This window comes from Lissotriton helveticus, chromosome 10 (genome assembly GCF_964261635.1).
Source record: "Lissotriton helveticus chromosome 10, aLisHel1.1, whole genome shotgun sequence".
Classification (NCBI taxonomy): domain Eukaryota; kingdom Metazoa; phylum Chordata; class Amphibia; order Caudata; family Salamandridae; genus Lissotriton; species Lissotriton helveticus.
In genome coordinates, this window is record NC_136071.1 from 388,020,860 (window position 1) to 389,174,292 (window position 1,153,433).

General features: G+C 44.7%; 2 protein-coding genes across 5 annotated transcripts; both read left to right on the forward strand.

Annotated features, from left to right (window-relative positions):
• Nucleotides 1–10,094: 10,094 nt before the first annotated feature.
• Nucleotides 10,095–501,695, forward strand: ASB10 (ankyrin repeat and SOCS box containing 10). Of its 4 annotated transcripts, none has more exons than XM_078662808.1 (6): nucleotides 10,095–10,474; nucleotides 122,460–122,727; nucleotides 296,059–296,563; nucleotides 359,889–360,002; nucleotides 436,563–436,610; nucleotides 498,474–498,551. In XM_078662808.1, exons 1-5 carry the CDS (start codon nucleotides 10,156–10,158, stop codon nucleotides 436,590–436,592), a joined length of 1,236 nt encoding a protein of 411 aa, XP_078518934.1. In that variant the 5' UTR covers nucleotides 10,095–10,155; the 3' UTR covers nucleotides 436,593–436,610; nucleotides 498,474–498,551. The 4 variants fall into 4 exon arrangements, with proteins under 4 accessions (XP_078518934.1, XP_078518933.1, XP_078518932.1 ...); XM_078662807.1 differs by lacking the exon at nucleotides 436,563–436,610 and adding an exon at nucleotides 440,609–440,656 and having other exon boundaries at nucleotides 498,474–498,545; XM_078662806.1 differs by lacking the exon at nucleotides 436,563–436,610 and adding an exon at nucleotides 432,517–432,564 and having other exon boundaries at nucleotides 498,474–498,543.
• A 231,354-nt stretch (nucleotides 501,696–733,049) lies between these two features.
• GBX1 (gastrulation brain homeobox 1) lies at nucleotides 733,050–897,011 on the forward strand. Its single transcript, XM_078664262.1, has 2 exons — nucleotides 733,050–733,473; nucleotides 895,464–897,011. Exons 1-2 carry the CDS (start codon nucleotides 733,050–733,052, stop codon nucleotides 895,976–895,978), a joined length of 939 nt encoding a protein of 312 aa, XP_078520388.1. The 3' UTR covers nucleotides 895,979–897,011.
• Nucleotides 897,012–1,153,433: the final 256,422 nt, after the last annotated feature.

The window sequence follows — 1,153,433 nt, forward strand, 5'->3', positions numbered from 1 at the left end:
CCAAGTTTCAGTCAGCAGCAGGAGGCCAGACTTGTGTCAGGGCAGCAGCATCCATTTTGTGATGCTGAGGCTCTGGTTAGGATTAACCGCGTTTTAAGTAAAGTAACATGTCTTCTCCCTCTAGAAGGGTGGAATGCTACCCCCGTCGCCAGAACTGGCGAGGGGGTAGTATTCCAAAGTGTATGACACCTTACACGACATGTTTTGATAAAGCCAAACCAAAGTAAGCAATAACCGCAAGGATTATAATGCACTTAAGAGTATATGGTATGGCAATATCCTGGAACAGCTATAAGGATATGGTTCCGAAAGCTGCAGACAGGCTCAACTCATGCTAGAGCACCATCTCACATAAAACCAAGCACTCTGCCTCCAGGATTGTTAAGGCCTGCCATAGGAGTGACTTCTAGGTACATATGTGTCCAGATAGGTTTAGATATAGGTATACTATATCTAAGCAAGAGGTGATTACACCACCTTGCCCCAGCTGAGTGACCAGCCAGTTGTGTCTGTTTGGATGGCCATCCAGGGGTGGCAAAAGATATGCTGCAGCCCCTGGTAGGCTTTGGGTGCACCTATGCCCTGGGTACCTATAGTACACTGTACAGGGGCTGATAAGGTGATCTAATCCAATTTAGTTATGCACCTAGGGTACATGGAGTCCATTTTAGAGAGAGAGCAGATAGCCTGGGGCCCTGATTAGCAGGACCCCAGGTGAACTAAGTTGAAAACCAGCTAAACACTAGGCAAAACAATCTGGGGTAACCATAGTCAGGTATCCACCTTCCTTCATTGTGTCAGTCATGTCTGTGTGTGGCTGTTGTGCTTGTTGTGCATACAGTGCTGTGTGCATGTGGGCTTGGCATTGCCTGATGTGCATCCCCTGATGTCCTGTGGTGTTTGCTGATTTCAATTTCATGTGCTTCAGTTGTTTGTGTGATGTGGCAGAGTAGTTCTGTGCTGGTGCACTTCTTGTGTGATTTGTGTTACGTTGTGTATGTTTTGTTCCTGAGTGATGTGGTTGTGCACTCATGTTGTGTTTGTGCTCACATTGCCTTTCCACAGTTTGACTGACAGGGTATGTATGTTTCTGTTGGTGTTCTGTGTGTGTTCCTGCAGTGTCTGTGTGTTGTTTTGGGGGCAGGCATCTGTTCAGGCGTCCCTGTGTGTGTGTTATGGTTGTGGCTGCACCCAGGGTGTGTGTTTGTTTGTGTGTGTGTGTGTGTGTGTGTATGTGCTGGCAAGTATTGTCAGCCTTCAGAGTGTGTGGCAAGTGTGTGTGGCACTGGTGTTGTGTGTTCCTTGTCAGCCACTCCTGCAGTGGCTATCTCCCTGGTTGTGTGTTGTATGGTGCAGGGTGTGTATTGGGCTTGCTCGTTGCAAGTTGTTGTAATACTTTATTCGATAGACAATTATCATAAAAGTACAAACATACAAATATATAAAAAGAATCCATCCAAAGTACTACAATTACATCCAGGACATCAGTAAAAACAATCTAAAAACCGTTAAAAAGCGATTATACATGATCCAACAATCTAGAGCGTATTATCCAAGCACCCCCCAGATATTTTGCCACCCCACAGATGATATACATTGAAACCGTGTTAGTTGTAATAATACGGAGAGCTGACCTATGATATTTTACACCCAACTCTCTACATACAGGTTTCAACCATTTAGTCCTAGCAGATTTATAAGCTGAACAGGCAAACAAAAAATGGCCAAGGGTTTCTTCAGGGCATTGGCAACCAGGGCATTTTAATTCAAACGCCCCCTTAGACTTCCACTTCTTCAAAAAGTTTTTAAGGGGCAGTGTGCCATACCTTAATTTCAAGAACAAGGTTCTATCTCTTGCTACTTGTATGAAATCCATGAATGGTTCCAACTTCATAGAGGGTTTATGATTAAGAAAGTTTGTCGTTAAAGTCCCCAGATTTGAGTTGCAGTTGATCTTGGACTCAACCCAATCCCAATATAGTTTCTTTACAATTTGCTTTGCAGGGGGGGCTTGTGACGCCCAGGACTCTCCCAAACCTATTGATTTTACTAATTTCTTAAGGTTGTTAAGCCACTTTATTTGATGAGAAACATTTAGGTTTATTAGCTCGTCCAACACTCGGGCGTACCCAGCTAGTTCCTCAGTTCTTCTAAGACGTACCCAGAATAGCAGTGGCCTTAGTTGAACTTTGTCCGAAATCGATTTTTTACCCAAATCAAAAAATAAGGGTAACAAGGGGGTAGAGGCTGGAAGTGAAACTAAATCTCTAAGAAACTTATTTTCCGCAATTGCCAGCGCGTTAATGTTTTCAGCACCCCATAATTCGGAGCCATACACTGCCGAGGTCAAGGCCTTCCCTTCATAGACTACCAAGGCAGGGGCAACCGGTCTGCTAATCGAGAGGCGCTGGTTCTTCAATATTGCACCGGACACCCTTTTAAGATTTAGATCCATTTTTGAGATGTGCGAATCCCAACTCATATTATTGGATAGCCTCACCCCTAGATAATCAGATTCGTTAACAACCTCTAAAGGTGATCCACACAAAGTAAGACGAACATTCCTAACCTTTCTTTTTGGGGTTAAAACCATTAGCTTTGTCTTCAGAGTGTTAACTGTTAGCCCACGATCGTTACAAAAGAGAGTAAAGCGGTCAAGCAATTTTTGGAGACCCTTGGGGGTCTTGGACATCAAGAGGGTATCGTCAGCAAAAAGAAGTGTCTGGGTTTTCTCCCCTTTCCAAGATTCCGGGACGGGATGGCCTAACTGGACAAGAGTCATTAAGTTTGCTATATATTCTGCCCAAATTATGGGATCATGTAATAAAAGATCACCGGGCAGGCCATCTGGGCCGGCCGCTTTGCCTGGACATATATTTAAAATAGCGGCATTAACTTCTTGCTGAGAAAATATCATTTCATTGCCTGACATCTCCATTTCATTACCAGACAACTTCAAATCTGGATTGCTATTGCTACACTCTTTTGGGGGAAGCAGGTGAGTTTGGTTAGTAATATCGCTATACAATTTAAAAAAATGAGCATGCCATTGTTGTTCTGTAATATGGTTTAAAATAGGATCAGTACCCCTCCGATCTAACTTATTGATCAATTTCCAGAAAATAGTGGGATTCTTCCCGCTGGCAGCAATTTTCAGCTGCTGCCAATGCTCTTCCTACCAATTTTTCTTTGCTAAGGCAATAGAACCACAATACTCCCTTCTAGCTAACCTTACTGCCGTTAGATCCTTTAGTTTTATTGCTGCACCAATGGCCTGTCTTTTGGCTCTACAGTCAGCTGTATACCACAAGTTCGCCCTCGGCGGTCTATTTGCCACTGATGAGTTCCTTGGGGTGTTTTTAATGAAGTATTCTCCTATTTTTTCTGTGAGATTTTTATATTGGTTCAGTAATGTAATCCCCACAGAAGAAACCTCTCCCCTATCCACCGCTGCAAGACTTGAGATTTCTACTTTAACCAAATCACTAATATTATTCAGTTTCTCCTCCTCACATTTTACCACCTCCCACCTCAGTTTTCGATTACAATTGGAGGGGATAACTTCCTTCGTGACCATCTCTAAGCCCCCATTGATACTAAACCCTTGTGCCCAATTAATTTCCATGCATAATGGGTTATGATCGCTGTCTGAGGACTGCCTGACCTCCATATCTTTTAAAGTAGCCCAAGAATGGATATCTAAAAATAAATAACCAATTCGCGAGGGACAGCTTATTCTGTTGTAGGTCATTGCCCCTTCCCGGTCAGAGATAGTCCGCCCATTTAGTGCCCGTAGATTATGTTCCAAGGCTAATGCATTCAGATGTATTGCTCTCGCGGTCCACTTTTTAATAGGGGCCAGCGCTAATGGGGGGAAAGCCTGTCTCCAGTCTTCAGAATTCAAGCCTAAAACATCCTCATCATCTAGGGGCTCAAATGTACAATTAAAATCACCCCCAGCAGGATTTTAGACCTAGGTGGGAGCTCTGACAGTTTTGTATCTAACAGCTCAATAGTTTCCGATCTTAGACCACCCTGAACCCCTCTTGCATAAACACAGAACACATGAACAGTTTCCCCATTTCGGTTTTTCAAGGAAATATGCAGAATGTCATTAGACTGTGTATTATGTGTGATGACGATACAGTTCAGGTTCACCCTTACCCAAATGAGCAGGCCACCAGAGGGGCGGCCTTTTCCTATGGAAACTGCTGGGACAAAATATGTGGAATATCCATTTTTATATTGTGGGGACAAGCTCCAGGTTTCCTGGAACAAACATATATGGAAAGGATCAATAAAGTCGTGCCAGTCCGGATTATCAAGATTTTTCCTTATTCCTGCAATATTCCATGAGATGATCTTAATTGCAGAAGGAGCAACATTTGTTACAGCAATTATAGATGAAGGCGGACAGTCCGATTCAGACTTTCTAGTGATCACATTATCCTCGGGCACTTCAATATTTCCTCCTGATGTGGATATATCCTGTAAAGGCCTTATCTCCTCCATCAAACCCTTTTGACCGGAGGCATAGGTTAGATGTCAATCAGCTGCTTCCAGGGCACTAAAACGATTAAAACAGGGTAATGAAGGAGGGTTGTACTGGTGTCCGTGCCATTCCCTCTGGGACTGGTTAAACCCAAAGGGGGGCCTACCTACTCTTCTTTGTACTGTGCTCCATCCTCTCTCCTCATGCCCATCCCAACAGTTTGCAATGTAATCCAGGGAAGGCTCTTCTCTCAACCCCCTTCTTATATAATTAGAGGGCCCTAACCAACTCCACCTATTACTGCGGTGATCTGCAAGCATATAAAAATAGGAGAGGGGTTTGACTAGAATGGGTGAATTAATGCCACATGGAGGTCTAGCACAAATAAACTCCACCGTACGTGGGTCCTCAAATGTGACGACTATACAGTCCCCCTGGACATTTTTGGGATTCTCACCCACCCAAGGTGCTCTCTCCAACATAAGTAGATTACTACGAATGTTGGGCGGGAGTGGGTAATTTTTGTCTAACCAGTGGCAGACTTTGTTTTTAAGAGCCCAATACGATTCTGATGAAGAGGGGAGAAGCTCAGGGACTCCAATTAGGACAATTACATACGGATGGGCATCGGGGGGCAAATTAATATTCCGGCGTGGTTTGTTATTCGCTTTCATGAGGTGGGGGAAGTTTGGGCCCAGGAGTGGTGGGTGGTTTGGGGACAGCAGTAGTGGTGCTATTTACTTTATGTAGAACACTTGGCACAGTAGAGAGCGATTTATTACTATTATTTGTATTAACCTTGATTGGTAATTTTTGGGACGAGCACACTTTTGGGGTAGGATTTTTCCCTACTGCTTGTATGTTAGACAGTGTTGGTCTAACAACAACCGGTGGCAGTCCACCAGTTGTCTTTTCCCCAGGAACATTTGGTCTGGATTTTAGTTCCTGGTTTAAGGCCTGCAGTTGATCTTCAATACCTTGTAGTCTAGATTCCAAGGGGGATAGTAAGGATTTAAACAGCTCAGCTATAGAGCTCATAAAAATACCTTTACTATTTTCAGGCTCTTCAAAAGATTCATCCTGGCTACTCTCTTCAAGAAGGTCTGCCATGCTTGGGGTTGAAATTGTATCTTCAGGAATGCCCAATGGTAGGGGGTGTGAAATACGGCGACCATCTGCATTGCCCTCACTATTTTCCAAAATGACCACAATTTCCCTCTCCACCTCCACTCCACCCGGTGTACTAATTGGGTTATTAGAACTTCCAATCCCGTCAACTATAACTATGGGATCTACACTAACCTTGCTTGATGTTTGGGAACTTTTAGGGATAGCGCCCTCCCTCAAACCTTTTTGTGCAAGTGTTGTGACATGAACATTTGCAGCGGTCGAAATAACCATTAAGGGAGTTGGGGGTATTACTTGAGGGGGCATCAAGGAAGTAGACTCCCTGGATACAGGTTGAGTAGTAGTGATAGAATGCCTTATCGGTGAAGGCTGGATAGAATCCAGTGTAGAGATACATTGAACTCTGGTTGGTGTGTGGGCAGAGGCTATAAGGCCTAAGGATGATCTCCTCGCTGCAGCAAGATCCTGTGACCCTCTTCTTTCCATGAGGGCTATTCCTTCATCGATTAGTGTATTTGTGCGCACGATAAAGTTATCTAAGGTGCCCGTTAATTTAGAAGCACTAGCCGCAGCTTTACTACGGGTTTCCCGAGTGCACATTCCTAAATCAAGGGGTCAAAATCCAACTAGTACAAAATATACTATAGACAGTGATAATCAAAACCAACAGTCGATAATAATATATAGCAGTAAACAAAAATTACTCACTGATTTAAACCCAAATAACTAATAAGAGAGCAGGTTTCTAATCCGTACACAGAGCCAAGAGTTGTGGCCCAGACCAGACTCTACAGGCCTCGGAGGGCCACAGAGGGCCCGCCCTTGTCCCGGGCTTCTCCCAGGACGCTCCCGCGCCGTGGGAAGTAACGCTTGTAGATATAGGTGGGGAGTTAGGCTGTTGGTGGGGCGGGGCGAGCAGGGAGAGCAGCCAGGTCACAGGTGGCTCGGGTTACCGGGACTCCTGGGAGATGAAGTCCGGTCCCGACGCTCGCAGCCCTGCACTCGCACACACACCCACAGAAGCAGACCGAGGTCAGGGAAGGCTGTCACGGCGCTGCGGGACCCGCAGAGCGGGTTCCGCAAGTTGTAAAGGTGAAAGCTAGGTGAGCCAGCAGCAAGGTCCAAATGGTGTCCCAGAACAGTTCAGCAGGCAAGGGCTTTTCAGGCTGTTGGTGGGGCGGGGCGAGCAGGGAGAGCGGCCAGGTCACAGGTGGCTTGGGTTACCGGGACTCCTGGGAGATGAAGTCCGGTCCTGACGCTCGCAGCCCTGCACTCGCACACACACCCACAGAAGCAGACCCGAGGTCAGGGAAGGCTGTCACGGCGCTGCGGGACCCGCGGAGCGGGTTCCGCAAGTTGCAAAGGTGAAAGCTAGGTGAGCCAGCAGCAAGGTCCAAATGGTGTCCCAGAACAGTTCAGCAGGCAAGGGCTTTTCAGGCTGTTGGTGGGGCGGGGTGAGCAGGGAGAGCGGCCAGGTCACAGGTGGCTTGGGTTACCGGGACTCCTGGCAGATGAAGTCCGGTCCTGACGCTCGCAGCCCTGCACTCGCACACACACCCACAGAAGCAGACCCGAGGTCAGGGAAGGCTGTCACGGCGCTGCGGGACCCGCGGAGCGGGTTCCGCAAGTTGCAAAGGTGAAAGCTAGGTGAGCCAGCAGCAAGGTCCAAATGGTGTCCCAGAACAGTTCAGCAGGCAAGGGCTCTTCAGGCTGTTGGTGGGGCGGGGCGAGCAGGGAGAGCGGCCAGGTCACAGGTGGCTCGGGTTACCGGGACTCCTGGGAGATGAAGTCCGGTCCCGACGCTCGCAGCCCTGCACTCGCGCACACACCCACACACCCACAGAAGCAGACCCGAGGTCAGGGAAGGCTGTCACGGCGCTGCGGGACCCGCGGAGCGGGTTCCGCAAGTTGTAAAGGTGAAAGCTAGGTGAGCCAGCAGCAAGGTCCAAATGGTGCTTGTTGCAGTGCTTGTTGCTTGATGCTGTGCATGGGGGTGCACAGGATGGGCACCTGGCCTGTGACTTATTGGGATGTGCTGATGTGTGGTTGGGGGTGGTGTGTCCATGTGATCTTTGTGCCCTGCCCATGTCTTGGACAGGCCCAGCCTTCTGCATTGTGCGCATGTTTTGACCGCTGCGGTGACGTGACCGGGACACTGCTGCAAGTTAGCGGTCGATGTGTTTCCCGGCTGCAGTTGGGTGTCTTGTTGGCAGGTGGGTCATGTATGGGTGCCCTTGTGTGTGTGTTGTGATCCCCAGCAGGGTGTCTATGGTGGGATTGTGCCCTGTGTCAGCCTGTGTGTTGTATTTGTGTAGTTGCGTACCTGCGGCGTCGTCCGTGGCGGCCCATCTGATGATAGTGGTGTAGCAGGTACAGCACTGGAAACACATGTAGAGCTGGGTCCATGGCGTTCATGACCGGGTAGAGAGGACCATGAACGCTGGTATCGCGCTCCGCTGTTGAGATTCTGCCGTGTCAGGTTGGGCGGTGTCTCCGCTGCGGTGCGTCTGCTTGTTTGGGCCATCCTAATTTGTGGAGTGGGGCGAACGTCATTCCGCACGGAGGTGAGTCTCCATTGGCTCTCACCGCCGCAGTGGCAGGCGCACTTTGATGGCGGTGTGCGTCGCTCTGCGGCGGAAGGGAATTGACCTATGTTTTGCTATAATAATGTGGCGGACGTGATTTCCGCTGCTTGCGGGCCGAAAAAGGAATTTTTCCGCCCCGGAGCACCGCGGTGATACCACCACCCGACATCCTAATGGACCCTTAAGAGCACTGGAACATGGAACTAGGATTGTACATGCAGGTACATAGTTCCATATTCCAAAGAGGGAAGGCACGGGGGAAAGGAAGAGCATGAGAGAGATGCAACAATCACTTATCGCTGTTACCTGTCTAATTCTTTTTCACAAGTCTATATTTCACTTATACTGGTCGCCCGTCTCTTATGTACTTAATCCCTCTCTCTATCACACCCCAATCTTTCTGTCCCTCTTTAGTGTCCCCTTCATGCTCTTCTTTCCTTATTTACCCCTCATTCCCCCTCATAGTTTCTCTCTTCTACCCATTTCTCCCCCTCTGCTGTACTTCTTATTTCTTGCTCCCTTCAGGTGCTCAGGGGGTGGAAGAGTGACAGAGAGTACCTTTGACTAAGGTTGGTTCTACTTTTGGAAATAAATGTTTTGAAAGTGTGTAGCTTAGCTTACAACCGGCTACTGGTTAGAACTTTCATGACTTTACTTTCAAATGATGTAGCTCAGAGGTACAGAAAGTAAACAAGGCTCATTAGAGCTTTGTATCATTCCTGTTTCTGACACTGCCCTTACTCTGCTGAACCAAGGGGTCACTGTTGCACTCTTAAATGATGCCCATGACAAAATCTTGAAAGTTCAAGAACACTTCTGTGGGAGATTTTATGTCAAGGGATTTGAGCTCCTGGTTTCCAAGTACTGTGGGCGGGAGTGTTGATCTAATGGCTATTTTCCTCAACAACATCACAGTTTTATCATTTAGGCCGGGTGCAAGTAAAAATAAGGTTGTGTTTCTGGTTGAGAACTGTAGGCCAAGACAGTCAGAACTCTCTGGGGGGTGGCTACACACAGAAAAATGACAGTCCCACGGAACTTATGAAGAATACTTATTCTCCGTTCTCCACTATCTGATCTAATCATGTGCAGAGATAAGGAGACCAGAGTACAGTAGATCCAGACAACAGTTCTTAAGAATTGAGAGTCTTTTGAGCTTGCACAAATCAGACACTTCAGGGCTGAGTTGTCGAAATTCATGCCCTTTTGGTGCCTGCCTGTATTATACTATTGTGCAACCTCCTTCAGTGTCTGTAAAACATACCCTTTGTCCTGAATTTTTGTCCTGAATTTTGACCCTTGGTCCTGAATTTTTGCACTCCCCGTCCTGAATTTACAACCATGCCAGTTGGTCACCCTGCATTATACAATCTAGCTACTCTAACGGCTTAACATTGTAATTTACAATAAATGGCTTGACAGTTATATAAACAGATGATGTAACCCTACTATATAATTTGAACTATAAGTCATTGGGTAGGGCATGCATTTTGTAGGTGTATGAATACATGTAGAAGGGAGAAATGCAGGCACTCAAAGTGAAAGAATCCAGTGGCTGGAGTGGGCTGGTCTGTTGATCTATACCTTTGGCTGGTATGGGAGGAAGTATGATTTGATAGACATGTCAACTGTCCAATAATGAAAGAGTGTTGATTATGAGTCGCTATATAAAACATGAGGCTGGTAGTTTAAGAAAGACCTAAAAAGAGTAACGAGTTCCAGAACGGCAATTTTACAGTGTAGTGCGACAATGTTGGTTTGGTCTATAAATAACCCAATGACTTAATGACGCTCAAAGCGGGTAAACAAAATACCAGACACCAGAGGGAAAACAGAATGTCTTATTTTTAGCCCCGCAGAACGAATATCGCGCGTGGCTCTCCCAGGGCCAGCGTCGCCTGCGCACGCCTCAAGGCCAAGGCGGACAGACAACGGCAGCCAAACAGCGTCATGCCGGGCAGTACCTTCGCCTTCTCCTCTTCGGCTCTGCGTTCTCTGCGACGGGAGGAAGAGCTTCTGGAGCGCCACAAATACACTCAGAGGCGGAACCGGGCTCTACAGAAAACTAGTTCGGTACCGGGCCAAGGCGGGGGTCTGGGGCGCCGTACCCGCCGCATGGATCCCCAGGTGTGTTGCGACCCACTGGTGCAGAATGCGCTCTTCAGCGGCAACTTGGAAAAGGTGCAACACTTCTTCAGCGGGGACGCGCCCGTCGACCTCATCATCGAAGCGCGAGGGGACGAGCTCAGGTGGACCAGCGGCGAACTCGGTGAGAGGCTGGCGTGCGGCAGAGCTGTTTGCCTAGTTTTGTGTCTGAGTTTAAGTGCTGTCCAACCGAAGCTCTCGATCAGAAAGTAGCAAATTAGACAGCAGTATGTTCCATTACCCGCGGTGTCAGTGGTTAGAATTGAGGTGTGTTGGCGGGATTATACAGTGAGCCCAGCTTTGGTATGGACGGAATGCTGCGGGCTAGAATTGAGTTCTATTTGAGGAGCTATGTGTCGAACAGCAGGGTTCATATTCCTGTGTGTCCACGATAGAGTGCCCTGGCTGACAGCTCTGTGCCACATGATAACACTGGAGTAGCAAGGGTGCTTGCTGACCATTGCAGGTTAGGAAGGAGGTACTTTGTGTGGGACCCCAATACCAAATAATAATACCTGATCCATGGCCCGACATCCTTACATCAACCAGCACTTGGAAACATTTAACAAAGCACTGTGACATGACTCAGTTGATTGATGCATCGAGTCGTAACCGTATGTAAATGTAATTAGTTACTGGTTACAGGCAGGAAAAGTTGTCATTTTCTTTTTTTGGGAACGTTCGTATACTGCGACTCCACCTAGAGGTATTGGAGCGCTTTTACATGAGCACCATATGTTACACAAGGACGCATTCATTTGTTTTAGGCACGGGAAGATCAGGTGATTTGCCCAGAATCACAGGATGTTGAGCCCAAGCCGATCCTCAAACCTAGTTCCCCAGTACTATAGTCGGCAGGTCTGGCAGTATCACCACATCCTCTCCACATTCTTAGGTAAACCACACTCAGTGTCAAAACAAAGGATAATTTGTACAAAAAGGTGCAACATTTCGGATAAAAACAACCACCTGACTTACTACAAAGGTCTCCGTGCAGTCTGCAAGTGCGCGGTATATTTCCGTGCCACTGCAATAAACTCTTGGAAGTAAGAAAGTAAAACATCTCCAGAAATAGTATAATTTCCAAATTGTAGATCATATGTTATGAATTAATATTCGTTTTTAAATCTCAAATGATGACAAACAAACTACCCTTCATTTTTATTTTCATTTATTGCGGTTTTTAAATATCGCATGCTTGGTCAAAGTCGTTACAGCGCTTTACAAGAGAGCAGGAAGAACGTTTTGGTTAGCAGACATCATACAAACAACATATTAGCATCAGGGAAACAAGGAACGAACAGCACATACCATCCGGACATTCCAGGATCAGAAGTAGCTGGCGAACCACCATAGTAAGAAAAACCAAAGGTGGTGATGGACGGAGCGTTGACACTACAAACACTCACCCCCAGTCAACTGATCTGGGTTGAATCCATCACCGTTCTTTAGCTCACTCCGCCACCCCAGTTCAGACATGGCCATATGCAAATCAGTCTGACCCTGTGCCTCATAGGAACAGTCCAGCCCGAACTGCCAAGCCATGTCTTCCCTGGACCGGAATCAAGCTTCCCAGGACCGGTTTCTGGCATTACAGCCGCCTTCAGCCGGGCTTGCTTGACTCCAGTGGCAAAGTGAGCAAGGGACTCACGTCTGAGCATACCCTGCCAACTAAGGGCGAACAAAGAAAAACCAAAGGTGGTGATGGACGGAGCGTTGACACTACAAACACTCACCCCCAGTCAAGTGATCTGGGTTGAATCCATCACCGTTCTTTAGCTCACTCCGCCACCCCAGTTCAGACATGGCCATATGCAAATCAGTCTGACCCTGTGCCTCATGGGAACAGTCCAGCCCGAACTGCCAAGCCATGTCTTCCCAGGACCGGAATCAAGCTTCCCAGGACCGGTTTCTGGCATTACAGCCGTCTTCAGCCGGGCTTGCTTGACTCCAGTGGCAAAGTGAGCAAGGGACTCACGTCTGAGCATACCCTGCCAAATTAGGGCGAACAAAGAAAAACCAAAGGTGGTGATGGACGAAGCGTTGACACTACAAACACTCACCCCCAGTCAACTGATCTGGGTTGAATCCATCACCGTTCTTTAGCTCACTCCGCCACCCCAGTTCAGACATGGCCATATGCAAATCAGTCTGACCCTGTGCCTCATGGGAACAGTCCAGCCCGAACTGCCAAGCCATGTCTTCCCTGGACCGGAATCAAGCTTCCCAGGACCAGTTTCTGGCATTACAGCCGTCTTCAGCCGGGTTTGCTTGACTCCAGTGGCAAAGTGAGCAAGGGACTCACGTCTGAGCATACCCTGCCAACTTAGGGCGAACAAAGAAAAACCAAAGGTGGTGATGGACGGAGCGTTGACGCTACAAACACTCACCCCCAGTCAACTGATCTGGGTTGAATCCATCACCGTTCTTTAGCTCACTCCGCCACCCCAGTTCAGACATGGCCATATGCAAATCAGTCTGACCCTGTGCCTCATGGGAACAGTCCAGCCCGAACTGCCAAGCCATGTCTTCCCTGGACCGGAATCAAGCTTCCCAGGACCGGTTTCTGGCATTACGGTCGTCTTCAGCCGGGCTTGCTTGACTCCAGTGGCAAAGTGAGCAAAGGACTCACGTCTGAGCATACCCTGCCAACTTAGGGCGAACAAAGAAAAACCAAAGGTGGTGATGGACGGAGCGTTGACACTACAAACACTCACCCCCAGTCAACTGATCTGGGTTGAATCCATCACCGTTCTTTAGCTCACTCCGCCACCCCAGTTCAGACATGGTCATATGAAAATCAGTCAGACCCTGTGCCTCATGGGAACAGTCCAGCCCGAACTGCCAAACCATGTCTTCCCAGGACCGGAATCAAGCTTCCCAGGACTGGTTTCTGGCATTACAGCCGTCTTCAGCCGGGCTTGCTTGACTCCAGTGGCAAAGTGAGCAAGGGACTCACGTCTGAGCATACCCTGCCAACTTAGGGCGAACAAAGATAAACCAAAGGTGGTGATGGACGGAGCGTTGACACTACAAACACTCACCCCCAGTCAACTGATCTGGGTTGAATCCATCACCGTTCTTTAGCTCACTCCGCCACCCCAGTTCAGACATGGCCATATGCAAATCAGTCTGACCCTGTGCCTCATGGGAACAGTCCAGCCCGAACTGCCAAGCCATGTCTTCTCTGGACCGGAATCAAGCTTCCCAGGACCGGTTTCTGGCATTACAGCCGTCTTCAGCCGGGCTTGCTTGACTCCAGTGGCAAAGTGAGCAAGGGACTCCCGTCAGAGCATACCCTGCCAACTTAGGGCGAACAAAGAAAAACCAAAGGTGGTGATGGACGGAGCGTTGACAATACAAACACTCACCTCCAGTCAACTGATCTGGGTTTAATCCATCACCGTTCTTTAGCTCACTCCGCCACCCCAGTTCAGACATGGCCATATGCAAATCAGTCTGACCCTGTGCCTCATGGGAACAGTCCAGCCCGAACTGCCAAGCCATGTCTTCCCTGGACCGGAATCAAGCTTCCCAGGACCGGTTTCTGGCATTACAGCCGTCTTCAGCCGGGCTTGCTTGACTCCAGTGGCAAAGTGAGCAAGGGACTCACGTCTGAGCATACCCTGCCAACTTAGGGCGAACAAAGAAAAACCAAAGGTGGTGATGGACGGAGCGTTGACAATACAAACACTCACCCCCAGTCAACTGATCTGGGTTTAATCTATCACCGTTCTTTAGCTCACTCCGCCACCCCAGTTCAGACATTGCCATATGCAAATCAGTCTGACCCTGTGCCTCATGGGAACAGTCCAGCCCGAACTGCCAAGCCATGACTTCCCTGGACCGGAATCAAGCTTCCCAGGACCGGTTTCTGGCATTACAGCCGTCTTCAGCCGGGCTTGCTTGACTCCAGTGGCAAAGTGAGCAAGGGACTCACGTCTGACCATACCCTGCCAACTTAGGGCGAACAAAGAAAAACCAAAGGTGGTGATGGACGGAGCGTTGACACTACAAACACTCACCCCCAGTCAACTGATCTGGGTTGAATGCATCACCGTTCTTTAGCTCACTCCGCCACCCCAGTTCAGACATGGCCATATGCAAATCAGTCTGACCCTGTGCCTCATGGGAACAATCCAGCCCGAACTGCCAAGCCATGTCTTCCCTGGACCGGAATTTAGCTTCCCAGGACCGGTTTCTGGCATTACAGACGTCTTCAGCCGGGCTTGCTTGACTCCAGTGGCAAAGTGAGCAAGGGACTCACGTCTGAGCATACCTTGCCAACTTAGGGCGAACAAAGAAAAACCAAAGGTGGTGATGGACGGAGCGTTGACAATACAAACACTCACCCCCAGTCAACTGATCTGGGTTTAATCCAGCACCATTCTTTAGCTCACTCCGCCACCCCAGTTCAGACATGGCCATATGCAAATCAGTCTGACCCTGTGCCTCATGGGAACAGTCCAGCCCGAACTGCCAAGCCATGTCTTCCCTTGACCGGAATCAAGCTTCCCAGGACCGGTTTCTGGCATTACAGCCATCTTCAGCCGGGCTTGCTTGACTCCAGTGGCAAAGTGAGCAAGGGACTCACGTCTGAGCATACCCTGCCAACTTAGGGCGAACAAAGAAAAACCAAAGGTGGTTATGGACGGAGCGTTGACAATACAAACACTCACCCCCAGTCAACTGATCTGGGTTTAATCCATCACCGTTCTTTAGCTCACTCCGCCACCCCAGTTCAGACATGGCCATATGCAAATCAGTCTGACCCTGTGCCTCATGGGAACAGTCCAGCCCGAACTGCCAAGCCATGACTTCCCTGAACCGGAATCAAGCTTCCCAGGACCGGTTTCTGGCATTACAGCCGTCTTCAGCCGGGCTTGCTTGACTCCAGTGGCAAAGTGAGCAAGGGACTCACGTCTGAGCATACCCTGCCAACTTAGGGCGAACAAAGAAAAAACAAAGGTGGTGATGGACAGAGCGTTGACACTACAAACACTCACCCCCAGTCAACTGATCTGGGTTGAATCCATCACCGTTCTTTAGCTCACTCCGCCACCCTAGTTCAGACATGGCCATATGCAAATCAGTCTGACCCTGTGCCTCATGGGAACAGTCCAGCCCGAACTGCCAAGCCATGTCTTCCCTGGACCGGAATCAAGCTTCCCAGGACCGGTTTCTGGCATTACAGCCGTCTTCAGCCGGGCTTGCTTGACTCCAGTGGCAAAGTGAGCAAGGGACTCACGTCTGAGCATACCCTGCCAACTTAGGGCGAACAAAGAAAAACCAAAGGTGGTGATGGACGGAGCGTTGACACTACAAACACTCACCCCCAGTCAACTGATCTGGGTTGAATGCATCACCGTTCTTTAGCTCACTCTGCCACCCCAGTTCAGACATGGCCATATGCAAATCAGTCTGACCCTGTGCCTCATGGGAACAATCCAGCCCGAACTGCCAAGCCATGTCTTCCCTGGACCGGAATCAAGCTTCCCAGGACCGGTTTCTGGCATTACAGCCGTCTTCAGCCGGGCTTGCTTGACTCCAGTGGCAAAGTGAGCAAGGGACTCACGTCTGAGCATACCCTGCCAACTTAGGGCGAACAAAGAAAAACCAAAGGTGGTGATGGACGGAGCGTTGACAATACAAACACTCACCCCCAGTCAACTGGTCTGGGTTTAATCCATCACCGTTCTTTAGCTCACTCCACCACCCCAGTTCAGACATGGCCATATGCAAATCAGTCTGACCCTGTGCCTCATGGGAACAATCCAGCCCGAACTGCCAAGCCATGTCTTCCCTGGACCGGAATCAAGCTTCCCAGGACCGGTTTCTGGCATTACAGCCGTCTTCAGCCGGGCTTGCTTGACTCCAGTGGCAAAGTGAGCAAGGGACTCACGTCTGAGCATACCCTGCCAACTTAGGGCGAACAAAGAAAAACCAAAGGTGGTGATGGACGGAGCGTTGACAATACAAACACTCACCCCCAGTCAACTGGTCTGGGTTTAATCCATCACCGTTCTTTAGCTCACTCCGCCACCCCAGTTCAGACATGGCCATATGCAAATCAGTCTGACCCTGTGCCTCATGGGAACAGTCCAGCCCGAACTGCCAAGCCATGTCTTCCCTGGACCGGAATCAAGCTTCCCAGGACCGGTTTCTGGCATTACAGCCGTCTTCAGCCGGGCTTGCTTGACTCCAGTGGCAAAGTGAGCAAGGGACTCACGTCTGAGCATACCCTGCCAACTTAGGGCGAACAAAGAAAAACCAAAGGTGGTGATGGACGGAGCGTTGACAATACAAACACTCACCCCCAGTCAACTGATCTGGGTTTAATCCATCACCGTTCTTTAGCTCACTCCGCCACACCAGTTCAGACATGGCCATATGCAAATCACTCTGACCCTGTGCCTCATGGGAACAGTCCAGCCCATACTGCCAAGCCATGACTTCCCTGGACCGGAATCAAGCTTCCCAGGACCGGTTTCTGGCATTACAGCCGTCTTCAGCCGGGCTTGCTTGACTCCAGCGGCAAAGTGAGCAAGGGACTCACATCTGAGCATACCCTGCCAACTTAGGGCGAACAAAGAAAAACCAAAGGTGGTGATGGACGGAGCGTTGACGCTACAAACACTCACCCCCAGTCAACTGATCTGGGTTGAATCCATCACCGTTCTTTAGCTCACTCCGCCACCCCAGTTCAGACATGGCCATATGCAAATCAGTCTGACCCTGTGCCTCATGGGAACAATCCAGCCTGAACTGCCAAGCCATGTCTTCCCTGGACCGGAATCAAGCTTCCCAGGACCGGTTTCTGGCATTACGGTCGTCTTCAGCCGGGCTTGCTTGACTCCAGTGGCAAAGTGAGCAAGGGACTCACGTCTGAGCATACCCTGCCAACTTAGGGCGAACAAAGAAAAACCAAAGGTGGTGATGGACGGAGCGTTGACAATACAAACACTCACCCCCAGTCAACTGGTCTGGGTTTAATCCATCACCGTTCTTTAGCTCACTCCACCACCCCAGTTCAGACATGGCCATATGCAAATCAGTCTGACCCTGTGCCTCATGGGAACAATCCAGCCCGAACTGCCAAGCCATGTCTTCCCTGGACCGGAATCAAGCTTCCCAGGACCGGTTTCTGGCATTACAGCCGTCTTCAGCCGGGCTTGCTTGACTCCAGTGGCAAAGTGAGCAAGGGACTCACGTCTGAGCATACCCTGCCAACTTAGGGCGAACAAAGAAAAACCAAAGGTGGTGATGGACGGAGCGTTGACAATACAAACACTCACCCCCAGTCAACTGGTCTGGGTTTAATCCATCACCGTTCTTTAGCTCACTCCGCCACCCCAGTTCAGACATGGCCATATGCAAATCAGTCTGACCCTGTGCCTCATGGGAACAGTCCAGCCCGAACTGCCAAGCCATGTCTTCCCTGGACCGGAATCAAGCTTCCCAGGACCGGTTTCTGGCATTACAGCCGTCTTCAGCCGGGCTTGCTTGACTCCAGTGGCAAAGTGAGCAAGGGACTCACGTCTGAGCATACCCTGCCAACTTAGGGCGAACAAAGAAAAACCAAAGGTGGTGATGGACGGAGCGTTGACAATACAAACACTCACCCCCAGTCAACTGATCTGGGTTTAATCCATCACCGTTCTTTAGCTCACTCCGCCACACCAGTTCAGACATGGCCATATGCAAATCACTCTGACCCTGTGCCTCATGGGAACAGTCCAGCCCATACTGCCAAGCCATGACTTCCCTGGACCGGAATCAAGCTTCCCAGGACCGGTTTCTGGCATTACAGCCGTCTTCAGCCGGGCTTGCTTGACTCCAGCGGCAAAGTGAGCAAGGGACTCACATCTGAGCATACCCTGCCAACTTAGGGCGAACAAAGAAAAACCAAAGGTGGTGATGGACGGAGCGTTGACGCTACAAACACTCACCCCCAGTCAACTGATCTGGGTTGAATCCATCACCGTTCTTTAGCTCACTCCGCCACCCCAGTTCAGACATGGCCATATGCAAATCAGTCTGACCCTGTGCCTCATGGGAACAATCCAGCCCGAACTGCCAAGCCATGTCTTCCCTGGACCGGAATCAAGCTTCCCAGGACCGGTTTCTGGCATTACGGTCGTCTTCAGCCGGGCTTGCTTGACTCCAGTGGCAAAGTGAGCAAGGGACTCACGTCTGAGCATACCCTGCCAACTTAGGGCGAACAAAGAAAAACCAAAGGTGGTGATGGACGGAGCGTTGACACTACAAACACTCACCCCCAGTCAACTGATCTGGGTTGAATCCATCACCGTTCTTTAGCTCACTCCGCCACCCCAGTTCAGACATGGTCATATGAAAATCAGTCTGACCCTGTGCCTCATGGGAACAGTCCAGCCCGAACTGCCAAGCCATGTCTTCCCAGGACCGGAATCAAGCTTCCCAGGACTGGTTTCTGGCATTACAGCCGTCTTCAGCCGGGCTTGCTTGACTCCAGTGGCAAAGTGAGCAAGGGACTCACGTCTGAGCATACCCTGCCAACTTAGGGCGAACAAAGAAAAAACAAAGGTGGTGATGGACGGAGCGTTGACACTATAAACACTCACCCCCAGTCAACTGATCTGGGTTGAATCCATCACCGTTCTTTAGCTCACTCCGCCACCCCAGTTCAGACATGGCCATATGCAAATCAGTCTGACCCTGTGCCTCATGGGAACAGTCCAGCCCGAACTGCCAAGCCATGTCTTCCCTGGACCGGAATCAAGCTTCCCAGGACCGGTTTCTGGCATTACAGCCGTCTTCAGCCGGGCTTGCTTGACTCCAGTGGCAAAGTGAGCAAGGGACTCACGTCTGAGCATACCCTGCCAACTTAGGGCGAACAAAGATAAACCAAAGGTGGTGATGGACGGAGCGTTGACACTACAAACACTCACCCCCAGTCAACTGATCTGGGTTGAATCCATCACCGTTCTTTAGCTCACTCCGCCACCCCAGTTCAGACATGGTGTGAGAAGTTGGCCTGATAGGTGATGTTTCCAATTCTGGAACCACCTATTATCAGACCAAACAATCCCTTATGGTGTCAGGTTGTAAGTCAACCTTGTTAGACAAGCTATCCTAGGGGTAGCATGGACTAAGCAGCCTAAAGGCTTAACTTAAGAGGTCGTGTTAAGCGAGCTGTTTTACCACATACAATCCTGTAATATCAAATGAAAGGACACCACACAAGTATATATTATAAAAATATATGTATTTATTACTAAAAACAATCCCCAGTATTCTTTATGAATAAAGGGGCACAAGGGTTAAATCAAAAGCACAGTTTAAACATACAAAGTTGCACAATTATGGATGAGGGCGGGTGGCCACTCAAACCATATACTAAACAAGTGGTATAAGAGATACCAATCGAACAGTGGTTAGGCCTAGGGCCTAGGGAATCGCTGGGAGCAGTTGGGACAAGCAATGCTGAAGTCGGGAGAGGCCCACGGGATTCGGGAGCAGTGCGGAAAGCGCACGCATGCACCAATGTTAACCAAAGGTGCGTAAAAGTTGTAAAGTTAAAGTTTAAGGACACTTCCGCTGAACCTAGAGGAACAAAACTTAAGACACAGACCCTAGAGATGTGTACCAGTGTGGGAACACCGGCGGAGTAAAGTTACCTCACCCACAGGAAGCGGGTGCACAGGGTCGAAGTTGAGTCAGGTTTCGTCACGCAGGCTCTTGGTGCTTGAAGCTGAAAGGGCTGCAGGCGGGGTGAAAGAGAAGTGTCCGGTGGAGTCCAAGGGTGGACTCGAGTCGAAAAGTACCTGAAAGCAGAGGGGACAGAGTCTGGGTCACTCAGCAGTGACCAGGGTGGAACCAGGACGGAACCAGGCAATGTCGGGCGCAATCAGGTGATCGTCGAGGAGCTTCTCTCCGCTGTCACGTGGGCTCTGGGGCATCTGCGACGTCCAGGAGCGGGTCACGATCTGTCCCACGAGGGCTCTCACCGTCGGCGCAGTCGGCTTCAAGTTTGGAGCAAACAACACTTGGCAAGAGCAATCCACGCGGAACCGGGAGATTGCTTCTCACTCGAACCAGGAGGGTCAGAGTGGGGGCTCCTTTTCAGGGGAGCTGGTGCAGATCTGGAGCAACCAGATTTGCAGGTCGAATTTCAAAGTTCGTCGGTACAGGGGCCACTAGCTGGCTGGCAAGTGACCGGGCCAACGCGTTGAGCCAAATGGAGCAGAAGGGCCCCACGCAGCACTCGTCGAGTGTGGGGGGCTGAACTTCGGTGCAAGTGTGGCTCAGGGTTGGGGCTTCTCAAACCCCGGTGTACAGCTTCGAGGGTCACTCGTGGGCTGCACGGTCAGCGTCTCGTGGTCAATTCAAGATGGCGTGCCCCACGCTTCCGGTCGCCTCCACGGGTCTCAGCTCTGCAGGGACTGTGGATCGGGCTGTTGGAAGGCAGGCAAGCTTGATCTCGTCGATCTCTGTCGCTCGAGTTCCGGCGGGAACTGCGACAAAGCAGACGTCGATGGCTGGATGGTGCCTCTTTGCACAGGGTGGTCACTCCTTGACCACAAGGGAGATTCTTCGGGCTTCTACGTCGAGTAGGATGTCGAAGGGTCCAGAATTTCGTTTCTTATGTTTCTTCAGGATAATCTGAAGTGCATTGGCACTGCTCCCAGTCTTATACTAATTTTGGGGGCTGGATTACCTGCTAGGTCCCCTCCTATGGGTGGGACCCAGGAAGTGGGTGGATACACCCCCTTCCTTTGATCCAGGCCGCCCTGGCACGAGGGCTGGAGTGCCCCAGAACCGGTTTGGCCGGATTATGCAAGGGGCAGCCTTGTGCGCCCCAGGCAGTGTCTGGTTTCTTTCAAACCTCCCTGCTACAATCCACTATCTCCTGTCTGGAGGGTGGTAACACCCCCCTGCGACAGGAAACCCTTTGTCCAGGCCCCATTTGGCTGAGTTTCGGTCAGCTTCAGGGGGTCAGACTCTTGTCTGTGGCAGAGGCATCCATTTTGTGGATCTAAGGTCCTTTTAGAAATTAACCGCATTTAAGTAAAGTAACATGTCTTACCCCTCTAGAGGGGTGGAATGCTATCCCCGTCGCCAGAACTGGCGAGGGGATAGTATTCCAAATCGTATGACACCTTACACGACATGTTTTGATAAAGCCAAACCAAAGTTGCTATATAACCGCGAGGATTATAAGGCACTTAAGAGTATATGGTATGGCATTATCCTGAAACAGCTTAGGGAGTTGTTCCCGACAGCTGCAGACAGGCTCAGCTCATGCTAGAGCTCCATCTCACATGAAACCACGCACTCTGCCTCCAGGATTGATGAGGCCTTCCATAGGAATGGCTCACAGGTTTATATGTGTCCAGATATAGGTTTAGATATAGGTATACTATATCTAAGTAAGGGGTGATTACACCACCTTACCCCAGCTGAGTGATCAGCCAGTTGTGTCAATTTAAGAACCAGCCAGGGGTGGCAAAAGATATGCTGCAGCCCCTGGTAGGCCTTGGTGGCCCCTATGCCCTGGGCACCTATAGTGCATTATACAGGGGCTGACAAGGAGTCCATTTCCAATTGTGGTATGTACCTATAGCACATGTATCAGTAATTTAATGAGAGAACAGCAGGCTGGGGGTCTGATCAGCAGGCCCACAGCCTCAGTAGTCGAAAACCAGTGAAGCAAAAAGCAAAAATTTGGGGTGACCATAGGATAGCAGACCCTACTCTCCTACACAACCCCCCCAAACGCAGGGACATTAAACTAACCTTGACCAGATAAGTCTTCATGTTCTAAGTGGAAGTACCTGGAGAGACCATCTGCATTACCATGGTCAGTCCCTGGGCGGTGCTCCACTGTAAAGTCCATCCCCTGTAGGGAAATGGACCACCTGAGCAGTTTGGGGTTTTCACCCTTCATCTGATTGAGCCACAAGAGGGGCTTATGGTCTGTCTGAACTAGGAAGTGAGTTCCAAACAAGTAGGACCTCAACTTCTTCAGGGCCCAAACCACAGCAAAGGCCTCCCTCTCGATGGCTGACCAACGTTTCTCTCTGGGGGTCAGCCTTCTGCTAATAAAAGCAATGGGCTGGTCTTGACCATCTTGATTAAGGTGTGAGAGCACAGCTCCCACCCCCAACTCAGAAGCATCTGTCTGTACAATGAACTGTTTGGAGTAGTCAGGACTCTTCAGGATAGGTGCAGAGCACATGGCCTTCTTCAGGTCTTCAAATGCCTTTTGACAGCTAACTGTCCACTGAACCTTTTTTGGCATCTTCTTGGATGTCAAGTCATTTAATGGTGTCACTATAGACCCATAGTTTTTCACAAACTTTCTGTAATACCCAGTCAGGCCCAAGAAGGCTCTGACTTGTGTCTGGGTAACTGGAGGAGCCCAGTCCTGTATGGTCTGGATTTTGCTCTCCAGTGGCTGAACCTGACCTCCACCTACTAGGTGGCCCAGGTATACAACCTTACTCTGCCCTATCTGGCACTTGGTGGCCTTGATAGTCAGGCCTGCCTTTTGCAGGGCCTCCAAAACTTTCTTCAGGTGGATCAGGTGATCCTCCCAGGTGGAGCTAAAGACAGCAATATCATCTAGATATGCTGCACAAAAGTCATCCAACCCAGTAAGGACTTGGTTCACCAACCTTTGGAAAGTGGCAGGTGCATTCTTCAAACCAAAGGGCATTACCACAAACTGATAATGTCCACTAGGGGTAGAGAATGCTGTTTTGGCTTTTGACTCCTCAGCTAGTCTGATTTGCCAGTAGCCAGCTGTCAGATCAAATGTGCTCAGAAACTTGGCAGAAGCCAATCTGTCAATGAGCTCATCTGCTCTTGGAATGGGGTGAGCATCTGTCCTAGTGACAGCATTGAGACCCCTGTAGTCCACGCAAAATCTCATTTCTCTCTTTCCATCTTGGGTATGAGGTTTTGGCACAAGGACTACTGGGCTGGCCCATGGGCTCTCTGATGGCTCAATCACTCCAAGCTCTAACATCTTTTGCACCTCAGCCTTGATGCAATCCCTGACATGGTCAGGTTGCCTGTAGATCTTATTCTTCACAGGCAGACTGTCACCAGTGTCCACCACATGGGTGCACCAGTCAGTCTGGCTGGGTGTGAGTGAAAACAAATGCCTGTGGGCCTGCAAAACTTGTCTGCAGTCCATCTGTTGCTGGTCAGTGAGGCTGCCTGCCAAGGCTACTCCATCAACTGAACCATCATCAGGGTTCTGAGAAAGCAGGTCTGGGAGAGGGTCACTCTCTTCCTCCTGATCCCCATCTGTGGCCATGAGCAAGCTCATGTCCTCCCTGTCCACAAATGCTTTCAAACGATTCACATGGATTACCCTGTGAGGGCTCCTAGGGGTTCCAAAGTCAACCAAGTAGGTGACTTCTCCCTTTTTCTCAATGATAGGATAGGGTCCACTCCATTTGTCCTGGAGTGCTGCTGGGGCCACTGGCTCCAGTACCCACACCTTCTGTCCTGGTTGGAACTCGACCAGTACAGCCTTTTGGTCATGCCAAGCTTTTTGTAATTCTTGGCTGGCCTCCAGGTTTTTGGATGCTCTTTCCATGTATTCAGCCATCCTGGAGCGGAGACCAAGTACATAGTCCACTATGTCTAGTTTAGGCTTTTTGAGAGGTAACTCCCATCCTTCCTTCACCAAACACAATGGACCCCTTACAGGGTGGCCAAACAAAAGTTCAAAAGGGCTGTAGCCAACCCCCTTCTGTGGGACCTCTCTGTAAGCAAAGAGCAGGCAAGGTAAAAGAATGTCCCATTTCCGCCTGAGCTTCTCTGGTAATCCCTTTATCATGCCTTTTAGGGTCTTGTTAAATCTCTCCACAAGCCCATTGCACTGTGGATGATAGGGGGTGATAAACTTGTAGTTTACTCCACACTCCTTCCACATTGCTTTCAGATAGCTAGACATAAAATGTGTGCCCCTATCTGATAATACCTCCTTTGGAAAGCCCACTCTTGAGAAAACTGCAATGAGGGCTTTTGCCACCACAGGTGCTGTGGTGGTCCTCAGGGGAATAGCCTCTGGATACCTGGTGGCATGATCCACTACCACCAGTATAAATCTGTTCCCAGATGCTGTTTGGGGGTCCATGGGACCCACAATATCAATTCCAACTCTTTCAAAGGGAACCCCCACCACAGGTAGTGGTATTAGGGGGGCCTTTGTTGTGCCACCTGACTTACCACTGGCTTGGCAAGTGACACAGGAGCGACAAAACTCCTTGACATTTTCTGACATATGAGGCCAGTGAAAGTGTGAAACAAGCCTGTCCCACGTCTTGTTCTGGCCTAAGTGTCCTGCAAGGGGAATATCATGGGCCAAGGTAAGGAGGAAGCCCCTAAACTGCAGAGGTATAACCAACCTCCTGGTCATGCCAGGCTTGGGGTCTCTAGCCTCTGAGTAAAGGAGTCCATCTTCCCAATACACAGTATGGGTACCTTGGGCATCCCCAGCAGCCTCAGCAGCAGCCTGCTATCTGAGGGGTTCAAGGGAAGGGCAATCTAATTGAGCCTGCCTCAGGTCTGCCCTTGAGGGTCCCCCTGTCCCCAGAAACTCAACCTGGTCAGGTTCAAGTTCCTCAGAGACAGTCTCCTCTTGGACTGCAGAATCAGTTTCCTCTGAAACCTGATCCTCAACCTGGGGCAAGGTGGAAGGCTCAGCCTTTCCTCTCTTGCTCCTTCTCTTGGGTTGTGGTTGGTCTATTGTTCCAAGATCCACCACTGGTTCAGGAAGGCACTTCTTAGCCTGAGACCTTGTCACTGCAAGGACATGAGCTGAAATCCCTAGCATTTCTGCATGAGTCCTGTACTCCACTTCTGACCAAACTGAGCTTTCAAGATCATTGCCTAACAGACAGTCTACTGGGAGGTCTGCACTCACAACAACCTTCTTTAGGCCATCTACCCCTCCCCAGGAGAAGTTCACAACTGCCACACTATGGGAAGTAGTGGAGTTGCTTGCATTGGTCACTAGGTAACTCTCACCTAGTACAATCTGTCCAGGGTCCACAAAGTCAGGTGTCACCATTGTGACACTGGCACATGTGTCCCTGTAGGCCTGAGCCAGTTTCTCATTAATTAAAGGCGTCTGCCTATATTTGCCCAGGTTACTGGGACTCACTGTAGTGGACAAAGCTAGGTCCACATCATATAGGAGAACTGCCTGAGTAGGGATTCTGACTAGGCCAGATCCTACTTCAGTACCAAGGGTCAACCCTACTACACCCTTTGGCTGTGTTCCACCACTGCTGACTGTACTAGGGGGTGCAGTTGCTTTAGGAGCTGCAGTGGTGGGGACTGGATTTGTCTTGGTGCATTCACTGCCCCAGTGGGAAACTGATTTGCAGTTATTACACCAAGGTTTCTTTGGGCCATTATTCTTCTTCTTTTTGTTTCCATTTTGGGAACCACCCTCCTTACTATTAGTTTGGGGGCCTGAAGACTTCTGGTCTTTTTCTTTATCTTTCTGATTTCCACCCTTCTGGTCTGTTTTCTTCTGGTCACCACCTTGGTTCTGGGGTTTCTGCTTAATCCTTGTTCTGACCCATTTGTCTGCCTTCTTTCCCAATTCTTGGGGAGAGGTCAGATCAGAGTCAATAAGGTATTGATGCAACAGCTGGTTTGTACAGTTATTAAGGATCTGTTCTCTCATTATAAGATTGTACAATCCTGTATAGTCTGAAACTTTACTTCCCTGCAACCAACCCTCCAGAGCCTTAGTGGCACAATCTACGAAATCAGTCCAGTCTTGAGTCTGTGCTTTTTGGGTATCTCTGAACAACAACCTGTATTGCTCAGTGGTTAGGCCAAACCCTTCAATAAGAGCACTCTTCAAGACAGAGTAGTTTTTGGCCTCCTCAGGTCTAACTGTGAGGAGCCTGTCCCTCCCTTTCTCAGAAAAGGAGTACCATAAAATTGCAGCCCACTGATCCTGAGGAACCTGCTGTACCATGCAGGCTCTCTCAAGAGCAGTCATCCATTTGTGGATGTCATCCCCTTCCTTGTAGGGGGCCACAATTTTTGTCAGGTTTCTATTATCATAGCTCCTGTCTTTTTCTCTAGGAATATTGCTGCCACCAGTGGCATCTAAGCCACACAATTTCTGCTCTCTTGCCAAGGCAAGTCTAGCTTGAGCCAAGGCTACCTCCTCCCTCTCTATTTGGAGTTTGACAGCCCTCATTCTGGCCCTATGCTCTATCTTCTGAGAGGCAGTCATACCTCTCTGAGATTCTCTTGAGGCACTAGAAATATGAGAGTCCCCTGAGGGAGATCTCACTCTTCTGTTGCCTGGGAGAACGATATGGTTGGATCTGGGGAGGTGCTGGCCCTCTCCATTTCCCAGTAGGTCTAAGTTGGCCTGGTTAAGCCTGGCAACTTGGACCTGGCTACCCCTCTGATCCTGATCTTCTGGGTCCTCTACATCTGAGTCCTCCTCCTCCTCTTCTTCCTCCTCTTCTCCTTCCTCTTGAGGGGTATCAGTTACAGGGGGGTTCACTCCATCTCCTGATTCTAAGGGAGCTTCATTTCCCTTCTCTAAGTCATCCTGCTCAAGAATGGCTATCAGGATAGGACAGGTGGGACTTCTGCCCCTTTTTAACCCTCTTGATATGCACAAGGCAATCAAGTCCTTTCGGGTTAACTTGTCATAGCTGGAAGTTGCCTTGGTAAGGTCAACTGTCACAGGAGCAGACCCTGAGGCTTTTCCTGTGTCAGACATGACTGCTAGTGAGGTGTAAGTGGTGCACTTACCTACACTAAGTGTTTTCCTACTGTACCTTGCTAGTGAGTTGTAGTCAGGGTGTGCTAATCCCTTTAATCTACAACTACTAAGTTCAGTAGAACTTAATATGCTAAGCTTTTGATTTATATGTACCTAGAGGTACTTGATGTGATCTTTCAATTTGATAAAAAGATTGCAATGGTAAAACAACAGCAAGCTCAAATCCGCACCGCTGCTCACCAATGTGAGAAGTTGGCCTGATAGGTGATGTTTCCAATTCTGGAACCACCTATTATCAGACCAAACAATCCCTTATGGTGTCAGGTTGTAAGTCAACCTTGTTAGACAAGCTATCCTAGGGGTAGCATGGACTAAGCAGCCTAAAGGCTTAACTTAAGAGGTTGTGTTAAGCGAGCTGTTTTACCACATACAATCCTGTAATATCAAATGAAAGGACACCACACAAGTATATATTATAAAAATATATGTATTTATTACTAAAAACAATCCCCAGTATTCTTTATGAATAAAGGGGCACAAGCGTTAAATCAAAAGCACAGTTTAAACATACAAAGTTGCACAATTATGGATGAGGGCGGGTGGCCACTCAAACCATATACTAAACAAGTGGTATAAGAGATACCAATCGAACAGTGGTTAGGCCTAGGGCCTAGGGAATCGCTGGGAGTAGTCGGGACAAGCAATGCTGAAGTCGGGAGAGGCCCACGGGATTCGGGAGCAGTGCGGAAAGCGCACGCATGCACCAATGTTAACCAATGGTGCGTAAAAGTTGTAAAGTTAAAGTTTAAGGACACTTCCGCTGAACCTAGAGGAACAAAACTTAAGACACAGACCCTAGAGATGTGTACCAGTGTGGGAACACCGGCGGAGCAAAGTTACCTCACCCACAGGAAGCGGGTGCACAGGGTCGAAGTTGAGTCGGGTTTCGTCACGCAGGCTCTTGGTGCTTGAAGCTGAAAGGGCTGCAGGCGGGGTGAAAGAGAAGTGTCCGGTGGAGTCCAAGGGTGGACTCGAGTCGAAAAGTACCTGAAAGCAGAGGGGACAGAGTCTGGGTCACTCAGCAGTGACCAGGGTGGAACCAGGACGGAACCAGGCAATGTCGGGCGCAATCAGGTGGTCGTCGAGGAGCTTCTCTCCACTGTCACGTGGGCTCTGGGGCATCTGCGACGTCCAGGAGCGGGTCACGATCTGTCCCACGAGGGCTCTCACCGTCGGCGCAGTCGGCTTCAAGTTTGGAGCAAACAACACTTGGCAAGAGCAATCCACGCGGAACCGGGAGATTGCCTCTCACTCGAACCAGGAGGGTCAGAGTGGGGGCTCCTTTTCAGGGGAGCTGGTGCAGATCTGGAGCAACCAGATTTGCAGGTCGAATTTCAAAGTTCGTCGGTACAGGGGCCACTAGCCGGCTGGCAAGTGACCGGGCCAACGCGTTGAGCCAAATGGAGCAGAAGGACCCCACGCAGCACTCGTCGAGTGTGGGGGGCTGAACTTCGGTGCAAGAGTGGCTCAGGGTTGGGGCTTCTCAAACCCCGGTGTACAGCTTCGAGGGTCACTCGTGGGCTGCACGGTCAGCGTCTCGTGGTCAATTCAAGATGGCGTGCCCCACGCTTCCGGTCGCCTCCACGGGTCTCAGCTCTGCAGGGACTGTGGATCGGGCTGTTGGAAAGCAGGCAAGCTTGATCTCGTCAATCTCTGTCGCTCGAGTTCCGGCGGGAACTGCGACAAAGCAGACGTCGATGGCTGGATGGTGCCTGTTTGCACAGGGTGGTCACTCCTTGACCACAAGGGAGATACTTCGGGCTTCTACGTCGAGTAGGATGTCGAAGGGTCCAGAATTTCATTTCTTATGTTTCCTCAGGATAATCTGAAGTGCATTGGCACTGCTCCCAGTCTTATACTAATTTTGGGGGCTGGATTACCTGCTAGGTCCCCTCCTATGGGTGGGACCCAGGAAGTGGGTGGATACACCCCCTTCCTTTGATCCAGGCCGCCCTGGCACGAGGGCTGGAGTGCCCCAGAACCGGTTTGGCCGGATTATGCAAGGGGCAGCCTTGTGCGCCCCAGGCAGTGTCTGGTTTCTTTCAAACCTCCCTGCTACAATCCACTATCTCCTGTCTGGAGGGTGGTAACACCCCCCTGCGACAGGAAACCCTTTGTCCAGGCCCCATTTGGCTGAGTTTCGGTCAGCTTCAGGGGGTCAGACTCTTGTCTGTGGCAGAGGCATCCATTTTGTGGATCTAAGGTCCTTTTAGAAATTAACCGCATTTAAGTACAGTAACATGTCTTACCCCTCTAGAGGGGTGGAATGCTATCCCCGTCGCCAGAACTGGCAAGGGGATAGTTTTCCAAATCGTATGACACCTTACACGACATGTTTTGATAAAGCCAAACCAAAGTTGCTATATAACCGCGAGGATTATAAGGCACTTAAGAGTATATGGTATGGCATTATCCTGAAACAGCTTAGGGAGTTGTTCCCGACAGCTGCAGACAGGCTCAGCTCATGCTAGAGCTCCATCTCACATGAAACCACGCACTCTGCCTCCAGGATTGATGAGGCCTTCCATAGGAGTGGCTCACAGGTTTATATGTGTCCAGATATAGGTTTAGATATAGGTATACTATATCTAAGTAAGGGGTGATTACACCACCTTACCCCAGCTGAGTGATCAGCCAGTTGTGTCAATTTAAGAACCAGCCAGGGGTGGCAAAAGATATGCTGCAGCCCCTGGTAGGCCTTGGTGGCCTCTATGCCCTGGGCACCTATAGTGCATTATACAGGGGCTGACAAGGAGTCCATTTCCAATTGTGGTATGTACCTATAGCACATGTATCAGTAATTTAGTGAGAGAACAGCAGGCTGGGGGTCTGATCAGCAGGCCCACAGCCTCAGTAGTCGAAAACCAGTGAAGCAAAAAGCAAAAATTTGGGGTGACCATAGGATAGCAGACCCTACTCTCCTACACATTGCCATATGCAAATCAGTCTGACCCTGTGCCTCATGGGAACAGTCCAGCCCGAACTGCCAAGCCATGTCTTCCCTGGACCGGAATCAAGCTTCCCAGGACCGGTTTCTGGCATTACAGCCGTCTTCAGCCGGGCTTGCTTGACTCCAGTGGCAAAGTGAGCAAGGGACTCACGTCTGAGCATACCCTGCCAACTTAGGGCGAACAAAGAAAAACCAAAGGTGGTGATGGACGGAGCGTTGACAATACAAACACTCACCCCCAGTCAACTGATCTGGGTTTAATCCATCACCGTTCTTTAGCTCACTCCGCCACCCCAGTTCAGACATTTCCATATGCAAATCAGTCTGACCCTGTGCCTCATGGGAACAGTCCAGCCCGAACTGCCAAGCCATGACTTCCCTGGACCGGAATCAAGCTTCCCAGGACCGGTTTCTGGCATTACAGCCGTCTTCAGCCGGGCTTGCTTGACTCCAGTGGCAAAGTGAGCAAGGGACTCACATCTGAGCATACCCTGCCAACTTAGGGCGAACAAAGAAAAACCAAAGGTGGTGATGGACGGAGCGTTGACACTACAAAGACTCACCCCCAGTCAACTGATCTGGGTTGAATCCATCACCGTTCTTTAGCTCACTCCGCCACCCTAGTTCAGACATGGCCATATGCAAATCAGTCTGACCCTGTGCCTCATGGGAACATTCCAGCCCGAACTGCCAAGCCATGTCTTCCCTGGACCGGAATCAAGCTTCCCAGGACCGGTTTCTTGCATTACAGCCGTCTTCAGCCGGGCTTGCTTGACTCCAGTGGCAAAGTGAGCAAGGGACTCACGTCTGAGCATACCCTGCGAACTTAGGGCGAACAAAGAAAAACCAAAGGTGGTGATGGACGGAGCGTTGACACTACAAACACTCACCCCCAGTCAACTGATCTGGGTTGAATGCATCACCGTTCTTTAGCTCACTCCGCCACCCCAGTTCAGACATGGCCATATGCAAATCAGTCTGACCCTGTGCCTCATGGGAACAATCCAGCCCGAACTGCCAAGCCATGTCTTCCCTGGACCGGAATCAAGCTTCCCAGGACCGGTTTCTGGCATTACAGCCGTCTTCAGCCGGGCTTGCTTGACTCCAGTGGCAAAGTGAGCAAGGGACTCACGTCTGAGCATACCCTGCCAACTTAGGGCGAACAAAGAAAAACCAAAGGTGGTGATGGACGGAGCGTTGACAATACAAATACTCACCCCCAGTCAACTGGTCTGGGTTTAATCCATCACCGTTCTTTAGCTCACTCCGCCACCCCAGTTCAGACATGGCCATATGCAAATCAGTCTGACCCTGTGCCTCATGGGAACAGTCCAGCCCATACTGCCAAGCCATGACTTCCCTGGACCGGAATCAAGCTTCCCAGGACCGGTTTCTGGCATTACAGCCGTCTTCAGCCGGGCTTGCTTGACTCCAGTGGCAAAGTGAGCAAGGGACTCACGTCTGAGCATACCCTGCCAACTTAGGGCGAACAAAGATAAACCAAAGGTGTTGATGGACGGAGCGTTGACACTACAAACACTCACCCCCAGTCAACTGATCTGGGTTGAATCCATCACCGTTCTTTAGCTCACTCCGCCACCCCAGTTCAGACATGGCCATATGCAAATCAGTCTGACCCTGTGCCTCATGGGAACAGTCCAGCCCGAACTGCCAAGCCATGACTTCCCTGGACCGGAATCAAGCTTCCCAGGACCGGTTTCTGGCATTACAGCCGTCTTCAGCCGGGCTTGCTTGACTCCAGTGGCAAAGTGAGCAAGGGACTCACATCTGAGCATACCCTGCCAACTTAGGGCGAACAAAGAAAAACCAAAGGTGGTGATGGACGGAGCGTTGACACTACAAAGACTCACCCCCAGTCAACTGATCTGGGTTGAATCCATCACCGTTCTTTAGCTCACTCCGCCACCCTAGTTCAGACATGGCCATATGCAAATCAGTCTGACCCTGTGCCTCATGGGAACATTCCAGCCCGAACTGCCAAGCCATGTCTTCCCTGGACCGGAATCAAGCTTCCCAGGACCGGTTTCTTGCATTACAGCCGTCTTCAGCCGGGCTTGCTTGACTCCAGTGGCAAAGTGAGCAAGGGACTCACGTCTGAGCATACCCTGCGAACTTAGGGCGAACAAAGAAAAACCAAAGGTGGTGATGGACGGAGCGTTGACACTACAAACACTCACCCCCAGTCAACTGATCTGGGTTGAATGCATCACCGTTCTTTAGCTCACTCCGCCACCCCAGTTCAGACATGGCCATATGCAAATCAGTCTGACCCTGTGCCTCATGGGAACAATCCAGCCCGAACTGCCAAGCCATGTCTTCCCTGGACCGGAATCAAGCTTCCCAGGACCGGTTTCTGGCATTACAGCCGTCTTCAGCCGGGCTTGCTTGACTCCAGTGGCAAAGTGAGCAAGGGACTCACGTCTGAGCATACCCTGCCAACTTAGGGCGAACAAAGAAAAACCAAAGGTGGTGATGGACGGAGCGTTGACAATACAAATACTCACCCCCAGTCAACTGGTCTGGGTTTAATCCATCACCGTTCTTTAGCTCACTCCGCCACCCCAGTTCAGACATGGCCATATGCAAATCAGTCTGACCCTGTGCCTCATGGGAACAGTCCAGCCCATACTGCCAAGCCATGACTTCCCTGGACCGGAATCAAGCTTCCCAGGACCGGTTTCTGGCATTACAGCCGTCTTCAGCCGGGCTTGCTTGACTCCAGTGGCAAAGTGAGCAAGGGACTCACGTCTGAGCATACCCTGCCAACTTAGGGCGAACAAAGATAAACCAAAGGTGTTGATGGACGGAGCGTTGACACTACAAACACTCACCCCCAGTCAACTGATCTGGGTTGAATCCATCACCGTTCTTTAGCTCACTCCGCCACCCCAGTTCAGACATGGCCATATGCAAATCAGTCTGACCCTGTGCCTCATGGGAACAGTCCAGCCCGAACTGCCAAGCCATGTCTTCCCTGGACCGGAATCAAGCTTCCCAGGACCGGTTTCTGGCATTACAACCATCTTCAGCCGGGCTTGCTTGACTCCAGTGGCAAAGTGAGCAAGGGACTCACGTCTGAGCATACCCTGCCAACTTAGGGCGAACAAAGAAAAACCAAAGGTGGTGATGGACGGAGCGTTGACAATACAAACACTCACCTCCAGTCAACTGATCTGGGTTTAATCCATCACCGTTCTTTAGCTCACTCCGCCACCCCAGTTCAGACATGGCCATATGCAAATCAGTCTGACCCTGTGCCTCATGGGAACAGTCCAGCCCGAACTGCCAAGCCATGTCTTCCCTGGACCAGAATCAAGCTTCCCAGGACCGGTTTCTGGCATTACAGCCGTCTTCAGCCGGGCTTGCTTGACTCCAGTGGCAAAGTAAGCAAGGGACTCACGTCTGAGCATACCCTGTCAACTTAGGGCGAACAAAGAAAAACCAAAGGTGGTGATGGACGGAGCGTTGACAATACAAACACTCACCCCCAGTCAACTGATCTGGGTTTAATCCATCACCGTTCTTTAGCTCACTCCGCCACCCCAGTTCAGACATTGCCATATGCAAATCAGTCTGACCCTGTGCCTCATGGGAACAGTCGAGCCCGAACTGCCAAGCCATGACTTCCCTGGACCGGAATCAAGCTTCCCAGGACCGGTTTCTGGCATTACAGCCGTCTTCAGCCGGGCTTGCTTGACTCCAGTGGCAAAGTGAGCAAGGGACTCATGTCTGAGCATACCCTGCCAACTTAGGGCGAACAAAGAAAAACCAAAGGTGGTGATGGACGGAGCGTTGACACTACAAACACTCACCCCCAGTCAACTGATCTGGGTTGAATGCATCACCGTTCTTTAGCTCACTCCGCCACCCCAGTTCAGACATGGCCATATGCAAATCAGTCTGACCCTGTGCCTCATGGAAACAATCCAGCCCGAACTGCCAAGCCATGACTTCCCTGGACCGGAATCAAGCTTCCCAGGACCGGTTTCTGGCATTACAGCCGTCTTCAGCCGGGCTTGCTTGACTCCAGTGGCAAAGTGAGCAAGGGACTCACGTCTGAGCATACCCTGCCAACTTAGGGCGAACAAAGATAAACCAAAGGTGGTGATGGACGGAGCGTTGACACTACAAACACTCACCCCCAGTCAACTGATCTGGGTTGAATCCATCACCGTTCTTTAGCTCACTCCGCCACCCCAGTTCAGACATGGCCATATGCAAATCAGTCTGACTCTGTGCCTCATGGGAACAGTCCAGCCCGAACAGCCAAGCCATGTCTTCCCTGGACCGGAATCAAGCTTCCCAGGACCGGTTTCTGGCATTACAACCATCTTCAGCCGGGCTTGCTTGACTCCAGTGGCAAAGTGAGCAAGGGACTCACGTCTGAGCATACCCTGCCAACTTAGGGCGAACAAAGAAAAACCAAAGGTGGTGATGGACGGAGCGTTGACAATACAAACACTCACCTCCAGTCAACTGATCTGGGTTTAATCCATCACCGTTCTTTAGCTCACTCCGCCACCCCAGTTCAGACATGGCCATATGCAAATCAGTCTGACCCTGTGCCTCATGGGAACAGTCCAGCCCGAACTGCCAAGCCATGTCTTCCCTGGACCAGAATCAAGCTTCCCAGGACCGGTTTCTGGCATTACAGCCGTCTTCAGCCGGGCTTGCTTGACTCCAGTGGCAAAGTGAGCAAGGGACTCACGTCTGAGCATACCCTGCCAACTTAGGGCGAACAAAGAAAAACCAAAGGTGGTGATGGACGGAGCGTTGACAATACAAACACTCACCCCCAGTCAACTGATCTGGGTTTAATCCATCACCGTTCTTTAGCTCACTCCGCCACCCCAGTTCAGACATTGCCATATGCAAATCAGTCTGACCCTGTGCCTCATGGGAACAGTCCAGCCCGAACTGCCAAGCCATGACTTCCCTGGACCGGAATCAAGCTTCCCAGGACCGGTTTCTGGCATTACAGCCGTCTTCAGCCGGGCTTGCTTGACTCCAGTGGCAAAGTGAGCAAGGGACTCACGTCTGAGCATACCCTGCCAACTTAGGGCGAACAAAGAAAAACCAAAGGTGGTGATGGACGGAGCGTTGACACTACAAACACTCACCCCCAGTCAACTGATCTGGGTTGAATGCATCACCGTTCTTTAGCTCACTCCGCCACCCCAGTTCAGACATGGCCATATGCAAATCAGTCTGACCCTGTGCCTCATGGGAACAATCCAGCCCGAACTGCCAAGCCATGTCTTCCCTGGACCGGAATCAAGCTTCCCAGGACCGGTTTCTGGCATTACAGCCGTCTTCAGCCGGGCTTGCTTGACTCCAGTGGCAAAGTGAGCAAGGGACTCACGTCTGAGCATACCTTGCCAACTTAGGGCGAACAAAGAAAAACCAAAGGTGGTGATGGACGGAGCGTTGACAATACAAACACTCACCCCCAGTCAACTGATCTGGGTTTAATCCATCACCGTTCTTTAGCTCACTCTGCCACCCCAGTTCAGACATGGCCATATGCAAATCAGTCTGACCCTGTGCCTCATGGGAACAGTCCAGCCCGAACTGCCAAGCCATGTCTTCCCTTGACCGGAATCAAGCTTCCCAGGACCGGTTTCTGGCATTACAGCCGTCTTCAGCCGGGCTTGCTTGACTCCAGTGGCAAAGTGAGCAAGGGACTCACGTCTGAGCATACCCTGCCAACTTAGGGCGAACAAAGAAAAAACAAAGGTGGTGATGGACGGGGCGTTGACACTACAAACACTCACCCCCAGTCAACTGATCTGGGTTGAATCCATCACCGTTCTTTAGCTCACTCCGCCACCCTAGTTCAGACATGGCCATATGCAAATCAGTCTGACCCTGTGCCTCATGGGAACAGTCCAGCCCGAACTGCCAAGCCATGACTTCCCTGGACCGGAATCAAGCTTCCCAGGACCGGTTTCTGGCATTACAGCCGTCTTCAGCCGGGCTTGCTTGACTCCAGTGGCAAAGTGAGCAAGGGACTCACGTCTGAGCATACCCTGCCAAGTTAGGGTGAACAAAGAAAAACCAAAGGTGGTGATGGACGGAGCGTTGACAATACAAACACTCACCCCCAGTCAACTGATCTGGGTTTAATCCATCACCGTTCTTTAGCTCACTCCGCCACCCCAGTTCAGACATGGCCATATGCAAATCAGTCTGACCCTGTGCCTCATGGGAACAGTCCAGCCCGAACTGCCAAGCCATGTCTTCCCTTGACCGGAATCAAGCTTCCCAGGACCGGTTTCTGGCATTACAGCCGTCTTCAGCCGGGCTTGCTTGACTCCAGTGGCAAAGTGAGCAAGGGACTCACGTCTGAGCATACCCTGCCAACTTAGGGCGAACAAAGAAAAACCAAAGGTGGTGATGGACGGAGCGTTGACACTACAAACACTCACCCCCAGTCAACTGATCTGGGTTGAATGCATCACCGTTCTTTAGCTCACTCCGCCACCCCAGTTCAGACATGGCCATATGCAAATCAGTCTGACCCTGTGCCTCATGGGAACAATCCAGCCCGAACTGCCAAGCCATGTCTTCCCTAGACCGGAATCAAGCTTCCCAGGACCGGTTTCTGGCATTACAGCCGTCTTCAGCCGGGCTTGCTTGACTCCAGTGGCAAAGTGAGCAAGGGACTCACGTCTGAGCATACCCTGCCAACTTAGGGCGAACAAAGAAAAACCAAAGGTGGTGATGGACGGAGCGTTGACAATACAAACACTCACCCCCAGTCAACTGGTCTGGGTTTAATCCATCACCGTTCTTTAGCTCACTCCGCCACCCCAGTTCAGACATGGCCATATGCAAATCAGTCTGACCCTGTGCCTCATGGGAACAGTCCAGCCCATACTGCCAAGCCATGACTTCCCTGGACCGGAATCAAGCTTTCCAGGACCGGTTTCTGGCATTACAGCCGTCTTCAGCCGGGCTTGCTTGACTCCAGTGGCAAAGTGAGCAAGGGACTCACGTCTGTGCATACCCTGCCAACTTAGGGCGAACAAAGAAAAAACAAAGGTGGTGATGGACGGAGCGTTGACACTACAAACACTCACCCCCAGTCAACTGATCTGGGTTGAATCCATCACCGTTCTTTAGCTCACTCCGCCACCCTAGTTCAGACATGGCCACATGCAAATCAGTCTGACCCTGTGCCTCATGGGAACAGTCCAGCCCGAACTGCCAAGCCATGTCTTCCCTGGACCGGAATCAAGCTTCCCAGGACCGGTTTCTGGCATTACAGCCGTCTTCAGCCGGGCTTGCTTGACTCCAGTGGCAAAGTGAGCAAGGGACTCACGTCTGAGCATACCCTGCCAACTTAGGGAGAACAAAGAAAAACCAAAGGTGGTGATGGACGGAGCGTTGACACTACAAACACTCACCCCCAGTCAACTGATCTGGGTTGAATGCATCACCGTTCTTTAGCTCACTCCGCCACCCCAGTTCTGACATGGCCATATGCAAATCAGTCTGACCCTGTGCCTCATGGGAACAATCCAGCCCGAACTGCCAAGCCATGTCTTCCCTGGACCGGAATCAAGCTTCCCAGGACCGGTTTCTGGCATTACAGCCGTCTTCAGCCGGGCTTGCTTGACTCCAGTGGCAAAGTGAGCAAGGGACTCACGTCTGAGCATACCCTGCCAACTTAGGGCGAACAAAGAAAAACCAAAGGTGGTGATGGACGGAGCGTTGACAATACAAACACTCACCCCCAGTCAACTGATCTGGGTTTAATCCATCACCGTTCTTTAGCTCACTCGCCACCCCAGTTCAGACATGGCCATATGCAAATCAGTCTGACCCTGTGCCTCATGGGAACAGTCCAGCCCGAACTGCCAAGCTATGTCTTCCCTGGACCGGAATCAAGCTTCCCAGGACCGTTTTCTGGCATTACAGCCGTCTTCAGCCGGGCTTGCTTGACTCCAGTGGCAAAGTGAGCAAGGGACTCACGTCTGAGCATACCCTGCCAACTTGGGGCGAACAAAGAAAAACCAAAGGTGGTGATGGACGGAGCGTTGACAATACAAACACTCACCCCCAGTCAACTGATCTGGGTTTAATCCATCACCGTTCTTTAGCTCACTCCGCCACCCCAGTTCAGACATGGCCATATGCAAATCAGTCTGACCCTGTGCCTCATGGGAACAGTCCAGCCCGAACTGCCAAGCCACGACTTCCCTGGACCGGAATCAAGCTTCCCAGGACCGGTTTCTGGCATTACAGCCGTCTTCAGCCGGGCTTGCTTGACTCCAGTGGCAAAGTGAGCAAGGGACTCACGTCTGAGCAATCTTTTTCTTTTTTTCTTTCTTTTTTTTTCCTTTTTCTTTGTTCGCCCTAAGTTGGCATGGTATGCTCAGACGTGAGTCCCTTGCTCACTTTACCACTGGAGTCAAGCAAGCCCGGCTGAAGACGGCTGTAATGCCAGAAACCGGTCCTGGGAAGCTTGATTCCGGTCCAGGGAAGACATGGCTTGGCAGTTCGGGCTGGACTGTTCCCATGACCCACAGGGTCAGACTGATTTGCATATGGCCATGTCTGAACTGGGGTGGCGGAGTGAGCTAAAGAACGGTGATGGATTAAACCCAGCTCAGTTGACTGGGGGTGAGTGTTTGTATTGTCAACGCTCCGTCCATCACCACCTTTGGTTTTTCTTTGTTCGCCCTAAGTTGGCAGGGTATGCTCAGACGTGAGTCCTTTGCTCACTTTGCCACTGGAGTCAAGCAAGCCCGGCTGAAGACGGCTGTAATGCCAGAAACCGGTCCTGGGAAGCTTGATTCCGGTCCATGGAAGACATGGCTTGGCAGTTCGGGCTGGACTGTTCCCATGAGGCACAGGGTCGGACTGATTTGCATATGGCCATGTCTGAACTGGGGTTGCGGAGTGAGCTAAAGAACGGTGATGGATTCAACCCAGATCAGTTGACTGGGGGTGAGTGTTTGTATTGTCAACGCTCCGTCCATCACCACCTTTGTTTTTTCTTTGTTCGCCCTAAGTTGGCAGGGTATGCTCAGACGTGAGTCCCTTGCTCACTTTGCCACTGGAGTCAAGCAAGCCCGGCTGAAGACGGCTGTAATGCCAGAAACCGGTCCTGGGAAGCTTGATTCCGGTCCAGGGAAGACATGGCTTGGCAGTTCGGGCTGGACTGTTCCCATGAGGCACAGGGTCAGACTGATTTGCATATGGCCATGTCTGAACTGGGGTGGCGGAGTGAGCTAAAGAACGGTGATGGATTAAACCCAGATCAGTTGACTGGGCGTGAGTGTTTGTATTGTCAACGCTCCGTCCATCACCACCTTTGGTTTTTCTTTGAACCACCATAGTAAGTCAAGTTATCACGAGACCAGAGAGAACATTTATTTGTACAGAAAGGACAGGCCAAGCCAACACTGGAGATGCTAGGCGTTCTTCACTTTAGCCAAAGTTTCTTACAAATGGGAACATTTTGAGTTCCCTGGTGAATGTGAGTAGACAAGAGGTTGTGCAAAGGGCTGAGGAGGGAGTTTCAAAGCCTTGTTGTGTTCTTCCTTTAAAGTTGGGAACGAGTCAGTCCTTCTTGATCCTGGTTGAGCTCCGGAGACTTTTAATATTCCAGCCAGGAAGGAGAGAGTGGAGCTATGAAGGATTTAATGAGCAGCGCATGCAGTCCTCAGTTGGGCTCTTTTCTCAACGGGGGCCCAGTGCAGGGTGGGGGATAAGGGAGGAGTTGTGGTTGGATTTCCTGTGGCCTGTCACATGCAGCAGCTGCATGGAGCACTGTTATCCGAGGAGCTGGAGGAGCGTTAAGGAGACCAGAGAGGAGTGAGTTACCATATTCTAGTCTGGAAAGAACTACTTCCTGGACCACAGCTTTTACGTCCTACGCAGTAATGAACTGTCAGAGCCCCCAGACCAGTCTTAGAGGTATCATGTGCTTTTGGCCGTGCCTGAGATTTGCCTCTGAAGGTCTGGATGCAGTGCTTAATTTGTAAAATATTAAGTGCCAGGGCTCTGATCAGGAGGCCACTGCAGCTTGCACCACCCATCGCCCCTGTCATTGCTGCCAAATGATCTGCTAACCACCTCTCTCGCATGTAAATGCGACAGTTCAGATTATTCCAGGTTCCCACAGCTAAGGGAGTGGCTGGGGAGGCAAGTATTAGTTATTTTTTGACGTATATTGTTTTCCTAAACAACTGATAAGCTGCTCATCTCTAAATTACATGAGCAGCGCCAACGTGTGGCAGACTGCCCTAAGTGTGATGTTGATAATTAGGTGCCAGTGCTGAGCACCGGACACTAATTAAGTGCAGGTGCTCAGCACCTGAAAGCTCCGGCTCAAATTAAGCACTGTCAGGATGTTTTTCAAGGATAAAGCCCAACTATATGGTATCCTTCACAATGGCCAGAATGTGATTCAGGGAGAGAAACGCTGTGGTTAAGTATTGTATAAGAGTACTTTTACAAGCAATTAATTGACCTATTGTACCATAAGACATTATGAGAAATACATACATGTGATCAAATATAACTGCATCTTGGATTGATAATTTGGGTGCCTCTTACATTTAATTATTATTATCTACTAATTTTAGTATAGAGTTATGCTAATAAAGCTTCGTACTTGCACATGTCAGAAGAGTTGTTACAGTACTAATGAACAGTGCCAACTCTTCTCTGGCACATGCTGTTCTCCTATTGGAACATAACAAGCATCTTTTAGCAGGTCATGCTGTAACCTGGCACCCCAACCCAGCCCAAACACTTAAAAATAGTCCGGCTCGCGTGCAGTCCTATTCGAGTCATCACTGCTCTTAGGTAGCTGCAACAGCTCTGTGGGATGTGCAGGTAGTGGAAGATGGACACTATTGTAGTGTTAGTTGGCAGCATACTGTGGTATATAAATAAATAATACCGGATCTAGGTTTGACTGGATATAGTAATAACAGATAGCTCAATAAATAAGAGTCAAGATTCGAGGTAGTAGGAGTTTGCAGGTTTAATACAGCATAAAGGACAGGAACAGGACAACCTGCACAAGAATGGGATGGCAGCGCTGCCTGGGACAGGATTGGACTGGCGTAACATTTAATAACAGTGTACAAGCATATATACTAAAACAGTTGCATTGCAATACATACAATAGGCGGAGCAGTGGGTGTGGTCAATAGCAGTCGCGAAAGATAAGGGTGAAAGTAGGTGTAACAGGAGGCGTATACATAGACATGTGATGTAAACGTAACAGAATATGTCATAAATGGGGCGGAAACATGGAGGGGGCTACCTAAGGAGCCGGGACCTCTAACCTAATGGTGCGCGCAAACTGACAATGACGTGTTACTAGGAGAAGCTGGGGGCTATGAACTCTGTGCTAGGAGCAGAGACTGAAGTCTGGAGAGTCAGGGCGACATGGACCTAACACTATCTAGTATCTGATGTTTAGAGAACATGTTGATAGAATCCAAAAGCTATCGGGGTAAAGGCTAACAGACTCTAAGACTGGTGCATGCATTATTCTACATGTAGTGCGTGATGAAGAATATTAAATTACCATTAATACAGTATTTCTCTTATGTGGAGACGTAAAGGCTAGACGATGACGGAAACTATTGATGCGATTCAGTAGCTTAGGAATGCAGAGAAGGAGGGCTGGACTGATAACTAGAATCATAACATACTCTTGGCAGACTCGTAGGCAGAGCCAGGCCGAGCCGGGCACTGTGAGGCAGGAAGTAAGTGAAGAGTCAGGAACACAGGTGGGGGCTGTATCGCTCCTCAGCGAGGGCTCAGGAGACAGGAACTGAATCTGGTGTCCGGGCCCTTTTGAGGCCTAGAAACGGGGACTTTTCAATGAAATAACGTGCACACTGAGAAACGTGGCAACGTAACTTTACATAGGCCTGATACTCATAGTATTCACGAGAACTGGAAACTGGCATACTAGAGATGGACACAACTATAATTGCGTCTTTAATCAAACATGGGGAATACATATGCATATTAATCATGCACACATAACATAAGATGGGGGACACGTAGGGACACAGAACATGGCAAAATTTACTTTTCCACATTCCCTCCTTGTCACTACGTTTCCATCAGGAAACATCAATATTCATGATACCATCTATCATTTCATACAGTATCATTTGCTCGTCTCGAATTTGCTTGGAACTGGATTTAGAACGGGACTTGGGACTAGGAATACAAGAGGTAGCGCAAATGCCGCAAATCGCAGGGCCACATTGTATACAGAGGCAGCAACTGAATATGATCGCTACTGCAATACCTAGAAAGGACAACACTTTCCATCCCCAGGCGGAAATCATATTCCAGAACCAACCGGACCATGTCCAGGTGCCTGGATCTTGGTGTAACATATGGGCAATCTTATGGAGTCTGGTTATAGCTGAATAAACAGACGGCGCGTTATTAGGAATGAAAATGCAGCAACTGGATCCGATGACTCTACATGCCCCGCCCCTATCGGCCAGTATGACGTCAAGGACGAGACGATTCTGGAGCACGACAATTCTCATAAAGGATTGCTCTTCGGTCAAGTTACCTAGAGCAGAGGTAGTCTCAATCACTACTGCTTCGAGTGTTCTGGTTAATCTACGTATCAGTTTACTATTCACAACAGTACCTAAATAGGGAAATACACCTTTATTGATATCTATGTATTGTTCTAGAGCAGTTTCAGTATAATCGACAATCGGGAGGTCTCTCTTGTGTCTAGTATGTACTAGGTGGGAATTCCTATGATAGTCAGGTGGGGCTAGAAAAACTGGTGGCAGTAGGAAGGCAATGTAACAGGTTCCCTCCCAATCGAGGGGCAGACGAACATATGCGGTCTGACCACAAACAAAATAAGAATGACGTGAAGCTTTAAAAATAGATTTCCTACTGTCACTATACTTGACAATAGTAGTACAATCACTATGTCCTACATGTACGGAACCATTATTTCGGACACATAATTCACCTTTGACTGGTAATACTGACATAGAGGGTAAGTCTGAAGTAGTATCAGACTGAACATTCAGGACCATGAAATTCGAAGAATAATTACCTAGATTATAAACTTCATTTTCTAGATCTAACCCTGTTCTGTGGGGAAGACCTTGCTTGTCTGGAAAACATGTACTGTTAAGAAAAGACATATCTGTTGAGGATGACGTTAACGTGGACCATGCTCCACACGAACCATTATGTGAGAATGGATAAGGAAAGAGTGGCAGAACTCCCTTCGGTGTCTGGAAAGGGGGGAGTCGACCACACACCCAACAATTAGTGGCATTGCTGGTCTGGTGTGAATAATGTAACATGCGGATAAAGGAATTGTTACGCATAGCAAGACGATAAGATAGTTCATGAGAAGGCAGATCACTAAACGTGTGCTCTACTGTAGCAATAGAAGACTTATTTACATGAGAAACTGGAAAACACAAATAAAATGCATAACCTGTGCAGGTAGTCATAAGGCTGAAAAACAATATGAAACTTAGAAAAACGATACATCGGATTGAGTTTTGACTAACTCTCTCACTATGGGGGTCTATTTTATACATGTCAGAAACCGGTCTAACCGTTTCACCTAGGGGAGGACTTAGACAATCAAACTGGCTGACTTATTTTACTAGACCTTAATTTTAGCTTATACTCCTGTCGCGGAGTTTTCTCTAACAGGGAGGGATTTGTATCATTGTCTTTTGCGGGACAGTCCTTAAGAATAGTACTTTGGCAATCTTTATAATCCTCGGAAATGTTCTTGGAAACAGTCTTTAATCCATAAAACTTTTTCACGTGAGACAGGTGGACCCAGCCCTTCCTGCCTTCCAGCTTGACGGCAGTACGGGTGGCCAGGAGGACCTGTTTTGGCTCCTTCCAGCGAGGCTCCAGCGGACTTGAACGATCAAAGTTCCTTACAAGGACCAAACTTCCGGGAACGATGTCATGCGGTGCCACCTCGGTATTGTCTGGAAATGCGGCGGCAACCTGTGAACGACAAGAGTGTAGGGCAGACATCAAGGAAGCTAGGTAATCTGTCAGCATATTACTTGACAATGTTTATGGCCCAGTGCTGTAAATCACTGGGACTCTGGTACGCACTACATGAATTGAAATTATTCCTTTAAACCATTATGTGCATTTCATCTTTATGCAATTTATTATGCTTCACAACGAAATTCGTCAGTGTCATCAATTATACGAAACAAAATTTTTCACAATATCATGAAATTCATACATAAACGTAATTCAAGCACAGGTTAACAAGCAAAAAATAATAAAAAAACAACCCAATGCATTTCGGGGCTATGATGCCCCTTCGTCAGGGGTCTAAATCCTACGAGATAATATGTGCCCTGTGTATATTTAATGTGAACGTTTCATGCGAATCTCTGCGAAAAAAAGGAGTGTATATCCATGTCAAATTCTAACCATACTGATCGATTGCACTTTTTAAATTATCTGAACACCATCACGATCAAGGTATTTTTTACCTGCATAAGCGTTGTGGATACCAAGTCTGCGATATGAAAAGAATAAAGAAACCCGTATGACTACATTGTCAAAATGAATTGTAAATGCGTTGTTCTGAAAATATGTGTAAATGATGAGGCTCACCTGCGTGTAACGCCAAACTTGCTACCACGTGGAGAAAACCTGTATTAGACAAGCGACTAGCGTCAGTGCATGTGCACATAGTGAGGTTTACATTTATAACATAAATACCCAACGAAGAGTGTGTTTACCTGCGAGTCTAAACGTGCAGGTTTCGATCTCGCCGAGTTTTCCCGTGAATACTGTAATAAAATGATAATAATACTATCATCATACTGCTTAATAGACTAAACCGCACAAGGAAGAAAATATGCTTTGTCTCCAGTCGGGGCTTACCGTCCGCTAGAAGAAAAGGTTCTTTGAAAGACAGTCTTCCCGCCGTCTTGTTTGTCAAAAAGTAAACTCTGACTAACGCGGTGGTCCTACCTTTCTTTCCGACCTTCATACTGGTTGGAAAATAGATATAGCTAACAGACTATCAAGATTGCATTAATAGCTATTGTAAAAAACGCCTCTACAAGAAACTCGTATTTTTATAGCGAATACGAACAAACATCACGAAGTGACGACGGCGTTCAGTATCAACAGCGTGTGTTACAACCACGTGTTTGCAAAAATATGTAATGCGGTTTTGGGAGTATAGCGCAGGATGCTGTCTGCGCTCAAAATCAATAAAGCATTTACAAAGAAAAAACGGGTGTTGTTTGGAGTATAGCGCATGATGTTATCTGTGCTCAAAATCAATAAATATGTAATGCGGTTTTGGGAGTATAGCGCAGGATGTTGTCTGCGCTCAAAATCAATAAAGCATTTACAAAGAAAAAACGGGTGTTGTTTGGAGTATAGCGCATGATGTTATCTGTGCTCAAAATCAATAAAGCGTGTACGAAGAAGAAATCGAGTGGTGTTTAAAACTATAGTGCATCTGTGTTGCCAACTCTTTTTGGTTAATTCAACTATTGTCTACTATTATACCCAGATCTTTGAGCTTCACATAAAACAGTACATCAATTTAAACACATATGATGATCCATACGTAAATATAAGACATATGCATGCTACTATTGCATCATCCTGCGTTGCTAGCAATTTTTCTGCCTATTTACAATCTATGTGCACATTAAACCTCATCCTAATGCTATGAGCCTATTTGTAACCCAGTGCCTATCTGGACAAGCCCTAGATCATTTTTTGTGGCCATTATTGTGTTCAGTGTGATGAAAGGATGTTATCTTAGGACAATTTAAAGAAAACACGACATCTCCATTTTGTCGTTCAATCCTGACGGGGCCATCGTTTGCAATTTTCGAATCCAAAATGCTTCGCGTTGTAGAAGTATTTTAGCATTGTCCATGCCCAATCTCTGTGGAACTAGCTCAATAATCTGAAAACGCAACTGAGCAATGTTATGATTTTTTTCAATCCAATGCTGTGTCAAGGGCGATGTTAAACTTTTATTGCGTATTCGACTCTTGTGCTCGCTAAGTCTCAATTTTATCCTTCTGTCCGTTTTTCCGACATACAGTAGCCCGCATGGGCATTTTATCGAATAAACGACATGTTCCGAGTCGCAATTTGTAGAGTGCCTTAACAAGATCTTCTCTCCTGTTCGAGGGTGCAGTAAAGTATTGCCTGTAATCACATTATTGCAGTTCTTACAATTAAAGCACCTTGATGTTCCTTTGTATGTCAATTCTTGCTGCAATGTAGATGGTTTACTGAGCAGTTCCCTTAGATTTTGTGCTCTTCTGTATGCAGACAGTGGGCGTTTTTCAAATAATGTGCCAAAATCGTTTTCAGCTAGTAGAATCTCCCATCTTCTGACAATAGTCCTTTTTATATCCCTGGACGCAGTCGAATACTTTGAGACAAAAACCATTCTCGGGTTCGCTGTTTTAGTTTTCCTTTTCAATAGCTCTGTTCTTGGCGTTGTTTTGATTTTTTCCAAATGTGCCTCAAGCAATTTTTTGGGATACCCTCTATCGAGGTATTTATGTTTTTGTTCTTGTAGACTTTTGTCACATTGCTCTGAGTCAGATGAAATGCGTTTGATTCGCATGAATTGAGAAACTGGCAAATTATTTATCAAGCTAGCTGGATGAAAACTGGAGTACAATAAGGCTGTATTCTTGTCTGTTTCCTTTTTTATAAAGACTTGTCTGTATGGAATTGTCTTTAATCTCAACAAGGACATCTAGAAATGGTAATGCTGTGTGACTTACATTGTGAGTGAATTGGATTCTTGGGTCCACCAGATTCAGGCTGCTGATGTTATTGAGAAGTTCAGATACTGGACGTCTCCACACTAAAAAGATATCGTCTATATAACGTCGGAAATAGAGCAACCCTTGTTGCCATGTTGGATCCTCAAGAATATAGTCCAGTTCGAACTTTGCCATATATACATTCGCGTATATGCATGCTCCAGGAAAACCCATAGCTGTCCCTGTCAGTTGGTTATAGTACTTGTCTTGCCAGGAGAAATAACTGTTAAGGAGACAAAATTCCAACAATTGTAGAATCAGGATTTTCTGCTCATTTGGCTTGTCAGTTTTCAAAAGTGCCCATTCCATGGCCTCTATACCCTGTTTGTGCGGTATGGACGTGTATAACGCCGTTACATCTATGGTACAGAGAGTCCATTCCATACATCCTGTCGTATCCATATCTGCAAAACTTCTAAGGAAGTCTGACGTATCCTGTAAATATGTTGGCCAATTTTGGATGATATTGGATCAGGGTTGTCGCATGTAGGCGCTGGTTCAACTCGCGTCTGGTTAGGTATTCTAGTTGCTTTAATTTTTGTTCAATTGAACCTCCTTGTGTATCGAAAGTCTTTGATTCTTTGATTAATTTATAAATTTGACTTGCCTCATCAGCTGTGTAGGCCTTCGTATTAGCACGATTGTCAGTGATCGAAGCTATTGAGTCGAATGACATTTTTAGATATGGTGCTAGATCCCTTATGTGGCAGTAAAAGTAAAAATATGAATGGAGAAAGGGATACTGCACTCAAGTTTACATTTATTTTTAACCGTTTGCACGATAGGTGTGCTGTACCAGATTAGTGCCTGCCCACTGATACACAAACAATGTTTATGGCCCAGGCATCATAGCCCCGAAATGCATTGGGTTGTTTTTTTATTATTTTTTGCTTGTTAACCTGTGTTTGAATTACGTTTATGTATGAATTTCATGATATTGTGAAAAATTTTGTTTCGTATAATTGATGACACTGACGAATTTCGTTGTGAAGCATAATAAATTGCATAAAGATGAAATGCACATAATGGTTTAAAGGAATAATTTCAATTCATGTAGTGCGTACCAGAGTCCCAGTGATTTACAGCACTGGGCCATAAACATTGTTTGTGTATCAGTGGGCAGGCACTAATCTGGTACAGCACACCTATCGTGCAAACGGTTAAAAATAAATGTAAACTTGAGTGCAGTATCCCTTTCTCCATTCATATTTTTACTTTTACTGCCACATAAGGGATCTAGCACCATATCTAAAAATGTCATTCGACTCAATAGCTTCGATCACTGACAATCGTGCTAATACGAAGGCCTACACAGCTGATGAGGCAAGTCAAATTTATAAATTAATCAAAGAATCAAAGACTTTCGATACACAAGGAGGTTCAATTGAACAAAAATTAAAGCAACTAGAATACCTAACCAGACGCGAGTTGAACCAGCGCCTACATGCGACAACCCTGATCCAATATCATCCAAAATTGGCCAACATATTTACAGGATACGTCAGACTTCCTTAGAAGTTTTGCAGATATGGATACGACAGGATGTATGAATGGACTCTCTGTACCATAGATGTAACGGCGTTATACACGTCCATACCGCACAAACAGGGTATAGAGGCCATGGAATGGGCACTTTTGAAAACTGACAAGCCAAATGAGCAGAAAATCCTGATTCTACAATTGTTGGAATTTTGTCTCCTTAACAGTTATTTCTCCTGGCAAGACAAGTACTATAACCAACTGACAGGGACAGCTATGGGTTTTCCTGGAGCATGCATATACGCGAATGTATATATGGCAAAGTTCGAACTGGACTATATTCTTGAGGATCCAACATGGCAACAAGGGTTGCTCTATTTCCGACGTTATATAGACGATATCTTTTTAGTGTGGAGACGTCCAGTATCTGAACTTCTCAATAACATCAGCAGCCTGAATCTGGTGGACCCAAGAATCCAATTCACTCACAATGTAAGTCACACAGCATTACCATTTCTAGATGTCCTTGTTGAGATTAAAGACAATTCCATACAGACAAGTCTTTATAAAAAGGAAACAGACAAGAATACAGCCTTATTGTACTCCAGTTTTCATCCAGCTAGCTTGATAAATAATTTGCCAGTTTCTCAATTCATGCGAATCAAACGCATTTCATCTGACTCAGAGCAATGTGACAAAAGTCTACAAGAACAAAAACATAAATACCTCGATAGAGGGTATCCAAAAAAATTGCTTGAGGCACATTTGGAAAAAATCAAAACAACGCCAAGAACAGAGCTATTGAAAAGGAAAACTAAAACAGCGAACCCGAGAATGGTTTTTGTCTCAAAGTATTCAACTGCGTCCAGGGATATAAAAAGGACTATTGTCAGAAGATGGGAGATTCTACTAGCTGAAAACGATTTTGGCACATTATTTGAAAAACGCCCACTGTTTGCATACAGAAGAGCACAAAATCTAAGGGAACTGCTCAGTAAACCATCTACATTGCAGCAAGAATTGACATACAAAGGAACATCAAGGTGCTTTAATTGTAAGAACTGCAATAATGTGATTACAGGCAATACTTTACTGCACCCTCGAACAGGAGAGAAGATCTTGTTAAGGCACTCTACAAATTGCGACTCGGAACATGTCGTTTATTCGATAAAATGCCCATGCGGGCTACTGTATGTCGGAAAAACGGACAGAAGGATAAAATTGAGACTTAGCGAGCACAAGAGTCGAATACGCAATAAAAGTTTAACATCGCCCTTGACACAGCATTGGATTGAAAAAAATCATAACATTGCTCAGTTGCGTTTTCAGATTATTGAGCTAGTTCCACAGAGATTGGGCATGGACAATGCTAAAATACTTCTACAACGCGAAGCATTTTGGATTCGAAAATTGCAAACGATGGCCCCGTCAGGATTGAACGACAAAATGGAGATGTCGTGTTTTCTTTAAATTGTCCTAAGATAACATCCTTTCATCACACTGAACACAATAATGGCCACAAAAAATGATCTAGGGCTTGTCCAGATAGGCACTGGGTTACAAATAGGCTCATAGCATTAGGATGAGGTTTAATGTGCACATAGATTGTAAATAGGCAGAAAAATTGCTAGCAACGCAGGATGATGCAATAGTAGCATGCATATGTCTTATATTTACGTATGGATCATCATATGTGTTTAAATTGATGTACTGTTTTATGTGAAGCTCAAAGATCTGGGTATAATAGTAGACAATAGTTGAATTAACCAAAAAGAGTTGGCAACACAGATGCACTATAGTTTTAAACACCACTCGATTTCTTCTTCGTACACGCTTTATTGATTTTGAGCACAGATAACATCATGCGCTATACTCCAAACAACACCCGTTTTTTCTTTGTAAATGCTTTATTGATTTTGAGCGCAGACAACATCCTGCGCTATACTCCCAAAACCGCATTACATATTTATTGATTTTGAGCACAGATAACATCATGCGCTATACTCCAAACAACACCCGTTTTTTCTTTGTAAATGCTTTATTGATTTTGAGCGCAGACAGCATCCTGCGCTATACTCCCAAAACCGCATTACATATTTTTGCAAACACGTGGTTGTAACACACGCTGTTGATACTGAACGCCGTCGTCACTTCGTGATGTTTGTTCGTATTCGCTATAAAAATACGAGTTTCTTGTAGAGGCGTTTTTTACAATAGCTATTAATGCAATCTTGATAGTCTGTTAGCTATATCTATTTTCCAACCAGTATGAAGGTCGGAAAGAAAGGTAGGACCACCGCGTTAGTCAGAGTTTACTTTTTGACAAACAAGACGGCGGGAAGACTGTCTTTCAAAGAACCTTTTCTTCTAGCGGACGGTAAGCCCCGACTGGAGACAAAGCATATTTTCTTCCTTGTGCGGTTTAGTCTATTAAGCAGTATGATGATAGTATTATTATCATTTTATTACAGTATTCACGGGAAAACTCGGCGAGATCGAAACCTGCACGTTTAGACTCGCAGGTAAACACACTCTTCGTTGGGAATTTATGTTATAAATGTAAACCTCACTATGTGCACATGCACTGACGCTAGTCGCTTGTCTAATACAGGTTTTCTCCACGTGGTAGCAAGTTTGGCGTTACACGCAGGTGAGCCTCATCATTTACACATATTTTCAGAACAACGCATTTACAATTCATTTTGACAATGTAGTCATACGGGTTTCTTTATTCTTTTCATATCGCAGACTTGGTATCCACAACGCTTATGCAGGTAAAAAATACCTTGATCGTGATGGTGTTCAGATAATTTAAAAAGTGCAATCGATCAGTATGGTTAGAATTTGACATGGATATACACTCCTTTTTTTCGCAGAGATTTGCATGAAACGTTCACATTAAATATACACAGGGCACATATTATCTCGTAGGATTTATACCCCTGACGAAGGGGCATCATAGCCCCGAAATGCATTGGGTTGTTTTTTTATTATTTTTTGCTTGTTAACCTGTGTTTGAATTACGTTTATGTATGAATTTCATGATATTGTGAAAAATTTTGTTTCGTATAATTGATGACACTGACGAATTTCGTTGTGAAGCATAATAAATTGCATAAAGATGAAATGCACATAATGGTTTAAAGGAATAATTTCAATTCATGTAGTGCGTACCAGAGTCCCAGTGATTTACAGCACTGGGCCATAAACATTGTTTGTGTATCAGTGGGCAGGCACTAATCTGGTACAGCACACCTATCGTGCAAACGGTTAAAAATAAATGTAAACTTGAGTGCAGTATCCCTTTCTCCAAGCATATTACTTGAAACATCTGTAATACTTCGAGGTCTAGGTGTACCCCACATATTAGGGGGGCGGCCGAATACGACCTCGTACGGGGACAGACCTGATCTGGAATGTGCGACCATGCGCATATAAAACAGAGCGACTGGCAGAGCTACTAGCCAGTCTACACCTTTTTCTTGACATACTTTAGCAATGCGTATTTTCAGGGTCTGGTTATGTCTCTCTACTAGACCGGCTGCTTCAGGATGGCGTACACAATGGAACTTCCACTGGTACCCTAACAACAGGGAAACGTGTTTCATCAATTCAGATGAGAATGGCTGGCCGTTATCAGAATATACGACCCTAGGGAGTCCGTAGCGGGGGAAGAATTCACGAACCAACTGCTTGGCAGTGGTCGTGGCTGTGTAATCTGGAACTGGATATGCTTCTGTCCACCTGGACAAAGCGCATACAACTACAAGGACATACTTGAAACCTCGACATTGCTCCATCTGAATATAATCCATCTGGAGGACTTCAAAAGGGTGGTCAGGGGGCTGGAATCCACCTTGTTCCACCGGGACACTTTTACCTGGATTAAACTGACAACATATCATACAGGTGCGGACTTTTTGCTTGGCTGCAGCTCGTAAATGCTTGTTGAACCAAATGTTCTGGATACTATCTAACATAGCTTTTTCTCCTAAATGTGCTGGACTATGTGCGGTATTGATAATGACTTGAACCATGGAGTCGGGGAGAAACCATGTGGCTCTACCCTTCGTTACCCATCCCTGATCTGTCTGGACCCCTCCTTGTTCGGACCATTTCTTGATTTCATCAGGAGTAGCATGTAACTGGATATCTATGACATCTTGAGTAGGGTCCTTAACTGTCATACAGGTAGTCTGTTCTGGAGTAAGTGTCTGTGTCGGATTAACTGGAATGTCTGGAGTCTGTGCTGTAAGCTTGGCTGTGCGATCTGCTAGATCATTACCTTGGGAAATAGTGTCAGTAACTTTCGTATGTGCTTTGCATTTCATGATAGCAATAGATGTCGGTAAGTGTATGGCATCTAACAGAGCTTGAATAAGGAGACCATGCTGAATCTTGGTTCCATGAGAAGTCATGAAACCTCTCTCCTGCCAGAGCACTCCGAAGTCGTGTACAACTCCGAATGCGTAGCGTGAATCTGTATAAACATTAACTTTCAGGTTCTTAGCGTGTATGCAGGCTTGTGTCAGAGCAACTAGCTCTGCTGCTTGAGCAGACAGGGTGTCAATACGGTGTGTTTCTATAACTTCAGTGTCAGTAGTCACTGCATACGCGGCTACTATTTCTCCTGTACTTGTTCTCATACATGAACCATCCACATAAAGTGTCAGGTCGGGGTCTGGTAATGGAATATCTGTCAGATCTTGTCTTGGCTTTGTCATAATGTTAACTACTTCCACACAGTCGTGTGTGGCAGGATTCGAATTAACTGACGGTAACAGTGTAGCAGGATTTAGAACGTTGCAGCGTCTGATTTCTATGTGTGGCTGGAACAGTGTCAATTCATAACCTGTTAAACGTGCAATTGTCAAGTGCTGAGTCTGTGTTCGGTTTAAAAGAACTTCCACGGAGTGTGGAACTTGTACTGTCAGGGAGTGTCCTAATACTATGGAATCACTTTGTCTGATAGCTAGTGCTGTGGCTGCAACTGACTTGAGGCACGCAGGCAGAGCCTGGGCTACAGGATCTAATGTGCTCGAAAAATAAGCACAGGGCTTGTATTGTCCTGCTCGATCTTGTGTGAGAACAGATAATGCTGTACCTTCGCGTTCTGTGACGAAAAGTGTAAAAGGCTTACTGTAGTTCGGTGTAGCTAGAACTGGAGCTTGGCATAAAGCTTTCTTTAACTCATTGAAACTAAGTGTATGTTCAGATGTCCAAGGGAGGACAGTCGATACGGCTGCCTCCTGTGTCGTTAAATGTATCAGTGGTTTAGCTAGAAATGCATACTGAGGAATCCATTGTCTGCAATAAGAAGTAAGGCCGATAAAAGCACGTACCTCCTTCTGGGTCTTGGGCTGAGGAAGACTCGCTATTAACTGGATACGGTCTGGTGTCAACTGCCTACCCCACTTGGACAGTAAGTGGCCTAAGTAGATCACTTGCTGGACACAGAACTGAAGCTTAGAAGGGGACACCTTGTGCCCCATCTCGGCTAGGAAATACAAGACTGTAAGTGATGCTCGCTCGCAAGCACGTTCAGAACGGGCTGTGATCAGTAGATCATCGACATACTGGAGCAGAGCAGTGTCTGTTGGCATGTGAATGTTGTCTAGTTGCCTCTTAAGTGCTTGACTGTAAATGCTAGGACTTTCTGTGAAACCTTGAGGAGCTCGTGTGAACATATAGCTCCTTCCATTTAAACAAAATCCGAAAAGAAACTGGCTGTCTGGATGAATGGGGACACTGAAAAACGCATTTTTAAGGTCTATAACTGTAAAAAATGAAGCTTCGGAATCAATGGCTGTCAATAGGGAAGAGATATCTGGGACAACTGGGTACTGGGGAATAATACATTTATTGAGTTCTCGAAGGTCAATCACTAATCGATATACTGGGGGTGCATTTGGAACAGTACGTTTCATGACTGGAATGACAGGAGAATTACATACATTGGAGTCAGTTTCTACAACTACTCCTTGAGCCATGAGCTCGTCAATAATTTTGGATAAGGCTGCTACAGCCTCAGGTGGCAATCTGTACTGTCTGATTCGTGGCAGGACTATACCTGGCTTGAGAGTCACACGATGGGGTGTGATTTGCATATAACCTACATCAGTTGGACCTTGTGCCCATAGATGCTGCGGAACATTAGACAATCTTGGATCAAAATCTCGTAATACATAGTGACCCTTGAAGTCACGTAAAAACAAACGTATTCCCTCGGGGGAACAACATATGACTGCACCTAATTCTTTCAGTGTCTTAATGCCTAACAAATTTTCTGGACATGACTTCGTAAGTAATAGATCAGTAGTGCGGGACAATGGACCTACTTCTAAAGTAACTGGTTTAGAAATCTCGTTTACAATAGGCTTTCCTGAAAATCCAAGGGAAACATTTCTAGAGCCTGAGAGCGGAGCCCCTGGAACTTCGGCGTGACTGATGGTCGTCCTACTTGCCCCTGTATCAATCAGAAACTTTCTGTCTTTCCCTAGTACTTGACTATGAACATAGGGACCTTCTTGATCTACAGGAATCTCGATGAGAGGCAAGCCTACCTCCCTCTCTAGGCTGTTTCATGAGTACTGTTGATACTCTGGATACTCAGACTGTGCATACTGGTACATCTGCTGTGTAACATGCTGTGTTGCAGCAATAGGCTGCGGTGCTGGAACTGTCTGTTGTGCATTCTGTGGCTGAGAAGTCTGTGAAACTTGTTCTTGTCTAGGAGGACGTGGTCTTTCTTTAGTTTTACCAGTAGCTATATTATGTTTCAGAACTGCACACTCGTTTATGAAATGACCTGGCTGTTTACAATAATTGCATGTCCCTTTAACGGGAGCTGCAGGATGACTGGCTTGATTCGGACCCCTCTTCTGACTGTCTTGTGGAATAGATTGTGCAACTAGTACTTTCATTTTAGTGTCTTTCATACGTTTTCTCTCGTGTTCTTGCTCTTCTCTGATTCTATTCTGGTGGTACTGGAGCATCTGTAACATCTGGGACGGGGTACTAGCTTGCCATGTACTTTCGACTTTCAAAACTCGATTCTTAACTTGTGGACTTGAATTCTCGACTAATTTAGTAACAAAAAGATGAGGGTACGACTCGCTACTCGTCTTCAAGCCACTGTTTATAATAAAGCATTTCTCGAATCTAGAATAAAAATCACTAGTGTCTTCGTCTTGTTTCTGTTTACAGGCTGAGATTGCATCCCAGTCTTCCTTTTTAGTGGCTAATAACCTGGACAAAACTTGTATTAACAATTCAGGTAATTCTTTACATTTCTCTCCAAGACCGGTACCTGGTACTCGTATCTTATCTTCAGTTTCTAGAACTGCCCAATCGATCTTTTTCTCTCCCACCTCCCATTCTTTTTCCTTGAGTTTCTCGTATATGCCCGCGGGCAACAGGACCTTTAACATTTTAATAATATCTGGATACGTGTATTCTCCCATACGGAGCATGTCTTTTAATTCTCGGTGGAACCCTGCTGGATCTTTGTCGTGACAAGGAATTAATTTCTTCATTTCTAAGAGTTCCATCTTTGTAATCGGGGTGTAAACAAATACTCTTTGCATTTCACCATCTGCTGTCCTGACTGGGTGTACTTCTCGTAACGGATTCTGTCTATCTATGTAAAACGGTTTACTTTCTGGAGGTGAGACATGAACAAAATGCGGGTTCAAAAACATACTATATTTGTAGCGCTGTTCTAGAATGCTACTAATTAAATCGGTACCTAAACCTTTCCATCTATACTGGAGTAACTCGTTCAGGACATCATGTAACGGACCTGGATCAGAATGTTGACCCTCATACAGAGTGATGAGGTGCTGGATCATATACATACCCACCAGTCGTTGCTCGGCTGGGGGCAGTTTCAGAAACATTTGTGCCACTATTTCGTCTGGAAAAGTGGTAGAATCAGTAATCCATCGGACTGCTGATCGGGCTAGTTCTTGTTCATGCATAGTATTTAACTTACTATAACCGATTCGTGATTTCAGAATGTGATCGGTAGCTTGAAATACTTGTTCTAGAGAACCTTGTTCTGGTGCTGGATGATGGAAAACTGACTTGTGTTTTAGGCGTAAATGGCGGTCTGGAAATCTAGATTTTCCTACATACGCTATTCTGGCGGGATTCTCGTCCTCTACCTCTTCCGTAGAAGAGTCATTCTCTTTCTCGCTTACTTGTGCTGCTTTACGTTGTTCGTGTAACTTTATTATTTCCTTACGAATTCTCTTGTACATACTCTCTATACTACTGATAGTTCTGTGTTTACCCTCGGCTATATTATCACTCCACCTTGTCAGGATTCTCATTTCGGCCGGATCTTTGGACGGATAATCTTGTTCCCTTATTAAACAATTAATCAGAAACTTTAATATCATGAGCTGGATCTCAGCTTTCCTTTGAGACATGGCTTCGCCAATACTTTCTGGATCATTCCCTGTACGGATGAAACGATATATTCTGTCTAGATCTTCTTTCATATTCGGTAGGGTGTCCAAATACCCGGTCACCCGTCTTACACGGATGGAATATATAACCGTACTATCATCACCTGCAACTGGATCATAGCGGCATTCAGTAAGAGCTCGTCGGATATCTGCAACGGACTTATATTTGGGCGTACGCTGTAACGCACATTCATGTAACTCGACTAACGTTACTCGTTGGTGTGGTGGCGGGGTACCAGGAGGACCTCCTCCTGCGGCCCCTAAACTAGAATCGTCGACTGATACTCTTCGTACTGGCGCGGCGGGAAATTGCAATGTAGGCTGGACCGGGGGTACCGTAGCAGGTACTCCGGTGTCTGGAGGAGCAGGAATTGCATGATTTACAGGGACTGGCGGAGCAGGATTTGCATATTCTGGGACTGTATCGTCCAAATAGGACGAGATGAAAATATCAGCTGCGGTCGGTTTGTGACGTAGCTTGGTCGGAACTAATGGTGGCGGAAAATTACTGGATGCCTCCGGGGTTGCTTTTGGCAAGCCCTCGGCAAGAAGAGGATACATACCCTTAATGAGGGCATTCCTCTGTCTGTCGGACTGTTCGGTTTTGACTCGTTCACCTATCTCGATTAATTCCCTTTCTTGGGCTCGTTCTAGGGATTCTTTACTTAATTCGGACTTTCTGATTTCTTTTTCGGTTCTTTTATGAGATTCTTTGCGCCATAACTCGATGGCATCTTTCTGTGACTGTCTGGCTTTCCTTTTCCATAATGCTTCTTCTACTCGCATGATGCACTCGGCATCCCACGTACCTGATACGGGCCATCTATACTTTTCTTCTAACTGTTTGGTATACTCTACCCATAAATCTAGATATAATATGGCACTTATGCCATGCTTCTGATACATAAAATGACCTGGACTGTCCCTAGGCGGGACAGGAACTGCTGCTTCTAACAGACCTTTTCTGGTTTTTAACTGACGTAGTTTCGAGAACAACGGCATGACGGAACTGTAATCTAGACACAATATAATACACAATGAACACGATAATTACACCACTTTCATACCACGACATTAAAATACATGAAGACCATTTAAAATAACAGTTCGGACAGAATACTACCTGGAATACGGAAAACAGAATACATGAATTTTCTCGAGAACAGAACTGACTAGAACAGAAACTAGATGCACTGCTGAAACAGTACGAAACTTACCGGTCTCATAAAGAGACACGTCAGGACCCGCATCCACCAAAGTGGACACTTCGTTTTGGGATCTGTGTACCACCAAACCCCTCGGACCAGAGACAATTAGATTGACCCTGTCTAGATACTACCCCAGCAACGGTACTCACCGGGCAGCAAGAACGGAAGGCCTCGGACTGGACTGGACTGCTTTGACGCCGGACGGACGGACTTCGGACTTCTGTTACGGGTGGGCCTCCGGATACCTCGGACCTTGGACTCTCGGCTTGGGCTCTGGTCGGGACTCGCCGCGTTCCTCCACCGCCTCGTCTGGATGCTGGACCGCAACCTCCGTCTCCTCCGTGGGCCTGAGGGATACTTGAAGCAGAAATATCTGCACGTGCACGGTATGGTTCCGTCACGGCTGCAGAGGATCAGGGGGCATACGTGGCTTCACCGGCGCGTGGGGAAAGGGCAAGTCCCTATTCGGGCGCCATTATGTGGTATATAAATAAATAATACCGGATCTAGGTTTGACTGGACATAGTAATAACAGATAGCTCAATAAATAAGAGTCAAGATTCGAGGTAGTAGGAGTTTGCAGGTTTAATACAGCATAAAGGACAGGAACAGGACAACCTGCACAAGAATGGGATGGCAGCGCTGCCTGGGACAGGATTGGACTGGCGTAACATTTAATAACAGTGTACAAGCATATATACTAAAACAGTTGCATTGCAATACATACAATAGGCGGAGCAGTGGGTGTGGTCAATAGCAGTCGCGAAAGATAAGGGTGAAAGTAGGTGTAACAGGAGGCGTATACATAGACATGTGATGTAAACGTAACAGAATATGTCATAAATGGGGCGGAAACATGGAGGGGGCTACCTAAGGAGCCGGGACCTCTAACCTAATGGTGCGCGCAAACTGACAATGACGTGTTACTAGGAGAAGCTGGGGGCTATGAACTCTGTGCTAGGAGCAGAGACTGAAGTCTGGAGAGTCAGGGCGACATGGACCTAACACTATCTAGTATCTGATGTTTAGAGAACATGTTGATAGAATCCAAAAGCTATCGGGGTAAAGGCTAACAGACTCTAAGACTGGTGCATGCATTATTCTACATGTAGTGCGTGATGAAGAATATTAAATGACCATTAATACAGTATTTCTCTTATGTGGAGACGTAAAGGCTAGACGATGACGGAAACTATTGATGCGATTCAGTAGCTTAGGAATGCAGAGAAGGAGGGCTGGACTGATAACTAGAATCATAACATACTCTTGGCAGACTCGTAGGCAGAGCCAGGCCGAGCCGGGCACTGTGAGGCAGGAAGTAAGTGAAGGGTCAGGAACACAGGTGGGGGCTGTATCGCTCCTCAGCGAGGGCTCAGGAGACAGGAACTGAATCTGGTGTCCGGGCCCTTTTGAGGCCTAGAAACGGGGACTTTTCAATGAAATAACGTGCACACTGAGAAACGTGGCAACGTAACTTTACATAGGCCTGATACTCATAGTATTCACGAGAACTGGAAACTGGCATACTAGAGATGGACACAACTATAATTGCGTCTTTAATCAAACATGGGGAATACATATGCATATTAATCATGCACACATAACATAAGATGGGGGACACGTAGGGACACAGAACATGGCAAAATTTACTTTTCCACAATACTCCCAGGGGAAATGTTGGTCCCCAGCGCTTATGTTTTTTTTGCAAATTAAGCACTGCAGCACATATGGTGTGGTCCTTCTTCCTAAAAGAAGGGTTAAAGTGGTAGGGGGTAGAAGGGAACTACTGTTGTCTAAAGTATTCTCCTAGCATTAAAATATTTTGTTTACCTAATGGATGTCTACTTTACCTCAACAAAAGAACTGAAGCCCTGCATGCCAAGAAGCTGTATAGCAAACTTTTTATTTCTTGCATTATGTTGTATATTGAGTTTACACTTGGTTGCTGTGAGAAGTTGGCCTGATGTATGATGTCTCCAATTCTGGGGGCACCTTGTATCAGTCCAAACAATCCCTTATGGTGGTGGGTGTAAGTCAACCTTAAAAGACAAGCTATCCTAATGGTAGCATGGACTAAGCAGCCTTCAGGCTTAACTTAAGAGGGCATGTGAAGCCAGCTGTTTTACCATATGCAATCCTGTAATATCAAATGAAAGGACACCACACAAGTTAAATATTATAAAAATATATGTATTTATTACTAGAATAATCCCATGTACTCTGTATGAGTATAGAAGCACAAGCGTTTAAACAAAAGCACAGTATAACATATGAAAGTTGCACAATTATGGATGAGGCCGATGGCCACTCAAACCATATATCAAAAAAGTGGTATAAGTATCACCTTTCGAACTGTGGTGAGGCCTGGGGCCTTGGGAATCACTGGGACTACACTGGACTAACAGCAGTTAGGACGGGAGTAGCCCGCGGGAATCGGGTACAGCGCTAAAAGCACAAGCATGCACCAATGCAAAGTCAATGGTGCGTAAAAGTTATCGAGTTACAGTTTTAGGAGTCTTCCGACTGGAACAGAATTACCACACTTTAAACTTAGACACTAGAGGTGTAAACCACTACAGGAGCACCGGTGTTAGATCGTTACCTCACCCACAGGAAGCGGGTGCATAGGTGCCAAAGTGTGTCGGGTTTCGTCGTGTAGATCTATGGAGCCTGGAGATGAAGATGCTGCAGGCGGCCAGGAGAGAAGAGTCCGGTTGGATCCAAGGTTGGATCGAAGATGTAGAGTACCTGAAAGCAGAGGGGACAGAGTCTGTGTCACTAGCCAGTGACCAGGAAGGAACCAGAAAGGAACCAGGCAATGTCGGGCGCAATCAGGTGCTTGATGGGAAGCTTGTCTCCGCTGCCACGTGGACTCTGGGGCATCGAGGATGACCTGAAGCAAATCACGAGCTATCCCACAAAGGTTCTCGCTGTCGGCGGTGTCGGCTTTCCAATCAGAGTTAACAAGCCTTGGCAAGTGCAACCCACAAAGGATTGGAAGATCACTTCTTGTTCGGACAAGCAAGGTCAGGTAGATTGTTCCTTTTCAGGGAAGTGAGGGCCAGTCTGGAGCAACCAGACCAGCAGTGTAAATTCAAAGGATCATTGGTATTGGGGCCACTAGCCAATGGGCAAGTGACCGGACCAATGCGTCGAGCAGGAAAATGCAAAAGGGCCCCACGCAGCACTCGGTGAGTGTGGAGGAGAGATCTTTGGTGCAAAAGTTGCTCGGGGCTGGGGCTTCTTAAACCCCAATGCACAGCTTCGAGGAAGCCTCGGGAGCTGCACGGTCAGCACTTAGTAGTTTTTCCAAGATGGCCGGCTCCACACTTCACATCGCCTCCACGGGTCTCAGACTCGCTGGGACTGCGGATCGGGCTGTTAGAAATTGAGGAAAGCTGGTCTTGTTGATCTCTGTTGCTCAAGTTTTGGCAGGAACTGCAACAAAGCAAACCGTTGGGCGCTGGATGGTGCCTATTTGCACAGGGTGGTCACTCCTTGACCACAAGGGAGATTCTTCAGTCTTCTACGTCGAGTAGGATTTCGAAGGGTCCAGAGTTTCGTTTCATAAGTTTCAGTCAGGATAATCTGATGTGCATTGGCACAGCTCCTACCTTTATTCCAAATCAAGGGGCTGGATTACCTGCTAGGTCCCTCCTATGGGTGGGACCCAGGAAGGGGGTGGTTACACCCCTTTCCCTTTGTCCAGTTTCGCGCCAGAGCTGGGGCTGGAGTGCCCCAGAACCGGTTTGACTGGATTTTGCATGGGACACCTTGTGTGACCCAGGCAGTGTCCAGTTTCTTTCAACCCTCCCTGCTCCAATCCACTATCTCCTGTCTGGGGTGGTGTAGCACCTCCATGTGACAGGAAACTCTTTGTCCAAGCCTCCCGTGCTAGGTTTCGGTCAGCATCAGGAGGCCAGACTTGTGTCGGGGCAGCAGCATCCATTTTGTGATGCTGAGGCTCTGGTTAGGATTAACCGCGTTTAAAGTAAAGTAACATGTCTTCTCCCTCTAGAAGGGTGGAATGCTACCCCCGTCGCCAGGACTGGCAAGGGGGTAGTATTCCAAAGTGTATGACACCTTACACGACATGTTTTGATAAAGCCAAACCAAAGTTAGCAATAACCGCGAGGATTATAATGCACTTAAGAGTATATGGTATGGCAATACCCTGGAACAGCAGTAAGGAAATGGTTCCGAACTCTGCAGACAGGCTCAGCTCATGCTAGAGCACCATCTCACATAAAACCAAGCACTCTGCCTCCAGGATTGTTAAGGCCTGCCATAGGAGTGACTTATAGGTGCATATGTGTCCAGATATAGGTTTAGATATAGGTATACTATATCCAAGCAAGGGGTGATTACACGACCATGCCCCAGCTGAGTGATCAGCCAGTTGTGTCAGTTTGGATGGCCAGCCAGGGGTGGCAAAAGATATGCTGCAGCCCCTGGTAGGCCTTGGATGCACCTATGCCCTGGGTACCTATAGTACACTGTACAGGGGATGATAAGGTGACCCAATCCAATGTAGCTATGCACCTAGGGTACATGGAGTCCATTTTAAAGAGAGAGCAGATAGCCTGGGGCCCTGATTAGCAGGATCCCAGGCCAACTAAGTCGAAAACCAGATAAACACAAGGCAAAAAATCTGGGGTAACCATAGTCAGGTATCCACCTTCCTACAAGTGCCCGCCACCGATAATTTGGCCACGCTTTGTTCAGCAAGATCCAAGTACCACAAGCACATCTTCCTTGGGAAAGCATCACACTTCAGAACTCTCCTTGACTCAGCCAAAAATAGACCCAAAAACTATTTGATCTCATCAAGAATACTAACTGCTCTCCCCAACCTCCAAGTTGGAGGATTCTACAAAGAAAGCTGCGAATTTCTCTGGATTCTTTGACAAAAAAGTGAAATCACATTGTGAATCAGGTCGCCTTACCTACCCCTCCAGAGGAGCACAAATCACTAGCCATTTGGCAGAACTTCAACCCCATCTCTGAAGATGTCCTCCTTGAGTGAATCCTTGAAACAAAGCCCTCCAACCATTCTCTTGACCCCATCCCTAGTGCCATTTCCATTGACTTCTATACCCATTCTCTTCCCTATTGGACCACTCTGGTCAACCTCTCCCTCTGTCAAGGCTCCCTTCCTGTTCCCTTCAAAACTGGGCAGGTCGCCCCTCTGCTTAAAAAACCCACTGCTGATGCGAATGACCTCAACAACTTCCGCCCCATCACTAACCTACCCTTTCTTGCGAAGATCACAGAAAGATGTGTTTCGAAACAACTCTCGTCATATCAAGGACAATGATCTTCTTGACAATTTTTAGTCCGGCTTCATCCAAAACTACAGCACTGAAACAGCCCTGCTGCAAGTGATTGAATACGAGCTGCAGATACACGATTCGGGGGGGGGGTCTTGTCTTCTAATTCTTCTTGACCTTTCTGCAGCCTTTGACACTGTCAACCACAACACCCTCCTCAACACTCTTCAACAGAGAATGGGCATGGAGGGCACTGTGCTTAAATGGTTTGCTTCCTTCCTCTCTGATAGATCCCAAATGATAAAAATAGCGGACAGTCTTTCATCTCCTTTGGCGGTGGGTCAAGGTGTTCCTCAAGGCTCTATACTTGCACCCACATTGTTCAATCTCTATTTGTAACCACTGAGAAATTTCCTAAGTAAATCCGGGGTCCACTATCATCTCCACGCAGACGACACTCAAATCTACCTCAAGGTTGCCTCCACTCACGATCTCTCCGTCCTAAGCTCTACTCTGGACTCTATTCAAAACTGGATGTCAACACATCAACTGATTCTGAATCCCTCCAAAACTGAATTCCTCCTCCCCTCCTCCTCACTTTCTCCTCCCCCGGTTCAATCATGGATGGACCAGATGAATCTACTGAACAATAAACCCATCATTGTCGACAGTGCAAAATCCCTTGGTGTCATACTCGACACAAAACTCAATCTACTCTCCCACATTAATTCAATTGCAAAGTCTGCTCGATACCAACTGCGCCTTCTTTGGGGGATTTGTCGCTTCTTCTCGGAGCATGACCTTAAAACCCTGGTCCAATCGCTGGTCCTCTCCAGACTGGACTACTGCAATTCTCTTCTTACTGGCCTCACCAAATCCCACCTGTCCCCCCTTAAGTCTGTTCTCCATTCAGCAGCTCGTTTCATTTATGGGGCCAAAATAAGCGACCACATCACACCCATGTTATCCACCCTCCGCTTGCTTCCCATCTTGGCAAGATCTATCTACGAGACTGCCTGCATTACCCACAAAGCCTTGCACTCCTCCTCTCCTCGCTACCTGGCGAATAAACTGAAACTCTCTAAAGGCTCTAGACCATCACGAAATGCGGAAAATCTACTGCTTGAACCTCCCACTTTCAAGAAGGAAAGACCGATGGCCCAATCCTTTTCAGGCAACGCAGTGAGAATCTGGAACTCACTTCCGCCTCAGCTCCGGACCACCACCTCCTCCCAGGCCTTACAAACTGACCTCAAAGTTCTCCTCCTTCAAAGACACTTCCAAAGGTAATTCATGTCCTCTCTATTATCTGAAGGAAGACCTTTTAGTATAGAAAATGTCTATTCTCCATAACTATGGAAGTGCCTTCCCAGTGTGTTCTTGTGGTTTGAGAGTCTGCCATTTATTGCAGTATTACCCTTTTACCTGTGTTTGGTACTCTTTTGTAACATGCACACGTCACTTTTCTCTTGTAACACACTGTTTGCTACCTCTTACATTTTGTTTGCTTTCAATACTTGCACAAGTGCCTCCATTGCCTACGTAACGTTTGTTCTTGTGTTTGAGTGTCCTCCATTTATTGCAGTATTATACCTCTACTTGCACTTTGTACGCCTTTGTAACCTGCACACGTCACTTTTTCCTCCTATAATGCACCGTTTGCTACCTTTTGTATTTTGGTTGTTCACGATTGTCACTTTTGCCTCATGTAATGTAACGTTTGCTTTTGTAATTTGTTCACTTGTAATGTTCTCATGTATCAGTTCTGTTCTTATTGTGAAGCGCTCTGACACCTTCGTTTAAAGTCTGCGCTATATAAAAACGCATAAATAAATAAAAAACCTCAGGCAGCTTTACAAAATAACAGGCCACGGAGCACTCAGTGTGATGTGGTTGAAGATCTTTGCAGAAGAGGTTGCCAGGTGTTGGGGCTGCTTGGAAGCCAATGCACTTGCTGCAGAATTGCCAACAAGCATTTGCACTTGCAAAAGTATGTGGTGCACAGGGGTTCGGGTATTGCAGCCCCCTTGAGGGATTCTGGCCTAAAACTGATTGAGAGGGCATCTTGGGCCTCGAGGGAAATAGAAACCCACCTTCTGTGTTGTTGAACCCTTTCGAGTGCGAATGCAGGGGAGTGAGTCTTTCACTCCAACGGAGATTATCTTCAGGTGTCTTGGATATTCCACCTATCCTGCACAGATCCTGTATTGTGCCCAGGCACAGATGAGGCAGCAGACTGAGAGGGAGAAGAAGTCAGGCCCAAATGAGAACCAGCGAAGTCCAGAGTGCCCAGATGGTAGAAGTGCAGTGGTTTCAGTTCTGAGTCTTGTGCCCAATAAAGCTAGGGACCTACACCCAGGTAAGCCCTTAACTACCCTAAGGAAAGGGTCAGAAAGATTCAGGGGACCCTCCCAGGCGATGGACTGGACAGGGGGGAGGTTATTCCCATGTCCTTTGTCCAGTTGCGTGACAGAGCGGGAGCAATCGGCTCCCAGGACTGGTTTGAACTAGACTATCCACTGGGACACCAAATGTGCACCTCATGCAGACTTTCAGGCACTGGCAAGCGCACCTACCCAGCCCTAATACACTAAATCCTGGCTGGGAGGTGGTCACAGCTCTCTGTGACAAGATGCCTATTGCCCTGCCTTCCCCTTCTTGAGCTTGGCTCAGCAGCAGGAGGGCAGAAATGTGTCTCTGGTCAGCAGCAACTATTTTGTGCTGTCCGGGACTAGAAGGCTAGTACCGGGAACACTGAGTCTAATGGAGAGCTCTCCTGGTGGGTGGAATCATACCTTCCACACCGGTAATGATGTGGGGGTATGATTCCAACATGTTTGACACTAAATATCATAGGGTTAGTTGCAGCTGTTTTCAAGATGGTCATCGCGCAGTCACGTAATTCCCCTCTATATTAGTATATGGCTGCTTCACTGACAACCCGGGAGAGTGGACTCTGTAGGCTGCAGGGGTGCCCGCTAATGCAGGGGCACCCTCTTACTTATACCCAAGCACCATGCCTTCAGGGGTGACTTATAGGTTTTAAGTGCCGTGACCCTTAGATATAGTAAACCTATATCTTTCGTAAATGGTGCATGCACTACTTTACGCAGGCTGCAATGGCAGGCCTGTACTTCCATTTTTAATGGTCTCTCATGGGTGGCATAATACATGCTGCAGCCCATGGGAGACCTCTAGGATACCTATGCCCTGGGTGCATGGGTACTGTATACTAGTGACTGACAAGGGTACCCCAGTATCCAATCTGGGGTCTGCCTATGTACATACACAACTGTCTGAGGATAAAGCAGATAGACTGGGGTCCTGATTAGCAGGATCCCAGCCGGACTAGTCAAAAACAGCAACACACCAAGCAAAAAGTGGGGGTGACCATAAGACGCAGATCCTACTTTCCCACAGGGTACGTCCTCATTGGTACTGGTAGAGTGGTGGTCTTTTAAAATGTTCATAAGGGAAAGTCACATATCAACGATGGTGGAGGTATGGGATACTGGCCCATGACATAGCTAGACAAGATCAAGTTCCGAAAGACATGGAAACAAGTCGACCAGGTCACCCTAGAGTGTGAAGCTCACTGAATAAAAAGAGGGAGAATTTATTACTGTGAAAAGAGAAACTGAGGGCTATGATTGCAAGGAATAGTTGTTCAAGGCTAATGATAAGCAGGACAAATCAGGCATATTACTCACCTGACTGGCAAATCCAGAAACGGGAACATCCTGTACTTAGCAACTGCAAATCAAGGGGCATATTGGTCCACTGTCAAATCAAAATTGACAAAACATTTGCCAGCTTTCATGAGATCCTGTATGCTGTCGTAGCGGGGAGGTTATCACGCACAACACTAGAATATATTCAGGCAGCCGGGTTACCAGCACTATCATAACTAATATCAAAAAGGGGGAGGGAAGAGGTGGTGCTCAGCGGCACCAAGGTGGGCGCATCCTCATACTCATGACGGAGTACCTCAAGTTAAAACGGCCCCTCCGGGCCTGATAGTTAAGAATGAACCATTCATTTTTACTCATGATCTTGAATTCAAGAGAGACTGGTCCCTGATAAGTTGGAGATGCACTAGGGACTGGCTAGTCCTTATCATAAAAACTGCGACCAAACTTACTCAGGAACTCAAAATTGACATAACTAAGCTAGAGGTCAAAATCAAGAGTTATCTATCCCCTGCTGCCCTAAAAAAGAGACTAGAAGAACTGAACCAAGAGATGACGGAGTTTGAACTCACCCTGAAAAAAAGTAAATACAAGAAACATAAAAAAGATACAGAGGGGTTCACACATGAACGTATATATCCCTATATTAAAAAGGATTATGTGTCCAAGAGCCACAACAATGACCAGGACACTGACTTTTCAGACACAAGCTTCAACAGTTCAGGTTCAAGTAGGAATAGCAATCAGGGAGCAAGAGGAGGGGCACCATCCTTTAGAAGACCTTACCCGCAAGGCGGTAGGGGTTGGGCACCCTATCAGGGACCACCAGGCTATATGCAGTACCCACCAGCGCCACCCTACATAGGTAATCAATTCCAACCATGGGACCAACAGGTACCTCCATTCAACTACTATGGCCCACCGCCTTTTTTAGGCCAGCGCCAAGGCCCCCGAAAAGGCAGAAATCGAAAAGGCACACAGGTCCACTGGAATCAGCAACCAGGGGCGCCTCCGGGTGTGTCAACACGGAGCCAAACAGCATCAACCAGCCGGGGCACCTAGTGGTGAACCTATCTGATCACCAATTAACAGAGGCCCAGGAAAAAGTTCTAGGAAAGGGGCTTGGATTTGTCCCAACCAACAAGATGGACGAATTCAGATTGTGCCAAGAAATGAAAGAGTTTATGCGGAAGTTGAAGCTGAGGGCTTTTTTCCAGAACTCTGAAAATGAGACCATGGACCAATCAGACACGGGTCTAAAGAAAAAATCCACCTTTACCCCTGGACACTCCACAATACCAGTTGAACTTCTGGCGTTTGAGAAAGCTGTTATGGAGGATCTAGAAAGCTTGCCCACGAATGTAAGTAAAAACTTTCAAAACACTTAAAGATTGGAAAGAGACGCACTCCAAGAACTTGCCAACAACCAAGATATCATGATTAAGCCAGCTGATAAGGGCGGGGCGACAGTAATACAGACTTATGCTAATTACGATAGAGAATGTAGGAAACTGTTGGAAGACAGGCGTAACTAGGAGGTACTCAGAGATGACCCAACAGAAGAGGTCAGTATCTGCATTCTCATTATGATTGAAGAAGCCAGAGCACATGACTGGTTAACCAAAAAAGAGGGTGACTTCCTAATTCACGACAACCCTAAGACACCTTACTTCTACACAATACCGAAGATACATACGGATGCCCCTTATCCCCCAGGACGCCCTATATTATCAGGGATTGGTTCAATCCTCGAACCCTTGTCTAAGTTCGCCTATGCGTTCTTAAGACCTATAGTGCAAGCGACCAACACTTATCTAAGAGACACTAAGGCTGTCCTACAATTGGTGGAGGAGATAGTTTTTGATCCAGAACTGGACATCCTTCTAGGCTTGGATGTGGAGAGCCTGTACACAATCCTCCCCCACCAAGAAACATTGGAGATAATTGAGGAAGTTCTTTTCTCCTCACCTTGGCAATACCACACACCTAGACAGGTAGTACTAGAATGTATCTCCCTAGCCTTGAAGAAAAACTTTTTTCAATATGAGGATATGTACTATCTACAGAAACACGGCACGAGCATGGGGAGCACTTGTGCCCCCAGTCTGGCGGGCTTATACTTGCACCACCTAGAAACAACAAAAATCCTCAGTGATCAAAACTCCTACTGGAACCATGTTGTGATATGGAAAAGGTACATTGATGATCTGCTGGTCATCTGGAGGGGAGACCAAGACTCAGTCAACCATTTCATGGTCTGGCTGAACCAACAAGACCGGTTCCTAAAATTCACTCACACAGTTTCTAAGGAGAACCTTGTGTTCCTTGATCTGAACATCTATCCCATTGATGGAAAACTACAAACATGCACCCATTTCAAGCCCACTGCAAAGAACAGTCTGTTACTGTACAGCAGCTTTCACCCGCGACACCTTCGCGACAATCTACCCTATGGGCAATTCCTTCGTTTACGGTGGAATTGCAGTAACATCAAAGATTTCAAAACTCAAGCAGCTGATTTAGAGCGCAAACTATTGAACAGGAACTACCCGCAAACTGTTGTGAAGAAAGGCCTAAAAAGAGCCCGTAATAACAACAGAGAGGCCCTGTTAGAACCAACCATGGTAAAAGCACCTGATCCACACCCCATCTGCGTAACGACGTACAATACTAACTGATAAAATCACTAAGATTGTGAATAAACATTGGAAAGTGCTCAACTGTGGCAAACTTGACTTTCCGAAACCCATGTTTTCGCACAAAAGGGGTAAAAATCTGAAGGATCTGTTGGTCCACACCAGACCAAAGACATTAGTAACAATGACCTTCCACAACTAACAGAGGTTAATGGGCATCACCCATGTGGCTCATGTGTGTCCTGTCAGTACACGCAGAAAAGCCGCACCATCACCTTCTCTAACCAGACTACATGGGAACAGCGTTCCTACACTAACTGTAACAGCCGCAATGTAGTCTATCTTATCACCTGCCCATGCAAGAAAGAATACGTGGGCATGACCACCAGGCCAGTGAAAATACGCATGGGCGAACATCGCAGTAACGTGCGGTGCAAAAAGACTACCACCAGAATGGCGACACACTATTTGACAATGGGACACAGCATCCATGATTTGAAATGGACTGTTATTGAGGCATTTAAGAGCGACAAGGACCTTTTAGAAAAGGAGCAGCGTTGGGTGTACCGACTGTGCACTCAACAAACAGGCCTAAATGATGAAATACCTTGGTCCCAATTCAATATTTAAGAATATATATCTATAACAAGCCAGTTTTCCGAAAACCCCCTTGTCTTAGAAACATTGACAGCACAACTGCTTGAATGTATGACACGAGCTAACATCATAGGACAGTGTGTTCCATGACTTCTGTACCCCTGGATCGTGTTCATCGTGTATCACATGATTTATTTATAAAACTTTTGTAATAATCCTCTGCAGGCTCTCCAACCTGCACTGGTTCCCGATTTTGAACAGCCCTGTCCGCCCTGTCTTCATGTAATCGCTCTGCAACCGTAGAGCAGTGTTACAGTTTGTACTCCATTGCGCATGCGCGTAGATGCGACCCTTTCACATTATCACGCATGCGTCTCTACTTTATCTGCTGGATTGCTACTATTGGCGTAGGAGGGCATTTCAAAGTATTTTCTCTACGTAAACAATGCTTAAACTTACCGCTTTGTTTAGCGGTTTGGGCACGGCTGGAGTTTACGAAGGCAGAGTGACTCGACAACATGTGATAGCACCCATTCAGCAATGGCCGCCTCAGTACCTAGTAATTACAATCTTTCTTCATAGCACACCTGTCCAGAGTCTTAGCTCATTATTCAATTAATCAAACTATATAAGGCCCGCCCGATCGTGGCATTCCACAACACGGAAGCCACGGACGAAGGAGGAAGCAATGAGCTGCTAGGGTTGAGTAAGTACGGCATAGCCGACTGGGAGAAACTAATGTGCATTTACCATTTAACCTCCTAGAGCCTGGACACCAGAGCTACCATTACAAACCAGGGAACTAGAATATATTCCTTTTTTCCCTTTTTCCATCTGCAGTTGGACCCTAATATACCCTTTGTCCAGACTTGGCTCATGGGGCACTGACTCCATTCTCTCTCAGTATGTATTTTGACCATAGTACATGCATTTAAAGCTAACTTACTGTGTTTTAATGTTTTAATGTTTGCGTGTTTCACTGTACCTTGTCCAAGACCCAACTGTCCAACAAATGGGTATTTTCCATTTGACAGGGACCTACAGTACTACTGTCTCTATGTGTGTTTACCTTTTTTTCTTGCCTTTTTTCATCCCTTACAGGTGACATAAGTCAAGCGCAATGGGATTCGCGCATTAGTAATCACGTGCTCTTGTTTTTCAGGCTTATTACATCAGAATTTCTGACAGAGCTAGGGAAACTAATGATATAAACTATATATCATTACACATTGTTAATGACAATATTATCACACACCTTTGTACATACACTTTGAATTATTTTTCTGTGGTAAGACATTAGTGAGTGACAGGGGGATCTGACCCCGGTCCTGACGAAGGGGCACAGCGCCCCGAAACATGTTGACCCGCACAGGAGAGAAAGCCCATTAACTTGCTTTATCTCTCCGAATCACTTTTTTTTAACAATACCAGCCAGTGTCTATTAAAAAAAATTTTCTACCAGTAGGCCAGGTATTTTCTAACATCACCTTATATATTACCCCTGACCCTACTGACACTCACTCCAATACACTCACATAGCACCCACATAAGAAAGGTGTTCCAGCGTAGTCGCTTGTTGCAGCACTCCCCGTCCCGCAGCGGGAAGACCCCAATGATGAAGCATGACACCAAGGGCCCTTTTGGTGTGTGAGGGGTATTTTAACACACATTGTGCATTCCACGAACATCTGGACACACATTAACTCAGTTTGAGGTGGACCTTTTTGATAAACCGTACTTTCAGGAGAGGAAGATTCGCCCACCTTGGTGCCGCTGAGCACCACCTCTTCACTCCCCCTTTTTGATATTAGTTATTCTTCAGACAGCGCGCAGCTGTGGGAGTTCTTTTTCTCAATCTTACGACTGAGAGAACCAGTATTTCTGGACCGAAACAGAACAACCAAGTTGGTAGTTCTTTTTTCGCATCTAATAAGTAACTATTATATTTTCTTTTTCACCACTTACTTGTCACGGACATCACAGTTATTTTACACACATAGTTGCAACACACACAGTTTGTTAGCCATCTGCAATGGAAGAAGCAGGCGGCCTCAGTTTCGACGACGATGAAGTCGATAGGATCCTAGCAACCCTCCGCCCTTTCGAAGGGTTAAGCAATTCCGATCCTGGCACAAACGACGGTGACTGGGATGAATTAGCGGCGCTAAGGAGAACACAAATCAAGACAACCTTACATGGGTTACTCATGACGGAGTACCTCAAAGTTAAAACGGCCCCTCCAGGCCTGATAGTTAAGAATGAACCATTCATTTTTACTCATGATCTTGAATTCAAGAGAGACTGGTCCCAGATAAGTTGGAGATGCACTAGGGACTGGCTAGCCCTTATCATAAAAACTGCGACCAAACTTACTCAGGAACTCAAAATTGACATAACTAAGCTAGAGGTCAAAATCAAGAGTTATCTATCCCCTGCTGCCCTAAAAAAGAGACTAGAAGAACTGAACCAAGAGATGACGGAGTTTGAACTCACCCTGAAAAAAAGTAAATACAAGAAACATAAAAAAGATACAGAGGGGTTCACACATGAACGCATATATCCCTATATTAAAAAGGATTATGTGTAAAAGAGCCACAACAGCGACCAGGACACTGACTTTTCCGACACAAGCTCGAACAGTTCAGGTTCAAGTAGGAATAGCAATCAGGGAGCAAGAGGAGGGCACCATCCTTTAGAAGACCTTACCCGCAAGGCGGTAGGGGTTGGGCACCCTATCAGGGACCACCAGGCTATATGCAGTACCCACCAGCGCCACCCTATATGGGTAATCAATTCCAACCATGGGACCAACAGGTACCCCCATTCAACTACTATGGCCCACCGCCTTTTTTAGGCCAGCGCCAAGGCCACCGAAAAGGCAGAAATCGAAAAGGCACACAGGTCCACTGGAATCAGCAACCAGGGGCGCCTCCGGGTGTGTCAACACGGAGCAAAACAGCATCAACCAGCCTGGGCACCTAGTGGTGAACCTATCTGATCACCAATTAACAGAGGCCCAGGAAAAAGTTCTAGGAAAGGGGCTTGGATTTGTCCCAACCAACAAGATGGACAAATTCAGATTGTGCCAAGAAATGAAAGAGTTTATGCGTAAGTTGAAGCTGAGGGATTTTTTCCAGAACTCTGAAAATGAGACCATGGACCAATCAGACACAGGTCTAAAGAAAAAATCCACCTTTACCCCTGGAGACTCCACAATACCAGTTGAACTTCTGGTGTTTGAGAAAGCTGTTATGGAGGATCTAGAAAGCTTGCCCACGAATGCAAGTAAAACCTTCCAAAACACTTCAAGATTGGAAAGAGACGCACTCCAAAAACTTGCCAACAACCAAGATATCGTGATTAAGCCAGCCGATAAGGGCGGGGCGACGGTAATACAGACTTATGCTAATTACGATAGAGAATGTAGGAAACTGTTGGAAGACAGGCGTAACTACGAGGTACTCAGAGATGACCCAACAGAAGAGGTCAGGATCTACATTCTCATTATGATTGAAGAAGCCAGAGCACATGACTGGTTAACCAAAAAAGAGGGTGACTTCCTAATTCAGGACAACCCTAAGACACCTTACTTCTACACAATACCGAAGATACATAAGGATGCCCCTTATCCCCCAAGACGCCCTATAGTATCAGGGATTGGTTCAATCCTCGAACCCTTGTCTAAGTTCGCCGATGCGTTCTTAAGACCTATAGTGCAAGCGACCAACACTTATCTAAGAGACACTAAGGCTGTCCAACAATTGGTGGAGGAGATAGTCTTTGATCCAGAACTGGACCTCCTTCTAGGCTGGGATGTGGAGAGCCTGTACACAAGCCTCCCCCACCAAGAAACATTGGAGATAATTGAGGAAGTCCTTTTCTCCTCACCTTGGCAATACCACACACCTAGACAGGTAGTACTAGAATGTATCTCCCTAGCCTTGAAGAAAAACTTTTTTCAATACGAGGATCCGTACTATCTACAGAAACACGGCACGAGCATGGGGAGCACTTGTGCCCCCAGTCTGGCGGGCTTATACGTGCACCACCTAGAAACAACGAAAATCCTCAGTGATAAAAACCCCTACTGGAACCATGTTGTGACATGAAAAAGGTACATTGATGATGTGCTGGTCATCTGGAGGGGGGAACAAGACTCAGTCAACCATTTCATGGTCTGGCTTAACCAACAAGACCGGTTCCTAAAATTCACTCACACAGTTTCTAAGAAGAACATTGTGTTCCTTGATCTGAACATCTATCCCATTGATGGAAAACTACAAACATGCACCCATTTCAAGCCCACTGCAAAGAACAGTCTGTTACTGTACAGCAGCTTTCACCCGCGACACCTACGCGACAATCTACCCTATGGGCAATTCCTTTGTTTACGGCGGAATTGCAGTAACATCAAAGATTTCAAAACTCAAGCAGCTGATTTAGAGCGCAAACTATTGAACAGGAACTACCCACAAACTGTTGTGAAGAAAGGCCTAACAGGAGACTGTAATAACAACAGAGAGGCCCTGTTAGAACCAACCATGGTAAAAGCACCTGATCCGCGCCCCATCTGCGTAACGACGTACAATACTAACTCTGATAAAATCACTAAGATTGTGAATTAACATTGGAAAGTGCTCAACTGTGGCAAACTTGACTTTCCGAAACCCATGTTTTCGCACAAAAGGGGTATAAATCTGAAGGATCTGTTGGTCCACACCAGACCAAAGAACATTAGCAACAATGACCCTCCAAAACTAACAGAGGTTAATGGGCATCACCCATGTGGTTCATGTGCGTCCTGTCAGTACACACAGAAAAGCCGCACCATCACCTTCTCTAACCAGTCTACATGGGAACAGCGTTCCTTCACTAACTGTAACAGCCGCAATGTAGTCTATCTTATCACCTGCCCATGCAAGAAAGAATACGTGGGCATGACCACCAGGCCAGTGAAAATACGCATGGGCGAACATCGCAGTAACGTGCGGTGCAAAAAGACTACCACCAGAAAGGCGACACACTATTTGACAATGGGACACAGCATCCATGATTTGAAATGGACTGTTATTGAGGCATTTAGGAGCGACAAGGACCTTTTAGAAAAGGAGCAGCGTTGGGTGTACCGACTGTGCACTCACCAAACAGGCCTAAATGATGAAATACCTTGGTCCCAATTCAATATTTAAGAATATATATCTATAACAAGCCAGTTTTCCGAAAACCCCCTTGTCTTAAAAACATTGACAGCACAACTGCTTGAATGTATCACACAAGCTAACATCATAGGACAGTGTGTTCCATGACTACTGTACCCCTGGACTGTGTTCATCGTGTATCACACAATTTATTTATAAAACTTTTGTAATAATCCTCTGCAGGCTCTCCAACCTGCACGGGTTCCCAATTTTGAACAGCCCTGTCCGCCCTGTCTTCATGTAATCGCTCTGCAACCGTAGAGCAGTGTTACAGTTTGTACTCCATTGCGCATGCGCGTAGATGCGACCCTTTCACATTATCACGCATGCGCCTCTACTTTATCTGCCGGATTGCTACTATTGGCGTAGGAGGGCATTTCAAAGTATTTTCTCTACGTAAACAATGCTTAAACTTACCGCTTTGTTTAGCGGTTTGGGCACGGCTGGGGTTTACGAAGGCAGAGTGACTCGACAACATGTGATAGCACCCATTCAGCGATGGCCGCCTCAGTACCTAGTAATTACGATCTTTCTTCATAGCACACCTGTCCCGAGTCTTAGCTCATTATTCAAGGCCCGCCCGATTATGGCATTCCACAACACGGAAGCCACGGACGAAGGAGGAAGCAATGAGCTGCTGGGGTTGAGTAAGTACGGCATAGCCGACTGGGAGAAACTACTATGGATTTACCATTTAACCTCCTAGAGCCTGGACACCAGAGCTACCATTACAAACCAGGGAACTAGAATATATTCCTTTTTTCCCCTTGTTCCATCTGCAGTTGGACCCTAATATACCCTTTGTCCAGACTTGGCTCATGGGGCACTGACTCCATTCTCTCTCAGTATGTATTTTGACTATAGTACATGCATTTAAAGCTAACTAACTGTGTTTTAATGTTTTAATGTTTGTGTGTTCCACTGTACCTTGTCCAAGACCCAACTGTCCCACAAATGGGTATTTTCCATTTGACAGGGACCTACAGTACTACTGTCTCTATGTGTGTTTGCCTTTTTTTCTTGCCTTTTTTCATCCCTTACAGGTGACATAAGTCAAGCGCAATGGGATTCGCGCATTAGTAATCACGTGCTCTTGTTTTTCAGGCTTATTACATCAGGATTTCTGACAGAGCTAGTGAAACTAATGGTATAAACTATATATCAATACACATTGTTAATGACAATATTATCACACACCTTTGTACATACACTTTGAATTATTTTTCTGTGGTAAGACATTAGTGAGTGACAGGGGGATCTGACCCCGGTCCTGACGAAGGGGCACGGCGCCCCGAAACATGTTGACCCGCACAGGAGAGAAAGCCCATTAACTTGCTTTATCTCTCTGAATCACTTTTTTAACAATACCAGCCAGTGTCTATTAAAAAAAATGTTCTACCAGTAGGCCAGGTATTTTCTAACATCACCTTATATATTACCCCTGACCCTACTGACACTCACTCCAATACACTCACATAGCACCCACATAAGAAAGGTGTTCCAGCGTAGTCGCTTGTTGCAGCACTCCCCGTCCCGCAGCGGGGCGGGAAGACCCCAATGATGAAGCATGACACCAAGGGCCCTTTTGGTGTGTGAGGCGTATTTTAACACACATTGTGTATTCCACGAACATCTGGACACACATTAACTCAGTTTGAGGTAGACCTTTTTGATAAACCGTTACCAGCACTATCACCAGTAGAGAATGAATTACTGTGGATATAACAGTGCAGGAAGTGTGCATGGCAGTAAAGGACATGGCATGGAAAAAATTGGCGGACTCGGATGGCCTACCCATTGAGTTTTAAGTACTTGGACTTTTTAGCACCAAAGATGCTTGAAGTTTAAATTTGCATGAAAGTAGATTGGGAGATTTCCACCACAGTCCAATTTCCACAGCAAGGAAAAGATGAGATGGATCTGGCCTCTAATAGACCACTCTTTTTCTCTCTTTTTTTTAACTCTTTTTATTGATGACAGGGCATAAATTAAGTGCGGTTACAAGCTGAAGATTGAGAAACATCTCACGTCTCATTTATAGACCACTCTTAATGCTCAACACTGATCTCAAAGTGTTGAGCAAAATCTTGGCAACAAGGCTTCCCCACAAAACGCAAGGACTGATTCACCCTGACTAGAGTAGATCACTCCATGCAATTAACACAGCAGTCAACATTAGGCAGTTAATCCAGATAAAAAGTCACCCGTCAAAGACCACCCAGAGACATTGATAACAGCCATTAATATCAAAAAAAGGATTCAATGCAATCCACTGGCAATATCTTTGCTTAGTTATAGACAACATGAGCTTGGTGGTAGGGTTTAGCAAATGGACCGAGCTGCTGTACACAAACCCTACTGCACGCGTCACAATGTGGAAAATGACATATAGATCCTACCCTTTAGGGAGAGGCACATGTCAGTGGCGTCACATTGATGCAACTCTTAAAAAATCCAAGAGAGGGAGCTGAGGGTGATGATATCCTATGTGGGGCGCTAAGACACAGTTGGACAGATACATTATTAAGGTTGCATACCTATGTCCCTTAAGCCCCAGAACTCCTGTTGAGACACATATTAATATTACCTCTTCAGAATACTAGGAGGGGAAGTCATAAATGAATCCACCAAGGAATGGAGCAAGTACAGGCAAATTTGAAGGGGGAACAAACAAAGAATTGCTGGAATTACAGAGGGAGTATGATGTCCCCAAGGAGTATTTCCTCCTACATGGCTACTTACTGTGTTTCCTTTTCCATGGCTTCATTACTGTGGCACTGCAGAAACTATGGAAAATGAGTCACCCATACACAACGGTTTGTGAGTGATCTGCAATGTTAATTGCAGGCATTAAGCTATCCTATTAATGCATGGCGTCCTAAAAGAAAAAACAAAATGATATGAATATTGTGATACAAGAACTTTGTGAACAAAATATCGGAGAACAAACTATTGAAAGGTAAGTGCATATAGAGGGGAATTATAGATTTTTATTTGTAGTGCCACTTCTAGGATTCTTGAAAGTATATATATCGTCAACCTACATATTTATAGAGTTAGGTATAGAAAATCTATATTTACTTACCTTTCGACATTTTGGTTTCAATATTTTGCTCTCGGTTTTTCTATATCACGATATTCTATCTTCTATACTCAGGGGGTACATCTTTTCTTGACTCGCTGAAAGATAGGTGGAAGGAGGACACGTATAGGGTTATCAGCAAGATAAAGTGGGGCGAAATTAGTATTGCCAACTTCAAACTGATGAATTTCTACCACATCAACCCAATACTATTCAATAGAATGTGTCCTATTGTGTCCTAATGTGAAAGCAAAATGTCCTAAATAGGAGGAAGAGGATGCAGATGTCTATTCCATGGTTTGGACGGATTCAGCACTTTTAGGTTAATGCACGCCGGTGATTGACACGACCAATGGATCAACAGATAGGACATGTCACAATGCACCCGAGAGCTGTATATTGGGATCATAGCCAAAGACTGAAGCAAATAAAGACACAAGTAGATTTATAGATGTATTGCTGCTTTTAGCTAAGTGCCAATTAGCCAGGAGCTGGCAGGCAGTAAATGGCCTTAATATTTAGCAGTGACAGAAGGAATTGTCAAAGTGGGTGTAATGCAAGAGGGTTTCATTACATAAGGAGGCAAAGCAAGGAATTAGAAAGATGTACGTAGCAAGAGCATGGGACACCATAATAACATTGATCCAAGCCTTAGAAATGGACTAAGTTAGATCCCCCACATAAACGAGGGGAACTTGATCTTCTGCGGAGTTGGCTGGCCCTCTTCCCCTCCCTGTCCCCCCCCCCCCCCCCCCCCGCGGCCTTGAGATGCAGCAAACAATGCTTGAAATGTAAATCCCTTGTAAACTACTCTCAAATTAAGACATCCTACTTTAGATCACTAGTTAATAAATGGTTAGACTACCAGTTTGTTGAGGCAAATGTGAATAGTAACAGCCATTTAATTGATGTATGGCAATTAAGTGCAGCAGAAATGTGTGCATCGATGGACAGCCTGCTGATGTCATATATGATGTAAACAAATTGTAATGTGCTCCAGTTTTCCTGGTTATGTTAAAAGAATAAAACGTGTTTAAAATAACAGAAAGTGCGGAAAGGGTCCAGTTGGTCCAGTTTGCTGAGCCATAATAGGATGGACGCCAGGACACCAGTGTCAAACGACCTCAACTACCACACTAGTGGATCAGTAGCCCCAGTTTGCTCTTTGGCCCCCGAATGGGGTCTGACACAGTCTTGAAATTATAAAGTAACAGTCGTCATGGACTTCATTTAATGGTCACCAGGGGTCGCAGCTGAGACCCCTGGCTTGCTCATTGTGACCTCAGGCCTGAGAAGTGGCAAAGGCAATGCCAACAACAGAACAGAAGATAAACGGTGCAGTGATGTGCAGTGTTTACTTTCTGCAGTTCAGTTTTAAAAATAGCTTGGCAATACAAATAAGTATACAGCAGTGCAATGTATACTCTGCTGAATAAAGTTTAAAACAAGAAATACAAAATTCTAATTTTTATGCAAGATGTTGCACAGTTTCATTATTTTGAACACACAGAAAATTATGTGTTTGAATAAAAACCTCACCTATGTGCTGTAGTGAGTGATAATGCCTTACAAGTGATGCATTAACAATGTTAAGGAACATTTTTTGTCAATACTATTGTTCTCATTTGTCTACACAACGAAATAGAGGTGGACAAAACTAATATTGTTTTTTAAATCTTTTGTGAGTCTTTCTGTAATTTTCGAATGCATTTTAACTTAAGATCTATACTAAGGAAACTATTAAATTATGAGTATGAGTTATAAATATTTTGGCTTCCCAGTGTTATTTTGTGTTTTAGTGGCACTATACTTTCCTCTTCCAACAGATACATATTTTGTTTTTGCAATAATAATAGAAATGTGTAATGTTCCTATCATGCCATTACCCTATTTAACATATAGGTTGTAAATAAATTGGACATTTATTTTAGTAACTTGTGTTAGTATATAATTGTGCTCTTAAGAGTCTGTTAACTTCAGTGTTTTCAGTTATTTGGAAGTCATCGGTATAAAGGCCATCTGACACCACTTCCTGGTAGGTTTCAGCCTCAGCTCATTTGATTTCACTTCTTGTGATGTCATTGGGTAAACGTTATGTGATGTCACTTCTGCTACCCCGAGCAGCTTGGTGAATTGTCGGCCATGACAGTCGTAATTGAAAGTACTAGACTAGTAAGTAAAACATAGATTGAATGAGCTACTTGCATAGACTGTGTTGCCCGATGAAAGAAAAAGATGATGTAACACAACTTCTGTTGTCAATATAATATAGAGTTTATAAAAAGCACGCAGAAGCTCAGTCAGCTCCGTGGAACTGGAATCTGGAAACTTCAACTCACAATGTGGGGGACAATTTCTTTTATAGCTCAGTAACCACAAATACGTCATACATTTGCAAATTAAATCAATTGTTTGCTCAAGCACAGCAGTATCTTTTAATATTAAAATGTAATATCTGCAAAAACATCTAACCACAACACCACTGCTGCACTACTGTGTCCTTGTCTTGTCTCATGCTTTGAAGACTAGCAATGCTCTACTCGCTACATGTGTCTAGTGCTCTACAAAGCCTACCTTATCACTTATCCTGTGCTTCTTTATCTACATATTTTCTCAGAGAAATGTTCTTGCAATGCGGGTCTGTGACTTTCCATTTGTTCTGTTTCTAACTGTATTTCTCTATTATACTAAAGCTCGTGTCTACTTCTCCCCCAGGTCCTGAGTCAATGTGTAATTTTTATTCTTTTATAGCAGACAGCTTAGGCCTTTATTTTTCCTTTTTTTATTTGTTGAAATCAGTTTATTGGTTTTCAAACGCAAACAACAAGCCCAGTAGTTAATTACATTCAGACAGGCTCTTCAGTCTCACTGTGAGTAATGATAAAAGCATACGGCATGTAATACTACAGTCAATGTAAAGGCTAGGAAAATAATAAACAATCGTTAGTCAGCACCTACATAGCCTCGACATCTTCATAGTAATAGCAAGAAATCCAACTGCAACATACGTATACATGTGTTGTTGAGCGATATAGTGTTAAATCAACTATTCTACCCTCCTGTTACCTCCCTCAGCCCACCCTCCCCCACCGGCGTGTTGCTTACCACAGCGTAACTTATTCAGTAACCAGTTGGAGCAACATAACTGTACAGGGTACCATATATATAACAGTATAGAAGAGCATGACTATATTAGGAAAGGGGGCACATTCATTCATTCCATCTCTTATATTGGCGCAATCATCCGCTAAGTCCCACCCCGAGTGTTCGCTCAATTCTGATCCAGGGTCCACATCTACAGTCTTCAGTTCAGTAACTAGGGCTTTCCACGCCAGGGCTGCATCTAGTGCCTTCTCATTACGGGACCTCTGGGCCTGTTGCTGGCGAATTACACTCTCACTCCCTGCCCAAGTAAGCAGCTCAGCTTTCCATCTAGCGAAATTAGGCCCTCCCGCAGCTTTCGAGTGGATTGTGATGTCCCTTTTAGCCAACACCAGTCCCAAATTCAGGAATTTACTTGTTATTTTAGTCTTGCTAGTGTGGGGGAACCAATGTAATAGGCAGGTACCCATGTCCAGAGTAATCTGCCGTTCCATAATATTGCATAGTAACGCCATTACGTCATCCCAATATGTGCCCAATTGTGGACAGTCCCATAACATATGTAAACGGCCCGCGTCTACAAGCCTACAGCGGGGGCACTGCGCTGTGTCTACATGAAAATATTGTTTGATCTTCGCTGGGGTGAGGTAGGCCCAGTGCAGTATGAAGAACTGTATCAATTGAAGTCTGGCATTTCTAGTGCTCTTCCACACCCTCTTAACTATCTGCGACCAGGCCAGGTCTGGTATGTCTCTCTCAATGTCCGTCGCCCATTGGTCGTGTAATTTCTGCAACGGCAGCGAACCGTCCCCAAGCATACGTCTGTATAAGCAGGTGACAGCCTTATAGGTGCCTGCTGCCATTACTTCATATTGACACGCTGAGCTCACCGGCGGTTCCAATAGAACCCCGCCCCAGTACTTTTGTATGGCAGCTATCAAGGCAGTATGGATTAAGTAGTGTCCTCGCGGGAGCCCGAATCTCTCCTGCAACTCACCATAGGGTAACAAAGTACCATCATCGTACAGGTTGCCCACCACCTGTAATCCAAGAGACTCCCATTCCGCGAGGGCCAACCAGTCCCCGCCATGCGGAAGGGCGGTACACATACCCAAGGAAATCTCCGGGGCATAAGGGCGCTGCACCCTGACTCTGTTATGGTAACGTTTCCAGCAAAGCCTCAGAGTGCGTTCCTCAATGGATAGTGAGTTCATATGCAATTTCTGCTGGAGTATGATAAACGACAGCACATGCCTAGGTACATCCGCTTCATAGTCTCTTTCAGGGCCTCTGAATTCCAGCGCCACCGCCTGGGTATGCCCCTGAAACTGTGCGGCTAGATAATATAGTTCGAAGTCAGGGACTGCAAGACCCCCTTCCGCCCTTGGACGTATCAATGTATCAAGTGCCACTCTCCGTCTCCCGTTCCCCCAGATAAAACCACCTACCATAGACCGGAGCTGTCGGAATAAAGAAGCGGGTATCCACACCGGCAGCGTTCGGAAATAATAAAGTAACCGGGGAAGTGCTACTATCTTCAGTAGAGTCACAAGACCCGCCACTGATGAAGGCAAGGTTCCCCAGAACTGCATGCTAGTCTTGAGGTTGTGCATTGCCGGGCCAATGTTACCATCCAGTTGGTCTTCCTGAGTATGGTAAATATGCGTCCCTAAATAAGGAAGGCAGTGGGGTTCCCATGTGATGTCTTGCGTGGGCACAGGCGGAGTGCACGTCGGGTCGACCGGGAAAACACAAGTCTTCGCCCAATTGACTCTGAGTCTGGAGATTTCCCCGAATCTGGGGAGTAGTGCCCGGGCCCCCTCCAAACCGTCCCCCGCATCTTTTAAGAACAGCAAAAGATCATCCGCATATAGTGAGATTAAGTGCGTTTGACCTCGGAGGAGAGGAGAGGAGAGAAACCTTGGAAATCCCTCCCAAGTCTAGCTCTGATAGCCAATGGCTCTATGGCCAGAGCAAACAACAGCAGGGATAGTGGACACCCCTGTCGCATGCCACGTCCCACTGGGTAGGGGGAGGAGATGACCGATCCCACTTTCACTCTGGCGCACGCCGACGAATATAATATTTTGGTCCAGCGAACGTAGCCTTCCCCAAGCCCGAAGGCTTTCATAACAGAGAATAAGTAGGGCCATTCTAAACTATCGAACACTTTTGCAATATCCACAGAAAGGATTGCTGCGTGGTCCCCACCCAATATGCGTACCAATCGGCGCATGCTGCTTGCAGTATTGCGAGTAGGAATGAAGCCGGCCTGATCAGGATGAACCAAACGTACCATGAGCGGGAGGAGTCGAGTGGCCAAGACACGACTCAAAATCTTATAGTCAGTGGTGAGCATAGATAGGGGGCGATATGCAGAGGGGTCAGTAGGGTCCTTCCCTGGTTTAAGTAGAGGGATGATGATAGCTTCCCTAGCCGAGGTCGGTAGTATCCCTAGCTCTTTGGCCTCTTTAAAACACAGTAATAATCTAGGGGCAAGAACATCTACATAGGTTGCATAAAACTTCATGGGCAGGCCGTCTATTCCTGGAGTTTAGTTTCGCGCCATGTGCTTGATAGCGCTTCTAATTTCAGACAATCTAATGTCTTGGGCAAGGGGATCAGCCTGCTCTGAATCCAGGACAGGAAGCTCCAAGTCATCCAAAAAAGCTTGGATGTCAACTTCACCGGTCTGCAGTTGGCTATCATACAAGTCTGTATAATAGTTGCGAAAAAGGGCATTGATCTGATGCTGAGTGTATTCCGTCTGTCCCGCCGGGGAGGTCAGAGATAGAATAGGAACACTCCGAGGGAGGGGGTCGGCCAACCACGCCAGTAAACTACCCACCTTATCTCTCTCCCATGCACCCGAGCCAAGTGAGCCCTATGATCAAAGCACCTCAAGCGCTCCACGACCACCGCCACAGCCTCCTTTGATCTCAAAACCAGGTCCCGCGCATCTGGGTCAGTTGAGTGCGTTCATTCTGCTTCCCTAAGCGCCTTTCCAGCGGAATCAATTTCCTGCAATAGCATCTTCCGTACCCCCACACCATTTGGTAATACAGAATCCCCGGGTCACCACTTTAAAGGCATCCCATTCCAGGGCAGTTGTCGTAGCTGTACCCTCGTTATCAGTAAAGTAACGCTCTTTTCCCGTTTCGAGCTCAGCGCGGAAGACTGGGTCCTCTAACATCTCCAAGTGCAATCGCCAGGATGGTACGGCCGGGTGCTCCAGGACCCAGCAGAAACTCACCAGTAGAGGGTTGTGATCTGAGATGGTGCGCGACAGGTATTCACTACTAACCACCATAGCAGCCAGGCCAGTGCTACATAAAACTGTGTCAAGTCTCACATGCAACTCGTGCAAGGCTGAGAGGTAGGAGTAAGCGCGCTCACCAGGGTGCTGTGTCCGCCATACATCTATAAATCCCCAGCTATCCTGCCACTGTGATATGACCTTTGATAATTTATGAATTGGGGCATCAGGCAATGGGGGTGGGATCTATCTATGGTTACATCTGCTATGGAGTTAAAGTCTCCCCCCATCATTACTGGATTCGTGAAATAGACAGCCAGTATTTCAGACATGCGAGCAAAGAAAGTCGCCTGTTCCACGTTAGGGGCATAAATACTGCAGAGGGTCACATCTCTCCCATGAAGTCGTCCCATAATCACAACATACCGGCCCTCAGGATCTACCACCGGGTCAGCCATCTGGAAAGGAACGCCCGCCCTGATCCAAATCAGCGCCCCCTCGCAAAAGCCGAATAAGTAATATAATAAAGCTGCCCTCACCATCTACGTTGTAATGCTAACCCTTCGGTTTTAGTCAGGTGTGTCTCCTGCAGGAATACTATCTTCGCGCCCCTGCGTACTAAGTAGGAGTGGATCTTGTGTCGCCGTTGCATAGAGTGTAAACCCCGCACATTCCAAGTCATACATTTTACATCAGGTAACAGACCCATAATCAATATGAAAAAACACAATAAGTTGCATCTCCCTCCAAGAGATGCCGGTGAGTACTTTCCCCAAACTAATTCTCCCCATATCCCCGACAACCCCAAGCCTAACCCAAATCCTATACAAACTGACCCCAACAAACGCCCTCAAAAGATGTCAAGGCGTACTAACTGTGAACCATCTGGTGGGGGTGGGTTAGAGCCTAGCAAAACAACAACAGTCAGCCAATGTTTCCAGCACCAACCCCCTAGTAACATCCAAAACCCAGTAATGAAGGCGGCAGTGCCCCCCTACCTATAGGCTAAAGACTTTCTGGTGACCAGGCTTCCCCCCCCGGCTCCCCGGAGTCCAGGCACCCCGGACCCCAGCCGCCCGCCACCCAGAGTTTCAGGAAGTACAGACCGACAGCACCCATAGTAGAAGTCTCAGAGTCTTCCTCGTCATCATGGAGCATCCACTATGTTATCCGCCGTGCCCGGCGTCACCTTGGGAAAAATCTGGCTGCCTGACTCCGACAGCTCGGTCTCAGTCTCATCAGCCTCCTTTTCGGAGCCTGTGGATGGCACCGGAGAAGACGCCTCCGCCCCAGCAATGATCGCTAGCGCTTGCAGTGCCGCTAATCGCTCTGCTTGGGTCTGGGACAGTGAAGGGCCCCAGGCACCGAACGCCGTCTCCGGTTGTGGAGGGACCGGCGAAGTCGCTGCTCCAGTGCCGGTCGCCGCGATGGTAGTCCAGCTTCGCCCCTGTGAGCTCTATATTCCTCCAGCCATGTCCAGGCTTCCTCAGGGCTGTTGCAAAAGTGTGTTTTGCCATCCAGGACAATCCGCAACCGAGCAGAGAACATCAGAGAATATTGCAAGTCTTCTTCATGGAGCGCACGCTTTACCGCCAAAAAGGAGGCCCTGCTCGCTTTACCTCAAGCGTGTAATCCGGAAATAGCGTGACATTGCTATTGTCCACAGTGTAGGGGCCAGAGGTCCTGGCCTTGTGGAGGAGTAGATCTCTGTCTCTGTAATGAAGGAGACGTGCCACCACCGGCCGAGGCGGGTGTCCAGGATCCGGCGGGCATGCTGGCACCCTATGGGCCCTTTCCAATGTGTAGAACTGCGACAGCCCTTCTGGTGCAACCACCTCTCGGAACCAGCGCTCTATGTAGGTCACCATATCAGTCCCCTCAATCTGTTCCGGTAGGCCCACCACGTGGACGTTGTTCCTCCTATTGCGACATTCCGCATCGTCAGCTCTCTTCTCCAGGGTCTGCAGTCGGGCCATGACATCCACCATTTGAGCATCTAACTTATGTTGTGCAGGTCCCACGTCGTCCAACGTAAGTTCTGTCATGGTCAGCCTTCAAGAGCCCCAAGCCTGTCACCACCTGCGCAATATCTTGCTGAAGGGACGTTCTAGTGTCTGTTATGGCCCGCAGAATCTGATCCACTTGGTGCTGCGGGAGTAATCCAGGAGGGGTAGTTTTCGGGTCTCGTGGTCCCTGTTCCACATCCGGCTCTGTATTGTCCAAGGAGGTCCCCCCTTGTTTTCCCCGGGGTTTCCCCATAGTCAAAGTCCACAGGCTCAGCCCAATTCAGGAGGTGGGTTCCCTCTTCAGGTCCTGAATTAGCCGTCTATCGCGCTCACCACTATGGGGGACAAGGAGTAGATAGGCGCAGCAGTTATGCACCAGGTCCGAAAGTCAGCAATAGCTAAGATCAGGCAGGGCCAGGCCCAGTAATGCAACAATGACGCAGAGACTCCAACACTAGGAATTCCAGGAGCTGTAGGCCCAGTGAGTGGTCCTGTTAGGTGGGGTAGATCAGGCAGCAACGGTCTCCCGAGGCCCTCCTTCTCACTTGGTCCCTGCTACCAACAAGCCGCGTCGCCCCTGCTCGGCACCGACCAATCGTGCGCAGCGCGCCTACCTCCAAGTCCATGCGCTGTAGGGCAAGGGGCGTTCAACTGGTAAGGCAATGACCGCCGCAAGGTAGGAAAAGGGAATGCGCCTTCCAGCGCAGGCACCGCTTCAAGGATTCTGCCCCGTGTCGCCACAGGCTGGGTACCAGGCGCTCACATCAGCCGGGCCCCGCCAGCAACTCAAGTCCGGCAGCTCTGTAGCCGTCATCAGCGTGCCCCCACCGTTACTCTGGGAGTCAATTCAGGCCCTCAGCGAGAGCGCCACGCAGGGCAGGGACCAGTTCTGCGCCATCCTCCTCAGCAATGTTTCTCCAAAGGGGGCAGCAGGGCAGATCCTCCACCGTCCGCTCCCCAATTAGGCCCAGCGCCGATGTGCCTCCACGGCGTTTCCCTCGCAGCCCAGCAGGGGCAAGCCAGCGGTCCGCCAACCGGGCCGCACCACCTCCCGCAGCGTTTGGTGCACCGCCACAGGGGGGGAGAGAGGAAATAAAGGGAGGGGGGAGGGGGGAAAGGCGCACACAGTTCTCCGCGCCGCTCCTGCATGCCCCCCCCTCAGCCCAGTACTGGCAATCCGTCCGCTGTCCATTGTCCCTGCATCCAGTGGGAGTAAGTCATCAGGGGCGGCTCCAGGCTCCACTCTCTCTCCCGTCCAGAAATGCCAATGACGGGCCGCAGGCCGAGCCCGCCTCCAGGCGCCCTATGAACGGAGTCAGCCGCAGGCCGCCACCGCGCTCTATAAAAGGGGGTGGTGATGGACGGAGCATCTGAACCAATCAAACACTCACACCCAGTCGAAAGATCTGGGTTGGAACCATCACCGTTCTTTAGCCCACTCTGCCACCCCAGTTCAGACATGGCCATATGCAAATCAGTCTGACCCTGTGCCTAATGGGAACAGTCCAGCCCGAACTGCCAAGCTATGCCTTCCCTGGACCGGAAACAAGCTTCCGAGGACCGGTTTCTGGCATTACAGCCGTCTTCAGCCCGGCTTGCTTGAATCCAGTGACAAAGTGAGCAAGGGACTCACGTCTGAGCATACCCTGCCACACTTATGGCGGCCAAAGCGGTACAAAAGGGGGTGGTGATGGACGGAGCATCTGAACCAATCAAACACTCACACCCAGTCAAAAGATCTGGGTTGGAACCATCACCGTTCTTTAGCCCACTCTGCCACCCCAGTTCAGACATGGCCATATGCAAATCAGTCTGACCCTGTGCCTAATGGGAATAGTCCAGCCCGAACTGCCAAGCCATGCCTTCCCTGGACCGGAAACAAGCTTCCGAGGACCGGTTTCTGGCATTACAGCCGTCTTCAGCCCGGCTTGCTTGAATCCAGTGGCAAAGTGAGCGAGGGACTCACGTCTGAGCATACCCTGCCACACTTATGGTGGCCAAAGCGGTACAAAAGGGGATGGTGATGGACGGAGCATCTGAGCCAATCAAACACTCACACCCAGTCAAAAGATCTGGGTTGGAACCATCACCGTTCTTTAGCCCACTCTGCCACCCCAGTTCAGACATGGCCATATGCAAATCAGTCTGACCCTGTGCCTAATGGGAACAGTCCAGCCCGAACTGCCAAGCCATGCCTTCCCTGGGCCGGAAACAAGCTTCCGAGGACCGGTTTCTGGCATTACAGCCGTCTTCAGCCCGGCTTGCTAGAATCCAGTGGCAAAGTGAGCAAGGAACTCATGTCTGAGCATACCCTGCCACACTTATGGCGGCCAAAGCGGTACAAAAGGGGGTGGTGATGGACGGAGCATCTGAACCAATCAAACACTCACACCCAGTCAAAAGATCTGGGTTGGAACCATCACTGTTCTTTAGCCCACTCTGCCACCCCAGTTCAGACATGGCCATATGCAAATCAGTCTGATCAACTGTGTTTTTTGGAATTTTCACCCTGAGTGGGCTGGGTATGCTCAGACGTGAGTCCCAGGCTCTCCAGACCACTGGAGTCAAGCTATCCAGGCGGATGAAGACTGATAGCCAGAAACCGGTCCTTGGATGCTTGATTCCGGTCTGGGAAAGACATGGCTTGATAGTTCGGACTGGACTGTTCCCATGAGGCACTGGGTCAGAGCTGATTTGCATATAGCCAGTGTCTAACCCAGGGTGGTGTGGAGTGCAAAAAAACGATGGATTTAGGCCCAGATCCTTGTACTGGGGTGAATGTATGACATTGTTCTACATTCTGTCCATCAACTGTGTTTTTTGCAATTTTCACCCTGAGTGGGCTGGATATGCTCAGACGTGAGTCCCAGGCTCTCCACACCACTGGAGTCAAGCTATCCAGGCGGATGAAGGCTGATAGCCAGAAACCGGTCCTTGGATGCTTGATTCCGGTCTGGGAAAGACATGGCTTGGTAGTTCGGACTGGACTGTTCCCATGAGGCACAGGTTCAAAGCTGATTTGCATATAGCCAGTGTCTTACCCAGGGTGGTGTGGAGTGCAAAAAAATGATGGATTTAGGCCCAGATCCTTGTACTGGGGTGAATGTATGACATTGTTCTACATTCTGTCCATCAACTGTGTTTTTTGCAATTTTCACCCCGAGTGGGCTGGGTATGCTGAGACGTGAGTCCCAGGCTCTCCACACCACTGGAGTCAAGCTATCCAGGCTGATGAAGGCTGATAGCCAGAAACCGGTCCTTGGATGCTTGATTCCGGTCTGGGAAAGACATGGCTTGGTAGTTCGGACTGGACTGTTCCCATGAGGCACAGGGTCAGAGCTGATTTGCATATAGCCAGTGTCTAACCCAGGGTGGTGTGGAGTGCAAAAAAACGATGGATTTAGGCCCAGATCCTTGTACTGGGGTGAATGTATGACATTGTCCTACATTCTGTCCATCAACTGTGTTTTTTGCAATTTTCACCGCGCTCTACGTCGCGTAGTCCGGGCCACCGGGGGGCTCTCTCCACACTGCATCCCAGCAGTGTTTTGCTGTTCACCCTATGTGGGAAGGGTATGCCCAGACGTGAGTCCCGTGCTCTCCACGCCACTGGAGTCAAGCTATCCTGGCTGAAGACGGCTGATAGCCAGAAACAGGTCCTAGGTTGCTTGATTCCGGTCCAGGGAAGACATGGCTTGGCAGTTCGGGCTGGACTGTTCCCATGAGGCACAGGGTCAAGACTGATATTCATATGGCTATGTCTGAACTGGGGTGGTGTGGTGAGCAAAAAAACAATGGATTTAGGCCCAGATTTCTGTACTGGGGTGAATGTATGACATTGTTCTGCATTCTGTCCATCAACTGTTGTTTTTGCACTCATCCCGCCCTGCAGCTTTGGCGGCGCCATCAACTCCAGTTCGTCAGCCGACGACAGCGCTCCAGCAACGATGACGCCGCTGCTTGCACCATGACCTGCCAGCGCTGCGACGAGCACCGCATCACTTGCTTTCCTGGAGTTGAGAGAGTGCCTGTGTCACGCTCATGCTGCAGGAATTTCTGATCACTACAAAGCCTTCTCTTCATTCTGCCATGAATGAGAAGATTGTGCAATATCTATACTCACCCAGGCACATGGAGGTGCCTGTAGACCAGTGGCCTATTATTCAGTTACTTTAGACCCTGTAGCTTCATCATTGCCTGGATATCTGAAATCTGTTGCTGCAACAGGTGTCTGCATTGAATGATGTGAAAACATTGTGACGGGTCATCCTCTTCCTGTATATTTACCACATTCAGTTGAGCTCCTAAAGATGAGAGCCAAAACACAGTATCTGACAAATAGCAGGCTGACAAAGTATGATCAAGTGTTACTTGCTTTCAAGAATATCACTCTGAAGCATTGTTCTGTGATAAATCCTGCTCCCTTGTTGCCTGTTCCAAATGCTGATGTGGAAGAATGTGAAGACCATGACTGGATGTTACCGAGATTTGCACAAAACCGAGACCTGACATTGTCGATGAGACATTGCTTGATGCCGTTCAATTCCTCTTTGTTGATGGTTAATGTTTAAGAGACAATGAAAGAAAATTGAGTGCAGAGTTTTTTGACTGTACCATTTCTGGAGTGGTGGAAGCTTCTTTTTTAAAGGGAGTACACTCCACACAAGTGGGTGAAATCATTGCCTTGACCCGTGCATGTCTAGTTTCTGAACAGATCAGAGTCACCATCTATACCGATGGCCAGCACAGTTTTGGTGTGCTTTATGACTTTGAACAGACATGGTCACAGACAGGGTTCCTAATGTCATCAGGTTCTCAGATAAGAAATGGGGAGTGTGTGAGACAAATGTTGGAAACCTTGCAATTGCCAAGAGAAGAGGCTGTCGTTAAGTGTGCAGCCCATGGATGTGCAGCCCATGGAAGAGGAGATGATTGTGTTACCATTCTAAATAGGTATGTAGATGAAGTTGCCCGTTTCTGTGCTATTCATGCATGTGTTTTCACTGGGGACAATACTGGCAGGAGTACAAAGAAGACCGAACTCCGCATGATGCTGGCTGTTACTGACACGTGGGATGAAGTGAGATGTTTTCAAATGGAAGCCACAGACAAGGAACAAGTGGGTTGGATCAGAGCAGGTTTTGAGAAAGGTGAAAATTACATTTGGGCATCAGTTGATGGCAGGGCGGATATTACCAGATTATTTGAATCCAATGGCAAGGCAAATTCATGGAGCAGCTCATATAGGAGGGGATGCGATGGTGAGATTGTTCAGACAGATTTGGTTCAATCCGAGGTTTTGAAAGATTGCAGAAGCTGTGTGTCATCAGTGTGTCATGTGTCAACAAATGAATGCTGGAAGTAAGATGGTGGTTACTTTGAGTCACATTGACAGATCAGGGGTCCCTTTAATCGGATGCAGATGGATTTTGTTGAGATGCCTGTGTGTAAGGGGTTTAGATACATTCTGGTTGCTATGTGCATCTTTTCCTGATGGGCTGAAGTTTATCCAATCAGGTGTGATAGTCTCACAGTAGTGAAATTGTTGTTGTTTGAACCCATTCCTAGATCGAGATTTCCAACTACATTGGAATTGCATACAGTTACGCACTTCCACAATGAAGTCATGAAGTTGTTGTGCACCATGCTGAGTGTGGACCAAAGACTGCATTGCAGTTACAGGTCAGAGGCATCAGGAACGGTGGAACAGATCAACAGTACCTTGAAAGTGAGATTGGCTAAAGCATGTTACTTGACATCTCTGAAGTGGCCTGATTTTATTTCTTTTATTTTTATTTAAAGAGTTTTATATAGCGCTGGCTAGACCCGAAGGTATCAGAGCGCTTTACATGAAAATCAACAATGTAACAGAAAAAGATCAACAATTTCAAAATACATCGAAAAATAGGTAATACATTAGGAGAGGAGAGAAAGGAGAGAGAAAAGTAGTGGAGGAGGCAGGGGAGGTGAGAAAGGGAGGATAAGGAGAGAGACAAAAGGAAGTCTGTCTAAGGACCGACTGGGTAGGTGATGACCAAGGAGGGAATCCACTGCCCATCTCCCCTATAGCTAAACCATGTAGCTCCATCGGGCATCAGTCAAAATAGTTCAGTCTCAGTACATTGAGAGAGGAGGGAAGGAGAGACAAAGATAGAAGGAGGATGTGGGAAGAGACGACAGGAGAGACGGAAGGAAGTCTGTCTAAAGACCGATTGGGTAGGTGACGTCCAAAGAGGGAAATCCCCGACCTGTCTCCCCTATGGCTAAACCAGGTAGCTCCATCGGGCATCAGACAAAATGGCTAGGTCTCAAATTGACAAGGGAAAATTCACAGATAGACAGGGTGGGGGCTAAGGGCCAGGACAAGTGAGGGCAAGGGTCAGTAGCAGGAAAGTGGAGAAGAGTAGAGCGGGTAGGGGGAGGAGGGAGTATACATGACAGGTCAGGAGATAGCATTAATCCTAAAACCTGCAAGAGTATGCACTGACTATCTTGTTTACTATAACACCCTTTTTATATATATATATATATATATATATATATATATATATATATATATATATATATATATTCAAACAAGGTTCCTTCCACAGAAGGAGGTGACGGAGTCGCAGTCAAGCCACACAGTATAACAAGGAGGTTACTTCTTAAAGATTATTTATTTGTATCCATAGGGTGCCAAAACAAAACATAAACCAACGCGTTTCGACAGCCTCCGCTGTCTTGTTCACGGTCAGTTTGTCAAGTGCAAACACACAAGTTTAAGAAACAAACCGCGTTTCCTGAGACCCAATGTTACCTCCCCCTTGTGGGTGTAGTTCCAGTCACTGACCCAACCCTTGGGATTCTGGTCCATGTAGTCTATACATTGTTTTTGTTAACATTTGGTAATGAGTCGTTTTTTCAATTAACCCCTTCGTTTCACCATTTATTCTAGTTCTGTTTAGTGGCGGACAGCTTAATTTTATCCGTTCCATTGTGTAGGTGTGAGACCGGTGCAAAATTAAGCTGTCCGCCACTAAACAGAACTAGAATAAATGGTGAAACGAAGGGGTTAATTGAAAAAACGACTCATTACCAAATGTTAACAAAAACAATGTATAGACTACATGGACCAGAATCCCAAGGGTTGGGTCAGTGACTGGAACTACACCCACAAGGGGGAGGTAACATTGGGTCTCAGGAAACGCGGTTTGTTTCTTAAACTTGTGTGTTTGCACTTGACAAACTGACCGTGAACAAGACAGCGGAGGCTGTCGAAACGCGTTGGTTTATGTTTTGTTTTGGCACCCTATGGATACAAATAAATAATCTTTAAGAAGTAACCTCCTTGTTATACTGTGTGGCTTGACTGCGACTCCGTCACCTCCTTCTGTGGAAGGAACCTTGTTTGAATTTACAGCGGTTGGGCTCAACCGCAGGAGCAACGCGGCCACGCTTGGCAGCGCCATTTGAGAAAAAAGCGAGCCACACGGATTACATATATATATATATATATATATATATATATATATATATATATATATATATATATATATATATATATATGCAGCTGATGTGAGACAAACTACAGTTTAGATCAATTTCAAGAGCCCTGAATTACTGCAAAATAAAGTCAATGTACAACAGCAGATCTGCAGAAGGATGGGGGAACCAGATTAGCAGAAGGGCGCAGGTCCCCGATGGATATCCCTGAGTCTGTAGCCGTTACAAGATGGCTGCCAGTTGGAAGTGAAAACAACCTAGTTTCGAAACAGCATTCCTGACAGGAGAACTGAGTTGTTGCCTCATGAGATCCTTTTTTTTTTTTAACTTTATTAAGTCTTTAAAGCAGGAAATTATGGCAATACATAATCAAAAAAGAATTAAACATCTGATTGATGTAGAATAATACACAATGCAAAAAAAAATACAAAATCAAAAAGGCGAACAAGGAGCTATCAAAAAGAGAAGAGAAGAAGATAAAGAGGGACAGCGAGAGGCGGATGGAGAGCAAACACAAAGAAAAAGGGGCACGATATTCATCCTAACCAATCCAGGCCGAGATAGGAGCCCAAAATCTCTGACCAAGTTCCTGCCTTTAACGACCTTTGGCTCCCTATACAGCAGTCTCCATATTGTACGTTGCCAGCAAGCAAGCCCTTCAGTTACAAAAGGTAGCAGAATCCGGACTAATCCAGTTTAAAGTGATACATGCTCTAAAAATAGACATTGCAATGAAGAGGAAGCCTTGCTCATGTTTGCTACAAGAAGGGTCCTTTTTGTGATTGATCATAACCTAAGATCGCTAGAGCTGGTGTAAGAGTTAAGGCTTTACCGGTGAATTGAGCAAGAAATCGGCCAAGGTCTTCTATGTACTTAACTAGTTTATAGCAAGAAAAGAACAAATGTACTGTGTACGCAGCATGAACACCACACCTGCTGCATGAATTCCTTCGGTGATTAGACCATTTAGCAACTTTAGATGGCGTGTAAACAAATCAAAAGCGGACATAAAAAATTGGGACCGCAGACTACCAGTAATTAACATCTGATCAGCCAACTCCAAGGGAACACCCAAATCAGTCCCTGCATGGGCGAATTCCCTGTCCCATTTATCATTCTGATCCGTTAGATCATCGGGCAGCTCAGAAATAAGAGTTTGATGTAAAAACCCCAATCCTAGATCTCCTCTCTACGAGCCCCACTAATGGAATGCTTTTGAACATGTCTGCTCTGGTTGTCACGTGCTGTATCAGATAACTCCTGAGTTGTAAATATTTTTTAAAATGTCTTGCGGGAAGACCAAACTTAATTTGAAGGTCGGAAAATGAGACAAGTTGACCCCCCACAAAGAGGTCCCCCAAAACCTTAATCCCCGACGTGCCCCAAGCAAAAGTGATTGAGTCCTGAAAAATCATGAGCAAGAGGCCACTTGAAGTAAAAGGATTATATGCATTGACATGTGAAATTCCAAATCGTCTGCGGAGTTTTTTCCAGACCGAGATGGCCGAGTGTATAACCTTAAATTTAACTTTCTTGTAGTAGCTTGGTTCGATGTTGCTAACCAAGCGATTACAAGCGGTCTCTCCAAAAGTAACTCAAAGATTGAGGGTCTTGAGTGTTCTGGCACCAAAGTCTTCCCAGCAGATATTAATAGACTCATGTGCAGTAGGAGTGCAACCCAGTGATACAACAGCAGAGAGGGCATGCCCCAGCCACCCCCTTAGTCTAGGGAGTATCATCCACTTCATCGCCCTCCGTGCTTTGTGGTAGCCCCACAAAAACCTTGAACACGCCCTTTCGGCACTCAAAATGCAGTGTGTTGGGAATTCAATGGGAATAGAGCGGAATAAGTATAAAAATTTCGGGAATATAATAATTTTTATTACGTTGGAACACCCGTGGAGTGAGAGATGAAGGTGGTCCAATCCCTCCAGTGAGTGATTAACCTCTTTGACAATCGGTGACATATTGATTTTAGCTATCTCCTCCACCTTTGCCGCGATCTTCACTCCGAGATAGGTAGCAACCGAAGTTATTGGAACCCCCCACAGGTTTTGAAAAATCCGAATGAATTATTTGAGTTTTATCAGCATTAAGTCGATAACCAGAAACAGCCCCGAATCGTTTGGCTAGTTCGTAAACTGCCGAAAGAGCCGGGCATACTTTTGTCGTGAAAATGGCAACGTTGTCGGTGTATGCCAGTGTTTTATAGGCTACGCCATTGACCAATGCTGCCTTAATCCTTAAGCTATTGTCTAGTTTGCTCAGAAAGGGATCAATATAGATCGAGAATAAAAGCGGGGAGCAGGGGCAACCCTGGCGGGTGCCCCTGCTAATGGGTAGAAGACATGAATCTTGACCGGAGATACGGACTGAGGGTACTGGAAAAGCATATAAAGTTTGTATGGACCGGATGAAATCCTGTGGAAATCCCTTAGCTTTGAGTAGTTGCCATAAAAAAAACAGGAGACCCTGTCAAACGCCTTTTCGCCTCATGAGATCCTTATGGGAAGAGCAATGCGGTTGCCTGCTATGCCTGCTACTGCATTAGCAAACATCACAGATGATTTGGTCCTTGCCTAGTGTAAAGGATTGGCTGATGTGGTTCGTTCTGTGTCTCATCATGTTGATGCTGTGACTGCACACACTTCAAAAGACCTTTGCCACGACCTGAGCCTAGGTGATTGGGTTCTCTTTAGAACACATGTGAGTAAAAACTGTCTTGACTCTCAGTGGCATGGGCCATATCAAGTGATACTTCTGACTAACACTGCTGTGAAGTGTGATGGATCGCCGAATGGGATCCATGCTTCTCATATTCGACGAGTCACAGGTCCTTCGATGAAACAGCTCCTCTCCCAGGAATATTTCCAGCCGTGACCAAAGGGTCACTGGAGGGGACACACCAAGCTGTAGTGGTACCTAAAGTGGCTGGACACACACTAGATTGATCTGAGGGGGGTCAAGCTACACAAAACCCTGATGAGATCCTTATGAATAGCACAATGCATTGGCTTGCTGTGCCTGCTACTGCATTAGCAAACATCACAGATGATTTGGTCCTTGACTACTGTAAAGGCTATGGCTGATTTGGTTTGTTCTGTGTCTCATCAGGTTGAAGCAGCGACTACACAGACTTCAAAAGACCTTTGCCACTACCTGAGCCTTGGAGATTGGGCTCTCATTAGAAAACACATGAGCGAAAACTGTCTTGACTCTCGATGGCAAGGGCCATATCAGTGATACTTGTGACCAGCACTGCTGTAAAGTTTGGTGGATCGCCAAATTGGGTCCATGCTTCTCATATTCGACGAGTCACATGTCCTTCCGATAAAACAGCTCCTCTCCCAGAAATATTTCCAGCCATGCCCAAGGGGTCACTGGAGGGGACACACCAAGCTGTGGTGGTACCTGAAGTGGCTGGACACACACTAGATTGATCTGAGGGGGGTCAAGCTACACAAAACCCTGATATAGAGCCTGAGGGAGACAGTAATGTTGCAAGTGGTATAGAGTCTAACTCAGCTGAAGAGACTGGTGTGACACGTGGTCATATGCAATTAAGAAGAAAGATATTGCAGGCAAAACGTGGCCTGTGAGACAGAGAAGATGGAATCTGAGACTTGCACCAATAAATTAATCTGCGGAGTCTGATCTGAGTGAAAGTGAGAAAGTCACAGAAAGTGTTGGAAGGTCAAGGAGAACTTGAATGCAGTGTCGGAGATATTCCTCTCCAGAGTGGACCTATCTAATTGCAAATGCCAAAGAGAAGGAGGTACGAGATTTCAATACAGATTGTCGAGATTTTGCTGAGAGTTCCTGGAATTGAAGCTAATGCACTTCTGTCATTGACTCTACCTTTTCCACCAAGGTTGAGTGCCTCACGAGCTCTGATTTGTGAGATATGGAATCCCCAAGCTTTAGAGCACTGCAGTCTCCTCAAAAGATTGCAGCATTGAGAGCTGAACTGTTACAACAAGTCATGAGGAGGTTGGCTCTGATCTCATAAGGGATCTAAGTTGAACTGTGAACTGTTAATAAGTTCCTTGCAATAAGATAACCTAGGTCTGAGTGGGAGAAGAGTAGAATTAGGCATTTTCATCTAGTAGAAGAAAGAGGGTTAGCGAAGTCTTCCAAGCCGTGTAAATACTGTACAAGAGAATGTTGAAATTAACTTTCGAAGATTTCAAAGAGAAGGTTGCTCAAGAACTTTGTTATACATGAATAAGCAGTGGAGAAAAGTGGCTCTGTGTGTTGATCCTCTTGCAAGTTGTAATCTGAGCTACTTAAAAAATGGAGTCTGGAAATTCAAATCGTATACCAAATGTACACTCGTATGAGTAATCATAGTGATAGCTGTAGTCATTACTGAGTCCATTTAAGTGCACACAAAAGTGAAGAACCATGGAGTGGTGGTGCATGGGACATCCACCCCTACCACTGCTGCCTGAAAGGATGGTACATTAGGATCTGAAAGAGTCTTAATAGAGCAAACTAGTCCCTTTCTTCATGTATATTTATCCAAGGGTGATTATAAACTGAATGCTTATGCTAAGTTGTTGTATGAGTATGTTGACACTGTGGAAGTGAGAGACTGTTATGTGTGCATGCAATTAACTGCTATGGTTGAGGAGGGAATATGTTGCCACCACTTACACTTGACCTATGGTATTGGTTGTAGTTTACTCATTAGTGTGTTTTATGGAACAGGCTATTATGAGTACTACTTTTAAAATTATGATGTGGTACTCTCAGAAATACCTATCTATAAATACCTGAACAAATATGATTATTATAAGCAAATAGAGAGAATGGAGAATCACTTTGCACCAATGGTAACATCAGACACTGCTTACGCGCATAGACATAACTAAACTTGCATATTAACAGTCATAGAAAAGAAATTCATAGATGAAGTAGAGGATAGACTTAGGGGTTTTGTTGTTATTTTGACAACAAGGACAATAATTCTGACTGGAGCAAGGGGGAGTTCACTCACAATGCTAGGGAAGTTCTGGTCCTTTAGCTTTAGATTGGGAATGAGGCAAGCTTTGCGTGCGTCAAGTTGCGAGTTGGTATGATACGGTATTTGTGGAACAGAGTGTGTGCGATCATATCTTCGAAATAAATGGTCCTTGGAAAACGTTTCTGCAAGATTCAGTTCGAAAGGTGCCAGGAGTGTATTTTGTGTGTGGAAATAATGCATATGTTCGGCTTCTGAGCAAGTGGTATGGTACTTGTTTTTTGGTAGTTGTGTTTCGAAACACATATCATGTGGAGAATTTGGGGAGTTTGGAAGGAAAATCGAACAGTAGGGAAAAACATGGATTGAGTGCTTGTGGGAGATATATTTGGAGGGATGGTACCTTCTCTGGAAGTTGTATTGAATGACACCAAGATTAGAAGGCTGTGTACCATAGTGGATAAGTTATCAGTTAACACAGCTCAGCCTTTGCATCTCACAGATGGGGAAATGGTCTTGATAAGGGCATAACAGTCTTGCATTAGACTTAATACTGACAAAAGAAGGCAGAGTCTGTCGGATGCTGACGATTCAACCGTTTTGTTCTTATATCCCTGATACAAGTAAAGATCTGAGGAGATATATCAACAACATCGCTGATGCAAGATCTGGCAGCGAAAGGAGTTTGGGATAAGATTGGGAAAGGATTTGGTGCAGTTGGAAGTTGGTTTGCAAACCTAGGAAGTAGAATATTTGGATACATCTTGAAACCAATAATAATTGTTGTGATCTGTGCTATTATTATGGTAGGAATGATAAGGGCATATAAGCGGCACAAGAAGAGGCAAGTGGAGAACTCCTAGGGGAAAGAGAGAGAAGGATGGAAATACTACAGGACAGTCATTATTAGAATTTGAAGCAATCGGAGAAATTCAGACTGAGTAGATTAGCTACAACATCTGTTTAGATCAGTCTACTCTGCAGGATTATATTTTGGAGTGTTTCATGATGACTCAAGGTCATCAGAGTGGGGAACTGATAGAGTGGAAACTTCATTTCATTTATAGGGGTGCATCACAATCACATGTAGAGCTCACCCACATATAATCATCTACATTATTAACGTGAAGTGTTAGAATTGTGAAATGTATTAACATGAATGCATGCCATGTATAGGCTATTGATAAGTAGCATGGAAAATGAATGCAGGAAATTAATGTAACAAGCAGCGACGTTAACATGAAGAACTCGTGTTGTGAAGCTGATATTAATTTTGGTACTATATGTGCTTATTAATTATGTCATTTCATACGTAGGTGAATGCATTACTTGAAATCACGTTAATGTTATGTGAATTCATAAAGCTTATATGATGCTCCCTTATGTCAGCTGAAATTTGCAGGCCTAAAATGCAATTACCTGGAAAAAGTCTCGCTTTAGAATTAATACTCAAACTTCATGTGTGCTGTGGAATCTGTTCTTTCTCATGTTTTGTGTCACAGGTGAAGAAGGGCTCTTGTTAGATAGAATTATGTCTTTGTTTTACTAGTTAGGCAAGGAGAGAAGAAGTTACTATATTGCCACTTGAATTGATAGAGGAAGGTCTTTGTATTTCACACAGGAGAAGGCCTGAGGACCAAAGTTAAATTGTTGCGAGGAAGGCACACTGTCAACATAGTGGAAAAATACCTCTAGGACTGTACCCAGAGTGGATGGCTTAATTTGAAATACACCATGGGATTGGTACTTGTTGATAACTGGTTGTTGGAATTAGGGATAGCGCCTTACTTCTTTCTTGCCTCCAGATGGATGGCATTCTAGAATGAGTTCTGTCTCTGCAATTGTAGCTTTATGCTACTTGACCCATTGATCGTGGAAAGTCTTCTTAAGAAATTTCCACATCACAGACACATTTTATTCTTCTGAAATGCTAAATTAGGGATGTCATCTTAGTGTTAGGGTAGGGACAGATTTAATGCGTTGTACCCACCAACACTTGATGCACAAAAATTGGGACTCATGCATCCTGATTTTCTGTTTTTTATTAAGTTGTTTATGTTGTACCGTCTGAATTGGATGCTCAGATTTTCATTTTAATACCTTTGTAGTTTTATACCCTCACGTTGAGGTGTCTTTATGTCCAGTTATTTTTTGTTGTGTAATAAACTAATTAACTTGTAATAGTCATCTGTGGGTTATTATGTGTCCAAGAGAGTTATTGGCAAATTGATTGTTTCTGAACAACTTTTCTCCCCATTACATTTTCATGCTGCGAACAAGAACCATTGGAGTGTGACACTAGAACAGGTCTAGAAGATATGGTCCCGGCCCTTTGCAAATACGTTGGAAGCAGCTAGACTACCCTTTTTCAAACAACAAGAAGCACACTCATAGTAACAACAACACTCCTCGTCACAGGCCACGTATCATGTTCCTAGTGGATACACTACTCATTGTATGTGCTGAGGTGCAATTGCGTCCCGCCTGACCTCTATATGCTTCTCTCTGGTAGACAGTAGCACGGACCTGCTGTTTAGTTAATTGATCTCTATTATTCTGAAAGATGTTAAACAGAAGGGTAACCATTTATTTCAATCTTAACTGAAGTAAAGGAAAAGAAGAACAGAATGTGTCCTGCACCACTAACAATTTGGAACCCCGGCCCAGATTTACTAACATTTTGTGTTGTGGTTTTGCCACCATTCTGGCAAAGCCACTACACAAAATGCTAGTTGAACTTAACAAAACCAGGCAAGAGCCGATATACGTCGCCAGGCATGCATGTAACACACTACCTTGAGTTGCGCTACACTGCATCAGGTAGACATTTACGTGGGTGGAGCATGCGCCTTCCTATGCATCTACCCTATTATTTTGATGGAAATTCATGTTTACTAAACTCTGGACACTTGGGGACCTGCTCTCAACTGCTGGCTGCTGCTGCTTGCATTCCCGGACCGGGGGGGGCACCATTTCCAGCAGTCTCTGTTCCTTTGCAGCGCGTAGCCTCCATCTTCATCGGGTATCGCCATGAGGTGCTACAAAAGCAGCCAAGTGCTCCCGTAGTGCAGGACCTGATCTCAACTGCTGGCTGCTGCTGCTTTCATTCCCGGACCGGGGGGGCACTATTTCTGACACTCTCTGCTCCTTCGCGGCGCGTAGCCGCCATCGTTATCGGGTAGCGCCAGGAGGCCCTACAAAAGCAGCCACGGGCTTCCACAGCGCAGGTCGCTCGCAGGCATGCCCGGGCCAAAAGTGGGCCCGTCTGCACCCGTCCGCGTCAGGAGGAAGCTGGGCCGGGCCTGGTCCCTTGGATCCTGGTTTTGGAAATCTGCCGCTTGTACTACTGGTCGTCCAACACGGGGTGTCAAGAACAAACTTTTCCTGCTCCTCCTGCTCAAGTAAGCCGCTTTATTCATGTAAATTATTTACATTGAAATGGCGTAAAAATTGAAATCTATGGGGGGGGGGGGGGAAGGCGGTCACACCAAAAGCCCTGACAAACTCCACACTTGATTGTTTTCTCCTTCGGGCTGCAAAGGCCATTGATAAGGAGATCCAGGTTGCGGAACGTCGTCTGTCGGTAGGAGGGGGCCCGGTTGTACTATTACTGACCCAATTGTTGTGGCTGATGTACAAACTGCCCAAACAAGTGACACTGGTCAAACTTATCATGTACCTACCAGAAGTCCACCTGTTTCACCTCCTGCTCAGCATTATTGTTTATCACCCCTAGCATCACCAGTGCGCGAAACCGCAGCAAAAAGGAAAAAAATTGGTAAAACATCTGGAGACTCCACTGTGCACACAGACAAGATCCAGAAAAAAGATCCAGGACCTAACCCCAGAAGCCCCGCTGAAACACTACAATGATCACCCCCTATAAACGGCTCTGATACAATTTTGCCTCCCCAACCTGAGGAACTATCCCCGCAAATCATTGTAGCACTAACATCTTGTATAGAAGAAACCATTGCCAAAACCTTTTTACCTATCCTAGCTAGATTTGATCAACTATGGAATCAATTTATACTTTGGTTGCAGATATATCATCAGGAGCAGGGGCTAAAAGGAAAGTGATGGATGGGGAGCAGACCACCGGGTGGGCACAAACTCTGGTGAGGGGTCCTCAGCAATAGAGGTCGATCCATTAACTTGTACTGCGAACGATGGTCCCTCTAGAAGTGTCACCAGTGTAGTATCACATAGGCACCCAGGGCCCTCGTGTACTAGACACCTGGGGAATGTAAGCTTGCCCCCTATCATAACCAGGCCTAGTTCCTCATATGCAACTTCTACTGGGAACATGGCAGGCTGCAACCAACAAGCATCCCCTGAAACGCTCCACGAAAACGGACTGATTGATCGAGATGAGAAGGCGACTCTTCATCTTCCCCCCGAGTGTTGCCCTTATATGGCAATTCTTACTAATGTCCCCTCGCTGCAGGAAAATCAAAAAGAATCACAGAACCAGTTGAAGAATAAAGTCTGCCCCTGGTTATTACAGAACACAAATTCTCCAGTTTTGGGGTGTCTTTCATAGATTCACATGCCTGAATCATTCTCCGTCGTCGGAGTGGGAGTCCCGCGGTACATACAAAAAACAATAATATGCACATAATAACCAAAAAACCTTGGTAATAAACAACCAGGAAGTAAAGTAGCCCTAAGCTACAAGAGAAAAGACTTCCACACTCATGACTATCATAGTCATTTTGTATAGCCCAAACTGCAGCCAATCAGGTGACGGCACCCACCAGAATGTTCTCCCCAGAGGCTCAGGCTCTCAGATGAACCAAAACATTAAAGCCTAAACCAGCCTCTATTATCTTTCACACGCTCTAGTGAAGCTTTATGTTTTCGTAGGTCAGATGTCATAAGGTGGCTAGTATTTGCAATCTCGAGATTTCTGCTCTTTGCCTGGTGGAAGAGGTAAAAAATGATTAAACATGCTTCTGAGAATTTTATATGAAAATGTACACCAATTTGATCTCAAGGAATAGAACTATGAATTTTATTAACAAATTTACTCAGGGACATGGAAATAATTTCACTCCAACTTACCCTGCAAGAGCTGGACTCAATGCAAAATGTTAATACTGCTAGACGCTATGATAGCTTGTTTTTGACATATAATCTTTTATGATGTATCGCAATGTAAATTTTAACTGTCTTTTATGCTTATGAATTGGGTTTTTTTACGATGTAAATGATCATATTTTTGATCAAATAAAATAATCTAAACTTCGTTTTGTGTCAAATGGTGTGCCTCCATGAGTCTGCCCGAACAAGTAGAAATATCTTTCTTGTCATTACTTCCTCTTTCTATTTGTGCTGCATTCTGAAGGAAAAGGAAAACGCCTCTGAGGATTCTTTTGTGCAGGAAGGTAATCCATTCCTGTACAAAAACAATCCTGCCAGTAATGCAGGCACCCCTGTACCATGGTGAAAGAGTGCCTGCGTTGGCACTAGGCTACCTGAAGTGCGTCAGCACAATGAGAGAACATTTTGTCCCTCTCTCTTTCACACAAACCAGTGCAGCAGGTTACCTTGCTGCATTGTGTTGAGTGAAAGATTATTAAATTAAAACATAATGTTTAAAGACATCGTTCATGAAGCATGTAAAAATATGATACAGTCACAGACTTTAAAAACGGTACATTTTGTAACACGTGGTAGTGTTTCAGCTCTAATTATATCACTTCATCAAGTGGCATTTATTAGACCATTTTCAAACATGAAATCCGAAACATTCAAGCCCTCCACCTTCTCTGATGACAATGCCATTAGTAAATCAAGAGGCAGGTCAGCTGTCTGAAAAGAGACTAAAAGTATGAAGAGGTTGTGAGGGTTAAGATTCTATTTCATCCAATTCAAAATACTTCCTTGGTACACTTGACTTGCCAAAGATAGTGATAGCAAGCAGAGAAGACTTACTCCAGGATGCGCTTGAGAGATAGCTATTAACATATAGCATAACACAATATTGCCACATCTATTCCCCTTGTAATGTCTAGGGGCTAACTTTGGAGGGCATAACCTCTTAAAATAACACCACAGCTCACAGTCCACACCATTTGCATGCTTCATTCCCCCTATGCCCACCTTAGGCCCTGTTCTCCCCCACCCTACTGGCATTATTGCAGACCTTGGTCACACCTCAAACTTTATCTTTTGGCCACTGGTAAAATGGTTGCAACTAACCATACTCTATGCAATATATATCTACATCTATATATATCTATATCTATATCTATATCTATATATATATATATATATATATATATATATATATATTCACTGAAAAAACCATAGGTTATAGACCATATATAGTTAGGAATTAGCATTTAAAAAACCTTATTTTACTCACACAAAACCATTGAAATTACATATATAGTTAGTTGCACTAACTATATATCGCGCACCTGCAATCCACTGCTGATGATGTCACATATTACATCATTCATGACATGGTCAGTGACATCACTGATGACATCACTGATGACATCTCAAATGACATCACTGATGACATCACTGATGACATCTCATTTGACATCAATGACCACATCACTGATGATATCATTCATGTGACAATACAATGCATCTCCTCACATTTTAATATAACCTCTGTTTCACCCAGTGTTAAATACAGAATATAATTTTTGAAACCATTGACACACCAATACTAGTTACTACATACGCACTCACTGATTCCTACGTCTACACACACCTTCACTCATTCACCCATACTATCATTCATACATACAATCACTCATCTTTACAACACTATCATATGCACTCATACACCTATACAGACACTCACAGTCTGCCACTCATCCATGGAGTTACTCACACACCTAGTCAGTCCTGTAAAGAATCAATGACACTTCCATTTTCTTGTCTATACAGTTAAACATAGAGCACCTTACATTTTCAAACATATACTAACACATACTTACCTTGTTATACAATCATTGATACAAGTACACATTGATCTGCACAGAGTCACACACCTCCCAGCCAGCCACACACACACTCAGTCTCCCATACAAATACTTGGACAATCAATCAGTAACCCATATAGTTAATTATATAGCTACTGATCAAAACATGCAGCAGTTTACAGAACAACAGACATAATGATGCACAAATTAAGACACTTTAGTCACTAACCCATGCACTCAGTGAGACACATTTAATCACTCACTCATGCATTCAGTCATGCACCTACTAAATCCTTTGTCCAGACACTTATACTTCCACTCATTCTTCAATATGTAAGACACATTTTAACTTTACAGAAACATACAGTCACTGGATGTTGTCATCAGTGATGTCATCAGTGATGTCATTTGAGATGTCATCAGTGATGTCATCAGTGATGTCACTGACCATGTCATGAATGATGTAATATGTGACATCATCAGCAGTGGATTGCAGGTGCGCGATATATAGTTAGTGCAACTAACTATATATGTAATTTCAATGGTTTTGTGTGAGTAAAATAAGGTTTTTTAAATGCTAATTCCTAACTATATATGGTCTATAACCTATGGTTTTTTCAGTGAATTTTCAAGGTTTTGTAAATGCTAATTCCTAACTATATATGGTCTATAACCTATGGTTTTTTCAGTGAATTTCAATGGTTTTTTAATAGCAAATATCATAAGCTGTCGAATGTCAAGTACGTGGTAAGTGAAAACATTTTCGTGTTTATGCACACTGATCTGCTTTGAATGGTGCCCCCCCCCCCTCATTTCTATTAGGAGTACTCTCTCTTTGCAGATAGTGAAAGGTAGTTAACGCAGGCCTTTGCCCCCGTTGTAATCCGTCGTGCCTGCTTCTCTCTCCATTTGATTGATTGTTATCCAAGTATTTACTGTTTTAGAATTAGTTCTCTTTGGTTCATTCTCTATTTACAAACAAACACAGAGTCGCAATACTCTGTTTAGTCTTTGCAGATAACGAAAAATCGTGTAAAAAAAAAGAAAAGGAATCGAGCAAAATCAGTAGGCCACTAATGGGATCTCTTTTTGACCTCGCTAAAATAGAAACATTAGGAACAACCCCTCATGACAAATACAAAACTAGTGAGATGAACTGAACTCCACACAATGATGGCTGCAAAACAGCTCGGCTCCGCCACCCACCCCGCCCAAAATAACGATAAAGAGCGGCTGCCATGATTGGTTGCGGAATGGCCACGACGGAGCTACGAAATGATGCTGCTCTCATGCTAACCCCAGCTTCAGTCTGAAACATCCAGAAACACTGTAGACTACCAATTCGATCAGTTCCGGTAGCGCCCCAATGTAACCCGGTAGAGAAGAACTAGCCCTCCCCTCTTTCACTGATGGTTCTTGTTGCCTGTCCCTTCTGTTCTCATTTAACAGAACTATTTAGCCTGCTGAAAGGGGTTGTGTTCCGACCGCTGGTTGGTGGAGACATTTTGACTATATTCTGGACCTGCGTTGTCGCGTAATGCGTCATATGACGCGCCGCGTTAGCGCATCCGGAAGTCATCCGGGGCGCGCAGCGCGTAACGTAAGCATAACAAGTCATGTGACTTGTTAATAAAACTTTTCATTGGTTCATTTTACTTTTCTTATTGTAATGATGAAAGGCTTGCTCATATGACCTAAAAATTACGCTTTTCATTACTTCCGAACATTATTTTTTCTTAAATATATGTTATAATGTTCCAGGCTAATGTACTTTCCCGGAAATTTTACAACTGTCCTGCAAGTAAAATATATTCTTTTTTCGAGAAAAAGAGCGTTTCTTCGTCCCATGATGGAGCCGTTGAGCAAAAGAGGGTCGACCTGCTGTCTTAGTCGCCGATACGCCTGAATATGAGATTCTTATCGATCACTTTATGTTGCAGGAATAGAAAACACAACAGCCCTTGACCATTTATCTTTACTGCGTTCCTTCGTATTATACCTTTTACCCTTCATGTAATTGGTCTGCTTTATTTCACTTGCCTTTTAATGATTCTAAAACAGTGACTATTATTACAAACTTTACCAATGTATATACTACTACCATGTTTTCTTTTAAAAACCTTTATTGTGAAAATTTCATTATACAAATACGAGCCTATAACCACGTGGGCCGGCCACGGAGCAAACTGTAATCGTATGTGATGAGTAGACATTTACACTGTAGAGGAACGTAACGGGCGGGCCATTAGGTTGCAAGAACTAAGGTGTCTAACAGTTACGGAATCGGTGGACGTACATTTTATAATTAAAATACGACAGGGCCAGTTACAATAAAATTATCTAGATATACATTTGCGGGCAAGTACCATGGGTGACGTTAATTCGAACTTTCAACAGTACAGTAATCAATAACACATCAGAACTTAATATCAATAGGGATGTCGAAATATTCAATCAATTCTCGTCCCCGCCCGCCATGTGCTTCAAAACTGCATACGTATCTCGTGATTTCAAGGTTCTGCAACCAGTACACAACAAGGAGTTACGAGTCCCATTTATTCCGGCGCCATTTTGGGCGAGGACGGGCAGGTCCAGGATATAGTCAAAATGTCTCTACCAACCATCGACTATGATGATGTTCATATGCTGTATTTATTAGAGTAACACTCATCTGCCCACATGAAATTAATTTACCACAATCTAAACATGTCATTTTAATCTTTCCAAAGTTCTTCTAAATATTTGGGACCGTTTCCCTTGCCTCTGAAGCTCTCAGTGCCACTTCTTTGATGAATGTACTAGCAGGTCAGGGGTTCTCCTCCAAATCTCTCTTTTATGCAGCACTATAATTAATTGGTGCCACCTCTCCATATGACGATGCATGGTATAGTTACCACAACTATATATTTTTTCGTTTCCTCTGGAGAGTTCATCGTGGCAGATGAAGCGTGTAACATACCGGGCATTTACCTTTTTTTGCATGTACAGGAAAGGAAAAAAAAATCGAGCGTTCGAGTTCTTAGGTGTCCCAGGGCCATTTTAGTGGACCAGGCCCAAATCCAAAGAACAGCTATCTCACAGGCTAATGGGGCGACCCACGCCGAGTTTCAGCATTGTAGGATGACCACACAAGTACAGCAACTTGCTAGACATCACCTCGGTGCCATCCGGATCTCGGCGCCCCACTGCAGATGAAGTGCCTCTCAACTATGAAACCACCAGAAAACGCTTGAGTCAGCTTTGTGTGAAGCCGCCATTTTGATTCAATCAATAGCGTCCCCCTGCACACATTCAGGGACCTGGTCGTGTCTTCAGGTCAAACGAATTTGGGACAAGATGCAGAAAGGAAAAGGAAAAAAGTTCCGCCGGACCCCGGGAGGTGGCCGCCTATGTCATGGGCGATCTTAGGCCACACCAGGGCAATAGTGAAGCTGCAGCAGGTGCAAATAAGCTTCAGACAGTGTTACAAGCGCTGCTCAGAACTCTCAACTATGACACCACCTCGGTGCCATCCGGATCTTGGCGCCTTGTGCTGGTTCCGGCCTATTCACACATCGGTCCGCTACTGACGCCACCTCACAGGCCAACGGGGCACCCCACGCCGACTTTCGGCGCAGCATTGTAGGATGGCCACACCAGTGCGGCAAATTGCTGGACACCACCTCGGTGCCATCCAGATCTCGGCGCGTTGTGCTGCCTTCGGCCTATTCGCCACAAGTGCGCACGCAACTCAGCTGCATAGCGAGTGAAACACCAAGGGGCGCCCCACTGCAGCCGAGGAACCTCCATCTTGGGGGCGACGCACAGCATCACATTGCTTTCCAATGCAGTCAGATCCTCAAACAGCCCCCACTGACTGACGCGAACTCACAGGCCAACGGGGCGCCCCACGCCGACTTTCGGCGCAGCATTGTAGGATGGCCACACCAGTGCGGCAAGTTGCTGGACACCACCTCGGTGCCATCCGGATCTTGGCGCGTTGTGCTGCCTTTGGCCCCATTCGCACATCAGTCCGCTACTGACGCCATCTCACAGGCTAATGGGGCGCCCCACGCCGACTTTCAGCATTGTAGGATGACCACACCAGTACAGCAACTTGCTAGACATCACCTCGGTGCCATCCGGATCTCGGCGCCCCACTGCAGATGAAGTGCCTCTCAACTATGAAACCACCACTGTGACATCCGGATCTTGGCGCGTTGTGCTGCCTTCGGCCTATTCGCACATCGGTCCGCTACTGACGCCATCTCACAGGCTAATGGGGCGCCCCACGCCGAGTTTCAGCATTGTAGGATGACCACACCAACTTGCTAGACATCACCTCGGTGCCATCCGAATCTTGGCATCTCAACGCCTAGTGGTATCTTCCATACAGAAAATATTGTTACGCTACCTTTGGCCCCATTCGCACATCAGTCCGCAACTTAGACATCACCTCGGTGCCATCCGGATCTTGGCATCTCAGCGCCTTGTGGTGTCTTCTCGTCAGAAAATATTGTTGCGCTGCCTTTGGCCCCATTCGCAGATCAGTCCGCTACTGACACCATCTCACAGGCCAACAGGGCGCCCCACGCCGACTTTCAGCATTGTAGGATGGCCACACCAGTGCGGCAACTTACTAGACACCACCTCGGTGCCATCCGGATCTTGGCGCGTTGTGCTGCCTTCGGCCTATTCGCACATCGGTCCGCTACTGACGCAAACTCACAGGCCAACGGGGCGCCCCACGCCGACTTTCAACATTGTAGGATGGCCACACCAGTGCTGCAACTTGCTGGACACCACCTCGGTGCCATCCGGATCTTGGCGCGTTGTGCTGCCTTCGGCCTATTCGCACATCGGTCCGCTACTGACGCCGCCTCACGTGCCAACGTATTTTCTCCGCATTTTATACCCTATGCCGCATAACAGGTCATGTGACTTGTTTATAAAACTTTTCATTGGTTCATTTTACTTTTGGTTTCCTAATGATGGAAGGCTTGATCATATGACCTAAAAACAACACTTTTCATTGGATGAAAACTTTTTTTTTTTCCAAACGATGAAAGCCCCACCTTGTTTCTGGATGTTTCAGACTGAAGCTGGCGTCAGCATGAGAGCACCACCATCTCGTAGCTCCGTCGTAGTCATTCCGCGAGCAATCATGGCAGCCGCTCCCCACCAGAAGCCTGCAGGAGTCGGGGCCCCCAAAACTTTTGATGAATTCTCAAGGCGGAGGGGACGCTTTCGAGAATGGGGTCCAAGACCTAGCAGACAAGCGTCCGATTTCCAAGGTGTCCCAGGGCCATTTCAGTGGACCAGGCCCAAAAAGGAAAGAGCCTGCCGCCATTTTGAGAGTCCTGTGACAGCCGCCTATCGCTGCACCGCAAGAGTGGGCGCAACTCAGCTGAATTGCGGCTTTTGACACAGTGGACCAAAAACGGACGGAATGGCAACTGAAACGGTAAAGGGGCGCCCCACTACAACAGATGACACTCCACCTGGAGAGGCCCGTTCACGCCGCCTCCCCCGGGGCGCCCCACGCCGTTATTCGGAGCAGCATTGTAGGATACCAAAACCAGTGCGGCAACTTACTGGACATCACCTTGGTGCCATCGTTCTGCTGCCTTGGAACTATTCGCACAACAGTTTGCTACTGAAGACCCACCCCCCGCGACGCCCCACGCCGTTATTTGCTGGGTGGCAACTTACTAGACATCACTTTCGTGTCATCTAGATTTCAGCGCGTTCTGCTGCCTTGGAACTATTCGCACAACAGTTTGCTACTGATGACCCGCCCCACGCCGGAAATCTGGACGTTGTGCTGCGTTGGGACTATTCGCACAGCCGACCGCTACTTCGTTGTTTTTCCCTAAAAATGTTTATATGTTATTACTATTTTTGTTTTCTTGTATATATTTATAAATTATTAAAGTTTTATAATCTTACTACTTTGTCGGAGTGCTATATATTTTTAATGTGACACATAATTGTAAAAACTTTGATGTACAAAGAGTCATCCCTGGAATCTTCCGCTTCACGCTCGGTCCCCTCCCCAATCACAATACAGGATGGTTTTCAGATAATAGCAACGCTTCTGCTGTGACGGATCTCATCGAGTGTGGGCCTTGATCTACTATAACTCCTTTGAAGAGGGGTGAATCTTTACAGCTGTGGCCATAAACTACATCTGCAGGGCTAGCTGATACCCTAGGACCAGCCTGGACAATCGGACACAGAGGAAAAGGAGTGTCAGAGGGTGCAGTAGTGAATAGGGCGAAAGGGAGGTGTCGGGCGGGCACAGGGTGTGATTCTCAGGAAAGAGCAGCGCAGATGGGGGGAGGTTTATTACCCATGCATAAGACAGAGAGCGGGGGTGACCACTGCCTGGGGGAGATGCTTGCGAGGGTGGGGAGCCATGCTAAGGATCGACAGCGTGCACAGAGTGGGTCTGGTCAAGGCATCTAAAATGGCTGCCGTGCACGACAAAAGTGTGGCATTTGAAAAAAGACAAGATGGCGCAGACAATGTTTTTCAACACTTCCTGATTTCCTTCGAATCGAACGTTAACAGACGTTGGGGCATATTACCAAAGTTAAGCGATATTTATCCCTAACGATGCATTGCAAAGATTTTTTTACCGTCAGAAATTATCGCAGATAAACCTTGCTATTATCAAAGTTTATCGCAAATACGATAAAAACCGACCGCAATGCATTAATATCGCTGAAAACTCAGCGATATTCATGCATTACCGAGCTAATCCTCTTAGCCATGTTATCCACCTCCCATAGGATAACATGGCTAAGAACTGCTCAGGGCAGCTGTTACTTTTTGGAGATATTCGCGCTTATCTCGAATATTTCCAAAAGTTGATAATAGGAGATAGCGATGTTAGCGACTGTTTCCAGTCGCTAACATCTTGGCATGCCCACTTTGCATGTCATTAGTGATAAATATCACTCACATGCAAAGTGGGGCCCAAGATGGTCGCTATCTCCTACTAGCCGTCGCTAACTGGTGTTAGCAACAGCTAGGTAATACAGATATAATTTTATCTCCGCGAAGCGGAGCGCTGTTACAGATATATATCTTGTTTTTGAACGTTAATTTCTCAAAATGCACTGAAGCACATATATTGAGACCTAGCAAAGGCACATCGGGCTACCAGTCCCTAATATTTTACCAAGTTTCGTGCAAATCCATTCAGCCGTTCGATTATTATTATTATTTATTTTTTTTGCCCCGCGGGGCCCTTTTAAAACCTCCACATCAAACCTAGGGGATCAGCGAGGATCTACTATGCCCCCTTATGGTCATTTGCCCCTTCGCTTTGGCCTCCTCTTGTCTCTCGATCCTACCGAGAGACAAGATGGCGGCCGCTACGGACTGTTTGGAATGTTTACAGACACCGGAGAGCCAATCAGCTTCGCTTCGCAAAGCTCCGTAACGCGAAAAGTACGCGAAGCGGTGCGCTGTTACAGATATATATCTTTTTTTGAACGTTAATTTCTCAAAATCCACTGAAGCACATATATTGAGACCTAGCAAAGGCACATCGGGCTACCAGTCCCTACAATTTTGCCAAGTTTCGTGCAAATCCATTCAGCCGTAAGATTATTATTATAATTTTTTTTTTTTGCCCCGCGGGGCCCTTTTAAAACCTCCACATCAAACCTAGGGGGTCAGCGAGGATCTACTATTCCCCCTTATGGTCATTTACCCCTTCGCTTTGGCCTCCTCTTGTCTCTCGATCCTACCGAGAGACAAGATGGCGGCCACTACGGACTGTTTGCGGCCACTACGGACTGTTTGGAATGTTGACAGACGCCGGAGAACCAATCAGCTTCGCTTCACAAAGCTCCGTTGCGCGAAAAGTACGCGTCCTAGGCCGCTGCCCGGTCCGCGCTTACAGATATATATCTTTTTTTAAACGTTAATTTCTCAAAATCCACTGGAGCACATATATTGAGACCTACAAAAGGCACATCGGGCTACCAGTCCCTACAATTTTGCCAAGTTTCGTGCAAATCCATTCAGCCGTTCGGTCTAAAAGTGAGGCCAACCGCCCTATGGAAATTAACATGGGAAAAACGCGTTTTGGGACCCCCCTTTTTTCTCGGCCCCCCCTTGACGAACCCCCCCCAAATTTTCAAAGGCTGCTCAGAAACAAAATGTGCCATTTTCCTGAAAATTTCAGCCAATTCCGTCCACAAACGCCAAAGTTATTAGACATAGAATTTTCAAAAAACCCATAGAGAAAAAATCCTAACTATATATACCTACTGGCGACCGCCAGTAGGTAATATATATATATATATATATCCTTACACATATGGCTTCCTTGCAACACTGACCCACGATGATCAGATAGAAATCAAAATAGCGGACAAAGGTTTAAATATAATTATTTGGGACAAACAAGATTATATCAATATGGCATATGAACAACTTAATGATTCATCCTATTATGAAAGACTACAAACAAATCCTATTGCTCATATGAAGAACATAGTTGATGAGAAACTACAAAAATGGAATAAACTGGAGCGAATAGACCATGATGAATGGAAATATTTGACAGTAAAACATCCAACCATGTCAACAATGTATTTTTTGCCAAAAATCCACAAAAATCGCACAAGACCACCAGGGCGTCCGATAGTATCAGCAATTGGATCCCTACTAGAACCGATGGCAAATTATATTGATTTTTTTCTGTTACCTTTTGTCTCGAAATTATGTTCTTATATCAAGGACACAAGCGATATGTTGAGACAACTAAACGGTATCCCATGGAATACATCTTACACACTAATAACGATGGACGTGGTGTCCTTATACACCAATATAGATCATGAAATTGGGGTTGCAGCATGCAATTTTTTCCTTAAAGAACGCAACATTCACTTCACTCAACATAACAAAATGCTGGAAGAAATGATAGACCTTTGCCTGAAACAAAACGTGTTCATGTTTGGGGAGGATATTTTTCTCCAAAGAAAGGGAACCGCAATGGGCTTTTCTTTTAGTCCTAGTTTCGCCTGCCTCACCATGGGGTGGTGGGAACAAACTTGTGCATGGCAATCAGACAATGATAAATTCCTAAACAAAATAGTGCTATGGTTGCGCTTTATAGACGATTTGCTAATAATCTGGGATGGCTCTGAAAATGATTTTAAAGAGTATTTTAAAATTTTGAATGAAACACCAGCTAATTTCAAATTCACCTATGATCTAAGCAAAACACGAGTGACTTTCCTGGACACTGAAATCTATATTTCCGAAAATGAAATTCATACAACTCTCCATAGAAAGACAACGGTCACAAATGCCACTCTGCATGCGGAAAGTTTTCAACAACAAAGTTTGTTCCAAAATATCCCATATGGAGAATTTTTAAGGTTGAGACGCATATGCTCTGAACCTGTGGAATGGATGAAATCCAGTACGCATACAGCAAAAAGATTCGAAAAAAGAGGATACATTAAAAAAAACCAAATCGAATCAGGCTGGGAAAGAGCAAAATATTTGAAAAGATCAGATTTACTGAAACCTAAACAAGCAACAGATCAAAAAATATAAGACCCGGAGCCAATCAGGGATGCCGCAAGTCATCAGGGGGTTACTTCAGCCACAGGGGGAGCATACCGGCGGCTGGAGGTGGGTACTTCAGAAGGACAACCGCTCAGGGTAGGCTCAGGTAAGTCCAACCAGCAAAATACGAATGGCTGAGCCGGACCTCAGCCTCTGACACAGCGGGAAGTGGCCCGATGTGTGCGTGGCCATCTCCACCTTTTGCCACCGCAATCAGACCCCACAGTTGCCTCCAGCCATTCCAGGAGGTTGGTTCACACTGGGAGGGCAGCAATCGGAAGCTCTCTCCCTACAGCGTTATTGTCGGGCTAATTTGCAAAGCATAGATAGGTGATTGCCAGGATATTTGGAGCGTGGCGCTGAAGGCTCGCGGAGCTCTGACTCTACGTGGCCATCTTGTGCTGCAGCAAGCTCCGCCCCCAGACTGAATGCCTTTGTTACCTTTTTTGAGGAAAGAGGTTTAGAACTGAATCCAGCTAAATCCAAATGTATGACTTTAAAGTCCCACAGAACATATAGAGGGAATGTGGCAATAGAGAGGGTGCCCCTGAAAAAGTTTCACATTTGGATTATTTGGGTGCCAAGTTAAGTGATAACCAAACATGGGTCGCCCAGTTGGAAAAACGTAAAGCCACTCTGCATCAGAAAGCTTCTGCAATAGGGAGAAAATATAGGGCTGCCTCAGGAGGAGCAGTGTCTCCTGTTATTACTGTATACAGAGCCTCAGCTGTAACATCTGCCATATATGGAGCAGAGATATGGGGCTATACCAAAACAGAGACCTTGACCTATATTGAAAACAAGTTTATTAGGGCTCATTTTAAACTCCCCCCAAGTTCCCCTATTATACCATTGAGATTAGACCTAGTCTTAAACCCAATACACTTAACCACTCTAATCAAACCACTGCTATATTGGATCAGACTCTGGTCCACCCAAGAACTCTCAATATACAGAGATTGTGTGAAGGACCAGAATACTCCCTGGTTGAAGGTAATAAAAGAACCAGCTCAAAAAGTAGGTATGGGGGAACTATGGACATCTATTTATTGAAATATAGAGATGCACTCCCTTCTGATTTGCTTTACACTTTCAACTGTGTTTTTACTCTATTTAAACTTTTTATCTAGCGTGCTGCAGGGGTGACACGTTTGTCCTTTCCGTGTCAAAAAATGAACCTCCCTACCTCGAGACCTTGGGTCCCGACCCCTACGCACAATTGCAGCAAGGATTTACCTTTCCTTGCTGCAATTGTGCGTAGGGGTCGGGACCCAAGGTCTCGAGGTAGGGAGGAACTATGGACATCACCAGAGTTTATTACCAAAGGAGACGCACAAAAACCAAAACATCTCTATTTGGAGGATCCAGGCTTGGATCACACTGGCCACTTTCCTTCTTCACGGCAGCAGCACTTTGTAGCAGATCGCCATTGAAATCTAGAACGATTCCCAACACCATTTGACACCTATGCACCTGGCTTCACTGGGTGAGGTAAACCGAGTACTCCAGTGCTCCCGTGGGTGTTGGCCCTAGAACCCCTTAAGTCTAAAGGGGTTTGCTCAAAGTCCTTTCCTAAGTGTCCTTTAACTTTAAAATTACAACCGCGACTTTCCCCATTGAAGCTAACAGCGCTCGCGTCTGTGTTCCCACACTGCACGCGTCCCCCGTGGGTCCCCTGTGTCACTACCTTGGGTGGTTCCGTGGAGTTCCAGCGATTCTACGTGCTCTAGGCACTGTGTATAGTCAAGTTGTGGTTCTTATACCACTTTCTTAATATATGGTTTGGTCCCCCCCTGGGGCCCATTGTATATTGTGCTATTTACTGAAGTTCTATTGTGTTTAAATTGTGTACCTTGCAAAGAGATTACTAGAGAGTATTTAGTAATAAATACATATATTTTATATATACCTTGTGTGGTTCTCCTTTCATTTAGACATTCAAGATGTTATAATCTGGTAAACCAAGTTGCTTTACACTCCTCCAAGACTTAGCCTGAAGGCTGCTCTCCATAGCTACCACTAGGATAGCTTTCAATAAAGGTTGTCTTTAAACCTATCATCAATAAGGATTGTTTGGGCTGGTGCAAGGTGCCCACTATAACAAATGGCCAGGCCAACTTCTCACAATTATTATTATTATTATTATTAATAATGCATCAGAGTGGGATAATTTTATAGATGTGATGCAGAGTTTAAGTCATGGAGTGTACAAATGACCATGGAAAATGTGATATTTATGTTTCATGCTTTCAAATAAACTGCAGCCGTTATGCAGCAGCTAAAACTTGACTCTAATTAAGTTCAAGTTCAAGTTCAAGTTCAGGCATTTATAAAGCGCACTACTCACCCAGAGGGTCTCAAGGCGCTAGAGGGAGGGGTTCACTGTTTATCGAATAGCCAAGTTTTCAGTTCTTTTCTGAAGGAGATGTGATTCTGAGTAAGGCGGAGGTGGGTGGGGAGTGAGTTCCAGGTCTTGGCAGCCAGGAAGGAGAAGGATCTGCCACCCATGGTGGTTTTTCGGATGCGCGGGACTGCGGCGAGGGCTTGATTGGATGATCTTAGTTGGCGGGTGGGATAGTAGAAGGACAGTCGGGTGTTGAGGCATTCGGGTCCTACATTATAAAGGGCCTTGTGTGCGTGGGTAAGAAGGCGGAAAGTAATTCTTTTGTTGACGGGAAGCCAGTGGAGGTTTTTTAAGTGACCGGTGATGTGCTCTTGGCGCGGGATGTCTAATATGAGTCTCGCTGATGCGTTTTGGATGCGCTGGAGCTTTTTCTGCAATTTTGTTGTAATTCCGGCGTAGAGTGTGTTGCCATAGTCCAGTCGACTCGTGACCAGTGCATGGGTGACAGTCTTTCTTGTTTCGAGGGGGATCCAGCGGAAGATCTTTTTGAGAATGCGAAGGACGTTGAAGCAGGAGGACGATACGGCGTTGACTTGTCTGGACATTGAGAGAGAGGAGTCTAGAATGAAGCCAAGGTTACGTGCATGGTCTGTGGGTGTGGGCGCTGATCCCAAAGCGGAAGGCCACCAGGAGTCGTCCCAAGCTGAGGGGGAGGATCCAAGGATGAGCACCTCCGTTTTGTCTGAGTTGAGTTTTAAGCGGCTCTGTTTCATCCATTCGGCTACTTCTTTCATCCCTTCGTGAAGGTTGTTTTTGGCGGTGTTGGGGTCTTTGGTGAGGGAAAGGATTAGCTGGGTGTCGTCGGCGTAGGAGATGATGTTGAGGTTGTGTTGACGTGCGATGGAGGCGAGGGGACTCATGTAGACGTTGAAGAGGGTGGGACTGAGTGAGGAGCCTTGAGGTACGCCGCAGATGACTTCGGTGGGCTCTGAGTAGAAAGGGGGGAGTCGGACTCTCTGGGTTCTCCCGGCTAGGAACAAGATGATCCAGTCCAAGGCTTTTCCTTGTATGCCGATGTTGTTGAGGCGTTGTATGAGGGTGTTGTGACAGACAGTGTCGAAGGCGGCGGAGAGGTCCAGTAGAATGAGGGCCACTGTTTCACCGTTGTCCAGGAGTGCTCGGATGTCGTCGGTCGCCGCAATGAGGGCGGTTTCGGTGCTGTGTTTGGCTCGAAAGCCGTTCTGTGAGGGATCCAGGGAGTTGTTGGATTCAAGGAAGGCTGCGAGTTGGCTGTTGACGGCTTTCTCGATGACTTTGGCCGGGAAAGGGAGGAGGGAAATGGGTCGGTAGTTTTTCAGTTCTGATGGGTCTGCAGTTGGTTTTTTCAGAAGGGCGCTGAGTTCGGCGTGTTTCCATATTTCTGGAAAGGTGGCGGAGTTGAAGGAGCAGTTGATGACATCGCGGAGTTGGGGAGCGATGATGGAGTCAGCTTTGTTGAAGATGTAGTGGGGACAGGGGTCAGAAGGTGAGCCAGAGTGGATTGAGTTCATGAGGCGAATGGTATCTTCAATGGTGATTGGGTTCCAGGAGTTGAGGTAGTTAGTTGGAGGGGTGGGATCAGAAGGGGGTGGGGTGAGTTGGTCATTGGGAATATTCTTGAAGCTGTTGTGGATGTCGGCAATTTTGTTGTAGAAGGAGGAGGATAGCGCATCACAGAGGTCTTGGGAGTTAGTGATGTCGTTGGATGCTGCGGGAGGGTTGGTGAATTCTTTGACGATATTGAAGAGTTCCTTGCTGTTATGAGAATTGTTGTCGAGACGGTCCTTAAGTGCTGATTTCTTGGCGGATCGAATCAGTTGGTGGTGTTTGCGGGTGGCTGTCTTGAGGGAGGCCATGTTGTCTGAGGTTGGTTCTTTTCTCCAAATCTTCTCCAGGGTGCGGCATGTCTTCTTGGATTTTTTAAGGTCATCATTGAACCAGGGAGCCCTTTTGCTGAATGATTTCAACTGGTGTTTTTTCAGGGGTGCTAGTTCGTCCGCACTGTGGGTAATCCATTGCCTGAGGTTTGTGGCCGCTTGGTCTGGGTCCGTTGTTAGGGTGGGAGTGTTTTGGCTGAGTGATGCGAGGAGTTTGTCGGTGGTGATTTTGTTCCATTTTCTTCGGGGAATGGGTTGTGGACGGTTGTGGGTCAGGGTTGTTTTGTAGCTGAAGTGAACACAGCTGTGATCCGTCCAGTGGAGAGCTGTAGTGTGATCGAAGGAGATGTGCTTGCTGGAGGTGAAGATAGGGTCGAGCGTGTGTCCGGCTGTGTGAGTGGGGGTGTCAACAAGTTGTTTGAGTCCGAGATTGGACAGGTTGTCCAGGAGGGTGGTGGTGTTGTTGTCGAGAATGTTGTCAAGGTGGTAGTTGAGGTCTCCTAGAAGAATGTAGTTCTCGGAGGCGAGGGCGTGCGGGCTGACGAAGTCAGTGATGTCGTCGCTGAATTGAGATCGGGTGCCTGGGGGCCTGTAGATGAGGGTTCCTCTGAGGGTGGTCCTGGGGTCGGTGTGGATCTGAAAGTGGAGGTGTTCGGCGGTTGCAAGATTGTCGTCAGAGCTGGTTGTAATTTTGATGGTGTTTCTATGGACGATGGCGATGCCTCCTCCAGTTTGATCGGTGCGGTCTTTTCGAATGATCTTGTAAGTGTCCGGTATGGCTATGGCGATGTCGGGGGCAGAAGATGCATTCATCCATGTTTCAGTGAGGAAGGCGATGTCAGGTGACGCAGTGTCGATTAGGTCAGTAGGGGGTACTCAGTAGGGGGTAGATAAGGGTACCTGAAGAAGGCGCTAGCAGAGAGGGGTCACTCGCACATCTGGGAGGGGTTACGGCACGGGCCGGGAAGGCGAAACCTGATCCTTGGGATGCCCCTAAGAACATCTCCCGAGGGAGGGGCCTCACAGATCAACACAAAATACCCAGGAAAAGAGCCTGGCACCCTGGAAGAAGGGGGCATGCAATTGGTTGGTGGGGTTTGGACCCACTAGTCAAACTAAGCAGCTTGGTGCTGGCACAAGGGGATTAAGTAAGGTTCAAGGACAAGAAGGCCATATATTGACCACCAGATGTTGGCCCACCCACCCACACCAAAGAGCAGGTGTTGCAGCTTCAAGTTGGGGAAAGGACAAGTGGAACAGCACAAAATAGATCGACAAGAAAACACACTAACCTAGGTTCATGAGCCGCGAAAACTGTGTCCTTGGGATGCCTTTCGGCAGGGACACTGGGGGAGCAGGCGAATGGCCAGCTTGGGGTCAGCAACAGGCGGTCATGGCACTTGCATCCTGGATTGGGCCTGATGTCCACCCACTAAAATTACCAGTAATGAGGGTAGCCTGGATACTGCAAGAGCTAGACACCAAAGGAGAGGGTGCCGTCACACAGAGGGCTGTGCTGGAAGTGCTGGAAGGATTATAAAGAACAAGACATCAGAATTTGATCATTTTTTATGATGCAGTGTTGAAATCATAAAGTGCGCGGATGAACATAGAAAATGTGATGTTTATGTTTCATACTTTCAAATAAACTGCAGCCGTTCGTCATCAGCTAAGACGGGAAACATCCTTTACCACGCGGATTTTACTCCGCAAGGCTTTAACAACGTGTCCATTACAACGCAAGTCGTAACCACGACTTGCGCTGGAGGGCGCTAGAGGATTAAGAATAGTATAATTACTATTCCAACACCTTCCCTAGTGTCCACGGGGACTGGTGTTAGAATAGTAAATTATACTATTCTCAATCCACGCCCCCAACGCAAGTCGTGGAAACGACTAGCGTTGTAAGGGACGCATTGTTAAAGCACGCGTTGTGACGGTACGCGTCGTACCGTCATACATTCGCTAAGACGCCTACTCTGATTATCTGGTGGGGGGTGTAGTAGTTAAGGGTGCACGAAGAAGGCCGCGGTGGAGTGGCCTCACTTGCATGTCTGGGAGGGGTTTAGAGTTTCTTCTTGGTAGAAGCATATCTAGAATGAAACATGCTTGGATATACATGAGTGCAGCACTGGCCTGCCACCAGTGATTTTGGAGCCTTGGAATCCCCATTAATTCACCAGTGTCTGGATGTTTCTTCCTCCCACGGCAATGTCAACCTACAGGGTTTCCTCCACTCAATGATCCTTCCTCTCTTTCCAGGACTCTGGTCTCTCACATATGAGCAGGAACTGACGACCCCTCTACACATCACTGCCAGCCGTGGCTATACAGATTGTCTGAAACACCTCCTCATGCATGGTGCCAATGTGGAGTTTGCCCCTGGTGGACAGACACCCCTTCAAGAAGCCTGTGAAAATGGCTGCACTGAGAGTGTAAAACTTTTGCTCTCTTTCGGCGCTAACCCCAATGCAGTGTCTGACAGTGGCTTTACATCACTGCACTACTGTAAGATTCCTGATTCAATCAGGTGAGTGCCCATTACTGGATGGTTGTGGATGTGTTTGTGTGATCTTGATCTTTACTTTGAAAGAAAACTCCCAAAGAGGTGGTTTGCTTTTGTAAAGCGAAAAGAAAAAAATGACCCTGACACACTGGTAGATTTCTTCCAGGGTGTAGGAGCAGGCCGGGTTCCAGGAATTCTAATCTGGATGGGCCATGGGTACGTTCATGTGTGCCAATGTAGGCCCAGTTTTGCTAAATCTGGAAGTAGCCTACAAGCCCTAAATTTACATTATATCTTCCAACCAGGCATACAGTGCATATAGAGAGTTATTTGAGAGTAAGAGCCGATACCTATACTCAGCCGTCATCCTTATAATTTCCAGTAGGCCAGGCATCAACAAAAGCACCACGATTCCAAGCAGTTTGTAATATTAGTTCAAATTTAGGGAGGTATCTGTTATCATACCTAAGCCTTAACATTTCACACTAGGAAGACGGGCTTGCAATTTGGCCGACATCAATTTCTTTGCACACTGTGAAATTTGAAACTGTTTATTTTCATGTCATTTTTGCAATGTACTTTCATTGATTAAAATAATTAAAAAAACAGAAATATATTTGGAAAAAAGAAAGCAGTATTGTTGACAACTAGAAGCAGTCTTCATGCCTGAAAAGTGTTAAACCGGTAATTGCAGTCAACCAGGTAACCTTTTGCGACAAATTACACTAAGGGCCTGATTCTGATGCGGCTAGGAAAGCATTCCCACCTAGAGCCTGATTCCTTGTTCCTTCCAAATCGGATCGGGAACGTGTCTTCCCGACCCAGGGCCCAATTATGATGCGGTTAGGAACATATGCTCCCATTGAAGTCAATGGGAGTCCAACCAAATCGTTTCTGGAAGCATCCGGATGCATTGTACTCCGTAGGTCGGACTCTCCCGATCCGGGTGAGTCGGAAACCATTTCCAAACCGATTCCGTCGGGAAGCTTTCCAACCCACATCGGAATCAGGCCCAGAGTGGCTGGGTTACAGATATTTGTGCCATACCTTCATTAATACTGATAGTCCTGGCACACATGTATAGCCAGCGCTATATTCAGAGGGCAGTCCCACATTTGCATGGGGAGTGACCCCATGCAAAAAGGGAATCATTATGCCTCTGTGACCATCCTATCTAGGAATGCAGGCACAGAGGCAAACAGACACATAATAGGGGAAACAAAAGCAATCATCCAGATGGTTTTGTACTAGTATGAACTGAATGCTTCATAAAATACATTTGCTTCTCTTGGGTCATGTCATGCCTTGCTATTTTGATTTGTGTAAATTGCACTCTCGCCCAGGAGGGTATCCTGGTGCTGAGCTAGTGTGAGATTAGCCAAGCCTAGTTCCCAATATGCCTACTCAAAAAGGAAGGTTTCATCTTCTTGTGGAATTCAAAAAAGTGAGGAGGAGGCTTGAAGGTGTAATGGCACCTCATTTCACACTTTAGGAGCACTGTAGGAGAAGGGTCAACCACCGGATCTGGTTTTCCGTACGTGTGGGATGTGTATAAATAGGAGTCTTTTTGTGAGAGTAGGTGGTATTGTTGAGGTATGCTGGGCCAGTGTGCCTTGAAGGTTTGGGTGAGGAGTTTGAAATGTGCTCATTACTGTATTGGTAGCCAGTGTAGCTCCTTGAGCCAATGGGAGATGTATGAGCGTTGTGGGAGGTTTAGAGTGATTCTGGCTGCCAAGTTCTGGATGTTCTGCAGCCTCCTGATGAGATGTGTGTTGATACCAGCTTAAAGGGTATTCTTGTAGTCTAGTTTGCTGATGGCAAGAGTGTGGGTGATGATTTCGCGGGTGTTGACTAAGAGCCATTTAAACATCTTCCTCTGCATCTTCTGTATGTGGAAGAATAAGGCAATGATGGTGTTGACTTGGGCTGTGATGTTAAGTTTGCAGTCTATGATACTCTGAAGGTTTTTGGTGTGGAGTATTTGGTTCTGAGGTAAGTCTAAATAATTGTCATTAATGTCACGGTGTGCATATCATGCCACATTTCATAGCTTGTAGTAGCCCTTTTTTTGACCGAATTATGATCATTCCCATTGCAAGTAGATATGATTAGACAAAGAGTATGACTATAACCAGATATACTGAATTTGTGCAGGAAGAGGCAAGTTTTGCTGGGTAATGCGGCAACATTTTGTGATAGTATGACTTCATTATTTTGTCATTTTTTAAATATTTTTTATCGTTGTCTGGGCCTTGGTTGCACCTCATTCGTACAAGTTTAACACCCACATATTGCAATAAGCAACTGAAAGGTGACCCGTTAACCTTTACAAAGGGTCTTCAACTGCACAAAAAAATATGAGTTGCAGCATGCTCATGTAACTTTTGATACCTTTAAGCTAGAAACATGTTTTTAAATCTGCAGATTATGCAGCAAGCTGACAATAGATTACGTGGCAAATGGAACAAATCCATAACTTTGTGGAAAACACCAAAGCCATAAAATTGGATAATTACAGTGCGCTAAGTATAACCTGAGACTGTGCAGTGTACTGTAACAAGATATCAGAATATGAAATGCTCACATCTGTAACTCTGCCATGTTGCTGAGAATAAATTCAGCCCAACTCTATACCTTACTTGAGATCACACAGTTATTTACTTCACCACAGCATCTAGCAGAAAACATACAGACACGATGGTACCTGATTCATAAAGGTAGATGCTGCACATAAAAAGTTAGGCTTGTCCTATCTTTTATGTGCAGAGTTCTCCACCCTGACTGCAGCATCTCTGGAGTCATAAAATTACTGCTAGTAAATATAAAATCTGAGTTCATGAATACAAAAAAATAGTAAACTTACAAAAAAGTGTAAATTTGCCTCTATGAATCCGGCCCATACTCTATTAAGCATGGTAATTCCACATTTAGGGCCCCATTACAATGGCGGGCAGACAAAGTCCGCCCACCACCGTAGCGGTAAACAGGACCGACCGCCAGAGGTGCGGCGGTCCCACTATGCCCATTAGGATGCGACCGCCACCCTGGCGGTCGCATCCGGCATATATTACATTGCGGCGGGCGGTGCTGTAACTGCCACCTTGTATATGCCAATGTAGGGGGTATGCAACACACAATTTGCCTAAACCACACTTACTTTAAACCGAAAACATTTCTTTGGGTGTTAGAAAAATGTTTATTACATCTCGCCCCGGCAACCTTATTCAATGCCAATTATTTTATGATTTTTAAAATTTTCTTTCACATAAGGGGATCGCATTTGGCGAATGTCGGAGAAACACTGAATCTAAGAAATACGAAGTCACTGGCAAGGAACATCATTGATGGTTACACCTCACGATTAATCACGCCGGTATACGGCACACGAATGGCCAGCGAGACTTGATTGCCTGGCCATAACACCGAATGATCCCCTTGGTGCCCTGGATTTATACAACAAGATCCATATCCCTCCTCCTCCCTTCCAAAAGAGCCTGACACAAAGAATAAAAGCCCTGATGAGAGACCAGGCACACTAGTCTTGGCCTCGAAACGCGTCGGCAGTTTTTGGTGGAATAGAGTATTATGTATAAGAAACTAGGACTGGCTAGTCGAGACCTCATCATTCGTTGAGTCATCCATTTGACTATATTCCCATTGCTTCGATTCTTCTCATTTATTGATTCTTTATGTATGTGATATTGTTTCTCTGTAATGTATTGATTTCTTGTAGGATGTTTGATGTATCATTTGAACAATGTTTGTTTTCTTGTTTTCATGTGTGTTAGAACTATGTATAATAGTGTAAATATTTGAATGTACAGTTTGTCTCTTTTTTCTGCTAATTTATGTGAAAGAAAAATTTAAAAATCATAAAATAATTGGCATTGAATAAGGTTGCCGGGGCGAGATGTAATAAACATTTTTCTAACCCCCAAAGAAATGTTTTCTGTTTAAAGTAAGTGTGGTTTAGGCAAATTGTGTGTTGCATATTCAAAAAAGGTCTAGCCTTAACCACGTTCTTATGGACCGATCCCCTCAGGGTTTCAAATGTAGGGGGGTGCCATAGGTATCCCCCAAGTGCACCCCCCAACACCTCGCGGTCCCGCAACAGGCCCCCACAGCCAAAGACTGCATGCTTTTCCATGGCGGCATCGCCGCCATGGAAACGCCAAAATCCCCACATATCATAATATGTCAGGCAGTGCCTGCTGGGCACCGCCACCATATTATTGCCCAGGCCCGCATGACAGGCAATCGTAACGATTGCCGGCCTGTGGGAAAGTGGGGGAAGATCTTTCTGTTCGCCACTGTACCCCGCCATTGTAATATGGTGGAGGGTAAATGGAGTGTGGGCGGGGAAAGATGTCGGGCGGATCGCCACCGCCGGTCCGACATCATAATGGCCCCCTAATTCTTCGGTAATGGGGGACATTTATGATTCCCTCGCCCTTGTGGCTGCTCATACGATGAGGCATGCACTGTCACTATCTGAATAGTTGTACGCATGCATGCCCCATCCTCCAGTATGTTACTGTGCTCATCGTACACAAACTAAAGTACATAGACGCTCTCACTAACCCCACAGAGACCATCATTGAGGTGCGGAAGGCTGTTTACAGGCCTGGTCCCTGGTGTCACAGTACCTGCTTCATTATTGACAGGTAAACCTCTGTCCCCACTTTCCTAACTAGAGATGGGGGATCCACTGAAAACTCAAACAGGGTTTGAGCTTAAAGCCTGGCTCTGGCTTAGCACAAGGTCTTGTTGGAACATCGAGCCCACAACAATCCAGACTTTCATGTAACTTCTGCCTGCCACCTTTCAATCTACCTAGTATGTGGTGTTAATGCCGAAGCTTTCAACTTTGGAAGTGAACCAGTCTCTGCGTTGGCTCCTGTCCTGTGATTCTGGACAAATCTTTGGTGCCTAAAATAAATGAATATGACCTTGTTTAGTGTAACTGGTGTTCATGTAAAGGGCTTCAATACCTCCAGGTCAAAATTGCAGAAAACTGCACAAAGAGGTAGCATTAACATAAAAAGGAGTGACAAATAGATAGCTGTTTAGTGGCTGATTTGTACAAAGTGAAACCATAAAATCTGAATAAATTGCAGATTCTACACTCAAATTGTGTGACCTTCGGTGAATATTTTGTTTCTCCAAAACTCATTTTTCTTCATATTTGCACATGAAAGCACGTTCAAATATATGAATCAGAAAACCCACTATACAAAAAAACCTATTGTGTTTGATTTAATAGACTAATGTTGCTCTATAATCTGGGCCACACACAGGGTCCAAGTGACAACACTCTTGGCTCGGTTCACTTACAGAATATCGATGTAAAAAATATTGATGAAAAAATATATATTTTTATATTGTACCAGTAACATGAAATCAAATGAAAAAATACATTCTATTATAAATAAAAACATTAAACTAATAAAAAATCTTCAAACTTAAATTTCCCACTCCAGTCAGTGCAACAGTAGGGAAGGTGTTGGATAGTGGAGAGGTAAAAAATACTATTCCCACTCCAGTGAGTGCAACAGTAGGGAAAGTGTTGGGTAGTGGAGGGTTAACAATTACTATTTCCACACCAATAATTGTAACAGTAGGGAAAGTATTGGCTAGCAGAGAGGTAGCAATTACTCTTCTCACTTCAGTGAGTGTAACAGTAAGGAAAGTGTTGGATAGTGAAGGGATAACATTTACTATTTCCACTCCAGTCAGTGCAACAGTAGTGAAACTGTTGGTTTGTGGAGGGGTAAAAATTACTATTCCCACTACAATGAGTGCAACCGTAGGGAAATGGTTGGATTGCGGAGGGGTAAAAATTACTATTCCCACTCCAATAATTGTAACAGTAGGGAAAGCGTTGGATAGCTGAGGGGTAAAAATTACTATCCTACTCAATGAGTGCAACATTAGGGAAAGTGTTGGATAGCAGAGGGGTAAGAATTACTATTCCCACTCCAGTGAGTACAGCAGTAGGGAAACTGTTGGATTGTGGAGGGGTAACAATTAATATTCTCACTCCAGTCAGTTCAAAATTAAAAACAAACAAAATATTTAACAACACAAATATTTAAACAACAAAATTAATTAATAAATACATAAATATGTTAGAAATTAGCATACAAATATATTAATACTACAATTTGAAACAAAACATATTATATTGTTAAATACATGTGACAAATACCTACAAATATTATATTATATAAAATAAACATTTCAAACACCACACAATTCACAACATACATCTAATTCTTTGTTTAATGTACTTCCTTAATTAACATAATTGATTACCAATTAAAGAAATATTATTAGTTAAAAAAACAAATTAAAACTCATAAAAATTAATTAACTTCCCACACTTCACCCCTATAATCCTCACAACCCAAAGCTAAAATTACACTGTAAAAAAATTAATTACACAATTAAAACCTATTTTCCATTAGAAAACTAATAGTATTTAACAACTAATTATAAAGTAAGTAAAGTTGATTTACTCCCCACACTGCCCCCCTTTAAAAGTAAACACCCCACACAGAAAATATAAACAAATATCCTAATTAAATATCAATTAATTAAATAATAAAATGATCAACTAATTACTAATAAACATAAATTACTTCCCACTCTTTACCCCTATAAACCCTACAAAACACACTTAATTTATTACACAATTTCCACATTTAATTTTCGATTAATATTAATGATCAACTAGTTTTTAATTAATTAAACATACATTTCTTTCCACCCTTTACCCCTATAAACCCCACAACCCGCACTTAAAATTAGTTACACAATTTACATAATTCATTTTGAATCAATGAATTATTGTAAATTAGTTAATTATGAATGAGTCAAAAATTACTACCCACCTTTTAGCCCTATAAACCCCACAACCCACACCTACATTTTTTTACACAATTGCCATAAATAATTACCAATTAATGAATTAAAATTAAATAACAGCTAATGAATAATTAATTACAAATAAATTACTTCCACCCCTTTACCCCTATAAACCCCACAACCCGCACCAAACAAATACACAATTACCATAATTAATTTCCAAGTAATTAATTAATATTATTAACAACCAATTATTAATTATTTACAAATAAATTACTTCCCACTATTTACACTATAAAATCCCAATTAAATAAATATTAATAAATAGAAAATTATAATTAATTTATTATAATTAAATTACTTCCCACCCTATTCCCCTATAAACCACAACCCACTACAGAACTAAAAAACGCAGGATTGACTTAAAATAAAATTCATAACTATAACAAATTTAACACATGAATTAAAAAACATAAACAATACTTATACAAAAAACATACATCACATACATTTAAAATGTAAACTAAATTACATAACACTAAATAAAACATCTAGATTTTTGCAAACGATATTAATGACGATATTCTTGACCACGATATTCTTGCTGTCGATATTTCTGTGTCACTATATTTCTAAATTGATATTTGTTTAAGTCAAAATTTCCAAGTTGCTATTCTGTCTGAATACCCTTGGTTCACTAATGGTACTGTCACCAGTGTGAGGAGTGGAGCAGGAATGTCTGCATTTTTATATTTAAAAACATATCAATTCTAGTACTTCTCTGTGCAGCAATAGAATGTGACATATTAATGTCAAACCTTCCATGTGTTAAAGAAATACACTTTTTTGAGTTTTGAAGAGACTTTATCATATTTTCCGTGATATTTGTTGTATGATTTACATAGAAAACATTTTCAGGGCTCGGTTCGTACAATGGCTTTATGAGCCAAGCCAGATTGTTAGCTCGGCTCTCCCTGTTGATTTGTTGGCTCGCAAGGGGCGTAGCAAGAAGGGGGTGGCGGCATTCCCCTGCTCTTCCCTGCTATCGTGGGAAATCAGGAGCACCCCCTGCTCTCACATGCGGCGCTGGGCGGCAAACTCAGGAACCGCCATGGGCGGCAGAACAGCTAGCTATGCCACTGTGGCTTGCCCACCTCTACCCCAACACGCACTGCCCAAATACAGTTTGGCAAGAGAGACCAGCTAGGGTTCCCACATTATTTTACCTCAATTTTAAAGCCTCAGATAGTACAAAAATAGGGGCAATCATCAAAAGCCAGTATTTTCTCCCCTTATCAGTAAATACTTGAAATACTAATTATAAAAACAATGCGCTTTAAAATGTGTTCTAGGCATTTCTTAATGACGCCTGACTGATAAATAAAGTAAGACAGTGAAAAACATTTCAATGTTTGACATGGAAGAAGCACTTAATAGGTGCCTTCTCCATGGCCTCTTCGGCTGTGACAGAGTGGGCCTAAGGCCCTTTTTGTGTGGGCTTGGGCCACTTGGCCCCTCTGCTAGAGCCAGACTTGCATAGGGGTAATTTTAGTTTTTTTCTCCTGGGAAGAAAAACGTGCATTATACCCTCTTCTCCAAATTGTGTGGGTGTCCTCATGCCCTTACATCTATGACCCAAATCTGTTAAACTTTTGGAGTAAGGTTTCGGCCAGTGGGCGACAATATGGTCCACCCAACTTTAAATAGAGGGGGCGTCAGACAAACCATCAGTTTGGCAGACAGGGTTCTCTGCCATGTCTGTGGCAAAGTACATTGTTTGTAAAAACTCTAAATCAGGGTCCTAGTATACACTTTCACCAGTGACTCACCTAACAGCTGTCTTATAATTTTCCTTTAGCAAGGGTAATACTCATGCTCATGTTTAAAAAATAGTTAATGCAATTTCCATAAAGAGCACATAAGGATTTGTGATTGTTAATCATCTGATGTACCTTCAAAGTAGCAGTTTCACTTAGGGCCAAATGTACAACTATTTCCTTTTACAAGTCTCTAAATTGCAATTTTTTGCAACTCGCAATTATGGACTCGCAAAATGCGACATACTAATGTTTCTCGAACACATTTAGCGATTCCCAATGGGGTCACAAATGACCTACCTCATCAATATTCATGAGCTAGGTCACAATTTAAGATGCATTGAGAATGACCTTTAGTCACAGGGACCTCCACACTTTCTCAAACTTTACAGATCAAACCCTGACTTTTTACACCACCCCTCTCTCCTTACACGCAGTAGGTCATGCCCATTATCCACTTGGCTTTAGTTGGAACCGGTTGACTCCCCCATCGTTTCACTATGTCTCTCTGCACTAGGGTGAACCTCGGTGTCGGTGTGCAAAACAGTAATGTTTTTCCTGGGCAAATTCACATCCCCCCTTTGTATCCCCAAGATAACTAGGGGGGGTTTACGATGGCGGGTGGACTCGAGTCCGCCTGCCATTGTAGTGGTGCCTGGAACTGCCCGCCTGTACAACAGCAGTCCTGCACCCCACATTAGGATGCGACCGCCAGCATGGTGGTCCAATTCAGGCACTTTAACATTGCGGCGGGTGCTGCTCGCAGCAGCAACCGCCGCAATGTGAAATTGCCATGCCATGCATTTCCCTGCACTACGTGGCAGGCACCATGGGGTGCATGTCACTTAGTGCAGGGAAATGCAGGGGGCAGCCTCTCAGTCTATACCCTTCATTTAGTCTATTTTCAATTCCCAAAGAGCCCGGAGGTGCACTAGATTATCTGTCCAATAAGAGTACAATATGTGCATGAGGTCGCCATCCTAGTAATTTCTTTTGATAGTATTCTGTTCTTGAAAGGGTTACTATCTTCAAGGGCTACCCACTCTATCAATTATACCTTTAGGGAGTGTTTTACTTGGAGGTATTCAAACTCCTGGAAAGGATCTAAATCGAACTCTCCCTACAAATCTCAAAACAACATCACCTGGTTACCTCCAACCAGTTCACCCAATGAGGAAATGGCTATCAGGTCTCATGTTGTGTGTACCATCAGTTTCTCTGTTTCCTTCAGCCTGTTGCCTTCCCACAGGGGGGGTGGCTTGAAAGAGCCTGTTTGTCATCCTACATATTTTGTGACTTTGTATCAAGCCTCCAGAGAGGCCTTGGTTGATCCCGGAAGCGCGGACCCTTATGACCTGCCATATACATAGGGGCCGATTCCGATTCGGTAAAATCCCCTATTTCCCATACAAATCGTACACCTTCAACGTCCCCGTACGTACGATTAAGTACGATCCAAACTCAAAGCAGATCTCCATACGAATCGTACCAAACACAGTACGACAAAAAATTACATACGATTTGTATCCGTTCACGCAGTGCGCTATGTCCGTACGTAAACAAGCAGCAGTTTCCGGCCCAGCAAGTACGATTCATCTCTGCGACACTCCGTATGACCCTTTTTCTACGGGACCCGAAAACGTTAGTAAAAGCAGAGTCCAGCCCGAACTGCACCCCCGGTACGCGACATACAGGCCATGAACCCCATCGTCCGTGTCATCCCAGTCCTGTACGCCTACGACCTGGTGCACAGAAACCGACGACGGCACAGACGGTGAGAACAACGTACCGCAACAACGGAAGTGTACCTGTACGGTGCGTCTTACACGCTCTCGTATACCACCATTGCAATAGTGATACGAGCCACACACACGCCATGAATATTGGGGTACGGTGCGTTTCACACGCTCGCGTATGGCACCATTGCAATAGTGATACGAGCCGCACACATGCCATGAATGTTGGGGTTCCGTCCGTCACACGCGCTCGCGTGTGGCACCATTGCAATAGTGATATGATGCTCACACACGCCAGGAATGTTGGGGTACGGTGAGTGACATATGAGGAGTGGGTGGATATGACTCCCAGCAGTGCCCAGACATCTGAGGGGTGGGTGCAGAGGACTCCCAGCAGTGCCCAGACATATGAGGGGTGGGTGCACAGGACTCCCAGCAGTGCCCAGACATATGAGGGGTGGGTGCAGTGGACTCCCAGCAGTGCCCAACAGTATGGGGGTGGGTGGATATGACTCCCAGCAGTGCCCAGACATATGAGGGTGGGTGCACAGGACTCCCAGCAGTGCCCAGACATATGAGGGGTGGGTGCACAGGACTCTCAGCAGTGCCCAACAGTATGGGGGTGGGTGGATATGACTCCCAGCAGTGCCCAGATATATGAGGGGTGGGCGCAGTGGACTCCCATCAGTGCCCAACAGTATGGGGGTGGGTGTAGAGGACTCCCAGTAGTGCCCAACAGTATGGGGGTGGGTGGATATGACTCCCAACAGTGCCCAGACATATGAGGGGTGGGTGCAGTGGACTCCCAGCAGTGCCCAACAGTATGGGGGTGGGTGGATATGACTCTCAGCAGTGCCCAACAGTATGGGGGTGGGTGCACAGGACACCCAGCAGTGCCCAGACATATGAGGGGTGGGTGCACAGGACTCCCGGCAGTGCCCAGACATATGAGGGCTGGGTGCAGTGGACTCCCAGCAGTGCCCAACAGTATGGGGGTGGGTGGATATGACTCCCAGCAGTGCCCAGACATATGAGGGGTGGGTGCACAGGACTCCCAGCAGTGTTGTTCAACAGTATGGGGGTGGGTGCACAGGACCCCCAGCAGTGCCCAACAGTATGGGGGTGGGTGGGTATGACTCCCAGCAGTGCCCAACAGTATGGGGGTGGGTGGATATGACTCCCAGCAGTGCCCAGACATATGATGGGTGGGTGCAGTGGACTCCCAGCAGTGCCCAACAGTATGGGGGTGGGTGGATATGACTCCCAGCAGTGCCCAACAGTATGGGGTGGGTGGATATGACTACCAGCAGGGCCCAGCAGTATGGGGGTGGGTGGATAGGACTCCCAGCAGTGCCCAGACATATGAGGGGTGGGTGCACAGGACTCCCAGCAGTGCCCAACAGTATGGGGATGGGTGCACAGGACTCCCAGCAGTGCCCAGACATATGAGTGGTGGGTGCAGTGGACTCCCAGCAGTGCCCAACATTATGGGGGTGGGTGGATATGACTCCCAGCAGTGCCAAGACATATGAGGGGTGGCTGCAGTGGACTCCCAGCAGTGCCCAACAGTATGGGGTGGGTGGATATGACTCCCAGCAGTGCCCAACAGTATGTGGATGGGTGGATATGACAACCAGTAGTGCCCAGATATATGGGGGGTACATCATCATCAGCATACCAGAACTACATGAGGGTATGTGCACATCCCTAACTTGTGACTATAATGATAGTGCCAGAGCAACACATCACTTACACCAGTGTCCGACTCCCTGGAGGATGGATTACTGTCACACACTGTGTGACACACCACATGTGGGTGTGAAGTCAAATTCCATATGCATACCCACCCATGGAGGCTGCAGGCGAAATACACACCCTACCATCATGACACAATAGTGTGTAGTCATGTACCAGCCCACCAAACAAAGAGAGCAAAAGGGAACACACACTGTCACGTACATCCCAGGGCTGATATGAATGTCCAGGTGGTGGTCAGACCACCAAGATGTAGTCTCTCATGGAAGGAATGGGGTGGAAAAACCTTAAATACAATGCTTAAAATTGTGAGTCATGGCCCAAATACCCTGCAGAACAATTTCCAACATAAGGAAAGGCTGTGATAACACACATGCATAGTGGTAAAAAGTGTGAATATGTCCATGAAGGCATGTGTACATACTCAAAACACAAGTACAGTGAGTAGTATGGATGGCATAGACTAATGAGCAGTACACATCTGTGAGCAGGCATGGCCATTGCTGAAGGGAACCGTCACCAGAAAATGAAATGTGCACACATGTCAGCACAACAATTGTGCAACTGTCTGCAGTGAAGATCTCAGGTGTCACAGAGGAAGGAACACTCCTTGGGACAATGTCTGTAGCCAAACTGAACCCACACAACCAATGAATAATTTCAGAGACATTGTGATGGCACACAGATACCATGGTCCACCTCATGACCATCATCAAAAAACATCTTTCAGAACCCCAAAACATTACCATGACACCAACTCCAGGGCTCTCAGCACCAACAGCAAGTACTTGAAATGCAATAGTGTAGAATGCAAAATAAAAGGCTTTATTCAGCTTTAAATGAAAAGAAGTGCAAAAATGAGTCCCAGCTCAAATAAGGCCAATGGCAAGTCCACAACAATGTCTTGTAGGGAGACGTTGGGGAGGTCGTCTACCCCAAACTTGCCTGCACAGGAATGATCTAATGGGCTGTTGACCCTTGGGGGGCATCTTCCGGGTCAGGACCAGGCACCGCAGGGACAGTAGTGGGAAGGGTAGGTGTGGTGGGTGCCAGGGGGGATGTATCTTCCTCAGTGGCTTTTGCAGCACCAAAGGTGGAAAGATACTCAGCGCTGCACACTGCTGCCAGTTCCTCCAGACCAACCCCTGCACCCGAGGACACTATGGGAGTGGAGGTAGAGGGCTGTGAGGGTTGTGGACTTTGTCTCTGGCTGCGTGTCTGTGGTCTGACCCCAGTCCCTGTGGGTGTGCCTGCAGCCCTCTGAGTTTGCGTGCCAATAGGTGTGCGCTTACACTTTTGTGGTGGTGTGCTGCTTGTGTCCGTTGGTGTGCGTGATCGTGCCTTCCTGCGTGTGCTTTGGACAGGTATGGGAGAGGGGAGTGTGGATGGGTCCGAAGGAGGTGGGGGGACGGACCACTGCAGGAGGGCAACTGCTGTCATCAGTGAGGAGTCCATGGACGTGAGAATCCGACGTTGGTCAGACATCGTAGCTGACATGCCCTCCATGAACGACAACAACTGGGTCAGTATTTGAGTCTGGCCATGGAGGACATTCAGCATTGATGTCTGACCAACCTGAATCTGGCGGAGTAGGTTCACGGACTCCGCACTGAGGGCAGCAGGGGAGACAGGGGCTGCGATGCTGGGGCCGAAGGAGACATGGGGGGCAGCACGGACAGAAGGGACCGGAGCAACTGGGAGGGTGGAGATGGGTCTGGAGGAGACGGGGACAGACACAGTGATGCTGCCAACTGTTGTGGCGTATTCCCCCTCCTCCTGGGAGTCAGAAGCGGATCCATCTGTGTGGTAGGACGTGTTGCCTTCCAAGAGGTCTGCAAGCTGACTCCGCTCACCCTCCGTGCCACTGGCTCCCTCCGAATACTCAGTGATGGTGGCACTGTGGCTGGGTCCCTCCTCTTGGTCCGTGCTAATGTCTCCTCCTGTCTCTTTTGATGATGCTGTGGGCAAGGAGAAGAAACAGAAATGCATCAGTCACCTGTACACATCTGACACATGAGCACAAAATCAGTAGGTCACACTGCAAATCATGGCATGCATCATGAGTAACATCAGATAACTCTGCACATATTTGAGACTTGTACTGCCCAGTTGGTATAGACAAAATGCTACTTGGACACAAGGATCGAAAGAACACACCAGGCCACAACTTGAATGAGAATTACACTGAAAAGCTACTGTTTGTTTACAGAAGAGCAGATCAATACAATGAAGTGATACCACCTCAAGTTCACAAAGAAATAAACAGTAGTGGTGCCCCTCAGGGCAAACTAACCCACCTCACTCCCCAAGGTGACACCACACTCAGAGCCCTGTAAGTACATTGGGCAAAAAATAAATGTAAATAAATGTTGCCATCTTAGGACTCACCACACGTTACACAATCGACATGTATTGAATGTGCTAATTCGCCACCTTGTGAAGACAACATGTATGTGCCTGCATGACAGATGTCTCACAATGAAATGCACACAAAAAAGATTTACACATTATTTGAAACAGCTGGCACCCTTTAAGATAACGGTACAAAAGGGGGTGGTGATGGACGGAGCATCTGAATCAATCAAACACTCACACCCAGTCAAAAGATTTGGGTTTAATCCATCACCGTTCTTTAGCCCACTCTGCCACCCCAGTTCAGACATGGCTATATGCAAATCAGTCTGACCCTGTGCCTCATGGGAACAGTCCAGCCCGAACTGCCAAGCCATGTCTTCCCTGGACCGGAAACAAGCTTCCGAGGACCGGTTTCTGGCATTCGAGCCGTCTTCAGCCCGGCTTGCTTGAATCCAGTGGCAAAGTGAGCAAGGGACTCACGTCTGAGCATACCCTGCCACACTTATGGCGGCCAAAAGCGGTACAAAAGGGGGTGGTGATGGACGGAGCATCTGAATCAATCAAACACTCACACCCAGTCAAAAGATCTGGGTTTAATCCATCACCGTTCTTTAGCCCACTCTGCCACCCCAGTTCAGACATGGCTATATGCAAATCAGTCTGACCCTGTGCCTCATGGGAACAGTCCAGCCCCAACTGCCGAGCCATGTCTTCCCTGGACCGGAAACAAGCTTCCGAGGACCGGTTTCTGGCATTCCAGCCGTCTTCAGCCCGGCTTGCTTGAATCCAGTGGCAAAGTGAGCAAGGGACTCACGTCTGAGCATACCCTGCTACACTTATGGCAGCCAAAAGCGGTACAAAAGGGGGTGGTGATGGACGGAGCATCTGAATCAATCAAACACTCACACCCAGTCAAAAGATCTGGGTTTAATCCATCACTGTTCTTTAGCCCACTCTGCCACCCCAGTTCAGACATGGCTATATGCAAATCAGTCTGACCCTGTGCCTCATGGGAACAGTCCAGCCCGAACTGCCAAGCCATGTCTTCCCTGGACCGGAAACAAGCTTCCGAGGACCGGTTTCTGGCATTCCAGCCATCGTCAGCCCGGCTTGCTTGAATCCAGTGGCAAAGTGAGCAAGGGACTCACGTCTGAGCATACCCTGCCACACTTATGGCGGCCAAAAGCGGTACAAAAGGGGGTGGTGATGGACGGAGCATCTGAATCAATCAAACACTCACACCCAGTCAAAAGATCTGGGTTTAATCCATCACCGTTCTTTAGCCCACTCTGCCACCCCAGTTCAGACATGGCTATATGCAAATTAGTCTGACCCTGTGCCTCATGGGAACAGTCCAGCCCGAACTGCCAAGCCATGTCTTCCCTGGACCGGAAACAAGCTTCCGAGGACCGGTTTCTGGCATTCCAGCCGTCTTCAGCCCGGCTTGCTTGAATCCAGTGGCAAAGTGAGCAAGGGACTCACGTCTGAGCATACCCTGCCACACTTATGGCGGCCAAAAGCGGTACAAAAGGGGGTGGTGATGTACGGAGTATCTGAATCAATCAAACACTCACACCCAGTCAAAAGATCTGGGTTTAATCCATCACCGTTCTTTAGCCCACTCTGCCACCCCCGTTCAGACATGGCTATATGCAAATCAGTCTGACCCTGTGCCTCATGGGAACAGTCCAGCCCGAACTGCCAAGCCATGTCTTCCCTGGATCGGAAACAAGGTTCCGAGGACCGGTTTCTGGCATTCCAGCCGTCTTCAGCCCGGCTTGCTTGAATCCAGTGGCAAAGTGAGCAAGGGACTCACGTCTGAGCATACCCTGCCACACTTATGGCGGCCAAAAGCGGTACAAAAGGGGGTGGTGATGGACGGAGCATCTGAATCAATCAAACACTCACACCCAGTCAAAAGATCTGGGTTTAATCCATCACCGTTCTTTGGCCTACTCTGCCACCCCAGTTCAGACATGGCTATATGCAAATCAGTCTGACCCTGTGCCTCATGGGAACAGTCCAGCCCAAACTGCCAAGCCATGTCTTTCCTGGACCGGAAACAAGCTTCAGAGGACCGGTTTCTGGCATTCCAGCTGTCTTCAGCCCGGCTTGCTTGAATCCAGTGGCAAAGTGAGCAAGGGACTCACGTCTGAGCATACCCTGCCACACTTATGGCGGCCAAAAGCGGTACAAAAGGGGGTGGTGATGGACAGAGCATTTGAATAAATCAAACACTCACACCCAGTCAAAAGATCTGGGTTTAATCCATCACTGTTCTTTAGCCCACTCTGCCACCCCAGTTCAGACATGGCTACATGCAAATCAGTCTGACCCAGTGCCTCATGGGAACAGTCCAGCCCGAACTGCCAAGCCATGTCTTCCCTGGACCGGAAACAAGCTTCCGAGGACCGGTTTCTGGCACTCCAGCCGTCTTCAGCCCGGCTTGCTTGAATCCAGTGGCAAAGTGAGCAAGGGACTCACGTCTGAGCATACCCTGCCACACTTATGGCGGCCAAAAGCGGTACAAAAGGGGGTGGTGATGGACGGAGCATCTGAATCAATCAAACACTCACACCCAGTCAAAAGATCTGGGTTTAATCCGTCACCGTTCTTTAGCCCACTCTGCCACCCCAGTTCAGACATGGCTATATGCAAATCAGTCTGACCCTGTGCCTCATGGGAACAGTCCAGCCCCAACTGCCAAGCCATGTCTTCCCTGGACCGGAAACAAGCTTCCGAGGACCGGTTTCTGGCATTCCAGCCGTCTTCAGCCCGGCTTGCTTGAATCCAGTGGCAAAGTGAGCAAGGGACTCACGTCTGAGCATACCCTGCCACACTTATGGCGGCCAAAAGCGGTACAAAAGAGGGTGGTGATGTACGGAGTATCTGAATCAATCAAACACTCACACCCAGTCAAAAGATCTGGGTTTAATCCATCACCGTTCTTTAGCCCACTCTGCCACTCCAGTTCAGACATGGCTATATGCAAATCAGTCTGACCCTGTGCCTCATGGGAACAGTCCAGCCCGAACTGCCAAGCCATGTCTTCCCTGGACCGGAAACAAGCTTCCGAGGACCGTTTTCTGGCATTCCAGCCGTCTTCAGCCCGGCTTGCTTGAATCCAGTGGCAAAGTGAGCAAGGGACTCACGTCTGAGCATACCCTGCCACACTTATGGCGGTCAAAAGCGGTGAGCAAAATAACGATGGATTAAACCCAGATCTGTGACTGGGGGTAAATGTTTTGCCATTGTGCAACATTCCGTCCATCATCTTGTGTGTTTTGCTGTTCACCCTATGTGGGATGGGTATGCCCAGACGTGGGCCCCGTGCTCACTACGCCACTGGAGTCAAGCTATCCTAGCTGAAGACGGCTGATAGCCAGAAACCGATCCTAGGATGCCTGATTCCGGTCCGGGGAAGACATGGCTCGGCAGTTCGGTCTGGACTGTTCCCATGAGGCACAGTGTTAAGACTGATTTGCATATGGCCATGTCTGAACTGGGGTGGCTTGGTGAGCAAAATAATGATGGATTAAACCCAGATCTGTGACTGGGGGGGTGAATGTTTTGCCATTGTGCAACATTCCGTCCATCATCTTGTGTGTTTTACCCTTTAAGATAAAACACTGTTAGAAACAAATGGCGTTGCAGATTTGCCATATACATGGTCCAACGGAGGTCTTGATGGCTTGACATTCATTCGTTTGTACAATTGACAACAAAGGAGTTTCAAGACCTCAAGACCACTGTGGGGACATGTATATGGAGATCAAGGCACACCATTAATCACTAACACTGGCCTTTTTCAAAAGCTGCCTGCTTCTTTCAAAAAATTGGAAATGTCGTTTTGTGTGCACTACCTTGTGAGACAACTATCATGCAGACACATAAGTGTCCTTTACACAATTCATCATATTAACACATTCAAAACATGAACAACTTTTAGCAAGTGTTGTGAGTGCCAAGGTACAATCATTAATGTGAGACAACTTGAAATATGTCAGTCCTCACAGGGGCATCCATTCCCTGATTGCACAGTTGCTTGCACATAAGACCTACTGGTTGTCGTGTGAAGTGGCCCACATGTCCCAAATCAGGACAATGCTTAAGCTAATGGGCCTGCAATTGTGATGAACAAAATCATTGCTGCATTGTGGACACACCCTTATCCCCAGACAAAATGTCAACACAGAAGTGTGCACACTAAGACAAAACAGTGTTGCATCAGAACTACATACATGTGGCAAAAATGTATGAGGCACAATCATGTCTGGAACCAAATGACATAGGCTGTCAAGCCCCAACTGAAAGCACTGGCCACCATCACAGGGGCATTGCATGGTGAAACATTGATCAGCCAATTCTCACCCACAGGTCAGACCTGACAAGGCTAAATCAGGCAGGCCCATGTAGACCTCTCCTGCACAACATCCCCATCCCTCAGTCAATGTGATTGATACAGCTGAAGAAGTGAGAACTCAGAATCTGGGTAACAAAAACTGTGCAGCAACAATTCCAAGAGTAACCCAAGCTCACCTCGTGGGGCAGGCAATACATATTAGTCACAAACAACCAACAACAGATTGTTGTAAATAGGCTCACAGGCACTGCCCAGTGTGAGTATGCACAAGCCAAATCTTGTATCCATGTCCAGTGGACACATGTAACAGACACAGGAAAAATACAAACTATGCCAGGGACCAATGCCACAGAGGCAGAACCATGCTGAACCCATATAGAATGGGCACAGTGTTGGATGACACACATGATTAGGAGGCCAGGGTGTCTCAGGGGACTGTAGTGGGCACACTGATCCGTGTTCTGGAATGAGCTGACTGTACCATGAGTAACCGTCATGGCACTATGCATATCTCCCAACTGATGTACATCATGTCTGAGAACACACCATGGGTCATGCATGCTGCAAGGGTGTGCAGTTGAAACCTCACACTCCTATGTTGAGACTCATCATCAGTGCAAACAAATATGAAGCCCAAACACAGTGCACAGGTCATGGCACAGGCAAGGTCCCAACACATGTCACAGACCACCCTCCCCCATGATGCGCAAATCAATGTGCAGTCTAATTATCTTGCACCCTAGATGAACATGTGCAAATGTGATAATACACAGACCAGGGGACACATGTGAAGGAGGGGAAGGGATGAAAATGAGCACCAGGTGACTATGGAGAATCTAAAAGACACTGCACATATAACCTGTCTGACCAGACACCCCAACTGTGGGAGTGTAGCCAGGCTTCAGAGCACCTCAAGAAGCAGGTGACACACAACACAACAAACAGCCATGTACCTACCCCCTCCTTGCTGCTATCTCTCCTGCGACTGCCTATCGAGGTCTGGAAACATCACTGCCAGGACCCGGAGCATGTGGGGGGTGAGGTGACGGCTTCCGCCATGCCAGCATGGAGGCTCCATCTTTAGCTGGACCCGGGCGATACGCTGGGTCCAGCACCGGATGTCTTGCCACCTCTTCTGGACGTTGCACAAGTGCCGGGGATGGCCCCCCACAGACTTGACGGCCCTGACAATGTACATCCAGATTTCCCCCTTCTCGTAGGCAGTTACCTGTCAGGAAGACAAAAGGAAACAACATCACTACACCTGCTCCATGTCCCAGAGACACACACTTGCACACCATTGATAATGCGAACAGGGCATAATATGCTGACAGGACCTGCATCATTGTCAATGTGAATTAGGACTGTGGGCAAACCCCAATGCACTACATGGCATTGAAAGGCAACAGATGGCGTAACGGGTGCAACACACTCACTGATCATGGCATACACTGGCCAACACATGCAACTGCAGGGTTTGGGACAGCACGTGGCAAGCAGTCACATATCCCACTCCACTTAAGAACCCTCCGCAGACCAGACAGACACACCCTGGCACAGATCACTCGCCTGTCACTGACAACAGCGGATACAACCCTCACTTTGCACATGTGCCACTTGACAATAGGGTGTCACAGGTGTGGTGCTAACTTTGCAAGTCAGGCACACAGCACTGCTTACTTGTCACATCAGATGGCTAGAGTAAGCGTGGGCGTAAAATCCGTTTCGTTAGCGGAATTTGCGGATTTTTGGCAATTTTGCAGTCTGCGAATCCCGCAAAATCCGTAAATTCGCAAGCTGGCGGATTTTTTTGCTTGGTCGCGCTTGAAAAATACAATAGTGCACGTGCGGCGTTGACTTACCGTGATTCTGTGTTCGCCGAGTTGTTTTTCTCCCAGTTTGCGTGTGCTGCGCCATTTTGGATCTTGCTGTGTGATCGCGCGAGAGTTTTTCGACCACAATTACGTCATCACAGCCTGCCATCCTGCACAGCGAGAGTTTGACAATGCGAGTACGTCATAAGGGCCCGCGATTACGCATCGTGGGAGTAAACAATGCCAAACACGTATATGCGGCGCGCAGCTGACTTCCGGTGGGAGATTTGAACAGCTCGCTTTCCTGAAATTGCAAACATTGCAATTCTGCACAAGAAATCCACGGCAGGCAGCATAAACCTTCTGAAAATGATGATTTTGATCAGAATAACTCCTCAGATTGACATTTGGCTCCACTTTTTGGTGCAAGGAGTCCATTTTTGGGGGGGTGGGAGTAAGGAAGTGCCCCAGAGTCTCCAACTTCCTGTTTCTGTCCAGCAGGCTCCTCCCAGTGCTTTGTCCATGTCCTGGTCACTTTTCATTTGGATCTGGAGCTGGAAGGATTACTGTTTGTGCTGCTGCTGGATATTTGTATTTGAGGACTTTTTGGACTTTGGAGTTTGGATCACTTTTGGACTTGAGATTTTACAAGTAAGTTGGTGTTGTTTGTTTGGGGCATTGCAGTTGCTGCAACTACAGTTTTAAAACTTTTTTCACAACTTAAAAAAAATATATATTTTGGGTAGCCACAGTATCCAGTAGGCCCAGGGTTAGTCATGGGTGTATGATACAACTGTTTCTGTGATTTTTTTTTAAACTTAATTCTCATTTATGTCATGGAATTTTAGCTCATTGTTATATGTTGATTTTTTTTAATTTTGGGGTGCCTGTAAAGCCTCACTAGCCAGTAGGCCCAGGGGTAGTGAGTGGTGCATGGACCAAGTCTTTCTGTGGGATCTTTAGACATAATTGAGGGCATGGATGACATTGAATTGTGGTGATTTTTATGTGTTTTTTGACTTTTTGGGGTGTTGTTGGGGCCTGGCCATGTGGGTGGGGGGCCATTTTGAGGCCTGGTCCAGGCAGGGCCTGGCCATGTGGTGGGGGTTAAGGCTCAAGGGGCCATTTTGAAGCCAGGCAGTGTGCTCAGGCCTGCACCCAGTTTGCCTTGCTTTCATCCAATATGCCCAGGGGTACTCAGTGGTGCATGGACCAAGTCTTTCTGTGGGGTCTCTTGAATTTAAACATCACTGAGGGCATGGATGGCATTGGATTGTCGTGATTTTTATGTGTTTTTCGACTTTTTGGGGGTGTTGTTGGGGCCTGGCCATGTGGGTGGGGGCCATTTTGAGGCCTGGTCCAGGCTGGGCCTGACCATGTGGATGGGGGACAAGGGGCCATTTTGAAGCCAGGCAGTGTGCTTTGAGCCATAGGCCTGCACCCAGCCTGCCCTGCTTTTACCCATTATGCCCAGGGGTAGTGAGTGGTGCATGGACCAATGCTTTGCCTTGCTTTCATCCAGTATGCCCAGGGGTACTCAGTGGTGCTTGGACCAAGTCTTTCTGTGGGGTGTCTTGAATTTAAACATCATTGAGGGCATGGATGGCATTGGATTGTGGTGATTTATGTGTGTTTTTCGACTTTTTGGGGTGTTGTTGGGGCCTGGCCATGTGGGTGGCGGCCATTTTGTGGCCTGGTACGGGCAGGGCCTGGCCATGTGGTGGGGGTCAAGGGGCCATTTTGAAGCCAGGCAGTGTGCTCAGGCCTGCACCCAGTTTGCCTTGCTTTCATCCGTTATGCCCAGGGGTACTCAGTGGTGCATGGACCAAGTCTTTCTGTGGGGTGTCTTGAATTTAAACATCATTGAGGGCATGGATGGCATTGGATTGTGGTGATTATTGTGTATTTTTCGACTTTTTGGGGTGTTTTTGGGGCTTGGCCATGTGGGTGGGGGGCATTTTGAGGCCTGGTACAGGCAGGACCTGGCCATGTGGTGGGGTTCAAGGGGCCATTTTGAAGCCAGGCAGTGTGCTCAGGCCTGCACCCAGTCTGCCTTGCTTTCAACTATTATGCCCAGGGGTACTCAGTGGTGCATGGACCTAGTCTTTCTGTGGGGTGTCTTGAATTTAAACATCATTGAGGGCATGGATGGCATTGGATTGTGGTGATTTGTGTGTGTTTTTCGACTTTTTGGGTGCTGTTGGGGCCTGGCCATGTGGTTGGGGGCCATTTTGAGGCCTTGGCCAGGCAGTGCCTGGCCATGTGGTGTGGGTCAAGGGGCCATTTTGAAGCCAGGCAGTGTGCTCAGGCCTGCACCCAGTTTGCCTTGCTTTCAACCATTATGCCCAGGGGTACTCAATGGTGCATGGACCTAGTCTTTCTGTGGGGTGTCTTAAATTTAGACATCATTGAGGGCATGGATGGCATTGGATTGTGTTGATTTTTGTGTGTTTTTTTACTTTGCGGGGTGTTGTTGGGGCCTGACCATGTGGGTGGTTGCCATTTTGAGGCCTGGTCCAGGCTGGGCCTTGCCATGTGGCTGGGGGACAAGGGGCCATTTTGAAGCCAGGCCGTGTGCTTTGAGCCATAGGCCTGCACCCAGCCTGCCCTGCTTTCACCCATTATGCCCAGGGATAGTGAGTGGTGCATGGACCAATGCTTTGTGTGGGGCCTCTTGAATTTAAACATCATTGAGGGCATGGATGGCATTGGATTGTGTTGATTTTTGTGTGTTTTTTGACTTTTTGGGGTGTTGTTGGGGCCTGACCATATGGGTGGGGGCCATTTTGAGGCCTGGTCCAGGCAGGGCCTAGCCATGTGGCTGGGGGACAAGGGGCCATTTTGAAGCCCGGCAGTGTGCTTTGAGCCATAGGCCTGCACCCAGCCTACTCTGCTTTTACCCATTATGCCCAGGGGTGGTGAGTGGTGCATGGACCAATGCTTTGTGTGGGGGCTCTTGAATTTAAACATCATTGAGGGCATGGGTGGCATTGGATTGTATTGATTTTTGTGTGTTTTTGACTTTTTGGGGTGTTGTTGGGGCCTGGCCATGTGGGTGGGGGCTATTTTGAGGCCTGGTGCAGGCCATGTGGCTGGGGGACAAGGGGCCATTTTGAAGCCAGGTAGTGTGCTTTGAGCCATAGGCCTGCCCCCAGCCTGCCCTGCTTTCACCCATTATGCCCAGGGGTAGTGAATGGTGTATGGACCAATGCTTTGTGTGGGGCCTCTTGAATTTAAACATCATTGAGGGCATGGATGGCATTGGATTGTGTGGAGTTTTGTATGTTTTTCGACTTCTTGGGGTGTTGTTGTTGGGGCCTGGCCATGTGGGTAGGGGCCATTTTGAGGCCTGGTCCAGGCAGGGCCTGGCCATGTGTCTGGCGGACAAGGGGCCATTTTGAAGCCAGGCAGTGTGCTTTGAGCCAAAGACCTGCACCCAGCCTGTCCTGCTTTCACCCATTATGCCCAGGGGTAGTGAGTGGTGCATGGACCAATGCTTTGAGAGGGGCCTCTTGAATTTAAACATCATTGAGGGCATGGATGACATTGGATTGTGTGGATTTCTGTGTGCTTTTTGACTTCTTGGGGTGTTTTTGTTGGGGCCTGGCCATGTGGGTGGGGGCCATTTTGAGGCCTGGTCCAGGCAGGGCCTGGCCATGTGGCTTGGGGACAAGGGGCCATTTTGAAGCCAGGCAGTGTGCTTTGAGCCATAGGCTTGCACCCAGCCTGCCCTGCCTTTACCCATTATGCCCAGGGGTAGTGAGTGGTGCATGGACCAATGCTTTGTGTGGGACCTCTTGAATTTAAACATCATTGAGGGCATGGATGGCATTGGATTGTGTTGATTTTTGTGTGTTTTTCGACTTTTTGGGGTGTTGTTGGGGCCTGGACATGTGGGTGAGGGCCATTTTGAGGCCTGGTCCAGGCTGGGCCTGACCATGTGGCTGGGGGACAAGGGGCCATTTTGAAGCCAGGCAGTGTGCTTTGAGCCATAGGCCTGCACCCAGCCTGCCCTGCTTTCACCCATTATGCCCAGGGGTAGTGAGTGGTGCATGGACCAATGCTTTGTGTGGGGCCTCTTGAATTTAAACATCATTGAGGGCATGGATGGCATTGGATTGTGTATATTTCTGTGTGTTTTTTTTACTTCTTGGGGTGTTGTTTTTGGGGCCTGGCCATGTGGGTGGGGGCCATTTTGAGGCCTGGTCCAGGCAGGGCCTGGCAATATGGCTGGGGGACAAGGGGCCATTTTGAAGCCAGGCAGTGTGTTTTGAGCCATAGGCCTGCACCCAGCCTGCCCTGCCTTTACCCATTATGCCCAGGGGTAGTGAGTGGTGCATGGACCAATGCTTTGTGTGGGGCCTCTTGAATTTAAACATCATTGAGGGCATGGATGGCATTGGATTGTGTGGATTTCTGTGTGTTTTTTTACTTCTTGGGGTGTTGTTGTTGGGGCCTAGCCATGTGGGTGGGGGCCATTTTGAGGCCTGGTCCAGGCAGGGCCTGGCCATGTGGCTGGGGGACAAGGGGCCATTTTGAAGCCAGGCAGTGTGCTTTGAGCCATAGGCCTGCACCCAGCCTGCCCTGCTTTTACCCATTATGCCCAGGGGTAGTGAGTGGTGCATGGACCAATGCTTTGTGTGGGACCTCTTGAATTTAAACATCATTGAGGGCATGGATGGCATTGGATTGTGTTGATTTTTGTGTTTTTTGACTTTTTGGGGTGTTGTTGGGGCCTGGCCATGTGGGTGAGGGCCATTTTGAGGCCTGGTCCAGGCTGGGCCTGACCATGTGGATGGGGGACAAGGGGCCATTTTGAAGCCAGGCAGTGTGCTTTGAGCCATAGGCCTGCACCCAGCCTGCCCTGCTCTCACCCATTATGCCCAGGGGTAGTGAGTGGTGCATGGACCAAGGCTTTGTGTGGGGCCTCTTGAATTTAAACATCATTGAGGGCATGGATGGCATTGGATTGTGTGGATTTTTGTGTGTTTTTTGACTTTTTGGGGTTTTTAACTGATGTTCCTCTGGCTTCCTTTGCTTTTAGGTGCACAAGAGAACCACCAGTGCCAGGAAGAAGTCCTTCAGCGGTGTGTGCAGCACAACATCACGTGTGGCCATAGACAACTCTGCAACTCGTGCAACTGCGGCCTGCTGTTCTGACATCTGAAGAAGATGGGCCCAAAGAAAGGTGGCTGTAGCTCCTCTACAAAGAAAGTTGCCACTGCCAGTAAGAAGGAGCAGAAGAAGCAAGTGGTGCCACTTACCAAGGAGACTGGTGTGCCCACAGACACTTTTTTTTGGGGGAAAAAAACAACGCCTGCAGCAGCGAGGTCCGCCGGGGACCAAGTTGGGAGCAGCACCTCCGCTTCATTGGGCTCAGTGCCACCACACCAAGTTAGGTCCAAGTCCATGAGTGCTGCAAAGGCAGCCACTTTGGTTCTTCAATCACCATCGACCAGTGATGTTGGCTCATCGCAAGAAAGTAGCATACAATTAATGCAGGGTGTAACTCAGCTGACGTTCAACAGCCGAAGCCGCAACGACAACCACAGGTGCAACTAGTACAAGCGGAAGTACATGCGCAAGGAGAGGCGCATGGAGAGGCGCAAGGAGAGGCGCATGGAGAGGCGCAACTAGAGGCGCATGGAGTGGCACAACTGCCCACAATGCGTGTTCCTCCAGAAGTAGGGGCGCATCAGGAAATCGAGATTCAAGCGGAGGTATCATCCGAGGAAGCCACTCCTCCTGATGATGATCCATTGTCTTCCAGATCCCCAGCAAGAAAAAGGTTAAGGAGGTCTACTACAAGTTCTTCTTCAAGCACCCTTCCTTCTGATGATCTTGATCTTGATTGGAACCCACAAATGCAGTCTGAGGGGGAGGCACGCCATGAGCCAACAAAGGTAGCTAAGCCTAAAAGGAAGGTTCCCGCAAGGCTTCCACTTATGGGTGATGACGACGAACAAGAAGTGGTGTCTTCTGTTGCTGATGAACAGTCTGACGATGACCCAGTCATCACAGTCGTCACTCCAGCCCCAGCGGGCATGCAGCAGGCAGTCATTTTGACCCTATCCCGAATGGCTGCTGAGCGGGATGTGGGCGGCGTGGCACTGGTACCACCACCAACGCAGTTAACTACAACACCAACACGAACTACATCTTCCATATGTTTTAGTCAGAAGGGCCGGCAGGGACCTCCATCCAGCTCGACCTCCATTACCTCAAGTAGTGGTGCTGTAAGTGAACAACAGAGTCGAATTCAGCCACGCCCATCCTCCACTTCATCTGGCATTGAAACTGAAAGTAGCACCTCCACCACCAGCAGACATCTCCAGTCCCCAGTTTGGGACTTTTTTAGTGTTAGCCAAAAGGCGGAAAACATGGTAGTTTGTTCGATTTGTAAAATATCAGTTAGTCGGGGTAAGCTTGGTACCAACTATGGTACCGGAGGCCAGAGAGGTCATCTCAAAACACACCACACTATCGAGTGGGAGGCGCACCTAAGGAAGATCCAGGAAGCCAAAAGAAAAACAAATCCAAATGTATCAATTGATATTGCATCTGATGATGACGAGGGGCTGATCGTGCAGGGGGAAGTGAAGAAGCGACAGACATTTTTTCCGGTACACCCAGTACCACTGGCAGCAGCACGGCAGTGGTAGCGCCCACACCATCTACCCCTGCAACATGTATGAGGCACACTAAGAGTCTGGGAGAGACACCAATGCAAAAAGTACATCAATGAGCCTAACTGGTTTGAAGAAGTCTGCATCATAATCATCACGTAAAACGGTCCAGACCACCATTAGCAGAATGTTTTGGTCGGATGCGCCATTTGAACGCAAGCACCCAACGGCACATCTGTATAACGCGAAGCTGGCTAAAATGCTAGTGCTGGACCTTCTCCCTTTTTCTTTCGTGGAAGGGGTGGGTTTTCTAGAATTTGTGGCAACCGTCTGCCCTAAATGGAAGGTTCCTAGCCGGTCCTATTTTGCCAGAGTTGCGGTTCCTGCACTACATCAAGATGTGCTGGAGGTGATTGGGGCAGCTTTGCAGAAGAGTGCTGTTCACACTATCCACCTTACAACAGACATGTGGACCAGTTGCCAAGCCCTTTATTACATGTGCATCACTGCACACTGGGTCTCTTTTGCAGGGGTTAAAGAGAAGCTATCTGCAGGTGTTGACACAGACACAGTTTTTCAAGCTACTCGGAAACATGCCATGTTTGCCATGGAGAAAACTCATACTGCACCTAACCTTTTGGAAGAGTTTGATAGGAAGGTCTATGAATGGCTGCATCCAAGAAATCGCATAGTTGGTTATGTTTCCACGGATAATGGCAGTAATGTAGTTAAGGGCATGCAGGATGGTAACTACTTCAGAGTGCCGTGTTTGGCGCACAGTATTAACATCGTGGTGCAAGATTTCTTGAAAAAAGAAAACACAGTCAGCAAGTTACTGACCACCTGCCGAAGAATCTGCACACATTTCAGCCATTCTTTTAAGGCCCGGAAGCAGCTGAGGAGCATTCAACATGAACGTAGACTGCCAGTCAAAGGACTCATCCAGGAGGTGGCAACACGGTTGTATGACTAAACAACTACTTCCTGAACCACGACTTCCTAAACAACAAACGTTTAACAAATACCTATTCTTAACCACTACTTATTTTATAACGACTTCCTGTACAACAAAAATCCTTTAACTTGTCAATTACTAATTTCTGAGACAGTTTTCTATTAAATCATCAAGTTTATTCTGTGTCTTTCTTCGTGCTCAATACGATAATGTAAAAATGAAAGGCTGTGATTTTCTTTTTATTCTCATAAGTAACGAGCACAAGTACTTTAATCTGAGCACCTCTGCACATGCGCAAACAATGAAAGTAGACTTGCTAGGCTAAAATAAATTAAACATGCCTTTTTTTAAATATAATAATAGGTGAACATTGTTTAAATCATTTTACGTTTTGAAACTTTAGAAATACAATGAATTACTAGGTATCAAAATACTTCATAAACAATTATCTTTTAAATATGTACATCCTGTTGCAAGATGTAAAAGTGTTTAAACATAAAATAAAATACAAAAGTATAAACACCCTTTTTTAATAACAAAATGACCAAACCTTAGAATGTCAGAGAATTCCAGAAACGCTTATCCAAAGTCGTTCATCCGAGCAGATGAAAACCAGACTACATCCCAATACTGTTTTTTTTTAAAACGTCAGCCAGGGTGCAGACAAAACCTTAAGGCTGACATTAGCACGTTAATGCTGACATTATCATTACAAGATGCCAATGTCATCATTCTTTTCCTAAACTACCACGGGCAACAAAGGCTGATTTTTGATCGTGCGGAGATAAGTGATGAATCACTCGAACGGAGCCCAATTGCAGTGAGCATGTGGGGGAGTAAACAAGTTTTCTGCTGGCTCTGGCTGCGGGTCAACATAAGAGTTAGTGAGCTGGTTGCCGCAGTCCTACAGTGAGGAGACCGAGGGGCGAATTGTTGGCAGCCCAGCACGGAGGGCAAAGCAGCATTCTGTGTAAGTGGCCAATTCCAGCACTGGAACCCCGGACCAGAATGGAACCTCAGATGTAGATTGAGTGGAGCTGACGTACCTCGCCTGCCGTAACGTGCAACTCCGGTATTCTTTAAAAGTCGTGGTTCCGTCCTTCGTTGTTCAGCCCTCCGTGGTATGTGAATCTTCGTTGTTAACTCTTCGTTGTTCAGGTAAGTCGTTGTAAATACATCGTGGTTAAGGCTGTTTCCCGGCAACACGTTGGAACTCAACCTTTCACATGTTTGAGCGTATGTCTGAGCAGTGGGGGGTAATAAATGACTATGTCTATAAACTGGGTTCTACTATGAAAGGCATGAGGCTAGAGTTGGAGGAATGGAAGCTATTTGCAAGCCTGACAGACATGCTTCGTCCTTTTGAGGTATTCACGCGTGAAGTCAGCAGGGAGGACTGTTCTTTGTGCAAAGCTATCCCATTGTTGCGCATGCTAGAGCACCAACTGAAGCCAGTGTCTTCAACGTTCCGAGATGATGCTGAAAAGCAAGACGCATATAAGTTGGCAGAGAGGTTATTAAGCTGCCTAGTTGACAATGAAAGGCTTAAAAACATACATACAGAACAACATTACATTTGTGCCACTATTCTGGATCCACGGTACAAAAAGGCAGTGGCCAGCAAAGCATTCATTCCTTTTGATGAAGCAGATGTTTCAAAGTACAAACATTGGCTAGCTGTGTCAGCCACTCGGTTCGAAAAAGAGCGGCAGAAAATTGAAGGAGCCGGCAGAAGTACAACTGAATCAGCAGGCCATCCGGCATCAAGTTCCACTTCTGGATTGGCTAACTCATCAAGGGTTTGCTCGTTCCAGTGATGCAAAGGCCACAGATGGTACGCAAAGTGGAGCAACCCTAGAGAACCTTGAGTCGATGGTGCAGGCCTATCTGGATGACCTAACAGAGGTCTTTGTTAATAAGAACCCATTGCTGTATTGGTATAGGAAAAGGCCTCTATGGCGACTGATCACCAACCTGGCTCTAAATTATTTGTCTTGCCCACTCACAAGCGTGTCTTCTGAACGTGTTTTCAGTGCTGCTGGTGCCATTGTAACTTCAAAAAGGACCCGCCTCTCGCCCAAAAATGTGGACAGTTTAACACTGATCAAGATGAATCAGCACTTCATACCATCAGATTACAAAATACGTGAGTGCACGCAGGAAGAAGAGGACACCGACTTATGTGACGGAAGTTCTTCTCTGTTAGCTGACCTACTCCCATCTCAATTCATAGAGTTTGAGGACGAGCTCTACTTCCCTGACACCGAGGCCTGAAAATGACTTCCCTTTTTTTTCGTCCTTATTCACTTTTATTCCTGTGCGTCTTTCTTTGTTTTGCAACTTTTACCACAACAAAAAAACTCTAATCACCTAATCACAACAAGTCCATCAGCAGCACTGTCTTCATCTTATTTCCTTATTGATTTGAAGGTGCCGCAGTCTGCATTCCTGAGGTTCATACGTTCACAACTCAATCATGCTCCTCTATCCTCCTCCTCCAGACTCCCCCTATCCATTTCCCTCAAGGCAGATGGCTGGATTACGCAGAACAAAGAAACTTTGTCTTCGTACTCGTAGACAAGTCCCCTCAAGTGGGACTGGAATTACTGACTACATGCTTGCTGATTGCTGACAGTTACTTCTGAAATTGACAGGAGAGGCTGCCCTGTGGTCCCGCACTTTCAGAAGAAGATGCAGACAAAAAGTGGAACAGGTAATGAATAATGAGAGGTAATGAACAGGTAATGAATAATGAGAAGAGGATGACATCAATGGCTGTCTGGCTCTGATGAAAGCAATTGCTGTTTGTTTGTTGTGCATGAAATGAATCATATTTCTTCTGTTATTATTTAATCTTTTACACACTAAATGTAACTCAAGTCTACTCTGCTTTTTTCAAATTGTACTTCAACATCAGGGGCCACTACGTTGCATTTTCCAATATGCAAAATGTCCTTGGACTTACTGTTTGCCAATATACCATGATGATTGATTAAATATTATATCTTTTTTCTTTACAGTCACTCACTGGGATGGATGGATCGTCAGCTTAGGTTTAGGGAAGAACTATGGCCGATTCGTGAGTGTCAAACAGGTAAACCAGTCTACAACAACTACTACAGCAGAACTACATGTCTGTCTTGTCGTGGTATGGAGTGGTCGAGGCAGTGTAGTGTTGTTATGCCAGGCAGATTACAGAGTACAGCAGTTCATGTAAAATTGGGGCTATGTGGCTTGCTATATACAATTAGATATGCTTTGTCTGTTTCAACGAACCTAGGTATGCTACGTCAGGTTGCTTCACTCAGTGGTGCCTACCTTGACCGTCTGCATGGCCCAGCCGCAAGCATGGGCAAAAAATCTGTTACGCTCAGGAGTTTGCAAATGTTCGGCAATTTCGCGAGATTCTCGGATTGTGAATTTGCCGCCGAAAAACAGTAAATTTCGTGGGCGGAACTGATTTTTGGCCCATGCTTGCAGCAGGGCCATGCAGACGGTCAAGACAGGCACCACTGAGTGAAGCAACCTGGTGTAGCATACCTAGGCTCTTTGACCGAGACAGACAAAGCATATCTAGGGTTTAGGGTTCAGTGTGGTTTACTAGGGTTTTGGGTTTAATTAATAATTTGTTAGGGTTCCCGGAGTCTAGGGCTCAGGGCCTGATGCAGGCTTGTTCATAATGATGTTGGCAAGGTTTTAGGGGGGTTTGGCCTTTTTCAGAATTGGCCGAATTGTGGCCTTTTTTGGTGTTTTGCGGGCGCGTGTGTTTGGGTGAACTAGTCGTACATTTTACAGTGGATCAATTTTGTTCTGCCTTGCTGAGATTCTTTGGAATCACTGGAACAAGTGTCCTGGTAAGTTTCAAGAGGATCGAAGTAGTGGAAGTGCTGAAAACAGCACTTTTTTGTCAAGGCGCGATTTGAGATTTCCCATGTTTTGGGAACAGCAGTATTGCATGTTTTTGGGGGCTGCTTGGGGGGGTTCTAGATGTTTGGGGGTGGGTTAAGGGGTCTGGGAGCACTGCTGTGAAGGTCTAATTTTGATTGCAAGTGGTTTGAAGAAAATCCATGGTGGAAAAGGGGGGTTTGGCCTAGTTGCAGACAGCGTTTTGGCACAATTTAAACTAAGGCCTAGCAGTATTGCATGTTTTTGGGGGGCTGCTTGGGGGGATTCTTGATGTTTGGGGGTGGGTTAAGGGGTCTGGGAGCACTGCTGGGAAGGTCTAATTTTGATTGCAAGTGGTTTGAAGAAAATCCATGGTGGAAAAGGGGGGTTTGGGCCTAGTTGCAGACAGCGTTTTGGCACAATTTAAACTGAGGCCTAGCAGTATTGCATGTTTTTGGGGGGCTGCTTGGGGGGGGTTCTAGATGTTTGGGGGTGGGTTGAGGGGTCTGGGGTCAGTGCTGGGAAGGTCTAATTTTGATTGCAAGTGGTTTGAAGAAAATTCATGGTGGAAAACGGGGGGTTAGGGCCTAGCTGCAGAGCGCATTTGGAGCGATTTTCAGGTAGGCCTCTGTAGATTTTCTAAGTGTGACATTTTCCATTTTTGCTTTTGGTCTGTTTGGGGGTGTTCTACTTTTTTGGGGGTGGGTTGAGGGGTCTGGGGGCACTGCTGGGAATGTCTAATCTTGGATGCAAGTGGTTTGGAGAAAATCCATGGTGAAAAAGTTTTTCTTTTTTAGCTCACTTGCGTGTTTTTGGGGGGCTGTTTGGGGGTTCTAGGTTTTTTCGGGGTGGGTTGGGTGGTCTGGGAGCAGTGCTGGGAAGGTCTAATTTTGATTGCAAGTGGTTTGAAGAAAATGCATGGTGGAAAAGGGGGGTTAGGGCCTAGCTGCAGAGCGCGTTTGGAGCGATTTTCAGGTAGGCCTCTGTAGATTTTCTAAGTGTGGTATTTTCCATTTTTACTTTTGGCCTGTTTGGGGGTGTTCTACTTTTTTGGGGGGTGGTTGAGGGGTCTGGGGGCACTGCTGGGAAGGTCTAATATTGGATGCAAGTCGTTTGAAGAAAATCCATGGTGGAAAAGGGGGGTTAGGGCCTAGCTGCAGAGCGCGTTTGGCGCGATTTAAAGGTAGGCCTCGCTGAGGATAGCACTCCTGTGTGTTTTGGGGGGGCTGTTTGGGGGGTTCTAGGGTTCTGGGGGTGGGTTGAGGGATCTGGGAGCACTACTGGGAAGGTCTAATTTTGATTGCAAGTGGTTTAAAGAAAATCCATGGTGGAAAAGGGGGGTTTTGGGCCTACGTTCAGAGTGCGTTTTGGCACGATTTTAACCTAGGCCTCTTTGGGGATAGCAGTATTGCATGTTTTTGGGGGGCTGTTTGGGGGTGTTCTAGATTTGTGGGGGTGGGTTGAGGGGTGTGGGAGCACTGCTGGGAAGGTCTAATTTTGATTGCAAGTGGTTTGAAGAAAATCCATGGTGGAAAAGGGGGGTTAGGGCCTAGCTGCAGAGCGCGTTTAGCGCGATTTAAAGGTAGGCCTCACTGAGGATAGCACTCCTGCGTGTTCTTGGGGGGCTGTTTGGGGGGGTTCTAGGTTTCTGGGGGTGGGTTGAGGGGTCTGGGAGCACTGCTGGGAAGGTCTAATTTTGATTGCAAGTGGTTTGAAGAAAATCCATGGTGGAAAAGGGGGGTTAGGGCCTAGCTGCAGAGCGCGTTTAGCGCGATTTAAAGGTAGGCCTCACTGAGGATAGCACTCCTGCGTGTTCTTGGGGGGCTGTTTGGGGGTTCTTGGTTTCTGGGCGTGGGTTGAGGGGTCTGGGAGCACTGCTGGGAAGGTCTAATTTTGATTGCAAGTGGTTTGAAGAAAATCCATGGTGGAAAAGGGGGGTTTGGGCCTAGTTGCAGAGCGCGTTTGGCACGATTTAAAGGTAGGCCTCGCTGAGGATAGCACTCCTGCGTGTTTTTGGGGGGCTGTTTGGGGGGTTCTAGGTTTCTGGGGGTGAGTTGAGGGGTCTGGGATCACTGCTGGGAAGGTCTAATTTTGATTGCAAGTGGTTTGAAGAAACTCCATGGTGGAAAAGGGGGGTTTGGGCCTAGCTGCAGAGCGCATTTGGAGCGATTTTCAGGTAGGCCTCTGTAGATTTTCTAAGTGTGGAATTTTCCATTTTTGCTTTTGGCCTGTTTGGGGGTGTTCTACTTTTTTGGGGGAGGGTTGAGGGGTCTGGGGGCACTGCTTGGAAGGTCTAATTGTGTTCTAAAATCACAGTACACTTTAAACCTAGCTTGATGGGAAAGATACGCAAATTTAGCCCACACTTATTTATCCTTGTAAAGGAGACACAGAGTACGCACTTTCGAAATGATACTTGTATGTAATTTGTAATACTGTCGACTCTGAAACTGAAAGTGTTAATTTGCACTACACAGCGTACCTTATATTTTTTTCTCCGTGGTGTTTTAATATGACTTCCTGTTTTTCCATCAACAATTACAGGCCGGCTTTTACCCTGTGCAATGGGAAAAAGGATGAACTCAGGCTTACCATTAGCGAGCCGTATTTCAGCATCCGCCAGGCAGGCAGTCGACAAGGTGTCTTCGGTCCCCAACATTGATCGTCGGAGCGTTAGATGGAATGGAGGAGTACCGCGAAAAAGAGGAAAGGCTGGATGTATGCAACTTCCCAAATTCAACAGGACAACTACAACAACATACAGTTACAGTTTCCATCTTCATTTCAATTATCATTTAAGTAATGTTATTGCTGTGAACTTCTATGAGTGTGACTCTGTGCATTTGTTTGCTCTCTGCTTCGATTCATCCCTCCATTGTATACTTTTTTCTTTGCTATTTTTTAACCAAATTTAATGTACTAAGTGGTTCTTCTCTCTGAGGGCAGATAGGCAAGTGAAATTGCGTAATTACTGCAGCCCTGTACAGTCACATTGTTTCTTCATAGTTAGTACATTGTAGAAAGTACTACTTACTTTTCAGTAACCTATCCAGTTAGCAAACAACTTCATGCATACAGTAATGCATGCACTTCCTTTATGTCCCTTAAAAGATTTATGAATTGCTTCGTATCCAAAGATTTGTTTATCTTCATTTGTTGTTTGTCCATGCTGTGCTTTTTTTTCCTCTCTCCACAAAACTTTCCCCACAAACCCCATTCCCATCCAAGTTTCAAACCCTAACCCTCTTCCCCCGGGCTGTGTGGTTTTCATTGAGGTGTGAGTAAATTACAACAATAATTCCACACACTTGCTGGGGAGGATAAGCTGCAAGCAACCTCCTCAAATCAATTTTAAGGCAGCTAGATGAATCCTAGGATTTTGTAATTCTGGTAAAAAACACAACGAGTATTTTAAAATAAATTCTGAATTTCATGCCCACCATCGATTGGATCCATCGTCAACATCATCCTTCTACATGTCAAGAAGACTTGTTACGCTGCTGTGTCACTGTTCTTGTTGTAGCCATAATCATCCATGCAATTCTTTTTCCCCATACTTATCTTCAGCTTTGCTTAGGCTACTGTTCCTTCTAATACACCTCTCAGGCCACTCAATGTCTAATTTTTTTACTTTGTTTTTTCATATGCTGCTACTGCTATGGTGGTACCACTCCTACTAACACCACAACAGCGGAATTTCGGTCCGGGGTGGTGTAATCGCCATTTGCCATGCAGCCAGTGCTGTGCCTAGCTCTATTCTCAAACACGAATCACAGGTAAGATAAGCATTTTGTGGAGGTAGAATAATGGGCTAGGACTCGAAGGAGAGACTGACAGTAGTACTAGTAAAGTACTAGTAGGCCAATTGAATTTACTAACTCTGTTAGTGGCACTTTTGAACATTTTTGGACGTTTTAGATAATTCATGCTGGTAAGTTTGAGGAAACCAAACGTGCCGTAACCCCCGCCCACCACCCCACAAAATAACATCAACGCGTACACTATGTTGAAGTATGTAAAATAAATAATTGTATTTACCCTAACAAAAATAAACTAGTCCCACCCCTCCCTGACCCAAACAATTGTCCATTTCAAATAGTCCTCTGAAAAGTCCCAAATAATCCCCAACTCCCGATTCCCACCCCCCCAACAGTCTTCAATGGCGTGTTGGTGGATGTAGCGGGTGTGCAGTAGGAGGCACATGACCTGGATGTACAGACATGGTATGTTATGCGGGGCAGCGCGGTGTTGGCAGTAGGAGTTACACACACAGCCTGCAAAGCTGTAATAGGTGCGCTTAGGGGTTGCCTGATAGCAGGTGGATGATTGTCTGGTATTCACTATTTGGAGGGTGGCTGGAGAATAAGTCTGTTGTGTTTCCTGCGTCATGGAAGGACCAGAGGGTCTTGCACTGTGCACGTTACAGGCGCTGACGGTCCTGCCTTTGGCACGGAGGTGGCGCAACAGTGGCACTGACAAGATGTTGCCTGCATTAAGAATGGGTGGAGGGAGGGAGGGAGGAGCATCTGGGAGGCGTGTGTGTTGCAGAATCAGGGCACTCGGTGGTGCGGTGCCGCAGGGGAGGCAGCAGCAGGAATGAGTGAACACATGACGGCGGAAGGGGTGAGACACCATGCAAAAACTAGCACACAACGAAAAGGAGGTTTGAAAGGTACAATGTAACAGGTGTATGGCAAGGAAGGAGTGTCTGATTACTCATGGGTCACGGAACGAAAATGGATGAACAATCACCATAAATGACGGGCACAGGATCAGGCACCAAAAGGCCAAGCTGCGCACAGGACACACATCGTCAGTGGTATTGCCTGCCCGTTGTGGGTAGCAAGCTGCAACAATACATACACAACCATGTACTTCATGCACAATATGGATCATTAGCCATGATAAACTGCATGCATGTTGCCACAGTACACATACTCTCATATGCACAATCTTTGTCAATTATGCCATAGATAACGCATGCAAACTGGCAAGAGATCTGCGGTGACAGTAATGAGGCCCATTGTACTGTGGGGAACACATTGTCTACACAGTTTGTGTTGAGGCCATGCTGTTTAAGCCAATGTCCATGGCCAGTGCCACTGCTCAGAAGAAAATAACAGTCATGCAATGAGTTTACCTGTAATGCTGGTGAAACAATGTGCACACGACTGCCTGGGACTGTCGGTTCCTTGAATCCTCAGAAAGGTGCGAAGCTCAAAGTAGTCCATCTCCCGATAGCCCCTTGGTCTGAGTAGAAATGACTGACTCAAAAGGGTGATCAGGTGAGGGAAGGAAAGGAAGGGAACAGCAGGGATGGAGGTCTGAAACAAAGGTAAACAAGCATAAGGATTCACCACTTCTTGCCACTGAATCACAGAATACCTCAGGACCTAAACTGTAACAGTTATACCTGTAAAGGAAAACAATAGCCACTGTATCCTAGTTGGGATCACAGTAATGAAAATGATACTAGATCTGAGGACTGAACACGGACACATAAAAGGTAGCAGAGTTTTGCAGCTAAATGAAGGGGGTATAACGCTCTGCAGGCTGATTCAATGCAATTAAAGCCATGCGGTAATCAAGGAAATCACAGTGTATGAATAAGGCTCCAATGAACAGAAATTCTAATGTGCTGCAGTGCTACTCACACAAAGGCAACAATATGTAGTTACCCCTGGGAATCAGTGAGGGTCAAGAAGGGAAATTACACATCACCCGCAAGAGCCTTAAGAAGCTGATCCAACGAGGGAGGGAATTATGTAAACACAAGGAAGCCCCACAAGAGACAGTCATTGGCTCGTCCACCTGGGTTTTGAAATGCCTAACATAAAAAGCTGCTGTGCCATAACTCAACAGAGAGTAATGAGGAGCAATGCCACAAAACCACCCCTACCATGACCAGGATATGCAGCACGCCACAAGAGAATCCTGGGATTAACGTCACCAGACTGGTGCCACGGAAGCGTTTACATTTGCTACAGCACAACGTTGTGACGTCATCAGCGCAACATTCCTGGCATCATGGGAATGGAAAGTTAACATCAACTCACCGAGAAGGCTTGCAAAGCAGTGTTCTCCACCGGCCCTGAGGAAGCAACGTGACAGTGACATGACATACTGGCACAAGGGGCAATGCATCCATACAAACAGACTCACAGGACAGTTGACAGATCATGTGGGACATACGCTGGCCCACACCTTCACAACATGGTTGATTGGAAATCAAACTGTACTGGCACACAAGATTAAGTGGATGAGCCAAACACATCCTGCTGCACACAGTGAGGCTGAAATTCCCCATGGAGCCTGTGGTTGTGATGTCCCACACAATGCCAACCTGTGGTATCCGTAATGTGTCAGGGTCAAGGTTGACACACATTGACACACATTGATGCCTTCACTAGAGTCAAAACTCCACTACAGATGACTGTCAAGAAGAGTGACTGTCCTGTCATGGGAGTGGTGCAACATGTAATTTGATCCATGGTGATGAGACATGTATGGATAGTTCTACAACATGCACAGAAACAGTTCCCACACATTCCCAAACCATACCAACCCCAAACAGCCTGTTTGGATCTCTTACCCGAACTGACATTTACACATGTCAGTGCATGGAACGCTGATTCGGCCCACATTGCAATCATCATGAGGAATAGCAGGAGGACTAAGATGACACAAACAGACAACAGGCACATCAACCTGGGAATGACAGACACACAAGTGCTCACAGTAAAAATCTTTGCTAAAGACATGGGCATGTATAAAAACAATGTAGTACATATGTAAATTTAAAGCTAAGTCATTGCGCATTTCTATGTGGTATGACATCAGCACTTGTGTGACACTTCAGAACACACATCAAAGTGACTTTGCATACAGTCAGCTGGACACACACATTGCAACACATGCCACTTAATGCTACAAACTTGCACACTCATTCTCAGTGACTCACAATTATGAGAAGAAGTTGCATATGAGCTGACTCCGGATATCATCCTCCTCCTCCTCATCACTTGCATCGTGAGCAAGCCCTTCATCCTCAACGGGTGGATGTTCCTGCTCCTCAGGATCCAGGACGAGTGGCACTGCCTTGTCAACTGCCATGTTGTGCAGCATGCAGCACACGATGAAGATATTACAGACCTTGGCCGGAGCATATGTTGATATCATCAACACAACAGCCCCACACATCTTCATTACAGTAACCTGGTTGAACGCATCCTCAGAACACTACATCAACATTGCCATCACAGACGGATACGAGATCACCTGCAGGGACCACACCAACAATCCAGGACGATGAATTGCAATTCTTTCTGAAGTACCCCCTCAGAGTCACATACAACACCAAGGACACACTCAGAATTGTCGAAGATATGCACTTCAGGTTTCACACCAACCCCCTGACCCCCCACAGTCTAACTATCATCTACAGATCTCCAGGCCTACACCCACAATTCTGCTAAGCCATCTATAATTATAATAATAGTCATGTATTGATCGCACATCTAACCCAACGGGGTGTCCCAGCGCTGTAGTGTGCCGAAAATGAGGCAGCATACGGAGGAGCAACTAATCAAGTAGGCTAAATATCCAGGTCTTAAGGGGTTTGTGATACTCACATTCAGACAGAATCAGACGCAGCGGAAGAGGTAGCTTAGTCCAACATTGGGTGGTCCTACCTGAAAAGTTTCACCTCCTGATCTAGGTTTTGCAAACCAAGGACTAATGAGCAAGTGCTTGTCATTGGAATGTAGAGATCGTGATTGACAATAGGGACGGAGTCTCCTCCTAAGATAGACCGGACCACGGCCTTGTCCTGCCCTGAAGCCGTGTAAGCGCCTTGAATTCTATCTGTGTAGCCATGGGCAGCCAGTGGAGTAGTCTAAGATATGGGGAGATATGTTGTCAAAGTGAGCTTCCACACACCAGGCGGGCAGCAGCGTTTTGGCCCATCTGCAGTATACGGAGCAAGCCTAATGTGAGACTCTTGTATGAGCCTTTCGCGTAGTCTAACTGGGAGGTAATCAGTGCGTGAACCACCGTTTTCCGGGTTACATTGTGCAGATAGTGAATAAATCACTTGATGATTTTAATATTGCCAATTTTAAAACAAAAGTGTTCCCTTGGAATTATTCTGTAGTTTCTATTATCTCAGACTCATCTCCAATCTCAAACTAAACCCTTAACATCCATCAGCATTTACTCCATACACGGGTATAAGTAGAACCACAAAATTTAAAAGAGATGTTCAAGTGTACACCAACAAATGTCCGTTTATATTCAATTTATTAAAATTATTAGAAACTAATATATTTAGTCAGTATGAGCATCGTCTTTTTTCTTTTATATTATCAGGCAGGCTCATTCATTGACTATGACACATTTTATACATTTTACACATTCAACATTTATAAGTTCCATACAGTAAGGTACCAGTGTTCTCTGCACCAATTAAAAACAATTACATAAGCAATTCTTAAAAACCACAAAGGGTAGTTGTCGACACGTTTCGGTGGATTCTGCTGTGCGCACCACCTTCCTCAGGACAGTTAAAAAACCAACATATACATCTGTAAATATAAACAAGTTCTTTCAGAATCATTACGGTACATTTTAAACACCCTTTTTATACATATATTGTTGAGCTAAATCATCTCTTTTTGTATCTAAACTGTTTGCAGTCCCACTTATATCACTTCATACATTCAGCCTTCCGTGTTAACCTCATTGGTTTAGGCTCAGCCTCCTTCTTTTGTCCTCAAACCGTCTAATACAGTGCAGAATTTCATTAAGTTGCATGATGTTCTGCTGTCACTCACACATTATTATTTTATATTTTATAGTTGGTTTCTAGATGCTATTTTGACAGTATCTTCTCTTTTTATCTTAGCGTTTTTTTAATACATGCATTAGTCATAAGCTCTATATTGACATACACCCTGTTGTTCCTGTCAGTACTTATCTGTTATTATTATCTCGGTGATGCGTTTAGTATACATTTATCACAGTTACTCGTGATGATTGGGGTAATACATCATCCACATATCGTAAACTGTATATTAGCATACGTCTTGATATCCCTGTCAGAGCTCTTTACTCATTATCAAGGTTGCACATAAGATCATTGGGGTTATCTGTACCTTTCTTAATTTTAAGCAGAGTATTTCTTCACTTTTGCTCACTCTTCTTGTGGTGTATGTTACTGGGGACTCACTGTGTTTATTACCAGTTTCATCACTGTAGATATAAAAAACGTTCACCATTTACAGATCGATATATTTATTTCATCAATCTTATGGCGGTATAAACACTATTTGCCCTACTCACCCTTCTCAGATAATGAGTATTCTGCACTTTGCTCTTCTTTATATTTCTTCAATCTTTTTATGATGATAGCCTCGCGTCCATACCTTTTCTTAGGACGTCACCTATCTGGGAATAGTGTACTCTCGTCATTTATCATCTCCCATAGAGCCCAAAGTTCTTTTCTAATCGTTTTACATATTAGCTCACCTTTCTTCATGGTGTTGTTAGGGGATCTGTTACTTTAATCTCGCAGTCCTGTCTCGGCTTCTTATCTGGCGTGTCTTGGTTATGACGGGGATTTTTTAATTATCCCGTGTCATTACGCTGCAACGTAAGGGAACTATATCAAATTCCATGCTACTTTAATTAGTCACCCATTCCCTTTTACTCAAATTATTTAGTGACGAATTTTTATGCCCTTTAGTGACATCGAATGTCATCCGGACCTCCCCGCTATTCCAGTACTACAGACAGGGTTTAATGTGTCTAGATACCATTCGTTAATCTACCCTTTTTATTCAATTATTTTATTCTCGTCTGTACCTAAGCCTCGTTTGTTCTTCTTACGCTCACCTTTTAGTTTAGCGAAGTTCTGGCGTATTACCCATTGTTCTCGTGCGGCTTGCAAAGAGTGAACTCGTGAACTCGCTATCCTTCCGTCTTTTTCAATTGTTGTGCGTGATTCTGTCATCATCATGCGACCACTTCCTCTAAGTCAGAGCTTAGAGCGGTTCCCATTACGGCCGCCATCTTTTAATGGTCTATTCTATCATAGTTTGCCATTAACATCCATTTGTTATCAAAATGCCTCCTATCCATTAGGGTATTAAACACACTTGGTATTTCGACATGACCCTGTGATCCTCCTAGTTACATTTAACTGTTTACTTACAGTACCCTTTGGGTATTATGGAATTTTATACACTTACATCATCACTCTCCCTCTCTTGAGCCACGCTTTTGGGGTAGATCTCGGCTCTATTTTTAACGTAGATATGTGTTCATTCTATTAATTTTTAATTATTTGGATCGACCGCCACCTTTTGATGGTCCATTGTGACTGATCACTTTCCATAGTTTGATAAACTGTCTCCTCACAGTTAAGGGATGTTTTAATATGCCTTAATATACTCACACTGAGTATCTCGACATAGACATTAGATTCCTTCTAGTTACATTTGTTAATTTCTATCACACGCTTTCGGGTCATATGGGGTATTTTTACATATACATTATCACACTCCCTATCTCATCTCACGCATTTGGGGTAGATCTCAGCCTTCTATTTTGCATAGAGTCATGTTCGGTTTAGTAATTATAATTATCTAGATAGAAAGTTCAGTTCACATCAGGGGTCTTATCTCATGTATCTACCTATAGATTACGGTATATAGTTTCTCTTGGGCCTTACAGGTATATCTATTATCTATATAGCCGTTCCCATTCCTCTTGGCTGTTCAGTCCATGTGTATAAGTCTTTAGTTTACACATAAAGAACTATTCTTTCAATTTTCGTTTTTTATCAATGTCACCCCCTCTTTTGGACATTTCTATTTTTTCCAGCACACACCAGCGTATGTCATCCTCTTTGTGGTAGTGCAAGTTCCAATGTTCTGTTAGGGGTGCGTTGCACTTATTAGTGCGTATCGTGGATGTGTGTTCGTTAAGGCGTATCCTGATTTCTCTCATAGTTTCGCCTACATATCCAGAATCGCAAGGGCAGACTATTAGATAAATAACGTTTTTTGTTCTACAGTTGTACATATCTCTAAATGCGTGCATGGTGCCATTCATTTCAATGTCTGGCCTTTTATCACTGATTTACAATTTAAACATCCACTACAAGGATAAGTGCCTATGAGTTTGTTGTTAGAGTCAATCCTTCTCTGATGGACAATGCTTTTTTCTTCTTTATATGTTTTTACTAGATGGTTCCTGATGGTTTTGTTTCTTCTGTACGGGAACAAATGTTTCTCTATTTGTGCTGTGTTGTTTTCCTGCAGGAAACTCCAGTTCCTGTTTATAATGTTCTTAATCCTATTACTCAATATAGAGAAATTCGAGACAAACACCACTTTATCTACATCTGCATCTTGTTGGTTTTTTCTGTTCTCCTCAAACAAGAAGTCATGGTTGTAGTATTTGGCTCTCTTATAGGCTTGTTTTATGATCTTGTTTGGGTAGCCCCTACTCACTAGTTTCCCTTTTAGGTTGTCAGCGTGTTTTTCAAAGTCCCTTCTGTCTGAACAGTTCCTGCGGAGACGCAGGAACTGTCCAAAGGGAATGTTGTCTTTTTGGCTCTTGGGGTGATCACTGTTATAATGAAGCATAGTGTTCCTGTCAGTTGGTTTAACAAAGAGGTCCACAATTAACTTATCTTCTTTCTGCTGTATTGTAATGTCTAATAAATCACAATGCTTCTGGTTCATAGTTGAGGTGAACCTTAAGTTGGGGTCCCCACAATTCAGCCACTCTATAAATTGTGTCAATTTATCACTTTCCCCTGTCCACACGAAAAATATATCATCTATGAAACGTGACCAATGGGTCACGTTTTCATAGAATGGGACAGCCTCATTGTAAATATGTTTTTCTTCAAAGGTACCAACATAGAGGCATGCCAGGCTGGGAGCACAGGTAGCCCCCATGCTGGTACCCTTGATCTGACAGTATAAATCATCTTGAAAGATGAAGATGTTATTTGTTAAGATTAACTCAGTTAGTTCTACTATGAAATAGGCATGCTCCGCTAGATCACCATTTTCATCCTTCAGGAGTTCCCTGACTGTCTCTACTGTGGCTGTTTGGGGAATGTTTGTATAGAGTGCCTCAATGTCCAGGGATACTAGCCATTGATTGCACCCATTGAATTCTAGACCTTCCACTTTTTTAATCATGTCGGTTGTGTCTTTAATGTAAGATTTCTGTAGAGCTACCAGAGGTCTCAAGAATTTATCTATGTAGATGCTCAGAGGTTCTGTCAATGAATTCAGACTAGAGACAATGGGTCTCATCGGTGGATCCTTTAGGCTTTTATGGACTTTAGGTAGTCCATAAATCGCGGGTAGAACAGGATGAAGATTAAGTAAAAAGTCATATTCATCCTTGGAAATTATTTCATCTTTCCTTGCAAAATCTAAAACTCATTTGACATTACATTGGAGGTTCTTCCATTCCACCATGGAGGATTTTCTATAGTGTTCTTTTACTTGCAACAGGGCCAGCATTCTCCTGTTATAATCCTCTGTGTCTAGGACCACTATGCTCCCTCCTTTATCTCCTGGTGTTATAGTTAGATCATCACTCTTTTCTAGATTATTAAGAGCTTCTCTACATTCTTTAGACAGATTATTATTATATATTTTCATTTCTACTTTTAGGAGGTCCTCCAAATTCTTTTCTACCGCTTTCTCAAAAAGTTCTATATTTTTATTCAACATACTGCGGGAAGGAGTCCACACTGATGGGGGTTTTAGGCCGGAGTTATTCACTTTTTCTACTGGTTCTTTATTTGCAAAATACTGTTTGAGTCTAATTTTCCTAAATAGATTCTTAATGTCTTTCTTAATTTCATAAGGGTTAGGTTTGGAGATGGGGGCATATCCTAATCCTAAACTCAACACTTTCTCCTCATCTCTACTAAGTACTTTCTTGGAAAGATTGATAATGGGTACTTTATCTTGTACTTTTAATCCCATACCTTCTGGCTCCTTGTTTTCATGTATGGTGGCCTGAATTGCGGAACTGGTCGTTGGTGGTTCCCCCTGCCTCTCCCCCTCATTCCCTGATTTTGTCTTTGTTGTTGGCCTAAAAAAGGTCTTTGATCTCTTTGTTGGCCTAAAAAAGGTCTTTGATCTCTTTGTTGGCACCTGCCTCTTGTACCTGTGTGGCAAGGGATAGCTGATTGTCCCATCTAACTCCCAGATTCCTGACCAAGTCCTTGTGTGCCGGAGCAATGGCCAGTTCCTCTGGTCACCACAGATTGGAAGAGAGGGGAGAAGGTTGGTTAAAAAAATTGGAACTCGGTGTTATCTCGATTAAGTTTCAAGAAATTGTGGTACATCCAGGCCGCAATAATCTTGAGACTATTTTAGAGTGGATCAAAATTTGCGGCACACACAGCATTTAAGGTGAATAGAAGCTGAAGATCATCAGCATATGATATGATTTTGACTTCAGACATGGCAATCGATTCAGCCAGTGGGGTAAAGTAAATATTAAAAATGAGAGGGCTCAGAGCAGAGCCCTGCGGCACGCCCCACTTCAGTGGTTTGACTGTGGAGATGAATGGATAGGTCCAGACCTGCTGTGTGCGGTCAGATAGTAAGGATGATATCCAGTTCAGCACTGAGCCCCCACACGCCTATGGTCTTAAGGCGTTTCAGAAGAATGGGATGGGCGGCGGTGTCAAATGCTGTAGACAAGTCTAACAGCACAAACACCGCCTTGAAACCTCCGTCAACCGCACAGCGTATAGAGTCTGCCATTTCAATGAGGGCCGACTCCATACTATAGCCAGGATGGAAGCTGGATTGAGAGTCGTGAAGGAGGCTATTATCTTCAACAAAGGCCATCAGTTGCTGCCAGAATATTTTCACTTAAATCTTGGCCGGAGATGGTAAAAGAGAGTTAGGTCTATGATTGCAAGGAGATTCAGGACCTGCGTTGGCTTTCCTTAAGATGGGCAGGAGGAACACGTGTTTCCACACATCCGGATTAGAGCCCAATCTGAGGGAAAGGTTCCAGATGGCATTTAAATGGTGATTGGGAATCTTAGCAAGGATGTTGTATTGCTTGGCGGGAAAGGGGTCAGTAGGGGAACCGGATTTACACATCTGCAATTCGAGCAGAGAGGCTTCCTATGAAATTGTGTAATAATCTGAGACCGCAGCGCTGGGAAACGGCTTTACTGATTGGTCCTCAGACATTGGATGACTACATCAGCACGCAGACCCTCACCTACACAGACTACATGGGTAAGGGGGACAGCAACTACTGGCTGGGGGACAACCACAGCACCATCCTGCATTGGTACATCAACATTTGCATCCAGTTGTCCAAAAAACAACACACTGCACCACACTCCGCTACAAATCAACGACAAAAGCTTGACCTAAGTCAACACAAACGAGCTGTGTGGCACCCTCACACAGGACACTCCAACCAACGACAACGCCACACCCTGCAACCGCACACACTGGATCAGCGACTGATCCAACACTCTTGCCACATTGGCGGACTTTCCTGTGAAGCACAACAACAGTTAAGCCACCAGGGACAAGGCAGACCTACTGGACTCATACAGGTCTATCCGGACTCATGTGCAAACCTTGTAAAACAAACAACCATCAGTTACCTTTCAGCCCTGAAATCCACAACACACAGACATCACCATATCATCAGCACGGACAAGAGGACAACCTTCAGGTATGGCCTAAGCACCACCACACACAACATGAATGGCCTCATCGGCATTGTGAGTGAACTATCTAACCCCAGCTCTTCATCCAAAAGACATCCCACCCTTGCAAGGCCAAGGGGATCCCTTGCAACTTACTACCACTGCAAGCTCGTGGACGTACACAACAGCCTCACCACACAGAGGCAGACAGCGCTATTTTCCACAGGACATACCCCCTCAGCTCCTAGACTTCCCTCAGCAGCAGAGACACCACCTGGCTCATGTACACCATCTACTCCGACTCTCCATCAGTACCCTTCCCACACAACATCTCAATCACAGCATACACCATCCTTGAAGCCCACCTCCGGCACGTCATGAATGTCTCCTTTGAGTATGCCACTTTCCATGGGAGCTGGAGGCATGCAGGAACCCAGGCCCTTCTTTGAAGACGGACGGCAGTACCGCAGGATCTCCTGGAATATCACCCTGCTTCCCTACCCGCCAAATGTCATCAAGAAAACAGTCAACGAGCAACTGACCATCTCACTCCAAGCAAACATCTCCAGGAAACCCGCCCCAGACCATCTTCCACAGTAATCACCCCACTGCAACAGCCCTCATTGCCACCACCAATGACATCTTGGACCCTGCTCAACAATGGTGAGACCATCACCCTCACCCCATCGACCTCTCAATGGCATTCTACACCATGTGCTACCACACTGTCAGATCACACATCTCCAACACTGGGATTCAGAGGAAGGCCCAGGATGAAATCACCAAGTACCTCACCAGCAAGGTCCAGGGAGTCCGCCTCTCCCCTTTCGGCACGTAGTACACTGGGGTCATCGGGCCCATGCCCCAGGCCTCATCTCTCAGTGTGACAATCTACAATGTCTCCATGACCCCCCTCTCCAACATCACATGCGCACACGACCTCATCATCATGTCCTCTGCCATTGACACCCAGCTGCTCCTCACCCTCACCAAAGACCCAGCCACTCCCAGATCCAACCTTCAAGAAGGCATGCGGTGCGTTGACAAATGGATGAACATCAGCCACATGAGGCTGGACTTGGACAAGACTGAGCTCATCATCTGAGGAATGTCCCCTGCTGGGACAACTCCTTATGTCACAGCGGCCTGGGCAGCGCACAAGCACACATTGGCCACACACGCAAGCAGGTGCTCATCGTACACTCCTCGCTCACAATAACCATGCAACTCAACACCATCTCTACCTCATGCTGCAAGGTCCTCCGCATGCTGCAAATGTTCTTCAGATAGATCCACTCCTAGTCAAGACAGACAGTCACCCAGGTCCACAACATCAGCCGGCTCAACTACAGCAACGCCCTCTATGCAGGAACAACAGCCATACTCCATGAGGACTTGTGCACATCCAGGGTGCATCGGCACACCTCATCCTCAACATCCCCTGCCACAGCCACATGACCGTCCACCTGAGATACCTACAATAGGCTCACTCTCAACAGCAGGATCACCTTCATACTCCTCAGCCACACTCAGGAGGCACTCCACAACCCCAGCCCCGAAGACTAACATGGACGTCTCCCATCCAACACCCCATTGTCCCAACTCCATCCAGCCAATCTTGCCCTGGGCACCATTCATCACATCCACAATACAACTGCATGCGGGAGATAATTCTCCCACATCAACAAAGAGACCTGGTACTCCCTCCCTGGGAACCTCCACATGACCTCTACACCTTCATAAAACTCTTCCAAAACTGTCTGTTTGAGCAGTATGGGAAGCCCCCCCCCCCTCAGCATATTGAAACCATCACAGGTGAGTATTGCGCTCCATGTAGTATTTGATGATACATTGTGACCTATGTGTGTCCTCGACTGGACTCAGATCCCAGTGTATGGATGGCTTGAGTTTGTTCCACTCTCTGGCATACTTTGACATAGCCCCACACGTATGTTGTTGAATCATGGTAAATGACTGTAACATCAATTTCACTTGTGTTTGTTTTGTTTATTTATCGGTCTTGTGCGGGAAACATGAGTAAGTGATGGGTGCTGTACAAAAATGCAGGGAATCCAAAGTATACAGAGGAAGATGTGATGCCTTGCAGTTTGAGTCAACAGAGTCCAGACCACAGTGCTTGGCATCATTGGTCAGACTGCAACCAGCAAGTCCATGTGGGAGAGTAGAACAGTCAATGAGGTGATGCGGTTGCACACAAAGTCCGGGTGCCAGACCAGGTGACCTGGGAGATGCGCATGGCCCGCTGCCTCTCACTGTCTCTTCCGTGGACGACCCACCTTCCTTGGGGGACCCTCATATGCAGGCCTTGATGATGCATGGGACGCTCCGTCGGACGATTCCTCCTCCTCCTCCCTCCCTGTGCCTGGTGGCGGTCTTTGCCTTGAAGTGTCTTGCCTGGTGACACAGGGAGGGTGCTGCATGTTGTCAGCAATCCGACGGAGTGAATGGCTTATGTCCCTTTGCACTGCCAGGAGCTCAGCCAGTCTTGCCTCCATCCGTCCTTGGTGTTGTTGTTGACTGGCATGTTGCTCGGCCTGCAGGTGTTTGATCTCTGTGAGGGCTCCCACTACCTGTCTGAACTCCCTGGTGTCCCGCCGGTATGCCACCATGATGTTGCGGAGTTCAGACATACCGTGGCCTGCAGCTGGCTGGTCAGGTTCTCGCCTCCACCTGCTGCCACTCCCACCACCCCTGCCCACACGAGCCAGGCCTGCCATCGTGGGCACATCAGCTCGACGGGACCACTGAGTGATGGCAGTGGTGGTGTTGTCTGCCCCCTCATGGGTGCCCGCCCGACCTTGTCCGTCATTGTCAGACTGGCTCAGTTCTTGAGTGTGGGTAGGGCTCCGAGCTGTCTGCTGGGATGTGGCAGGAATGGTGGTGGTGGTTGGCGCAGGTGTCCCTGATCCAGGTGCTGCAGGGGTTGGGGCACCAGAGGTGCCAGGTCGGTCAGGGTCATCGGTGGAGTGGTGAGAGGCGTCGCTGTCGGTGGGACCAGAGCCTGGAACTGCGAATCATCTCCCCCATCGTTGGGGTTTGATTTGGCGCCTTGCCCTGTGGGTGTGAGAGACAGACAATGTTAATGCCATTTAATGCAACATCCATTTTTCATACACATTGTAGTTGGCACTGTTCCACCTGGTAGTTGTCCATGCTTCGGATTGTCCTCAATGTTCACTTGTGGATGGGTATGTTGTGGGGTCCGATTGATATGTGCTCCAGGGTCATTGACATTCCCAGCACCATGGCGCCACTTTTGTACCACCGCTGTGTCACAAAGGTGACGCAACGGCGGCATGAAAGAAGCGCAAGGGGCTTGTGAATGCGCACCGTGCATTTGTTGCTTGGATGCTTCATCAGAGCTGAATAGGTTTTGTTGTGGTACATGACCATTGTAACCGTGGGGCACGCCATTGCCTGTCCCAGGAGGGTATGTTTGTGTAAGGGGTGTGTGTGACAGGCCGTGCTGGTAGTTGGAGTCTGAGTTGGCACTGGGCCTCCCTCGTGGTGTGGCTGTCCCCCCATGGAGCATACTGCCATGACAGTGGTTGTGAGTTCCTGCCCAATATATCTGACCATGTTGTCCTGGTGTTTGTGTTTGCACTGGTCACAGGAGGGCCTTGTGCTGCCTACACCAGGGCCCAGTGTCAGCTATCTTGTCAGTACATTCCCACTCCATGTGCATTGAACATGGTGCATGGGTGTGTACCTGGGCCATATTGGATTAGTGCAATTGGGCATGGGCATCCACAGAGATGTTTATAGGGGTGGGCAAATATTTAGCTTCATCACCATCCCCCTTGCACCCTTCTCACCCTCCCCCTTGCATCCTTCTCACCCTCCCCCTTACATCCTTCTGGCCCTCCCCCTGGCACCCTTCTGGCCCTACCCCTTGCACCCTCCTCCGCTCTGCCTTGCACCCTTCTGGCCATCTGCCTTGTACCCTTCTCCCCACTGCCTTGCACCCTTCTGGCCCTCTGCCTTGCACCCTTCTCACCCTCCCCCTTGCACCCTCCCCCCCTCTGCCTTGCACCCTTCTGGCCCTCTGCCTTGCACCCTCATCCCCTCTGCCTGCACCCTTCTGGCCCTCTGCCTTTCACCCTCCTCCCCACTGCCTTGCATCCTTCTGGTCCTCTGCTTTGCACCCTTCTGGCCCTCTGCCTTGCCCCCTTCTCCCCACTGCCTTGCACCCTTCTTGCCCTCTGCCTTGTACCCTTCTCACCCTCCCCCTTGCACCCTCCTCCCCTCTGCCTTGCACCCTCCTCCCCTCTGCCTTGCACCCTCCTCCCCTCTGCCTTGCACCCTCCTCCCCTCTGCCTTGCACCCTTCTGACCCTCTGCCTTACACCCTCTTCCCCTCTGCCTTGCACCCTCCTCCCCTCTGCCTTGCACCCTTTGGCCCTCTGACTTGCATCCTCTTCCCCTCTGCCTTGCACCCTCCTCCCCTCTGCCTTGCACCCTCCTCCCCTCTGCCTTGCACCCTTCTGGCCCTTTGCCTTGCACCATTCTGGCCCTCTGCCTTCCACCCTTCTGGCCCTCCCCCTTCCACCCTCCTCCCCTCTGCCTTGCACAATTCTCTGCAACCCCCTTGCACCCTTCCCACCCAATGGAGGGTGCTGCCACTTGGGACAATTGCACCATTTCAAAAGCATGATGGACTAGGGCTGGCCCTGACTGGGCCCACACCAGAAACACTGGCAATCAAGAGTACCCCCCTGCAGACGCCCATGCAATAGGGTCTGATTTGGGGTCCCACAATCCATTTCGTGACACCTTAAATCGACACAACTGGCTGATCCCTCAGCTGGGGCAAGGTGGTGTAACCACCCCTTGCTTAGATATAGTATACCTATGTCTAAACCGTTATCTGGATACATATATACCTATAAGTCACTCCTATGGCAGGCCTTAACAATCCTGGAGGCAGAGTGCGTGGTTTTATGTGAGATGGTGATCTAGCATGTGCTGAGCCTGTCTGCAGCGTTCGGAGGCATTTCCTTACTGCTGTTCCAGTGATACTGCCATACCATATACTCTTAAGTGCATTATAATCCTTGCGGTTAATGTTAACTTTGGGTTGGCTTTATCAAAACATGTCGTGTTTGGTGTCATACAATTTGGAATACTACCCCCTCGCCAGTTCTGGCAACGGGGGTAGCATTCCACCCTTCTAGAGGGAGAAGACATGTTACTTTACTTAAAACGCGGTTAATCCTAACCAGAGCCTCAGCATCACAAAATGGATGCTGCTGCCCTGACACAAGTCTGACCTCCTGCTGCTGACCGAAACTTGGCAGGGGAGGCCTGGACAAAGGGTTTCCTGTCACAGGGAGGTGCTACGCCACCCCAGACAGGAGATAGTGGATTGGAGCAGGGAGGGTTGAAAGAAACTAGACACTGCCTGGGGCGCACAAGGTGTCCCAGGCAAAATCCAGTCAAACCGGTTCTGGGGCACTCCAGCCCCAGTCCTGGCGCGAAACTGGACAAAGGGAAAGGGGTGTAACCACCCCCTTCCTGGGTCCCACCCATAGGAGGGACCTAGCAGGTAATCCAGCCCCTTGATTTGGAATAAAGGTAGGAGCTGTGCCAATGCACATCAGATTATCCTGACTGAAACTTATGAAACGAAACTCTGGACCCTTCGACATCCCACTCGACGTGGAAGACTGAAGAATCTCCCTTGTGGTCAAGGAGTGACCACCCTGTGCAAACAGGCACCATCCAGCGTGACACCATTTGCTTTGTTGCAGTTCCCGCCGGAACTCGAGCGACAGAGATCAACAAGACCCAGCGTGCCTGCCTTCCAACAGCCCGATCCACAGTCCCTGCAAAGCTGAGACCCGTGGAGGCGACCTGAAGCATGGGGCCGGCCATCTTGGAAAAACAACGAAGTGCTGACCGTGCAGCATCCGAGGCTTCCTCGAAGCTGTACATTGGAGTTTGAGAAGCTCCAGCCCGATTAGGTTTTGCAGCGAAGCTCACCCCTCCACACTCATCGAGTGCTGCGTGGAGCCCTTTTGCATTTTTCTGCTTGACGCATTGGTCCGGTTGATTGCCCATTGGCTTGTGGCCCCAGTACCGACGAACCTTTAAATTTGCTATGCTAGTCTGGTTGCTCCAGACTGGCCCTCGCTCCCCTGAAAAGGAGCACCCGCTCAGACCTTGCTGGTTCGAGTAAGAAGCATTCTTTGAATCCTGCGTGGGTTGCATTTGCCAAGGCCTGTTGACTCCGATCCGGAAGCCCACACCGCCGACAGCGAGAGCCTTTGTATGACAGCTTGTGATCCACTCCTGGACATCCTCGTTGCCACAGAGTCCATGTGGCAGCAGAGACAAGCTTCACAACAACCACCTGATTGCGCCCAAAATTGCCTGGTTCCTGCCTGGTTCCTTACTGGTCACTGGCTAGTGACCCAGATTCTGTCCCCTCTGCTTTCAGGTACTCTACATCTTTGATCCACCCTTGGATCCAACCGGACTCTTCTCTACTGGCCGCCTGCAGCATCTTCATATCCAGGCACCCTAGATCTTCACGACGAGACCCGACACGCTTTTGCACCTGTGCACCCGCTTCCTGTGGGTGAGGTAACTCTTGAACGCCGGTGCTCCTGTAGTGGTTTACACCTCTAGTGTCTAAGTCTAAAGTTTTGTCCTTCTAGTCCAGTCGGAAGACTCTTAAAACTCAAACTCAATAACTTTTACGCACCATTGACTTTGCATTGGTGCATGCATGTGCTTTTAGCGCTGCACCCGATTCCCGCGGGCTACTCCCGTCCTAACTGCTGTTAGTCCAGTGTAGTCCCAGCGATTCCCAAGGCCCTAGGCCTTACCACTGATCTATTAGTGATACTTATACCACTTTTTTGATATATGGTTTGAGTGGCCACCGGCCTCATCCATAACTGTGCAACTTTCATATGTTATACTGTGCTTTTGTTTAAACGCTTGTGCTTCTATACTCATAAAGAGTACAGGGGATTATTCTGAGAATAAATACATATATTTTTATGATATATAACTTGTGTGGTGTCCTTTCATTTGATATTACAGGATTGCATATGGTAAAACAGCTGGCTTCACATGTCCTCTTGAGTTAAGCCTTTAGGCTGCTTAGTCCATGCTACCACTAGGATAGCTTGTCTTTAAGGTTGACTTACAACCACCACCATAAGGGATTGTTTGGACTGATACAAGGTGCCCCCAGAATTGGAGACATCATACATCAGGCCAACTTCTCACACTTGGGCACCTCCTGTGACCCTGTAAGTGCTTCCTGAGCGGCGCCTTGTTGCCTACTTGCAACTATTCTCTGACCCTGCTCTGACCCTCCAAGCAGGGTCAGAGAAGAGTTACAATTAGGCAACGAGGCTCCTGTCACTAAAATTAAAACTCAGCAGGAAGCACTTACAGATAAATAAAGCAGGTGCCCGAGTTGAAGCTCAAATTCAGTAACGCATTATAATCAGCCCAAGAATCTAGTGAGCACAGTCGATGCTAGGCAGGTGTGCTTTCTCCCCAGATCTACCGTCTACAATTAGCTGTAATCCGTGATGGAGGTCTAGGCATCCACGAGTTTCTCGAGCGCAATCCCCCTGTACTTCCAGTGACCAGCACTTACTGCTTTCTCCTCATTTGCTGCTCTGATCGGTCTCTGACCCTTTATAAACGAGAGGCATGTGAACTCGCACAGAAGCCCCGGCCGTTTGGCTCCTTCCCACACGCACTAGGCTATGCAACCTCTTCCCACCCTTTCCCCACTGTGATGGACAGCTCACTCGAGGGATATGATACTCCTTAGCACACGTTAGGTAGAATTTTGAAAGTTCACATGTGTTTCCACGTGTCGGCTGTGACGTCTCCAGAAATAAAACGACATCATCAACAAACCTGAATACAAGGAACTGGAATTATTGATGACTGTATGACTGATGTATGGTGGAAACACATGTGAACTTTCAAAATTCTACCTAACGTGTGCTAAGGAGTATCATATGTTTTGTGGCTTCGGCCAAACCAGAAGAGTAAAAGTGGTTCTCTTTTCCTTATTGCACCGTATCTTATACTAACAATCATACGAATAATAAATAAGGTGTACATTCCTTTGAGGCGCCATAACCTAGTCAAATACCACTAACCCAGTACAAACAGCTCACTCGAGGGACCTCGGCACCTATGGGCGCGGTGGCAAAGTCACAGACACACGTGGTGACTTGCCACTCTTCTGGGCCTTTAAGCAGCTGTAGTGTAGGAAAAGCACAATACATTTACCCAACGAGGTAGCACGTACTGCTTTCTCCTCATCTGCTGCTCTGATCGGTCTCTGACCCTTTATAAACAAGAGGCATGTGAACTCGCACAGAAGCCCGGCCCCACACACACTAGGCTGTGCAACCTCTTCCCGCCCTTTCCCCCACTGTGATGGACAGCTCACTCGAGGGACCTCTGCGCCTATGTGCACGGTGGCAAAGTCACAGACACACGTGGTGACTTGCCACTCTTCTGGGCCTTTAAGCAGCTGTAGTGTAGGAAAAGCACGATACATTTACCCAACGAGGTAGCACTTACTGCTTTCTCCTCATCTGCTGCTCTGATCGGTCTCTGACCCTTTATAAACAAGAGGCATGTGAACTCGTACAGAAGCCCGGCCCCACACACACTAGGCTATGCAACCTCTTCCCGCCCTTTCCCCCACTGTGATGGACAGCTCACTCGAGGGACCTCAGCACCTATGGGTGCGGTGGCAAAGTCACAGACACTCGTGGTGACTTGCCACTCTTCTGGGCCTTTAAGCAGCTGTAGTGTAGGAAAAGCACGATACATTTACCCAACGAGGTAGCACTTACTGCTTTCTCCTCATTTGCTGCTCTGATTGGTCTCTGACCCTTTATAAACAAGAGGCATGTGAACTCGCACAGAAGCCTGGCCCCACACACACTAGGCTATGCAACCTCTTCCCGCCCTTTCCCCCACTGTGATGGACAGCTCACTCGAGGGACCTCGGCGCCTAGGCAAAGTCATAGACACACGTGGTGACTTGCCACTCTTCTGGGCCTTTACGCAGCTGTAGTGTAGGAAAAGCACGATACATTTACCCAACGAGGTAGCACTTACTGCTTTCTCCTCATTTGCTGCTCTGATCGGTCTCTGACCCTTTATAAACAAGAGGCATGTGAACTCGCACAGAAGCCCGGCCCCACACACACTAGGCTATGCAACCTCTTCCCGCCCTTTCCCCCACTGTGATGGACAGCTCACTCGAGGGACCTCGGCACCTATGGGCGCTGTGGCAAAGTTACCCTTTACGCAGCTGTAGTGTAGGAAAAGCACAATACATTTACCCAACGAGGTAGCACTTACTGATTAGCCAGTAGAAAGTACTCCAGTTAAGTATGGTGCAAATCGCAAAAAGATCCACAATTTTGCGGGAAAATCTGCGAATTTGTGGATTTTTTTGCGATTTCGCATGAATTCGCAGACCGCTGATTCGCAAAATTCACCCATACTTAGGCTCGAATCTGATGACTTCATCTACAAGGATCTCCATCTCCTCCTTTGTGAACTTTGGATTCTTCTGTGCGGACATGGTGTGGGGTGAATGTGATTGGGGTGACGGTGTGTATGGATGTGGGTGTTTGGGTCTGAATGTCAATGGTGGGGGTGTGGGTCTGAATGTGATTGGGGGGTATGTGTGAAGGTGGATGTGTGCAGTTGTGGTGTGTTGTCAGTCTCTGTAGCTAAATGGGTATGTTGCAAAGGATCATGGTTTGTGTGTGTGTGCCCTTTTTATTGGTCCATTTGTGGGTGGGGCTTAGTTTGAATTTTTGGTGGGTGTGTTATAAGGGATGGGTCTGAGTTATGCCCTCTGTTTGCCTGTTTGGATCTGGCCAGGACATTCATTTCCAATGGTTTGCACACAGGAGACATGTTTTGTGATGTTGTGCGAGTCATTTGCACCCTCCTTGTGCTGTTTTTATGGGTTCGCGTGCGCGTAGTTCAGGGGGGGTTCGTTTCGTATTTGATTGTGTGGCTCGCTCATACGCAATGTTTTTACGAGGCTTGCGTGCGCTTCGTTCAGGGGGGGGGTTTGTGTCGTATTTGATTGTGTGGCTCGCTCATACGCGATGTTTTTACGGGGTTCGCGTTCGCTTCGTTCAGGGGGTTCGTTTCGTATTTGATTGTGGCTCGATCATACGCAACGCTTTTACGGGGTTCGCGTGCGCTTCATTCAGGGGGGTTCGTTTCGTATTTGATTGTGTGGCTCGCTCATACGCAATGTTTTCCGTACAAATCACAGTTCATATGCGACAATGTTTTCCCGTACGAATCGCGTTCTTGTTCCCCGGTCTGGATTGTAATTGTTGGGTCGTACAGCATGTTAACGAATTGTACGGTTCACTTTCCGAGTCCGTATCGTACGGATTTTCGCTTGATTTTCGTACGGTTCGCAAGTATTCGGACGTATTTTTTACAAACGGATCGTACTACGCGATTTGGACGGATTTGTACGATTCGTACGGAAACGGCTACGAATACGGATCTTCGTACGGATTCCTTTCCCGAATCGGAATAGACCCCATAGTGTGTGTGTATGTTCACCACCATCAGGAATCATTCTAATATTGTCGCTGGGTCTTCCCTGGGTGAATTTGTAATCATTTATTGTCTGTAGCTGGGAGACTCAATAATATTCAATAAGGTCTGGGAGCAATATTTCACCATTGTAAATGTTTTGTTGTAATATTTAAAGAGTACCCCCATCTTAGAGCAAAATTCACAGTGTGTGACACTCTGTCAAAAACAGTGTTCGGGACGGGCCAATGGGTGTTTTGAAGAATCCCTGCCCATGAGCAAAAGCAGCAAACATCTCCATCTTTCCTCATCAGCTTGAAACTCTTGGTGAGCCTCCTCTAAATTCTTCTCCAGAAGCTAGGCCTTACTAAGTGTGATATGATCCCTAGTAGTTAATTCCTTGGTCACCACCTTAATGTCAGCTAGGATTGGAAACATCACATTCTATTCCACTATTTTAAAGTGTTGATTTATTTCAGTTAATCTTGTATCCTGAGTATTTTTAAAAGTTTCAGAACACCGACAGGACCACAAGTATCGTTATCTCTGAATCGGTCAGGTATTCCATCAACGTGTAATTGCTACCTTTTCTGGTTTGACAACCACTTCTGGAAAGCATACTGTGTCATCACTGATTCACACTCAGGTCGTCAGCAGAATTGTCAACATTTTAGGCCTGATTTAGAGTTTGACACATGGGATACTCAATCACAAATGTTGTACATGTCCTGTCCTTCAAAGTCACGATTCCCCTTTTTGGAGATGGGAAAGGACCATGTTTTCAATGGTCGAGCTTAGGCTGTAGTGCACCGGTGGAAACCTTTAACCATCAGGGCCACATGGCTTAGGCTGCAGGACCATCGAGCTTATCAAGGCGAACCTTCTGACATGCTTTTTTCCTGTTCAAAACCACTAATCAGAACCTGGAGGTTCAGAAACAAAAACCAAAGAAACAACCTCTATGCACTGGAAGAAATCTCTTGGTGCATCAGGAACATTTCTTAATTACTTTTCAAAAATAAACTCCTGCTCTGGGAGTTTTTTTTTAGAAAAACATAAAACCTTGCTGGGTAGGTGCATTAAGCAAGGCACCCGCTCAGCAACATTTTAGTGCCTTGAGCAGAGCAGCCACTATGGAGGCTGTGCTGAAGGTAATACGAGCTCCACTTGTTTGTGAAGATCTCCAAGTATGGTGGACGATCTTTCACCAGGCTAGTGGAGTACATTTCTTTGCTGCCCTGGTGGACCAGTGGCCCGCCCAATATACTCTACTCTATATAATATAAGCTATCCTGTTTTAGGTTTAAACCTATAATAACTGATAAAACCCCACCAAGAGGGAAATAGCCTAACCAGTGTAAACATATAAACACTGAAAAAACAACTGCACAATCACAAACTAAATGCTATTCAAAGAAAGGAAAAAAAGAGTGAAAGAGTAATTTGTAATTCTTTCTGAAGGGGTCATTACAGCTTAACTTTGTTATACAAGGTAACAGCAAGAAAGGCTGGGCTAACATTATTCTGCTTGAGTTTTGATGTTTAGGGATGTCACTAAAATATTGTTTACCACTATAGAATTGCTCCCTCGTGACCTATATCTTCTTTCCTATGATTCGATTACGAATTCAAACATGGGCTCTGCAAAAAACAAAATTCAAAAACATATACACCTTACTTTTTAGTTTGACTTTTATGTTATTTTCCTATTTTTCATTAATGCTGTTATTTCATCATCTTTATTTTCAACATATATAGTCTTATCAAAATTGCATATTTACAATATCCTTAACAGTCTACAATGCAAAAATTGTTTTTCCACATTACAATATATTCAATCCCAGGTAGAGAACTAACACAATCATACCAATCACTCATACATCTCATACTACATACATATCCCATTCACAGCTATATATATCTGTACAAGTTGACAAGTTAAGTTGGTCTCAGTCTCTATGACCCTATTGAGGGTTACTTCTTCTCGCCGCCAACGCTTCAGACCCGTTAGCTGATGTGCGGACATAGGGAAATGACAATGCCTTGATTCGACTGTTTGTGCTGAAATGACGACGGCCGTTTAAACTTAAGAGGGGAACACAACACTTTGAGAAATAATAGAGAGTACACACGAAAGGTTAAATTGGATTGATAGCAGGCTGACAGCAGGCTGAGAGTGACTCTCTCTCATAAGAATCAGCTTTATACAAGACTGTGATCTTTGGAAATGGGCTCTTTCCAGCATGATGGCATTGTTTTGGGTATACCATATACCTCAATAGTGGACATTTCGGAGGGGTAAAAATTACTGTTACCACTCGAGTGAGTGCAACAGTAGATAAAATGTTGGATAGCAGAGGGTTAAAAATTCCTATTCCCACTCCAGTTAGTTCAGCAGTAGGGAAAGTGTTGGACAGCGGGGGGAGGGGTAAACAATATTATTCCTCCTCCAGTCAGTTGAAAATTAAAAACAAACAAAATATCACCAACACAATATATATAAAAAAATGAAATCAAAGAAATATATAAAAATATTACAAAAATCTAAAAAAATCAAAACATATTATGTTAAATATAAATCACAAATACCTAGAAATATTATATTAAATACATCTGAAAATAATTTACCAAAAAATTACTATTTTTATTAGAAATTATTTATAAACAAAAACAATAATTATTACATGAATGTTATCTTTTTTATTTCCTACCATATAACACTACACAATTCACAACGCACATCTACATTTTTTTAAATGTACCTCCATAATGAACATGATTAACTATCAATTAAATAAATATTAACTAAAAAACTAATTAACACAGATAAAAACGAATTTACTCCCCAAACATTATCCCTATAAACCAAATCTCACCCGCACAAAAATAAACATTTACCCTAATCAATTATCAACATTAATGATCAACTAATTAATAATTAAATAAACATAAATTACTTTGCACCCTCTACCCTTATAAACCCCATAACCCACACCTACAAATCATTACACAATTTCCATAATTTATTTAAAAATAATAAATTAATATCAATTAACAACTACTTAATAATTAATTAAAAATACATTACTTCCCACCCTTTACCACTATAAACCCCACAACTCACATCTAAAATTAATTACACAACTACCATATTACATTTTCAATAATTAATTAGCATTAACAAATAATTATTAGTAAATTACGAATAAATTACTTCCCACCCTTGACCCGTATAAACCCCACAACTTGCTGCTAAAACAATGACACGATTAACAAAATTAATTACCAATTAATTAATTAATAATAATTAACAACCAATAATAATTACTTAATAATACATTTCTTCCTACAATTAGAACTATATCATCTAAATTAAATAAATATTTAAAAAAATTTTAAAAATCATTAATTTATGACAATTAAATTACTTCCCACCCTTTGCTCCTATAAACCACACAACCCACTCCTAAAAAAATAACACAATTACCATAATTAATTATCAATTAATTAATTAATATTAATTAAGAACATCAGCAATTAATTAGTGGTAAATTACTTCCCATAATTAACACTATAAAGTCTAAATTAAATAAATATTACTACATAAAAAATAATCATTCATTTTTGATAATTGAATTACCCCCACCCTATTCCACTATAAACCCACAACCCGCTACGGAACTAAAAAACACTAAATTTAATTAAAATAAAATTGATAATTACTAAAAATGTAACACATTTATTAAAAACAATGTTCCAATTCTCAATGTAGTAGTCTCCCATTCTATATAGATCCAGATGCAGTTGCAAAGGAACCGGAGGCCCGCCAGCTGCATTACATTTGGGAAGAAGGACTTTGCCATGATGGTGCCACTTCAAAATACGGGAGGCTCTGCCACTGATTTTCTAGGAGGCCTGCATCAGTGATGTCATTTGAGATGTCATCAATGACGTCATCAGTGATGTCACTGACCATGTCATGAGTTTTGTAATAAGTGATGTCATCAGCAGTGCATTGCGGGGGCGCAAGTTATAGTTAGCTCTACTAACTACAACGGACACATTTCTCTTATTTTGTACGAGAGAAATGTAAAACTAAGTATAACATTGCTAAAACCTGTGGTTTTTTCAGTGAATTTCTAAGGTTTTTTAAATGCTTATTTCTAACTATAATGTCCCTGAAACCTATGGTTTTTCCAGTGAATTTCTAAGGTTTTTTAAATGCTAATTTCTAACTATAACATCCCTAAAACCTATGGTTTTTTCAGTGAAATCCTAAGGTTTTTTAAATGCTAATTTCTAACTATAACGCCCCTATTAGGTCCCCTTGAATCCTGAGGGTCCCTGGGGGCCAACTAGCCTACCAGGTACCTCTAGTAAGTGTCACAGAGCTGCATTGCAGAGAGGCGTTCCGAGGACATGCCCCTTTTTACACCACGCTCCAAACGCGGCTTCTGGTGCACTGCTGCTTGGAGGATGAAGTCCACTTGTGTCCTGAGGTCCACAGGACACAAGAGGACCTCATCACCCCACCTCTGCAACGAATCTCTGTGGCACTTACTGTGCCCTGTGTATATTTAAGGAAACTCCGAGGGGGTGGTCCCCGGGGCTAGGGGGGCCTGGCAGGTGGCAAACCCCGGGCCTGCGGGTGGGTCGCATGCCCTCCTGCATATAATTTGCATAGCCCCGGGGAGGGGGTGGTTCCCGGGGCTATGGGGGCCCCCGTGGCATTCCCCCAGGACCTGGCCCACCTGGGGGCTCATTTAAATGAAGCGCGGGCTCCATTTTTAAAAATTTTCTCAGCAGGAGTTGTGCACCCAGTGCACATTCTGCCGATTTAAAAACCAAAATGGAGAAGTGTGGCTCAATGGTTAGAGCGGCAGACCCTGATGCAGAAGTCTGGCCCAGGACCAGGGTTCAATTTCCGCCTCGGCAGGTCTTGGGCTCAATTTCCTCGGACCTGATAATTCTCGCCTCGTGCCCATTCTAATCATAAGTCCCACTCTGCAACTCTAGGCAATAGCTTGCTTAATCTCCACAATGGCCCCAACAACGCTAGGATGCCTGGCTTCACCTTGGGGGTGCCCAGGAGTGGGCACTTCACAGGGAAAGGCCAGGAAGGGTTCCTCAGCGGTATTCGTACAAGCGCCGAAAGGCCTCCGGGTAGTCGTGCGCTATACAAGTACCTCTACATTTACATTTACATTTACATTTTCTGGCTCTAGGGGTCACTGTGGAACCCCCTGAGCAGGCCTAGGGTCAGGGTGTTTCTACCCTACCCCCTTTTCATGTTTTTCTTGTGACTCGACCGAGTCACAAGATGGCTGCCAACACTTCCTGGTTTGGAGTGTTGGCAGCCAATCAGAATTGAGCTTGTGCTCGGGAGGGTTCGCAACTCATCCTCGGTGCTCAGATATCGATCTTTTTCTTTTTAAGAATTTTCAGAAACTACTGAATGGATGTACACCATTTAAAAATGTGGTGTTATTCCATTCAGCAGGTCGGGCTGTAGCCTGTAATAACGTTTCCTATGGAAAATAACATGGAGAAAACGACCTTTGGGACCCCCCTTTTTTCTCAGCCCCTGCTTGACAAATCACCCCGAAACTTACAACACACAAACTGAGCGGTCCGGCCCTATTTTTTTTTTTTATTTCATGAAGATTTGTCAAATGGCGCTAAAGATATTGGCAAATCAAAAAACACATTTCCTATAGAAACTAGGTTCTAACTGTAACCACCTACAGGTGACCGCCAGTAGGTAATATATATATATATATATATATATATATATATATATATATATATATATATACATATCAAAACAAAACCCTTTCAGGCATAGCGTGACGCATAAATTATGCAAAAAAGAAGGAGAGAACTCTGGGTAGGTCTCAGTTTAGGTGGAAAGCAGCTCATGTTAGAGCACTCTCAACACCAGTGACACTCTAGATCTGCTCACCTCAAATGTCTGTTTTTCTATCAAAGTTTTTAAGCATAGGATTAGCACAGTGCTATCCACGCCGAGATAGAAAATGACAAAGTCTTTTGCCATTTAAACAGCAAAGTCTTTAAGCATAGGACTAGTACAGTGCAGTCCTTGCCGAGCTGTAAAATAACAAAAGCCATTTATCACTCCAGGCACAATATTACAACTTTGAATTGGTAAAATACCAACTCAAGCCAACCTGAAATGAGTAAAAGCAACCCCTGAGACATTTGAGGTGAGCAGATCTAGAGTGTCGCTGGTGTTGAGAGTGCTCTAACAGGAGCTGCTTTCCACCTAAACTGAGACCTACCCAGAGTTCTCTCCTTCTTTTTTGCATATATATATATATATGTATATATATATATATATATATATATATATATATATATATATATGTATACACATATACATACATACATACATACATATACATATATATATATATATATATATATATATATATATATATATATATATATATATATATATATATATATATATATATTCACTGAGAAAACCATAGGTTTCCGGAGTTATATAGTTAGGAATTCGCTTTTAAAAAACCTTTGAAATTCACTCAAAAGACTATAAGTTTTAGTGGTGTTATAGTTAGCTGGACATTTTACTCATACAAAACCATTGAAATTGCTCCTATATAGTTAGTTGTACTAACTATATTTCGCGCACCCGCAATCCACTGCTGATGATGTCACATATTAGATCATTCATGACATGGTCAGTGACATCACTGATGACATCTCAAATGACATCACTGATGACATCATCCAGTGAATGTGGTTTGCTTCGTTATTTAAATATGTATTATATATATAGCAATTTGCATTGAAGAATAAGTGGATATATATAAATAAATATTTGGATGAAGGATTTAGTAGCAGTGTAATTGACTGTTTACTTGACCAATTTATAATGTCTCACTAAATATAGTGGATAGTGACTAAACTGTGTGAATATCTGTATCACTTTGTCAGTTGTTGTGTAAACTGATTCTACAGTTGGTTACTAGCTATGTGAAAGTCTATATTAGTTATTGATTAGTTAACTGAGTATTTGTATGGGAGTGTGAAAGTGTGTGTGGTTCGGTGGGGGGTGTGTGACTGTCCAAAGATGTGTGAATAGTTGATTCAGTAGATATATGAAGTTAAAACTACATGTTCTAACAGTTGTTTGGGTGAGTGAATATATTTATGGGTGTGGTGATGAGCAAATATATTTCTCAATGGTACAGGTCCAACAAACTAAAAAATAAAAGGCAGTGTATGTGTCAGTTGTATATAAATAAGTATACATAAGACACAATGATTGTGTGAGTGACTGTATGGATAACTGTATACTTGTAATAATGATTTTATAATTCACTAAGTATGACTTACTATCTAAATGAATAGAAGAAGTGGTGTTTGTATAAGTGTTTTGCTAAGTAAATATGTAAGTATGATCCATTGTTTGCATAAGTGAGTAGGATGACTTCATATGTGAATAGGATGCGTGCTGTTGTTTAATGTCGATATAGATGTATAAGTATTTTTGATAGTGTTCTATTGTTCATTGACAGCATGTATGAGTGAATCCATAGGTAAGTGATTAGATGTGTGTATACATCTATGAATCACTGAGTGGATTTTTAGATACTTGTATTGCTGTGACAATGGATTTAAATATGATACTCTGTATTTTACAAAGAGTGATGAAAAATTGTAATAGTGTATGAAAAGGTGTATGTGATTGTCACGTGGATGATGTCATCAGTGATGTCATCAGTGATGTCATTTGAGATGTCATCAGTGATGTCACTGACCATGTCATGAATGATCTAATATGTGACATCATCAGCAGTGGATTGCGGGTGCGCGAAATATAGTTAGTACAACTAACTATATAGGAGCAATTTCAATGGTTTTGTATGAGTAAAATGTCCAGCTAACTATAACACCACTAAAACTTATAGTTTTTTGAGTGAATTTCAAAGGTTTTTTAAAAGCTAATTCCTAACTATATAACTCCTGAAACCTATGGTTTTTTCAGTGAATTTCAAAGGTTTTTAAAATGCTAATACCTAACTATATAAGGCCTGAAACCTATGTTTTTTTCAGTGAATTTGCAAGGTTTTTTAAATGCTAATTCCTAACTATATAAGGCCTGAAACCTATGGTTTTTTCAGTGAATTTCAAAGGTTTTTTTAAATGCTCATTCCTAACTATATAAGGCCTGAAACCTATGGTTTTTTCAGTGAATTTGCAAGGTTTTTTTAAATGCTAATTCCTAACTATATAAGGCCTGAAACCTATGGTTTTTTCAGTGAATTTCAAAGGTTTTTTAAATGCTAATTCCTAACTATATAAGGCCTGAAACCTATGGTTTTTTTCAGTGAATTCGCAAGGTTTTTTAAATGCTAATTCTATTAGCGGATAACGTTTTTATATATTAAAACGTTTTTTAAATCTCAAATGCCTGCTTTGCTAACAGAGTTTTTAAGCACAGGCTCTTTTGTCTCTGGTGGCCATATTGGGAGACTGCATATCCGAATTTTTTTAATGAAATATAAGAGGATTTGAGAAGTCACTCAAAATGTGCCCTAATTTTTCTTTCTTCAGCACTAATCATAATTTCTATGGCAAAATGAACCCCCTCATTTTGTTCCTTTGCAAATTAAATGTTTTACGTGTTAACACTTTATTCCAATCAAGATGACTTCAGGTGTGCCATACTTTTGTCATAAGTAAGACTGTTAGCACTCTAGTTGTTCTTTAGAACACTCTGGGACATTCTGTCATTGGGCTATAGTTGGGCTACATCTGGCTGATATTTGGGCTACATTTGTTTTTTTTTGTCTCTGGTGGCCATCTTTGGGCTACATTGGGCTACATTGGGCTACATTTGGGCTCTAACATATATATAGCCCAATGTAGCCCAATATATATTTTTTCAAAGTTAATTTTCGTAAAAACCACTGGAGCACATATATTGAGACATAGCAAAGACACATCTTTAGAACACTCTGGGACATTCTGTCATTGGGCTATAGTTGGGCTACATCTGGCTGATATTTGGGCTACATTTGTTTTTTTTGTCTCTGGTGGCCATCTTTGGGCTACATTGGGCTACATTGGGCTACATTTGGGCTCTAACATATATAGCCCAATGTAGCCCAATATATATTTTTTCAAAGTTAATTTTCGTAAAAACCACTGGAGCACATATCTTGAGACATAGCAAAGGCACATCGAGCTACCAGTCCCTACAATTTTGCCAAGTTTGGTGGAAAACCATTCAGCCGTTCGGGCTAAAAAGGAGTCCAACCGCCCTATGGAAATTAACATGGGGAAAACACGTTTTGGGACCTCCCTTTTATCTCGGCCCCCGCTTGACGAATCCCCCCCAAACTTTCAGGGAAGGACCGGAGTGCCGCGAGGCAAAGTTAAGGAACATTTCAGAAAGATTCCTCAACCGGCGTCAAAGTTATTCCCAATAGAATGTTGCGATTTCCCTATGGAAAACAATCCTAACTATATATACCTACTGGCTATCGCCAGTAGGTAATATATACACACATAATTCACCGTATATCTCTTTGATTTTTTTCAAAACAACGGATCCAGACCACGGTATGGTGCGAAATCACCCAATTCCCTGAGTGCAAAATAGTATCTTTGTTGACACAGTTATTCTCCTTTTCTATGTCAATGCTGGAGCCCCAGTATTTGACATATCTTGTTGGTGGTTGAGGTGAAACTTAATTAAATTGTTGTCTTAAATGTCAATTCCTGACTCGACTTGAAGCATATTCGGTTTAATCCAATTCTATAAATCAGATTTTTTTGTATTGGTTTAAATACCAATAGATCCTCTCCTTTCTCTGATGTCTTCGGGTTATCTCACTGCTCTAGCGGATACTGTCATTTATTTCTTGTATTGATTAAGCAACAGATAAAGTGCAAATGCTGTTTATCTAGTTATGTTGCCTGACTAGCTTGTGCAAATTGGCATCGATACATTGTTCATAACATTTCCTGATAATAATCAAAGTATAAAGATAAAATCATAGGGGGGGCGTGGCCAGGCACCAGCGAAGATGGCCGCCTGAGACCCGAGCTCTGCCGGGACCGAGGCTGCCCCCTTTCAAATCCGCACAAAATCCTGGCCAGGGCGCCCCTACACTAGCGCCCCGACCCCCTGTTGGTTAGGGCCATCGAGCGGTGCTGAAACCAGAGCTCTGCGACCTGGCGCGGCCGAGTCGCGGCCGTTTTGCGGGCCGAGGCGGACCCGGGGCTATCGCCTGGAGCCCTCGGGCCGGGAGAGTCTGCACTTGAGGCCCCGGCTTGGGGCCTATCCAAACAGCGAAGGCCGGAGGAGGGCTGCCGGCCTGTGGAAAGGCCTGTTCGACACGGCGTGGTCTGTCAGCTGCTGAGCCTGGAGCAACAGTCGGGGCTTGGGGCCTACTCACGCCGCGAGGGCCGGAGAAGAGCCGCCTGCTTGTGGGGAAGGCCGGTGAGCGTGGTGCCCGGGCTGCGCCATTTTACCACTACCTGGTGAGGGCCGGGGACCTGCGGCGACAAAGGGGGGGCGCGGAGAGCCCCATACGGAATCGAGCCGCGCCCTGTTGACCCAGTGCGTGGCCACAGAGAGAGAAGAGCCCGGAGGCCCGGAGAGAGAGGAGTGCCTAGTGGGCTGCACGGGGCCCCTGTGGACCCCCCCCCTGGCGAGGTGAGGGCTCCGGACTCGGAGGAGGAGCGGCGGATACCCCGTGGCGGCAGAGGTGCCGGACCGGCATAGCTGGGTGCCATTGAACAGGCCTGACCGGGGGGCCAGAGGGGAAGTGCCCCCATGCAACGCTGGGCGAAGGGAAGATAAGCCCAGCAGGAGGTATCGGCACCAGAAGCAGTATTGAGGACTGGAGGCAGTGGGAAGGCCAGTGACAGAGTGGTTCGTGTGAGGTTGCAGTGGTGTGGTGCTGGCCCCCGGATGGTATGATCTCCACGGTGGTGACACATTGGACCCGTGGGCGGGTTGCTTGGACCGGTAGCGGCTGTGGGGGGACGCCCTTGGCCAGGGTCAGCGAGCTGGAGCCGGAGGTGGTGCACCTTCCATCGTCGTGTGCTCTGAGTAGCTGAGTTGGGCTTCCCCAACTACGGGACGACACCCACCGCTCGGAGGCGGGAACGTGGGGGCTCCCCGTGGCCGTCCATCGCCCATACCATCCAGGCGGCTGGACCGTTGGGACACTACCAGCTCGCCATGAGGCCAAAGGGAGGCACGTCCACACAGACTAATAAAATGGACAAATACGCGGTGCCACAGAGCCAGGGACCAACAGGGGCGGCTGAAGGGGACCAGACGGGCCAAGTGGAACCCTCCCTAATGTCAATATTGGCTGCGATCCAATCACTAGGCACCAACCTCGAAACAAAAATGGACAAAATCTCCATTGAGGTAAATCTCCTTCGTGCAGACCTAAGTAAGACCACGGACAGATCGAAAGCGAATGAGACGGATATCAAAGCGTTGCAAACCTCTGAAAAAAGACTTGAGAGCAGGATTAACGACTTAGTGCACCAACATCGCCAAATGGCCCTCCGCCTCGAGGACCAGGAAGGGCGGGCCCAAAGGAGCAACATTCGCGTGGTAGGTGTGCAGGAGGAAACGGAAGGGCCAAGTGTAGAACTGTTTCTTGAAGACCTGATCCTCCAACACCTGAAGCCCAAACGCATGTAAAAAATGTTCACAATTGAAAGGGCTCACCGCGCACCGGTCCCCATGGTCCCCGGCATGGTCCTACCTACACCAGTCAATCCCTAGTTGCCTTAAACAGGTATGCTGCCACTTTGTGCTCACATAAGGTATCAGGTACTTTGGAGGGACCGTTTTCTTGCATGATTTGTCATACTCAATTTACTAGCAATGCTGTAATTACACCTTACCAGCTACAATCTATTAACTGTCAGCAAATTTCGCTTGACAGCTCTAATGATTTAACTCTGTCTTGCAAGAACCTACTTTGCAATGTTCGCTCGTTAGCTGCCCACTCCACCCAGGTCTGGGATCTGATAACATCAGAAAAGCCTCATCTATGCTTTCTAACAGAGACTTGGCTGAAGCCCCACTCTGTTCCGGCTATTACTATGGGGGTACCACAAGGATACAAATTAGTACGGGTGGACAGGCCTATTAAAACTGGTGGGGGATTAGCTATTGTTTTTAAACAAGAAATTGAGGTCGTGGTCACTGAGACTGTATGTAATTCACAAATGGAGCTCCTCATCTTTACTGTAAACCCTAATTCTAAAAATATAAGGAAGGGAGCATTAGTCTATCGACCCCCAGGTCCGCTCGGGAATTTCTCTCTCCAACTTGTTGAATCACTGGCCCCACACATACAGATAGATTCTGATTTTATCCTGGTAGGGGACTTCAATGTCCACAGTGAACTTTCCTCTTGTGTGGAGGCACAGACACTCTTGGCAGATCTAACCACTTTAGGTCTGCACCAAGTTAATCAGGGACCCACGCACTTAGCTGGCCATACTTTGGACCTTGTGCTATATAATTCCTCCTCTATAAAGTGTCTACCTCCCTGTCAAGTGGATTGGACGGATCACTCTATTATTGAGTTCTATACTCGACTTACTCAGGTGCCTAAGGGAGCACAGAAAATATTGGCTGACGTTAGAAGACCCTGGAATAAACTAACGCCTGAGAGTTTCAGGGAGAACTTTATCGAACCTAATTGGGCTGAATATGGCGATAATGTTAATGCGGCACTAACTGCTCTCAATGAAGCAGTAGCTACCTCCATTAATCATGCTGTTCCTTTTAGAACATACAAGCCCCGTCCTGCCCCAAGACAAGAAATCTGGTACACAGATGATCTTAGGCGACTAAAAATTATGGCACGGAAATCAGAAAAATTATGGAGAGCCACTCATAAGGCTGAGGATAAAGTCATTTATAGGACTGCCCAGAAAAACTACCATAAAGCTATTCGATCTGCTCGCAAACATCATATAGCAGACCAAATAGCAGCTGCAGGTAAAAATGTGAAAGTCCTTTATCAGATCTTACAGACCTTTGTCAAGCCTGTAGCCTGTGAAACTGAGGGCACTGAGTCCCAAGTACTTTGCAACAACATCTCGCAGTTTTTTGTAAGGAAAAGAGAAGGCATTTATGCAAAGATCTTAGCCTCAAATTCCTCCTCCAACATCTTGAGTACTGTGGATAGTATGGCTCCATTTCACCCCTGCATAACAGAAGTCAATGCTTTTAAACTTGTTGAATTCCCCCCTATATCTATCGAGGAAATTGGCACTCTAATCAATCAAACTAAGAGTGGTTGCCCGTTAGATATTGTTCCAGCTCGGATCATGTCTCTTTTAAGGGATGATCTAGGAGTAGGGATTCAACAGGTGCTTAATCTATCCTTAGCATCAGGTGAAGTCCCTCTCAATTGGAAGCGTGCTTTGGTGAGGCCTCTACGCAAGAACAACTCCATTCCATGGACTGACCTCACGAACCTGAGACCCATCTCTCTTCTCCCTTTTCTAGGGAAGTTGGCCGAGAAGTTTGTTAACCGGCACTTATCCAACTACATTGATAGTGTGGGGGGACTAGATCCCTCTCAATCGGGTTTCAGGCCTAGGCACAGCACCGAGACCGCCTTGCTGTCCGTCACTGACAATCTTCGTATGCTTCAGGATAAGGGGTTCTCCGTTATCCTGGTGCTATTAGATTTGTCAGCGGCGTTTGACACGGTGTCACACGAGATCATGACCGCCAGACTAGTTAACATCGGTCTGGGTGGCAAGGCGCTGGCTTGGCTGAGGAGTTTTTTCAGCAAACGCACTCAGAGAGTAATACTGGGTTCTTACCAGTCAGAGGAGGTGGAGATCTCAAAGGGGGTGCCACAGGGCTCCTGCTTGAGCCCTACGTTATTTAATATCTACGTGGCACCCCTAGCTAACATCGTTAGATCCCACGGGTTTATCCCTGTATCGTATGCAGACGACACACAACTCCTCTTTCCCTTTAAAATCTTGACTCCTGAAGTGCGCCACTCCTTTGCTCAAGGGATGAAAGAAGTGGCACACTGGATGGCAGCAAATCTCCTTCAGTGCAATGTCTCCAAGACGGAGGTGATGCTCTTTGGGGAAGCAAAACGACTATGGACTCCGGACTGGTGGCCCTGTGATCTTGGCCCAGTCCCAGAGCCAAAAATGGTAGTGAAAGATCTGGGAGTCAAACTGGATCAGGAGCTTACTTTAAAACATCACTCTACTTATGTAGTAGGCTCCTGTTTTCATGTTATTGGTCTTCTCCGTAGGGTGTTCCCCATGCTACCTGACTCCACCAGAAAAACTTTAGTTCAGTCACTCGTGCTGAATAGACTGGACTACTGCAACGGTCTGCTGCTAGCCGCCAATGAAGGTGTCATCGCTAGACTTCAAGTTGTGCAGAACACGGCTGCCCGCCTTGTTCTTAATGCCCCGGCCAGGACCCCTTCAAAACCGCTTCTTAAAAAACTCCACTGGCTCACCATAAAACAGAGAGTGCTGTTTAAAATCTGTTGCACTATCCACAAGTGCCTGTCTGGTAGTGGCCCGGAGGTCCTAACAGAGAAATTCATCCCATATATTCCCGCAAGAACTCTGAGATCGGGAGACCATGAACTACTATGTGTCCCCAGATTCTGGAAAACACGCCAAGGTGGTAGAGCTCTGTCAGTGGCTGGCCCGAAACTTTGGAATGAACTTCCATTGGAAATCAGAGCTTGCAGGGAACATCTTCCTTTCAGGAAAAAATTAAAAACTTTTTTATTTAACTATTGATACTGTGGAACATTATTTACACATGACTGGGCTATTTGCTTTCTGATGTTGCCAAAGGCGCGGAGATACTCCCCTGGGAGTCGATTCCCAGCGCGGTATAAGCTTGCAAATAAATAAATAAATAAACAAACCCAAGCCGGGAGCACCGCCCAGAACGATCATTGCCAAAATATTGAACTATAGAGACCGTGACGCCATCCTTCAGGCGGCAAGGCAACAGGGCGACCTGCACTACGAGGGGGCCACCATCCGTTTTTTTCCTGACTTCACCCTGCAGGTCCAGCGGGAGCGGCGCTCATTTTTGGGGATAAAGGCGGCACTACGAGACCGGGGTATCAAATATATGATGTTCTTCCCAGCCAAGCTAAAGATCATCGTGGGAGGCAAATCACTCTTTTTCACCACCCCGGATGCGGTCCAAGAATGGCTTGACACGGCGGCACCGGCGGCCCGGGAGCGACAGGAGCGGGGCACATGGAGAGAGGCACGGGGCCCATCCCCCGGGTCGACTGCGGACAAATCGGAAGGGGACACACGAAGCCAGCACTCATGGCTCTCCAGATCAGCTAGTCGCCGGGGGGACCGGAGCCGGGATTCGGCTGCACGCGGAGGACCTTGATTGCAGACCCCACTCTGCTGAACAGTAACGTATACTGCAACTGTGAGGTTTATGACATTTAATTTAAGGCGGGGGGTCATTATCCTGCCAAGTGGCTCCAGGACTCTGCTAATGGTCGGTGGTGCTCCACTACTTCAGGGACTCTATAGTCTGGGGGCAGCGGAGGCACGGTGGCTGGAGTCGGGGCTGCCGCACGATCTCCCTAACAAAGTTTCCTCGGGTGGGGAGTTTCCTCGCTCCTGGGTTGGGTTGGGTGAAAGGCGCTCTGCTAATTGGGGTAGTGGGTAGTTTTGAACCTACAGAGCAGGGAGCAGGGGTGGGTTGTTTTGAAGGGGATCCATGAGTCCGGTTGGGCAAGGGAAGGACTGGGGTGGGAGGACGAGAAGGGGCGGGGGAGGGAGGGGGGTGATGCGGGGGGGGCAAGGGGGGGAGGGCGGGGAGAGTGGGAAGTTGAGGGGGGTCAGAGAAGGGGGGGAATGTTTGTTTGGTCACGAATGAGAGGTCCTCAGCAGATCTGGTGGGCAGAGGTTCAAAGATCCACGCCGGGTGTGAGCGATGGCTATGGCTAAGAAATGGGACAAAAGCCTCAAGATACTCAGCTGGAATGTGAATGGGCTTGGGGACAAGCTAAAGCGCACCATGGTACTCCAGTTCCTAAAGCGCAACCAACCTGACGTTGTACTGTTACAAGAGACTCATTTGCTGGGTAATACTTGTCACGCTCTAATTAGATATGGCTATTCTCTGGTAATCACTCCGGCTTCACCACGGGGTCCCGGGGAGTGGGCATCCTTCTTCGGTGCTCCTTTCCCTTCCTCCTAGACCACACCGAAACAGACTCACAGGACCGTTTTGCCACAATATCGGGTAGATGGGAGGGGCGCAGGATAACTTTGATATCCACATATGTCCCTCCGGGACTCCAGTCGCAAGCGTATACTGACCTTGGTAAACTCCTCTTATCCCTCCCAGACGGGCAGCTATTCATTGGTGGGGACTTAAACGCAGTGGTTTCCGGCACGATGGATAGACACCCACCCAGGGAACTACCCAGGGGACAGAGATGGTTAGGAGATTTCCTAGATACGTTTGGCATCACTGATATATGCCATCTAGCACACCCCGCTGACACTCAATACACTTACTTTTCGGGGCCGCACCACTCCTTCTCACGCCTCGACTACATCCTTACTCCTCTACACCAAGACACGACAGTGCGCACAGCCGCGCATCTAGTGAGAGGTATCTCTGACCATTCGCCGGTTATGGCCCGCTTGACAATAGGCACCAGACGAGAAGGGTGCGTGGCACCTATAAATGCCTGGTATCTCCGTAATGAAGACTTACGCAAGGCATTGACCCTGTCCATAGCGAACTACTTTGATAGTAACGACGGTTGAGTGGAGTCGACGGTTACACTGTTTGAGGCCTTTAAAACAGCTCTCAGACGGGATGTCTTTTCGGCCATAGCGGGCCGGCGGAAGGATCGGGAGGCACAACTAGTGGCAAGAAGAAGGTTATTTAGGACCCAGCGGCGCCAGGGGAAACGCCCTAGTCTCCGGGTCCACCTGTCTTAGAGTACAGAGACATGGGTGATTCTTGGTGACGTCAAAGATCAATTTTATTAGCTGCAGCTTGTAACAGAGATCCTAGAAGTACAACACGGTGTATGTTCTCAGGAGACTGCTCGCTCACAAAAACTAGTCATCCCTTTTTATACCAAATATTATGCTTCAGGCAAATATTCCTAATTTACAGTTGACCACTCACATGTTTTCACAAAAAGAAAAGGCAGGATCATGATGACAAGCCCATTTGTCAGTTTGTCCAGCCCATAATCAATTATTGGTCAAACCCAACATTCTTCATCAGACAGGTCGATCGAACCCACCATAAAAACGGGCACATCCCCATCGTAAACGGATCATAAAGAAAGGAGCAGAGACAGGTGTGAGCAAGATAAGACATAGTTATGCGCAATAAAAGGTTTGATGGTGTTTTGTGTCTCGATCCGTAATCTTGATCAGCTACCGGGAAAGGGACTGGTTTAACAAGTTTGGCTTCAGGCAAGAGGGTCGCTCGCTCAGGTCATTCAGAAGACAGCTAAAGTGTACGTGTGCTTGGAGACTCGTTCGGCCACTGTCACCGGCCTATGTGAGGGCAACCACAAAATGGCTGCCGTACGCAAGATGGAACCCGAGGGTCCAGAACGGACTCCCTGATTTCATGGTGATCTCGTCACTCAAATAGGACGAAAATACTCATACATCTTGCACTCGCCATATTCGGTCTGCTGATACCAAAATCGTCATGATAGGACGACTTTTATAACAAGGTTCAGAATTTCAGTACCTCAGACCCTCCTTTTGCCCTTACATAGGCAATAACCTAAACCCATGTCAGTCTGAGTCTAGGTCTATACTCATCAGATCATCAAGATGTTGCTGTAGCATCATCCTATTACTTAGCACATCTCTTGGTAGGGGATTCCTTACACACGATGTAGCACAGAGACCACATATAGCAGGAGTACACTGTACACAGAGACAGAGCAGGAAAAGGATGGCTAAGATCACCCCAATTACCATCAGAGTCTTCCATCCCCACGTGGATAACAGTTCCCAGAATCATCCCATCAACGACCAACCTCCTTTATCCACGTGTATAGATTCGGAGATTTTATGCAGTTTGGAAATGGCCTGGCACACTGTCGGAGCATTGTCTGGAATGAAAACACAGCAACTTGATTGGATCACTTTACAGACCCCACCTCGATCTGCAAGTATGACATCTAACGCAACTCTGTTCTGGAGAGTCATAAGACGATCTGACTGGAGCTCAGCAGTCAAGTTACTAAGGACACCGGCAGTTTCAACTACGGTGGACTCAACCACTCTCGTCAGTTGTCGTATGTTCCTGCTGTTCACCATAGGTCCCCTAAACGGCAGAAAACCCTTCAAGAAATCTCCCAATTCTTGTCCTGCAGTATCTTCCTCACTGAAGACTCCTCTGACTACTCTTGTCTTGTGGTAATCTGCCGTGGCCGTGTAGGTGGGAGGCAACAGGAACGAGACAAAACATGTGCCCGAGAAATCAGGGGGCAGCCATGTGTATGCTCTATCATAACAGATGAAATAGGTACCCTTAGCTGCTAGGAACGATGGGGAAGTCTGGGACGAAAAAACATACGTCTCATTGCAGATACTACTCCCTAACTGAGCTCTCGGATTCTTGCCATTCCCTTGCAGACAAAGATGACCCTGATGGGGTACAATCCAAATCGGAGAGGATCTTTTCGTTTGCTGGTTCTTACTCAGACTAGCTCCATATCCGGTCACATTCCATCCAATATACGCTAGTGTCTCATCTCTCGGGATAGTCTCATAGGAACTAGCTCCTTTATTCATATCGACGATTCCCTTAACTAGAGCACTATTCTTTGGATTATCCTTCACAGAACATAGGGGGTGGACTTCGCGAGCGTAGATGAACATCGTTCGGTACGCCCATACAGAACCATTGTAGCTAAATGGCAGGATTAGATAAGGAATACCTTTATCAGTAGTATAAGGCATAAGACCACACACCCAACAGTTAGTCGTGTTCACTACTAATTGGTGTTGGTGCAGAAGCTGAACGAAAGAGTTATTAACAAACTCCAATCTTCTAACGGTCTCATGTTCAGGCAGAGGATGAAAAGAATGCGAAGAAACAGTAGAAGAAGGTATGGGTTGTGTAGTGGATGCAAACGTCACTTGAAAAGAGAATATAACGTATCCCATTAAAAACATCATCAAGCTAAGCAACATGAAAACGCATAATATTAAAAAACATTTTCTACTCATTATTTCACATATTTTGGCTCTAAAGTTTGTTTCTTCAACAGGTCTCTCCATCTCGAAAAACTCCATCCTCTAACCTTGCTGCTCGCGGAGGTAGGGTGTTCCTTGCTAAGGAATGCGTCTGTCAGTCCAGGGAACGCCCTAGGACCAACCAGAACTGTCGACCTTGTGTCTTCGGCTTGCACTCCAAAGACTTGGCGCCGCGACCCTACAGCTGAACCCGGATGGCGGTTCGAAAAACAAAAATCGGTCAAAACTGTTTCTCAGATGGGAGAGCTGATCTTTCAAAAATAGTAAAGAAAAGGATTATTGTTTTATTAGTCCCATGACTCTTGGTCGCAAATTATAACGGTTTTTGCCGGGCGTTGTGTGGTCGCAGAATAAGAGTTCAGGCTCGGTGGTGTCCAGCCGCACTGGTGGTGGCACGGCTTCTTGCAAAAGATCGTCGCTTTCACGCTCAGAACTTGTCCCAATTAAACGTGCATCGCTAAAAGGCAGAAAACGAGGCACAGTTTTGGTCTCAGAATCAGGAATGCCCTCCTGGACCCACCGGTCGTACGGCAGAGGCAGAGGAACCCTCTTACAATGTACGCCGTGGATCCAGTTTTTCTTCCCTTGCACTCGTACTGCAGTTCTCGTAGATAAAAGCACCAAGTATGGACCGGTCCAGCGGGGCTGATCGTTCTTTGTCCGTTGAAAGTTCTTGATCAGCACCCACGATCCGGGATCGATTGCATGCCCTGGATCTTCAGAAGCCTGAGGCAGTGTTTCGTGAACCGTCTGCAATATGACGTAATACCCAAGAAAGCACGCACTTCTCTTTGTGTAGTAGGCACACTCATTTTCGCAATTGCTTGAATTCGTTCTGGAGTCAGTTTTCTTCCCTCCTTCGATAAGAGATGACCTAAGTAGGTGACTTCTTGTCGACAATACTGCAACTTTGAAAGAGACACTTTGTGATGGAAATCAGACAAATAACGCAACAACAGCAAGGTAGCTTCCTTACAAATCTCCTCAGTATCGGCAGCGACTAATAAATCCTCAACGTACTGGAGAAGAGCAGCACCATTAGGTAAAGCAATCGTATCAAGCTGTGTTTTTAAAGCCTGACTATAGATAGAAGGACTCTCGCACTAGCCTTGAGGAGCTCTCTTAAACCGGAAGCTTCGGCCTCCTAAAGGGAAGCCAAAGATATCCCCACTCTCCTCGGCAATCGGGATGCTGAAGAAAGCATTCTTCAAATCAATCACCGAAAACCAAGTGGCTGAAGCTGGAATCATGGTCAGTAAGGAAGTAATGTCTGGAACAACAGGAAATTGCGGAACTACAATCTTATTCACCTCGCGAAGATCGATCACGAACCTATATACAGGTGGTTGTGATGAATCAGTCCTTTTTAGAACAGGCAAAACTGGACTATTGCACACATTACCTCTTGTTTCTTCAATTACATCTTTCTCAATCAGGTCATGAATGATCGCTAGCAACGCTCTTTCACCTTCACTAGAGATCTTGTATTGGGGAATACGTGGCATTTTAACATTTGCTTTCAACGTCACAACATATGGCGGTATCTCCAACAGACCCACATCATTAGGACCAGTAGCCCAAAGAATATCAGGAAGAGAAGACAATTCTGTCGGAAGTTTATCCTTTGACAAATACATCGGGGAGACCACTTTCTTACCTAATGTAAGTTGTACTCCCGAAGGAGAGCAATACAATGTCACGTACAATCTTTTCAACAGATCCAGTCCCAACAAGTTCTCACCACAACCTGTCGTCAGAATAAGGGGTGCTTCGAATTCACAAGGTCCAACAGAAAGAGATATAGGACTAGAAATTGGGTTCCTAACCGGGGCGCCAGAAAAACCTACTGAAACATTCATCTCGCCAGACAAAGATGCGCCAGGGAGTTTAGGGTGCATAATAGAACTCTTTGTAGCACCAGTATCCAACAGAAAAGGCTCTGACACACCTGATGTAATCACCTCAACATAAGGTCCACTCTGATCTACTGGAACTGAAACGACTCCCTCTCTTTTTCTATGGCTGTCCTAGCAATCATTACCTTCCATATTCCCACCTTCGACATAGTAGTCGTCAGCATAGTACTGAGTCGTCCTACCAGATGTGTGATTCTGCTGATCAAAACTATTCCTTAAATTTTGTGGAGGAAAGGGACGTGCGTTCTGGGGGAACCTTCCACGTCCTCTACCTCTAGGAGCTTGTGGAACATTCCGACCTCTTACGCTAGTAACACCATTCATACGCTGCGACAAAACAGGGCAACTACTCTTAAAATGGCCCTCTTCTTTGCAATATGCACACTGATTAGGGCCTACAGGAAAACGTGGCTGAGAAGGCTCGAACCTTTGCGAGTTTCTCTGAAACTGCGGAGGCTGCTGATAGTCACGCTGGTTACTACGGGGCGGATACGCTTGCTGTAAAAGAACCTTCGTCTTTAGCTCTTTAGTCTTTTTGTCTGCCCTATCCTTCTCATCCTTATCCCTATTTTCATAGTATTGTGCAGTAGCCAATATCTGTGCTGATGTAAATGTAAATGTAAATGTAAATGTATTTCGATTTATATAGCGCACTAATCACCCAGGGGTCTCAAGGCGCTTGCTTAGGGAACCCGTCCTGGTATTCCCCTGTGAGATACCCCGGCAGGGTATTCACAAGGTGAAAGCCAGGCATCCCGCCGCGAGGGGCCGTAGTGGAGATTAAGCAAGCTATTGCCCAGAGTCGCAGAGTGTGACCCCGTGAGTCGAGTAGGCACCGAGCGAGAATTGTCGAGTCCGTGGAATTTTTTGAGCCCGAGACCCGCCGAGGCGGGGAATCGAACCCTGGTCCACGGCTGATCTCAGCTTCCGGGTCTGCCGCCTCTAACCACTGAGCCACGCTTCTCCAATGAGGATGAGGATGAGGAAACAGCCCACGAACTCTCGGAATCCTTCAACTTGGTACATAACTCGGGAAGCAAATTATGCACGAACTTATCAACAAACAACCGTTGACCACCTTCAGTACTCATGTCTTGACCACTGTGGTCAATAAATGTTTCTTCAAACCTAGTGAAGAAATCGGACACAGTTTCATCTTTCTTTTGCTTACATGCAGACAATTTGTCCCAGTTTACTCGCATAGCAGGCATTAAAGTCTTCATGTAAGTAATGATCCTGCCAGGAAGTTCTGCAACTACAGGCTCCGGTTTAGCACCACCAACTTGTCGCGCATCCGCAGCACTAATATTGACCCAGGTATCACCTAACTCCTGCGCATGGTCCGTGTGCCGAATCAAACCCCATAAAGGTTGTGGGACCACATTTCCAAACAACATGTCTATATCAGCTAGATTCATGACACATGAGTCTGCAGTCTGTGATAATTCTTTATAGTACCCTGCGGGATTTTTACGGGGGTCAGGCAAAGTCTGCTTAAGAGCCAAAACTTCAGCTCGCTTCCATGGAACATGGACCCAAACACATTGAAAATGTGCTGGCACAGCTGGGGGGTTATTATTTGCACCAGCAGGTACTTCTTCCTTCCATACCAGAGGAACCTCTCTCATTGGATATTGTTTCACTTTTCTCCTAACAGAAGGATCAGGCTCAAACAAGGACTGAGAAGGAAACTCGTTCCTAAACGAGAGTAGCGTTGCTACCGCTCTTTCAACGCCGGGACCCACAATCGTGCTTTTTGCAAACTCGAACCGTACACGGCACAACTCAGGCGGAGTTTGCCCCCGATCACCATCTTCCAATTCTTCATAAAGAAAATCACACATTCTGTCAAAAACGTACCTCTGCTTCGGTGCTTCCCATTGGCGGAAGACATCCATAACAGACTCTAACTCATATCTTGTAGGGTCAGTAACCCATTTATGCGCCAAATGATCCAATACTCCCTTCTCTCTATAATCAGGCAGTTGGCTACGCAACTGTTTACGCTCTGAATTGGGGGTCGTGCTTAATGACCCAAAGAAAGGAGAAAAGAGACTAGTAACAGTATCCGTCATTCTCTGTCGGACAGAAGGAGAAGTTGACAGAACAGGAGATAGAGCGGACTGAGTAAGAGCCAATGTAGGAGCAGTAGCAGAAGGGGCAGCGAGAACAGGCGAAAAAGTCGTAGGAATTAGAGACGGAGCAGGTAGCAAAGTCGGTGGCCCTTGACTAGGCTGCGCCAGAGGAGTAGGAGCCAACTGAAGAGAAGCTGGCGGCTGTGCAATAGCAAGAGGCAAAGCAGCCAGAGGTTGCTGCGCAACTAAAGGTTGCGGAGGTGCTGTAGCACTCTGCGCATAAGGGGGTGGCGAGCTCAACAAATGTGACATTAAAGGGTCTTTCTCAAGCTCCTTCGCTGCATCTTGCTGAAGAAGCGGCAAAACTGGATAGCATTTATCGATCTCCATTTTACGTTGCCTGTGCAACTGCTCACTCGCTTGTTCTTCTTCGTTATCTTTATACTGCATTGCAGCTTGCATTATCGAGATACCCCTTTCTCTTTTATTTTTCTTTGCTAATTTAATTTCTTTCTGTTTGGCTTCCTTTCGCCATGGGCGGAAAGAGTCAAACATCGCCGGCCGGGCTTTCTTCTTAAAAAGTCTAACCTCTAGATTGTTTAAAATTTCTGTGTCAAAACTACCATATTGGGGCCATTGTAGGACACCGTCCTTTTTCGTGTAACTAATCCATACTTCGTTATATGTGATGGGGCCCACGCCATGTTTCACATAGAGCTCATAGGTTGGGGTTCCAATCGGAGGAACCGGACATGAGTCCTCCAATCGGGAATCCCTATTTCGACCACAACAAAATATTCTTCCAAGTCTGCTAAGACCAGGCATCTTCGCTCACTAGTCTAGCTTCAAACTTCAAGGGAATATCCAATACGATAGTCTCGTGAATACACAAGTCCCTCGGCTTTGGTACTTGCAAGCCCCAAATCAAAGATCACGAGTTCCAAATCAAAGATCCCAAGGGATACCCAAAAACTAAACTAAGGACTGGGAGACGCTCTACTCATACTTAACTGAGGTATCGATGTCGGCACCAGGAGACCCGTCTATCGTCTCGCTTTACAAATCATCGAAGGCTCCAAGACAGGGCGACAGTCAGGGCAACAGTCCTTCGTAGCCGTCGGAAAGCGGGGAACCTCGCAGCAAAGACTTTCGGACCACGACGACATACAGGGGTCGATGAAGTGGGTGGCCTTCCTCCAGAATTTTCACACGAAGCTGCTCACGAACCTCAGGCTTGGACCGGTACCGCTGAAGTCGCCCCACGTTGGGTGCCAAATGAAGAACCGGGTTATTTAGGACCCAGCGGCGCCAGGGGAAATGCCCTAGTCTCCGGGTCCACCTGTCTTAGAGTACAGAGACATGGGTGATTCTTGGTGACGTCAAAGATCAATTTTATTAGCTGCAGCTTGTAACAGAGATCCTAGAAGTACAACACGGTGTATGTTCTCAGGAGACTGCTCGCTCACAAAAACTAGTCATCCCTTTTTATACCAAATATTATGCTTCAGGCAAATATTCCTAATTTACAGTTGACCACTCACATGTTTTCACAAAAAGAAAAGGCAGGATCATGATGACAAGCCCATTTTTCAGTTTGTCCAGCCCATAATCAATTATTGGTCAAACCCAACATTCTTCATCAGACAGGTCGATCGAACCCACCATAAAAACGGGCACATCCCCATCGTAAACAGATCATAAAGAAAGGAGCAGAGACAGGTGTGAGCAAGATAAGACATAGTTATGCGCAATAAAAGGTTTGATGGTGTTTTGTGTCTCGATCCGTAATCTTGATCAGCTACCGGGAAAGGGACTGGTTTAACAAGTTTGGCTTCAGGCAAGAGGGTCGCTCGCTCAGGTCATTCAGAAGACAGCTAAAGTGTACGTGTGCTTGGAGACTCGTTCGGCCACTGTCACCGGCCTATGTGAGGGCAACCACAAAATGTCTGCCGTACACAGGATGGAACCCGAGGGTTCAGAACGGACTTCCTGATTTCATGGTGATCTCGTCACTCGAATAGGACGAAAATACACTTACATCTTGCACTCGCCATATTCGGTCTGCTGATACCAAAATCGTCATGATACGACGACTTTTATACCAAGGTTCAGAATTTCAGTACCTCAGAAATTGAGACAGACCTAGAGGCGCTAGAGACGGCGACGCGAATGCACGACACACCCGAGACGCGGCATCAGCTATCCCTCAAAACAGCGGAATACCAGGTGATAGTGTTGGACTCGGCAGAGAAGATGGCTACCGCCAGGGAGGGAAGGATATACGACCAAGGGGACAATGCGGGCAAGCTTCTAGCATGGCTCGATAAAAAACAACGGGCAAGCAAGGTAGTGGCTGAAATCCGTACAATGGATGACGCTATGGTAACAGAACCGCATGACATAGTCACAGAATTTGCTCGTCACTTCCAGAGAGTCTACAGCAGAGGGTCTGATCGGCCAGAAGAAGACTCGTACGCACTGCTGGCAGATCTTAAGAAGCCTGCCCTCTCTGACGTAGAGCGCGATCTCTTAGAGGCGCCGCTCACTGTGGCAGAGGTGGAACGCGCCATCAGGGACCTCCGTCCTGGAAAGGCGCTGGGGCCTAACGGCCTCCCGATTGAGCTTTACAAGCTCAAGCCGGATGGCATTAGCTCCTATCTCAAGCGCATGTTTGATGAGAGCAAGTCCAAGGGGATACTGCCCCGCGACAAAGGCTAGCGACCATTGTGGTGATTCCTAAAGAAGGAAAGCCGAGGGAGCTGTGCTCATCGTACAGGCTCATCTCCCTGCTAAATGCAGAACCTAAAATACTAGCGAACGTTCTTGCTAAGAGGCTCCAGCCGGTTCTCAGTACCCTGGTACATCCGGACCAATCAGGATTCATGCCCCATCGTAACACGGCGCTTAATCTCTATCGGCTGAATGGGGTGCTGGGAAGAAGCCATACGATAGGGGAAGATGCAGTCGTGGTATCGCTTGATGCCACAATGGCCTTCGATACCCGCGAATGGCCCTATATGATGGCTGTCCTCCACTAGCTGGGTTTTGGTCCCGGTTTCATCTCTTGGGTGCGGCTCCTTTATTCTGAACTGCTTGCCCAGGTAGTTGTGAACAACAAGGTCTCGTAGGCCTTTGCCCTGGAGAGGGGGACCCGCCAGGGGTGCCCGCTCTCGCCCCTCTTGTTTGCCCTTTCCCTTGAGCCGCTGGCCACCTGGATCAGGCAGGATGTTTCCCTCAGAGGTCTGCGCTGGGCTGATGGCTGGGAGGACAGGATCTCCCTGTACGCAGACGACATACTCCTCTACCTCTCCAGGACCCGAAAATCTCTAATAGTGGCCCTCGACATTTTCACTACCTTTGGGAAAAACTCCGGTTACAGCATCAACTGGAGTAAATCGCTATTATATGTCCTTCGGGGAGCCACCCCTGTACTCCCTCGTGACTGTCCCATAAAGGTGGTAACAGACGGGTTCATGTATTTGGGCATTTTCGTGTCTATAGACAAGACTGCAATGTATGATAAAAACCTGCTCCCTCCCCTTATGAGGCTCAAGCGCGACTCTGCTGCCTGGCAGAAACTCCCGGTCTCCCTGTTGGGCCGGGCAGCACTTTTTAAAATGATGGTGCTACCGTGCTTTCTCTATGCCCTACAGAACTACCCAGACCTGATTCCCTCCTCCTATTTCGCAGCCGTTGAGGCAGCACAGAGACACCTCTTGTGGTTCGGCGCACCCAGAATAGCTCTGCAGAAGCTGACGCTGGGGTGGTACGATGGAGGGATTGCCCTGCCTGACATTCGTAGGTACTACTGGGCCGCACACTTATCGGCCATTAATCAGGGCACCTACTGTGACGGAAACAACCCCGGATACGGCATGGACAGGTGGCTTTTGCCGGGGGGGAACTATGAGGCAGTGCTGTACTCACGTCCAGGCAAACACGCGCTTACGGGGCCGACTCTCCATACAGTGCAATTGTGGCACATTGTCCAACGAACTATGGGCTGGCACAACAGGCTTACCCTGGCCACCCCCCTCTGGGTTTCGGAACGACTTGGCCTCTTGGGCCGTACGAAGGGGTTCCGGAACTGGGACCTCATCGGTATCTCCGGGATAGGGGACCTATGGGACTCTAATGGGGTCAAATCCTTTCCCTCCCTACAGACTACATATGAGCTAGCAGACACAGAGTACTTTCAATACCTCCAAGTCCGTCACTCACTGCAGAAAAACATTCCACAGGGCACGGTGCCCCCGCAGGCATCCCACCTCGAAGATAGGCTGTTAGATGGGCACATCCAGGAACACGCAATCTCACTCGTCTATAAAAAGTTGATAAATAATCTTCCTGATCTACTACATGACCTTAAGGGACGGTGGGAGGCTGATGGGCTGGAAATTGATGAGGAGGAGTGGAAATCGGCACTAGCCTCCCTGAAAGAGGTGGCCATCTCGTCTAGGCTGCGGCTCATCCAGCTTAAGATCCTCCACAGAGTGTACATATCGAACACACAACTTAAAAAGATGGGCAGATGTGAAGGGGATGAGTGCAGGAAAGGGTGCGGAATGACTGGCTCTTTCTTTCATATGCTGTGGGAGTGCCCGCTACTGCAGGCCTATTGGGTGAAAGTAGTGCGTTGTATGCAGCTCGTGTGGGGTAAGGAGTTGCGTCCTGAAGCGAAGCGATGCATTCTAAACATATGGGAGCCAACTGACTTACCAGCTAGAGGCAGACTCTGGGTAACACTCGGCCAAATGGTGGCTAAGCGTAACATTGCAAGACTTTGGGGGGCTGCTGCGTTTCCGCGTCTCTCTGACTGAAAACGGGACATGGACTGGTGCATGGTGCAAGAGAAGACGTTGTATGTAGCCCGAGGGTGCCCCCGTAAGTGGGAGGACATATGGAACAATTGGAACGAATACAGAGGGAATATCTGTGTACCCCCCTACCTACTAGACAGGTACTTGAGGCTGAGAACTAATGTAACAACCGTTTGTTGGCTCTTGCCATGACGAAGGTGGAACACTGGACCCTCTGTAAGATCTGCTGTATAAATGTAGAACCCGTAAATGTGACCTTGTTGGCTGTTGTTTGGTCGTAATGTCAATAAAAAGATTTAATAAAAAAATTTAAAAAAGATAAAATCATAAAAATCATGGTAAAATACCCTTTTAGATTGAAATATCATTATACATAGAAAAACATCTATAGAAACTATATAAAATACATATCAAAAACCACAAGCTAAAAACCCTCACACTTAAAATCATTTCTAAAAATGTCAATTTGTTAATTCGGATAAATAAGATAAAAAACCTCAATATAAAAACATAATTTATATTTTATAAGCAAGTATATAAATCGTCTGTGACATTCAGCCCTGTTGGGTGTTTAGAATTCAGTTCCAGAATATATCTGGTCTCCAATTGGCGCAGACGATGTTCCCTGTCCCCCCTCTTCTGCTCGGTGGGACTGAATCAACCACAAAGTATTTTGACTCCGTGACCCATAGACACTTTTAAAAATGGCTTGCCACCGGATAAGTTTTGTCATGATTGTTTATTGCCCGTAGGTGCTGCAAAATTGGTTTGTGCACCTGTAACTTGGTGCTGTCTACATATTGTAGGTTGCACTGGCAAATTAAAATGTGCACAGCATTTTTGTTTTTACATGTCAAAAGTTTGGTTATTTTGACATTTCTATCTCCGAACGGTGTTGTGTACGTTGTCCAGTTTTCCCCTTGTTGGCACTCCTTACAGGTTTTACATCTGTAAAAACCCTTACGTGTCTGTAGCCAATTGGTGTTGTCTATAACCTCCGGGCTGGTCTTTACCAGTTTAGCCACCATTGAGGGACCCCTATTGGATGTAATGGAGGGTCGAGTCGGCAACCTTTTGCCAATAACAGGGTCACTCAGTACTATAGGCCAATGTTTTGTGATAATTGATTCTAACTGTCTGTGTTGTTGGCTGTACTGTACAATAAATCTAAAAACATCCGATGTTTCTGTGTTTATCCATATATTTTCTTGTTGTAAGGCAGGGGTTCCTGAGACTTCATTTCTAGATGAAAGCAATTGGTATCTGTCATAGTGCATAGATTTTACAATAGCGCTATCAATCAGCTTTCTTGAGTAACCTCTTTCAAGGAACCTGACTCTACTGTTTGCCTGCGCTTCCCTCAGATCATTATCATTGCTATTTATCCGCCTTAGACGAAGCATCTCCCCATAGGGAAGGCTGTTTATCAAATGTCTAGCATGGGAACTGCTCACGTGTAACGTCGAGTTTCCCGCGGTTTCTTTGCGGAATAGCTTTGATTCAATCTTATTATCAACCACATAGATTAAAGTGTCTAAAAAGCTCACCTCTGTAGCACTTACGTTCGCTGTAAATTGAAAATTTTAATTATTGATGTTCAGAGCTGTAACAAAATCATTGGTGTCATTTGCCTCCCCGTCCCAGACCACAAACAAGTCGTCAATAATTTGCAATCACATTCTGATGTTTTTTGCCATCACCTGTCTGTGTTGCGTTTTGAGGACCAGCTCCTCCACCAGCCCGCATGCAAACATGTATAGCTAGGGGAGAAACTGGCCCCCATAGCTACACCTCTGGTTTGTTTATACAATAGGTTGTTGAAAATAAATATGTTGTTTGTCAAACAAAAATTAACCATGTCACTTATCATTTCTCTTTGTATGTTCGTTATTTTATCTCTTTTCCCCCAAGTAAAATCTCAATGCCCTCAAACCATCTGGATGTTGAATACTAGTGTATAATGAACACACATCTAGTGCTATAAACAGATATTCAGGTTTCCTTGGGAAGTCTTCAAGTTTCCTTATAAAATCCCATGTATCATGCACATATGAAGGCAAAGATTTTACAGCATCCTGGAGAAAAAAGTCAACATATTGAGATGTGTGCTCAAGTAGGCTATTTCTGGCTGATATTATTGGCCTGCCAGGTGGTTTCTCTTGATCTTTGTGGATCTTCATGATAAAATAAATTGTGGGTATCACCGCGTGATCATTTTATAAAAATATATATTCTTGCGAATTTATAGTTTCGTGGTTTTTCCATGTCAATAATTTCGACAGGTAAGTTGTGTACATTGCTTTCACTTCAGTGATATTGCTCTTAGAGTAACAGGAATTGTCCCTTAACTGTTTGTACGTCTCTTTTGTGTAGTCAACCTTAGACATCAGAACAATGTCCCACTGAAAAGATGTTGTCTGGACACAAGGAATATATTCTTTGAATGTAGTTTATTGCAGAAAGGGAGAGCCGTCCCAGCAGGCAGGTGGATGGCAGAGTAATAACTGCCCCAAAGAGAACACTGTACATGGAACATTCACTGTGACATAGAATGGTTCCAAGTTGCGCAATGCATATCACCACACCTCCCCTCTTTTAACAAGAGAAACACAAAAACAATAAGTACATTGAAAGAAAAACATGACTCATGGGAAGATACGTAAAAAGTACAACAGGGTTAAACATAATCTCACAGCTAGCTAGGTTTGAATGAAAAGTACAACAGGGTTAAACACAATCTCGCAGCTTGCTAGGTTTGACTGACACTCTGGTACTTTTCCTAACCTCATCCCCCTTTGGAACATTTTTTGAAATTGACATTACTTGAAGAACCAGGGGGATCTTTCGCAATCTAGGAAGTACACCACCAATTGCCATTGGTTAATCTGACCGCATTCTTGCGAGTATCTACTACTTGCTGAGAATCTAAAAACTTTGAAAGACCTTTCCTAACTGAAACAGGATTTTTAACTTTGACCCAATCTCCAATCTGAATGTTGTGAGAAATTTTCTTTCCAGGTTTAACCTGTTTAGAACACACATCCGAGGATTTTCTATGAGCAGCGTCCCACATATTGCTCATGTCGCTACCTTGACAAAAAATTCTTACCATCCAGAAAGGATATACTTGTGAACAAGCTTTTCTTCCTCTCATGAGTTCGAATGGAGTGTAGTTGGTAGCAGAATGAGGAGAAGTGCGGTAGCACCATACAAGATCTTTGACTGCTTTAAATACACAACTTCTAGACTTGAAAGCAGCTTGAACACACTCCAAAATAACTCTGTTAAATCTTTCTGTCTTGCCTTTGCTTTGCTGATGATAGAGAGGAGTTCTGGTGTGTTTGATACCACACGACCTCAAAAAGGAGTTCATTTCATGAGAGATGAATTGAACGCCGTTATCGGTTAATATCTCCTCTGGATAACCTTCTCTCAAAAATATACTATTCAAGCAATCAATGACGCTTTTAGAATTTGGTATACTAATTGGTTCAACTTCGACCCACCTTGACAAATGATCAATGAGGACCAAAAAGTATTTGGAGTTGTTGGGGAGAACATGGAACGGTCCCAGAAAGTCCATTCCTAACTTCTGCCAAGCACGACCAGGAACAGAAACCTTAGATTCTACAAGGCCTTCCAAAACTAATACCTTGTCACTGGCATTACAACGTGAACATAGTCTGACAAACCCATCTATCTGAGAGTCCATTTTTGGCCACCAGAAGTCAGATCTCACTTTTCTTTTAGTAATAGTGGCACCAAGATGGCCAGAATGTGCTGCCAAAATAATTTTTTCCCTAAAACATGATGGAGGAACCAATTTGTCACCACGGACAATTATACCATTTTCCATTGAAAGCTCAGTATTAATCTTCCAAAACATTTGGAGATCGGGAGAAAGACATTTCTCTTTCGGCCACCCCTTTTTAATAAGAGAAGAAACTTCTTTAAGAACCACATCATCACTTAGTGCTTCGATCCAATCATCCTCTAGAAAAGATATGGACTCTTGACAGACATTAGCAACAAAGCACTCCTCTACTTCAGTCTCCCAATCTTGTTCATCACTGTCGGTTATGGGAAGCCTAGAGAGGCAGTCAGCTCTGCTGTTTCTTCCCCCTGGTATGTATTCCACGCTAAAGGAGAATTCAAGTAATTTCGTGGACAACCTTGCTAAACGAGCTGTCGTGCGTTTGACATTTTTTCCATTTAAAATATCAACCAAAGGTCGATGATCTGTTCTGAGAACAAAAGACCTGCCCCACAAATATGATTTGAATTTCTCCACACTCCATGTGCAGGCTAAAAGTTCTTTTTCAATGACGGAATATTTCCGTTCAACGGGACGGAGAGTGCGAGAGGCAAAGCCAATAGTGTATTCCTTCCCGCCAGAACATTGAGAAAGAACTGCACCCAAACCGTACTCACATGCATCAACCGTGACAAAAGTTTGTCTTCCTTCAACAAATGCTTGTAGAGCTGGAGCTGAAAGTATATGATCTTTGATAATCTGAAAACCTTTTTTTTATTCTTCTGACCACTCAAAGGCAGCCCCTTTCTTTAATAAAGACCTGAAGCATTCAGTCATTTTTGCATAATCCTTCATGAACTTTGCATAAAACTCACACAAACCGAGGAAAGACAAGAGTTGTTCTCTGTTTTGAGGAGCTGGTGCCTCAATAATGCTCTTAACTAAACCAGGCCTAGGTTTAATACCTTTTTCCGAAATGATATGTCCTAAATACTCTATTTCTTTGGCCTTGAAAATACATTTACTTTTCTGCAGGGTTAAACCTCTATTCTCGAGAACTTCGAAAACTTCATTAATTGCTTGGTTGTGCTCACTCTCTGTTTTAGTAAAAATGAGAATGTCATCTTGAAAGACAACTACATTGGGATTATGGGCAAACATTTCCGACATGAGTCTTTGAAAGACTGCTGCGGCTGACGCTAGTCCAAAGGGAAGACGACAGAATTGAAACACACCATCAGGAGTGACGAAGGCAGTGAGGTGTTTGGATTGAGGGTGCAATTCTACCTGGTGATAGGCAGCTTTAAGATCAAGTTTCGTAAACCACGAAGATGACCCCACTTTGGCAATAAGGTCTTCAATACGTGGCAGAGGAAACCCATCAATCCAAATGGCTTCATTGAGAGTGCGTAAGTCAACACACATTCTCAAATCTCCTGATCTATTCTTGGCTAAGACAATGGGGGAAAGCCATAGAGTGGATTCAACTTTTTCAATGATCCCTTGTTCACACAGAGCCTTCAAATGTTTAGACAGATCACTTCTGATGCTCAAAGGAACATTGCGTAATTTGTGCTTGGTAGGAATTACATTGTCTTTTACTCTGATGGAATGCTGAAAGTTAGTAATTTTTCCAAGACGGTCCTCGAAGATTTTACTAAACTTTTGTTCCCAAGTATTATGAACATGAGAACAGAGTGTATTGCCAGTAACCATGGTAACAGAAGTGTCTCTTTTAACCTGTTTGTCAATGAAAACTGGATTAGCTAATCCTGGCTTAATAGTCAAACCTATTTCAGCTTGGTGGATAAGACCAAGAACATTAATTCCTTTCTTGGCCACATACCCCTTCCCCTTGATAGTTACACCTAATACATTAATGTCAGCCCAGAAAAATCCAAGTAAATGAATCCTACTGCCTTCAAAGGCTACAGTAAGAATATCTGGGGGCAATAAACTCTTATCATGCCAAAATTTGGTGTATTTATCTTGTGAAATAATGGTGATGCGTGCACCAGTGTCGACTAGCAACTGAACGTGATCTTTTCCAATGATAAAATCAACCTCGGGATCAGGAATATGTTGAGAAATGCTTTTTTCATGGGAATCCATGACTACCACTACGTATTCCTGATGCATGATGTTCTCATGAGAAAGATCACTCTCATTTGAAAAATTGTCGCTATTTTCGTTAATACTTTCATCATTGATGACACACCGAACATTTCCTCTTAAACTTCCTCTCCTGCCTCTCATGCATATTTTAGCAAAATGCCCCATTTTACCACACTGCCCGCATTGCTGATTGACAGCAGGACAGTTCTTAAAAGAAGAAACATGAGAAGAAGAACCACATCTATAGCAGAACATTCTAGAGTGAAATTGTCTGAATCTACCACCTCTAGATAAATTGGGCCTTCTGAAATTGCTACGTGGAACAAAAGGAATTCTGGTTGTAGGAGAACTAGAAACAGCACCAGAGATTGTGGTATTGGACATGGCTGTTTCCAGCTGTTTGACATCATCCATAGAGGTTTCTATACTTTTAGCTATATCGACCGCTTTATCTAATGTGGGGTCTTTGCACGTAAGTAACTTCTTTTGAATTTTCTTACAATAGCAACGTGCAACAAGTTGATCTCTAATGAGTTGTGATGTGAAATTGTCAAATTCACAATTTGCGGCTAACATTTTTAAAGCAGTTATAAAGCTATCAATGTTTTCATCACTCTTTTGTGTTCTTGTGAAAAACTTATACCTATGTACAACTACGTTTTTTGTTTTAGTAAAATATTTTTCTAATTTCGCTTTAGCTATTTCAAACTCATCAGGATCTTGACCTTCAGGTGGATCATATGGAGGTAAATGGTCAAAAACGTTTTGACCTTCGACCCCCAAATGGTAGTACATGAGGTTCTTTTTCCTCTCCGGTCTGTATCTTTGGCCATCAATAGCACCTAAGTAAGCCATAAACGATCTAACCCATAATTTCCATTCTAATGGGGGATCACCAGGTACTTGTAAGAACGGAGCAGGTGGAGTGACACTTTGCATAGTTAAATAGAAGAGATTTTAAGTATTGATGGAATGAAGATTAAGTTTGCTAGGTTGAATTTGCTTGAAGAAAAATATTTGAAAACTTACATTTGTTATAATCCTTCAATGAAGAAAAATATGCGCTGGTTGTGAAGAATGTGCGTTAAAACACCCAGAACTTATTTCCCCCCCCCAAAAAATTGTGAGCATATCACAGAAGTAATTTGCTGCAAAGATTGTGTGTGTAACACAGAGGTGACACACTGTAATAATTGTGTGTGTATCACAGAAGCTATGAATTGTGTTGGAAAAATGTTCAATGTTCAATTGCAGATTGAGTTCCAATTTCTGTTACTAGATGGCAGCGTGCAATAGTAAATCCTGTCTCTTCTCTGTCCCAGATAGTGCGTGAATTGCTTGAAGAAACGAACACAGTGTATTTAAATAGTAAAATTGGAAAAAAACAACGTTTGACAAACACGAGTAAAAGCTGTGTGTGTCAGCGTCATATTCCAGGCATTACTTGATGTTTAAGGTAATTTTATTGTATCCGACGAGTAGCCAGCAACCAGCACGATGAATGGTTTATATTTTTCTTTTTAAAAACGAGAAGATGGTAAAAGTGTCTGACGTGTGATAACACGAATCCCTTCTCGAGCCAGCAAATTTACGTAGTGAGGTGCGGGTGACAGCCCAGTGTTGGCTTCGGTTGGTAGGAGGTTTCATCGGAGTTAGTTACCATGGAGAGTAACATACGAACTGGCACAGAGCGTGAATGCGTGGAAACGTGCCTGTAATTGGTTAACCCCTTCCATGCTGGCCCGTTTCCGCCGCTGTGCGGTAAACAAACAAACAGGGCGGGGCCGTGACGAACCCCAGCCATCATCAGCACACGAGCACCGTGGAGCGTAACGGCTGGGGTTCGTCACCAGCATGGAAGGGGTTAAGTGTGAACGGCAGATGGTCACGTCATTCGCCCAAGATTCGACGACGTCATCATTTTTATGGACGCAGCGTTGGGTGAAGGTCCCGTTAACTTGATGAAACGTGGTGAGGATAATAGTGTATTTTAATAACAAAGTGTTTTTGCATTCAGCAGTCCCGTGTGTCTTCAGGATCTGGGAAAGTCTTTTAGGAATTATATATTTCAGAGAGATTTTTGAAAGGAGCAGTTGAGCTTCCTCGTGCTTTCCTTTCCGTACTTCTCTTAGGTAAACAGAGAGGTAAATTACTGTGTTAGGCAAAGTCTTTGAATGGGTACGGCTCTCCCGCGCTCTCTCGAGTAAGTACTTGTTAATTAGAGTTGAAAATGTACTTACGGTTTTGCGTGTAGAATGACTGTATAATTTGGAGAGAAAAAAAAAACGGCACAAGTTGAAATTTCTTCCTGGTAGGTCGGCAGGGTCGTTGAGTAGATCCCGTCCTCAGTCGCCAGTGAAAAGATGTTGTCTGGACACAAGGAATATATTCTTTGAATGTAGTTTATTGCAGAAAGGGAGAGCTGTCCCAGCAGGCAGGTGGATGGCAGAGTAATAACTGCCCCAAAGAGAACACTGTACATGGAACATTCACTGTGACATAGAATGGTTCCAAGTTGCCCAATGCATATCACCACACCCACTTTTGCCCGAGTTACGAATGACGATGCTGTTGTTTGCCTTCAATCGTTTCATAAGTGAGTCATAATCATGATTTTTTAAATTAAATTTCCATCTTTTATTTTTAGTTGTTAGGTTAAGTTGTTTCATTTGGTAAATCATACTCTCATGAAAGATATCTATGGAATCTCAAATCATAATGGTGTTGAAAGCAATTTCGCTTTAAATGGTGTCTTTATCCCCTCACTTTGTTTTGTTTGATGTTATGACAGATTCCAATATAGGGGGTTCTATGTTCGAATCCTCACTGGTGAGGTCATTATTTAGCTAAAGATCTTGCATCTCCTGACTGAACGATACTTCAGATTGTGTTGCCGAAATGTTGTTAATTATTTGGACTCTTTCAGTTTCCTCATTATTGTCAGAGCTGTCTGCTTTTTTGTTTAGTGTGTGGAGTTTCTTTATCTTCAGCTTTCTCACATCTTTGAAAATATCCAACCCGGTGTTTGAATAGTTAAAATCTCTTGCGGGGCAGTATGAGAGGCCCAGACTCAGTATTCTTTTATCGTTGTCATCTAATGTTATGTTGGTCAGGTTTATAACTGTTCTGTCTATGTCACTCACCTCGTTTATTTGCTCCTCCTCCACCCTCCTCGCTTTCTTTGATTTTGGCCTGTTTCTGTTGCCCTTCCTTCTTTGTCAGCGTTTGCAGGGTTTGTTTGTCCATAGTTGGTTTTCTGGGTTCTTGGGCTTAAGATTTGCCACCTGTAGTAGCATAAAACACCCAATTTTTCATCATATGTGTGTTGTTGTCCAGATTGATTCATTATCAAATCATGTTCCGGTTCACTATCTGGGGCTGAACTGAGACCAGATTGAGAGGTACTTGAGGTTGCTTCTCTTCCCCTGGGTGTTCCCACCCTTGGTCACGTGATTTTATTGTTCTTTGTAGTTCTCATTGCCTCATACTTCTTGGCGAAGGTGAAGATTTGTTCAAGGTCGTAATCGGTCTTATTACGATGAAATTTGTATGCCTTCCTTTCTTTAATTTGATCTTCCTCCTTCTTGTGTCAACTCATCATTTCTTTTCGTAGTTTGTTTTGGTCATCAGTTTGCCCCAGAGTTTCTAGCTTCTCATTGATTTTAGCAATTTCTTCAAGCAGAGTTGCCCTGTCGATATCATCATATTTCACTAATATGGTGACCAATTTCTTTGAGGATTCAAGGTTGCATTGAGCCCACTCCTGCATCATTGCTGGATTTGGAGATTCGTAACTTGGAGCTAAAAGTATCCGCAGACCGCGTGGTATGCAGTCAACATCTAAATGTCGTTGTAATGAGCGGGACTCTGGCCATTTACTTTGCTCTGCCTGCATTTTTTTTCAAGTTTTTTTTATTTTTCTTTCAATGGTTCCGTTTTGTTTTTGCCAACTGTGTCAACATTCCTAGTAATCTTAGTCACTTGCCTGCAGTCATCAAACATTTCTAATGCTACGGCTTCTCTTTTGCGAACTATGTCAGCAGACATTTTTGCACAATGTTATTATTTGTATCCTTCGGTTTTCAAAAAAGTCGTCTGTCTCTTTAATTTGGACGTTTGATTTTTAACCTGCACACCTTTCTCCCCCTCTACCGCTGGTATCACTTACCTCCGTACCTTCCTGGTTTGTTTAAATCCTCCGATTTAATCCGTCCCGCTGGACTATATATATATATATATATATATATATATATATATATATATATATATCTCAAAAACTATTGGGCCAGATGATAACTCGGTGCCATCCACTGCTCGCACTGGTTCAGGTTGTGATTTCTTTTCAAACTGGATTCCCACCAATTTTGCAAACCGTAAATCACAGAAGTTTCCTGTTGCTCCGGAATCCAACATCACAGACACCTTTTCCTCCCGAACTTTACCAAAACATATAGCACAGGACAACATCAAGTGTGGAGCCGCCGGCTGTAGTTCATTTGCCAATAGTTGAGGCTTGGGAGTTGTTTCCTGAGCTGCTCCCACCAGTGCAACTCCGTCTACTGGTGGAGCTTGTCTTTTACCCATGAATGGGTCTTAGATTTCTTTGGGCATTCTTTGACAAAATGGCCTGACTGACCACAATACATACATAATTTACCCAAACGTCGCTTTTCTCTCTCCTCCTGAGAGAGAGGGCCTCGAACGGCGCCAATCTGAATGGGTTCTTCTATTAGTATTTGCTTCGCTGTTCTTAAGTGGTTCGGAACGAACTTGATCAAATCGTGGCGGGAAGGGTTTAACGTCCTTTCTTTTCTCACTACGGCGTTCAGCTTGCCTTTGATCAATTTGAAGAACTAAATCTATGAGTTCAGAAACATCCGTTGGTCTCTTTAGAATTTGAGACAGACCATCCTTCAATTCATCCTTTAGACCTCTGTAAAAAATGGCCGCTCTCTTCGCTGCTGGCCAGTTAGTTTCAACTATTAACTTATTGTACTGCGCCAGATACGCCACGAGCTCTCTGTTACCTTGTTTTAGGTCCAATAACTCATTATCTGTAGTCTGGGAGATTGAGCGTCGGTCAAAGATTCGTAGAAATTCCGTTTTGAAATCTTCAAATTTATACAAAACCGGATCATTAGAGGAGACCAGAGGCATGGACCACGCAGCTGCGTCACCACTAAGATAGGACAGCACAAACGCCACCTTAGACTGATCCTCCTTAAACAAAATGGGTTTACAAAGAAAATGCAGTGAGCACTGTGTCAAAAAGATTTGAGCCTTGTGAGGATCTCCTTGGAATCTTTCGGGAGGGGCCAAAGGGATGGTTGGGGACATGGCATGGACTACTTGCGTAGTTAACGCAGATGATGACGAGGGAGAAGGAGTAAAGGTTGGGGACTTAAGCCCCCCAAAATTAGGACTGGGACTCACTGAAAGCTCTTCAACCCGCTGCCTCAAATAACTCGCCTCCTGATTTGACTTCCTGACCTCTTCCCTGGTTTCGCTAAGCTGTTTTTGCAAATCCTTCAAAATGGATGCCAGGGCCTTAACATCAAAACCTTCAGCCATCTTGCTCAGACGGAAAGAAATGTTTAGGCACTTCAATCTGTCAAGAAGCGTACCTGAATTCCTTGGAATCCGTGGTAGCAGATGGCTTGAAGGAACTTTCTTGAAGAGTATTTCCCAACTCCCCTACACCCCAGGACCCAGAGAGCTCTAAGCCCAGGAATGAGGGGGAAAGGGGAAGTGGATAAACAAAGAGAGACTGCCACACTGGTTTCTTCAACCGTTCTACTCACAGGAAGATCATTGCCTGCAACATTAAGCAAAACATTACTACAGTTCCAAACTTACTCTGGTTCTAACTCTATTCTACCCTTCTAATGTATGTACCTGTGAAGTGTGGACATGAGCCCCTCTCTGTAGATAATTAATCTTTCTCTCAAATGAAGATTCGAAGATGGCTAAAGTCTCTAGAAATGCTGCTAAGTCCAACACTGTAGATGATACTCCAACCAGCTGACGAAGATTAAAGGTGGTATAATGTAGTATCTTTAATGTGCATATCAAAATATACCCTACTATACTTGTAGTCTTCAACACTCTGGAAGGCTGTCGAAGTTCTGAATTGACTAACGCTGAGTGAGAGTCAGGTAGTGCTGGAAATACTATTTACAATTCGCAGTCTAAAACATATGCCCCAAATAACTTACTGGATTCAGAGGCAAAGTCCGTATAAACTGCAACCCATGGAAAACTCCAAAGTCTCTAGAATTCGATGCTGCAAGATGCTGACATTGGCGGTTAAACAATAATAGACTTCTTACCGCCTTCGTGAAGTGACAGCACCGCAAGAAATAAGAAGCTCTTCCTACCAGACTCTCGATAGGAGTAGGAGACTTCTGGCTGTTCAGGAACTTGGGAGATAGGTACGGAGCAGAAGATAAAAACACTCTCAGACGGGTCCAGAGGAAGCGTCAATAGTGCTTAGGGAGTAGGAAAATAAACATGAAGGATACTCCGAGGGAATACCAATTTTCAGATAAGGACAGAAGCGGTTTTTGAGACGCACACAGAGAAACGCGTCCAACCGCCGGGAAAATGACTGTTGAAGTGCGCCGCGCGAAAGGCGCGAGCGCACGAAATGGCCGACAGAACTCCAAAGGCTAGAACGCAAAAGTTCCAGCGCAGTGGAGCAATCAGGAAGTAGTACAGAGAACTCACTTGCATCTAAATCGCCCTACTCTCTGTCTCCAATTACAAGCAGAGAGCGAATGCGCGAAACCAGCACTGAACTTAAATATAGGTTTTGGGACAGAGCTAACTGCTACTGGCTGGGACCTGACAAAAGAGTCGTCAATCATTTTCGACAGTGGATGACTGCATCCACTAATTCCGGAAGATTCAGAGGTTGTGGAGTGGTCAATGCAACCCCTGCAGAAGTAGATGGTTGACTTCCATCATCACTGGCTGCTTGCTCTCTTTTTTGGTGCTCCGTCACCCCTCGTGCGTGACGAACAGGGTTGATCGTCTCAAGGTGCTTCTTCATTTAAAAAGTACCACATGAGGACTTCTTCTCTGAACCTCTGGAGAGGATTTTCTGGCAGATTGTGAAGGTAACCTTCCAAGCATCGACCTTCTCTCCCTCTGGGACAGTAAAAAAAGCCCACACTAATACTCTCCTTCTGCCTCTTTACTGACTCCTCAACCTCTTCCATCTCCTCCTGCTGCTCTTCAAGAAATGCTGATGCCATTTTTGATATTCAAAAATAAAGAGCACCAAAAAAATAAAGAATTAGGAGAGCCTACAAAACAGTTAGTCTTAAAGGCAGACACACCCAAAATGAAAGAACTGGAACAGGTGTTGGTTCCACCCACTAAGAGAATGAAAAGCTCTTCAACCAATGACAAGCTTTCTTGTGTAAGCTTTCTTTCTATGTCACATGGATTCTCCTAGGGGCCCAGCATCCTTCGCGTATGTGTCCCACACCCGTAAAATGGACTAAATGTAATATAAAACTGTAAATTACTATTAGGATATTGTGTTTCAAAGTATTTCAATGGAAAGTCTTTATACAAAACAGATATTTAAACTTGAAATATTCATATTCCATACTTTTAAAAATTAAGCCACAGTCGCGACCCCCATGCGATCCCGGAAATACGTGCCAGCAAGATTTGCAACTCCTACGCATCTGGGGCGCGATGGTGCCACATACGTAAAATGTGTTTTAAACATCTTAAAAATATTGCACAAGAACACTAATACAAATGTTTTGGATTGATTAATAAACCTATTTGTTTAATAAAAATATTTCAGTGTAAGTATGTGTTTTAGGTTCATACTCGTGTAACGGATTCACAAACCCAATGCTTAGATCCGTGACCGGTACGTGATTAACCCTGGGCATAGTTTGTGAGCTACGCGTAGCACTAAGCAAACTGTGTAGTGCAGTAGGGAAATGCTGTTCACAATGATTGCATAGTGCCGGATGCTTGTCCGCACTGTGCAGTCACTGCCAACGCCATCTTGCACAGTGCAAGCGGTCATTTTCTGCCGCTCGAGTAGATTTGTACTCGAGCAGCAGTTTTCTCAACGCAGACTGGTAGTTTTTCATCGCGAGCGGTCGCGAGCATACACGACCACTCGCAATGAGAAACCTGACCTCCCTGCATTGAGAATCTCACCAGGAGGTTTATTTTACACACTTGGGATCGGCAACTTGATGCTGCTGATCGCGAACTAGGAAAAAGTCTCAATGGGATGTCATTTTGCTAGCTCGCGGTCACCTACTTGACGTTGAGGACCGCAAGCAAGCAAAAAATGCCCGCTATGCGTTTTTGCAATTTGTGTAGGGCATAGTTGCGCAACCCGCGCAAACTACACGAGCGTAGCGTAGTTTTCCGCCCAGGCCTAAAGGCGATACCATGGCATCTAGAGAAATTAGGTAAAAACATTTTAGAACACATTTTTAACTTCTTTATTTCTATTTTTATGTATTTTAGAGTGCTATTCGTATAACGGATCCATGCACCCTCTGCGTAGGTTTACGTATGGTGCACGACCCTTTTATGTAAATTAAATAAATATATAAAGAAGATACTTAACATAATAAAAGAACAAAACAAATCTCAAACTGTTAAAACTACTCATAGAAAATTTAATTTAGCAAAAAATTGTTTAAGAAAATATGCCCAAAAATTATATATAATTTTCTTTTTGAATAAAAAATTATGTTATATAATATCACACTGTACAAAATTAGAAACAATAAAAAACATATTAATTCAAATAAATAACACTATAAATCTTTAATCAGGTTTGTTATATATATTGTTTATAATTTTCTTAAAAGTTTATATAAATACATAGAATATCATAGCAAAAAAAGAAAAATTAGTTAAAGCATCTTTTCACAAATAAAATGGTTTAAATACCTTAGAAAATTCACTGAAAAAAACACAGGTTTCACAGATATTAGAGTTAGGAATTAGCATTAAAAAAAATTCACTGGAAAAAACCAGATTTCAGGGACGTTATAGTTAGGAATTATCATTTAAAAAACCTTAGATATTCACAAAAAAAATACAGGTTTCAGGGACGTTATAGTTAGGCTGACATTTCACTCATACAAAACCAGAGAAATTCAGCTGTTATAGTTAGCTGAGCTAACTATAACTTGCACCCCTGCAATGCACTACTGATGACATCACATATTACATCACTGGTGTAATGGTCAGTGACATCTCTGATGACATCACTGATGACATCTCACATGACATCACTGATGACATCATCTACTTAATATCTGATGCACCTCCTCATACCCACTCACTGAATATTAGGTTTATTTACACATCCACTCACTCACTCATACAGTCACTCATACACGCAGTCACTCACTTACAGCTGCTGATATATCCACTCATACACCCATACAGACACTCACAAACCGCTAATCACCCATAAAGTTCAAATGATAATAACAAAAAAAAGACTCCATCACACTCCCATCTACTCACCTATACAGTTACACACACAACATCTCATGCATTCATACAGATACTAACACATACTTACTCTCTTCTAAAGTTACTGACACAAGCACACACTCATCCATACAGCCACTCTCACGATCACTCACTGTCACATATAGTCACTAATGTACTCCAACACTCACATATACTGCCTTTCACATATGTAGTTACTCCTACATATACCACTTAGACTTCCATTTACTCACCAACACACCCAAACGCACACTGACTCACCCGTACACCCCCTCTCAGATGCACTCATGAACCCATACACCCAGTAATCACCCACTCACACATCCATGCAAGGAGTCACACACACACACACCCCCACCCATACAGACACTCAGGTACCCATTCAGGTACTCAGACAACCAATCATTAACCCATATAGACACTTATACAGCTACTCACCAACCCATGCAGCCACGTACACACCAACTGGCAGACTGATTCAGACATTCACACAGATTAGTCATTCACCCATGCATTCCCTAAGACACATTTAATCACTCACTTATACAGTCAGTTACTCACCCACTAAATCATCCATTCAGACACTCATACACCCACTCATTCTTCAATACACCTTGGTGTGTATATACATATATATAGAACACTCTTAAACATTTTAGAAACACTCAGTCACTGGAAATCGTATTCAAACCTGGCTAGGACACGACAGCAATGGACACACACAAGAAGTCTGTGCAGCAAACTGAGATTTATTCTTCAATGGTCATACAGACAAGAAAAATACTCGACGCGTTTCAGTGCAGACGCACCTTAGTCATGAGTGTTTGATCTACCGGTGCATACGTTTTTAAATACCACGTGACACTCGTGCAAGTGAAAACAGACTCGGCAACTTAACAAATGTTGCTAAACACGTACTCAGCCGAATACATGCCTGATATTGTGTGCGCAAAAAATAAAGCAATAAAAAGATACAAAACCGCTTATCTTTAAATAAACAACTTGTGAAAATTCTTGCAGATGCTTGCTAAGAGTGGAACTGCTAATGATCTCTTCATGTGTCTCAATAAAGTTTTGTTTAGAGACTCAATATGAACAACTGCTCTCCCGTTGATCTTTCCCACCAGTCTAAGTTGGTGTATGTGAGAAGTTGGCCTGGTATATGATGCTCACTAGTTCTAGTGATCACCTTGTACCATGCCAAGCAACCCTTATGGTGCAGGTTGTAAAGTCAACCTTATAGACAAGCTATCCTAGGGGTAGCATGGACTAAGCAGTCTTAGGCTAAACTCTGTAAAGGCATGTGAAGCAAGCTGTTTTACCATACACAATCCCTTGAATACCAAATGAAAGGACACCACACAGATATATATTGAAAATATATATAGATTTATTACTACAAATATCCCTGATACTCTTTATGAGCACAGAAGCAAATGCGTTAAAACAAAACACAGTTTAAATACACAAAAGTTGCACGATTATGGATGAGCCCTAGGGGCCACCTAAACCATATACTAAAATAGTGGTATAAGAACCACTATGGGGAAAGTGAAGAGGCCTAGGGCCTGGGGAATCGCTGGAGCTGTTCGGGACTAGCAGTGAAGAAGTCGGGAAAGGCCCGCGGGACTCGGGTGCAGTGCGGAAAGTGCACGCTTTACCAATGCAATGTCAATGGTGCGTAAAAGTTACAAAGTTAGTTAAAAAGGAACCTTCTGAGTGACCTAGAAGGATGAAACTTTAGGCACAGACCCTAGAGGTGTGTACCAGTGTGGGAACACCGGCGGAGCTGAGTTACCTCACCCACAGGAAGCGGGTGCACAGGGTCGAAGTAGTGTCGGGTTTCGTCACGCAGGTCGATGGTGCTTGTAGCTGAAGATGCTGCAGGCGACTCGATGTGAAGAGTTCCGGTGGATCCAAGGGTGGATCTGGAGAGGTGAAGATCTGAAAGCAGAGGGGACAATGTTCAAAGTCACTAGCCAGTGACTACCGTGGAACCAGAGTGGAACCAGGCGATGTCGGGTGCAAACAGGCATTGAGGTGTAGCTTCTCTCTGCAGCCACGTGAACACGAGGGGTCGAAGACGTCCAGGAGTCGGTCACGAGCTGTCCCACGCAGGCTTCTCGCTGTTGGCGGTGTCGGCAACTTGATTGGAGCAAACAGGCCTTGGCTAATGCAAGCCACGCAGGAATCAAACAAGGCTTGTTACTCGGACCAGCAAGGTCAGAGCAGGGGCTCCTTTTTACAGGAGCGAGGGCAAGTCTGGAGCAACCAGACCTGCAGTGTAAATTGAAGGTTTCGTCGCCAAGATGGCCGCTAGCCACGTGGCAAATGGCCGGGATGGCGTGTCGAGTGGCACAGTGCAAACGGACCCCACGCAGATCGTGGAGATGCTGGGGGGCTGATCTTCGGTGCAAGGGCTGCTCGAGGTTGGGGCTTCTCAAACCCCAAAGCACAGTGTCGAGGGTGCCTCTGATGCTGCGCAGTCAGCTTATTGGGGGTCTTTCAAGAGGTCCGGTCCCACGTCTCTCGGTGCCTCCACGGGTCCCTTCTTTGCAGGGACTGTGGATCGGGCGGTGAGAAGTCTGGGTCTTGTCAGGCTCTGGGCTCGTGCTTCGGCGGGAGGCGGCGGCAAAGCAGACGTCGAGTTGCTGGTTGGTGCCTGTATTCACAGGGTGGTCACTCCTTGCCACAAGGCAGATTCTCTTCCATCTTCTGTGCAGCAGAATGTCGAAGTCCAATCTTCTTCTGTGTTTCAAGTTGATTCAGGATGATCTGCAGTCTCAGGACACAGCTCCCACTCTTATTCGAATCTGGGGGGCCGGATCACCTACTAGGTCCCTCCTCTGGGTGGAACCAGGAAGGGGGGTGGTTACACCCCCTTTCCTTTGTCCAGTTTCGCGCCAGGACTGGGGCTGGAAAGCCCCAGCACCGGTTTGAACTGGCCTATGCACAGGGACACCTTGTGTGCCCCAGGCATGTCTGATTCTATTCAGCCCTGTCCTACCCAATACACAAAATCCTGTCTGGAGTGGTGCTAGCACCTCCCCAGGCAGGAAACCCTTTGTCCAAGCTGCCCTCGCTGGAAGGACTCCCAGCAGCAGGAGGTCAGACTTGTGTCTGTGGTGGCAGCATCCATTTTGGGATGCTAAGGCTCTGTTTAACTTTAACCGGGGTTCAGGCTAGGTACATGTCGTGTCCCTCTAGAAGGGTGGAATGCTACCCCCGTCGCCAGAACTGGCGAGGGGGTAGTATTCCAATTCGTATGACACCTTACTCAACATGTTTTGATAAAGCCAAACCTAAGATAGCATTTAACCGCGAGGTTCATAATGCACTTAAGAGTATATGGTATGGCAATATCATGAAACAGCTAAAGGACATGGTTCCGAAAGCTGCAGACAGGCTCAGCTCATGCCAGAGCACCATCTCACATATTTCCAAGCACTCTGCCTCCAGGATTGATGAGGCTTTCCATAGGAGTGGCTGATAGGAACATATGTGTCCATTTTAGGTTAGGTATAGGCATACTACACCTAAGTAAGGGGCGGTTACACCGACTTACCCCAGCTGAGTGATCAGCCAGTTGTGTCAAATATTGAGGCCAGGCCAGGGGTGGCACAATACATGCTGCAGCCCCTAGTAGGCCTTGGAAGCACCTATGCCCTGGGTACCTGGGTACACTGTTACAGGGGCCAATAAGGTGAACCAGTTCCAATTTCGTTATGCACCTAAAGTACATGGGTTACAATTTAGAGAGAGAACAGCAGGCTGTGGGTCTGATTAGCAGGCCCACAGCCACATTAAGTCATAAACCAGTGAAGCAAAAAGCAAACATTTGGGGTGACCATAGGATAGCAGACCCTACTCTCCTACAGTGTATACCACAATCATGCTATTTACAATGTCACGCCCATGTGGGCAGAATCATACTTGTAGACTGTATACGGAGACATGTGTAAACATTAAATTCATGAGTCCTGCCCAAGTGGGCTTGTGTACTTGGTCTTCAAAAGTTCATCGCTCACAAGCAGCATCTATAACATAATAATTCAAGTTCATTTCTCCAATGCATTGCGGTTCTGATCTAAAATGAAATAAAATACATAGTGTCACTTCTGTCAAAAAAGGAAAATAAAAAACAAAACACAGTTAGATCAAAAGAACAACATCAACATACAGTATAAAATATAAAACTATCATTAGCTCTGCGGCATCATTGCGAATATGGACATCCTTATGGAATAACACAAACTGGCTAACCTAGATGGACGGCTAGCTCCTCATCAAAATTATGGCCTGAAGGGGTAAGGGTCCTGTATTGTATAATCGGTTTGGACTCTAATCTACGGAGTTCTTTCAGTCTATTACCCCCTCGTATGTCCGCCCTCACAAAGTCCAAAACAGCGAAACTGAGTAGATTCGTGTTCTGTTCATGGTGACTGCGGAAATGGCGGGCTACGGGGTATGCTTTATCAAAGTTTTTTATTGCACGAAGGTGCTCTAGAATCCGTATTTTGGCCTTGTGAATGGTGCTGCCAATATAGGCCAGACCGCAGGGACAGAATAACGCGTACACCGCATATTCCGTATTGCATGACGTATGCTTCTTAATCACATATGGGTGGCTGTCTGCTGAGAGGATGCACTCCTTTTTGTTCTTACTGTTCTTGCAGGCTTTGCAGCTTCTGCAAGTGTAAAATCCCTGAATGCCTGGGATCCCCTTCTTATCAGTCTCCACTGCTCTGCACAGCGTATTTCTCAGAGATCTAGCTCTCTTATATGTGATCTGTGGGTTCAGTCCTATGCAGTCAATCAGGTCTCTATCAGTTTGTAGAACCGGCCAGAATTTTTTCAGACATTTTCGCACTGCGTGTGTTTTTTTATTATACGTGGTTATAAACCTTAATGTTTGATCATTAGTTTCTTTACTCTCTTCCCCTGCCTCTTTTGATTTATCAATAAGCAGAGATTCTCTCGAATGGAGAGCTGCTCCTTTTAACGCCCTATTGACCGTCTTTCTAGTATAGCCACGTTGCAAAAAACGTTCTGCCATAATTTTGGATTCTGTTTCGAACTTCTCATTAGTGCTGCAGTTTCGTTTAGCTCTGAGGAGCTCACACAGAGGAATACTCTCGATGAGTGCCACAGAGTGACAGCTGTCAGCGTGTAACATACTGTTTCCTGCCGTGCTCTTCCTAAACAGGGAACTCTCAATTTTACCATTCTCAATAGATACATTAAGGTCTAGAAATTTTAGATCAGAACCGCAATGCATTGGAGAAATGAACTTGAATTATTATGTTATAGATGCTGCTTGTGAGCGATGAACTTTTGAAGACCGAGTACACAAGCCCACTTGGGCAGGACTCATGAATTTAATGTTTACACATGTCTCCGTATACAGTCTACAAGTATGATTCTGCCCACATGGGCGTGACATTGTAAATAGCATGATTGTGGTATACACCAACTTAGACTGGTGAGAAGGGTTTGTTTGTCCATAGTTGGTTTTCTGGGTTCTTGGGCATAAGATTTGCCACCTGTCGTAGCATAAAACTCCCAAATTTTCATCATATGTGTGTTGTTGTCCAGGTTGATTCATTATCAAATCATGTTCCGGTTCACTATCTGGGGCTGAACTGAGGCCAGATTGAGAGGTACTTGAGGTTGCTTCTCTTCCCCTGGGTGTTCCCACCCTTGGTCACGTGATTTTATTGTTCTTTGTAGTTCTCATTGCCTCATACTTCTTGGCGAAGGTGAAGATTTGTTCAAGGTCGTAATCGGTCTTATTACAATGAAATTTGTATGCCTTCCTTTCTTTAATTTGATCTTCCTCCTTCTTGTGTCAACTCATCATTTCTTTTCGTAGTTTGTTTTGGTCATCAGTTTGCCCCAGAGTTTCTAGCTCCTCATTGATTTTAGCAATTTCTTCAAGCAGAGTTGCCCTGTCGATATCATTATATTTCACTAATATGGTGACCAATTTCTTTGAGGATTCAAGGTTGCATTGAGCCCACTCCTGCATCATTGCTGGATTTGGAGATTCGTAACTTGGAGCTAAAAGTATCCGCAGACCGCGTGGTATGCAGTCAACATCTAAATGTCGTTGTAATGAGCGGGACTCTGGCCATTTACTTTGCTCTGCCTGCATTTTTTTTCAAGTTTTTTTTATTTTTCTTTCAATGGTTCCGTTTTGTTTTTGCCAACTGTGTCAACATTCCTAGTAATCTTAGTCACTTGCCTGCAGTCATCAAACATTTCTAATGCTACGGCTTCTCTTTCGCGAACTATGTCAGCAGACATTTTTGCACAATATTATTATTTGTATCCTTCGGTTTTCAAAAAAGTCGTCTGTCTCTTTAATTTGGACGTTTGACTTTTAACCTGCACACCTTTCTCCCCCTCTACCGCTGGCATCACTTACCTCCGTACCTTCCTGGTTCGTTTAGATCCTCCGATTTAATCCGTCCCGCTGGACTATATATATATATAAATATATATATGTATATATATATATATATATATATATATATATATATATATATATATATATATATATATATATATATATATATATATATATATATATATATATACTTATATACATATACATATATATTACCTACTGGCAGTCGCCAGTAGGTATATATAGTTAGGATTTTTTCTCTATGGGATTTTTGAAAATTCTATGTCCAATAACTTTGCCGTTTGAGGACGGAATTGGCTGAAATTTTCAGGAAAATGGCACATTTTGTTTCTGAGCAGCCCCTGAAAATTTGGGGGGGTATTAAGGGGGGGCCGAGAAAAAAGGGGGGTCCCAAAACGTGTTTTTCCCATGCAATTTTCCATAGGGCGGTTGGCCTCACTTTTAGCTCGAACGGCTGAATGGATTTTCACGAAACTTGGCAAAATTGTAGGGACTGGTAGCCCAATGTGCCTTTGCTAGGTCTCAATATATGTGCTCCAGTGGATTTTGAGAAATTAACGTTCAAAAAAATATATATATCTGTAAGCGCGCTCCGGGCAGCGCCCCGGTTCGCGTACCTGACGCGTAACGGAACTTCGCGAAGCGAAGCTGATTGGCTCTCCGGTGTCTGTCAACATTCTAAACAGTCCGGAGCGGCCGCCATCTTGTCTCTCGGTAGGATCGAGAGACAAGAGGAGGCCAAAACAAAGAGGGAAATGACCATAAGGGGGCATAGTAGATCCTCCCTGACCCCCTAGGTTTGGTGTGGAGGCTTTAAAAGGGCCCCGCGGGGCAAAAAAAAAAAAAAAAAATTTGTTTTTTTTGCGTGGGGAGCGCCCAGTACGCGCACCGGGAAGCGGTCTGGGGAGCGTACTATAAGGAAAAAAGAATGATAGACTATGATATTTTGAAATATTGTATGTTTATTGATTGTTCTTTTTGTTGTTTTTTTTTGTTTTTTTATTTAAGTAGCAGTATTTATGATTATTAAATATAAATTTATTTTTGTGATTGTGCACAGTATACTATAAGTCTGACTTTACATTATAATCAATTTGGTACTAGTTTATGAATTACATATAAAAATTATTAAAGACTCAAACAATTTTTGATTATTAAATATACATTTATTTTTCTGATTCTTTTTCAAAATGTAATAGAACGTCTAACATTTGACTGTCTGATATGTCTTGTTTTTGACTGAACATAACTTCCCACATTTGACCGTCCTGATAATGAAGTAAGAAATCCACAGATTCTACACATTGTAGAAGTTCATGGTCCCGTGATTCATCCATGAATTCCAAGTCAATGGGTTCAATGATTTCCTCATTGTTAATCTCTAGGACAATTTCAAAGGAAACGTTCTGTTCTCCTTCCATTTTTGTGCTGAAATTTGCATAAAAAATAAATATATCAGTAGAGATAGGGCACTGTTGGGTTTAAGTTCAGACAGGTACTTTTCAGGCGTGAAGTAGTACTATTAAAAAGTGCCTGTGAAAAAGCCTAAGTAAATTCATAATTATACCACAGAAACCTAAATCAATCCATAATTATAATAAACAAGCCTTTCTCAATGTCTAACTGTTACAGAGGGATAGTATATAACTATCTGAAAATGTTTTCAAATTTATAAAATAACATCTTACCTTTTAAAAACAAGTTTAAGTTGTCAGTGAAAATGATTTTGCAATGTGGTTCAGGAAGTAGTAGTCATAATGGCTGTGTTTCTCTCTCTTTCTTTATATATATATTCAGGTACATAACCAATCAAATGTCAGGTAAAACAAGTAGAAAATGAAAGTAACATTTTAATTGGTTGTCAATTCCAACACTTCAGATGTGTTTTGTGAAGTAATTTACCTCAGGGTATTTAGAGAGGTCTACAGGCTAAATGGCTAAATGGAATTCCAATCAAATTTGTGAAAATGGTAGGGATTGGTATGTAGTATGAGCTAATCTATATTTCGTGAAAGTGTCTCCAGTGGTTTTTCTGTGAATTACTTTCCCACCTTTTTTGAGCGAGCGCTTCCCGGTGCGCGCCCCGGTACGCGAACCGGCAGCGTTACGGGAGTCCTCCATTTTGTGTTTCGGTAGAATTGAGATACAAGATGGAGGGCAAATAATGTTCAGAATGGGTAGAAGGGGGCACGGTAGACGTATCCTGACCCCCTAGGTTTTCTGAGGGTAGCTGAGGAGGACCATATGTGCGAAAAAAAAACACATTTTTTTTCAAATTTTCGCGCGGTTAGCGTCCGGTGCGCGTACCGGGTAGCGCTCCGGGGAGCGTACTTTGGTGAAAATTAGTGAAAAAAGTTAGAGTAAAATAATAATTGTGAGTCATCAGATGTAGGGTAGCTCTGAAAAGAGCTTTTGGGTCCTGTGGCTGATGTAGGTACCTACAAGTAGGTACCAATGCACAGTCTTAAATTGAGGATGAAAATTCTGTTCCCCTCATCTGAGAAGTGAACTCCATCTGCTCTGTAGATATCTTGCATGTAGTAACGCAAGTTATTGTTGTAGATGGAGCCCATTCCATGGCCTCTCATGTAAGCTGAAACAGACTTATTTACATGCTTCCTCGATTTCTCAATTTGTGGACAAAATTGGTTGGACGACTTCCATTTCTGTCTTTGGCATATATTTGAATATACCAAGGCAGTTTGAGGTAATAGTGCCATCAATTGCTCAAAGGTGTCCTTTAAAAGCATTTCCAGACCTACCCCAGTCAAAGTGCCCAAGTCATTTCCTCCACAGTGCACAATTAACAGGTCAGGTTTTGGCAAATGCAAAAAGGTTTTCACCAATGGTATCAATTGGTGACATCTTAATCCTCTGTGACCAATCCAGTTGATTTCCACATTTTGTAAATTGAGATTGTGTAAATTTCTGTTATCAGCATACCTTTGAGCCCAGTGGATGTAACTATGTCCAACAATCCAGACAGAAAACATGGTGAGAGGAGGTTCTGCTGCAGTCAGATGAATTATGAGAATGAAATGGCAGTTGAAATAGTAGGAGTATGTAATGAAAAAAACTGTGGAGTTTCTGTGCTAATGATTCAGTAGCAGTGATTGGTGGATTTTGATTGCTGAAAACAGAAAGTTAGGGTGCAAGGATGAGTTCTTTGAAAGATGTAATTTGAATGGTCAAGAAAAAATCATTTTATGAAAGATTACACTGGATACGCAGGTGTACTGAGAGTTCAGAGTTCAATTGAAACATTGTTGTGTGAACTTGCAAACATGAGAGGTCTTTCAGGAGGTGGTTGCTATGGAAAAAAGGCAGAAAGGGCAGAGGGGGGAAGGGTGTTGATTTGAAAAAAGTGAGGGAAGAGTTTTGATTGGGTGACATGAGAGATATGTGTGATGAATTACAGCATTTCTGTGCCATTGATGGTTGCAGCCTCTGGAGTGCATACCTTTTGCTCTGCTGAAGACAAATTGGTGTGTGTCTGAGACTGTTTTGAAACTCAAAAAGTATTTGCTAAGGTGAGAAAAGATTCATTTAATTTAAATAGAGAATAGTATGCTTTAAGGAGAAAATTATGAAGAAAGTTGTGTATTTAAAATGTTGCTTTGTGTCAAGTGTTTTACAAATAGATTTTGTTTCTTTGAGTTACATAGCCATGTTACATAGGCATGTTAAAAGTGACGCAAAAATGGTGCAAGGGCCTTAAAAAAAAGCTTTCATGTGTCTTAGGGCATTTTAAGTCACTTCCCCTTGAATGTAGGTATATAATTGATTTACATGATGTGTTTAAAAACGTTTTTTGAAATCAATTAGGTTTCTTGATATGTACTGCTAGAGTTTCATAGGTTGCTTGGGGTATATTTAAAAGGCCTTTGAGTTCCTTTGATGTTATTTTTCCCATTTTAATTTAAGACATTTCCTTGTGGTGCAAGGTCCTTGTAAATACGCCCCCATGTGTGCTTGGCAAATTTAGATTTTGATTCTTTGAGTTACATAGCCATGTTAAAAGTGACGCAAAAATGGTGCAAGGGCCTTAAAAAAACGCTTTCATGTGTCTTAGGGCATTTTAAGTCACTTCCCCATGAATGTAGGTATATAATTGCTTTACATGATGTGTTTAAAAAGTTTTTTGAAATCAATTAGGTTTCTTGATATGTACTGCTAGAGTTTCATAGGTTGCTTGGGGCATATTTACAAGGCCTTTGAGTCTCTCTGATGTTATTTTTCCCATTTTAATTTAAGACATTTCCCCGTGGTGCAAGGTCCTTGTAAATACGCCCCCATCTGTGCTTGGCAAATTTAGATTTTGATTCTTTGAGTTACATAGCCATGTTAAAAGTGACGCAAAAATGGTGCAAGGGCCTTAAAAAACGCTTTCATGTGTCTTAGGGCATTTTAAGTCACTTCCCCATGAATGTAGGTATATAATTGCTTTACATGATTTGTTTAAAAACGTTTTTTGAAATCAATTAGGTTTCTTGATATGTACTGCTAGAGTTTCATAGGTTGCTTGGGGCATATTTACAAGGCCTTTGAGTCCCTTTGATATTATTTTTCCCATTTTAATTTAAGACATTTCCCCGTGGTGCAAGGTCCTTGTAAATACGCCCCCTTCTGTGCTTGGCAAATTTAGATTTTGATTCTTTGAGTTACATAGCCATGTTCCATACAGTGCTCACCTTCTGCGTAGTCTTTGATATGCTAGACTCCATCTGCACAATGAGATATCTAAGCAAAGGAAACACAGGTGATGTGATTGTGAAATGAGCAAAAGAAATTCCACATTTTTCAATTACATCACCTGTGTTTTCTAACATTACGAATCACATTGTGCAGATGGGGTTTAGGCCTGTCCAGGGACACAGAAGAGGTCTGGCCTTTGTTCAAGAGTGCAGTGGACATGACTCACTTCATTGGTAGGCCTGCACATGTATTATCTCCTCTGTACTCTTCAATAAGCCTAAATTTCATCTGCAACCCTGAGTAGGCCTCACCTCAAACAAATCTCTGGATAGGCCTCAGCTTATCGTCATCCTGAATCAATCATTTAAAATGTTAGGGGCAGATTTATGATGGCCGTGCGCCTCTTTTGCGCCGCTGTTGCGTCACTTTTGTGATGCAGCAGTGATGCAAAAGATGCACCATGTTGCAAGATAGGCCTCACTTCATCTCCAACAAGATACCGTCAGTTTAAACTGTAAACATTTAGGACTGTGTAGGGGGCATGGAGAAGCTGAATCTTCTGTAAATGTCAAAATTTTTGTATACAGTGCTCAGCTTCTGTGTACTCTTTGATATGCTAGACTCCATCTGCACTATGAGATACCTAAGCAAAGGAAACACAGGTGAAGTGATTGTGAAATGAGGAAAAAAAATTACACATTTTTCAATTACATCACCTGTGTTTCCTAACTTTACGAATTACATTGTGCAGATGAGGTTTAGGCCTGTCCACGGACACAGAAGAGGTCTGGCCTTTGTTCAAGAGTGAAGTGGACATGACTCACTTCATTGGTAGGCCTGCACATGTATTATCTCCTCTGTACTCTTCAACAAGCCTAAATTTCATCTGCAACCCTGAGTAGGCCTCACCTCAAACAAACCTCTGGATAGGCCACACCTTATCGTCATCCTGAATCAATCATTTAAAATGTTAGGGACAGATTTATGATAGCCGTGTGCCTCTTTTGCGCCGCTGTGCGTCACTTTTGTGACGCAGTGGTGGTGCAAAAGATTTGCTATGTTGCGACATATTTACAACTTGATGCATCTAGGCAGATGTGTCATGCTGTAAAGTCCTGTGCCACATGAAACCAATGCAGCAGTGATGCAAAAGATGCACCATGTTGCAAGACAGGCCTCACTTCATCTCCAACAAGATACCGTCAGTTTAAAATGTAAACATTTAGGACTGTGTAGGGGGCATGGAGAAGCTGAATCTTCTGTAAATGTCAAAATTGTTGTATACAGTGCTCAACTTCTGTGTACTCTTTGATATGCTAGACTCCATCTGCACTATGAGATACCTAAGCAAAGGAAACACAGGTGATGTGATTGTGAAATGAGGAAAAGAAATTCCACATTTTTCAATTACATCACCTGTGTTTCCTAACTTTACGAATGACATTGTGCAGATGAGGTTTAGGCCTGTCCACGGACACAGAAGAGGTCTGGCCTTTGTTCAAGAGTGAAGTGGACATGACTCACTTCATTGGTAGGCCTGCACATGTATTATCACCTCTGTACTCTTCAACAAGCCTAAATTTCATCTGCAACCCTGAGTAGGCCTCACCTCAAACAAACCTCTGGATAGGCCACACCTTATCGTCATCCTGAATCAATCATTTAAAATGTTAGGGACAGATTTATGATAGCTGTGTGCCTCTTTTGCGCCGCTGTGCGTCACTTTTGTGACGCAGCGGCGGTGCAAAAGATTTGCTATGTTGCGACATATTTACAACTTGATGCATCTAGGCAGATTTGTCATCCTGTAAAGTCCTGTGCCACATGAAACCTGCGTCAGATTTCATGTGAGCGTTTTGTTGTAGGGTGGCCAGTCATTTGCATAAAAGCCCTGTAAAACTAACACAGTAAAATTAAGAAGATTTCACTGAGTCACATTTATGGCATTGCTGAATCAAATCCTTACGCCTGTTTGAAACAGCATCGCTGGACATGGTTAAATAATATCTGCAAAATGTTACTCTTGTTAAACAATTTTACAATTATAGTCTCTGAGATTTGTCTCTTACTCTGCAACATCTCATTGTTGTTCTCTTTCTTTAAAGATAACGACAACATCAAGCATGAGTGATAATGAGCAATCTGTTGATCTCGATATTATCATTGAAATTGTGATTGAAACATCAGTGGAAGTAGATCCCTTGGATGATTTAAATCCTGAGGATGATGAAGAACATGATGAGGATGCCGATTTGTCAGAATTGTATGACATAGGGTGGGAAGCTGACCTGCTTGAGCCTATGGAACTATAAACATTTATTTTTAAAAGTTACTGGAAATGAAAAGTAAACATGTAAACCGTTTCATTTAAAATTAAACACAACTTCAAAAACAGCTTGTGTGTAGTGTCTTTAATAAAATAGTCAAATATGCTCATAAAATTAGTTCAGATTCACATATAAAACAGCACAGGTCAAATGTAGAAGCATTCCATTTCTTTGCTACTATTTGTGACTACTAAATTTGCCAATGCACTAAAAATTATTTTATGTAAAAATGACAAGTAGTGTGTTAAATTTGTGACGACTGTTATTGATTTACTGTTTGGTAACAGTGGTTAATAACATTTTCAATTATATTTTACCACAGATTCAACTGCAGATCATTTCAAAAGGACATAATGCCATCTAAACAACGAAACCGAAAGGCTACAAAACGTCAAAGACAGCAGCTTACTAAATGCTTGCAGCAGTCCTCTACAATAAAAACTCGTCAAGTCACCAAGAAAGCTCTGGGTAAGACAACAAAATCATTCCTAAGAAACATTTGTAGAAAAAAAAGTAGTACTACAGAAAATGTTTTAGTCCAGAAAAAGAGAACCAATTTAAACGGAAAGGAAAGGCCAATCAAAAATGTTACTGCTAGAGCAGGAGATAACTCTGTGCATGGTAGTAGAAGGAAAAATCAGTTTAGGGACATTCGTAGACGAATGTTCCGCAACAGGATAATTGGCAATTTGTTAAAAAATATTAAGAAAGGTCAACAGAAAGTGGTTTTTTATAAGAGAAAAAAAAAAGTTGAGAAAATTATTGATCAGGCATTTGAAATTAAGCGAAAGTTATTTATTTTGATAATCAATAGAATTAGGAAGCTAAACAAGGCAATTTATGATTTCAAAAGAAATAGTAGATGGAAGAGAACAGTTAATCGTAGTAATTTTTGTGAAGTTTTTTCAGGAGAATGGATGCATAGTTCAAGCTGTGAGGCATTTTTTAATGAGGAGAGTTATTTCCAGGATAATGATTTGGTGCATGCAGTTGACACCAGTGGTCGAGCTTATGAGGTGAAAGATGGTTGTCCAGTTGAAAAAGAAAAACTTGTGACAACAGAGGCAGAAGAGGTGTTAGGTAATGAGGTTTTAGGAAGACGTCCTAAGGGACCAGTGTATATCTGGAAGTGTAGTAGTATTTGCAGTGTGCGACAGGATTCCATCAATTTGCTTTGTGATTTTGTACGGACATTTAATAAGAAAACTTTAAAACAGAAAATGAAGTTGTTGCAAGAATTAGATCCTTGCAGAGTGAGAGAAGTGACAGGTTTGCATGGTCATTCACTGGCCTGTCTTTCCAGGAGAGTATGCCAGAGTGTTTTTCATCATTTCAGGATGCTAACAGTGCATCATAATAAAGTGAGGAAATTAGTTAGAATGTTGTATTATGCTAAGAGTCCAGCAATTATGCTTAAACAATTATGCACTGCTCTTTTGCATGGTTCTGAAGTAGATGTGAAGAATATTTGTGAAGAAATTGAGTTTTGTTACTTTGCAAGTAAAGAGGAGAATGTTGAAATTGACCCAGAAGAAGAAGGTAATGTGGAAGATAGTGTACAGGTTTCCAGTACAGATAATTTTCAGAAAGAAATTGCCACGTTTCAGGTGAAATCAAGTGAGAGGCCTAATTTTACTTGTGTGTGTTGTCGACGCACTTATTATAAGAATCAGACTAAGTTAGTGGATTTATATGCGAAAAGTGAAAGTGAAAATAATAGTGAATGGAAGGATTTTGCAACATACTTGATGGTAGAAAATTGTTTTGATTTGGGATTGGATCAACGTGTGTGTACTTATTGTTGTAACAAATTAAATCAAAACCGGATGCCTGCTAGAGCGGTTCATAATAATCTGGAATTGGTTGAGATTCCTTCTGAATTGAAGGATTTAAATACTTATGAATCTATTTTGATTCAAAGTATCCATCCCTTTCAGGCTATTGTACGAATGGAGCCAAAGACAGGGAAATTGCCTCCATCAGATTTACAGAGAGGATTAAAGGGAAGAGTTGTTTATTTGCCTCTAGATTTGAAGAAAAACATTAATACAATTGGAGTAGAGAAAGTGGAAGAGGAACCTCTGGTTATCTTAGTTAATGGGGTTCCGACAAAGAGTAAGAAAATCTGGCAAGATTTAGTGGATGTTAGGAAAGTCAAAAAGGCAACATTGTATTTGAAGAAAAACAATAAGTACTACAAGAATGTATATGTTACAGAAGAGGAAGTAAGTGAAGAAGAGGATAGCGATTTGTGTGCTGGTCAAATTGAGAAAGTAGAAGCCTCTAAAAATGAAGAAATATATGAACATTATAGTGTTCATCCTTTGCATTCCAAGGAAGTCATGGGGAATGCTATTGAGTTGTTTCAAATGAAACAAGCCAAAGGAAGTCCCATTAGTGTTTGGGAGGAAAGTTTGGAAGCTCGGTGTTTCCCACAGCTATTTCCAACAGGTCAAGGAGGAAGATATGATGAGCGACCTGATCAAATTCCTGCTTCTGAATACCGGACTTTCCGATTGTATGCAGAAGATCCTAGGCTTCGTCAATGCATTCCCTATTTGTTTCATCTACTGTTTGAAAGCGATCTGTCTGGACTGTCATATGCAGTGAACCACATCTTGAAAAGTGGTGTACACATGCAAAATATCTCGGCAAGTGACTTTATGGATAAAGTCAATGTGCAAGACAGAATTTTGGATTCTCACTTGATTAATCTCATGGCGTGTCAGCGTGGTACTAATGAGTACTGGTACCGTCGTCATGGTGATTTAAAATGTATGCTGAGGAACTTAGGAACTCCCACATGGTTCCTCACTCTCAGCTGTGCCGAGTATGGCTGGGAAGACTTACTTGAATTTCTACGAGAGGCAAATGGAAACATTGAAAATATCGAATTCAAGACACCCGGAGAACTGTGCTCCTTGGATCCATTGAATGTATGCAGGTACTTCAATCATAGATTTGAAGCTATGATGTCTTTCATCATGAACAAGAAAAATCCACCTCTTGGAGAGGTGTTGGATTTCTTCTGGAGAAAGGAGTACCAAGCAAGAGGTGCTCCTCATACATATGCTGCTGTGGATCAAAGATGCACCCAATTTTGGAACAGATCCGGATGACTTAGTGATGAGTTTCATAGAACAGTATTCTACATGTGCTGTTCCAAAGGCAAAGGAAGACAAAAGCCTAAGAGAACAAGTTTTACGCTTCCAAAGCCATCGTTGTGGAAAGTACTGTCGTCGTAAATTCAGAAACAAGGACAAGTTCTACACAAAATGTCGTTTCGCCTTTCCACGACCGGTGATTTCTAAAGGAAGAGTGAACAGTTTGATGTCTTCGCTGCGACATAATGTGATGAAGAAATCACCCAAAAATACGTACAATTTGAAAAGGAATAAAGAGTCCAAGTACATCAACGACTACAACCCAGTGATTTTGTCCATGTGGAATGCTAACATGGATATACAGTTTGTGGCTGATAACTGTATGGCTGTGGCTCGGTATGTGACATCTTACATCACCAAAAAAGAAAAGACAGAATTGAAGGATATGTGGGAGGACATTTCCCATGAAAAGAGCCTCAGTAAGAAGTTGTACAGTTTCAGTCTGAAGATGTTGTCGCATCGAGAAATCGGAGCTTACGAATGTTCTGACCGGTTGTCTTCAGCAAGTCTCTATGCCAAATCCAGGAGTGTCATTTGGGCGAGTCTTGGTCTTGCTGCAACGCGTAATCGAGTTCTGAAACCTGTACGAGAAATTGAGTATTTGGCGGAAGAGGAGCCAAACAGTACAGATATTTTGAAGACCAACATGTTGGATACATATTATCCAAATAGAAGCAGTCACCTTGAGAATGTTTGTCTGTATGAGGTTCTACAAAATTACATATTCAAGAGGAACATCAAAGAAGATATTGATAAAGGAGTGTATGCTGTAATTGGAAGTGAGGGATGTCTGGTCAAGCAAAGAAAATGCCACTTGGTAAACCATTGAAAATTGAGTGGCGAATCTCCTGAAAGAAAAGAGTTTTTCTATTTAGCACTTTTGCAACTTTTCAAGCCTTGGCGTGCAGAAGAGAAACTGCTTGGAGATTTCCTCTGTTACGAAGATTCTTTCAATGCCGCCAAGGAGACCATAGAATGTCCTGTTTTTCCCAAATATCTAGAAATGTTGAATGCGGAAATCGAGCAGGAAGCAACGATTGCAGCCGAGATTGCTAGAGACAGTTCTCAGGACAGTCAGAGTTCTGTTTCATTGAGTCAGGATCCACTAGGAGGACCAGTTATCGAAAATGAAGCTGCCACTGCCATGATTGAAGTGGAAAGAGCCATGGCACATGCTCAGGAGGATGCGGTTAACTTAGAAGACTTGGAAAGACAACTCAACGTTGAGCAGAGGAAAATATATGACGAAGTCACCAACCAAATAGATCATGGATTAAGTCATGAGAAGAAAGAGTGCTCATGTACGTCATTGAAGCCTGTCCGACTGTACGTGAGTGGAGAAGCGGGAACTGGAAAAAGTTTCCTCATTAAAGCAATTTCATGTTATTTGCAGAAAAGGACTGAGTCATCGCTGTCTTGTGTTGTCACCGCTCCAACTGGACTGGCAGCACATAACATTAAAGGTATTACTTTGCATCGTCTACTGATGCTGCCAGTGGAGCATGATAACAAATTACAATACCACAAGTTATCTGGAGATGCTTGTTGTGAAGTTTCAAGAGTCTTGAGGAAAATGAAACTTCTTATCATTGACGAAGTAAGCATGGTTTCCAATGTCATGCTTGCCTTTGTGCATTTGAGAATGCAAGAAGTTCTCAAAACAGAGTATGATGTGTTATTTGGTGGCAAACACATCATTTTTTTCGGTGATCTTCTGCAGCTGACACCAGTGAAAGGACAACCTGTGTTCAAAATGCTCACGCATGAAGATTCCAGGAAGTGCCTAGGGAGTATTGGCAACGTCAATATATGGTTAAACTTTTTCAATTATGCTGAACTGCGTGAAAATATGCGTCAAGCTAAGGATGAAGATTATAAGAATATTCTACAAGATGTTAGAATCGGAAAAGTGACCGAGCATGGGAAAGAAGCTTTACATGCACGATTACTGTCAAATTTGTATCCAGAAGAAGACGTTGTGCCTGAGAATATTTTTCAGAAAATTACTGAGAAGAAATCTGGAATATGTTTGATGCCAACTCTTGCAGAATGTGCCATCTTCAACAACAAAATGTTGCATTTAGAAAACCAAGAGATTGTGAAACTGGAAGCTATTGACAGAGTAGAGCATATGGGAGCAACAATTATTTTGTCTGAGAATTTGAAATCAAAATTGGATTCATTAGAGAAGACTATATCTAAAACTGCTGGTTTTGAAAAGACTCTGAATGTGTGCTTAAATTGCCGTATAATTTTAAGAAGGAATTTACATGTTGAAAGAGGTCTGGTAAATGGATCAATGGGTAATGTTGTTGATTTTGAGAAATACAGAAATAGAGATGGAATTGAATTTTTAAAAATTAAATTTGATGGCATTGAGGAAGTACAGCTAATTGGTCGTTGCTCTGCTAGGTTTTTGCTTGTAAAAGACTTATATGTTCGCCGTAAGCAGTTTCCTGTTTGCTTGGCATATGCGGTGACAATCCATAAATCGCAAGGTTTAAGTGTAGACAGTGCATTGGTGAATATTGGCAGTTCTGTGTTCAAGGAGGGTATGGCATATGTGGCATTGTCACGAGTCAGAACTTTATCAGGATTGTACTTGATTGAGTGTGATGTCACAAACATTTGTGCGGATTTAGATTGTGTTAAGGAATACAATAGGTTAAGAAGAGAGTATGCGCCACATTTGCCTCAATATCCTTTGTTTGAGAAACGTGTGGTAGGCCGGAAACGAAGAAATGTGACCAATAGTAGAGAGGTTGTAGCAAAAAGACGAAAAGTCGATGAACCAGAAATTATAAGCAGAAAGAAAAAGGATTTTGTTGAAGATGTTGTTGGTTTTCAATTTGAAAACAGTTCTGGTGTCAACTGCTATGCTAATGTAGTGGTTAATGTTTTGTTTTCTCTAGAAAATTTTAAAGAAGAGATTGTGGTCAATTCGGATCAAAGATTTTGCAGTTTGTTGAATTCTGTGTTAGAGAAATGTAGCACTGATAGAATAAAAATAGAAAGTGTGTCTGAAATTCGAAATCTGTTAGACAAATGTTCAGGTCAAACGCAATTCTCTCAAAATATTCAGCAAGATTGTCAGGAGTTTTTAATGTATATGCTTGATGTATTGCAAGATGAAGGTGTAGATGTAGATCACCTGTTTGGCCTTTCTTATCAATGGCAACATGACTGCGAGAACTGTAGGGTATCAAGTACTACTAGTGTAGACTCAGAAAAATTTATATATTTAACTTTGCCAGACAGTAAATCAGTGTCCTTTAATAAGCTAGTAAAAGCAGCTGATCACAACATGGAGTGTAGCCAATATAAGTCTGAAATGTTGTCCACATTATTTATACGAACATATGGCCAGTATGTCATTTTAATGTTCCAACGATGTAGGCCTGATGGAACAAAATTGACAACTTTAATTAAAAATTTTGTGGCTTCGCAGTTGTCAATATCAGGAAGGACTTTTGTAACTGCAGCAATTATATATCATGACGGTCCTTCAACAACATCAGGACATTACACAGCTTATTTGAAGTCTAGAAACGGCTGGTCATTCTGCAATGATTCTGTTTTAACTTTCAAAAAAAAATTGCCTTTTGACCTTAAAAATTCTTACCTGGTGTTTTTACAACCAAAATGTTAGGGAAAGAATCTCGGGATTTGCTCTGAGGAATTTCAAGAGGTTCTAATGGCTCCTACACTATTTGGCCTTGAGGATAAGTGTAGTACAGAGTCAAAAGTTATTTTTCAGTTTTAACTATTTCCTGAAAAAAAAGAGTGGTGGGCATGGATTAGTTAAAGGACAACAGAGTATTTCCCAAAGCAAACGGTGTTCTTACCATAACACTTGACGTCATGGAAAAATAACTGCACTTTGAATGAGTTAGGAAAAACTGTTTCTGTTAATAAGCTAATTCAAGCAGCCAATCAAAACATGGAGTAGAGGTAATGTAAGTCTGCAATGCTGTCGACATATTTTGAACAAACTTTTGGTTATAATGTCATTTAAAAATTCCAACTATATAAACCTGATGAAAATAAGTTTTCAACTTTAATTACAAATGTTATGGCTACACAGTCGTTGATTTTAGGAAGAACATTTCTAACTGCAGCTATTATATGACATGATGGTCCTTTGACAACATCCACTTATTACACATCTTATTAAAAATATTCTTACTTTCTGTTTTCAGAAGAAAGAATTTAGGGTAGGTAACTGGCCTATAATAATTCTAGAGGTTGATATAATTTTATGTACTGTTTTAAATTGCTTTGTGATTAAAAGTGATGTAGAGAATTAAATAATTGTAGTAGTCATAGAGGTAGTGTAAGTCTGCTTCATAGTAAGCAGTATCAGTGTCATAGGAAATGTGGAACATGAGTGAGCAAGAAGGGTAAGATATTACTAGTACAGGATTGTGAAAGTGATCTTGAACGTTTTCTTTCTGAAAGTTGCGGAAAAAGAAAATGACGGGATTTGCTTAGAAGAATTCCAAGAGTTATAAATGGCTCTTACACGATTTGGCCTTGTGGAAAAGTGTGGTAGAGAGCGAGAAGTCATTTATTGTATGTAACATATTTGTCAAAACGATGGAGCTTTTCTTTCAGAAAGTGGCGGGCTGAAAATAATAACAGCACAACAGAGTGTAAGCTGTTCATAGGATATCCTTCGACGTCATGGAAAGTAAGTTAATTTTAAGGAGTTCTGATTTTTGATTGGTTATGTTATATGGGTTTTTTAAACACAATCATTTTGATTGTGTTTTTTTTCCCCCGCTGTTGTATGATGAATACCTTCAAGTCACTGTTTTTAGTGAAATTTGATAAATTCTGAGAACAGCAAAAATAAACCATTTAACATGTATAATTAATTCTGTACTTTTTGTATTTATGATATACATTTAGAACTGTGTAGGAGGCATGGAGAAGCTGAGGCTTCTGTAAGTGTCAAAGTTGTTGCATACAGTGCTCACATTCTGCGTAGTCTTTCATATGATAGACTACATCTGCACAATGAGATACCTAAGCAAAGGAAACACAGGTGATGTGATTGTGGAATGAGCAAAAAAAATTGCACGTTTTTCAATTACATTACCTGTGTTTCCTAACATTACGCATCACATTGTGTAGATGAGGTTTAGGCCTGTTCCAGGAGACAGAGGAGGTCTGACATTTGTTCAAGAGTGCAGTGGACATGACTCACTTCGTTGATAGGCCTGCACATGTATTATCTCCTCTGTACTCTTCAACAAGCCTAAATTTCATCTGCAACCCTGAGTAGGCCTCACCTCAAACAAACCTCTGGATAGTCCACACCTTATCAGCATCTAGAAACAATCATTTAAAATGTTAAGGGCAGATTTATGATGGCCGTGCGCCTCTTTTGCGCCGCTGTTCCGTCACTTTTGTGACGCAGCAGCAGTGTAAAAGATGCACCATGTTGCAAGATAGGCCTCACTTCATCTCCAACAAGATACCGTCAGTTTAAAATGTATATAATTAGGACTGTGTAGGGGGCATGCAGAAGTTGAGGCTTCAGTAAGTGTCAAAGTTGTTGCATGCAGTGCTGCACTTCTGCGTACTCTTTCATATGCTGGACTACATCTGCACAATGAGATACCTAAGCAAAGGAAACACAAGTGATGTGATTGTGAAATGAGCAAAAGAAATTGCACTTTTTTCAATTACATCACCTGTGTTTCCTAACATTACGAATCACATTGTGCAGATCAGGTTTAGGCCTGTCCAGGGAGACAGAGGAGGTCTGGCCTTTGTTAAAGAGTGCAGTGGACATGACTCACTTCATTGGTAGGCATGGACATGTATTATCTCCTCTGTACTCTTCAACAAGTCTAAATTTCATCTGTAACCCTGAGTAGGCCTCACCTCAAACAAACCCCTGGATAGGCCACACCTTATCAGCATCCTGAATCAATCATTTAAAATGTTAGAGGCAGATTTATGATGGCCATGCGCCTCTTTTGTGCCGCTGTTGCATCACTTATGTGATGCAGCAGTGATGCAAAAGATGCACCATGTTACAAGATAGGCCTCACTTCATCTGCAACAAGATACTGTTAGTTTAAAATGTATATATTTAGGACTGTGTAGGGGGCATGGAGAAGCAGAGGCTTCTGTAAGTGTCAAAGTTGTTGAAAAACTGTTTGTCCTTCAATATTTTCCCTTGTCTTTTCTAATTTTTAAATACATGTTTTAATATTTTTCAAATTTTTGTTCTTTCCTTCACAGATTGAAAGTATAAAAATAACAAGTGACTAAGTTAACGACAATTATAAGGTAAATGTTTTGTACTCTTTTCATTACATTTCTATCACATTTAACTTCTATTAGTTCCACTGCTTCATTTCTTTAACCCTCAGTTTCCTGCCTTTGCTACTTCTCTCATTCCTTTCTCTATTACTTACTTACTCTACTCCTTCCACTCCTTTTCTCAGTCTCTCTGTTCTCATAGTTCCTCACTCCTGTTCACTCACTCCGTCTCTATTACTCTCACTGTCTCTGACTGATCACTCTTTCACTAATAGTTCATTATGCTTTCTCCCTGTAGTTCAAGCACACTAAGGGGCATATTATCAACACAGGCAATAAAATTATCGCTGCTTTTATTGGCAGAAAAGTGCCGCAAAAGCGGCTTTAGCGGCAGTTTTCTGCCGCAAAAGCGGCTTTAGCGGCAGATTTCTGCCGATAAAAGCAGTCATTATCGGCAGAAAACTGCCGCTAAAGCCGCTTTTGCGGCAGTTTTCTGCCGCAAAAGCGGCTTTAGCGGCAGATTTCTGCCGATAAAAGCAGCGATAATTTTATCACCTATGTTGATAATATGCCCCTATGTTATTTACATTTCTTTGCTGTTTCAATCATTCCTTTTCTGTTACTTCTTCTTTTCTGCTTTCTGTTTTTTCTCTCTGTTATTCCACATGTTTTAATCTTATTTTGAACATTCACTCACATTCTCTAAGAAACTCTTGTTTATTATTCTTCTACTCTCCTTTTTTTCTTTCACTTCCTTATCTATTTTGTTTTTCACTATTATACCCTCTTCCATCTTTTCTTCGGTAAATAGATCTATTAAACAGTATCTCTGTGTTACTCCCTATAGCTGTCTTTCTTTTAACATTACTCTCTGTTTCCTTCCCTTATACTTACTCTTCTTTTTAAAAAAAAAAAATTTTGGTTCGCTCCCGGTTTGCGTACCGGCGAGCGAAACGGGAAGCGAACCAAAAGAAATAGAGGTTGCCAGAGTGCTAAACATTCTAGCAATTTTTTTATAAAGGGGAGGTAGTTCTGAAAAGAACTTTTTTTTAATTATTTTTGTTGTTTTATATTTTTTTTATTATTTTTCTGAACAATTTTTTTACTTTTTTTGTATTTTTTTAACAGTTTTATATATTTTTTGTTTTTTTGAGGGGGAACAACGAAAAATAGGCATTAGAAAGGGCTCAACAGGAGCAAAAAATTTTTTTTATTTTTTGGGGCGTTTTGAGCACTTGTGGTTTTCAAATGCTCTGTTTATCAAATTGATACTCATATTTGCACATGAGAGTAGGTCACCACAATAAAGGCACACTATCTTCATGTGCACAAAATTCTGTTGGATGTTTGGGACCGTTTCCCTCGCCTCTGGTCCCGACAGAGTTACCTGTGCCGATGTACTGGCCACAGGAGTTGGTGGGTTGTCTTGGAGGTGACGCATCTCTGCAACGTTGTAATTCAGTGGATGCCACCTCTGCATATGACGGTGCATAGTATAGTTACCGTAACTATACTTTTTGTCTGTACCTCTAGATAAAACATCTTTACAAATGAGGCATGTCACATGTCGGGCATTCACTTTTTTTTGGCCTCGAGGAAAAGAATAAAACTGCCAAATAAAACTGTCTTTGTGGTGGGATTTCCGGGTCTCTTCACGTAAGAACTGCCTCCCCTCTACTTCCTCTTCCTCTTCTTCTTCCTCTTCCTCCTCTGGGTTGGGAAGGAACTGTGGAGGTGGTCCTTCCTTCCTAGGTGGTTGTGGTGGTGGTGGGGGTCCACCAGCTGCAGCTACTACAGATGCCATTATTTTAATAAGCAAAAACAGGTCTTCCTCTCACAAAGATGAAAGTAAGAGTGAGGAAAGAAGGTGGGGGCTTTCATCATTTGGGAAAAAAAAATGTTCTAAACCAATGAAAAGTGTTATTTTTAGGTCACATGACCTAGCCTTACATCATTAGGAAACCAAAAGTGAAATGAACCAATAGAAAGTTTTATTAACAAGTCACATGACCTGTTACGCTTACGTTACGCGCTCCGTGCCGCGCCCCGGATCGCTTCCGGGGAGCTGCGCTTCGCGCCTCGGTTCGCGCTCCGGAGCACTTCCGGGTGCGCTAACGCGGCGCGTCATAAGACGCATTACGCGGCAACGCGATACGTCACGCTTACGCGACGCGCCCCGGATCGCTTCCGGGGAGCTGCGCTTCGCGCCTCGGTTCGCGCTCCGGAGCACTTCCGGGTGCGCTAACGCGGCGCGTCATAAGACGCATTGCGCGGCAACGCGATACGTCGCGCTTACGCGACGCATCACGATATTGTTTTCTAACGCGGCAGTTGCGCTAACGGAACGTTTACCGGTTCGCGGACCGGGTCGCGGCACCAAATTGAGCTAACGGGAAGCTACCCAGTGCGCGGACCGGTAGCGAAACAAAAAATAAATAAAAAAAATGTATATATATACATAAAAAAATTATATTAAAAACATATAAAATATATTTTTCGATTTAAAGAAGAATACATTTTAAAGCTTTTGATATTTGCTATTAAAAAAACCATTGAAATTCACTGAAAAAACCATAGGTTATAGACCATATATAGTTAGGAATTAGCATTTACAAAACCTTGAAAATTCACTGAAAAAACCATAGGTTATAGACCATATATAGTTAGGAATTAGCATTTACAAAACCTTGAAAATTCACTGAAAAAACCATAGGTTATAGACCATATATAGTTAGGAATTAGCATTTAAAAAACCTTATTTCACTCACACAAAACCATTGAAATTCCATATATAGTTAGTTGCACTAACTATATATCGCGCACCCGCAATCCACTGCTGATGATGTCACATATTACATCATTCATGACATGGTCAGTGACATCACTGATGACATCACTTATGACATCTCAAATGACATCACTGATGACATCACTGATGACAACATCCAGTGAATGTATGTTTCTGTAAAGTTAAAATATGTCTTACATATTGAAGAATGAGTGGAAGTATAAGTGTCTGGATGAAGGATTTAGTAGGTGCATGACTGAATGTATGAGTGAGTGATTAAATGTGTCTCACTGAGTGCATGGGTTAGTGACTAAACTGTCTTAATTTGTGCATCATTATGTCTGTTGTTCTGTAAACTGCTGCATGTGTTGATCAGTAGCTATATGAGTAACTATATGGGTTATTGATTGATTGTCCAAGTATTTGTATGGGAGACTGAGTGTGTGTGTGGCTGGCTGGGAGGTGTGTGACTCTGTGCAGATCAATGTGTACTTGTATCAATGATTGTATAAGAGAGTAAGTAGGTGTTAGTATATGTTTGAAAATGTAAGGTGTTCTATGTTTAACTGTATAGATTAGAAAATGGAAGTGTGATTGATTCTTTACAGGACTGACTAGGTGTGTGAGTAACTCCATGGATGAGTGGCAGAGTGTGAGTGTCTGTATAGGTGTATGAGTGCATATGATAGTGTTGTAAAGATGAGTGATTGTATGTATGAATGATTGTATGGGTGAATGAGTGAATGTGTGTGTAGACGTAGGAATCAGTGAGTGCGTATGTAGTAACTAGTATTGGTGTGTCAATGGTTTCAGAAATTATACTCTGTATTTAACACTGGGTGTAACAGGTTATATTAAAATGTGAGGAGATGCATTGTATTGTCACATGAATGATATCATCAGTGATGTGGTCATTGATGTCAAATGAGATGTCATCAGTGATGTCATCAGTGATGTCATTTGAGATGTCATCAGTGATGTCATCAGTGATGTCACTGACCATGTCATGAATAATGTAATATGTGACATCATCAGCAGTGGATTGCGGGTGCGCGATATATAGTTAGTGCAACTAACTATATATGGAATTTCAATGGTTTTGTGTGAGTAAAATAAGGTTTTTTAAATGCTAATTCCTAACTATATATGGTCTATAACCTATGGTTTTTTCAGTGAATTTTCAAGGTTTTGTAAATGCTAATTCCTAACTATATATGGTCTATAACCTATGGTTTTTTCAGTGAATATATATATATATATATATATATATCTCAAAAACTATTGGGCCAGATGATAACTCAGTGCCATCCACTGCTCGCACTGGTTCAGGTTGTGATTTCTTTTCAAACTGGATTCCCACCAATTTTGCAAACCGTAAATCACAGAAGTTTCCTGTTGCTCCGGAATCCAACATCACGGACACCTTTTCCTCCCGAACTTTACCAAAACATATAGTACAGGACAACATCAAGTGTGGAGCCGCCGGCTGTAGTTCATTTGCCAATAGTTGAGGCTTGGGAGTTGTCTCCTGAGCTGCTCCCACCAGTGCAACTCCGTCTACTGGTGGAGCTTGTCTTTTACCCATGAATGGGTCTTAGATTTCTCTGGGCATTCTTTGACAAAAATGGCCCGACTGACCACAATACATACATAATTTACCCAAATGTCGCTTTTCTCTCTCCTCCTGAGAGAGAGGGCCTCGAACGGCGCCAATCTGCATGGGCTCTTCACTAGTATTTGCTTCGCTGTTCTTAAGTGGTTCGGAACGAACTCGATCAAATTGTGTCGGGAAGGGTTTAACATCCTTTCTTTTCTCACTACAGCGTTCAGCTTGCCTTTGATCAATTTGAAGAACTACATCTATGAGTTCAGAAACATCCGTTGGTCTCTTTGGAATTTGAGACAGACCATCCTTCAATTCATCCTTTAGACCTCTGTAAAAAATGGCCGCTCTCTTCGCTGCTGGCCAGTTAGTTTCAACTATTAACTTATTGTACTGCGCCAGATAGGCCACGAGCTCTCTGTTACCTTGTTTTAGGTCCAATAACTCATTATCTGTAGTCTGGGAGATTGAGAGTCGGTCAAAGATTCGTAGAAATTCCGTTTTGAAATCTTCAAATTTATACAAAACCGGATCATTAGAGGAGACCAGGGGCATGGACCACGCAGCTGCGTCACCACTAAGATAGGACAGCACAAACGCCACCTTAGACTGATCCTCCTTAAACAAAATGGGTTTACAAAGAAAATGCAGTGAGCACTGTGTCAAAAAGATTTGAGCCTTGTGAGGATCTCCTTGGAATCTTTCGGGAGGGGCCAAAGGGATGGTTGGGGACATGGCATGGACTACTTGCGTAGTTAACGCAGATGATGACGAGGGAGAAGGAGTAAAGGTTGGGGACTTAAGCCCCCCAAAATTAGGACTGGGACTCACTGAAAGCTCTTCAACCCGCTGCCTCAAATAACTCGCCTCTTGATTTGACTTCCTGACCTCTTCCCTGGTTTCGCTAAGCTGTTTTTGCAAATCCTCCAAAATGGATGCCAGGGCCTTAACATCAAAACCTTCAGCCATCTTGCTCAGACGGAAAGAAATGTTTAGGCACTTCAATCTGTCAAGAAGCGTACCTGAATTCCTTGGAATCCGTGGGAGCAGATGGCTTGAAGGAACTTTCTTGAAGAGTATTTCCCAACTCCCCTACACCCCAGGACCCAGAGAGCTCTAAGCCCAGGAATGAGGGGGAAAGGGGAAGTGGATAAACAAAGAGAGACTGCCACACTGGTTTCTTCAACCGTTCTACTCACAGGAAGATCATTGCCTGCAACATTAAGCAAAACATTACTACAGTTCCAAACTTACTCTGGTTCTAACTCTATTCTACCCTTCTAATGTATGTACCTGTGAAGTGTGGACATGAGCCCCTCTCTGTAGATAATTAATCTTTCTCTCAAATGAAGATTCGAAGATGGCTAAAGTCTCTAGAAATGCTGCTAAATCCAACACTGTAGATGATACTCCAACCAGCTGACGAAGATTAAAGGTGGTATAATGTAGTATCTTTAATATGCATATCAAAATATACCCTACTATACTTGTAGTCTTCAACACTCTGGAAGGCTGTCGAAGTTCTGAATTGACTAACGCTGAGTGAGAGTCAGGTAGTGCTGGAAATACTATTTACAATTCGCAGTCTAAAACATATGCCCCATATAACGTACTGGATTCAGAGGCAAAGTCCGTATAAACTGCAACCCATGGAAAACTCCAAAGTCTCTAGAATTCGATGCTGCAAGCTGCTGACATTGGCGGTTAAACAATAATAGACTTCTTACCGCCTTCGTGAAGTGACAGCACCGCAAGAAATAAGAAGCTCTTCCTACCAGACTCTCGATAGGAGTAGGAGACTTCTGGCTGCTCAGGAACTCGGGAGATATGTACGGAGCAGAAGATAAAAACACTCTCAGACGGGTCCAGAGGAAGCGTCAATAGTGCTTAGGGAGTAGGAAAATAAACATGAAGGATACTCCGAGGGAATACCAATTTTCAGATAAGGACAGAAGCGGTTCTTGAGACGCACACAGAGAAACGCGTCCAACCGCCGGGAAAATGACTGTTGAAGTGCGCCGCGCGAAAGGCGCGAGCGCACGAAATGGCCGACAGAACTCCAAAGGCTAGAACGCAAAAGTTCCAGCGCAGTGGAGCAATCAGGAAGTAGTACAGAGAACTCACTTGCATCTAAATCGCGCTACTCTCTGTCTCCAATTACAAGCAGAGAGCGAATGCGCGAAACCAGCACTGAACTTAAATATAGGTTTTGGGACAGAGCTAACTGCTGCTGGCTGGGACCTGACAAAAGAGTCGTCAATCATTTTCGACAGTGGATGACTGCATCCACTAATTCCGGAAGATTCAGAGGTTGTGGAGTGGTCAATGCAACCCCTGCAGAAGTAGATGGTTGACTTCCATCATCACTGGCTGCTTGCTCTCTTTTTTGGTGCTCCGTCACCCCTCGTGCGTGACAAACAGGGTTGATCGTCTCAAGGTGCTTCTTCATTTAAAAAGTACCACATGAATACTTCTTCTCTGAACCTCTGGAGAGGATTTTCTGGCAGATTGGGAAGGTAACCTTCCAAGCATCGACCTTCTCTCCCTCTGGGACAGTAAAAAAAGCCCACACTAATACTCTCCTTCTGCCTCTTTACTGACTCCTCAACCTCTTCCATCTCCTCCTGCTGCTCTTCAAGAAATGCTGATGCCATTTTTGATATTCAAAAATGAAGAGCACCAAAAAAATAAAGAATTAGGAGAGCCTACAAAACAGCTAGTCTTAAAGGCAGCCACACCCAAAATGAAAGAACTGGAACAGGTGTTGGTTCCACCCACTAAGAGAATGAAAAGCTCTTCAACCAATGACAAGCTTTCTTGTGTAAGCTTTCTTTCTATGTCACATGGATTCTCCTAGGGGCCCAGCATCCTTCGCGTATGTGTCCCACACCCGTAAAATGGACTAAATGTAATATAAAACTGTAAATTACTATTAGGATATTGTGTTTCAAAGTATTTCAATGGAAAGTCTTTATACAAAACAGATATTTAAACTTGAAGTATTCATATTCCATACTTTTAAAAATTAAGCCAGAGTCGCGACCCCCATGCGATCCCGGAAATACGTGCCAGCAAGATTTGCAACTCCTACGCATCTGGTGCGCGATGGTGCCACATACGTAAAATGTGTTTTAAACATCTTAAAAATATTGCACAAGAACACTAATACAAATGTTTTGGATTGATTAATAAACCTATTTGTTTAAAAGAAATATTTCAGTGTAAGTATGTGTTTTAGGTTCATACTCGTGTAATGGATTCACAAACCCAATGCTTAGATCCGTGACCGGTACGTGATTAACCCTGGGCATAGTTTGCGAGCTACGCGTAGCACTAAGCAACTGTGTAGTGCAGTAGGGAAATGCTGTTCACAATGATTGCATAGTGCCGGATGCTTGTCCGCACTGTGCAGTCACTGCAAACGCCATCTTGCACAGTGCAAGCGGTCATTTTCTGCCGCTCGAGTAGATTTGTACTCGAGCGGCAGTTTTCTCAACGCAGACTGGTAGTTTTTCATCGCGAGCGGTCGCGAGCATACACGACCACTCGCAATGAGAAACCTGACCTCTCTGCATTGAGAATCTCACCAGGAGGTTTATTTTACACACTTGGGATCGGCAACTTGATGCTGCTGATCGCGAACTAGGAAAAAGTCTCAATACGATGTCATTTTGCTCGCTCGCGGTCACCTACTTGACGTTGAGGACCGCAAGCAAGCAAAAAATGCCCGCTATGCGTTTTTGCAATTCGTGTAGGACATAGTTGCGCAACCCGTGCAAACTACACGAGCGTAGCGTAGTTTTCCGCCCAGGCCTATAGGCGATACCATGGCATCTAGAGAAATCTGGTAAAAACATTTTAGAACACATTTATAACTTCTTTATTTCTATTTTTATGTATTTTAGAGTGCTATTCGTATAACGGATCCATGCACCCACTGCGTAGGTTTACGTATGGTGCGCGACCCTTTTATGTAAATTAAATAAATATATAAAGAAGATACTTAACATAATAAAAGAACAAAACAAATCTCAAACTGTTAAAACTACTCATAGAAAATTTAATTTAGCAAAAAATTGTTTAAGAAAATATGCCCAAAAATTATATATAATTTTCTTTTTGAATAAAAAATTATGTTATATAATATCACACTGTACAAAATTAGAAACAATAAAAAAATATTAATTCAAATAAATAACACTATAAATCTTTAATCAGGTATGTTATATATATTTTTAAAAAGTGTTTATAATTTTCTTAAAAGTTTATATAAATACATAGAATATCATAGCAAAAAAAGAAAAATTAGTAAAAGCATCTTTTCATAAATAAAATGGTTTAAATACCTTAGAAAATTCACTGAAAAAACCCACCGGTTTCACAGACATTAGAGTTAGGAATTAGCATTAAAATAAAACCTCAGAAATTCACTGGACAAAAACAGATTTCAGGGACGTTATAGTTAGGAATTATCATTTTAAAAACCTTGGATATTCACAAAAAAAATACAGGTTTCAGGGACGTTATAGTTAGGCTGACATTTCACTCATACAAAACCAGAGAAATTCAGCTGTTATAGTTAGCTGAGCTATTACATCACTGATGAAATGGTCAGTGACATCTCAGATGACATCACTGATGACATCTCACATGACATCACTGATGACATCATCTACTTAATATCTGATGGACCTCCTCATACCCACTCACTGATTATTAGGTTTATTTACACATCCACTCACTCACTCATACAGTCACTCATACACGCAGTCACTCACTTACAGCTGCTGATATATCCACTCATACACCCATACAGACACTCACAAACCGCTAATCACCCATAAAGTTCAAATGATAATAACAAAAAAAGACTCCATCACACTCCCATCTACTCACCTATACAGTTACACACACATCTCATGCATTCATACAGATACTAACACATACTTACTCTCTTCTAAAGTTACTGACACAAGCACACACTCATCTATACAGCCACTCTCACGATCACTCACTGTCACATATAGTCACTAATGTACTCCAACACTCACATATACTGCCTTTCACATATGTAGTTACTCCTACATATACCACTAAGACTTCCATTTACTCACCAACACACCCAAACGCACACTGACTCACCCATACACCCCCTCTCAGGTGCACTCATGAACCCATACACCCAGTAATCACCCACTCACACATCCATGCAAGGAGTCACACACACACACACCCCCACCCATACAGACACTCAGGTACCCATTCAGGTACTCAGACAACCAATCATTAACCCATATAGACACTTATACAGCTACTCACCAACCCATGCAGCCACGTACACACCAACTGGCAGACTGATTCAGACATTCACACAGATTAGTCATTCACCCATGCATTCCCTAAGACACATTTAATCACTCACTTATACAGTCAGTTACTCACCCACTAAATCATCCATTCAGACACTCATACACCCACTCATTCTTGAATACACCTTGGTGTGTATATACATATATATAGAACACTCTTAAACATTTTAGAAACACTCAGTCACTGGATGATGTCATCAGTGATATCATTTGAGATGACATGAGTGATATCATGAGTGATGTCACTGACCATTTCATGAGGTGTGAAACCTAAGGGTTTTTCAGTGAATATATATATATATATTCCACAAAATCGTGTTCAAACCTGGCTAGGACACGACAGCAATGGACACACACAAGAAGTCTGTGCAGCAAACAGAGATTTATTCTTCAATGGTCATACAGACAAGAAAAATACTCGACGCGTTTCAGTGCAGACGCACCTTAGTCATGAGTGTTTGATCTACCGGTGCATACGTTTTTAAATACCACGTGACACTCGTGCAAGTGAAAACAGACTCGGCAACTTAACAAATGTTGCTAAACACGTACTCAGCCGAATACATGCCTGATATTGTGTGCGCAAAAAATAAAGCAATAAAAAGATACAAAACCGCTTATCTTTAAATAAACAACTTGTGAAAATTCTTGCAGATGCTTGCAAAGAGTGGAACTGCTAATGATCTCTTCATGTGTCTCAATAAAGTTTTGTTAAGAGACTCAATATGCACAACTGCGCTCCCATTGATCTTTCTCACCAGTCTAAGTTGGTGTATACCACAATCATGCTATTTACAATGTCACGCCCATGTGGGCAGAATCATACTTGTAGACTGTATACGGAGACATGTGTAAACATTAAATTCATGAGTCCTGCCCAAGTGTTCATCGCTCACAAGCAGCATCTATAACATAATAATTCAAGTTCATTTCTCCAATGCATTGCGGTACTGATCTAAAATGAAATAAAATACATAGTGTCACTTCTGTCAAAAAAGGAAAATAAAAAACAAAACACAGTTAGATCAAAAGAACAACAAAATCAACATACAGTATAAAATATAAAACTATCATTAGCTCTGCGGCATCATTGCGAATATGGACATCCTTATGGAATAACAGAAACTGGCTAACCTAGATGGACGGCTAGCTCCTCATCAAAATTATGGCCTGAAGGGGTAAGGGTCCTGTATTGTATAATCGGTTTGGACTCTAATCTACGGAGTTCTTTCAGTCTATTACCCCCTCGTCTGTCCGCCCTCACAAAGTCCAAAACAGCGAAACTGAGTAGATTCGTGTTCTGTTCATGGTGACTGCGGAAATGGCGGGCTACGGGGTATGCTTTATCAAAGTTTTTTATTGCACGAAGGTGTTCTAGAATCCGTATTTTGGCCTTGTGAATGGTGCTGCCAATATAGGCCAGACCGCAGGGACAGAATAACGCGTACACCGCATATTCCGTATTGCATGACGTATGCTTTGTGAGGGTGGACATACGAGGGGGTAATAGACTGAAAGAACTCCGTAGATTAGAGTCCAAACTGATTATACAATACAGGACCCTTACCCCTTCAGGCCATAATTTTTATGAGGAGCTAGCCGTCCATCTAGGTTAGCCAGTTTGTGTTAATCCATAAGGATGAAGACAAGCAGGGAAACCTGCTTGTTGAGTGCACTGTTCCTGCGGGGAAAATAAACCCTTTCCCAATGCTACAACAACATATTACTAGTAATCAGTACTGTACACAAATGTTCACATACACATTTAGTGTTTTATTCTAGCATATCTGTATGACATATCTTATAATCTTTCAAAATATCTTTTTGTACTAACAATAAATGAAAATTGGTCTTTTCACAGTTCATAAGTTGAAGACCATATGTTTTGCTGACTCGTCTCTTGGTCGGATGTGGAAACAGGATTATTAATCATTCATAAAACTGTTGATTCACTTTTCACACGACATGGTGCACAATGCATTTCGGGACCAGGAGGTACCCATCATCAGGGGTAAATCCTAAAACATATACAAAAAATCGATCAATGTAAGGTTAAGGTGCAAAATAATATAACAGAAGTTAACAATCTAATGGTAGTTCACAGACACTTCAGGGGGAACAGGGGGGTAACCCGGTATTCATAAATTCATGCAATTGTGCATCTATCTGTAGTAGTACATAGAATGGAACACGAGGTAAATGCGGAAAACATATCATTCATCAGTACATGTGATGGTACAATGTTATTTAAACATGCCAACAATGTGAATAGATGTGTCTACCAAGTTTTTATCAATGTGCGCCTACTTTTAATACATTGCTATAAAAACATAAACATCTGGAACATACGAAAAAGTACAATACAATCAGAGGTAACTTTGAAAAAAAATGAATAAATGACCCTGTACATAATGCACAACTGAGCACTATTAATCTACCTCTAATATCAACCCATTACGATCATCATGACGTCACATACCTATGTGGTGCTATGTCGCTGAGAGACGATGTCCTATACTCTCAAGTAAAACCCTAGGTTAATCTAGGAGCCTGTGGGCTGTAAATCTAGGGATTAAAATGGACATAAAAGGTGCTGTTGTCGTAGGAATGTTACTGAAAATTGTACACAATGACGTGTTAATAATATTTAAATCACCTGAATCGTTATGATCCTCCTAATACTGGTAAGTTACTTGAAGGTACCCACAATAATCCAATAAAAGAGGGGAGGAGAATCTTTCAGGAACCAACTACGTAAACAAAAACAGTAACGGGATTTAGATGAAAAATCACGATTATAAGGTGAACCCTGTTCCCTACCATGTACTTAGAGTTAACGAGAAATTGCATACCTTCGTCAGTTTCTAGGAGTCACCGATGACAATCTGAGGATACCATTTAACTTTAAGGAATAACTCGTCCAGACTACTAGTCTGTAAAAATAAATGCCAATGTGTCACTTAAGTCCTGAGCATGAACGCCCAAACAAGACTATTGTAAATAGTATATAAGAAAGGGAATGTACCTTAATAGTTGCTAGCTGGTAACTCACAACAGACATCTATTCTAAACCCAATGATAGGAACAACACTTTGATGTTTACAAGCTTTCATCCCAGAAGTCTAATCATGAACTTGCCATACTCTCATCTCCTTAGAATCAAAAGAATTTGTACTACACAGTTTTTATTTGAGAATCAGATCCATAAGCAATGTCAGAAATTTGAAGAACGAGGATATCCCAAAGATATCCTAAACCAAAGCCTAGACAGACTTGCAATAATTGACCGTCAAACATTGTTGAACCCCAAAACTAGATTTAGTAAAAATACTTTTACATTTGTGTCTAAATTCTCAACAGCTACTAGGCAAATCAAACAGAGTATTTTAAGGAGATTGGAACTTCTTCAAAATGAGAGTGAATTCAATGGTATATTTCAAGAGAAACCTATATTTGCCCACACTAGGGGTCGCAATTTGATGGATTTATTAAGCTCACCTCAAAGTTCGCAAATTTCTTCTGAATATAAAGGTACTATGAAATGCAAAAACTGTGTACATTGTAATAACATTATTGTTGGCAACTGTATTACCCACCCCATGACAGGTAAAAAGATTAGTCTTAAGCACATATCAGACTGCAATAGCACCAATCTAGTTTACTGTTTGAAATGCCCTTGCGGCAAACTTTACGTGGGAAAAACAGAACGTAAATTTAAAATCAGACTCACAGAACACAAGGGTAACATTAGGACTAAACAAAAGAGTTCCCCTTTAGCCACGCATTGGGACGAAAACCATCACAATATATCACAATTACGAGGACAGATTTTAGAATTAGTACCTAAGAAAGAAGGTCAAGACAACTCTGCCAAACTATTACAACGAGAAACATATTGGATAGACTTTTTATGTACAGGAACTCCTATTGGTCTCAATGATAGGCTAGATCTAGGGTGCTTTTTATGAATACGTAAGAATACTTTATTGTATTAATGTCCTATTGATGCACAGCTAGCCTTACCCTTTGTCATTTTGATGATACATTGCTATATATTGTGTATTTTTCTGTTTCTATTCTGTTTAAGGACGTTTTCACCACTGTACATTTTTTTCACAAAAGGTTTCCAGGCGAGTCACTTATCTATGGATTGCCCCGTCTAGTAAAAATGTTAGACTATTTAATGTTAGGAGTCTCCCTTCAGAAACGTTGTGGCAAACTTCTGAGAAATTAGGATGAATCCTAATAATATTATCATTTCTTAGTTCATCTCCCCGTGCACCAGTTTCGAAATTTGAATCGACATGTCCTGTTTTAGAGACAGCTTACAACTTTAAATGATACCCTTGCAGTCATATATTTGAGTTCAATGCCATATACTACATCTGGCGTAGTGACTACATTTCCCAGAGTTCACACCTCTAGGGTGGGTCCAAAGGAACTCTTTAAATTGTTGTATGGTATCCCTGCGCGGTAACACGGTTTCACCTGACGAGTAGATTTCCAGACAGGGCTACGCTCCAAGCATACAGGTACATCATTTTAAGAATAAACAGAAAGATTCTCTTGTTGACTTTATTTCAGTTATGGACTAGATTATTTTTTTCACGTTTTTCCCGTTAGTTTGGTAAACTCTAAGACAAGTTTACATTTATGTCCCCATTAGATTTGACAACTGCACGATTATATAACCGCATACTGCAATTGTCTATTAACGTGCAAACCCTCTGCACGCTACCAGCTAGCAACTATTAAGGTACATTCCCTTTCTTCTATACTATTTACAATAGTCTTGTTTGGGCGTTCATGCTCAGGACTTAAGTGACACATTGGCATTTATTTTTACAGACTAGTAGTCTGGACGAGTTATTCCTTAAAGTTAAATGGTATCCTCAGATTGTCATCGGTGACTCCTAGAAACTGACGAAGGTATGCAATTTCTCGTTAACTCTAAGTACATGGTAGGGAACAGGGTTCACCTTATAATCGTGATTTTTCATCTAAATCCCGTTACTGTTTTTGTTTACGTAGTTGGTTCCTGAAAGATTCTCCTCCCCTCTTTTATTGGATTATTGTGGGTACCTTCAAGTAACTTACCAGTATTAGGAGGATCATAACGATTCAGGTAATTTAAATATTATTAACACGTCATTGTGTACAATTTTCAGTAATATTCCTACGACAACAGCACCTTTTATGTCCATTTTAATCCCTAGATTAACAGCCCACAGGCCCCTAGATTAACCTAGGGTTTTACTTGAGAGTATAGGACATCGTCTCTCAGTGACATAGCACCACATAGGTATGTGACGTCATGATGATCGTAATGGGTTGATATTAGAGGTAGATTAATAGTGCTCAGTTGTGCATTATGTACAGGGTCATTTATTCATTTATTTTCAAAGTTACCTCTGATTGTATTGTACTTTTTCGTATGTTCCAGATGTTTATGTTTTTATAGCAATGTATTAAAAGTAGGCGCACATTGATAAAAACTTGGTAGACACATCTATTCACATTGTTGGTATGTTTAAATAACATTGTACCATCACATGTACTGATGAATGATATGTTTTCCACATTTACCTCGTGTTCCATTCTATGTACTACTACAGATAGATGCACAATTGCATGAATTTATGAATACCGGGTTACCCCCCTGTTCCCCCTGAAGTGTCTGTGAACTACCATTAGATTGTTAACTTCTGTTATATTATTTTGCACCTTAACCTTACATTGATCGATTGTTTGTATATATTTTAGGATTTACCCCTGATGAAGGGTACCTCCTGGTCCCGAAATGCATTGGGCACCATGTCGTGTGAAAAGTGAATCAACAGTTTTATGAGTGATTAATAATCCTGTTTCCACATCCGACCAAGAGACGAGTCAGCAAAACATATGGTCTTCAACTTATGAACTGTGAAAAGACCAATTTTCATTTATTGTTTGTACAAAAAGATATTTTGAAAGAATATAAGATATGTCATACAGATATGCTAGAATAAAACACTAAATGTGTATGTGAACATTTGTGTACAGTACTGATTACTAGTAATATGTTGTTGTAGCATTGGGAAAGGGTTTCTTTTCCCCACAGGAACAGTGCACTCTACAAGCAGGTTTCCCTGCTTGCCTTCATGAGTATAGCCCCAGTTTGTGTCAGCCAAACACAAATCTGTAGAGTAGCACCTTTGGATTAAATTCACATTACATTGTGGTTATATTTATGAGTGCTCCTCAATTCTCACTCTTTAGATTCCATAAGGATGTCCATATTCGCAATGATGCCGCAGAGCTAATGATAGTTTTATATTTTATACTGTATGTTGATTTTGTTGTTCTTTTGATCTAACTGTATTTTGTTTTTTATTTTCCTTTTTTGACAGAAGTGACACTGTATTTTATTTCATTTTAGATCAGAACCGCAATGCATTGGAGAAATGAACTTGAATTATTATGTTATAGATGCTGCTTGTGAGCGATGAACTTTTGAAGACCGAGTACACAAGCCCACTTGGGCAGGACTCATGAATTTAATGTTTACACATGTCTCCGTATACAGTGTACAAGTATGATTCTGCCCACATGGGCGTGACATTGTAAATAGCATGATTGTGGTATACACCAACTTAGACTGGTGAGAAAGATCAATGGGAGCGCAGTTGTGCATATTGAGTCTCTAAACAAAACTTTATTGAGACACATGAAGAGATCATTAGCAGTTCCACTCTTTGCAAGCATCTGCAAGAATTTTCACAAGTTGTTTATTTAAAGATAAGCGGTTTTGTATCTTTTTATTGCTTTATTTTTTGCGCACACAATATCAGGCATGTATTCGGCTGAGTAAGTGTTTAGCAACATTTGTTAAGTTGCCGAGTCTGTTTTCACTTGCACGAGTGTCACGTGGTATTTAAAAACGTATGCACCGGTAGATCAAACACTCATGACTAAGGTGCGTCTGCACTGAAAAGCGTCGAGTATTTTTCTTGTCTGTATGACCATTGAAGAATAAATCTCCGTTTGCTGCACAGACTTCTTGTGTGTGTCCATTGCTGTCGTGTCCTAGCCAGGTTTGAACACGATTTTGTGGAATATATATATTGAAATGTTGATTTCATACGGGCAAATAAAAATGTTTTTGGGAATTACGAAGGCAACAATATAACTGTTAGAAATGTACATGCAGTTGGGAACTATAATTCCTTTTAATTGTAAATATATGAATTGTTGTTTTTTCAATGACATTTTATTATATATTTTTTCACAATGAAAGTATCTAAATATTGAAGCAATATGAAATATTTATATTTCTCCTATGTTCCCCTGCATGTCAATATAATATATTGGTGAAATTAACATGCTGTATTCCCAGTACAAGAAGGACACTATGTCCTATATTACTAAAACAAATGTCCGTTTGAACTCTATAATTTGAAATGGTATCAGTCTGCCATTGGTCACTTGCACTTTAAAATGCCGTTTTCTATCTCCTTGACATGACATGTGATCAAGCCTCGGCTGAGGTGAAACGCGTCATGGCGACTTGTGGGCTTTTATTTATGCACAAATAAATGCACTGAAAAAGATCAGCACGGAGTTGGTGGTTCCATTCTAATTTTCGTCTATCCTTTGGCTTGCCGAGGCTTTTCGGAACTTTTTGAAATACAAATTGTACCTGGTAGCCTCCTGGGTGCGAGTGGAAACCCCTCCTCATCTGTGGCGAGAAACGGCAGGAAGCAAGTGGTTCCGTGACCCGGAGCCGGATATCGTACTCCGATAGGAGGAAGCCGTGAGAAGCCCCTGCGAGTAAGCACACGCCCGACCGGGACTGAAGGAGCCGAGTATCTGAACGAGATTGGGATACAGCGGCAACCGTGTCAAGGTAGGGTGGCGTACGCATAGCGCAGTGAGGAGTGTGCTTGGATTAGCGTCAGGATTGCCTATACACGCTAAGACCAGAATCGTTCAGTACAGCTTTAATCTAGCCATACACAGCAATGTCTGCCGCCGTGTTAAGGAGTAGAGCACAGGCTGCCCAATCTGTCTTTGTCACCCCGGCTGGGGGGGCCACGGCACCAACTCCACATGGGCAAGATGAGGGCAATACAAGTCCAACAGCCAGGGACCTGATTCGCAAACTGGAAAAATTGACTAAAAAAGAAACGGCGAAATGGTGGGAACATGAATCGTTAACACGTTATCTTGAAGTAGGGCGTGTCCCGAGAGGTCTTCGAAGTTCCCTTGCGCCTAGTTATGAGGACCCGGATCCCTGTATGCTTGAAGACTGGGCCACCGCAAACCTGGAATACTCTGCGAGATTGTTAACGATTTTGATTAAATATGCGGAGAAGGACAGGAATAAATTACAAGCTGAAATCGAGAAGGTGGAATCTGAGATACAAGATCTGGGGGCAGATGATAATGTGAAAAAGATGCGTGAAGAGATTGAAGCCCGCCTCAACAAAGAAGAGGAAATAATAAAAAAGCAGAAAGCTTTTAAATTCGAAAGGGACAGACTCGACTACTTAAATGGGCACATCTTCACCTTCGCCCGGAGATTTGACAATGTCAACACTCGGGTAAGGACTAGGAAACAGGGACAAGGTGTGCAGGGGGGCCAGAGTTCAGCATCTTCCGTAGAATTGAGTTCCACCGAGGGCAGTGACCTGGAAGGTGATTTGAGAAACACGCCGGCATTGGGGTTTACTGCACTTACCCCCGCACAAGAAGTGAGGCGCCTGTGCGAGGCGCGTCGAGATACCCTGAGGCCAAGAGCCAAGTCTACAGTGGCAAACAAAGGACCAACCGCAAACGGCTCGAGCGGAGGAAACGTCACAACGCAAAGTGGCGACAAAAAGAACAACCAGAGAAGATGGAACAGCAGGAAACGGGGACAACAACAGGGACCCCCTCAATAATTAATCTAACTAACACAGTGTTAACGACGAAGGAAATGAGCATTTTGGGCCTAGGACTATCCTTCTGCCCTCCTAGAAATTTTGACTATAGCAATACTAGGTTGGATGTCTATCGTTTTGTAAGAAAACTTAAATTAACGAAATTCCATCGACTCCAACCGCGTAGAAAGGAAACAACAACGGAGACACAAAGTCCTTCTCTTCTAAATGTGGGGGATGGCCCATCGTTTGAAGATATTTGGAACTTATGTGAGGAAGGGTCTGATATTACAACAAGGCCAATTCAAACTAACATTTTGGGTGCTGGGATCAGTACCACATGCTTCAAACCTAAATCTACGTTTAACCCCATTTCAACACATGATAATTTGGATATTTATCAGGATCTGATTGTGGAAGACCTAAAGAAACTCTATGTTGCAACCAATAAGAGCAGCCAAGCGATTGCAAGATAAAATCAAAATTACAACAACTTGATTAAGAAACTAAAATCAAATGAAAAGGTGGCAGTTAAACAGGCGGACAAGGGGGGGCAACATTGTCCTCTGGGAGCGGGATCTTTACATCAAAGAAGCAGAAAAACAGCTGGGTGATACCGCTTGTTACCGCAAAACTAACATCTCTATCATTAAAGAAGCTTGGAGAGAACAAAATTCCAAACTTATGGCTTGGCGCAGCAGTGGTCTGATTTCACATGATGAATTCAAGTTCCTGAAAAAGGATTTTCCAGTCATTCCTACATTTTACCTTCTTCCGAAGGTTCACAAGGATGCTACAGTTCCACCTGGCAGACCGATAATATCCGCTATTGACAGTTCTACTGAGAATGTCTCGAGATATATTGATTATTTTCTCCAGGAGTGGGTAAAAGAACTAAATTCGTATGTGAGGGACACTACGGATTTTCTATGCAAATTGTCTGAAATAACTTGGAGTGAAGAATATTTACTCATAACTCTAGACATTTGTTCCCTATACACATCCATTAAACATATTGACGGATTGAGAGCTGCAGAGTTCTATTTGAATAAACGCCCATTACACAATGTGTATCATAACAAAATGATCATGGGAATGTTACAAATGTGTTTAGAGCAAAATTTCTTTACATTCAATGGGCAGGCCTACCAACAGTTGAGAGGTGTTGCCATGGGGTCCTGCTTCTCCCCCAGCTTCGCGTGCTTGCACATGGGGCTGTGGGAGGAGCGGGTCCTCATGGGTCAACACAGGGAGATCATGGAACAGCATGCTATGATGTATTTAAGGTATATAGACGATCTCTTCTTTGTTTGGAAGGGCTCTGAGGAGAGTGCCAGAAATTTCATTGAACTATTGAATGTGAATGATATGAATCTACAGCTCACTTCCAACATCAATAAAAATACAGTTAATTTTCTGGATGTGGAAGTATATGTTAGTGGAAATTGTATAGAGACCAGACTGCACAGGAAAAGTACTGCAGGTAATACGCTATTACACGCATCCAGTCACCACCCTCGCCATCTCATCCGCAGCATCCCATATGGGGAGATGTTGCGGTTAAAACGCATTTGTAGCACCGCATCTGAATGTGCGCATGCTCAAGACCTATGCAAGAAGAGGTTTCTGGCGAGGGGTTATAGCAACAAATTGATTGATGATGCCATAACAAAAACTGCTAAATTAACGCGAAACCAAGCACTGAATTCTTCCCAAAAATCCATTAAGATTGGTAAGGAAGAGGAACAAGTGCAATGCAGGGCGATAGTAACCTACAGCCAACAGCATGCAGACATCCGTAAGATCTTCACCAGAAATTGGAACTTGGTGCAGGGGGATCCAGTCATCGGTAAATTGGTAAAGGGTAGACCTGATATAACCTTTCGTAAATCCCCATCCATGGCCAATGCATTGGTTAGTAACACCTTGGATACCCCCAAAAAATGGTGGGATCGCATCACTGGTTTCAAGAAATGCCAAACATGCAAAGCTTGCAAACATGGCATTAACAAAACCCATTACAACAGCCCATTCCAGGAAAAACCCATCATGATCACCAAACAATTGGGATGTAAAACTGAATTTGTGGTGTACGTACTGCAATGCCCTTGTGGTTTGCAGTACGTGGGAAGCACTCGACTTCCCGCCCATAGACGTATTTTACAGCACCTACGGGCAATAACTGGGAAGGATCAGTCATACCCTGTTGCGAGACATTTTGAAAGCTGCCATAAAAGCGACCCAAACTTGCTTCAATACTATTTGATAGATTCCATCCCACCACTAAAAAGAGGAGGAGACAGAGACGGTAAATTACGTCTTTTGGAAACGCGTTATATCATAGAACTTAATAGTAAGCAGCCTGGGGGACTCAACATTAGTGAGGACTTGTATACATGCCTTTAAAAGATCAGAGTTGTTCACAAAACATAAAAGAAAAGAATCGAATACATCTATATATAGAGCCAATAGGAAACAGCGACACTCTAGATCTGCTCACCTCAAATGTCTGTTTTTCTATCAAAGTTTTTAAGCATAGGATTAGACAGTGCTATCCATGCCGAGATAGAAAATGACAAAGTCTTTCGCCATTTAAACAGCAAAGTCTTTAAGCATAGGACTAGTACAGTGCAGTCCTTGCCGAGCTGTCAAATAACAAAAGCCATTTATCACTCCAGGCACACTATTACAGCTTTGAATTAGTAAAATACCAACTCAAGCCAAACTGAAATGATTAAAAGCAACCCCTGACACAGTGTTTCGCTCTAATTAGAGCTCTTCAGAGAGGTATAGCTTTGTCCAGACACAAGGGAGCACCCAGTATTAAGTCAAAACAAAACCCTTTCAGGCATAGAGTGACGCATAAATTATGCAAAAAAGAAGGAGAGAACTCTGGGTAGGTCTCAGTTTAGGTGGAAAGCAGCTCCTGTAAGAGCACTCTCAACACCAGCGACACTCTAGATCTGCTCACCTCAAATGTCTGTTTTTCTATCAAAGTTTTTAAGCATAGGATTAGACAGTGCTATCCATGCCGAGATAGAAAATGACAAAGTCTTTCGCCATTTAAACAGCAAAGTCTTTGAGCATAGGACTAGTACAGTGCAGTCCTTGCCGAGCTGTCAAATAACAAAAGCCATTTATCACTCCAGGCACAATATTACAGCTTTGAATTAGTAAAATACCAACTCAAGCCAACCTGAAATGATTAAAAGCAACCCCTGACACAGTGTTTCGCTCTAATTAGAGCTCTTCAGAGAGGTATAGCTTTGTCCAGACACAAGGGAGCACCCAGTATTAAGTCAAAACAAAACCCTTTCAGGCATAGAGTGACGCATAAATTATGCAAAAAAGAAGGAGAGAACTCTGGGTAGGTCTCAGTTTAGGTGGAAAGCAGCTCCTGTAAGAGCACTCTCAACACCAGCGACACTCTAGATCTGCTCACCTCAAATGTCTGTTTTTCTATCAAAGTTTTTAAGCATAGGATTAGACAGTGCTATCCATGCCGAGATAGAAAATGACAAAGTCTTTCGCCATTTAAACAGCAAAGTCTTTATTTGAGGTGAGCAGATCTAGAGTGTCGCTGGTGTTGAGAGTGCTCTTACAGGAGCTGCTTTCCACCTAAACTGAGACCTACCCAGAGTTCTCTCCTTCTTTTTTGCATAATTTATGCGCCACTCTATACCTGAAAGGGTTTTGTTTTGACTTAATACTGGGTGCTCCCTTGTGTCTGGACAAAGCTATACCTCTCTGAAGAGCTCTAATTAGAGCGAAACACTGTGTCAGGGGTTGCTTTTAATCATTTCAGGTTGGCTTGAGTTGGTATTTTACTAATTCAAAGCTGTAATATTGTGCCTGGAGTGATAAATGGCTTTTGTTATTTGACAGCTCGGCAAGGACTGCACTGTACTAGTCCTATGCTTAAAGACTTTGCTGTTTAAATGGCGAAAGACTTTGTCATTTCCTATCTCGGCATGGATAGCACTGTCTAATCCTATGCTTAAAAACTTTGATAGAAAAACAGACATTTGAGGTGAGCAGATCTAGAGTGTCGCTGGTGTTGAGAGTGCTCTTACAGGAGCTGCTTTCCACCTAAACTGAGACCTACCCAGAGTTCTCTCCTTCTTTTTTGCATAATTTATGCGTCACTCTATGCCTGAAAGGGTTTTGTTTTGACTTAATACTGGGTGCTCCCTTGTGTCTGGACAAAGCTATACCTCTCTGAAGAGCTCTAATTAGAGCGAAACACTGTGTCAGGGGTTGCTTTTAATCATTTCAGGTTGGCTTGAGTTGGTATTTTACTAATTCAAAGCTGTAATATTGTGCCTGGAGTGATAAATGGCTTTTGTTATTTGACAGCTCGGCAAGGACTGCACTGTACTAGTCCTATGCTTAAAGACTTTGCTGTTTAAATGGCGAAAGACTTTGTCATTTTCTATCTCGGCATGGATAGCACTGTCTAATCCTATGCTTAAAAACTTTGATAGAAAAACAGACATTTGAGGTGAGCAGATCTAGAGTGTCGCTGGTGTTGAGAGTGCTCTTACAGGAGCTGCTTTCCACCTAAACTGAGACCTACCCAGAGTTCTCTCCTTCTTTTTTGCATAATTTATGCGTCACTCTATGCCTGAAAGGGTTTTGTTTTGACTTAATACTGGGTGCTCCCTTGTGTCTGGACAAAGCTATACCTCTCTGAAGAGCTCTAATTAGAGCGAAACACTGTGTCAGGGGTTGCTTTTAATCATTTCAGGTTGGCTTGAGTTGGTATTTTACTAATTCAAAGCTGTAATATTGTGCCTGGAATGATAAATGGCTTTTGTTATTTGACAGCTCGGCAAGGACTGCACTGTACTAGTCCTATGCTTAAAGACTTTGCTGTTTAAATGGCGAAAGACTTTGTCATTTTCTATCTCGGCATGGATAGCACTGTCTAATCCTATGCTTAAAAACTTTGATAGAAAAACAGACATTTGAGGTGAGCAGATCTAGAGTGTCGCTGGTGTTGAGAGTGCTCTTACAGGAGCTGCTTTCCACCTAAACTGAGACCTACCCAGAGTTCTCTCCTTCTTTTTTGCATAATTTATGCGTCACTCTATGCCTGAAAGGGTTTTGTTTTGATATATATATATATATATATATATATATTCAACCATCAAAGTTGCCCTTAGTGAGAATGCCCTCACAACAACGTTCCCCATACAGCGAGGTCAGCAGTGGGCTCATGCTCCTAATGCACGCATTGTTAGCAGGCTGACGCTTTTCGGAGGTAAATCCTTCATCTTGAGCCCTTCACAAACTCCCAAACAACAGCGTAGTTCAGAGCACCTGTTTTTATTCAAAATTGAGTCCCGCCCCATTCAGCAGGATCTCTCGTCATCTTGGGCGTATACTGCAAGGCATTGTGGTATTAGCAGTCTGAACCAAAAATCAAACCCATGTGGGTGCTGTGGTTGGAAAGAAGTGAAAATTAAAATCCCATGTGGGTCAATGTCAATACAAGGTGCAGTTCCCGCTGCTATCAACACAACACCCGCTGTCGAGCGTTACTTGTTCTTTCTGCTTGTCGGGTCTTCCCAACAGCGTAGGTCCGCACACACGCGGCGGGGCATCCTCGCGACTTGGGCCAAGCCGCCAAAATTCAACCATCAAAGTTGCCCTTAGTGAGAATGCCCTCACAACAACGTTCCCCATACAGCGAGGTCAGCAGTGTGCTCATGCTCCTAATGCACGCATTGTTAGCAGGCTGTATATTCACTGAAAAACCCTTAGGTTTCACACCTCATGAAATGGTCAGTGACATCACTCATGATATCACTCATGTCATCTCAAATGATATCACTGATGACATCATCCAGTGACTGAGTGTTTCTAAAATGTTTAAGAGTGTTCTATATATATGTATATACACACCAAGGTGTATTGAAGAATGAGTGGGTGTATGAGTGTCTGAATGGATGATTTAATGGGTGAGTAACTGACTGTATAAGTGAGTGATTAAATGTGTCTTAGGGAATGCATGGGTGAATGACTAATCTGTGTGAATGTCTGAATCAGTCTGCCAGTTGGTGTGTACGTGGCTGCATGGGTTGGTGAGTAGCTGTATAAGTGTCTATATGGGTTAATGATTGGTTGTTTGAGTACCTGAATGGGTACCTGAGTGTCTGTATGGGTGGGTGTGTGTGTGTGTGTGACTCCTTGCATGGATGTGTGAGTGGGTGATTACTGGGTGTATGGGTTCATGAGTGCATCTGAGAGGGGGTGTATGGGTGAGTCAGTGTGCGTTTGGGTGTGTTGGTGAGTAAATGGAAGTCTAAGTGGTATATGTAGGAGTAACTACATATGTGAAAGGCAGTATATGTGAGTGTTGGAGTACATTAGTGACTATATGTGACAGTGAGTGATCGTGAAAGTGGCTGTATGGATGAGTGTGTGCTTGTGTCAGTAACTTTAGAAGAGAGTAAGTATGTGTTAGTATCTGTATGAATGCATGAGATGTTGTGTGTGTAACTGTATAGGTGAGTAGATGGGAGTGTGATGGAGTCTTTTTTTTGTTATTATCATTTGAACTTTATGGGTGATTAGCGGTTTGTGAGTGTCTGTATGGGTGTATGAGTGGATATATCAGCAGCTGTAAGTGAGTGACTGTGTGTATGAGTGACTGTATGAGTGAGTGAGTGGATGTGTAAATAAACCTAATAATCAGTGAGTGGGTATGAGGAGGTGCATCAGATATTAAGTAGATGATGTCATTAGTGATGTCATGTGAGATGTCATCAGTGATGTCATCAGAGATGTCACTGACCATTTCATCAGTGATGTAATATGTGACGTCATCAGTAGTGCATTGCAGGGGTGCAAGTTATAGTTAGCTCAGCTAACTATAACAGCTGAATTTCTCTGGTTTTGTATGAGTGAAATGTCAGCCTAACTATAACGTCCCTGAAACCTGTATTTTTTTTGTGAATATCTAAGGTTTTTTAAATGATAATTCCTAACTATAACGTCCCTGAAATCTGTTTTGTTCCAGTGAATTTCTGAGTTTTTTTTAATGCTAATTCCTAACTCTAATGTCTGTGAAACCTGTGGTTGTTTCAGTGAATTTTCTAAGGTATTTAAACCATTTTATTTATGAAAAGATGCTTTAACTAATTTTTCTTTTTTTGCTATGATATTCTATGTATTTATATAAACTTTTAAGAAAATTATAAACACTTAAAAAAAATATATATAACATAACTGATTAAAGATTTATAGTGTTATTCATTTGAATTAATATTTTTTTATTGTTTCTAATTTTGTACAGTGTGATATTATATAACATAATTTTTTATTCAAAAAGAAAATTATATGTAATTTTTGGGCATATTTTCTTAAACAATTTTTCGCTAAATTAAATTTTCTATGAGTAGTTTTAACAGTTTGAGATTTGTTTTGTCCTTTTATTATGTTAAGTATCTTCTTTATATATTTATTTATTTTACATAAAAGGGTCGCGCACCATACGTAAACCTACGCAGTGGGTGCATGGATCCGTTATACGAATAGCACTCTAAAATACATAAAAATAGAAATAAAGAAGTTATAAATGTGTTCTAAAATGTTTTTACCAGATTTCTCGAGATGCCATGGTATCCCCTATAGGCCTGGGCGGAAAACTACTCTACGCTCGTGTAGTTTGCGCGGGTTGCGCAACTATGCCCTACACGAATTGCAAAAACGCATAGCGGGCATTTTTTGCTTGCTTGCGGTCCTCAACGTCAAGTAGGTGACCGCGAGCGAGCAAAATGACATCCCATTGAGACTTTTTCCTAGTTCGCGATCAGCAGCATCAAGTTGCCGATCCCAAGTGTGCAAAATAAACCTCCTGGTGAGATTCTCAATGCAGGGAGGTCAGGTTTCTCATTGCGAGTGGTCGAGTATGCTCGCGACCGCTCGCGATGAAAAACTACCAGTCTGCGTTGAGAAAACTGCTGCTCGAGTACAAATCTACTCGAGCGGCAGAAAATGACCGCTTGCACTGTGCAAGATGCCGTTTGCAGTGACTGCACAGTGCGGACAAGCATCCGGCACTATGCTATCATTGTGAACAGCATTTCCCTACTGCACTACACAGTTTGCTTAGTGCTACGCATAGCTCGCAAACTATGCCCAGGGTTAATCACGTACCGGTCACGGATCAAAGCATTGGGTTTGTGAATCCGTTACACGAGTATGAACCTAAAACACATACTTACACTGAAATATTTTTTTTAAACAAATAGGTTTATTAATCAATCCAAAACATTTGTATTAGTGTTCTTGTGCAATATTTTTAAGATGTTTAAAACACATTTTACGTATGTGGCACCATCGCGCACCAGATGCGTAGGAGTTGCAAATCTTGCTGGCACGTATTTCCGGGATCGCATGGGGGTCGCGACTCTGGCTTAATTTTAAAAGTATGGAATATGAATATTTCAAGTTTAAATATCTGTTTTGTATAAAGACTTTCCATTGAAATACTTTGAAATACAATATTCTAATAGTAATTTACAGTTTATATTACATTTAGTCCATTTGACAGGTGTGGGACACATACGCGAAGGATGCTGGGCCCCTAGGCGAATCCATGTGACATAGAAAGAAAGCTTACACAAGAAAGCTTGCTTGTCATTGGTTGAAGAGCTTTTCATTCTCTTAGTGGGTGGAACCAACACCTGTTCCAGTTCTTTCATTTTGGGTGTAATTGAGACTAACTGTTTTGTAGGCTCTCCTAATTCTTTATTTTTTTGGGTGCTCTTCATTTTTGAATATCAAAAATGGCATCAGCATTTCTTGAAGAGCAGCAGGAGGAGATGGAAGAGGTTGAGGAGTCAGTAAAGAGGCAGAAGGAGAGTATTAGTGTGGGCTTTTTTTACTGTCCCAGAGGGAGAGAAGGTCGATGCTTGGAAGGTTACCTTCACAATCTGCCAGAAAATCCTCTCTAGAGGTTCAGAGAAGAAGTACTCATGTGGTACTTTTTAAATGAAGAAACACCTTGAGACGATCAACCCTGTTCGTCACGCACGAGGGGTGACGGAGCACCAAAAAAGAGAGCAAGCAGCCAGTGATGATGGAAGTCAACCATCTACTTCTGCAGGGGTTGCATTGACCACTCCACAACCTCTGAATCTTCCAGAATTAGTGGATGCAGTCATCCACTGTGGAAAATGATTGACGACTCTTTTGTCAGGTCCCAGCCAGTAGCAGTTAGCTCTGTCCCAAAACCTATATTTAAGTTCAGTGCTGGTTTTGCGCATTCGCTCTCTGCTTGTAATTGGAGACAGAGAGTAGCCGATTTAGATGCAAGTGAGTTCTCTGTACTACTTCCTGATTGCTCCACTGCGCTGGAACTTTTGCGTTCTAGCCTTTGGAGTTCTGTCGGCCATTTCGTGCGCTCGCGCCTTTCGCGCGGCGCACTTCAACAGTCATTTTCCCGGCGGTTGGACGCGTTTCTCTGTGTGCGTCTCAAGAACCGCTTCTGTCCTTATCTGAAAATTGGTATTCCCTCAGAGTATCCTTCATGTTTATTTTCCGGGAAGCACCCCTTACATCGGATACATCGCATCGCGCTGACTTTGCACCGCGGTCATTACATCGTGCCCGTCATCACATCGCATGTCATCAGGGCGGATGCAAGTACATCGCATTAGCTAATACATCGTTAACGATGACATCGATTTTGGCGAATTTGGCCTTCCCCCCCCCCCCCCCCCCCCCCCGACACGCATTACCTAAATGATTTAGTAATGTTTATTTATTTAAGTATTTCATTAATTTGGTTCACATGATTTAGTAATGTTTATTTAAGTATTTTCTTTTACTTATGACACTGCACATTAAAACGGGAAGCATATGAAGAATGTTTATTTAATGTTTATTTACGTAATATTTTACTAATGTTTATTTACTTATGACACTGCACATTAAAACGGGAAGCATATGAAGAATGTTTATTTAATGTTTATTTACGTAATATTTTACTAATGTTTATTTCACTATTTGCAATATGCGCACAATCACACTGCAGTTATGACACTGCACATTAAAACGGGAAGCAGCGCATATGAAGCGCATATGAAGAATGTTTATTTAATGTTTATTTACGTAATATTTTACTAATGTTTATTTCACTATTTGCAATATGCGCACAATCACACTGCAACAACAGGGGGACTAACGGAAACATACACAAACTTTGGTTCTGAGATACACGGTTCGCGCCGGCAATGATTTTACTAATCTTTATTTAAGTATTTTATTTTACTTATGGAAACATGAAGAATGTTTCTTTAACGATGACATCGAATTTGGTTCACATTAAAACGGGAAGCAGCGCATATGAAGAACATATAAAGAATGTTTATTTACGTAATATTTCACTAATGTTTATTTAAGTATTTGTAATATGCGCACAATCACACTGCAACAACAGGTGGACTAACGGAAACATAGACAGACTTTGGTGCTGACAGACACGGTTCGCGCCGGCACACGAAGATAATATACTTTTTTTTTTTTTAAACCTTTGATGGAAAGTGTATTTAGCACGCACATTTAAGGTCATTTTTTTGAGCGGCGGATTGGGACAATATACTTGTATTTAGCACGCACATTTAAGGTCATTTTTTGGAGCGGCGGATTGGAACAATATACTAACGTCAAATTAATACACCATATTTAATAAACATCTCATCAAGACTCGAACCGGTATCCTCAGCTCTTGATTCAGCCGCACTGGCCGCTGTGCCACATCCTTTCCACCCCTGTGACACTAGTTTTACTCCTGCTGTATGTGCTGGTCCAGATATATATACAGTGTTAATTCCCCAATTATCCTCACGCGGGTTGTGCATGTTAGTGAAGGTTATAAAACACATTCTGTAAAAAGGTTGATAACAGTTGACACTGCCAATGTTTGTCTGCCTTTCTGTGATTTGTTGCACACAGAGGTGGTCTCCCTGCTGTGCCAAAGCCATATTCCTGCCAAGTGCTTGAATAATCATTGCTCTCTGACCCTCTGCCAGGGCACAGTGCCCACAGTCTTCGTAAATCCCTGTAGAAATCCGGGCACCAGGTAGGCTGGTGCACCTAGCCGCAATTAGGGTCAGAGTTTTCTTCTTCAATCATATTGAGGCTGGAAACCTAACTGTGTGACACGGGTGGGCTGCATGATAGGAGCAGAGAGTTCAGTCCTGCCAGCCTGAAACCTGTGACTCGCACAGTTTACTCAGACGGACGGATGTGCTGTGAAATGTCAAACTATTTGATATCCTGAAAATGTTCTGTGGTCTTATAATTCACTTTAAATTCAGAGCTCACGCCAACATTCAGTCTTAATTTTGATTTTGCACACATGCTTTTATGTGACTTTTACAAGGGGGGCTTCTGAGAGGTCGTACTGTGTAGAAATGTAGAGTTTTGGGAAACTTTACGTCTGAAATATAGGCTCATGAAATGATGGGTTGAGTAGCATAGTTAGTGCGTATGGGCCCTATTTGTATCACAAATAATAATGCGTAGCATTTCATAGGGCACTCTTGTAATTTCAAAGCAGTAAATCAATTTGTGCTATATTTGCTCAATGTGATGGCACTCAAGCCTCGGAAGGATGAAAGGTTGAGTCGACCCGACCAGGGTTTCAATTCATGACCATAGGCATCACACCAGATGTCAGCAAGGAACCCTTGACTTCATTTTATGTTTTTAAACAGCTTCTATAATCATTTCCAAAGGAACACTTGACTTCATTTTATGTTTTTAAACAGCTGCTATAATAATTTCCAAAATCTTTGCCTGGAAAACCAAATGCAAAGTCGAGTATTTTTGTCACTGTACTCACATTTCGCCTATGAGAATTTTATTGAATGTCAATATATTATTTTACATATTGCAGAGCAATTAAGCTGCCGTGCAATATAATGTAAAGTACAATAAAAACGCCAGGACACAATATATACCCCCCACCCCCAACAAACCATTGGCTGACAAGATTTGTAAGTCTGTGAAACATCGCGTTGTGACGTCGCGCGATGTAATGTCGCCGATGTGATACGCGATCCTAGGCCACGGCCGCATTTGCGTTGCAACGACGTGCGATGACAAAATGGCCGATGTAAGTGTCATTGCGATGTATTGGCCGCGATGCGAACGGCCGCGAGGAGTTGGCTTACGATGGATAGTCATACAACCTTATTTTCCTACTCCCTAAGCACTATTGACGCTTCCTCTGGACCCGTCTGAGAGTGTTTTTATCTTCTGCTCCGTACCTATCCCCCGAATTCCTGAGCAGCCAGAAGTCTCCTACTCCTATCGAGAGTCTGGTAGGAAGAGCTTCTTATTTCTTGCGGTGCTGTCACTTCACGAAGGCAGTAAGAAGTCTATTATTGTTTAACCACCAATGTCAGCATCTTGCAGCATCGAATTCTAGAGACTTTGGAGTTTTCCATGGGTTGCAGTTTATACGAACTTTGCCTCTGAATCCAGTACGTTACATGGGGCATATGTTTTAGACTGCGAATTGTAAATAGTATTTCCAGCACTACCTGACTCTCACTCAGCGTTAGTCAATTCAGAACTTCGACAGCCTTCCAGAGTGTTGAAGACTACAAATATAGTAGGGTATATTTTGATATGCATATTAAAGATACTACATTATACCACCTTTAATCTTCGTCAGCTGGTTGGAGTATCATCTACAGTGTTGGACTTAGCAGCATTTCTAGAGACTTTAGCCATCTTCAAATCTTCATTTGAGAGAAAGATTAATTATCTACAGAGAGGGGCTCATGTCCACACTTCACAGGTACATACATTAGAAGGGTAGAATAGAGTTAGAACCAGAGTAAGTTTGGAACTGTAGTAATGTTTTGCATAATGTTGCAGGCAATGATCTTCCTGTGAGTAGAAAGGTTGAAGAAACCAGTGTGGCAGTCTCTCTTTGTTTATCCACTTCCCCATTCCCCCTCATTCCTGGGCTTAGAGCTCTCTGGGTCCTGGGGTGTAGGGGAGTTGGGAAATACTCTTCAAGAAAGTTCCTTCAAGCCATCTGCTCCCACGGATTCCAAGGAATTCAGGTACGCTTCTTGACAGATTGAAGTGCCTAAACATTTCTTTCCGTCTGAGCAAGATGGCTGAAGGTTTTGATGTTAAGGCCCTGGCATCCATTTTGGAGGATTTGCAAAAACAGCTTAGCGAAACCAGGGAAGAGGTCAGGAAGTCAAATCAGGAGGCGAGTTATTTGAGGCAGCTGGTTGAAGAGCTTTCAGTGAGTCCCAGTCCTAATTTTGGGGGGCTTAAGTCCCCAACCTTTACTCCTTCTCCCTCGTCATCATCTGCGTTAACTACGCAAGTAGTCCATGCCATGTCCCCAACCATCCCTTTGGCCCCTCCCGAAAGATTCCAAGGAGATCCTCACAAGGCTCAAATCTTTTTGACACAGTGCTCACTGCATTTTCTTTGTAAACCCATTTTGTTTAAGGAGGATCAGTTTAAGGTGGCGTTTGTGCTGTCCTATCTTAGTGGTGACGCAGCTGCGTGGTCCATGCCTCTGGTCTCCTCTAATGATCCGGTTTTGTATAAATTTGAAGATTTCAAAACGGAATTTCTACGAATCTTTGACCGACGCTCAATCTCCCAGACTACAGATAATGAGTTATTGGACCTAAAACAAGGTAACAGAGAGCTTGTGGCGTATCTGGCGCAGTACAATAAGTTAATAGTTGAAACTAACTGGCCAGCAGCGAAGAGAGCGGCCATTTTTTACAGAGGTCTAAAGGATGAATTGAAGGATGGTCTGTCTCAAATTCCAAAGAGACCAACGGATGTTTCTGAACTCATAGATTTAGTTCTTCAAATTGATCAAAGGCAAGCTGAACGCGGTAGTGAGAAAAGAAAGGACGTTAAACCCTTCCCGCCAAGATTTGATCGAGTTCGTTCCGTACCACTTAAGAACAGCGAAGCAAATACTAGTGAAGAACCCATGCAGATTGGCGCCTTTCGAGGCCCTCTCTCTCAGGAGGAGAGAGAAAAGCGACGTTTGGGTAAATTATGTATGTATTGTGGTCAGTCGGGCCATTTTGTCAAAGAATGCCCAAAGAAATCTAAGACCCATTCATGGGTAAAAGACAAGCTCCACCAGTAGACGGAGTTGCACTGGTGGGAGCAGCTCAGGAGACAACTCCCAAGCCTCAACTATTGACAAATGAACTACAGCCGGCGGCTCCACACTTGATGTTGTCCTGTACTATATGTTTTGGTAAAGTTCGGGAGGAAAAGGTGTCTGTGATGTTGGATTCCGGAGCAACAGGAAACTTCTGTGATTTACGGTTTGCAAAATTGGTGGGAATCCAGTTTGAAAAGAAATCACAACCTGAACCAGTGCGAGCAGTGGATGGCACCGAGTTATCATCTGGCCCAATAGTTTTTGATACTGAGGTAATTACCGTGGTGGGTCCTGGAGAACATCGGAGTCATGTCAGTTTTAACCTAATTGACGCACAGCAGTTCCAAATGATTTTGGGTCTGCCTTGGCTCACTGAGCATAACCCTAAGATTGATTGGGCCAAACGGACAGTGGAGATGACTTCAACATTTTGTACAGAGCACTGTTTTCATGTTCCATTGGATCTTCATCAGACAACCACGTCTTCGAATTTGGCAAATCAAAACCCCATGATCTGTACTGTGGAAGTCCCTGAAATTCCTGATGTCTACCTCGATTTAAAGGAAGTCTTTAATGAAAAAAAGGCGCGAAAATTACCTCCTCATAGGGAATATGATTGTCGCATTGAGCTGGAGCCAGGGGCTACCTTACCGTGTGGTCGCATTTATGCTCTATCCGAACCAGAGAATCAACACCTAAAGGAATATATTGAGCAAAATCTTGAGAGTGGTTTCATCCGACCCTCTCAGTCGCCAGTGTCTTCTCCCCTCTTCTTTATACCTAAGAAGGATGGGACCCTGAGAACTTGCATAGACTATCGTGCCTTAAACCTGGTCACCAAGAAGAACCGATACCCGTTACCTCTCATTTCCGAGCTCCTAGATCAAGTGAAGAGTGCGAGTATCTACACCAAATTGGATTTGAGGGGAGCTTATCATCTGGTACGATTGGCTGAGGGTGAGGAGTGGAAGACAGCATTTCGCACCCGGCTGGGTCTGTATGAATATCAAGTCATGCCCTTTGGCTTATGTAACGCCCCAGCCGCATTCCGGCATTTTGTCAATGACGTCTTACGGGAATTTTTGGATCGGTTTGCCGTCGTCTATATAGATGACATTCTCATTTTCTCAAACCATTTGGAAGAACATGTCCAACATGTTCGAGTCATTTTGGAACGTTTGCTGAAGCATCAATTGTATGTAAAATTGGAAAAATGTGTCTTTCATTCTGCCAAAGTGGAATTTTTAGGCTTTATTCTGTCCCCTGAAGGCGTCAACATGGATGATTCTAAGTTGGATGCAATAAGATCTTGGCCTGCCCCAAGATCCATCAAGGAGATACAGAGTTTTTTGGGATTCGCCAATTTTTATCGGCGGTTCATTCAAAATTTCTCCGAAAAGTTAGTCCAATTACTCGTCTTTTGAAGAAGAATGAGCGTTTTGTGTGGGGAAAAGAATCTGAAGAAGTCTTTCAACTGTTAAAAGAAGCTTTTGTCTCTGCTCCAGTTTTGCAACACCCAGATTTGAAGGAACCTTTTTTCGTGGAAGCAGATGCTTCTAATTTTGCTATTGGAGGCATTCTTTATCAGCGACAGAAACAAACTGGTCAATTACATCCAGTGGCCTATCATTCTCGAAAACTATCGACTGCTGAAATAAATTACTCAATTGCAGATAAAGAACTTTTGGCAGTAAAAGAGGCATTCAAGATTTGGAGGCATTATCTGCTGGGAGCTAAGCATGTGATTACTGTTTTCTCTGATCATTGCAATTTGCAATTCTTAAAATCTGCCAGAACTCTTTCACCTCGACAGTTGAGATGGTCCCTTTTCTTTGCGGACTACGATTTTGTCTTAACTTACAAACCTGGATCAGCAAATGGAAAGGCTGATGCCCTTTCTCGTTTAAGTCTTGGTGATGTAACGGACAAGATGGTTGAGGGCTATATCATTCCACAAGATAAGATTGTCGCTGCTGTTGTCGAGGATGAATTGGAAAAGCGTGTTAGAGAAGCCTTCCAAGGAAAGGAATTCGCAAATTGGATATCAGAAGGGCCAGAAAGAGAAATTAAGGATGGAAAACCTTATTTTCAAGGGAAGTTGTTTGTCCCAGAAGAAGAGTTACAGTCTGAAATCATTCAACAGTTTCATGATCATCCGTTGGCAGGTCATAAGGGTGCAGTCAAGACTCTTGAATTGGTGAAGAGGACTTATTTTTGGCCAGGCATGGACGCGCAGGTTAGGCAGCAGATCGCCACTTGTGAGCAGTGTGTAAAAGAGAAGAGTTCTAGACAGCCACCTCAAGGGTTACTTATGCCTTTGCCTGTAGCCCCTTCCCCGTGGCATACTATTTCAATGGATTTCATTGTAGATCTACCTTCTAGTCAGGGCTATTCGGTAATCTGGGTGGTGGTTGTCCAGTTCACCAAGATGAGTCACTTCATTCCCCTGAAAGGTCTACCTACAGCTCCCCAATTGGCAATCTTGTTTGTTCAGCATATAGTTCGATTGCATGGGATTCCAAAGATTGTTATCTCTGATCGAGGATCACAGTTTGTTTCTCGATTCTGGAGGTCTTTCTTGAAAGGATTAGGAGTCGATTCTCGTCTGTCCACCAGTTTCCATCCGGAGACGGATGGACAGACGGAGAGAGTGAATCAGGACTTGGAGCAGTACCTTCGCATGTATTTGATGGATCAAGAAGGAGAGTGGCCCTCTCTATTGAGTACTGCGGAGTTTGCTTACAACAATTCTGTCCATTCTCCTACAGGCTACTCCCCGTTCTTCCTCAATTCTGGTGGACATCCCAACATGTTAGTGGGTAGAGTGGAGGTTGAGGTCCCAGCGGCAGAAGAGGTAATTCAAAATTTCAATAAGACCTTTCAGTCGGCGTCAGTTAATCTCTCAAAGGCAAAACTTGACTATAAGATACAGACAGACAAGAAACGTAGAGAGAGTCCAAAATTTGAGGTTGGGGATCTGGTTTGGGTTTCCACCCGTCATATGCGGTTGGTTGGGAACAGGAAGTTTCAGCCTCAATTTGTGGGTCCTTATCCTGTAGTGAGCATGGTAAACCCAGTCAGTGTTAAGTTGGCTCTTCCAAAGTCCATGAAGATTCATCCCACCTTTCATGTTTCCTTAATAAAATGAAATCCATCCAATCTCCGACAATTACTTCCCCCAGCTCCAGTTCTAGTCCAGTCTGCGGAAGAGTTTGAGGTGAAGAGAATTTTGGACTCTAAGTTGAGAAAGAATAGTTTGTTCTACTTAGTAGACTGGAAAGGTTTCGGTCCTGAAGATCGATCATGGGAGCCTAGCAAGAATGTTCATGCCCCACGATTGGTAGCGGAATTTCACAAGACACATCCTCAGATGCCTAGAGAGGGGGATTTGGTGGGGGATACTGTCAGGTCCCAGCCAGTAGCAGTTAGCTCTGTCCCAAAACCTATATTTAAGTTCAGTGCTGGTTTCGCGCATTCGCTCTCTGCTTGTAATTGGAGACAGAGAGTAGCGTGATTTAGATGCAAGTGAGTTCTCTGTACTACTTCCTGATTGCTCCACTGCGCTGGAACTTTTGCGTTCTAGCCTTTGGAGTTCTGTCGGCCATTTCGTGCGCTCGCGCCTTTCGCACGGCGCACTTCAACAGTCATTTTCCCGGCGGTTGGACGCGTTTCTCTGTGTGCGTCTCAAGAACCGCTTCTGTCCTTATCTGAAAATTGGTATTCCCTCAGAGTATCCTTCATGTTTATTTTCCTACTCCCTAAGCACTATTGACGCTTCCTCTGGACCCGTCTGAGAGTGTTTTTATCTTCTGCTCCGTACCTATCTCCCGAGTTCCTGAGCAGCCAGAAGTCTCCTACTCCTATCGAGAGTCTGGTAGGAAGAACTTCTTATTTCTTGCGGTGCTGTCACTTCACGAAGGCGGTAAGAAGTCTATTATTGTTTAACCGCCAATGTCAGCATCTTGCAGCATCGAATTCTAGAGACTTTGGAGTTTTCCATGGGTTGCAGTTTATACGGACTTTGCCTCTGAATCCAGTACGTTATATGGGGCATATGTTTTAGACTGCGAATTGTACATAGTATTTCCAGCACTACCTGACTCTCACTCAGCGTTAGTCAATTCAGAACTTCGACAGCCTTCCAGAGTGTTGAAGACTACAAGTATAGTAGGGTATATTTTGATATGCATATTAAAGATACTACATTATACCACCTTTAATCTTCGTCTGCTGGTTGGAGTATCATCTACAGTGTTGGACTTAGCAGCATTTCTAGAGACTTTAGCCATCTTCGAATCTTCATTTGAGAGAAAGATTAATTATCTACAGAGAGGGGCTCATGTCCACACTTCACAGGTACATACATTAGAAGGGTAGAATAGAGTTAGAACCAGAGTAAGTTTGGAACTGTAGTAATGTTTTGCTTAATGTTGCAGGCAATGATCTTCCTGTGAGTAGAACGGTTGAAGAAACCAGTGTGGCAGTCTCTCTTTGTTTATCCACTTCCCCTTTCCCCCTCATTCCTGGGCTTAGAGCTCTCTGGGTCCTGGGGTGTAGGGGAGTTGGGAAATACTCTTCAAGAAAGTTCCTTCAAGCCGTCTGCTCCCACGGATTCCAAGGAATTCAGGTACGCTTCTTGACATCTTTGGGGTCGATTCCGATTCGGGAAAAAAACGTCCGTACGATTTGTATCTGGAGCCCTCTCCGTACGAATCGTACCTGTCCGTCCGAGTCGCAAAGTACGATCCGTATTCCGTGAATCCGTCCGAATCGTCGCGATCCGTACGCATTGCAAGGCTGAAACCGTGAACTGTACGACTCGTACACATACCGTACGACTCGTACACATGCCGTACGACCCGACGAGTATGATCCGGACCGGGGTATGAGGGCACGATTCGTACGGTCCACGTCAGGTAAGGGCGAGTCGTACAGAAAAGCACACAAACACATACACACCGTACGGTCCGTACCCCCCATAATTGCAGGGGTACGCACCGTACCCCTGCGATCATAGGGTGTACGAGCTGTACCCCCATTGTACGATCGATGTACGAGCCATACCCCCATTGTATGATCAGTGTACAAGCCGTACCCCATGTATGATCGGTGTACGAGCCGTACCCCATGTACGATCGGTGTACGAGCCGTACCCCATGTATGATCGGTGTACGAGCCATACCCCATGTACGATTGGTGTACGAGCCGTACACCATGTATGATCGGTGTACGAGCCGTACACCGATCGTACAATGGGGGTACGGCTCGTACACTGATCGTACAATGGGGGTACGGCTCGTACACCGATCGTACAATGGGGGTACGACTCGTACACCGATCGTACAATGGGGGTACGGCTCGTACACCGATCGTAAAATGGGGGTACGGCTCATACACCCCATGATCGCAGGGGTACGGTGCATACCCTGTGATCATGGGGGTACGCACCATACTGGGCGGTGTACGAGCCGTACCCCATGTATGATCGGTGTACGAGCCGTACCCCATGTACGATCGGTGTACGAGCCGTACCCCATGTATGATCGGTGTACGAGCCGTACCCCATGTACGATTGGTGTACGAGCCGTACCCCATGTGCGATCGGTGTACGAGCCGTACACCGATCGTACAATGGGGGTACGGCTCGTACACCGATCGTACAATGGGGGTACGGCTCGTACACCGATCGTACAATGGGGGTGCGACTCGTACACTGATCATACAATGGGGTACGGCTCGTACACCGATCGTACAATGGGGGTACGGCTCATACACCCCATGATCGCAGGGGTACGATGCATACCCCTGTGATCATGGGGGTACGCACCATACTGGGGGGCCGTTCCGTACCTGTTGCGGAGCGACCTCTGCTTTTATGGCTGTTTTCAGCTCCCGTAGAAAAAGGGTCGTACGGTGCGTACTCGACACGTATCGTACTTGCTGGGTCGTAAAAACCAGCTGCGAACTGTACAGATGTCACGTACAGCGGGTTCCGAGGGAGAATCGTACGGAGATTAGAGTCGTGCGGTGTCTTGTACGACTCATACGGAGTACGGCTCCTGGTACGAATCGTACTTCGTCGTACGTACGGGACGTTTACAGGTACGATTCGTACGGGGAAAAAACGCTCCGTACGACGATTCGGAGCACTTTTTACCGGATCGGAATCGACCCCATAGTGTTGGAGAGCTCTCCATTGATGCTAATTTTATTTTTAGGGGAGTTTTCTTGCTTGTGTTTCTTCATTTAAAAGAAACACCACAGTTGAACTCTTTAAATTTTATTTTTTGTTTAATTGTTTTTTAAAACAAACAAAAAAATAAACAAATTTTAGAATACAAAACATATACAAAATTGTTCAGTAAAAAAACGGTTCTCATGGAACCACCTATACTGGTTAAAAATAGAAAAATTGTATTTAGTGAAAGTGATTGCTGTATAAATGTGTGTGTGTTGAATGTTAGAGTTGTGCATAAGTAGTGACTAAGTGAATGGATGAGCGCATGCATACTAAGTAAGTGAATGAATGACTGAAAGAATAGTGCTTGGGTAATTTGATATGTGCATAATTAGTGGCAGAGTGAATGGATGACTGTATGCATAATACCTAGTGAATGGTTGAGTCTAAGCGAAGTGCTTGAGTGATTGCTTGAGTGCATTAATTCGATCTCTCAAATTCTGTAAAATCCTTACATTAAATGAACCATGCTGTGGGAAAGCTATAACACTATCATCCTTTGTGTATTCCACCCAGTTGTCTAACAAAGTACACGTATGGTATCCTCGCTCCAACATCATATAGAAAGCAGGCGTTCTTGGAGGTGGGATAGGAATTCCCTCTCTAGTCACTATTGGTTTGTCCTTTTTAAAGAAATTCTTTATTTTCTTAAGCAACTTTATTGTTCCTGAATTTTTACACTAATGTATCTCTGCAAAACAAAAAAGGAAACCTTTCCGTAATTCTACTTATTCTATTTGTCAGTTCTCGTCCTATACCAGCGCGGCTCACACCAACCGTCCAATCTGAGCTTACTTCATGCCCGCTGCCTGACCAATGCCAGCGCGACCTTTTGGTGACATCAGTATTACTCCTGCTACTGACCCTCCCTTTTAAAAAGAATACGGCAATGTATTTCCTAGTTCTCCTAATCAAATTTCTTGTTAGAAACAACATAAAACAATGCTACCTTGTCTGCTCCACTAAATAAAGAGATAGTCTTCATCTTTTCAAAAATAAATGTTTCACTTCAAGCAAGAATAATGACCAGCGTTATTTTACTTTTCAAACAAGCTCCAGGTGGACTTAGTAGTCCTCTAGGGGTAAGGTCAAAATTTCGCAAGAGGACTTTTTGGTGTAAAAAAAGGCCTTGGTACTCCTCTGGGGATAAGGCTAGAGATTCGGAAGTGGACCCTTTGCTATTTCAGATACTCTACTCACATACAAAATTGCCCCTAAATATAACACCTACAACTTTCCACCGTACAGTATTATAACAACAGACAAAGTACTTCTGCTGTGTGATTTTTTTTATCCACACTCTTCTTCTGCCTACTTCAGGCTATATTTCCATCCCGGAATTTCTCAGGTACCTCCATACCTGTACTTCTAGACAACATAGAACATATCACTACCTTTTCTTGTTTAGAACATACAATCACTAATTATTACCAAACTAAACAATAATGAAACCTTCCTCTGCTATCAGAAAACTGATATAGCGCTACACTTTATCAGGGATCGATACTCATTGATATTTTATACAAATGGCCCATACACATTCACCCAACTCATAAATCCCTGTTGTGCTGGGAGTCAAGTTTTAATGACATGAAAAATTGTTTCCTTCATGGATTCATGTCTAATATTTCTAAATAAAATAACTAGACCTATATAGCAACTCTCTTTCCTCTTGGTCGATGGACCAATTAGTTGAGTAGTTGATGGTAATAACAGTACTATCTAACTAGCTACATAAACACAGACTCTCAGTAAGAATAATAAAAGTTTATCTCAGAATAAAATGTGAAAAGTTAATGCTCATTGCATACAGGTTACAAATGCAAACAAAGAATCTCACAAGAGGGAGAGAAAACAATCAGCAAATGCAAACAGTGTCATACTCATCATCAAATTAACAATATGCATATGAAGGAGTGCATAGATGAAAAGACATAAGTTTCAGCAAAATAATGTGAAACAAAATATATATATGACGGAGTGGATAGATGAAGAGACTTAGGTTTCAGAGACAAAAATACATTTGCAAATGATTATGCAAAGTACGAGTCAGAAATGATAATACAAACCCAAAGGATCTGTAAAAACACCAACACCCTGGCCAAGGAGGTAGTGGGGGTCCCCTGAAATAGAGACAGGAAACAAGATTTCAGGAATCAGGACGGGACAGGAACAGCTAGGCCTCTCTGCAAACCGACAGACAGCGACAAAATCACCCCTCTCTCCTCTCCATCCGACTTAAGCAAAATAATAGCAGCAGCTTCACTAACCACACCCCCAAAGGCACCCCAGTTATACTCTAAAACCTACATGTCCAACCCACATTAGTTGAAACAATTCACAAAATGTGACTGCTTATTGTTTGGTTTGGGAGGTGGTGTATCACACCACCGTGTTCACATTCAAAATGCTGCATGCTCATTGTTCTATATCCTTTGACATGACATAATGTTTGACTCGTTCATTCATTTCAATACTTGAAACATTTCATTCTTTCCACATAAGTTTCTCAGCCACGTCCGCAGAAGAAGTCTTGAGTCCCACGGCCAGTCTCATCTTTTAGCAGGCGAACAATGTTCTCTGAGCTGAACAATCTTGGACTTTTACTCTTCTTCTGCAGTACTCAGCGCTTCTGTCTGTTTTATCAAGTCATTCTTGCTCACTCTCAGCCCCTCATCTATCAGGCCAATTTAGGAAAATGCAGGCCCATTCGGCTCACTATGACGAATAAACATAAGCATTTATTAATGACATGGTAATGCACTTTTCACTGTTAATCACCTACCTTTACACTATCCCCTGTTAATATTTACTTAGCAGAAGCTTAAAACAAAAGTGGCATTATTTATTATTTTTAATGCAAGATGCGAAATGCAGCCTAGACATGCATTCATTTAGTTTTTTTCGAAACGCAAGTAAAATACGGCCTAGTTCTTTCATGTATTAGTTCACATTAGTGCATCCATGCGTAGAAGCAGTTTACCGCGTGTTCATGTGATTTGTATGTTAATTTTCCTCTGTATACTGTTAGTGTGTATTACGGGGTGTTAATCTGAGCAGGTTTTTTTTTTTAAAAACCCTGCTCCATCAATTATATGAAAATAGATAAGGAAATGAGCATCACATGGCTAGCCTACATAAAAATCAACAGTTACTGTGTGGATATTCAAGAATTTGGCAGAAATATGGACACGTTCTTACCCTCTTGTAAACCAACATTTAAGATCCATTTTTTAGCTTGACGAGGTAATAACAGAGGCCACCTTGCCAGTGATTAATGCATAGTATCACATTATAGGTCCCTAAAATGTAGTCCGGGCATAGAGCTACATATATCTTTTGTAGGTCTCTAATACCAACATTGGTTTTTACTTTCCAGGATGAGATTTAACATACAGCATTTTATGGTGTCTTCTCTGAACCAGTTTCATATTCTAGTGGTTTGGGAGAGTGCCCGTGCAATACTATTCCCTCCCAGACTACATTACATTTTTATTTTATTTTTGTAACTCCTACATACACATAAGTAAACATTTGTTATTCCCATTTTTGACACAGCCAAGTTTTAGACAACATAGGGACGCCATGATTTTCTTTTTGTTGTAAATTCTACATACACGTAAGGAAACAATTTTTATCAACATTTTTGAAGGAAGCAAATCTTAGACAATGTCAGTAAGCCATACTTTATGTACAGTCATTACCCTCAATCCACATTTGTCTGGTGGTAGCCAATTATATTTGGTGTGCAATCAAATGGAGAAAGAATTTGGAATAACTTGCTGTTTGCCAGCCAGCTGTACTTAATGCATTTATGCCCTAATAATCAATAAGATATATGCTTTATTCGATCGCTAGTATCATAAAAGCAATGTGCAACAAACATACAGAAGCGATAAGATTATACAATGATTCACATCAAGTTAAAACATGAGTAAGCTAGATTTTTTAATTGCTAAATTTATAATAAAACTATATATATAAAACTAAGGATACTAGTAAAGGAAATAAGTCCTAAGTACATTTTAAGAATTATAAAAACAGGGATATATAAAACAATGGAGGGGAAAGCATTAAAACACCACCAAGCAGTATCATGTAGAATATGGGTTTATAAAGACTTTACAAAAAACACTCACATACAAAAAGAATGCATCTCAAAATAGAACACTCTGTTTTGAAAACACAGGCATTACTCTCAAAGGTTCAAAAGTGGTAATTCCTAGCAGTCTTCGTAATTGGGCCCTCCCCCCAAAAAAAGAAAACTATTCAACATATTGCAATAAATGTAAAATAGGAGAGGAACTGTCATAATTACTTGTCACTCGGCATAGGAGAGCCCTGCAAGCCTTTGTGTCTAACAATCCAGGTGTGACTCAAAAACGTAGCCACCCCACAAGTAAAAAGCATATTTGGATAATTTTGAGGATACGCAGGGCAACCTTATGGTCACGTGTGCCCATGGATTTGCAAATTGGTTTTATCCATTTGATCCTGGCGATAGAATAAGCTGGGCAGGCAAACATAACATGGGACACACTCTCCAGCGGAGCTCTGCAACATGGGCAGCCTTTATATTGATGTTTGTGCGGGTGCCATTTGAATGTTGTTGCATGAACTAGAAGTGTGACTAACCTGAATTGGGTAAGTAGCAGCCTATTGTGTGGGACCTGGATAATATCCAAGTAAGGCTCTAAGGCTCTGAACTGCTTGTGACTGAAATATTCATCTGGCAATCTCCCCAAATTTGGTTTGCTCAGCTCATTAGAGTCAACCCAGTTCTAATAAATATACTTGAGCTCTGACTTGCTGGTTGATACTTGGGTATCCCATGTTTCCAAAAGACCCAGCTGTGTCAGCGTCTTTCTAACATTAGATATCCACTTGACCCTGTGTGCCCCATCCAGATTAATCACCTCAGTCAGGGCAGCAGCATAGTTTGCAAGCTTAGGGGTGCCATTAAGCGTGCCCAAAAATGCAATGAGCGCAACTTAGCAATATCCCTGAGCGACCGTCTACCCATATCAAACAATAGGGGGGTTAGTGGGGTATTACGAGGGAGCATCACCAGATCCCTCAAGAACTTGTGCTCAGATCTGCAGATATCATCAATATTGTCAAAACTCCATAGCTCCGCCATGTATAGTGCGGAGCTAACTGCTTTGGCTTTGTAAATTGCGAGAGCTGGATCGACCGGCCTTCTGTACGAGGACCGGTGTTCTTTGCTTAATGCCCCAACTAAGCGCTTGTGGTTCATGAGCATCTTGGCTAAATGGGGCTTCCGATGCATTTTGTCAGACAGCCGGATGCCCAGATAGTCAAACATGCTTACTCTCTCCCAAAAAGTATAATTTAAAGTTAAATTATTTTTAAAAGACTTGTGAGAATTAAAAAACATGAGTTTTGTTTTAGTGGTATTTAAAACTAATCCCAGAGAGTCACAAAAAAGTTGGTATCTATTTAGCAGTTTTTGCAAACCAGATGGAGTTTTTGACACCAGCAGGGTGTAATCAGCAAACAAAAGGGTTGGGACTTTATCACCCGCCAGGATTGGCGCAACAGCCGAGTCTTCCTGAAGAAATCTCACCACCCCATTGACATGTAAGGAAAACATTGTGGGGGCAAAGACGAAGCCCTGGCGGACTCCTCTGCTAACCGGTATCTTCTCTGTAACCTCCCCTTGGGGCCCCCATTTCACATGGGCATAATTTCTTTCATGTAAATGAATAAAAAAATTAAGAACTAGGGGGGGGGGGGGATACCCAGGTCCGTCAACGTCTGCCACAGTCTCATCCTGGGTACGAGATCGAAAGCAGTTTTCAAATCAATGAATGCAAGGTAAAGGCTACCCTTGCCAATAACAATGACCTTCCAATATATAAGAAATAATCTAAAAACTTGGTTGATCGTTCCTGTGCTTGCCCTAAACCTGGCCTGGTATTGAGAAAGAACATTCTTCTCTTCAGCCCAGGTTTGTATTCTCTGGACCCTGCCTACCAGCTTTTGCATAGCATCGATTAAACGTATTGGCCTATAATTTGATGGGTCTTCCCTGTCTCCCTTTTTAAATATTGGGACCACCATCGCACCTTTTCATGATTCTGGAATAGGGCATCCGTTAGCTATGGCATTAATCAAGAGTTGGATGTAACGCGACCAGTTTTTAGGATCAGTCAGAAAAAGGTCACCAGGGAGACCATCAGGTCTGGGAGCTTTTTCTGGAACTATTTTTGTTATTGCCATTTCAGTATTCCCTTCCAGAAGGATGTCTGTGGAGTCGCTCAACTCCTCCAGACATTCGTCAAAAGGAGAGGAGTCCAGTTTCCTGAACTAGCCATGCCATTCTTGGCTTGTAATATGGTTAGAAGGAATGGAGGGATCTCTGCTATTGCCCGTACTTACTGGGGACCAAAACGGGTTCTTTTTTTTTCCAGACTAGCAGCTTTCAATCTCTGCCAATGCAATTCGTCTCACTCAATTTTTGCATGGTGAAGGACAACCTTGTACTCTTTTCTTGCTGTCCTGACCAGACTGGAATTCTTTGTCCTAATCGCTAAAGCTAGGGCTTGTCTCTTTAGCCTGCATTTCTTAGTAAACCACGAATGTTGTCTTTTTTGAGAAACCTTGGATTTATTGTGATTAAGAGTACCTAAGAAGAAAGTACTCAGCTGCTCTATCGTGTGAGAATGGACTAAAAAAGCTACTGAACAGACTTCAGTGCCCAGCAGGGTTGCCTGAAGCGCTAGTGTGCTAGTAGTAAAGACTTCCCTGTTGCCAGCAATTTTATTTCTCGGGAGGAAACCTTATTTCAGATATCTTTTGCAATTAGAAGGAACGATATCTATAATGGAACTTGGGACCCTAATAATCTGAGAAAGAATTGGTGGAGCCCATAGAGATTTTAATGTCATGCAAAGGATGCTATGATCACTATCAGTTGTGCCGCCCACATGCATGTCTACCATTTTATCCCATAATTTCACATCGACTAGAATATAGTTTATACGTGAAGGGCAACCTACCTTATTGAAAGTATTTTCCCCCTTGGTGTCCGAATGGGTTCTACCATTGGCTGCTCTAAGGTCATACTCAATAGTAAGCGCACTAAGCTGGATTGCGAGAGGGGTCCATTTACTAACTGGGGGGACATTTAAAGGGGAGACCGCCTATTTTAAATCCCCTTCCTCTAGCTCCAACATATCCTCTGAACTCGGAGGCTCGAAAGTGCAATTAAAGTCTCCTGCAACTATAATTCTGCCATAGGGCGAGCAACTAGATAGGGAATGTTCTAAAATTGTCACAATAGGTGATTGTTAGCCTCCCTTAGTGCCTCTAATATAAACATTGAACAGCTCTGATATACTCCCTCCCCTAGGTCCTTTGATAGTAAGTCTCAGGATGTCTGGGCTTAGAGTTGGCAGGACCATGATTAGGCAGCCAAGGGCAATGCTTACCCAAATATTCAGTCCACCTGACGGTCTCTCTCTCCCCTTTGTGTTTGCCGGAATACAGTAACAACCGTAGCCAGATTTATAAAGTGGAACCAGGCTCCAAGTCTCCTGAAATAAACATATGTTGAAATCCTCTATCAAGTTGTTCCATTGTGGGAGTAGTAACTTATTTGATAACCCTGCCACGTTCCATCATAACATTTTTACCTGCTGTGGACGTGAAACCAAAGGAACATCAAAGGTGCAATTTGAGGTTGGATTGCAAGATGGATCTAAGGAATAAGATATTATTGTTAAGTCAGGGGACACGCAAGGAACAATCTCATGTTAACCCTGGGAGGTATGCTTTGACGCATCCCGCATTTCAATCAATGAACCTGTATCAGTATGAAAAACAAAAGATTTGTGTGGGCCACAGTTATAGCTTGGAGTCAGGACACTTTGTTCTCTATGATAGTTAGGCTCAAGAAGCAGTCAATCGACTGCTACGAGCACTGAACCTCCCTTTAATTGGATTTGAGACCTAACCTCTAGGGGTGCTTGTGTTCGTCTAAACTGTATAGCTGAAGTGACAGGGGAGCAAGTTCGAAATTCTAAAGCTAGAAGGTTCTCTGCCAAGTCAACATTGGAAAAAGTGAGTTCAATACAGTCATAGGGATGGGCAGGGACGGAGCATCCACGTGCCCTAGTAATATCTTCGGGAATCACTGGGCGACAGCCCTTGGTATAGCGTATCCAATGTATGACTTTTGTTGGTCAAAGAATCTACACTTTCTATGTCATTATTTTGACCAAATTTGGGTACATTCACCATATAGTACAGTAGTGGCGGTAAAATATATGCATCTCTCCGTTGCAGAGATTTCAATGGAGCATACAAAGGCTGAGCAAAGTCCATGACTCGACGGCGGCCACCTGAAATGGCATGATCCTTGATTGGAGCAGCGAGTCCTGGGCTTGAAGTTACTGGAGTTTTCAAATTTAGAAACTTGCGAGATGTGGCTTATGGGTAGTTTTGAAAGTGAGGGAACATCTCAGCCCAAAACGACCCTTTCGGTGCAAGTTGGCCCAGCCAGAGAACAAGCGTGCTGGTCTTGAACAGGTACCTGTTTCTCGAGCTGGTGTCTAAGTCGAACCGGAGGACGTAATGATTTAACCAGGAGCGTAAGGTCTTCGATCATGCATTTCATAGATATGATCTCGGGCCTAAGGGAGTTAATGAGCCCAGATGAATCAGAAGATAGTTGCTCGCCATTACTATCACCTTGCAAAGTACTTGGTTGTGTCACTTTTCAGTAGTAAGATCAAAAGAAGTGGAGTGAATCTGTTAGAGCAAGGGATAGTGGGCTTCATTAAGTTAACTTCCTTGTAGAGTATTTGATCAGGATGAAGGACTTCCTTCCCTTGATTCTCGGCATGGTCGCTCTCTGTGTCTTTACTCAAATTGCCAGATCCTTTGCGAGCATGTTTATGAAACATGGGAGGGATGGTGGGTAAGTGGATGGGGCTTTTGGGATCAGAGGGGGTTTGGCAGATGTTACTATGTGGCCCCAGAGGATCTGCCACCAGTATGTTTTCACACTTGCTAATGAGCGTGTCTCTTCTATAAAGAACACAATTACTGGTGGTGTGTTTACGCAACTTCTTAGCCCTTTTCCCCTTGCCTACCCTGCTATTCACGGTGCCCCCCGCCCCTACACCCTCCATAGTTTTTCGTTTACCCATGCTTTGAGTGCAAGAATATTTAATTGCAACTATAGATATAGTACAGATTTCTTAGTTGCATTGCAGCTTAATTAGCCCTAACAGTAATTGTAAATGGCTTAAGAAGTCAGTTTATCTTACTAGAAGGTGGGGGTAGAGTAACAAAATCTACCAAGTCAAGAGGCAGTTAGTCCAAGGTCCGAATCAACCAACTTAAATATGGAATCCACAGGCGTGATGAAAGATAGGAACAGTACCTTTATCTTGATGCTTGGGGACTGTAGGGTGGAGGATGAAAGAGAGGTGGCCCACCCCTGCCTCTTCTTGGCAATGACGGGCAAGGACAGGCCCGCCCTTGGCCCAGGCTTTGCCGCTGTGGGAGAGGCAGCGATATAAGAGCGTTTGCCATGCCTCCCCCTCAATGGCGGCACCTGGTGTTAAGGCAAAGGGCGCTGGGACTTGTAGTCCGTCGTGCAGGGATGAAGCACTATAGATGCCAGGAAGCGCTAGTGGATGTAGCTGCTGGCATTTCATTCCCCTTTTAGTCCAGCACGATGTTAACGGTAGCCCCAAGAAACGGGGGCAGGAGCAACAAAACAGCAGCGGTGAGACCTGCCCTATTAGGATTAGCTATGATGGTTTTAATGAGCAAATTAACACTGAAATGGATTTATCGAGTTATGAGATCTTTTTCTCTTTTATTGTTACATTTATGCACATGATTACTATATCTCTTTTTTATCCTCTCTTTAATGCATGTGTCTGCTGGATGATAGTTACCAGAGAGAAGGGGGCTTAGACAGATGATTGATATGATGTAGAGTATAATAGACTGGTCATAATGAGGTGTCATATAAAGGATATTAATCATGGAGGAGATAGACCGAGGAGATTTTCTTAGAGGCGTGGGACTCAAACAGATTGTTAGAATTAGTGGTGAGGGTGAATGGGCCTAAAATGATAGAGGTCAGGGCGGTGACGAACAGGGAGATATGGCTGCCATTCAGATACTACAGTGGACACATTGATCTATTTCAGGCAGTCGAAGGGTGTGTGACATAAAGAGGGGGCTAAACAGAGCGGATTGTCACATATGAAGGGACTCGGAAGATGGTTGTCAGGAGGATGATGGGGATCGGACTGATGAGGTGGGCATAGAGTGAGGTGGATAATGAAAGGGTGGCTCAAATTATGTTTCTGACTCATACACACTAATTTTGATGCTCTTTTCCTGCAGGTGTGCCAAGCTTCTCCTACAATATGGGGCCTGTGTTAACTACCAGTCTGAGGAGGAGGCTGACACTCCGTTGCATATCGCAGCAAGGCACGGACTGGAGGAGCATGTCCATTTACTCCTTCGCTATGGGGCCTCTGTGGACAAAAAGAACAAGGAGGACCAGACACCTCTCAATGCTGCTTGTAGCCAGCCCCACGGACCCAATCAAATGGACCTCTACTACAGGGTCTGCAAGGTGTTGATTGAGAGTAAAGCAGACATTCACACTAAAGACAAGGATCAGCAGCACCCCCTCCACCTAGCCTGCAAGAATGCCAATTCAAAGGTAGTGGAGCTGCTGCTGGAACTGGGATCCAGTGTAAACATTATGAGTTACAGCGGGAGCACAGCCATGCAGTACATCCTGCAGAATGTGGCTTATAAATTGGAGCATCGGCCTGAGAACGTTGTACGGGCATTGCTCAACTATGGTGCCATCCGCATCTGGCCTGGAGCTTTAATCAAGGTACATCAATAGCCCCTGAAATGTGGATATGGGGAGAACATTTCTCTATGAAAGAACATTGTTGGCACTGCTAGGATTGGAGTGTCAGTCTGATTTTAGTTAGTGCTTTATACTAGGTTTGGATAACCCTGAAAAGGAAGGGAGGCATGAACCATGGTGATCTGCCGTGGGCACATCATTTGGTCAGAGGGAAAGTCAGGATTGAAAATTTGTTCTTCAAGTTCAACCATCAATACTTATTCCAAATATTCTCTCTCTTTTTTTTTTTTTAAACTTTATTCACAGCTGCAATATCGCGTATTTCCGCAAGTACATTACACAGTGTCAACATATCAGCTGGTGTTTCCTATTTTCTCCCCGTGCATGTCCCCAACTTATCGTTTCCCAACAGTGATACTAAACAGGAGACTTTCAACCTTAGTAATATACAATTCCGTTTCATTTCAGCATCATACTTCGATACAAAGGTAGTGTCTCAACATCCCTTCACCCTCCCACCTCCCCCATCCTTTTGTGTGCATGAACTTCCCATCTCCCGGCGGTAGATCAATTTTCCCATCAAAAGTGTGCTCGGGCGTATCTGGCTGTTGTAGTCAGTAATGTATGTTGCCTCATGGGGTATTACAGGTAATAATACTAAGCATAAGGTTGACTGGGGCACTCCCTCACTCAATATATTCCTCGTTCTCCAGTGTAATGAGCATAGCCTCCCATTCTTGGAAAATTGGGAATTTCCGGAGGCCTCGTCCTTCCTCCCTCCGAAGTGTTGTCCCCTCCGCCCTTCCCCATTTAAGTACTTCTGCCTGCCAAAGGAGTATCCCTGGGGGTCTAGGGGACTTCCATCTCAATGTGATCGTCCTGAGTGCTAACAGCAGTGCTAGGTCCAGTAGTTTCAATTGGGCCTTTAGCGCCTTAGGTCTTCTGCGCAAACCCAACAGACCGTACAGCGCCTCCTCCGGCACCGGCAGGTTTGTGACCATCCGCAGCGTCCGGCATACCCCCAACCAATACTCCCGGAGTCGTGGGCACAACCATAACATATGTAAGAACCCAGCCAGGTCCTCTCCACAGCATGGACAATTATGGGGAGAGCTCGGGAACATCTTATGGAGCCTCATAGGGGTCAGGTATGCCCTGTGTAAAATTATCGCTTGTATAAATCTGAACCAGACATTACGAGATACCCGCCTGGGATGTTCTAGTATCGTGGCCCAGTCTTTTTCCAACAGCTCCTGACCCGTGTCGCGCGCCTATGTTCGCATAAGCACGGTGAGTGAGACTGCTGCATGTGCCCTAACCCCCGTGTACAACCATCTCACTATGTGTCCTCCCGGTCCCAGATAGTATAGCAAATGTACTAGTTCGTGTTGTGTGGGTTGTAGGCGTTGTGGTGCCCACCTGTGTTGTATGTAGTACGTGACAGCGGCATGTAGTAGGTACAGTCTGGGGGGGCACCAGTGGCCTGTACAAAGGCCTCATGAGTAAGAATGTGATCTTCTCAAAAAAAGTCCCCAACTCTTTCCACGCCCGCCTCGTGCCATGACCAAAGCGCCCTGTCAGTAAGCCTGCCTTGTGGCGTCGGAACACCCAGCAGGGGAATGTTAGCCGCATACGCCTCAACCGAGGACGTATATGCTAGGGCTTTCCGCCAACATCTCAGAGCTGTGCGCAGGAGTGAGTGACACTCCGTAGGAATGCGGCTCTTCGGGAGTAGCAGGGCGTGCAACTCTCCCCGTCTCAATCTGTCAGTCGTATAGTCTATTTCGTGCAAGTTCCGTCCCGCCATCCAATAAGATAGCCATTGAAGTTGGCTAGCATAGTAGTAACCCCTAAAGTCAGGGGCCCCCAGCCCACCGGCTCTGGTGCCCAACTGTAGCTTACAAAGGCCAATCCGTCGTCTCCCCGCCCCCCAGATCAGGGTGGTCAGGAGCGAATTGAGGGTGTCAAAGATAGACTGTGGCAGAATTACCGGTAGATTAACAAAGAAGTAAAGCAGGCGGGGGAGCATGACCATTTTAGAGATCGCGATTCTTCCCATGATCGAAAGTGGCAGTGTCGTCCAAAACCCCACCGAGGCACGGAGACTTGAGATGGCTTTGTTAATATTTCCCGCTATCTGGTCCTCCTGTCGCCTATAGACCTGAATCCCCAGGTATTTAAATGTGGCAGGAGCCACCGGGATGAGGTGAGCCCCAAAAGGTATGGAGCCGGGATTCAGAGTATCCCAGAAGTAGAAGCCAATGGACTTCTCAGGGTTAATGGCCAGGCCCGAGATGGTGGAGAAGGATTCAAAGATCTCGTATATGTCCATGTGGTCAATCTCCAGGTCGCGGAGGAACAACACTATATCGTCCGCGTAAATCGATATCAAATGTTGGACTCCACTGCTGGGGATGCCCCTCCATTCCATCCTGGTCCACAGGGCCACGGCCAGGGGTTCCAGGGCCAGGACGAAAAGCAGTGGGGACAAGGGGCAGCCTTGTCTAGTGCCACGATGGATCGCGTATGCATCAGAGATATGCCTCCCCGTACGTGCCCTTGCTGACGGAGCAGTATAAAGCAATCTGATCCACGCCAAGAGGGGGCCAGGGATCCCAAATCTCTCCAAAGCCGGGAACATATACGACCAGGCCAGTGAGTCAAAAGCTTGTCGGAGGTCTAAGGCTATACAACCAGCCCTAGGGAGGGTCGGAGGAGTGAACGCCATGAGGGCGTGCAAACGTTGCATGTTCATGGAGGTGCTCCTACCCGTAAGAAACCCGCATTGATCTCTGTGGATCAGGGTCGGGAGGTGCGTCTGCAATCTCAGCGCTATAATTTTGCTGAGTATTTTGTATTCCGTGGAGAGCATCGATAGCGGCCTGTAGTTTGTCATCTCTAGGGCATCCCTCCCGGGTTTAGGTAGCAAGACAACTAGCGCCTGCATCGTGGATTCAGGCAATCGGCCTTCTACCAGTGCCGCTCGGTAGACTTTCTCCAGGACCGGCACCAAGATATCTGAGTAGGTCACACAAAACTCCACTGGGAGTCCATCCTCCACTGGGAGTCCATCCATGCCCGGCGTCTTCTTGTGGTTCAGGGATTTAATAGCCACCCGTATGTCGTGTTGGGTGATAGGGCCCTCAAGGTCCTTTTGGGCCTCGGCGGTCAGGACTGGGAATTGGAGTTCAGACAGAAAAGCAGATATTCGATCTGGGTCGGCGCGTGTAGGTTGCGCATATAATGCAGTCAGGTGATCATGGAACGCCCTGTTTATTTCAGTTTGCGTGTCCACTAGATGTCCGTCCCGCGTCCTAATCCTGGTTATCACCGGAATGTGTGGGTGCTCCCGAATCAAATGGGCTAGCAATGCACCCGATCTATCTGCCTTTGCATGTTGTCTACGGAGGTGTTCTTTGTGATCAATGACTCGTAATGTTTGAGAGTATCCGCGTGTTTTATGTTTTCCAATTGTAGTTCTCCCCGCCTGGTGTGATCGACCCCCACCTCCCGCTCCAACCGTTTAAGCCTGTCCTCTATGTCTTGTAGTTTCCGGTGTGTTCCCGTCTAGCACCCACTAATTGCCCAATCGCCGCTCCACATATCACCACCTTCATGGCATCCCAAACCACTAAGTTCGTAGAAGCTGTGTCCCAGTTTTCAACAAAGTATTTTCCCAGTGTCTCGGACAAGGACGCCCTGAAGGGGCCATCCTCAAGTAGGAGCGGGTCTAAGCGCCACGTGGGGACCGGGGTACGGACCTTCGCCCAGAGGAGGGTGCACGTCATGGGCCTATGATCCGAAAATGTTTTTGCCAAATATTCCGGATTTTCAATTCTGGACATCAGCTGTTCGGAGCAGAGGAATCGGTCTATCCTAGTGTGGAGCATGTGTATGTGGGAGTAATGTGAGTACTCCCTGTCCTCAGGGTGGAGGGAGCTCCAAACATCTCGCAAGCCCCATCCCGCTGCCCATGTATGGAAGAGCTCAGTCAATCTAGAGACTCCCGCCACCTGTAGAGGGGGATGTGATCTGTCACGATCCAGATCCATGATCATATTCCAATCTCCACCTAATATCCAGGGGGTAGTGGTCCAGTCTGCTAGCGCCAGTCCCACTCTCTGCAAAAATGTATCCTGATCAAAATTCGGGGTATAGATACATCCCAGCACCACTGGTGAGCCATCTAGCGTACCCCTCACTAATATGTACCGTCCCTGATCATCCACCCTCCTTTCTACTTCCAGGAACGGTGTGCCATGTCGAATCCAGATGGCTGCGCCTCTAGAGAAAGCAGAGTAGGTCTTAGACAAGATCGTGCCCCTCCATATTTTTCTCAGTTTAAGAGCCTCTGATGTAGTAAGATGGGATTCCTGGAGAAAAGCTATCTGAGTGTGGTGTCTCAACAGGAAGGCATGTATTCTGTGTCTCTTCTGAACCGCCCCCAGTCCTCTCACATTCCACGTCATGATCCCATACTTTCCCTTCGTATCAGCCATAGTCAAAAGTGTGCCTACTCTGCAACCTCCACCGCCCACCAGCCTGAGCCCTACTTAACAACCGCCAGGAGATCACCCACCCCCCACCCTTAACACAATAAAGAACCAAAACGGTGCAGCTATAGAACCAAGCTGGGCCCAACAATTGAACAAGTCTCGAAAGGACCAAAGAGTTAGTGCGTTCGCCATCGGGGGGTTGGCCGAGCACCATGTCAGTCTTCACTTGCAGCCCAGCGGGCTCCGCCAGCTCTACGGCATACTGTGCTTGGGGCAGTGTTACCAATGTGTAACGGGGGAAATAGTCCCTGATCACCCGTGCCTTACATTCTTAACGAATTACATCCGTTCTCGACAAAGCGTAGCAACAGGATACAGACGATGTCATCAATATCAGCCACCCCTGCCAGGTCTATCTCCCCCACAGACCCAACAGCAGTCACTGTACAGTACATAATCAAGTAATAGAAAAATACAATACAGTTTGCAGTCCGTTCAGCTACTTCCGGTCAAGGCTCCGTTCCCGCAGTTATCCATATTCCAAATATTCTCTACTGGCACATGGAAGGTGGAAGGAGGCTCTCAGAGAACACTGTCAATAGGATGACGAAAGGCAATGAACTAGACAGGTTTGTAAAATGTTGCTGATGGTTAGAGAAACTTTAGAGAATGGACACCCAATTTTTTGGGGTGATATGGGGTGTGAACTGAGAGGCGCTGCAAAATGGTTTCGAGAACAAAGAGAGAGAAAAACCTTGAACAATGTAGACTCAGTGGGGGAACCTGTGATAATGTGCGAAATATTGGTTAAAAGTATGTCTCTGGAATCTGGCGAGAAACATACATGGGTTATAGGAAGTGATGCAGAAGGCAAAAGATAACTCATTAAATCAGAGGGGGGAAATTAACATATAAAAAGCGCTGGAAATAAGAGGCGCTTGAATTGTGAGAGTTGCAATGGGTAATGTAGGATAAAAAGGAAACTTGATAGAATACCTTGGGAATGTATGATTCAAGTGCTATTCAACAGACACCCCATGAATGTGATGTGTGGTAGAAACTACAATAAGAATATTCTACCCTTAACCCCTCTGGCTTCATATGGCCTCTTCTTTTCCCTAGTCTCACTAGTTATTCTGCCAGTACTACTCTTCTTTATGTATGCTTACAACCACTCAACATGCATACACCACTCACAATCACCCCAGACAACAATATCCCCTACAAACTAGTCCCTATACACAATATCACAACTGAAGATAATCCACCGCACTCTGTTTATGCTCACCCACTTCATCTACAAACCCCAAGTCTACCACATCCGTCATCCATTCCCTCCTTACCATGTCATCCTATAGCCATACCTGCCACCCCTCTGCAGAGAACCATAGACTTTGTCAGAACATCCATTCAACACTGGCTTCTCTGAAATTATACTGTGGCCCGTTGAGGGGTCAAAACACCCTCTCCATCCTTTAGACAGAGACTGCAAACACACCTAAGTTCTCCATCTTTTTTTTACAGAATTGGAAGATGAGGATAGCTTCCATCTACAATATTAAAAACAAGGCACTAATCTCTGACTGATTCCTATCTCAGTCTTCAAAGCAAATACAGTGTGGTCAGAAAGGTGGGTGGTAGATGGGGCATTTTCCCCAGCCTCATGCTTTTGTAGGCTCTGTGCTTGTGCAGCAATATTTATTTATAGATTTTGAAGCACGTCTGTCCTTGTTTATTATTGGTAAGTCAACTAACGCTAATATACCACTAGATGACACCAAATGATGGAAAGACTGTATATTATTTTTAACTTAAAACTGGTGTTTGTGCTATGTGGGACCATCCAATACGTTTTTAACCCAGGCTCCAAAACAATTTATGAGAGGCATGGCCAGACTAGTAACACAAACCAGCCCTGGCAATTCAGTTGGACCAGCCTGGGGTGGGGGTGGTGGACTGGAAGGGAGGGATCCTACTGAGAATCACTGCTGCTGCTTTTGTTACTGGGGCCGATATTGCAGCACTGCAGCAAAACTAGACCCCAGTACCAAAAACGTCCCCCACCATTCAAAACCCGGCCCCCACCCTTCCGGGCCAGCAGGAAAACACTTGGTGCCTGCTTTGGCCAGTCTGGCCCTGATGACAGGCTTGAGAACCAATGGTCAGTGGCACAGTGAAACAAGCTTTGGCAAAGCATGTAGGTCTCACCTATGAAAGCCTGAGCGATTGTTTGCAATGCCATTAGCTAACGCCAAAATGGCCCCAGCACATCACAATGCATGCACATGTGCTACAATGCATATGGGCACATGGGACACCATTTTAATATGGGGTGTTGATTAAAGAACATCCATTCCAAGGTGGTGGTCGATGAGTATGCATGCATCCTAACACATGCATGAACATGCATTGTGATGCACCTGTAGCCAATTTGGCATGTTTATGTTGGAACAGAAAATTAACATTTAAATTAAAAAGTACACAGGAGCTCAAAAAGGCTATTGAGTGGCCTGGTAGCACTTTGCAGTTGTTGGAGTCTTGTACAAACAAAATGAAAAAGAAATATCAAAACAGGGAGCAACGGGGGAGTGGGAGAGGTGGAGGGTGCACATCAGAGAGTGCATAGAGTGGCAGATGAAAAAATGAATGGGGAGCAACAGAGGTTGGGACGAGAAAGCAGAAACAGAGTGCAGCAGCCCAGGGATGTTAGGCATGTCATAGAAACATATGGAGTGCCAAAAGGCAAATAAATAAAATAAATCTCCTACAGTCAGTAGTATAAGGATACAACTCACCTATTCAGAACGCTGAGAGGCCGAAATGCTCCTGGGCGGTATAAACACAAAAGAAGGAATGCCATTGAATCAAGAGAAGAGACTGGAGATAGACAACAAAGCCATTCTGTCATGAGCAAGTGGCTGACCCAAAGCCGACTCTAAATATATGGTATGTATTGGGAACCATAGGTCTGCAACACACATCTGAAACTGTCCATAGTGGCGACCTAACAGCCCAGGAACCTGATTTTGAGTTTGGAATATTGTCTGCCTTTTCCTCTGGCATGGAGTAATTAATCTGTTCACCAGGCTGATTGAATTCCATCCGCTGTATTTATAGTTAGTGCTTAAGGCCCACCAACCGTGGTGATGGAGTTGTCTCCATCAGGCAATCCATGGTACTTCATCATTGGTAACATCTCCATCAACATTGATATAACTGAAATCTGCCTGCTTTAATTAGAGCTGTACACTGTCAGAGCCAGATGGATAGATGAGAATAACAGAGTATATAAAGATCGAATGCGTCTTGTCTTCCCATTGCTGACATTTCAGTCAAATGGAGCCCTTAGATTTTCAGAAATTGAAGTAACAGTTATGGTGAATGTGATAGTTGAGCCACAATTGACCATACAACAACCATGAATAAGAGAAAAAAATAGTGGACAGAATTGAGGATAAGGTAAATGGTATATCCCACACCTGCTGCTCACAGGAGGATATTCTCAAGTGCTGGAAAGACCTGCGGGGGAGACTTGGGGCTAGATGTAGGTAAATGGCATTTACCGATTCGTAAATACCGAATTTTTACCATTTCGGTATTTACAAATCGGTAAATGCTATGTAGGTAAATATTCTTTAAAAATTACCGAATCGTTAAGATTCGGTAATTACCGAATCGGTATTTACCGATTCGGTAATTGCCATTGATTCCTATAGGCCTTGAGGCCCATAGGAATCAATGGCAATTACCGAATCGGTAAATACTGATTCGGTAAAAATACCGAATTGTCAAGGGGGACAGGGTGTCACTTTGACACTCTGTTGCACCCCTGATTCTGGCTTGTGTGCCATGTGACACACATACATGCCCTTAGGGCATGAGGTTGAGGAGCCTGGGGAACCACGTGTTGGCAGTGTACCTAGAAATGAGGGAACCTAGGGCCAGATGTAGGACACCAAATACCGGTCGGTAACGGGCGATTTCGGCCGTTACCGACCGGTATTTGGTTTTTGAGATGTAGGGGGCCCACATTTTAACGATTCTGTAAATTTACCGATTCGGTAAATCTAGATGTAGGGGGCACTTAAAATAGTGCCACAGGCCCTTTGGAATTCGGTATTTACCATGAAATACTATTTCATGGTAAATAACGAATTCCTGTGTACATGCACATCTGTGCATGTACACCTGTGCCATACATGCCTGTGGCACTATTTTAAGTGCCCCCTACATCTTGATTTACCGATTCGTTAAATTTACCTATTCAGTATTTTACCGAATCGTTAAATATTGGGCCCCCTACATCTCAAAAACCAAATACGGGTCGGTAACGGCCGAAATCAGCCGTTACCGACCGGTATTTGGTGTCCTACATCTGGCCATAGGTTCCCTCATTTCTAGGTACACTGCCAACCCGTGGTTCCCCAGGCTCCTCAACCTCATGCCATGGGAAGACAACATGTCTTCCATATTCCACACTGAAGGCATTACCGGAATTCTATGGGAAATGGAGACTGTGGAGCAATGTTACCTCTAATTATTTTTGTTTGCAGCAGCGCAGCATGTATGTGCAAACATTTCTGAGCTGTAAGCGCAAAGGAAACTCACCAGGAGTCACAATGCGACTACGTGTGTGCTACTTATTCTAAGAGTCTTCGGGATGCATTATTTTTCTTTCCCTTTTGAAGGAATGGGCTAAAAGGTCTATATTTCATTATAATTAGTCCAGTTAGGTTGGCTAAAAGCCTTAGGTTTTAGCTAAAGCTCTGGTTTGGCAGGTAGAGCATCTCTAAATAATACAATATTTTATTATTTGTCTCTACACCTAGAAGTATTATTGCTCTGAAATTAAAAAAAGCCTTTATGCACCTCTTTGTTATTATTTTAAAAGTGCCTGATGCAGTCATCTCCAATGTGCCGCTAACATGTGTATGTGGCATTATTACTCCAACTTTTCAAAACGTTTGATGCTACTCCTGAAAACAATTGTGCTCTTGCATCCTCTCAGATATGCTCTCACTTATTCCATCAAACTGACGATTTCACTGATTCTAATTCTTTTTTACACGTTCATAATTACTCTTGCTCTTTAACATTCTAGAAAATTCAGCCACTAAATACACTTGGGCTACTAATTGCGTTTCAAGTGCAGGGGCGGCTAGTGACAGTTGAAAGTGGTGGGGCGTAAACTAATTTGCATATTGCACCGCAGCGAGCGAGCCCGAACCACCTTGCATCCATCCATACATCATTCATGCATCCACCCATCCATCCATCCACCCACCCACCAATCCATCCACCAATTCTGCATCCATCCTGCATCCATCATTCATTCATGCATCCACCCATCCATCCAGCATCCATCATTCATTCATGCATCCACCCATCCATCCATCCACCCATCCAGCATCCATCATTCATTCATGCATCCACCCATCCATCCATCCACCCATCCATCCTGCATCCATCCATCATTCATTCATGCATCCATCCACCCATCCATCCACCCATCCATCCACCCATCCATCCACCCATCCACCCATCCATCCTGCATCCATTCCTGCATCCATTCATGTGCCACCCATCCATCCACCCATCCTGCATCCATCATTCATTCATGCACCCATCCATCCACCCATCCATCCTGCATCCATTCATCCACCCATCCATCCATCCACCCATCCAGCATCCATCCATCATTCATTCATGCACCCATCCATCCTGCATCCATCCATCATTCTTCCACCCATCCATCCACCCGTCCAGCATCCATCATTTATTCATTCATGCATCCATCCATCCACCCATCCATCCACCCATCCATCCACCCATCCATCATCCATCCTGCATCCATTCCTGCATCCACCCATCCATCCATCATTCATTCATGCACCCATCCATCCACCCTGCATCCATCCTGCATCCATCATTCATTCATCTACCCATCCTGCATCCATCCTGCATCCATCATTCATGCATCCACCCATCCATTCATCCACCCATCATTCATCCTGCATCCATTCATGCATCCACCCATCCTGCATCCATCATTCATGTATTTTTATGACCATATAACTTGCACACAGCTTGTCAGTGTTTAATACCAGTCTCGAACCTTGTACTCCAGCACCAATGATACATGATTAATATTAATTGTTTTTAAAAACATGTATTTATTCGACACCAATTTCACACCTTAGTCGGAACATCATTTTTATTTGTTTTTTAAAATATCTATTTATTTAACACCAAAGTAAGTCATGTATACATTTTTATGGTTCGATAAGAGGCTCGAACCTGGTTTCCCAGCACCAAAGTCGGCCGTGCTATCCGTCAGGGGTTATGTAACCGGGCTATGTAGTGACCAGCCAATCCTGCGCCAGGATTGGCTGGGGGGGCACCATGACTCCTCGCCCAGTCGCCCTGTGTAACCCCGGGGGCTGCGGCCCGCCCCCTGGTCCTCTCTCTAAGGGGGAATTCACAAGAAAACGATCTGCGCATGCGCGGGCATGTTTGTGCCCAAAAATACACTTGCGCAGCTGCAGCAGCCCGATCCTTCTCCCCCCCCCCTTGCGCACTCCGGGAAGGTCGGATGTCTCCCGGTTTCCCGGCCGGCAGACAGCGCGATTTTTAAAAATAATTGTGTTTGGCTTCTACTGACGACGTGGTGGGTCCATGGGGCTTAGTGGGGCTTCGCCCCTACGCCCCAATGGACGCACCGCGCCTGTTCAAGTGCAAACTTCCATTTGTGCTTGAATTTGGATTATCATTCCTATTGTTTTACTCTCTGGATTGTAGTTAAAAGCCTAACACAAATTAAAGAGGATAACAATAATGTAAACGCCTCTTTGTCCATCTTGGACTGTGTGAAAGCATGTGAAATGTTAATGGATTCTCCATTCCAAGGGCTGCAACTCAAGGTGGGTGCAAATTGTGCCCCTGCTACATATTAATGTAAACTGTAATTACCTCCCGTCCCTCCCTCGCCTTCCTTCTTCCTTCAATGAGACTCCCTTGCTCCAAGATACCACTCCCACTTCTTGATAAAAACACCCCTCACCCCTGCCTCATCCTATTCTTTTTTGTCTACATGTTAGATTCATCTTCCGGTGTTTTCGGCGGAGCCTGGGGGGCTTCAATGGATGGTTCACTGGCAGTTGCAGTGCTTCTGCCGGCATACTCCCTAAAGCGTGGCAGGAAAGGATCACTCTCCACAGTCGTCGGGTGGAGTCCGGTGTTGCCAGATTTTTTAAGCATTCTCTAGCCTAAAGCCAACCAAAAAGTAGCCCAATATTGCTACTTTAAGGAGAGGTGCAGGGGCAGCGTCAAGCAGGCGGTAAATGCATTGGAACGGATGTTGCAGCAGGCTGCCAAGTAAATATTTGTCTAATAAAGCTCTTTAACATACTACTTTCCTTGAGCGCTGTATATATATTTATAATCTGGCACGTAGCACAAACCAAAATTTTACTGGGAAAAATATGTTTTGTTATGTTATGTTATTTTATCTTTTGTATAGCGCAACGGCTACTCAAAAAGAGTGTCCCGGCGCTTTAGGTAAGGGAAGCTGCTTCACCATAACACAACACAATTAAAATGAGACAGCAAAACAAATACGGTAAGAAGGGCTACTGAGGGGCCTACTGGATAAACAGCCAGGTTTTAAGACCCCTCCTAAAAGCAAGAAGACTGGTGGCCCCCCGGAGCGAGAGCGGAAGCGAATTCCACATCTGTGGAGCCAGCAAACCGAAGGAGCGGCCACCCAGGCGCGCTCTCTTCACTCGCGGAACAGCCGCCAGGAATAAAGATTCTGACCTCAACGAGCGAGCCGGATGGTAAAAGGCCAGTCTCTTTTGGAGGTATTTTGCTCCCACCGCATGGAGAGCCTTGTAGGCCAGAGTCATTGCCTTAAAGGCGATCCGTTTGCGGATGGGTAGCCAGTGCAGCGTCAGCAATAGACCCGAGGCGCTGGCTCGTCTATTTAGACCGAAGATGGCCCGAGCCGCCGCGTTCTGCGCAACTTGGAGCCGCTGCAGCAAGTACTCTGGTAGGCCCAGGTAAAGAACGTTCGCGTAATCCAACCTGGACCCGACCAGAGCCTGCACGGTCAGCTTCCTGTGTTCCTCAGACAGCAGAGGTAAAAACCTCCGCAGCATCTTTAGCAGGCCGAAGCAGGTGCCAGTCACCCCAAGGATCTGGGCTTTCATCGTTAGCCCCTTGTCCATCTTGACCCCCAAGTTCTTAGCCATTAGGGAAGAACACGACGGGGGGAACATATCGATGGGCCACCAGGCCTGCCAGATTGGCTCCGTGTCGCACCCAAAGAAGAGTACCTCGGATTTATCGGAATTGCACTTGAGGCTGTTCAGTTGGAACCATTTAAAAACAGCCCCAAGGCAATTCCGGATACTCTCCCCATCAAAGTCTCCACCTCTCTCGCAGGAGAAGAGGAGCTGGGTGTCATCGGCATAGGATACGATCCGGGCACCGAACGACTCCGCCAACGCCGCCAGAGGGGTCATGAAGATGTTAAAGAGGGTCGGGCTCAATATAGAGCCCTGAGGGACCCCAACTCCCAGAGGCGGCATCACGGCGGTGTCTGGAGATGCCCAGACCGTTTGCCGACGGCCAGCTAGAAAGGAGGAAAACCAGCTGAGCACCGTCCCCCGAAGGCCAATCTCATAGAGTCTTGCGAGAAGGCCATCATGGGGGACGGTGTCAAAGGCCGCCGACAAGTCCAACAACACCAGCATGACTTTGCCCCCGGTATCCAACACCCCTTTGATGGTTTCCGAAACCTCGAGGAGCGCGGTCTCGGTGCTAAGGTTTGAGCGGAAGCCAGACTGGGTGGCATGCAGGATCTCGTGAGTCTCCAAGAAGTTGGAGAGCACCGTCTGAACGTGCTTCTCCAAAATTTTTGCGAGGGCCGGCAGCAAAGAAATAGGCCTGTAGTTGACTGGAGCCTTCGGATCGAGACCAGTCTTTTTAAGCAACGGAATCACCAAAGCCTGCTTCCAGGCCAACGGGACCACTCCCTGGCTCAATGAGCGATTCAGAAGAGGGTTCGCCAATGGATTGATCACTTCCGCAAACTTACCCAGAAATTTGGCTGGGCAAGGGTCCAATGGCGACCCCGATTTCAGATTGCCCATAAGCACTAAGGAGGCAGAGGCTGCCAAAGATGGGAACACAGCCAACGTAGCGCCTTGCGGGGCCGGAGGAAACATATCAGCCTCAGGTTTGAACGGCCCTGCAGGTGCTCCAGGTGGAAAAGAGTCCTGTATGAGTTTTATCTTGCTTGTAAAAAAACAAGCAAGATCCGCGGCCCAGGAATCTGAGGGCAACCCTTCAGATATGATGGACCGAGGGGAGGTGAATTCTCTCACTATAGTAAAAATCTCCCTACAGGAGTTGGAGGCCGCTTCTATCCTCCCTGCCAGGTAGGCTTTTTTTCCAAGGCGAATGTCCCGGTGGTAGGCCTTGACCGCCGCCTTGTAGGTCAGCCTGTCCACACTATCATAGTGTGCCCGCCAGGCCCTTTCGGCTACCTTGCACTGCTGCCGCATAGCCCACAGTGCAGTGGTAAACCAGGGGGCCGATACCCGTTTCGATGTCGAGCGGGGGGGGCAGCACCGGGGCTAGATCGTTAAGCCTATCGGAGAGCCATGCCTGCAAGGACTCCAGATCTTTCTCCAGATCGCCAGAGAGAGGACAGGGATAATCAAGAGCGGCCTGAGCCAACAACTCAGGAGTCACTCTATTAAATGCTCTAGACACCCGACCCCGCTGCTGTGGGACAGAGATGGACATCCCGGCCGTGCCTCTGATCGCAAATTTGGCAAGCCGATGGTCAGACCACAGCACCGGGAGAATCTCTTTCACCACAAGAGCGGATGTAGAAAAAACCTGGTCGAGAGTGTGCCCCTTAACATGCGTAGGCCCCTGCAGATAAGGGATAAGGCCCAGCGGGGTCATTGCCTCAGATAGCTTAATGGCAGCCGGGTCCGACGGATCATCCATCCGAAAGTTGAAATCCCCGGCTACTATGCAATGTTCTGCTTTCAGGGCCAATCCCAGCAAAACCGAATCGAGGTCTTCAAAAAACAAACCAGGCGGGCTGGGGGGACGATATACTAGTAATCCCTTTACTGATTGGTGCGGATCGAGAGTGATCGAAAAAGCGAGGGACTCGGAGCCGCGGATGTCCTCCGCAGGCAAGATGGTACACGCTGTGCCCTTCTTCACCATCAGTGCCACCCCTCTGCCCCTTCCCTTAGCTCTGTCCTTCCTGAAGATGTTATAATCCGGCGGAATTGCCATAGCAACGTCCGGATTAGAGGAATCTCCCCACCAAGTCTCAGTCAACATAAGACAAAGTGGCTTCTCTGTATCGAGAAGCTCAAAGATGTCTTGCGCATGCCTGCACGCCGATCTAGTGTTTAACAGCATGCAGGAATACTCAGCGCCAACGATGTTACTATTGGGGGATGATGAAAGAGCACGATTGGGGCGCCAGCCACAGCAGGGGCAGCGGGACTTACCTTTGTGGCGGCCAGGAAAGACAGGACAACAGTGGCTCTCGCAATGATTGAGAGAGCGCAGCTCCTCGGACGTGTAACGCAACATAGATGCACCAGATGTGCACATGCCGGATAACAGAGCCCCACCTGCCGACCCGACCGCCTCCGGGACGCAGACGGGCGCAGACGGGCGCAGACGGGCAGGACTCTGGCTTGACTCCGGCGCGAGTCCGGCGCTACCGCTGCGCGTCACCGCTGCGCGAGTGGAGCGAGCATTAAGTAGGGCTCACCTGTGGTCTTAATCAGCGCTAGAGCGCTCCAACAAGTGGCACACTCGCCAGTAGCCACCCCCAAGATGGCGACCAGGCGCCAAACACGAAGGCAAACACGAAGGTGGAAAGAATCCGCTCAAAACGCGGTGGGGGGCCCAATTTAAATGCAAGTGTGTGGGCACAGCAAGATGCAATTAAAAACAGGGGAAAATGCAATTTAGGAAAAAGAAAATACAAAAGCGGTATTTTTAAAACTAAGCAGCGCTGTAGATTACAATTCCAGCAGCATAGCGCGCGTGCGTGCTATTACCTTTACCAAGCCTTTACTTAGCCCAATTGTGCATGATCTAGCCCAATCTGGCAACACTTGTGGAGTCCGGCGGTCCTGCAGTGGCTGCGCTTCCTGGTCATCGTCTCTGGAAAGGCGGGGCACTTTTCAGGTGCCTCTTTTCTCCTGAAGATGGGAGGAGCGGGTTTTGTGCCCGTTTTTCTGTGTCCCTTTTTTGGTACGTAGGGGGTGTGTGCTGATCTCTGGTCCGTATCCTGCTGGTATCCCCACTTTTGTGGGTTTGTGAGCACCTGGAGCAGTGACTTGGCGGGTTCACCTTCCGCTGACTCACATCTGCGCTGGCCCTGTTGGCCATCTCGGGTGGGCTGCCTCAGCTGTTAGCCCTTTTTGAGGTCATCTCATTGTTAGGCCTGGTATTTACGGGTCTCTTTCACGGATCTTGGGTACATTCATTCTGGTGTTGCCACTCGAGCAGGCAGATGATCTTACAATATGTTTGTGTTTTTCCTGCACAGGGCTCCATTTGGCTTGTGTCGATGTGGCCTGGTTCATTTCTGGCGCATGCTCCTTGGCATGAAGGGGTGTTGGCATTCTGATGGTTACCTGTTGAGCCTCAGGCCTTTTCCACCCTCATTGCACCTAATCTCATCGGATCGCAGAAGTTGATTGGGGTCAGGCCTGGTTGGTTCTTGGATGGAGAACCGTTTGGGTTGTTTCCAGATGTTCCATACGTCTTGTGCAGTTCTGCATTGTAATTGGATGTCATGATACATGAATAAAAAAACAATATATACAGATCAAGACTATGTAACAGTTAATGGGCGTACATTTTTTTAAGGACTTTTTGTCATGCTTATGACAACAATGAACTATGTTCTCGGATCCCGTCAGCATTGTTATTCTGGGAGTCTTGGTGCGGGGTTGTTGCCCCTTTTGCCTGTGATGTGATGTTGGCCGTAGTTTGAGCTGCTGCTGCATGTGGCCTTCTGACTGCGTCTTGTTGGTCTGTTCTGGTGTCTGTGCCCTGAGTATTTTTGGGTCTGGGCTCCTTCAGCATTGGATCTGGTTGGCACCTTCACCTTTGGGGTGTGCAGATGTGATGTGGGTGTGCCATATACACGCGGTCCTTGTGTGAGCATCCTTGCTGGTGACTTTGGACGGAGTTGCCCTTTATTATTAGGATTTTACTCCTTCTCTGTGCTGTGTCCATTCTTTTGGTTCAGTTATGGTTTTGTCCTTGGGAGGATGGACAGTTGCTGATTTTGTTCGATTCCTTGGAGGCTGCTAAGATTGACACTGAAGGTGTTGTGGCCTTGTTTCCCTCTCTGAGTGCCAGGGCTCTGTCCTGGCTCCCCGCTTTGGTGTGCCGTCCTTTGATCTGGATGTTGGCATTGGTTCAGCTGGCTGGGTCTCTTGCAGCCTTTTCAGCACACTTTCCACGCTCTTTTGCCCTTGGCTCATGGGGCTTTGATTACGGCTGTGGGTTCTCTGTGGCTGGGGCTCTGTCCATGCTATGGTTTACCTTTCGGCCTCTTTTTCTCATTGGGGTGTGATTGCCTTGTCTTTTTGAGTGTTTTATGTATGGTTGCTTGCCTTGGCCAGTGGGGTGGTCTTTGGCTAGGTTGGGGATATGGTCAGCCCTCATGCCTTCTGCATCTCTCTTGGCCCTTCACTCTGCCTGTGGTGATCTTGCTTCGCCATTTCCTGGGCATGCTGTTCTGTTTCAGTTGGGGGCCTTGCTGGCGGCCTCCTGTTCCTGATTGTCATGGGAAGCACTGCCTCTGGATGTCTTCTTCTGTTTTTAATTTTCCCTGTGCAGATGGACCCTGTTTGTTCTGTGGGTCCTGGTTGTTGGGGCCACTGCCTGCGTGCTTTCATGCGTGCACATTCCCCCATCGACTGATGTTTTTCTGGTTTCTCTCATGGGTCCAGAGGGTTTTGTCCGTCTCTTGGTCTTGCATGGCCTGTCCACTTTGGGTCTCCTGGGCCTCGGATCATCGCCAGAGCATTTCTGTGGTTCTGGCCTTGTGGATGTTCATTTGTTGCAGTGAGGGTGTTTTTGTTTCACCCTCATTTGGTGGCCTGTTGGTGCAGCCCCCTGTAATCCTATTTGGTGGATCATAGGGCTGTGGGGTTGCAATTCCTGCTTGGGTGTGGAGTTTTGTTTGTTTGGGTGCTGTCATCCTTGATGCCTTGCCCAGACTTGTTGCTCCTCAGTTCGTGGTTTCCGGCTCGCTGGGGTCTGTTTCCTCCATCTCGGAGGTTGTTGGTCGACTTCCAGGTTCCTGTTCAATCCTTGATGCCTCAGCAAGCGCTGCTGCTGTAGTTTTGTTCTGGTTGCCAGGTGCACTGGCTTCAAGTAGGATTTCTGGTTTTTGTGCCGGTGGCTCCTGCTCCAGCTGGTCATCTGGTTTCTCTCTCTCTCTTTGGTCGATGGGAACCCTCGGTCTTCCAGTATGCCTATTGGGGGTCAGCTAAGGCCTCATGGATTATGTGGTACTGGCTGGTGCTGGATCTTCTCGTGTGGGTTTCCCGCAGTCTCCTCTGGCTCCGGTGGCGGTGGTTCTTGTCTCTCGATGGTCTTCCGACTGGTGGGCGTTGTAGTTGGTGGTGCTGGCACTAATGCTTTTCTATCTTCCTGCTGGGGTGATTGGTGCTGAGGCTGATGAATTTTCTTGTCGGTGAGTCCTTTGCCCTCTCACATGGGTGCCCGGTCCATAGCTCTGTACTTTTTTTCCACTGCACTTCTTTTTTGGGGCCGAGAATTGGGTTCTTTTCCTGTGTTTTTGTGATTTTACGGAGTGTCAACTGTACGGAGGTCTCATTTGAGCTGGGCGCTCCTGCCTTCCTTCGCTTTCTCCCTGGTCTGGTGCCTGTTTGTTGGGCTTGTCTGTGATGGGTTCTCAGGAATCTGCCTTGGTGCAGACGGTTTGATCTGCGGTACGGTGTCCTCTGGTGTGACCTGTAAATGTTTTTTTGGTTTATGAGCCTTTGATTCAGATGTTTGTTTTTTTCTCCCATTTCAGTTGCTTGCATTTCTGTGATGGTGCCTTCCCCTGGTCTGGCTGGGCTCGATCTGGGTTGGGATACACCTGAGGATCCGTCTCCGCTTTTCTTTGGACTCTTCCTTTCATCTACTTGGAGAAATTGCTTTGGCCAGCTTGGCGGTTGCTCAGTGTCCCTTGGCTGTTCTGGGTACTCCTGTGCTGTTGTCGGTGTTTTTTTTTTGTCCTCATACTTGCCACCAGAATGAATAAACTCTAGATGGGGTCTCTCTGCTTCTTCCACACAAACGTATTCGATAGCCGCCTTAGGTGTCTGTGCCGGGCATACAGAGTTCGCCCAGAGGTAAGGCTGTCTCCAGGTCCCACTCCCGTTCCCCTGACTGGATAAACCGCAGGTTACTAGGGAGGACCGGACAACAATCCTCTGGCATAATCATAGGACCGATGTTAGTTCTTCCTCCAGACCGTCACAGGCCATATCTGACTGGCTAGTCATAATGATGTTTTTAAGATAATCAGCGAATGTAGGTGGAGCCTCCGATTTCCATCCCCTGCAAATTTCCCTTCTAGCTATGACTATTACATAAAACGGAAATTTTGAGGCGGGGGTACTCATACAGTAGCCTGACGGTAAACCAAAGCAAACTAATCTAGTGCTGACTTCAATTGGCCTTAATAGTACCTCCTCCAAGAAACCACATACCACAGCCCAGTACAGAGCAATCTTTGGGCAGCCCATAAACATATGTTGATCATCTGAAGCCTGGTGCTTACATCTAGGGCAATAATATGTCCTTGTGAACACCTTGGATAGTTTAACCAGAGTCCAATACACTCTATAGGCTGTGTAAAGGTGATTCCTCCTAAGATTCGCTGGTTTAACCATTGTCTGGGACATAATGAAGGAGTCGCTCTGGATTTTCCGTATCTCCTCTCGGTTTTCTGTAAGGGCATTACCCCAAAGATTCTCCAGCTCGGAGTCCAAACAGTCCCTTACTTCAGTGAAAGCCCTATACCAGAAGGAGACCTCACGTTTCCAAGGGCCCGCTCTGGAAATGGAGTCAGGGGGCAAATTATCTTCTTCATTGCCCCAGGATTGTGTTGCCCACCAAGCAGAGAGCTGGTAAAACTTAAATCTTGTTAAAGTCCCATTTGTCAGGTTGGAGAGGGACTCCCAATTCATAACCTGTAAGTTTTTACAAAGGTCACCCCATATCCTAATACCAGATACTTTAAGCGGCTGACATAGTTGATCCAGGAAGCAATCGGGGGTGCCAGGGGAGTCCCAGATTGGAGCCTGTAAGGTGTAATATGGCATCTCCAGGACTCTCCTGATATATCCCCAATTCTTAAGAGTGGCCAGCAGGATCTTAAGGCGGACTTTTTTGTAGAATTTGGGGTCTCCGAACTTAAAAAGAAAAAATTCCTGTCCCTGCGGCACATCCTGTAGAATTGCCCAAAATAAAAGGCCCTGCGAAGAAGAATCTAATTTATTGGCTAATATTCTAAAATTCTTAAAATGGAAGGCGTGACAGTACGCAAGTAGAGCGGGTAAGGCCAAACCTCCAATCTTCAACCCTCTCCTTAGTTTCTTCCAGGCTGTTCTAGATGTTTTTGTTGCCCATATAAAGAAACCAATCTTCCCTTGAAGGCTGGCAATATCCTTAGAGTTAAAGGGTAGTGGAATTGTATTGAACAGGAAGGTTATTTTAGGCAGGATCGTCATTTTCACGAGATTAACTCTCCCATAGATATTCAATGGTAGACTTCCCCATCTTAACAATAACCTACACACCTCCTTGGATACCTTCTGCCAGCTAATCTTGGGTATACCCATCAATTTCTGGGTTAAATAGATCCCTAGGTATCTGATCTGTTCTCTGGCCCCCTGTATGGTGCCTAAACTATTCCACCCCATAATAACAGTTTTTTCTCTGTTAATTTTATAGCCGGAGATTCTACCGAATTCCTCAGCCAGTTGGAATAACCGTGGGATTGCATCAATATGATTCGAGGTGTACAAGAGAAGGTCATCTGTATATAGAGCGGTTTTAAGCTCTAAATCCGCAATTTTAAAAGGTGTTATGATACGATCCATTCTAAGTGCACAAACAAAAGGCTCAATATATACATTAAACAATAAGGGGGACAGGCAACACCCCTGCCTGGTACCTCTAAAAATACTAAACCACCCCGTTAGGGCACCATTAACTAGGACTCAAATAGAGAGATTTAACTGCTCCAATAAAATTTAATGGAAAACCAAACTTATTCAGGGTCTCCCAAAGATACTCCCAGTTAACCTGGTCAAATGCCTTAGCGGCGTTGATTGCAATGATGGTAAGTGGCAACTTTTTTTCCTCCGCGAAGTCAATTGCACCGATTACCTGGAAAGTAAGCTCATTAAGGTGCCTCCCTGGTATAAATCCTCTGTGATCTGGGTGTATGATTGTTTTGATGATTCTGGCCATCCTAGTTGCCAATATCCCAGAGAAAATCTTCAGGTCAGAGTTTAATAACGAGATCGATATGTACGACTCGATTTTTGGGGGATCTTTGTTTTGTTTAGGAATCAGTGATACAGTAGCTTCTGACCATGATAAGGGGATACATTCACCTTGTATGAGTATTTTATAATAAGTACCTTTAATACCGGCACAACCTTCTCTAGAAGGCCTAAATAGACTTCAATTGGTAGTCCGACGTGGCCGGCGGCTTTGCCCCGACTCATTTTCCTTAATTGCTCTCTAATTTCCCCCTCAGATGTCGGTAGCTAGATATTCCTTATCCGATTCAGACAGCTGCGGTAAATCCCTACGGTCTAACCATGTACTAACTTCATCTGGTCCATAAATAATATCCTCTTGATATAGACCCTGCATAAATGACCTGGCCTCCTCCCTAATTTTATCATCTTCTAATAGCAGCACCCCTGACCCCCTATGTATCAAACTCTTGATGTTATTTCTCACCCTTTCTATTCTTGTCTTCCACGCCAGGAGGGAGGCACATTTTTCGCCATAGGCGAAGTGCTGTAATTTACTGTCCTCCCACCTGTCCTTAATGATCTTTTCATTTCTAGCATTGAACTCCACTTGTAGACTGACCAGCTCCCTCTCCAATTGAGGAATACGCCCCCTGGCTGTCAGGGATGCCTGTTGTAACTCCAGCTCTTTCTCCTTAATAGCCTTAATGCCTTCTATTTCTCTTTTCTTGCTAGTATTCCTCTTATGGGTCATAAGGGAGCTCAGAAGCCCCCGTAGATATGCTTTAAAGGTCTCCCAGACCACCTGTTCCGTGCAAGATCCTATATTCAAGCTAAAAAAATCACCTATTCTTTCATTTAACTCCGCCTTCACTCTCTCATCCAATAACAAAGTCCTTTCTAGGGTCCACCTTCTCTCTGTCCCTTAAACCCAAGATTAAGGACTAACTCCACTGCAGAATGATCTGAAACAATCACTGGAATATAACTAATTGATCCTATGTCTGAAAGCAGCCCCATATCTACTAAAAAATAATCTATCCCTGAATATTGCTTGTACTTCTTACTATAGAACGAGAATTCTCTTACAGTATCATATTTTGCTCTCCAAATATCAAGCAAATTAAAATCCTTCATAACGTTCCTAAGTATGGAGAGTGTTCTAGCTGGAACACAGTATTTCGCTTTGGAAGTCTGGTCCAATTGTTTATCAAAGACTAGATTAAAACCCCCCTCAAGTATGACTATGGCAGACTTGTGTAGCAGGCTAGTTTCAAGTTTCAAAAGGGGACCAGAGTTGTCCTCGTTGGGCCCATAGTATACAGCGCAAACAATTATCGACCCGCATATAGACAAAGTTGCCACCAACCATCTCCCGGACTGGTCTGTTTCCCATTTCTCAACCTTAACCCCCTTGTTTGCTCTTACCACTATTGCTACGCCTCTCGTGCACCCTTTTTGTTTAGAATATACCACTTCCTGCACCCAACCTGATTTAAAGGTTTGTTTACAGGCCATGGCTTCCAAGTGAGTTTCCTGCAATACGTAAATATGTGCTTCACTATTTTTAGAAATTCACAAACCCCAGATAGCTTCCTACCCCCTCCTAGACCGTTCACGTTCCAAGAGAGGAGTTTTATTTTAGTTGACCTAATCATAGCCTACCCGTATGAGCCATACATCTAGAGTTAGATAAACAGCCTTCTTTTATTTTGTATGAGGACAATTTTCCAATTTCACCCCCCCTCCACCCTCCCTTGCACCCCCACCCCAACCCGCCCCTGAGGAACCCACACTTGATGCTTGGCGTTGGAACCGCCTTTTAGGAACCCTCCCTAAGGCAGCACAGCATCCTATTTATCAAAAATGAAGAAAACCATTCCACCGAATACCCAATATAACCTTACTTTATATATTTTAAATGTGTTTTTTTCTTCTCCTTCTCCTTCCCCTTCTCTTTTTTTTTCTTTACCCCCTTTCTATTTCCCTTTAATTTTTTTTTTCCTTTTTCCATATCTACTTTTTTTTCTCTTTCTTTCTTTTTTTATGTACTCCTTCCCTTTCCCTTGCCCTTTCTTTTCCCCTTTTCCCCCCCTTCTTCTCCCCCCAAAACCAGACCTTACCACATAACATTCACCTCACCCTCTCATCTGGGACAGAAGGTCGTCTACATCCTCGGGTTGACTACAATTATAAATTTTATTTATCCACATTATTTTTAATAATGCGGGGAACTTCATTTGAACTTGCGCCCCAAGTGACCTTATTTCGGGCATTCTGGAGCCTAGCTCCCACTGCCTTTGCGCTGTTCTCCCCCCAATATCTGAACGAATTTGGTATGGGTTGGCCCGATGATGAAGAGTAGACCGTGTTAAACACCTCACTAAAATTAGTTCCTTGATGCTGTAAGTCTGAAAATTGACTAACATTTTTCTGGGGGCTTTTCTATCTGGATGCAGCCTTAAGGGGTCCCTATGTACTCTTTGTATCTCGGCCTCTAGATCAATATCTAATCTATCTTTTAACACCCCTTCTCTCAACAACTTACATACAAACCCCTTTATGTCATCCATCTCCTCCCCTCCGGTATCTTCAAAATCCTAAGATTATTCCTACGGGCCTGCATCTCCAGCCTCTCCATATCCATCTGTAGGGATCGGTTTTGGGTCTTTAGAGCGTCTATATCTTTGGAGTTCCCTTGGACAGACTCTGACAATGATGATACTTTAAGCTCGAGTGACCCCGTATGTGTGCATATGTCATCCAGTTTTGACTCAAGGGCATCACACTTATCATGAATACCCTTGTAGTTTGCTTCGGATATTTCGAACTTAGTCAGAAGGCCCCCCCTTAATGCCTGTAGCAAGGAGCCTAGACTGTCCCTGTCATTATTACCACCTCCTGATGCCAGCATAGTACTATCTCTGTAAGGTTCCCCCCCTTGAGCTTGTACTTGAAATTGGTCTATCGCCGACACTGCAATACTTGAAGAGCTGTTCCCAATATCTCCAATACTTCCAACATTGCCCTCCACCTCTACCAACTCCTGTGGAGGCTGTAGAGCCGAAGGGGCCTGAAAAAGAGAAGGTGTAATTATAGTGTCGTCACTGGTTATAGCATTACTAGAGTAGCCGGAGAGATCCCCGCGGTTAGGCGCCGTTAAATTCAAAGTACTATCCTCAACTGCTCTGCCTGAACTCCTCTCCAAGTCCACTAAACATTCCAGGGGAGAGAAGCGATTTTCGAGCATAATGGGGGAGGGCACTGTCTTGTGTAGCCCGAGCTGCATCTATAGCCCAAGCTGAGCCCGCCACCTGCTCCATGATTTTAAAATAGGTTATAAGGGATGGGGTATTCTTCTGAGGGGGGCGAGTTGCCCCAAGTCCTTTTTATTTTTGGATCACCCCGACCTTTACTGCTTTCTTTTTGCGTGGGATTGATGAGATCACTCCAGTCCCCTCCGTGCAGTCCAGAATCCCCTTGGTCCTCAGCTCCTGTTGAGACCTTATCTGGTATCTGTTTCTTCCTGGGGGAAATAGCCCCTTCTGCTGACCTTGCTGACCCTGCACGAATACTCCAACACCACCCTTGCCACCACTCCCTTTAAACTTCGCCTGCTGGCTGGACCCCCCCTGCTTCTTCTAGGGGACTTTATGCTGTTGTCTCCTCCCCTATTGCTTCCCTACTCCTTGAGGGAATAACTGAGTATACATGGGCTGGATCCTGCTCCATGCAGTCCTGTTTCTGCTCCCCCTAACCTAAAATCGCCTTACCAGATCATAATGGACTAACGTGTGACGCTGTAAAACGGTGGCCTCCACTTGCTACGAATAATCCCTGCATTGTAGCCCCCAGAACCTGGCCTTTAATAAGGCAGCCTGGGCTCGAATCCAGAGCCTGGTCTGACGCTCGCCGAGTCTATCGAGCAGCGCGGACATGGCTTCCTGCTCCACGCGCTTCACCTCTCTGCCCATCCGCGTCCGCTCTCTCCCAGGTCTCTCCCAGGTCCTACAGCCTGCAGCGCCGACACCGACACCAACACCGGGAAGAAAGAAAAAGACAATTCAATCCACCACAATACGTCAGGGAAAGGAAAAGAACCCCCTTTCTCACCGGGTATGTTTTAGTAATGAAGCCTCATTAGTCGCTGTACTTTTCTGCCATTTCTGCCTCTTCTGTCATTTTCTGCGCTGTGCTGCCTCACCGAGCTCCTGCGGCGTCGGCCCGCCGTCATGTTCCTCCTCTCCTTCCTGCTGGCAGACCCTGTTGTAGGTGTCTTGGTGGACTGTGTGGCGCCCACAAGAGCACCCTCTGCCTCACCACCTCCAGCGAAACCGCACCCTCCCCCGAACACTTGCACTTCCAGATCCAGACCACCCCCAAAGCCACACTCCGAGGAACCCTCATCTACAGACCTCCCCGGCCCCGAACACCCTTCGCCACCACCATCATAGACTTCATCACAACCCATGCCATTGCATCAACAAACTACATACTCATTGGAGACCTGAACTTCCACCTAGACAACCCCAGCGACCCCAACACCATTATCCTTCTTGACAACTTCGCCAGCATCGGATTTAAACAACTTGTCAGCACCACAGAGCAGGACACACTCTCGACCCCATCTTCGCAGCCAGAAACAGCGTTCAATTCAGCCACACAACGCAGCTGCCGTGGACTGACCACCACTGCGTACACTTCACAATCAACAAACCCAAGGCACCCAAACCAGCCCCACGCCCACCAAGAAAGAACTGGAGCAAGGTTACCGATGAGCAACTTAACTCCACCCTCACCCAAGAAAACCACACCTGGGCACTCGACCCAAACGACGCAGCCAGAGAACTCCACACCTGGATCTCCGACTGCGCAGACGAGCTTGCCCCACTACGTAACCCTGATAGACAACATCCCAGGAAAGCCGCCTGGTTCACCACAGCTCTCCAAGAAGCCAGAAGCACCTGTAAACGCCTGGAGAAGTACTGGAGAAACACCAAGGCAACCGAAAACCACACCACTTACAAAGACGCCATGACGGACTACCACAACCAGATCAGAGCCACCAAGAGGAACTTCATCCACAACAAAATCCTGGCAAACTCGACCAACTCCAAGGGACTTTTCAGTGTCATTCAAGAATTCACCAACCCACGCAGCGAAGCCACAGACATCACCCCATCCCAAGACCTCTGCAACAAACTTGGAACCTGTTTCCACCTCAAGATCAAAAACCTGTACGACAAGTTCATAGACCATCCACCAGGCGCCACAGATGGCCCCCCGCCCCCAAGAAACACCAGCCAGCCCAACTGGACACCAATTATAGCTAAAGACACCGCCTCAACCATGAAAATCATCCACTCAGGGGCCCCCTCCGACCTCTGCCCCCCTCACATCTACTACCACAGAGCTGCGTCCGCCATCACACCCAAACTACAACGCACCCTCAACACCACCTTCAAAGCTGGCACCTTCCCAGACGACTGGAAGCGTGCAGAAGTCAGACCTCTGCTCAAGAAACCCACAGCTGACCCCACCGACCTCAAGAACTATCGGCCCACCTTGCTCCTCCAATTCGCAGCCAAAGTTACAGAGAAAACAGTCAACAGGAAACTGATACGATTCAATGAAGAGAACGCCGAACATAATAAAGTTCCCTCTTGGTCTAATAATTTTTCTCATATGGCGTAGCTCATATCATTAATCAAACAGCCTTCAGATTAACACAGGTACACAATTGTTCTCATTCTCAGTTTTTATTTATTGTTTCTTTTTATCAAAGTGAAAGACTTATTTTCTTTTTTATTCTTACTATTTTTCCATTTAAATTCATTAATTCATTGATTGTACATTTACTTTACACCATTAAAATGCAATAAACAGTTACATTGTTTCTTCAAATCAGTATATACATAGAAAAAAGACAAAAAGTTTTTTTCCCCTCAAAGAAAAACAAAGATCCTGTCCAACACACACTTATCAACATACAATCTTACTCATTCATACATATAATGTACACTCCTATTTGCAACCTAAAACAATTTCTAAGGTTGAGGTAACACAGATATTAATCGTGTATTTCCATGCCAGGTCTACACGTTTTGGTGGACTTAACCACCTTCCTCAGGACCAACACAGAAAAAGTTTTCTCCTCAACGTGTGTGTACAGGATATCTGAAATTATAAATATAACATAATGTACCTGTTTCAAATTTGTAATCAAAAGACAGTTTGAATTAATCTTACATGTTTCCTTAACCTTGTACTTAATGGCTGCTTTGAGGCATCAATTACACCAAAAAATTACCACACCACCTAGATGTGAGATAACTATATGAATACAAAAGTTTGGAATTTCTATTTTTGAGTCTTCTCTAACCCAACATCCTTGAAATCTGTGATTCAATGATTGTCACATTTTATCTTATCTACATATTACCCTCAAAAAGCATCAACCCAAATCTATTTAGATGATCTTAATCAAGGTATAAATATCTTCTCACCTTTGATCTCAATGTACTCGAGTATATGACGTGTGCTTCTATTCCATCCCTCCTACACTTGAGACAGGATTTTTCAGTTACTCAAAATATATGTGCCTATGGATAAAGTCATTGGATTTTTTAGAACGGATCACTGACATAATATAGAATGACAAAATATAGACTTACCAAAATATAGTCACCAAAATATAGAATGCCAAAATATCGAATTCCTATCTACAAACAGGTAAGTACAAAAATATCGTATCCAAAATATAGTCTGTAAAAAATATAGTCAGTCAAAATATCGATTTTTTTTAATGTCTTAAAAGTAATTTAAAACTAATGAAATAATAAATATAATTAACTAAAACATACTTAAAAATACTCAAATAACCTTAAAATTAAGATATAATTAATTTAGGTTATTAATAAAAAATGTACAATATTTTACCGTAGGATAGCAGGAGGGTAACATTTAATATTACCACTCCAGTGAGTGCAACAGTAGGGAAAGCGTTGGATAGCGTAGGGGTAAAAAATACTGGGGCATATTACCAACAACTAGCGATAATTTTTGTCTCTAACTTGTTTAGAGACAAAAATTATCGCCGCACATCGGCGATTTTTATCGCAGATAAACCTTGCTATTAGCAAGGTTTATCGCAAATGCGATAAAAAACGGCCGCAATGCATGAATATCGCTGAAAAGTCAGCGATATTCATGCATTATCGAGCAAATGCTCTTAGCCATGTTATCCACCTCCCATTGGATAACATGGTGAAGAACTGCTCAGGGCAGGTGTTAGCTTTTGGAGATATTCGCGCTTAGCGCGAATATCTCCAAAAGTTGGTAATAGGAGATAGCGATGTTAGCGACTGTTTCCAGTCGCTAACATCTTGGCACGCCCACTTTGCATGTCATTAGTGATAAATATCACTGACATGCAAAGCGGGGCCCAAGATGGTCGCTATCTCCTATTAGCTGTCACTAACTGGTGTTAGCGACAGCTTGGTAATAGGGAGATAATTTTATCTCCGCTTTCTTGGCTTTTAAAGCCAAAAAAGCGGAGATAAACCCCCTTGATAATATGCCCCACTATTCCCACTCCAGTGAGTGCAACAGTAGGGAAAGCGTTGGATAGCGTAGGGGTAAAAAATACTATTCCCACTCCAGAGAGTGCAACTGTAGGGAAAGCTTTGGATAGCGTAGGGGTAAAAATTACTATTCCCACTCCAGAGAGTGCAACAGTAGGGAAAGCGTTGGATAGTGTAGGGGTAAAAAATACTATTCCCACTCCAGTGAGTGCAACAGTAGGGAAAGCGTTGGATAGCGTAAGGGTAAAAATTACTATTCCCACTCCAGAGAGTGCAACCGTAGGGAAAGTGTTGGATAGCGGGAGGGTAAAAAATACTATTCCCACTCCAGTGAGTGCAACAGTAGGGAAAGCGTTGGATAGCGTAGGGGTAAAAAATACTATTCCCACTCCAGAGAGTGCAACAGTAGGGAAAGTGTTGGATAGCGTAGGGGTAAAAAATAATATTCCCACTCCAGTGAGTGCAACAGTAGGGAAAGCGTTGGATAGCGTAGGGGTAAAAAATACTATTCCCACTCCAGAGAGTGCAACAGTAGGGAAAGCGTTGGATAGCGTAGGGGTAAAAAGTACTATTCCCACTCCAGAGAGTGCAACAGTAGGGAAAGTGTTGGATAGCGTAGGGGTAAACAATACTATTCCCACTCCAGTGAGTGCAACAGTAGGGAAAGCGTTGGATAGCATAAGGGTAAAAATTACTATTCCCACTCCAGAGAGTGCAACAGTAGGGAAAGCGTTGGATAGCGGTAGGGTGAAAATTACTACTCCAACTCCAGAGCGTGCAACAGTAGGGAAAGCGTTGGATAGCGTAGGGGTAAAAATTACTATTCCCACTCCAGAGAGTGCAACAGTAGGGAAAGTGTTGGATAGCGGGAGGGTAAAAAATACTATTCCCACTCCAGTGAGTGCAACAGTAGGGAAAGCGTTGGATAGCGTAGGGGTAAAAAATACTATTCCCACTCCAGAGAGTGCAACAGTAGGGAAAGCGTTGGATAGCGTAGGGGTAAAAATTACTATTCCCACTCCAGAGAGTGCAACAGTAGGGAAAGTGTTGGATAGCGTAGGGGTAAAAAATACTATTCCCACTCCAGTGAGTGCAACAGTAGGGAAAGCGTTGGATAGCATAAGGGTAAAAATTACTATTCTCACTCCAGAGAGTGCAACAGTAGGGAAAGCGTAAGATACCGGTAGGGTGAAAATTACTACTCCAACTCCAGAGCGTGCAACAGTAGGGAAAGCGTTGGATAGCGTAGGGGTAAAAATTACTATTCCCACTCCAGAGAGTGCAACAGTAGGGAAAGCGTTGGATATTGGAAGGGTAAAAATTACTATTTCCACTCCAGAGAGTACAACAGTAGGGAAAGCATTGGATAGCGTAGGGGTAAAAATTACTACTCCCACTCCAGAGAGTGCAACAGTAGGGAAAGCGTAGGATAGCGTAGGGGTAAAAAATACTATTCCCACTCCAGAGAGTGCAACAGTAGGGAAAGCGTTGGATAGCGGGAGGGTGAAAATCACTATTCCCACTCCAGTGAGTTTAACAGTAAGGAAAGTAATGAATTAATATATTATTAAAAATTAATTAAATATCAATACCAATAAAACATTAATTGAAATTAATAACCAATTTAATATTATGTAATAATTAATTAGAAATACAACTACATATTAGTTATTAAAAATTATTAACCTATTCATAACTATTTAACAACTAATTAATTTTCAATAACAAAAACTAATTAATAATAAAAATTAAGGTTATTACCCTGCTCTCCGTATATGTACCGCCGGGTCTCCAGACTACTACTTATGCGGATCTGGGAAGAGTGATCTTGGGAGTCCCCGAGGGTCTGCTTGTAGTGGGCGGGGACTTCAACTCTGTAGTGTCGGGGATGTGTGATCGCTACCCTCCCCGGGAAATTGTGAAGTCACAATCCTGGTTGGGGGACTTCCTGGAGGCTCCAGGGCTCACCGACTGCTGGCGCCTGCTTCATCCTGGGCAATTGCAATATACCTTTCACTCTGGGGCCCACGGCAGTCTTTCGAGACTTGATTATGTGCTGATGCCCTCCTCCCAGGCCTCCTCCGTAAGGGAGGTGAAACATCTAGCTAGGGGCATCTCGGACCATTCCCCACTTTGGTTGGTAGTGGACGCTCACTTGGGGTCGGAGGGTAGAGTGGCCCCGATAAACCCCTGGTATCTCCACGATCCCAAGGTCAGGGCGGAACTACTTAAAACGATTGATCAATACTTTGCTGAAAATGTGGGTTCTGTGTCCTCCTCTGTCACGTTATGGGAAGCGTACAAGACTGTCATTCGGGGCCAGGCCCTCTCCTTGATTGGCAATGTTAAGAGACGTCGGCGGGAGGAGGTTGTCCGTCTTGAGAATGACATCACCGTTCTTGAAGGGGAATTGGAGTCAGAGGTCACCCCGGAGAGGCTGCACCTTTTGGGTCTAAAACAACTCGAGTATAGGGCGATGGTGACTGATGCGGCGCAGGAGATGAGCAGAGAACAGCAGGGACGTCTGTATGATGTGGGGGCTAAGGCGGGGAAATTGCTTGCTTGGCTGGATAAGAGGGAATGTGCGAGTCGAGCGGTCCCTGTGATTGTGGATGTGAATGACGTGAGTATCATGACCCTGCTGATATTGTTGAATGTTTCGCTGACTATTTCCGGGAAGTGTACTCCCCGGTATCTGATAGACCTGAGCAGGACTCCCACTTGCTCCTGCGCGATATCTCGCTGCCACGTTTGTCCGACCCTGAAAGGGATCTCTTAGAGGCTCCGCCTACAGTTGATGAGGTCGCGACTGCCATCCGCTCGGTTCGCTCGGGGAAGGCCTCGGGCCCTAATGGGCTCCCTATAGAGCTTTACAAGCTCCGTCCGGATGTGATAGCACCGTATCTATGGTTGATGTTTTTAGAATCGCTGGAGGCAGGCTCCCTCCCTCCTGATCAAAGATTGGCTTCCATAGTGGTGATTCACAAGGACGGCAAGCCACGTGACCACTGCGCCTCGTTTAGGCCCATATCATTGATTAACGCTGAACCGAAGATCCTGGCCAAAGTGCTTGCCAACCGCTTGGTCACTGTCATAGGCGATTTGGTTCATCGGACCAATCCGGATTCATACCCCATCGCAACACGGCACTGAATCTCCGGCGCTTGCATGGAGTCCATGCGCGGGCGGCAACTCTGCGTGAACCGGCCATCTTGGCGTCACTGGACGCCACCATGGCGTTTGATACGCTGGAGTGGCCATATCTTTGGGCGGTTCTCTCTAAATTCGGCTTTGGCCCTACCTTCATTGACTGGGTGAAACTGCTATACACCGACCCCTTAGCCCAAGTGGTGGTAAGCGGTCGTGTCTCAGCCTCCTTTGCTATCGGTAGGGGAACGCGCCAGGGCTGCCCTTTGTCTCCTCTCTTGTTTGCCCTTGCTTTGGAGCCATTGGCGGCGTGGCTGAGATGGGAACCGTCCTTGAGGGGCATCAGATGGACTCCGGAGTTTGAGGATCGGATATCCTTATACGCAGACGATATACTCCTGTATCTTACGTCGCCTCGGAGATCGTTGATTGTCCTTTTTGACATCTTGACTTCTTTCTGTAAAAATTCCGGTCTTGTCATCAACTGGTCGAAGTCTTGCGTCTATGTTCTCTACAGCAAGGCTCCTCTCCTGCCTCGTGGATGTCCTATCTCGGTGGTGCGGGAGGGATTCAAGTACTTGGGGATTTTTATCACCTTGGACCCTGTGCTTCGTTATGAACGCAATTTGTTGCCCCCTCTCCAGCGCCTCCGTGCTGATGTGACTGCGTGGGGTAGGCTCCCTCTCTCTCCTCTGGGACGGGCGGCGTTGTTTAAGATGATGTCGCTCCCCCGGTTCCTTTATGCGCTGCAAAATACACTTGATATTGTGCCTGCCCGCTACTTCCGTGAGATTGAAAGTCTACATAGACAATTGATATGGGGGGGCTGTTCTCGTATCGCTCTTGCGAAGCTGACGCTCCCGTGGTATGACGGGGTTATCGCGCTCCCGGACATCCGCCGCTACTATTGGGCCTCTCAATTGGGGGCCATCAACCACTGCACTTGCGGTCCTTTGCCGAGCCCGGCGTTTGAGATGGATAGATGGCTGCTGCCCGGTGGAGACTACAACAGGGCTCTGTACGCGAGATCTGCCGGTAAATCTCTCACGGGCCCCACTGGGACAGCAGTGCAGGTGTGGTATCGCGCAACAGCGGCCCTGGGCTGGGCTGATAAGCCGACTCGTGCTACCCCGCTTTATGCATCGGAAAAACTTGGATCCCTCTGGAAGTCGAAGGGTTTCGATAAGTGGGATGTGATCGGTATCAGCAGGGTGAATGATGTGTGGATCAAGGGTAGAATCAAGACGTTTGAGGAGCTGAAAGTTGAGTATGAATTGACTGATAGAGAATCCTTTCGATATGCGCAAATCCGACATGCGGTATTGTCTGTCTTTCCCCTGGGCTCAGATATTCCGGAGGCGTCCCCGCTTGAAGATCGGATACTAGATGGGCATGTCCCTGATAGCACGATCTCGCTCATTTACAAAAAGTTGATCAATGCCAGAACCGACCTACTGAGTAACCTTCGAGAGGTATGGACTAGTGATGGTCTGGAACTCGATGACAAGGATTGGCAGGCTGCGATCTCTTCCCCGAAGGAAGTGGCTATCCCGGCACGCCTCCGGTTTGTCCAGCTCAAAATTCTTCATAGGGTATACGTGACTGGTCCCCGTCTGGTGCGCATGGGATTCTCTGTGGATGGACTGTGCAGGCGTGGCTGTGGTTTGGTGGGCACGTTTCTCCATATCCTTTGGGAATGTCCTGCTGTGCTGCGCTATTGGACTCGTGTGCATGGAGTTATGAGTGAGGTCACGGGTGTGCAATCGATGCCTGAGGCGAGACGGTGTCTGTTGAATGTCTGGGAGCCGAATGATTATGACCTGGCGCAGCTTCGATGATTGACCTTGGGTAATATGATTGCCAAGAGAGACATTGCTCAGTTATGGGGTGCCCAGAGGCCTCCGACAGTTCTGGTGTGGCAACAAAACATGGACTGGTGCATGTTTAGGGAAAAGACAGTGTATGTTTCCCGTGGCACGCCCCGCAAATGGGGGAAAATCTGGACTCAATGGAACGCATACCGTGGTGATATATGTACCCCCCCCCATTCAGAATTGGACACTGACCCGTCATCCTCCCAGCCTGATGTTTCCTCCACGGGTATCTAGATATCTCACTTTTTCCTGGTCTCCTCCCCCCTCCCCAATCTCATCACATACTTCTGACATCTGATTTGAAAATGTACCCCCCCCAGCGCCGAAATGACACATTTGTAATGTATTGCCTTGTTTTCTGTTTTCTTTTCTATGTTTTCTGTTATTTGAATTCAATAAAAAGATGTAAAAAAAATTTCAATTTTTTTTTTAATACCAATTAAAAATGGACAGTAAATTAATTATCAATACACAAAAAGTATTTTTAATATGTAATTAATTACAATTACATTACTCCCCACCCTATTCCCCTTTAAACCCACATCCCACTACAGAAAATACATTAATACAATTATCATAATTATCAAATATTTAATTAATACAAAATAATTACCAATTAATAAAAATGAATTGCCAATTAATAGAAATTAATTACCAATTAAAAATTAATTAACAATAAATTTAAAATCAATACCAATAAATGAAAACAATTATTTACTTCATTGCAATTAAATTACTTCCCACCCTATTCCCCTATAAACCCACAACCCGCTACAGAAAATAAATTAAAGAAAATTAACATAATTAATAATTAATCAATTATTACAAATTAATTGGCCATTAATAAAAATTACTTACCAATTAAAAAATAACAATAAATTCAAAATGAATACCAATAAATAAATAAAAATATTTAATTAATTACAATTAAATTACTTCCCACCCTATTCCCCTATAAACCCACAACCCGCTACAGAACTAGAAAGCAAAATTTAATTAAAAATTAATAATAATTGCTAAAAATTAATTTTTAATTTAATATAATTAAATTACTTCCCACCCTATTCCCCTATAAACCCACAACCCGCTACAGAATTAAATTATGCAAAAATTAAATAACATAAAATTCATTACTTAAAATACATTACATTACAAAAATTAATATACACTTTTCACACATATACTAACATACAAAACACGTTAAAAAAATGTATATTATTAAAAAATCAATATATTTAATGCCTATATTGTATATTTCGATATTTTGACTTCTATATTTTGAAAATCGATATTACTTACCTTAAATTCGATATTTTTAACCACTATATTGTGTCCATTCGATATTTTGTCCATTCTATATTTTTACTTCGATATTATGTCCATTCTATATTTTGGAATCGATATTATGACTGTTTACCTTTAGAACACATGCTATATATCTTTATGCAGATAGTTAATTTAAATTTAATTTAATTGTGGGTTTATATAGCGCTAGAATCAACTCCCGGAGGAGTATCTCCACGCTTCGACCGCTGGGGAACCCGTCCTGGCTCACCCTGAGAGATGGTCCCTAATGGGTATCTCTAAGGTGCGACCAAGCATCCCCGGCGGTCTGGGGGGCCGTTGTGAAGATGAGGCAAGCTAATGCCCAGAGTTGCCGAGTGTGGTCCCTGACTGGAGTAGGCACCGAGGCGAGAATTATCGAGCCCGCTGACCCTGGTCCACGACCCTGCCGCGTCCGGAATCGAACCCTGGTCCCGGGCCGTCCTCTGCTCACGGGTCTGCCGCCTCTAACCAGTGAGCCACACCACTCCAGTTAGTTTTAATTTACCCAACTTTTTTCTTACCCCCGATTAAATCAGGTCCACAAGTTAGACGTGGCTATATTCGTCAGTATTTTTCTCGTAGGTCACAGTAAGAAGAAATTTTCTATAATAGGGAAGGCTCCGGTTTTATTCTGAAAGTCAAAATACGATATAGCGATGTAACTGCCTTTAAATGTCTCCTTACCATAGTGGTATCATGGGTGATGTCATTTTAACTAACCTTTTAAATCGCCGATGTTTTGCCCTCTATGGTTTACAGTCTCCAAGTCTTATCAGATGTCAAATTATTTTCATATATTTCCTTTTTATTTCCACAGACTCTCAGTCAATAAGCTGTAAATAAGGAATGAATGAATCAATGTTTAGATCTTAACGGTGCATGTAATATATATCGCCAAATGGGGATATTACACCCTATTTCTTTATACTGTGCTTCCATTTACTTGGAGGGTTTAGATATAAAATATTTGGTAATCGTAACTCAATGTATTATATATGGTGCGAATTTAAATTCTCCTTAGCTACATGGTCTATATCTAAAGGACATTGCTATGCCAAAATAGTTATATCATATGATTTATATATGGATGTATTCCCTTTTGCTCCGAATCTGAAGTAGGGTATCTTACTCATACTCCCTCTATTTACGAGGGGCCCAGGTGTATTTACATTGTTATTCTAATGCATGCATCAGGCGAAGGTATCGGTTATTTAAAACCAATTCCATATGGTATTGGAGAGGCATTCATAAAGGGAGTATACACATGTATATATCTCCGTATATGACGATATATTCCTTCTGCACATTTTAACAACTATTGCCCATTTTCAAACTAACCCATAATGGTATCTAGCACACCTATATATTTAGCTAAGATCTAAACGATATTTCTCTGCCCTTTCGATCTGTCTTATCGACAGCCGATCCATGAACTTATACCTGTATTATCAGGGATTCCTCGTAGAGCCTCCGTATCTCATCTCCTCCCACGAAGAAATGCCACGTTATTTCTGTTCCTCCGGGGGGATATTTTATGGGTTGCTGAGCGCGCGGAAACCTGCAACTCGTGGTACTTTGACCCGGAAGTAGTTTGGAAACATATCGTAGTCGGGTAATAGTATAGACTGAAAGCCTATCGTATTCAAACACGGGCGCGGGCGCCATATTTGAGTGGAGTTTTTACATTATCTGCTAAATTATATTCGGGGTTAGTAATTATTACTTAATACAATTATTTTTAAAAGACTTATTTTGAACGTGGTCGAAATACTTTCTTAGCATCAGCTGTGCCATAGAGGACCTGCAACTCATGATACTTCGACGCAGAAGTAGTTTGGAAACATGTCATAGTCGGGCAGTAGTTTCGACCGAAAGCCTATCTTATTCAAGCACGGGCGCGGGCGCCATATTAGAATGGAGTTTTCCCATTATCTGCTAAATTGTATCCGGGTTAGTAATTATTTCTTAATCCAATAATTTAGGAGAGACTTATTTTAAACGTGATCGAAATACTTTCTTAGCATCAGCTGTACCATAGAAGTCCGATCTTTCCGATTTATTACGGCACGTAATTATAAGTCCTCTCAGTTAGTAGATACAGTTCTTTATTCTAAAGGGAATACCGTGTTCAGGTGGTTAACGGGTAAAGCTCAACTTGGCTGCGTATTGATTGTTAAAAAGTCATTGCAGTCTTTTTGCATAAGGTATTGCTAAATTCTAATCGTCATAATTATAATGTGACAAAACTATTTTGTATTCGGGTGCCCGCTAATGTGCGGATAGTCTTAACTCAGAGTACAGTTATTTTGTCTGCGATTGTTAAGGAGTTTTTTTTTTTTAGATAATCATGTATTGCAGTAGATCTATCTTTATAATGCAAAGCATAATCAGACATAGTAATGTAGAAATGATATTGCAATTAATATGGTTTACTATTGATTATCTATAATCATCTATGCCTCCTATCATAGGTGAAATTCCTGAAATTTTCTGGGGACTGGTGCTAGGGGACTCACATTTCTCATATGTGACTCTCTCTTTGTGACATACCAAGCTATATTTTCATTGAGTCCTTTCCGAACACTATCTAGACTAAAAATCCAAAAACTCTCGCGTTTTCTACGGGTATATTCCATTGGTTGCCCTGATTTGTGTTGTACTTTCTCAAGTGTACACCAGCCTAATTCAGTTTCGTTATAATTAAAGTCTAAGCAGTGTTGCACAATGGGTGCTTAGATTTTTTTCATTCTTACTGCTGACTTGTGTTCGCTAAATCTGGTGCGAAATTCACGTCCAGTCTCCCCAATGTATGCGAGGCCACACGGACATATAATAATGTAAACCACATTACTACTCCTACAATTTGTTAAAGATCTTAAGTTTACCTGAAAATTGTTGTAATTCATAGAGTCAGTTGTTATGGCAGCCTCACATGCATGGCATGATCCACATCTATGATTGCCACAGATCGGGGTCAATCCTGTGATGGATGTCCGAAAGCTACCTCCCTTACATTTGCCCCTAGTATGGACTAAACGATCTCTCAAATTTTTATTTCTTCTGTAGGCTACTAGGGGTTTTGAGGGGTGAATTTCACTGTCAGATGTTTCCAAAATGTTCCAATTCCTATTTATAAGGTTTTTAATCTTATAGTTCAGTGACGAGTGATTGATGACACAGGTAATTCTCTCTGCGGGTTTGCGTTTGGTACCACTCAGTAGGGAGTCACGATCATAGTATTTGGCTCTATGCTGATGAAGAGAAAGCCGTCCTCAACCCGTCCCAATCCGGATTCCGAAGCAACAACAGCACAGATACCGCCCTACTCACCGCCACAGACTACATACGCACACTCCTGGACCAAGGCCACTCCGCAGCCCTCATCCTACTCGACCTATCAGCGGCCTTCAACACCGTCTCCCATCGCACACTAGTCGCCAGACTACACGACGCAGGCATACAAGGAACAGCCCTGGACTGGATCCATTCATTCCTCACAGGAAGAAGCCAAAGGATCAGACTCCCACCCTTCCTCTCTGACCCCACGAAAATCACCTCTGGAGTCCCACAAAGGTTCATCGCTAAACTCCACCCTGTTTAACATCTACATGGTCCCCCTCGCAGCCATTGTCCGACAACACGGCCTCAACATCGTATCCTACGCCGACGACACCCAGCTCATCCTCTCCCTCACCAAAGGCCCCACCACTGCCAAACTCAACTTCCAGAAAGGAGTGAAAGACGTCGCAGTCTGGATGACCAACAGCTGCCTGACACTCAACACCGAGAAGACAGAAGTCCTTGTCCTCGGTACCACCCCTTCTGCATGGGACAGCACCTGGTGGCCGACCAACCCCCGGAAGCCCACCTACCCCCTCAGACCACGCTAAGAACCTCAGCATCGTACTCGACTCATCCCTCACCATGAACCGACAGATCAATGCCGTCACCTCCAGCTGCTTCAACACCCTCTGCCTCATCGGCAAGACCTTCAAGTGGATCCCCCCTGAGTCAAGGAAGACAGTCACCTATGCACTCATCACCAGCAGACTGGACTATGGAAATACACTCTATGCCGGCATCAACAAGTCCCTACGCCACAAACTCCAGACAATACAGAACACCGCCGCCAGACTCGTCCTCGCCATCCCCCGACACGAACACATCAGTCAACACCTATGAAGTCTCCACTGACTCCCAGTGGAGAAAAGAGTCACTTTCAAAATCCTCACTCACGCCTACAAATGCCTACACAACAACAGACCCAAATACCTCAACAACAGAATCAACTTCGACGTACCCAAAATAAACCTCTAATCTTCCAAACTCGCACTGGCTGAAACCCCATGCATCCACAGAGCCAGAGCAGGTGGAAGATCCTTCTCTCACATTGCAGCCAAGACCTGGAACGAGCTACCGGTAGACATCAGACGCGCCCCTTCACTGAACACCTTCAGGAAGAACCTCAAGACCTGGCTCTTTGGCTGAACAGATCTGCAGACCCCCCTCCCTCAGCGCCTTGAGACCCTCACGGGTGAGTAGCACGCTTACAATTCCGATTGATTGATTGATTAATTCTGTACTTTTGGACCTACCTTTAGCCGGTCGTTTTCGTCTAGGTGTGTGGCACACCTGGTTGTTCCTTCTGTGGCCGGTCTGTTTCTGGTCATGCAGTGTTGGCGGACTGGTTCTTCCCTGGGTCTGTCTGTCACTACTTATGGGTTCCTTGGGTGGTGTTTCTGGCATCTCATGGTTCTTGGCATAATATCGGAGGTGGTGCGTTTGTTTTTTGGGGGCTTTTGTCCTGGTTTCCTGGGGCGATGCATACTTTCCCTGTGATTGGTCTTTGCTGTGGGGGTTGATGCTTTGCTTGGTCCTCCATTTGTGCCCCTTATGTTCACTTTGTGTGTTGCCTGGGGCCCGCTAGGTCAGGGTCTTCTTTCTTCTGCTCCCTTAGGTGGTTGGTTGCTTTCTTGGTCTTGTTGGCTGATGTGGGGATGGGTGTCGTTTTCTTCCCTTAGTGTTTGGTGCCTTTCTGTGCTCTGGTTGTGGACTGTGATGGCTGTCCTCCTGGGGCCCTTTGTGGTGGTGTTTGTGGGCCTGCAACAAGGGAACTCTCCTTACTCATTTGGGCTTCTCTATCAGGTTACTGGGTTGGTTCCTCTTATTTCTGTAACACCCAGTCTGTGGCCTGACCGCCTCATTAGGATGCGACCGAACACTGTTCGGTTGCATTCCTACATTTCACTATGGGAGCATGCATTCCAGCCATAATGCATGCTCCCATAGTGAAATGGGAGCTGTAGATCATCCCTGCGTTCCGTGGGAGGCACCTCAATGTGCCTGCCACAAGGTGCAGGGATCAACAGGGGGCATCATAGGTGCCCTTCGGAATCCACTGGAAAACTGTGCACCAAAGGAGGCCCTGCTGGGGGCCCCCAACATGATTTCCAACATGTTTCATGTCGGAAACCGTGCATTGCAATCTCAAGGGCAGAAACACCTGCCCTTGAGATTATTAACCGGCTTCCAACTGACAGATGGGCTCTCCGAGCCTGTCGGACAACAGCCGGAATGACTGGCCAGTTTCCTTTCCGACCACCTCCATCATAATGAGGCAGTTGGAAAGAAAACCAAGTGGCCCATTACGATGCAGCCCTGAAAGCTCTCACCACAGCTTGGAGCGTTTACGGGCCGCATCGTAATCAGCCTCCAAGTTGTAATCAAGCCTTCACTCTTTCACACCATGTTTAGTTTTAATAACCTCTCATACTTTCAACGAAAAGCACTTGTTGTCAACTATCAACAACACATATATATCTGCTGGTTAATTGGCATTTGTAACAACTCATGAAATATTTAAATAAATAATCTCACCTACACATCAAAACTCTGAACATATTGAAAGTGGCACAAGCACAATCGTGATTGGACAAACCCCCAAAACAAATTATATTGGTCTGCTATTGAAACACAAGGAAATTCATAAACTGGCCTAGCTGTAATCCCGTATTAGTGGCAGATTGTATGCTATACAACTGTTAGTTCACAATAACAGTTAACTTACAAACTCTTTCTCTTCCTGTCATATGATTACAAAATAAACATACAAATGTAGTGGGTGGGGGTCTGGTTTAAAACATGTATAAATGTGCTGTGACAGCACTGAAATATGTATTGGAACTTCGCCTAATCGATATAAATATATCTTTCAGATGAAGACATAATATAGCCTTACAGACCGCCGTAGCAGGCTATACTAGCTATTAAAGGCCTGAGCCGAAGGAGAGGGACTTTAACAAGGGAGCGGGACTTTAATAGCCTAAATAGCCCAGCTACGAAGTGCTTTAAGGCTATTAGAACATTCTGCCAATAGAGGGCAGAATGTTCTAACAAATTAAACAAAGGCCTCTCGGAGTTCGAGGGGTTTTAAATTCGCTCAAGCTCCGAGAGGCCTTTGTGTACAGCAATAGCTGTGAACAAAAGCAAAATTGGAATGTTGCTCTGCGGGCCTTTACTGGCCTGTATGAGCACGGAGCACTCCATTGTCTTCAATGGAGTGCTCCACATTGCAATGGTCTAATATAGGCTTGTCAATGTTTGGAAGCACATTTGGTCAAAACAAGTGAATAGTTTTGTTTAATTTCTTTATGTTGTTTTATATAGCATGAACAAGTCCTAAAGGGCATCGGAGTGCTTTACATAGAGGCAAGAAATCTGAGCATCTGAAAAATGTGAGCGCAGTATAAAATACAGACAAATATGAGATAATCTGCATATGAAAATCAACCATCAGGAGAAGAGACATGAAAACATATATATACTATTCAAAATGCAATCTGGGAGAATGGTAGCTTTGATTATAATGTAGAAAGAGAACATATTTACAAAACAGTGTATGCAATGTTACACAAAATTGTGTTAAAGAGAGAATATATTTGACGTTTTAGATACTATAGTCACAAGTCAAAAGGCATCAGCAAACTTCATAGGCATATAGTAGGAATACTGAAGATAGACATGCAGCTGCAATAATGTGGACATTCCTCACATTAACTTAAATTAGAAATACAAAGCCCAGCTGTGCCACTTGGGATACTGATCACCTCTCACCCGAGCAAGACCTTTCACTTTCAGAGCCTTGCCTTTTGTTGTACTTTGATCTCCTTTTCTTGCTGCTGCTCAGCCTGTATGAATGTGTACTGGAATGTTAGAATGTTGATGTGAGAGCAGAATGTTGGTGTGCCTGGTTGTGAAAGAAAAGACAGTTGGAGACTGAGGGCTGAGCAGCAAAGAACCTGCAACTGGTGTGCCTTGCTGTATCTTGAACGGTTTTCTATATGTGTTCTCACGTCCTTTTATGCAATTTTCATTGTGTCTTCCAGTGAGAAAAGGGGATGGTGTCCCTTTCTTGTGTCCATTCATATTTGTAGTAGTTCATTTTTCTGACTGCAGTAGTTCTTTCATGTTGTTTTCATGTGTTTCTTCTTACTCTGATATTCTGTTCTGTTGAATGTTTGTATGTTTGACTTGTCATGCTTTTATTTCATACATCTCCTTCATTGTTCTTTCTTCTGTTCTATGATACTTGATCAGTTCCATCTCGTTTCTATCACTCTATGCTGTGATTTTAAATAGGTGATCTTTATTTTCTTATCTCCATTCGTTTATTGCACATTTTCAATTGTATTGCACTTTTTTGTGCGAAGCTGTAATTATTAATGGTTTATTGTGTTCCCAAGGAAAGGGGCTATGTTGTACTTTGATCTCCTTTTCTTGCTGCTCAACCTGTATGAATGTGTACTGGAATGTTAGAATGTTAATGTGAGAGCAGAATGTTGGTGTGCCTGGTTGTGAGAGAAAAGACAGTTGGAGACTGAGGGCTGAGAAGCAAAGAGCCTGCTCCTGGTGGGGCCTTGAATTTGACTTAAATATACCATCTTCCATCTCAGCTTGAATAAACCTCTACATGAAACTTACCTCTTGACTACGTCTGGAGTTCCTACCATTCATCTTTATTACACCTTTTGTTTTCATTTTATGTATGCGTTTGCCATTTTCTGCTGTTTTTCTTCAGCAAAATGGGCCCTTGTTATGCGTCCTTGGGCAGGCCCACCTGTGTGGAGATTAATGAAAGAATGCACAGCCGCCCCAGTGCAAACCTTTGAGGGAACTGTGCTGGTGAGTCTTATTTTTTTGGGTGGATGGTATTCAATACAAGAAAAAGGTCACTTGTCCTCTTAGAACCGGTCACACATTTCTATAAACTAAATCTGTGCTTAACTCCTGGTAGCTATAGTTCACTTATGTTGGGTATTAGCTAGTGGATGGGGGTGTATCATGCCTCATCTTTAATCAATGGAGTAAAAATTACCAGAGGTCAGCTACGAACTTTGCTAGCACTTGCTTGTTGCTCTACTGTAAACTATCACAAGGGACACATCACTCAAGAAATTCAAGATGGCAAGACCCTTTCTTTCCTGCCCTGCCCACTGACTCCAAGGGTTCGATATAATGTGTTTTTAATAGGGTGATCACCTCTTCCACTGGGATTTGTTTTCTGTCTGACTGGTGGGACAAAACAGTTCCTTTCCCTCATCACACTTTATATTCATCTTTGAAGCTGTAGGCCTTTTTACACGACATTTTGTACTGTTTCGACCTAAACTGATTTTCCGTCAGAGCAAGAAAATTACATTCACACACACAGGTCATTGTTTTTGCCATGTGCGTAGTTTGGACACTTCATCATGGTCAATGGGTGGCATGGCAGGTGGTGGAGTGCTAAAGTAAACTTCAATATTATAGGCGATGTTACCATGGGAAATTAAAATGTTTATCTTTTTATTTTACTTCATATTGATTTTAAATAAAACTTCACTATAGAATCCTTTATTTAAAAATGTTGCAATTACTCTTACCTTCATGTTTCTAGCTTTACACCCAAACAAATATATTGTAATTAATAATTAAACATGCTTCCTAGTGTTTCTCTGTGGAGAACCAAGGCCCTTCCACAGTCAAACAGATTTAGGACACAGGTTACTATAAGGCCATGCAACTTCATAATTTGCCATGTAATCCTTTATAATGACATTAATTTTGCCTTGTGACCTACAAGGCCTGTTTAGTCAATACTTCTTTGTATTTTAAAATAGTGTATCCTCCTATAATAAAATGTTTATTAGACAGGTGATATTGCATGTTTTTACTGACGCATACAGGCTACACAATGTATATCTGGATTCATGTTTTGCTGATCAGACTACTGGACAGCATGGTAGTGCTGTAGACCATAGCTAAAATTTAAATTTTTATTGCATGTGTGTATTTTTAAAGCATGTACTAAGGCGTGATATAATTTAAAATAATAGAGTCAATATGGAATTACCCAATTTTTAATTTTTGTAGGTGTCAGAGCGCATCTATTGGGTTCTGAATGACAGCACCATAGTGATTTTTATTTTCGAATCAACCAATTAAAGGAAAATTAAGAATGGTTTTATTGTAGTTAAACATTGAAGAATGCCTGACGTCTTCCAATAACGGTATCACACTGTTTCCATCCCATTCTTTATTTCAAAATATACCAGTTGTGATAAAAAAATATTCAATTCACCCATTAATATTTTTCCAGTACTAACATTTTTACTTTTCCTATTTATGTAGTCAAAGTGCTTGCATTCCTGTATTTTTATTAATTTGCTTTCTCCCTGTGAAAGTCTATAAGCCTGATTACGAATGGGTCATTAATTTACGATCCCTGTGTTACTCCCCATTTTTTCTGGGATCAGAAATACAAGTTGAGTGTTGTTTAACACATCTGATAATTATCAGATGCGTTAAATACCTCAAGCTTTGCTAAACGTATCAATGTGTGTTCGTAATAGGTGCTATTTATCACACCTGATGAATAATGTACCCTGTGGTTTCATACTAATCAGGTGCGATAAATAGCACCTGTACTCGTAATGAGGGCCTAAATACTTAATATTTCCAAATAAGAGTATTACCCAATATAGCCCTATAGCCCGTAGTAGCGGGCTATTATGGCCATTAAAGGCCTGCTCCATTATTAAAGTCCTTTAACACGGTAGCTTGAATTTAATGCCGTATAGCCCAGTTAAGGAGGACTATATGCTGTTAGAGCATTCCGCCACTAGAGGGCAGAATTTTCTAAAAAATAAAACAAGGCCTCATGGAGCCCGAGGGAATTGAAATTGCATTGGAGCTGTTGGCTACCATACAGATGTGAGAAGCCAGGTGGGAGTAGTACTGCCCTCCTAAAATTTGCTTTTCTCACGGGCTCCATGAGGCCTTTGTTCAGAGCAACAGCTGTGAGCGACAACTTTGGAATGTTGGAGCTCCAGGCTTCTACCGGCCATTAGAAGCCCAGAGCACGCCATTGTTTTCAATGGAGTTCCCGACATTCTAATATTCTAATAATATTTATTATCTAGGTCAGCCTCTCAGAAGACAATCCGCTTCCAATCTGGTGATCACTCTGCCTGAACAACCAACATTAGATGCCTTCAGTGGGAGCAGCTGTCCTGCTCATGATGACCATCAAAAAGAGCAGACATGCCATTGGGTTTGTGTGCCCAGTGACATAGGTCTTCCCTCCCCAATCCTGATTCCTGTTCTGATACAGGAAAATAGAGTCCCATCCTATGGGACACTCCTTTGTCCCCACACCCACATCAAATTTAGCCACTCCTTTCCTGGCTCCAGTTACAATTAGTGCTTCAACAACTGGCCTTAACGGGCCTTATCCAGATCTGACTGCAAAATGTAACATATTGTAATACTTATTGCTATGCGATTTCTAGTAACACTCACAGGTCCATCTGAGCTCTGACCATGTTAGCACTACAGTCTCTTGTTGTGCAACTACTTTTTTGCTTGGTGAAGTCTGTAAAAGCCCCTTCCTTTCTCTCTTTGTCCCCTTGTTTTCCTTTCTTTACTCATCCGCTCAGCATCCCTTTTTCCTCTCCCTCTGCATGTTTCCCCATGGTGATTCTGCTTTGCTCCAATAACCCACTCCCACTGTTTAGTGGGTCTGCTCACCTTTCCTGGCTCTGCTTTCCTACCCTGTAGCCTCTGATATAATCTCTTTGTCCTCCACTCTTTTCCCCATTTTTATCCCACTCTGCAATCTTCCAGTGGGTAACACTACACTGCCCCCCTCAACCCTCACCATTTACTGACTCTGCTCTCCTTTCTTTGCTCTGCTTCCTTTCTTTGCAACCTCGGTTTTCTTATCTTTATCCCCTGCTCTGCACTTCCTTTGCACTCTTCTTTGGTGTGATCCCACACTGCTCTTATTAACCCCATCACCATTTACCAGCTCAGTCCTCCTTTTTGTGCTCTGCTTTCCTTCTTTGTGGCTTGTGTTTTCCCCTCCTGCTCTCGCTCCCCTGATGACTACCTGAGTCTGCTTATCAGCCCAAAAGCTGTTTACTACTTTGACTACAAAGTGCCTTTTTAGAGCTATATACCAGCATTAGTGGAGACAAACTGTGATTGTTTTAATGATCAAACTTTAGTGCAGCAGGACACTATTTTTTCTCTCCTCTTCTCCTTCATTTACCTCTTTTTACCTGCTCTCCCAGACAAAGTTGTGGATCAGACAACAGAACACACCTCTCCTCCAGGTGCACTCATTTAATGGTTGCTGGGCCGCCACTTCACTGGGTCTGCAGGTGACCCGGAGAGGCTGAGATAGGATCATATGACCTCATTTTATTTTGCCAAATATTTTTGATATAAAAGCACAATAAAAATCATTCTAGCAGGTGAATAGGTATCATATGCTGCGTCATTCCTCAAGACCAATATTGTGACAAATCTCACAGTCATAACCAGAACAGCCTCTTTTACAGTATCCAAACCCCCATTCATAGACCCCTCCACCCACCCCCAACTGCAACAGTCCCCAACTGTCTCTCCCTACCTCCTCCCCCCTACATCCCTCCTCCCCCCGTGTCGTAGAGTGTCTTCATCGATGTGTGAAGTAGCCTAAAGCTATGATCGTATGCAGCATCAGGGCCAATGCATACCAAGTGGTATAGACGTCTCACCGAACAGGAAGGGGTAGCGGCTTAAACATTTGAGTAAAATTCACGTGTCTGCGCCCATTATGACATAATATAGTAGGTATGCTTCAGATCAACCAGGCAGAACGCACCTCAAAGCAACTGGTTAAGACATGTCTTACTGGAAAACCACCTAAACTCCGCTCAATACAACCCTTCAGGAAGGCCTAATACTCCATCCACTAATAATAACTGAGTGTGGACCCCAGCTACATAGGTAATGTCAGTGTAATTGGGACGTGGATGTCTGGTCGGGCCCCAAGGCAAACGTCCTCCCCCCTCCCTGGTTAAAAAAAACAAAAAACGTCTCCAGCTACCTCTTCACTTTAAGTGTGAACTTCTCCCAGTACCTTCATCTAGTCCCATCTCCTCTTCATCCACCAGGAGTGTAAGTTCTGTGACCAGTCTTTCACAGGTCCTCTCCCTCTCTAACGCCTGTTCAGAACCCGTTCTGTGTGCAATTTGGAGCTGGATCGCCCCCTCACACCCAGCCCACTTATTAAATTCCGCTTTCCACTTATCTAGGCTAGGGCCTTTATTCGCCTTCCATTGGGATGTTATGGATCTTTTAGCCAGAAGGAAACCTAGGTCTATAAACTTACTCGTAATTTTATTCTTTGAGGTGTGAGGAAACCAATGGAGAATGCACTGTGCCATAGAGGGTTGTAGGTCTCTTTCTCATATGACCTCATCACTAGCCTTTACACGCCCTCCCCGTAGGGTGCCTCAGCCTGGGTGATAAAAATATTTGTTCAAAAATATTGTTGACCACAATTTGTGCTGCTATACTTATAATGGTGAGTCCAAAAATATAGGAATAAAAAATAATCATTGACACTAGTATTGTCTAAAAATAGACAAAAATATAAAAAAAATTATGATAGAGTTTAAACTAGTAAATGTTAAATATTTTAATATATAAATGGAATGTAAATTAAATATTTGCCACAAATACTTAATACTAAATATAAATATATACTTATATAAACACACAAACACATATATGTTTACATGTATATAAATAAATATATGCATAGTGTAACGTAAATAATAAAAATATGTATTTTACATTCTAATGATTTTTTACAGTTTAAATGTATTAACATTTATATGTTTGTAAATATATCAGTAATGATAAATGTAAAATATTTATATTTTAAATGTTTTTATTTATAATATTAAACACCGTTCCCTTCCGCAGCAAAATAGAGAGTAGCACACCAATTCAGTTCAATCAGTAAACTGAATTGGTGTGCCACTCTCTGTTTTGCCTCAGAATGAATGCAATAGATATAGGAGAAAGAAAGAATACATAAGATATTTCTAACTATAAACTATCCTTAAACTTTGTTTTTTGCATTGTATGTTAATGGTTTCTATTTTTCATTCAAAATGTGTTTCAAATCGCAGTGTGGAGTGTCATTGATTGGAGTGTTCTAAGGTGGTGTGTAGTACAGAACAGTGAATGAGAGTGTCATAGAGTGTTGTAGAGTGGAGTGTTGTAGAGTGGAATAGAGTTGAGTAAAGTGTTATACAGTGGAGTGGCCTGGTATTTCATATTGTGGAATGGAGTATCGTAGAGTGGAGCGCTGTGTTGTATAGTGTAGTGTTGTGTCGCACAGTAGAGCTAGTTGTTGTGTAGTTGAGTATCGTTGACTGGAGAGTCATGAAATGGAGTGTGGTGGAATGAAGTGTCCTTGTGTAGAGTGTTGTAGAGTAGCATAGAGAGTAGCAAGATTTGTGGAGTGTAGTCGCATAGAGTGAAGTTCAGCAGAGTAGAGTGGTGTTGTGTAGTTCAGTGTTATGTGTAGTGTCATGCAGTAGAGTGGCAGAGAGTCTTATACAGTGGAGTGTTGTACAGTGAAGTATCATTATTTGTGAGAACATAGTGCATGGTAGAGTAGCGAGTTATAGTTAGCATTGTCTGGTTAGCGAGCTGAAAAGAGAGTGTAACGAGGTACACTAATAATAATTTGAAGGTGGTGGATAAATTGTAAATGAAAGTTAACTATGACTTTAGAATTTTAACGTTTGTGTAGTTTAAACCTGGTGTGTATAGGTGAAATAAGTTTTCCTAAGTGTAACTGAGGCCCTGATTTAGATTTCGGCAGGCAGGTTAGTCCGTCACAACGTTGACTGATATCCAGTCAGCTGAAATATAGATTCCATGGATATTATGGGATTTATATTTCAGCAGATGTGATATCTATCACCGCTGTGACTGAGTAAACTGTCCGCTGAAATCTAAATCAGGTCTTAAGCTTCAACCTTAGAGTTTTTCATTGGATTTCAATATTTTTTAAAATTTTTATAAAAATGTGTTTCAAATCATAGAGTCCAGTGTTGCAAGAGAAGAGTTGTTAAGCGGAGTGTTGTACAGTACAGTGGAGGAGCGTGTTGTAAAGTATACTGTTATAGACTGCAGTATTGTAGATTTGAATAAAGTGGAGTATAGCAGAGTGTAGTAGTTTATCATACAGTCTATCAAAGTGTTATATAATGTAGTGGCATGGTGTCTCATGTAGTGTAATCAAATATCGTAGATTGGAACAGTGAGTTGTACAGTGAAGTGGTGTGTTGAACAGTGGAGGAGGGTGTCTTAGACTGTCATAGGGTGGAGTAGAGTATTTTAGGGTGGAGTAGGGTGAACTAGAGTGTCAGAGTGGAGTATCGTCAAGTGGAGTGTCATAGAGTACAGTGGATGAGAGTGCTGTAGAGTTGAGTGATGTGTCATAGAGAGACAAGTTGAGTGGCATGTCGTAGAGAGATAAGTTGAGTGGCGTGGATCGAGTATCATACATACGGTGAAGTACAGTGGTGTAGAGTGGATGGGCAAAGAGTGGAGCAGACTGACAGAGTGTAGTACAGTGTTGTAGAGTGGAGTTGCATATAGTGGAGTAGAGTGTCGAACAGTGGAGCTCGGTAGAGCACAGTATAGTTCAGTGGGATAAAGTGGAGTAAAGTGGAGTATAGTAGAGTGAAGTACACCGGTGTGAGGAAGGTACAGTGGAGTAAAGTGTCAGAGTGGAGTGACATGTCATAGACTATTGTGGCGAAGAGTGCAGTAGAGTGGAGTAGTGTAGCATACAGTCGAGTAGAGTGTCATACATTGGAGTAGTGTGTTGTACAGTAGAGTGTAGTGGGGTGTCGTACAGTATTGGAAAGTGATGTAGACTACAGTATAGTAGAGTTGCATACAGTCTAGTAGATTTTTGTAGAGTGGAGCGTACAATACTGTACTGTGTTGTACAGTAGAGTGAAAGGGTATAGACAGGAGTAAAGCATCAGAGAGTGGCATACAGTGTGATAGAGTGCTGTAGAGTGGAATTTCATATCGTATAGTAGTGTGTGAAACAGTGGAGCTGTGTAGAGTGGATTGTTGTATAGTAGCGTAGAGTGAGGTAATGTCTCGTACAGTGGAGTAGAGTTGAATGGCATGGTGCAACATAGTGTGGAATAAAGTACAATAGAGTGTATTGGTGTTTTATAGAGTAGAGTGGCATGGAGTGGAGTGTACTGACATAGCATAGGTAGTAAACTATTAGAAATTGGAGTGGGGTCTTGTACAGGAGTGTGCAGTGCTGTGTCATATAGAAAAATGGTGTATAGTGGTATAGAGTGTTGTACATTGGAGTGTAAAGACGTAGAGAGGAGTGTGAGTTGGACAGTGTAGTGTACGGGGATAGAGTGGAGTAGAATGCCATGAGGTGTGGTAGACTTCTCTTTTTTTTTTTTTTTTTATTGAGAGTTTTTCCCCCTATTTTGTTGTAACATGAGCAGGACACAATAAATGCAATACCTTAAAACATAGGCTTATTCATACATATATAAACCAACAAACAAAGTTTAAACAATTTCATATTCTTTTAAAGGTCTACTCCAAGCTTCCATCGTATGAAGGGTTCCCAGATTTGCATACCCAACTTCTTCCCCTTTTTTCCCTTCCTAGCATATATGGCTGTTTCCAATTTTTGTATTGACATTACTTTTCCTAACCATTGGTGGTATGATGGTGGATTAGGGTCTAACCAGATAGAAGCCACTAACAGTCTCAAAATCGCCATTGACACAAATATAAAGTTTTTACAACTCGTTTGTTCTGCTGTTATCCCCAATAACATAGTGGCTGGTGTTAACTCTATTGTTGTTGACATTGCCATTTGAAAGAATTTCACAATATCCCGTTTCAATTTATCTAGATGTGGACAGGTTGCGAAGATATGTATCAGGTCAGCATCTGTACTTCCGCATCTGAAACAAGTAGTACCTGATGTACCGCCCCACTGAGCAATCTTCGCAGGCCTATAATATAGATGATATAACATCTTATAATGCTGAGCCTGGAGGGATGATGAACATAACAATTTTTTCCCCATTTCCAATGACTCAGTAAAAATATCCCCACCCGTTTCCAGATCTAATGACCATCTATCTATCCATTTCTCTAGGTCGTCTTTCTTTAAGATTGTCATTTCTAGATAATGTCTTTTAATAGTGCAGTCAGAGCCACTCTCTATAAGATCCAACAGTATGCTTCTTCCAAAGCCCAATGTACCCCCTTGTTTTTTCAAAAGGCAACTTCTTATTTGGAGATATTTGAAAAAATGTTTTGTGTCTAACGAAAAACTATTTTGCAATTCCACAAATTGCAAAATACCTTGAGGACCCATCAAATCACCCACTTTTCTTATCCCCCGACTATTCCACTCTTTGAAGACTGCTCCCGAAAAAACCTCGCTAGGTAAGGAAGGGTTATCCTTTAATCTGGTGTAAAAATTAAACTTCCCAATTCCCACCTTCTTTGAGAACCCTTTCCAGATATTATGTGCAGCTATTACTGTCTTAAAACGTGTTCTTTTGAAATAGCTGCCCTCTGTAAATCTTAAAAAAACATTTTCAGCATTCATACCGAGAACCAAACCATATATTGCCAGTGACCCAAGCTTATCCCAACCCTCCATTTCAGCCCCTCCAATCAAACCTACCATATATTGCAGTGCTGCAGCCCAGTAATATAACTTTAAATCTGGTAATGACCAACCTCCTCTTTCCCGTGGGAGTGACATGAATCTCAACGCCCTCCGCGTCTTGCCTTTTGCCCAAATAAAGCGGTTGATCATTTGCTCACAAGTTTTAAACCACTTATTGTCTATTGCTAATGGAATTGCTCTAAATATATACAAAAATTTCGGCAAGACCAACATTTTAATAATATTGACATGTTCCACTAGTGATAAATGGAGGTTCTCATATCGGTCAAAGTCTTTTTTTGACCTTATCTATAATTGGAGCTATGTTTTTTTCCACGAGGTTATCGAGGTCGGCTGAAATATTGATACCTAAGTAAAGTCCTTCCTGGACCACTCGATTATCCCCGCAGATTGTCATGGAGTTTTTAATAATCTGTGTCTTTGTAGTATTCAGGGCATAGCCCGATATATGCCCAAATTTGCGGGCTTCCACCTCTAACACCTCTATCGCCTCCGTGGGGTTTGATGTTGTCACCGCCACATCGTCAGCGTAAGCTAGAATTTTACAAGGGCCCAGTAATGTGTTTAGTGGGGAAATATCTGGGCATAGCTCTATCCTACGGATTAGAGGATCCATATACATGGCAAATAAGAGGGGCGAGCAAGGGCACCCCTGTCGTGTACCTCTCTTAATATGAAATTGATCCGTAGTCCCCCCGTTAACTCTCAGAGCTGCAACCGGATCCTTGTACAGAGTCTGTAAGGCTTTCACAAAGCCTCCCTTTATACCCGCTCTTATTAAGATGTGCCATAGATAGTCCCAGGAGACCCGATCGAACGCTTTCTCTGCGTCTAGCAACATTACGGCCATCGGGTTCCCTGTGACCTCGGCAGCATCGAACAAGGTTATAACTTTCCTGATGTGATGTGTCGTCCCTCTACCGGGGATAAAGCCATGTTGGTTATTACTAACTAAGGGACCGATTACCCCTGCAAATCTTATTGCTAGCGTTTTCGAGTATATTTTCGTGTCATTGTTTATCAATGTAATAGGTCTGTAAGAACCTGGCTCAGTCGCCTTTTTTCCCTTTTTTAATATTAGAACAATATCTGCAGCACCCCAAGATTTGGGGATAGACTCCCCAGTTTGTGCAGTTTGAAACGTACTGGTTAGGTCCTGACCTAAGCTCCCCCAAAATGTTTTATAAAACTCCAGAGGGAGTTGATCCGGGCCAGCAGCCTTTCCAGAGGGGAGATTGGCCATAGCTTCTTGAATTTCGATTTTATTTAACTGTTTCTCCAGCCCTTCTGAGTCTTCGCTAGCAACCCCTTCAAACGGGATATTCTGAAGATAATCGCTTATCTCTTCCGGATTACAAAAATGTTGCTGGTCGTATAATTTCTGATAAAATTTCCTGAAGACTTCCCTTATTTCGTCCGAATCTGAGTGTATCCTACCATATTCATCCCTGATCTCCCTAACGGTGCCAGATGCTGCTATCTGTCTAGTCCGCATAGCTAAGACATGTCCTACTTTTTCGCTATACTCATAGCATCTTTCCCTTTTTATAATATAATACTGTGCTGCCCTATTCGCCAATTCCTCTTCAGCTTCACTTTTTACCTTCATCAGTTCTATACTTGATTGTTCAATCGATTCACCCCTTATTACACATTTATGGAACTTTTCCTCTGCCTCGAATACGGCCCTCTCCAAATTACTATCTCTAAGACGTGCTACTTTCCGTTTATATGCGCTAAAGCTGGATGTTTCTCCGCGGGCACCAGCCTTAAATGCGTCCCATACAATCCCTACAGGGGCGCTCCCTCTATTATTTTCGAAAAATTCGCTAATCCATTTAGACATATGTTGTATATAGTTATCATCTAAAAGAAGTGTTCTTTCAAAAGTCCAGGTCCTACTTAATCAGGTTCTCCCTCCTGCCTTGATCGTTAAAAGTAAAGGGTTGTGATCGCTGAAAATTCGTGGTAACCTTTCAATTTCTACTCTAGACAATAGATCATTAGATATTAAAAAATAATCTAATCGAACACAAATACAATGTGGTGCAGAATAATATGTGAATCCTGTTTGGTCCGATCTAATACTGCCCCAGACATCTTGCAGAGTATTATTCTCTAAAAGTTTAATCAATGCCTTGTGCACTTTTTTCTTTCTGCCTTTATAAGACCCTATCTCCAACCCATCTGCCCCATTAATGTTTAAGTCGCCTCCTATAACAACCTGGGGTGGCCATCCTGCTAATTCTGCATCTAAAAACGGCAAGATTTCTGGGTCGTCTTGGGTCGAACCATATATAGCCACCAAGGTTGTCCATACTCCATCTATTAATACCTCGGCTATTGCCCATCTGCCCCATTTATCCTCTAATTTTCTACCAGTTACCACGTTTTTGCTTCTTGAAAGAATAGCTACCCCTCTATTTTTCGCCCCAAGCCTAGATCTTGCTATTAAGTGAAACCCTAGCTGATTGAGGCAAAACTCCTGAGTGCTCATTACATGAGTTTCCTGTAAGAGTATATAGTCTACATTCATCTGACGGAGTCGAATAGCTATCTTTTGTCTTTTTTGAACATCGTTTAAGCCACACACATTCCATGTTACGAGTCTAAGTGTCATAGCTGAGTTTAAAAGTAACCGCTGAGTGCCATCCAATAATGAATAACTTAACAAATGTATTCTTCCTTGCTTTACTTTCCAATACTATCTTGACACTCTTATACCTTATACCTTTCAATTCAAAACGTAAAACGTAATACACCAGATTCAAGCCTATGTCGAATTTTTCTTTTTCTCCAAAGCTCATGTGCCCTGCCCCTTTTCCCCCCCTCCCCCACCCCTGACTACCCACCCACAGAAACCCACCCCCCCTACGGCAATTAGGTCGAAAGGACCTATGTCTGACCGACGATGCCAACAGGATGTCCCATCCTCCCTCCCCCTGATATTCACATACCAGAAATTTCTCGTTTGGTGCTCCCCCTGCATTACTAATAAACCTCAAAGCTTTCTCCCCCCAACCATTCACTCACTAACCCCTAATCTACACCCCTTGCCACCAATACTAAAACTGCGCGGTGTATTCCATTACACCAATTTATGTCCTTAATTCAACAATTTATAAGAGTGAGAGAGAAGACAAACATCAAATATTTTTGCTTACAAGGTGTAGAAACACCTGAAAAACTGAGTGACTCAAAAAGGCAAAGAAAAGGTGGGAAAACAGTAAACATTACTTTTGCCTAATATAATGTTATGTCTTTCCCTTTCTATTTCTTTCGAGAAATGTCTCGGGTAGCCACCACTTGCGAGTCATACTCTACCAATTCTTTATCTTGTGCCTTATGTTTACTCCTGGTCTCACGCAGGAAGCTTAGATACTCCTGAGCCATAATTTCAGAGTGGAAGACCCTGAAATTTCCGTTTAACCCAATCTTCAAACGTGCTGGAAATAAAAGATAGACCTCACACCCCATATTCTGGAAGGGAGTAATCATTTGCCTCATCCTCCACCGCCTTTCCACTGTGGTGTGGCAAAAGTCAGGACGAGCGAAGAAGACAATGTCCTTATAAGTGCGTCTAGCCTGTGGTTTTGCCTTGGCCATAATCTCTTCACGGAGTAAGAAATTTCCTACATAAATTAGTATTGCACGTGGCTTTGCCTGTGATTCTTTCCGTGTCATCGGGAACCGGTGTGCCCTCTGAATCTCATGCTCCCAATCCCATGTAGCCATCTCGGGGAGGGCTCCCTTCAGTAACTCAATCACGAATCCTCGTATATCCCCACCTTCCTTCCCTTCCTGTACGCCAAGTAGCCGGACATTATTGCGTCTCTGTCTGTTTTCGGATTCCTCCAATTTCCAAAGTATATCTGTTGTGGTCTTATCCTGATCTCTCTTGACGTCCTGTAATTTCACCACATCATCCTCCAATTTGCCCGTCCTAGCCTCCACCTCAGACACCCTTCCGACCACTTCCTCGTACATTTTGTTTATCTGGTGAAGTGAGGATTGTATTTTTTTATTGGCATGTCTAGCTCTTTTACTGGCCCTTTGACTCTCAAGACGTGCCTCATCCTGTATTTGTTTTAAGGTTGATAATAAAACTTCGAAATTAGAAGCATTTGTTTCAGGGCCCTGAGAGTTAGCTTCTGTCGTGCACGTGGCTATATTGGCTGCTCCCGTCATAGATGGTGTACAACTTTCTAGTGTGTTGTACTCGAGCTTTTTTGCAACTGATTTCTCCGGACCCCCATAAGTTGCCCTGGCTGAGTGTTTTTGTTTGGTCATATTTCTTTTAGTCTTACTCCTGGTCTTACTCCTGCACTTAGTTTTGGTCTTAAGTGCCAGTTTAATCGTCTCTCTGGAAGCAAAGTTTTGGGTCGCCTTGGAGCCTTTTTGTACTGTCTCACACTCCAAATCAATGGGTCCCAAATCCTTATCTGTAGTAGATGAGGCGCTATCGCCTTCTGGCTCTTTATCCGTATCTGAATCGTTACCAGATTCGGGATCCATAGATATTTCCAGGTCTGAATCTGAGGCTGACACAATATCAGAGTTAGTGGTTGCAGTCTCGTCCTCATCATCAGCCTCATCGTTGCCTGTATAAAAAACATCCTCACTTGGAGAAGCCAAGGTTGATCCCAATAAGGCTGGTATGTTTTTGCCAGGGTTGTGCGTTGTGCTCGAATTTAACAGATCAGAATTTATATCCTTCCCCCCACTCCGCTGAGACAGCTCTAGTATTTATTCTTGACTAGCGACTGTGTGCCCGGACTTATCAGGTCGTTGAAGGTCAGCGCGAGTGCCATTATTACCTTGTTCAATGAGAGATGGTATACCAGCCTCAGCCTCAGGCACTGTCCCTTTAAATAAACCTTCAGCTTCCATATCTCCTGCCTTTGAGCTCTCCGCCCTGCCCCCGGCGAGATCCGTAGAAGAGCCTGTCAATCTCGAGGTCTCTGTAACTTCCAGACCGCTCCCGGGCACAGTCGGTAGAGACGTCTCTCCGGGTGCGCTCACCATGCTCACCGTGCTCACCGCGCTCATCGCGCCATCCAGTCGCCTCCCCCCAGCCATACCACAGAGAGAAGCCAGAGATGGAACCTCGAATCCTCGAGGCGGGGCCGGCTTCGATACCTGCAGGGCACTCGGTAAGGGTAAAGGCGAAAGTTTTTCCACTATGGTAGTTTGTCGAAGTAGAGTCTCTCTCCCTACTGTCTCGCCAGCAAGAGACTGCGTCTCATTACATTTTTTGGAAATCATCATCATACTTTTTTTCTCCGCTTCTTTTTCGCGAAGCTTACGCATTTTATTTTCTTTAGCTGCCTCCCGCCTCTGCTGTGCCTTTGTTCGTGCTTTTCCTCTCAGATTAGAGGCAGGGACAGCGGAGCCATCTGTAAGCACTTCCTCATCTTCTTCGTTCCCGCATCTGTCTTGGGGGTCGCGAGCTTTCTTCTTAGGCGACCGCAAAAGTTTAGGCGCCATTGATCTTAACAGGATCTTCAAATCGAGCAGTCCCGCCTGGGCTGCTACAGCGAGCAGGGAGCTTACTTTAGAGAAAGTCTTTTCCTTGAGCTGGGAGACGATTTCTGATCGTAAAAGCCACAATAATAACGATCCGGTCATTGCCTCCTGCAGCTGCTGCTGCTCTCATATGCTCTCTTATAGTTCACTTGAGTGATCCTTAATTTCGCCTGTCTCTCTTTCATCGCATGTCCATCCGGAATCAAACTGTTGACGGTGGTTTACCCCCAAAAGGAGACAACCATTCTAAACAAATTAGGCTTCTAAAAGAGAGCACCAAATGCACTGCATACGATATCAACAGGAGGGAGGTCAGATGCGACTCTCCTCTACGGCGTCTCGGCGGCCATCTTGCGAGGTGTGGTAGACTTCTATGAAGTAGAGTTGTATAGAGTGGCGGTGAGTGCCATACAAAGGAGCAGCGTAGAGTGAGTGGCATAATGTGTAGTGGTGTAGAGTGGATAAACGTAAATTAGAGTAGCAGATAGTGGAACAGCATACAGTGGAATACTGTACAGTGTAGTGTGGAAGGGTGGAGTGGCATAGAGTGGAATAGCGTAGAGTGCTGTACAGTGGACTGGCATAGGGTAGAGCAAGGTACAGTGGGTTAGTGTAAAGTGGGGTGGCATACATTTAAGCAGTGCAGCACAGAGACAAGGAAACTGTTATAAATGAGTTTGGGGTCTCACAGTAGAGTGGAGTGCTGTGTCATACAGTGTTGGAAACTGTCAGAGTGGAGTAGAGTTTTTTTACAATAGAGTGTACAGGCATTGGGGTTGATTGCAACTTTAGTAAATGTTCGGGATGTATTGGAGATGAGTCTAGCAGAGAGGCATAGAGTGGAGTTATATAGAGTGGGGGAGAGTACACTAGAGTGGTGTAGAGTAAAATGGAATAAAGGGGAATAGTGTAGAGTGAAGTAGTGTAGCCTGGAGTGGCATGCAGTGAAGTGGCATAGATTGTAATACTGTATACTATAGTAGCATACAGTGGAGTGGCATAAAGTGTAATAGCGTATAGTGGAATAGCGTACAGTGAAGTAGTGTAGACTGAAGTAGATTACAATGGAGTAGTGGATAGTGGAGTGGCATAGAGTGTAATAGCGTAGAGTGGACTGGCACAGAGTTGAGTTGTGTACAGTGTAATAGCATTGAGTAGAGTGGTGTAAAGAAGAGTTTTGTACTGTGGAGTAGAGTAGAGTAGAGTGTTTAGTGGAGTATTGTACAGTGGAAGGGCGTGTGATGGAGTGATGTAGACTGGAGTGGCTTACAGTGGCGTGGGGTAGAAGGTGGAGTGGGGTACATTGGATTGGGATCCAATCGAATAGCTTAGAATGAAGTAAGGTAGGGTGGAGTGCCTTACACTAAAGTGGCATAGAGTGAAGTAGCGTACAATGGGGTAGCATACAGTGAAATAGCGTGGAGTGGCAAGGAGTAGAATGACAGAGTGGAATAGCATAAAACTGAATGGCAAACAACGGAGTGGCATATAATGAAGAGACGTAGAGTGGAGATGTTTACAGTGTCATAGCTTAGAGTGAAGTTACGTACACTGGAGTGGAGTAGCACACAGTGGAGTGGCATACAATGGAATAGCATACAGTGGAGTTTTGTAGAGTGGAGGGGCATATACTGGAATACAGTAGAGGGGAATGGCGTACAGTAGAATGATGTAGATTGGCATACAGTGGAGTGGCATATACTGGAGTGGCATACAATGGCAGCATTGCATACTGTGTAATAGCATAGAGTAGAGTGGAGTCTCGTATAGTGGAGTGGCGTAGAGTGGAACAGTGGAGCGAATAGTGGGAATAGAATAGAGCAGCAGAGTGGAATAGGGAAACAAATAATAGTGGAGTAGTTACAGTGACGTGGCCTATGGATGTATTTGAAATTTAGCCGCAATGTAGATCAGGGTGTGCAAAGTAAAGCTAAACAGCAATTTTCCAATCAATACAGGGCTGTGCATGGTGGCATTGCATTCCTTTGTCAGTCTGACTTAAGTATTGCATTGCCCATGCGACACAATGAGTGATGCAAGGGTACCATAATGTTATGTTATGTTATGTTATAAAAGCTCTTCTATAGCGCACGGCTACTCCAAAGAGTGTCCCGGCGCTTTGGCAAAGAGAAAAGTCAAAAGGGAAGTACATAACACAGTGCTCGCCACGGGCGGCAAAGAATTTACTGGGCGAAAAGCCACGTCTTCAGGTCCTTTCGAAAGGCAAGCAGGTTAGAGATAGTTCTCAAGGCAGACCATAATCCAGTAATACAGCTAGGCCTTAGTTATATTTTTGGCCATGGTATGCCGTGATAACTTTGCAGAATACCGTAGTACCTGGTGATGATATTCAACAGTATATAATTGGGTAATGGCTGTTTTTAGAGAATGAAAAGACAGCCATATGGTTTTTACTGTATGTTGGTTTTGTTCAGTGCTATGGCCTTAGATATAGATAAGCAGTGGGTCCCTATTGGAAAACGAGGCAGTATCTGAGAGGCCTGCACAAATAACATTTGTACTTCAATGGGAACCAAACACCCAATTGTAGCGCCTGACTCTCAGAGGGTAGCGTTGCAGAGCAGTCTGAGGCTTACTCAAGGGAGGTGGTGTGGGCTATTAACCGCCATTACAGGTGCGCAGCAATAACACTCAATTGATTGTCCAGTCTATACTTTGATTTATATAAGTAAGAGTATATTTATTAAACACATACACTAAATACTATGCACCAATTTACAAATATACATAAGCTGTTGGAATTACTTTGTGATATTGCATAACATCTCCACCCCTCCCGCAGGGGGGGTGGGGTCTAGTACCACCACTCCCATGTATGCACATCATCTTGCCCCCAAATGCAGTTAGTTGAAACTAACCTGGTACAAGGGCCCTGCGCACCTGCATCCCAGCAGCGACCTACCAGATACCTCAACAAACATTTAAAATAGGTACACCTGCCCTGGTGACACACAATCCTGACTGAGCATTGCCTACTGACCATGAAATATACACCCCTACATCTTAAGGCTAACAGTCTGGGTTCTTCAGCTAAGTGCAGCAGCAAGAATCCATGTTTAAGCATTACTTTAGAATGACCGTACTCATCACATTTGTTGGACATTAGAATGCGTTGCAATTACAGCCCCTAAAGGCATCACAGATGAAATCACAGGATTACGCATATACAGCCATACACCCTAGCAGGAATGTCTGGAAACATAACCCCACTTTGCTTAAGACATCACCTTACACAAGTACTTCACATTACACATGTGACCTTCAGTTCCTCTGAAAGAAATAACGTTAGTAGGTGCAATTACACCTCTTCACCTCCAGGGGACGCTGACAGGCAAAGACCAGGTGAAAACCAGGCTAGCAGACCACCTCCGGTCGCAGGCTCGTGGTGAGATTTCCACTGTGAGGATACCACTGATTCCCCTGGCCGGTTACAGTGCTTAACGGGGGCCACGGGGAGCAGGAAACAGTGCTTAGCTGGGGTTACAGGGTCAAAAAAGCAGAGACCTTGCAAAGACGTGGGTAGATCCATGGCGGCTCCAGTGGCTCCTCCAGCTCCTGCGGCCCCTCCTTCCTGCATGCGTGCTTCTGGCTTCTAACTTTCAGGGGCGTGACACCTTCTTTCATCAGAAGGATATTTTCCAGTGTAGTTTCAGACCTCAAACGCGCTATTTGAGACTATATTCGTCTGTCATAAAAGGAAGCAAAAAAACGGACAGCAACTTCATTAACATATCAGTATAGTAATATCTCTGTTAAAGTGAACCATCGGGGCACCCGTAGAGCATAGCAGCGCTGGCATGATGAGGAGCACCTGCCCGATGATGAAGCATGATATCCCAAGCATGTGTGAGGGCAACAAGAAATAATCTTGTTGACTGCCCCCAAATCCTGTTCAGAACCTAGAGTTTTTCTCTACATCTCTTTGGAACAGTGGCCATATTATTTGATTTGATTATAGACAAAGTGCAATGTCTGCACTTTGTCTATAATCAAATTACATAATAGGGTGCATAATCATTTCACTGTGCCGAACTTCGTTCCGATCTCAGATCTGTCCCACGGCCTGCCATTTTGAGAACGCAGGTATCGCAGCGGTGAGGAGAGTTTAATGAAAACCTCCTTGTGGGGAAGCCTGTCAGCCTTCCAACTTTGGAGACTATGTCAGCATCCCTTTCGACATAGGGATCCGTTGTATTCTCCGGTGCTGCTGTCTTGGAAAGCCTGGTTTCAGGGCATTCAACCATTATACTCAGTGCTGAGAGGAGAGACGAAGCAAGGGAGCCATGGGCTCCTCCGTCCATGCCACACCCTTTTGACTATGGATCTTATTGGAGAGATTGGAAGGATCTGAATATGGTGATAATTCTTCTCTTTCTGTAAGTTGGGATTTCAAAAATGCCACATTCTGTAAAGTGGATTCACTGGTGTCAATCTATATGGCAGAATTTCAAGGTTGGGTGGAAGATGCCAAACTAGTGGAGACAAGAGTGAGATGGGTAAAATCTGATCTTGGTAACAGAATGCAATTTGTACAACTTGCATGTTTTACAATTTAGCAAAAGTCGATGATTTGGGGAGTACGACAGGACTCCGCGAATTCACCTCTCTTTTTAATTTTTATTGTTATCCTTTGGCTCATTTCTTTCAGTACTACCTTCTTACTTTTTAAATGCATGTTTATAATAACCATAGTCTCGTAAGGATTCAAGGAAAGACTCTGCACATGATTCTCCCCGCTGTTGAGGCACCAAGCTTTCGTCATTTCTTTTGATACCTGTAATGCGTTTATTCAATTCAGTCTGGATTTTCGCAGTATTCTTAACCGGGCAGACAGAAAATCATATTGCAAGTTGCTTTATATTCTGAATACAACAACATGCACTCTGTATTGACCTAGGCTATTTGATCATGTTTTTATAGACAACAATATCTTTTTGAGGAGATTGTGCAAACATGTTTGTAGCAGAACATCGGAATAACCTGACCGATGAGATTTCTGGTTCCCAAATTTCGCTTGAACAAATGTGGTGGCAAATTATTTTAGATCCGTGGTACACATAATTAACATGACATTCATTTGCATAGCAACAATGATTCATCCCTCCTGAAAATTTGTAAACTGCTGAATCGTAAGCCTTTTCCATCACCTTTTGAGCAGCTGTACCTTTTTTTCCTTTGCAGCCTCAAGAAACCTTTTCAAGGGAGTAATTGTGCTTCATAAAAACCCCAAACAACAAAACAGGGAGTAGTCTAGCGCAGCTCTATCTATATTACCAATGTAATGCTACAACGTGGACTGTGTTGAGAGCCGTTTACATTAGGACAGGGTAATACGTACATTAGTTCTATTATTGATGATGCATAGCAGAAAATGGACCATTAAAACAGCTATGGTGCTATTCGACTAAGCAGTGCCACTCGAAAGAGAAACGAAGGAATGTCACGTGAGGTAGGGGCCCACTATTCCTTTCAGCTGGAATCCAATCTCTAGAATTCCGTTCTCGGTCTCCCACGTACACTCTGCTGCTCAACCCAGCTCTCCGACGCGGCGAGCAGCTGATGATGCTGTGTGCTGGCTGGTGTGGAAACCTCTTTCATCAACAAATATTGATTCACTGTAACTAACGTTTGTGAACCTGTGTCGTGTGCCGTTGCTCTCCCCGTACACCAGGTGTCAGCAGCGCATAACATTATCTCGTTTTTACCCCTTTTCCAGGTACTGACGTACTGCTGTTCATCACCGCGTACCATTGAAGCCTTGATGAACACTTACGACCGGGTGCGGGTGACAGAGGACTGGGTGGATGCCGTCCCGCTGGAGATTCAGCAGGTAAAGTTACATAGTTTCCTTGTCATCAAATCATTTGCCTTTCTATCCGGTTCTGCTGCTAATATAAAATGATGAGTGGAATCATTTGACATGTACTAGGATTCCTCTTGAGTTTAACAAGCACCTAAGCTCAAACACTTGGGACCATAAATAACCCTATGTATGTCAGTATCACCTTAGGAAGTTTGGGGGCACTTGTCGGGAACACATTTCAATGATATTATCCTTTACAAGCACACATTATGCCAAACAATAGTAAATTAAAAGGTACTATGTCTTGACTAGCACCCCAAAAATCCTTACGATGGCACTGGTTTGAGAGTCAGAATTAGAGGTAACTGTAGGGAAAGAGGATTAGATAGAGACATAGAATAGTCAGAGGTCAAAGAGAGAGAACGTTCACTTTCTCAAGGGGCCTTGGAATGGACGAATCCTAGGAAATTGCCCACTTCAAAATCTCTGTTGTATTTGATTCATCACCAAGAGAAAGAAGTAAGTGATGAAAGCCAAATATGCAACGAAATGGGTGAAAAAAAGGAAGGGGCGGAGACGGATGTGAGAGTTTTTTTGTTTAAAAAAAGGGATAAGGCAGACCAAGTTATTAGAGTAGGTGAATGTTGAGTAGGGTGGAGAAAAAGTACAAACGTGAAGGGTAACATAATGGTGATGAAAGGGAGCGAGGTTCAGGGGTTTCCCACCGAAAGTGTTTCAAAACAATAACTAACAAGCATTTGCAATGCAACAGGTCTCGCATTTACACGGGTTTAAGCTATTGGCATTGTAAATGACCATGGCTTTTATTTAAGTTTAAAAACGAAAACAAAAATAAAAGGCATTGTCATTTGTAATGTGAATAGCTCAAACTCGCGTAAATACGCAACCTATTGCATTGCAAATGGTTGTTCAGCTTGGTTCCAGAAAGGACCAGTATAAAAAATGAATGCAGATAGTTGTACTGGCGTGCACTAAGGCGTAACAGACAATGATTTACACAGAATTAAATGGTATTTGTAGCATTGCGCTACGGCATAAATGAGGCCAGACTGACCATTCAAACATTTAAAAACAGGCTGCAACGTATTAATTTGAGATTAACACAAGCAGGGCACATCAGTTAAGAAGTAACCAATATGAAGCATCACTAATCGATCTGTAGATATATATATGATTTCACCATGATGCTGCATATTTATCAGATATCTCCAAGTGGAAGACACAGTCATGCAGGTATTTAGACAACAGAATGTTGAATGTTCAATCACCTGATAAAACGGCTCCAAACCTGAAACGATCGATGGGGAGGTAAACCCCACCAAATCCCTTCCGCTGCTGCAGCTGATTTCGCTATGTAGCATCTCCTAAGTAGGTTTGGCTGCAGCAGGTGGATCAGGCTCCCTCATTAGAATCCAAACAGCAAAACTTCGTATGGGGAGCCCCAGACCCTTCAGGGCGGCCTCTTGAACGGGCACGGAGATTGCTGCTAAATTCGGTTAACGAAGGCAAAGAGAAGAGGCCCGCTTTCAAGTAGGCACACTTTTATTCATAGTGTTCTTATTCATACGAGAATTCAAATGATTTCACCATGATGCTGCATATTTATCATATATCTCCAAGTGGAAGACACAGTCACGCAGGTATTTAGACAACAGAATGTTGAATGTTCAATCACCTGATCAAAAGGCTCCAAACTTGAAACGATCGATGGGGAGGTAAACCCCACCAAATCCCTTCCGCTGCTGTAGCTGATTTCGCTATGTAGCATCTCCTAAGTAGGTTTGGCTGCAGCAGGTGGATCAGGCTCCCTCATTAGAATCCAAACAGCAAAACTCCATATGGGGAGCCCCAGACCCTTCAGGGCGGCCTCTTGGACAGGCACGGAGAAGCACGCTAAATTCGGTTCGCGAAGGCAAAGAGAAGAGGCCCGCTTTCAAGTAGAAACACTTTTATTCAAAGTGTTGCCGCACAGCAAGCTTCCCTTCTGTCCTGCCTGTTTCGGCGTCTCCAGCCTTGATCACGGACAGGAAGCATTCACACACGGCATCCGTGCAGGCATAATAAGTGTGTTCACGATCACGTGACTGTTGATGCCTCAATCTCCCATAATGCAGCAAAATTGTTGGTAAGTCAGTCTTTTGAAAAAACACAGTGTTCTTATTCATACGAGAATTCAAATGATTTCACCATGATGCTGCATATTTTTCAAATATCTCCAAGTGGAAGACACAGTCACACAGGTATTTAGACAACAGAATGTTTAATGTTCAATCACCTGATAAAGCGGCTCCAAACTTGAAACGATCGATGGGGAGGTAAACCCACCAAATCCCTTCCGCTGCTGCAGCTGATTTCGCTATGTAGCATCTCCTAAGTAGGTTTGGCTGCAGCAGGTGGATTGGGCTCCCTCATTGGAATCCAAACAGCAAAACTCCTTATGGGGAGTCCCAGACCCTTCAGGGCGGCCTCTTGAACGGGCACGGAGAAGCCCGCTAAATTTGGTTCACAAAGGCAAAGGGAAGAGGCCCGCTTTCAAGTAGAAACACTTTTATTGATAGTGTTGCCGCATAACAAGCTTCCCTTCTGTCCTACGTGTTTTGGCGTCTCCAGCCTTGATCACGGACAGGAAGCATTCACACAGTGCATCTGTGCAGGCATTATAAGTGTGTTCATGATCACGTGACTGTTGGTACCTCAATCTCCCATAATGCAGCAAAATTGTTGGTAAGTCAGTCTTTTGAAAAAACACAGTGTTCTTATTCATACGAGAATTCAAATGATTTCACCATGATGCTGCATATAAGAAGATGCTGCATATAAGAAGATGGCCCGTTACGCTCCGCTCCTTCCCTGAAAGTTTCGGGGGGATTCGTCAAGCGGGGGCCGAGAAAAAAGGGGGGTCCCAAAATGTGTTTTCCCATGTTAATTTCCATAGGACGATTAGACACTGCTACAGCCCGAACCGCTGAACGGAATTACACCAGACTTGGCAAAATGGTAGGGACTGGTACGTAGTAGTGCCTTTTCTATATTTTGTGAAAATCGCTCCAGTGGTTTTTATGAAAATTTACTTCAAAAACACATATATATCTATATGCGCGCTCCGAGCGCTTTGGGTACGCGTACCGGTAAGCGCACCCGGCGCGCCACGGAAGTGCGCGAGCGGAAAGCTGATTGGCTCTCGGGTGTCTGTCAACATTCGAAACAGTCCGGAGAGTCCGCCATTTTGTGTCTCGGTAGAACCGAGACACAAGAGGTGAAAAATAATTGGGGAAAACGTTGAAAGGGGGAAGGGTAGAGACCCCCTGACCCCCTAGGTTTTCTGAGGGGGGCCTAGAAGGACCACGAAGGGCAAAAAAAAAAGTATTTTTTGTTGTTGTAAATTTCACGGAGTAAGCTCAGGGTGCGCGTACATGGGCATTTACAGGTACGCGTACCCTCAACGCACCACGGCGAAAAACAGTGAAAAAAATTAGAGAAAAAAAAGAATTTAGAGTGCTTAGAGGTAGGGTAGCTCTGAAAAGAGCTGTTGTGTTATGTGGGTGTTTTTTGTAAGTACCGATGCAGAGTCTAAAATTCAAGAGGAAGACTCTATTCCCCTCATCTGTAAAATGAACACCATCTCTCCTATAGGTGCCTTGCATGTTGTAACGCAAGTTGTTGTGGTATATAGAACCCATACCATAGTCTCTGAGGAAAGCAGAAACAGATTTATTCACATGCTTCCTTGCTTTCTCAATCTGTGGACAAAATTGGTTGGACCAGTTCCATTTTTGCCTTTGGCATATATTAGAAAATACCAAGGCAGTTTGTGGAAAAAGTGACATCAATTGCCCAAAGGTGTCCTTTAAAAGCATTTCCAGACCTACCCCAGTCAAAGTGCCCAGGTCATTGCCACCACAGTGCACAATTATGAAGTCAGGGTGTGGTAGATGCATAAAGGATTCTACCAATGGTATCAATTGGTGACATCTCAATCCTCTCGGGCCAATCCACATAATATCCACATTTGGTAAATCAAGGTTGGGAATACCTCTGTTTACTGCATGCTTTTCACTCCAGTGAACAAAGCTATGACCCACAATCCAGACTTTAGACATCTTGAAGGTAGATGTGGTTGTATTCAGATGAGTTGTGGAAATGAAATGGCAGTTTGAAAGTAGGAGTTATGTAAAAAAAGTGATTGAGATTCAGTGCACTTGAAAAAGAAGAAATGATTGGTGATGTCTTACAATTCTCCACTGAAAATTAGGGTGCATGCTTCTGTTTTTTGTAAGAAGTAATTCTAATGGTTGAGAAAACGTCATTGGAAGAAACATTGCACAGGATAAGCTGCTATATTGAGAAGTCAAACAGCCTTGCTGGGTTCATTTGCAACATAGTATCATGAACTTTTGACATGTGTGCTCAGTTAGGTGATGTGTGGAGTGTTACCATGGTAACAGGCAGAAAGAGCAGTAGGGGGATGGGTGAATATTATGTGAGTTTCAAAGTGTTGAAATGTAGAACCAATTAAAGTGTTAGTTTGGTTTTGAATTTGTGTGGGAAGAAATTTCATTGGTTATGTACATGAAAATGGGTCTGAAATTAGAGAGAATCTGTGCCATTATTCTGAGGCTGCAGTGAAAGAAGCATTATTCAGAGATTCTGCATAAGAAAATCTGGTTTGTGACTGCCACTGTTCTAAATCTTCAAAAGCATTTTTAAAGGTGAGTAATGATTCATTTAATATAGATAGAGTGCTGTATGCACTATGGGGAAGATTAACAAGCATATTGGGCTTCTTTATTCTTGCATTGTGTCTCATGTTTTTTTGTAAGGCTAGGAAAAAAAATAATGGTGCATATTGGAAATGTATTTTGGAAATGAGTCAGGTTTCTGCACTGTAATGTAGTGCTTATTTATATGGGCTGTGCTCTATCTTTTAAATGATTTATTGTGGTACATGTTTTTAGGTAAAATGATTGTTTTTAACATGTTTAACTAGGATCACACTGAGTGTCTGTGTAAATTAAAGAATTATATTTGCACATTTTGTTATAATGTCTCCTCACAGTTTGCATCTGTTTGCTTATAGGGTACTGTTTCTTTATGCATTGTGTCTCATGTTTGTATGTAATGCTGGCAAAAAACGAATGGTGCATATTGGAAATGTATTTTGGAAATGAGTCAGGTTTCTGCATTGTAATGTAGTGGTCATTTATATGGGCTGTGCTCTGTATCTTAAACGATTTACTATGCTAAATGTTTTTTCGTAAAATGTATGGCTTGAGACAGTGAGATAGTATGAGCACAGACACACATAGTGGAGGCAGAGACAGACATGATAGATTACATGTAACATCCTGGTCATGTGTCTAAGATCATACTGTGAGTCAAGCTTGATTTTAAATGAATCTGGGTGAATAATTTGCTTAGTTGATGTGTTTAAAAATATGGGAATACATGTATTCTTGAAGTCAGTTAGGCTTTAGGATATGTACTAGTAGAGAATCTTAGGCAGCATGTCTGTCAGGCCTCTTAGTTTCCAAATAGGCTCTAATCTGTGCAATAAAGATCCAGGGTGTGCTGTTGAAATGAATAAGGAATGTTATGTCTTGCTTATATATATATATATATGGTCTATTTTTTGCCAGTAGAGACAGTGAGATAGTATGAGCACAGACGCACATAGTGCATACAGAGACAGACATGATAGATTACATGTAACATCCTGGTCATGTTTCTCAGATCACACAGTGAGTCAAGCTTGATTTTAAATGAATCTGGGTGAATAATTTGCTTAGTTGATGTGTTTAAAAATATGGGAATACATGTATTCTTGAAGTCAGTTAGGCTTTAGGATATGTACTAGTAGAGAATCTGAGGCAGCATGTCTGTCAGGCCTCTTAGTTCCCAAATAGGCTCTAAGTTGTGCAATAAAGATCCAGGGTGTGCTGTTGAAATGAATAAGGAATGTTATGTCTTGCTTGTATATATATATGGTCTGTTTTTTGCCAGTAGAGACAGTGAGATAGTATGAGCACAATTAGAGATAGTGGCCGTGCACTGCATGAAGTTCTTCTTAGTATTAAGGCGTAGTCGTGCTCCTATGGATACTCCCCGCTCGGGAGTATTAAAATATCACAGATTAGCGCTGGCACTGACTAGTGCAAGTGTCTCCTAGGGCACTGACTGCTGTGTGCTGAATTTGTCAGCAAGGATATGAGCAATAAAGTTTTCCACAAAATCTATTTTCTTTCTCAAGTCTCTTAAGTATTTTATTCATACTTGTAAAATTCTTCATTTGTAAATATAATTTTTTTCATCTGAAATTGCATATGTTCAGCATATGTATTTTACATCCAATTTGTTTTTCAAATGAGCAAAAAAAATACATTCCAATGCATTTCGGCCAGGGGCCTTCATCAGGGAAATCTGTGGGACAAAGATTGTATCCATCACGATATGTTTCAATACACAGCATGGTAATAACATAACAGTTAACTAACATAATGAATTACATACTTCTCAAGTTACAAAACGTCCGTAATCATGTAGTTAACCTCCAATATAGTTAATCATAACCTCAATGTTACCCTTCGTTTGCGCGTTTAGGGTGTTACTGTGTGTCTGATATGTGTCTGAGTGATAACGTAAACAACTTTTAAACTAAAACGCGTTAGCTGATAGTGTAACCTGGATGTATCGAAGGTTGCTTCTGTGTGTGGGCTATTCGCGTCAAAAATGAAATGCGGGTAAATGCACTTAAACGCTATAGCGTCTTACCCATGGTGATATGAGCGGCTTTAAACAAACATGACTGTTCGCGTTAACTGTTAAGCTCGCCTGGGGGTTCGGTATGCGGCACGCGCATAGCAGTAAAGCGCGTTTAGGAGTTAGTATTCGCTTAGGTACATTTAATACGGCTAAAGTTCTTACCGGAATGCGCTGTTACAAAGGTTCGAGCCTGCACTAGGAGCCGCCGCTCTCTCCGCTTCAAAGTCGGCGTGTGACGTGTGTGGGATGGGTTGTGCTTTAAAATTGCGCGCGCTGCCATTAAAGGGCCAAGGTTTAGAAAATGGTCACCACAATGAATTATGTGTATGCATGAATCTCAAGGAGCGGTCATCGAGTTAAACTGACAAATACATGCACAGCACTGTAATGATACACTTATTATATAAAAAAAAAACAAATTATAGATAACAGCTAAATTCTGTACGTTCATTAATTCCATGTGGGCGCAGAGTCTGTAAATGGTATATCCTGTGATTTTCACGTTTTAGCAAGGCTTTTCTGTAGTCCGTCTCCTCATTTTTTCCACTACTTCTAGTATGCAAGCCTTAATTTGGTTGATCTGATGGTTATGTTCAATGAAATGGGTGGCAAGCGCCGATTTTAGCACTTTGGTTCTTATGTTGCTTTTATGTTCGGTTAACCGGATTTTGAGTTTGCGTTCTGTCTGACCAACATAAGCATGGCCACATGGGCATTTTATCATATATATGATGTTTTTTGTGTCACATGTACCATTGACTTGTAACCTGATTTTATTGCCTCTCATTGGGTGGGTGATCGTGTTGCCTTCCATAATGTTATTGCAATTGCTGCAATTTCTACAAGGAGTTGTTCCTTTGTATATTGTATGGGGTTTTGCCGCTGATGGTTTCTTGATGATTTCTCCTATATTTTTTGCTCTGGTAAACGCAAATAGTGGTTCATCGGTGAATATATTGTTGAAATCAGGTTCAGTTTGTAAAATGCGCCAATGTCTTTTGATGATTTTCTTGAACTGTGGGCTAGCTGTGGAATATTTGCTGACGCATGTGGTTCTGTTAGCCTTTTTGCTTTTTTGTACTGACAGTAAGGTTTTTCTGTCTTTGGAACTAGTTCTTTCCAGCGCTCCCTGTAGTACTTCATCTGGATATCCTCTTTTTTTGAATTTGTTTAACATGATTTGTGTTTGCGTCTTCGATTCTTCCGGGTCTGAGACAATTCTTTTTACTCTGAGAAGTTGAGAGTACGGAAGGTGTTGTTTGAGGGGAGTAGGGTGGAAGCTCTGGTAAGCTAATAAATTGTTCCGATCAGTGATTTTGGTGTACAGGGTAGTCTCAAATTTGTCACCTGTTTTTTTGACGGTTACATCCAAATAGTTGATTTGACTGTCATGTATGGTGTAAGTAAATTGTATCCTTTGGTCAACGAGATTCAATTGTTGGATGTTGGAAATTAAACGTTCTTTGGTGTCATTCCACAAGATAAAAATATCGTCTATATATCGCAGATATAGACGTAGTCCTTGTTGCCATTGTTCTTTTTGTAAAATATGATTGTTTTCATATTGGTGCATGAAGATATTAGCGTACGAAGGAGCTGCCGGATTTCCCATGGCAGTTCCTGACTTTTGTAAGTACCATTTATCTTTCCACTTAAAAAAACTATGCATTAAGGTGAAATTAAGTAGTTCCAACAGAAATACTTTCATATTTTCTTCATATTCCATGTGAAGTAGTGCTTCTTCTACAGCTTCTAACCCCAACAGGTGAGGAATAGAGGTGTATAACGCCTGAACATCGATAGTGCACATAAGTATTACTTCATTGGGTGCAAGTTTTATGTTGTCAAGCTTAGTCAAGAATCAGTGGTGTCTTTGACATAAGAGCTCATGGTAGTGACGTATGGTTGAAGATATTTGTCAATCAGTTTACCCACTGGTTCTTGGATGCTTCCACAGGTGGATACTATGGGACGACAAGGAGGTTTAACGGGATCTTTGTGAATTTTGGGTGTCAAATAAAATGTAGGTGTTTTCGGGTAATCTGTGGTAAGATATTTTTTCATTTTGTCATCCACACATACTTTCGAGATGCCCTCTGAAATTATGGTTTGAAGTACCGCTTGTGTTTCCTTCGTGGGGTTAATGTTGAGTTCCATATATGTATTTTCATCCTGTAGGTGCTCTGAAGCTTGTAAATGGTAGTAATCCTTGTTCATTATGACTAGAGCGCCACCCTTGTCCGCTCTCTGACAAGTAATCTTGGGATTGTCCGCTATGTTTTTAAGAATGGCATATTCTTTTTGAGTGAGGTTTTTGGTTTTGCTTTTTCTTCGGTAATTGATTTTGTTTAAATCCTGTTTGACTAATTGCTCAAATAGATCCAAGGTCTTATGGCTTATGGGAGCCATATATGTGCTTGTGGTAGCAAGGCCTTTTAGCGAGTCTTCCTTGTTGTCCTGTTGTTCTCCTACGATGTTGGAGAAAAAGTGTCGAAGCCTAAGCTTTCTCATAAGTTTAAACAAACTAATATTGACTTCCAGATGGTTAGTGTGTGCCGTGGGTACGAATGATGTCCCCTTTTGAAGAATTTTCATTTGAAGTTTAGTGAGGTTGACGTCTGAGATGTTGATTACCAAGTTGTCTATCGATTCTTCTTTCTGTCTTTCCTGGTTGTTGCATTCCGGGTTTGCGGAGGGTCTTTCTCCTTCGCTTGTTCTAGGTTTTCTTCTTGACCTCCTGGGTCATCTCTTTCGTGGGGGCCTACTCCTAAAAAAGGCTGACCAGATGTGGAAGCACTCGCTGTGGGTGTTGGTACAGTGGATCTTTTTCTAGATGTGTCTGATGTGCCATCAGTATCTGAGGAGGAAGTATCCGTCTGTTGTGTATAAGGACGATTTTGTCTTCTTCTTGCGTATACCTCAGCCCAATTATACACTTCATCTAATTTATAATCGATGGTATCTCGTCGATATTTGCGTAATTTTCTTTCATTAACTTCTTCGGAATGTTTTGCCAATTGAGTCTTGATATCCTCTAGCGTTTTATTGAGTTCCTCAGATGTCATCATTTTGTTTAGGTCTTCTTTCGCTATGGTTATGTCTTTCTCCAGTTCTTCAAGTATTTGGGACAATTCTTCAATAATCAGCAGAATGAGGTCTAAAGAGCACTTATTAAGGATTGCGTACCATTTATCAGTGAATTTCTTAGAGTTTTTACACAAAGATGGTTTTAGTAATATTCTCAGTCCCCTTGGGATTCTAGACGCTTTGTGGTATCTAATCATTGTGCTGGCATGTAGACGCTGGTTGATGATTTTACGTGAATGGTACAAAAGTTTTTTCACTTGTTGATCTTTCGATTTCGTTGTGGTGTATTCAATATGTTCTTCTTGGATAAGTGAATATATTTTGGAAGATTCTTCATTGGTATATGCAAATGTGTCAGCTTTAGTTTCCGTGAGCTTGGTGATCTTGTCATACTGCATTTTTCTTTTTACTTGGATTGCGTGCTACAGTCAAGGAGCAGGATTATATCAAACAAATAGAGATAGTGGCCGTGCACTGCATGAAGTTCTTCTTAGTATTAAGGCGTAGTCGTGCTCCTATGGATACTCCCCGCTCGGGAGTATTAAAATATCACAGATTAGCGCTGGCACTGACTAGTGCAAGTGTCTCCTAGGGCACTGACTGCTGTGTGCTGAATTTGTCAGCAAGGATATGAGCAATAAAGTTTTCCACAAAATCTATTTTCTTTCTCAAGTCTCTTAAGTATTTTATTCATACTTGTAAAATTCTTCATTTGTAAATATAATTTTTTTCATCTGAAATTGCATATGTTCAGCATATGTATTTTACATCCAATTTGTTTTTCAAATGAGCAAAAAAAATACATTCCAATGCATTTCGGCCAGGGGCCTTCATCAGGGAAATCTGTGGGACAAAGATTGTATCCATCACGATATGTTTCAATACACAGCATGGTAATAACATAACAGTTAACTAACATAATGAATTACATACTTCTCAAGTTACAAAACGTCCGTAATCATGTAGTTAACCTCCAATATAGTTAATCATAACCTCAATGTTACCCTTCGTTTGCGCGTTTAGGGTGTTACTGTGTGTCTGATATGTGTCTGAGTGATAACGTAAACAACTTTTAAACTAAAACGCGTTAGCTGATAGTGTAACCTGGATGTATCGAAGGTTGCTTCTGTGTGTGGGCTATTCGCGTCAAAAATGAAATGCGGGTAAATGCACTTAAACGCTATAGCGTCTTACCCATGGTGATATGAGCGGCTTTAAACAAACATGACTGTTCGCGTTAACTGTTAAGCTCGCCTGGGGGTTCGGTATGCGGCACGCGCATAGCAGTAAAGCGCGTTTAGGAGTTAGTATTCGCTTAGGTACATTTAATACGGCTAAAGTTCTTACCGGAATGCGCTGTTACAAAGGTTCGAGCCTGCACTAGGAGCCGCCGCTCTCTCCGCTTCAAAGTCGGCGTGTGACGTGTGTGGGATGGGTTGTGCTTTAAAATTGCGCGCGCTGCCATTAAAGGGCCAAGGTTTAGAAAATGGTCACCACAATGAATTATGTGTATGCATGAATCTCAAGGAGCGGTCATCGAGTTAAACTGACAAATACATGCACAGCACTGTAATGATACACTTATTATATCAAAAAACCAACAAATTATAGATAACAGCTAAATTCTGTACGTTCATTAATTCCATGTGGGCGCAGAGTCTGTAAATGGTATATCCAGTGATTTTCACGTTTTAGCAAGGCTTTTCTGTTGTCCGTCTCCTCATTTTTTTCCACTACTTCTAGTATGCAAGCCTTAATTTGGTTGATCTGATGGTTATGTTCAATGAAATGGGTGGCAAGCGCCGATTTTAGCACTTTGGTTCTTATGTTGCTTTTATGTTCGGTTAACCGGATTTTGAGTTTGCGTTCTGTCTGACCAACATAAGCATGGCCACATGGGCATTTTATCATATATATGATGTTTTTTGTGTCACATGTACCATTGACTTGTAACCTGATTTTATTGCCTCTCATTGGGTGGGTGATCGTGTTGCCTTCCATAATGTTATTGCAATTGCTGCAATTTCTACAAGGAGTTGTTCCTTTGTATATTGTATGGGGTTTTGCCGCTGATGGTTTCTTGATGATTTCTCCTATATTTTTTGCTCTGGTAAACGCAAATAGTGGTTCATCGGTGAATATATTGTTGAAATCAGGTTCAGTTTGTAAACTGCGCCAATGTCTTTTGATGATTTTCTTGAACTGTGGGCTAGCTGTGGAATATTTGCTGACGCATGTGGTTCTGTTAGCCTTTTTGCTTTTTTGTACTGACATTAAGGTTTTTCTGTCTTTGGAACTAGTTCTTTCCAGCGCTCCCTGTAGTACTTCATCTGGATATCCTCTTTTTTTGAATTTGTTTAACATGATTTGTGTTTGCGTCTTCGATTCTTCCGGGTCTGAGACAATTCTTTTTACTCGGAGAAGTTGAGAGTACGGAAGGTGTTGTTTGAGGGGAGTAGGGTGGAAGCTCTGGTAAGCTAATAAATTGTTCCGATCAGTGATTTTGGTGTACAGGGTAGTCTCAAATTTGTCACCTGTTTTTTTGACGGTTACATCCAAATAGTTGATTTGACTGTCATGTATGGTGTAAGTAAATTGTATCCTTTGGTCAACGAGATTCAGTTGTTGGGTGTTGGAAATTAAACGTTCTTTGGTGTCATTCCACAAGATAAAAATATCGTCTATATATCGCAGATATAGACGTAGTCCTTGTTGCCATTGTTCTTTTTGTAAAATATGATTGTTTTCATATTGGTGCATGAAGATATTAGCGTACGAAGGAGCTGCCGGATTTCCCATGGCAGTTCCTGACTTTTGTAAGTACCATTTATCTTCCCACTTAAAAAAAACTATGCATTAAGGTGAAATTGAGTAGTTCCAACAGAAATACTTTCATATTTTCTTCATATTCCATGTGAAGTAGTGCGTCTTCTACAGCTTCTAACCCCAACAGGTGAGGAATAGAGGTGTATAACGCCTGAACATCGATAGTGCACATAAGTATTACTTCATTGGGTGCAAGTTTTATGTTGTCAAGCTTAGTCAAGAAGTCAGTGGTGTCTTTGACATAAGAGCTCATGGTAGTGACGTATGGTTGATATTTGTCAATCAGTTTACCCACTGGTTCTTGGATGCTTCCACAGGTGGATACTATGGGACGACAAGGAGGTTTAACGGGATCTTTGTGAATTTTGGGTGTCAAATAAAATTTAGGTGTTTTCGGGTAATCTGTGGTAAGATATTTTTTCATTTTGTCATCCACACATCCTTTCGAGATGCCCTCTGAAATTATGGTTTGAAGTACCGCTTGTGTTTCCTTCGTGGGGTTAATGTTGAGTTCCATATATGTATTTTCATCCTGTAGGTGCTCTGAAGCTTGTAAATGGTAGTAATCCTTGTTCATTATGACTAGAGCGCCACCCTTGTCCGCTCTCTGACAAGTAATCTTGGGATTGTCCGCTATGTTTTTAAGAATGGCATATTCTTTTTGAGTGAGGTTTTTGGTTTTGCTTTTTCTTCGGTAATTGATTTTGTTTAAATCCTGTTTGACTAATTGCTCAAATAGATCCAAGGTCTTATGGCTTATGGGAGCCATATATGTGCTTGTGGTAGCAAGGCCTTTTAGCGAGTCTTCCTTGTTGTCCTGTTGTTCTCCTACGATGTTGGAGAAAAAGTGTCGAAGTCTAAGCTTTCTCATAAGTTTAAACAAACTAATATTGACTTCCAGATGGTTAGTGTGTGCCGTGGGTACGAATGATGTCCCCTTTTGAAGAATTTTCATTTGAAGTTTAGTGAGGTTGACGTCTGAGATGTTGATTACCAAGTTGTCTATCGATTCTTCTTTCTGTCTTTCCTGGTTGTTGCATTCCGGGTTTGCGGAGGGTCTTTCTCCTTCGCTTGTTCTAGGTTTTCTTCTTGACCTCCTGGGTCGTCTCTTTCGTGGGGGCCTACTCCTAAAAAAGGCTGACCAGATGTGGAAGCACTTGCTGTGGGTGTTGGTACAGTGGATCTTTTTCTAGATGTGTCTTATGTGCCATCAGTATCTGAGGGGGAAGTATCCCTCTGTTGTGTATAAGGACGATTTTGTCTTCTTCTTGCGTATACCTCAGCCCAATTATACACTTCATCTAATTTATAATCGATGGTATCTCGTCGATATTTGCGTAATTTTCTTTCATTAACTTCTTCGGAATGTTTTGCCAATTGAGTCTTGATATCCTCTAGCGTTTTATTGAGTTCCTCAGATGTCATCATTTTGTTTAGGTCTTCTTTCACTATGGTTATGTCTTTCTCCAGTTCTTCAAGTATTTGGGACAATTCTTCAATAATCAGCAGAATGAGGTCTAAAGAGCACTTATTAAGGATTGCGTACCATTTATCAGTGAATTTTTTAGAGTTTTTACACAAAGATGGTTTTAGTAATATTCTCAGTCCCCTTGGGATTCTAGACGCTTTGTGGTATCTAATCATTGTGCTGGCATGTAGACGCTGGTTGATGATTTTACGTGATAGATACAAAAGTTGTTTCACTTGTTGATCTTTCGATTTCGTTGTGGTGTATTCAATATGTTCTTCTTGGATAAGTGAATATATTTTGGAAGATTCTTCATTGGTATATGCAAATGTGTCAGCTTTAGTTTCCGTGAGCTTGGTGATCTTGTCATACTGCATTTTTCTTTTTACTTGGATTGCGTGCTACAGTCAAGGAGCAGGATTATATCAAACAATTAGAGATAGTGGCCGTGCACTGCATGAAGTTCTTCTTAGTATTAAGGCGTAGTCGTGCTCCTATGGATACTCCCCGCTCGGGAGTATTAAAATATCACAGATTAGCGCTGGCACTGACTAGTGCAAGTGTCTCCTAGGGCACTGACTGCTGTGTGCTGAATTTGTCAGCAAGGATATGAGCAATAAAGTTTTCCACAAAATCTATTTTCTTTCTCAAGTCTCTTAAGTATTTTATTCATACTTGTAAAATTCTTCATTTGTAAATATAATTTTTTTCATCTGAAATTGCATATGTTCAGCATATGTATTTTACATCCAATTTGTTTTTCAAATGAGCAAAAAATACATTCCAATGCATTTCGGCCAGGGGCCTTCATCAGGGAAATCTGTGGGACAAAGATTGTATCCATCACGATATGTTTCAATACACAGCATGGTAATAACATAACAGTTAACTAACATAATGAATTACATACTTCTCAAGTTACAAAACGTCCGTAATCATGTAGTTAACCTCCAATATAGTTAATCATAACCTCAATGTTACCCTTCGTTTGCGCGTTTAGGGTGTTACTGTGTTGTCTGATATGTGTCTGAGTGATAACGTAAACAACTTTTAAACTAAAACGCGTTAGCTGATAGTGTAACCTGGATGTATCGAAGGTTGCTTCTGTGTGTGGGCTATTCGCGTCAAAAATGAAATGCGGGTAAATGCACTTAAACGCTATAGCGTCTTACCCATGGTGATATGAGCGGCTTTAAACAAACATGACTGTTCGCGTTAACTGTTAAGCTCGCCTGGGGGTTCGGTATGCGGCACGCGCATAGCAGTAAAGCGCGTTTAGGAGTTAGTATTCGCTTAGGTACATTTAATACGGCTAAAGTTCTTACCGGAATGCGCTGTTACAAAGGTTCGAGCCTGCACTAGGAGCCGCCGCTCTCTCCGCTTCAAAGTCGGCGTGTGACGTGTGTGGGATGGGTTGTGCTTTAAAATTGCGCGCGCTGCCATTAAAGGGCCAAGGTTTAGAAAATGGTCACCACAATGAATTATGTGTATGCATGAATCTCAAGGAGCGGTCATCGAGTTAAACTGACAAATACATGCACAGCACTGTAATGATACACTTATTATATCAAAAAACCAACAAATTATAGATAACAGCTAAATTCTGTACGTTCATTAATTCCATGTGGGCGCAGAGTCTGTAAATGGTATATCCAGTGATTTTCACGTTTTAGCAAGGCTTTTCTGTTGTCCGTCTCCTCATTTTTTTCCACTACTTCTAGTATGCAAGCCTTAATTTGGTTGATCTGATGGTTATGTTCAATGAAATGGGTGGCAAGCGCCGATTTTAGCACTTTGGTTCTTATGTTGCTTTTATGTTCGGTTAACCGGATTTTGAGTTTGCGTTCTGTCTGACCAACATAAGCATGGCCACATGGGCATTTTATCATATATATGATGTTTTTTGTGTCACATGTACCATTGACTTGTAACCTGATTTTATTGCCTCTCATTGGGTGGGTGATCGTGTTGCCTTCCATAATGTTATTGCAATTGCTGCAATTTCTACAAGGAGTTGTTCCTTTGTATATTGTATGGGGTTTTGCCGCTGATGGTTTCTTGATGATTTCTCCTATATTTTTTGCTCTGGTAAACGCAAATAGTGGTTCATCGGTGAATATATTGTTGAAATCAGGTTCAGTTTGTAAAATGCGCCAATGTCTTTTGATGATTTTCTTGAACTGTGGGGTAGCTTTGGAATATTTGCTGACGCATGTGGTTCTGTTAGCCTTTTTGCTTTTTTGTACTGACAGTAAGGTTTTTCTGTCTTTGGAACTAGTTCTTTCCAGCGCTCCCTGTAGTACTTCATCTGGATATCCTCTTTTTTTGAATTTGTTTAACATGATTTGTGTTTGCGTCTTCGATTCTTCCGGGTCTGAGACAATTCTTTTTACTCTGAGAAGTTGAGAGTACGGAAGGTGTTGTTTGAGGGGAGTAGGGTGGAACCTCTGGTAAGCTAATAAATTGTTCCGATCAGTGATTTTGGTGTACAGGGTAGTCTCAAATTTGTCACCTGTTTTTTTGACGGTTACATCCAAATAGTTGATTTGACTGTCATGTATGGTGTAAGTAAATTGTATCCTTTGGTCAACGAGATTCAATTGTTGGATGTTGGAAATTAAACGTTCTTTGGTGTCATTCCACAAGATAAAAATATCGTCTATATATCGCAGATATAGACGTAGTCCTTGTTGCCATTGTTCTTTTTGTAAAATATGATTGTTTTCATATTGGTGCATGAAGATATTAGCGTACGAAGGAGCTGCCGGATTTCCCATGGCAGTTCCTGACTTTTGTAAGTACCATTTATCTTCCCACTTAAAAAAACTATGCATTAAGGTGAAATTAAGTAGTTCCAACAGAAATACTTTCATATTTTCTTCATATTCCATGTGAAGTAGTGCTTCTTCTACAGCTTCTAACCCCAACAGGTGAGGAATAGAGGTGTATAACGCCTGAACATCGATAGTGCACATAAGTATTACTTCATTGGGTGCAAGTTTTATGTTGTCAAGCTTAGTCAAGAATCAGTGGTGTCTTTGACATAAGAGCTCATGGTAGTGACGTATGGTTGAAGATATTTGTCAATCAGTTTACCCACTGGTTCTTGGATGCTTCCACAGGTGGATACTATGGGACGACAAGGAGGTTTAACGGGATCTTTGTGAATTTTGGGTGTCAAATAAAATGTAGGTGTTTTCGGGTAATCTGTGGTAAGATATTTTTTCATTTTGTCATCCACACATCCTTTCGAGATGCCCTCTGAAATTATGGTTTGAAGTACCGCTTGTGTTTCCTTCGTGGGGTTAATGTTGAGTTCCATATATGTATTTTCATCCTGTAGGTGCTCTGAAGCTTGTAAATGGTAGTAATCCTTGTTCATTATGACTAGAGCGCCACCCTTGTCCGCTCTCTGACAAGTAATCTTGGGATTGTCCGCTATGTTTTTAAGAATGGCATATTCTTTTTGAGTGAGGTTTTTGGTTTTGCTTTTTCTTCGGTAATTGATTTTGTTTAAATCCTGTTTGACTAATTGCTCAAATAGATCCAAGGTCTTATGGCTTATGGGAGCCATATATGTGCTTGTGGTAGCAAGGCCTTTTAGCGAGTCTTCCTTGTTGTCCTGTTGTTCTCCTACGATGTTGGAGAAAAAGTGTCGAAGCCTAAGCTTTCTCATAAGTTTAAACAAACTAATATTGACTTCCAGATGGTTAGTGTGTGCCGTGGGTACGAATGATGTCCCCTTTTGAAGAATTTTCATTTGAAGTTTAGTGAGGTTGACGTCTGAGATGTTGATTACCAAGTTGTCTATCGATTCTTCTTTCTGTCTTTCCTGGTTGTTGCATTCCGGGTTTGCGGAGGGTCTTTCTCCTTCGCTTGTTCTAGGTTTTCTTCTTGACCTCCTGGGTCATCTCTTTCGTGGGGGCCTACTCCTAAAAAAGGCTGACCAGATGTGGAAGCACTCGCTGTGGGTGTTGGTACAGTGGATCTTTTTCTAGATGTGTCTGATGTGCCATCAGTATCTGAGGAGGAAGTATCCGTCTGTTGTGTATAAGGACGATTTTGTCTTCTTCTTGCGTATACCTCAGCCCAATTATACACTTCATCTAATTTATAATCGATGGTATCTCGTCGATATTTGCGTAATTTTCTTTCATTAACTTCTTCGGAATGTTTTGCCAATTGAGTCTTGATATCCTCTAGCGTTTTATTGAGTTCCTCAGATGTCATCATTTTGTTTAGGTCTTCTTTCACTATGGTTATGTCTTTCTCCAGTTCTTCAAGTATTTGGGACAATTCTTCAATAATCAGCAGAATGAGGTCTAAAGAGCACTTATTAAGGATTGCGTACCATTTATCAGTGAATTTTTTAGAGTTTTTACACAAAGATGGTTTTAGTAATATTCTCAGTCCCCTTGGGATTCTAGACGCTTTGTGGTATCTAATCATTGTGCTGGCATGTAGACGCTGGTTGATGATTTTACGTGAATGGTACAAAAGTTGTTTCACTTGTTGATCTTTCGATTTCGTTGTGGTGTATTCAATATGTTCTTCTTGGATAAGTGAATATATTTTGGAAGATTCTTCATTGGTATATGCAAATGTGTCAGCTTTAGTTTCCGTGAGCTTGGTGATCTTGTCATACTGCATTTTTCTTTTTACTTGGATTGCGTGCTACAGTCAAGGAGCAGGATTATATCAAACAATTAGAGATAGTGGCTGTGCACTGCATGAAGTTCTTCTTAGTATTAAGGCGTAGTCGTGCTCCTATGGATACTCCCCGCTCGGGAGTATTAAAATATCACAGATTAGCGCTGGCACTGACTAGTGCAAGTGTCTCCTAGGGCACTGACTGCTGTGTGCTGAATTTGTCAGCAAGGATATGAGCAATAAAGTTTTCCACAAAATCTATTTTCTTTCTCAAGTCTCTTAAGTATTTTATTCATACTTGTAAAATTCTTCATTTGTAAATATAATTTTTTTCATCTGAAATTGCATATGTTCAGCATATGTATTTTACATCCAATTTGTTTTTCAAATGAGCAAAAAAAATACATTCCAATGCATTTCGGCCAGGGGCCTTCATCAGGGAAATCTGTGGGACAAAGATTGTATCCATCACGATATGTTTCAATACACAGCATGGTAATAACATAACAGTTAACTAACATAATGAATTACATACTTCTCAAGTTACAAAACGTCCGTAATCATGTAGTTAACCTCCAATATAGTTAATCATAACCTCAATGTTACCCTTCGTTTGCGCGTTTAGGGTGTTACTGTGTGTCTGATATGTGTCTGAGTGATAACGTAAACAACTTTTAAACTAAAACGCGTTAGCTGATAGTGTAACCTGGATGTATCGAAGGTTGCTTCTGTGTGTGGGCTATTCGCGTCAAAAATGAAATGCGGGTAAATGCACTTAAACGCTATAGCGTCTTACCCATGGTGATATGAGCGGCTTTAAACAAACATGACTGTTCGCGTTAACTGTTAAGCTCGCCTGGGGGTTCGGTATGCGGCACGCGCATAGCAGTAAAGCGCGTTTAGGAGTTAGTATTCGCTTAGGTACATTTAATACGGCTAAAGTTCTTACCGGAATGCGCTGTTACAAAGGTTCGAGCCTGCACTAGGAGCCGCCGCTCTCTCCGCTTCAAAGTGGGCGTGTGACGTGTGTGGGATGGGTTGTGCTTTAAAATTGCGCGCGCTGCCATTAAAGGGCCAAGGTTTAGAAAATGGTCACCACAATGAATTATGTGTATGCATGAATCTCAAGGAGCGGTCATCGAGTTAAACTGACAAATACATGCACAGCACTGTAATGATACACTTATTATATCAAAAAACCAACAAATTATAGATAACAGCTAAATTCTGTACGTTCATTAATTCCATGTGGGCGCAGAGTCTGTAAATGGTATATCCAGTGATTTTCACGTTTTAGCAAGGCTTTTCTGTTGTCCGTCTCCTCATTTTTTTCCACTACTTCTAGTATGCAAGCCTTAATTTGGTTGATCTGATGGTTATGTTCAATGAAATGGGTGGCAAGCGCCGATTTTAGCACTTTGGTTCTTATGTTGCTTTTATGTTCGGTTAACCGGATTTTGAGTTTGCGTTCTGTCTGACCAACATAAGCATGGCCACATGGGCATTTTATCATATATATGATGCTTTTTGTGTCACATGTACCATTGACTTGTAACCTGATTTTATTGCCTCTCATTGGGTGGGTGATCGTGTTGCCTTCCATAATGTTATTGCAATTGCTGCAATTTCTACAAGGAGTTGTTCCTTTGTATATTGTATGGGGTTTTGCCGCTGATGGTTTCTTGATGATTTCTCCTATATTTTTTGCTCTGGTAAACGCAAATAGTGGTTCATCGGTGAATATATTGTTGAAATCAGGTTCAGTTTGTAAACTGCGCCAATGTCTTTTGATGATTTTCTTGAACTGTGGGCTAGCTGTGGAATATTTGCTGACGCATGTGGTTCTGTTAGCCTTTTTGCTTTTTTGTACTGACAGTAAGGTTTTTCTGTCTTTGGAACTAGTTCTTTCCAGCGCTCCCTGTAGTACTTCATCTGGATATCCTCTTTTTTTTAATTTGTTTAACATGATTTGTGTTTGCGTCTTCGATTCTTCCGGGTCTGAGACAATTCTTTTTACTCGGAGAAGTTGAGAGTACGGAAGGTGTTGTTTGAGGGGAGTAGGGTGGAAGCTCTGGTAAGCTAATAAATTGTTCCGATCAGTGATTTTGGTGTACAGGGTAGTCTCAAATTTGTCACCTGTTTTTTTGACGGTTACATCCAAATAGTTGATTTGACTGTCATGTATGGTGTAAGTAAATTGTATCCTTTGGTCAACGAGATTCAGTTGTTGGGTGTTGGAAATTAAACGTTCTTTGGTGTCATTCCACAAGATAAAAATATCGTCTATATATCGCAGATATAGACGTAGTCCTTGTTGCCATTGTTCTTTTTGTAAAATATGATTGTTTTCATATTGGTGCATGAAGATATTAGCGTACGAAGGAGCTGCCGGATTTCCCATGGCAGTTCCTGACTTTTGTAAGTACCATTTATCTTCCCACTTAAAAAAACTATGCATTAAGGTGAAATTGAGTAGTTCCAACAGAAATACTTTCATATTTTCTTCATATTCCATGTGAAGTAGTGCGTCTTCTACAGCTTCTAACCCCAACAGGTGAGGAATAGAGGTGTATAACGCCTGAACATCGATAGTGCACATAAGTATTACTTCATTGGGTGCAAGTTTTATGTTGTCAAGCTTAGTCAAGAAGTCAGTGGTGTCTTTGACATAAGAGCTCATGGTAGTGACGTATGGTTGATATTTGTCAATCAGTTTACCCACTGGTTCTTGGATGCTTCCACAGGTGGATACTATGGGACGACAAGGAGGTTTAACGGGATCTTTGTGAATTTTGGGTGTCAAATAAAATTTAGGTGTTTTCGGGTAATCTGTGGTAAGATATTTTTTTATTTTGTCATCCACACATCCTTTCGAGATGCCCTCTGAAATTATGGTTTGAAGTACCGCTTGTGTTTCCTTCGTGGGGTTAATGTTGAGTTCCATATATGTATTTTCATCCTGTAGGTGCTCTGAGGCTTGTAAATGGTAGTAATCCTTGTTCATTATGACTAGAGCGCCACCCTTGTCCGCTCTCTGACAAGTAATCTTGGGATTGTCCGCTATGTTTTTAAGAATGGCATATTCTTTTTGAGTGAGGTTTTTGGTTTTGCTTTTTCTTCGGTAATTGATTTTGTTTAAATCCTGTTTGACTAATTGCTCAAATAGATCCAAGGTCTTATGGCTTATGGGAGCCATATATGTGCTTGTGGTAGCAAGGCCTTTTAGCGAGTCTTCCTTGTTGTCCTGTTGTTCTCCTACGATGTTGGAGAAAAAGTGTCGAAGTCTAAGCTTTCTCATAAGTTTAAACAAACTAATATTGACTTCCAGATGGTTAGTGTGTGCCGTGGGTACGAATGATGTCCCCTTTTGAAGAATTTTCATTTGAAGTTTAGTGAGGTTGACGTCTGAGATGTTGATTACCAAGTTGTCTATCGATTCTTCTTTCTGTCTTTCCTGGTTGTTGCATTCCGGGTTTGCGGAGGGTCTTTCTCCTTCGCTTGTTCTAGGTTTTCTTCTTGACCTCCTGGGTCGTCTCTTTCGTGGGGGCCTACTCCTAAAAAAGGCTGACCAGATGTGGAAGCACTTGCTGTGGGTGTTGGTACAGTGGATCTTTTTCTAGATGTGTCTTATGTGCCATCAGTATCTGAGGGGGAAGTATCAGTCTGTTGTGTATAAGGACGATTTTGTCTTCTTCTTGCGTATACCTCAGCCCAATTATACACTTCATCTAATTTATAATCGATGGTATCTCGTCGATATTTGCGTAATTTTCTTTCATTAACTTCTTCGGAATGTTTTGCCAATTGAGTCTTGATATCCTCTAGCGTTTTATTGAGTTCCTCAGATGTCATCATTTTGTTTAGGTCTTCTTTCACTATGGTTATGTCTTTCTCCAGTTCTTCAAGTATTTGGGACAATTCTTCAATAATCAGCAGAATGAGGTCTAAAGAGCACTTATTAAGGATTGCGTACCATTTATCAGTGAATTTTTTAGAGTTTTTACACAAAGATGGTTTTAGTAATATTCTCAGTCCCCTTGGGATTCTAGACGCTTTGTGGTATCTAATCATTGTGCTGGCATGTAGACGCTGGTTGATGATTTTACGTGATAGATACAAAAGTTTTTTCACTTGTTGATCTTTCGATTTCGTTGTGGTGTATTCAATATGTTCTTCTTGGATAAGTGAATATATTTTGGAAGATTCTTCATTGGTATATGCAAATGTGTCAGCTTTAGTTTCCGTGAGCTTGGTGATCTTGTCATACTGCATTTTTCTTTTTACTTGGATTGCGTGCTACAGTCAAGGAGCAGGATTATATCAAACAATTAGAGATAGTGGCCGTGCACTGCATGAAGTTCTTCTTAGTATTAAGGCGTAGTCGTGCTCCTATGGATACTCCCCGCTCGGGAGTATTAAAATATCACAGATTAGCGCTGGCACTGACTAGTGCAAGTGTCTCCTAGGGCACTGACTGCTGTGTGCTGAATTTGTCAGCAAGGATATGAGCAATAAAGTTTTCCACAAAATCTATTTTCTTTCTCAAGTCTCTTAAGTATTTTATTCATACTTGTAAAATTCTTCATTTGTAAATATAATTTTTTTCATCTGAAATTGCATATGTTCAGCATATGTATTTTACATCCAATTTGTTTTTCAAATGAGCAAAAAATACATTCCAATGCATTTCGGCCAGGGGCCTTCATCAGGGAAATCTGTGGGACAAAGATTGTATCCATCACGATATGTTTCAATACACAGCATGGTAATAACATAACAGTTAACTAACATAATGAATTACATACTTCTCAAGTTACAAAACGTCCGTAATCATGTAGTTAACCTCCAATATAGTTAATCATAACCTCAATGTTACCCTTCGTTTGCGCGTTTAGGGTGTTACTGTGTGTCTGATATGTGTCTGAGTGATAACGTAAACAACTTTTAAACTAAAACGCGTTAGCTGATAGTGTAACCTGGATGTATCGAAGGTTGCTTCTGTGTGTGGGCTATTCGCGTCAAAAATGAAATGCGGGTAAATGCACTTAAACGCTATAGCGTCTTACCCATGGTGATATGAGCGGCTTTAAACAAACATGACTGTTCGCGTTAACTGTTAAGCTCGCCTGGGGGTTCGGTATGCGGCACGCGCATAGCAGTAAAGCGCGTTTAGGAGTTAGTATTCGCTTAGGTACATTTAATACGGCTAAAGTTCTTACCGGAATGCGCTGTTACAAAGGTTCGAGCCTGCACTAGGAGCCGCCGCTCTCTCCGCTTCAAAGTCGGCGTGTGACGTGTGTGGGATGGGTTGTGCTTTAAAATTGCGCGCGCTGCCATTAAAGGGCCAAGGTTTAGAAAATGGTCACCACAATGAATTATGTGTATGCATGAATCTCAAGGAGCGGTCATCGAGTTAAACTGACAAATACATGCACAGCACTGTAATGATACACTTATTATATCAAAAAACCAACAAATTATAGATAACAGCTAAATTCTGTACGTTCATTAATTCCATGTGGGCGCAGAGTCTGTAAATGGTATATCCAGTGATTTTCACGTTTTAGCAAGGCTTTTCTGTTGTCCGTCTCCTCATTTTTTTCCACTACTTCTAGTATGCAAGCCTTAATTTGGTTGATCTGATGGTTATGTTCAATGAAATGGGTGGCAAGCGCCGATTTTAGCACTTTGGTTCTTATGTTGCTTTTATGTTCGGTTAACCGGATTTTGAGTTTGCGTTCTGTCTGACCAACATAAGCATGGCCACATGGGCATTTTATCATATATATGATGTTTTTTGTGTCACATGTACCATTGACTTGTAACCTGATTTTATTGCCTCTCATTGGGTGGGTGATCGTGTTGCCTTCCATAATGTTATTGCAATTGCTGCAATTTCTACAAGGAGTTGTTCCTTTGTATATTGTATGGGGTTTTGCCGCTGATGGTTTCTTGATGATTTCTCCTATATTTTTTGCTCTGGTAAACGCAAATAGTGGTTCATCGGTGAATATATTGTTGAAATCAGGTTCAGTTTGTAAACTGCGCCAATGTCTTTTGATGATTTTCTTGAACTGTGGGCTAGCTGTGGAATATTTGCTGACGCATGTGGTTCTGTTAGCCTTTTTGCTTTTTTGTACTGACAGTAAGGTTTTTCTGTCTTTGGAACTAGTTCTTTCCAGCGCTCCCTGTAGTACTTCATCTGGATATCCTCTTTTTTTGAATTTGTTTAACATGATTTGTGTTTGCGTCTTCGATTCTTCCGGGTCTGAGACAATTCTTTTTACTCGGAGAAGTTGAGAGTACGGAAGGTGTTGTTTGAGGGGAGTAGGGTGGAAGCTCTGGTAAGCTAATAAATTGTTCTGATCAGTGATTTTGGTGTACAGGGTAGTCTCAAATTTGTCACCTGTTTTTTTGACGGTTACATCCAAATAGTTGATTTGACTGTCATGTATGGTGTAAGTAAATTGTATCCTTTGGTCAACGAGATTCAGTTGTTGGGTGTTGGAAATTAAACGTTCTTTGGTGTCATTCCACAAGATAAAAATATCGTCTATATATCGCAGATATAGACGTAGTCCTTGTTGCCATTGTTCTTTTTGTAAAATATGATTGTTTTCATATTGGTGCATGAAGATATTAGCGTACGAAGGAGCTGCCGGATTTCCCATGGCAGTTCCTGACTTTTGTAAGTACCATTTATCTTCCCACTTAAAAAAACTATGCATTAAGGTGAAATTGAGTAGTTCCAACAGAAATACTTTCATATTTTCTTCATATTCCATGTGAAGTAGTGCGTCTTCTACAGCTTCTAACCCCAACAGGTGAGGAATAGAGGTGTATAACGCCTGAACATCGATAGTGCACATAAGTATTACTTCATTGGGTGCAAGTTTTATGTTGTCAAGCTTAGTCAAGAAGTCAGTGGTGTCTTTGACATAAGAGCTCATGGTAGTGACGTATGGTTGATATTTGTCAATCAGTTTACCCACTGGTTCTTGGATGCTTCCACAGGTGGATACTATGGGACGACAAGGAGGTTTAACAGGATCTTTGTGAATTTTGGGTGTCAAATAAAATGTAGGTGTTTTCGGGTAATCTGTGGTAAGATATTTTTTCATTTTGTCATCCACACATCCTTTCGAGATGCCCTCTGAAATTATGGTTTGAAGTACCGCTTGTGTTTCCTTCGTGGGGTTAATGTTGAGTTCCATATATGTATTTTCATCCTGTAGGTGCTCTGAAGCTTGTAAATGGTAGTAATCCTTGTTCATTATGACTAGAGCGCCACCCTTGTCCGCTCTCTGACAAGTAATCTTGGGATTGTCCGCTATGTTTTTAAGAATGGCATATTCTTTTTGAGTGAGGTTTTTGGTTTTGCTTTTTCTTCGGTAATTGATTTTGTTTAAATCCTGTTTGACTAATTGCTCAAATAGATCCAAGGTCTTATGGCTTATGGGAGCCATATATGTGCTTGTGGTAGCAAGGCCTTTTAGCGAGTCTTCCTTGTTGTCCTGTTGTTCTCCTACGATGTTGGAGAAAAAGTGTCGAAGTCTAAGCTTTCTCATAAGTTTAAACAAACTAATATTGACTTCCAGATGGTTAGTGTGTGCCGTGGGTACGAATGATGTCCCCTTTTGAAGAATTTTCATTTGAAGTTTAGTGAGGTTGACGTCTGAGATGTTGATTACCAAGTTGTCTATCGATTCTTCTTTCTGTCTTTCCTGGTTGTTGCATTCCGGGTTTGCGGAGGGTCTTTCTCCTTCGCTTGTTCTAGGTTTTCTTCTTGACCTCCTGGGTCGTCTCTTTCGTGGGGGCCTACTCCTAAAAAAGGCTGACCAGATGTGGAAGCACTTGCTGTGGGTGTTGGTACAGTGGATCTTTTTCTAGATGTGTCTTATGTGCCATCAGTATCTGAGGGGGAAGTATCCGTCTGTTGTGTATAAGGACGATTTTGTCTTCTTCTTGCGTATACCTCAGCCCAATTATACACTTCATCTAATTTATAATCGATGGTATCTCGTCGATATTTGCGTAATTTTCTTTCATTAACTTCTTCGGAATGTTTTGCCAATTGAGTCTTGATATCCTCTAGCGTTTTATTGAGTTCCTCAGATGTCATCATTTTGTTTAGGTCTTCTTTCACTATGGTTATGTCTTTCTCCAGTTCTTCAAGTATTTGGGACAATTCTTCAATAATCAGCAGAATGAGGTCTAAAGAGCACTTATTAAGGATTGCGTACCATTTATCAGTGAATTTTTTAGAGTTTTTACACAAAGATGGTTTTAGTAATATTCTCAGTCCCCTTGGGATTCTAGACGCTTTGTGGTATCTAATCATTGTGCTGGCATGTAGACGCTGGTTGATGATTTTACGTGATAGATACAAAAGTTGTTTCACTTGTTGATCTTTCGATTTCGTTGTGGTGTATTCAATATGTTCTTCTTGGATAAGTGAATATATTTTGGAAGATTCTTCATTGGTATATGCAAATGTGTCAGCTTTAGTTTCCGTGAGCTTGGTGATCTTGTCATACTGCATTTTTCTTTTTACTTGGATTGCGTGCTACAGTCAAGGAGCAGGATTATATCAAACAATTAGAGATAGTGGCCGTGCACTGCATGAAGTTCTTCTTAGTATTAAGGCGTAGTCGTGCTCCTATGGATACTCCCCGCTCGGGAGTATTAAAATATCACAGATTAGCGCTGGCACTGACTAGTGCAAGTGTCTCCTAGGGCACTGACTGCTGTGTGCTGAATTTGTCAGCAAGGATATGAGCAATAAAGTTTTCCACAAAATCTATTTTCTTTCTCAAGTCTCTTAAGTATTTTATTCATACTTGTAAAATTCTTCATTTGTAAATATTATTTTTTTCATCTGAAATTGCATATGTTCAGCATATGTATTTTACATCCAATTTGTTTTTCAAATGAGCAAAAAATACATTCCAATGCATTTCGGCCAGGGGCCTTCATCAGGGAAATCTGTGGGACAAAGATTGTATCCATCACGATATGTTTCAATACACAGCATGGTAATAACATAACAGTTAACTAACATAATGAATTACATACTTCTCAAGTTACAAAACGTCCGTAATCATGTAGTTAACCTCCAATATAGTTAATCATAACCTCAATGTTACCCTTCGTTTGCGCGTTTAGGGTGTTACTGTGTGTCTGATATGTGTCTGAGTGATAACGTAAACAATTTTTAAACTAAAACGCGTTAGCTGATAGTGTAACCTGGATGTATCGAAGGTTGCTTCTGTGTGTGGGCTATTTGCGTCAAAAATGAAATGCGGGTAAATGCACTTAAACGCTATAGCGTCTTACCCATGGTGATATGAGCGGCTTTAAACAAACATGACTGTTCGCGTTAACTGTTAAGCTCGCCTGGGGGTTCGGTATGCGGCACGCGCATAGCAGTAAAGCGCGTTTAGGAGTTAGTATTCGCTTAGGTACATTTAATACGGCTAAAGTTCTTACCGGAATGCGCTGTTACAAAGGTCCGAGCCTGCACTAGGAGCCGCCGCTCTCTCCGCTTCAAAGTCGGCGTGTGACGTGTGTGGGATGGGTTGTGCTTTAAAATTGCGCGCGCTGCCATTAAAGGGCCAAGGTTTAGAAAATGGTCACCACAATGAATTATGTGTATGCATGAATCTCAAGGAGCGGTCATCGAGTTAAACTGACAAATACATGCACAGCACTGTAATGATACACTTATTATATCAAAAAACCAACAAATTATAGATAACAGCTAAATTCTGTACGTTCATTAATTCCATGTGGGCGCAGAGTCTGTAAATGGTATATCCAGTGATTTTCACGTTTTAGCAAGGCTTTTCTGTTGTCCGTCTCCTCATTTTTTTCCACTACTTCTAGTATGCAAGCCTTAATTTGGTTGATCTGATGGTTATGTTCAATGAAATGGGTGGCAAGCGCCGATTTTAGCACTTTGGTTCTTATGTTGCTTTTATGTTCGGTTAACCGGATTTTGAGTTTGCGTTCTGTCTGACCAACATAAGCATGGCCACATGGGCATTTTATCATATATATGATGTTTTTTGTGTCACATGTACCATTGACTTGTAACCTGATTTTATTGCCTCTCATTGGGTGGGTGATCGTGTTGCCTTCCATAATGTTATTGCAATTGCTGCAATTTCTACAAGGAGTTGTTCCTTTGTATATTGTATGGGGTTTTGCCGCTGATGGTTTCTTGATGATTTCTCCTATATTTTTTGCTCTGGTAAACGCAAATAGTGGTTCATCGGTGAATATATTGTTGAAATCAGGTTCAGTTTGTAAAATGCGCCAATGTCTTTTGATGATTTTCTTGAACTGTGGGCTAGCTGTGGAATATTTGCTGACGCATGTGGTTCTGTTAGCCTTTTTGCTTTTTTGTACTGACAGTAAGGTTTTTCTGTCTTTGGAACTAGTTCTTTCCAGCGCTCCCTGTAGTACTTCATCTGGATATCCTCTTTTTTTGAATTTGTTTAACATGATTTGTGTTCGCGTCTTCGATTCTTCCGGGTCTGAGACAATTCTTTTTACTCGGAGAAGTTGAGAGTACGGAAGGTGTTGTTTGAGGGGAGTAGGGTGGAAGCTCTGGTAAGCTAATAAATTGTTCCGATCAGTGATTTTGGTGTACAGGGTAGTCTCAAATTTGTCACCTGTTTTTTTGACGGTTACATCCAAATAGTTGATTTGACTGTCATGTATGGTGTAAGTAAATTGTATCCTTTGGTCAACGAGATTCAGTTGTTGGATGTTGGAAATTAAACGTTCTTTGGTGTCATTCCACAAGATAAAAATATCGCCTATATATCGCAGATATAGACGTAGTCCTTGTTGCCATTGTTCTTTTTGTAAAATATGATTGTTTTCATATTGGTGCATGAAGATATTAGCGTACGAAGGAGCTGCCGGATTTCCCATGGCAGTTCCTGACTTTTGTAAGTACCATTTATCTTCCCACTTAAAAAAACTATGCATTAAGGTGAAATTGAGTAGTTCCAACAGAAATACTTTCATATTTTCTTCATATTCCATGTGAAGTAGTGCTTCTTCTACAGCTTCTAACCCCAACAGGTGAGGAATAGAGGTGTATAACGCCTGAACATCGATAGTGCACATAAGTATTACTTCATTGGGTGCAAGTTTTATGTTGTCAAGCTTAGTCAAGAAGTCAGTGGTGTCTTTGACATAAGAGCTCATGGTAGTGACGTATGGTTGAAGATATTTGTCAATCAGTTTACCCACTGGTTCTTGGATGCTTCCACAGGTGGATACTATGGGACGACAAGGAGGTTTAACGGGATCTTTGTGAATTTTGGGTGTCAAATAAAATTTAGGTGTTTTCGGGTAATCTGTGGTAAGATATTTTTTCATTTTGACATCCACACATCCTTTCGAGATGCCCTCTGAAATTATGGTTTGAAGTACCGCTTGTGTTTCCTTCGTGGGGTTAATGTTGAGTTCCATATATGTATTTTCATCCTGTAGGTGCTCTGAAGCTTGTAAATGGTAGTAATCCTTGTTCATTATGACTAGAGCGCCACCCTTGTCCGCTCTCTGACAAGTAATCTTGGGATTGTCCGCTATGTTTTTAAGAATGGCATATTCTTTTTGAGTGAGGTTTTTGGTTTTGCTTTTTCTTCGGTAATTGATTTTGTTTAAATCCTGTTTGACTAATTGCTCAAATAGATCCAAGGTCTTATGGCTTATGGGAGCCATATATGTGCTTGTGGTAGCAAGGCCTTTTAGCGAGTCTTCCTTGTTGTCCTGTTGTTCTCCTACGATGTTGGAGAAAAAGTGTCGAAGCCTAAGCTTTCTCATAAGTTTAAACAAACTAATATTGACTTCCAGATGGTTAGTGTGTGCCGTGGGTACGAATGATGTCCCCTTTTGAAGAATTTTCATTTGAAGTTTAGTGAGGTTGACGTCTGAGATGTTGATTACCAAGTTGTCTATCGATTCTTCTTTCTGTCTTTCCTGGTTGTTGCATTCCGGGTTTGCGGAGGGTCTTTCTCCTTCGCTTGTTCTAGGTTTTCTTCTTGACCTCCTGGGTCATCTCTTTCGTGGGGGCCTACTCCTAAAAAAGGCTGACCAGATGTGGAAGCACTCGCTGTGGGTGTTGGTACAGTGGATCTTTTTCTAGATGTGTCTGATGTGCCATCAGTATCTGAGGAGGAAGTATCCGTCTGTTGTGTATAAGGACGATTTTGTCTTCTTCTTGCGTATACCTCAGCCCAATTATACACTTCATCTAATTTATAATCGATGGTATCTCGTCGATATTTGCGTAATTTTCTTTCATTAACTTCTTCGGAATGTTTTGCCAATTGAGTCTTGATATCCTCTAGCGTTTTATTGAGTTCCTCAGATGTCATCATTTTGTTTAGGTCTTCTTTCACTATGGTTATGTCTTTCTCCAGTTCTTCAAGTATTTGGGACAATTCTTCAATAATCAGCAGAATGAGGTCTAAAGAGCACTTATTAAGGATTGCGTACCATTTATCAGTGAATTTTTTAGAGTTTTTACACAAAGATGGTTTTAGTAATATTCTCAGTCCCCTTGGGATTCTAGACGCTTTGTGGTATCTAATCATTGTGCTGGCATGTAGACGCTGGTTGATGATTTTACGTGAATGGTACAAAAGTTGTTTCACTTGTTGATCTTTCGATTTCGTTGTGGTGTATTCAATATGTTCTTCTTGGATAAGTGAATATATTTTGGAAGATTCTTCATTGGTATATGCAAATGTGTCAGCTTTAGTTTCCGTGAGCTTGGTGATCTTGTCATACTGCATTTTTCTTTTTACTTGGATTGCGTGCTACAGTCAAGGAGCAGGATTATATCAAACAATTAGAGATAGTGGCCGTGCACTGCATGAAGTTCTTCTTAGTATTAAGGCGTAGTCGTGCTCCTATGGATACTCCCCGCTCGGGAGTATTAAAATATCACAGATTAGCGCTGGCACTGACTAGTGCAAGTGTCTCCTAGGGCACTGACTGCTGTGTGCTGAATTTGTCAGCAAGGATATGAGCAATAAAGTTTTCCACAAAATCTATTTTCTTTCTCAAGTCTCTTAAGTATTTTATTCATACTTGTAAAATTCTTCATTTGTAAATATAATTTTTTTCATCTGAAATTGCATATGTTCAGCATATGTATTTTACATCCAATTTGTTTTTCAAATGAGCAAAAAAAATACATTCCAATGCATTTCGGCCAGGGGCCTTCATCAGGGAAATCTGTGGGACAAAGATTGTATCCATCACGATATGTTTCAATACACAGCATGGTAATAACATAACAGTTAACTAACATAATGAATTACATACTTCTCAAGTTACAAAACGTCCGTAATCATGTAGTTAACCTCCAATATAGTTAATCATAACCTCAATGTTACCCTTCGTTTGCGCGTTTAGGATGTTACTGTGTGTCTGATATGTGTCTGAGTGATAACGTAAACAACTTTTAAACTAAAACGCGTTAGCTGATAGTGTAACCTGGATGTATCGAAGGTTGCTTCTGTGTGTGGGCTATTCGCGTCAAAAATGAAATGCGGGTAAATGCACTTAAACGCTATAGCGTCTTACCCATGGTGATATTGTGGAAAAGTAAATTTTGCCATGTTCTGTGTCCCTACGTGTCCTCCATCTTATGTTATGTGTGCATGATTAAATATGCATATGTATCCCCCATGTTTGATTAAAGACGCAATTAGAGTTGTGTCCATCACTAGTATGCCAGTTCCCAGTCCTCGTGAATACTACGAATATCAGGCCTATGTAAAGTTACGTTGCCACGTTTCTCAGTGTGCACGTTATTTTATTGTAAAGTCCCCGTTTCTAGGCCTCAAAAGGGCCCGGACACCAGATTCAGCTCCTGTCTTCTGAGTCCTCGCTGAGGAGCGATACAGCCCCCACCTGTATCCTCGACCCTTCACTTACTTCCTGCCTCACAGTGCCCGGCTCGGCCTGGCTCTGCTTCTGAGTCTGCCAAGAGTATGTTATGATTCTAGTTATCAGTCCAGCCCTCCTTCTCTGCATTCCTAAGCTACTGAATCGCATCAATAGTTTCCGTCATTGTCTAGCCTTTACGTCTCCATGTAAGAGAAATACTGTATTTAATGGTCATTTAATATTCTTCATCACGCACTACATGTAGAGTAATGCATGCACCATTCTTAGAGTCTGTTAGCCTTTACCCCGATAACTTTTGGATTCTATCAACATGTTCTCTAAACATCAGATACTAGATACTGTTTAGGTACATGTCGCCCTGACTCTCCAGACTTCAGTCTCTGCTCCTAGCACAGAGTTCATAGCCCCCAGCCTCTCCTAGTAACACGTCATTGTCAGTTTGCGCGCACCATTAGGTTAGAGGTCCCGGCTCCTTAGGTAGCCCCCTCCATGTTTCCGCCCCATTTATGACATATTCTGTTACGTTTGCATCACATGTCTATGTATACGCCCCTGTTGCACCCATTTTCACCCTTATCTTTCGCGACTGCTATTGACCACACCCACTGCTCCGCCTACTGTATTCATTGTAAATGCAACTGTTTTAGTATATATATTTGAGTACTGTTATTAAATGTTACGCCGATTCTGATCCTGCCCCCGGCAGCGCTGCCATCCTGTTCCCGTGCAGGTTGTCCTGTTCCTGTCCTTTATGCTGTATTAAACCTGCAAACTCCTACTACCTCGAATCTTGACTCTTATTTATTGAGCTATCTGTTGTTACTATGTCCAGACAAACCTAGATCCGGTATTATTTATTTATATACCACATAATGGCGCCCGAATAGGGACTTGCCCTTTCCCCACGCGCCGGTGAAGCCACGCCGGCCCCCTGACCCTCTGCAGCCGTGACGGAACCATACCGTGCACGTGCAGATATTTCTGCTTCAAGTATCCCTCAGGCCCACGGAGGAGACGGAGGTGGCGGTCCAGCATCCAGACGAGGCGGTGGAGGAACGCGGCGAGTCCCGACCAGAGCCCAAGCCGAGAGTCCAAGGTCCGAGGTATCCGGAGGCCCACCCGTAACCGAAGTCCGAAGTTCGTCCGTCCGGCGTCGAAACAGTCCAGTCCAGTCTGAGGCCTTCCGTTCTTGCTGCCCGGTGAGTACCATTGCTGGGGTAGTATCTAGACAGGGTCAATTTAATTGACTCTGGTCCGTGGGTTGGTGGTACACAGACCCAAAACGAAGTGTCCACTTCGGTGGATGCGGGTCCTGACGTGTCTCTTTATGAGACCGGTAAGTTTCGTACTGTTTCAGCAGTGCATCTAGTTTCTGTTCTAGTCAGTTCTGTTCTCGAGAAATTCATGTATTCTGTTTTCAGTATTCCAGGTAGTATTCTGTTCGAACTGTTATTCTAAATGTTCTTCATGTACTTTAATGTCGTGGTATGAATGTGGAGTAATTATCGTGTTCATTGTGTATTGTATTGTGTCTAGATTACAGTTCAGTTATGCCCTTATTCTCTAAATTACGTCAGCTAAAAACCAGAAAAGGTCTGCTAGAAGCAGCAGTTCCTGTCCCGCCTAGGGACAGTCCAGGTCATTTTATGTATCAAAAGCATGGCATAAGTGCCATATTATATCTAGATTTATGGGTAGAGTATACCAAACAGTTAGAAGAAAAGTATAGATGGCCTGTATCAGGCACATGGGATGCCGAGTGCATCATGAGAGTAGAAGAAGCATTATGGAAAAAGAAGGCCAGACAGTCACAGAAAGATGCCATCGAGTTATGGCGCAAAGAATCTCATAAAAGAACCGAAAAAGAAATCAGAAAGTCAGAATTAAGTAGAGAATCTTTAGAACGAGCCCAAGAAAGGGAATTAATCGAGATAGGTGAACGAGTCAAAACTGAACAGTCAGATAGACAGAGGCATGCCCTTATTAAGGGTATGTATCCTCTTCTTGCCGAGGGCTTGCCAAAAGCAGCCCCGGAGGCATCCAGTAATTTTCCGCCACCCTTAGTTCCGACTAAGCTACGTCACAAACCGACCGCAGCTGATATTTTCATCTCGTCCTATTTGGACGACACAGTCCCGGAATATGCAAATCCCGTTCCGCCAGTCCCTGTAAATCAGGCAATTCCTGCTCCCCCAGACACCGGGGCACCTTTTGCAGTACCTGCTACGGTACCCCCGGTCCAGCCTACATTACAATTTCCCGCCGCGCTAGTACGAAGAGTATCAGTCGACGATTCCAGTTTAGGGGCCGCAGGAGGAGGTCCTCCTGGTACCCCGCCACCGCACCAACGTAGAACGTTGGCCGAGTTACATGAATGTGCGTTACAGCGTACGCCCAAATTTAAGTCCGTTGCAGAAATCCGACGAGCTCTTACTGAATGCCGCTATGATCCAGTTGCAGGTGATGATAGTACAGTAATATATTCCATCCGTGTAAGACGGGTGACCGGGTATTTGGACACCCTACCAGATATGAAAGGAGATCTAGACCGAATATATCGTTTCATCCGTACAGGGGATGATCCAGAAAGTATTGGCGAAGCCATGTCCCAAAGGAAAGCTGAGATCCAGCTCATGATATTAAAGTTTCTGATTAATTGTCTAATAAGAGAACAAGATTACCCAACTAAAGATCCGGCCGAAATGAAAATCCTGACAAGGTGGAGTGATAATATAGCCGAGGGTAAACACAAGACTATCAGTAGTATAGAGAGTATGTACAAGAGAATCCGTAAAGAAATAATAAAGTTACATGAACAACGTAAAGCAGCACAAGTAAGCGAGAAAGAAAATGACTCTACCGAAGAGGTAGACGACGAGAATCCCACTAGAATAGCGTATGTAGGAAAATCTAGATTTCCAGATCGCCATTTGCGCCTAGAACACAAGTCAGTTTTACATCATCCAGCACCAGAACAAGGTTCTCTAGAACAAGTATTTCAAGCTACCGATCACATTCTGAAGTCACGAATCGGTTACAGTGAGTTAAGTACTATGCATGAACAAGAACTAGTCCGATCAGCGGTCCGATGGATTACTGATTCTACCACTTTTGCAGATGAAATAGTGGCACAAATGTTTCTGAAACTGCCTCCAGCCGAGCAACGACTGGTGGGTATGTATATGATCCAGCACCTCATTACTCTGTATGAGGGTCAACATTCTGATCCAGGTCCGTTACACGATGTCCTGAACGAGTTACTCCAGTATAGATGGAAAGGTTTAGGTACCGATTTAATTAGTGTCATCCTAGAACAGCGCCACAAATATAGAACGTTTTTGAACCCGCATTTTGTTCATGTCTCACCTCCAGAAAGTAAACCGTTTTACATAGACAGACAGAATCCGTTACGAGAAGTACACCCGGTCAGGACAACAGATGGTGAAATGCAACGAGTGTTTGTTTACACCCCGATTACAAAGATGGAACTCTTAGAGATGAAAAAGTTAATTCCCTGTCATGACAAAGATCCAGCAGGGTTCCACCGAGAATTAAAAGACATGCTCCGTATGGGAGAATACACGTATCCAGATATAATTAAAATGCTAAAAGTCCTGTTGCCCGCAGGGGTATATGAAAAACTCAAGGAAAAAGAATGGGAGGTGGGAGAGAAAAAGATCGATTGGGCAGTTCTAGAAGCTGAAGATAAGATACGAGTACCAGGTACCGGTCTAGGAGAAAAATGTAAAGAATTACCAGAGCTGTTAATACAAGTTTTGCCAAGATTATTAGCCACTAAAAAGGAAGACTGGGATGCAATCTCAGCCTGTAAACAGAAACCAGACGAAGATACTAGTGATTTTTATTCTAGATTTGAGAAATGTTTTATTATAAACAGTGGCCTCAAGACAAGTAGCGAGTCATACCCTCATCTTTTTGTTACTAAATTAGTCGAGAATTCGAGTCCACAAGTTAAGAATCGAGTTTTGAAAGTCGAAAGTACCTGGCTAACTAATACCCCGTCCCAGATGTTACAGATGCTTCAATATCACCAGAATAGAATCAGAGAAGAACAAGATCACGAAAGGAAACGTATGAAAGACACGAAAATGAAAGTACTGGTTGCACAATCTATTCCACAAGACAGTCAGAAGAGGGGTACGAATCAAGCCAGTCATCCTGCAGTTCCCGTTAAAGGGACCTGCAATTATTGTAAACAGCCAGGTCATTATATAAACGAGTGTGCAGTTCTGAAACACAATATAGCTACTGGTAAGACTAAAGAAAGACCACGTCCGCCTAGACAAGAACAAGTTTCACAGACTTCTCAGCCACAGAATGCACAACAGACAGTTCCAGCACCACAGCCTATTGCTGCAACACAGCATGTTACACAGCAGATGTACCAGTATGCACAGTCCGAGTATCCAGAGTATCAGCCGTACTCATGAAACAGCCTAGAGAGGGAGGTAGGCTTGCCTCTCATCGAGATTCCTGTAGATCAAGAGGGTCCCTATGTTCATAGTCAAGTACTAGGGAAAGACAGAAAGTTTCTGATTGATACAGGGGCAAGTAGGACGACCATTAGCCACGCCGAAGTTCCAGGGGCTCCGCTCTCAGGCTCTAGAAATGTTTCCCTTGGATTTTCAGGAAAGCCTATTGTAAACGAGATATCTAAGCCAGTTACTCTAGAAGTAGGTCCATTGTCCCGCACTACTGATCTGTTACTTACGAAGTCATGCCCAGAAAATTTATTAGGCATTAAAACACTGAAAGAATTAGGTGCAGTTATTTGCTGTTCCCCAGAGGGAATACGATTGTTCTTACGTGACTTCAAGGGTCACTATGTATTACGAGATTTTGATCCGAGATTGTCCAATGTTCCGCAGCATTTATGGGCGCAAGGTCCAACTGATGTAGGTTATATGCAAATCACACCCCATCGTGTGACTCTCAAGCCAGGTGTAGTGTTACCACGAATCAGACAGTACAGATTGCCACCTGAGGCTGTAGCAGCCTTATCCCAAATTATTGACGAGCTCATGGCTCAAGGAGTAGTTGTAGAAACTGACTCCAATGTATGTAATTCTCCGATCATTCCAGTCATGAAAAGTACTGATCCAAATGCACCCCCAGTATATCGATTAGTGATTGACCTCCGAGAGCTTAACAAATGTATTATTCCCCAGTACCCAGTTGTCCCAGATATCTCTTCCCTATTGACAGCCATTGATTCTGAAGCCTCATTTTTTTCAGTCATAGACCTCAAGAACGCATTTTTCAGTGTCCCCATTCATCCAGACAGCCAGTTTCTTTTCGGATTTTGTTTAAATGGAAGGAGCTATTATGTTCACACGAGCTCCTCAAGGTTTCACAGAAAGTCCTAGTATTTACAGTCAAGCACTTAAGAGACAACTAGACAACATTCACATGCCAACTGACACTGCCCTGCTCCAGTATGTCGATGATCTACTGATCACAGCCCGTTCTGAACGTGCTTGCGAGCGAGCATCACTTACAGTCTTGTATTTCCTTGCCGAGATGGGGCACAAGGTGTCCCCTTCGAAGCTTCAATTCTGTGTCCAGCAAGTGATCTATTTAGGCCACTTACTGTCCAAGAGGGGTAGGCAGTTGACACCCGACCGTATCCAGTTAATAGCGAGTCTTCCTCAGCCCAAGACCCAGAAGGAGGTACGTGCTTTTATCGGCCTTACTTCTTACTGCAGACAATGGATTCCTCAGTATGCATTTCTAGCTAAACCACTGATACAGTTAACGACACAGGAGGCAGCCGTATCGACTGTCCTCCCTTGGACATCTGAACATACACTTAGTTTTAATGAGTTAAAGAAAGCTCTATGCCAAGCTCCTGTTCTAGCTACACCGAACTACCGTAAGCCTTTTACACTTTTCGTCACAGAACGTGAAGGTACAGCATTATCTGTTCTCACACAAGATCAAGCAGGACAATAGAAGCCCTGTGCTTATTTTTCGAGCACACTAGATCCTGTAGCCCAGGCTCTGCCTGCGTGCCTCAAGTCAGTTGCAGCCACAGCACTAGCTATCAGACAAAGTGATTCCATAGTATTAGGACATTCCTTGACAGTACAAGTTCCACACTCCGTGGAAGTTCTTTTAAACCGAACACAGACTCAGCACTTGACAATTGCACGTTTAACAGGTTATGAATTGACACTGTTCCAGCCACACATAGAAATCAGACGCTGCAACGTTCTAAATCCTGCAACACTGTTACCGTCAGTTAATTCGAATCCTGCCACACACGACTGTGTGGAAGTAGTTAATATTATGACTAAGCCAAGACAAGATCTGACAGATATTCCATTACCAGATCCCGACCTGACACTTTATGTGGATGGTTCATGTATGAGAACAAGTACAGGAGAACTAGTAGCCGCATATGCAGTGACTACTGACACTGAAGTTATTGAAACACACCGTATTGACACCCTGTCTGCTCAAGCAGCAGAGCTAGTTGCTCTGACACAAGCCTGCATACACGCCAAGAACCTGAAAGTTAATGTTTACACAGATTCACGTTATGCATTTGGAGTCGTACACGACTTTGGAGTGCTCTGGAAGGAGAGAGGTTTCATGACTTCTCATGGACTCAAGATTCAGCATGGTCTCCTTATTCAAGCTCTGTTAGATGCCATACACCTACCGACATCTATTGCTATCATGAAATGCAAAGCACATACGAAAGTTACCGACACTATTTCTCAAGGTAATGATCTAGCAGATCGCACAGCCAAGCTTACAGCACAGACACCAGACATTTCAGTTAACAAGACACCGACATCCACTCTAGAACAGACTACATGTATGACAGTTAAGGACCCCACTCAAGATGTCATAGATATCCAGTTACATGCTACTCCCGAGGAAATCAAGAAATGGTCCGAACAAGGAGGGGTCCAGACAGATCAGGGATGGGTGACGAAGGGTAAAGCCACATGGTTTCTCCCCGACTCTATGGTTCAAGTCATTATCAATACCGCACATAGTCCAGCACATTTAGGGGAAAAAGCTATGTTAGATAGTATCCAGAACATTTGGTTCAACAGGCATTTACGAGCTGCAGCCAAGCAGAAAGTCCGTACCTGTATGATATGTTGCCAGTTTAATCCAGGTAAAAGTGTCCCGGTGGAACAAGGTGGATTCCAGCCCCCTGACCACCCTTTTGAAGTCCTCCAAATGGATTATATTCAGATGGAGCGATGTCGAGGTTTCAAGTATGTCCTTGTAGTTGTATGCGCTTTGTCCAGGTGGACAGAAGCATATCCAGTCCCAGATTACACAGCCGCGACCACTGCCAAGCAGTTGGTTCGTGAATTCTTCCCCCGTTATGGACTCCCTAGAGTCGTATATTCTGATAACGGCCAGCCATTCTCATCCGAGTTGATGAAACATGTTTCCCTTTTGTTAGGGTACCAGTGGAAGTTCCATTGTGTACGCCATCCTGAAGCAGCTGGTCTAGTAGAGAGAAATAATCAGACCCTGAAAATCCGTATTGCCAAGATTTGTAAAGAGAAAGGTGTAGACTGGCTAGTAGCTCTGCCAGTTGCCCTATTTTATATGCGCATGGTCGCACATTCCAGATCAGGTCTGTCCCCGTACGAGGTCGTATTCGGCCGCCCCCCTAACATGTGGGGTACACCTAGACCTCGAAGTATTACCGATGTTTCAAGTAATATGCTGACAGATTACCTAGCTTCCTTGATGTCTGCCCTCAACTCTTGTCGTTCACAGGTTGCTGCCGCATTTCCAGACAATACCGAGGTGGCACCGCATGAAATCGTTCCCGGATCCATGGTTCTTGTCCGGAATTTTGATCGTTCAAGTCCGCTGGAGCCTCGCTGGAAGGAACCCCGACAGGTCCTCCTGGCCACCCGTACTGCCGTCAAGTTGGAAGGCAGGAAGGGCTGGGTCCACCTGTCACATGTGAAAAGATTTTTTGGATTGAAACCTGTTTCAAAGAATATTTCCGAGGATTCTAAAGACTGCCAAAGTACTATTCTTAAGGACTGTCCCGCAAAAGACATTGCTACGAACCCTTCCCTGTTAGAGAAAACTCCGCAACAGGAGTATAAGCTTAAACTAAGGTCTAGTAAAATAAGTCAGCCAGTTTGATTGTCTAAGTCCTCCCCTAGGTGAAACGGTTAGACCGGTTTCTGACATGTATATAATAGACCCCCACAGAGAGAGAGTTAGTGAGAACTCTAGAAGTTGCACTATTATATTATGTTTTCTGCTATATTTTAGCATTATGATTTCCTGCACCAGTTATGCATTTTATTTGTATTTTCCAGTTTCTCATGTAAATAAGTCTGCTAATGTTACAGTAGAGCACACGTTTAGTGATCTGCCTCCTCATGAACTTTCTTATCGTCTTGCTATGCGTAATAACTCCTTTATCCGCATGTTACATTATTCACACCAGACCAGCAATGCCACTAATTGTTGGGTGTGTGGTCGACTCCCCCCTTTCCAGACACCGAAGGGAGTTCTGCCACTCTTTCCTTATCCATTTTCACATAATGGTTCGTGTGGAGCATGGTCCACGTTAACGTCATCCTCAACAGATATGTCTTTTCTGAACAGTACATGTTCCCCAGACAAGCAAGGTCTTCCCCACAGAACAGGGTTAGATCTAGAAAATGAAGTTTATAATTTAGGTAATTATTCTTCGAATTTCATGGTCCTGAATGTTCAGTCTGATACTACTCCAGACTTACCTGCTATGTCAGTACTACCAGTTAAAGGCGAATTATGTGTCCGAAAGAATGGTTCCGTACATGTAGGCCATAGTGATTGTACTACTATCGTCAAGTATAGTGACAGTGGGAAATCTATTTTCAAAGCTTCACGTCATTCTTATTTTGTTTGTGGTCAGACCGCATATGTTCGTCTGCCCCTCGATTGGGAGGGAACCTGTTACATTGCCTTCCTACTGCCACCAGTTTTCCTAGCCCCACCAGACTATCATAGGAATTCCCATCTAGTACATACTAGACACAAGAGAAATTTCCCGATTGTCGATTATACTGAAACTGCTCTAGAACAATACATAGATATCAATAAAGGTGTCTTCCCCTACTTAGGTACTGTCGTGAATAGTAAACTGATACGTAGATTAACCAGAACACTTGAAGCAGTAGTGATTGAGACTACTTCTGCTCTAGGTAACTTAACCGAAGAACAATCCTTTATGAGAATTGTCGTGCTCCAGAATCGTCTCGTCCTTGACGTCATACTGGCCGATAGGGGCGGGGCCTGTAGAGTCATCGGATCTAGTTGCTGCATTTTCATTCCTAATAACGCACCGTCTGTTTATTCAGCTATTACCAGACTCCATAAAATTGCCCATATGTTACACCAAGATCCAGGCACCTGGACATGGTCCGGTTGGTTCTGGAATATAATTTCCGCCTGGGGATGGAAAGTATTGTCATTTCTGGGTATTGCAGTAGCGATCATATTCAGTTGCTGCCTCTGTTTACAATGTGGCCCTGCGATTTGCGGCATTTGTGCTACCTCTTGTATTCCTAGTCCCAAGTCCCGTCCTAAATCCCGTTCCAAGAAAACTCGAGACGAGCAAATGATACTGTATGAAATGATAGATGGTATCATGAATATTGATGTTTCCTGATGGAAACGTAGTGACAAGGAGGGAATGTGGAAAAGTAAATTTTGCCATGTTCTGTGTCCCTACGTGTCCTCCATCTTATGTTATGTGTGCATGATTAAATATGCATATGTATCCCCCATGTTTGATTAAAGACGCAATTACAGTTGTGTCCATCACTAGTATGCCAGTTCCCAGTCCTCGTGAATACTACGAATATCAGGCCTATGTAAAGTTACGTTGCCACGTTTCTCAGTGTGTACGTTATTTTATTGTAAAGTCCCCGTTTCTAGGCCTCAAAAGGGCCCGGACACCAGATTCAGCTCCTGTCTTCTGAGTCCTCGCTGAGGAGTGATACAGCCCCCACCTGTATCCTCGACCCTTCACTTACTTCCTGCCTCACAGTGCCCGGCTCGGCCTGGCTCTGCTTCTGAGTCTGCCAAGAGTATGTTATGATTCTAGTTATCAGTCCAGCCCTCCTTCTCTGCATTCCTAAGCTACTGAATCGCATCAATAGTTTCCGTCATTGTCTAGCCTTTACGTCTCCATGTAAGAGAAATACTGTATTTAATGGTCATTTAATATTCTTCATCACGCACTACATGTAGAGTAATGCATGCACCATTCTTAGAGTCTGTTAGCCTTTACCCCGATAACTTTTGGATTCTATCAACATGTTCTCTAAACATCAGATACTAGATACTGTTTAGGTACATGTCGCCCTGACTCTCCAGACTTCAGTCTCTGCTCCTAGCACAGAGTTCATAGCCCCCAGCTTCTCCTAGTAACACGTCATTGTCAGTTTGCGCGCACCATTAGGTTAGAGGTCCCGGCTCCTTAGGTAGCCCCCTCCATGTTTCCGCCCCATTTATGACATATTCTGTTACGTTTGCATCACATGTCTATGTATACGCCCCTGTTGCACCCATTTTCACCCTTATCTTTCGCGACTGCTATTGACCACACCCACTGCTCCGCCTACTGTATTCATTGTAAATGCAACTGTTTTAGTATATATATTTGAGTACTGTTATTAAATGTTACGCCGATTCTGATCCTGCCCCCGGCAGCGCTGCCATCCTGTTCCCGTGCAGGTTGTCCTGTTCCTGTCCTTTATGCTGTATTAAACCTGCAAACTCCTACTACCTCGAATCTTGACTCTTATTTATTGAGCTATCTGTTGTTACTATGTCCAGACAAACCTAGATCCGGTATTATTTATTTATATACCACAATATGAGCGGCTTTAAACAAACATGACTGTTCGCGTTAACTGTTAAGCTCGCCTGGGGGTTCGGTATGCGGCACGCGCATAGCAGTAAAGCGCGTTTAGGAGTTAGTATTCGCTTTGGTACATTTAATACGGCTAAAGTTCTTACCGGAATGCGCTGTTACAAAGGTTCGAGCCTGCACTAGGAGCCGCCGCTCTCTCCGCTTCAAAGTCGGCGTGTGACGTGTGTGGGATGGGTTGTGCTTTAAAATTGCGCGCGCTGCCATTAAAGGGCCAAGGTTTAGAAAATGGTCACCACAATGAATTATGTGTATGCATGAATCTCAAGGAGCGGTCATCGAGTTAAACTGACAAATACATGCACAGCACTGTAATGATACACTTATTATATAAAAAAAAAACAAATTATAGATAACAGCTAAATTCTGTACGTTCATTAATTCCATGTGGGCGCAGAGTCTGTAAATGGTATATCCAGTGATTTTCATGTTTTAGCAAGGCTTTTCTGTTGTCCGTCTCCTCATTTTTTTCCACTACTTCTAGTATGCAAGCCTTAATTTGGTTGATCTGATGGTTATGTTCAATGAAATGGGTGGCAAGCGCCGATTTTAGCACTTTGGTTCTTATGTTGCTTTTATGTTCGGTTAACCGGATTTTGAGTTTGCGTTCTGTCTGACCAACATAAGCATGGCCACATGGGCATTTTATCATATATATGATGTTTTTTGTGTCACATGTACCATTGACTTGTAACCTGATTTTATTGCCTCTCATTGGGTGGGTGATCGTGTTGCCTTCCATAATGTTATTGCAATTGCTGCAATTTCTACAAGGAGTTGTTCCTTTGTATATTGTATGGGGTTTTGCCGCTGATGGTTTCTTGATGATTTCTCCTATATTTTTTGCTCTGGTAAACGCAAATAGTGGTTCATCGGTGAATATATTGTTGAAATCAGGTTCAGTTTGTAAAATGCGCCAATGTCTTTTGATGATTTTCTTGAACTGTGGGCTAGCTGTGGAATATTTGCTGACGCATGTGGTTCTGTTAGCCTTTTTGCTTTTTTGTACTGACAGTAAGGTTTTTCTGTCTTTGGAACTAGTTCTTTCCAGCGCTCCCTGTAGTACTTCATCTGGATATCCTCTTTTTTTGAATTTGTTTAACATGATTTGTGTTTGCGTCTTCGATTCTTCCGGGTCTGAGACAATTCTTTTTACTCTGAGAAGTTGAGAGTACGGAAGGTGTTGTTTGAGGGGAGTAGGGTGGAAGCTCTGGTAAGCTAATAAATTGTTCCGATCAGTGATTTTGGTGTACAGGGTAGTCTCAAATTTGTCACCTGTTTTTTTGACGGTTACATCCAAATAGTTGATTTGACTGTCATGTATGGTGTAAGTAAATTGTATCCTTTGGTCAACGAGATTCAATTGTTGGATGTTGGAAACTAAACGTTCTTTGGTGTCATTCCACAAGATAAAAATATCGTCTATATATCGCAGATATAGACGTAGTCCTTGTTGCCATTGTTCTTTTTGTAAAATATGATTGTTTTCATATTGGTGCATGAAGATATTAGCGTACGAAGGAGCTGCCGGATTTCCCATGGCAGTTCCTGACTTTTGTAAGTACCATTTATCTTCCCACTTAAAAAAACTATGCATTAAGGTGAAATTAAGTAGTTCCAACAGAAATACTTTCATATTTTCTTCATATTCCATGTGAAGTAGTGCTTCTTCTACAGCTTCTAACCCCAACAGGTGAGGAATAGAGGTGTATAACGCCTGAACATCGATAGTGCACATAAGTATTACTTCATTGGGTGCAAGTTTTATGTTGTCAAGCTTAGTCAAGAATCAGTGGTGTCTTTGACATAAGAGCTCATGGTAGTGACGTATGGTTGAAGATATTTGTCAATCAGTTTACCCACTGGTTCTTGGATGCTTCCACAGGTGGATACTATGGGACGACAAGGAGGTTTAACGGGATCTTTGTGAATTTTGGGTGTCAAATAAAATTTAGGTGTTTTCGGGTAATCTGTGGTAAGATATTTTTTCATTTTGTCATCCACACATCCTTTCGAGATGCCCTCTGAAATTATGGTTTGAAGTACCGCTTGTGTTTCCTTCGTGGGGTTAATGTTGAGTTCCATATATGTATTTTCATCCTGTAGGTGCTCTGAAGCTTGTAAATGGTAGTAATCCTTGTTCATTATGACTAGAGCGCCACCCTTGTCCGCTCTCTGACAAGTAATCTTGGGATTGTCCGCTATGTTTTTAAGAATGGCATATTCTTTTTGAGTGAGGTTTTTGGTTTTGCTTTTTCTTCGGTAATTGATTTTGTTTAAATCCTGTTTGACTAATTGCTCAAATAGATCCAAGGTCTTATGGCTTATGGGAGCCATATATGTGCTTGTGGTAGCAAGGCCTTTTAGCGAGTCTTCCTTGTTGTCCTGTTGTTCTCCTACGATGTTGGAGAAAAAGTGTCGAAGTCTAAGCTTTCTCATAAGTTTAAACAAACAAATATTGACTTCCAGATGGTTAGTGTGTGCCGTGGGTACGAATGATGTCCCCTTTTGAAGAATTTTCATTTGAAGTTTAGTGAGGTTGACGTCTGAGATGTTGATTACCAAGTTGTCTATCGATTCTTCTTTCTGTCTTTCCTGGTTGTTGCATTCCGGGTTTGCGGAGGGTCTTTCTCCTTCGCTTGTTCTAGGTTTTCTTCTTGACCTCCTGGGTCGTCTCTTTCGTGGGGGCCTACTCCTAAAAAAGGCTGACCAGATGTGGAAGCACTCGCTGTGGGTGTTGGTACAGTGGGTCTTTTTCTAGATGTGTCTGATGTGCCATCAGTATCTGAGGAGGAAGTATCCGTCTGTTGTGTATAAGGACGATTTTGTCTTCTTCTTGCGCATACCTCAGCCCAATTATATACTTCATCTAATTTATAATCGATGGTATCTCGTCGATATTTGCGTAATTTTCTTTCATTAACTTCTTCGGAATGTTTTGCCAATTGAGTCTTGATATCCTCTAGCGTTTTATTGAGTTCCTCAGATGTCATCATTTTGTTTAGGTCTTCTTTCACTATGGTTATGTCTTTCTCCAGTTCTTCAAGTATTTGGGACAATTCTTCAATAATCAGCAGAATGAGGTCTAAAGAGCACTTATTAAGGATTGCGTACCATTTATCAGTGAATTTTTTAGAGTTTTTACACAAAGATGGTTTTAGTAATATTCTCAGTCCCCTTGGGATTCTAGACGCTTTGTGGTATCTAATCATTGTGCAGGCATGTAGACGCTGGTTGATGATTTTACGTGATAGATACAAAAGTTGTTTCACTTGTTGATCTTTCGATTTCGTTGTGGTGTATTCAATATGTTCTTCTTGGATAAGTGAATATATTTTGGAAGATTCTTCATTGGTATATGCAAATGTGTCAGCTTTAGTTTCCGTGAGCTTGGTGATCTCGTCATACTGCATTTTTCTTTTTACTTGGATTGCGTGCTACAGTCAAGGAGCAGGATTATATCAAACAATTAGAGATAGTGGCCGTGCACTGCATGAAGTTCTTCTTAGTATTAAGGCGTAGTCGTGCTCCTATGGATTAGCTTACCAGAGCTTCCACCCTACTCCCCTCAAACAACACCTTCCGTACTCTCAACTTCTCCAAGTAAAAAGAATTGTCTCAGACCCGGAAGAATCGAAGACGCAAACACAAATCATGTTAAACAAATTCAAAAAAAGAGGATATCCAGATGAAGTACTACAGGGAGCGCTGGAAAGAACTAGTTCCAAAGACAGAAAAACCTTACTGTCAGTACAAAAAAGCAAAAAGGCTAACAGAACCACATGCGTCAGCAAATATTCCACAGCTAGCCCACAGTTCAAGAAAATCATCAAAAGACATTGGCGCATTTTACAAACTGAACCTGATTTCAACAATATATTCACCGATGAACCACTATTTGCGTTTACCAGAGCAAAAAATATAGGAGAAATCATCAAGAAACCATCAGCGGCAAAACCCCATACAATATACAAAGGAACAACTCCTTGTAGAAATTGCAGCAATTGCAATAACATTATGGAAGGCAACACGATCACCCACCCAATGAGAGGCAATAAAATCAGGTTACAAGTCAATGGTACATGTGACACAAAAAACATCATATATATGATAAAATGCCCATGTGGCCATGCTTATGTTGGTCAGACAGAACGCAAACTCAAAATCCGGTTAACCGAACATAAAAGCAACATAAGAACCAAAGTGCTAAAATCGGCGCTTGCCACCCATTTCATTGAACATAACCATCAGATCAACCAAATTAAGGCTTGCATACTAGAAGTAGTGGAAAAAAATGAGGAGACGGACAACAGAAAAGCCTTGCTAAAACGTGAAAATCACTGGATATACCATTTACAGACTCTGCGCCCACATGGAATTAATGAACGTACAGAATTTAGCTGTTATCTATAATTTGTTGTTTTTTTGATATAATAAGTGTATCATTACAGTGCTGTGCATGTATTTGTCAGTTTAACTCGATGACCGATCCTTGAGATTCATGCATACACATAATTCATTGTGGTGACCATTTTCTAAACCTTGGCCCTTTAATGGAAGCGCGCGCAATTTTAAAGCACAACCCATCCCACACACGTCACACGCCGACTTTGAAGCGGAGAGAGCGGCGGCTCCTAGTGCAGGCTCGAACCTTTGTAACAGCGCATTCCGGTAAGAACTTTAGCCGTATTAAATGTACCTAAGCGAATACTAACTCCTAAACGCGCTTTACTGCTATGCGAGTGCCGCATACAGAACCCCCAGGCGAGCTTAACAGTTAACGCGAACAGTCATGTTTGTTTAAAGCCGCTCATATCACCATGGGTAAGACGCTATAGCGTTTAAGTGCATTTACCCGCATTTCATTTTTGACGCGAATAGCCCACACACAGAAGCAACCTTCGATACATCCAGGTTACACTATCAGCTAACGCGTTTTAGTTTAAAAGTTGTTTACGTTATCACTCAGACACATATCAGACACACAGTAACACCCTAAACGCGCAAACGAAGGGTAACATTGAGGTTATGATTAACTATATTGGAGGTTAACTACATGATTACGGACGTTTTGTAACTTGAGAAGTATGTAATTCATTATGTTAGTTAACTGTTATGTTATTACCATGCTGTGTATTGAAACATATCGTGATGGATACAATCTTTGTCCCACAGATTTCCCTGATGAAGGCCCCTGGCCGAAATGCATTGGAATGTATTTTTTGCTCATTTGAAAAACAAATTGGATGTAAAATACATATGCTGAACATATGCAATTTCAGATGAAAAAAATTATATTTACAAATGAAGAATTTTACAAGTATGAATAAAATACTTAAGAGACTTGAGAAAGAAAATAGATTTTGTGGAAAACTTTATTGCTCATGTCCTTGCTGACAAATTCAGCACACAGCAGTCAGTGCCCTAGGAGACACTTGCACTAGTCAGTGCCAGCGCTAATCTGTGATAGTATGAGCACAGACACACATAGTGGAGGCAGAGACAGACATGGTAGATTACATGTAACATCCTGGTCATGTGTCTAAGATCACACTGTGAGTCAAGCTTGATTTTAAATGTATCTGGGTGAATAATTTGCTTAGTTGATGTGTTTAAAAATATGGGAATACATGTATTGTTGAAGTCAGTTAGGCTTTAGGATATGTACTAGTAGAGAATGTTAGGCAGCATGTCTGTCAGGCCTCTTAGTTCCCAAAAAGGCTCTAAGATGTGCAATAAAGATCCAGGGTGTGCTGTTGAAATGAAAAGGGAATGTTATGTCTTGCTTGTATATATATATATGGTCTCTTTTTTGCCAGTAGAGACAGTGAGATAGTATGAGCACAGGCACACGTAGTGCAAGCAGACACAGACATGGTAGATTACATGTAAAATCCTGGTGAAAAACTTTTAAAGTGCTCATTTTACTAAAACCATTTATCACAGTCATTTCTTTAAGACAGAGAACTCAGCCCATGTGTTGAATGTTAGACAGATTTGTTTGCATGAGCTGGAAGCCATTTTGTACTTCTGGCAGCCATTTTCTTTTCCATGTGCTCTCTCCTACCTTTCTGTTAACTGTCTTTGTAGCCTGTCTAGAGACAAACTATGTTTAACATACTCCACTTCTCACATGCCCAGAAGGGCCTAACTAACAGAATGTACTTAATTCTCTAGTATAAGTGTCAGACTATTTTGACCAGGATCACAGAGAGTGTCTGGGTGAAAGAAAGAATTATAATTGCACATTTTCTTTAATCTGTAAAGATTGTGCAGAGAGACGGTGAGATGGTATGAGCAGAGACACTCATAGTGCACGCAGAGACAGACATGGTAGATTACATGTAACATCCTGGTCATGTGTCTAAGATCACACTGTGAGTCAAGCTTGATTTTAAATGAATCTGGGTGAATAATTTGCTTAGTTGATGTGTTTAAAAATATGGGAATTCATGTATTCTTGAAGTCAGTTAGGCTTTAGGATATGTACTAGTAGAGAATCTTAGGCAGCATGTCTGTCAGGCCTCTTAGTTCACAAATAGACTCTAAGCTGTGTAATAAAGATCCAGGGTATGCTGTTGAAATGAATAAGGAATGTTATATCTTGCTTGTATATATATATATGGTCTGTTTTTTGCCAGTAGAGACAGTGAGATAGTATGAGCAGAGACACACATATTGCATGCAGAGACAGACATGGTAGATTACATGTAACATCCTGGTCATGTGTCTAAGATCACACTGCGAGTCAAGCTTGATTTTAAATGAATCTGAGTGAATAATTTGCTTAGTTGATGTGTTTTAAAATATGGGAATACATGTATTCTTGAAGTCAGTTAGGCTTTAGGATATGTACTAGTAGAGAATCTTAGGCAGCATGTCTGTCAGGCCTCTTAGTTCACAAATAGGCTCTAAGCTGTGTAATAAAGATCCAGGGTGTGCTGTTGAAATGAATAAGGAATGTTATGTCTTGCTTGTATATATATATATATGGTCTGTTCATTGCCAGTAGAGACAGTGAGATAGTATGAGTAGAGACACACATAGTGCATGCAGAGACAGACATGGTAGATTACATGTAACATCCTGGTCATGTGTCTATGATCACACTGTGAGTCAAGCTTGATTTTAAATGAATCTGGGTGAATGATTTGCTTAGTTGATGTGTTTAAAAATATGGGAATACATGTATTCTTGAAGTCAGTTAGGCTTTAGGATATGTACTAGTAGAGAATCTTAGGCAGTATGTCTGTCAGGCCTCTTAGTTCCCAAATAGGTTGTAAACTGTGCAATAAAGATCCAGGGTGTGCTGTTGAAATGAATAAGGAATGTTATGTCCTGCTTATATATATATGGTCTGTTTTTTGCCAGTAGAGACAGTGAGATAGTATGAGCACAGACAAACATAGTGCATGCAGAGACAGACATGGTAGATTACATGTAACATCCTGGTCATGTGTCTAAGATCACACTGTGAGTCAAGCTTGATTTTAAATGTATCTGGTAAAAATTTTGCTTAGTTGATGTGTTTAAAAATATGGGAATACATGTATTCTTGAAGTCAGTTAGGCTTTAGGATATGTACTAGTAGAGAATCTTAGGCAGCATGTCTGTCAAGCCTCTTAGTTCCCAAATAGGCTCTAATCTGTGCAATAAAGATCCAGGGTGTGCTGTTGAAATGAAAAGGGAATGTTATGTCTTGCTTGTATATATATATATGGTCTGTTTTTTGCCAGTAGAGACAGTGAGATAGTATGAGCACAGGCACACATAGTGCAAGCAGACACAGACATGGTAGATTACATGTAAATCTCTGCCTGCGCTATCTCACACGCAAAGAAAGAGATGACACATGCAAAGAGAGAGATGGCGCAGGCAGAGAGTTAGATGATACATGCAAAGAGAGAAAGGGCGCTGGCAGAGAGTGAGATAACACACACAAAGAGAGAGATGATGCAGGCGGTGAGAGACATGATGCAGGCAGAGGGTGAGATACCGCAGGCAGAGAGAGATGACACACGCAAAGAGAGAGATGATGCAGGCAGAGAGTGAGATAACACATGCAAAGAGAGAGATGTTCCCTGTGCCAGGGCATCTCTCTCGCTGTGAGATGACACACAGAAAGAGAGAGATGGCGCAGGCAGAGAGTAAGATGACACACGCAAAGAGAGAGATGATGCAGGCAGAGAGTGAGATGACATACAAAAAAAGAGAGAGATGATGCAGGCGGTGAGAGACATGATGCAGGCAGAGGCTGAGATAGCGCAGCAGAGAGAGATGAGACATACAAAGAGAGAGATGGTGCAGGCAGAGAGTAAGATGACACATGCAAAGAGAGAGATGACGCAGGTAGAGAGTGAGATGACACACTCAAAGGGAGAGATGGTGCAGGCAGAGAGTGAGATGACACACGTAAAGAGAGAGATGTTCCCTGTGCCTGTGGCATCTCTCTCTTTGTGAGATGACACACACAAAGAGAGAGAGGGTTCAGGCAAAGAGTGAGATGACACATGCAAAGAGAGAGATGGTGCAGGCAGAGAATGAGATGACACACACAAAGATAGACATGGTGCAGGCAGAGAGTGAGATGTCACACGCAAAGAGAGAGATGACATACGCAAAGAGAGAGATGGCGCAGGCAGAGAGTGAGATGACACACGCAAAGAGAGAGATGACACATGCAAAGAGAGAGATGGTGCAGGCAGAGAGTGAGACGACATAAGCAAAGAGAGAGATGACACACACAAAGAGAGCGATGGCGCAGGCAGAGAGTGAGATGACACACGCAAAGAGAGAGATGACACATGCAAAGAGAGAGATGGTGCAGGCAGAGAGTGAGACGACATAAGCAAAGAGAGAGATGACACACACAAAGATAGACATGGTGCAGGTAGAGAGTGAGATGACACACTCAAAGAGAGAGATGGTGCAGGCAGAGAGTGAGATGACACACGTAAAGAGAGAGCTGTTCCCTGTGCCTGTGGCATCTCTCTCTTTGTGAGATGACACACACAAAGAGAGAGAGGGTTCAGGCAAAGAGTGAGATGACACATGCAAAGAGAGAGATGGTGCAGGCAGAGAATGAGATGACACACACAAAGATAGACATGGTGCAGGCAGAGAGTGAGATGTCACACGCAAAGAGAGAGATGACATACGCAAAGAGAGAGATGGCGCAGGCAGAGAGTGAGATGACACACGCAAAGAGAGAGATGACACATGCAAAGAGAGAGATGGTGCAGGCAGAGAGTGAGACGACATAAGCAAAGAGAGAGATGACACACACAAAGAGAGAGATGACACACGCAAAGAGAGAGATGGCGCAGGCAGAGAGTGAGATGACACACGCAAAGAAAGAGATAGTGCAGTCAGAGAGTGACATTAATGTTGAACCTGGTCTGTACTGCCATAAAGTGAGAAACAGCACTCACTGCATGATTTCCTACTCTGGTGAGACACAGTTGCTGTGCTATAAAATTACTTATGTTGTAAACTAGTGTTTATATCGTTTAGTTATTGTAATTGCTGTAGGAGAGTAGGGTCTGCTATCCTATGGTCACCCCAAATTTTTGCTTTTTGCTTCACTGGTTTATGACTTAATGTGGCTGTGGGCCTGCTAATCAGACCCACAGCCTGCTGTTCTCTCTCTAAATTGTTACCCATGTACTTTAGGTGCATAACGACATTGGAACTGGTTCACCTTATTGGCCCCTGTAACAGTGTACCCAGGGCATAGGTGCTTCCAAGGCCTACCAGGGGCTGCAGCATGTATTGTGCCACCCCTGGCCTGGCCTCCATATTTGACACAACTGGCTGATCACTCAGCTGGTGTAAGTCGGTGTAATCACCCCTTACTTAGGTGTAGTGTGCCTATACCTAACCTAAAATTGACACATATGTTCCTATCAGTCACTCCTATGGAAGGCCTCATCAATCCTGGAGGCAGAGTGCTGGGAAATATGTGAGATAGTGCTCTGGCATGAGCTGAGCCTGTCTGCAGCTTTCGGAACCATGTCCTTTAGCTGTTTCATGATACTGCCATACCATATACTCTTAAGTGCATTATGAACCTCGCGGTTAAATGCTATCTTTGGTTTGGCTTTATCAAAACATGTCGAGTAAGGTGTCATACGAATTGGAATACTACCCCCTCGCCAGTTCTGGCGACGGGGGTAGCATTCCACCCTTCTAGAGGGACACAACATGTACCTAGCCTGAACCCCGGTTAAAGTTAAACAGAGCCTCAGCATCACAAAATGGATGCTGCCACCACAGACACAAGTCTGACTTCCTGCTGCTGGGAGTCCTTCCAGCGAGGGCAGCTTGGACAAAGGGTTTCCTGCCTGGGGAGGTGCTAGCACCACCCCAGACAGGATTTTGTGTATTGGGTAGGACAGGGCTGAATAGAATCAGACATGCCTGGGGCACACAAGGTGTCCCTGTGCATAGGCCAGTTCAAACCGGTGCTGGGGCTTTCCAGCCCCAGTCCTGGCGTGAAACTGGAAAAGGAAAGGGGGTGTAACCACCCCCCTTCCTGGTTCCACCCAGAGGAGGGACCTAGTAGGTGATCCGCCCCCAGATTCGAATAAGAGTGGGAGCTGTGTCCTGAGACTTCAGATCATCCTGAATCAACTTGAAACTAAGAAGACGACTGGACTTCGACATTCTGCTGCACAGACGACTGAAGAGCATCTCCCTTGTGGCCTAGGAGTGGCCACCCTGTGAACACAGGCACCATCCAGCAACTCGACGTCTGCTTTGCCGCCGCCTCCCGCCGGAGCCCGAGCCCAGAGCCTGACAAGACTCAGACTCCCAGACTTCTCACAGCCCGATCCACAGTCCCTGCAAAGAAGGGACCAGTGGAGGCACCGAGAGACGTGAGACCGGACCTCTTGAAAGACCCCCGAGAAGCTGACTGCGCAGCACCTGAGGCACCCTCGATGCTGTGCTTTGGGGTTTGAGAAGCCCCAACCTCGAGCAGCCCTTGCACCGAAGATCAGCCCCCCAGCATCTCCACGATCTGCGTGGGGCCCTTTTGCACCATGCCACTCGACGCGCCATCCCGGCCACTTGCCACGTGGCTAGCGGCCATCTTGGCGACAAAAACGACAAACTACACCACTGGTCTGGTTGCACCAGATTGGCCCTTGCTCCCCTGAAAAGGAGCACCCGCTCTGACCTTGCTGGTCCGAGTGAGAAGCTTGAATCACTTCCTGCGTGGCTTGCTTTAGCCAAGGCCTGTTTGCTCCAATCAAGTTGCCGACACCGCCATCAGCGAGAGCCTACGTGGGACAGCTCGTGACCGACTCCTGGACGTCCTTGACCTCTTCGTGTCCACGTGGCTGCAGAGACAATCTTCACGACATCACCTGTTTGCCCCCGACATCGCCTGGTTCCAATCTGGTTCCACGGTAGTCACTGGCTAGTGACTTTGAACATTGTCCCCTCTGCTTCCAGGTCTTCACCTCTTCAGATCCACCCTTGGATCCACCGGAACTCTTCACATCGAGCCGCCTGCAGCCTCTTCAGCTCCAAGCACCATCGACCTGCGTGACGAAACCCGACACTACTTCGACCCTGTGCACCCGCTTCCTGTGGGTGAGGTAACTCAGCAACGCCGGTGTTCCCACACTGGTATACACCTCTAGTGTCTGTGTCTAAAGTTTCATCCTTCTAGGTCACTCGGAAGGTTCCTTAATAACTAACTTTGTAACTTTTACGCACCATTGACATTGCATTGGTAAAGCGTGCACTTTCCGCACTGCACCCGAGTCCCGCGGGCCTTTCCCGACTTCTTTACTGCTAGTCCCGAACAGCTCCAGCGATTCTGCAGGCCCTAGGCCTCTTCACTTTCCCCATAGTGGTTCTTATACCACTATTTTAGTATATGGTTTAGGTGGCCCCTAGGGCTCATCCATAATTGTGCAACTTTTGTGTATTTAAACTGTGTTTTGTTTTAACGCATTTGCTTCTGTGCTCATAAAGAGTATCAGGGTTATTTGTAGAAATAAATCTATATATATTTTCAATATATATCTGTGTGGTGTCCTTTCATTTGGTATTCAAGGGATTGTGTATGGTAAAACAGCTTGCTTCACATCCCTTTCCAGAGTTTAGCCTAAGACTGCTTAGTCCATGCTACCCCTAGGATAGCTTGTCTATAAGGTTGACTTTACAACCTGCACCATAAGGGTTGCTTGGCATGGTACAAGGTGATCACTAGAACTAGTGAGCATCATATACCAGGCCAACTTCTCACATTGGTGAGCAGCGGATTGGGATTTGAGCTTGCTGTTGTTTTACCATTACAATCTTTGAAAGTATCATTTGAAAGATCATACAGGTACCTGATAGGTACACTAAAACAAGACTAGATATACTTAGGTTCTACTGAACTTAGTTGTTGTAGAGGATAGGGAGTAGCACACCCTGACTACAACTACTAGATAGGTTTTGTAGGAAAACATAAGTGTAGGTAGATTGCAACACATCTACCACACTAGAGCAATGTCAGGAGCAGAGGGATCCACTGGACCCATCTCTGTTGAGAGTGACCCTCCAAGGGCACCATCCAAATTTGCTATCTTTCCATTTAAGGAACTGAGGCAACTGTGTTCCATGAGAGGAATCAAAACAGGTCCTACTCCTACAGCAGGACACCTCAGAGAGCTGTTAGACCAGTCTGAAGCTCTAAAGAACTCCAAACCAGGCCCCTCAGGGACTGGTGGGGAAGGTTCTCCTTCTGAAGAAGAAAACACTGATGCCCCTGCCCCTGTTATCCACATAGATGAGGAAGACCAGGTCACTGGAGAGACTCAGCCAGAGGATGAGGAAGAAGAGGAGGAGGAGGAAGAAAGTGGGTCTGATGATGAGAGAAATAGCCAGGTGTTAGTCAGCAGGCTTAACCAGGCTAACCTAAGCCTATTTGGGACTGAAGGTGGGTCCAACCCATTGAGGCCCCCAAATGGACCTAACCAGGAGCATAGGAGGAGGAGGAATCACTCAGGTGAGTCCAATACTTCCCATGTTTCTAGAGGTTCTCATGGCAACTCCAGAAGGGAGTTGACTAGCCCTCAGAGAAGGGAACATGAGGCCAAAATGAGGGAGGCTGAGCTTAGGATCCAGAGGCAAGAGTTAGAGGTTGCCCTGGCCAAAGAGAAACTTGCTAGAGCAAGGCAGCCTAGAGAGAGTGGATTAGAATCCACTGGTGGCAGCACTATCCCTAAGGATAAAGACAGGTCCTATGACAATAGAAACCTGAGTAAGATTGTGCCCCCCTACAAAGTTGGGGATGATATCCACAAATGGCTGACTGCACTTGAGAGAGCTTGCAAAGTACAGCAGGTCCCTCAGGAGCAGTGGGCAGCAATCTTGTGTCTCTCCTTTGAAGGTAGAGGCCGAGACAGACTCCTCACAGTTAGTGATGGGGATTCTAGAAACTACCTGGTCCTGAAGAGTGCTCTGATTGATGGGTTAGGCTTAACCACTGAACAGTACAGGTTAATGTTCAGAGACACCCAGAAGACACAGACTCAGGACTGGTCTGAATTTGTTGAATGTGCCACTAAGGCTCTGGAGGGCTGGTTGCTGGGAAGTAAGGTTACAGACTATGAAGGATTGTACAATTTGCTTATGAGAGACCAGATTTTAAATAACTGTCAGAACCAGCAGTTGCATCAACATTTGGTTGACTCAGATCTAACCTCTCCCCAAGAATTGGGAAAGAGGGCAGACAAATGGGTTAGAACCAGAGTTAAGCAAAAGAACCAGAACCAGAACCAGGGTGGTGACCAAAAGAAAACAGACCAGAAGGGTGGGGAGCAGAAAGCTAAAGACCAGAAGTCTTCAACAGGGCCCCAAACTAATACTGAGGGTGGGTCCCAAACTTCCAAGAAGAAGAAGAAAGAAGGTCAAAGAAAACCCTGGTGTAGCTTTTGCAAAAACACCACTCACTGGACAAGTGATTGTAAAAAGGGTGGAGCCCCCAACACTGCAGCCCCTAAGGCACCTGCACCCACTAGTACAGTTGGCAGTGTTGGTCCACAGACTAAGGGGGTAGTGGGTATCACCTTGGGAACTGATGGAGATTCTGACCTAGTCAGAATCCCCACACAGGCTGTTCTGATTTGTGATGGGGAGATTGATTTTTCCCCTACTGTCAGTCCCAATAATTTGGGCAAGTACAGACAGACACCTTTAATTAATGAAAAAGTGGCTCAAGCATACAGGGACACATGTGCCAGTGTCACTATGGTGACGCCTAGCTTTGTGGACCCTGGACAATACATACCAGGTGATAATTACCTGGTGACCAATGCCAGCAATGTCACTACTACACATAGTGTGGCAATTGTTAACTTTTCCTGGGGAGGGGTAACTGGCCTAAAAAGAGTTGTGGTTAGTGCTGATCTCCCAGTAGAATGTTTGTTGGGCAATGACCTGGAGAGCTCTCTATGGTCAGAAGTTGAGTACAGGACTCATGCAGAGATGTTAGGGATATCATCACATGTCCTTGCTGTGACCAGGTCACAGGCCAAAAAGTGCCTCTCTGAACCTCAGGTCTTGGATCCTGGAACAATGGACCAAGTACCTTCCAAGACAAGGAACAGGAGGGTAAAGGCTGTGCCTTCCCAAATGCCTACAAGTGAGGATCAGCCTTCACAGGAAGATGATTCTGAGACCCCTGAAGGAACTGTCCCTATAGAGCTTGAACCTGATCAGGTTGAGTTTCTGGGGACAGAGGGACCTTCTAGGGCAGACTTGGGGCAGGCTCAGTTATCCTGTCCTTCTCTTGAACCCCTCAGACAACAGGCTGCTGCTGAGGCTGCTGGGAATGCTCAAGGTACCCATAAGGTTTATGGGGTGATGGGCTCCTTTATTCAGAGGGTAGAGACCCCAAGCCTGGTACAACCAGGAGGTTGGTCATACCTCTGCAATTTAGGGGCTTCCTTCTTACCTTGGCACATGATATTCCCTTAGCAGGACACCTAGGCCAGAACAAAACATGGGACAGACTTGTCTGTCACTTTCACTGGCCTCACATGTCAGAAGATACAAAGGAGTTTTGTCGCTCCTGTGTAACCTGCCAAGCAAGTGGCAAAGCAGGTGGTACCACAAAGGCCCCCCTAATACCATTACCTGTGGTGGGGGTGCCATTTGAAAGGGTAGGGATTGACATTGTTGGACCAATGGATCCCCCTACAGCATCTGGGCACAGATTCATACTGGTGGTGGTGGACCATGCCACCAGGTACCCAGAGGCAATTCCACTTAGGACCACAACAGCTCCTGTTGTGGCCAGGGCCTTACTTGGAGTTTTCTCCAGAGTGGGGTTTCCTAAGGAGGTAGTATCTGATAGAGGTGCAAACTTCATGTCAGGATACTTGACAGCTATGTGGAAGGAATGTGGTGTCAACTATACGTTCACCACTCCCTATCATCCACAATGCAATGGGCTTGTTGAGAGATTCAACAAGACCCTAAAGGGCATGATCAAAGGATTACCTGAGAAGCTCAGGCGAAGATGGGATATCCTTCTGCCCTGCCTTCTGTTTGCTTACAGAGAGGTCCCACTAAAAGGTGTTGGCTTCAGCCCCTTTGAATTGTTGTTTGGACACCCTGTAAGAGGACCCCTATGTCTGGTGAGGGAAGGATGGGAGTTACCTCTCAAAAAGCCCAAGCAAGACATAGTGGACTATGTACTTGGTCTCCGCTCCAGGATGGCTGAGTATATGGAGAAGGCATCCAAAAACCTTGAGGCTAGCCAGGAATTACAGAAAGCCTGGCATGACCAAAAGGCTGTCCTGACTGAGTACCAGCCTGGACAGAAGGTATGGGTGTTGGAGCCAGTGGCCCCAGCAGCACTCCAAGACAAATGGTCTGGACCCCATACAATCCTTGAGAAAAAGGGAGAGGTTACCTACTTGGTGGACCTTGGAACTCCCAGGAGCCCCCACAGGGTGCTCCATGTTAACAGGCTGAAAGCATATGTTGACAGGAGAGACATGGGCTTGCTCATGGCTACAGATGAGGGGCAGGAGGAAGAGAGTGACCCTCTCCCAGACCTGCTGACTCAGAATCCTGAGGATGGCTCAGTTGATGGTGTGGCCTTAGATGGCAGCCTCACTGAACATCAGCAACATGACTGTAGACAGGTTTTGCAGTCATATCAACATATGTTCTCCCTGACACCCAGTCAGACTAACTGGTGTACCCATGTGGTGGACACTGGTGATAGTCTTCCTGTAAAGAACAAAATTTACAGGCAGCCTGACCATGTCAGAGACTGTATCAAGGCTGAGGTGCAAACGATGCTGGAGTTAGGTGTCATTGAGCCTTCAGAGAGCCCCATGGCTAGCCCAGTGGTTCTGGTCCCCAAACCTCACACCAAAGATGGAAAGAGAGAGATGAGGTTCTGTGTGGATTACAGAGGACTCAATGCTGTCACCAGGACAGATGCACACCCAATTCCAAGGGCAGATGAGCTCATAGACAAATTGGCTTCTGCCAAGTATTTGAGCACATTTGACTTGACAGCTGGCTACTGGCAAATCAGGTTAGCTGAGGAGTCTAAGGCCAAGACAGCATTTTCTACCCCCAGTGGGCATTACCAGTTTGTGGTGATGCCCTTTGGTTTGAAAAATGCACCTGCCACCTTCCAAAGGTTGGTGAATCAAGTCCTTACTGGGTTGGATGACTTTTGTGCAGCATATCTGGACGATATTGCTGTCTTTAGCTCCACCTGGGAGGATCACCTGGTCCACCTGAAGGAAGTGCTAGAGGCTCTGCAAAAGGCAGGCCTCACTATCAAGGCAACCAAGTGCCAGATAGGGCAGAGTAAGGTTGTGTACTTGGGCCACCTTGTGGGTGGAGGCCAAGTTCAACCACTGGAGAGTAAGATTCAGACCATAAAGGACTGGACTCCTCCAACTACCCAGACTCAGGTCAGAGCTTTCTTGGGCCTGACTGGGTACTACAGGAAGTTTGTTAAGAACTATGGGTCCATTGTGACTCCTCTTAATGACCTGACATCCAAGAAGATGCCCAAAAAGGTTCAGTGGACAGAATACTGTCAAAAGGCATTTGATGACCTGAAGAAGGCCATGTGCTCTGCACCTATCCTGAAGAGTCCTGACTACTCAAGAGAGTTTATTGTCCAAACAGATGCTTCTGAGTTGGGAGTGGGAGCTGTGCTTTCACAACTTAATGTAGATGGCCAAGACCAGCCCATTGCTTTTATTAGCAGAAGGCTGACCCCCAGAGAGAAACGTTGGTCAGCCATTGAGAGGGAGGCCTTTGCTGTGGTGTGGGCCCTGAAGAAGTTGAGACCATACTTGTTTGGCACTCACTTCAAGATTCAGACCGACCATAAGCCCCTCTTATGGCTTAATCAGATGAAGGGTGAAAACCCCAAACTGCTCAGGTGGTCCATTTCCCTACAGGGGATGGACTTTACAGTGGAGCACCGCCCAGGGACTGACCATGGTAATGCAGATGGTCTCTCCAGGTACTTCCACTTAGAACATGAAGACACAACTGGTCAAGGTTAGTCTAATGTCCCTGCGTTTGGGGGGGTTGTGTAGGAGAGTAGGGTCTGCTATCCTATGGTCACCCCAAATTTTAGCTTTTTGCTTCACTGGTTTATGACTTAATGTGGCTGTGGGCCTGCTAATCAGACCCACAGCCTGCTGTTCTCTCTCTAAATTGTTACCCATGTACTTTAGGTGCATAACGACATTGGAACTGGTTCACCTTATTGGCCCCTGTAACAGTGTACCCAGGTACCCAGGGCATAGGTGCTTCCAAGGCCTACCAGGGGCTGCAGCATGTATTGTGCCACCCCTGGCCTGGCCTCCATATTTGACACAACTGGCTGATCACTCAGCTGGGGTAAGTCGGTGTAAACACCCCTTACTTAGGTGTAGTATGCCTATACCTAACCTAAAATGGACATATATGTTCCTATCAGTCACTCCTATTGAAGGCCTCATCAATCCTGGAGGCAGAGTGCTGGGAAATATGTGAGATAGTGCTCTGGCATGAGCTGAGCCTGTCTGCAGCTTTCGGAACCATGTCCTTTAGCTGTTTCATGATACTGCCATACCATATACTCTTAAGTGCATTATGAACCTCGCGGTTAAATGCTATCTTTGGTTTGGCTTTATCAAAACATGTCGAGTAAGGTGTCATACGAATTGGAATACTACCCCCTCGCCAGTTCTGGCGACGGGGGTAGCATTCCACCCTTCTAGAGGGACACGACATGTACCTAGCCTGAACCCCGGTTAAAGTTAAACAGAGCCTCAGCATCACAAAGTGGATGCTGCCACCACAGACACAAGTCTGACCTCCTGCTGCTGGGAGTCCTTCCAGCGAGGGCAGCTTGGACAAAGGGTTTCCTGCCTGGGGAGGTGCTAGCACCACCCCAGACAGGATTTTGTGTATTGGGTAGGACAGGGCTGAATAGAATCAGACATGCCTGGGGCACACAAGGTGTCCCTGTGCATAGGCCAGTTCAAACCGGTGCTGGGGCTTTCCAGCCCCAGTCCTGGCGTGAAACTGGACAAAGGAAAGGGGGTGTAACCACCCCCCTTCCTGGTTCCACCCAGAGGAGGGACCTAGTAGGTGATCCGGCCCCCCAGATTCGAATAAGAGTGGGAGCTGTGTCCTGAGACTTCAGATCATCCTGAATCAACTTGAAACTAAGAAGATGACTGGACTTCGACATTCTGCTGCACAGAAGACTGAAGAGCATCTCCCTTGTGGCCTAGGAGTGGCCACCCTGTGAACACAGGCACCATCCAGCAACTCGGCATCTGCTTTGCCGCCGCCTCCCGCTGGAGCCCGAGCCCAGAGCCTGACAAGACCCAGACTCCCAGACTTCTCACAGCCCGATCCACAGTCCCTGCAAAGAAGGGACCCGTGGAGGCACCGAGAGACGTGGGACCGGACCTCTTGAAAGACCCCCGAGAAGCTGACTGCGCAGCACCTGAGGCACCCTGGACGCTGTGCTTTGGGGTTTGAGAAGCCCCAACCTCGAGCAGCCCTTGCACCAAAGATCAGCCCCCCAGCATCTCCACAATTTGCGTGGGGCCCTTTTGCACCGTGCCACTTGACGCGCCATCCCGGCCACTTGCCACGTGGCTAGCGGCCATCTTGGTGATGAAAACGACGGACTACACTGCTGGTCTGGTTGCTCCAGATTGGCCCTTGCTCCCCTGAAAATGAGCACCCGCTCTGACCTTGCTGGTCCGAGTGAGAAGCTTGAATCACTTCCTGCGTGGCTTGCTTTAGCCAAGGCCTGTTTGCTCCAATCAAGTTGCCGACACCGCCATCAGCAAGAGCCTACGTGGGACAGCTCGTGACCGACTCCTGGACGTCCTTGACCTCTTTGTATCCACGTGGCTGCAGAGACAATCTTCACGACATCACCTGTTTGCACCCGACATCGCCTGGTTCCAATCTGGTTCCACGGTAGTCACTGGCTAGTGACTTTGAACATTGTCCCCTCTGCTTTCAGGTCTTCACCTCTTCAGATCCACCCTTGGATCCACCGGAACTCTTCACATCGAGCCGCCTGCAGCCTCTTCAGCTCCAAGCACCATCGACCTGCGTGACGAAACCCGACACTACTTCGACCCTGTGCACCCGCTTCCTGTGGGTGAGGTAACTCAGCAACGCCGGTGTTCCCACACTGGTATACACCTCTAGTGTCTGTGTCTAAAGTTTCATCCTTCTAGGTCACTCGGAAGGTTCCTTAATAACTAACTTTGTAACTTTTACGCACCATTGACATTGCATTGGTAAAGCGTGCACTTTCCGCACTGCACCCGAGTCCCGCGGGCCTTTCCCGACTTCTTCACTGCTAGTCCCGAACAGCTCCAGTGATTCCCCAGGCCCTAGGCCTCTTCACTTTCCCCATAGTGGTTCTTATACCACTATTTTAGTATATGGTTTAGGTGGCCCCTAGGGCTCATCCATAATTGTGCAACTTTTGTGTATTTAAACTGTGTTTTGTTTTAACGCATTTGCTTCTGTGCTCATAAAGAGTATCAGGGTTATTTGTAGAAATAAATCTATATATATTTTCAATATATATCTGTGTGGTGTCCTTTCATTTGGTATTCAAGGGATTGTGTATGGTAAAACAGCTTGCTTCACATGCCTTTACAGAGTTTAGCCTAAGACTGCTTAGTCCATGCTACCCCTAGGATAGCTTGTCTATAAGGTTGACTTTACAACCTGCACCATAAGGGTTGCTTGGCATGGTACAAGGTGATCACTAGAACTAGTGAGCATCATATACCAGGCCAACTTCTCACAATTGCCATGTAGTATGTTAGTAGTGGTCTATAATATGTTATTTTTTCTTTACAACAGATTGTAATTATCAAGAAAAAGAAGAAGTAAAATGCCTACAAAATCTCCTAAAAAAAAATATATATAAGAAAACTTACTTTTCCAAGAAAACGCAATTGCAAGATGTATGTAAAAAACAAAATACAGAGAAAAAGAAGAATGTTCCTGGTAAGGCAACTAAGCATTTCATACGGAAATTAACTCAATGTAAAAAAAGTCAAGATAATGTACAAAAGAAAAAACATGTTTCTGCAACTACAAAAAAAAGCAAAATCCAAGCAAAAATATAGAAAAAGTTTATGGAGATTATATTGTCTATATTAATAGACGTAAAAATCAGTTCATTGACATTCGTAGGCGAATGTTTTATAACAGAATTCTTTTAAATTTATTAAAAAATGTTAAAAATTGCAAAAGGAAAACTGATTCATATTAGAAACAAAAAGTATAGAGAGGATAGTTGATCAGGCTTTTGAAAAGAAAAAAAAAATATTTATTTTAGTTATCAATAGAATTCGTATACTAGACAAGGTAATCAATGTTTTGAAATCAAAAAGTAAGTGGAAAAGAGTAATTAATCGGACTAATTTTTGTGATGTTTTTTATGGAGAATGGAAGCATAGTTCAAGTTGTGAGCCATTTTTTAATGAAGAGAGTTATTTTCAGGATAATGATTTGGTGCATGCAGTTGACACCAGTGGTCGAGGATATGAGGTGACAGACAGTTGTCCGATTGAAAAAGAAAAAGTTGTGCCTAGAAATGCAGAAGAGGTGTTAGCTGATGAAGTTTTAGGTAGACATCCTAAGGCTCCAGTGTACACTTGGAATTGTAGTAGTATTTATAGTGTGCGACAGGATTCAATTGATTTGTTTCGCAATTTCTTACGTACATATACTAAGAAAAGTCTAAAACAAAAAATTAAAATGTTGTAAGAGTTAGATCCTTGCAGAGTAAGAGAAAAAACAGGTTTGCATGGTCATTTACTGGCTTGTCTTTCTAGAAAAGTATGTCAGAGTGTTTTCCATCATTTTAGGATGTTAGCAGTACATCATATTAAAGTGAGGAAATTAGTGAGAAGGTTGTATTATGCAAAAAGTCCAGCATTAATGTTAAAAAAGTTGAAGAGTGCTCTTTTGCATGGATCTGTATTAGATGTGAACAACATTTGTGAAGAAATTGAGTTAAGTTACTTTGGTGAAAAAGAGGGCAGTGCAGAGACTGATACAGTAATAGAAGGTAATGTGGAAGAGAATGTACAGAATTTAAGTACAGAACATTTTGACCATGAAATTACAAAGTTTAAGGTCATTTCAAGTGAAAGGCCACATTTTTCTTGTCTGTGTTGTCGACAAACTCATTATAAGAATTAGACTAGGTTAGTTGATTTATATGTAAAAAGTGAAAAGCAAAATAATAATGAGTGGAAGGCTTTTGCAACATATTTGTTGTTAGAGAATTGTTTTGATTTGGGTTCTGTTCTGCGTATTTGTAAATATTGTTATAATAAATTAAATGAAAACAAAATGCCTGCTAGAGCTGTACATAATAATCTTGAGTTGGTAAACATTCCTTCTGAATTGATGGATTTAAATACTTATGAGTCTATTCTGATTCAATGTGTGCATCCATTTCAGGCTATTGTTCGCATGGAGCCTAAGACAGGGAAATTGCCTCCTTCAGATTTACAGAGAGTATTAAAGGGAAGAGTTGTTTATTTGCCTCTAGATTTAAAGAAAAATATTGATACAATTGGTGTTGAAAAAGTGAAAGAGGAACCTCTGGTTATTCTAGTTAATGGCGTTCCTACAAAAGAGTAAGAAAATCTGGCAAGAATTAGTGGATGTTAGGAAAGTCAAAAAGGCAACGTTGTATTTGGTAAAAAAACAATCAGTACTACAAAAATGAATATGTAGGGGAAGAGGAAACAACTGTAGAAGAGGACAGTGATTTGCCAGCTGGGCAAATTGAAAAAGTGGATGTGTCCAGAAGTGAACAAATTTATGAACATTATAGTGTTCATCCTCTGCATTCCAAAGAAGTAATGGGGAATGCTATTGACTTGTTCCAAATGTAAGAAGCAAAAGGAAGTCCCATTAGTGTATGGGAAGAAAGCTTGGAAACTCGTTGTTTTCCTCAGTTATTTCCAACAGGTCAAGGTGGTCGATATGATGACCGATCTGTTCAAATTCCTGCATCTGAATACCGGACTTTAAGATTATATGCAGAAGATCCAAGGTTTCGCCAATGTATTCCATATTTGTTTCATCTTCTGTTTGAGAGTGACTTGTCTGGACTTTCTTATGCAGTGAACTATATACTGAAAAGTGGAGTACATCTGCAAAATGTTTCGGCAAGGGACTTTATGGATAAAGTCCAACAGCAAGACACTATTTTGGAGTCTCAGCTAATTAATCTCATGGCATGTCAGCATGGTACCAACGAGTATTGGTACCGTCGTCATGGGGAACTGAAATGTATGCTAAGAAACTTAGGAACAGCTACATGGTTCCTTACTCTTAGCTGTGCTGAGTATGCTTGGGAAGACTTACTTCAAGTTCTTCGAGAGGCAAATGCAAACACAGAAAATATAGAATACAAGACACCTGGAGAACTGTGCTCTTTGGATCCAGTTAATGTATGCAGGTATTTCAATCATAGATTTGAAGCTATGATGTCTTTTATCACAAACAAAAAAATCCTCCTCTTGGAGAGGTTCTGGATTTCTTTTGGAGAAAGGAGTATCAAGCAAGAGGTGCTCCTCACATACATATGCTGCTATGGATCAAAGATGCCCCCAAATTCGGAACAGATTCAGATGAGACAGTGATGAGTTTTATTGAACAATATGCTACATGTACTGTACCAAAAAGTACAGAAGAAAACAATTTAAGACAACAAGTGTTACGATTTCAAACCCATCGTTGTGGAAAATACTGTCATCGAAAATACAAATCTAAGGACAAGTTCTACACAAAATGTCGTTTTGCATTTCCACGTCCAGTAACATCGAAAGGAAGAGTGAACAATTTGATGTCATCTTTACGACATACTGTGACAAGAAAATCACCAAAAAATACATACAACTTAAAAAGAAATGAAGACTCCAAATACATAAATGACTATAACCCAGTCATTTTGTCCATGTGGAATGCTAACATGGATATTCAATATGTTGCTGACAACTCTATTGCTGTGGCTCGATATGTAACGTCTTACATAACAAAATTAGAAAAGACAGAACTAAAGGAAATGTGGGAAGAAATTTCTTATGAAAAGAGCCTAAGTAAGAAATTGTACATTTACAGTCTGAAGATGTTGTCACATCGAGAAATTGAAGCATACGAATGTTCAGATCGGTTATCATCAGCAAGTTTATATGCCAAATCTAGAACAATCATTTGGGTGAGTCTAGGTCTTGCTGCAACACGAAACCGAGTTTTGAAATCTGTACAAGAAATTGAGTATTTGGCAGAGAAAGAACCAAACAGTACATATATTTTGAAGACAAACATGTTGGATACATACTATCCAAATAGAAGTACTCATCTTGACAATGTTTGTCTCTATGAAGTACTGCAAAGCTATACTTTTAAAAGGAATATTACAGAAGATATCAATAAAGGAGTATATGCTGTAATTGGATGTGAATGATGTCTGGTGAAACAAAGAAAAGGACATTTGATTAATCATCGAAAATTGAGTTGCGAATCTCCTGACAAAAGGGAATTTTACTATTTAGCTCTTTTGCAACTCTTTAAGCCATGGCGTACAGAAGAGGAAATACTTGGAGATTTTCTCAGTTATGAAGATTCTTTCAATGCAAGCAAAAATACTATAGAATGTCCTGCTTTCACTAATTATCTGCAAATGTTGAACGATGAAATACAGCAAGAAGCTACAATTGCAGCAGAGATTGCTAGAGACAGTTCTCAAGACAGTCAGAGTTCTGCTTCGTTGAGTCAGGATCCACTCGGAGGACCAATTATCCAAAATGAAGCTGCCACTGCCATGGATGAGGTGGAAAGAGCAATGGAACAAGCTCAGGAGGATGTAGTAAACTTATAAGAATTGGAAAAACAACTAAACGTTGAGCAGAAACAAATATATGATGAAGTCATAGAACAGGTTGAGCATGGTTTATGTCATGAGAAAAAAGAGTGCTCATGTACGTCATTTAAACCTGTCCGACTGTACGTGAGTGGAGAAGCAGGAACTGGAAAAAGTTTTCTAATTAAAGGAATTGCAACTTATCTACAGAAAATAACTGAGTCATCGCTCTCTTGTGTTGTTACCGCTCCAACTGGGTTGGCAGCACATAACATTAAGGGGATTACTTTACATCGTTTATTGATGCTGCCAGTAGAGCATGATAATACATTACAATACCACAAGCTATCTGGAGAAGCTTGTTGTGAATTTTCCCGAGTCCTGAAGAAAATGAAACTTCTTATCATTGATGAGGTAAGCATGGTATCAAATGTAATGCTTGCTTTTGTGCATTTAAGAATGCAACAAATTCTTAAAACAGAGTATGATGTGTTATTTGGAGGCAAACACATCATTGTTTTTGGAGATCTACTGCAGCTAACTCCAGTGAAAGGACAACCAGTGTTTAAAATGCTTACGCATGAAGATACCAGAAAGTGCCTAGGGAGTATTGGAAATGTTAATATATGGTTATATTTTAAATATGCAGAACTGCTTCAAAATATGCGACAGGCAAAGGATGAAGATTATAAAAATATTCTTCAAGATATAAGAATTGGAAAAGTAAGTGAACATTGCAAAGAAGCTTTACAGGCACAATTACTTTCAAATATGTTTCCAAACGAAAATATTCCCCCAGAGAATATTTATAGGAAAATTGCTGAAAACAAATCTGTGATATGCTTGATGCCAACTCTGCAAGAATGTTCAATCTTCAACAACAAAATGTTAAAGTTAGAAAATCAAGAGATTGTAAAACTGGAAGCTAGTGATAAGATAGAGCATTAAGGAGCTACTATTATTTTGTCAGAAAAGTTGAAATCAAAATTGGATTCTTTAGAGAAGACAATATCTAAAACTGCTGGTTTGGAAAAGACTCTGTATGCATCTTTAAATTGTCGTATAATTTTATAACGGAATTTACATGTGGAAAGAGGTTTAGTAAATGGAGCAATGGGTCATGTTGTTGATTTTGTGAATTACCGAAATAGAGATGGAATTGAATTTATAAGAATTAAGTTTGATGGTATTGAAGAAGTACAACAATTGAGTCGTTGTTCTGCTCGTTTTTTGCTTGTAAAAGATTTGTATGTCCGCCGAAAACAGTTTCCTGTTTGTTTGGCATATGCGGTGACTATTCATAAATCTCAAGGTTTAAGTGTAGATAGTGCTTTGGTGAATATTGGAAGTTCTGTGTTCAAAGAGGGTATGGCATATGTTGCTTTATCTCGAGTCAGAACTTTATCTGGATTATACTTGATTGATTTTGATGAGACAAAGATTAGTGCAGATCTAAATTTTGTGAAAAAGTATAATAGGTTAAGAAGAGAATGTGCTCCAAATTTACCTCAATATTCTTTATTTCAAAAGCCTGTGGTAGGCCGAAAAAAAAGAAATGAGAAAAACTGTAGCGAGGTTGTAGCAAAAAGAAAAAAACTAGATGAACCAGTAATTGTAAGCAGAAAGGAAAAGGATTCTGTTGAAGATGTTGTTGGATTTCAGTTTGAAAACAGTTCTGGTGTCAACTGCTATGCTAATGTAGTGGTTAATGTTGTTTTTCTTCTCCAAACTTTACAAGAGCAGATTGTAGAAAATCGTGATCAAAGATGTTGTTGTTTGTTGAATACTGTGTTTGAGAGATGTAGCAGTGATAAAACAAAAATTGAAAGTGTTTCTGATATTCGAAAGGTTTTAGACATATGTTCTGGTCTAAATCAATTTTCACAGAATATTCAGCAAGATTGTCAGGAATTTCTAATGTATATGCTTGTTGTATTGCAAGATGAAGGTATAGATGTTGAAAATCTTTTTGGCCTTTCTTATAAATGGCAACATGACTGCGACAATTGTTCCTTTTCAAGTAGTACTACAATAGACACTGAAAGATTTATATATTTGACTTTACCAGACTCCAAATCAGTATCTTTCAATAATCTCGTTAGAGAAGCAAATCAAAACATGGTATGTACCCAATGTAACTCTGCAATGTTATCAACATTATTTATACAAAGATATGGACAGTATGTAATTTTAATGTTCCAACGATGTAGACCTGATGGAACTAAATTGACAACTTTAATTAAAAATGTTGTGGCTTCTCAATTATCAATTTCAGGAAGAACCTTTATAACTGCAGCAATTATTTTCCATGATGGTCCTTCTACAACATCAGGACATTACACAGCTTATTTAAAAGGTCAAAAAGGCTGGACTTATTGTAACGATACTCAATTGACTTTCAAACAATGTTTGCCTTCTGACTTACAAAATTCTTACCTAGTGTTCTTACAACCCAAATTTTAGAAAAAGTAATTGGCCTAGGAAGATTAGAGCAGTTAATAAAAGTTAGTCTGCTGTTCAAAATTAATTTGTGAGTGAGAGTGATCAAGATAATAAAAAACTTGTAGTTCTCATAGAGGTAGTGTAAGTGTATAACATAGTGAGTGATATCAGTATTATAGGAAATGTTGATCATGAGTGAGACAGAGGTGGAAATATAACTATTGTTAGATGATCGAATAGATGTTGGAGCTTTTCATTCAGAAAGTGGGGTAAATGGAAGTTTAAAAGTACTATTAAGTAATTTACAAAAAAAGGACTTTTCATATACTATTTGGCCTCGTGGAAAAGTTAATGAATCAAAAATGAGTATTTCGGGTAAATGTTGCTAATTTATGTTTCTATATTACTTTACTTTGAGAGTATAATAATGACATACTAATGTTTTATTAATTTGTGATTGTTGATATGTACGTAAGAAATTTTTATTTGGAAGAAAACATTTAAGATGTGTTTTTTTCTAAGTTTTACATTATTTATTGAAACGTTGTATGTTTTTTTTTAAACACAATCTTTTTGATTGTGGTTTTTTTTTGCCCCCGTCATATGATGAGTAGTATTGAACTCACTGTTTTTAGTGAAATTCAATATATTCTGAGAACAGTAAAAATAAATCATATAACATGTTGTACAAGTTATTTTGTATTTTGTTTTGTGTCAAATATATATTATACTCCCCTTGTCTCACGCTCACTCACCTTTATCCACCCTCTATCACCCCTCTTTACTCACTCTCACTGCCCTTCTCTCACCCTCCTTCACTCCTGTTCCCTTACTCCACTTCCCTCACTACCCCTCATTCCCCATTCCTTCACTCCCCTTCCCCTCTCTCCCGTCCTCCACTTTCCAGCTCTCAGTCCCTCTACTTCACTCCCCTTCCCCTTCTTTCCTTCCTTTGCTCCCTCAGTAATTCCCCTTCCCTCACTCACCTTACTCTACTTCACTCACTCCTTCTCTCACTCCCTCTGTCCTCTCACATCCTCACTCCCCTTCCCTCACTCCCTCTCTCTTACCCTCACTCCCTCCATCCCCTCACTTTGTCACTCCCCCTTCCCTCACACTCACTCCCTTTAACTCACCAACACTCCCTCACTTACCTTACTATACTCTCTCACTTAGTCCCCTTCTCTCACTCCTTCCTTCACTACCTCTGTCCTCACTCCCTCACTCCCCTTGTCTGACGCTCACTCGCCTTTATCCACCCTCTATCACCCCTCTTTCCTCAACCTCACTGCCCTTCTCTCACCCTCCCTCACCCCCGTTCCCTTACTCCACTTCTCTCACTTATCCTCATTCCCCATCCTTAACTCCCCTTCCCTTCACTCTCCTCCCGCACTCACCTTTTCCCAGTCCCTCTGCTTCACTCCCCTTCCCCTTCTTTCCTTCCTTTGCTCCCTCAGTAATTCCCCTTCCCTCACTCACCTTACTCTACTTTACTCACTCCTTCTCTCACTCCCTCTGTCCTCTCACTTCCTCACTCCTCTCCCCTCACTCTCTCTCTGTTACCCTCACTCCCTTTGTCCCCTCACTCTCTCACGCCCCTTCACTCACCCTCACTCACCTTCCATCCCTCATTGTCGTGAATGCACCCTCACTCACTCCCTCTTCCCTCTCACTCACTCCCTTTTCCTTACTCCCCTTTCCTCATTTAGTTTTGCTAACTCACATTCCTTTAGTATCTTACTCACCTTCAGTTCATTTCTCTCTCCCTCTCTTCCTCTGTGTCACTGAATCTATCCGTCTCATTATCCTCTTAGTATTTTGCTCTCGCTCTATTTCTTTTTCCCTCTCTCTGTCCTTCACTGTTCCTTTCTTTCTCTTTCTGTGTCCTTCACTCCTACTTTATCTCTTAGTACTCTTTTATGACTTTTAATCTCCTGCCTTGTCTCTTGTATTTTGAAATATATATTATATAAATTATAACTTATTTTTTGTCCCTCTTCCACAGATATTAAATTTAGTAAAAATATGTAATTAAGTTTACATTACTTATAAGGTAAGTTTGACAAACAACATTTAGTTTCTCATCACTCTTTTCCTTAAACTCACTGCTCTTCTCTCACCCTCCCTCACCCCTGTTCCCTTACTCCGCTTCCCTCACTTATTCTCATTCCCCATGTTTACTCCCCTTTCCCTCACTCCCCTCCCACACTCAACTTCTTTCAGTCCCCCTGCTTTACTTTCCTTCCCCTCTCTTCCCTTCCTTTGCTCCCTCACTCATTCTCCTTTCCTCTCTCACCGTACTCCACTTCACTCACTCCTACTCTCGCTCCCTCTGTCCTCTCACTTCCTTACTCCCCTTCCCTCACTCCCTCTCTCTTAGCCTCACTCTCTCCGTCCCCTCACTCTCTCACTCCTCTTCCGTCACGCTCACTCCCTATAACTCACCCACACTCCCTCACTTACCTTTCTTTGCTCCCTTACTCAGTCCCTTTCTGTCACTCCTTCCTTCACTCCCTCTGTCCCCTCACTCCCTCACTCCCCTTGTCTTACCCTCTCTCACTTTTATCCACCCTCTTTCACTTCTCTTTACTCATGTTCACTGCCCTTCTCTCACCCTCCCTCACCCCTGTTCCCTTACTCCGGTTCCCTCACTATCCCTCATTCCCCATCCTTCACTCCCCACTCTATACTTTTATCCCCCACTCACCTTCTCTCAGTACCTCTGCTTCAGTCCTCTTTCCCTCTATTCCCTTCCTTCGCTCCCTCACTCATTCCCCTTCCCTCACTCACCTTACTCTACTTCACTCACTCCTTCTCTCACTCCCTCTGTCCTCTCACATCCTCACTCTCCTTCCCTCACTCCCTCTCTCTTAGCCTCATTCCCTCTGTCCCCTCACTCTCTCAGTCCCCTTTACTCATGCTCACTCCCTTTAACTCTCCCACATTCCCTCACTTACCTTTCTTTGCTCCCTCACTCAGTCCCCTTCTCTCACTCTTTCCTTCACTCTCTCTGTCTCCTCACTCCCTCACTCCCCTTGTCTCACACTCACTTGCCTTTATCCACCCTCTATCACCACTCTTTCCTTAACCTCACTGCTCTTCCCTTACCTTCCCTCACCCCCGTTCCCTTATTCCGTTTCACTCACTTATCCTCATTCCCCATGTCCACTCCCCTTCCCCTCACTCCCCTCCCACACTCACCTTCTTTCAGTCCCCCTGCTTCACTTCCCTTCCCCTCTCTTCCCTTCCTTCGCTCCCTCACTCATTCTCCTTTCCTCTCTCACCGTACTCCACTTCACTGACTCCTTGAGAATATGTAAAGAATATAGCTCTTTTTGGAAAAGCAGATTGTAGAAAATTGTGATCAAAGATGTTGTTGTTTGTTGAATACTGTGTTTGAGAGATGTAGCAGTGATAAAACAAAAATTGAAAGTGTTTCTGATATTCGAAAGGTTTTAGACATATGTTCTGGTCTAAATCAATTTTCACAGAATATTCAGCAAGATTGTCAGGAATTTCTAATGTATATGCTTGTTGTATTGCAAGATGAAGGTATAGATGTTGAAAATCTTTTTGGCCTTTCTTATAAATGGCAACATGACTGCGACAATTGTTCCTTTTCAAGTAGTACTACAATAGACACTGAAAGATTTATATATTTGACTTTACCAGACTCCAAATCAGTATCTTTCAATAATCTCGTTAGAGAAGCAAATCAAAACATGGTCTGTACCCAATGTAACTCTGCAATGTTATCAACATTATTTATACAAAGATATGGACAGTATGTAATTTTAATGTTCCAACGATGTAGACCTGATGGAACTAAATTGACAACTTTAATTAAAAATGTTGTGGCTTCTCAATTATCAATTTCAGGAAGAACCTTTATAACTGCAGCAATTATTTTCCATGATGGTCCTTCTACAACATCAGGACATTACACAGCTTATTTAAAAGGTCAAAAAGGCTGGACTTATTGTAACGATACTCAATTGACTTTCAAACAATGTTTGCCTTCTGACTTACAAAATTCTTACCTAGTGTTCTTACAACCCAAATTTTAGAAAAAGTAATTGGCCTAGGAAGATTAGAGCAGTTAATAAAAGTTAGTCTGCTGTTCAAAATTAATTTGTGAGTGAGAGTGATCAAGATAATAAAAAACTTGTAGTTCTCATAGAGGTAGTGTAAGTGTATAACATAGTGAGTGATATCAGTATTATAGGAAATGTTGATCATGAGTGAGACAGAGGTGGAAATATAACTATTGTTAGATGATCGAATAGATGTTGGAGCTTTTCATTCAGAAAGTGGGGTAAATGGAAGTTTAAAAGTACTATTAAGTAATTTACAAAAAAAGGACTTTTCATATACTATTTGGCCTCGTGGAAAAGTTAATGAATCAAAAATGAGTATTTCGGGTAAATGTTGCTAATTTATGTTTCTATATTACTTTACTTTGAGAGTATAATAATGACATACTAATGTTTTATTAATTTGTGATTGTTGATATGTACGTAAGAAATTTTTATTTGGAAGAAAACATTTAAGATGTGTTTTTTTCTAAGTTTTACATTATTTATTGAAACGTTGTATGTTTTTTTTTAAACACAATCTTTTTGATTGTGGTTTTTTTTTGCCCCCGTCATATGATGAGTAGTATTGAACTCACTGTTTTTAGTGAAATTCAATATATTCTGAGAACAGTAAAAATAAATCATATAACATGTTGTACAAGTTATTTTGTATTTTGTTTTGTGTCAAATATATATTATACTCCCCTTGTCTCACGCTCACTCACCTTTATCCACCCTCTATCACCCCTCTTTACTCACTCTCACTGCCCTTCTCTCACCCTCCTTCACTCCTGTTCCCTTACTCCACTTCCCTCACTACCCCTCATTCCCCATTCCTTCACTCCCCTTCCCCTCGCTCCCGTCCTCCACTTTCCAGCTCTCAGTCCCTCTACTTCACTCCCCTTCCCCTTCTTTCCTTCCTTTGCTCCCTCAGTAATTCCCCTTCCCTCACTCACCTTACTCTACTTCACTCACTCCTTCTCTCACTCCCTCTGTCCTCTCACATCCTCACTCCCCTTCCCTCACTCCCTCTCTCTTACCCTCACTCCCTCCATCCCCTCACTTTGTCACTCCCCCTTCCCTCACACTCACTCCCTTTAACTCACCAACACTCCCTCACTTACCTTACTATACTCTCTCACTTAGTCCCCTTCTCTCACTCCTTCCTTCACTACCTCTGTCCTCACTCCCTCACTCCCCTTGTCTGACGCTCACTCGCCTTTATCCACCCTCTATCACCCCTCTTTCCTCAACCTCACTGCCCTTCTCTCACCCTCCCTCACCCCCGTTCCCTTACTCCACTTCTCTCACTTATCCTCATTCCCCATCCTTAACTCCCCTTCCCTTCACTCTCCTCCCGCACTCACCTTTTCCCAGTCCCTCTGCTTCACTCCCCTTCCCCTTCTTTCCTTCCTTTGCTCCCTCAGTAATTCCCCTTCCCTCACTCACCTTACTCTACTTTACTCACTCCTTCTCTCACTCCCTCTGTCCTCTCACTTCCTCACTCCTCTCCCCTCACTCTCTCTCTGTTACCCTCACTCCCTTTGTCCCCTCACTCTCTCACGCCCCTTCACTCACCCTCACTCACCTTCCATCCCTCATTGTCGTGAATGCACCCTCACTCACTCCCTCTTCCCTCTCACTCACTCCCTTTTCCTTACTCCCCTTTCCTCATTTAGTTTTGCTAACTCACATTCCTTTAGTATCTTACTCACCTTCAGTTCATTTCTCTCTCCCTCTCTTCCTCTGTGTCACTGAATCTATCCGTCTCATTATCCTCTTAGTATTTTGCTCTCGCTCTATTTCTTTTTCCCTCTCTCTGTCCTTCACTGTTCCTTTCTTTCTCTTTCTGTGTCCTTCACTCCTACTTTATCTCTTAGTACTCTTTTATGACTTTTAATCTCCTGCCTTGTCTCTTGTATTTTGAAATATATATTATATAAATTATAACTTATTTTTTGTCCCTCTTCCACAGATATTAAATTTAGTAAAAATATGTAATTAAGTTTACATTACTTATAAGGTAAGTTTGACAAACAACATTTAGTTTCTCATCACTCTTTTCCTTAAACTCACTGCTCTTCTCTCACCCTCCCTCACCCCTGTTCCCTTACTCCGCTTCCCTCACTTATTCTCATTCCCCATGTTTACTCCCCTTTCCCTCACTCCCCTCCCACACTCAACTTCTTTCAGTCCCCCTGCTTTACTTTCCTTCCCCTCTCTTCCCTTCCTTTGCTCCCTCACTCATTCTCCTTTCCTCTCTCACCGTACTCCACTTCACTCACTCCTACTCTCGCTCCCTCTGTCCTCTCACTTCCTTACTCCCCTTCCCTCACTCCCTCTCTCTTAGCCTCACTCTCTCCGTCCCCTCACTCTCTCACTCCTCTTCCGTCACGCTCACTCCCTATAACTCACCCACACTCCCTCACTTACCTTTCTTTGCTCCCTTACTCAGTCCCTTTCTGTCACTCCTTCCTTCACTCCCTCTGTCCCCTCACTCCCTCACTCCCCTTGTCTTACCCTCTCTCACTTTTATCCACCCTCTTTCACTTCTCTTTACTCATGTTCACTGCCCTTCTCTCACCCTCCCTCACCCCTGTTCCCTTACTCCGGTTCCCTCACTATCCCTCATTCCCCATCCTTCACTCCCCACTCTATACTTTTATCCCCCACTCACCTTCTCTCAGTACCTCTGCTTCAGTCCTCTTTCCCTCTATTCCCTTCCTTCGCTCCCTCACTCATTCCCCTTCCCTCACTCACCTTACTCTACTTCACTCACTCCTTCTCTCACTCCCTCTGTCCTCTCACATCCTCACTCTCCTTCCCTCACTCCCTCTCTCTTAGCCTCATTCCCTCTGTCCCCTCACTCTCTCAGTCCCCTTTACTCATGCTCACTCCCTTTAACTCTCCCACATTCCCTCACTTACCTTTCTTTGCTCCCTCACTCAGTCCCCTTCTCTCACTCTTTCCTTCACTCTCTCTGTCTCCTCACTCCCTCACTCCCCTTGTCTCACACTCACTTGCCTTTATCCACCCTCTATCACCACTCTTTCCTTAACCTCACTGCTCTTCCCTTACCTTCCCTCACCCCCGTTCCCTTATTCCGTTTCACTCACTTATCCTCATTCCCCATGTCCACTCCCCTTCCCCTCACTCCCCTCCCACACTCACCTTCTTTCAGTCCCCCTGCTTCACTTCCCTTCCCCTCTCTTCCCTTCCTTCGCTCCCTCACTCATTCTCCTTTCCTCTCTCACCGTACTCCACTTCACTGACTCCTTGAGAATATGTAAAGAATATAGCTCTTTTTGGAAAAGCAGATTGTAGAAAATCGTGATCAAAGATGTTGTTGTTTGTTGAATACTGTGTTTGAGAGATGTAGCAGTGATAAAACAAAAATTGAAAGTGTTTCTGATATTCGAAAGGTTTTAGACATATGTTCTGGTCTAAATCAATTTTCACAGAATATTCAGCAAGATTGTCAGGAATTTCTAATGTATATGCTTGTTGTATTGCAAGATGAAGGTATAGATGTTGAAAATCTTTTTGGCCTTTCTTATAAATGGCAACATGACTGCGACAATTGTTCCTTTTCAAGTAGTACTACAATAGACACTGAAAGATTTATATATTTGACTTTACCAGACTCCAAATCAGTATCTTTCAATAATCTCGTTAGAGAAGCAAATCAAAACATGGTCTGTACCCAATGTAACTCTGCAATGTTATCAACATTATTTATACAAAGATATGGACAGTATGTAATTTTAATGTTCCAACGATGTAGACCTGATGGAACTAAATTGACAACTTTAATTAAAAATGTTGTGGCTTCTCAATTATCAATTTCAGGAAGAACCTTTATAACTGCAGCAATTATTTTCCATGATGGTCCTTCTACAACATCAGGACATTACACAGCTTATTTAAAAGGTCAAAAAGGCTGGACTTATTGTAACGATACTCAATTGACTTTCAAACAATGTTTGCCTTCTGACTTACAAAATTCTTACCTAGTGTTCTTACAACCCAAATTTTAGAAAAAGTAATTGGCCTAGGAAGATTAGAGCAGTTAATAAAAGTTAGTCTGCTGTTCAAAATTAATTTGTGAGTGAGAGTGATCAAGATAATAAAAAACTTGTAGTTCTCATAGAGGTAGTGTAAGTGTATAACATAGTGAGTGATATCAGTATTATAGGAAATGTTGATCATGAGTGAGACAGAGGTGGAAATATAACTATTGTTAGATGATCGAATAGATGTTGGAGCTTTTCATTCAGAAAGTGGGGTAAATGGAAGTTTAAAAGTACTATTAAGTAATTTACAAAAAAAGGACTTTTCATATACTATTTGGCCTCGTGGAAAAGTTAATGAATCAAAAATGAGTATTTCGGGTAAATGTTGCTAATTTATGTTTCTATATTACTTTACTTTGAGAGTATAATATTGACATACTAATGTTTTATTAATTTGTGATTGTTGATATGTACGTAAGAAATTTTTATTTGGAAGAAAACATTTAAGATGTGTTTTTTTCTAAGTTTTACATTATTTATTGAAACGTTGTATGTTTTTTTTTAAACACAATCTTTTTGATTGTGGTTTTTTTTTGCCCCCGTCATATGATGAGTAGTATTGAACTCACTGTTTTTAGTGAAATTCAATATATTCTGAGAACAGTAAAAATAAATCATATAACATGTTGTACAAGTTATTTTGTATTTTGTTTTGTGTCAAATATATATTATACTCCCCTTGTCTCACGCTCACTCACCTTTATCCACCCTCTATCACCCCTCTTTACTCACTCTCACTGCCCTTCTCTCACCCTCCTTCACTCCTGTTCCCTTACTCCACTTCCCTCACTACCCCTCATTCCCCATTCCTTCACTCCCCTTCCCCTCTCTCCCGTCCTCCACTTTCCAGCTCTCAGTCCCTCTACTTCACTCCCCTTCCCCTTCTTTCCTTCCTTTGCTCCCTCAGTAATTCCCCTTCCCTCACTCACCTTACTCTACTTCACTCACTCCTTCTCTCACTCCCTCTGTCCTCTCACATCCTCACTCCCCTTCCCTCACTCCCTCTCTCTTACCCTCACTCCCTCCATCCCCTCACTTTGTCACTCCCCCTTCCCTCACACTCACTCCCTTTAACTCACCAACACTCCCTCACTTACCTTACTATACTCTCTCACTTAGTCCCCTTCTCTCACTCCTTCCTTCACTACCTCTGTCCTCACTCCCTCACTCCCCTTGTCTGACGCTCACTCGCCTTTATCCACCCTCTATCACCCCTCTTTCCTCAACCTCACTGCCCTTCTCTCACCCTCCCTCACCCCCGTTCCCTTACTCCACTTCTCTCACTTATCCTCATTCCCCATCCTTAACTCCCCTTCCCTTCACTCTCCTCCCGCACTCACCTTTTCCCAGTCCCTCTGCTTCACTCCCCTTCCCCTTCTTTCCTTCCTTTGCTCCCTCAGTAATTCCCCTTCCCTCACTCACCTTACTCTACTTTACTCACTCCTTCTCTCACTCCCTCTGTCCTCTCACTTCCTCACTCCTCTCCCCTCACTCTCTCTCTGTTACCCTCACTCCCTTTGTCCCCTCACTCTCTCACGCCCCTTCACTCACCCTCACTCACCTTCCATCCCTCATTGTCGTGAATGCACCCTCACTCACTCCCTCTTCCCTCTCACTCACTCCCTTTTCCTTACTCCCCTTTCCTCATTTAGTTTTGCTAACTCACATTCCTTTAGTATCTTACTCACCTTCAGTTCATTTCTCTCTCCCTCTCTTCCTCTGTGTCACTGAATCTATCCGTCTCATTATCCTCTTAGTATTTTGCTCTCGCTCTATTTCTTTTTCCCTCTCTCTGTCCTTCACTGTTCCTTTCTTTCTCTTTCTGTGTCCTTCACTCCTACTTTATCTCTTAGTACTCTTTTATGACTTTTAATCTCCTGCCTTGTCTCTTGTATTTTGAAATATATATTATATAAATTATAACTTATTTTTTGTCCCTCTTCCACAGATATTAAATTTAGTAAAAATATGTAATTAAGTTTACATTACTTATAAGGTAAGTTTGACAAACAACATTTAGTTTCTCATCACTCTTTTCCTTAAACTCACTGCTCTTCTCTCACCCTCCCTCACCCCTGTTCCCTTACTCCGCTTCCCTCACTTATTCTCATTCCCCATGTTTACTCCCCTTTCCCTCACTCCCCTCCCACACTCAACTTCTTTCAGTCCCCCTGCTTTACTTTCCTTCCCCTCTCTTCCCTTCCTTTGCTCCCTCACTCATTCTCCTTTCCTCTCTCACCGTACTCCACTTCACTCACTCCTTCTCTCGCTCCCTCTGTCCTCTCACTTCCTTACTCCCCTTCCCTCACTCCCTCTCTCTTAGCCTCACTCTCTCCGTCCCCTCACTCTCTCACTCCTCTTCCGTCACGCTCACTCCCTATAACTCACCCACACTCCCTCACTTACCTTTCTTTGCTCCCTTTCTCAGTCCCTTTCTGTCACTCCTTCCTTCACTCCCTCTGTCCCCTCACTCCCTCACTCCCCTTGTCTTACCCTCTCTCACTTTTATCCACCCTCTTTCACTTCTCTTTACTCATGTTCACTGCCCTTCTCTCACCCTCCCTCACCCCTGTTCCCTTACTCCGGTTCCCTCACTATCCCTCATTCCCCATCCTTCACTCCCCACTCTATACTTTTATCCCCCACTCACCTTCTCTCAGTACCTCTGCTTCAGTCCTCTTTCCCTCTATTCCCTTCCTTCGCTCCCTCACTCATTCCCCTTCCCTCACTCACCTTACTCTACTTCACTCACTCCTTCTCTCACTCCCTCTGTCCTCTCACATCCTCACTCTCCTTCCCTCACTCCCTCTCTCTTAGCCTCATTCCCTCTGTCCCCTCACTCTCTCAGTCCCCTTTACTCATGCTCACTCCCTTTAACTCTCCCACATTCCCTCACTTACCTTTCTTTGCTCCCTCACTCAGTCCCCTTCTCTCACTCTTTCCTTCACTCTCTCTGTCTCCTCACTCCCTCACTCCCCTTGTCTCACACTCACTTGCCTTTATCCACCCTCTATCACCACTCTTTCCTTAACCTCACTGCTCTTCCCTTACCTTCCCTCACCCCCGTTCCCTTATTCCGTTTCACTCACTTATCCTCATTCCCCATGTCCACTCCCCTTCCCCTCACTCCCCTCCCACACTCACCTTCTTTCAGTCCCCCTGCTTCACTTCCCTTCCCCTCTCTTCCCTTCCTTCGCTCCCTCACTCATTCTCCTTTCCTCTCTCACCGTACTCCACTTCACTGACTCCTTGAGAATATGTAAAGAATATAGCTCTTTTTGGAAAAGCAGATTGTAGAAAATCGTGATCAAAGATGTTGTTGTTTGTTGAATACTGTGTTTGAGAGATGTAGCAGTGATAAAACAAAAATTGAAAGTGTTTCTGATATTCGAAAGGTTTTAGACATATGTTCTGGTCTAAATCAATTTTCACAGAATATTCAGCAAGATTGTCAGGAATTTCTAATGTATATGCTTGTTGTATTGCAAGATGAAGGTATAGATGTTGAAAATCTTTTTGGCCTTTCTTATAAATGGCAACATGACTGCGACAATTGTTCCTTTTCAAGTAGTACTACAATAGACACTGAAAGATTTATATATTTGACTTTACCAGACTCCAAATCAGTATCTTTCAATAATCTCGTTAGAGAAGCAAATCAAAACATGGTCTGTACCCAATGTAACTCTGCAATGTTATCAACATTATTTATACAAAGATATGGACAGTATGTAATTTTAATGTTCCAACGATGTAGACCTGATGGAACTAAATTGACAACTTTAATTAAAAATGTTGTGGCTTCTCAATTATCAATTTCAGGAAGAACCTTTATAACTGCAGCAATTATTTTCCATGATGGTCCTTCTACAACATCAGGACATTACACAGCTTATTTAAAAGGTCAAAAAGGCTGGACTTATTGTAACGATACTCAATTGACTTTCAAACAATGTTTGCCTTCTGACTTACAAAATTCTTACCTAGTGTTCTTACAACCCAAATTTTAGAAAAAGTAATTGGCCTAGGAAGATTAGAGCAGTTAATAAAAGTTAGTCTGCTGTTCAAAATTAATTTGTGAGTGAGAGTGATCAAGATAATAAAAAACTTGTAGTTCTCATAGAGGTAGTGTAAGTGTATAACATAGTGAGTGATATCAGTATTATAGGAAATGTTGATCATGAGTGAGACAGAGGTGGAAATATAACTATTGTTAGATGATCGAATAGATGTTGGAGCTTTTCATTCAGAAAGTGGGGTAAATGGAAGTTTAAAAGTACTATTAAGTAATTTACAAAAAAAGGACTTTTCATATACTATTTGGCCTCGTGGAAAAGTTAATGAATCAAAAATGAGTATTTCGGGTAAATGTTGCTAATTTATGTTTCTATATTACTTTACTTTGAGAGTATAATAATGACATACTAATGTTTTATTAATTTGTGATTGTTGATATGTACGTAAGAAATTTTTATTTGGAAGAAAACATTTAAGATGTGTTTTTTTCTAAGTTTTACATTATTTATTGAAACGTTGTATGTTTTTTTTTAAACACAATCTTTTTGATTGTGGTTTTTTTTGCCCCCGTCATATGATGAGTAGTATTGAACTCACTGTTTTTAGTGAAATTCAATATATTCTGAGAACAGTAAAAATAAATCATATAACATGTTGTACAAGTTATTTTGTATTTTGTTTTGTGTCAAATATATATTATACTCCCCTTGTCTCACGCTCACTCACCTTTATCCACCCTCTATCACCCCTCTTTACTCACTCTCACTGCCCTTCTCTCACCCTCCTTCACTCCTGTTCCCTTACTCCACTTCCCTCACTACCCCTCATTCCCCATTCCTTCACTCCCCTTCCCCTCTCTCCCGTCCTCCACTTTCCAGCTCTCAGTCCCTCTACTTCACTCCCCTTCCCCTTCTTTCCTTCCTTTGCTCCCTCAGTAATTCCCCTTCCCTCACTCACCTTACTCTACTTCACTCACTCCTTCTCTCACTCCCTCTGTCCTCTCACATCCTCACTCCCCTTCCCTCACTCCCTCTCTCTTACCCTCACTCCCTCCATCCCCTCACTTTGTCACTCCCCCTTCCCTCACACTCACTCCCTTTAACTCACCAACACTCCCTCACTTACCTTACTATACTCTCTCACTTAGTCCCCTTCTCTCACTCCTTCCTTCACTACCTCTGTCCTCACTCCCTCACTCCCCTTGTCTGACGCTCACTCACCTTTATCCACCCTCTATCACCCCTCTTTCCTCAACCTCACTGCCCTTCTCTCACCCTCCCTCACCCCCGTTCCCTTACTCCACTTCTCTCACTTATCCTCATTCCCCATCCTTAACTCCCCTTCCCTTCACTCTCCTCCCGCACTCACCTTTTCCCAGTCCCTCTGCTTCACTCCCCTTCCCCTTCTTTCCTTCCTTTGCTCCCTCAGTAATTCCCCTTCCCTCACTCACCTTACTCTACTTTACTCACTCCTTCTCTCACTCCCTCTGTCCTCTCACTTCCTCACTCCTCTCCCCTCACTCTCTCTCTGTTACCCTCACTCCCTTTGTCCCCTCACTCTCTCACGCCCCTTCACTCACCCTCACTCACCTTCCATCCCTCATTGTCGTGAATGCACCCTCACTCACTCCCTCTTCCCTCTCACTCACTCCCTTTTCCTTACTCCCCTTTCCTCATTTAGTTTTGCTAACTCACATTCCTTTAGTATCTTACTCACCTTCAGTTCATTTCTCTCTCCCTCTCTTCCTCTGTGTCACTGAATCTATCCGTCTCATTATCCTCTTAGTATTTTGCTCTCGCTCTATTTCTTTTCCCCTCTCTCTGTCCTTCACTGTTCCTTTCTTTCTCTTTCTGTGTCCTTCACTCCTACTTTATCTCTTAGTACTCTTTTATGACTTTTAATCTCCTGCCTTGTCTCTTGTATTTTGAAATATATATTATATAAATTATAACTTATTTTTTGTCCCTCTTCCACAGATATTAAATTTAGTAAAAATATGTAATTAAGTTTACATTACTTATAAGGTAAGTTTGACAAACAACATTTAGTTTCTCATCACTCTTTTCCTTAAACTCACTGCTCTTCTCTCACCCTCCCTCACCCCTGTTCCCTTACTCCGCTTCCCTCACTTATTCTCATTCCCCATGTTTACTCCCCTTTCCCTCACTCCCCTCCCACACTCAACTTCTTTCAGTCCCCCTGCTTTACTTTCCTTCCCCTCTCTTCCCTTCCTTTGCTCCCTCACTCATTCTCCTATCCTCTCTCACCGTACTCCACTTCACTCACTCCTACTCTCGCTCCCTCTGTCCTCTTACTTCCTTACTCCCCTTCCCTCACTCCCTCTCTCTTAGCCTCACTCTCTCCGTCCCCTCACTCTCTCACTCCTCTTCCGTCACGCTCACTCCCTATAACTCACCCACACTCCCTCACTTACCTTTCTTTGCTCCCTTACTCAGTCCCTTTCTGTCACTCCTTCCTTCACTCCCTCTGTCCCCTCACTCCCTCACTCCCCTTGTCTTACCCTCTCTCACTTTTATCCACCCTCTTTCACTTCTCTTTACTCATGTTCACTGCCCTTCTCTCACCCTCCCTCACCCCTGTTCCCTTACTCCGGTTCCCTCACTATCCCTCATTCCCCATCCTTCACTCCCCACTCTATACTTTTATCCCCCACTCACCTTCTCTCAGTACCTCTGCTTCAGTCCTCTTTCCCTCTATTCCCTTCCTTCGCTCCCTCACTCATTCCCCTTCCCTCACTCACCTTACTCTACTTCACTCACTCCTTCTCTCACTCCCTCTGTCCTCTCACATCCTCACTCTCCTTCCCTCACTCCCTCTCTCTTAGCCTCATTCCCTCTGTCCCCTCACTCTCTCAGTCCCCTTTACTCATGCTCACTCCCTTTAACTCTCCCACATTCCCTCACTTACCTTTCTTTGCTCCCTCACTCAGTCCCCTTCTCTCACTCTTTCCTTCACTCTCTCTGTCTCCTCACTCCCTCACTCCCCTTGTCTCACACTCACTTGCCTTTATCCACCCTCTATCACCACTCTTTCCTTAACCTCACTGCTCTTCCCTTACCTTCCCTCACCCCCGTTCCCATATTCCGTTTCACTCACTTATCCTCATTCCCCATGTCTACTCCCCTTCCCCTCACTCCCCTCCCACACTCACCTTCTTTCAGTCCCCCTGCTTCACTTCCCTTCCCCTCTCTTCCCTTCCTTCGCTCCCTCACTCATTCTCCTTTCCTCTCTCACCGTACTCCACTTCACTGACTCCTTTTCTCACTCCCTCTGTCCTGTCACTTTCTCACTCCTGTTCCCTCACTCCCTCTGTCTTACCCTCACTCACTCCATCCCCTCACTCTGTCACTCCCTCTTCACTCACCCTCACTCACCTTCCATCCCTCACTGTCATAAACTCACCCACACTCACTCCCCTTCTGTCAATTGTTCCCTCAGTCACTTTCTCCCCTTCATTCAGTCATTTTATCCATTAATTTATGCAGTTCACATTCATTGCAAAAAAGAATGAGAGAATATATAAGGCATATAGCTCTTTTTGGAGAATTGGAGGTAGTTCTAAAAAGAACTTTTTTTCCTCCTTTTTTTGATTTTATATTTTTTTTATAGTTTTTCCGAACGATTTTAAACTTTTTTTGTTTTTTTGGGGGAGAAAAACAAAACCAGGGAATCCAAAACTGCTCAACAGGAGCAAAAAAAAGGGGAAAAATTAGTGCTGGGTGGAGCAGCGGTGTTCCTCCTTTCTGCGAGCAATAAGTTCAATGCTCTGCTCCCCGTAGCAGAGCAGTTCGTCACAATCTTTGCAGACGATTTTTAAACCTCCAAAGACCGGCTGTATGTTAGGGATCAAATGAGCTGCTGCTCTTCCGGAAGGTGTTGCTCCTCCGGTGGAGGTGCTGCCGCCATCTCTTCGGGGATTGCGTGCCAGGTCCCTGACACTCTCCCTCGCATAATTGTTGGTGTGCCTCCTCTTGACATGCCTAATTAAGGTGGCGTTGCCAAAGCTGTACTTTTTGGAGAGGTTTCCATGTTACGGTGTCACAGATTTTGCAGCACACCTTTGCAGCATTTACCTTTTTTTCACCTTCGGGGAAGGTAAAAAATTTCCATATAAAATGTTCTTTCACTTTGCGCCGAGGGGGGTCCTCTTCCAAAAACTCTTCATCAGAGTCACTGCTGGGTCTTACAGCCATTCTTCAGAAAAAGAGATGTTGGAGAAGAAGCAGGGAACAGCTCTTGCTCTCTCCAAGGTCAAAGAGGTAGTGAGGGAAATGGGTGGGGGTTTTCAATAGTTGGAAAAAAAACTGTTATGAACCAATGAAAAGTGTTGTTTTAAGGTCACATGGCTTGACGAGCTTACGCTATGCGCTACGGGGCGCTTACGCGGCACATACGTAGGCGCTTCCAGGAATGCTTTCTGGAGGCGCTTACGCGGCGCATTACAATGACGTTTTGCTCATTTTTCAGAAATGCTTTTAAAGTTAAAGTACGGTTATTAAAAAACAAAAATAGTACTTTTATGAGTATGCCACTGAATGTCTTGCATTATTATTTACTTTAAATACATATTTATATATTTTTTCGTTCGCGGGAATAGCACTCACGCTACGTGTACGAGTGCGTTTACAGGTGCGTTTACAGGTGCGTTTACGGGTGCGCGTACCCTGAGCGCACCTGGGGTTAAAAAATAAAAAATAAAAAAATATACAGAAAAAAACATTTAAAAATTAATATCACAAATATGTCCTGGGACCGGTTTCGGATCCCCCTTTTGTATCGCTTTGTTCGCCCTAAGTGTGGCAGGGTATGCTCAGACGTGAGTCCCTTGTTCACTTGGCCACTGGATTCAAGATAGCCTGGCTGATGAGGATTATGAATCCGAAACCTCTCCCAGGATGCTTGTTTCCGGTCCAGGGAAGACATGGCTTGGCAGTTCGGGCTGGACTGTTCCCATGAGGCACAGGGTCAGACTGATTTGCATATAGCCATGTCTGAACTGGGGTGGCTGAGTGAACTAAAGAATGGTGATGGATTAAACCCAGATCAGTTGACTGGGGGTGAGTGTTTGATTTGTTCAAGCGCTCCGTCCATCATCCCCTTTTGTATCGCTTTGTTCACCCTAAGTGTGGCAGGGTATGCTCAGACGTGAGTCCCTTGTTCACTTGGCCACTGGATTCAAGATAGCCTGGCTGATGAGGATTATGAATCCGAAACCGGTCCCAGGATGCTTGTTTCCGGTCCATGGAAGACATGGCTTGGCAGTTCAGGCTGGACTGTTCCCATGAGGCACAGGGTCAGACTGATTTGCATATGGCCATGTCTGAAATGGGGTGGCTAAGTGGGCTAAAGAATGGTGATGGATTAAACCCAGATCAGTTGACTGGGGGTGAGTGTGTGATTTGCTCAAACGCTCCGTCCATCATCCCCTTTTGTATCGCTTTGTTCGCCCTAAGTGTGGCAGGGTATGCTCAGACGATAGTCCCTTGCTCACTTGGCCACTGGATTCAAGATAGCCTGGCTGATGAGGATTATGAATCCAAAACCGGTCCCAGGATGCTTGTTTCCGGTCCATGGAAGACATGGCTTGGCAGTTCAGGCTGGACTGTTCCCATGAGGCACAGGGTCAGACTGATTTGCATATGGCCATGTCTGAAATGGGGTGGCTAAGTGGGCTAAAGAATGGTGATGGATTAAACCCAGATCAGTTGACTGGGGGTGAGTGTTTGATTTGCTCAAACGCTCCGTCCATCATCCCCTTTTGTATCGCTTTGTTCGCCCTAAGTGTGGCAGGGTATGCTCAGACGATAGTCCCTTGCTCACTTGGCCACTGAATTCAAGATAGCCTGGCTGATGAGGATTATGAATCTGAAACCGGTCCCAGGATGCTTGTTTCCGGTCCATGGAAGACATGGCTTGGCAGTTCAGCTGGACTGTTCCCATGAGGCACAGGGTCAGACTGATTTGCATATGGCCATGTCTGAAATGGGGTGGCTAAGTGGGCTAAAGAATGGTGATGGATTAAACCCAGATCAGTTGACTGGGGGTGAGTGTTTGATTTGCTCAAACGCTCCGTCTATCATCCCCTTTTGTATCGCTTTGTTCGCCCTAAGTGTGGCAGGGTATGCTCAGACGTGAGTCCCTTGCTCACTTGGCCACTGGATTCAAGATAGCCTGGCTGATGAGGATTATGAATCCGAAACCGGTCCCAGGATGCTTGTTTCCGGTCTATGGAAGACATGGCTTGGCAGTTCGGGCTGGACTGTTCCCATGAGGCACAGGGTCAGACTGATTTGCATATGGCCATGTCTGAAATGGGGTGGCTAAGTGGGCTAAAGAATGGTGATGGATTAAACCCAGATCAGTTGACTGGGGGTGAGTGTTTGATTTGCTCAAACGCTCCGTCCATCATCCCCTTTTGTATCGCTTTGTTCGCCCTAAGTGTGGCAGGGTATGCTCAGACGTGAGTCCCTTGCTCACTTGGCCACTGGATTCAAGATAGCCTGGCTGATGAGGATTATGAATCCGAAACCGGTCCCAGGATGCTTGTTTCCGGTCCATGGAAGACATGGCTTGGCAGTTCGGGCTGGACTGTTCCCATGAGGCACAGGGTCAGACTGATTTGCATATGGCCATGTCTGAAATGGGGTGGCTAAGTGGGCTAAAGAATGGTGATGGATTAAACCCAGATCAGTTGACTGGGGGTGAGTGTTTGATTTGCTCAAACGCTCCGTCCATCATCCCCTTTTGTATCGCTTTGTTCGCCCTAAGTGTGGCAGGGTATGCTCAGACGTGAGTCCCTTGCTCACTTGGCCACTGGATTCAAGATAGCCTGGCTGATGAGGATTATGAATCCGAAACCGGTCCCAGGATGCTTGTTTCCGGTCCATGGAAGACATGGCTTGGCAGTTCGGCTGGACTGTTCCCATGAGGCACAGGGTCAGACTGATTTGCATATGGCCATGTCTGAAATGGGGCGGCTAAGTGGGCTAAAGAATGGTGATGGATTAAACCCAGATCAGTTGACTGGGGGTGAGTGTTTGATTTGCTCAGACGCTCCGTCCATCATCCCCTTTTGTATCGCTTTGTTCGCCCTAAGTGTGGCAGGGTATGCTCAGACGTGAGTCCCTTGCTCACTTGGCCACTGGATTCAAGATAGCCTGGCTGATGAGGATTATGAATCCGAAACCGGTCCCAGGATGCTTGTTTCCGGTCCATGGAAGACATGGCTTGGCAGTTCGGGCTGGACTGTTCCCATGAGGCACAGGGTCAGACTGATTTGTATATGGCCATGTCTGAAATGGGGTGGCTAAGTGGGCTAAGGAATGGTGATGGATTAAACCCAGATCAGTTGACTGGGGGTGAGTGTTTGATTTGCTCCAAAGCTCCGTCCATCATCCCCTTTCGTATCGCTTTGTTCGCCCTAAGTGTGGCAGGGTATGCTCAGACGTGAGTCCCTTGCTCACTTGGCCACTGGATTTAAGATAGCCTGGCTGATGAGGATTATGAATCCGAAACCGGTCCCAGGATGCTTGTTTCCGGTCCATGGAAGACATGGCTTGGCAGTTCGGGCTGGACTGTTCCCATGAGGCACAGGGTCAGACTGATTTGCATATGGCCATGTCTGAAATGGGGTGGCTAAGTGGGCTAAAGAATGGTGATGGATTAAACCCAGATCAGTTGACTGGGGGTGAGTGTTTGATTTGCTCAAACGCTCCGTCCATCATCCCCTTTTGTATCGCTTTATAACGAGTTTGCAACCTATGGTTTTTAAAGTGAATTATTACGTTTTTTTAATAACTATTTTTTATTGCTATTAATTATTATAATTTTTATTAAATTATTTAAATAATGTATATTTTTCAAACATTAATTATTCAATGTATTTTTCCTGTTTTTTAAAATCTTTTTACCCTGGAGCGCTCAGGGTACGTGCACCCGTAAACACACTTGGAGCGCTCAGGGTACGCGCACCCGTAAACGCACCCGTAAACGTAGCGTTAGCGCTATTCCCGCGAGTGGAAAAAAATATAAGTATGTATTTAAAGTAAATAATAATGCAAGACATTCAGTGGCATACTCATAAAAGTACTAATTTTCATTTTTAATATCCGTATTTCACCTTTAAACGCATTTAATAAAATCTAGCAAAACGTCACTCTGACGCGCCGCGTAAGCGCCCCCGGAAGCGTTCCCAGAAGCGCCTACGTACTTGCCACGTAAGCGCCCATGTAAGCGCCCCGGTGCGCGTAGCGTAAGTGCGCGTGAAGCCATGTGACCTTAAAACAACACTTTTGGGGCCAGATGTAGGAGCCATTTACCGACCGGTAACGGCCGATTTCGGCCGTTACCGACCGGTAAATGGGTTTTTGGGATGTAGGGGCACATTTTTACAGAATCGGTAAATTTACCGATTCGGTAAATTTACCGATTCTGTAAAATACCGAATCAGTATTTTTACCGATTCGGTAAATCTCAGATGTAGGTGGGACTCTTCTGAGTCCCAAAGGCCCTACAAATTCGGTATTTTACCACCCAATCCAATTGGGTGTTAAAATACCGAATTCAGGTGTGCATGCACATGTGTGCATGCACACCTATGCCATGTGACAGACAGACATGCCCTTAGGGCATGTCTGTGTGCCACATGGCGCACATGTCAATTTTTGGGGTGCGAGAGGGTGTCAAAGTGACACCCCCTGCACTCTTGCAGAATTCGGTATTTACACCTCTTGTCTGTTCCTGGAAAAACAAAACTTCTACCATCATGTCTGGTTCCCAGGACCAGTCCTCAGACTCTTCCAATGGATTCCTGCCTGAGGTCCCCCCACAGAGAAAAGTGAAGGACCACTTCATTTAGAAATGTTTCTCTTTTCCAGAGGGGGAGAAGAAATGCAATGCAACAAAAGTCACATGTAAAATTTGTGACACTGTACTCTCTTGTGGAGATCCCACCCGGAAATATAGTTTTGGAAATGCAACATTAATAAGGCATGTGGAGAGGAGGCACCTGATTAATTTTGCACGGGAGAGCACCAGAGCCCTGGCTCGCAATCTACCACAAGAAGGCCCCTCCACTTCCACCGGAGCTTCCACATCATCAGTGAGAGGAAGACCAGAACTTATGATTCCAAATATTCAACCTGTTTTTGGTGACATTACAATTAGGTGTAAGCAGTGTGAACAACTGCTCTGTTATGGGGAGCAGAGCATTCAAATAATTGTGAGAACCAGGGAAGATCACAGCTGCGCCCCTCGGCCCTGATTTTTCCCCTTTTTTTTGCTCCTGTTGAGCAGTTTGGCATTCCCTAGTTTTGTTTTTGTTCTCAAAGAAAATACAAAGAATTTTTTTTAACGTTCGAAAAAACTAAAAAAAAATAAAACACTAAAAAAGAAGAAAAAAACTGTTATTTTGAGAACTACCTCCAATTTTCCAAAAAGAGCTATATTCTTTACATATTCTCAAGGAGTGAGTGAAGTGGAGTACGGTGAGAAAGGAAAGGATAATAAGTGAGGGAGTGAAGGAGGGGAAGAGAAGGGAAGGGAAGTGAAGCAGGGGGACTGAAAGAAGGTGAGTGTGGGAGGTGAGTGAGGGGAAGGGGAGTGGACATGGGGAATGAGGATAAGTGAGGAAAGCGGAGTAAGGGAACGGGGGTGAGGGAGGGTGAGAGAAGAGCAGTGAGGTTGAGGAAAGAGGGGTGACAGAGGGTGGATAAAGGCAAGTGAGCGTGAGACAAGGGGAGTGAGGGAGTGAGGAGACAGAGGGAGTGAAGTGCTCACGAATCTATAAACAAGTTAAAGTGCAACAAGGTTAGAGGGGACAATGCAAACAAACTCAGAAGAAAGTTGTCCGGCTAGCAGGGCCTCCTACAGAGCGGCTTCCACGTGGGGAAATAATCTAGCAAATACATAACCTGCAAGTATGTTTTGCTCGGTTGGGAGTGCAGCTGTAGTGCACACACGCTTCCTCACAGCTGCAGGCATAGAAAGAGAAAGCAGACTACCTAACACCTACTTTTCCCACTCTCTACTTCCACAACACAGTGGCAGTGAAGCAGCGCCTTCTCCTCATGCTTCTACCGAACAGTGACAGAAAAGGCACGCTTCTTGGACTCTCCCCACTTCTATCGTTCCATGGCACTGAAACACTTCCACCGCACAGTGAAAGTGGCCGTCTTTTTCGTCTCTCTAACCTGCTTCTACCGCACCATGGAAGAGAAGCTCCTACTTTCTCTTCTCCCTTCTAGTGACAGCACAGTGACTGAGGCATGGCAGACTACCGCAATAGGCACATATTAGAAGCCAGCTCGCCTGCAGGATACTGCCCCCATGTCACTAAAGGCGCACGCCCTGTGTTTTAAGACAAGGGTCACCCATGTCACCAATAAATCCATGTACACAGCACCTGAACCCAAAGATCCCAGGGTGCACCCCCAGCAGCCTGTGTACTCTACACTGCAAGAAATACAGAGGTTTTCACAGCCGCCTTCTGCCTTTATTTTCTTATCTGCAAATACTGGAGAATTTAGAAACTTGCTCAATTCAGAAAGCAGGGACTATATAACAAGCTCTCGCCATTGCTCAAATGCTTTAAGTGAAAGCGAGATGCAAAAATAAACACGCGCCCGCCCTTGCCCAAGGTGACTGAAACAAGATGTCGCCATTATGCGAATAATAAAAAAGTGCATACCCATTAAATTAAAGGAGACTGTATAATGCTGCAAGTAAAAGATCCAGTCCGGATGGCCGTCCCAAAAGGAGACAGGGCGGCAACAAAGAAACCTCATTTCAATTGGAAGCCAGTGTTTACCATAAACGATGACGCCAGCCAATGAAAAATAGGGGCGGGGCTTCAACCTCACTTCTAAAACATACCCAACTACAATATGCCTCGCAGAGCGGGCAGCGCATGCGTGCTGCAACGTTACCTAAAAAGGAAGTTTGGGGTACATCCTCCATTCCTCTATTAAGGCGTAAAGGTGAAGGAAGTCAGAAGGCAGTGAATGTTGGATTGGGACTTTCAAAACAGGGAGGGAAGTAATAAAGAGAATATGCATTCCACAGGGTGCATTTCAGGGATCCAACCTGAGAATGCAAAAGTACATTTCAAATGGGTTGCATTGTGTGGGTAAACTGGATATAAGAGGGATTTTTATGGTGAAAAATGTCATCAACTTAGAATCTGTTGAATGGGCACTCATTAAAAGATCTGCAGCTTCATGGCGCTCCAGTATTTCAGGGCCTGCAAAGCCAGCCCACCATTTCAAGGGGGTAGGGCTAAAAGCCATACGTCTCACACATGGTTCAAATAATCTAGGTAGTCAATTTTATATTGCCTCCAACTATTATGAAGCGAAATCACAGTTTTATATTCCCACTCCATCATTTCCAAAGAGCTTCTCAGCAGATATATTATGACCCAGAAACTACTTAAAATGACCAGCAAATTCCAATGATGCCATAATGTCAGCAAAAGCTTTCAGTTCAGAACCAAAGGCAAGCTGAGACTCAGAGGCAAATAGGCGCACTATAAAAACAACTCTACTTGCTATTTAAGTGATAATTCTTGCTAATTTGGTTTTCAAACTATACTATATGTAAAAGACTTATAGTTGTTATTTAAATGATGGTTTTTGATAATTTGTAGACACTGGCTTCGGGTGTTTTAATTGCATTCCCTTGGCCCTGAAGACTTTATTGGTTATTTAAAGGCACCCATGATCTGTATTAAACAATTTTCTCCCCAACCAAAGAAGCGTGTCTGCTCTAAAAAAGAAAAGGAAAGAAAAACTAAATTAGTTAGAAACACCTGTTTGAAAATGTTCGTATACAAACATGTTTTTCTGCATATATCAGCTAGGCATTTTCTGAAAGGACACTGCGTTTGTCCTTTAATACTAATATTTTATTGTTGTCAGATAGCCTAATTTGCCTGAAGTAAAACTATGTTTTTTATAAAAATGATGGTCTTTTTAACTCCAGTTACCACCTTTTAGTTTTTAGTAAATAAATTAATACCCGGTTATATTTTCGGTAAATAAAAATATTTTGTAACAATCATCAGTTTTCTATTCTGTAAATATATTAATTTTTCGCCCTCTTTCCTTCTGTTTAAGAAAAATTCTCTGAATCTACCATTTCCATTTTTTTTAAATACATGAAAATGTCTTTTATATGCCAACTTTAAACTTGTAGTAAGTACTAATTTGTTCCTCAAGCATCTTTTTCTTCACATTTGCTCTCATAAACTGCTCCAGATTGGGTACCATTATAAGTTGGGCGGAGTGGTGTTACCGGACCAGTGTTCCTGCAGCTGGATTTCGCGGGTGCCAGAACACAACTCGGCTTTTCCAGCTGGAAAATCTAGCCAGGGCAAACACAGCCCCTGGCCCCCTACCCCCCTCCAGTGGCACTGGGGGCAGACATTTTCCACCCTGCCAGCCTATAGTCACGGCTCTCCACTTTTGCCCTGCCCCTCAGCCCATGCCAACCTCCGCTTGCATTTACCATTTGCTCAGAACAGGTGCAAAATGGAAGTATATTTGCCCCCAGAATGGGGATTCTGTATGCAAATTGAGACCAGTTAATTCTGTGACGCTTGTGTTATTCTCCATTCTGGGGAATATACTTGTAATAACCAGATTTAATTGTGGAAATACCTGCTGTTGGCAGGCATTTCTGCACAAGGAGCCCCTGCACATAAATCTGGCCACCTTGTAATCAGGGTTGTAGAGGGCACTGACTCACAATCCCAGTACAACCTTGTGCACCCCTATACAGACTTCCTCTGCCATTTTTTGACAGGGATTAGCACCATATGCCAGGTTGATTCAGAAGAGCCATTAAATGGCCACAAGATGCAAGAAAGGACTAGCATTTGCTATGGATACCGATAGATGTGTCATTGTTGAGCTCACATGCTCAAGGATGCTCAAGGGTATAGACCATATTCCATGGATGTTCAGATATGCCAAGGATGGCTAGCATTTGCAAGAGGTGTCATTGTTTGCCCCATATGCTCAAGGATGCTTAAGGATAATCACCATATTCCATGAATGTTCGCATATGTCAAGTATGGCCAGCATATGCCAGGGATGCTCACTATCTTTCAGGGATACCCACCAATAGATGTTGATGGGAATGACGATTTATGATATGCTCTCCTTGACTACTACACACTAGAAAGGGTCAGAATACTCCAGTGGCAATGACCACATGCCAGGGATGGCCACCATATACCAGGATTTATAATCGGATGCCAGAAATGCTAACCAGATGTTTATGCCCACCAGATGCCATGGAATGTACTGAGGTGCCCTAAACTGCTAAGTGGATTGACAAAGGCCATAGGTTCTCACCATTTGTCATGGTTGTCCCTTGCAATGCCTGAGCTTCTCACTATAAAGGCCAAATGTGCCAATAATTTACTAGAGATGCGCATAATATGTTGTACACATTAATATATACAAGTACAAACACATGTACATGTATGCACACACACACACACACACCTCTCTCTATCTCTCTCTTTCTCTCTCTCTCTTCTCATCCCCACTCCCCCCACAGGATGTCTCCTAAATGTGTTACTTATTCCAGGCTCCACTATCTGTCCTGGGTGTTCAGTCGGCAGTGTCAGTACATCGGTCATATAGTAAGGCAAACTTTCATATAGCAATGAAATTGGTATTTGGCAACACGGACCTTGGCACTAACAAGGAGCAAGGCAGTGATGTTAGGTTATGAGTACAAAGACTAATTGCTACACACGAGAGGGCCACTTGCCTGTTTCTAACATACCACGTCCAAGTCTCCTCCTTGCCACAATCTAAACCTCGACTAGGATCAGCCTATAGGAGGAGGCAAATACCTTAGGGATCTATCAGATTTTACCGGTGCTATGCAAGGACATTTCTCACCTCAATTACTGGTAAATATGCCTCTTTTTTTTGCCCTTGCACTTTATCTCAAGCACACATACTGTGCGTGTGCCCTGCGGCAAAAGTGTAGGGTCTTAAATCCATCTTTTGTTTGTGTTTTGTGTTTGCTATGCACTTCATTTTAGTGGGTGAACTTTTTAGATGTCAGAGAGACCCTCCGTTTTAGGATGTTTTTTCAGATTTTCAGCCTTGGGCAGAAACTCACTAAGTTGCACCTCTATGCACCCAGAGGCCGAGAAACTAGGATAAAGGGTAGCACATAATAGTAGTCATGATAGACAGCAATATATAGTATGACACATTGTCCCACTGACAAATACTTCCCAAGTGGAAAATAGCTTGACCTTTTGTTGCTCACTTACATTGGTGAAGTTCCTATTGTCAGGATGATTCATTTACTGCATATTTAGTAAGACAACATCCTCTAGCATCCTTTGGGCTGAAAGATGTTGTAAAATATTCATATTCCTTCATGATGTCCCTTAGATGACTCTCAATCAATAAGGGGACGTGCTAAACTAAAATTAATTGTCTCTTATTCAAACTGGGGCTATAATATCGTCCATTTGCAAGTACATCTCAGTAAATGCCCATTGGCTCATCCAATATGGGCACAATAATTTGTTGGTAAAAATTAAGGCCCAGACTGAAAAGATATTCATTATTAATCATCAGCCACCATTATATCTTTTGATTCATAAGTCCTTCAACCCTTAATTTCTTTTTCTTATAACTATGGTTACCACTCACGAGCAGCCCTGACCATTGAATGCTGCACTTCCCGTATCCAATTATATTACTGGCCTTTTACCTTATCACTGTAGAAACTACGCACTATGTTATGTTATGTTTTCAATATACCAGTTGTTCATTCACATTAATGGACCCCTGGCCCTCATGGACTTTGTCTCCAGGCTTATGCAGGGCAAGGAAGGGAGTCGGTCGGCACCAAATGGTGAGTTTGTCTATCTCAAGGAGATGTTGATGGGGTGCTCAAATCCAGAACTGTTCATTGCTGTGTGATGTCTAGCACAACACACTGGTGAAGGGGAACTTATTTACAGCTCAGAAGCAGATGTTCTGTTTAAGTAGGAAAGGATGGTCATTCCCTTGTCCAACCAAACATCTGTGGGTTTCCTTGGGCCCAGTTCCAGTTAGAGCAACATCCTATCTGCACAAAGGACAAAGACAAACCTAAGGAGAACCATTATTTTGTGGAGACCTTTCTGGGTCCCTCGCAGCACACTAGTCACACCATACATGGGGTATCAACCACAGAGCACACTGCCACACACACCCAGAACATAGTACACACATGGGGAGTGAGTAATGATTCAGTTATGGGGGAAGGAGCGTGTTCTTTCAGAGAAGGCCAATAAACGTTTTCCCTACTGGATACAATGGAAAGAGTTGTTTGCAAAAACCTATTGATCAGGCTTGAATTTGAGTCAGATACCATCCTACCCATTCTGCATTAAAATGCTAAGAGGGACAGTGCCATAATTCATAGCTCTGGGCTAGCTAAATAGAAACAGCCATGAAAAAACCCAATCTTATTTCTCTGTTGCTGACTGGGGACTAAAACCCTTCTCAGTAGACGCGTGTGAACAGCCATTACCTTCTACATGGCACATCTCTTCCAAGACATGGCGGTTTGATGTATTGTGTTATATGAAGAAAAGCTATAAGATACTTCAAAATAAGGCACTTTAAGCGTTCTCAACACCGTAATTCCTGTCTCTGATCTAGTGGGAGTACACTTGACCTCTGGTGTCTTTTGTTACAAGTAGATAATATATTCTGAGGTCCGCAGTATTCAAAACCTTCTGTGTGGATGCTAATTCTCTAAGATATCATAAAACAATAAATGGTTTTATATAAGAACCACAAGTCCATTGGATATACTGTTAGGACATTGTATGTAGTCTATTTTTAAAGAAGAATTAAGTACACTACGCGTTTATTCAAATGCTCTACCGTTTGCAAGTGATTAAGGCCCTAGGGCATGACGCCATCTTTTAATGGTCCACCCTAAAGTGTTTCAAAATCGAGTAGTATACATGGTAAGTGTCAATGTTCATGTTTTCTTCTAGTATTAGCATGCACATTATGTTACTATGAGGACCCTAATTATCTAAAAGCGAAAAGTATACATAGAATATATCTATGGTCACCATTACTCCTAATATTGGTAAATACATTTTATGGTTATAAGATCCTCACCTACTAATGGTAGCGGGTAGCAAATCGTACTAAGACAGAAAAATGATAAGTCTTTAGCAAAGTGTCCCTTTAGGTCAAATAATGAGAGATATCGATATTTAACAGGACGCTCAGATTACAGCGTAGTATGTAACTTTAAGCATCTTAAAGATACCAAATTGTAATGGATATACGATGGAAAAAATGGGGACAGACCAACGTTTGACATATACATTAATTTCCTGAAACACTGCTCGTATGCTGGAGACTTATTAAATATAGTAATATACAAATTATATTTATCCCAGCTTAGGTGATTAGCGATAGTATTCAATACTCACTGAGTTTGTGTGCTCAAATCGTGAAAGACTTCTCTGGCGTGTTCAGAAGTCAAACACCCTGAGTGTTGTCTGGAGTGTTTTTAAATACACCCATCATTGAATCCAAAATTTCTTACACCTGTTATCGATTTTTTTAAATAACAGGCAGTGTGAAGTAATTCTATGGGCGCCATCTTGAACTGGACTAGTGTTGATGGTTATTCTATCAAACAAGTGTTGTGATTATAGACAACCATTTTCCAAAACCTTTTCACAATAAGTCACTTATATATGCCGTAAAGTATAATAATCTAGTCCGTTTCGAGCCATCTATCCCATGTTAACTCCATGTCTCACTACTAGTGATCTCCCTAGTTTTACAGACATAGTGAAGATGTTTTGGTGTGCCATCTTTGAGCATGCAAATATCTGTTCCTTAAGCAATGTTCAAACGGACATTCAGATTAACAATGCGCGCAGTCATGATAATTTCCAGTTTATTGAGGAACATGTTATAATCTGTACTAATTTATTGGCCACATACTATGAAAAAGTAGCAGCAAATACATATCTCTGACCCATAGCTATCCAATACAGTAGTATCAGGGTACTAAACACGGTCAGTCAGGCGCCATCTTTCAACATGTAAGTGTTTACTTGTTAGTAGTGTCTAGACAGTTGTTGTTTCTTACATTTACACGATTAGACTATTTCTTTAATAGGTATTTCTAAACAGAATATTCGTACCATTTGAGAATCACAGTTTAAAAATATACAATAACAATAGGCAAAGTAAATATATTGCCTTACATTATTAGGATCCATAATGTCGAGTGGCAGACTACTGTTGTGTGGGCGCCATCTTTAAACATGTTAATTTGTACATGTTGGTTAATCAAAGAGAACTAGCTATGTCTGTGTGCTATGTGTCTACATGGGAAACCATTTGGTTTAGTATGAAGGCCCTCACCCACCAACTTAGTTGGTGGCATTCTTCATCATCGGGCGCCACCCGAGATACCAAGTGCGCCTCAGGTGTGCTGCAATGCCAGATTACTGCGGAGTGGGTTTTTTGGAAGGTGAGTGTGCTGTGCAGGTGTGTTGCGTGAGATTTTAAAATTCTGTCTGTGGGGTCCCTATCGGTTACTTTATTGGTGGGCCCCAGGCAGAGGTTAAAAACAAAGGCTTGGGACGTGTAGGGGTTAACTTATGGTCTCCCACGCTCCTTCGGACCCTGCGACCGGTTCACAGGTGTTCCATTGGGCCTGGAGACACAGCCAAAGTGCTAATATGTCCCGACTCTCCGACGGAAGTCCAGGGAGCTATGTCCTCTGTAGACGGTTGTCTACAATCACAACACTTGTTTGATAGAATAACCATCAACACTAGTCCAGTTCAAGATGGCGGCCATAGAATTACTTCACACTGCCTGTTATTTAGATGGCTCGAAACGGTCTGTCATATAGTGACTGCTTATCTATATACCGTGTTAAGTTAGCATGAGCTTATTACATGTTTAAATGCCATTTTTCCTTTTTGCTGCTTCTGCACACGACACATAATTGTTGATTTAGCTTTCAGCCTAGAAAAGCGTTGTGATTTACATGAGAATAATATGTTATTGCTCTGATATCAGCTTTGCTTGGTAAATTATGTCTGTACAGTGAGTGCTGAAGCTTCAAGGATAACTCGACACAGAATTGTTGTGAGGTCTGATCTCCGCACCTTCATAGACATAACATAAGTGCAGCTTCTGCCAAATTCCGGCTTTAATGATTCAGAAAAGGGGGTGGTGATGAACAGAGTGCCTGAATTAAGCAGACCACTCTTACCCAGTCCAAAGATCAGGGCTTGATCCATCACCGTTTTTTAGCTCACTGCACCATCCCAGCTCAGAACTTGGCTATATGCAAATTAGTCTGTTCCTGTCTCAGTGCATGATGGGAACAGGGCAAACCAAACTACCAAGCCAATTCTTGTACTGGGAAGGAAACAAGCTTCCGGGGACCGGTTTCTGCCATTTCAGGCGTCGTCGGCCCGGCTTGCTTGAATCCTGATGGTGCAATGAGCAAGGGACTCACATCTGAGTATACCCTTCCACGCTTATGGTGGACAAAATGATTCAGAAAAGGGGGTGGTGATGAACAGAGTGCCTGAATTAAGCAGACCACTCTTACCCAGTCCAAAGATCAGGGCTTGATCCATCACCGTTTTTTAGCTCACTGCACCATCCCAGCTCAGAACTTGGCTATATGCAAATTAGTCTGTTCCTGTCCCAGTGCATGATGGGAACAGGGCAAACCAAACTACCAAGCCAATTCTTGTACTGGGAAGGAAACAAGCTTCCGGGGACTTATTGTGAAAAGGTTTTGGAAAATGGTTGTCTACAATCACAACACTTGTTTGATAGAATAACCATCAACACTAGTCCAGTTCAAGATGGCGCCCATAGAATTACTTCACACTGCCTGTTATTTAGATGGCTCGAAACGGTCTGTCATATAGTTACTGCTTATCTATATACCGTGTTAAGTTAGCATGAGCTTATTACATGTTTAAACGCCATTTTTCCTTTTTGCTGCTTCTGCACACGACACATAATTGTTGATTTAGCTTTCAGCCTAGAAAAGCGTTGTGATTTACATGAGAATAATATGTTATTGCTCTGATATCAGCTTTGCTTGGTAAATTATGTCTGTACAGTGAGTGCTGAAGCTTCAAGGATTACTCGACACAGAATTGTTGTGAGGTCTGATCTCCGCACCTTCATAGACATAACATAAGTGCAGCTTCTGCCAAATTCCGGCTTTAGGCGCGTTTTATATTGCTTTGCTTAGAGCACACATACACACTTGATGCTGTTCGCATGCAGAGAGCTGGTGGAAGCTGATGTGATCTCTTCACACTAGGATCTTGAGGTATGGGGCCGCCCTGCTAAAACCCAAAGAGACCTTCTTAGATATTAATATAATATGCTAGATAGGGAGGGTGAGATTTAGGTGTTGTTAACCCTTATTCATTACAGCATTTTAGCATGCTGTCACCTTTTGCTTTCTATGGACTAGTAACTATGCTGATAACTTTGCTTCTGATAATATGTTTCCTTGTATTATCTAAGATACCGCGTTTGAGAAAACGGCATTAGTAAATAAATATTTCAAATGTGCACGTGTCCTCATTTACTCCACGTTCTGGTTTGAAATGATTGTATAACGAAAGAGTGCTCATGTGTTCCACGTGACCTGAGGTATTGTAAGTTCATGATCTGGTTTGTCTAAACATTGGGAGTTTGTTAGGACCAATGAGACACTGTAGCTAGCTACATGGCGCCCAACCATTGGTGGTCTTATATCATGACACTCGAGTAGTATATCATTCAAACCATAACCCCTTCACTGTCGTTTCCGGAAAACGGTGGTGTCGGACAAAACCTACCTATTTTTGAAATAGGTCTTTTCAAGCTTGAATCTTTCTAAAACGGTTTCCTTGAATTACTACCCAGTTGTGCTACAAAGTTTACTTTGTTTTTGTACGTTCCTGTGCAGTCATGGCCCAGCCAGTGGACATTCCGCAGCATAATCGCATTGCGGTGCGCAATCATTTGCAGACTTTCAATGTTCCCGTTGATGGCTTGGCTGTAATTTTGGTGGTGAGTGCAGAAGCAGCTTACCCATACGAACTCTTTTATTCGTGGGTGACATTTCCGGCTGTGGACGCTAATTCTGGTGTGTTTCACACTTACACTCCCTCACCTGTGCCGAATGAATATAGTCCGTACAGGGCACTGGAGGTACCTATTGATCATTGGCAGCATCGCGTTTGGTTTGGTGGCGCCCTACCCCATTCTTTAACCGCTCCGAGGTTAGGTCCTTTGTCCATTCCAGGCGCAAATTGGCCTGTTCTGGCTGGATTTACTCCTCATCCTCAACACGGCAATTGTACCTTGGCGGAGGTTCGTAGACTACATGTAGTTTCTATTGCCGTGATTCGTGCATTAGTGCAATACATAGGTCGTCATCTCCCGGGTGGGCCCCCGGGGGGTCCGGCTCTTCTGGCGGGACAGGGCAGTTTGAAGCTCAGTCCTGTGATGGTCAATGCAGTGATGGGTAAGTGTCCCCTGAAAAAGGATGATTTTCCTTTCTGGCTTGCCGAGAAATTTGACCAGCTGGAAGCAGTATTTCCTAATACTACTCCTGGTGATAAACATAGGATCTTAACGATTAGTTTACCGAAGGATTTGGCCCCCGAACTCGTTGACTGTGAGACCTGGGGAAAAACATTTGCGGTGGTCTATGCTAGGTGTTATGGCACTCCGTCTATGGCTGTCCTGCCTATGATCATTAAACGTGTTCAGGATGATCACGGACCGGAGGCAGCGGTTGAATTGGGTATGCGCCTGTGTGGCTCCTTTGATATAGTTTGCGATCTCATTCTTGCTAATGTCAAAGGGGATGCAGTGAACTTTCAAGTGGCTAATGCTTTGGAGGCGATTCCCGATGCCGATAAACCCAGACAGTTAGCTAGGATTATTGTGGCTGCTTATAGAAAAGTGAGTCGCAATAGCAAGGGTCTAAAGACTTTTTCTGTCAAAGAGAAGAAGCAACCCCAAGGGCAGGCTTCAGAAACGTATGTTCAGCCCAAGTCCAAAAAACAAAATTGGCCTAAAAAACAGAAACAGGGTAAGCAACAGCAACAACAGCAGACACAAGAGTCTCGCCCTGCGTCTCCGAAGCCTGCGCAAACAGAACGTGTTTATGACTTGCGCGATCGCGCGACGATTAAATCACCTGATCGATTTCAGGTTTCTGATCAACGCTCTCCTCGTTCCTTTCAGGACTCATCGGCCCCGAAGACCGATAGTGGAGGAGGCGGAAGGGGTCGGGGTGGTCAGCAAGGACGTGACCAGCCCCGCCAGACAGACGGTACAGGAAAGCAGGACGGCTCAACGCCAAAGAGACCGCAGTTTGCCAAAAAGAAAGTCGCTGCTTTAACAGCGCATCGATATGCCACAGATAGTGAGAACGCGGCTTCGGAATCTGACATGGGCTCTGACTTTGCTGGACAGCGCGGCGGAGATTACCATTGTGAGAGAGGCCCTGCGTCCGCTACTGAAGGTGACAGCGACTGATATTTATGTTGTGATAGAAACAGCCGATACAAGAGTTGCTCCCACTCATAGACTTTATGAAATTGTCCTGTTAATAGAAGGTGACATACAACGTACTATAAAAGAGGTATTTTGGGAAAATCTTTTGTCTACCTATGACATTTTGCTTTCGGAGGCTGACTGGCCCTCACCTTTTGTGCTCGCAGCACCGCAAGGGGAGGAGGTGATCCTCCCGAATTTCGCGAACACTGTCTCGAAAGAGCATGCGCTGCATTTTGCAGAAGAGTGGGCTAAGGCTCTGGCACCGGCTCTGTACCGCAACCAATGTGGTTGGGATAAATTGTCCCCATGCCACGAAATTCCTTTACGGTCTCAGCCTCAGCCTCAACCTCAATATCCCATACGGCGTGAAGCCAAGGCTTCCGTCGCGGCAATCCTTGAACAATTGGAATATCAGGGAGTTATTGAAACATGTGTGTCACCGATGAATAACCCTCTTTTTACTGTGACCAAGCCAGACGGGTCATATCGTTTGGTATTGGATTACCGGCATTTAAACTCGCATTGCCGTAACTGTGCAGTACAGAATACTCATGGCTCTGCCTTAGTGGATATTATAGTGCGTAAGCGTTTTAAGACCACGCTTGACATTTCCAACGGGTTTTATGCCCATAGATTGGATAGTCTTAGCTCCCAATGGACCAGCTTTACTTGCGCCGGAGTCCAAAAACAATTTCGGCGTCTCCCAATGGGCTATAAGAATAGTCCTGGGATTTTTACCGCTCGCATTGTCTCTCTTTTAGAGAGAATCGATCCAGATGCATGCTCGTATGTGGATGACATATATCTCACAGACGACGAAATTTGGGAGCATCTATGTCGAGTGAACTCCATCATTTGTAACTTTGCAGACATGGGTTACAAATTTAACTTTGCAAACTCGCACATTGCAGAGTACACAGTGTTGTTCCTGGGCTATGAGCTCAACAATGAAGGTAGAGGTTTGGCTCCTCACTTCTTGGAGAAATGCGCAAAGTTGCGCGCTCCTACAACACTGAAAAAATTACAGTCTTTACTGGGTTTTTTAAAATTCGGGAGAACATACATTCCGGAATATGCCCAGCGTATCAAGCCTTTGTATGCTTTGATACAACCAACTTTTTCCAAATCATGCTGGCTGCCTGAGCACTCAGCCATCTTGCAATCCTTGCAGGCTGATCTGCTCGCTTCTAAATTCTTACTGACTCGTGATAACCACACTAACCTGGTGATAAGAATCATTCCTGGGACGGTGGGTTTCACGTACCTCACTTTTAATGAAGGAGACACAGTACCTATTGCTTACAAGTCACACTTGTACACTTCGGCTGAAATGCGGTTTTCCACTGTGGAGAAAGTTTTAACGGCTGTGCAGATGGCGATTCTTAAGGAACGTGCTCTGTCACAGGGGAAACGCATGTTGGTTGTTACACCCTGTCCTCATTTGGAGGCAGTTACGAAAGCCAGTGTACCGAATTCTAAAGCTTTGCACCCTCGGTGGATTCAATGGGCTGCTTCCTTGACGTCCACGGATGTCACGTTTATTTTTGACGCCTCATTACGGTCACAGGAGTACTTGCAGTATGAATTTGTTCATCCTGCTCCTCTAGCTATGCGGCCTTTGGAGGACTTCCATTGCATCATTTACACTGATGGTTCGGCGCAGGTTGCGCATGGCTCTAAACACGCCTACGTTTCCGCATGCGCCATTGTGGACGGTGCCATGGTGAACGATGAGTTCAAGTCCAGAGTAGTGCACACGCAGACTCTAGGGGACTGCACCGCACAATTGGCAGAGCTTTGTGCTCTCTTACTAGCGTTGGAGTTCGCTGATCCTAGTGTGACTACTCTTATTGTGAGTGATTCTTACTACTGTGTCCAGTCTTACAATGAAAACGTGTTCTTTTGGATTCAGAATGATTTTCGTGATTCCAAGGGTAGCACAATAAAACACAAGATGATCTGGGTTCGAGTGGCTGAGCTTAAGGCTACCTTGCCACTCGTTTTTGTAATTCATACTCTCGGCCATCCGCGTGTGGGAGTTCACACTGTCGGTAACTCGCTTGCTGAGGAAGGGGCGAAATCAGCGGTATCTACATATTTAGTTGCAGCAGTTACACGGTCCAAAATTAAGATTGATGATGACATCTTGGCGGCTGTTGCTGCCACTGAGAAGGGAGGTAAACATCCTACGGGGTTCCCTTCGAAGTACACATACCACTTAAGTCCCGAAAAGGTTCCTTTTGTGAAAATTCCTGAAGTTGGTGAACGTTTGATTCCCAACTCGGATCGCAGGGCTAGCTTGATTACAGCAGCGCATGAAGGTGTGGCGTCTGCGCATGCAGGCGTCTCGGCCACTGTAGCTCAATTACAACAACGTTTCTGGTGGCGGGGACTGTACAAACAGACGCGGGACCATGTCCTTCAGTGTGACATTTGCCAGCAGATTAAACCTTCCTTCTGCTGCTGCGTCCGCCACAGACACAGTTGTACATATCTAATAAACCGCTAGGTTGTGTTTATTTAGATTACTGCGGTCCTTTTTCCTCTGATACTGCGTATAAGTACATCTTAATAGCAGTTGATTCATGCACACGCTTTGTGTGGGTATGGCCCCATCGCAGCGCTGATTCACGGACTGTCATAAGAGATTTGCGTGTCTTTGTAGGGATATTTGCCTGTGGTACCTTCCATTCAGATCAGGGTCCGGCTTTCGCCTCTAAGGCGTATAAGGATGCCATGACTTCGATGGGGGTCCAAGTCAAGTTTTAGTCACCCTACAGACCTGAGGGTAATAGTGTAGTGGAGCGAATGAACCGTGACTGAAAGCAATCTTTGACAGCTCGAATTATAGGCACTGGCAGAAACTGGCTAGCCCACCTCAATGGCATGCAGCGTGCTCTTAATAATCTCCCTAGAAGGTCTCTGGGTGGGCGGACCCCATACGAAATGCTCTTTGGCATCAAGATGTACGTCCCTGACCTTGATGGTCTAGACTGCGTGGCTCGCGCCACAACCTTTGACGTAGATGAACATTGCAATGTTTTACAGGATCTACAAAAGACCAGAGACAGTCTTGCAAAGGAACATTTGCCCTCCACATCGGATGATGCTTTGCAGATCCCGGTAGTTGGCTGGCTACCCCAAGTTGGAGAACTGGTTCGAGAGAAGATCGATAACAAGAAAGAATTTGGACCTTCCTATCGAGCTCCGGTTCCAGTCCTTGGAGTGAAGGGCACAAGAACAGTCTTTTTACCTCCGCTTCCAGGTCGTAAGGAAAACAGGTTTATCTCAATTGACAATGTCAAGATACACAGAGTGGCCGATTCTTCTTAGTATGACACCGGCAGTCTCCTGTCCTTCCATTGTGAGAAATTCTGTTTTGGCCACTGCTTCTAATCCTGAACCAGAAGTGGCCATGGAGTTGCCTGCAATTTTCAGTCCTTTATTAAGTACTTTGCCTGGTACAGACCATGATGACATTGATTACACTTACCCCACTGACTTATCTATGCCTGATCTGCAAACACGTTTGGCCACAGAATCCAGATTTTCTTTTGACACTGTTTCCAATGCCTCAAAGAAGCCCTCACGGTTTGCAGTTTATGCCAGCTTATTTAAAAAACATTTTTTGATTCCCCCATGGACATACATCTGGCTAGTGCTTTTTTCAATTTACCTTTTTATGTCAATTGGGTTTGTGTTTTATTTTTTTCGAATCGTCAATGGAAATTATGTCGAGGAAAGAACATGCATTCGACATCTCAATGGAACTTTGGCCCCACTTTCCTCATCGCATTCTGCACACAGACTGAAAAGAGACTTGACATTTGTTAACATCACTGCTTGGCCTGTCCTTGATGGGATAGTGTGGGATGCCATTAGATTTCAAATTCATGGCCCTACAGAGGTTGTTAATGTCCCTAATGTGCTTAGAGTTAACATGGGGGATGTAGTGAAACAAAACATACGTTCTGATGATTGGGAAGTTCAGGCCGTAGAGACTTTGTTTTCTGATTTGAAATACTATGCTGCCTTTGATGCTGAAGATTTGTACTTAGAATCTGCTAATTATGGTGATTTGTTTTGCTTTCAACATTTTGGCAATCACTTCTTACATAAAACTACTTCCAGAAGGAATACTGTAAATTATACACAATGGGAGCATTGCCCAGCTCCTAAACAAGGCAGTTCAAGTACTTTTTTGAAAAAGTACACTTATTTTACCGACTTCAATCAGTCTAATCCCGAGTCCTTTTATTTTAAAATGACACAGAAGCCAATGTCCAAGGTTAGACTTACCGATACCAAATTATTGTACTCGAAGTCCTTTCTTGATCAACTGGCTGTTGGCGGCTACGAATTGTGGAAGGAAACTATTGACCTTAAATCTGTTTGGGGATCTAAATACTGGCAGGTACAAGGCACTGAGGCTTTGCACCGTACTTGTCTCATCCCGAATCATATGTTGTTTTTGAATTCCTCTATTTCACAGACAACATGCTTTGGATTGGCTACTTCTAAAAAATTAAATACACCTACCATCCCTGAGTTAGAAGAATATTCTGGCTGGAGTAATTTTACTCAGTTTTCCATTAGGGACCTGCAGACCCTATTGCTAAATTCATCTTTTAACATATCCAGTATGGATCCAAAAGGTTGGCTGATGTGGCACAGAAGTGCTGATTCATGCCAGCACCGTTTTCTGGGTTTATCTGATGGCTTTAAACAGGTCAGACCTGATCCACGTTTTGATACTGACCATTCTGTCACGACTTACTCAGTAGGCAAATTATGTCAAAATTGTCTGAAACATTCTACCTTGGCTGCGGTTAAACTGCATCTATCCAAGCTGAATGAAGATGTTGATTTAAATGATTTCATAAAAGGCCCGGCTAGTGGTAGATCAAAAAGATGGATATATGCTATTTACAATGAAATCTGGAAGACATCACAGATTGAGGCGGCAACTCGCCTTAGAGCTATTGATCAAGCTAATCTAGAAAAAGTGCTTGCAGTGGTAGATAATAGTATTAACATGCTTTCTTCCCGCATTTACACGTTAGATAATATTGTGTCCTCTGTAGTGGATATTGTGCAGGATGAAGTATCTGTATTGTACCATGGTCAAAATCAATTGCGTTCTATCATGCAATTTGCGTGGACCCTGCAGACGCTGAAGTCTGGCAAGGTGCCATGGACCTACATGAATGTGTCCTCTCTCTTTGCCCCTTTTAATTTAACTGACAAGCAGCTCTTGCTTTCCATGCGCGATGCGCCTTTTTCAATGTTACATATTGAAAGGTTGGAATCCCTGCCTTTCTCTGTGGCAGAGGCCACTGCTGCAACGTGGCTTATCCACGGTTTGATAACATTACCATTTGCTTTATATAAATTTACAAATTGTATGCGATATGTTGCTATAGGTCGATATGAACCATTAGGTAATGCATTTCTCCATGAAGTCTGGTCCCTTCCATTTACTTATAGATGTTTAAAAGACGGACAAGAAGTTTATCTGAATGGGGAGGAATGTACAGAGACACCGGATCATTCCTTAATGTGCAGACACATTCAGTTGCACGGTTCTTGTAACCAGGAACGGCCAAATTTAGCCTGTGTTTTGAAAGGAACACCAGTTCCCGCAATCATCCCCTCTTTTACTTTACTGGCAAACAGCAGTTATTTACATCTAAATAATGAAGATTGTTGTAGGTTAATTAAAGGTGTTGCTTATGTGGTGACCGTATCTGAATGTGTGGTTTGCTGCAAAAATGTACTTTACCCACCCCCGCATGGGAAAGGGGATGTTTCCATCTGGCCGCGCATCCCAACCTTGACGGCGGAGTTCAATGGCATGAGTAGAATAAGAGCTCTTTTGTCCCAAAAAGAAGTGGCCTTGAGTTCGGCTCGAGAAACATTTGTGCTTCACATAGCTAACACCCGCACAGAGGTTCAGGCCCTTTTAAATACTGATTTGCCGTTGCATTTCAGTGAACTGGTTCATTCAATCTTTAACGCGTCCTCCATGACTGGGCTCGCGCACTTTTTTAAGTTAGTTAGCAGCGGTCTTGTGACTTCATTTGAAAAAATATTTGGGGTCATTCCTGCTTTCTTCCATTCTATTTTTTCAAGTTTATTTGGTGGATTCCCGGTTTTGCTAGCACTTGGCGGCAGGCGTTCTGGTGATATTTTGCTTTATTAAAAATGGATGCCCTTCATGTGCAAGAAGCCGCGCAGCCCCTCCTGGCACTGTTTCGCAACAGGATGCTTGAATACTATGGCACTCTGCCGCTTGCGACTTTAAGCACGGCATATGGATTATCCTTTCGATTTTCCTATTTTACATGTGTCCTGCCTGTGTTTCATTGCCTCAGCTGCGATTTTGACTGGGCCCTTGATTTGTGTCTCTGCAAGACGGTTTCTCCTGACGTCGATTTTAATCAGCTGATGAGTCCCGTCGTTATTCACGAGTTGGTTTGTTCTGGCGAACGGATTATGGCCTTGGCAGCAATGCATGGACTAATGGGTCATTGGAACATACTCGCAGCAGCGCAAGATTTCTTGGCACAGAGCTTTCTTGAGAAGCCACCGAGTTGTCCTCTGATGGTAATAGAGGCTCCGGTACTGGAGGAGCATGTATGTTCTTTCCCACTATTAAATTGGATGGCTGAACTGTTTTCGGATGAAGACGGTGACTTCATGTTAGAGGCTGTTGCTGCATATTTTGCATATTTGGTCTTGCCCTAAAAACTTTCTAGGTTTCTGATCATGACACTTTTTTTCTTTGAATTTTTTAGCTCCCAGACCTATTGTCTTGAGTAAAAGTGAACACTGTATTGGCATTTTTGATTTTTTTTTAATTGCTTCATAAAAAAAATTTCCATCACATTTTAGAATTATGATATTGCTCATAGTTCTTGAACTCTGCTTTCATGAGGAGGTCCTTATCTTATCTTATCCGTGCGCGGATCATGGGGGGGTTTCATATAGTTACTGCTTATCTATATACCGTGTTAAGTTAGCATGAGCTTATTAAATGTTTAAACGCCATTTTTCCTTTTTGCTGCTTCTGCACACGACACATAATTGTTGATTTAGCTTTCAGCCTAGAAAAGCGTTGTGATTTACATGAGAATAATATGTTATTGCTCTGATATCAGCTTTGCTTGGTAAATTATGTCTGTACAGTGAGTGCTGAAGCTTCAAGGATAACTCGACACAGAATTGTTGTGAGGTCTGATCTCCGCACCTTCATAGACATAACATAAGTGCAGCTTCTGCCAAATTCTGGCTTTAGGCGCGTTTTATATTGCTTTGCTTAGAGCACACATACACACTTGATGCTGTTCGCATGCAGATAGCTGGTTGAAGCTGATGTGATCTCTTCACACTAGGATCTTGAGGTATGGGGCCGCCCTGCTAAAACCCAAAGAGACCTTCTTAGATATTAATATAATATGCTAGATAGGGAGGGTGAGAATTAGGTGTTGTTAACCCTTATTCATTACAGCATTTTAGCATGCTGTCACCTTTTGCTTTCTATGGACTAGTAACTATGCTGATAACTTTGCTTCTGATAATATGTTTCCTTGTATTATCTAAGATACTGCGTTTGAGAAAACGGCATTAGTAAATAAATATTTCAAATGTGCACGTTTCCTCATTTACTCCACGTTCTGGTTTGAAATGATTGTATAACGAAAGAGTGCTCATGTGTTCCACGTGACCTGAGGTATTGTAAGTTCATGTTCTGGTTTGTCTAAACATTGGGAGTTTGTTAGGACCAATGAGACACTGTAGCTAGCTTGGTAAGGGGATTTTGGGTACGGAGGTGAGTTTTGGGTCATCCTAATTCACTGAGGTTCCAAATCTCTATGCACAGTTCTGTAGGAGAACGGAATTCCCGCTACAGGTCTAGCAATACTAGAGTTACAGATTGCCCCCTGTCCACCCGCATTCTGAGATTGTCCAAGACGGTCACCAAGGCTGTCTCCGTTCCATGACCCGGCCTAAACCCAAATTGCTCCTCAGCCAGTTTATTATTTGTCTCCAAAAAATGAGACAATCCCCTACTGACCAGACACTCCACGATCTTAGTCAGATAAGGTAAGAGGGAGATGGGCCTGTAGTTCTTGTAACATCCCGGGTCTAGTGTGGATTTTTTCAGAAGTGGCGTGATGTGGCCTGCTTCCAGCTGGATTGTACCAATCCATTTATAAGCGATTGGCAGCACAGTTGATGCAGAGTGGGGAACAGCTCTCATCCAAGTTCTTTCATTATCTTATGAGGAATGGGGTCCAAGGGTGACCCTGATGACATTCCCAGGGCCGTATGGATGAATTCCTCTATCGAGGGTATCGGAAAGATATCCATGAAGGCCTTGGAAACTACCGGGCAGGTGTCCTTGTCCCAGTTATCACAAATGTCTCCATTTATCTGGTCTGGCTGCTTAGGTGGGTGTCAAATCTTTCAGACCTTCCATAATCGTGTTGATTTTTTCTTGGATGAATAGACTCAAACCATTGCACAGATCCTGTGTAGGTTTAATTTTACTGGTAATAGAGTCAGGGCGGGTCAGATCTCTCACAATCCTAATGATTTCACTGGATTTATTGGAACTTTTGCGGATAGTGGAGGCAAAATATTCTGCTTTTGCAGTAGCTATTTCACTTTTGTATTTTATTAGAGTGAGTCTCCAGCTGGCCTTATCTCTTTCTCCATAGTTCTTCCTCCACTGTCGTTCAGCCATTTTACAGGCCAGTTTCAGGTTCCTAAGGTTTTCTATATACCAGGGGGCTGAGGGATTCCATCTTTTTCTAATGTCTTTTAAAGGAGCAAGTTGGTCAATCTTCCTGGTGAGCTGCTCACAGAGAGCTGTGTAATTTGCTGTGACTTGTTTCTCAGTGTTAATCAGGTATCATAGATCGAACAGAGGGTTCGTTTTTGCCTTTCTCAGCAGTCCTTTACAGTCTCTGCCGCGGAAGGTCCTTTCATGCTCCTTAGCGGGCATCATCTGATTTAAGATTAGCAAACTGAAATTAACCAGATAGTGGGCCATCCAGCCCACTAACAGGGTTTTTCCCATGGTAATGAGGCCATCCTCAGCAAATATCATGTCTAAGATGTGCCCTTCCGTGTGCGTCTGTTCAGACACCCATTGTCTCAGGCTCAGGTTATCGCAAGACTGAGTAAGGTTGTTAAATGCTGTGTCCAGCCTACCATTGGCCCACAGATTGAAATCTCCCACGACCATCAGTCTGTGCAAATAAGATTTGGAAACTGTCAACGATAGTGAATCGTTTATCAACGAATACTGCAGGAGGGTTCTTAATGGTAAAAACCGAGATGGTTGCCATGAGAGCTTTGGTGATGCAAAATCGACTTGCTCTTGACATTCTTTTGGCAAAAGAAGGAGGAGTCTGTGGAGTGTTGAAAGTGCAACATTGTTGTACTTACATTCCTGACAAAAGTAAAAATATACAAAGATATATTAAGAATATTACTGAATTGCGTAAATAAATTGCTCCCCTGGAGGTTGATAGTGTTCTGGAGAAACTTGGTAAGAGTTTTTCAGCAATAAAGAAATGGTTTGCCGAAATAGGTAGTTCATTAGTGGGAAAGATACTAATACCAGTAACTATAGTAATATTAATGACATTGATGCTAAGATTAGCCTGTGTATGTATTAGAAAAAAAAGGCAGAAAAAAAAACAAAAATGCAAATTGAGAAAAGCCATCAAAGAGAACGAGAAATAGGAGAAATTGAACTAGAAGAGTTTATAAAGAAAAAATGTACAACAAATCTAAGAGACAGAATGTAAAAGATACTATTGTTTGAGCTAAACAAAATGAAAAAGGACAAGAAACATGTTTCTGATAAATTGGTAGAGATGGTTTTGTGGTGATGTTTAAAAAAAATCACTAAAGGGGGGAGTTGATGGAGCAGGTGAAATACAAACATTTTTATACCCCCTTTGAAGTTAATGACCTCATAACTTTAATAATATTAACTGTGTGTAGCACGTAAACTAATCAACAAATGCACCTTTTATTTAGACACCACACAAGGGAACCTAACTGCTATTTGCAAAATTCTAATTTATTAATAAAATGTGAATTAAATTAACATATGTTTGGGATTGCGTAGAAATGAAGAATAAATTGCATGTATTTTTGTCTGTAGTAGAGTTATATTGTGGCATAGAATGCAGATGGTAAGTAAAAATGGCTTTGAATTTCGCTTTTGCTAGGTAATACCTAACATGGATCATTAGAATGTTGGGCGGTAAACGGCAGGGCTTATTTTCTATATCTAATTTCCGTTATGTTTGCTTTCGTATTACTTCCAATTGGGGTCTGCTAGGCCTCACTTGAAAAATAGCTGCTGTGAAATTCGACGGCGCAAAAGAAAACTAAGATGGCCACGCGCATGTGCAGAATGGAAGTTTCAGTCACGAGTGTATGGCCTATGCCCGGAGTGAGAAATGTTAAGGTCAGCCTGGCCTGCAACAGGAGTGGTGCCAAGGAGACTATCCTAAAAGCATGGGAACGGATGAAAGAACTGAGTTCCAGAGGATGAGCAAATTCATGACTGTGGAAGAATGTTACAAATAGTTTAACAAAGTATGAATGTGAATATTTCATGAAGTCATTTGATCCCCGGAATGAGTCAGGACTTTCTGAGCTAGTTTGAGCTAGGAGGACAATGAGGTGATCATCACTACCGCTCCAATAGGCCAATCAGAAGTGGATGTAGCCCCTAAAAGTTTCAATTTTGGGTATAGAAAGTTAAAGAAAGGGTATAGAAAGAGCTTGTGTTTATGACGAGGTGTGACGTATTTTTGTACCTTTTTTCAGCACGACATGCTGTCAGTTGAGATGCTTTTCTTTTTATGGTGCAAGAGACTTTGAAAATTTGGGACTTTGAACTCTGATGGGGAAAAGGGACGAGACCGTCGCGGAAATTCTGTCTCGGGAGGGATTTGTCTGAGGAGGTTAGAGGGACAGACAGTCAGCTTGGGAACCTATCCTGTGATCTGAGGTTCATGTTCTGGTGAACCATTCTTATCGTCGCCCTATGGCCAAGGGGTAATGAGTATTTTCCATTTTCTAATTTTCCCTTTGCTTGAATGTATTGAGATAATGCTTAAATGTATTTGTCTAATAAAACATACGCAATTTTAATTTCTCGTTAAATGATTTTAGATAAAATCTTATGAAAATATAAATTCGAGTCTGTGGTTATTAGAATAAAAGTCATGATAAATAAATGTTGAAGGTTTTAAATTGTGATTGAGCTGGAATTAATCTCCATCAACTGATTCCTACTAGTTGGTCCAATCACCAAATAGCCGAGTACCTTGATGTTTTTGGAACTAACAGCTATCAAAAATTAAATGTATATATTGTATATGGTTAATGTATAGGTTAATAAGGTACCCCGCATGTCTTGCAGCTAGTCTACCTATCACCGATACGGAAACTGTGTGAATATGTCTGTTTGCGGTGTTATGGGCCCACCGACGAGTGAATAGTAAGAGTTTTCCTGGGTTAGTGATAAAAAGAAAGGGTTTTATGTTAGACCCGCTGCATCACTAGAACGAGTAATTGCAGCAACAGCAGCAGTTCGCCATGGTGGCTTCAGCAACCAGTGAATTGCCTTCAACGTATAAATAAATACACTGATGACTCAATGTGTGAATAACTTGAGGCCGTGGCAGGCATGCTTTCAGCTTTGCCACCTGTCCCCATAACATTTGTTTTGGTTTAAATTTATTTTTATTGTTTCTTGCTGCATTGTACACAAAACAATTCGGCAAATGCAAATTCGCAAATCATCCCCCTCTCCCGCACAGTCCACTCTCCCATCCCCGTCTCTGGGGTAGTATGATGTGTTCATGAGAGTGGGTAGGGGCATGGTGCCTTCTGATAAAGCATTCAACAACCCCAACCATCAACAATCCCTTCCCCCCTCTGACCCCAGACCCTCCCGAGACCCCCCTCCGGTGTGTCCAGTGTAACTTCTAGATGTTGTTGTGTAGACATTTTGTTGTGGGCTCTAATCTGGGGAGTCTGCTTTCCCGGTGAATTCGTCAGCTAGGCGCAATACCCTAAGGTATTTCAGGCATGTGAGCTCATTGAATTCCTCGGCTACGAGAGAGACTAAGGGCTGCCAGGTGTCGAGGAAAGAGTCCACTGTCTGAGTAAGGGAGGCCTGTATCCGTTCCATGTCCATTATATACCAAAGCCTATGGAGCCACTCTGTGTGTGTGGGTCTTCGTGGGGTGCCCCATAGTGATAGGATATGATGTGTCGCCGCCCCCATTGCTAGCCCCATCTGTCTCCCCCTGAGCGACTTGAGTGGGAACGTGAGTTTATTAGGGTGGCCCAGTATTGCGTAGGCAGGGAAGCGGGGAATCTCTGTTTCAAAGTGTTTGTCTATGTCCCGAAGCACTCCCTCCCAGTACTCTTGTACCTCAACACATTCCCACAACAGATGTGTCAGGGTTCCTGTCTGTCCGCAACCCCTCCAGCATGCGGGTCACGGTGCGGGTTGCTTTGGTGGAGCCTTGCTGGAGTTAGGTGCCAGTAGTATGCTATCTTAACGGCCGATTTCCTGCTTGCCACGTTTCTAGCAGTGTGGTGGGCTCTGTAGTAGATGTCCTGCCATTCCTTGTCCGTAAAGGATCGTCCTATTTCCCCCTCCCACCATTTCTGACCCGCAGAGCGCGAGGTAGGGGGGGGCTCGGCATTTTGTAGAGGTCCGTGATCACTTGTTTGTCTGTCTGTTTTGTATGGAGCCATTTCTCGTATGTCGTTAGGTGCCGGCTCGCCTGTGGCAGCATATCCCTACTTGTGAGCCAGTGCTGAATTTGGAAATATTGAAAACACTGTATCTGTGGTAGTGTGTAAGTCTCCTGCAGGGTGTTCAGTTGCAGAAAGCCCTCCAGGTAAAAGAGGTGGCCAGCCAACCTGCATTCTGACGGCCGCCACTGAGGGAACGACCCTGGAACCGTCCCCGGTGGGATGGCTGGATTATCAAACAGGGGTGTCAGCGGCGATGGGAAAGTAGTGAGGCCTCTGGAGACCGTTACCTTGTCCCACATCTGGAGCACCGTGCGGGTGATAGGCGATGTCTTGATGTAGGCAGGCCTATCAGGGCGCCTCAAGAAGGGGACCTTCCACAACGACATCTGGGCCATTGCGCGATCTTGAAATAACCAGCGTTTTTCTGATTCAGGGCGGTTCCATTCCATGAGATACCGGAGCTGTGACGCTTGGAAGTATCTAAGAAGGTTGGGAATACCCAAGCCGCCTTCCAAGGTGACCCGTCTGGCCAAGTCCCTGCGGAGTCGTGGGTGTTTACCTGCCCAGACAAATTGTCGTATTGCGTCCTGCAATTTCTTAAGCATCCCCATAGGTGGTGTTACAGGTATGGTCTGGAGTAAGTACAGGACTTTTGGTAACAGGGACATTTTTATCGCTGCCACACGCCCCAACCAGGAGAGTGGGTGCTGTCGCCACCTCGTCAGGTCCCCTTGGAGCTGAGTGAGTAACGCTGTGTAATTCTGCTCAACAGTTTGCGCAGTATTAGGTGTCAACGTGATGCCTAAGTAAGGCAGAGACATGCGAGAGGATAGTCCCCCAAATCATCGAGGGCTTCCATTGGTATTGCGAGCGTTGCGCCCCAGTGGCAAAATCAAGGATTTCTCAACATTCATCTTGAAACCCGACACATTCCCAAACGTCTCCATTTCCGCTAGGAACGCCGGTATCGACCTCTTGGGGTCGTCTACGGCCGCAAGAATGTCATCTGCGTATAGACTTATGGTCTGTGGTTCTCCTCCGAATCTGATTCCGGTAATTGCCGGGTTGTCCCTGATCCTTTGCGCAAAAGGCTTTATGTAAAGAGCAAACAACAGGGGCGAGAGTGGGCACGCCTGCCTAGTGCCCCGTTGGATGTCAAATGGCCATGAGCTCACCCCATTAACTCGGATTATCGCCTTGGGGGCAGCATAACAACTAGCGATCCATGTGCGGAATCGTTCCCCCACGCCGAACCGCACCAGAGTTTTATCTAAATACCTCCAGTCTACCCTGTCGAACTCTTTTTCGGCATCGACCGATAGGAGGGCCGCATCCGAGTCATTGAAATAGGCCTTGTCGATGACGTGGAGCAGGCGTTTGGAATTATTGGCACATTGCCTATTTGGAATAAAGCCTGCTTGGTCAGGCTCTATAGTGCCCGGTAGGCAGGGACCCAGTCTTGCCACCAAGATCCAAGTTGAGCAAAGAGATGGGGCGGTAGGCCGCACACTGAGACGCGTCTTTGCCTGGCTTTGGTAGGACAATGATGTCTGCCGCTAGCATGTCTTGGGGGATAGAGCCCGGTCCTTGGAAGGAATGCCTTATAAAAGCCCGCTGAGAAGTCGTCGGGCCCTGGTGCTTTAAGAGGCTTAAGGCGTGCTATCGCCGAGACCACCTCTTCTGTCCGTATCAGGGCATCTAGAGAGCGCGCGTTAGCCTCATTTAGGGCCGTGATCGCCGCCGTCTCGAGGTATGCTTCCCCGGCACCCGGGTCGGGGTCCGCTGCGTATAGTGAGGCGTAAAATGCCCGGAACGCCTCCACAATCTGTTCATCCCCCTGGAGCGTCTGCCCCCCTCGGCCTTGAATAGAAAAGATTTTGGAGCGAAGGACTTTGGACTTAAGCCTGCTCTGTCATAAACAAGGTTGGTGGAGGGTCTAAGGGGAAAATTATTTAAAGACCAAAGGACAGACAAACCCCTTATTCACAGTATAACAATACAAAAGGACTGTCACTGGTCTGTACAACTAATACGGGCAAAGAAAAATGTGACGGACTCTGTGTCTACCTGTAAAGTGTGTACAACAAAAAGGAAATGAATCCCATCATCCCATCCATATGGCAGAGCTTCATCATCTGGGATAGAACCAATGATGGTCCGGTTAGGGAGCCACACACCTGTTGGAATTATGTGCTTCTCCAAACCCAAGGCACCACCAGTGATGAATCATACCAAACGTCAAATCAGTTTGGAATGGTGTGGGATGTTAAATTGCAGTGAGAAAAAAATGTGTACAAAAAGAATCAAAAAGTGAGATGTAAAATTGGCTACCATGATTTAAGGAAAACTTTATTAGGGAAAATCATGGTGTCAAAATTAAAATGAGTGTGAGACAGTTTGACACAATAACTATCTATTATGGATGGTATTTGGTCAACATGTTTCAGCCATTGTAGGAAAGTTAAGCCTACCGGGCTTTCGTCAGGACCTCTTGAACACTACTGCAATTAAGCTTGACCTAAGCTTAGTGAAAAAGCAAAAATTAACACAAATTAATGATACAAAATATCCTACCGTACATTGGATTTTCCAGACGGGGGATGTCTGTTTCATAAAGTATTTAGGATTCTTTCCTAAAAAGGAAGATACACAACAAGGGACAACACATAGGTAGAACACAGACACACATTTCTATTATTTTTGCGCCATATGTTTCTTTATGCCAATAGGTCATTCTCCAAAACGATAGCGATATGTTTTTTTTATTTATTTTTACTCAACCAAAAATGCTTGGGAGAAAGCCAGAAAGCCTCACCTCATCCTGGCCACTGCTCAGGGTTGGAGGCCCGCTCTAATTCGTGAAATAAAATAGTGGGTGTCTGGTTAGATCACATCCATACTAATGATTCACTGGCACAAAGTGCTGAAAACGTAGGCATTGTTTCTGAGTACATGACAGACAGTAACTACAAGGGCTGCTGTGAGAGTGAGACACAGTTAGTAACAGATCTCTGATTCTAACACTATATCAATGTAAGAGCAGTGAAAAAGGCTCTTCAAGGCTGGCTGATAGCGAACCTAGTTCATTTAGTAACAATAATACATAAGGAGCCTGTATGCTGATATCCAGTGCGCTCTCCTAAGAATGAAAATAGAGAAACGCTTCGCTGTGTAAAGCTGGAAAATGAGCGCTCTCCTAAGCATGAAGTAGGAGACCGCTTCTCTTTAGAGTGCTGCATGAGCTTGGCTGGCGTCGCTTCCTCACCTGTCCGTCGGTACCCCTGGACTGATCCTGAGCCGAGGGGGAGGTACCGACTGGATCAGGGAGGAAGTTAATGTATGTTACATGGGCCAATGGGGATGCTCCATAACTGTAGGACCAGAGTGGAAACTGTATTATCAGCCAATGGAATCGTTTTTACTTGACTGGAACAGGAAGGAAGTTAATAAGTGTTACATGGGCCAATGAGGATGCTCCATAGCTGTAGGACCAGAGTGGAAACTGCAGTATCAGCCAATGGAATCGTTTTTACTTGCCTGGAACAGGGAGGAAGTTAATATGTGTTACATGGGCCAATGAGGATACTCCCTAGCTGTAGGACCAGAGTGGAAACTCCAGTATCAGCCAATGGAATCGTTTTTACTAGAACAGGAAGTGGCTGCTTCTCAAAGGAAGTGTGCCACAGTACTTGGACCAGCCCACACACAAGTTAATAAGTGTTACATGGGCCAATGAGGATGCTCCGTAGCTGTAGGACCAGAGTGGAAACTGCAGTATCAGCCAATGGAAACGTTTTTACTAAAACAGGAAATGGAAACTGCATTATCAGCCAATGGAATCGTTTTTACTTGCCTGGAACAGGGAGAAAATTAATATGTGTTACATGGGCCAATGAGGATGCTCCATAGCTGTAGGACCAGAGTGGAAAATGCAGTATCAGCCAATGGAATCGTTTTTACTAGTACAGGAAGTGGCTGCTTCTCAAAGGAAGCGTGCCACGGTACTTGGACCAGCCCACACACAGGGTAGCTGTAGGGCCGTAGTAGAAACTGCAGTATTAGCCAATTATAAAATATTTATGAGTAGTATGCCACGATACTTGGACCAGCCCACACACAGGGTAGCTGTAGGACCATAGTAGAAACTGCAGTATTAGCCAATTATAAAATATTAAAATATTTATGAGTAGTTTTGTAGGAAGACCTGCACAGACTGAAAGGAATCACCCATGTTGGTGGGTACAAATCCAAGTCCTCTATTAAGAACTTGTTCCTCAAGGTCACTGGGGGTCCAGGAGCCAATATTCACTATGAGACTCTCCCCTCTGTGCTGGGTCCTGCTTGTTGTTGTTGTTGCTGCAGATGGCCCTTCCTGCTTCGGGTGTAGGGAAAGGATGGTTCGTCTTCCCAATGATCCTGGGGCTGGCCTCTCCTTCTGCCTCTGCTCCGTCCACGGCCCTGTCCTGAAACAGCCTGGTCATTAAACCATTGTGGTGGAGGCTGAAAATTGGGCATTGGTTGCGGGAATTGTGGCTGATGATATTCCCAAGCAGCCGGAGGCCACCAGGGACCTTGTTGGTAAAAATTACCTCCTTGTCTGGCCCCCCTACGATTGGACCTATTGAAACGACCTCTTCCCTGCCCCGTTGATGTACTACTATGCGGTGAGTCTAAGTCACTGGAGTGTGGGTCTGAGGAAGATGTGGAATAGTTAGACCCATGCCTTTTACCCTTCTTGTTGTAATCTGGAGGGTTATAGGTGTCGCTTGTGTATGGGTAAATTTTCTCTAAAGAAATTTGGCCAGATCTTTATGAAATTTTTCAATTTTGGAAAAAAGTATAGACTCTTTGTACTCCTTATTCGCTTTGGTAGTTTCATCAGAATTTTTCTTAAAGACAGTATTGGTTAAAGTGGTCATGATCTTCCCCTCTAGGGTTTGCATTTCTATCAAAATGGCATCTGCCACTCTTTTGGCTGTGGTGATAATCAAAATCAACCAGTCGCGGGTACATCGCCATGCGATGAGCAACCAGTCTTTCAAAAACGTCTTATCTGTAAGAAAAAGCCGGGAAGCATTGGTGACTATGAGTCCTTTAGGAGCGCACTTTCCATGGAGATATTCAGCCATAATCTGCCCGTGGATGCATGTACGTGAATAAGTTTTCTTTAAAGTCAGAACGGTACCCCAATCGTCCTGCTGACTTGGTCCTCCCGTCGGTAGGGCATCCAGAATACTAGGATTCTCTGAAAGAATGGAATTGAGTGTCTCATCGTCAAACGACAAGCCGGTGAAGTCCGCCATCATACAACCTCAGAATAAATTGCCTAGCCGAGCAAATGCAACTCTAAAGTGAGAGCTGCTCAAAATATATATATTCAAGAAAGAAGACCCGCAGCCGTGACTGCTCTAGAACGTCAAAAACAAGGTTGGTGGAGGGTCTAAGGGGGAAATTATTTAAAGACCAAAGGACAGACAAACCCCTTATTCACAGTATAACAATACAAAAGGACTGTCACTGGTCTGTACAACTAATACGGGCAAAGAAAAATGTGACGGACTCTGTGTCTACCTGTAAAGTGTGTACAACAAAAAGGAAATGAATCCCATCATCCCACCCATATGGCAGAGCTTCATCATCTGGGATAGAACCAATGATGGTCCGGTTAGGGAGCCACACACCTGTTGGAATTATGTGCTTCTCCAAACCCAAGGCACCACCAGTGATGAATCATACCAAACGTCAAATCAGTTTGGAATGGTGTGGGATGTTAAATTGCAGTGAGAAAAAAATGTGTACAGAAAGAATCAAAAAGTGAGATGTAAAATTGGCTACCATGATTTAAGGAAAACTTTATTAGGGAAAATCATGGTGTCAAAATTAAAATGAGTGTGAGACAGTTTGACACAATAACTGTCTGATAAGGATGGTATTTGGTCAACATGTTTCAGCCATTGTAGGAAAGTTAAGCCTACCGGGCTTTCGTCAGGACCTCTTGAACACTACTGCAATTAAGCTTGACCTAAGCTTAGTGAAAAAGCAAAATTTAACACAAATTAATGATACAAAGCATCCTACCGTACATTGGATTTTCCAGACGGGGGATGTCTGTTTCATAAAGTATTTAGGATTCTTTCCTAAAAAGGAAGATACACAACAAGGGACAACACATAGGTAGAACACAGACACACATTTCTATTATTTTTGCGGGATACGTTTCTTCATGCCAATAGGTCATTCTCCAAAACGATAGAGATATGTTTTTTTAATTTATTTTTACTCACCCAAAAATGCTTGGGAGAAAGCCTCACTTCATCCTGGCCACTGCTCAGGGTTGGAGGCCCCGCTCTAATTCGTGAAATAAAATAGTGGGTGTCTGGTTAGATCACATCCATACTAATGAGTCACTGGCACAAAGTGCTAAAAACGTAGGCATTGTTTCTGAGTACATGACAGACAGCAACTACAAGGGCTGCCGTGAGAGTGAGACACAGTTAGTAACAGATCTCTGATTCTAACACTATATCAATGTAAGAGCAGTGAAAAAGGCTCTTCAAGGCTGGCTGATAGCGAACCTAGCCAGCAAGCGCCCCGTTCTGTCACCGCCCACGTAGTAAGTGTGTCGGAGGCGTAATGCCGCATATTCAGCGCGATCCAAGTCCAGGCTCGCCAGTTGGGCCCTAACCGCTTTGAGCTTGCGCCAAATTCTGGGGGCCCCTGTTCTGCTATGGACCCGTTCTAGTTCAAGCACCTGATCTGAAAGCGTCTGTCGCCTATCCCTCCGTTCTCGGGCTTCCGCGGCAGCCACGGCGATTAGTTCCCCACACACCACCGCTTTAAGTGCCCCCCCAGACCGCTGTCATTGGAACGCCTGTCGTGTCATTTCTGCTCAGGTATTCTGTGATGCGTATGGCGAGCTGTTGTGTGACCCCTTTGCGCTGTAAGATGGTTTCTCGTAGGCACCACTTGCCCTTTTGTGTTGTTGTGCATGGGACCTGTAGGTTAATCTTAATGGCATCGTGGTCTGAAAGTGCTGCGGTGATAACCTCAATATCTTTAACCATGGGGGCCAGCTCAGTAGACTTAAAAAAATTATCTATCCGAGCGAATGTGTGATGTACATGGGAGTAAAATTTATACCCCGGGGTGTTGGGATGTGCCCCCCTCCACAGATCTAGAAACCCTCTGCTGGCCAGCCACTGTCCCCCTTCCCTGGAAATCACCCCTGTAAAGCCAAACCGTTGGCCTGATCTGTCCCTATCGGGGTCCATCACCAAGTTAATGTCGCCTCCTACCAGTGTGTACTTTGTGCAGGATGCTAAGACCTCTGCCAGAGCTCCTGTGAGAAAGGGTTCCTGTTTAGAGTTGGGAGCGTAGATCGGCCCTAGAACCATCGATATCCCTCCTATCTGGTAATTGTACGCTAGAAGCATACCCCTGGTTTCTGCTACCTTATCCCCCACCTGGCCCCTGAAGTGCCTTGCAAAAAGAAGAGCGACCCCGGCCTTTTTCTCTATTGTGGAAGAGAAGTACTATAGCGGGAAAGCCTTGGAGCGCATGCGTGTCTATCTAATGCTCCTGGGCACAACTCCTACCTTGATTCCAAATCAAGGGGCTGGATTACCTGCTAGGTCCCTCCTATGGGTGGGACCCAGGAAGGGGGTGGTTACACCCCTTTCCCTTTGTCCAGTTTTGCACCAGAGCTGGGGTTGGAGTGCCCCAGCACCGGTTTGAACTGGGCTATGCATGAGGAGCCTTGTGCCCACGAGGCAGTGTCTAGTTTCATTCGCCCTGCCTGCCTCAATCCACTATCTCCTGTCTGGGGTGGTGTAACACCTCCCTGTGACAGGAAACCTTTTGTCCAAGCCTCTCCTGCCAAGTTTCGGTCAGCAGCAGGAGACCAGACTTGTGTCGGTGGCAGCAGCATCCATTTTGTGATGCTGAGCTTCTGGTTAGATTTAACCGCATTTAAGTAAAGTAACATGTCTTCTCCCTCTAGAAGGGTGGAATGCTACCCCCGTCGCCAGAACTGGCGAGGGGGTAGTATTACAAAGTGTATGACACCTTACACGACATGTTTTGATAAAGCCAAACCAAAGTTAGCAATAACCGTGAGGATTATAATGCACTTAAGAGTATATGGTATGGCAATACCCTGGAACAGCTATAAGGAAATGGTTCCGAAAGCTGCAGACAGGCTCAGTTCATGCTAGAGCACCATCTCACATAAAACCAAGCACTCTACCACCAGAATTGTTAAGGCCTGCCATAGGAGTGACTTATAGGTATATATGTGTCCAGATATAGGTTTAGATATAGGTATACTATATCTAAGCAAGGGGTGATTACACGACCTTGCCCCAGCTGAGTGATCAGCCAGTTGTGTCTGTTTGGATGGCCAGCCATGGGTTGCAAAAGATATGCTGCAGCCCCTGCTAGGCCTTGGATGCATCTATGCCCTGGGTACCTATAGTACACTGTACAGGGGCTGATAAGGTGTCCATAACCAAATTGGTGATGTACCTATAGTACATGTATGTGAATTTAGAGAGAGAACAGCAGGCTGTGGGTCTGATTATGCGCCCACAGCCACATTAAGTCGAAAACCAGTGAAGCAAAAAGCAAAAATTGGGGTGACCATAGGAAAGCAGACCCTACACTCCTACACCCACTCAAATCCAGAAGAGGTCGGATGATTGCGATTGCCCTAGGGGTGGCCATACATAACATCCTGGTCCATTGGCGGTCCACCCAGCTTCCCTCACACACGGGTTGGCTTCAGAGACTCTGGCTGGTGTTGGGCATGGAGAAACTCACACTTACGCTATCTGGCAGAGGGTTGGACTTCCCTAAGATATGGTGACCCTTCCTGACATTGCTGACACCGGAATTCAGGGAACTGACATGCCCCCGATACCTGCGATTGCTCTGCCTCCCTGATACAACAGTTCCCAGTGCCGCCCCTAGGAAGGCCCGCGGAGCTCCCCGTTAAACATTGCGCTATTTTCCCCCCATGTTCCCCTTTCCCTCTTAACTTCAGGTGGACGAGGGGTGGGTGGGCTGGGGAGGGAGTGGGTGGGAGCGGGTGAGGGAGGGGGGGTGAGGTTTGTTCTTTCTTAAAATTTTCTTTGTGTCTCACTGGCAGACCCGCTCCATGCTCATTGCCGATGGTAATACTGTGTTATGCACTTGCTGTTTTCTCTCGCCCTATTTTACAGGAGCTGAGGGTCTTGGATTTCTGTCTGTTTTATACTCAATAAAAAGATTTAAACCTAAAATCACACAAATTACTGCCAAGTAACCAGCCTTCCAGAACCTTAGTAGCACAATCTTCAAAGTCAATCGAGTCTTGAGTCTGTGCCTTTTGGGTGTCTCTAAACTTAATCCTGTATTATTCAGTGGTTAAGCCAAACCCATCAATCAGAGCACTCTTCAAGACTTTTTTAATTATCAGCATCCTCTTCCCTAACAGTGAGGAGCTTGTCTCTACCTTTGTCTGCAAAGGAGAGCCACAAGATTTCTACCCACTGCTCCTGACGGACCCTCTGTACTTTACAGGTCCTCTCAAGTGCAGTTATCCATTTGTGGATGTCATCCCCACTCTGTTAGGGAGGGGCACTCTTGTACAGGTTCCTATGGTCATGAGTATTTTCACTACCTCTAGGGACACTGTAGCTGCTACCATGGGGCTCTAGCCTCAACCTTTGTGAAGCTCTCTGGAGCTCCAGGGATTCCTTATCTAAGGCCAACTGCTCTCTCTTGATCCTAAGCTGAGCTTTCTCAAACTCAAGCAGTTTGCACTTTGTATCATAGGAAGTCTCTCTCCTGTGGAAAGTAGAATTCTTATGAGAAACAGAGGTCCCTACAGAAGCATCAGAATGATGAGACTCCTGAGAAGGAGATCTTGATCTTCTTGGTAAACTGTTAACCGTTCCAGGTGGAGTAAAGAGAGGGCCACTGAGGCCTTCTCGCCCCATCTATGGGAAGAATTGGATTGTCCAGGTTGGAATCATCATGATCCTCCTGGTCAGCTTCAGAGTTTAGGTCTTGGAGGTGTTCACCTCCTAGTCTTTCCTCTTCTGCTGCCCCACCCAACTTGCCTGCCTCATGAGATCCTGGGGTCTTTTTGAGGTCATCTAAAAGCTATACCTCTATGAGGCATTGAGCCCTAGGGTTTTTCCCTGTCTTCAGTTTTCTAGATGCACGCATGTTCCTCAGTTCTTGAAATGGGACAGTGTCATACTTAGTTAGCATGGAGCCAGTGGTTTCAGCTCTTGAAAACATACTAGTGTTATGTGGTGTAGGCACCTACCTAACCTAGTGGGACTACTAAACTCTCTCTTGAGTTGTAGAAAGGGTGTGCCAGACCCTTGACGTACCCAACTCTAAGTTCAGTAGAACTTACTTTATTCTAGACTTGTTTTATATGTACCTAAGTACATAAGTGGTTTTCAGTTAGTCAGTCAATGAGATTATCTGGTAAAGCAATAGCAAGCTTGAATCCAACCGCTGCACACCAATGTGAGTAGTTGGCCTGGTATATACTGTCCACTAGTTATAGTGGGCACCCTTCACTAGTCCAAACAACCCTTATTGATCTTAAGACAACCTTTATTGAAAGCTATCCTAGTGGTAGCTATGGAGAGCAGCCTTCAGGCTAAGTCTTGAAGGAGTGTAAAGCAGCTTGGTTTACCAGAATATGACCTCTTGAATGACCAAATGAAAGGAGAGTTGATTGTTTTGACTAAATAAATGGCTTGCACACAGCCAGGGTTATTGTGAGAATTCTTAAATTGTTTATTTAGTTTATAGGTTGCTCCCAGGGGTGACGTTTCCGTCCCAATGGTGTAAAGTCATGAATCAATATTGTTTTGTGCTTCCAACAGGTTTGGTTGCATCCCCCTTAGGGCACTCCTTTGTGTATCCAGCTGGATTTTAAATAATTGAGGTCCACTCTTTCTTCTTATTCATATGAATTGTATTAATTCAATGAAGTTTTCTTGCATTTTTATTTTATTTTCATTATTTTTTCATTATACCATATGTTGCAACCAAACCTGTTGGAAGCACAAAACAAATGAAAGGAGAACCACACAAGGTATATATAAAATATATGTATTTATTACTAAACACTCTCTACTCACCTCTTTATGAGATTATAGAGCAAGATACACAATATCAACACACTAAAACGTAAGTAAATAGCACAATATACAATGGGCCCCAGGGGGAGACTAAACCATATATTAAGAAAGTGGTATAAGAACCACGACGTGACTAGACACAGTGCCTAGAGCACGTTGAATCGCTGGGACCCCAAGGAACCACCCAAGGTAGTGAAACAGGGGACTCACGGGGGACGCGTGCAGTGTGAGAACGCAGCCGTGAGTTCTGTATTATTCTATGGGGAAAGTTGCGGTTAGAATTTTAGAGATTAGGAACACTTCGGAGAGGACTTGGAGCAAACCTTTTTAGACTTAGAAGGTTCTAAGGCCAGCACCCATGTGAGCACTGGAGTACTCGTGTTACCTCACCCACGGAAGCCGGGTGCATAGGTGTCATATGGTGTTGGGAATCGTAGCTGTTTTCAATGGCAAGTGGCCTGAACAGCTTCCCTTTTGAAAGTGGGGGCTCTAGGTAAGTGCCCAATTTTCCATGTCTTAAAACATCTGTGCTTCAGCCTAAGAAAAGAACATGAAGGAATTAGCTTTCCTCACCAGAATCTGAAGGGTTGTTTGTACATTGCTAAATATATCATGGATGGCCTGAAAGTCTCCTAAATTAAATCCCTCTAAAACAGAGATTTTGCTAACTGCTAAGGCCTACAGTATACCCACAGTCAATTTGACAGGCTCCCAGCAACGGGTCCTTGCCCAAGTTCCTACGAAAGCAAAGTGTAGTTTAGCATGGTCACTGATTCAGAGATCTCGCCTGAAGAGCAAGTAAATCGCATGACGGAACCAGGCTATTTATCCGTTAAAATGTTGCTACCCTTTCTTAGAGCTGTTCCACTGGTAATGCCCTCATTTATTCAAGATGAGACTGTGGTTTAACCTCGCCGGCATATTTAATTGAACAAGTGTACTTGATAAAGAAGGCTGCAGTCGCCAGGAACAGCACACACAACCCCGCTCATATGATCGTGAAACTGGTTAGCCCTGGTTTAAAAAAGTGACTGTGCCACCAAAGACAAATGGAAGTGGAATCACCACTGCAGTGCGATTAAGTTTTGAAAGTAGTGAGGGTATAGATTGGGAAGGGGTGGAAGGACTTGGATATGTTCAAGGGAAAAGAAAACAAGTTTCATAAATTCAGAAATGAAGGAGGGGTACAGTGTTGGGTAGGAATCAGCTAGTTAACCCCATTGTTCAAAGACACTTGTAATACTAATAGCCCATGAAGAATATCCAGGTAAGAGCATGACGAAATACAGGTCGAGACATTTTTGGTGGCATGAATGATGAGCTTAAGGAATAAAGAATTGTGCTGCAGATGCCAAGAGCAACAAAACAAGACATGTTAGGGAACTACCATCAGAGGCAGAACATTTTATGAAACATTTAAATGTCCAAGACATGGGATTCTTCAGACATTCACCTGACCTGTAAAACAAAATCTCCTCGTTCCCTCACATCAGGGCTCTGATAATTACCTCTCTGAGTATGTTACAGCTCATATTACAAAAGGGTTTGGATACTTGCAAAGCATTGACTTTGCCAATCCTGTTTTCAGATCTAGATGCAGGTGCTGGGAGTAGACTGTAAGCATTAGTTCCATGATTCTGTGCACACTGACAGACTAACATGTGTAAGATTATTCATTAACTCCTCTCAAATCACTCTCCACATTGGAAAAGGTTGGAAAGTTACCTTGGTAAGGTCAGGTGTACATTTTTTCCATGGTGAGGGAAAACAGGGGGTTATGGAAAGTGAATACGCCATTGCTAAGATTTGGCATGAGCAAATATGTTCACATATACTTGCCCATGCATAAAAGGAATGCACAGAACTGTGCCAGGAGTATATTTTCCAGACCTATGTCTATAAACTCTTGTGAATTTCTGAAAGCTGTATATATGCACCACTGCAAGGGTAGGTACCTGTAGGTGCACTTTGGTGACTTTCTTTAAGAATCAGTCTATAATTTATTTTTTACGTTGCCATCATGTGGCCCATTATGGTTTTAAACTGATTCTCCATTTTGAATCTATATTTTAAATAATGCTATGCTTCTCTTTTTTTCTTTTGTGTGCTTATACCACCATTGTTTGTAAAGTCAAGCCTGACAACCGACCTGTACCACCCGAAGCTATTTGCAATTAAACATATAGGGCCAGATGTAGGTCGGCAAATACCGGTCGGTAACGGCCAATTTCGGCTGTTACCGACCGGTATTTGCAAATGGAGATGTAGGGGGCATTTTATTCACAGAATCGGTATATTTACCGATTCGGTACATTTACAGAATCGGTAAAATACTGAATCGGTAAATATACCGATTCTGCAAATCAATATGTAGGTGGCACTTCAAAGAGTGCCACAGGCCCTTTAGGAGTCGGTATTTACCACCCAATCCTATTGGGTGGTAAAATATCGAATTCCAGTGTACATGCACATCTGTGCATGTACACCTATGCCATGTGACACACAGACATGCCCTTAGGGCATGTATGTGTGCCACATGGCACACAAGCCTGCAATTGGGATGCTACAGGGTGTCAAAGTGACACCCTGTTCCCCCTGCCAGGATTCGGTATTTACCGATTCGGTAAATACCGAATCGGTATTTCCCATTGATTCCTAAGGGCTTCAAGGCCCATAGGAATCAATGGGAAATACCGATTCGGTATTTACCGAATCGGTAAATACTGAATCTTACAGATTAGGTAATTGTAAAAGAAAAATTACCTACATCTGCCTACTTCCAATTTACCTACTCTTAAATACCGAATCGGTGTGATTCGGTATTTAAGTCTAGGTAAATCGGAATTACCTACATCTGGCCCATAGTCCTGCGATCCAGTCCATTCAGTTTCCTGGTTACTGGTTCTACGCAGGTGTAATCATAGGACGCAGGGGATTAAGTTCCTGTTGTTCCATTCCAATTCAAAAAATCATCCCAGATCTTTCTGCGTGGTCCACCCTCGATTCCTATATCCATTTTGCAAATAGTTTTAACCGCCTGAAGCCAATCAAAACCATGGGGTGGTGCAGAGTCGATTCATCTTTTGCAGATCTCTCTTCTAGCAAGGAGAACCAGATAAAAAAGTAAGTCCCGCCTATTTGATGATAAGGGCAAAGTTGGCTGATATTCCAGCACTATCAAAATCAGCACTAAGCTCATTTTTATATTGGTCTTCAGAATTTCATTGATTACTTTCTCGACCATAAGCCAATACTTCTGTAGCTGGGGGCATTTGAAAAACATTTGTCAATCATCCGCACTTAACATACCGCATCTATGGCATCTTGGGGCTGTGGCTGTTGCAAATTTTGCCAATTTCTGGGGGGGTCCAATAGAGTCTATTAACTATAAAACAAATTATTTCTCTTCAGATTTGCTGGTTTAACCACCATATATAGTAGTTTGAAAGAAAATTGCCAAATTCTCTACAGCTCCGTCATCTGAATTACACCATCCCAGATCTCATATGGTGCTTTTATCTTCTTATCTTCCGAGAGCACCAAAGTCCAATACCAGTCGGTGACTTCCTTACTTCTCAGGGCCTCATTCTTTAATTTCTTTTCGAAATCTCAGACTCAGCCGATCTCCCTTTTATTAGCCTTCACCCAAGATAGCAACTGCAGGTATTTGAATCTTGAGAGGGAAACGCCCGTCTTTGCCATCAAGATTTCCCATGGCACCACCTCCTTTATCACCAGGCGAGCCCCCACAGTTTAATTCCCGTCCTCCTTAATAGGATGCTTAACTGGTTTTGAAGGCACTCTGGCGTGCCTGGTGAGTCCCATATTGGTGCAACATCTGAAAAGTAACCCATTCCAAGTATATTTCTTATCCCTACCCATAAGGTAAGTGCTGCCTTAAGCGTCTTCAGTCTGACTTTTTAAAAACAATCCTTGCCCCAAACTGATAGAGAAACCCTTTTGAGCCCCACTCCTTAACCATTTCCTCCAATAGCCCACCCCATTCCAGGGGCCCCGGTTTGCCTAGGAGGATTTTACAGTCTTTGAACTGAAAGGCCATGCAGTATAGTCTTAAATCCGGAAGTGCCAGCCCGCCTTTTCCCAATTTATGCCTCAATCATGCCTTTGGGGAAAGTGAGAGGGATACAATTGAAGAGAAATGTCAGCTTGGATAGTAGCACCATTTTAATTAAATGTACTCTTCCATATAATGACAAGGGCAAATTCTTCCATCTGGCAATTATTTTCTGGATTTCTTTCACTACCCTCTCTAGATTGAGTTGAGGGATTCCCTCTAATGAATTAATAATACCTATTCCAAGGTACCTGATCTCTCTCTGAACACCCTCCTTCCAATCTGGGATATTCCAACACAATATCCTTTTTTTTCCCGTTATTTACCAAATAACCCAAAAACGCCTGGAACTCTTTAGCTAATAATTCCACCCTAGGGATCATTAAAACTGGATCTTCTGCGTGATTACAAGATCATCCGCATAGAGCACGCTCTCCTTTTTATACGCACCTGCAAAGAACGTGATAACCTGATCATCCTGGGGAAGCATCTTTGCAAATCAAATGGTTCGATATACATATCAAACAATAATGGTGAGATAAGGCACCCCTGTTGCGTCCCTCTAAAACTCGGGGAACTCCTAGTGAGGGAGCCATTGAGAAGGATCCTAGCTGTTGTACGATGATATAAGGCTTTTAGTGTTGTTACAAAACGGGGCAAAAACCCCATACCTCCAATACTGCCCATAGATATTCCCACGGTCAAAGGCCTTGGCGGCATCCAATGTAACTACCGCTAAGGGGAGCGATCTTCTTGTAGCTAGGTCAATACTACCAATTAGCTGCAGGGTCAATTCGTGGATAAATCCCTTCTGATCCTCATGGAGGAGCTAGTTTAGCAAGCCTGCCCACTAAAATGTTAACAAAGATTTTATAGTCTGCATTTAGCAGGGATATCGGTCGATACGACTCGGCTTTCCCTGGGTCCTTGCCTGGTTTTAAAAGATCAACACTATGGAGGCCTCTCTCCATGATTCTGGACCCTGTGTCTCCCCCATATATACCATATTAAACAAGTTTTCGCAAACAGGGAGAACTTCCGCTATTAGAATTTTATACATTTCTGAGGGGACAGTATCGAAGCCTGCAGCCTTCCCATTCTTAGCTCTTTTCATTGCACCCCTAATCTCCTCCTGAGTAATTGGAGCTTCCATCATCTTTTCCCCATCGCCATTCAATACAGGGAGGCCAAGTGTTCTAAGCCAACCTTTGAGCTTTTGGGGCTCTGGGGTAATGTCTTCCTTATAGAGCTGCAACTAAAGGGCCACTACATGGTTCTGCATATCTTTCCAGTTGTCAAGCACCTCCTCCAATGACCCCGTCAGATCCTTTATCTCATTTCTGGTTCTTTCAACCCTGGACTTCCAGGCCAGCAAAGCCCTTGCTTTCTCTCCATACTCAAATTCCCTTACATTTGCGGCCTGCCACCTTGCCTTACACGTCAACTCCAACCTAATGTTTTAGTTGGGCCTCTTCTAACCTTCTTACCACCCCCTCCCTTTCTTCTCCCGCACTTATAGAATGCAAGGCTTCCTCAAGATTACCCACTTCCCTTTCGATATTTACTAATTCAACCCTTTCTTCTCTGCTTTTGTCACAACAAAGACTTTTTAAGACCCCCGTATATATGCCTTAAAGGCTTCCCATGCTATTCTGGGGGAGGCAGTGTCTTTGTTATTAATGAAGTATTTTGATACAGCCTTTTTCAAGGCAATCACCACCCCCTCATCTAAAAGAAGGGCGCGCTTTATTGTCCATCTCTTGCATAGCTGCGGTCCTGGGGCCTGTAAAGTCATAATAACTGCTGTATGGTCCGAGATGTTGACTAGAAGATGCTCAATCTATTTAATATTGAACGCAAACCATCTATCAGCCAAAAAAGAATCTAATCTTCAAAAATTATGATATTTTTTACTGTGGCAGGTATACCCTCTCACCTTCCCTCTCAGATGCCTCCAAACATCTACTAAACCTAGATCCTGCATCCCACCTTTCAATGCATGCCTTATTATGGGTACTGGTGAGCTATTCCTTCGTGTAGAACGGTCCATTACAGGGTCCAACAATACATTAAAATCCCCACCCACAATCGCAGGAGCTAAAATGTCTACTAATCTTAGTTCCAATTCTATAATGTGCTGTGGATCATCCTCATTAGGTCCATAGAAACCGGTGCATATAAAATCGATATCGCCCATTTCATACGAGCTAGGACCCATCTACCGGAGCCGTCCGTACTTGATGACTTGAGCTCGATCCCAATGCCTCTTCTAATTAAAATTGCAACACCCTTGCAACATTGTGCTTGATCAGAGACTATGACATTCTGGACCCAACCACACCTGCCAAACAGATCCTTGCTTTTGAATGCTATCAAGTATATCTCCTGTAGAATCATGATTTGCGCATGACTATCTTCCAAGTACCTCAGCACGACTATCTTCCAAGTACCTCAGCACTACCCTCTGTCTGGGTTTGGACCTAAAACTATTCACATTCCATGTGAGTATATTGATACTAGGAATTCTAGCCATAGTACTTCCTCTCGAATTCCACCTCCTGCTTCATTGCTAACTTATAAAGACTCTCCCAAGTAGGAGGTTCAGAGAACTTTTTTGTTTTTTTAACCCACAGCTCCCCACCCATGCCCATACACCCACACCACCATCCCAACCCTCCCCCCTTGACCAACCCTGGGAACCCTCCCTATCTTTTTATACATACCAATGCCTGGTAGGCGCACCATTAAGCACATTTAAACTAATTCAAGATATAAAAGAGAGCAAACTGTCCCAATAATCCTATGTTGGTCACTTAGCGATATCTCTCCTCTTTTTAATCGTATCAATTAGTGACTCAACATCTTCTACTGAGCGGAAGTTGTACATTTGATTGTCCCACATAATACGCAGCAATGCAGTGAATTTTTAGTTGGACCTTAACTCCCCATTTCCGTAGCTCCTCCATCTTTTTTCTTAGCTCCCATTGCCTCTGTTCTGTGGATTTGCATAAGTCTGACCTGACCAGCAATGAGTGGCCATCTACTAAGTATGGACAGTTTTTTAGGGCCCTGCTGAGGATCTCCTCATTGACGGTATAGGAGAGGAAATTCACAAGGATCTTCCTGGGTTTAACCCTTTGGGGACTGCGACAGAAAGGCTCTCCATGAGCTCTTTGGATTTGTGCTCAAGGTTTACATCTCTCTTGTCCTTCAGGATTGTGTTCCGTAATAATTTGATGATGAAAGCCTTCATGTACGACCCCTCCTCGGTTTCCGGAATGTTCAGAAATCTCAAATTATTCCTTCGGAAATTATTTTTGAATCTCTAAAGATCTTCCCTTAAGGTTTGGTTTTGCCTGGCTAACTTAGAAACCTCAGATGCATTCTTTGCCACATCCTGCTTTACCATGACCACCTCTTCCTCTAACCTCTTAGTGCGGAGGGTAAATTCATCTAGCTTTTGGGTTAACACCTGGCAGGAGGCTTGTATGCCTACTTGATTGCTTCTGCGACTTCAAAGCGGTGCTCAATTTGGTTTTTCAGACCCAGTAAAATACCTGCCAAAGAGGCTTCTGAGTTTCCCTGGGTCGTTTCAGAATTTACCACATCCGCGGTGCTCTGACTATATCCATTCTCAACATGTACGGACACTCCTGGAACATCTGATAGTGCCAACACAGCAAACCTGTTACTACCGGGAATTGGAACAGCTTCTTCTTGGGATACCATTAAATTACACCTGGGCTTGTTCTGTTCTGGGATCCGTCGCAGCTATTTCTGCCCTTATTTATGCTTGTTGCAATTTCCTCACAATTACCTCGGGTGCTAAGAGTATCTGCACCCATATTTGGGACTGCACCGCCTAAGCCATATTTCTGCATACTAGGTAGCGTGCGAAAGAATGATTTAAATGAGGGAGTGATTTTAATTTTAGTGGGCGCGTTTGTAGATTTATTTTTATCCCCACTGTTTTTCCCTGGTGATTTTCCTGCTCCCCTGCTCTGGAGGCTCACTCCTGCTTGCCGACCTTGCCTCCCCTTGACAGTGACTTTAGCTCCTTGCGCTGGCCCTGGAAATGGGTCTGACGAAATAGGTAAAAATTCGCCTTACCTCCTCCAGTGTTCCTGGTCCTCAAAGTGTATCTGGAGGGTTTGTCTCCAGTCTCACCTTCCTTGGCAGTACCTGTCTCCATATGTGAGAGGTGCCCGCTCTCTCACCCACCTCTCCCCACTTCCGTACTCCAGATGTGATTATCCGGTCACCAGCCATCTCCTCAGCTTCCTCAGAGAACTGCTGGCAGATTCGATGTGTTCTGCCTCTGCCCCCAGTTCTGACGCTGGCATCCCTGGACCGTCGAAGCTCCGCCACCGCCTCCTTCCACTGCATCCCCGGGGAACCACGATCCACCACCTGGCTCCCAGGAAGCCCACCTGCCACCCCCGAAGGGGCCCGCGTCTCTGGCATCCCGTAATGCAGTACGTTCTATTACATACTTTACTGCACGGAGCGGGCTCTCTTCACATGGTGCTCATTGTTTTTCCCTAATGGCGCCGAGGCTGTGACCGTCTAGCTCACGGCCGCCATGTTCCCCCCTCCAAATAATGGTATGCTAATAATAATAATGGTATGCTTCTAGCACGTTTTACTAAACGATGCCTCAGAGAAAAGGGTATGTACATTTGCAAAATAGTTCAGAAGTTTTTTTTCACTCTGAAAGTTTGTTATGTACATTTTATCTTGAAAGCAAACAATCATCACGGTTGCTTTTGGGCTTATGCATGTATTTGCATATTAACAGGGACCATTGTAAATAGCCTCAAATATTAGCATGGGCCGAGTTAGTGGAGTTCCGCAGCGCGGAAATCCGCGAAGTGCAAACGAAACTCAGCTGTGCTAAACGGGGCTACGCGAGCAGCGGAGTGTGTTCGATAAATGTAGTTTGCAGTGATTTTCAGTGCCAGATGCTTGTCTGCACAGTGCAATCATCGCGAACAACACTATGCACAATGCAAGCGGGCGCTGCTTCCTTTCTGCCGCCGAGTAGATTTTTACTCTAGTGGCAGCATTCTCAACGCAAACAGACAGTTTCTCAACGCGGCGGTCACAAACATACGAGACCTCTCGCATTGAGAATTCTTACCACCCGCATTGAGAAATCTTGCCGGGAGGTTGATTTTCAAGACTCGCACTCGAACTCGGAGTTCACCACCCAGACTTACTCAAATTGCTATATTTGCAAACATGTATACAGGTGCTCACAGCATTTCCTTAGAATGCACACCCTGATAATAAAGGTTTTACATTAATAAATCATATTTGCAAGTTGAACAACATATATATATTGATACAAATCCTGCCTTGTTGGCAGACATTCCTCTTTTATAGATAAATACTGTGGTACTGCAAACTAGGAGCCGAAGAACTATGCTGCATGGGCTGGGGCCTACTGGTACAGTGGATGAAATAAATATGAACACAACGATCACACTCCAAAGCTGCCTATGTCATCTGGAAGGTTTAATGCTAGCCATTGATGATGAACCTCGACTTGTAGATGTGAATACACTTATGTTGTCAATAATATCAGTTCATAAATTAATCTCTTGTATATAGAGACATCATTACAACACTTTCCTGGCCTCTGACCACACGAGAGGCGTCCTGATCTCTTCTGCTTCTCTATTATGGCAGAGAAAGGTTGTGATGTTTGAGATCTGTGCTATACACTTGAACACGCCATCTTTTTCTATGTAGCAAAGCATATAATACAGGAAAGAGTCAAATGGGAATTGTGATGTTGCTTAAAATTAACAAGGAGAGTCTAATACTTTTTTCATAGAGAAAACAGGTTATTTACAAAAAAGAGTGAAGCATAATACATCATGAAATAGTCTACAAGAAAATAAATAACATGGTTATTTTAGGTTTCTCTGGGGAATGTGATCCTAGGTTCGAACTAAAGGCTTGGTATGGCCACCAAAGGTGAATGAACCATTATGGATAATTACAGCTTGCTGGCGACACTGAAATATGTGACTTATCAGTTTTTTCACCTTTTAACCTAAATGATCTCTCTCACATCTTGTAACCCTTCTCTGGAATACTTTGTTCATTTGCTCACTTTTTTTTCCTTTTTTCTTTCAGAGACACCCGCGATTCTTCGAATCTCTCTTTTGTTTGGGCCAAAAGCCCCGCTCTCTGCAGCACCTGGCCCGATTTTCTGTGCGTCTCCACCTGGATGGCAAACTGCCCCACGTCCTGCCCCAGCTACAACTGCCACCCACCCTCACTGACTTCCTGATGCTGAGATTTGAGGATGTTTTATTCTAGTTTTAAACGCATGTTTTATTGGTTTGATGGAACGTAGTAAAAAATTGGATTCAATTTACCACATTGTGGTCAGCACTTAGGCGACATGTACATGTTCAACAACGATTCAGCTTCAGAAGCATCTTTATTCGTGTAGTCAAATATCCACAAAAGTGAAACTCATTTAAAACATATAGACAAGTACAAAATTAAACCCCTACATCTGGTAACATGATAAAAGTAAAGGTGAAAACAGACTAAAATTGCCATAATATCAGCAGGGCCATTTTAAGTAGGGTTCAATGTGTGTTGTGCCTGAACAGCCGTTCTAAGGAATGAACCTACATGTACACATAATTCCAGATGCGGCACTTGCATTAAAAAACTAAATGCCACCCTACAATTCCTAATGTTGTGTTTTTGAAAAGTGGAAGTAGAAAATGCTTTGCATATTTTAAATAACACTTACAGAAAAATGTAAATTGCTGTATAGTTTGACCATGGCTCCCATCACAAGGGCAAGAGCAAACATCAAGATATGGTTGGTTACCCAATGGGTAATATATTAGATATTTTAACATGGCAGCCCTAAATCAAAACAGCAAACTATTTTCCCAACGCTCCCTATCTAAACAGAGATACTAAGTAGAAGGGTTAACTGCAACCATACTCAAATAAGCTGCCACAGTTGACTTTCCCCATTCTCGTTCAGTAACGTGGTACGTTCAGTCTCGTGGTATGCTCAAAATTGAGCAGGGATTGCTGCACAGATTTTTTTGTCTATGGCAGCAACACTTTCAGGATCTGTATAACTATGATGCAGAATAGTCTTGAATTATTATTGGATGTGGACTCACCTTGTAAACGTCTTCACTCCTGAGTTACCATAGCCTGTGCAGATAACAGTGGGTGTCCTTCTGGTAATTGACACGACCAATATTCATTGTGGGTATTCACCAAGGGGCATAATAATGCTTGCCCAAAGAAATTCCACTCTGTCAGATCCTCATCTAATCTGACATTTTCTAATTAGTTTAAGAAATATTTATTTTACTTTACCATTCATATAGGTCTCCCAGTAAATGTTCTACTTTAGTTGCTATAGGGTTCATCCATTTGATGGCAGCGCATCTCCTGGCTAATGTCACCACAAGTACTGTTGCATAACATCTCATTTTTTATTTTATGCAAGTACAATAAATACACTTTGGGCCAATTACGATGTTGGGCAGACTTGCGTCTGCCTGACATGTCTCGTAAACGGGACCGACTGACTTCCTGTCGGCAGTCCCAACTGCCTGATTAGGATGCGACCGAACACTGTCCGGTCGCATTTCCACATTTCCTTATGGGAGAATGTGTTATGGCTCTAAGCCAGCCGTAGTGCATGCTCCCATAGGGAAACGGGTGGTGGTGTTCAACCCTGCACCGCGTGGTAGGCACCTCAAAGTGCCTGCCAAGGAGCAAAGGGATTAACAGGGGCGCACCATAGGTGTCTCCTTGGTCCCTACCAGAGGCCGCGCACACAAGAGGCCCTGCAGGGGCCCCCAAAAACACTTTCTGTCAGGGTTTCCATGGCAAAAGGCCTAACAGGGTTTCCATGGCAAAAGGCCTGCATGGAAACCCTGCCGGAAACCATGCAGCATAATCCCAAGGGCAGAAAAACTGCCCATTGGGATTACGGGCCAGCCTCCGACTGGCTGACGGGCTCCTTGAGGATGTTGAAAGCCAGCAGAATGACCGTCCAGTTTCAATTCCACCCAGCTGATTCCTAATTAGACCGGTCGGAGGCTTTCCGACCGCCGTCATAATAAGCCCCATAGTCTGCAAGCCCTTGCTGTGTACTGGAATAGTTTCCTGTGAATAGACCATCCAAACCACTAGTTTACTGTGTAGTAAAAATTGCTTGGGTATCAAAATATTATGCACAGCGCTCACCTTGTACACCAGTCACCCTACTAATGCACTCTAAATTATTTTGCAGTATCACAGTGAGGTGGTAACACATTTATTAAAATAGGAGTCGAATCCAATGAGTCCCATTAGTTTTCATTCAATCCCTTTATTCTTCACTTGTTATGAAAACTTGTGATGATCTAACATCATATTCTTGGCCATTAGAATGAATTCAATTTATTATCCAAAATTACTGTTTGTATATCTTTAGTACATTGGCGACTTCCCTCCATTTTTCATTCCATTACTTCAGGTTTCAAATGATCATATTTTTCATTACAACTTTATCAAGGGTACCGATAATAACATAGGAACTAATTTATATACATCATAACATCTTTCATGAATTTCTCATAAGTTTATAAATCTACACAACTCATTGACGGTACATACAGTTATTAAGAGATCATTACAGTCTAAATCATACACTTCCTAGAAGCTCATTGTGATAAAATGCCTAACGCTGGACGGTAGTGACTTTCACAGAAGAATTATATCTATTATGCAAAATTATAAGGGACATATTCTGTCAACTGAGTAGTAATGAATATTCATATAAGCTCTCTATTAACAATGTAAATAAGTAATAAACCTATTTCATAATCTGTTGACAAATAGTCTTAATGTTCATATTTTTATTTGAGTCTTTCCCTACCTTAGAGATAATTGTACCTCTTTCACCAGCACTGATTTAGACATACATTTAGAAACCCAATATTAGACTGCACTCTTCTTCGCAAGTGTCAAAGAAACGTTCCATTTACTGTGTACAGCTATACACCATTTTTGCCAGTTCAATCCTAGTTAAATAAGTGAATTAATTAAATCTTATAAGGTCTGTGCACTCATACACTACCTGTAAGTACTAGTCCTAGAAATGCTTAACTACCTTCTAAATCATACCACCTTAATTCAAATACAACTTACTTCCTCTCAGCATTCAATAAAAATGTAGTACTCGCATGAAAACGTTTCTGTAGAGTCACTATTTCTACTAAGTAAGTTTCAATTGCAGTATTAAGTTTGATTTAGTTAGCTTCACTGTTATCCTTTTTGTCTTTTATGCTCCCTATAATAAGAATACAGGAGGTCATTTATTTGTGAAGTTCTTCTATCTGCTGTCTTAACTAGTAATCCTTAAGTACATATATCCAAACACCTATTTGAATTCTTCCGTGGCAGTGTGCCCACTTTACATATGTTCAGCAATGTTTGGCCGTCAATTTGGTTCAACCTTTTAGACTACTTCGAATTCCCACCAGTTAGGTAGCTTTGCAGTCTTACCCAGAAACTGAAGGTAAGAGCTACTCCCCTTGTCCACATATCAGTAAGTACTCATTCTCATGCCATATTCGATGTGGGTATTTTTTTCTTAGAATTAATATCGAAAAACTACTCACTTGATTCTCCAGTGCTCCTCCTGGTCTGCGCTACATTTTACAGGTCACCGACTTATGAGCTGGATTTGAATTCCAGATATTAATTATATGCATGTTCATAGACATCACCCATCAATGTGTTTATTTAATACATAAAAAATGATTTAATCCTGATATGATCTCTTAATGGAAAAGGAAGGATACAAACTCTTCTTTCACTGTTTGTAAACCCATATACTATCAGTAAATGCTAGCCCTAAGACCACCTAAATATTAGTTCAAGTGCACTGTTTTGATGTGTATCAATCAAAAATATGTAAATTGTTCTGAAAATAATACCTATAGGGACAGAATCTATTGATCATCACAATATTAAAGATAATCACTTGAGAGACTTATTAGTTAGAATTTGTGAGCTGATCGTTTCACGTTGCTTGCAGATTTAAATCATCTACTGTCAAATGTACTTGATGTAGCAGATTGGATAAGAACCACTGTATTCAATTTAAAGTGGCAGTACATAACCAGCTAGTGCCAATCATACAGTCTATTTGTCTCATAGTAATGAGATACTGTGGTTTGGACAGCATTACAATTAATTAGAGAGGCTGTACTAGCATAACAAAGAGAGAAGAATCTCACTTGCCCTAGCCTTCACTTATAAAATCCTGCCTGTATTCGATTGCATTTATTTCTACACAATATTTGGCGTATTTAAAAAAACAAAACTATACATCCCCTTAAGTCAAATTTATACACAAAAGTGCCATAAAAATATTATAACTTTATCTTATCAGACTTTACTCTTAAATTGTGTTTCTCGTACACAGAAGAGTAATACGGATTGAAGATCAAAGTCTCTTAAAACTCTTTGTAAAGTGAACGAAGTTAGCATAAAGGCCAATAATATTTCCTGAGAAGTATTTCCAAAATCATATTCCATAGATAGATATTTTTTTTAATCTTTTGTGTGAATTGTTCTCAAGATGTATAGAATATGTTGATATTATAAGATCCTTCTGTCTGTGGTTTTCCCATTATATCTGATCTTGAACAGTAATTGTAATTTCAGAAGAATGTATATAATTCCTTATCAGTGTTCAACCTACACCCAACAGTGTCCAATTTGTTAATTCAAAGAGTATCCGTGGACACTAATCTCTGATCTAAATTTCCCCCTCTTCTATTTTGCCTGGTTTATTTTATCTTCATGAAACTAATATTTGCAAGTCCTTTTCCATCATGTGAATTGACATCAGATATTTTGTATCCGTATTTCTGAGCACTATTTGTCCCTTCCATTTCTCTTTCCATGTTCTGTTTGTTCACCCTAAGTTACATAGATAATCAGATATATGCAGCATTTGGTTTTGCAATTAATTAATGATCTGGTTTGATAGGTCTTCGCCTTACTGTGAAATTCGTCTTCTTTCACATTGTCATGAAAATATTCACAACATATACATGTATTAAACTTATAGCTGCCTGTCAGGGAGGGAAGCCACATGAACTTTATTTTGGTATCTGCGTATTATGTTGAATCTCTTGGGTTCAACATTATTTTAAGTTCAGCCCTTTTCTTAAAAGAGTAATAAGTGGTTTCTCTGAATTGCAGCAATATAAATTTCAATCTAAACTCAATACTTCCCAATGATTTAATATATTCAAAAAGATATAGTCAATCAATCAATTAAAGTAATCTTTCTTCAGTTTTTGACAGAACAAAAACATAGAAGCAAAACACCATAAAATAAGACATCAGTTAAAACTCAATCATCGATAAATAGCGATACAAATATATGTACAATATAAAAAACACAAAAACAATTCAGAATAAGCGGACACAATCAGTATGGTACATCTTAAGAAGAGATTACCACCTCAGATCTCATAGGATGCCTAGTTACAACCATTGTTCAACCTTACAGCGGCTTTCAGAAAACAAAGTACATTAAAAATGAAATCTCTTAAGAGCAACTGCAGAGTGCAAATACATAAGAGCCAGTTGAACTTGAGAAAAATGTGCTCTGTTAAAAAGAGTAATAATGTATGCCTTCCGGGGCATCCCATAAAGGTTACAAAACATAGTAAAGTGCAGGGTATCCTGCGGAGACCTATTGTCGGAGGCACAGTATGTACGTTTTAATCTCCATTCCTACCATAGGGGTCAGCTAGCAGAAAGGGCAATATGTCCAACCAGAACCTAGTTAGAAAAAAATAATCGTACCTACTTTTAACAAAAAGAAGGTATGGCTCTGTGGTTGTCATAGTTTTCAGCATGAGTATGTCTTCTGGCACAGGGCAGTCTCTTCTCTAGCCACTGAAGGAAGTGACTCTTAGGGGCCACTCGGGTATTTACAACCACCTGCTATGCCTTCCCAAGTAATGAAGAGTAGGTCAGACAGTAGAGAATATAAGCAAGCATTTTATTAGCAATACTCTGCAGAGGAGTCCAATCTGACCTGCACCCTAAGATATCTGCTGAGAGGATTAGCTCCCCAACAGTCTGCAACACATAATCATTCCTCCAAGAACCTCCAACCACGCCCACAGAGGAAAGTTACCAAACGTGAACAAAGCAGGCACAGAAGGATGGGCTACTACCTGCCAGATGGGTACATACTATCAGTGTCTCAAGGTTGCTGTGCTGTGCTGTGCTGAGGCTCTGGTCTCTTAACGTGGGAGCAAAGTTACAAACAGGGATAGGAATGCAAGGGTAGAATGGCCTATTCATTAGTAGGTCAGGATCCAACCTTGAGCAGGGAAGGAAATAATAGCTGAATACAGTGTTCTGCTGATGCAAGCAATACGAATAATGAGACCTGAAATGAAATGAAATGAAATGAAGTAAATCTTATACTGCGCTACTAAGCCCAAAGGCATCAAGGCGCCTACCAAACGAAATCAAAATGACCAGATAACCAGCACTACGGGTACGCCTTTGAGAATAGCCACGTTTTCAGAGCTTTCCGAAACTCCAGGACTGACAGTTGGGATTTGATTTCTAGGGGAAGGCTGCTCCACAGCTTGGGGGCTACCGTTGAGAACGCCCTACCACCCCATTTACTTCTTCGGACACGAGGCACCACCAACAAGCTCTCAGTTGATGAACGGAGGTCTCTACCCGGTGCATAAGGAAGCAACAATTTCCTCACACCACCAGCCCCCTTACCAGCGAGTGCCCCATATGTCAAGCACAGAGTCTTGAAGGCAATCCTGGATTCAATAGGAAGCCAGTGCAGGCTTTTCCTAGCAGCCGTGGCGGAGAAGCGTCTGGAAGCATCCAGAACAAATTTGGCCGCCGCATTCTGGGCAGTCTGAAGGCGCTGCACCAGACCTAGTTCAGACACAGCCTAATGGGGATTGTGAAATACAAAATGGAGTCACACTAGTTAACTGAGGCTTGCCCGTTACAAGAATAACTTAGTGGGTTACTTAACGTGAATGCGAATGGAATGTCATTTAGCCGCACACTGCTAATCTACTATGGCACAGAATAAGTATATGATAAGAATGGGGTTTTTCAAATCTAACACCATATACCTCTGCCTAAAAAAGTATTCTGTTAACCATTTGCAGTCAGCTTTATATATCCCATCTGGGTTACTAAATAAGTCTCCCCTGCCTAAACTCTGAAAGGAGTCCCTAATGTACTTAAGCCATGGGATATGATGTGAGTATTCAAGGGTCAAATAGTCCTTTAAAATCTCCTTATTTAATTTATTTCCAGACCTCAACCATATATCCTTCCACAGAGAAAGAAGGTGAAAGGCTGCAGCATTAGTTCTGTAACCAACACCTAGTTCTTCATGCACCTAGAATGTAGGGGCTTTTCATGGGACACACAGGAGATGTCTCAAAAATGAATTTTCCACTGTCTGCAACTCAACCTGGTTAACATATATCCAAATTTCACTCCCGTAAAGAAGTTTGGAGATACATTTGGTGCTGTAAATCTGCAAGAAGGCGCTGGTGGGTCTATTACCCAGTATTGAGGCAAAATTGAAAACAGCGGTTTGGCTGGATGAAATCTTCCTTCTTCCTACTAAGAAGGGGGCGCCAGCTCATTGCAGAATCAAACACAAAGCCCAGGTATTAAAACACCCTAGTCTTTGGGAGGACACAGGGTCCATAATTAAACGTAGACTATTTTGTAGAACCCACAACCATCACAAAAGAGTTTTTCTCGTCAACTGATAGGTCCGGATTCTCCATAAAATTAGCAAAGGAATTTTACATGGATTGACATGAGAACGATGTCACTCACGTATAACTTTTGTGACAACTAGGGCTTGTTCCAGTTTATTACTGCACAAATTAAACAGAAATTGTGCCAAAATACAACCCTGTTGTACTCCTCTTTTAATATAGACACTACGTGTACATCATAAATCTTTAGAATAGCGTACCAAAGCCATGGGGTCCCTGTGAAGAACCCTTAAAAACTGGATGATGTCCCAATCCTTCCCAATGGACAACATGATCTGCCAGAGTTTTGTTCAATTGACACGATCAAACGCAGATGTGAGATCCATAAATGCTAAGTGGGTGGAGCTGGGATGAACAACAGTATATTCACTTAGGAGTAAATACAGATTCAAGCACTGATCTACTGTTGACCTCCCTGAGCAAAAGCCATACTGCACTTCAAATAAAATATTATTTTCATCAGCCCATGCGGAAAGTCTATCCAGGAGAATGTGCCCCACAACCTTCACTGCCGAATCAAGAAAATAAATGGGCCTGTAACAATGACGACTGTCCCTATCTCCCTTTTTAAAAATGAGCACAATGATAGACGACACCCATGACTGTGGGGGGCCTGCCATCACTGCAGCATTAATAAGGGTGATCAAAACTGGGGCCTAAACCGCAACGCCATTTATATAAAGATCAGACAGCATTGCATTGAGACCCGGGGTCTTTTTCTTAGTTAACCCCTTATTACTCTTCTTGACTTCCTCTAGAGAGAATGTCAAAGCAGCAGTTTCTTCCACCTCACCCTCACTGTATTCGGTAGGAACTGAGTTGTAGGTTTCCTCAAAATAAGATGACCAACAATCTTGTGTGATGTGTGCCTCCAGGGATGCAGCCTCTTCAGGTGCAAGTAAGGGACTGTTGATAATACCCAAACATTTAGAAATACATTTCAGGGTACTTTCCTGAATTAAATCTATCCAAGCCTCCTCCCTTAGGTCGTGTTTATGCCTACCCATCTCCATTTCTACAAATTGTGACACTTTTTGACTAAGGTAGAATCCCTAGGCTTAGAACACAGACCTCGCTTAAGGCTCCTTAATGACTGAGAACAACCTGTATCAAACCATCTAGGTGACATGTTACATTTCCTGGATGCAGGTACTGCCAATGAACTACAATTGGACATTTTCAGAAAGCCCCCAAGAATATCACAAACATTAATCGTATAAGTTGTGCAAATGTCAAACTCCCTAACGCAGTACGAATACAAAGACTTATAGAAGTTGTCAGCAATTACCTGATTGAGCCTCCTGCCCTTGTTTACAGCCTTGGCTACCCAATTAACCACTACCCTTGGGGCTTAAATCAGCAGAGACCAACTGATTAAAACACACACTGGATTCTTGTCACTAAAATGGCTTGCTGGTATCCCAATTTCAGAGATACAGGGGGAAAAAAGGTGCAGAAATAAAAATTAAATCTATAAAGGACTCACATAATCTCCTTGTAGATCACTGTGAACCCTCTGATGAAGGTCAGCCACTTTTGGTCAATGAACTTACCTGCCATGCCAGTGATGTTCTAACTAATACATTCACACACCTTGATGTTGGAGTCCAGTGGGGCATCCATGCACTGAGATATAGAGTCGATCATCGAGCCAATGAATGAACATCCCCAGCCAGTAAACTACAAGCATACAGACTGGACAAAAGGGCAAATCTGTTTTAAAGAGCCATCTTGGATGGAGCTACATACTGGCCTGCCTATGCCAGGGCTTGACGTTTTTTAACCTGCCACTGGTCAAGCTGTAAGGTATGGACTGGTGCTCTGTAAAAGAAACACAAGGGGAGGGCCTGGATGGAATTTGTGGGGCCACTGGGGGAGGGCTACCTGCTAGATGCTAAAATTCTCCCACCAACATATGGCCTATTAAAATATATATTTACACAGTCCCCTTCAAGAATTTTCTCAGCTTTACTTAACCAATTCACTCGGTGTACCATATTGATATAGCTTCCAAGACGGTCCCCCAGCTCTGAAATTAAGCCCAACCAATTCATTATTTTGTTCTTCAATTGATAGAAGCTCTCTGAAGTGTCCACTGGGACTGATGGCACATTCTCCAAAACTACAAAATAGGGTGTAGCTTCAGGGGGTAAGTTAAGAGTCATGGATTTGGATAGGGGGGATAACAACTCGCACCTACAGGATGTGTCTTTGCAACCCCTGAGCATGATAACTTGCATTGCATTGGCCTCTACTGTTGCAGGGATTCTGCCCAAAAACATAACTATGCATAGGATTATGGGACCTTAGTGCATAGGGACTGAGTCATCCTACCACCTTAGTACCCATGAGCCCAGGACAGACTAGCTATAGTGTCTCACTTGCTCTCCTACTCTCGCACAGAAAAATAAGTGATTAGACACCCCAAAACACAACACTTCCAGATCTCTCAAGAATCGCGGTTGCAAGACACACCCTTTCGCTCGCACACTTGTACCAAACACAAGCCAGTTTAAAATATTTATTTCAACTAACATGCTTTAAGATGCAGTATATGTGCCACAACGAGCAGAAAAATGCATAATACAAATACGATCAACATAGCAGTTGGCCCATAAATCATGAAAGGAGATGTAATTGTGAAAAGACAGTATAGCCTAACCTCTTTCCCCTTGCATAGAAATAGTATTATTATATTATTATATATTAGAAGATCTCTGGGTGTTGTCTGCAGACCCCATATCTTAGCCTATAGAGAGTAGATTTACATCATAGGTGCTGGCTAGCTCTTCTCCCTGGAAAGGTCTCTCTCCAAGTGTGTGCTACCTATTTGTGTATTCCAACAAGACACAAGTATGTTGTGCCAAACAACAGCTGCATCGGTATGTTTTGTCTAGGTGCTAAGGCCTGGCCAGAACAAAATAAAAAGGGTCATTGTTGTTCGACCTTGCTCACAATGTTCAGACAAAATCCCAGGAACCTGCAGAGTGTGAACATAACAATGAGTTCTCATGTGAAAACGGCCATAGAGATTATTGCAAAAATAAAGTCTTACAGCAATGTGCACAAATCAGTGGGCAATATGCAGCGGTACTCATGCCAACTTAGAGAAAACAACAATGCCCCCATATGCCATGTGGCACCCTCCCCTACGTCAGGTCGTTAGCTCCCGGCTAAAACAAAGGTCAGAGGTAAGCAGAGGCAAAGTTTCTTGGTGGCAGGTGAAAGAGCCTTTCAAATCCCAATTAGAATATTTAAGGCCTAGCAAAAGAAGCCAAAGGGTTGCTCAAAACTATATCCAGTCACAGTGAATCATCAGAGCCAACAATTCAGTGGGGAAAGTGGAATGCCATAGCTCCAGCAGGTTGCCTGAACCTTCAATAGTAAAAAAGGTATGCCATCCAATTAAGCAATTCGAATGAGCACACATGCTTCTCATATCTAGAGGCCATTAGGAGCATATAAGGGCAGCCTGTGTTAAATTTGATGAAACTCCAATCCAAGAGGCGCTGTGAATGAGCACAGGTACTCAAGTCTGCCTTTGGTCCAAGTATAGGATCGCACACAAGGCGGCTACCCACGGAACAGTTCTGGTCATGGTTCATCAATGGACCCATCAACAGTTCAAAATCTAGGGGAGCGTGTGACGTAATGGAGAGGCAGACATCATCAGCCCATTGAAAAGGGCACCGGAGGCAGTAGAACACAGGTTGCACGCAGGTGAAGTAGGCATAACGGTAGGTCAGCCAATAGTCGATGTTAAGAGCTTCTAATTGCATTAAACCAAAAAGCTGCCGCATCCGATCACTGTACAGCTGCAACTGGACACGCTTGGCAGCTCCACAGGTCGAGCTGCCATTGCGGAGAAGCAGTAGAAGGACAAATATGCCGCAAATGAGCAGGAGCAATAGGGGAAACCCTCCCAAGGCGCTGGAAAAAATAGAATGGATAAAAGCAGGGCTTACTCCAAAAATAGTCTGAAAGGAGGTGACAAGGCCAGATTCCACAAGTTTAATAAAGTGGGCTAGACCCTCTGTATATGAATCATAAAATATTTGGTGAATTATTCCTCCAAAATGTAGGGGGAGATTCGTATTTAGCAATCACTGAATCTCACTTGCAGTTCTCTCCATCTTCAATTCGAAGGTCTCACAAGCTGATGTGAGAGCCACTTCTTGTTGAAACAATAGCGCTTTGAGACTGCTTAGCTTATTTAAGTCTGTTTTCAAAGTTGGAAGGCCACAGCAAACTATCTACAATTCTGTTTGGGGGTGGAAAGAGAACTTTGCTGCCAAATGCAACATGTTTGGAAACTGTTACTATAAACAGGATGCCTGCCAGTAAGCCACAGCAGATGTGGTTATTTAGGATAAGATAACTGCCGTTATAAGCAAAGTCAGTGCAGGAATAATAGCTGGGACTGGGGTCCCTTTTAAAAAACAAGGCAAATTAGGGGCCGAGACGTTGCAGGTACCATGAAAGTGTGCTTGTTTACAGACCAGGGAGTGTCCTACTGTAGAATCACAATCCTCCCCTTTCAGGAAAACCTCATTATCTGTTCTTTGACACTGAAACGTGCAAGGGAAGGACCATAATTAATGAATATTACTACTCCCGAGGGGTTCATATCTACCAACTGGATATTGTTTCATGCAGGCTCTAAACTAGTAGAGTGAGATAGGCAATGAAATAACTCCTGTATTAACCACACCGCTGAATCGGTTTCTGCCACAGGAAATGGTAACTGTTCTAGTTTTTCAATATGTAACATTGTATATTGACATCAATTTCAGTTTTTCTGTCAACGTTTCAGGTAATCCCATGGTACTTTCCCATTTTTTAGCATTTGCAAGGTCCAACCAAATTGCATAACACAACACAGCTGATTTTGACCATGATACAAAACAGACACTTCGTTTTGAACAATGTCAATCACCAATGATACAATATCATCCAAAGTATATATGCAAGAAGTTAAATTAGCAGTGTTTGGATGCAGTGTGTACTCAGCTAAGACTGGCCAGGTCTCTCCTTCTTTGCTGAGTGGACCGAGTCGCAAATATTCTGCAGTGTGTGGGAGGGCGCCTTTAAACAAATTTATATGTTCCTGGTAAGAGAGATGACTTTCTAGTACTTCATGTGGAGTGTATTCCTACGGTGTTTCATTCTCAATGTTCGTATGAAACATTTGTGTACGGGCATTTGCAGCTTGAAATTTAACCCACGAATAGAATACCTCTGTCATGAATGCATCGGGTGCCTCAACCACAGAGGCAACGTCTCCACCTGTAGTCGGACCCATAATATAGTAATTTGAGAGTAACTGTACGTCTGCAGTTTTCTGCTATGTTTAATTACCCTTCCAGTTCTTCAATGTTTTCTCTGTTTACGGACATTGTTTTGAATAAAAAGGAAATTATTATGGAGATACGGTAATCACAATGTGGTAAGTTTTAACATACAAGCTTGAATAAACTACAGCCAATACAAAGGGTATACCTACTCAGAGCTGATGGATTTCCCTACCACCACAGACGTCTCCAGTTTGGAGGTGAGTAGGAATCTCTGAGATGGTACGATTGAATTACTCAGATTTATCCAGAATTAAGAATCCAACCAACGTTGGCTGTGCCATGTCATGTAGTTCCCACTAATCCGTAGGATTTATGTGCTTGTGGACAACATAAACTTTAGGTGAGGTGCTTAGACTGATTCCATGCACCCCGCAGTATATCTTGGCCTAGAGACCAGATAGCTCACAGTGCCACCATAAGTCCCCCTAACACAAACAAGGTGAGAAAGGTTTTTGGCAACCACTGAACATGACAACCCTGACCCATCAGGGATCGTGGTAACAGACCAGAACCCTTCCGCTAAGTCACTCGTGCTCTTTTATTCTCAGACAAATATACAGAGAATACACAATTTCAAAATATTCATTGAATCAATGTTAGTTTTGTATAAAATACATGTCCTGCGATAATCAGTAGACAGAAGCAGATGAAAGTGATAACAAGCAACAAAAGAGTAAATATCAGATATAGTTTCACCACAGTACTAAGACAAAATGTATATGCAGGCATATAATACAAGGTAGTAATAAGGCGTACTCCTCTATGCGATCCCTACGCTGTGTATATCTAGAGTGTGTGTAGGTGTAGAGCCAAGAATACCCCCTCAGGATGATACAACACCATCACCTGGCAGGAGAGAATGTAGGACTCTGTCTCGTCATGAATTTGACACCCCTCACGGAGATGTCAAGTAGCTGTTCTGTGAAGCTACAGCAAACAGGGACCCTTGTGTCAGCTGAAGTGCCTCCTCTGCCAACCCCGGGAAATGCTTCATTTCTAATACAAAGCATCCTTGCAATGTACACACAGATTAGCATAGTTGTGGCGACTTTGGATAGCCATGTCGCCCCGTGGATGAAGATAGAATGACATTTGTACATCATACGTCAAAGCCTAGTACTCGGTGTTTGAGACATTGTGATAATGTTGTGAGAATCCAGATTTGTAAAGAAAGATCATTTCAGAAAAACTAATCTCACATTGCCGCGCATGGGAATATGTGCAAAAGCTCACAGCAGTAATGTTATTATGCAGAAATGAGGATAATGTAGGAAAATGTGCCGCGTTGCTACAAGGGCCCATTTTCATTGCTGCTCTGGTGCACTACACTGCCGACAGGGCTGGGACTCCGATGCCCACAGTTCTTCGCAGTCTGCCGCTTCCCACGTTTACACCAGCACCAGGAGGTGCTTTAATAGCAGCTAAGGCTCCCGCAACGCGGGAAGCCTGTTTTCATTGCAGCTTCACTGCACTGCACTGGCGACAGGGCTGGTACTCCGAGCCCCACAGTTCTTCACAACCTGCCACCGCCCACATTTACACCAGCACCAGGAGGTGCTTTAAATAGCAGTGCGGGCTCCCGCAGTGGGGACCGTGCGTGGGAATGCTCATGCAGTGCCTGGGCCGTGCCGGGGCCACGGGCTGGACCATCTGCGCCCATCATAGCCCAGAAGAGGCTGGGCTGGGCCACCCCCCTTGGTTCCTTTTTTGCCAGGGTGCCTCGATCCACGAGGTAGCCACCCACAAGTAAAAGGAGAGCTGGAGGAGGTATTTACCAACCAGTTAGCCAAGTGGTGACCTTGAGGAGGCAAGTGAGGGGCTTCGCAGAAAGTATTCTGCCACCATGTAATTGATTGCAGCTGGAAACAATTGATCAGTCCGGGTCAACAGCGCTCCCGCTCAGGTGCCTGGTGAAAATAAATTGTTACCCATTCAACCCTTAGAGTTTTAATGATTCTGTTTCTACAAGAGGGGAGTCCTGCACCGTTAGCCTGCACTTCACGGGGACTCCATCCCCCACCTGCCTGCCCGGAGGCGGCTGGGCTGAGCCCACTTTCTAACAGCAGGATTGTGACTCCTTGAAATTCTTCATCCGAGGTACTGGCTTTTAATATTATTTTTTCACACATAAGTACTTTTTATGAAGAATAGTCAAGCATAAGGATACCAGCGTTCATCCAGGGGGTGGAATAGCAGGGACATTAGACGCCTTCCTAACGAGGTCTGAGTTGGTCTTGACCCATCAAATAGACCTAACAGAGAGGCGACTTTCCTTGGATTCTCTAGCCATTCAGAAGAGTTCCTCTCTATGATGCATAGCCATGGTTAGTTCCCCCAAGCCCTTCACCCATGCACACTAATATAGTACCACCTGTAACCCCTGTGGCGTCAACGGGCACTCGATCCTGGCTCCGCTGTAGTTTCTACCAGACCAAAAATAGCCACAAGGGGCCATGTTGCTACTGCCCCATTTGATACCGGCAGTGAGTCTCCTGTAAAATGAAGAAGGGGTGGTGCCCCCAAAAGCAATAGCCCAAACAAAAGTCACAACCCACCGAACAAAAAGGAACTGGAGAGACAGATCCAGGCACAAAACAATACCCTCACTTTGTTTGTTCAGGGGAGTGACGACAAACTATGGAAAAGACTAGAGACATTGGTTACTGTCCTCCTGAACCCCCTATTAACTAAACTATTGCATATTGAGGAGCGATTGCTGAACATTGAAGGGTTGACATTGAACGGTTGGGTAGATCGACGCATAATCATGGTGCATGCTCTTGCCTATGCTCATGTCCAGAAGCAGTAACAGGGCCCCTAGCATCTACAGGGAGGGGGACCCGCCCAAGGGACTTTATTATTGAGGGGCATCATTCTTGCATGGGTAACAATGTGTGTAACATTGTAGCTTCCCCCGTTACAACCTACAATTGCTACCTCCCAGTCCAACAGTACATTCTACAAACACAGCTGGAATCCTAAACCCCCAGTTACGTCCTACCACCTCTTCAGATGGTCCAGCTTGCAACGTATGACCGCCATTGCTGGGGGTTGGAGGGAGGGTGTTCCGCTCTAAGCAGTGAAGATCAGACATGGGTATACGTCTCAACACATATCAGTCTCTACACCTTCCACAGGCCTCATCACCTCTTGTACTGATTCTGGGAAATGTCCCGCCCCTGATGTTAGATCCGTCTGAAACTACTGTCCATTTTATGAAGAAATCCCTGCATTGGCTAGCTCACCAAACAACTAGTAGGGAAAACAGGGGGTTTCACTGGCAAATCAAGTTATAATGGCCAGAAGGGTAGGGAAACAACCTTTACAACGCAACTTTTACAACGCACTACCATTACAACAAAACTTTTACAACACAACATCCATTACATCGCATGCCAGTACAGCGCAACCATTACAACGCATTTTACTACAATGCATACCACTACAACGCATGTCATTACAACGCAGTCATTACAACGCATACCATTACAACGCATACCATCACAACGCATAGTACCCTTACACTATCCAACACTTACCCTACTGTTGCACCCCCTGGAGTTAGAATAGTAATTTTTACCCCTTCACTATCCAACACTTACCCTACTGTTGCACACCCCTGGAGTTAGAATAGTAATTTTTACCCCTACACTATCCAATGCTTACCATACATGTAATGTAATGGTATGCGTTGTAATGGTATGCGTTGTAAAGGTAGTATGGGTTGTAATGGAATGCGTTGTAAAGGTAGTTTATAAAAATTCGTTATAATGGCATGCGTTGTAATGGAATGCGTTGTAATGTATGTTGTGTTGTAAAAAATGTGTTGTAAAGGTATGCGTTGTAAAAGTATGCGTTGTAACGTCATACATCGGAAGGGTAGAGTGGCTGGGACCGACTAAGAAAACAATGGAGGGTGATTGTGTGGTTATAAATTTTAACAATCGCTATGTATCGAGTTCCCTTTTAGACCATCTATGTTGGGGCCCACCAAACAGGACTCAAATCAGAGCACTACCCTACGTGTTTTTCTAAAGGCACCCTCACACAATGGTAAGCAAAACAAGTGCTCTTATGGGGGGGCAGTCAAAGCATGATGACCCACGCAACTTAGGCAATGTGGAGTAACTCTAGAGAACAGATTTGCCCCTCTTAGCGGTCTGGAGCAATGTGACTGACTAAATCCTTTCAATATCGGACCAATCTGAGCAATAACGGGTTAGCCAATCACCCAACTCTTCATCCAAACAAGGAAAGTAAGGATCCCACCCAAAATGAATTAATAGGCAGCCCAGACCTGGTAACCTCCCCAAAACCAGCCCAGCTATCTTACATTTTGTGGAACATTGTGGGACTACAGTCAAAACTAGAGTCCCAGGACTGGTCTCAATGAATCGAAGTCCACGATATCTGTGTGTTCCAGGAAACATGGTCCATACATCCATTACATCGTTCAGGACACCTTAACTTTCATAAACCAGCAATACAAGGGCAGAGGGGTAGACCATCAGGAGGGCTAACAATGTGGGTAAAACAGGACCTATGCTACAGAATCCATGAAGTCCACATTGATAGCCCGGACATTATGGCTATTTGTCTTCAGATTAACCCCAATGCCAAGGTAATAGTTCTTAACTTTTATGCCAAGTGGTCTTATAGGTGGAAGACTGTCTAACCCAGTTGACATCCTAGAGGGCTTCTTGGAAAGGACAACTGGTATCCCTGACCTAGTAATTTCAGAGGACTTTAACACTGCCTTTGAGCCCCTTGACCATGATGATAGCAAACTTACTGAAGAAGACGATGCACTATGGAGCATCCTCTCCTTCGAACTGCCCCCAAGCAGCATTACAACGTAAAGCCCTTTGTATGGAGAGGGGACTCAGGGCTGTAAATGGGTGAACTCCCTCTGATAAGCAGGGCTCCAATACTTTTAACAATGGCATGAGTACGAGTCGTATTGACTATATAATCATTAAACTGGAACACTGGTCCTTCCTTATCAACATGGAGGTTCAGGAGAGAGCAGAAAGTGACCACAATCCCCTAATACTAAAAACAAAAGCACCAGGACCTAGGCTGCTACCAACCCGGGCAATGCTTTGTTCCACTAGCAATGCCCTGCTGTGTAATGACATGAGGAGGGTAAAATGGCACAAGCTAGAGGAAAGCGAACAAACACTCCTAGACATTAGGGCAGATGTCACTAACACACTGACAGAGTTGCAATCTATTACCACCCAGACCCAGTTAAATAAAAATGTTACTAGGGCCCACGAAGACCTATTTGGTAAAATTAAGACATATTGTTTAAAACCAGCTAGTCATCTCAGCAAACAGTTGGGGAAAAAGTGAACAAGTACAACAAGGATTGTAGGGAAGCTTACAAGTCATTGGCGGCTGCCATCAAACAGAAAGATCTGGCCACTGTCAAGTCAACCCGTCAGAAGTATAAAGCCATAAAGAATAAAGCTAAAAATGACTGGGATGAATTGAGATGGCTAGATCTCTACCAGGCTCTCTCTCTGTCAGTCTCTCAGTTGCTCTGTCAGTCAGTCTCTCTCTCTCAATCAGTCTCTCTTCTGTCAGTCTCTCCCAGTCAGTCAGTCTCTCTCTCGCTTAGTCTCTCTCTGTCTTAGTCAGTCAGTCTCTCTCTCCCAGTCAGTTAGTCTCTCTCAGTCAGTAATTCTCTCTCTACCTCAGTCAGTCAGTCTCTCTCTCTCTGTCAGTCTCTCTTTCAGTCAGTCTCTCTCAGTCAGTCAGTCTCTCTCTCAGTCAATCAGTCTCTCTCTCTCTCAGTCGGTCAGTCTCTGCCTCTCTCTCTAAGTCTCTCTCTCTCTTAGTCAGTCAGTCTCTCTCTCGCAGTCAGTCATTATCTCTCTACCTCAGTCAGTCAGTCTCACTCTCTATCAATCAGTCTCTCTGTCTGTCAGTCAGTCTCTCTCGCAGGCAGCCAGTCTCTCTCTCTCTCAGTCAGTCTCTCAGCCAGTCAGTCTCTCGGTCAGTCAGAATTCAGTCTCTGAGTCGGTCAGTCAGTCTCTACTCTCTCTCCTCTCTCTCTCTCTCTCTCTCCATTCTCTCTCTCAACTCTGTCTACTCTATCTCCACTGTCTCACTCTCTCTCCACTCTCTCTCTCCACTGTTTCTACACTCTCTATCTCCACTCTTTCTCTTTCTACTCTCCACTCTCTCTCCACCCTCTACTTTCTCTCCACCCTCTCTCCACTCTCTCTCCACTCTCTCTCCACTCTCTCTCTCCACTGTCTCCCTCCACTCTCTCACTCTACTCTCTTTCCACTTTCTCTCCACTCTTTCTCTTCACTCTCTCTCTCTTCTCTCCCTCTCTCTCTGCTCTCTCTCCTCTCTCTCTCTCTCCACTGTCTCTCCACTGTCTCTCTCTCTCCACTCTCTCTCTCCACTCTCTCGCCACTCTCTCTCTACTCTCTCTCTCCACTCTCTTCCTGTCAGTCTCTCTCTCTCTCTTAGTCTCTCTCGTTCTCTCAGTCAGTCTCTCTCTCTTTCGGCCAGTCTCTCTCTCTCTGTTAGTGTTTCAGTCTCTCTCTCTCAGTCAGTCTCTCTCACAGTCAGCCTCTCTCAGTCAGTCAGTCTCTCTCTCTCTGCCAGTCTCTTTCTCAGTCAGTCTCTCGCTCTCTGTCAGTCCCTCTCTCTGTCTGTCTCTCTCTGTCTCTCTCTCTCAGACTCTCTCTCTGTCTCTCTCTCTCTCTCTCTCTCATTCAGTCAGTCTTCCAGACAGTCTCTCTCTCCCTCTGTCAGTTTCTCTCAATCAGTCATTCTCTCTCTCTCGCAGTCAGTCAGTCTCTCTTTCTCGGTCAGTCTCTCTCTAAGTCAGTCTCTCTCTAAGTCAGTCTCTCTCTCAGTCAGTCTCTCTCTCAGTCAGTCAGTCTCTCTCGCAGTCAATCAGTCTCTCTCTCTCTGTCAGTCAGTCAGTCTCTCTCTCTCTCTCAGTCAGTCAGTATCTCTCTACCTCAGTCAGTCAGTCAGTCTCTCTATCTCTGTCTGTCAGTCTCACTCTCTCTTAGTCAGTCAGTCTCTCTCTCTCAGCCAGTCTCTCAGTCAGTCAGTATTCAGTCTCTGAGTCAGTCAGGCAGTCTCCCTATGCTCTCTCCACTCTCTCTCCACTCTCTCTGTCAGTCTCTTTCTCTCTCTCTCAGTCTCTCTCTCTCAGTCAGTCTCTCTCTCTGTCGGTCAGTCTCTCTCTCTGTCGGTCAGTCTCTCTCTCTGTTAGTGTCTCAGTCTCTCTCTCTTAGTCAGTCTATCTCTCAGTCAGTCTCTCTCAGTCAGTCAGTCTCCCTCTCTCTCTGTCAGTCCCTCTCTCTGTCAGTCTCTCTCTGTCTCTCTCTCTCTCAGTCTCTCTCTCTCAGTCAGTCAGTCTTCCAGACAGTCTCTCTCTCTCCCTCTGTCAGTTTCTCTCAGTCAGTCATTCTCTCTCTCTCGCAGTCAGCCAGTCTCTCTCAGTCAGTCTCTCTTTATCTCAGTCAGTGACTCTCTCTGTCAGTCAGTCAATCTCTCTCTCTCTCTCTGTCGGTCAGTCTCTCTTTCTCTGTCAGTCTCTTAGTCTCTCTCTGTCAGTCTCTCTCTCAGTCTCTCTCTCTCTCTCAATCAGTCTTTCTCTGTCAGTCTCTCTCTCAGTCAGTCAGTCTCTCTCTCTCTCTGTCTTAGTCAGTCAGTCTCTCTCTCCCATTCAGTCAGTCTCTCTCAGTAAGTAATTCTCTCTCTACTTCAGTCAGTCAGTCTCTCTCTCTCTGTCAGTCAGTCTCTGTTAGTCAGTCAGTCTCTCTAAGTCAGTCAGTCTCTCTCTCTCTGTGTCAGTCTCTCCCTAAGTCGGTCTCTCTCTCAGTCAGTCAGTCTCTCTCGCAGTCAATCAGTCTCTCTTTCTCAGTCAGTCAGTCTCTGCCTCTCTCTGTCAGTCTCTCTCTCTGTCAGTCAGTCAGTCAGTCTCTCTCTCTCTCTCTCTCTCTCTCTCTCTCTCTCTCTCTCTCAGTCAGTCAGTATCTCTCTACCTCAGTCAGTCAGTCTCTGTCAGTCAGTCAGTCTCTCTCTCTGTCAGTCAGTCTCACTCTCTCTCAGTCAGCCAGTCTCTCTCTCTCTCAGTCAGTCTCTCACTTAGTCAGTGTTCAGTCTCTGAGTCAGTTAGGCAGTCTCTCTACTCTCTGTCTACTCTCTGTCCACTCTCTCTTTCTCTCTACTCTCTCTCCTCTCTCTCTCCACTCTCTCTCTCTCTCCACTCTCTCTCTCTACTCTGTCCACTCTATCTCCACTGTCTCACTCTCCCTCCACTGTCTCTCTCTCTCCACTCTTTATCCATTCACTCCACTCTCTATCCACTCTCTCTCCACTGTCTCTCTCTCTCCACTCTCTCTCTCCAACCTCTCCACTCTCTCTCTCTCCACTCTCTCTCCACTCTCTCTCTCCACTCTCTCTCTCTACTCTCTCTCCACTCTCTCTCCTCTGCCTCTCTCTCCACTCACTCTCTCCACTCTCTCTCTACTCTCTCTCTCTCCACTCTCTATACTCTCTCTCCACTCTCTCTCTCTCTCCACTGTCTCTCTCCACTCTCTCTCCACTCTCTCTCTACTCTCTCTCTACTCTCTCCACTCTCTCTCTCCACTCTCTTTCCACACTCTCTCTCCACTCACTCTCCACTCGCTCCGTCCACTCTCTCTCTCTCTCTACTCTCTCCACTCTCTCTCCACTGTCTCTCTCTCCACTCTCTCTCCACTCTCTCTCTCCACTCTCTCTCTCCACTCTCTCTCTACTCTCTCTCCACTCTCTCTCCACTCTATCTCTACTCTCTGTCCACTTTCTCCCTCCACTCTCTCCCCACTCTCTCTCTCCAATCTCTCCACTCACTCTCTCCACTCTCTCTCCACTCTCCCTCTACTCTCTCTCTCTAATCTCTCTCCACTCCCTCTCCACTGTCTCTCTCTCCACTCTCTCTCCACTCTCTCTCTCCCCGCTCTCTCTCTCCACTCTCTCTCTCTCTCTCTCCACTGTCTCTCTCCACTCTCTCCACTCTCTCTCCACTCTCTCTCCACTCTCTCCACTCTCTCTCTCTCCATTCTCTCCACACTCTCCACTCTTTCTCCACTCTCTCTCTCAACTCTCTCCACACTCTCTCTCCAATCTCTCCACTCTCTCTCTCAACTCTCTCCCACTCTCTCTCACAAAGTAGTGTGCGTTCTAAGAAGAGTGCTTACCTGAGGGCACCATTTTGCAGCCTTGTCCCTTCTCAGAGGAGCAGAGCCCTGTGGACAATGCTCTCTCTGGGGCCCCCACCCCCTTCCTTTCTCCTGTGAGCTCTCCTCTGTGCTGCCTCCTGCTGTCTCTGGGACCCTCACCCCCATCCTCTTTCAGGCTTGTGGCTCTGACTGAAGAGAAACAATGTAACTTGTTACATTGTTTCTCTTCAGTCCTGGGTCAGCGCCCGGAGCTCAGAGCAGGCTGCATGCGCAGCTGCTGCTGTAGAGCCTGTCTCTGTCACAGCTCTCTGCAGATGAGCTGAGGGGGGCCCCTTCATGTACTAGACACTGGGGGCCCCCCGCACCACGGGGGCTGCGGGGGTGTTTGTTACACCCCTGTTTAAATGATAGTAAGTGCCAATTGTGTGTGGAACTTGAGGAGACTTACTCGCATATTTTATTTGTCTGCCCGCCCTATAAGGGAGCCCGGAGCAAATGGTTGAAACTCTTATGTAGAAACATGGGTACCAGGTGTAGCTCCATTGCAATGAGAATACTGCTGACAAATACAAACGAAATGTGTGTAATAGCAACTGCGAAATTCCTAAGCTGGATGTGGTTGATTCGTGAAAAAATTACTAAGAGCCCCAAACCCATCTGTAGGAAGGTGGATACCTGACTATGGTTACCCCAGATTTTTTGCCTAGTGTTTAGCTAGTTTTTGACTTAGTTAGCCTGGGATCCTGCTAATCAAGGTCCCAGGCTATCTGCTCTCTCCTTAAAATGGACTCCATGTACCCTAGGTATATACCTAATTGGATATGGGGTCACCTTATCAGCCCCTGTACAGTGTACTATAGGTACCCAGGGCAGAGGTGTAACCAAGGCCTACCAGGGGCTGCAGCATATCTTTTGCCACCCCTGACTGGCTATCCAAACTGACACAACTGGCTGATCACTCAGCTGGGGCAAGGTCGTGTAATCACCCCTTGCTTAGACATAGTATACCTATATCTAAACCTATATCTGGACACATATATACCTATAAGTCACTCCTATGGCAGGCATTAACAATCCTGGAGGCAGAGTGCTTGGTTTTATGTGAGATGGTGCTCTAGCATGAGCTGAGCCTGTCTGCAGCTTTCGGAACCAAGTCCCTTAGCTGTTCTGGGATATTGCCATACCATATACTCTTAAGTGCATTATAATCCTCGCAGTTACTTGCTAACTTTGGTTTGGCTTTATCAAAACATGTCGTGTAAGGTGTCATACACTTTGGAATACTACCCCCTCGCCAGTCCTGGTGACGGGGGTAGCATTCCACCCTTCTAGAGGGAGAAGACATGTTACTTTACTGAAACATGGTTAAATCTAACCAGAGTCTCAGCATCACAAAATGGATGCTGCTGCCACAGACACAAGTCTGGCCTCCTGCTGTTGACTGAAACTCCGGCAGGGGAGGCCTGGACAATAGGTTTCCTGTCACAGTGCAGTGTTACACCACCCCAGACAGGAGATAGTGGATTGGGGATGGGAGGGCTGAATGAAACTAGACACTGCCTGGGGCACACAAGGTGTCCCATGCAAAATCCAGTCAAACCGGTTCTGGGGCACTCCAGACCCAGCTCTGGCGCAAAACTGGACAAAGGGAAAGGGGTGTAACCACCCCCTTCCCTGGTCCCACCCATAGGAGGGACCTAGCAGGTAATCAGGTCAAACCAGGTCACCAAGATTGTAAATAAACATTGGAAGATTTTGAACAGTGGGGGTCTACAGCTTCCAAAACCAATGTTCTCGCACAGAAGGGGGAGGAGCATTAGGGACATACTGGTGCACACCAGACCAAAAACCCCTAACAATAACCCCAGTAGGAACCCTGACTTTGTCCAAGGCCATCACCCATGTGGCAACTGTAGGGTTTGCTGTCTGACAAAGAAGAGCAATAAACTGATCTTCAGAAATGGAACGAGCTGGGAACAGAGGAATTTCACAACATGCAACACCAATAATGTTGTATATTTGATCACTTGCCCCTGCCACATGGAATACGTGGGCATGACCAGTAGACCCGTAAAAACAAGAATAGAAGAGCACTATCAAATGTAAAAGGGCAAGCACAAAATTGACAACACATTTTCTTGAACTGAACCACAAACCTGAAGACATTTTTTGGACCGTAATCGAACAGGTAACCAAAGAAGAACAACTCCTTCAGAAGGAACAAAGATGGGTGTTCCGTCTGAACACTGACAAGACTGGCTTAAACGACAAAATACCATGGTTACAGCTTTAAGGATTCCACCAGAGTTACCCCAACCCCAAAAAAATGCTGCCACTTCTTTGGGACAAATGGTACATAGCAGAAGCCCAAGCAGAACTGCTCCTAGGACAAAAGGATTCCTCTGTTTTGCGCTTTTCATTCATTTTTTCATTTTTTCCAATGAGGGCACTCTTTCAGTTTGCCTCTGCCATATGTTGGCATATTTGTGGTGATCCCATGCCTTTTCGCCGTAGCATATGCATGAATTTGATAACTTAAGGCTTTTTGTCCACCTGCTCAGAAGAGTTTTTCAATTCTATCTTTTTTTTAGATATTTTTTAAGATAGATATAAACATCATTTTAAGAACTGATACCTTTCGAGCTTGAAACGAACTGTACCTTCTACTGAATCTAAGGAAAACCCACTACCATCATTCCTACCTAGTAACGTAAAAAGAGAAGAAAGACCCAACCTCTGGGCTCTGTTTCCACACCGTCTATGCCACAGAGGTCGGCCATCTTTGTTTACGCTCTAGTTTTTCAGTCTACACGCTGAATGAACTTGCTGACACATCGGCTTTTGCGAGCTTTGCCTTCCGGTTTAAAAGAAGAGGGTTTGCCATCCCCCTTGGAACCCACGGAGCTGCGCTAGGGTACGATTAACGCGATTTCTCGCTAGCGATCACGTAAGTCAGACCCTTATCACGGGTCTCTAAACATACCTGATTACTCGCTAAAAATGGGCCGCGCTTGACCAACAGGCCGCCCATATAATCCCATTGTTTATTTTCTCACAGTAAACCGGCGATTTGAAACCCTAAGACGCAGACTCATGGGGCAAACACCATTTGCAACGAGTGTATGTATATGTTACTTGTGTTTATTTGTTAACAGGCACCACTAATTCACAGTTCGTTTTTCTTCAAAAACGGACCCGGCTTACAACTGCCGCCCCTCCTTTAACTTGCCACTCGGAACCCCGCTAGGGAGGCTCATGTCACCCCCTGCTATTTACAAATTGGGAAATTGAGATATTCTGTGTATGTATGTTTTGCAGTATGTGAATTGTTCGTATGTGTGAGATAATGGAGGGATATTACGCCCTCAAGTCAATGATTACGAAGGGAACATGTACCATTAGTCTAGTTTCCCGCTGATAGAGCATGAGGTCAATATACCACTGCCTATGAATATTATGCCACAATGTGACCAATGCGAATAAGTTGATCTTGGATCATTATGCGCTAAGTATTTTTCCTTGTGCTTTTACAACACTCATCAACTGCATTTTTGTTGGTTTTTTTCTCCTCTTTTCTCTCCACAGGGCCCGGATTAGGTCAACTTTTTTCAAAAGCTTCACTAGGGGCCCACTCAAGCCCAGAAGCATTTCCTGGCGGCTTATTTTTGCCTCCATGAATATGACTTTAGGCATACAACATTGTACCTAGAATTGAGTATTATTGGTAGGGGCTACCATAGGTCCTGATGAATAAGCAGAAGGGGTCTGCTTATGAAACATGTCATGTTGACCAAGTAGTTAACATATTCTGTTCTACTCCTTTTCTAACCCCGTTTTACTGTTCCCAGCCAGAGAAGTGAATAAATTGTTTTTTCTACTAGCCAGGGAATTTTTAACTTTTTTAGTATTATCACTACTCTTTAGTAGGTCCCCACCTTCACTATTCACCCCTACCACCACATCACACATAGCCTATCGTCACCATTTCAGTGTTCCCGCGTAGTTCGTAGGTCGTAGCACGCCCTGCCCCGTAGAGGGACGGGAAGACCCCTATGATGAAGCATGACACTATGGGATTCATAGTGTGTGTGAGGGATATTTTAAAAGCACATAGTGCTCTCCTTCGACAACCCACGAAGAGAGCACACCTGTACTCTTAAACACAGAGTTTCCACCCCAATACACAAAAAATAAAATAAATAAAATAATTCACTTTTTTACATTGATAGAATCTCTTTGGTTATCTACGACCCTCCAAAGGCACCATCCAGTTATGAAAAACTCAGCCACAAGGACTTTAGTGCCTTATGCACTTCAAGGGGGCTGAAAAGGGGTCGCAACCCCACCATCCCTATCCTCATAGCAATCCTAGAGCAAGCTGATCTTGAGAAGGAGGCTGCAGCAGGCCCTTCAGGAAAGATAGGAGAGGTGTTAAAATCTGGATTGTGGCGTAAACATTATCGGCGCCATCTTGTCCTTTTCAGATCCATACGTGCGCGTAAGCAGCAGCCATTTTGATTGCCATGGCCTCTCTGCCCACTCCCGATAGCCAGCGCGTCTCTCCCCCTCACTCCCCGGCCTCGCAAGCACCCCCCCGCGCCCTGACAGCCCCCGGTCTCTCCTGCTTGGGCCATAAACGCACCTCCAGCGTGACCCTGTCTCCGAGCCACATCCCGTGCTGAACCCCCTCACTCTTTCATCTCATTCATAGAACAGGCCCTTTTGATAACCTCTTCCTCCCTGCCCGATTGTCCGGCCTGACCCCAGGCCATCACCTAGCCCAACAGATACGGTTTATTGCCCCCTACAGTAGGACCTCGCCTCACATCAAAGGAGCGAGGATTAATCAATGCCTTCACACCCCTAGAGCCGACCGATCGCCCGCATTCCTGTTCCCAGCGGAATGTCCAGCTGCGCGATAGCCATCATGCTGAGATTTGGGTGGGGACCCCTACTGTAGATATGTGTGAGAACGGGCCTGAACCGGGGATTCCTAAGATGCCTTTTTCGTACTTCAAAGCAATACCACGGATGTCATAAATGTAATAAAGCCATAAACTTGTGTATAGGAGGCCAGGCCTCAGAGATGCGGTTAGAGCACCTCGAGAAGATACCCTGTTGTCTGATTTGACGTGTTCTGCTCCGTCGGAATAAACTCCTGTTTCCTGCCTTCCGTCTCCAGCGCCTGCCTCTTTGTTTGGTAATTTTGAATGGTATGAGAGGCGGCTAACGCCGGGCAAATACTGAAAGGTTCTTGGTCGACATCGGCCCTACCGTTTCCACAATTGGCGTCCCAAACGTGGGGCCCATCAGCGACATGTGGATCCAGTGGGAGAGGTCCCGACGACAGTGTGAACAACTGCAACGATCGGGAAGAGCTCCTGCCCGATAGACCCTCGTCTGGCAGCCGATCATCTGAACTTCACCGGTTCTGAGCAGACCTCTCTCGAGTGATCTACGGTCCTGACTGGGAACCATCAGGAGTGCCACAGCAATCACGGAGAATAGAGGACGATCGGGCGCTGGAAGCGGAAGACGAGAAACCGTCCATGCGGTCCGGGTAAGGTCGTGTAACACGACGAATTGCGAATTGATTGTTTGATTGTTTGAAAATACTAGTATTACTCATTTGATTGTTTCTGAGAGATTCTCTATTTGCAAACAAGCACAGAGTCGCAATACTCTGTTTAGTCTTTGCAGATAGGGAAGGGTAGGTAACGCAGGCTTTTGCCCCCGTTGTAACCCGTCGCGCCTGCTTCCCTCTCCATTTGATTGATTGTTATCCAAGCATTTACTGTTTTGGAATTGGTTCTCTTTGGATCATTCTCTATTTGCAAACAAGCACAAAGTCGCAATACTCTGTTTAGTCTTTGCAGATAGTGAAGGATAGGTAACGCAGGCTTTTGCCCCCGTTGTAATCCGTCGTGCCTATTTTTATCCCTCATTTGATTGATTGTTTATCCGAACATTGATCGTTCGGAATTGGTTCTCTTTGGGTTATTCTCTATTCACAAATAAGCACAGAGTCGCAACACTCTGTTTAGTCTTTGCGGATAGTGAAGGATAGGTAGTGCAGACTTTTGTCCCCTTTGTAACCCGTCATGCCTATCTTCGCCCCGTTTGTTGGTAGTTGGTTCAACCCGGACCGCTTATTAGAGGTGAACCATCCGGCTCCACTGGAGAGCACCCCTAATAAGGACATGTTTACTAAATATGGACTAGTCACCGTGGCTTATAGTAAGCTGTGGCATAAATACACGAGAAAGGATCGGGAAAATCAGTGGCCACTGATAGGATCCTTTGATAACGATAAAATAAACGCGCTGGGAACAGCCCTTTATAACAATAAGACAACACCCACTATGCTCGACAGCTTCGGCATGTGGCGCAAAGAAACAGAACAGCGGAAAAAGAGAAATGAGGTCAGGTTAGAAAAGGAATTACGCAAAGCAGCTCACCTAGCCGCTAACAAATTGAAGGAAGAAATAAAAGAAAGAGAGGAAGCCAAGCTAAAACAAGATTCCGAATCATCGGGCCAGTGTCCTGTCAGGACACCCTCTACACTTTACCCCGAGCTACCTTCGAAACAGCGAACGAACGATGATTTACTACTAGGTCCCCCGATCATCTACATGCCCCCTCCATATGCCCCTTCCCAACCCTTAGCGCAGCACCCGCAACCCCCGACGACAGGCGAGAATAGTGCCGGAGCCTCGGTCCTCATGGCCTCTGCGCCGACCGAACCCCTCGCACTCAGCGCAGCGCGAGCAGCGACTTCAGATGATCCCGAAGCTGGGAGGAAAGACCCTGCGAGATCGAATAGATTAAGTAAGGATGAACGAGCTGGGATCGATAAGATTGTAAAGACACTGGTGGTGCGAAAGGAAAGAGAGGATTATGCAACGGATATGTACAATACATATGCCAATAGCCACAGACGACACTTTGTCGTACGCCTTTGTTACCACACCCTTAATGCCTACGAGGACCGATACCAAGGAAAAGGCCCTGAAAACCTAACGACTCTGTATAGGAAAGTTGATGTCGGAGGTGGGGGCGAGTGTGATGTGACGAACCTCTTCACGCGTACGCTTGAAGTTTTCCGCCACCTCACGGAACTGAAACCAGAGACTAACACCACGACTCCTGCAGCGACTGAAGCCAGAGTAGAAAAAATTTACACTATGATGCCCATAAAGGAGGCCGCTCCCTATTGGGTCGACCCACGAGGACAGGGAACACACGACGATATTAACCACCAAGATGCGAGAGGGAGGGTAGTTTACAACTGGGTTTACCAACCATGGGATCGGCAAGACATCCTGACTTTCCGAAAGTCCTTGCCTGATCTGCGAAAGAACCCCACCGCCTTCTATACAGAATTAGCCACCGCTTTGGGTTCGACGATTATGACCCTAGCGGATATCGATTTGTTTTTCGGGTTATGTCTGCCAGCTGATGTGTGGAAGCAAATCCGGAAAGTCGACCACCTTGAGCTGTTCGGACATACCTGGATACAACTCGGTGATGTAGACAAACAGCGGGAGCCGGGACAGAAACCTTTGAAAGCCATTCTAGACCTACCAGATAAGATCGTGCAAAAATTAAAAACCTTAGTCCCAGAAAGGAAGGTGGACTGGTCGATAGTAACGGCCTGTCGCCAGAAACCACAGGAAGACGCATCAGAATACTTCTCCCGGTTTGAAACGGTGTTCTCCGATTACAGCGGCCAGGACATGACCACTGCAACCGGACATCACTTGTTTGTCCAGAACTATGTGAAAGGCCTGACACCAGAAGTCTCGCAGAAACTACAGACTAGCGAGAGTAGTTGGGCGGCCTCCACGCCCGCAGCTATCCTTCAGATGGCTCAATACTATGAGCGACAAAAGAACGAGAATGATCAAGCGACTGAGAAAAAGAAAAAGGACTTGAGAGAGGGTGATAATTGCTCAGTTGCAAGGGGTGACTATAGGAAGGGAACAGTATAGAGGGAACTACCAGTCGAATGCTCCTAGAAATCCACCCCCTAGAGACCGCACACCCGCACCCGGCGCTCCACGAACAGACCTCGATGAGAACCAGTGTGCATTTTGCAAAGGGTTTGGCAATTGGAAGTCTCAATGTCCAGCTCTGCAAGAAGCACTCAGAAATAAAGACACGAGAGACGTAGCGGGCGGGCCAAGAAATAGAGGACAGGGACAAGGGCACGCAAACGACACCTACAATGACAGACCTGGCAGACCGAACACGTTTGACCGTCCCCGACAGAATCAGTGCCAGCAGTCTGACTGCGACAATGCCCACGACTTTGCATAGGACTGCCAAGGGCAAGGAAGGGATCCAGTCAAGCTCTATGTTGATCAGCAAGGTCCTTATGTCACCGCTAAGGTCCTAGGTACGAAGTCTCCATTTCTGGTAGATACTGGCGCAACACGTAGTGCGTTGTCTAAATGATTGATTCCCAGGGCACCCTTGTCTGGCTCACATGTGACATCAATAGGTTTTGATGGAACGCCCTCCACTAATCCCTTGTCCACACCGATCTCTTTTAACTTGGACAATAACACCACTGACACGACGTTTTTGCTCTCCTCCAACACCCCTGACGCTATTATGGGACTTGACTTGTTGAAACATTTTCGAGCTACTATTAGGTGTTCACAAGACGGAGTTCGAGTCATTCTGTACGACAACCCAACGCTGCTCAGATCTTGTCCCACACAACACATGTTTTCCATCACTGACGCTGACTTGTCCTTACTCGACACCCTACCTCTGTGCCTATGGGCAAAGACTGACTCGGACGTAGGACGCATGATGATAGACCCTGTACACATAACTGTTCCACAGGACGCAGTGCTCCCAAAACTCCCACAGTATCGGATATCGCCCGAAGGCGAGAAGGCATTGGTAAAAATCATCCAGTCCCTGGTAGACGCAGGAGTGGTAGAAGAAGTAGTTAGCAATGTTTGCAACAGCCCTATCCTACCCATTGTGAAGAAGCAGGGTGAGGGAGATGAGAAAGCGTACCGCTTCATCATCGACCTACGAGAAGTCAACAAAGTAGTCGTACCCCAGTACCCTGTGGTCTCAGACATCACCACCATTCTGACCCTGATTCCTTCCACTGCCACCACCTTCACGGTAATCGATCTCAAGAACGCATTTTTCTCCATCCCCATCCACTCAGACAGCCGCTACCTTTTTGGCTTCACTTTAAAATCCCGCTCATATAGATTTTGTAGAGCACCCCAGGGCTACACTGAAAGCCCAAGCATCTACAGCCAGGCCCTCAAGAGACAGCTGGATGCAGTCCAGTTACCGGAGGGAGTGGTGTTGATACAGTACGTCGATGATATCCTTTTGGCGGCCGACACCACTCCACTTGCAGTCACAGCCACCATCCAAATCCTGCACTTCCTCGCGGAAAACGGCCACAAGGTCTCCAAGAAGAAGTTGCAATTCTGCCAACCTCAAGTCACTTACCTAGGCCACCTCTTGTCCAAAGAAGGGAGAAAACTCACACCCGATCGAATTCAGGCTATTCTAGAGACCCCTATCCCTAGAAACCCTAAGCAAGTCCGCTCTTTGGTAGGCCTCACCTCCTTCTGTCGACAGTGGTTGCCAAATTTCAGCCTCATTGTGAAACCACTACTTTCCCTACTGGCTAAAGATGTCCCCTTCCCGCTCCCTTGGACCCCTGAATGCCAATCCTCCTTCAAGAAACTACGAGACGCCCTTTGTTCAGCTCCAGTCCTAGGAACCCCTGATTATACAAAACCCTTCTCTCTCTACACCCACGAAAGGGAGGGATGCGCTTTGTCTGTCCTGACTCAAACCATCGGCCCCAAACAACGACCATGTGCCTATTTCTCTGCCACTCTTGACCCTGTAGCGAGAGCTTTGCCTGCCTGCCTTCGAGCAGTAGCTGCTGCTGCTGTCTCTATCCGACAAAGTGAGGGGATCGTACTCTCGAATTCCCTCACTGTACTAGTGCCCCATGCTGTTGACACCCTCCTAAACCAGACCAAGACACAACACCTGACCAGCGCACGACTGACTGGGTACGAACTGACACTGCTCGCACCTCGCATCACATTGAAACGATGCACCACACTGAACCCAGCCACCTTGTTGCCTCTGCCTGAGAATGATCCCGATGTGCCCCCTATACATGTCTGTGTGACCCTCACGGACGAACAGACTAGGAGTAGAGTGGACCTCCGAGACACAGCTTTCCCAGATCCTGACGGAGAGCTATGGGTGGATGGCTCTTGCATCAAACTCACCGATGGCACCACCTCAGCTGCATATGCAGTCACCACAGCCCGATCTGTAGTTGAGACCGTCCGCATCACACAGAAATCTGCACAGGCAGCAGAACTGATTGCCCTCACACAAGCTTGTATCCTAGCAGCAGGGACAACAGCAAACATTTACACGGACAGCCAGTATGCCTTTGGGGTGGTGCATCATTTTGGGCTCCTGTGGAAGGAAAGGGGATTCCTGACCTCACACGGCACCCCCATCCTACACGGAGATCTAGTCTCCGCTCTAACTGAAGCAGTTCTCCTTCCCAAACGACTTGCTGTGATCAAATGTCAGGCACACAAAAGGGTGACAGATATCGTCGGACAGGGGAATGCACTGGCGGACATCTCCGCCCGGACGACAGCAGCGAATAGGACGACAACACGCATATACGTGACCAGGTCACAAACAGAAAAATGGAAGGACGCTAGGGAGACCATTAGGGACATCCAGACAGCCAGTGCACCACACGAATTGACTGAATGGGCACGGGTGGGACTGAAGGACGATGAAGGCTGCTGGCGGACAAAAGACACGAACAAATGGTTGCTACCCAATTCATACTTGATCCCTATACTGACCATGGCTCACTCCCCTGCACACATAGGAGCAGCCCCTATGGCTGAACTTGTCTCCCGAGTGTGGCATAACGACAACATTACAGACTCGGCCAAACGTCTTGTCCAACAATGCCTAGTTTGTCTGCAACACAACCCTGGGAAAGGAACTGTCGTACCCCGAGGAGGATTTGGGGTCCCCAACCACCCATTTGAAGTCCTACAGATGGACTATATTCAGTTAGAAAGATGTCAAGGACTGAAGTATGTACTTGTTGCTGTATGCGCTTTTAGCAAATGGGTGGAAGCGTACCCGACGCGTGACAACACTGCCATTGCCACTGCAAAAGTACTACTGAAAGAGATCTTCCCTCGCTACGGCCTTTGTCGTATTTTATGGAGTGACAATGGCCCCCATTTCGTAGCCGAGGTTATCCAGCTTATCCTGAAGGGGCTTGGGGTACGACAGAAATTCCACGCAGTTTTTCACCCCCAATCAGCTGGACTGGTCGAGCGACACAACGCCACATTGAAACTAAAACTGGCAAAAATAGTGGCTACCACAGGACTAAAATGGCCAGACGCTCTTCCCCTGGCATTGCTATCAATGCGTTCCACCCCCACCAAACACCACTTGACCCCTTACGAGGTCGTTTTCGGCCGGCCCATGAGTATCTGGTCTGCACCCAAACCGACATCTATTCACGACGTCCCGGACATCCTAATGTCTGACTATCTGTATAACCTAACTAAAACACTGTCTGTTATTCATCATCAGGTGCTGCAGGCCATCCCCGATGCTTCTAGGGGCCCCGGACATACCATCCAGCCTGGAGATTTCATCCTAATTCGGAACTTCCAGCGGGAGAAGAGTCTGGAACCCCGCTGGACGGGCCCCTGGCAAGTCTTGATCACCACCCGAACAGCTCTTCGAGTGGAGGGGAAGCGAAATTGGCTGCATGCACATCATTGCAAGAAAATCTCTCTGACCCTGACGTCGACCGAAGACGTGACCACCCAAGAAGAGCTCCTGAACAAAGACCGACCATCCCTGAGCTGCTACCCTGAGACAGAGACACTCGAATTGGCGAAATTCCCTGATCCCACTGTGCCATCCAGAGAAGGGTATAACCTGCGACGAAAGAAGGGAGCTTCGGCTAAGCAGACCACTGACTAAGTTACAATTCTCAGACTGGTGGCCTAACACTACTAAGGCTGCCAGGAGAGAAGTCCAACGAAGTTTGTGGTTCTGCCCACTACCGAGGACCTTGAAGATGATGGAAGCGCCCGATACGAAGATGATGGAAGCAACCGGACATCCGAAGACCCACTACAGAAACCCAAAAACTGACAGGTTGCACAGCTCAAAGACTATTGCCCTTCTTATCGCTCTTCTCTTTTGCCTCCTCCTCATGACTACCTTCTGGATCGTGGAAGAGAACCCACCGGCTCATAAGACATTTCTAACGACTGCACAGCCTACCACCATGAAAGAACACTACCTGGTCTCTCTTTCACCTCAAATCCAAGAAAGACGTAAGGAGTTCTGGAACAACTCCTTCGTACAGTTGCTGCACCAACACAACCTTGCTGCCAATGCCACGAATTGCTGGATCTGTGGGTTGATACCACATGCCACCGGACATTCCATCCCCTTCATCCCTTCACCTTTCTCTGTTCATGGTTCCTGCCTTGCTTGGCTGATCCTCTTGCAAGAGAGCTACAGAGACAATGCCACTTCCAGCGGAACTATGTCGCACTTTTACCATGGGGTCTGGCTGAACAAAACCGGAAGAACTGCTGCTCCCTTCTGCCCTCTATCCTCCAATACTTCTGTTCACATGGACATCCCCGCCAAAGAAAGGGTGGAGATGCAAGTATTCAACAATCCAGCCAGACCCACCATCTCCTACCTCCGGAAACGAACGGCTGCCACCCTGACTGTGGCCCTATCGGTCGTCAATGTCTCGGGCCTTGTATGCATCACAGGCCATGGGACACAACTGGTGGGCCACAGCGCTTGCCGCATCACCAGAACTTTGGACTAAACCGACCCACCCTCTTTTGTCACCTCTCCAAACATGTACTTCGTCTGTGGTACAAAAGCCTACACCTGGCTCCCATAGGGCTGGGGAGGTACCTGCTACATTGCCTTCATCCTTCCTCCGACCTATGTGGCTCCGGCAAACCATCACCGACAAAAACGAGCAAAGGACATTGAGCAGGCCGACTCCACTGGAGCACAATTCTTGGATGCAATAAAGGGACTTGTTCCACTTTGGGGTCCGATGGCGAACAGTCGTACCATTCGGCATTTGTCCCAGGCAGTCGAAACAACGATGAACTTTACAGCTGGTATCCTCACAAACAATACAGCCGAGCTTCAGGCGGTCCGTCTGGTGGCTCTTCAAAACCGCCTTGTTCTAGATGTGGTTCTGGCGGACCGTGGAGGAGCATGCCGTATCATCGGGTCCAGCTGTTGTACCTACATACCAGACAATTCGCCCTCAGTCTACAAAGCCATTGAACACCTCCACAGACTCTCCTCAGAAGTTCATCAGGAACAAGACGGATGGTCACTTGGGAGTTTGTTCTGGAGTGCTGTAAAAGACTGGGGATGGAGGTTGTTCATGATCGTACTGATACCAATCGTCGTAATATGTGGACTCTGCCTGGGTATTCAATGCTTGCCGCCTCTGTGCTCACTGTTTGCTAACTGTATTATTCCTAAGACTCCGAACTTCGAAGCTGAACGTATGAAAGCTTTGTATGATATCGAAATACGTAATATAATGGGGATAGACATAAATTGACAAGCTGGCTAGATATGTTGAAAAGGGAGGACTGTTAAAATCTGGATTGTGGCGTAAACATTATCGGCGCCATCTTGTCCTTTTCAGATCCATACGTGCGCGTAAGCAGCAGCCATTTTGATTGCCATGGCCTCTCTGCCCACTCCCGATAGCCAGCGCGTCTCTCCCCCTCACTCCCCGGCCTCGCAAGCACCCCCCCCGCGCCCCGACAGCCCCCGGTCTCTCCTGCTTGGGCCATAAACGCACCTCCAGCGTGACCCTGTCTCCGAGCCACATCCCGTGCTGAACCCCCTCACTCTTTCTTCTCATTCATAGAACAGGCCCTTTTGATAACCTCTTCCTCCCTGCCCGATTGTCCGGCCTGACCCCAGGCCATCACCTAGCCCAACAGATACGGTTTATTGCCCCCTACAGTAGGACCTCGCCTCACATCAAAGGAGCGGGGATTAATCAATGCCTTCACACCCCTAGAGCCGACCGATCGCCCGCATTCCTGTTCCCAGCGGAATGTCCAGCTGCGCGATAGCCATCATGCTGAGATTTGGGTGGGGACCCCTACTGTAGATATGTGTGAGAACGGGCCTGAACCGGGGATTCCAAAGATGCCTTTTTCGTACTTCAAAGCAATACCACGGATGTCATAAATGTAATAAAGCCATAAACTTGTGTATAAGAGGCCAGGCCTCAGAGATGCGGTTAGAGCACCTCGAGAAGATACCCTGTTGTCTGATTTGACGTGTTCTGCTCCGTCGGAATAAACTCCTGTTTCCTGCCTTCCGTCTCCAGCGCCTGCCTCTTTGTTTGGTAATTTCGAATGGTATGAGAGGCGGCTAACGCCGGGCAAATACTGAAAGGTTCTTGGTCGACATCGGCCCTACCGTTTCCACAGAGGGAAATCCACCTGATAATGCTGATACCCCAGAAGTCGAACCTGAAGAGGTAGACGATGATGAGGATGGAAAGGAGTCAGAAGATCAGGGGGGGGATGGCCAAGTTCAGGTTGGAATACTGAACCAGGCCAACTTAAGCCTACATGGGAATGGAGAGGGTGCCCACCTTCCCAGGCCCAATAGTAGACTTAACCCTGGCAATAGAAGGGTCAGATCTCCCTCCAGGGACTCTAACCAGTCTAATGCCTCAAGGGGATCTCAAAGGGGAATGACTTCCCCCCAGAGAAAAGAACATGAGGCTAGGATGAGAGCTGTGCAACTCCAGATAGAGAAGGAAGAGGTAGCCCTGGCCCAAGCTAAAATTGCTTTAGCAAGGGAGCAAAAATTGTGTGGATTAGATTCCACTGGTGGCAGCAACATTATCCCTAGAGATAAAGACAGGTCCTATGATAATAGAAACCTGAGCGAGATTGTGCCCCCCTACAAAGATGGGGATGACATCCACAAATGGATGACTGCTCTGGAGAGAGCCTGCATGGTACAGCAGGTTCCCCAAGATCAGTGGGAAGCAATCTTGTGGCTCTCCTTTTCAGAAAAAGGGAGAGACAAGCTCCTCACTGTTAGACATGAGGATGCAAAGAACTACACTGTCCTGAAGAGTGCTCTAATTGATCGGTTTGGCTTAACCACTGAACAGTACAGGTTAATGTTCAGAGATACCCAGAAGACACAGACTCAGGACTGGACTGATTTTGTAGATTGTGCCACTAAGGCTCTGGAAGGTTGGTTACTTGGCAGCAAAGTACATGACTATACAGGATTGTATAATTTGATTATGAGGGAGCAGATCCTTAGTAATTGTCAAAACCAGCTTTTGCACCAGCACCTGGTGGACTCAGATCTGACCTCTCCACAAGAATTGGGTAAGAGGGCAGACAAATGGCTCAGAACCAGGATTAGGCCTAAGAATCAGGGTAATGACCAAAAGAAGGATACTTCCAAGGCTCAAGAGAAAGGTGGGGATAAACCAAAAGAAAAGTCTCCCACAGGGCCCCAAAACTCCAAGGATGGGGGTGGGTCCCAAAACAGTTCCTCTACCCAGAAGAAACCTTACTGCCATGCCTGTAAGCAGACTGGCCACTGGAAAACAGATAGCTGTTGTCCAAAGAATAGCAATAAAGAGAATATTCCTCCAAGTAAAGCTCCAACACCTCCTGTTACTGTTAGCAGTAATCCCCCAGGTGTTGGGAGCACCCCCAAGAATTTGGCTGGGTTTACTTTTGGAACTCAGGTGGACTCTGGCCTAACCAGGTCCCCTACTACATCTACTCTTGTCTGTGAAATTGGCATGGGGTTTGCCAACTTCACTGCTTGCCCAAACACTTTGAGCAAGTACAGATAGGAGCCCCTCATCAATGGTCAGAAAATTGAGGCCTATAGAGACACAGGGGCTAGTATCACTATGGTGACTGAGAATATAGTCCCCTCCAGGCAACTCTTACCTGGTGCCACATACCAGGTGACCTATATTGATGGAGTGCAGACCTATCATCCCATGGCAGTAGTACATCTCAGCTGGGGAGGTGTCACAGGCCCCAAGAGGGTGGCAGTGTCAACAAACTTGCCTGTAGATTGTCTACTGGGGAATGATTTGGAAATCTCAGCCTGGGCTGAGGTAGAACAAGAAACCCATTCTAAAATGGTAAATCTCCATGGAAAGGTTAGTGGGGCTGTGATGGCCACAGCCCCAATCCAAGAGGTCCTTCCTGAAAAGGTTGGAAGGGATGTGCCAGATACAGCCCCCTCTCAAGCAGACTTCTTCCCTAAACAGATTTGCAGGGCTGTGATGGTAACAGCCCATACCCAAACTGAGTCCCTTCCTGACAAGGTTGGTGGGGCTGTGATGGCCACAGCCCAAACTCAAACTGATTCATGTGTTGTGAAGCCTGAAACTATGGATCACTCCACACAAACAGAGAGCATTGAGGAGGAAGAGAAATCTCCCTCCCACCAGACTGTAGGAGAGGATCAGCCTCCTCAGGGAACTGATCTTACCCCATGTGAAAACTTCCCTAGAGGTAGTCAGGCCTAGCCTGGGAGAGCCCCTGATGTCAGTGGACCCTTCCAAGGTAAATGTAAATGTAAATGTAAAATGTCAAGGTATTTGTAGAGCGCACTGCCACCAAGCGGTTTCCTGGCGCTATTACTCATACCGCTGTGGAACCCTTCCTGGCTTTCCCTGTGAGGTGTCCACTCCTGGGCGCCCCCAGGGTGAAGCCAGGCATCCTAGCGCTGTTGGGGCCGGTGTGGAGGTTAAGCAAGCTATTGCCCAGAGTTGCAGCGTTGGGCCCATGATTAGAATAGGCACCGAGGCGAGAATTGTCAGGTCCGAGGAAATTGAGCCCAAGACCCACCGAGGCGGGAATTGAAGCCTGGTCCCGGGCCAGAACTCTGCATCAGGGTCTGCCGCTCTAACCATTGAGCCACACTCCTCCACAGGTGGGACCCAGTCTGGAGCAGGTAACCTGCCCCTCTCTACCTTGCCTCAGTCAGCCCAGGGCTGCAGAGGTCAAGGAGGTCAGTGAGCCCCAAAGGGCCACCTGCCCAATAAAACACCCCCATCGGCAGATTAGGGGGCACCAAATCTAGCAGCCCTAGCCAGGTGAAAAATTCAAAAACTCCTGAGGGATCCCCCTTACAACTAGTTAGGGACCTCCCCAGATGGACACTGTTGGGCACAGCCAAACACGGGACCCAAAGGCCCCAAACCTGACATGTCCGTCCATTAAGCCAACAAAAGGGACCCAGCCTCCAGCTGTAGGCAGCCAGAGGTTGACCCTGAGAGCACCGTGCAACTCAGTCAAGGAAAGAAAGGCACACATGGTGGAAGATGATTGGAGGAAGCTGAGCCCTACATTAGTGGAGCCTCACTTCAGTACTCCATCTCAACACCAGCCTTTTACTTTGCCAAAACACACCACAGGTAGTGATTCCCTATGGTGGAGACCCTCTGATACCCCTAGGGTGAGGGATTGCTTAGTGGACCATGAGACAGGGGGTAACCATGCAAGTGCAGGTACTTCCTTATATGGCCACTTAGGCAATATAGGCTTACCTGGTCAAGGATAGCCTTATCTCCTTTCGTTTGGGGGTGTTATGTAGGAAGGTGGATACCTGACTATGGTTACCCCAGATTTTTTGCCTAGTATTTAGCTGGTTTTCGACTTAGTTGGCCTGGGATCCTGCTAATCAAGGTCCCAGGCTATCTTCTCTCTCCTTAAAATGGACTCCATGTACCCTAGGTACATACCTAATTGGATATGGGGTCACCTTATCAGCCCTTGTACAGTGTACTATAGGTACCCAGGGCAGAGGTGTAACCAAGGCCTACCAGGGGCTGCAGCATATCTTTTGCCACCCCTGGCTGGCTATCCAAACTGACACAACTGGCTGATCACTCAGCTGGGGCAAGGTCGTGTAATCACCCCTTGCTTAGACATAGTATACCTATATCTAAACCTATATCTGGACACATATGCACCTATAAGTCACTCCTATGGCAGGCCTTTACAATCCTGGAGGCAGAGTGCTTGGTTTTATGTGAGATGGTGCTCTAGCATGAGCTGAGCCTGTCTGCAGCTTTCGGAACCAAGTCCCTTTGCTGTTCTGGGATATTGCCATACCATATACTCTTAAGTGCATTATAATCCTCGCGGTTACTTGCTAACTTTGGTTTGGCTTTATCAAAACATGTCGTGTAAGGTGTCATACACTTTGGAATACTACCCCCTCGCCAGTCCTGGCGACGGGGGTAGCATTCCACCCTTCTAGAGGGAGAAGAAATGTTACTTTACTGAAACGCGGTTAAATCTAACCAGAGCCTCAGCATCACAAAATGGATGCTGCTGCCACAGACACGAGTCTGGCCTCCTGCTGCTGACCGAAACTCCGGCAGGGGAGGCCTGGACAATAGGTTTCCTGTCACAGGGCGGTGTTACACCACCCCAGACAGGAGATAGTGGATTGGGGCAGGGAGGGCTGAATGAAACTAGACACTGCCTGGGGCACACAAGGTGTCCCATGCAAAATCCAGTCAAACCGGTTCTGGGGCACTCCAGCCCCAGCTCTGGCGCGAAACTGGACAAAGGGAAAGAGGTGTAACCACCCCCTTCCCTGGTCCCACCCATAGGAGGGACCTAGCAGGTAATCCAGCCCCTTGATTTGGAATAAAGGTAGGAGCTGTGCCCAGGAGCATGAGATTATCCTGACTGAAACTTATGAAACAAAACTCTGGACCCTTCGACATCCTACTTGACGTAGAAGACTGAAGAATCTCCCTTGTGGTCAAGGAGTGACCACCCTGTGCAAACAGGCACCATCCAGTGCCCAACGGTTTGCTTTATTGCAGTTCCCCCCCAGAACTCGAGCAACAGAGATCAACAAGACCCAGCTTCTCTGACTTCTAACAGCCTGATCCACAGTTCCAGCGAATCTGAGACCCGTGGAGGCGACGTGAAGCGTGGAGCCGGCCATCTTGAAAAGACTGCAAAGTGCTAACCGTGTAGCTCCTGAGGCTCCCTCGAAGCTGTGCATTGGGGTTTGAGAAGCCCCTGCCCTGAGCAGCTTGTGCACCGAAGATCTCCCCTCCACACTCACCGAGTGCTGTGTGGGGCCCTTTTGCATTTTCCTGCTCAACGCATTGGTCCGGTCACTTGTCCGTTGGCTAGTGGCCCCAGTACCAATGAACCTTTGAATTTACACAGCTGGTCTGGTTGCTCCAGACTGGCCCTCGCTCCCCTGAAAAGGAACCACCGCTCTGACCGTGCTGTTCCGAGTAAGAAGCAATCTTCTAATCCTGCGTGGGTTGCATTTGCCAAGGTTTGTTTACTCCTATCCGGAAGCCGACACCGCCGACAGCGAGAACCTTTTTGGGACAGCTCGTGATCCACTCCTGGTCATCCTCGATGCCCCAGAGTCCACGTGGCAGCGGAGACAGGCTTCACAACAATCACCTGATTGCGCCCGACATCGCCTAGTTCCTTCCTGGTTCCATCCTGGTCACTGGCTAGTGACCCAGACTCTGTCCCCTCTGCTTTCAGGTACTCTACATCTTCGATCCACCCTTGGATCCAACCGGACTCTTCTCTCCTGGCCGCCTGCAGCATCTTCATCTCCAGGCTCCATAGATCTGGTAGACAACCATTTCAGCGCAACTTTTACGACGAACTACTTTTACAACGCATCTTTTACAACGCAGGATCCATTACAACGAATGTCTTTACATCGCATGTTTTTACATCGCAGATGCCTTTACAACGCATGCCATTACAACGTAAGTATTGGTAAGTATATAATTATATTAAAAAATGTATTTAATTATTTTTATAAAAATAAATAAATAATAATTAATTAATATATTTAAAAATAAAATATTATTTATTAAAAAAAATAATGTATGTAATTCTATTATTAATTAATATTTTTACCCCTACACTATCCAGCACTTACCCTACTATTTCACCCCCCTGGAGTTAGAATAGTAATTTTTACCCCTACACTATCCAGCACTTACCCTACTATTTCACCCCCCTGGAGTTAGAATAGTAATTTTTATCCCTACACTATCCAGCACTTACCCTACTATTACACCCCCCTGGAGTTAGAATAGTAATTTGTACCCCTACACTATCCAGCACTTACCCTACTATTTCACCCCCCTGGAGTTAGAATAGTAATTTTTACCCCTACACTATCCAGCACTTACCCTACTATTTCACCCCCCTGGAGTTAGAATAGTAATTTTTACCCCTACACTATCCAGCACTTACCCTACTATTTCACCCCCCTGGAGTTAGAATAGTAATTTTACCCCTACACTATCCAGCACTTACCCTACTATTACACCCCCCTGGAGTTAGAATAGTAATTTTTACCCCTACACGATCCAGCACTTACCCTACTATTTCACCCCCCTGGAGTTAGAATAGTAATTTTTACCCCTACACGATCCAGCACTTACCCTACTATTTCACCCCCCTGGAGTTAGAATAGTAATTTTTACCCCTACACTATCCAGCACTTACCCTACTATTACACCTCCCTGGAGTTATAATTGTAATATTTACCCATACACTATCCAGCACTTACCCTACTATTTCACCCCCCTGGAGTTAGAATAGTAATTTTTACCACTACACTATCCAGCACTTACCCTACTATTACACCCATTATTTTAAAAAAACATAAATTATTTAATAAAAAAAATACATTTATTAAAAAAATTAAAGTAAAATTAAAATTAAATTAAATTATATTAATTTAAATTAATTACATTTTAAAAAAATTATATACTTACCAATACTTACGTTGTAATGGCATGCGTTGTAAAGGCATCTGCGATGTAAAAACATGCGTTGTAAAGACATTCGTTGTAATGGATCCTGCGTTGTAAAAATTGCGTTGTAAAGGTAGGCGTTGTAAAAGTATGCGTCGTAACGTCATACATCCCATAGATCTCCACGACGAAACCCGACACACTTTGGCACCTATACACCCGCTTCCTGTGGGTGAGGTAACGAACTAACACCGGTGCCCCTGTAGTGGTTTACACCTCTAGTGTCCTAGTTTAAAGTGAGGTAATTCTATTCCAGTCGGAAGACTTCCAAAACAGTAACTCGATAACTTTTACGCGCCATTGACTTTGCATTGGTGCATGCTTGTGCTTTAGGCACTGCTCCCGTGTCCCGCGGGCCTCTCCCGACTTTATCACTGCTAGTCCCGAGTAGTCCCAGCGATTCACAACGCCCTAGGCCTTACCATTGTTCGAGAGGTGGTTCTTATACCACTATTTTAGTATATGGTTTGAGTGGCCACCAGGCCTATCCAAAATTGTGCAACTTTTGAATGTTTAATTGTGCTTTTGTTTAAACGCTTGTGCCTCTGCACTCATAAAGAGTACAGAGGATTATTCTAGTAATAAATACATATATTTTTGTAATTTATAACTTGTGTGGTGTCTTTTCATTTGATATTACAGGATTGCATATGGTAAAACAGCTGGCTTCACATGCCCTCTAGAGTTAAGCCTAAGACTGCTTAGTTCATGCTACCCCTAGGATAGCTTGTCTGTAAGGTTGACTTTACAACCACCACCATAAGGGATTGTTTGGACTGATACAAGGTGCCCACAGAACTGTGGACATCATACATCAGGCCAAATTCTCACACCATCCTACCCAGTGATTAGCAAACTGAGTTACCGGACGTACAAACAGCTAGAATACATTACATTGGCAGCCCCACAAGTAACATCTAATGCAAACTTTTGTTTGGTATAACTTCAGTCATAGGTGTAGAATTGTATACTTATATCAGTGCCACATATACTGATGCACCTTTGACAGTTCTTATGTTGATCACTTTACGGCCTTTCAAGGATGTATATTTTTTTCACCTTATCAATTGCTCACTTTTATGATATATTTATGGTAAGCGATATTTTTTATAGTATTTTAAGAACAATATGTGTGGTTTATTAATGAATACAATGGTCTTATGCTTTTAGTGAACTTCTTAACTTTTATATGCTTCAGAAGTCCTTAAATAGCAATGTACAATACTTTTAAATATATACACAACTACTATGGTAATAGGGTGTATTTACCCCCTAATGGAAATGCTGAGTGTATTGTTGTGATTGTCTTTTGTGGTCTCAGTGATCGAAATAACGTTTATGAACAGAACTATATGGGCTTAAGTCGGGCACATAACAATGTGATAAAGCGCTTATATGCATGATCTGCATGATACCAATTTAGTGTCTTGTTATTGCTTGGCTTCTCTTGCTAACTCAGATGAAAAAAGTCACTGAATAGAGTGAGTCAGCCCAGTATGATGGACGATCTGATTTTTACATGCGTGTCTATGTTATGATTGATGTAGTTAGGCAAACTGACTGATCTCTAAATACATTTTTGGGGGAATTAAAGAAACGTATTACTGATAAAAGACTGTGACCTTATGGGCCATTGAGTGAGGGTTGATACATGTCAACTTTACAGGGAGTGTAGAGCTATTCATTCCCATTAACACCCCCACATTTTTTATTTTTAACCATACCATTGAACACCACAAATAAAGGGATAGCTAGGTGGTCTGAGGTATTTTTACTTTTCCTACAAGACCCGGTAGGAGATTCTTCAAAGTTCACCCTGGATTATGGCTGAGCCCATCCTGGATTTTGAGGACCAGTATGAGATCCGATAATGAAGTATGTCACTAATAGTGTGGGTGAGGGTCTAACAGTAAGAAAATCAGTTGTTTTCCATATGGAGTTAAGCATTCTCCACCTATTATAAGATTTGCCAGTAGGTGGCTATATAACTTGCAGAATACTCTGTGTGATGTATAGTCGAAGTGGGAGAACGTATCCTATACTTGTCTCTCTCACCTCCCATTGGATAACAGTTGTTATCTACTAGGATACTTTGACGTGATAGATGACAACTGCCCACAAGGCAAATCTCACTCACGTGTCTGCTCTTATGTTACAGTAAAGTCATTGGCTTCTAGTCTCAGTGCCACCACCAGGCAAAGCACTGGGACATGCCTGGTCACCATGGTTCAGTCTAAAGGTTCACGTCTAGCACCCCCTCCTCTCCCAAGCTGTAGTGCTGCAACAAGCACTGGCACCCTTACACACGTCCTGGACAGCTGCATGCTCTAGAAACCCTACATGACTCCACCAACATGGCATCTCCATAACTGCTGGAGGGGAGAGAGCCTTCTCGCTCTGGCACTCCTCAGAGGGGTGTGCATCCCCAGCAGTCTGGCAATGCCCCTCTGGTGTGTTATCACTTCACTCCCACCAGGATAGCACACACCCACCTCCTCCAAAGCTTCAGCATCACTAGCCTGGCCTAAGATCATAACCTGTGCTAGAGCTCACACATGGAAACCGCTCCTCTGCCTGGCTGGCTCACTCATGAGATTGTCCCTTTAGAACTGAGGGACGCTCTCTTACCACTGCATTTCTCACTCAAAGGTGCATCACCCAGAATCTAACGTGAGCACAGTAGAGTCTCTATGCCCCTTAAAACGAAAATGCTGCTTTCATTAGGTAAAGGATGTAGGGCCCCACTTAATTCCTGACATAAGTTCTACTGGTCTATCAGGGGAGCAGAGGCCATGTTATAATATATTATATTATATTATATTAAATAACTATCCTGTGCTGGGAATAACCATTAAGTTAAACCTACCAATGAAAAAGCCAGGGTTTCAAACATTTTCAAAGAAAGGGTGGGTGAGTGTTGGAGGGGAAGTCTAAAGACAATGCATTCGAGAACGTGGACGTGGCAATGGAAAAGGCTCTGCGGCCATAAGAAAACGACTTCTAGAGTCGATAGTAGAAAGTGGTCAGCAGAGCTGAGAGCTCTAACAAGGGCACTCTTATTAAATCCGGTAACTATTTTCTCATGTCTGGTCGTGTGCACTATAGTCATAAATGTATAAATGCCTATGGGTCAAGTGGGTAGACAATAGAGTGACTTCAGAAATGGTATAATATATTTGTGCCTGGAGCAGCCTGAAATAAAACAAGATACTGTGCTTTAACCAGCGTTGGTCCAGTTTGAACGGAGAAACAAAATAAATAGGGTTTGCATAGTCCAGCCCTCTGCCACCCTGTTGGACCATCCGCCTTATTAGGAGATCCCTAGGGGATGTCTTTACTGTGAAGATAGCCGCACTGATTGTTCACAGAGCAGAAACCGTGTCTAAAACGCATGCTCAGCATTTTTTTTGTATTGATAAAAACAGCACTGCATAAACAAATAGTCAGATACAGAGGGACCTCCCTCCCTATGCGTGCAGGCCAGTCTTTATTCCCCCTATTCATGTCTGGCACACCCATATGTTGACCATGGACAGGGAAAATGAGTGACAATTGGCCCATCTTTATTAGGGCAGAATAACCATCACTTGACAGCCTGGTCACCAGGATATAGGTTTACTCTGGTGGGGCTAGTGGAGATTCTTGGGGTGTAACTAGAGTGCATTCTCCGGCTCTAAACAGAGCAGCGAAACTGTGAGTTAGGCAGAGCGGGAGCACAGCCGATTTACAGCAGTGTTCCCTTATTGCCAGCCTCTAAATGAGACCCTTCATTTTGCTCTTCTCAAACATTTCCGAGCCCATTCTACATTCGCTTTCTGCACAAGGGACGTGGAAAAATGACTGAGCTAAATTCTCTTAAGAAGTGTACTCCAATGTAGGAAGAGGAAGAATGGCCAAGCTATGCTTAGTCATCGCTTTTGTCAGGCCACTCTATGTCCCACAATACCTTTCCCATCAGGTTTTGCTCCATACTGAGCCACATATTTTCACTTAACAATTGGACCATTCAGACAGAGTTCCCTGTTGTTCAGCCTCATAACACAAGCCGATAGTTAGAAGAGACAAGCCTCCCGTCCCACACCCCCTGCATTTGTAGGCGTCTATAGAAGTCTGATGTGCAATCTGGGCTGCTTCACATTCTAAATGTATTGAGACCATCACCTGCAGTCTGCTGAAACTCCTTTCAACCCTATAGGATCTGCAATAAATATAAAACTCTGGGTGGGATGTTCATTTTGACTACTTTAACCCTCTCCTGTATTGAACATGAATAAAGGGGTCCTTTTCAAAATGATTTTTTTAAGCTCACAGCATCCCATAGAAAGGGAGGAAGGTCGGTTTTATGTAGGTGTAAATATGAAAAGGGCACAATAATCCCCAAATATGAGGTAGAATTTGAAGTACATGGAAAGTGGGACATCGCCAAGCAGTTAGGATTGCTAGGAAAGGGGGGGTGAAGAGTTTTCCTCTATATTTCTTTTGCTGAAAAGCTTGTATTGTCTCTTCTTTTGAAGTGTAACACAAGACAATGAATGGAGCAAAATTACACGTATCTATACAGAAGAAACACACATTGTAGGCAGTACATTTCTTTTATCAAAGGCGTCCAAGATCACCACATACTTCATTATATTTGTGCTTGATGATACAGCTTTGATAGAGCTAAATCACTCCCATGTCTGGGTCATACCCCAGTGTCATTGCCTCTCTACATCTCTGTAACCCATTCAAGCATCTCACCACTGATTCCAGATTTTCACCCATTTCTTTGGGCAGCAACCCCTCATAGGTATATTTAATCGTATTCTTGTGCTAATCCATTCCCTTTCCTCGCACATTCATACCTGGGGAGAATGTGTTGCCCCAGTTTAATCATTTCCTCAGTTCAGACTGAAACGAGTCTTACTTTTATTAAACAAAATACTGCAAAACACTTTAAAATGTAGAAGTTCCCTTGCACCAATCAAAAACGAATGCCTAGCCAACAGTTATTGAGATATGTACATTTGTGTCATCAGGACAATCAACATAGAAATTTAGGGGCTAAGGGCCACATGTATCAAGCAAAATTGCATTCGCAAACGCCGAAATTTGCAGAATTTCGGCGTTTGCGAATGCAATTTTGCCAAATTGTATGTATTAAGGCAAAATAAGGAATCGCACAATTTGCGATTCCTTATTTTGCGATAGCATTTAAGGAATCGCAAATTTTGCGATTCCTTAAATGCAATGTAAGAAGCACCAAAAAAGTGCAATTTGGCCTAAAGGAATCGCAAATTACCACCAACTTCAAGTTGGTGGTAGTTTGCGATTTCTTTGAAATGTGAAGCACATACATGCCCTTAGGGCATGTATGAGCGCCACATGTGCACCCATGCTTATTTCAGGGGTGCAATAGGGTGTCCTTTAGACACCCCTGCACCCTTGAAATTACATTCTCAATTTGCAATTCGCTAATTGCTAATTGCAAATTGAGAATGTCTTCCCAGTCATTCCTATGGGCCTCTAGGCCCATAGGAATGAATGGGGAGGTATTCCTTAATTGCGAATCGCAATTTGCGATTCGCAATTAAGGAATATGTAGGATTCGCAAAATTTATTGCAAATCCTACATACACATTTTGCGATTCTCAAATAGTGATTCGCAAAAAAATCGCTATTTGAGAATCGCAAAATGACTTTTTGATACATATGGCCCATATTATCAAGACTGGGCGATAAAATGATCGCCGCTTTATCGGCAGGAAACTGCCGCTAAAGCGGCGATAATGAGCTTGATATTATGCTCTATGGAATTCAAATCGAAGCTAAAGGTAGGTGTCCTTCACATCTAACATGAGCTTCGATTGGAATTCCACAGAGCATATTATCAAGCCCATTATCGCCGCTTTAGCGGCAGTTTCCTGTCGATAAAGCAGCGATAATTTTATCACCCAGTTTTGATAATATGCCCCCAAGTTTGAAAAACACTTGAATAGTTCGGCTTTTTTGGATGAAAGCAAGATGGCGATCACTTGAGACGGCCGCTCGCAGCTCCCTGGCCACTAGACATGTTAACTAAATAAAATCCACCGTCTAATAGGAGTAATGATGCACAAAATTGCTACAATACTTCAGACTCTGACTTAATACCGCTCAAAACCCTGTATACACCATTGTAAGGTCACCTCAAAGCAAGCAGAGTTGATGCTTGCCTGTAGAAGACTCCTCAAGGATGTTGATAACGCTGATAGTTGCTTGTTTCTGTCTCCTGCGATAACAATGGGGCCCAAGATTTTTGGCGGTAACCTTAGAGGGAAGGCTGCAGCCACTCCCTTGCAGAGTGGACTGAATCTCGCTTCAACAGCTGCGGGGTCAGGAGAGGAGATCGAGCCGGCAACTGCATAGCACCAACTAGGGCACCGTTTGCCGGCGGCAACCCAGACGGAGACCTCTGGAGAAAGGAAAGGGAAGGACAGGACTGCGCCCCAGCAGCGCCTGCCTGGCTCAAAAGTTCTGGACCTACTGCGTGGAACCACCGCAGGGGGCAATATGGATCATTCCAGTGAGATTACTATGAAGGACTTGGGCACTGGTGAGCTCTCCCTCCCAGACAAGGAGACTGCCCCTGTAACTTCAGAGGTGCCACAGCCCGGAGGCGTACAATCACCCCCCACACCAAACCATGATCAGGTAATTTCTGCAGTTAGTTTGTTGCCTCCAGATGGTGGTGCGGGGCTGAGTTGAAAGAGACAGTAAGGGATATGGCTCAAGTTCAAGAACAAGCCCTTGAGGCTAATATAGCACAGGAAATGGGTATGGTGGTTCAAACTGAAAATGGTCATCACTTGCCGGATAATGAGAGGGATGCTCCCCCCAACAAATACTTACCTACATCAGAGGTCCAGGAAGAACCCACAGTCATCGGCATGTCCTACAAGTTTGGAGAAGGAGGCCGATGAGCTGGATTATGAAACAAATGATTGTTTATTTTCTGTCAGATGAGACATGGTCAGTGGATGGATCAGGGTCAATCACTGAGTCAAGTGATAATGAAAGTTCACCAGATGCCTGCGGAGTTGAATTAGCGGTAACAGCTCGTAAAGTGGTGGGAAGGTCAGGAGGACAAAACAGCAGGGAGGGTAAAGGATCTTAAGTGGGACTACTCCCCAGCAGAGCAGTTGATTGGCACTATGATCGCAGTGTCTCAAGATCCTCACTCAACTATACCTCCTACCCTAGATACTATTTTACGGTGTATACTATCGCATCGTGAGGTGACCCGGCAGGATAGTCATCAATTGCAGGCAGCTATACGTAAAGTGCAGGGGTCAGCCAGAAAAATCACCAAGACATGCAATGCTCTTAGCGAGAGGTTGACGGACCTCGAGTCTAGAGCAGCTGCTCTGGAGAGTGATATTGCTGGCACCCGAGGCCAGACAAAGGCTCACGAATTGCAATTGATAGATATCCAGTGGAAACTGGAGGACCAAGAGAATGGCCAAAGGCGTAAGATCCTATGAGATCTGGGGGGTTCCGTAAAGCAAGGAGGGAACGGATATTTGTACATACATGGTAGAGTAGAGCTGCTGAGTAAAGCCTCTCTGGACATAGAAGGTTGGAATTGGTCCCAGGAGGTTCAGCGGGTGAATCAAGTACCATTTGCTCTGAAAGAACAAGTCACATTGGACATGAAGCCCCGGGCTGTGTTAGTGTTATTTGGGAATTACCTATTGAGACAAAGTATTTATGAGAAAGCTAGACCTGAAGCCAAACTATCTGTAGGTGATATCTCATTTATTGTCAGACTTGTCTGTTGTCATGTAACAGTTGAGAGACGATGGTGGTTGCGTCAAATGATTAAACTATTTCAAGAGAAAGGGGTTCAGGCTTTTCTAATGAACCCATCATGGCTGAAAGTGGTTTGGGGTAAAAGACTCGGTTCTTCTCCTCTGAGATTAAAGCTAAGGAATTCCTTGCTACGGTTGGGGTATAAATATAAGGTTTATCCTTAAAGGTTAGGCAGTGATAAGGGACAGGCCTAGTCCCTACTGCCACTAAAAGGGGTTATTGATTTTGTGGCAGAGGTTTCTTCTTTTTTTTGGGTGGGGATGCTAGAATTTCTTTTTCCCCATTGGTCATCTGTCACAAGTCGATGGTTGGTCTATTTGCTGTCACTGCTGGGTGGGTCAGGGAGGGAGGATGGAGTTGGGGGGGGGGATTTGACTGGAGGGGGTGGGGTTGGTGGATGGTGAGGTGGGGGTGTAGGTAGCGAGGGGGAAAAGTTCAGAGAAGCAGTGAAGAATTTGGTTTTGTAGGCTTAAAGACAGGTAATTCTTCGGCAGTCAGTGGAATTGTACAGTTTAATTCTTATTCATATGGATATAGTAACTATATGCTCAATAAATGTGGGGGGCCTTAATGATAAAGTGAAGCGCATGAGGGTAAGACAGTTATTAAGATCCCTGGGGTTTGATATAATATGTCAACAGGAAACACATATCCCGTGGGGCAAGAGGGTACTCGCTTATGGCAAGCTCAACTCAGACGTCCACTGTCAGGGAAGTGGCCATTCATGTTAGAAATAATATGGGATCCGCCAAACGAGTCCCGGAGGATAAATGGGGTACATGAGCAGTGGTTGGATTACCTATAGGTTTGACTGTCTGCACCATCTATGGCTCGAACCAAGATGACCCCAGGGAGATTGGAGGATCTAGAGTTGGAACTGTCATCTTGGCCAGACCCACTGATAATTTGTGAGGACTTAAACATTCATCAAAGAGGTAGTTGGTGCCCTAACCAATAGATATCAGGGGAGAAAGCTGCATTTGCATAGGACATTATCAGCATTAAGTGCTAGTCATGGCTTAGTTGATGTTTGGGCTGCCAAGAAACCATTTGATCAAGGATTAACGTATTTCTCATGTCCTCATATAAATTTGTTAGATTAGATCATTCTCTAGTGTCCACTACCCTGCTTGATAAGATTGGAATCAAGAAATTACCCAATTTTGTTATCAGATCACAACCCCAGATTCTTGAAATCATGGTTCAAATGCATATCAAGGGTCAATCTAAATTTACATTCTATCGAAAATTACTTACTAATAGCTTATTTATTGACCACATTAGGAGTCGGATGTTACAATATTTTCACATAAATAGATATAGTGCTTTGAGGGAAATGGTCCGAAATGCTTTTAAAGCCGGTTTCAGGGCAGAGGTTATTAGCTTTGTGAGACAGAGGAAGAAGCAACAGAGAGATTAGATAAATCAGTCGATCGCACAGCTCACACTATAAGAGGAGAAACATACCATGGCAATAAAACAGATACAGGTGGAGTTACAAGGACAAATCAGCTAGAAGTTGCGATAGTTGAAACCGAGATTAACAGCTACTATAGTAAAAAGATGGCACAAGGATATCAAGACTATAAAAATAAAAATTATTAATATGGAGAGGCAGCGGGAAAGCTGTTAGCATTACGCATATGGCAGAAAATAGTTAGGAATAATATCACAAGGATTAAAAGGACAGATGGGTCATATGCAACGGACCCTCTGGATATCTTAAATGTATTTAAAGAATCCTACAGAGAGCTGTATCAGGAGAGGCCCCCTGATAGAACCCCAGGGGTGGGAGAGGAGGGGGTTGGGGGAAACAGCTGAGATTGTTCTGTCTGTAAGACAAGAGCTTGAGGCTGACATCACAGTGCAAGAAGTCTCAGACATGCTACATCTGATGGCTTTGGGAAAAGCTGCAAGCCCTGATAGAATCGCTCTTGAATTTTATAAGCTGTTTCAACTAGTGCTAGCCCCCCAAATTTTGGATCTATTCTTCGGTGTTCAGCATAGCGGACTTCCTACTCAATCTTGGTTGGGTACGGATATAATTGATTTTCTAAAGAAATGTAAACCCTCAGATAGCCCAGCTTCATATTGACCTATCTCTCATCATTAATTTAGATGCTAAACTGCTTTCCAAAATCTTCACAATTTGTTTATGGAGGATCATAGGCCATTTGATCACCTCCGGCAACATTAATTTATACCAAGTAGGGGGACTACTGACCATATTAGACGTGCTATAAACATGTTTGACATAACAGCGCGGGGATGCCCAAGGGTAACCAGGCGCTATATAAGATTCAGTAATAATAATAATAATAATAATAATAACAGAGGTTACAGGGGACATGATAGCTATGATTCTCCTTGATGCCCAAAAAACGTTTTATTACTGCCATTAGAGCAAATTATTGTATTGGTTGGCAGGATACAAATGATGGGTAGTGAATCAGATACAAATCGAGGTCACTAAAGGGACAAGGATGAGGTGTCCATGGTTCCCCAATTCTTTTTTCCTTGTATATCGATCCATTTGTTAAACAGTTACTTCAATGCCAGACAACTAAACCAATCATTATTAATGGTTACTGTATGAAGGTGCTGGCATACGCAGACGATATAACCATAGTGACCTCAGATCCACAGAGTACGATTGCACAAGTTGAAATCCTGGCAGAGGAGTATGGGAGGAAGTCTGGGTATTTTTAGAATAAGGAAAAAACACAGATTGCCTGATCCAACAATATTCCTTTCCAGGATCCCCATAGGACTGATACCGCAATGTATCTTGGGGCCAGGATAGCTCGAAGGTGGATTCTATCTGCCAATTAATATGGAACCTTTAATACCTAAAATTAGTTCTGTTTTTTGACGTATAAATAGGCTGCATTTGTCGATAATCGTTAGATGCAATGTTCTTAAAATGGTCATATTTCCAAAGATACTTTTTGTTTCGTTCTTTTTCTCTAGAGGTAGAAGTTTGACTCCCTGTTTTCCAACTTTATATGGCAGTATAAGAAAATTAGACGGCCATTAAAACTTGTAATCCTCCCCAAAGAAACGGGGTGGATGGGAAGTCCCCAACTTGTGTTTGTTTTTATTATTTGTCTACGAAGCTCCAACAGATGGGAGTTTTGCATACATTGTGAAATAAGCATATAGAGGACCAGGAATTTGGTGATGCTCCCCCATCTATTTATAAGCTGGCTACAGGAAGGGTCATATGGGGTGTTTTACTTTGGCAACTTTGGCCAGTTACTATAAAATAGCTTGTTTTAAGAGCTTAAGAGCCGCTTGGAGTGTATGGAGTAAGGTTGGAAAATTGTTGAGCCTACCCAGATATAACAAGTATATACCCTTGTGGTGATCAACCCTTTTTCCTGTCTTTGTTTTAATGATGCCATGGCAAGACAAAGGGAGCAAGACCGCATAACTAAGATTGGCGATATATTGCTTGATGGAATAACTGAGTTCATTTTGAGAGTTATGGCAGGTCTATGGAATAGATGCTAGATCTCATTTTAAATACGTGCAAGTAAAGAAATTGTTTAAGCAACTTAGGCGTGAATTATTCTCCTTAGATGAAATCCCTCTCTTTGAGGTTATTGGACGTCAGGACTATAGAATTAAGCATTTCTATAAAATTCTGCTGAACTTTTCTTCGGACAATCTAGAAAAAGTTGAATCCAACTGGACCAGGAAGCTTGGGGAAGAGGACATGGACCGATTCATGTCTGTTGCACTAGGGTGAAAAAATCATTTTGGCCAGCCTGGAAGCTTCAACACTATAAAAGAATCTTCAGCCTTTATTTTACACCCGAAAGTTATTAGCATGGGAGAAAAGGGAAAATTATAATTGTCCTAGGTGTGGAGAAGGTCCAGCAGAAGCAGTACATGTGTTTTATGGCTGTAAAAATTGCAACCTTTAAAGAAAGGAATAGAAGCCTTTTGGTGAGAGGTGTTTGATCGGAAAATTGCATTAGCCCACTTATGATGCTTTTGTGGTGTGATAACAGAGATCAATTGGAAAGTACTCAGAATTATTTTGTTTTCCTTTCGGTTGCAATAGGTCGGCTGCTAATATCTAAAAAATGGAAAGATTTAGACTCCCCCCTCCCCCAACGTATTACGTTTGGTTGGCCCGCCTATTAAGTATATATAACAGAGCGAGAGCGCTATACAGTTGTAAGAGTAGGCGATCTAAGAAATGGGGCAGTAAGATCTGGCCCTTTTGACCACCTGGATTACGGGGGGAGAGTAGTGATTGAATAGCCCCCCTTCTCCAGCAGGAGTAGGGTATATCAGGGAGGCGCCTGTAAATGCTACCCAGTGGATAGAGGGCCACTGAATTTGATCACAGGCCTATAGGACATTTTAGATGTCATATCTAATACCCCACTGTAATATTTGGCTCTTTTAGTGGACACAAGACGGCAGGGCCAAATGTTTTTAACTCTTATCATATTTATTCCCCTAGCTCTTTGCGTTCAGACCAAATTTGTAACGTTTTTGAAGCTCTTACCCTGTTTTAAGCTTATTCGGCTGTATCATGAATTGTGTACAACGATTTGCCCAAACATACTTTATTTGTTGCTATTCTTACTGCTATATTTATATTGCACTTTATAATCTAATTAATATGTAATTTGTACAATGACTGCATTCTCTGATAGTTGCACGTTTAACTATTAATATAAGATGAGGTGTGGCTTTTCGGCCGATGAGCTAAGACGATACTTGGGTCGCTTCTGGGGGCCTTCTGGAAAATCACGAATTCTGATATTTTGGAGACACCCTACCAAGGGCCAGATGTAGGTAGGCTATTACCGGTCGGTAACGGCCGGAATTGGTCCTTACCGACCGGTAATAGGCTTTCCAGATGTAGGAGGCTAAAAAAGAAGGATTCGGTAATTTACCGAATCGGTAATTTAAGGAATCGGTAAATTACCGAATTCTTAAATACCGATATGGTAAATTACCGAATCCTGATATGTAGGGAGCACTCAAATGAGTGATTTTCCCATTTTAGGATTCGTTATTTACCACCAACTACAAGTTGGTGGTAAATAATGAAAACCTTTGAAAAAAAATTTTTTTTGCTTTTCCAACAGTGCCATGTTGCAGACTTACATGCCCTTAGGGCATGTATGTCTGCAACATGTCCACCCATACACAATTGAGGAGTGCAACAAGGTATCAAAGTGACACCCTGCCACCCTTCAATGTTTCCCCCTATTACCTAATCGGTATTTACCGATTCGGTAATTGCCATTCATTCCTATGGGCCTGGAGATTCAGTAAATTTTTAAGAAAAATTACCTACATCCCATTTGCCTGTTCTTAAATACCGAATCGGTATAATTCGGTATTTAAGAATCGGTAATCTGGGATTACCTACATCTGGCCCTTGGTCTTTTACCCTCACACTGTGTCCCCAGAAGTGCGATGGACTGATGGGCCCCTGGCAAGGGCTCTGGAGTGGCTGGCTAAGAATGCAGTTTCTGGACAGAGACTGGGAAGGGATGTGTGCCTACTCTAGGTTCATATCAAGAAATCCACACAGTTCAACTTCCTACCCGGATACCCCGAAGGTATCTGCCCCTTGCTAGGTATGTACAGCAGTGTCTCAGGTGCGCGCCCCAGATGTGTGTCCACACGGACTGGGACTGTACAGAACGGCAATATTACTGCACTGAGGTGCTTGATTTCCTGCAGAGGTGACAGAGAAGCGTTTGGAGCCTAGATCCGGAAATATGTTTGTTGGGGAACATGTCGCGACCCACAGGCATGAAACATCTCTCGAAATGTATAGATTAGAGCCGAGTCGTAGCCAAAAGAAGCATCGCGATGGGCTGGAAAGCCAAGGCAGCCAGCCCCACGTGCCGGCAAGAGGCTTGGGACATAGAGAGACAGATGCTGCACAGCTTGGGTGACGGTGCTTCAGTCGCAGAACAGACTTACGGTAGTACTGACAATCTGACAACATGGAAGGTGATACTCATGCCATTGGCTGGTAAGTCAGATGAACGACGCTCTTGGATATCATATGCCGGAAGAAGCAGGTTGTGGTGCCATCTTTACTTGTACACTATATATTGGAATCTGTGCGTAAAATAGGTTGGGGACTGTTGTCTACAACCTGACGACAAGTCCGGGAATATTAATGATGGTCATATATATAATGCTCTGTAACTGTTGCCTATTTGCTGTGCTGGATGTTCCTAAGGCTGGCATAGAGCTCCATTGTGTGGTAATGGCACCTACGGCTGACCAGGGGGGATGTTGGTCTGTTTGTTTTTGTTTTCTTGCACTACAAATAATCTTAAAAATGACTATGGCAATTTAACATCAGTGCACCAGGAGCACTTGAAATCTGTGATGTGACAAGTTCAGGATCATGGTGTGTTATAGACTATTCAGAACTTTTTAACTGTGCTGAAGGCCCAACAGTCATGCATGTAATGTTTATGATAAACATAAAGGAAACAAAGAATTATATGAGAACAAAATATTAAGATCAATTCTTGTTCCTACCAGTTATGCTATCATATTCATGTACCCTGTCTGCACCCTGACAAATGCTATTTGGGGGCGTCTATGGCCACTTCTTTAGATTTATCCTTCGATTCCTTCAAAATCTGTGCATCTGTGGGGATGGAGTCACGGGAGACCTCTGCTTAGCAATTAGAACATCATGTTTCAAGTCTTTGACTCTGAACTCTTTGCCTGTGTTTGTCAGTGATGATGGCCATTGTTTGCCATATAAGCCCCATTTTGGATATCTCCCAATGAGCCCCCATGTTTCTTCAATTAGAGATTGTCTGTTTCCGACATGTGATTCAATATCATTCAGTTCTGGAGATACCCTGTGTGAATTCTTCATACAATCGCCTTCTTTAAAAAACAAAAATGTTTTAATTGATTTTAACATAACACATGAAAACTGTGCCAGAGATCCTTGTGTTACATATTGTCAATTTATGCACGTAAACTTCCCATCACATAATCATGTCTAACAATATATGTGTAAACGTGCCTCCAAAGGAACCGCTTAAAATTGAGAACAATTGGGAACAAACAAACTATCCCAGTCTTAGCCTGAGTGAGAGGTATAAGTGGACTTGAAAGTTGGTCAGAGTGACGGTGATAGGCGCCCAAGTCTGCCTTATGTGGGTGGATAGAGGGGAGTTGCTGTGAATTGCTATTGTAGGGACCCTAAATGCCAGAGCAGCAAGACCCCTATTTATGGCCACCAACGAGGCACTATAAGGCGGGTGGGACTGCCTCAGTAAAACTGGTCAGAGCTTCTAACCATTACGGAGACTTCTTTCGGATATCCCTGTACTCCTCCAAGCACAGCGGAGCTCCCTAGGCCACTGCCAGGTCTTCACCTCTCTTTTCTAGCAACTGCGAGGAGGGCGATTCGATGACTTCCAATGTAGGGCAATGGCCCTTCAGCTGATGCCCAGGGATAGATCCAAAAACCTGTTGCCTGCCTTGGGGATGGTCACTTGCAGTAGTTTGACAGTTTATTTATTTCTTTGAACAGTTACTTAAAACCATTGCAATAATAGCACCAAAGGTACTGCCTTAAGTACGTTAGTAGTACTGCATTGCACATATATTAGGATAAAATCACTACTCATAAAAAGAAGTCTTACTCAATGCCCCTACTAAGGATAAACCATTGATATCAATATTAAAACATAAATGACACCAGCAGCTAGTAGTTGTCTTTTATTTATCAATGTATCAGTGCCAAGGTTCAAGCAGTGTTGGGGAAGTTCCTAGGAGAAAGAATGGCAAGTGCGAGTTTGTGGTGGTAGATGCCAAGTGCGAAGCTGGGGCTGAGGTTTGAGTAGAGCCTGATCAAGGGCCGCTCCGAATCAGTGAGGACCGGGATCCCTTGGCCATATACAGAGGGTGCTGTCAGTCGGGGGCCCAAAATACGTGGTACTCTGCGTTACTTCTGTGTTGGCCAGACTGGCCTGGTGTTTCAGAGGATTGCTTGACCAACCGAAGGTAACTAGCTTTATCAAAATTGTTTCTCGCATAGATATTCAAGATGCGCTTTAATGAAAATAGAATAATGCAAGGAGTAGTTAAGCAGCATGAGAGTTGGTAGCGGCCCAATCCGCATGGAGAGACAGTAGAAAATATAAAAGTACAGGGTAGAGAGAATGGTAATCCCGTCTAAAAGGATTTAGTGTGTTGGTAAAACTCTGGGGTGTGCCTTGAAATAGTCCGTTATCAGTTTTTGAGTGGCTTCAGAAGAGATCTCCTGGGAGCGTCAAGAGAAGGACAGTAGCACAAGAGGTAGAGACATAATCATGTCCCCGGTCTTGTAGTTGCATAATCAGCACACCCTGCCTCTCCACGTGGGGCCCATTGGCTGAAGTTGATGATTTGCAGGCCTAGGAGACACATAAACATGATATTCCTATGGGCCAATTGGTTTAGGCTGTCTGAGAGGTATGGTTGAGGCACCCCTGGTAGGTAAGACTCGTTCAAGGCAGACAAAATAGTTAAAGTTTTTAGGACCAAATGTCCTTCTGATATGAAGTTTGTCTCACCTGCTTGTCTATAACCCTTTTCCAGGCTGTGTAGGGGATGGAGTCCGATTTTAGCACTGTTTGTTTGATTTGTAGAGATCTTATGGTCTTTTGTATTTGTTGGTTCCATTTGTTCTCAGGGCTTTCAAAGGTTTATTTTAGACGGGCTTTGAGGGTGTTATCCAGGGCTTTTAATACCCTTATATAGAATTTCATTGTAGTGGCCTCGCATGTAAGTGATTGTCTCAGAAGGCCCAGCTCGAGTTGTAATCTTGCCTTATGTATTTTTTTGGGTAGTTGAAGAACTCGTTTGTAGGTCATACAGTGAGCGTTGTCTAGGCTGGCTGCACTCACCTGAGGCCCGTAGTGTAGGGCAGGAAGACAAGTGGCTTTTATTACCTCTAATATAGGGATGGCTGAGGCACTGCACAGAGTCTGGTTAAGGCTTGTCAGGCTGTGTGTTATAGCTCCGGCTCTATTTGTCAGGGATGCTAGATGTACTAATGGTCTAGAATTTTCGCTAACCCATACCCCAGATATTTGTGCTTGGGTGTAGGGTTCACATACTAGGAGTACGATCGAATACTGCCTTGTTTTATATGCCTGCATATATAGACACAGTTTTAGCAGCATGGTAGCACTATAGGTACTATTCACACTTTTGGTGCTTGTAATCACTTTTGTCTGCTTCTGTCTATTAATCGTTGCAGCACACATATTATATACAAATATAACGTTGTTTCAATAAAAGTATTGAAAACGCCCCACTGTGTATTTTCTGTATACTTCTCTGAGAATAAGCAAGCATAAGTGAACAAGTAACAGGTTCTGTACCATTTCCACGATCCCTGAAGGGTCAGGGTTGTCATGTACAATGGTTGCCAGAAACCATCTGCTTCCTAATAGGATTAGGGGGCTGACGGTGGCACTGTGAGCTTGCTGGTCTATAGACCAACAAATCCTGTGGGGGTGTCCGGAATCAGTCTAGGCACCAAGCTCTAGTTTATGTTGTCAAACAAATGCACAGATCCTACGGATTAGTAGGAACTACACAACATGGTGCCGCCGACTTTGATTGGGTTCTTGTGTAAAGGTCAATCTGAGTAGTTCAGACGTGCTTTCTCAGAAACCTCTAATCACATTTAAACCAAAGACGTCCAAAGTGGGACAGGGAAATACATCTGCCTCAGCTGAGTAGGTATACCCTATCAATTGACTGGAGGTTATTGAAGCTTGAAGGATTGAAAGTTCCCACACTGTGCATTCCATATCTCCATAAAATCATTTGATTAATACCTTTTTTTTTTAACAATGACCGAACAAGTTGAGTACATTGAGGAACAGGAAGTTCCCCTGAACATTACAGAAAACTCCAGACAGGCAGTTACTATGAAATTACTACAACATGGCCTCCTAGCAAAGGGTGGTGACATTACCTTCATGGTTGAGGCACACAAAGCATTCAGAACAGAGATATTCTACCCCTGGATTAAATTCCCACCTGCAGATGCACGCACACAGCTGTTTCATGCTTAAATGTAAGATGCCCACTTGAAGAATTCTTTCAATATGTGGACATAGAAGTCCAGTTACTTACCAAGAGTATATTAATTGGTTTAAAGGAGCCCTACTCCTTACCACAGAAAATTTGAGACTCAGTAACGAAGTAGTAAACTGGCTGGTTGAAGCTTCATATACACCGCATCCGACATTGCTACTATACCAGCAGCAGAAATGCATACACTTTTTGGAGATTTAGTAACAATTTACAGGATCAGACACAATATATATAATGAGAACATCGACAGTCCAACTTGCGAGGGCTGCACAATCTCAGTTGCCAACTACAGGTATTAGCCACCAAATGCTGAACGCCGTTATGGGAAAGATTCCCACCAGCCGGGAGCAAATCCCATTCTGGACAGCACAAAAAACAGCTCAGCTTGAAGCAGTTTTTCCCCATATGGGCCCGCAGGGAAAGCAAACAATATTAACAATTTGCTTGCCAATGGGGATGGCTCCCCCGATAGACGATATGCCACTTGGTGGACAATCTAGCTGCAATTTACACCAGAATTCATGGTACTCCTTCAATAGCAGTTATACCAGATGTACTGAAACAAATAGAGAATGAGTACGGGGCAGAGTCTGCCTTAGGTATGGGGATGAAATTAATGGGCAATGTTGCCCAAGTATCTTCCTTTATGTTAAGAAACATAAAAGGGGAGGCAGCAGTAGTGTCTGTATGCCAACCCCTGAAGGAATTTACTCCTGCACAGCAGGAGCTCGAATTGCCTAAGATTATCAAAGAAACATACGCTTCACTAGGTAGAGATAGTCTGGGAGCCAGACCTGGGAAAAGAGCAATTCTGATAAGGTTAACTCTAAGCAAGCACCCGACTCGTCAAAGTAGAATCGTCAAAGTTCAAAGTAGAAATGGGATAACAAATAAAAAAATAACAGTGTAAATATAACTAATCACATTATCAAAGTCATTCGGAAACACACAATGGGTTACAATTTTTGTACTGTTGTTGAAATGCTCACTTTTACATTTACTTCAGTATTTATTTAACAAATGAATACAAAATACAGTCACAGAGTGAGTCTCCTCAACAGGAACACACTGAGAGATAATACAATTTGAGAAACTGTGATAATATTAGGAAGCCTGACAGGTATCAGGATACTGAAACAAATTCCTCTTGTTCTTTTCAGGATTCATTTGAAAAATATTCGGAGAGAGACGGACAGTCAGAGCACAGATCGGAAGAGCGAATCAAGCCGAAAAGGGAGACACATCTCACTTCGGACTACATCTTTAAACAGGAAGACAAACAAAAGTATACTAAACCTCAATTTAAAAAGAAGAGGGTAGCGGGAATTAAAATTAGAAATGCCCAAGCTATTGAGGACTCTGCTTCTGAATGGGGAATGGGCAGTGGCGATGCTGGGCAGCGCAGCAGAGGTCACAGTAGGTCACTGGACCCTGATGGATTATCTGGGGGCAGTAGTGCTGCGTTAGCATATCACAGTGAAAACACCTGATACAAGGGTAAGTGTTCCCCATCGTTTATATGAAATAATGCTCTAAATTGAGGGGGATATACTCAGGCAAGTGAATGGTATCTTTTGGGAGAACCTGACATATGGTTACGACATTCTTTTAGCTGAAAAAGATGGGCCACCTGAGTTCATAATGAAGTGCCCAATGGGGGAAGACGTAATTTTACCTGCTTGCTCTGACCTCGTACCAGAATCAATAAAAATTTTATAAGCTCAGGAGTGGATGTTTGTGCTAGCTCCTGCACTTTATCGAAACCATGTTGGTGGGATGATGAGTCACCTCATCACAAAATCACATTAAAATCTATTCCACTACCACAGAGACAGTACCCAATAAAACATAAAGCAAAGAAACAAGTCAGGGAAATCCTAGAGCAAAATGAGCACCGGGGTGTAACAGAGAATTTGATAGAGGGAGATTTATTACGGGGCAGGAGGTCAGGGGGCTGGGCGCAGCAGCTCAGAAGCCTGCGCTGGGATGATTATGAGCGTTAGCTAGGGACAAAGGAGCACCTTAATTTGTACCGGTGTGTGCAGGAACGCTTGCTCTAAAAATAGAGAAAAACAGATATGTGAGCCGTGGAAACTGAAGCTGAAAGGTTAACAGTTTTATTAAGAAGATGCAACTTCTAGCAACAGTAATATAAAGGCATAAAAATCACATTAGTTCTGTGTCCAGAGCTCTGCATTCTCAGATAGCCTCGTGGACATCAAAATGACAGTTTTCAAATAGAGTGAAGATTTAAACCTAAGACACATTTATCATTTGTGGCAGAAATGCATTCAAAAAGCAAAGTACATATTTTCTGGGAATACTCACATCTGTCTATAAGTGAGAAATCCTGCAATTACAAGTTGTACATTTCAAATATTATAAGGAAAAAGCAATGTTAAAAGTGGACATGGCAAATATAACAATTCAATTGGCAAAACACAAGAAAAACAATATAGGTAATATATATATACATTAAGTCACTGATCAAGAGCTCTTGGAGACAACTCCCCAACCTGATGACTACAACAGACCAGGAGTTGCCCAATGATGTTTCTGCGGACCTCCTTTTTATACTTTTTAAGGTGGTGAGGGGTCTTATGGTAATGTCATCTTGCGCCACCTCATGATATTTATTCAGCACGCGTCATTTATGGTCTGTTCCGTACCCTTCCCATCCATATGTTCGAAAAGCAGCCCCTTCTCGTAAACGTGGCACTTATTCTAGGTTAAAGGTCATGCCTTGTTAACTTGAGGCTTACCGTAAATTAGCTTTTAATTTTAGTTTAACAGAAAAAGCGCCTTACAGTACATATTATGTGAGGATTTACCATCTGTATATCCTGTGACCACGCCTATCCCAGCTGCATGGCACTGCTGAGGGGCCCAAGTTCCTCTTTTCTCAAATACAGTTAGAGGATGTGGCCTCCTGTCATGTCGAAAGAATTGGGTGGAAGTTGACCTTTAGCACACAAGCGGGGTGGGGCCAGAACAGGAGCGAACAGCCTCGCAGTCAGTGGGGCTGGATGAATTCTTGATCAGACCTGCTTTTGCTTACTTTAACAGAAAATGGCAGCACTCTGGCCAATTTAACCAAGGCCTATATTTTTTAACAGTAAGGCCTACACACAGGGGCCCATGCTAGCTGATATTTATACAGTAAAATATCTCCCTCTCTCAAATTGCACCTCATCCACGAATAATCATTTTTTTCCTGTAATGAAACCCGCTTCCACACGCACATTTGCTGTACAAAATACACAGTGTCGCACTAACAAATAAGAACTTGTGGAAAAAATGTAAACCAATACTAGATATCTCAAATGGATTTTTCTGCCAAAATATAGCGCCTGGGAACAGATGTTTGACAGCATTCTCAGGGCTATGTTCTCAACTCCAATTTTACTGATTACCACAGGGGTAAAAGAATATCCCGGACTGTTTTCAGCCAGTGTGTTAGAGTTACTTCCAAATTTTGATGAGGAGGCATTGTCCAATGTAGACGATATTTATCTGAGATATGATGAATTAATGGAACTCTTGGCCGGAGTGAACCACATAATTTAAGGGTTTGCTCATCTCTGTTACAAATTCAATTTTAGCAAATCAAAACTTACTCACCTCAGTGTCCTATATCTAGGATACGAGTTGTCAAGTGAGGCAAAAGCCTGGCAGCAAATGTTTTAGAAAAATATACACTTCTCCAACCTCCAGCGGCTCTGAATTGACTAAAACCAATTTAGGGTTTTTTAATTTTGGCAGGACTTACATTTTGGATTACGCAGAAAACGTAAAAACTTTCTATGACTTAATTAGACCTGATTATTTAGTGCATCATTGGACACAGGAACATACAGATATTTTACGTTCCGTATAAGGTGACAAGATAGCTTCCAAACATCATCATCATCATAAAATCTTTATTTCGGCAATTTGCCATAAAAGAAACAGAATGTATAAAATCAACAATAATTGATGGGTGAGAGTTCATTCACTATAGCAAGAAAAGAGAAAATACGATCTCAACACTTACAGAAGGAATACAGTGTCGCAAGCAGAATAGTTACAAGGTTAAAAAGATACATCATCTCTGTGATACGGTAGCTACATATCACAATATTTCAGGGTTGCATTGATTAAAAGCCTTCCCTTGCGCCACATAGCTACCAAAAATTGCGACACAGCAAATACAATTGATCTATCTGTGTTAGTTTTTAAAAACTCTAAAAGCATGCATGCAATATTTAAAGCCCAAGTTCTTGCACAGGGGTACAAGCCAGTACTTCCTGGGTTTGCCGTATGCTGGACAGAAGAAGAGAACGTGCAGTTCATTTTCACTGTCACAGTTGCATCCAGGACATTTCTCAGTCCTTACTTGCGACCACCTATTAGTAAAAGCTTGCAGGGGTAAAACCCCATATCTCCACTGTAAATACAATTTCCTAGCTAAAATACGGTAGATTTTATCCATGAATTCTTCAAAACAATAAAAATCTTTGACCACTAAAAAAGAAGCAGTTAAGGTGCCGATTTCAGAATCAGACAAAAAAGCAGTGTGTTTATTTTCATAATAGATCGTGGTGAGGTTTTTTCGGGTAATCCTTCTCAAGCCAAACTCTGGATCAGACCATAGTGCATTCAATCCCAGCCTTTGGCATTCATTCTTTATGAATTTGACCCAGGGAATTTTCCCTACCCCAGGGAGAGTCAGTAATTCTGCTAGTTCCTGCCTATAGTTTGAAAGCTCCGGAGTCACCCAGAGCCTGCGCCAGAATCTTAAAGGCTTGAGTGCTAGGACCTCATCAATGGATCTAAGCCCTAGGTCGAGCCTTAAGGGCAGAAGAGGAGTGCTGGAGGGTAGGGCCAGCAGCTGCCTTATGAATTTATTTTCTGTCCTTATCTTTTCATTCCTGCATGAGTATCCCCATAGTTCCCCGCCATAGACAATCGCACCCCTGGCTTGCGTCTTTTATACCTCAATGGGTGGAGCCACCGGTTTGTTAGAGGAGGTATTAGATAGTTTCAGAATACCTCCAGCTAGTTGGGAAAGTTTTAGCTGGGACTTGACTATCTGGGGGCCCCACGTCAGATTCTCGTTTAGGGTAACCCCCAAATAATCAAAGGTCGAAACCCTTTCCAGACTGGATGTGCCTAGTCTTGGGCGAGTAGTCACTGGGGGGTTGAAAATCATAAATTTCGTCTTAAGCGAATTGATCTCCAAACCCCTAAGTCCGCAGAAGTCCGCAAAACCGTCCAATATTCGCTGGATCCCCATTGGGGGCTTGGAGAGCAAGAGGGTGTCATCCGCAAACATAATGGCGGGTACCCTAGTACCAGCCAACTTTAGGGCATCATTATTCTGTATTCCATTCAAGTGCGAGATTACCCCGTTGACATAGAGGCAAAACAGGGCGGTGCTAGAACTCAGCCCTGCCTGACCCCCCTGCCAACGGGAAATCTCGACGACAATGCCGTATCTTTCCCACATCTAACTTGAGAGAAATTCTCCTCATGGAGCCTCATCAATATTGTCAGAAGTGATGCCGGTATGCCCAGTTCGAGCAAAACAATCCATAGTTTTGTTCGAGGAACTAGATCGAATGCCGAACGGAGGTCGATGAACACCAAATAGAGGCTGCCACCCTCTATATTTACTGTTTTCCAGAATAATAATGATAACTGAAAAATTTGATCCACAGTAGAGGTGTTCTTTCTAAACCCCGCCTGGTAGGGACTAAGAATTGTATGCTCCTACTTCCAATACTGCAATCGATCCAGGATTAACCTGGCAAAGATCTTCTGCGGGACATCTATGAGGCTGATGGGCCTGTAGTTGGCTGGCAGCAAAGGCGAACCCTTTTTGAAAATGGGGACTATCTCCGCGCCCAGCCAAGTACATGGCACCACCATACATCCCAGGACTGCATTAAAAAGGATCAAAAAATATGGCCCCCATATCCTGTGCTCCTGCCTAAAGAGATCGCCCGGAAGTTTGTCTAAGCCGGGGGCTTTACCCGTAGCCAATTTAGAAATTGCATTGCAAACTTCTTTGAGCGTAAAATCAGCCTCCACCTCTTTGTTTGAGTTGAGGGCTGGGTATGCCATTATTAATTCGGAAACATCTTACTGATCCTCACTTTGGTACAGAGCCCGAAAGTGGTTTTCCCAGGCTTTGGATGCTACGTTCGCTCCAACAGCCGGTTTTGGTTCTCCCGAGCCGTTGTTTATTATTGACCAAAATTCCCGGGAGTCTTTATGTCTTAATGCAGTGGATACATTTGCCCACTTTTCGTAGTCCCACTCCTCCTTTGCCCATTTAATTACGTCTTTGTAGTCTATTCTCCTGGCTTTGATTACAGTTTTATCGATGTTCTCTTTTACTGCCTGTATTAGTTCAGATTTCGCCCTCCTACAGGCTGCATTATACCATGATTGCTACCTGACCCTTTTGCTCTTCTTGGTTCGCTGAGTATTGAATACCTCCACCAAGTTGGATACTAGATCCACGTGGAGCGCCTGCATTTTAGTAAAATGATCCGGAAGTACAGGTTGCGTGATTAACACATCATAATCCTACTATAGAGTTTACAGAGTTCGTCCGGGTTGTCAGCAAGTTTGTTCCATCTGACTCTGCGCCTATCATTGGTAAGAATAAGCCTATCAGCAGCATTCCCAGGAGCCGAAATAATGCTCCTATTGATGCCAGGCAGACCTAACTCAAGAACTAGCGGGTTGTGGTCGCTTTCAGCTCGCGTAGCTACGTTAAAATCTATAACTAGTGGCCACAGCAGTGTTTCTGCCAGAATGTAATCCAAACGGGACATCTGGCCTGGTTTATTGAAGGTACACTTGGCTGAACTGTCAGAAGGGGTACGACCATTACAGGGTCATAACTGATGGTTTAATATTAGGGCAGTAATCTGTATAGCTAGAGGAGACCATGCTCTCGGGTATGGGGCCTGGGTCGGTGGTATGGACCAGTAATCATCTTCGGCTGCCAGGGCCTCGTCCTTCAGACCCTCAAGAGGCTCGAAGTGACAATTCAGGTCGCCCCCTACCAGCAAATAAATTTCATTCGGTAGGGTTCGCAAGAAGTTGGAAAGTTCTTCAATGGTCCTAGACTCACTAGCTATACTCACAGGTCGGGAGTACACATTAACAAGTGCAATCATCAGATGGTTAGTCCATATGAGTACCACAGCTTGTACATCATTGGAGTGGGTAACTAATGTCGTGGCAGTGCATCCCAGATGAAAACCAACACACGTAGTGAGGCCTCCCGAAGGTCGGCCTCTCCCACCCCAGAGTGCTGGCACATGAAATGAAGCAAACCCCACCCAGCACTGCTCCTCACGGGCCCATGTCTCTTGAAAGAGACACACATCATGGCCATCTACAAAAGATCTCCAGTCAGGGCAGGCCATTTTATTATGCAGACCGGCCACATTCCATGACATTATCTTGATTGTTCCTCCCTTCCTGCTTTGATCAATGCTCGGGGTCAGATCGTCCTCGTCACTTTGTAAAAATCCTAAACCACGGGGCACAGGGCCCATTGAGCTACCTTCAGCCAGAATGGTCATCAGTGGCCTGGGTGATATATTTGGTGCGGGTTCGGGGTCACCTACAGTGGGTGTCTTGTGGTTGATGTGAGGGGCGAGGGGAGCTATCTTCAGCAAACTCTGTCCTGGACTTATGTTGTTAAAAGTGTTTGGTCTACTCCCTCGTGTCCCCTTGCGTCCTTTCACCCTCAGACCCCCTCTAGGTGCCCCAATACAGTCTGCATCCCCGTGCTCCAGTCAGTCAACCATATCCAAACAACTGTATCTGTTTTGGTTACAAATGTCTTGAGGTACTCCATACCTCTCCCTAGTGTATCCCACCCCTGGATGAGACCCCACCGTCTTCCAGTTCAGGTTCTTGCCCGGCCTTGGACCAACGGGGCCTGGGGGATAGAAATACGACAATGGTAGAGATTGTATTACTGACTGTGAGTTACACTGGACCCTCCCGCTAATGTGGGATACGGTACGGGCATCTCGAACATTTACCAACACACAGTCTCCCTTGATGTTCTTAGCTCTAGGACCAACCCAAGCTACCCTTTAAACTAACAACATTTCGCTGCTGGTGTAGGCCGGGAGCAGTCTATTATTGCTCAACCAGTCTATAACCTTGTTTTTTAGGGACTGATGGGATTCTTCTCTGGAGTTAAGGTATTCGGGTACCCCGGCTAAGACCACCACATAAGGGCTCGATTCTGGGGGTAAATCAATTTTAATTAATGTAGTTGGAGTATTGCTTATATTCTCACAATTAACTACAGTAGTCAAACTTGCCAGAGGAGCGACTGATACTACATTCCTTGAGCATAACCCATTATCGGAAGGTACATCATTCGGCATTACAGGATTATGCTGTATGGCACCCCCCTTTCCCCCTGGAACTTGATCAGAACCCGCACTCAGTGACTTAGCGTAGTCCATAGCCTTAGCTGTTGCTTTTTCAATGTTTAACAATTGTTGCTCTATCCGTGAGAGTCTTAGTTCAAACGGTTGGAGCGAAGTATGGAGAAGAGAGCCCAGTTTTGCCAGGAGCGAGTCCTCCGTTGACGGTGAAGTAGTTACTATGTTTACCCCCTCTTGGGTGGGTACTGCTGCCCGGGTCATTGAGGATGGAACTGACCCACTCACTGTGGCCTTTACGGTCTTCAAGGCCTGTCCCACTAACCCTGGCGCAAGATTCTCCAAACATTTAGTAATTTTAGGCTTTCTGCCGCAGGTAGCTGTGCCGCCGTGCTTCCTTTTTGGTGTAGCTCCTTCCGCTCTCCCTCTTAGCTGGCGGATAGTGGGATCATCCAGTCCACCTACTCCCTGGTTGGATTCAAATGTTGTTAGCGTGTTCTTCTCAGCCACTGGCAGTGTCTGCATTTCCTTGTTAGTAATGGGTCTTCCCACACCCTGTATGATATCACTCATTAAACTAGAGTCCGGCTCATCCCTAGCAGGTAATTGGGAGCCACGTTCAGGTGTACGCACATTCGCAAGATGGCCCAGCGAGGATCTTTTCGCAAGTGCAATATCTTGGGAGAGCCGGCGCTCAAACAAGGTTATCTCGTGATCCAATATTGTGTTTGCCCGCAGAATAAAACTGTCCAGTGTCCCTGGAGCATGACCTCCCAATGTGTTTTTTTTTTGCTCCTGCTTTCACGCCCGCCATTATCCTTGTGCATATAAACAAATTGGCGCAGGTATTTACACGAGGCAAAAGATCCTTCGGTGTAGCAGACAGGCGTTAGAGGGGTGGCCCGGTCCGGTCTGCAACGGGCTTAAACGGGCCCGCCCTTGGCCCGGGCTTCGCCCGGCGCGCGCCTGCGCGCGTTCCGCGTAGAGGGGAGCGTGCCCAAAGGAAGAGAGGCGGGTGGGAGGGGCGGGAAGAGGCACCCAGCTGCGATGGAACACGGGCTGCTGGTCATCGCAATCCCGTCAACTCGAAAATGCCCCAGAGTCCAAGTCACAGCAAACAAACCACTACCAGCGGCCCCCGCGAAGCGGGGGCCGCGGGTAGTTTTATGAAGTCCCGGCGTGGGAGGGCGGGAAGAGGCACACAGCTGCGATGGAACATGGGCTGCTGGTCCTCGCAGTCCCGTCAACTCGAAAATTCCCCAGAGTCCAAGTCACAGCAAACAAACCACTACGAGCGGCACAAAAATGTACACAATCGTGTAAGCACAACTAACTTGGTGATCCGTATAGTCGCTGGACCTACCGGGTACACCTGTATCACTTCCAATGAAGGTGATACAGTACCCATTGCATACAAATCACATTTGTACACAAACGCTGTTTGAAGTGGGGGTCCTTGTCCTTCACCACTGCCACCAAATGCTGGAGGTGGGAGTCCCTGTCCCACACCGCTGTTGCCAGGTGCGAGATCCGGACCCCTCGTTTCAACGTTAGGCTAAGTAAGACACCATCTGAGATAGCCCTGCTCACCCCCTTAGGAGCTTGGCACGAGCAGCCAGGCTTATCTCCAAGGCACGAGTGTACAGTGTGTGTAGGCTGTCTGGTTTTAGGTTTAAACCTATAATAACTGATAAAACCCCACCAAAAGAGAAATGGCTCCCACCAGTGTAAATATATAAACACTGAAAAAACACCTGCACAACCACAAACTAAATGTCATTCAAAAAAAGGAAAAGGATAGTGAAAGAGTCATTTTTTTCTTCCTGAAGGGGCCAATACACTGTAACTTTGTTATAGAAGCTAGCAGCAAGAAAGATTGGGCTAACATTATTCTGCTTAAGTTTTGTTGTTTAGCGATGTCACTAAAATATTGTTTTCTTTTGTTTTTTTTCTGTATTGTTGTCTTTTGCCTAAAGCTGCAGGGTTTAGAAGCATGTTTAAGGACTTGTTTAACTATTTTATAAACTGTATAGAATCAGGAAATCATATTTGATATTTTGGCTGCGTTTGATTCTTTCACTGTTGGGTATTATGGTTGGTTTCATAAGAATCTTTCCTAATATGTGCCATCACATTTACCCACAGAGAATGGGTAAATACCCTTGATACATCAGCCCCCCGTTTCTAGTGAGTCAGTATTGATAGTAGGTGAGTTGCCAAGACCTCAGGCTTTAAACATTCAATGCAAGGTATAGTGACAAGTATATGTGAAAAGAGTGCTATCATCAAGCATCTGGGATAGTGGTGAAAACATGACCTCAGGCTTTTGAAAAACATGGAACATAGTGTCACTTGAAATACTGCTGCAAAAAGGTTCCTTTCACGTTCCACAAAGATTGGAGTGATATTGTTTGTGTTTGCAGTGATTCAGCTCCGTATATGAAAAAGTTGTGTGATGACCTGTCAAAACCAATACCTGAGCTGAAGTGCATACCTGTAAGAGATCCTTGTCACTTGTTAGATGGTATGCTGAAAGCATCCTTACAATCTTCAGAGTTAATGAAGAATGCCGTTGACTTTTTAATCCATTTTGATGCACTGTTTTGTTATGCACGGGAACTAAAATGCAAATATTTCTAATTTTGTGCTTTGTGTGGCATCAAAGAAAGAGTCATCCCAGCTGTGTCACTTACACTTAGGTGAGGGTTCTCAACCCAAGGGAAGGAGCTGTGTATGCTATATTATCCATGTGGCAACCTTTACAGACTTTTTGCTGAGTGATGATGCCAAAGGCAAAAATCAACAGTTAAGTTTTATAAAACGAGTATAATCGTTATCTAAGAATATATTCAATATGACCACACAATACAAAACCAACATATAATAATGGGTAGTATTCCTACCGGTGGATTGGTAGGTTCTAATCCCAACCACCGCTTCTAATCAACAGTTAAGTTTACTTCTAACTGTTCCCAAAAGGTTAGGCAGGTCGTATTGCTAGAATCACACACGTTGCAAAAGAAAATAAATGATGCAATGCGTAACGATATACCTCAGTACTGTGCAATGGAGAAACAATGCCATACGTAGCACCACAGTCATGTACTTTACAATAGAAGGAATAATGCAATGCGTATCACTACCAGCATGCCCTGTGCAAGCAAGAAACAAAGCAATGCGTCCCGCTACAATCATGTATTGTGCAATGGAAAAACATTGCAATGCGCTATGTTACAATGCTGTATTGTGCGAAGAAGAAATAATGCCTTGCGCCATGTTACAATCATGTACTCTGCAGGGGAAAAACAACACAGTGCATAGCGCACCCAGCATGTAGTTTGTCAGGCACAAATAAGGTCAGGCGTCATATGATAGTTCAATAGTTCGTTAGCAGCAATAATGCAAAGTGTAATATGACAGTTAAGGTGCTCTGTTAACATTTGCCCCCAATCAGGGATCAATGATGGCACAAAAGTACTGCTTCTCACTCCGGCCTAAGTACTGCCCCTCCTTGGACCAGCACAGGCTTATCTCTGAGACGAAGCAACAGGCTCACATAGCTGACAGAAGCAAGAGGCTGAGAGAGTGTCCCTCCGGGCCCGTACCCACCCCCAGGTGGTGATCCACGTTACCTGGGGGGGGGCACGACCCCACTCTCCTCTCCTCCTTCAACGGCTTAAGCCTTGATCCAGAACTACGTCAAATAAGCACAGTGAGCTCGGGACAGCTGCTCAGCTCCTCCGGGGCTGATGGTCCGGGCCGCTACTGTTACACCGGGCCCTCCTTCTGGCGGTCTCAGTAGACACAGAGACCCGCCCTCAGCACTGTGGAGACTTACTTCGATTTCTGTGCACACACAACCCAGGCACTCCTCACCAGCGCCTCGGGTTGAACCTTGACATGCACTCTACGCATCCGAAACTCGCCTCTTCTCTGGTGCACACGATGACCAGGCGCTCTTCACCAGTGCCTCAGCTAGCACCTCAACATGCACCCTGCACGTCCGAGTCCCACCTCTACTCCCGGTGCGCACAATGACCAGGCGCTCTTCACCAATGCCTCGGCTTGCACTTTGACACACACCCTGCACATCTGAAACTCACTTCTTTTCCCGGTGCACACAACAACCAGGTGCTCCTCACCGACGCCTCGGCTGCCCCACGACACGCACAATGCACTCTCAAGATGTGCAGCCTGGTGCCATCTCAACCCCTCCCTGGGTCAAGACCTCTCCCTGCTCCTCTCACCTCACAGATCCAGACAGTCAATCCACATTCAGCAGAGACAAACAGAAATGCGTAAAGCACAAAACTCAGCCACTTTCTAAAAGAGTAGTTTCTGAACACACAGTGACAAAACCACTTTCACAGAAAAGTATAAAGAAGAAAGTGGTCCTAGACATAAATTAATCAACACATTTGAATGTACTACTCATTGTTAATCTGAGTAAATTCATTTGGAGTGAATCCTGAAAAATAAAAAGAAAGAAAAACAAGCAGAAACAACCTTATGCGCTTGTGGCCTTATTAATGATACCCAAGACCAAATGGAATAATTTGGAAATGAAATTTACAATTTATTTCCTATATACATTTACATATTTATACAAAACATGATGTTGGGGAAAGTTCTGCTAGACACAGTAGAAGGTGCAAAAGTGCGTGCTCAAGTGAAAGAAAAGGATAAATGAAAAAGAAATCCAATGGTTTAAGATGCTACGGTATTATTCCCTTAGAGTTGAGCCTGCCCCACGTATATCAACCATACGATTTGTTTGTAGTTTTCAAAAAAGGGGACAAGGGAAAACAGGGGTACAGGCATCACAAACTGGGGGTAGATCGTCAACGTTTCGACCCTGACGCTGCAGAGGGAGGATCAACACCTCAGCTCTGGGTCTTCCTCAGGACGGGGAGGGCGGGAGGTGGGGGAGACCTAGACTTTGTTAGGCAAGAAACAACCCCAACAATGAGGTAGGCCACCAATTAAAGGAGTGTTCCTACGAGTTCTAAATTAATTGGTTTAAAACTCATCCTTAAATGCAGAGTTCACGTTGAGAAATGCCAATCACCGCAGGTGAAGCTAGAAGTGGTCCAGCAACGAGGTGAAATAATTACCAACCACATACGGTCCTTACATTCATGGTCCAAAACTGTATTGGATAATAAATATCCTAAAAGCAGAGCGCGAGGGTGTCAGCGTCTCGGCAGATCTGCAAGTCTGATCTGCTGAGACACTGACACCCTTGCGCTCTGCTTTTATGATATTTATTATCCGATACAGATTTGGACCATGAATGTAAGGACCGTTTGTGGTTGGTACTTATTTCACCTCGTTGCTGGACCACTTCTAGCTTCACCTACTGTGATTGACATTTCGCAACGTGAACTCTGCAATTAAGGATGAGTTTTAAACCAATTAATTTGGAACTTGTAGGAACACACGTTTAATTGGTGGCCTACCTCATTGTTGGGGTTGTTTCTTGCCTAACAAAGTCTAGGTCTCCCCCACCTCCCACCCTCCCCGTCCTGAGGAAGACCCGTAGCTGTGGTGTTGATCCTCCCTCTGCAGCGTCAGGGTCGAAACATCAACGATCTACCCCCAGTTTGGGATGTCTGTACCCCTGTTTTCCCTTGTCCCCTTTTTTGAAAACTACAAACAAATCGTATGATTGATATACGTGGGGCAGGCTCAACTCTAAAGGAATAATACTTTAGCATCTTAAACCATTGGGTTTCTTTTTCATGTATACTTTTCTTTCACTTGAGCATGCACTTTTGCACCTTCTACTGCGTCTAGCAGAACTTTCCCCAACCTCATGTTTTGTATAAATATGTAAATGTATATAGGAAATGAATTGTAAATTTCATTGCCAAATTATTCCATTAGGTCTTGGGGATCATTAATAAGGCCACAAGCGCATAAGGTTGTTTCTGCTTGTTTTTCTTTCTGTTTATTTTTCAGGATTCACTCCAAATGAATTTACTCAGATTAACAATGAGTAGTACATTCAAATGTGTTGATTAATTTATGTCTAGGACCACTTTGTTCTTTATACTATTCGATACCCAGGTCCATGGACTTTTGACTGGGTCAACCCCATTTTCTTAACACTTTCACAGAAAGACATGTTGTGACACTGTGAGTTCATACATACAAAACCTCAGCTCTCCATTATAAACTTACAGGAAACTAGGCTACCAAAACACAATACCCAGCCTCCCCCATTCTGTCCTGTGGGCAGAATGGCCTTTCACCAATGAAAAACAAAATGGAGTGTTTTTCACTGTAGGGACATAACACACACCTCAGTATATGTCCTGCCTTTTACCTACACTGCACCCTGTACAGGGGTTCCTGGGACCTACCACAGGCTGCCCCATGTATATGCAAAAGGAAAAGTAAGGCCTGACAAGTAGTTGCACTTGTCAGGACAACATGCTAACTTAGCACTCTGCGCGCAGGCCCTACACTGAAGGCCTGAGTTCCCTTCTCTGCGCGCCTTTGCATTACTAGCCCCTGCACACACAGTGCACATCACTAGGGACATTACTAGTAAGGCCAACATACTAATGGTAGCCAACCAATTACCATTACACTTGACATATGGAACCCTTGTACTTTGACCCTGATCAGCAGTGGCAAGGTACCCAAAGCATCAAAATTGGCAAATATGTCAGAAAAACGATCTAGGGGGAAAGCAAAAAGTTTAGGGAACTTTAGCAAAAAAGGCCAAGTCCTACAAACGCTAAAATATGTTTTGCACCCACTGAGAAAATTCTCACAGTGGTACAGACTACTGTGGAGTGAGAGAGCACTGGCTGAGAGTAAACGCATTATTGTTGTTACCCCAGTTCCGACCTTAGAGGCCGTTATAAAGGCAAGCATCCAAATGTGAAAGCATTACATCCAAGATGGATTCAATGGGCTAACTTTCTCACTGCAACTGATGTAGATTACATATTCAACTCTACGTTACAAACAGAAGCCTTCTTGCAGTACTACCAAGAATATCCTCTGCCAAATGAAATCATCCCTCTAGATCAATATGAATGCATCATTTATACCAATGGTTCTACCATAGGAACGAAACAGTAATATTTTGCGGTATCCACAACTGTTAATGGGCACAAGAATGACAGAAAGTTCTGTCCTGGGAAAACACACACTCAGTCCATAGGGGACTGTACAGCGCAGCTGGCGGAACTCAAAGCCCTGATACTGGCACTACAAAATACAGATCGTGAATTCGCCACACTTACATTTTACTGTGTCCAGTCCTGTAGCAAATGTTTACACTATTGGAGCCAGAATGTATTTAGAGATTCTAAAGGTTGCACAGTAAAGCACAAGATGCTTTGGGAACAGATGGCAAAGCTGAAAGATGGCCTGCCACAAGCCCATGTTATTCATACATTGAGTCATCAACGTTTTGGTGTTCAAGATGAAGGGAATTTGATAGCAGATGAAGCCTCCAAGGCATCAGTTTGTACTGCTGCCATTGCTGCAATAACTCGCTCAAGTACGAGGATACAAGGAACAACTATGGAGGCAGTTAATGCCACACGTAATGGAACAGCCCTGCCTAAAGGCTTTCCACTCAAGTAATCCTACAGGTTAGATGCACAAAACATTCTGTATGCTCAGGTTCCATGTGTGGGGGATAGAATAATACCAAACATTGATCACAGATTAGGACTGATAATAGCTGCACATGAAGGTCTGGGGTACGCACATGGACTGATTACTGCTAAAGTTTAATTACTGAAGCACCGCTATTGGTTGCCGGGTGTATCAAAACAGACCAAGGATTTTGTCTTTAAATGCAACATCTGCTAGAAGATGAAAGCCTTCAATGTAGCACGTCCAGCACAGACACCTCTATTCATTTTTAACACGCCCTTGGCTTGGGGGTATTTGGATCACTGCGTCCCCTTGCAATCAGATGGGGCTTACAAGTACATTTCCGTGGCAGTAGAATCATGCTCCAGATTTCTGTGGGTTTGGCCAAGGCGCTCGGCTGGCGCTCAAACAGTAAAAAAGGATTTGTGAATCTTCATCAGGACATGCGCAATTGGTACACTACATTCTGACCAGGGTCTGGCATTTAGCTCTCTTAAGAGGAAAAACAGTGACTTATAGCAATCCTTAACAGCAAGGGTATTTGGCATGTGGGGCAGTTGGATCAATCACCTATATCAGATCCAGGGGGCGCTTAACAACATGCCAAGAAACTCCCTAGGGGGTTGTACTCCTTCTGAACTGCTTGGTGTGAGAATGTGGGTACCAGACCTCGATAGTGTCAGCACAGTGGCGTTTAAAACATCATTTGACATCAATGAACATTTGGCTGTTTTACAGGAACTCAATGAACTCCAGGCATTACAAAGCAATGTCCAAGTAAAACACACAGCTGCTGGGGAAGTGAAGGTTGCACCAGCAAGACCTGCCTGGGTCCTGGAGTTTGGGGATGTGATCAGAGAAAAAATTGTGGACAAAAAAGAATTCGACCCTTAATTCAGAGCACCTGTACCTGCCTTGGCTGTTGAAGGTACCAGAACTGTATTTGTTCCGCACCTTGCTGGTCGCAGAGACAAGGGTTGTCTCTATTGATCTGATCAAACCACACTATGTGGCTGATTCGCAACAGTAGGCTGTGTGGGCTCCTGAGTAGCTGCAGCACTCCTCTCCCTACAGTATAGGAAGTGCAGACGTAAGCTTTAATAATTACAGAGGATTCCACCCTTGAGAAGCTGTAAACAACAATGAAATGCACTTCTCCCTGTTGAAACAACTAAAACTGTACAATCAACTAGTACAGAAATCTCAATTTAAAAAATTGACAACGTCTATGTGAATATACCACAGATCAAGTAATTTCCCAGTTCTACAAAGCCTGCTGAGCTGCCAATAATAGACTGGACGGCGGCTGGCTACTTCGTGCATTAGGACAACTTCTCATCGGATTCAAGTGAACCTGAACTGCCAACACCGCCTCTCCCTTTCAAGCTACGAGTGTATGCTCTATCTTTGACTGAAAAAGGCATACTTTGTTGTTCCCTTGATACATCTCTGGATTACAATTGGATTACTTTTCCTTGTTCTCTAGATTTGTTTAGTGACTGTCTTTTTCATACTTCTGAATGGACTTTATCTTCCAGATCACTCTGCAGTACATCTTGTGAACTTGGTTCTTAATCCACATGTATCATCACCCTGTGAACTAAGGGAGCTGTCCCTGGTGAACATTACAGTGGTTCAAGTTCCTCAAGGAATTGTGTGGGACAGGGTATCGTATGATGTGTATGGTCCTTCTGAACTTTTGCAAATTCCTTATTTGCTTAAAATTTCCTTAAATGATATTATCATCTCTAGTATTTTCTGATGATGATTGGGACATTGAAACTGTGCACAATATGCTTGCAGATTTGAAGAAATCAGCTGTATTTTCTAATGATGAATCGTATGATGGTACATTTAATTATGGAGACATGTTCTGTTATCAGCATTATGGTCACAATTTTTTTGCACAAAACTAGTATCCTGCACACTGTTTATAATTACACCCAATGGGAACACTGCTCAACACCATCGAAAGGTAGTTCAAAGACAATTGCACAAAAGTTTGCTTATTTTTCAGGTTTCGTACATCAGATACAGCCTCATATTATTATAGGCTTACACCTACACCTGCAAAGAAAAATATGCTAATGAACACCAATCTGATATGCTCTGCTTCCTTTATTTACCAACTGTCTATACAGGGTTTTGACTTTTGGAATGACACCATAGACCCAAAATCTGTCTGAAGGACTAAAGATTGGCATGTTCAGGGAATTGAGGCTTTGTTTAGAGGATCCCTCATACCACAACAAATGATTTTCCTGACTAAAACATTGTAGCAAACATCTTGTCTTGGTATAGCCAAAATGAAGGATTTGAACAAGCCACGTAATCCCGCGTTCTCACACTTCGAGTATTGGCAGGCCTTTACACACTTCAGTGAGGACACACTAGATACCATGATACGTAATGGTTCTTTCAAATTATCAGACCTCAATTGGAAGGGATGGTTGGTTTGGCCAACAAACACATACAGGTGTCATTCTAGATTCCTGAATAACACCGAAGGGTTTAAGCTCAATAGGCCTGATCAACGATATGTACAAACAGAACACTCAGATGTGGTGACATCATATAGTGTTGGGAAGTTGATGCCTAGACTGGCTAAAACCTTCAACACTTTCCCATGTGAAGCAACACTTGTCCCTCCTTTGTGATGATATGGAACTCTGGGATTTTTTATTAGGTACCCTGAAACCACATCAAAAGCGCTTTTTGTACAGAATATACACAAGCTATGGAAGATATCTCAACAGGCAGCTGCTGAGAGATTGTGCGAGATGGACAGGGCTGATTTAGAACAGGCTTTGTCTGTGGTTGACAATGGTATGACCACATTTTCATCTAGAATGTATTCACAGGGCAACAGAATGTCTTCTGCAATTGAGATAATACACCAAGAAAATGTCTATTCTACAACATGGACAGTCACAATTAGGGCCCATCGTAATACTGAGCTGGATGTTACAAACATTATGTTCTGGCTACTTGCCATGGCCTTATCAAAAGTACTAGCCTGTTTTCTGAATATGAGCTAACAGATAGACATATAGTAATGGCACGCAGAGATGCAAAGCATACCATGTTGCACATTGAAAAATGAGACCAATTAGCTTTCACCATGGCTGAAACACCATCCACAGACTAGATAATCCATGGTTACATTACCCTACCGGTCACGACTTTCCAATTCCAATATTGTCTCCCATGGCAACAAGTAGGCATATGTGAAGTGCTAGGGCAAGGTTATGTGCATGAGTATTGGGAATTACTGCTCAGGTTCAGATGCAGGAACGGGGACATGGAAGTACTTCTTAGTGGCTACAACTGTGAAGATGTTTTAAGCTGATCCTTCATTTGTAAGGACATTTCTCTCCATGGGGAATGCAATGCTTTGGTAGCGAACCTGTCTTGTTATCTGATGGGTTCTCCAGCTGCCGTGATTCATCCCATGTTCATGCTGCTCTTGAATGGGAGCTTTGTGATGCTGAATGATCAAGGTTGCTGCGGAATGGAACCGGGCATTGCTTATCTGGTGATGGTTAAATCCATAGTGACTTGTTGCACACAAGTACTGTTTCCACCTGCCCACAAAGTTAGGTAGGCAACGCTATGGGCTTCCGATAAATGTTTCCAACATATGTTTTGATTCTCTAGGCAAACTGAAAGCCATGCTTTTTCAAAATGATGTGGCCTTAACTTCAGCCAGAGAGACGTTTAATCTCCAGGTTGCACAGTCCTCGCCACAGATACAGACACTACTCCATACTAACTTTCCACTGCATTTTGGGGAGCTGGTCCACCGTATCTTGAACATGTCTAATACGAAAGGAATAGTGCACTCTTTTAAATGCATCGGCTTTTGTCAAATTAGCATCTTTCAGATGATTTTCGGAGTTATACCATCTTTCATACATTCCATGTTGGGAAGCGTTTATGGAGGGTTTGTTTTCTACTTGTGGCGGGAATCCTGTTTTTCATTTTTCTGGTCCGCAATGGATGTCCCACTTCAATCCAGATTGGAGACAGCACTGCTTGTGCTGCATTGCGGTGAGCGCATGGTACACTGCTTCGGCACACCTCGGCTTCAAGAAATGACCGAGCACTGGTTCTTATCCTTCCGGCCTGCCCGGCTTGACCCCATGCAACTTATCTTATGCTGTCTGCTTTTCAGCCACAAATGCGTCCTGGTTATATATCTCGGATCATAATTGGTTGAGCCACCAGACATTGAAGTACTGATGGAATACTTAAAGGCCCATGTATATTGTTTTCCCCAGTGTATTCCATTAATAATGAATGCATTCCTAGAGCGACCCTGGGATGTGAACACTCTGAACACATAAAAGATTGGCTTTTTCTGTGTGGTATCAATTTGGCCTGTTTCTTTTTTTTATAAAAAAAAATTACCAAAACAGCTTTTTAGGTCTCGCCTGACCCAGCGCATGCGCTGGTCTGGCGAGACTTTTAGTGAGGGCTTAAAAAAATGCTACCATGGCCGGCCTACAACTTGCGTGCATGTGCGTGGGTGCGCGCTTACGAGCAGAGGCACCATATAGCTTTCCTCTCGATCTCCCGCGCGCAGGCCTCGCTCTGCCTCTCTGTCTTGCTCGCCAGTGATCTGTGCCTTCAAACGGCGAATTGGAAGGTGCTGTTGAGCCACTGAACTAGAAAACATTAAAGATGTTATGGTACAGCTCCAAAAATAGTGATACATCTACTGCAACTTATACATCTGAACTTTGGACGCCCCAGTTTCTAATCCTAAAGGTTGTGACCTCCAGCGCCCATTTCAAGCCATCTGTTACTGTCAGTGTCCCGCGTTTCCTTGTGGAAAGTAGGGTTATACTGATTTCAATGAGAACTCGTATCATCAACTCACATTTCTTTTTCTCCATCCCATAATCCGGTACTGTTAAACGTGTATTATTCACCCTCTCTCTGTAAATCGCCTACAAGCCCAAAGAATCCATGAGGGAATTTTCCAGAAAATGCACTCCTGCTTATTGTGGCAATCCTGCCACTGGTGCTTTCCCTCTGAACTTTGACGGTCTAATTACCATGCCCGTAGTAAATCTCCTGTTCCCAAAACCGCTGTCCTACACCATGATACCTATATTCACACCATCTCCTCTTCGATAAGTTTGAGATGTACTATCGATTTTTGTCCCCCCCCTTCTTTAACTTTTCTAGGGAATGAAGAGAGAAAAAAAGACTATGACCTGCAGCAGCGTGGTAGGTCCCTGTCTGCGCGTTCTGCGGCGGAAGCAGCTTTTCGAGCACAGGGCATAAGAGAGCTTGGCAGATAATTCAAAGTGCTTTTTTGCGATCCGTGATTTAAGTTTAATTGCTTTTTTTTACTAGCAAACTGACGGAGGCATTATTGTTTTTAATCTCGCGTGCACTCTGCTATTTGTCGGTGCCAGTAATGTTATTATGTGCCTGATTGTTAGGAAAACAGTCCTGCTCCCATTATCATTAATATTGGTAACATATTTTGATTTTATTCCAAGGATGTTCCACTTCCATTATAGGCAACAAAACACTTGGATAATGCCACACCAACCATAAATGCTTATCACTAGGTCAGGCGTCTGCATTAACCACATTTTAAGGTTCTGTATAATGTTAAGGAGGCAAAGGCAAACCAGTGAATATAGAAAGACAGTCATATGGCGCAAATACAGTGAGAGCCACAGCCGTCAGATTAGCTCTTGTATTCTTCACAGGCTTGACCAAACTGTGAGAATTGTGTCAAACTAAATTATCTTCTAATCTTTCACGTCAGTGTTCCCTATATTTCAGACGGAGGAACGATGGTTTGATTGTTACGTGTTCATAATTATCTATGTATATTTTCGGGTTTCATACTTTAGGGCATATTTTTAAAATGTTTGTTCAGGCTAAGCTTTTCCTAATATATGAATATGATTGGATACATGTTTTCCAGCAAAGCGCATTATCCCTGCAGTCTTGCTGCCTTCTATTCATGCAGTTGGAAAAAAATAGCCTCTTCAATGAGTAAGAAGCTACTGGAAACCAGGAAAATGGGAGAAATGTAGGTCAGGCCTGTCACACATGAGCTAGCGTTGCATGAAGTGATAGGCTGTTTTACTGTCCTGGCCTCTGGATAGGCATCCCTCAGCCGTCCATTAGAACCCACATGTTAATGGCGGTCGTCAATAATAATGCTTTGCCCATTGAGAACCCACTCCTCGCACTCCACAGTTACATACTCACCCCTCTACTGCCGTGTAGTCGCCACTTCTTTTCAACATGTCATATAAAAGCCGCCTTATCTCTCTGTAGTCTGTTGATTTGTCCTTTTACACTGTCCACTGTAAGCCCTCTATCTTACCATCTTGCAGCCACCGTTTCTTTCTGTTAAATGGACAGATGCACTTAAAGAAAGAAATACCCTGGTATGATAATAGTGCACTTTTTCTTTGTTTTTAGAGAGGGGTGAGAATGAAACATTTCTGCTTGGAGAAAGTATTTTTAGTTGAACATTTTTTTCACAGAAACTTAAAATGATTGTGTGATATTCTATTTTTCTTAGAATTGTTAATGAGATCCTTTGACCCTGCAGCAGTGTGATTTATTGTTTTATTTTGGGGTGTTTACATGTACCCCACAATTGGAGGAAGTATTCTGACATGGTCAAAGAAGTTAAGTTTATCTTTGCTTTAGGATTCTACTGTATACGGTAGGTTATACATGTATGAAGACTTTGAGTGTGTGTGTCCACTGGAGGGTTTTTAATTATTACCGCACCAGACTAATGCTTCAACAAGCACAGTCTTCATCAGGCTGTGAGACATGAGGTGATCCTTAGCTATGCATACACTCAGCCCCTGTGGCCCCAGAAGCTGCTTCACTTTGCTTTGGTCCCACACAGCAGGTTTAAGACCATTTCATGGCTGGGCCATCTACCCCTGCCCTCCGCACTCCTTTCAGCACCGAGAGTTGGCTGTCTTTTTGAATTCATTTTATTTGTGTTTATCTGACGAGAGTACCATAGATGCAAGATGGACCTCTCCAAGGTTTCTTGGTATTGTCTTAGTGCTACTGGATCCGTAGGTCCTCAGTTTGAGTCCATAGTTGCTTTGTTACTCTTTTATTTTTTTGGCATCGATCTGGCCTTCTGCTTTTCCCAGCACATATTATCTGAGTCTAGGGTCGGTCCCTTAGCCACTTTGTTTCACCCCATAATTTGTTTCTGTGGCTTCTGATTGAAAATATTTGGACACTCTCCTGTGGCACAACACGGCACACATTGCAAGCCACACTTCCTTTGATCCACAGTTACTACAGATCCTATAGTTAAGTTTACACACCCCATTCTTAGGTCTGCCATTTAGCCAAGAATTCCTGATTTTGTATGTGTGTGTATATATATATATATATATATATATCCAACAAAAGCAGGTTAGCCCCAAAGTTGAAGTTGGAACATTATTTCAGTTCGAAATTGAAGGTATTAGAGGCAGCCCCACGAGGGGAAGATGTGGCGCACTGCAATGACCAGAAGGCCTTGCGAAAGGACACGCCCACTGAGGCAGGTGTTTAAAATATCTACAAATGTGCGCTGTTTAAAACTGTCTGCTAACATCCTCTGAACTTTGCCTCTGATGAAAGGATGAGGAAATCCTGAAACGCGTCAGGCTGACATTAATCTTCGAAGACTGCAGTTGTGTGTTTCTCTGCTGGCAAGCTGTGAAATGGATGCAAATTTTGAAATGCCGATTAAACTTCTTGTGGTTTAACTTCAACTTTGGGGCTAACCTGCTTTTGTTGGATGTATTTACGGCTGATGCCCAGCCGGGAGGTTAAGCCCACCGCCTGGAAGCGGGTCCTTGCAGGCTCATCATTTTGCTTGCAGCCAGGAATGAAGAGGGCAGTGCCATACGCAGGATGGTGCTGTCTGAGGCATAAATTCCACAGCTACAAAGCAAGGCGGAGGGCACCTGGTGTGGTACTTCTCTCCACTTGGAACATTATTTCAGTTCGAAATTGAAGGTATTAGAGGCAGCCCCACGAGGGGAAGATGTGGCGCACTGCAATGACCAGAAGGCCTTGCGAAAGGACACGCCCACTGAGGCAGGTGTTTAAAATATCTACAAATGTGCGCTGTTTAAAACTGTCTGCTAACATCCTCTGAACTTTGCCTCTGATGAAAGGATGAGGAAATCCTGAAACGCGTCAGGCTGACATTAATCTTCGAAGACTGCAGTTGTGTGTTTCTCTGCTGGCAAGCTGTGAAATGGATGCAAATTTTGAAATGCCGATTAAACTTCTTGTGGTTTAACTTCAACTTTGGGGCTAACCTGCTTTTGTTGGATGTATTTACGGCTGATGCCCAGCCGGGAGGTTAAGCCCACCGCCTGGAAGCGGGTCCTTGCAGGCTCATCATTTTGCTTGCAGCCAGGAATGAAGAGGGCAGTGCCATACGCAGTATGGTGCTGTCTGAGGCATAAATTCCACAGCTACAAAGCAAGGCGGAGGGCACCTGGTGTGGTACTTCTCTCCACTTGGAACATTATTTCAGTTCGAAATTGAAGGTATTAGAGGCAGCCCCACGAGGGGAAGATGTGGCGCACTGCAATGACCAGAAGGCCTTGCGAAAGGACACGCCCACTGAGGCAGGTGTTTAAAATATCTACAAATGTGCGCTGTTTAAAACTGTCTGCTAACATCCTCTGAACTTTGCCTCTGATGAAAGGATGAGGAAATCCTGAAACGCGTCAGGCTGACATTAATCTTCGAAGACTGCAGTTGTGTGTTTCTCTGCTGGCAAGCTGTGAAATGGATGCAAATTTTGAAATGCCGATTAAACTTCTTGTGGTTTAACTTCAACTTTGGGGCTAACCTGCTTTTGTTGGATATATATATATATATATATATATATATATATATATATATATATATATATATATATATTACCTACTGGCGGTCGCCAGTAGGTATATATAGTTAGGATTTTTTCTCTATGGGTTTTTTGAAAATTCTATGTCTAATAACTTTGGCGTTTGTGGACGGAATCGGCTGAAATTTTCAGGAAAATGGCACATTTTGTTTCTGAGCAGCCCTTGAAAATTTGGGGGGGGTTCGTCCAGTGGGGGCCGAGAAAAAAGGGGGGTCCCAAAACGTGTTTTTAACATTGAGTTTTCCATAGGGCGGTTGGCCTCACTTTTAGCCCGAACGGCTGAATGGATTTGCACGAAACTTGGCAAAATTGTAGGGACTGGTAGCCCGATGTGCCTTTTGTAGGTCTCAATATATGTGCTCCAGTGGATTTTGAGAAATTAACGTTTAAAAAAAGATATATATCTGTAACAGCGGACCGGTTAGCGCTCTGGTTCGCGGACTTTTCGCGCAACGGAGCTTTGTGAAGCGAAGCTGATTGGTTCTCCGGCGTCTGTCAACATTCCAAACAGTCCGTAGCGGCCGCCATCTTGTCTCTCGGTAGGATCGAGAGACAAGAGGAGGTCAAAACAAAGGGGGAAATAACTATAAGGGGGCATAGTAGATCCTCGCTGACCCCCTAGGTTTGATGTGGAGGTTTTAAAAGGGCCCCGCGGGGCAAAAAAAAATAATAATAATAATAATCGAACGGCTGAATGGATTTGCACGAAACTTGGCAAAATTGTAGGGACTGGTAGCCCGATGTGCCTTTGCTAGGTCTCAATATATGTGCTTCAGTGGATTTTGAGAAATTAACGTTCAAAAAAAGATATATATCTGTAACAGCGCACCGCTTCGCGTACTTTTCGCGTTACGGAGCTTTGCGAAGCGAAGCTGATTGGCTCTCCGGTGTCTGTAAACATTCCAAACAGTACGTAGCGGCCGCCATCTTGTCTCTCGGTAGGATCGAGAGACAAGAGGAGGCCAAAGCGAAGGGGCAAATGACCATAAGGGGGCATAGTAGATCCTCGCTGACCCCCTAGGTTTGATGTGGAGGTTTTAAAAGGGCCCCGCGGGGCAAAAAAAAAAATAATAATAATAATCGAACGGCTGATGACCATAAGGGGGCATAGTAGATCCTCGCTGACCCCCTAGGTTTGATGTGGAGGTTTTAAAAGGGCCCCGCGGGGCAAAAAAAAATAATAATAATAATAATCGAACGGCTGAATGGATTTGCACGAAACTTGGTAAAATATTAGGGACTGGTAGCCCGATGTGCCTTTGCTATGTCTCAATATATGTGCTTCAGTGCATTTTGAGAAATTAACGTTCAAAAACAAGATATATATCTGTAACAGCGCTCCGCTTCGCGGAGATAAAATTATATGTGTATTACCTAGCTGTTGCTAACACCAGTTAGCGACGGCTAGTAGGAGATAGCGACCATCTTGGGTCCCACTTTGCATGTGAGTGATATTTATCACTAATGACATGCAAAGTGGGCATGCCAAGATGTTAGCGACTGGAAACAGTCGCTAACATCGCTATCTCCTATTATCAACTTTTGGAAATATTCGAGATAAGCGCGAATATCTCCAAAAAGTAACAGCTGCCCTGAGCAGTTCTTAGCCATGTTATCCAATGGGAGGTGGATAACATGGCTAAGAGCATTAGCTCGGTAATGCATGAATATCGCGGAGTTTTCAGCGACATTAATGCATTGCGCTCGTTTTTTATCGTATTTGCGATAAACCTTGATAATAGCAAGGTTTATCTGCGATAATTTCTGACGGTAAAAAAATCTTTGCAATGCATCGTTAGGGATAAATATCGCTTAACTTTGGTAATATGCCCCAACGTCTGTTAACGTTCGATTCGAAGGAAATCAGGAATTGTTGAAAAACATTGTGTGCGCCATCTTGTCTTTTTTCAAATGCCACACTTTTGTCGTGCACGGCAGCCATTTTAGATGCCTTGACCAGATCCACTCTGTGAACGCTGTCGATCCTTAGCATGGCTCCCCACCCTCGCAAGCATCTCCCCCAGGCAGTGGTCACCCCCGCTCTCTGTTTTATGCATGGGTAATAAACCTCCCCCCATCTGCGCTGTTCTTCCCTGAGAATCACACCCTGTGCCCGCCCGACACCTCCCTTTCGCCCTATTCACTACCGCACCCTCTGACACTCCTTTTCCTCTGTGTCCGATTGTCCAGGCCGGTCCTAGGCTATCAGCTAGCCCTGCAGATGTAGTTTATGGCCACAGCTGTAAAGAATCACCCGTCTTCAAAGGAGTTATAGTAGATCAAGGCCCACACTCGATGAGATCCGTCACAGCAGAAGCGTTGCTATTATCTGAAAACCATTCTGTATTGTGATTGGGGAGGGGACCGAGCGTGAAGCGGAAGATTCCAGGGATGACTCTTTGTACATCAAAGTTTTTACAATTATGTGTCACATTAAAAATATATAGCACTCCGACAAAGTAGTAAGATTATAAAACTTTAATAATTTATAAATATATACAAGAAAACAAAAATAGTAATAACATATAAACATTTTTAGAGAAAAACAACGAAGTAGCGGTCGGCTGTGCGAATAGTCCCAACGCAGCACAACGTCCAGATTTCCGGCGTGGGGCGTCGCGGGGGGTGGGTGATCAGTAGCAAACTGTTGTGCGAATAGTTCCAAGGCAGCAGAACGCGCCGAAATCTAGATGACACAAAAGTGATGTCTAGTAAGTTGCCACCCAGCAAATAACGGCGTGGGGCGTCGCGGGGGGTGGGTCATCAGTAGCAAACTGTTGTGCGAATAGTTCCAAGGCAGCAGAACGATGGCACCAAGGTGATGTCCAGTAAGTTGCCGCACTGGTTTTGGTATCCTACAATGCTGCTCCGAATAACGGCGTGGAGCGCCCCGGGGGAGGCGGCGTGAACGGGCCTCTCCAGGTGGAGTCTCGTCTGTTGTAGTGGGGCGCCCCTTTACCGTTTCAGTTGCCATTCCGTCCGCTTTTGGTCCACTGTGTCAAAATCCGCCATTCAGCTGAGTTGCGCCCACTCTTGCGGTGCAGCGATAGGCGGCTGTCACAGGACTCTCAAAATGGCGGCAGGCTGTTTCCTTTTTGGGCCTGGTCCACTGAAATGGCCCTGGGACACCTTGGAAATCGGACGCTTGTCTGCTAGGTCTTGGACCCCATTCTCGAAAGCGTCCCCTCCGCCTTGAGAATTCATCAAAAGTTTTGGGGGCCCCGACTCCTGCAGGCTTCTGGTGGGGAGCGGCTGCCATGATTGCTCGCGGAATGACCACGACGGAGCTACGAGATGGTGGTGCTCTCATGGTGACGCCAGCTTCAGTCTGAAACATCCAGAAACAAGGTGGGGCTTTCATCGTTTGGGGGAAAAAAAAAGTTTTCATCCAATGAAAAGTGTTGTTTTTAGGTCATATGATCAAGCCTTCCATCATTAGGAAACCAAAAGTAAAATGAACCAATGAAAAGTTTTATAAACAAGTCACATGACCTGTTATGCGGCATAGGGTATAAAATGCGGAGAAAATACGTTGGCACGTGAGGCGGCGTCAGTAGCGGACCGATGTGCGAATAGGCCGAAGGCAATACAACGCGCCAAGATCCGGATGGCATCGAGGTGGTGTCATAGTTGAGAGTTCTGAGCAGCGGTTGTAACACTGTCTGAAGCTTATTTGCAGCTGCTGCAGCTTCACTACGCGCCAAGATCCGGATGGCACCGAGGTGGTGTGTAGGAAGTTGCCGCACTGGTGTGGCCATCCTACAATGCTGAAAGTCGGCGTGGGGCGCCCCGTTGGCCTGTGAGTTTGCGTCAGTAGCGGACCGATGTGCGAATAGGCCGAAGGCAGCACAACGCGCCAAGATCCGGATGGCACCGAGGTGGTGTCTAGTAAGTTGTCGCACTTCTGTGGCCATCCTACAATGTTGAAAGTCGGCGTGGGGCGCCCCGTTGGCCTGTGAGATGGTGTCAGTAGCGGACTGATGTGTGAATGGGGCCAAAGGCAGCGCAACAATATTTTCTACTATATTTCCGGTGTAGAAGAGACCACAAGGCGCTGAGATGCCAAGATCCGGATGGCACCGAGGTGGTGTCTTGCAAGTTGTGGTACTGGTGTGGCCATCCTACAATGCTGAAAGTCGGCGTGGGGCGCCCCGTTGGCCTGTGAGATGGCGTCAGTAGCGGACCGATGTGCGAATAGGCCGAAGGCAGCACAACAATATTTTCTGACTGACACCACAAGGCGCTGAGATGCCAAGATCCGGATGGCACCGAGGTGATGTCTAAGTTGCGGACTGATGTGCGAATGGGGCCAAAGGCAGCGTAACAATATTTTTTGTATGGAAGATACCACTAGGCGTTGAGATGCCAAGATTCGGATGGCACTGAGGTGATGTCTAGCAAGTTGGTGTGGTCATCCTACAATGCTGAAACTCGGCGTGGGTCACCCCATTAGCCTGTGAGATGGCGTCAGTAGCGGACCGATGTGCGAATAGGCCGAAGGCAGCACAACGCGCCAAGATCCGGATGTCACCGTGGTGGTTTCATAGTTGAGAGGCACTTCATCTGCAGTGGGGCGCCGAGATCCGGATGGCACCGAGGTGATGTCTAGCAAGTTGCTGTACTGGTGTGGTCATCCTACAATGCTGAAACTCGGCGTGGGTCGCCCCATTAGCCTGTGAGATGGCGTCAGTAGCGGACCGATGTGCGAATAGGCCGAAGGCAGCACAACGCGCCAAGATCCGGATGTCACCGTGGTGGTTTCATAGTTGAGAGGCACTTCATCTGCAGTGGGGCGCCGAGATCCGGATGGCACCGAGGTGATGTCTAGCAAGTTGCTGTACTGGTGTGGTCATCCTACAATGCTGAAACTCGGCGTGGGTCGCCCCATTAGCCTGTGAGATGGCGTCAGTAGCGGACCGATGTGCGAATAGGCCGAAGGCAGCACAACGCGCCAAGATCCGGATGTCACCGTGGTGGTTTCATAGTTGAGAGGCACTTCATCTGCAGTGGGGCGCCGAGATCCGGATGGCACCGAGGTGATGTCTAGCAAGTTGCTGTACTTGTGTGGTCATCCTACAATGCTGAAACTCGGCGTGGGTCGCCCCATTAGCCTGTGAGATAGCAGTTCTTTGGATTTGGGCCTGGCTCGTCTGCTGTAGTGGGGCGCCCCTTTACCGTTTCAGTTGCCATTCAGCTGAGTTTCGGCTGCTCTTGATGCTACAGCGACAGGCGGCTGCAACAGGACTCTCAAAATGGCGGCCTGTTCTTTGGATTTGGGCCTGGTCCACTAAAATGGCCCTGGGACACCTTAGAACTCGGACGCTCGATTTTTTTTTCCTTTCCTGTACATGCAAAAAAAGGTAAATGCCCGGTACGTTACACGCTTCATCTGCCACGATGAACTCTCTAGAGGAACCGAAAAAAAATATAGTTGTGGTAACTATACCATGCATCGTCATATGGAGAGGTGGCAACAATTAATTATAGTGCTGCATAAAAGAGAGATTTGGAGGAGAACCCCTGACCTGCTAGTACATTCATCAAAGAAGTGGCACTGAGAGCTTCAGAGGCAAGGGAAACGGTCCCAAATATTTAGAAGAACTTTGGAAAGATTAAAATGACATGTTTAGATTGTGGCAAATTTATTTCATGTGGACATCTGAGTGTTACTCTAATAAATACAGCATATGAACATCATCATAGTCGATGGTTGGTAGAGACATTTTGACTATATCCTGGACCTGCCCGTCCTCGCCCAAAATGGCGCCAGAATAAATGGGACTCGTAACTCCTTGTTGTGTACTGGTTGCAGAACCTTGAAATCACGAGATACGTATGCAGTTTTGAAGCACATGGCGGGCGGGGACGAGAATTGATTGAATATTTCGACATCCCTATTGATATTAAGTTCTGATGTGTTATTGATTACTGTACTGTTGAAAGTTCGAATTAACGTCACCCATGGTACTTGCCCGCAAATGTATATCTAGATAATTTTATTGTAACTGGCCCTGTCGTATTTTAATTATAAAATGTACGTCCACCGATTCCGTAACTGTTAGACACCTTAGTTCTTGCAACCTAATGGCCCGCCCGTTACGTTCCTCTACAGTGTAAATGTCTATTTATCATATACGATTACAGTTTGCTCCGTGGCCGGCCCACGTGGTTATAGGCTCGTATTTGTATAATGAAATTTTCACAATAAAGGTTTTTAAAAGAAAACATGGTAGTAGTATATACATTGGTAAAGTTTTTAATAATAGTCACTGTTTTAGAATCATTAAAAGGCAAGTGAAATAAAGCAGACCAATTACATGAAGGGTAAAAGGTATAATACGAAGGAACGCAGTAAAGATAAATGGTCAAGGGCTGTTGTGTTTTCTATTCCTGCAACATAAAGTGATCGATAAGAATCTCATATTCAGGCGTATCGGCGACTAAGACAGCAGGTCGACCCTCTTTTGCTCAACGGCTCCGTCATGGGACGAAGAAACGCTCTTTTTCTCGAAAAAAGAATATATTTTACTTGCAGGACAGTTGTAAAATTTCCGGGAAAGTACATTAGCCTGGAACATTATAACATATATTTAAGAAAAAATAATGTTCGGAAGTAATGAAAAGCGTAATTTTTAGGTCATATGATCAAGCCTTTCATCATTACAATAAGAAAAGTAAAATGAACCAATGAAAAGTTTTATTAACAAGTCACATGACTTGTTATGCTTACGTTACGCGCTGCGCGCCCCGGATGACTTCCGGATGCGCTAACGCGGCGCGTCATATGACGCATTACGCGACAACGCAGGTACAGAATATAGTCAAAATGTCTCCACCAACCAGCGGTCGGAACACAACCCCTTTCAGCAGGCTAAATAGTTCTGTTAAATGACAACAGAAGGGACAGGCAACAAGAACCATCAGTCAAAGAGGGGAGGGCTAGTTCTTCTCTACCGGGTTACATTGGGGCGCTACCGGAACTGATCGAATTGGTAGTCTACAGTGTTTCTGGATGTTTCAGACTGAAGCTGGGGTTAGCATGAGAGCAGCACCATTTCGTAGCTCCGTCGTGGTCATTCCGCAACCAATCATGGCAGCCGTTCTTTATCGTTATTTTGGGCGGGGTGGGTGGCGGAGCAGAGCTGTTTTGCAGCCATCATTGTGTGGAGTTCAGTTCATCTCACTAGTTTTGTATTTGTCATGAGGGGTTGTTCCTAATGTTTCTATTTTAGCGAGGTCAAAAAGAGATCCCATTAGTGGCCTACTGATTTTGCTCGATTCCTTTTCTTTTTTTTTACACGATTTTTCGTTATCTGCAAAGACTAAACAGAGTATTGCGACTCTGTGTTTGTTTGTAAATAGAGAATGAACCAAAGAGAACTAATTCTAAAACAGTAAATACTTGGATAACAATGAATCAAATGGAGAGAGAAGCAGGCACGACGGATTACAATGGGGGCAAAGACCTGCGTTAACTACCTTTCACTATCTGCAAAGAGAGAGTACTCCTAATAGAAATGAGGGGGGGGGGCACCATTCAAAGCAGATCAGTGTGCATAAACACGAAAATGTTTTCACTTACCACGTACTTGACATTCGACAGCTTATGATATTTGCTATTAAAAAACCATTGAAATTCACTGAAAAAACCATAGGTTATAGACCATATATAGTTAGGAATTAGCATTTACAAAACCTTGAAAATTCACTGAAAAAACCATAGGTTATAGACCATATATAGTTAGGAATTAGCATTTAAAAAACCTTATTTTACTCACACAAAACCATTGAAATTCCATATATAGTTAGTTGCACTAACTATATATCGCGCACCTGCAATCCACTGCTGATGATGTCACATATTACATCATTCATGACATGGTCAGTGACATCACTGATGACATCACTGATGACATCTCAAATGACATCACTGATGACATCACTGATGACAACATCCAGTGACTGTATGTTTCTGTAAAGTTAAAATGTGTCTTACATATTGAAGAATGAGTGGAAGTATAAGTGTCTGGACAAAGGATTTAGTAGGTGCATGACTGAATGCATGAGTGAGTGATTAAATGTGTCTCACTGAGTGCATGGGTTAGTGACTAAAGTGTCTTAATTTGTGCATCATTATGTCTGTTGTTCTGTAAACTGCTGCATGTTTTGATCAGTAGCTATATGATTAACTATATGGGTTACTGATTGATTGTCCAAGTATTTGTATGGGAGACTGAGTGTGTGTGTGGCTGGCTGGGAGGTGTGTGACTCTGTGCAGATCAATGTGTACTTGTATCAATGATTGTATAACAAGGTAAGTATGTGTTAGTATATGTTTGAAAATGTAAGGTGCTCTATGTTTAACTGTATAGACAAGAAAATGGAAGTGTCATTGATTCTTTACAGGACTGACTAGGTGTGTGAGTAACTCCATGGATGAGTGGCAGACTGTGAGTGTCTGTATAGGTGTATGAGTGCATATGATAGTGTTGTAAAGATGAGTGATTGTATGTATGAATGATAGTATGGGTGAATGAGTGAAGGTGTGTGTAGACGTAGGAATCAGTGAGTGCGTATGTAGTAACTAGTATTGGTGTGTCAATGGTTTCAAAAATTATATTCTGTATTTAACACTGGGTGAAACAGAGGTTATATTAAAATGTGAGGAGATGCATTGTATTGTCACATGAATGATATCATCAGTGATGTGGTCATTGATGTCAAATGAGATGTCATCAGTGATGTCATCAGTGATGTCATTTGAGATGTCATCAGTGATGTCATCAGTGATGTCACTGACCATGTCATGAATGATGTAATATGTGACATCATCAGCAGTGGATTGCAGGTGCGCGATATATAGTTAGTGCAACTAACTATATATGGAATTTCAATGGTTTTGTGTGAGTAAAATAAGGTTTTTTAAATGCTAATTCCTAACTATATATGGTCTATAACCTATGGTTTTTTCAGTGAATTTTCAAGGTTTTGTAAATGCTAATTCCTAACTATATATGGTCTATAACCTATGGTTTTTTCAGTGAATATATATATATATTCACTGACTGAAAAAACCATAGGTTTCAGGCACGTTATAGTTAGGAATTAGCATTAAAAAAAACTTAGAAATTCACTGAAAAAACCATAGGTTTCACACATGTTATAGTTAGCTGGCATTTCACTCATACAAAACCATTGAAATTCCCCTGTTATAGTTAGTTCAGCTAACTATAACTCGCGTGCCCGCAATGCACTGCTGATGACGTCACATATTACATCACTCATGACATGGTCAGTGACATCACTCATGACATCATGACATCTCAAATAACATCACTGATGACATCATCCAGTGAATGTGTGTCTTTCTGAAAAATAAATATTTTTATATATGTATATCTAAAGGCTGATGGAAGAATAAATGGTTAAATAAGTGTCTAAATGTTTTTTTGTAAAATTGATTGTATAACTGACTTATTAAGTATATCTCAGTGAATACATGTATTATCGACTAATGTTTAAATATTTAAATATCTGTATCAGTGTCTCAATTTGTGTATAAGTGGCTGCATGGGTTAGTGAGTAGCTACATTAGTGTCTATATGGGTTATTAATTGGGTTTTTGAGTGTCAGAATGAGTATCTGTGTGGTTTGATGGTATTACTTAGCGCACAGATGCATGAATGTCTGGCTCACTGTTTGTATGTGTTTTGAAAACAGCATATGTGTAGGACTGTATGGGTGGATTAGTGTGTGTATGGGTGTGTTAGTGAGTGAATGACTGCCTCAATAGTGTCTTTATGAGTAAGTACATATATTTTAAACTAGTATATGTGAGTATTGATGTATATAAGTAAGGATATATGACAGTAACAGATTGAAAGAGTTCCTGTATAAATAAGTATGTGTTTCTATAACTAATTGTTTAGGAGAGTAGGTATGTGTACGTTTCTGTAGAAATAAATGTAGTGGTGTGTGTAGAGCTGTATATGCAAGTAAATGGATGCTTGATAGTTTATTTGCATGTGTGAGTATATGTGTGAATAACTGTATGTATAAGTGTAGGTGTGTAACAGGATGTATAGGTGTATGAGTACATATGATGAGTGAGTACATATATGAGTGACTATATATAACTATTTGTCAATGAGTAGATGTGTATGTAGATTTTGGAATTACTGAATAGGTTGTTCTAACTGGTATTGGAATCTCCATTTTTTTGAAAATGTTAGGTTCTATTTTTGAATGTGTGTATCAAAGGTTATATTCGGGTGAGAGGAGGTCTGCCACTCTTTCACAAGGATGATGTCATCAGTGATGTCATCAGTGATGTCATTTGAGATGTCATCAGTGATGTCATCAGTGATGTCACTGACCATGTCATGAGTGATTTAATATGTGACGTAATCAGCAGTGCATTGCGGGCGCGCGAGTTACTAACTATAACGGGAGAATTTCAATGGTTTTGTATGAGTGAAATGCCCAGCTAACTATAACATGTGTGAAACCTAAGGTTTTTTCAGTGAATTTCTAAGGTTTTTTAATGCTAGTTCCTAACTATAACGTGCCTGAAACCTATGTTTTTTTTCAGTGAATTTCAAAGGTTTTTTAAATGCTAATTCCTAATTATAACATGTGTGAAACCTATGGTTTTTTAAGTGAATTTCTAAGGTTTTTTTAATGCTAATTTCTAAATATAACATGCCTGAAACCTATGTTTTTTTCAGTGAATTTCTAAGGTTTTTTAATGCTAGTTCCTAACTATAATGTGCCTGAAACCTAGGGTTTTTTCAGTGAATTTCAAAGGTTTTTTAAATGTTAATTCCTAACTATAACATGTGTGAAACCTATGGTTTTTTCAGTGAATTTCTAAGGTTTTTTTAATGCTAATTCCTAAATATAACGTGCCTGAAACCTATGGTTTTTTCAGTGAATTTCAAAGGTTTTTAAATGTTAATTCCTAACTATAACATGTGTGAAACCTATGGTTTTTTCAGTGAATTTCTAAGGTTTTTTGTAATGCTAATTCCTAATTATAACGAGGCTAAAACCTGGCAGACCATGTGACATGACGGCAAGCGGCAAGCACCAGTAAATACCCACAGTAATTATACGCAGGTGTAGCACCTGAAGCAATTCTTTCTGGGACTGGTGGTTTAGTAGAACCCAAGTGGGTCGCCGCCGCCATTCACATGCAAAAAATTATTAAAAGGATTGCCAATGTCCTCGCAAGCACCCCGCAAGTAAAAGGCACCTCCCGTACCACAGTAAGCTGCCCAAATGAGGTAGCTGTGGACCCACAGTTTTTCCGCGGTAGTCAACGGAAGGGGGTGTTCTAAGGATATATTGCGTGAAGTAATTGACACGCGAGGAAGGCGCTTCCATAAGTGTCCAGAGAGTCTATGGCGCTTTTCCCAGACCGCCCTGAATTCCAGAAAGAGCAGGGGACATGCTGACAGTGTGCAGTCCATACTCATATGGAGGGACGTATTACTTCAATGGCGTCTCCTGTCCTGCTAAGGATGGAGCTTTAGGGCTGGAAGTGTGGGATGCGAAGATCATCATTGCCCAGCACAGCGCTACAGTTTTACCAGGTCATGCACTAAACCGGTTTCCTACTTTAGAAAGAAAAAGAAATATCGGCGCAACAGAGATACACACCAGTGAAACAGAACCAACTGCATTCTGGGTATTGCAGTTTTCAAGTAAGGTGCTGCAGGTAAGGACTCCGTGTGACGTGACCCAGGTGCACCCCACACTACTTCAGACGCTGGGGTGGAATAAGAGACTTACCAGGAACTGATAGCTCCAGAGGCACTTTCAAAACGTAAGGCTTTTGATAAAGGTGTAAATACCGAAACGTGTCATGCCAATTTTGAATAAATGAATTTATAAAAAGCCCCGCTGTGTCTCCTCATAAACTTCAACGGAAGGGGGTGTTCTAAGGATATATTGCGTGAAGTCATTGACACGCGAGGAAGGCCCTTCCATAAGCGTCCAGGGAGTCTATGGCACTTTTCCCGCACCGCCCTCCATTCCAGAAAGAGCAGGGGACCTGCTGACAGTGTGCAGTCCATACTCATATGGAGGTACGTATTACTTCAATGGCGTCTCCTGTCCCGCTACGGATGGAGCTGTAGGGCTGGAAGTGTGGGATGCAAAGATCATCATTGCCCAGCACAGCGCTACAGTTTTACGAGGTCATGCACTGAACCGGTTTCCTACTTTAGAAAGAAAAAGAAATACCGGCGCAACGGAGATACACGCCAGTGAAACGGAACCAACTGCATTCTGGGTATTGCAGTTTTCAAGTAACTTACTGCAAGTAAGGACTCCGTGTGACGTGACCCAGGTGCACCCCACACTACTTCAGACGCTGGGGTGGAATAAGAGACTTACCAGGAACTGATAGCTCCAGAGGCACATTCAAAACTTAAGGCATTTGATAAAGGTGTAAATACCGAAACGGTCATGCCGAATTTGAATAAATGAATTTTTAAAAAGCCCCACTGTGTTTTATCATCAACTTCAACGGGAGGGGGTGTTCTAAGGATATATTGCATGAAGTAATTGACACGCGAGGAAGGCCCTTCCATAAGCGTCCAGAGAGTCTATGGCGCTTTTCCCAGACCACCCTGCATTCCAGAAAGAGCAGGGGACATGCTGACAGTGTGCAGTTCATACTCATATGGAGGGACGTATTACTTCAATGGCTTCTCCTGTCCTGCTACGGATGGAGCTTTAGGGCTGGAAGTGTGGGATGCGAAGATCATCATTGCCCAGCACAGCGCTACAGTTTTACCAGGTCATGCACTGAACCGGTTTCCTACTTTAGAAAGAAAAAGAAATACCGGCACAACGGAGATACACACCAGTGAAACAGAACCAACTGCATTCTGGTTATTGCAGTTTTCAAGTAATGTACTGCACGTAAGGACTCCATGGACGTGACCCAGGTGCACCCCACACTACTTAAGACGCTGGGGTGGAATAAGAGACTTACCAGGAACTTATAGCTCCAGAGGCACTTTCAAAACCTTTTAGGGGACAAAAAATACTTTTTTTATAGCCACCTAGTACTCGCGATTATGTGTGGTGAGCACACGCGCAGCCGGCAGCTTTTAGTGCCCGATCAGGCCCCATCTTGAGTGCAATCACTTTCACTTTTGACACTGCTGCGCGCGCACCACTCGCGTGCTTTTTTAAAAAATTACTTTTTGCACACGCACACACAACTCGCTCACCACTTGCATGCTTTTTTTTTATTTCATTTTTGCACGCGCACATAATTCCCGGGCTTGTTTTTGCCTTATATGAAGAAACGGGCTGTTCACAAGGGAACTTTCTACTAAAAACGCGGTACAATAATGAGATGAATAAAATAAAAGGATTGGGGAGTTTGTGTGAGTTTCATCCTTCCTGAGACCCATTTTGCATTGCACTCCGACCCTGTTTTACAGGCTGCATCTGCCTCCTTGGTGCTATTTTGGTTCTGTGGTCACTTGCCCTTGTCTGTGGTTAGTGTTTTTAAGCCTGCTCTGCATGGCACACAACTTCATAATTAGAAGCAAAGTGACGTAGGCCTTTTCCCTTGAGGGCTTCTGGCGGGGGGGCTAAACAAAGCTCTCGCCAGGGACAGGAAAACAACATATTATTGTCAGGTATGGGCAGGAAATCTCTTGGCGTCATTGTTGGCTGAAAGAACCCCTCAATTCTTGCTGTGGGTTCCTTGAGAGCACAGGACAGAAGTCGCCTGTGGGCAGTGATTATCTAGCCGCGCTGAGCTTTACCGTTTACAAAAGTATGAAGCAAGGAGTGCCCAGGCCGCCTCGGAGTGCAAGACTGGCAGCCCCAGGTCCTTAAACTCTGGCCATTCGCTTTGCACATTCTCCGCTAGAGGAGGGAGACGCACTGTCGCCACTTATACCTAGCCTGATGTCAGAACCGCAAAATCAGGTGCCAGCCTTTGCGGAGTAGATTCATTGACTAAGGGTCAGGAGTTCCCTAGTCATAGCACTTGGACAGGACTAGTTCGCTGTTGGAGAAGTAAGATGGCCGCCAAGGTAGGACTGGAGGTGTGCAGTCTAGTCACTGAGCACACAGCTGCAGGAGAGTAGAGGTGAAGCGCGAGCGTTCTAGAAACGACGCACTTCACTGAAGATTTTCACCAGGAAGGTCATTCGTAGTAGCGTTCATGCCCCTAGAGCCTTAGTTCTGAAATAAATAATGTCTTGTCACCTTTTATAATTCGTGAGCAGAAGAAAAAGAATTATCGCGTAACTCAGCACCAGTGTCCGGTGCAAGTTACATTTTTCAAAGTTTGAAGACGAAGCTTTCACAGAACGAGCAAGAGCTTCATCAGCAGAGAGAGTTCAGCTAAGGTCACGTTCCCAGCAACTTTGGAGAACACCAGAGTCAAAAGCTAAGTGAAAATTGTCACGAACATTTGCGCAATAATTCCTTAATAAACTGAATTGTGTTTATCTGAAGCCTGTGAGAGAGAGTTCAGCAAAGGTCACGTTCCCGGCAGCTGTGAACAGCAGAGTCTAAAGCTAAGGGAAAATTGTCACGAACATTTGCACAATAATTCTTTACTGAACTGAATTGTGTTTATCTGAAGCCTGTGAGAGAGAGAGACAATATTAGTTTCACTTCATAGAAACCAGGGAATGCAATTGAAAAACGTCACGTGTAAATTGTAAATACTTACCAGGACTGAAAGTGAATTAATTCAGGAAACCTGTGAGAGGAAAGGACAGAGTTAGATTAGTTAAGTTAAAGGACACATAATGCAAACCAAAGGCTGCATGTAAATTGTAAATAATCACCTGAGCTGGAAAAGTGTAAACTCTGAAACCCTGTAAGAGAAAAAGACAGTGTTCAAAAGAGAAGACACATTTAAAAGACAGCAGCTAGAAGAAAAAGAGAAAAAACACAGAAACCCAATAAAAGAAGTACTCCTCAGTTTAGTGAAGTAAGTGCACTTACAATATCAATAATATATGGACTAATTAGAATAAAAATAGACTGGTGGAACTAATGATTGTCTTTTTCTATCAGTAACAACTAGCTGACGAGGAAGACAGAATCTCACTTAAAACAGAAGAGGAGCTAAGGTCCAGGAGAACTAGGGTGGGTGAGATACATAGTAGAGTAATTCTAGAGTAGAGTAGAAGTAAGGATAGTAATGATGTATTAATTTATAGGTTCCACTGAAAATTCAGACGACGTCTGCTGACAGCTGACGGAAGGAGCCATTCTGGACCAGTCTCTTCTTTGTTTATTATTTTATCCAATCCCCCCGTCCCCCAAGGTAATGTTAGAAGGTTCTTAGTAAGACCTACTGGCATTGCCGAGCGGGATTTGGGACCTAGCATCTCTGTTCCTGTGCAAGAACTGGTAAGCCATTAAAGTATATAAGCTTGAGTTCTGACAGAGTGAAGTGCCCACGTTGCCTTCGCACCTGAACAGAGATGGCGGAAGGAATTGATGTACAATCCCTAGGAACAATTCTAGATGCGATACAAAAGGAACTGGGAGCTGTTAGAGAAGAAAATCGAAGCCTTAGACAAGAGGTAGTCAGTGCCAGAAAGGAAACTACGGAATTAGCGCAAAGACTTAGGCCATCTAGTAGTCTAGAGAGGGAAGCCATGAATCCAGTATTAGAAGCCACCAATAGATCAACCACCCAAGTGATTCATTCCCTATACCCTGTCATTCCATTAGCGGCTCCCGAGAGATTTAACGGGGATCCCCAGAAGGCGCAAATATTTCTTTCACAGTGCTCTTTGCACTTTATGTGTCGCCCTTCGATCTTCCCTGATGCGCAGTCCAAGGTAGCTTTCATACTCTCGTATCTAAGTGGAGACGCAGCTTCATGGTCAATGCCCTTAGTCTCCCGGAATGATCCTCTATTAAGAAACTTTGAAGAATTCAAACAAGAATTCCTTCGGATATTTGACAGGCGGCGAATATCCCAGGTGGTGGATAATGAATTACTCGACTTGCGACAATGGAATCGAGATCTAATAGCATACCTGGCTCAGTTCAACAAGCTGGTGGTCGAGACTGACTGGCCAGAAAGCAAGAGAGCGGCTGTGTTTTATTGTGGGTTGAGAGATGAATTAAAGGATACATTGGCCCAAATTTCAAATCGACCCACGGAGATCTCGGCACTAATAGACTTAGTCTTGGAGATAGACTTCCGTCAGGGAGAAAGAAGAGGAGAAAAGAAGAAAGATTTTAGAGCAAATACTCCCAGATTTGACAGAGCTCGATTCGATGGCACAAGGAGTGCAACAAGGAACTGAACCAATGCAAATTGGAACAATCAGAGGGCCCCTATCTAAGGAAGAGAAGGATAAAAGGAGAGCTAGCAATTTGTGTATGTACTGTGGATCCGGGGGGGCATTTCGTTAGAAATTGTCCGAAGAAGCCCAGAAACACCTACAAGCCGAAGGAAAACTAACGGCACCACCTGTGGGAGGAGTTGAACGGGTGCGTGCGACACAAGAGATGACTCCAAAAGAACATAGAGTTGCGAACACATTACAATCTGCGGCTCCACATTTGAACCTGTCTATGGAAGCAAGATTTAGAGAGACCATCCTGACAGAGGTATCAGTTATGATCGATTCCGGGGCCACTGGGAACTTCTGTGACTTAAGGTTTGCGGCTAAGGTGGGCATCCAAGCTATCAAGAAGAGTAAGAGTGAGCCCGTCCGAGCGGTGGATGGAACCAACCTTTCGTCAGGACTAATCGTAAGTCACACGGAGACAATTCAATTGATTTCGGGAGATGGGCATAAGGAAAGGATTCAGTTTAATCTAATAGATGCGCCACAATTTCAATTAATTCTAGGTCTTCCGTGGCTTACTGAACACAATCCTACAATCGACTGGAGTTCCCGAACCATTGTGATGGACTCGAATTATTGCCATGAGAATTGTTTTGGTGCAGTGGAGAAAACCCTGGAAGACAATCCGGCCTTATCTCTGTGTTCCACTGGGCATTCCATGTGCGTAATTAATATCTCAGAAGTTCCTGAAGAATATGAAGAGTTCAAAGACGTGTTTAATGAAGTGGAGGCAGAACAGCTACCTCCACATCGAGTGTATGACTGCAAAATAGATCTGGAACCGGGTTCAAACTTACCATGCAGTCGTGTTTACGCGCTGACAGAAAAGGAAAACCATCATTTGAAGGAGTACTTGGATAAATATCTTGCAAATGGATTTATTCGACCCTCCCAGTCTCCCGTCTCGTCTCCACTATTTTTCGTGCCAAAGAAGGAAGGAGACTTAAGGATGTGCATCGACTACAGGGCAATCAACCAAATTACTAAGAAAAATCGGTACCCTCTGCCATTAATCTCCGTACTTTTGGACCAGGTTAAGGGAGCCAAAATTTATACTAAACTAGACCTGAGGGGCGCCTATCATCTAGTCCGAATGCGTGAAGGAGATGAGTGGAAGACGGCATTTCGGACTAGGTTTGGGCTTTTCGAATATCAGGTAATGCCCTATGGTTTGTGCAATGCTCCGGCTGCTTTTCAGCACTTCATCAATGACATCTTGAAGGAATTTTTAGATCAGTGTGCAATTGTGTACATTGATGACATTTTAAAATACTCATCTGATGTGTCAAGACACCACGAGCAAGTAAAAGAGGTTTTGAGGAAACTACAAGAACATAAATTGTTTGTGAAATTGGAAAAGTGTGCCTTTGATGTTTCACAAGTGGAGTTCTTGGGTTTTGTTCTTTCACCTTCTGGAATATTGATGGATCGGGGGAAGGTGGAAGCAGTAATGAACTGGGAATCTCCTGGAAGTGTAAAAGAAGTCCAAAGCTTTATTGGCTTTGCCAATTTCTATCGGAGATTTATTAGTGAATTCTCCAGGAAGATTCTCCCTCTTACCAAGTTGCTGAGAAAAGGAATCAAGTTCGAATGGACAAAAGAGGCCGAGGAAGCCTTTCAATCTTTGAAGACGGATTTCACCACCGCGCCAGTCCTGTTGCATGCTGATCCTACTGAACCCTTCTATGTTGAGACGGATGCATCCGATCAAGCTGTGGGCGGAGTACTGTCTCAACGACATAAAACCACAGGTCAGTTGCACCCGGTCGCTTATCGCTCCAGAAAATTAACCTCAGCCGAGATTAATTACACCATCCCGGAGAAGGAATTACTGGCTATTAAAGACGCCTTTAAGGAGTGGCGACATTACCTGATGGGGGCTCAACATCAAGTGACTGTGTTTACGGATCATCGTAATCTAAAATTCTTAAAAACTGCCCGAACCCTTACACCAAGGCAGTTGAGGTGGTCCTTGTATTTTGCGGACTACGATTTCGTGATCACATATCGTCCTGGGGCCCAAAATGGAAAAGCTGATGCGTTGTCCAGAATAGGTACAGAAGCACAGAAAACCCTTACTGAGAATCAACCAATCATTCCGAGTGCAAGGATTATTGGGGCCACCACCTCAATCAGTCTAGAAAAAGATGTCGCAGAAGCCATGAGTCCGGAAGCCATGCAGAATTGGGCAAAAGAAGATTCAAATAGAGAGATCATCCAGCAGTTGCCCTACCATCGAAAGGCCTTGTATATTCCCACAATTGAATTGCAACAACAAATAATGCGAGAGTGTCATGATGACAAACTAGCTGGTCACAAAGGAGAAGCCAAAACCGAGGAATTGATAAAGAGACACTATTGGTGGCCGAAGATGGCTTCAGATATTGAGAGGTATGTTAAGTCCTGTGAGATCTGCGCTCAGGGGAAGTCGGAACGGCAAGCTCCAAAGGGTCTTTTGCAGCCCTTGCCCACTCCCCCTTACCCATGGCATACAGTCACATTAGACCTCATTACAGACTTACCCAATAGTCAGGGGTTTGATACTATCCTAGTAGTGGTAGATACCTTTTCCAAGATGGCCCATTTTACTGCTCTAAAAGGGGTTCCCTCTGCCAAACAGTTAGCTACCCATTTCAGCTCCCAGATCGTAAGAATACATGGAATACCGAAGATAGTGATCTCAGACAGAGGTTCCCAGTTTGTATCTCACTTCTGGAGGGCCTTTATGGAAGGGTTAGGAACGGAAGTTAGATACTCCACAAGTTATCATCCGGAAACTGATGGGCAGACAGAGAGGGTGAACCAAGAATTAGAACAGTATCTGCGACTATTCCTCTTAAAAGAGGAGGGAGATTGGTCAGATTATTTGTGGACGGCAGAATTTGCTCACAATAATGCAAATAACAGCTCGACAGGTTACTCCCCCTTTTACCTAAATTATGGCAGGCATCCAAATGCGACTATCCGGCAAACTGATATCTCAGTTCCTGCAGTTAAAGAAGCAGTATCGCATTTGCACCAAATACAGCTAAGGGCAGTAGACAATCTTACAATGGCTAAGAAAAAGTATAAAGGCTATGCAGATAGGAAAAGACGAGAAGGGCCAACTCTGAATATAGGAGACCCAGTCTGGTTGAGCACTAGGAATTTAAGATTAAAGGGTAATCGGAAATTTCAGCCCCGATTCATTGGCCCCTATCCGGTGGAAGAGAAAATCAATCAGGTCACCTACCGAGTGAAGTTACCATCTAAGTTAAAGATTCACCCAGTTTTCCACGTTTCTTTGTTAAAGAAAGCTTCCACAGATCTTAGAGCTCAATCGCACCCCAAAACCAATTCAGTTAGAGACTGGAACTGAGTTTGAGGTAAAAAAAATTTTAGACTCCAAAAGGTCCAGAGGGAAATTGTACTACTTAATTGACTGCAAGGGTTATGGTCCAGAGGAGCGGTCTTGGGAACTGGAAGAGGATGTTCATGCTCCTAGGTTAATTAGGTCTTTTCATCGACGATTCCCCACAAAACCGAGAGGGAAAGGAACTACCTTGTTGGGGGGTACTGTCAGAACCGCAAAATCAGGTGCCAGCATTTGCGGAGTAGATTCCTTTCCAATCTTTATTTCGGCCATTTTGCCATAAAAGATACACAATACACATATACAAAATAAGAATCAGTGCATTACAATATAAAACATTAGAATGATATACTAAAATGCATTAAAAGCTGTGAGTCTTAAAATTTAGGGAGAAATCAGGGTCTTTAAAATGCGATTACGAGTGTACCAGACATTAGTAAGGTATTTAGCCAAGGCAAAGACAGTTGGACCTGAGACGTCAGATTTTAAAATCCTGTACATTGGCGCGTATTCCCTGCAGCCCATATTTCTGATCAGCGGCAACAGCCAGTATTTCCTTGCAGCCTTATAGGCTGGGCAGAAAAAAGCCACATGTAGATCAGTTTCTTCCTTGGCATCACAGGCCGGACACTGCTTGGTGGAAGGGGGGGATGACCAGGAACTAGTAAATGATCGAAATGGCAGCGTGCCGTATCTCCATTGAAGGAAGAGCTTTCTGGCCAGCACAGGGGAAATGTCATCCAGGACCCCCTCAAACCTATATAGGTCCTTGCTTTGTACAAATGCCGACGATAATGACCCTTCGGCCTGGCTGTCTAGGGCCCTCGCTCGTTTTTGTTCAAAGTATGCATTAGCCAGAAATCTTTTGGAGATATTTGTTGCGGCGCTGGATGGATCATACCATAAATCGGATAGCCCTAGTTCCATACAATTGGTTTGGATGTATTTAATCCACGGGATGCGGAGCGCTTTTGGATGGATCAATAATTCCAGCAACTCCGCCCTGTATGCAGCAAGATTGTTGCTACTCCACAGCCTACGCCAGAAGGCTATGGGTCTCAGTCCTATTTCTTCGGCTATTGGTCGTAGACCTAGATCAAGCCTTAGGGGAAGGAGCGGGGTGCTGGGCGGGAGTGCGGCTATCTGCCTAATGAAATTGTTTTCTGTTAGTGACAGACTGCGGCATGATTTGTGTCCCCAAAGTTCAGCCCCGTACAATGTCGCTCCCCTGGCCTGGGCTTTATATATCTGGATAAGTGACCCCAGCGGGCGGTATGAAGAGCCAATCATCATCCGGGCAATACCCCCGGTAGTTTGTGTCAGTTTAAGGTTCGCCCTACTCTGATGGGATCCCCAGGACATGGTTTCGTTAAGAGTCACACCAAGATATTGAAATGTGGATACTCTCTCGAGCCGTACTGCTCCTAGAATCGGGTTCGGCCGCAGTTTTTGGCTCGGATTCAAAACCATGAACTTTGTTTTAGTTGCGTTAATTTCCAACCCTCTGTCAGTGCAGAAGGTCACAAATGAGTCGAGGATCCTCTGTATCCCCATAGGGGTTTTAGATAGCAGCAGGGTGTCATCTGCAAACATTATTGCAGGCACCCTGTTGCCATTCAATTTGGGAGCGTCGGTATAGTCAGTGGCATTCAAATGGGCGATTACCCCGTTGACGAAGAGGCAGAACAGGGTCGGAGCCAGCACACAACCCTGCCTTACCCCCCGGTCAACGGGGAACCTTTCAGTGAGCTCCCCGGACCTTCCACACCTCACTCGGGCATAATTGTTATAATGCAGCCTCTGCAGGATTAATAAGATGTCCGGGGGAACGTCCATCTCTGCCAGGACGCTCCAGAGTTTCCCCCTGGGGACCAGATCGAATGCGGCCCGTAAGTCCACAAAGATGGTATAGAGACTCCCGCCCTCGAGTATTGCTATCCTCCAGTAGATAATGTTTAGTCTAAAAACCTGATCCACTGTGGAAACCCCCTTCCTAAATCCTGCCTGGTAGGGACTGAGGGCACCCACCTCCTCTGCCCAGTCCTGAAGCCGGTTCAACAGAACCCTGCCGAACAGTTTCTGCGCAACATCAATTAAACTAATGGGTCTGGAGTTGACTGGGAGGAGAGGCGAGCCCTTTTTAAAGATGGGCACCACCTCCGCCCCCAGCCAAGTACTAGGGATTTCCATGCCACTGAGCACTCCATTAAAAAGAGCAGCAAGATAGGGGGCCCAGACAATAGGTTCCTGTTTAAACAGGTCTCCGGGCAGGCCATCCAGTCCTGGCGCCTTCCCCGAGGAGAGTCCGGCAATAGCAGCCGTAACCTCGCCCAGTGTTATTAAATCCCCTTCATAGTCTGACCAGCCAGCCCCGGTGTCAGAGATTAATTCTCCTGGTTCAGAGCTATATAAGGACTGGAAATGTGCCTGCCAGACATCTGGAGCAATGTTTGGCTCGATTGCCCTTTGGAGATTTCCCGACCCCCCACTCACTATCCTCCAGAACAGCCGCTGATCTTTCGTTGCTAGGGCCTTGGTGAGTTCTTCCCACTTGTTTTCCTCCCATTCAGCTTTGGCATGGGCAGCAAGGTTCTTATAAGCCCGTCTTCTTTCTCTTAAAATATCCCCCCCTAAACCCTCCTTGATGGATCTAACAAGTTCCCCTTTTGCCCTTCTGCATGCTTGGTTGTACCACGAGAACTTATAGTGCTGCCCCTTAGTTGGTTTCCGTATGTTACTAAAGAGGATAGGGCCCGCTACTTTTATAAGGTTCTCGTGAGCCTTACCTATTTTAACCTGTGCATCTTTGTTATTTACCTCCGCCTCCAAACTCCCCACAATTTCCAATATTGGAATCATTCCCTCATAAAGCATGGGGAGTTTCTTCTCACTTACAGCCAAATGCTCCCATCTGATTCTTCTCCTGCTATTTTCCAGGAGAAGCGCCGGTTTGCTCCCCTCCAGAGCGATCATTGGAGTCTGAGGGTCAGGGTGGGCTAGGTCGAGCTCTAGTGCATTATGATCGCTGTCTACCCTTTCCATTACCCTAAAGTCTCGAATGGTTGACCACTTCTCTACTTGGGCCATGACATAATCCAAGCGAGACTCTCTTCCCACCCTATTATAGGTGGTTCTGCTGGGTATGTCGGATCTCATTCTCCCGTTACAGGCTCTAAGTCCAAACCTTAGGGTGAGGGCTGTGACTTGTAATGCAAGTGGGGTCCATGCCCTCGGTGGGGGAGCTTCAACCGCGGGCACCGCCCATCTAGCCTCTTCTTCCAATGAAAAGCCCTCTGGGAGACCTGGTAGTGGCTCAAAATGCGAGTTGAAATCCCCTCCCACCAGATAGAATGAGTCCCTCGGTAGCTCGGTTAAATAGTTCGTAAGTTCAGCTATGGTCGGCGATTCCTTGGCAATTCCCACAGGCCTGGAATAGATGTTGATTAAAACAAGTTTAGTTTGATTTGGCCAGGATAGTGAGACCGCAAGAATATCGTCAGAGCTGACTGGTAACCGTGTAGCCTTGCAGCCTAGATGACAAGCAACCCATGTTGTAAGCCCGCCTGACGGGCGTCCTTTACCCTCCCACCTAGCTGGAATGAAGAATGACTGGAAACCTTGATGCCCGTGATCTTCTCTTGCCCAGGTTTCCTGGAACATGCAAACGTGTCCAGTCTCAATGTAATTCGCCCAGTCGGGATCGGTCAATTTGTTGACCAATCCGGCGACATTCCACCATATTAATCTCAAAAGTCCTGGGGTGCTGGGTGTCGTGCCAGAAGGAAGAACAGGGACGGTTGCAGGTTCTGGTGCAATCGATTGTTCAAGAACATTGCCATCAGTAGGGGTAGATGGATGAGGGTATGTTGGAAAGCCAGTCGCCAGAGTCGCAGGGTTGCTAGTTGGCAGTCAATCAACCCCGTCCAAACCATTCAGGCAGTTGAAGCGATTGAAGTGAAAATAGGGTGTGTCAGGTAATTGGCAATTTGGTCGTCGGGCATAATCTGTATGCCTATGTCTGCGTTCCACCCTTGTCCACTCTTCGTGCTGTTGATCGTAATGCATGCGAATTGGGGGAAAAAAGAAGGATACTGGCAGGGTTTGGATAGTAGAGTCCAGCGAGCGATTTACCCCTTCACAGATGTGCAGAACGGTGCCCGGGTCTCTAAAGGTTACCAAAATACAATCCCCTATTATCGACTTCCTCGTCTTCCCTAGCCAGGGGACCCTTCTGACCATTATGATCTCATTATTGAAGTGTGGTGGCAGGGGTCGGTTCCAATTCAGCCATTTGATGACTTTTTTCTTCAGGGATTGGAAATCTTCATTTTCTCCTCTTTGTAATTGTAATTGAGGGGCCCCTGCTAACACCACCGTAAGCCTATTGGCTTCTGGCGGCAGGTCCGGCCTCCGAGGTCTTGGGGCGGGTTGGGCCGGAGGGGGAGAGAAAGCGTTATCAGCTTGGGAAAGGTCAGAATTAGTCCCTGTCTGAGAGCTATGGGGGACATTGTGTAATGGTTCAGTAGGCCTATTAGTTATGTTGTTTCGCGGGGCCGGAACTTGAATGGCCATAAGCGGCCGTAAGGGGGGGGCAGTGGGTATACCCTGAGGAGGGGCTATGATAATACCCTGCTCGTCTCCAGTTCTCAGAGGATTAGCTATAGGAGGATTAGACCCCGTACATTTAGTTTGCTTACTAACTAAGGTGTTCAAGGTAGTAAGAGTAGCCTCTAAGATGGTGAGCCTTATCTCCACCTTTTTCAGACTTTCACTAATGGGCTGTAAAAGTGAGCGAAGTAAGAATTCAATACTTCCCAGGGATGTAGGAGAAGGTACTGGTTTAGACATATTAGCCGCTGGAACACTAATGGGAGTGACCGTGTTAGAACAGGTAACATTGGGCGGGATCTCAATAGGCGCCATATCGTTATCCCTGTCTAGGGAGGGTACAGTTTTGAGTTTTTTTCCAAAATCTAAATGGGAAAGTTTAGACTTCCCCTGTCCCCCCCTTGTCTTTCTTCTACGTTTGCTGGGTGGAGGGCCATGCAACTCCACCATGGCACTGTGCTTTGGCTTGTTTTTCTTATTTTTATTCCCCAGGGGGGTTTGGGTAACCAAGTCCACTGCCATTTGGGATGATATGGATGGGACGATCTCTATAATCTTTTCGGGCGAGATACTAGGGGTGTTCGAGGTCTCCCTTAATAGTAGAGGAAAGTCCTCTAATGATAGTAGATTTTGCCTATCAGTGGCAGTGCCATCCTCTTGGGAAGTAGGGTACGGGATTATGTCAGTGAGGGGCATGCTCTTCATGGATTCGATAGAGCGGCGACGCTCCGCCCTTCGCCTCTCCAAAGAGTTTTCTTTGCCCCCGTCCCCTTTGGAGGATTTGAAATAATTGTCCAGTGTGCCTGAGTTAGTTCCCCCCACCCTTGAAGGGGTTTCACAAGGTGCTGGTGTGGGCATCTCCGTATTCGAATCCTCCGTCGCCAAAGATTGAGTGGTTTCAAGTGAGGGAAGAGGGGTGGCCCAGCCCGGCCTCTGTCGGCCCCGGACGGCCACAGACGGTCCCGCCCTTGTCCCGGGCTTCTCCCGGGACGCTCCCGCGCGCTCCCGCGCAGCGGGAGTGCTAAGGTCTTTAAGTACTAGTTCGCGTTATGGGCGGGGTCGCGGCCGGCAGGGATAGCAGCCCAGCTGATGGTAATGGGGCACGCAGGGGCTCCTGGTCCACGGAGTCCCTGCTTCGCTCGCAACCCTGCCGGTCCGGAGAACAGCCGAAAGTCAGCAGCCCCTTAAGAACTACCGCGCTGCGGGACCCGCGTAGCGGGTTCGGCGAGGTAGGAAGTATGGCCCGGTGTCAGGAAACAAAGAGACTTCAGCAGTCCAATGCGGCTTCTCAGCAGGAGTGTCCCGTTAGAACGCGGGAGATCCCGCCTGTTTAAGCTCCGTGGGCGGGGTCGCGGCCGGCAGGGAGAGCAGCCCAGCTGATGGTAATGGGGCACGCAGGGGCTCCTGGTCCACGGAGTCCCTGCTTCGCTCGCAACCCTGCCGGTCCGGAGAACAGCCCAAAGTCAGCAGCCCCTTAAGAACTACCGCGCTGCGGGACCCGCGTAGCGGGTCCGGCGAGGTAGGAAGTATGGCCCGGTGTCAGGAAACAAAGAGACTTCAGCAGTCCAATGCGGCTTCTCAGCAGGAGTGTCCCGTTAGAACGCGGGAGATCCCGCCTGTTTAAGCTCCGTGGGCGGGGTCGCGGCCGGCAGGGAGAGCAGCCCAGCTGATGGTAATGGGGCACGCAGGGGCTCCTGGTCCACGGAGTCCCTGCTTCGCTCGCAACCCTGCCGGTCCGGAGAACAGCCCAAAGTCAGCAGCCCCTTAAGAACTACCGCGCTGCGGGACCCGCGTAGCGGGTCCGGCGAGGTAGGAAGTATGGCCCGGTGTCAGGAAACAAAGAGACTTCAGCAGTCCAATGCGGCTTCTCAGCAGGAGTGTCCCGTTAGAACGCGGGAGATCCCGCCTGTTTAAGCTCCGTGGGCGGGGTCGCGGCCGGCAGGGAGAGCAGCCCAGCTGATGGTAATGGGGCACGCAGGGGCTCCTGGTCCACGGAGTCCCTGCTTCGCTCGCAACCCTGCCGGTCCGGAGAACAGCCCAAAGTCAGCAGCCCCTTAAGAACTACCGCGCTGCGGGACCCGCGTAGCGGGTCCGGCGAGGTAGGAAGTATGGCCCGGTGTCAGGAAACAAAGAGACTTCAGCAGTCCAATGCGGCTTCTCAGCAGGAGTGTCCCGTTAGAACGCGGGAGATCCCGCCTGTTTAAGCTCCGTGGGCGGGGTCGCGGCCGGCAGGGAGAGCAGCCCAGCTGATGGTAATGGGGCACGCAGGGGCTCCTGGTCCACGGAGTCCCTGCTTCGCTCGCAACCCTGCCGGTCCGGAGAACAGCCCAAAGTCAGCAGCCCCTTAAGAACTACCGCGCTGCGGGACCCGCGTAGCGGGTCCGGCGAGGTAGAAAGTATGGCCCGGTGTCAGGAAACAAAGAGACTTCAGCAGTCCAATGCGGCTTCTCAGCAGGAGTGTCCCGTTAGAACGCGGGAGATCCCGCCTGTTTAAGCTCCGTGGGCGGGGTCGCGGCCGGCAGGGAGAGCAGCCCAGCTGATGGTAATGGGGCACGCAGGGGCTCCTGGTCCACGGAGTCCCTGCTTCGCTCGCAACCCTGCCGGTCCGGAGAACAGCCCAAAGTCAGCAGCCCCTTAAGAACTACCGCGCTGCGGGACCCGCGTAGCGGGTCCGGCGAGGTAGGAAGTATGGCCCGGTGTCAGGAAACAAAGAGACTTCAGCAGTCCAATGCGGCTTCTCAGCAGGAGTGTCCCGTTAGAACGCGGGAGATCCCGCCTGTTTAAGCTCCGTGGGCGGGGTCGCGGCCGGCAGGGAGAGCAGCCCAGCTGATGGTAATGGGGCACGCAGGGGCTCCTGGTCCACGGAGTCCCTGCTTCGCTCGCAACCCTGCCGGTCCGGAGAACAGCCCAAAGTCAGCAGCCCCTTAAGAACTACCGCGCTGCGGGACCCGCGTAGCGGGTCCGGCGAGGTAGGAAGTATGGCCCGGTGTCAGGAAACAAAGAGACTTCAGCAGTCCAATGCGGCTTCTCAGCAGGAGTGTCCCGTTAGAACGCGGGAGATCCCGCCTGTTTAAGCTCCGTGGGCGGGGTCGCGGCCGGCAGGGAGAGCAGCCCAGCTGATGGTAATGGGGCACGCAGGGGCTCCTGGTCCACGGAGTCCCTGCTTCGCTCGCAACCCTGCCGGTACGGAGAACAGCCCAAAGTCAGCAGCCCCTTAAGAACTACCGCGCTGCTGGACCCGCGTAGCGGGTCCGGCGAGGTAGGAAGTATGGCCCGGTGTCAGGAAACAAAGAGACTTCAGCAGTCCAATCATTCATTCAATTCAAGATTCATTGACTAAGGGTCAGGAGTTCCCTAGTTATAGCACTTGGACTGGACTAGTTCGCTGTTGGAGAAGTAAGATGGCCGCCAAGGTAGGACTGGAGGTGTGCAGTCTAGTCACTGAGCACACAGCTGCAGGAGAGTAGAGGTGAAGCGTGAGCGTTCTAGAAACGACGCACTTCACTGAAGATTTTCACCAGGAAGGTCATTCGTAGTAGCGTTCATGCCCCTAGAGCCTTAGTTCTGAAATAAATAATGTCTTGTCACCTTTTATAATTCGTGAGCAGAAGAAAAAGAATTATCGCGTAACTCAGCACCAGTGTCCGGTGCAAGTTACATTTTTCAAAGTTTGAAGACGAAGCTTTCACAGAACGAGCAAGAGCTTCATCAGCAGAGAGAGTTCAGCTAAGGTCACGTTCCCCGCAACTTTGGAGAACACCAGAGTCAAAAGCTAAGTGAAAATTGTCACGAACATTTGCGCAATAATTCCTTAATAAACTGAATTGTGTTTATCTGAAGCCTGTGAGAGAGAGTTCAGCAAAGGTCACGTTCCCGGCAGCTGTGAACAGCAGAGTCTAAAGCTAAGGGAAAATTGTCACTGAACATTTGCACAATAATTCTTTACTGAACTGAATTGTGTTTATCTGAAGCCTGTGAGAGAGAGAGACAATATTAGTTTCACTTCATAGAAACCAGGGAATGCAATTGAAAAACGTCACGTGTAAATTGTAAATACTTACCAGGACTGAAAGTGAATTAATTCAGGAAACCTGTGAGAGGAAAGGACAGAGTTAGATTAGTTAAGTTAAAGGACACATAATGCAAACCAAAGGCTGCATGTAAATTGTAAATAATCACCTGAGCTGGAAAAGTGTAAACTCTGAAACCCTGTAAGAGAAAAAGACAGTGTTCAAAAGAGAAGACACATTTAAAAGACAGCAGCTAGAAGAAAAAGAGAAAAAACACAGAAACCCAATAAAAGAAGTACTCCTCAGTTTAGTGAAGTAAGTGCACTTACAATATCAATAATATATGGACTAATTAGAATAAAAATAGACTGGTGGAACTGATGCTTGTCTTTTTCTATCAGTAACAACTAGCTGACGAGGAAGACAGAATCTCACTTAAAACAGAAGAGGAGCTAAGGTCCAGGAGAACTAGGGTGGGTGAGATACATAGTAGAGTAATTCTAGAGTAGAGTAGAAGTAAGGATAGTAATGATGTATTAATTTACAGGTTCCACTGAAAATTCAGACGACGTCTGCTGACAGCTGACGGAAGGAGCCATTCTGGACCAGTCTCTTCTTTGTTTATTATTTTATCCAATCCCCCCGTCCCCCAAGGTAATGTTAGAAGGTTCTTAGTAAGACCTACTGGCATTGCCGAGCGGGATTTGGGACCTAGCATCTCTGTTCCTGTGCAAGAACTGGTAAGCCATTAAAGTATATAAGCTTGAGTTCTGACACCTGACCGTCATGCGCTATTTTTGTAAGATTTATTTAAAAAACGTATGTCAGCTCTTTAATTTGTTGTGTTTTGCTGAACGATGCTGAGTACCTGTGTATGTGTTTGAGTATGCACGTTTATGTGTATGTATATAGGTTTCGGACACTGATGGCCACTTAGGGCCTTACCAAAGTCTTCAGCATCTGCCGTTCCACTGACTTCATGAACATTGGTCATAGGAAAACAATACAACTTCTAAGGACTTCGGTATAACATACAATTATATAACACCAAACCCATCCATTTGCTTTGTTTTATGAACGAAAAAGAGGGCTGTGAGAAGCTACATTTTATCTCTAGCCCAGAGATAGCTTTATTTGTCTCCCCAGCCTAATGTTTTAAAATAGATCAGAATAGAATGCATACAAAGAGTGGATTTCGGTCAGTCCTCTTAACCCAATAGTTTGTTCATCCTCTGCTTTATTGCTGTTATTGTATTGCCTGTATTTTCATTGTTGTGTCTGTGACTGCTGTTGTCTGTCTTCCCCCGCTGCCTGTATGTGGTCCGTGCCCCTTTTTCTTCCCTCTGTTCCCCTCGCTGTCCCCGTGCTCTCTCTGTCCGGTCTTTCCTTCTGTTCCCCTCGCTGCCCCGTGCCTCTCTGCCCATTCTGCCTTCTGTTCTTAGCTGCCCCAGTATTTCTGTATTCTGTATTTTGCCTCTGTGGCACTCATTTTTCCGGTATTTCTGTGCCCTTTTTTCCTTCTGTGCCACTCGTTTTTCCCTCGTTTTTGTGCCCCTTTTGCCTTCTGTTCCACTCGTTTTTTGTGCCCGTCTGCCTTCTGTTCCACTTGTTTTTCCCTTGTTTTTGTTCCTCTTTTGCCTTCCGTTCCACTCGTTTTTTTGTGCCCTTCTGCCCTCTGTTCCACTAGTTTTTGGGTACCCTTCTGCCCTCTGTGCCACTCGTTTCTCCTCGTTTTTGTGCCTCTTTTGCCTTCTGTTCCACTCATTTTTTTGTGCCCTTCTGCCCTCTATGCCACTTGTTTTTCCCTTGTTTTTTGTGCCCTTCTGCCTTATTTTCCACTCATTTTTTGTGCCCTTCTGCCCTTTGTTCCACTCGTCTTTCCCTAGTTTTTGTGCCCCTTTCACCTTCTGTTCCACTCGTTCATTGTGCCCTTCTGCCCTCTGTTCCACTCGATTTTTGTGCCCTTCTGCCCTCAGTGCCACTCGTTTTTCCCTCGTTTCTGTGCCCCTTTTACCTTCTGTTCCACTCGTTTATTGTGCCCTTCTGCCCTCTGTTCCACTCGTTTTTTTGTGCCCTTCTGCCCTCTGTGCCACTCGTTTTTCCCTCGTATCTGTGCCCCTTTTTCCTTCTGTTACCTTCGTTGTCCCTCACCGCCCTCACCGCTGCGTCCCCTGCTGCCCCGCCCCCCTGACTGCCCACTGCCCATTCGCTGCCCCTGTCTCCCGCCTCCCTGCTGCTCCTCCCTCCCACCTCTCCATGGGCCATATGTATGAACACATTGTCCCCTAGACACAGAATGGGTACAAACCTTTGATACATCTGGCCCCATATATGCCGGCCGCTGCGGGGCTGCGCGCTGGCGCGATGAGGGTGCGCCTAAGGCAAGCCCGTCTGCGCCCATTCGCGCCTGGACCGTGCCCAACACCAGTACCCCTGACCCCCGCATCCGCCACAACAACCGCGGCCACTACGACGCCAGCACTCTGCACGCTCTCAACTCCAGAGGGAGCCACACCTGCTTCAAGGCCGCCCCGAAACGCACACATGGCCCCTTCACCTGCCGGAACTGCAGCTACACCAGCCTCAGAGCCGACAAACCACCCGCCAAGAAAGACTCCAACCACCTCCGATGCATACTACTGAATACCCACTCCGTACGCAAGCATGCCGTCGAGCTCTGGGACCTGCTCGACACAACATCCCCGGACGTCGCCTTCCTGACAGAGACCTGGTTTAACGACTCCTCTGCACCTGACATCGCCATAGCCATCCCAGACGGCTACAAGATCACCCACAGAGAACACACCAACGGAGTCCGAGGAGGAATCGCCATCGTCCACAAGAACAGCATCAGGGTCTCAGCTAGCACCTACGACGCGCTCAGCACCGCCGAACACATGCACTTCCAGATCTACAAAGACCCTACCTCCACCCTCAGAGGCACCCTCGTCTGCCGACTGTAGGAAGGTGGATACCTGACTATGGTTACCCCAGATTTTTTGCCTAGTGTTTAGCTGGTTTTCGACTTAGTTGGCCTGGTATCCTGCTATTCAGGGCCCCAGGCTATCTGCTCTCTCTTTAAAATGGACTCCATGTACCCTAGGTGCATATCTAAATTGGATTGGGTCACCTTACCAGCCCCTGTACAGTGTACTATAGGTACCCAGGGCATAGGTGCATCCAAGGCCTACCAGGGGCTGCAGCATATCTTTTGCCACCCCTGGCTGGCCATCCAAACTGACACAACTGGCTGATCACTCAGCTGGGGCAAGGTGGTATAATCACCCCTTGCTTAGATATAGTATACCTATATCTAAACCTATCTGGACACATATATATCTATAAGTCACTCCTATGGCAGGCCTTAACAATCCTGGAGGCAGAGTGCTTGGTTTTATGTGAGATGGTGCTCTGGCATGAGCTGAGCCTGTCTACAGCGTTAGGAGCCATTTCCTTACTGCTGTTCCAGTGATATTGCCATACCATATACTCTGAAATGCATTATAATCTTCGCAGTTATTGCTAACTTTGGTTTGGCTTTATCAAAACATGTCGCGTTTGGTGTCATACACTTTGGAATACTACCCCCTTGCCAGTTCTGGTGACGGGGGTAGCATTCCACCCTACTAGAGGGTAAAGACATGTTACTTTACTTAAAACGCGGTTAATCCTAACCAGAGCCTCAGCATCACAAAATGGATGCTGCTGCCCCGACACAAGTCTGACCTCCTGCTGCTGACCGAAAATTGGCAGGGGAGGCCTGGACAAAGAGTTTCCTGTCACAGGGAGGTGCTACGTCGCCCCAGACAGGAGATAGAGGATTGGAGCAAGGAGAACTGAATGAAACTAGACACTGCCTGGGGCACACAAGGTGTCCCAGGAAAATTCCAGTCAAACCGCTTCTGGGGCACTCCAGCCCCAGTCCTGGTGCGAAACTGGACAAAGGGAAAGGGGTGTAACCACCCCCTTCCTGGGTCCCACCCATAGGAGGGACCTAGCAGGTAATCCAGCCCCTTGATTTGGAATAAAGGTAGGAGCTGTGCCAATGCAACTCAGATTATCCTGACTGAAACTTATGAAACAAAACTCGGGACCCTTCGACTTCCCACTCGACGTGGAAGACTGAAGAATCTCCCTTGTGGTCAAGGTGTGACCACCCTGTGTAAACAGGCACCATCCAGTGCATCACTGTTTGCTTTGTTGCAGTTCCCGCCAGAACTCGAGCAACAGAGATCAACAAGACCCAGCGTTCCTGCCTTTCAACAGCCCGATCCACAGTCCCTGCAAAGCTGAGACCCGTGGAGGTGACCTGAAGCGTGGGGCCGGCCATCTTGGAAAAACTACAAAGTGCTGACCGTGCAGCTCCTGAGGCTCCCTCAAAGCTGTGCATTGGGGTTTGAGAAGCCCAGCCCGAGCAGCTTTTGCACCGAAGATCTCCCCTCCACACTCATTGAGTGCTGCGTGGGGCCCTTTTGCACTTTCCTGCTTGACGCGTTGGTCCAGTCGCTTGACCGTTGCCTAGTGGCCCCTGAACTAACGAACCAATGAATTTAAACTGCTGGTCTAGTTGCTTCAGACTGGTCCTCGCTTCCCTGAAAAGGAGCACTCTATTTGACCTTGGTGGTCCGAATGAGAAGCAATATTCTATTCCTGTGTGGGTTGCCTTTGCCAAGGCTTGTTGACTACAATCCGGAAGCCGACACCGCCGACAGCGAGAACCTTTGTGAGACAGCTTCCATCCTGGTCACTGCTGAGTGACCCTGACTCTGTCCCCTCTGCTTTCAGGTACTCTACATCTTCGATCCATCCTTGGATCCAACCGGACTCTTCTCTCCTGGCCGCCTGCAGCATCTTCATCTCCAGGCTCCATAGATCTACACGACGAAACCCGACACACTTTGGCACCTATACACCCGCTTCCTGTGGGTGAGGTAGCGATCTAACACCGGTGCTCCTGTAGTGGTATACACCTCTAGTGTCTAAGTTTAAAGTGTGGTAATTCTATTCCAGTCGGAAGACTCCAAAAACTGTAACTCAATAACTTTTACGCGGATCACTGACATATTATCGAAAGACACATTATCGAGATACAAAAATATCGACACAAAAATATCGAAATCAAAAATATCGAAGTTATATCTACATAATGGTAAGTACAAAAATATCGAAAAAATAATATCGTTGTACAAAAACATCGAAATAAAAAATATCGTTTTTTTAAATGTATTAATAATAATGTAAAAATAATTTAAAAATACATATACATTTACAAATATTAACGCATGTTTTTACAACGCAGATACTTTTACAACGCATACCATTACAACATAAGTATTGGTAAGTATATAATAATTTTTTATGTAAATTAATGAAAATAAATATAATATAATTTAATTTAATTTAATTTAATTTAATTAATTTAATTTAAATTTAATTTAACTTTAATTTTTACACTGTACCCCTGTACCCCAAAAACCCAAAACTGACCCTGAACCCTAAAAATACCCCTTTACCCAAAAACTAAAAACTGACCCTGAACCCTAAAAATACCCCTTTACCCAAAAACAAAAAACTGACCCTGTGCCCTAAAAATACGCCTTTACCAAAAAACTAAAAACTGACCCTGAACCCTAAAAATACCCCTTTACCCAAAAACTAAAAACTGACCCTAGCCCTAAAAATACCCCTTTACCAAAAAACTAAAAACTGACCCTGAACCCTAAAAATACCCCTTTACCCAAATACAAAAAACTGACCCAGTGCCCTAAAAATACCCCTTTACCCAAAAACTAAAAACTGACCCTGAACCCTAAAAATACCCCTTTACCCAAAAACTAAAAACTGACCCTGAACCCTAAAAATACCCCTTTACCCAAAAACTAAAAACTGACCCTAGCCCTAAAAATACCCCTTTACCAAAAAACTAAAAACTGACCCTGAACCCTAAAAATACCCCTTTACCCAAAAACAAAAAACTGACCCAGTGCCCTAAAAATACCCCATTACCCAAAAACTAAAAACTGACCCTGAACCCTAAAAATACCCCTTTACCCAAAAACTAAAAACTGACCCTGAACCCTAAAAATACCCCTTTACCCAAAAACTAAAAACTGACCCTGAACCCTAAAAATACCCCTTTACCCAAAAACTAAAAACTGACCCTGAACCCTAAAAATACCCCTTTACCCAAAAACTAAAAACTGACCCTGTGCCCTAAAAATACCCCTTTACCCAAAAACTAAAAACTGACCCTGAACCCTAAAAATACCCCTTTACCCAAAAACTAAAAACTGACCCTGAACCCTAAAAATACCCCTTTACCCAAAAACCCAAAACTGACCCTGAACCCTAAAAATACCCCTTTACCCAAAAACTAAAAACTGACCCTGAACCCTAAAAATACCCCTTTACCCAAAAACTAAAAACTGACCCTGAACCCTAAAAATACCCCTTTACCCAAAAATAAATCTAATTAATGTAATTAATTAACATTAATTAATTACCAATTAATTTTTAATTAACAATAACAATAAATTATATATCTTAGCACATTAAATCTAATTAATGTAATTAACTAATTAATATTAATTATTACCAATTAATTATTAATTAACAATAACACTAAATTAAATATATTACCACATTAAATCTAATTAATGTAATTAACTAATTAGTTTCAATTAATTACAAATTAATTATTAATTAAAAAATATTTAAAAATATATATTAATTATTTAATTATTATTAAGTTACTTCCCACCCTATTCCCCTATAAACCCACAACCCGCTCTAATACTAAAACGCAAAATGTTAACATAATTACTAATTTTCAAACATACATTTCTAAACATATTTAGCAAACATATAAACAACATAATAAAATATATAACACTAAACAACAAAATTTCGATATTACTAACATACATACCTTAATCTCGATATTCTGTCTGTCGATATTATGGCACATCGATATACTATACCATCGATATTAAAACATCGATATTATTGTATATCGATATTTTGTTTTCGATATTTTGTCTGACTACCCTTTTACGCACCATTGACTTTGCATTGGTGCATGCGTGTGCTTTTAGCGCTGCACCCGATTCCCGTGGGCTACTCCCGTCCTAACTGCTGTTAGTCCAGTGTAGTCCCAGAGATTCCCAAGGCCCTAGGCCTTAGCACTGTTCAAAAGGTGGTACTTATAACACTTTATTGATATATGGTTTGAGTGGCCACCGGCCCTATCCATAATTGTGCAACTTTCATATGTTTAACTGTGCTTTTGTTTAAACGCTTGTGCTTCCATACTCATAAAGAGTACAGGGGATTATTCTGAGAATAAATACATATATTTTTATAATATATAACTTGTGTGGTGTCCTTTCATTTGATATTACAGGATTGCATATGGTAAAACAGCTGGCTTCACATGCCCTCTTGAGTTAAGCCATTAGGCTGCTTAGTCCATGCCACCATTAGGATAGCTTGTCTTTTTAAGGTTGACTTACAAGAACCACCATAAGGGATTGTTTGGACTGATACAAGGTGCCCACAGAATTGTGGACATCATACATCAGGCCAACTTCTCACACCGACCCCCCGACCCAGCCCCCAGTTCAGTGACTCCATCGCTGACTTGATCAGCACGCACGCCCTGACCTCCACCAACTACATCCTCCTCGGAGACCTGAACTTTCACCTTGAGAACAACAATGACAACAACTCAACAACCCTGATCGATAACCTCGCCAACCTTGGACTGGAGCAACTCTTCACAACACCCACCAACTCCGCCGGCTACACGCTCGACCCCGTCTTCTCCTCAAGCCTGCGCGTCTCCGTCAGCCACACCACCGAACTTCTCTGGACCAACCACCGCTGCATCCACTTCGCCTTCCAGAAACCCACCACACACCACCGCACCCAACAGATCTCCCGCCGCTGCTGGAGCAAAATCACCGAAGACCAACTACCCACAAACCTCGCTCTCAGCTCACCCACCGAACCCTCCAACACCGATGATGCTGCCCACAGCCTCAGATGCTGGATCAAGGACTGCGTCAACACCCTCGCCCAGCTGAAAAAACACCCCCACAGAGATACCATAAAGAGGGCCAGCTGGTTCACCCCAGAACTCCTAGCCTCCAAGCAAGCCTGCCGGAAACTAGAGAAGAAATGGCACAGTGAACAAACTCCGGACGCCATCCGCAACCACCACCACCTCATCAGGTCGGTCAAGAGGACCTCCTTCAAAGACCGCCTCGACAACAATGCACACAATAGCAAGGAGCTCTTCAACATCGTGAAGGAACTCTCCAACCCCAGCTCCATCACCAACGACATCCCGCCGTCGCAAGCCCTGTGCGACTCCCTCGCCACCTTCTTCCACCGCAAGAGAGCAGACATCCACGACAGCTTCAACACCCAGACAGCCTCAACAGACAGCAACACAACAGACCCTCTGCACACCGTCGACCACGACCCCCTGCTAGCCTGGGCCAGCAAGAGCATCGATTACACCATCAAGACCATGTGCACAATCCACTCCGGCTCTCCATCAGACCCATTCCCGCACAACGTCTTCAACAGAGCAAGCAGCTCCATCGCACTCCACCTGCGCAACGTCATCAATCTCTCCCTCGAGACTGCGACCTTCCCAGAGATCTGGAAACACGCCGAGATCAACGCCCTACTCAAAAAACCTAAGGCAGACCCAAGAGACCTCAAGAACTTCTGGCCCTTCTCTCTGCTTCCCTTCCCGGCCACGGTCATCGAGAAAACGGTCAACAGACATCTAACCTGATACCTCAAAGAAAACAGAATCCTGGACCCTTCCCAGTCAGGGTTCCGCAGCAACCACAGCACTGAGACTGCCCTCATCGCCGCCACCGACGACATGCGGACCCTGCTGGACAGCGGCAAGACAGCAGCACTCATCCTCCTAGACCTCTCTGCCGCCTTCGACACCGTCTCCCACCGCACATTACACGCACGCCTCCATGCCCCAGGAATCCGAGACAAGGCTCTGGATTAGACCACCTCCTTCCTCTCCGGCAGAACGCATAGCATCCACCTCCCCCATTCTGTTCCAAAGCCTCCGAGATCATCTGCGGCGTACCCCAGGGATCCTCCCTCAGCCCAATGCTGTTCAAACTGTACATGGCCCCGCTTGCACACGTAGCCCGAAAGCACAACCTCAACATAATCTCCTACGCTGACGACACTCTCCCTCACCAAGGACCCCATCACCGCCAAAGCCAACCTCCACGAAGGAATGAAGGTCGTCGACAACTGGATGAAGACCAGCCGTCTGAAGCTGACCTCGGACAAGACGGAGGTCCTCATCCTCGGCTCCAACCCTTCAGCCTGGGACGACTCCTGGTGGCCGACAGCACTGGGGGGGTGAGCAGCCTTTACAACGCGGGCATTACCACGCGCTGCCATTACTATGCTGCTTTTACAATGCAAGTCATTACAACGACTTGCGCTGGATGGTGCTGTTGGATAGGGAATAGTTTAATTTTCTATTCCAACACCTTCCCTACTGTAACGTGGGCTGGAGTTGGAAGAGAAAATTAAACTATTCCACTATCCAGCGCTTACAGCGCAAGTCGTTGTAATGACTTGCGTTGTAAAAACAGTATTGTAATGCACGCGTGGTAATAGCCTGCGTTGTAGTGTCATACAACCCACTGGGGGCAGCCCCAACACCCACCGACCAAGCACGCAACCTGGGAATCATCCTCGACTCAACGCTCTCAATGACCAAGCAAATCAACGCCGTCTCCTCCTCCTGCTTCAACACCCTCCGGATGCTTCACAAGATCTACAGATGGATCCCGACAGATACAAGAAAGACAGTCACCCAGGCTCTCGTCAGCAGCAGACTCGACTATGGAAACACCCTCTACGCGGGAGCCCGACCAAGCTCATCAAACGACTACAACGCATCCAAAATGCCTTGGCACGACTGATCCTCGACGTACCACGCCCCGGCCACATCACCCCCCACCTGAGAAACCTGCACTGGAACCCTGTCAACAAGAGGATATCCTTCAAGCTCCTCGCCCACGCACACAAGGCACTCCACAAGACCGGCCCAGTCTACCGCAACAGACAGCTCTCCTTCTACATCCCCAACCTCCAGCTGCGCTTTGCCGACCTCTCACTCGCCATCGTCCTGCGCATCCGAAGAACAACCACCGGTGGGAGATCCTTCTCCCACCTCGCCGCCAAGACATGGAACACCCTCCCACTGAGCCTACGACAGACCCGAGACGTGCTGACCTTCAGGAGGGTACTCAAAACCTGGCTGTTTGGTCAGTAGCCCCCCCACCCCCAGCACCTTGAGACCCTTGCGGGTATGTAGTGCGCTTTACAAATGATTGATTGATAGTCTGTTCAAGCATGATTCACATTTTGCGTCCACGCACCACAGTAGACAGCATGGGGCCGTGGGTCAGCCCACTTCATCCATTGGCCTTCTTGGACAACATGTTTCTTGATCAGAAGAACATGGCTGCCTTAATAGAAGTGCACTTTTTAGGCGTCACCTTAGACAGTGCATGCACTTTTGAGATGTTTTGTTCCTAAAAGTTAACAAAGTGGTACAAAAGGGGCTGGTGATGGACGGAGCATCTGAACCAATCAAACACTCACACCCAGTCAATAATCAGCTTGATTCCGGTCCAGGGAAGACATGGCTTGGCAGTTTGGGCTGGACTGCTCCCATGAGGCACAGGGTCAGACTGATTTGCATATGGCCATGTCTGAACTGGGGTGGCAGAGTGAGCTAAAGAACGATGATGGATTAAACCCAGATCAGTTGACTGGGGGTGAGTGTTTGTATTGTCAACGCTCCGTCCATCATCACCTTTGGTTTTTCCTAAAGGTTAACAAGCATTGCCATAGCCAATAGGTATCGCCTTTGGGACCTTATAAGTGTTTAGCCATGCAACAGTTGATGTTGTTGCACCAAAGATATTATGCTGCATAACTAAATACGTATAAGGTCCCAAAAGCGAGACCTATTGGCTATGCCAATGCTTGTTGTTTTCTTTTTCTAGGCACCGTGGCTTTCTGAGGGCTTGGGATTTCAAAGGGTATAATGATTTAAAGGCTTTTAAATTAATATTATAAAGGAAAGCTCACTTTTAGATGCTTTTAAGTGTAGTTTAAAAAAAAATGAAAATGGTCTGCTGACTTTTTAGATCGCTTTTAGATATCTAACCTTAGTATGTAGAGTGGGTGTTATATTCCCGGGTTATGTCTATGTAGTATTTGAATAGTGCTCAGCCTTACTGATTGGAGCCAAAACCCTTCCTTGTTTTATGCATGTACTGAAGCAGCATATTTCTAAGATTGTCCTCACAATAACATTTCAGCAGTAAGTAAACTTTTGCACATATTTGCGTGTGTAGCAGTGTTGGATTCGTTTCCCTGCAACTTGTTTACACACATACCTTCACACAACATTATCACAATGCCTTGAACATCATGTACAAGGTCTTTTTTTGCAGTCTATACAAATGTCATCTCTATGTTCATCTACGGGGTGACTTATCTATACGCATATTGCAAGGCTGCTTTCTATTATAAAAGATGATCATCCTGATAGATTAGCAGAGGAGGCACTTCTGTTTACACCGAGGTTCCCTGCATACTGAGACTTCACCACGCAGTGGTCTGACATCTCGTGAGGGGTGTCCAGTTTGTGACCAATATAGGGTCTTTCATTCTCTTTCATCAGGTAATTGGTTTGGATCATCCCTTGGTGGGATTCTTGGCTCTACACCTACAAACACTCTAGGTACACTTAGAGCAGGGTTTGCATGTTAGGAGTACGCTTGATTACTGCCTTGGTTTAAATGCCTGAATAAATACACTGTTTTGCACCATGGTAGAACTATATCTACTATTTACACTTTTGGTGCTTGTAATCAATTTTATCTGCTTCTGTCTATTAATCATTGCAGCACATGTATTTTATACGATAATAACATTGGTTCAATAAAGTTATTGAAAATGCCCCACTGTGTATTCTCTGTATACTTCTCGGAGAATATGTGAGCATGAATGACTCAGCGAAAGGTGATGTACAATTTCAACGATCCCTGAGGTTTCAGGGTTTTCAAGTTCAGAGGTTGCCAGAAACCATCTTCTCCCTGCTAGGGTTAGGGGGCTGACGGTGGCACTGTGAGCTAATTAGCTCACAGTGCTTGGTATATAGGCCAACAAATCCTGTGGGGTGTCTGGAATCAGTCTATGCTAAAAGCCCCTAGTTTATATTGTCCAATAAACGTGCAGCCCCTACTAATTAGTAGGAACTACACAACAGTAGTTAACCACAAAAACAGTCAGGCTTAAATTAGAGGCACAGTGTTAAGTATTATTGCAGCATCCAAACAGTAATAAAATGGCACTGCACAAGAGATACTGCACTCCAGTTTAGAAACGGAGTAAACAAATGTAAACACAATTACCAAAATGACAAAAATCCAATCAGTAGAACCAGGGATATGCACTTTAGAAGGTTTAATTATAAACAGCACCAGGAAGTGGGTATCTGGTTGCACTTGACTGGGATAAAATCACAAGTTCAGGCAGACTGCAATAGAGTGAAGGCTGGATACACGGAGTAAGGACCAGGTTAGTCCCATTGAAAAATGTACCGTCTCAGAGTCTGGTCCGCAGGGTTTAAAACTTCAGAATTTCACAGGAGGAGCTCAACTGAAGCCAGCCAAGGGTCAAGGACCTGGGGAAGCACCTCTTGGGAATCAGAAACTCACTCTAACAGATGCCAGCAATGCTCAGGCAGTTGCAGGTCCAGTTGCAGCAGGTCAGATGGACAATTGTAGGGAGGCCTCTGGAACTTGTTGTGTCCCTGTAGCTCAGAACAGGAGGTCAGTCAACTGACCTCGGAGTAACTCTGGTAGGCCTGGGTTCAATTGATGGTCCTCTCCCCTTCAAACAATAAGGCAGACCTCAAGTAGCAGAGCAGCCCTCTGAAGAACAAGGCAGGCCTCAAGAGTCAACGTAGTCTTCTGGTAGGTGCAGGGCAGTCCTCAGAGAAACATGGCAGGCCTCAAGCAGTGGGGTAGTCCTCTGAAGTACAAGGCAGCCCTTCTGAAGTCGTCCACAGGTCCCGGACTATACTGAAGAGTGAGTCTGAGGGCCCTATTTAGGTTTAGGCCATGCAAAAGGTTTATTTTGCCAGGCTGAATTGACAGTTTATAACTACACACAGGCTGCAATGGGAGACCAGAGACAAGTTTTAAAAGGGTACTTAAGTGGGTGGCACAACTAGCGCTGGAGGTCCACTAGTAGCATTTCATGTATAGGCCCTAGGTGCATGTAGTACCATATACTAGGACATTATAAGTAAATAATATGTTTAAATTGGGTGAAAGCCAACTTTTAGGGGAGTGAGCACAAGCGCTTTAGCACTAATTAGCAATGGTAAAGTGGACAGAGCCCTATGGCCAACATAAATGAATTTCAGCAGATAGGAGGAGAGAAGGCAAAACAGCTGGGGGAAGACCACACCAAAGGCTGTCAGGTCTAACACCTTACCTCAAAGATCTTAAGAAAGGGATGTCTAACTGAAAGAGAATGCAACTTCCCTAATCTCTTGGCTGACGTGATTGCCATTAGGAAAGAGGTTTTCGACGTTAGGATACTGACATCGACTCGGATTTTTAGAGGTTCCAGTTCCAACAGTAAGTCCCAAGCAGGTAGTTGTTGAACTATCAATGTTGTCAAATTCCTGAAACCTTTAAAAATGCTATTAACTACACCCTGGTCATCTGCCAAATTATTACAGAATGCACAAACCACCTTAGTTGTTGGCCACTGTATTCTCAATGTTGGGACTTTTACATCTAAAGAAAACCCATCTTGAACAAAGGACAACATACTTGACAGCTCTGTTAGAGGAGGAACTAGATTTCTCGAAAGGCACCACTAAGCAAAACACTGCCAGTGCTTGTAATATGATTTTAAAGTGGAAGATCTCTTGGAAGCCGGTAAAGAAAAGGCCACCTCTTCTGAAAGTTCTCTACTTTTCAATCCTTCCCTTTCAAGTTCCATGTCACTATCTTTAGTCTAGCCAAAGATTCCATGGACAGTTTGGTATTCTTCAGAGAGCAAGTAACCTTCGGAAGAAGTATCTCCTGGAGAGTTGACATTGACCTTGGAGAGAAAACCAACCCTAGCAGGGCTCCATCAGTGTCACCACTGTGTGCTGATCCTGGTTAAGGTCCTTAGAGTCATAGGAAATTGACAAAGTATATAGCTCCCCTGCCACCATTGGAATGATAAGGGATACGCCTCCCACACCTCCTTCTCTCTGTACCGCACACAAAAATGCTTCAGAGGGGAATTACTGAATGTCAAAAAATATATAGTACTGGGTTCCTCTATCTCTGAAACAACATAAGAAAGACTTCTGCATTTCTGAGAGTATGGAATCGCTAGGCTCAGTCTGTTGGCCTCTACATCCAACCCCCCCCCTGAATGTAAAGTGCTGAGATCTCCACCGTTATTTTCTTTTCCTAAGTGAAGATCTGCTCCAAAATTTAGGCCAAAGAATCGAGTCTGATATTCGTACTTCCCTGCATGTCCTTATAGGACCAGGCTGTTATGTTGTTGGTTCTGACTATTACTCTTGGCCCTTTGTGTAGGGAGAGAAACCCCTCAGAGCTAATCTGATAGCTTCTAGTTCTCTCCAGTGGGAAGGTTTGATTGCTTGAATTGTTGACATCTTGTCCTGCAACTGCTAGGAGTCCATCCATTCCCCCACCCTATTGTACTGACGTATGTGTTTAGCATCATCGCACTGGGAGGTGATAAGATTGTCCTATTTAAGATGTTCTCCAGAATGAGCCACCACCATAGCTCCTCAGACTGTCCTGAGAACTAGGTAGAGGTAATGTCAAATCCTGTGACAGCGTTGGGGACTAGACTGCCAACCATTACAATCAGGTTTCAATGATGCAGGATATGCCTCATTACCCTACTCAGAGGAAACTTCACCACAGGGACCAGAAATATTATTGCTGCAAAGTCTCCTAAACGCCAATGCAATGGAAGAAAACAAAGGCGCTCAGCCTGCTATCACTCCACAAGTATGTAGGAGACACTTTGATTTGAAGGCAGGTTTTTAACTTTGTTAAACTCCCTATGTAAGAGATGTGCTTGCAGTGAAAGAATGCAAGCTTTATCTCTCTCTGAGTAATTATACAAATATTCATTTAAATGGAACATACTAATGTTTTTTTACAAGTTTACAAGTTTTCCTATTGTTCTTGCAGAGTCAATAAATGCAATTACATGCATTAAGAACGAAAAGGGACAAATGACAAAAACAATGTCATTCTATTATTCAATTAAAAACGATAATTAGTTCAAGATTAAAAGGCGACTACGAATTCATTGTTAAAAGAATGGAACTTTAGTGTTCAAAATGTTCAAGTACAGCAGTTTCTTCTAATTTCTCATTTCCGTATTAAGTGGTACTTGGATCCAGGCCGTAAGACTATCAGTGCCGAAGGTTAAAGTACCTCTGGGTTTGTGGAGCGATTGGGATTGCGTCCTCGGATGTTCAAAGTGCTTAGTGCCAGTATTCAAGGTCCTCGAGTGCTAAGATCAAGTAGTGCATTCTAAGTTCTCAGTACCCTGGAGTCTATTGGTGCCAAAGATTCTGGGATATTAAAATGTCTCTGGGTCCGTAGGTTTGTTGGCCTTGCACCCTTGAGTTTTCGAAGAGGTTAGTGTAGCCTAGGTTTTGGAAGTGCTTAAATACTACGAGTCCTCTCAAGGACTCTTTTCTAATTTACGTGTTATTTGAATCTGGAACATATTTTCAAGCTAGGGGCTCTCAGGACTCAAAGGTACTTGGGAGTGGAAAGACCTGTAGACTTACTCTCTCACATGGGTTGATGACACAAGGAGCCAGGAACCAGGTGCCAGGAGCAAGGAGTAAAGGTAGGACAGACCAAGGACGTACATTAAGGGGAGAAAAGGTGAGCGCTTGCTCCGTGTCGCGCAGCTGGGTGGCTGTGGTCTGATGTTGATGCAGATGGGCCAAGGACTCCGGACTCTACTTATCATATCCCCCACACCATCGCATCAGCCAGAACCTACCAGGTTATTGCTCCACCCAACCAGAAGCTATAAAGCAGTCCAGCCGATCATTCAGCATTTACCTCCTCCGCTCCTGTGCTCCTCAATAGCTCAGTAAGGAACAAGCAATATCAATAAAGCATTCAGCTGCTGTTGTGTTGTGGGCCCTAGGCCCACATGCTGGTGAAAGGACTGATACAGACACAGTGGCAAGGGTCACTCAACTGGCCACGAGCACGTGCACTGGGGCCCTTTTATTAGCTGGCTCATGTCACACGTGACGCCTGTGAGGGATGCGTGTGGGGTTCAAGTGTGCCCACTCCCATAGGGGAGTGGCTACTAAATCAGCGCCTGTCGAGACACCAGAACGTGACTCGGAGGATATAGGAGAGTAGGATCTGCTTACTTTGGTTACCCCCACTTTTTGCTGTGTTTCACTGATTTATCGACTTTAGTCTGGCTGGGGCCCTGCTAACCAGGACCCCAGACTAGCTGCTTCCTCTCTAAATTGATTGCATGTACATTAGGTGCACTCCAGATTGGTTACTGGGTTACCCTTGTGAGTCCCTAGTATATGGCACCTTAGGTATCAAGTGCATAGTTACCCCAGAGGCCTACCAGGGGCTGAAGCATGTATTATGCCACCCCTGGGAAGCCTTCCAAAATGGCACCACAGGTCTGCTACTGCAGCCTGGGTAAGGTGGTACTGTACCCCTTACTTAGATATAGCATACCAATATCTATCTAAATATATAGACACATATAAACCTATAAGTCACTCCTATGGCAGGCCTTGACAACCCTGAAGGCAGAGTGCTTGGTTTTGGGTGAGAGTGTGCCCAAGCATGAGCTGAGCCCCTCTGCAGCTTTCGGAATCCCTTCCTTATAGCTGTTCTATGATACAGCCATACCATATACTCTTAAGTGCATTATAACCTCGCAGTAAATGCTAACTTTAGAAAGGCTGCATCAAAACATGTCATGTTTGGTGTCAAACACTTTGAAATCCTTCCCCCCCCCTCCCCGCCAGTGCTGGTGGCGGGGGTAGAATTCCACCCTTCTAGAGGGAGAAGACATGTACACACTTTTTTTTTTTTTGCAGAGTTTTATATAGCGCGAACTAGACCCGAACTGAATCAGGTATCAGAGCGCTTTACATAGCACCAGTTACGTTACATGAGGACACGCATTCATTTTAGGCACGGGGAGATTAAGTGATTTGCCCAGAATCACAGGAGGTTTTTTGGCGTCGTTACCGAGACTCGAACCCAGATCCCCAGGTCCGAGATCGCGCGCCCTAGCCGTTAGGCCAACCCCTCTCCCCTAACTTACTTACCCAATAATAGTTAGAAAGAACCCCAGCATCACAAAATGGATGCTGCTGCCACAGACACGAGTCTAACCTCCTGCTGCTGGATGAAACTCCAGCAGGGGAGGCTTGGACAATAGGTTTCCTGCCCAGGGAGGTATAACCACCTCCCCAGACAGGCTTTAGTGTATTGGGGCAGGGTGGGTGCATTCAGTGAATTCCTTTCAGACAGTGCCTGGGGCACACAAGGTGTCCCTGTGCATACCCCAGTTCAAAGCGGTTGCTGGGGCACTCAGCCTCAGCTCTGGCGCGAAACTGGACAAAGTGGAAGGGATGTAACCACCTCCTCCCCAGGTCTTCCCATAGGTGGGACCTTAGAGTTAAGCCAACCCCTAAACTTAGTATAAGTATGGGAACCCAGTTCCTTGGACTTTAGATTACCCTGGACAAAACTCTGCAACATATATCTTGGACCTTCGACATTCTATTTCGACTAGAATACTGAAGAAATCTCCCTTGGTGTCAAGGAGTGACTCCCCTGTTCAAACAGGCACCAAAGAAGCATCTTGCCTGTCTGCATTTTCGAGGCTCCCACCGGATCCAGAAGAATCTGCGACACAGGACATAGACTTCAAGACATCTCCGATGCCGATACGAGTCCCCAGCAAAGCTGAGACCTGTAGCCATCACGAGAGACGTGGGACCGGAACTCCTGGACATCCAGCACATCTGCTAGTGCATCAACTTCCTGAGTTTTCCCGAAGTTGTGCATTGGGCTGCTTGTAGTCCAAGCCATGAGCACCTTTTGCACTGAAGCTTGTGGGCCTACACTCCACGAGTGTTCCGTGGGCCTGCTTCCTGCATTTCTGCTCGAGGCCCATTCACGATCCCTGGTCCGTCGACTGGTGGGTCCCCATGAAGGAAACTCTTTTGTTTCTTGGGCTTCCCTGGTTGCTCCAGACATGCCCTGACTCCCCTCTAAAGGGTGAGTCCCTCAAATCTTGCTGGTCTGCTCCGAAGCCAATCTTTGCATCTTGCATGGGTTGCTGTTGCCAAGGTTTGTTGGGTCCAAACCAGATATCAACACTGCAGCACTCGACATCCAACATGGGACAGCTCGAATCCAGCTCCTCGTTGTCGTCGATGTCTCCTGGTCCTCGTGGCTGAAGAGTCAAGCTTCACCTGCATCACCTGAAATCACCCGACATCGTCTGGCATCTTCTTGTCGTCTTCCTGGTCACTGGCTAATGACCCAGACTCTGTCCCCTCGGCTTTCAGGTTCTTCAGATCTCCGATCCACCCTTGGATCCTTCCGGACACTTTTCATCTGGTGTCCTGCAGCACTTCTTTGCAGCTCTCTATAGGAAACAACGATGAAACCCGACACGAAAGGATACCTTTGCACCCGGCTTCCCTGGGTTGAGGTAACACGAGTACTTCGGTGCACCCGTGGGTCTTGTTTCTCGAAGTGTCCAGTACGGAAGGGGTTTGTTCCTAGTCCATTCCTAAGTGTCCTTAATCTTTAAAAATCTAACCACAACTTTCTCCATAGAAGTCAATGGTTATTCGCGGCTGTATATAGACACTGCAAGCTTCCCCCGTGGGTCTACTGTGTCCCTATCTTGGGTGGATGATGGTTGCTCCAGTGGTTCTACAGGCCCTAGGCCTTGTTTCTATGTCACTTGTGGTTCTTACACCACTTTCTTAGTATATGGTGTGTGAGGCCCCAAGGGCAAAACAGATACTGTGCTAATTTACTCTGTGCTAATTAAGTTCCTGTATTGTAGTTTTGCCTCTAGCCTCATAAAGACACTAGAGGATTGTGTTTAGAATAAATACATCTATTTTTATATATACCTGGTGTGGTTCTCCTTTCATTTGATCATTCTTGAGATTATAGACTGGTAAAAGAAGCTGCTTTACATTCCTTCAAAACTTAGCCTGAAGGCTGCTCTCCACAGCTGAAACCTCCTATCTTAAGTGAACCAAAACACTTAACCTCTGTGCACTGTTGCTGGAGTGGTTCTATCCCTAGAACAACACTTAAATTTATAAAGTCTCACAAAATAAACACACTGTTCACATGATTTCTACATGTATTTTTTCGTATATTTTTCAGTTTTCAAGAGAATGTATATTTCAAAACATTTCTATTTGCGAAAAAGCTTAACATACATCTACAAAATTACAAAATTAAAGTGGTATACAATCTTGAAGAACAAACAATCTTGTTGACTTCATGGAAGATACTTCTCGGAGCCCTGCCCGATGCATTTCGAGCTCAAAGAGCTCTTCCTCAGGGGCCTAGAAACTAAACATGTAAATGAATTACTTTTGAGCCTTTGCTCAATGTTCAGGACATTCATAAAGTTCACTCTGTGCAAAGCTTTACTTCTTAAATAGTCATATGTCGTGGAAGTTAAAAGAAAAATGTGGACAGAAAGCCCCTCTCCACACCACTGTATTTGTGCTCAATAAAATAAAATAAAAATCACTGCTCCTATACTCACTTGCCGAGTAAAGAAATCTTCAAAACACCTGTTTGCGAAAAAACTTAGTTCACCACAACGTCTAATAAACTATACTCCATTATCACTGTGAAGACCAGCCTTCTGAGCTGTCTTACCTTACTGTGAGTTAAACCAAGACAAGCTGTTCCTAGTTTCGTCAAACCCGGTTTCGGACTGGTCCTGTAACCTGAAAACTGTGGAAATGGCGTGTTCACCAAAACTCGTTTACGATGAACGCCGAGATACAACACTATATTTCAACTCCCTCAGAGAGCACACAACGCTCCCGATTATCGCTATACATCCCTTGATTGTACCTGCTCCTCCAATATTTCCTTAGCGATTTGAAACTCTCCAGCTTTCCGCCACAACCGGTACTCAACAACAAAATGCAACCATTGCCGCTTTAGGCTTCACCTTCTGCTCGAATCATTAAAGAAACTGAAAATGGACTAACTTATCCAATGTTGCGAGCGCCATCTTGGAATGGGGCTCGTGCACTATGCTCCACTGAGCTGAACTAAACCAAGTCTCAATGATAACTCCCCCGGATTTCAACAAAACGTGTGTGAAGGGGAAATGAAAAGAGTGATTAGGGGTAGTGAAGACATAACACAAACTTGCAAATAAATCACAACTTTTAAATGACAACATGATGATAACAAAGAAATTAACTTGGTTACCTAAATACAATTATCTATAAATGCAAGCATCATTCCTACAGTTACAGAGTTAAAAAATAGCTGATTGTTATATAGACTTCATAGGAAACAAATCAGATCTACTTTTTCATTGAGCCCCCTCGGCTCCTGCGTTTCCAGTTTCTTAATCCAATAGATCTTTCTTTGGAGGAGGTATCTGGTCAGATCCACCCTCTCATAAGTTCTAACTTTCTCCAGTATTGAAAACCTGATCTGGGATATGTTGTGATGATTTTCAATCCAGTGTTTGGCTAAGTTGCTTTTCATATTTTGGTTTCTAATAGTGCTTTTGTGTTCTGAAACTCGAATTTTTAGTTTCCTCTCAGTCTTCCCTACATATATTTTGCCACATGGGCACTTTATGTAGTAAATCAGATTATTGGAATTGCAGTCTCCATCATAATGTAATACAATTTCTTTCCCAGTTTGTGGGTGATGTAAGGTCCTTCCTACTATTGCATTGGGACAATGCACGCAATTGGAAAAATTTTCCATTCCTTTGTAAGCAACTTCTGATTGTCTTTTAGGTGTCATCAACAGTTCTTTCAAATTCTTGGATCTCGTGAAACCATAAATGGGTTTTTGAGTGAAGATTCCATTAAAATCTGGTTCATTCTGCAATAATTCCCAATGCCTATTCACAATATTCTTGATTTTTTGTGATGTTGAAAATTTTGAGACAAAAACATGTCTCTCGATTGTTTGCTTGGGTTTCTGTTTAAGAAGATTTTCTCTGCTGCAAGTGTGTATCCTCCTTCTTGCTTTCTCCAGAACTTCTCCTGGATACCCTCTTTCCATATACCTTTGATGTTGAAATTCTAAATGTTCTTCAAAGTCCTCCTCCTCTGAACATATTCTCTTAATTCTCATGTATTGTGAAACAGGCAGGCTGCTCTTCAATTTTTGGGGATGGAAACTTTGAAACAATAAAGAATTATTCACATCCGTCTCTTTCCTGAATACTTTGGTCTTAATCTTAGACTCTTGTATACTGATCGCTACATCCAAAAATGATATTTCTTTATCACTGATGGTGTGAGTGAATTTGATTTGTTCCACACATTCATTGAGTCTTTCAATTTGCTTTTCCAGACTCTCTCTTGGTCCGGACCATAATACAAAAATGTCGTCAATGAACCTGTGGTATATGATCGCTTGCTCTTGCCGAGTACTGTCACTGTAAATGAAATCAGCCTCAAACTTAGCCATGAAGGTATTTGCGTAGGCAGGCGCCCCTGCAAATCTCATGGATGTTCCATTCTGTTGAAGAAAAAACTTTGTGGTCCACTGAAAATAACTTTGATATAAACAAAAATGTAAAAGTTCCAAAATAAACACCTTATCTGCTTTGACTGATGGTTGTTGCAACAAAGCCCATTCCACGGCTTCCAGACCGGATTTATGGGGGATAGATGTATACAAAGACTTCACGTCTATTGTACACAGTAACATATGGTTTGTGGTTGTAATTTCCTTCAATTTCAATAAAAAATTGTTGGTGTCTTTTATGTAAGATGGCCATTGTTGTACGAACGGCTGGAGAAATTTGTCAATGTACTGACCGAGTGGCTCAAAAATAGTGCACGCTTAGTCTAAAAATAAGTTAAAAAACTGAAGTTTTCTTAGTAGCAGAAAAAAACAGGAGTGCTTCTCCAATCTCCAAACAATTCATTTTGTGATATTGTCCACACGGAGTAATAGCACCCAAATATGTCTTTTGAACAAATTTCAAGCATCACAGAGAACAGAGCCAATATTTTAGCATATACGACCGAACAAGCTGCCGACATATACTCATTGATTCAGGATGTCAAATCTTCCAATGTGCAAGGAAACACGATTATTCAACAATTGAAACAACTTGAGTACCTGGCAAAGAGAGAGGTAAATCAAAAACTGCATGCATCAACCCTAGTGCAGTACCACAGAGTCAAAAGGATACCACGAGGCTTGAGGATGTCAATCAAACCAATGTTGTATAGATTCCATCTCAATAAGGAGTTCATGGAGAGGTGGTACTCCATCCTTAATAAATTCTCCCTGGATTTGATCCTCTTGCTAATAGAAGAACTAGCAAAGGTAATTCACGAATTATCTAGTGAAATTGAGGCGATTAAACATAATTTGGAAGAACGTATGGACAAAGATGACTGGGAAAAATCTCTAAATGACATCAACGCAAAACTGGATAAATATTCCAAAGAACTCCAGGAAGGCAAACTGAGGAAGTTTAAACGAGATACGCTGGACTATAAACTCAATGAGGTCTACACTTGGGCAGAGGTTTATGCCCAAAGAAGAGTCTATCCGAAAAAGAAAGCACCAACGACATCAGAAGAGAGTTTGGTCTCTGATAGTGATCTAAACACCAATAGACGATCAACACAGATGCAAATCACAGGAGAACAAACATCCACAGAGCCAGCGTAGAAAAGTGTTACAAAAGCCACAGGAACCATTCAGTCTTTTTTGTCCCAGGTAGGGGACTCAAGCCAACCTCCAGGGAAACAAAAACCAGCAGGAAAACCAGGAGAGGTAGTGGAAGGAGCGCGACCAAGGAGCCAAAAACAAACCTAGTGATAAACATTTCTAAAACTGAATTGACCCAGGATGAAACAAGAGTTTTAAACAAAGGTTTGGGGTTTGTTCCCACATATGACACCAACAAATTGGAAAGTGAGATCGCTTTCTTTAGATTCATGAGAGTGTTAAAATTGAGACATTTTTTCACCAATGTAGCACCTGTTCAACTAGAGAAAGAGGAACCGGAATTTTGGGAATTTAAACCAAAATCAAAATTTCAAGCGCCAGTCTCACACAAAATCTTAGATGCCTTTAAGAATTCAGTTAAGAATGATATAGACCGGTTAAATTTGCGTAAATCTAACAAGAAGAATCTGTTGGTTCAGGACAGAAATACTCTAAAAGGTCTTCCGGAAAATGAAAAAATATCAATTCAAAAGGCAGATAAAGGGGGAGCCATAATTGTCATGGACAAAACTATGTACAACCAAAAAGTGGATGAACATGTGGAAGATCCATCCACTTATTTTGAATTGGATAGAGATCCAACGGAAGAATTAAAAACTACTCTTCAAATCATTCTGGAACAGGCATATGATTCAGGTCATATTTCATCAGCTACTAAACAATTCTTATCCGTTCAGTATCCCAGGAGACCGCGTCTCTACATGCTCCCCAAGGTTCACAAGAACCGACAGGATCCACCCATGCGACCTATTGTTACCGGGTGTGGCACTATTTTTGAGCCACTCGGTCAGTACATTGACAAATTTCTCCAGCCGTTCGTACAACAATGGCCATCTTACGTGAAATGGGCCAATGACTGGCCCTGTTGTTGCGGTGCACTGCTTCCGCTACTTGCGATTGGGCATATGCGGCCAGCGGCCCTCTTCCCATTGGCTGCATGTGCATGGACCGTCACGGGCACACATCGGCAACCGCACGTGCAAGCTTCAGGCACGGATGCTTCAGTTGCAACAATGTTCTATCACTGGCGCCACCATGGCGGTGCACGTACTCAGCGGGGGAGGTGCAGGCCTATACACCCTTTAGATGTACTCAATTGACATGCCAGTTCATGTCCCCTCTTACAGTCACATTGCATCATCCACCGTACACCGGCCGGAGCGGCCGGGCCAAGGACGGCCGTGCCGGCCATGTACACAACCGCCGTGCCAGGCCATGTACACAACCGCCGTGCCGGCCATGTACACAACCGCCGTGCCAGGCCATGTACACAATCGCCGTGCCGGCCATGTACACAACCGCCGTGCCAGGCCGGGCCTAGGACGGCGGTTGTGTACATGGCCTGGCACGGCGGTTGTGTACATGGCCGGCACGGCGGTTGTGTACATGGCCTGGCACGGCGGTTGTGTACATGTCCGGCATGGCGGTTGTGTACATGGCCTGGCGGTTGTGTACATGGCCTGGCACGGCGGTTGTGTACATGGCCGGCACTGCGGTTGTGTACATGGCCTGGCACGGCGGTTGTGTACATGGCCGGCACGGCGGTTGTGTACATGGCCTGGCACGGCGGTTGTGTACATGGCCGGCACGGCGGTTGTGTACATGGCCGGCACGGCGGTTGTGTACATGGCCTGGCACGGCGGTTGTGTACATGGACTGGCACGGCGGTTGTGTACATGGCCGGCACGGCGGTTGTGTACATGGCCTGGCACGGCGGTTGTGTACATGGCCGGCACGGCGGTTGTGCACATGGCCTGGCACGGCGGTTGTGTACATGGCCGGCACGGCGGTTGTGTACATGGCCGGCACGGCGGTTGTGTACATGGCCTGGCACGGCGGTTGTGTACATGGCCGGCACGGCGGTTGTGTACATGGCCTGGCACGGCGGTTGTGTACATGGCCTGGCACGGCGGTTGTGTACATGGCCGGCACGGCGGTTGTGTACATGGCCTGGCACGGCGGTTGTGTACATGGCCTGGCACGGCGGTTGTGTACATGGCCGGCACGGCCGTCCTTGGCCCGGCCACTCCGGCCGGTGTACGGTGGATGATGCAATGTGACTGTAAGAGGGGACATGAACTGGCATGTCCATTGAGTACATCTAAAGGGTGTATAGGCCTGCACCTCCCCCGCTGAGTACGTGCACCGCCATGGTGGCGCCAGTGATAGAACATTGTTGCAACTGAAGCATCCGTGCCTGAAGCTTGCACGTGCGGTTGCCGATGTGTGCCCGTGACGGTCCGTGCACATGCAGCCAATGGGAAGAGGGACGCTGGCCGCGTATGGCCTTTGGGAAGTAGCGGAAGTTGTGCACCGCCATGGCGGCGCCAATTATGTTCTCTTGTCAGATGCTGCACCGTGATGTGTTGTGTGCAGTTGCGTCATGAGGGTTGTGAGCGTGATAGGGAAAGGTCATATGTCATACACTATTGCATGTGTGTCCATACTATGCCCATCGGTGGGCACACAATGGGCAACAGATGTGCATTTGGACGTGTTGACGTCGGGTGTGACCCTACAGACGTTATTACATCTTCACAACTACACAGTACATCACGGCTGTATGGCCAAATTATGCATCTGTTGTCAGTGTGTGGTTCTGGCGAGGTGACTACAGTGGTGGTGGTACACATGCATTCAGTGTATGTGTTTTGGACGTTGTGTCACCATGCATGTAATTACCGTATGCACAACATTATTGGTGTTGGCATTGGTGCATGATGACATGGTGTGTGTGTATCATTATCATTTGTGTGCATGCACTTGCATGTGTGTCTGTGATGTGGCTACTAAACATTAGGGTAAAGACACACGTATTGTCAGTAAGGTTCACATGTGACTACGTTGCGTTGACACACTTCCTGTTGCAAGTGGCTGCACTTTGTTAAAGGGGCACTCCGTATTGTATAGACTATCAGAGATGTCACACATATGACCATTCTCCCTAGAAAATTTGTTGTTGCTAATGTTGGCTCACATGTGATGGAGTTGCACACGTATGCGTCGTTTGTAAGTTGACCCAAGTTACATTTCTCTCCCACACAGGAGGGCTCCAAATGTGCATCGGCCATACACTGTGCTGGAGGATATGGTTGACGAGGAGGTGATTAGGAAATTCCGGCTGGATCGACGTCGGTTGATGGAGCTTGTTGCACAATTGTCTCCTCATCTGCAGCCACGTAGGACGTATCCTGGTTCGATTACACCCACTGCAAAGGTTATGGCGGCACTACATTTCTTTGCTACTGGCACCTTTCAGTACACAGTTGGATATGCCGGGGGATGTCACAGTCCATGTTCAGCACGGTACTTCGGGATGTTTTAACAGCTATGATGCTGTACAAGAATGACTACATACTTTTCCCACGGCCGGAAGAGTTGGCAGCAGTCAAAGCAGACTTCTATGCACTGGGCCACATACCACACGTTGTGGGTTCAATTGATGGCACACATATTGCTATCATTCCACCACGGGCACGTGAGCAGGTTTTTAGGAATCGCAAACACTTCCATTCGCTGAACGTGCAGGTGGTGTGCCTGGCAAACAACATCATCTCCCATGTGTGTGCAAGATTTCCTGGCTCCGCACATGACGCCCACATCATGCGGAGCAGCATTGTCCCCCAACTGATGGCAAATCTGCGACCCGGTCAAGCGTGGCTTGTTGGTGAGTGTGCAGTGGGGACTCTTGTGATCTCTGTGTGGCATGGGGTACCCACCATATCTTGTTGTGATGTTTGTGTCTGTCATCCCCCTACATAGGCGACTCGGCGTACCCAAACCGGCCCTGGCTCCTCAGTCCCATACGTAATCCTACTACAGCGGGTGAAATGCGCTACAATGATGCACATGGAAGGACACGGAGAGTGATCGAACGTACCTTTGGACTGCTAAAGTCTAGGTTTCTGTGCCTGGATAAGACCGGAGGGGCCCTGCCTTACTCACCAGGAAAAGTATGCAGGATCGTGATTGCCTGCTGCATGCTCCACAACCTGGCAGTGCGCAATGACATTGAACTGCTCTTGGACCCTGAAGACGAAGAAGTTCCTCGGCCTCCCATCCCACCCATGTCGACTGATGAGGATAGTGGTGAGGAGGAAGGTGTGGACCAGAGGCGCCAGCTCATTGATCGCTACTTCCCTTGAATGTGAGTAACTACCTCTTGTGCCAGTTGACAATGCCTTATGTATGTTTGCTGGTGTTGTGTGGATGTGGGGTGCATCAGCTGTGTGTTCTTGTTTGTGATGGTTGATTATGTGTGTCTTCATTTCTTTGGACATACAAGTCTCCATGATATGTGTCCTCTCATCCCATGCTTTAGTGATGAGTGTAGTTTGTGTAATGTTGCTGTGCAGTGTGTTGTGATGTGTGTGAATCTGTTTCCTGACGTGTGTTTGCTGTCTCTGATTTTCCCTAGGTCACTCCCGCAGCGCCATGATCATGTACGACTAGGATCCCTGAACCTGTTTACGTCTGTTTCTGAAGGCAATCATGTGAATAAACATGGAGGCAAAATATCATTGAGTGTGTAAGTGAAATTTATTTACAGGTTGTGTTTTGTGCTGGTGAATATTTACAAGTAAGTGGGGGGGAGGGAGTTGGAGTTGAAGGTAATGGCAGATGAAATGTCCGTGCTGACACCACATTGGGGGGTGTCAGGCTAGTCCAGCAGACCAGTGGCAATGATTGTCTATGTGGGACAGGATACTTTGCAGGGTGAATGTCTGGCACAGGCAGTGACAAAGTCATTGGCGGCCCCTCTTGGAGCGTGTGGATGGCGCTCCAACACTGCTCTCACCCACTTCCAGCCTCGGGCGGCCCCTCCGTCTCTGAGGTGGAACAGAGTCAGCTGGGGGTGCAGGTTGTTCATGGGCCACATCCGTCGCCAGGGGCACAGGTGGTGGTAGCGGCGGTGGAGGCGGAGGTGACGGTGGCGGTGGAGGTGACGGTGGCGGTGGCGCTACGACAATTGGTGGAGGGGGGGGGGGTTGTTCCGGGCAATCCATTCCCTCCACATTGTTGTCTGCTGGCCCATGATGTGCACTATCTGGCCAAGGTACCCCGAGATTTCGCGCAACATGTTGGTGTTGTCCACTGAGTCCTGGTGTGCACGATCTGCATGTTCCTGGGAACGGTCGTATGACGCCTGGCACCTGGCAAGGGCTTGTAGGGACTCTGCCACAGGATGGGGTAGCTGTCCTTCCTCTGTACGGCGGAGTGTGGGTCGCCTGATTGCCTGATGTCCTGTCGCCTCTCTCCTTTTGTGGCCCACTCACCCTGCTTGGGTGTGAGGCCGATGGACCTGCGTCGTGCGCTGGGTTAGGCTGGGTGGCACAGGCAGGAGTCGTGGTACTGGTGGTACTGGTGGTACTGGTGGTGGTGGTGGTGGTGGTGGGGACTCTGCAGATCACAGAGGCAGGTGTCGCTGGAGTCACACATGCGATGGTTGTCGGGCCCGGGAGTCCCTGTGAGCCAGATGGCCCTGGCTGTGTGCTTGGTCCCGCTCCATCCTCCGCACCGGAGCTGCCTGTGTCATCGTCACCAGAGAGTCGATATGTGTGGGAGGCGAGGCTTGCGGCTGGGTACTGGTTTCCCCAGTCAGTTCACGATCACCTGAGGGACAAGATAGAGCTGGTCAGTAATGTGGACATTACATGTTCATATGGATTTGTAGACATTTCTGTTTTCTGTCGCACACACCCCACACACCCCACCCTCCACCACCACCACCCTCCCCGTGAACATGGGGGCCTGTTGGGAGTTGTAGTTTGGACCTCTCTAACACCCCACCCTCCACCACCACCACCCTCCCCGTGAACATGGGGGCCTGTTGGGAGTTGTAGTTTGGACCTCTCACACACCCCACCCTCCACCACCACCACCCTCCCCGTGAACATGGGGGCCTGTTGGGAGTTGTAGTTTGGACCTCTCACACACCCCACCCTCCACCACCACCACCCTCCCCGTGAACATGGGGGCCTGTTGGGAGTTGTAGTTTGGACCTCTCACACACCCCACCCTCCACCACCACCACCCTCCCTGTGAACTTGGGGGCCTGTTGGGAGTTGTAGTTTGGACCTCTACAACACCCCCACCCTCCACCACCACCACCCTCCCCGTGAACATGGGGGCCTGTTGGGAGTTGTAGTTTGGACCTCTCACACACCCCACCCTCCACCACCACCACCACCCTCCCCGTGAACATGGGGGCCTGTTGGGAGTTGTAGTTTGGACCTCTCACACACCCCACCCTCCACCACCACCACCCTCCCTGTGAACATGGGGGCCTGTTGGGAGTTGTAGTTTGGACCTCTCTAACACCCCACCCTCCACCACCACCACCCTCCCCGTGAACATGGGGGCCTGTTGGGAGTTGTAGTTTGGACCTCTCACACACCCCACCCTCCACCACCACCACCCTCCCTGTGAACATGGGGGCCTGTTGGGAGTTGTAGTTTGGACCTCTCACACACCCCACCCTCCACCACCACCACCCTCCCCGTGAACATGGGGGCCTGTTGGGAGTTGTAGTTTGGACCTCTCACACACCCCACCCTCCACCACCACCACCCTCCCCGTGAACATGGGGGCCTGTTGGGAGTTGTAGTTTGGACCTCTCTAACACCCCACCCTCCACCACCACCACCCTCCCTGTGAACATGGGGGCCTGTTGGGAGTTGTAGTTTGGACCTCTCACACACCCAACCCTCCACCACCACCACCCTCCCCGTGAACATGGGGGCCTGTTGGGAGTTGTAGTTTGGACCTCTCTAACACCCCACCCTCCACCACCACCACCCTCCCCGTGAACATGGGGGCCTGTTGGGAGTTGTAGTTTGGACCTCTCACACGCCCCACCCTCCACCACCGCCACCCTCCCCGTGAACATGGGGGCCTGTTTGGAGTTGTAGTTTGGACCTCTCATACACCCCACCCTCCACCACCACCACCCTCCCCGTGAACATGGGGGCCTGTTGGGAGTTGTAGTTTGGACCTCTCTAACACCCCACCCTCCACCACCACCACCCTCCCCGTGAACATGGGGGCCTGTTGGGAGTTGTAGTTTGGACCTCTCACACACCCCACCCTCCACCACCACCACCCTCCCCGTGAACATGGGGGCCTGTTGGTAGCCATGTACATGTTTGTGAGTAGGTGTCCGACGTGCATGGGTTGGGGCGTAGGTGATGTGTCTTCTCAGTTGTGTGAGCCTGACCATGTCGTACTGATCGTGGGGCTTGGTTTGTACTTACCAGCCTCTTCTCCTTCATCAAGTCCGTCTAGACTCTCTGGGTGAAGTATCACCAGCACCTTCTCCTCCCAATCGGTGAAGGGTATGGGCTCCGGGGGTGTTCCTCCGCCAGTATGATTGGCTCTTGCATAGTTTTTGACGCGGATGTCTTTCACCCGGGTCTTCAGGTCATGCCACCGCCTCTGAATGTCATGCTTCGTCCTCGGCACGGTCCCTGACACATTCACCCGAGTGACGATCCTGTCCCACATGTGGTTCTTTTGCGCCACGGACGTCTGCTGGACTTGGGCCCCGAAGATGTGGGGCTCAACACGGATGATTTCATCTACCATTACCTTCAACTCGGTCTCCGTGAATTTAGGGTTCTTTTTGGGTGCCATGGTGTGTGGTGCTCAGTGTGTGGGTTGAGTGAGTTGGGGGGTGCAGGTGTGTGGTGTGTGATGTGTAGGAATTGTGTGGTGGGTGTTTGTGTGGTGGGTGTGGTAGGGTGGTGGTTGTGTGTCTTCTATGTGAGTTAGCTGTATCTCGATTAGGGCCTCTTGCTAGCAGCAATGCTGTGATGCAAAGGATTGTGGTAGTGTGTGGGTGTCATTTTATAGTCGTGTCTCAATGGTTGTTGGCAGTCGGGTGGTAGGTGGGCGTGTTGACTAGTGTGCATTATTGGGTACTTGGGGCGTGTCATGGTGGCTTGTGCTTGGTGTTGGTGTATCGGGGGGGGGGCCTTGTCAATGTTCGTATGTTTGCTTTGGACTTGCGGTACACTTTCTGATATTTGTTTGACGTTAGGGATATTGTGCGTGTTGGCCTTCCGCAGTGATGCACTGTTTATCGTTGCATTCTTTCCGCCGCGGACGTGGATGGCTGTGCGTTCCGTGGTACAGGTGGATTTATCCTAATTGCGGACACGGAGTATTCACAGGTATGGCGGTACATGTGTTTTTTTCCGCGGTCATTTCCGTCCGCGGCGGTGGTTGTTCATTGGGATCCGTCCGCCGCGGACGGAGTTAGGTGTGTTCCGTCCACCGCGGACGGTGTTTGTTATGATCCGTCCGCCGCGGTCGGAATTTCGTGACATGATTATCCTAATCCCAACCGCGGAATCTCCGCGGCGCAGCCGGGAGTAAAATTTCCCCGACCATGGCGGACAGTACCCATTTCCGTCCGCCATCCTAATCGACCCCATAGTCCTCTCTAATAGTGCTCCTACGTATTTCGCAAGTCGTAGCACGCCTCAACCCGCAGCGGGTTGGGAGGGCCCCTATGATGAAGCATGTCACCGTGAGGCAACTCAGGTGAGTGAAGGGACTCAAGAAAAAGGGTATCCTCCCCTTTTTTCTGAAAATCACATCCATCTATGATAGTGACTCTGACAGCATAGCTAGGTTCCTTATCCGACACTTCGGATTTTTTTTGACACACTACACTTAAAACTCATAAGTCACCCCTATAGCAGGCCTTACCAGTCCTGAAGGCAGGGTGCTGGGTTTTATGTGAGGGGGGTGCCCCTGGATGAGCAGAGCCTCTCTGCAGCCTTTGGAGACCATTCTCCCAGGTTGTCTGCGACTCAGCCGGACCTATAGGTAGAGGTACATTATAACCTCGGGGTAAATGCTATCTCGAAAACAGCTGCATAGAAACATATTGTGTTTGGTATCAAACACCTTGGAACCATATCTCCACACCAGTAACTGGTGTGGGAGGTATGATTCCACCCTTCTGAAGCGAGCTTCGTGGGGTCACTGGTCATACCGGTGCCAGCCTTCTTGACCTGGACAGAACAAAATGGATGCTGCCGACCAGAGACACTTTTCTGCCCTCCTGCTGCTGAGCCAAGCTCGAGCAGAGGAAAGCAGCAAAATAGGCATCCTGTCCCAGGAAGTATGACCACCTCCCAGACAGGATTTAGTGTAATGGGGCTGGCTGGGTGCACTCTGAGAGTGCCTGAAAGTCTGCACTTGGGCCACATTTGGTGTCCCTGTGCATAGTCCAGCTCAAACCAGTTCTGGGAGCCATTGACTCCTGCTCTGGTGTGAAACTGGACAAAGGACATGGGTGTAGCCACTCCCTCTGTCCTGCACCTCCACCTAGTAGGGTGCCCTGAATCTGTCCAACCCTCTCCCGTGGGTATAAAATGGGTTACCTGGTGACAGGACATTGGATTTTACGTGGACAAGATTCTACAAGAAGAAATCACTGACCTCCAACCGTCTGGACGCCTTGAACTTCGTTGGACCTCGACTGGGCTTGACTTCCGCCCCCTTTCCGTCCAAAAGCGGTACAAAAGGGGGTGGTGCTGGACGGAGCATCTGAACCAATCAAACACTCACACCCAGTCAAAAGATCTGGGTTGAATCCATCACCGTTCCGTCCAAAGCATCATTTGTGCTGTGACTCAATACAGGCTCTGTGCAGGACCTGTGGGGCACTTAAGACAACAGAAGAATCTCTCTTGGAGTGAAGGAGTCACTCCCCTGCTTCGCAGGCACCTAAAGCACAACTTACTAGTAGCTAATCATGAGCTCCTGCAGAATCCAAAGATTTCAGCAACACAGAAGGTGAGTTCCAGAAGGTCCCTGAGGTTGATCTGCCCTCTCACTGAGTTTGAGGCCAGTATCCCTCGTGGGGGCTGCATAACCGGAATCCCTGTGCACTGCATCCATTTGCAAGTGCATATGCTTGTTGGCAATTCCGGAGCTTGTGCATTAGACCCTGTGTGGTCCTGACCCTGAGCAGTATTTGCACCAAAGAACTGCGGCCTCCTTACACTGCATGCTCCGTGGGCTGGTACTTTACAGACTTGCTTGAGGTCCCCTCGCGACTCCTGGTCCTTCTGCCTGTGGGTCCCCCTGAGGGTCATCTTGATTGTTCTTGGGCTTTCCTGCTTGCTCCAGATGTGCCCTGACTCTCCATTGCTTTGAGAGTCTCTTGGACCTTGCTGGTCCACACTGCAACCTGTTTGTCCTTCTTGCGTGGGTTGCTGTTGCCAAGGCTTATTGGTTCTCTCGCCGGACGCCGACCCCTGAGCACTCACCATCCTTCGTGGGACAGCTGACCACTGGCGTCTTGGTATCCTCGATGCCTCTGGGACCTTGTGGCTTCAGAGTCAAGCATCCCTTCTTCGCACCTGAAGCACCCAACATTGGTGGGCATTTGTCTCTAGAACCCCAGGTCACTCTGTCGTGACACAGCTCTGTCCCCTTTGCTTTCAGGTTCCTTCCATCCAGAATCCAGACTTGGATTTTACCGGACCCTTTTCACCTTCACAGTAGCCGTGCTTCTTCACTTCCTTTCATAAAGAACGACAAGAGTTTCCGACGCCACTTCAGACCTATGCACCCGGCTTCTCTGGGTTAGGCAAGTCCGATAATATGGTATCCACTGGTTGGGTGGCTCTTTAAACTCTTATGTTCCAAAGGGTTTGCTCAAAGTCCTCCTAGAAGGATCCTTAAACTTTAACTTTGCAACCGCGACTTTCCCATAGAGTTGTACGGAGCACGTGGTCGTATTTCCTCACTGCACCTGTCCTCCGCAGGTTTCCTGTGTCATCACCTTGAGTGGTTCCTTGGGGTCCCAGCGATTCTACATGCACTAGGCACTGTGTCTAGTCAAGTCATGATTGTGATACCACTATTTTAGTATATGGTTCGGTCTCCCTTGGAGTTCACTGTGTATTGTGCTATTTACAACTGGTCTATTGATCCAGTATTGTGTGCTTTGTGTTCTAACCTCGTGTAGAGTGTTGTAGAGAGTGTTATGTTAATAAATACATATTTTTATATAACTACTTTGTGGTTCTCCTTCATTTAGTCATTCAGGGGGTGATATTCAGGTAAAACAAGCTGCTTTACATTCCTTCAAGATTAAGCCTGAAGGTTGCTCTTCATAGCTACCACTAGGATAGCGTTCATAAAGGTTATCTTTGACCTCATACATCATAAGGGTCGTGTGGATTGGTACAGGGTGCTCACTTTAACTAGTGGACAGCACATACCAAGCCACCTACTCACACCAGCTGTTTATTTCTCCAGCTGGAGCTTACCTGCTCTCCAGGTTCTCTCACAACCCCCACCTAAGACCAGTTAAAAGTACATTGGAAAGTCAATTAATAATTATTACTATTGTATTCCACTGTTGCAGCTACGTAGCAATTTATAATTGGGCAAAGTGTAGATCGATAAGTAGGTTGATCCGAACCTGAAAGTTAAGGTCATTTTTAAGGGTGGGGCTCGGGGGTGTACAGCTAGAGCGCAGGCAGCGGATGTGTATGAAAGAATAGGGGCATATTTACAAGCCCCTAGCGCCGTAGTAGAATCACTTTTTTTGACTCTCCACTGATGCTGTGTGCTGGCCCATATTAACAAGGCCACACAAAACCACTTTGAGTGGCTTTACATAGCCTTGTAAATATGGCCCTCTTTCACACAGTACTCTGCGTCAAAGGGGTGTGTCAAGTGTGTTTCTGTGGGTGTTCCCATGCAACACCCATGCTTTTTTGACACTTCCCCAGATGTACAAGGATTCATCAATCTGAGGCATTGCCAAAAACAGATGTCTTTTCAAGGGAGGCGATAAAGTGGGGCAACAATAATAAATACTTTTATTTCTCCTTACTTTTTGCTTTTTCTGTGTGTGCTGCATTCTGCAGCAGACATAGAAGGAGCAAAACGCCATTAGTTATTGAAGAGAAACAAATCCTGTGCACAAGCTTAAACAATAAGTGGTCCTGAAATCAGGACTCGAAAGTTCAGAGCAAATCTTTTTGATGTTGAAATGAAAGGCACACACCAAAGGTTCGTGTGTGAATAGGATTTATGAATCAGTTAAGTCAGTACAAATAATAATAGCCAGCCGACACGTGTTTCGTCACACCGTGAAGGAGATGTGACTCATCAGGGCTGTAGAGACTTGAGTGCAGTCAAAAGCGTGGTGGCGGTTCAAGATAGTTGCCGGCCACGTGTGAGCAAAAGAAAAGCAATCCAGGTGTGCCCTGCTCATCAGGTAAGCGAGAGAATAGAGTTTGGACGGGTGCGTCCCAGACTCTAACAGGGACCTAGTAAAGCGAAGGAGCGCACAGGTGTGTGCGGGCGTTCTGTGTCCGGGTCATGGAACCATTCCATGACCCGGACTCGCTTACCTGACGAGCAGGGCACACCTGGATTACTTTTCTTTTGCTCACACGTGGTCTTTACAGCCCTTATTGTTTAAGCTTGTGCACAGGATTTTTTCCTCTTCAAATTTGGTATAGGTTTCCTAAACCAGTGCAGGGGTTGTTTGCTGTCTGGGTTTGTTTTCCCATGACCTGTTTGCACCGCGTGAAGGTTACGCCAACAGAGATCATACAGCAAAAAGCGCCAAATCTTCCTGTCCTGTCAATTTAAAACCAATTTTCCCTTGTCTAGCCATTAGTTATTGTTTTTGGTGGACAGTCAAAATATTGAGTTTGAAATATCGACCTACAAAAATATCGTGTTGGAAATATCGAAGGTACATAATATCGAGGTCAAGGATATCGTTGGACAGAATATCGACCCTAAGGAAAGTAATATCGATTTTTTTTATATCGATGTAAATAATATCAAAGTTACTAATATCAATATTTATATTATTGTTATGTATTTTATTATGTATGTGTAATATTTTTTTTGTTAAGTATTTTACTTGTTTTAAATTATGTGTATTATTTATATATATTAATAATGTTATTTTTAAGTAAATGTTATGTTTTAGTACCGGAGCGGGTTGTGGGTTTATAGGGGAATAGGGTGGGAAATAATTTAAATATACTAAATTTATTAATATTTTTCAGGAATTATAAATTCATTTTAATTAATGTTTGTGTTTAGTTCTGTAGCGGGTTGTGGGTTTATAGGGGAATTGGGTGGGAAGTAATTTAATAATTAATTAATGATTTATTCTTATTTATTGGAATGGGTAAATATTTTATTTATAATTAGATATTGATTGGCAATTAATTGCTTTAATTGCTAATTAAATTTTTTAATTGGTAATTATTTTTCTTAATTGGTAATTAATGTTTTTAAGTGGCAAATAATTATTTTAATTGGTCATTACTTTTTTATTTGGTAATTAATTTTGTTAATTGGTAAATAATGTTTTTAATTGGTAATTGTGTTTTTATTAATTTGAAATTGTTTAATAAATTGATAATCAATGTTTCATAAAACGTATTATTTGGTATGAAAAATAATTTTATTGTTTAATATTTTTTAATTGTGAATTAATTTTAAATAATAAAAAAAATTGTAAAGAAAACTATGTTATTGTTCAATATTTATTATTTGGTGATTAATATTTATTAGGTAATATTTATTGGTATTTATTGTTAATTTGTTGTTAATTTATTGTTAATTAATTATTCAATTGTAATTATGTTTTTAATAATTATTAATGGGTATTTGTAAATGATGTAGAGTTATTAAAATATTTAATTATTTATTATTTTAAATACAATTTTTTTTATAAGTATATTATATTTTAATTCTACGCTATCCAATGTTTTCCCTACTGTTTCACTCTCTGGAGTTGGAATAGTAATTCTAACCCCTACGCTATCCAATGCTTTCCCTACTGGAGCACCCTTTGGAGTTGGAATAGTAATTTTTACCCCTACGCTATCAAACGCTTTCCCTACTGTAGCGCCCTCTGGAGTTGGAATAGTAATTTTTACCCCTACGCTATCCAACGCTTTCCCTACTGTAGCGCCCTCTGGAGTTGGAATATTCCTTTTTACCCCTACGCTATCCAATGCTTTCCCTACTGTAGCACCCTTTGGAGTTGAAATAGTAAATTTTAACCCTACGCTATCCAACGCTTTCCCTACTGTAGCGCCCTCTGGAGTTGGAATATTTTCAATTTCAAATGTCTTTATTTCGATTCAATTCATCATAAAAGACAGTTTGTACTGTAAGTACAGCCACAGAGAAAACAAACAGTAATTCATAAATATAGTTAAAATAAAATTTTCATAAGTTAAAAAAAAAAAGACACCTGGCATTTAGAGTAAACAATAATAAAACATAATTAAAATACAATAGTGCAAGATAAAACTTTAAAAACGTTCAAAAGAATGCTACACTGATTCCGGCCTGGCCCTAATAATCCATTCCCATCCTAGGAATTTTGCTACGGCGATAACAATAGGTTCGCTAGTATCATATAGGCCCTTAAGGCTTCGGATCCCACCCTTGTGCCCAGGTTCCGACAAATCGATTTTAACCATTTCACCCGTGGGGCCACATAGGCCGGACACTCAAAAAATATGTGGCCTATAGATTCCCTGCGATCCATACACCATCTACAAGAATCACCAACCTGTCCCTGCCATTTTTTGGTGAATGAACGGATGGGTAGACAGCCAACCCTAAACTTATGGTATAGTTTCCTATCACTGGATCTAGTAATAGTGTCCCAATATTCTTCTAGTAGAGGGTCATTTTTTAATTCCAGAAACATCCCAGACAGTGAGGTGGCCGAAGTCTGGCTGAATTGTTTCTGGGTAATCATGGTCCAGTACTGTTGTTTAAATAGCTTTTTAGGTGGAAAGGGGTTGTTAACAGAGTCAGACCACAAATTTCCCAAGCCCATAGCCTCCAAGCACAGTCTGATCTGCCTAAACCATGGAAGATTTGCCGAACCCAATATGGAGCGTACATCCAACACTGACTTTGCATAGATAGTTCTGGGGTAGACCATAACCTCCTCCATAGAGCTAGTGGTTTAAAGCGGGCTATGGCATCTATGGCGTGGCACCCAAGGTCCATTAATAGCGACTTCGTGGAGCTGGAACCGGGGAGACCTATAAGATTTCTTAGAAATTTGTTTTGGGCCTTAAGCAAGGAGGAAAGGTCAGCATAACCCCAAAGGTCCACTCCGTACAGGATCGCTGAACCTATCCTGGAGTTGTATATTTTCATGGCTGGGCCGATCCTTTTGGTCTGGGACGTTCTCTGTTCTTTTATCAGACACCCTGTGAGTTGGGCAAACTTAAGAGTTAGAGTGTCAATTTGCGGCTTCCAACTCATTTTATTCTCTAGTATGATACCCAAATATGTCATTACGTTAGTCTGATCTAATTTTGTGTTATTCATAGTGCCATGACCCACAACAGGTCTACCCCTGTTTAAAACCATAAACTTAGTCTTTGAGACATTAACCTGTAAATTGTGGTCATTACAAAATTCATCAAACTTATTTAGGGCGGCCTGCAGGCCTTTCTGCGTCTGAGACAATAAAAGAGTGTCATCCGCAAACATTAATAGCGGATATTTAGTCCCAGCCAGGGAGGGGGCGTCCGTCGAGAAGTTTGAAAAATACTGTACCACCCTGTTGATGTATAACAGAAACAGGGTTGGCGCAAGGACGCACCCTTGCCTAACACCCCTTGACACTGGAAATCTGCTTGTGACCTGCCCTTGCTTGCCCCATCGCACTTGAGCGAAATTTGCCTCGTGGAGTCTTTTTTACAATATTAAGAAGTTCCGGGGGCATCCCCATACTATCTAAGACCCCCCACAATTTGGCCCTAGGGACAAGGTCAAATGCTGACCTAAGGTCAACGAAGGCAGCGAACAGGGTACCGCCGCCAAGGCTGACAATTTTCCAGTAGATAAGTTTGAACCTAAGGACCTGTTCTATGGTGCTGGTGCATGATCTAAAACCAGCCTGGAGGGGTGATAAAATTTCCTCCAGCTCCATCCAACTCTGTATTCGAGTCAGGACCATCCTAGCAATGATTTTTTGGATTGTGTCTATCAAGCTGATAGGGCGATAGTTACCCGGGTTTGAGCGGTCCCCCTTCTTATATATTGGTATTATCTCGGCGCCTCTCCATGATTCTGGGACAACCGCCCCCTTGGATATGGCATTAGCCAAAAAAGTAATATAGGGTACCCAGTTGTCTAGATCATGTTTGAAGAGGTCTGCAGGAATGCAGTCAATACCCGGGGCCTTTCCACTAGGGATCTTACTCAAGGCCTCCTCAACTTCTCTACTTTCGAAGACTAGATCGTGCATACTGGCCGTATCTTGGGTGATAGGGGGAATGACTGCCTCATTCAGGTTTAACCCTGAAAATTGGGACTCAAAGTGCTCGACCCATCTATCTATAGGGACATGGTTTGCGGGTGCCTGCGAGTTTTGAGAAATGCCCCATTTCACAATGTGCCAGAACTTGGTCAGGTTTTTTTGTTTACTGGCATCTAGGAGGTCCTGCCAGTGGTCATTGTCCCACTCTTGCTTGGCCTGGTTTTTGGCTTTGGAGTAGCTCCCCCTGCCAGATCTAATAACATCCATGTTCTTTGCTTTGATGGCTGCAGCTAGTAAACCATATTTCTCCCTACACTGTTTGTTGTACCAGTTTTTGGACTTGGGTTTACCCCTTTTCCCCTTGGGATTACCAGATTTAGAAAAGTGCATTTTTAGGCTGGAGAACAGATCTACATGAAGTTGTGTTATCCTCAGGTTTATGTCTGCCTGTGTTGGAAAAGAGCGCAAAGTTTCAAGGGCCCTAGTTACTTTGATTTTGATCGCATCTAGTGCCCCAGGGTCAATAGCAACCTTTGCCCAGCGCACCCTACGTTGGTCATTCTTTAAAAGGGCATCAGCCGTGACTATCTCCGTATTTTCTTTACGGTGCAGAGCTCCGCTTAGCTGAAAGGTAGCTACAAGGGGGTTGTGGTCGCTCTCAGGGCGATCCACAATCTCCATATCCCTTAAAGTTGACCAACACTCAGCCTTGATAAGGACATAATCTATTCTGTTTTTACGCAAGCCATTGTCAAAAGTGTCCCTGCCCATTTTGTCAGAGACAGACCGCCCATTTGCTGCCCTAAAACCACGTTCTAGGCAGAGGCCCAACCATTGTAAGGCCGATTCTGTCCATTTCTTAATGGGAGTAAGGTCGAGGGGGGGATGTTCCATTGGGTGTCTAGTTCTGTCAGAAAAGTATCCCCATCGACGTTCAGTGGTTCAAAAGAACAATTTAGGTCCCCTGCTATTATTATGTTTATACCCGGATTAACTGAATCCAAAAAGCTGTCAAGGTTTTGAAAGGTAACGGTACCACGCCCACCAGGCAGGCCTCTATTATAAACATTAATAATGAGTATGTCAGGGCCACCGGAAAAATGCAGCTTTATGGCCAAAAGGTCCGGGTTGTCTATGGCTAATTCCATGGGGCTGCTTTAATGGTTTGCCTGACTCAAATACACAGGCCGCCCATAGGTCTACTCTTTGCCCCTTTAACTGCTGCTTTATAAAAGTTAAGAAAACCTGGTAAATAGACCGGCTCAACTGCCCATGTCTCCTGAAAGACTAGTATATCAAATTTCTCCGCCCAGGCAGACCATTCCCCTATAGAGATCTTGTTCCTCAAACCAACTATATTCCACGAAACCAGGGTAGTTTGGTGGGTGTCAAAAATCGTGGACATTACTTGAGGGGGCAAAACCTACTGGGCGTCCGGAAGGTCAATGCTACCCGTATTAATACACCCACTTACGCTCAAACAATGGTCCCTGGATCTGGGCTCATCATCACCCAACTTAAGTCCCCCGACAGACAGAGCCACCCCGGGATTTAAAGATCTTGTAATAGATATAACAGTGTCATGGGCGCTCTCTTTGGGGGGAGTGTAGATTTGGAAGCTTGATCTGCCATGTGGTACTAGGGGGAAGGGATTACAGTATCCATTTCTACATTTCCAGCACCCAGTAACTCCCCATTTAAACAGCTGCTAGAAGCCATCTCCTCGTCATTTTTACAGGCTTTCCCACTATGCCTAACTATACTGTTTTCCCTTCGCCTATAGTTCAGTCAGTCCACATACTCCAGGCTACACAACGTTTCAAAGCGGTTATGCAGGGGGAGACGAAACTTCTGACCACAAGGGCCATGAGAACGTCTGGAGAACATATCCCACTGACTGATCAAATATCTCTCCTCTACAATAGTGGGGAAAAAAATAGTCAAAGTCCAGGGTTAGAATTCCCTTTTCACCCTGGTTTCTATAATGGTCACCGATGAACCTAACCACACTCGGGTCCCTGAAGTTTATGATAATGTAATCACCCTCCACGTCCTTTCTTCTAGTACCCAACCAGCTTACCCTTCTAACAGATAAGATTTCTGCTTTCATGTAGGGGGGGAGAGGCCTATTCCCATTAAGCCAGTGGGTAACCTTATTTTTGAGCTCTCTGTGTGACTCTCGCTTATCATGGTGGGGTCCCGGTACACCTGCCATGATTACCGTGTAGGGTGCTACCTCAGGAGGTAAATGTATACTAGGCACTTTTTGTAAAATAGCCTCGTTCCGAAGGGGATTATGGCATCTTCTAGTAGATACAGTTTTGGGGTCATTAGTGACTACCCTCTTCCCTCCTTCATCAACAGTTGGGTCCGCAGCCCCTCTAAGTTGAACTATATCTCGCTGTTTGGCGGTTTGGTGGCTCCTACGGGAACAGGGGTGGGGTGCTGTTTCTCACTTTGGTTAAGCGGTAAGGAGTGAGAAATATCATTTCGACCATTTGTAGAAGCCACAGCCATATCGGGAGGTAGTGGGGGCCCTTGACCAATTTCATGTCCCACAACCCTTTCCAATGTAGCCGAGTTTGCTATTACCATGTTTTCCAGCCTTCCTACACTCTCACTAAGATGTTTAACTCTCTCCAGAATTGGAAGTATTAAAGATTTTAGAAGTTATTCTAAGGTTTCTACAGTAACTCTTGGGAGCGGATTTGCTGGAAATTCGCTGGGAGTAGTCATAGAAGCTTGGTTGCATGGGCCATTAGCCGATAAATGGTGCAGTATAAGGGGGGGGGGGTCTGTTTGAGTGGAGGTGGTGGAGAATTTTTGTACTTTCACACATCCTCCCGTCTGTATCCCTCTGCCACGCTTTCTCTTGGCTATGGTTGGCGGTGTGAAGTTTCCCTTACTTTTTTTCCCCTGGAATTAGTCTCGATACGCGAATTACTAGTGGTGGGGAGATTGGGTTCTGGTGGTCTACTCCCCAAAATCGATGTACTATCAGTAGTGGTATCTAGTGAAGAGCTATTTCTAAAAGTATCAACACCTGCCCTCTCCGGGTTAATGCTTAGATTTTGTTCACTACGAGCAAGCAGCCGCTCTGGTGTGATAGCGTTCATAATTTTACCCAGAGAGGATCTTTTGGCAGCCAACTCTTGGGATAGTCTTTTTTCAGTAACAGAAATTTCATACTCAAGAACATTTGCTGCTCTCGATATGATAAGCTCCAGAGTCCCTGATACAGAACCACCCACACTACCCTGTGCAATCATTCTCCCATTTCTTAGATGTAGCGCCATTACTAGTGCACGATATGAGGTATTAGTTAATAATTAAAAAGTGGCAAAGCTAGCATCAACGACTTTTAGAAGTAAATGTATATGTGGGCGGATTACACATGAGCGCAAAGCAATTTCAATTTACACACTTCCCCTGATGGACTAGCAAAGGTATAAGCCCTGAACAATAACCCAAACGATGTTCAAACAGTCAGTAGATGCTGCCCAATGTCAATGAGGAAAGAGTCTTACTTTACGGGAATACAGTTGGAAAAGGGGGGGGGCCCGTCCCGGACTCCGTTGGCCCCGGACGGCCACAGATAGCCCGCACTTTGCCCGGGCTTAGCCCAGCGCGTCCCGCGTGATCCCGTGACGCGGGGAGTCAGCGGGATTTAAAGCGCCTCCGGGCGCGGGGAAAGGTGTGGGCGTCTCCAGCCGGTAGGGTCCCTGGTAGAGTGAGTCCTCCACTCGGCAGCCACGGGGTGGTGTTATCGCGGTGGCGGGAGGGCAAGGGATCGGGAAACAGTGTCCCAGCTCAGGTAAAGCAGTCAAGGTGAGGAGGCAGGAAAATGTCCAGTGTTCTGGCTGACACCCGCTCAGCCGGAAGTCAGCGGGATTTAAAGCGCCTCGGGCGCGGGGAAAGGTGTGGGCGTCTCCAGCCGCTAGGGTCCCTGGTAGAGTGAGTCCTCCACTCGGCGGCCACGGGGTGGTGTTATTGCGGCGGCGGGAGGGCAAGGGATCGGGAAACAGCGTCCCAGCTCAGGTAAAGCAGTCATGGTGAGGAGGCAGGAAAATGTCCCAGTGTTCTGGAATATTAATTTTTACCCCTACGCTATCCAACGCTTTCCCTACTGTAGCGCCCTCTGGAGTTGGAATAGTAATTTTTACCCCTACGCTATCCAACGCTTTCCCTACTGTAGCGCCCTCTGGAGTTGGAATAGTAATGTTTACCCCTACGCTATCCAACGCTTTCCCTACTGTAGCGCCCTCTGGAGTTGGAATAATAATTTTTACCCCTACGCTATCCAATGCTTTCCCTACTGTAGCGCCCTCTGGAGTTGGAATAGTAATTTTTTTCCCTACGCTATCCAACGCTTTCCTTACTGTTGCACCCTCTGGAGTAGGAATATAAATTTTTACCCCTACGCTATCCAACGCTTTCCCTACTGTAGCACCCTTTGGAGTTGGAATAGTAATTTTTACCCCTACGCTATCCAACGCTTTCCCTATTGTAGCACCCTCTGGAGTTGGAATATTAGTTTTTACCCTACGCTATCCAACGCTTTCCCTACTGTAGCGCCCTCTGGAGTTTGAATAGTAATTTTTACCCCTACGCTATCTAATGCTTTCCCTACTGTAGTGCCCTCTGGAGTTGGAATAATAATTTTTACCGCTACGCTATCCAACGCTTTCCCCACTGTTGCATTTTCTGAAGTTGAAATAGTAATTTTAAGTGTTACGCTATCTAATGTTATTATTTCTGTAGTTTTTTGGGGGCTTTGAATAGTAGTTTTATTTATTTAGCTATTTAATATTTTTATTATTATTTTTGATAATGTAATATATTATTAATTTTACAAATAATGAAAGTAAATATTATTTTATTTATTAAATGTATTAAATATAATTATTTACTTTTTATTTATGCTATTTATTTATGTGTGTAGATGTATTCGTAATTTATAATACTTTTTAATAATTTACAAGTTATTAAAATAATTATTAAAACGTATTATTAGGTAAGTATATATTATATTTGTATGTATATGTTTACTTAATGTTATATTATTGTATATGTATTATTTATTAATTTTAAACATTATTAAATATTTTAAACTATTTTTATTTGGTTTATAAGTATTATTTACATTATTTTACTTTTTTTTTTCATAAAAAAAAGATATTTTTAATTACGATATTTTTAACTTCGATATTTGTTTTCTCGATATTTTTGTACTTACCATGTTGTAGATAGGCTATCGATATTCTTGCTTCCGATATTCCAACGTCGATTTTTGTGTAGGTCGATATTTTTTCTGTCGATATTGTGTCAGTGATCCCGAAGAATACCTGCGTTCGAGCATGGCTGCTGTTTTAGCGCTAGCGCAGGGGAGATCACAGGGGTGCACCATATTCTTGTAAATATGGTGCATCCCTGCGTTTTTTAAATCACGCAGTTCAGCACAACAAAATCACTTGCGGTGTAGCGCTGTGCCATTTCATTGTAAATACGCCCTCAAGTTTATAGGCTTCCAGTGCTCTGAAGCTCTGGGGCTAACCTCACTCGGCGTCCCTCAACTTCTACTTTTGCTACTGTTGTTAATACCTATCATGCTCTCATTCTCTCTCTCAAGCCTTGCTAGGTTTGCCTATTCAGATTTTCGTGTCTTTCCGGGTTGGTGTATGGATTTGCCTTCTATATCAACTGCCACTAACTCCGCAGGCTGCATCCCTCACCTCTATCTCACCAGTGCACATTGCGCATGCAGCCATAAGTCTGAAAACTGGCTGCATTACTGCACCTCGTCATTTTCTCACACCACCCTAGCCTCCCGAGATAGATGATAGAGCAAAGTAGCGCAGAGAAGAATATGAGACTAGAGAGGCACTTCCTGCAGAGCTGGCCTTGGTTAAGATAGCGCCTTGGGCGGAGATACATTTGGCACCCTTGCTGATGCTAAGACATTAAAGGATATATTTACTATGTTTTAGTGCTGTGCTTGTGACACAAGAGTGACACAAAACAATGCAAAATCTTTTTTTTTACTAATTTTTGGGCATATTTACAATTCTCCTGCTGCACTTTCGCACAACAAGAGCGTCACTTTTGTGACGCTACAGAGGCGCAGTTTGCTGGCCCATATTTACAGGGCCACACAAAACCTTTCATGGCTTTTCATGACCTTGTAAATCTGGAGTAAGGCAATGTGTTACTCTGCGTGGAAGGGGCATTCCATGGGTGTTGCTGTGGGTGTTCCCACGCAATATTCATGGTTTTTGACATGGCCCTAGATTTACAACATAGCGTAAATCTGGGGCAGCTCCAAATCGAACGCCTCCCAAAACAGGCATAACGAGGAGAAATATTTACAGTTCAGTTCAGTTCATACGTCTTTATTTCGATTTTTACATCATAAAAGACACTTTACAAACAAGATTAAAAGGACCAGATAATATATACAAATAAAATGTAACACCATCACAATTCATTTCAAATTCATCAAATTCGTTAGATTCATTAAAACAAGGATTAAACAGCGAATTTTAAAGACTCAGTATGAATGAATTAAAGGACCATATTTTGAAATATTTACATTTCTCCAAGTTTTTTCTCCTTCCATGTATGCTGCATTCTGCAGCACATTTAGAATGAGGAAAATGCCTCCTTCGATTGGTTTTGAGCAGGAAGGTGTTCCTTCATACACAAAAACAATCATGCCAACAACACAGACACCCTTGACCCATTGCAAGGGTGCCTGCATTGGCGCTCGGCTGTAGTTTGTGTGCCAGTGCTGGCAGAAAGGGAAGTATCTTGTAGATACGGCACATTTCTGCCCTTTTCTTTTGACTCAGGGCTTGTGGCGCTGCCCTACGCCCAAATATTGCAAATAGGCTCCTTCCAAGTGCTAAACTTGTTTAGTGCTGGAAAACACTCAAAGGTAGAGCAAAGAAAGGCACAGTGCTGCTTTGCATTAGTTACTGCAAAGCAGGCATACCATGGGTGGCGCATGGGCGATCCCATGCAGTCACCCAAGGTTTCTGATGCTCAGCCTTATTTACTTTAAAAAGTAGACACGGTTAAGCGTCAGTGTTAGAAATGGTGGTCTCTTGTTGGCAAGGCAAGTAGGGACCCTTCCTTCTAGTCAGGATAAGGGAGTTACACTCCTAAAATAACCCCTGTTCGCCCCCTTGGTAGCTTGGTACGAGCAGTCCGGCTTATCTTAGAGGCAGTGTGTAAAGCATTTGCAAATAACCAACAGTAATACAGTGTAAGAACTACAAAAGGACACCACACCAGTTAAAAAAAATATCTAATATTTTTATATACTTAAGACAAGACCAAACGATAAAAATCCACCATACAGTACTTGGAAATCTTCGGTTATCAAAATAAACTTGAAATAAAGTTATTTGATGTCGATAGCTCTGTCTGGGGCTATCACGGCATCGAGAACACGAAATTCAAACAGTTCTGGCCCATCACGGTGTTGGGAAGACCCGCAAAACAGTGTCTTTAGAAATGCAGGGCGTTGGCGACCTCTCGTTGAGCTGCGCAAGCACAGCATCCGCAGGCGTTGGTTCCGGAGGTCAGTGCAGAAGTCGTAGGGGCCTTGAAGTCACCCACGTTGCAGATCGAAGTCCTTGCACATTGAAGTCAGGAGCGCTGGTTCGGCAGGCATCGGGTGCTGTGGTGCGAAGTGCAGCGCTGTAGCGTGCAGTGCCCTCAGGTGGCAATTTACGCATCGGCTCTGTGATGGTCATCCAGTGGTGTTGGTAAGACCAGGGCTGCAGTGGAAGCAATGCGGTGCTTGTGGCGGTGCTGGTAGGTCACCGTGCAAGCAGCGGTGTTGTCATTGCTGAAGCAATGCTGGCAGTTGATGAACTGGAGTCGATGGCACCGGCGTCGGTAGGCCAAGGCTGCGATGCAGGATGAGGACGGTGCATCGCGTACCTTACAAGCGGTGTCCTTGAACCACGGTGCAAGCATAGGTGTCGATGTCAGCGTGGAGTGGCGGGGATACCAGGTCAACTGCGTGAAGCGAGGCGGTGCGCAGTGCCATGCCCACAGGTCGCATTGCAAGCAGCGGCTCTGGGGCAGCATCAGCTGGCATCATCGGTGAGACCATGGCTGGGGTGCTGCATTGTGGTGGTGCTCTCTGCGGTGCCTTCAGGACACGGAGTCGGCAGTGGCGTCGTAGGCGGCGTCAAGTTGATTTTCTTCTGTTGCAGAACAAACACACACAGTCCCCAGAGCTAATGGCAGAACAGCGTGAAGTCTTTGCTGTTCCTGAGACTTCTTGAACAGGAGGCAAGCTCTTACTCAAGCCCTTGGAGAAACTCAATAAAGAAGTTGTAGGAAGTTGAAGTCCAGTCCTTTCACTGCCCAAGACAGAAGCAGCCACTGCAAGCCAACTCTGCAAAGCGGTAGTTCCTCCTCACAGATTATCTAGCCCTTCTTCTTGGCACTCTTCTTGATCCAAAAGAGTTCAAAAGCTTAGGGATTTGGGCCCTGTAGGAAGGTAGGATCTGACTGCATAGATACCCCCACTTTTTTCCTGGTGTTTTGCTAGTTTTTGACTAGTCTGACTGGGAACCTGCTATTCATGACCCCAGTCTATCTGCTCTCTCCCTTAAATTGCTATGTATGTACTTTAGGTACACTCCAGATTGGATACTGGGGTACCCTTGTCAGTCCCTAGTATATGGTACACCATTTTTTAAAAGTTTTAAACTCGACCTTTATTGACATCAGTGAGGTAACACAGCCAGGTGCCCACATCCCATCGGGCTGGCACAGCAATATATAACAGTCAATACTGAAGTTAGTGGGGCGTGCGTACACAGCAAGTCGCCTACAACCCATAGGCCGGCCTAACAGAAAAAACAGAACCCTCCTATAAGCAAACATTCTGCATAGGTCAGTTGTCACATTTAGCCACAATTCCATACAATATCTTATTCCGGTTACCGCTCAGGTCACAGGTAGTTAAGTGTGGTCAAGGATGTCTCCTCCCTTATTCCCCACCCTCCGTTCCGATGTCCCACTCTAGGATCTCATGAGCCCACATCCGAAGGTTCTCCCGCCTCTACAAGCTCCTCCCGGCCTCCCCCCACTCCCCACCCGCTTCAGACTCGGTCTGTCCCCTCATTATCAGTATGTTCCAAAAGATATGCCCTAAGAGGACCCCAAATATCCTTAGGGCGTGAGGAATGTGACATAAGATCAGCATAAATATCTAGCTGTTCCTGATAGTATACAAGATCAGTAAGCCACTCTTTAAACTTGGGAGCAGGACCGCGTCCCCAGCGACAGGCTACTAGCCGTTTTGCCATCAAAAGAGCTAGAGAGGTGAACTTCCTGACCTTAGCGGGAATTTGTTCCGTATAGCCCAATAGAGCGGTGAGGGGATCATCTGGCACATGCATTGCAATCATTACTCCCAGCGCCTGAAGTACCTCCCTCCAATACTCCCGAACAATCGGGCAGTCCCATGCCAGGTGTACAAAGTCAGCGCCAGCAGCCCCGCATCTATCACAGCGTTCCGTGTCACGCAAACGTAACCGGTGTAGCCTAGCTGGCTTGTAATATAAGCGATGTACATATTTGAAGTGTATGAGACGTAGCCTGCTATTTGCAGAGATGACCCCTATTTGGCGACAGCAAAAGTCCCACTGCTCCTCCGTAATGGGAGCCCCCAACTCCCCCTCCCACTTCTCCTTAGCTGGAACAGGGCTTCTTCCCCATTCTCTTTCAGTGGACCTATATAAACGTGATACCACATGTTCAGGGGGTCCTGTTGTAATAAAGTGTGTAAAGAGACCATGACAGGAGGTTCCGACGGAAAGTCCTGGGTAAGTGAGCGTAAGTCCTGCCTAAGTCTCACATAATATAAGCGCTCTAAGGGAGTAGGGGTGCAGGGGCCAAGAAACTCTTCACTCGTCTTAAACTTTCCATTGTTGTATAATTGGCCCCAGGTCAGACAGGACAGTTTCCGCAGCATGCGATGACACCCACCCTCCGTAGTGACCGGTATATCCTGCCTCCCCAGCAAGGGTACTAGCGGCGAGTAAAGAAGAGGGCACTGAAGTGTACGTGCCAAGTAGCACCAGGCACTGGTTGTGCATTGGACTGTGGTGGCCGCCAAGTATCTAGGCACCGCAGGCGCGCTAAGATATGCTGCACACGATGTGGGCGTCATATAACCATCCTCAATAGCCAGGTGAGGCATATATGGGGTGGGTGGAACCAGTACGCGGCAAAATGCGCCTGAGCACAAGCTAAGTATCGGTCCATATCCGGAACCTCGAAACCGCCTTCTTCAAAGGACCAAGTTAAAATCTCCCACGCCAATCTGGGCTGTTTACCCCCCCATGTTAGTCGGATCAATTGCGTTTTGATGCAGTTAAAGAAAAAACGTCTCGGAGCGTAGGGAATGTTAGTAAAAAGATAAAGGAGTTTCAGTAAAATGATCATCTTGATCAGCGACACTCTAGCTGCCATGGAAAGAGGCATCAAGATCCATCCTGCCACCTTGTCTGTGATGGTTTCGAGCACGCAACCGTAATTGGAGCGCATCAGCTCCTCCCAGCACCGCGAGATCCGGATACCAAGGTAGGTAATGATGCCTCTGTACCATTTCAGCGGAAAGTCAGGTGCAAACTCCTCTGTGGTATCCGTAAGAGGGAAGATTTGGGATTTCCCCCAATTCACATTAACGCCGGACAGCTGTCCAAAGAGGATGAGCAGGCGGAGGATGGGGTTAAGGCTGACCGCAGGGTCTCGCAAGTAGAGTGTTAGATCATCGGCGTATAAAGATATCAAGATTTGCCTCTCAGGATAAATTAGGGCATGCTCTCGATAGTGCTACCGGACCTTCGCTGCTAATGGCTCGATAGCTGTGGCAAAAAGCAGCGGCAACAGGGGACATCCCTGTCGGTGCCTCGTGTGATAGAGAAGGGCGCCGACTGGATTGCATTCACCACCACCCTGGCACGCACCCCAGAGTATAGCAAGTTGATTCACTCCAGGAAGGGGGTCAGAAACCCCATGCGCTGAAGGACAAAAGCAAGGTAATCCCACTCCAGGGAGTCGAATGCCTTCGTGGCATCAAGAAATATCGCCTCAGCGTTGGCAGTCGGATCACTGTCATGAAGGATCACGAAGAGCGTCCGTAAGTTACGGGACGTGCCTCGAGTAGGCATGAAACCGATTGGTCCGGCATCACCAGTGCCGTCATAAGGGGACTGATCCGATTAGCAATAGGTTTGGCCAGGATTTTGGCATCAACATTTATTAAAGAGAGAGGTCTATATGAATCGCACAAATGAGGTGGCTTGCCTGGTTTAGGTATAGAAATGATACGTGCTTCTCTCATAGTGGGGGGAAGTATCCCACTCTCCCGGGCCTCTTCAAACACATGCCTCAATACTGGAATAAGGAGATGATGAAAGGTCTTATAAAATTCAGCGGGGAGGCCATCCGGACCCGGGGCCTTCCCAGACTGTAACTGCATTATTGCTGTAATAATTTCCTCATCCTCATGGTGTCGTAACAGAAATACCCTCTGCCCATCTCCCAGCTAGGCAATTGCCGTATCCTCGAAGAAGGGGGCAAAGTCTACCGCCTGAGTTCTATGAATTTTATATAACTGCTTGTAAAACCGCTTAAAGATGTCCACAATCTCAGCCGCGTCATTGTGCATCTGCCCATCTTCCCCCTCAATTTCCAGCACCGTGTTCGAGAAGCGTGGAGGCCGAACCAAAGCCGCCAGCATCTTTCCAGGCCTATCTCCTTCCTCATACTGCCGTGCTCTATGATATTTCCCTTTGTATTAGCATTCCCTTTCCGCTGTCTCTTGATATTCACTAAAGGCACTGCGTAGCTTGGCTTGCAATGTAGGGGTGGGGTCTCTCCGCAGTGGTTTAAAGCCCCAGAACTGAAAAGGGGAGCTCGTACACTGGAGGGTCACAGCGACCAGCACAGGGGAATGGTCCGAGTAGGTCCGAGGCAAATGGTAAGAATATGGAGCCCATGGGGCGAGGCCCTTTAAAGCAAGCCACACATCTATCCTCGACCAAAACACCCAGGCGGTAGTGTAGCAAGTGCCCTCCCGCCTAGTCAGATGCATATGTCTCCAAACATCAATCAGATCATTCACCTCTAGTAATGACTTAAGGGCAGCTTGTGAACAGGAGTAATGGTGTGGTTGCGGGTGAGAGCGATCCATACCAGGAGCAATGATCACCTTGAAGTCACCCCCCCATAACAGATGTGTCGACCCAATCTCCAATATCTTACCTAAGAGCACCCGGAAAAACTCAGGGTCATCAGTGAGTGTTAGGTCCATAGCATGACACCAGGGTAAAGGTTTGATTAGCTATCCGTTCCCAAAGGATGGAATACCGCCCCAGCCTATCCGCAACACTTCCCAACGGGGTATAAGGAAGGGACTTTCTCACCAGTATGCACGTGCCTCTGGCATACATAGAGTAGGAAGAAAAGCAGGTGTGACTAGCCCAGCGAGCAGCAAAGGTAGGGGGACATTGGGGTTAAAATGTGTCTCTTGTATCATAGCGCAGTGTATGTTGTGTCTGTCCAAATACGACAGTATGTGTCTGCGTTTATGGGCCTCCCCATCCCTCTAACAGTCCAGGTAAGGAAACTGTAGGTAGGGGGCTCCGATCGCTCACCCATTTCCCATCCTAGGGTATCGCATACTCCTGCAGCATGAAGTGGCATCCCAGTGCTCAGTGCTCATGGCACCAGTAGCTCGAGCATCAGTGATCTGTGACTTCATCTGAGAGCAATCAGCATTTAAAAACCAAATCAGCAATTCCCCCCCCTCTCCCAGATCAGCAGGCCAATCCTGCCGTGGCCCAGGTCCCTCCCCCCTTCCCCCTCTCCACAAAATTAGGTTCGCAACAGGGGAAAACATCTGTACCAATATCATAACTAGTGGTACTGAACCCATAGTCATGATAATAAGGGGTCACCTGCTAAGTGGCGTCCAGAGGGCGTCCAGGTGTCATCCTCGCTGTAGCGAGGGGGCTCGGGAGATTATATAACAGTCATCTAGAGCTTAGTTACATAAGAAAAAACATTTCCTAGAACCACCCGCTCTCTCAGCAGGCGTAGGGGCGAGTTATAACTGTCTTTATCTGCGCCAGTGGGCAGGGGGCGGGTGTCCATCCCAACCAGTGTCATTGCGATCTTCCCTGTTCATGAATCCTGGACAGCCACCAGCATAGCAGATTACTCAAGTGGGTCCCAGCACCCCTCCAGAGGGGGGTGAACAACCCCCCAAGTCCCCTCCCGTATTATATGGCTGCCCCTCTCACCTTTACCATTTGAGTCAGGATCCCAAGGATTGCGTGTTCATCCGCCGACATCATACTGTCGTGTATTTCTATAGGTTCTGAATCAGTCCCCCTATTCCTGACCCTATTCTGGTTAAACTAACTATCAAGTTAACTAACAGTCAGCCCATGAGGCAAGAAAACCCCCATGATGCAGATACCGTTATCTGACGCAGTCACACTACGGCACAGGAACGTGTTATCTGATTAGGTCATAACGCTTGAGATCTAATTAGACAAGCGACATTCCTCCAGCCCCTGATAAGGCATACGACGTTCTCATAACAAATCAAACCTATGACAACCTGGACAATCCGTGCGGCCATTGTTTTGATTTCACAGAGAACTTTAGTAAAGAATGTGCTAACGAGCAAGTCGTATGACATCTTTATTGACGTACCTATGTCCATCCTTACGTCAATCTCGGCACCTTTAAGGTATAAATATTGCCGACCTTGCCCTATGCAAACACACGCGTGGTGACAAGACGGAGCAGCCATACTTGCCGAAGCCGAGAGCAGAAGCAGACCCCGCTGGCAGCAGCCCCGCCTTCCTGACGCGCTGAGAGACGCGCTGCTATCTCAAGCCGAGAGACCCAGCACCGGCGCTTCTGGGCAGCCCTCGCAGGCAGCCTGGAATATCGAGAGCAGAGAAAGAGATACCATTCCTCATTCATCCTAACTTCCAGGTACAGAACTGAATAACCCCTCACAGAGAAATTCTTTAGTTATTTACTTGGCAAAAACAAACTTAACTTAAACTGTAACTTTCTATTCCCGCCCACGCATTAGACTTAGGTCAGGTACACGGGGTAGGCGTATTTAGAAACACCAGTTGAGTACGTTTAGTCAAATGTATATGTGTATGTAAATATATTTTAATCATTTTAAACATCATATGGCTCAGAAACCATATCAATGTTTTTACAGTATTATTTTATACTATTGCTTTTAATGTATGCACTTTACTTAACTATAAGTATTGCAATAATATCGATCCATTTCTCTTGTACGAGAAAAGAGACTGATCAATAAATAACATCTTTTATTGAACACGCCCGTCTCTTCCTTTTCTCTACATTCTGATGAGACTAAGAATGCACGTACTGACTGAGTAAAATAATTGCCTTGTGCTCACACGACTCTTGAGATTGACTCTTGATTAGGGGAGAGCAAAGTTGTCATGTTCTATGGTTGTCAGAAACTAAATCCCTTCTTGTCTAATCAGGGGAGTTAATTCCTTCCTTGAACATTCGAGAAAGTTTCTAGCGAACTCTGAGCTTAGCTGGCAAACCCAAAAATTAAGTCTAGTATCGACAGTAGTAGACCTAGTTAACGTCTGGCCTAGGCCTTTACTGCTGTAGGTACTATTCCAATGCGCAGAGCCTATTGGGAAAATAGGAGCTACACTACATGGCGCCCAACGCGTTTGGAAAGGGCGATAAAACTAACGTAAGACATTTAGAGTAACTCAGTCGTGCTTTCTCACTCAGACCCCTTTTCCCAAATACTCCAAAGACGTCTGGAGTGGGTGAAAGGTTATATCCTCCAAAACCTCGCAGGAAGAACTCCTATGTATGGTTCTTGGTATAGTCAACGTTGAAGGATAAAAACAGTTCCAAAATATTGTGCATCTAATCTCTGTTTCCATAAAGAAACCTGATCTGCAAATAGACATAATACCATCCTGTCTGTAAAATGGCAGAGAGTGATGACGAAAGAGAGGCAGTTAGATTAGCTACTGAACTCGCAGATGCTGATGCTACCATGCAAGCAGCAGACGCGGAAATAATACTCATTCCGGTCATCAAAAGGAGATCTATAACTCTAAAACTTATAGAAAATGGACTGACACCTAGAGGTGGCACAGTCATATTCGTAATCGAGGCACACGAATATCGGCAGACAGAGGTATACTATTCATGGATACATTTTCCAGCAGCAAATGCTGTAACAAAGTACTTCCACTATTACAAAGTAGAGGAACCTCCTGAAACGTACACTCCTTTCGAGGAGGTGGAAGTACCACTCAAATTCCAAGAGCATTTGCTCTTATTTGATGGCGCCCTAAAACATAACAATCACATTACAAGGCTCGGTCCTTTAGGTAGACCAGGAGCAACGTGGCCGGTCTTAGCCGGATACACACCACATCCAGACATCGAAAGAATGCCTGCAGCAGAGCTGTTAATACAGCTAAAACAACTACTAAAAATTCATAGACAATTAGTTCAGTATGTAATGCGGACTTCAACAATTCAGCCAGCGATTAAACTTCCACAGCTGACCCCTCACCAGGGGAACACAAATAAAATTACACCACAGAACATCCAATCCTGCCTAGGTAAAGTTCCAGCTAAACGGGAACAGATACCATTCTGGTTGGCACAGAAAATTACCCAAATAGAGGCGGTGTTTCCTGACACCACCCCATTAGAAAAACACAGGATTCTGACTATATGTCTCCCAATGGGAATCGCACCACACATTGAGGACTGTGACACTTGGGGTACAGTCTTTGCTTCAATCTACACAAAAACGCACGGTGTTCCATCCATTTCGGTAATACCAGATGTGCTAAAACAAATTCAAGATGAATACGGTCCAGAACCTGCTTTAACTCTTGGTATGAAATTACTAAAAGACTTCAAGCAGGTCTCGGCTATATTATTAGCCAACATAAAAGGTGAAGCAGCAAACGTGGCGATCCGCCAGAGGTTAAAAGAGACAGATATAGCAGACCAACCAGCTGAAATTGCCAGAATCATAGAAAAATCCTATGAAGAACTAGGCAGAGATAGTCTAGGTGGAATACCAGTAAAACCGCAACTGACTACAAGTCCAGAAAAAATATTTTTTAATAATAATAATTCACCAAAAAAGAACTGGGATGGAAACAAACAATCCAATCCTAAAGAAAAGAAATTCCAGTCCCGAGGGAGGTCTCCTAGGCGAAGAGAGAAATCTCCAAACCAAAGACAAAGGTCACCGCAGAGTGACCCCTCTGGGAATAGATATAACCTTAGAAATAGGGATAATATTAAAAAACCTGATAGATATCAAGACATTGATACACGTCCCTCTCAATCTTTTCAGACTTCCTCGCAGAAATCGGAAAGAAGAGGACGATCAGAAGAGCACGCCAAGTCCAAAGACAAGGAACCTGCTCAGCTAAAAAAGAAAATTACAATTTCCAAAAAAGAAGGTAGCCAGTATCAAGGTAGTTAACAATGCCGAGAATACTGAGGACACAACTGAAAAACGGAGAATGGGCTCAGACAATGCTAGACAGCGCAGCAGAGGTGAGCATAGCTCGCAAAGTCCTTATGAATCATCTGGAGACAGTGGACACGAATGAATACCTTCAAGTGGAAACTGCAGACACCAGAGTTAGCAAGCCCCACAAGATATACGAGATAACATTACGTATAGAGGGAGATAAGACTAGGAAAATTAGGGGACTATTTTGGGATAACCTGTCCAAAGGCTATGACATCCTTCTAGCTGAAAAAGACTGGCCACCAGAGTTTGTCAGGGAATGCCCTCATGGCGAAGAAGTAATTATGCCTGCCTTCTCGAATCAAATACCGATTCATAAAAAATACACACTTGCTAGAAAGTGGGCAGTGGCCTTAGCACCTGCTTTATATAAAAATCATGTAGGATGGGATGAGGATTCTCCTCCTCACAAAATCCAGTTAAAATCACAACCTACTGCACAAAGACAGTACCCAATTAAGCAAGAAGCTAAAAAACAAGTAAATGAAATACTAGATCAGCTAGAATACCAAGGGGTGATTGAAAGTTGCACCTCACAAATGAACAATCCTTTGTTTCCGGTCTCCAAACCAGACAATTCATATCGTCTAGTTTTGGATTACCGACACCTTAACACATGTTGCAAAACCTTTGCAGTGCAAAACTCACACAGTGCTGCACTAATGAATAACATAGTGCGCAAAAAATACAAAACAACCTTGGACATCTCCAATGGATTCTTTTGTCAAAACATAGCACCAGAGAGCAGATATTTAACTGCATTCTCAGTAAATGGCGCTCAAAAACAATTCTGTCGGTTAGCCCAGGGGTACAAGAACAGCCCGGGGGTATTCTCAGCGAGAGTAACAGAATTACTACAACTATATGATGATGAAGCATTATCTTATGTCGATGACATTTACTTAACAGATGATGACTAGGAGACTCACTTGAAAAGAGTGAACACCATAATACTTGGGTTCGCTGCAGAGGGTTACAAATTCAACTTCAAAAAGTCCAGAATTGCCCATCTGACAGTCCTATTCTTAGGATATGAGTTATCAAGTGAAGGCAAAAGCCTGACAGACAATTTCCTAGAGAAATGTGCCGTAATCCAAGCCCCTAAAACATTAAAAAACCTACAGTCAATTCTAGGCTTCCTAAATTTCGGAAGAACATACATTGCAAATTACGCAGAAAGGGTCAAACCCCTTTATGATCTAATTAAACCAGACTTTAAAAGATCCAGTTGGACTCAAACACACACAGAAATTTTGAGATCCTTACAAACAGACATGCTAATTAAAACAAAATTAGAAACACGTGATAACACACGCAACCTTGTGATCCGAGTCATCCCAGGAAGATGCGGATTCACATACCTGACTTCTAATGAAGGAGAAAAGGTACCAATTGCATTCAAATCACACTTGTACACTAAGGCTGAAATGAAATTTAGCCCAACAGAAAAAATTCTTACAGCAACACAGACAGCTATAGCAAAAGAACGAGCCCTGGCACAAGGTAAACGAATAGTAATCGTGACACCAATACCAGCCTTAGAGGCGGTAACAAAGGCAAGCATTCCAAATGCTAAAGCACTCCATCCGAGATGGATACAATGGGCTAACTCTCTTGCTGCAACAGACGTGGTGTACGAATTTGATCCTTATTTAAAAACACAAGAATTTCTCCAATATGAATTTGAATGTCCTCCGCCAACCGAAATTCTGCCTCTAGATCACTACGGCTGTATAATATATACAGACGGATCAGCACAACCCGCAGTAGGGGGTAAACAAGCTTACAGTGCTGCGTGCGCGATTGTTAAAGGTCGTTGGCACCAAGGGAAATTTAAACCAACCCTCACTAAAACACAATCCCTAGGAGATTGTACAGCTCAGCGAGCTGAACTACTAGCATTCAAGATGGCGCTTGAAAATACCGATCGAGAATTCCCCACACTCATAGTGTGCGATTCGTATTATTGCGTTCAGTCTTATAATGAATACTTGCAGATCTGGCTTCAGAACGGTTTCAAGGATGCGAAAGGTGGCACAATCAAGCATAAAATGCTCTGGGAACAAGTAGCTCTTTTACAAAAAAAACTACCAAAGACTCACGTGATACATACACTGAGTCATCAACGTGATGGCGTTCACGTTGCAGGGAATTCATTGGCCGATGAGGCCGCGAAGGCAGCTGTGCAAACGGCTTCCGTAGCTGCCGTCACCCGGTCAAAAACAAAAATAGACAGCGAAATATTACAAGCTGTCAGCGCTTCAGAAAAGGATTCGATAGAACCACTCCCTAAAGGCTTTCCAGTAAAATACTCATACATAACTGATGCAAACAATGTTCCTTTTGCTCGAATCCCTGGAGTGGGGGATAGGGCAATTCCAAACATGGAACATAGGTTAGGACTAATAATAGCGGCACACGAAGGGCTTGCTTCTATTCATGCTGGCGTCTCAGCCACAGTATCATTATTAAAACAGAGATACTGGTGGCCACAAATGAGAAGACAAACAAGGAACTATGTTCTAGCATGTGAAATATGTCAAAAAATGAAAGTATCAACGGTGAGACGTCCAGCACAGACGCCCCTTCTAAATCTCGGATAAACCATTAGCCTGTGTTTATCTAGACCACTGCGGTCCCTTACAAAGGGATGGTAACTATAAATATATCTTGGTCGCAGTGGATTCATGCACGAGATTCATATGGATGTGGCCCCAGCGAACGGCTGACGCCAGAACTGTTATAAAAGATTTGCGAGTCTTTATCGGCACATACGCAATTGGCATGCTGCATTCGGACAATGGTCCTGATTTTAGCTCTAGGGCTTATAAGGAGGCCATGGTCAGCATGGGCGTGCAATTGCGGTACTCTTGTCCATTTCACCCTGAGGGGAACGGAATTGTTGAAAGAAAAAACCGTGACATAAAGCAATCTATAACGGCAAAGGTATTAGGTTCGGGAGCTGGGTGGGTCAAACATCTAATAAGTGTCCAACGTAGTCTAAATAATTTGCCAAGAAATTCTCTGAAGGGATTCAGTCCGTACGAATTATTATTCGGAACTAGGATGTTGATCTCTGACCTTGATAGTCAGACTTCAGTGGTAATAGAAAAAACCTTTGATGTCAAAGACCGTTTGGCTATTTTGCAGGACTTAAACAAAACAAGAAAAGACCTGAGCAACATACAGTTGAAACAACAGCCAACAACCACTGAAGAATCACCACCTGTCCCAGCAAGACCTGTCTGGATTCCAAAAGTCGGGGATCTAGTCAGGGAGAAGATCGCGGTAAAGAAGGAATTTGGGCCTTCTTACAGAAAAGCAGTTCCTGTCTTGTCTGTCAACGGGACAAGATCAGTTGTACTACCGCCACTTGCTGGAAAAAAGGAGAACCGAGTTGTATCCATCGACCTGGTAAAACCACAACATGTGGCCGATAACAAACAGTAGGCCAAGTGGACTCCCAATAAGTAGCAGAACACCAAGGTTTGCTACCAGTACAGAGGTCCTAACAAAGAGGCTCATCACATTCGAAACGCCTACAGAAGAACAACAAGGACTATGCAACAATGCAATAGAACTAAGACCTCTGAAAACCCAAATAAAAACATTTAGCAGAGACACACCAATCTACAATGAAGTACCAAGTGACAATGCAAGAAACAAAAATCCTGAAGCAATTGGAACAATTGACAGAACTGCATCCGGGTACTTCATCAACTTCGATGATTCCTCTGACGGCTTCAGTGAATCAAAGACACAGCCATCATCAAAACCCTTTAAAGACAAAGCGAAGGGACTTTTGAAACAACTGAAAGAAACATATCTGGTTTCTCCATGGATTGAATTTTGGGTGGGTTTTGGTGCATTTATCCTCATACTTTGGCTCATCATGGTATTTACTTTGGGACGCTTCATTGAGGGAAAATATGCTAAAATGGACACAGCAAGTCAGAACATCAACTTGGTCCTCAAACCACACACATCTTCACACGTCGAGAAAAGAGAACTTTCTTCAGCCAACTTCACAGCCAATCCTATACCTGGTGGGGTAGCCTGGGACAACACTGACTATGAAATTTATGGTCCGGTCGAGATCCTGAAATATCCACACCAAATCAAGATCTCCTTGAGTGATTTTGCAAAACCGAACTCATTTGCTGATGATTGGGACTTCGAAAGTATTAACAACATGATGTCTGACTTAGTAATGTCTGCTAAATTTACAAAACATGATTATTTGCAAGGTTCTACAAATTATGATAGTATGTATTGCTATAACCATTATGGTAACCATTTTTTGCATAAATCTGCACAACCTAGAAATGTTTTAAATTATAATCAATGGGAACATTGTGCTACACCTCCAAAAGGGAGCTCTAGAACCGTGTATGACAAATATTCATATTTTTCAGGTTTTAACACAAGTAATGCTGAAACATTTTATTTTAAATTGTCAAACAAAACAGGGATGAAAACCATGATAACCAACACAAAATTGATATATTCAGATTCATTCTTTGAAAAAATGAATACTTTTGGATTTGATTATTGGGACAAAAATGTTGATTTGAAAAGTGTTTGGGGTACAAAAGAATGGCAAGTACAGGGTATAGAAGCTTTGTTTAGAGCCTGCATGATCCCAGAACAAATGATATTTTTAAATGACACTGTTCAACAAACCACCTGTCTTGGCTTAGCCAAAATCAAAGATTTAATTAAACCGTCTATTCCAAAGCCAACAATGTTTAGCAATAGCTCTGATACAGATGAAGAGATAGACGTAAACCATATATTAAACCAAAACAGAACACATCCTGATTGGAAACAATGGTTGATCTGGCCCACAGATACAAATAACTGTCAAGATAGATTCCTGAATAAAACACAGGGTTTCAAAATGACCAGGCCAGACCCTAGATATCCCCAAAGACATCACCCAGGGATAATAACAACCTACAGTGTGGGCAAATTATGCCTTCAATGGCTACAGACTTCCACACTGCCTGAAATTAAGCAACACCTAACTTTACTTACTGATGGTGCTGACTTGCGTGATTTCATACTGGGACCACGCAAACAGCGTCAAAAGCGTTTCATAGCAGCCTCTGTATATGCAGCATACAATGAGGCCTGGAAGGTTACTCAAATTGAGACAGCAGAAAGAATACGGGAAATTGACCGTATTAATTTGGAAAAATCACTTTCTGTAGTGGACAATGGGTTAATGACTCTGTCCTCCAGAATTTTTTCATTGGACAGCATTGTGTCTTCAGCAATCGATATACTATCGCATGACTTACTGTTATTACAACATGGTCAGTCACAATTGCGTTCTATTGTACAGCTTGGCTGGACGTTACAAAATCTGCGTTCAGGCTATGTGCCTTGGCGTTTAATCAACACAACGTCACTATTCCAAATCTTTAACCTTACTGATAGACAAATCGGTATGGCGCAAAAGGGTGCTGATTATACAATCTGGAGCATTGAAAAACTAGAAAGATTACCAATGACAATGTCAGAACGACCCGTCAGTGAATGGATAATCCACGGAATCATAAATATTCCAATCTCAACCTTCAGGTTTCAATACTGCCAAAAATATATACAGGCTGGCATGTACGAGAAATTGGGAAAGGGGTACCTTAAAACAACTTGGAACCTGCCCTATTCACATGCATGTGTCAGTAATAAAGGACAGAAAGTGTTTCTTAGTGGCAACAATTGTGCTATGTCACTAAGCGGCACGCTTCTGTGTAACGGTATTAGTTTGCACGGAGCCTGTGAAGGGAATTCATACAACCTTTCATGTCACCAGCAAGGCGCACCTGCAACTGAAATAGAACCATTCTTTCAAAGACTCTATAATGGGAGTTACATTCTTATTGTAGACCGCAGATGTTGTAGTCTTATGCCCGGGACTCCTTATCTAGTCACTACAACGGCGAAGGTCAAGTGCTGTGGACGTTCTTTATTCCCCAGCTCCTTTCCAGACAGGGAGGCACGGGCATGGCCCAGTTTGAAAATTACTTCTATTCGAATAGACACTTTAAGCAGAATGAAAACAGTGCTTCTTCAGACGCCTACAAGGCTCACGTCATCAAAAGAAACGTATGATCTACAAGTCGCAAGGACGACTGCAGAGATACATACATTATTATCAACTAATTCCCCCGTACATTTCGCGGAAATCCTGAGCGAAATCCTAAATATTTCTGATACCACTGGGGTCTCAAAAGTATTTAAGACAGTATTTTCGATGGCATTAACACCATTCAAAGCCATACTGGGTATTTTTCCAGATTTCGTCCATTCGATTTTTGGCGGACTTCCCCTGATCCTGGGACTAATTGCAGGAATCCTATTCCTAGTCCTTATTTTTCGTTATGGCAACCCATGTCACAGATCAAACTCTCGCGACAATGGAAGATACGATCCTAGCCATTGGATACCGGGACCGGATATCAAAAATCCTGGGACTCTCCCGGCTTAGAGACCTAAACATGACTTGGTTTCTATCATTTCGACCAATGTGGCAAAGGTGTGTTTTACCTGTACTAAGGTGTCTGCTATGCGGAGAAGAATGCGTGTTAGACACCTGTCTGACGCTACTATCGGATGCGCCAGTGGATGCAGATACACTGTTGGTTCCTACCAAGGTTCACGCTTTGTGCTGCCCTCAAAGGCTGCCAATCCTGATGACGGCATTCCTGGAATCTTCACCACTACGATTGAAGAGTAGTGAAGTTCAAGATGAAAGCAACATCGAACAGGTACGACCTTCTGTCAGCAATGCAAATCAGAATGTCAATGGAGACAATCATGCGCATGAATGCATGGTTACCCCTATTTCCGACTTAGTGGAACTTTCCCATGAAGCTGTTGACAGTTTTTTCGAAAGCCTGAATGATATGATGTTCTCTCCGGAACAGAAATAGAGACTTTTGAGTAAACTCGCACACGGCGTTCCCTGAATTCGGCCTTCAACTTTAAAAATAAAGTCACATGAACAATTTCACTCCAGTTCACGGACAGCAATTTTTTTCAGCAAGCCCCTTAAAATATTTTTCTACATATTTTTTCCCGGGACACTGATCTTCTGCTTAAAGTAAGAAACTATTCCTAGAGAACTAAAATTTCTATTTTTAGATACTTTATAGACTTTAGCTGCCCGCTGGGATGTTCACAAATATTTTATTATGTGATGAAATGGTCTCGAACTTCCTTTCTGTATAGCCATATTAAGAGCCATTTCATGTGTATTTCTCATATACCAATAAGCAATAATGCATAAAAATGCGTGTTTACTTTTGCATTTAATTCATAGCTTAAGTGCATACAATATATATGACTGCAATTTTTCAGTATATTTGAAAATTTCGAAATGCATATTTTGGGGTGGTAAGGTATACACTATACTCTATAGTATGTTGTACTATGTTATACTATGCATAGATTAGTAGATATGACCATAGTTAGCGTGGAGTGGGTGTCGTGTATTTCTATAGGTTCTGAATCAGTCCCCCTATTCCTGACCCTATTCTGGTTAAACTAACTATCAAGTTAACTAACAGTCAGCCCATGAGGCAAGAAAACCCCCATGATGCAGATACCGTTATCTGACGCAGTCACACTACGGCACAGGAACGTGTTATCTGATTAGGTCATAACGCTTGAGATCTAATTAGACAAGCGACATTCCTCCGGCCCCTGATAAGGCATACGACGTTCTCATAACAAATCAAACCTATGACAACCTGGACAATCCGTGCGGCCATTGTTTTGATTTCACAGAGAACTTTAGTAAAGAATGTGCTAACGAGCAAGTCGTATGACATCTTTATTGACGTACCTATGTCCATCCTTACGTCAATCTCGGCACCTTTAAGGTATAAATATTGCCGACCTTGCCCTATGCAAACACACGCGTGGTGACAAGACGGAGCAGCCATACTTGCCGAAGCCGAGAGCAGAAGCAGACCCCGCTGGCAGCAGCCCCGCCTTCCTGACGCGCTGAGAGACGCGCTGCTATCTCAAGCCGAGAGACCCAGCACCGGCGCTTCTGGGCAGCCCTCGCAGGCAGCCTGGAATATCGAGAGCAGAGAAAGAGATACCATTCCTCATTCATCCTAACTTCCAGGTACAGAACTGAATAACCCCTCACAGAGAAATTCTTTAGTTATTAACTTGGCAAAAACAAACTTAACTTAAACTGTAACTTTCTATTCCCGCCCACGCATCAGACTTAGGTCAGGTACACGGGGTAGGCGTATTTAGAAACACCAGTTGAGTACGTTTAGTCAAATGTATATGTGTATGTAAATATATTTTAATCATTTTAAACATCATATGGCTCAGAAACCATATCAATGTTTTTACAGTATTATTTTATACTATTGCTTTTAATGTATGCACTTTACTTAACTATAAGTATTGCAATAATATCGATCCATTTCTCTTGTACGAGAAAAGAGACTGATCAATAAATAACATCTTTTATTGAACACGCCCGTCTCTTCCTTTTCTCTACATTCTGATGAGACTAAGAATGCACGTACTGACTGAGTAAAATAATTGCCTTGTGCTCACACGACTCTTGAGATTGACTCTTGATTAGGGGAGAGCAAAGTTGTCATGTTCTATGGTTGTCAGAAACTAAATCCCTTCTTGTCTAATCAGGGGAGTTAATTCCTTCCTTGAACATTCGAGAAAGTTTCTAGCGAACTCTGAGCTTAGCTGGCAAACCCAAAAATTAAGTCTAGTATCGACAGTAGTAGACCTAGTTAACGTCTGGCCTAGGCCTTTACTGCTGTAGGTACTATTCCAATGCGCAGAGCCTATTGGGAAAATAGGAGCTACACTACAATACAGGAGGTCGGGGGTCATTCTACATCCAAAGTGCAACCACCAGCGTCAGGGTGACGAGGTGGTGAAGCACGCCCCACCGCCGTCTTCAGCGGGGTCTTCAGAAAAACCTGTGTCGAAGCTGCGGAGTGTTGAAAAAATGCTGCTTACTTTGATAAGTCACTTTAAGTTTTGCGGGGAAGAGCATTGCATAAGGGATGTTAAGTTGCTGTAGCTTCTTCTTCACCGGTAGGAATTTCCGTCTCGGCTCTTGGACCGCCATGGTGAAATCGGGGTATATCGAGATGTCCATCCCCTCATGTCGGAGCCCTCCCTTCTCTCTGGATAGGCGCAGGGCCACATCTCGGTCCCGGTAATTGAGCAGGCGGGCGATTATTGGGTGAGGAGTCGCCCTAGGCACCGGCGGGCCGCAAGCGACCTATGAGCCTGCTCTACCTTCAACACCGGTGAGAAAGCCTCCCATCCGAATAAAGCAATGAGAAGGCGCTCCACATAGTCCTCCATTCTCCCAGTCGCAGTTGTTTCCGACACGCCCAAAGTGCGGAGGTTATTCCTTCGAGAACAGGATTCGAGATCCTCGTTTTTGGCCGCGATCACTCTCAGCACTCTCTCCATTTCCAGCGTGCGAGACGTAGTCATGATAGAAGCGGTCTCCAGATCCGAAATGTGCATCTCCATGTCTCCTCTAAGCTTTCCTCTTGTAGTTCTTCTTTGTGTTACACTCCATCTAGCCGCGCAGCCATGGAGTCCATTTTGGATTCAATAGAGGTCAGGCTAGACTGCATGGCCAGGAGCAGATCCTTCAGATCAGCAGTCGAAGGCGCCTGAGTTTCCGCCTGTTTCTCTTCAGGGTCTGTGTGTGAGAGTGTGCCTTTTCATGCCTCGAATGTCAGCTTCGGCTGGCGGCCATCGGGTTTCCCAATGTTGACCAATCACCCCGTGTATTCCTCAGTGTCGGTCTCCTTCCCTGACCAGATAGTAGTAAGTAGGGCTCCTGCTCAAGGTCCCCTCCTTCATAACATAATGACAAGCAACAATGGATCTGACCCAGGAGGTGCCCAGGGGGAGAGGTCCAGGCCCCATACTCCTTGCACACCAGAAGGGGGCAAAAAACAAGGGGGGATGTCTCAAGTGCCTTCACAGCACGCCTCCCTTGAAATCAGATGTAGTCCCTTCAGTGTTGTCTATTCCCCCTACGGGACCCCAGTCTCAGCATACTGCAATTGTTCCAGTGGCACTGTATTATACACTCCTGGGTTGGTGAGGCCTTCCCTCGGGATCTTCTAGAAGCTATGATGTCTTGTTTGTGTTGTAGTTGCACTCCTCTATTCACAGCACTATAAGTGTCTAGCTCCAGACAGGCAGTGAGCAGACACCTCCCAAGGCCTTCTCAGGCCCGATCCCCACCCGGTGTCAGAACAGCCTAGAGGCCTCGCACATCCAGCCCAGCACTGTCTGTCCCGGACCCAGCAACACCAAAGGGGACGATGTGCCCAGCAGCAGGCTCGACAGTCTGCAGCAAGCCCCACTCACCGACTGCGCTCTCCTAGGGAACCCCCTTTAGGGACGGGGCCAGCTCGGCTTCCTGCGGCGTCCCTCACTCATTCAAATCCAGCTTCCCGCCGATGCCACAAGCCGCTCCGCAGGCCTCTGCTGCACCGGCCAATCATGGAGGTATCAGAGCCGGCACCCCGATATCCTCTCCTCCCGCAGTCTTCAGCTGCTGCCCGCAGGCTCCCCCGTCTGCTCCTCCAACCGCAGTGCCGCAGGCGTCCAGGGCCGGCAATACAGCCCCTGCAACGCCCAAGCTGTTCACGCGGCCTCTCTCGCAGTTCCTCAGAGAACTGCCGCCTCCAATGCCCGCGTCAGACTACAGTTCCTCCCAGCAGCCGGACCGCAAAAATTCAGTCCGGGGTCACCGACCTTCTCTCATACGCTGCGGTAAAGCGCCTTGCACAACACGTCCCAGCGGCCTCCTCTACAGCGCCAGCGTCTTCCCGTGTCCGCCATGTTAGGGTCGGCTGCAGCCTCGGATCAGTCGCGTGGATCAGCACCCCACAGCCAGGTAGGGGCTTATTTTGCAATCCCAGGGATGCCGGTGTGGTTCTTCTGCACAGTGCTTGATTTTTAAGTGTTCAGGAAGCCTAGATGGCCAGGATAAGTGTCCGATATTTCTCTGAGCAGCAAGAGTCTCACAGACGTGTGGCCATCTTGCTTGGCGCCCTCTAGCGCCCCCCCCCCCCTAGTATATGGTACACCATGTACCCAGGGCATAGGTACCCCAGAGGCCTCCCATGGGCTGAAGCATGTATTATGCCACCCATGAGAGATCATTCAAATTGACACGACAAGCCTGCTACAGCAGACTGTGTACGCTGGTGCTTGCAACACTTATTAAAGATATAGGTTCACTATATCTATCTAAATCACTACACTTAAAAACCTATCAGTCACCCCTATGGCAGGCCTTATCAATCCTGAAGGCAGGGTGCTGGGTTTTATGTGAGAAGGTGCCCCTGCATGAGCAGAGGCCCTCTGCAGACTTCGGAGGCCATTCTCCCGGGTTGTCTGTGATGCAGCCAGACATACATGTTTAAGTGCATTATAACCTTGCTGTAAATGCTAACTTTAAAACGGCTGCTTAGAAACATGTAGTGTTTGGTGTCAAACCCCTTGAAATCATACCTCCACTCCAGAAACTGGTGTGGGAGGTATGATTCCACCATTCCAAAGGGACATATGTGGGTTACCGGTCCAGCCGGTACCAGCTTTCCCGACCAGGACAGCACAAAATGGACACTGCCAGCCACAGACAAGATTCTGCTCTCCTGCTGCTGAGCCAAGCTCGAGCAGAGGAAGGCATTACAATAGGCATACTGTCACTAAGAGGTCTGACCACCTCCCAGACAGGGTTTAGTGTATTGGGGCTGGATGGATGCACTCTGAGAGTGCCAGAAAGTCTGCACTGGGGGCACATTTGGTGTCCCTTGCATAGTCCAGCTCAAACCAGTTCTGGGAGCAATTGGCTCCTGCTCTGGCGCAAAACTGGACAAAGGACATGGATGTAGCCACCCCTCTGTCCTTCCCTTCCCCTAGGAGGGTCCACAGAATCTTTACAACCCCTTCCCATGGGTATAAAGTGGGTTATCTGAGTGGTGTGAAATCCTAGCAGTTTCTACCACTGTCTTCAAAGTCGTAATAGCATACGCAGCTGTTGCAGTTCCATCTGGTAACCTAAAACAGGAACCATCAACATACAATTCTCCTTGGGGTTCTGGTAAAGGAATGTCTGTGAGATCTACACGGCCCTTTGTTTCTTCCTCAGTCCTAAACACACAATCATGGATATCGACCTTCGTATCACTAGAAGGGAGAGGTAATAGTGTTGCTGGATTCAATGTGGCACATCTCTTAATGGCAATGTGGGGCGCAAACAATATCAATTCGTATCCTCTCAAGCGGGCACTCGTAAGATGCTGGGTTTTAGTTTTATTTAACAAAATATCCACAGCATGCGGTACCATTATTGTGAGGTCAGTATTCAACACTATCCCCTCTGATTGTCGGATGGCCACCCCTACCGCCGCAGTGGCCCTTAGACAACTGGGAAGGGCTCGTGCTACTATGTCCAGTACTGATGAAAAGAAGGCACAGGGTCTTTGTTTTCCCCCGAAATCCTGAGTTAATACTGAAAGAGAACAACCGTCCACCTCGTGCACATAAAGTGAAAAAGGCTTCCGGTAATCCGGGGTACCCAAGACAGGTGCGGAACATAATGCAGATTTCAAAGAGTCAAAGGCTTCTTGGCATTCATCCGTCCAGGGTAGGGGTTCATGCACATCTTTGGTAGTCAAGTACAACAAGGTTTTAGAGATGAGGGAATAGTTAGGAATCCATTGGCGACAGTAAGAGGTTATGCCAAGAAAAGCACGGACATCACGTTGGGTACACGGTACAGGCATGTTAGTGATTACAGATATTCGTTCTGATGTTAGACGCCTCCCCGCTTTCGACAGTAAGTGGCCAAGGTAGGTCACTTCCTGTCGACAATATTGAAATTTGGAAAGGGAGACCTTATTACCTTTTGTAGCCAAATGGTGTAACAACTTCACAGTTGCATCTCTGCACACTTCCTCCGTATCGGAGGCCACCAAAATGTCGTCCACATATTGAATGATTGCATTGCCGGTGGGCAGAACTAGTTCGTCCAATACTGCTTTCAAGGCCTGACTATATATACTAGGACTTTCTGTATAGCCTTGAGGTGCGCGCGTAAATCTAAAGCTTCGTCCTCCTAATGAGAATCCGAAGATATGTCTGCTATCAGGATGAATAGGAATGCTAAAGAAAGCATTCTTCAAATCGATAACAGAAAAATATCGAGCAGTAGGGGGAATCATGGTAAGGATCGTGGTGATATCTGGTACCACTGGGTATTGTGGGACCACTATTTTATTGACCTCTCTAAGGTCAATCACAAAACGATATGCGGACTTATAATCCGGGGTACCATCAATCGGAGTCTTTTTCAAAATTGGCAAAATGGGGCTGTTGCAGACATTTGCAGCTGTTTCTTCTACCACTCCTTTGTCAACTAAGTCACGAATAATATGAAGCAATGCTTGTTCACCCTCAGGTGAAATTTTATACTGTGGAATGCGAGGCATTTTTGCATTTGGTTTTATGGTGATTGACACAGGGTCTATTCTTAACAGACCCACGTCGGTATCCCCTTTCGCCCACAAGGTCGGAGGGATGGTAGCAAATTCAGGAGGCAGGGGTTCATTTTTAGCAAAATACTGAGCCATCTCTATAGGTGGTTTCTGCATGGTTAGAAAGACACCATCGGGGGAGCAGTAGATTCGTGCATGAAGCCTCTTTAAGATATCCAAACCTAACAAATTCTCTCCACAATTAGAAGTAAGGAGAAAAGGGGTATGCATAGAAATAGGACCAATCGTAAAGGCAGAGGTTTTGAAACGGGGCTGACTACCGGTATTCCAGAGAATCCGACTGATACATTATTTTGGCCAGACAGCTGCCCCTGGGACTAGTGTCTGGGCGACTGAACTACTCATCGCCCCAGTATCCACTAAAAACTTCCCTGATGTACCCAACAGTTCTCCTTCTACATAAGGTCCCTCTTCGTCCACTGGTACTGTAATACGGCCCCCGCTCTGTCCTTGGCTATCTCATGCGTACTCTTGGTCTTCGTACCTGTCATAGTGTTCATTGTAGTACTGTCTATTTTGAGGGTCATCAAAGTGATTCTTACGAAAACCCTCATATTGTGTCTCTTCCCTCCTCATACTATTTCGATATGTGTTTCCTCGACCTCTTCCCCGACCTCTACTTGGTCCATTTCGTCCCTGTAGCAAAGGGCAATCTACTCTCCAGTGGCCTTCCTCTTTACAATAAGAACATTGATTAATCCCAATATTCGGTGGGCCTCCTCTTCCTCTTCCGGACATTTGACCTCTCTGAAAGGAACCTCGTGCTCCTCGTCCTGAACTATTCCCTCTACTGACCTGCTGTAATAGTACCCTGGTTTTTAAATCCTTGGTCTTTTTCTCTAATTTCTCCTTACTCTCATTTTCCCGATGTTCATAATATTGGGCCATGCTAAGGATAAGAGAGGGCGGAGCCGTAGTCCAGGTATTTTCTGCCTATTGAAGACGAGTCATAACCTCAGGAAGCAAGTTTGTGACAAATCTGTTTACAAATAATCGAATTCCGCCTTCCGTAGAAAGGTCCTGACCACTAAAATCTATGAACACCTTCTCAAACCTGGTGAAGAAATCGGACACACTTTCGTCCTTTTTCTGTTTACATGCTGTCAATTTATCCCAATCTACCTTCCTCGGAGGGAGGAGGGTCTGCATATAAGTAACGATCTTTTCTGGTACTGCTAATATTTCATCCCGGGGTTTCTCACCCGGCTTTCGTTCCTTATCCCAATCTTTTAATTGGTTCCAGGTACCTCCCAACTCAGGAATGTGATCCGTATCATGTATCTGTCTCCAGATATCCACCGGGATCAGGAGGCCAAAGAATAGCTCGATGTCAGCTATAGTCATAATAGCCGAATTAGCGACTTCTGTCAATTCCTTATAATAGGCTGTAGGATTTTTACGAGGGTCAGGGAGCTGGGCTTTTAACGTAAGAACCTCACTTTGTTTCCAAGGGGTATAGACCCATTGTTCCTGAAGTCTGGCATTCTCCCGTAATCTAGTAACATTGCCCGCATTATCCTTAATTTCAGGTAATTCTGGAAAGAAAAGGGGGTGTACTTCCCTCATGGGGTGTTGCGTTCCCCATTCAGCACTTTTTCGGTTCATCCTTTCCCTATAATGCAAAAGGGTGTTTACATTCTGATACACTTCTTCAATTTGGAGATGGAATTTATGAGCGTGGTCCCTGATATCACGCAGTATCTGAGGAGGTAATCCTTCCTCAAAACACTGTTCCCATAGTGAAATCAATCGGATTGCCATGCTCTCTAGGGCCAGTTGTTGTGCAATGGGTTCATAATCCTTCATAGTACTCCAAATGTCTTCCAAAGTATAAATAGGATTCCGCATCCACTGGGATGCCTGAATTATAATAGCTCTCCGTTCCTCCTGTCCCAACAGCGACCGCGTGAAAGCTCGTTGATCACTCAAGTCAGACATCGGTTGCTTGGGTGTGGCCCCAGGGCCAACAATATTTCGAAGATCTAATGAGGTCTGAGTTGGAGGAGAGAGAAATACTGGGTGCAAGGGAGAACGGACAGCCGCGTCCGGCCGAAGGGATAATAAGGGTGAGGTAGTTAGTCGAAGAGAAGGAGGGGAAACCGGAATGTCGGATCCAGATCCGCCAACGGGAGCCGTGGCAATCATTCCCGACCGTGGTCGGGCGGCCGCAACCGCACTCGCTTGATCGATTCGTACCACAGGCAGCATAAGGGGGAGTTGGTCGGGTTTCCAACAATTCTTCCAATTCATCTCCTGTCTCGGGTCTGGCTACATAGCTTTTATCGGTTTCCAACCGAAACTGCCTATCCATCCGTTCAATATTCTTTTCCACTTTGTCTTTATCATATGCTATAGCTTTCTGTGTGACCGTCTGACCCGACTTCATCTTCCCCAGCTTCTCTTCCCTAATTCTTTGTCTTTTTGCCTCCTTCAACCACAAGTTCAAGGAGTCAAACATGGACTGACGACTCTTTTTCATAAATAATTTATTCTGTATATAATTTATCTTTTTCTCATCAAAAGACCCCGTGAGAGGCCATTGTAAATCCGAATTGTCCCTGGTATACTTATTCCACAGAGTATTAAACAAAATTGGCTGTAAGCCATGTTTGGTGTACATATCGAAACTGGGGCTGCCTTCGGGAGGGGCAGGCTGTCTTTCTTCGAGCCGCGTTCCTTTCTGACAGCAGCACCCAAAACACAATTTACTAAAACACGGCATTGTGCTTTATTCTACTCGCTCTTTTACATATAGTCACGCACACACAATCGGACGCGTCCTTTCATAGCATTCACTCATACAATCGTCACAATAAAGTGCTGCAAAGCAGTGCAAGGCAATTAGTTCTCTTAACCTGTTCAAAATGCAAATGATGTCTTCAAATACGAACAGAGCCCGTCGACTCCTGTTCGGGGAATCGATTCAAAAGAATTCCAGACCAACAGATTCACAAGGTCCTGTTCTGGTTGGGCCGGGTATCTGGACACGTCTCCAGACCCCTAGCTTACCCAGTTGCTCCCAGAGATTTCCCGGAGAGAATTCAGCCTAGCGAGCAACACCGTACTCTGCTAAGGCATTAGAGGTGGTCTCAATTAATCACAAAACAAGTCTGTGAGGACTCTACTCGTGCAGCCCCTTCGCCACAACGATAGATCCCTCGATTCCCTTGTGATCCGGCTTCCACGGCCACCTTCAAACAAAGACAGTTAACTGTGTATCCAAAAAGAAACACCTCCTCGAAGTGAGTCTTATTCAATTCAATTTCAAAGATCACTCACCTGGTGCACTCAGGTCGATTGCGGGTTCTCCACTGCCGACATCTAAACAAACAGACCGACACAGTCTGCTCTTCTCTCGGGTTAAGCCCGTAGGACTCCGGCGTAGGGTCTTCAACAACTGGGAGGGGTACTGGGCTCGAGAGGGGAACGGCTTGTTTTCTTACCACACACGGGTGTCTCAAATCAGGATCCTCTTTCTGTCCACCCACTCGGCCAGAACTCCTCCTTGTCCCGCTACTCCTGCTTACAGAAGGGGACGACCCTATCGCGGAGTCCCGGCGGAGTCGCCAACTGAAGGGATCAAATTAATTCTAACGGGTCACACTTACCAATAACCCATATACGATTAAGAATAACTAATAATTCAGTCGGCAATGGAGAAGGTTCAATCGTTTATTCATCAAAGAAAAACCCTGGAAGGGGAGCCCCGGTCTACACAACCTCGAAGGTGCGCAGAGGAGACTGCTTACATATTCAAAGTACAAAGCATATATACGTTTCACACATCGAGAATGACACCCTACAAGGAAAAACACAGTTTGTCAGCAGGCCAAGAGGAATACCCATATAAGGCACAATAGATTGCTAGTATCCTAGGCCTCAGCTATTCCGGGGGCAGGTCAACCGGGTGCCTCCCAGTCTATCTAGAGACGGGGAGGACAAGAACAGGCTTTGTGAGAATGTACGCATCCCGCGAAGAAGGCAGGTGCGACCTTGAGTTTCCCTTGAGCTACCAGTTAGCAGACATCCACCACGGTTTGGCTGACGCCGTGGTTTAGAGGAAAAGACATAGTCACGTGATTTCAGGGAAACCGCGTTCGCACACCAAGAAACGAAACAAAATGGCTTCAGCCGTGTCAATAGTACTAACCTATTTTGAGTGAATTTTAGGTAACTAAATGACTACACTTTATTCTAATTGATCGAACATATGTTTACAAGGTTATATTGGACATATCTGGCCAATAATATGTGTTTATCGCAAATTCGATCCCTACACTATAGGACTTTAGATTTTACCTGGACAAGATTCTGCTAAGAAGAAACCAAGTACTTCGACCTCCTGCATGATGCTGAACGACTGAAGAATCTCCCTTGGAGTAAAGGAGTTACTCCCCTGCCGAAGCAGGCACCTAAAAGCATCTGACCGGTTTGCTTCTCCCAAGCTCCAGAGGACTCCCGACGGTCCCTGAGGTAGATCTCACCTCTCAATGATTCTGAGACCAGTATCCCTCGTGGGGGCCGTGCAAACCGAACCCCTGTGCACCACATACATTTGCAATTGCATATACTTGTTGACAATTCCCAAGGATGTGCTTTGGACTCTGCTTAGGCCTGACCCTGAGCAGTAATTGCACCAAAGATATCCAGCCTCCACTCGCTGAGTGTCCTGTGGGCTGGTATTTTCTCCTCGCAATCCCTTGTCCGTTGGCCTGTGGGTCCTGGTGAGGGTCACCTTGTTTTTTCTTGGGCTAACCTGGTTGCTCCAGACATGCCCTGACTCTCAGTTGCTTGGAGAATCCCCTGAACCTTGCTGGTCCACACCGTAACCTGTTTACTCTAACCGTGTGGGTTACATTTGCCGAGGCTTGTTGGTGCTCCAGCAGGACTTCTACCCCTCAGTACTCTACATCCTTTGTGGGACAGCTCACCTCCAGATTCTGGTCATCCTCGACGGCTCCTGGTCCCCGTGGCTGCAGAGTCAAACAACCCTTCTTCGCACCTGAAGCATCCAACATCGGTGGGCATTCAACTATCGAGCCCCTGGTCACCTGAAATGACCCAGACTCTGTGCCCTCTGCTTTTAGGTTCCTCTCACATCGAATCCAGGCTTGGATTCCACCAGACACTTTTCGCCCTCCTGGCAGCAGTACTTCTTTACACCCATCTTTTTCCCTAAATCTGTACTCCCCCTCCCTTTTTTTCTCTGCTTAGTTCTCCCCCTTCGACCTGGTGAATTCATGGTTCTTTAGCGCTGGGATACCTCCGGGTGACTATCGCGCTTTATAAAAATAAATAATAATAACTCTCCATTGAAAACGACAAAGGTTTCCGACACCACTTGACCCCTATGCACCGGCTCCTCTGGGATAGGTAACACGGGTACCTCGGTACTCACTGGTGGGTTGGCCTTAGAACCTCCTATGTTCCAAAGGGTTTGCTCGAAGTCCTCGTGGAAGTGTCCTTAATTTGTAACTATGCAACCGTGACTTTCCCATAGAGTTGTACTGGGCACGTGGTCGTGTTTCCTCACTGCACCTATCCTCCGTGGGCTCCCTGTGTCACTCCTCGGGGTGGTTCCTTGGGATCCCAGCGATTCTACGTGCTCTAGGCACTGGGTCTAGTCAAGTCATTATTTTTAGGCAATTTTTTTAGTATATGGTTTGGTCTCCCCCTGGAGTCTGCTGTGTAATTTGCTACTTACGAATGTTCTATTGATTCAGTATTGTGTGCTTTGTGCCCTAGTCTAATATAAAGACTAGTAGAGAGTGTTAATAAATACATCTTTTTATACAACTACTGTGTGGTTCTCCTTTCATTTAGCCATTTAGGTGATATTCTGGTAAAACAGGCATTCCTTCAAGATTAAGCCTGAAGGCTGCTCTCCACAGCTACCACTAGGATAGCTTTCTAAAGGCTGTCTTTGACCTCATACATCATATGGGCGTGCAGACTGGTACAAGGTGCCCACTTTAATTAGTGGATAGCATATAACAGGCCACCTTCTCATAGGCCCTACTTTTTATGACCCAAAATAATTTGTTCTCTGGGGCAGAGAGAGTCTGTGCCCAGCCAGAACCAGTTCTGTCCTCTCTCGTGCAGCTTCCTGGCAGGAGGTAGAGACCGCATTGTCAGAGGCAGACCAGGCCCATTCAGGTGAAAGGAAATCTCCTCCCACTACTCTAAGTACAGACAGGGCCCATTCAGGTGAAAGGAAATCTCCTCCCACTACTCTAAATGCGGCCCATGTACATTCAGCCCATCCATGACCTATATAGACTCTCTGGAGCCACTGCTACTCCCTAGCCCCTGCTATCCCAAAGCCAGATAGTCAGTCCACAAACCCAGCAGAGGCACACTGGATGGCTGAGCATGAAAATACCTACTTTCTAAAAATGGCATTTTCAAACACAGAATGTAAAAATCACCTTCACTAAAAGATGCATCTTTAGATTCTGAGTTCAGGCATACTAAACTTTATTGCTCTACCTTGTTCCCAGGGGCAGTTATGTTTATAAGATGTTATAAACAAACTCCCAATTTTGTCCTATGGGAACAGGTAGTCTTGCAATAGTGAAAAACACAGTTGGCAGTAATTCAATCTCAGGACATGCCACACACACAAGGGCATGTCCTACCTTCCACATACAATGCACCCTGCCCACAGGGGCACCTTGGGCCTACTTTAGGGGTGACTAACATGTAAGAGCCTGGCAAGTGGGTGCACTTGCCACGTTGACATGGCAGCACCAGACTGCACAAAGGCTCTGCAATGGCAAGTCAGAGTTACATTTACAGGCTGCTTGGGTGGGTGGCACAACCCGTGCAGCAAGCCCACTAGCAGCATTTGATTTACAGGCCCTGGATACACACTGTGCACTGTACTAGGGACTGACTAGTAAATCAAATCAGCCAATCATGGAAACACCAATCCATAATAACAATTTACTGCAGGAGCACTTGCACTTTAGCACTGAACAGCAGTGAGAAAGGGCACAGAGACACTAAACCAACAAAAACAGAGTCAAAACGTGGAGGTCAGAAAGCAAAAAGTTAGGGGAAACACACCAAAAGATGCCAAGTCTAACAGTCAGAAAATAGCATGCACATCAACCAGGCGCATCACAGAGAAATGCTTTATTGTATCCTTTCTTTTCCGATTTTGCATGTGTGCTGCACTGTACAACCTGCATGCAAGGTGGGAAGAGGTTTAAAGTGAATCTCAGCACAGCAATTTGTACTGGAAGGTTATCCTTCAAGTACAAAACCTATGCTAGATTCACAGAGACATCCTTGCACTATGGTGCAAAGGTGTGTCTGTGGTTCATGGCAGCACATTTCTGAGCCAAAGCTTAGGAGAGGGGAGTAGAGTGCCATATTTCAGTAAATATGGCATTCTCCTAATCTCTCCTTCTCATGCAGCATTTGTGGGTGCTGCACTGCGCTGTGTGGAAAACTAGTAAATCGGTACCTAAATAAGGAATCAGGGGGGTTCCTTTTTTAGGTCTCGACCTGATCCAGCGCTTGCGCTGGTCTGGCCGAGACATTTAGTAGCTGCTTTTAAAAGTGCTACTGTCCCAGCGACCAGCTTGCTAGAACGGGCACAAGAGCGCACGCGCATGCGCTTAATAGCAGGCTGGTGGGCGGCAAGGTAGCACTTGCGGTGACGCGCGTGCGCACCACACGCGTGTTTTTTTTTTCGACCGCGCTAGGCGTGCGCTTGTCTCTTTTTGTCGCCTCAAAACAGCCTCCCACTGGGGCGCAGAATCCACCATGTCATTCTCCTGCAGCAACCTGCAATGGAGGCATGCACAGCAGTGAGCCTTTCACGAATAATGTACTCACACACTGCGCACAACACAGCACCAGAACTTAACACCTGGCAAAGTCCGATTCAATCAGCAGCGCTCCTGAATGGTCACAGCATTCAGCTTTCCTGCAGGACAACCAAGTTTCTATTGCAAGTGAAAAGGTTTCTTCTACAGCAAACATCGGTCCCCTAAAAATTCTGTTGATTGTTTTCGCTAGCTGCAGCCGTTCATGTGACTGTCCCTTGTCATAAATGTTTTAAATGCCTCTAACTTTTAGCACTAGATTTTAACTAAATGGTAACCATCACACTGCAATTTTTTTACGAGAAAAGTGCTGTAACTTTATCTATGCAAATTTTAGCATTGTGTATATTGCGATGATTTTTATTAATCAGTAATAAACAAAAAAGAATGTACTTACTGGTTGACTATAGTGACACACAGTTTTGTCTCAATGTGTTATAAAGTGTTCTGTTATATCAAATTGCGGCTGGTGCTATTCTGTGTGTTTTTAGGGTTAACGTCTCGGACAGCGCTTATTTTAGTGATGGTCGCGGAGCAGTACAAGATAACAAATGTGGAATGGGGCCAACTAGTGCCACCAATCCATTGCCTGTATGGTATTAAAATCAATCACGAATCATGCTGTACATTGTACTACAAAGTTTTAGTGCTGAAAACTGTGGAAAGAAGTGCCTCTGACATGTTACAACTGATATTTGTTAGAGAAATAGACTAACAACAAGTCTCGTTGCTTAGGGTACCCCGGCGAATACACCACCATTTGTAGAGCCTTTTAAAGCGGTACGACAGGCAGACATGATCCGAATCCTAAACTCTAACCTAGATATACAGCCATATGTGTAAAATCAATGTGGCTCGGGCCGCTATAGGGTGCCTCGATCACAATACTCAGTCTGGTGTACATTTCCGTAAAATTCCACCTCTACACTGTTAGACACTTAAAAAAAAATCTTTATTTATTTCATTGGAAACAAGAAGTAAAACAAAAAGGATGGAAGTCAACTTACTGTGCTCACTGGTGAGACATTATGCCCGTTCAGTGGCTGACAGTGTGCGGGAGGCTCACGGATGCCATGTGTGTGTTAAACCTGAATGTAGGGTATCATCCCCGGTCTGGGTGGTTATCTGCATGATTTAGCGTGCCTTGCGTGTCACTAAAAGGTCAAGTTGTTGCCCAATCCTATGAGTGTGTTTCGCGTAGGATGACGTGAGTGGTCAAACACTCCCATCTTGTAACGTACATCATGCAAGTATAATTTGCCTTATGGGTGTGTGATTTTCCTACTATAAACCAATGTCAACCAATATAACAACTTATGGGTAAATCATGTGCAGTGCCTGTGTTCTGGCATTGTGGTTGCAGACAAACTCCTTTGCCTGCCCTTCCCAAAGCCGACTCACATGTAAAGGGCCAAACTGCTATCATTCTCACTGCTTGGCCCAAACACCAAATGGATGTCCAATGGAATGATATGGCCACAAAGCCAATGTCTGAAGGGTGCTAACTCATTGTCCCATTGTGTGTATTCTCTTTTGGGACTGTTCGAACGTGAGTGACACTACAACTCGGAAATTGCTGAAGGTGGCTCGCCCAATACCCCTGTATCTATTATAGTTTGAGATTACATGAGACTGGCGACAGCTAGCTACACTTGTCTCCAGGCCAGGACTGAAAAGGCGCCATTCTAAATGTTTGTTTTCAGAGGTTAGCTCTGTCAAAGGCTACCCATCTTTTTACATTCTACGCACAGCCATTAAAATGTGGCTAAATGTTTATCCTTTTACATGGAATATTTCCCCATTTTCAAAAATGTTTAATATTCCCTTTCTTCTTTCACACCTAACGTGTCCAAAAGTTTTGTGTATAGTGTAAAAGTGCAACTGAATATTCATCAATGGTGTTTATCACAAAAAGCAAGATATAAATAAGCGATGTGAATATTTTTGTTCAAAGCAATAGTCATAGAATTCTTGCATTAGTTAAATACACATGGGGTAGACCTGGTAACCCTCAGAATCTGGGTCTGTTACATAAATGATTAAAAGGGGACACTGTTGGTAATATGTTTTAAAAACAAAGGTGCATATTACCAACAAAGTGGCGAAGAGAGGTGTTAGCCGCCTTGGCTTGACGCCTCTCTTTGCCACTTTGGAAATACTAGGCTGCAACAAATTACCAAGGATATGGTGCAGCCTAGCGTTTCCCCCTACGATGGTGATAAGTTTTACAACGTAACGCCAGCGGAAGCAGGGAAGGTTTGTTTATGTACAGGAAGGTGTTCCTTCCTGCACATAAACAAAGCGTAAATGCCATTTTGTAACTTACATGTGTGCTGCTTCATGCTGCACACATGTAAGTTACAAATTGGCATTTTTAAAAAGAGGTTTGTTTATGTACAGGAAGGGACACCTTCCTGTACATAAACAAACCTTGGCATTTTGCTTTTTCCATGTGTGCTGCACAAGGCAGCACACATGGAAAAAGCAAAAACGAAGAGAAATGAAGCATTTCTCCTCGTTTCGCCACGTTAAGAACAGGTCTTTCCTGTTCTTAAATTCGGCGCTGCCACCTATTATCGCCTCTCTTGATAATAGGTGGCAGCGTCGAAGTGAATGGGTGTTGAGGTGGAACGCCCACCGCACCACCCACTGCACGCCCCCTTTCACAATGAGTTTATCGCGAAAGGGGCCCTATTACCAAGGCAGCGTTAAGTCAATTAACGTGGCTTTAAGCCACGTTAATTGACTTAACGTGGCTTTAAGCCACGTTAATTGACTTAACGTTGCCTTGATAATAGGGCGATGCAAATATCGCCGCGTTATCAGCAGAGAAGTGACAATGACGCGGTGATAAGAGGCTTGATAATATGCCCCAAAGTTTTTTTTTCGGTTTGGTAATGAGTTCAAAGAATCCCCTTAACAGGTCATGTACTGACTTACAAAAACACACCTCTTAACCAAATCAAACTGTATTTAGAAATGTAAGACAAGAAATGGATAATATATGGATGTTCCACAAGGTGAAAACAGTGCAGTGGTTGTTAGAGTGAGGTCACAGCAAAACAAATGGACACCATGTATTACATAAATAGGAGCTTGTGAACTTGTATGTACAGCCAATCGGGCAAGCCAACAACTCATTCTGCCCCTTGCAGTCAATCTTCATCAAGCTCATGAATGATTTTAATGTTGTCATTTCGGCCTCTATATGTCTGCTTTGAAGCCGGACTTCATCAGGACACCCGGGGAAATATGCCCTTAAGACCTCTTACTAGTGAGCAGAGGTACTTGTGTAGGGCCGAACAGGAAAGAGATCATTCATTTATAATGGTACCTGGGTCAATGAACCTTGGACGTACACTGCACCCAAGGTGTTGTTTGGTAGAGGTGCAGACTGTTTGCAAAGCTTGACTGGTCACCTTTTAATTGCTTATTGCTATATTTGAGTTTTCAACTGGAACTAATTAGGTGCGGCGAATACCCAGACAGGGTTAACAAGACAGTGCCCAGACCAATTCTTAGACAGTGATAAAAAGGGTAACAAGCATTGAAATAGCCAATAGCTCTCGCTTTTGGGACCTTCTAAGTATTTAGTTATGCAGCACAATGTCCTTGGTGCAACCACATCAATTGTTGCGTGGCTAAAGACTTATAAGGTCCCAAAGGCGAGACCTATTGGCTATGCCAATGCTTGTTGTTCAATTGTCAGTCCATGGCTGAGCAGGGACTGGTCCCTGAACCTAAACGTATCCAGACCTGTCCCAGCTCACCCAAATCACTAATAACTTAGATGCCTCATGCTGATGATGGCTTTGTTGGTATGTGTCAGCAGGGGTGAGACAGTGAGGGAGGGCAAGGAAGGGCACAATGGGGTGTTAAAACATTGCCCATGGTATGATAATTAAGGAATAAAGTTGTTACAATCAATGGGAACTAGTTACAGCGTAGAAGCTCCTTGCGTATGTCTGCAGATGAAAAAACATTTGAAAAAACATTTGTTTTTTATAAAGACCCTCGCCCACCAACCTGGTTGGTGGCATGCTTCATCAAGTGTACCTTGGGTGTGCTTCAACGCCTGATTACAGCGGAACAGGTATTGTGCTGTGAGTGTGCGGTAAAGGTGAAGGTGTGTGGGTTAAAAAACTGTCCAGAGAGTCCCAAAGGACTATTTTAATAGTGAGCCCTTGGCCGTAATAAAAAACAGAAGTGGATATTAGGGGAGATGATTAATGATTCCAATACCCAGTGTGGTCAACATGTTTCAGCAAGGTCTCAGTGTTAAACTGGCTTTCTTCAGCACCTTATGTGTGTGGTTTAAAATGGTGCTCCAAAAAGTGTATATTGAGACCAACTATGTGGCGCACGCACTAAGGTGTGGTATGTGGAAGAGGATGGTTTCCTCTAATGACTCAATTTCTGTAAAGGATGAAAGACGACAAACAAACAGACAAACAAATGCATGTAGTTTAAATAGCTTCATTTTGGCACATGACATCATGTGACTCAGGAATCTGGTGTCCGTGCCGTATGCGGTAAATGAGCGTTGTGAGGACGGAGCATGACGTTTTTAGTGCATTGTGGTTAAAACGTTCTAGAGTTATGTGCTATCGTGTGGTGATCAAATAGCGTTAATGCATATTATATTTTACAGACATGGGAGAAATATATAGAAAATTGTTAATCCTACTCTGAAACTTTCAGGAATAAGCCTCATGAGTTCCGTGGGGGGGCCGACATTCTCTGTGGTGGGCAGTCAGTGAAGGATGTTGTCAATTAAGCCATCGCTGGAATCTGGTAACCAAGAGGGACCTCCGAATAACCTGTAACTTCTCAATATCTCATTTCTGATGTGATCAGACTGTGAACAATATCAATAATATGCTGGCAGAAATGTATTTGAGTACCTTTAAACAGGATAACTAAACATAAGAACCAAGCTGTTACAACTGTTCAAAGCAGCCAAGTGGCCAATTGTCATAAGTTATGACTTTAGTCCAATCTGGATAACAGAGCGCTGCACTTTGGGATTTGGTGGTTTGTTTTAAACAGATGTATGATGTATTCATGCATGCTTTTACAACGCATGACTTTACAAGACGGGCATTACAACGAATGCGTTATCATGCATTCCATTACAGTGCAAGTTGTTACAGAGACTTGCCTGAGGGAAGCGCTGGACTTTGGAATAGTATATTTTTTTTGATAGACAAATTTTATTGGTTTTAAAAATATTGAAAAACAAATCAGCCAGAGCACGGAAATCACAGATATAAGTTCATTCACATCGTCGCTGTACCCCCCAATCACGATCCCTTTAAAAACCCCTAGTGAAAGCTGGAATCCGGTCAATTGGGACCTTCCACAGCCCCCAGCCACTTCCCCCACACTTTGCGATATTTCTTGGCAAGCCCCTTCGCTGTATACATGGCTTTCTCTTGGGTCGCACACCAGTCCACTCCTCTTCCCCACTTCTCCAGGGTAGGAGGATCAGGGCTTATCCAGGCCGCCGCAATGTCCTGCTTGGCTACCATCATAGCTGTGTTGTAAAACAACTTATCAGACCTGGACCTGTCCAGCCCGTCAGTGATTCCCAACAATGAGTGACATGGGTCATGGGGAACATCCCAGCCTAGTACCTTCGTTAACTCTCCCTCAATGGAACCCCAGAACTGCCCCAAGCGGGGGCATGACCAAACCATGTGGAGGAAGTCGGCCTGGACATGCTTACATCGTGCGCATGACGCATCTGGGTGCAAACCCGCTCGCAGCAGGCGCAGGGGGGTGAGATACGCAGCGTGTAAGTAGTATAACTGAATCAGCTTGAGTTTAGCAGAGACAGTAACTATTCTGGGTGCCATAAGGGCATCGCGCCAGTCCACATCGTCAAGGGGGCCCACCCATTCCACCCTTTGGTCCCTCAACTTTTCTAGCGATGTGGGGGTGTTATTGACTAGAGTACGATAAATTCGGGAGACCCCCCCCCTATCCAAGTCGCCCATCAGCGTCTGGGTCTCAGTGGGGCTGTATTCAGGGAGCCTTGTGTCGCCTGTGATGTCTGTGAGGAGGGCATGTCTCAACGGCAGATATTTATAGTGTTGAGAGGAGTGTAAGGAGTAACGGATTTGGACCTCCAGGAAGGACAATATCTGGCCTCTTGCACACACGTCCCCTAACTGGGAGATACCAATAAGGTCCCAAGGTTTAAAATCCCTCAACCCGCTGACTTCCTGAAGCCAGGCCCCCTGTCAAAGGGGGGTGCACTGGGTCAGCTTCCCCGACCACCCCGTGTGTCGGAGCGAGGCCCGCCATGCCAACAGCACTGAGCGCGTCACCTCAGGAAGTCGGCACGGAATGGGTTCCCCATATAACATGGCTTGAATGCCCGTTATGCTCAGTTCGCTCAGTTCAAGCCTAAAGGCAGGGTCAGACCAGCCCCCACTAAACCAGTCGTGTATCACTAATAAACGAACCACCAGAAAATACAGATATATGTGTGTCATTCCCATGCCACCATCATAAGAGGGAATCTGAGAGACAGAAAAAGCCACCCGGGCCCTTCCACCACTCCAGAGAAACTTAGGGCCAGATGTAGGTATCCAAATACCAGTCAGTAACAGCCGAAAATACCGAGATGTAGGGTAGCTTAAAATACAGATTCAGTAATTTTACCAAATCGGTAGATTTACCGATTCGGTAAAATTACCAAATCTGTATTTTAAGATGTAGGTGGCACTGTAAACAGTGTCACAGGACTTTAAGGATTCGTTATTTACCACCAACTATTAGTTGGTGGTAAATAACGAATACCTGTGTATATGCAAATCTGTGCATGTACACCTGTGCCATGTGGCACACATACATGCCCTTAGGGCATGTATGTGTGCCACATGGCACACAAGCCCTAATCAGGGGTGCAACAGGGTGTCAAAGTGACACCCTGCCACCCTTGAATTAATCGGTATTTACCGAATCGGTAATTACCGATTCGGTAATTGACATTCATTCCTATGGGCCTCCAGGCCCATAGGATGAATGGCAATTACCGAATCGGTAAATACCGATTCGGTAATTACCGAATCTTAACGATTCGGTAAAAAATACCGAATATTTACCTACATAGGTTTTACAGATTCTAAAATGCTGAATCGGTAAAATTCGGTATTTTAGAATCGGTAAAACCTTTTTACCTACATCCAGCCCTAAGTGATTAGACTGTCCAATTCCTTAAACCAGACCTTGGAATACCAGAAAGGGGTGTTCTGGAGGACGTAGAGGAACCTGGGAAGGATCATCATTTTAAACAGAGCTACCCTCCCCAGGGGGTTCAGAGGCAGTGCCCTCCATTTAAGGAGGTCCTCTTTAGCCTTCTTAACCAAGGGGGCCACGTTGAGGGACCAGCCCAGTTCGGGAGAAGGGTGATCCAGATCCCCAGATACTTAAAGGACAGCCTCCGAATGGGTATGGTGGACTGCCACTCTAAGCACTTTCTAGAGAGATGCAGGGGGACCAGCACAGACTTTCCGAGGTTAAGCCGCAGCCCTGAGGCCCGCTCAAAATTGTGCAAGATTCGGAGGCACTGTGGCCCGGAGGAGGCGGGGTCAGACAGGAAGACAAGCACATCATCTGCATACAACGCGATCTTGTCCGTGTCCGTATGCGGCCATTCCCATCCACGGAGGCGATCATCAGCCTGCACCAGGGACGCCAAGGGTTCCATCACCAGGGCGAATAGCAAAGGAGAAAGGGGGCATCCCTGCCTAGTGGCCCTGGTGATGGGAAAGGCCTCCGACAGTAACCCGTTGACCAGGACTCGCGCTCTCAGGCGGGCATAGAGAACTCGGACCAGAGAACGAAAGTGGGGCCCAAACCCCATCTCGGCCAATAGGCCCTGTAGAAACTCCCAGTTCACGGAATCAACAGATTTTTCAAAATCTATGGACAGGAGTGCCAGGTAAGGGGTTATCAGGTGCCGGTGTGCCAGGGATGTCTGCAATCTTCGGAGGCAATGGCGGGTCCCCCGCTGCGGCATGAATCCGCATTGATCCAGGTACACCAATGAGGCCAAATAGGGTTTTAGCCGCTAGGTCAGAATGGTGGCATAGAGTTTGATTTGGGTGTTAAGAAGGAATATGGGGCGGCACTCAGCACACAATCAGGAGGGAGGCTGGGATTTTGGGATAACCACAATGGCGGAAACGATCCTTGGTCTACGGCTTCTTTAAACAACCAGAGTGCCTCGGTAGGCTGCATAATATTCCTGCGGCAGGCCGTCCGGACCCATGGTCTTACCCGGGGGGACCAGGTTGATCGCCTCCTCAATCTCTTTCAGGGAGATGGGGCGCTCGAGGTCCTTCTGGGCCGCCTGTGTAGGAAGGCGCACTCCGCCCTGGTCAAGGAGAGCAGCGACGGTCAACCCAGGGCCCCGTGCCGTGCACAATTTCCGATAATACATGGCAAAAGTATTTGCCATTGCCATAGGAGCACGTGCACCACTCCAGCTTTGTCAACCACTTCCGGAATGATACGGTTCGCCCTGGGTTTACCTGGCCAACCTGTGCAGTATCGTCCCATTCTTGTCACCCCAGCCATAGACTCTTGCCACCGATGACCGCCAGAGGAGCTTGGTTGCATCCAAGGATAATTGCTTGATGTCGACCCGAATAAGGGCCAGTTGTCGAGCCTGAGAGGCGTCCTCCAATATGGATAAAAGCTGCTCCAATCGAAGCGCCTGCGCTTCCTTGGCAGTAATTTCCTGCAGCTGCGCTTGCTTCTAGATTTTAAGCTGCCACTTTGCAAAGCCCCTAACGGTCGCCTTCCCCGCCTCCCACAGGGTACCCGGGATGCCACCGACCCCTCATTGGTGTTGAAGTATCGGTTAAGCTCCTTCCCAATCTCATTCTTAAAATCTTTATCTTGAAGGAACCAGGCGTTCATTCTCCATGCTTGGCGGGCCGCAGGGGGGGGAGCCCCCGAACTAAGAAGTATCGGGGAATGGTTGGAAATGCACCTAGGGAGGATACGGATGACTATCAGTGAACAGTCAAGCGTGGGGACAAAGAACGAGTTTATGCGGGCTTGGGTGTGGTGGGCCGCGGATGTGTGCATGAAGTGGACAGTAAGCAGGTGCCAAGTGCGCCATGCATCACAAAGCCCCAGGGACTGAGACCATTTTCGCAAGTGCTTCGCATTCACCACTCGGGCCGCCGAGGGGGAAGCCGATGTATCAAGGGCTAGGGCTAAGACTGTGTTGAAGTCACCTGCAATGATCATGTTGCCTGCGGGCATGTCGTGTAGCAAGGAAGCTGAGTGTGTCAAAGTGGTCGCAAGCAAGGAGGGAGGGGCATACATCGACATGAGAGTGAGGGGTGTACCAGACGACGATTCACAAACCGCCACAAACGAGCCGTGGGGGTCATGCACCACTTGAGAAAGAACAAAGGGCAATGTACGCCTTAGGAGGATTGCCACCCCCCGTGAGCCCCTGTAGAAGCCGGAGTGCCACAACCTGTAATAGCCATACTTTGTGGCGGTACAGCAGACCGTTGACATTCCATGACAAAATGTCGAGGAATCCCATAGGGGAGGTGTTATCTGTCATGGTAGAGTGCTCTTGGTCTAGGCGGAGTGCGTGGCTTTGAGTGTACAGTCGTGTCTGAGCGCATATGGTGGTGCATGTGATCACATACTACGGGAACACACCCGCCCCTCCCACCGGTGATTTGTGGTATTCCGTGATGGCTGAAACAAAAAACAATACACAATAGAACAACATACCGTACAAAACCGTCCCAAACCCACCCCTAACCCCCACCATACGCTTCAGGAACACAAGCATCTGTCGTCGTCCCCCAATCAACAACAACACCCAGTACACCGGGCGAACAACCAAACTAAAACACCTGGGAATAGGGAAGCGTGGAGGAACCCTCCTCATGAGCGGATGCTTAATGGCAAAGAGCAAAGGGAGTTTAGGAACAGATCAGGAACAGCATGCCGTCTCCGGCCGCTGAGCAAGGCCCGATGGGCAGAAAACGGCTCGAGCAGGATCCCTCAGCAGCATTGGGCTACGGGAGAGGTCTGTGTCTGGAAGGTCAATCATGGAGGGCCGAGACGCTTCACCTTCATGGTCCTGCCGGCAAGATGAACCTGAGCGCCTCCCATTTGATGCTCCCTCCTCAACCTGTGTGGAGTGTCGTGTGTGACCCGGCGGGGAGTCCGATCTGGCCTGCCTCACGGTGCCTACGGGAGCGGTTACGGGGAAGCTGAGGAGCGGAGGGAACGGACCGGCCTAGCCCGCCCCCCGCTTCTCCCCCATCCATGGCACGGCCCTCGACCCGCAGCAGACGATCTTCCGTAGCCCAGGTCCAAGCCTTCTTCGGATTGTCGAAGAACAGAGCCTTGTTCTCAAATATCACTCAGGCGAGCCGGGAAGAGGAGCGGATACTGAATAGTAAGTGCCCTCAAGATCATAATGGTGCAGTTTTTATGTAGGAGCTGTTGTTGCTTGTGGGCTTCAGTTAGGATGGTGTCACAGTCTTTGAAATTAAGGACCCGCATTATAATCGGGCGTGAAGGAGCGCCCAGCATTGGCTTGGAGTCCCAGGACCGATGGGCCAGCTCAATTGGATTAGTATATTTTACTATTCCAACTCCAGTCTGTGCAACAGTAGGGAAGGTGTTGGATTTAAAATCCAACAATGCGTTCCCTAAAGCAAGTAATTGTAATGACTTACGTTGTAATGGAACGCGTGGTAACGACACGTTCGTTGTAGTGCCTGTACTGTAACGGCACTACGTAGTTCTGTCTGCATTGTAAACGCTGTTTCCCATTTAAAAAATTTCAGCATGGGCTTAAAAAATCCAGCATGCAAAGTGCTTTTGGTTAACATTCTTTGGCAAAGCAAATAGGTCTCACCTATGGGAGAGGTATTGACTTTACCAATGTCATTTAGCCATGTTGTAAAGCAGCATGGCTCCTGATCAGCATGGATAACATTTAGTAGCGTAGTGTGGAGTTGAGTAGCGTAGAGTGACATATAACATAGTGGCATGAAGTCGAGTGGCACTAAGTGGAGTAGAGTTGTGAGACAGTAGTAGAGATATATGATTAGAAGCACTAAGAAAGTGAATCGATAGTATAGCTCTACCATCTTGCAATAATCATGAATCCATACAAGTATATAAAACACATGATAAAAGTGTGTACTCCTACTATGCCTCCCTAACTAGATGTACCTAAATGTACTTATCTTTGGTGTAGGTGTTATGCCAGGAATCCCACTATCATCTAATCGACCCCATTATCTAAGAATGAGAGAATATGGGAACCTGTCTGGATCTCGAGTTGGACACCCTGCGAAGGATGTTAGACCACTGCGAGCTGGTGTGTCTGCATGCAGGAACCTCAGCATCTCTGGTGACTGTATCAGCCGGAAAGTCATGGTCTCCTCTTCTTTCTAAAGCAAGATGTGATGTATAAATATACCCACTGGTCTCCCCGGGGGTCGCACCTTGCTGTGTTACTGTGTCGGCCTAAAAATTGGTGTAGGGCCTGGACTTTATACAGAGATACTATACAGAAGATGTTCATCCTGCTGTCAGGCCTGCTGTGCTTCCAAGATGGCTCATGCATGATGTAGGAGTTGTGAACTAGGGGAAACCCCACGTTCTGAATGCAGTGTCCTATCTTGGTAAAAGGTCAGCCACTATGAACCGTTATGTATGTAATGTAGGAAAGGATATAGATGAAAGGTTGCAGTGTTACCTGCGCCTATATAGGGTACCTATATGGAATATAACACTGGAAGGCAATGAAAATAGGCATGTGGCTGCAAGCATCATGAAGGGGTAAATGTGTTAGTGTGGAAATTGTATATTATAACGGTTTAATCACATTCTCAAGAATTGTAATTTATTTTTAGTTGTACGTGTACCAAAAGATGCAAGCGTGAATAAACAATGTCCAAAAATGTGTTTGAAATTAGAACGAATAGAGAAAGCGGCAGAGAACTGCAAATAGAAGAAGTGTCCTGTAACGCCTACCTCAATCACATCGTAATCAACGGACGGACATTAATGAAGTTGAATCAATCAGCGCTTGGTCCATGCTTCACAGAAAGAAAAGGAAGTGATGCAGGGCACACACTAAGCAATAAGGAGGCAGCAAAGAAGAATGACAATGAAGCCAGCAGATGTAAGCAATATGCGTGCTCCAAGTCCTTTATTGTAAAAAATACCCCTTGAATGCAAGAGTGCATGCACTGTTGCAGTCGAGACCTAAAAAGACAGGATTGACAGAAGGTATATCACACGGCCTTGACATAATCGTGCGAGCCAGGAGGCACATATGTTTCCTCACAGCTCCCGCTTTGCGGGACCCGCACAACACCACCGGCACCAACAGCAACTTGCCTGCATCACCGGGGGGGGGGGAAGGGTTGGACTACAGCCCCTAAACTGCTCCCTGCTGCCGCCTTGACATAATCGTGCGTGCAAGGAGGCGCATAAGTTTCCTATCGGCTCCCGTTTCGCGGGACCCGCACAACACCACCGGCACCAACCGCAACTTGCCTGCATCGGGGGGGGGGGGGTGGGGGACTACAGCCCTCAGACTGCTCCCTGCTGCCGCCTTGACATCATCGTGCACGCCAGAAGGCCTCACGGGCCCGCCCTTGCCCGTCATTGCCAGGAAGAGGCAGGGCAGGGCTGCCCCCCTTTTGTTTGCTGTCCAGCGCAGGCTTACCCGGGAGATTGCAATCCTAACAAGGTACTGTTTTGGTGACATTCCCCATCCCCCTCCTTAGACTGTGGAAACATCTGATAACGGTCCAATGCCTAATAGAGTTGAACTGTGCAGATCTCATTAAGAACTAATACTTTACTGCAGTGATGGGTAAAAGAAAGACCATGGAACGGAGGGAGTGGGGGGAGGGTGGTAAAGCTCGTAAAGGAAAAAAAGCTAGGAAGGCATCAAAACACCCAGTAAGTAACTGTGTTTTAGATCACATTGACACACTTATAGAGGAATGTGAGGATCTATTAGTAGGTGAGCCAAACTTGATTATGACGGATAAGTCCCTGATTGGCATAGCACAACCCACCAGGGATAGCCCAAACAATTGCCCTGTGATCCCCAATATGTTCCTCAAGCCCAAAAAGGGTCGTAAGGAGAGCAAGGATGAGAGTCAAATACATTCTGGCAGGAAGGTAGATCCCACTGGCATCGTCCCAAACTCCCTGGAAACTGCTGGTACTCAATCCTTATCAATCAATCCTTTAGTTACCTGTACTAATAGATATGCCATACTGTCTAACCCCCGGGGGAGGGAAGCATACAGTGTCTGGAAACGCCATTGGCTAAAAGTGCAGAGCAGGCTGATAATCAAGCTAGGAATCACACTCCAGATACACAAGAGGTTATCTGTGTAGTCCACTCGCTCCAGACTGAATTAGGGTCTCTGACGACCACTATGGAGAATCTAACAACAATGATTAAGCATTTGACACAAGGAAAGTCTCCCAGCACTTATTGTCCCACCTGCAGTGCCAACACCTCATGCAACCTGCCACCAACCCAGGCAAATTCATCCACCCCCGAGCCAATGAGACATTGAGTAAAGTGACCCCCTTATGTAGTGAGGCGGTCAAGCAGAACATTCCTTTAACAGCGATCCCTACTGGAAGTAATGCACTGCTTAACATCAGAACCACAACTGGCTCACCTCTCGTACTGGTAGTGGGGAAGACTTTCCAACAATTGGGGAAAGCGACCCATTGATGGATCTGTCCTGCAGAGTTTATAATAGATCAACAAAGCCCATCCAAAATTTAATCTCACAGCCACCTGAACCCGTGGGTCCAAAAGGGTCTAGCAATTCTCCTATAGGGACTAATATAGATCTAATACGTAGCACCCATGACTCTAAAAGGGATACTCTTTTATCGTGAAATATTGCAGTAATCGGCCCGAAATTATTATCTCCAGACTGGCTCGCCTTCATTGACCTTTTTGATATTTGTTGTTTTCAAGAAATGTGGCTATTAACTGCACAACATTGGGTAGGTTTGTTAAATTATTATGTGCCGTCAGTAAAAGGGGCAAAAGGGCGTCCCTCTGGTGGTTTGACCATATGGGTCCGGCAATCCTTAGGTATCAGTATTAAGGAACTTCCTTCCAACAGCAACGACATCCAAGCACTAAGATTAAACTTGGGATTGCTAGGTAAAGTTGATATTTTTAACATCTATCTGAGGGGAACAAGAGGGGGCAGGTCTCAAGTTTTAGCTGCTTTATATGATCTCCTCGACTCCCACTCTCAAGAAAGTAACCTAGTTATAGCTGGTGATTTTAACTTAACGTTTGAGCCACTCGCCAGCGAGGAATGGTTCCTCACTGAAGAGGAAGATGCCCAGTGGGGAATCCCAAAGCTGGAGCTTGTTCCCATAAAGAAATGGACAGAGCCGGTAATACAGATAAATTCTTTCTGCCTAGAGAAGGGGCTCAGAGCACTAAATGGTAGCGACTCCCCAAGATAGGCTAGGGTCCAACACATTTAATAACGGATTCAGTAAAAGCAGGATTGACTATATACTTGTGAGTTTGAAACTCTGGCATACAATTGAAGACATGGAAGTAAGGAATCGACTTGAAAGCGACCACAATCCCTTGTGTGTATCTTTAAGTCGGTGGCTGCCCAAACAAGCGTCCAGTAAAAAGGCTGAATTACACTCCCACGATGTAGTCCCCACAAATGACATGAGATGACTCAAGTTGGTCGAGTATAGTTGAAAACCCAGGGTCTCTGGAAAATATTGCAAAGGCAGTTGACCATGCCCTAATAACGCTGAATAACATATGTTTAAACAGCACAGGTTTGGAAAACGTCACCCAGCCCTACAACAGTCTTTTTTTACACATGAGAACTTATTTTACTAAACCTCACAAGCCAAAGAAAGTAACATACCAGAAATCTTGCCGCTGGTACAACAAAGATTGTCGGCGGACAAGAGCTCTTCTCGGGAATGCCATTAAAGGTGGCGAACCAGCCGCAGTACGTGTAGCCAGGTAGACATATAAAAACTCCATGGTCACAGCAAAATGCTCCTGGGACGAAAAAAGGTGGCAGGATCTTAAAGAGGCCAGTAACAAGAAAGACAGCAAACAATTCTGGAACATTATAAAGTGGGACAGAGAGGGTACCCCTGAACCTCCACACAACCATGTTTCGCAGGAAGAGTGGGTTACAAATTTTGAACCACAAAATGCACGTAACCCACCAAAGGCAACATTGGGAGGGGCAAGCTATGTGTTTTATGTAGATGAGGCTTTTAATAGCAAAGATGTTGAGACAGCTCTTGGTGATGTTGGAGGGAGAGCACCCGGTTCAGCCAGCATCCCTGCTGATGTGTTCCTCTACGATAAAACCAGATGGGGAAACTATATTATGCTACTGGCTAATGCAATTGCGCGAGGAGCCCCAACACCGGACTCCTGGAAAGAAGCCAAAATAATCCCTGTATATAAAAAAGGTGATAAATCATTCCCGGGGAACTATCGACCTATTAGCCTGATCGACTCATTGCAAAAAATTCTGGGGAGATTAATCCTTAATAAAATCCAGGATTGGGTTGAGGAGTACATCATACTGTCTCCTTTGCAAGCCAGCTTCCATGCATACACAAGCACCATAGATCAGGTGTTTTGTTTTGTTTTATTACACTGGATGGTGGTGCTCTGGCACCATATGCCGAGGGTTTTATGGACATTATAAAAACCGACACTTTCCACGAGATCAGTTGGCTACGTGGCGTCAAAGATATCCTAGCCAAAATTGGTATGTCAATGCTTTGGGAGGACCCTACTAACACTCGTTTTCCAACAAAGAAGGTCTTAAAAGAAAAGTACTGGGAGATGGTTACATTTAATGCCCTTAGAGTCAGTGATTCATCCTCGTTAGCAGGAACATTCCTGGAATCCAAACTCATTCCGAGTTATGAACCATATTGGGACACTGTCACTAATCCACTAGACAGGAAGCTTTACTTCCAGCTGAGAACGGGCACGCTACCGCTAAGGTCTTTCACATTAAGGTGGAACAAAGCATGTGATAGCAAGTGACCTAGTTGCTCGGCCTGCACTGATTCAGTTGCGCACATGTTATTCGTCTGCCCAGATTATGAAACCCCTCGTAGGGTATGGTTGAAGCCCATATGTAAACTCTTGAGGACAAGAAGTAGCCTGGCAGCTGAAAGAATCTTGCGTACTAACACCTCATCCCCAATATTTTTAGCAGTTGCCAAATATCTTGGGTAGATGTGGATAATCAGGTCGAAATTCAACTCTACTTAAAATGTGTATGTAAAATTGAGTTAAAACATTTCTCTGGTTTAATGATTTTAGACATTTTTATAACACAGTGCTCCCCAATAATATGAATTCCTATTTTTAGTGTTTTTTATGAACTCTTAGACTCACTATTAAAGTAGAGATTGCTTCAGGAAACCATGAATTTTCATCAAAATTAATTTGGTACAAGTGTCTTGGACATTTTAGCGCCTTTTTTTACAATGCATTTCAAATTTCGCACATCTGATATATTAAGAAAAAGACTAACACAATATGGCTTTTGTGCAATTCTTTGAATATGCCCCTGTATCCAGTGCTCTACTTGAAATGTTCTGAAAACACCACTGGGTTTGGACTCCCCACAGCAAGGCCAAGCCTCAATTTAATAAAGAACTACACACATGCCAATACTGCTATCTGATTCCAACTCTTTTAATCTAGAGCGGCCATATTGAAAATCCAACAATATGTACCATAGACCACCTTTTTAGTCTGAAATGAATCTTTTTTAGAAAAAAGATGATTCCAACTCTTTTAATCTAGAGCGGCCATATTGAAAATCCAACAATATGTACCATAGACTACCTTTTTAGACTGAAATTAATCTTTTTTAGAAAAAAGATTCATTTCAGACTAAAAAGGTGGTCTATGGTACATATTGTTGGATTTTCAATATGGCCGCTCTAGATTAAAAGAGTTGGAATCACGTAGCAGTATTGGCATGTGTGTTAGTTCTTTACTACTTGAAATGTTGACTTGCCGGCTTGGAGTGATTTTTTAAATGAAAAGACCCACTGCAAATGAGTTTTTCCTATGTGTGTTAGATGGTATACCCTAACACTCCACTAGGGCCCTTACAATAAATGGGCAAAAATCCCCATTACCACCAGATTCCGCAACCTCATTACCATTTCAAGGCCCTTTGGAATTTACAGGCCACTTTCTTCCTTCTTTTCCAGCTTTGTAGCATTTCAACTTCAGAGCATTCAAACCTGCAAATCCTGTTTATTGTTGTGGACTCAGATCTGTCCACATTTTAAGTCAGATATACTGTATTGTCGTTGAGAGCCTCTATTGTTTATTTAAGTTTCTAGATCTCATAGCTCACTGCTATGACATAGCAACAGTTGATAGTAAAACTCAATAATAAAACTTGCTACCCACTGTTGCCACCTCCCGAAGGCCTTCCGGGCCAGGCTGACAGAGCTGTCTGATTGCCTGTCAGTGCAGGCTGCTTATGTGCTTTGAATGAAAGCAGAAAGCACAGGTTCAGGAAAGGAGGGAAGGCAGGGAAGGAGGTGGGGGTTGTTCAAGGATAGCATGTATGTGTTTTCATCTTTGGGGAAGGGATAAATAACAAAGGCCATGTTATGTATGGCTCCCCCTGGACTTTTCTGTCCCTGCATAGCAGTTGAAAGGAGGGGCAATTGATTTTGGGGGCCATACATACCATGAAATTAATGAGGGGCAAAAAGTGAATTACTGGAATTTTCTTCACCCCGGGGTTCAGAGGGACGTCATAGACAACCATACATGCCAATAGCCCCGATTCAAGAGGGGACTCTCAATTTTTTAAGACAAAAAAGGCTTTCTTTTAGCTGTCTCCTGCCTGAAATTGCCTCTCCTTCAATAGAAGTCAATGAGAGACATACATTCTCGTGATTTTTAGGTTTCGCCTGGCGATCCGCTGCGCAGCAGCGTTCGCGCAGGTGAAATCTTTTGAGAACAGTATGTGGCTTTGTCCCGCCTCTCTTTTCCATTGGCTAGCTCCATAAATGGAGGCTAGCCATTGGAAGAGAGAGGCGTCCGTCATTGTCCGAGGCGATTCGTGGGCGTTCCGGCGATTTTTTTCCCTCTCCGCCCCTTTTAAAACGTCATGCGGCGGTGGGTGGATGTTTTTTTTTTTTGTCAAGGTTTGTTTTGGTCATTTCGCCGAAGATGGCGGCCGGGCAGTAACTTACTTGAGAAGCTCCAGTGCCGTCTTGTTAATTCTGGTACACAAATTACCTAAACTTAGCTTGTTTTCTGTCATCGTGCAGCGATCTAAATATACAGTAGTGAAAGTCCTTGTTTTAAAACATTTGATTCAGTGTTGCATTTTTCTTTTTTCTCTAATAATCACTCCGTGACTCTTAACACAAGACTTTTTGTGTGCGCGAGAGTGTGTGAGAGGCGAGGGGGCGGACGGTCCAGCGGCTCTCTTCAGTGGGGGATGATTTTCAAGCCCACCGACACTCAGCCGCCGCCCGGGGGCCGCAGTAGAGAGCATGCTGGTCCTGCTCAGCTGGATTTTGACTTTCTCTGACACTCTGTCTCAAGAGGACCCAAATTTCTGCCATCTTTTTTGCGGGGCTGTGCTTTGTGCTCGAGTCTGGGCGACGTCCCCGCTGCCCGGCTGGGGGTAGAAAAGGCAGTGGGTGCCTCCGGTAAAGGGGGGGTATGGAGTGTGGGAAGAGAGCCTTTAGTCTCTGAGTTCATGTTTTTCCACTAGAAGTGCCGCGCATCATGTGCTCTGTGTTAGACACGAGCTGAGACAGCCACAGAAGTTCACGCTGATGTCTGGGCGCACAGCGCTTGGAGCCGCCTTCAGTGTGCTGAGAGTGTGTTTAGAGCCTAGAGGAGGGGGTAGGAGCAGCAACGTGTCTGACACCCGAGTCACTTATTTACAGATCGGTTGTTGGGGGCATTGTATCCGGGCTTAGGGGGTATATTTGGAGTGGGGAGGTCAGAATGTTCTTAAAATGTAGCATTTCCTCTGTTAAGTGGTTTGATGGAGGAAGTAATGTTCCACTTCCAGGAGACTTCAGTGTGTGCCCAGAATGACCGTCTCTGTGCGTTAGATATGTTTGGTGGCGGGGGTCACACGGACCAATGGAACTCGAGAAAGGGGGCATGTTGTGCCAGTTTTCAAGATTTAGTGCTTCCCTTGTTGTGCGGGTGCCTGGCTCGGGCGGGCTCCCTAGAAGCGGCCCTTTGAGGGTCCAGCGGTCAGTCCTGGTTCTCCGAGGCAGTTCGGGTCTTTGATATTGCCTCCCTGCTTCCTGTGTCTGTGATCTGTGTCTGCGATCTAAATATACAGTAATGAAAGTCCTTGTTTTAAAACATTTGATTCTGTATTGCATTTTTCTTTTTTCTCTAATAATCACTCCTTGACTCTTAACACAACACTTTTTGTGTGCACGAGAGTGTGTGAGAGGCGAGGGGGCGGACGGTCCAGCGGCTCTCTTCAGTGGGGGATTATTTTCAAGCCCACCGACACTCAGTTGCCGCCCGGGGGCCGCAGTAGGGAGCATGCTGGTCCTGCTCAGCTGGATTTTGACTTTCTCTGACACTCTGTCTCAAGGTAGGACCCAAATTTCTGCCATCTTTTTTGCGGGGCTGTGCTTTGTGCTCGAGTCTGGGCGACGTCCCCGCTGCCCGGCTGGGGGTAGAAAAGGCAGTGGGTGCCTCCGGTAAAGGGGGGGGTATGGAGTATGGGAAGAGAGCCTTTAGTCTCCGAGTTCATGTTTTTCCACTAGAAGTGCCGCGCATCATGTGCTCGATGTTAGACATGAGCTGAGACAGCCACCGAAGTTCACGCTAATGTCTGGGCGCACAGCGTTTGGAGCCGCCTTCAGTGTGCTGAGAGTGTGTTTAGAGCCTAGAGAAGGGGGTAGGAGCAGCAACGTGTCTGACACCCGAGTCACTTATTTACAGATCGGTTGTTGGGAGCATTGTATCCGGGCCTAGGGGGTATATTTGGAGGGGGAAGGTCAGAATGTTCTTAAAATGTAGCATTTCTTCTGTTAAGTGGTTTGATGGAGGAAGTGATGTTCCACTTCCAGGAGACTTCAGTGTGTGCCCAGAATGACCGTCTCTGTGCGTTAGATCTGTTTGGTGGCGGGGGTCACACGGACCAATGGAACTCGAGAAAGGGGGCATGTTGTGCCAGTTTTCAAGATTTGGTGCTTCCCTTGTTGTGCGGGTGCCTGGCTTGAGTGGGCTCCCTAGAAGAGGCCCCTTGAGGGTCCAGCGGTCAGTCCTGGTTCTTCGAGGCAGTTCGGGTCTTTGATATTGCCTCCCTGCTTCCTGTGTCTGTTGGGTGGGAGGTGGCGAGGTGGCAGGCCACAACAGGTTCTGAACAGAGCGGGGTTCCCTTTACATGTGAAACTTTGCATCTCTTTTGCACGGCGAGCACTGATGGGTTAGGAGATGGAGCCAACGTTTGCTTTTGTAATTTGTTCACTTGTAATTTTCTACTCTTGTATCATTACTGTTCCTATTGTGAAGCGCTCTGACACCTTGGGGTAAAGTCTGCGCTATATAAAACGCATAAAATAAAATAAAATCACTGCTGATATCCCCACACCGGAGTCTCCGGCACAGGTGTGGCATCCTGCATGCGGCCTGCAAGGAGGAACGCTAGGAGCCAGCCGCGCTGCATTAAAGGTACATGCAGATAGGAGACCTCAGTCCGGCCTACTTCCTGGGTGCAGGCCGCTCCAGGTCCGTGCCCAAGCTGCACCCAGTCGGGAAGTGGGAACTGCCCCAGAGCGGCAAGCGGCCCCTCCCCTACCTATAGGAGTGAGCAATCCCAGGAGTCTGGAGCAACTGCGGGAACGAGGCGTGGGAGAGTATTCTCAGCGTCCAGGGAGAGGTAGTGAATTTCCTCACCAGAGTGTGCACAGCCCCCGGATACAAGCAGTTGCATTTAGCCTTCCGCGCCCAGTAGGGGCACCTGCATCCCCAGCCAGCGCAGCCAAGGCATCCGAAGCAGCTGTGGCCATGAACTGCAACTTCAGCAGGTCACAGAACCTGCGCTTCCTGGAGAGTAACAACACTGTGGAGGTGAAGAGTAAGGTGAGTGGGTTCAGCTCTCAATTGCACTGAGCTACGGGTACTCTCTTTCCGTGCAGCTCTTGCAGTGTGGAGACTGGAGGCTGCGGTGTAAATTATACCCGGGAATCGCTGGAATGTCAGGTGCCGGGGCATCTAGTACCAGCTCTCTTTCCCCACTTTGGACCTAACCCCTTCCATATGCGCCTCTGTGACTGGAGACAGCAGAGCTGGAGACTAAGATCTCAACATTCTGTATGTTTCTACATTGTTTTTTTTTTTGTTTGTTTTTTTTTGTTTCAAAAACCTTTATTTACTTACAAAACATTTTAAACAGTGTGTAGCCTACAACCCTGAGGCCGGCAGTTAATTTTAGGCAGTATGTCTTCATGATCCGGTCACATCTTACACAGCCAATTAGCCGACAGCCCGGAGGCCCGGCGGCGTTCATATAGTATATAATGCGAGAACCCCCACTTTTATCGTCGGTTCCAAAAGCGCTATACTTGTCTCGCCCACACTGTGTAGAGGCATACTCTCACTTATGAACAATTATCACGCCAAGCCCGTAAGGTTGTGGACCGGGAGCAGTTCTCAGAACACATTAATCCTTAATTCCAACCCCAACAAGCCCCCCACCCTCAACACGCCAGCTACTCGCCCTCCCATCTCATCTTTATGAAAGTAGACTATCATACAACCCTTCCCACTACCTACCAGGTGAAAGCCTATACCCCATCCGTACTCTAACCCTTTTTATCATTAGTACAACACAGCTCAGATCACCCTTCTGTACAGCTCCCCTATCAGTATAGTTACTGGATCAGTGCACCCAGCCCCTACCCTCCCTTTAGGCTTAAGTCCATCCCCTCCAGGTTCCTACTTCACCCTTTACACTCCCTTCGTTCAATAGGGACCCCTGTTAATCATGGCCAGTTTTCTCCTCAAACGATTCTTGCATGTCAAGTATCTCACCCTGTCCTGTCTCCTCACGATCCCCTACACCTAAATATGTCTGATATAAACGCCAGAAATTCTTGGGTTGACTCTTAGGTGGAAGCAATTCACTGTATGTTTCCGATTGCGTGCAGCAATATAACATGTCCCTGGCCCATCTTTTCTTAGTTGGTAACGGTCCCCTCATCCAACATACAGCAACCACCCGCCTGGCTATTAGTAAGGCTATATCTGCCAAGCGTCGCAATGCAATCGGAAACGTCTTGGAGTATCCCAGCAGAGCCAGTGCCGGATTGGCCGGCATCTCTGTTTCTAATATCAGACTCAGTTCCGAAAAAACCTCTTTCGAAAATTTATTAATGCCAGGAAAGCTCCATGCCATATGCATGAAATCTGCCACTTGCGCATGACAGCGTTCACACTCCGCAGATTGTCTAAGCCCATACCTATGCAGTCTCTCTGGAGTGTAGTAAACACGTTGTAAATATTTGAAATGAACCAGTCTGTGCCTTCCGTTTAGAGACAGTTTCCTAGTGCTAGTACACAGTACTTCCACATCTCATCATCTATTTGCATTTGAAGATCGCGTTGCCATTCTGTCCTAGCTTTGGAGTATTGATGCTTCTTATGTTGAGCTCCTATGTTATGGAGATTCGTAACCAGCTTGCGAGACGCCGACGTTTTAATCAGATATGTAAGCTCCGGAATATCCGGCGGCTCTGTCAGTTCTAATAGCGCACTGCGCACCCTGTGGAACTGAAAGCGTAGCAAAAGCGGGGTCTCAGCCTGCAAGGGGAGAACCTGCTCCCAGGTTTTCACCACCCTGTCTATAAATAGGTCTTCCATCTTTGTCATTCCCAGTTTATTCAATGCTCTCGCGACTCCTTTCTCTTTCAGTGGGGCAAGCCATACCGCCCATTCTATCTGCATAAGTGGGGAGTACAGCAGTTCACAGTCCTGTGCCTGTAACAACGCATGCCAGGCATGATTCGTAGCCTTAATCGAGTCCAGTTTACCAATGCCGCGGTCAACCGGATAAAAGACAGTGGCCGGTAAGGGGGAAGGGTCTGCAAATAATCGTTCAAGAATCACGTGAGGGATATCAGAACTCCCATGTATCCACGTATGCAGATGAGCTGCCTGAGCCACCCTGTAGTATCTTTCCATGTCCGGAGCGCCCAACCCCCCCATCTCATAAGGAAGCGTTAAAACCTTCCACTGGACTCTGGGCTGTTTGCCACCCCAGGCAAGCTTAATAAGTATTTGAGTCAATTGTTTGAAAAAGGCCTTGGACATGACCACTGGGATGTTATTAAACAGGAACAGGAATCTTGGTAAGACCGCCATCTTCATGATGGCTATCCTTTCCATTAAGGATAAGGGGAGCTTGCACCATGTATCAACATCTTCCACTAGTTTTGTGTATGCAACCCCGTAATTTTCCCTAACTAGTATGTCCGGATCTGTGTGAAGCTGAATCCCTAAGTACCTGATCGAGTCCGTTGTCCACTGCAACGGGTATTCCATATCAAATGGCAGCGTCACATGTGATAACGGGAACGCAACTGATTTGGTCCAATTCACCTTCAACCCTGAGAGGGCCCCGAATCTTACCACTTCTCTTAGCACTGACGATAGGTTCGTTTCCAGGTCACGGACGTACAGGAGTGTGTCATCTGCGTACGTAAATATACCAATTTTGTATGATGGAAAGTTGATACCTTCCAATCTATGATATTCCCTAATCGCACATGCCAAAGGTTCCGCAACCAGCGCGTATAAAAGGGGTGAAAGGGGACAACCCAGCCTAGTTCCCCTGCTTACTTCAAAGGCACCTGTGACGCTATCACCCATCCTCAGTCTCGCCGTGGGCTTATATTATAATGCTCCTAACATCTGCAAAAAGGGTTCTCCCAGCCCCAGCTTTCGTAGGACTCTCAGCATGAAAGGCCACTGCACAGAGTCGAAAGCCTTCTCCATGTCGAGGAAAATCGCTAACGCTTTGTTCTCCTGACGCACATGCTGTATGGTCCCTAGCACTGTACGAATATTATATGTGAGGTTTCTGTCAGGGATGAATCCCGCTTGCTCCGGTGCCACCAGCTCTGGCACAAGTAGCGCCAGGCGCGTAGCTAGGACCTTAGCGTACAGTTTGGCGTCCACATTTATCAGGGAGAGCGGTCTATAAGAACCACACGCATTAGGAGGTTTCCCAGGTTTTAGAATAGTGACAAGTTAAGCCTCCCTCATAGAACCAGGCATACTGCCCTCCACACAGATGTCGTCAAAAAGGGTTAACAAATGTGGTACAAGTTTGTCTTTAAAAGCCTTATAAAAGCCCACTGTCAGCCCATCCGCCCCTGGGGCACTGCCAGATCGCATCCCTTCCAACGCCTCCAAAATCTCATCCTTTTGTATGGGCATCATTAAGAATTGCCTTTGAGAATCGGACAAGAAGGGCATTTTATTGTAGCTAAGATACTCGTCTATTTCCTCCTCCACTTGTGAGGATCTGGACTTGTATAGTCCAGAGTAGTAATCTCTGAACTTTTCAAGGATCTCCGCTTCGTCTGTGATTACCTCCCCCGTGGACGTTATCAGTTCATCGATCACCAGTGGTCGTCTGTTATTACGCATTATTCTAGTCAGCAGAGAGCTGGGTCGCTCCCCCTCCCCATATGTGCGTGCCGTGGCGTATTTGCCAATGTGCTGCACTTCCCCTCATTATAGTCAGTGATTAGTATTTTGATTTGCGCTGCAGTGTCAGCATCAGAGTTGTTCTGCTGCTGCCTTTCTAGGTCCGACAGTTGGGTTTCAAGATGCTTCAGTCTTCGCCTTATAGACTTGAGCACACTTGAGTGTTTGGCCATTGCCATACCCCGGATATACACCTTAAATGTGTCCTATACTGTCTGAAAACTATCAACAGACCCCAAATCGATCTCAAAGAAGCTGTCTATATTTTCCGCCAATTCTCCTCTGAATACTTCATCTAATAAGGAATAAGGGGGAAACCGCCATGTAAATGGAGGAATTCTCTTCACCGACGTTTCTAGTACCAAGAGTAAGGGAGAGTGGTCCGAGAGGGTACGCGGTAATATCGTGCACCCCTTAATACTATTGAGTATTGCCTGGGATGCCAGCCAGTAGTCAATTCTTGTATGGACATCATGATAGGCTGAGTAGTGTGTATATCCGCCCCTTGTGGGGTGCCTGTGTCTCCAGATGTCAACAAGATCTAATTTGACCAGTTCCGCCTGCATGTGCAGGGCCGCAGCCGCTGGCCGTCGGGCTGGCCCCGCCGATCTAGCTAGGTCCGGGTTGATCACAAAATTAAAATCACCCCCCCACAACATTCTGGAGCAAACATGGCATCTGCAATGAGTAGCTGGAGCAGCATAAAACTCAGGGTTGTCGTAGTTGGGGCAATAGACATTAACCACTACAAGATCGTGTCCTTTGCCAACACACCTGGTAATTAAATAGCGGCCTTCCGAGTCCGCTTCAATCAGTGTTAATTTTAATTTGGATCTAGGGTTGACCCATGTGACCACCCCTCTGGAGTGTGTAGTAAACCCTGCAGCCACACTGTTACCCCCGAACCTTTTAGCTAAAAGCATCCTACTCGCAAGTGGGAGGTGAGTTTCTTGTATAAGGGCGAGTTCAATGTGATGTCTGTGTAGATAATTTAACACCTTTCTAAGTTTGCGATAATCGTTGAGCCCTCTCACATTCCAGGTCAACGCTCTCAGAGACTCAGAATCACCTTCTACGTTCATTCCACCTGTATCTGTCATCCCAGCAGCGAGGCTTTATAGTTAGCAAACGGAATTCTCCCGACCCTGTGCACCATACTCTGTAGGGCGATAGCTATCATAGTCAGATTTCGATAAATAGAACCGGGAAACACACTGCTTGGCGTAACTTTCAGCTCCCCCTCCCCAAAACCAAAACTCCCCCCAAATCTCACTCCCCCCCACCCACAGCCGACCACCCCCAACCTGGCCAGACAGCACCCTATCCCTCCCCCCATCTTCCCCCCCTGGAAACTCCCTTAACAATCCCCAAACTGGCCCCACTAGGGACCGTGTGAGCTAATAGCACTAGGGCAGAGATTACCAGAAAAAACAAATAACCATACTTCAGCATTGTGTACCTCGAGATCGCCTCTGCACCATTACCCCCTTAGTACCTATCAACGTGAGTCAACATCTTTACTCCGTGAGTCATCAAAGGGCATCTCCCCATTATCTCTATGATCCACATAGCATTATAAAAGTTCAACAACTATATGCAGTAGAGTATACTCTGCAGCCATCTCCGCTAACAGATAATCAATTTAACATGTTGGCTGCCGGACACAGATATAATGAAAAGATCTCACCCAGTCGTAGCATCACAGTCTCTTTACGGGCCCCCCCGGGTCCCATAATTCGATGCTGCACAACTCCCAGGGTTACACTGCGGTAGGGGTTCCGGTACATCCCCCTCCGTTCAGACTCCAATAGTCCTACAGTGAGAAAGCCTGAGCTGCCGCAGTCATACTAGACCTGCTCATCCAATTGGGTGACATCTTCCTGCTCTCCATTTTGACTTCTTGGGCTGTTCCTCTGTTCCTTAGACCATTCCTTCAAAGATTTCTGGAGTTCTCTGGGGTCCGTGAAAAAATGTGAGTGACCTTGCCTATTAATACGCAGCTTCGCCGGGTACAACATCGCGTAGTCCAGCCCTAGTTCACGAAGTTGCTTCTTGTATGGCGCGAAGCGTCGTCTTTCCTCTTGAACTTTCGCAGTGAAGTCCGGGTATAAGGAGATATCCATACCTTCGAACTGCAGCTTCCCTTTGTTTCTTGCCACCCGCAGCGCTGCATCTCTGTCTCTGTAGATCAACAGTTTTGCTATTATCGGTCTCGGGGGTGCCCCCGGACGCCGGCGAGGCCCCAGCGTGCGGTGAGCTCTTTCCACGATAAACATTGGTGAGAAGACGTCCTCTCCCAAGAGAGTAATTAGGAGTTTCTCCACAAAGAGTTCCATTTTACCAGTTTGCGTCGTCTCCGCAACCCCCGTGATGCGAATGTTTGAGCGCCTCGAGCGGGCTTCCAAGTCCTCCGACTTATCCTGAATGACCTGGAGTAGTCTACCAAACTGTTTGCGGTCTTTGTCCCATTCCGTTTGCGCCTCTTCCACTTCAGTGAGGCGCCTCTCAGACATGTCAAGGCATTCCGCATGTTTGTCCACCCGCTCTGACATACGGTCCATGCGGTACGTGAGAGCATCAATTTTGGAACCAATTGACACCATACTGTCTTGCAGTCCTTTTTTTTTTTCTGCGCACATTGAGCTCTCAGGGGCCCTGCCCCGTGGTGATGGTTCGGGCGCCTGAGATTCCGGCACCTTTGCCCGCCGCTGGTCGAATGTCAGCTTGGCCTGAGTCTTGTCGCCCTTGCCCATGGCGAACAGACAGGTCATCGAAACTACTGGTCTCACCGCATCTGGACAGATACAAATTCTGAAGGGATACTCCAGCCACTAATCCCATTTCTGCCCGCTCCTGCGAACCAGTGTGGCCTCCTCTCTACAGGGCCCTCCTGATCTGATGACTAGTGCATTTAGCGCTCTCCAACTTGCCGGACAATCTGCACCATTGAGCCCCGAATATCGCACTGCCGTGCCTCACTCGCGTAGACTCCTTATTTCTGCGCACCTTCCCAACCAGCCTCGACTCTAGTGTGCAAACACCGCCCACCAGGCGTCCACCATGCGCTGGTAGGCTCAGCAGCTCTCGGCGTTCCTCCGTAGTAGATTTTTTTATGGCTGCAGGCCCAGAGTACCCGGTACTGCGTCGCAAGCCGGCGGGGAGGGGCAGCAGTCCAGTGAATCCAGCCCGCACCACCTTCCCTCAGTCCTGTGGCCTCACCTCCTGCCCTCTTGGTAGCCTGCGCTCGTGTCAGCCCTCCTGTACCTGGGCTCTCGCTAACTCTAGTCGTCATGTAGGCAAGGGGCCGAGGGTACCTGCCCGGGAAGGCCCACCTCCCGCAGCAGCAGCAACGCGTGATTCCTGCCAATATACGCTCTCGTGCCGCAGGCCCACCGTTTTAGGCAATGTCACCGGATCCGAGTCTGGGGTCAGGCCTGTCCGTAGTGCCGCAGCTCCGGGAAGCCGTCCGCGAAGGGATGCGATGTTCCCCGGCCTAGCGCACCGCCGTAACCAGGTCCTCGCTAGTTCTCCTTCATTTAGAGGGCGTTGCCAGGCTTTTTTCCCCCCTTCCTCGCATTCCGCTGCAGCAGCTCTCACCCCCTATGGCTCCCGCGGTCGGCTCTTGTCCGCAGCGTCCTCCTCTTCGTTAGGGCTCCAGCAGGACCGGGCCCGTCTCTGCCAATCCAGCCGCACGCACAGCGATGCAGGCCGGGCAGCTCCCTAGGAAAGTCCGGGGATTGCTGCCTGGTCCGCGAGGATGCAGCCTCTCACCGCAACTTCGTCTCCGGCCAACGTTTTTTACCGGGAGACGCCGCAGTCGCTGCTGCTGAGTTTCGAGGGGTGACACCCCCTCCGGGGACTGCCTGGCTCCGTTAATTAAGGATTATTAGCAGGATCGGAATGGGTAATGGTGCGGAGCTCAGCACCTAGACGTCCGCCATCGACGCTGGCAAGCTCCGCCCCCCATGTTTCTACATTGTTATTTGCAAAGTATCAGTTTGCTTGATAAAGTTAATTGAATAGTGGGGTCTGGCCATATTTGTTACTTGCTGCTGTTCCTGGAGTACACGGTTTCTCAATTTCATTGTGCACAACATAGGCTGTTGCTCAAACATGGAACTGAAGATTGATTGGTGGATATACTTGCCTTTTGTCCTCAACCCATTTCTTTGTTGGTAGCTCCGGCCGCTTTACTAAGTCACTTTTTTTGGGTAGACTAAGTCTACAGTATTTACATGTAACTTTTGTTGCTGTAGGATGCGCGTGTGGGTGGCAGTGGTGTTACCAGTCTCAGTTCGCACGTCACTGCTGTCTGTGCATCCTCACAGTACAAAAACGAATGGGTCCGAGTACTGGTGTCTCTGTTATCAAGACTCACTTACATATTGTTTCTAAGCAGACATGCACCACAAACTCTTAAATAATTGCAATTAGATTTGTGAGAAAAACATGGTAATACTGGAAACCTTCAGTGGCATTTATTTGAGCAAGGTTGTACTTTCATTATTTTGCAATCATTTCAGTCATGTGCAATAGAGTTTTTCAATGTAATTATATAGTCATTACATATATGGTGCTCTCTGTGAGGAGGGGAAAGGGTGTGTGGAGATTGTGAGGGACAGGGTAAAGGTGCTGTGACTTATTAGAACATCGCGTTAAAATCAAAAACGCCTTTACAATCAAATGAAATGAAAAAAGTTCCCAAGTTGCATCACACATAGGCATAAATCAATTCCGCATTTTAATCCTATGGTGTGTTAGATTGGCGTAGTTCTACGTTTCGACCCCCGTGTACGTTAAAGGGTTATTAGCGCCTCATGTTGGGGTCTTCTTCAGGATGGTGAAATAGAGAGCCTGAAAAATAATGCCGGGGCTATAGTTAAATTGCTGTGGTGGTGGGTCTTTGGAATTAACAAAGGAGGAAAAGCTGTACATACATTAAAGGACAGTTATCATCTATTCCGTCTGGTGTTGGGCCTTTGTGTGCTCCTCTGATTTCTGTAATACATAATATGTAGGAAATTCTCAGTGGGCCGATTCTGGCAGAGGCCCGCATTATTGGGTGGAAAAAGAGACATAGGGATTTACTTAGACGGTGTTCCTCGGTGAGGTATACATCGTCTTTTCAAGCTGTAAAATATGATCGCTCAAAGTGCAGAAACGTCTTTCTGAAATGTTAAATAGAAAACGCCATTAAAAGCTGTGCTGGCGTTCAAGGTGACATGTTAAAAAACATCTTGTTAAGTTGGTCAAAAAAGCATGGATTCATGGAGGCAAGAACCTGTGGCTCTGAGTTAAAAGAGCGCTCCAGGGTATCAAGTTCCATTGAGGTTTGTTCAAACTAATGAACCCCTACCTTCGCGTTTTCGTTGTCTTGGGAAAAAGGGGGCCGCTGCCGTCTGTCCTCCAGGCTGCCGCGCTGCTTCTGCAGAAGCTCGCGGTGCAGCCGCTCAGTGCTGGTATGAAAGGGGGGTCGTCAGCGGCTGGCCAATCACCGTGGGGTAATCGAAGAGGCCGAAATGAAGGCCCGGGGGTTGCGTGTAAAGTGCGTAGGTGGTGGAAGTCGGGTCTAATGCTTAGGGGGCATGTACCAAGTGCATATCGTATAACTGTAATACAAGAATTCGGACATCGTGAGGTGTCGTACTTCATTGGGACATCTATAAATGCAGTGTCCACTGTATGAGATGATACTTAAAGCAGGTTGAAGCCGATGAAGGTGAAATTAGGCATATTGTAAAGTGTCTTAATTCTCGTTCGTGCAGTGCATGATTCAAGATGTGTATATTCATTTCCAAGTGCCTGAGAGATCTTAAAACAACGAGATGTAATAATTGAAATACTGTAAAGTTTCACAATTCAAAGGTACATGTATACATATGCATTTCCCACTTCATGAGATTGTGGCACTCACTGTACGAAGGACAGTTCAGAGGAAAAATGGGTTAATGTTCAGCAGTCCACAATATACACAGACTATTCAGGATTAAGACCTGCCATTTGTGCATAGTTGGCATCTAGTTCATTCAGCCCCCCAGAAACGGTCTTAAATTTATGCATCCATTTACATTCCCTGATATCAAGAATGGAGTTCAAATTACCCCCACGTGGTCCCAGGGAGATCTTTTCAAGTACTACCCATCTGATGGATTCCGGGGTATGGTTTTTGTCTTTGAAGTGGTCAACTAATGGGGCACCTATTGTAGAGCAACGAATCCTGCTACAGTGCTGGAATATGCGATTTTTCACTTTTTGTTGTGTTTGTCCAATGTACATCAGGTTGCATGGACAAAGAATTGCGTAAATCACACCACTCGTGTTGCAATTTGTAAAGGACTTCAGATCTATCACGAGATTATTGTACGTTATTTGTTTGGTTTCCCAACACATGGGGCATGCTTTGCAAGCAGTACATCTGTAGTGTCCGACTATCTCTGGTAGTTTCCATAAACTTTGAATCGTAGGTGCCTGTGGGGTATCTAGTAGTGCTCGTACCACATGGTCCCTTACACTTTTCGCCTTTCTGAAGGCGTGCATTGGAGGTTCAGGGCTTTCCAGGGTATCAGCAACCAGATCCCAATGTTTGTTCACAATTTTTCGTATGTCATTGCTTTTTGTGCAGAATGTTGTCACACAGATCAAACGTTCGTGTGATGAATTCCGTGTCTTAGGTGCAAGTAGAGTGGATCTATCTTGGAACCATGCTCTCTCCCGAGATCTGTTGACAAGACGTTTGAGATAGCCTCTGTCTATTAGGCGATGGATAAGGTCTTCAGATTCTTTGAAGAAGTCTTCTTTAAGAGTGCAGTTTCGCCGGAGGCGGAGAAATTGTCCGAAGGGTAAGTTGTCCCTTAACCCTCTTGTGTGGTGACTTGAATATCGCAGGAGGGAGTTTCTTTCAGATGGTTTCCTGAAGAGAGTGGTGTATAGTTTTCCATCCATCTCCTTGATGCTAACGTCCAAGAAGTCAATTGATTCTTTGTCCGAGTGCATCGTGAATTTGATATCGTCTGATTGGGTATTCAACCATTCCAAAAAGGCATGGAGGTCGTCCACTTCTCCTGTCCATACCATAAGGACATCGTCTATGTAACGATTCCATGTTGTAATCATGTCTCGGTAAGGGTTATTTGGAGATAGAATGCAATGCTGTTCGTATTCGGACATGTAGAGAATGGCCAGGTCTGGGGCGAAGGCAGCGCCCATCGCTACTCCTTTACTTTGGATGAAGAATTTGTCTTGAAAGATGAAAAAGTTTTTAGTCATGGCAATTTCTAACAGGGCAACGATGAAGTCCGTCGGGACCCCTGCCGGTTGCTCCCGTCTGTTGAGTACTCTTCTCATACATTCTAGGGCTGGTCGTTGGGGAATGCTGGTGTACAATGAAACAATATCCAATGTTACCAGGATCTGGTTGTTTTTGTCAAATGGTTTATGATCGATGAAATTGATGACTTGCATAGTATCCCTAATGTATGTTGGCGTGGCTTCGGCTAGGGGTTTCAGGAAGACATCAATGTATTTACAAAGTGGTTCTAGGAGTGAACCACAACCTGATATGATCGGGCGTCCTGGTGGCTTGTCTGGATTCTTGTGTACTTTGGGTAGTACATAAATTGTGGGTGTTCTTGGTTGTTCCACATTGAGGTATTGGAATTCCTTCTTGGTCAGGAATCCCATTTCCAGCTCTTTGTTGGTGATGGCCGTGATGTCGGTTCGTGTTTCCTTAGTGGGGTCTCGTGCTGTGGGTTTATAGCTGACGCCATCCATTAGTTGGGAGTGGATTTCTGTCTTATAATCCTCTGTGTCCAGCATGACTATGGATCCCCCTTTATCAGCTGGTTTGATCACCACTGATTTGTTATTCCTTAGAGATTCCAACGCCGTTCTTTCTCCTATGCTGATATTCTGTTTCACAAAGTGTTTTTTGTCAATGGCTTTGAGGACATCCCTCATAACGACACTTTCATACGTCAGTATCTTGTGAGAGACCGATGCCATGGTGGGCATGAAGGTGGAGGGCGGTCGTAAGTTGGTGAAGGCCGTCATGGCAGTCGATGGTTTGTTCAAAAAGAAGTTCTTCAGCCTCAGTTTTCTGAAGAACCTGGTGAGTTCAGTTTGAATGTTAAATCTATTCGGATGTGAGGTAGGTACAAATGAAAGGCCTTTGCTGAGTATACTTGTTTCTTCCGGGGTCAGTGTGTATTTGGACAGATTGATTATGGGACTAGAGCTGGAATTTGTCCTTATGGCTGCACCGGTTACCACCTGTAGGTCTTCCTCCTGGTGCTCCTCTCCCCGTGGTCTTCTGGTTGGAAACGAACCTGCTTGGTGGTTTGACCTTGTTGTCTGCCGCTGTCCCAGTTCTGTTGGTTCTGTTGGTTCTGACCTCGATTTGGGCGGTTGTTCCAAGATCCTCCCCTGCCTCTCCCTCTTGGTGGTCTCCACTGGGTGTCCCCTAAAAAAGGTTGCTGGGGTTCGTTCGTGTATTGATGTGGTGATTGGTACCATTGTTCCTGTTGTTGATAGTTGCCACTGGATGCGGACTGGTCGTTTTCACTCTCTCCACTGTAAGAAGAATCAGAGAAGTTGGTATATCTTCGGGTGCCTCTATATCCGCCTCTTCCTCTATTAAAGAACCGACCTTGGTTATCTTGCCTGTAATAATCTGGCTGTAGATAGGGATAGGTCTTTTTTCGGTCGTAGTATTGGATGTCCTTAGCTAATTTGTCCAATTTCTTGGTTTGTGTTTCCACGTCGAAGTCTTTTAAAGTTTTCTTCAGTCTGTCCAATGTGTCTTTTGCGTCTGCAAAGGCAGAATGGCTGGCAATTTCTGCTTTGAGGTCTTCAATTTCTTTCGTGATCTGTTCTACCTGGTCCCTCGCTGTCTCCACCCCCAGCACCATCCAGTGCCGGGAACAGTTGTTAGCCACGAAGCTGAAGCCTTCCTTGAATTTAGGATTGTCAACGAATATGGCGGGTTCGTTACGGACTTGAAGTCCAGTCGGGATGATATTCGATCTTAAATACCCTGTTAGTAGGTGTCCATGAAGTTTGGTTCTAACCAGTTTCTTTTCTAGGCGTTCAAGTCTGTTTATTTTCTCATTTAGAGAGTGATCTACACTAGCGCTATTGGTGGTAAGAAAAGCAGTCCCAGTCTCACCTCCGATCAAATTCTTTATATAGTCCTCCGTATAGGAGAGGGTCTCTAATTCCATATCGATGTGCCCCTCTCTATACACACATAGAATCAATCAAATAGCCTTTTTATAATTGTTTGTCAATAGAAACCCTCGCAAGAAGCCTCTTGCTCTGAGAGTATGAGTAATGAAGGGGTGGGCCCTTATATACTCGGAAACCTGGGTCCATGGAACAGTACAAAAACGAATGGGTCCGAGTACTGGTGTCTCTGTTATCAAGACTCACTTACATATTGTTTCTAAGCAGACATGCACCACAAACTCTTAAATAATTGCGATTAGATTTGTGAGAAAAACATGGTAATACTGGAAACCTTCAGTGGCATTTATTTGAGCAAGGTTGTACTTTCATTATTTTGCAATCATTTCAGTCATGTGCAATAGAGTTTTTCAATGTAATTATATAGTCATTACATATATGGTGCTCTCTGTGAGGAGGGGAAAGGGTGTGTGGAGATTGTGAGGGACAGGGTAAAGGTGCTGTGACTTATTAGAACATCGCATTAAAATCAAAAACGCCTTTACAATCAAATGAAAGGAAAAAAGTTCCCAAGTTGCATCACACATAGGCATAAATCAATTCCGCATTTGAATCCTATGGTGTGTTAGATTGGCGTAGTTCTACGTTTCGACCCCCGTGTACGTTAAAGGGTTATTCGCGCCTCATGTTGGGGTCTTCTTCAGGATGGTGAAATAGAGAGCCTGAAAAATAATGCCGGGGCTATAGTTAAATTGCTGTGGTGGTGGGTCTTTGGAATTAACAAAGGAGGAAAAGCTGTACATACATTAAAGGACGGTTATCATCTATTCCGTCTGGTGTTGGGCCTTTGTGTGCTCCTCTGATTTCTGTAATACATAATATGTAGGAAATTCTCAGTGGGCCGATTCTGGCAGAGGCCCGCATTATTGGGTGGAAAAAGAGACATAGGGATTTACTTAGACGGTGTTCCTCGGTGAGGTATACATCGTCTTTTCAAGCTGTAAAATATGATCGCTCAAAGTGCAGAAACGTCTTTCTGAAATGTTAAATAGAAAACGCCATTAAAAGCTGTGCTGGCGTTCAAGGTGACATGTTAAAAAACATCTTGTTAAGTTGGTCAAAAAAGCATGGATTCATGGAGGCAAGAACCTTTGGCTCTGAGTTAAAAGAGCGCTCCAGGGTATCAAGTTCCATTGAGGTTTGTTCAAACTAATGAACCCCTACCTTCACGTTTTCGTTGTCTTGGGAAAAAGGGGGCCGCTGCCATCTGTCCTCCAGGCTGCCGCGCTGCGTCTGCAGAAGCTCGCGGTGCAGCCGCTCAGTGCTGGTATGAAAGGGGGCTCGTCAGCGGCTGGCCAATCACCGTGGGGTAATCGAAGAGGCCGAAATGAAGGCCCGGGGGTTGCGTGTAAAGTGCGTAGGTGGTGGAAGTCGGGTCTAATGCTTAGGGGGCATGTACCAAGTGCATATCGTATAACTGTAATACAAGAATTCGGACATCGTGAGGTGTCGTACTTCATTGGGACATCTATAAATGCAGTGTCCACTGTATGAGATGATACTTAAAGCAGGTTGAATCCGATGAAGGTGAAATTAGGCATATTGTAAAGTGTCTTAATTCTCGTTCGTGCAGTGCATGATTCAAGATGTGTATATTCATTTCCAAGTGCCTGAGAGATCTTAAAACAACGAGATGTAATAATTGAAATACTGTAAAGTTTCACAATTCAAAGGTACATGTATACATATGCATTTCCCACTTCGTGAGATTGTGGCACTCACTGTACGAAGGACAGTTCAGAGGAAAAATGGGTTAATGTTCAGCAGTCCACAATATACACAGACTATTCAGGATTAAGACCTGCCATTTGTGCATAGTTGGCATCTAGTTCATTCAGCCCCCCAGAAACGGTCTTAAATTTATGCATCCATTTACATTCCCTGATATCAAGAATGGAGTTCAAATTACCCCCACGTGGTCCCAGGGAGATCTTTTCAAGTACTACCCATCTGATGGATTCCGGGGTATGGTTTTTTTCTTTGAAGTGGTCAACTAATGGGGCACCTATTGTAGAGCAACGAATCCTGCTACAGTGCTGGAATATGCGATTTTTCACTTTTTGTTGTGTTTGTCCAATGTACATCAGGTTGCATGGACAAAGAATTGCGTAAATCACACCACCCGTGTTGCAATTTGTAAAGGACTTCAGATCTATCACGAGATTATTGTACGTTATTTGTTTGGTTTCCCAACACATGGGGCATGCTTTGCAAGCAGTACATCTGTAGTGTCCGACTATCTCTGGTAGTTTCCATAAACTTTGAATCGTAGGTGCCTGTGGGGTATCTAGTAGTGCTCGTACCACATGGTCCCTTACACTTTTCGCCTTTCTGAAGGCGTGCATTGGAGGTTCAGGGCTTTCCAGGGTATCAGCAACCAGATCCCAATGTTTGTTCACAATTTTTCGTATGTCATTGCTTTTTGTGCAGAATGTTGTCACACAGATCAAACGTTCGTGTGATGAATTCCGTGTCTTAGGTGCAAGTAGAGTGGATCTATCTTGGAACCATGCTCTCTTCCGAGATCTGTTGACAAGACGTTTGAGATAGCCTCTGTCTATTAGGCGATGGATAAGGTCTTCAGATTCTTTGAAGAAGTCTTCTTTAAGAGTGCAGTTTCGCCGGAGGCGGAGAAATTGTCCGAAGGGTAAGTTGTCCCTTAACCCTCTTGTGTGGTGACTTGAATATCGCAGGAGGGAGTTTCTTTCAGATGGTTTCCTGAAGAGAGTGGTGTATAGTTTTCCATCCATCTCCTTGATGCTAACGTCCAAGAAGTCAATTGATTCTTTGTCCGAGTGCATCGTGAATTTGATATCGTCTGATTGGGTATTCAACCATTCCAAAAAGGCATGGAGGTCGTCCACTTCTCCTGTCCATACCATAAGGACATCGTCTATGTAACGATTCCATGTTGTAATCATGTCTCGGTAAGGGTTATTTGGAGATAGAATGCAATGCTGTTCGTATTCGGACATGTAGAGAATGGCCAGGTCTGGGGCGAAGGCAGCGCCCATCGCTACTCCTTTACTTTGGATGAAGAATTTGTCTTGAAAGATGAAAAAGTTTTTAGTCATGGCAATTTCTAACAGGGCAACGATGAAGTCCGTCGGGACCCCTGCCGGTTGCTCCCGTCTGTTGAGTACTCTTCTCATACATTCTAGGGCTGGTCGTTGGGGAATGCTGGTGTACAATGAAACAATATCCAATGTTACCAGGATCTGGTTGTTTTTGTCAAATGGTTTATGATCGATGAAATTGATGACTTGCATAGTATCCCTAATGTATGTTGGCGTGGCTTCGGCTAGGGGTTTCAGGAAGACATCAATGTATTTACAAAGTGGTTCTAGGAGTGAACCACAACCTGATATGATCGGGCGTCCTGGTGGCTTGTCTGGATTCTTGTGTACTTTGGGTAGTACATAAATTGTGGGTGTTCTTGGTTGTTCCACATTGAGGTATTGGAATTCCTTCTTGGTCAGGAATCCCATTTCCAGCGCTTTGTTGGTGATGGCCGTGATGTCGGTTCGTGTTTCCTTAGTGGGGTCTCGTGCTGTGGGTTTATAGCTGACGCCATCCATTAGTTGGGAGTGGATTTCTGTCTTATAATCCTCTGTGTCCAGCATGACTATGGATCCCCCTTTATCAGCTGGTTTGATCACCACTGATTTGTTATTCCTTAGAGATTCCAACGCCGTTCTTTCTCCTATGCTGATATTCTGTTTCACAAAGTGTTTTTTGTCAATGGCTTTGAGGACATCCCTCATAACGACACTTTCATATGTCAGTATCTTGTGAGAGACATACTATGTATTACAGAAATCACAGGAGCACACAAAGGCCCAACACCAGACGGAATAGATGATAACCGTCCTTTAATGCATGTACAGCTTTTCCTCCTTTGTTAATTCCAAAGACCCACCACCACAGCAATTTAACTATAGCCCCGGCATTATTTTTCAGGCTCTCTATTTCACCATCCTGAAGAAGACCCCAACATGAGGCGCGAATAACCCTTTAACGTACACGGGGGTCGAAACGTAGAACTACGCCAATCTAACACACCATAGGATTAAAATGCGGAATTGATTTATGCCTATGTGTGATGCAACTTGGGAACTTTTTTCATTTCATTTGATTGTAAAGGCGTTTTTGATTTTAACGCGATGTTCTAATAAGTCACAGCACCTTTACCCTGTCCCTCACAATCTCCACACACCCTTTCCCCTCCTCACAGAGAGCACCATATATGTAATGACTATATAATTACAATGAAAAACTCTATTGCACATGACTGAAATGATTGCAAAATAATGAAAGTACAACCTTGCTCAAATAAATGCCACTGAAGGTTTCCAGTATTACCATGCTTTTCTCACAAATCTAATTGCAATTATTTAAGAGTTTGTGGTGCATGTCTGCTTAGAAACAATATGTAAGTGAGTCTTGATAACAGAGACACCAGTACTCGGACCCATTCGTTTTTGTACTGTTCCATGGACCCAGGTTTCCGAGTATATAAGGGCCCACCCCTTCATTACTCATACGTCTGTGCATCCTCTGCACTGTGAAATGTTTGCATCGCTGTACTTGCATGTATGGGAATCTGCTGTTTGGTTCAGGTTTAAGTCATATGTCCCTCGCCCAAAATTACCACACACACAATCCATTTAAGATGGAATCGATCCTGTATACTAACTTTTTTCACCAGGCAGTCGCCTCTCACGGCCCACATCAGTGTTAGTTTGCACACGCTGTATTCGTATGGCTCTGTCTAGTACTTTCCAAAACAAATTTAATGCAATACTAGTGCATTGCCCGCCTTGTGTAACATGCTGGTGCGTTGCAGGAAGGTGTCATATGTTCTCCGTTTAGAGTAGGCACGTTTAATGTTTACTTTAGGGACGTCTGGTAGATGCACTTGTGTGTGTGTGACGCTGTGCGTGAGTAGGCTATGCACAAGGTATTGGATGGCATGGATACTTGTGGCATTGTCCCTTGTTTGGTGTGTGTATGTGAGGGTGCGCACATGGCCCTTGACTGTGTGAGTAGGACGTGCAAAGGGTTATGAGGGTTGCATCTGTTGTGTGCTATGTGAGAGGGTGTGCACATGGCACTAGACGGTGTGAGGAAGCGTGCAAAGTGTTGTTGGGGTTGTATGACTTATTTGGTGCATAAGAGGATGTTCACACAGCACTGGTTGGAGTGAGTAGGGCATGCAGCTGGTTCCGGAGGCTCTATCCCCAGTGCCTAATTTGAGCCAGTGGTTTCCAGTGCTTGACAGGGGCATTTAATTTATCAACACCGGCACGTCTGACAGTCTGCAACATGGCGGCTCGCATTGTCTAATTTAGAGATGAGCACACGTTGTTTCTTATTTCAATAGAGCAGACCTTAGAAATAACTAATACCTGCCACCCAAGCCATTCTTAGAGTTATGGAGACCCTAAATAGTCCTAATTGTCTCACTTGTAAGAGCGTGGAGGTTAGTAGTTGCGTTAGTGGAGAGTGGGTGAAGAGCTTCATAGGAATGGGTGTAATAATGTTTCTACTTCTGAGGTTCCATTTAGCTATTTAAGGTATTCTGGGAGTTGTTTTCGTTTGAGTGGCAGGCCGGATACCAATGGTTTGTTCAGAATAGCCAAGCACTGGAAACATGGCTGTGCTTGCTTCCCTGCCCCCTGGCTGTGCTTGCTTCCCTGCCCCTGCTTGCTTCCCTGCCCCCTGGCTGTGCTTGCTTCCCTGCCCCCTGGCTGTGCTTGCTTCCCTGCCCGTGCTTGCTTCCCTGCCCCCTGGCTGTGCTTGCTTCCCTGCCCCCTGGCTGTGCTTGCTCCCCCGCCCCCTGGTTCCCCTTCCCCTGGCTGTGCTTGCTCCCCTGCAACCTGGCTGTGCTTGCTTCCCTGCCACCTGGCTGTGCTTGCTTCCCTGCCCCCTCGCTGTGCTTGCTTCCCTGCCCCCTCGCTGTGCTTGCTTCCCTGCCCCCTCACTGTGCTTGCTTCCCTGCCCCCTCACTGTGCTTGCTTCCCTGCCCCCTTGCTGTGCTTGCTTCCCTGCCCCCTCGCTTTGCTTGCTCTCCTGAGTGTGTGTGTGGCTCTGGGTGGGTGGGTGTGGCTCTGGGTGGGTGTGTGTGGCTCTGGGTGGGTGTGTGTGCTCTGGGTGGGTGTGTGTGGCTCTGGGTGGGTGTGTGTGGCTCTGTGTCTGTGTGTGTGGCTCTGGGTGTATGTGTGTGTGTGTGTTTGTGTGTGGCTCTGGGTGTGTGTGTGTGTGGCTCTGGGTGTGTGTATGTGTGGCTCTGGGTGTGTGGGTGTGTGTGTATGTGTGTGTGTGTGTGTGGCTCTGGGTGTGTGTGTGTGTGTGTGTGTGTGTGTGTGTGTGTGGCTCTGAGTGTGTGTGTGTGTGTGTGGCTCTGGGTGTGTGTGTGTGTGTGTGTGTGTGGCTCTGGGTGTGTGTGTGGCTGGCTCTGGGTGTGTGTGGCTGGCTCTGGGTGTGTGTGTGTGGCTCTGGGTATGTGTGTGGTAGTAATTGCTGTCTGCTGAGCTCGTCCGTAGGGTACAATAGGTCTCACATTTGCGAGAGATTAAGCTATTGGCAATGTAAATGACAATGCCATTTATTTATCTGTTTTCAAAACTAACACATAAATACAAATGTTGTCATTTACAATGCCAATAGCTCTAACTTTTCCAAAGGCGAAACCGTTGCATTGTAAATGCTTGTTTTATTTTTGGGGGAATCTCCCACTTTCCCCTTCAAAAGGTTGGCATGTGTGGATAACTCAAGCTTCACTTTTGTTTATCTATTTCGTGTTACTTCGAGACCCTTAGTGAAAATCATCCCTGTAATTCACTGTGACCCATCAATGATTGTATATTTAATGATCCGCCTGCCGAGCACGTGTCCTCTTTGTTCAGTGTCCCAGCCCAGGTGCCTCTGAGCACCCACTGTCCTGTCGCCTACCTCAGCGCATCTCCTGCTGCGCCCCTGTGAGGGCTGCAGTTGGAGGGACGACTCTGGTCTCCTCAATAGATCAGAGCAGTGTCAGGGAGGGAGGGGGGGCGAGTCGTGTGCCATTAGAACAGTAATTAGCACCCCGGACCGACTCTGGTGCTAATCAAGCCCGGTTCACCCTCAGCGCACCCTGTGCTCTCGTAATCAGGCAGGGCAGTTCGAGAGGCAGCACCCCTGGGCTGAATGGGGCTAATCAGCGCTGGAAGGCGGCAAATCAAAGCAAATTAACAGTCAAGGGAGCTTGAATATTCACCCCGGGAGGGGCCGCAGAGTGCCCCTGCTTACCCCTCCCTCTCGGGCCGCTCGACTCTCTGCCCAGGCCCAGTCACACACCGCAGTACCCACAGCACACGTGGCGCAGGGGAGGAATTAAACAACCAGCTCTGCCTAATTAGACCTTATTAATCAACACAATGTGCATGAAATTAGACTCTTTCAGAAAAATATTCCACAGAGGAGACTTTCTCCTTCGGGGGAGTGGCTTTTTCCAGAGGCCGCCCGTGCCCGGGGAGAAGGGTCCTCCCGCAGTCTGCACTGAGGGGGCCTCTCGCCCTTCACTGGAGTCACCGCGGGTCAATAGCTGGGGCTGCTTGTTTCTGATCGCACTTTCTCCCTAAAGCCAGCTCCCGATATGATCCGGGTGGCCGTGGTGAAGGGGGCCACTTGCCAAGTTTTTCTTCGAGCTGCTTCCCCTTAACTTGTAAGCACCGGGACTGTCTGATGAGTGCTTTTGCCCTCTCTCCCAGTACTGAGATTTGGAGGCATCAAACCCCGAACCGCCCCAGCCCGCCCTCCCCGATTTATTCTGGGGACCTCTTTCTTTTCATTGAGTCACTTCCACCCCCTGTAACCAGGGGGCGGGAGATACTCACAGGGGGCTTCACTCACTTCCCATTGATCACTATCATAATGTTTACAATTCGCCCCAGGAAGCAAAGGGCTGGACACCGAGGGCGAGGGGACCAGAACCCAAACATCTGCCTCCGCTCTGCCCCTCAGCTTCTGCCTGTCTGCCCCAAACTCCCACAAAGACGCCTTGTTCAGACGCCGAGCCTAAGTCATTACCAATCATCAATCAGCATTAATAATAGCTGATTAGACTGGCGTGGCTGGGGAGGGGGGTCCCCGGGAGCAGCAGGCTGTCCCACTCCGTGCCAAAGAGGCGAAGGGGCCTGAATGAGGAAGCCAAGCGTAATTTGAGGAAGATGGATGAGGCTGCAGCGTGACACCCTCCGCCCCCTCTTGTCCTGATGAAGATGAGCTGGGAGGGAAGGCCGTGAAGCAGTGCGGAGTGTGAGAGGAGGGCAGAGGGAGCCGGTGCAGGTGCAGCAGGAGCGCGCCGCGTGTGCCCCCAGCCTCCTGTCCTCGCCATGCCCGCTGCCGCCTCCGGAGGGGCCCCGTCCGCACTCCACCCGTCTGAGGCTGTGTGACTGATTCTTTGAAGTTTATTCCAGAAGTAAAGAAAGGGACTTTGCGCTCGGAGAGTCCTGGAGGCCTGAGCTGCGCTGCCCCGGGCGCCGACGGCAAAACTTGGGCTCGCACCTGTGGCAGAAGTTCCAGCGCGCAGCCATGCAGAGACCCAGCGGCCAGGGCACGGCCTTCTCCATCGACTCCCTGATCGGGAGCCCGCAGCCACGGCCCGGACACCTGCTGTACACCGGCTACCCCATGTTCATGCCCTACCGGCCCCTGGTGCTGCCCCAGGCCCTCCCGCCGCTCGCCCCCCTGGCATCGTTCGCCGGCCGCCTCTCCAACACCTTCTGCGCCGGCCTCGGGCAGGGGGCCCCGTCCATGGTGGCCCTGACCACGGCGCTGCCCAGCTTCAGCGACCACCCCGAGAGCTTCTATCCGCCCCAGGAGCTGCCGGCGGGCCGGGGCAACCCGGAGGCTGGCTGCCGGAGGCAGCGGGAGGCCGCCGACCTCGAGGAGCTGCAGCCCCGGGAGAAGGGCTCGGACCCGCTGCACTTCCAGGACTCCTTCCCCAGCCTGGCAGGTAGGTGGCCAGGGCCCGGGGGCGGGAACCTGCGCGCCTTTCTCCGGGGTCCGCTGAGGCGCCAGGAGTCTCGGTGTTGTTTGGAACAGAGCGGGACGCAAAATAAGGCAGTGGATGATGCATTATCACTAGCGAGGTCTTCTGCAGGGCACAGGGGGAGGCCGGGGAATGTCTCGCATGCAAGTAGGCAGCTGCGCCGGAGGTTAGTACCGGCGTGTGCTGGAGACGAGACTCCCCACAGAACCAGTCTGCCTGCTCTCCCGGCTCCGCACTGGTCCTGGGGCCCCTGGCTGCAGCCCCCGTCCAGGGCCCCGCATCACAGCAAGAAGGTGCCCATATAAAACAATCAGCACTGCTGCCACTTTACACCAACCCCACCGACACGTTGGAGAGTATCGCGATTTTTAATTGTGCAGGCGGCGCGCCCTCACCTTTTTTCTTGCGCACATTTGGTGTGAGTCGCTGACAGCGAGTTGGAAACGTGTCGCTGGGGGCCATCCTCAGGCAGGGAAGTTTAATCACCTTCAGAGAGCTCCATAATTTTACGTTTCCAAAGAGCTGTGCCAATGAGTTATTTTTACACAATTGACAGGGACGTAAAATGGTCAGTAAGGGGAGGGGATCTTCTCAGATTTACCAACAATCACGCAGGTGAAAGCAGGGCAGGAGGGGCCCTTAAGGTGCAGTGGGAAGGGAGAGGAGTCCGGATTGTGAGGGGAACTTATAACTCAATATGTTGTAAAATATTATTTAAGACTTTAAACCAGAGACCAGTGTGGGCGTGTGTGAATGTAAAAGTCCCCAAGTGAAATCGACAAACACCTCACCATATCCAATTTAAAGCGCTTGCACGCAAGTATTTACTACTGAACTTCAACTAATACAGAAAACATTTATTAGGAGGGATTACCACACCCCCCATCCCCAACTACATTGCGCTATTAATAATTGACAGAGATTCAGTCAGTACGAATTCTTCTTCTCTGAAATTTGCATTTTCGAAACCGTAATTAGCAATTGTATATATTTGTGGAGCGTCCGCCATCATTATCAACTAAGATGAAACTTTTGACAGCAGCTTGCAGGACTTGCAAGTGGTAGGGTGCTTGTCACGGGCCTGGGACAGGTCCACAGCGCCTATGGATGCCTTGGTGAGGAGCCGGCTGGTTCAGTCTAGGGGAGTTTCCCTGAACAGAGCAGAGAACCCCTTGTTTCCGACCCTGAGAGCGGCTAACCCAGAGACAAGCCTCTAGACTAGAGCATTGTGACCCCAGCGGGAGAAATGATTCTATTTTTTTCGCTCCCTTTTTGGCACAGCACAGACTGCTCCTCACACAGCGAATTTTAACTTCCTTCTTAAATGCTGGCTGTTATCAATTAGCCCTGACTTTACCAACCAGGAAAGTGAAAGGCTGAGTTTGTTGAATGTCTGATATGGGCACTGAGCCCCTGTCTGCCTGGCAGTGAAAGCGCCCTTGTGGAGTAAGTCGCTGAAAGCAGTAGGAAACGCAAAGCCCGCCCCGGAGTAGGGCGGTAATACCCTCGCGGTATGTCATGTTTGCGGTATTCTAGAGAGACGGCTTTGAGAGGACTGGGGGCCGCCCGGGGCTCCCTCGCCAGACAGGAGGGGCCCTGGGGCTGCCTGGGACCGGGGCTCCCTCGCCAGACAGGAGGGGCCCTGGGGCTGCCCGGGACCGGGGCTCCCTCGCCAGACAGGAGGGGCCCTGGGGCTGCCTGGGACCGGGGCTCCCTCGCCAGACAGGAGGGGCCCTGTGGCTGCCCGGGACCGGGGCTCCCTTGCTATCCGTGTGCACAGAGTAGACGCCGGCTTTTGGGGACACGTAGGAGGGAGGTTTAGAATAAAATAGAGTTTAATTTGCCTATTAAATTGAGTTGAAGAGGAATATATTTTGAGCGGGAGAATGCAAATAAAGCAATTTTTTTTAAGTGTTGGCTTGGATTGTATCAGTTTGTCATCCCACCGATGTGCTGGCCCCAGAATAATGCCTGTTTAGCTCCCCACTGAATAAGTAAGGTTTGGGGTGCTCGTGCTGGTTGCATGAATAACTTAGCCGGCTTCGAACGCCTCTGATCGGATTCCAGCGGCCCCTCGCCGAGGAGGGTGAGAACTTGAGCTCAAATCATCTTAAACTCAACCCCGACAAGACCGAGCTGGTTCTTGTCGGGGACCCTCTAACCCCTGGCAACCCTCTTTCTGGCCGGCAAGTCTGGGCAGTCCCCCTTGCCCAGTGAATTCAGCTAAAAGTTTGGGGGTTATCATCAGCAGCGACCTTTCAATGAAACCCCAGATTAGCGTGGTAGTGTCTTCTAGCCACTTTCAGCTCAGGAAGATCCGTAAAATCTCCCGCCTCCTTACCACCGAGGCCCTCACCCTGGCTCTGTTAGCGCTAGTCTCAAGAATTGACTACGCAAACGCGCTCTACGTAGGTATCCCTGACTACCAAGCCAAAAGACTCCAGCAGATCCAAAATCAAGCCGCCCGCCTTATTTTCCACCAACCCAGACATCAACATGTTCGCCCTCTTTTAAAAAGTCTTCATTGGCTTCCGGTCACCTCGCGCTACAAGTTTAAATTAGGTTGTATAATCTTCAAATCCCTTGCAGGCGGAGGCCCTTCTTTCATTTCTTCTCTCCTTCACCCCTATGTCCCCTCACATAGCCTTCGCTCGTCTCAGCTGGCTTTACTGTCAGTCCCAAGATTTAAGAGGAAGAAACACAGTGGCCTTAGGTTCTCATTTTTAGCTCCTTTTTTCTGGAATGCCCTTCCCCTCCCTCTAAGGCTGTCTTCCCCTTACACTAGGTTCAGATCCCTCCTTAAAACCTTTTTGTTTACCGAGGTCTATAATTAGTCTTGTCCCCTCACTTTTTCTCCGCTCCCTCAGCACAAGCGCCAAGAAACCTTCAGGTGTTAGTTGCGCTATATAAATTTTTTTTAACATAACAATTTTTTTTAACATAACACTTGAAAAGGTGACGATGAATGAAGGTGGGCGATCAGCACAAGCGCCAAGAAACCTTCAGGTGTTAGTTGCGCTATATACATTTTTTTAACATAACAATTTTTTTTAACATAACACTTGAAAAGGTGACGATGAATGAAGGTGGGCGATTAGACTGCTCCGGGGGCGGGAAAGGCTCGGTCGGCCGAGGGTTGCCCTCAGCTGCTGGGCGAGACCTCCAGCCCTGCGGGAGCTCACAGTGTCATCCTTGCGGAGACGGTCGGGCTCTCTCCGCCGAGGGGGGCCTGGCGTGAATGCGTTTCCAGGGTTGCTTGGTGGAGAGCAACAGTCGAAGGCAGAGGGGCTGGGAGAATGGCACGGAAGGCTGGCATGGGCATGTCCTTTCTTTGTTATTGTTTTCTTGCCGGGGTGCCGAGGGGACCCGCAGAGAGTGCAGCGTCTGTAGTAGGCGGAGGATTCAGTAGCGCTGCGGACGCAAACGTGCGCCAGGTGAGCTTTTCATGGAATAAGGGCCAGGTGCAGGGGAGGCAGGGACGAGGCCGAAGGGCAGAAAGAGGCGCAAAAGGAGAGGCGTGGGGCTAGATGGTGGGGACATCAGGGGATGGACGTGAGTGGCGTTAGTTAGACGACGCAAAGAAACAGTGTTGGGGAAACGGAGTTAAGAAATAAACATGGGGGTGGCAAAGAGGACTGGAGGTATGAGGGGGCGAAGACAATCTATATTTCTGCGGTGAAAGCAAGCGTGGCGTGGAGGGTGGGAAGAGGATGATGCAAGGCGCTAAATGTAAGTGGGAGGGCAGGGCGAGAGGCGATCGAGGGAGAGCCTGCGAGCAGAAGGTGCGATGGATGGGGGTAAATGACGGGAGAATGTAGGGGGAGATGACAGCGAGTGAGTGGAGCTGTGCATCAGTGCTGAACACTGAATCTCGGCTAGGTGCTTCCAGGCGCTACAGAATGTCCCCTTTTTAATTAGCCACTCTGACCCCTAGTGTTGGAAGCCAAACCAGAGTTCAGAGAAATAAAGTCATTTTTGCAAGATAAAGCCATATTAGTCAAGGGCGTAAGCAGGAGTCTCACTTCTGGTGCCCGGGCCACACGGCAACTACTCCCCTACTTTAAAAACAACTAGACAATTTACGAATGCTTTGGTGGATGGAAGCCCAACGGATATGGTAGATGACTGTGGAAATGAGGGCGTGGCGTGGGTCTGATTGGCGGGGCAGTTAGGAGGGACTCGGGTGGAACAGACACTAGGGCGATGGCAAACAGGAGTACGTATGAAAGTGTAACCAAACGATGGCAGGACAAACAAACCCTTCTCTCCCAAATCACAAAACCACGGGGGCAGCCGCAGTCAGGCGGGGCGGCGATAGGGCCCCACACGATGGGAACCATAACGCCAAATGCTGGTGGCGTAAAGTTTCCGGCTCGCTCTGCCATTGGACAGGATCCCGGGAGCGCGTCATCAGAGGTGCAACGTCGGGGGTCGTCGGAGGTCTTGTAAAGCCCTCTGGGGTGTTTGGCGTTCACCCTCTTTACCTCCATGACTGGGTCGCTGTGCTTAACCTGCCCACCCTGGCACCGTTCCTTTACATTTGCTCTTGGATAGCGGCGTTCTCGAAGTGTTTTTATGAATTCTGTAATTAATAATTCATGTATGCTATGAAAGTGGACATGTCCTACATGGTTGTAGAGAGGACAGGGTCAGTACTGCTCCAGCTGTTAATCAATGCTATTGGGGACGTCACGTCCCGTAGCTCGAGGCCTGAAGTCCCTGAGTGCAGAGGTGCCGCCCAGCGCGGCCCCTATGGAGGGGTGGCAGTGTCCTTGGCACTCCACGGGAGTCTGCTGAACCCGTGTCCCTAACCCGAGAACCCACCCGCCAAAAAGCGGGACTGGGTCCAGGATGGGCGTCTACCAGGGCTTTAAGTGGGCCGGGTCTCACCAGTGCTGAGCACCGGCAGTTCTTTAAAGGGGGCCTCGAAACGGGTCTCTATCGAGCTCTGTTTTGTGCCCTGGCACAGGCGGTCCGTTTTTTCCCCAGGGGAAAGGAAATCCTTTAAAGAGAGTCATTTTCTCTCTGGATTTCTCTTCTCCTTTCGGAACTCAGGAACAGTAATATAGTCGTGGTGTCACCAGGGCTTTATGTGGAAGATTTTTCAATATTCTACACAAGCCACAGTTGCTGCTGATTTATCTTATGCAACTAACGACCACTGACAAAGCCAAAAGTCCTGACTTGTAGGTATGATTTTACTTGTATCATATATCTGGATGCAATGACAGAAACAGCAAAATACCAGTCGGGCGACACACTATGTTCAGCACAAACTTTTAGCTTACGTGTTTTTTAAGCCACGCCCTCAATTACAATGACCACGCCCCCTTGAGAGACCCCCCCCCCCAGTTTTTTCATCCCACTTAAAGCCCTGGCGTCTACTGACTGTCGCCTGTGGTCGACCCCCGGAGTGAGGATGTTCAAGTCTTGGCCTCAAGCACGACGCCGAATTGGCATCTTACCCTATCATTTTAAGGGTCGTGCACGTGCGTTACACCTGCACTCACCACGGAGGCCACTGAGTGGGGGCAGCGCTGGCCTCATCTGTTTTAGTCAGATGTAAATACATTTCTTATGAGAATAATGTCGATTTAGCAAGATTCTATTTATAATAATGTGTTTGACAAGTTTAAAGTGGTTATGAAAGCGAACGAAAGTCTATGTAGATAAATACAACCCATATTTTTTTGAAAGTGCATATTTGGGTTGTAAATACGTTTTAAGTAGAACGAGGGGTCCCTGCCTGGCCAGTGCTCACCCTCAGACCAGGAGCCTGTGCGGGGTGAGGTTGGAGGGACAGGTCGCGGAGCGTAGAGGGCAGAGGCGGCTTGGCTTGGACAAGTGCACGGGTTCAGGCACCGCTGGCGCACTTCAATCATTAGCATGGGAGTAGCACGAAGGGTGAGTTGAGGTGGGTAGCAGCAAGCTTGAAATGATGGTCGTATAACCCACAAGGCAAAACACGCAGCCCAGACGAGCTGCCGACAAGAGTAACTCACCAGTGTAGGGGGGCGTCCCCTGGCCCCCTCATATTAGAAATACTGAACTCAACAAGCAAAAGCTACAAATACATATTTATTTTTGCTCCCGGACATTGAATTTCGTACCCAGAATCATGTGAGCATAACTACCATCCTTTATGTTCGAGAAAGTCCTGATAATCTGTATTTATGAATGTATTTACCACAGCTCTTGTGAAGCCCCGCCCACCAGTGACTGCTCCCCGAGATTGTGCGCAGTTACATGCGGATGGAGTGCGCCATTACCGTAAAGGTAGGCCGCACTTTCCACAGGGCCCTGTCTGAGTGAGAATGGGGCACGGGTGCAGCTGGAACTGGATTAGAAGGCAGGTGGCAGGAAGGGTGGCATTGGGGTGTGTGGAGGGGAGAAGGGGAATGTGAGGTGGTGTCAACGCTGGCACGGACGAGGGCGACCCTGAAGGCCATGCTAGTGAGCGCGGGTGGAAGTGAAACTGGAGGTAAAGATGGCGGTGAGAATTGGGGTCTCCGGAGGGCAATACGGGAGGTGCTAGAGCAGCAACGGAGTTGGAGTCTTGTAATGCCTTCGCGGGTCGGCGGGTGTGTCCATGAGTAACCATTTGAACCCTTTGGTCTTTTCTACTTACAATCACCAGGGCCTTTTATTACTCGGGTCCCCTTTCCCTAATGTCTCTGTGATTTGTAAATGTCTTTGCTATTGTGGGACAGCAATGCAAGAGTGTCTCTCCTTCTAAGACGTGCCATTTCTGATATTGACAGGCATTTGGCTCGGTTTGTTGGTCTGTACCAAGGAAGTGAGATGCCCACGTGTCTGTGCGTTCCTTTTGCAGTGACCTCAAAGTCTCGGGTTCAAACACTGACTTAGCCCTCATCCTACTGAAGTGAACACAACTGATCCTGGTTTAAATGGGGGGGGAGGGGTAGGATGGCAGAGTGTGTAGTGAGCTACAGGTTGGAAGCGCGAATCTTGGCCACGCCTACCTTAGTCTTCCAGCCTTTCCAGGTTGGTAAATTCAGACCCATTACATTGGGTATCACTAACAAAAGTTACTTGAAGCTCTTACAAATCCATTAAGAGCAGTTCGTAACGCCATATAAAACAAGCTAGGAAGCGACAGCTATGCCTATGAAATGCTATGCTGCAGCGTCTTCTGCAAAGAGTGCATCTGCAGATATTGATACAAAAATACGCCACCGCCCGCAGATTGAGCTAAACACGTTTTTTATTCAAAATGCATGAATCATTGCATCTGGGGTTCCGTGCCCGGCATGACGGTGCAAAGGTAAACCAGTCAACTCTCGGCTACGGTTTACTGTGCACTGGCGTGCAAAGAGGGGGCGGTTTATCATAGTTAAAGCCGAAATAGTTCGCTTCAATGGGGGCGGGAAGGTATACTTGTATGTCATGAAACCAATTGCTATTGGACGCTTCTCCAAGTAGTCGCTATCTCGAAAGTGCACCCTAACAGGGCCCCAAACGTGTCCGACCTCCTTTTGAAAGGTGGAAGGGGTCAAATCCTAAAGATGTCTCCGAGTGCCACACACGCGACACAAATGAATGCCCCGAGCTTGGCTTCCGAGTTATTTCCCAATGAGCCGGCGATAGAAAGCAACCGTTTATTCCTGCACGGCCCCTTGTTTCTGGATTTAAATACATCTTACTCGAGGCTGTTTTACTAGTTGCCTCTTTCATCTCCTGCGCGTCACAGCGTTGAAATTTCCCTTCAGGGTCGAGTCGTTGCGCTATATCAAGATCAAATTAGCATTACATAACATAACTGGGACTCGGTGAGCAAATAAATCCGTTTTATTGCAAGGGCTATTTCTCAAGGAGCGCGTGTACTCTGTATAGCACTCCGCTCTCTCCTGAATAAGGAATTATAAATGTAGTTACATAATATTTATCGAATAATATGCCGCATAATTTGAGATTCCATGAAGCATAAATAATTCAAACTCTCTTAGTAATCTTCGAGGCGCTTCAGATAGCAACTCTTTTCATTTGCTGTGCGCTCAGTAGCTAGTTAAAAAAACGTATTATTGTTTCTACACCTAGAATAACCACACAGAATGAAGAGCGACTGGAATAAAACGCAATATTCGAATTGTTTCCGACTACTGGTGCTGCACAGCAGTATCTGAAGACGAGGGGAGGGACCAGGGACCGCATCGCGCGCTATTTATGCTGTTGTATATTCTGAAGCAGCGCATTGGTTCAACAAGATAACCTGTGTCCTCCCACAAAACAGTGGCTTCTTTTTCCGCGCTGTGCTGCGGTGAGGAATTCTGAGCTAACTGTGTGTTCAGAAAGTGCAATCGCATAGAAACAGGCGCACAGTTGTGCACTGGGGTGAAAGCGCACTGACTACACGATAAGCCCTGCGTAATAATCACAATTTTAGGAAGCTAATACTTTTTTTTCTGTACTGAAAATCTGTAATCCAAAACTCTACACGCTAACCACTGGCATCTCCCGTGATCTGTGAGTGAGGAATTCGAAAGCTCCCCTCAGCGCTCTTTATCTTTCCGAGGCCGATAACCAACAACCTTAAAGTGGGCAGTAGTAACACCTGTGATTTACAGTGCTGATTGCGAGAGACGGTGTAGACCGCGCGGTTTCGTTCCTTTAAGAACCCGGTACGTGTGGACACCTACAAAGTAAGTTTGCATCCATCAAATATGTTTCCTACAATATGTAGATGGCCGTAGCGTACAAAGGAAGCCAGGGGGACGGCCTGGCGCATGCCATCTGACTTCTGTTGGGGTGGCAAATACCGCTGCCTTCTGATCCCGGCGCCACTGCACCAGCGGCAGCCACGCCCTACTGCCCCATGCCCTTAAGGTGGCCGGTCGTGAAGAAGTCAGAAAAGGCGGGTTTTACACACCCTGCTGTCGGTCACGGCGAATAAATACGTCACTTCCATTGTTTCTCCTCCAGCACAACCCACTTATTGGCTTTATAAAAGCTCCGTTGTACCCATCACCTTGCTGATCCAAAAACCCCGCAGAGACCTCTCTTTACCTTGTGTATACTCTTTGTTGTGCTGCGTATTCCTGTTGCACGCTTTAGTCTTCTCACAGGTAACCCCAGTCCTCTAGGGGGCAATACATGCTGCCCCGCGGAGTGAAGGATGGAGACCGCGGCGGCACCGGAGGGTGGCGGAAGGATACGAAGTGGGTGTGGGCGTCGCCGTGAGAAGTGACCCAGGCTCCAGGGTGAAGGCCACTGGGGCTCCGGGGGGCTTTGAAGCGGCCGGCTGGTCGGGGTTAACGAAGGGCCTGAGGCTCACACCTCTGCTCCGAACTGGCACCCCCTTGGCGAGGGACAGTTACTGAAGCCGACAGAAGGGTGACAACGTCCTGCCAGTAATGACGGAAATATTTCAATTATCTTTCCCGTCTTTTGTTGTAAATAATTAAGCGCTGCTTGCATTTGGCAGCGACCGCGCCTTTTGGATACTGTTACTAAACAAGATAAATACATTTGGGACCTCTTCATTGCCAACGATTTTTTTTCTTGAGTGCTCCATTTGAAATGTTTTGTTTTCCAGCAAACGTCTGCGAGAGATGTTCTATTTGGGAAAATAGTGCCTCTTGTCCCATGTACCCAATTCACTAAAATGAGGGCAGGCTTTAAGGCAGTGCGGCCGCACCGGGTGCTGACTCGTGGAGGGGGGGGGGGGGGGGGCGCTGACCCTCGAGGGTGCGCCGTGTTTAGAAATAACTTATGATTGGAGAGATGAGGGGCACTTTGGCCTGGCGGTAGTGAGGGTATCTTAGAAGGAGGTAACTTGGGAGAGCGCCAACAATGATAGTCGCACCGGGCGCCACCTGCTCTAAAGCCGCCATGACCAAAACCGTGGCTCCTGCGCAAGCCGCTCATTCTCCCATCCCAGGACCCGTGAGCTCTCCTGACGCTGCCGGCTGTGAGCACCATGAAGAATAGGATAATGAGCTACTTGTGCTGGGATCGTTAAGGCGACAGAAGCAGCTGTCATGTGGGGGACACCGGACTCACAAATGAACACAACCGGAAACGCGTCAGCTTGTTTTGCGGGAAGTAGTAGTGGGCCAGTCGAGCGTCGCGAGGACCCTAGGCAAGGACACGTCAACAGACCAGGCCCCAGCCAGCGAATTTCTTTTCTTATAGATGACACCATCTCAGGTTGTATTTATTAGCACGAAATTACAAAGGGAAAGATTTAAACAACGTAATAATGGGTGTTTTGATTGAAAAAGTAGCACATCTAGATTGAGTTCCATTACTGAGTAACCTAGACAGAAGAATTTGTGAACATCATCCACCCTGGGCACCTTCAGTGAGAACTTTGTCCGAATCCTCCTTCCAAACCATTCTGAGCCCCACTTGGGATTGTGAATGCCCACCAGAATCTTGACCACTGGGTCCCCCCTAAGCGCAGGCACTGTCCATCCTCAGCCCCCTGTATAAAACAAAAAAACAACCTCTAAATGCCCCCTATTGAGGTCCAGATGAAATACACAATTTTTTTTTTTGAGTTTGAAAAGCTTTATTGAATAGTGCAAAACAATGTAAAACAAGAGTACAATGGCAAGGAAGGAAACAACATGAGATAAATAAAAAATGATCGAAAACATTGCAAATGAAAAGATAAACCCCAAGAAGGGTTAGAAAATATACCAAGGAGAAATGCTTTTATAACTTTTCAGTTTTAGGGGGAGAAGGGAAAAAACTAAAAAGAAAACAGGGATGAAGGGGAAAGGAGGGGAGAGAGGTGCAAAGGGAAACATCATCACATAGCAAAAATTATCGATGCAAACGTGAGATGCGATCAGAAGGTCCGGCGCCAATCACGAGCCCATCCTGCCACAATCTGACACGGCGCACCTGCATTCAATCTAATTCTGAGACAACCAGACTTGTGCTGCAGAAGAAAATAATTGCACATGGGGTTACTTGCTTCCCCTGTGCATGCACGTCATCAGTATGGAATACACCTCTCTCCCCTGAGACAACCAGGGACGTAGCTTCCACCGGTGCAGCAGGTTTAGTGGCTCCTGGTCTCAGAGGCCTGTGGGTCCCACTGAACCCTGATTATTGCTGTATGTGTCAATCAATCAATATAAACGTTATACGGTTTTAAGAATAAAATACAGAAAAGCAACGCAAGCCATAGGATAACATATCCAATCAAATCCATCCTCGATGAATACAGGTTAAAGTTAAAAAAACATACATTATGTAAAAATACATAGAAAGGGCCGCAAATCATTTAAAACAGCCTCATGCACCAAATCATTGTAATTACATTTTTTTTCTTAACCTTAAGGCAACTTTTAAAAAGCTAAGGATGGCATACCCTGTAATCTTTTGCAAATAAATGAGGGCAGGTCGGACCTGAATAAAGTTAGCCCTTTTCAGTTTGGGGAGAAGGTATAATTTCCTGGGAACAGCGTAAAAACAAAATATGAACAAGAAGAGAGAAAGGGTATTTAAGTATGTGTATGGAGGAAACTCCTGGTCCCCTGATAAATACTTTCAAAAACAAATGGAGGAGTACCCCCGTGAGGCTATTTAAAATAAGCCTCTGGAATCCAATGTATTGTGGTGCACGTAGTGCCCAACCAACCAAGGACAAAAGTAGTCCTTTAGGAAGACCCCTCACTCACCAACCTGGTTGGTGACATGCTTCATCATCGGGGTCCCACCCCGAAGGCCGAGTGCCAACAGGGTCTGCTTCGACACCTCACTACAGTGGAGCGGGTATTTTTTCTTTTTTATATGTGCAGTGAGATATTAAAGTAAGTGATTTAAAAGGTGTCCAATGCTACTCAATCGGGGACTTTATTCCGGAGTGATTGGACACCGTGTATAAAAAAATATGTGACACCTTTGTCTAGTTAGGCTTCGGTGTTCAAGACGCGTGGTGTATTAAAATCGCGTCATGTGTTATGTGATTAAAATACAGGTCTACATGTTTCAACCATGTTAATATTATCGGTTTTCGTCAGGACCAATGTGAATGATCTGGGTGGTGCGCACACGCTAAGGTGTGTCCTGCCCTCGATCAGTGTATAAACAGGTAGGGCTCGGTGGAGGGTACAGTCTGCAACATGACATAACTATGAGCACGGGCCACCAATAAAGCTCCATCTTCCCTAACCAGCAACCTCTGTCTAAAAAAATGCTCCTTCACCAGATTATAATCCTAGCTGCAAATACCATCTGGGTTACTTAATAAATCTCTCATTCCTAGACTCAAGAGAGAATCATGGATATATTTAAACCAAGGGATAGCAAGGAAATGTTTAAGAGAAAAAACTTCCTTTAAAATATCTTTATTCAATTGAATTCCAGGCCAGGCCCAAATGCTCACCCAAAGGGAGTGAGGACGTAGGTTATACAAGCCACTCAATTCAATTCAAATTAAGCTTGATTCGATTTCTTCATTGGAAACCATGAAAGCATATACAAAAATACAATTCTATTAAATTGAAAACCATATATATTCCATACAAAATGTACAGACATTTTAAAGCAAAAACAACAATTGATGGACGGAATGTTGCACAATGGCAAAACATTCACCCCCAGTCACAGATCTGGGTTTAATCCATCGTTATTTTGCTCACCATACCATCCCAGTTCAGACATGGCCATATGCACATCAGTCTTGACCCTGCGCCTCATGGGAACAGTCCAGCCTGAACTACCAAGCCATATCTTCCCTGGACCGGAATCAAGCATCCTACAACCGGTTTCTGGCAACATTTTAAAGCACCATAGCATATTCATATTAAAATGGCATTTCTACATCTAATCACACTCTGAAAACCTTGCCATAGAGAAACGTATGTACGCGTTAGGTAGAGACTGTAAAATTAAGAATGCAGGTCGACATTGTCCAAACCCATAAGACGTCAGTATCAGTAAAACCCAGCTCTTTCTCTGTTCATTGTAGAAGCTACATAATACAGAGTGTATTGTTGATTATAGTGACATGTCATCACAATAACATTTACAAAGACATTGCGACCAATCGTTTATCTCTGGGAAACTGGTCAAGCAATGGAATATGCCCAATCTGAAGAGCATTAGAACAAGTCTATTTTGTGTCCTCTCAGTAGATTTTAAATATGGTTGCATGTCATGAGTGACCATGATCATTGGATTATTCCGGACACTGCTTCATCAATTCCAAAGACAGTCTTAATCCCTCCAGTAATGATAAACACTCACTTTTCAATTTCTTTCTATCGATGTTTTCTAAAGATTTTGGCTGAATATAAAATGTGGGGTGGCCCAGATCACTCATACATTTTTTAAATATATTTCAGCCATTGTACGCAAAGAGCAAAATGAGATTCAACACAATCTCTAATAATGTCACTATTGAAGGTGGTTTTCACAGTGGACCTGATAGGCCACCCCCATTTCTTCGTGCACCGAGAATGTAAGGGCACTTTGTGGGACGCACAAGAAATACCTCAAAATGGCATTCTTAACCTGACGCAGCTCATCCAGGTTGGTGTATCCCCAGATCTCGCTCCCATATACTACTTTGGAAATACACTTGGCCCTAAAAATCATCTGTAGGAGAGACCCAGTGGATCCACTGCCCAGCAGTGGTGCACAAACTGCAGTGTTTGCCTTTACAAAATCCTCCCTCTTCCTGTTAACCAGAGGACGCCAACATAAAGCAGAATTGATCAACAGGCCCAGATAAGAAAACACGCTAGTCACTGGCACCGAAGACTCGACTTTAAAAGTGGACCATTTTGTAGATTGAGGAGCGACCACCATCACAAAATATATTTTTTTTCATTCACCAGGAGATCCAACTCCTCCATGAACTAAACAAAGAAATTCAACATACACTGCAGTCCCCTGGTGGTTCTAACAGTATATCTCCGTTCTAACAATGGCTAGGGGCCCATTTCGTTCCTTGCCCTAGGGCATGTGACACACTGGCTACAACCACGTGGAATGGACATTACTACTGATATGTAGACTCACCAAGGGAAGCAGCAGAACCCCCCCCCCCCAGGATTCTTTTCACAGAATGCCTCGTCTTTCTCAGGCAAAGGGCTCTGACGCTGAACCATCTCATCATGAAACCTGTCTCACAGGTATGCTTCTTGAAATCTCACTCAGAGCGACTCCTAGACTCGCCTAGCTTACATATGTCCAATCACCAGACTTCAAGTAAAGGCATGATACCTACTGCATGTGAAGGAAGGAAACCAGCATCAGTAACCTAACTGCTGAGAAGAGGATTAGAGACAGCACAAGAAGGGAGCAAACTACTAGACCATCTTTACGCACACAATAGCTTCTAGCAATCTCACTTACTTCTACCTAAGCTCTGGACCAACCCAGGCTCCAGGCCACACACTACAGATGATGTAGCTGCCCCAGTCCAAAAGGAGTGTCGGCTGACACTAGCAAGATCAATACTAGCACTCCAATAGCTTTGTTGAGGACTCTAATAAACAGGACCCTCAAAAGGAACCCTATTAGCATGCAGAAAATAGTCTCACCTTTCCAGCTGGGTGAATCTTAATGTAGTTCCTTGGTGCCATCATGGGGCAACATGGGTGGCCTGGGACCACCCCTCAACTCTTCGTGACTCCCCTTCCCACCCAATCTTGGTCAGATTTTGAGAGGTGGTGAGATCTGGAAAGTGCTCCAGAGGCTAACAGATGCTGACACTGTGCATTAAAAAGGATGCCCACAGTTCCCACCCTGCATATTCTTTGCAGTTCAGGAGTCCCCCCTGTCCATTCACGTGAGCTTATTGTTCGCTCCTAGGAGGCTCTACCTTTTTCACACCTAATCAAGGCTGAGCACAGGGTGTGAGTTGGCAGCATATTATGCTAATCAGCCTTCTGCCAGTTAAAGGGTAAGTTTCTAAAAGATACATTTCCTTATTGTTTATTAAAAATCCAACTCACTCCTCTGCTGCCTCCGGAAGGAATCATCTATATTCCTGAAACCTGATATGAGGCAGAGCATTAACATAATTATTCATCATCCTAGGGACAGACTTAGCTTTCAGCTGAAAATTATTTTTCAAACATAACAGTACAATTACTTTCAATAACCTAAAAACCATCCTCAATTTTGTGTGCTGCAGAATAATAGACAACCACTGACATGTTGTCAGACCAGAAGCATTACAGACTGACCATGGAAGTGACCTATCCAGGTGCACAAGGCTAGCAAGATGGGTAACAATTCCAAAAGCCACATTACCCACTATGCCAAACTCGCACCATTCTTTAGGGCCTTTCTGGTCACCCCACTTCATTCCCAGAATTGCTCCAAAGCCAACACTTCTTGCCTCTATAAAACCCAACACCAGGAACACAACTATTGAAACTTGCAAGGAATGAAAAACAAAAAAAAGTAATGCTTGACCTCTGATGACACCGTCATTCTGTCAGATTTTACGTTGAACCCAGGCAAGTCCTCAGCAAAAGAATTGGACAATAGGCAGCCCGTGAGCATATTGAATAAAGTAAAATTTATTTGGCCAGGTAACACCTGCTGCTGATGTAATGTAGCTTTGTGCGCTCCTAGGGAATTCTGATTATACTCCTTGAATGCAGCCACCTTCTGCTTCTGGCAATCTGCACAGGCCCGCAACCGTGCCAGTCTCAATCTTCAGAATTATAAGGGTTGTCTCAGGGCCATTGGTGTTTTCTTCAGCTAAGAAACCTCTATTCTTGTAACCAAAGGCATGGATGCTACAAGCAGCTGCCCCAAATGCCTAGAATCTAGGCGTCCAAGGAACACTAAATCGTCAAAGTAATGCAGAAATTATGCAGACTCTTTCCCAAACACCCTTTTCAAGAATGTGCTGAAGTTCTTGACGTAGGTGCAAGACACTGCACACCCTTTAGTCCTGCTTTAATAAAACTGAAGGAACCTACCGATGACTCGCTGGGAGATACGTTTATTGTTCCGTTTTAAGGGCTGGCACAATTCGTTTTGTACTGTCCTTCCCACTTGGTTATTGTTCTAATTTAAACTAAATGCCGTGTCCGTGCGATGGGAGGAGTGAGCAATCTGTAAAGCATTTTATATTCTCCTGCAAATTTTATATCAAATATTTTAAACAGTTTTTATGCTCGTATTTTAATAAGAGAAGAGCAATTAGTTTAGAGGCAGCATTTGATTCCATGTTAACTTTAGATGACGAGGACCTTATTTTTCGCACTTGCACTTTCCTAAAAACGGCAGTAAGGGCACGCAGATCCATGGTTGAAGACTGACAGTAATGTAAATAGTTTTGTACTGTGATGATTCTAAATTTTGCACTAAATCACTTATGATCTGTATAATGAATGTATTTAGACTATTTAACCGGTTAAAATTTTAATATGTATTTTATACTGTGCTTTTATGGGTACTGTGGTACCCGAATAAAGATTGACTCTACTGACTGAAGGAACCTCCATTGGGAGCCCAGTAGATGGAAATCTCTTGGGTACTTTGAAAGATTTCTGCACACTGTTTCAGTGTCAGACTTTACAGGGAGGACCCTCAGCCCCACACATTTGAGCATAGCTACTGCCTGGGCTAAGGAGACATATTTCTTTGCGAGTAAGATATGTTCACTAGCATCATTAACAGATTGTCCTTTGGAGAAGAGAGGTTATGGGTGAGGCAGAATTCGCCCAGCTCTTTCTTTGGCACCATCCCCAGTGGGAAGCAAACAAAATCGAGTAAAGGCTCGGAACTAAAAGGTTCAGTAACCCTCCCTAAGCCCCCTCTTTTTTCCAATCTTTATTCGGCCAGATATGGCCATAACAGACAGAAACCATACAGAGCAATTTAATGGTTATTAAGCAAATAACTCCATCAACCTCGACATAATTTATAAGATAAATGATTCAATGACCATAAAGCATTATAGCTTGGGCTCCACAAATTAAAACTACAGCACATAAGTCCTTTAAAACAATTCACATATATGCATATAAAGTGCATGGTGTATCTATAAAATATGAACTAATCAAGTATAGTAAATATATAAAATAAGAATACAACTTTTTAAACAGGCAGTACTATGTGTCCATCGTTTTCCTAGCTAAAAAAGCTGCTTTAAGGAAAGAACATACTCTGAGACAGACAATTGGAGTATCTAATGATTTCAATTTGTTGCAAAGCCTGTTCACAGCTTCAGTACCCAAAGGATTTCAAAAGCGGTTTCAAAAAGAGTCTCTGGGCATAACTAAAATAATTACAAACAAGGATGTAATGCATTAGTGATTGTGAGGAAACCCCATCACAAAGACAAGCCCTGGAGGAGCCTCCCAAGGCGTCAGTTCGCATTCTAAAACTCATAAGCCGCCAAACCGAGCCTGATTTAAAACGGAAGAGAAGCAGGGCTCGAGTCGGGGTACCACCTGGGTGGACGGCGTCCCCCCACTTATTTTACCGGAGGGACTCCGTCCCTCCTACCAAACAGCTGGACTTCACTCTTTGGCCTCTCTGGGACGAGGAGCTCGGCACCTTTTGTGAAGTTACTTCCTGTCGTGAAGTCACTTCCGGTGACAGCGTCCCCCCACTTCTTTTTTACGACTTGTGCCCTGAATAGAAGGGACCTTTCCCATTGCGTTAGTTCAGGAGAAAGATAAAGAATGAACTTTGGCCTGGGATACGATAGTAAGTCGAGACAGAGCTCTTGGCCAGCTTCTTATGTGTTCTTACCTCAGCACAACTTCTAAAAAGAGACTTTTTATCCTAGCTTTGTGTCCGTTCTGTAATCTAATTGGAGACAAGAACAATTGAGACAACCCCAGATCTTGAGTGGTTGCGTCAATGTTTTTCAACCATGGTATAGATCCCCCAGTTAGCCAGATAGAGACAATCTGAAATTCTCTCTCTACAGAATGTGGCTTGGGGATTTGTCCTTATACTGACTCAAAGAAGTAGAGGTGCCATTCGGACACTATCCTCGATAAAACGTTGCTTAATTTCTGTGTGTAGGATAAAACTAGAGGCTGAGGGGGGAGCTGTAAAAACCTTCTACATATACGTTCTTCCTCTTGCTGAAGGGAAGAGCTCTTTCAGGCGCCCCAAATCCCTGCCCCATATGTAGCCGCAGGGACGCACTGAGTGCTATGGATTTTTAATAGAGGTAGAAACATCCCCTTACCCTTTTTGTCCTGAAGAGATTCAAAATGGCTCCTGCTGACCTACTAAGTTTAAGACTAGAACTAGCCAATTGTGGCTACCAAGAGCTTGATGAGCTAAAAGTAAAACCCATGTAAGTGAAATCCTCCACACTAGATAGAAACTGACACATTATAGGTAACCTGTGGGTTTCGATTCTTACTAGTTTGCCGGCCATAATGTGGGATTTAACATGAATGCTAACTAGATCTAAACTGTCAATGAACTGGACAAAGCAGTCCAGTAACACATGCAAGGCCTTAAGAGTGCAAGCCAACAGGACCGCACCATCTGCATATACAAGTGGGGGCACCTGAGTATCTGCCACTCTAGGGGTATCTACCCAAACAAAAGTCAGGTAAGGGCCAAGGTCATTGATGTATAGGATGAACAACACAGGAGCCAAAATGCAGCCCTGGCCCACTCCGTGATTGAGGCTGAAAACCGAGGACATTTCATCATTTTGATTAAGGCTTTCTTCGGCAACTAGATCCGAGTGCACATTAAGCAGAAAATGCACCAAATACACTTCTACCCCTATGTCCTGAAGGTTTAACCACAATTAAGTTCTATTGACAGTCAAACGCTGTTGAGACGTCCATAAAGGCAAAATAAAGAGGACAGCGTCTGGCTAAACTGCATTTATTAGCTATTAAACATAGGTTCAGGCACTATTCGATCGTTCCCAACCCAGGTCAAATCCAAATTGGACCATAGACTGTGCTGCTCCTAGACCCAATCAGCCAAATGATTTTAAATGACTCTAACAATAATTTTAACAGTACTGTCTGGTAAGGAGATAGGTCTATAGCACTTTGGGGACATCCTGTCACCCTTTTTAAAGATGGGTACGATCAAGGCCAGTTTCCATGGCTCAACAATATGCATGTTTAAAGAGCTGTTAAAACATTAGTAATCAGGGGACCCCATAGGTCAATATTGCTCTTTATTAGGTCAACAGGGGTCCCATCTGGGCCTAGGCCTTACCCCCAATGCTCTCCTTAACCGCAGATTCAACTTCTAATAAAGACATATTAACTGGGGGGGGGGGTGTAGGGGCATTGCTTAGTCTGCAACATAAGAAGTCTGTTGCTTCCTCTACTTCATCTAGGGGGTAAACAGGTGAAAAATGGCCCACCAAGTCAGAGTCTAAGATGTTGTATTGCATCAGGGAATTATATGGGGCTGATCCTAATCTAATTCTGTTAACAGAATCTCAACAGAGTTTAATTCTGCTACCAACTGCAGCTGATTCCAAAATTTCCCAATCCTGCTTATGCAGGGCCTCCTTCCTGACTTTAAGGACTCGTTTGCATATGTGGCGGGCAAGCTGTACTTCTGAGGGAACTCTTGAGGAAGCAGATAAAGCTAACTTTAAGCACTGATTGGCTCCTGAGCACTGTTCATCAAACCAACGGGGTTCCCAGTTATCTTTCCGTACTGATTCAAAAAGAAAGTTTGATGGTCTGGACTAAGGTTTAAAAATAGCCTAACATATCACTTCCAGGTGCTGCTGATAAACAGTTCAATAAAAGATCCCCTGACTGATTTTAAATGGTGCCCAGGGTAAGTACTGGATCTTTAAGGTGCCAGATCAATCTAAGTCCATCTCTGAAGTGCTGAGTTTGCTAAATTGCACTGGTTGGATTAACGTTCTTTACAGAAAGAACTCCAAAGATGGAAATAACATTGGGATTTCCCCCCGCCGTTCCATCTGCACAACCTCCCCTTTAAAAAAGCACTCCACGAAATTCCTAGTCATAATAGTCTGTGGTGGAATGCGGACCATGACACCTATATCGACAAGGTCATCAGTGGCTAGGTATTTTGTGCCAACTCAAGTCCCCTGGCAGCATTAAGATCTCCTAGGGGTCTACCCTCCGAGAACCCTCCCCCACCTATTCTAGCATTGAAGTCCCCCCACAAAATACACCATGGTTGGATACAATCTTATCCTTCCGAGTTTTTAGACTAGGTAGGAAGTTAAACAACTGTACATAAAGGGTGCAAGAAGAATTGATAAAATCATTGTTATAAAAATTAATTATGCAAAATGGCCATCGGTATAGTGACTACCATGCCATGTGAAGGAGCCCCAATAGGTATTCCAACAAGACTGGGGGCAGTTTGACGAGAAATTGAAGGGTACCGGGGATCGTGAATAATGCTTGATTGAGGGAAGGAGGGACCTATAAGGCCAGGCTTGTTCAAAGAAGAAACTGATGAGGGTTTATTATAAAAAAAAACTAATGGGACCAAAGTAGTGCCGCTCCACGGAGCCGCGTGCAAACAAATACCCAAAAAATAAGTTATGAACTTGGAACGGAAATCTAAAATTTATAATGACACAATCACTGGCGGGATCGCTGTGGTCGGCCAATCCAGGCACATCTACGAACCATTAGGATGTAATTGGCATTGGTCAATGGGAACCCTTTATGTCGCACTATCAAGTGCAGCTATTTGTTATAGAATTCCTCATAAGATTCTGACTGATTTCTATTTAATGGAGGAACACCAATAAGTATTGCCACATGAGGACATGCAGAAGGTGGCACATTGACAAGAGATTTATTGGGCATTTGATTCAAACCTGAAAGGCCATTTTCAATTTTGAAGATCGAGCAGGCACACCGGTGTGGCCTAAGTTGATCTGACTATCGCTAGTGACACTAGTGAAAACAAGGGGTGGCCTGGTCTCCTTTCGAGGTAGGCTACTGCCATTCCTTCCTAAAGAATTACGGCTACCAGCTCTCCACCTGTACATATCTCCACAGTTGTCTCCACTTCATTGAGCAAATGAGCACTTCCTCCACCTGTAGCTATTGAGTGACAAACAAAGTTGGTACATGCAGATGGCAGTAAGCCAGTGCAAGACAAGGGGAAAAGTGAACCAAGACTTGATGCGATCGAAAAAAAACTCCAGTAAGGGCGTAAAATGATCGCCAATCGGGTGCTGAGAAGATCCCCCTGTTAGAGCAGAAGTGGGATGGGCGGAGGAGCTCATCCAAAGGTCATCAGTTTGGGAAGAAACTATTTCGAGTTACTCTTGTCCTTTTTTTTTTTAATGTACCACCGCTACAGAAGTTAAAAGATTTTGTGGCCTCGACAGGGAAAAATTAGATGGAAGCATACACAGGAGAGTCACCATTGGCTTGACTGAGCATTGATCCAAGGGAAAAACTAGGTCAACGCTACCATTAATACTTCTACCAGGTCCAGCGCTTAAGGACATCCTCCTCACTGTCAGCGCAACCTCTCCACTATCTACGTTAATGGCACACTCCAACATAAGATCCATAGAGGTAGGTTTGCTAAGGGGACTCGCAGCGAAACCAGTTGCCTTCTTTTTCCCCATGCCGGTTGGACAAATAGGCTTCTCGCTCGTGATAAAATTGACAACCGAGGGAACCCCGAATGTTACGCAATCAACAGATATTTCAAAGACAGGCTCCACAGAAATAAAATCACGTGCAATTTCGAGTTCACCAAGTAAGGCCTTGGGAACAGTGGCCGCTGTCGAGATCCTTGTTGCATCCATGTTTGTCAACTAAGACTGCTGTTTCCTGCCCTTAGCCCCACTAATACTCCCTGCGTAGGGATTCTACAACCGAAATGAAAACCTAAGTACAGCTACCGAGCCACCTAGAAGTCTGGATAAAGGCTGTCACCCCAAGAGCTGCCATTGCCCAATGGCCCTCCCACCTCTGGGCCCACTTTTAAATTGGTATACGATTTGGAGGTCGGGGGAAGAGGGGAGGGTGCCTTGTTTCATTTTTGCAGCATGGCAAGCGCACATGTGAGGAAGGAGCGTATAGGCAAAGATGTGCAGGGACAAGAATGACTCAGAGGTCCAGAGAGGGCGGACCACCGTGGCAAGGTGGCATGGGGCAATGAGTGCATGAAAGAGCACTGGTGGTGAGAGAGCAGACAGAAACAGATGCACAGTGGGTACAAGGGTAGCAGGGCAATGCAGGGAGGCACACGAGGCAGGTATCACTGGGAGGGATGAGTATTGCAATGGGAGCAGAGGGGAATACATTCTGGGAGATGGCTGCATAGACAAGGTGGGACTGCGGGCAAGTGAGGAGCAAAAAGAGCTCGATCATCAAGGTAAGGAGACTGGCTCACAGGGACAGCTTGGGTCGGCAGCCATCAGAAGGGATGTACCTAGATGCATAGCAATGCATAGGAGGCACAGGAGGCCCAAGGAGGTTAAGAAGCAATGGCTATATGGGAGGCAAAGGCAAGCAAGGTAGCTGGGGAGGCATTGGAGCAATGGCCCGGAAGATTCAAGAGGCACAAGCAGGAGGCATAAAGGCCCAGACCGGATTAGCCACGGCGGGGCATGATAAGTACAATACTGACTGTGGTATCATGGCACAGTGTAATATCAAGATTAACGTCCTTGGACAGAGCGAGCTCTTATGCCATCCAATCCATTTCTGCTTACTCACCCAGGACAGTAAGAGGTTACAGTCGTGACAATTTGACACTTTTGCCTCCGGTGTTCTAGGACCAGCTTACTATTACCCATAACGGAGTACCAAGTATACCCCTTTAGCCCTTGCCCCTAAACTAATGGACAGAGCGGTCTAAGGCTTACTCAGAGAGGTGGTATGGTCTAAAAACGCAGAAGTCACCAGAGACATTGATACAACCAAAAATGCTACCAATCCAACCAATGCTTTTACTTTAAAAAGAAAAAAAAAGTTTATACACTATTAAATACTAAACATGGAAATATGAATACTCCTGGAGTAAGAACACTCAATATAACACATGCTTTTCACAAAAACCAGACGCTGCCTTTCGTTTGACCTTGACACAGGGTACACAACATCAAAATCCCTCTACGTATTGACGTTCACAGATGATCTTCACTGTCAAACTACTGCCTGTGAACCATCGCGCCAGGTTTTTCATCACAGGCAGACTTAAGCCTATTGGTTTTAACAGGGAGTTCTCACTGTCAGCACTTAATACAATGCGAGTGTCAGTCCAGCCCACTCAGACCAATTCCGGCGCTGCTCTCTTACATGAGAACAGCTTCTGGATTGGGTGGGGAGCCTACTTAGAGCACGATCATTGAAGAAGCCGGATTCCGGCAACGACAGGTAAGTCCTTTTTTAAATATATATTATTCCTGCCCCCCCCCGCGCTGCCTTAGGACTTAAAGCCACATCAACAACCCTGCTAACAACTCCTAGGATAGGGAGGAGGACTGAGCGAGTTGAAGGTGCGTTTGGGACAGTTACGGTCAGATACTGGGGAGTCATGGATGGAAAGTGCTCACCGCTTACTTGCTGGCAAATTCTGCCCTAGGGTGTACAGTGTTGCTCCCATTTCTTTGTCCCTCTTGCACAGCTGTGGTCTTCTGTGGTAGAGTGCCCTGCATTACCCCTCTTCATGGTGATTTGTCCTCTTCCCTCCTGGTAGAAGCAGCACATCCACGAGTGTTCAGGTCCCAGTCCTGTTCAGGCTCCTTAAGTCACAGCATTGCTGGATTGGTGACTCAACAAGGTAAAGTCTCTTCTTTGTGATTCAGTCCAGAATCCCCCCTGTATGCATCTGGCAGCTCCCCCTCCAGGCAGTCTTCGGCTCTCCTAGCTGGGATGTTGACTATGGTTTGTCCCCAACCTGCTGAGGAAGCCACAATCCAGGCCCCTGCCCTAGCTCTGACATACAGCTGATTTCCTGGCACTGGTGAAAGAGAAACCTTGACACGTTTACCTAGGGGTTTGCTCCAGTTATTACCCATGGCTCCTGTCAACATCAAAGACTCCAAGGACAAGAATTGAATCCCAAGTATTTGACTTTAATTTGATTAAGAAACTGTGCATGGAACCCACATGGTTGGTTTTTACATCATAAGTCATTGATCCAGTTTTTTATAGTCATCTTTGAGGAGCTCCTCGATTGCCACTGATTCCCACGGTACTCTTCCGGCTTTCACTCTCTATCCAGGGAATATTTCCTTCCTGAAGATGAGAGAAGGTTTATGTCAGCATCTCTTGTAGGCATCTGAGCCTCCCTCGCTTTCCAAATACTTTTCGTCATTCACGGGGTAGAAGTGAATTTCAAAATGTTTAATTCTGTGATTTCATTAACACACGAGAATCTCAGATGACGTGTTTGCATTATATTAAATGTAATGGAGTTCTTAAGTTGACATAAGTGAACCTAGTCTAGTTTTCAAATGCACTTGAAAATACTTGTGGTGTGCAAGTTAAACATTGAAATGCTTTCTCATTTCTTTACCTGGGCACCAAAAGTTGCAAATGTGGCCTTCAGTATTTTTTTTAATTGTACAAAATTCAGTCCGTTTTATAGTTCTGCTTGCACTGTAACCTTTGAAATTGTAATATTTAGTTCCTGTAGAAAGAACCGATTTGTCTGTAACAATTGAAGGTCATTTTCTATGGCAGTACAGAAGTGCTGTTTATATTTTGAAGGTGCCTTTTTTTCTGCTGTGAAACATAATGTAGCATTATCATTAGATCATGTAAAGCAAAAGTCATTATCTTCAATTTCTTGCGGAAGTTGTCGTCTGCGCTTGTGTGAAATGAAAGGATCTGGGGCAGATTTACAACTTCTGGCGCATCCAAGCTAATCAGCAGGGATGCGCCAGTACAGTTGCGACCCGCCAAACCACCAGTGCGCCACCGCTGATGTCCCACATTTACAATGCGGCGCACCGTGGGGCACGGATAGGCAGATGCATGTCGCATCCCCCGGCGGAAAGGCGGCGCATTGCTGGAGTCGCGTCGCAAGCGTGATGCAGCTCCAGCAAGGCTCTGGGTGCCCCTATGCCTAACATGCTACGTCAATCCTTACGCCTGCATCAAGCAGGTGCAGGGTTTTGACTCAGCGTGGCCATAAAAGTGACTGAGTGAAATCTTGTAGATTTCACTCAGCCACTCTTCTGAGGCGTTCCTGCGCCGGAACGCCCCGCCCCTGGGCCAGAATGCCCACATGTGGCGCAGGGCTTTACATCGTGACTCATCTCCCTAAATGCGTTACGTTGTAAATACCCCACAGCATGGCGCTGGCTTTGTGCCGCCGCAGGCTCACAAAAGTGACACAACGGCAGCGCAAATGTTGGGTACGGGGCTTGTAAATCTGCCCCAGAGTGTCTTAGCTGCGCGCATGCTCAGTGATGCTGTTTCATGTTGATAATGCTATCAAGTTGCTTCGCATGCTTCGAGGTGAATTCTCCTCCTTAAAAGGTTTGGTGGAAGTCACTAGGGGTTCCTAGTCGGAGATAAGTTGTACTAACCTTGTTTATTGTCTTTGCTTATCTCTCTAACGGCGAAGCATTCATTTAAGCGAAGGTACTGTTAGCCTTCTTCCTCGTCAGGCGGGAGGTCGGTGTATCTTCCTCTGAAGAAGAGAAGCACTTCCAAGCAGGATGAGAGAATAAAGAAGCTGGTATAGACATTAGTCTATTTGAAGAAGAGGAAAGGTGATGTTGAGGAAGGAGCAGGGCATGAGAGCATTTATTCAGCCATCTCTAGTTGTGACCTTCCTGATGGTTCCGCTCCACCTCCGGAGAATAAGGGAACATTTAAATTCTAAAGGCTTTTTGCCTGATCTTTAAAGCCATATAAAAGACATTCCGCCCTAGGAGGTTGCTGGATCAGGCAGCTCAAGAAAACATCCAGTATTGGGGTTCCAATCCATCAGTTCTTTATGGATGTCATCCTGAACAATTGGAGAGATCCAAACAGGATCAACATCCCCAGGATAATCCTGTTTGGAGGATATCCTCCTTTGGAGGATATGGAGGATACGCTATCTGATTGCGTTCATGTGGACTCAGCCAGCCTGGTGAATATATCTTCCACGGCTGAAGATAATATTCTGTGAGAGCCTGCGGATAGTAAAGTGGACGCTGCATTAAAGAGAGTCTACTTAGGTTTACACCAGCTCTCCAGGCTGGGGTCTATGGTGCATACATGGCTCAGTCTCTCCTTACACATTTTAAGGAATCATTTAAGGCTATGCAAGAAGGCATACAATATCCTGATCTAGAGAATGTAGAGGAGCCAGTGGAGATTCTTCTGAACATTTTGTTTGAGGCAGTAAGGGCTTCTGCTCCATTATGTGGGGCTTCTGTGGCTGCACTTAGAAATCTTTTCCTAAAAGACTGGAATTCAGTACAAAGAACGGCTTCTCTGAGAATAAAATATTATTTGGTATGGAGGTTGAAGACAAATTACACAAGATCTTTAAGAAAATAAAACACTATCATTTATTTCGTAAGTAGCACTAGTTCAAAACGTCATTCTATTACAAACCTAGATCTCTTAGACAACCATCTAGGAGACAGTAGGATGCAGAAAGAAGTTCAAGATTCTAGGGGAACAGATTTCCCTTTAAGTTTCAAAGAAAGCTGAAACAGGAAAAATATAACATTAACCTGCGTTCTTGACTATGCCAGGGACGACAAAATAAATGGAGCCGAGGTCGAGGTTGGTAAGAGAATCCAATATTTTCTGAACAGTTGGGATGAGCCCACGTCCTACAAGAGGATGAGAAATATCAAACGGAGAGGGTACAAGATAGTTTTCTTTTCCCTGACCTGCTCGGGGACCTTTTATACTCCCTTAGCAAAATCACAAAACAAGCATTGGCATAGCCAATAGGTCTCACTTTTGGGACCTTATAAGTATTTAGTAACGCAGCACAATATCCTTGGTGCAACAACAATAACCGTTGCATGGCTAAACACTTATAAGGTCCCAAAGCTGAGACCTATTGGCTATGCCAATGCTTGTTAAAGATGATGGCGATCCCTCCACCTGTGTTGTCTTGTCTATCTCTTCTAACTATCGCGTATTTGGGGGGAGGGAGCCACAATCACCTCTGGCGAGGATCCCCCATGTTGCCAGGTCTCTGTAAGGAGCACAGCCTAGTTCCTTAAAAAGTTCCATAGATGTTGCTGATGTTGAGACGGGCAATTTATGCTAAAGAATTGGAATTCTCTGTCGGAGGTAGTTCCCCCGGTGGTATAGAGATATGGCCAGCCATACTGGTTGTGGTGTCAGGGTCACTGGTAGAGGATGGAAGCATAGCATTGTGAACATTACAGTTTAGCGAAGTTGAACAAGAGAAATTGCAACCCCTGCATGGTAAAGGACTCACCCCTAGATCAAATGGCTGTCAATTAGAAAGAAAGTCCTGCCATAATGCCTTTAGTAGATCAGCAGAGTAGAACTGTCTCTCTGGTAAGAATGGATCAAGGATCCTGGTCCCCGGCCTCGGCTACACGCGGATAGGCGCAGATAGGCTTGCCTTAGATGCACCCGCTGCACGCATCTGCTATGTGTCTGTCCCTTAGCCATCATAAATAGGGCCATACCACACAAGCTAGACCGCTAGCAGCCAAGAATAACTGCACCACCAAAATGGCCACCAAGGCCGGGAACAGTACTTAAACACGTGCTTTCCTGCAGCCAACAAAAAAACAAAAAAGCATTGGCAATGCAATAGGTCTCGCATTTATGCGAGTTTAAGCTTTTTGCATTGTAAATGACAATGCCTTTTATTTATGTTTTAAAAACTAAAACATAAATAAAAGGCATTGTCATTTACATTGTTAATAGCTCAAACTTGCATTAATGCGAGACCTACTGAATTGCAAATGTTTGTTGACGCTGGGAAAGGAGCAAACTGTGATGTTAAATGTGGATATTCAGACAAAAGATAGGGAGATTGTACCGGCCATATTGGTCCACGTTAGAAATAAACCCTATGTATTGTGTGCATTTCGTATAAATAAGACACTAAAGAGTGAAGTCTGGCCATTATGTTAGTTATTTGTCTTTGCTGGAATAGCCGGTTACTACACACAATGGCATAGTCTTAATAAACACTGTGTGTTTAAGGAGTGCCTCATGCCAAGCTTGGAGTTTTGGCCATTACGGACCAGTGCATTTCAGAAACGCCATCTAGCGTTATTGCCAGTGTGATGATGCTTCACTAGAAGAATCCCATCATGGAGACCTCTATAGAGACTTTTTTTTGTTTTTAGACAAAGTTCCTCAGAAGAATATTTCAACATGTATACTCCTCCAACTCTCTAAAGAATGAAGTGTCTATTTGAACACTAGAAGCTTCTGGTGTATGTACATGTGGCTGCATACATACTTAATATTAACAGCTGTCCTGCAGGACCTAATTACTCCTAGCTGTCGCCCTCAGGCACCCAATACATGTATCTCACATGTCTCACGAATAAAAGTAACCAGGGTGATGGAAGAGAGCGTCCGACTCAAGTACTACTGATGTAGGAGGTGACGTTTTGGGAGGAGCTTATACCGCAAGGCCTCCTAAGGTAACCCAGGTGCGCTCTGCCTGATACAATCCGAGGGCTTGATATTCTGTGCTGTGGACAAGGGGCATGCTGAGTAAAGAAGTCACGTCTCATCCTTCCTTTAAAGTATGGAGCTGCGCAGGTGCCTACATTGCACCTACTCTGTATTGTTTTACTGCAATGAGCCAATGGCATTTCAGGAGGGGGTGTGGGGGTGGGGGTGGAGAAGAGGGGTATAGGGAACATGTTTAATTGAGCTGACGGAAAGATTGTACTTGAGATTGATGGTAAATAAAAAGTTGTAGTGCTCTCGCGCGTGTATATCGAAATACAAAACCATGTAGTGCCCTCCACTCTATATGCTACTCACATACCAGTCACCAGCATATAGAGTGAAAATCAACCGAACACGGTGTTCCAGTCTTTCAAATCTCATGCAGCATCACACATTACTCAAATGCAGTGAATGCATATACTTCTACACATCGTATGTCAAACTCACTGCTCATCCAAAGGACAGATAAGTATGCTCATGTTAAAAACAGGCCAGCAGAGTGGCGCGATCTGTGGTGGGGTAGGGGAAGGGAATTGCAAGGCAGAGAGAGGCACGTAAGGCTTAATGAGCCTTGACAGAAACCCACATGGCGGCTGCATGGGTGAACACAAGCTTGAGGCCAGCAAAAACCTCTGGTAGCACTTTTAAAACCCCCTTACTAAAAGTCGAGCAAGCAGAGCATGCGCTGCTCTAGGCTCGACCTAAAAAAGAGCCAGCATTATGGTCCTGAAGAAGGAGGAAGGAAAAGGAACTTACTAAATTGTCATTCTTGTTCTGAAACAAAAGAGGGGTTTCCAGATTGTGGTAGACTTAAAAAAGCAAAAAATATTAGTGAAAAAGATTCCTTTCTATTGGACTTGGCCCTCTCTGCAGTTGTGTGCACCTGTTTTTGTTGGTGTTTTGGACTCTATGCACCGTATTACCTTAATACATTTAATAAGTTTCAGCGTTTGATTAAGAGTAGGAAATAATTTCATGTTGAGACTCAAGTTAATTGTAATTTAAAATCCACTTTGATGGTAATGTTGGACTTTAGAGTACAGTTTTGAAAAGGTCACTTTTAAAAAGTTGGGAAAGCAACAATTGGTGGACAGAATGCAGAACAATGTCATACATTTATCCCAGTACAGAGATCTGGGCCTAAATCCATCATTCTGTTGCTCACCCTGCCATTCCAGTTTGAGCCAAGCCACATGCAAATCAGTCTTGGCCCTGCTCCCAATTTATTTATTTTATTTATTTATTTATTTATTTCACTTCTATAGCGCTACAGCTACCCAACAAAGGGTTTCCCGGCACTGATGATTCAGTGCATTGAGATATTCAGATTTTTTAGATGTTGAACAGCCAGGTTTTTAAGGCCCTCCTGAATTTCAAGTGATTTGTTTCCTGCCTAAGGGTCAGTGGAAGAGTGTTCCAGAGGGAGGGTCCAAGATATGAAAAGGATCTGCCGCCCATTCTCGCCAGCCTGATTTTGGGGATCACAAATTGGTTGGCTGTTGCTGAACGAAGGGTACGGGATGGACGGTAGGGATGTATAAGATTTTGTAGGTACTTTGGTGCCTTGTTAGTTGAAATCCTGTGCATAAGACATAAGGATTTGAATTTTACCCGGTTCTCGATTTTCAGCCAATGCAATTCGCGGATGTACTTGGTGGTGGGTGTGGAGATGGGAATTTTCCACAGTAATCTTGCGGCAGCATTTTGCACTGTCTGTAGTCGTCGGGTTGTGGCCTTGTTTGCTCCCAGGTATAGCACGTTGGCGTAGTCGAGCCTGGAGGTTATCAGAGCATTGATGACCGATTTTTGGGTATTTTTGGGCAACATCCAACAGATTTTCTTCACCCAATGGGAACAGTCTAGCCCGAACTGCCAGGCCAGGTCCTGCCTGGACTGGAAACAAGCATCCTAGGATCGGTTTCAGGGTTCCACCGCTCATCAGCCAGAATAGCTTGACTCCAATGGCAAGAAGAGCATGGGACCCACGTCTGGGCATACCCATCCCACACTGGGTGACAAAAGCAAAAAGAAGTTTCAGCACTCCGTCCATTGTCTCCTTGTGTTTGCTTTGTTCCCCCTAAGTTGGCATGGTATGCCCAGATATGGGTCCCTTGCTCACTTTACCACTGGATTCAAGCTAGCCTGGCTGATGAGAGTGTTAACTAAGGGTGGGCGGAGTTGGTGGAGTGGCACTACGCAGAATTCTGCCGAGTTGCCTTAAAAAACCAATGAGGAATTCCACGAAGTTCCTCTCTGCCCTATGACAGCAGCAGACTGCCTCCAGCTGTTACCGGCTTACCTCTCAGCTGATCTAGGTGCACAGTGCTGCCACCCCTCCTGCCACCATGGCGGGGATCCACAGTGTTTTTTCTCTCAAACGAAAGCACAGTGGTGCATACTAAGCTGGCTCCGTGTGAGATAATGTGTTCTCTGACGCCCAACTGTAGCCCCGTCCCCATAACACAACCTGCTTCTAGAGTAAGAAGAAGGCAAGTCTACCAATTCAGTGCATCCCCAGTCCTTAGTCCCTTTCTCTTCGTGGATACCCATCTATGAGGAACTCCACTCATTCCTCCTGCCCTGTCTACAGGATGGTAAACCACCCACCTCCTGAAATTGTGCCTGTGAGCCCCAACCAACCTCTATCATCGGGGTTCAAGGGCAGAGTAGACTGCAATGCCCAGTGCCAACTAAGCTTACACGCACCACAGGAATTCAAAAGAGGACTGTGGTGCTGATCACGTGATATGCATTGGTACTTTGGGTGCCAATTGGGTTGTTTCTCTAATGCACTGGAAAATAAACGCTGATCCACCGGAAGATAATGTCCTCGTAACTCCAGCTCATGGCCTGAGTTGAGCCTGGGTGTAGATTTTATGAATGCCAGGATTTCTGTGATTAAATTTTGATTTCTGCGAGGAGGAGACAAGGGGCCAGATGTAGTGTTAATTTAGAGGTTTGGGTCGGGGACAATCGATATTTGCCCGGCGGTATTGCCTCTGTGACCCTCGAATTATTTAATAAATGAAGAGGCAGGCGCTGGAGACTGGAAAGCAGGAAACAAGGTTTTTATTCTCTCCGGAGGCGAACACAGCAAAACGGACAGCAGGGATCGTTCTGAGGTGCTCTAACTTATGTTTGAGGCCTGGCCCCTTATATACAGTGTTTGCGGTTTTTATTACAGTTTACATACTCATGATAAAGCTTTGATGTACGGAAAGACATTCCCGGAAACCCCCCTCCGGGCCCGTTCCCACACATATTTACAGTAGAGGTCCCCATCCTGGTCACAACAGGTGATGAGTATCGCGCAGCTGGATATTCCGTCAATTCATGGAATGCGGGGTTCGATCGGATCTCATGGGGTGGGGGCTTTGATCAACCAGGGGATCCCTTGATGGGGGGAAGCTTTCTATTGTACGGGGAGGGGCAAGGAACAGTATCGGCAGAGCTGGGTGTCGGCCTGGGAACGAGGAAGACAAACGGGCACACGGGGAAAAGGGGGTTTGCATCTAAGGGCCGGGGATCATGAAAGGGAAGAAGGGAGGTGTCGCGCTGGGAACAGGATGAGGGCCTGGGGCAGAGCAGCGCTGAAGAGGGGTTTATGATTCAAGGCAGGTGCAAGCAGGGGGGGGGGTTGGTCAGCGTGCGGGCTTGGTGAGGGTGAAGGGCTATGTCAGGGGCCAGCGGCATGCAAGAGGGTTCGTTCTGATCAGGGCATCTTAAAATGGCGGGTGCGCATGACAAAAGTGTGGCATCAGGGGAAGAGGCAAGATGGCGCAGATAATGTTCACCAAACCGTACTAATTTTCAACAGTCCTCCCTTTAACATATTCAAGACATCTTGCTGGTTCATTTTCTACTCGGTTCTATTGTGGTGGGCATGAGAAAGAAAACGGTAGGAACCCTAGATGAAAGAGTTGTAAACAATACATTTTGAGATTTCTAGTTTTCAGGAGGCGGACCTATTGGATAAACTTTGATAAACTTGTTTAGCAGGAAAGTCATAGTAATGCAATGCAGAGCAGTGAGTACATTTCATAAGGCGAACTGATGGATTGTTACATCATCAATACAATGTTGGCTGGGAGAGAAACGAGACGTGGCAGAAATGATCGGGAATGTTCGAGGTTTAGTAAGCTTTCAGCAATTCTTCGTCTTCCGTTGGCACTGTGGAGCACCGGCGGTGGAGCTACGAGTCCAGCTCTATTCTAAGTTCCGTGTTGCAGGGCACGACCCTTTCCTCGCGTTTCTGGTCAGAAAAAGGGTCTTTCTCGCCCGGTGTCCTTTGGGATCAATAGTCAAAAGTTCAGGTGGAAGAAGAGTGTACAAAATAGTCCATAGGGTAGGTCGGAGAAAAAGGGGGATGGAGCAAGGCCAAATCAGGAACAAACTAGGGGAACGAGAGACTTCAGATAGGCGGGCTCATGACCGAGTCTAGAGAGCGGGGACCTTTCGGCACACATTCGAACATAGAGCGGGGGCATCAGGTTAGCCCTTTCTTCTCACTTTGTTGGAGGTAGTGCCTCGTCCTGTAGCTCTGTTCTGTCGCGGTCTCGCCTTGGCCCATGTCACAGACGTTCCACAGTCCGTAGTCAGGCCACGTGCTCCCACATCCGGTCCTTCTTTCCTCCAACAGCCGTACCCTTGAAGGAGTTTGAAAAGACAGTTTTTAGAGATTTGGTAGAGGAAAGTAACCACATAAGTCTATTTCTCTCCCAGCTCCAGGCAAATGAAGATAGGAACGTTCGCTATACATATAAATGATCGATGGTGGACCTGCTGGGTTTACTATGGCTTTCCTTCACAACTGTTTAATATAGTCACGACAGGTCATCTGATGGGGGCCCACCTCTGTAATGTAAGCCGGGCAATGCTAATAAAAAGTGGTGTGAGCTAACCGCATGGTACTAATAGGCTTCTCGCTGAGGGACGAACATAGGCTAAACAATTTTTTTTTTTTTTTTTTATATCATCAATGCCTCCTGCCCTTTAACTAAACATTTTCACTTTCGACAAGGCTCAGTGTAATGGTTTTCTTTGCTCCGGTCTAATCTTTAACTTTGCAAAACATCATTCTGGTCCCTATGCAGCCTCTCGCGGCCGGATTACTAAATTAGAGAAGACAGGGGTCTCATCGGAAGACACCTAGGTACATAGAAAACGTTGATGGGGGGGGGGCAACTGAACGCAATACTGGGAGCGTCCTGAGAAGATGGGGGGTTTCGGTTACCTTTATGGTTTTGGGTATCGCGACAATTTGGGACGGGGAGGGGCGCGTTATCTGAGGCACTTTTATTCCATAGTAGTAGCCGCTGACATGTAGTTCCCTCATTTCGGGTCAGATTTAGGGAACCGCAGTCAGCTTACCTGTCCTTTCCTTTATGACCAATTCTCGATTTCATCAAAATATTTCCGGAAAGGAGAGGTGGTGACACAGTATTAGGGTGATTTTATTAAAGACAAGTTTTGAGCAAATACCGGCGGTATTTGAAGCCAATTGGGTGGTGTGCTAGGGGTGGCAGTCTGTCAATTTCGGGGCTAATCGCTCGGAAGAGTGGGAGTGTGAAAGAGAGAGAGAGAGAGAGAGAGCGAGAGAGTGAGAGAGAGAGAGAGAGAGAGAGAGAGAGAGAGAGAGAGAGAGAGAGAGAGTGCAACGGCAGGCTAAATAGTACACGTGCGACAGAGAGAATGGCAGTGTATTTAAGGAAGGCTATTTAGTGCATTACACAGTAAAGGACATTCACGGGTCTGCGTTAGAATCTTGAAATCATGCAGTTTGAGCATTAGACAGGGTAGAGGGGACATGCTTCGAGAAAAAGGAAAAAGAAAAGGGAAGTACCATTGTGTCGCACTTTCTTGCATTCTCGGTCCTTCGACCCGTTGAGTCAATGCTTCAGTCACACATGCACATTCTCTCATAGCTTTGATTCATCCGTGACATAGGTTCATTCGCGCAGCCTGGGTTAAGAGTGATCACTTTTCATCAGCTCATACTAGTTCTACAGGTTTGTTTGCTACGTGAGTAGTTTGCAGGCGTGCTTAGGTGCCACCTTGCAGCGCTGGTCTGTTTCGTGTATTAGACATGGCAAGGCTTCAGATCTTCGCCATACCTTGGTTGCGGCCCCTGATGTACCCTGTAGAGGGAGGGAAAAAGAGGGGAAGGGGGGGGACACAACATTCGCGCACATCCAATACATGGATTCGAAAGTCCTTTACTTACCTCATACTCGTCTTTCCTCCTCGGGGTAGAATCCCCGGGGGTATCGTTTCTGGAGTCGGGGGGGGGGGGGCAGTGTGTCCTTATAGGTCGTGTGCGGGGAAACGTGAAAAGGGAACCAGAGGTGTCTAGTGCGAGGTATCTAGTCGAAAGATGTATCTCACTATCGGGATCCTTAAACCTCCTTCAGCGCTGTGACGTTCTAAGGTTCTTCGGTTCTTGGGTCAGCTCTGTTCCCTAATACCTTTGAACGTCGTACTTTATAACATTTACATCGTTTTATTTTACCCTTCTTTTACATTCCCTCATTTATACCGTTCGTTTTACCCATCCTTGGAAGTCGAGGTCTTCCTCCATGCGAGAGTTCATGAGTCAGTCGCGTACTTTGAAGGCAGAGCGTCGTGTTGTCGATCCGATCCGTCCTCCAGGGCTGGGCAGCCATCTTCTTAATAACCTTAAAGAGAGAGCATAGTAGGGTGCACAGAAAAGAACTCTCCCGCCCATCCCACATTTTAAATAAAGCAAGCAATACCCGTTCATCATTTTGAAAAAAAGGACCTTTATTTTTGCGAGATCATAGTATGTGGATTCATAAGGGTGCAGTCGTATTTGGCCGGGCACGGCAATGGCTAAAGTGCGTACAGTGGGGGGTGTTGTTTGGCAGCAATAAAAAACATCTGAAAGTTTTAGCAATTCATTTGTAGCAAACCAGAACGTCTATCAGTTGGCCGGGGGGTTCGGGGGCGTTTATTTCATAATTTAGAAGCATAGTCATACTAGTTGCAATCAGATTTCCTATATGCATACCGTGCGCGTGCATCATAAGCGAGGATATACATCGGCTATAAAAATATAATACATTGTACATTTATAATCATCATTTTTAACGCGATCCTTTTACATGTTCCTCGAGTGAGCTCTCCGTTCTTCTCGTCAAGTGTACAAAGGGTCATATATGTATCAGAACATTAAGTTTGTATAGTGAAACGGGACACCACGAGGTGTTCGTAAGTTCCTATTGATACCGGCGCCATTTTGGGCGGGGCCGGGTTAGTCCGGAAGTAGCATCAGGGAAAAATGTTTCCTACAACCGGCAGTTGGACCAGAGTCCTTTTCGGCAGTTCTAGAATTCATGCTAACAGAAGGAGTGGCAATGTCATGTTTATTTCGTTGGCGATCAAGGCAGTTGCCCCTTACCGGAGGCCTGCAGTGGCCGAGGGCTCCTTCGGGGACCTTTGTAGAATCTTCAAGGCTGTGGAGATGTTGTCGGAGGTGGGGGCTCGTGCTCCGGTGGGCGAGCCACCGAGTTATATTGCTGGTCAAAGTTACTCTAGCGGCCGAGGCCCGCCTTCCAGCGGACCCAGACGCCATTTTGGGGCCCCACAGGGGCCACTCTCGTCGAGTTTGCAAGAGTGGAAGAGATCCTTCGGAGTGAAAGGAAGAGGGCTCTGTTTTGTGAAAGCGGGACGTTCGGCTGGGGTGCAGCTGTGATGCCCCCACCTGGGGGGGGGCGAGGGAGACTCGTTCGCGCCGTCTCCTTCTTCCGGTGCACCCCATGCTGCTCTTTTTCATCGGCCCGCACGAAGGTCTCTCCCCATCCGGTGCTCCCCAAGTCGTGTGCTCAGTGCTGTGGGAGTATGGCCACCTGTGGCGCGCATTCGGCGCGGCACGAGTATCGGTGCAGTCATTGCAGGTTCGGTGTTCCGAAAATATGGGCACCATTGCACGTTCGGTGCTGCGCAAGTATTGGGGCACCATCGCCTGGTTGGGGGTGTTCGGCGTTGGGCCGGGGGCTGGGAGACCTCCTATCCGTGGAGGTGGGAGAGGCTCGTCCGCGTCGCCTCTCCCTCCCAGCCCAAGTTGGACAAATTGTTGCGGAGGTACGTGCAGGACATCCCGCCGTCCAGAGCTGCTGCGGCTGTTACGGAAGGGAAAAGAAAGAGGTGTCTCGTTCTTCTCTGGACATGTGGCGGGACTACCTGAGACTATCCAGGCCCGTTGCGGCTGGCCGAGGAGACATGTGGCGGGACTACCTGCAACTGCCCAGGCCGCTGGCCCCTTCCTCTCCTCCGGCTCCCCAATACGTTAAGATTTCCTGACCAAGAGTTGGCAGCAAGGCCCGCCTTATATGGGTTGCCGCCGGTTGGGCGTAGCCGTAACCCTACCCTGCTTTGGAAGGTTCCAGAAGGTGGGGGGGGGGCGAATGTTCGGTTGATTTTCAAGTTCTACAGTTTACCGTTCTTGTTTTTCTAGCGTTATTGTGTTTTTCTTTGCCTGTTATGTTAAAATAAAAGTTCGTGTTTATCAGTGGCTTACTGATTTCGTTTCCCATTTCTTTCTTTCCAGGTTGTTTTATGCTAAAATTTCTATTAACATAGTTTATGTAACATGGAAGCACGTGCAGGGGGATGACGCAGATTTACGTACACATAAACTCAGACGGGGGGGTTAATAGAAAAGTATGACACACAAGATCCAAAGACAAACATAAAACAGTGATTATTTGGCCAAAATTATCTTTTTCCGTCTGTTAATTTAGAGCTAGGCTGGGTTCCCGTTTTTATATTGTCCGACCTAGGAAAACTCGAACATGTCGCTGAAATCGTTCCGGCGGAACCTGTGCCATCGGGCATAATCAAACGCGGTGGTTCTGTCTGGTCTGTCCGTGCGAGTCGGATTTTTCTTTGTCTCGCGCTTTTTCTCATTCTGCTGGCCTGTCATTCCTGTCGGCCCTTTGCCCTTACTCACGCTCAGTAGAGTCGGGCATTGGGCTTTCCAGTGTCCGACATGTCTACAAAAAGCGCATTGGTCTTGCCCTAAGTCTGGCCGTCTTTTGCGTTGTGTCGGGGGATAACTTTTGGGTCGTGGTGTCCCGGGGTTGTCCTGTCGGTATATTTCTCTACCTGGTTTGTCCTCGTCTTTTCTCTGCCGTTGCATAGCCTCTCTGCGCCACATACCGAGACTGTCGAGCATAATAGGCGTTGTCTTATTATTGCGAAGGGCTATTTCCAACGTTTCTATTTTATCAAGGTCAAAGGATCCTGCCAGTGGCCACTGTTTGTCTTGACTTTCTTTGGTATACCTGTGCCACAATTTATTATAGGCTATGGTAACTAATCCATAGTTTATGAACATGTCCTTATTAGGGGTGCCTTCTAGTGGAGCTATATGGTCCACCTCTAATACACGGTCCGGGCTGAACCAATTATCAATCAGTGGGGAGAAGACAGACATGACGGCTCGTAACGAGGGACTAAAAAGTCAGCACTGCCTATCTTATCACTAGGTGCAAAGACTAGACAGAATATTCCTATTCTACGTTGTTTGCAGGCAGTGAATACCTCATGAACAAAAAGTAACAAATAACGAGGAACAATCAAACAATCAATAAATAAATAAGATAGAGTAAGATCAATGGGGAGAGTAAGTAGGGCGCAAAAGTCTGCGTCCTCTACCCTTTCACTATCCGCAAAGAGGAATCTGTTGTTTCCGGTTTGCAGACAGAGAATCTCCAGAAGACAATCTGCGAACAGGAGTTCGGGGTCAAAGAACCCAGTTAATCAGTGAGGGAGAGGGAGTCTCCCAAAAACCGTTAAGAAATAATAGAGTCAGTGGGGGAGAAAAAAATAGGCGCGACGGTTACGTTACCTATCCTTCACTGTTTGCAAAAGAGAAGGAGCCTACTGTTTCTCCGTGTGCAGACAGTGAATCTCCAAATAGGTCAAACAAAGAGTAATACTAGTATATTTTTTTGTAAACAATCAAGCAATCAATTATTTTCGCAATCCGTCGTGTTTACACAACCTTACCCGGACCGTATGGACAGTTTCTTGTCTTCCGAATCCAGCGCCCGTTCGTCCTCTTTTTCTCGTATTTCTCACGGCACTCCTAATGGTCCCCAGTCAGGACCGTAGATCACTCGAGAGAGGTCTGTTCGGAACTAGTGAAGTTCGGATGATCGGCTGCCAGACGAGGGTCTATTGGGCAAGAGCTCTCCCGATCGTTGCAGTCATTCACTCTGTCGTCGGGACCTCTCCCACTGGATCCACGAGTCGCTGATGGGCCCCACGCTTGGGACGCCAATTGTTAATTTAGAGGTTTGGGTCGGGGACAATCGATATTTGCCCGGCGGTATTGCCTCTGTGACCCTCGAATTATTTAATAAATGAAGAGGCAGGCGCTGGAGACTGGAAAGCAGGAAACAAGGTTTTTATTCTCTCCGGAGGCGAACACAGCAAAACGGACAGCAGGGATCGTTCTGAGGTGCTCTAACTTATGTTTGAGGCCTGGCCCCTTATATACAGTGTTTGCGGTTTTTATTACAGTTTACATACTCATGATAAAGCTTTGATGTACGGAAAGACATTCCCGGAAACCCCCCTCCGGGCCCGTTCCCACACATATTTACAGTAGAGGTCCCCATCCTGGTCACAACAGGTGATGAGTATCGCGCAGCTGGATATTCCGTCAATTCATGGAATGCGGGGTTCGATCGGATCTCATGGGGTGGGGGCTTTGATCAACCAGGGGATCCCTTGATGGGGGGAAGCTTTCTATTGTACGGGGAGGGGCAAGGAACAGTATCGGCAGAGCTGGGTGTCGGCCTGGGAACGAGGAAGACAAACGGGCACACGGGGAAAAGGGGGTTTGCATCTAAGGGCCGGGGATCATGAAAGGGAAGAAGGGAGGTGTCGCGCTGGGAACAGGATGAGGGCCTGGGGCAGAGCAGCGCTGAAGAGGGGTTTATGATTCAAGGCAGGTGCAAGCAGGGGGGGGTTGGTCAGCGTGCGGGCTTGGTGAGGGTGAAGGGCTATGTCAGGGGCCAGCGGCATGCAAGAGGGTTCGTTCTGATCAGGGCATCTTAAAATGGCGGGTGCGCACGACAAAAGTGTGGCATCAGGGGAAGAGGCAAGATGGCGCAGATAATGTTCACCAAACCGTACTAATTTTCAACAGTAGGAGCCCAAATACCGGTCGGTAACGGCCGATTTCGGCCGTTACCGACTGGTATTTAGGATTTGGCATGTAGGGGGCATCTCATTTACAGAATCGGTAAATTTACAGATTCTGTAAATGAGATGTAGGTGGCACTTCACCGAGTGCCACAGGACCTTAAGAGTCGGTATTTTACCACCCAATCCTATTGGGTGGTAAAATACCGAATACAGGTGTGCATTCACATCTGTGCATGCACACCTGTGCAATGTGACACACAGACATGCCCTTAGGGCATGTATGTGTGCCACATGTTACACGTGCCTGTATTTGGGGTGCTAGAGGGTGTCAAAGTGACACCCCCTGCACCCTTGCAGAAATCGGTATTTACCGAATTGGTAAATACCGATTCGGTATTGCCCATTGATTCCTATGGGCTTCAAGGCCCATAGGAATCAATCGGCAATACCGATTATTATAGAATCGGTAATTCAAAAATAGAATTTACCTACATCTCCCTCCTTCTAATTTACCGATTCATAAATACCGAATCGGTAAAATTCGGTATTTATGAGTCGGTAAATTGAAGTTACCTACATCTAGCCCTAGGTGATTAAAAGACAGTGAATTTCCTCGCCTCCGAACTGCTGAGTTCCCACCGAGGATCCAGTCTGCTACAGGTAACCCGATGTTAGTGGAACAGTGAGCCGAGTGTCTGTGTGTGGTAGTCTCCTAAAGAGTAGCAGATTGTATATGTGACTATCAGTTAAAGTTTGTGACTAAATAGCAGATAGCAATGCGTGACATAGTGAATCCGACTATTCTGTGCCACGTAGGACGCAAACTGTTGCCACGAGATCCAGTGCCATGTTTGGCTACCACATAAGGGTGGGCGGCGAGGGCAATATCTGCCACACAGCAGAACCTGAGTTTTTTGCCCACTTCGGCACTCCCGCGGAGCGCAGAGTTGGAAAAAATCGGCAAACTCTGCTGTTGAAGCGGAGTTCGCCACCCACTCTTAGTGTTACCTCGAAACTGGTCCCAGGATACTTGTTTCCGGTTCAGTGAGGGCCTGGCAGTTCGGACTGGATTGTTCCCATGAGGCACAGGGTCAATACTGATTTGCATATGGCTGGGCCCAAGCTGGGCTGGTGAGCTAAAGAACGAGGATGGATTCAACTCTGATCTGTGACTGGGGTTGAGTGTCTGAAAAGTTTCAGCTCTCCATCCTTGGTTTTACTTTTAGAAAGTTGCCATTTTCCCGCCCTAAACCTTCTTAGGCATTCTATGAATTTCCAGTTGCCTAGGCCTGTTAATTGCTCCCCTATCTGGAATGTGTATTGGGCCTAGACAGTGAACAATAGAACCTGAGTGTAGCTAGGAAAGGGCCATCCTGCCACGAAGGGATGGGTGAAGCTGTTCCCTGTCCCACTTACATTTCTAAGGCTGCCTCCAGCACACTCTTAAAGGAACTTGATACCAGCCTTTTTTCACCCTAGACTTCTGCAGGAATGTAGACTTTTCCAGATCTCAATGTGGGGTGGACTAGAGGTTTCCCTCACTTCACAAGGGTGGCACTGTGTATAAATATTAACCTCCTGAGCCACTCTTTAGTACATCCCTGGACCTGTGGACATTACAATAGAGGAACTGTCCTGTTTCCCACTGGATTGCCCTGATGCTTGAGGCTTGCCTTGTTTTCCAAAGGACTGACCTGCTACTTAGGGCCTGTCCTGTTCTTTAGAGGATAGCCCTGCTGCACGAGGCCTGCCCTGCTCTCTGAGAAGAAAAACTGAACCTTCTCCCTTCATCTTAGGCTAACCTGAGTGACTTCAAGAGTCAGTTGACTGACCTCCTGTTCTGAGTTACAGGGACACAACAAGTTCCAGAGACCTCCTGCAATGGCCCAGCTGACCTGCTGCAACTGGCCCTACCTGGACCTGCCTGTATCTTCGACTGGACCTGCCATAGTCCTGTTTGCCTCTTCTGGAGTGAGTTTTGGATCCCCAAGAGGTGCCTTCCAACCCCAGGTCATGGACTGGAATCCAGTGAGCTCCTCCTGTGAAATTCTGACGTTTTGAAATCTGTGTGTTGTACTTTTGCAAAGGTAACTCTTTCAGCAGGATTAACCTGGTCCCTGTATCCAGCCAGCACTCCATCACGATTGGCCTGAACTTGTGACTTTGTCCTAGTCTAGTATGGCTAAATACCCACAGTTAGCGCTTTCTCATTTGTGGCACTATTTTTACTTCACCCTTTAAAATGTAATATCTTTGCTTCACCTGGTTGGATTTTTGTTGTTTTGGTCTCATTCTACTTATAGAAATGTACTCTTTACTCTATTTTTCTATATCGGTTTGGCATTTTTATTGGATAGTGTTTTCACTTTATTACTGTTTGTGTGCTGCATAAATGCTTAACACACCCTCCAAGATAAGCCTGACTACGTTTGTGCCAAGCTGCCATAGAGTTAAGCACAGCTTAATTTAGTGACTTTGGTGGTTCCCCCTGACAAGAATTGTGGTTGTTGCTTGAGAAAAATTAACCCCGCCCTCCCTGCCTTCAACCAATAACCCAGTTTCTTATATTGGTGTTCAGTGGTGGGATTCAGTGCTTGTGTTTGTGTAATACCACTCAGTGATGTTGTGTAACTCTAAAATCCCATATAAATACCTTGATGCAGGCTGAACGTATTTTTTTCCTCTCTTTGATTGGTTTATTTAGCTTTTTCAAAATTCACTTCCATTCTACCTGACTTTGTGCATCGGTGACTCTACCTTCTGCAAGCATGGAGTTTGAGCTCAACAACCTCAAGAGCATAACTGTGGCTGAGCATGAAGGATTCTGTAGAGAGATAGGACTTCCAGCAAACAAGAACTCCAAGAAGCAGCAAGGTATTGCTGATCCAATTTTCCTGAGCCCTGCCATTTGGTGGATGGTAGGGAAAAGTCGTGAGACAGCAGATTCTGTTGTTAAAGGTTAGGAAGTTTCTAGACAAGGCATGCCCTTTGGTAGTTCCCTAGTTGCTATTTCCGGTTATGCAGATAATAGCCAGGAGCAGAGTCTTCACACTTCATTGTGCCCATATTTTTGATAATCGTGCTTGGAGCCAACACATCACTACTTGTGAGAGCCAGCACCTAGCACACATGTTGTGTCTGCACTATGATCAGGAACTGACATTTAAAGGGAACCACCTAAAAACGGGTTCCAGGACCATGGAGTAAAACACCCCCAAAACACCCTACTTTGTTCCAGGTCTAAGCTGCTCATTGACCAAGGAATAGAGGGCTCTGCAGAGTACTCAGAAAGTTACTATGAGGTCAGAGCTGGTGACCTACATGACAGCTGGTCTCCCAGAGATGAGAAGACTTCACACAAAGTCTGCACAACTTGCTTGAGAAGCCTAGGGTCTACGTAACACCTAGAAGCTGGCCTGTCTGTTCAGAAATGGAAAAATGCACCTGCCAGATGGGAGACTGTCCAGCATGAGAAATCCAACCTTGTTCCAGGTGGTTTTTAACACCTAGAAGAAGCCAACTGCTATTGGAAGTGCAACCATCACCAACCAAGACGTATGAATTTATCTGGTTTCCAGTGGAGATCAAGAGACAAACTCGCCATGTGTGAAACTGGGAACCTACTCTTTTGATTTGAAGGCCAAAATTAGTGCTACCACTGTTCATCGTGGTTGCGGCCCAATAACCCATGTCTGCCCTGTGGACTCCTCAAATGGTGTCTGATACACTATAACTAGAAAATTGTGACCAGCCACTTCTGAGATATAGACTCCCATCAGTTTTGATACCCACATGTTCAAAGCGCGAGGTGCTCTTCATTCCTAATGGACCCTTGGTAGCCGGCACTGATGACGGAGCACTTTGGACTCTTCACTGTTCCTTTAAATTGTGTCTTTTCACCCGTTGATTCTAGAGGCAACGTGGCAGTCTGATGCTGGTAACATTGTATGAGGTAAGTTAACACCAAAGGGTTGATCACAAGTTGATCTTTACTCCTGTTCCAGCCAAATTCTCCCTTTTTTGACCATAATTGTATTTCAAGTCATTTTCAAGTGCTATAAAACCTGGGTATAATTCCACCTGCCCAGTGCTAAGAAAGGTGTGGTAACTTTGCATCCCACTAGTTACTCCCCATCACTTGACCATTGACTTGTAATTGCATGATAATATTACTGCTCATGTGATTGCATCTCCAACAAGACGCTCGAGAGAGTAGCCCAGTGTCACCAAGCCTTTTCGCAGACCAATGCTACCTATGTAAGATTTGAAAGTAGCCTGATTTCAGACAGGCCTCTCTCAGGCATTTATTAGGGGTTAACATCAGCTCTATTTAGTAATCTATGGAGTATTTACATTATAAACCCATTCACTACTTTCCATTATAAAAATTATAAAATTATAAATATTGAGAAACCCAATCTTTCAAATGCTCTGATTTTGAGACTGGGAAAACATGGTTCATAATCATCTCTTAGAACACCTGTAACACCCCTTAATATATGCCCCAAGTGTGTAAATATTAAAGAATTGAGCATTCTGGGAGATAAATAGGATGTGGATAAACAGGATAAACAGATGTTTATTTTATATCTCATATAGAGTGGTCTGATACCCACCACCTTCAAGTTCTGTAGCCTCGTGGATTAATCCTGACTCCTTTCAAACCAAGTTCACAGTGCCGGTCATTACCTCTTATGTTGTAGCAATTGCTGTTAGAAATGAGGGTCTCCAGTTGGCAGTGGCATATGCCCTGTCCAAGTAGGGACCCCTATTTTAGTCAGGGTAAGGGGATAACACAGCTAAAATAACCTCTGCTCACCCACTTGGTAGCTTGACACAAGCTTAACACAGGCTTAACTCAGAGGCAATGAGTAAATCATTTGTTCAAACACCCACAGTAACACAGTGAAACACTACAAACCGACACAACACCAGTTTAGAAAAATACCCAATATTTATCTGAATAATACAAGACCAAAACAACAAAAATCCAAAATACACAAGTAAAGATATCACTTTTAAAAGTCACAAATTAGTACAGGTTATAAGAAACCATGCATGCATCACTTTCATCAAAAAGTACTTGGGTTGCGTCAAAATCAAGGATAAAAACAGGCACAGGGGGGAGGAGGAGCTTAGCGGGCATCCGTGATGGCCGCGTGAGCACAGCGCTCTCCGGACCCCCGCCACTCCCGGCATAATATCCTGAAAATATCCTGGATTCTCAAAGGGATTATTGAAGAGGAACCTGAGCTGCACTCAATACTGGTTTTGGATTTTGAATTGGACCAGGGGCACCGAAGATACGTCGACTCGAACTTCCCGAGGCCCGCCTTGGGACACACCCGGGACTTGGCGAGGCTCTGATGCCGTGTCTGAGTTGAACAACAACGGCAGTGGGATTCGACCTCTGCGTCCCCCCTTAACTTTCGGTTTCGATTCTCACTCTGACTACGTCTCTTTACCGATGTGTCTGGCTGGTGGCTGATCCAACAACGGAGAAGTGTAAGGGAGCCTTTCGCTTGATTTGGATTTGTCCGGGCCGTCTCTCACCTTGACTTGCCCCCGCTGGTGACTTTTGGACGGTGGCACCCTGTTTTTCAGCGGCCATTTTCACCAGGTCGCGAGGGTCCCTCGGGGGCTCATTCTCCACCATGTCTGGCAGAGGGGACCAAGAGAGACGGAAGGCCAAGACTCCCCTTCGTGGGGGCCCGGTCCAGTCTAACGTCATGGACCGGTATACCCAGTCTAAATTGTCCCCGGGTGCCGTCGGGCCTACCCCGAGTGCAATGGGGGACCCGATGGCTACTTCGGTGGAGCTATCCCTACAGGACGTCATGGGCGCTATCTCTAACATGAAGGAGACTATCGGCCAGCAGTACGAAGCCTTGGCTCACAAAATCGACACTGTGGCTATTGATGTGAATCTGATTCGAGCCGATCTGTCTAAGACCAATGAGAAGGTGAAGTCATTGGACCTCAAGACAACTAGTCTCACGACCGATGTCTCGGAGCTTCAGACGGAGATTGGCAATCTTAGAACGGCGAACGATTTTATGTCCCATCGTCTGGAGGATTTTGAGAACAGGGCACGTCGCTGTAACGTGCGTGTAATTGGCGTTCGGGAAAATCCTGAGGCTCACTCCGTTGATCTCCTTGTTGAAGACCTGGTTCAGAACTAACTTGCTCCGTCTGGGTTGAGCAAATTCTTTGCGGTGGAACGTGCCCATCGTGTTCCGGGTGGGAAGGGCAAGCCGGGCGCCCCGCCGAGGCCCATTGTTGCCAAGCTTTTCCACTACAGAGACCGAGACGCTATCCTGCAGGCCTCGAGAGTGAAGGGCCCGGTGTCCTTTGAGAATGCCACCATTAATTTCTACCCAGACTTTTCTCAGCTTGTCCAGAGACAGCGAATGGGCTTCCGTGGGGTCAAGAAGCGTCTCCGAGACTTGGGACTGAAATACGCCATGCTTTTTCCCACCCGGCTGCGAGTTGAGTACAATGAGCGAACATTTTTCTTTGATCGACCTGAGATCGTAAGTGATTGGCTGGACTCCTTACCGGACCGGACTAATTTGACTGACTCCACCGAACACCCGGGTGGAGCCGAGGGTGGCGTGGAGAGCTGAAAGCAATATCTTGGCCCCTGCCTCCGTAACAAGACACTTTCTATTGGGGTTCCGTAGTTGTGTGGTTTATGTTTTCTGTGTATTCCCCTCCTCTTCCTCCCCTTGGGGTGGCGGGTGGGACAAGGGCCCTTTCCTCCTCCGGGGTCTTTCTGTAGAATGGGGTTGTTTGGGCGACAGGCACACTGCATGTTGGGGTGGCTTTTGAGTCTACTGCAGGGGTGCAGGGTGGGGGGTGTTGTGTTGGGTGTTGGGGGGTGGGTTGGTGGGGTGTTTGTGGTTGTGTTCTGTTCTTTTCAAGGCGATGTAATGTTTGCAATTTTGTTTTCAGTACCTGACTCTTTGTGGGGTGGCTCCTGCGTCACATGTTGGGATGGGGGGTAATGGGTTGAGGTTTGTTTCGTGGAATGTCAATGGTTTGGGGGATCGTATAAAACAGGGGGTGGTGTTACGATATCTGCGACGACTGTCTCCTGATATTGTGTTCTTGCAAGAGACACACCCAGTGGGTAATACTTGTCATGCGATGAATAGGTGGGGCTATCGTCTTGTTGCACACTCGGGGTTTACTACGGGTTCCAGAGGCGTGGGCATTCTTGTCCGGTCTTCCCTTCCCCTTGAGATAGATGAGTTACTCCTGGATGATAGGGGGCGCTATGCCGCCCTCGTGGGACGGTACGAGGGCAGGACCCTTTCCCTGTTTACTGTTTATGTACCCCCTGGCCTGCAGACCTCCACCTATTCAGATGTTGGCCGAGTGCTGTTGGGGCTTCCTGATGGTGCTCTTTTCATGGCTGGTGATTTCAACTCTGTTCTCTCGGGTTTGATTGATCGTCACCCCCCCAGGGATACTCCTTCGGCCCAAGCGTGGCTGGGTGGTTTCCTGGATACCTTTGGTTTGGTGGACTGGTGGAGACTTATGCATCCCACCCAGCTCCAATATACTTTCCACTCCGGGGCTCATGGGAGCTTGTCCCGCCTTGACTACTTCCTCATGCCAGCTGTGCAGGCTTCCTCGGTCCGGGAGATCAGACACCTGGCCCGGGGCATCTCTGACCACTCCCCGCTCTGGCTCTGTTTTGAAATGGGTATAGAAGCAGTGGGGCGGGTGGCACCTATCAATCCTTGGTACTTGAGCTCTCCTGGGACACGTGATCAACTAATCAAGTCCTTAGACCACTACTTTCTGGACAACGAAGGGTCCGTCTCCTCTGCAGTGTCCCTATGGGAGGCCTTTAAGACGGTGATTCGTGGGCAGGCCCTATCTCTTATCGCTGCGACTAAGAAGGCAAGGAGTCGGGAGGTGGTGGCTCTGGAGACGGAAATACTTGGGTTGGAGGCTGACCTGGAGTTGGGTGTTACTCGTGACAAACTCCATGCCCTTGGTCTGAAGCAATTTGACTACAAGTCCCTGGTCACGGACGCTGCCAAGAATATGTACAGGGAACAACAGGGCCGACTTTACGATGTTGGGGATAAGGCGGGTAAATTGCTTGCCTGGTTGGACAAAAAGGAAAGAGCGAATCGTGTTGTACCTGTGATTCATACTTTGGATGGTGTGCGAGTGACTGACCCGGTTGAGATAGTGGAATGTTTTGCGGATTATTTCCGTACTGTTTACTCCCCGGTGTCGGCTAGGGACGAAGATGACTCCCACTTCTTGTTGCGTGACATAGATCTGCCCTGCCTTTCCGAGGTAGAGCGGGTGTCTATGGATGCCCCGTTCTCTACGGACGAAATAGCGGCGGCTATTCGATCTCTCCGTTCGGGCAAGGCCATGGGCCCGAACGGCCTGCCGATTGAGTTATACAAGCTGCGGCCTGATAAGATTGCGCCCTATCTTCGAGCGATGTTTCGGGAATCTCGTGATCTAGGCACACTCCCCTATGACCAACGCCTGGCCACGATAGTGGTTATTCCTAAAGAAGGTAAACCCCGAGACCTTAGTGCGTCATATAGGCCCATCTCCCTGTTAAACGCTGAGCCTAAGGTGCTAGCCAAGGTTCTTGCCACTCGTCTGCTGGTGGTCATCGGTGACTTGATTCATCCGGACCAATCCGGATTCATCCCGCACCGGAACACAGCCCTTAACCTGCGGCGCCTTCATGGAGTCCTCGCGAGAGCGGGGTCACTGATGGAACCGGCCATTTTGGCTTCATTGGACGCCTCGATGGCCTTCGACACGATAGAGTGGCCCTACCTTTGGGCTGCCCTCGTGAAGTTTGGTTTCGGCCCTGAGTTTATCGGATGGGTGAAACTGTTGTATACCAATCCCCTGGCGCAGGTCGTTGTTAACGGTCGAGTGTCGGTACCCTTCTCCCTTGGTAGGGGGACCAGGCAGGGATGTCCCTTGTCTCCGCTGCTTTTCGCTCTCGCATTGGAGCCGCTAGCTGCGTGGCTCCGATGGGAGCCGTCTATCAAAGGTATACGGTGGTCCCCGACTTTGAGGATCGTGTTTCGCTTTACGCCGATGACATTCTTCTCTATCTCACCTCCCCGCTTAAATCTTTGAATGTCCTCTTTGACGTCCTTACCTCGTTCGGCAAGAACTCTGGCTTGATTATAAACTGGGCTAAATCCTGTGTGTATGTTATTTCTGGCGGCTTGCCTCCGCTACCACGTAGATTTCCCATCCAGGTTACTCAATCAGGCTTTAAATATTTGGGGATTTTTATTACACTGGACTCGTCGCTCCGCTTCGAACGCAATCTCCTTCCCCCACTTCGTAGATTGAGGCTGGACGTGGCCCGGTGGCGTAAATTACCTTTGTCGCCGCTGGGCAGGGCCGCCCTCTTCAAGATGATGTCCCTACCGCGATTTCTTTATGCACTCCAGAATTCTTTTGATGACATCCCTACTAGTTATTTCCGGGAGGTGGAGGGTTTACAGCGACAGCTGATTTGGGACGGGCGTCCACGCATTGCCCTTGCGAAGCTCACCATCCCTTGGTATGATGGGGGTATGGCACTTCCTGACATCAGAAGATATTATTGGGCCTCCCAGTTGTCCGCCATCAACCATTCGGTATACTCACCCGGCCCGAATCCGGCTTTTGAGATGGACAGATTTCAATTGCCGGGTGGAGACTTCAATAGAGTGCTCTATTCCAGGGCGGCTGGGCTTCACCTTACGGGACCGACTAGGATTGCAGTTAGTGTGTGGCGAGCTGCGAATGTGAGCATGGGCTGGGTTGATCGAGTCACGCTGGCGACTCCACTTTATGCGTCTGAACGTTTGGGATGTCTCTGGACTACGAAGGGGTTTGACCGCTGGGACATGATTGGTATCTGTAGAGTGGGTGACCTTTGGGTGAACGGAGCAGTGAAATCCTTCGAGGCCCTTCGGAATGAATATGAATTGAGTGACAGAGAGTTTTTTAGATACTTGCAGGTCCGTCATGCTCTGACTTCGGTTCTAGTTTCCGGTGCCGCCATCCCTGAATCCTCCCCCCTTGAAGATCGTATACTTGACGGTCATCTCCCTGATAGCACTATCTCTTTGATCTACAAGAAGTTGATTAACAATCGAGCGGATCAGCTCGGCCGGCTTAGAGAAGTGTGGACTGGAGACGGGCTGGAATTGGACGACGAAGATTGGCAATCGGCTCTGTCTTCCCCGAAAGAGGTCGCCATTCCCGCCCGTCTCCGTCTCGTCCAGCTTAAGATATTACACCGGGTGTACGTTACCGGTCCTCGTTTGGTTGCGATGGGTTTCTCCCCGGATGGGCTGTGCAAGCGTGGGTGCGGGATGAGTGCTACGTTTCTCCATATCCTTTGGGAGTGTTCGGAGGTGGCTGATTATTGGACTAAAGTGCTTGCGGTGATGGCTGATGTTACTGGGATTGCCCTGTTGCCTGAGGCCCGGAGGTGTTTGCTGAACGTGTGGGAACCCAACGATTACACAGGTGCCCAGACGAGATGGGCGACCCTGGGGTACATGGTTACAAAACGAGATATAGCTCAGCTTTGGGGCTCGCACAGACCCCCTACCGTGTCTGTGTGGGAAGAAAATATGGACTGGTCTATGTTCAGGGAAAAGACGGTATACACAGCTAGGGGCAGACCAAGGGCATGGACGAAGATCTGGTGTCAGTGGAACGCCTATCGTGGGAACATTTGTACTCCTCCCCTGGTGGATACCCCTGATGTCCCCTTGTCCCCCTGACTTGGCATTCCCATAAGTTCGTTCATTATTCATATGGCTTGCTTGACCTCCCCTCTGTCCCCCCACCCTGACTCGTTTCATTGATTGCACTTTTGTATCTCCCATTAGTGAGCTTCCCCCCTCATGGGCTGACTCTATCCGTTACGCTATTCGCCTTTGTTTTTGTGTTTGTTTCCTTTTAGTTTTTTCTAAAATAAGAAAAGTTTTCTATCCTGCTTTACACTCTGTGCGGCATTTTGTATCCTGTTCTCGCCTGACCGCTGGGGTTTCGACCACTAATTGTCTTATACTGCACCATGCCTTGCTGTTAGCGGCCGGCCCGTGTGGTTGTAGGCCCGTGTTTGTAAATATGATTTCTGCTGCTCAATAAAAGTAAAAAAAAAAAAAAAAAACAGGCACAGGGGAGGTGAGGCTCCAGAAAGCAAAGCTGATGCATCGGTTCCTTACATGCAGGAAAGGTGATGCGTCTGTTCCTTGCTCCCAGAGGAGTTGATATGTTTGGTTCCTTACTTCTCCGCAGGGGAAGTGATGCGTCGGTTCCTTACTGTGTGAGGAGGTGATGCGTTGGTATCCTACTGAGTGGGGACTTGATGCATCGGTTTATTACTGCGAGGGGAGGCGAAGGGTAATTTCTTGGGACATGGGGCCTCAGTTCCTTACTGAAGCCCAGCATTGATGCAGACTTGCTGCAAAGGCGCAATGTATGAAAAATCCAGAGGCGCTGGGGTCGATGCTGCTGCGAAACAGACACTGGGTCCATTCTCCCAGTCACAAACGGTTGATGCATCGAATCTTCAGCTGCACCGCAGGGCCTGCGTTTGAGTCGGAAAGGGTGTCTCGGATGTCAGAGACATGGTGCTCAGGGCTCGGGCGGCAGCGATCTTCAGGCTGCGTGGCAAGCACTGCATTGATTCTTTGGCCGCTCCACAGAGATGCATTGTTTTTTCAACTGCACGGGTAGCTTGCAGTGGAAAAAAAGGCGCTGAAGACCAGTATGTGGATTTTCTTCTTTTTTTGCAGCCGAAGCCACCTCCAAGGACCCAGAACTGGAACTAGCACCATTTGACAGGTCAGAACTCCCAGCAGAGGAGTTCAGGGGCTGCAGGCGAGACCTTTGATGGCCCTGAGACTTCCAACAGGAGGCAAGCACACACAAGCCCTCGGACAGCTTGGAAAGCAGGAGTCCAGAAAGCAAACTCCAATTCTCTCACTACTCACCTACAGAAGCAGCAACTGCAGGCCAGACCAACAAAGCAACACAGCAAAGGGGCACTACTCCTTCTGACAGCTCTTTTTCTTGGCAGAGTCCTCAGTCCAGAAATGTTTGGAAAAGTTTGGGTTACAGGTCTAATACTTATACCCCTTTTGGCCATTGAAGAAGGCATACTTCAAAGGATAGTTTGTATAGTGCGCAGCTCCTGCCTTGCCCTGTCTTGGCTCCAGACACACTACAGGGGGTGGGGGGTTGGAGACTGCATTGTGAGAGAACAAAGCCCCATTGAGGTGTCTGTGAAAACTCCTCCTACCACTCTAGCTCAGGAAGGCCCGTCAGCCTGGTGATAGGCCATCAGGATATGCAGGGCACACTTCAGATCCCTTTGTGTGACTGTCTAAAGTGAATGCACAAACCGCCCAACTGTCAGTCTGAAACAGACGTTGATTTAACAGGCAGGCAGAGGAACAGGATGGCAAAGCAAGAAAATGCCCACTTTCTAAAAGTTTATATAGTACACAAATGGCATTAGCTGTAATTAAAAGAACACTTTATATTCTCGGTCAAGTAAATTCATTTTCTTGACCTGTGTATTTGTTCACAACTTATTTTGTAATCTTCTATGCTATGTTTTACTCTTAACCATATCCATTAAATCACATTCAGAAAATCAAAAAGGCAAATCTTTACACTATACAACACTGTACAAAACTCTGACATTACTTATACCATAGTGACAAATATTGACACATACTCATATGACCAATCTGATAATGAACCTAATGCAGAGTTTGTTGTTGCTATGATTATTTATGCAGAAGAATCAAGGCTTTCCCCAAGAGTTTGCAAAGGTAGAGCAAACTGCTTGTGAGTACTATGTGGACCCCAAATCGATGCAAAGCAACCTGCGGTTGGCGCATGTGGAGTTGAAGCTCTGATCCAGTCCATACACAGCCATGGAAGAAGTTGAAGGCCCAGAAGAAGAGATACTATGCGATGCCGTATTACTACAGAGCTATAATCCATACAAAGCAAACTCTAAAGGCAGAGACAACCAGGTACGGAAGCAGAAATATACTTACTAGCACAAGCAGTTAAAGCGCCACATGACCTCGAAGTGGACATGACGATCCTGGCTCAGGTGTTCGACCAATGCCTGCAGCAGTTTCAGTTGGCATCCCATGTGACAAGCGCTGCCTGAACACTATACACTCTCAATGGCAGTGGAAGGACGTGCAACGTTTACCACGACTACATTCCGGAAGCCACCACCTCCATTTGACACCACAAAGAAACAGAAGATTGTTGCTAGATTGGCTGCATAGATTGAAACGTTTGATTTCATAGATGCAATAGAAGAAGAAGACAATAAGAAAACCGTTAAATACTTGAAAACCCTTGCTGGTGATAGAGTGGAAGAAGTGATAAAGAAAGTCTCACAAACTGATGCAATGCCATACTGAAAGATAAAAGAAGCTTTGGAAGCCAAATTCAACCCTATGCAGAATGCCGACTACAAAAGATACATCCTCAACCAAGCACAATAGGCTGGTGAAATGATGGAAGAGTTTGTTGAGAGACTTGATGCACTTATCAAACACAGTAAAATCTCTGACTTTAATGATGAAGAAGCCTTGCGCATTAAGTTCTTTGGTGGTTGTGTTTCAGGTTAATTCAGGAGACGCATGTTGAGAGAGACTTTCAGTTTAGAGAAAATGCTAATTGCTGCAAAAATGAGCAGATCGTCAAGCTGCTCATATGGAAGCAGAAACAGCATTTGATAAATCATCATGACAAACAAGCATAAGCACAGTCCCTCCAATTCCTCTCCCCTATGCACTAGGTCGTCATTGGATTTGGCACCTAGTTTTGCTGTTACTAACATCGGGAGGTTCGTGAGGGAGGGCTCACCACTAATTACTTCTGGGCAGGTGGGTACACCTAGGTCTGAGCCCCGCACGGTCCAGGCTGTAGCGGATCCAGTATTTAGGATTCTCAGCTGGAACGTTGCGGGTATCTCTAGGAAGCTGGACCTACCGGATTGGAATACCCTTGTGGAGGCTCACTCAATCTGCATTTTTCAAGAAACGTGGCGCAGGGAACCCTGCCATAAGGTGGGGTACTCATCGTTTTTTATACCTGCAGTTCCTTCCTCCACAGGGAAGGGACGCCTTTCTGGCGGCCTTCTCATATGGGTTGACGTCTTGCTTGGGTGCCAAGTCGTGCAGCATGCAACCAATTCCCCTGACCTACTCAGAATCTCTCTCAAGGGGCCTCAGAGAGGGTTTACCCTGGACATTATTAATATCTATGCTAGGGGGGGCGAAAGGAGGTCTGCAGTCACCCACTGTCTCAGGCTTGGAGAATCTTCTTAGTCAGTGCCCGGCTAGATCTCATGTCCTGGTCGCAAGGGACCTTAACTGTACGTTTGAGCCCCTTGCGACAGAGGACATCCTGGGCTTTGCCGATGAAGATGCCAGGAGTGGAATACCCTCATTAACCATCCCACCCATCAGGAGGTGGTCCCAAAGGGCCATTCAACTCAATTTGTTGACCCTGGAATTTGGCCTGAGGGCAGTGAACGGGAGGACGCCCTCGGATCCCTTGGGAGCCCACACCTATAACAGGCCGTATCATACGTCGAGGATAGATTATATTCTCCTCGACGTTAAGCTATGGTGTTCTGTGCGGGATATGGAGGTTTTATCAACAGTCGACAGCGACCACAATCCCCTGTCTTTGACCTTGCTCTCTTTTTGGTCTAGGGAACTGGGTGCGTGCATGCCCCCAACTCCAGTTTCTACTTCAGCAGTACGACCCTCCAATTGCGGGAGGCGCCTGAAGTGGTGCAGGGTCGCTATGGATGAGGGAAAAATGCTAGACATAGGGGCCCTCCTAGCAACAGCTCAGGCCAAACTGGACTCGTCCATCCAAACACCTAGTGAAGTGACAGCCCTTTTCTGTAATTTAACTATTGCCCTGGGTAATTGCTTCCTACTCCCTAGCAGATATTATCCAGTGGGGAAAGATAAGAGACCGAAGAATCAACTAGGCTGGTTCACAAAAAAATGCAGGGGGAAAAAATCTGCTTTGATTGCTGCTGTTAAAAGTAAATCCCCGTTAGAGATACCATCAGTTGGACCTGGGGGTTCCTCAGGGCTCCTCGCTGAGTCCCACGCTTTTCAATCTGTACGTGCGGCCGCTGGCTGATGTCGCCAGGCAGTGGGGCCTAACCATGGTCTCTTACGCCGACGACATGCAGCTAGCGGTTACGATCAGCGGGGACGTCGAACAGGATGCCCCCAGGTTCCGAAACGGGCTGAGAGAGGTGGCCAGCTGGATGAATAACAACTGTCTCCAGCTGAACGCGAAGAAAACTGAGGTGATGATCGTTGGGAGGGGAGCGGATCGCTGGGGGGACAGCTGGTGGCCTCTTGAGTTAGGGCCGGCCCCTACACCTGTGATGGAACTTAGAAACCTGGGAGTGTGGTTAGATCACACCCTCTGCTTCACTACCCATACTAAGAGAGTGGCGGCATGCTGTTTTGGTGTCCTGTGTGGGTTTAGGCCGGTGCTCAAATTTTTTGATGCTCCAACAAGACAGTTGGTTATTCAAGCGACGATTATCTCCCGGCTGGACTATGCCAGCTCGCTCCTGCTGGGAGTAAACCAATCTGAGATCGTTCGCTTACAGCGCGTACAGAACGCGGCTGCGAGAGCAGTGGTGGGTTTGCCAAGGTTCTGTCCCACTTCGAATATTCTGCGGTCCCTACATTGGCTACCGATCAAAAGTCGAATTCATTTTAAGGCCCTTAGCCTTGTTTTCAAAATCTTAAGAGGGTCGGCACCTGAGATTCTCAATAATCTCGTATCCGCCTATGTCCCGACTCGCTCTCTTAGATCTCTTGGGCAATCCCTTGCGGTTGTCCCGCGTTTCAGGCTTATCCGGATGGGCGGTCGTTCTTTTCGAGTGAGAGCTGTGGCTCTCTGGAACTCTCTCCCTTTAGAAATCCGCCTGTTAGAGGATCTATTAGCATTCCGTAGGGCCGTGAAAACTCATCTGTTTTAATTCTCTGTATACTCACTTTTCTGTTCCTTTTAGCGTTGTGTTATGTTCACCTTTTCCCTGCGCCAGGACACTCCTTAGCTGGAGCATCTGTGCGCAAAATAAATGATATTAACATAACATAACAGATTAGGTCTGCCAGGAAAGCGTACACTCAGACTATTAATGCAGCCAAGAAAGAGTGGGAGGACAGGTATTGGTCTGATCTCAAGGCAGCAAGTGCGGAAAGAGATTCCAGAGGGTTCTGTAATCTAAGCAGACTAGGAATAGACCAGATAGCACTTTAATTACATGTAACATCCCAGCCCAGACCTGGTACACCCACTTTCTCTCCCTCTACACCACCGATGAGATGAATACCCAGACAATCCTTAACAGTAGCTCCTACCCAGACGAATCCCAGGGGGACATATTGGGAGATCCCTTCACCCCAAGAGAAGTCGAGAGCGTAATAAAATCCCTGGTGCCCCTCAAAGTTGCTGGACCTGATGGGCTACCGGGTGATCTGTTGCGCGCTAACTACAAAGAGTGGGGGAAGTTGGTCTCATTCTTGTTAAATGCTATTAACAACGGTGCACCTGTCCCTGAATCCTGGAAAGGGGCGGAGGTCGTCCCTATATTCAAAAAGGGGTGCCGGGACTACCCCGCCAACTATAGGCCTATAAGCCTTACTGACTCAACACAAAAGGTGGCGGGGAAAGTGATCCTGGGGAGGGTGCTCCAGTGGGTAGACGATAATAACATTCTATCGGACTACCAAGCCGGCTTTCGCCCCGGTACTCGGACTATAGAACAGGCCTTCAGACTGGTTCTTCTCTATTGGAAGGTGGTGGTGCTGGGCAAAGGCAGTCTTTATCTGGCTTTTATAGACCTGAAGACTGCCTTTGACCTAGTACAGAGGGAGGGGCTGTGGATGGTCTTGTCTGAGATGGGGTTGCCTCCGTACATCCTGTCCCTACTGGTGAAGCTCCACGCTGACAACTTTGCGCAGGTGCGGTGGGGCATGCACGGCGAGAAAAGTGACAGGATCCCAGTGGAAAGGGGCGTCCGCCAGGGATGTGTGCTTGCTCCCACTCTGTTCTCTCTTTATGTGAATGGAGTGGTTGAGCATCTGCTTAGTAACCCTGCAGATGCACCATCCCTGGCGGGCAAGCGCATCCCCACATTACTTTTTGCTGATGACACTCTCCTTATTTCCAAGACCCCCATGGGCTTGCAGAGCCTCTTAAATAGCTTTCAAGAGTTCTGCTCACAGAGGGGCCTGATTATCAATACAGTTAAAACCAAATACTTGGTTTTGAACCCGCCCAAAAAATTGGGCCATCCCCCGCTGCTGAATTCCGTGCCCCTGGAGAGGGTGGCCGAATTTGATTACTTAGGCATCCGCCTCACAGATTCAATGCACTGGAATTCGCACATCCAAAAGATGTTACTTGGTCATAAAAGGGTGGGTGGTGCCCTCCTCAAGGAGCAACGCTCCTCTACAACTAAGCCCATTGCCCCAGTCATGGAGATTTATAAAGCTAGAGGGGTTAGTGCTGCTTTGTATGGGGCGGAACTGTGGGGCATGTGTAACCTTGAAGTATTAGCTAGATCAGAGAGCAAATTTCTGAACAAATTGATGGCCCTCCCGCAGAGCACCCCAACAGCACCCGTATTTATGGATCTGGGATGTAGATCGATTAAGGACCAAGCCCAAATACGCCCCTTGCTACTTTGGGCGCGCCTGTGGCGTGTGCCCGAGCTGGCCTCATACGCAGATGGTTTGTTAGAGGTTATGCTAATGGAGGGCTGGTCCAAGATCAAGTGGTTGAGGGATGTGAAACGGTTGTTAGGGGATTTAGGCCTTGGTGATGCATGGGAATCCAGGACCGCCCCTCCTAAAGCCGTCCTAAAGAAGCTGTATCGGAACTGGATCTCTGTAAAATCTCCACTGATTCCAAACATTGTAAATCCACTACTGACTTCATGATGATCAAGGATGTGATGGCTTATGAACCGTATCTCGACATTATATCTAACCCCACAGACCGCGCTCTGTATTTTAAATTTAGAATAGGGACGTTACCTGTAAGCGAACTGACTGCCCGCTGGAAAACTTCCCACCAGCGATCTCCTTTCTGTGCGACATGCCTAACATGAGTTGAGTCAGTTGCCCATATTTTCTTCGATTGTCCGGCTTATCTAGCGCCGAGGCGGTGCTGGCTCAAACCACTATGTAGACAGTTAGGCACTCGGCAGCATAATGTGGCGTTACGCATTTTAATGTCTGACACACGTACTTTGTTTGTCTGCGGTGTGTCCAAGTTCCTTAAATGGTCTTGGTTAATTCTTTCGAAAAGGCTTTCTTTGTCAATTTAATGCTTGTCTTAATTGCTTGTACAGTGTTTTAACTGTGTATTATAGTATGTGCTTGTTTAATATTGCTTTTTTAATTCATTGTATTATGCTTTTATGATATTTTTATATCAAAATAAAGCCTTCAATCAATCAATCAATCATGACAAACAAGCATAAGCACAAAGTAGTTGCACACAGGTCGACATCTCCAAAGAAAAAGAAGTGATGTTTCTGATGTGGATTTGCATTTCCCCTTGTAGGTAAATATCCAGCTACAGGATGTAACTGATGTGGAAAAGAAAAACACTTACTAACGTCTGCAAATTGAAATAGAAGCCAAACGTGTCACAGCAGAAGAGAAAATGGACACGTGAAGGTTCCAGAAGCATTCTCACCATGCCCACAAGGCCAAAAGTCAATATCAGTTATGACAAGTGGAAACCCAGCACAGTCAATCATCGTCTAATTCATCATATAAAGACTCTTCAACATCATTATCAAGTGCTAGCAGAGAAGATAGCTGTGTGTTAATGATATAAACTAAGAAATGACATGCACATGTAGGATTGGCTTCTTGCATAGAAGATCAAAACTCAAAGAAAAATCACCAAATGAAGCAATCAAACTCATTTAGAAGCTGCCGTAAAATTACTTTCAAGGTTGCCCAGTAACCTTCATTATAGACAATGGTGATTCGATTAACAGCATGCCAGTAGAAAAGCTCAACAGCCTATCTCCTGTGCCACACCTTACTCTGTCAAACATGAAGGTATACACATGGGCTGTTTCCACACCATTATAAGGTCATGGGTAATTTGCAACAACCATGCAACATAAGGCAACGTCAGTAATAGCACTGATTCATGTCCTTCAAGGAACTATTTCTAGTACATGCCTACTTAGCTTTGTCACTGCCGCCAATTTGGGACTGCTATCTGTCAATCACAACCTCAGTGCTCAGTCTAAAATTGTAAGTCAGTTCCCAACATTGTTTCATGGCCTAGGAAAACTCGCAAGGAAATCAAAGTGCAACTCCACATTAATGAGGAAATTTGCCCTTTTGCTCAAGAGCACCTCAAAATCGCTTTCCATCTGCAAGCAGCCGCTGAGAAAGAACAAGAAGCACTTTGAAGCATGACATCATTGAAAGGCTACAGGTCCTACACCGTGGGTTTCGCCCATAGTTGTGGTGCCAAAAGGGACAGTGAAGGTGCAGTGCACATTTGTGTTAATATGCCCCAGACAAACAAAGCAGTTGAGAGAGAAAGACATTCTGGTTCCTACATCACGGACATGATAATGTAGCTGAACAGAGACACGATCTTCGCCAGCCTTGCCTTGAACAAAGGATACCATCAAGAGATGGAATAGATCTTTAGGTACATTAGTAGTTTTTTTACTCATGATGGTTTGTTCAGATATAAAAGACTGAGTTTTGGATCATATTCAGGATACCATTTACCAAATAATTTAACTTATTACACATGCTTTCAATTATAGTGATGGCATACCAGTGTTTGGAGCAACACAAAAGGAGCATGGCAAGGCTCTTACACAAGTGTGCCAATTTCTTATTGTTGCAGGTCTGACTCTGAATGCAGCAAAGTGTAACGCGTGGATCAACATGGAGATTTTACCCGGAGGTATGAAGAAGCTATTCCTCTTGACTTTTGAGCGACATTGCTCCCCACCATTTTGGGCCCACCTCCAATGGTCACTCCGGTCGAGCTCCGCCATCTTGCGACTTGGTCCTCACTGCCAGTCCCACTGACCCCGCTCACGAACTATTATGGGTGTTCTTCTCTCCTCCACATGGATACTCACCTTGCTTTAAAATTTGTTATTGATACCTCTGTTCCTCCCATTCTCTCATATTATGTTCCCCCGATTATTTGCATGTCTTAATGTTCTAATACTATGGTTCGTATTGTACTGCACTACTTCTTTCCTTTACTCTCTCTGTTAATTTTGTCTCTTACCATTACCCTTGCTTGCACACCGACTCCTCCGGGTTTTTGCCAGCTTCCGTGACTGTTCCCTGTTGAGTCTTCTTATACCTGCCTGCCCTTTCTATGGCAGCTGAATCTCACCCCACAGGTCCACATCCTCCCTTTCCCTCCGCAGTCATTTTTTTTTCCAATGTATCCACGTTTTTCCTTCTCTGCCCAGCCTCTTTTTCTGCTAGCCCCTTCATTTTAGACCTTGTCGGTGAACGGTTTTTGATCTATTTCCCCTCTTCCTTCAAGGTTAGCTGCTCTAGGAATACAGGCGCCTTATGGCCTTTAATTGTGCCCCTTGCCAAAGCGCTCCCTCTCCCCTTGTTGGGGGGGGATCTAACATTCTTGCCCGGTGTCTCAGATTCCCCTCTGAGAGAGTCCACAGTGCTTGGGATTCACATAAAATTGGAAAAGGCCTTAATTGGCCTCCTTTAAATGTACCCCTTGCCAAAGTACTCCTTCTCCCCTTGTTGGGAAGGGGTCCTGAATTTCTGCCCTGGAGTCTCAGGTAGCCCTCTGAGAGAGTCCCCAGTGTTTAGGGAATCTCACATAATTGGAGGTTTAGGAATGTTGCCATTATCGCTGGGAACCCAATCACCTTGCATCGTGATAGGCCCCCTCCCTGTCATTTTTGACGAACCATCTAGGCTGTTATCTTTACCCTTTGTTGTACTTCGGTCGACCGAGCAACCTCTGGCCGATGGAGCTACCCTATGTAGCTTTTGAGGAGCTTGGCTCTGGTCCCCCTACTGGACCGTCTCATACCCATCCATTCTTTTGACTCTGTTTCTTCTCTAGTCGCCCTTGCATTTCCCAACCCCTTCCTCTCCTCTTTCCTCCCTCACCCCTCACTTCCCCTAATTTCTCTCTCCCCTGCCTCCATTTCCTCTCCCCACACCTAACCCATGCCTTTAAATAACTCATATTTCTCCTTGATTTTTGTTCCTGAAACTATTGTAACTTTGTAACTACATTCTTGAAGCAACTGTACCTCGTTATGTATAGCGCTGTGATATCTCCGGGTCTGCCAGCGCTATATAAAACTTTTCTCTCCGCTCTACTCTTCTCCACTTTCCTGCTACTGACCTTTGCCCTCACCTGTCCTGGCCCTTAGTCCCCACCCTGTTTATCTGTGAATTTTCCCTCGTCAATTGAGATCTAGCTATTTTGTCTGATGCCCGATGGAGCTACCTGGTTTAGCTATAGGGGAGACAGACCGGGGATTCCCTCCTTGGACATCACCTACCCAGTCGGTCTTTAGACAGACTTCCTTTCGTTTCTCCTGTCATCTCTTCCCACCTCCTCCCTCTATTTATGTCTCTCCTTCCCTCCTCTCTCAATGTATTGAGACTGAACTGTTTTGTCTGTTGCCTGATGGAGCTACCTGGTTTAGCTATAGGGGAGATGGGCCGTGGATTCCCTCCTTGGTCGTCACCTACCCAGTCGGTTTTTAGACAGACTTCCTTTCGTCTCTCCTTGTTGTCTCTTCCCTTATCCTCCCTTTCTCACCTCCCCTGCCCCCCCCACTACTTGTCTCTCTCCTTTCTCTCCTCTCCTAATTGTATTGCCTATTTTTTGGATGTATTGTGTAATTGTTGATCTTTTTCTGTTACATTGTTGATTCTCATGTAAAACGCTCTGATACCTTTGGGTCTAGCCAGCGCTATATAAAACTCTTTAAATAAATAAAAATAAAGTTATTGCTCCAGTTACATTCGTTACTTTGCTACAGTGAGTGCCCCACTGAGAGACTTAACAAAACTAACCGCCCCATTTCCCTGGTCTTCTGAATGTGATCAAGGTTTCAAAGAAATAAAACATGCTATTAGGAATGTGACTGGAATGGCCTTTTTAGACCAAGTTACATACTGAGATCATAGTCTATGTGAGCCTGAGGACAGTTCTGGCACAACACAATAGCCATCCAAATTCTCAGAGACACAAATTGTAGCTTGTGCGAGTAGACGCCTGTCTGAAACAGAACGTACTTATTCCCAACCAGAAAAAGAGAGTCTGGCCGTAGTGTAGGCCTGGAAACATTTACAAGTGTTTCTATATGGGAAAGGTTTCACAATTATTGCAAGCCATCAAGCATTACTCACTATCTTTGGAAATGTAAAAACTAAGATGCCTCCTCACATTGAGAAGTGGGGATTGCGCCTTCAAGAGGACGAATATGTGATTGTACAGAAGCCAGGAAAAGATCAAAACCCCACAGATTACTTTTCATGAGTACCGCTACATCGCTCCAGCTCAAGATCTAACCTGGCTGAAGAATATATCAATTTCATTGTGAAGAAAGCATGCCAACAGCTCTATCCATTGAAGAGATCATTGCTGCTACCAATGAAGATAAGGATATGCTCATCCTCAAAGACTTCATCATGACATGATCTTGGAAGAAAAGAAGTCGACCTTTTGCTGATGATGTTGAATTTCAAAGATTCCAAAATGTACAGGATGAGTTATTCGTTACTCAAGAGGATATCATACTGCTAGGCTTGAGAATTGTCATACCTGAGAGCCTGAGGCATCAAGTCTTAGAGCTAGCCTAAGAATGACATTATGGCATTGTAGCCACCAAGGGAGCTCCAATAGACTGAGTGTGGTTCCCTCGCCTAGATGAATGAGTTGAAAAAGAGCTGAAATTATTCCACCTTTGTAACTGCTTAACCCCCAAGGTGCCACAGGATTTGCTAAATATGTCTGACTGACCTTCCTGCACATGCCTGGGAGAGGGTTGCAGTTGATTTCTTTGGGCCAATAGGAAACGGACATCATATCTTGGTAGTCATTGATGAATACTCGCGGTTTCGTTTGGTGGAAAACTTATCGATCACAACCCATGACAAAGTTATTGAGCGGCTTAAAGACATTTTTGCAGTGCCAGGCATTCCTGCTATTCTCAAATCTGACAATGGCCTGCCTTTCAATAGCACAGAATTCAAGGAGTGTCTCATTCGACTTAATGCCAAGCATCAAAAAAACACACCTCCCTGGCCCGATGCCAATAGTGTTGTTGAATGCCTTATAGGCACCCTCAAGGACATGATTCAGCTAGCATCAATTGAAGGTCTGAATCAAGCCCTGTGTCCTGCCCTCCATGCCTATCCATCAACTCCTCGCTCAACCACTGATGAATGAATGAATGAAACAGGTTTTTATAGAGCGCAGCGTTCACTCCAAGGAGTATCTTGGCGCTAGATGACAGAAGACTGAGGGGAAGACAAAAGTGGAAAGGTACAGAAAGGATGATTGCAAAGGGATTAAATGAGTGCTAGGGTTTCTTGGTCTGAAGTGCTAAAGATCCAAGTTTTTAATGACTTCCTAAACATGGACTCATTGTTTGTGTGTCTTAGTTGGGTGGGCAGAAGATTCCAAGCCTTTGCTCCCAGTGTGGCCAGGGTTTTCCCTCCTCGGGTTTTCATTTTGAAATGGGGACTAGCAAGCAAATTCTGGTTGGAGGACCCCAGAGTTCGTTTGGTTTGGTAGGGTCTAAGATGATTTCTCAGATATATTGGCCCACTTCTAATGGTGGCTTTATAGGTGACGGTTAGGATCTTAAACAAGATCCTTTTATGGATTGGTAGCCAGTGGAGGGTTTTTAGGGCATCGGTCGAAGATGACCGTTTGGGGAGTCCCAAAACCAGCCTCGAGGCGAGACAAGATTAAGGCCACTGCAACAGTTTTTCTGGCGTGCAGGGGGAGCAGATCAAAGAATTTCCTCAACATTCTTATTATTTGAAAGCAAGTACCTGCCACTGTGAGGGCCTGTTTGTGAAAGGACAGCGAAGGGTCGAATTTGAAACCTAAGTTTTTGGCTGTGTCTACTGTGGCGGGCGGAGGATCTGAGTTAATGGGCCACCAAAGGGTTGGGTTAAAGTGGTTAGCTTTCCCAAACAGCATAATCTCTGTCTTGGAGCTGTTACACCTAAGATGGTTTGACTCCATCCATTTCATGACTGAAGTGAGGCAGTGATGAAATCTTTCTTCTGCCGTGGTGGAGTTTTTATCCAGGGTCAGAATCAATTGGGTGTCGTCTGCGTAGGATGGGAGTCCTGCTGCCTTGCTTTTTGGGGGAGCCATCAGAACCAAAGTATTGCAATGGACATCAGACTGATCGCTGAGTGCTGATAAGGTTTGTGTCACAGACACTCCTCAGAAGTGCAAGACAAAAACATATGCAGATCAACGCTGACGTGCCAAGGAAACAGTCTTCGTTCGAGGGGACTAGGTGCTAGTCAAACAGAAACAAAAGTGGAAAACAGACACTCTGTTTTCTGTTGACCCTTTGAGAGTTCTAACATGCAAAGGACATATGATGACCATGCAATGTCTTGGAAAGTTCATCATCAGGGACACATCCTATTTTAAACATCTACCTCAACACTCATCAGCTCCTGAGACCATGTGCGAGATGGCTTCACCTAAATGTCGCAATCACACATCTGAACCTATGCCATCAGTGCAGAATCAAGCTGCAACTCAACTACCTAATACCAGCCAATCTGACAGACCAGTTTGAGTGCCTCAAAGACTCATGAAATATAATGTTCATGTTGTTTGTACTTTTTATTTAACAAAGGAGGAGATGTAGTGTCATCAACACTATGTGCTATAGGACCCTCGTGGTTCTGGGTGGACCTAAGGGGAATTTCATAATCTGTTGGGAGTGGTAAGGTGTGGCTATGAACCTCTTGCCTGCTTATGATAGAACCACACCGCCATGAGCAACGGGAGGTGTGTGCTCATGACGGCGTGGTTCCGTAATGCTGCGGCCGCTCCGCCCATGCTGCATTAATTCCCCGCCTGTGGTGGTGAATTTATGAGCGGGTGGGGCCGTGACGGAACCACGCCGTCATGAGCACACGCCGCCCTTGGCTCATGATGGCGTGGTTCCGTCACGGGCATCGCAGCGCCACGCTCACCCCCCGCCCCCCCCCAGCGCCACGGCGGAATTTGCGCTGCGGCCAAGGGGTTAAAGTTTATGACGTGATGCATGCAGAGCGTAGTCATATGTTGAAGAATAAAGATGTTTGTTGCAGAGCTCCGTGTGTGGAATTTTCATTTGCATGCTCCTTGGCTGGGGAGGATGCTACAGTACCTTGCATGGGGATGGTCGATCAGGTTTTTCAATTGTGACCCGACATACCATTGTCTTGTTACTGTATGCTCCTGTCTGTTGAATATGTCCATGTCATTGCAATCTAGAAGAATCCTTCGAGCTGGCCAGGGACCTCATATTTTGCAATTAGTCTGTTCTGAGTTACAAGCAGGGTGGCGAGGTCTAATAAGCTGTCGCAAATGCCCAGTTTCTTCTGGCATGTGCTGAGTGCCAGAATATTCTCTGTTCTTTTGCAGGTTCCTGCAAGATGTCTTACAATAAGAAAATCCAGTGGTATTGATATAGATTTCATATAGAAAAGGGCCATGTTGCTTTGCTTCAGTGACAATCCGCCTCACATGTTAATGCCTGAGAAAGCAAGCTATCACCTGACTGCGACCTTCATTTTCTACCATAAAGTACATAAAAAAGTAGTGTATATAATGCCTGAATTAATCTCAGCCACTGGTAATTACTTGGGACGCATCTCAATCCATCAATATTTTGCACACTATGACACCTCAGTTTGGACCCAGCCATGTGCAAATCAGTCTTGACCCTACTCCAATCAGAACAGTCCAGCCCGAACTGCCAGGCCAGGTCCTCCCTTAACTGAGACACAAGCAACCCAAGCCTGGTTTTGCCCTTGTTAGGGCTCATCAGTCAGATGTAGCTTGGTTCAGGGACACATTGTGAATGGGACCCACCTCTTGGCATACCCGCTTCTCGACGGGCATTCAGACCTTATTCTGCGCATACTTTGTAATTCTAACAGTGGGTCGAATCTTAGTTGGACAAGTTTTGGAATGAAGCAGAGCAAAAAGGCGTTCATGTCATTGCCTTCCAAATTTTCCAAAATTATGAAGAAATGGAGGGTATTGGTGGTTCCTGTCCTCTAGGTCACTGAACTTTGTTGCATACACCAATCGTTTTTTTCCTAGTCCGTTGATACTGCTATTTTTGTGTTCACCCTGTGAAAGTTTGTCTTGTATTCCTTGCAAGTGGTAATTGAAAGAAATGTTCTTATTGAAAGAAGCTCTGCAGGCAGTTTAATGATATTATTTCCTACAATTGACAATGAAGGTGTCTGTTCCTCCAAATGTTCTCAGTCATTGTGCAATGCTCTTTAGCAGGCTTTTGGGTTTTCCCTCTAACAGCCTCAGTGACTAGTAACTATCTCACAGATTTCGATACAAGGTTAGTTTAGTTCGCAGCCATGACTTAATTGTATTGTGACTTTAATGTCTCGTTCTGTGTGTCTTCAGTTTAGATTTTATCTAACATAGGGCTTGTGGACCAACCCGTCGGTTAATTGAGAGGGATTCACCTTTGAAACCCTGTGGTCTGAAAGGGATTTAATCAGTCTTTCCCTGGAGTGACAAAGGGTCAGCGAGTTTGCAAAAAAGTATGTGATCAAGTATTTTGTGTCATTTGTGGTTATTAGTAACTGGGAGGCCTCTGTTCTGTGCTTATCTTTGTGGTTTTTTATGGGTCAATGTAATGGTGGTTGGACGTGGGAATGCTCTGGACATTAAGCATTGGTTGTTGACTTTATTGACTTTAAAAGGAGCCTTTCACGCCCTAAAACAGCTCTTGCATCTCCTCTCAGACCTTTCAGCTTACAAGTCCATTCAAGGTGACCACCATTGACATTCCTCTATGCCTATGTGCAGTAGTGCCAGTTCTCCTGTTGTCCCCAAACCTCGCGCTTGGACCAGCTCAGGCTGTCTCCCACCTATTATAGCAGTGAACCTTAAATTATAGCACTGTGTCATGCGTATGAGGGCACTTGATATAGTGTTACAGTACTGCTCCATCATGCTACTTCCTCTTCTGCCAATGAGACTTAGCTCACTCCGCCCTTGTTGTGCATTGTTTGAATGCAAACACAAGGAGATGATGGAAGGAGAGCTGAAACTTTTCAGACACTCACCCCCACTCACAAATTTGGGTTGAATCCATCATCGTTCTTTAGCTCACTTTGCCACCCCGGTTCAGACACAGCTATAAGCAAATCAGTCTTGACCGTGTGCCTCAGGGGATTAGTCCACCCCGAAGTGCCAAGCCATGTCTTCCCCGGACCAGAAACAAGCATCCTGGGACCAGTTTCATTCTAACAGCTCTCATCAGCCACGCTAACTTGAATCCAGTGGTAAAGTGAGCAAGGGACCCATGTCTGGGCATACCCTACCAACTTAGGGCGAACAATGCAAACACAAGGAGATGATGGACGGAGCGTGAAACTTTTCAGATACTCACCCCCAGTCACAGATCTGGGTTGAATCCATCATCTACCTTTAGCTCACTTTGCCACCCCAGTTCAGACACAGCTATATGCAAATCAGTCTTGACCCTGTGCCTCAAGGGAACAGTCCAGCCCGAACTGCCAAGCCAAGTCTTCCCCGGACCAGAAACAAGCATCCTGGGAACAGTTTCGGGCTAACAGCCCTCATCAGCCAGGCTAGCTTGAATCCAGTGGCAAAGTGAGCAAGGGACCCACGTCTTGGCATACCCTGCCAACTTAGGGCGAACAATGCAAACACAAGGAGATCATGGACGGAGCGCTGACATTTTTCAGACACTCACCCACAGTCACAGATCTGGGTTGAATCCATCATCTACCTTTAGCTCACTTTGCCACCCCAGTTCAGACACAGCTATATGCAAATAAGTCTTGACCCTGTGCCTCAAGGGAACAGTCCAGTCCGAACTGCCAAGCCAAGTCTTCCCCGGACCAGAAACAAGCATCATGGGAACAGTTTCGGGCTAACAGCCCTCATCAGCCAGGCTAGCTTGAATCCAGTGGCAAAGTGAGCAAGGGACCCATGTCTGGGCATACCCTGCCAACTTAGGGCGAACAATGCAAACACAAGGAGATGATGGAGGGGAGCGCTGAAACTTTTCAGATACTCACCCCCAGTCACAGATCTGGGTTGAATCCATCATCTACCTTTAGTTCACTTTGCCACCCCAGTTCAGACACAGCTATATGCAAATCAGTCTTGACCCTGTGCCTCAAGGGAACAGTCCAGCCCGAACTGCCAAGCCCAGTCTTCCCCGGACCAGAAACAAGCATCCTGGGAACAGTTTTGGGCTAACAGCCCTCATCAGCCAGGCTAGCTTGAATCCAGTGGCAAAGTGAGCAAGGGACCCACGTCTTGGCATATCCTGCCAACTTAGGGCGAACAATGCAAACACAAGGAGATCATGGACGGAGCGCTTACATTTTTCAGACACTCACTTCCAGTCACAGGTGAGCAACAGAATGATGGATTAAACCCAAATCCTTGTGACTGGAGGTGAATGTTTGCATTGTCCAGCATTCCGTCCATCAATTGTTTCTTTTGCATGTGTTACCCTAAGTGGGAAGGGTATGCCCAGACGTGGGTCCCGTGCTCACTACACCACTGGATTCAAGCTCGCCTGGCTGATGAAGGGTGATGCCCTGAAACCGGTCAAAGGATGCTTGATTTCGGTCCAGGAAGGACTTGGCTTGGCAGTTTGGGCTGGACTGTTCCCACAAGGAACAGGGTCAAGACTGATTTGCATATGGCTGGGTCCAAACTGGGGTGGTGTGGTGAGAAAAAGAATGATGGATTAAACCCAGATCCTTGTGACTGGGCGTGAATGTTTGCATTGTCCAGCATTCCCTCTATCAATTGTTTCTTTTGCACATGCATTGTTTGAAGGCTGAATCTGCTTTCTCGAGGCTGTCAGTGGGTGTTGCAAACGCACCCCCTTTTGCTGTCAATTGTAGGACCATCACATTATTCTCCAGAACTGCAGCATCGGCCATGTAGGGTGGAGCTCTACTAAGGCCACCACCCTAGTCCTGGGGGCTCACCTATTCCCCTTTGTCTCATGCTATCTTGAGTTTAGTAGTTGTTAGCATATTGTACAAAGCTTGAATATTTTGACATTAGGTAACATTGGGGCCTCATATTTTGTTGAGTTAGGGATTTTTTATTGCCAGTGCAATAAACTGTCTGAAAAGGGCCAGCGAAACGCTCATCATTTTACACTTTCCTGCTTTTAGCCCCATAAGGGCACTTTGATATTACAGGAGTGGCAATAGATGATTGCAGCCTTTCTGTTATACAGATTACACAGATTGTGCTCCCACTAAATGTGCAAGGTGATAATCTCAAGGGTGCATTTCCTCTTTTGCATGTGGTGTAGCTCCAGGCAAATGAGGAAAACCTTTACCATATTCCCGCGTCATATTACAGACTTGGACATAGAGGCAAAGGAAATGTCAGGCGGTGCATCGACAGTGTATCACATAGAGGCGGTGTATAGTTGCGGCACCTCTTTGGAGTGGGGCATGAGAATCCAAGGGGTCACTACAAAATTTACTAGAATTCAGACTGCACCACGCTACAATACAACTTACAGTTTTGCGTTGCACTAACCTTAAAAAACTGTGCAGCGCCAGATTCATCAAATGTCATGCACTGATGGTGTTGTTGGCAGCACTTGAACAGAAAGGGCCTGTTTCGTGTGAACCATATATGAAGTGAAGATGAGACACCTTCCAGAATAAATGTATATTTAGGGTATCCAGCTTTCTGTTTTAACCAATTACTATTGGTGAAAACCTCCTCAACAGAAAGTCATACTTCATAGTTGAAACCGGTAACCACAGAATATTTACCATAAGATGATAGCAGAACATTATCTTTCTCATGAATAATACTTTACTTGCAATGTTTTAATGTTTTTTGCTGCACTGATGCTGGATGAGGAGGAGGTTGTGAGGTTGCAGCAGCTTTAAGGGTCCTCATCTTCTAGTTATGCCACTTATGCTGCAGAGAACAGCATCTCTCAGTCCATGGCCTTCAATGTTATCCCTCAACTTCTATGCTTTAGAGTATGCGTATAGGGTGCCAGCGCAGGGAGCCTTGTCTGGGGTCCCCATCTCGTCCTTTAGTGGCCCGCCTCCTGAATTTCTTCTGCAGTAGCCCGTGCAGACAACCCATTTGTGGTGGACAATGCCAAGGCGTCTCCATTACCGGACTTTACTCTTCAGGTCCAAACACAGAGGGCATCCTTTATGGCAGTCAAGAGCAAGCTCCGCGACATGGGCCTGCTGTACTCCACTCCTCTCTAGTCACCCGTGGGTCCAGTCGGAGGATAAAGCACATTTTATCACTGATCCATCTGCGTCCTGAGATTGAATCGAACTTCATGACAAATGCATGGTGCATCTTGAGTCGTCTGCTCTGAACTACTCTTCGTTCTCTAAGGGCGAATATTTCCGGGGGTGAGAGGTGGCTCGCCCATCTGAGATGCAGGTAGTGCTGGAACAGTTGAGGGCGGTTGATATTGCTGCCACTTTGTGTTCTAAAGGGGACCTTTCGCTCCCCCTGTCTTCGCTGAGCCGTTCCTCCGCCTCGGGCTCAGACTCTGAGGCCTCTGCTATGTCTGGTGTTGAGGACAGTCTGCCTGGTGTCACTCCTGGGTCTGTGGTCGAATTGATGAGGGGCTCCATTGGGCTTGTCCTGGGTGACTTGCCTTGTTTGCATACAATGTTTATGTGATGGGTTGGTGTGTTGGCTGTCTATTGATGTCACCTTTCATTAATTCTGCCTCAGGGGTTTTGGGGGCGGGGGGTCCGAGGGGAGGGGGGAGGAGGGCTTGTTGGCCGCATTCTACTTACTGCTTTCCTTGAGTGCTGGTCTCCGCAACTGGCTTTGTCCTGTTCGCATACAATGTTTATGTGATGGGCTAGTTTGTTGGTTTTATATTGATCTCTCCTTTATTTATTTCTACCTGGGGGGGGGGGGGGCACATTTCAGGCGAAGGGGGGGGGATTTCAGGCGGTGTTCTATTGCCTTACTGTTTTACTTGAGTGTTGGTCTCAACCTCTTGCTGGTTGTCCCTCTCCGTATGTACTCTTCTGCTATGGATCTTGTTGGTCTTCTGACCTTTAGATGGTTCCTATCTGAGACCTGTGTGTGGAGTTGTTTAGACAGGATGGTTGTATGTCTCAGTCCTTGAAGGGGGGCAGTCTGGAGTACTGTTGAGGTTTTTCTATTGTGTTTTGTTGTGCATTTATTTGTCAAGTCAAATTTGCTTTATTCGAGGTTAACTCATAAAAGCATATACAATCTTCAATAAAACCATTAAAAAACATTTGTGTTAAAAGTAGGACTTAAAACAGATAAAATACATCAATTTCATTTTGAGATAAGAATTTACAGATAAAATGCAGACACTCTTGCAATACATCATTTACAAAGTTAAAGAGATAGCTAACTTAAAAGAAACAATCAACTGCCTAAAAACGTCTGTCTAATAGTCCATGACCAACCAAGATATTTGGCGGTGGCTATTACTATAGGCAGTAAAGTGCTAGTGCGTATAATTCTTAGAGCTTCCACACTACTAGTCGTACCTAAATTTTTGCACATTGGGGTAAGCCAAATGCGTCTTGGCTCTGCATAGATCGTACAAGCAAATAAAAAATGACCAATTGTTTCATTTTGTGCTCCACAAGAGGGGCAATTACTAATTGATGGACCACCCCACCTGCCTGTCAGAGATCTAAGGGGAAGGGCACCCGCTCTGGTTTGGAAGAGCAACTTCCTGTACCTCGAGCTAGTTATAGCGTCCCAGTAGAGTTCTAGGCTGGGATTGAGCTTTGCTTCTAGGAATCTTCCAGCCATAGTCCCTGTACTAGCATCACTCCAGTTTCGAGCGGCCACCTTTTCCCAATAGATTTCTTTAAGGACTTTCTTTGGTGGGAATGAAGCTACCTCTGGGTTTTCCCATAGCATGTGAAGACCAAGATCACCCAGCATTTTTCTAAGTTCGTTCAGCCATCCAACTTTGTGGAACACATCTGCTTTAATAATGTCCAAAAACCCCTCAGCGTAGTGTGAAAGTTCAGGTGTAGTCCAGAGTTTACGCCAGTACAAGATTGGACGCAATCTGGCCAGGTCAACAGCAGCCTTCCTGCCTAGATCATGCCTAAGCGGCAGCAAGGGAGTACTCTTAGGGAGGCCAGTAATGAGTCGGAAAAATGTATTTTCCGAAATTTGTAATGACTGAAGCTTCTCATAGCCCCATAGCTCAGCACCATAAAGTGCTGATCCAAGGGCTTTGGCCTCATACACCTGAAGTGCTGGTTTTATTGGTTTGTCAGGGATTTTCTATGCTCAGAGCCAAGGGCACCAGCTAATTGTTTGTGCCTCATTACTGCAATATCTATGTGTTGGGACCATCTTAAATCGTTTGATACATGGATTCCCAGGTACGTGAAGGCATTGACTACCTCTAAATGGCGACCATTCATGACAATGTGAGATCTACAGCCACGGTGAGGATTAAAAACCATCAGCTTAGTTTTAGCCACATTAACTTCTAAGCCATGCTCCCCACAGAATTGGTCGAAAATAGATAAAGCGTGCTGTAGACCACTCGGAGTCTTAGATAAAATCAGAGTATCGTCTGCAAACATTAAAATCGGTATCTCGGTGCCAGACAATGAAGGTGCCTCCACATTTGCAGACAACATGCGGGCAACAACATCATTAATATACAACGTGAACAGCGTGGGAGCCATCGAGCAACCTTGACGAACTCCCCGCTCAATCGGGAAGTCTGTGGTAACCATACCCTGCCCTCCCCACTGAATCTTTGCAAAATATGCTTCATGGAGCCTCATTAGCATTGTCAAGAGTTCTTCTGGTAGGCCCAAGTTCTTCAGCACCTGCCACAGTTTAGGCCTTGGGACTAGGTCAAAGGCAGCCCGCAGATCTACAAAAGCCGCATACAGGCTGCCCTTGCCCAGTAACACAGTCTTCCACTGCAATAAGGTGAAGCGGAAGACCTGGTCCATTGTGCTGGTAGATTTTCGAAATCCTGCCTGGAATGGAGACAGCAATTGCAAAAAACAACAAGTGATGGACTGAATGTGGATCAATGTCACACACTCCCCCAGTCAAAAGATCTGGGCCCAAATCCATCGTTTTTTTGCACTCCACACCACCCTGGGTCAGATAATGGCTTTATGCAAATCAGCTCTGACCCTGTTGCCCCATGGGAACAGTCCAGTCCGAACTACAACAGCCATATCTTTCCCAGACCGGAATCAAGCATCCGAGGACCGGACCGGTTTCGAGGTAACACCTCTCTTCAGCCCGGCTAGCTTGACTCCAAGTGGTGTGGAGTGCCTGGGACCCACGTCTGGGCATCCCCAGCGCACTTAGGGCGGCAATTGCAAAAAACAACAAGTGATGGACTGAATGTGGATCAATGTCACACACTCCCCCAGTCAAAAGATCTGGGCCCAAATCCATCGTTTTTTTGCACTCCACACCACCCTGAGTCAGATAATGGCTTTATGCAAATCAGCTCTGACCCTGTTGCCCCATGGGAACAGTCCAGTCCGAACTACAACAGCCATATCTTTCCCAGACCGGAATCAAGCATCCGAGGACCGGACCGGTTTCGAGGTGACACCTCTCTTCAGTCCGGCTAGCTTGACTCCAAGTGGTGTGGAGTGCCTGGGACCCACGTCTGGGCATCCCCAGCGCACTTAGGGCGGCAATTGCAAAAAACAACAAGTGATGGACTGAATGTGGATCAATGTCACACACTCCCCCAGTCAAAAGATCTGGGCCCAAATCCATCGTTTTTTTGCACTCCACACCACCCTGGGTCAGATAATGGCTTTATGCAAATCAGCTCTGACCCTGTTGCCCCATGGGAACAGTCCAGTCCGAACTACAACAGCCATATCTTTCCCAGACCGGAATCAAGCATCCGAGGACCGGACCGGTTTCGAGGTAACACCTCTCTTCAGCCCGGCTAGCTTGACTCCAAGTGGTGTGGAGTGCCTGGGACCCACGTCTGGGCATCCCCAGCGCACTTAGGGCGGCAATTGCAAAAAACAACAAGTGATGGACTGAATGTGGATCAATGTCACACACTCCCCCAGTCAAAAGATCTGGGCCCAAATCCATCGTTTTTTTGCACTCCACACCACCCTGGGTCAGATAATGGCTTTATGCAAATCAGCTCTGACCCTGTTGCCCCATGGGAACAGTCCAGTCCGAACTACAACAGCCATATCTTTCCCAGACCGGAATCAAGCATCCGAGGACCGGACCGGTTTCGAGGTAACACCTCTCTTCAGCCCGGCTAGCTTGACTCCAAGTGGTGTGGAGTGCCTGGGACCCACGTCTGGGCATCCCCAGCGCACTTAGGGCGGCAATTGCAAAAAACAACAAGTGATGGACTGAATGTGGATCAATGTCACACACTCCCCCAGTCAAAAGATCTAGGCCCAAATCCATCGTTTTTTTGCACTCCACACCACCCTGGGTCAGATAATGGCTTTATGCAAATCAGCTCTGACCCTGTTGCCCCATGGGAACAGTCCAGTCCGAACTACAACAGCCATATCTTTCCCAGACCGGAATCAAGCATCCGAGGACCGGACCGGTTTCGAGGTAACACCTCTCTTCAGCCCGGTTAGCTTGACTCCAAGTGGTGTGGAGTGCCTGGGACCCACGTCTGGGCATCCCCAGCGCACTTAGGGCGGCAATTGCAAAAAACAACAAGTGATGGACTGAATGTGGATCAATGTCACACACTCCCCCAGTCAAAAGATCTGGGCCCAAATCCATCGTTTTTTTGCACTCCACACCACCCTGGGTCAGATAATGGCTTTATGCAAATCAGCTCTGACCCTGTTGCCCCATGGGAACAGTCCAGTCCGAACTACAACAGCCATATCTTTCCCAGACCGAAATCAAGCATCCGAGGACCGGACCGGTTTCGAGGTAACACCTCTCTTCAGCCCGGCTAGCTTGACTCCAAGTGGTGTGGAGTGCCTGGGACCCACGTCTGGGCATCCCCAGCGCACTTAGGGCGGCAATTGCAAAAAACAACAAGTGATGGACTGAATGTGGATCAATGTCACACACTCCCCCAGTCAAAAGATCTGGGCCCAAATCCATCGTTTTTTTGCACTCCACATGCTCAGACGTGAGTCCCAGGCTCTCCACACCACTGGAGCCAAGCTATCCAGGCTGATGAAGGCTGATAGCCAGAAACCGGTCCTTGGATGCTTGATTACGGTCTGGGAAAGACATGGCTTGGTAGTTCGGACTGGACTGTTCCCATGAGGCACAGGGTCAGAGCTGATTTGCATATAGCCAGTGTCTAACCCAGGGTGGTGTGGAGTGCAAAAAAACGATGGATTTAGGCCCAGATCCTTGTACTGGGGTGAATGTATGACATTGTTCTACATTCTGTCCATCAACTGTGTTTTTTGCAATTTTCACCCCGAGTGGGCTGGGTATGCTCAGACGTGAGTCCCAGGCTCTCCACACCACTGGAGCCAAGCTATCCAGGCTGATGAAGGCTGATAGCCAGAAACCGGTCCTTGGATGCTTGATTACGGTCTGGGAAAGACATGGCTTGGTAGTTCGGACTGGACTGTTCCCATGAGGCACAGGGTCAGAGCTGATTTGCATATAGCCAGTGTCTAACCCAGGGTGGTGTGGAGTGCAAAAAAACGATGGATTTAGGCCCAGATCCTTGTACTGGGGTGAATGTATGACATTGTTCTACATTCTGTCCATCAACTGTGTTTTTTGCAATTTTCACCCCGAGTGGGCTGGGTATGCTCAGACGTGAGTCCCAGGCTCTCCACACCACTGGAGCCAAGCTATCCAGGCTGATGAAGGCTGATAGCCAGAAACCGGTCCTTGGATGCTTGATTACGGTCTGGGAAAGACATGGCTTGGTAGTTCGGACTGGACTGTTCCCATGAGGCACAGGGTCAGAGCTGATTTGCATATAGCCAGTGTCTAACCCAGGGTGGTGTGGAGTGCAAAAAAACGATGGATTTAGGCCCAGATCCTTGTACTGGGGTGAATGTATGACATTGTTCTACATTCTGTCCATCAACTGTGTTTTTTGCAATTTTCACCCCGAGTGGGCTGGGTATGCTCAGACGTGAGTCCCAGGCTCTCCACACCACTGGAGCCAAGCTATCCAGGCTGATGAAGGCTGATAGCCAGAAACCGGTCCTTGGATGCTTGATTTCGGTCTGGGAAAGACATGGCTTGGTAGTTCGGACTGGACTGTTCCCATGAGGCACAGGGTCAGAGCTGATTTGCATATAGCCAGTGTCTAACCCAGGGTGGTGTGGAGTGCAAAAAAACGATGGATTTAGGCCCAGATCCTTGTACTGGGGTGAATGTATGACATTGTTCTACATTCTGTCCATCAACTGTGTTTTTTGCAATTTTCACCCCGAGTGGGCTGGGTATGCTCAGACGTGAGTCCCAGGCTCTCCACACCACTGGAGCCAAGCTATCCAGGCTGATGAAGGCTGATAGCCAGAAACCGGTCCTTGGATGCTTGATTACGGTCTGGGAAAGACATGGCTTGGTAGTTCGGACTGGACTGTTCCCATGAGGCACAGGGTCAGAGCTGATTTGCATATAGCCAGTGTCTAACCCAGGGTGGTGTGGAGTGCAAAAAAACGATGGATTTAGGCCCAGATCCTTGTACTGGGGTGAATGTATGACATTGTTCTACATTCTGTCCATCAACTGTGTTTTTTGCAATTTTCACCCCGAGTGGGCTGGGTATGCTCAGACGTGAGTCCCAGGCTCTCCACACCACTGGAGCCAAGCTATCCAGGCTGATGAAGGCTGATAGCCAGAAACCGGTCCTTGGATGCTTGATTACGGTCTGGGAAAGACATGGCTTGGTAGTTCGGACTGGACTGTTCCCATGAGGCACAGGGTCAGAGCTGATTTGCATATAGCCAGTGTCTAACCCAGGGTGGTGTGGAGTGCAAAAAAACGATGGATTTAGGCCCAGATCCTTGTACTGGGGTGAATGTATGACATTGTTCTACATTCTGTCCATCAACTGTGTTTTTTGCAATTTTCACCCCGAGTGGGCTGGGTATGCTCAGACGTGAGTCCCAGGCTCTCCACACCACTGGAGCCAAGCTATCCAGGCTGATGAAGGCTGATAGCCAGAAACCGGTCCTTGGATGCTTGATTACGGTCTGGGAAAGACATGGCTTGGTAGTTCGGACTGGACTGTTCCCATGAGGCACAGGGTCAGAGCTGATTTGCATATAGCCAGTGTCTAACCCAGGGTGGTGTGGAGTGCAAAAAAACGATGGATTTAGGCCCAGATCCTTGTACTGGGGTGAATGTATGACATTGTTCTACATTCTGTCCATCAACTGTGTTTTTTGCAATTTTCACCCCGAGTGGGCTGGGTATGCTCAGACGTGAGTCCCAGGCTCTCCACACCACTGGAGCCAAGCTATCCAGGCTGATGAAGGCTGATAGCCAGAAACCGGTCCTTGGATGCTTGATTACGGTCTGGGAAAGACATGGCTTGGTAGTTCGGACTGGACTGTTCCCATGAGGCACAGGGTCAGAGCTGATTTGCATATAGCCAGTGTCTAACCCAGGGTGGTGTGGAGTGCAAAAAAACGATGGATTTAGGCCCAGATCCTTGTACTGGGGTGAATGTATGACATTGTTCTACATTCTGTCCATCAACTGTGTTTTTTGCAATTTTCACCCCGAGTGGGCTGGGTATGCTCAGACGTGAGTCCCAGGCTCTCCACACCACTGGAGCCAAGCTATCCAGGCTGATGAAGGCTGATAGCCAGAAACCGGTCCTTGGATGCTTGATTACGGTCTGGGAAAGACATGGCTTGGTAGTTCGGACTGGACTGTTCCCATGAGGCACAGGGTCAGAGCTGATTTGCATATAGCCAGTGTCTAACCCAGGGTGGTGTGGAGTGCAAAAAAACGATGGATTTAGGCCCAGATCCTTGTACTGGGGTGAATGTATGACATTGTTCTACATTCTGTCCATCAACTGTGTTTTTTGCAATTTTCACCCCGAGTGGGCTGGGTATGCTCAGACGTGAGTCCCAGGCTCTCCACACCACTGGAGCCAAGCTATCCAGGCTGATGAAGGCTGATAGCCAGAAACCGGTCCTTGGATGCTTGATTACGGTCTGGGAAAGACATGGCTTGGTAGTTCGGACTGGACTGTTCCCATGAGGCACAGGGTCAGAGCTGATTTGCATATAGCCAGTGTCTAACCCAGGGTGGTGTGGAGTGCAAAAAACGATGGATTTAGGCCCAGATCCTTGTACTGGGGTGAATGTATGACATTGTTCTACATTCTGTCCATCAACTGTGTTTTTTGGAATGGAGACAGAGCATTATTCTCATCGGCCCATTCCAAGAGCCTATTGACAACTACCCTACCAACCACCTTTTGGATGGTGTCTATTAGGCTTATGGGCCTATAATTTCCCGATTGGGATCTATCTCCTTTCTTGAAAACAGGGATTATAACTGCGCCTTGCCAAGACACTGGTATATTTGCACCCTGGGCAACCGCATTGACAAGAAGAAAGATGTACTTGCTCCAGCGCTCTTTATCATTGATAAAGAGATCCGCCGGCACCTCGTCTAGTCCCGGAGCTCTACCACTAGACACTGAACTCAGAGCCATCATAACTTCACTGCTACTAAATGAGCTGTCTTTATAATAGGCAGGCCTAAAGCCGACCATCAGGTTATCAGGCTGTGTGTCAGCGTACTGGGGCTTAAAATAATTGACCCAGTCCTCCTGGGATACGTTGTTATTGGGAGGCTCAGATACACCCCCCCTACCCCATTTTACAATGTTCCAGAATAGCCTAGAGTCTTTTTTATCACTAGCCTCCTTTAACTCTTGCCAGTGGAGCTCATCCCACAGTTTCTTAGCATTTACTATACTTTTCTTGTACTCTAATCTGGCGAGGCGAATAGTCGCCAATTGCCTCCCCTTAATTGCTGCACCTAAGGCTAATCTGGCGTTCCTGCACTCAGTGTTGTACCACTTAGCCGGCTTGAGGGTTGACACACTGCCTCTCTTTGAAGGTTTCAGGAAGTGATCCCTAATGCCTGAGAAGAGGTTTTTGTGGATTTTAGTTGCTTTGTCACTACCTGGGTCAGATGGATTCGCCTGCTCAAGAGCTATTACTGCTTCATCAACCTCAGCGTTAATACTGTCCATGACCTGCTGGTTAGCCTTAACATATACCCATTTTAAGCGGCGCATATCATTAGTAGGGACAGTCAAAGGGGCGTTATCCACCTCACATGTCAGGGCCACGCTGGTTGGAGTCCACCATTTGTGTTCAACACACAGCGGATTGTGGTTGCTTTCGATTCAAGATTTTACCTCCATATCAACCACTTGTCTCCAGAGCTTCATACTACATAGGACATAGTCGATTCTGCTCCTATGACGCCCATTGTCAAAGGTATTTGCCCCTGCCTTGTCACTCTTGGTCCTCCCATTTAATGCCCTTAGACTACTTTCATAGCATATTGCGTTTAAAGAGATGATATCCTCGGTCCAACGAGTAACAGGTTTCAAGTGTAATTTGGGGACACCCCATTGCCTGTCCTCCTCGTCTCCAGCAAAATCATCATAAATGGCCAAAGGTTCGAAGGTTCGGTTTAGATCACCCGCTATCACAACGTTGTTATTCAGAGAGTGGGTTTCGAGCAGGGAGCCCAAAGCCGCACAAACGTCTGATCTCCCACTCCTGTTACTCCTGGCATAAACATTATAGATATCGAGCCAACCCAAAGAGCCCAGGTCGACTCTAATAAGTTGAATATCTTTGCTTCTGGTGTCGACCACTTTGACAGTAAGTGATAAGCTCTGCCGAACCCAAATGGTAAGGCCACCAATGGGTCGCCCCTTAAGACCCTTTGACGCTGGAACATAGTAGTTCAAGTAACCCTCGGCAAAAGAAGGTTCGCACAGCCACGTCTCCTGGAAAATGCACATATCAAAGATGTTTACAAAACGTATCCAGTCCTGGGATTCCTGTCTAGAACGTAACCCGGCAATATTCCATGAGACTAGCTTGCCCACGCCAGTTCCAGTACCCTCGATTATCTATTAGAAATAGCTACAGTGGGGGTAGTGAGCTGCCCCTGTTCAACTTCACACGAAAAACCTGAATTCGGATCAGTTATGGAAGTCTCCCCACAGTTCAGACCTAACTTTGGGTTAAAATTGGGAGGATAGTCAACACCCAACTCTATCCCACCAGCTGTCTCTTATACCCCTGTGGTTTCCTCTTCATTCGTGATCACCCAGTTGCCCTAATTTCCTGTAGATAAATCTATTGAATGTCAGTCATTACGGTCCAATCCAGAACAATTTCTCTCACATGCTCTACCCTTAGCAAGAAGGGTTGGCTCCTGAGACTGGGGGCACGATTTTCTTAGCTGGATCAGAGATTGCGCTGGGGCGCTGGTTCTGAATTCTAAGGCAAAGAGGTTTTCAGCAAGAGATGCTGATTTCAGGGTTAACTCTATAGAGTCATATTTATAGTTTGGGGGGCTAATCCTTTTCGCCTCCAGGATGTCTTCCCTAATCACTGAGCGGCAGCCTCTAACGTGCCGCAGCCAGTGGATGGCTTTATTTATTAGGGAATCTGGATACTCTATATTAACATTTGCCAGTTTAGGAACATTAGTCATGTATATTTTGTTATGGGAGTAATCGTTATTAACAAAACTAGTTACTTCCAGTACACGGATGGAGGAGTAGACGGTGCCGTGGACCATATTAGAGGTCCTACAACAGATGATTTACACCGCATTGATATTTTGAAGAAACACCACCCGTTATTGAGTTTACCCTTATTCATAGGAACTGTTGGCGCCAAGGACAAACCCTCCCCCCCCCCTGGGGGAAAGGACAACCTTTCGCTTTTTCAGGAAACATTACTATTCGCCATATACGGAGAAACATATTTGGACTTTCTTCCAGGGAACTACTTAGAATTAAGGTACCGGATACTTGGGTCCTTGGCAGTACACTTATCTTGCGCCTTCGGTGAATATGCACCATATCTTTCGAGTTATCAGATTGGGATAATGTTATCTTAGCCCTGACGAAATTCCCAAGGCACGTAAGGGAATGAAACGCGTTGGCTGTGCCTCTTGATTCAAAAAAGAAATCAATAAAGAAAGAACAGAAGACTTATAAATTCTATGAACTTTTCTTGTTAATCACACCATTGAGTGCACCTCTTAAATCTTTTGTGAACTCTTTGATTAACAAAACTAGTCCCTTTTTTCCCAGGGTAGTAACTCCTGGTACTTTCACCCTCTCTACTGCTCTGGGAGTTATTTTTGATCCTCCTGACATGGTACCAGACTTCTGACGAGTTTCAGAGACATTCCCTATTACTCTAGAGCTATGTGATATTGGCCCTTCTTTGGTGCCTTTCAGAGTAGAAAGACCAATTTTACTAGGGTCAACAGCATGCGGCAAGATTAAATCGCTACGCTTATCCCTTACCGCGATTTGATGTACCTTGCATTTTAAGGGGAAGGAGTTTTGTGAATTTGTTGTCACATTAGATGGAGTTTTTCTTCCTCCCTCGGGCTCGCCCCTGACTAGAGTAGTTACAGTTATTATTAAGGACTTTAGTGAATCTATTTCATCACGAAGAAGAATAACAAGGTTTGTTAAGGTGTTAACTTCTTCGGAAACTACTTTACCCCTACTGATGTTGGCATTGGGCGCAGCATCCAAACTGACTACCTGTTGTATCACAGGGGCAGTACGTACCCCTTCAGCTCCTGCGCCTAGCGACATTCGAGCGGCAGGGGGATCATTATGAATATCAGCCAGGACTGTATACCTGTTGCGGCAAGGTATCGGTGGAACAGTAGCAGATGGCAAGTTATCACACATGGCATTAATGGGGGCGTCCTGACCCTCATAACAGTAAGCCTCACTCGATATATTCGAACAATCCCCGTTATCTTTATTGTTACCAATCCTAGATTTTCTTTTTGCCCAAAACATTGCTGGAATTGTAGGGAGATCAGTAGTATCCTTTGGCAATCTTAGCGTGTCACCTCCCTTATCGTTTATAGCCTCCCCGCTACTATGGCCTTGATCAGCCACAAGGATTTCGCTACAGTCATCGACAAGATCATTGATTCGATCTATTACACAATTTACAGCTGTGTGGCTAGCCACTTTTCTGGGTTTCTTTCCCTTTCGTTGTTTGGGGGGTTTGCCATCCCCCCCTCCATAGTTTTGCGTTTCCCCATAGCACCAATATATAAGCTACTTTGCTTGATGAAGTACAACTGTTGATAATAACTACAGACAACCCAGTGTAGTAAAGTCTGGATACTTAGCCCTGACCTCGTCTGGAGTACACTCAATATTCAGGTATAGTGTAAGGCCAGTCGTAGGTTTGAAATAGCAGATGTTATAGATACGGCCCAGCCCTGCCTCGTACTGCCCCGGACTGCCAAAGACTGCCCCGCCCTTGTCCCGGGCTTCTCCCGGGACGCTCCCGCGTGCTCCCGCTACACGGGGAAAGAAGCTGTTTTTAAAGCGCCTCCTGGCGCGTGTGTCGTGTTGGCGGCTTCCGGCCGCGTTGCAGGCTGGAGCCTGTAGTCCTCACTGCTTAGCCTCTCCCCCTCACAGCGGCCGCAGAGAAGGATGGAGACGTGCTGCGGCGGTGGGAGGAGAGCAAAGCCGGTAGGCGCCGACCAGGAAAGCGAACCCAGTGCGGGGAAGGGGTGCGAGCTCCGATCTAAGCAGCCCCCCACAAGACAAGGTAGGCAGGAATCAACAAAGCGACCTGCGTCGCTGATAAAAGTCCCCCCACTCCACAGGGAAAGAAGCTGTTTTTAAAGTGCCTCCTGGCGCGTTTGTCGCGTTGGCAGCTTCAGGCCGCGTTGCAGGCTGGAGCCTGTAGTCCTCACTGCTTAGCCTCTCCCCCTCACAGCGGCCGCAGAGAAGGATGGAGACGTGCTGCGGCGGCGGTAGGAGAGCAAAGCCGGTAGGCGCCGACCAGGAAAGCGAACCCAGTGCGGGGAAGGGGTGCGAGCTCCGATCTAAGCAGCTCCCCCACAAGACAAGGTAGGCAGGAATCAACAAAGCAACCTGCGTCGAAGATAAAAGTCCCCCCGCTCCACCGGGAAAGAAGCTGTTTTTAAAGCGCCTCCTGGCTCGTTTGTCGCGTTGGCGGCTTCCGGCCGCGATGCAGGCTGGAGCCTGTAGTCCTCACTGCTTAGCCTCTCCCCCTCACAGCGGCCGCTGAGAAGGATGAAGACGTGCTGCGGCGGCGGGAGGAGAGCAAAGCCAGTAGGCGCCGGCCAGGAAAGCAAACCCAGTGTGGGGAAGGGGTGCGGGGTCCGATCTAAGCAGCCCCCCCACAAGACAAGGTAGGCAGGAATCAACAAAGCAACCTGCGTCGCTGATAAAACTGTTTGTTTGCCAGTGGTGGTACGTCTAAGGCTGTGTATGCTTGGTACAGTGGGCCCGCTTGGTCCCGTGGGTTTCTTCTACCAGTGGGTCTTTTGGGTGGTTCTTTTTCTTCCTGGTTTGACATTCATGGCTACACAAATTAAGTGGCTTACATGGAAGGTGTGGGACCTCTCTTCTCCCTCTTAGCATTATAATTTGCTGTTCTACTCAAAAGAGCTGGGGGGTCCATGTTGTGTGGGGTACTTGTGAGGTCTTAGTGAGTGGCCAGCAGCGGAGTTTAATATCCTTGGCGATCTTGTTGTAGGGGGTTAATTGAGTTCTCTCTCGGACCTTAAGGAGTCCTTTGACATCCGAGTGGGCCATTTTCTACGTCATGGCATCCTGAAGTGCAAGACACAGAAGTGGTAGAGTGGCGATTTTGCGAATCCTCTGGAACACTACTGCCTGTGCCATCTTTTCCTTATTACAGGTCAAACAAAAGTAGTCATGTTACTTTATAGGGCTTTGCTGGAGGGGGTGCAGCTGGCTTAGAGCCCTCCGTTTAAGTTGGGAAGCAGACTAGGTTCACCTTTCACTGACTCCTCTTTGAGGAGGATCCTGAAATCCAGTTTTAAAGTGTTTGGAAATTCTTGTTTTAAACTTCTCCAGTTCTTTAATCTGCAACAGGCCTATTTGACTCACCGGTGTATTCATGCTATGTTCCCTGTTGAAACCTCGGAATGTCCCTGGTGCACCATTGACGATGCAGACTTTTTCACATGGTCTGTTCTTGCCCACTCTTATTACCTTATTGGACAGTGGTTCTTCAGGCGGGTTGCAAGGCCATGGATAGGGAATTTCCTTTGAGTAACTTCCCTAAGCTTGCTGGGTCTCCATGAACGTTCTGTGGATAAAAAGGCAACTGATCATTTTTTGGATATGGCCTTGATCCTTGCCCACAGTGGTGGTTAGAGTTGACGAAGCGGGCAAACTATGAAAGGGAGGCGATTCATGGGGAGGAGGCTCAGGGGATTAGGAGGGGGCTGATCTTGCCTGCATGAAATGCTATTTTGTTGGAATGTCCGCGCATTGATTGAGGGTGCCGGGTGATTGTTGATGGTTCCCTTTCTGGTGGCTCTTTTCCTGGCCTCGGATGCTGAAGCGCCGAGCCCTGCCTCATCTGGCTGTCCTTAGTGGTCTTTTCCTCTCTTTGCTTCACTAGTTTGTTTCACCCCCTGGTTGTGAATGGGGAGCTTGCAGTCTGTGTTTGTTGGGAGAATCAGGGGGGAATTTCTTCTTGTTTGCTTCTCTGTTTTGTACTTTCATTCATGCGTGCTTCCTTGCCTTTTTATATGAGGCTGGCCTCCTTCTGCTGGGTTTAGTGATACAACTGTTGATATTAACTATACCTGCATTATGTTTTCTGATTATTGCTGCTTTGTCTCTGGGTTAAATCTACCGGCCTTTATGTATTTCAATTTTTGGGAATCGAGTTGTGTTAAAAACGCTTAATGAAAATATTTTCAAAAATGCGCAACATGATCTAATGTTTGTATGAACCCATAGGGAGTACACAACAATGCCCCTATCATATTAAACAGTTTGTGGAGCACCCACTATGAAATGGTAAGAAAATAATGACTTACAGCTCACAGCCTTTCGCCCCCAAGTTCATATATGCCTATGTACATTCAAGCTGGGATCAGGTCCCAGGCCATCCTCCACTGATCCCATCCCATAATACTCTAGCCAAAACTTAATATCTTGTGGAATTTGAGGGGGCAGCCCCTGCTGTGGTAGGCGACTTTCTCCATTGCCATATAGAGTTTCATCACACTTCTCCATTCATGAATGGTGGACACTTCCAGCGCACCCCATAATCTGGTCACATCCCTTTGAGCCACCACCAGGCCTAGGACACTGAATAGAAGCTCAAAGCGCGGATACCTACATCATTTGGAATCCCTAACAGGATTCCAAATGATGCAGCATCGTGGGGAGAGACCTCTGACCCTGCTCGCAGGCAGGTCGCTCCCCACGCTGCTGCACGGCTCTGCCTGCATTGTTTTTGCCTAATCTTGTATTTTTCCTCTGTGCCTACTTGCTTCCTTGCCCAGACTTGTTTTTATTCCCCTGTGCCTGTACTTGCTTTCTTGCCTAGACTTGCTTTTATTCCTCTGTGCCTGTATGTGTTTTCTTGCCTAAACTTGTTTTTCCTTCCTGTGCCCAGTTCTCCCGTTTTTCCCGCCGCTGCGTCCCTGCAGCCCTGCCCCCTGCAATTCCCATTCGCTGCCCTGCTCCCGCCTCCCAGCTGCTCCTCCCTCCCACATCCCATCATACGGAGGCCACGCAGCGGTGAAAGGAGCGACCTCTGACCCTGCTCGCAGGCAGGTCGCTCCCCACGCTGCTGCACGGCTCTGCCTGCATTGTTTTTGCCTAATCTTGTATTTGTCCCCTGTACCTAACTTGCTTTCTTGCCCAGACTTGTTTTTATTCCCCTGTGCCTGTACTTGCTTTCTTGTCCAGATTTTTTTTTATTTCCCTGTGCCTGTACTTGTTTTGTTGCCCAGACTTGTTTTATTCCCCTGTGCCTGTACTTGCTTTTTTGCCCAGACTTGTTTTTATTCCCCTGAGCCTAACTTGCTTTCTTGCCCAGACTTGTTTTTATTCCCCTGGGCCTGTACTTGATTTCTTGCCCAGACTTGTTTTTATTCCCCTGTGCCTGTACTTGCTTTCTTGCCTAAACTTGTTTTTCCTTCCTGTGCTCAGTTCTCCCGCGGCCCTGCCCGTTTTTCCCACCGCTGCGTCCCTGCAGCCCGCACCCCTACAATCCCATTTGCCTCCCAGCTGCTCCTCCCTCCCACATCCCCTCATATGGAGGCCGTGCAGCGGGTGCGCCCCTGGGACGCTGAAGGTGCCTAAACCGTGCCCAGAGCCAGGACCCCTGGACCCCGCGAATGCCACGACGCCCGACACCACTACAATGCCAGAACCCTCCACGTACTCAACACCGGATGATCACACACCTGCTTCCTGGCCGCCCCGAAGTGCACCCACGGAGCTTTCACCTACCTGCAGCTTCACAAGCATCCGCCCCACCATACTGCCGACCAGGAAAGAACCCAACCACCTCAGATACATCCTTCTCAGCACCCGCTCCACCCGCAAACACGCCGTTGAACTCTGGGACCTACTCGACTCAACCTCCCCAGACGTTGCCTTCCTGACGGAGATCTGGCTGAACCCCGCCTCTGCACCCGACAAAGCCATCTCGGAAGGCTACAAGATCACCCACAGGGACCGCACCAACGGAGCAGGAGGAGGAATCGCCTTCGTCCACAGGAACACTCTAAGTCTCGACCAACACCGACGACACCGTCAGCACCGCCGAACACCTGCACTTCCAGATCCACACCGACCCCAACACCACCCTCAGAGGAACCCTCATCTACAGACCCCCCGGACCCCGACCACAGTTCAGCGACTCCATCGCCGACTTCGTCAGCACACACGCTCTCGCCTCCACGGACTACATCTTCCTCGGGGACCTGAACTGCCACCTCGAAAACAACAACGACACCAACTCCACCACCCTGATCGACAACCTAGCCAACCTCGGACTCAGACAACTCGTCACAACACCCACCCACTCCGCTGGTCACACGCTTAACCCCATCTTCTCCGCAAGCACCCACATCTCCTTCATCCACACCACCGCACTCCACTAGACCTACCATGGCTGCGTCCACTTCACCTTCAAGAAACGCACCACCGCACCCAACAGTTGCCTCGCCGCTGCTGGAGCAAAGTCACCGAAGACCAGCTAACCACCACCCTTGCCCAGGGCCAACCCGCCGACCCCACCGACCCCAACACCGCGGCCCGCACCCTCAGACAGTGGATCAACGACTGCACCAACAGCCTCGCCCGATCAAGAAACCCTCCAACAGTCACACCAACAAGAAAGCCAGCTGGTTCACTGAAGACCTCCGGGCCTCCAAGCAAACCTGCCGAAAGCTGGAGAAGATCTGGCTCCATGAACGAACACCGGACAGCCACGCAGCCCACAAGAACGCCACACGCAGACACCATCAACTAATCAGATCTGCCAAAAGGGCCTCCTTCAAAGACCGCCTAGACAACAACGCGCACAACAGCAAAGAGCTCTTCAACATCGTGAAGGAACTCTCCAACCCCAGCTCAAACACCAACGACGTCCCACCCTCGCAAGACCTGTGCAACTCGCTGGCCACCTTCTTCCACCGCAACATCGCAGACATCCACAACAGCTTCAACGCCACGACCGCCACGACAACCACTGAGACCTCCGCCCCCACGACCACCATCCGCACCAGCTGCCTGCTCTCCTGGACCAACATCAACGACGACAACACCATCAAGATCATGAACACCATCCACTACGGATCTCGGTCAGACCCATGCCCACACCACATCTTCAACAAAGCCAGCACATCCATTGCACCCCATCTCCGGAAAGTCATCAACACCTCCTTTGAGACAGCAACCTTCCCGGAGAGCTGGAAGCACGCCGAGATCAACGCCTTACTCAAGAAACCCAAGGCGGACCCCAAGGACCTCAAGAACTTCTGGCCCATCTCCCTGCTCTCGCTCCCGGCAAAGGTCATCGAGAAGACCGTCAACGAACAACTGACCCGCTACCTCGAGGAGGACAACATCCTGGACCCTTCCCAGTCCGGGTTCCGCAGCACCCACAGCACCGGGACTGCCCTCATCGCTGCCACCGATGACATCAAGTCCCTGCTGGACAACGGAGAAACAGCGGCCCTCATCCTCCTGGACCTGTCAGCCGCCTTCAACACAGTCTGCCACCACACACTACGAACACGCCTCCACAACGCCGGGATCCAAGAGAGGGCCCTGGATTGGACCACCTCCTTCCTCTCCGGCAGAACACAGAGCGTGTGCCTTCCCCCCTTCCGCTCCGAAGCCACCGAGATCATCTGCGGCGTACCCCAGGGCTCATCACAACTCTGTTTAACATCTACATGTCACCGTTCGCCCACGTCGCCCGTCGGCACGACCTCAACATCATCTCCTATGTCGATGACACTCAGCTGACCCTTACACCCCCAAAACCAACCTTCACGAAGGAATGAAGGCCGTCGCTGAATGGATGAGGAACAGCCGACTAAAGCTGAACTCGGACAAGACGGAGGTCCTCATCCTCGGATCCACCCCTTCGGTCTGGGATGACTCCTGGTGGCCGACCACTCTGGGAATCGCTCCAACACCCACCGACCATGCACACAACCTAGGGGGTCATCCTCGACTCCAACCTCTCCATGACTAAACAGGTAAACGCCGTCTCCTCCTCCTGCTTCAACACCCTCCGCATGCTCCGCAGGATCTACAAGTGGATCCCCACTGAAACGAGAAGAACGGTCACCCAGGCCCTCATCAGCAGCAGATTGGACTACGGGAACGCCATCTACGCAGGAGCCTCGGCCAAACTCCTGAGACGGCTCCAACGCATCCAAAACGCCTCTGCATGCCTGATCCTCGACATCACTCACCGCAGCCACATCACACCCCACCTGAGAGACCTGCACTGGCTCCTGGGCAACAAGAGGATAACCTTCCAGCTCCTCACCCACGCACACAAGGCACTCCACAACACCGGACCAATGTACCTCAACAGACGACTCAGCTTCTACACCCCCACCCGCCAGCTCCGCTCCGCTCCGCCAACCTCACCCTCGCCACAGTCCCCTGCTTCCAAAGAGAGACCTCCGGCAGCAGATTGTTCTCCCACCTCGCCTCCAAGACCAGGAACACCCTCCCCATCCACCTACGGCGGACCCAAGACCAGCTGACCTTCAGAAACCTCCTCAAGACCTGGCTTTTACGAGCAGTAGCAGCTTTCCCCACCCCAGCGCCTTAAGACCCTCACGGGTGAGTAGTGCGCTTTACAAATGATATGATTAATTGATTGATGTGTTTCGGATCGAGTGGGAGGGTCACCTCTAATTTAGCGCTGAGTTCTTCAATTATCTCTGTCCAATGTGTCTATATGTGGGGGCACTCTCAAAGCGGATGTAGAAAGTCTCCTTGTGAGAAGTTGCCCTGATGTATGATGTCTCCAATTCTGGGGGCACCTTGTATCAGTCCAAACAATCCCTTATGGTGGTGGTTGTAAGCCAACCTGTAGACAAGCTATCCTAATGGTAGCATGGACTAAGCAGCCTTTAGGCTAAACTCAAGAGGGCATGTGAAGCCAGCTGTTTTACCATATGCCATCCTGTAATATCAAATGAAAGGACACCACACAAGTTATATATTATAAAAAATATATGTATTTATTACTAGAATAATCCTCTGTATTCTTTATGAGTATAGAAGCACAAGCGTTTAAACAAAAGCACAGTTTAACATATGAAAGTTGCACAATTATGGATGAGGCCGGTGGCCACTCAAACCATATATCAAAAAAGTGGTATAAGTATCACTTTACGAACAGTGGTAAGGCCTGAGGCCTTGGGAATCGCTGGGACTACACTGGACTAACAGCAGTTAGGACGGGAGTAGCCCGCGGGAATCGGGTGCAGCGCTTCAAAGCAAACGCATGACCCAATGCAAAGTCAATGGTGCGTAAAAGTTAAAAAGTTACTGTTTTGGAAGTCTTCCGACTGGAATAGAATTACCACACTTTAAACTACAACACTAGAGGTGTAAACCGCTACAGGAGCACCGGTGTTAGATCGTTACCTCACCCACAGGAAGCGGGTGCACAGGTGCCAAAGTGTGTCGGGTTTCGTCGTGTAGATCTATGGAGCCTGGAGAGGAAAGTGCTGCAGGCGGCCAGGAGAGAAGAGTCTGGTTGGATCCAAGGGTGGATCGAAGATGTAGAGTACCTGAAAGGAGAGGGGACAGAGTCTGGGTCACTAGCCAGTGACCAGGATGGAACCAGAAAGGAACCAGGGGATGTCGGGCGCAATCAGGCGGTTGTCGAGAAGCTTGCCTCCGCTGCCACGTGGCCTCTGGGGCATCGAGGATGACCTGGAGTGAATCACGAGCTGTCTCACAAAGGCTCTCGCTGTCGGCGGTGTCGGCTTCCGGATCGGAGTTAACAGGCCTTGGCAAGTGCAACCCATGCAGGATTGGAAGATCGCTTCTTAGTCGGACCAGCAAGGTCAGATAGATTGCTCCTTTTTAGGGGAGCGAGGGCCAGTCTGGAGCAACTAGACCAGCAGTGTAAATTCAAGGTTTCGTCGGTACTGGGGCCACTAGCCAATGGGCAAGTGACCGGACCAATGCGTCAAGCAAGAAAATGCAAAAGGGCCCCACGCAGCACTCGGTGAGTGTGGAGGGGAGATATTCAGTGCACAAGCTGCTCGGGCTGGGGCTTCTCAAACCCCAATGCACAGCTTCGAGGGAGCCTTGGGAGCTGCACGGTCAGCACTTTGTAGTTTTTCCAAGATGGCCGGCTCCACGCTTCACGTCGCCTCCACGGGTCTCAGATTCACTGGGACTGTGGATCGAGCTGTTAGAGGTCAGGGAAGCTGGGTCCTGTCGATCTCTGTTGCTCGGGTTCCAGCGGGAACTGCGACAAAGCAAACCATTGGGCGCTGGATGGTGCCTGTTTGCACAGGGTGGTCACTCCTTGACCACAAGGGAGATTCTTAGTCTTCCACGTCGAGTGGGATGTCGAAGGGTCCAGAGTTCTGTATCAAAGTTTCAGTCAGGATAATCTGATGCTCCTGGGCACAGCTCCTACCTTTATTCCAAATCAAGGGGCTGGATTACCTGCTTGGTCCCTCCTATGGGTGGGACCAGGGAAGGGGGTGGTTACACCCCTTTCCCTTTGTCCAGTTTCGCGCCAGAGCTGGGGCTGGAGTGCCCCAGAACCGGTTTGACTGGATTTTGCATGGGACACCTTGTGTGCCCCAGGCAGTGTCTAGTTTCTTTCAACCCTCCCTGCTCCAATCCACTATCTCCTGTCTGGGGTGGTGTAACACCTCCCTGTAACAGGAAACTCTTTGTCCAAGCCTCCCCTGCCAGGTTTTGGTCAGCAGCAGGAGGCCAGACTTGTGTCGGGGCAGCAGTATACATTTTGTGATACTGAGGCTCTGGTTAGATTTAACCGCGTTTAAGTAAAGTAACATGTTTTCTCCCTCTAGGAGTGTGGAATGCTACCCCCGTCGCCAGGACTGGCGCGGGGGTAGTATTCCAAAGTGTATGACACCTTACACAACATGTTTTGATAAAGCCAAACCAAAGTTAGCAATAACCGCGAGGATTATAATGCACATAAGAGTATATGGTATGGCAATATCCTGGAACAGCAGTAAGGAAATGGCTCAGAACGCTGCAGACAGGCTCAGCTCATGCTAGAGCACCATCTCACATAAAACCAAGCACTCTGCCTCCAGGATTGTTAAGGCCTGCCACAGGAGTGACTTATAGGTATATATGTGTCCAGATATAGGTTTAGATATATGTATACCATACCTAAGCAAGGGGTGATTACACGACCTTGCCCCAGCTGAGTGATCAGCCAGTTGTGTCGATTTAAGTGGCCAGCCAGGGGTGGCAAAAGATATGCTGCAGCCCCTGGTAGGCCTTGGATGCATCTATGCCCTGGGCACCTATAGTGCACTGTACAGGGGCTGATAAGGTGTCCAGTACCAAATTGGTGATGTACCTATAGTACATGGTTATGAATTTAGAGAGAGAACAGCAGGCTGTGGGTCTGATTAGCAGGCCCACAGCCACATTAAGTCGAAAACCAGTGAAGCAAAAAGCAAAAATTGGGGTGACCATAGGAAAGCAGACCCTACTCTCCTACACACCTATTTCGAGCTTCCACATTCTTCCTCTCCACCATGGGCTCCCGATTAGTTCCAAAGTCTGTCGGGGAAGTTTGTGCTTCCATATAACAGCGCAACCCAAAGCACAGGAAGCAAGGAAAATCAAATAAAATGGCAAGTCATGCCCATATGCAATATAGGGTTTGGATACAATGAACGCCATTTTAGTTTGAAAAATGCCAATCTTCAGCCAAAGTGTCAATTGACACTGGGATAGCTTACTTACCAATTATTTTAATTTATGCTTACAGTTAATGTACATATAAAGGTGCATTTTGACACCGCTGCAGCAGCATTTTGATGCCAATCTGTGCAGACCAAACACTGACCGGGAGAGGCAACATATTGTGGACTACACTACCTGGATACCTTGCAATGCCCTCTTCTGCCTTATACAGTGCTACGTGCTTCATAGGGCTTACCTCACTCCGCAAACAATCAATAGATATTTTCACTGCACCGATGCAGCTTGCCCATGCTGTCACATAATAAATGCAGACTTCCTTCACATGCTTTGGGAGTGCCTGTCACTCACTTGATCTTGGAACACGATCAGTATTCACATAAGATTCACGCGGCACACAACACTGCATAATTGGGGAACATGCCTTCTAAGCCAGCTGCGTCACACCAAGAAGAACAGGGACTCGGCCAGGTTTATTGATCTAGCCACGCTACTTACGCGAAAATGAAAATCACCTGACGCCCCCACCCTGAGAGGCTAGGACTTCCTGGGCACAAGCCGAAAGAAGGGTCCTGCACCGATAGGACGCTAAGGGGCTGTGAAAATACCCCAGGTGGGCCACGTGGGATGCCCTAGTGGCGGAATTTTGGGGTGCCACACAGGACGGGTATCCCTCCCTCACACCGGGGCCTGAGGCAGCAGCCAATCACTTCGCACAACCACCTGGGTAGCACAACATGGGAAGCACTATACGGCCACACATCCCCGCAATATTACATTTGTAAGGTTATCACAAAGTTAACCCTGAACCCTGACGATAGGTTCATACTTGTTTTATTACTGTTCCTTTGGTAAAAAAAGCTTTTCATAGTTACTGTTTGTTTATGAGTCCATATAACTTCTATTACATACCCACTTATGTCAAAACATTTAGGCTGCGGGTCCGTAGGACTGACATAAAGTGCTATTCTAGTTGACTTGCCTTTGTTCTCACATGATCGCTGTCATCAATTAATCCTGTTTTTGATGTTTGTGAATTGATCAAATTAACTGTATAAACAACAAGCACAATAAATAAGAGTTTAAAAAATGAAAAACTGAATGCATTTGGGTATACTGCGTGCAACGTTTGTGTTAAAATCAGGGAAATCAACCTTAAAAACCACCCACCGGCCATAAACCGGCCCAAAAATTGCTGAAAAATAAACGGCTTGGTATCAATAAGTCAGACCAGCCCATCGGACACTGCCTGATTACCCTATAAATGTAAATGTACCGGTATTTATATAGCGCACAGCTACTTCCCTGAGGTAGTGTCCCGGCGCTGTCCGTATACCACTTAGGAACCCTTCCTGGTTTTCCCTGTGAGTGTCCACTCCTGGGCACCCCCCAGAGTGAAACCAGGACATCCCAGCGCTTTTGGGGCCGTTGTGGAGATTAAGCAAGCTATTGCCCAGAGTCGCAGAGTGTGACCCATGATTAGAATAGGCACCAAGGCAAGATTTGTCAGGTCCGAGGAAATTGAGCCCAAGACCCACCAAGGCAGGTATTGAACCCTGGTCCCAGGCCAGATCTCTGCATCAGGGTCTGCCGCTATAACCATTTGAGCCACACTTCTCCACCAGGCCAGTCTGACCCTATTCACAGCACAGTGGTGCGTAGCGTAGGGTCAGAGTATCAAAAGAATGACGTCTCTTGCATTTCCTGCTTTCAGAGACTGGGCTCGCGTGAATCAGCTCATATATTTATTAAAACAATGACGACCTGCCGAACGCATGTAACAGCCATTGGGCAAAGAGGGCTTCAGCCTCCCTCTCGTGTCACTCCGCCCGGGCTGCCACAGCTTCCAGGACAGACACCGGGCTTCACTTTCGTGTGCAGGCCTACGCTAGAGATGGGGCCTCAGTGAAAGCCTGATAGAAAGTACTTCACAGGTCATCAAGAATGTGACGTGCATACATAAAATAAGGCAACTGCCATTCTGAGTATAATGGGGCCAAGGACCAAGAGGTGGCTGAAAAAGAACAACACACTCTACAACTTGGGGATGTCACCTAATGACCAGAGCTGTCCAGTCTGTAACTATGGAGCCTAATCTGGTTCTCCTGCTGCACATGGGTTTGTTCTAATGCCCTTCCTTGTGCCAGCTTTGCACTAAATCAAAACAGCAAAACAAATAATGTTGTTGCCCTTTCGTATTCAGATAAATACATATCAAATAAAACGCATCCAAAGTGTTTGGTAGTGAATGCTTTACTTAATGTTCAGACATCTCAATTGTTTAATATGCTCACTGAGGATGCCTCTGTGGGTAACTGGAAAGTCGAAGAACTGAATTATGGTCTGTGCACCAGGGAATAGTAACATGCATTTATAGTGGTATGCAGTCCCAGCCTGTGACAGAGAGCACTGTGAATGTGAAACCCATTATAGCACTCCTCTTCTCCCCCTAAGAATGGACTTGGCATTACGACCAATCACGGAGGAATTGGGCCTTAAACCTCTGACCTATTGGAGGCGCTTGTGGAGCAGTGAGGATCTGGCACATTACAGAAATGAACTGCAGGAACTCCTTAGATCAACCTATGCCACTAAAATCCCGTGGATAAAGTACATTAGGGACATGTGTGTCTACCTCGGAGTCCCAGAGTTATGGTCCAACCCGGAAGGAGTGTCTGTAAGGCTCTCTAGAAAAGAACTCTCAAATCTATTTTACAGCGCTATGCTTCAGAAATCTATGAATTCTCTCCGGGAAGGATCCCTAACCGACACATTCATTAAGACAAAAGATTCCTATAGTCCCGAATATGTACTGGACGGTATGACACCTGTGTCCGTACGGAAGATCTACATGCAATGGAGGTACGGTTCTCTCCCCCTGAGGTCCCTTACTAAATCCTGGGAAGGTAATCTGGACTCAGGGGCGTGCCCAGCATGTAACTATAAATTGGAAAGCGATCTTTACGTGGTCCTGTTCTGCAGAGCCTACAGCAGAATTAGGAGCTATTGGTTGGTCCCTCATTTAAGGAACTTGGGCTTCCGAACTTTTGCTCCGGCCTACAGAGTCCTCAAGACAGACTTATCGGCTCCAACTGTGTTCGTAATGGCAAAATTCCTGACGGTGATGTGGCGATTACGTGCATTAATTATCAGGGACACTAAAGCTGTATGAACATCACCTTCTCTTTTTTATACCAAAATGTACTTTCTAGTAATCAGATTGTAACTATGAGTCTGGGTAATTTAAAAAAAAAAAATTCATAGTACACTTTTACAAAGTTTTTAATGATGAAAATTATTTGTATATCTTTTATGATCTTTTATGATCGAAATAAAGATTATTTGAATTGAAACCCATTATTTTATAATTGTTTTACACACAGTATAAGATTGACTGCTACAAAATGTGCAAAGAGATTTAGATGCAGATTTTACCTTTGCATTGAGCGCTCAAGCCAAAGTTGCTGTGCTGCCTAAAAGGGTGCAAGACAGCAGAACATATGGCGCTTTCGCTCTCTTCCTGAGCACTGGTTCACAAACTGACTGCATAGCACCACAAACACATCTTAGCACCACAGCGCAAACATGTGTGCATGTTCTCCACCAGAGGTTGTCCTTTCAGTATGAAATACTATGTTGAGGCTTTCTTTCACACTTTTCTCTTGTGTGCTGTACAGTGCAGCACACAAGCAATATGGGAAAAGGTTGGAAAAATAATGTTTTCCTCCTTTTCAATGCCTACCTACAGATAGAGTAGATTTTTGGCAAGAGACGGGACTACCATTGTTAGTAGATACCATTGTTAGTAGATAAATGTAAATATAAATGTAAATGTAAATGTAAATGTCAAGGTATTTGTAGAGCGCACTGCCACCAAGCTGTTTCCTGGCGCTATTACTCATACCGCTGTGGAACCCTCCCTGGCTTTCCCTGTGAAGTGTCCACTCCTGGGCACCCCCAGGGTGAAGCCAGGCATCCTAGCGCTGTTGGGACCGGTGTGGAGGTTAAGCAAGCTATTGCCCAGAGAGATAGAGCATCGAATAATAAAAAAGGTTGTTCGCATCCCATGTACCAAACATGGGATGCCAACCCTGACGCAAAGCAGCACAAACTCTACGCTGCATAACTTTAGGGCTACTTTCCAGTGGAGATAAATGTTTGTGCTGGAAAGTAAATCCCATTTTGAACTTTCAAAATGGGATCCCATTTCTAAACTTTGCACAGCACAGTGTTTTAATAAATCTGCCCCATTTAGTGCTTCAGATAAAACAAGTGTGTTAAAAACATATAATTTTAGTAATCTGCTATCAGACTGTACCGAGTACAAACCTTTTTTTATAGTTTCCTTTAGAAGGACAAGCTACCAAACACTGTTTGGTAACACCCTAGCCATACTTCTCAAAAGCAATGAATCTTTTCACCTTGAAGCCTCAAATTACCCCATTAATTAAAGACATATACTGGCGCCTAAACAGCCTTAAATATTTGCTGACTAACCATAACTTTGCCCACAAAGCCAAATATCAAACTGACCCCATGCTGCTTATGTGTTCTCCCAATTCTAAGCCTTCCCTTCATTTTGGCTCTTCCCTCCAATCAGCCCCCTATTTAGAATGACTTTGAGAAGGGATGTAGGCAGGGACTTTTTCCTCTGTTGTCATTTAAAAAATATTGAAGGCACTCCATTGCGGCCTGCGCAAAATTGAGAATATCTGGAATAACCATCTACTTAATGGAGTATTTTAATCTCTTTTTTGATGTTCTTAGTTCAGCACCAAGATTCCGTGGGAATTTATTTGTACTTTATAAGTAACAACTCAACTCGCCTTGCATCCTGAATGTATAGGTTTTCTGTATATTTAATGGGTGCACCCAGGCTCTAGCTGCAAGGCCGGGGGAAATTTTAGAGCATATTGAGCAGATATGATGGATTGCTACCAGTGGCTTAACGAAACTTCAGGGGGCCTCCCTGCAAAGTACATGGCGTGGGGGAGGGGGGGGGGGGGGGGGGGGGCTCCACGATCCGGACCAAGTCAGGAACTCTCAGGCCAGGAGCCTGCCGTCCGTCCACAGTGCTTGAGGGGCCATCTGGAGCTTGGGGACCCCACACCGCAGGAGTTGTTGTAACGCCAATGATTGTGACTCTTTTCCTTTGCTAATGGAGCATTGTCACCTGAAGGACAGTTAAGGTGTTTAGAGCGTTACCCAAATGGGTAGTCTGAGCGATGGGTCGGCTATGTGAAGCCTGAACATATAATTTGTCAAACCAAGGCATACTTCTGCCTCCAAAAAACAAATACCTCTGTGATTAGTTTCTCAGAGTACACTGTAAGATACATGTAGGATGTTTTTTAAGATATGCCTTCGGTGGTTTTCCTTCAGGATGGTGTCTTTGCACAGGCAGTACACCTGCACTGTCCTTATGAAGGCATTGCACCACTGTGCCCTTCCTCTTCAAAATACTGTAGTTTGGGTGTTTGGCAGAAAAATACTTGTGAAACCTTATTCTGCAGTCAAACTAAGCCTGGAGTGTCAAAAACAGCATACGGAGTTGGCCTAATGGCTAGGGCGGTCCACCTCGAATCAGGGGAACTGGGTTCGAGCCTCGGCAATGACGCTGAACAGCCTGTGATTCTGGGCAAATCACTTAATCTCCCTGTGCCTAACAATTTGTTTTTTAATGCAATTGGTGCTATGTAAAGCGATCTGATACCCAATTCGGGTCAAGTTCGCACTATATAAAACTCTGTAAAATAAAAAAATAATTTAAAAAACCTCTGATATTGTGTAAAATAGGTTACCAACACAAAAGCGTTGCACAAAACACATCTTTGTGTACTATTTGTTCCTGTGCCAAACTAATAATAGTGTTGTCAGCGTGATGTCTCTCTTGTGGCCCATTTGGGGTTACCACTTTCTTTACCAAAACCAAGCTAATTACTATAATTAGTAAAGACATTAAGGAACAACCATTATAGAGAATGTGATAAATCTTCTCAAAGGAATTTTTGAAAAATTAATAAGAAATGTTGCATTTTACAATGCACATGGCCACTGCAGGATTACAAATATTTAAAATTTAACGGATTTGATGCTTTATGTGCCGTGGGCTTCAGAATAGAATTGAAGTTATGGTTGTTGTTATGATCACATATGCTATTAAGGGACACGATTTCTGTTGAAGTGACCTCTTTGCAGGACATAACTCATCACATTGTATGTGTTGTGTATCTTTAAAGAATGTTTGTCTCCTTTGCATGCTAGTATATCAATAATTGCTAAGGTATTTCATGGAAACTACATTTTTTTACCAGTTCTTTAGGCCAGGTGGCTTCCTGCATGTACATGGCTCAGTCCTCCCATTTGACTTCAGCTCAATGTGGTAATAGTGCCAACTAACTGACACTCACTTATAATAAAGAGGTACCTTGGTCAACAGTCTCTGGAGATGGAATCAAAAATATTGAATGAGCTCATGGTCCTTCCACGTTAGACATTTTGGAGGAAACTGCTTATTGAACGCTTTTACTAAAATTTGTTGAAGCTGCTTTTTAGTTGTCAAATCACTCATTTCCCTTTTTAAAGATCTCTGTCAATAGCCCACATGCATTGTAAAATCCACTAAAACACGTTTTTTGTAATCCGTATTGGGCTTGACTAATATGTTTAAAATCCACAATTTATCACTCTATTTTCTTGTATTGGCTCCAAGGATGACTCTGCCGCATTGGTTGAAGTGTTAGCCCCACCTCCATTGGTTGAACTTATAGCCCCTCCCGAAGTTTACGTCTAGTTGTGCAGGTGACTTGCAGGTCTTCATCGTGTGCCCATGTTAGCATTGCCTGCAAACGTTGAGTGATATGATACATTTAGTGTTGTTCACTAATAGAAAATACATGCCTGGCCAACAAAGATATCCGTAAATCAAATATAATGAATTAAACTAATGTACTATAAACACCTTCAGTCTTTGGAAGGTGGAAGGCATGCTTTTAAGGACCAGTTAAAGAGGAGGTTTTCATACCCCCAGGGTTACGCTGCATGTTGGACCCTGAGGATCTACTAAGAAACAAAGAATTACAGGGGAGTCAGTAATCATGGGTCCAACTTCCCTCATTGATTCTTCATTTTCCTCACACTTTTACCCTGAGGTTTTAGCTGTTTCCAGCAGCAGAAACTCCAGGAGTAGGTAAAGAGATCTGCAGGGCTCTTGCCAATCTCAGAATTCCTTAGGGGCCAATAACTGTTGCTACTGGTCCCATAGTACTTACAATCCCCTTTGTAAAAAAAGGTCCTAGAAGAGTATCTTCTTGTTGCTCTTCTTCATGGTACCGTGTGTATTTGGGACCAGTGACTTCCACATTCTGTATCCTCACTTAAAAGCAATGGTGATGGGTTCTTTGGCATAGAGATCCACTATTCCCACTCTGTCATCCAGATCAAATCCATCTGTCTAGTTCTATCTCTACAGGTGACACAGGTAGTTGTACTGTCTTAAAGAATGGGATGTTGTGCATTACCAGTTAACAACCTCTCCCTTCTGTGGTCCTCATTTCTTTTACAGCTTTCACTTTCCAAGGGTTACGTTCAAAAGGTGTTCTGAATCCTCCTTGGAATGCTGGTCTCTGAAAAGCACATCATTTCTAGTTCTAATGTCAGGCTTTTTTGCTTTCCATCTCTGACTTGTGCCATCATTATTTGTCTTTTGTCTTGGTACCTCAGCTTTTGGATGTCCAACAAGGTGCTGCCATTCAAACAGAACTGAGACTGGAGCTCACGGGGTGGGGTGTGTGCAGTATGTTATATTCCGGTAGATGTGTAGAAAGTTAAATGGTGTCCATTCAATATTTTCTATTTTCACCTGGTTAGACAGCTATTCAGAGTATTTTGTTTGCCAAGCGTCCAACCACCCAATATACCTGGGCCAGCACAAGGTGATTTTTGTAATGACTAATTTGTAGAGACTTAACCATCCTTGCAATGCACCTCCGTTGAATAGCTCTTCGTTGTCTAGTTTCCTGATTGATGGCAACCTCTTGTTGTAAATTTTGTGTCATATGCAGGAGGCAGGGTGCCGGCTGAGACCACGGAGGCTTTGAGGCTCCCCCCGCGGTCCCAGGGAATAGAGATGAAAGAGGCAAACTGGAGGTCAGAAACTAGTAGAAAGAGACAAGATAAAGGTCAGAAACAGCAGAAAAAGACAGAATAAAAGTCAGTAAGAGGAAGAATAACGGTTAGAAACAAGTTGAAGGAGGCAGAATAAAGGTCAACAACGAGCAGAAAGAGGCAAGTTAAAGGTGAGAAACAAGCAGAAAGAGGCAAGATAAAGGTGAGAAATGAGCAAAAAGAGGCAAAATAGAGATTAGAAATTAGCAGAAAGAAGCAAAATAAAGGTCAAAAACGAGCAGAGAGGAAAAATAAAGGCCAGACACTAGCAGAAAGGCAATATAAAAGTAAGAAAAGAGCAGAAAGAGGCAAATTAGAGATCAGAAATGAGAAGAAAGAAGCAAAATAAATGCCAGAAAGAGCCAAAATAGAGATCAGAAATGAGCAGAAAGAGTCAAAAGGAAGATACGAAATGAGCAGAAAGAAGCAAACTAAAGGGCAGGAACAAGCAGAAAGAGGCAAAATAGAGATCTGACATGATTGGAAAGAGGCAAAATAAAGCTCAGAAAAGAGCAAAAAGAGGCAGAATAAAGGTGAGAAACCAGCAGAACTAGGCAAAATAATGGTCAGAAACATGCATAAAGACGCAAAATAGAGATCAGAAACTAGCAGAAAGAGTCAAAATAAAGCTCAAACTAGCAGGAAGAGGTAAAATAAATCTCAGAAACGAGCAAAAAAAGGCAGAATAAAAGGTCAGTAATGAGCAGAAAGAGGCAAAATAAAGCTTAAACGAGCAGAAAGAGGCAAAATGAAGATCAGAAACTAGCAGGAAGAGACAAACTAAAGGACAGCAATGCGCAGAAGGCAAAATAGAGATCAGAATTGAGCAGACAAATGCAAAATAAAGGTCAGAAACAGAAAGAGGCAAATTAGAAGTCAGAAATTAGCAGTAAAAGGCAAAATAAAGGTCAGAAATGAGCAGAAAGAGGCAAAATAAAGGTCATAAGTGAGCAGAAAAGGCAGAAAACTAGCAGAAAAAAACTGAAATTGCAGCCCCCTCCCCTGATAGATTAATAAAAACATTCTAAAAAGTCATACTGGCAAGTCGCCAGATGCCCCGTCCCCTTTCAGCACCACTCTGCAAGCACGCCTCTTGCACACAGTTGGTTGTGGGATGAAGTCCCTTTGGGCCTTGAGGGTCCTTGGGGGCGAACTACCCCTCCTGTTACTTCCAGTAAGTCCCACACAGCTGGATTGCTGAGATGTTTTTGGAGGCCATGCCCCTTTTCTTCACCACTCTGCATACGCACCTCCTGGTGAACTACTGGTTGGGTGATGCATTCCCTTTGATGCTGAGGGTCCTTGTTGGCCAACAAGCCCTCCTGTTACCTCCAGTAAATCCTACACAGTGGGATTGCTGAGAGATCTTCAGAGCTCACGCCTCCTTTCTCCACCACTTTGCAAATGCACCTCCTGGCACACTACTGGTTGGGGAATGAAGTCCCCTTTGACGTGAGGGTCCTTGGGGCCAACTACCCCTCCTGTTACTTCCAGTAAGTCCGACACAGTGGGATTCCTGAGAGCTGGTCAGAGGCCCGCACCCTTTCTCCACCTCTCTGATAACACTACTACTAGTTAAAAAAATATAGAAATTCACTTAAAAAAAACAAAAGGTTACAGAGATGTTATAGTAAGGAAATAGAATTTAAAAAACCTTAGAAATTCACAGAAAAAGCAAAGGTTACACAGACGCTATAGTTAGGAAATAGAATTTAAAAAACATTAGAAATTCACTGCAAAAAACAAAGGTTACAGGAATGTTATAGTTAGGCTGCCATTTCACTTGTACAAAACCAGAGAAATTCATCAGTTATAGTTAGCTTAGCTAATTATAATTTATGTCCGTGCAATGCACTGCATATGAACTCACAGATTACATCACTTATGACATGGTGAGTGACATCACTCTTGACATTCAGAAGAAGAGAGTCCCTGTTAGAGTGTGGCAGACTGGGATCGCTGGAGAAAAACTAAGGGGAGGTAAGAAAGTGTATCTTCTATTTCAATTGGGTATATCACAAAACACCCTTCCTGGCTCTATGAGGTATGCAGTACACTACGACTCAAAAAGTAACTGACAATGATACATACAATTTATAAAAATACGCAAAATTTAATATACACCTCCCAACTGGGTCACATTCTAAAACATAATTCAGACATTTTAAAATAGCATCACTCTTGACATCACTGATGACATCTCAAATTACCACTGATGACATCACTGATGACCTCATCTATAGCACCACTCACACACCCACTTACACCCAACGCATCTCATACACCCACTCCCACACAACCATGCCCATACTCTTTCCAAGACCCATACAAACACTCACATACCAACTCAGTGATCCATAGACCCTCTTAAACATCCACTCAGCAACTAAAGCAACCAGTAGCTCACATCTACAGCCCCTCTTGCCCTACTCGCTGACCAACACAGACACTCATACATCCAGTCATGCAGACATACAAACACTTACACACCCACTCATACAGGCACTCTGATACTAAATCACTCACCCCTATAGTACTCACACACCCATATACCCACTTGCACACACATACGCAACCATACACACACTCATTTACCCTCTCATTCACTCATTCATATACTTATCCTGTTCAGTCACCCATTCAGTCAATCATGCACCATCTCATTCACCATTTATAGCTACTGACACAACCGCACACAGCCTGTATGGCTAAGTCAGTCATTCACCCTTTCATTCACCCTTAAAGCCACATATACACCGAAAGACTCGCCCATATAAAAACTTACACACACACACTCATGTATACAGTTTGTCACATACCTACTCATTCTTCCATACACCTTTTAGACACCAACTTAGTCACCTATACAGACACTCCCACTTACCTTAGTTTATATGTTTGATACACAGTTTTTTGAGACAATAGTTACAATCACTGGATGATGTCATCAGTAATGTCATCAGAGGTGTAGCACAACGGAGAGGTGTGGCCCAGCAGCCAGAGCTGCTGACCCCCGTTAGCACGGGGCTCACGGTTTGATCTGCAGCAGCTCAGCACCATTTGACTCTGGGCAATAGCTCACTTAATTTCCCCGACGGCTCCCAGAACCTTGAAACCTTCAGGGGTGATATGCTTGCGCTTTACCAATATGGATTATTATTATCATCACTGTTGTCATTTGAGATGTCATCACTAATTTCAATTGAGATGTTATCAGTGATGTCATGAGTGATTTCACTGACCATGTCATGAGTGATGTAATATGTGAGGTCATAAGCAGTGCATTGCGGAAGGTAAGTTATAGTTAACTTCTGAATTTCTCTGATTTTGTACAAGGGAAATGTCAGCCTTACTATAACCGTTGGATTTTTTTGTGAATTTATATTTATTTCACCACCAACTCGTTCCCATTGTTGTATGCACTCTCTCACAACTGGTGCTGGATTCGGGGGCTGGACCAACCCCAGATAGAATCCACCATCTAGATAAACCGCTGCACATCAGGAAAGGTTTGATGCAATTAATTTATTCTCTAGTACAAATGCCACCACATGCACCACCACTGATGAGTGTCAATCAACCGATGTTGCTCATGGTTTTGTGAGTCAATTGTTACTTTCCACTTTATATACAGACCGCCCACTATATTCCTGTATGAGGCATTCTGGGCTTTGTAGTTACAATAACATCCAACATTAAAAACTGCATTAAAAACGAATGATTCAATCAAACATTTTGGCCAAGAGGTTACAATAATACATGTCATTTTCATACAATGAAGGATGGAGCTATATGCTCCCACTGCATGTTGTCTCAAGGTTTCCTATGATTATTTCAGTTTGGTATGCCACTGAGATGTTGGAGGTTCATTCTGTGTATTACTATATTTATTGGATGGTTTGCAATAAGTCATCATAGAAATTTATTATTGTTTAACATATCTCCTTATTCTACCCACTTATCGCCATAGTAGGCATATCTTTTATTGTGAAGTGCTAGATAAATGAATAATGGTTACTAGCTCAGTGCCTTTTTAAAGTTCTCACCCTAGACATCCGAAATAAGTATGTATCGAGATTATTATCTTTCCTGCATAGGGATATATTCATGTGCATTGCGCAGTGCACATATCCTGCAGAGGGCAGTGTTGGACAGGCCTAATGTTCTATGGCTCTATGACTTTCTATATTGCACTGACTTTGTGTCAGTATTCTAACCACATTATCTGGTCCAGATATGGTATAAGATGCCTAATGTCCTAATCTTCTGTATTTGGCTGAGTGCCTACAGTTCTCTATGTATCCCATGAAGGATATATATTAGGCATTTACAATGTTGTGAAACCTTGTAGATTTCTCTATCTTAATGGCATCATGTCAGTGTTTGTACCACATTGTGTGGAATGGGCCCTCTCTCTTCTCTATTGTAAATGTAAATGTACAGGAATTTATATAGCGCAAATCACCAAGCGGTTTCTAAGCGCTTGCTTAGGGAACCCGTCCTGGTATTCCCCTGTGAGATAACCCCGGCAGGGTATCCGCAAGGTGAAAGCCAGGCATCCCGCGGCGAGGGGCCGTTGTGGAGATTAAGCAAGCTATTGCCCAGAGTCGCAGAGTGTGAACCCGTGAATCGAGTAGGCACCGGAGCGAGAATTGTCGAGTCCATGAACATTTTAGGACTCAAGACCCCGCCGAGCCGGGAATTGAACCCTGGTCCCGGGCTGACCTCTGCTTCCAGGTCTGCCTCCTCTAACCAGTGAGCCACACTTCTCCACATGTAGTGCCATATCAGATGTTTAGTGCCCTACCTTACTAGATCTGTATGGGCAAGTGGTTCACACACTGTCTTTGTTCTTGTGCTGAATCTCATTCTAACAGCTTGTCTCCTTCGGCCGGTAATCCTGTTGTGTATTTATCATAACTAACAGCCAATGTGTGGTAGCTCCAAGCTCTGCAATAATTTATTAATCATCAATTCATATATACAGTGTTATCGACACCTGATGATTAATATTTCAAAGAATATCTAATTTATAAATTATTATAAAGTATAAAATGAATGAGTTAGTGCATGTGTGAGAGCCTCTATGGAGGAATAAGTGAGTAGATGAGTACTGGTATGGGTCCGTGAATGGGTATGTGAGTGGTTGTGTGGGTGTGTGTCACTGGGCAAAGGAGGGGTTCTATGGGAGTGTGAGTGGGTGTGTGAGTGGTTCTGTGGATGATGTCATCAGTGATGTCATTTGAGATGTCATCAGTGATGTCACTGACCATGTCATGAGTCATATAATATGTGAGGTCATAAGCAGTGCATTGCGCAGGCATAAGTTATAGTTAGCTAAGGGAACTATAACTGTTGAATTTCACTGATTTTGTGCCAGGGAAACCTGAGCCAAACTATAACGTCCTATAACGTTTGTTTTTCAGTGAATTTTTATGTTTTTTCAAATTCTTTTTACTAATTATAACGTCCCTGTATCTTTTGTTTTTGTAAGTGAATTTCTATGGTTGTTTAGCTAGTAGTCGTGTTTGCAGAGTCGTGGAGAAAGGGGCGGTAGTTTTACCCAGCTTTTAGGAATCCCTAAAAGCTGGGAATCCCACTGTAAGGGACTTTACTGGAGGTAACAGGAGGGCTTCTTGGCCCCAAGGTCCCTCAGCAGCTAAGGGGACTTTATCCCCCAACCCGTACTGCACCAGGAGGTTTGTTTTCAGAGTAGTGGAGAAAGGGGGCATGGCCTCCGAAGATCTCTCAACAATCCTGCTGTGAAGGACTTACTGAAGGTAACAAGGGGGCTTGTTGGCACCCAAGGACCCTCTGGAATCAAGGGGACCTAATCCCTCAGCCAGCACTGCAACAGGGGGAATGTTTGCGGCGTGTTGGAGAAAGGGGGCGTGGCCTCTGAAGTCCTCTCAGCAGTCTTGCTCTATGGAACTTACCAGAGGTAATGGGACGGGTAGTTGGCCACCAAGGACCCTCAACAGCAAAGGGGACTTTATTCCTGAACTACTAGTGCACCAGGAGGTGCTTTGCAGAGTAGTGCAGAAAGGTGCAGGGCCTCCGACCAGCTCTCAGGAATCCCACTGTGTCGGACTTACTGAAGGTAACAGGAGGGGTAGTTGGTCCCTAAGGACCCTCACGTGAAAGAAGACTACATCCCCCAAACAATAGTGTGCCAGGAGGAGGACTAAAATTGATCCGTTTAGCAACCCCATCATCCAGCCGCACATTGCCCACCAGATAGCCAGTACCTCCAAGAGCTGATTTACTCACCGATGTAGCTCATGCAATCATGATCCGACATGTGTCTACAGTAAGGCCAACACTACTTGGCTTGCGGTGGTTCAGCACTTGTTTCAATACCTTGAATACTTCCACTAATACCACTGAACCTGCCGAACTACTTCAGGATTGATGCTCCAAAACGTGCTGGTGGCCGCACGTAAATATCCAAAGACAATCCACCCCTGCAGGAAACAGGGCAGGAGCACCCTGCAGGATTGCAGGAATTACTTTTATTTAAACCTGCATGATGCGTTTTAGCATCCTTGTCTTTTTCAAATGCTGATGTCACACCTGTATTTAAATTACACTGTTTTAAACAGATCTTGATGCATTTTTACTGGCGGAGTTTTCATGTGGTCAGTGAGAAAGAACTACAATGTCTCAATCCTTAGAATATTTAATGCGAACGCCATTCACATACATTCTGTGAGTGTTTCTTTAACTAAAAATGTTAGATGGCCCCACAATGGATGTCTGCCCCATTTTAATAAAATATATCCCCAAGTGTACACAGGCTGCATCTCGCTTGCACGTTGCTGTCACTGCCGTTCTCATCACTAAACCAGTAATCACTGTCCATTCAATGGTTGTGTCCTGTAGTCATACATATATAAAACCTACTGGAAGTCACCAGTAGGTAGTTATAGTTCGGACCTAGTTCCATAGCAAGAGCATTTTTTCATTTGGAAATAACGTTGACCTTCACTTCAGCTGCTGTTTTAAAAGTTATGTAGCAATCCATCAAGCAGGGGCCGAGGAAAAGGGAAGAGTCCCAGAACAGGTTTTCCAAATTGGTCACAGCTACAGCCCGAACTGCTGAACCGAATGCCACCAAATTTGGAAGAATGGTAGATATTGGTCTGGGGAAGTACTTTTTGTCATTTGGTGTAAATCTGTTCAGCAGTTGCGAAGTTATTAAAAGAAAATCAAATTTGTAAGTATAGGGACACGGATCCTCTGAGGATCCGACAGTCCCCATCTCAAATCTGATTGGATGCCAAAACTTCAAACCAGGAAGTGTTGGCAGCCAACAAAAAAACAATAAAAGAAGAGAAAGGGCAGGGTATGAATATCCTGACCCCCTAGGCCTCTTGGCAGGGGTCCTAGAGGGCCCCAGCCAGGGAAAAAACATGGAAAAATAAATATTTTCAGCGGGAACCGTGCTGGAGCCATGGCTCCCTCCAAAAAAGAAAAATAAGCACTTGCTCCTGTGCTTCTTTACTAATAGTCCTCTGGGTGGGTTAGGTTCCGGGGGCATGAGCACTTATATAAAGTAGGGGCCTGCCCGTGTCCAAGGGACCGCCACCTCACTAGGGGAAGAGAAGTGAAGTTAATGCAGGAGCCCATGTGGCCATCTGCAGCCCCGTGGACTGACACCTTCCTGGGGCACTATGAAAAATAAACGCAGATGGACAAATTTTATTGTATTTCCTAACTGTAACCTTTGAGAGTGACTGTGTGAGTGAGTGCATGCATGTCTCAATGGATGGGTAAGAGGGTGTGTGTATCTCTCAGAGGTTGTGGGAGTGGCTGCATAAGTATCTCTGGATGCCTGAGGGGGTGCGTGAGTGTCTGAGTGGGTCTGAGAGTATCTGAGTGGGTTTATGAGTGCCTCCACGTGTGTATGACATCACTGATGACATCATCCACAGAACCACTCACACACCCACACATACCCCATAGAACCTCTCATTCATCCACTCCCATTTGCACACAACCCATCAAATACCCATTCTCACACCCATACCAGTACTCACATAACCAATCACTGGTCCATAGAGCCACTCACATACCCACTAACTCACCCACCCAGCTACTCATGCAGTCATGTAGACATACCGACACTTACACACCCAATCATACACCCTTACAGCCACTCACACACCCACTCAATCACCCATGCAAAAACTCACATAGCCACTCACTCTCCCATACAGATACTCACACACCTACACACTCACCCACTCACACTGCCACTCACTCACAAATACAGCTACTCATACAAATACTCACTTATCCATACAGCAACAGCCCCTCACTCACCCATACAATCACTCACACACCAGCAGAACCACTTATATACCCATTCAAGCATCCATACAAACACTCACACACCCACTCCCTCACCCTTACAACCACTCATACAGACCTTCATCCACACATACATCCACTCACACACCTACTCTCTGACCCATACAGCCACCCAGACACTCATACATCCACTCACACACCTATGCAGCCACTCACACAGCCACTAATTCACAAATATAGCCACTCACACACCAATTCACTTTCCAATATAGCAATTCACACATCCACTCACTCCCAATACTGCCACTCACACAACTACTCACATCCATACAGCCACTCACAGACCTGCTCACAAACGTATACAGCCACTTGGATATCCACTCACACACTGATACAGACAGCACACAGCCACTCAGATGAGATATGTTAGAACTAGTATGACTAATTACTAGTACAGAAAGAATCATAATTTACCTTTTGTTGTAGCTTAGTATATATGTTCAAGTCTCACACTTTTATAAAACACACTCACCGGATTATGTCATCACTGATGACATCTCAAATGACATTACGTTTTTTTTTTTTTAGTTTAAAATACTTTATTCGACAACATTGTCATAAAAGCATATCCCTAAGCTATACAAATATAAATACTAGTCTAGAAATAAAAAAGTATTAAATTCTAAGCAGTTTATACTTTGTTGGCGAATAAGACAAAAAATAATCATTTTTAAAATAGAGACACAGCACAAAGTTTAAATCACAGGGTCTAGTAATTCATTAGTTCATAGGAGTTTTAAAGTGCGCGTGCGTATTATCCATGCCCACCCCATGTATTTAGCCACTGCAATTGCAAGATTAGGGGCACAGTTTGATCTTAAAATCCTTAAGGCGTCCAAACATTTCCTAGTGCCCAAATTTCTGCAAGCAGGCTTCAACCATCTATTCCTTGGGGCAGCATATAAGGGGCATACAAATAGAAAATGTGGGATATCTTCTACATGAATTTTACAGTAAAAACAAGTATTTACATTATCCGGACACCAATTGGCTGTGAAAGCATTTAAGGGTAAAGAGCCAATTCTAAACTGGAAATACAGTTTCCTATCTAGGGGCTTGGAGATCAAATCCCAAAACTGTTCAAATTTCGGGATTGTTTTAACTTCCAAGAACTGGGATGTCAAGGCAGATGATTGATCAGAAGTCAATGCAGCATTGTTTATCATGTCCCAGTACAATTTTTTCAACATAATCTTAGACGGAAAATCGTCTGGGGCTACTGCAGACCATAAGTGTTCAAGGTGCAACTTTTGGAGTAATGTCCTCACTTCTTTAAGCCAAAGTACTTTGTGAAAGGTATCAGAATTATCAACATCCAAGAGGGCAGCTGCGTAATGGCTCAACTCAGGAGTAGTTTTTATGCGCCTCCAATACAGAAGGGGACGCAGTCTGGCCATATCCTTGACCCTTTTCCTCCCAAGATCGTAATGGAGTGGGGTCGAGGGAGTACTCTGAGGAGCACCAATTATGCGCCGTAAGAATTTGTTCTCAGCAACTGCTAAGGTGTTCAAATTGGAAAAACCCCATAATTCTGAACCGTAGAGGCATGCACCCAGAACTTTCATGCCATAAATCTCCAATATGGGCTGAATTGGTTTGGTGTATGAAGATTTATGTTTTTGGGCTATTGCCCCTGCCAGCTGATTGAATTTTAGCACTACCAAGTCCATATGTGATCTCCAGTTCATATTAGCATTTAAAGAGATGCCTAGGTAGATAAAAGCATCCACTTCTTCCAAATAAGCCCCGTTGTAAACCATTTTCCCCTTGAATTTCATAGAAGGATTCAAATTCATAAATTTAGTTTTAGATGTGTTTATTTCCAAGCCCCGAATTCGACAGAACTCACCAAAGGCGTTTAATGTCTTTTGTAGGCCGCTAGGGGTCCGCGAGACCAGCAAGGTGTCGTCTGCAAACATTAGTACTGGGACTCGTTTCCCATCTAATAGTGGAGCATCCGTCGGAGATTGCTTCAAGAAGTCAACTATGCCATTGATGTAGAGAGAGAATAAGGTGGGGGCCAGGACACAACCCTGTCTCACACCTCTCTCGACAGGGAAGGATTCCGTGACATCGCCCTGGGCACCCCACCTAATCCGGGCATAGTTGTTCTCATGCAGCCTTACAAGCAAAGTCAATAGTTCGGGGCTTATTCCTAGTTCCCTTAAGACAGTCCAAAGTTTTTGTCGAGGGACCAGGTCAAAAGCTGACTTAAGGTCAACAAAGACAGCGAAAAGGGGACCTTTTAGCAGGGTGACATTTTTCCAGTATATGGTTAAAAAGTGGAATACCTGGTCGACAGAGGAAGTTAAGGGGCGAAAACCAGCTTGGTATGGGGAAAGGATGTCCTTATCGACTATCCAGGCTTGTATCTTGTTTTGTACCATCCTGCCCATCAGTTTTTGGGCGCAATCAATGAGACTGATGGGTCTATAATTACTTGGTAAAGCCTTATCCCCCTTTTTGTAGACTGGTATTATTTCCGCGCCTTTCCATGTTGCTGGTATCTTTGCCCCCTGCGCAATGGCATTTCCAAGCCACACAAAGTATTTACACCAGCTTTCTCTGTCCGCTAAGAAAACATCCGCCGGTATTCCATCAATACCTGGCGCCCTACCTCTGGTCACTCCATCCATTGCCTCCTGTACATCTTTCATTGTGAATAATTCATTAGTAAAAAATACCCTTTCTATGGGGAGATCAATATGCGACCCTGAGTTGTCTGCATATTGGGGTTTGAAAAAGTCCACCCAGGACTCCTTTGGTACATGATTTTTTGGACAGTCTGCTATGCCCCCTGATCCCCACTTTAGTATGGCCCAAAACTCTTTCTGGTGTTTCTCAGCACATGCTTTCTTCAGGTCCAGCCAAAGATTCTCATCCCACCGCTTTTTTGCCTGGATCTGAATTTTCCTATATTTGTCCCTAGCATTCAAAACTCCTACTTTAGATCTTAATGCTAAACTAAGATTTTGTCTTGCAATTCTGCAAGATTGATCATACCAGCCCCTTTTTATGGGTGGTCCAATACCTTTACTCTTCTTGGTTGTTTTGAAGAATAGCTTCTGTATATTAGCAAAAAACTTTGGCTGAGACTCTTCAATCCATGATTTAAAATTTATATCATTCGTTAAAACCTGTAGTCTGGTTACTTCATCAATGACTAGCCCCTCGAGCGCCTGCCTAGCCTCTAAATTATCTACTAAAGTTATCCATCTAATATGGCGGAGATTGTTGGTTGGAACAACATCTAAGGTCGTCAGGTTCCTAGCTAAATTTTCACAGGTTGCTTTTTGTTCTATGTTGAATAGCAATGACAAGGGGTTGTGATCGCTCTCCAACCTGGGGATAACCTGCATATCGACAACTTTATTCCAGCCTCTAACATCTACCAAGATATAGTCTATTCTACTACTCGATCTTAGGTTATCAAAGGTATGCCTACCCTGTAGGTCAGAAAGGGTGCGGCCGTTGGCAGCCCTCAGTCCTCTGGATAGGCATAAACTTTTAGTCTGGACAGCTACTTCCGTCCACTTTGTTACCATCGGAAGATCTAACTGGGGAATTCCCCACTTATTATCTTCCTCTCGAGTCAGATCACTATCCTCACAGCCTAGAGGTTCAAATGTTGTATTTAGGTCTCCTCCCACCAAGATGATATACTGGGTAGCTAGCATCTCTAAATCATTATCTAAGGCACCTATTATATCAGAAGATGTGCCCCCTTGAGTTCCCCTTGCATAAATATTATATATTGCCATCTTGTGGCCATCGCCCCAATTGAGCACAATAGAGAATAAGTCACTATTGATAATATGGGTGTGCTTGATTGTACATTGCAGGGATTGGCGTATCCATATGAGTAGACCCCCTGAAGGGCGTCCCTTAGTATTCTTTTTCGCGGGCACATAAAAATTCAAAAAGCCCTGTCGAAAGACTGGTGACACTGACCATGTTTCCTGTAGCAACACAATATCGTAGCGGTCAATGAACTCACACCAGTCTGGGGTCTCTATTTTATGTAGGATACCCGCAATATTCCATGATAGAAACTTAATGCTACCTCCACTTTCCACACTCCTCTTTTTTAGGGGAATAGTCAGATTATGGGAAAACGGACGGGATAGAGAACTAGGTACAACAACATTAGTACTACTATAATCAGCTAATGATTTATTATTTACTACATTAGAGGCATAATCCCTAGGGTCAGAAGTCTGTCCCTCGCAACAGTCCAATCCTAATGTTGTTGGGATGCTAATGTTTCTGTGTTTAGCCTTTATGACCTTCTTTGATTTCCCTATGGTCATTGTTTTTTCCAGTCAATCACATTGACTTAGGCCTGAAAGGGCCAAGAACCTATTTTCTGTTGCAATTCCCCAATTATTGGCGTGTTCAGGGATTTTGGCTTTTCTTATTACAGGGTTCCATTTTGTTTTTAGTAATGTTGGATTTAGAATAATTCCCTTTTTTATATAAAAGAAATCCAACGTTAGTGGCACTATTTCAGTTGATCTACGCTGAGGGGGATATATATTAGCTAGAATGCTTGGTAGAACCTCAGGATCTGAGAAGTGCAGCACCACGCAGTCCCCCTTGAACTTTTTAATGCCACCCCCGATCCATGCAACCCTTCTAGCTTTTACTACTTCCTGTGCCAGCTGATCCCTGCCTCCTGGTTTAAATGCCATATTCTTTGATAACCAGTGGAGTGATTTATTTATCAAAGACGAAGTGTTCTCTGTATGCCCTGATTCAAGTTGAGGAACATTTGCTAGAACCAAAATTAGTGGGGAAGCTTCCACTACTAGTTCAACAGGGCCTTTCTCTATGTTGTCTAGATCTTTTATGCTTCTAGAAGTAGGCCCTGCAAGGTCCTTAGTAATAATATCTTGGTTTGTTGCTCCCAGCCCTACTCCTCCTTGGGCTGGCCTCCTCATAGTATTCTGGGAAGTACTTGGTTGAAAATCTGACCCAGATACGATGTTGGTAATTTGTGGGTCAGCTATAACTGGATTCAATAAAGCGGTGTTTGGGCTTTCCTCTGTTATTTCTTGCAAAAGTACCCCCAATCTAGTGACCTCCTCTGTGAGCTGATCAATTTTACTTAGTAGTGGTTTCGTGATAGATCTAATTTTGTTATCGATAGCATTCAGTAGCTTCTTGAATTGGTCTTCGTCCAGATATGCCTTTACTTCCCCCTTATTCCCAGTTTTATCTTCAATGTTCCTCTGGGGTGAAGGGTCAGCGTACTTCTTGCCTGATCGAAGCCCCCCCCTTTTTGGTACATTCTTTCCCCCTCCCTTTGTTACTCTCGGAGCTGGGACTGGTGCAGGGGCTTCTTCTACCGTAATGATGTCATTGTCACTTGTACAGTCTGATACGGGTTCATTGATAGCAACTAATAGTTGCGTTAATGGGTTAGTTTCTGGAGCCTGGAAAACCTCATTACTAATATCAAGAGCTGAAGTAGATAGCGGCGTGTTATCAATAAGCATGTCTGGCGAGTAGCTAAGACCCAAGGATGATCTTCTATGCTGGTTAATTTTAGCAACCTTCTGTACCATATAATTGTCAATTGTATTAAGTGGAGCTGAAGATGCTTTAGCTTTAGACATTTTACGAGGTGGCAACAAGGCAAACTCAAGGGGTTATAGTCAATGAGTGTCCCAGGCTTGTTCAGGGTTTGAGGGGAATCTTTCACTTACTTGGTTGCAGTTTGACAGCGTTTCTGGCCCTGCCCCTGCCTCTCTCTGCCGATGAGGGCCGTAGAGGGCCCACCCTTTGCCCGGGCTTAGCCCCGGGCGTCCCGCTCGCGTCCCGCGATGCGGGGGTCTTGGGGCTTTTTCAGCGCCTCCTGGCGCGTTTTCCCCGCCTTCGGCGTCAGTTCCTCTGCGCCGCCGCGTGGCCTGCCGGGATTAGCAGTCCCCGGAGCGGCGGCGCGGTAATTAGACCCTTCGTGACTCCTGGCGGCGGCGGCAAGACCCTGGTTCCGCTCTACAAGACTCTTGGCGGTGGCGGCAAAAAGTAAGTTTATTCCCCGCTCTGCCGGGGTCTCGGGGCTTTTTCAGCGCCTCCTGGCGCGTTTTCCCCGCCTTCGGCGTCAGTTCCTCTGCGCCGCCGCGTGGCCTGCCGGGATTAGCAGTCCCCGGAGCGGCGGCGCGGTAATTAGACCCTTCGTGACTCCTGGCGGCGGCGGCAAGACCCTGGTTCCGCTCTACAAGACTCTTGGCGGTGGCGGCAAAAAGTAAGTTTATTCCCCGCTCTGCCGGGGTCTCGGGGCTTTTTCAGCGCCTCCTGGCGCGTTTTCCCCGCCTTCGGCGTCAGTTCCTCTGCGCCACCGCGTGGCCTGCCGGGATTAGCAGTCCCCGGAGCGGCGGCGCGGTAATTAGACCCTTCGTGACTCCTGGCGGCGGCGGCAAGACCCTGGTTCCGCTCTACAAGACTCTTGGCGGTGGCGGCAAAAAGTAAGTTTATTCCCCGCTCTGCCGGGGTCTCGGGGCTTTTTCAGCGCCTCCTGGCGCATTTTCCCCGCCTTCGGCGTCAGTTCCTCTGCGCCGCCGCGTGGCCTGCCGGGATTAGCAGTCCCCGGAGCGGCGGCGCGGTAATTAGACCCTTCGTGACTCCTGGCGGCGGCGGCAAGACCCTGGTTCCGCTCTACAAGACTCTTGGCGGTGGCGGCAAAAAGTACGTTTATTCCCCCATTACTGATGACCTCATCCACAGGTTGTCAGAGGTCATGCCACCTTTCTCCACTACTCTGCAAACGTGCCTCTCGGCACACTGCTGATTGAGGGATGAAAGCTCCTTGCCTCCTGAGGGCCTCAGCACTAACGGGGACTTCTTCCCCCAAGCAGTAGTGTGCCAGGGGATAGGAGGAATACTTGGCCCCACAGCTATAACCAAGTTTACCTTAATTCCTCTCCGGTAACTGATTTGATACTAGGTATAGTAACACCCTACTAGTTGAATAACTTTTTCCTGATTCTAATTGCACCCCGCAGAAAGCTTACAGCACCAAAATAAACCAGAGGAGGCAAAAGCATTTGAATATATTTCAATGCTGGTTTGCTTGTATAAATTCATTTTCTTTTAGCAAGGGATCAATAAAATGTTGCCTCAGTGTCTGGTAAAAATCTCAGAATAGTAAAAAATGCATAGTGTCTTGCACTGAGAAGTTGGCATATGGGCAACAGTTCAACTCCTCAATTTTATGAAATCCTTTTGAGACGACTAAGAGCCAATATATTAAACTGAGCCTAAACCTCATCAGTAAAAATAATGGTGAGGATTATTAACTACCACCAGGTAAGGCTCAACTGCTGGGGCTGTTTTCAGCAAAATATACGATCTCACTCAGGGTTTAAATATAAATATGGAAATGCAGAACTGTATAGTCCTGATAGTGTACATTTTTCAAACTACAGAAACTATATTTTCATTTCAAACCTAAAAATCTTGCCTTGAGATATTACAATATGTTTTGTAAAAAATAAACAGTCTCTTTTAATTGACACCCATTTTATTTTATCATATATCTTTTTTTTTTTTACATTTTAATTAACTACCCTAGTACTTTCTAAATACGTTTAAGACAGTACAGAGCGGAGCGGACTGAGTGGAGAGGGGTGGGAGCGGTTGACGGCTGGTGTTTCTCCCGGCTTGTTTTTTCACTAAGATCGCTGCTGAGCGGCTGGTCTCGGCTGGACACGGTGTGCGGCCTCTGCTCTCGCTCACGCTTCTGCTCCGGCGGCTTGCTGCTCCAGCGGACAGTCTCTCGGCTGGATTTCGGCTGGATTTCCCGGACTGCCGCTGATTCCTGTGGATGTTACGCGTGCTTGGATTGCCACGGCTGATCGTGGTTCGCGGCTTCCACTCCTGCGAATATCTGCCAACAACAACGGGATTCAAAACGCTAAAAAATAACATGCATTAGAAATGCAATCGGCTCGGATTTATTTGAGTTTGAGCTAATGGCATTGTAAATGCCAATGTATTGTTGCTATGTGTTATGGAGTGTGTTCATGTGGTGTGTACTGCCAGTGATCTCCTTGTGAGTGTGAGAATATTGCACCGTTACTGCCTGTGTTGTCCTTCTTGTGAGTGTGAGAAACTTGCACCTCTGCTGCCTGTGGTCTCCTTGTGAGTGTAAGAAGCTTGCACTGCTGCTGCCTGTGATGTCCTTCTTGTGAGTGTAAGAAGCTTGCACTGCTGCTGCCTGTGATGTCGTTCTTGTGAGTGTGAGAAGCTTGCACAGCTGCTGCCTGTGATGTCGTTCTTGTGAGTGTGAGAACCTTGCACAGCTGCTGCCTGTGAGTATGAGAAGATTGCATTGTGCATCTCTGTGCTGTGCCTGTTCTTTGTAAGGGACTCTTGCTCTGTTGCTGCTGCTGCCTTGGCACAGTACCTGCTGTGAGTGTGTAAGGGAAGCTTGCACCACTGCTGCTTGTGATGTCGTTCTTGCGAGTGTGAGAAGCTTGCACCTCTGCTGCCTGTCGTCTCCTTGTGAGTGTAAGTAGCTTGCACTGCTGCTGCCTGTGATGTCGTTCTTGTGAGTGTGAGAAGCTTGCACCGCTGCTGCTTGTGATGTCCTTCTTGTGAGTGGGAGAAGCTTGCACCTCAGCTGCCTGTGGTCTCCTTGTGAGTGTGAGAAGCTTGCACCGCTGCTGTTTGTGATGTCCTTCTTGTGAGTGTGAGAAGCTTGCACCGCTGCTGTTTGTGATGTTCTTCTTGTGAGTGGGAGAAGCTTGCAACTCAGCTGCCTGTGGTCTCCTTGTGAGTGTAAGAAGCTTGCACAGCTGCTGCCTGTGATGTCCTACTCACTACTCTACTCTACTCACTACTCTGCACTCACTACTCTCTACTCTACTCACTACTCTGCACTCTCTACTCACTACTCTACTCACTACTCTACTCACTACTCTACTCACTACTCTACTCACTACTCTACTCACTACTCACTACTCTACTCACTACTCTACTCACTACTCACTACTCTGCACTCACTACTTTACTCTCTACTCACTACTCTACTCACTACTCTACTCACTACTCTACTCACTACTCTACCCACTACTCTACTCTCTACTCTCTACTCTCTACTCTCTACTCACTACTCTACTCACTACTCTACTCACTACTCTACTCACTACTCACTTCTCTACTCACTACTCTGCACTCACTACTTTACTCTCTACTCACTACTCTACTCACTACTCTACTCACTACTCACTTCTCTACTCACTACTCTGCACTCACTACTTTACTCTCTACTCACTACTCTACTCACTACTCTATCACTACTCACTTCTCTACTCACTACTCTGCACTCACTACTTTACTCTCTACTCACTACTCTACTCACTACTCTACTCACTACTCTACCCACTACTCTACCCCCTACTCTACCCACTACTCTACCCACTACTCTACCCACTACTCTACCCACTACTCACTACTCTCTACTCACTACTCTCTACTCTCTACTCACTACTCTACTCACTACTCTACTCACTACTCTACTCACTACTCTACTCACTACTCACTACTCACCTCACTACTCTACTCACTACTCTACTTCTCTACTCACTACTCTGCACTCACTACTCTGCACTCACTACTCTGCACTCACTACTCTGCACTCACTACTCTGCACTCACTACTCTGCACTCACTACTTTACTCTCTACTCACTACTCTACCCACTACTCTACCCACTACTCTACTCACTACTCACTACTCACCTCACTACTCTACTTCTCTACTCACTACTCTGCACTCACTACTCTGCACTCACTACTCTGCACTCACTACTCTGCACTCACTACTTTACTCTCTACTCACTACTCTACCCACTACTCTACTCACTACTCACTACTCACCTCACTACTCACTACTCACCTCACTACTCTACTCACTACTCACTACTCACCTCACTACTCTACTCACTACTCACTTCTCTACTCACTACTCTGCACTCACTACTTTACTCTCTACCCACTACTCTACTCACTACCCACTACTCTACTCACTACTCACTACTCTACTCACTACTCTACTCACTACTCTACTCACTACTCTACTCACTACTCTACTCACTACTCTACTCACTACTCTGCACTCACTACTCTGCACTCACTACTCTGCACTCACTACTCTGCACTCACTACTCTGCACTCACTACTCTGCACTCACTACTCTGCACTCACTACTTTACTCTCTACTCACTACTCTACCCACTACTTTACTCTCTACCCACTACTCTACCCACTACTTTACTCTCTACCCACTACTCTACTCACTACTCACTACTCTACTCACTACTCACTACTCACTACTCACTACTCTACCCACTACTCTACTCACTACTCTACTCACTACTCTACTCACTACTCTACTCACTATTCTACTCACTACTCTGCACTCACTTCTCTACTCACTACTCTGCACTCACTACTCTACTCACCACTCTGCACTCACTTCTCTACTCACCACTCTGCACTCACTACTCTACTCACTACTCTACTCACTACTCTGCACTCACTACTCTGCACTCACTACTCTGCACTCACTACTCTGCACTCACTACTCTGCACTCACTACTCTGCACTCACTACTTTACTCTCTACTCACTACTCTACCCACTACTCTACTCACTACTCTACTCACTACTCACTTCTCTACTCACTACTCTGCACTCACTACTCTACTCACTACTCTACTCACTACTCTACTCACTACTCTACTCACTACTCTACTCACTACTCTACTCACTACTCTGCACTCACTACTCTGCACTCACTACTCTGCACTTACTACTTTACTCTCTACTCACTACTCTACCCACTACTCTACTCACTACTCTGCACTCACTTCTCTACTCACTACTCTGCACTCACTACTCTACTCACCACTCTGCACTCACTTCTCTACTCACCACTCTGCACTCACTACTCTGCACTCACTACTCTGCACTCACTACTCTGCACTCACTACTCACTACTCTGCACTCACTACTCACTACTCTACTCACTACTGTACTCACTACTCACTACTCTACTCACTACTGTACTCACTACTCACTACTCTACTCACTACTGTACTCACTACTCTACTCACTACTCTGCACTCACTACTCACTACTCTGCACTAACTACTCACTACTCACTACTCTGCACTCACTACTCACTACTCACTACTCTGCACTCACAACTCACTACTCACTACTCTACTCACTATTCTACTCACTACTCTGCACTCACTACTCACTACTCTGTACTCACTACTCTACTCACTACTCTACTCACTACTCTGCACTCACTACTCTACTCACTACTCTGCACTCACTACTCTGCACTCACTACTCTACTCACTACTCACTACTCTACTCACTACTCTACTCACTACTCACTACTCTACTCACTACTCACTACTCTGCACTCACTACTCTGCACTCACTACTCACTACTCTGCACTCACTACTCTGCACTCACTACTCTGCACTCACTACTCACTACTCTGCACTCACTACTCTACTCACTACTCTACTCACTACTCTACTCACTACTCTACTCACTACTCTACTCACTACTCTACTCACTACTCTACTCACTACTCACTTCTCTACTCACTACTCTGCACTCACTACTCTACTCACTACTCTACTCACTACTCTACTCACTACTCTACTCACTACTCTGCACTCACTACTCTGCACTCACTACTCTGCACTCACTACTTTACTCTCTACTCACTACTCTACCCACTACTTTACTCTCTACTCACTACTCTACCCACTACTCTACCCACTACTCTACTCACTACTCACTACTCTACTCACTACTCTACTCACTACTCTGCACTCACTACTCTGCACTCACTACTCTGCACTCACTACTCACTACTCTACTCACTACTCTGCACTCACTACTCACTACTCTACTCACTACTGTACTCACTACTCACTACTCTACTCACTACTGTACTCACTACTCACTACTCTACTCACTACTGTACTCACTACTCTACTCACTACTCTGCACTCACAACTCACTACTCTGCACTCACTACTCACTACTCACTACTCTGTACTCACAACTCACTACTCACTACTCTACTCACTATTCTACTCACTACTCTGCACTCACTACTCACTACTCTGTACTCACTACTCTACTCACTACTCTACTCACTACTCTGCACTCACTACTCTACTCACTACTCTGCACTCACTACTCTGCACTCACTACTCTACTCACTACTCTACTCACTACTCACTACTCTACTCACTACTCACTACTCTACTCACTACTCACTACTCTACTCACTACTCACTACTCTGCACTCACTACTCACTACTCTGCACTCACTACTCTACTCACTACTCTACTCACTACTCTACTCACTACTCTACTCACTACTCTACTCACTACTCTGCACTCACTACTCTGCACTCACTACTCTGCACTCACTACTCTGCACTCACTACTCTGCACTCACTACTCTGCACTCACTACTCTACTCACTACTCACTACTCACTACTCTACTCACTACTCACTACTCTACTCACTACTCTACTCACTACTCTACTCACTACTCTGCACACTACTCTGCACACTACTCACTACTCTGCACACTACTCACTACTCTACTCACTACTCTACTCTACTCACTACTCTACTCACTACTCACTACTCACTACTCACTACTCTCTACTCTCTACTCACTACTCACTACTCACTACTCACTACTCTCTACTCACTACTCTCTACTCTCTACTCTCTGCACTCTCTACTCTCTGCACTCTCTACTCACTACTCTACTCACTACTCTACTCACTACTCTACTCACTACTCACTTCTGCCCTCCCTACTCTGCCCTCCCTACTCTGCCCTCCCTACTCTGCCCTCCCTACTCTGCCCTCCCTACTCTGCCTGAAGCAAGTCTCTAATGATAGGACACTGAATGATAGTACAATGAGTGATCTGGTACAACGGCAGTAGGAATCTGGTAACCGGACTGTGAGAGTAAATGTGAGGCTCCCAGTGAGAGGAAAGCGAGGTGGAGTGTTTTTTTAATGAAAGGGTGGAGAGAGTGAGTCATGGTGACGAGACAGGGAGCGAGTGAGGAATCTGGCAATAGCTGGGAAGATGCAAGGGATCTGGTAAGAGGACAACGAGAGCTACTGCAAGGGGTCTGTTATGAGGGCAGTAAATTAAAGTGATCTTCTATTTTGACATTAAAAGTTTGAGTTCGGGTGAGTGGGCACGAGTGCTTATCAAAGCACTTTGTTTGTTTTTTTACTTTCAGCTGTGCTGCATAGCAGCCAGGCTGCTGTACAACATGGCTAAACATATCCCTGACAAAACCAACAGATTTTGTATAGGAGAGTCCTATTTGCTTTGCCAATGCTTGTTTAGCCTACCTCAGTCAAAGAGCAGGCGCGGGTTTGCCGGCGCGCACACAGAGCTCAAGGGAAAAAAAACACAGCAGTGCACACGCTCCCAGCACCATCTGCCTTCAATTACCGGCACCTCGGACAGCTGGTAATTGAGGATTTATGTATTCTTCTGCGCGTGTCCGAACACTTTATGCAGGAAGTGGACATTGAAAAAATTCCAAAGCCCTATGGCGTGCTGCCTTACTTAAACACAGCCTTGCCTGCACCAATTACCATTCACATGGCAGAATACCACACGCAAAAACCGCGCGCTTTCTGGAATGCGGCAGCCCACAGCCCTTTCTGAACTTTTTTTTTTATAACATTAGAGCTCAGAAGCCCCGCCCCACTTCGTGTGACGTAGGCCCGAGCCCTAAAAACTGTGGTGCGGGCTGGAGCTAGAGTTGGGTTGAAGTTGGAAGCAGGTGCTACGTTGCCACGGCGCGGCAAACTGAAGCCCCGCGAAAGCCCAAGGAACGAACAAAGAACTTGGTAAGGACCCCCCAGCGGGAATGAGCCAGCGACCAGCAGCAGGCCCGGGGAACAAATGGTGAGGTGCCGGTCCAGGGGTGGACGCGAGGGGTTCCTGATTTTGATTCTGACTCTAACTGCCTCCCTTCCCGTAGTCTGTTTTCACAGGATGGTCTGGTTAACTCATCAATAAACACTCATCATAGAAGTAGAGATTAGCAAAATGCCTACACGTAAGGCCCTGATCGACTGCCCGAGAGGAGGAATTGTGGGGACCCTTGACTCATTTTTATCTCTAGCCACATCGGTTTTAAATCATGAAATTGAATTGACACAGCGCCACCTATCCCTGGAACCGGTGTTGTTAACGGGGCCATGCAGGGGAAGCAGCCGTACAATTAGCTGAAATACATTTCCCGCCATTAACACAGGAGGCGGAAATGCTAGCATGGAATGGTGGGGGCCCGGAGAACCAAGACCATGCACCACCAGCGAACAGGTCATCGTCAAAGGCAGTGGCGGCGAAGAAATTGCCGGATAACGCGAACATAGGCAAGAGGAAAAGAGGTGGCGTCCCACAGAATAATAAACCTGCAAAAAATCTCAGAACAGTAAAAGCAAAGGCAAATGGCAACGAGGAACAAGTAGGGGAATGTGATGCACATGGTGGACAAAATTAAATCGAAATTTCCCCGTATATAATGAACCCCTTAGTAAACGAGGACATGTGGCAAAGATTTGAGACTTTGGTGGCCACCCTGTTAAACCCTATATTAGCAAAATTAAATATGATCGAAGAGAAGCTAGCAGATCTCGAAACCCAGGCAACAAGCAACACACACTTATTGAAATCAATCACCCCCAGGCAGGACTCAAGACCAGAAAAAGCGTCCCAAAGCAATATACAGGCGAATGGAATTATTCCATCTACGAGTTATTCAAAAGAGGGGACTGGGCCTACGCCCATTGGAAGGTCTAATCCGCCACATAGTTACATTAATGACCCTGCCAACATGAACACAAACTTGGTGACATACTCCAACACAGCAGTCCTGTGCCAGCCCCCGACGCAACATCTGAATGGGACAAGGGAAGCAAGACCTTACAGGAGAGCTAATCCTGAAACACTACTTGTGGGTCACGAGGGGCCACGGAGTGGGGAGGGCAGCGAGCCTGGTAATCAAAGGACAGAAAGACAGACTACTGGTCAATGGGCCCCTGGATCGCAGTTCCTTCATCTCCCCCCGGCAGCCGCTCCCCTAGTATTAGTGTTGGGGGATGTTCCAGAGCTAAAGGAGGGCCAAATGGATACGTTTTTTTTTCCAGAAATCTTTCAAACAGACTTATCATGGCAAGAAGGACACCCTGGATAGGGCCAGCTAAGAAAGAGCTGATAGGAGATTGTGTGGCCCTACATTTTAAGGATGAAGGTGTTGTCAGATATTTATTAGAGTCTATAAGGGGAAGTTCACCAAAGAGATCGCAGATCATTGTGCTTCCCCTAGGTTATTTTTATAGGCATCCACATTGAGCGGTGTCCAGAATTAACTGTTTTCAGAGGGAGGATCTGGCTTGGAAGGAACAAGGGGGCCTCCCTGGGATCCCGGTTACAAACTTGGAAAATAGGTTTGCCCCCTATCTGACCTTGAGGCATGCGATTGACTGTACAAATTAAGTACCAATACTCCACCAAATAGGGAAACCTGTGCCACCCCAGGCCCCGCCACTAGAGAGTACCTCCATCCTTCTATCCTTCCGAGGCAGATCAACAAAGATCTGTTTAAAATAGCATCATGGAATGTGGCGGGTATATCATCTAAACTGGGAGACACCAACTGGCTTCAACTCTGGCAGGGAAATGATGTCTCCTGTTTTCAAGAGACTTGGTCCACGGAACCAATATTTTTAAATGGTTACTGCTCATTCCAAACACCAGCTGAACCCTCGCATTCAGGAAGGGCAAAAGGGGGTATTTTGACACTGATTCCAAATGATTTCCGTGGTAAGATAACAAAGTTTATTCCTGCCAATCCAAATTTCCACATTCTCTTATTCGAGATAAAACAGGAAGGCAAGTGGATCTTGATTAACACCTACAATAATAGATTTGGCAGGAATATCCACTCCATTGTGGGCGAGGTTGAAAGGACTTAGTCTTATCATAGGAAATTCCAGAAAGGAGGTTCCAAATATCATTTGGCTGGGGGACTTCAACATACACCCCTGCAAATATAATACAGCCCCCGTGTGTGTGGGTCAGAGGATCCGGGGGGAAATCATTTGCTTCATTTCACCCACAATGAATATGGCGAAGCCTTAAATAGGATATTATCCGCCAAAAATATGGAAATGACCAATGACCCCGAACCAGTAACCAGCATTCTGATGGGCATATTTCAGAGAAACAGGGTAGTTTCAATTATTGACTACATATTAGTCACTACCCCAATCAGTCTAAGGGCCACTAGATCCCAGAATTCGTTCTCAAGATTTAGTGATCACGACATCCTCCAATTGCAATTAAATGTATTCCCAGAAAATCTCCCTTGTAAGCAAAATATTGGCACCCCTTTAGTAGCTAGAAGAAACGGAATACAGCTAAAGTGGGCCCACATTGACAAACCTAAACTGACCTCGGCTATTGTCCAAAGTACAAGGAGAAAGGTGTCACTATGCCTAGAACCAGATACTGAGCCAGGTGAAATGTTAATGGCCTTTTGCAGCATCCTATAGCAAGTAAAAACGTCGCTGACACGCCATCGAGGGTCAAAGCCAGAAGTAGGTAAAGGCTGGATTAATTCATTCTGTACCCAAGCCAGGAAGGCACTGATACATGCCCAAAAAACAAGCCCAAGACATCATGAACAAATAAAGGTATCAAGGGCCAAGTACAAGCTAGCTCGACAGAACAGAGAAAAGGATATGAAGAACAAAATCTGGGCAGATCTTGACCATGCAGCCGGAACAGGCAACAGCACAGAGTTCTGGAGAATAGTGAATGCTCCACATTTTAAAAACACTAAGGTTCCCTCCCTTGATAGCAATGTAGTCGAGGAAGCATGGGTAACCCATTTTGGAGACATCTTTGCCCTTAGTACTTCTTCACAAATTCCTTCTCCAAACATAGAAGTGTGTACTCCTACTGTCCTTTCCTTCTCACTAAATGAAGTGAAGGAAGGATGGAGCTCATGCATCTCAGGTAAAGCTCCAGGCCCAGACGGAGTCCCAATCGACTTCTTCCAAGAAATACCAGACTTATGAGTCCCCCTGCTTACAAATGTTTTAAACTCTATAGCTAAAATAGGCCCCCCCTCCCTCATGGTCCACAGGTGTCATCATCCCGATATATAAAAAGGGGGACAGGGCAGACTCCAAAAAATATAGACCAATTTACCTGCTAGATACCACCTCTAAATTGATGGGACAGCTTTTACTCTCCAAACTAGAGGGCTGGGCACGGGAGAATAATATACTAATGCAGGCCCAGTATGGGTTCCATGGGTTCCAGCAAGGAAGGGGTACTGTGGACCAGTGTTTACATTTAGAAATGACCATAGAAAAATATGTCAGAATGAAGGGAGGAAAAATCTACATGGCTTTCATGGATTTGTCGGCGGCGTTCGATTGTGTTGTCCATGAAAAGCTATGGAAGATATTGTAGGAGACAGGTGTTGATCATGCCATAATAAATTCTATCAGACCGATGTATACAAATGCAACGGCAATGGTCCGATACACCAGAAATGGCGACTGTACACGCCCTTTTCGAGTTGCTAGAGGAGTAAGGCAAGGCTGTGTCCTTGCCCCTTTTCTCTTCTCCATTTACACAAATGGTGTTGAAAAAGCACTTATTAAGGCTTCTCGTGATGTCCCTATATTTGGTTCCCAAGCCCGTCCCATCTTGGTATACGTGGACAACGCGGTATTGATAGCCAGGACAGGGCGCGGCCTCCAAAGCCTGACAAATATGTATATATCATTTATGGACTCCTTGGATTTAAGGGTCAACCACACCAAGTCCTTTGCCATCATAGCCGGGGCCAGAAAAAGCGATAAAAACCCCTACCTACATGTAGATGGAGAGAAAATGGAGGTGGTTGACACTTTTTCCTTGGGGGTCCTTTTTGATAAAGACTCATCCTGGCTAAAACTGGTGGACGGTAGGAAGAGGGGAATGGAGAGACGCCTCTCAGCCTTAAAAACCCTAGCACAGAAAATGGGTGTAAGACCACTGATTCCCCTAAAAAACATTTATCAAGCCACGGTTAAGGGGGCAGCAACCTATGGGGCGGGAGTATGGGGCCGGGTAACATCAAATATCCTCCGAACATCTGAAAATAACTATTTCATGTACCTGGTAGGCCTTCCCTGCTCTACTTCAAACTATACATTACAGACGGAACTGGGCCTCCCATATGTACAAGATGCAATCCAATTGCCCCAATCCTTTTGTGGCACTTAATTTGGCGCAGGGAAACAGTGCCACTCCCACAACTTATATTAAGGGAGTGTTTAAGCATGGAAAAAAACAGAAATTCACTGTGGCTCGGCTATGTGGAATCAGTCTTGAAGGAGCTCGGTGTCCATGGTCTATGTAAGGAACCCTTAACGTGCAGAAGAGGCTCAAAGAAAAAGGTCTCCCGTATCTTTATTGCACAGGCGGACTATAACAGGAAGGAGCAATACAAAGGAAAAGTTGCAGTCGTCACCTACCACCTGAACCCGCCACTGTCAGACAGAGGGTTTTGTTATCTAGCAGATGTCACCATTCCTCAGCACAGATTCATACTGTTGAGGTTCCGTATGAACGTAATTCCTTTAATGTTAGGATACCCTGAGAAAAAGTATAACCATGCGGGGCTCAGCTTATGTCCATGTGACTCCCTCTCAAGACAAACTGAACTGCATCTGGTTTTATTTTGTAGGCTCTCTAAGAAAGAGAGGTATCATTTTCTTAAGCCCCTTTTAAAGCAGAGGAACATTAGACAGTGTCGAGTTGCACTCTTCTTTTTAATATCATTACCCGACTTTTTAACATGTTTTTCACTAACCTCTTTTCTTTGGACCTGTATGAGAAAAAGGAAGAGGGTGACGGCTTGTATCTAAGGGCCATGGAAAAGTTATCCACTACTGCATCTTAGAGAGTGACTCACATAAGGTTGAGGTTAACCGGGTACCTATATTATATTATCATCCTTTTATTTTATTTTATTTTTTATTCTTATACAAGGGACATGAAGTATTTTATGGACATGAAATTGTTACTTTGTATTTATTCTGTGCTTTTATGATCTTTTTTAAACTGATCGAATAAAGAATGAATGAGATAGTACAGCTGCCATTGTAAACTTTAAAAAACATATATACATCAATGAAAATACTTTTCTATAACTCCACGGACTTTGTTAAACTGCCTCATTTTGTTCTTATACATTACAAAAAGAGATGTAAGCTGTGTTGGACATTAAAATACATAAAAAGAAAATGTGTGGTTGTTAGAACTGTCTGCCTTTGGGTGGTCTTCCCCCAACAGTTTTGCCTGTTTTGCATCACTTTTTGCTTATCTGTTATTGTTGGCCTTAGGACTCTGGTCACTTTACCACTTCTAAGCAGTGCTAAAGTGCATATGCTTACTCCCTTAAACATGGTAACATTGGTTTATCCACAATTGGCATACTTAATTTACTTATAAGTCACTAGTAAAGTGCACTATATGTGCACAGGGCCTGTTAATTAAATGCTACTAGAGGGCCTGCAGCACTGATTGTGACACCCATTTAAGTAGCCCTTCAAACATGTTTCAGGCCTGCCATGCAGAACCTGTGTGTGCAGTGTAGCTGGAGATAGGAGAACAAGCCCCTTAAGTGCTACGAGTATGGGCACTCCAAGAGGGATCCCAAGTGTCCCAAGATGTCACAGCCTCCCAGTAGAGGTCAGACACCGGGGGTGGCGAGTGTAGTGCTTGGGGAGGAGTTTGTCCCAGGTAGTGGTGGTACTCCGTGAGGTTACCCTGGTGTCATGGGCGATGTGTAGATGGTCACAAAATCCCAAATGTCATTTAATACTGCAAAGTATAGCCAATGAATTACCATCAATGGGCTAGGTAGTGAGGCTCTGAGGAACACAGGTTTCAGTATGACTATGGAGTCAGATGGTGGCCCCAGAGCAGATTTTACCCAATGTATTCCACCAGGTTGTGGTTGTAGACAACCATGAGGGTCACTACCCAGTGGCCCTTGTTCCATTTGAGTGGGGGGATCTCACGACTTTTGAAGGAAGCTGTGAGCCCTGCCATGCCTGTGGATTGATTACTAGGGAATTACATAGAGCACACTACCTAGAAGGAAATGGAGCTCAAGTCACACCTGGAAATGTTGGGGGTATCTGGGTGGGTGTGTGCAACCATCAGGTCCATGGCTGCCCAGGAAGGGAGTCAAGAAGGTCTGGAGCCTGGGAGAATGGCCCAGACATCTGCCAAGAAAAGGAAGGGAAAGGAGAGTGGAAAACCAGCCCCTGACTGTGTGGTAAATAAATAAATAATACCCTATTTTTGACTAGACATATATCGTAACAGATAGCTCAATAAATAAGAGTCAAGATTCGAGGTAGTAGGAGTTTTGCAGGTTTAATACAGCATAAGGACAGGAACAGGACAACCTGCATAGGAATAGGATGACAGGGCCCAGCAGCTGCTGGGGCTGGATCTGGGATGAGCGCGCTAACTTTTAATAACAATACATGAGTATATATACATAACGCGAACACATAGCATTACATTGCAGTGGGCGTAGCAGTGGGTGGAGCAGAAGGTGTGACGCGTAGCAGTCGCGAAAGATAAGGGCTAAAGTAGGTGTAACTGGGCGTATACATAGACATGTGATGTAAACGTAACAGAATATGTCATGAATGGGGCGGAAACCATGGAGGGGGCTACCTAAGGAGCCGGGACCTCTAACCTGATGGTGCGCGCAAAATGGCAATGACGTATCACTAGGAGAAGCTGGGGGCTACGAACTCTGTGCTAGGAGCAGAGACTGAAGTCTGGAGAGTCAGGGCGACATGTACCTAAACAGTATCTAGTATCTGATGTTTAGAGAACATGTTGATATAAACTAGAAGTCAGGAGGGGAAAGGCTAACTTGATTCTAAGACTAGACCATGCATTATTCTACATGTAGTGCGTGATGAAGAATATTAAATGACCATTAAATTCAGTATTTCTCTAACGTGGAGACGTGAAGGCTAGACAATGACGGAAACTATTGATGCAGTTCAGTAGCTTAGGAATGCAGAGAAGGAGGACTGAACTGATAACAGGAACTATAACATACTTTTGGCAGACTCAGAAGCAGAGCCAGGCTGCACCGGGCACTGCGTGGCAGGAAGTAAGTGAAAGGTCGAGGATACAGGTGGGGGCTGGATCGCTCCTCAGCGAGGCTTTAGGAAACAGGAGCTGAATCTGGTGTCCGGGCCCTTTTGAGGCCTAGAAACGGGGACTTTATAATGAAATAACGTGCACACTGAGAAACGTGGCAACGTAACTTTACATAGGCCTGATATTCGTAGTATTCACGAGGACTGGAAACTAGTATACTAGGGGTGGACACAACTGTATTTGCGTCTTTAATCGGACATGGGGAATGCATATGCATATTTAATCATGCACACATAACATATGATGGATGACACGTGGTGACACAGAACATGGCAAAATTTACTTTTCCACATTCCCTCCTTGTCACTACGTTTCCATCAGGAAACATCAATTTTCATGATACCGTCTATCATTTCATACAGTATCATTTGCTCGTCTCGAATTATCCTAGAACAGGATTTAGAACGGGGCTTGGGACTAGGAGTTATACTAGGAATACAGGATGTAGCACACATGCCGCAAATCGCAGGGCCACATTGTATACAGAGGCAGCAGCTGAATATGATCGCTACTGCAATACCTAGAAAGGACAATATTTTCCATCCCCATGCGGAAATTATATTCCAGAACCAACCGGACCATGTCCAGGTGCCTGGATCTTGGTGTATCAGATGGGCAATCTTATGGAGTCTGGTTATAGCTGAATAAACAGACGGCGCGTTATTTGGAATGAAAATGCAGCAACTAGATCCGATGACTCTACAAGCCCCGCCCCTATCGGCCAGTATGACGTCAAGGACGAGACGATTCTGTAAAACGACAAATCTCATAGCAGATTGCTCTTCAGTTAAGTTACCTAGAGCAGAGGCAGTCTCATTTATTACAGCTTCAAGGGTTCTTGTTAACCTACGGATTAGCTTACTATTTACAACTGTACCTAAATAAGGGAAAACACCTTTATCGATATCAATGAATTGCTCTGCAGCAGTTTCAGTATAATCGACAATCGGGAGGTTTCTCTTGTGTCTAGTATGTACTAGGTAGGAATTCCTATGGTAGTCAGGTGGGGCTAGAAAAACAGGTGGCAGTAGGAAGGCAATGTAACAGGTTCCCTCCCAATCGAGGGGCAGACGGACATATGCAGTTTGACCACAAATAAAATAAGAATGACGTGAAGCTTTGAAAATAGATTTCCCACTGTCACTATACTTGACAATAGTAGTACAATCACTATGTCCTACATGTACGGAACCATTATTTCGGACACATAATTCGCCTTTGACTGGTAGTACTGAAATAGCAGGTAAGTCTGGAGTAGTATCAGACTGGACATTCAGGACCATAAAATTCGACGAATAATTACCTAAATTATACACTTCATTTTCTAGATCTAAACCTGTTCTGTGGGGGAGACCTTGCTTGTCTGGGAAACATGTACTGTTAAGAAAAGACATATCTGTTGAGGATGACGTTAACGTGGACCATGCTCCACACGAACCATTATGTGAAAAAGGATAAGGAAAAAGTGGCAGAACTCCCTTCGGCGTCTGGAAAGGGGGGAGTCGACCACACACCCAACAATTAGTGGCATTGCTGGTCTGGTGTGAGTAATGTAACATGCGGATAAAGGAGTTATTACGCATAGCGAGGCGGTAAGAAAGTTCATGAGGGGGCAGATCACTAAACGTGTGCTCTACTGTAACATTGAAAGACTTATTTACATGTGAAACTGGGAAACACAGGTAAAATGCATAACTGGTGCAGGAAATCATAATGCTGAGAAATAATATGAAACATAGAAAAACGATACATCGGATTGAGTTTTGACTAACTCTCTCACTATGGGGGTCTATTTTATACATGTCAGAAACAGTCTAACCGTTTCACCTAGGGGAGGACTTAGACAATCAAACTGGCTGACTTAATTTACTAGACCGTAGTTTCTGTTTATACTCCTGCTGCGGACTTTTCTCTAACAGGGGAGGGGTTGTAGCAATGTCTTTTGCGGGACAGTCCTTGGGAACAATATTTTGGCAATCCTTCAAATCCTGGGAAATGTTCTTTAAGACGGGTTTTAGTCCATTAAAAAGTTTAATATGAGAAAGGTGCACCCAGCCCTTGCGTCCTTCCAACTTCACGGCTGTACGGGTGGTGAGGAGGACCTGTCGGGGCTCTTTCCATCGAGGCTCCAGCGGACTTGATCTGTCAAAGTTGCGGACCATCACCATGGATCCTGGAACGATTTCATGCGGTGCCACCTCGGTATTGTCTGGAAATGCGGCGGCAACCTGTGAACGACATGAGTTGAGGGCAGACATCAAGGAAGCTAGGTAATCTGTCAGCATATTACTTGAAACATCGGTAATACTTCGGGGTCTAGGAGTACCCCACATATTTGGGGGGCGGCCGAAAACGACCTCGTACGGGGACAGACCTGATCTAGAATGTGCGACCATGCGCATATAAAATAAAGCGACTGGCAGAGCTACTAGCCAGTCCACACCCTTTTCTTTACACACTTTGGCGATGCGGATTTTCAGGGTCTGATTATGTCTCTCAACGAGACCGGCTGCTTCAGGATGGCGTACACAATGGAACTTCCACTGGTACCCTAACAAAAGGGAAACGTGCTTCATTAACTCTGAGGAGAATGGCTGACCGTTATCAGAATATACGACTCTAGGGAGTCCATAACGAGGGAAGAACTCACGAACCAACTGCTTGGCAGTGGTCGTGGCTGTGTAATCTGGGACTGGATATGCTTCTGTCCACCTGGACAAAGCGCATACAACTACAAGGACATACTTGAAACCTCGACATCGCTCCATCTGAATATAATCCATCTGGAGGACTTCAAAAGGGTGGTCAGGAGGTTGGAAACCACCTTGTTCCACCGGGACACTTTTACCTGGATTAATCTGACAACATATCATACAGGTACGGACTTTCTGCTTGGCTGCAGCTCGTAAATGCTTGTTGAACCAAATGTTCTGGATACTGTCTAACATAGCTTTTTCCCCTAAATGTGCTGGACTATGTGCGGTATTAATAATGACTTGAACCATAGAGTCGGGGAGAAACCATGTGGCTCTACCCTTTGTTAACCATCCTTGATCTGTCTGGACCCCTCCTTGTTCGGACCATTTCTTGATTTCTTCGGGAGTAGCATGTAACTGGATATCTATGACATCTTGAGTAGGGTCCTTAACTGTCATACATGTGGTCGGATCTGGAGTATGTGTCTGTGTCGGATTAACTTGAATGTCTGGAGTCTGTGCTGTAAGCTTGGCTGTGCGATCTGCTAGATCGTTACCCTGGGAAATAATGTCAGTGACTTTCGTATGTGCCTTGCATTTCATGATGGCAATGGATGTCGGTAAATGTATTGTATCTAATAGAGCTTGAATAAGGAGACCATGCTGAATCTTGGTTCCATGAGAAGTCATGAAACCTCTCTCCTGCCAGAGCACTCCGAAGTCGTGTACGACTCCAAATGCGTAGCGTGAATCTGTGTAAACATTAACTTTCAGGTTCTTGGCGTGTATGCAGGCTTGTGTCAGAGCAACTAGCTCTGCTGCTTGAGCGGACAGGGTGTCAATACGGTGTGTCTCAATAACTTCAGTGTCAGTAGTCACTGAATACGCGGCGACTAGTTCTCCTGTACTAGTTCTCATACATGAACCATCCACATAAAGTGTCAGGTCGGGATCTGGTAACGGAATATCTGTCAGATCTTGTCTTGGCTTTGTCGTAATGTTAACTACTTCCACACAGTCATGTGTGGCAGAATTTGAATTAGCTGATGGTAACAATGTAGCAGGGTTCAGGACGTTGCAGCGTCTGATATCTATGTGTGGCTGGAACAGTGTCAATTCATAACCTGTTAAACGTGCAATTGTCAAGTGCTGAGTTTGTGTTCGGTTTAAAAGAACTTCCACTGAATGTGGAACTTGTACTGTCAGGGAGTGTCCTAAAACTATGGAATCACTTTGCCTAATAGCTAGTGCTGTGGCTGCAACTGACTTGAGGCACGCAGGCAGAGCCTGGGCTACAGGATCTAATGTGCTCGAAAAATAAGCACATGGCTTGTATTGTCCTGCTTGATCTTGTGTGAGAACAGATAATGCTGTACCTTCACGTTCTGTGACGAAAAGTGTAAAAGGCTTACTGTAGTTCGGTGTGGCTAGAACTGGAGCTTGGCATAAAGCTTTCTTTAACTCATTGAAACTAAGTGTATGTTCAGATGTCCAAGGGAGGACAGTCGATACGGCTGCCTCCTGTGTTGTTAACTGTATCAGTGGCTTGGCTAGAAATGCATACTGAGGAATCCATTGACGGCAGTAAGAAGTGAGGCCGATAAAAGCACGTACCTCCTTCTGGGTCTTGGGCTGAGGAAGACTCGCTATTAACTGGATACGGTCTGGTGTCAACTGCCTACCCCTCTTGGACAGTAAGTGTCCTAAGTAGACCACTTGCTGGACACAGAATTGAAGCTTCGAAGGGGACACCTTGTGCCCCATCTCGGCCAGGAAATACAGAACCGTTAGTGACGCTCGCTCGCAATCACGTTCAGAACGGGCTGTGATCAGTAGATCATCGACATACTGGAGCAGGGCAGTGTCAGTTGGCATGTGAACATTATCAAGTTGTCTCTTAAGTGCTTGACTGTAAATACTAGGACTTTCTGTGAAACCTTGAGGAGCGCGTGTAAACATATAGCTCCTTCCATTTAAACAGAATCCGAAAAGAAACTGGCTGTCTGGATGAATTGGAACACTAAAAAATGCGTTCTTGAGGTCTATGACAGTGAAGAACATGGCTTCGGAATCAATGGCTGTCAATAGGGAAGAGATATCTGGAACAACTGGGTACTGAGGAATAATACATTTATTAAGCTCTCGTAGGTCGATCACTAATCGATATACTGGGGGTGCATTTGGATCAGTACGTTTCATGACTGGAATGATCGGAGAATTACATACGTTGGAGTCAGTTTCTACAACCACTCCTTGAGCGATGAGCTCGTCAATAATTTTGGATAAGGCTGCTACAGCCTCAGGTGGCAATCTGTACTGTCTGATTCGTGGTAACACTACACCTGGTTTGAGAGTCACACGATGGGGTGTGATTTGCATATAACCTACATCAGTTGGACCTTGCGCCCATAAATGCTGCGGAACATTAGACAGTCTTGAATCAAAATCTCGTAATACATAGTGACCCTTAAAGTCACGTAGGAACAATCGTATCCCCTCTGGGGAACAACATATAACTGCACCTAACTCTTTCAGTGTTTTAATGCCTAATAGATTTTCTGGACATGACTTAGTAAGTAACAGATCAGTAGTACGGGACAATGGACCTACTTCTAGAGTAACTGGCTTTGAAATCTCATTAACGATAGGTTTTCCTGAAAATCCAAGGGAAACATTTCTTGAGCCTGAGAGCGGAGCCCCTGGAACTTCGGCATGACTAATTGTGGTCCTACTTGCCCCTGTATCAATCAAAAACTTTCTGTCTTTCCCTAATACTTGACTATGAACATAGGGACCTTCTTGATCTACAGGTATCTCGATGAGAGGCAAGCCTCCCTCCCTCTCTAGGCTGTTTCATGAGTACTGCTGGTACTCTGGATACTCGGACTGTGCATACTGGTACATCTGCTGTGTAACGTGCTGTGTTGCAGCAATAGGCTGCGGTGCTGTAACTGTCTGTGGTGCATTCTGTAGCTGAGGAGTCTGTGAAACTTGTTCTTGTCTAGGCGGACGTGGTCTTTCTTTAGTTTTACCAGTAGCTATGTTGTGTTTCAGAACTGCACACTCATTTATAAAATGACCTGGCTGTTTACAATAATTGCAATTCCCTTTAACGGGAGCTGCAGGATGACTGGCTTGATTCGGACCCCTCTTCTGACTGTCTTGAGGAACAGATTGTGCAACTAGTACTTTCATTTTTGTGTCTTTCATACGTTTTCTCTCGTGTTCTTGCTCTTCCCTGATTCTATTCTGGTGGTACTGGAGCATCTGGAGCATCTGGGACGGGGTATTAGCTTGCCAGGTACTTTCGACTTTCAAAACTCGATTTTTAATTTGTGGACTTGAATTCTCGACTAATTTAGTAACAAAAAGGTGAGGATATGACTCACTACTTGTCTTGAGGCCACTGTTGATGCTAAAACATTTTTCAAACCTAGAATAAAAATCACTAATGTCTTCTTCTTGTTTCTGTTTACAGGCTGAGATTGCATCCCAGTCTTCTTTTCTAGTTGTTAATAATCTGGGTAAAACTTGTATTAATAATTCTGGTAATTCTTTACATTTATCCCCAAGACCGGTACCTGGTACTCGTGACTTGTCTTCAGCTTCTAGAACTGCCCAATCTATCTTTTTCTCTCCCACCTCCCATTCTTTTTCCTTTAGCTTTTCATACACCCCTGCGGGCAACAGGACCTTTAACATTTTAATTATGTCTGGATATGTGTATTCTCCCATACGGAGCATGTCTTTTAATTCTCTATGGAACCCTGCTGGATCTTTGTCATGACAGGGAATTAATTTCTTCATTTCGAGGAGTTCCATCTTTGTAATCGGGGTGTAAACAAACACTCGTTGCATTTCACCGTCCTCTGTCTTAACTGGATGCACTTCTCGTAACGGGTTCTGTCTTTCCATGTAAAATGGTTTACTTTCTGGGGGTGAGACATGAACAAAATGCGGGTTCAGAAACGTTCTATATTTGTGGCGCTGTTCTAGAATGATACTAATTAAATCGGTACCTAGACCTCTCCATCTATACTGGAGTAACTCGTTCAGGATATCGTGTAACGGACCTGGATCAGAGTGCTGACCCTCATACAGAGTAATGAGGTGCTGGATCATATACATACCCACCAGTCGCTGCTCGGCTGGGGGCAATTTCAGAAACATCTGTGCCACTATTTCGTCTGGAAAAGTGGTAGAATCAGTAATCCATCGGACTGCTGATCGGGCTATTTCTTGTTCATGCATGGTACTTAATTCACTGTAACCGATTCGTGATTTTAGAATGTGATCGGTAGCTTGGAACACTTGTTCTAGGGAACCTCGTTCTGGTGCTGAATGATGGAAAATAGACTTGTGTTCTAGGCGTAAATGGCGATCTGGAAATCTAGATTTTCCTACATACGCTATTCTGGCGGAATTCTCGTCCTCTACCTCTTCAGTATCAGAGTTACTTTCTTTCTCGCTTACTTGTGCTGCTTTACGTTGTTCGTGTATCTTTATTATTTCTCTACGGATTTTCTTGTACATATTCTCCATGGCACTAATGGTATTGTGCTTACCCTCGGCTATATTATCACTCCACTTTGTCAGGATTTTCATTTCGGCCTGATCTTTAGACGGGTAATCTTGTTCTCTTATTAGACAGTTAATTAAAAACTTTAATATCATACGCTGGATCTCAGCTTTCCTTTGAGACATGGCATCACTAATACTTTCTGGATCATCCCCTGTACGGATGAAACGATATATTCTGTCTAGATCTTCTTTCATATTGGGTAGGGTGACTAGATACTCGGTCACCCTCCTTACGCGTACTGAATATAAAACCATATTATTCTCGCCTGGGACTGGGTCATAGGCACATTCGCCAAGGGCTTGCCTGATTTCTGCAACAGACTTATTACTCTTGGGAGTACGCTGTGATGCTTGAGCATGTAATTCGAGTGCTGATAAACGCTTGCGTGGCGGCGGGGTTTGAGGAGGACCTCCTCCTGCGGCCCCTAGACTAGAATCGTCGACTGATGTTCTTCGTGGCGGAGCGGGAAATTGAAATGCTGGCTGGTCCGGGGGTACCGTAGCAGGTACTGCATGGGGTGCCCCGGTGTCTGGAGGAGCAGGATGTGCCTGATTTACTGGGACTGGCGGAGCGCGAACAGGATCTGCATATTCAGGGACTGTGTCGTCCAGATAGGACGAAATAAAAATATCAGCTGCGGTCGGTTTGTGACGTAGCTTGGTCGGAACTAATGGTGGCGGGAAATTACTGGATGCCTCCGGGGTCGCTTTTGGCAAGCCCGCGGCAAGAAGAGGATACATACCCTTAATAAGGGCATTCCTCTGTCTGTCTCTCTGTTCAGTTTTGACTTGTTCACCTATCTCGATTAATTCTTTTTCTTGGGCTCGCTCTTGGGATTCTCTACTTAATTCTGACTTTCTGATTTCTTTTTCGGTTCTTTTATGAGCTTCTTTGCGCCATAACTCAATGGCATCTTTCTGTGACTGTCTGGCTTTCTTTTTCCATAATGCTTCTTCTACTCGCATGATGCACTCGGCATCCCATGTACCCGATACGGGCCATCTATACTTTTCTTCTAACTGTTTGGTATACTCTACCCATAAATCTAGATACAATATGGCGCTTATGCCATGTTTCTGATACATAAAGTGACCTGGACTGTCCCTGGGCGGGACGGGAACTGCTGCTTCCAGCAGACCCTTTCTAGTTTTCAGCTGACGTAACTTCGAAAAGAGTGGCATGACTGGACTGTAATCTAGACACAATACAATACACAATGAACACGATACTTATTTCTCATTCATACCACGACATTGAAATACATGAAAAACATTTAAAATAACAGTTCGAACAGAATACTACCTGGAAATACTGAGAACAGAACACATGAATTTTCTCGAGAACAGAAACTGACTAGAACAGAAACTAGATGCACTGCTGAAACAGTACGAAACTTACCGGTCTCATAAAGAGACACGTCAGGACCCGCATCCACCGAAGTGGACACTTCGTTTGTGGGACTGTGTACCACCAACCCACAGACCAGAGTCAATTAAATTGACCCTGTCTAGATACCACCCCAGTAACGGTACTCACCGGGCAGCAAGAACGGAAGGCCTCGGACTGGACTGGACTGCTACGACGACGGACGACGAACTTCGGACTTCAGTTACGGGTGGACCTCCGGATACCTCGGACCTTGGACTCTTGGCTTGGGCTCTGGTCGGGACTCGCCGCGTTCCTCCACCGTCTCGTCTGGATGCTGGACCGCCTCCTCCGTCTCCTCCGTGGGCCTGAGGGATACTTGAGCAGAAATATCTGCCACTGCGCAGAAGAGTTCCGTCACGACTGCAGAGGGTCAGGGGGTCGGCGTGGCTTCACCGACGCGTGGGGAAAGGGCAAGTCCCTGTTCGGGCGCCATTATGTGGTAAATAAATAAATAATACCCTATTTTTGACTAGACATATATCGTAACAGATAGCTCAATAAATAAGAGTCAAGATTCGAGGTAGTAGGAGTTTTGCAGGTTTAATACAGCATAAGGACAGGAACAGGACAACCTGCATAGGAATAGGATGACAGGGCCCAGCAGCTGCTGGGGCTGGATCTGGGATGAGCGCGCTAACTTTTAATAACAATACATGAGTATATATACATAACGCGAACACATAGCATTACATTGCAGTGGGCGTAGCAGTGGGTGGAGCAGAAGGTGTGACGCGTAGCAGTCGCGAAAGATAAGGGCTAAAGTAGGTGTAACTGGGCGTATACATAGACATGTGATGTAAACGTAACAGAATATGTCATGAATGGGGCGGAAACCATGGAGGGGGCTACCTAAGGAGCCGGGACCTCTAACCTGATGGTGCGCGCAAAATGGCAATGACGTATCACTAGGAGAAGCTGGGGGCTACGAACTCTGTGCTAGGAGCAGAGACTGAAGTCTGGAGAGTCAGGGCGACATGTACCTAAACAGTATCTAGTATCTGATGTTTAGAGAACATGTTGATATAAACTAGAAGTCAGGAGGGGAAAGGCTAACTTGATTCTAAGACTAGACCATGCATTATTCTACATGTAGTGCGTGATGAAGAATATTAAATGACCATTAAATTCAGTATTTCTCTAACGTGGAGACGTGAAGGCTAGACAATGACGGAAACTATTGATGCAGTTCAGTAGCTTAGGAATGCAGAGAAGGAGGACTGAACTGATAACAGGAACTATAACATACTTTTGGCAGACTCAGAAGCAGAGCCAGGCTGCACCGGGCACTGCGTGGCAGGAAGTAAGTGAAGGGTCGAGGATACAGGTGGGGGCTGGATCGCTCCTCAGCGAGGCTTTAGGAAACAGGAGCTGAATCTGGTGTCCGGGCCCTTTTGAGGCCTAGAAACGGGGACTTTATAATGAAATAACGTGCACACTGAGAAACGTGGCAACGTAACTTTACATAGGCCTGATATTCGTAGTATTCACGAGGACTGGAAACTATATACTAGGGGTGGACACAACTGTATTTGCGTCTTTAATCGGACATGGGGAATGCATATGCATATTTAATCATGCACACATAACATATGATGGATGACACGTGGTGACACAGAACATGGCAAAATTTACTTTTCCACATTTGTCTCCCAACTGAGGTAGATGGAGTGCCGGAGGAGGCCACACCAGAGCCGAGGGCCTTCCTACAGGGGTTGGGTCACAAAACTTGCCTGACAGGACATCTGAGCCAGGACGAGACCTTTTTCCAGGCTTGTCCCCCACTTTTATTGGTTCCAGAACGAAGGTCTCTTCAGATGCCTAGTTTAGAACCTGCTTGACCTGCCAGGCCAGTCGGACGACAGCACAGATGCTTTATGCTCCCCTGTCTTGCTTACCTGCCATTGGCACTCCATTTGGGAGGGTAGGCATCGGCATTGTAGGGCCCATTGATACCCAGACCAGCTCTGGTGGCAGGTATATCTTGGGTTTGTTAGATCAAGCCAATAGGTACCCAAAGGCCATACATCTGAGGTCTCCTACTGCACCTGCAGTGGCTAAGGCGCTGGTAGAGATTTTTACCCAAGTGGGTTTCCCAAAGGAAGTGGTGTCTGACAGGGGCACCATCTTTATTTCTGCTTACATGCAATCAAAGTACAAGGAGTGTGGAGTTACTTTTAAGATCTCCACCCCCTGCCATCCACAAACCAATGGGCCTGTTGAGAGATTCAACAAGACCCTGAAAGACATAATAAGGAACCTGCCTGAGGCATAAGTGGAACGTCCTTTTGCCATATCTACTCTTTGCTTATAAAGAGGTACCACAGAAGAGGGTTGGGTTTTGCCCCTTTGAGCTTCTGTACGGTCATCCTGTAAGGGGACCTCTCAGTCTGGTGAAGGAAAGGTGGGACCAAGCTCCCAATAAACCAGCCCAGGATGTAGTTAGCTACACATTGGCCTTCAGAAGCCAAATGGCCAAGTTGTGGAAGTAAGCTTAAGTCAACTTGAAGGCCAGCCTAGAAGTGATGAAGCAGTGGTATGACCAAACAACTGCCCCTGTGGAATTTCCAGAGTCCTCCAAGACCACTCAACTGTGCCACATTAAGCCCCCAGACAACTCCAAGGTCTCGTCCTTTGATGCTGGTAACAAAAGCTGCCCCAAAGTGCCCTATACCTAAACCCAGGTTGTGTTTAGATTACAGGGAGCTCAATTCAGTCACCAAGATTGATGTTCATAGCAATCCCTGTGCACATGAGCTGATTGACAGATTAGGGGCTACTCAGTTCCAGAGTACTTTGACCTTACTTTCCTATAATCATGAAAACATTTTTTTATCCACAGTTGCCATATTTCATATACTTATAAGTCCCTAGTAAAGTACGCTGTTTGTGTCAAGGACCTGTACTTTAAATATTACTAGAGGGCCTGCTGCACTGACTGTGTCGCCCACTTAAGTTGCCCTTTAAACATGTCTTAGGCCTGCCACTACAGAGCCTGTGTGTGCAGTTTTACTGCTAATTTGACTTGGCTTTTAAAACCCCTTGCCAAGCCTTAAACCCCCTTTTTTATACGTACATCACCCCTTAGCTACGCCCTAGGTAGCCCATAGGGCATGGTGCTATTTAAGTTAAAGGGCAGGGCAAATGCTCCACTTTTACATGTCTTGGTAGTGAAAAATTCCCAAATGTGTTCTTCACTACGTGGGGCCTCCCCGTCTCACAGATTAACATTGGATATTTCTTATTATATTTAATAAGTGTCATTCCTGATTGAGAAGAAGTAGAACTGTCATATTTGGTACCTACAGACTTGCTAAATAAATCCTCATTGATGGCAAAGTTGGATATCTTATTACAACTTTCAAAATGACACTTTTAGAAAGTTGCCATTTTTCTGGTATTAAGCTGTGAGCCTGCTGCCAATCTTCAATAGACATCTCGGGAGGGTGGCAGCTTGGCCTCTTGCATTCCCTCTAGACAGCCACACATAAAGGGAGCTTAAGTGTGACTGATGGGAAACAGCCTTTACATTAATAAGGTTTTTACCACATTGTACCTTTACCATACATTTTTACCATGCTTTTACATCGTATGCCTTTACCATGCATTTAACCCCTTTGCTGCTAAGCCTCCCTCTCTCCTGTGCTAAGCCTTTTTTTGGCTATTTGGTGTAGTTGGCGCTTATGCCCCTGTAACTTACCTTTTGTTCACATTAGGTATCTACTTCAATTTAGCGTCCTTTTCTTCTACCATAATGGGGATTTTAAAGGTACCCAGGCTTTGTTGATTCCACTGAAGGGAATCCAGATATTAGCCAAAATACAGCTACATTTATTTTGGGGGGGATGGGAGAAAGGTGCTGCAGAAGAAAGTGTCTAGTTTGTTCCCTACACATGGTATCAACAAAGGGTTTGTGGTGCTGAAATCACCATCTTCCCAGCTTTCAGGGACAGGCAGATTTTTGTCAGAAAACAAAAATGTTTTCCACAGTTTTTGGCATTTTACTGGGACATAGCCTATTTTTGCTATTTTATGTGCTTTCAACCTCCTTCCAGTTAGTGGTAGAAATGGGTATGAAAGCAATAATGGATCCTGGTAAGCTATACATTTTGGAAAAGTAGACATGATTCTGAATTCAGCAAGGGGTTATTTGTGTAGATCCTTTGAGGTTTTTTTTTAGAGAAACTAACAGTTGAAAATAAGAAAAATTGAAAATGAGTTGAAAGAACCCACAATTTGTGCCAGCGTTTTCACTTGTAACTTCTTCTAAGTATGACCGATTTTTGAAAGCAATATACTGTTACACCCACTGGACCCTTCTTGTTGTGGGGATATATAGGACTTGAAGGTTCACCAAGAACCTGAGGAACTCAGAGGCAATAATTGAGCTGTGTCTTGCAATGGTTTTTCATTGAGTACCAGGTCCTTAGAAAAATATAAAGAGTGAAAAATAGGTATCAAGGACACCTATGTATTTCCGAATTAGGAATAAAATATAGAGTTTAGAAGCACTAGCTATTTGTACATCTCCCAAATTGTCGGTACCCATACTAGCATGTGAATTATAGGCCATTTTTCAAAGTGACTTCTTTTTTACACATTGTCTTACATTTGGAATGCAGAAATGCCTAGAAAGTCAATATATAATAACAGTTGCTCCACAATACGTGTTGGAACCTTGCCAGTTGTAGGTACTTGGCCCACCTACACAAGGTACCATTTTTATCGGGAGACCTGGGGAATGGTGAGTGGTAGGAAATTTGTGTCACCCCAGTGAACCTACAACGTTTCCACACACAAATTTGAGAAAAAAATCGATATGTTTCTGCAAATTTGAGGTTTGCAGGTGATTCTGGGTAGGAAAACATTGGAGGGGGGGCAACACACACACCATACCTCCCTGAACTCCCCCGGGTGTGTAGTTTTCAAGGATATCTGGGTTTGGTAGGTTTTGCCTAGATGGCCACCGAGAACGGGGTCAAAAACCCAGGTGAGCCCCTTTGCAAAACCAAGTTGTGTTTTGATAAGTAATTTTGATGTCTCCACAGTACGTTTTTGGCCCTCCCTGCCGCAGGCCCTTGGCCCATCCACGCAAGTGAGGTATCATTTTTATCGGGAGACTTTGGAGAATGTGGGGTGGGTGGAGGTTTGAGGACCCTCACACATTCTAGAACCTTCCGTCACAGAAATGTGGGGAAAATGTTTTTTGTTTTTGTACAAAGTTTAAGGTTTGCGAAGGACTCTGGGTAACAGAAACTGGTGAAAGCCACACAAGTCACCCCCTCCTGGATTCCCCTGGATGTTTAGTTTTAAAAAATGTATAGGTTTGCTATGTTTCCCTAGGTGCTGGCAGAGCTCGGGGTCAAAATCCAGAACTAGGCACTTTCCCAAAAAAGTGTCAGCTTTCACTGTAAAAATGTGGTGTTTCCACGTTGTGTTTTGCAAGTGCTCACAAGCACACTTGCACTTGTGCATGGAAACATTCCGTCATGAACACAGAAGGGGTTAACGTAAGTTCTGGGGGGGGGGGGGGTGTCTCACCTCACAAGTACATTGTTTATATTTATTAGTATAAATATAAAAACAATGTGTGGTAAAGTCATACGCTGGAAAAGCATATGAGATAAAAAATGCAGGGTAAAAAATGCGTGGTAAAGGTATGCAGACTATTTCCCAGCGTTGTTCCGTCGTACAACCTGACTGATGGGCCAACAACATCCTGATGGGCTATCCAGGGAAGTATGGAATATGGAAGCTGGAAATAGCCTCACACTTACACCTGAATGGGCTGTATTCTGTCACCACACAAATGACTGCTTAACCCCCTGTATTGTCTATGGAGCCAGGTCAGGATAGGGAGGATGTCTGTGCACTTCAAAGCCCTTCTTTGAAGTCTACTACACTTCAAAGTAACCACTGGCAATAAGAACTGGACTTCTGACCCTACCGACTCCGCACACTTCTGGACCTGTGGATACTCCGCCAGGCAGACGGACTGCTGTGCTACTGAAGAACTGTCACACTGCTGGACTGCCCCGGAAGTACAGCTTTTCTGCTGTGCTGGCCTGCCTGCTTCCCTACCTGCCTGGGTGAGAAGGACTGGATCTACACCACTTCAACCCAGAGTGACTTTATTGTGATGTCTCGTACACCAGCAACTTTATCACTTAAACAGATTATTGCTGCTAACAACACAGACTAGAACATGCTCATACTCCAAGACATCATTTCGAACCACTCGTGGAAGAACAGTGTTCGACCAGTTGATGATGATGTTGAATTTTAGAAATTAAAAAATTTACAAGATGAATTATCCATAGCTTGAGAATTCATTATATTGAGAGTTTGAGAATTGTCATACCTGAGAGCTGGAGACAACAAGTTATTGAGCTTGCCCATGAAGGACATCGTGTCAGTGCAGTCACCAAAAGAGCCTTGAGGGATCGAGTGTGGCTCCCACGCCTCGAGGAACGAGTTGAGAAAGAACTAAAAGTGTGTCATTTGTGTAGATGATTATCTCCCAGAGTGACAAAGCACCCTTTGACTATGTCTGACCTTCCTGCACATGCCTGGGAGAGAGTGTCAGTTGATTTATTGGACCCCTGGAGAATGGACATCATCTTATGGTGATCATTCATGAATACTCACGTTTCCTTTGGTGGAAGACTTATCATTGACAACCATTGACAAAGTATTTCAGCGGCTTGATAACATCTTTGCAGCAAGGGGTATACCCGCTATTCTCAAAACTGACAACGGTCCACATGTTAATAGCAAGGAGTTCAAAAAACTTCTGTGTCAACTCAGTATGAAAAGAGCACAAAGCGCTGACCTCAGGCCAACGATGTTGTTGAATGATTTATGGGCACTCTCAAAAGTATAATTCAGCGAGCGTTGTTGGAGAAAATCAATCTGAAACAAGCCTTGTGTCAAGCTCTTCATGCCAATCGGGCAACTCCTCATTCCACCACTGGTGAGAGTCTTGCCAGCTTGCTATTTGGGAAAGCCATAGGAACTAAGCTACCACAGTTGACATCAGACCCATCAACAAACGCTGACAAGGTTTGTGACACAGACCCTTCACGAAAGTGCAAAATGAAAACCTATGCTGATCGGCCCTGACGTTCAGAGGATACAGTCTTCAACAGAGGGGATTGAGTACTGTTCAAGCTGAAATTGAAGCGGAAATGGACATGGAGTTTGTGTTGACCCTCAGAGTTGTAAAGACCAAAGGGCACATAGTGACTGTAATTTGTCCCGGAAAGTCCATCGCAAGGGACTCATCACACTTTAGACATTTAGAACATCCTTTATGGCATTTTGGCATAGGGCAGTGCAGAAAGGCACCTTGCTGTTCTGCCTTATGCTAAAGTGAAAGAGCAGGAATCCGTGGTCAATTTGTAAAATAAAGAGTGCTTGGGCTCTCCTCAGGAAGCAGCACTAACAGGAGAAATGTGCTGATGCAAACTGCCTCCTGACCAGAACCCTGGCACTTAATATTCTGGAGAGAACTTGTCCTAATGGCTAGAGCTGTCGATTTTGGAGCTGGGAAACTGGGAAATTGGGAAGCTGAGAATGCAGCACATATGGAAAGAGGAAACAATGAACAGAAATACATATATTTTTCCTCGTTATGCCTCACCATGGGAGGCGTAAAGATTCGGCGCTTCCCCAGGTTTACATCACTATGTAAATCTGGGGTAGCATCATATTCCATGGGTGTTGCATGGAAAAACCCACTGCAATGCCCATGCAACGCCTCCTAGGCGCAGAGTAAGGCAATGCATGGATTTGAGTTCCATTATTATTATTATTATTATGCGTTCTTATATAGCGCTCGATTACCCGTAGGCATCTCGGCGCTTGCCTTGGGAACCCGTCCTGGCTTTTCCCTGTGAGATACCTGTACTGGGCATCCCCAAGGTGAAAGCCAGGCATCCCGCCGCAGGGGGCGTGGTGGAGATTAAGCAAGCTGATGCCCAGAGCTGCAGAGTGTGAACCCATGATTCAAGTAGGTACCGAAACGAGAATTATCGAGTCTGTGGATATTTTGGGCTCAAGACCCTGCCGCGTCGGGAATTGAACCCTGGTCCCGGGTCTGACCTCTGCTTCAGGGTCTACCTCCTCTAACCAGTGAGCCACACTTCTCACTGAGTATGAGTAAGTTCCATCGCCTTACTCATGATTTATAAGACCAAGTTCAAGTTTAAAATTTGTATAGCGCACTACTCACCCAGAGGGTCTCAAGGCGCTTGAGGGAGGGGGGTACTTTACTTATCGAATATCCAAGTTTTTTGTTGTTTTCTGATGGAGAGCACTCAATGCCATGCTGGGTGGCTTTGCATGGCTTCATAATTCTTTTAGATCCCTTCGTCATGCATGAACCTCTTTTAGTGGTGTAAAAGTGAGGCATAACTCTCATAAATAAGCTCTTTAATTTGGTGTTCATCTACTCCTGAGAGCGTGAGTAAGATAAACCTGTCTGAACATACAGATCAAACAATTGAGCCTATGTCATCAGTAAATAGCCCATTTCCCACTCAACTGCCTCATATTACTCGATGTGGCATACCTCTGCATGCGCCTCGATGACTGATTGAGAAATATGATATTGATTTTGTTTGTACTTTTTATTTAAGAAGAGGGAGAAGTAGAGTCTTGATGTTATGAGCATTAGGACCTTCGTGGTTCCAAGAGGACTAAAACAGAAATTATATAAGCTGCTATGAAGTGTTTGGGTGTGGCTTATAAATCATGCAGTGATGCGTACCATTAGGGGTTGTGTGCTCTTATGCCGTTAGTGGTTGTGGGCTCGTGTGCGGAAAAAAAAAGACCTCTGTTGTAGAGCTCTATGTGTGTCGTATTTCATTTACATGCTCCCAGGCTGGGAAGGGCGAGAGTAAAAAAAAAATGTTTCCTTGGTGGACAGACTTGGAATTTCACATACTTAGTAGTTATCTAAATAACCCAAATATTAGCAATAGGTCATAACACAATGTGATACACCAACACAACAAATATGAATCACTATTTATTTTTTGTTTAAAAAACCTGTCATGGATATTACACTTCTTAAAAACAGCACATTGTGCACTTACATTAAAAACACATTACAATTACATTATCAAAATGTTATACATATAAAACTTAAAAACACATTTACTAACAATCACTTCTTGTCGTCATCAATTGGCTATACAAGGAAATAACAGAAGGGGGAGAGACATACAAAGACACTCCTTATTGGTAATAAAGTTTGCACATCTGAGAACCTAATGTTCAGAAAATCTAAACCTGGACCCGCTCAATATCTTGTCTACAGGGTAGATCCGGTCTCGTGATTGTGTAGAAGTGGCGTTGACGCGTTTCGATGGCTTCTATCGATAATCTACCATCTTTATCAAGACTAAATAATCAGTCTCTCCTGTTTCTGGGCACTGTTGGTTGTGGCTTATAAATCATGCAGTGATGTGTACCATTAGGGGTTGTGTGCTCTTATGCCGTTAGTGGTTGTGGGCTCGTGTGCGGAAGAAAATAGACCTCTGTTGTAGAGCTCTATGTGTGTCGTATTTCATTTACATGCTCCCAGGCTGGGAAGGGCGAGGCACAGCAAGGCATCTATGTTGGACTCAATGTAGCTTCATTAATAAAAAGTCAAAATGCAAGCCAATATTGAGTGGCAGGCAAGCCAGCAAATTCACCGGGAAAGCCGACCCAGCGGTGTGGCTCTATGAGCTAGAACACTGGGTTAATAATACATCAAACCGCAAGTTCAAATAAGAAAAACATCTTTAAACTTAAATGGGGATTCCTGCACCAGGGATACTGGAGCCCCAACGTTTGTTTATCCTGCCAGGGGGTCTACAAGCAACTGGAGGAGCCGTTACCAGTGCTGGGCTGAGACTCGGTCCCCAAGCAGGCACCATTCTCTGCACGGCGCGGGAAGTGACTCCACCCTCCTGGCGCCTACAAACCGGCCAAGCCCTCCCACAGAGCGGGACATGCGCTGGCGTGCCCGGCCAAGGGAGGGCCTGCTGCAACCGTCAAAGCCTGAAAGAGATTGGGCTGGGCCACCCCCCTAGGCCCTGACCACGCATTCTCCTGGGTTTGTGACTCCACTGGGCAGCTGTTACAAGGTCAGTGCTATCAACACTTTGTTGTGTGCTTCCTACCCTCAGACTTTTCAGGGAGGACCTTCCTCTGTGGCCACCATCCTTCCAGCACAGCATAGTCCTAAAAAAAGAAATGTATCCTGTCCGCTGGCTAAACACTTCCGAAACGAACTTCCGGATATTTCTATTGTGGCTTAAATCTTTTTAAACAACTCCGCTGCTACTAGCAAATATGGGAAAACATACATGCATGGAGAAAAACTATTCTGCCGCCTTGCCACCTGCACCCAATTTACAACCAACTTCAATTGACAAAATACTACAAAGGGCAATTGGTGCAGTCGCCACGGAAATTGAACTGACCTAAAGTCGCCTTTCATTAACCCCGGATTTAGCCCCACTCCCCACCACTCATGATTCTGTCAGTCCCTCCTCTCCCTTAATCTTGGACTCATCAACAGACCTCCCTAGGACACGCGCAAAAAGCTGTGTAAAACACACTGCTGAGTTGCATCCGGAGAGTGTCGGCAAAAAAAAGGGAAACACAAACCTGTTACAAACTCAGGCCCCAAATGGAAAAAATACAGGGAGAACAAAGCAACGACCAGTGACTTGGAGGCAACAGGACCAGGGGCACTACCGCAAGTGAGCCTGGAGAAACCCCCCTGGGTGACTAACCTGGTAGCGGACCTTCAAGCTCAAATCAGGTCCATTGTAAAGGCCGAACTTTATAATATACTGGAACAGGTTGACAAACTTTCGTCATTGGTTAACCTTTGGGGGGGGGGGGGAGGTAGAGTCAATTCTCATGGAGGTCGAGCTAGCAAAAACCCCAGTCTCACAACCACCCCCTCTCTTTACTACGCCAGAACCCCAGTATGTATCTTCTCGACCATCTCCACTAGGCCTAATTTAACTTACCAGGAGGGTGCAGACAATTGTTTGAGAATCCCACCACCACAAACAATAGTTGCCAGTATTTACTACCAGGGGCCCCGCCAAGGGATAGTAATAGGAAACACTCCTAGGCCACCGGTAGAAAGACCCCAAGTATTAGATCCCCAGCAACAAGGTCCTAACTATAGGGATAGTGCAAGGGCAGGTCCACGCGATGAACTCCCGGACACTGTGACCACCCTGCCATGCATTACTCTTCCCCCGGCCTCAACTCCCAATGTCATCGTATTAAAAGGAGTCCCTGAGTTGAACAGGGGGTGTAGGGAATTCCATTTTGAGTTAAAAAATAAATACTTTTTCTGGCTGGCCAAGCATAGGCAATTCTCCTACAAAGACGCAAATGAAATTATATTGACGAGTAGGGTAGGATGGGTGTGATGGAGACCAAAAGATGTCCCCGGGGACTGTGTAGTGATTAATTTCAGAGACACATGGGTCGTGGAAACCATCATAGACTGGGCAAAGATCTCCACAACTGACCACATTTTCAGATTACAGCTCCTATACTGGAAAACTGTGACCATAGAGAGTGGGAGCCTCTATCTCATATTTGTGGACCTTAAATCCGTGTTTGATCTTGTCCTGAGGGATGAACTCTTGGCAATATTATTGGATCTGGGAGCCCTTGAGGACCTTTGCCACCAGATGAAACGCCTACACCAAGGTCATTTTGCACAAATTAGGTATGGCAAAAATGGAGAACTCACAGCTCCCTTCCCAGTAGAGAGAGGTGAACGCCAAGGCTGCATCTTGGCTCCGACCTGTTTCTCTCCTTTTATAAATGGCCTAATTGAGTCATTGGCAGCTGGAAAGGATATTGATGCCCCTAGGCTAGCTAACCGCAAAATACCCGCTATGCTGTTCGCAGATGACACCCTCTTGCTCCTGAAATCCCCAATGGGCATACAAAGGGCTCTTGATACTTTTAGTGTCTTCTGCAGAAACACGGGTTTGGAGATCAACCTTCAAAAAACGAAGTATGTGGGGGCATAATATCAGGAACGGCGTTAAAATTATCGCCGCTTTAGCGGCATGAAACTGCAGCTAGAGCGGCGATAATTGGCTTGATAATATGTCCTTGTGAATTCCCATAGCAGCCCAGGTTCTGGTGTTTACCTTGGATGCTATGAGAATTCACAAGGGCATATTATTAAGCCCATTATCGCCGCTATAGCGGCAGTTTCCTGCCAAAGCGGCGATAATTTATCGCCGTTCTTGATAATATGCCCCATGGCTTTTAATGCGAATAACAGCACTCACCCAAACCCCTTCTTAGATGGAAGGGCTCTAGAGAGGGTATCTATCTTCGAGTACTTGGGGATCACGCTAACTGAGAAAAGGGACTGAGAGGCACAAATATAGAAAGCTAGTTTGAAGCTGGCCCAGTCAGCGGGGGGTGTCTCAAAGGCATACAAGAGTTGTACCAGCAAAGTCTACAGATACAGGCTAGGGATGCAGCGTTGTAAGGAGCAGAATTATGGGGTCATTGTTCAACCACCTCCCTATTGCACATAAATAACTCCTTTGATAGGCAACTCCTGGGTCTCCCCTCCAGCTCCCCATTGACACCACTTAGAATGGACCTTGGGATTAGCCCTGTTGTAGTTGAGGTAGCTCTTAGACCTCTTTTATACTAGCGCCGCCTCTGGAGCACCACTGAATTAGCCCCGTACAGGGACGAGCTGAGAGAAGTTATGGGCCTTCAAGGTGCGGGAAAACTCCCATGGTTGGCATATATAAGGAACACCTGCAAGGCCTTGGGGAGGGGCAATCTGTGGAATGCTGTTGAAGAAATATGTCTCTTGACCCCCAGAAAGGCACTCTTAGAGACCTATAGAGAATACAAATTGGCCCAGTTATGGGGGGGGTCTGCGTCTGGTCATCTAACCCTTAGGTTTCTGGAAGTAAAAGCCCAATACAAGCTGGAATCGGAGTTTGACGATATCCAGCCGCTCCTTGCGAAGAAGCTTTTCCTCCAATTCAGACATGGGGTGCTCCCACTCTGATCATTTACTAACAAGTGGATGAGTGCCCCCAGTCTGGGATTCCAGCGTGCGAGAATGCAGAGGAAACTGAAATTCATGTGCTATTTTTTTGCCCTGATTATAGTAGGACAAGGTGTCGCTGGCTGCTACAGCTGTGCAGGAACCTGGGGTCTAGACACTGTTTTGAGGTGTTTAGGTTACTCAAGTACGTCACAGACATGCCCATTGTGTTTTCCATTTCGCGTTTCTTGTATTCTATGTGGTGTACTCGTAGAGCCATCTTAAAGAAAAGCTCAGAGGCTAACTCCAGCTTACTACTGCTTACTTACTAAGCCACACTGGGCCTGTACTTTCCCACTTAAAATGAACGTACCTAATCGTTGCTCCCTAGGACCACCACTATTTTAAACAATCGCACATTTCCCTATCACCAGCTATCGCCGGATTTTATCGCCGTGATAGCGCGTAATTATCAACGTGCAACACGTAGGCGATATTAAATCCGGCGATAGTCGGCAATAGGGAACATTAGTGCGTGAAAACAAGCGCTGTTGTCACGTGATAATGTGTGCCTTGATAATATGGGGGGGTGGATTCAGCTTTATGATCCACACCCCCATGTTATCAATGCCTAACACCTGATCAAAGCAGGCGTTGGGAGACCTGCGATAAACAAGTTTATCGCAGGTCTCATTCTCCCAACATAAACACAATCGGGAGATGAGGGTCCTAAGGGATGTTTAGTGACCGCACATTGCTACCGCCCCCAACAACAGTTACACCAACGCAGAGGAGCAATGGGTCAAAATAAAGAGAGGATAACTAACTAAGTATCTGCACAGGAGAACAATCTCAACTAATAAAGTGTACTAGTGAAATCATACATAGGGTATTCCTTCTTTGTGAAAATAATTCCCATCAGTCATCGACCGAGAACAACACCCTGTTCATCATCTGGGAGCCTTCACACCTTGAAGGTAAGATGGTATACCCACTGTAGATAGACAGATGTATATGTCTAATCTCACCTGTGAGGCTCAGTGAATTCTATGGTGTTTAAAGGTGTAGGCTGACAACTGTAGTGCAGTGCAAAAATTTGAAAAAATAATAAGTGTGTATCAATGGATAAAATTGGATAATGAGGAGGTAAGGAAACTTTAATGTACACCTCTTCACTCCCAAATCAATAAAAGAGTGCGACAATAGTAGTGTAAACAAATAACTACTATGAAGTGTGTTAAATTAGGTCAACATGTTTCTGCAGACTAAGTGGAGCCAAAAGGTATCCCGCTGCTTCATCAGGACCATTATCGCTACTGCTCAAAATCAAAGTGTAAAAGGTTTTTTATCACCTGGGTGTTGTTTAGATCATCTTTCTCCTGACTTCATGGTCCAAAAGGGCGCCAAGTGACCAGGAGACACACAGACAGATACATAGAAAGAAACACATTACAGTTAGTCATGATTTGATTACCGGATCCATGACTTTTTGTATCCAGTAGTTTTAACTTAAGGCAGATTACATATCTCCCTAGTTCCAATTGAGGCACTTGTACTCTCACATATACAAAGTATACAATCTCACTCACCTATGTGGCAGGAGAGAAAAGCTTCCCCTCACCTGGCCACAGCTCAGGTAATTAGGAGCACCACTCTGGTTGGCAGACAAAAATAAACATAAAAAGGATTTTTAGTATAGCACGTTCAAGAATCCAACTTCACACAACTGCTAATTGCAACAAACAGTCAGGAGGCTAGTATCCATATATTTTATCTTAATGCAAGCTATCGTCAGTACTTGTAGCATACGACCCTCTTGACCCTGACCGGTCAGGTGGATGTCTTAATCTACACAAGCATGCAGGTTTAGGATGACTCAGATGCCTCAAGTCTTTATTCGATTCCACACATCTTGACAAATCCAAAAAATCATTCATGCTGTAGTTTTGATAAAACTCCAAACATACACTCGTTATGCCTGTTATCTTGAGAATATAGCTTCAACCAAACGGCCCCCTGTAGGTTGCGCGTTTCGTTTATGCGTTTTTGATGGACGCCGATTCAGCATTCCAGCAGCACAGAACACACAGCAGCCATGTGTCATAAACCACTTCCAAAGACTCCAATCTTATCTCGTTGTTTAAAATAACGGGTTCCATGCATGTACTCACTATCCGCTATTCTGAGTGACGTCATTCCAGCTAACAGACCCTTGTTAAGGCGAGTTTTGGTTTTAAGGGTTTACAGTTCCGCCAGTTAAACCACTCGGAAAACCAACAAACCCGATTTTACTCACTCTCAAACCGTGGGCACTGTCAGCTTCAATACGCTCAATCTCGTAGCTACCCCCGCACTCACCTTCCTGTCGGTACTCCAGACGTCCTTCTGGGCTGTCTTGGGGAGGTACCGACCCGGTGTAGTGTCGAGCATTATAAACCCATATCCGTGTATGCGTAAGGAGCGAGTCGCGTGATCCGCGTCATTAGCCTGGTGTGGTGTGCGCTCTAGTCTACGAGCGTGAACGCGATGACGCGTCACGCCGTAGACAAGAGCGGAGTGCGCACGCATGCGCAGTGATGAGAGTTGGAAGGCGCGAAGCGGGGAAATGACAGTTGGCGACCGGAGCTCTACCTGTTAAGACGCTCGGCGCTTTATGCTTACTTATAACTTAACTTACCTTGAATAAATGGTTCTGCAACCAAAGCGACTCACAGTGTCTGATGTGGGGATAAAGGAGGAACGTTATATTGGCGACGAGGCTGGGACACGAACACCACCGAGCACAGTGAAGAGGAGCGACCCCCCGCCACCATTACACTCTGGCCAGAGGGAAAGCAGTACCATTTACCTACAACAAAGCGTAAAGCGTGGCAGCAGCGCAACAGTCAAGCGGGCAATTACCCCAGCACAAGGAACCAGGTCAGTGTGGCCCCGGGGACAAAAAGGCCAATAAGCCAGCAACCTGGCAGCCAAAGGCAGCGTCCCACAACTAGAGGAGGGGGCGCAACTAGATAACCCCACGCAAACAGCAGGGGACAACACCCCAGGCAGTCCAAGGGGGCAAGGCGACACCACAGCGAGTGCAGGAACGTCCAGCGCGCCTGACCAGGTCAGATCCCAAGAAGCAGATCACCGAGGCGAGGCCAAGATGGCGAACCAAGCATCGGCCCTGATGGCCCCCATCCCATTCCTGCCCAGACCAGGGGAACCACAGTTAAAATGGGAGGATTGGAGAGAATACTTTAAGAACTACATAGAGGCACGTGAGGACGACAATGGAGAGGAATACACGCCTGAAAGAAAAAAGAGATTGTTACTCCACAATCTAGGGCCAGAAGGGGTGAGAGTGTTTGCAAACATAGTGCCCAAGGAAAGGGGTGCAACAGAGACGGATGTCTTTAAAAATGCATTGGATGACCTGGACAATCATTACCGCCCGCAGTGTGCGTCTCAATAGACAGGTACAATTTTTAACAAAGGAAGCAAGAGGCTGGGGAGTCTATTGATGACTACGTAGCTGCTCTCCGAAGTTTGGCCATCACATGCCGGTATGGGACGTTACAGGAGGAGTATATTAAAGACCAGATAGTTATGCATACCACCAACAGGGCGGTCCAGGACAAACTGTGGGCACAGAGTGAAACCTCACTTAAGGAAGTCATCGCGATGGTAAAGAAGGCAGAAATGTCGAAACGCTGCGCAGAAGCAGCCAAAAGGGAAAGCACGCAGCGGCAGATGGTCAACAAAGTAGATGAAGCGCCAGCATCCAATAGACAAAAAGGATCCTATGGAGAACAGAGGAAGGAATCCAAATGGACTGGCAAACAGGCGGGCCGCACAGCCACGGACAACAGATTCGCTTGCTATAGATGTGGCAGTGCTGCGCACTCGGCTCAAGATAAAGGGTGCCCGGCTTTTCGCGCCAGATGCGCGTTCTGTGGCCTGGTTGGCCATTTTGAAATGTGTGTCGAAAAAAGGGGAGGAGGACCGCTGTCAAATGTGTGGAGTCAGCGATGTCAGAAGTTAATGAGGATGACCTAGACGATGGAGAAATGGTGCTGTGCATAGAGGATCAAGTGTTGGAGGTGACAGGGAAGAGCAGAGACAAGCCCCGCACGGACATGCTCATAGGGGGTGTGAAGGTACACGTGGCTGTCGACTCAGGTTCCCCATGGACCATAGTACAAAGAACCATATGGGAGGAAGATTTTGCACCGGTGGTTGGTCCGGACCTATGGCCACCCGACTTCAGGCCCATCTCATACACAGAGAACGCCATTCCCTTGGTAGGCTGCCGAGACTTCATGTTTGAGTTTAGGGGCAGGACAGCCACCTGCACGCTATATGTCGCAGAGAAGGGCCCATCAGTGCTAGGATGGAGAGATGCAGGGGATCTGGGGATCATTCTCAATCCCGGAGGCAAGGAACAGATAATGTTGACGGATGAGTGGCCTCTCTCTACAAAGGAGGATTGGAAATCGGCCTACCCCAAGGTATTCGAGGGTATGGTAGGAAAACTGGACAAATTTGTACACAAAATGGTCGTCAAGGATGGAGCCATACCAGTGATGCACAAAGTCAGGAACATTCCCATATCCACCAGTGAAGCGGTGCGACAGGAGTTGCAGAGACTTGAGAGTCAAGGCATCATAGAGCCAGTGGACAGCGCAGAGTGGTTATCCCCCCTGGTGGTAGTCAAGAAACCAAATGGGAATGTCCGCCTCTGCGTGGACCTCCGCGAGCTCAACAAATGCCTCATAGTGGAGAAGTTTCCCCTGCCAAGAATTGAGGAGATGCTGGCAAAGACGAAAGGCGTCACGCATTTTTCCACTATAGACCTAACGTCTGCGTACCATCAGATTGAGTTGCATCCCGCAAGCAGAAAGTACACCTCCTTCATCACGCCCTTTGGGTGTTACCAATTTCGCAGGATGCCTTTCGGTCTGGCGTCTGCAGCCGCTGTCTTTCAAAAGTTAATGCATCGGCTTTTTAAAGATATCGCTGGAGTGCAGTACTTTCAAGATGACATACTGGTAATGGGCTCCACCAAAACAGACCATGATAACAAACTGGCCAGGGTACTCGAAGTGCTACAAAACAAAGGATTAACAGCAGAGTGGAGTAAATGCAAGATAGGGATGCCCTCTGTCACCTATTTGGGTCACGAAATTGGAATTCATGGCATATCACCGAAAGAGCAAAATGTGAAAGCCATCAAGGAGGCCAGAGCCCCGAGTACCAAGGAGGAAGTGCGGTCATTCCTTGGAATGGCCGAGTACTATAGCAGATTTGTGAGACAGTTTGCAACAAAAACGTACCGAATGCGGCAGCTCATCAGGGACAAAGCAAAGTTTGAATGGGATGGAGAAGCACAGACTGAATTTGAGATGGTGAAGAACTGCATCTGCCTAGCCGTTCCCTTGCAAGGTTATGTCTCGACTGGGAACACCATAGTGACAACGGATGCCAGTGACAAAGGCTTAGGGGCGGTGTTGGCGCAAGAGAGGGAGGATGGTTCTGTGGAGACCATTAGTTTTGCGTCAAGGGCCCTTTCCCCGACGGAACAACGGTACAGCGTCATTGAAAAGGAGATGCTGGCAGTCACCTGGGCTATGGGCAAATTTAGACAGTTCATTTGGGGAACCAGGTTCAAACTCCAAACAGACCATAAGCCCCTGGTCAAAGTCCTGACGTCTTCAGGCCATGACACGGCGACTCCAAGAATTGCTAAAATGACATTGAAACTACTAGATTACACTTACGATGTGGAGTATCTGCCAGGTACTCGCAACAGGGTGGCGGATTACCTGAGTCGGGCGTCGGCCATGGAGGAGGCACAGGAGAATGTCCTGGACAAAGAAGAGATGGTAGCCAGCATGGAAGATCATGAGGAAATGATTAGTAGTCAAGAATGGGCGGCTGCGTATCAGCAAGATGGAGAAAAAGAGGAGATTAAAGGATACCTCACATCAGGATGGCCGGACAAAAAAAGGCTCACGGAAAGTGCAAGGAAATTCTGGGAGATGAGAGAAGAACTGTCGTTGAGCGACTCAGGGATTTTTCTGTACCGAGGAGAAAGGGTGGTACCCCCAGAGTCCCTTATACCCCGACTATTGAAACAACTCCATGAAGGTCATCTGGGCATTGTAAAGACAAAGGCACGGGTCAAGCAAATGTATTGGTGGCCTGGAATGGACACCCAAATAGAAAGGCAAGTGAGAGAGTGTGGACAGTGCCAAGGAGCGGACAAAATACTTCGGCCTCTCAGACCTGCCTTAGGGAAGTTCGAGACCCCTCAAAATCCTTGGGAGAACGTGGCCATTGATATACTGGGCCCGGTATTGGATAACAGAGGTGTGAACAAATATTTGTGCGTAGTCATAGATAAATATTCGAAATGGCCTGAAGTCGACATACAGGAATCTATGGACACTGACACTGTTTTGAAGTTCTTGACGGCGCTATTCTTGAGAGAAGGCATACCAAAATCCATACTCAGTGATAATGGACCGCAGTTCGTATCGGACAAATGGGTGCGATTCATGAAGAGAAATGGGATTGAAACGAAGCACACAGCCATTTATCACCCAGCTTGCAACGGCCAAGCAGAGCGGTTCAACCGGGTATTAATGGGCTCCATACAAGCAGCCATATCGCAAGGTAAAGACTGGGAGACCGAAGTGATGAGTATGCTGTGGGCTTACAGAATAACCCCTACAGTGGTGGGGTATAGTCCATTCCAAGTGCTTAGAGGCCGCCTCCCCTTCACTAAGGACAACGTGGTGTGGAGGGAGAAAACCATAACCAGTAAATGGTCCCCGGCGGTGGTACAGCACAACCTGGAGAAGGCCCAGAAGATATATGCGGCCCATTATGACAATAGACGCAAGGTGAAGGAAACAGAGCTGGAAGAAGGCGAGTGGGTCAGGGTAAAGCTGCCCACCATGCAAAGGAAAGGAGAAAGCAAGTACAGTCAACCCTTACAGGTTAAGGAGGTGAGAGGAAGGGCGGCCCTCCTCAGCGACGGCAAAGTATGGTCCCAAGATCGCATGGCAAAAGTCAACAAGATCCTAACGTGGCCTAAATCAGAGAGAGAGGAGATACAAATGGGGCCGGAGGACATGAGGCCTTCCGGTGTGCAGAACTCAAACGATCAGTTGGATGAGGCAGGAAAGGACAGAGAAATGGAAACTTCCATGGCTAGGTTTACCAGTGACGGAGATACACCTGCCAGCGAAGAACAGGAAGAAGATCAGAGAGATGGTGAGAGTTCACTGGGAGAGAGATCGATGGTGGAAAAGATGCCGGTAAGGTGTACCCGCAGTGGCAGGGCAGTTAAGGTGCCCTCCAGATATCGAGACTTTGAATTGAGTGGACACTGATCTGTGGCGGATCCACCTCAGCCACATTTATGTAAAAGGGGGGAGATATGTGGTGTGCGCTCTAGTCTACGAGCGTGAACGCGATGACGCGTCACGCCGTAGACAAGAGCGGAGTGCGCACGCATGCGCAGTGATGAGAGTTGGAAGGCGCGAAGCGGGGAAATGACAGTTGGCGACCGGAGCTCTACCTGTTAAGACGCTCGGCGCTTTATGCTTACTTATAACTTAACTTACCTTGAATAAATGGTTCTGCAACCAAAGCGACTCACAGTGTCTGATGTGGGGATAAAGGAGGAACGTTATACCTGGGTCACGCGGAGGCTTCTGGGAATTGTAGTCATACACGTCACCGAACCGCGTCTTGACAGCGCGTCTAGATCGTGTAGTCTTTAGTATTATGTTAGAGAGACCAGTATGCTCTCCATGCAACTTCTCTTATTTAAAGCGCTACAAGAGCAAGACAAGCAGCAGTATCTCATATATTACTATACTCTTAGTCCTGACAGCCCAACACTGCATGCTGTTACGAAATAAATAAATAAACAGCATTCCAGGGCAACATGTTTGCTCAGCAACCAGACTAGTGATGTACAAAAGAAAATTAGGTGGTCTCTTCTTGCTGAGAGGTATACCAACGCCTGCCTTGATAATAGGGTGTTACCACCTCCAACCACATTTTACATGTGGTTGGACGTGGTAACGCCCACTTTGCATGTCATTAGCGATGTTTTTCGCTGACATGCAAAGTGGGGTGGTATGAGGCTGAGGCAGGCGTTAGCATGCCCTTGTTGATAGGGCGCTAGAAGTATCGCCGCTTTCTCGGCACAATTCGCCGAAAAAGCGGCAATACTTCACCTTGATGGCCCTCAGTGTTTTAATGGATTTCTTTTAAATTTGTATTCTCATATTTTTATTCTGACATTGTCACTGTCTTTTTAATGAAACTGTCTTTTTACATATCACAATTTGATACCTTGCTGTATAAATGTATTCTTTTTGCGCTTTTTAAGATACCATATCTGATTGAAAGTGATTTTTCGCCAAAAACCAGCTCATTGTTCACGCATATGCACTTTATTGTTCTTTATTTTGTGGCTATTTTAGAGGTCATACACTGTGTTTATTTTGCACAATTCCTGCTAGGACGCCGACAAGAGGAGCTGATTCCGACAGTTCAAGTTCCCAGATAGGAATTGTATATTTTTCCTCAAAGTATTATCTGGTCCTATATAGCCCAAAGGACACTGCTACAATTTGTATGTAATGTATTGTATTTATTTTATATGTGCTTTTATGGCCCAAGTGGCCGAAATAAAGATCTTTTGATTGACTGACTGAAAAATAGCTAGTTTGTTGAATGCTTTTATTTAAATTTAACGCATTAGATTTTATCACTATGTTGCCATCTGTTAAGAGTAATGTGGCTCTTCTCGTGTTCGATATTTCCGCAATATTTGACATTGTCGATCATGCCAGTCTCATTGACCAAACAGCTAGCAGGGCAAGCACTTTAATGGTTTGGGTGCTTTTACAAGGCAGTTCCCAGAAAGCGCACTACCCACTTTTTGCTTTAACCCCTTGACCGCGGCGAAAATTACGCCGCGGTGCGGGTGATTTACGATGTGGGCGTGGTTCGGACGGCCCCCGGCCGTCCTCCGCACATGCCCACCGTGACGTCGGACGGCGCATGGAAGGGGTTAAGGAAAGATCTGTCATTGTTGTTGTCCCCAAAGGTCGGATGAATTTCCTTATCATCTACCCAATATGCTGTACATGGATATTAAACAAGGTAGGTATCTTGTTTAACACCCATGGACACTCCCTTTGGGAGCTGATTAGGAAATGTGGCTTTCAGGCTCTTTCCTACGCAGATGACGCATACATTCTTTTAAGGTTCGAAAAGTCATCCGTGGAGTCATCTCTGTCTCTTAGAAATGATCTCTCTGGTCTGCAAGACTGGATTGCATCCAGTTTTCTAAAACTGAATGACAATAAAATGGAGATCATAATTATTTGAGCTGGCCTCTCAATCTGTTCTAACAATGTGTGACCTGCATCATTGGGAAATCTACCGAGCACTGCAGGTGAATTTAAGAACCTTTGGGGTGTGGTTTGATAATGAATGGTCTCCTGTTTTGTGACACTCTGTACTCTGAATCAAATTCCTCCATTTTTCCCTGTGAAGAAACCACAGTCATCTAATGTACTTATTGTATTTACTCTTTGGGTCATTATACCTTAAGTGATTGGCTTTGCATTGGCAGTTGGTGCAAATGTAGCTAACGGGGCTCTCTTTTCTCTTTCCTGTGTGTTTTCATTTCCATATGTTTTCCCATCTGTTTGTACATATGTCCATCTATCTCATGTGTGCATCTCCATCTTCAGCGGAAGGTAAGATCTACAGCTCAGACGAGGAAAAGCTGGAGGTGAAGTCCACTGAGACTCCTTCGAGTGACAGAGAGGATGATACCTCAGGAGACAGTGAAGATGAGAGCTTTTTGGATAGAAGCAGCAGCCCCTTTGGGTCCAAGAATAAGTTGAAAAACGGCATCCAGGAACCAGTCGCGCCAGGGAATAACCCTGGGAAGAGCAGGCGACGGAGGACAGCCTTCACTAGCGAGCAGCTGCTGGAGCTGGAGAAGGAGTTCCACTGCAAGAAGTATCTGTCTCTGACGGAGCGCTCACAGATTGCTCATGCTCTCAAGCTGAGTGAGGTGCAGGTCAAAATCTGGTTCCAGAACCGCAGGGCCAAATGGAAAAGGATTAAAGCGGGCAATGTAAACAACCGCTCTGGGGAGCCAGTCAGGAACCCCAAAATCGTAGTACCTATTCCAGTGCATGTCAATAGGTTTGCAGTTAGGAGCCAGCATCAGCAGATAGAGCAGGGGAATAGACCATGAGGATCTCAGAGACACCCGAACACAGGACATCCTACCTCTTTGTGAACCAGAGTGAAGGCTTGAGTTCTGCTCCTGCCCTCTTAACTAAACCATACATATGCTCCCAGAAACATAGTTGTAACAAACCCTAGGTTAATCCTAACACAGGAACATCTCATCCACTCATACTTCCCCTTGCTTCGCTTATGACATTCATGAATATTGCACTTCACAGTAAAGCCACAACTCTTGCTTAAAGAATGCATCCGGTTGAAAAGGAGCCCCTAGACCCAAAAGCAATGGCTATGCTTTAAGCTCAACTGGTCATCATGGAACCTGGAGATTAGATGAACTGTCTTGCAATTCTAATGTTCAAAATATGTAGCCAGACATATAGGGCTAACTGTACTATATTAAGGATGTTCAGGCTCGGATGGACATGCTCTGGTTTCCATTGTCCCATAGATGCTAGTCCCAATTTTGATGTTTAGGGGTTAGGCAGAGGTTGTGGAGCTCAAAGGGCAAATGAAGACATTTAAGGATATGGCAAGTATTCATATACAAATTAAAGAATATATTTAATGACACTTAAGGGTACACAACTTCGTTGATAGGTGAACATACTCTACAAACTCTGCTTACGGCGTGTGTTACTAAAGAAGAGCGGACCCTGGTCAAAAAACATCTCTCACCTTGAGGCCTGTGTAACAAAAACCAGGAACAAAAGAGGAGACTGGCGTGGAAATCACTGTGAACCCACAGTTCGAATTAGACGCTGCTCACAAAGAGAACAATCGTGAGACTGAAAACTGAGCCTAAATCTTATAAGCCTAGAAGACAGGCCATCAGATGTGTGGGGGAGGGACGTAGGTGACAGATTGCTCTGAAGTCAAACATCTTGAAAAGATGCACATATCTATATGTAAATATTGACTTATTTATTCTGTGTACCATATGTAAATATGAGAGCTTACATTCCTTATAGAAATACTGTAAATATAAAACTCAAACTGTCTTTATATATGTGTTTTTAGGAAGTTCACAATGTCTGTAAATTAATCTCATGCTGTTTATAGATAAAGCTTGCACTGTCTATATGTTAAGCTCATGCTGCCTGTATATGACGCTTGAAGGGGCTGGGGCCATAAGTTCTGGATCTATTCTAGAATCACAATCCGATAGTTCTTTTTAGCAGCATGTAAGCCTAGAGGGGAGAAAGTTGTTATTAATGCCAATCAATTCAATAATAATTTCTCTGGACACACAGTAACCATAGATAACTACTTAAGGTTAGTTCATTTATTACAAAGCCAAAATAACGGAACATAAAGACACCTCAAAATTAGGGTGTAAAAATACATTGGCATCAGCATAAATCCAAATCTGCAAATAAAGTTCAGGTGGTGCAACAAGCAAAGAACAATTAACTCATGAAATAAGATGCAGAGGATCAAAAAGCATGATTCCAAATTTCCCTGCATCGAGGGTTGATAGAGATACAGCATATATCTATCTCTGCTTTAGCACTAACATGACAACATCTCTACTAGACCATTCTCAGGAAAATAAACAAAAGGTATCAGCATGTGGAGTCTTCCTAAGAAGTCTCTCCACCATCGATGGGTTGGATAGCCTAAGGCAATTGAGACAGATCTTGTTCTAAGATTTTCTCTGAAGGCAGAGAAGAAGTGGGCACTTTCCTTACTCTAACATTGCATTATTAAAGGTATTTTCCCCAAGATTCCTTGCAGGTCACACCATCTGTCATCCGCCCGACCACGTTCTCATAGGTAACTTCACAACTCCTCCCCTTATCGGCTTAGGCTTTCAATGTATCTCCTTGCCTGACTAATAAAGCAATTTCATTATTCTAGCTAACAAGTGCACGTCTTCCACCTGCAACACAAAATATGAGAAAGAACGAAAACCACAGCACACATGAAATTCAAACTTTAAATTCTAGATTGAGAGTTTGCAGGAAAATTGCATTTCAGGCCTACAAGATTCAGCTAACATAAGAAAATGGCAGATGCTTAACAGAATTGCATAAGTATTTTAAAACATGTTCAGTTAATATTCCTACCTCCATGTATAAATGACAATTATTAATCACATTTAATAACTGAAGGATTGTCAGTTGCACAATATAAGCACTTCATGTTAACTTTTTCTGCTAGCTACATTTACTTTCTACGTTAATTCTTTAAGGTACTGCGCAATGACCTAAATACATCACGTTTCACATTGTTACATTTCAAAGTTCTATCACTCCATGTTAACACAACAAAGGATTAAATGCGGGTGAGCTCTACATATTTAATTATAATGTACCCCTACAAATAAAATGCAGTTTCAGCTACATCAGTCCCCCAACAGATGGCCTGTGTCATCACAAAACCCTTTAATTCCCTGTAGGGTAGATCGATCTAAACGGATGTTATAGCTAGTCTCCTCTGTCTGACCTTCTCCAACTGCTTAAGATTCTCATAGTGACTGTCCTGCAGTCTTTCCACCCTTCATTCTCTCTCCCTTAAGGAATCCTCCAATTGCCTCAACTTATTCCATTTTTATGCTTTTATTATACCTAACATGATAATAACACATACACTACAATTATTAATAGCTTCAAGATATATCCAAGAATTCCTTTTCCTAGGTCAGCAAACCAACTTCCAACTGCTCCAAATCCTTTTCCAATCTTATTACAAATTCCCTCGGTTGCTAAGTCATGTATCTCATGGTGTTTCTCAGTGATGTTACTTATGTATCCCCTCTGGTCTTTACATTTGTCAGGAATGTAGATGCAACACTCTTGGACCTTCAGCACCTGATAGACCCCACCCACTTTTGCCAATGATACATCTATAGCAAGACAGTTCTGCATTACCATCGCCCTTATCGAGATCACCTCTCCATCTACGAACACTAATGACTGAGCTGTGTTAACCAACAACTTATCCACCTTCTAATCTTTCATTCAACACAATGCCAAACTGGGTATCATTGCTCCAAATATGTCTCCCACAATCTCACCAGCGCTCAGTACGCGTTTCTCCCTATGATTCAACTTTCCCTCCATATCCCTCATATCCTCCACATGGTTTATCTTTGGAAACTCAACAGCCACATACCTAGTGCCATACCAATTGTTCGGAAGCTGAACATATACATTCTTCCCACACACAAAATATACTCCTGTCACCACTTACTGCTTCTTGTAAAAACTTCTTCGAAGAAGCATCAAGTAGAAAGACCAGATCACACACAGTATGTCCCACAAAAATAGTGTAATAACGGGTATGTACCTGTCGAATGCAAAGCTTGCCTCCTCGTTCCCAATCTAGAGCTATAGGACCATTAATTCCCTTCGCTTTGTAGGCTAACTCCTCCTTGGTCCATTCAAATTTTACCTCTCTATTATTAAGTTTAACGCTTAGTCCTCTATGTCTATCTTCTACTTGAACTACAAATTTCTTTTCCATGTCTTATAATGTGCAGGTTAAGTTGTTTCTATGAGCATAAGCAGTGTCTAGTGTTACTGTGGATACAAAATACTTTCCCATTCTCTCTTCTTGCTTGTAATAATCATATTTTTTCAGATGTTTGTAGACTGGAACTTCTGAAAGTACCAAATCATAATTCGAGAAATAGTACTCATAATGACCCTTTCCATTAACCATGGTAAGGAGCAAACTACAACTAGTATTGAGGAGGGTATTAGGTATCAACAATTGCCCTTGACAAGGGCAAGTGGTGATACCTAATGCCCTCCTCGACCGAAGCAGGCAATTGTGTACACACGAAACACTCTCTTACATCCATCTTACCTTCTGACTGAATCGTATCCGTAGCTTTTTCCTACAAACTAGCAAGTGCGATGAGTTTTCATGGAAAATTCTAACAGAATCATCAGGTCCGATTCGTGCACTATGTCAGTACCTAACAGGCTCAGAAAACATGGAAATTGAGTCGTACGGAGGCTCAGACTACAAAATTTCCAGACACAAAAGTATGATGCATTTTTCATACGCGTCGTACAGGGCAAAAATTCCAGCACCTCGCAGCATTCGGACGAAGCGTATTTAAGCTCTGAATCGCACCATACTGCGTTCAAGGGAGACTAGACGGAGTCTGTCGCGTCGTGTATGTGCCAGGCTGTGTAGAATCATTCGCATACATGTTAATGGGTTGTGTTAATGCTGTACTATGTGGCATCGGTCGCGACCGAATCTGTCGTGTCGTGTTGATGCTTGGCTACATGGAGTCGTTTGTGTACGAGTCTATCGCGTCAGGTTCTTTTCCGGCTTTCAATATTTTTTTCGAACGATTCGGTTGGAAATTACATGATTTGCATCGTACTTGCTCATTCTGTTGGCGGGTACGTGTCGGGTGAAACAATTTCCTGCCCGAATCTGAATCGACCCCAAAGTGTGCTTATAAAACATTTATGCCAACAATTCAAATTTCCATAGTTCATTTTCAAAGTTCCTTAGATTGTAGCTGTAAGAGGATCAACACCCAGTCTCTTTTCTATGTCTCTTATATACTTGCAACAACGTCTTTGAGCAACTTCCTTTTGAATCTTAGAAAATTCTGTAGCAGTCATTGGCACAATATTTACATGGCTTGGAAGACTTCCTTATCTCTCTTTCTTCTTCTAAAGGAAAGGTCCCTATTTTTATTCTTCTTCCACTCAGGCCTAGGTTATCTTCTTTCAAGCAAAATTGTTTTTATTTACAGTCAAAAGTTCAATTTACATCCCTTATGAGATCAGAGCCAATCTCGTCAATGACTCGTTGTAACCGCTCTGCTCTAAATGCTGCAATCTCTTGAAAAGGTGGTAGATTTCCAAAGCTCAGGAACTCGAGGTCTTCCAGAGTCAAAGTCCGTAAACCACCCAAACTTGGTGGCTAGGGCACAGTCAATGACAAGATTGCATTAGCCTCTGTTCCAGGAACTCTCAGCAGGACCTCGACAATCAGTATCAAAGTATCGGACCTCACTCTCCCTGGCATTTGTAGCTAGGTAAGTCCACTCAAGAGAGGGGTATCTCTGACACAATACTCTTGTTTCCTTGATCGCCTTACACTTGCTGGGACTTGTTCAGACTCACTCAGATACGACCCAAATAATTCACTTATTGGTGCAAGTTTTTCCTTTTCTGTCCCACAGGCCAGGAGGACTCGTTTGCGGTCTCTTTATTCCTTAACTGCACACAACCAATTGCCACACCAGTCTATTCCTAGTGTGTATCCAGCCTTTTCAGGAACCCTCAAAGCTTGGCCTGCCCCCTTGGGTGATCTTGCAACCACAGCTGTAATTTCTTCTTCTGGGAAGGCGATGTTTAATCAGAGGGTCCTGAGACTCATCAGGTATGTGAAACTTGTGTCCAAATTGGCACTCTTCCACACTTCACAGCAGTATTCATCACCAATATCAGCTGATAGGGTTCATGCCACCTTGCGTCAAGACAGTTCTTGATTACATGCTTTCGGACGAGCACCCAATCCCCATGGCTCAGGTCATGGCAGAGGTCTTTCAACATCAGTGCAGTTGCTGCTCAAACCTGATGAGACAAAGAACGAACCACATCAGCCAGTTCCTTACAGTAGTGAAGGATCAAGTCATCTGATGTGTTTATCAAAACTATAGCTGGTACTGCAGGTAAGCGCATCACCCTTCCCATCAAGATTTTGTGCGGAGATAGCCCAGTTATCTTATCGGGAATGCTGCACAAGCTCATTAGGACCAAGGGAAACGCATCTGGCCATTTCAAAGATGTAAAAACACATGCTTTTATAACCTCGCCTTTAATGTCCTATTGCTCTGTCCCACAATGCCTGATGCCTCTGCCCTGTAACTACAATGCAGCCTCTGGTCCACACTCAAGGCAGTACACAACAGCTTCATGATCTCGCTGGGGAAATGTGTTCCTTTATCCCACTCTGACTCCAATGTAGTCTGAAATCCAAAGCGCGGTATAAGCTCCCTCAATAACAACGTTGCTACTCTGAGACTGTCACATCTTCTAGCTGGATATGCTTTCACCCACCGTGAAAAGATGCACACAACAAACAAAATGTACCTCAATCCATTACATAAAGGCATTTCAACAAAGTCCAATTGGACCCGATTGAAAGGACCCCCTGACTTCCCAAGGCAACAACAGTTTTCTTCCCACCATTCATTTGCTGACACGTAACACATATGTGAGCTGCTCTATGAATCTGTCTCGCCATTGGGTTTAGCAAACAATTGTAACACTGCCCTGTATCAGTTAAAACCCATATGTAATGTTCCCCCTTCTCGCAACCTGCTCTGATCCAACCTGCTTGTTCCTGGTCTGTTGCTTCCAATTGTAACCGTCTAACTTCATCCCATGTGTCTGCAACTGCTAGCATCATGCTGAGGTCAGATTTCTCTGTACTCTCGCCAACATATTCCCCATTGGAAAATGCATGCGTGTGTGGCACACAAACAAGCAACTTCATCTGCGTAGGGGTTTCCTGTGGTGACAAAATAATCTCCTTTGCAATGGGCAGCACACTTTAAGACCACCACCCTCCTTTGTTAACTACAATGCTTCCAACAGTTTTCTCACATATTTCCTGTTCTAATGGGAGATCCTGATGATGTTAGAAACCCTCTCTGCGACCATAGGTGTCCGAAATCATGAACTACACCGAACCCGTACTGGCTATCGATATGAATGGTGACTCAGAGCATCTCAGAGATTAGGCATGCATGGGTCAAATCGATGATCTCGGGCACTTGCGCGAAGTGTACTCGATGTAGAAAAACAGCTTCAACAACTCCAGAGATAGTACAGACAGTAAATGCTGCGCCCAAATTACTTTCATTGTCCCTTAGGCATGAACCATCAACAAAAAGGACTTGGTCAGAATCAGACAATGGTTCATTAACAATGTCAGGTCTCAGCTTGGTGCAAAGCTCAGTATCATCCAGACAGTCATGGTCTTCATAATCTTCCCCTTCAGCATTTGGAACAGGTAACAAGGTAGCTGGATTTAACACAGAACAGCGCTTCAAGGTTAGATTTTCTGATGCAAGCAGAACTTGTTTACATCTTGTCAGCCTGTTGTTAGTCAAATGCTGTGTTTTGGTCCCTGTCATCAGGAGTTCAACCTAGTGTGGTACATATTCAGTAAGTGCATGAGCCATCACAGAGCTTTCACATCATTCAATACTCACACCTGTTGCAGCAACGGATTTGAGACATCTGGGCAACACTGAAGCTAAAGAATCTAAAGTAGCTGAGAAATTAGCCACATGGTCTACGGGCATCTCCATGTGTCTGGGTGAGTACAGAAAGAGCACAACCTTCCTTTTCATGGCAGAACAGCGAAAACGCTTTGTTGTAATCAGGCATTCCTAAAGCTGGAGCGCAACAAAGGCACTCTCTCAGCTCCAAGGAGGCAAGGAAGCAGTCATTATCCCAAGGTACTGTATCACTCACATCCTTGTGGGTCAACATCTGCAAGGGTTTTACCATCAAAGAAAACTTCTAAATCCATTGTTGGCCATAGCTAGCCATTCCCCAAAACACTCTGATCTCTTTTTGGGTGGTAGGTGGATTCATTTTATGATCACCTCCACTTGTTTCGGTGACACCTTCCTCTTGCCTTTCTCAGTTCAATGACCCAAATAATGAACTTCAGTCAGACAGTAATGAAGTTTGCTCAGAGACACCTTATGCCCATTGTCCGCCAGGTGATTAAGTAAGGCAATTGTATCACCCCTACAAGTGTCTGAGATGCAACGAGGCGGTTATCAATATACTGAACTAACACTGAATTAAGAGGCCAAACCACCTGTTGAGGTTCTTCTTCAAGATTTGATTGAAGATAGATGGGCTTTCAGTATATCCTTGAGGGATACAACACCATGTTAAAACATGATTTTCCAGAGAGAAAGCAAACAAAAATTGGCTTTCCTCATGTAATGGAATAGAGAAAAATGCCTGACAAGGTCAATCACTGTGAACCAGATGGCTTCACAAGGAATCTGGAATAGGATCACAGATGGATTCGGTACCACAGACAACATGGAATCACAATGTTATTCACCTTCCTAAGGTCCTGAACTATGCAGTACTTTCCACTTGGTTTCTGCAATCTCATGATGGGCGAATTGCACAGACTTCCTATGATCTCCTTTAATATGCCCTGCGCAATCATGGACTTAATTACAGGTGTAATCCCTGCCACCATTTCCGGGGTCAGGTTGTACTGCGGTGTTCTCTGAAATTCTGCATTAGGCTTGATCTGTATGCGGACTGACTCGACTCCTGACATACCATAGAATTTCATCTACTAATTTATTCTGCCAGCGGATCAAATGTTGCTGAATTATAAGGCTAATTTCTGACCTCAATCCTGTCACAGATGTTGACACAAATTGTCCCATGTGCTCGGGTCGAGTGTATCTAAACCACTACACTGCTTGAAGGCTTGCAAGAGCCTCTTGTAATAGGCATGCACTGACTCTTTAGGCTGCTGTGTCCTCCGATCTATATTAACCCAATTGACATCTTGTGTCGCTATTTTGGACTGCAACCATGTGATAACCCTAAGTGTACTTATTCATCGCAAAAGGCAAAGGACCATGAGTTACAGGATCCCTCTCTGGCTCAGCAGTAGGTCAATCAATAGCAATTTTGCAGGCAGACCATAGATCACTAGGAACCACAAATTCAAACAGAGTGTTTAAGCCAATCCACAACAATTTGACAAAGCGATTGACTTGCTTGTACCATTCAGCAGGTTTCTCTCTCAACCTAGGGAAATCATTTGTGAATGCAGCTAAATCACCTCTACCCCAAGTGACATGCACATACTCTCAACTAGGCACCTCTCATAGTGGATATGCTTCCACTCTTTGAGTTCTACCTCATGGAGGTGGTGTTTCCCCTGTAACTTTCCTAACACTCTTCTTTATTAGCTCCACACCCGTATTCCTATCACCAACTCTCGGATGTGTGTTTTCAGTCCTGTCACTCTCTTTTCCTCCAGCTCCTAGTCACTATAATTAAGCCTATGATTCCCCTGTAGTCCTCTTCATACCTCTGGCCTAGTTCTGACAACTTATGGTGTGCTCATCTCGCTCCGCGGGTGACATCCTTCGCTATAAACAACAGGTCATCTGGCTCATAGGTTTCTGTTCTATCCAAAGGTAAGTTCCCACTGATGATCTTGTCTACCTCAGCCTTCAACCTAACCACATCCAATAGTTTCACCTTCACTACAGCCTTGATGGTTCCCTGACTTGATTTTCTTGTAATTCTTCAACATCTAGAACATGTTGATTTCCAGTGATTTCCTGATTTGTACCTGCTTCTGAATGCTACACCCACTGGTCCTCTCACTGGAGTTTCCTACATCCTCAAGCCTGAACTAGTGTTCGCCATGGGTATGAACAGTATACTACTGGAACCAATGTGTATTCCCGAAGGCTCTGCAGTGGCTGGTAACGGTGTACTGGATTCTACAGGTACTAGAGATGGGCGATTTCCACTCATGTTCACTGACCCTCCTGATCAAATTTCTTCCACCTGTCATTGATTAAGGCTTCCTACTGAGTTCTGGTCATGAACAGGAAGTACAGGACCAATGGAGACCGGTACAGTAAGAGCTTCCGGTAACCCTGAAGCAGCGCTGGCTCTGTTTTGTTCCATTCTTCCTAGAGCAGACACGCCTGTCCCCCCCTTCTCCTATGGATATCCTTCCTGCAACTCCTGTACTACGACGCATGTGAAGTGTTGACATACTTTCCACATTCCCTGTATTTGCATACTCTCGCCTTCCCTCTTCTGAGTGCAGATTGTGGAGAGTTACAGCTGTTGACCTCAAAGCTGGGGAACTGGGTTCAAGTCTCGACAACTACGCTCAACATCCTGTGATTCTGGGCAAATCACTTAATCTTCTCGTGACTAACAAACATGAATGTGTCCGTCTGTAAACGAAAATGGTGGTTATGTAAAGCGCTCTGATACCCGAGGTCTCGGGTCTAGTTTGCGCTATATAAAACTCTTCAAACAAAAAAAAGACTGTAAGGTGGAGGACGCCAAGTTAACAAGTTATACAACTAGCTGTCATCAGTATCACTCCCATCGTTTCCGTTTTCCTTCTATTCCTGTTCTGAGAATCTCCCTCTCCTACCGACATTGGGTACAGCCTTTCTCCTTCAATAGTATCCACTCTCCATCTCTTACGCTGTGTATCCAATTGTGCTTCCTGACATGTCCTCAAAGCTTTTCTCATCTTCCCTTGATACATCTCCCTTTTCTTTGCATGTGCTGCCCGTAATATGAATAACACCTCAGACTGTGTTGGTCTAGGCAAAGGTCACAGCACAAACATCACTCCTCTCAGCTGGTGCAACACATCCAATCGAAAAGAACCAAGATGTGGAAATAACAATTCACCCTCTCTTTCAGTGATTTTGTGCCAATTTTTAAGCCAAATTATAGTATGGAGCCCTACGTTTATCACCAAATCGTGTGCTGGAGTATCCACAGGTGGCGCTTCTTCACCCAGTCGAGTAACAACACCTTGATCGCCCCTCAAAAGATGCCGCAACACCATAAAACATTGCTTGATTCAAAACAATATTTTCCAACCGCAACTTACCGAAGACTACAAACCAATCCCAGCGCGGCGTTACACCAAATGACCTATCTCAGTGCGGCACACTCTGATGTCAACTTCATTCCTCTCAATGACTCACCTTCCTTTACTTTTTTTATCCTTACACAATCACTCACACAATCATCTTAAACTCTGCAATTGCCTGCCATCTAAATGGATCAATAGAATTCAGTCATCCAAGAACATTCACATACGGCAACCCTCGACCTGCGCTATTCGCCTGAATCAGTATAGTTCACTCTGTATACCAGACCCACTAAATAATTCCCATACATCCCATTCACACAAAGTTCCCTGTCTTAGGTGGAACTGTTGATGACGTTTCACAACAACTCCTCAATTCTTCGGTCAGACAATCACAATAAATCTTGGTGTCTTCAACACCATTTAATATGTCCGGGGATCTATGGCCACTTTGGGGCCATTTGGGGCACGTCTGGCCCAAAACCACATTCACTCGACTCTCACACTAACTCCGCTAAACATCACACAATCAAGTAATGCCTGCAATCAAACCTACAACATACACCCTGTTGATACTCACTCCTTTGTACGCCACTGATCTCGCTGCATCATTAAACTCCGTCAGTCTCCTCCAGATTTCCTCGCTCTCCGTTCTCAGTATTTGGGCTCTATTTTGGGCGCTGGGGTTCTAGGTTCCCTTCTTTTCAAGACTTGTTCTTCTACCCTCACTTCATGTGAAAACCATCCTACTCTGCTACCAACTGAAATGGCCAGGCCAGTATGTTTTGGATCTATTCTAGAATCACAATTGGATGGTTATTTAGCAGCATGTAAGCATAAAGGGCAGAAAGTCATTATTAAAGACAATCAATTCAATAGGAATTTCACTGGACACATGGTAACCACAGATAACTACGTAAGGTTAGTTAATTTATTACAAAGCCAAAAATAACAACATAAACGTCTCAAGATTTGTGTAAGAATTCATTAGAATCAGCATAAAACCAAATCCGCAAATTAAGTTCAGGCGGTGCAACATGCACAGACCAATTAACTCAAGAAATAAGATGCGGAGGATCAAATAACATGAGTCCAAATTTCCCTGCATCGAGGGTTGATGGATATACAGCATCTATCAACCCCTACTCTAACACTAACATGACATCCCTACTTGGGCATTCTCAGGAAAAGAAATAAAAGGTGTCAGCATGTGGAGTCTTCCTAAGAAGTCTCTCCACCATTGATGGGTCAAATCGCCTACAGCTATCGAGACAGAGCTTGTTCTAAGAGGCTCTCTCTCCGAAGGCAGAGAAGAAGTGGGCACTTTCCCTACGCTAACATTGCATTATTACAGGTATTTTCATCAAGAGTCCTTGCAGTTCACGCCACCCGCTCCGACCACAATTTCATAGGTAACTTTCCACACGATAGCGATGTTCCTGAACTGCAACATGTCGACCTCGGTTCCCAGGCTTTCTCCAGTGTGAAAACACAGCAACTTCCCTTATCGGCTTAAGCTTTTGATGCATCTCCTTCTCTCCTTGCCTGACTAATAAAACAATGACATTATTCTAGCCAACAAGGGCGCTTCTTCCACCTGCAACACAAAACATGAGAAAGACCGAAATCCACAGCACACATAAAATTCAGACTGTTAATTCTAAAGCAAGAGCTTCCAGGTAAATTGCATTTCAGGCCAACAAGATTCAGCTAACATAAGAAAATGGCAGATACTTAAAAGAATTGCATAAGAAATTTAAGACAAGTTCAGTTAATATTCCTACCTACATGCATAAAATGACAAATTATTAAACACATTTATTAAATGAATGATTGTCAGTTGTACAACACGAGTTCTTCACGTTAACGTTTTCTGCTAGTTACATTTACTTTCTATGTTAATTCTTCAAGTTACTATGCAATGACCTAAATACATCACATTTCACGTTATTACATTTCAAAGTTCTAACACTCCATGCTAACAAGACAAAGGATTATATGCAGGTGCGCTGTACATGTGTGATTATAATGCACTCCTACAAATAGAATGCAGTTTCCTTTACATCTAGCTTCCGCTGTGGTTATGGTGCAATGGCAAGGGTACCCAGGTGACTCAGTCCTTAGTCCTAAAGGTTGTTGCAGAGTGCATCACCATGCACCTCACACACTCCCCTTTCTATCCAGAGTCACCAGTCACTTCCTGTGATACATGCAGCTTGATTGTTCTGTGAATGAGTCCATAGAAGGCCTTTAAGGTGTTTCCTAGGCACAGTCAAAGAGAAAGTTGACATGCTGCCCATCGTAAAGCAAGCCTTTGCATTTTTATCATGTAATATTATTTGTGAGTCTACGGAGGGCGTATATACAAATAAAAGTATATTACAAATCATGGAATCCTCATAAAAGGCAAACATATTCGACATACCTGCAAGCAGCAACTGCCTACTTTGGTGGCTTATCGAGAGAGCCTCACGTCCTAAGGCAAGAAAGAAAAATGTACCCGTGCTATGTTCGCTAAAAAAAAACACAGCTGTAATTGTGATGAAGTGGGCTTCTCAGACCCATAATTATAGATACCACTGCAGCTGCTGCAGCATTGATAGCTGTGCCCATGCAGAGTTTACTAAAAGTTTTTTCCAGACAGCAGTGCAGTTCGTGCTAGTTCCTACAAGAGATATCTGGTAAAAAAACAACGTTCAGATAAGAATACATTGGTTAAAAATGGCTCCTGGAACATCGAGGAAGGCTTCCAACTGATCATCCACGATATATACGCAATCTGTCCCCCTTTTCTGCCAGTGTATGTTGATATGAGTCACAGTTATATTTGAGTGGGAAAAGTTTGCTTCCGTGTATTTCTTCGGATCCATTGTTTCTGAAGAAGACAACATACAGGGATAAGGGAGGGCAGTTGATGAAGAGTAGATGAGAAAAAGAAGTTGGGGGCACAGGAAAAGAATGGGCCTAGATAGCAGAAGCAAGGGGACAGTGGCAAGGATTTGGACATTTCCCAATAACATTTTAATTCGGGTTCTACATAATTCACTCACTTGTCACAGATGACTGTGTTAGTTCTCGGACATTATTATTATTTAACATGTTAAACAAACATAATGCAGAATCGTTCACAATGTCTGCTTATCAAATATTACAATTTGTGGAAAAAGATTCAAAGCATCTCTTTAATTTGCAACATTCTTTGTGTTAAAAGGTAAAAAATGGCCAGGTAATAATATAGCCGTATAGCCCGCCGTAGAGGGCTATACCGGCTATTAAAGGCCCTCTCCAGCGTTAAAGGCCCCGAGCCGAAGGCTCTTTATCTGCTCTCAACACTAGGATCTGTGTTTGTCTTACTGTGTTTATTCTCCTTAAATGTAATCATTCTGCATTTTGAGTTGAATTATTTATTGTTACTTGCTTCATAATATGAGGGAGTTTAGGGCCAGATGTAGGTAGCCCTTTACCGGTCGGAAACGGCCGAAAATACCGATTTTCGGCCGTTTCCGACCGGTAAAGGGCTATGGAGATGTAGGGGCTAGAAAAACGTACATTTTCGGTAATTTTACCGAATCGGTAATTTTACCGATTCGGTAAAATTACAGAATCGGTAAAAATACCGATTTTGTAAATTTTACCGAATCGGTAATTTTACCATTCGGTAAAAATACCGAAAATGTATTTTGGGATGTAGGAAGCACTCCTAACAGTGCTATTGGGCCTTTAGAATTCCGTATTTACCATGCAATACAATTGCATGGTAAATTACGAATTCTTGTGTACATGCACATCTGTGCATGTACACCTGTGCCATGTGGCACACAGACATGCCGTAAGGGCATGTATGTGTGCCACATGGCGCAAACGCCAGTTACAGGGGTGCAACAGGGTGTCAAAGTGACACCCTGTCCCCTTTAGCAATTCGGTATTTTTACCGATTCGGTAAATACCGATTCGTTATTTGCTATTGAATCCTATGGCTTCAAGGCCCATAGGATTCAAAAACAAATACCGATTCGGTATTTACCGAATCGGTACATACCGAATCTAACCGATTCGGTAAAGAATACCAAATTTTTACCTACATCTCATTTACAGATTCATAAATACCGAATCGGTAAAATTCGGTATTTATGAATCTGTAAATGAGATTTACCTACATCTGGGCCTTAATGTCTTTTTCCAGATATGTTTATATGGGTCTGGAACATGGGTCATTAGACCTATCAGCAACCGGATTACCGCAATGGCTATGTCTCTGCTTCCAGGGGGACGTCGGGTGCAGGTCACACTCTCTTGCATTCGGTATCCTTCCTGTGTCTGGCGTAGCACAATTCTGTTGACTCACATCTGCTGGGTCTCTTACACTGGTCTGCATACATGTATTTGTTACAACATCAGCTTCATGGACACTTACTTCCATATAAGTTGGTAAAGAATGGACTAGATGGTAAATAAGACTAATCAGTAATTTCCAAACTCCCTTCTGATTTAGAATGTCTGTTAGTTTATGGTAGTAGTAGTGAAGGGTGGTGTGAGGAGAGTGCTGCGTGAAACGATAGCCCGATAGCTTATTTGTAAACTTCCTCATTAATCCTGATCCCTGTCATTACACGTGAAACCACAGCCATAAAACAGGAACAAACAAGAAACCCTGAAAATTAAAGCCAGTCCACCCAATTGGGTGCCATAAGTAGTTACATTCTGAGCATTCTCCTGACATAGCAAGTCGAGATTAAGACCTCTAATGTCAAGCGACAAGATAAGTATGAGTAGGACAAGAAGTGATGACGCCTCTACGTCCCTTGCCCTTGTCCCAGTCATCACATATAAGGTATTTCAAAGCCCCCCATGGACTTTGCCACTATTAATAAAAAACTAGACTGATTTTCAATACACACCCAGTGATTTATTGAAATGCACCACAAATTATGACAGAACAGAACTTAACATCATTCTGCAGTTAATAGCCAGGATTTCTGTGACTCCCTAGCCTGCTTTTTTCAGGAGAATGTCAGAAATATCTCAAACAAATTCACTATAGGAAGGCGACTGCACAATCAGAGATCCAAACCCTTAAACCAGACATAGGTCACATCAGGCTTCCATTTTTTAAGGCCCCCACTGGAGAGCAACTGATGAAGCTTATCTCCCTGGTGAAATCTGGTGCCCCTGAAGACCAGTGCCCAACTGAAATAATGCATATGGCTCCAGCACAGGTAGCCCTGCACCTTTCGGAGATCTTTGCTATGATGTTTAAGGAAGGAGTGTTCCCCTCACACTGGAAATCTGCTTAAGTTCTGCACCTTCTAAAAAAAGCTGACCTTAATGCTTCAGATTAAATAACTAACTCCCCATCTCTAGGCTCCCTTTCTCCACCATGCTGGTGGAGAACGTGATGAATGAACAGCTAGCCTCTTTTATCGACAGCAACCACCTTCTTGGATGATACCCAGTTCGGCTTCAGGAAAGCTTATAGCACTGGATCCACAGTGGTGGTAGCTACAGAGGAAATCCAATAAGCTTTAGACAGAGGAGGGAATGCGGCATTGGGTCTTTTAGACCTGTCCGCGACTTTCGATACAATCAACCATGGTATTCTGGTTGACCGTATGCGGATGATTGGATAGAGGACGCTGCACTTGGGGGCAAATGTACAGCGTTTGTTTGTGGTCGCAAATGGGCACCCGGCCCGTTTGAGACTGCAAAATAGGTCTGCCCCATGTACAAACCCTATTTTGTGAGTCAGTAACCTATTACGACTCGCAAAATAGTGTTTGAGATTTGCTATTAGGAAGGGGCGTGCCAAGGGCGCCCCTTCCTAGTCACGACTCGCACTTCAATGTAAGATTGTATTGCGGCCGCAAAACACTTGCAGTATACCACCTACTTCAAGTAGGTGGTAAGCCACTCACAAACAGGTAGGCGTCCCCAGGGGACCCCTTCGCCTTTGTGAATGGATGCGAAAATATTTTGTAAGAGTAGGCAGTGGTCCCACAGACCACTGCCTACTCTGAAAAAATGCAAAATAAACCTTTAATTTTTCTTTTTTAAATGCAGCCCGTTTTTCTTTAAGGAAAACAGGCTGCATTTAAAAAAAACTGCTCTATTTAAAAAGCAGTCACAGGCACGGTGGTCTGCTGACCCTAGCAGGTCACCAACTCTGGGAGTGCTAGCCATTCCCAATGGGGTTTCAAATTGCACATGCCCCATGTATATTAATGAGGCAGGCAATTTGCGACCCCATTAGAAATCGCAAACAGTGTTTGAGGCTAGTTGCAAAATGACTCCATTTATCACCTGCAAATTGTAAGGGTCGTATATCGGGCCTTTGATCTCTTACATCCCTTCCTTGTGCACAGGCAGCAGAAGGTGGCTCTAGGTAAGTTCATTTCGAAATCTTATTCCTTGCCCTTTGGAGTGCCACAGGGATTGTCGCTGAGCCCGACACTGTTCAACTTATATGTCAAGCCATTAGCTAAGCTTTTAAAATCATTTGGCCTCTCGCTAGCATCCAACGCAGATGAGACACAAATTGTTCTGTCACTGTCAAAGGATAAGACCAACTCGGATGACACCTTTAGGACATGAATGAGCAAGGTAAGCAACTGGATGGATGGTAATTGCCTGAAATTAAATTTTGTAAAAACAGAGGTCATCCTTTTTGGAAATCATCCATCCTTTTTGACACCGGAATGGTGGCCACCAGAACTAGGTTCCCTCCCTACACCAATGGCTAAAGTAAAAAATGTAGGAATCCTGCTTGATAAGGAGCTGAAGCTCAAAGAACAAGTTAACAAGGTTATGTCCACTTCCTTTTACTCTCTGGGAGTAGTTAAAAAAAATTGAGCGATATTTGCCTTTTGAGCTCCTTAAGACAGTAGTTATTTTTTTTGTACTCACAAAACTCGACTACTGCAACAGTCTCTATCTCAATCTAGCGGTAGGCTCTTAAAAGATCTTCAGACCTGGCAGAACTCTTCCGCACATTTCCTTCTTAAAATCCCAAAATTTGAATCCGCAAGAGGTGGGCAATTAGGAAACTTCACTGGGTGCCAGTCAAGCACTGTATTAGGTTCAAAGCCCTTTGTGTGGCCTATAATTCGCTGCAAGGCCAAGACCTATCACTTTTTAAGGATAAGCTGAGGTGGTCCATTGCCAGTAGGACCCTTCGGTCAGGCTCAGCTAAGTACCTAGCAGTTCCCTTCTTTCGAAGGATCACCTGGGTTGGAAAAAGGTTTTCTAGATCCACCGCCCTACTTTGGAATAGCTTACCTTTGGAACTCAAACCAGCTCCCTCTCTATCAGTTTTCAGAAAACTTCTGAAAACATGGCTTTTTGTCCAGCCATAGGAGATCCGCTCTGCAAACAGAATTCATTGCCCATTAGGAGGAGACCAGAACTATCACCTTCCTGTCTTTTGCTGTGCCAAGATGTCCTCGGCAAGGAGCATGCACTTACTAAATCCTTTTCATTCATTCACCACACCAGCCCCATTGTCCTTGTCCATACCTGGAAGTCATTACATCTATATTGATGGAAAAAAATGTGAGGTGATGCCAATGTAGCAGCTCTACAAATTATGGAAAGGAGAAATTGTGTAAATTCTACCCAGAAAGCTCTAGTCTTTTTTGGGTTTCATCTTCGATACCTTCAGAACATGAATCCCTGCGACTGAATGCTTTAAGAGTAGAAGCCCTTCTATAGTTCTGGATAGCGTCTATTATATGCAAAGGAAACTCCTTCTCCAGCAAACCCTCATTTTAATTCCCATACTGAGAAGCCAAGCCTGTCTGGAATTGGAATTTCTAGTGATTGAAGAGGGGAAGTGAAATTAAGAATACTCCATAGTTCTCAAGTTGCAAGCCAATTTCTCCTGGGCCAGAATTGAATCACTACAATTGTCTCCCTCTCCTCCCATTGTAATCTGCTTATTGCCCCGGAAATGAAAGGAAACAGAGAAGGGCATATAAAAGAGCTGGAGGCAAAACTACAGGTAGGGCATCCCCTCCCTAGGCATTCTCTACCTGACTCATAGAGAAGAAGACTGGACCTGTGTATGGGACCTGGTATCAAAAAGATCTATTTCCAGCATTCCAAACCTTCTGCAAATCTCCTGAAACATTCTGTGAGGCAGAACCAGACCCCTGATGAATTGAAGGCTCCTGCTTAAGTAATCTGTTAAGAAATTCACTACACCCCTGATATGGATAACGCTTAATGACAACAGGTGACCCTCTGCCCAAGATTCCAAAAGATGGCCCACTAGCCCCGTGGAACTGGACTGCATGTCCCCCTGGTGAGTGATGTACAATACTATCTGATTTTTCCAAAACATGATGATAAAGTATGAACCCCTTCAACATTTTGAGGGGCCTTGAAAACCACCAAAAACTCCTTCCAATTGGAGGAATTATTACTTTCTGAGACACACTTACAGCTTCTCTAAACTAGTCTCTCTTCCAATACTGCACCCTCCCCCAGAAGGCTGGCATCTGTTCTTATTGTGTTGGGAAAATTTGGACGCAGTGGGCACCATCTGCTGAGCTTCCCAACACCACAGAGAATCCTAAATCGACTGGTATACTGGAATCAAGATTTTCTAGTCCTTTGTACAACTTTCCAGTACTTCTTCATGTGTTTCATAAGAAGCAGTGTATGAAGAAGATCACACCATACTGTTAAAATGCAAGAGGCTATACATCTCTGTATCTTCACCCAAAACCTTGATGGATACTGCAACATCCCAATTAGCACCACTAGCAAATGTTGGATCATGACTGCCCTTGACTCTGGTAATAGAAATTCAAGCCTGTCCTGAATCTTTCTTCGATAAATGTTCTGTCTTGAGAAGGACTCATCCTGCATTTTGGAATGCTTCCAGACAATTGTAGACTGCTTTCAGCTGTTCTGCTGTCTTGGACTTTGTAGGAGCATGCAGGAGGCAGTTTTTACTACAGGTAGATGAGCTACCACTTTTGTGAACACCAGTGGTACAGACTTTACGCTCCAAGGTAGCACCTGAAACTGGTAGTGCTTCCCTTGGACACAAAATCTCAGGTATTAATGATGATGTGTTGCCACCAGAACATGGAAGTAAGTATCTCTCAGGTCCACTGTGACCATACAATTTCCCTCTGGAACCAGTGGATTAACTCTCTCTAATGTCTCTGTTTTGAAGTGAATGCCCTTGACAAACTGATTCACCTGCTTCAAGTCAGTTACCATTCTTTAATCCTGACACTTTTGGGACAACAACAAATACTTGTACAAGTACCCTTCTCCAGTTCTTGAGTGGGAACAGGTACAATTGCATTTTTTTGTTTGAAGATCTTGGATTGCTTGAGCAAATGCCCTCCTCTTCGGCTGACATTTTGTACATGGGTCTTGAGTAGTTCCCACATTTTATCTTCGAGCTCCTGTCCAAACAAATACTTCCTTCAAGGGGCATTAGGAACAAATAAGTCTTGTAAGAAGAGTCAGTGTGACATTCCCTTAAAAACAAATTCAATCTGACAGCTACCAACAGCCCCTCTCCCCGCAAATTCAGAGGCTCATTTGATGTCAAAAGAGATATTCAACAGATAATCTAAGTGCCTCTTCATCCCTTCTAGAAGAGTAGAACATCTCACACCTTCTGAAGTCTTACATACCTTTTTGAAATCTGAAATGAGAGATTGAGACGTGTAGATTACATAAATGCTCTCCCTTAAAGAAAATGAGATCCTGAATAAACATTTGTGAGCTAAGAAGCTATCTTTTTATCTGTATACCCCATTAAGATGGAGTCCTTCATCATGGAAGTTCTCCCAAACAAAAATTGACCATCAAGAATAGAGTCTTGTAGGAGAGAGTTACCTCATTCAAAGGGTACAGCCTTCCATGAATTTAGGAAGGATCTTCTTTTCGGGGTCTTTTCACTCTCTTAGTATCATGTCCATGGGATTGTTAATGAATAGAAAGACCTAACTGAGTGAGCACTCAAACAGCTGCACAAATGTCTCTGCGGAAGTACCAGGTTCCCCAGGAGCCAGGAACCTCATATTGTTCCTAATGTGAGCCAAGAAGGAAGACAGCAAATCCTTTGCAATATATATATATATATATATATATATATATATATATATATATATATATATATATATATATATATATATATATATATATATATATATACCCCATTTCTCATTAAAAGTAGTCTCTAATTCCCTACTCTCAACTTCTGATAGATCTAACAAGGTCACTTTACCCCGGTCAATGAGCAGGGCTTTGCTTTCTTTTCTCTGTATGCCTAAGTCTCAAAAATGAATCTCTAAGTCCTGTCATCCTCAATCCCTTTAGATGTCGAACTACCCCTTTTAGTAAATGTAAATGTCCATTATTTGTAAAGCACGAACAATTACCCGAGGGTGTCAAGGCGCTGGGGTCGTCGGGAAGATTAAGTGAGCTATTGCCCACAGTCACATGGTGCTGGGCTGGTCTGCTGCCGGCACCGGGAATCGATCCATGAGCCCCCGGGTTCCAGTGTCAGCTGCCCTGGCCACTGTGCCACACCTCTTCCCTCAATGTGGTTAAGGACATCTGGACCTCACGAGGGAGAAGGATGCCACCTCTTCCTACCATGCTTCTCCATGCTGCTTGAATAAACATTAATCTGCCAATGATGCTCTTCCCCTCAATTCATGCTGTTCACACAGCCTGTGTGTGGCAGGATCGCCAGGTGCCAAGTGCTCGTACCCACCTTGTTAATGCTTCTCTGACACTGGGGAACCCGAAGCACTGTCAGAATCCTTGCCACACACCAGGCATCTCATACCGTCCAACCCCGCAGAATTTTTGGAAAGTCGAAGGACTGAATGCTGACGATATAGTAGTGATCTTCTTGGCATTCAGTTACTGTGCTAGCTGCGCAACGCTAGCGTTTTTTTCTTGGAAGCAGCGGGCTCGCAGCATTTTATTAAATAGCTTTGGCCTCATTTAATTTGGAAGATGTTTCATGTCCATGTTCCTGCACAGCTCTTGGGAAGCCAGGGGAATAGGCGAGGGGCAGGGTTCTACCCCCCCCCCCCAATCATTGTGTATATTACCCCAACACTCTGGGGTTGGTATGCACATCTGGGTCTGAAAATAGTGCTTAATTTGAGCCAGTGGTTTCCGGTGCTCAGCACTGGCACTTAATCATTAACACCAGCACTGTTCAAGAGCACCAGTTAAGAACACATTCATTTGTGGTAGGCAGAGGGAGATTAAGTAATTTGCCCAGAATCACAGGATGTTGAGCCAACACATAAACTTGAACCCGGTTCCCTCGCTCCAGCCATTACACTACATCCTCTTCCCACTTTCATGGTTAGTAGCTGGTTCTGTCTTGGGCGACGCTAACAGGAGAAATGAGCTGGTTGAAGCTGCCTCCTGATGAGAGTCCCAGCACATATTTTCTTTCATAAATAACCACTTTCTAATAAGGATAAAGAACAAAACAAAGACAAAGATACTTAAGGGTGGTGGCAGCAGTAGCACTGGAGTGTGTCCATTAAACCAGGAGAAGGATGTAGGTGTCTAGCTGTTGGAGTTTTTTTAATGACTAGTTTGGAGTTTGTTTAATTACCAGGCTCTCTTAATTCTGCGTTGTAAAGGGCTATGGGTGTTTAACTATCTGCTTAGTTTAGCCCCTTTAAGGCTACCCCAGGAGTAGACTAACACCGGGACATTAGGACTCGTGGACCTAAGGGACCTTTGTGAGCAATTGTGTGTAAGAGGGAAAGTTATGGCTCTACAAAAGAAAAAAGCTGGTAAATTAAGGTGTCCTCAGTGAAAACTAAAGTCAGTGTTAGGTCTAACAGTTCTGCTCCATTTATTAAAGAACTTAATGAGGGAATGAGTCTGCATTGCTCAAGTTTACATTTGTCCTCCTCCCATTTGATAGATGTTCCTTTCAGCCTTCCTCCTTCAGCACTCACTCCGACTAAGTCCAGGTTGAGTTCTTGGCAATGTCAATAAAGGACTTTGTGGGGAAACATTTTAAGAGTTCAAGGTTACTTGCCCCTTCGGTTCAATTGATAACACACTCAGAAGTGGAGTCTGTACCCTCATTATTATCGATACATGGAAAGGAGTGCTTGGGGAAGAATTGGAGAGCCCTGATTTACCGGGCAATATAGAGCTTATGAAGCCATGCCTCTCTTCCTCACCAGGTTTTTCATTAATGCCCTTCTCAAGCTTCCGCTATTCTGATGTAGAGATTTGCCCTGCTAGTCGGAGAAATGCAGAGGGTGAGGGTAGCCAGGTTCTGCTCCCTAACCTTTCTGACCACGGCAGGGGAATATTGGTGAAGAATACTCCCATGTGTGAAGAGCATCTTAAAAAAAAAACAATAATGAGCAAAACGTGTCCACCTCCAATTCGGAATCATTACTTTCAGGGGACCTCTCCAATGCTACATGACATCTTAGAATCCACAGTAATTCCAAATTACACTTTGAGATTTTAAAGGAAATTTAATAAAGGAGAGCTAAAATCAATCAACCTCTCATAATGCCATATTTAGTAGGACCTGTATCTCTGCCAGGGAATGGTGCCAGTAGGGAAGGATTTGTTAAATAGGGGGAGATGAGGGAGAGTGCTTCCATGTACATGTCCAGGAGGCCTATGTAAGTCAACTGAGGTTATAATGCATAGGCTGGGAAATGGCATTTGTTGAGCTGTAGGGGGAGGAGGAATAGAGTGGTAAAGAAACGGCTTACAAATACAGCATGTGTTCCCAAGATGGTAAAGAATACGGGACCAAGGTTTCTGGGACCTCTTTAAAACCATGGAGAAAGCAGTAAAAGGGGCTGGTTGCAAAAGCTGCTGGAGTTAAAGTCTTGCTCCTTGCAGGCTTTACAGTGGAAGTTGACCCTTTCCAAAAACAAGAGCATGGTGCTTGAAAAGTCTGAATTAATTAAAAAGGAAAACATATTAAGCGTGCTTGAAAAATACACGGCAGGCAGGTTGTACACTACAGGGGATGGGTCAAAACTAGTGAGATCTATACATTTCCACCACCCATGGAGCTCAGGCTTTAGATGTTATGATAATTTTAAGAATTACTTGTCTTCTTTGAACTCTGAGAGGGAGGGAACAGAAAATTATCCACCTATATTTCATTGTCTATCGGATGGGTAAAAAATGAACAAATGCAATCCCTTGAATGGGTCAAATCTGCTGAGGTCTTTTGAGAAATGTACTGCCCTAAGTGATATAATGTCTAGAGACATTGACCAAGTGGTTTTCCTGAAAACTAGGAAATGGAGGTAATTTACTAAAGTTGGCTTTTATTCCTGCTGGATCGTAAACTTAATTCAGAATGCTGAGTCAGATGTTAATGGAATTGGTTTATGCCTCATTCCAAAAGTGGAAAAGGAGAAACTTCCAAGAGTTAACTCCTTTAAAAGCTATCATACTGGGCTGAATTCTCAACAAATATGTTTGAAGTTCAGAGAAGAGTGTTCAAGGTCCCTTTGATGCTTAGTGGGGTTCAAGCAAGGAAGTTTGGCGATCACTGTGCCCAGTTGTGTAGACGGAGATGTTCGGATGACTCCAATTTTGAGTGATCGCAGTATATGGATAAGAATGTCTCAGAGTGATGCTTCCTCCTAGTTCGGGGAGATGGATTAGATAATAGAATTACTAGTGTTAATGTCTAGGCCCATTTAAACATTTCTATCCAGAGGGGAAAGGTCTATCTAGTAGATTCAGCGGTGAAAGGAATCAAATCACTGGTTATCATTTCAATACAGAGCAACTAATGTGGTCACAGATTAATTCCAAAGCAAAGACAAGGAGATGATGGACGGAGTGCTGAAACTTTTCAGATACTCCCTCCCAGTCACGGAGCTGGGTTTAATCCATCATCGCTCTTTAGCTCACTTCGCCACCACAGTTCTGATCCCATATATATGCAAATCAGCCTTGACCATGTGTCTCATGGGAACAGTCCACCCCAAACTGCCTACACATTAATTCCACTCAACTCTTTGATCTGAGTTTAGTAAGTTTATGTATAAATTCAGAAACCAATCAATATAGATTAGACTCAATATAATTGTATAAAGATACAGAAAAGTTAGAATAAGTCCAAATCTCCTTAAGAGATAACCCATATATATGCCAAGCCAGGTCTTCCCTGAACTGGAAACAAGCATCCTGGGACCGGTTTGGGGTAACATCCATCATCAGCCAGGCTAGCTTGAATCCAGTGGCAAAGTGAGCAAGGGACCCGCATCTGGGCATACTCTGCCAAATTAGGGTGAACAAAGCAAACACAAGGAGATGGTGGACAGAGCGCTGAAACGTTTTAGACACTCATCCCTAGATACAGATCTGGGTTCAATCCATCATTGTTCTTTAGCTCACTTGGCCATCTCAGTTCAGACCCAGTTACATGCAAATCAGTCTTGACCCTGTGCCCCATGAGAACAGTCCAGGCCGAACTGCCAAACCAGGTCTTCCCTGAACCGTAAACAAGCATCCTGGGACCAGTTTCCGGGTAATACCCCTCATCAGCCAGGCTAGCTTGAATCCAGTGGCAAAGTGAGCAAGGGACCCACGTCTGGGCATACCCTGCCAACTTAGAGTGAACATAGCAAACACAAGTAGATGATGGACAGAGCGCTAAAACTTTTCAGACACTTACACCCAGTCACAGATCTGGGTTTAATCCATCATCGTTCTTTAGCTCACTTCACCACCTCAGTTCAGACCCAGCTATATGCAAATGAGTCTTTACCCTGTGCCTCATGGAAATAGTCCAACCTAAACTGCCAAGCCAGGTCTTCCTTGAACCGGAAACAAGCATCCTGGGACTGGTTTTGTGGTATCACCCCTCATCAGCCAGGCTAGCTTGAATCCAGTGGCAAAGTGAGCAAGGGATCAACGTTTGGGTATACCATGCAAACTTAGGGCAAATAAAGCAAACACAAGGAGATGATGGACAGAGTGCTGAAATGTTTCAGACACTCACCCCCAGTCCCAGATCTGAGTTTAATCCATCATCGCTCTTTAGCTCACTTCGCCACCACAGTTCTGATCCCAGATATATGCAAATCAGCTTGACCATGTGTCTCATGGGAACAGTCCACCCCAAACTGCCTACACATTAATTCCACTCAACTCTTTGATCTGAGTTTAGTAAGTTTATTTATAAATTCAGAAACCCATCAATATAGATTAGTCTCAATATAATTGTATAAAGATACAGAAAAGTTAAAATAAGTCCAAATCTCCTTAAGAGATAACCCCTATATAAAACTCTCAGGTAGCTCCTCCTTGGTAAATTTCCATAACTCTGTCACAATTAGAAACCTTCAGTACCTTTCCCAGCCACATACAAATTATCTCTTGTCATCCTTGGCCTTTCCTTTCCCATGGGAACTCCTCTCCTCATTTGTTACCGCGATTCCTTTGGGTGACTCCTCGTTCTAATGCTTTGCTGTCTATGAACACAAGACTCCTTTATTTTAATTAATGAAGCAAATCCACCTGTAACAGAAACCACTCAGCAATGTACCTTCCATAATGAAGAATAAGCATGAATTACATTTCCAATCTCAATGTGAGCAGTAACTGAATTGATTTCATCTCAAGGCCTAGTTTTGCTAAGTTAACAAGTGCACAGGGGTACAAAAATACATGCCCCTTTCTACAAACATATACATGCAACTGCTTAGAGCACGAATAAGTGAAATGAATTATGAACATTTCAATGTATATGCATCTGTACTTGATTAACTCAAATTATGCATATAAGTATTAAACATTAAACTTTAGTTGCGCACATCCTAATTAAGTATCTCAAAATACGACATTTCAGGTTATTTTCTTCTACCACGTTAATTCCTAACTTGTCCAATTACCATATTAACCACATTCTAAATACATGTATTTCAAACAAAACACGCTTTAGCATATGATACCCTCCTCCCTTTAATACATTAGTCATAACAAAATATATCTGAGTGCTGACTATGTATGATTATTGTGCACTCCTACATAATCTTTAGATGGGATCAAGATTACACTTCTTCAATCCCCCCTCTGATGGCAAATCAAGCCATCACAAATCTCTTATATTATCTCATGATCTCATCATATTAACCAAGTTAAACCCCTGTTGTGGCAATTGCTGTTCTGTCGAACTCCTCCAACCATTTCATTTCATTATGAAAGAAATCCTGTTTCCTTTTGAGGGTCAAATCCTCCCTTTTCCTTGAAATTCCCCTCTGCTTCCTGTACTTCTGGTACACCTTCACTCCCACAAACAGGAATACTGCACAAAGAGAAATAATCAACAGTGGTCTCATAACAGAACCCACTATACCACTTCCCAAACCTGCAAACCATCTTTCTAATTAACTAAATCCATGTCAAACTTTGTCCCAAACACCTTATTCTGCCAATCCGCTCACCTCATTATGCAAGTCTGTAATATTCTATATGAACTTCTGCAAATCCTTACTCTTATCTGCGCCGTAAGTGTAACACTCTTGGACCTTCAACATCCGGAAAACTCCTCCTTCTTTTGGGAGTAATATTTCTAATACAAGTCTATTTTGCAAAACCATAGCTCTGATAGCAACCATTTCTGTATTTACAAGCAACAAAGGCCCAGCAGGGTTAGTACACAGCCTATCAACTACTGAAGGAAGCTTTCTAATCTTGATGTCATTCGGTATCACCCCTACAATTGGTATGAGTGCTCCAAAAATATCTCTTACTATCCCTTCAGCAGAAGCACCTCATATAGTTCTGAACCTTTCCTCCTACACAAGGTAATCAACATTCGGTAGGCAGACAAAATATCGATATTTAAATATCGATATACAATTATATCGAACTTTAAATATCGAAGAGACATAATATAGAAGGTAAGTAATATCGATATATTTAATATCGATATTAGTAATATCGAAGTTTGAAATATCGATGTCAGTAATATCGATGTTAATAATTTCGATGTTACTAATATCGATTTGTAAATTATTTTTGTGTATATTATTATGTATTTATCATGTTTTTAATTAATTTTTATGTAATTTAATTAAAATTTGTATTTTAGTACTGTAGCGGGTTGTGGGTTTATACGGGAATAGGGTGGGAAGTAATTTAATTATGTTAAATTAATTATTAATTAGTAGGAATTATGAAGTAATTTTAATTAATTGGTAATTATTTCTAAGTAATTGGTAAATAATTTTAATTAATTGATTATTGATAAATATGTTCTGTAGCGGGTTGTGGGTTTATAGGGGAATAGAGTGGGGAGTAATTTAAATATGTTAAATTAATTATTAATTAGTAGGAATTATAAAGTACTTTTAATTAATTGGTAATTATTTTTAATTAATTGGTAATTAATTTTAATTAATTGATTAATTGATAAATATGTTCTGTAGTGGGTTGTGGGTTTATAGGGGGATAGGGTGGGAAGTAATTTAATTATGTTAAATTAATTATTAATTAGTAAGAATTATGAATTAATTTTAATTAATAGATAATTATTTTTAATTAATTAGTAATTAATTTTAATTAATTGATTAATTGATAATTATGTTCTGTAGTGGGTTGTGGGTTTATAGGGGAATAGGGTGGGAATTAATTTAAATGTAATTAAGTAATAATGTTCTTTAATTAATTGTTTTGTTAATTATATAATTATTAATTAATTATTAATTGGTAATTGGTAATTAAATATTATTATATGGTATATTATTATTATTTTTTGGGTTAAAAAGTTTTTGCTAATCATGTTTTTAATAATTATGTATTGGTATTTGTAAATGGTTTATATTTATTTAATAGTTAATATTTTTATTATTAAAAAAAATACATTTATTTATAAGTGTTATTGTTACCCCTACGCTATCCAACACTTTCCCTACTGTTGCACTCTCTGGAGTTGGAATAGTAATTGTTACCCCTACGCTATCCAACACTTTCCCTACTGTTGCACTCTCTGGAGTTGGAATAGTAATTTTTACCCCTACGCTATCCAACACTTTCCCTACTGTTGCACTCTCCAGAGTGGGAATAGTAATTATTACCACTACGCTATCCAACACTTTCCCTACTGTTGCACTCTCTGGAGTGGGAATAGTAATTTTTACCCCTACGCTATCCAACACTTTCCCTACTGTTGCACTCTCTGGAGTGGGAATAGTAATTGTTACCCCTACGCTATCCAACACTTTCCCTACTGTTGCACTCTCTGGAGTGGGAATAGTAATTTTTACCCGTACGCTATCCAAAATGTTTTTTTTTTTATTAGTTTTACATTGTTATTAATTGGTATTTATATTATTTTATGTATATAAATTTAATTGTAATTTATTATATTTTCATTTATTTATAAGTTATTAAAATAATTATTTTAGAGTTATTAATAATGAAGTATATACTATGTATTATATCTTTATTATTATTCGTTTTATTACATTATTTATTAATTTTAAATATTATAATATATTTTAAACTATGTTTATTACATTTATAAGTATTATTTTGTTAATACATTGTTTTTTTATTAAAATAAAACGATATTTTCTAAAAAAACGATATTTTTGACATCAATATATTTTTTTCGATATTTTTGTACTTACCTTGTTAGAGATAGGATCTTAATATTATTGCCATCAATATTTTTGTTGCGATATTTTGGTAGGTAGATATTTTTGATGTCGCTATTTTGTCATAGATTCCAACATTCTCAACATAATACATCTTCTAGAAAACAATCCCTACATAACATTCCATAAATAACTTCCAAGATCTTTTAATCTCAAAAGTGTGATCGCATGCACTCTCTTTTACAGGAATGATGTACTATGTGTTTTTCTCATTATGTATGCACAATTTCCTTTGGTGTTGCCAATCTAATGTAGAAGCTCCTGTGTTTCCTGTTGTGCTCTACTTCTTCTTGTGACCAACTAACTATCTTAAGTCCTATAGCTGCTTTTGCTTTTACTGCTCTATATTTATTTCTACTTGTTCCAGAAATTTATTTTATATATCAGTAAGAACACACATCAAATTACATCTGTGGGCATAAGCTGTATCTAGTGTTTTAGTAGGTGCAAAATATCTGTACACCGTTTCTGCATTCTGACCATAGGAATGATTTTTCAAGAGTTTAGACAGCAGGATTTTTGAAAAATTTAGATCATACTTCGAATAATAGTACTGCAAATTACCTTGCCATGAAACATGCTCAACAGCAGACTACATATGATGCTGTAAGTCAACGGAAGGTGATGATAGGTAATGCCCTCAGCCACGGAAGAAGATAATTGCTTGCAAACATAACCATCTCTGGCTTCCATAGTATGTATATATTCACTCACTGTGCCACTGAATTCAAGCTAGCCTGGCTGATGAGGGGTGATACCATAAAACTGGTTCCAGGAAGCATGTTTACGGTTCAGGGAGGACCTGGTCTGGCAGTTTGTGCTAGAGTATTCCCAAGAGGAGCAGAATCACAACTGATTTTCCAATGGCTGGGTCCAAACTGGGGTGGCATTGCGAGGAAAAGAAATATAGATTCAACCCAGATCTCTTGACTGTGGGTGAGTGGTTGAAAAGTTTCAGCACGGCAGCCTTTATCTTGTTGTGTTTGCTATGTTCGCCCTAAGCGCCAATAACATGCCCAGAAATAGGTTTCTTGCTCGCTGTGCCACTGGATTCAAGCTAGCCTGGCTGATGAGGGGTGAAAACAGGTCCAGGATGTTTTTCTCCGGTCCAGGGGGGGCCTGGCCTTGCATATGGCTGCATCCAAACAGGGGTGGCATAGCGAGCAAATGAACAATTGATTAAATCCAGATCTCTTGACTGCTTGACTGAGGGTAAGTGGTTGAAAAGTTTCATCACTTCATCCATCATCTTGTGTTTGCTTTCCAGAAAAATCCCAAACTAAGGGGCATATGTACAAGCCCATATCACCAAAAACAACTTCACTTTTATGGCCGCTGTGGTGGTGATACAGGCTGCGCTTTATGTATAAGGCAGCAATAAGCAACTTAACGTGGCTTAACGCTGCCTTGTACATAAGGCATCCTTTTATGCTGTTGTTAGCGTGAAAGGGGCATGCAGTGGGTGTTGTGGTGGGTGTTCCACCGCAACATCCATTGTATTTGACCTTGACCCTGCCCCTATGTACAAGATTTGGGTATAAAGGAGGCAGCGCCAAAATTAAGACCGGGGAAACCCTGTTGGAGAAATGGGGAGAAATTTATTATTTCTCCTCATTTTTAGGTTTTGCCTGGCGAAAAGATGCGCTCTGCGCATCTTTTTCGCGCAGGCGAAAACCTGATGAGAACTGTAGTGTGGCTTTGGGTCGGCCCTCGTCATTCATTGGCTGGCTCCATAAATGGAGCCTAGCCATTGGACGAGGGGCCTGTCCGTCAATGCCGGACCAGATTCGGGGGCGTTCCCGAGATTCTTTGGCTTTTGCCGACGTCACGCTACGTCAGCCGAAAGCCGATTATCGGGAACGCCCCTGAATCTGCAGGCGCAGTAAATCCCTCTAAATATCTGCAGCACTGTAAGGTCTGGAAAGGACGCCCGGAGATAGACTTCAACCACGGAGAGTCCGCAGCGCACTGAGACGACCCGCGAGTTTCCCTTCTGACGGGGAATGCTGTGTTTTAACCCCGTGGTTGGGTTCGTCTCTTCGTGGGTCCTCTTCTGTGGTGGATGAACAGCGGCGCTCATGTCCTAATCGGTAAGTGCAGGTTCCCATAGAGCAGGGCTGCTGTATATGTTACCCACAGAGGTGTATCTGCTTTCAGTTTCATTGGCTGAAGCCCCCACACCTGAGATGCAGAAACAGAAGAAACCGACCCTTCTCTCTCTATTTATGGGATTAAAGTTCCCAGTCTATCCAGGACCTCCGTGGAGTGAGTAATTTGTTTCACATCCTAATTTAAACTAGATAACCAGTTCTTACATTGACATCGCATTTCCAGCCTTGGAATACAACTCTTTTAACAAGCGCAGAGTATACAGGTCATGCGATTGTTTTTCGTGTTTCTAGCAGTAGATTGTAAGGTGTCACAAAGCACACTACGCGAAACTGCGGCTGTCTGCAAGGTTTAACCTGCTTCCGTTATGGGGGCAGTTAAAGTGTTGCAAGCGACAGCAAAACGCATCCAATAATGAAGTGTGTTTCCTGATGACAGCCGTGGCAGCCATGATTTACTTCCTGAGTTAGGTACTGTGGGCGGTGTTATTCGTTTGCAGTTGTCTATGTGAAGAAACGATCTGCTTCTGCTGAGGATCACCGGTGAAAATCAACCTGCGTGGAGCCGGGACACTGAGCATCCTATCCTTGCCCCACTTCTTCCTCTACCGGTTTGCCACCAGCGGACCGGGCCTCCATCATTGATGGACGCCAAAGCTCCGCTTTGCAGATTTGCTGCCCTGTCTCCGGTGTCGATGAGAGACGGAACAAGCTGTGCGGGCCAAGAACCTGCGCCAGAAAGACGAGCGAGTTCAAAGCGAATGAAACAAAGAGACACCTGATGTCTTCTAACCAGTGGCACAGGTGACCGGGCGAGCAGCGCACACCAAGGCTTGGCGACACAAGAGAAGGAACTCAGAGAAAGGATTCCTCATCCCAGCGCGACCTGTGGCAGCTGAGCCCTGCGGGTGGTGGCGCATGAGTACAAGAGTAGAGACGACTGACTGCATAGGTCACAAAGCGTCCCCCAGTGGGATATGGCTGGCGTACAATCCTGAGGTGTTCAGCAGCTGACGCGGTGTACGATCCAATCAAACACATTCATTTTCATTCCTGTGCTGAGCCCGGGTAGAAAATAACATTCTGGGGAACTTTACGGCTGTAGTAGCACTGATTTGCTCACACTTGCAACGTCTTAAAACTAACCAGCGACGGCTGAAGCGGCCTCCAATCAGAACAGCGGCCTCGTTTTTAATGTCACAGGAGTTCATTGAGAATAAGGGACCAGGTGACCCCTTGGCTCAGCACTGCTGAGGGGCGGTGAGGGGAGCCCCTGGGTATAATTCACCTAAGGAGCCGAGCCGGGCTTCACCGTTGAATCAGCAGCAACTCCTGAAAGATGGAGACCGGCCCTGTCCGCCTCCACCACAGGTCCCTAAACTCTGGGTACTAGGGCACAAGGCCGCGCGCCTTTTATGCCCATTCAGGGCATACAATGAATCCATTTAACCTGAAAGTTCTCGGAGTTAGTGCATTATTTTGAGACAGAATGGCTTGAGACAGAAAGAGGCAAGCATTGCTCACGGTTTCAAAGCTGAACTGTCTGGAAACTGAGAGAAATATCGGGTTAAATCAATCCATTTTACTCTCTGCAGGTGCGTAAAACAAGCATATGCAAAGACCACTATGATACGATTCCTGCGCTTTATGCCAGCGGGACATCCCAGGCACCGGAGCGAGTCCTGTACATTAGATTGCGAGTGGAATCGGTGGCCCTCATGTCACTCTAAAGTCCACCAGTGACCAGGGGGGAGTGAACCGGTCTTGCTGCCGCCCACACTCTGCGTGTTAGCACTGGACGTTCACAGCAGAGCACTGGCCTCAGCAGATGATGCTACCTGTGGAGCAGGGGGCTGATGCGCGCGCGCGCCGCCCTCTGACGCAGAGTTGTGTTCATACCCGCCCTGGTAGTGTACTTGGGCTGGGTACATATGGCGCGTGCACCCGGGTTCACCGGTTCACTTGCACGGAGTCGTTTTGTTGAAGCATCTTTTTGTGACGCAATGTGTTCGTATACCTTTGAGATGTTTTTACAGTAAATATCTTTGATCTGATTTTTTTTTGTAAAAAGCTATCAATTGACCACTTCTGATGTGCCAAGAATGTTGAGGCTCACACTTCCCCGGAAGGGGGGCTAGGGGGGGGTGGGGGTGCTTTGTTCTCTCACTGATCTGACCCGGTTGCTAGGGTCATAGGACTGCACCTTATAAATTAGTCCAGTCGTCCCCACGGAGCTTTCCTTGTGAGCATGGAACACATCCTCTCTCTTTATCTCCTTCGGTTCTATTTCTCATTTCTATCCCTCCACTTCTCTATTTTATGACGTTTTCTTTCACCCCTTGTTTCACTCTCAGCCTTTTCTTTTCTTCCCTTCTTGTTCTTTTTTCACAGTCTCCTCCTTTGTCACGCCATAATTTCTCTGTTCCCCGTTTTCTCATTCTAGCCTTTTTTCTTCCTTCCTCTGTTCTCTTTGTTTTCTTTCCCTCCCTTTCCTTTCTTCCTGCCTCATTTCCTTGCTCCAATTTGCACCTCCTTCCTTCCCGTCCTTTGTTCTTCACTTGTTGTATCCGTTTCTTCGAGCCGCTGTAGGGTTGCCTCTCTTGTCCCTTCTTCTTTTCACTCTTCTTGTCTCTTTTTTTCTTTCCTTGCATTCTTTTCTGTGCACATTTTCTTTATTTCTCTTTCTATTTCTCCCTTCCTCTCCTCTTCATCTGTTCTTTCTTCTCCACCTCCCGTAACCTTAAGTTCCAGCCTGCCTCTCGCTTCTCTTCCCCTCTCTTCACTGACTTATTTATGTCCTTATGTTCCTGTCTCTCAACTCTTTCTTTCTACCCTTTCTCCTTCTAACCTGTCTTCTGCGCTCTCACCCTCCCTGTATCTTTCTCTCACTCACCTTCCTTCCCTCCCTTTTTCCCTCACTCGTCAGTCCAGCCTGCCCTCTGTCCCCCCTTCCTGACCTCTCCTCCTCTCTGTATCTCTCTCTCCTTCCCTCCCTGCCCCTCTCCGGTTTATCCCACCTTCCTTTCTATCCTGTCCTCGCTAGGCTCCCCCACCCCTTCCCCGCACACTCGGATGATGTCATCATTAAACTGTCTATCCACAGGCTCCCGGCTTCCTCTGAACCCCCCTGAGAAGCCTTCTGGCCCTGGGCATGCTCTCGGTGAAGGCTGCAAGTTGCCAGGGTTACTGCAGACCAAACCTCAGCTTTTATTGGGGGTGGAGGTGGGGGGGGGGACCTGGGGGCGGAGTTAAGATATGCACTAAAGCGGAGGGCTGGAAATAGAGAGGTGAGAGAAGTGACTGGGGGCTGGGGGGTATAGCTGATCATCAAAAGGTTAAAGTGAGACACTGGCCGCGTTCACAGACCGCAGCAACAGACCCACCACAGACCGTATCGCCAGTGAAGGCACAGACCGCATCGAACAACGCACACAGACCGCATTCCACATGGAACAAAGACCCCGCCTCGAAGAGGATACAGACCACCCCAGACGCGAGCCCAAAGGGCATATAAACACCCCCCCTACACAGGGGCGGCTGGTGACATTTGAAAGTGGTGAGGCGTAAACTAATTTGCATATTGCACCGCAGCGAGCGCAGCGAGCGAGCCCGAACCACCTTGCATCCATCCATACATCATTCATTCATCCATCCACCCATCCATCCATCCACCCACCCACCCATCCATCCACCAATTCTGCATCCATCCTGCATCCATCATTCATTCATGCATCCATCCATCCACCCACCCATCCATCCACCCATCCATCATCCATTCCTGCATCCATTCCTGCATCCATTCATGCATCCACCCATCCATCCATCCTGCATCCATCATTCATTCATGCACCCATCCATCCACCATGCATCCATCCTGCATCCATCATTCATTCATCCACCCATCCTGCATCCATCATTCATTCATGCATCCACCCATCCATTCATCCACACATCATTCATCCTGCATCCATTCATGTGTCCACCCATCCATCCACCCATCCTGCATCCATCATTCATTCATGCATCAACCCATCCATTCATCCACCCATCATTCATCCATCATCCATCCATCCATCCACCCATCCTGCATCCATCATTCATTCATGCACCCATCCATCCACCCTGCATCCATCCTGCATCCATCATTCATTCATCTACCCATCCACCCATCCTGCATCCATCCTGCATCCATCATTCATTCATGCATCCACCCATCCATTCATCCACCCATCATTCATCCTGCATCCATTCATGCATCCACCCATCCTGCATCCATCATTCATGTATTTTTATGACCATATAACTTGCACACAGCTTGTCAGTGTTTAATACCAGTCTCGAACCTTGTACTCCAGCACCAATGATACATGATTAATATTAATTGTTTTTAAAAACATGTATTTGTTCGACACCAATTTCACACCTTAGTCGGAACATCATTTTTATTTGTTTTTTAAAGTATCTATTTATTTACCACCAAAGTAAGTCATGTATACATTTTTATGGTTTGATAAGAGGCTCGAACCTGGTTTCCCAGCACCAAAGTCGGCCGTGCTATCCGTCAGGGGTTATGTAACCGGGCTATGTAGTGACCAGCCAATCCTGCACCAGGATTGGCTGGGGGGGCACCATGACTCCTCGCCCAGTCGCCCTGTGTAACCCCGGGGGCTGCGGCCCGCCCCCTGGTCCTCTCTCTAAGGGGGAATTCACAAGAAAACGATCTGCGCATGCGCGGGCATGTTTGTGCCCAAAAATACACTTGCGCAGCTGCAGCAGCCCGATCCTCCCCCCCCCCCCTTCCCTTGCGCACTCCGGGAAGGTCGGGTGTCTCCCGGTTTCCCGGCCGGCAGATAGCGCGATTTTTTAAAATAATTGTGTTTGGCTTCTAGTAACGACGTAGTGGGTCCATGGGGCTTAGTGGGGCTTCGCCCCTACGCCCCAATGGACGCACCGCGCCTGCCCCTACACCGCTGGTACACAGACGGGTCCACCTTTAGACAACAGACCACACCCACCTATCCTCTTCTGACCTCCATGCGGGCACAATGACCCCGAGTGGCTTCAGCAGAAGTAACCAACCGCATCTCTGGGCAGTACAGCTCAGACCAGATCCCTATCCATCCACACACCTGGCAGCCTTACTTCGGCCCATCCGTTACCGTTAGGTAATGCTATACAGCCCAAGTCTTCAGCCCGGGTTGACATCTGAGAGAAGTCTTAGCAGTCCAGATGCAGTTCACCCAGTGCTCTGGGCCACCGGGAAATGATTCAATTTAAGTCAGAATACCTACAAAACTAAGAATTCAACAGCTGCCGTCGCAACTCTGTGCTTGATCACTGGAGGTGACGAGCGATACTGGGCACAAGTCAAAGGGTCTCCTACCTATACCAACTGACCAAGTTGCAAGCATACACCGCGATTCAGCCAACAACTGTCCAATTCAGTCTCTGGCCTGCACACACCTTTTGTGTTCCTCTGTACACCAGAACACCACCACCCAACCAAAACAAATCACACACGCTCTACCACATCACCACTATCTCAATTCACTTACCCAACGTAAGCCACACGACAGCCTCCTCGTTGAGCCACCACGTCACCCTCATCATGCTTGTGTATCCTCACAGCTCACCAACCTCACACATCATTCCTTCCACAATACCACTGACTCAGCCTTATATGTGGCTATCACCCCCTCAGGAGTATCATTACACCTACAAACTCCAACGCTCAAGGTCTCTCAGTCCTGCATCTTTATATATCACATTACCAAGGTGCCTCTCATTCTGTCTAATGAACGCCAGATCTACATGCAGCACTATAATGGCCAAATTGATTCCTGCGCTTGCATTAGGATGCCCTGTTTCTGTGCGATGCCAGATTTTTTTTATTGTGCTTTAATCGTGGGGCTGAGAGTCAGCTGAGCACAAGCATGTGTTCGTGTCAACTCTAGATTTAGTCAGAGCATGAAGGTCCGTTACGATAAGGGGGCTCTCAGTGTGTGGGGGGGCTCTCAGTGTGTGGGGGAGGCTCGCAGTGTGTGGAGAAGGCTCGCAGTGTGTGGAGGGAGCTCGCAGTGTGTGTGGGGGGCTCGCAGTGTGTGGGGGGCTCGCAGTGTGTGGGGGGCTCTGTGTGGGTGTGTGTTGGGGGGCTCTCTGTAGGTGTTTGTGGGTGTCATTTGCGAAAGATAAAGCTAGTGGCATTGCAAATGACAATGCCATTTATTTATGTAAAAAAAAAACATAAATAAAAATAATGTCAAGAGCATTGCCAATAGCTCAAACTTTAACAAAGGCAAAACCATTGCATTGTAAATGCTTGTTGCTTTTTTCATGTGTGCTGCCATCTGCAGCACACATGGAAAAGTAAAATGCCATTGTTTGTTTATGTACAGGAAGGTGTCCCTTCCTGTACATAAACAAACCTTTAAAACAAACGCCATTTTGTCACTTTCATGTGTGCTGCATGAAGCAGCACACATGAAAGTGACAGAATTGTATTTTAGGGTTGTTTATGTGCAGGAAAGGATGCTGTTGTAATCTCTTCCTGTTATTAACAACCCTTTGTACCTTCTGTCCTCCCCTTCCTATCCTCCCCTCTTGGTACATTCCCCTGAAGCTTACCTTAGAATGTTCACCTCAGGCAAAACTGTCATTGCTGTGGAGACTGGATGATTGGAATATAGGAGAGTTCTATTCCAGCTGTGTCTCTCTCTCTTTATTATAAACTATAACAGATGCCTTCCTTTTTAAAAAAAAATATTTTTATCATTCCACAGTATATTAACAACCACCCGTAAATATATCAATTTTTATCACTTCATACTTGCATATGTTTGGCAAATAATCCCCATATTCCTATACCAATTTTGCGTTTCTTCACCCCATTAACTGAATATAAACTAAATTCCAGATTAAATAAACTATACATCTTAGCCCTCCAACGTACAAAGGATGGAGCTTCAGGTTGAAGCCAATCTGCCGCAATACACAACCTTGCTACCGTCGTCGCAATAAAAATTAAATATCGATGTTTAAATAGGGGGGCACCCTTCACAAATTGCGGCCCGAGCCCAAAAGCATAATTGTGGAAGTTATAACAATCGGCATCCCAGTAATTCTACTTAAAAACTGTTACTGTTCTATATTAACAATGAAATTCCCCAAGTGACCACAACTGAAAAAAATATGTAACATATCAGCGTTGTCCCCCACATCGAAAGCATTTCCCATCTTGTCCTGTTTTCCATTTGGACATACGTACCGGGGTATAATACAAATTGAAAAACGTTTTGTAACATTGCACCTGCAAATTGGCAGACAATAATGATTCCTTTGACATTAAAGTAGCATCTTTCAAAGATAGATTATCAACCCCCCAGGACTTCAGACCATTTATCAGCGTGTTTTTCTAAGTCATCTTTTCTATATGACAACAGTAGCTGGTATACCTCCCCAATTTTTGCTTGTCGTTGAGTGGCCTTTACAACTAAATTGGGAGTCAATATAATTCTTTTCCATTGCATAAAATCACGAATTTGCAAGTATTTAAAGAATTGTAGCTTCGGCAAATTATACAATCGGGATAAATCTTCAAAAGTTATTATCAGACCATCTGTACCTACAAAATCTCCCAATTGAACAATACCTTGAACCCGCCACCCAGCAACAACAGCATCCAAAAAAATGGATGGTAAAAGTTTTGTAGCATTAGAAAGGTTATACCAGAATAATTTCTCCATTTGGCATAACTTTCTAATTTTTTTTCAAACATTAAATGCCGCTATTAACACCTTAAACATAGTCCGTTTAAAATAACTTCCATCTATTTCTTTAAATAGACATTGTCGTGCCTAACAGCATTTGAAAAATTGAGGGCGCCTCCGCCTCATTACCTATATCTTCCCCGGTCAAAAGTATCCGCATTCTTAGCAAAAAGCATGTGTAAAAATACAAGGAAAAATCAGGAATAGCTAATCCCCCCCGCTCAATTGGTAAAGTCAAAAATCACATAGCCCTTCTCGATTTGCCGAGTGCCCACGAAAATTTAGAACAAATAGACTGTAAATGTTGTAATTGAAGTGTAGTGAATTCTAATGGAACCGCTCTAAACAGATAAAGTACCTTAGCTAATACGTTCATCTTTATGACATTGCTCCTACCAATTAATGTAAGGTGAAGTCGTGACCACTTGTCTAGTGAGTTCTGTATATTTTTTACTAGCGCAACCCAATTGACCTCTACTATTTCCTGTATAGACGATCAAATTTTAATGCCCAGGTATGTAACTTCCTTTTCGATTCGAGCATCAACCATAATAACCGTTTCTGAAATTAACACTTGTGTTTTAGCTGCATTTAATTTATATCCTGATGCTTGACCAAAAATTATAGCCAGCCGTTCTATCTCTTGCAGTGCCGAATAGGGATCCGAAGTAGCAATTGCGACATCATCTGCGTATGCAAATACTGAATATGGGATATTCTGAACTAAAAAAGGTTTAATTAAATCATTTTTGCCCAGTTGTTCGATAAATGGATTGATATACAATGCGAATAACAATGGTGAGCAGGGGCACCCTTGTCTAGTGCCCCTAGTAATGTTCACTATCTCAGATGATAATCCCATAGCAGTAGTTTTAGCGACTGGTGAGGTGTACAAAACCTAAAGGGCTGTGAGAAAGCGTTGACCAAAGCCCAATTGCCGCATTAATTCCCACAGATATGCCCACTCCATGCAGTCAAATGCTTTTTCTGCGTCTAATAGGATTAAACCCAAAACACGTTTCTCAACTTGTGCAACGTCGAACAATGTCACTTCCTTAATAATATGCAAAGTTGTATTACGTCCTGTAATAAACCCATGCTGGGACCGCGAAACCAAAGAACTAATAACTCTAGACATACGAGTGGCCAATATCTTAGAATAGATTTTACTATCGCAATTCAATAGCGATATTTACCGATATGAGCCAACCAGTTCCGGGTCTTTACCCTTTTTATTAAACAGTACAATACTGAAATGGAGGTTGGTGAAAAAAGCATTTGGCTAGGATCATGCAGTTTGGTCAAGCAGGGAAGCCAGAAGGGATCCTAGATGTCCCAGTTTACCGCTGTGCAATTCAGCCATTACATGAGTGTCTTTTTACGACATTAAAGCATAATGCTTTGTCTTTAATTCTTAGTGGATGAGACTAGTGCCTGGTTTGACAGGCAGGGTCCCAATTGTATTTTTGGCAGTTTTACATAACACAAACCTTGGCCATGGACATAAGAACGCTTTACAACAGAACCAGGCTGCATACATTTTTTTTCCAGCATAGAGATTTGCCTGGATTTACAGGATGCTCAGCCGAGGCAGGGTTTCAAGCCTGGTTCCCCATGATGCATGGTGGGCAGTTGCAGCCCCTATGCCGTATCGCTTCCAGTGAAAGCTCGGCTCATTTTGGGCTTGAGGTTTAAGAGGACCCTGAGCTTAGCAGAGCCAGGCCTCAGGCTTGAGTTTTCAGAGGCTTGTCCACCAATGCATGCAAACGAGAGTAATGTTAGGAGGGGCAGAATCAATGCATTATTAAAAAAAAAACATCCATGAGAATGGGAGGATGGAAGAGGAGAGATGGATGTAAAGGAGGAACTGCTGATACTAGGTAAGAGGCTAGGGGAAGAACAGTGATAAAGAGCAGCGTATAGAAGGAGGATGTGAATGTAATAGGGACACAACTAAGAAGAAGAGACTGATGTGAAAAGGGAAAGGTTCATGTGAAGGGGACAGAACCAGGGAAAACGTTGATGCAAGAGTAGGTGAGAGGCTAGTTGGAAAGATGAGAGGAAAGCATTGAGGGGAAAATGGACGTAAGTGTGGCAGAATCAGAAAGAGATGCTTAAAAGAGATGAGAGATGAAGACGAGATAATACAGGCATATAGTGTTTGTAAGAGAGGACTGAGCCAGAAAGAGTAGGTAATAGGGTGGAAAAGATGAGGGTAAAAGTAGAGCATGGAGGGGAGCGGTGGATGTAAGTAGGCAGAATCAGCAAAAAAGTAAGAAGCTGGAGAATGGGTAAAAATGTCTTTGAGCCAGTGTGTGCTTCTAAGTCCGTTGAGCCTTCAGCAAAAGTTTGCAATTCCCTATCTCTTTATTTTCCATGTAAAAAAACAAAAAAGACTTTATTTTTCATGCAAAAAACAAAAAAGGCTTAGTTTTGAGAGGCATGTGTCATACTTAACATAGGGTTGTGATTTTGAACCATCCTAAATGTGTTTGCTGAATTTGAGCCTACTCTCTGTGTACTCTATTACCCCTCATGACCTTTCTATTAAGTCTCACTCCTTTGGAACCCTTTCCTGCATACGTCCTGACCGGAGAACTAGAGGTCATAACTCCTGAACCTGAACTCCCTTTTAAATATCTTACGTGGCTCATCATAAGTTCCTACCAATGTAAAAACTAAAGCATCTGTGGTTGTTTCACTGCTCAGAAAACCTTCATCAGGCTCAAACTTTCTTTGCTTCTCCTGACATCTCTTTGTACCCTTTACCCGAATGTCTCACAATATTTGTCAGTAAAAGGAACAAAGCAGATGTATGTTGTGAGACCTTTTCTGTGATTTAGGGCCAAAAGTTGATTAATTTGCAGCATCTATGGAGGATACGATTGTTTATGATTGCTGTTTCAGAACTGACTATGGGTGATAAAGGTATTGGAGCTCAAATGTAGTATGTGGCATTAATCATACCCAATTAGAACTTTATCCTGCCACCCTAGCTATGCTTTTAAAAGGGACTGATATAGAGCAGGCGGTTGTGGTATGAAACACCCAAAAATGTGTTCTGTAACTAATAGTCTCCCAATACACGAAAAGCCCCTGACGATGTTTTCTGTTGCGCAAAGTGTCCTGCAAAGTGATAACAGGGAGTAGCCCAATCTGCAAGACTTAAGTGCTGCGAGGCGCATGGAAGGTACTAGATTAAAGTAGGAAAGCCAGAGAATCTACAACTGACCGAGGGGCCTGTAGTTGGGCCGGTTGCTGAGATTAATGTTATTATTACTGTAGATAAATTAGACTCCTGACTTTGGCTGGCTTGGCTTGGCTTCTAGAGCACAGCCCAAAAGGCTGCTGCAGCCTTGATGATGATTTGATGTGCACTGAGTCAGTCTGACTGTGCTTGCAGTCAGTCGGCTCATAGTCACGTGCAGAATGACAATGGGCCGACCTAGGCAAGTACAGTGTAATGAGCAACTGGCTCCTAGTATAGCACTGACAGTCTTTTGTTTACCTAGTCACAAACTGTTATCCCTTTTTACCCATCTCTTCTGTATATCTTTAAGTTAGTTCAGTTCTTTGTATATCTTAAAATGGAGTTTGAGAGTAATTGCTGTATTTAGGTGTTCTGTTTGGTCCAGCCTCTGGTGCTTCTAGCTTCCAATATATTAGCCAACCCAACTGTTTATCCTCTTCTTGCCTTTTGGAATCTGTGCTTTCTGTTTGCTGCAGCTCTCGCAGGTCACTCACCTGATCTAGCATGTATTCTTTGTGTTGATTCCCCATGCCTGCTGTAAACCATATACCTTAACTTCAACTTCACTAGCATACAGGAAGGACTAGGGAATCACTTGAAGTCTGGCTGTATAGTTCTGGGACAATCTGACTTCAAATTTTTATCATGCCCTAAACTAGACACAACTAGTGAATATTGTAATAATCATATCAGTTTTGGAGAGACCTAGGCCTAGCTTTTCCAGCCAGTTTGATTAATGTCATGTATTTCCACGTAATACAGCTTTAAAATGTATGTACTTATTTTATTAGGGTTATTATTTATATTTTTAGCCATTTTAGTGATAGCCTGACAGGGTAAGTAGTTTCTCGTGGAGCTACTTCAACAATGTCAGAAACGTAATATTCAACCCGTTGTCACTACCAGTGATGCCACATCTTAAGTGGCTTCACATATACCTAATCTGCCCGAAGCCCCACAAACCCTAGGACTGGCCCTGTCTGTATTTACCGATCCGATTACTACCTTGTCTTGTGTTGTCTGTTTAGGATCCTGATTACTACCTTGTCTTGGGTTGTCTGCAGGGCACGAGTCGGGGTACACGCCGTCCACCATACGAGGAAGTTGGTCCTCACTGAAAAATATGCTGAATTTGTCCCAGCATAATTTCCAAACACCGGGACACTTTCACAGCGCCTGCACGTTGTCTGCTTTGGATCCGCAACAACGTGCAGGCTGGGAACGAGCTGAATCCGAGGGGTTATCAGGCCTCCTTTTTTTTAAAGTTTGAGTTTATTAAAGAACAAAAGAACAGAACAGGAAATGAAGAAACAGATAAAATGATAAAGCCAACAGGTTATACAATAAAAATAAAATTATGGAATTACAAAGCATATATGAATAAATGAGAAATGCAATCAAAATTGTGCATATAGAGAAAACAACGTAAGCATAACAGTATTGAAAAAACTGAAACAATTATGCAATATGTTCAAAACAACAATAAAGAACAGTCAATGAGTGACATTGAGAAAAGGCAATGGGAGAATCAAGGTGGTTTTCGTACTTCAACAGATCTAATATTGGAGGTGGTGACCGAGAAGGCAGATGAGGAAAAATTATTTACCAAAGGAAGCCAAAGGAGATCCCTTTTAATTGCCAGGGAAATGGGGGAAACATAATTAGTATCGAGTCGGTGATAAAAACAAACCGCATTCCACCAAGAACGAAATGTAACGTTATTAGCTTGTTTCCAATTAGAGGTAATAAGGTGAAATGCAATAGCTATCAAAAGATCTATGAGTATGTAGTGTTGAGGGGATTGGGGGAAAGTAGGAGAGAGAGAACCTAGAAAAATGTGAGTAAGGGAAAAGGGGACTTGAAACTGACAAATCTTTTGGATTTGGAACCAAACCAGTTTCCAAAACTGGAGTTTGGGTGGAAAATCAAATAACATATGTTTCAAATCTGCAGAGGGACAGGGACAAGACCAGCAAGTAGAGGGAGTGTCTGATGAAAGAGTCGATAAAACTAATGGGGTAAACAAAATCCGATTATAAATTAAATAAAGGGTTTGGGTGATATTGGCAGCTCTAGAGGTTTTATGAAGTTTAGACCAAATCTTATCCCAAAAGGGAACCGGCCAATCTTGTGAAAGGTCCTTTTCCCAAGCTAGCTCAGTCTTAGTCTTGGGTCTGTCTAGGAAGAGATGAAAAGATTTATAGAGAAATGATGCGGGGAGAGAGGAATCTAATGCAGAGGATATAGATTGATGAATATTAGGGATATCATTAGAATTTGGTAGAGACTGGAGGTATTGAGTAAGAATGGGATATAGCAAATTATATTGTGTACGAGAACTGGGAGGTAAAGAGAATTGAGATTGGAGCGTCAAAAAGGGAAGAGGTTGATTGTGAGAGAGGAGTTGAGAAATCCATCGCAATCCTTGGGAATGCCAAGTCTTCCAGGAAAAAGAGCGATTATGAAGTTTGAGTTGTTTATTATACCAAATAGGCTGTACATGTGTCGAAGCGAGAGAGGGATAAGAAAGGGAGAAGGCGCTTACGAGAGTGAGAAATAATAGGATTGCGGAGACAAGTCAAAATAGATGTAAAAGATAGAATTTCATGGACACCAAAGGGAGAAATAAAGGAGGATTCTATTTTTAGCCACAGAGGAGGCTAAAAAGGGAGATCAGATGAGAGCCAGGGAAAATGCACGATGGTAAGCTTTAAAATCAGGGAAACGGACTCCAGCATGAGCTTTGTCCTTCCTTAAGGAAGCAAGAGCAATACGAGAACGTTTACCATTCCATAAAATTTTTAGTAAAGTAGAGTCGATCGTCTTAAAATAATAATCAGGGATATGAATAGGAATCCTGGAAATGGTGTATAGTATAAGAGGTGATAACATCATTTTTATTGAGCTTAGGCGTCCCCACCAAGATAAAAAGAGAGGGTTCCATCGGATAATGGTAGCTTCCAATTTCTTAGATATAGAATCAAACTGTATTTTAAGAGTGTCAGACAAGAGGGGAGCAAACCAAACACCTAAGTATTTAATCTTGGATGGTTAGCACGAAAACACAGAATGTTCAAATAGGTGGTTTTGGCAGAGAGGATTTAGAGGCAGAATTTCACATTTGTCGGCGTTAAGACGGTAACCAGACACAGCGGAAAAGGAAGAGACTTGTTGAAGAAAGGAAGGAAGAGAAGAAAGTGGGTCCGAACAATAGAAAAGAATGTCATCAGCATAAACCGAAAGTTTAACTTGCTGGGAACCAAAATGAAAACCGGAAATGGTATTATCCTGTTGAATCTTGGTAAGAAAAGGTTCTAGAGACAAATAATAGAGGAGACAGTGGACAGCCTTGTCGAACACCTCTTTGGAGAGCAAAATAATCAGAAACCATACTGTAAACAAAAATCGACGCTTGAGGGCCAGAATAGAGTAAGGAGATAATATAAATAAATTTGGGTAGAAAACCTGCCCAGATAAGAGCTTGAAACATGAAATCCCAACTAATCCTGTCAAAAGCTTTCTCAGCGTCTAAAGAAATAGCAGCCAGAGGGAGGTTTAGAGAGGATGCCTTACTTAGAGTTGTCGAAAGAGAGTCGGCCCTTAACAAAACCGGATTGTTCAGGACAGATTAAATCAGGTAAAAGAGGATCTATTCTAAGAGCCAAAATCTTGGCCAGAATCTTGTAATCTGTATTGACCAGGGAAATGGGTCGGTAATTCTTGCATAAAGAGTGATCCTTATCATCCTTAGGAATTAAACATATTAAGGCTTGTTGAAATGTGCCACTCGACAAAACCGTATCAAGTAAAGATTGAAATAAAATTAAAATTTTTTGTAAAAGAAGTGAAGCAAAATGGCTGTAAAATTCAATAGTGAATCCGTCAGGACCGGAGGCTTTCCCGCAACGTACCGTCGAGACGACATGGGAGATTTCTGAAAGCGAGATATCAAGTTCCAGAGCCCCAAAGTCCACATGATCAGAAGGAGGTGGAGGAATAGAGTGAAAATAAGAAAGAAGATCAGCTGTAGTAGGGATGGTTTCCGGAGTGAAGAGGGTTTTGTAAAAATTCTCACTTAGTATATCTTTGTCTCTGAATAAAGAGGCACCAGCAGAAGTCTTAATTGATTCAATTTTTGTTCGTTCTTTCCGTATTTTCAAATAATTGGCGAGTAATTTCCCCATTTTATTCTGACCGCCGTAATATGTTATGTTATGTTATGTTATGCACTTTTATTAGGTGCACAGCTGCTCCAGCGAAGGAGCGTCCTGGCGCCGCGACAAGGTAGCAGCACAACACAACGAGATAAAAACACAGTAGAGAGAGGCTAAGGGAACAGGAAAGTTTTCACCGCTCGGCGAAATGAAAGCAGGTCCCTAAGGGCGCGAATCGCCGGGGGAAGGGAGTTCCACAGCATAGCTGCGCGGACTTGAAAGGAACGTCCACCAGCTCTGCTGCGCTTGAAGCGAGGGACAACAGCTAGTTCTAAGTCAGCAGATCTTAGTGCTCGCGCAGGAGTGTAGTGAGCCAGAAGTTTGGACAAAATCATGGCTGGAGACCCCTTGAGTATTTTGTAAGCGACACAGAGGACCTTAAACTGAATCCGCTGAGCCACCGGGAGCCAATGCAGCGATCGCAGGGTACTGGAGGTAGGACATGATCTAGGTAGTCCTACCACCGCTCTCGTGAATTACATTTTAATAAAAAATTGGAGGCAGCGTCTGTGGTGAGCTTATTGAATGAAAATTTGGCATCAATGAGCTCTTTGAGAGAGGATTCAGTATTGGAGGAATGGTAAGCGTGTTCAAGTTGTTTGATTTTAGTAAGAAGCTGAGTAGATTTAGCTTCCATGAGCTTTTTCTTCTGTGACACAAAATTGATGATAAAACCTCTAGAAGCTGCGTTGAAGGAATCCCACACCATAACATAGGAGGTATCGGGAGTATAATTAAGCATAAAAAATTCAGTGGCAAAAGTAGTAAATTTTGTACAAAAAATGAGGTTGAGGAGTAAAGAATTATTGAATCTCCATCTGCCGGAGTGAGGGGAGAAGGGGATGAGATCAATATCAACAAGAACAGGAGCATGATCTGAAATTAAAATGGAGCCAATGTCAGAGTGGATAGCATGCTGAGCTAAAGATTTGCTATGAAAAATATAGTCAATGCGGGATTGTGAGTGATGGGAAGGAGAATAGAAACTGTATTCTCTAAGGTCGGGATTACATAATCTCCAGATATCGATTAATGCATTATGATGGATAGAATTGGTGAATTGGGAGTGCATTCTAGATGGTGATGGTGAATATGTAACCTTGGAGTGTCTGTCGAGGATAGGATCATAAATTTGGTTTGCAGTCACCACCTAAAATAATATATTCATCAGTAAGTGTAGCCAACTTATCAGAAATGGAAGGCCAAAAGGATTTGTCAACTCCAGTGGGAGCATAAACATTGAATATAACAAGAGGAATTTTATCTATAAGTAATTTAACAATTACCCAACGACCATTAGCATTGCATTCATGAGAGACTGTAGAAACATGTAACTTTTTATGATACAAAATCACAACTCCATTTTTCTTACCCGCAGCAGGAGAATGAAATACATGTCCCACCCAACAACGTTTGAGTTTCAAAGCCCCTGTCTCTGAGAGATGGGATTCTTGAAGGAGGGCAACATCAGTTTTAAGTCTGGCGAGATGGGATAACACCCGTTGCCTTTAAATCGGATTATTTAATTCTTTAACATTCCAAGTAGTAACCCGGAAGGTGAGTCAAAGAAAAGTATCAGCAGTAGTATGCTTACTAGTACAGAAAAGATAAAGTGTAGAGAACAATGCAAAAATAAAGAAACAGGAGCCAGGGAGAAAAGTGAGAGAAGGAAAAGAAAAGAAAAAAGAGGCAAAAGAAAAACAAAGATGAAGATGAAGAAGTGAAGGAAGAAAAAATATTGATGAAATGAAAAAAGAATAGAAAGAGATAAAGAACAAGAAGACAGTACAGGTCCAAAACAGACGACTGAAAAACATACTTACGAGAACAAACGAGAAATGAGGGTGACGGTGTCAAAAGACGACGGCGACAACAACGAGAGCAGACACCAGACCTCCGCCGTAAAAACTCCAAAAAATCATAAAACAATGTGACACACCGAGAAAGGAAGAGGGAGAAGACATCTGTAAAAAAGAAAGAAAAAGGAAAAGTATAATACAAAAAGAGGAAATATGGAATCAGGACATTACTAAACAAGGGATAATTATAAAGGGTAAAATAGAACGACAGTCAGAACAGGACCAACGAAATATGAGCAGGATCAACAAGACCAAACTGGTATAGGGTCCAATTAAACATTTCTGGAAGTGTCCATAACGTCTGCTCCATGATGGCGAAGGAATTCTTGTAGAGCTAGAGGATCTTCAAACGTGGTAGTCTTATCCTTGTAAGTAACTTTGAAAAGACAAGGATGAAGCAGACCATATCTAGCATTGAGAGCTCGCAATTGTGGACGCATGTCTAGAAATTTCTTCCGACGATCGGCAGTGGATTTAGTTACATCTTGTGGCAGGAAAAGACGATGACCTTCCCACATAATTTGCTTCTTGGCTTTGGCGGCTGAAAGAACCTGTAGAAGATCTGTATATTGTAAAAACAACATAATAACACCTCGAGGTTTGGTAGAGATCTTGGGACCAAGGCGATGTGCTCTCTGGATGTTAATGGAAGACAAAGCAGGTGAATCCAAAATTTTTGGAAGAAAGGATTGGAAAAAAGCAGTAGGGTTTGACCCCTCTGAAAGTTCGGGAAGACCATAAAGGCGTAGGTTGTTTCTGCGATTTCTGTTTTCCAAATCTTCCGCCTGCCTTTTAAGTTGAAGTATGTTAGTATGAGATTCCAGAACAGGAAGTTTGAAGAGACTCCGTTGATTGCTCTATAATCAGAACACGAGAGTCCAAGGATGACCATTTATCATGCATAGTTTGTAGGGTTTTAGTGGTCATTTCCATAAACGGCTTGAGAGCTCGTATCTCCTCCAAAATGAGATCCATAGATGAAGAGGATGAAGCAGTGCCTGGTGAAGGGGGGTCTTTCTTTAGGCGCTTAGTTGACGCTGAGGTTGTTGGAAGTTTACTACCATTATGAGATTTAGGAATTGTCCCAGGTAGCATTTCAGGTTTTGACATTGCGTTATCTTCCATATCTTGTAATGTAGAGTCGGAATCTGAGCAAGCAGGCAGCTTGGTAGTAGTAGAGAGCTTCAAGTTACGGAGTTTCCCCATGTAAGAACAAAAAGGACTGATTAACAGGTGCCCAGACCACAAAAAGTCATTTCATGGACGTGCAGTTAGTCAAAAGGGGAAACGGAACTTGAAGCATGAGTGGAAAACAGACAAAATGGCGGCAAGCCCGGTTGAGACAGGATATTCAGAGAGTAAAATGCAGAAATTCCATGGAGCAGTATAAAGCAGAACACATTGCCCAGTGTAGATAGAGAATGCAGGAAAAATAATCTGCATAATGAAGTATGGCAGGTATATAAATGAAGCATCATCGCGCCTCAGGTGAAAATCGCGCAAAATGAAAAAACAAAATGGCGGCCGGGATAGGGAAATCCGAGTCGCGCTAGATTCAGGATCAAAAAGCAGCCAAAACGTACAAAATTGAGGGCGCTGGGCTCACCTCATCCTTAGACCCTCAAAACGGCAGTGTGCTGTTGAAATCCGCCGGTAGTGCCGCTAATAACTCGATTGTAGCGGAGGTCAGCGCCGTAGCTCCGTCGCTACACCGCCATCTTAGACGACGCATAAGCCAGGCCCCCGTCAGGCCTCCTTTTGATCAAGTCTCCAGGCTGGGAGCAGTCAGGAGCCTCACACCTAGAAGCAAATGCAGCAGAGGGTAAACAAAGGCCCACACCTTGTTAGCACTTCACACATACTTAAGAGATGCAACTTTTCACTTTGTTCAGGCGTTGTTTAGGAGATATGCATGCACTGTAAGAATGTCAGGTGTGTTCATCTTTCCCAGTATTTACACAAAATAAATAGCATTTATATCGTCCTTACCAACCCTGAGGAGGCATTGTAGTAATTTAAATATCACTATTTCTTCTTGTAAAGCAATATAGGTGGAGGAAGTTTACGCTGACAAAAGGCCACATTGTTTTATGTGTAGTCTACAAAAGTGTGAATCTTCCGCCTAAATCAGGAGGGTTTGCATGTATACTTGAAATGTGCTCCAATGTACTCATAATGGACCTGCTAAACATATATGTGAGGGCTTAAGATCCAATGTCACTTCTTATGAGGCCACGTACTGTGATGTCACGTGCCATGATGTCAATTGCATACTGATTGACAAGGTTAGTCCCCCCACTTATTTTTTGGGGACTTGTGCCCTGGTTGTCTGGGTAGGATCCTGATTACTACCTTGTCTTATGATGTCTGGGTAGACACGAGGATACTGTATAGTACATGGCTTAGCAGCCATATGGTGCTTGCCCCTACCTGGATTGCTCCTCCGGGGATGCCTGTGCACGCATATACATACACGCACGGACTGACCTATATGTGTGTGTTGCACTGCTGTGCTGACTTTGTATTTGTTGTCATACGTCGTGTTTTTTTTACTGAACTTCACGGACTGTCCTCGTGTATGTCCTCATTGGGGAGCAACTGCAATGTAAGTGTCTAGCCTGCACACCTAATTAAACCAATTATATCCAAATCTAAAAATGGTTCAAACTGATTTTGGGAGCATCCCAGTAGCGAATTGTGCCCACAATATCGAGTTAATCAGCCCTGTAGAGACCTGGAATCAACCAGGTCTATCTGGGAGCTCTACCCATTTCCCTTGGGTTTCACATTAATACTTAAGTTTTATAATCACTGTAGTCCCAATTTTAGCATTTCAAATAAACAATGATGCTCTGAATTTTAAGTGACGCTCACCGTTTTACTGCTTTACTCCAAACATTTATACATAACACAATTCAGTGAACAAAATATAAATAGTTCTAATACATTGTACTCTAATCATGTATTGACATTTTCAAATTCGACAAAAATATACATGTGAAAAAAATATATATAATAACATTTCCCAATGCATTTCGGGTCATGAGCGACCCTTCTTCAGGGGACTATGACTTTAATAACACAACAAATCAATAGTGTGCAATATATATTCTGGTGATTCGCGCTTCAGTTCCGTTTTCGGGCACTACAAAACAATGTGATACATCATTATTCTCAACTCTGTCACAACTCTGTTTTAACACTACTTTAAAAAACGATACCATAACGTGTGTGTGCAAGTGCGAAATAAAATGATGTGTGTTGAACCAACATAATAAACACCATCAAAGACACCATCTGCCAAAAGTGTGTTGCGTGTCCTGTCTGCCCTGTGAAAAAACTGAGACAAGTTCACTGAACCAAACCAGCTTGATAGTGTATAGCCGTCACCTGTCAATGATGTGATTGATGTAAAATCACCTGATTTTTACGTGTGACCAAAAGCATGCTGTAATTCAAAACTTCGACTTACCCTATGTGTAGTGCACCGCTGATAAGCCGATATTGATTTCAGGGGCTATAACGTCCCCCCGTCCTAAAAGTGATGTGTTATTTAATGATAGCTGAATATCTACGAAATGAAAACAAGGTATGCCAATATAGATTGCTAAAACGGTATCAACACGGACCTCCGCTTACCCAATTCAGACGTGTCTGAGCCGTGATGATTCTCCCTGGCCACTGTTATACTCCACAGTGCTTTCCACACTTCTCACTTAAAGGTTAAATACAACAACGAGTGAGAACCACTACCGCTCTATTCCTGTTATGCATAGAATACTGCACTATTAACATGCCGCCTGAGAGGCGCCTACCTCGTTCGTTTCGGCGTACTCCAACCTCTGACCCCTAATTACTTCCGGCATCAACGTCCGGTCCGTCATCTATTGCCATTTATAATATTCTGGCTGACAACACAGTGACAAAACTGATCACTAATGTGCTAACTTGAATGAAAAGAAGTTGAATGCGTGAAATGTGAACTAAAAAATACCGTTTGAAACGTCGATATAGGGTCTATTATCGTAATGCGAAACGTAGTGTTAATTCTGAATAATGTGACATTGACTCTTAAATAATGTATGTGAACATAAACTGAACATTAATAAACCAACCTCGAATGTTGTTCGCTTGCGCTAACATTTCTTCATGTAATATACCCTATTTAACAAGATTACAAGGTGTGTACAATGATTGATAAACTGTGACATGTCATTCAAATACTTCATGCACAATGACCTCATATTAAATATATACAGTCTCAAGTATGAAAAGGTATCTACAAACAGCGGTAATGATTGTGAAATACAGTGCCATTTGTTCACGTGTGATCTTCATGTGGATGATACAACCTCCGATCTCAAGGAATTGCAAGACAGTCAAAAGTTTTCATGCACGTAGACTCAGTATAACCTCTACCTATGATGGTGTGTGCAACCTCAAATCAGAAAAGGTCTCTACGACCATTGATTATACCCTTGAGATACAGTACCAATTATTTACACCTATTCGTAAAGTGAATTATATGCCCTCCAGCTTCACAGCTTTACATGGCGTCTGCTTCAATCATAGAAAACATAACATTTCGTATTGGTCATTCAACCCCCCCGGTGTCAGGGTGCCCAATTTCTTAATCCAGAATGTCTCCCTGCGGGATAGTGCTACATTGTGATCAGTGCCTGTATGTTTTTCCACTACTTCCAAAACTGTGTATCTCAATTGTGGTATAGTATGGAATGAATTAATCCAATGGGTTGCTAAACTGGATGTGGATGATTTATTGCAGATCGTGCTTTTGTGCTCGATGATACGCGTCTTTATCTTTCTAGAGGTTCTTCCCACGTAAGTTAATCCACATGGACACAGAATAGCGTAAATTACCCCTGTAGAATTGCAATCAGCACTATGTTTGAGGGTGATGTCTTTGCCAGTATGTGGGTGCGAGAACACCCTGCTCACGATAACGTTGTTGCATTGGCCACAATTGTGGCATTTCCTCATCCCTTTGAAGTTTGTTGTTTGGGTTTTGCGTGGGTTTTTTAGTATCTCCCTAATGTTTTTTGCACGAGTGTGAGCTATGATGGGAAAGTTCTTAAATACATTTGCAAAGTCTGGTTCATTCGCAATCATTTCCCAACGTTTTTTGAGGATTTGTTTGATCCTATGAGATTGCGTAGAATGCTACATCACGAAAACTATTCGTTCGTTAGGTGACTTCTCTGATTTCTGCAACAATCTTTCTCTATCCATTTGGGAGACTCTTTGCTCTGCATCTTCCAAAACCTTCTTAGGGTAGCCTCTTTCGGTGGATCCTTCTAATTGTTCTTTGATCAATGTGTCGCATTCTGTTTGATCAGATGATATCCTCTTGATGCTTATCAACTGTGAAGTTGGTAAATGGTTCTTCAAATTCCTTGGATGAGCACTCGTGTAATGCAACGCATTGTTGACATCCGTTGGTTTACGGAAAACAGTTGTGGAGATTCCTTGTGATGTTTTCCGAATTTCTATATCCAAAAACTGTATCTTTTGATCTTGAATGTTATGGGTGAATTTGATTCTAGGGTTGTACTCATTGAGTTCTTTAATTCTTTCTTCCAACTCCTGTTTGCTGCCACGCCAGATCACCAAAATGTCATCTATGAACCGTAAAAATAACACCAGGTTCTCTGTCCACCTTGTGTCTGTCAGGATATGTTGTTGTTCAAAATACGCCATAAATGTATTCGCGTAGGCTGGGGCCCCCGAAAAGCCCATGGAGGTACCTGTTTTTTGCAAAAAGAACTGGGATTGCCAACTAAAGTAACTGTGAAATAATGAGAAATGTAGAAGCTCTAACAGAAAAACACTTAATTGTTGATCCAGGTCAGATTGTAACAGTCTCCATTCTATGGCTTCTAAGCCTTCCATGTGTGCTATCGACGTGTAAAGTGCCACCACATCAATGGTGCACAATACAGTATTTTCGTCAACAGAATCGTTCACTTCTGCTAGTTTCCTCAGGCAGTCAGTTGTATCCTTCAAGTATGTACTCCAGGATTGTACCAATGGTTGCAAATGATAATCGACAAAACGGCCAACTGGTTCATGTATAGATCCGCATCCTGCCACGATGGGTCTAAACGGTGGATCATCTAAGCACTTATGTATCTTGGGCAACATATATATATATGTGGCACTTGAGGTGTGTTAGTTCTTAAGTATTTACCCGTGTTGATGTTAATGGTACCAGAGCTTTCGGCCTTAGAGATGATTTCATTGAGAAGTTCACTGAATTCCTGTGTAGGATCTCGGTCGAGTTGAATATATGTGGCAATGTCGTGTACATGCTCATCCACCTTATGATCATAAAATGTAGTGTCCATCATAACAAGAGCTCCACCCTTGTCCGTGGGTTGAAATGTGATAGAGGTGTCCTGTCTCAAGTTGTTTATAATGCGTTTATCTCTTTGTGAGAAGTTTTGATTTTTAGGTGTTTCATACCTAATTGCCTCCATAACTTTTCTCACTAAAATTTCGAAATTGTCCAATATTTTGTGTGAAATTGGAGACATGAATTTACTTTTAGGTTTGAATTTTTCTGGTGGTCGTCTATTCCCATTTGTTGTGGTAGTGGAAAAGAACCACTTTAGTCTTAATTTCCGTTAGAATTTAAACAGGGCAATTTCTGTTTCTAATCCATTCGAAACATAAGTTGGAACGAACGAGGTCCCCTTATTTAATACTTTTTCTTCATCCTGTGTTAATTCTCGTTTTGATATGTTTACTACTAGGTTACTTTTTTTGTTACCACTCGTTGTGGTCGTCCACTTTCTGGTGCTTTTTTTGTAGCCTTGTCCCCTGCGGATCCGTTTGTTCTTGTTTCTGGTGTCGAATCTGGAGGATGGATTGAGGATTGACCTTCCGCTAAAAAAGACGGTTTCAAACTTCTAGATGGTCCAGCCGCAGTTGTTTCGCTTGTATCAGTACTGGCTAAAATAGGTGCCGGTGCTCTTTGTAATGAAAGATCTTCCTCCTGCACTACGCTTTCCTCTGATGAAGTTTGCCTTGGAGTTGCTCTACTTGTGAATCTTTTTTGTGCATAGGCTTCCGCCCATGTGTAGACCTCATCCAATTTATAATCAATCGTATCTCTACGAAATTTGCGGATTTTGCGGTCGTGTACCTCCTTAGCATGAATATCCAATCTGTTATTGATGTCCTCTAAAATCTTGGTCCAATCCTCTTCTGGTATGTTCCTTGTTAGTTCTTGCTGGAGTTTATGAATGTCTTCTTTTAGATCATTTAGTATTTGTGACAGTTCTTCGATGATTAAAAGAATGAGGTCCAACGAACACTTGTTAAGAATTGCTTGCCACTTTGTCATGAACACCTTATTAAATTTAAACAACATCGGCTTGAGTGCAATACGAAGTCCTCTGGGTATCCTCTTGACCTTGTGGTATTCAATAAGTGTCGTTGCATGCAGACGTTGATTAACCTCTCTGCGCATGGTGTATTCAAGTTGCTTCAACATTTGAGTGGTAGTGCCTTTAGACGTACTAAAAGTGCGTACTTGTTCAATCAATGAGTATATTGAGGCTGCTTCATCTGTTCCATATACTTTAGTTTCAGCCTGATTAAGCGAAAGATTTGAAATCTCTTTAAAGGATGCCATATTCTATGGTTATGTGGGCAATGGTCTAGTAAATGGGCCGTGTTACAACTGCAATGTAAGTGTCTAGCCTGCACACCTAATTAAACCAATTATATCCAAATCTAAAAATGGTTCAAACTGATTTTGGGAGCATCCCAGTAGCGAATTGTGCCCACAATATCGAGTTAATCAGCCCTGTAGAGACCTGGAATCAACCAGGTCTATCTGGGAGCTCTACCCATTTCCCTTGGGTTTCACATTAATACTTAAGTTTTATAATCACTGTAGTCCCAATTTTAGCATTTCAAATAAACAATGATGCTCTGAATTTTAAGTGACGCTCACCGTTTTACTGCTTCACTCCAAACATTTATACATAAAACAATTCAGTGAACAAAATATAAATAGTTCTAATACATTGTACTCTAATCATGTATTGACATTTTCAAATTCGACAAAAATATACATGTGAAAAAAATATATATAATAACATTTCCCAATGCATTTCGGGTCATGAGCGACCCTTCTTCAGGGGACTATAACTTTAATAACACAACAAATCAATAGTGTGCAATATATATTCTTGCACACACACGTTATGGTATTGTTTTTGAAAGTAGTGTTAAAACAGAGTTGTGACAGAGTTGTGAATAATGATGTATCACATTGTTTTGTAGTGCCCGAAAACGGAACTGAAGCGCGAATCACCAGAATATATATTGCACACTATTGATTTGTTGTGTTATTAAAGTCATAGGCCCCTGAAGAAGGGTCGCTCATGACCCGAAATGCATTGGGAAATGTTATTATATATAGTTTTTTTCACATGTATATTTTTGTCGAATTTGAAAATGTCAATACATGATTAGAGTACAATGTATTAGAACTATTTATATTTTGTTCACTGAATTGTGTTATGTATAAATGTTTGGAGTGAAGCAGTAAAACGGTGAGCGTCACTTAAAATTCAGAGCATCATTGTTTATTTGAAATGCTAAAATTGGGACTACAGTGATTATAAAACTTAAGTATTAATGTGAAACCCAAGGGAAATGGCTAGAGCTCCCAGATAGACCTGGTTGATTCCAGGTCTCTACAGGGCTGATTAACTCGATATTGTGGGCACAATTCGCTACTGGGATGCTCCCAAAATCAGTTTGAACCATTTTTAGATTTGGATATAATTGGTTTAATTAGGTGTGCAGGCTAGACACTTACATTGCAGGTGTAACACGGCCCATTTACTAGACCAGCACCCACATAACCATAGAAAATGGCATCCTTTAAAGAGATTTCAAATCTTACTCTTAATCAGGCTGAAACTAAAGTATATGGAACAGATGAAGCAGCCTCAATATACTCATTGATTGAACAAGTACGCACTTTTAGTACGTCTAAAGGCACTACCACTCAAATGTTGAAGCAACTTGAATACACCATGCGCAGAGAGGTTAATCAACGTCTGCATGCAACGACACTTATTGAATACCACAAGGTCAAGAGGATACCCAGAGGACTTCGTATTGCACTCAAGCCGATGTTGTTTAAATTTAATAAGGTGTTCATGACAAAGTGGCAAGCAATTCTTAACAAGTGTTCGTTGGACCTCATTCTTTTAATCATCGAAGAACTGTCACAAATACTAAATGATCTAAAAGAAGACATTCATAAACTCCAGCAAGAACTAACAAGGAACATACCAGAAGAGGATTGGACCAAGATTTTAGAGGACATCAATAACAGATTGGATATTCATGCTAAGGAGGTACACGACCGCAAAATCCGCAAATTTCGTAGAGATACGATTGATTATAAATTGGATGAGGTCTACACATGGGCGGAAGCCTATGCACAAAAAAGATTCACAAGTAGAGCAACTCCAAGGCAAACTTCATCAGAGGAAAGCATAGTGCAGGATGAAGATCTTTCATTACAAAGAGCACCGGCACCTATTTTAGCCAGTACTGATACAAGCGAAACAACTGCGGCTGGACCATCTAGAAGTTTGAAACCGTCTTTTTTAGCGGAAGGTCAATCCTCAATCCATCTTCCAGATTCGTCACCAGAAACAAGAACAAACGGATCCGCAAGGGACAAGGCTACAAAAAAGCACCAGAAAGTGGACGACCACAACGAGTGGTAACAAAAAAAGTAACCTAGTAGTAAACATATCAAAACGAGAATTAACACAGGATGAAGAAAAAGTATTAAATAAGGGGACCTCGTTCGTTCCAACTTATGTTTCGAATGGATTAGAAACAGAAATTGCCCTGTTTAAATTCTTACGGAAATTAAGACTAAAGTGGTTCATTTCCACTACCACAACAAATGGGAATAGACGACCACCAGAAAAATTCAAACCTAAAAGTAAATTCATGTCTCCAATTTCACACAAAATATTGGACAATTTCGAAATTTTAGTGAGAAAAGATTTGGAGGCAATTAGGTATGAAACACCTAAAAATCAAAACTTTTCACAAAGAGATAAACGCATTATAAACAACTTGAGACAGGACACCTCTATCACATTTCAACCCGCGGACAAGGGTGGAGCTCTTGTTATGATGGACACTACATTTTATGATCATAAGGTGGATGAGCATGTACACGACATTGCCACATATATTCAACTCGACCGAGATCCTACACAGGAATTCAGTGAACTTCTCAATGAAATCATCTCTAAGGCCGAAAGCTCTGGTACCATTAACATCAACACGGGTAAATACTTAAGAACTAACACACCTCAAGTGCCACATATATATATGTTGCCCAAGATACATAAGTGCTTAGATGATCCACCGTTTAGACCCATCGTGGCAGGATGCGGATCTATACATGAACCAGTTGGCCGTTTTGTCGATTATCATTTGCAACCATTGGTACAATCCTGGAGTACATACTTGAAGGATACAACTGACTGCCTGAGGAAACTAGCAGAAGTGAACGATTCTGTTGACGAAAATACTGTATTGTGCACCATTGATGTGGTGGCACTTTACACGTCGATAGCACACATGGAAGGCTTAGAAGCCATAGAATGGAGACTGTTACAATCTGACCTGGATCAACAATTTAGTGTTTTTTTGTTAGAGCTTCTACATTTCTCATTATTTCACAGTTACTTTAGTTGGGAATCCCAGTTCTTTTTGCAAAAAACAGGTACATCCATGGGCTTTTCGGGGGCCCCAGCCTACACGAATACATTTATGGCGTATTTTGAACAACAACATATCCTGACAGACACAAGGTGGACAGAGAACCTGGTGTTATTTTTACGGTTCATAGATGACATTTTGGTGATCTGGCGTGGCAGCAAACAGGAGTTGGAAGAAAGAATTAAAGAACTCAATGAGTACAACCCTAGAATCAAATTCACCCATAACATTCAAGATCAAAAGATACAGTTTTTGGATGTAGAAATTCGGAAAACATCACAAGGAATCTCCACAACTGTTTTCCGTAAACCAACGGATGTCAACAATGCGTTGCATTACACGAGTGCTCATCCAAGGAATTTGAAGAACCATTTACCAACTTCACAGTTGATAAGAATCACGAGGATATCATCTGATCAAACAGAATGCAACACATTGATCAAAGAACAATTAGAAAGATACACCGAAAGAGGCTACCCTAAGAAGGTTTTGGAAGATGCAGAGCAAAGAGTCTCCCAAATGGATAGAGAAAGATTGTTGCAGAAATCAGAGAAGTCACCTAACGAACGAATAGTTTTCGTGATGAAGCATTCTACGCAATCTCATAGGATCAAACAAATCCTCAAAAAACATTGGGAAATGATTGCGAATGAACCAGACTTTGCAAATGTATTTAAGAACTTTCCCATCATAGCTCACACTCGTGCAAAAAACATTAGGGAGATACTAAAAAACCCACGCAGAACCCAAACAACAAACTTCAAAGGGATGAGGAAATGCCACAATTGTGGCCAATGCAACAACGTTATCGTGAGCTGGGTGTTCTCGCACCCACATACTGGCAAAGACATCACCCTCAAACATAGTGCTGATTGCAATTCTACAGGGGTAATTTACGCTATTCTGTGTCCATGTGGATTAACTTACGTGGGAAGAACCTCTAGAAAGATAAAGACGCGTATCATCGAGCACAAAAGCACGATCGGCAATAAATCATCCACATCCAGTTTAGCAACCCATTGGATTAATTCATTCCATACTATACCACAATTGAGATACACAGTTTTGGAAGTAGTGGAAAAACATACAGGCACTGATCACAATGTAGCACTATCCCGCAGGGAGACATTCTGGATTAAGAAATTGGGCAACCTGACACCGGGGGGGTTGAATGACCAATACGAAATGTTATGTTTTCTATGATTGAAGCAGACGCCATGTAAAGCTGTGAAGCTGGAGGGCATATAATTCACTATACGAATAGGTGTAAATAATTGGTACTGTATCTCAAGGGTATAATCAATGTTCATCGAGACCTTTTCTGATTTGAGGTTGCACACACCATCATAGGTAGAGGTTATACTGAGTCTACGTGCATGAAAACTTTTGACTGTCTTGCAATTCCTTGAGATCGGAGGTTGTATCATCCACATGAAGATCACACGTGAACAAATGGCACTGTATTTCACAATCATTACCGCTGTTTGTAGATACCTTTTCATACTTGAGACTGTATATATTTAATATGAGGTCATTGTGCATGAAGTATTTGAATGACATGTCACTATTTATCAATCATTGTACACACCTTGTAATCTTGTTAAATAGGGTATATTACATGAAGAAATGTTAGCGCAAGCGAACAACATTCGAGATTGGTTTATTAATGTTCAGTTTATGTTCACATACATTATTTAAGAGTCAATGTCACATTATTCAGAATTAACACTACGTTTCGCATTACGATAATAGACCCTATATCGACGTTTCAAACTGTATTTTTTAGTTCACATTTCACGCATTCAACTTCTTTTCATGCAAGTTAGCACATTAGTAATCAGTTTTGTCACTGTGTTGTCAGCCAGAATATTATAAATGGCAATAGATGACGGACCGGACGTTGATGCCGGAAGTAATTAGGGGTCAGAGGTTGGAGTACGCCGAAAAGAACGACGTAGGCGCCTCTCAGGCGGCATGTTAATAGTGCAGTATTCTATGCATAACAGGAATAGAGCGGTAGTGGTTCTCACTCGTTGTTGTATTTAACCTTTAAGTGAGAAGTGTGGAAAGCACTGTGGAGTATAACAGTGGCCAGGGAGAATCATCACGGCTCAGACACGTCTGAATTGGGTAAGCGGAGGTCCGTGTTGATACCGTTTTAGCAATCTATGTTGGCATACCTTGTTTTCATTTCGTAGATATTCAGCTATCATTAAATAACACATCACTTTTAGGACGGGGGGTCGTTATAGCCCCTGAAATCATTATCGGCTTATCAGCGGTGCACTACACATAGGGTAAGTCGAAGTTTTGAATTACAGCATGCTTTTGGTCACACGTAAAAATCAGGTGATTTTACATCAATCACATCATTGACAGGTGACGGCTATACACTATCAAGCTGGTTTGGTTCAGTGAACTTGTCTCCGTTTTTTCACAGGGCAGACAGGACACGCAACACACTTTTGGCAGATGGTGTCTTTGATGGTGTTTATTATGTTGGTTCAACACACATCATTTTATTTCACACTTGCACACACACGTTATGGTATTGTTTTTGAAAGTAGTGTTAAAACAGAGTTGTGACAGAGTTGTGAATAATGATGTATCACATTGTTTTGTAGTGCCCGAAAACGGAACTGAAGCGCGAATCACCAGAATATATATTGCACACTATTGATTTGTTGTGTTATTAAAGTCATAGTCCCCTGAAGAAGGGTCGCTCATGACCCGAAATGCATTGGGAAATGTTATTATATATATTTTTTTCACATGTATATTTTTGTCGAATTTGAAAATGTCAATACATGATTAGAGTACAATGCATTCGAACTATTTATATTTTGTTCACTGAATTGTGTTATGTATAAATGTTTGGAGTGAAGCAGTAAAACGGTGAGCGTCACTTAAAATTCAGAGCATCATTGTTTATTTGAAATGCTAAAATTGGGACTACAGTGATTATAAAACTTAAGTATTAATGTGAAACCCAAGGGAAATGGCTAGAGCTCCCAGATAGACCTGGTTGATTCCAGGTCTCTACAGGGCTCATTGGGGAGCAGCCATTTCTCCCTGTTTACCCCTCAACCCCAATCTATTCTCTCCTCCCCCGCCCCTATTTTCCTTCTTTTTAGGTCTCAGCCTGACGTCAGCAGCGCAAGCGCTGCTCTTATCATACGAGACTTCTTGGAATCGATACGATTCCAAGAATCCTCGTACCAGCTCTGCCTGCAGATTTAATTTGTGCTCGTTGTTTGGCGTCACAAATTATGCCTAAGGCAGTGCAATGATTGCACTGAAGGCATGCCAATCATTCCTTGTTGCCACCCTGTCTCCTTTAAGGCACGCCTACCGGGATTGGATCGTTTACGGGCGGATTTACACTCTTTCCTTTAAAGGACTCAAAGCACTTTTTTTTCTAATTTGCAGCGCCGTCCAGACGCTTGTAATGGCCGCTGACAGCCTCTCCTGCTTCAGCTCCCCACTCTTGCAAAATGTGGAATTCTGCTGCATCATCAACGCGCATTATCTCTCTGGTGTTTAGCTTATTAAAGCAATCTATTCATGCATTCATTTGCGCATTATGATGGGCTGACGAGTATATTTTGTGTAAGACGGGGTTGGAATGCAGAGGTATGTTTGAATGGTCAGAGCCTTTAAAGCCCGTGAACTAGGTCAGCAGAGCTGCTTTAGAGCCAGAGAACCAGGTCAGCAGAGCTGCTTTAGAGCCAGAGAACCAGGTCAGCAGAGCTGCTCTACAGGCAGAGAACCAGGTCAGCAGAGCTGATGTAGAGGCAGCGAACCAGGTCATCTCTAGAGACAGAGAACCAGGTCAGCAGAGCTGCTCAAGAGGCAGAGAACCAGGTCAGGAGAGCTGCTCTAGAGCCAGGGAACCAGGTCAGCAGAGGAGCAGCTCTAGAACCAGAGAACCAGATCAGCAGAACTGTTTTAGAGCCAGCGAACCAGGTCAGCTGAGCTGCTTTAGAGCCAGGGAACCAGGTCAGCAGAGCTGCTCTAGAGCCTAAGAACCAGGTCAGCAGAACTGCTCTAAAGGCAGAGAACCAGGTCAGCAGAGCTGCTTTAGAGCCAGAGAACCAGTGCAGCAGAGCTGCTCTATAACCAGAAAACCAGGTCAACAGAGCTGCTTTAGAGCCAGAGAACCAGATCAGCAGAGCTTCTCTAGAGCCTAAGAACCAGGTCAGCAGAGCTGCTTTAGGGCCACAGAACAGGTCAGCAGAGCTGCTTTATAACCATAGAACAGGTCAGCAGAGCTGCTTTAGAGCCAGAGAACCAGGTCAGCAGAGCAGTTGTAGAGCCAGAGAACCAGGTCAGCAGAGCTGCTGTAGAGACAGAGAACCAGGTCAGCCAAGCTGCTTTAGAGCAATAGAACCAGGTCAGCAGAGCCTTTGTAGAGCCAGAGAACTAGGTCAGCAGAGCTGCTCTAGAGCCAGAGAACCAGGTCAGCAGAGCCGTTGTAGAGCCAGAGAGCCAGGTCAGCAGAGCTGCTGTAGAGCCAGAGAACCAGGTCAGCAGAGCTGCTTTAGAGCCATAGAACCAGGTCAGCAGAGCTGCTTTAGAGCCATAGAACAGGTCAGCAGAGCTGCTTTAGAGCCAGAGAACCAGGTCAGCAGAGCTACTTTAGAGCCAGAGAACCAGGTCAGCAGAGCTGCTCTAGAGCCAGAGATCCAGGTCAGCAGAGCTGCTCTAGAGGCAGAGAACCAGGTCAACAGAGCTGCTGTAGAGCGAGAGAAATAAGGTCAGTAGAGCTGCTTTAGAGGGAGAGGACCAGGTCAGCAGAGCTGCTTTAGAGCCAGAGAACCAAGTCAGCAGAGCTGCTCTAGAGCCAGAGAACCAGGTCAGCGGAGCTGCTTTAGAGCCATAGAACCAGGTCAGCAGAGCTGCTCTAGAGCCAGAGAACCAGGTCAGCAGAGCCGTTGTAGAGCCAGAGAGCCAGGTCAGCAGAGCTGCTGTAGAGCCAGAGAACCAGGTCAGCAGAGCTGCTTTAGAGCCATAGAACCAGGTCAGCAGAGCTGCTTTAGAGCCATAGAACAGGTCAGCAGAGCTGCTTTAGAGCCAGAGAACTAGGTCAGGAGAGCCGTTGTAGAGCCAGAGAACCAGGTCAGCAGAGTTGCTGTAGAGCCAAACAACCAGGTCAGCAGAGCTGCTTTTGAGCAATAGAACCAGGTCAGCAGAGCTGCTGTAAAGCCAGAGAACCAGGTCAGCAGAGCTTCTTTAGAGCCAGAAAAAACAGGTCAGTAGAGCTGCTTTAGAGGGAGAGAACCAGGTCAGCAGAACTGCTTTAGAGCCATAGAACCAGGTCAGCAGAGCTGCTGTAAAGCCAGAGAACCAGGTCAGCAGAGCTACTTTAGAGCCAGAGAACCAGGTCAGCAGAGCCATTGTAGAGCCAGAGAACCAGGTCAGCAGAGCTGCTCTAGAACCAGAGACCCAGGTCAGCAGAGCTGATCTAGAGCCAGAGACCCAGGTCAGCGGAGCTGCTTTAGAGGGAGAGAACCAGGTCAGCAGAGCTGCTTTAGAGCCAGAGAACCAGGTCAGCGGAGCTGCTCTAGAGCCAAAGAACCAGGTCAGCAGAGCTGCTTTAGAGCCATAGAACCAGGTCAGCAGAGCTGCTCTAGAGCCAGAGAATCAGGTCAGCAGAGATGCTGTAGAGCCAGATAAACCAGGTCAGTAGAGCTGCTTTAGAGGGAGAGAACCAGGTCCGCAGAGCTGCTTTAGAGGGAAAGAACCAGGTCAGCAGAGCTGCTTTTAGAGGGAGAGCACCAGGTCAGCAGAGCTGCTTTAGAGCCAGAGAACCAGACACTGACTCTGACTGACTGACACTGACTGACTGACATGACTGACTGACACTGATTGACACTAATTGACTGACACTGATGTATTGATACTGACTGACTGACACTGACACTGGCTGACACTGACTCTGACTGACACTGACTGACTGACACTGACTGACACTGACTGACTGACACTGACTGACTGACTCTGTCTGACTGACACTGACTGATGCTGACTGACTGACCCTGACTGACTGACACTGACTGACTGACACTGACCTACTGACACTGACTGACTGACACTGACTGGCACTGATTGACTGACACTGACTGGATGACACTGACTGACACTGATTGACTGACACTGATTGACTGACTGACATTGACTGACTGACTGACACTGACTGACACTGACTGACTGACGGACACTGACTGACACTGACTGACTGACACTAACACTGACTGACTGACACTAACACTGTCTGACTGACACTGACACTGACTGACACTAACACTGACTGATACTAACACTGTCTGACTGACACTGACTGACTGACACTGACTGACATGACTGACTGACACTGACTGACTGACACTGACTGACACTGTCTGACTGACTCTGACTGACTGACACTGACTGACTGACACTGACTGACTGACACTGACTGACTGACACTGACTGACAATGACTGACACTGACTGACTGACACTGACTGACTGACACTGACTGATACTGACTGACTGACACTGACTGACTGACACTGACTGACTGACACTGATTGACTGACACTGACTGACACTGACTGACTGACTGACACTGACAGACACTGACTGACACTGACAGATACTGACTGACTGACACTGACTGACTGACACTGACTAACTGACTCTAACTGACACGGATTGCTCCAGTGTGATGAGCGTTGGCGTAGTCCTCATCCATCTTGCGCTGGACCATCCTCCGCAGATCGTATCACCTGTTCTGCCAATCCCTCCTGGTGCGCCTAATGGGTTCAACAGCATTGACCTTATCGACGATCTTCTCCCACAGGCATGTTTTTTCAGCTATGCTGGTCTGTCTGACCAATGCACCAAACAGCTGTGGCTCAACTCTGATGACTTCATCTGTAAGGATCTCCATCTCCGGGTTAGTGAACTTTGGATTCTTTGGTGTGGTCATGGTGTGGGGTGTATGTGATTAGGGGGGTGATGGTGTGTATGGATGAGGGTGTGTGAGTCTGATTGTGAAGGGGATGGTGTGTGTGTGAATGAGATAGGGTGTATGTGTGAAGGTGTATGGCTGCAGTTGTTGGTGTGCTATCAGTGTCTTTGCGCATATAGGTATGTTGCAAAGGATGATGGGTTGTATGTGTGGGCCCTTTTATTGGCCCATTTGTGGGTGTGGCTTATTTCAAATTTTTGGTGGGTGTGTTATAAGGGGTGGGTGTGACTTGGTCCCTCTGTTTGCCTGTTTGGATGTGGCCAGGACATTGTTTTCCTATGGTGTGTACACAGGAGACATGTTTTGTGGGGTTGTGCGACTCGTTTGCACCCTCCTTGTGCTGGTTTTGGGGTTTGTGTGCACTTTATTAGTGGGGGGGTGTGCAGTTTGTTTTTGTTGTTGTTGCTGGCTCATACGGGACATTTTTAGGGTGTTCGCGTATGCTTTATTGAGTGGTGTGTGGTTCGTATTTGTTGGTGCGGCTGGCTGTTACGGTCCGTTTTCGGGGTGGGCGTTCGTGTACGCTTGATTGAGGGGTGTGCGGTTCGTATTTGTTGGTGCGGCTGCCTGTTACGGTCCATTTTCGGGGTGGGGGTTCGTGTACGCTTGATTGAGGGGTGTGCGGTTCGTATTTGTTGGTACGGCTGGCTGTTACGGTCTATTTTCGGGGTGGGGGTTCATGTACGCCTGATTGAGGGGTATGCGGTTTGTATTTGTTGGTGCGGCTGGCTGTTACGGTCCGTTTTCGGGGTGGGGGTTTGTGTACGCTTGATTGAGGGGTGTGCAGTTCGTATTTGTTGGTGCGGCTGGCTGTTACGGTCCGTTTTCGGGGTGGGGGTTTGTGTACGCTTGATTGAGGGGTGTGCGGTTCGTATTTGTTGGTGCGGCTGGCTGTTACGGTCCGTTTTCGGGGTGGGGGTTCATGTACGCTTGATTGAGGGGTGTGCGGTTCGTATTTGTTGGTGCGGCTAGCTATTACGGTCTGTTTTCGGGGTGGGGGTTCGTGTTCGCTTGATTTAGGGGTGTGCGGTTCGTATTTGTTGGTGCGGCTGGCTGTTACGGTCCGTTTTCAGGGTGGGGGTTCGTGTACGCCTGATTGAGGGGTGTGCGGTTCGTATTTGTTGGAGCGGCTGGCTGTTACGGTCTGTTTTCGGGGTGGGGGTTCGTGTACCCTTGAGTGAGGGGGGTGCGGTTCGTATTTGTTGGTGCGGCTGGCTGTTACGGTCCGTTTTTGGGGTGGGGGTTCGTGTACGCTTGATTGAGGGGTGTACGGTTCGTATTTGTTGGTGCGGCTGGCTGTTACGGTCCATTTTCGGGGTGGTGGTTCGTGTACGCTTGATTGAGGGGTGTACGGTTCGTATTTGTTGGTATGGCTGACTGTTACGGTCCATTTTCAGGGTGGGGGTTCGTGTACGCTTGATTGAGGGGTGTGCAGTTCGTATTTGTTGGTGCGGCTGGCTGTTACGGTCCATTTTCGGGGTGGGGGTTCGTGTACGCTTGATTGAGGGGTGCGCAGTTCGTATTTGTTGGTGCGGCTCGCTCATACGCAATGTTTTCCATACAAATCATGCTTCATGCGCGACTATGTTTGCCTGTACAAATCGCGTACTTGGTCCCTGGTTTGGATCCTACTTGTTAGTTCGTACGGCATGTTTACAAATCGTACGGTTTGAGTTCCGATGACATTTCGTACGGGTCTTCGATTATGGTTCGTACGGTTCGCTGATATTCGGACGTATTTTCGGGATTCGGATCGTACTACGCAATTCGGACGGACTTTTTTCATTCGTACGGAGACGGCTACAAATACGAATCGTACAACGGTTTTTTATCCCGAATCGGAATCGACCCCTAGGTGAGAGAGTCATTAAAACATCAGACCACAACCACTCTGCCTCTGCAATGGACATTGAAGTAAGAGAAAAGATAAACGAAATGAAGGATATTGCATGCACCTCCGATGACACTTCTGGTTCAATTTTAAGGGAGGTTGCTCAGCATGTCCCTAGTCATGTAGCTAGCAGTATGCCAATAATTCCTAATCTGAGAAGAATAATTCAAAGAAAAAAACAGGCAAGTAACCCACAGAGAACTTCTCCACAAACCTATTCTGATATTCACATTCCTCCTGAACTCACTGTATCTTTTTCTAATGAACCTTTCCTCCTGCATGATAACCAAAAACCCTCTTAAACGTATACTTATCTTCAGTACACCCCACAACCTTGTCAAATTAGAGAATAGTGAAATATGGATGATGGATGGGACATTTAAAAGCACGCCCCATCCGTTCATTCAAATTTACACTATTCATGCTAAAATTAACAACAATGTAGTCCCCTTAGTGTACAGTTTGCTACCTGACAAACAATCCACAATATACACTGAACTTTTGACAGTGATTAAATCCAAAACTGCAAACAAAAGTCCTATGAAAATAATAATTGATTTTGAATTTGCAATGATCAATGTTATCACCAAAACGTACACGGATACACAAATTCAGGGGTGTTTTTTACATTTTTCCCAGGCATTCTGGCGTAACTTACAAAAAACATCCCTAGTTGTGGATTATTTTTCGGATAGCAAACTCCAATTCGAATCAAAAAAACTAACAGCTCTTGCCTTTGTTCCTCCTGATAGTGTAGACGAGTAATACACTGCAATTACAGAATCTGAATTTTTTACTGAAAACGAAGAGAAATTGGCACCCTTACTAAATTATTTTGAGGACACATGGATTGGGCATCTAAGCAGGTCAGGTCGCAGGAGGAAACCACGTTTCCATGTGGAGTGGTGGAACTGCTACACGAGCTGCTTAGAAGGAGAAGCAAAGACAAACAATGCCATAGAGGGATGGCATAACTCCTTCAATCATACAATTGGCAAACCTCACCCTAACTTTTATCATTTTTTGGAAACTTTGAGGAAGGAGCAAAGTTTCCAAGAAATTAGAATTTCCCAAGCATTAACAGGTAGTCTAAATCCACGCATCTCTAAAAAATCAAAAGAAATGTCTGAGAGACTATTGGGTACCTTGCAACAATTTTCGTTGTGTGTAGCTTTAGACTACCTAGATAATGTTGCTCACATATTGCATTATTAACTCTTACTACAACCTTACTTTCCTGTTTTGCCCTAAATTCATTAAACATTTCAATTTAATTGGCATTTTTTACAAAACATTTTTCAAAATTTAAATGTCGGGTCACCTTACCTTAGATGTCTTCTATCTTCTTTTTTTCTTTCAAAATCCCAATATAATCCATTTTTTGTGAAATCCATAAACATATCCACTCCAGTGTTGGAAAAAGTAATCTTTCCTTCTTTTCAAAAAAGCATTCCCCAAAATGTCCAAGAAGTTAAAAACCATTCTCCAAAGACGAAAATCCACTCAAAATGTGTAAAAACTGGTCATAAGAAGATTGAATCTCATTTTTCAAAACGATATCCAAATGAAAATCCATTTTTGCAATCTATTACCAAAAACGATCTCCAAATCCAAAATCGATCCATCTCCAAATTTTCTTCTTTGAAAATCACAAACCATCTTCTTTTTTCAAAATAAGATTCCAATTTTTAAAAAAACACAATCCCAAAAATCTTCTTTAAAATCCACTTCTCAAAATAACCCTTTTTTGAAATCCTTTTCTTAATAAAACACTCCAAATGTAATCCAAAAAGTCATTTTCGATCTTCTTCTTTATCCGGTTTGTCAAACACATGTAAAATTTTCGAAAAAGTCATACATTCCTTATATATGCAATACAATTTTTTTAAATTACTTTAAACAATTACAATTACATATTTATTACTAATAACAGGTGACCCAACCACGGCATACTCTAGCTACATGATCGGCGACATGCTAAAAGAGTGACATAAACTTTAAAACTAACCTATACAACTCCTCCCTATTCTCTCCTTACAATATAGTTCAAACTATTTAAAAGTAATATTATTTATATTATATTATAGTTTATATTATTTTTTATAAATGATTATACATTTTTAAACATTATATTTATATACATATATATTATAATTATAATTAAGATAATTTAAATAACAAAATAAAAAAAAATAAGAAATAATATAATAAAATAAAAAAATATCAATTTAAAAAATATATAATTAAAAATACTTACGCTGTAATAACTTGCGTCGTAATAGCATCTGCGTTGTAATAGCATGCGATGTAATAACATGCGTTGTAAAAGCACTTGCGTTGTAATTGATTCATTGTAAAGGTACTGCGTTGTAAAAGTTGCGTTGTAATGGATGTTTCCCTATTCGAACCCATACAGCGGTGGTACCCTTTTTGATGTAAAGAGGAGACTGGGTTCATAAAACAATAGTGCCATATTATCTAAGTCTGAATAGGGCAATGAGAATTCCGTGGCTCTCATGTATCTCCACAGAGGTGGCCCAGCTTGACGATACCCTGACCCTAGATTTTCTAGACAGTATATTGTGCTTGCTAGAGGGATTTGAAGCTCTGCTTCTTAACAAAAAATCGGCTGTCAGACATGTTAACGTCCTTCTAAGGTCCTCTGTGGCCACATATATTTCTGTGACACTAAATGAGGGGCAACAGCAGTATTTGCTGTCCACAACCCACACCACTTTTCCTGACTTGACTACGTTTGGGCCAGGCGCGGTGCGTCCATTGGGGCGTAGGGGCGTAGCCCCACTAAGCCCCATGGACCCACCGCGTCGTCACGAAAATACAACAAATACTGAAATAATCTTGCTCGCTACCTGCCGCCCGGGAATCCGGGAGACACCCGACTTTTCCGTGGGGGGGGGGGGGGGGCGGATGGGCCTGCTGCATCTGCGCAAGTTGATTTATGGGCAGAATCATGTTCGCGCATGCGCAGATTGATTCCCTGTGCATTTCCCCTTAGAGAGAGGACCTGGGGGCGGGCCGCAGCCCCCGGGGTTACACAGGGGGACTGGGCGAGGAGTCATGGTGCCCCCCCAGCCAATCCTGACGGTTAGCGCGGCCGACTTTGGTGCTGGGAAACCAGGTTCGAGCCTCTTATTGTAAATAATCGTGAAATGGGAGGAGAATGTATAGATTTGTGTCAGAAGAATTGGCACATATTTAAACTCGAAGTCTTATTGTTTCATCGTGAAAAGTAGCATTCAGTGGGATTAAAAATGTGGTCGGCAGTGAACTGCTTCAGAGAGCAAAGCAAGAAAAGAAGTTCAGGTGGAAATCAGACGTATGAATTGAGGCCGGTTATCACTGTCACGCTGTAGTCGGAAGGATGTTCACACTCTTGTCAAAGCCATTTTATTCATTCACCTTGTTACTCTTATTGGACTTTATAAGCAGGAGTCTGCCCGATTTACCAAGACAAATAGGGCTCAGTTTGAGCAAAGATTTACGCTTCAATAAATCACGGAACTGAAAATAAAACAGAAAAAGAATGTGGGTTTCTGAGGAAATAGTAGCATTTACGTCACCCATCTGTATGCGTGTAACTACACGCATACAGATGGGTGGATGCATGAATGAATGATGGATGCAGGATGGATGGATGGATGGGTGAATGGATGCAGGAAAGGATGCAGGATGGATGGGTGGATGGATGGATGATGGATGCAGGATGGGTGGATTCATGAATGAATGGTGGATGATGGATGGGTGGATGCATGAATGAATGATGGATGCAGGATGGATGGATGAATGGATGGGTGAATGGATGCAGGAAAGGATGCAGGATGGATGGGTGGATGGATGGATGATGGATGCAGGATGGGTGGATGGGTGGATGCATGAATGAATGGTGGATGATGGATGGGTGGATGGATGGGTGGATGCATGAATGAATGATGGATGCAGGATGGATGGATGGATGGGTGAATGGATGCAGGAAAGGATGCAGGATGGATGGGTGGATGGATGGATGATGGATGCAGGATGGGTGGATGGGTGGATGGGTGGATGCATGAATGAATGGTGGATGATGGATGGGTGGATGGATGGGTGGATGCATGAATGAATGATGGATGCAGGATGGATGGGTGGATGGATGCATGAATGAATGATGGATGGATGCAGGATGGATGGATGGATGAATGGATGGGTGAATGGATGAATGGATGCAGGAATGGATGCAGGATGGATGGGTGGATGCATGAATGAATGATGGATGCAGGATGGATGCAGGATGGATGGGTGGATGCATGAATGAATGATGGATGCAGAATTGATGGATGGATGGGTGGATGAATGAATGAATGAATGATGTATGGATGCAGGATGGGTGGGTGGATGGATGGATGGGTGGATGCATGAATGATGTATGGATGGATGCAAGGTGGTTCGGGCTTAAACGCTGCGCTCGCTCGCTGTGCTCGCTGCGGTGCAATATGCAAATTAGTTTACGCCTCACCACTTTCAAATGTCACCAGCCGCCCCTGGTTTGGGCATAGCCCATGACCTGGTGGCTTTCCCTAAAATGAAACAATGGCCGGCGGAGACAGTAAACTGCCTGTGTGATGGTAGATCATCCTAATTCGCTATGCATTTTGTTCTATTTTGTAGTTTTTATACTAATATTAGGAAATTGTACTTATAAACTTTATTTATAACACATAACATCAGGATGCATCAGGATGCCTTCTTGTTTTTATGTTCTTGGGAGATTGAAATAAGTATCTTCAAGTTGCCTCTTTCTTATGGAGAACAACCCACATCAGAAAACACATCAGCCCTATGTGATGACATTTTTAGCTATGGATTCTCACAGCCTCAGGGTTCACCTTTGGTTTATTGGAATGGCAGACTAATCCTCATAGTTCACATCAAAATAGCGGACCTAAGTTAGAAGTTTTTGCTGTGGGAATTTGGAGGTTTTTCTGCCATATTTCAGAAAGCTAACTAGCACATCATCTGCCACAGTTTTTTTATCAAACTTTCTTCATTAATGTTATGAGGTACATAAATAATCATTACACTGACGATATAGTGCAAGCCAACAGCTATAGAACGCTAATGACAGTTCCAGTGTAGTACAAATCATTGACTGACAGACTACAAAGCATACATATGAAGCCAAGGCAAAATAACAATCATCCAGTGTTATTGTCTTAAAAAATAGAGAAATCTTTCCTATAAAAATGAAAACATTCAGGCCAATAGAACCGGTCAACAAAAATGACAAAAAGCAAAGATATCAACCAACAAAACAAGCATAGAGGGTGTGGTGAAAGCACAAAAACCCAAGAGTGGGTGCTATTTTATGGGTAGGGATTATTCTTACGTATCAGTGTAGAAGTATTCTTTGTGAAGGGATGGGCGGAGGTAATTATGTTTGTAAAAGATGAAGCGCCCGTACTCGGGTGGGGCATGAAAAGAGTGGGAGTCCCTGTGAGAGAAAGCAAGCCAAGGGTTCCAATACATAATCAACCCCACTCCTAGTGTCCCCTGAAATATCGGCCATACGCTCCAAATGTAAGGGCCTGCCAGAGTCGAACATGCCATTGTGGCATAAATTGCGCTTCTGGTTTCTTTCACAATGCAGCCATGGCCATTTTAGCTGTCCTCAAACACAGCCATAAAATAGAGCAGTCCCCTACAGCTTGGGAGTAAGAGAAGGGTCTTGGAGGCCTAAGAGTACAAATTGCGGTCTGTTCGAAATTAGGTTGCCCAAAATCTCTTTTATCTGTGCTAAGATTTAGGTCCAGTATAGGTGAATAGATGGGCAGTCCCACCGGACATGTTGGAAGTCTCTCAGCATCCCACAGCCCCTCCAACACCTACCTGACGTATTTGGATAATTCTTCAGAGGTTTCTCTGGACTGGGAACCACAACCGGCTCTGACATAGTGCTCGTCCGGCCCCCCTTCCCACTGGGGGTTTGGAGGTGCTGCCGAGCTCTTTGCTGGGGCCGGTTTTCGGTTGATTTTGGGACAGGGCCAATTTTGCAGATGTGCTGCAAAAACGGCCCTGTAACAAAAACGGCCCCCAGGGTCCCAAAACTGGCCCCCACCCGCGCGTCCCACCGGGGGATTGCCCAGTGCCTGCTATGGCCAGTCCTGCCCTGTGTGCCTCTCGTGACCTCATAGAGCGAATACATTTAGGAATAGCGCAATAAAGTGAGCGCCATTGCTTGGGCACTCTGTTGATCTCTAGAGTTTGTTCTCAGAAGGTTATGTGGCATGGAGGAGGGTTACGTTTGGTGGACAGCAAGAGCGCATAGAGAAAGGAAATGCAACCTCTGGGGTCCCCGGCCATCCAGGCGAAGCACTCAATGGGTAGCAGGTGTCTAGTAGCAGCGAGCTGAACCTGTGGTTGCAGTACCCAATGTGTCAGTTGAGTGTAATGGAAAATCTCTGAGGGAGGTAGATTAAAGTTGCAACAGCAATTTTCAAACACCAAAATATCCCATCCATGAAATAAGTCTGAAATTGTTAAGCAACCTCCCTCCACCAGTTATCAAAGGGGCCTGGGAACAATGCTGGAGGGAAAGCCACATTATAATGGATAGGTGTGTATGGGGAGGGAAAAGTCATCAATTTGTGTGATTTAATTACAGTGTCCCACACTTTAAGAGTGGCAGCTGTAGGGGTGCTCAGATAAACATTGCATGGACGATCTTGTTTAGGTTACCACAATACGTCCCGAAACTATCTGCCTACTACTGCCCTATCAATATGAAGCCAAGGTTTATCTGACTGTCTAAGGGACTATCCCGATATAACTCTGAGTTGGACTGCTCTATAGTAAGGCAGTATATCTGGTAATGCCATACCTCCAGCCTCTTTTGGAAGAATCAGGAGTTTATGGGAGAGTCTAGCTCTTCGTCCCTGCCATATGAAATTAGTAATCATCCATTGAGCAGTAGAGCAGAGTTCCCTATGCACTTCATCCAGAAGCACTTGAAACTGGTATAATACTCGGGGGAGTACTGCCAAGACATAATAGACCCCATAGTTACAAGTGCCGTAACAAGGGGTGGTAACTTGCTTTCCATTAATCTTCCACTCGGGCGTAAGCTTTATCCCATTAAAAGGGAGAAGTTGATGCAACCTCCGACATCTCTGTCAGTGGGACAGTTACATTCATCATAAAAGACTTTTGGAGATTAACCCAGAAGGCTGCTACTCCTTCAGAGTGTCACAGATCTATCTGAAGAGCCGGGAGTGACGTACTAGGAGAAGTAATAGCTAACAAGATGTTTTCTGCAAATAGAGATATCTTGTGTTCTACAGGACCAAACTCAAGCCCTTGAATAGTGTCGCTAGCGGTTTAATGCTAAGGCAAATAGTAAGGTGTAAGGGGACACCCATCTCTTCCCCCTGGTTAGCTCCCAAAAATCTGAGGCTCTGCCATTTATTTAGACTCGAGGATGGGAGTAGTTAGACTGTACTGTAAAAATAAGGTGTTCTCCAAACCTAATGCAACGCAGGGTATTAACCATGAATGACCAGTCTACGCATCAAAGGTCTTCACAGCGTCAAGCTCTACCAAAGACCGCTGGGATATGTTTCTTAGTTGCTTTATCCATCAAGTGGATTATGTGACACAGATCATCAATGGTCTGACGGCCCTTGATAAATCTCAGGATGAATCAGCTCAGGCAATCTTTCCTCTAATCTGTTAGCTAGAGTTTTGGTACGTAATTTGGCACCTTTATTAAGTAGGGCAAGAGGTCTGTAAGATGTACATTGTTGACGGATTTTCCCTGACTTAGGAATGACAGTAATTAAGTCTTCACCCATTGATGAGTACACCTCTTGGGAATCGGCTATATAATTAAAGAGGTCAGGCAAATATGGGGTAAGTTCCGAACTAAAAATCTTATAAAAACGAGCATTAAATCCGTCAGGACCAGGTATTTTATGGAGCTTGAGAGTATCAATTGCACTCTGTACCTTCTCTCTCGTATTGGAACTATTCAAATCCAAGGAAATTTGGGGCAAGTTGACTGAATTTAAAAAGGTTGATTGTTCTCCGGAATTTAAGGAGTCAGAGGTATGGAGGTGTTGATGAAATTCTCAGAACGTTCTTGCCTTCCCTTCCTTTAATTGGAACACAGTCTCCCTCTCAGCCTGTATCGGACCAATATAGCCCTTTTCCTGTTTAATTCTTAATTGTTGTCCCAGAAGAAAACCTATTTTTTACCACATTGCTAAGTAGTCTTTCCCAGGCGTAGGAGGGTGATCGCCCCTCTATTAGTGTATATAACCTGAATCTTCCCCTTCAGGGCTGTCACTTTCCTTTGTAGGCTAAGAGTGGGATCTGTGTAAGTGGCCTAGTCCCAAAGGGCAGCTAGGACTCTGACATGCATCTACAGAGAGAGGTATTCCATTTGGTACATTTTAATCATGTAAAAAAGCAAGATTAACTTTTTCAATGATCAAATTATAACTTTCAATTCAACAACATTTCACGTTGTGTGCAATGAATATGCCATATATTTGATTCTCATTACAGAAGTACAAAAATACATTTACATCAAAACCCAATGCATTTCAGGACTTTTCTGTTCCTTCGTCAGGGGTTCTATAAGAAAAAAGAAAAATCAAGGAAACTTATTTAGACTATGCCGTCCTATATCGTTGTTATGTTGTGTTCTATAATTTAAAGGACTGAATTGTGATTTCCAGTTAGAGTCAACTGCCAGAGTTTATTTGTGCAAGGTTAGCCTAATTTAATGACTCATCTATTTACGTCACAGCGTGCTAGAACTTTATATGACCTCTTACCTATTAAGATGTATGTAGAGTTTCTTTAACACACGTAATGTCAAGCGATTTGCCCATTGTATCTGTTGATAGATATATAGTATATATTGTTTTCAGAGCCATTTAACATGTATCTTATTCAATCCATTGAAATAAAGGGATGTCGCAATGTGTTTTACCTATCACGAAGATAGCCGCAGCCTATGTGGCGTAATCGTGACAACCTAAGGGTGAATAGGTAGGATTAAGGTCTATTTCTGGGAAGTTATAAACGACAAAATGAACTAAAGTGTGCAATAATAGATTACCGTCGTATTTCGCACCTGTGTGAGGACTGTATGCTTCCGACAGGATAAGAAGAATTGAAGGTAGATGAACCGGAGCCACTGTCGTGGATCCTGTAGAAAGGGAAATATATTCGTTTCTGTAGACCCGATGTGTACATAGATAAGCGCATACAATTAGTTAATAACAGGATCTCGTTTGAATGTTTACACTATAAGCAGGACGGAAAAATGTATTCGTCTTTCCAAGAGGGGGTTTGACTAGACGAGCCGACAGTAACAAAATTCTGTTCGATTTACTGCGAGCCGAGCGAGAAAGGGTCAGAGCTTACCCGTATCCGCGGTTATGGAGCGAAATATCCGTGTCTCATCTGTGCTTCCTGCCAGAGTCCGGAAGGGCAGAGGGACGATGAGGGTTTTTTTGAAAAAAAGAAGGAAGAAAGAAATAGAAAGCGGACATTCCGCCCAATAGAGAATAATGGACCTCTAGAGAACTGTGGTATATAGTTAACCGATAATCCTATTTTCTGCAAATGAGTGAATAGTTCACTGAAACATATTTATTGTTGATTCACAGATATGTAATCGTCATGAAATGTAAACATAAATGAATTCAAAAGCTCTCCAATATCTTGATTGAATTATTGTGAAATGATCATAAGCAATCAATATTTCTACGTGTCAAACCATTATATTTTGTTAATCTGGGATTAACACATGAAGACGATGAGTAAAAAGGAAAAGGAAACGGAATGTGAATATCAAACGGCAATTCCCGATAGTGAACATCGAGATAGGACTATATCTTCGCATGAAAACTTTATTGTTCAAGCCTTACTGAATGAGCTATACTTCTTGGATGATAGTGTATGTGGTTTAGATCAAAAATTGCCACATGGACATTGAAATATAGATTCAAATATAAGTGCTAGGCGGATGTCCCCAAAGCAAAATTTGGAGATAAATACTGTATGTTTATTAGCGAACTTCCGTTTGAATGCATGAATCGTGTTGCTCACCTATTCCCATGTCCATTGTTGTGTATATGATGTCACTACTTGAATAAATTAGATGAGGTAAAAACCAAATGAATATTCAGGATTTTTATAGATACATACTATATAGAAAATTATGGCTCTTTAAAAATTTGATGTTCTTAAAGGCATGTTAACTATACATTATTGTGTGTCAGCTTTCTGACCTCCATTCTATTGAAACATTCCTTCGTTCAATTTGATCTATACTGTAAATAGCATCTTTGAATGTAGAGGTCATATAAATTTAGGAAAAAATGTCAAATAGCCTTATGATGTGTGTTTGGAATTCCAACAGTTTTAGGTGAGCGTGTGGCGTGATCCCGAGCACAGCAGGTAGCTATATTCAGAGTTATATCATAGGAAACATCCCATTTCGAGTTTATCATTAAGACCGAATGGTGCTAAGGTTTGGAGCTTTTTGGACCAGAAAACTTCCCTTTGGAGCAAAACTCTCGAGTTGTCAAATCCTGGCCTTTTTGGTACTGCTTCTATGATTTGGAATTTGAGTTGAGCTATCGAGTGGCGATGCTCTGACCAATGCGTTGCTAGAGGTGAAGTCGTACTTTTATTTCGTATTCTACTTTTATGTTCTGACAATCTTATTTTTCATTTTCTTTCTGTCTTCCCCACGTATAAAAGTCCACATGGGCATTTAATTGTGTAGATCAAATGTTCTGGATCACAATTGGTGGTGTGGCGTAAAGGGATTTGTTCTCCAGTTCTGGGGTGACATAACGTATTCCCTGTAATAGCATTATTGCAATTCTTGCAATTCCAGCACTTCGTTGTGCCTTTGAACAAATCCCCAGTCGTATCTTTTGATTGCTTTTTAGGTGCAGTTAATAATTCTTTCAAATGTTATCCTCTTTCATATGCAAAAAGAGGTTTGACTTGAAAAAGAGATCCGAAATCATGTTCCATCTACAATATTTCCCATCTTTTAAGTATGATCTTCTTGATGTCCCTTGAGGCTGAAGAGTATTTAGATACAAAAACCATCCTTTTCTTTGATTGTTTAGGTTTCTTTTCAAGAAGACGGATTCTTGCTATTGAATTGATTTTATTTATCTGTGAATCCAGTTGCTCAGGGGGATAGCCCCAATCAATGTATCTCTGTTTTTGTTCTTGTAAAGTTAGACTGCATGTGCTTTCTTCTGAAGAAATTCTTTTTATGCGCATGAATTGAGAGACTGGAAGGTTGTTAATCAATGCTTTTGGATGGAAACTTTTGTAAAGTAATGCTGTGTTCTTATCAGTCGGTTTCTTGTATACACTAGTTTGAATTTTATTTCCTTTTAATTCTACCATCACATCTAAGAATGGAATAGCTTTTTTATCCATGTGATAGGTTAACTGAATTCTTGGATCGACCAAATTCAAAGTTTGGATATTTTTGATGAGTGCAGTTTGTGAGCTCCTCCAAATTAAAAAGATATTGTCAATGTATCTTTTGTAGTACAGCAAACCCTCTTTCCATGTTTGGTCTGTCATGATGTAATCGTTCTCAAATTTCGCCATAAAGACGTTAGCATATGCACAAGCTCCTGGAAAACCCATTGCGGTTCCATTTAGTTGTAGATAAAAGTTATCCTGCCATGTAAAGTAACTGTTGGTTAGACAGAATTCCAGAAGTTGAATGGTAAACCAGTTGGTCGTTTTTGGTTTATCCTCCTGTAGTAGTGCCCACTCTACAGCTTCAATTCCCAGAGCATGGGGGATCGATGTGTACAATGCTACTACATCAATAGAGCATAGTGTCAAGTCGTCTGCGGAATCTAAACTGATCGTCATTAAATTCCTTAGAAAATCCGAAGTGTCCTCAAGATAACTCCACCAATGTTGTATGAACGGTTGTAAATGATGGTCTAGAAATCTTCCTGGGTTTTCGAATATTGACTCGCAGCCGAGACTATCGGTCTGAAAGGCGGATCGTTGAGGTCTTTGTGTATCTTTGGCAAAAAATACAATCTGGGTCTTCTTGGGAATTGTTGCCAAAGGTAGCGCTTCGTATTCGTGTCAATCCATTCGTGTTTTTCTGCTTGATCAAGTATTGCACTTAGTATGTTCGCTATATCCATGGTTGGGTCCTTTTCTAGTTGAGCGTATGTATTTTGTTGCAACACATGTTCTGAACCTTTATTCAGATAAAAGGGTGTATCCATCAATACCAATCCTCCTCCTTTGTCTGCCTTCTGGATTACAATTGCTTTGTTGTTAGATAAAGTTTGTAGCGTGTTGTGTTCTGCTCTTGTGAGATTATGTAATGATCTTTTATATTTGATTTTGCTTAAATCTGCTTTCACTAAAGTTTCGAAGGTATCCAGACTCTTATGTGAAGTAGGTGCTAAAAAAGTACTTTTCGGTTTAAATTTGACCGCAGATTCATCTGGAGGTTCAGTGAGATTAGTGATTGAAAAGAAGTGCTTTAAGCGGAGAATCCTCATGAATTTGAACAGGGCTATTTCGGTTTCAAGTTCTGTTGTATGATAAGTGCTTACAAATGTCGTGCCCTTGTTCAATACATTTTTTTCAAATGTTGTTAGGTTGTATTTAGAAATATTTATTACGAGATCTTCCCTTGACTTCTCAATCCTTTCTTTTTGTTTTCTTTTTCTTTTTCCTTTTCCTTTTCCACGTCTTGTATTTTTTTCGGATTGTTTGTTGGTCATTTCGTCCGGTGGTCTGCTTTGGGGCCCCTCTGTCTCTAAAAAAGAAGATGATGTAGATGTTGTTGTTACAGTATTAGTGTCTGTAGTTGTTAAGTCTATATTTTCCACAGTAGATTTCTGGCTTATCATCTGACTTGCTGGTTGTCTGGAGATGTTTGTATCGCTATCTGAGATTGCACTTTCATCAGAAGAGGCTGGTTGTATTTTTTTACTGGTGTATCTACGTTGTGCGTAGACTTCAGCCCACGTGTAAGCTTCATTGAGCTTGTAATCTATGGTCAACCAGCAAGTCAGATGATAAGCCAGAAATCTACTGTGGAAAATATAGACTTAACAACTACAGACACTAATACTGTGGCATTTGAAAAAAATGTATTGAACAAGGGCACGACATTTGTAAGCACTTATCATACAACAGAACTTGAAACCAAAATAGCCCTGTTCAAATTCATGAGGATTCTCCGCTTAAAGCACTTCTTTTCAAATCACTAATCTCACTGAACCTCCAGATGAATCTGCGGTCAAATTTAAACCGAAAAGTACTTTTTTAGCACCTACTTCACATAAGAGTCTGGATACCTTCCAAACTTTAGTGAAAGCAGATTTAAGCAAAATCAAATATAAAAGATCATTATATAATCTCACAAGAGCAGAACACAACGCGCTACGAACTTTACCTAACAACAAAGCAATTGTAATCCAGAAGGCAGACAAAGGAGGAGGATTGGTATTGATGGATACACCCTTTTATCTCAATAAAGGTTCAGAACATGTGTTGCAACAAAATACATACACTCAACTAGAAAAGGACCCAACCATGGATATAGCGAACATACTAAGTGCAATACTTGATCAAGCAGAAAAACACGAATGGATTGACACGAATACGAAGCGCTACCTTTGGCAACGATTCCCAAGAAGACCCAGATTGTATTTTTTGCCAAAGATACACAAAGACCTCAACGATCCGCCTTTTAGACCGAAAGTCTCGGGCTGCGATTCAATATTCGAAAACCCAGGAAGATTTCTAGACCATCATTTACAACCGTTCATACAACGTTGGTGGAGTTATCTTGAGGACACTTCGGATTTTCTAAGGAATTTAATGACGATCAGTTTAGATTCCGCAGACGACTTGACACTATGCTCTATTGATGTAGTAGCATTGTACACATCGATTCCCCATGCTCTGGGAATTGAAGCTGTAGAGTGGGCACTACTACAGGAGGATAAACCAGAAACGACCAACTTGTTTATCATTCAACTTCTGGAATTCTGTCTAACCAACAGTTACTTTACATGGCAGGATAACTTTTATCTACAACTAAATGGAACCGCAATGGGTTTTCCAGGAGCTTGTGCATATGCTAACGTCTTTATGGCGAAATTTGAGAACGATTACATCATGACAGACCAAACATGGAAAGATGGTTTGCTGTACTACAAAAGATACATTGACGATATCTTTTTAATTTGGAGGAGCTCACAAACTGCACTCATCAAAAATATCCAAACTTTGAATTTGGTCGATCCAAGAATTCAGTTCACCTATCACATGGATAAACAAGCTATTCCATTCTTAGATGTGATGGTAGAATTAAAAGGAAATAAAATTCAAACTAGTGTATACAAGAAACCGACTGATAAGAACACAGCATTACTGTACAAATGTTTCCATCCAAAAGCATTGATTAACAACCTTCCAGTCTCTCAATTCATGCGCATTAAAAGGATTTCTTCAGAAGAAAGCACATGCAGTCTAACTTTACAAGAACAAAAACAGAGATACATTGATCGGGGCTATCCCCTTGAGCAACTGGATTCACAAATAAATAAAATCAATTCAATAGCAAGAATCCGTCTTCTTGAAAAGAAACCTAAACAATCAAAGAAAAGGATGGTTTTTGTATCTAAATACTCTTCAGCCTCAAGAGACATCAAGAAGATCATACTTAAAAGATGGGAAATATTGGAGATGGAACATGATTTCGGATCTCATTTTCAAGACAAACCTCTTTTTGCATATAAAAGAGGACAAAATTTGAAAGAATTATTAACTGCACCTCAAAAGCAATCAAAAGATACGACTGGGGATTTGTTCAAAGGCACAACGAAGGGCTGGAATTGCAAGAATTGCAATAATGCTATTACAGGGAATACGTTATGTCACCCCAGAACTGGAGAAAAAATCCCTTTACGCCACACCACCAATTGTGATTCAGAACATTTGATCTACACAATTAAATGCCCATGTGGACTTTGATACGTGGGGAAGACAGAAAGAAAATTAAAAATAAGATTGTCAGAACATAAAAGTAGAATACGAAATAAAAGTACGACTTCACCTCTAGCAACGCATTGGTCAGAGCATCGCCACTCGATAGCTCAACTCAAATTACAAATCATAGAAGCAGTACCAAAAAGGCCAGGATTTGACAACTCGAGAGTTTTGCTCCAAAGGGAAGTTTTCTGGATCAAAAAGCTCCAAACCTTAGCACCATTCGGTCTTAATGATAAACTCGAAATGGGATGTTTCCTATGATCTAACTCTGAATATAGCTACCTGCTGTGCTCGGGATCACGCCACACACTCACCTAAAACTGTTGGAATTCCAAACACACATCATAAGGCTATTTGACATTTTTTCCTAAATTTATATGACCTCCACATTCAAAGATGCTATTTACAGTATAGATCAAATTGAACGAAGGAATGTTTCAATAGAATGGAGGTCAGAAAGCCGACACACAATAATGTATAGTTAACATGCCTTTAAGAACATCAAATTTTTAAAGAGCCATAATTTTCTCTATAGTATGTATCTATAAAAATCTTGAATATTCATTTGGTTTTTACCTCATCTAATTTATTCAAGTAGTGACATCATATACACAACAATGGACATGGGAATACGTGAGCAACACGATTTATGCATTCAAACGGAAGTTTGCTAATAAACATACAGTATTTATCTCCAAATTTTGCTTTGGGGATATCCGCCTAGCACTTATATTTGAATCTATATTTCAATGTCCATGTGGCAATTTTTGATCTAAACCACATACACTATCATCCAAGAAGTATAGCTCATTCAGTAAGGCTTGAACAATAAAGTTTTCATACGAAAATATAGTCCTATCTCGATGTTCACTATCGGGAATTGTCGTTTGATATTCACATTCCGTTTCCTTTTCCTTTTTACTCATCGTCTTCATGTGTTAATCCCAGATTAACAAAATATAATGGTTTGACACGTAGAAATATTGATTGCTTATGATCATTTCACAATAATTCAATCAAGATATTGGAGAGCTTTTGAATTCATTTATGTTTACATTTCATGACGATTACATATCTGTGAATCAACAATAAATATGTTTCAGTGAACTATTCACTCGTTTGCAGAAAATAGGATTATCGGTTAAGTATATACCACAGTTCTCGAGAGGTCCATTATTCTCTATTGGGCGGAAGGTCCGCTTTCTTTTTTCTTTCTTCCTTCTTTTTTAAAAAAAAACCCTCATCGTCCCTCTGCCCTTCCGGACTCTGGCAGGAAGCACAGATGAGACACGGATATTTCGCTCCATAACCGCGGATACGGGTAAGCTCTGACCCTTTCTCGCTCGGCTCGCAGTAAATCGAACAGAATTTTGTTACTGTCGGCTCGTCTAGTCAAACCCCCTCTTGGAAAGACGAATACATTTTTCCGTCCTGCTTATAGTGTAAACATTCGAATGAGATCCTGTTATTAATGAATTGTATGCGCTTATCTATGTTCACATCGGGTCTACAGAAACGAATATATTTCCCTTTCTACAGGATCCACGACAGTGGCTCCGGTTCATCTCCCTTCAATTCTTCTTATCCTGTCGGAAGCATACAGTCCTCACACAGGTGAGAAATACGACGGTAACCTATTATTGCACACTTTAGTTCATTTTGTCGTTTATAACTTCCCAGAAATAGACCTTAATCCTACCTATTCACCCTTAGGTTGTCACGATTACGCCACATAGGCTGCGGCTATCTTCGTGATAGGTAAGACACATTGCGACATCCTTTTATTTCAATGGATTAAATAAGATACATGTTAAATGGCTCTGAAAACAATATATACTATATATCTATCAACAGATACAATGGGCAAATCGCTTGACATTACGTGTGTTAAAGAAACTCTACATACATCTTAATAGGTAAGAGTTCATATAAAGTTCTAGCACGCTGTGACGTAAATAGATGAGTCATTAAATTAGGTTAACCTTGCACAAATAAACTCTGGCAGTTGACTCTAACTGGAAATCACAATTCAGTCCTTAAAATTATAGAACACAACATAACAACGATATAGGACGGCATCGTCTAAATAAGTTTCCTTGATTTTTCTTTTTTCCTATAGAACCCCTGACGAAGGAACAGAAAAGTTCCGAAATGCATTGGGTTTTGATGTAAATGTATTTTTGTACTTCTGTAATGAGAATCAAATGTATGGCATATTCATTGTACACAACGTGAAATGTTGTTGAATTGAAAGTTATAATTTGATCATTGAAAAAGTTAATCTTGCTTGTGTACATGATTAAAATGTACCAAATGGAATACCTCTCTCTGTAGATGCATGTCAGAGTCCTAGCTGCCCTTTGGGACTAGGCCACTTACACTGATATTTCAACGCTAGCAGGCATTAATCTGACATAGCACACGTACCTCATTAATATTATATCTTGCTGATAAAAGAGTGCGACTTCCACACACATACAATAAGAGTGGGATCTGCCTTACAGGCTGTCTCCTCTAAAATAAGTTCCTCCTCTAGTGCCTGTCTCTCCTCGATTTTTTTTGTTAGCGTATAGTAGACATAAGAGAAATGCACTTATCCCTGGGAACCGCTTTGAACAAGTCCCAGGTTATGAAGTATGAGTTATTTATCTGAAAAAAGTCATTGATTGTTTTCCAAATGTTATCCCAAAAGAGACGATCATATGTGAGTACATTAGGGAAGTACCAAGTGCGTTACCCAGATTTCGGCTTAGGCCATGAGAATATAACCTCTAGTGGAGCGTGGTCTTATATAGAGATTGGATGTATCACTGCTGATGTAACGGCATGATATACCTGTTGACTGAGAAAAATGTTATCAATCCTAGAATAAGTTCTACTGGAGTGTGAAAAAAGGTGTAATCACCTGTGGTAAGGTGGAGCTCCCTCCAGACGTCTAATAAATCCAATAGGTGGATTCCTGAGTTAGCATTCTCTGTGTCTTTTTTTATGTAGCTTGTACAGTCCCAGGCAATCCCCCAGTATTGTGTAGTATGCATCTGTGCATCGAATTTAATGTGAGATCGAGTTGGCCCGTCAAAGGGGATTGAGAATGAGAAGCAAAGATCATTTGTTGCAATGCATTAGTAGTTCCAAAATGTTTTTCATGAAATTAGTAATAGGGCTTAAGTTTAGGAAATTAGGAATAGGCCTTAGCGGGCACCGGGCATATTACCTGGTGGGCCACAGGGGTGAGGGCCGTTTTTGTACCTGTGAGGGGCCGATTTTGTTACAGGGGTGGTTTTGTCACAGTGCTGCAAAATCGGACCGCTGCAACAAAAGCGGGAGCAGTGCTTCTCGCTAGCAGTGGCTCCTGGGGCCGGTTGAGCAGCAATCTGACAGGGCTAGTTGCAGGTTCTTCAGCTGGGCAGAGCGCAGCAAAGGGGTAATGCTGCCCCTGCTCCACCATATCTATGCCGTGAGGGCAACGGCCAGCATTGCAGGAACCCGGTCTTTCCGGCCGGGAGGGAAACGGCCTACTATTTCCACACAACTACATTTCCCAGCACTCCCTGCCTCGGCGACCGGCACTGACGTGCAGCAGTGTGCCGGGAGGAGCTACATCTTTGCCACCAGCCTCCCGCAGCTCGGGACGCACATTGCAGGTTCTTTAGCGGGGGCAGAGCGCAGCAAAGGGGTAACGCTCTCCCTGCTCCACCATATCCACGCCGTGAGGGCAACGCCTAGCATTGCAGGAACCCGGTCTTTCCAGTCATGAGGGAAACGGCGTACTGGTTCCACACAACTACATTTCCCAGCAATCCCTGCCTTGGCGACCGGCACTGAGGTGCGGCACCGCGCCAGGAGGCGCTACATCTTCGACCCCAGCCTCCAGCAGCGTGGGACTGCCATTGCAGGTTCTTTAGCGGGGGCAGAGCGCAGCAAAGGGGTAACACTTTCCCTGCTCCACCATATCCACACCGTGAGGGCAACGGCCAGCATTGCAGGAACCCGGTCTTTCCAGAGGTGAGGGAAACGGCCTACCACTTCCACACAACTACATTTCCCAGCACTCCCTGCCTCGGCGACCGGCACTGACGTGCGACAGCGCGCCAGGAGGCGCTACATCTTCGCCACCAGCCTCCTGCAGCACGGAACGTGCGTGGGCTGCGCCTGAGCAAAGCCCGGGCCAAGGGCAGGCCCGTCATTGCCAGGAAGAGGCAGGGCAGGGACACCTCCCTTTCATCTGCGGTCGTGGGTTCTTGTGCAGTTTTTGGGAGTTTGACCACAGGTACTGTTTGTTCCCTGATGCTAATGCCTTTCCAGCTCACCAGCAGTTTGGGTGTTACTTTGTCACCAGGATAACCCCAATGTACTATGCTCTATTGGACCAGGTGTGACTAAAACCCCCTATATTGAACTTGGCTCTAGAATTTGTCTTTTGACTCATGATCCTGTACCGCACATTGCACTTTATTGCTATCATATTGTCCTAAAGTGTTTTTATTATCATTGCTGCTAAACAAAGTATACGCACTTTGCACTTCTAAGGTAAAAATACGGTCCTGTTGAGTTTTTGGTATCTTTGATGCATGTCTTAGTACTGTATGCATCTTCCACACTGTATATTGCACTAGTCACTTTGCCTTAAAAACGGTTTTAGTTTTTAATAGGGATTTGTGTAAATATTTTAGTGTGCTCAGAGGTAACCAACATGAATATGCGGAAGCCAAATCTGGGGAAAAGTGTGGTGGGAACTTTAGATGCCTTCATATTGAGAGCAGAGTCAGCCCTCATTAATGAAATAAACTTACTGAACGCAGGCTATCTCTTGAGCCCCACCCCTCACAAGATAGACTCTCTCTAACCCCAGCAATCTCTGAATCTATGGTGATTTCCAACCAGGATGTATCTCCATCCCGGCTGAGTTAGTCCCCATTTTTTGTCCCAGTCACAATGACAAATTCTGTTTCCTGCTCATTTACGGAGCATGAACCCAGCCCTGTTAAATTTAAAGCCACAACTAGAGGACAGAAAGCAAAGATGAAGTCAACTTGTACCAATGAATCGCCCTCCACAAAAAGGAAGACCCAAGGTCTACCGAAATAAAACCAATCTGTTCAGGGCACATCTGGAAGGAAATCATTATCTGTTCCTACTACAAAAGTTTGCAAAGAGGGTCCCCCCCATTCCCACGAATCAGACAATGCTAGGGCTGTTCTCTGACAGTATACAGGAGGGGAACTTCTGGGGTAGGCTCGAAACTATGATGTCCACCCTACTGGATCCAATCCTTCAAAAAATAAGCTCAGTAGAAGTTAGGATATTAAAACTAGAGGCGCTGGCTAGCTCCAATTCGCTGGTTACACCGATAGGTAGCACAACCACTAGTAAAGTCCTTCCAACCACTGGGGGTAAAGGAGCAGGGCTAGGCTCCTCTGTGAGGCCGGCAGTAAATAGCGTGGTGCTAGATAAGAGCAGCTCCAATAGCATCAGGCTCAGTAATGAAGATGCTCCAGTACCCGTATGCCAGTCTCCTATAAGAGCAGGCCTTCTGTGCCTCACAGGGTTTGTAGGTCAGAAGGAAGGGTCTTAAAATTAACGAGTCTCCCAACTATTGATCTTCCACCTGAATCCACCCCATATGTAGTAGTTTTGGGGAGTGTTCCTTACCTCCCCAAAGGGGCTAACGAAGACTATGGGCAGCTGTTAAATAAATTAACTCACTGGTTTACACACAATACTACCCTGGATGCCCGCGTGTCTAATAACATCCTTATGGCAGGCAGGGTTAGCTGGATTCGGAGGTCACGCAAAACGGGTTCTGGTGAACGCGTTATTGTAAATTTTGACAATCCCTACACTGCGGACCGTATTCTATCCAGGGATTTTAACCTCACCCCCTTATTGGGATCTGTTATTAGGGCTTTACCTCTGAGCTACTTTTACAAGCCAGCCCTCTACAGGGATATGTCTGAAAATGTCCCCAGGGCAGCTCCTAGAGGAGGGTGGTCAAATAGTCTAGCATCTAGGCATCAGCCTACCTCTATGACCTACTTACCTTCAGAATCAGACAGGCAGTTTGACACCGACGCCTCGCCGGCGTTAAACAATAGATTTGCTGCTCTATCAGGCCTGGAGGATTGTGATTGACTGAGGGACCTCACACCCCCTGATCCGGAGCCTGCTGCTCTTCTCCAGTCCCCAGTGGAGGTAGTTGAAAGGCCTCCAGACTTGAGGCCAAATAATTTCCTATCCTGGAATATCCTGGAATATTGCAGGGCTAGCCAACAAGCTCCAAGATCTACTATGGGTGAAATATGTGAAGCAATTCACGGTAATTAGCCTCCAAGAAACATGGAAGATCAAAGGGTGGTCTAGTTGTATACATCTCTGTGGCTGTTGATTGTAAGCTCCAAATGATGCCAACTACATACCCAGGAATCTTGGCATTGTCAGCTAAAAGGGGGGATACCAGATGGGGAATTCTTAACTTTTACAACTCGATGGCTTATCGACACGAGGTCTGTAGCATCACTACCTTGGGAGCGACTATAAGACAATTTTTGGGCTTCAGTTTACATAATCTTATGGTTTCCGGGGATTTTAATAAACACCCTTGTGGTAATCCTAGAACATCTTGTATTTCTGAGTTGGGTTGCCCGCGCATGAGGGGTTTTCATTTTGAGCATCATGTTCAGGGGGGACTGTTGAACAACATGTTAAATGAACTGGATATGGTCGCCCTGATGTCTCTAGCTGACCCGTACATTAAGTTTCCTGTGCCAACTTTTAAAGGGCATGGTAGGGGGTCATTTATTGACTTCATTTTAATTTCTTCTTCCTTGCAATCTTCCTTCCATGGTTTCAGGATTGTGGAGAGTAAATTTAGTGACCATAATCCATTAACAGCTTATATGATGGGCCCACTAACAGTAAAGGTTGGTGATGTTTCAACCAGGGTGTTCTGAGAATGACGGATGGAAAGCGCAGATTGAAATGGTCCCAGGTGTCCCTGGAAACATTTTATAATAAAGTAAAAACATCTTGTAGTTATGAATTAGCAACTGAGGGGTCCCCCCTAATGAGATCCTTGGCGCATATGAGTTAGTTAATAGCGAGAAAAGTGGGTGAAATTTTAAGTGTTCCAGCCAAAAAAAGAAATGCCTTAAATGGTCCCAGATGGTTTGATTCCTACTGCTCTAAAGCAGCTAAGAGGTTGAGGGTAGCTTTGTCAGTCAAACCAATAATTCAATCAGAGGTATGTGCTTGTCGAAAGGAATATAAGTCAGCCTTGGCCAAACAGAAGGGTGCCCTGAAGGAGCCTAGGGACTTTGAGATTAAGAGGGGAGTCCGGCAGGGATGCATTTTGGCACCTTTTTTTATCTAATTTTTATATAAATGAACTGGATAGTGCATTAAGGGAAACTGGAGTTGATTACCCTTATGTGGGATGGCGTGGTATCCCCGTTCTACTATACGCGGACGACGCCGTCCTCATATCCAGGATCGAAATGGGTTTGCAATCCCTTTTATCCACATTCTCCAGATTCATGACTGATCGGGACTTGGCAATTAATAACTCCAAGTCCTACCTCATGAAAGTGGGGCATAAATCGAAAAAAAGTTTTCATTTCAGCGTTCAATCAATCAATCAATCAGAGCACTTGTAAAGCGCGCTACTTACCCGTCAGGGTCTCAAGGCGTCGGGGTGGGGGGGTGGGGGGGTAGGGAGCTGCTAGTGTTCGAAGAGCCAGGTCTTGAGGAGTCTTCTGAATGCGAGTAGGTCTTGGGTCTGTCGTATGTGGGTAGGGAGGGTGTGCCAGGTCTTTGCGGTGAGGTAGGAGAAGGATCTGCGTAGTGCGATGGATGTGGGGGGGTGGCGGCGAGACTGGAGGATCAGAGGCGGCGGGTGGGGATGTGGAAGCTGAGTCTGCTGTTCAGGTAGACTGGTCCGGCATTGTGGAGTGCTTTGTGTGCGTGTGTGAGGAACTTGAAGGTGATCCTCTTGTCGACGGGGAGCCAGTGTAGGTTTCTCAGGTGGGGGGTGATATGGCTGCGGCGGGGGACGTTGACGAGCAGTCGGGCGGAGGCGTTTTGGATGCGTTGTAGTCGGCGTAGATGTTTGGCTGGGATTCCTGCGTAGAGTGCGTTGCCGTAGTCCAGTCTGCTGCTGACGAGGGCATGTATAACCGTTCTTCTTGTTTTGGTGGGGATCCACTTGTAGATCCTGTGGAGCATGCAGAGGGTGTTGTAGCAGGAGGAGGAGACGGCATTGACCTGTTTCGACATGGAGAGGGAGGAGTTGAGGATGAAGCCTAGGTTGCGTGCATGGTCGGTGGGTGTTGGTGCTTTTCCCATTGTGGTCGGCCCCACCAGGATCCCCTGCACAACTGTATTTTCCTAGTTAGGGGTTCTCTTTGACGACCAACTTAAATGGGGTCCCCTAATTCTGAGGAAAATGGGATCTGGCTCAGATAAATACAGCAATTTTTAACTTTGCCTCCAAAATAGGGAAGAAACCAACATGAGCTATGTTGTTTACCAAGCCAAAAGCTTGGCCATAGCCCCCTATGGTAGTGAAATTTGGGGATATACTGCCACAGATTCCCTCCAGGTAGTGGAGAATGATTTTCTGAAACGCTTACTATGTGTTTCGCGTGGAACCTCTAATTTAGTGGTCCACGAGGAACTAGGGGTCCCCTACTTAAGTGATGCTCTTGCTCTGCGACCCATGATCTTCTGGCTAAAGTGTTGGCTGAACAAAGATCTAACTCTGAACCACCTGATTTTAAGAGAGTGTATGTCCCTTGATAATTCAGCTTGCATTCCCTGGCTATGGTATATCAAAAGAAGTTTTGAAGGGATAGGGCGGGGTGACCTATTTTCCAAACCGGATACTATCGTCAAGAAGGATGTGGAATTAACTAAGTTAGCCTTCCTGACCCCTGACCCTAAGGAAAGCAGATAGGGAAGCTGAAGAGGTGCTGAAACAAAGTGTTCGGATGTATTTAACAATCAAGACGACTCTGTCGAAGGAACCTTATCTTATGGGGTCTCTGTCAACACATGAGGAATTTTTGTTAACCAGTTTTCGGTAAACCTCTTCCACTTTTTGCTAGCCAGACCGAAGGGTCCTCACAGAAGTCAAGTGCTAGCTCCCTGCGGCTGCGATGGACAGTCTCCGCAGGATTTGCTGCACTTCTTGTTTTTATGCAAACTGTATGAAATTCCCCGTAGGCATTTTTGGTTCCCTTGTGTATCTTAAATTGCTGAAAGAGGATTGTATCTTTTTTAAAGTAGGGTTTTTAAAAGCTTCTATGAAATCTAGAACCTGTATGGATGTGTAAAGTTCGTCTATCTGGGCATGTTTTTTAATTGAGCTGATTTATATTGTGTTACAGGATATCTTTTTAAATCATGAATTAATATATAATTGTTTTTTATGTATTTTTATCTGTGTAACTTGTATGGTTTTGTGAACAAAAACCGAATAAAGTTTTTTTTTTTATTTGCTTGATTGATTGAGTGATAGTTGCTGTTCCCATTCCGGCCGTGGGAATAGGTCAACTGATACTAGTAGGAGTATAAGTGATCCGATATATAAAAGGACAATGTTATTGTGTTTGCCTTTGCCTGTTAAAATAGTTTTGGGGCTATTATTAACTGTACCACTAATCTTTCTTATTTTATCTCCATTATTTCTTACATCAGTCAGGGAGGGTTAAAAGCACTGAGGCAGCTCAGGGAGACAGGGGTGCCACCACCAGTGACGCTGGGGGTGGAAGTTCCATCTCCACCACTAACACCAGCGCAGCAGCCGATGCCAACGGATCTGCTAGTCCCAGTAAGTCTGCCTGTTAATATTATTATTATTACTTCCCTACTCAGTCCATCATGAGGACCCAAGGCTTGATAGAGGTTGATTGCTTCAAATGTTTATCATGGAATCTTGCAGGAATCAAGTCCAAACTTCAAGATCCAGAGTGGGGTATGTTTGTTGACTCGCATCATCTTATATTTCTTCAAGAAACCTGGAGCTATTAATCCAATACTCCGCGCAGGTTTCATGATTTTTTGTGAAAATGCAGTTCCCTCCCTGGCAGGATGCCCATCAGGAGGTCTCCTGGTTTGGGTACGTTTGGACTTGGACCCAGTGGTTAGAATGGTCCCCACCAACTATAGAGACTTACTTGTCCTGCAAATTAAAATTACAGCCTGAAGAGGTCCTAGATATATAGCTCTGGTGAATATATATATATATATATATATATATATATATATATATATATATATATATATATATATATATATATATATATATATATATATATATATATATATATATCAGATCAGTTCCTCTAAATGTTCAATCCACTACTGTAAATAAAATAGATGGCCTGATGGGACAGTTCAATGGGAAAGCTCTAAAAATTGTAGCGAGAGATATCAGTACTAATAGTCCGCCAATTGCCGAGTGTAATCATCTGGAAACAACACCCCCACATGAATATAAGGAAATAACAAAAATATCAAAAGTAGGTGTTCAAATTGTAGAATTTATGACTGATCATGGTTTGAGAATTGTAAACGGTAATACAAAATCTGACTGCCCGCCACGTCCTACTTTTTAAAAGAGGCTTAAGCACCTCAATAATTGATTATGTAATAGTGGACAAAGACCTATGGCCAGACTTCCATGATATGCAGGTTGTCCCTAGAACGGATAGAGATCATCAGGCCCTAATTCCAAATTTCTCTATGACCCCTTTCCGAGATGTAATAATGGAAATCGTTGTAACTACACCCTCAATTGTCACAACAAACAATCTGATTAATGCCAAACGGGCAGTTCTGATGACAGAGGTACAGAAAATGACATTCTTGTATAATCTCTTTGTGTATAAACTTTCACAGGTAGACCTAAAACAATGTTCTCAATATTAATTTTGTTACCATACATTGCGAACTCATGGATGCATAAGGCCATGTGTTGTGAGGGAACAGAGGAGAGGTGCTTCCAAAAAATTATCTCTTCCTAATATAATAAAACTTGCCGACTAGGGAAAATCCACTTACTGAGAGCTATTAGAAAGAGCTCAAGATCGGAAATCATAAAGGCCGGAGTTGTTATAAAACTGTATTACTTAGAGCCAGAGGGGAATGGGAAGAGGATCAATGGTCGCTAATTTCTGAAGCTTTAGAAAAGGGAGACCACAAAAGTTTTTGGAAACTATAATCTGTTAACCCCTCTAACGCTAATCATTTAGATCTAGTACTAAAAGCTGACACTTGGGTTGCTCGCTTTAGAGGCCTGTACAATGGTACAGAGCGACAAAACAATCTGCAGAGTCCTCCCTCAGAAGGAACTTGTGGCCATGTGCGAATACAAACCCACAATGAGAACAGAGAATTTGCCACAACTGTAGCCCATTTTGGCTTTACCCTAGCCAAAACATATCAAGCAGTAAAACAAACGAAAAAAGAAAAGGCACCAGGAATAGACAGCCTTCCAGGTGATCTCTTCCTCTCCCAACCAGACATCTGGTTCCCATACCAGTATGCGCTTTTTAACTGCATTTTCAAAAGGTAATCCAATCCCCTCGTAATGGCATGGAGCTGTTATCATACCAATTTATAAAAAAGTAGAAAGAACAAACCCCTTTAACTATTGACCTATAAGCTTGCTAGATAACACACAAAAAACAAATTCTGCGGGTAGGTCCTGTGTCACCTTAATGAATGGATAGAACAGAACAACATTCTAGAAGAGGCACAAGCAGGGTTTAGAACACAGATCAGTACATTGGACCACGTCCTCCGCTTCAAGGTGATAACCTGGAAATATGTCACCTTGAAGCGTGACCATCTATATGTTGCTTTAATCGACCTGAGAGCAGCATTTGACCTGGTCCCAAGAAAAACATTATGGAAAGTTTTGGATGGGTATGGTATTCCTTGAGATCTATGAAGGATATTCAAAGTTCTCCATGTTAACACATACACAAAGGTGAGATGGTGTAAGGGACCTGACGGACAAGATAGAGATGAAGTAAGGGCTTAGACAAGGATATGTCCTTGCGACAACACTCTTTAGTTTATATATTAATAGAGCAGTGTGGAAAGTGAAGGAATACAAACATGATGCCCCTAAATTAGTGGGAGTGCCTACTCCAATCCTGATGTTTGCAGACAACACCCTGCTAATCTCTCGATTGCCTATGGAGCTACGCTACAATCCGATCTAAATGCTTATCTTACCTTTTGTGAGGAAAGAGGTTTAGAAATAAATCCAACCAACTCCAAAGTCATGACTATAAATCCTCATAAAAAATATAGATGTAATGTGACCATTGAGGAGGTTCCTCTAGAAAAAGTCTCATATTTTGATTTCCTCGGTGTGAGGCTAAGTAATAACCAAACATGGGGCTCCCAGTTGAAAAAAAGCAAAGCCATTCTTCAATAGAAAGCCTCTGCAATAGGGAGGAAATATAGGGCTCCCTCAGGAGGAGCTGTTTCCCCAGTTATTACCGTGCACAGAGCCTCAGCGGTAACATTGGCGCCATACGAAGCATCGATATGGGGCTATGCTACAACAGAGACCCTAACTAAAATTAAAAACAAGTTAATTAAGGCCCTTTTTAAACTTACCCCAAGTTCGCCTATCACACCACTAAGATTAGATTTAGCCTCTTAACACATACATTTAACCGTGTAAATAAAACCTCTGTTATACTGGGTTAGACTCTGGTCCACCCAAAAACTAGCAATATATAGTGATTGTGTAATAGATCTGCTAGATCTTGACAGGGACCAGAGTACTCTTTGCCTGAAAAATATTAAAGAAACATCACATAGAATAGGAATGTGCGAACTATAGATGTCCCCAGAGCTTATTGCTAAAGGAGATGCACAGAAAGTTAAACAGCTATATTGGGAGGCAGTTTTGATGCAAACATGGAAAGCTTATCAGGGCAGTAGTTTAACAGGCGGCCAGTTTCTGAAACATAAGTGCACACCTAGCTTGGAGTCCTACATGGACAGAATGTACCCATTTCAGTCCAAATGTTTATATGTGCAATTTAGATGTGGGCTACTCCCTTTGAGACAATATGGATATGAGATTCACCAAACATTTCCCATATCAGTTTCTTAGATGTAGAATTATACATAAGGGAAGAAAAATTACACAGTCGACTTTTCAGAAAAGAGACTGCCTGCAATTTCATTCTACACACCACAAGCTCACACCCAGCCCACCAGTTGCAGGCGATTTTGTAAAAGCAAGAAGAAACTGCAGTGAAAACCAGAATTCAAGCAATGCATTGCAGATATGAAAAACAGATTAAAAAACAGTGGGTACACACCATCTCACAGTAACAAAGCTGAAGCTAGAATTCTCCCCACTCCCAGAGAAGATACTTTACACAATAAGACTAGAACCCAAATGCGCAAACAACCAGTGAGATTAGTTATTGACTACACTGACATGAGTTGAGATGATCAGAAAGAGCTTTAACAAACACTGGTCGGTCCTTCAAGCTGACAGAACACATAGTAACTTTATCTCCTTTCCACCCCAGATCACCTACAGGCAAGGTTTGACACTTAGGAACAGACTCAGTCCTACTGTTCCTTGAACCACTATCAACACCACATGGCTAACAACACACACATTAGGCTTCCACAAATGTGGTTGTTGTGGTGTTTGCAGATGGGCTAAACATGGAATCGAAGAATTTAACAGCTTTGACAAAAGAAAGAAGTACTATATAAAACACAACATCAATTGCAACACCAAGTTTGTGGTGTACATCATAGAGTGTGCATGCAATGACCAATATGTGGGAAGCACAATCAGACAACTGAAAGAAAGAATCAGTGAGCACGCTAGAGCACTTCATCAACAGGAGGCCAAATACCCTTTGGCAGTGCATGCTGCAACTTGCCCTTCTCAAGGTCTCTGGAAAAGTTTCTCTTTCTACGGCATTGATGTTATGGCAGAAAACTTGAGAGGTGGCAATAAGGAACTGAGACTACAACGCATGGAAGCCACCTGGGTCATGCATTTACAAACGGTCAAGAATGGATTGAACAGTGACCATGAGATGGAATACTTCCTCGGCAACTAAGCTAGAATCAATATGTTTACCTACTTATTTAATTTCCTGCTTGTTTTACCTCAATTTTGAGTTCACTGTTTGTTATGTTTTTGATAATCCTTCACATTTATGTTATCGCTTTCAACGTAATTGACAAGTTTGCTACTGTGAGGAAGGAAGTAATAGAACTTACTACTGTATTGTAGATTTACATTTATGTGGTCCTCCTCCATGATTGTATACAATTCTATGGTGTTTTCTAAAGATATTTCCTTTGACTTTTCATCCACAACGAGTTGGACATTTCTTACTGAATAACAATCGGGATGGTTTGTTATCTCTGATATAGTGAGGACTCTTGTTCTTGTACGGTTCTCCGTCACTACTCACTACCCATGTGTTTAACTAACTGGGGGTCATGGCCCCTTCATGATCCTTTTCCCTCAATTCGGGACATTTCTGTAACGTATTGACACTTATTTTAATCTTTTTGAGCGCCTCTAATCAATCCTATTATTATTTTCTTTATTTTTCATGCTCCTACTTACTCGTTCTTACTCTTGCGCATGCTGAGATAACCACTTTAACTTGTAGACCATTAGTGTAACATTACTTTAGCCCGTTGATTCTAGTAACAATCGAGATGATAGGTTATTTATCTCAGATACAGTGAGCGTTTGTGTTCCTGAACCGATCTCCGTCAAACACTTACTACCCATGTGTTTAACTAACTTGGGATCATGGCCTTGTATTGACCCTTTAGTTTCCTTCATTCGGGACATCTTTGCAAAGTTTTGGCACTTTTTTAAATTATTTGAGTGCCTCTGGGCTCTGTTTACTCCAATTTAATGTTCCGTGCAGCTTTCTTGCCCCTACTACAAGCTTGTACATACCCGTGCGCTTAATGGTTAAATTACTTTGAACTTGTTGCCCTTCATTTCAATACCACGTGAGCCCGCTGTTCTTATTTAGTTTACATTAATTTCACTATTAACTTTGGTTTTCTTTATTACACTAGCTCTGTATTCCAGGCACAGGGCCATCATTTTTAGTCAATTCTATGTCAGTCCACGGAGGCTCCGATTATGCTTCTCTTTGCTTTACTGCAAAACACAGCGGCCAATGAAACAACTTTAAACAACATACCCCTGGAAGTACAACCCCCTCACTGGTATGCACCAATCCCCATCAGTCCAATATTGTATATAGTCCTTGAAGAACATATAACTTCCTCTTTCTTTGCTGCTGCAGCAGCGAGTTAAGTGTTTTTCCTTTATTGCTATTTTCTGGTATGTGATTGGACTTTCTGATCCTTTACAGGGCACCCTTGTCGCGCGGTTGCTCGTGGTGTTAGCAGTTTCAGCGCACTCGGCGCGCGATGATTATTTACTAGTTTTGTTTTGTTTATGCTTGCATTCTTAGTTATGGCATGTCGTATTCAGGGTTAAGCGCTACTGCGCTTGGCTCGCGAGTCGCGCGTTTGATTTCTGCCCGATCTGGGCGCTTGGGGCTTGTTTGTTGAGCGCTCCGGCGCTTTGGGGGCAACACTCCTTTTGTGGCGCGGGAGCAGGACAGACGCGCACTGCGCGCTTGAGGGGGCAGTCCGTTTTTGTTGCCCTGCAGTCCGCGCATGCGTGAACGCCCTTATCGGCTTTTCATTACCGATCGGGTTTTCGCACTTCACGGACCGCTTCTGCCTCGGCCCTCAGTCCTTTCTAACGCCCGACGGAGCACAAAAGCGTACCAAGGCCCTGCCTTAGGGGGAAATAGGGGTGGCTCCCTCCACATTTGAATATTTATACACTGAGGCATTTCTCTACGGCGCATTCTGACACTTGCCTGCACACTTGGGGAGACGATGGGCTGGTTCCTGGGCTGCACGCCCGCCGCTCGACCACCACGCGGCAGGGGAACTACAGCCCCCAGCATCCTCGGCGGTGACACGCCCAACACAGCGCACGGAGGCGCATAAAGACCGGAGGTCCCTGCAGGCGAGCGGGGGTCTCTACGGCGCATTCTGACACTTGCCTGCACACTTGGGGAGACGCTGGGCTGGTTCCTGGGCTGCACGCCCGCCGCTCGACCACCACGCGGCAGGGGAACTACAGCCCCCAGCATCCTCGGCGGTGACACGCCCAACACAGCGCACGGAGGCGCATAAAGACCGGAAGTCCCTCCCGCCTCGCGGGACGCGCGCGGGCGACGCCGGGCGGAGCCCGGGCAGAGGGCGGGCCGTCTGTGGCCGTCTAGGGACGAAGAGGGACGGGCACCCCCCTAAAGCCTCCAACTTCAACATGGGTAAGCGCAAACTCCAAACATCACTCACTGGTGGGGCTGGCAAATCGAAGGTTCCCCGAAAAGCTCTGGCCTCAGCAAGCATTATGTCCTATCTCACGTCTGCTGTGGGGAAATTGAACCAGGAGATTGCAGCAACAGAACGTGAACTGGGGCTAGACACACCTCTATTGGATAACCCGGTGCCCCCACTGTCTGGGAGACAAGCTATACCTTTAGAGCCCACTGTCCAGATCATCACCACCAAGGATCTGACATTACTACCCCAATGTACTGCAATGGCTCCTGATGAACTCAACTCGTTGGGCACTGTTGATTTTCCAAGTTGTGCACAAGACGCTGCAACCCCAGTTATTAAGCGTACCAAAAAGCGCGTAAAGAGATCAAAAAGGTTTTTTACGCAGCCGGCTCCCACATTGCGCTATGCGCCTAGGAGACTTGAAAAAGGCATTAGAGACTTGATTGAAAAAGTGTTCACAGATAAAATCGAAAGTACCCTTATACAGATTGCTAATGACATTGTAGAGACTTTGAAAGATTGTGTCTCGGAAATAGTGGGGAAAAGTGATAGGTTAAGCACGTTGATATGTCATAAAGTACCTGATTGTGCAACATTGCCTCCTCCGGCCACGCTTGCCCCTATTGTCCAATATGACCCATCAATGGAAGGGATAGAGTCAGTCACCATGCCTGTCCCAATCTCCCCCCCAATTCCCCCTGAGCCAATAAATCTAAAATCTACCATCAATTCGGCCGGGCACACTAACCCTTTGCCGCTGACCCTTGTGGGGGATAAGGTCAACACTGTAGTCGGGCAAATCAACGTACACTCAAGTGAACAATTACAGGGAGCAAGGAGATTGCGGGGGAAGCCCCGTACCAATCTACCACCCGAGGCAACCCCCTTTGTTGCCGTCCTTGTAAACATTCCACACTTGAACCCAGGGGAGGTGGAGTCCCAGTATACCCTATTAGCAAATATAAAAGCATGGTGTGATGAAAACTGTTCAGGGCCAAGGGACATATCCACCCACATCACTATGGGGAGACGAGTTGACTGGTTGGGGTACACGTCAAAAAATCTTCCTGGTGATTGCATTATTGTTAATTTTAACAGACCCCATGAGGCTGCCCGTTTATTTTGGGATGCTACGGATATAAAGGTTGGAAGGATACGAGCTGTTCCACTTGGTTATTTTTATCCACGGACAATCATCACCAATTTACCACCAGGCAATGAAAAGCTGCAAGGGGCCATCAGAGGGGGTACTGGGCTGTCAGCTTGGGCACTGCAAACACCAAATTTTACTGCTAGTCATATTGTACCCACCAGACCCACATATAGGGCTACTCTGGAATTAACAAATAGATTCACTGCACTGTCTCACTTAGAGGCAAATGATTGACTCCCTGGTAATGTTGCTGATTTAGAACAGACTCATTGTACTACCACCATTGCTAGGGAAAATAGGGAGACTGTTAAAATGGCAAGCTGGAATATTGCAGGTCTCCGCTCTAAAAGAGACGATGCAATATGGTTGGAACAATTAAAGGGCTATGAGGTAGTAGCGCTTCAAGAAACCTGGGATAGGGAATGTAATTTCTGGCTGGACGGGTATTCTTCTTATTTTAAAGCTGCCCAGGGTTCCAGTTCAGGGAGAGATCGAGGCGGGCTCATGTTTCTGATCTCTGTTAAACACAGGGGAGTCGCGCAAATTGTAAGCACAACATCCCATAACATTTTGGCCTGCGAAATAACTTTACCTAATACAGTCAAATTCCTTTACGTTAACTTCTATAATGCCCCTCATGGTACGCACTGTAATGTAAATATTTGCGATTTAGCAAAATTTTTAACCACTTATAAGGAGAGTCAAACCAGTTTTGTTCATTTGATTTTGTTTGGAGATTTTAACATACATTTGTGTCAGCTAAACTGTCAATATAGGGTGTATGCAGATATGGATTGTCTCCCTCACTCTCACTTTGAACATTCTATAAAGGGGGCTGCACTAGAAGAATTGTTGGCAGATGTCGATTTATCGGAACCAGAGTTCATCGATATCAATGACCGAGTAGCCACATTTAGTGCAAGGGATGCAAATACTATCATAGACTTTATATTTATATCAACAGGTTTGCTACAGAATGTAATTTTTTATAATGCTGTGCAAACAACTTTTAGTGACCATAACCTAGTGGTTATGGAATTATGTAATAAAAACCTAGCAATACTATCTGCAAACACAAGGACTGCTCCACGCATGGAGTTAGTTGCCAAAGATCAGGGGAGACGGGTCAGGTGGAGTAAAGTTATCCCAGAAGAATTTTTCCCTAAACTTACCGAGGAGGTGGGAGATGAAATTAACATCTGTATGGACCCGCATAGGTTCGGGGGTGATATCATTACTTCCTTTGAAACTATCTGCCAGCAAGTAGCGTCGATTTTAACGTCCAAGACGAAACCCAAGGAGCAAAAGCTGTATGGGTGGTTCGATAAAAAATGCTCTAAGGCTCATAAAGATTTACTGGCAGAATTAAAAAGGTCTCCCCGGGATAAACAAGCAGTGGCCAGACTACGGAAAAACTATAAAATCATAGTAGAATCCCGTAAGAAGGAGATCAAGGAAAACGCTTGGGTCTCGCTCTATGATAGGGCCACATTGAGGGACAGCACCAAATTTTGGGAAATTGTAAATACACCATTGTTTAGTGATAAGGATAACTCCCCGTTGGAATTGAACATATATGAAAAGGAATGGCTGAACCATTTTGAAAAGATATATGGTAGTAACCTCCAGATAGAACCATTTGTACCAGTAGTAAGTGAACAATTAGTGTTACCTTTGAGATTCACTATTAAAGAAGTCCAAAAGGCTATAGAGGACACAACTGCTCATAAGGCCCCGGGCCCTGACGGGGTACCAGCAGACATGTACAAATCCAACTCTACTACATGGTCAATTGTCCTCGCAAATATCTTTAATATAGCAAGTATTGACAAAAGGAGATTGCCTAAAACCTGGTCACGGTCTATAATAGTCCCAATTTTTAAGAAGGGCCAGAGAGGGGACGCAAGATGTTATAGGCCGATATCACTGTTGGACTCGTCCTTTAAAATACTAGGGAAGGTGATCCTAGCCAAGATCTCTACATGGGCAACCAACAATGACATCTTGTGCGATGCACAGTATGGTTTTAGACCTGGCAGAGGCACTGAAGATCAGTGCCTCAATTTACATCTAATAGTCAGTAAATACACTGTGGCCCAAAAGGGATCAATCTATTTGGCATTTATGGACTTGTCCACAGCTTTTGACCTAGTCAATAGGTCAAAGCTGTGGACCATGCTGCTGGATATGGGGTTAGATCAGGCATTGGTGTACTTCCTGGCTGACTTGCATAGAGATCTGACAGCGGCCATACGCATGTCACAGGACGGGAAGTGTACGGTTGATTTTAAGTCCGGGAGGGGAGTACGCCAGGGCTGTATTTTGGCCCCAATGTTATTTTCATTATATATTAATTCTTTGGGTGCAAATCTGACTGCAACGTCTGTTGATGTCCCGTGCATGGGGAGTACCCCATTGCCAGTCTTACTGTATGCTGATGATACAGTACTACTGGCGAGGACACCCATAGGCTTACAACGTCTTTTAAATTCCTTTGGGAACTTTATGCAAAATCTAGACCTTGTGATTAATGTAGAAAAATCGCATGTGATGTTCGTTGGGAAAGGCAGAAATAAGATCAAGACCCTCTCTTGCAATGACTCAGTAATATCAAAAGTAAAAATCTTTACATACCTTGGGGTAGTGTTTGATGATCTGGGAAGTTGGGTTCCCCAAGTTTCCAATAAAAGAGTGGCAGTAAAAAGATCATCGGCCGCTATCCTAGGCTTTGCGAAAAGATTGGGTGGGAAACCCCCTGAGGCAATTTTGGCGATATACAGAGCCAAAACAATAGCCATAGCCAGGTATGGGGCAGCAATCTGGGGCTACAAAGATTTAACTGTGTTACAGAGAGAGGAAAACAAATTTTTACGATCCCTTCTGGGCCTTCCCCAATCCACATCATCTTTTGCGGTTCACTCTGAGCTGGGAATGGGATATATCGCGGACATCCTAAACATGGCACCGCTTTTATTATGGATTAGAACCTGGCTTAACGCCAAACTTACACTGAATCATAAGATTCTTACTGATTGTCTGGGGCGGGACAAAGTGGCTGATATTAAATGGCTGGCCTATATTAAAAAAACTTCAGCACTTTTAGGTCGACCGGAACTATACCTAGACCCGAAAAACTTGAATAAAGAAGACATCAACTGGGTAAAACTGAACTTTATTAAGATCCGAGAAATGGAAAGAGAGTCGACTGAAATCTCTAAACCCACAGTAAGGTCACATTTTATGCTGATTACTTCAATATCAGTGCAACCATATCTGACTATTGTCACACGCCCATATCATCGCTGGTTGCTGACCAAATTTAGATTTAATCAGGCACATTTTTTGCTGGGTATTTACGAGAAATGGTGTGTCCCAATGGATAATGTGCCATGTGAATGTGACAATTTCTCTGATCAGGATTTGATACATTTCGTATTCTTTTGCCCCTTCTATACATGCAACCACTACTTAGCATTTACGACAATTAGTTATATACTAAGCATATACTTAACAATGTTCTAGAATATTTTGAGCTCTACTTGTATGTGTCTATTCAGCTGCTTTTCACTACGAATTGCTTGGATTTTACTCCATTATGTGCACAACGATGTTCATGTTAATTGACCCTCACTTAACATGTCACTTCTCAGCTTTAATCAGATTATGAATCATTTCGAATTGAAGTTTCCACATTTGTGCCATTATTATAAAATAACGGTTCTTTTTGATTGCACATAGCCTAAACTTTTATCTTTAAGTTATGGTACAATTTGATATTATGTTTTAGCTCGCTTGCTCTGTTTGAATGCACTTACTGTCACTTACTAGACGCACTTCACATCTCACCACTGAAGTATGCTTAGGGAAGAAATTGTGTTTGTACAATGAGCAGTCTATCCAGCTGGTTCTAGAGCTTGAACTACATTGTGTACTATTGTCACCTTTCTCCACCGGTTCTGTGTTTCTATTTTTTGTGTGGGGTCACCAATATTTTGTGTTGACACTTTCTTTTAGTTTTTTCCACGATTTAAGGGTCGTCCCCCAGTGGAAGCTTAGATTTTGTATAACTATATGCTTATACCACCTTTTTGTATCCTTCCCAGCCCTGAAAAGTGACAGGATACTTCCCTTTGTGACGAAACACATGTAGGCTGGTTGTGTTCGTAAAGAGTAAATACCTGAAAGAACAATTGTGTGGACACTAATCATCAGACATTGTGAAATACGAGTGACTTTTTTGATAAATAGTCAATTCGCCTAGCTTACGTGTGCCCGGGACTTTTGGTTTTATGCAAATTGTGAGGGTCTTCACCCACACATAATTAAGGGTTTAGGGTTTTCCCCTATCCTGGCTGCACCGTGCCATATGGCAGAACGAATACTTTTACGCAGACAGAGCAGGGTGCCACACTTCCTTGCATATCCCAAACCCTTTCCATTATACATACTACTCCATTTGAGAGCTCACACCTCGAAATGGACTAATGTATCTTCCAATTCCAAATTGTCCCAATATTGAGGAATCGGAGAAACACTTGATGTTTTTTTGTCCCTTATATAGGAAAGCGTGCAGGAAATGGTTGTTAGCTGTATGCAAAGTTATGAGAGTGAGACACTATTGGGAAGCTGCAAGACTTATCAAGAGTGATACTTGAGAACAACTAGCCTTTGCTGTATCTCAGTACTTGCATTGTGCCTGTAACCAAAGGAAGAAGACCCTAGGTAACTGCCAATCCTGATAGTCAAACTGTCAGAGAAAGCTCCAGTATGTTTATCTAGTGTCCCCTCTGTTTGTCTTTTTATTTTTGTTTATTCACTCAAGCATTGGGTACCTTTTTAAAAATGTTAAACCTATCATTGTTTATGAAATTTTTTTACATATATTTATATGAACTTTCTCAGATTGTTATTTGCACATGGTTTTACATATAACTATAGGATTTTTCCTAGATTCCTCTCTGCACTGAAGGGCATACCCTCACTTAAAAACAACATTTGTATATAGTAAAGACATGAACTCTATTAATAATAATAACCTCAATTCTTGTTTTTATCTGTTTGTATCTGTATATGTAATAAGGAAGTTTGTATGATATTTGTTGTTATTGGATTTTATGTTTGTAAACGTTTTATGGCTTGGCTGCCGAAATAAAAGAAAGATATATATATATATATATATATATATATATATATATATATATATATATATATATATATATATATATATATATATATATATATATATATATATATATATATATATATATATACATACCCAGTAGCAAGGCATTTTAAGGAATTCCACCAATCCAACAATAAAAGCCTTAGCTACTTTCTGATAGATGCTATACCGCCCAGCAGAAGAGGTGGAGATAGAGAAAGCAAACTCAGGAGGTTAGAGACTAGATATATTCTGCAACTGGATACCAAACAACCGAATGGACTGAATGTCACGGAAGACCTTTACACATGTCTTTAGCAGTAACTGTCTGATCCCTTTTTAGCTATCTAATCCAGTTTATCGTAGCCTTTCTGTTCTGGTCTTATTTTCAGACAGTCATTACACTATTTGGTGCAGCCATGTCCATATAAATAGCTGATTACTTTTAGCATTCACATTAATATCTCTTTTCTTAAATTGAACTTTTTTGCATCGATTTGCACAGAATATGGAGAGATAGCACATGAATATTCCTTTAGGTAGTACTAATGGTGTACACCCTTATCTGTCAATATGGGAGTAGAATTTTATCTGATTATTTAACCATATATGTTTATATTTATATTTATTGTATACATTTTATATTCATATACTTATATTTATACGTATTTATATGTGCTTTGGATTTTGTACAACAACTTATGATGTATTTTTGACGGTTGGAGGAAGGCAGCTATCTTTAATTGTTTTAGCCTGCCCTGCAATTCACGTGCTGTGTTATGTAATCTGTTATTTATTCACATTTATTGGTATAGTACATCTATATTTATATTTTATATTTGTTTATTTATCAATGTATGCAATTATACTAGCCTGCACTTTATAGATAGACAGTGTCAGCAACATGATTTTATGAAACTGACTGGTGTAGAATACTAGAGCTACAGCATTTGGGTTATATACTATTGTGATCCGCAGTGAATTCGATGGTATGGAAGTTAGTCGTAGTAGTATGTCTGCTTGCAATACTTGTGTCTCAATAGTACTCAACTGAAGAATAGCAAGTACAGTGATATGTACATATTTCTTGTCTCCATCTAACTGCATTAGACCATGATAATATAAAAAATTATTTTAACCCACAACAGTCAGGTTGCCAGCAGTAGTGGGTTCTTGACATTGATTCAATTGGCACTTTGCACTTATTTGCACATTTACACATAAATGTTTTGTTATCCACGTGACATGATACCATGATCCCTTGGTGGATTAGTAATGATTGTCCCCGCCCGGGCATAATATTTTGCATATAGAAACTATCATGCCTATCCATTATTTTAATGATGATATATGAGTGATTTTAAGAATATAGACTGACAAAAGTTTTTTAAAAAATACTTTCTTTTTTGTTTGCATTGTATTCGAACAGTGTTTTGGGCGAGTATATTGTCGAGTTTCGTTACTTGGCTTGTTACGTGGTTAGTATTGTATGCACTAGCACTTTAAAATGCACCTTCACCTTAACACTCACTGTCGAGTGAACAAGCCGCTGTGGCTGCGAAACACGTCTTGGCATAAGAGAAATAAAAGAAACTTGATGCACATACCTTGGGTCCGTGTTGCGGCGAGAGTCGTGTTTGGAATTTGGTATATATGTATATATGTATAAATGTATATATATATATATATATATATATATATTACAGCCAAACACTCTCTTTAGTGTGAAAGAAAGAAATCCGGGACACTTCAAGTTTGCAAAGCGTGTTTATTTCACAAACGGCTTGTCTCGACGCGTTTCGCAGGTGAAACCTGCTTTCTCACGAGAACGAGCAAACTGAATGACGTGAAATATATAGTAACATGGTATTAGCGTCATACCAGAAACAATAAACAACAGACTTCGTGGTTTACACTCGGGCTGTGATCAAACATTGTAAGACATTTGGTAAGTAAACATTTGCTTTTGAGGCATGACTGGGTAATAACAGATCGTTCAAAATAGCGTGAGGTTCACCGTGTATGACATTTAAATATGCATTTAAACGCATGTTTCTGGACAATCGCCTGTTACCAGTGCACTTCAATGACCAAATGTTAAAGTGTTCGTGAGTGAGAAAGTCAGCCCAGTGGCCTATGACAAATATATATATATATCCTTTCACCAATCAGTCTGTGACCGGCACGCTAGCAAGATAGCGGGTGCAATTTCCGAGACCAGACCAAGTCCCGTGAAATCTTTGACCAGCAAGCTTTGTAGAAATTGCACTCCTGAACACAAAGCTTTTCATTTTGTAGCGTCTTTATTGCATAGTTGAAACAGCCACCACCACCCACCAACGTTTCGAACAGATGTTCTTTCTCACGGTATCGTGAGTCCTTCTTTACTTTCAGTATTTATAGGTTTAAGTTAAAGAGTAAACAACTGTTATTATGCTGCTGTGTAGACCAGTAATAATGTTACAATAATTTATAATTTGATAATAATGCATCCAACTCAGGAAATGACAATGAATGCATAAATAATCGTTTTTTCGATAATGACAAATGTATCATAACATGCGATAAGTAAATGTAGGAAGAGCTACATGCATGCTATTTACTGGATAAAGCTGTATCTGAAACGAATTGAAAAAGAAAGAAAAGTATATAAGGAGGCTGATGTCTTTATAAGGATACAGGGACCAGAATGCACTGTTCTGGCTTTTTAACTTAAACCTATAAATATTGAAAGTAAAGAAGGACTCACGATACCGTGAGAAAGAACATCTTTTGTTCGAAACGTTGGTGGGTGGTGGTGGCTGTTTCAACTATGCAATAAAGACGCTTCAAAACGAAAAGTTTTGTGTTCAGGAGTGCAATTTCTACAAAGCTTGCTGGTCAAATATATATATATATATATATATATATATATATATATATGTATGTATGTATGTATGTATGTATATATATATATATATATATATATATATATATATATATATAACTCCCAAATTGCCTGCGGCTTAGGAGGCACTTCGACAGTTCTCAGCCATCCGGCTTCTTTTTCATATTCAGCGTGTGTCTCCTCTCTGCACAAGGTGTTTTGCCCGACGCGTTTCAGGGAGGGAATCCCATCATCAGGGGCTGCCAACAAACAACACTCGATTAGGCATCTTCAATTTGTCTGAACTTTATTGATACAAATCACATGGTGTGCGCAGGAGAAATTCCACTCCGCTCCATTGTTTCTGGGATTTGTAGTCCAGTTAGATGCCTGTGGGTCCGTTTTTCTTTGTAGTAAAGTCGAGCGTTTAATGTCTCATCCGGCCATAATCTTTACCTATAGTAGGTGGCACTCGAGGTTTCTGCGCGCTGTGTATTTCATGATGAGTTCTGTGCAATGCTCCCAATCAGTTTAGGAGCACTCGCCTCACGCTGCATTGAAGGTTTGTGTTTTCACGCAGGTGATGGTGCACTCCCCACGGCACAGGCGGCCGTGTTGTAATATAACTCCCAAATTGCCTGCGGCTTAGGAGGCACTTCGACAGTTCTCAGCCATCCGGCTTCTTTTTCATATTAAGCGCGTGTCTCCTCTCTGCACAAGGTGTTTTGCCCGACGCGTTTCAGGGAGGGAATCCCATCATCAGGGGCTGCCAACAAACAACACTCGATTAGGCATCTTCAATTTGTCTGAACTTTATTGATACAAATCACATGGTGTGCGCAGGAGAAATTCCACTCCGCTCCATTGTTTCTGGGATTTGTAGTCCAGTTAGATGCCTGTGGGTCCGTTTTTCTTTGTAGTAAAGTCGAGCGTTTAATGTCTCATCCGGCCATAATCTTTACCTATAGTAGGTGGCACTCGAGGTTTCTGCGCGCTGTGTATTTCATGATGAGTTCTGTGCAATGCTCCCAATCAGTTTAGGAGCACTCGCCTCACGCTGCATTGAAGGTTTGTGTTTTCACGCAGGTGATGGTGCACTCCCCACGGCACAGGCGGCCGTGTTGTAATATAACTCCCAAATTGCCTGCGGCTTAGGAGGCACTTCGACAGTTCTCAGCCATCCGGCTTCTTTTTCATATTCAGCGCGTGTCTCCTCTCTGCACAAGGTGTTTTGCCCGACGCGTTTCAGGGAGGGAATCCCATCATCAGGGGCTGCCAACAAACAACACTTGATTAGGCATCTTCAATTTGTCTGAACTTTATTGATACAAATCACATGGTGTGCGCAGGAGAAATTCCACTCCGCTCCATTGTTTCTGGGATTTGTAGTCCAGTTAGATGCCTGTGGGTCCGTTTTTCTTTGTAGTAAAGTCGAGCGTTTAATGTCTCATCCGGCCATAATCTTTACCTATAGTAGGTGGCACTCGAGGTTTCTGCGCGCTGTGTATTTCATGATGAGTTCTGTGCAATGCTCCCAATCAGTTTAGGAGCACTCGCCTCACGCTGCATTGAAGGTTTGTGTTTTCACGCAGGTGATGGTGCACTCCCCACGGCACAGGCGGCCGTGTTGTAATATAACTCCCAAATTGCCTGCGGCTTAGGAGGCACTTCGACAGTTCTCAGCCATCCGGCTTCTTTTTCATATTCAGCGCGTGTCTCCTCTCTGCACAAGGTGTTTTGCCCGACGCGTTTCAGGGAGGGAATCCCATCATCAGGGGCTGCCAACAAACAACACTCGATTAGGCATCTTCAATTTGTCTGAACTTTATTGATACAAATCACATGGTGTGCGCAGGAGAAATTCCACTCCGCTCCATTGTTTCTGGGATTTGTAGTCCAGTTAGATGCCTGTGGGTCCGTTTTTCTTTGTAGTAAAGTCGAGCGTTTAATGTCTCATCCGGCCATAATCTTTACCTATAGTAGGTGGCACTCGAGGTTTCTGCGCGCTGTGTATTTCATGATGAGTTCTGTGCAATGCTCCCAATCAGTTTAGGAGCACTCGCCTCACGCTGCATTGAAGGTTTGTGTTTTCACGCAGGTGATGGTGCACTCCCCACGGCACAGGCGGCCGTGTTGTAATATAACTCCCAAATTGCCTGCGGCTTAGGAGGCACTTCGACAGTTCTCAGCCATCCGGCTTCTTTTTCATATTCAGCGCGTGTCTCCTCTCTGCACAAGGTGTTTTGCCCGACGCGTTTCAGGGAGGGAATCCCATCATCAGGGGCTGCCAACAAACAACACTCGATTAGGCATCTTCAATTTGTCTGAACTTTATTGATACAAATCACATGGTGTGCGCAGGAGAAATTCCACTCCGCTCCATTGTTTCTGGGATTTGTAGTCCAGTTAGATGCCTGTGGGTCCGTTTTTCTTTGTAGTAAAGTCGAGCGTTTAATGTCTCATCCGGCCATAATCTTTACCTATAGTAGGTGGCACTCGAGGTTTCTGCGCGCTGTGTATTTCATGATGAGTTCTGTGCAATGCTCCCAATCAGTTTAGGAGCACTCGCCTCACGCTGCATTGAAGGTTTGTGTTTTCACGCAGGTGATGGTGCACTCCCCACGGCACAGGCGGCCGTGTTGTAATATAACTCCCAAATTGCCTGCGGCTTAGGAGGCACTTCGACAGTTCTCAGCCATCCGGCTTCTTTTTCATATTCAGCGCGTGTCTCCTCTCTGCACAAGGTGTTTTGCCCGACGCGTTTCAGGGAGGGAATCCCATCATCAGGGGCTGCCAACAAACAACACTCGATTAGGCATCTTCAATTTGTCTGAACTTTATTGATACAAATCACATGGTGTGCGCAGGAGAAATTCCACTCCGCTCCATTGTTTCTGGGATTTGTAGTCCAGTTAGATGCCTGTGGGTCCGTTTTTCTTTGTAGTAAAGTCGAGCGTTTAATGTCTCATCCGGCCATAATCTTTACCTATAGTAGGTGGCACTCGAGGTTTCTGCGCGCTGTGTATTTCATGATGAGTTCTGTGCAATGCTCCCAATCAGTTTAGGAGCACTCGCCTCACGCTGCATTGAAGGTTTGTGTTTTCACGCAGGTGATGGTGCACTCCCCACGGCACAGGCGGCCGTGTTGTAATATAACTCCCAAATTGCCTGCGGCTTAGGAGGCACTTCGACAGTTCAAAATGGACTACAAATCCCAGAAAGCAAGGTATGACGCTGTATAAAGGCCGCGCATATCCGGTGGTTTGTTCACAAAGACCCATGTAACCAAGAATGCGCCAACGAGTGTTTCCTGTCGGCAGCCCCTGATGAGGGGATGAATTCCCCGAAACGCGTCGGGCAAATGAAAATCTTTGCAAGATGGACAAGTGCGCTACAAAGAAACCCGGAGGGTGGAGGAATGTCGAGTGTGCTCTCAGAATGCTTCAGGCGTTTGAGTTTCAATTAATTACACGGCTGCCTGTGCCGTGGAGAGCGCACCATCACTTGCTATGGAAAACGACCCTTCGCAGCAACGTGAGGCGGATGCTTCCAAACAGTTTGGAGGGATCGCACACAACTCCTTTAAACAATCAGCGCATGGATCCACATAATGCAGCCTACTCAAGGTTTTGAAATGCCATATTCAGACAGTAATCACTCGACTTTACTTAAAAGAAAGACAACCTTGGGGGCATTCAAAATGGACTACAAATCCCAGAAAGCAAGGTATGACGCTGTATAAAGGCCGCGCATATCCGGTGGTTTGTTCACAAAGACCCATGTAACCAAGAATGCGCCAACAAGTGTTTCCTGTCGGCAGCCCCTGATGAGGGGATGAATTCCCCGAAACGCGTCGGGCAAATGAAAATCTTTGCAAGATGGACAAGTGCGCTACAAAGAAACCCGGAGGGTGGAGGAATGTCGAGTGTGCTCTCAGAATGCTTCAGGCGTTTGAGTTTCAATTAATTACACGGCTGCCTGTGCCGTGGAGAGCGCACCATCACTTGCTATGGAAAACGACCCTTCGCAGCAACGTGAGGCGGATGCTTCCAAACAGTTTGGAGGGATCGCACACAACTCCTTTAAACAATCAGCGCATGGATCCACATAATGCAGCCTACTCAAGGTTTTGAAATGCCATATTCAGACAGTAATCACTCGACTTTACTTAAAAGAAAGACAACCTTGGGGGCATTCAAAATGGACTACAAATCACAGAAAGCAAGGTATGACGCTGTATAAAGGCCGCGCATATCCGGTGGTTTGTTCACAAAGACCCATGTAACCAAGAATGCGCCAACGAGTGTTTCCTGTCGGCAGCCCCTGATGAGGGGATGAATTCCCCGAAACGCGTCGGGCAAATGAAAATCTTTGCAAGATGGACAAGTGCGCTACAAAGAAACCCGGAGGGTGGAGGAATGTCGAGTGTGCTCTCAGAATGCTTCAGGCGTTTGAGTTTCAATTAATTACACGGCTGCCTGTGCCGTGGAGAGCGCACCATCACTTGCTATGGAAAACGACCCTTCGCAGCAACGTGAGGCGGATGCTTCCAAACAGTTTGGAGGGATCGCACACAACTCCTTTAAACAATCAGCGCATGGATCCACATAATGCAGCCTACTCAAGGTTTTGAAATGCCATATTCAGACAGTAATCACTCGACTTTACTTAAAAGAAAGACAACCTTGGGGGCATTCAAAATGGACTACAAATCCCAGAAAGCAAGTTATGACGCTGTATAAAGGCCGCGCATATCCGGTGGTTTGTTCACAAAGACCCATGTAACCAAGAATGCGCCAACAAGTGTTTCCTGTCGGCAGCCCCTGATGAGGGGATGAATTCCCCGAAACGCGTCGGGCAAATGAAAATCTTTGCAAGATGGACAAGTGCGCTACAAAGAAACCCGGAGGGTGGAGGAATGTCGAGTGTGCTCTCAGAATGCTTCAGGCGTTTGAGTTTCAATTAATTACACGGCTGCCTGTGCCGTGGAGAGCGCACCATCACTTGCTATGGAAAACGACCCTTCGCAGCAACGTGAGGCGGATGCTTCCCAACAGTTTGGAGGGATCGCACACAACTCCTTTAAACAATCAGCGCATGGATCCACATAATGCAGCCTACTCAAGGTTTTGAAATGCCATATTCAGACAGTAATCACTCGACTTTACTTAAAAGAAAGACAACCTTGGGGGCATTCAAAATGGACTACAAATCCCAGAAAGCAAGGTATGACGCTGTATAAAGGCCGCGCATATCCGGTGGTTTGTTCACAAAGACCCATGTAACCAAGAATGCGCCAACGAGTGTTTCCTGTCGGCAGCCCCTGATGAGGGGATGAATTCCCCGAAACGCGTCGGGCAAATGAAAATCTTTGCAAGATGGACAAGTGCGCTACAAAGAAACCCGGAGGGTGGAGGAATGTCGAGTGTGCTCTCAGAATGCTTCAGGCGTTTGAGTTTCAATATATATATATATATATATATATATATATATATATATATATATATATATATATATATATATATATATATATATATATATATATATATATATATATATCCCTAATTGTTGCTCTACCATCATGCATGGGGCTGGAGTATGGGGTCCTGGTAATATCTCACCCCTGGCAATCAATAGAAAACATTTTTCTTAGAAGCCTTCTGGCAGTTCATTCTACCTTTCCAGCTCTAGTATGCTATATGGAAATAGGTTTGGTCCCTTTAATACATAGTATTCAAATTTCCCTATCATGCTTTAGCGATCCATCTGGTCAAAAGAGGAACCTTTACTCAAATACAGCATTGTTTAGGTCTTTAACACATGCATAAAATACCTTGGCTTAGCTATGTTTGAAAGCAAGAGTCATCATAACTTTACCCTCTATTACAAAAGTTTTTTGGGGCTTGACTACCTGGCTTTTCAAACATTTTAATTATTGAAACATTGTGTTGGACCTAAGAAGTTGATGACGTTATTACTTGTGGTAGACTACTTTGCAATAATTCACTTTATTACAGGTAGCATACAAATAAGGTGTACCCTTCTAGCACATAGAAGGGGAGTGCTGTGCTATAGTCAACCGAACCTACCAAATACATGTGCATCAAAGAAGATATTCTATTGAATTCAGTGTAAGGACCAGTGCTTAATTTGAGCCAGTGGTTTCCCAGTGCTCAGCACCGAAACTTATTTCACAGGACCAGGTCTACAGGTTTTTGTTTACAGTGCGGATGGTCCTGAATTCAAAATCAAATTAAAGACGCAACACACTGGATATACCAATTGGTATCTCATCATGCTGACCTACATTTCTGCATAGCCAGTGCAGCTTTAAATTACCTTCAAGGTACCCAAGATGGCTGCAGTCACTGTAGCCTTCGCTCTTCTCTGACTCCGGATTGATTAAGTACCATCTCCCTGTGTACATGTGCACTGCTTGCACTGAATTTTCATGGATGTTTTCTATCTCTTATTTTATCTGTGCCCTCTCCCTCTTCATATTCCCTCCAGTTGAGCACTCTCTTCTCTCCATTCACTCCCTTTCTCATCTCCAGTCGAGCTCTTGTTTAGGACTCTCTTTTTTCTATTCTAACTCTCCGTACTCTGTCATGCCTTCCTCTAATTATTTGTGCTCCTCTGTCTTTATTAAGACACCCTGCATACCTGTTTCTGGAACCTGCTTCTTTCTAATCTGTGTCTTTCACTTCTGTCACTCTCATCACTCCATATGGCCACCCTCATCTCTACACACAGGCCCTGTTTAGTCTGGATCTCTTAATGCTGATTTTCACTTCACATTTCGGGCTCTCTCGACTCTCCTTTTGGGAACTCTCAACAAGCAGGCTCAGACCCACCTCTTATGTCTCTCTTTTCATGAAGGTTCTAGTCACTCCTGATATGGACTTTTCCGCCTCTGGTTCTCTCTCCCGGTACAATCAGTCTGCCTTCATTCAAGTCCAGTCTCATCAAAGTCAGAGTTTTTAATCTTTCTCCATCCTGCTCTCACTTCACTCCAGTTGGGCTTGCTCTACAGATTTTCCTTGATCCGCTGAGAATCTTTACTCTTTTCATTCAGATCCTCCCATTTCTTTATCCATTCCCCTCTCTCTGTATTTGGCCTCCCTTCTTTCTTCCATTGGACTCTATACTCTCCCCTAAGACTATACTTTTGTCAATGTAGGCTTCCTCTCTCAGCACATTTACCTCTCATCTTTCCTTTCATGTTCTCTTCACTATCCTCTCAAATCTTCTCTGTTCTGCTTCTCTCTGTATTCCATTGCCCCCCAGCCTCCATTCAGATCCCTCCTCTATCCATTCAGATGCTCTCTTGATTTGGTTTCCTCTTTTTCCATTCGCCCAGCGACCCTACTCCCTCCATTTGAGCCCACAGCTCATTTGGGCTGAATTGTGACTCTCTCTATTGTCATCTCTTCTCTCCATTAAGGGGTAGGAGGGGGTTATATTCTGGAAAGGCTCAATCAATCTAGGCTCTCTTCAGTAGCTGTACATAAATGTGCTTGGATAGTGTTAATTTATTTGTACAAACCCCTTCAACATATTATAACACTGAAACCCCATGTGTACAGTCTATCAGCCTCACTGCAGTTGGGCATGCAGGTTAGTGTTTAATTATGAGGCAAGATATTGCCACATTAAGCTGTCAGAAAAAATGATTCAGAAGTGTAGCACTGAATGGTGCAGCAAGTACGGTGGCAATGAGTGGCAAGATTCTTTGGGACCCTCAGTGCTCAGATTATGTCAGTATTTTACTACCTAAAGAGGACAGGGAGTATTCCTAGGCTAGTGGTACCCTTACTACACCACTGGAATGCTGATATTAAGAGTTTCCTCTGAAGTGTGGGATAGCTCAGAAAGTTGCATGCAGTCTACATGTCAAAGGTTCGAGTTCTAATAGGTCTGACTCGCATTTCATTTTTCCAGAAAAGAAGACAATAAGAAGTGTGGCCTCTGCTGATATTATCGTCTGAGGCCGCGTACATAAAGCAAAAATACTGGTGAACTGAAAATATAAATCGACCAGTGCGGAAACAACCCAAGCATTCCGAAGCGGTGGGCTTCTGAGAAAATTGTGAGCCCAGCACTTATTCTTTTACAAATTAAGCACTGGTAAGGACTCATTGCTGAAGAACGGTTGCAGTTGAAGAAGAACAGCTAGAGAAAATGCCCATCGGATAGCACTCCAACTTCCTTTGCTTCTTGTTTCATTCTATAACTGTATATTGTTAGTTCTTTGAGTGTTCTGAAGTAGCATAGAGGTACCACGTAGCACTGTATGAAACGCACCGCCATTAGAGTACTTCATGCATAGGAATTGTCATGCTACCATGTGAAATATACAACTGAAACACATCCCTTTGAATTTTACAAGATCCACGTTTTTTCATAGTATGCCATTAAGAAGGTGTCCACCATATAGCCAGGTATCGCCGAGGCCCAGCCCTAGTAAAGACCCCACACCTCCCCAACCTACACCTCTCTTCATCCCCCATTCTAAAAAGAGAACCACATAATTATTTAACTTTTGGCTTAGCGGGCGTGGAATTCTAGCCATATTTATTAAGAGGACAAAATAATTCACAGTAAAACTCACACAATGACCCTCAAAAATTATATGCAGCAACCCAGAAAACGTACAATATTATTTACAATTTTAATTGATGGCTAACCTTAACATAGACTCTAATACATTAAGGGCCAGATGTAGGAAGCCTAATATCGGTCGGTAACGGCCGAAATTACGGAATTTCGGCCGTTACCGATCGGTATGGATGGTCATGTCAAAATGATTGATGTAGCAACCATGAGCGAACCTTCTCAAGAAAGATCTCATTACCAAGTCTAAAGGCGTTGGCTAAATGGCATAATGGATATTGTGAATATTGGGTTTTAACGTTTGCACCTGATGAAGCAAGATGAAGAACAAAATTGTGTTCAAACTTGTGAAGTTAATCTCCCATAACAGTAATTAAATTGATAAGCTTGTGGTGAAATTACTAATCAACTTAGTTTAAGAATACATTCATCAATACACGCGGGATAAACTAATGTGCTTTATGTTGCAAACGCAAAGAAAAAAATAATAAACTAGCCTTGTCTATTGTCTATGCCAGTATTAAATGCGGCTGTTAAACTAATGACATGTGCTTATTTTGTGTGCTTATGTTATGTCTTTTCTGTGATGAAAGCTCATGGAGTTCGTGCAGTTCAAAAAGGAAAAGTAATTATAATGCTGCCTGATTGTGCTTTTTGCTAGGTAACATAATTAACAGGATTAATTAGTAAAAGGGGGTGGGTAACAGAATGGGTCTAAATTCTTTAATTAATTGATGTCTTGTGTTTGTTTAATAATAGTTTTCAAAGTGAGGCCTAAAGGTGGTTCAGAAAACATGGCTGACAGAGCTGCAGACGCAAAAGCTTGTCCAGAGTGAAGTCTTTGCACATGCGTAGCTGTGAAGATTTTTACTGCACTGTCATTGTTAATTGAAAAAAACAGTTCTTTGGTTGAGTTGAGCGTGCTCATGGAGAAAAGGCTCAAGGACAGAAACTTAAAGTGTCTGCCAAGGCTAGGAAGTAAATGTTCGAAACTCGAGGAAAAGTTACTTTCTTCAGGAAGCTGAAAGATGTGGAAGTGAAAGACAATAGGGCTTATGTGAAGCCTGGACTTTGTGAAGAATCGGAGATGACCTAATGTATTTTATCATGGACTGACACAGGACAGCCAATGAAAAGCTCGGATTTGTTATAAAACCTGACACTATGAGCAAGGAATAACTCTCTCTCACTCTCTCTCTCTCTTACTTTCTGATTCCTGAATGACGTGACATGCTGTTGGACCTTTGGCGCATGTAAGGACAGCAGACTTTAAATAATTTTTACTTTTTAGGTGTAGTGAGAAATAGTCAGGGAAATAGATTTATGGAATGGAAACTGTTATTCTGCTAATATTTCATGTTTCTGAGCTTGCTTTGAAAATGTCAGTTTATTAATTCATTTCCTTATTAAAATGCTGCTTTCTTATTTGCTTATAAAATAAAGATTTTTAAAAAAAAAGTAAATGTTATTTTCTATATGAAAATTATAGTTAATAAAATTAGATTTGAAAAGACAAGCTGGTCTTGTTTATTCATGGTCTAGTTTCCATCAGTTGATCCAATCGCCTTAGTGGTCTGATTAATAAATGTTAAAACCATGGTGAAAATAGATAAACAGCAGTTGTATATAATAATGTAAATATAATGTGAATAGTTTTGGTTAATCACACCACTAGATTCAGTTGCTCAAAAATTGTCTCACTGATATTATGGGCCTTTATATGTGTTTCATGATTAATGGTGAATATTGAGGTGATAGGTAGCGTTTTTGAGACAGTTTTTCAAACAGAGCGCTGGATCAATTTCTTGGTAGCAGAGGATGGTTTCTATGGTAACTAGCATGTTACATGGTAATACATAGGATTGATGTCTAAAACATGTTAAGTTTGTTCAGTTGTTATATGTAGTTGAAAGGTTTTTTCCAGCAGTGTGAAAATTCCTGGTTTGTGCCGGCATGAGAAGTGTGACAGGTGAAGTTACACAGTGCATTTGTTCTGTTTCAAAATAGTGGTATCGCCGTATATCACAAGTGTTGTGGTCGTACAGCACAAGTTTAGGGATTTTAGGTGTATACGGTAGAATGCATAGTGAGGATTGTCTAAGAAATCGTAGCTTTCGAGTATAGGGACTTCTGTCCTGTTTTAAAACTAACTGCGAAAAGAGTAGTAGAATTTATCTAAGCTTGAGTGAAGGGTAAGGAAGTGTCGTCTATCTTACTGGCAAGTGAGGATTTCTATTAGTGGGTTAAAGTCCTACTAAAGATTTATATATGCATGGTTAGGGATTTTTCTGTATGAATGTGCGTAAATGAATTTGTAATGTACGATCAAGTGAAACTCTGAATTGTCTCTAAGGAGGTGTAAAATATCTCTGTATGTGCATTTAGAGAGAAACGAGTTCGTTATTACTTGTTAGAAGGGTAAAGTAGCCTTACTTTATCAACAAATTTAAATATTCTGTGAAAATAGTGTTGTCTATTTCACGTGAAAAGAATACTTGAATGATTGGGAAAGCTATCACTTTATTTTAGTGAAACAGACAAATGGTTTGTTTTTATGGAGTTATTAACTGAATTCAATTGGAAGATTTGTAAATATGACGCTGCAAATTTTTTTTTGTAAAAGGAGGTGTTAGTTTAAGGAGTGGAGTGAGGGACAGAGCAGCTACAGCGGTAGTATACGTCACAAGTGTCGTGCTGTGATTGGCTAACATACGTCACAGTATTAGCGCACAGTTTGGTTCACGTGACTAAGGTAAGCTTACAGCTAATTGGCTCATCCTGAAAAACAGTAATTCTATTGGTTGAGCAAAATAGTGACGAAGCTTAACTTGATTGGTTTGTTAGTAAGTTTCGCGCACGGATTGGTTGGTGTTGTGGAATAACAAGGAAGTTGTTACGATCTTTACCAAGTAAGGGAAATTGTTTAAAAACATGGATTACGGGGCGTGTCCAAGATGGCGGCGTGATCGTTCGCAGGTCTCCGAGGCTCCCTGCCCGATCCCGCCTAACCGCACCTATTTGCATAGCCTGATCTCCCTGCTGCACGGGAAACTACTGGCGAGGACAGCGGAACACGCTGGCGATCCCGCAGCCCTGATCGTTCGGCTTGCGAGCTGTCGGAGGGGCTCTAGAGGCGAACAGCGTGAGCTCGCGACAGAGAGCTGGCGGCCTGGGCCTAGAGACTAGAACTGACTGTGAGCCTCACTGCGGCCCCTACCCTCCTCATTGACGACGCTGCCTGACTGCCTGGAGGTTTGGCGGGGGGGGGGCTTACGCCGGGACCTCCGGAGCTGCGACCGGGACCGGCGCACTCTCTTGCTGCCACGGCCCGGCCGGTGCTGGGGGGCAGGCCGGCCCGGGGTCGTGAAAATCGAGGCCCCGGCTTGGGGCCTACTGCACCACCGACCACGGACCTCGGCGCACTCACCCGGCGCTGGACCGGAGCCCACCGTCCCGGAGCTGCTGTGTCCCCGTGGACTCGACGGAGCTGTGGGACCCCGCGGAGCCACCCTGTCTCAACTACACGAGAGCGGTGAGGAGAGGGGGAGCGAGCGCCATGGCAAGGGCCCGGGGGGCACAATCGGGCTCCCGGCGTGAGAGCTGACCAGGCACCTAAAAATCCGTTTGCAGACAATGCTTCACCTGCACCACCCGCCTTGTGCCCGTTGCTCATTGCCTGCTACCCGGATTGTGAGGGCGGTAGACGGTACACCTCTGCCCGACACAGCGCTGACAATAGAGGCATCGCTGCCCCCGTGACTCGTGCGGAGGCGCGAGGCGCCCGCGAAAACTGAGATCCCGGCTTTGGGCCTTCTACCCCACCTTGGGCGGCCTTTGTCGCGCTCTCACTGGAGCAGCCTCACAGCACACAAGCGGGCTCCGCCTGCGGCACCCTGCTCGGCGCTGACCGCCATTTGCAGATCGAACCCCGGAGAGGCCCGGGGTCGAATTGACCTCCTCCTGGGCTCGGCGGAGGAGGAAAGCACAACAGCCACTCTGAGATTCCCCTGAGGCCCGGTGACCTGCCTGGGGGCCTGGCAAAGCGCCGGAGGTCCGCGAGGGGCCACCCCTGCAGCGACAGACTTAGACGGTGAGGAGAGCAGGGTGGGCACCGCCGACAATGCTCGGGGGGCATAATCGAGCTCCCGGTGGAGGCCGGACCGGTCACTTACACCTGAGGGGCGGGTCTGCACACATACCTGCGGGATCTCTGAGGACCCGCCCTCTGCTGCCCCCGCCAAGACACGCCACCCATTGGGCTGGGCTGGCTCTGCGGGTGCTGACCCCGTGGACATCGATGACCTCATAGAAGGCTGACCCAGAGACTGCCCAGCTCCATTGCCCCGCCACACCGGCCACCGGCGCTCACCCCCGATCCCCGGCATCCACTGTTTATCACTCTAAGAAGCCTGCTTCACCATGGCGGGACTGCGAGGGAAGAAGGTGAATCAGACGCTTCCCGAACTGTTGGCGAAGTCCCACCCCAAACCGGGCAGGGACCCACCCTCTCCGGCGGCCTCGAAAAGCTCACCAGCGCCGAAAGAAGACCAAATTCCCATCACCAGATCCTTCCTCGAGACGCTATTCAACTCCCTCAGGGAAGACTTCAAGACGCTGAAGCAGGAGGAGGCGGGTGAAGTCCGAGAGCTCCGACGGGATGTGGAAGATCTTGGGGAGAGGGTGGTTGCCGTGGAAGAAGCAGACCACACCAGGAGCAGCGAAATCAAACTACTCTAACAGGAGGTCTTGCGACTCACTGACCAACAACTAGATCTTCAAGCCCACGCAGAAGACCTTGAAAACCGTTCCCGTCGCAACAACATACAGGTCCGGGGGGTCCCTCAGAAAACGGAGGGGACTGACGTCACGGGGTATCTGCAAGACCTGTTCAGACACATCCTGGGGGAATCAGCGGAATTTGTCATCCGCATTAACAGAGCACACAGGGTTGGGCTACCCAGACGCACTGCTGCCCCGCCTCCGGACATCTTAGCCTTCCTCCCCGATTTCCCACTAAAGGAACGAATTCTCCGAGAAGCTCGGCGGGCACAGCCCCTTCAATTTCAGGGTCACTCCATAGCCTTATTTCAGGATCTGTCGGCTATCACCCTGCAGAAGCGTAAGGACTTCAAGAGAGCGACGGATTACCTGCGGCAACAGGAAGTCCCCTATTCTTGGGGGCACCCTTTCAGACTAATATTCAAGTGGAACGGCAAGCTGCACCAGCTGCGATCACTCAGACACCTGTACCCTTCTGGGTCTGGACCTGGTCGATGATGAACCCACAGTGAAAGCATCACAGGGGTCAAACGGAGGGGGATGGCAGCTTGTGGGCCGCAGACGGTCCCCTCACCATCGCTTGAAACCGGATGCCTCTGTCATCCTACAGGAACGAGCTACGGCGCTGGCGGAGGTGGCCAAAGATACATCCCCCCCTGAGTGATGTATCCTTTCATTCAGGAGATCATCTACAGCACAACCTTCCCGTGGGATGGGGGGGACTCGGGTGGGGGGCCAACGGAGCCGCCGTCGGATATGACCCACATACGAAACTTTACCACGGTCCTGAGTGAACTACCAGGACTGGGACTATACCTTCTTCTTTTGTTTGGAATTAGGGAGGGGTGGGGGGTGGGACCCGGGAGGGGGACCGCAGTTGGGGTGTGGGGTTGGTCCTATGGAGGGGGGAGAGAGTTGGGGGTTGCGGGCGGGGCGGGGAGGGGAATGAGGGAGGGGACCAGTATGCCAAGGGATGTCAACAGTTCTAGAGAGTTGACTTTTGCTTACCACGCTCAATGGCGGGTTGTGTTGCCAAGCCCTCTCACCTTCGCATTATTCCATGTTGACTGACGCGCTTAAGGTATTGTCTCTCAATGTAAAAGGCCTCAACAAGCCAATAAAAAGAAGGGCTGTCATTTCATACCTGGAGCACTCGGGGGCGGACATCTGCTTATTGCAGGAAACTCACCTCCTGCCTAAAGATTGGCACAGGATGCGATCCAGGGCCTTCCCTCAACAATTTTTTTCCTCACTTCCATCTAAAAAGGCTGGGGTGGCCGTTCTCGTGTCCCGACGATTCAGGGGTAAGGTAGGGGCCAAAGCAGGAGAAATTAAAGGGCGCCTCCTGGCTTATACCTTCCTCGTGGGAAATAGCACACTGACGATAGGCTCCATCTACGCTCCAAACACAGGCCAGGAACCATTTTTGAAAACAGCAATCTCGGAAGCACTACAGCCACCTAACTCTCGGCTGCTCATTGGGGGAGACCTCAACTTAGTTATGGACACGAACAAAGATAGGTCTGGGCACCGCTATGGGGACACGGGAGCACTATCTGAGGTGGGCAGGTTGTGGCTGCGGGAGAGGGGTCTGCTGGATCTCTGGAGGGCGGCACACCCCAGCACGGCGCACTTCACCTTCTATTCACATGTACACCACACATATGCGCGTTTAGATCACTTCCTGGGCTCCTCGGAGCTCATCACCCACGTCACTGACATTTCCATTGTCCCAGCGGCCCTCTCGGACCACGACGTGGTGGAACTGACACTCAGTATGCCTAGAACCTCACGCACCCCGGGTTCATGGCGGCTTAACGAATCCCTTTTGCAAAGGCCGGCCGTTACCAAACAAGTCCATAAATGCATTTCAGATTACCTCACCACTAATGATACCTCCGCAACTTCGGTGTCGGCCCTTTGGGGAACCCTGAAGGCAGTAGTCAGGGGGAGCTGATCGCAATTGCAGCAGTTCACGCCAAAATCCGCAAAAGCAAGAGAGACGACCTCACGGCACAGGTAGCCGAACTAGAAAGGGTGCATAGCCGCACCTGCGCTCCGAGAATCTGGCGTCAGCTGAAAGCCGCTAGGGCCCAACTGGCCAGCCTTGACACTGACAGAGCGGAATTCGCCGCCCTCAGACTTTGACATACATACTATGTAGGTGGCAACCGCACAGGGCGCCTCCTGGCCAGTGCCCTGAAAGCCAAGACTCAACGCTCAAAAATCACCACTCTCCTGGACGATTCCGGTGAGGCCCTTACCGAAGAGACGCAGGTAGCGGACGCCTTTCGCTCATTCTACGCCTCCCTGTACAGCGAAGATAAGGTGTCGCCTGCGGCCGTTGACGCATATTTGCAATCGGCCGACATCACACCGTTGTCTCCAGCGAATACGGAGTCCTTGAACACTCCTATTCGCCTGGACGAGGTCCTGGCCGCTATCTCCCGCCTGCGCCTGCTCAAATCGCCGGGACCTGATGGCTTTTCGTCGGGTTTTTACAAACTCTTTGGACAGATACTCGCACCGGTACTCACGAGATTATTTAATTTGTTCGAGGGTCCGAGCTCCATACCCCCAGAAATGCTTGCGGCTGAGATAGTAGTGCTGCCCAAACCCGGAAAAAGCCCGACACATTGCTCCGCATTTCGCCCCATCTCATTACTTAACTTAGATCTGAAACTGTTCACGGGGATATTAGCGGCCCGTCTAGGCCCTTGTCTACCGGGAATGCTTGAGCCGGATCAATCGGGCTTTGTCCCAAACCGCCAATGCGGCGATAATACTAAAAGGCTACTGCACCTCGTGGATAAAACTCACTTCCAAAACTCGGACTCGGCACTCCTGGCTATCGACGCGGAGAAAGCGTTCGACCGGGTTGACTGGACCTATCTGCAGAAGGTCCTGCAACATTACCGGTTGGGCGACCGCTTTCAGGCTTGGATAGCAAGCTGCTACTACCGCCCTAGAGCACGGGTCCGGCTAGGAGGCCTTAAATCGGACTCCTTCGAGATACAGCGAGGCACACGTCAGGGGTGCCCTCTCTCGCCCCTCCTCTTCGCTTTATATGAGGAACCCCTTGCGCAGAAAATCCGGGACAACCCTCGCATCAGCGGCATCACCTTTGGCCATGAACCCCACGTGGTGGGACTTTACGCCGATGATATCATCGCTGCACTCGACCGACCGTCACAATCTATACCTGCTTTCTTGGAGGAACTGGATAGCTTTGGGGCGGTGTCTGGCTTCAAAGTCAACCGGGGGAAATCCTTGATTTTGCCTCTGGGCAGCAATGCCCACCATCGCACCCCGATGCCTGACTTTGGCTGCGATTTACAATCGTCCACACAGCTCCCATACTTGGGAATTACCCTCACCTCATCCACAGACTCGACAGTGACCCTTAACTATAAAACACTTGCTTCCCAGATCCGGGCCGACCTTACACGTTGGTCGAGGCAACCCCTCTCCTTGCTAGGCCGCATAGCGGCCGTAAAGATGTCTGCCTTACCTAAGATTTTGTATGTCTTCCAAACTCTCCCGGTATTGCCACCACCTGGCGCGCTTGCGGACCTGCAGTCCGCTTTCCACCAGTTTATCTGGGACAAGAAACGCGCGCGGTTGCACAAACAAGTGGCGTACAGAGGTGTAGACGACGGGGGTCTCGGAATACCTAACCTCTTGCAATATTTCCAAGCCTCACAACTCCGCTACTTGGTGGAATGGTACAGGCCGGAATCCGAGAAGAGATGGTTGTTTCAGGACAGAGCAATGGCCCAAACATCACTATGGAAGATCCCATTCCTCGCCCACCAACACAGACCTCGTTATCTCCTTCGCTCCCCCATCATGCGCGCCATTATGAGGACCTGGGATGGGGTAGCGATCAAGAGAGGCCTAACGACTTTCCCCTCCCCCCTCACTCCACTCCTAGACAACCTGGAAGCCTTTCCCCAATGGCGTGGTACAGACTGCCGTTCTGCCGGCCATCTCTTTGACTTGGAGGGCTTTCTCCCCCTCACCGATATTGTACAAGTTATGAAGTGACTAAGCCCCACATGTTCCAATACTTCCAGCTCCGCCATTGGCTCCTGAGCCCGAAATGTGCTCCCCTAGTTAGTCGGCAAATGACATCGTTCGAGAAGTGGCTGGTAACAAAAGACACAGACCGGCACCTTATTTCCGACCTTTACAAGATGCTTTCGCCCACGGCCGGCCCGGGCAAGACGGCAGGACAGAAACGCTGGGAATCGGAACTTGGCAGGACACTGACGCCCAAAGAATGGGGGTTTGTATACTACAGGGCGGCACACACCACCCGCAATGCTAGCGCCAGGAAAGCGGCGGTAAAACTGGCCATATACTGGCACCTCACTCCGGTTAGACTCAATCAAAGCAACCCACTTCGAAGTGCGTTGTGCTGGAGGGGCTGCGGTGAAAGGGGCACTCTGACTCATCTCCTGTGGGATTGCCGCGCCCTTCAGGAGTACTGGAAAGCAGTTCTGGATTATATCGATTCCACCTTTGACACTGAAATTCCGCGCTTCCCTCCATACACAATCCTAGGTCTACCCAACGCGCTCACATTTCCTCTGAGATCCCCTCGCGGTAAGCAGATGGGCATTGCCATGCAAGCAGCATCACAACATATCCTATCACTCTGGGGATCTACCACCACACCCACTCACACAGGGTGGTTACATAAACTATGGTTCACGTTGGGCATTGAACGTATCCACGCCACACTCACACACACAGCAAACACATTTCAGAAGGTTTGGCAACCACTTCTGTCCCTCTTGTCCAAAGAATTTCATGAAATTACATGCCCAAAATATCTCCGCGATGGGCGTGGCCAGGATGGCGACGGAGTAGGACGTCTTCCAAGTCCCCTCCGGCGCCGAGCCCAGCTTAGCTTTGTCCAGCAAGTTTTGCGGCATGCTCTACGGCCCCACGGGGACGGATTCGGCTCCCTGACGAGTGGGAGTCAGCTCCGGTGCCACGACCGAGACCTTTGGAGGGCTGGACGAGGTCTCTGGAGCGACGACGACGCGCGGCCCTGCAATCCCCGGCCTAGAGTGTTGGAGGGGCTGGACTTCCGGGTCCCAGACGCGGCTGCATAGAGCGGACTCTGAGGTGGAGCGAGGGAAGCTCCGGTGTTCGCGGCCTCAGCCTTATTGCCTACCTGGCCTGATAGTGAGGGGCGGGTGAGGAGAGGCAGTGCTGAGGTCGGGGGCCGCGGCCACCGCGTGTCCGCCAGCGGTACGGGCCGGCGGGGTCCGGCGGAGTGACGGCGCCTTGTATCCCCTCCCCCCCGCTCTTTCCCGTTTGCTCCAGCGAGGCAGATATTTCGGGAGGCTTTCCCCCCAGCGACGGCGTTCCCCGTAGCGGTGCGATTGGACTCAGCAACGGGTCCGGACCCGGAGACGGCTGAACTGGGCCAGGGGCGCCTTGAGAACTGCAGGCCTGTGATCCCCGGCCTTGCGTCACTGGCGGGCCCGGTCTTCCTGCACTGCTGAGAGAGAGCCCGGTGCAGGTGCGGAGAAGTGACTGGGGGGGGCTACGGACTTTGGGCCTCAGCTTAACAACTGCTGGGGGGGCTGTACTGCATTGGAAGGTGGGGGGGAGATTACGCTGGAGTGAGGCCTGCTGGAGTTGAAGAGCAGGCGCTTCCAACACAACCCTACGAGCAAAGCAGTCTTGGTGGCTGTAAGGACTCTTCCCCACCGCCCCAGCTTTGGCCTGCCTCGTCGGCGGTGGTTGCCTGGCACCCCGGGGGGTCTCGAAAGAGGTTTGCCGCTCTCCCCCACTGTGGTTGCATTTGAAGGTCTGCGGAGCCGCGCTGCCATGCCGGAGGGCCCACCCTGAGAGGGCTAGCGCATGAGAATCGGTGGCGCTGCACTGTGGGGTGCACCTGCTTTGGCATCAACAGGAGGTGGTGGAACACTGGGGTGCCGATCGCGCGCCTGCTGTTGGGGGAGTGGCGCATCCGGTCTAGGTGGTGCCACGATGTCAGCCGCGTCTCGCGAAGGGAAACCTGGGAAAGATGGCGCAGCGAAATCTACTCAGCAGCCGGCGTCCCCTGGACCCAGCGTGTCGCCCAGGAGGTCGGACGATGAGGCCCCAGCGACCAAGGCCTTTATGACGGAGCTATTTGCTTCCATCAAAGAAGATATTTCGGAACTTCGCGCCCAACTCGCGTCGGACCTCCGTGAAGTGCGGAGGGATGTGGACGGTATTGGAGAGAGATTGGCCACCTTGGAGGATCACGATTTAAGTATGGCGAACGATGTCCAACAGTTACAGCAAGACATCATTCGGCTTACAGAGCAAAAGCTGGACCTCCAGTCCCACACGGAGGATCTGGAGAACCGTTCCCGCCGGAACAACATCCGCATTCGCGCTGTACCGTGGGACGGAGAAGCGGGTGATCTGCGGGGATATGTCCAGGCCCTTTTCCTGCAGGTGGTGGACGACGAGGAGGTCCGGGAAATCAGAATGGACAGGGTGCATAGGGTTGGTCTTCCGAGGAGAGGGGGACCGCCCCCGGACATATTAGTTTGTGTTCACGATTTCCAGCTTAAAGAACGCATCCTTCGGAAGGCACGGACCATCACTTCTCTGCAGTTTAGGGAGCACCGACCGCAGCTCTATCAAGACCTAGCAGCTTCAACCCTTCAGAAAAGGCAGGAGTTCTGCCCAGTGACCGCCTTTCTCCAGGAACGCGGAATCTCCTACTCGTGGGGTCATCCATTCCGCATCATCTTCAGGTGGGAGAACAGGCTGGCGCAGATTCGCTCTCTCCAAGTGGCAAAGGACCTTCTGGGGCTGGATGACGTGACCCCCTCATGGGGAGCTGGCGGCTCGCCGCCGGGGAGACGCAGGCGTTCCTCCTCATGGCAGAGAGTGGGCCCGGATCTGGACAGCAGGAGACCTGACCGTTCGGCTAGCTTGTTGGAGAGGGGGGATGCAGTAGCCTCGGTGGCCTCGGCGACTTTGGCATCTTCCCAGCAAAGCTCAGGAGCTGCCTGATCTCTCAGCTGCCAGCTGGTGGGTGCCGGAGGGGCGCAGGACTTCAGGTACCGAGGGATTGATTGTACTTTTGGAGAAGACACCCCGGTTCGTGGTCTCTTGGGGTCCCTACAATGGTACCCCGGCCCCAGCCCAGGAGGATCTTCAAGAAGTACCATCCACTGGGACTGCTAAGTACACTTGTTTGTTTTTTGGTTCAGGTTCGGGTTTTGGTCTTGGGGGGGGGGAGGTGGGAGGGACGCTGGGGGTCTTTGCGGGGGGTTGGAGTTTGGGGGGAGGTTGGACTGCACGGTGGTGGCGTCCGGAGTGGATGTGTAATATGCTTTTTTCTCTCTCCATCTGAGTTGATTGTGCTCTTGCTTGTCAGGCCTAGGGGAGGGATTGCTTGCTGGGTGGGAGCTGCCGCCGAGCTTGGGCGGCCGAGATCTGGGAGGGCTGCAGTGATTTATGGAGGTCCGGTGCTGGATGGAGCATGGGGGTCTGCTTGGCTGCCTTTGGGAGGGGGTGGGAATAGGCAGGCTGTCGTGTTATGCATGCAGGGGTGGGTTCTGATTAGTCCCCATGCCGCTTAGTATTGGGACATGGAATGTGAAGGGCCTCAACTCCCCTCAGAAGCGCCAGAAGATTTGGAAATATTTATCCGATCACCACTTAGATATTGTGGGGCTCCAAGAGACCCACCTGGCGCGTAAAGATGAGCTTCGATTACGCCATAGGCACTTCCCGCTCATTTATAGATCATCTGCATCTACAAAACATAGAGGGGTGGCACTTCTGTTCCGAGCATCTTTACACTTCCAACCTATGGGGATCAGCTGTGACAAGGAGGGGCGTTGGCTGATGGTCAAGGGGGTACTTCATGGCACGATCTGTTCATTTGTGGTGGTGTATGTTCCTAACTCGGGGCAGAATGCTTTTCTCAGAGATCTGCTGGACAGGGCGGGGGATTTTGTTGAAGGGCATGTGATTCTAATGGGGGATTTCAACATGGTTTGGGACAAGGACTTGGACAGCTCCCGTGCTCAGAGAGCGGGCGCTGGGGTTTTTTCTACCGAAACTCAGAGTATGGTTGGTGAGCTTGGTTTGATTGACAGCTGGCGATTCCTGCACCCACAAACGCGAGATTACACGTTCTTCTCTCATGTTCATCATACCTACTCCCGACTCGATCATATTTTTGTAGGCCAGGCCCTCAGGGGAGATGTCCGGGATTCTAGCGTCTTCCCCCTTTCTGTGTCTGACCATAGCTTGCTGGTGCTAGGGCTCCACTGGCTTCCGGAGGAGATGGGGTGAGGAAGTGGTACTTTCCACCGACGCTTGTCTGGGATGACACCTCATGCAAGGAACTGCGTAAAGCGTTAGGGGAGTTTTTGACCCTCAACCCGGCTTCGGACACCTCCATCTTTAATACTTGGGATGCGTGTAAGGCCTCCCTGCGGGGCACTTGCCTCAGTCTCAACGCCAACCTCAATAGGTTGAGGAGGAAGGAACGAGAAGACCTAGAGGCGGAACTGGCTGTTTTAGAACAAGCCCACAAAACCAACCCGTCTAGATTGACTCTTAGACCACTGACTGCCGTGCGGGGCAAATTGAAGGCCCCCTATAACAACCGTGCAGATTTAACTCTCCTTCGGCTACGGCGTGTCTCCTACTCGCAGGGGAATAAAATAGGCAGGCACTTGGCGCATCAACTCTGGGACAGGAGGGAGAGGGATTATATCGGCGGCATCCTGGACCCCTCTGGGTCGTTACACCATAGAGATGTGGATAAGGCTAATATCTTTGGCCGTTTCTATGAGGCACTCTATAAGAGTGATTCCCTAGATCAAGCGGCTCAGGCTCGCTTTTTGGCTGACCTTCCCATCCCGCGAGTGTCGCAGGAGTGGAATGAACGTCTCGCTGCCCCCATCTCCAGATCGGAGGTGTTGGATGCTATTAGGGATCTGAAGCTCCACAAGTCGCCGGGGCCAGATGGCTACACGGCGTTGTTTTATAAATCCTTTGCATCAGAGCTCTGTGATTTTTTGGTACCCCTCTTCAACGAAATGGCAGCCACGGGACGAACCTCGGGCACCATGGCTGAGGCTGTGATCACCGTGATTCCCAAGCCCGGTAAAGACCTGTCTCGCTGTCCGTCGTACCGTCCGATAGCTCTTCTCAATGTTGATGCTAAACTATATTCCACCATCATAGCGCGCAGGCTCCAGGACCTGATGCCGGCCATCATACACCCAGATCAATCAGGGTTTATCAAGGGCCGTCAGACGCATGACAATCTGAGAAGGGTTATACACCTCATAGAGAAAGCCTCTCGGTTCCGTATCCCAGCGGTACTGGTGGGGTTAGATGCGGAAAAGGCCTTTGACCGGGAGGACTGGGGATTCTTGTTGGGCACCCTGGAGGCCTTTGGCTTCTCGCACCACTTTATCACCATGCTCCGTGCGAACTATAGCAATCCCAACTCCAGGGTGGTGGTTAATGGGCATTGCTCCGCGAGCTTCGCTCACTCCAGGGGTACCAGACAGGGCTGCCCTCTTTCACCCCTCCTCTTTGCTTTAAGCATTGAACCTCTGGCCATTGCGGTGCGTGAGAGGGAGCAGATACAGGGAATCCCCTTTTCGGGCAAACAGCATAAAATCTCCCTTTTCGCGGATGATGTGTTGCTTTCGGTTGGGGACCCGGCTCAATCTCTGCCATACATTCAAACTCTGCTGACCAGCTATGAGGGAGTGGCTGGGTTTAAAGTTAATTTTGACTAATCGGATGTCTTAAATTTGACGCTCCCGCCAGCCGAGTTAGAGCGACTGCGCCCGCTTACGCCGTTGGCTTGGGCGCCGGCCACCCTACTATATCTGGGTGTCCGGCTGACACCTTCTGTTGGATCCCTATTCGCGGCAAACTTCCCTCCTATGCTGTCGGCTGTACGCGGAGAACTGGACCGCTGGAAGCCGAAGTACATCTCTTGGCTGGGCAGGATCCATGCTATTAAGATGGTCCTCCTCCCTAGGTTTTTGTACCTCTTCCAGGCCCTTCCCATCCCTATAGAGATGGACTTCTTTCGGCGTCTTAAGACTCTATTGTTGAAGTTCATCTGGCAGGGAGGCCGGGCGCGCCTCTCCTTTGCGACTCTGCGGCGCCCGCGGGAGGAAGGGGGAATTGGACTCCCGGATATGCACCTGTACTATAAAGCCGCACAGTTGCGGGTATTGGTGGAATGGTCGCAGCAAGAGTCCGAGAAACATTGGCTGCACATGGACAGGAGTGTGGCTGGAAGGTCGGTCTGGGACGTGGCCTGGAAGCCCAAAGTGGATAGGCCTAGAAACGCCTACATCAGCACGCCCACGGGCACTGTCTTGAAGGTGTGGGACACGGTAATGGGTGATGAACGCTGGACGACGTTCCCCTCCCCCTTCACTCCTTTGCATTTTAATCCGGCCTTTCCGCCGGCATTGCAGGAGGGACCATTTCGACTTTGGAGAGAGGGAGGTTGTAGGGCCCTTACGCATTTATTTCATGGCACGGAGCCTCTCTCATTTCCTAACTGCATGCGTGACTATGGCCTTCCGCCCACGGAACACTTCCGATATGCCCAGATGCTCCACTGGGCGACCTCGACGGGACTGAGAGAAGCAGCTACTAGACCGTCCTCGCTCTTCGAGGCCTTTCTTTTACGAACCAACACGATGAAGGGGACGAATTCCTTCATAATAAAAACTTTTGCTTAGTACGGTAATTTCTCCTCGTCCCCGCTACATGGACCACTGGGAGGGCCTGGTTGGTAGAGACATAGCGGAAGGAGAATGGAAGGGTCTCTGGCGAGACATTAGGACTCACAATCACTCAGTGGACTTACGGGATGCCCATTTTAAAACTATGTTCGATTGGTACCTCTACCCCTCAAAATTACATCGCATATTCCCGGCGACCTTGGACCGCTGCTGGAGGGGCTGTGGCCTGTTGGGAGACTTTCGCCACATTTGGTGGGATTGTCCGGTCATACGGCCCTTCTGGGCCGAGATTTTGTCTCATATCAAGGACATACTGGGTTATCTGATCCCGGATTCCTTATCCTTTGTCGTCTTGGGCCTGCGGGATCCGCTATTGGAGCATCAGACGAAGGCGGACAAACAAATTTTGTGGCTCTGTCTGGGAGCGGCTAAGCTTACATTGGCTGCGGCCTGGAAGAAACCGGCGGCCCCGACCATGTCATTATGGCATGCGAAGTTGTGGAGGTTGATGAGCATGGAGAGAATGGCGGACATCTTCCTGGGCAACTTTAAGAACTTTATGTTTCGGTGGGGTCCTTTGGTCCGATTTTTATCGCGAGGTTTGCCATCTGCTGTCTGCCCATCGGCCCTACGAGCCCTTCACCTTTTCCAGATTTAATTAGGCTGTGGGACTGTGCGACTGTGAGCGAGAATGTATGTTTTTGCGCCACCACCTTGGGGGGAGGGGGGTAGTGGGGGGTGGGTTGGGGGTGGGGGTTGTACTTGTTGCGGCACTGCATAGCTACCGGAGGATCTCGCTTACCCAGGGGCTCCTGCGACACTTGAATTTTGCTGGATTGACTTTCCCTTTGAAGGAGGCAGCCGAGGCATTCGGCCCTTGACTATCGCTGGCTCTCCTTGCCTCCGGGTCTGCCCAGATTGCTGTGGGGCATCGCTGCGAATGCTTAGGTCTGCGACTCTTCCCAAATCCTGTGCATGTGACACTGCAATATTGCCGCCTGTTTTTCCTCTGTCTTCTCTCTCTCTCTGTTTCCCTTTTCTGTTTACTATGTAATAAATAAAAATTTTACAAAAATATCTCCGCATTCTACGACTTACAGGACCACCACAAGATCCCCCGTAAAATCGGAAGCCCAGAAATGTGTAGCTCTGAAAATGTCCTCGCTGAGGTTCAAGACAAACGGCATACTGGTCGGGGTGGGGGGAGGGGGGAGATGTTGGGAAGGGGGTGGGGGGTTTGGTTCTTCTTCGTGTTCTGGTCAGTTGACTTTACTACATGGCACTTTTATCATAGCGTCGGCCATGCATTCCAGGGTTGGCATATTTTCCTTGCTTACTTGATGACTCTTAGAGAAGACGTACCTGTCTGTCTCGCTCGCTATATATGCCTGTTGTATGCCTAATGCCTTGTCTTGCCTGTTTTTTTTGCTTTTAAAACCAATAAAACAAATTTGAAATTAAAAACATGGATTACTATTACATGAAGGAGAAAAAGAAGCTTTCATGGTTTCAGAGATTGAAAAACAAAATTAAACCTGACAAGAAAATTTTAACGCGGGGTGGAAGATTACTTCATAAGTACAAAACACCTGCAGCTTATATGTTGGGTGAATATGGTTATCATGGATATATGACGTTACAACGCATACTTTTACCACGCCTACCATTACCACTCATTTTTTACAACGCAGGATCCATTACAACGCATACCATTACAACGCATGTATTCACAACGCAGGTACCTTTACAACGCATACCATTACAACGTAAGTATTGGTAAGTATATAATATTTTTTTAATGTAATTTAATTAAAATTAATATATTGTAATTTAATTTAATTTAATTAATTTAATTTAATTTATTTTAATTTAATTAATGTAATTTATTTTAATTTAATCAATTTAATTTAATGTAATTTAAATTTAATTATATTTAATTTTTACCATGTACCCCTTTACCCAAAAACCCAAAACTGACCCTAAACCCTAAAAATACCCCTTTACCCAAAAACCCAAAACTGACCCTAAACCCTAAAAATACCCCTTTACCCAAAAACCCAAAACTGACCCTGAACCCTAAAAATATCCCTGTACCCCAAAAACCCAAAACTAACCCTGAATCCTAAAAATACCCCTTTACCCAAAAACTGAAAACTGACCCTGAACCCTAAAAATACCCCTTTACCCAAAAACTGAAAACTGACCCTGAACCCTAAAAATACCCCTTTACCCAAAAACTGAAAACTGACCCTGAACCTTAAAAATACCCCTTTACCCAAAAACTGAAAACTGACCCTGAACCCTAAAAATACCCCTTTACCCAAAAACTGAAAACTGACCCTAAACCCTAAAAATACCCCTTTACCCAAAAACTGAAAACTGACCCTGAACCCTAAAAATACCCCTTTACCCAAAAACTGAAAACTGACCCTAAACCCTAAAAATACCCCTTTACCCAAAAACTGAAAACTGACCCTGAACCCTAAAAATACCCCTTTACCCAAAAACTGAAAACTGACCCTGAACCCTAAAAATACCCCTTTACCCAAAAACTGAAAACTAACCCTGAACCCTAAAAATACCCCTTTACCCAAAAACTGAAAACTGACCCTGAACCCTAAAAATACCCCTTTACCCAAAAACTGAAAACTGACCCTGAACCCTAAAAATACCCCTTTACCCAAAAACCCAAACTTATAATATTTTTAATAAAATGATATACTTACCAATACTTACGTTGTAATGGTATGCGTTGTAAAGGTACCTGCGTTGTAAATACATGCGTTGTAATGGTATGCGTTGTAATGGATCCTGCGTTGTAAAAAATGCGTGGTAATGGTAGGTCGTTGTAAAAGTTGCGTGGTAAAGGTTGTATACCGTTATCATACTTGTCTTTGGATTGAGAATTGGATGAAGTATACTGAAAATGATGGTGTATTAGCATGGCCGGAAGATGGATCATTTAACATAGCAGTTTTGAAAAATTTAAGAGAAAAAATGATGAAACTCGTACCAAAGCCTAGACCTACTTAATTTGAAGCTTTAGTTGAATGGGAAGATGAAATGTTTGAATTAGAACGAGAGAGTAGAGGAATATTAAGGGGAGCAGGATTAGGTCTTGATAGAGAAACACATGAGGATAGAATGCGTCGATGGAGAAGTGCAGACATGTGTGATGGCTTGTACCCAGTGAGACTAATTGATGAGGTAACTCTACAAAAAAGTGCCCAAAAGAAAAAGAAAAATAGTGAAGAAAGTAATTCAGAGGATGCGGTATTAGAAGAAATGTATACTAGAAAACCGCCACCTCATCAACCAGTTTGTTAATGGACTTCTCCAGATGCCCCTCCAAGAGAAATTATTGATGAGACATCTCCTAAAACAAATCCGAATTATAGAAAAACACCTGAAAGAGTAGAAACAAGACGTAATTCAAATATATCAAGAGAAAATAGAAATTATACTGAAACCCCAGTTCAAAGAAATGAAACCCCAAGAAACGAAAAAAGAAAAGAAAGGTATGAGGAATTACCAAATACCTCAGAATATATTCGTTCTACGAATGAATTAATACAGCAGTTAACTAAAAGCATGGAAGCAGTAACAGTATCTGTAACGATTGGAACTGTTCTTCCAGTATTTGATCAAAAGGAAATTAGGCATTCAGCTTTAACTGTTCCATTAAATTCAGAAATACAGAAGGTGACTGAAAAATTTTATTCAGACTTGTCTGAAATACATCGAGAAAAATAATGATGCCTGATTTAACTTTTAATCAAAGTTTGTCATGTAAAACTCCATCTGGTGCAGAATGTGACTCTGGAACTCCGGAAAAGAGTCTGAGTAAAATTGATTTAACACAAACCTCAGAATGTAAATTACTTGATGTTCCTAAATTGAAAGCAGATTTAGAGGAATTAATAATTGGAACTGATAGATTGAAAGCATATCAGGATGATGAATTATTATTTATTTGCAAAAGCATAACAAGGAAAACAAAAAACAAATATGATCAATTAGAGGATATGGCTTTTGAATTAGAAGTAGATTTAAGTAAGCAGAAGAATTTGCAGAAAACTTATAGGGTGGATTTCTCTGAAAAAGACATTGAAAATATGAATACCACAGGAAGAATAACTCATATAAAAGACTTAATTGTGATTTTGAGAACATGGGGTGAATTAAGTAAATGGAGAACGAAATGGGCAAAGAAAAGAGATGAGGACAGAACAAGTTTAGCTTTTCCTATCAGAGAAAAGGAAGAAGTAGTAAATGAGTTTCCAATGAGAGAAATACCGGGAGGAGGGTATGTGCATGTCCCATGGACAAGACAGGACATTTTACTGTTTACAAATGATTTTCCTCGATTAAGAGAAAAACCTGTAGAATGGTATCGACAGGTAGACAGATTTGTGAAAGTTTCAAAAGTTTTGTGGATTGATCTTGATGGATTCTTTGACATAGTTGTCCCATCAGATCTTTGGACAGAATGTAAAACTACTATAATTTGGCCTACAGAAGAATACCCTCGAGATAAAGTAACAGGTGCTCCTTCACCAGAGGTAATGAGAAAGTACGATCAGGTAATTGTGTTTTTGAAAAACAAGATTCCCCAAAAAGAGATAGATTGGGTTAAAATAGATAGAACAACCCAAGAGCCAAAGGAATCAGTACATTCATTTTATGAAAGATTAATTACTACTGGTATTTAAACAATACAGTGGTTATGAACATTTAAGTGAAAAAGACATGAGCCATTTTATATACAGATTTGTATATGGCCTGAGACCTGAAATTAGTGAAATGGTAAGAACTGGAATAGTTGGTTGGCAATCACACACAGTAGATGATATTTTGAGAAAAGCAAAATACTGTAGTGATGAAATAGATGCTAAACAAAAGAAGTTAAAAAGAAAAGGCTATGTGGGCACAGGTAAAAGTGGCTGAACAGCAAATAGCAACTTTAGGAAATAAAAATGTTGATCAAAATCAAGGGAAATTTAAAAGTAATTATAATAAAACCAAAATTGATGGGAAATATAGAAGAGTTAAAACAGAAACTCCTATGTTTTAATTGTGGCGAAATTGGACACTGGAAGCCTGAATGCAAGAATCCGCCCAGAATTTATTTAAAAAATGCATCATTAAATCCACAGATGCAGAATGAGATAAATCAGCAGGACCAGCTACAGCAACAGGTAGTGATTCAGCAAAGACAGTTACCACAACCGCCACTTCCAAACTGTGTAAATGTGCAGAGATACAGTGCAGAAACAGGATTCAGCGGAGGTGAACAGGTAAACAGATCGCCAAGAGTGAATGTGTCGAATGTGACTCAACAATATTGGTTGAAAGAAGATGGAGGGAGTGAATCTGAAGAATACTTCTGACGGTGCCTGAGAGAGGAGGAAGAGTGTGTGCTTGGAGCCACTCTTGAGGTAGATCAATCTGGTCCATTTGTAAATGGAAAAGTGAATGATGTAGAAATTACTTTCCTAGTGGATACAGGTGCTACCCATTCTACTGTTAGATCAGTGGAAATAGAAAACCTTCCTCTCTCTGGAGATAAAATCCAAGTAGTAGGTGTAGCTAATCAGCAAATAAAAACAGATTTAACTGAACCAGTTGAAGTTGAAATAGGTAAATTTAAAGACATGCATAGATTTGTAGTTTGTGATAGCAGTCCTGTAAATCTATTAGGTAGGGATATCCTTTGTAAAATGAATTGTGCAATATATTGCTCACCAGATGGTATAGAGCTTCAAACTCCAGAAGAAGATGGGCTTTACAAATTAACAATGTCAATGGTTGAGGCAGAAGAAAGTAAATTATTTCCTGTGTTTGATAAGAAAAATGTACCTGAAGAATTAAAAGACACAGTGAATGTAAAAAGTTGGGATTTCACTGGAGATGAAATGGGTTTGATGAAAAATGTAGACCCAGTAAAAATATCAGTAAAACAAGGAGCAGATTATCCAAACATTCCTCAGTATAAAATGAAAGCAGAAGTGATTGAAGGTGTTACCCCTGTAATAGACAAATTCATAAAATAAGGTGTTCTAAAAGAAATTGAGAGTAGTCCATGTAATTCACCAATTATGGGTATTAAGAAGCCAAATGGAACTTTCAGAATTGTTCAAGACCTGAAAAAGGTTAATAAAATTGTTGTTCCATGTTGCCCAGTTGTACCAAATCCAGCGGTAATTTTATATCAGATTCCGCATGATGCAGAATGGTATACGGTTATTGATTTGTGTAATGCATTCTTTACTGTTCCATTGCATCCAGAAAGCCAACAAATCTTTGCGTTCCGGTTCAAAGAGCGTATTCTAGCATGGTGTTGAATCCCTCAAGGGTACACAGAAAGTCCATCTATTTTTAATCAGTTGCTAAAGAAATCATTGGAAAATCTAGATTTACCTGGAAAATCTACGTTAGTGCAGTATATTGATGACCTTCTTGTGGCGGCAAAAACAAAAGATAATTGTGTAACAGATACTATTACTCTTTTAAATCATCTGGCAGATGAGGGACATAAAGTATCTCCTGCAAAATTACAGTTTTGCAAACAAGAAGTAAAATATCTTGGTCACAGAATTGCAAAGGGAGTTAGACAAGTGACAACAGAGAGAATACAAATGATTCAAGCAATGCAACCTCCAAAAACACAGAAACAGGTTAGAATGTTTCTAGGAATGGTAGGTTATTGTCGTCAATGGATTAGTGGATTTTCAGTAATCGCAAAGCCACTGCAGAGACTGACAAAAGCAGACATAAAAGAGCCGATTAGCCTAACAAAAACTGAATTAGAAGCTTTTGAGCAGTTAAAGAAAAGTTTGTGTGAAGCTCCAGCATTAGGAATGACTGATTATGAAAAATAATTTAAGCTGTATTGCAGTGAAAGAGAAGGATGTGCATTATCAGTTCTGATTCAAAGACATGGAAGACTGAGAAAGTCAATAGCATATTTCTCAGCTGTTCTTGACCCTGTTGCAAAAGCCTTACCAGGTTGTTTGAAAGCAGTAGCTGCAACAAGTGTAAGTTTGGAACAAAGTGAAGGAATAATAATTATGGGATTTCCTGTAAAAGTATATGTACCACACTCAGTTGAAATTCTCCTCACTAGAAGCAGAACACAACATTTGACAAATATTAGGCTAACAAAATACGAAAAGGTTATCTTTGGCTCAGACAATGTTTCAATTGCGAGATGTGTGAATTTAAATCCTCCCACATTATTACCTGACACTACTGAAACAGAAATCAGGGATGAGGTCGATCATGAATGCCTGGATGTATTAGAATATTGCACTAAACCAAGACAGGACATAAAAGATGTCCCATTAGCTGAATCAGATTATGTTTTATTTGTTGATGGTTCATGCTTAGGAACAGATGAAGGTGTTCTAAGTGCATCATATTCAGTATGTACAGTTGCAGATGTAATTGAAGCTTCCTGTCTCAAAGGAATTAGTTCAGCTCAAGTAGCAGAATTCATTGCTTTGATTCGTGCATGTGAATTGGGAAAAGAGTTAAAAATTACCATAGTGACTGATAGTCAATATGGTTATGGTGTAGTCCATGACTATGGCCAGCTCTGGTCTCAAAGAGGTTATTTAACTTCTGCGGGATCACCAATAAGAAATGCTCAGTTGATTAAAAGATTGATTGATGGAATTCAGCTACCAGAAAAAATTGCAGTAGTAAAGTGCACAGCACATAAAAAAGGTGAGGATTACATAACAAAAGGAAACTCATATGCTGACTCAATAGCAAAATTCTGTGCAAAACATAATGTGTCCATTAATCGGGAAAAAGAAAATGAACATGTTTTGAACTCACTAATGCTAACATCTGTAGTTGAGACATGGCAGGGAGTAAAACAGTTGCAAGATGAGGCAAATGATGAGGAGAAAAACACATGGTTAAAAGCAGGATGCAGACAGAGAGAAGAAGATGAGGTTTGGGTTTACAAAGATGACAGACCAGTAATGCCAGATAGTATGATTTCTGACATGGCACGCATGTACCATGGTCCAGGACATATTGGTAGAGATTCAATGATTAGATTATTCAGACAAATATGGTACAATCCAAAATTCGGAATAATTGCAGAGTCCTTTTGTCAAAGGTGTCTTATCTGTCAACAGATCAACCCAAACAGAAAAACTGTTGTGAGCATGGGAACAATAGGACGGGAGGGTGGTCCATTTACCAGAATACAGCTTGACTTCATTGACATGCCACCTCATAACAAACTTAGATATGTCTTGGTGATAATCTGTTTGTTTTCGAGATGGGTAGAAGCATTCCCAACACGTCACAATGATTCAATTTCTGTGGCAAAATTGCTTTTGAGAGAAATCATACCATGGTATGGTTTTCCAGTGACGATCGAGACAGATCGTGGCACACATTTTGAAAACAGATTGTTAAAATTGATTTGTGAAGCACTGGATATAAAGCAAGAATTACATTGTGCTTACAGACCAGAAGCATCAGGTGTTGTTGAGCAAGTGAATGGTACGATAAAAAACAGAATAGCAAAGATGTGCTTAGCAACAGGAATGAAATGGACAGGTGCACTTCCACTTGTTTTGATGTCTTTGAGAAGCATTCCAGATAGAAAAACAGGATTGAGTCCTCATGAAATACTAATGGGCAGGAATATGAGGCAATCATTTGTTCCAGTTGATAAACTGTTGAGTATTAATGATAGCGTCATTATGGATTACTGCAAAAATCTATCTGATGTGGTGACTTCTGTGTTCCATCAGGTGGGAACTGAAGTAATTACAAAAGAGAAAGAACAAGCTCATGATCTGTTACCAGGAGACTGGGTAAGGACAAAAGTACATTGAAGAAGAAACTGCCTAGTACCAAGGTGGCAGAAGGCAAGACAGGTGATATTAGTCACAACAAATGCAGTAAAGTATAGGGGATTGAAGAGATGCATTCATGCTAGCCATACCTTACGTGTGCCAGCACCTGAGAATCCTAACGAAAGTGAAACAACAGCTGATTCAGATTCAGAAGAAGAACCTGAAAGAAATCCAGATCCTGAAGATCGACAAGAAAGTCGACATCTGGAAAATTCAAATGTGAATGAAGCATTGAATGAAGAAAATGAAGAAATTGTGGCACAAGATTCTGAAGAAAATGAAAATGATGAAGATCTGCTAGATCAAGAAGCAGAAAAAGAAACTGAACAAGAAGTGATTCAAGATCAAGATCAGGAAAGTATTGAAAAGCAGATTGGAAGCTCTGGAACAAGAAACGAAAATTCTGAAACTGGTGAATTGGAAGTAATTGAGGAAGAAGAAGAAGAAATTCCAAGTACCAGCTATAAGGATGATGTTCCTAACAGAGTGAAACTGCCAAGTAAAGAAGTACCTGAATCTAAAGAAGAATCAGATACAATAAAACTGATCATTAATGAATCAGCTGATATCACAGAAAGTGAAACAGATGATAGTGGAGATGAATCAAAAGTGAAGAGATCAAGGAAAAGAGCTTGGAGAGTGGAGTATAATTTAGCGGAACCGAAAAAGAAATTAATAAGAAAAGGAGATAATTGGCCAAATGAAAACGAAGGCCTAACATTTTAATTAGTGAATAAAGCAAAAGAGCAGGTGAATGAGATCACAAGTCAAAAGGAAGAAGACTCAAATAAGAAAAAACAAGCAGGAAAGAAAATAGAAGTGATAAACAGCAGAGCAAAAAGAGTAATGTAGCCAAATCAGAAGTACAAATCACCTGAGTGGACCTATATTATATTTCTACCAGTAGTAGAAGTAAATAGTAGTCAAGAAAATTTAGATGATGCAAGTGATAATGATTGATTTTGTTCATTAGGTGACACAAGGTTGAAGAAATTGTGTCAGGTGACCCAAGGTCGAAGAAATTGTGTTAGCAGGAAAACACATTGATGTATGACATAAGGTCGAAGAAAAGCTATTAGAAAATAAAGTTATTTGTTAAAAAAAAGAGGGGAGTATATTTAGTCATTTTTCATTATTTTTTTTAAGGCTCTTGTTTGAAAGTAAAGATGCCTTCTACTAATAATAATTCGAGATGCTCAATTTATAAAAGATGTTGCAAATTGTCTTTAGTATGTGTAATTTTGATAATTTTAGTTTGGTTAATTTTAGCTGTCATTTTTCCTTTTGGAATAGATAAAAAGATGTATAAAACTAACATGACTAGTAAAGTTGTGGCTAATCATGATAAAGATAATATGACTGATAAAATTATTGTACATAAACCAGAGATTCATCAAGATAGATCTGTGGGAGATTTTTCTAGTAATACCTTTTCAAGACTTTTATCTGAATATGTTAAGGTGATGAACGCAAAAGATTGCTACATTTGTGTGAAGTTACCTACTTCTGTGTCTGAAGGTGTTACGTATAATATGCTTCCTCTTACTTATGGCATAACATGTAGCGTAATAGCTAGTTTGTTTTATCAAACTGGACGTTTAGAATATTATTATTCAGATTTTGATTAGATCTTTGCAAACTTAAAAGCTGAAGATAGCTTGAATAAAGTGAAATATGCTAAACAGATGAGGGAATTTTTCCTAGTGACTAGTGAACTCACTTATGAGTACGCTTTTAGAAATAATTTAACATGTAAATTGAGAACAGAAGAGAAGACGTTCTTAAATATGGTGGAAGAAAGAAGGGCAATTTACAAGCGAAATGAGATGCTGAAACAGATTAAGTCTAAATTTTGGCAGATGGAAGATGAAAAGCTTAATGGTAGAAATGAAAATGTTGCGATTCACATAGATAAACCTGTTAGTGGAAATTTTTGTATAAGAAGAGATAATACTTTGTTTGATAATTATTTTGTAGGTGCAAGTCAATGTGAAGACACTTATCGTATTATAGGGGGTTGGGGATTTAAAGTAGGCAAAGATCCAATTTTTCCCAAAAATTTTCATGTAGATAAAAATGCAAAAGGTTCATTTGAAATTAGCAATCACCTGAATAGATTTAGAAGGGAAAGCGTTACAGAAATAATGGGAGATATATTTGGTGCATTAATACCTATGGTAGGAATAACCCTGAATGCAAACAAAATCAGAAAAATGTCTACAATTGTTGATAGATTGTCAACAGATACTGCAAGTGGAATTTAATTAGTGAATACAGAGCTTGTTGCTATGAGAACTATGGTGATGCAAAATCGTCCTGCTCTAGACATTTTGTGGCAAAAGAGGGTGGAGTCTATGGAATTTTGCATGTTCAACATTGTTGTACTTACATACCTGACAAAAGTCAGAATATAGAAATGTATATAAAAAATATTACTGAATTACATAATGAAGTTGAATCTTTAGAAGACGTTTAAGTAAAAGATTTGCAGCAATTAAACACTGGTTTCAGGAGATTGGTAATTCAATTATAGGTAAAATAATTTTTCCTTTAATAGTCATAGCTATAGTGATACTTTTGTTAAAAATTAGTTGCATGATACACAAGAGAAGAAAACATGTAATAGAAAAGAAAAGAATTTGCAAACTAAGAAAAGAAAAAGAAAACGAAATAGAATTAGAAGAGTTTTGGAGAACTCAATATGAAAAATGCAGAAAAACAGATGAATCTAAAGTTTAGAAATACTAATATTAAGAAAGTCCAAAACATGTTCAAGGGTTGAAAATGTATACATTTTGGGTATTATTTGGTGATTTAGAAATCACCAGATGAGGGAGTTGATGAAGCAAGGTGAAGAACAAAATTGTGTTCAAACTTGTGAAGTTAATCTCCCATAACAGTAATTAAATTAATAAGCTTGCGGTGAAATTACTAATCAACTTAATTTAAGAATACATTCATCAATACATGCGGGATAAACTAATGTGCTTTATGTTGCAAACGCAAAGAAAAAAATAATAAACTAGCCTTGTCTATTGTCTTTGTCAGTATTAAATGCGACTGTTAAACTAAATGCATGTGCTTATTTTGTGTGCTTATGTTATGTTTTTTCTGTGATGAAAGCTCATGGAGTTCGTGCAGTTCAAAAAGGAAAAGTAATTATAATGCTGCCTGATTGTGCTTTTTGCTAGGTAATATAATTAACAGGATTAATTAGTAAAAGGGGGTGGGTAACAGAATGGGTCTCAATTCTTTAATTAATTGATGTCTTGTGTTTGTTTAATAATAGTTTTCAAAGTGAGGCCTAAAGGTGGTTCAGAAAACATGGCTGACAGAGCTGCAGACGCAAAAGCTTGTCCAGAGTGAAGTCTTTGCACATGCGTAGCTGTGAAGATTTTTACTGCACTGTCATTGTTAATTGAAAAAAACAGTTCTTTGGTTGAGTTGAACGTGCTCATGGAGAAAAGGCTCAAGGACAGAAACTTAAAGTGTCTGCCAAGGCTAGGAAGTAAATATTCGAAACTCGAGGAAAAGTTACTTTCTTCAGGAAGCTGACAGATGTTGCAGTGAAAGACAATAGGGCTTATGTGAAGCCTGGACTTTGTCAAGAATCGGAGATGACCTAATGTATTTTATCATGGACTGACACAGGACAGCCAATGAAAAGCTCGGATTTGTTTAAAAGAATGTAAAATGTAGAAAGTTTAGCCAGAAAGAAAGGTATAAAACCTGACACTATGAGCAGGGAATAACTCTCTCTCTCTCTCTCTCTCTCTCTCTTACTTTCCGATTCCTGAATGACGTGACATGCTGTTGGACCTTTGGCGCATGTAAGGACAGCAGACTTTAAATAATTTTTCCTTTTTAGGTGAAGTGAGAAATAGTCAGGGAAATAGATTTAGGGAATGGAAACTGTTATTCTGCTAATATTTCATGTTTCTGAGCTTGCTTTGAAAATGTCAGTTTATTAATTCATTTCCTTATTAAAATGCTGCTTTCTTATTTGCTTATACAATAAAGATTTTTTTTAAAAACTTAAATGTTATTTTCTATATGAAAATTATAGTTAATAAAATTAGATTTGAAAAGACAAGCTGGTCTTGTTTATTCATGGTCTAGTTTCCATCAGTTGATCCAATCACCTTAGTGGTCTGATTAATAAATAATAAATGTTAAAACCATGGTGAAAATAGATAAACAGCAGTTGTATATAATGTGAATAGTTTTGGTTAATCACACCACCAGATTCAGTTGCTCAAAAATTGTCTCACTGATATTATGGGCCTTTATTTGTGTTTCATGATTAATGGTGAGTATTGAGGTGATAGGTAGCGTTTTTGAGACAGTTTTTCAAACAGAGCGCTGGATCACACCCATTTTTCAATAAAGAAAATTCTATTTACAAAGAACAATCGGGACCTGACATTTTTCTTCAACACACTATGGACAAATTTGATTTCATCTGAACCAAGAAAGATATATCAACTTGATGTGTGCCGATTTTCCTTTTTTCTATTTTGGGGATTTTCCCAATAGGAAGTGTTGAGGGGTGCACTTTCTGGTTTTTAAGCACCATCACCATAGTCATTTATAGTGTTAGGTGTGGGCCTCTTGCCTCAACCCTCTTTGTGTGTTCTTTCTCATTACCAAGTCTGGCTAGGCGAACACCCTCCTGGACAAAGAAATGCTTCTCTTGGATGTAACCATGCAGGATGGCCTGTAGTGTCCATGCCCTGAAAGGCTTGTAAACCTTACTATTAATCCCCTTGATGGAGTGGTTGAGAGCTCTGACTAAATTGCCGCCAATCCATTGTAACCTCTGAATGATGTGAAACCATGCAATGATTGCCCAAAGGAGCTTCCTTGCCAGCTAGCCGATCAACGGTTCAAACAATTCCCTCCTGCCAATGTGCACCAAATTGTTTCCATCAAGATCACTATTACGATCCCGAGGGGCATACACCCCTTGAGCAACCATGAGTCCAATGAGGGGTCTCCAGTGGGCTAACCATAGCCCGCCTTGCCCGTGAATAGGCACACGGTAGCCCGCCTGGTGTGCCTGATCCGCTAAACTTCCTGCAAAATAAATTAGAAAGAACAAGGAAGGAGCGTAATAATCACATGTGCGCAAAACCAAATATATGTAACAACAAATCACAATAATTTATATTCCATAGAGACGTCTTCTCAGTTTTTTCAATGATTTCTTTAATTCTTTTCGACAAATTTTCATAATTCACAGTGTACTTTCAACAGCCGACGCGTTTCGTCCTGTGATGGGACGTCCTCAGGGCTGTGAGAACACATATACAAAAAAATAATCAAGCAATAGATTCTGGATATAAATAAAGAAAAACATACAAAAGCCATTTTTACTCTGGCTATTCAGACAAATAACCCACATCATCTATGGCTAACGCAACGTGATCACATCTTTTATTATCTTGTTTAAACACACTATTAAGAAAAGTTAAAAAATGTATTACAAAATTGTATGTCCAAAACAGTGTACCTAGTGAACATTGCAAAAGTCTTGAAATGATTTACACACACATAGGTTATGATCATTGGCCTGCGCCTCATTCCTGTACCAATTAATAAGATTAAGCAAGCTAAACATTATAGTATTGCTCACCTTTAAAAGTTATAGTACACCACAATATATTGTGTAACTGTTCAAAAATATTCTGTTGGTTCAGTTTCAGAAGGCGACCCAAAATCTGTAGTGATGTATAATCTATAGACGTGTCAACGGGGAGAAAAGACACCTCTATTACTTCAACAACCCCATTAAAATGCGTGTCTTACTAAAGAATAATGAATGAAAGATTTAGCTCAAGGTGAGGCAGAGTGAAAATGTTAGATAAGACCCCTGTCATAATTTTGCCTGATATTCAAGAAATCACAATTAGTTGTGTACGGTCCCAACATCTGATCAACAATCTTATCAAACATATCAAAAGAAAATCACAGAAAAATTGTACTGACCATCTAGTTATACTAAATGTACATTCAAGCCCACAATATGACCCACAATTATCCTATTTGAACTTACTTAATAATTTATCATGTATTCATCCTAGAACAATCTTCACGAATTTACAAGTTCTGTACCCATGCTCGTCAGTATCATGTGGTATGTAATCTTGAAAACATCCAAGCAAATTATTTTTAACAAAAACCTTGCTAACAATTTGCAAAAACTAGAGGGAAACACCATTCCTTCCCCCTCCAAGACGCAAGTTTTTCTTAATAAACATACAACTCCACTCCTCACCTTGAAACTAATCAAGAGAAACCATCATCCTGTTCACTAAAGAATTTTTGTTGTCCAAACTTCCAACTTCTTAACTATTGCAGAAATTATCTAAACATGGAAAAAGAGAAATCCCTCTATTATCTCTAAGTGCTAAATGTGAAATCATCTCCCCTGGTACTCGGCCCCTTCGTTACTATCTCACCTGTGAATCATTCCATAGCTGCCTCCGCAGACGTCCTTTCGTCAGCCTTGTTCCGTTGACAATATTGGTGAAAGAGTGCTGCGCTTAAATAGGCTTGAAAAAACCCGCCAAAGGAAACCCGATTAGTGGGTAATCTGCATGACGATGACCGTCACCTGTGCTGATATTATGGTGTTTCCACCTAGGTCCGCTCCTTCAATGCACCGTTCATTGGTTATGAACGGACTACGTAACAGGACAGCAACATGAATCTGTCTATCTCATTGGTTGTAAACTCACCAGACGTCTGTAGAAGTACTACCCTTCATATCTAAATATCAAAGCCTTTCTGAAATGTGTGACTCTATTAACCTCATCCAACATTTAACTAGTATATATGATAACTTACGGTTCTAATAATGCGAAAAGGAGCACCCGGGCGCCTTGCCGGCGGCTTCTCAAAAACACTGTCTCTCAATATTACCAATCAAACAGGTCCCTTATTGGAGGATAACCGGAATACACCCATGCTATTGGTTGGTTAAAACACCTATCGTCCGGCTGCTCCCTCGTCACTCGATAGCTCCTATTCAGGGATATATGATGTTAGCACGCATACTTTTAGCACGCAGACCATTACCACGCAATTTTTACAACGCAGGACTCTTTACCACGAATACCTTTACAACGCAATACACTACAACGCAGGTACTATTACAACGCATACCATTACAACGTAAGTATAGGTAAGTATATAATATGTTAAAATAATGTAATTATTAGTAATATTTTTTTAATTAATAAATTATTATTTTAATATTAAATATTTTAATTAATTATATTAATTTTTATTTATTAATTTGTAAATATATATGTTAAAAATACCCCTGTACCCCCAAACCCATCCCTAAAACCTAAAAATACCCCTGTACCCCAAAACCCAAACCCAACCCTGAAACCTAAAAATACCCCTGTACCCCAAAACCCAAACCCAACCCTGAAACCTAAAAATACCCCTGTACCCCAAAACCCAAACCCAGCCCTGAAACCTAAAAATACCCCTGTACCCCAAAACCCAAAAAATACCCCTGTACCCCAAAACCCAAACCCAGCCCTGAAACCTAAAAATACCCCTGTACCCCAAAACCCAAACCCAACCCTGAAACCTAAAAATACCCCTGTACCCCAAAACCCAAACCCAGCCCTGAAACCTAAAAATACCCCTGTACCCCAAAACCCAAACCCAGCCCTGAAACCTAAAAATACCCCTGTACCCCAAAACCCAAACCCAACCCTGAAACCTAAAAATACCCCTGTACCCCAAAACCCAAACCCAGCCCTGAAACCTAAAAATACCCCTGTACCCCAAAACCTAAACCCAGCCCTGAAACCTAAAAATACCCCTGTACCCCAAAACCCAAACCCATCCCTGAAACCTAAAAATACCCCTGTACCCCAAAACCCAAACCCAACCCTGAAACCTAAAAATACCCCTGTACCCCAAAACCCAAACCCAACCCTGAAACCTAAAAATACCCCTGTACCCCAAACCCCAAACCCAGCCCTGAAACCTAAAAATAACCCTGTACCCCAAAACCCAAACCCAGCCCTGAAACCTAAAAATACCCCTGTACCCCAAAACCCAAACCCAACCCTGAAACCTAAAAATACCCCTGTACCCCCAAACCCAACCCTGAAACCTAAAAATACCCCTGTACCCCAAAACCCAAACCCAATACCCCTAATAAATGTTTAAAAAAAAAGATAAACTTACCTATACTTACGTTGTAATGGTATGCGTTGTAATAGTAGCTGCGTTGTAGTGTAATGCGTTGTAAATACATGCGTTGTAAATACCCTTGCGTTGTAATGGTTTCGTTGTAACAGTACTTCGTGGTAAAAGATGCGTGGTAACGGTTGTATACCCCTATTCAGCGCCTGTATATCTTGCAAAAATGTCAACGACCTATCTCCATTGTAAATATATAATCAACCTATTCAAACAATAAGAGTCCCGACCACAGGTCCGCATTGTATCCTGAGACACCGTTTCACTCCCAACAATCTGGTCTCCCATTGGAGAATAACTTATATGCACTCATCCTATTGGTCGATTGACCACCTATCCTAAGACTGCTCCCTCATGACAGTATATCCCGTGATCAGTCTTCATATATCTTGTAACAATATTAACAACATGTCCACGTCCATTGATCTATAGTCTACTTATTCAAACAAAAAGAATTCCAACCCTGAGTATTAGAAAAGCGTTCCAGGTCGGCACAATCACCACCCCAAATAACATCTATCCGTGATAACCCTGTGTCTGGTCCGCTATTGGACAAAGGTTCGAGTACCATCATTCTAATGGTTGAATGATCTACCAATTGCCTGGCAGTTTAATCGTCGCTACTCACGTACACACAAACTCGTATTTCTATAAGATATGCCTGTGTGCAGATATCAATAAAGTCCTTCTGTTTTAACAAAATTAATATTTCTATTGTGTACACAGCTCTGCAATTCCACAGTTCACTTCTGAAACCGAACCAATGAAATATTTTTGAACAGTCACACAATATATTGTGGTGTACTATAACTTTTAAAGGTGAGCAATACTATAATGTTTAGCTTGCTTAATCTTATTAATCGGTACAGGAATGAGGCGCAGGCCAATGATCATAACCTATGTGTGTGTAAATCGTTTCAAGACTTTTGCAATGTTCACTAGGTACACTGTTTTGGACATACAATGTTTTAATACATTTTTTATCTTTTCTTAATAGTGTGTTTAAACAAGATAATAATGTATATGTTTTCTCACAGCCCTGAGGACGTCCCATCACGGGACGAAACGCGTCGGCTGTTGAAAGTACACTGTGAATTATGAAAATTTGTCGAAAAGAATTAAAGAAATCATTGAAAAAACTGAGAAGACGTCTCTATGGAATATAAATCATTGTGATTTGTTGTTACATTTCATTTCATTTCATGAAGCTTTATTCGGTTCATAACAATTAATGACCATAAAAGCACATAGCAAAATGCAGCAGGATAAAATACAGGTAAATTACCAATAATGTTTAAAAGATCATACTTTTCCTAAAAGCCATAGATTTACAAATAAAAATCGCAGCATAAAAACATATATAGGGGCAGTCCATATTATATAATAAACACATTGCATCCTCCACAGTAAGAATACCATACCTAAGAAATACTGGTTTCAGATATGTGATCCTAACATTCTGGAACAATGTACAAATGAGCATAAAGTGCAAGGTGCTTTGTTTAGAATGCCCATCGCAGGGACATGGGCCAACCGGGTGCTTTTTTTGATGTGGGAAGGCCACCAAAGCATGAGCAATTCCAGCCCTTAATCTAGTCAATACAAATCTGTGCGAGGGCCTAGTTACCACGCTCAGATAATTCTGGAATCCCTCGGTAACAATATACTTATTATAAAGATTAACAGTGACGAGGTAATTGATCACAACTGAGCGTTTTTGAGCTCTATATAGCTTAAAAGTATTTTTCATGTCCTGCTTGGCAAGACCTCTAGGGGGGCAATGATCTAACAACAGGTTAATATCATAGATACTCTGGTAGCAATCCACAACATATTTAAGCCATGGTATCATCAAACAGTTATCTAAACCAAGGCAGTCCCTAATTACAAGTTGATTAAACTCAGTCTCTTCCTAGCTCGATAAAGTAGTAGAGGCCTAAGTAAAGCAAGGTCGCCCAAATAAGCAAGCCCTACCTCTTTATGGATCAACTCTGTTGAAACAGATTTAGGGAGACACAGTAATTTCTTTAGGAAGTTATTTTCTTCCCTCTGCAGACACTCAATATTGCAATTGCCCCAAAGGCCCGCCCCATAAAGTGCGATGGATACACTACGCGCCTTGTAGATCTCCATCATATCTTTGATTCGCCTATCCCCTAGCTTGGAGGCAAATTTTAAAATGCCATAGGCGCTTTTGCTCATTTTGCTCCTAACATTGGTTAATTCTTGCCCCCAACTGCCATCACTGGAAAAGGTTACCCCGAGGTAGCAAAAACTATTGACATGCTTTACTTTGACCCCTTCTATAAAAAAGGCACGTTTTTCCCCGTCTTTGTCCCGCAGGTCATAGTGTGGGTTTTGTTTTTATTAATCAGCAGTCTCCTACTCCCAATAAAATCAGTGAACCTGTCCATCAAGCGCTGCAGGCCAACAGGTGTTCGGGACAGGAGGACCGCGTCATCTGCATAGAGCAGAACTGGGACACTATTCCCTGCAACCTGTGGGGCATCAGCTTTGACAGTTTTCAGGGCAGATTCAACCTCATTAATAAAAAGGTAAACAACAGGGGGGCAAGAACACACCCCTGTCTAATTCCCCGTTCGACATTCAAATTTGGGGTACACTCCCCGCTAACCCCATAGCGGACACATGTTTGCATCTTACTATACAATCTTGCAAGGAAAAAGATAATTTCTTTAGGGGCACCCATATCAAGCAAAACTGACCACAGGAGTGAATGGTTTACTAAATCAAAAGCACTGCTAAGGTCGGCAAAGCAAAGATAAATATTACCGGGCTTAGCTCTAGTGTACTTGCCAATCAATAACTCTAGATTCAGGCACTGATCTAAGGTCCCTCGTCCCTTCCTGAATCCGTATTGGGAATTGGCAAGAATCCCGTTCTCATCCGCCCACTCTTCTAATCTATATAACAGTACTCGACTCATAATTTTAACCGATGAATCCAGCAGGCTAATCGGCCGGTAATTGCAGGCTGATGCCTTATCCCCCTTTTTATAAATGGGTACAATGATGGAGTCACCCCAAGAAGGTGGGATCAAGGTGGTTACTGCCGCATTGAGTGCCAAGGTAAGTATTGGCCCCCAAAGCTTCGGTTGAGCCTTGAACACATCAATTGGTACTCCATCTGGCCCCTGGGCCTTACCACCCTTACTGCTTTTAATACTACTTTCCACTTCCTTCAGGGTGATATCTATAGGTACCACGGGCCAAAGCCATTGCCCATCGGATGACTGGGTATTATCCTGAAAAATTACAGAAAAGTGTTTCACCCATTCCTCACTGCCAACGTTGGAGGAGAGCTGTGGATTTTTATCATTTTGGAGGAAAGGGGAGTTAACGGTGGACCAAAACAGGCGACTGTCAGCGGTTTCTACTGCCTTGGATAGGTGATCCCAGGCTTCCTGCTGTAATTCCTTCTTCCTTTTGGAAAGCGCCTTTTTATATTCAGTTCTTAAAAGTCTGACTCTATTCTTGTCTCTTGGGGTAAGGGCTAAAGCGTGTTTAAGTTGCGAGAGAAGGGTCGTACAGGCATGGTCAAACCATCCAATCCTTTTTCCCCTTCTTCCAGATTGAGTCCCCTTAAAGATGTTATTAATAACGGTGTTAATGTTAAGAAAATGAGTCATAACAGAAGCAGGCAGACATCCTGGGGTCAAAATAATATCGATGTCTGCCAGACATTTATTTACAATTATTGGTTCCACTATGGCTGCTTTCTCCCCTTTCCACCTAAGCCTAGTCCCATTAGCCCTGTATGGCTCAATGTCATCCAAAATTCTTGTTGGCAATTCTACTCTGCACTTCCACATAGTTATTTGCATTGTGATATAATTGTGGTCACTCAGGGTGGAAGCATCCCTTACCTTAGTCAGGCAGTGAGGTACCAAACTAGATGAAACCATAATATGGTCGATAGTGGATCCGCTATTCCGCCCAGTAAAGGTTGGAATTGAACTCTCACTACCCCCTAGGTCAGTACTCACTAGCTCTAAATCATAGGAAGCCATGACGTTATTGATAGCCTCCCCATAGGCATGATGTGGGAAATGCATCATGTTCTCCCCGCTATTGGTTTGAATCCCGCATGCCCTGGAGGAGGACAAACTGCAGACTCTTAAATTAAAATCCCCTAACCAAATATAAGTATTGTTGTTACATATATTTGTTTTTGCGCACATGTGATTATTACGCTCCTTCCTTGTTCTTTCTAATTTAACTTGGTTGTGGGGACGTTGGTGGTACCTCCTAAGGGGGTTGAGCGTATCTATTAGACATTATTTTGCAAAATTGCCCTGTAGAGTGACCAATTTAAACCCCATATCGCCTAATCCGCATTAGTAGTTCCTGCAAAATAAACATCCTTAATTCTCCGCACACGAGAATGGCCTATTAGCCACACTTTCATCATCTCTGGCACCTCAGCATGCACTGAGGTTGCACAGGAATCCTGCAGCCAACTCGCCACTTCAGACTCTCCATTTGCGTGTATAGGAAAGGAAAAACAATTATAGAAAGAAAACGGTGGTTATCAGCAGAATGTTGTAACTTGATTGTCGCCTCTCTTTTCTCTTGCTCATTGCTTCCCTACTGCTCAGCCAGGATGAGTGTTGGAATGTGTGGTGATGTCATGGAATGCTTGGATGCCTGGGTTATGATTGAGTGTCAGTTGGTGAATGTAGGCTGCTGCGGCTATTTACCATCTTAGTTACCATCTTATCTACAAATTACATCTTCTGTAACTGGATTAATAAACTACCTTCTTGGAACCTACTACCTGGCTACATCTGGACTTCTTTTACCTACTAAATTTTGGAGACGATTTGAATTACAAACCTGCGTGTGTTGGCATAGAATTTACTTTTGAAACTACTGTGGAAACCTGGACCTTTCTACTAAGGAAACTGATGGTGAACTTTACTTCTGGAAACCTCTAAAGAGATTTGTGTTATAGAAGTTTGAAATTTAGCGGATTAGAACGCCCTTCCCGGCCTCACCAGTCTCCTTTTCTATCCAGACAGCTTGCTTAGGGAGTTCCACCTTCTTTAAATCAAGGAACATGGATACAAGGGACATGGAGTTACCTTGCATCTTTATTTGAGCAGCGACCGGTAGTGAATGTCAGACCGTGATTTGTATTATGTATACTGATTGGCAAGATTCTTATCTACCCATCTATTAAGTCTGGCAAAACTCTGCCATGCCGTGAAGAGCTGCATTTGTACAAGTGTTTAATGTTTTAAGTTTACGCTGCTGCAGAGAGAATTATTGTCCTTTGCTGTGTGCTGCAAGGAGTACATGTTTGATTAGGGAACCAGAAGCGGCATCCTGTGTCAGCGTTATCATTCCAAGGTCAGCTTTATCTTTATTTTTATTTTTTTTAAGTTCTTTTTATTATTTTTCGAAAACATACAACGTACCTCAGAAGCATCATTACGATCAATGTATAGTGTACAATCAATCTGGCCGCATCTCTATTCCACATAGCAGTCTTCATATTTATGGAACATATCTATATATTTCACTCTACCAATGGAACATCAAGAGACAGATGAGAGGTTATCAATGTAGCATCTAACAGACTACATCAACAGTTCACATGTCATTACATTAGGTCACATCAAAGCATGCATATACAATAAATTAGCTCATATTAAAATGCAAAGTATTGGGTTCCAGCCTGCAACACTACTGTGTATAACGGAGGGCCCTCCAGAGCCCGCTTATGTTGCAGAATCAGCTAGTATGTAGGTGTCGCTGTATCGGGTTTCAAGGGCTCATGTGGATGCTCCAGGAGATAGCATGTTAAGGGTGCCCAAATATCTTTGGGTCTAGATGGGCTGGGCAGCAACTCCGCATATGTGGTGAGTCGCTGTTGGCATATCACCAAATCGTCAATCCATTCCTTGAATTTGGGTGGTCGCCCCCTTCCCCAACGGGAGGCCACTCGCCTTGTAGCCATGGGTAATGCCAATGTGACATATTTGCGCTGCGCTGCCTGTAAAGGTTTGACGTAACCGAGCAGAGCCAGCAATGGTGTGGGGTCTATGCGTGTATTTGTCATTAGTGTCAGAGCTTCAAAGACTTGCCTCCTATAGTCACGCACTCCCGGACATTCCAAGGCTAAGTGAAGGAAATCAGCTCCAGGTGCTCGACATCTATCGCATCTGTCTGAGTCTTTTAAATGGTATCTGTGCATCTTGGCTGGAGTGTAGTATAACCTGTGTAGGAACTTGTAATGTATTATGCGAAGCCGGCTGCTTGCCGAGACTAGCTCAGTTTGCAAGCAACAATACTCCCATTGGTCATCTGTCAGGGCATCGCCCAACTCCTCACTCCATCGTGTACAAGAATTTGCAGGTGACAGTGCCCTTGTGTGTGCACTGTCCGATAGATCATGGATACTAGGCGCTTAGCCGACGCACTATTAAGCATCAGCTGTTGTGGCGCTAGCACCTGTGGTTCTACCAGGAAGTCCGGAGTAAGAGTCTGGATCCCCTGTCGCAGTCGAATGTATAAAAAAATGTCAAGTGGGGTCTGGTTCAGGCCCTGTAACACATGCTCAGCCGTTAGGAATGTCTCATTGTGGTACAAATCCCCCCATGTATGAATGTGGGGTGGGTACGTTCTCTAAAATTGTGAAAAATCGTTTCTTGGAGAAGGGGCATACTCGGATGATAAGTAAGGAGCAACAGTGGAGAATATAGCATAGGAGCATTAAACACTCGCTCTATGCGTTGCCATGCTGCTATCATGCATGTGATGGTGGACTGCAGTTTGTCCCTAGTACTAAATTGGCCATATAGCACCCCGTCTATTGGGATGGGATGTGCGAGCCAGTGTTCCGCCGCAACCTGCGCCATATACCGTGGCTGTTTCACCCAGAACCACGCATAGTGGGCCTGTGCGCTGATGTAGTACAATTCAAACTTTGGGATTGCAAACCCCCTTGTGAGTACGGTCTGGTAAGGACATTCCATTTTCAATCTTGGCTGCTTCCCTCCCCACACAAGTCTCATAATTTCCGACCGTAGTGTCTTGAAGAAAAAGGTCCCTGGATAATACGGAATATTTAAAAATAAATAAAGCAATTGAGGTAGGACCACCATTTGAATTAATAATAATAATAATAATAATCCACATTTGTATAGCGCACAATCACCCGTTAGGGTCTCTAGGCGCTGGGGGCCGTCGGGAAGATTAAGCAAGCTATTGCCCAGAGTCACATGGTGCTGGGCTAACCTGCCGCCGGAGCCGGGGATCGAACCCTGATCCCCAGATCCCAGCGTCAGTCGCCCTGGCCGCGGCGCCACACCTCTCCCAGACCAATTAAATTAGGGATGCCCGGCCCACCAAAGAGAGGGGCAAGGCGATCCAGCGGGTAACACAGTCCGCTATGCGGGTCATCGCAGTGCCATAATTTAAACGCATAAGCTCCTCTCTGTCCCTGGTGACACGTACCCCTAAATATCGCAAGTCTTCGTCGCACCACTCTAAGGGATAATCCAAAGGAAAACGAGCTGTCGAGGACGTCAAGGGGAAGATGCAGGACTTCCCCCAATTAATTTGGATCCCCGACAGTTTCCCGAAAACTATAAATTCCCTAAGGATCGGGTTCAAGTTTTGTTGGGAGTCCCAGACGTGTAAAGTAATATCATCTGCGTACAAGAAATGAGTATTTGCCGCAGATTGCAACGCAGAGCCTTATCATTGTGGTGTTGCCGCAGCTTCACCGCCAAGGGCTCTACTGCAATAGCAAAAAGCAGTGGGGAGAGTGAGCACCCCTGTTGAGTCCCCCTTGGTAATTCAGAATGTCTGGGATGTGCAACCATTAATGAGCACTTTAGCAACTGGTAGTTGGTATAGTGGTCTAATCCAGGAGAGAAAGAGGGGCGGGAATCACATTCGTAGCAACACCCCAAAGATGTAATCCCACTCAATTGAATCGAAAGGCTTAGTGGCATCGAGAAACACAGCAGCTATAGGCAAGTCAGGCGAGACAATATTCAGTATGGCAAACAGGGTTCTCAAATTATGGTAGGTTGCTCTCCTCGGCACAAATCCCGATTGATCAGGAAGGATCAGATTTTCCATCAACAGGCTCAATCGAGTGGCAACTAGCTTGGCCAGTATCTTGGCACCGCAGTTGAAAAGGGAGTGCAGCCTATAGGAGTCGCAGTGCTGTGGCGACTTCCCTGGTTTCAATAATGAAATTATAAGAGCCTCTCTCATGGATGCGGGGAGACATCCCACTTCCATTGATTCTTTGTACACCTCAAGTAGAATGGGGGCCATTAGATCAATATATGTTTTGTAAAACTTTATAGGGATTCCATCCGTACCCGTGGCCTTCCCTGACTGCATCTTCATAATGGCATCCCTGACCTTGTCCAGTTCAAATGGGGCACATAAGAAGGTCATTTGCACATCACTCAGCCAGCCCAGTGCCACATCTCCCAAATAACTCTCTAGGTCCAGGTTATCCTGCCTATTCGTAGTGTAGAGGTGATTGTAATGGCGTGTAAAGGCACTAAGGATATTGGCTGTGTCCCGGTAGACCACCCCGTCTAAGTCTTCAAAGTCCAACACATATCCAGAGTAGCGAGATTTTCTAACCACTTGTGCCAGGGCTCTACCCGGTCTCTCCCCTTCTCCATAGCATCGTGCTACCCAGAATTTGTCCCGAAACCGAGTTTCCCTCTGTGCTGTGTCCATATACTCTGTGAGAGTCTCCCTAAATTTACTCTGTGCTGAGCTGTTTGATCCCAAGGCCATCTGTGCTTCCAGTGATTTAAGCTCTGCCTCCAGCTTAGGTAAGAAGTTGGTGATATCTTTAAGTACTCCCGCCCCCTTGGAGATGCAGAACCCGCGGAGCGTGACTTTGAATGCCTCCCATATGGTTTCTACGCTGACAACCGACCCCTTATTCTGCCTAAAGAAATCCTGTACCTCTTCCCGCAGCTCTTCCTGAAAGACCGTATCTAGTAGAATAGGGGCATGGAGTTGCCATCTGCTGCGCGGCGCACCAAATTCCGAGGAGGATATAGTAAGTTTCACCGGGGCATGATCCGAGTATGTTCTGGCCAAGTATTGTATTCGAAATACTGCGGGGCCCAGCCCTCGGAATCGTATCAAATAGTCTAGTCTCACCCATGAAGTCGCCAGTGCTGTATAATGCGTTCCCTCCTGTGCATGTGGGTGAACATGCCTCCAAGCGTCAATCAGTTGGTAGGTGCCCATAGTGTCAAGCAAAACTGTGCGTGCTTTAGTATAGTGGTGAGGAGCAGGGTGGTACCTATCCAAGCTTGGATTAAATGATACATTAAAATCACCACCCCAAATTATGTGACTAGAGCCCACATCAAATATCTTGGCCCAGAGTGCAGTGTGAAAGTCAGGGTCATCCACGTTTGGCAAAGTAACGGAAACAGTTTTTTATTTTTTATTTTTTTATATATATATTTAATATTAAAATATATATATATATATATATATATATATATATATATATATAAAATATAATTTTTTTTTAAACCAGCTGTCCCCATGCCAAGCAATATCGACCCTGCGAATCCCAAGTGGCACCCGCTAGGTGGAAGGGCATCTGTTTTTTGATAAGGATCGCTGTTCCCCTCACGTAAGAGGAATAAGAGGAAAAGATTTTGTGCTCCGCCCATTTTCTAGCAAAACTGTTAGACTTCTGGGGTGTGAAATGCATTTCTTGTAGCATAGCTATATGCGCCCGGTGTCTGTACAAATATGCTAAAATATGCCTTTTCTTCCTTGGGTCTCCCAGTCCCCTAACATTCCATGTGATAACATTTAGTTGCTATGTATCTGCATCAGCCATACTTAAGAACAGCAGCCTTCAGCCTGCCTGATATCCTAAGAGTGCTATGCAAACCGTGTACACCAACCCAGGGTAATTTCTTAGTTCGCTTGAGATGCTTAACTATTAACTTGTCCGTCTTCCTCACTGAACCATACGGGCTAGAGTCCTGTTGTGTGCGTGTCAGACAAAGAACAAAACATACCCCCTGCTCTCCCTCCCCCACCCACTGAAGCAGCCCCAACTCGCCAGAAATGCTCACCCACCCACCCTCCCTTAGCCTCAACCAAAACAAGAACAGCATCACAGTCCCTGTAATCAGCATGCAGTAAACAAACCCGGGGGGATACCCAACGGTGGCCTTATCTAGGTGGCTACACAGATTCCCCTCGCCCCCATAGTCCCCTCAGTTGGAACGGCTGGGTTCTTGAGGGCAGGGGGCGCCCGGTGAACAGTAATTAGAACTCAAAATGGCTCATCATCTTACTAGTGTGTGCAAGTCTTGTAAAAGGACCCACTACTAATCAAATTATCATGTCAAAAGACAAAACTATTACAACTCTATGTAGCGAAGACTATCTCATTGCGAATCATCCCCTGCTCCCGTCGACGAAGATTGTTGTGACGCTGCCATACCTCCATCAGTCCGATTCATGCGCTTTACATGCTTGAGGAATTCCTCCACCTGCTGCGGCTTGGTTAAAAATTGCTGCTTGCCCTGATTCGTAACTCTGAGTCGCGCCGGGTACAGAAGTGCATAGTCAATTTGTGCCTTCCTCAATTTGGCTTTGACGTCCATAAACTTACGCCTCTCTTCCTGGACTATTGGCGTGCAGTCTGGGTAAATGGAGATCGTGTTCCCTTCAAATGTTAGAGTCTGCTTACTTCTTGCAGCTCGTAGAGCCACATCCAGATCCCTGTAGTTTAAAAGTCTTGCTATGATGGGACGCGGAGTACTGCCGGGCGGCGGACGTGGGCCAAGGGATCTGTGGGCATGCTCCACAATGAACTGACTGGAGAAAGATTCGGCTACAATTGCAGTCGACAACATTTTCTCTACATACTCTTCCATTTTTCCAGTATTTGTTGATTCTGGAATACCTAGTGCGCGTATGTTATTGCGCCTGCTGTGCACTTCTAAATCCTCATTATTTGCAGCAATAAGTTTCAGGAGTTTATCCATGTGGGTAAGATGCGTTGTATTTCTCGATGTCGTATCCTCAGTGTCTGAGATGCGCCGCTCCGCTTCCTTTTTGCGATCTTCATGCCCCTCCAGTTTATGTGCAATAGCGTCCATCCGTGACGACATCCTATCCACTTTGTCCATTATAGGGGCAAACCCCTGTCTGACCTCCTGTAGTATACTCTGCACGTCTACAGCCTATGTGGGAGTGCCCCCCTGGGCCTCTTCTCTGCTATCAGAGTCCTGGTCATCCTGTATGTTCCGTGCCCCTCATTTTGCAGCCTCAAAGTTCAGCTTTGGCTGTCTAGTGTCGGGCTTACCCATGACATCTCAGGTGTGCAGTCCAGTTGTGTGTGCCGTTTGTGTATATTCTCTGCGGCTCCCAGCAGATGCACCCCACCTGCGCCTGCAGCCATCTGGAACTAATAAAGCCCAACTTGCGCCATGGCGTGAAGGCCGACAACCAGTGAGCTGCAATCTCCTCAGATTTCCAGCCACTTTCCAGAACTCGCCGCACCGCCAAGCACAGTGGCAGGCACCAGGGCAAATTTCACTGATGCACCAGCATTCAACAGTTCCAGTAACAGCTCATCCCAAGCATGCACTTCTAATATAGCAGATTCTCAGGACCTCTGCGCAGTGGAGCAAGAACAGTCTCCCAAAGAACAAACCCAACCAGATGGCCAGGTCACTGTTGAGGGCAAAATTGGGGCCCTCACCACCTGAGGACAGTGTGTCAGAAGCCCCTACTCATAGCCCTGGTGCCCCTCCACCATCAAGTCTAATCAGGCACGTCAGGAGCAGGTGTAATCGAGACAAGTCACTGATCAGCCCCCACAGCTCTTCTGTCCACAGCTCTGCAATCAGTAGCCTTGTAAGTCCAATTAGTGACAGTCCAGGATCTCAGTAGCATGCAGGCACACGGTGGAGCAGCGCCGCGCCGTCCGAGCTTCAGGCCCACACCTCACTTCAGCAAGGGTCGCAAGCGCTGTTCAGGCGGGAGACATCCTTTACAACGCAACTTTTACCACGCAGTGCTTTTACGACGCAACTATTACAACGCATGTCATTACAACGCATTGCGCTGGGGGGCGCTCTAGGGTAGGGAATGGATTTAATTTACTATCCAACACCTTCCCTACTATCCACGGGGACTGGAGTTGGAATAGTAAATTAAACTATTCACTATCCAGCACCCCTTAACGCTATGCGTTGTAAAAACTGCGATGTAAAGGCATGCGTGGTAAAAGCATGCGTTGTAATGTCATACATTCGGCCAGGCAGGTGCCTACAGCACAGTGGAGCGCATCAATGTCGGTAATTCTCAGTTCCTGGTTTAGAAGCGCGCCATGGCGATCTTAATTAAATTCAGTATGCGGGGGGTGCAGCGTGATTGCTCCTGGGTAGTCTCCTAGCGCCACTCCTCGCTCAAGTATGGCGGCTGAGCTTCCCGGCGCTTTCCCTGCCGTCCGCGCCTGTGATCCCTCCTGACGCTCCCCTCTCACCGCGTCTCATAGTGCTGTCAGCGGTCTTCGCTTCTCGGTCATCAGAGGCCCGGGTCTCTCTCCACACGGCACAGCTCGGTCGCAGTCTTCACGCAGGGTGTGATGGCAATATCTCTGCTGTCATCACCCAGGCCGCATCCTGCGGCCTAGATACCTCGTGTGCAGCAGCGGCCTCGATTGGGTGCTGACGCCATCCCGGGCCACTTCACAGCTCCGCTCACTCCCCCGGTCCGATTTCAAAGAGGAAGTACGGGAGCAAAAACGCACCAATTCGCTCAATTTTTTCTGTGAGCCAGTAGGCAGCCTAGATCTGTCAATGGGCAGCAACACACTCCGACAATGTGGTCATTAAGTAGGAGAAATGAAAGGATAGAGTCACCGGGCTGCAGGAGCCTCACACTTGTGTGGCCATCTTGCATGTGCGCCCCCTAGCGCCCCTAGCCTTATCTTTATTTTCGGCATCAGAAGCTGGTTCTGTGGGGTAAACGGTTAGTGGCTCTTTAAATGTTTCCTGAGGCTTGCCGTTACTTTATGCGGCATTTGAATTGCATGCGTGCCGCAATCCATTGTTTCTTTTGCTTCCCATGCCATTCCAGTTTAAACCCAGCCATATGCAAATCAGTCTTGCCTCTGCTCCCCATGGGAACAGTCCAACCTGAACTGTCAGCCAAGTTCTCCCTGGACTGGAATGAAGCATCCTGGGATAGTTTCGGGGTATCACCCCCCTCATCAGCCAGGCTAGCTTGACTTTGCATCTGGCTGGATCCAAACCAGGGTGAAGTAGTGAGCAAAAGAATGATGGATTTAACCCATATCTCTTGACTAGGGGTGAATGTTTGATTCATTAAGCCTTCCTTCCATCATTTGTTGTCGCAGCACTTTTCACCCTAAGTGGGATGGGTATGCCCAGACTTATGTCCCTTGCTCGTTGTACCACTGGATTCAAGCTGGCCTCGCTGATTAGGGGTGTTGCCCCAAAAAGGGTCCCAGGATGCTTGTTTCTGGTCCAGGGAGGACCTGGCTTGGCAGTTTGGGCTGGATTGTTCCCATGAGGGCCAGGATCAAGACTGATTTGCACATGGCTTGATCCAAACTGGGGTGGTGTAGTGAGCAAAAGAACAATGGATTTAACCCAGATCTCTTGACTGGGGGGTGAATGTTTAATTCATTTAGCATTCCATCCATCATTTATTGCCGCAGCATGGTTCTTGCAGTAAGACACACCTATGCACCCCTCTGCTTATATCCAAAAACCATCCCTAAAACCTTCATACAAGACCTGGGCTGCTGCTGGATTGCTGTACACATTAATCCATGGGACCATGGCCATGCAAATAACAGGAAAGGGAGCTTTAACTAAAGATGGGTGATCAGTCCTGTTGTTGCCCCCTTTATCTTTGGAGTACCTGAAACATATTGACTCTGGGTGGGAGGAAAATCCGCAGAAGGAGCAAGCGTGTTTGAACATACACATGCCAATGGACTCAGAACAGGAGCACTTCTTGAAGTCCCAAGAGGAACCCTTTTTCCCCCTCCTCTGGCGCTGCTAAAGGAGCCCACGCAAAAGGGCAGACTGGAGGCGCATCTGCTCGCTGATACTTCATGTGACGCAGCCATAAGATAACCTAAAGTGGGTATAGTGGCCTTAACCCTCCTGAACTCCCTGTCATGCTCCTTCCAACCAGTACCCTCATAATGATCGTGAGCGCATGCTATCCTGTTTTGATAGCATGCCAACTGTGCGCCCAAATTATTAAAAATCGCCTGATATATCAAGAACCCTTTTATCCAATTCATCAAAATGTTCTCTAACCTCTTCTTGTAGGGCCAGTGGCCACAATTCCTGGAATGAGCACCCCCAATGCAAAGCTTTGCTTCTTCCCTATCGGACTTATCAAGGAGTAAGTCTAAAATTTCAACATAAGACCCTTTCCAAACTTTTCCTTTCATGTCTGCCTAGCTGGTCTCGCCCTGACAGCACCTCCTCCAAACTTAAACTCACTAACAGAGCCATTGTGCCTGCATTTGTGGTGATCCTGGCCCTTTGGAGCCTTCCCCGCTGCGGCCACTGTGCCCGGTGCACCATCCAGTACTGCCTTGTCTGATGGCCATTGGCTCATCACCTGAGGAACCCCTTGCGTGATGGCCCTTGGCTCATCGCCTGAGGAACCCAGGTAACCCTTGCCCCAGGAACGGTGCTAGGAAGAACCAACTGGCCCACTAATGGGGACACTGCACTACCGCCTATCTACCCCGCATCCGCGGGACGCCCAACCTGACTCGCCACTAAGGCTCCTGGCGTGGCACCCAGCACTACTTTCGTTGCAGCAGGGCCCGCTTGCACCCCTTGAGCCACATAGCCTTTAAGGTGCACCACCAACCGCCTAGCCTTCTCTAATACATAGCCCACGCTGGCAAGAGCCCCACCCAAAGTGGGGGCAGATAACATCCTGAACTTAGAAAGCCAAGGCAGAACACTGGTCAGATTTGCCACCAGATCCGGCTGGCTGGGGACCCCAGGTGGTGTAACCGCCACCGTCAAACAACTATTACCACTTTGAACAATCCCTCCATCTGCCTCGGCATGACCACCATAAGTGTGGCTCCCCAGATTTGGGGGAGCTTTTGGAAGTTGCTAACAAAGGGGTGGTGGGAGACGTTGAGAGACGTGCTCAAGTTCTGGGAAGCAGATCACTTTCAGATTCCACTTCCTGTGAGGGGAGAGCATAGTCCTTAGTGGTACCGTGCTTAATTTGTAAAAGAAAGAATGTTGGTGCCCAAAGCTCTGCTCAGAAGCCTGCCGCCAGTGTAATTAAATGCCAGCGTGCCGAACTCTTTAATGCACTACCAGATACTTCCTGCCCCTTTAGCTCTCTAGCAGGTTCCTACTTTCGACCTTCCTATGTGATGTCTTTCATCTAGCTGTGTTTCTCTGTCTTGCGCTCGGTAGACATCTCATTGGAAAAATAAGCACTGGTCCCCAAAAATAACCTCCGACTCAAATTCAGCCCTGAGTGGTCAACACTATTTCAGGGGCAGGGCATAAATGTGTTTTGCGTATGTGTATGCATACCATGGTGGGTGGGTGAGTAAGAGTTATGTATGTTACTTCAGAGGGTATGTAGTGCTTTGGGGGTAATATGCAAGTCTCCCTCTGGCGCCAGTTTTTAAACCCTTGCCACGAATAGGGTCGATTTAGGGGCAATGATACCAGACGGTATCCCGAACCTATATATAACGACTGGCCAGAATATAGGATTTCAGCCCTTATCCCCTTACCTAAATCCAGATAATAGAAATAGTACTCCAGAATATGAGGAATACCGACTCCAGGATAATGAATGAAAATCAGTGCTTACCCAGATTTACCAGACACACTGTTGGTGGTAAGTATCGGGGGCCCTGCGGGAGCTTGTGCGGATTGGAGGGTTAGGGCCGTTGAGGTGGAAGTGTAGTGTGGGCGGTCTAGTTGTTCAGCGTCACACGATGACGCAGGGCGCAACCGCCATATTGGATAGCACGGAGCCCGTGAAAGAGTACGGCCGCGGCTCCCGGCACTCCTAGCCCCCGAGATAATTAAAAGCAATTCTTTCCCCTGAAACCTGCCTCTGGCTCATCTTTGGGAGGGGTCCCATAACACTACAAAGGGGCGACGAGGATGGGATCCGGGCGAACAGATGCCCAGGCAGTGCCCCTCCCCCTACAAACCACCGAAGGCTGATTCGAGGCAGGAGAGGGCCAGAAGAAGAAGCTAAGAGGGTGATAGGGCACAGGGTGGTGTGGAGTGCAAACAAAACGATGGATTTAGGCCCAGATCCTTGTACTGGGGTGAATGTATGACATTGTTCTACATTCTGTCCATCAACTGTGTTTTTTGCAATTTTCACCCCGAGTGGGCTGGGTATGCTCAGACGTGAGTCCCAGGCTCTCCACACCACTGGAGTCAAGCTATCCAGGCTGATGAAGGCTGATAGCCAGAAACCGGTCCTTGGATGCTTGATTCCGGTCTGGGAAAAACATGGCTTGGTAGTTCGGACTGGACTGTTCCCATGAGGCACAGGGTCAGAGCTGATTTGCATATAGCCAGTGTCTAACCCAGGGTGGTGTGAAGTGCAAAAAAACGATGGATTTAGGCCCAGATCCTTGTACTGGGGTGAATGTATTACATTGTTCTACATTCTGTCCATCAACTGTGTTTTTTGCAATTTTCACCCCGAGTGGGCTGGGTATGCTCAGACGTGAGTCCCAGGCTCTCCACACCACTGGAGTCAAGCTATCCAGGCTGATGAAGGCTGATAGCCAGAAACCGGTCCTTGGATGCTTTATTCCGGTCTGGGAAAGACATGGCTTGGTAGTTCGGACTGGACTGTTCCCATGAGGCACAGGGTCAGAGCTGATTTGCATATAGCCAGTATCTAACCCAGGGTGGTGTGGAGTGCAAAAAAACGATGGATTTAGGCCCAGATCCTTGTACTGGGGTGAATGTATGACATTGTTCTACATTCTGTCCATCAACTGTGTTTTTTGCAATTTTCACCACGAGGGTGATAGGAGCGCGGCAGAGGAGTCAGGCCGCAGACACAGTACAGCGTCCACACGCAAGGGAAGCCGACCCAATAATTGAAAGTCAGAGCACATGAGGCAGACAAAGCGACGAAACCTGACAGCCCACCTACTGGGTGCAAGGGACCCACATGACCACCCGTCCAAGGGCGGACTGAAGCCTCCCAGGCACTCGCTGGTGAGCGGCGCCTTCGCCAGTGTAGAGGCTCGGACAAGAGGAGACCGGGGGGGAGACAAGACATCCAGTCGGACACGGAAGCGCCAGGTGCCACATCCCAAGCCACCAGTATCACATCGGGACCCTGGCGGAGCAGACACAGCAAGGTACGGGGGGAACCTACGCCCCAACAGAGCCCCATGCACCAACACAGACAGGGTGCACCAGGAAGCCCCAGAGGAGAGGGCGAAGCAGCAAACAGGAGAGCAGAGATGTGTGCACAACCCTCCTCACTTACCACGCTGGTTCCCTTTCTGCCCCGGCCAGGGGACCCCACAATGAAATGGGAGGACTGGAGAGAATATTTTATGAACTACCTAGAGGCGTTGGAAGATGAAAATGGCGAGGCATTCCACAGTAAGAGAAGGAGGATATTGCTCCATAACCTAGGCCCGGAAGGCATCGGAGTGTATCAAAATCTAGTTCCTACACCAAGACAGGCAGCAGATGACGACATGTTTCAACATGCGATAGAAGATCTTACTAACCACTATAGACCAGCGGTGTGCACGTCCATAGACCGGTACAACTTCCAACAAAGGAAGCAAGGAGTAGGGGAGTCTATAGACGAGCATCTGGCTGCATTGAAGAAACTGGCGATCACGTGCAAGTTCGGTGCCCTACATAATGAGTTCATCAAAGACCAAATTGTCATGCACATCACGAACTCGGCAATCCAATACAAGTTGTGGGTCAATGGAGATGCATTCTTGAAGGAGGTCATAGACATGGTGAAGAAAGCCGAGCTATCGAAAAGATGCGCGGAGGCTGCAAAGAAAGAAACCACCACAAGACCTATGGTCAACAAAGTCACTGAAGCAGGTTCACCGGACAAGTTTAGAGCAGAGACGGGAGATAAGAAGACTTCGGCTAGATGGACGCCCAGACCAGCGTCAGGGAGGAAAACCCTGAATAACAACAAGAATGGGTGTTACAGGTGCGGTAGCCAGTCCCACGCAGCTCACGATAAACGATGTCCAGCGTTCCGTGCCAAATGTATGTTCTGTGGCATAGTAGGACACTATGAGAAGGTATGCCGGCGCAAGCTGAGGAGTTCATCTGTCAAATACGTCACACAGGAACCAGATGAAGGTACTGACGAAGTGGAAGAGGAAGACAATGTGTTGTGCATCGAAGAACAAATATTAGAAATAGACTGCAACCGCTACAAGAAACCGCAATGCGACATGGCCATTGGGGGTGTGCGTATATAGATGGTGGCAGATTCAAGATCCCCGTATCCCATAGTACAAAGGAAAGTGTCGGAAGAGAGCTTAGAACAACAGCTAGGACCCCACCTGGAACCTCCGGACATACGACCAGTCACATTTACAGGGGAGCCGATCCCCATGGTGGGATACCGAGTCCTGAAATTTGAGTTCAAGGACCGCAGCGCGACGTGCAAGTTGTATGTGGCTGAGAAGGGCCCTTCGGTCCTGGGTTGGGTCGACCAAGGCGATTTCGGCATACAGTTGAATCCAGGAGGAGACACACAAGTGCTAATGACCAGTCCAGGGCGACAACCAAACGTCTCCAGCTTAAAGGAGGACTTCCCCTCTGTATTTGGAGGCAAAGTGGGAAAATTAACGAAATTCACCCACAAGATAGAGATCAAAGCGGAGGCCAAGTCGGTGTGCCACAAGGTGAGAAACATCCCCTTAGCAATCAGGGAGGTGGTACAAGCAGAATTACAGAGGCTGGAAGACAACAGGATCATTGAGCCGATAAACAGTGCGGAATGGCTATCTCCACTGGTGGTAGTGAGGAAACCTAATGGCAAGATTTGTCTATGTGTGGACCTGAGAGAGCTGAATAAGAACATTTTAGTTGAAAAATTCCCACTACCTAGAATTGACGAAATGTTGGCCAAAACAAAAGGGGTAAAAAAGTTCTCCACTATCGATCTCACTTCAGCATATCACCAAATAGCCCTCCATCATTCGTGCCGCAAGCTGACATCATTCATAACTCCGTTTGGGTGCTGCCAGTTTCAGAGGATGCCGTTCGGCCTGGCATCGGCAGCGGCCGTGTTTCAGAAACTTATGTACAAGTTGTTTAAGAACACTGAAGGGGTACAGTACTTTCAGGATGATATCCTGATAATGGGCAAAGACAATGCGGACCATGATACAAAACTGCTCCAGGTGTTACATGTCTTGGAAAGGAATGGCCTAACTGCAGAATGGGAGAAGTGTAATTTTGGAATGACGTCAGTCACATACTTGGGTCATGAGATCAGTGATCAAGGGATCACGCCCAAGAAAGCCAACGCCAAAGCCATAAGGGACGCACCACCTCCAAGGAGCAAGGAAGAAGTGCGCTCCTTCTTAGGGATGGCTGAGTATTACAGCAAATTTGTGCCGCACTTTGCAACCAAGACACACTACCTGCGCCAACTCCTTAGGGATAAAACATAGTTCGAGTGGACAGAGGAAACGCAAGGTGAGTTCCAGAGGATCAAGGAGGATATCTGTACAGCGGTGCCGCTACAAGGGTTTGACCAACAGGCGAGATCCTTACTAACCACGGATGCGAGTGAGAAAGGACTAGGTGCGGTCCTAATGCAAGAAACGAGACAAGGAGAAGTGGCCACCATCAGCTTTGCGTCCCGGTCCTTGTCGCCCACGAACAGAAGTTCAGCATTGTGGAAAAAGAGATGTTGGCGACAGTATGGGCCATGGAGAAGTTTCGACAATTCATTTGGGGCACGAGGTTCAAACTCAGGACGGATCACAAGCCACTGATCGTGTCAAGAATATCAATCAATCATTACATTTGTAAAGCGCGCTACATACCCGTGAGGGTCTCAAGGCACTGGGGGGGGAGGTAGGAGGGGGGACTGCTACTGATCGAAGAGCCAGGTCTTGAGAAGTCTTCTGAAGGCCAGCAGGTCCTGGGTCTGTCGTAGGCTGATAGGGAGAGTGTTCCAGGTCTTGGCGGCGAGGTAGGAGAAGGATCTGCCGCCGTCAGTGGTTTTCCGGATGCGTGGAACTGTGGCGAGGGAGAGGTTGGCAGAACAGAGGCTGCGGATGGGGGTGTAGAAGCTGAGTCGGTTGTTGAGGTATGCTGGTCCGGCGTTGTGTAGGGCTTTGTGTGCGTGGATGAGGACTTTGAAGGTGATCCTGTTGTTGACGGGGAGCCAGTGTAGGCCTCTCAGGTGGGGTGTGATGTGGCTGCATCGGGGGACGTTGAGGATCAGTTGTGCCGAGGCGTTCTGGATGCGTTGCAGCCGTCTCAGGAGCTTGGTTGTTGTTCCTGCGATGAGGGCGTTCCCGTAGTCCAGTCTGCTGGTGACGAGGGCCTGGGTGACGGTTTTCCTCATGTCGGAGGGGATCCATTTGAAAATCCTACGGAGCATTAGGAGGGTGTTGAAGCAGGAAGCGGAGATGGCGTTGACCTGCCTGGTCATGGAGAGGGCGGAGTCGAGGATGACCCCCAGGTTGCGTGCATGGTTGGTGGGTTCTGGGGCTGATCCCAGTGATGTTGGCCACCAGGAGTCGTCCCAGGCTGAGGGGCTGGGGCCGAGGATGAGGACCTCCGTCTTGTCTGAATTCAGCTTCAGCCTGCTGTCCTTCATCCACTCGGCGACGGCCTTCATTCCTCTGTGGAGGTTGGCTTTGGCGGTATGGGGATCTTCGGTGAGGGTTATGATCAGCTGGGTGTCGTCGGCGTAAGAGATGATGTTGAGGCTGTGTTGTCGTGCGACGTGGGCGAGTGGTGCCATGTAGATATTGAACAGTGTTGGGCTGAGGGATGACCCCTGTGGAACGCCTCAGATGATCTCGGTGGTTTTGGAGTGGAAGGGTGGGAGACGGACGCTCTGGATTCTGCCGGAGAGGAAGGATGTGGTCCAGGCCAGGGCCTTCTCTTGGATTCCGGCGTCATAGAGGCGTGCTGTTAGGGTGCGCTGGCAGACCGCTCGAAGGCTGCTGATAGGTCCAGAAGGATGAGGGCGGCTGTTTCTCCTTTGTCCATAAGGATCCTGACGTCGGTGGCGGCGATGAGTGCAGTCTCGGTGCTGTGGTTGCTGCGAAAGCCGGACTGGGATGGGTCCAGGATGTTGTTGTCTTCGAGGTAGCGGGTCAGCTGTCTGTTGACGATCTTCTCCGTGACTTTCGCCAGGAAAGGGAGCAGGGAGATGGGCCGGAAGTTCTTGAGGCCGTTGGGGTCCGCCTTGGGTTTCTTCATCAGGGCGTTGATCTCGGCGAGCTTCCAGCTTTCTGGGAAGGTTGCTGTCTCGAAGGAGATGTTGATTGTTTTCCGGAGATGGGGTGCGATGGTTGTGCTGGCTTTGTTGAAAATCTGTTGAGGGCATGGGTCAGATGGGGAACCGGAGTGGATGGAGTTCATGGTCTTGATGGTGTCTTCGTTGCTGACGTTGGACCAGTTTGAGTTTAAAGTTTGAGTTTAAAATTATTTATTAAGCGCACGGTCACCAGCGGTTTCATGGCGCTATAACTGGCAAATAACAGGGTAGGAATAGTGAATACTAGGTTAAGGGAGCTAAAACTACAGAAGACTAATTAAAAGCTTTGGTGAACAGATGAGCTTTAAGCTGTTTCCTGAATAGCGGATAAAGGGTGGAGGCTCTGAGTTCTGGAGGTAGGGAGTTCCAAAGAAGTGGAGCGAGGGTCGCAAATTTCGATCCTCCCCATTTCTTCCTCCGGAACCGCGGGACTGTAAGAAGGGATTTGGTGGATGAACGTAGTTCCCTGGTAGGAACATAGGGTATGATCTCAGATGAGATAAAAGCCGGTGCCGTGCCCAGTCGAGCTTGAAAAGCAAGGGAGGCGAGCTTAAACTGGACACGTTCACGGACTGGGAGCCAATGCAGAGACTTGAGGAGGGGGGTGACATGATGAAACTTTGGCAAATTAAACACCAAGCGCACCGCCTGGTTCTGGATCTGCTGTAATCGCCTTAGGCTATATGCAGGTATACTGGCATATAGGGCGTTGCCGTAATCCAGGCGGGATATGACCATTGCCAAGGTAATCAGTTTCAAAGCGTCAAAAGAAAAGAAACGGGACACCTTGTGTATAGTGCGCAGTGAAAGAAAGGAAGAGGACACCACAGAACTAACTTGGGAGTGAAGGGTGAGCTGAGGATTGAGTTTAATGCCTAATGTTTTTACTGAGGTAGAGGGAACAGGTGGGGAACCTAGGGAATGGGGCCAAAACAGAGAAGACCAGGGACTGGATGAACCACCCGTCAACACCAGCTCAGTCTTGTCTGGGTTGAGTTTCAGATGGTTGTGGCTCATCCAGTCTCGGATATGAATCATAATAGATTGAAAGTTAAAGACAGAAGAAGGGGAAGAAGACAGATTAAAGACAAGTTGGAGGTCATCCGCGTAGTTATACACGGAGACCTCCATCTGCAGCAATGAGAAAATGAGGGGGGCGATGTAAAGGTTAAACAAAAGGGGTGAGAGGGAGGAACCTTGGGGGACCCCGCACTGAACTTTCCGGAAGTCCGCAGGTGGTCAGGCGGCTGAATATCAAGGAACACAAGCCACTGATTAAAGTACTCACGTCGAGTGGACATGCCAATGCAACACCCCGCATAGCGAAGATGACTTTGAAACTGTTGGATTACAGGTATGATGTTGAGTACATCCCAGGAACACAAAATAAGGTTGTGGATTACTTAAGCAGGGCTTCAGCCATGGAGGAAGCACCGTCACTCACGGAGGAAGAGAACATCAGTGTGGCTTTCCTAGAAGACCATGAGAAAGTAATAAGTGTGCAGCAATGGAAAGAAGCCTATTAGAAGGATGCCGACATTGTGAACGTGAAGAAGTTTGTGCTGCAGGGATGGCCAGAAAAAGACACTTAGAGGCGGAGCACAGGAAGTTCTTTGAAGTACGCGAGGAACTGTCAGTTGGAGACCAGGGTACCTTCTTGTTGAGAGGAGGCAAGGTGGTTCCTCCCGTGTCCCTAGTTCCGCAAATACTAGCCATCCTACACGAGGGGCACCTGGGCATCGGAAAAACAAAACTCCGAACCAAACAAACATACTGGTGGCCAGCGATGGATACCCAGATACAACGGCATGTCCGAGAATGTATGCAGTGCCAAAATGCGGATACATCACAAAGCTTGTTGCGGCCCTCCCTGGTTAAGTTCAACAATCCCAACAACCCTTGGGAAGAGTTGTCCATAGACATTCTGGGTCCAGTGCTGGATGCCCAAGGAATTCCTAAATATACAGCAGTGCTAGTGGACAGGTACTCCAAATGGCCGGAGATGGACATACAAGAAGTAATGGACACGGACAAAGTCTTGGAGTTCCTCACAGTAACGTTTTTAAGGGAAGGAATTTCTCGATCTATATTAAGTGACAATGAGCCCCAATTTACGTCAGAAAAGTGGAACACGTATTTGATTCGGAACGGGATTAAGATCAAGCACACGTCGGTGCACCATCCGGCTGGAAATGGCATAGCTGAATGGTTCAATAGAGTCCTTATGGGATCGGTGCAAGCGGCGATAGGGGCTGGGAAGAACAGGGAAAAGGAACTGAAAATCACAGTGTGGGCCTATAGGATCACCCCTACCAGCACAGGGTACAGTCCCTTCAAAATTTTGAGAGGTCGGGACCCTTTCACCAAGGATAACGTGGCCTGGAAGGAACGCACAATCACAAGCAAGTGGTCCCCTGCAGTGGTCCACCACAACCTGGAAAAAGCACAGAAGGTGTACATGGAGCATTTCAATAAGAGGCGCAATGCCAAAGAAACGACGTTGGAGAAACAAGAGTGGGTTTGAGTTAAGCTGGCCCAGTAGAGAAGAAAAGGATGATCGCAAATTCAGTGCACCTTTACACGTACAGGAGGTCTACAGTAGAGCGGCGCTACTGAGTGATGGAAAGGTTTGGTCTCAGGACAGGATGTCCAAATGCAACAAGATATTGCGGTGGACCAAAGAGGAAAGTGATCATCAAAGTGAACCACTTGAGGAGATAGTCCCAGTGAGAGAAGAAACAGGGAATGATGGAGAACCAGTAAGAAGAAAGGACGATCAAAGCACTGGGGAACATCAGGAGAACCAAAGGAATGCTTCACCGAGGGAGCGCCACATGAGTGGTGGAAGACGAGGGTCCAGTGTCTGTCAAGAAGAAGCCGAGGAAATTCCAGCTACCCCGTGAGATGTATCTGCTCTGGGAGAACAGTGGTAAGACCAGCCAAATATAGAGACTATGAGATGGGAGAAGTTACTGAGTATTGAGCAGTGAGACTTTGGGACTCCATGCTAATTGTTTTGCATTTGTTGGTTCATTAAAGGAGGGAGATATGTAGTGTGGGCGCTGTAGTTGTTCAGCGTCACGCGATAACGCAGAGCGCAGCCGCCATCTTGAATAGAGCGGAGCCCGCGAAAGAGTACGGCCGCGGCTCCCAGGGCTCCTAGCCTCCAAGATAATTAAAAGTAATTCTTTCCCCTGAAACCTGCCTCTGCCTCATCTGTGGGGGAGTCCCATAACACTACAGGAAGGCATCCTCCTAGGCTAGAGGAGTATGGCAGGGGGGCGAATTCCAGTTCCCCACTCCCCTTGCGATGAGGGCCTAGAACTGAAGGCCTAGAGCGCGGGATCCTCCCGATGCATGGCTGGGGGCTGGGGGTGTTGTAGGCTGAGCTATATCTGAGGGCGCGGTATTCCAATCCCCCCATTCCCCTTGTGATGGTGGCCTAGAACTGAAGGCCTTAAACGCGGGGTACTCCCGACAGGCAGATGCCTGGCGAACGGACCGCGTGAGAGTGCTTGTTCAGCGGGGTGCCCTGCGGTGCGTGGTTCTCTGTCTGGTCCAGCAGAGGTGTTTGCGGGTGGCCGGTAACCGGAGGGCATCTCATGCTCCCTCTGCGCGTCTGCGCCCGCGGCACCCCCCTGCAGCGATGTACGAGCAGATGCATGGACTGGCATAAGATAAACACGCAGTGCATTTCATCAGGCTATCATGACTTTAATTTGGGTGCCTAATGAGTCAGATCCAGCCGCGCAGATAGAAGTTGTCAGCGACATGGCGCTAATGAATTTCTTGCCACTTGTAATCAGGGCTGCCTGTCTGAGGGGGAGATGAATGGGTCTCAGGAGGGAACCCCCGCCTTCCCTCGGCTTTCATTACAGCTAATGCTTCCTCCAGCAAACGGCGGGGAGGGGTGTGGGTTCATTAATATGGAGAGGCTTTTAATCGCACCAATAGGAAAGGGCCAGAATGTAGCGAGCGGAAGCGTCAAAAGAATGGCCAAAGAGACCGTTTCTCAGCGAGGGTGTCTCAGAAATTAAAGAGGGTAGCTTCGGTCGAGGGCATGCATGGAGGGCGTGCAAGAGGAAGGTGATCGAACAAAATAGGATAAAACGGGTAAATGGAAAGATAACGCATGAGAAAAAAAACCGTATCCAAAACAGGTTTTTTTGTAATACCAGATCTTTATTACAGCAGACAGGATCGGCGGTAGGAATTCTGTGGCCCTAGCCAAGGATAAAGTCCCATCACTATCGCAAGCCTAGTGTTACATGACCCTGATCCCACTAACATCAAAATAGGTAATCTTCGAAAACAAATGTAAGTTCAGTAAAATGACTTAAAACTCTCCCTATATTTAAACGTTTGGGAAGTAAATATGGACTATCTAAAAGTGCATGTGTACAGTGTAGGTATTAATACACTCAGCGTCGCACTAGGCAATAGGGCAACCTGGCAGTGCTTGGACTGGTCCGCCGCCCCAGCGCCGATGTCTGGCTGTTAGTGGGACTGTTTTATGATCTAGTGCAGTGGTTCCCAAACTTTTTTGACCCACGGCTCCCTTGACCCCCTTGGCTGTTGGCCACGGCTCCCCATTATGTTACTTTTTTATTCAGGTGGGGGGATGTAAGCCCAGCCTCGCCTCAGTACCTATAAGCTGTTAGCAATGATGCTGGCTTCAAGCAGGAGTATAAAACACTGGCACAAAGAAGTGATTTATGTAACAATGATTAGAGACAGACAAAAGGACAAGCCTGTGGTCCCGCCTAAGTATGAGTGTAAAAACAATGGTCCAAGACCTCTATGATTTGTGGACTGAATTAATCAGTGAAGAATCATTGATTGAGCAAATTTGGAGCATGTACATTAATCTGCTCTATACATTAATGCAAATATTCACTATAATAAGGGCATAAAACAAGCAACAGTATCAACACAGAGCAATATTTTTAATCCATTGTCTCTTGGTCAAATAAATACCATAATTTATAACTGCAAAACATTACAGATCATAGTGGTTGCCCCAAACGGAGCGTGCAACATAGCAAAGGGGTGCAGAAAGGATGTGTAAAGTGATTAAAAAGGAAAAAATTTAAGAAGTAGTGACATAAAATATTCAAATTGATTAGCGACACAGTGACGGATCCGCGCCAGGAAACCCATTGCGGGTAGCTGAGCGCAATATAAATTCAATAAAAATAAAAATTCATCCGTCCTATGAAACCTGACCACTGAGTTATTTGAATGAACCTTTTTTCTCTCTGTTTCAAGGATAAATATATCATACATTTTTCACATCAATACAACGAACAACAGGGTCCAGGTTTGTTTATATATACAGCTTCGAAGTTTCGACTTGTCTTAGGGCCATACGGTCATTTATGCCTGGGCCATGCGAGTCTTCATCAGGACAATAAAAAGAGGGGTGGGGCAACCAGGGGGTTATAGATGACCCTACAAAAAAGAAGATGAATACATATTTAAACTGTTGCCAGACAGGAGTGTCTCTGAGAGTATGCCCATCTTTAAATTTGCTTACCCTTAACGGTGTGAAGTGGTAGATAGTTTCCACGTGAAACAGGTAGTTTTCAATACTATAAAAATGAACGAATGAACAGTGGGAATTTCTCAAAAAACAGTATTAGGTTCTACTGGATGTCGATTATAACTGGAAAAGGACTAATCATATGTACCTTATAATCTCCAGTTAGAGTATGAGCATCAGTGTCCATTTCTTAATAGATGCGTTTCTGAAAAAGTATCAACTGAAAAATATATAAAATTGGAGCAAACAGGTCCCCAATAGCACCACACAGTGAGCTAGATATAGTTAGTGAACCTCTGAGGGGCTGGTTACCTGTTAGTGAGTCCAACCATATTCAAACCATGTCCTCCTCTTCTATTATAAAAGGAACCGTAATGGAGGGTATTAGTGTACTCCAGATTTCCAAAGGCATTCAAGCAGCTGAAAAAAGGGGAAACGGAGGTGTTTAAAAAAAAAGCTAAGATTCTACGGAGGACGCAGTGGAACTAAGGTGGTGCTTCTTAGCGCTTACCGTATGCGTCTGCTTGCAACAGCTCAGTCACCTTAGTGGAGGCATCAAGCATGCTTAGGAGAGGCAGTTACTAAGTAAACCGCCGTGGAGGTAACAATATCGAAGAAGGACCCAGTCTACCCCATCGGGTCTGTTTTTTCGATTATTGGAAAATTTCATACAATTCAAAACCCTCAATAAAAATACAGCTATTATTCGCCCGTTATCTTGTATATCAAAAAAAGAGAGGACGATTTCAGAGAGTAAGCTTGTTAGATTGAGGACGCTGCTCTCGATAGTTCGGTGTTGGCCATCTTAGTTTGGGTCAATAGTTTTAATCCTAATGAGGCTAGGTATTCGGGTATGATTATTACTCGAACTCCAATTCCACAGTAGAACGTATTAACCAGGTCAAAGGGCATAATTAGAAGGGAGACATATTTATATAAGGTTCCGCCGCAGTATTCCTTTATTTATAGCGGCCATCTTGGATCGGTCACACCCTGTATGACTGTGTCCACAGTTATATTGATCAGCGCATAGAAAAAATTGATCATAGTCCAACTGTTATTTAACGCAAGACAGTGATTGTTATGTACAGTGTAAACCATCATGCCAACAACCATCAATTCTCAGACCTCAGTCATTGAAACATTGCTCATAGTCCAACTATTATCGCAAGACAGTGATTGTTATGTACAGTGTAAATAAACCAATGTGCCATCAGCCATCAATTATCAGATCGCAACCATTGGAACATCGGTACCAGCACATGTTCACTTAATTCATCCACCTTTTTATAGGAACAAACAAGGAAATCGTCATTTTTCTAGAGTGACTGGCATCCCATAAGGCATCAGATTTTGACTTTCCTAGAATAACCATCGGGCATCAAATTTAATCATTAACCTCACTCATTAATGAGTACCAAAAGTAGGCAATAAGAGGTGCGATCCACCTCTCAATTAAAAACAAATTATATACATATATACATTCCACGTATTATTAGCAGATTATTGATAGACAACACAGACACCTATTGGTTGCCCATTCTACATTCCAAATAGAACATATTAAGAGAGCATTTCAAGCAATGTGCTCAACTTATACAGGCTGATGTTCTAACCAACCCAATCCAGAATTCATAGGAGTGACACCTGCCTGTTGATTTCCTCCAATTCATTGAGGCCCCTATTGAAGTAGGTGTATCCATTTGCATTCTCTTCTACTAAGGGTACTATTGAACTCTCCACCTCTTGGATTAGCTCTCACTTTTTCAATAATCCACCACTTGATGCTGTTTGGTTCGTGTTCAAAAGTGGTGAAATGCTCCACTAACAGGGCTCCTACTATTTTACAGCGTATGCGGCTACTATGCTGAAGAATACGGCATTTCGCTTTTGGATAGTCTGGCCAACGTACCTGAAACCACAGAGGCACAGGATGGCATAATTCACCCCTGTGGTATTATAATTGCTATGTTCTTTCAATGTGAACGTCAGGTTGTTGTAAGTGAATGTAGTACATTCCATAGTGAGGGAGCACGCTTTACATGAACCACATTTTTTATGGCCTGACACTGGGGGGAGGCCCCAAAGCGTTGTTTGAGTAACTTTAGCAGGTGTCGGTAAGAGAGATTTTATCAGATGATCTCTAATGTTTTTCCCTTTCCGGAATGCATGTAGTGGGGGCGGGAGTCCCCCTACTACTTCTTTTACGAAATGCCAATGGCGATTTATCACTTTTTTGATGACATTGCTTTTCGTGTTAAAGGTGGTTACACACACTAATCTTTCCTCCTGGGGACCCTTGTCTTGTACAGTTAACAGATGTTCCCGGTGATTATGCCATGCACGTTTACGTGCCTTTTTTAGCAGGCGTATTGGGTATCCTCGTTCACTCAACCTTGCAATCAGGAGAGAGGATTCATCAAAGAAATCCTCTTTCTTAGTGCAGTTCCTCCGCAACCTCAGAAATTGACCAAAGGGTAAGTTATCTCTGAGGTTGCGGGGATGATGACTCGAGTATCTAAGAAGGGTATTTCGTTCACTGCTCTTTCTATATAAACTAGTGAACAAACAGCCCGATTCAACCTTTATTTGAATGTCCAGAAAATTAATTGTAGCATTGTCTGATTCCACGGTGAATTGAATTTCTTCACTACATAAATTTAACCACTCGTGAAATTTTATCAGAGTTTCTTTACTCCCTTCCCAAATCAATAGGACTTCATCGATGTACCTGGCCCACATCGAGATATGGTCATAATATGGATTGTTGTTATTCAAAACATATTTATGTTCATACTCGCTCATAAAGATTATTGCCAGGTTTGGAGCAAAGCTTGCGCCCATTGCTACACACTTTGTTTGCACATAAAATTTCTCATTTTTCTTTTTGAGAAATTTTATGTGCAAACAAAGGGTGTAGCAATGGGCGCAAGCTTTGCTCCAAACCTGGCAACAATCTTTATGAGCGAGTATGAACATAAATATGTTTAGAATAACAACAATCCGTATTATGACCATATCTCGATGTGGGCCACGTACATCGATGATGTCCTATTGATTTGGGAAGGGAGTAACGAGACTCTGATAAAAGTTCACGAGTGGTTAAATTTCTGTAGTGAAGATATTCAATTCACCGTGGAATCAGACAATGCTACAATTAATTTTCTGGACATTCAAATAAAGGTGGAATTGGGCTGTTTGTTCACTAGTTTATAAAGAAAGAGCAGTGAACGAAATACCCTTCTTAGATACTCGAGTCATCATCCCCGCAACCTCAGAGATAACTTACCCTTTGGTAAATTTCTGAGGTTGCGGAGGAACTGCACTAAGAAAGAGGATTTCTTTGATGAATCTTCTCTCCTGATTGCAAGGTTGAGTGAACGAGGATACCCAATGCGCCTGCTAAAAAAGGCACGTAAACGTGCATGGCATAATCACCGGGAACATCTGTTAACTGTACAAGACAAGGGTCCACAGGAGGAAAGATTAGTGTGTGTAACCACCTTTAACACGAAAAGCAATGTCATCAAAAAAGTGATAAATCGCCATTGGCATTTGGTAAAAGAAGTAGTAGGGGAACTCCCGCCCCCACTACATGCATTCCGGAAAGGGAAAAACATTAGAGATCATCTGATAAAATCTCTCTTACCGACACCTGCTAAAGTTACTCAAACAACGCTTTGGGGCCTCCCCCCAGTGTCAGGCCATAAAAAATGCGGTTCATGTAAAGGGTGCTCCCTCACTATGGAATGTACTATATTCACTTACAACAACCAGACGTACACATTGAAAGAACATAGCAATTGTAATACCACAGGGGTGATTTATGCCATCCTGTGCCCCTGTGGTTTCATGTACGTTGGCCAGACTATCCAAAAAGCTAAATGCCATATTCTTCAGCATACTAGCCGCATACGCTGTAAAACAGTAGGAGCCCCATTAGTGGAGCATTTCACCACTTTTGAACACGAACCAAACAGCATCAAGTGGTGGATTATTGAAAAAGTGATAGCTAATCCAAGAGGTGGAGACCTCAATAGCACCCTTAGTAGAAGAGAATGCAAATGGATACATCTACTTGATACGGTCAATAGGGGCCTCAATGAATTGGAGGAAATCAACAGGCAGGTGTCACTCCTATGAATTCTGGATTGGGTGGGTTAGAACATCAGCCTGTATAAGTTGAGCACGTTGCTTGAAATGCTCTCTTAATATGTTCTATTTGGAATGTAGAATGGGCAACCAGTAGGTGTCTGTGTTGTCTATCAATAATCTGCTAATAATACGTGGAATGTATATATGTATATAATTTGTTTTTAATTGAGAGGTGGATCGCACCTCTTATTGCCTACTTTTGGTACTCATTAATGAGTGAGGTTAATGATTAAATTTGATGCCCGATGGTAATTCTAGGAAAGTTAAAATCTGATGCCTTATGGGATGCCAGTAACTCTAGAAAAATGACGATTTCCTTGTTTGTTCCGATAAAAAGGTGGATGAATTAAGTGAACATGTGCTGGTACCGATGTTCCAATGATTGCGATCTGATAATTGATGGCACATTGATTTATTTACACTGTACATAACAATCACTGGCTTGCGATAATAGTTGGACTATGAGCAATGTTTCAATGACTGAGGTCTGAGAATTGATGGTTGTTGGCATGATGGTTTACACTGTACATAACAATCACTGTCTTGCGTTAAATAACAGTTGGACTATGATCAATGTTTTCTATGCGCTGATCAATATAACTGTGGACACAGTCATACAGGGTGTGACCGATCCAAGATGGCCGCTATAAATAAAGGAATACTGCGGCGGAACCTTATATAAATATGTCTCCCTTCTAATTATGCCCTTTGACCTGGTTAATACGTTCTACTGTGGAATTGGAGTTCGAGTAATAATCATACCCGAAAACCTAGCCTCAGTCGGATTAAAACTATTGACCCAAACTAAGATGGCCGACACCGAACTATCGAGAGCAGCGTCCTCAATCTAACAAGCTTACTCTCTGAAATCGTCCTCTCTTTTTTTGATATACAAGATAACGGGCGAATAATAGCTGTATTTTTATTGAGGGTCTTGAATTGTATGAAATTTTCCAATAATCGAAAAAACAGACCCGATGGGGTAGACTGGGTCCTTCTTTGATATCGTTACCTCCACGGCGGTTTACTTAGTAACTGCCTCTCCTAAGCATGCTTGATGCCTCCACTAAGGTGACTGAGCTGTTGCAAGCAGACGCATACGGTAAGCGCTAAGAAGCACCACCTTAGTTCCACTGCGTCCTCCGTAGAATCTTAGCGTTTTTTTTAAACACCTCCGTTTCCCCCTTTTTCAGCAGCTTGAATGCCTTTGGAAATTTGGAGTACACTAATACCCTCCATTACGGTTCCTTTTATAATAGAAGAGGAGGACATGGTTTGAATATGGTTGGACTCACTAACAGGTAACCAGCCCCTCAGAGGTTCACTAACTATATCTAGCTCACTGTGTGGTGCTATTGGGGACCTGTTGGTTCCAATTTTTATATATTTTCCCGTTGATACTTTTTCAGAAACGCATCTATTAAGAAATGGACACTGATGCTCATACTCTAACTGGAGATTATAAGGTACATATGATTAGTCCTTTTCCAGTTATAATCGACATCCAGTAGAACCTAATACTGTTTTTTGAGAAATTCCCACTGTTCATTCGTTCATTTTTTATAGGATTGAAAACTACCTGCTTCACGTGGGAACTATCTACCACTTCACACCGTTAAGGGTAAGCAAATTTAAAGATGGTCATACTCTCAGAGACACTCAGGTCTGGCAACAGTTTAAATATGTATTCATCTTCTTTTTTGTAGGGTCATCTATAACCCCCTGGTTGCCCCACCCCTATTTTTATTGTCCTGATGAAGACTCGCATGGCCCAGTCATAAATGACCGTATGGCCCTAAGACGAGTCGAAATGTCGACGCTGTATATATAAACAGATCTGGACCCTGTTGTTCGTTGTATTGATGTGCAAAATTTATGATATATTTATCCTTGAAACAGAGAGAAAAAAGTTTCATTCAAATAACTGAGTGGTCAGGTTTCATAGGACGGATGAATGTGGATCCGTCACTGTGTCGCTAATCAATTTGAATATTTTATGTCACTACTTCTTGAATTTTTTCCTTTTCAATCACTTTACACATCCTTTCTGCACCCATTTGCTATGTTGCACGCTCCGTTTGGGGCATCCACTATGATCTGTAATGTTTTGCAGTTATAAATTATGGTATTTATTTGACCAAGAGACAATGGATTAAAAATATTGCTCTGTGTTGATACTGTTGCTTGTTTTATGCCCTTATTATAGTGAATATTTGCATTAATGTATAGAGCAGATCAATGTACATGCTCCAAATTTGCTCAATCAATGATTCTTCACTGATTAATTCAGTCCACAAATCATAGAGGTCTTGGACCATTGTTTTTTCGATAACGTATGATACCCAGGTCCAGTACCTTTTGGGTTACCCCATTATCTTAATGGTTAAGTGTGAGTGTATTCAGCCAGTGGGAGAAGGGAGCAGGGTTCCGCACATATGCTGCACTGGTTCTCGGTGCTGCAGAGAGTTACATAGCTGCCAAGGTTTCAGATTGCTTATGTGTGACATTTTCCTAATTTCTGAGTAATTATGAGTGACATTCAACGACTATGAGTGACGCTTACTTTCTCCCCAGCAAAATCAAGCAATAAAGATGTGAAAATGACCTTGGCCCTTGCCCCTCTCAACCATACACTCCTCTGTATCAGACCTTGCAAGGCTCTAATTTTTACCTGCGCCAGACTTGCAATGTGCATATTTTAGTGCTTGCAGTCACATACGGAACATTGGAACAGTGGAATACAAAAGTTGCTATCCACCCTGTGCTAGAAAGGACAAAATGTAGAGATTGTATTGACCAATTGAAAATATAATGAGATTAATGCAAAAGGATGCTTTTCTAATTTAGTTTGCCTAATTTGCCAGGTCAGCTATTCAACACTTGAGCTATGTTTTGTTTGGCCAGGCTGGGAAGGAGGGTCGCGGGCTGCAGAAGCATGCAGGAATTGAAGTGTGTCTGAGAGCATGCAGGAATTGAAGTGTGTCTGAGCCATGGTCGGACTGGCCTTTAGGGCAATTAGGTGCTGGTTTTTTTGTCTGTTTGTGGCCCTGTTTTGTGTTGTGCCGGTTTTCACTGTTGATTTGCCCGTCATTGAAACAAACATAGCAATGCTCAAATTCATTACGTTTTCTATTTCTTGCAAAACACTTGTACGACGTGTCTGTGTGAAACCTTGTACAATTTGCAAGCATGTCACTTAGTGATGTACTTTTATTTTCGTGACTGGGCCTAATATCTTTCTGTCCTAGTCTGACTCTGCTCGAAGTTCACAGAGAGTCACAGGCAGTGTGATCTCTCCTCGCTGGGAAATGTTAATCATCCGGTTTCTGTGGGCCAAGAGACAGACAGTAATTAAGTAGTGACACTCACAGGACCACGCGTGCCCCCTCAAAAACACTCAACCACGGCAGCACGACCTCTTCTGAATAGCGGAATAAACAAGACACGGGTAAACCCCGACCCTAATAGAAGACGCTCAGTTAATTTACACACTTCGCACATTACCTTTTCCACGTTCCCAAAACGTGTGCGGCACCCCTGGCAAGTTCTAACAGGGCACTGGGGCGTCGCGGCACACAGTTTGGGAACCGCTGATCTAGTGGGATGTTTTTGCTGTTGATTTCCTTGATATTACCACTACTTTTGCCTGTAGTAAGCATACATACATGCAGCCTCTCAGACCTTAGGAAACACCTATATAGTGTGCCCTCAAGTACAAACCCGCACGGATTTGCAAATGTGGGTAACTTTTGAGCTATCTGATTTGCTGATGAGCTGCACTTTGGTGCCCCAGCCTTTTTTCGGTCACAGCCGGAAGCTGTGTACACTTGTCAGTGAAACAGAGTTCAATCTGAGTTGGACAGAGCATTGCCAATTTCATGAGAATTCTGGCTACTTGTCAACTTGCTAAAAGCAAGTGGCTATGGAAACAGTTTCGCACAGGGACTTTGGGTGCTCATAGAAGCCCAAATCTATGGCCGACAGGAATGAGGAGTAAACAGGGGCTTGTGTTAAATCCTATTCTCCTGGGTATTCAACATTGGGCAAGACAACGCATAATGTTTGCAAAGAAAAAGAGGTACCCCCAACTATAAGTAGAGCAGTTGCGAAAATATATTTAGGAATAACAATTACAAATGGACCTAAACACAAAAACACATAATGCAAACAATATGTATATTCTGTGATAATTATCAAACAAGGATTTGTAGAACGAAGTTCAAAAAGAATTCTCAAATATGTTTTTATATTTATTAATAGATTTTGATGTACAAAAAATATTTCTTTTTAGAAAATATGTGATATTAATATTTGTTCAATTTGACTTCAATAGTTCATATAATCACAGATTCAAAGATTGATATGAAAAATTCATATAAACACAGAACATTTTTACAAAATAGAAACAATAAACAATGATGTCATGGCTCGACAGATAAGTAAATCTACTTCATACATCAGAATCTACTAATAAATATAAAAACATATTTTAAAATTCTTTTTGAACTTCGTTCTTCAAATCTTTGTTTGATAATTATCACAGAATATACAAATTGTTTGCATTATGTGTTTTTGTATCCACAAGACAACGTATAATGACCAGGCCAATATCAGAACAAAAGGCCACTTTATAAGGACAGGTATGCAACTGAAACATCTATACATTACAACATGTGTCCAACAACCCCCTCACTCATACAATTGTTCAAATTAACTCTCCCCACCCTTTAGCTTCTCCCAACATGGACAAACCCCCAACAAACCATCCAAACATTCCTCACCATCCCGATATCCTTTCATTTACTGTCCTTTCATAAGTGACACAACCGTCGCTTCCCTGTTCTTCCTCTGCTAACGTTTGCTCCAACACTTCTGGCCTATTTTGTGATCGCTATGCTTTTCTGCAACCCAGGAAAAAACCCTGAAAATGTGTTTTTCCTCGCCCCTCCCCCACATCAAATTAGGTTTTATTTCAGCTGTGGTCCTAACCGCCTTAATCTTCATGTCTGTTAGACCGGCTGTTGCCTGAGCAGCCATGTGTTCCATACCACCATCTAGTCACCGCCAACTTTTTTTGCCAAACAGTCCAGCAACTCCAATAAATTTAGCTTGTTCCTCGGTCTTGGTGACAGAAAATAAAATCCTCTTTCTTAATGTCTCCATGTGCTACCATTCCTATTCCCCTGTCAGGCGGAGAGATGTCTATTTTGATAATGTCAAAATCTTGATTGATAAGCTAATGAATAGAGTACCCCAAGAAAATCATTAAAGCAGCATCCAAAAGGGTATGGTTTGTGATGTATTTACTATGGGTACTGTATCGATCCCCCTATTTCTGACCCATGTCTGGTTAATAATTAACTAGCAGCCATTCAACTGCACAAAAACCCGTTATCCGATTAGCCATACAACGGCACAGAAACCCGTTATCTGATTAGGTCATAGCGCATGCCATCTCATTAGGCAAGCACTATTTCTCCAGCCCCCTAATAGGCATACGGTGTTCTCAAAACAAATCAAACCTACCACGACCTGGGAAATCCCCGCAGCCATTGTTTTGATTTAACCGAGAACTTCAGTAAAGAATGTGCGAACGACCAGTTCGTATGACATCCTTATTGACGTATTTATGTCCATCCTTACGTCAATCTCGGCACCTTTCAGGTATAAATAATACCGACATTGCCTTAAGTAAACACACGAGGTGGTGACAAGATTGGAGCAGCGAGACTTGCCGAGGAGCCCAGCTGACAGCGAAGCCCACAGACGCTGCCCCTCCTTTCTGACGCGCTGAGAGAGAGACGCTGCCTTTTCTCCTGCCGAGAAATCCAGCTCCGGCGCTTCCAGCCGCCCTTGCAGGCAGCTGGGATATCAAGACCTGAGATAGAGATACCAGCCCTCCAGCCTTCTAAATCCCAGGTACTGAACTGAATAACCCCTTGCAGAGAATTCTTGAAGCAGACCCTTGGCAAAACAAACTTAACTTAAACTGCTACTTATCTACTCCCGCCCACGTATTAGGCTTAGGTCAGGTACATTGGGGTAGGCGTAGTTAGAAGCACCAGTTGAGTACGATTAGTCAATGTATATATGTATGTATCTATTTTATCCGGTACACAGACATAATATCGACTCCAAAATATCGTTTGGACATAATATCGACTCCAAAATATCGTTTGGAGAAAATATCGACAGGACAGAATATCGACAGCCAAAATATCGTTTTTAAGGTAAGTGAAGTAATATCGTTTTTAAGGTAAGTGAAGTAATATCGTTTTTATTTTTAGGGTTCAGGGTCAGTTTTGGGTTTTTGGGTAAAGGGGTATTTTTAGGGTTCAGGGTCAGTTTTGGGTTTTTGGGTAAAGGGGTATTTTTAGGGTTCAGGGTCAGTTTTGGGTTTTTGGGTAAAGGGGTATTTTTAGGGTTCAGGGTCAGTTTTCAGTTTTTGGGCAAAGGGGTATTTTTAGGGTTCAGGGTCAGTTTTCAGTTTTTGGGTAAAGGGGTATTTTTAGGGTTCAGGGTCAGTTTTCAGTTTTTGGGTAAAGGGGTATTTTTAGGGTTCAGGGTCAGTTTTCAGTTTTTGGGTAAAGGGGTATTTTTAGGGTTCAGGGTCAGTTTTCTGTTTTTGGGTAAAGGGGTATTTTTAGGGTTCAGGGTCAGTTTTCAGTTTTTGGGTATTATTTTATTATATTTTATTACTATATATATATGTTTAATAAATATGAAATAAAAAAATATTTATTTAACTTTCATTAATTATTTAATTATTATAAGTTAATTTAAGTAATTTTAAGTATATTTTAGTAATTAATTATTAATATTAATTTAACACTGTTTTTAGTAAATACGATATTTTTAACAACTATATTTTTGTAAACTATATTTTTAACTCGATATTTTTGTACTTACCTGTTTGTAGATAGAAACTCGATATTTTGACTGTCGATATTTTCTCAACGATATTTTTGATGGTCGATATTCTGTCCGTCGATATTCTTTCAGTGATCCATTTTATCCATTTTAAGTATCATATGGCTAAGAAACCATATCAATGTTTTTACAGTATTATTTTATAATTCTGTTATTACTGTATGCACTTTACTTAACTATAAGTATTGCAATAATAGCGATTCATTTCTCTTGTATGAGAAAAGAGACTGATCAATAAATAACATCTTTTTATTGAACACGCCCGTCTCTTCCTTTTCTCTACAATCTGGTGAAACTAAGAATGCACTGAACTGACTGAGTAAAATAAGTTGTCTTTTGTTTTCACACGACTCTAGAGATACACTCTTGATTAGGGGAGAGCAAAGTTGTCATGTTCTATGGTTGTCAGAAACTAAATCCCTTCTTGTCTATCCAGGGAGGTTAAACTCCTCCTTGTCTATTCGAGAAAGTTTCTAGTGAACTCTGAGCTAGCTGGCAAACATTAAACTTTAAGTCTAATATCGACAGTAGAAGACCTAGTTAACCTCTGTCCTACGTCTATACTATTGAAGATATTATTCCAATGCGCAGAGCCTATTGGGATAATAGGAACTACACTACATGGCGCCCAACTGTTTGGATAGGCGATAAATCTAACGTAAGACATTAGAGTAACTCAGTCGTGCTTTTTCACACAGACCCCTTTTTCCCCATAATACTCCAAAGACGTCTGGAGTGGGTGAAAGGTTAAATCCGCCAAACTTAGTAGGAGGAGACTCCTATGTATGGTTCTTGGTTTATTCAACGTTGAAGGATACACTGTACCAAAATATTGTGCATCTAATCTTTGTTTCCATAGAAACCTGATCTGCAAATAAACAAAATAACCTTCTTGACAGTAGAATGTCAGAAGCTGAAGAAGAAAGGGAGACAGCTAGAATAGCAGCTCAACTGCTAGCGGCTGACAATAGTCTCCTACAGCAAGACCCGGATGCAATACTCATCCCGGTCAACATAAGAAAATCTATAACTTTAAAACTTATAGAAAATGGGCTGACACCGAGAGGTGGTACAGTCATATTCGTAATTGAGGCACACGAATATCGGCAGACAGAGGTATTCTATTCATGGATAAACTTTCCAGCAGCAAACGCTGTAACAAAGGACTTCCACTATTACAAAATAGAGGAACCTCCTAATGAGTACACTCCTTTCGAGGAGGTGGAAATACCACTCAAATACCAAGAGCACCTGATCTGGTTTAATGGCGCCCTAAAACATAATAATCACATCACCAGGCTCGGTCCACTAGGTAGACCAGGAGCAACGTGGCCGGTCCTATCCGGATACACACCACATCCAGACATTGAAGAAATGTCTGCACCAGAACTTTTAGCACAGCTAAAACAATTAATTAAAATACATAGACAATTAGTCCAATATGTAATGCGGACTTCAACAGTCCAACCAGCTATTAAAATTCCACAGCTGATCCCTCATCAGGGGAACACAAATAAAATTACACCACAGAACATACAGTCCTGTCTAGGTAAAGTACCCGCAAAACGGGAACAAATTCCATTCTGGTTAGCACACAAAATCACTCAAATAGAGGCGGTATTTCCAGATACCACCCCGGTTGAGAAACACAGGATTCTGACTATCTGTCTTCCAATGGGAATCGCACCACATGTGGAGGACTGTGACACTTGGGGTACAGTCTTTGCTTCCATTTACACAAAAACACATGGTGTTCCATCCATGTCAGTAATACCAGATGTGCTAAAACAAATTCAAGATGAATACGGTCCAGAACCTGCTTTAACTCTTGGTATGAAATTACTAAAAGACTTCAAGCAGGTCTCGGCAATATTATTAGCCAATATAAAGGAAGAAGCAGCAAATGTGGCGATCCGCCAGAGGTTGAAAGAGACAGATATAGCAGACCAACCATTTGAAATTGCCAGAATCATAGAAAAATCCTATGAAGAACTAGGAAGAGATAGTTTGGGTGGGAAACCAGTGAAACCCCAACTAATAGAAAATCCTGAAAAGGTATTTATTAAAAATAATCTAAACACTCAAAAAAAGAGCTGGGATGGAAATAAACAATCCACTCCCAAAGAAAAAAGATTCCAGTCCAGAGGAAGGTCTCCTCGGCGGAGAGAAAGATCTCCGGACCAAGGACACAAGTCTCCCCAGAGGGAGCCCTCTGAGAAAAAATACAACCTTAGAAATAGGGATAATCTGAAGAAACCTGATAGATATCAAGATATTGATACACGTCCCTCTCAATCTTTTCAGACTTCCTTGCAGAAATTGGAAAGAAGAGGACGGTCAGAACACAGGGAAGAGCACGTCAAGTCCAAAGACAAGGAACCTGCTCATCAAAATAAAAAATTACAGTTTCCAAAAAAGAAGGTAGCCAGTATTAAAGTAATCAACCATGCCGAGAATACTGAGGACACAGCTGAAAAACGGAGAATGGGCTCAGACAATGCTAGACAGCGCAGCAGAAGTGAGCATAGCTCGCAAGATCCTTATGAATTATCTGGAGACAGTGGACACGAATGAATACATTCAGGTGGAAACTGCAGATACCAGAGTTAGCAAACCTCATAAAATATATGAAATAACATTGCGTATAGAGGGGCATAAGACTAGGAAAATAAGGGGTCTCTTTTGGGATAATCTCTCCAAGGGCTATGACATCCTTCTAGCTGAAAGAGACTGGCCATCAGAGTTTGTCAGGGAGTGCCCTCATGGCGAAGAAATAATTATGCCTGCCTTCTCAAATCATATTCCAATCCATAAAAAATATACACTTGCAAGAAAGTGGGCAGTAGCCCAAGCTCCTGCATTATATAAAAACCATGTGGGATGGGATGATGACTCTCCTCCTCAAAAAAGCCAGTTAAAATCACAACCTACTGCACAGAGGCAGTACCCAATTAAGCAAGAAGCTAGGAAACGGGTAAAAGAGATCCTAGATCAACTTGAATACCAGGGGGTGATTGAAACTTGCACCTCACAAATGAATAATCCTTTGTTTCCTGTCTCCAAACCAGACAATTCATATCGTCTTGTTTTGGACTGCAGACACTTGAACTCATGTTGCAAAACTTTTGCAGTACAAAATTCGCATAGTGCTGCACTAATGAATAACATAGTGCGCAAAAAATACAAAACAACATTAGACATCTCTAATGGATTCTTCAGTCAAAATATAGCACCAGAGAGCAGATATTTGACCGCGTTCTCAATAAATGGCGCGCAAAAAAAATTCTGTTGTTTGCCCCAGGGGTTCAAGAACAGCCCAGGATTATTCTCAGCAAGAGTAACAGAGTTACTACAAATATATGATGATGAGGCATTATCTTATGTCGATGACATCTATCTAACAGATGATGACTTGGATACTCACTTGAAGAGAGTGAACACCATAATACTTGGGTTCGCAGCAGAGGGTTACAAATTCAACTTTAAAAAGTCAAGAATTGCCCATCTAACTGTCCTGTTTTTAGGATATGAACTATCAAGTGAAGGCAAAAGCCTGGCTGACAATTTCCTAGAGAAATGTGCTGTAATCCAAGCACCTAGAACACTAAAAAACTTACAATCAATTCTAGGTTTCCTAAATTTCGGAAGAACTTACATTATAAATTATGCAGAGAGAGTTAAACCTCTCTATGATCTTATAAAACCAGATTTTAAAAGAATCAATTGGACTCAAAAACACACAGAAATTTTGAGATCTTTACAAACAGATATGTTAGTTAAAACAAAATTACAAACACGTGATAACACACGCAACCTTGTGATTCGAGTCATCCCAGGAAGATGCGGATTCACATACCTGACCTCTAATGAAGGAGAGAAGGTACCAATTGCATACAAATCACATTTGTACACAGAAGCTGAAAAAAGGTTCAGCATTAAGGAAAACATTGTTCATGCGGTTCAAACAGCTGTAGCAAAAGAAAAATACCAAGCTGACGGTAGACAGGTTACAGTCAGAACAGCAGAATCAGCTTTTGAGGCATTAACAACACCATGTAATTTACCGACAACTGCACTGAATCCAGAATGGATACAATGGGTAAATTCTGTTGCTACAGACAAAGTAAAATACTATTTTGACCCGGAAATGAAAGAATTAAAATATCTAGAATATGAGAGAGAATACCCTCTGCCAATCGACATTCTGCCTTTACGACAGTACGCCTGTGTAATATATACAGACGGTCATGCTCAACCCTCAGTTTGGGGAGAGCTGGCTTACAACGCCACATGCGAAATTATAAAAGAAGTGTGGCGCGGAGGTAAATTAAGACCTCTACTTACAAAAACATACTCAGTGGAAAATAATTCAGAACAACAAACTGAAATAATAGCGTTAAAAATGGCGCTAGATAATGCCGTTCGCGAATTCCCGACACTTATAGTGTGCGATTCGTATTACTGCGTCAAATCATACAATAACAATTTACAGAAATGGATTCAAAACGGTTACAAAGATGACACAGGTGCAACAATAAAGCAAAAAGTGCTTTGGGAACAAATAGTTCTTTTACAGAAAGAACTACCAAAAACTCACGTGATACATTCACTGAGTCATCAGCGTGATGCGTTCACGTTGCAGGGAATTCATTGGCTGAGACAGCCACAGCGGTAGCAACTAAATCGGCTTCCGTAGCTACAAAGAAGCGTGCAGTAAAATACATTAACGGGGAAACTGTGCTGGCAGTAAAAACGTCATCAAAAGGCGACTGCTCAGCACTACCGATCAATTACCCACTCAATTATACATACATAATCGATGAAACTCGGTCCCTTTTGCTCGAATCCCTGGAGTGGGGGACAGAGTAATTCCAAACACGGACAGGAGAGGCTTGTTAATAGCAGACGCACATATGGGTGAGGGTCTCAGACACCTTAAGCTAAAAGATTCTCTGGAAGAATTACAATCAGTGTACTGGTGGCCAGGCATGAGCCTGCATCATCACATTTTTGTAAAAAACTGCCGAGACTGCAACAGAGATCGCAGTGGCGAGAGAAACGGTTTAATACCATGGCGTTTCACTCCAGAATGTATCAAATAAAAAAAAAAAAAAAAAAACCCAGTATGAATAATGCGTCATATTAACATGTAGAGACTATCTTCACTTATAATGTAGACCCCAACTTTCGGCTGACGTCGGAACTGTTATACAAAGATTTGCGAGTCTATAATGGCATATACGCTAGAAGCATGTTACGTTCTGACCAAAATCTTTCCTTTAGCTCTAAAACAGCTTATGGGGGGTGCCTGGCCAGAATGAACATTGCATTGCGGGACTCTTCTCACTTCCTTCCTGAGGGAAACGGGATGGTGTAAAGAAAAAACCAAGGCATAAAGCAATCTATAACAGCGAAGATATTAGGTTCAGAAGCTGGGTGGGTCAAACATTTAATAAGTGTCCAACGTAGTCTAAATAACCTGCCAAGAAATTCTCTGAAAGGACTCAGTCCGTACGAACTATTGTTTGGGACTAGAATGTTAATCCAGGACTTAGATAGTCAGACTTCAGTGGTTAAAGAAAAATGCTTTGATATCAAAGATCGCTTGGCTATTTTACAGGACTTAAATGAAACAAGAAAAGACCTGAGCAACATAAAGTTGAAACAGCAGCCAACAACCACTGAAGAAAAACCACCTGTCCCAGCAAGGCCTGTCTGGATTCCAAAAGTCGGGGATCTGGTCAGAGAGAAGATCGCGGTAAAGAAGGAATTTGGGCCTTCTTACAGAAAAGCAGTTCCTGTCTTGTCTATCAACGGGACAAGATCAGTAGTACTACCGCCCCTTGCTGGTAAAAAGGAGAACCGAGTCATATCCATCGACCTGGTTAAACCACAATCATGTGGCCGATAACAAATAGTAGGCCAAGTGGACTCCCAAGAAGTAGCAGAACACCAAAGTTTGCTACATCAACAGAGGTTCAAACTGAAAGACTGATCACATTTGAACAATCTACAGTGAAACAACAAGGACTATGCAATGAAGCAATGGAACTTAAACCTCTTAAAACCCAAATCAAAGCTTTTCATCAAGAAACACCGACCTACGATGATGTAATTACAGAGTTTTCTAATGAAACAAAGCAAAATCAAAAAGCAAAAAGTAATCCAGAAGCAATTGGAACAATTGACAGAACGGCATCCGGCTACTTCATCAACTTCGATGATTTTTCTGAAGATCCAAGTGAACCGGAAGTACAGCCATCAACAAAAACTTTTAAAGACAAAGCAAAGGAACTTTTTCATCAACTAAAGGGAACCTATCTAACTTCCCCATGGATTGAAATTTGGGTGACATTTGGTGCATTTGTCCTCATACTTTGGCTCATCATGGTACTATGCTTGGGACATTTCATTGAGGGAAAATATGCTAAAATGGACACAGCAAGCCAGAAAATCAACTTGGTCCTTAAACCACACACATCTTCACACGTCAAGAAAAGAGAACTTTCTTCAGTAAACTTCACAGCCAATCCTATACCAGGCGGTGTAGCATGGGACAATACTGATTATGAAATCTATGGCCCGGTTGAAATCCTGAAGTATCCACATCAATTTAAGATCTCGTTAAGTGACTTTGTAAAACCAAGCACATTTGCTGATGATTGGGACTTTGAAAGTATTAATGATATGATGTCTGACCTAGTAATGTCTGCTAAATTTACAGAACATGATTATTTGCAGGGTTCGTCTAATTATGATCAAATGTTCTGCTACAACCACTATGGTAACCATTATCTCCATAAATCTGCACAACCTAGAAATGTTTTAAATTATAACCAATGGGAACATTGTGCTACTCCTCCAAAGGGTAGTTCTAAAACATTTTATGATAAATATTCATATTTTTCAGGGTTTAACACAAGTAATGCAGAAACATTTTATTTCAAATTGTCAAATAAGACAGGTATGAAGACCATGCTTACAAACAGGAAATTGATATATTCAGATTCATTTTTTGAGCAAATGAATACATTTGGTTTTGATTTCTGGAACAATAACATTGAAACAAAAACTGTTTGGGGTACGAAAGATTGGCAAGTACAAGGTATAGAATCATTGTTAAGAGCCTGCATGATCCCAGAACAAATTATATTTTTGAATGACACTATTCAACAAACTACCTGTCTTGGCTTAGCCAAAATCAAAGACTTAAACAAACCGTCTATTCCAAAGCCAACAACGAACAGTAATAGCTCTATAGATGTTGAGATAGACGTGAACCATATTTTAAACCAAAACAGAACACATCCTGATTGGAAAAAATGGTTGATCTGGCCCACAGACACAAATAACTGTCAAGACAGATTCCTGAACAAAATACAGGGGTTCAAATTGACCAGGCCACACCCTAGATATTCCCAAAGACAACATCCAGGGATAGTAACTACTTACAGTGTGGGCAAGCTCTGCCTTCAATGGCTACAAACATCCACACTGGCAGAAATTAAGCAACACCTAACTTTACTTCAAGAAGGTGCTGACTTGCGTGATTTCATTATGGGACCACGCAAACAGCGTCAAAAACGTTTCATAGCGGCCTCTATATATGCAGCTTACAATGAAGCCTGGAAAGTAACTCAAATTGAGACAGCCGAAAAAATACGGGAAATTGACCGTATTAATTTGGAAAAATCACTTTCTGTCGTGGACAATGGGTTAATGACTCTGTCCTCCAGAATATATTCACTGGACAGTATTGTGTCTTCAGCAATCGATATAATAGAGCAAGACTTACTGATGTTACAACACGGTCAGTCCCAATTGCGTTCTATTGTACAACTTGGCTGGACGTTACAAAATCTGCGTTCAGGCTACGTGCCTTGGCGTTTAATCAACACAACGTCACTATTTAATATCTTTAACCTTACTAATAAACAAATCAGTTTGGCACAGAAGGGTGCTGACTATACAATTCTGAGCATTGAAAAACTTGAGAGATTACCATTGACAATGTCAGAACGACCTGTCATTGAATGGATAATAAAACATGGGATAATAAATATTCCGATAACAACTTTCCAGTTTCAATACTGCCAAAAATATATACAGGCAGGCCAGTATGAAAGGTTGGGTAAAGGGTACATTAAGTCAACATGGAACCTGCCCTATACACACACATGTGTTAGTAATAAAGGCCAGAATGTGTTTCTTAGTGGCAATAATTGTGCAAGGTCGCTAAGCGGTACACTTCTGTGTCAGGGTATTAATTTGCATGGAGCCTGTGAAGGGACTACAAATAACCTTTCATGTCACCAGCTAGGCACGCCTGCAACACAAATAGAACCATTCTTTAAGAGACTCTCGAACGGGAGTTACATTCTAATTGTAGATCGCAGATGTTGCAGTCTGCTGCCCGGAAAACCTTATCTCATAACCGTGACTACGAAGGTCATGTGCTGTGAACGGGTATTGTTCCCAAACGATGCTCGAGACAGGGAGGCAAGGTTATGGCCCAGTTTGAAAATTTCTTCTATTCGAATTGATACTTTAAGCAGAATGAAGACTGTGCTCCTACAGACGCCAACCCAGTTAACGTCATCAAAAGAAACGTATGATCTCCAAGTTGCAAGGACAACTGCTGAGATTCATTCACTGTTATCAACCAATTCCCCCATACATTTCTCAGAAATACTGAGCGAAATCTTAAATATTTCTGATACAAGTGGAATCTCGAGTGTATTTAAGACAGTGTTTTCGGGAGCTTTAACCCCATTCAAAGCCATCCTGGGTATTTTTCCTGATTTTGTCCTTTCCATCTTTGGCGGACTTCCTCTCCTTTTGGGACTAGTGGCAGGCATCCTATTTTTGATCCTGTTACTTCGCTATAGCAAACCACGTCACAGACAAGACACCAGCGACAATGGAAGAAACGATCCTAGCCATACGCTACAGGGACCGCATAACTAAAGTCCTTGGAATAGCCCGGCTTAGAGACCTGAACATGACTTGGTTTCTTTCATTTAGACCGATGTGGCAAAGTTGTGTTATGCCTGTATTAAGGTGCTTGCTATGCGGCGAAGAATGCGTGTTGGACACCTGTCTGACACTACAATCGGATGTGCCAATGGACGCAGAGACTTTGTTGGGTCCGGTAACGGCTCATGCATTGTACTGTCCCCAGCGGCTACCAATCCTGATGACGGCATTCGTGGAGACTTCACCACTACGATTGAAGAGTAGTGAAGTACAAGATGAAAGCAGCATCAATCAGGTACGACCTTCTGTCAGCTATGCTGATCGAAACATCAATGAAGGCAATCATGCTCATGAATGCATGTTACAAAATTTTTCCGAGTTAGTGGAACTTTCGCAAGAAGCAGTTGACAGTTTTTTCGAAAGTCTCAACAATATGATGTTTTCGCCAGAGCAGAAAGAATGACTTTGAGCAAACTAGCACACGGCGTTCCCTACACCCTGAATTTGGCCTTCAACTTTGAAAATAAAGCAATAAGACATTTTCTCACCAGTTTTTACGGAGAGCGAGAAATATTTTTTTCCCCTTCCATTTCCAAATATTTACGATTTGTTGGGACACTTATCTTCTGCTTAAAGTAAAACTATTCTTGGAGAACAAAATTTCTATTTTTAGCTACTCTAGAGACATTAGCTACCCTCTAGCATGTTCACAAGTATTTATGATTTTGTGATGGGATGGTCTCGAATTTTTTCTTCTGTATTAAGAGCCATTTCATGTGTAAATTCCGCATTTCGTTCATACTGATTTCAAAATATGCGTTTAGATTTAGCATTATTATACTGCTTGAAGTGCATATAGTAACTGTACTCATCTTTTCGTGTATTTCGCATTTCCAATTTTCAAAATGCATTTGATTGTATTTTGGGGTGGTTCGGTATACACATGCACTACTAGTTTTGTTTACTATGCCTAGATTTGTAAATATGGACATAGATTACGTGGAGTGGGTGTGATGTATTTACTATGGGTACTGTATCGATCCCCCTATTTCTGACCCTTGTCTGGTTAATAATTAACTAGCAGCCATTCAACTGCACAAAAACCCGTTATCTGATTAGCCATACAACGGCACAGAAACCCGTTATCTGATTAGGTCATAGCGCATGCCATCTCATTAGGCAAGCACTATTTCTCCAGCCCCCTAATAGGCATACGGTGTTCTCAAAACAAATCAAACCTACCACGACCTGGGAAATCCCCGCAGCCATTGTTTTGATTTAACCGAGAACTTCAGTAAAGAATGTGCGAACGACCAGTTCATATGACATCCTTATTGACGTATTTATGTCCATCCTTACGTCAATCTCGGCACCTTTCAGGTATAAATAATACCGACATTGCCTTAAGCAAACACACGAGGTGGTGACAAGATTGGAGCAGCGAGACTTGCCGAGGAGCCCAGCTGACAGCGAAGCCCACAGACGCTGCCCCTCCTTTCTGACGCGCTGAGAGAGAGACGCTGCCTTTTCTCCTGCCGAGAAATCCAGCTCCGGCGCTTCCAGCTGCCCTTGCAGGCAGCTGGGATATCAAGACCTGAGATAGAGATACCAGCCCTCCAGCCTTCTAAATCCCAGGTACTGAACTGAATAACCCCTTGCAGAGAATTCTTGAAGCAGACCCTTGGCAAAACAAACTTAACTTAAACTGCTACTTATCTACTCCCGCCCACGTATTAGGCTTAGGTCAGGTACATTGGGGTAGGCGTAGTTAGAAGCACCAGTTGAGTACGATTAGTCAATGTATATATGTATGTATCTATTTTATCCATTTTAAGTATCATATGGCTAAGAAACCATATCAATGCTTTTACAGTATTATTTTATAATTCTGTTATTACTGTATGCACTTTACTTAACTTTAAGTATTGCAATAATAGCGATTCATTTCTCTTGTATGAGAAAAGAGACTGATCAATAAATAACATCCTTTGATTGAACACGCCCGTCTCTTCCTTTTCTCTACAATCTGGTGAAACTAAGAATGCACTGAACTGACTGAGTAAAATAAGTTGTCTTTTGTTTTCACACGACTCTAGAGATACACTCTTGATTAGGGGAGAGCAAAGTTGTCATGTTCTATGGTTGTCAGAAACTAAATCCCTTCTTGTCTATCCAGGGAGGTTAAACTCCTCCTTGTCTATTCGAGAAAGTTTCTAGTGAACTCTGAGCTAGCTGGCAAACATTAAACTTTAAGTCTAATATCGACAGTAGAAGACCTAGTTAACCTCTGTCCTACGTCTATACCATTGAAGATATTATTCCAATGCGCAGAGCCTATTGGGATAATAGGAACTACACTACAGGTTTACACCAAGAGAAACACTGCTTACCACCCATTGGGCCTGAAGAGACTAATCCCCTCAAATGTGTACTCACATATAAGTTAAAAATTAATTTTCCCTTTGGAGATGCTGCACACAATGCACCCACACTTAATCACTACACACATTCACCTTCTACCATACTATATCCGGTTAATACTCCACTCAGGATGTTAAGGCACTTATACATGTATTTAATTCCACAATGTTTTAATAAAAATATATATAAAATAAACAATTTAAAAATGTATACAAAATATTTAAAACCAATGTGTACCACAATTGTACCAGTTCATCATGTTACCAACCTCCTGAAAAGGAATTCAATAAGACAGTTACATTTGTCTTGTAGCTGTTAATTTGAAATAATAGCCAGCACCCTGCAAGGGAATTAATTTCCTGTCTTTGTATTACTACTGTCTTTAACCAAATTTAACAAAACATCCAGCGTTGACGCGTTTCGGTGGAACAACCACAATCAGGCCACCTTCTTCAGGACACAAAGTTTTGATTCAATCTTCTCCTTTTCGTTATTTCACATAACGCATTAATTGACTCTTTGAACACCGGTGCTAAAGCACTCAGTTGAATGCTGCTTCAGTAAAGCTTTGATGATTCACAAATCATTCATTTTTTTCTATGTGACTTTACTGTGTCATTGCATGGGGTTTTCCAATGTTCATTCAGGAGACCTTTTCTAGTCGAATCACCCACTTTTATGTTAAGACAGTTCGTTTGGTCTCAGGGATTTATAAACGACCGGAACTCTTATCCGTAGATTTTTAATCTCATGGATCCCGCATATTCCGGTAACTCCTCTCCTCTATGGAGACGTGTGGTGACACCACCAACGCTGCAATCGCCCGGAGGCACCTATTTAAACTTTAGTGGGCTCCTGCATTGCAGGAAGCCCGTTTTGTTACCGCCACTGCCGCTACTGTTCCTGACCATGAGGAGGGCAGCGGACCCAGGACTACAGGTCCCAGACTCCCTGTAGCTTGTTGACGCCACCAACACTGCAATCGTCCAGAGGCGCCTATTTAAACTTTAGCGGGATCCCGCAGTGCGGGACGTGCGCAGGCTTGCCCAGGCCAAGGGAGGGCCCGTCTGCGCCCGTCTGAGACCGGTCGAGGCTGGGCTGTGCCACACACCTTTGAAGCAGAATCGGGATAAGACGGGTGAGTGCCTCATCATTTAACCACAACTTCATTCACATTGTCTTGATGCCTACGTAAGCCCACGAAGACCAGCCATCATGGGAAAACGCACCATGCTACCGCCAGTACGCCCGTTACCAGCTAGTATCAACAGCATGCTTGAGAGGGCGGTTAGTATTGTCTCAGGCCAAATAGAACTCACAGAACTGCGCTTGTCCCTGGATATGGAAGGGCGAGCGGCTAGCACACATCTCAGAGGTGCTCTAGCAGACTGCACTCCAGATTTACCTCTGTCCTGTGGTCTTGAACCTGATAAATCCCCTACTGCAAATAGGAGCACTAGTGGGCCGGACATAATTGAGTCAGCCGAGTTACACTCAATTAATAACACTACCACACTTGTTGGAATCCCTGCGGTCAACCGGAAGAGAAAGGCTGGGAAACCCACCAGAACCAAAAGGAAACAGCCCACTCGTACCACCCCCGCTCAAACCTGTCTTTCTGCCTGGATACAACCATCGGTAATTAATGATAATGATAACCCAGAAGTTCCCAATGCTCCAGCGGCATCACTGACAACATTGACTACGAGGCTCAATTGCTCAATCAGCACTCAGACTGAGGCATCATCTTGTATTGAGAGCTGCGGGGATGCTATTGCCTCCCTAGTGAATAAACAAGTTAATGAACTTTTGGAGGAAAAATGTGCCTTACTTAAGGCTTGTATAGATAACCTGGCTGTAATTATAGGGGGGTGGGTCACTCAGTAGGGAATGTACAACTGCCCACCACTACCAAGAGAGGAGGTGGGGGCATTAAGGGTGTAACAACAAGCATAGCGAGTACATCGACTGACACCTCACTTGGAAATCAACCCTCCACTGATAGAGTAATCACTTCTGGAAGTAAGCCACACGTGTCACCTGATCAAACTTTGTCCTGCCCCCACTCAAACTCAGGTAGGCATGGTATTGGCATTGTACCTACCGGTGATCACGCCACCATCACACACTCTCCTTGTAGACAGGAGGATGCAAGCGTCCCCAGTAAACCTAATGGAGCAGTTCAGAACCTATTGTCTGGCAGCCTGAGTAGCAAAGTTTTATCCCCCATAAATAGTAATCTCTTGGCAGCTAATCAAGACATCCTAAGTCTGCCGCCTGCTGCATGTCCCTAAGTGCTGGCCTTGGCCGGAGTACAAACATTAAAAAAGGACCAGCACGAGTCATGGGCTCAACTGCGCAATAAATGTGTAGATTGGTTGTCAAGGCATAAGAGGTTCCAAGTATCTGATATGCAGAGTTGGGTGGGTTGGCGCATCCATAAAAAACATCGAAGGGGACTGCACCGTAATTAATTTTCGCAGGCCAGCCTTGGTGAGATACCTACTGAGGCCAAGTGAGTTTGAAACTTTTAGGAGTACTAACATATGCTCACTACCTCTTGGTTATTTTTATAAGCCAAACCAAGGGCCTTGTTCCAACGTGACCCCTCCTACCCACATCGCAAATAGGTTCCAGGCTCTTTCGGGTTTGGATACGAAAGATTGACTACCTTCTCTTGCAGTAGCACTTGCACCCTCAGATAGCTTACCCCATTCAATGGATGCAGAAAAACCTTTCTCTGATGTTAGTCTCTCTAATTCCACTGCACTTTGCCCTCTAATTCAATCACGGCGGCTAACCTAGCAAAATCCGGTCCTGCTCTGACTACAATTGACAATGCTATGATGAAAGTTCTTTCATGGAACATAGCTGGGCTAAGTTAAAAAAAAAAGGGTGATATCTCCTGGGAACACTTCCTTGCTACTCACCACACTATTGCTCTACAAGAAACATGGGAGTCTAATGACCATTTTTATTTGGACGGTTTTATATCATTCTGTAAACTTGCTACACTGTCAAACAAGGGTAGAGCCAGGGGGTTTTTCTTTTAATGTTTAGTCTCAAGCTTTCTTATAATGCCAAGTTGATTGCTTCCTGTTCACCCCATGTGCTAGTTATAGAATTGTCAGGGAAGAATTTACCAACTCTGCTAGTGGTTAATTTTTATAATTCTTTCACCTGAACCCATGAGACCGAGCATGTAACAGCACTAGAGGGCTTCTTGGCAAGATATGGTGATAGAACAGAAGCCTATTACGATATATTAATTCTGGGAGATTTTAATACTCATATTTGCCCCATCAATTGTTTAGCAATAGTGGAGGAGGAAGACTGCCTGCAGGGGCCAAATCACTTTGAACATACTCCATCTGGTACCTTCTTAGAAGGCCTCCTATCAGCTCATAACCTGAATTGCTTAGAACAATCAGATAGGTCCGCTTCTGTATCAACCTATGTTGGTCACGGCTGTCAAAGTATATTTGACCATATTTTGATATCCTCCCCATTGATACCTGCTGTAGGAAAAGTGTCACCCAGAATTGCTTTAGTGACCACAATCCTCTGATATTGCATCTTCATCTTCAAGCTGTCCTCAAGGGAAGGACCACAAGTCAAGTTGCCAACTAAACATTCATCTTAAAGACCAAGCATGCAGAGTGAGGCGGGAAAGGATGACTCCCAAAAGCTTTATAGATAACCTGTTTACTATTTGTGCCTCTGAGTTTAAGGTGTGTCTAGATCAGGAATCTCATGCCAGATCCATTTTGGATGCATTTGAATGAATTACGAAACAGGTTGCCTCCACTTTATCTACCATTACCAGAGTAAGGTGTTAAAAACTAAAAAGGTGGTTTGATGACACCTGCATGGCTACCCATAAGGAGCTCATGCAGGCTCTCAAGCAAAAACAGAGGGGGCACTATTAGTCAAGAACAGCAGGAAGGCCCACACACTCGCAGTCCAGAGCAGGAAAAAACAGTTAAGGGAGATGGCATGGGAGGAGCTTAGCCAAGTCAGTGTGCTGGCCAACAGCTCTAGATGTTGGTCTGTTGTTAACAGTCCTCTCTTTGACGAGACACCAAATTCCAGCAGAGATTGTTTAGTTCCCGCAGAGAAATGGGTCCAGCACTTCGGCAAAATTTACAGTGATACCAACCTAGGGACTCCGTGGGACAAATCGTTCCCAGATCAGTAGGTTCCCCTCTTATTTTTAATATGGACGAGGTCCATAAAGCCATAATTTCAACTTCAGGGGGAAAAGCATCTGACCCTGATGGAGTACCGGCTGACCTTTATAAGGAAGACCCAAAAGTCTGGACCAAGATCTTAACACACGTCTTTAATGCAATTTGCGTGTCTGGTTTATCCTTATCATGGGCAAAGGCGGTCATCATCCCCATTTTTAAAACGAGCGCAAGGGATGACCCGGCATGTTACAGGCCGATCTCAGTTCTTGATTCTGCGGCCAAAATCATGGGAATAGTAGTCTTGGAGCACCTAACAGCCTGGCTTGATCATGCGAACATCATCTCTGACCTCCAATATGGTTTTAGGCAGGGGAAAGGGACCCTGGATCAATGCCTTAACCTTCACTTGGTGATAGGCAAGTATACTGTCACCAAGGGAGGGGACCTACATCTGGCTTTAATGGACTTAACCTCAGCCTTCGACCTTGTCAATAGGTCTAAGCTGTGGTTGAACCTTCGTGACATGGGGTAGGTGCTGACCTGATCTCCTTCCTGGCTACCATCCATGACAGCACAACAGCTGCGGTACACTTTAATGAAGGTGGGAGCCTGACTGACTCCTGGCAATAAAATGAGGGGTGCAGCAGGGATGCATATTGGCTCCTTTGCTGTTCACCCTCTACATCAATAAATTAGGGGACTCTTTAATATCCTGTTGTAAAGATATACCAAGAGCTGGCACCAAAATGATTCCCGCACTTCTGTACGCTGATGATACGGTTTTAGTGTCCAGAACAGCTAGGGGGCTGTAACTACTTTTAAATTGTTTTATAGACTTCATGGACTCTTTGGATTTAATTACAAATTTAAAAAAATTGCATGCCATGACCATAGGCTCTAGGAGGGCGGCAAAGGTCAAATTCTACTGTTAGGGGGCTGAGTTAACAAAAGTGTCCACCTTCCCATACCTAGGGGTACTTTTTGATGACCAATGCTCATGGTGCGCTCAACACGCACATGAAAAGAACGTCTTAGACAGAGCAGCGGGGGCTACATTGGATTTTGCAAAAAGAATAGGATCGAAGCCGTTCTCTGCGCTCCTGAGGTCTACGACGCGAAGTGTATTCATGGCACCACCTATGGCAGAGACATCTGGGTTTATAAAGATGTGAAAGAAATCCAAGGGGCCGAGAATAATTTTATGCGCAAACTTCCCTCGGTCCATGTATCCACCCCAATTTTCAATTTACATGAACTGGGAGTGGGTTATAGTTCAGACCTGATTGCGGCTGCGCCACTTCTATGTTGGTTGAGAATTTGGGCTCAACCAACCCCAAATCTAAATCAACTCATTATCCTAGATTGTCTAGCCCTAGAGAAGGCTTTAAACATTCCCTGGTTGAAAATATATCAAGGAACAGACTGAGAATCTTTACTGCCCCGATCTGTTTTTAACCCCGATTCCCTTGGAAAAGTCCGCTATTAGAGCTTTTAAACAGCAGCTTTTAGACAGACGGCAAGGCCTAAGTGAGGAGAAAGAATTAATCAAACCCTCGGTGAGAAGGTTTGTCACACTGAGCCTGGGCCAGCAGATGCAACCATATTTATCATATGTAACCAAAGCTTACCATCTCTTTGTTCTGACGAGATTCTGATTGAATATGGTTCCCTGGTTACTGGCCTTTCCAAAAGGCTATTTTAAACCAGACTCATCAAACCCTTGTCCCTGTGACAACTTCTCTGAGCAAGACATTCTTCACATAATGTTTTTCTGCGCCTATTACGACTCCCTGCGCAGGAAGTTCATCCTCCCCCTGCTCAGAAGCTGCACTTTTGTTCAATTGTTCTGATTAATTTGTTCTGATTAATTTACATATGCTAGCCTCACCTATAGTCTGTGCTGGGGTGGCTGTCGTCGAGCTAACCTTTGTGGTTATCGTGGCAGCTTAAATATGTTCATTTCCCAAATAATGCAATATAATAACTTTAACAAGACTATATGCTCGCTCATAGTGTACTGTTTTATTATTAATATGATTCTCTCTTCTTATTTTACCGCCATCATGGAAAGTGAACGTAGGGTATTTTACCATGCAATTTTGTACATTTTACCACTAGGATGAATTGTGTCATAATGGGCTGACCTTCCATTTTTGTATACTCCTCTTAAGAATTTTACGATGATGTTTGTGTTAAACTGAATGTTTCGTCTTTTTTTATGACCGCCTGTATTTTAACTGGTTGCTTTTCTTAAAGAGGTGTGTCGTTTATAAATTTTGTGTTGATATTAATTTTAGATTGATTATCTCACTGTGCCATGGAGTAACTGTTTATCACATTTTTTGCACATGCCTGTTTATAACTGTCAAAAAGGCGGAACACTGATTTCTTTGCCTACATTTTTAATGGATTTCAAGATTATTGGGATATGAACTTTGTTTGGGTTTCTATGATGTTTTACAGAATGTTTTGCGGTGTACTTTTATGGCTTTAACCAGCCGAATAAAGTTGATTTTGACTTTGACTTTGACCATTGAACTGCAAGTCCAACAAGGAAAATTCAGGTGGATGTACTGGCAGTAGTCGAAACACTGACTTGATATTGCATTTTGCCATTTCTGCACCAGTGCCACATAGTCTCACCAATGCCATAGGCACATCTACTGAGGCAAACTGTACAGCAGTGTCCTCTTTTGTAATAAAATAATTTACTGATGAATCATCAGGCCATGACAAATGATAGCTCATTCAAAATTGTTCAGCTGTTCTCTTGAGCACCCCCCCCCCCATAGGGGATATCATTAAGTCGTGCATTAGCGAATAATCAAATGGACCCACCATCCTCCCTTCAGCTAAATCTTTACGCAATTGTCCCTCAGCACCTGTGGATGTTCTCTAGCACAATTTAAATGATAAGCATACCTTAGCTGTCATGGCCCTGGAAACCCAACCTAAAACCCTCTTGAAATCCCCATTCCATTGTCAAAGCATCTTCCCTGTGTCAATAAAAAGAAAGCCAGGAAATCAAGACATCTACTTTAAGTTGTGTGACAAAGCCCTTGCTTCCAGATTGTAGTTGCCCCCTCCCTTGTCCACTGGTCCCAAAATGTGGCTATTCCTCTAACAATTGCAGCACTGCCTGCTCCCCTGCATTTTGCACATTCATGTGTGTACTTACAGGGATCGTAGCCCCTGTTGAAACTCCAGCATGCTACTGAATTAGTCCTTTGAAACTTACCCCATATACCCACCCCTCCCAGGGTGGGCTGCTAAAGAGAGGGCTGCCCTTGAGTGGTTCGTCTCCTTTTTAGCTGACAGGACAGGACTTTCCAGGTAGCAGTCCCCCCTTTTGAATCATAGACACATACCATCAAATAGGGGGTAACGCAGGGCTCAGTTTTGAGCCCAACGTTGTTCAACGTATATGTGCAACCTTTAGCAGCAGTGGCAAAAAGCAGAGGGCTCACAGCAGTGTTGTATGCGGACGACACACAGTTGGTAGTTGCTCTCTCAGATGATTCAGGATAGGGCGCATGCAAGTTCCAGAGGGATTTAGAGATCATATCTGAGTAGATGACTACAGACTGTCTTCAGTTAAATGCCAACACGTCAGAGGTCGTTTTGGTTGGGAGAAACACTGAGTGGTGGAGTGAGCATTGGTTGCCTGCCAAGTTTGGCTGTGCACCCGTCCCCAAACAGGTGGTAAAAAATCTGTGTGTGTGGGTGAATTCCACTCTTAGCTTTCAGACACAAACAAAGAAAGTAGCAGGAACATGTTTTGGCATTTTACTGGGGCTCAAACCAGTGCTGGGGTTCTTTGACCCCGCCGTGAGGCAGGTGATTGTTCAGGCATCTATTTTGTCCAGACTGGACTTCGCCAACTCACTCTACTTGGGAGCCAATAAAGCAGAAATTACAAGACTGCAAAGGGTCCAGAATGCTGCTGCTAGGGCTCTGTTAGGTCTGCCCAGGACATGCCACACTTCCAGTGCTATCTGTCGGCTAAACGGGCTCCCTATGGCAAAACGCATTGAGTTCAAAACTCTTTGCTTGTCTTTTAAAGTCTTACATTTTTCCTCCCCAGACATATTGGCCAATCTGCTTACACCCGACACACCCTCCCGCCAACTCCGGTCTATGGGCTAGCATTTGGTGGCTGTTCCACGGGTGAGGGGTGTTCATGTTGGTGGACGCTCCTTTGGTGTATTGGCAGCCAGACTTTGGAATGCGCTCCCCACCGCTATTCGTAGTATGGAAAACGACATGGCTTTCCGTAAGGCCATCAAAACGTACCTCTTTCCTCCACCATAGACGATGTATGTCATCTATTGTTCTGCTGTTTTCTGTTTCAGCGCCGGACGCCCCTTTGCCGGGGCAGCTGTGCGCTATATAAAACCGCATAGCATAGCATAGCAGATACTGCACTGCTAAACCACTTGTTGTGTGTAGAGCTGGATGTGGGTGCTTCGGGCACTTCTATTGCAGCCAAACTCATCTACCTCCCCCCAGGTTTTGTTTGGCTTCATACCTAAATGAGCCCTAAATTATTTTCCATAATGCAAAAAAGCAAAACCCCCAAAATCTATTTGTGCTTTCCTGATCGTGTTCATGTATTTAAAGATTGACATGATCTGTCTAGGAATTTCTCACAATAGACACTTCTGTAAATCAGAAATGCTGATGTACATGTGTCAATTGTTGCCAGAACCCTAGGTTTTCTTGACTCTTCTTTGGACCCCTATTTTGCTTGTACCTCTCAGTGTGGTAGCTTATAAGCACTTTTTTTTGCTTGGACCTCACTGCCCATGACGGTGTTCTCTTTATCTAACTCACCGGTATCAATGCTTCTTATTTTTAACTACCTTACCAGTCCTAGGCTACTTGCTCCCCAACTCGTCTTCAGCACTAATCTCTTTATCCATTGAATCCATGCCCACACCTTTATCCACCAATGCCCCACCTTTCTGTTGGCCCAGAGTCTCCCAGAAATGCCACCAAATGGCTTTATCTAACCATTGACATCTGGTCATCCCTATCTTTCTTTACATTCCCAATTCCTCTCCAGACCTCCTTTCTTGTTTTGCCATCCCTGCATGGTGCTCTTTGCTACTTGTTATCTGTATCACATCACTATTTCAGGACACTTTAGTAACCCCCTTTCTCCAACCCCATAGTCCTCCCTGGGGTATTCACCTCCTGCCAGTACAGAACTACCCTGCTTCCAATTTGTCCTCCACATGTTCGTAATCCAACTCAATCACCATATCCATATCCCGTGTCCCATTTCATCCTACCTCTTATTGGGCTGTTAGCCATCACCAACATCTCCATCAAACTCACACAAAGTTAATCTTTGATGTTTTGGTGTGGATGCTTCTCTTGTCCTTCCGTAATGTCAGGATGGTGTCTCCAAACCTCTCCCTCTCTTCATTCCAGCTTGCTTTTACAGGCCATGTTAAACCTGACCAGAGGCTGCTCACTGAGCCTAGGCTCATTTTTCAGCATTTGCCCAACATAGCCCTTCAGATCACCCCAACCTAAGGGAATTGTAGTCTTGTTCTTGCTCTATAATCCCTTACTGCTGCCATGGATCATTCCACTTGCCCCAGGTACCCAAACCCTCCTCCCCGTCTGATCTGCACCATCCATATGTTCTTTCTCTTCCTCAGTCCTCCTTCTCCTGAACTTCTTCGTTCGTGCAAGGTGCAAACCACTCCGTTCAATGTCCCCATTCCTCATGCCTTCTTCACCCTTTTGCCCCCGCCTCGCTTTTTGCCAGTTATATATCTTATGCAACCCCCACCCCTTCCAATTTTGTACCTACTATGGTTAGGGCAGGCCTGTTTCACCCTGCATCTGCATAGCGCATAAACTGCTCAGATGTTTGCCTTCCAGGCTAATACAGAAATTGCTTGAGGCTCGTTATCATACAAGTGCTCAGGTGCCACCTGCTGGCTTTTTAAGGGTAATGCACTCTCTCAGGAGTGCACACATTCTACTGACACCTGTTGGCCCAAATATGGCACCACTGCTACTACAGGCGGGGCAAACTCCTCTTGAAGGGAAGATTGCCTACGGAAGCTTCCCCTTGCTGCTCCTACCATGTGAAAATTCCTTTTCACATGGAATTGGAAGCCCATCCTCATGCTAATGGCAATCATGCTTCCCCCAGGACCAAAGCAGGTAAGGCCTCTTTGCCAGTCATGTTACCGCGCTATGGGGACAGCTTCACCTGCCTCCCACTCTTCAGCATGTGTACTACCTCAGCATGTGTACTACCTTCCCTTTCGCTTTAATTTTGAGAGGTGACCAGGCCAGCACTGCAGCTTTCTCTTGGGGTGCGCAAGGCCAAACCCAGGCCTGCAACAGATTGCCCAGTCTTATCAGGTCTTCCAGACTGGCTTCCATGAGAACTTTCATGGAATCCCTCACAGCTGCTTCATCCTGAGCCATGGTATCTGGTCCTGACAGCAAGAAAAAATGCCCCATTTAAAACAAACATTTTCAGTTTATACTGCCCATGCAACCCAGAACAGCAAAGAAACCACTGACTAACCTACCTATCCTAAGCGCACCATGACTGCATTTCTAGCAGCCTACTAAGTCCCTAACTGCCACCAAAGCCACTCCCCTGGCACCTAACAGCCAATCCGGTGCACCTAGGGCCTAGACCAAGCCAACCACCCACGACAACCACGACAACAAGATAGATGCCACCCCCCAGGAGCCCACATTCCAATGTGGATTCTAGGATCCAACTCGGAATGGGTTGGGTTTTCCGGTCCCTGGAGACATCATTTCGGACAGTACTGATATTTTGGGGGGCTGGAATTATTGGACTCATTGTGAGAGATCTTGTAATGAAAGTAGGAAGAGGGCTTGAAATTTGTGAAACGCATTCAGATATTTAGCCTTTAATATTGAATTTTGCACTTTATACCCCATTGAATATGGGTTTGAATCGGAAGAACTAAAAATCCCAGGTACTACCTGTTACCAATATTCCCAGTATCAGTATCGGCAATTTAGGTTCTGTATTATTTCCTAGAATGAAAGGGCTACAGGAATTATGGCCCATAAACACACTGGGTGCCGGCGTGCACCTAGGTCTCCTCCTCTGTTTCTAAACAGGTATCCCTCCAGCACAAAGCAGGAGATAATTGATGTGGGACAGACCAGAATGGTGGGTTGGATAGCAAAAATACAGGCGGGTAGTAATGGTTTGTACGTGTTATTCCCCATTACAGGATCTCAAAATTGTGTGCTGCGGGAATTAAAGGGCGGGCCCAGACATGCCAATCCCCAGTAATCCTGCCCCAAGCTACTTGTAATTGGGAAACAGCCTTTACAAGTCTTTAGCACACAATGGTTTTATCGTGCAGGTAAGTATGTGTGCCTTTACCACGCGTGCCTTTACCATGCAGAAAAAGATATAAAGGGTCTAGTACTGGTAAAGGGGGGAAAGTGTAACTTTTAGAGTTTAGGGATGGGTAGTTGTAATATATATATATATATTATATGTAGGTATTGGAGAAGACACGGCCCACCTCACAGTGCAATGAATGCAAGGACAGCTGCAAGCAGTTTGTGACTTCATGAAGAGACAGGACGCACTGTTCTTCCTGCCCCTGCCCAAGCTAACACTGAAATTTGAGGTTAGAACGTTTTGGGGACTCGAGGAAGCCTTCGGTTTGAAAATCTATCAGGACTTTACCATTTGGCCACATCACGGTTTTCCCTGCATCACGGCCAGCATATACAAGTATTACATCTCTAACCTGTGGAATACCTACCTGTTCCAACGAACTCTGGGAGTTGCAGTCCACGACCGATGCAACCGAGGTATCTGGGTGGAGCGTGTTCCCTCCAATGGGAAAGATGCAGGTGATTGAAAAACGAGGGAGTGGAGGTAACCTGGTCATAATGGCATCCGAAGAAGGCCATGGAGGCCGAAATGCATCATGCCTAATTCAGTCCGAATAAAAGAAGCTTCCTGTTGAAAATCCCCTGTGTGGTCTCTGCTTCTCAAAAGGGAGGAGGTGTTTGGTAATATATATATATATATATATTCACAGAAAAAACCATAGGTTATAGACCATATATAGTTAGGAATTAGCATTTACAAAACCTTGAAAATTCACTGAAAAAACCATAGGTTATAGACCATATATAGTTAGGAAATAGCATTTAGAAAACCTTATTTTACTCACACAAAACCATTGAAATTCCATATATAGTTAGTTGCACTAACTATATATCGCGCACCTGCAATCCACTGCTGATGATGTCACATATTACATCATTCATGACATGGTCAGTGACATCACTGATGACATCACTGATGACATCTCAAATGACATCACTGATGACATCACTGATGACATCTCATTTGACATTACTGATCACATCACTGATGACATCATTCATGTGATGATACAATGAACCTCTTCAGACTCTAATATAACCTTAGATACACTCAGTGTAAACAGACACTCACAGACTGTCACTCATCCATGGAGTTACTCACACACCTAGTCAGTCTTGCAAAGAATCAATCACACCTCGATTTCCTCAACTATATAGTTATACACACCTTACTTATTGGAACATATAATAACACATATTTACTCTGTTATACAATCCCTGATACAAGTTCACAATAATCCATACAGCCACTCACACATTCACTGGCTCTTATGCACAGTTATTTATATATGTCAACTATCACATGTACTGTGTTTTACATATGTACTTACTTTGACATGTAGCACTGAGATATCCATTCACTCACCAATACACTCATGCACACAGTCAACCGCCCATACAGATGTTTCCACATGCACTTTTGAACCCATACATCTAGTGAATCAACTGCTCACACATCTATGCACAGAGTCATACACCTCCCAGACACCCACACACACACTCAGTCTCCCATACAAATACTTGGGCAACTAATCAATAACCCATATAGTTAGTCATATAGCTAATGATCAACACATGCATCAGATTACAAAACAACAGACACAATGATGCACAATTTAAAACAGTTTAGTCACTAACCCATGCACTCAGTGAGACACATTTAATCACTCACTTATACAGTCAGTCATGCACCTACTAAATCCTTCATCCAGACACTTATACATCCACTCATTCTTCAATATGTAAGACATATTTTAACTTTACAGAAGCATACAGTCACTGGATGTTGTCATCAGTGATGTCATCAGTGATGTCATTTGAGATGTCATCAGTGATGTCATCAGTGATGTCACTGACCATGTCATGAATGATGTAATATGTGACATCATCAGCAGTGGATTGCAGGTGCGCGATATATAGTTAGTGCAACTAACTATATATGGAATTTCAATGGTTTTGTGTGAGTAAAATAAGGTTTTCTAAATGCTATTTCCTAACTATATATGGTCTATAACCTATGGTTTTTTCAGTGAATTTTCAAGGTTTTGTAAATGCTAATTCCTAACTATATATGGTCTATAACCTATGGTTTTTTCTGTGAATTTCATTGGTTTTTTAACAGCTAATATCTGTAGCTGTAAAATGTATTCTTCTTTAAATCCAAAAATATATTTTATATGTTTATGAATAATTTTTTTTTAAAATATTTTTTTTTCTTCGTTCCCGCTTCGCGAATCGGGAAGCTTCCCGTTAGCTGACCTTGATGCCGCGAAATAGACCGCGAGCCGGTAAACGTTTCTTTACCGCAAGTGCCGCGTTAGAAAACAACATCGTGACGCCTCCCGTCCGCATGACGTTCCACGTTGTCGCTTGATACGTCATATGACGTGCTACGTTAGCAAACTGGTACGCGAAGCGAGTGCCAAAGCGCAGGTTTCTGGAAGCAAACCGGGAGGCCCTGCAAAGCGCTTAACGTAAACACAGCAAGTCATGTGACTTGGTAATAACACTTTTCATTGGTTCATTTCACTTTTGGTTTCCTAATGATGTAAGACTAGGTCATATAATCTAAAATGAACACTTTTGATTGGTTGAGAACTCTTGTTTTTCCCAAATGATGAAAATCCCTCCTTCTTTCCTCACTCTGACTTTCATCATTGTGAGAGAAAGACCCTTTGTGATCACTGAGCAATGGCTTCTTTAGTAGCTTCAGCTGGTGCTTCCCCACCACCTCCACCACATCCAAGGAAGAGTGGACCACCTGCTCAAGTTGTAATTCAACAAGAAGAAGAAGAAGAGGAACAGGAGGACGAGCACGAAGAGAGGCAGTTTTTGCCTGAGCAGCCCAAGACGTCTCACCGGAAAGAAAACTTCATTTGGCAATTTTTTAAAATTCCCAAAGGTCAGAAAAAAGTAAATGCAAGATACGTAACTTGCCTTATATGTCAAGATAGACTGTCCAGAGGGACCGACAAAAAATACAGTTTCGGAAACTACACAATGCATCGCCATATGACTAGGTGGCATCCTAACAACTACAGTGCTGCACAGTTTCGGAACGACCTAGATAATCTCCCTATTATGGCCAGAAGATCTGTTGTACCGGAAGTAACGGGACCAGAGGGCAGGGAGATGGTACCAAATATACAAATGAGATTTGGTGAAGTAAAACACACCTGCGTATTTTGCGATGGATTCATTTCCTACGGAGAAAGAAGCATCACTCTGATCAACAGAGCTATTGACTATCATATGCAAGTTTGTCCGAAACGCCCAAAATAATAAATACTTCTTTTTTTTGTTTTGTTGCTCCTGTTGAGCCCTTTACAATGAATCGTTTTCATTGCCCCCTCCAAGAAAAACCCAAAAAAATATAAAACTGTTCCGAAAAATTCAAAAACAGTAAAAAAATGTTCAGAAAAATAAAAAAAAAGTTCTTTTCAGAACTACCTCCCCGTTATTAAAAAATTGGTACAATATTTGGAACTGTGCCAACCTCTATTTCTCTTAGTTCGCTTCCTAGTTCGCTCGCTGGTACGCGAACTGGAAGCGAACCAAAAACAGTAAGTATAAGGGAAGGAAACACACACTTATGTTAAAAGAAAGACAGCTATAGGGGAGTAAACTAGAGATACTATTACCCATAATCCACTACTGATGATGTCACATATTACATCATTCATGACATGCTCAGTGACATCATCAGCAGAGGATTGCGGGTTTTTTGGCAACATGCCTTATCCACGGTTTAATAACGCTGCCTTTTGCTTTATATAAGTTTTCAAATTGTATGAAATATATACCAATAGGTCTTTATGAACCTTTAGGTAGTGCTTTTGTTCATGAGGTCTGGTCGCTTCCATACACATACAGATGTTTCAAAGATGATCAAGAAGTTTATCTGAATGGAGAGGAATGCACTGAGACGCCAGATCATTCACTAATGTGTAGGCACATACAGTTACACGATTCATGCAACAAACACCGACCAAATATGGCTTGCGTGTTGCAAGGCACGCCAGTTCCTGCTATCATCCCCACGTTCAAGTTGTTGGAAAATGGTAGTTATTTGATGCTCAATAATGAAGATTGTTCTGAGTTAATTAAAAAGTATTCCTTTTATCGTAACAGTAAGTGAACGGGTTATTTGCTGCAGAAATGTTCTATTTCCTCCCACACATGAACATAGGGAGTTTTCAATCTGGCCACAAATAACAACCTTGGGACACGTTTCAACGGCATGACAAGAATAAGAGCTCTTTTGTCTCAGAGAGAGGTGGCCTTGAGTTCGGCCCGTGAAACTTTCGTACTTCACATAGCGAACACCCGTACACAGGTTTGCCTTTCAATTTCAGCAACATGTTTCCGACTATCTTTAACGCATCCTCCACAAAATCCCTGGCACACTTTTTTAAAGTTGTTACCAGTGGTCTCGTGACTTCATTTGAGAAAATCTTTGGAGTCATCCCTGCTCCCTTTCATTCCATTTTCTCCACTCTGGTTCGTGGATTGCATTTTTACTTGCATTACCAGCGGACGCTCTTGTGCTTTTTTACATTTTTAAATATGGATGTCCCTCCTATGCAACCTCCGACCCTGCAGCTGCTGACACTGTTCCGCAATCGCATGCTAGAATATTATGGCACAATGCCGTTGGCGATATTAAGCACGGCATATGGATTATCTTTTCGGTTCTCCTACTTCACCTGTGTCCAGCCTGTATTTCACTGCCTGACCTGTGATTTCGATTGGGCCATTGATTTGTGTCTCTGCGGACCGGTTTCTCCTGACGTCGACTTTAATCAGCTGATGACTCCTATCATTACTCACGAGTTGATTTGTCCTGGCGAAAGGATTATGGCTGTGGCATTGATGCATGGACTACTTGGTCCCTGGAATTTACTGGCGGCAGCACAGTCTTTCTTGGAACACAGCTTTCTTGAAAACCCACCGAGCTGTCCTCTGATGGTGATAGAGGATCCGGTGCTGGGAGAGCACGTATGTTCTTTTCCGCTTTTAAATTGGATGGCTGAACTGTTTTCGGATGAAGACGGTGACTTCCTATTGGAGGCTGTTGCAGCTTATTTTGCATACACAGTTATGTCATAGACCTTTTTCATGTTTGATATGCTGAGTACTAGCATTTCATTGACAATTCATTGACTTATTTGTCAAGTTTTTATTATTTACCTTGCCTATTGGCTTAAGACTCGATAAAGTACTTGGCTGTTTTATTTTTCTTTAGCATTGAATTTTCCTAGTTTTTAATGCTTTACCTTGCGGACCGTCCACATATAAACTTGCAATCTGCTCTCATGAGATGGCACTTCTATTATCTTATTCAGTTCGTTTCCGGATCATGAGGAGGTGTCATCTAGGTCCTGGATATCTTTACACCGTGTTAAGTTAGCATGGGCTCATTACCGGTTTAAACGCCATTTTTCCTTTTTTGCAACTTCTGCACACGACACTTAGTTGTTGCTTTAGCTTTCCACCTAGTAGTTCATCGTGGTTTACATGAGAATAATATGTTATTGGTCTACTATCTGCTTTACTTGTTAAACTATATCTGTACAGCGAGTGCTAAAGTTTCAAGAACAACACGATACAGAATTGTTATGAGGTCTGATCTCCACGACTTCATACTCATAACATAAGTGCAACTTCTGCCAATTCTGGGCATGAGGCGGGTTTTATATTGCTTTGCCGAACACACATACACAACAGTTGATGCGGTTCACATGAAGAGAGAGCTGGTGTATGCTGATGTGATTCCTTCAAATCTAAGACACTAAAGTATGGACACGCCCTAAACCAACACAAAGAGACCTTCTTAGCAAATAATATAATATGTGTATTAGGGAGGGTGAGATATAAGCAGCCGCGGGCCGTGGAGGGAGTTACGATGGGGCAGGGAGGCAGGGAGGGGGAGAAGCAGGGTGGAGCCCTCTCTACCTTGCCCCTCCCCCTCCCCGCCTCCCTGCCCCACCGTAACTCCCTCCACGGCCCGCGGCTGCTTATAAGTGTTGCTAACTCTTATTCATTTACAGCATGTTAACATACTGTCACCATTCGCTTTTTATGTACTAGTAACTATGCTGGTAATTTTGCTACTGATAATATGTGTACTTGTATTCTCCACCCTGCTTCTCCCCCTCCCCGCCTCCCTGCCTCACCGTAACTCCCTCCACGGCCCGCGGCTGCTTATAAGTGTTGCTAACTCTTATTCATTTACAGCATGTTAACATACTATCACCATTCACTTTTTATGTACTAGTAACTATGCTGGTAATTTTGCTACTGATAATATGTGTACTTTTATTATCTAAGGTACTACGCCTGAGAAGACGGCATTAGTAAATAAACATTTCAAATACACATGTGTTCTTCTTAACTCCATGTTCTGGTTTCTAAGAAATATATAACGACCGACTGTTCATGAGTTCCACGTATCCTGAGGTACTATAAGTTCATATTCTGGATTGTCTAAACATTGAGAGTTTGTTATATCCAATGTGACACTGTACCTAGCTTGCTAAATAGTTTTTGATTACTAACGTGAGTTTTGGGACACCCTAATTCGCCGAGGTTCCAATCCTCTGTCCACAGTTCTGTGTGAGAACAGAAACCCTGCGACAGGGGCACCCCCGACCCTTGCTGGAGCTTCATCACACTTGCGATACAACTCCAGCAATGCGCCACCTTTACGGCACAGATACATCACGCATCTGTGCTGTTTTTGCCCCATGATGCGCCGCATTGTAAATGCAGCACACCATAGGTGACGGAACAGCGGCACAGAATGACTAACACATCCCTGGTGATGCGCCAGTCATCATAAATCTATCCCTATGCTTCTTATCTTGTTAGAGATGAACCGCCATATGTATCATAAAAGTTATTTGCATTTCCTAAATAGCGAACTTTAAGGAATAAATAGCGATTCTTTACCATTCCTAGTTTGCGATGAGCTATTTGCTAATTAGCCGAATGTAGCCCAATGAAGCCCAATGTAGCCCAATGTAGCCCAAAGATGGCCGCCAGACACACAAAAAAACAAATGTAGCCCAAATATCAGCCAGATGTAGCCCAACTATAGCCCAGTGACAGAATGACCAATCAGCTTCGCAAACCTCCGTTACGCGAAGCGGAGCGCTGTTACAGATATATATCTTTTTTTGAACGTTAATTTCTCAAAATCCACTGGAGCACATATATTGAGACCTAGCAAAGGCACATCGGGCTACCAGTCCCTAATATTTTGCCAAGTTTCGTGCAAATCCATTCAGCCGTTCAATTATTATTTTTATTATTTTTTTTTGCCCCGCGGGGCCCTTTTAAAACCTCCACATCAAACCTAGGGGGTCAGCGAGGATCTACTATGCCCCCTTATAGTTATTTCCCCCTTTGTTTTGACCTCCTCTTGTCTCTCGATCCTACCGAGAGACAAGATGGCGGCCGCTACGGACTGTTTGGAATGTTGACAGACGCCGGAGAACCAATCAGCTTCGCTTCACAAAGCTCCGTTGCGCGAAAAGTCCGCGAACCAGAGCGCTAACCGGTCCGCTGTTACAGATATATATCTTTTTTTAAACGTTAATTTCTCAAAATCCACTGGAGCACATATATTGAGACCTACAAAAGGCACATCGGGCTACCAGTCCCTACAATTTTGCCAAGTTTTGTGCAAATCCATTCAGCCGTTCGGGCTAAAAGTGAGGCCAACCGCCCTATGGAAAACTCAATGTTAAAAACACGTTTTGGGACCCCCCTTTTTTCTCGGCCCCCACTGGACGAACCCCCCCCAAATTTTCAAGGGCTGCTCAGAAACAAAATGTGTCATTTTCCTGAAAATTTCAGCCGATTCCGTCCACAAACGCCAAAGTTATTAGACATAGAATTTTCAAAAAACCCATAGAGAAAAAATCCTAACTATATATACCTACTGGCGACCGCCAGTAGGTAATATATATATATATATATATATATGGCGAAGATAGAGAGACGGACGACTTCTGTAGGCAAGATGATTTTATTTCAACCTTTCACATCCAATGCGGCATCGGTAGATGACGCGTTTCGGGCCCAAAACCATAGCTTTACAGGACGTTATAGTTACAAATTAGCATTTAAAAAAACATAGAAATTCACTGAAAAAAACATAGGTTTAATTGACGTTATAGTTAGTTGGACATTTCACTCATACAAAACCATAGAAATTCCGCCGTTATAGATAGTTGAGCTAACTATAACTCGCGCCCCTGCAATGCACTGCTGATGACGTCACATATTATCTCATTCATGACATGGTCAGTGACATCACTGCTGACATCACTGATGACATGTCAAATGATATCACTGATGACATCACTGATGGCATCATCCAGTGACTGTGTATTTATGTAAAGTTTAAATATGTTTTATATATATATATCTTGGCCAAGGTGTTTTGAAGAATGAGTGGGTGTATAAGTGTCTGGATGGAGGATTTAGTAGGTGAGTGACTAACTGTATAAGTGACTGATTAAATGTGTCTTACTAAATGCATGTGTTAGTGACTAAACTGTGTGAATGTCTGTATCAGTCTGTCTATTGCTGTGTAAACTGCTGCATTGGTTGGTGAGTAGCTACATGAGTATCTATGTGGGTTATTGATTGGTTGCCTGAGTATTTGTATGGGTGCCTGAGTGTGTGTGTGGGTGGGTGGGTGGTGTGTGACTCGGTGCATAGATGTGTGAGTGCTTGATTCACTGGGTGTATGGGTTCAAGAGTGCATGTGGAAACACCTGTATGGGTGGGTGAGTGTGTGTACGGGTGTGTTGGTGGGTGAATGGATATCTCAGTGCTACATGTCCAAGTAACTACATATGTAAAAGGCAGAACATGTGAGAGTTGAAGTATATAAATGACTATACGTGAGAGTCAGTGATTGTGAGAGTGGCTGTATGGATGAGTGTGTACTTGTATCAGTGATTGTATAAGAGAGTAAGTATATGTTAGTATCTGAATGAATATGTGAGGTTGTGTGTGTATAACTGTATAGGTGAGTAAATAGAAGTGTGATTGATTCTTTGCATGACTGATGTGTGAGTAACTCTGGATGAGTGGCCGTGTGTGAGTGTTTGTCCCTGAAACCTATGTTTTTTCAGTGAATTTCAAAGGTTTTTTCAATGCTACTTTCTAACTATATCCTCCCTGAAAGCTACTATTAATAATAATAGCAGATACTTGTGTTAGTAGCTACTCCATTCCATAAGTACATGACTAGTAACTGGAATAATTACAGTGCTGCAAACAGAATGCATGGTGAATTTATAAGTCCTTATGTATTGGCTGGATGGGTGATTGGAGAAGTGCATCGGACTCACAGGAGGACTCCTAGAGTGCATGGGTAATAGCTGCGTATTTAGAGAAGTGTATCAATAGTATAAAGGTGGTTAGAGGTCTGCATGGATAGTGTACATAATATTGTAGCTATACTTGTATTAGTAGTTAGGCCATTCCATAAGTACGTGACTAGTAACTGGATGATTATAGTGCTGTAAAGAGAGTTCTTAGTGTACTTATAAGTGCTTGGGTAGTAGTGGACAGATTGCATTAGTATATAGTACTGGATGGGTGGCTGGAGATGGGCATGGGGAGTGACAGTGTCTTTGATAGACTGCAAGTGTCCGTATTTCTAAGTCGCTGCTTGCACCCTCTTGGACTCTGTTAGGTCACTGCTGCAAGGGCTCAGAAACATGCCCGAGTCCCGGTACTGCCGCCATCACCCAGGGAAAGACTACACCTACCGACAGCCTTTGCGGTGCGCAGGCACGCCGCGTACGGCCGATTGCAGTGCCAGGAGGCGCAGAAAAGAGGGCCTGGGCTCCCCGCAGCACGGGACGCGCGCGGGCAGCGCCCGGGCCAAGGGTGGGCCCGTTTGAGCCTGTTCAAGACAGAGAGAGGCAGGAGGAGACACCTGAAGCCGCGGTTGGAACTGCTGAAGCTGCTGCCGGAAAACTTCTCGAGGCTCGGTACTGGGCATTTTTCACCGCGACCGGAGCTGCCAGGCAGGTAGGCAGCTGCTGGCGCAGCCGCTGGGTGCTTCTCGAGCCGGAGCCGTGGGTGATCTTTTCGGTGTGGCCGGAGCTGCTGGCGCGGCCGGGGCCGCTGGGTGCTTCTCGTCGCGGCCGGAGCTGCGGGTGGCCATTTCGGTGCGGCCAGAGCCGCTGACTGTCCCTTTTGGCGGCCCGAGCCGCTGGGCATATTTCATTGCTGCCGAAGCCATCAAATAGTTGCCAGGCGGTTTCTGGTGCTGCTGGAGCCGCTGAGACTCTTTATAACTCGTCTAGGTATATTTATCTTGCGGCCGGAGCTGCCAAACATTCCCTTGCGGCCAGAGCCACCAAAAAACACTGTTAAAACTTGGCTGGAGTTGGAGGCCCTAAATAATTCTCGAGCAAGAACCAGAGCACACTCAGTCCACGATTGCAATACCCTCGGTAACAGTGCACTTCCACATCCACATTGGGCGCTGCGAGGCTGTGAGGACACGGGGGAAAGTACTTGATTGCAAGGAGAACTAGCGGCCGCCTGGGACTGCGAGGACCAGCATTCTCCATTCCATCAACAGCTGGTGCCTCTTCCCGGGCGCGCTCCGCCCCCATCTACCGCTCGTAGCAGTTGCAGGACCATTGGAGCTTTTGTTTCACCTCGCCTGGAGTTATTCTAATCCTTGCTGTGTCACTGACATTGGGCGCTGCGAGGTTGTGAGCACACGGGGGAAAGTACCTGATTGCAAGGAGAACTAGCGGCCGCCCGGGACTGCGAGGACCAGCATTCTCCATTCCATCAACAGCTGGTGCCTCTTCCCGGGCACGCTCCGCCCCCATCTACCGCTCGTAGCAGTTGCAGGACCATTGGAGCTTTTGTTTTACCTCGCCTGGAGTTATTCTAATTCTTGCTGTGTCACTGACATTGGGCGCTGCGAGGCTGTGAGCACACGGGGGAAAGTACCTGATTGCAAGGAAAACTAGCGCCGCCCGGGACTGCGAGGACCAGCATTCTCCATTCCATCAACAGCTGGTGCCTCTTCCCGGGCGCGCGCCGCCCCCACCTCTACTTATTTTTTGTACTTAACTGACACTCCCAACGCGCATTGCGGGACGCGCGCGGGACCTTGCCCGGGCAAAGGGCGGGCCCTCTTAGGCCCTCAGAGGCCAAAGTAGGCTGGGCTGGGCCCACTCATTCTCATTTTACGTTTGAATTTATTGTCCCTCTATCTGTGTCTTGCTCAGACAGTGTCTCTTTGTTGGTTAGTTTTGGCTTTGCACTGTTTTTCTCGCCCAATTCCTTACAACTATTTTATTTATTAGTTAATTTGCATTAAGGACTACATTTGATATCTCACTTTTTTAAATATAATCATGACAGCTAAAAAGCTTCGTTCAGGGAGACTTCTGATAGGAAGGTCTTGTGCAAAAACCAAGTCTAACCCACTCAGAAACAAGGAGGTCCAAAATCTGCAACTAAAGGGCCAGTGTCAATTATTCCAATTATGGGAGAAGCCTAAAGAGAAGAACAATCCTACAGATACGGGTGTAGTGTGTTCCCCTGGGGGTCTCCCAAACCGACATTGGAGGGTCCACTTGTGGAAAATAAATTAGCCATGAACTCACCGTTTTGTGAAGAAATTAATCCAACACAACTCACTGCTTCCCGTTTTATTAAATTGCCCGCACCTAGAGTTGAGTGTGCGCAGCAGCATAATACTCTTACAATGCCCAGGGTCAACCAGATTCAAGAACTAGCTGGTGGTTCCCATCATAGGGAAGTAGGAAATGACGACTCTCAAATGCTAGATATTGATCTGGAACTCTGTGGGCGCTACTTAGTAGATGGATCTTTGAAGTTATTCGAGGCCACAAAAACCCCGCTTGGTTCCATTCCCTCGGGTCTCCGACTCTATAGTAGCACCCCTTCAATTAAATCCCAAGATATTTCCTCCCAGTCCAACATCTCAAAAAGCCCTGAGCTGAATATATCTGGCATTCATCCAACAGTCTTCCCTCGTCCAGAGAGTCTTGATAAACCTATCTCTGAGTCCCTGATCGCTTTAGAACATCTGCTGTCCTCCATATTACTGCTATTGGGTAAATTTGTGGGCAGTAATGATTGTGTTCTAGAAACAGTTACCCAGATATTGAAGGTCCTCTTAAATAATTCTTTGGAAAAGATACCCGGTATAGTTCCTCAAGAAGGTTTGCTAGGGCCTAAATCCGGTGGTGATGTCTCTCCAGGACCTAGGCACTTAGACTTTCCCCATAATTCAACCCAGAATTCCCCGCCTGCCTTCGTCAGAAATGAGCTTACATCAAATAAGACTTTATCAGTCCCTAAATCATCTGCATACAATTGTATTGTGGACTTAGCTCTTGAAGTTGTAGAAGATACTGGGAAAGTAGTTGACTTAAATACTGTCAAAGAGTTCTTTCCTATCTTTGCCCAAGAGACTAAGGAGAAGGGGGAAAAAAAATAGAAAAGCCAAATAAGTGTAGAGGAAAAAAGAGGAAACCTATTCGCAGAATCAAAAAAAAGAGGCAGAGACAAATAATTTTTGATGAGGTTTTAGACCAATATGTTAAGAGTGATGATAATATTTCTTTGCCGGCTACTGTTGGGACTGTAGATGGAAATTTGAAGCAGGGCCCCAATTTGCAAAGAGATGATGCTCCAGCTCCTCTTGTTGAGTACAACGATAACACTTCCAGTTGTACGAATCCCAATTTAAGAATCCCCATTATCGGATTGGGGAGGTCAACGAACCCTTTTCCGATAGTGAAGATGATAAAATCTGCTCCTGGATTAGCATCTGCTCTTAACCCAACTGCTCCTCCCTTTTTCGCCTTGGTAGATGATGCAATATGTATCAATAAACCCCCGGTAACTCCAATAGAGGATAGTATAGATACGCTGACGTTGGATTTTCTCCCTCTCTTTGATACTGAATTAATAATGAATAGAAGTTGGCTTCTTAAGTGTTTTAAAGAGATGGAGAGTCTGAAGTTAATCCAAACCAGCGACATTGATTTGGTATCAATTTTGAGAGTCGAGGCAAGTTCTTGCACCAGGGTATGGTTCTACTCCAAACTTATTGTGAACCACATTTTGAAGCAGGCCAAGAGTTTTCAGAGCCGCGGGATTGACGTAATACCCTTTCTTCCCATCTGTAGAGTTGATTCCTTTGACAAGAGGTTTCCTGGCTCGAGACAAGCCGGTCCTCCTTTCCCTTTTGAGGACTTATTATTATTATTATTATGCGTTCTTATATAGCGCTCGATTACCCGTAGGCATCTCGGCGCTTGCCTTGGGAACCCGTCCTGGCTTCCCCAAGGTGAAAGCCAGGCATCCCGCCGCGGGGGGGGCCGTAGTGGAGATTAAGCAGGCTAATGCCCAGAGCTGCAGAGTGTGAACCCGTGATTCAAGTAGGCACCGAAACGAGAATTATCGAGTCCGTGGATATTTGGGCTCAAGACCCTGCCGCGTTGGGAATTGAACCCAGGTCCCGGGTCTGACCTCTGCTTCAGGGTCTGCCTCCTCTAACCAGTGAGCCACACTTCTCCACAAAGATCTGCCTTTTTAAATCTAAACGCCTAGTAACACATATAATTCCCCCATCTTTATCCCTTAATGGAAATAGAGTAGAAGATAGTCAGCAATGGAATTGGTTACCTGGCGCTTTATCAGGCAAATCTACGGACAATCCCAAATTATTTTCTCATCTTTAGCAATAGCTTAAAAATTATTTCATGGAATGCTGCTGGAATCAATAATAACCCTGAAAAGTTGCAATATCTTTATTCCTTGAAGGCTAATGGGATTTGTATTCAAGAGACGTGGTGTGTGGACAAAATGATTGTGGGGAGGGATTATATCGTCCTAGAAGGAGGGGCTGTCACTTCTAAGAGGGGACACGCTAAAGGGGGAATTGCATGCCTGTTATCTAATCGAATAAAGTGGAATTATTCACACCACTTAGATCCGAGTAACCTTTTTCAGGCTGTGACACTATTTAGTTTTGACAATGTGGAAAAGAAACACCCCCTGGTAATAATAAATGCCTATATCCCCCCGATGACTGTTTTAATGGAGTGTTAAAACAAGTTTTTGTTTATATTAAACAAATTAAGGATACAGTTTCCTCCCCCCATGTAATTTTACTGGGTGATCTTAACTGTAAAGTCTCCAATTTAAGCTTGGATCTATTTAGAAACAAGCTCAAAGAGGAATATTTCCAGATCCCACAAGCTCTTTTTCCAGTAAAAATCAGAACGATTAAGAGAGGGAAATTGCTCCTGAAAGAATTGTCCGAAACCGAGGGTATTATAGCTAACGGAAGGCTTCCCTCTGACACTCCTGCACTTTATACGCATAAATCCAATCACAGTGAGTCGATCTTGGATTATATAATCATTGAATATTGCCTTTTCTATCTTCTGAGGGATCTGGTGGTCTCACAGACTGCATTCGGTGACCATAAGGTAATTACTTTAACCCTTTCTATACTTCTGCCTCCCGCTGATCCTTGGGCTCTTAATGGTGATCTGGTCAATTTTGGTGCTAAAACTGGAAGGTGTTTTTGGAATTCAAGAGCCATGAGGGGTCCGGAACATATTCTAGATATAACACTAAAAGATCTCCATAATTGGCTAGGGGCCGAATTAATTTCCTTTGAGGTTTTAATGAAGGAGGTTACTCTAGCTGCAAGAAAATCCAACTTGATTACAAAAAAGTCCATACTCCCCAGTTCGGTCATCTCCTTAAATAAGGAAATAAATAAACTGGTGAGGGAGCAATACTTGTCCAGATCTCCCGAAAGATACAGCAAAATAGCCCTCTTAAAAAGAAGGAGACGAAGGGCCAAGATTAAAATAAAAAAAGAAAAAGAGGATTCTTTCTGGATCAATCTGCGAGAGGCCGCAGTAAATGGTCACGCTAGACTATTTTGGTCTATAATCGGGGAGGGTTGTGGAACTAGAGTTAGTCCCCGCCCTATCCACATTTCTGAGCAAATCTGGGTTAATTATATTGCTAATTTATATGCCAGTAATGGGCCTGCGGTCGAGAATGTGGGATCCTGCAATGATAGTGATCTCCTAATAGATTTCCTGTCCGAAAAAACCATTGAATTGGCCATAAAAGAACTTCGCCTTTCAGGTGCAATGGAGCCTGATGAGCTCCCTATATCTGTCCTGAAGCAGGACCCAGTTTCCTGGAACAAAATTTTGTTCTCTATATTTAGATTTTGTTTCCTGAATAAATCTGTCCCCTCATCCTGGAAAGGGAGCATATTGGTGCCATTGTTCAAGAAGGGAGATAGGAACGAACCTAAGAATTATCGGCAAATCGCCCTTCTTGACGCAATTGGTAAAGTTTTCCCTAAATGTCTCCTATATTCTATTAACGACTGGGTTGAGAGGAATCATATATTACCTCTAGAACAGACAGGTTTTCGCAAGGGACATGGCACTTTGGACAACCTCACCGCACTTCAGATAATCTCTGATAAATATGTAAGGGTTCGTGGAGGAAGAGTACATGCGGCGTTTATAGATTTCTCCACAGCGTTCGACAAAGTGGATCGGCCGTTGCTGTGGAGAAAATTAGCCGCTCTAGGCATGCCTCCTCTCCTGTTAGATTTGGTTAAGGCCCTTCATTCAGATACATGGTGCCAAGTCCTTCAAGGAGGGGAAAGGGGGTTATCCCAAATCATTCCTTCCATCAACGGACTAAAGCAGGGTTGTCTTTTGGCGCCTTTGCTTTTATCCTTATACATTTCAGATCTTCCTACGTCTTTATCTGCTAGTGATGGCATTGCACCATCATTAGGGGGATCTCCAATTACCTGTTTGTTATATGCGGACGATATCATTATATTGGATTTAACGCCCAAAGGGTTAAACAATCATCTTCATGCTCTACATCTTTATGCCGAACTCCATTTTTTAAAGATAAATACAGCTAAAAGTAAAATTATGAGTATTTCAGGGAGGAAAAAAACAAAATATGAGAATTTCGGTTGGTCCATAGGAGGTCATAAGCTAGAGGTGGTTAAGTCCTATGTCTTCCTGGGGAAAATAATATCTGATAACCTAAGTGACAAGGCCCACATTGATAGTAATTCCCGGAAGGCCCTGTCTCAGGGTAAAAGTTTGAGTGCATTGTACTCTGCCACAGGGAGAAGACATTTCTCTTACCTGCTAGAGGTCTTTAGGGCGAAAATCCCATCTTCCCTTCTGTACGGAATTGAAATAGTTGATATAGGGCAATGGGGTTTTTTACATGTTACAGAAGAAAACATTCTACGGTTTTTAGCTTCTATTAACAGTGCCTGCACAGTGGCGTCCCTAAGACTTGAGTTCGGTATCCGTAGTAGTTGGGTGCAGGGCTTGGCAGGGTTAGTGCGTTGGGTAGCCAGTCTGGCCAGAGGGGAAGTGGGGACTTTGAGACACTTGATGAAGTCAGAATTGTTGGGCACTCTAAGGAAGTTCTCCTCAATTGTGAAGAACTTCAGGAGGGCTGTTGTGCTTTTACAGTTGGAGGAGAGCACTCTCTTCACTTTATCTTCCGTACAGTTAAAATCACTTTTGAAACAGGCCTCGTGGGATCTTAGTTTTAGGTTGGACAGGGAATCTATCCTTGCGAAGAAGGGAGTATCCCCCCTCACTGATACTTACATACTAAAACGCAAGCAACCCTATGTCGCCTGGAACCTATCCCATGCCATACAGCGTTTTTGGCTGCTCTTGAGGCAGGATTTTCTCCCTCTTAATAAGCTTATGGCTAGGTGGTATGGTTGCTCTGCAATTTGCAACTTTTGTAATTTGTCTACCCAGGACTTTATACATGTTTTCTTTATATGTCCTGTACTTCGTTTATTTCGTCGCAAGTGGTTAAGACAAATTTGTTTGAAATTGAATATCCTTACAGCCAATTCTTTCTTATATGCTTTATATAATCCTCCTAATGAAATGTTCTGTTTTAGCATTTTTAATTTCTTTAAATGTTTCTTAGATATCTACTAGAGGGTTTTATTTAACTGTGTTGTACTGATTATATTGTATTTTGGTAAAAATTTGTTAATGTCTTTTGCATTTGTACGAGTACTCTGTATTATGTATCTTTTTATGTGGACCTCTTTGGAGTTCCAAAACATAATAAACAAACTAGAAACTTGAAACTTGACAGAGAGAGGCAGGGCAGGGTTTCCCCCTCTAAGGCTTCGGATCCAGATCTGAACAGTGAAGGGGACTGCACAGTAAGTGGACTCCAAACTTTGTATCTGGCTCTTATCACTTGATAGTGGCACCCTAACTGTTCTGGAATGACAGCGCGGGCAGGAAGAGGGAGGAAAGGAGCAGGAATTGGTTATGTAGCAGGAACGCTTGACCAGTTTATTACCAGGGCCAGCTCCGTGCTCGCACATGAGATCGCAATTACAGAAAGGCGTCTCTCTACGGACCCGGCGTTCCCAAAACGCTCATCTATGGGGGGGGCATAATAAATGCGAGTTCCCCAGAAAGATCTCGCCAGCTTGGCATGGAAAGGGACGCTCACCTGGGAACTTTAAGCCCCACTCAATCCCACACATTAAGCTGTAATGAAGGAGATCCCCTGTTCTTGGCAGGAAGGACACTGCCGGAGTCATCTAAGAACACAGTAACGTGTGTGGCGGAAGTTCATAAGGAGACCTCTCAACCTATGGCATAGGAGAGGGGGGAGGTGGAAAGAGAAAAAGAGGAGTCACATGTGGAGACCCACAGCACAAGGGAAAGAAATCTAAGACCTCCAAACCTAACCCAAAAAAGCAGGGAGAGCAGCAACACACAGATTCTTTGATTATTGAAATTTGCAAAGATCCTGAGCATGCAGCTACAGCTCCCAGTATGGATGCTATTGGAATTTGCTTATTGGGGCCGGAGCATTCGTATTGGCAGAAAATAGGCACCCTCATTGTATCGGCACTGTACCCGTTAACAGAAAGACTCAAATCAATTGAAAATAGACTTGATCAAATGGAGGGGCTGATAATGACAAAATTTGGGGCAACGGAAAATAATGTATTAAATTGTGGTCTGGAAACTGATCAAGGGAAGGAGGGCGGAAGGGTTCCTGTAGTTCGCCCCAGTATTATGGCAGCATCAACCGCGGACCAGGCCCAGGCTACCCGCCCACCAAGCCAGGACACTCTTTGCGAAAGATTAGCGAGTGGAGGCGAGGTAGTTATCCCAGACACACAGGGAGTAAACCGCAGACATGAAAGGGAGAGAGATATGAAAAGGGAAATTAACCCATGCTCCCATTTAGACTTACCCCCTGCCTGTGCGCCTTACGTTGTAGTCTTGACTGGCGTCCCAGAATTAGAAGATGGTAAAACTGAAACACATGACCAACTTAAAAATAAGACAACGTATTGGCTAAATAAAAACAGGCCATTGCCCCAGGATGTCATGTGTAAAATTCTCCTTGTTAGAAGAGTTAGCTGGATAGGTGCTAGGGAGAAAAACGTAGCAGGAGATTGTGTGATAATTAATTTCAATGACCCCATGGTGGTGGACCATGCTTGCTTGGGTTCTTGGACAGACTCACGATCCTTGATCCAGGCTCAGAATGTAAGTTATTTTTACATTCCTTCAGCCTCTACACCTAGCACTAAGCAAATTGATGAGCATAGGACTGGGGCTGGTCATTTAGGGAGATCAAGAGAGGGGTTGACCAGGATGAGGAATGATCCATGGCAGGAAGTTCGATGTGGAGGAAATATAGGCGGGCAGCAGGTAGCGCCGATGATGGAGGGGGGGGTTGGGATTCCCTCAATACAATAGATCTGCACCACTTCAGTGGGGAAGACATCTAAGCGAAGTGGACTGACTGAATGGAGAGACACTAGACCAAGATAGGGCTCAAAGTGTAGCCCCGCGGAATCCCAAGCCACAGGGGGAAAAGCGAGTAGAAGAATTTACATCAAATACACATCAGCTTGTCCATTGCTCTACAAGGACTCGCAAAATAGAGGTACCCCAAAGTATCGTCAGAGCAAGCTCAGATCCATGCGTCGAGGTAGACACATTATGGAGCACTCCTAATTTTATATCTTGGAACGTAGCTGGTCTGTTGACTAAATTTCAGAATCAAGAGTGGGTGGAATACATTAGCAAATTTACCACCATTTGCCTCCAGGAAACCTGGGAGGCAGACCACTCTAACTTTCACTTAGCCGGGTACAAACTATTTGGGATCCCGGCAAGCAAGTCTAAGGTTAGAAGAGCGAGTGGGGGCCTTCTAGTATTTGTAGATGTGGGCCTGGAAGGGACCCAGATGACCTAAAATGGAATTCAGAAATTATGATAGGCCTCAGGTATAGAAACAGGGGCTTCAATATAACCCTGGTAAACTTTTATAACTCTGGAGGCCGTAGAGGGAGTGAGCTGGATGGAAGGTTAAAATCCCTGATTGAGCAAAAACAGTGCACAACGGCTCCTATGCTCTTAGTTGCGGGGGACTTTAATTGTCATTTGTGCCCCAAACTGCTACCTATCAAAGAAGATTGGACCTCCTGCAGTATAGAGGAGGGACCCCATTTGGTGCACACGCCGGAGGGCAAGGAGCTGGGCAGGGTGGTGAGCAACCATGGATTTGAGCAAACAATGGACTTATTGGTTATTGATTCCAATAAGCTGATCACCCCCACTTTTAAGGGAAGGGGTTGCAGCTCTTTTATTGATTTTATTTTGGTGTCCCAATTAATAAAGAGTTGGGTACGGGGATTTTCAATAGAACTGAGTGTTTTCAGTGACCACAACCCCCTAGTATTGCCCCTATTACTATCAAATGTAAATAGGGTGTCGAGGAGTGGGGTTGGGCTAAATATAGAAAAGATTACTGATCAGGGCAGACGCCTAACATGGTCGAGAATTGACGGGGAACGTTTTTATAGGTCCCTAGCCAAAGAAGGTGGACATGTCCTAGAGAAATGCCTGGATACATTTATGGAAGGGTCACACTTGGTGAGCCTTTTTGAAGAAATGGGTTGTCTGATAGACGGTCTTTTAAAAGTGACAGGACAGGCAAAGCCTAATAATAATCCCAAGTGGTTTGACAGCGCATGTTCTCTTGCTCAGAGAATGTTAAGAGCCTCATTGAGATTGCATCCAAGGGATAAACAAAGGGTGATGCAATGTAGGCTCAACTATAAACAGACGCTAAAACGCCGGAAGAGGGCCCTCCAAATTCAAACATGGGAGGAGTTGAGAGGAGCTGCAGAAAGGAAAGACAATATTACCTTCTGGAAGATATTAATAATCCTTGTTTCCAAGACGCAAATAGCCCACAGATAGGCTCTAACGTTCTACCGGGACAGTGGATGGAGCACTTTAGAGGACTCTATAACCGGACGAATTGTGAGGTACTGTATAATGAGATGGGGATGGGGAGGTGGAATGTAACACTCAAATTCACCCTAGAGGATATCACACTTGGCATTATGGGCCTCACTAAAAATAAGGCACCAGGCCCGAACGGAATGCCGCCGGACCAGTTTTTAAGTAAGGTGGAACTGTGGGCCCCAATTCTAACGAGTATTAAATGCCGCTATAGCCACAGGGCTCCCACGTTCGTGGTTGATGGCCACAATAGTTACAATTTTCAAAAAGGGGAATGGAGACAATCCTCAGTGTTATCGCCGCATCTCCTTAATAGATGTCTCCGCCAAAGTCCTGGGACGAGTCGTCTTAAACTGTCTGATGAATTGGGCCGGGGATCAACAGATTATTACTGATGTCCAGTATGGATTTAGGGCTAATAGTGTCAGGACTGGACTTAAGAAACCCTCTGTTAGCCTAAAATACCTTATAGAACAATCAAAAAGACCCTATCTGGGGGCGTCAACAAGAGTCAGTAGGAAGAAAGAACAGCCATTACGTACTGGTAACTACTCCAAAGCCAACCCCAATTTGTGGGGGTACTTACACTGATCTGCGCCCAACTTTTCTAAAAACCAACTTTCCTTGGCAGAAACACAGAACACCCAAAAGTGTGACCCCCCTGGGTCTAGCACATCACTCCACCCTCAGGATGTGGAAACACATTCTCATCAGAAAAAATGTGTGAGAAGCAAGTGACACCTCACGGAAACACCACCATCGGGGTAACTGGTATATAATTTCCAGACAAGCCCCTGTCTCATCATCGGAAGTCACTTGATTCCCAAAGAAAAAGAAGAAAGTGTCCAAACACAAACAACACAAATATGTGACACAACGTGGAAAGCAGAGACAGTCTGCTAGTGACAAACATAAAACATAAAAGAGTGCGTAAAAACACAGCAACCAGTTCCCTTAACCAACTTTATTCATAGGGACAAAGTTTGGGTGCTGTATCAATAAAAAGGCTGTCTGGAAATTATATACCAGTTACCCCGACGGTGGTGTTTCCGTGAGGTGTCACTTGCTTCTCACACATTTTTTCTGATGAGAATGTGTTTCCACACCCTGAGGGTGGAGTGATGTGCTAGACCCAGGGGGGTCACACTTTTGGGTGTTCTGTGTTTCTGCCAAGAAAAGTTGGTTTTTAGAAAAGTTGGGCGCAGATCAGTGTAAATACCCCCACAAATTGGGGTTGGCTTTGGAGTAGTTACCAGTACGTAATGGCTGTTCTTTCTTCCTACTGACTCTTGTTGACTTTAAGCGGGGGCAAGGTTAACAGTGTCACCTCGCCCAGCGTGATGGCAGTGACATCAACACCGCTCCTTCTCGTCCCGGGCTTGGGGGTGGGCTTTGGTCATTCCTGTACCCAGGATTCCAAAAACAACACCGAAGTGTAGACCAGCGAAACCAAAGCCTCTTGGAAATGCGGGGGCCTTTTGAGCGCGACACTGGAAATCGCGGAAAAATTGATGTCCACAAATCTCCTCCTGAAAGAAGAAAAGGCCACAGCAGGGGAAACGTTGGAAACACCTTTATTCAAGAACAGATGGCAAATGAAGTTCAAAACACCCGCTGTGGCGAATGCATTTCGGCGTCCTTTGCCTTCTTCAGCGCCGTGGGTGTAACAGTCAGAGAGCAGGTGAGTATCCCAGAGTTAAATGTCCTGCCCCGCCCTGCCTCTGAAAGCACTGCTCCGTCCCCTCAGGTTCAATCCTATCGCCTTAACCTCCATGTGGACGCCTCATGAACAGCGCCTACAGGTCCCAGCATGCACTTCTTCATGCCGGTAGGAAATGCGTAGGGTGGATCAGTGCCGCATAGAACCCCAATGTCCAGGAGTCCTGAAATTAAGTGCCTCCTTGCGTCCCCAACCGCATCAACCACCTTACCGCAGGATTCCTTTAAGCGGGGGCAAGGTTAACAGTGTCACCTCGCCCAGCGTGATGGCAGTGACATCAACACCGCTCCTTCTCGTCCTGGGCTTGGGGGTGGGCTTTGGTCATTCCTGTACCCAGGATTCCAAAAACAACACCGAAGTGTAGACCAGCGAAACCAAAGCCTCTTGGAAATGCGGGGGCCTTTTGAGCGCGACACTGGAAATCGCGGAAAAATTGATGTCCACAAATCTCCTCCTGAAAGAAGAAAAGGCCACAGCAGGGGAAACGTTGGAAACACCTTTATTCAAGAACAGATGGCAAATGAAGTTCAAAACACCCGCTGTGGCGAATGCATTTCGGCGTCCTTTGCCTTCTTCAGCGCCGTGGGTGTAACAGTCAGAGAGCAGGTGAGTATCCCAGAGTTAAATGTCCTGCCCCGCCCTGCCTCTGAAAGCACTGCTCCGTCCCCTCTGGTTTAATCCTATCGCCTTAACCTCCATGTGGACGCCTCATGAACAGCGCCTACAGGTCCCAGCATGCACTTCTTCATGCCGGTAGGAAATGCGTAGGGTGGATCAGTGCCGCATAGAACCCCAATGTCCAGGAGTCCTGAAATTAAGTGCCTCCTTGCGTCCCCAACCGCATCAACCACCTTACCGCAGGATTCCTTTAAGCGGGGGCAAGGTTAACAGTGTCACCTCGCCCAGCGTGATGGCAGTGACATCAACACCGCTCCTTCTCGTCCCGGGCTTGGGGGTGGGCTTTGGTCATTCCTGTACCCAGGATTCCAAAAACAACACCGAAGTGTAGACCAGCGAAACCAAAGCCTCTTGGAAATGCGGGGGCCTTTTGAGCGCGACACTGGAAATCGCGGAAAAATTGATGTCCACAAATCTCCTCCTGAAAGAAGAAAAGGCCACAGCAGGGGAAACGTTGGAAACACCTTTATTCAAGAACAGATGGCAAATGAAGTTCAAAACACCCGCTGTGGCGAATGCATTTCGGCGTCCTTTGCCTTCTTCAGCGCCGTGGGTGTAACAGTCAGAGAGCAGGTGAGTATCCCAGAGTTAAATGTCCTACCCCGCCCTGCCTCTGAAAGCACTGCTCCGTCCCCTCACGTTCAATCCTATCGCCTTAACCTCCATGTGGACGCCTCATGAACAGCGCCTACAGGTCCCAGCATGCACTTCTTCATGCCGGTAGGAAATGCGTAGGGTGGATCAGTGCCGCATAGAACCCCAATGTCCATATATATATTTTTTTCCTTTTTTCAATAACATCCAAGTTTTAACGCACTCTCAGAAGCCAGGATTGTACACAGTGTTGCTTTATTGCTGTTACGCGTTTCGGAAGCTTTTGCTCCCTTGCTCACACAACAATACATCTGCTCTCCACCAGTTACCTACACAGTTCGTGCTGGCTATAGAAACAGGACTGCACATTTCATTTTGGCTGACATCTTTGAGCGTGTCCATTTCACATTATTTCTTTTCTCATGATGTCTTACTTTTCTTGCAAGAAAATCCTAATCATTCTCTAAGTTGAGTACACTTATTATTTTTCTATGTCGCTCTCATTCATTCGCCACAGTGGCTAAATGCGCTAGTACGTTTCGTTACCCCTCTTCTTTCGCCTTGTGGCTTCATAAGGGTCCAATGTCTCTGGGGAGTGCTGGTAAAAACATTAAGTGAAACAAACGTGAACTAAAGTGAATAAATCATTACATTACTGGGTGACGTGATCTTCTACTCTATCTTGTCATGAGTTCTTCCAGGTGACAGGTTCAATTGCTCGTGAAGTGCACGTGATATCTACTCTGAGCTCCTTGATTCTACCTGTTAGAGTAAAACAAACGTATAATTACAAATGCGCTACAATCACAGTTAAAAACATATATACATTTTCAAGCTTTTCTTATTACCATTAGATGAGAACATCTTAAACATGATAGCCCTAAGTCATTTCAAATACCATTGAGTCACACATTCATAATGCTTTTCAATTGATACAGTATTTCCCACTTGATGCAGTATTATTATTTTCAGCTTCAGGAATCATACAGGTGTACTGCTAGCTCTTCGTGGTCATTATGCCCATTAGGTTGTCTCGTTTCTAATTCTAGGATCCATTTGGATTCCTTCTTTCTCAGCTGTAACTCTCTGTTACCCCCTCTCAGGTTCAGGTTCACCTGTTCTATTGCAAAGTATGTTAATAAGTTGCAATTGGATTTATGATGTTGGGCAAAGTGTCTCGCAACAGGGTATTGGGAGTCCCTGTTAGTGATTGCCCTCAGGTGCTGCATAACTCTATTCTTAGCCATTACTGTTGTGCTGCCTACATACCTCTTTTGGCAGGGACACTCAAGCACATATACTACATGTGTTGAGCTACATGTCAGAAATTGACCAATAATCTTTCTCTTGTTCTTTCCATGAGGGATCTCAAAATCCTTTCGCATTGAACTGTACTTGCAGGCTCTACAGTGCCCGCACGGGAAGAATCCTACAAGGTTATGTTGGTTCCTATCCTTGTAATCTGTGATATCTCCCTTCGTGATTATGTCCCTCAAGCTCCGACTTTTTCTGTATGTAATGGCTGGTCTTGTACTCAGTTTAGGGCCAACAATGGGGTCGCTTTTTAAAATATTCCAATTCCTTGAAATTATTTTCTTCACCTTTTGGGACCCCCTGTTATAAGTTAGAATTACTCTGGTGGTATCATTCTCCTTATTCTCACATTCCGTTGGTGTCAAAGTACTCTCTCTTGTTATATTTTCCATTTTAGATAAGGCCCTATCTAGGACCCATTTAGGGTAGCCCCTTTCCCTAAATCTCTGTATCATATTGTTGCTCTCTTGTCTGTACTCTTCTGTATTAGAGCAGTTTCTCCTTGCTCTGAGAAGCTCCCCATACGGAATGCTCCATTTTAGGGTATCTGGGTGGCTACTCAGAGCATGGAGGACACTATTGCCTGCAGTTTCCTTCCTGAACAATTTGGTTGCCAATCGGTCTCCTTCCGCCCTGACCTCAACATCTAAATATTCAACCTTACATCTGTCCTTATGATGAGTCAATTTTATGTTATAGTTGTTAACATTGAGTTGTTCCACAAAGTTTTCAGCTTCCACATCATTCCCACTCCATACCACAAACAGGTCATCTATGTACCTAAGCCATACTTTGACTTTTTTAAATGCCTGCATGTATTGGGGGTCAGTGTGGATTTCCTCTTTCCATCTTCCTAGGAACAAGTTCGCGAAACTCGGCGCGAAGCTTGTACCCATACACGTACCCGTGGTCTGCTTGTACAACTCCCCATTGAACATAAACACATTGTTCTCTAGGCATATTCTTATCATGTCCCCTATCATTCTCGTGTGCTCCAGGTACATTATGTTGCGCTCATTTAAAGAGTGCATGCATGCATCAATGCCATGTTTGTGTTCAATTATGGTGTACAATGAGTTAACATCCATTGTCATCAATGGGTATTCTGGTTTCCAGTCTATGTTGTTAACTTTTTTTAGGAAATCTTGAGTGTCCTTTACATACAACGGGAGCTTTCCTACATATTCCTGCAGAAAATGTTCGACGTATTTGGAGACATTTTCGTAGACACTTCCTATAGATGACACTATAGGTCTCCCTGGCGGTGCTAGTGGGTTCTTATGGATCTTCGGGAGAAAATAGTTTATCGGAAGTTTTGGATAATCTTTCTTTAGGAACACATATTCCTCCCATGATAAAAGGCCATCCTCCTGCCATTTGGCTAGCTTCGACCACATTGTCAGAATGTAGTTTCTATACACTCCACCATTACTTTTACAGTAGAATGTTTCATTCTCCAATTGCCTCATGGCCTCTTTAATGTACAAATCTCTGTCTTGTATGACCACATTCCCCCCCTTATCAGCTGGGCGTATTATAATTGAGGAATCAGTCGCTAGGGATTCAATCGCTTTTCTTTGTTTAAAGTTTAAGTTAAAACCTCCTTCCTTTTCTCTAGAGTAGTGTTTATATTTCAATAATGACTTAGTTGTTACGTCATGAAACGTGTCTACATTGTCGTGAGGGAGATTTGGATAAAACACAGATTTAGGTTTAAAACCCGTCAGGGCAGCTCTATCTGTGGTCATATTCCATGTCTCCATGTCCTCATTATGGCCAGATATTTCAATACTATCTCCTTCCCTAAGTAGACTAGGTGCTACTTGGATAGCATTGGCATCACCTACTTCTAAAAAGGGCTGACTAGGAGCAGTAGGTTTTTGTGCATTAAGTGTACGGGTGTCTGATCTTAATCATGCCATTTCTTCAGTTTTAACTTTCTTATAAAGCGAAAAATGTCTATTCTAGTCTCGCTGTAGTTGAATATTTCTGTTGGGCAGAACGAGAGTCCTAGGCTCAAGGTATTCTTTTCTATGTTAGTTAAATCTCTACTTGATAAATTCACTATTGTTTTCTTTACCATATCATTGTCCTCCATTATTGGTTGCGCTTCTTGTAGCCCCCAAATCTGGTTCCCACTGGCTCGCGTTCCACTCCTTTTCCTTTGCTTCCTTCTTTTTCTCCGCTGCTTGCTTCGTCCGTCCCTCTTCCTGCTCCTCTTGCTTTTCCCCGTGGTCTCCCTCGGGTGCCTCTTCCTCTCTGTGCTGGAGGAGGTGAGAATCTTCCTGACTGCTGCCCCCTCTTCAGTGTAAGTATATATATATATATATATATATATATATATATATATATATATATAAAATTACTTACCAACATTGGCGGAGTACTTTTCCCTGGACATTTCTTCTGGAACTTCGTCAAGTAGGGGTTGAAGTCTCCATCAGCTGAAAGAAGATTAGACACAAATTAAGGTATATAGAAAGGTATAGAAAATAGAAAGAGCTCTGAGATACCTATATATTTTGTCATATAACAGATTCTGTTCAATCTCATCTTTAGTGTCAACATAGAAAAGAAACACATTGTAGCCGCAACCAAACTACATCATAAGAGAACAGATAGCCACCAAGCTAGGACAGGTAATCAAGGATTTGGTCAGTTTAATAATAAAATCTGATTTTAGTGTATGGTGCTAAAATTGTTCTTTTCACAGGAAGGTCAATACGAAGGTGTGGCAGACCAGTCCAGCTGAAGCAAGGTGTGGTGGTTTCTCTTTTCTTCCCACTCCCCTTTTCCCCCTCTTTGCTGCTTGGATGCTATATGCGCTGAGTAGTGGAGTTTGGGAATCGAGGAATATCATCAGCTCCTGTGGAAGTACAGAGTTCTGGATCAGGTACTTGACAGATTGCAGTGCCCTTTCCAAAATTCTTCCGCCTGAGCATGATAGCAGAGGGAATAGATCTTAAGGCCCTGGGTGCGATTTTACATGGGTTACAGACACAATTAAGTGATGCTATGTCAGAGAATAAATCACTTAGGGAGGAGATGAGAAAATCCAGTGAAGAAACCCAGTTTTTGCAACAAAGGTTAGATGAGTTATCCGTTACTTCAGTTTCTGGATCAAAAGAAAACAAGCCCCAGTCAGTTGCTCCTGCCCCTTCGGCTGCGGAATTGACCACTCAGGTCATTCATGCAATATCTCCCACCATTCCATTAGCAGCACCAGAAAGGTTTAGTGGGGATCCTCATAAGGCCCACATTTTTCTTACTCAGTGCTCCTTACATTTTCTTTGTAGGCCAATAATATTTAAGGAGGATCAATCCAAGGTGGCTTTCATGTTGTCCTACCTGAGTGGAGATGCGGCAGCCTGATCAATGCCGTTAGTGAATAACAACGATTCAGTTTTGTATGATTTTGGAGAGTTAAAAAAATTATTTTTGACAGAAGGTCCATTTCGCAGACGACTGATAATGAATTGTTGGACTTAAAGCAGGGGAATAGAGATCTGGTCGCGTATCTGGCTCAATATAATAAATTAATTGTAGAAACTAACTGGCCGGAAGCGAAAAGAGCCTCCATTTTTTATCGTGGGCTCAAAGATGAGTTAAAGGATGGTTTGGCGCAGATTCCTAAGCGACCGACTGAAGTATCGGAACTGATAGATTTAGTTTTGCAAATCGACCAGCGACAAAGTGAGAGAAGGAGCGAACACAAGAAATATGTGAAATATTTTCCTCCTCGTTTCGATCGAATCAGGTCAGACAACTCTAAGTTAAAAGAAACATCGGCAGAAGAAGAACCAATGCAAATTGGATCAGTTCGAGGGCCTCTGACCAAGGAGGAAAGAGAGAAGAGGCGCAGTGGCAAGCTATGTATGTATTGTGGAGATTCGGGGCACTTTGTGAAAGAATGCCCCAAGAAGCCAAAGAATAATGCTTGGTTAAAAGACAGGCTCCACCAGTAAGAGGAGTTGCTCTGGTGGAAGCTAATGAAAAGTCAAGTCCAGTTTCACAGCAAGTTGTTAACACATTGCAATCCTCTGCTCCTCATTTAATAGTATCCAGTTCCATTCAATTGGATGGCATATCGGTGATGATTGACTTAGGTGCAACAGGTAATTTTTGTGATATTGGATTTGCTAAATCTTTGGGTATCCAATTTGTCATGAAGGAAAAACCTGAATCTGTTCGCGCAGTAGACGGTACCAATCTGTCTTCTGGGCCCATAGTACATGATACAGAGGAAATTTGGTTGACTGGTCCTGGAAGTCATGTGAGCATTTTGAGCTTTAGTCTCATTGACGCACAGTTTCAGTTAATTTTAGGTCTGCCATGGCTCACCGAACACACCCCCAAAATAGATTGGTCCAAGAGAACTATTGAAATGAATTCTCAATATTGCAAAGAACATTGTCACGATGGAAGTTTGAAAATTCCTCCGGCTTCACCATCCCAATTTTTGATCAGTCAAGCCAAGTCGATTTGTTTTACGTAAACACAAGAAATACCAAGTGAATATTTGGATTTGGCGGCAGTGTTCGATGAGAGGGAGGCTAATAAATTACCTCCGCATCGAGATTATGATTGCAAGATCGAATTAGAACCTGGAGCTTCCTTGCCCTGTAGTCGTATTTATGCTCTTTCTGAAAAGGAAAATCAACATCTCATGGAGTATCTCGACCAGTACTTAGCTAATGGTTTCATTCGTCCCTCCCAGTCTCCGGTTTCTTCGCCACTTTTCTTTATTCCAAAGAAGGATGGAAGTCTGAGAACATGCATTGACTACCGAGCATTAAATTCTGTCACCAAGAAGAATAGGTACCCGTTGCCATTAATTTCAGAAATGTTAGATCAAGTCAAGGGAGCTCAGTTCTACACCAAATTGGATTTAAGAGGGGCTTACCACTTAGTTCGTATGGCTGAGGGCGATGAGTGGAAGACTGCATTTCGAACTAGGTTGGGATTATTTGAATATCAGGTCATGCCTTTTGGATTGTGCAATGCTCCTGCTGCCTTTCAGCATTTTGTAAACGACGTCCTGAGAGAATTCCTGGATCGTTTTACAGTGGTCTATATTGATGACATACTCATATTTTCTGAAAACCTGAAGGAGCATATTCTGCATGTACGAGCAATTCTAAAGAAATTATGGGAGCATCAACTCTTTGTGAAGCTGGAGAAGTGTGTGTTTAATTCCAATCAAGTGGAATTTTTTGGCTTTGCTCTGTCACCAAACGGAGTTTCAATGGACGAAAGGAAAGGTGAAGACGATCCAAGAGTGGCCATCACCGCGTAATGTGAAACAGGTGCAGAGTTTCATAGGTTTCGCTAACTTTTACAGGCATTTCATTGAAAATTTCTCAGAGAAAGTTTCTCCGTTAACTTGTTTGTTGTGAAAAGGAGTCAAGTTTGAGTGGACGACAGAGGCTGAGGAAGCATTTGGCGATTTAAAGAGAGTCTTTACTACCGCCCCTGTGCTCTTACATCCCAATCCACAAGAGCCTTTCTTTTTGGAAGCTGATGCCTCCAATTTGGCTATTGGAGGAATATTATCTCAGAGAGACAGACTGACCGGCCAGCTTCACCCTGTTGCATATCGATCTCGTAAACTGACTCCGGCCGAGTTGAATTATTCCATTGCAGATAAGGAATTATTGGCTGTCAAGGATGCCTTTCAGGAGTGGAGGCATTATTTGTTGGGTGCTCTACATGAAGTTACTGTCTACACAGATCATAGGAATTTACAATTTTTGAAGTCTGCTCGAACTCTGACTCCTAGACAACTGCGGTGGTCATTGTTTTTTGCAGACTATAATTTTATTTTGACTTATAAGCCTGGTTCCATCAATGGTAAAGCTGATGCCTTGTCACGTCTGGATGTTGGAGAGGATATTCTGATTCTGGAGAAGGAATTTATAATTCCCAAAGAAAAGATAATGGGTGTAATCCAGTTTCCGGAATTTGAGAATCAGTTGGATTTGGTACTAGCTCAAATAGATCTGGAAGATTGGGCAAAACAAGAGAAGAATAGAGAGATCAAGGGTGGTCGACCATATTACAAAGGAAAGCTTTTTGTACCTAGTCAGGAACTCCACACTATGCTTCTTCAGCATTATCATGATGATCTACTGGCGGGGCACAAAGGATTTAAGAAGACCTTGGAATTGATACAACGTGAATTTTGGTGGCCGACGTTGGAAGCTCAGGTGGAACAACATGTTGCCTCTTGTGTACAATGCATTAAGGAAAAATCTGTTAGAAGGGCTCCACAGGGGTTTTTGCTTCCTTTACCACCTGCTCCTATCCATGGCATACTGTTTCCATGGATTTCATTGTGGAACTTCCTTCCAGTCAAGGGTTTTCAGTCATTTGGGTGGTAGTGGATCACTTCACCAAGATGAGTAATTTCATTCCCTTAAAGTCGATTCCTAATGCTACACAATTATCCCTTTTCACTCAGCATGTAGTTAGAGCACATGGCATTCCTAGGGTTGTGATTTCTGATCGGGGTCCTCAGTTTAGATCTCGCTTCTGGAGGTCCTTCTTAAAAAGATTGGACATTGACTCTCGTTTGTCTTCTATTTTCCATCCAGAGACAGATGGTCAAACGGAAAGAGTTAATCAGGAACTGGAGCAGTATTTGCATTTGTTCCTGATGGTTCATGAAGGGGATTGGCCGGAGATAATCTGGGCGGCAGAGTTCGCCTATAATAATGCAGTCCATTCATCTACTGGTTTCTCTCCTTTCTTTTTAAACTCTGGTAGGCACCCGAACACGTTTGTAGGAAAACATGAGAGTGAGGTCCCAGCTGTAGAAGAGGTAGTTCAAAATCTACAAGAGGCTTACCAACAAGCTACTAAGAATCTTATTAAGGCCAAGGTTTCTTATAAAAAGCAAGCTGACAAAAAGAGACGTTTTAGTCCAGTTTATGAACCTGGGGAGGAAGTTTGGGTCTCTACACACAATCTGCGATTAAAAGGGAATCGAAAATTTCAGCCTAGATTTATTGGTCCCTTTCAAGTTGAGAAAATGGTGAATCCAGTCAGTGTTCAGATTCGTTTACCTCCTAAGCCAGGAATCCATTCAGTGTTTCATGTTTCTTTGATCAGGAACAGCTCATCAAATTTGAGAAGGAAAGGTCCTCCTAGGCCTATTAGGGTTTTGTCTGAGGATGAATTTGAGGTTAAAAGAATTATGGACTCCAAGATCAAGAAGGGAAAATTGTTTTACTTGGTAGATTGGAAGGGTTATGGTCCTGAAGAAAGAACTTGGGAAACAAAGAGTAATTTGCAGGCCCAAGATTGATTAAAGAATTTCATCAGAGACATCCAAAAAAGCCCAAAGAGGTTGAGGAAGGAGTTTTGGTGGGGGCTACTGTCAGGACTGGACTTAAGAAACCCTCTGTTAGCCTAAAATACCTCCCTGTTATAGTTAAAATACACAAGAACAACCGCTGTCGACCTGGTTGGTATCTGCCAAATCGATGGTCTTCCCTGTTGTTCTTGGCAGCCGGTGCGCTTCATTAAAGAGCGGTATAGTGTTTTCTGATTCTTCAGCAAGCTCACCTGTGCTGAAGCATTCGCGCGCTGAGAAGTGCGCACTTCAACTGAAGACCTGAGGCGAACGGTCGCTTTTCCTAAGACTGCCGTTGCGATATTCTTGTATCTTGCGCAGTGAGTACACAAACAAACAAACTCGCTGCAGTTAGACTTTCTTCCGCGGCTGCGGTAAGTCTAAAATTTCATTGTTTATGGATTTTGGAGAATTCTGGAAAAGCTGAATTTAGCGCTAAAGAATTAGTAGCGCTCATTCCACAGTAAGCATTTATTTCTTGTTGCAAGTTCTGACAGTGAATTGAGAGAGTATTCCCGTGAGCAATTCAGCAGCATTTGAATAAACAGGAATATTTACAGAGACAGAGAAATTGATGTCATGAAACGCTATACCTGGGATAAATCATAACTATGTGTAAAGTATCGCTTATAGATCTGTTGTCACATGCACAGATACAGAGGGTGGAGTCTCTATAAGAGCCAAGGTTCAAAAACATAACCCTTGGGAATAGGTTAAGCCTAAAAAGGGTCAGCAAACGTTGATGGTAGCTAGACATATCCAAAGCAAGGTAAGGCTCCATATCAGTCACAGTTTTCACTAAAACTATCTTCCTTCAAAAGTACATGGACAGGAAAGACCCATATCGTTTAGCACGGCACTTCCGGTTTCCATTGGTAGACGCCATTTATGCTGGCGCTCTAGTTGCTGTGTGCTCCTGGTCCTCCGGTATTGAAACTGGAGTAGGGTGCTCATTTTCTCCTTGCATGAGGTGCGTGTGTTTTAAATCTGCCAGCAACGCTAATTACTCTCCCTGCTAGCCTCCCTTCGCCGCTTGGGCAGGCGCGCTCTTTTGCTACATGTTTTTAATGTTTGCTGCAATTTATCCTCAGTTATTGTAATTTTTCTGTTACCTGCACTTTTAACTCGTTCTAGCGCCCCGGTACACCGCAGCCTTCTGGCTGTTTGTTGTGGAGGGTGTCTTGAACTTGATCACTGGAAACACTTACTTCCGGTTTCCATTGGTAGACAATAAACAAAAAGGTTTCTTTTCTGTGTTCCTCAGTTAATTCCCATCTTGTAAAACGACCATCTAATGACTACCATGACACAACTTAAAGATTGTTCAAATGCAAAAATAGGTTTCGTTTGTTTATTTTATTAAAAAGCACTTTTTTCTTTTTCCATCAATATTATTTTTTAAAAAATTGTCAATACATCAATTAATATAAGAAACAACACAGTTTTGAGTATGACTACCTCAGAGCATACTATTTTGGTCTACAATTTCTATCTTCTAACATGCTGCGTCAATACTCTGGCATACAACAATATTCACATGCACAAATAATATACAGTAAATTGTACAAAAAAGATAAAACAATGCTAATAATAAAGTTCCTTTTGTTGACGCGTTTCGGTGTCTTTTTAGTTGTTATTACACCTTTTTGAGGACAGATCAGGTAAAAACATCATCTTTGATCTAAAAATAAATATATACAATTAGAATCATAAACACCTGTGTAAGTTTAAGTACAAACACCGATTCTTTTATGCATTTTCTACACTCTAATTCAACTTAAATGTGTCAACTAGTCTGGTCATCAAAGAAAAAAAATGTTCTTACACGAATTGCCAGTTCAGTGGCTTTCATTCATGCAGTGGTGGACCTTCACCTTTGCTTCTCAGGTTCTCTATTCGTGGGAGTGTCTTTTCACTTTTACCTCCGTTCCCTATGATGTTAAAGGCAGGAGACTCACTATCAGTTTTTAAGTTACTCATATTGCTGATAAACGTCCCCTATGACCTCATACTTGTACACTTACTTTATGTACAAAGGGTATTCTATCTTTCCCTTTGTTTGTGGATCCAACCGTCTTCTCGTAGTGGTCCAACTCGGTGCTGAGTTGTGAATCGAAGGGTATCGTGGGATAAGACAGCCTCTATCGATATCTTGTCACCTCATATGTTAGATGGTGGTATATTGGGCACCTGAAAAGATGGGGTAATATTTGTGATGTTCCTTTACTCTCAATTGCTTCAGTAGTTTATTCTATTGATTTGTCTGTCTACAGACCACTTACAACTGTTACCCTCACTCTTAATAATGAGACGCTATATCGTGCGTGCTCGTACCATAGTTCACATTCATGGCAGCAAATATACATGTGATACATGTATGCGCAACTTATCAATATATCTATTATAGACCCTGATAAATGCGGTCCTATTGGCATATGCACATAACTGCGGGTTCATTTTCTTAGCTGGTAATGCCTCGAGTTTGGTGCCAAACATGTTAATTATATGGAACAAAAATAATGTATATATAACTGGCGTGCTTCATCAGTAAATATTTTTCTATTTTCATTTTAAGCCCTCTCCAGCATTCACCTGATACATGCAGTCCTATTGGCAAATGCACACCACTGCGGGTTCGTTTACTTTGCTGGTACTGCCTAGAGTCTCGTGCCAAACATGTTAAATTTATGGCACAGAAATAATAGATATAACTAGGGTGCTTCTTCAATAGATATTTTTCTATCTTTCATTTTCAGCCTTAACCAGCATTCAAACTCGCACCTCACGAGTGCTATCTCCTGACTACCATAGGCAGACAACCTCCCCTATCGGCTCTATTATTAGCTATATCAATGCATGCCCCATTTACCTTTGTTATGCGGGTCTCAGGTCCTCACTGCAGTCATCTCCTGTATAAAATGACTGCGTTAGGCGGGCGGGCGAGCTCGAGCTTCCGGGCTGCTACAGGCACTACACTGGCTGCCTATCCGGAAGCGGATCCAGTTTAAATCCCTGACTTTGATGCATAAAGCCCTGTTTGGATCAGGGGCTGGATATCTGCGGCGGAGACTGGCCTTCTATCGACCGGTCCGCTCCCTGCGTTCAGAATCCCTCTATAAAGCGGTGGTACCGCGGGTGAGGAAGGCCCGTGTGGGAGGTCGTTCTTTTAGCTGCAGAGCTCCCCAGCTGTGGAATTCGCTCCCTCTTTCGCTTCGTAGCACTGCCAGTCTGCTCCAGTTCAGGAAAAGCCTGAAGACCTGGCTTTTTAATTTGTAGTTTGTTTTTACTGCTTATTCTTTTTATTGCTCTCCTTCTTTGTTTTTTTTTCTTATTTTTGCTGTGTTGTGTTATTTTTACTCTGAGCTGCAGGTGGAAAGCGCCGGGACACTCATATCGAGTAGCCGTGCGCTATATAAAAGGCACATAACATAACATAACATAACATAACATAACGTATATATACCCCTGTTGCACCGGTTTGATTAGCTTAATTGGCATCTATTAACCTATTAAGGCATAATAGTTACATTCCCGATGCCATATTTGTAGTTTGTTTCTGTGGTTGCTAGGGTGACGTGTGCATAATGTGCCACTCTCCTCCATATTCTATTCGGTATTAAATTATCCTTTTTCACGGTAATCTCTTAACACTGTGTTAAACTGTCTCTACACTGTGCGTATTTAATATTAAAGTTGCATGTCCCACAGCAGATATATCTTTGGCCCAGTCAGGCATTACTATCATTACGGCGATTACACGGTGGTTTAGTGGGCGCCATACTTGTAGTTTTTCTGCGCTCTATTACGTAGTTCGATGGACAATAACGTCGGGACGCTTGCACCCCACTTCTGTTATTCGTCACAATTCACACCGGTAATAGTATGTTAAACTGCTTTTTTTTTTTATTATTGTCCAGTCCTAAACCAAGGTTAAGATTAACAATCTCGTTACTCGATAGTTATCCATATATTAGTATATGCTGAGGGCGCCCAGTGTGATTTGATTCTAACGCCCTATCGTGTTCTTCTTGAGTCTACATATTTTGGGGCTGTTTTAGTCATTAGCAATTCTCTTTATGCAATTCATGCGTGTTCGTTCTACTTCGGCCGCCATTTTTGTAGTTTTCTCCGTCTGTTTCTTACAGGCATTCTCTAGCTCTACCTCGATGGCATCACATGCGTGATTGTCTCTCTAGCACAATTTAAACTATGCTCTGTATTCATTCTTTTACAATAATGTCTCCCCTATTCTGGTATAGTCATAATTGAGGATACCTTATATTGTGTTCAGTAAAACTACAATTTATCATAGTAAAATCATAATTAGGGTTACCATACATAGTATTCATCAAATCAACAGTATTTCTTAATCATTTAGGGTTGTAGCGGTAATGGGGCATCTAAATGTAATAAATTTGTACAATTTTAAGACCCGATATAGTGCTCCATAGTTGCGGTATTAATATAAAGCCGGGCTGTTTATGGAGCATGCAGGTCCCAATAAATATCCTGGGGTGGGTAACGCTCAAATAAACGTGCCGACTATCCAGTTCCCTTCTCTAATGTTTAAGGCTGTATACTTGGTATCCACATCCCAAATCATCCAACCTCTGCGGTGCTCCATTACCATCTACAGTCCATACGTATTGCCTAACAGTTTCCTTAAGCACACATGTAAATGTGCTGGACTTGTAAAGCGCACAGCTGCCCGTAAGCGTCCCGGCGCTTGCTTAGGGAACCCGTCCTGGTATTCCCCTGTGAGAAACCCCGGCAGGGTGTCCACAAGGTGAAAGCCAGGCATCCCACCGCGAGGGGCCGTAGTGGAGATTAAGCAAGCTATTGCCCAGAGTCGCAGAGTGTAACCCCGTGAGTTGAGTAGGCACCAGAGCGAGAATTGTCGAGTCTGTGGAATTTTGAGCCCGAGACCCGCCGAGGCGGGGAATTGAACCCTGGTCCACGGTCGATCTCAGCTTCCGGGTCTGCCGCCTCTAACCACTGAGCCACGCTTCTCCACCTGCACCTCCACATGTAGGCATCAAATACATGTTCTATCGTTCAGTTAATTTCTAATACAGGTATATTTCACCTACATCAACAGTTAGTAACTTTCTTATATATTGCGTCATCCTATCCTCTTTTAAACATCACATTTCAGTTTAGGCAACCTTGCGAGTGGATTGAGTACTCAAACGCCTACATATTGCTTTATCCGGTCTATGCACATTTACCTCACTTCACATTATTCCATCTATCTCACCATTCTTTCCCACTCTTCCATATTGTTCAGTCCCAGATAATAAGACTTAAATTTAGACATGAAGAATTGTTCTCTTTGTTTCCGTTTTTCTCAATATCCCCGCCCTGGGCCGAAATTTTAATTTTTTCTAAAATGAACCATTTAAGGTCTTCCTTTTTGTGGTTCTCAGAGATCCAATGCTCAACTAGTGGTGCATTCTTTTTGTGATTTTTATTTGCAGATCTATGTTCGGTGAGGCGTAGACGTATTTCACGTCCCGTCTCTCCCACATAGCACTTCTGACAAGGACAAATTATGAAATAGATTACATTTGAGGTCCTGCAATTTACATGCTCGTTCATCCAGTGTGAGATCCCATTGATCTCTACTCTGTCTGATTTTACAATACTCTTGCAATGAGTGCAAGTGCCGCAAGGCAGATTGCCCCTGACTGCAGTTGCGTTCTTAATATTCATCTGATAGCCCTGCTTCCGCTCTCTGTAAGTTTGAACTAAGTGATTGCGAATGGTCTTATTCCGCCTGTATGCGTAAATAGGTTTCTGCAAAGGTGTGGTACCGGTCTTATTCAATATCGACCAGTTTTTATTAATCACATTTTTCAATTTATGGCTTGTCCCATTAAAGTCAGATACCATCACAATTCCCTGTGTCTCATTGGGTGTCTTGTTGCGAGGTTCAAAAAGACTATCTCTATTAAAGTATTTAGCCCGCTTATAGGCTTCTTTTATTAGTCTTTTAGGATAACCGCGTTGGGCCAATTTATGTTTCAACGTCCCCGCATGAGCCTCAAACATTTTTCTGTCGCTACAATTGCGCCTGATTCTAAGAAACTGGCTTAAAGGTATCCCATCTTTCTGGCTCTTCGGGTGATAACTTGTATGGTGTAAAAGCGTATTTCTGTCCGATGGTTTGACAAATAGTTCTACACACAGTTTGCCTTCACTCGCCCTGATTTTTATATCCAGGATGTCAACCGATTCCTGACTCTTGTTAGCTCTGAATTTTAAATTCAGATCACCACAGTTAATCCATTTCAGAAAGCTGTTTAGATCTTCCTCACACCCTTCCCAAATAAAAAACATATTGTCTATGAATCTAGACCATTGTTTCACATTTTCAGAAAAGGGACTTATTTCATTATAGATATGATGCTCCTCAAATTTGCCTACATAAAGGCACGCCAAGCTGAGAGCGCATGTTGCTCCCATACTTGTGCCTTTCGTTTGGCATTAAAAGTCCCTATTGAACAGGAAGATGTTATTCCTTAGTATAGTGTCTATACATTCAATGATGAACGTGTTAAGGGTAGAGAGATCACCATCCTCGTTGCTCAAAATGTCCCTCATCATCGTGACTGTATCTTGCTGGGGTATGTTCGTACAGTGATTCTATATCCAAACCAGCCACTGACAGCCACTGTTAAAATCTAATCCCTCAACTTTTGAGATCATATCGGTCGTGTCTTTAATGTACAATGGTAACTTTTCCACTAATGGCCGGATAAAATGGTCCACATATTTGCTCAATGGTTCCGTTATTGAATCAATACCTGAACCTATAGGACGCATGGGGGGTCCTCCATGTTCTTATGTACCTTTGGTAACCCGTATAGGGCAGGTACTTTAGGGTGTTCTTTTATTAGGAATCTGTATTCCTCGTCACAGATGATATCATCTTCTTTGGCTAGAGTACTGCACTTTTCACTTTCTTCTTAAGTTTGTCCCAATCTGTGGCACAAGATTTCTTATAGTGTGCATTGATGTCTAAGAGTAGCTGCATTCTTCTGTTGTAGTCATATGTGTTTAAGACCACTATGCTACCACCCTTATCACCAGGCTTGATTGTGACCTCATCACAATTCATTAAATCTTTCAAGGCTGCCCTCTCTCCTTTCAATAAATTGTTGGGAGTCCAAACTTTCTCATCTAACAGTTTCTCTAAACCGATGGTTACTACTTTCTCAAAGGTATCAACCTCCTGACCCACCATTCCACCACTAGGTGTCCATGTGGACAATGGCTTAAGTCCTGATTTATTGTTAGTTGTAGGAAGGTGGATACCTGACTATGGTTACCCCAGATTTTTTTGCCTAGTATTTAGCTGGTTTTGGACTTAGTTGGCCTGGGATCCTGCTAATCAGGGCCCAGGCTATCCGCTCTCTCTTTAAACTGGATTCCATGTACCCTAGGTGCATAATTAAATTGGTACTGGACACCTTATCAGACCCTGTACAGTGCACTATAGGTGCCCAGGGCATAGGTGCATCCAAGGCCTACCAGAGGCTGCAGCATATCTTTTGCCAACCCTGGCTGGTACTTAAATCGACACAACTGGCTGATAACTCAGCTGGGGCAAGGTGGTGTAATCACCCCTTGCTTAGATATAGTATACCTATATCTCAACCTATATCTGGACACATATATACCTATAAGTCACTCCTATGGCAGGCCTTAACAATCCTGGAGGCAGAGTGCTTGGTTTTATGTGAGATAGTGCTCTGGCATGAGCTGAGCCTGTCTGCAGCTTTCGGAATCATTTCCTTATAGCTGTTCCAGTGATACTGCCATACCATATACTCTTAAATGCATTATAATCCTCGCGGTTATTGCTAACTTTGGTTTGGCTTTATCAAAACATGTCGTGTTTGGTGTCATACACTTTGGAATAATACACCCTCACCAGTTCTGGCGACGGGGTTAGCATTCCACCCTTCTAGAGGGAGAAGACATGTTACTTTACTTAAAACGCGGTTAATCCTAACCAGAGCCTCAGCATCACAAAATGGATGCTGCTGCCCCGACACAAGTCTGACCTCCTGCTGCTGACCGAAACTTGGCAGGGGAGGCCTGGACAAAGGGTTTCCTGTCACAGGGAGGTGCTACACTACCCCAGACAGGAGATAGTGGATTGGAGCAGGGAGGGTTGAAAGAAACTAGACACTGCCTGGGGCTCCACAAGGTGTCCCAGGCAAAATCCAGTCAAACCGGTTCTGGGGCACTCCAGCCCCAGTCCTGGCATGAAACTGGACAAAGAGAAAGGGGTGTAACCACCCCCTTCCTGGGTCCCACCCATAGGAGTGACCTAGCAGGTAATCCAGCCCCTTGATTTGGAATAAAGGTAGGAGCTGTGCAGATGCACATGAGATTATCCTGACTGAAACATATGAAACAAAACTCTGGACCCTTCGACATCCCACTCGACGTGGAAGACTGAAGAATCTCCCTTGTGGTCAAGGAGTGACCACCCTGTGCAAACAGGCACCATCCAGTGCATCACCATTTGCTTTGTTGCAGTTCCCGCTGGAACTCGAGCGACAGAGATCAACAAGACCCAGCGTTCCTGCCTTCCAAAAGCCCGATCCACAGTCCCTGCAAAGCTGAGACCCGTAGAGGCGACCTGAAGCGTGGGGCCGGCCATCTTTGAAAAACAACAAAGTGTTGACCGTGCAGCTCCCTAGGCTCCCTCGAAGCTGTGCATTGGGGTTTGAGAAGCCCTAGCCCCAAGCAGCTTTTGCACTGAAGCTCACCCCTCCACACTCGCCGAGTGCTGTGTGGGGCCCTTTTGCATTTTCCTGCTCGACGCGTTGGCCAGGTCGCTTGCCTGTTGGCTAGTGGCCCCAGTACCGACAAACCTTTGAATTTGCTCTGCTAGTCTGGTTGCTCCAGACTGGCCCTCGCTCCTCTGAAAAGGAGCACCCGCTCAGACCTTGCTGGTCAGAGTAAGAAGCGATCTTCGAATCCTGCGTGGGTTGCATTTGCCAAGGCCTGTTAACTCCGATTCGGAAGCCGACACCGCCGAGAGCAAGAACCTTTGGGGGACAGCTCGTGATCTACTCCTGGACATCCTCGGTGCCCCAGAGTCCACGTGGCAGCAGAGACAAGCTTCACAACAACCACCTGATTGCGCCTGACATCGCCTGGTTCCTTCCTGGTTCCTTCCTGGTCACTGGCTAGTGACCCAGACTCTGTCCCCTCTGCTTTCAGGTACTCTACATCTTCGATCCACCCTTGGATCACACCGGACTCTTCTCTTCTGGCCACCTGCAGCATCTTCATCTCCAGCCTCTATAGATCTTCACGACGAAACCCGACACGCTTTTGCACCTGTGCACCCGCTTCCTGTGGGTGAGGTAACTCTTGAACGCCGGTGCTCCTGTAGTGGTTTACACCTCTAGTGTCTAAGTCTAAAGTTTTGTCCTTCTAGTCCAGTCGGAAGACTCCTAAAACTGTAACTCGATAACTTTTACGCACCATTGACTTTGCATTGGTGCATGTACGTGCTTTTAGCGCTGCACCCGAATCCCGCGGGCTACTCCCGTCCTAACTGCTGTTAGTCCAGTGTAGTCCCAGCGATTCCCAAGGCCCTAGGCCTTACCACTGTTCGAAAGGTGATACTTATACCACTTTTTTGATATATGGTTTGAGTGGCCACCGGCCTCATCCATAATTGTGCAACTTTCATATGTTATATTGTGCTTTTGTTTAAACGCTCGTGCTTCTATACTCATAAAGAGTACAGGGGATTATTCTGAGAATAAATACATTTAGCCTTTAGGCTGCTTAGTCCAATAGGATAGCTTGTCTTTTGAAGGTTGACTTACAACCACCACCATAAGGGATTGTTTGGACTGATCCAAGGTGCCCACAGAATTGCAGACATCATACATCAGGCCAACTTCTCACATTAGTAGTCCTGGCTTCCTTGTTCTCAAAAAATCTTTTTATTCTTATTTTTCTGAATAGATCCCTAACATCTTTTTCAATAGAAAACCTACAGACCTGAGTGCTGGGAGCAAAACCTAAACCTTTCTCCAAAACCAAGATTTCATCATCAGTTAATGTCTTGTCTGACAAATTGATAATGGGGTCTTTAAAACTGGTCTCCTCTACTCCCAGTCCTTGTGGCTGCGTGTCCTCATGTAGGGTCTCCTCATTATTCCTTCCTTCTGATGATTGCCAGGACGGCCCCTCCCCCGCGTCCTGAAGGCTCGGGGTTGTCGCCTCTGTTGTTGGCCTAAAACAACTGGGTAATCTCTGCTATTCCCTGCTGCTTCTTCCCTGGAGTCGCTTCTATTCCTACCTTCTGTATTCCTTTCTCCCTCCGAGTCAGTACTGTTATATGATGTATCAGAGAAAGTTACACTCTTTTTGAAATATCTATTTTTGTTTTGTTGGTAGTTCCTAGCATTATAATCAGATGAAATTGGTTGTTCATAGTAGTCCTTTTGTAGATAAGGATAAACCAATTCTGTTTTAAAGTTCGCTATGTCTTTTCTTAATTTATTAGACTTTTTATTGATCATGTATTCTTGATAGCCACTAATATCTTCCTGAATTTCATCCAATTTGTGCCTAGCATCCTCAAGAGTAGTACTTTCATTTAACGGTTTCTCAAGGGTTTCAATTTCTTCTCTCTCTATTATAATAATTTCCTGAGCCGTTTCTATTATAAGCAACATCCAGTCGCGACTGCAGCGGTTCGCGATCAACGTCCAGTTTTCTTTAAACTTATCATTTTTAACAAAGAGGCCTGGCTCATTTCTAATTTGCAGCCCCTTCTGAGTGATGCCCTTTTTGCAGTATTGAATTATAAACGCTGCATGTAACTCTGTACGAATCATTTTTTTCTTTAGATTCCATAGTTTGTTCCATCTATTGTCATCACTTTTAGATAGAGTCATAGAGTTAATAGTTTTCGAAGTACCCCCTATAATTTTCTTAAATTGGTCTTCAGAAAAACCAAAGGTACGTAATGTGTCCATATTTCAAACTTAAACTAACTCTCCAGCTACAAGAGCTGTAAAACACCTAAAAAAAGAGAGAGTTCCCCAAAAAGACCAGAAAGGACTGGGTAATATAAACAATAAACAAAAAGGCTTCCTTTCTGTGTTCCTCAGTTAATTCCCATCTTGTAAAACGACCATCTAATGACTACCATGACACAACTTAAAGATTGTTCAAATGCAAAAATAGGTTTCAATTGTTTATTTTATTAAAAAGCACTTTTTTCTTTTTCCATCAATATTATTTTAAAAAAAATTGTCAATACATCAAGTAATATAAGAAACAACACAGTTTTGAGTATGACTACCTCAGAGCATACTATTTTGGTCTACAATTTCTATCTTCTAACATGCTGCGTCTATACTTTGGCATACAACAATATTCACATGCACAAATAATATACAGTAAATTGTACAAAAAAGATAAAACAATGCTAATAATAAAGGTCCTTTTGTCGACGTGTTTCGGTGTCTTTTTAGTTGTTATTACACCTTCTTGAGGACAGATCTGTTAAAAACATATCATCTTTGATCTAAAAATAAATATATACAATTAGAATCATAAATACCTGTGCACGTTTATAAGTACAAACACCTATTCTTTTATGCATTTTCTACACTCTAATTCAACTTAAATGTGTCAACTAGTCTGGTCCTCAAAGAAAAAAAAAATTCTTACACGAATTGCCAGTTCAGTGGCATTCATTCATGCAGTGGTGGACCTTCACCTTTGCTTCTCAGGTTCTCTATTCGTGGGAGTGTCTTTTCACTTTTACCTCCGTTCCCTATGATGTTAAAGACAGGAGACTCACTATCAGTTTTTAAGTTACTCATATTGCTGATAAACGTCCCCTATGACCTCATACTTGTAAACTTACTTTATGTACAAAGGGTATTCTATCTTTCCCTTTGTTTGTGGATCCAACCGTCTTCTCGTAGTGGTCCAACTCGGTGCTGAGTTGTGAATCGAAAGGTATCGTGGGATAAGACAGCCTCTATCGATATCTTGTCACCTCATATGTTAGATGATGGTATATTGGGCACCTGAAAAGATGGGGTAATATTTGTGATGTTCCTTTACTCTCAATTGCTTCAGTAGTTTATTCTATCGTTTTGTCTGTCTACAGACCGCTTACAACTGTTACCCTCACTCTTCATAATGAGACGCTATATTTTGCGTGCTCGTACCATAGTTATCATTCATGGCAGCAAATATACATGTGATACATGTATGCGCAACTTATCAATATATCTATTATAGACCCTGATAAATGCGGTCCTATTGGCATATGCACATAACTGCGGGTTCGTTTTCTTAGCTGGTAATGCCTCGAGTTTGGTGCCAAACATGTTAATTATATGGCACAAAAATCATGTATATATAACTGGCGTGCTTCATCAGTAAATATTTTTCTATCTTTCATTTTAAGCCCTCTCCAGCATTCACCCTGATACGTGCAGTCCTATTGGCAAATGCACACCACTGCGGGTTCGTTTACTTCGCTGGTACTGCCTCGAGTCTCGTGCCAAACATGTTAAATTTATGGCACAGAAATAATAGATATAACTAGGGTGCTTCTTCAATAGATATTTTTCTATCTTTCTTTTTAAGCCTTAACCAGCATTCAAACTCGCACCTCACGAGTGCTATCTCCTGACTACCATAGGCAGACAACCTCCCCTATTGGCTCTATTATTAGGTATAGCAATGCATGCCTCATTTACCTTCGTTATGCGGGTCTCACGTCCTCACTGCAGTCATCACCTGTATAAAATGACTGCGTTAGGCGGGCGTATATATACCCCTGTTGCACCGGTTTGATTAGCTTAATTGGCGTCTATTAACCTATTAAGGCGTAATAGTTACGTTCCCGATGCCATATTTGTAGTTTGTTTCTGTGGTTGCTAGGGTGATGTGTGCATAATGTGCCACTCTCCTCCATATTCTATTCGGTATTAAATTATCCTTTTTCACGGTAATCTCTTAACACTGTGTTAAACTGTCTCTACACTGTGCGTATTTAATATTAAAGTTGCATATCCCACAGCAGATATATCTTTGGCCCAGTCAGGCATTACTATCATTACAACGATTACACGGTGGTTCCCTGGGCGCCATACTTGTAGTTTTTCTGTGCTCTATTACGTAGTTCGATGAACAATAACGTAGGGACGCTTGCTCCCCACTTCTGTTATTCGTCACAATTCACACCGGTAATAGTATGTTAAAGGGCTTTTTTTTTATTATTGTCCAGTCCTTAACCAAGGTTAAGATTAACAATCTCGATACTCGATAGTTATCCATATATTAGTATATGCTGAGGGCGCCCAGTGTGATTTGATTCTAACGCCCTATCGTGTTCTTCTTGAGTCTACATATTTTGGGGCTGTTTTAGTCATTGGCAATTCTCTTTATGTAATTCATGCGTGTTTGTTCTACTTCGGCCGCCATTTTTGTAGTTTTCTCTGTCTGTTTCTTACAGGCATTCTCTAGCTCTACCTCGATGGCATCACATGCGTGATTGTCTCTCTAGCACAATTTTAACTATGCTCTGTATTCATTCTTTTACAATAATGTCCCCCCTATTCTGGTATAGTCATAATTGAGGAAACCTTATATTGTGTTCAGTAAAACTACAATTTATCATAGTAAAATCATAATTAGGGTTACCATACATAGTATTCATCAAATCAACAGTATTTCTTAATCATTTAGGGTTGTAGCGGTAATGGGGCATCTAAATGTAATAAATTTGTACAATTTTAAGACCCGATATAGTGCTCCATAGTTGCGGTATTAACATAAAGCCGGGCTGTTTATGGAGCATGCAGGTCCCAATAAATATCCTGGGGTGGGTAAAGTTCAAATAAAAGTGTCGACTATCCAGTTCCCTTCTATAATGTTTAAGGCTGTATACTTGGTATCCACATCCCAAATTATCCAACCCCTGCGGTGCTCCATTACCATCTACAGTCCATACGTATTGCCTAACAGTTTCCTTAAGCACACATGTAGGCATCAAATACATGTTCTATTGTTCAATTAA

Bases quoted from the DNA above. Each gene is read 5' to 3' on its own strand.
- ASB10 (XM_078662805.1), top strand. From the start codon at position 10,156: ATGCCGGGCAGTACCTTCGCCTTCTCCTCTTCGGCTCTGCGTTCTCTG. The intron at 122,728-296,058 runs GTGAGTGCCCAT...CTTTTCCTGCAG, and splicing joins AAGATTCCTGATTCAATCAG to GTGTGCCAAGCTTCTCCTAC. The intron at 360,003-498,473 runs GTAAAGTTACAT...TTTTTCTTTCAG, and splicing joins TCCCGCTGGAGATTCAGCAG to AGACACCCGCGATTCTTCGA.
- GBX1 (XM_078664262.1), top strand. From the start codon at position 733,050: ATGCAGAGACCCAGCGGCCAGGGCACGGCCTTCTCCATCGACTCCCTG. The intron at 733,474-895,463 runs GTAGGTGGCCAG...CTCCATCTTCAG, and splicing joins CTCCTTCCCCAGCCTGGCAG to CGGAAGGTAAGATCTACAGC.